Raw genomic sequence first — 1,136,372 nt, forward strand, 5'->3', positions numbered from 1 at the left:
GCTCGCCAAGCTGTCGGTAAGCCGGCGGTCGGGCTCCCGGCGCCGGGATGCTGGTCGCCGGGAGCCCGACCGCCGGCCAGCCGTAGTGAACCCGTCTGTATCACATTATGATGATATAATAGGTAACCAAACATAATGATCTGGAAATACATACTGTATATAACCTGGCCATTATGTTATCTGGTGCCTATGCATAGCTGCTAATTGCAGTAACCCATGATTGCCTTTTACTGCAAATAAATAACTCAATGCCAGATGACTGCAGATGCAGAACAAGCATAACTAGCAGGAACATGGGCTCAGCGCCTTTCTTGTTCCCTTTTAAAAACTAGATAAACTGTGTATACGTGTATATGAAGGGTGTAGTATGGTATGCCGGCGGCCGGGCTCCCGGCGACCAGCACCGGGAGCCCGACCGCCGGCATACCGACAGCGTGGCGAGCGCAAATGAGCCCCTTGCGGGCACGGTGGCGCGCTACGTGCGCCACGCTATTTATTCTCCCTCCAGGGGGGGTCGTGGACCCCCACGAGGGAGAAAAACTGTCGGTATGCCGGATGTCGGGATCCCGGCGCCGGTATACTGTGCGCCGGTATCCTGACAGTCGGCATACTGAAGACCACCCGTATATGAATTGTGGGATACTACCATGCACAGTGGTAGTAAAGGGAGGAAAGCTTTGGTAAAAATGATCATTATCGCCTGATTGTAGTGCGGTGATGGACGTGGGAGAAAATGCGGAGAGAGCTAAAGGGGTCTATTCATGAAGCGGTGAAAAATGTGGAGAAGTGAGCCAGTGGAAAAGTTGCCCATGGCAACCAATCAGCACTGAAGTAACCTTTATCAAGTGCATTCTATAAAAATTTACATAGCAGCTGATTGGTTGCCATCGGCAACTTCTCCACTGATCACTTCTCCACTCTTTTCACTGCTTCATGAAAAGACGCCAAAGTACCAACCAATCGGCTCCTGTCATTTTTCAAACACAACCTGTAACAACATGGCTTTTAGGAGGTGATTGTTTGGTACTTTGGGGTCTATTCAGAAAGCAGAGAAAAAAAAGCTCTGTTTTGCGTTAAATAGGGCTTTTCTCTGCTTGCCGCAATTCATAGAGCGGGTTACCGTGGAGAAGTCCCTGACTTTTCTAGTGGCACACCCGCTCCGTGCCTGAATCGCATCAACATGCTTTTGTACGGTGAGTGCGATTCATAAATGGAGCGGAAAGCCCAGTTTTTTTGTTTCTCCACAAAGTTCAGGTTCGCCATGTCAGGATGGCGTAACCTGAACTGCGGTGCGGTAACTGCAGGTACGCTCATTGCTTCCCTGCTGACTGACTGGCACCCGTGCTGGCTCCTGCGGCCTGCCGGGAAGTCAACAGGCAGCGCATGCGCAGAGGGACCCGCTGGCATACTCCGGACATCGCAGAAGGGACCGCCAAAGGAGACAGCACTGCTGGAGCCCCAGACATGGCATAGCATCACCGGAGCGGTGAGTATACGTGAATTGCTACGTATCACAGCTATACATCGAACTGATGTGATGTATAGTGATAAGTAACAATTCGCTTTTTGTTTTCTTAATGAATAAACACAAATCTCTCTCCACTTTATCACTCTCTAAGGTTTAGTACATCTCCCCATGTATAATCGTCAGGGTCTATTTGTTAAGGTCGGCAATTTCTACTCATTTAACTGCAGTCTGCAGTGATAACAGACTTATTTATGCTAATTTATCATTAAAGTCATTCCAGGACAGAACTTCCGACTAGAATAATCAAGGTGGGATGTATCAACTTTATCAAGCCAAGAAGAGAGATAAAGAGGAGTAGTTCCCCAACCTACTACCAGTCTAAGGATTCAATGGTGCTGACCCCACCTCCTAATTTATGAAGCAGTTGGGATAACAGTGCATGACAGGGTCCGATTCTGAGTGGGGTGGAAAATCCAGAGTTCCTCCTAGGCTTGTCTACGACACTGCCACTGCAAAGGGTTAGCAGCTGTCCAATGGATCGGAGGATTTGTGCCCTGGATGGAAAAACTCATTCAGAAAGAAAATGAAAGATTCAAAGTACACGGAGGAGAGTCAGGGAAAATCAGTCATTGCTGTAAAAGCTGTCATAGCCTGGTACTGGTTTCAGTGACCTGGAAGTTCCTTTTGAGGTGTGGGGTTGAGCTGGGGCACCAGGGATCAAGCAACCACAATGGATACACCTTTACTCAGCCTATGCTTGCATGTCCCATCCTGACTCTGTACGGTTGCGGTATGAATGGTCGACAGTCATTAGGTCGACCACTATTGGTTGACATTTACATGATCGACATGGAGAGAAAAAAAATGGTCGACACATGAAGGTCAACACGTGAAAATGTGGACATGGATTTTTTTTACTGTTTTTGGTGTCATTTTTTCCGTAACATGACCAGGAACCCCAATTAGTGTAACGCGTGCCCTTCCATGGCTCGCTTTGCTCGCCATGATGCGGGCAAAGTGTTTTGCTCCGCTGCCGCTGCGCTTGCCACAGGTTACCATTTCCAATCATAGTCTATGTGGATGGTAAACTATGAAAGTTAAAAATCATTAAAAAAAAAATCATGTCGACCTTTCACGTGTCGATCATTTTCATGTGTCGACCATTTGTCCATGTCAACCTAATGAGTGTCGACCTTAACATTGTTGACCATCTGAACGGATACCACTCTGTACGCCCTCTCTAAGTATAAGGCGTCATCAGTGTAAGATGCAGACAATGATGGAAATGCATATTTTAGAACTTGCATCTAACTATACATGAGCCCTACAGAATGCAAGTTACCCCAGATGAGGAAGCAGACATAAGGGCCCTACACATTTAATGATCCGCCGCCGAGCTGCCCGACGGCGGAGACGGCCGACGGGTGACCCGGCGGCGGAGGGGCAGTGATGGGGGGAGTGAAGTTTCTTCACTCCCCCGTCACCCGGCTCCATAGAAGTGCAGGCAAATATGGACAAGATCGTCCATATTGGCCTGCATGCACAGCCGACGGGGCACCAGCGATGAATGAGCGCAGGGCCGCACATCGTTCATCGCTGGTGCCTCCACAAAGATATGAACGGTATCTCGTTCATTAATGAACGAGATCATTCATATCTTTGAGAATTATCGCCCAGTGTGTAGGGCCTATAACCCTCACACATTACAGCACATCCAACATTTGCCAAACACTGGAAACAGTAATACCCTTAAGTTGTAGCTAATTACATGCATTATTAATGCCAATAAGCTGCATGTAAATGAATATGACACAGTGCAATTGTTTCTACTGATACCATACACCCTACTGATGTTACTAGCCTTTCCTAGCATGGCGGTAACACTGTGTTTGCATTCCATTTATTGTATGTAACGCATGTTGTTCTATTGATTAGCGCTGGTAAACGCATGAGGATAAACCGTGGAGAGGATTGAGGCACTAGAAGCCCCCCCTATGCCTGGCATATTGATGATTGTTGCCTACGAGGCGAATGCACTTGTGTGGAGAGAGCTGGCTGCCACTGCCAGGCATATTCATCTGCAGGGTGCATGCTGCTGTCTGAGAAACGTGGGGGAATTTCAATAGTCCCCTCCAATAAACAGAAAGCCAATCACGCAAGTAAATGTGATTCCGGTGCAGCCAAACAAGGCCAAACCCCCACGAAAACCAGATCAGCCTTAAAAATTAGAGTTCACCTAGTTGTGTGTTCTACTTTCTGCTTCCGAAAGGCTGACTGGAATTCACTACTCCTGTAGCTCCACGATCAGGTGCCACATAAGGCGTACATCACATCACGCCCTCATTTCCATCACTCTGGGGCATGCCCAGCACTCCCCAAGCAGCTGGGCTGAACTCAGACTCTCCCCCGCACTGTTTAGATACCAATACAGGACGGTTGGGACGGGGGGTTATACAGAAGGCACCTTAGGGTGACCAGCCAGTGTTGAGTGGGCAGAAAGAGCTAAACAATAGCTTGCAAAGCGAGCAGGTGTGCGCAACACTCACATGACCTCTTGGGGTATGGCTCATAGTGTCGACAGTGTCTAGGTCGACCACTATTGGTCGACAGGGATGCTAGATCGACAGGGTCTCTAGGTTGACATGGTCTAGGTCGACAGATCAAAAGGTCGACATGAGTTTTTAAATGTTTTCTTTTGGTGTCGTTTTCTCCGTACAGTGACCGGGAACCCCAATTAGTGTACCGCGTCACCTCGCATGGCTCGCTTCGCTCACCATGCTTTGGGCAAGGTGCCTCGCTCCAATACCGCTGCTCTCGGCAGAGGTTACTATTCCCAATCGTAGACCGCGTTAATCGTTAAAAAAAAAAGTTATTTTTTTTTTTAAAAAGCCTCATGTCGACCTTTTGACCTGTTGACCTAGAACATGTCGACCAATAGTGGTCAACCTAAACATTGTCGACCTAGTTACTGTCGACCTAGAGACCGGATCCCGACCTCTTGACGCTGCGGGTAAATCACTGGGGGGAGATTTATCAAAGCTTGGAGTACGATAAATTGGAGAGAGATAAAATACAAACTAATAAACTGTAAAATTGTAAATGTCATGAGCTGATTGGTTGGTGTTTATCTTTCTCAATTTTATCACTCTCTAGGGCTTAGTACATCTGCCCAACAGTCTGTAAAACCATAAATGACAGTTAGAAGCTGATGATTTCTCTCTCCACTTTATTTCTCTCCAAGCTTTGATAAGTCTCTCCCTGTAACAATATAAGAAAAGCCACTAACTTGCCCTTCTCTCTTTTGGACTAAGGGGATCATTCCGAGTTGATCGCTCGCTGCCGATTTTCACAGCGCAGCGGTCAGGTAAAAAAAATGGCAAAACTGCGCATCGTACTGGTACAAAGAGCATCATCGTTTTGCACTGTGTCTAGCAACGATTCCATTCGCACAGCCGATCGCAAGGAGATTGACAGGAAGAGGGCGTTTATGGGTGTCAACTGACCGTTTTCTGGGAGTGTTTGGAAAAATGCAGGCGTGTCCAGGCATTTGCAGGGCAGGTGTCTGACGTCAATTCCGGGACCTTCGTCGCTGCAATTATCGCACAGAATAAGTAACTGCAGGGCTGGTCTTGTTTTGCACAAAATGTTTTTGTACCGCTCGGCTGCACAGGCGTTCGCACTCTTGCAAAGTGAAAATACACTCCCCCGTGGGCGGCGACTATGCGTTTGCACGGCTGCTAAAAGTAGCTAGCGAGCGATCAACTCGGAATGAGGGCCTAAATGTAGAGGATGAGTCCCACTTGTACATTATTAGTGAAAGGTTTAAGAATTTGGTCAAGGAAATTATGTATTTCAGTAAAGTGTACAGTAAAAAAATAAGAATTTACTTACCGATAATTCTATTTCTCATAGTCCGTAGTGGATGCTGGGAACTCCGTAAGGACCATGGGGAATAGCGGCTCCGCAGGAGACTGGGCACAAAAAGTAAAAGCTTTAGACTAGCTGGTGTGCACTGGCTCCTCCCCCTATGACCCTCCTCCAAGCCTCAGTTAAGATACTGTGCCCGGACGAGCGTACATAATAAGGAAGGATCTTGAATCCCGGGTAAGACTCATACCAGCCACACCAATCACACCGTACAACTCGTGATCTGAACCCAGTTAACAGTATGATAACCGTAGGAGCCTCTGAAAAGATGGCTTCCAACAATAAACAACCCGATTTGTTTGTAACAATAACTATATACAAGTATTGCAGACAATCCGCACTTGGGATGGGCGCCCAGCATCCACTACGGACTATGAGAAATAGAATTATCGGTAAGTAAATTCTTATTTTCTCTGACGTCCTAGTGGATGCTGGGAACTCCGTAAGGACCATGGGGATTATACCAAAGCTCCCAAACGGGCGGGAGAGTGCGGATGACTCTGCAGCACCGAATGAGAGAACTCCAGGTCCTCCTCAGCCAGGGTATCAAATTTGTAGAATTTAGCAAACGTGTTTGCCCCTGACCAAGTAGCTGCTCGGCAAAGTTGTAAAGCCGAGACCCCTCGGGCAGTCGCCCAAGAAGAGCCCACCTTCCTTGTGGAATGGGCTTTTACAGATTTTGGCTGTGGCAGGCCTGCCACAGAATGTGCAAGTTGAATTGTACTACAAATCCAACGAGCAATCGTCTGCTTAGAAGCAGGAGCACCCAGCTTGTTGGGTGCATACAGTATAAACAGCGAGTCAGATTTTCTGACTCCAGCCGTCCTGGAAACATATATTTTCAGGGCCCTGACTACGTCCAGCAACTTGGAGTCCTCCAAGTACCTAGTAGCCACAGGTACCACAATAGGTTGATTCATGTGAAACGCTGAAACCACCTTAGGGAGAAATTGAGGACGAGTCCTCAATTCCGCCCTATCCGAATGAAATATCAGGTAAGGGCTTTTATAGGATAAAGCCGCCAATTCTGATACGCGCCTGGCTGAAGCCAGGGCCAACAGCATTACCACTTTCCATGTGAGATATTTCAAATCCACTGTGGCAAGTGGTTCAAACCAATGTGATTTTAGGAACCCTAAAACTACATTGAGATCCCAAGGTGCCACTGGAGGCACAAAAGGAGGCTGTATATGCAGTACCCCTTTGACAAACGTCTGAACTTCAGGCACTGAAGCCAGTTCTTTCTGGAAGAAGATCGACAGGGCCGAAATTTGAACCTTAATGGATCCTAATTTTAGGCCCATAGACAATCCTGCTTGCAGGAAATGTAGGAAACGACCCAGTTGAAATTCCTCCGTAGGGGCCTTCTTGGCCTCACACCACGCAACATATTTTCGCCAAATGCGATGATAATGTTTTGCAGTTACATCCTTCCTGGCCTTGATCAGGGTAGGGATGACTTCATCTGGAATGCCTTTTTCCTTCAGGATCCGGTGTTCAACCGCCATGCCGTCAAACGCAGCCGCGGTAAGTCTTGGAACAGACAAGGTCCCTGCTGGAGCAGGTCCTTCCTTAGAGGTAGAGGCCACGGGTCCTCCGTGAGCATCTCTTGCAGCTCCGGGTACCAAGTTCTTCTTGGCCAATCCGGAGCCACGAGTATCGTTCTTACTCCTCTCCTTCTTATGATTCTCAGTACTTTTGGTATGAGAGGAAGAGGAGGGAACACATATACCAACTGGAACACCCACGGAGTTACCAGAGCGTCCACCGCTATTGCCTGAGGGTCCCTTGACCTGGCGCAATATCTGTCCAGTTTCTTGTTGAGACGGGACGCCATCATGTCCACCTTTGATTTTTCCCAACGGTTTACAATCACTTGGAAGACTTCTGGATGAAGTCCCCACTCCCCCGGGTGGAGGTCGTGTCTGCTGAGGAAGTCTGCTTCCCAGTTGTCCACTCCCGGAATGAACACTGCTGACAGTGCTATCACATGATTTTCCGCCCAGCGGAGAATCCTTGCAGCTTCTGCCATTGCCCTCCTGCTTCTTGTGCCGCCCTGTCTGTTTACGTGGGCGACAGCCGTGATGTTGTCCGACTGGATCAATACCGGTTGACCCTGAAGCAGAGGCCTTGCTTGACTTAGGGCATTGTAAATGGCCCTTAGCTCTAGGATATTTATGTGAAGAGACGTTTCCATGCTTGACCACAAGCCCTGGAAATTTCTTCCCTGTGTGACTGCTCCCCAGCCTCTCAGGCTGGCATCCGTGGTTACCAGCATCCAATCCTGAATGCTGAATCTGCGGCCCTCTAGAAGATGAGCCTTCTGTAACCACCACAGGAGAGATACCCTTGTCCTTGAAGATAGGGTTATCCGCTGATGCATCTGAAGATGCGATCCGGACCATTTGTCCAGCAGATCCCACTGAAAAGTTCTTGCATGGAATCTTCCGAATGGAATCGCTTCGTAAGAAGCCACCATTTTTCCCAGGACTCTCGTGCACTGATGCACTGACACTTGTCCTGGTTTTAGGAGGTTCCTGACTAGCTCGGATAACTCCCTGGCCTTCTCCTCCGGGAGAAACACCTTTTTCTGGACTGTGTCCAGAATCATCCCTAGGAACAGTAGACGTGTTGTTGGAATTAGCTGTGATTTTGGGATATTTAGAATCCACCCGTGCTGACGTAGCACTACCTGAGATAGTGCTACTCCGACCTCTAACTGTTCCCTGGACCTTGCCCTTATCAGGAGATCGTCCAAGTAAGGGATAATTAATACGCCTTTTCTTCGAAGAAGAATCATCATTTCGGCCATTACCTTGGTAAAGACCCGTGGTGCCGTGGACAATCCAAACGGCAGCGTCTGAAACTGATAATGACAGTTTTGTATCACAAACCTGAGGTACCCTTGGTGAGAAGGGTAGATTGGGACATGGAGATAAGCATCCTTGATGTCTAGAGATACCATATAGTCCCCTTCTTCCAGGTTCGCTATCACTGCTCTGAGTGACTCCATCTTGAATTTGAACCTTTTTATGTAAGTGTTCAAAGATTTTAGATTTAAAATTGGTCTCACCGAGCCGTCCGGCTTCGGTACCACAAACAGCGTGGAATAATACCCCTTTCCCTGTTGTAGGAGGGGTACCTTGATTATCACCTGCTGGGAATACAGCTTGTGAATAGCTTCCAATACTGCCTCCCTGTCGGAGGGAGATGTTGGTAGAGCAGACTTCAGGAACCGGCGAGGGGGAGACGTCTCGAATTCCAATTTGTACCCCTGTGATACTACCTGCAGGATCCAGGGGTCCACTTGCGAGTGAGCCCACTGCGCGCTGAAATTCTTGAGACGGCCCCCCACCGTGCCCGAGTCTGCTTGCAGAGCCCCAGCGTCATGCTGAGGACTTGGCAGAAGCGGGGGAGGGCTTCTGCTCCTGGGAAGAGGCTGCATGGTGCAGTCTTTTTCCCCTTCCTCTGCCCCGGGGCAGGAACGAGCGGCCTTTTTCCCTCTTGCCCTTATAGGGACGAAAGGACTGGGTTTGAAAAGACGGTGTCTTTTTCTGCTGAGAGGTGACCTGGGGTAAAAAGGTGGATTTTCCAGCCGTTGCTGTGGCCACCAGGTCCGATAGACCGACCCCAAATAACTTTTGATAAGCGTGTGAGCGCCTTATCTACCCTAGGGGGTGTTTCCCAACGTGCCCTAACCTCTGGCGGGAAAGGGTATAGTGCCAATAATTTATTAGAAATCAGCAGTTTTTTATCGGGGGAAACCCACGCTTTATCACACACCTCATTTAATTCATCTGACTCAGGAAAAACCACTGGTAGTTTTTTCACACCCCACATAATACCCTTTTTTGTGGTACTTGTAGTGTCAGAAATGTTCAAAGCCTCCTTCATTGCCGTGATCATGTAACGTGTGGCCCTACTGGACATTACGTTTGTCTCGTCACCGTCGACACTGGATTCAGTATCCGTGTCAGGGTCTGTGTCGACCACCTGAGGTAACGGGCGTTTTAGCGCCCCTGACGGTGTCTGAGACGCCTGAACAGGCACTAATTGATTTGTCGGCTGTCTCATGTCGTCAACAGTTTTTTGCAAAGTGCTGACATTGTCACGTAATTCTTTAATTACTACCATCCAGTCAGGTGTCGACTCCCTAGGGGGTGACATCACTAACACAGGCAATTGCTCTGCTTCCACATCATTTTCCTCCTCATACATGTCGACACAATCGTACCGACACCCAGCACACACACAGGGAATGCTCTGATAGAGGACAGGACCCCACTAGCCCTTTGGGGAGACAGAGGGAGAGTTTGCCAGCACACACCAGAGCGCTATATATATACAGGGATAACCTTATATAAGTGTTACTCCCTGTTATAGCTGCTGTATTTATATATTAGCTGCCAATAGTGCCCCCCTCTCTGTTTTACCCTGTTTCTGTAGTGCAGGACTGCAGGGGAGAGTCAGGGAGCCGTCCTTCCAGCGGAGCTGTGAAAGAAAATGGCGCTTGTGTGCTGAGGAGAAAGGCTCCGCCCCCTTCACGGCGGCCTTTTCTCCCGCTTTTTTCAGGAAACTGGCAGGGGATAAATGCATCCATATAGCCCAGGAGCTATATGTGATGCATTTTTTTTTTAGCCATATAAGGTTTTTATATCGTTTTTATTGCGTCTCAGGGCGCTCCCCCCCAGCGTCCTGCACCCTCAGTGACCGGAGTGTGAAGTGTGCTGAGAGCAATGGCGCACAGCTGCAGTGCTGCGCGCTACCTTATTTGAAGACAGGAACGTCTTCTGCCGCCGCTTTCTCCGGACCTCTTCGCTCTTCTGGCTCTGTAAGGGGGCCGGCGGCGCGGCTCCGGGACCCATCCAGGCTGAACCTGTGATCGTCCCTCTGGAGCTAATGTCCAGTAGCCAAGAAGCCCAATCCACTCTGCAGTCAGGTGAGTTCGCTTCTTCTCCCCTTAGTCCCACGATGCAGTGAGCCTGTTGCCAGCAGGACTCACTGAAAATAAAAAAACTATTTAAACTTTTACTTCTAAGCGGCTCAGGAGAGCCACCTAGCTTGCACCCTTCTCGTTCGGGCACAAAAATCTAACTGAGGCTTGGAGGAGGGTCATAGGGGGAGGAGCCAGTGCACACCAGCTAGTCTAAAGCTTTTACTTTTTGTGCCCAGTCTCCTGCGGAGCCGCTATTCCCCATGGTCCTTACGGAGTTCCCAGCATCCACTAGGACGTCAGAGAAATATATTTCTCTGCATGTAGGCTTCATAGATTATTTATTAAAGAATAATATTTACAATGCAAAAAAATAATAACAAAATAAAATTCAGTGCACAACGTCATGATGAAAGTTGTAATGTGGACATTGAGACAGCTGCAGATATAAGTGCCAGACACAACATTGTCCTGCTGCCCTTTATATCCCCACACACCGCTTTCCATGCATAAACCTACTGTAAATAGGAGGTGCCCAATGACTGCACATTAAGGGCTGAGTCAGAAGCAGGTGCGGCCGCTTCTGATCATACAGAGCACTATGGGGGTCATTCTGACCCGTTCGCACGCAGCGGTTTGTCGCTGCGGTGCGAAAGGGTCCGGAATGCGCATGCGCGGCGGCTGCACTACGCACGCGCGTCGTTGCCCGGCGACAGGGGTTGCTGGGTTACGTCGCGGAGAACGAAGAAAGCAGTCACAGAGACGACCGCAAGAAGATTGACAGAAAGAAGGTGTTCCTGGGTGTCACCGGACCGTTGCCTGCTGTTTTCGGGGTGTGGTGAAGAAAACGCAGGCGTGTCCAGGAGAACGGAGGGCGGATGTCTGACGTCAAAGCCGACCCCAGCATCGCTGAGATCGTCGCACAGGGTAAGTATGTCCAGGGCTAGTCTTGTTTTACTTAAATTTTTTTTAGCTTAGCAGGGCTGCACAAGCGATCGCAGCCCTGCTGAGCTAAAATACACTCCTCCATAGGCGTGGACTAGTTGATCGCAGCAGCAGCTAAAAGTTGCTGGCTACGATCAACTCGGAATGACCACTGATGGCATGTGATATTTCTCCATTTAAACATGGTGTCCTGCTCAGCGCTACTGCATCTTTATATGCAGCCACTGTCAACGACAAGCCGGGGACACGCCTGTGTGCCTCCCGTCACCTCCCCAGAACACACACTGCACACCACAGTTCTTGGGTCCAAATTCATTCTGCGTATCTATGTGGTAACCATATGGATGCATGCGCAGTACTTCCAACATCAGCCAACGGCATGCATACCGGCATTGCGTGCCTCTGAATGAGGCCCCTTATGTCCCCTAGGCCCTAGCCGGAGCACATTTCCTGACTGTAGTCTCTACGTACCACCTCAGACACTACCCGTAACACTGTTCCACCATAATCAGTGGAAGCCATAACAATGTTACTGTACGGAGAAAAAGGCAACGAAAGTTATATATCATGTAGTGCAGTGGTTCTCAAACTTTTTGGAATGATGGCACCCTAGAGTATCAGAACTGTTCTCTCGGCACCCCTAGGCCAAAAGTTTCTTATTGAGAAATATAGAAAGAAATATTAAAATAAGTAAATTGAGTTTATATGTCATCCTTAGGTTTAATTCTGTGGTGAGGGACAGGATTTGCTTCTGTTTGTCCACATATGTTATGATTGACAGCCACCAGCATTGGTTTTGCCTATTACATTGACATCAGGGCCGGTTCTTGCTCTTGTTGCGCCTCGGGCAAAACTATAGGGGCGTGGCTTCACACGGGGCGTGGTCAGTTACGCCCCCATTTGTGCCCCCTGTAGCGCCGCTGGAAGAGAATAAAAAAAAAAAAAAAGTATACTTACTATCCCCGTTCCTGATTCCAGACAACTGCAGACAGCCGCCGGCGCCGCTCCTCTCCTCGGATCAGCATAGACACTAGAGGTTAATTATGACCCCTAGTGTCTGTGCCACAATGCTGTGCGGTGAGTGATGACGTCATCGCGCACCGCACAGCAAAGGTCCCCTCCACGAAGAGTTCCCTTCAGAGCGGGGGACCAGCAGGGGGCACAGCGGCGGGGGGCACAGCAGCGGATCTTGCCACGGTGTGGCGCCCTCCGGAAGGCGGCGCCACGGGCAAAAGTCCTGCTTGCCCGTGGCAAGATCCGCTACTGATTGAGATAAATAATTTTGATTTGTCCTGGGCGGGACCACCAACCCAGGTCACCCCTGCAAGTGTCCGGAGGCACCCCAAGATGCCACGGCACACAGTTTGAGAACCGCTGATGTAGAGTGATGTCACTAATACACTCCATATCACGTTATATAAACTATAATATAATGAATGCCTAATTGTATAATGAATGATTCGACCTTGTAAGTCTTGAAAATTACCTTTTATGGATTTTGTTGTTCTTATTTGTAATGTCATTATATATAATAGTAGTAGCCTATTATATCCTGTCATTATCCAGCTGCAGCCATAGCCTATGTGTGGCTGCTGCCTGCGGTGGTAACACTGGGACATACAGTATGACTGGAGAAGAAGTCCCGGCGGAGTAGGGAGCACCATGCATGCACGGGGGAGGAGGCAGCTACAGGGAACTACATTTCCCACCGTCCTCCCTCGGCCAGTGCGAGGCCAGAGGCCGGAGCCGCCTCCGCGACCCATGTAGGTGTTGCTGGGAGTCCCGGTCTGCAGCACCCGGCTCCCGGGCATGTCACCCGCGGGCGGCTCTGTGCCGGACAGATGGCCCCGGTTCAGCAAGTTCCTCCTGTCCGCCTGTGCAGCCAGTGTGGCTGAGCTAGGTACTGAGCCAGTGTCCTCCTTATGTCTCTGCTGCTACAGCAGGCAATACTGATTGTATATGTATTACTCCTTATATGGCACATATGACTTCTGAAGCTGCAGTGGAACTATAAATACCAGCATACCCGTGCAGCCACTTCTAACCTCTGCATGGCCTGCAGCTGGGGGAGAGAGCCACAGCTTTCCTGTCTTCCATAAGGGTTGTTTGGGGAACATTAGTGTGTCACTGAATTGTATGTGTGTTACTTGTGTATGCTGTGTGCTTTGCACCTTCAGTATACACAAACCGGTTCGGTAAGTTAGGGTTATGGTAACCGTGTCAACACTAATTTTGGGAGAATTCATTTGCGGGCAGATGTCTCTGCCAGCGAATCAGTGCGGAATCAGCCGCACTTTGCGGCAGCCCAACTCGCACAAAACTGCTCTCACCCCCATAGGTTGTCGCCCAAAGGTTGTGAGCAGTTTTCCACAAATTCTGGCACGTGACGAGGGGTGTGAGATGCGGGTCCGTTGCCGGCATTTAAATGCTTTCACAAATTTGCACCATTTGCCAGCTTTTGAATTCCTCTCAATGTGGACATGTTCATGTTTCGACATGTTCATAATGTTGACACTGATGAAATGTTGACATAGTCACAATGTCAAAAATCCTGATTTTAAGAGATGCCTAACGCTAACCCTAATCCCTAAACCTGTCCCTAATGTCAACATTTTCACTGTCGGCATGTCATATACCAACACTGCCCATGTTCACATTTCCCAGATGTTAACTTTTAGTAAATGTCAACATCATAACATTACATACAGCATAATGTACGCTTTGTTCTGATTTGCAGTGCTGGGAACATTAGTTGCAACGTTTTTATTCCTCTGCGATTTTTATCATTTTTCCTATAAACAGCCGCTTAGTTGAGAAGGGACAGTTCCTATAAGGAATTCCATACAGGGAAGAAGATCCCTTCAAAACGGCATGTGTATAAGAATGAAGACAAATAATCCAGTTTAGCGAGTGCATTGGAATATGTGTGTGGGTTTCTCTAAAGCACAGGTTCTCAAACTCGGTCCTCAGGACCCCACACAGTGCATGTTTTGCAGGTCTCCTCACAGAATCGCAAGTGAAATAATTTGCTCCACCTGAGGACCTTTTAAAATGTGTCAGTGAATAATGAATACACCTGTGCACTTGCTGGGTTACCTGCAAAACATGCACTGTGTGGGGTCCTGAGGACCGAGTTTGAGAACCACTGCTCTAAAGTATAATATACTAATAACCATGTTACATTTCTAATGATACAAATAATTGAAGTGCATGGTAAGAGCATCCCTGGTTAGTGCCCACCTCATGTGAGAATTTAGTTGGGGGGGTTCCATATCTTCATATGCTGTCTCTGCTTACTGGCCGATGATATTGCTCCAGACACCGTAAATTGCTATTTTTGATATCTAAAGGGCCCTACACATTTAAAGATCCACCTCCGAGCTGCCCGACAGCGAATATGGCCGACGGGCGACCCGGCGGCGGGGGGGGGGGCAGTGACGGGGGAGTGAAGCCGTCACACGGCTCCATAGAAGTGCAGGCAAATATGGACGAGATCGTCTATATTTGCCTGCATGCACAGCCGACGGGGCACCAGCGATGAACGATCGCGGGGCCACGCATCGTTCATCGCTGGTGCCTCCACACTGAAAGATATAAACAGTATCTCGTTCATTAATGAACGAGCTCTCTCATATCTTTGAGTGATATCGCCCAGTGTGTAGGGTCTATAAATGAGATTGAGGATAGAAGGGGTGGACAGCGGTTAACCAGTTTTGCTCTTTGATAAATGACCTTTAGGCCTGGTACCCATTAGCATTGTATTTGCACTGTTAAATGCTAGTGAAACCGTGTATGCTGGACGCTAGTGTTTGAAGCTCACTCAGCGCTCCCTATAGGCTTCCACGTTGCGTTTTCTGGATAAGACCATTTGGGTAAAACAATTTGTTCTAAAAATAGGAACGCTACCACCGTGCTATTTAACACCAGTAACCGTGGTTTTCGTTATTTTGACAAAAGAAACAATTATTTTTGGTGTTTACTGGTTTACATGCCTTAAAAACACTAGTTAAAACTCATGTCATATATAAGGAACTTTGAAGTAAGCAGGGCAAGAGCCCACATGTAGGCAATGACTGAAGTCAAATACGTGTCCACGCCAATCTGTACCCTATCAGAGCTTTAGAATGCCCACAGAAGCATTGCAACCTGTAGCCAATCATAACTTTTACATTGGCCCTCATTCCGAGTTGTTCGCTCGGTAAAAATCTTCGCATCGCAGCGATTTTCCGCTTAATGCGCATGCGCAATGTCCGCACTGCGACTGCGCCAAGTAAATTTGCTATGCACTTAGTAATTTTACTCACGGCTTTTTCATCGGTCTGGCGATCGTAATGTGATTGACAGGAAATGGGTGTTACTGGGCGGAAACAGGCCGTTTTATGGGCGTGTGGGAAAAAACGCTACCGTTTCCGGAAAAAACGCAGGAGTGGCCGGAGAAACGGAGGAGTGTCTGGGCGAACGCTGGGAGTGTTTGTGACGTCAAACCAGGAACGACAAGCACTGAACTGATCGCAGATGCCGAGTAAGTCTGAAGCTACTCAGAAACTGCTACGAGGTGTGTAATCGCAATATTGCGAATACTTCGTTCGCAATTTTAAGATGCTAAGATTCACTCCCAGTAGGCGGCGGCTTAGCGTGAGCAACTCTGCTAAAATCGCCTTGCGAGCGAACAACTCGGAATGACCTCCATTGTTCACAGACCCGGCCCAACCGGTATCCAATCAGAACTTTACTTGTTGTGTGCGGTTGCAGGTTGGTCTGGGTCTGAACAATATAAAGTTTTGATTGGATTAGTTACAGGTTGACCTGGGTCTGTGAACATTCAGAGATTTATGGGGCCCATATATCTGAGATTGATTTGCAGGTGCCATCGGGCAAAATCCAACATGACGGAAATCCTTGAGTCGCCCGCCGATTACCACCCAGAAATGATCGGAATCGCTCAGTCAGGTATTTGTAACATGTGAGAACGGGGAATTGGGCTTTAGATGTATGGCCTGCATTAGAATGCTCTAAAAACCAGACCAACCTGTAGCATATCCAATCACAACCTTACTGTATATTCTGGCCCAGGCCAACCCGTGGCCAATCACATCTTTAGTTTGTTCTAAGGTTCAGACCAACCTGTAGCCAATCAGAGCTTTAGAATGCTCAAAATTAGCCGTAGACCCAATGGCAGTGGTGAAATGCACATACTGTGTATTACGAATCAACATTGTGTTTTGTCTGAATCCTGTAAATAAAATGTTACAACACAGCTGCCAGGCTGTTAACCAACCAGCCCCATTCTAGCCACATAACACCCATCCTCTACTCCCTTCACTGGCTGCCTGTAAGATGGCGAATCATCTTCAAGATTGGCTTACTGCGTTTCAAAGCATTACATGACCAAGGCCCAAGGTACCTGAAGCAGCTTGTGACCCCATACTGCCCCACTCCATTACTGCGATCTGTAGATGAAGGACTTTTAGCAGTACCTAGAAACTACCGTAATTCATCTGGGGGTCGAGCTTTTAGTCATGCGGCTCCGACTCTATGGAACTCACTTCCCCGCACAGTGCGAGAGGCCCCAACTATAGAATCCTTCAAAAGTAGACTCAAGACTTTTCTGTTTCCTCAAGCATTTCCATAATGTCCCTTTTAGTATCTTCATGTTTTCTGTATTTTATGAAAAGCTGTTCTGTACTTCATTATTTTCTGTACTATATTATGCTATGTATCTGTTAAGCACCTTGAGTCCTATTGGAGAAAGAGCGCTATATAAATAAAATTATTATTACTATTACTATAATTGTATAATAACCTTATGAGGGAATAGTGTATATCAGGGACTGCATGTTACTATAACATTCTCTATGTTACCTGTTTACAGTGACCTTTCCACTGGATCTCACCAAGACCCGGCTGCAGATACAAGGTGAAGCTGCTTTAAAGCAACATGGAGGATCCGCTGCGCCGTACAGAGGAATGGTGCGCACAGCGAGGGGAATAGCGCAGGAGGAAGGATTACTGAAGCTTTGGCAGGGAGCTACACCGGCAGTCTATCGCCATATTGGTAATGACTTCCCGGATATAACGCATGGGGAGATCACCAGAATAATAATCTCTGCACAGAACAGTTGCATTTGGTAGTACTGTAGTACTGGTATTAGTACTGTGAGGGTGCAGGTGTACTGGTGCTTTACTCACACTGTACAGATCATTCAGGATTTTACACTGGTACTAATGTTAATATTAAGCCATACAAGAGGTTCCTCTGAGAGTTACACAGTAATGCCCCAAGACCAGTATGATGCCCCTAAATGAGGTCAGCACCGGATCTGTGGTACAATGAGCGTGGGCAGTATAATCTTGTTGCTCAGATCTGTGTGTGTGTGTCTTTCTATCAATTTCATATCTACTGTGTGTGCTATCACGGCACCGCGCGTGTGTGTGGGTCTGCGTATCACGGCACCGCGCGCGCGTGTGGGTCTGCGTATCACGGCACCGCGCGCGTGTGGGTCTGCGTATCACGGCACCGCGCGTGTGTGTGGGTCTGCGTATCACGGCACCGCGCGTGTGTGTGGGTCTGCGTATCACGGCACCGCGCGTGTGTGTGGGTCTGCGTATCACGGCACCGCGCGTGTGTGTGGGTCTGCGTATCACGGCACCGCGCGTGTTTTAGTCTTTGTAACTTCGCACCTTGTGTAGCAGAGCCCATCACCTGTATCAGTAACGTGCAGCATGCCATTCCTTCCTCATCACCTTGTGTAGCAGAGCCCATCACCTGTATCAGTAACGTGCAGCATGCCATTCCTTCCTCATCACCTTGTGTAGCAGAGCCCATCACCTGTATCAGTAACGTGCAGCATGCCATTCCTTCCTCATCACCTTGTGTAGCAGAGCCCATCACCTGTATCAGTAACGTGCAGCATGCCATTCCTTCCTTATCACCTTGTGTAGCAGAGCCCATCACCTGTATCAGTAACGTGCAGCATGCCATTCCCTCCTCATCACCTTGTGTAGCAGAGCCCATCACCTGTATCAGTAATGTGCAGCATGCCATTCCCTCCTCATCACTTTGTATAGCGGAGCTCCTATCCTGTATCAGTAATGTGCAGCATGCCATTCCCCTCCTCATCACCTTGTGTAGCAGAGCCCATCACCTGTATCAGTAATGTGCAGCATGCCATTCCTTCCTCATCGCCTTGTGTAGCAGAGCCCATCACCTGTATCAGTAACGTGCAGCATGCCATTCCCCTCCTCATCACCTTGTGTAGCAGAGCCCATCACCTGTATCAGTAGCGTGCAGCATGCCATTCCCCTCCTCATCACCTTGTGTAGCAGAGCTCCCCGCCGGTAACAGTAACATGCACAAGTAATCCGGGTGTAGTCCTGTAATCAGTTTGCCTTCTCATGTCACGCAGTGTATTCCGGAGTCCGTATGATGGTCTACGAACAGCTGCGAGACTCCCCCCTTGGGAAAGGGGAGGATGAGACCTTCCCTCTGTGGTAGGTGTATAGATATTTTTGTCTCTATTTTTATTTGTTTTTTATGTTTCGTCTTTGAATCGACACAATAGAAAGGGAGAGTCGGGTGTGGTTATGTGGTAGTCTTGTAGCAAGTAACGGTATGCTGTTCTTTCCTCATCAGGGTGTCCTCAGACCTGCCATACAGTGTATAATGAATTATATGTGGAATATGGAGTAGTAGTGTACATTTATCTAAGGAGCCTACACAGAAAAAACGTATATATTCCCCCATGTACATACGCGCAAGGGTTCCTAATGGTCATCACCATCGGCGTTGACTTGCAGTGCAAACTATACACCTCCAAACAGGCGTATTATCACGTACGTCCATGTTTACAGTTACTGTAACACACCCACACTGAACTTTCCCTAAGTGAGAACACCCCATCACGCCCCATTTCCGCCCCTTTGGTCGTAGGTTCAGATGCAATAGAAATGGGCATGACAATGCATAGACTGTATATATGTCGAGGAGATTTGGGGCCGGATGTTTTGGAATGCGAGACGGCCGGAGCTCCGAGACGACGGCCGAGCCCGTACTTTTTTAAAGCAGCAAACGTTTACAAGACAAAACCAACCTGGTCTTGCCTTTTAAACGCTTGCTGCTTTAAAAAAAAAAGTACGTGTTCGTCCGGGGTCTTGGAGCTTCGGCCGTCTCGCATTTCAATACATCTGGCCCTTGGGGTGTGATTTACCAAGATGTTTTCACCCCAAAAACGTCAATACCAAAGTTAAAAACCTATAATGAACATGTGCTTAAAGGGAGGGGTAGGAAGTCAGACACACTTCAGTGAACTTGTACCACACAAGTGGGGGGACAGTCAGGATCCGGGTGGGGGATGGGAGACGGGGGGGGAGCAGAGCTGCACTAGTGACCGCTCTGCACTGGAAGAGGGCGCTGCCTGTTTGGGGTTACAGTCTAAAAGGGACGGGTGTAACCAGGAGGGTGATCTGGGAAAGAGAGTAGGAGGGAGTCAGAAGGTTAGAGTAATGAGCTGTGAGGAGGCTGCTGGGCTATTATGAAGAAGAGAGGCCGGCAGAATGTGTGGATACTAGAGGAGAGTCTGCTAGGGATAGGAAGTAGTACCAGAACAGTCCATGCAACATGGGAGAAATCTTGGGTACGGGAGTGAGAGAAGATGACCAGAGTGAACGTGAGACAGCAGACAGTGGAAAAGCGGAGAGATCGGGGGAAGGGTGTGAACAGAATAGAGGTCGGAAATGTAAAAGGGGGTGGAGTGATTGAGGGCTTTATATGTGAGGGTGAACTGAACATTCAGGTGGATGGGAAGCCAGAGGGGTGAGTCTGGCACAGTCGCCCGGAAGAGGTATATGAAAGGAGCAACAGTACAAAGTATAGATTAGATTAGTGAGAGGGAGGCCAGAAAGGAAAAAGTTGCATTAGTCCAGGCGGGAAATGACAAGTGCTTGGATGAGACTTTTGGTGGCATCCATATATGCTATAAATATTGCTGAGGTGGAAGCGGCAGGATTGAGAGAGAGAGACTGGATGTGGGGAGAAACGGAGAGGATGGAGTTAAGGATGATACCCAAGCCAGAGGGCTTGGGGAACTGAGATTGGGAGGACAGGCATTGGAGTTGGGAGGACGGTGAGTATGGATTTGGGGGAAATGAGTGGGTCCTGGATGTGGAAATACAGTGAGTGCGGATTTGGAAATGACGACTTTCAGAAAGCGCTGAGGCACCCAGGAGCAGATAGCAGAGAGACTGTTCGAGGCACCAGAAACTAAACCCCAATACTGAGATTTCCTTTCCTCAAAACTCTATTCAGGTCGTTATAACAAACTCCATGTGACTCTGGTATTCCTATAGATAGACATAATCATTTTTATTTTCCAAGGAAATGTCCTAAAAATCATCATGTCAAATTGGTTACTCTTAAATATTTATTAGCAATTTCATTTGCTGGGCCACGTGACGTCCTTGCCCCTTGCCCCTGTATAACTGTGTTTCTCTGACGTCCTAGTGGATGCTGGGACTCCGTCAGGACCATGGGGATTAGCGGCTCCGCAGGAGACAGGGCACAAAAATAAAGCTTTAGGATCAGGTGGTGTGCACTGGCTCCTCCCCCTATGACCCTCCTCCAAGCCTCAGTTAGGTTTTTGTGCCCGTCCGAGCAGGGTGCAATCTAGGTGGCTCTCCTAAAGAGCTGCTTAGAAAAAGTTTTTAGGTTTTTTATTTTCAGTGAGTCCTGCTGGCAACAGGCTCACTGCATCGAGGGACTTAGGGGAGAGAAGTGAACTCACCTGCGTGCAGGATGGATTGGCTTCTTAGGCTACTGGACACCATTAGCTCCAGAGGGATCGAACACAGGCCCAGCCATGGAGTCCGGTCCCGGAGCCGCGCCGCCGACCCCCCTTGCAGATGCCGAAGATTGAAGAGGTCCAGAAACAGGCGGCAGAAGACTTTTCAGTCTTCATGAGGTAGCGCACAGCACTGCAGCTGTGCGCCATTGTTGTCAGCACACTTCACACAGCGGTCACTGAGGGTGCAGGGCGCTGGGGGGGGCGCCCTGGGCAGCAATGTATAATACCTTTCTTATGGCTAAAAATACATCACATATAGCCCTTGAGGCTATATGGATGTATTTAACCCCTGCCAGATCTCACAAACTCCGGGAGAAGAGCCCGCCGAAATAGGGGGCGGGGCTTATTCTCCTCAGCACACAGCGCCATTTTCCTGCTCAGCTCCGCTGTGAGGAAGGCTCCCAGGACTCTCCCCTGCACTGCACTACAGAAACAGAGTAAAACAGAGAGGGGGGGCACTTTTTTTGGCGATATTACTATATTTAAGCTGCTATAAGGATACAACACTTATATAGGGTTGTTCCCATATATATTATAGCGCTTGGGTGTGTGCTGGCAAACTCTCCCTCTGTCTCCCCAAAGGGCTGGTGGGGTCCTGTCTTCAATAGAGCATTCCCTGTGTGTCTGCTGTGTGTCGGTACGTGTGTGTCGACATGTATGAGGACGATGTTGGTGTGGAGGCAGAGCAATTGCCGGTAATGGTGATGTCGCCCCCCAGGGAGTCGACACCGGAATGGATGGCTTTGTTTATGGAATTACGTGATAATGTCAGCACATTACAAAAATCAGTTGACGACATGAGACGGCCGGCAAACCAGTTAGTACCTGCCCAGGCGTCTCAGACACCGTCAGGGGCTGTAAAACGCCCTTTACCTCAGTCGGTCGACACAGACCCAGACACGGACACTGAATCTAGTGTCGACGGTGAAGAAACAAACGTATTTTCCAGTAGGGCCACACGTTATATGATCACGGCAATGAAGGAGGCTTTACATATCTCTGATACTGCAAGTACCACAAAAAGGGGTATTATGTGGGGTGTGAAAAAACTACCTGTAGTTTTTCCTGAATCAGAGGAATTGAATGATGTATGTGATGAAGCGTGGGTTAACCCAGATAGAAAAGTGCTAATTTCAAAAAAGTTATTGGCATTATACCCTTTCCCGCCAGAGGTTAGGGCGCGCTGGGAAACACCCCCTAGGGTGGATAAGGCGCTCACACGCTTATCAAAACAAGTGGCGTTACCGTCTCCTGATACGGCCGCCCTCAAGGATCCAGCTGATAGGAGGCTGGAAACTACCCTAAAAAGTATATACACACATACTGGTGTTATACTGCGACCAGCCATCGCCTCAGCCTGGATGTGCAGTGCTGGGGTGGTCTGGTCGGATTCCCTGACTGAAAATATTGATACCCTGGATAGGGACAGTATTTTATTGACTTTAGAGCAATTAAAGGATGCTTTTCTTTATATGCGAGATGCTCAGAGGGATATTTGCACTCTGGCATCGAGAGTAAGTGCGATGTCCATATCTGCCAGAAGAAGTTTATGGACGCGACAGTGGTCAGGTGATGCGGATTCCAAACGGCATATGGAAGTATTGCCGTATAAAGGGGAGGAATTATTTGGCGTGGGTCTATCGGATCTGGTGGCCACAGCAACTGCCGGGAAATCCACCTTTTTACCTCAGACCCCCTCCCAACAGAAAAAGACACCGTCTTTTCAGCCGCAGTCCTTTCGGTCCTATAAGAACAAGCGGGCAAAAGGACAGTCATATCTGCCCCGAGGCAGAGGAAAGGGTAAGAGAGGGCAGCAAGCAGCTCCTTCCCGGGAACAGAAGCCCTCCCCGGGTTCTGCAAAGCCCTCAGCATGACGCTGGGGCTTTACAAGCGGACTCAGGAGCGGTGGGGGGTCGACTCAAGAATTTCAGCGCGCAGTGGGCTTGCTCACAGGTGGACCCCTGGATCCTGCAGGTAGTATCTCAGGGTTACAGGTTGGAATTCGAGAAGTCTCCCCCTCGCCGGTTCCTAAAGTCTGCTTTGCCAACGTCTCCCTCAGGCAGGGCGACGGTATTGGAAGCCATTCACAAGCTGTTTTCTCAGCAGGTGATAGTCAAGGTACCCCTCCTACAACAGGGAAAGGGGTATTACTCCACGCTATTTGTGGTACCGAAGCCGGACGGCTCGGTAAGACCTATTCTAAATCTGAAATCTTTGAACCTGTACATACAAAAATTCAAGTTCAAGATGGAGTCACTCAGAGCAGTGATAGCGAATCTGGAAGAAGGGGACTTTATGGTGTCCCTGGACATCAAGGATGCTTACCTGCATGTCCCAATTTGCCCTTCACACCAAGGGTACCTCAGGTTCGTGGTGCAAAACTGTCATTATCAGTTTCAGACGCTGCCGTTTGGATTGTCCACGGTACCTCGGGTCTTTACCAAGGTAATGGCCGAGATGATGTTTCTTTTGCGAAGAAAAGGCGTATTAATTATCCCTTACTTGGACGATCTCCTGATAAGGGCAAGGTCCAGAGTACAGCTGGAAGACGTAGTAGCACTAACCCAAGTAGTGCTGCAACAGCACGGGTGGATTCTGAATTTTCCAAAATCTCAATTGAACCCGACGACACGTCTGCTGTTCCTGGGAATGATTCTGGACACGGTTCAGAAAAAGGTGTTTCTTCCGGAGGAGAAAGCCAGGGAGTTATCCGAACTTGTCAGGAACCTCCTAAAACCAGGAAAAGTGTCTGTGCATCAATGCACAAGAGTCCTGGGAAAGATGGTGGCTTCTTACGAAGCGATTCCATTCGGCAGATTCCACGCACGAACTTTTCAGTGGGATCTGCTGGACAAATGGTCCGGATCGCATCTGCAGATGCATCAGCGGATAACCTTATCGCCACGGACAAGGGTGTCTCTTCTGTGGTGGTTGCAGAGTGCTCATCTGTTAGAGGGCCGCAGATTCGGCATACAGGACTGGGTCCTGGTGACCACGGATGCCAGTCTGAGAGGCTGGGGAGCGGTCACACAGGGAAGAAACTTCCAGGGAGTATGGTCAAGCCTGGAGATGTCTCTTCACATAAATATACTGGAGCTAAGAGCGATTTACAATGCTCTAAGCCTGGCAAAACCCCTGCTTCAGGGTCAGCCGGTGTTGATCCAGTCGGACAACATCACGGCAGTCGCCCACGTAAACAGACAGGGCGGCACAAGAAGCAGGAGAGCAATGGCAGAAGCTGCAAGGATTCTTCGCTGGGCGGAAGATCATGTGATAGCACTGTCAGCAGTGTTCATTCCGGGAGTGGACAACTGGGAAGCAGACTTCCTCAGCAGACACGATCTACACCCGGGAGAGTGGGGACTTCATCCAGAAGTCTTCCACATGATTGTGAACCGTTGGGAAAAACCAAAGGTGGATATGATGGCGTCTCGCCTCAACAAAAAACTGGACAGGTATTGCGCCAGGTCAAGAGACCCTCAGGCAATAGCTGTGGACGCTCTGGTAACACCGTGGGTGTTCCAGTCAGTGTATGTGTTTCCTCCTCTGCCTCTCATACCAAAAGTACTGAGAATTATACGGCAAAGGGGAGTAAGAACGATACTCGTGGCTCCGGATTGGCCAAGAAGAACTTGGTACCCGGAACTTCAGGAGATGCTCACGGAAGATCCGTGGCCTCTACCTCTAAGACGGGACCTGCTTCAGCAGGGACCGTGTCTATTCCAAGACTTACCGCGGCTGCGTTTGACGGCATGGCGGTTGAACGCCGAATTCTAAGGGAAAAAGGCATTCCGGAAGAGGTCATTCCTACACTGGTAAAAGACAGGAAGGAGGTGACTGCACAACATTATCACCGCATTTGGAGAAAATATGTTGCGTGGTGTGAGGCCAGGAAGGCCCCCACGGAGGAATTTCAACTGGGTCGATTCCTACATTTCCTGCAAACAGGATTGTCTATGGGCCTCAAATTGGGGTCCATTAAGGTTCAAATTTCGGCCCTGTCGATTTTCTTCCAGAAAGAATTGGCTTCAGTTCCTGAAGTCCAGACTTTTGTAAAAGGAGTACTACATATACAGCCCCCGGTTGTGCCCCCAGTGGCTCCGTGGGACCTTAATGTAGTTTTGGATTTTCTCAAATCCCATTGGTTTGAGCCACTCAAATCGGTGGATTTGAAATATCTTACGTGGAAAGTAACCATGCTACTGGCCCTGGCTTCAGCCAGGAGAGTATCAGAATTGGCGGCTTTATCGTATAAAAGCCCATATCTGATTTTCCATTCGGACAGGGCAGAACTGCGGACGCGTCCTCAGTTTCTGCCTAAGGTGGTGTCAGCGTTTCACCTGAACCAGCCTATTGTGGTGCCTGCGGCTACTAGCGATTTGGAGGATTCCAAGTTGCTGGACGTTGTCCGGGCATTGAAAATATATATTTCAAGGACGGCTGGAGTCAGAAAATCTGACTCGCTGTTTATACTGTATGCACCCAACAAGCTGGGTGCTCCTGCTTCTAAGCAGACGATTGCTCGTTGGATTTGTAGCACAATTCAACTTGCACATTCTGTGGCAGGCCTGCCACAGCCTAAATCTGTCAAGGCCCATTCCACAAGGAAGGTGGGCTCATCCTGGGCGGCTGCCCGAGGGGTCTCGGCATTACAACTCTGCCGAGCAGCTACGTGGTCGGGGGAGAACACGTTTGTAAAATTCTACAAATTTGATACCCTGGCTAAAGAGGACCTGGAGTTCTCTCATTCGGTGCTGCAGAGTCATCCGCACTCTCCCGCCCGTTTGGGAGCTTTGGTATAATCCCCATGGTCCTGACGGAGTCCCAGCATCCACTAGGACGTCAGAGAAAATAAGATTTTACTTACCGATAAATCTATTTCTCGTAGTCCGTAGTGGATGCTGGGCGCCCATCCCAAGTGCGGATTGTCTGCAATACTTGTACATAGTTATTGTTACAAAAAAATCGGGTTGTTATTGTTGTGAGCCGTCTGTTCAGAGGCTCCTACGTTTGTCATACTGTTAACTGGGTTCAGATCACAAGTTGTACGGTGTGATTGGTGTGGCTGGTATGAGTCTTACCCGGGATTCAAAATCCTTCCTTATTGTGTACGCTCGTCCGGGCACAGTATCCTAACTGAGGCTTGGAGGAGGGTCATAGGGGGAGGAGCCAGTGCACACCACCTGATCCTAAAGCTTTATTTTTGTGCCCTGTCTCCTGCGGAGCCGCTAATCCCCATGGTCCTGACGGAGTCCCAGCATCCACTACGGACTACGAGAAATAGATTTATCGGTAAGTAAAATCTTATTTTTCAGACCGAGGCTGTAGCAAGCCGGCCAGCTGTAACCTGACGTTGCCAGGTGCACTTGGGCCTGCAGCAGACACCGGCGTGCCAGCTGATTTGTTTGTGCTGAGTATGGCGGAAATCCAGCTGACTCTGCTGTATCCTATCTGTACCTTTTAATTTACTTATTGGCTTGGCACTGAAAAAAGGGAGAAAAAGGTTATTATTACAATCATGCTATCATTACTATATGTGTGATTACAATATGACTAACACAAGCACCATACAGCTAAATGAACACGAATAAACAGAATAGAGAAGTGGCATGAAAAGAAATAACATATCAATGCTGCCTAGGGGGGATCCCCAACCCCTCCGTGGGGTTGCCCTGTGGAACCATATATCCCTGAATCCGTAGTTAGGGATATATTCATGAAGCAGTGAAAAGTGTGGAGAAGTGAGCCAGTGGAGAAATTGCCCATGGCAACCAATCAGCATTGAAGTATCAATTATAATTTGCATAATATACAATTGTACAGAGCAGCTGATTGGTTGGCATGCACAACTTCTCCACAGGCTCACTTCTCCACTCTTTTTTCACTGCTTCATGAATAAACCCCTTAGTCACCATCTCGGGGTGTAGTAACTAAAGTGAGGGTGAAATGAAAGTGGTATAGAGGAGTTTACAGAGGGTGGTCAGCAGGGTGGAGCACCAGGATGAAATATGGGACAGTGAGGAAGCGGGGATTGCGGTATTGCAGAAGGAGTAGAGGGTGGTTGACCGAGTCAGAAGAATGAATGGACCCCTTACAAGCGAGGGGTCAGTGTAAAGAGGGCGGCTTAAGGGTGGGAGCGCGGTATTAACCGCGCTCCTGGACGGCTCAGCGGTACTGCGGTGCGGCGCTGTGAGGGGCGCCCTGAGCCAGCACAGAACCCTGCACTGACCATTTCCAGCCTGTCGGGGCCCGCGGATCTCAGCCAGCACAAATTTCCTCAGGCCAGTATAATCTTCAAGAGCGGGAAGACAGCGCCATTGAAGGGGCGGAGCTTCTCCTCAGAGCGGACCCAGTAGCGTTCAACGCCATTTTTCCTGCCTGCAATCACTGCCAGTGGATGTCCAGGTCCCTCCAGAGCAACTCCAGCTATCTGTACAGTACCAGGGGGTTGTAGAAGGGAGGGGAGGCTGTATTGAGGCTGTGTCACCTATTAAGGGACACCGTCAGCGCTGGTTAGGGTCTCCAATCTCTGTCTCTCTCTGCCACTCTTGGAGGGGAAAATCTGTCTAAGTAAATATCCTGTGTGTTTGTGGGGTGTTTGGTGTGTGTGTGACAACATGTCAGGGACACTGTTTCCTATGCTGCAGAGGTTTTGTCTTCCCAGGAAGACTCCATACCATGTAATCAGCATTGCACTGTTGTAGCGCAGATCCCGGCTAGAGAGCCAGAACGGTTAGTCTCTCTGAGGGGGACTATTTCTCAGATTTCTGATAGGGTTGCTAGGACTGAGCATGCCACTCAGGTCCTACAATCCTCTATGGTTGTATGGTCTGATACTGCTTCCTCGGGGTCCCCTGCGGTACATTCTCAGAAACGTGCACTTGCAATGCTTATGCAGGATGACACGGACACCCACTCTGACACTGCAGACGGTGACGGGGATGTGTCGAGGGGGACAGCATCACTTTCTAAGGGGGTGCAGTTGATGATTGAAGCTGTAAGGGATGGTTTACATATTTCTGACACAGCTCCAGAGCAGGTGGAGGAGGCCTTTTTTACAGATCATAAGAAGCCCACCCTCACCTTCCCGGCATCCAAAGAATTAAACGCTTTCTTTAAAAAAGCCTGGGAAACTCCAGAAAAGATATTTCAGATCCCAAAGAGGGTCTTGGTTGCTTTTCCCTTCCCAGAGGAAGATAAAAAGAAATGGGAGTCCCTGCCGATAGTCGACCCCTCTGTCTCCAGGCTGTCTAAACAGGTGGTGTTGCCAGTCCCGGGATCTACCGCGTTGAAGGACCCGGCAGATCGCAAGGTGGATGCTACGCTAAAATCCATTTACACGGCTTCCGGGGCTATATTACGGCCTACTATAGCCTGTGCTTGGATTGCAAAAGCTATTGCCAGGTGGTCAATCACTCTGCAGGACGAGTCGGCTTCGCTGGATAGAGGTGACGTTGATTTATTTTTACGCCATATTCGGGATTCTGCAGGGTTCCTGGTGGATTCCATGAAGGACCTGGGTTCCATGGCTGCGGGGATCTCCTCCATGTCCGTCTCGGATCGCAGGGGTCTCTGGCTGCACCAATGGTCTACGGACGCGGACTCCAGGAAGAGTGTGGAGGGCCTACCCTACACAGGTCATGCTCTCTACGGGGAGGCGCTGGATGCGTGGTTTGCCACGGCTACCGCGGGTAAGTCTCCTTTTCTCCCCTCAGCTGCACCGGCTACGAAGAAGCCTTTTACAGCAGCCACGTCACAGTCCTTTCGGCCCGCGAGGTCTAGAAAGAACAAGCCTTCGAACACCTTCTTCAGAGGTGGTCGTGCCAAAGGAAAAAAAACTGCTCCCGCAGGATCCCAAGCCCAGAAGTCCGCTTCTGATACCCCTAAGTCCTCCGCATGACGGTGGACAGCTAGGCCTGGAGGAAGGTCAGGTGGGGGCAAGACTCCGGCAGTTCAGCCACGTCTGGGTGTCATCTGGCCTGGACCCCTGGGTCCTGGATATAGTGTCCAGGGGGTACAGACTGGAGTTTCAAGATCCCCCACCTCACCGTTTCTTCAAGTCGGGCTTGCCAGCTCTGCTGGCAGACAGAACAATTCTTCTGGAGGCCATCAGAAAATTGCTGGTGTCAGAGGTCATTGTTCCAGTTCCACCTCAGCAGTGGAACAAAGGTTATTATTCAAAGCTTTTTGTGGTACCAAAACCGGATGGTTCGGTACGGCCTATTCTAAACTTAAAGTCTTTGAACCCTTATCTCAGGGAGTTCAAATTCAAGATGGAATCTCTGAGAGCTGTCATCTCAGGACTGACGGAGGGGGAGTTCCTGGTGTCGCTGGACATCAAGGATGCTTACCTCCACATTCCCATTTGGTCGCCGCATCAAGCATATCTCAGGTTTGCACTGTTGGACGATCACTATCCGTTCCAGGCGCTGCCGTTTGGCCTCTCCACAGCACAAAGGATCTTCACCAAGGTCATGGCGGAGATGATGGTTCTCCTCCGCAAACAGGGGGTGAACATAATTCCATATCTGGACAATCTCCTGATCAAGGAGTCATCCAGGGAGAGGTTGTTGCGATCCATCGCACTCACGACCCAGCTGCTCAGGAAGCACGGTTGGATCCTGAACCTTCCAAAGTCTCATCTGGAGCCGACAAGGAGGCTGTCTTTCCTGGGAATGATCCTCGACACGGAAGTGCAGAGGGTTTTTCTCCCGGTGGAGAAAGCATTGGTGATTCAAACAATGGTCCGGGATGTCTTAAAGCCTACCCGGGTATCGATTCATCAATGCATCCGCCTACTGGGGAAGATGGTTGCCGCCTATGAGGCTCTGCAGTACGACCGTTTCAGCTGGACCTATTGGACCAGTGGTCGGGCTCTCACCTACGCACAAGAGGATACGCCTGTCTCTGAAAGCCAGGATTTCGCTCCTCTGGTGGCTACAACTTCCGCACCTTCTGGAAGGCTGAAGGTTCGGAATTCAGGACTGGATCCTTTTAACCACAGATGCAAGTCGCTAAGAGGTTGGGGAGCAGTCGCTCTGGGGGAAACCTTTCAGGGGAGGTGGTTGAATCAAGAATCCCTTCTCCCAATAAACATCCTGGAGCTAAGGGCCGTGTACAACGCCCTTCTGCAAGCAGCACAGCTTCTACAGGATCGGGCTGTTCAGGTGCAGTCGGACAACGTGACCACTGTAGCCTACATAAACCGGCAAGGCGGAACGAAGAGCAGGGGTGCTTTGTCAGAGGTGTCAAGAATCCTCCTCTGGGCGGAAAGGCACGCTGTAGCGGTGTCAGCAATCTTCATTCCGGTAGTAGGCAACTGGGAAGCAGACTACCTCAGCAGACACGATCTCCATCCAGGGTAGTGGGGCCTCCATCCGGAGGTGTTCGAGGAGGTAACCGGTTGGTGGGGGGTTCCTCACATAGACATGATGGCCTCCCGCCTCAACAAGAAGCTGAGGAGGTACTGTTCCCGGTTAAGAGACCCTCAGTCAGTGGCGGTGGACGCACTGGTAACTCCGTGGGTGTTCCCGTCAGTGTGTGTGTTCCCTCCACTTCCTCTGATTCCAAAGGTTCTTCAGCTGGTAAGAAGAACAAAGGTTCTGGCAATCCTCATTGCTCCGGACTGGCCAAGGAGGGCTTGGTATGCAGATCTACTGGATCTTCTGCTGGAAGATCCAAAGCCCTTACCTCTTCGGGAGGATCTGCTACTGCAGGGGCCGTTGGCCTATCAAGACTTTCCACGGCTACGTTTGACGGCATGGCGGTTGAACGCCAGCTCTGATCTCGGAAAGGTATCCCGAGTGAAGTCATTCCTACTCTGATTCAGGCTAGGAAGGGGGTAACGTCTAAACATTACCACCGTATTTGGAAGAAATATGTTTCTTGGTGTGAATACTGTGGTGGAGTTTCAGCTTGGATGTTTTCTCCTTTTCCTGCAGGCGGGAGTGGATGTGGGCCTTAGATTAGGATCCATCAAGGTCCAGATCTCTGCTTTGTCCATCTTTTTTCAAAAACAATTGGCTGTCCTCCCTGAGGTTCAGACCTTTTTGAAAGGGGTTCTGCACATCCAACCACCCTTTGTGGTGCCAACGGCACCCTGGGATCTAGATGTGGTGTTGCAGTTCCTACAATCAGCTTGGTTTGAGCCTCTACAGGAGGATGAAATCAAATTTCTCACGTGGAAGGTGGTCACTTTGTTGGCCTTGGCTTCTGCACGACGCGTGTCGGAATTGGAATCTTGTAAAAACCCTTATCTGATCTTCCATCAAGATAGGGCGGAACTTAGGACTCGTCCACAGTTCCTGCCTAAGGTTGTATCGGCTTTCCATATCAACCAACCTATTGTGGTGCCAGTGGCTACTGACTCCTCAATTGCTTCAAAGGCTTTGGACGTTGTCAGGGCTTTGAAGATCTATGTGAAAAGGACAGCTCGTCATAGAAAGACTGACTCTCTCTTTGTCCTCTACGATCCCAAGAAAATTGTGTGTCCTGCTTCTAAGCAGTCGATTTCACGCTGGATCAGGTTCACTATCCAGCATGCATATTCTACGACAGGATTGCTGTGTCCGAAATCGGTTAAGGCCCATTCTACTCGTAAAGTGGGTTCTTCCTGGGCGGCTGCCCGGGGTGTCTCGGCTTTACAGCTTTGCCGAGCTGCTACTTGGTCTGGTTCGAACACGTTTGCTAAGTTTTACCAGTTCGATACTTTGTCCTCTGATGACCTCAAGTTTGGTCAAGCAGTGTTGCAGGAGCCTCCGCGCTCTCCCTCCCGTACTGGGAGCTTTGGTACATCCCCATGGTACTAATATGGACCCCAGCATCCTCTAGGACGTAAGAGAAAAAAGGATTTTAATTACCTCTCGGTAAACCTTTTCTCGTAGTCCATAGAGGATGCTGGGCGCCCGCCCAGCGCTTCGTTTTCCTGCATTGGTTTTATAGTTCAGTACTGCCTGGTTCCTAGGTAAGTTCTGCGTTATTTACTCTTTCAGTACTGTTTCAGCTGTTGCTGAGTTTCCCGTATGTTAGCCGGATTTGTATGTTGTGTGAGCTGGTATGAATCTCGCCACTATCTGTGTAATTCCTTCTCTCGAAGTATGTCGTCTCCTCGGGCACAGTTTCTAGACTGAGTCTGGTAGGAGGGGCATAGAGGGAGGAGCCAGCACACACTATTAAACTCTTAAAGTGCCAGTGACTCCTGGTGGACCCGTCTATACCCCATGGTACTAATATGGACCCCAGCATCCTTTACGGACTACGAGAAAAGGATTTACCGGCAGGTAATTAAAATCCTATTTTTGAATACTGTCCCTTTTTGAATACCTTCCAATACTTTCCCCACTATAGATGTAAGACTAACTGGTCTATAATTACCTGGTTCAGCTTTGCTCTCCTTTTTGAATATCGGCACTACCTCCGCTATACGCCAGTCTTTGGGAACCATACCCGATTTAACTGAATCCATGAAGATCAAAAATAGAGGTCTTGCTAGTTCAGCGTGCAACTCCATAAGAACTCTCGGGTGTATTCTATCTGGACCAGATGACTTATTAATAACTTTAACTTTAACTTTTTTAATCGGTCACAGACCACCTCCTCACATAAATAAGCATTTAGCAGTGGGACATTATCTTTGTTGAGATTTTGTGTTAGACCCAGCATTTGGTCCTCTCTGGTAAATACCGATGAAAAAAACTTGTTTAGTTTGTTTGCTATATCATTATCATTTTTGATTAAGACTCCCCTCTTGTCCTTTAAAGGGCCTATACTCTCCTTCTTTAGTCTCTTGCTGTTGATGTACTTACATTTTTTTGGGGGATTCGCTTTGCTTTCCTTTGCTACTAGTTTTTCAGTTTCTACTTTAGCCGCTCTTATTCCTTTTTTGCATATTTTGTTACAGTCCTTATAGTGCTGGAATGACTCCGAATCCCCCTCAGATTTGTATTTTTTAAATGCTCATCTTTTTTTGTCCATTAATTCCTTTATATTTTTGTTAAACCACATTGGTTTGGGATTTTTATTCCTTTTTTGTGCTGCTGGTGGGAATACATTTACGAGTATTATTAATTAGCAGTGATTTTAATACATCCTATTTCTCTGTAGTATTTTTTCCTTGAAACAGAATTTCCCATTCAATGTCCCTTAACGCTTCCTTCATCATGTCAAAGTTGGCTTTGCTAAAGTTTAGAGTCCTAATTGAGCCAGTATAGGACTGCTTATGAAAACTGATATTGAATGTGACCATATGGTGGTCGCTGTTACCTATGGGCTCTCCTACTTCAATATTTGATACCAATTCCCCATTATTAGTTAATACCAGGTCTCAGATTGCATTGTACCTAGTTGGTTCCTCGATTAATTGAACTAAGTAATTATCATTTAGCGTGTTTAAAAACATATTGCCCCTAGCAGTATCACATGAATTGATTTTCCAGTTTATCTCGGGATAGTTACGTTTCCCATCACTACTATGTCTTCTACTCCTGCTGCTCTTTCAATTTGATTCATTTGGGGAGATGTACTAAGCCTGAAAAGTGATAAATATCACTGTGACAAAGCACCAGCCAATCGGCTCCTAACTGCCATGTAACAGGCTGTGTTTGAAAAATGACAGTTAGGAGCCGATTGGCTGGTGCTTTATCACAGTGATATTTATCACTTTTCAAGCTTAGTACATCTGGCCCAGTAACAATTTCTCGTCAGACACATTAATACCAGGTGGCCTGTAGCATATCCCCAATAATAACTTCTTTATTCCTTTACCCCCGCATGCAATTTCTACCCATAACGTCTCAATAGTATTTACAGTTCCTTCTTGATTATCTTCCCGTATAACAGGTTTTAGAAATGGCTTTACGTAAAGGCAAACCCCTCCACCCCGTTTATTTAGTCTGTCTCTCCTGTACAGCGTGTAACCCTCTAGATTGACTGTCCAATCGTGAGATTCGTCCCACCACTTTTCAGTAATGCCTATAATATCATATTCCTTGCTTGCTGCGAGGATTTCTAGTTCCCCCTTTTTACCTGTAAGGCTTCTGGCATTTACATACATACAATTGAGATATGTATTTCCCCTTATGGTAGGGACATCCTAATTCTTATGCAGCAAAGATGACCCGTAATCGTCATCGGTCACTGTTATTCTAAAACCCTTCGTTCCGGCACCAATCCCTAAACCACACATTTACCTCCCTAATCTCCCTCTGCCTCCCTGGACTAGCGCGTGGCACGTGTAATAATTCGGAGAATATTACCTTAGATGTCCCGGTAGCAGATTGCTCTATCTGTCTTCCTGATAATGGAATCCCCTACCACCACAATCTGACTAGGTACCTTACTAACTTTTATCCCAACTGCGCCAGAGGGGCCGCTCCTCTGGATGCTAGAGGAAACAGTCCCCTCCGGCACCGTCATTTCCTCACTATCATCCTCCGATTCCTCGTCCAGTCGGGCAAATTTATTCGGGTTTGATAGTTCAGAGATCTCGAGCCTCCCCCTCTTTTTCTACCTTCTAACTGTGACCCAGCTAACTGCCTGGTCATCCTCATCTACCAGTGACCCCTCCCGCAACTCCTCCACCGTTCTATCTAAACTTCGCTCTAGATTGGAATCTCCCTCAGTCACGTAACGGTTTGCTCTAGATCAGTTACCTGGGCTTCCAGGGTAACCGTTCGCAAACACCTCGTGCAGATGTACTCACACTGGGACGGTTGCTCCAGGTGCGCGTACATCTTGCACGACATGCACTGAGTGATATCCCCAATCCCAGCCCCACCCATATTTTTGTAAGGTCTAACTCCCTGTTACCCAAGAAGAAATATAGAAGCAAAACAATCTAGGCAAAACACTTACTATACAATGATGAAGTTAAGCTTATACTTATCTATCCCTTGTGTTCCCTAGTCCTTCGCTTTTATGCAGCAGTAGTCACCGGTTCCTTCGCTTTTATTCAGCAGTCTCCGTCCCCTTCCGTCCTCTCCTCTGATGTCTGCGGCAGCAGTCCTCCTTGCCCTCTTGTGCATCTCAGCAGTGGATTCAGACCCCGCAGGCCGATTGTGGCTCCCTGGTAGTACCTGCTGGCAGCAGCAGTAGGCTCTTTCCCCACCGGCAGCGTCCCTGGGCAGTACCTAGTATGCTCACACACAAAATAGAACAAAAACAAAGACAAGAAACAAAGGCAGCCCTATACCCTCAACATATCTGCCCCTCCCACACACACGAAATCTCAGCCCCTCACACACGCAACAATCACAGCCCCTCTGCTACTCCAAGTTAGAGACCCTCTCACTCACTCACAAGGTCAGCCCCTTGCAGCCTCACCAGAGACTTAATGGTATTGCAAATATTTGTGTTCCTGATTGCGTATTATAAAACTCACCTTTTTCTGTATTCTAACTCACCTGCTGCTGTTTCAAACTCACAATTCACTTAAAAAGCCAAGCCTCACTTCAGAATGCAAGCTCTCACAATGAGCAACTGACAATTTGCATGGAGTGTTTTCATGGGAAGGGAGTAGGAATGAGGAAAGTGGGAGAAAGGGGACATGCTGTAGGTGTGGAAGTAAGAAGACATAGGGGGAAAGGGGACATGCTGTAGGTGTGGAAGTAAGAAGACATAGGGGGAAAGGGGACATGCTGTAGGTGTGGAAGTAAGAAGACATAGGGGGAAAGGACAATATAATAAAACTACCATGAAACAGTGTATTCTGAAAGTGTAATGGGTGCTGTGGCCGCAGATAGGTGCCAGAGTATTGGGCTCACTGCCTAGTTTCAGCTTACGGAGGCTTTGTGCTCTGTGAATGACCGGCTTGTTAGTGACTACTCTCTGGGTTACCCCATCACACATACAGTGTGTGATATCCCAGTATGAGCCCTCTTTGCTTAATCCCTGTGGCTTCCTCGAGACCTCCCAGTGTACCAACTCCACTTCTACCACGCTAGTAACCACTAAAGGGGCCTGCGACCTGCATACCAGGCGCAGCAAAGTCCCAACCTCCTTACGGGAGTCCCTGATGAAAACCACTGGTCCACTAGATTCCGTATCCTCTGTACTAGCAGTACAAATACTGGCTGATAGCAGCCAATTCATTCTCGTAGGTCTATGACAAAAAAGCCATTGGAATACAGCAACCTGTCCTTTGTATTCCACAGAAACCTTCGGGCATTGCCTGATGTACTGTATAGATATTTCCTCTTCTAATGATCTTCTCTTCATAAATGTTGCGGTTGCTCTCCTGTCCCAGGAAAGCTGTGGTGAGCGGGATGTCGGCTGGAGCTATTGGGCAGTTCTTCGCTAGTCCAACAGATCTGGTGAAAGTTCAGATGCAGATGGAAGGGAAGCGGAGGCTGGAGGGGAAACCACCCCGGTGAGTTGTTGACAATCTAGGCATTTTCTGCCCCACAGCCTATTACATAGCCTCACAGCACCACATAATGCCCGTTACAGTACAGGCCACTGAAAGACCAGCTACTCTACAGGTGATCCCACATATTGTATATGTGTATAGCAGCTAGAAGATCTGGGTTACTGTTTCTTCTTACTGTATCGTCTCATCTGTACAGCTTTCATCTTTATTTCCAGAGTTCGAGGGTTCTATCATGCACTGGTAACCATTGTGTCCAAAGGAGGAATTCGTGGCTTGTGGGCAGGATGGATACCGAATGTTCAGAGAGCCGCATTGGTAAATATGGGAGGTAAATGGACCTTGAGTGAAGATGACCTGTCTACTAGCCACCCAAGCACCGTGAACCAGCACCATTTTTTAGGGGATATGCAAATAGCACCCAAGTGACTTATCAGATGTGTACTTACTAGTGTGATCTGGCTGAAGCCTGCTTCTGATTGTAAAACTATTGCAACCCTTAAGGGGGGTACTCACGGAGAGATCCATGCTTAAATCTGAGCAATCTGACTAGATTGCTTAGATTTTAAGAACAGATCACTCGTGTGTACCCCCCACAGCGATAGCGATGCGCGGCCCCTCGCATCGCTATCGCCGCTGCTAGATTGGCCTGCACGCAGGCTCAATCTAACACGTCGCTCATTTCACCCGCTGGGTGAAATGAGCGGCCCCCCGTCCTCCCCCACATCGCTCAGTACACATCGCGCTGTGCTGAGCGGCGGGAGAGATGTGTGCTGAGCGGTTCGCTCACCACACATCTCTCCCGTTTATATGGGCCTTTAGAAACCAAAGAGAGATGTGTCAAAGCTTGGAGAGAGATATAGGCCCAGATTTATCAAGCCTTGGAGAGTGATAAATAGCACGGTGATAAAGTACCAACCAACCAGCTCCTAACTGTCATGTCACATGCTGTGTTTGAAGGAGCTGATTGGCTGGTACTTTATCACCGTGCTATTTATCACTCTCCAAGGCTTGATAAATCCGGGCGAAAGTACCAACCAATCAGCTCCTAACTGTCATTTTTCAAACACAGCATGTGACATGTCACAAGTGAAAATTCCAGGCGCTATGATTTATACAAATGCGTAAGCAGCTCTCTCAGGGGCAATTGGTATTTCGCCCCTGAAATAGAAACAGACAGACCAAAAAAATGAGAAAGCGCTATTCACATTTGATGTGGATTTTATTTATCCTTAAAAATAAATTTTCACTAAAAAGCACATAGTATGTATTCAATTTAAATGCCGGCCGGCAATGCACAAACAGTAAATATAAAAATATTACAATAAACTCAGTAATAATAATCTTGATATTTCCTTTCACCTGTATATTATAAGTACAATGACTCTGATTTACAATCTGTCTATATTATGACAGAGATTCACATGCATACAATGTATCCACCTTAGGATCTTCTCATGTTAGTATGTTGTTACTATTATAGCCAGGCAATTGTTGGACTTGTGCCTCTGTAACAATATTAAACCATGCTGGTATCCATGAATCCCGGGTTAATGGAGTGCATGTATTTCACAGTGGATTTTTGTGATAAATTTGTTTAAAGATGTTAATTGCAGTTCATAAATAAAGTTAATACATGTATGGTGATTTTGCCACTGTATAAATAATATTAAATGAAAGTACCGTACAGATGCCTCTGTTCAAACGCACTGATTAAATTGCTGCTCCTGGCTGGTGTTCCGCAATTGCCTTTAGTTGGAGTTGAACGGCTTTTATCCGCGGTGTGTTCTCTTTTTCCTCCCGGCCGGTAAACACTATCCCCGGCCTTATCCGGAGTCCGAGAACGGGTGATGTTGAAGATTTCTGCTCTCCACAAGGGCTGTGCTCAGTTTTTCCTCCCGGCCGGTAAGCACTCCCCTCGGCCTTATCCGGAGTCCGTGAGCCGATGGTGGTGAAAGTTTCTCCTCTCCACAAGGACTGTGCTCAGCTGGCTGGCTGGTAAACTCGGTCTACAATGCAATGTGACCGGAGATGCTGACATACGCGTTTCTCCGCCTACTTGCAGGTATCGGCGGCTTCCTCAGTGTCATGAGATTTCTCCTCTGACTACTCCTTTTTAAATAGCCATTCAATTAATCAATCCATGTGCATTCAATTAACTAATCATTCCCTCTCTCTGAAGGCACAAGTCTCTATTCTAATATCATTTATTATTCAATTATATATTGCCTAGGAAACAATTTAAATATACATATATAATACATATAAAAAGAATAAATGGGAGAATATGACCATGATAGGCATTGAACACATCAAAACAACAAGTAGAGGGGGGGATCGTTTCAATAGGCTCCGCAGACGCGAAGCTTATTGGATCTTTCTGTTAGACACCATGGTTCCCTCAGGCCTGAATGACACAGTAGAATTAAATGGAGTGTAGAGAGGATTAGGAAACTGTCCATTGAATAACTGTATACATACCCATTGACACATTATGCTGAGTTAAATAGGGATCTAAGAATAGGGATATACATTGAATGCATATACCACATGTGTATATATGCATGTATATATGCATATATATATACCTGGTTACATCTATTGGGGAAACAGACACAGGTAGACATTTTAGGTCATACTAAAATGCTATGTATTTAGCAGATTATACTTATATAAATATATGAGATTATGATTGATATATACTGTCCACCATACTAGGTAGCAAGATAATAAATAGAAATGGTTTATAAATATTAATAATGGCCATAAAAGAATATAGTGGAGTTCCATAACAGAGATTTGCGTGTCCCGCTTTCTTTGACAATTAAATTATAATGATTAGAAATACTCTTATATATAAATAAATAAATAAATATAATTATATAAAATAAAAAAGAAAATAAAAATGCAAACAAATGCAATTATTATAGGTATATATTAATATATGTCGTATTGGCACTATAAAAGAAAGATCCATTTATTTTATTTTATTTTATTTTATTCTTTTTTTGATTAGTAAAATTTTTTTTAAGCATGTAAATTGCACACTATATATATATATTCTTTTTATATGTATTATATATGTATATTTAAATTGTTTCCTAGGCAATATATAATGGAATAATAAATGATATTAGAATAGAGACTTGTGCCTTCAGAGAGAGGGAATGATTAGTTAATTGAATGCACATGGATTGATTAATTGAATGGCTATTTAAAAAGGAGTAGTCAGAGGAGAAATCTCATGACACTGAGGAAGCCGCCGATACCTGCAAGTAGGCGGAGAAACGCGTATGTCAGCATCTCCGGTCACATTGCATTGTAGACCGAGTTTACCAGCCAGCCAGCTGAGCACAGTCCTTGTGGAGAGGAGAAACTTTCACCACCATCGGCTCACGGACTCCGGATAAGGCCGAGGGGAGTGCTTACCGGCCGGGAGGAAAAACTGAGCACAGCCCTTGTGGAGAGCAGAAATCTTCAACATCACCCGTTCTCGGACTCCGGATAAGGCCGGGGATAGTGTTTACCGGCCGGGAGGAAAAAGAGAACACACCGCGGATAAAAGCCGTTCAACTCCAACTAAAGGCAATTGCGGAACACCAGCCAGGAGCAGCAATTTAATCAGTGCGTTTGAACAGAGGCATCTGTACGGTACTTTCATTTAATATTATTTATACAGTGGCAAAATCACCATACATGTATTAACTTTATTTATGAACTGCAATTAACATCTTTAAACAAATTTATCACAAAAATCCACTGTGAAATACATGCACTCCATTAACCCGGGATTCATGGATACCAGCATGGTTTAATATTGTTACAGAGGCACAAGTCCAACAATTGCCTGGCTATAATAGTAACAACATACTAACATGAGAAGATCCTAAGGTGGATACATTGTATGCATGTGAATCTCTGTCATAATATAGACAGATTGTAAATCAGAGTCATTGTACTTATAATATACAGGTGAAAGGAAATATCAAGATTATTATTACTGAGTTTATTGTAATATTTTTATATTTACTGTTTGTGCATTGCCGGCCGGCATTTAAATTGAATACATACTATGTGCTTTTTAGTGAAAATTTATTTTTAAGGATAAATAAAATCCACATCAAATGTGAATAGCGCTTTCTCATTTTTTTGGTCTGTATGTGACATGTCAGTTAGGAGCTGGTTGGTTGGTACTTTAGGGGGACATGTACAAAGTAGAGAAAAGAGTGGATAAGTGAACCAGTGGAGAAGTTGTCTATGGCAACCAATCAGCATTGAAGTAACATTTATAATTTGCATACTATAAAATTATACAGAGCAGCTGATTGGTTGCCATGGGCAACTTCTCCACTGGCTCACTTCCCCACTCTATTCGCTGCTTAGTACATCTCTCCTTTTTTTTTAAATCTCTTTCCACTTTATCTCTCTTGAAGGTTTGGTACCTCTACCCCGTAGTGCAGGGGTGGGGAACCTCCGGCCCGCGGGCCATATAAGGCCCGCGAAGCCGTTGGCTCCGGCCCACCCACTTCTCTGTGAGACACGCCGCCGCTCAGTCCGGCGGCAGCGTGTCTCAGCTGTCAGGACAGGGACTCAGGAGGAGAGCGCGGCGGATGGCGGCGGCGTGTAGGACTAGAAACCAGCCGCCGGTTCGTGAACCAATCAGAGCTCGCGGACTGGCAGCCAATCAGGAGCCGCGGCTAACGGTCCGCGAGCTCTGATTGGCTCTCGAACCGGCGGCTGGTTTCAAGTCCTACACGCCGCCGCCCAACATAGCCGCGCTCTCCTCCGTGTCCCGCCGAAAGCAGCAGCGGTAAGCAGGACGGGGGGCCTCTGTATACCTGGCACTGTGAGGGGCAATTGTATACCTGGCACTGTGGGGGGCATCTGTATACCTGGCACTGTGGGGGGCATCTGTATACCTGGCACTGTGGGGGCATCTGTATACCTGGCACTGTGGGGGGGCATCTGTATACCTGGCACTGTGGGGGCATCTGTATACCTGGCACTGTGAGGGGAATTTGTATACCTGGCACTGTGAGGGGCATTTGTATACCTGGCACTGTGGGGGCATCTGTATACCTGGCACTGTGGGGGGGGGGGGATCTGTATACCTGGCACTGTGGGGGCATCTGTATACCTGGCACTGTGAGGGGCATTTGTATACCTGGCACTGTGGGGGGCATCTGTATACCTGGCACTGTGGGGGCATCTATATACCTGGCACTGTGAGGGGCATTTGTATACCTGGCACTGTGGGGGCATCTGTATACCTGGCACTGTGAGGGGCATTTGTATACCTGGCACTGTGGGGGCATCTGTATACCTGGCACTGTGAGGGGCATTTGTATACCTGGCACTGTGGGGGCATCTGTATACCTGGCACTGTGAGGGGCATTTGTATACCTGGCACTGTGGGGGCATCTGTATACCTGGCACTGTGGCTGGCATCTGTATACCTGGCACTGTGGCTGGCATTTGTATACCTGGCACTGTGGGGGCATCTGTATACCTGGCACTGTGGGGGGCATTTGTATACCTGGCACTGCGAGGGGCATCTGTATACCTGGCACTGTGGGGGCATCTGTATACCTGGCACTGTGAGAGGCATTTGTATACCTGGCACTGCGGGGGCATTTGTATACCTGGCACTGTGGCGGCATCTGTATACCTGGCACTGTGAGGGGCATTTGTATACCTGGCACTGTGGGGGCATTTGTATACCTGGCACTGTGGGGGCAATTGTGGATCTGGCACTGCACTATTGGGGGCATATGTGTATCACGTCCCATTTTAATTGGCCACACCCATTTTTTTGGTGCGCGCGCCTCCGGCGCGCACACACAGTGCCTCTAAGAGGCAGACCTACTGGGGGGCAGGGTAATTTTTTAAGTTGAGAATTTTTGTATGGCCCCCGAAGGATTTTATAAATATCCAAATGGCCCTCGGTAGAAAAAAGGTTGCCCACCCCTGCCGTAGTGTGTCACTGTGTGCTTGTACAGCTAGTCTGGTTGCTCTCTCTGACTGTCAGTTTCCCCGATCTGTAGACCGTTTGGCCGTACATGCATGGGGCAGAATAGCTGGACGGTGGTGTAAGTGATGTGAGACAGAATTGATCAGCAGAGAAGAACCCGCAGGCTCTGCACATTTTGCTGGTGTGTCTGGGTTTGTTACTAATGAGTGTAATATCTTATATTCAAGTCTTAACAATAGCAGTAACTTGCCCCATGCATTTTTTAGCTACTTTACTCTGTAAATGCAAATTACAATTGCTGGTAGATACAGTCCCTGGATGTAGCACCGTGGAAACAGTTCTTTGGGGGATATTCAATTACAGTCCGAAGTTCCGACAGGGCGGAAAGACGTTACTTTCCGACGATAATCGGATCTTTCCGACACTTCAATGTTCAATTGAAGTGCGGTTTTTCCGCCCTGTCGGAAATTCCGACAAGTTGAAAAACACATGGATGAGCGGAATCTCTGCTCATCCATGTGTTTTCGACCCCGCCATAAGAGAGGGCGGAAATAAATGGTCAAAATGGGAGGGGAAATGAGCGGAAATGGCCCGCTAATGGATCTGACTGTAATTGAATATCCCCCTTTATGTCACTTTGCAGTCTCCATCCTTGTTCAAGCTGTGTCTCCTCCTATTTTACAATATTGCCTCCTCTGTTACACCTTTGATATTTGTCACATACTTCCCAGTTATCGACCTTACACATCTGCTGGTGGGGGTCATTGACCAATCGTAAAGTCACATTCCGGGGGTATCAGATTTAACTGTATTGTGATTAGTAAGAGATTGTTGTGGGTGAAAATTGTTTGTCAAGAATGGTTTACAATGATCAACCAAAGTGAAATTCCCTATAGCTCTTTACATAACAAATTCCACACAGACACCCAGGCAAACATGGCTGCAGGGACCTTCGTAATCTGCCTCTTCAGTATAATAATTCCATGTAACTGGACCCAACGCTATGTTGCTCTTCCTTTTCCTGTGTTGTGTTTCCCCCAGACCTGACCACTTATGATACTGTCAAACACTTTCTGCTTCGGAACACAAACCTCAAGGACAACAGTGTATGCCACAGCGTTTCCAGGTAATTTATGCATGGTTTTTAATGTTTTTGTACAGGTAGTTTAGTTTTATATTGAGTTGATTTGTGGCATTTAGCAATGTGCATTAGATCAGTGACACCTAACCTTTTTATTAGCTGGGATCACCAAGAGTAGCAGTTTCCAATAGATCACAGGTTCTCAAACTCGGTCCTCAGGACCCCACACAGTGCATGTTTTGCAGGTCTCCTCACAGAATAGCAAGTGAAATCATTTGCTCCACCTGTGGACCTTTTAAAATGTGTAGGTGAATAATGAATACACCTGTGCACTTGCTGGGTTACCTGCAAAACATGCACTGTGTGGGGTCCTGAGGACCGAGTTTGAGAACCACTGCAATAGATTGTATCGTAGCCTCTAAATATAAATTACTTATTAATTCTGGTATAAGTCTAAGTCAGGGGTCCAGTCATTTTTCACTTCATAACTGGGACACTCAGAGGACGGCCACGCCCCTCGCGATTTCTGTAGGCTATAAATGCCATCCCCTGTTGGTGCGATCAGTTATTGGAACCTATTACCACTTATCCTAGTTATTCTGATGCAGGAGGATCTTAAATTCAAGGACAATAACCCAATTTAGACTTCTACTCTGCAGGAAAAAAAAATTCAAAACATCAGGGAGTTTTTTTGTGACGTCATCCACATAGATTATTATAAGAGCGGGGAACGTGGAGATTAAACTTTATGTATGTATTTATCTTTACCCTAATGCCTGACAAGATCATAAGAAACAGTCTGGCAGAAACAAGTGGCCTATAATTCTACAAGGCACTTTGCTTCAGCTGTTTCCTGCGGTCGGAGCCAGAAAACTGCTTGTTAGGCACCGCCAGGGCAAAACACAGACCATTTGATTAAGTAAACATCTATTTAAAAATAAAAAGCACATTTTGCATATGAATATTTTCATACCTGCGATCTGGTCTGCAAAGTAAGTGCTTCTGATCTGCTGCTGGCTTGGTGGTTAAAAAAGTGATTGCTTTCTCAAGACTTTATTTCATTTGTTTTATTCTGACGTCTATTTCTAAATTCAGTTGCCTTTGGATATGACACACATCTGCTCTACATACAGTGCTGTATCCAATGCAAAGAGTGCAGCTGAGCTATATTCTGTTTCTCAGAGCAGTGAAAAAATATAGCACCGCCTGATTATATAAATACATGGCAAAGTGCACAGAATGATACATAGAGGAAAGCAATGTATGTAATCAGAATGCAGAGGGGGAAAAAGAAAGGGGGTCTACACCGCATTTTTTTTTTTATTTAATTGCATTTATCTAAGAAATATAAACAATCTCCTACTTTAATATCATAGGTAATGATCTCTGCAGCAATCACTATACAGGTGTCCCTTATGTTAAAACATTGCCGGTTTAATAACTCTGGAAACAACCTTGGCGCAACCCGTTTAATGGTTGAAGCTCTTCCAGCCTTTAATCCAGTGAGAGAAGTTTTTAGAATAACCATTATGGGCAGATTGATGTGATTGTCAGAACTAATTATGATGCTTAATGTCTGACCTCAATGTTTATCTTTGTAAATAGCATATGTTCAGGTCTGGTGGCGGCAACTTTAGGCACACCGGCTGACGTCATCAAGACCAGGATAATGAACCAACCAAGAGACAAGCACGGGCGGTGAGTATATCCTTCGGGTGTTGGATGCAGGAAATGATACCAGTCGCAATGAAATTAATCCTATTTTATTCATTTTCTGTTCTTGCTTCCTTCAGGTCAGCACATAGATTAGAAGAGGACCTGTCACAAAGTGGAAGATGCATGAAACTTTGGAGACAGATAAAGTAGCAGCCAATCAGTTCCTGTCATGTCACAGGCTGTGTTTGAAAAAAAATTACAGTTAGGAGCTGATTGGTTGGTACTTTATCTCTCTCCACTTTATATCTTTTTCAAAGGTTTGATACATCTCCCTCTAAAGCTAGGTACACACTATACAATTATCTGGCAGATAATCTGCCAGATCTGGCTGGTTGGAATGAAAATTTGTTAATGGATGAGAGCAAATGACAATCGACCATTTGCTCCCAAACACTGGAAAACGGACAAAAACTGTCGTTCATACAAGTTGGTTAAATATGTGTTTGAACGACAGTTTTTGCTCGTTTTCCAGTGTTTAGGAGCAATTGTCATTTGCTCTCATCCATTAACAAATTTTCATCCCAACCAGCCAGATCTGTCAGATTATCTGACAGATAATTGTATAGTGTGTGCCTAGTCTTAAGCCCAGTACTCACGGGCCGATCAAGGAGAGATGCGTGCTGAGCGAACCGCTCAGCACACATCTCTCCTGCCGCTCAGCACAGCGCGATCTGTGCTGAGCGTGCGGGGGGAGACGGGGGGGCCGCTCACTTCACCCAGCGGGTGAAGTGAGCGACCCGCTAGATTGGCCTGCATGCAGGCCAATCTAGCAGCGGCGATAGCGATGTGCGGGGCCGCGCATCGCTATCGCCGAGGGGGCTACACACGGAGCGATCCTGCCGATATTCTAAGCAATCTAGTCAGATTGCTTAGAATATCGCTCCGTGAGTACCCCCCTTTATGCTTTGCTATATCAGGCCTTGTTAGTAAAATGTGTTGTATTTTAGTCAGTGCGTTAGGGTTTTTTAGTATGCTCTCTCCGAGGCAGCAGGCTTCCTCTAGGATAGAGTAGGAAACATGTAAGAAATGACGTCGGCCCAGGAGCTGGTCCTCTATTCTGACAACCCACTGCCGCTGGGAATGGGATCATTGGGTCGACACTTATTAGGTCGACCACTATTGGTCGACAGGCACTAGGTCAACACCTGGAAAAGATCGACATGGTCATCATGTCGACTTGGAAAAAGGTCAACATGTATTTTTTTTGTTGTGTGTAGTTTTCTTCGTAAAGTGACCGGGAACCCCAAGTAGTGCTCATTGTCCCGTTGCGTGGCTCGCTTCGCTTACCATGCTTCGGGCTAGGTGACTCGCTCTGCTACCGCTGCGCTTGGCGCAGGTTACTATTCCCAATCGTAGTCCACATGGATCGTAAAGTATAAAAAAGTTTAAAAAAAAATGGAAATAAATTACCACATATAGATCCACCTTGTCCATTGCACTATGGCATAATTTGCCAAGGTTACCCATATACTAGCCTGATACTCTCTCCACTTTATCACTTTCCAAGGCTTAGTACATAGACTCCCCTAAGGGGTCTGTGTACTAAGCCTTGGAGAGAGATAAAGTAAACGGAGATAAACTACCAACCAGCTCCTGTCATTTTTCAAACACTGCCTGTATCGTGACAGCTAGGAGCTGATTGGGTGGCACTATATCTCTCTCCACTTTATATCTCCAAGGTTTAGTACATAGATCCCTTTGTCCCTTACTCTTTATCCGATTCAGGGGGTAATTCCAAGTTGATCGCAGCAGGAAATTTTTTAGCAGTTGGGCAAAACCATGTGCACTGCAGAGGAGGCCGATGTAACATGTGCAGAGAGAGTTAGATTTGGGTGTGGTGAGTTCAATCTGCAATCTAAATTGCAGTGTAAAAATAAAGCAGCCAGTATTTACCCTGCACAGAAACAAAATAACCCACCCAAATCTAACTCTCTCTGCACATGTTATATCTGCCTCCCCTGCAGTGCACATGGTTTTGACCAACTGCTAAAAAATTTCCTGCTGAGATCAACTTGGAATTACCCCCTCAGTGTGGGGAGGAGGAAAGAGGTCATTGACATCATTCTTAATGTCTCCGCTATTGTATTGTAGTTTATGTGATTTTGGCCACTTCACGTTCCTGTGTGTCTGTTTTACAGGGGGATCTTGTACAAGTCTTCCACTGATTGCTTTATTCAAGCCGTACGCGGGGAGGGATTCCCGTCCCTCTACAAAGGTTTCATTCCTACGTGGATGAGAATGGTAAAAGCTTTTCACTTGGATGTCAATAAAATACACAAATATACACAGACATCCTTTTTAAGTATTCTCCTGAGATTTGCTTAATATCCATTTAGTGTTTACAGTGATACTGAGAATCGTTTGGCATAGCATATGCAGATATATTTACAAACGTGTTTTATAGTTTTAAAGTAAACCTGTCCAGCGTGGTTTCTACCCCATCCATCAACAGCTGTGACTTTTACAAAGTTTAAAAAGCTGCACGAGGTTCAAGAGACTTGTGAGTGTGAATGTCAAGCTTGCAGTCTCCTAGGTAACTAATTTCCTTGTTGCACCAGTGCAAATCCATGGAGGAAAGTTCTGCGGGTTGAAGTATGAAAGAATAGTTTATCCAGCTGTTGGTTTTGATATTGAGCATGGTAGAAATATTAAGTTATATCAGTCATTGTTCAGTTTTGGGTGGTTATGAAAAAGCTCTTTTGTTTATAACTCTTTGTTGGAGCGCTTATGCCTGCTTATAGGGGGTCATTCCGAGTTGATCGCTAGCTGCATTTGTTCGCAGCCCAGCGATCAGGCTAAAAAACAGCATTTCTACGCATGCGTCGCAATGCGCACGCGCGTCGTACGAGCACAGCGAACAATGTAGTCTTGCACAAAGTCTAGCGAGGCTTTTCAGTCGCACTGGTGGCCGCAGAGTGATTGACATGAAGTGGGCGTTTCTGGGTGGCAACTGACCTTTTTCAGGTAGTGTTCGGAAAAACGCAGGCGTGGCTGGGCGGGTTTGTGACGTCAAAACAGGAACTGAACAGTCTGAAGTGATCGCAAGCGCTGAGTGGGTTTTGAGCTACTCTGAAACTGCACAAAAAAAATTTGTAGCCGCTCTGCGATACATTCGTTCGCACTTCTGCTAAGCTAAAATACACTCCCAGTGGGCGGCGGCATAGCGTTTGCACGGCTGCTACAAACTGCTAGCGAGCGATCAACTCGGAATGACCACCATAGCTCTTTTCCACAGGGAGATATCTCCTTTTTGGATCTTCTTATTTTTAGCTCTTTTGTGGGCAAACAGCCCTTTTCACTTTCAATGTTATATACTTTGTGTCTTGGCATATAGCTCTTTTGTTTCGCTTGTGCTTATAGCTCTGTTGTGGGCACGAAGCTCTTTGTGATTATTTTGTCTTGCTCTTGTGTTGGTTGAAATCTTTTAGATTTCCTGGTATTGTACTATGTGACTACCTCTCTGTGTCTGACTTTTTTAGGTGTGGAAATGTGGCTAACTATGGGGCAGATGTATTAAGCCTAGAGAAGTGATAAGGCAGTGATAAGTGGAAGGTGGTAACACACCAGCCAGTCATTACAGGTTTGAAAAAATGACAGGAGCTGATTGGCTGGTGTGTTATCATCTACCATTAACAGACATTAGTGGGAAGATATCCTGATGTGTTGCAGTATTGCAAGGTTTATCCACCTGAACCAGCTTTATACAGACACAATGTGTGACAGGTGCCTGGGTGAGAATTGTACCTACAGTTGTCCTCAAACATCGTTGCGTAGAGTACGATTTAGGCTCCTGAGATAATAAACCTGTTTATGCTAATAAAATCCAGAACTTAGTACACTATGTAACGACAAAATCAATAGATACTAGGACTCCGTATACAATGTAACGCCAAAATCAATAGAGTGAACGGGTGGCAGTGTGGCTCGGGGAGGTGCATTGGTACAGGCATACAGTGAGTTCATTGGGAATGAATACTAATGAGTGATCATGGGGGGAGGTGCAGAAGCCTGCATTGAGTTGCATACTGCAGTGTAGGGAGCTGCCTAGAACGGGAACAATACAGTGTAAATAGCGCCTCAGCATACCATGGCATTGAATACTGTAGGAGATCTTTTTATTTTTATTTTTTTTATACATAAAGGAAGAAGCGACACACCAAATAACTTTATTGAATAAAAAAAAAACATAATTGTGTGGCCCACTGGGGATCGAACCCCAAGGGAGCATGCACTGCAAGCCCCTTACTCTATCCCCTAGGCCACAGCCGTCTGTGATAGGAATAAGCACGCCTGGTGTGTATGTGATGAGACCCTGTGTGTGGAGTGCGGTTTCTTCCAGGGCCTGTGTACTACAGTATACTGCATAATGTGAATGGCGGCACAACAATGGAGACCATCTGGAAGTCATATGAACGAGATAGGAACCGAGTGGTACAGTGGATTTCAATGTTTCTATCAATTTGATAGGAACGAAAACCTAAAATGCTTTCGGATATTATAAAGCTGTATATGCTAATAAAATCCAGAACTTAGTATACAATGTAATGACAAAATGAATAGTGTGAACAGGGCGGCAGCGTGGCATTGTATTTTGTAGAAGGGGATTTTTTTTATAAAGGGAAGCGACACACCAAATAACTTTATTGAATAAAAAAATAATAAATACATAAAAAAAAAAAAAACATAATTGTGTACCCAGCTGGGGACCGAAACCGAGGGTGCATGCATTGCAAGTCGCTGACCGTGTCCGCTAGGCCACAGCCATCTGTGGTTAGGAGTAAGCACCCCTGGTGTATATGTGATGTGTTTTGTCGGATTTGCGGCCAAATCCGACAGCTTTTAGCCCTGTTTAAAAATAAAAAAGTCGGATTGATTCCGACAAGCATGGCGGCACAGCAATGGAGACCATCTGCAAGTCATTAATGAGATGTGAACTGAGTGGTACAGTGGATTACATGTTTCTGTCAATTTTATAGGAACGAAACCTGGAATGCTTTCTGAGATAATAAAGACGTTCATGCTAATAAAATCCAGAACTTGGTACACAATGTAATGACAAAATCAGGATTTTGGTACTTACCGATAAATCCCTATCTCTGATTCCACAGGGGAAACTGGAATGCAGTTACAATGGGGAAATAGTAGGCAGTAACTGGTAGCTGGCACTTTAAAACTCAAACACTGTGGCTAGCTCCCCCCCTACTATGTCCCCCCTCCAAGCCAGTCTACGTAAAACTGTGCCCGAGGAGAGCTGGAATAAACTAACATTAAAGTAGAGGAGGTTAACGCCGCCATGTAAACCAGGATAACACGAAACAAACCTGGAACCTAACCTGACAAAAGGTTAACTTGAACCAAACAAGCAGTCACATAGTGATCTGCAAACCGTTTAGCGAAAAAGGAGGAAACAGCGCTGGGTGGGCGTCCTGTGTCCCCTGTGGAATCGGAGAAAGGGATTTATCAGTAAGTACCAAAATCCTGATTTCTCCTTCATCCACTAGGGGACACTGGAGCGCAGTTACAATGGGGATGTTCCAGAGCTCCCAAGACTGCCGGGAGAGCGCTGAGAGTCCTGTAAAACCGCTCGGCCAAACTGTGATGCAGAGGCCGCAAAAGTGTCAAACCTGTAGAATTTGACAAACGTATGTCGGCCCGACCAAGTAGCCGCCCGACATAAAGTAGTCATGGAAACCCCACAGGCAGCCGCCCACGAAGGTCCCACAGAGCGCGTAGAGTGCGCTGAAATTGAAGACGGAGGTTCCAGAGAAGCCGCCAAATAAGCTTTGTCTAAGTTGAAAAATATTGCAGTACACACATTACGTACAAACTACACACAGATGGCCTCCGCGCGTGTACTTGTTCTGTCGTGCGTGCACATATCCGCAATTTGCGTATGGTCGCTCCCGCGGTCCTGCGCATTAGCGCGTGGTATGGGTATTTACGGTAGAGTTTGTGAAAGCATGGAAAGCTATCAAAACACTACATATTTAATCCAAATAGTGCACAATGTACACATAGTCTCCCTGCACCACATCAGAAAGTAACAGCAGTTTAAATGGTAACAGAACAAAGGGATTCACCTTTACAGGATAGGAGGGGACAGAACAAGGTTATAAGGTGGTGTTTGGTATCCAGCTGTAGGGTATTTTAAGGGTAACATTCCGGTGTTGGTTTGAGGAAGATCGCATGTTCCTGCGGATAGTTATGTGCAGGAGCAGAATATAGATATAAACTGTATTTACTGTACATTATGTATGCGGCGGGAATCCAGAGGAGACCACCCACAAGAGCAGTTGGAACAGACATCGCCTACCTATTCAAATCGACCTATGACCTCTCCTATACTGTAAATGACCATCCCTGTGTCCAATGGACAAAGAGATTACAGTATCCATTGTGCTAAGTTTTGGATGAATTGTATAAAGAGAGCCTGCTGCAGGCCTGGTCAGACACAAGACTCACTGTCAGGATTCTGTAACTTGTCTGTCCCCGGCGGGGGCGCTAGTGGGTCAGTGTTGGTGTAACGTAATACACGAGGAGACCGAAGAATAGTCCTGCGCATAGGCGCTGATATTTATTATGTCACAGGGATCACAAAGCAATTGAATAACATGTGCAATGGAATGCAATTGCAGTGGAATGCAAAACCAGAAATAACAGGAAATAAATATTCAAAAGTCACTGGTAACTATGATTGAAACAAACAGAACTCCGGTAATTGTAAAAAGCACACAGTCTCAGTATAACTCAGGATGAAATAACTTTGGAAAAACAGAACTCTGATAAATGTACAGTCTCTATGAAGCACAAGTCCAGATAGCCTAACGGGCTTAAGCAGGAGACAGTCTCTAAGCAAATAGATGTTAACTGCTGAGATGCACAGATGGTAACTGATAATGAGTGCACAGGTAGATAATGATAAAACACCTGAGGAGAGTCTCTTACTGCTGGTGGATTGTGGCTGGCTGTGGCTGGAGTTTGTAGTTCCACAGGAACACTGGAACAGGGAGATGACTTGGAGATGCCAGAAATAGAAGACTGCTGGAAACAAAGGATTGAAGACTGGAACTGGAACGGAACTGGAACTGGTGGGACCTGTAGTTCCACAGGTCCAATACACAGGGGTATCTCTGCAGACAGATGACTGCAAACAGGAGACGCCTGTTCACAGAATGTGACGTGTTGTCCAAGGCGATGAGACTGAGCCAGGAACTGGAGTTTATACCCCTTGGTCTGTGATCATTGGATGTTGCATCTCTGTGAGAACACACCCTGCTGGATTAGGTGTTCAGATCAGCTGTGGGTTAGCTGAAGCACTGTGTACTCCAGGCTGCAGTAGACTGAAAACTGGAACAGAACTGAACTGCTGGAACCTGTAGTTCCACAGTAGTGATGCGACGGAGAATGCAGATTCCTGACACTCACAAAGTTATCTATTACATGACCGAGGACCGCAGCGGGTAGCACGGCGAATCCAATCACGTATGTACCATTGAATGTAGCCATTATTCTGTTATATTGTATTGTATATATTGTAACCCACTTTCAGTAATAATACGCTGCGGTGTCGGAACCCAGCAGTTTAATTTCAATCTGGTGTCGTGTCTTCCTTGCCCTGCTAAGGTTTAAAGTGTATTATCATTGCATTACATAGCTTTTAAGGGTTTGCGTGTATCTCTGGGTGTGTACGCGCTGTGTGTACTTTGTACCGTCAGCGCGGCGTTTGTACGCAAAGTCCGTACACAGTACGGGACTCTGTACGCTAATAGCGTACATAGTACGTAGAGTGTGTATTAAGTATAGCGGCCGCAGCGGCCCCATGGTAAAGTGTATTTAAGGTGTGTTTTAAGTATATCTTGCATTCCTGTATATAAATCAGCATTCTCAATTGGGGGCTCCGTCCGGTTTTCCACATACTCACTACCTAACAGGTCACAGCAGACTTAATCTATCAGCAAAAGGGTGGACAGAAAGTATCCTACGTATCCTTTTCCTGGTCGATGGATGCACTGAAAACCCTACTTGATTGCTGATTAGATGGCGTCTGCTCTGTATGGTTTGTAGAGATGCTGGTAGAACCCGTAAAGTAAAAACAGGAAAAAAGCTATTTAAAATCTGTGAATTTTTTTTGGCGCCAAAAGCGTACACGGCACCCAGACTCTTTGTATATCCTCACATTGTTGCCATAACATTCAGATTGCTAGATTCATTTAGACCTGTGTGAAACCGGAGATATTTGTTGCTATATAGTTAAAACGAAAATAAATATTTAAAGGAGTAAGCGTAAAGCACAAACGCAGTCCGGCCTAGTTGTAAAGGTTTATACAGAAAGAAACTGTGTTGTGTTTAGTGGGCAATAGTAGTTTTATTGCTCACATTTATAGAGTTGTATGATTTGTGCTATTGCGGACGTACGGTTTTGTACACGTGTCTCGGACAAAGTACCGAACTGCACGCGCGGCGTAAGAGATACGCACGGTCGCGTGTTTACGCAAATTGCGTAAGAGTACGGTCGCTAAGTTCAAATTACACAATAGTTCGTTTAGTTTAAAGGTGGGACAGTATCCACGCTACAATAGCACAAAACTACCCGGTTTCTAAAAAAAATAAATACATTTTTGTATAAAAACAAAATTTAGTATAAATAATTTTTTTTTAAATTGCCTCTGGGGGTAAAGCTGCCAACCTGAATGAATCCAAATTTTCTGTACAGAAAAACAAAGTGTATTTGAGTGAGCGAACGCAGGAGTGAGTGGATACTGAACCCAGGAACTGAAGTGGTCTGAAGTGGTAACACTGGGTTAGTAGAGGCCCGGTGGCGTAGGGTTCGCTACCCTGCGTTATTAGGAACTGAAGTGGTCTGAAGTGATCCCATACAACTAAAGTGGTCTGGAGTGGTCTAGGCTAAAGTGGTCTACAGCAATTGTAGGGCATATAGATAACTAGTATCTATAGGCTGTGCTATTGCATCGCATGTCCGTTTGTTTTGCACAGCGCAACGTGATATTATTGTGTCATATGCGCTGTGGAAGAGCATACGCAGACGTGATTGTATAGACAAAGGGGTTTTTCTTTGATAACGTCGGGAAATCTCCCTGGTGGGCTTCACTGGAAAGGGTAAAGGATAGTTATCTAATTTCTTTTTCATCCACTAGGGGTCACTGGAGTACTCTTGGGATATGGACGGCCTCTACAGGAAGTAGGCACTGAATAAATTAATTTTGAAACTACACCTCCCCTCCATATCCCTGAGTACCTCAGTGTTTTTTCTGTGCTCGACACAGTTAGTAGGCTTGTGGCTTTGCTGCCACAGAGGTCCACATTTCATTGGAATTTTTTCTAAGTTTTTTTCTTTTTTCAACGATTTACCACATCCCTTCCCCCCTTCCAATAGGCGTGGGTCCGGGATAGTGAAGGCTGCTTTAGCAGCTGTGGGTGTCGGACCTCTCTAAAAAGAGCTCCCTCACTACCACGTGCAGGACTAAAACCTGCAGTAAAGGCTGGACGGAACTTACAGAGAAGCCCCGTCATAGCCCTCACCACAGGGTCCAGGTATGTTGAACGGGGCGGTCAGCTCACGCTGCCGCCCCACTGTGTAGGATACTGTGTGTGTGTGTGTGTGTGTGTGTGTGGTCCCCCGCCGCTCTGAGCTGCGTCAGCCACATGGTTTTATGCATAGCCAAATACTGGCTTTGTTCACTACACAAAAATATGGAGCGGTTCCCAGGCGCTGCAGATGATGGAAAAATTGTTCTTTAGTGTTTCAAAACCATATACAGCTGTGTAGAACACATGAACTCTTCCACTACGTATCACTTCCCAAATTCTTGGAGGTGCGCACCTTACGACTAACCTCCTCAATGCGGGATATATACGTCAAAAGGTTTCTTTGTATTATCTTCATCTTCATCTAGGCAACAAGCCTCACGGTTTCCACCGGTGATCACTTTAAGGTGAAAAACCCATACAACCTGAGATGTAAGTGTAGCACTTACATCTCAGGTTGTATGGGTTTTTCACCTTAAAGTATTGCCTAATAGGATCCCCACTCAGTTTTTGAGATAAAAGTCTCTATGTATATCTTTGGAGTGGTGGGCACCATAGGGCATATGGTGGAAAAAACGTTTTCCCATTAACCAGGAGATTGTAAATTTTCTATATTTTATATATTTTTTGTTTTAAATTTTAATGTTTTTATGGGTATATCTGTATTTGGTGCAATAAATCTGTGCAACTTTTTGGATACCCTGTTGTGATTTATCCACATATCTGCTACAAAAAACGTTGATCACCGGTGGAAACCGTGAGGCTTGTTGCCTATAAAGATACCTTTCAAGGAATATAGGGCATACTAATAAGGTGAGTGCCCCCTCTAAGGGACGTGTTGTGGAATCATTGTGATCTTGGAGAGATAGATGAAGATAATACAAAGAAACCTTTTGACATATATATCCCGCATTGAGGAGGTTAGTCGTAAGGTGCGCACCTCCAAGAATTTGGGAAGTGATACGTAGTGGAAGAGTTTATGTGTTCTACACAGCTGTATATGGTTTTGAAACACTAAAGAACAATTTTTCCATCATCTGCAGCGCCTGGGAACCGCTCCATATTTTTGTGTAGATTGTCTCAAGTAGTTGTGCCCTTGGGGGCTGGTACTGGGCTGCAGCAGGGGCGCGAGTGACCTTTTTCTGTTTGTTGTATATGGCTTTGTTCACTGTTGTAAAGTAAGATATGTTATATCAATTGGTCAGCACATGGTGCTTATAAAACAGTATCTGTGGAGCACTGCAAAGCCTGCAGCAGCTTTGGCTTAATTCACTTGGCCACACCACACTGGATACGCCCAATCTCATCTGATTTTGGAAGCTAAGCAGTGTTGGGCCTGATTAGCCACCTGGGAGTACAAGGTGCTGTAGGTATTTTTAATCTACAGCCACACCACTCTGGATACGCCCAAACTCATCTGAGCTTGGAAGCTAAGCAATGTTGCATAGTGTTTTGCCATCTGGGGGAAACTGGTGATCCAACTAGATTGCATACTAATACATGCTAGTTCAAACTGTTAAAAATAGCTCAGTTTGGGCTTACACTATCAATATAAACCTACCATAGGTTTAACAGTCAGGATAGCTCTCCAGAGGCTGCTCCCAAGAGCGCGCTCCCGGCGCCGGCCACTAGATAGGGCCCATTAACTAAGCTGTGGTTAAGCAGCAGTCATCTCAGGTTTTAAGCCTGTGTGAGGTCACATTTAGTTTCAGACTTCTAAAAATGTATTCTACCTCTGTATCAGGATATATCTGGATATTTGTATATGGGTATATAATATATATGTGTATGTATGCATATATGGAATATATATATATATATATATATATTTATTAAGGTCTGAGTATGTGTGAATATACATTGTTGTATGTATGTGTAGATATATATATATATATATATATATATATATATATATATGTAGAGACAGATAGTATGAGCGCAAATCACAAGATGGAAGTTTTTTCTGTATATGTAAAGAGTCCTGTGGAACTATAAGTCCAAAGATGAACTAGGGACAATATTCCTCAAATTCACTGACTGCCAATAGCATTTGATGGACGACTCTTGTCAGTGTGCACTTCTGGGGTTTCCAGCTGTCGCTTCCCCAATGGTACCCGATCCCGGGCGGGTAGTAGTTCTGCCGAAAAAATTGAAGAAGCAGGGAGCGCCAATAGTGCATTAAAAGAGTAAAGATATTTTATTTAAAAAATCCAAATTGGTGACAAGTAAAAACCCGTACCATAAAAGGCGGTCAAACCACCGCTCGTATAACTGGCATAAGATTTACCCCACTGTGTAAAGCAGCATTCTTTAATTCCAAATCCAAATGTCAGACCACGCCCATACGCGTTTCGTCATTCGACTTCGTCAGTAGGCCTGGTCTTTTCTGTTCAGTGGTTCTATCAATACTCCCAACAGGGTGTCAGTACTCCCGACGCCTGTGGCTTTGAATTTTTTCGGCATATATATATATATGCTGACATTAAAAATCTATTTTGCAGTAAGCAAGACTAATTGGTCAGCACACAGTGCTTATTAAACAGTATCTGTTGAGCACGGCAAACATGGTGAGTTCAGGCCTCATCTGCAGCAGCTTTGCTTATTGTTTTTACAGGTGGCTCTGTAGCTAAGTGGTTAGGCTTCCCGGCCACAGTGAACATTGTGATTGCATGGACACTGGTTCAGATCCTGGTTTAACAGGTGTTAAAAAACAAAAAAACAAAAAAAAAACATGCTAGGACACCATTTTCTTTTAACGTTACTTCCTGGTTCTTTCCCGGAGGTTGCTGCTCTACAACACTTAGCATCTGGAGGAGCGGGGTGTTGTTAGGAGTTTAATTTATTAATTGTTTTTTGTACAGCATGACTACAGGAAGATTCACTATTGCTGGTAACCACATGCACGGTAATGCAGGTTAATACACACGTTACTTCCGTGGTGTACTTACTGGTTGGAGTACATGATCACTAAGTCTAATGCATAGTCAAACAAGCAGCTTCGCTGCAAAGTCGGTCACACAGTGTGTCGGACAAATACGAATCTGGGCCAGTGGCGCAATGTATAACGCATCTGACTATAGATAACAAGATTGTAGGTTCGTCTCCTACCTGGCTCGTTTAAGTTGTCGTGATCGTATAGTGGTTAGCGCTCTGCGTAAAAACTGCACAGACAGACCCTTACCGGTCCTCTTTTGGGGGAATGCGGGGGCATGTACTGCCTGAGGGAAAAAAATAAAATAAAAATAAATAAAAATAATTTTTTTTTTTTACTGTTTCAGATAGAATGTTGCGGTCGATTTGCCGCCAGCCCTCATAGCACCAGGCCAGTACGTCAGGTTCTCAGCGAAGGCTGAACGATTTCCAATGAAAGACAATTACAATTATTGGGTGTTTTACTACCTATCGGAGTGTACCCTACACAGCAGTAGGGCTGTTGCTTCGCCCTGCTTTGGTAAGGGTTTTTGAGGTAACAAGGCTGTAGTGGCAGGGCACTCCAGTTCAGGGTTGCCCTAAATAAAGACCACCTTACACTTCTTGCTGCCTACAGCTTCTTTGGACGTTGGCAGTTGGTTCTTGCGTTTTCAGCTTCGCTAGTGGCGCATAACGTCCACTTTGGCTATGTTCCTAACAGGCGGAGTCGGATTCCAAACGAGATAGATTGCAGACCAAGTGGGGGGGGGAAATCTGATTTCCTACCATTGTCTACGCGAATTCCTGAATGATTCCGTCTCAACGACTTCAATTCCTAGGCATGATTCTCGATACGGTAAATCAAAGAATTTACCTACCCGAACAGAAAGTACAGGTCATTCGTCATCTGGTACAGTTAGTGCTCAAGCCACGCACAGTCTCGGTTCATTTGTGCATTCGCCTATTAGACACAATAGTGGTGGCTGTCGAAGCGCTTCAGTTCGGAGGACTTCACTCACGTCCTTTTCAATTGGATGTGCTCGCACAGTGGTCGGGCTCGCATCTGCAGATTTACCGCAGGGTGAGGTTGTCTCCAAGGGCCAGAGTGTCTCTACTCTGGTGGCTCAAAGTACAGAATCTAACCGCAGGGAAACTGTTCGGTGCCTGGAATTGGATAATTCTCACGGCGGACGCGAGTCTCAAGAGATTGGGGAGCTGTAGTTCAAAATGATCAGCTCCAGGGTCTCTGGGCGGTTCACGAAAAATTGCTGTCTATAAATGTCCTGGAACTCCGGGCAATTTACAATGCGCTACGACAAGCAGTGCACAGGCTGCAGGCTCAGGCTGTTCAGGTGCAGTCAGACAATGCGACGGCGGTCGCATACATCAACAAACAAGAAGGAACGAAAAGCTGTATGGCAATGCGGGAAGTAGCTTCAATCCTCTATTGGGCCGAGTATCACCAAATGATATTGTCGGCAGTAGTCATTCCGGGAGTGGACAACTGGGAGGCGGATTATCTCAGCCGTCTGAATTTTCATCCAGGAGAATGGGCGTTAAATCCAGAAGAATTTCACATGCTGGTCCAGAAATGGAGTTACCCGCAGGTGGACCTGATGGCATCTCGCCATAATCATCAAACGCCCCAGGTCGTGTCCAGAACGAGAGATCCAAAGGCAGTGGCGGTGGATGCTCTCACAATCACGTGGCCATACAGTCTCGTGTATCTGTTTCCACCGTTTCCACTGCTCCCTCTGTGGCTAAAACGGATCAAAGGAGAGTCCGTCACAGTTATACTAGTGGCGCTTCTTTGGCCTCGGAGAGCTTGGTTCCCGGATCTCCGCGGTCTACTCGCAGTCGGTCTTTGGCCGCTCTCACTACGTTCTGACCTGTTACAGCAGGGTCCGTTCCTTTAACCCGATTTAGCGCGGCCACGTTTGACGGGGTGGCTGTTGAGACAGCCCTCGTAAGAAGAGAGGGCATTCCAGAATCGGTTATACCAACCATGTTACGAGCTAGGAAGCCGGTGACGGCAGCTCATTATTACAGAATTTGGCGTGCCTATGTAGGTTGGTGTGAAGCGCGGAAGTTTCCAACATCATCTTTTAAGTTATCCCGTCTTTTGTTATTTCTACAGATGGGGTTAGATAGAGGTCTGAGTTTATCCACACTTAAAGTGCAGATATCGGCGTTGTCCATTTATTTTCATAGTAGATGGGCCCTATTGCCGTCGGTTCACACCTTTATGCAGGGTGTCCTCAGAGTTCAGCCTCCATTCACTCCACCTACTGCGCAATAAAACTTGAATCTGGTTTTTAGATTTCTTACAGTCTTTTTATTATGAACCCTTACAACAAGTGGATATTAAATTTCTCAATTGGGAAAACAATTTTTCTTTTAGCCTTAGCGTCAGCAAGGTGTGTTTCAGATTTGGGTGCTTTGTCGTGCAAGCCCCCGTGTTTAGTGTTTCATGATGACAGAGCGGCACTCCGGACGAATTCCGCTTTTCTACCAAAGGTAGTGTCATCTTTTCACATCAATCAACCAATAGTAGTTCCTGTGTTACAGGAGACTCTGGTAGGTTGGATGTGGTACGCGCATTACGCATTTATGTATCCCGAACGTCGACCGTTCGTAAGACGGATACGTTGTTTGCTCTCTATGATGCTGCCAAGATGAGTTGGCCAGCTTCTAGGCAGACCTTATCCAGTTGGATTAAACTGACCATACGTCAGGCTTACCTTCATGCTAGGTTACAGCCGCCTACATCAGTAACAGCTCATTCCACACGGGCTGTGGGAACATCATGGGCAGCGAGTCGTGGAGCTTCTACGACACAGCTTTGCCGGGCGGCTACATGGTCTTCGGGGCACACGTTTGTGCGCCTCTACAAGTTTGATGCGTTGGCGGCATCAGCATCTAGCTTTGGCCGCCTAGTGTTACAGGTGCCAAACAGCTCTCCCGCCCACGGGGGAAACTTTGGTACGTCCCAAGAGTACTCCAGTGACCCCTAGTGGATGAAAAAGAAAATAGGATTTTGGTACTTACCAGGTAAATCCTTTTCTTTGAATCCATAGGGGGCACTGGACGCCCACCCAGAGCAGTTTACCTGGTTTGGGGTAGGTTCAGTAGATATTATGGTAACACATTTTCACCGACTGGTTCAGATTAACAAGTTCTAATCGGTTATGGTGTCAACTGTTTAGTTGTCAGTAATGTTGTGTCAACTTTATTGTTGTCCGTTATGTTATATGTAATTCTACACTGTCAACCTCTCTATCGCTCCTGTTCGGCTCAGTAAAAAACACTGAGGTACTCAGGGATATGGAGGGGAGGTGTAGTTTCAAAATTAATTTATTCAGTGCCTACTTCCTGTGGAGGCCGTCCATATCCCAAGAGTACTCCAGTGCCCCCTATGGATTCAAAGAAAAGGATTTACCTGGTAAGTACCAAAATCCTATTTTCTCTGTTTTTCACCCTACAAACAATTCCAGTTGAAAGATACCGAAAAGGAATTTTTCACTGCCTCTCTCAGGAAAATATTCCAAACAGAACTTCCACCGAAAGAAATTACGGTGTTGTAAGGTCTGATAGGAGCCCTAAGTTGGGTACATTGCGAACCGCTATCAACAGTGTATCGTTGTACTGGCCAACGTGGGCGGAGAGCGAGTGGAAGGCGCTCGGAGATACTTCCACCGTCTACTTATATTGAGTATTTTGGTGTTTGTGGGAATATTTTTTTAAGTTATTAAAAAAGACCCACAAATATGGGAGCCAGTTGCTCAAGTGAGAGACGTTTAGACAGGGTTCAGGCAGAATTGTGGCCAAAAGGCTCAGCAAGTTTTATCATGTGTGAAAAATATGGTTCACACACAGAAGTTTTATGCAATGAGTGGGTATGTATGACTAACAAAGATAGGGTACCATACCCTAGGGTGGGCAGCTTTGAACCAGAGGCACTACAGAATGTAAGCAGTAAAATATGTCTTCTTAAATCCAGAAAACAAAGGATTAGACATAATGATTGTTTAAAATTATGGCAGCAAGAGGGGGATATGCAAAGGGAACAAATTCGCAAAACAGGTTCAAAACCTAGCGGGAATGAGAACACAAACACACCATTGTCGAAGGGGAAGAGATGGCTACAGTCAATGGTATATCCGTAAATGATAGTAGTATGCAAAAACAATGTATTAACCCTAATTTCTTTATCATCCACTAGGGGTCACTGGAGTACTCTTGGGATATGGACGGGCGTAGCCGAACAAAGGCACTGAATATTTAAATTTAGGACTCTCCCCCCTCCATATCCCCGAGTACCTCAGTGTACTCTCTCAGTGTTTTTTCGGTGCTCACAGCACGAACATCGGCTTGTGGGAATGCCCACATTTCAGAGATTTTATTCAATTTTCATTTTTACTTATTATTTTTAATTTTTACACTTCCCTTCCCAGTTTCTGGAAAAACATGGGTCCGGGATGGTGCCGCTGCAAGGCAGCGCATGGCGTGTCGGTCCTCACAAAGAGCACCCTCACAGCCACAGGCGCTACAAGGCAGCGCATGGCGTGTCGGTCCTCACAAAGAGCACCCTCACAGCCACAGGCAGCCACTGTCTCCTGCAAGCTGAACGGAGCTTACAGAAAGAAGCCCCGTCACAGCCAGGATGAGACAAAGAGCTGGAAAGAATAAGCAAATGGAGCTGGACGGAGCTTACAGGAGAAGCCCCGTCACAGCCAAGATAAGAGAGCGGCCGCACGCAAACAGCTACAGCTGGAAGGAGCTTACAGCAGAAGCTCCGTCACAGCCAAGATGAGAAGCTGGACGCTGAAACGGAGCTTACAGACAGAAGCCCCGTCACAGCCAGGATGAAAGCCGTCACATGGACGGAGCTTACAGGATGCACAAGGTATGGTGGGGGGTCAGGGCGGTCAGCTCACGCTGCCGCCCTGCTGTGTGGAAAGTGTGATGTAGCCCGCCGCTGAAGCCGCCGCTGAAGGGGTCCCGCTGAACCACGCGCAGAGCGGCCGCACGTCACTCAGAGACGCCGGCCGCTCTCACAGCGCTGATTGCCCGGCACCACTACGAGGCGCCGCCGAGATTCTCCGTGTGCTAACAGAGCGGCCGCACGTCACTCACAGACGCCGGCCGCTCTTCCAGTGAGGACACCGCACGCCGCTGATGCCGGACACTGCTGTAGGAAGGCGCCGCCCGCTCTTCCGGACGGCTCCCCGGCGCTATACACAGCGCTCTCCTGCTCTCCCTGCACCCGCTCCCCGTACGCTGCAGGTAACATGAGGACTACCTCACAAGCAGCGCAGCTGCAGGGGGGGGGTGAGGGGGAGTAATGCCCATAGCAGCAGCAAAGGCTGCATGGGTTAACAATAGGCTGGTCAGCGTTTTAAACAGTGTCATGGGGTATAACATCAGTATAAAACTGTGATTATATGTTTCAGCACATTTTATATATATCATATATAATGAGGCTTTTTGCTGCCAGGGAGACTGTGTATAATATCAGTATGAACTGTGATTATATGTTGAAGCACATTTTATATATATAATATATATATAATATATATATGAAGCTTTGGCTGGCAATAGGCTATCAGTGGCATAACCTATTGCATTTTTAACCATGTTTTCTGGTATTTTCTGTTAAGGCTGCAAGATAATAAAATTCACTGCAGGCAGTGTTCATATTAATGGAGGCTAACTAAAGCATGTATTTTACTGTATCCTAGACCTGTGTTATCACTGTATAATAGGCTATTAAGCCTATATTAACTGTATAATAGGCTATTAAGCCTATATTAATACTGCAGCAGGTAACCTGTACTGTGATTTTTTTGTGAAAGCATGGCATGCCGGCCATTTTAATCATTGCTGTTTTTCCAGCTTATAATTCCAGAATATTCCGGCTATACACCTCTACTCCACAAGGAGGCGCAGGGGTGTTAGTGGGAATTTTTGGTTCAGGTTTCACATAAATTAGCCATGTAATCTGTATTTCTACATAATTCTAGAACATTCCTGCCCTACATCTCTAAGCCACCAGAGGCGCAGGGGGGTTAGTAGGAATTTGGTTCGGGTTTCATATGCCCATGTGAACTACTTTTCACATAAAGAATACTCTGGTTTCTCTTCACATCGAATAAATCTTTCGTTTTTTTTACTAAAGTTTCAGTAGAGAGACACAACCATGAGTTTAAATAACATATATAGATATGACACACAATAAGATCGTGTAAGTGTCTGTCTGTTGCCTATTGTGGTGTCGGTCTACATAGCGAGTAAGGCTCTAGTGCAGACTAGAAATAATTTTTAAAAATCTTACGTTGGCAATTCAGATTAAAAGAGCGGTAACGGAGTCTCTGAAGTGACTCTGCCAGCTCTAACAAAAGACAGTCTTTCCAAACGGCCAAATTCCCTTTGGGTACCAGAGTGTTTATTTCACTGGTCTTATAATTTAATGCACGATTTTATGTCAAATCTCACACCGATAACTACGAGTGAGAAGGGAACATTAGTCCAGCAATCAGATAGTGCGGGGTTTTTTGACCGCTATTGGTAAATGCGTGTCTGTCAAACTTTATAAAAACCCAGGATACATTTGGGTTACTATAATCTATGTATGAAACAATGACGAAAATAAGCTACAGAGTATATCTGTAAAGCTTCTGCTAACGCCGGATACTTTCATCGTCGCTAGTTAAGCGCGACAAGGCCAGAGCTTGTTTGCTCCTAAATTTGATACAGTCATTACGCATCCAGTATCAAAATGCAAACGGCGTTTTATCCCTTATAAGCGGTGGTACAAAACAGTCACGCCTTGTAAAGACAAGACGCTACAGTCAACAAGCCAGTGGTTTGATGACCTCTTTTCCAATTGTGGAACCGCGGGTTTACATGTTACATTTGCGAGGTTTCAAAACTTCAACTCATGGTTGTCTCAGCTATTTACAGATTAAAGGTCAAAACTGCCTCTGTCGAACGGTTTGGTAGGTTGCCATTTAGTCTCTGCTGCTTTTCAGCTGTCTTTATAACCAGGCAGTAGTACACCAACAGAGTCAGGGTGACTTATTCCTCTCTATTTGAGCAAAACCAAACAGTTCCGTCGCAATATCAGCAGCAAGTCACTTACTGCAGTGGGAAAATGGATTTTCTGCGGATAGTATTTGCATATTGCAGCCATACCCATTCCGGTTTGTTCATCATAGGTTCTAGCGTTTGCAAATCGCCACAACCATTAACCATTTCAGGTCTACCGTCTCTTATCGCCTCGGGTATTTACCAAAGTGATGTTGGTGATGATAGCTCATCTCACATAAGAACTCTGTCTCAACAGAGTTTCTTTATCTTAGATGATCTGCTCATAAGAACTCTGTCTCAACAAAGTTCCTCTAACTTGCGTTACTAAGGTATACTGCGGTAGCAGATCAAGTTCAAAAATAATCGCATCTAATTCCGTCTAAACGAGGTCAATTCCTAGGTAAGATTATAAATACGGTAAATCAAAGACTTTTACCTACTACACCAGCAAGAACAAATGTACAGCTAGTAATTAGTGCAAAACACGCACACTAGCGGTACATTGGTGTATTCAACTGTTAAGAATAACAACTGTTAAGAATAATGATGTGTTTCAAAGCGATTTCGTTCGCCGCCCTTCACTCGCGTGTCCCACAGAGGGGCGAGGGGGTATATACTCTGGACTAGAGTCGCAGAGGTTCAGGAGTTGTAGTTAAATAATATCAGCGACAACGGTTCCAAAATCACGACAGATTGCTGTCGATAAATGTCCTGAAACTACGTGCATTTTACAATGCAATACATACTTCGCTTTCAGTCTAACCAATGCGGCAGGTAACTCAAATCCTCAATGGCTCAGAACACCATTATGTGAAAATGTCAAGAGATCATTCAGTGAGTGGACATCTCTTAGACAGATGATCTCACCCGTCAGGATTTGGATCCTGAAAACTGGACATTAAATCCAGAGGTGGTTCATATGTGAGTCCACAGAAGGGGGTTACCCTCAGGTATACATGATGGCATCTCGCCACAATTACAAAAGCTCAGTTTGTGTACAAAACAACAGATCACAAGGGCAGTGGCGGTGGAGTCTCTCACATTCATGTGGTCATTCAGCATCGGCTATCTGGCTCCACTATTTTCCGCTGATCTCTCCGTTGCCAAAACGGATCATAAGACAGTTCGTCACAGTCATACTGGTGGTATCTCAGGGGTTTCGGAGAAGTTTGCTTCTCGAATTTCCAAGGAATACTTGCACACGATCTTGGCCCGCTCATAATACGCTCAACCTGTTACATCAGGGAACGTTCTTTTGCCTATAGTTACCTATGTACCTATTATCTATGTACCGCAGCTGCGGTTGACGGGGTGAGGTTTCAGACCGCCCTCTTAAGAAATAGAGCATTACAGTATCGGTTATACCAACCATGTTAACTAGTAAGCTGCTTAAGGCAGCTCATTATTACAAAATTTCGTGTGCTTACATAGGTTGTAAACCTCGGAAGTTTCCAACATCATCCTTCAAGTTACCCGTATTCTATTCTGTTAAACGGGGTGGGATGGAAAACTGCGTTGATCTGCACTAAGAATGCAGGTATCTGTGTGGTAAACTTATTTTCAAAGACGTTTACCTCTATTTGCGTCTGTACACATCTTTCTACAAGGTGTCATCAAAGTTCAGACTCTATTTATCCCACCTACAGCGCCAGGCGATTTGAGGTTGGGTTCAGATTTCTTACAGTTTTCATATTTTGAACCCTTACAACAAATGGGAATTAAGTTTCTCACTTTGGAAAACATTTGTCTTCTAGCCTTGGCTTCGGCAAGGGTTTTGTTTTCATATTTGGGTGCCTTGTATTCCAAGCCACCGTATTTGAGTTTTCTCATGACAAAACAGATCTTCGAACGAATTCCGCTTTCGTATTCTTCACATCAATATACCAATAGTGGTTCCTGTGTGGACAGCACATTCTAGAATTCTGAATGTGGTACACGCTTTACGCGTTTATATATGTCCCGAACGTCTACAGTACGTGATATGAATACGTTGTTTGTTCTCTATGATACTGCCAACTGGGGTTAGCCAGTTTCTCAGCAGACATTATCCAGTTGGATAATAATAATGACTACAAGTCAGGCTTACTTTAAGGCTAAGTTACAATCGCCGTCAGTAATAGCTCATCCCACAGGTTCTGTGGGAATGTCAGACCCAGCAGGTCGTGGAGCGTCTACGACGCGGCTACGTCTACGACGCGGCTACATAGCCTTCAGTGCACCACGTTTGTGCACTTTTACACGTTATGAATGGTGGCGCCATCAGCATCTAGCTTTGGCTGCCTACTGTTACAAGTATCAAACAGCTCTCCCGCCCACGAGGGAAGCTTTGGTACGTCCCAAGAGTACTCCAGTGACCCCTAGTGGATGATAAAGAAAATAGGATTTTGGTACTTACCAGTTAAATCCTTTTCTTTGAATCCATAGGGGGCACTGGACGCCCACCCAGAGCAGTTTTACCTGGGTTGTTTTAAGCTCAAGGGAGCTTAGTGAACACATTTTACTTGGGTGGTATTAAGCTCAAAGGAGCTTATGGTAACACATTTTCACCGATTGGTTCAAATTATAAAGTTCTATCGGTTAAGGTGTCAACTGTTTAGTTGACAGTAAGGTTATGGGTCAACTTTGTTGTTGTCCGTTATGTTATAGGTATTCTCCATTGTCAACCTCTCTATATAGTTCCTGTTCGCTCAGTAAAAAACACTGAGAGAGTACACTGAGGTACTCGGGGATATGGAGGGGGGAGAGTCCTAAATTTAAATATTCAGTGCCTTTGTTCGGCTACGCCCGTCCATATCCCAAGAGTACTCCAGTGCCCCCTATGGATTCAAAGAAAAGGATTTACCTGGTAAGTACCAAAATCCTATTTTTTGCAAGATGTATCCTGTTTTGAGGTCTTTTCAAGGTTATAGGTCACAAGAAGATGAAGGATCCAGCCAAATTGCAGCTTCCTCCAAGCAGTCACCTTGCAGGGAACTCAGGTGGGGCCTGTCCAACCAGGTAGAGCAGTAACAATATTCCCCAATGAAAGAACTGGTGAGGTCACAGCTACCGGTAAGTGTGAGACAGTTCATTGCACAGAGACAACAGCACCTCACAGTAAACAGATTAGGAAAGGAATGGTAGAATTACACCCTGACTTGGAGATAGTAACTCCCAATGGGGGAACCGATAGTCAGGGAGTAGTCCTCACCAGGAATAATGCAATGTATTGCCCGTGGCCCAGAGATGAGCTGCGATCAATCATTTCAGAATTCCCCGACCCTCGGAAGCATTTAGCCAGATGTCAGAAATTTATCAGTGATCTGGGTAATGCGTATGAACCGACAAACAAACACTGGCGGATATTTTTGAAAGCGTGCCTACCCCCTAATATTGACACCCAAAAATGTATCACTGATTGTAGGTTAGAGTCGGATAGTCTTATGACTGACAAACACAATCAGGAGAACTTAGAGCAAATTAACATGCAACTAGAGTTGTATTTCCCCACAACTGTTAAGTGGAGAAAAATTTTCTCCATAAAACAGAGGGAAAATGAAATGACATCTGAATATTTCCATCGGGCCCTGCAAATAATGGATAGATACATTGGGGTATCAGATACAGGGAACGATGCGAATTATAGGGAATTGGCTGTCTCTGTGCTAATGGACGGACTCAATAAGACAGTAAGGGACAGGGTACAACATTTTTGCCTGATTGGAGAGGGGCCACAGTAGCTTGTCTTAGAGAGTGCGCGATTGAACACCATAAGAATATTGCTAGGCGTAGAGAACTGCAGGAGGAGAGGCTGATGATTGAAAGAATACAGGCTCTTACACCAAAATCTCATCAACCTAAACCCCAAAACCCAGATAGTAAGAAAAGACCTAGGATATGTTACACTTGTAGGAAGGAAGGACATTTTGATAGAGATTGTAGGTATAGTAGAACACATAGTCAAGATAGATCCCTAGACAGAGAAAACAAGCCACGTTATTAAACACATAGACGGGATCAAGGGACACATAGTAAGGAATCACGAGCCATATAGAAAACACAGATTCGGTTAATGGGAAGAACAAAATAAATGCAACTTTACCCTTTTGACAGAATTTACTGGGGTTAGGAGGAGATCTCTAAACTTTTGCTTCTTTCTCTAGCAGAAGTGACCTCTAATTAACTTAACAGAAGTTTTGTTAGAGATGGTATACATATAAAGTGCTCCCGCCCAGGAAGCACAAAGTATGTTGGATACCCACGAAGACTAATGTTGCATTTCACTGTTCTAGATGCATGTCCATCACAGGTAGAGGAAATTATCTCAAAGATACCGGGTTCCCTATGAACTTAGAATGGACAGGACACTGGATTGATGGCTGGGATAGTCCCAGTAGAGATATAACACACAGAATTTCTTTTAGGGGAGCAGATCGAGTAGAGAATCATTCCCCCGTAGTGCCCAATCCAGATGTCAAATTTTGTAAAATATTCTTTGCCTCTACAAACTTATCTGTTACTAAACTCTATGTGATTTGTCTTCAAAGTTTCCTCTTCATCTCTTACATTCACCGACAGGATTACAGTTCAAACGTCACATGCCTACTCGGTCTTTCAGAGCTCTGCCCAAATCCAGTATATCTCACCAGCATAGGGACACCAGTATTAACGCAGTGTGCCTTGTCATGCACAAAGGGTGGAGAATGGGAATACTGGTGAAGGGAGACTGTGTATAGACACCGATATGCAGGATGGTGTGACAGCCTGATGGTGAACGCAAACCTGACAAATTCTCTTTTTATTATTTCCCCTCTCTTTTCACTTTCCACAGACGGTTTACTTCACACAACTGATAATACACAACAGTTAAACACATTGAAATGCAAGATTTGTGTTCCCTACAGGAAAGGGCAGTCTGGAGGTCAAAGGGGGTATGGTCAGGAGTCCTCAGGACTGTGGACAAGGTAAGCCGGTGGCCCCCAGAGCATATCTTCCAAGTTTAGCTGAGGCGGCACACGGTCTGACTCATCTAGGTAAAGAGGGTATGTGTAAGCTGGTGAGAGCCTACTGGTGTGCGCCAGGATTCTCTTCTCATGCAGGTAAGAGAGCAATGACATGTTTTACCCTGCTTGAGGAAGAATATTGGAAAGTCAATACCAACAGAGCCATCCCATATCCCTCCGACAGACTGACCTTTTCAGGTAATACAAATAGATTTCATTCCTGTAGGAATTAAAAATATGTGTTAGTTTGTATTGACATATTTTCCAACTGGGTAGAAGCGTTCCCTGCTGCCACAAATACTGCTACGTTCACTGCAAAGAAAAGTGTGCAGGAATTTGTGTGTAGATATGGTATCCCTAGACTAATTGAAAGTGATAGGGGTACCCATTTTACAGGTGAAGTCTTTCAGGTCATGTGCAAACTGATGGGAATTAATAGCAAGCTGCATACTCCGTACCGTCCACAGGCGAGTGCAAAGGTGGAGAGAGTGAATAGCACTATTAAGAACAAGCTGAGCAAATGAATGACTTAAACTGGATTGTCGTGGCCAGAAGCTTTGCCACTAGTATTGTACAGCATCAGAACCACTCCCAGGTCTCCCTTAACCTATCACCCTTTGAAATCCTTTTTGGTCGACAACCTCATGTAATGCTAGACCCCAGGATGATTTGAAATGTAATAATGAAGTGACTGTGAAATATTTGGTTGGGATGAGCCAGCAGCTGAAAAATCAACAAAGAAATTTAAAGCTGGTGATTCCTGACCTACCGAACAGTAATTGTCATGACATTGAACCTGGGGATTATGTGATGATTCGAAATTTCTTACGCTCAGGTTGCCTCATAGACAGGTGGGAAGGACCATACCAAGTCTTGTTAACCAGCACAACAGCATTGAAGGTCGCCGAAAGAGAGACTTGGATCCACTCGTCCCACTGCAAGAAGGTCGCTGACCCGGAGACAACTCGTGACAAAGAGCAGAGTGTAGAGAATCTCGTATCACTGGAGTGTCTGTTCCGGGAAAGTTAAGAGGCAGGACTGTTGAAGGGCATCTGAGCACAGAGAGTAACGAGATCTAGAACGGTTGTCGTACCACTTTCTTTTTTCACCTCCCCCTACATTTTTCCTTCCTTTTCTCCTTCTTATTTTCCTCCTTTCCCCTAACGAAATGGATCGATCACAAGAGACTGCGTTTCGGGTTCTGTTAGTAATTCTGGTTTTGATAAGGACAGTTTGTTTTGGTGAGGGTCCCAGAGAGGTCGAGCAGGGATCTGGAATGGGTTCTGATGGCAAGTATGAATTTGTAGGATCTCAGGATCAGCACATCATTTTAGTAAAGGCTGGCATCAGTAAGCGCTCTGGTAGTCAGGGAGCTCGGAGGCACTGTGATGGGTTATTGTTAGAGATGAGCGGGTTCGGTTCCTCGGAATCCGAACCCGCCCGAACTTCAGTTTTTTTTACACGGGTCCGAGCGACTCGGATCTTCCCGCCTTGCTCGGTTAACCCGAGCGCGCCCGAACGTCATCATCACGCTGTCGGATTCTCGCGAGGCTTGGATTCTATCGCGAGACTCGGATTCTATATAAGGAGCCGCGCGTCGCCGCCATTTTCACACGTGCATTGAGATTCATAGGGAGAGGACGTGGCTGGCGTCCTCTCCGTTTATAGAGATTCGAGAAGAGAGTGAGACAGAGAGAGACACAGTAGTAATTTTGGGGAGCATTAGGAGGAGTACTACTACTACTAGTACTTGCTGAAGTGATAGAGATAGTGTGACTGTATTATCTGACTTGTGGGGGAGACACTGACAGTGGGGAGCAGTTAGAGTCTGAGAGCAGGACTCAGGAGTACATATAACGTACAGTGCACACTTTTGCTGCCAGAGTGCCACACTGCCATTGTTTGTGACCACACTGACCACCAGTATAATATATATTGTGATTGTCTGCTTAGGACTCAGGAGTACTACTTGCAAGTTGCTGATAGTGTGACCAGTGACCTGACCACCAGTTTAATAATCACCACCAGTTTATGAGTTTAATATATATATATATATATATATATATATATATATATATATATAATTGTATATAATATATATATAATATTGTATACCACCTAGCACCTACCCGTGTTTTTTTTTTTTTTCCTTTCTTCTTTATACATACTACTATAGTAGCTTACTGTAGCAGTCTGCGGTGCTGCTGAGCTGACAGTGTCCAGCAGGTCCGTCATCAGTCATTACATAATAATTATATATACCTGTCTGGCTGCAGTACTAGTGATATTATATAATTATATATATATATATTGATTTCATCTCATTATCATCCAGTCTATATTATCAGCAGACACAGTACGTTAGTCCACGGCTGTAGCTACCTCTGTGTCGGCACTCGGCAGTCCATCCATAATTGTATACCACCTACCCGTGGTTTTTTTTTTTTCTTTCTTCTTTATACATACTACTATAGTAGCTTACTGTAGCAGTCTGCGGTGCTGCTGAGCTGACAGTGTCCAGCAGGTCCGTCATCAGTCATTACATAATAAATATATATACCTGTCCGGCTGCAGTACTAGTGATATTATATATACATATATATTGATTTCATCTCATTATCATCCAGTCTATATTATCAGCAGACACAGTACGTTAGTCCACGGCTGTAGCTACCTCTGTGTCGGCACTCGGCAGTCCATCCATAATTGTATACCACCTACCCGTGGTTTTTTTTTTTCTTTCTTCTTTATACATACTACTATAGTAGCTTACTGTAGCAGTCTGCGGTGCTGCTGAGCTGACAGTGTCCAGCAGGTCCGTCATCAGTCATTACATAATAAATATATATACCTGTCCGGCTGCAGTACTAGTGATATTATATATACATATATATTGATTTCATCTCATTATCATCCAGTCTATATTAGCAGCAGACACAGTACGGTAGTCCACGGCTGTAGCTACCTCTGTGTCGGCACTCGGCAGTCCATCCATAAGTATACTAGTATCCATCCATCTCCATTGTTTACCTGAGGTGCCTTTTAGTTGTGCCTATTAAAATATGGAGAACAAAAATGTTGAGGTTCCAAAATTAGGGAAAGATCAAGATCCACTTCCACCTCGTGCTGAAGCTGCTGCCACTAGTCATGGCCGAAACGATGAAATGCCAGCAACGTCGTCTGCCAAGGCCGATGCCCAATGTCATAGTACAGAGCATGTAAAATCCAAAACACCAAATATCAGTAAAAAAAGGACTCCAAAACCTAAAATAAAATTGTCGGAGGAGAAGCGTAAACTTGCCAATATGCCATTTACCACACGGAGTGGCAAGGAACGGCTGAGGCCCTGGCCTATGTTCATGGCTAGTGGTTCAGCTTCACATGAGGATGGAAGCACTCAGCCTCTCGCTAGAAAAATGAAAAGACTCAAGATGGCAAAAGCAGTAGCACCGCAAAGAACTGTGCGTTCTTCGAAATCCCAAATCCACAAGGAGAGTCCGACTCCAATTGTGTCGGTTGCGATGCCTGACCTTCCCAACACTGGACGTGAAGAGCATGCGCCTTCCACCATTTGCACGCCCCCTGCAAGTGCTGGAAGGAGCACCCGCAGTCCAGTTCCTGATAGTCAGATTGAAGATGTCAGTGTTGAAGTACACCAGGATGAGGAGGATATGGGTGTTGCTGGCGCTGGGGAGGAAATTGACCAGGAGGATTCTGATGGTGAGGTGGTTTGTTTAAGTCAGGCACCCGGGGAGACACCTGTTGTCCGTGGGAGGAATATGGCCATTGACATGCCTGGTGAAAATACCAAAAAAATCAGCTCTTCGGTGTGGAAGTATTTCAACAGAAATGCAGACAACAGGTGTCAAGCCGTGTGTTGCCTTTGTCAAGCTGTAATAAGTAGGGGTAAGGACGTTAACCACCTCGGAACATCCTCCCTTATACGTCACCTGCAGCGCATTCATAATAAGTCAGTGACAAGTTCAAAAACTTTGGGTGACAGCGGAAGCAGTCCACTGACCAGTAAATCCCTTCCTCTTGTAACCAAGCTCACGCAAACCACCCCACCAACTCCCTCAGTGTCAATTTCCTCCTTCCCCAGGAATGCCAATAGTCCTGCAGGCCATGTCACTGGCAATTCTGACGAGTCCTCTCCTGCCTGGGATTCCTCCGATGCATCCTTGAGTGTAATGCCTACTGCTGCTGGCGCTGCTGTTGTTGCTGCTGGGAGTCGATCGTCATCCCAGAGGGGAAGTCGTGAGCCCACTTGTACTACTTCCAGTAAGCAATTGGTCCTTTGCGAGGAAGATGAAATATCACAGCAGTCATCCTGCTGCAAAGCGGATAACTGAGGCCTTGACAACTATGTTGGTGTTAGACGTGCGTCCGGTATCCGCCGTTAGTTCACAGGGAACTAGACAATTTCTTGAGGTAGTGTGCCCCCGTTACCAAATACCATCTAGGTTCCACTTCTCTAGGCAGGCGATACCGAGAATGTACACGGACGTCAGAAAAAGACTCACCAGTGTCCTAAAAAATGCAGTTGTACCCAATGTCCACTTAACCACGGACATGTGGACAAGTGGAGCAGGGCAGGGTCAGGACTATATGACTGTGACAGCCCACTGGGTAGATGTATGGACTCCCGCCGCAAGAACAGCAGCGGCGGCACCAGTAGCAGCATCTCGCAAACGCCAACTCTTTCCTAGGCAGGCTACGCTTTGTATCACCGCTTTCCAGAATACGCACACAGCTGAAAACCTCTTACGGCAACTGAGGAAGATCATCGCGGAATGGCTTACCCCAATTGGACTCTCCTGTGGATTTGTGGCATCGGACAACGCCAGCAATATTGTGTGTGCATTAAATCTGGGCAAATTCCAGCACGTCCCATGTTTTGCACATACCTTGAATTTGGTGGTGCAGAATTTTTTAAAAAACGACGGGTGTGCAAGAGATGCTGTCGGTGGCCAGAAGAATTGCGGGACACTTTCGGCGTACAGGCACCACGTACAGAAGACTGGAGCACCACCAAAAACAACTGAACCTGCCCTGCCATCATCTGAAGCAAGAAGTGGTAACGAGGTGGAATTCAACCCTCTATATGCTTTAGAGGTTGGAGGAGCAGCAAAAGGCCATTCAAGCCTATACAATTCAGCACGATATAGGAGGTGGAATGCACCTGTCTCAAGCGCAGTGGAGAATGATTTCAACATTGTGCAAGGTTCTGATGCCCTTTGAACTTGCCACACGTGAAGTCAGTTCAGACACTGCCAGCCTGAGTCAGGTCATTCCCCTCATCAGGCTTTTGCAGAAGAAGCTGGAGACATTGAAGGAGGAGCTAACACGGAGCGATTCCGCTAGGCATGTGGGACTTGTGGATGGAGCCCTTAATTCGCTTAACAAGTATTCACGGGTGGTCAATCTGTTGAAATCAGAGCACTACATTTTGGCCACCATGCTCGATCCTAGATTTAAAGCCTACCTTGGATCTCTCTTTCCGGCAGACACAAGTCTGCTGGGGTTCAAAGACCTGCTGGTGAGAAAATTGTCAAGTCAAGCGGAACGCGACCTGTCAACATCTTCTCCTTCACATTCTCCCGCAACTGGGGGTGCGAGGAAAAGGCTCAGAATTCCGAGCCCACCCGCTGGCGGTGATGCAGGGCAGTCTGGAGCGACTGCTGATGCTGACATCTGGTCCGGACTGAAGGACCTGACAACGATTACGGACATGTCGTCTACTGTCACTGCATATGATTCTCTCACCATTGAAAGAATGGTGGAGGATTATATGAGTGACCGCATCCAAGTAGGCACGTCACACAGTCCGTACTTATACTGGCAGGAAAAAGAGGCAATTTGGAGGCCCTTGCACAAACTGGCTTTATTCTACCTAAGTTGCCCTCCCACAAGTGTGTACTCCGAAAGAGTGTTTAGTGCCGCCGCTCACCTTGTCAGCAATCGGCGTACGAGGTTACATCCAGAAAATGTGGAGAAGATGATGTTCATTAAAATGAATTATAATCAATTCCTCCGTGGAGACATTGACCAGCAGCAATTGCCTCCACAAAGTACACAGGGAGCTGAGATGGTGGATTCCAGTGGGGACGAATTGATAATCTGTGAGGAGGGGGATGTACACGGTGATATATCGGAGGATGATGATGAGGTGGACATCTTGCCTCTGTAGAGCCAGTTTGTGCAAGGAGAGATTAATTGCTTCTTTTTTGGTGGGGGTCCAAACCAACCCGTCATTTGTCACAGTCGTGTGGCAGACCCTGTCACTGAAATGATGGGTTGGTTAAAGTGTGCATGTCCTGTTTATACAACATAAGGGTGGGTGGGAGGGCCAAGGACAATTCCATCTTGCACCTCTTTTTTTCTTTAATTTTTCTTTGCGTCATGTGCTGTTTGGGGAGTATTTTTTGGAAGGGCCATCCTGCGTGACACTGCAGTGCCACTCCTAGATGGGCCCGGTGTTTGTGTCGGCCACTAGGGTCGCTTATCTTACTCACACAGCTACCTCATTGCGCCTCTTTTTTTCTTTGCGTCATGTGCTGTTTGGGGAGGGTTTTTTGGAAGGGCCATCCTGCGTGACACTGCAGTGCCACTCCTAGATGGGCCCGGTGTTTGTGTCGGCCACTAGGGTCGCTTATCTTACTCACACAGCTACCTCATTGCGCCTCTTTTTTTCTTTGCGTCATGTGCTGTTTGGGGAGGGTTTTTTGGAAGGGCCATCCTGCGTGACACTGCAGTGCCACTCCTAGATGGGCCCGGTGTTTGTGTCGGCCACTAGGGTCGCTTATCTTACTCACACAGCTACCTCATTGCGCCTCTTTTTTTCTTTGCGTCATGTGCTGTTTGGGGAGGGTTTTTTGGAAGGGCCATCCTGCGTGACACTGCAGTGCCACTCCTAGATGGGCCCGGTGTTTGTGTCGGCCACTAGGGTCGCTTATCTTACTCACACAGCTACCTCATTGCGCCTCTTTTTTTCTTTGCGTCATGTGCTGTTTGGGGAGGGTTTTTTGGAAGGGACATCCTGCGTGACACTGCAGTGCCACTCCTAGATGGGCCCGGTGTTTGTGTCGGCCACTAGGGTCGCTTATCTTACTCACACAGCTACCTCATTGCGCCTCTTTTTTTCTTTGCGTCATGTGCTGTTTGGGGAGGGTTTTTTGGAAGGGACATCCTGCGTGACACTGCAGTGCCACTCCTAGATGGGCCAGGTGTTTGTGTCGGCCACTAGGGTCGCTTATCTTACTCACACAGCTACCTCATTGCGCCTCTTTTTTTCTTTGCGTCATGTGCTGTTTGGGGAGGGTTTTTTGGAAGGACCATCCTGCGTGACACTGCAGTGCCACTCCTAGATGGGCCAGGTGTTTGTGTCGGCCACTAGGGTCGCTTAGCTTAGTCATCCAGCGACCTCGGTGCAAATTTTAGGACTAAAAATAATATTGTGAGGTGTGAGGTATTCAGAATAGACTGAAAATGAGTGGAAATTATGGTTTTTGAGGTTAATAATACTTTGGGATCAAAATGACCCCCAGATTCTATGATTTAAGCTGTTTTTTTAGTGTTTTTTTAAAAAAACACCCGAATCCAAAACACACCCGAATCCGACAAAAAAAATTCGGTGAGGTTTTGCCAAAACGCGGTCGAACCCAAAACACGGCCGCGGAACCGAACCCAAAACCAAAACACAAAACCCGAAAAATTTCAAGTGCACATCTCTAGTTATTGTCTGATGAATATTGTATTTGTCGGAATTGTGAGAATATAGTTGAGGATGGGTGCATCCAGAGATGTCAGTCCAACCTTAATATCGACATGGACCGTCATCCGTTGAGTGATTACCACTCACTAGTGGGTAAGGTCTTAAACCAGACAGAATGCTGGGTGTGCTCACAGGTACCTCAAGGTCAGAGCATGTCAGGATTAGTACCGTACCCTTTAGCAATAGATGAGGTACTCGAATTACGGAGTGGGAGGCCGGTGGACAAGAAATTCAATATTTCTAGGCCCCCTAGTTTGAAGCTCCACCAGTATCATGTAGACAGGTCCTTATTGTGTTTTAATATTTCCAATTACCGAAAACCGGGAAATTGGGAAGTGACGTGGAATAACCAGACAATGACCTTTTCACACAGAGCTGATAGGATACCCATAGACTCTGAACTTGTACGCCAAATAGCCAACAGTGGGAGGTATTTTCGGCATAGGTATACTCGTGGAAGCAAGACCATGTGGGTTGGAAAAGTATCGCCAGGGTATTGTGCTCATATCATACAGCCCGATACTTGTACTGAGCAGATGGGAGAACTAGGGATTGGTTTCTTCACTTGGAAAGTTTGTAATATGGTGATGTTATATTTTGTCCCCCATGTTCTCCCAGATGATGCCTATTTCATATGTGGGAGGAAGGCGTACAAGTGGCTTGCCCCGAGCTCAGAGGGATTGTGTTATATTGGGAGAGTACTGCCAGAGGTCATGACCATAACCCATGATAAGATGAAAGACGTTCACAGCAGTGCTCAGGCTCCTTATACTCATACTCACTATGAACACATCATCAAGAGACACCTCATAGATAGGACAGAGCACGCAGCCTCTGATTTGATCCACGAATCCACCGGGATTCAATTCCTTCTCGCATTAGACATCACCCGTACTGCCAGAGGAATTATAAATTATAGGTATATCCATGCGCTAGCGAACTTGATAGATAATATCACTGAGATGTATGATGACACCTTCAGGTATACGGGTAGGGAGTTACAAGCTTACAAGAAGGAACTGATTCAGCACAGGATGGTCCTTAATTATATCACAGCCGTGACGGGTGGGTACTGTGTTACTCTGGCAACTCGATATGGTGTGAAGTGCTGTACGTATATTACGAACAGCACTGACGACCCCACGGAGATCATCGATCAAAAGATGGACGATATCTTGCAGTTGAAGTGGGAGTTCAGGAGGAAGCACAACCTTACCTTAGCGACTGTGAGTAATGAACTGACCGGCTGGGTCTCATGGTTGAACCCACGAAATTGGTTCTCAGGTTTAGGAGAGTGGGCTCAAAATGTTATTATGAGTGTAGGGAAGTTTCTCCTTTGTATCCTGGGAGACGTCATAATTATTGGTTCGATATTTAGGTGTGTTCGAATTCTGACGCGGCGCAAGCACGGCACAAAGTTGATGAGTTTTTAAGGAGCGAGGGCGCTGTTATAGCAGCAGATTTAATTTATGACCCATCCATAGAGACATTGTTATGATAAGGATTGCAAATGAATTTCATGGCCTGTTTCTTTCACCCGTTTTTCTTTTGTTTCCCCCTCTGCCCAGATACGTCCATCCGGAAGAGACGTCAGCCTTACCCAAAATGTTTATGTGAATGTATTTTAGATATATGTCTTATCTTCATCTCTGCAACCTCCAGTTAACAGCACACATAGTCGACAGGTGATATCCACATATACTAGCACTCACTTATGTTCCCCCTTCCATGTATCATCAATTAAATGTGCACCCCATTTGTTTTAACAAGAAGCCGAAAAGAGCTCGGTAGTGTTTGTTGGCCCATTTACAGACCCTTAATACGGGATGAGAAGGAGTTAATGTATACTTCGCAATACCTCGAAGCTTATTTAGAACATACGGCACGATGATACATGCCCCTCAGACATGGATTCATACATACATGCTTCCTGCTATCCCACTAGGTTATACAATTCCCACCTACAACTCTCCCCCGACCATCCAAACTTCTGTAGATATTGTATAGATATTTTTCTGTTTAGTGATTAGATAGTGGCAGTTATTGGTGACTGCCAAAGGGTGGACTGTCAAAGTCGAAAAATATTGCAGTACACACATTACGTACAAACTACACACAGATGGCCTCCGCGCGTGTAATGTTCTGCCGTGCGTGCACATATCCGCAATTTGCGTATGGTCGCTCCCGCGGTCCTGCGCATTAGCGCGTGGTATGGGTATTTACGGTAGAGTTTGTGAACGCATGGAAAGCTATCAAAACACATTACATATTTAATCCAAATAGTGCACAATGTACACATAGTCTCCCTGCACCACATCAGAAAGTAACAGCAGTTTAAATGGTAAACAGAACAAAGGGATTCACCGTTACAGGATAGGAGGGGACAGAACAAGGTTATAAGGTGGTGTTTGGTATCCAGCTGTAGGGTATTTTAAGGGTAACATTCCTGTGTTGGTTTGAGGAAGATCGCATGTTCCTGCGGATAGTTATGTGCAGGAGCAGAATATAGATATAAACTGTATTTACTGTACATTATGTATGCGGCGGGAATCCAGAGGAGACTACCCACAAGAGCAGTTGGAACAGACATCGCCTACCTATTCAAACCAAACTATGACCTCTCCTGTACTGTAAATGACCATCCCTGTGTCCAATGGACAAAGAGATTACAGTATCCATTGTGTTAAGTTTTGGATGAATTGTATAAAGAGAGCCTGCTGCAGGCCTGGTCAGACACAAGACTCACAAAGTTATCTATTAGATGACCGAGGACCGGATCGGGTAGCGCGGCGAATCCAATCACGTATGTACCATTGAATGTAGCCATTATTCTGTTATATTGTATTGTATATATTGTAACCCCCTTTCAGCAATAATACGCTGTGGTGTCGGAACCCAGCAGTTTAATTACAATCTGGTGTCGTGTCTTCCTTGCCCTGCTAAGATTTAAAGTGTACTATCATTGCATTACATAGCTGTTAAGGGTTTGTGGTGTATCTCTGGGTGTGTATGCGCTGTGTGTACTTTGTACCGTCAGCGCGGCGTTTGTACGCAAAGTCCGTACACAGTACGGGACTCTGTACGCTAATAGCGTACATAGTACGTAGAGTGTGTATTAAGTATAGCGGCCGCAGCGGCCCCATGGTAAAGTGTGTTTTAAGTATAGCTTGCATTCCTGTATATAAATCAGCATTCTCAGCTTGTCTGATGGTCAGCCGAATCCATCGTGACAAAGTCTGCTTAGAAGCCGGCCAACCACGGCGGGTAGCATTGTATAGAACAAATAAGGAATCGGACTTCCGAATAGCTGAAGTCCTATCCACATAGATCTTGAGCGCCCTGACAACGTCCAATGATCTTGAATCCGGAGAGTCCACCGAGAGGGCCGGAACCACAAGTGGCTGATTGATGTGAAAATCGGACACCACCTTAGGTAGAAAAGACATGCGAGTACGGAGCTCTGCCCTATCAGCATGAAACACCAGGTAAGGAGGATGACAAGAGAGAGCCCCAAGTTCCGACACCCGTCTGGCCGAAGCGAGAGCCAGGAGAAGAACCACCTTCCAGGTGAGATATTTCATCTCTACTGACTCCAGAGGCTCAAACAACGAGTATTGTAGAAAAGAGAGGACCAGATTGAGGTCCCATGGTGCTATCGGAGGGCGAAAGGGAGGCTGTATTCGTAAAACCCCCTGAAAGAAAGTCTGAACTTCCGGCAGCAAGGCTAACTTTTTTTGGATGAAAACCGAAAGAGCAGAGACCTGCACCTTTAGTGAACCCAGTCTTAAGCCTGCCGAAAAACCCGCCTGCAAAAAACTGAGAAGGCCGTCCAAGCGAAAAACTGAAGGAGAAAATTGTCGACGTTCACATTAGGCTACATAAGCCTTCCAAATGCGGTAGTAGTGAGACGATGTGACTGACTTTCTAGCCCGCAGCATAGTAGGAATAACCATATGAGGAATCCCCTTCCTTTTCAAGATGGCCTTCTCAACAACCACGCCGTCAAACGTAGCCTACGTAAGTCTGTATAAAGAAAAGTACCCTGTTGCAGTAGATCGTCCCGTAGTGGCAGGGGCCAAGGCTTGGCTACTGACAACAGGTGTAGGGTGGAGTACCAAGTCCTGCGTGGCCAATCTGGAGCCACCAGGAGGACCAGAGCGTTTTCTCTCGATGTGTAGTAGAACCCGAGGCAACAGCGGGAAGGGAGGAAAGAGGTAAACGTACCGGAAATTCCAAGGAGCCATGAGGGCATCCACGCCCGCCGCCGCCGGGTCCCTCGTTCGAGAGTAATAAAGAGGCAGCTGATGGTTCAGGTGGGACGCCATTAGGTCGATCTGTGGTTTTCCCCACTGGCGGACCAGCTGACAAAACACCTGGGGATGGAGTGACCACTCTCCCGGGTGCATGTCCTGTCGGCTGAGGTAATCGGCTTCCCAATTGTCCACTCCTGGGCCAATATTTACTAAAAATCCGAGTTTGGCCGATTTGTGTTTTTTTTTTCTAAGTCCCAATCCGGGAATTCACTAAGCAGAAAACTCGGCAGTGTCTGGTCTATTCGTAATGGTTTGATTGGCAAAGTTCTGAAATACGAATGAATAGACCATCGGTCAAACGCGGCTGTTATTTCATACAATACGGGCATTCACTATTAATTCGTATTTGGGTGTTAGTCTCTGAGTGCTCAAGTGCGGGTCTATTTTTTTTTCCGATTCGTTAAAAAAAGCAGCAAAAAAATAGACCTGCTTTTTCCAGTCGAGTTTGGATAACCATGCACGGATCAGTGAGATCTGTGCATGGTTATCTATAAGAAAGGGTCTGTTTAGTGTAAAAACAGAAAAAAAAAATTGCGTGGGGTCCCCCCTCCTAAGCACAACCAGCCTCGGGCTCTTTGAGCCGGTCCTGGTTGAAAAAATATGGGGAAAAAATTACACGGGTTCCCCCATATTTAATCAACCAGCACCGGGCTCTGCGCCTGGTACTGGTTCCAAAAATACGGGGGACAAAAAGCGTAGGGGTCCCCCGTATTTTTGAAACCAGCACCGGGCTCCACTAGTCAGAGAGATAATGCCACAGCCGGGGGACACTTTTATATAGGTCCCTGCGGCCCTGGCATTAAATCACTAACTAGTCACCCCTGGCCGGGGTACCCTGGAGGAGTGGAGACCCCTTAAATCAAGGGGTCCCCCCCCTCCAGCCACCCAAGGGCCAGGGGTGAAGTTCGAGGCTGGCCCCCCCCCCCCCCCCCATCCATGGGCTGCGGATGGGGGGCTGATAGCCAAGTGTAAAATAAAAGAATATTGTTTCCTGCACAAGAACTACAAGTCCCTGCAAGCCTCCCCCGCAAGCTGGTACTTGGAGAACCACAAGTACCAGCATGCGGTTGTTAAACGGGCCCGCTGGTACCTATAGTTCTTCTGCAAAAAAAATACCCAAATAAAAACAGGACACACACACCTTGAAAGTACAACTTTATTACATACATTCCGACACACACATACTTACCTATGTTCAGATGCCGACTCGGCCCACGTCTCGATGTCGATTCCAGGGTACCTGAAAATAAAATTATACTCACCTAAATCCAGCGTGTCGTGTCCTTTTTTAATAATCCACGTACTTGGCAAAAAAAAATAACGGAAACCCGACTACGCACTGAAAGGGGTCCCATGTTTACACATGGGACCCCTTTCCCTGACTGCCAGGACCCCCCCTGACTCCTATCAAAGAGGGTCCCTTCAGCCAATCAGGGAGCGCCACGTCGTGGCACTCTCCTGATTGGCTGTGTGCTCCTGTAGTGTCTATGAGGCAGCACACGGCAGAGATACAATGTAGCGCCTATGCGCTCCATTGTAGCCAATGGTGGGAACTTTGCGGTCAGCGGTGAGGTTACTTTCGGTCAACCGGTGACCGCAAAGTTCCCACTATTGGCTACAATGGAGCGCATAGGCGCTACATTGTATCTCTGCCGTGTGCTGCCTCACAGACACTACAGGAGCACACAGCCAATCAGGAGAGTGCCACGACGTGGCGCTCCCTGATTGGCTGAAGGGACCCTCTTTGACAGGAGTCAGGGGGGGTCCTGGCAGTCGGGGAAAGGGGTCCCATGTGTAAACATGGGACCCCTTTCACTGCGTGGTCGGGTTTCCGTTTTTTTGTTTTGCCAAGTACGTGGATTATTAAAAAAGGACACGACACACTGGATTTAGGTGAGTATAATTTTATTTTCAGGTACCCTGGAATCAACGTTGAGACGTGGGCCGAGTCGGCATCTGAACATAGGCAAGTATGTGTGTGTGTCGGAATGTATGTAATAAAGTTGTACTTTCAAGGTGTGTGTGTCCTGTTTTTATTTGGGTATTTTTTTTGCAGAAGAACTATAGGTACCAGCGGGCCCGTTTAACCCCCGCATGCTGGTACTTGTGGTTCTCCAAGTACCAGCTTGCGGGGGATGCTTGCAGGACTTGTAGTTCTTGTGCAAAAAACAATATTCTTATATTTTACACTTGGCTATCAGCCCCCCATCCGCAGCCCATGGATGGGGGGGACAGCCTCGGGCTTCACCCCTGGCCCTTGGGTGGCTGGAGGGGGGGGGGGGGACCCCTTGATTTAAGGGGTCCCCACTCCTCCAGGGTACCCCTGCCAGGGGTGACTAGTTAGTGATTTAATGCCAGGGCCGCAGGGACCTATATAAAAGTGTCCCCCGGCTGTGGCATTATCTCTCTGACTAGTGGAGCCCGGTGCTGGTTTCAAAAATACGGGGGACCCCTACGCTTTTTGCCCCCCGTATTTTTTGCACCAGGACCAGGCGCAGAGCCCGGTGCTGGTTGATCAAATATGGGGGAACCCCTGTCAATTTTTTCTGCATATTTTTTCAACCAGGACCGGCACAAAGAGCCCGAGGCTGGTTATGCTTAGGAGGGGGGACCCCACGCAATTTTTTTCAGATTTTTAAACACTTTAAAAACCTTTTTAAGGTACACAATTAAGCCCTGCACGGATCTCACAGATCTGGCTGGGATTCCTTGTGTTTTGTCAGGCAGTGTTTTACTCATCACTCCCGTGAAACACTGCCTGATATTACGAATCACATCGACATCGGAAAATACGAATTGTGAAAAGTCGGCAGCTTAGTGAATGACCGTATCAGGATTCAAAAAGTTGCAGTAAAATGCACCCGATACCATTCGAGTTCAAACGCCGTCCAAAACAGCCAAAACACGAATCTTTGTAAATATACCCCCTGGAATGAATATCGGCGAGAAGGACAGAGCATACTCCTCCGCCCAGAGAAGTATGTTGGTGACCTCCCTCATCGCCGCACGGCTGCGACTGCCGCCCTGTTGTTTGATGTATGCTACCGTCGTGGCGTTGTCGGACTGAACCCTGACCGCTCGACCGCGCAGCAGGTGATGCGCCTGAAGTAGGGTGTTGTATACCGACCGTAGTTCGAGAATGTTTATCGGGAGAGCGGATTCGTGGATCGACCAGCATCCCTGGAACCGATGTTCGAGGGTCACTGCCCCCCAGCCTCGCAGACTTGCGTCCGTGGTGAGAAGAGTCCAATCCCACACTCCGAACCGCCTTCCTTCCAACAGCTGTGCCGACTGGAGCCACCAGAGAAGTGACGACCTTGCCTTTGGAGATAGCGTCACCCGCTGATGAAGGAACAGATGAGATCCTGACCACTGATGTAGAAGACGCAGCTGAAACGGTCGAGAGTGGAAGCGACCGTACGGAAGAGCTTCGAACGCCGCTACCATCTTTCCCAGAAGGCGAATGCACAGATACACTGGAACCCGACGGTGTCGAAGTACCGACCTTACCAGCGTCTGCAGAGACAGGATCTTGTCCTGAGGAAGGAAAACCCTCTGAAGGACCGTGTCGAGGATCATCCCCAAAAACAGCAACCGTTGTGAGGGGCATTAAGTGAGACTTCGGGAAGTTCAGGATCCACCCGTGCTGAATCAGAAGGTCCTGCGTTATCCGGATATTCTGAAGTAACAGGTCTGCCAAGCGTGCCTTTATTAGCAGATCGTCCAGATAGGGAACAATCGTCACACCCTGCTTCTGAAGTAGGGCCATCATGACCGCCATGACCTTTGTGAACACTCTGGGAGCAGAAGAGAGACCGAACGGAAGGGCCTGGAACTGGAAATGAGCGTCCTGTAAGTATGCATCCTTGATGTCTAAGGACGCCAGAAACTCGTTTTGCTCCAAACCCGCAATAACAGACTGGAGGGACTCCATCTTGAACTTGAATACCCTCAAATACGGATTGAGATCCTTTAAGTTCAGGATTGGACTGACCGAGCCGTCCGGCTTCGGTACGAGAAACAGGCTTGAGTAATAGCCCTGTTTCCGATGATGAGAGGGAACAGGGATCAGTACCCTTGCGGCTAGAAGCTTCTGGACCGCTGCCTGCAAGGCAACTCCTCTGTCGGAAACTGGTAAACCTGTGGTAAAAAAACGCTGGGGCGGACGGGTCTGAAAATCAGGGTGGTCTTAAGTATGCCGGCTGTCGGGATCCCGGCGCACAGTATACCGGCGCCGGAATCCCGACTGCCGGCATACCGACACTTACTCTCCCTCGTGGGGGTCCACGACCCCCCTGGAGGGAGAATAAATAGCGTAGCGCGCCACCGTGCCCGCAGCGTGGCGAGTGCAGCGTGGCGAGCGCAGCGAGCCGGCAAGGGGCTCATTTGCGCTCACCACACTGTCGGTATGCCGGTGGTCGGGCTCCCGGCGCCGGTATGCTGGTCGCCGGGAGCCCGACCGCCGGCATACCATACTACACCCTGAAAATCGAGCTTGTAACCGCAAGTGATGAGATCCCTGACCCAAGCATCTGGACAGGACTGTACCCAGACTTCCTTAAAGTCCCACAGACAAGCTCCCACCCTGTGGTCTCCCAGGTGGGAGGGAAGCCCGTCATGCGGTGGTAGTGGTGGAGGACTTAACCTTTGACTGGGTTGAGGCTGTGGAACCTCTGCCTCTACCCCTATGGCCACGGGAGGCGGAAGCTCCTCCCCTGGCCTCGAAATCTGGAAGGGGCACGAAAGGATCGAAAGGAGGGACCCCTATATGGCCTGCGAGGGGCTGGAGAAGCAGAAGGAAGATAAGTCGACTTACCTCTGGTGGCCTGAGAGATCCTTACCGAACAAGACCTCTCCCGTAAAGGGCAATGCTTCTGCTGCCCTTTTGGACTCCGTATCCGCCTGCCACTGCCGCAGCCAGAGAGCTCTGCGGGCCGAAATTGCTAAAGCGGAAATCCTAGCTCCGAGAATACAGATGTCCTTGGAAGCCTCGCAAAGATAAAGGGCCGATTCACGGATGTGTTCCGCCAACTGTATCCGTTGATCCGCCAGCAAATCGTCCCGAATTCCAGAGGACAATTGCTCCGCCCAAGCCTCCATCGCCTTGTTGACCCAACAACCTACCTGCACCAGGCGATGTAATACCCCCGCCGTCGAGTAAATAGTCTTCAAAGTGGATTCCAATTTCCTATCTGATGCCTCTTTAAGCGAAGTCGCTCACGGAACCGGCAGAACTGTCTTCTTGGACAGATGAGACACCGAAGGATCCACAATTGGGGAAGTCTCATAACGCGTCCTGCTATCTGCGGGAAAAGGATAGGAAGACAACATTTTTCTTGATACCTGAAACTTCGCGTCTGGATGTTTCCAGGCTGCCGTGATGAGCGCATCTAGCTCCTCCGAAACTGGAAAAGTCACCGGTAAGCATTGGTTGATGGCAAACCTTGAAGGGCGTAAGACGTCCTGCTCCGTCTCCTCCACCTGTAATACTGAGCGAATAGCAGTAATAAGAGCCTCTATACCCTGAGCTACTGGTTCAGTCTTCATACACCTGATCGTCATCAGTATCCTGTATATCTACCTCCGCCTCATCTAATTGAGGCATATCATCGTCAGAATCCTGCAACACAGAGGCTAGCAATCTCTTCTTAGAAGCCTGGGGGCGGGGGGGGGGGGACTAAAGGACGGGACTTGGGAAGGGATTACAGCCCTAGAGAGCCCTTCCACTGAGTTTGCCAGGGAAACAGCCCCTGCTGGTTCTGGCTCCGGTACCGTGACAAGGTGTCGGAACCAGTCTGCCCCTCTATCTTCCCGAGAGGCCTTCAGTTCCCCAGTGAACACTTCTGGCATTGTAAAACTTTTTGTGCTGCCTTTGAGCCTTTACCAGCCATGGCAGCACCTGTCACACTCCCCACACACAGCAACAAGCAGAAAGGGAGGGAGGGGGGGGAGCAGGGAGAGCGCAGCCACAGCAGTCCTATAAATCCTGCACAATACTGTGCAGAGTGCCACTCTAATTTGCCCCCCTTCCCCACTGAAACAGCTCACTGTGTCCGATTGTCTCCCTTCTCCGCGCTGCAGCGTTGGAAAATGGCTGCCAGCGCGCGCTGAGCCCGGCGGTAGAGAGGGGGATTAAGCTCCGCCCCCTCCCGTAATGGCGCCAGATTTGAATGTGCAGCGCGGCTTCAGCGGTATCTCCGTGCCGGCTCTCTGAGCCGCGCCGAGCCGGGAGCTGCAAGGGGCGGGCGGGCGGCCCCGGAGAAAAATAAAAATAAAATTAAAGTGAGCAGCGGGAGGCAAGCGGGGAGGGGAGAACAGAACACAGAGAGGCATTTGAACCCAGTCAGACTGCAAGCCAACAGCTCTATGCTGGTCACCATAAAAAGTAAATTAAGCAGTTACATACTCACCGCTGCTGGTCTGACCGATGGAGTGGCCCCGACACGCGCCGCACGCAGCGGTGTCCGGCCACTATACTTAACGCTGCCGTGCTGCCGTAATCTTCTGCCGACGGAGCGGCCCCGACACGCGCCGCACGCAGCAGTGTCCGGCCAGCTCCGGAGAGCTCAGTGTCTCCTTCAGCCTGGGCCCATCCCGAGCCGCACGCAGCTGCGATGGGATCCCGCCGGCAGCTTCCCACGGTGCAGACTGGCAGTGGCAGAGCTACCAGTCTGTGAGTGTAAGAAAGAAAAAAAATAAAAAATTCTTCAGAGAAAACCCAAGAGTGACCAGCTCCCTTGGGCGCAAGACAAAGACTGGCTTGGAGGGGGGACGTAGTAGGGGAGGAGCTAGCCACAGTGTTTGCGTTTTAAAGTACCAGCACCCAGTTACTGCCTACTATTTCCCCATTGTAACTGCGCTCCAGTGTCCCCTAGTGGATGAAGGATAAATGAATAGTGTGAACAGGGAGACAATGTGGCATTTGTATTTTGTAGAAGATATTTTTGTTTTTGTTTATAAAGGGAAGTGAATAATGGTTCTTTATTGTCACAATAAATGTCAGTCAATCAGCAGGCGGTGCTAGGAAGGGTCCGTTGGCTATTTGAGGCATGTTTAGGTACCGTTTAGGAAAAGCGACATCTGGTGGACAGAAAGTAGTATTGCATGCTACAATTATAACATGATGTCACATTTATAACGCAACTTATAACGGGACTTATAGTGCAAATAGCAGGTGCCCGTTACAAGGTACGCAGCCACGATGTTTGAGGACACATCTGTAGCTGTAGGTATCCTCCTGTCGGCACAATACCGACTATAGCATCTTCTAGCTGGCCTGTATAGCATGCCCTTTAGTCTTGCTGGCACTTGTCATCTGTCAGACTAGGGGTGTTCTATTATCAACTATCCTGGGAAGGTTACTGTAACCTGGTTCACAGCAACCCATCAATTGTATCAAAGACATTTGACAGCTCAACGCAGTAATACAATAAGTACATTTGGATCCTGGGTCCCATTTCATATTAAAGTTGTATGTTTATGTGGATAAAGCCTTTACAAAATATTTATATTCATTTATTATTACACCTACACTGTTTCACAGGCTCCCTGGTCGCTGGTATTTTGGCTGACTTATGAGCAGATAAGACGAATCGTAGGAGTTAGTTCATTTTGAATGAGGTAAGTCAATTTACGGAGGTTCTAAATGCTTTTACATGCATCTATATGGAATAAATAAGAATTTACTCACCGGTAAATCTATTTCTCGTAGTCCGTAGTGGATGCTGGGAACTCCGTAAGGACCATGGGAATAGCGGGCTCCGAAGGAGGCTGGGCACTCTAGAAAGATCTTAGACTACCTGGTGTGCACTGGCTCCTCCCCCTATGACCCTCCTCCAAGCCTCAGTTAGGATACTGTGCCCGGACGAGCGTACACAATAAGGAAGGATTTTGAATCCCGGGTAAGACTCATACCAGCCACACCAATCACACCGTATAACTTGTGATATGAAACCCAGTTAACAGTATGAAAACAACAGAGCCTCTCAACAGATGGCTCAACAATAACCCGATTTAGTTAACAATAACTATGTACAAGTATTGCAGACAATCCGCACTTGGGATGGGCGCCCAGCATCCACTACGGACTACGAGAAATAGAATTACCGGTGAGTAAATTCTTATTTTCTCTGACGTCCTAGTGGATGCTGGGAACTCCGTAAGGACCATGGGGATTATACCAAAGCTCCCAAACGGGCGGGAGAGTGCGGATGACTCTGCAGCACCAAATGAGAGAACTCCAGGTCCTCTTCAGCCAGGGTATCAAATTTATAGAATTTTGCAAACGTGTTTGCCCCTGACCAAGTAGCAGCTCGGCAAAGCTGTAAAGCCGAGACCCCTCGGGCAGCCGCCCAAGATGAGCCCACCTTCCTCGTGGAATGGGCATTGACAGATTTTGGCTGTGGCAGGCCTGCCACAGAATGAGCCTGCTGAATTGTACTACAAATCCAACGAGCAATAGTCTGCTTAGAAGCAGGAGCACCCAGCTTGTTGGGTGCATATAGGATAAACAGCGAGTCAGATTTTCTGACTCCAGCCGTCCTGGAAACATATATTTTCAGGGCCCTGACCACGTCTAACAACTTGGAGGCCTCCAAGTCCCTAGTAGCCGCAGGCACCACAATAGGCTGGTTCAGGTGAAACGCTGACACCACCTTAGGGAGAAACTGGGGACGAGTCCTCAATTCTGCCCTATCCATATGGAAAATCAGATAAGGGCTTTTACAGGACAAAGCCGCCAATTTTGATACTCGCCTGGCCGAAGCCAAGGCCAATAACATGACCACCTTCCACGTGAGATATTTCAGATCCACGGTTTTTAGTGGTACAAACCAATGTGATTTTAAGAAACTCAACACCACGTTGAGATCCCAAGGTGCCACAGGGGGCACAAACGGGGGCTGAATATGCAGCACTCCCTTTACAAAAGTCTGAACTTCAGGTACTGAAGCTAGTTCTTTTTGAAAGAAAATCGACAGAGCCGAGATCTGTACCTTAATGGAGCCCAGTTTTAGGCCCATATTCACTCCTGCTTGCAGGAAATGCAGAAATCGACCTAGTTGAAATTCCTCTGTTGGGGCCTTTTCGGCCTCACACCATGCAACATACTTCCGCCATATGCGGTGATAATGATTTGCTGTAACCTCTTTCCTAGCTTTAATAAGCGTAGGAATGACTTCCTCCGGAATTCCCTTTTCCTTCAGGATCCGGCGTTCAACCGCCATGCCGTCAAACGCAGCCGCGGTAAGTTTTGGAACAGACAGGGCCCCTGCTGCCGCAGGTCCTGTCTGAGCGGCAGAGGCCATGGGTCCTCTGATATAATTTTTTGAAGTTCTGGGTACCAAGCTCTTCTTGGCCAATCCGGAACCACGAGTATCGTTCTTACTCCTCGCCTTCTTATTATTATTCTCAATACCTTTGGTATGAGGGGCAGAGGAGGGAACACATAAAACGACTGGTACACCCACGGTGTTACCAGAGCGTCCACAACTATCGCCTGAGGGTCCCTTGACCTGGCGCAATATCTTTTATAGCTTTTTGTTGAGGCGGGACGCCATCATGTCCACCTGTGGCCTTTCCCAAAGGTGTACAATCCTTTGGAAGACTTCTGGATGAAGTCCCCACTCTCCCGGGTGGAGGTCGTGTCTGCTGAGAAGATCAGCTTCCCAGTTGTCCACTCCGGGAATGAACACTGTTGACAGTGCTAACACATGATTTTCCGTCCATCGGAGAATCCTTGTGGCTTTTGCCATCGCCATCCTGCTTCTTGTGTCGCCCTGTCGGTTTACATGGGCGACCGCCGTGATGTTGTCTGATTGGATCAGCACCGGCTGGTTTTGAAGCAGAGGCCTTGCCTGTGTAGAGAAGTCACCTGACTTGACCAAAGTCCTTGGAATTTTCTTCCCTGTGTTACTGCCCCCAGCCTCAAAGGCTGGCCTCCATGGTCACTAGGACCTAGTCCAGTATGTCGAACCTGCGGCCCTCCTTAAGATGGGCACTCTGCAGCCACCATTTTAGAGATACCCTGGTCCTTGGAGACAGGGTTATCAGCCGATGCATTTGAAGATGCGATCCGGACCACTTGTCCAACAGGTCCCACTGAAAAGTTCTTGCATGGAACCTGCCGAATGGGATTGCTTCGTAGGAAGCTACCCTTTTTCCCAGGATTCGCGTGCAATGATGCACCGATACCTGTTTTGGCTTCAGGAGGTCTCTGACTAGAGATGACAGCTCCTTGGCTTTCTCCTCCCGGAGAAACACTTATTTCTGGTCTGTGTCCAGAACCATCCCCAGGAACAGTAGACGTGTCATAGGAACCAGCTGTGACTTTGGACTGTTTAGAATCCAACTCTGCTGTTGTAGCACTTTCCAAAATAGTGCTACCCCGACTAGCAACTGCTCCTTGGACCTCGCCCTTATAAGGAGATTGTCCAAGTACGGGATAATTAAAAACTCCCTTTTTTCGAAGGAGTATCATCATTTCGGCCATTACCCCGGTAAACACCCTCGGTGCCTTGTACAGTCCTGTCTGGACTTGGTAATGGTAATCCTGTACCACAAATCTGAGGTACTTCTGGCGAGGATGGTAAATGGGGACATGCAGGTAAGCATCCTTGATGTCCTGGGATACCATGTAATCCCCCTCGTCCAGGCTTGCAATAACCGCCCCGAGCGATTCCATCTTGAACTTGAATTTTTTTTTTTTTTTTAATGTATGTGTTCAAGGATTTTAATATAAATGGGTCACACCGAACCATGCGGTTTCGGTACCCCCACCCGTGTAGAATAGTAACCCCGTCCTTGTTGAAGTAGGGGCACTTGAGTATTACCTGTTGGGAATACTGCTTATTAATTGCCTTTAGTACAGCCTCCCTGCCTGAGGGAGTTGTCGGCAAGCCATAATCTAGGAAACGGCTGGGGGGAGATATCTCGAATTCCAGCTTGTATCCCTGACATACTTCTTGAAAGAAACAGGGATCCACCTGTGAGCGAGCCCACTTATCGCTGAAAAATTTTTTAGACGGCCCCCCACCGTACCTGGCTACACCTGTGGAGCCCCCGCGTCATGCTGTGGGCTCAGAGGAAGCGAGAGAAGAATTTTGAATCTGGGAGCAGGCTGACTGGTGCAGCTTTTTCCCTCTTCCCTTGTCTCTGTACAGAAGGGAAACACCTTTGACCCGCTTGCTTTTCTGAAGCCGAAAGGACTGTACCTGATACAGTGCTTTCTTAGTCTGTGAGGAAACCTGAGGTAAAAATATTTCTTCCCAGCTGTGTCTGTGGATACGAGGTCCCAGAGACCATCCCCAAATAATTCCTCACCCTTATAAGGCAGAATCTTTTTAAAGTCAGCATCACCTGTCCCGTGACAGGTCTCTAATACCCTCCTGACAGAATGGACATTACATTCATTTTGGATGCCAGCCGGCAAAATATCCCTCTGTGCATCCCTCATATATAAGACGACGTCTTTAATATGTTCTCATGTTTGACAGGGTCACCGACCACGCTGCAGCAGCACGATCTGCAGGTCTCCGTCTAGTACCTGAGTGTGTAAATACAGACTTCAGGATATCCTCCTGTCTTTTATCAACAGGTACCTTCAAAGTGGCCGTTCCTAAAACGGCAGTGCCACCTTTTTTGACAACCGTGTGAGCGCCTTATCCACCCTAGGGTATATTTCCCAGCGTAACTTATCCTCCTGGCGGGAAAGGGTACGCCATCAGTAACTTTTTAGAAATTACCAGTTTCTAAACGGGGGAACCCACGCTTTTCACACACTTCATTTATTCATCTGATGGGGGAACAAAACACTGCCTGTTTTTTCTCCCCAAACCTAAAAACCCATTTTTAGAGGTGCTTGGGTTAATGTCAGAAATGTGTAACACATTTTTTATTGCCGGGATCAAGTCACGGATGTTCCTAGTGGATTGTGTATATGTCTCAACCTTGTCGACACTGGAGTCAGACTCCGTGTCGACATCTGTGTCTGCCATCTGAGAGAGCGGGCGTTTTTGAGCCCCTGATGGCCTTTGAGACGCCTGGGCAGGCGCGGGCTGAGAAGCCGGCTGTCCCACAGCTGTTACGTCATCCACCCTTTTATGTAAGGAGTTGACACTGTCAGTTAATACCTTTCACCTATCCATCCACTCTGGTGTCGGCCCCACAGGGGGCTACATCACATATATCGGCCTCTGCTCCGTCACCATATAAGCCTCCTCATTCAACATGTCGACACAGCCGTACCGACACACCGCAGACACACAGGGAATGCTCTAAACGAGGACAGGACCCACAAAAGCCCTTTGGGGGGACAGAGTGAGAGTATGCCAGCACACACCAGAGCGCTATATAATGCAGGGACTAACTGAGTTATGTCCCCTATAGCTGCTTTTTTTTTTTTATATATGTATACTGCGCCTAAATTAAATGCCCCCCCTCTCTTTTTTAACCCTTTTCTGTGTTGTAAACTGCAGGGGAGAGCTAGGGAGCTTCCCTCCATCGGAGCTGTGAGGGAAAATGGCGCCAGTGTGCTTGAGGGAGATAGCTCCGCCCCTTTTCCGCGGCCTATTCTCCCGCTTTTTTATGGAATCTGGCAGGGGTATTTACCTCATATATAGCCCCTGGGGCTATATATTGAGGTATTTTTGCCAGCCAAGGTGTTTTTATTGCTGCCTCAGGGCGCCCCCCCAGCGCCCTGCACCCTCAGTGACCGGAGTGTGAAGTGTGTGAGAGGAGCAATGGCGCACAGCTGCAGTGCTGTGCGCTACCTTGGTGAAGACTGAGTCTTCATGCCGCCGATTTTCCGGACCATCTTCTTGCTTCTGGCTCTGTAAGGGGGACGGCGGCGCGGCTCCGGGACCGAACACCAAGGACTGGGCCTGCGGTCGATCCCTCTGGAGCTAATGGTGTCCAGTAGCCTAAGAAGCCCAATCCGGCTGCAAGCAGGCGAGTTTGCTTCTTCTCCCCTTAGTCCCTCGCTGCAGTGAGCCTGTTGCCAGCAGGTCTCACTGAAAATAAAAAAAAAAACCTAAGTCTATTTCTTTCTAAGAGCTCAGGAGAGCCCCTAGTGTGCATCCAACCTCGGCCGGGCACGAAATCTAACTGGGGTTTGGAGGAGGGTCATAGTGGGAGGAGCCAGTGCACACCAGGTAGTCTAAGATCTTTCTAGAGTGCCCAGCCTCCTTCGGAGCCCGCTATTCCCATGGTCCTTACGGAGTTCCCAGCATCCACTAGGACGTCAGAGAAATATACTCTGTTTAAAATGATTGGTACAGTATAAGTCACTGTGGGCAATTCAGTTCCTCACGATGGACACAGGGTGCCTCTGAAACACTCGTCGAAAGCACTAAGCATCCAATATCTTTGTTCATTTTTGTTTTAACCCGTAGAGGTTCCTACATTTGCAAATACATGGGAAGCTGCCGAGCCCCGTCACGACCTCTCCGATATTGGCAGTCCTACACTACATGAAGGTAGTGCCCACATAGGGCCTATGTGGGCACTGCTATTATGTAGTGTTAAGACTGCCGATATCAGAGAAGCAATAAAGTGGCTTGGCAGCTTCCCATGTATTTGCAAATATATGTAACAAATACCTCTGAAATTCTATTACCAGATAGTTTCAATTATTATTACAAGTATTAGTCAGTGTGCTGGGGGGATGCCAGGGGGAAAAAAGCGACCCCCTTTCTGTTTGCTGTTCAGTGTAGGATAATCTCAACTTTCTTAGAAGGAATTTTCGTAAGTTTACTGAACCCCCTCTCTTCCCAAGCACAGATGGTGGGGTCCATTACATGTGCATTTAGCTATATGTGATTGCTGAAGTCTTTGTGGCTTCTTTAGCGATGCCTGGCTCTCTCTGTACCAAGGGAAATCAGCCGTTGCATATCTAAGGCTTTCAAAGAATAGCTTCTCTTCCTGATTACCCCAGTAATGGAGAGATCTGAGGAGTGCCAAAGTGATTGGCAGATGTTCCATCTATATGGGATGGACCCCGGCCAATGTACTGCTATTTGGAAGAAGTTCTAAAGAGGGAAACTCATTACACTTCACATCAGAACGGTACTTTCCGCACTCTCCTAAGTTCATTCATTTGCTGGTATAAAAGTTAGGCTTACACTAGCATTCCTGGGGTAATTGGCCTCCTCTTCCTATAGTCTGAAATAAAATATGAGCCGTCGGTGACGTAACAATATGTAATTGTATCATGTTGATCAGTAATTGTAGCTGGCAGTAGAGATTAATGAACAAATAGTTGCTCAGGTCTCAGACCATTAATTGCAATCACCCATAGAGACGTATGTGGGCACAGGCCTCTTTCTGTCCTGTCCTGTCCTCTCCTATTGCAGCCTACAGCCATTGGGTGTATGCAGGAAATTAACCCCTCACTTGCTGTTTGGAATAAAGGCTACAGCGTGACTGACACGAGGTCAAACATAATCGCAGTAATTTTCGTTAGCAATAATAATCTGTTCTTTATTTTCTGTGTGTGAGCAGGCGTGAAGCCACCAGCTGCAAGTAGATGACATTGGAATATGGACTGTGGAAATATGCAATTTTTATGGATTAACGGACAACGCAAAATTCTCATTATAATGATTTGTTACATCTGCGAAGATCATGAGGACTTTATTTTTACATAGCAAAAGTACTGAGCTAGATTTATTTACACTGAAAATAAATAATAATAAACTTTTTGTGAATGTGTGTTAATGTCTATGTGTGTATAACACAAAAATGTGTCTCTGCCACCTACACACAGATGTAACGTTTGTCATACGGTCTTCTAACACCAGGAGATGTCACTGTTCCCCTGGGGGCTGCCGCTGTAAGGAAACACGAGGCATTGCGTCGAGCTCCATACTGAATTCCTTTCCCGGGAATACATTCTTCTGCCTTTAGACCTTGAGTGACTTTTATACCATGCGTGACAGCGGGATGAATAAGGGTGCAGAGTGTGTATTGTGCTTTGTGAACCAAATTGCTATGTGCGAGTTAAGGGGGGTACAGACGGAGAGATCCGTTCTTAATTTCTAAGCAATCTGACTAGATTGCTTAGAAATTAAGCACGAATCTCTCCGTTTGTATGCCTCATAGCGATAGCGATGTGCAGCCCCGTGAGTCACTATCGCCGATACTAGATTGGCCTGCACGCAGGGCAAATCTAGTTTCTTCATTTCACCGCTAGTTGAAATGAGCGCCCCCCCGAGGAGACGGACATCTTCGAGAGAAGGATTTAACACAGATAGTGGCGAGATTCATACCAGCTCACACATACAAGGCACCTCAAGCTAACCAGCTTGAAAACTCAGCAACTGCTGAAACATTACTTACCAAGTAACAATGCAGTACATAACTAAACAAAGTTGTACTGAACCAGATAACGGTTGCAGGAAAACAAAGCGCTGGGCGGGCGCCCAGCATCCTCTACGGACTACGAGAAAAGGATTTACGTCCTCGAGGATGCTGGGGTCCACATTAGTACCATGGGGATGTACCAAAGCTCCCAGAACGGGAGGGAGAGCGCGGAGGCTCCTGCAAAACTGATTGACTGAACTTCAGATCATCAGGGGCCAAAGTATCGAACTTGTAGAACTTAGCAAACGTGTTCGACCCAGACCAAGTTGGCAAAGTTGTAACGCCGAGACACCCCGGGCAGCCGCCCAGGAAGACCCCACCTTACGTGTAGAGTGGGCCTTAACAGATGTAGGACATGGCAATCCTGCTGTAGAATAAGCATGCTGACCCTTCATATCGCTTTTCACATAACAATGCCATGGGCACTGTGGAATTATTACACTCAGCCCCCACCGTCACAACTAACTCCAGGCACTAAGCTTTTGCTAGCTAAGATAGCAGCAGTGGCTAAAAAAACGGTTTTGTCCCAATGGATTCACGCTACCCCCATCCCTCTTTCTCTCATGTTGCCGAGATTAGCTCATGTTTACAGGATGGAGTGGATAGACTGTTCTTTAGATCTAGAATCTAGATCGCAAATGTTTTTGGATATTTGGCTACCCTATGTGCTCACATTGTCTACTGAAGAAAAATAATTGTTTCGGGGTATAGTGCGTCTCAGATCCTGGTACAATTTGACTACGAGAGAGCGGCTTCCCACCTTTCTAGACAATGGTTTGTTTTAAAAGCTATACACTTCTGTAATGAGTCATTCTGTCCACTCCATGCTAATATTTGATATTCTTCTGCAAACTGGCACTGTTTTTCAATTGTTTTTATACGTTCCCTCCTATTTCTCTTTATAATTGTATGCATATATATACTTATACTTATATTTAAATCTACTTTGTCCTCCTATGGAGTTTGCCATATGGTCTATCTGTTGCCTACTTGCCGACCTGTATACAAGAATGTGCTTACAGGGGGCGTGGCTTAACTGTGAAAGAATATGGACGTGTTGGCAGGGGTGTATCTAGGGGTCCTAGCGCCCCTGGCAAAGTAAGGGGCTGGCGCCTACCCCCTACACACATTTGGAATAAGGTGTGAGTATTGGAAATGGGGCATGGTCTTGTGGGGGAAGGGCGTGAACACAATAGTACTTACAATTCAAATTATGCCACACAGTAGTGTCCCTCATTCACATTACACCGCACAGTAGTGTCTCGTATTCACGTTACACCATTCTCCCCCCCCAACCCACCTTCCCACAGCCTGACCTTAACCCGCCCCCCCCCCAAAAAAAAAAGCCTCTTCAGTGGTGCCTACCCTAACCCGCCATTCTTAATCTCCCTCCATGCAGCTTAATCCTAGCCATTCCGTGCCCTCGCAGCCTAACCCTAACCCTCCCACGTGGCTTGCCAGTGGAGACTTTGGCACCAACTCAATCCGGATTTTGGCATTCTGCATCGCTATCTATGTTGGGATGCCAGCATCAGCTTTCCGAGCAGTTTCGGGATGCTGGCGTCAGCTTTCCGACCGCCGGGATGCCAAACGCCGGCATCTTAACTGCATCCTGAATGAAATGCTAATGAGCTGCTGTGAGATGAGCCTCAAATGGACCCAGCCATTAACCAAACACCATTAGTTGGATGGTAGAAGTGCTTCCTGTTAGAAGAAACATCAGGGTGCCATCACTTCCAAGATAAAATGATCAATTATACAATTAACTGTTTCCTTGAACATGGCCTTGAAATAAGTAAAATTTGTATTTTCTTTATTACACTCAACAAGTTAAAGTTTTCGCTTACTTACTACTTACTTACATCTAACATGCATGAAAATCGTGTAGTTATCCAGGTACTACAGTCCCTTCTCCCAAACACTGACACTTTTTTATTATCTTCAACAACAAATAAATCTATAGCACTATGCTATATAACAATTGCTGTGTACCTGGTGTCCGTCAGCACCGCACTACACTAGTGATCAGACTAGTGTCCGCCAGCACCGCACTTGTAATCAGACTCACAAGAAACTACAGTTCCCAGCAGCCCTTGCTGCCGGGAGCTCCCAGCAACAAGGGCTGCTGGGAGCTGTAGTTTATTTTGAGTATGATTACAAGTGCGGTGCTGCCGGACACCGGCGCCGCTCCAGCAGTAACAGACTCTCACCAGGTACAGTCTGACAGTACTGCTTTTCTATCCTTTGGCCGCGAGTGGCACAGCCAGGCGGCGCCCCCTCCTTGCCTGGCGCCCCTGGCGAGTGCCATCCTGGCCAATAGGTAGATACACCCCTGCGTGTTGGTAGAGAGCTCCTGCATCAGTGCTTCTTTATACCACACACAGTCCCCACCAACTGCCCATAGTGACCCCCAGCAGTTTACATCAGCTCCCCTGCACTGGGTGGGTGGGTTTGCAGAGCCGGCAGGTGCCCTCTGTGCCCGTGCGGGTTGCGGCCTACCTGCCTAGCTGGAGCCGGGGACTGACTCGGACCAGAAGTACTGCGGCGGGACCTTGACCACGGCCGTGGTCGGCGGCAACCCTTCTCCTACCCCTCCTGAAGGTATTTTACCTGCCTCTTCTCGGCCCACCCTGTGCGACACCCTGCCCGCTAGCCGCGGCGCCTGCTGGGAGGCTCCGTGCAGCGAGGACGTGCGCGGCTGTGCTCCCTGGCGGGACGCGGCTGGCGCTACTTCCACCGCCCGTCCCCCGATCTCCGTTCCCCGCAGTGAGAGGGGGCCCCGTGCCTACAGGGACACTCCCCACTTCCACCAACGCAGCAGGAGGGAGCACTGGAACCAGAGCTGTGAGGGCCCGGGCTTGGAGTCTGGCGGCGCCATCATGGAAGCTGGCAGGGCGCCCATGATAGGAGCTGCAGGGAGATACAGTCCTGCTTTCAGTGTGTGCTGCCTACATATCTTTGCATGCTGGATGCTTGCTGCATATCAAGCACCCTCTTCCATACCCCCATTTCCAGAAGTTGTTACATTAATACACTTCCAGACCTCACTATCCGAACACCTTAGGTGCTTATACCTACCCTGTACATATATCTGATTTTTCCGTCAGTGCACCTAAGTGGTAGGGGACGCAGGGGGGCCCTCCCCCATACGGGCAGTGATGATGTAAACGCCATCGCAATGTCTTAACCTCTCCCTTGCTCCTGATGCTGTGATACAAATCCTAGCAACTCTCAAGCCGGTATAATTTTGTCTGTCCTCCTATATCCAATTTGCTCCGTTAACGTCTACTTTAGTGGGATATACCCTCCGGTATTATGCCGCCTAAATGCAAGAAAGACCAGACCCAGGTGCGTCCGGTTGCTTTCTTCAAACAATCTCCCGCACTCCAGGGTCCGAAAGGGTCTCCCATATCAGATTCCCATTCCAAACACTCCCCGGAGCGTGATGATGCATCTGTGATTCCCCGTGTGGGTCCGACGAAACTCTCACAACTGGATGACGATGCACCTCTCACACTCGGCTCTATGCGGCAGCTTCTGACTACCTTCAAGGATGATATCGCGATGGAAGTTAAGACGGCGCTGCAGTGCTGCCAACAAACGATCGATGCCATTGGTCAGCGCACGGACCATCTCGAGAATAAGTGTGAGGAGGTAGTGAAGTCCCACAATGAGATGATTATTCAACTTGAAGAGCTACAATCTGAAGTCGCGGACCTACGACAGAAGACCTGTGACCTTGAGGATAGGTCACGCCATAACAACATAAAGCTCCGCGGCATCCCAGAAACGGTCTCCAACTCGGACCTCAAACAATTTGCGACGGATCTCTTCATGAATCTCCTCCCTACTAACTCCATCGATGATTTCCTCATAGACCGCATCCACCGTCTCCCGAAGGCAAAACATGCCCCAAAGGATGCTCCGAGAGACACCTTGATGAGGATGCATTATTTCCACATCAAAGAACAAATCCTACGGGCAGCTATGCGACCGGATAAACAAGCCTCCACCTTGGGAGATCTACAAGTATACGGTGACCTCTCAGCGGCTACTCTAGCCATGCGACGCTCGTTCTAGCCGGTGACCGCGGCATTGAGGAGAGCTGATATTCCCTATTGCTGGGGATTCCCAACCAAATTACTTGTCAGAAGGAACGGCGCTACAAATGTTATATCTACGCCAGAGGCCGGTTTGAGACTTTTAGACTCTTGGAAATTGGAGGATACACCCACAAAGGCTCCTAAGACCCTCAAATTGGATCAAGAATGGTCAATTGCAGGCGGCCCCTCCTGAGGAACCGCTGCTATAACCAGGTCGTATGTCGTTGCTGGACTTGATTTCTTTACCCAATCCTACTTTGTTGTAGGCCATTATTCTATTCTCCCGGTTACTGTCTTTAATGGTTGCTGAGCAACTATTCCCGCATTTATATGTGAGTTGTAAGTTTTGTTAGGGTTATGCTCTCTGTATTAGCTTTTTCATGATCTTCCTGACTCGTGTATGCCTTTAACTTTCTACTCTCAACCTTCTTCAGGTTGTTCTTGCTATTTTCATTTCCACGTTCCTTCTCTCTATGTGATGCACCCTACTACCGGTGGATGGCTTGCACTCTCGGTTCCCCCCCTTCGGGGGGGGTGGGCCGTGGGTGTGGACCCTGCTGTTAAAGACAACGGCGCTTCTCGCATGTGACCCCGGCCTCCTGGGGGAGCGAGCTGGGCTCGCCTACCCCTGCGATGACGCCATGCATTATCCGAGACTTTGCATTTATTTCGTGTTTTTCTGATGTTGCTGTTATATGTTGATTATTATAGGAGTGAGGGATGGTACTTCCCCTTGCCTCGACCCCATGTGTTGCCTATTTGGGCGACCTTGTTTGGCATCCATGTGGTGCCTACTCTGTTTTCTACCTTTACTATTTCTCCCCTTCTCCCTGTCTCTCCAAGTTTTGGTACACATATATTCTTGTTTAGCTCGTTATACAGTTCATGTCTGTAGATTGAATATAGCATTGTTACCTAGGATGCCAAATGGTTAAAGTTCTCTCTCTGAACGTGAAAGGTCTGAATTCACCCAACAAGCGTCGTCTGGCCCTAAACCATTTTGCGAAATGTAGGGCACACATAGTGGCTTTACAGGAGACCCACTTCATGTCTATATCACCACCTTCCCTTATGAACAAAAAAGTCCCCACCTGCTATATGTCCAACGGTCCTAAAAAAAAAGCGGGGGTGGCCTTTCTATTTTCTAATACATGCAATTTTTCTCTAGAACATCAGATTTCGGACCAAGAAGGTAGATACCTCATCCTGACAGGTAAATTGGAGGACAAACCAGTGACTTTAGCTACGCTGTATGCACCTAACACCAAACAAATACCTTTCTTTAGGAAATTCTTTAAGACCCTTCAGATGCACCGAACGGGTGCTTTGTTATTGCTGGGAGATTTTAAATTTGCCCCTGACCCCACGGTGGATAGATCCTCGACCCGTTCTGTCTCCAGCACAAGCCCGCTCCGAGACATTTCCCATTACTTCCGGAATATTTTACACGAATATGATCTCTACGATGTTTGGAGGGCCAAAAATCCGGCCTGTAGAGATTACTCGTTTTTCTCCCCCGTACATGGTTCTTTCTCTAGGATTGACCTAGCAGTATCGGATAAATGGACCCTTCAACAGGTATCGAAGGCTACTATCCTGCCAGTATTATGGTCTGACCATTCTGCCCTCTCTTTCCATTGGAATCCTCGACGCCATAGGACTTCTCCTACTCTGTGGCGTCTTGGAGACTATCTCCTCACGAACGCGGAAGCTAAACGATCTATAGCACAGGCCCTCTCCCTATATATCGAGACTAATATCCCAGCTGACACGTCCATATTTACGCACTGGTGTGCCCTCAAGGCGGTGGTTAGGGGAGCAGCAATACAAGCTGCTGCTTATATTCGTAGAACTTCCCGTGAACAACAGATAAAACTTGAAACCCGCCTTGAGGATTTAGACAGCCAACTTAAGTCGAACCCATCTAATAAGAAAATATATCGTGATCTAATCCGTATCAGGGATGAGATGAATAAATTGGCCCTAACTGAAGTCCACGGAAATCTTTTCCGACTGCGACAAAAGTTTTATATGCAGGGGGATAGGGCTGGTAGAATGCTTGCCCGCAAGCTGAGGGGGAAGACCGCTAAGGAGAGGGTGAAATCGATTATCGATTTAAATAACATTAAGATAACGGATCCGTCTGCAATTGCTGAAGCATTTGCCACATACTATTCCACCCTCTACAACTTGAAAGAAGACTCTTCTATCCCACAACCCACACCAGCTAATATTGCGGCCTTTTTGAAAGACATACACCTCCCCTCACTCGACCCTGATACCCTACACTCTCTAAACCAGCCCTGGTCCCGTAAAGAAATTGACCAAGTGATTGACTCACTCCCGTTGGATAAAGCGCCAGGCCCTGACGGGTTCATTAATAAATTCGATAAATGTTTTAAGGACTCCCTCACCCCTATTCTAGACTCAGTCTATAATCATGCTTCATCTTTCGGGAGCTTTCTGCTAGAAATGTTGGAGGCTCGTGTGGTTTCCTTTCCCAAGCCAGGGAAGAACCTTGCTATGATGCCTAACTACCGCCCCATCGCACTACTAAATACTGACCTGAAAATATATGCAAAATTAGTGGCTAACAGACTCAACCCTCTTCTCCCGCTCTCGTACATCGTGATCAGGTGGAATTTTTCCCCGGTAGACAGTCCCCCGATAACACTAGACGAGTAATTAATGTGATGGACGCCTTCACTGCTTCAGCCGATCCCTTATTGTTGCTTTCGCCTTCACTGGGGATACCTTCAAGCTGTGCTACGTAAGTTAGGACTTGATGGCAGAGTATTCACCTCCATTTTAGCCTTATACTCTAATCCCTCGGCAAGAGTGTGTGTGAATGGACTCCTTTCCCCTTCCTTTTGGATCACAAACGGTACGCGCCAAGGGTGCCCCCTGTCCCCGCTCGTGTTCGCTTTGGCGATAGAGCCTCTAGCAGAAAAAATCAGATCTATGGCCCTAATTAAAGGCGTGGACTTTTTAGGACAATCACAAAAGATATGTCTCTTCGCAGACGATGTCCTCTTGACACTCACTGATCCTGCTCTCTGCGAGCTTTACATGCACTCTTGGCCGACTTTTCTGCGATATCCTATTATAAACTTAGTAACAAAACGGAAGCGCTCCGTATTAACTTTCCCCCTCCCCTTTTATCCACGTTGAAAGCTGCTTATACGTATTCTTGGCAGGATAGAAGCCTCAAATATCTGGGGATTCATATTACTCAGAAAATAGATGATCTGATCTCTGCAAATTACCCCCCATTATTACGTAAATTTACCAGTTTGGTCTCCGATTGGATGATGCAACATGTATCATGGTTAGGACGAATAGCTGCTAATACACAAAAAGAAAATGGGGTTGTACTGCTAGGTGCACAAAACTGAAATAAAATGTAACTTTTATTAATACATTGTATTAAGAGACCGATATTTCGGACAGTGTGCGAAAAATAGGGTTAAAATTGGATATGAAATCCAAAAATGTGCTCTAAGATAGAAAAGTGGTGAGAATTAAAAGATGTGTCTGCTCCTTTGATTGCACTGACTCTCTAATGGGGTATGCTTGAATATAAATTTAATATACTTGATATGTATTATATACCCCTAATAGAGAAAGACAATTTAAATACATTTCAAAGTCCCCATCATTAGATAACCCACTGTGGATTTAAATACACTGTATCATATGAGGCAAAAATAACCTCCGTGAATTCTGCTACTAACACCTGTGACCGTTGTCCACAGATGTTGGATAATTTAGAGGCTCAAATTGTAATGCATGATATAAACTGCTCACTATTTTCAGATATATTTTATGGAGCAATTTGACCGATATGAGGGTATCTACCCTGGATCCCCAATCACAATAATGGCAGGGTACTGAATACCATATGTCACAGAAGCTGCTACAGACAATCAGACCGCTAGGCCTGCGTCAAATCTGAGATATGTGTGCAATAAGCCATATATACTATATATATATATATATATATATATATTAGTATATATGGCTTATTGCACACATATCTCAGATTTGACGCAGGCCTAGCGGTCTGATTGTCTGTAGCAGCTTCTGTGACATATGGTATTCAGTACCCTGCCATTATTGTGATTGGGGATCCAGGGTAGATACCCTCATATCGGTCAAATTGCTCCATAAAATATATCTGAAAATAGTGAGCAGTTTATATCATGCATTACAATTTGAGCCTCTAAATTATCCAACATCTGTGGACAACGGTCACAGGTGTTAGTAGCAGAATTCACGGAGGTTATTTTTGCCTCATATGATACAGTGTATTTAAATCCACAGTGGGTTATCTAATGATGGGTACTTTGAAATGTATTTAAATTGTCTTTCTCTATTAGGGGTATATAATACATATCAAGTATATTAAATTTATATTCAAGCATACCCCATTAGAGAGTCAGTGCAATCAAAGGAGCAGACACATCTTTTAATTCTCACCACTTTTCTATCTTAGAGCACATTTTTGGATTTCTTATCCAATTTTAACCCTATTTTTCGCACACTGTCCGAAATATCGGTCTCTTAATACAATGTATTAATAAAAGTTACATTTTATTCCAGTTTTGTGCACCTAGCAGTACAACCCCATTTTCTTTTTGTGTATTAGGTGTTATTCATGGTTGTCTTAGGTAGCACCCCCGACATGAGATTATAGGATTTTTCCAGATACACTAATCGGGGTCTTCTCCAGATATTTTCCTATGGAATTTCGAGAGTGCAGATTTTTCTTTGTTTCTTGTTGTAGGACGAATAGCTGCACTGAAGATGACGATTCTCCCCAGGCTTATGTATCTATTTCGGGCTATCCAAATTTAATGCTATATTTAGTTCCTATGGATGGAAAGGTAGGAAACCGAGACTAGCCAGGAAAATGATGACCCGGCCCAAACGAGAGGGGGGCCTGGCCTATCCAGAAATACATTCCTATCAATTAGCGTGTCGACTTGCACAAATAGGTGCCTGGTACTCACACTCTGTACATAAATCATGGGTTCACCTCGAACGAGGGCTTGTCTCCCCGCTCCCCCTGACTGATATTTTGCTACTCCCAAAAAATGAGGGCAAAATATTAACCGCTAGATCTCTCACCGTCCAGTCTACTCGGAAGGCCTGGCTGTAAGTGGTACTTAGAGGGACGGGTATAGTCCTCCCCTCCTCGACCCTTTCATTGACTGGCATAGCCTCCCTGATACCCGATCTAAGATTCGATGCCTGGACTTCCAGGGGAATCTTGTCCCTCCACGATGTAATGGTGGACAACGTCCTGCTCTCTTTTGCTCAAACACAAGAAAAATTTTCATTACCACGTGGAGAATTTTATAAATATTTACAACTTAGACACTGGCTTCACGGGTATTCCTGCTCCCCCCATACCGTATCCCCATTGCCTAAGCTTATTCAGAATTTTCTTGATACTGGGGAGGGCAGGGGAGACATCACTAAATGGTATAATTATATTATCAATCCTCGGCCACTACAGAAAGCCCAATTTCAATTGAAATGGGAGGCGGATCTTAGATGCCCCGTCTCGGAGGAGGACTGGGAGACGATCTTCCAAACTTGCTTTAAAATATCTAAATGTAGTTCTCATCTGGAATTATTTTATAAACTCCTCCATCGTTTATATTTCACCCCTTCCCGTTTGCATGCGATGCAACCGTCCACGTCTAATCTATGTTGGGGCAATTGTGGTAATGTTGGCACCTTATTGCATGTTTTCTGGGAGTGCCCAACGATTGCCCAGCTTTGGAACTCTGTTTTTCATCTTATAAGTTTGGTATTGGGCCACAACCTAACCCCACACCCACGCCTAGCTCTTCTTCACCTCTATTATGGCGACTTGTCGCCGGGCGATCGATATGTCTTGGGTCACATACTTATCACCACCAAACTCCTAATTGCACGTCAGTGGCGCTCCCCCGTGGTCCCCCATATAACTGTGATAGAGAAGGCTATAAAGTCTCATTGTGAATTTGAAACCGCAGGGGTTGCTTATGCCTCCACTACATCTTGTCCTCTTCTTCGATGGCTTTCATGGACTACCTATTGGCATAACCGCCCGCCAGATGTAATACGCGAAGCGGAGAAACTTAGGTTGACAAACTGACATGCGGCTGTTGTTGGATGAGTTCAGCTCCACATGGTCTTATTGTTAGTTGACTCTCTTATTATTCTCTACACAATACTGTACATGTTGAATTGTCTGTGTCCCCCCTCCCCCCTCCCCCCCCCCGTTTTTCTATTCTGTACCCCATTCCCATTTACTTTTGTTCAACTACAAAATAATAATAATTATAAAAAAAAAAAAAAATGTACTTACAGACTTTTCTGTTGTTTATGTCTTTCAATCAACATATTTGAGAATAAGCATGCTGGATAGTGAACCTAGGTGGTCATTCCGAGTTGTTCGCTTGTTGCCGATTTTCTCTATGCTGCGATTTGCTGCTAAATGCGCATGCGCATGGTACGCAGCACGCAAGCGCTTAGTTATTTAATTAAAAACTTAGCAGTTTTGCTGTTCGTGCTGCGCTTTTCAGTCGCACTGCTGATCGGTGAGTGATTGACAGGAAAGGGGCGTTTCTGGGTGGTAACTGAACGTTTTCCGGGAGTGTGCTAAAAAACGCAGGAGTGGCTGGAGAAACGGGGGAGTGGCTGGCCGAACGCAGGGCGTGTTTGTGACGTCAAAGCAGGAACTAAACGGACTGAGGTGATTGCAGTCTAGGAGTAGGTCTGGAGCTACTCGGAACCTGCAAGAAATTATTTAGCAGCAATTCTGCTAACCTTTCGTTCACTATTCTGCTATGCTAAGATACACTCCCAGAGGGTGGCGGCCTAGCGTTTGCAATGCTGCTAAAAGCAGCTAGCGAGCAAACAACTCGGAATGACCACACAAATCCAGCGAGATAGTCTGCTCGGAAGCAGGACACCCAATTTTTTTTTGGATCATACAGGACAAAGAGTCCGATTTCCTGTGACGAGCAGTCCTCTTCACATAGATTTTCAAAGCCCTCACAACATCCAAGGACTTTGACGAAATTGAGGAGTCAGTAGCCACTGGCACCACAATAGGTTGATATGAAATGCCGACACAACCTTTGGAAGAAACTGCTGACATGGCCGAGCTCAGCTCTATCTTCCTGGAATATCAAGTAAGGGCTTTTACAGGACAAAGCCCCCAATTCTGACACGCGTCTAGCAGAAGCTAAGGCCATCAACGTGACAGCCTTCCATGTAAGAAATTTGACCTCAACCTCCTGTAGAGGCTCAAACCAGTTCGACTGGAGGAACTGCAACACCACGTTAAGGTCCCAAGGCGCCGTAGGCGGTACAAAGGGAGGTTGAATGTGCAGAACTCCCTTCAAAAAGGTCTGAACCTCAGGGAGGGCAGCCAATTGTTTCTGGAAGAAAATGGACAGGGCTGAAATCTGGACCTTCACAGATCCCAACCTTAGGCCCATATCCACACCTGCTTGCAGGAAGAGGAGGAAACGTCCGAGTTGAAACTCCACTGTAAGAAGCTTCTTGGACTCACACCAAGAGACATATTTCTTCCAAATACGATGGTAATGCTCAGACATTACCCCTTTCGTAGACTGTAACAGGGTAGGAATGACCTTCGGAATGCCCTTCCGAGCAAATATCAGGCGCTCAACTTCCATACCATCAAACGTAGCCGCGTTAAGTCTTGATAGGCGAACGGCCCCTGCTGCAGCTGGTCCTCCCGAAGAGGAAGAGGCCTCGGCTCTTCCTGCAAGAGATTCAGAAGGTCCGCGTACCAAGCCCGCCTTGGCCAGTCTGGAGCAATGAGGATCGCTTGAACTCTTGTTCTCCTTACGAGCTTTAGAACTCTTGGAATGAGTGGAAGTGGTGGAAACATGTACACCGACTGGAACACCCAGGGAGACACCAGGGCGTCCACTGCCATGGGTCCCTCGACCTGGAACAATAGCGTCGAAGCTTCTTGTTGATATAACCCCCAAGGGTCTGTTATTTCCTTGAACACCTCCGGATGGAGACCCCACTCCCCTGGATGGAGATCGTTTCTGCTGAGGAAGTCTGCTTCCCAGTTGTCCACTCCCGGAATGAAGATTGCTGAGAGCGCCAATGCGTGTCTTTCTGCCCAGAGGATGATTCTAGTCACCTCTGACATTGCAGCTCTGCTCTTCGTTCCGCCCTGTCGGTTTATGTAAGCCACCGTCGTTACATTGTACGACTGTACTTGAATGGCCCGATCTCTTAGAAGATGGGCTGCCTGAAGAAGACCGTTGTAGATGGCTCTTAGTTCCAGGAGGTTGATCGGCAGGCCGGCTTCCAGACTTGACCACCTTTCTTGGAAGGTTTCCCCTTGAGTGAATGCGCCCCAGCCCCGAAGGCTCGCATCCGTGGTTAGAAGGACCCAGTCCTGAATCCCGCACCTGCGGCCCTCTAGAAGGTGAGGCAATTGGAGCCACCAGAGGAGTGGAATCCTGGCCTTTGGCGCCAGATGAATTCTCTGGTGCATGTGGAGATGATATCCTGACCACTTGTTCAGATCCAGTTGGAAGGCCAGAGCATGGAACCTCTCGTACTGGAGAGCCTCGTAAGAGGCCACCATCTTTCCCAAAAGGTGAATGCATTGATCTACCGACACCCGGGCTGGCTTCAGGACATCCCGGACCATTGTTTGTATCACCAACGCCTTTTCCTGCAGAAGAAACACCATCTGCACTTCTGTGTCGAGGATCATCCCCAGAAAAGACAACCCCTGGGTTGGATCCAAATGTGATTTTGGAAGGTGCAGAATACAACCTCGGAGTCTGAGTAGGTGGGTTGTGAGAACAATGGACTGCAACAGCTTCTCCTTGGACGATGCCTTTATCAGCAGATCGTCCAGATATGGAATGATGTTTACCCCTTGTTTGCGGAGGAGAATCATCATCTCTGCCATCACCTTGGTGAACACCCTCAGTGCTGTTGAGAGTCCGAATGGCAGGGCCTAGAACTTGAAATTACAGTCCAGTAATGCGAAACGGAGATAAGCCTGATGCGGCAGCCAAATCGGAATGTGGAGGTACGCATCCTTGATATCCAGGGATACCAGGAATTCCCCCTCTTCCCAACCTGATATCACCGCCCAGAGAGCCTCCATTTTGAACTTGAACTCCTTTAGAAAGGGGTTCAGTGATTTTAGGTTCAGAATGGGCCTGACCGAACCATCCGGTTTCGGTACTACGAAAAGGTTCAAATAGTAACCTGTGGTTTGCAAATGAGGAGGAACTGGCACAATGACCTGTGCCTCCACCAACTTCTGGACAGCCTCTTGTAGGACAGTTCTGTCTGGCAGTAGAACTGGCAAGCCTGATTTGAAAAGTCGGGGAGGAGGGAGATTCTGAAATTCCAGACTGAACGGTCTGAATCTCGCTCCCACTGGCCCCACCTCCAGGCCGCGCGGTCCACCGTCATGCGGAGGACTTTGGCGTACCTGAAACAGGCTTTTGTTCCTGGGAACCTGCAGCAGTAGGTTTCTTGAATTTAACTCAACCACCCCTAAAGAAGGTAGTATTGGACGGTTTGGCCTTTCTAGGCTTGTTAGGCTGAAAGGACTGTAATGCTGATGAAGAGAAGGATTTCTTCGGTGCAGGTGCAGCCGAGGGAAGAAACGGAGACTTACCCGCTGTAGCCGTGGATATCCATACATCCAAAGCTTCCCCAAAGATAGCCTGACCTGTGTAGGGTAGGGACTCCACATTTTCCTGGATTCCGCGTCGGCCGACCACTGGCGCAGCCACAGTCCCAGACGAGCTGAAACAGACATGGAAGAGATTCACGCAGCCATGGAACCCAGGTCTTTCATGGATTCTACCATAAAACCTGTTGAATCGTGAATGTTACGCAAAAACAATTCAACATCACCCTTATCCATCGTATCCAAATCCTCAAATAAGGTGCCTGACCACTTTACTATAGCTTTTGCAATCCATGCACTAGCAATAGTGGGACATAATATGGCCCCCGAAGTGGTGTACATTGATTTGAGTGTATTATCAATTTTACGATCAGCCGGCTCCTTTAAGGCGGTAGATCCCGGAACAGGTAAAACCACCTTTTTTGAGAGTCTGGACACAGATGTGTCAACAATTGGTGGGTTTTCCCATTTTTTTCTATCCTCAGGGAAAGGGAACGCCACCTGGACCCTTTTAGGGATCTGGAATTTTGTCTCAGGGTTTCACCATGCTTTCTCAAATATACCATTTAATTCCTTTGACGCAGGGAAGGCTAGCAAGGCTTTCTTATTTTCAGTGAAAAAAGCCTCCTCTACCTGCTCAGGTGTGGTATCATTAATATTCAACACATCCCAGATAGCCTCTGTCATCAATTGCACCCCCTTTGCAAGAGAGGCAGACCCCTGCTACACATCCCCATTACCGTCTGTGGTGTCAGAATCTGTATCCGTGTCATCTTGCATGACATGAACAAGCGCACGTTTGTGGGGGTATGTAGCGGAGCGTCCTGAGGTACCAGAATGGGGCCATACTGCCATAGAGTTCTGTAATACCTGGGTTGCGGATTCATTACTTGCAACCCTGTCTGAAATCTGAGAAATCCAAGATTTGATAGAGGAAAACCACTCAGGTTCCCTTGCTGGAATTTGTGCTAAACCAGTGCTATCCTGATTACATGGAATGGGATCATCCTGGGAGGACATATCCTCTGCAGCATATGACACACTGTTCCTGGACATAGCTAAAGGAGACCACCAAACACTCCACACACACACAGGGGAGGGCAGACAGAGTTTGCCCAAGAATGGGAAGAGAGACACAGAGATTGGTTAGAAGTGCTGTGTGTGGGTTGGCTCCAAAGGGAGACCCCTTGTCAGCGTAGACTGTGCACCTTAATAGGACACACAGTCATATTGCAGCCTCCCCCTCTTCTACAACCCCCTGGTACTGTTTACAGATAGCTGGAGTTGCTGTGGAGGGACCTGTTTCTCCTGATCAGCGCTGTGCAGGCAGGAAAATGGTGCTGAACGCTGCTGGGTACGCTCTGAGAAGCTCCGCCCCCAAAATGGCGCTGTCTTCCCGCTTTTCCACTGATTATATTGGCCGGAGGATTGAGTGCTGGCTGAGATCCGAGGACCCCGACAGGCTTTGGGACCAGTGTAGGGTGTAGCGCTGGCTCAGGGCGCCCCTCACAGCGCCGCACTATGTACCGCTGAGCCTCCCGGAGCGCAGTTAATACTGCACTCCTACCCTGCTGCCTCCATCTTCACACCGACCCCCCGCTTGCTAGGGGGGTCGGTGTCTCACTCGCCACTGATCTTCAGCTCTGTAAGGGGTTGGTGGCATGCTGTTGGGGCAAGCGATCCCCTGTGGCGGGGAACGCTCTGACCTCTCAGGAGCTCAGTGTCCTGTCAGCGGAGTAAGTGGCTCAGACCCCGCAGGGCAGACACTACTACCCCCTTAGTCCCACGAAGCAGGGAGGCTGTTGCCAGCAGCCTCCATGTATAATAAAAAAAATCTAAATAAAACTTTTCTAGGGAAACTGTGGAGAGCTCCCCTAACTGTAACCGGCTCCTCCGGGCACATTTTCTAAACTGAGTCTGGTAGGAGGAGCATAGAGGGAGGAGCCAGCCCACACTCTCAAACTCTTAAAGTGCCAATGGCTGCTGGTGGACCCGTCTATACCCCATGGTACTAATGTGGACCCCAGCATCCTGTAGGACGTAAAAGAAATTAGTGATTCAGCAGCTTCTGGATCTGACAATCAATTGCAAAACCACACATGGCCGAGTAGCGGCGATCTCCAATTCAGATTACTTTGACAAACCTTCCTCCCCTGCTTTTTTTTCCACTTACTATTGCTTACTGTACCCATGCTATCAGCAGATTTATCTGAGAATTCTTATCACTGAGCAATGCGAAATGCTGTGTAATGTCAAATGATAAGAAAGCTCAAAGGTTCTTACTTAGTAATCAAAAGAAGACAATAATTGATGACGTAAGTAGTAACCTGTGCAAAGATATGACCAGGTACTTACTGTACTTTGTATGTGTTGACAGATGTGGAGGAATGATCGGGAATGAGGTGCGTTTTACGTTTGGTCATAAGTTGCAGTAGTGGTAAAAGATTACTGCCGTTCCCTGGCAAAAGAGTTTCTAATACTTCTCCCCCAAGGGTTTGGTATAATTTGTTGTATTTATTATGTTGAGGGGAGAATGTTCATCATGTTTGGCCTGATGAGATTGACCACATCCACAATCATCATGTTAAATAGTGAAGGATGAAATTTCAACATGTTGGTTTAGTGGCGACTTACCTTGTACAGTGGGTCCAATGGTGACATCATGATGACTTCTGGTGGCTCATGTGGCCTTTCCTGCAGTAACTATAACCCTCCCCCTAATTCCTAACCCTCCCCCAGTGTCTATCCCTTCCCTCTCATCCTGCGACCTAACCCTCCCCCAGTGACTATACCTCCCCTCCTCCAACCTAATCCTCCCCCAGTGACTATCCCTCCCCTCCCATCCTGCAACCTAACCCTCCCCCAGTGACTATACCTCTCCTCCTATCCTGCAACCTAACCCTCCCCCAGTGACTATCCCTCCCCTCCCATCCTGCAACCTAACCCTCCCCCAGTGACTATCAATACTTTCCCATCCTGCAACCTAAGCCTCCCCTCCTGCAACCTAACCCTCCCCCAGTGACTATCCCTCCCTTCCCATCTTGCAACCTAACCCTACCCCAGTGACTATACCTCTCCTCCTATCCTGCAACCTAACCCTCCCCCAGTGACTATCCCTCCCCTCCTGCAACCTAACCCTCCCCCAGTGACTATCCCTCCCCTCCCATCCTGCAACCTAGCCCTTCCCCAGTGACTATCCCTCCTATCCTTAGGGTTAGGACCCTCCCCCAGTGACTATCCCTCCCCTCCTGCAACCTAACCCTCCCATCCTGCAACCTAACCCTCCCCTAGTGCCTCTCCCTTCCATCCTGCAACCTAACCCTCCCCCTAGTCCACAGGTTCTCAAACTCGGTCCTCAGGACCCCACACGGTGCATGTTTTGCAGGTCTCCTCACAGAATCACAAGTGAAATAATTAGCTCCACCTGTGGACCTTTTAAAATGTGTCTGTGAGTAATTAATACACCTGTGCACTTGCTGGGTTACCTGCAAAACATGCACTGTGTGGGGTCCTGAGGACCGAGTTTGAGAACCCCTGCCCTAGTCTATCCCTAACCTTCTGGTTCCTGCAGATTCTTGACGCATTACATGTAAACATTTCAACAATGATGACATCGCAGTGTTTACATTGTAAATGATTACTGCATCTCCTGCCCCATGTATGTTATCATGTATAAACAGATAGATGCCTACGCAAATACACAAACCATTCGTAAAGCTGGAGTTTAGATTTCCAGGAACTTTTCCTAAGCAACATGGAGAAGGATGAGAGCGCTGCAACACAGATGGATTCTCCTGCCACGAAAATGTGGGGTTGTACCCTGACTACAGATATAGGCAGGGCCGAATTAAGCCTTGGTGGTGCCTAGGGCACTTAAGACAAGGGGTCCCCGGTGGAAGGTGGGGGAGTGTATTTTAGATTGAGCATACCCCCCAACATGACCCATTCCAGGAGGGATAGAATGCTGTTTACCTGGACTTCCGTCTTAAGATATGATTGGTGTCACCTGTGTTGACCTATTTCATAGATCTGAAAGGTGTTTCAACACAGGTGATTGCAGTCATAACTTAATATAGCATGTTTTCCCTCCAGGACTGAGTCATGTTAGGATGTATGGATTGTGTATATTAAATTAAATCCAATGCGGTATATTAGATTTAAACTAATAGTTGAATAATATCAGGATACATAGGAACCAGACACCCTGGCGGGGAGGAGAAGCTGGGATCCCTGTGTCACTTACAGCTCTCTCCACCCTCCTATCTCTCCTCTGGTCGGGTAGCTCATAAAACCTGATATACTGGCCTCCTTGCATTCTGGCTGTCTGGTTCTGCTACTGCACGAGAGGAAAAGCTAGCGATGTCGGTGTGCTCTGTCTGGGGGCCCCCGGGGTACTGTATGCCCTACGATATCCCCTTAATCTGGCTATGGATATAGGAGGTTATTCAGGTTTATTAGCAAACGTAAAAAGCCCACTAATGGGCAAAACCATGTGCACTGCAGGGGGGGGGCAGATGTAACATGTGCAGAGAGAGTTAGATTTGGGTGGGTTATTTTGTTTCTGTGCAGGGTAAATACTGGCTGCTGTATTTTTACACTGCACTTTAGATTTCAGTTTGAACACTCCCCACCCAACTCTAACTCTCTCTGCACATGTTATATCTGCCTCACCTGCAGTGCACATGGTTTGCCCATACAGTAAGTGTGCTTTTTTGGTTTTCTAACAAACCTGAATAAGGCCCACAATCACCACATCTCCCAAAAGAGGGGTGGTTGGGTACAGTTAGTATATGGCTGGATATTGCACATATTTTGCAGCATTTTTTGTGGGTGTGTGAGTCCAGTCTGGGAGAGGACTATTAGGTGGTGGTTTTTGTCAGGGAAGGTCTATGCGGCACACCATACTGGTGCTGAGCCTGGTCTACGCGGCACACCGTACAGGTACTGAGCCTGGTCTACGCGGCACACCGTACAGGTGCTGAGCTTGGTCTACGCCGCACACCGTACAGGTGCTGAGCCTGGTCTACGCGGCACTCTGTAGTTACTGATCCTGGTCTATGCGGCACACCGTACAGGTGCTGAGCCTGGTCTACGCCGCACACCGTACAGGTGCTGAGCCTGGTCTACGCGCCACTCTGTACAGTTACTGAGCCTGGTCTATGCGGCACACCGTACAGGTGTTGAGCCTGGTCTACGCCGCACACCGTACAGGTGCTGAGCCTGGTCTACGCACCACTCTGTACAGTTACTGAGCCTGGTCTATGCGGCACACCGTACAGGTGCTGAGCCTGGTCTACGCGGCACACCGTACAGTTACTGAGCCTGGCATACGCGGCACCCTCTACAGGTACTGAGCCTGGTCTACGCGGCACCCTCTACAGGTACTGAGCCTGGTATACGCGGCACCCTCTACAGGTACTGAGCCTGGTCTACGCGGCACCCTCTACAGGTGCTGAGCCTGGTCTACGCGGCACCCTCTACTGGTACTGAGCCTGGTATACGCGGCACCCTCTACGGGTGCTGAGCCTGGTCTACGCGTAGTAAATGTAGCAGATTACCCTAACTGCTCCAAACATGCACCCACCAGCGGGATCCAGGTCAACCCCAGAATTCTCAGGATGACACTTTACCCAAAAACCACAGCCAAGAACACCCAAAGCTACTTTAAGTAACCCATCTATCATAATGTGCTCATGAGGGTGAGAAAAATAATTAGACAATGATCATGAGTTGCTTTTAAAGCAAATAACACTAATTTTAATGCAAAATTTCCTCTAATATTAATATCTCCATGTTGATGATTTGCTTAGTATAAAGCAAAAAAAAATAGGATTTTAATACCTACTGGTAAATCCCTTTCTCCTAGTCCGTAGAGGATGCTGGGGACTCCAAAAGGACCATGGGGTATAGACGGGATCCACAGGAGACATGGGCACACTATAAGACTTTGAATGCCCCTCCTCCAGACCTCAGTTATAGGAAGTGTGCACAGGGAGACGGACATTTCGAGGAAAAGGATTTTTGTTACACTAAGGGTGAGATACATACCAGCTCACACCACAACAGACCGTACAACTGGATTACCAGGAATACCAGATGACAGTATGAACGAAAAACAGCAACAAGCTGAACATAACCGATACACAACCTTCGTGTAACCGAAAACAACAATTAACAATACAACTGCAAGTAACAGTCCGCACTGGGATGGGCGCCCAGCATCCTCTACGGACTAGGAGAAAAGGATTTACCGGTAGGTATTAAAATCCTATTTTCTCTTACGTCCTAGAGGATGCTGGGGACTCCAAAAGGACCATGGGGTCTATACCAAAGCTCCAGATCGGGCGGGAGAGTGCGGATGACTCTGCAGCACCGACTGAGCAAACATGAGGTCCTCATAAGCCAGGGTATCAAACTTGTAGAACTTAGCAAAAGTGTTTGAACCTGACCACGTAGCTGCTCGGCAAAGTTGAAGTGCCGAGACCCCTCGGGCAGCTGCCCAAGATGAGCCCACCTTCCTGGTAGAATGGGCCTTCACTGACTTCGGCAACGGCAATCCAGCCGTAGAATGAGCATGCTGAATCGTATTACAAATCCAGCGTGCAATAGTCTGCTTGTAAGCAGGATTTCCAATCTTGTTGAAAAACAGAGCCTCCGTTTTCCTAACAAGAGCTGTTCTGGCGACATAAATTTTCAAAGCTCTTACAACATCGAGAGATTTTGGCACCGCCACGGCATCCGTAGCCATAGGCACCACAATAGGTTGATTTATGTGAAACGAAGAAACCATTTTCAGGAGAAATTGTTGACGAGTCCGCAATTCCGCTCTATCCACATGGAAAATCAAATATGGGCTCTTGTGAGACAAAGCCGCCAATTCCGACACCCGTCTGGCGGACGCCAAGGCTAAAAGCATGACCACTTTCCAAGTGAGAAATTTCAACTCAACCTTTCGCAAAGGTTCAAACCAGTGAGACATAAGGAATGAGTGTGGTTCATCAAATCGACAGTATCTAGGTCGACAATGTTTAGGTCGACCACTATAGGTCGACAGTCACTAGGTCGACATGGATGGAAGGTCGACAGGGTTTCTAGGTCGACATGTGCTAGGTCGACAGGTCTAAAGGTCGACATGAGGATTATTTTTTGGGTGTCGTTTTCTTCGTAGAGTGACCGGGATCCCAAATTAGTGCACCGCGTTCGCTCGCCATGCTTCGGGCATGGTGCCTTCGCTCCGCTACCGCTTTGCTCGGCACAGATTACCGTTCCAATCGTAGTCCACGTGGATCGTTAAGTATGAAAAAATTCAAAAAAAGTTTAAAAAAAAAAAAACTCATGTCGACCTTTAGACCTGTCGACCTAGCACATGTCGACCTAGAAACCCTGTCGACCTTCCATCCATGTCGACCTAGTGACTGTCGACCTATAGTGGTCGACCTAAACATTGTCGACCTAGATACTGTCGATCTTCAGACCGGATCCCATAAGGAATTGTAACACCACGTCAAGATCCCACAGTGCCACGGGTGGCACAAACGGAGGATGGATATGCAGCACTCCCTTCACGAAAGTCTGAACCTCTAGAAGGATGGCCAATTATTTTTGAAAGAAAATAGATAAAGCCGAAATCTGCACTTTGATGGAACCCAATTTCAGGCATGCATCCACGCCTGCCTGCAAAAAATGGAGGAATCGACCCAGCTGAAACTCCTCCGCAGCAGCTTTCTTGGCTTCACACCACAACACATATTTTCTCCAAATACGGTGATAATGCTTCACCGTGACCTCCTTTCTAGCCTTAAGGAGAGTGGGGATGACTTCCCCAAAAATACCCTTTCGAGCTAAGATTTGGCGTTCAACCTCCACACCGTCAAACGCAGCCGCAGTAAGTCTTGAAATACGCATGGTCCCTGCAGTAGCAGGTCCTCTCTGAGAGGAAGCGGCCAAGGATCTTCTATGAGCAATTCCTGAAGATCCGGATACCAGGCCATCCGTGGCCAATCTGGAACGACGAGTACTGCCGGAACCCTTGTTCATCTTATGATCCTCAACACTTTTGGAATGAGAGGAAGTGGAGGGAACACATATACAGACTGAAACACCCACGGAGTTACCAGGGCGTCCACTGCACTGGCTTGGGGGTCCCTTGACCTGGAACAATACCTTGGAAGCTTCTTGTTGAGGCGAGACGCCATCATGTCTATTTGAGGAATTCCCCAACGCCTTGTCACTTCTGCAAATACCTCTTGATGAAGAGCCCACTCTCCTGGATGGAGATCGTGTCTGCTGAGGAAGTCTGCTTCCCAGTTGTCCACGCCCGGAAGGAAGACTGCTGACAGAGCGCTCACGTGCTTTCCCGCCCAGCGGAGAACTCTTGTGGCCTCCGCCATCGCCGCTCTGCTCTTTGTTCCGCCCTGGCGGTTTACGTACGCTACCGCTGTTACGTTGTCTGACTGAATCAGGACAGGTAGACCTCGAAGAAGGTGTTCCGCTTGCAGAAGGCCGATGTAAATGGCTCTTAACTCCAGAACGTTTATGTGGAGACAAGTTTCCTGGCTTGACCATTTTCCCTGGAAACTTCTTCCTTGTGTGACTGCTCCCCAGCCTCGGAGACTTGCATCCGTGTTCAGCAGGACCCAATCCTGGATTCCAGACCTGCGTCCCTCTAGAAGGTGAGAACTTTGCAGCCACCACAGGAGAGAAATTCTGGTCCTGGAAGATAGACTTATTTTCCGGTGCATGTGTAGGTGAGACCCGGACTATTTGTCCAGCAGGTCCCACTGAAACACCCGGGCATGAAACTTGCCAAACGGAGTGGCTTCGTAAGCCACAACCATCTTCCCTAGCACTCGAGTGCATTGATGAATTGACACTCTTGCCGGTTTCAGAATCTCCTTGACCATGCATTGGATTTCCAGAAACACTCTTTGCAGTTCCGTGTCCAGGATCATGCCCAAGAAAGGCAGCAGAGTTGTCGGAATCAACTGAGACTTTGGCAAATTTAGAATCCAACCATGATGTTGCAGAACCGTCAGGGAGAGTTCCACATTTCTTAGCAACTGCTCCTTCGATCTCGCCTTTATCAGGAGATCGTCCAAGTACGGGATAATTGTGACACCTTGCTTGCGTAGGAGTACCATCATTTCTGCCATCACCTTGGTGAAGACCCTCGGAGCCGTGGAAATCCCAAACGGCAACGTTTGAAATTGGTAATGATAATCCTGTACCGCAAATCTCAGGAAAGCTTGATGTGGAGGATATATCAGGACGTGTAAGTAGGCATCTTTTATGTCGACTGACGCCATAAAATCCCCCCCTTCTAGACTGGAGATCACTGCTCAAAGAGATTCCATCTTGAACTTTTTCAAATACAGATTGAGGGATTTTAGGTTCAGGATCGGTCTGACCGAGCCGTCCGGCTTTGGTACGACAAAGAGGCTCGAATAAAACCCTTTCTTCCTGTTGGGACGGGGGTGTCACGATCTAGGTAATTCCTTATCAGTATTTACCTTCCAAATGCCTCCTGAGACTGTCCCAGTGTTCCAAGCCTGGATTCCATCTGCACTGTCTGTGTGCAGCACGCTGCATCTCATGGTCTCAAATCTCTTTACTGTGATTCTGGCAGCTTCATGGTTAAAGCTCACATTCAAGTTACAAACAATCTTTCCCTCCAAAAGCTACCATGGGCGCAGCCATGTTTTCCTAATCACATGTTACCTTTCAGCCTATCAGCTGCACTCTGCTCTCAGCCTGATTACACAGCAGCTGCACTCTGGTCTCTGGTTAATCAGCCAGCCAATCCCTGCTTCCCAGCAGGTCTAAATATCCTGTTCCTGGGGTGGAAAGATGTCAGTGCTTCAATTGTCTTCAGTGATTCCAGTGTGCAGTTCTCCCATGGACTTTCTCTGCAGTACAGCCTGACTCCCTGGTGATTATACTCTGCAGTGTAACCCGACACTCCAGTGATTAACCCTCTACAGTCTACCCTGATTCACCTGTGTCTGAACTCCGGCTTTCCAGCAGCCATTCTCCAGATTCTTCTACAGCTCTCCAGCGATCCCCAGCATCACTTTATGCTTCACCTGTGCTTCTAAGTACAATAGTGCATTTCTATCTGCGAACCCCAGCTTCACTCAAAGCTTACCAATGATCCCAAAGTAACCATCGGTGTTCCGTCATCGATTCCAAGTCACCATCGGTGTTCCGTCATAGATCCCAAGTATTTCCTGTCAGAGAAATTTGGACCCCTTATACTGGGACTGAATGTCTATAGGGTTAAAACGCTTGATGTATCAATATATTCCTTGTTTGCAGGAAAACATATATTCTGAACCATGTATAAGAAGTGTTCTGTTCTCATCTGCACCTGCTTTCTGTTAATTGTGCTTTATGTGCATGACCCACTGATAAGGGCCCCTTTCCGTAATTAAGGGACTTAGAGTGGTGTATAGTGCTTTATTACTAACTCGTGGCCCCTAAGTGACTGCCCGGGGCCGTTCCTGGCTCATAATTATGAATAAGTATTGTATTTGGATGACAGTAATAAAGACGAACTATGTCCCATGTCACGTAAGCCATTTCTGATGTAATGTGTATTTTATGCTATATAAACCGTGATGACTGTAACACAAATTGTCTCACTGAGCCTGCGTGCTCTGCTGACACCCATCTGGGCCTGGATGCAAAATAAAACCATATATGCTTTTTCTTCTGATCCGGACGTATGTCCTCGATTGATTGCGATTTCATTTGATGTTTTCTGCCCGGTCGGACAACTCACTTCGCATACGGGACAACAAGACTGCTGGGTCCTCTGCCGCAGAAACTAAACAGCGCTGTAAGGTGAGAAACTTTTCATACCTTCTATTTTCTGCGGCATAAGCAAAACAGCACGTCTGTCCCGTGTGTGCAGTGCTCGCTCCGAAAAGAACCTCGTTCCTGAGGTAAGGACTAGACGAAAAAGCATATTTTTCTGTGTCTATAGATTTGCATGAAATGTATGGATAATACTTCTTTTTCTAGAACTAACATCTAACACCATTCTTTCCAGAAGTCATTACTATTTCTATTTACTGCAATACTCAAACTTGTGCATATATTGCTTTTCCTGTATTTTCAGGTTCTAACCTTATTTTTTCCATCAATAATATAAAGGGTATACATTGTATAACTTACAGTGGTGTTACTAAGCATTGAAGGTTGGAACTGTATAGGGTTAAACTGATGCAATAGCTGCTACAAGTATTTCGTGTTGCGATGTATGTATGTATGTATGTATGTATGTAAGAGATGACTGACGCTGAGTGCATGTGTGTAAACTGAACTCTGTACCTGTGTCAGGGACGGAGAAAAGGTGAAGCTCCTCATATCAGCCTTTATAACGCAGGGGAAAGAAATAGATCTGTGTGACGCTTTCTTGCCCAAGGTATGATGAAGGTATAAGGAAAATTGTGAGACCATCTCTCATGGCAGGTATTGTAGGTACTTGATAGAAAATAGATCTGTGTGACTACTTTTCTGGTTAAGTAACATATAACAGCCTGGGGAGAGAAAGGTTTAGCACTCTCGTCAGACGTGATGTTTGTGGGTATACTTTACTGTATTGAAAATAATTGATTCATCTCCTTGCAAGTGGCAGGAGACTCCATTTTGCTTTTGAGAGCCGGTTTTTGAGGTAAAATTGTGTACACTAGAGGAAGGCAAATGGGGCAAAATCAGTCCACAAAGAGGAAATCCCTCTGAGTGCACCGGCTAGCGTTGTGAGTATGGTGATGTTGCAGTGAAATTCTTGGGAGAAAAAAAATGTAATAAGAGAACACAGGCCCTCATTCCGAGTAGTTCGCTCGGTAATTTTCTTCGCATCGCAGCGTTTTTCTGCTTAGTACGCATGCGCAATGTTCGCACTGCGACTGCGCCAAGTAATTTTGCTATGAAGATAGTTTTTTTACTCACGGCTTTTTCTTCGCTCCGGCGAACGTAATGTGATTGACAGGAAATGGGTGTTACTGGGCGGAAACACGGCGTTTTATGGGCGTGTGGATGAAAACGCTACCGTTTCCGGGAAAAACGCAGGAGTGGCTGGAGAAACGGAGGAGTGTCTGGGCGAACGCTGGGTGTGTTTGTGACGTCAAACCAGGAACGACAAGCACTGAACTGATCGCAGATGCCGAGTAAGTCTGAAGCTACTCTGAAACTGCTAAGTAGTTTGTAATCGCAATATTGCGAATACATCGTTCGCAATTTTAAGAAGCTAAGATTCACTCCCAGTAGGCGGCGGCTTAGCGTGTGTAACTCTGCTAAAATCGCCTTGCGAGCGAACAACTCGGAATGAGGGCCACAGAATTATCTAACCTTTCCTCTTACAGGTACCTTTGATGCAAATGTTTATATAATTTAGGAGATAAGTTGATAAGTTGTAATGAATGTAAATCTTATTGTTTGTGGATAGCTGATGCACTTTTTATTGTCACCTCCAATACAAAACCCTCCGCCTTATGCGGCAAAAATATAGACTTAATAACAGACAGTAAAAGAAATTAGAGAAAGGGAGGAGGCATTATACCCCCACTGGCATCAGATTATCCAAAACCCACAGAGTTAAGGGACACTGGCAATAGACACTTCCCTGATCATTGCCTCTGCACCTTCCTCTATAAATAGAGCAGAGGGTGAACGGTCTGTAGAAAGTTGCTGCTGCCGTTTCTTCCCTCTCTGATAACACTACACTACAGGAAACTTTAGTTCATGTTCAGTCTCCAGACTCTTCTGGTGCAGGGACACTGGACTACGTTGTAACACATTTAGGCAGAGGTAGAGGTCAACGCATGATACCACAGACCTTAACCCCTGCAGATCCTGGTATGTTGCATCCGACCCTATACCCGGTCAGGCTTATCACAGCCCCTCCAGCTGGGGGTGTGGGGCCGGCTGTTACATACTCCATGCATGTTCCCTGGGCGGCATCAGACCTTAGAGCCCTAGCAGAGAAGATGCCCGACCCTAGAAAAGATCCCAGGACAGTGTGGGATAATTTATTTCTAATTAAAAATATTCACCAGCCCACATATAGAGATGTTTTACTACTTGCTGTATTTAAACCCAATGATTATACGACCCTGATGCAGCAATTAAAATAGGATGCTACTGCTGATGAGCCTAATAATGATCAACTAGTTGCCAAATGGTTAGAACTAGAAACAGCATTTAACAAAACATTCCCTGCCAACTATTGATTGGACCAAAATAATGGGAATTGCCCACGACCAAAAGAAATCAGTTGCAGATTATACTGTCAAATTCTTCAAAATTATAAAATATCACAGTGGCATCCCCAATACACAAGGAAAGCCAGATCTAGCTCCTGTGTTAAATCACTTCATACGTAGAAGGACTGAAAAGACCCATACAGTCCAGACTCAAAAACTCAGTCCCCTGATTGGAAAACTAAAACCCTTTTGCTAGTATTATTGAGTGGAGTAGACACCACGAGGCCAACTTAGTTGGAAAAGATATAAACAGACAACAGAAATTAATAAATGTACAAGATCGAAACCGCGGAGCAGACGGCTCAGCCAGTTCACAAGACACTCTCCAGTGGGAGGGGTGCCGCTCCCTGGAGAGCTATAGTGTGCTACAACTGCCGAGAAAAGGGACACTTGTCACATGATTGTAAAAGAAAACCACCGTGCAGTGGAGACTTAAATCATCTGACAACTACAATCATAGGGATTTTAGACAACGTCCCGGGAATAGGGATTGTCAGGAGGTCATGCCTCCAGTGTATCCAGTACTGGCTACAAATAATCATGAGGAATTTAATAAATAATAAGCCAATTTCTTGTTTAATAGACACCGGAGCCTCTGTTTTTTTCTGGCAGGTAATCAGGATTTTCCTACCTCTGACAAGACTGTCACTGCAGTAGAAATTTAAAACAGTCCCCGTTGAAATGATGCTTTCAGAGCCCTTGACTGTCACGTTATGTCCTCTCACAAACACGCTTTTTGTTGTTGTCCACTAGTGCCCCTGTCAGTTTGCTTAGTTACGATCTCCCCGCAAAGCTTAGATGTTATATCAGCTGCTCATCTGCTGGATTCTTTCTGCATGTTCCAGAGCAATACGCTGATGCTGTACGAGACGCCCTGTGGCAGTATGATGACAACAGGCTTATGCCTGTTTCACAGGCGCTGCCAGGCTGGCTTTCAGAAATCCCTGAACAATTGTGGACAAAAGAGTCATTGACACCATCATCAGCGCTAGGCATTCCACATTAGAACAAGCTTTTTCCCTGAATTATCATAAAGCGATGAGACATTCTGCAGGTTTGTTAACTAAACGGCATAAAAATAAACAACGCACTGTAGCATAAAACAGTGGGGTCTTGGACCCAGTTGCCAGAGCCTTGCCGGTGTGTTTGCGAGCAGTGGCTGCTGCCGCAATCTTAGTTCACAAATCTGCAGATATTGTCCTGAATCCTGTATATGCCTCATGTAGTAGCTACTTTACTTACTTGCAAGCAGACACAACATTTAACCACTTCACGGCTCACTAAGCAGGAACTGACTTTGCTAGCACCCAGTAATCTCAATATCCAGCGCTGCAATACATTGAATCTCGCCACCCTTCTGCTTGTAAGGGATGAGTCTTTTCAGACTCAGAGGGAGGAGGGGAAGCTGGGGGCACACAAGACACACAGCCCTGGCCTCACTGATGAACCCATCCCGCATGCAGATTTGACACTGTTCGTGGATGGAAGCTGCTTACGACGAGAAGACGGCAGCCTCGGGTCTGCATATGCTGTGTCTACACAGACAAACGCTGGAAGCCAGACCTCTCCCAGCCCCTCACTCAGCTCAAAGTGCTGAGCTTGTAGCCTTGACTTGACTAGAGCTTGCAAGATAGCAAAGGGCAAAATCGCAAACATTTTATACTGACTCGCGCTATGCGTTTGGGGTCGTGCAAGATTTTGGAAGTTTGTGGAAAATGAGAAACTTCCTAACATCTAATGGGGCACCTATAGCGCATGCGGACAAGGTGCGAGAGCTTTTAGAAGCAGTAATGGAACCTGAACAAATTGCTGTCATAAAGTGCCAGGCCCACACTTCTGGCAGGGATGAGGTGTCAAAAGGAAATGCCAGAGTGGATCGAATAGCAAAATCCACGGCTATGTTAAAAGAACAAGTGTATGTAATGTCTGAAATATGTATACCTGATACACAAGCATTGATTTCTATGCAATTAACCTCCAGTTCACAGGAAATCTCCACCTGGGAGCGGGAAGGATGCCAACCAGACGCTGATGGTTTGTGGCGCAACAGAGATGGCAAGCCAGTGGCCCCCAGATCGCTTTTACCTGCATTAGCTCAGGTCACTCATGGTCTGACCCATGCATCTAAAACTGCAATGACTAATTTAGTCAGGACCTACTGGTATGCCCCTGGATTCTCTGCATTGGCTTCTAAATTTTGTGAAGGCTGTCTAATTTGTCTCCAAAACAATCCAGGTAGAAAAGTGCCTACAATATCATCACACCTTCCCGCCACAGAGGGACCATTTCAGGTGGTAAAAATTGATTACATTCAGTTCCCAAAGGTAAGACAATTGCAGTATGTTTTGACTTTAACTGTTTAGCAGGTGGGTGGAGCATTGCTTGTAGCCACAGCAACAGCTAGTATAACAGCCAAGAAGATAGTGCAGGACTTAGTCTGCAGGTATGGACTTCCCCAGGTTATCTCTTCTGACCAAGGTACGCATTTTACCGGAAGGGTTTTCAGAGAAATGTGTGAAATGATGGGCATAAAGCAGCAATTACATGTGCCCTATCACCCCCAGTCAAGTGCAAAAATTGAACGATTAAATCAAACTGTAAAAAATAAATTGCAAAAATGTACCAAACAAACTGGACTCTTGTGGCCTGAGGCTTTGCCTCTTGTTTTGCATTCTATCCGAACCACACCCACGGGGCCATTACGTCTTTCCCCGTATGAAATTTTATTTGGAAAAGTTGCCTAATCTTATGATGGTCCCAGCACCAGACCTCTCTACCGCCCAAGATGTGACTGTTAAATATTTGATTAATATGAGTAGACAGATCAAGACAACTCACGATGCTGTCAGTTCTCAACAACCAAGCAGTCCTGCGGCCTGCCATGATCTGATGCCTGGTGACTTTGTGATGATAAACTTTTTACGTTGCAGTTCTTTGTCCGAGCGGTGGGAAGGACCATTCCAGGTGCTGTTAACGACTCCAACAGCGGCGAGAGTTGGCAAAAGATCCACCTGAGTACAAGCATCACACTGCAAAAGAGGTCCGATCAGACCCGCCCCGGAGTGAACCCGAGGACATCCTGCAGACCACCTCACCTGTGTTGCCCACAGGACTGTGACCACCAGAAAGGATACAATAAAGCCCCTGGTGAGTTGCCACCTAAGTCGGAAAGAAGCAGAGCTTCTCTACCCGTGAAGAAAATGAAGATACTTTGGATCCTGTTCTCTGCCTTAACTCCTGTTATGCTGGAGACTCACATCACTGACTAAGGACATGAAATAAAAGGAAAGAATGCTATACTTGCCATTCATAAGGCCATTGCAAAAGTTAACAATGAGACTGACTGTTGGGTGTGTACACATCTGCCAATGACTGCTGAGTCAGGGATACCCTTAATAGCCATTCCGGTAACCTGGGAGGAAGCCATGAGGTTTGATTGGGTGTACTGGGAAGAGAATTTTTCCAGAACCAATTATAGTACTAGACTTAGACCTCAGGGAAGAATAAACTCCCCTCTTAGCAATAGTATCCAGAGTGGGACAGCCTGCCATTTGTGTGATTCATAATGATTTAGCTCAAGGAATATTAGATGAGAGTGGGACAAGGTCCATACGTATAGTAAACAGACAGAAGATGGGGGACACTGAATGTCCCAGAGGAGTCCTGGTACTGAATGGGAAGGATGGGGAAAGATATACATTTAGGGATATTTATGGTAATGTCAATAACTCCATGTTTAGAACTTGGGAAGAACGAGTGGACATTCATGACCGGAAGCCTTATAGTACATCAGGTAACATCACTCACTCATTTCTCTCAGCCTTACTTATAAATGTAAAGGTAGGAGGTGTTGCACTCCCTAGAGGTTTTTACTGGTTCTGTAAAAAAAAAATATACTTACTCAGGGCTGGCAGTAAAATGTTCAGATAAATGTGTCCTTTCTTAAATAGCCCTATGTTACGAGTCACAAGAAAATTACATGGAGTTCCACGTAATATCGATTATAGAGAAGTATTTTACAGGGCAAGGAGAGGCATAGTGTACAAGAATAGATGGGAGCAATTCTTTTACTCACTTCTTCCTCAGGTAGGGGTAGGAATATTGTCAGAAAGACTAGAAGCGTACACTCATTATATGGATAAAATAATAAATGAAACTAGTCATGCCTTACGGGAAATGAACGAAGAATTGGCTCAAGTGCGTAAAGTGGCGCTACGAAATAGGTTTGCATTAGACCAAGTGTTGGCATCAGAGGGAGGAACATGTGCCTTGATAGGACAGGAGTGTTGCACTTACATTGCAGACAATTTAGATATAGTGGAAGGACACAGAGAAGTGGAAAGGATGCAGGAAGGAATAAGGAAGATAGGAGGAGAAGGATGGGATCCGTTTGGATTCCTGGGTAGACGTGTATCCGCTCTGATCGCTGAATTTCTACAGTATGTAGTGATAGGATGTTTGGTCTTGTTGCTTATATATCTGTGCCTGAGATGTCTGCCAATGATTGTTAGTAAGGGATGTCAGACAGTCAGAGTAGCTCGAAATCTGCAATGGGTCCACTTCCCTCTGCTCTTCCGCCCCCTGTGTACGTTCCGATGTCCAGAGGGGTGATGCCCCCTAGTCAAAATTTTCTGCCGTTGGAGCCTGAAATACCTTCTGTTAATACCTTTCAGATCCTTCGAGCAAGTGGCACAGGTGACCAAAGGGCCATCTATGAAAAAGTGGATAGTTGTGTGTGACAAAGGGAATTTGTCAGAGGGAGGAATTGTCAGAGAAATTTGGACCCCTTATACTGGGACTGAATGTCTATAGGGTTAAAACGCTTGATGTATCAATATATTCCTTGTTTGCAGGAAAACATATATTCTGAACCATGTATAAGAAGTGTTCTGTTCTCATCTGCACCTGCTTTCTGTTAATTGTGCTTTATGTGCATGACCCACTGATAAGGGCCCCTTTCCGTAATTAAGGGACTTAGAGTGGTGTATAGTGCTTTATTACTAACTCGTGGCCCCTAAGTGACTGCCCGGGGCCGTTCCTGGCTCATAATTATGAATAAGTATTGTATTTGGATGACAGTAATAAAGACGAACTATGTCCCATGTCACGTAAGCCATTTCTGATGTAATGTGTATTTTATGCTATATAAACCATGATGACTGTAACACAAATTGTGTCACTGAGCCTGCGTGCTCTGCTGACACCCATCTGGGCCTGGATGCAAAATAAAACCATATATGCTTTTTCTTCTGATCCTGGCGTATGTCCTCGATTGATTGCGATTTCATTCCTATTACCAGTACCAAGTCATCAGTATTCCTCTGAACTGTGTTTAATAAAACCTTTGAACTTTCCCTTGTTGTCGTGGTCACGCCTTCGGGCATTTGTTCTAAATGTTCCCTGCATGTCCAAGAACCCTGTACTGCCTCCCATGTACACATATACCTCAGCCCCTACAACTGAGGCTTCCCCCTGGTCAGCACCAGCCCTCAGTTGTGACAGGGGGTACCGGGACAATGACACTCTGTTGACACAGCTTTTGTATCGCAGCACTCACTACTTCCCTTTCTGGGATAGAAACTGGCAAGGCTGATTTGAAAAATCGGTGGGGGGCACCTCCTGAAACGCCAGTTTGTACCCTTGGGACACTATGTTTAACACCCAAGGATCTAGGCCCGAATGAAACTAGATCTGACTGAAGAATCTGAGACGCGCCCCCACCGGCACGGACTTCCGTAGGGGAGCCCCTGCGTCATGCGGTGGACTTGGCAGAGGCCGGGGAGGACTTTTGGTCCTGGGAGCCTGACACAGCAGACGACCTTTTTCCCTTTCCTCTACCTTTTGAAGCAAGGAAGGAAGAGCCTCTTCCTTTTTTGTATTTAGGACTGCATCTGATAATGGGGTGCCTTTTTCTGTTGTGCCGAACATACGGAAGATGACTTACCCGCTGTAGCGGTAGACACCAGGTCAGCGAGGCCATCACCAAACAAGACACTACCTTTATAAGGGAGAGCTTCCATAGCTTTCTTGGAGTCGTCATCAGCATTTCATTGATGAATCCACAGCGCTCTCCTGGCCGAGACTGCCATGGCATTGGCCCTTGATCCCAAAAGGCCAATATCCCTCGCCGCATCCTTTAGGTAAGCTGCAGCGTCCCTGATATAACCGAGAGTCAACAGAATGTTATCCCTATCCAGGGTATCCATGTCAGATGCCAAATTATCAGCCCACTTAGCAAGAGCACTACTCACCCATGCCGACGCCACGGCCGGTCTGAGGAGTGCACCCGTAGTGACATAAATGGCCTTTAAAGTAGTTTCCTGCTTACGATCTGCAGGATCCTTGAGGGCAGCAGTGTCGGGAGACGGAAGCGCCACCTTCTTGGACAGCCATGACAGAGCTTTGTCAACATTGGGAGATGACTCCCACTTTTCCTTGTCGTCAGAGGGGAAAGGATATGCCATAAAAATTCTCTTGGGAATCTGCCACCTTTTATCAGGCGATTCCCAAGCCTTTTCACAAAGAGTGTTCAGTTCATGAGAGGGGTGAAACTTCACCTCGGGCTTCTTTCCCTTATACAAACAAACAAACAAACAAACAAACAAACAAACAAACCCTTGTATCAGGAACAGCAGGCACTTCAGAAATATGTAAAACATCTTTAATAGCCACAATCATGTACTGAATACTCTTAACCAATTTTGGATGTAAACTGGCCTCACTAGAGTCGACACTGGAGTCAGAGTCCGTGTCGGTATCCGTATCAGCTATTTGGGTAAATGAACGCTTTTGTGACCCTGAGGGGGCCTGTACCTGGGATAAGGCGTCCTCCATGGATTTTCTCCACGTTTGTGTCTGAGAATCACATTTATCCAGCCTTTTAGACAATAACGCCACATTTGCATTCAATGTACTCAACATATTCACCCAATCAGCAGTCGGCGTTGCCGACAGAGTCACTCCCAAATCGTTCTCTGCGCCCCCAGTAACTTCCTCTGGGGAGGAGCACCCAGCCTCAGACATGTCGACACACACCCACTCACACTGGCTATAGGGGACAGACCCACAGGGAAGCCTGTTAGAGAAAACACAGAGGAAGTATACCAGCTCACACCCCAGCGCCCATACAATACTGAATTATACTGTATAAATACTGTATTATAATATAATACTGAGTGCGCTGTTATATAGCACCAAATTTCTGTGCCCCCCCCCCTCCCCTTTTGCTCCCTGTACTTAATCAGGAGAGCGGAGGTCCGGGCCAGCATCTCTGCAAGTCTGTGAAGAGAGAAAATGGCGCTGGTAAGCTGTGAGGGCTAAGCCACGCCCCCACCTCGGCACACTGTAGTCCCGCTCAATTTTAAATATTTATCCTGGCGGGGGTTTATATTTAGTGCCTAGGCACTTATAATATGTCTCTTTGCCAGTTATTTTGCCTCAGTAGCATGCTGCCCAGGGCGCCCCCCCAGCGCCCTGCACCCTGTAAGTGCCGTTGGAAGTGTGTGTGGGAGCATAGCGCACAGCGCAAGCGCTGCGCTCTACCTCGTTACTGAAGTCTTCTGCCGTCACTGAAGTCTTCTTTCTTCTATATACTCACCCGGCTTCTTTCTTCTGGCTTCTGTGAGGGGGTTGACGGCGCGGCTCCGGCAACAAGCAGCTAGTCGCACCAAGTGATCGAACCCTCTGGAGCTAATGGTGTCCAGTAGCCTAAGAAGCAGAGCCTTTAACTCAGAAGAAGTAGGTCTGACTTCTCACTCCCACGAAGCAGGGAGCCTGTAGCCAGCAGGTCTCCCTGAAAATAAAAAACCTAACATAAAGTCTTTTCAGAGAAACTCTGGACACAAAATCTAATTGAGGTCTGGAGGAGGGGCATAGAGGGAGGAGCCAGTTCACACCCATTCAAAGTCTTATAGTGTGCCCATGTCTCCTGCAGATCCCGTCTATACCCCATGGTCCTTTTGAAGTCCCCAGCATCCTCTAGGACGTAAGAGAAAAAAAAAAAAATCAGGGTTCGTTCACCCATGTGACTTGTTTGTGCATTTAGTTTAGACTTACCATATTGTCCCTTTAAACTGGGACACATGAATTACATAGGTTCTGTGGCTGGCTGACTTCAAGCCTGCATTTCACCTTCTTATCATCAGCCATAGAACCTGTGTAACCCATGAGCGTCCTGGTTTAAAGGGATGGTATAGTAAGCCTATTTTAGCTGGGGCATACTAAATAGGTGATCAGAGAAAATTATGCCTGCAGTTCACTTTTCTTTCATTAGATGACGCTCACTTTTTTCTTTCATTCACTGCTTTTAATGGGCCAGATAAACCATATTAACGTTTCCTGTATTTACAGAGGAAAAAACTTACATTATAGGCCAAATGTAATAGAGTTTCAGAAAGTGAGAGATTTGGTAAGGTTTTTCAGTTTTTTTTTTAAAGTGGCAATCATTTACACTGCAAAACCAGGTTAATCTTGCAGTGTAAATGATTGCCACTTTAAAAAAAACAAAACTGCAAACCCTTACCAAATCTCTCACTTTTTGAAACTCTCACTCTATTACATTTGGCCCCCTATGTAATATTTTGCTATATTTTTTAAGGAAAGGAAGCAAGGAGAAGCTGCAGAGTATTTAGGGGCCCCTTGAATATTTGTGAATTAATCCCTGGAAACACTAGTTTTCAAGGGTTAACTGCAAATATTTAGCAACCCCTAATTCAGGCATTCCCAACCTCAGTCCTCAAGGCACATTAACAGTCCAGGTTTTAGTAATAATGCTTCAGCGCAGGTGACTTAATTAGTATAAGTTATTCTGATTTAACCATCTGTGCTCAAGCAGGGTTATCACTAAAACCTGCACTGTAAGTGTGCCTTGAGGACAGGGGTGTAGCGTGGAGCCATGGCTCCCGGCGCCGCTTACACGTAACGCTCCTGTAGCAGTGATGCTTACACACGTAGCGTCCTCTTTATCAGTGACGCTTACACACATTATGTCGCAGTCATACATACATCACATACATATACAGTACACAGATACTGTATATATACACACACACTCAATCTCCATCCACTTACCTAAGGAAATCTGGCAGGCGGGAGCTGCAGCATGTCATCCTCCTGTGTTGCAGGCTGCAGTCTGGTCCTGTGTAGCTCCGCCCATTTTCACATGTAGCTCCGCCCCCTTTTAGGTCAGCGGCGCGCGCGCACACACTGCACTGTAACAGGGGAGGGGGAAAGGAGGCTTCATGCTGCCTAGCCGGCGCCACTGCCGGGCGCCCTCTGAAGTTTCCGGAGCCTGGAGCTTGCGCTCCACCGGAACCGCCCTCCCTACGCCCCTGCTTGAGGACCCAGGTTGGAAATGCCTGCCATAATTGTATCACAGAGTAACCGCAGGAGATATCTCCAATGCTTGCTGTGATCCCTCCATTCCAGCCGGCAGTCGCAACCCCCGTAGGTTTGTAATGGGGATGCGATGCTGCCAGTTTTAGCAACTTTTCTCTGGACACTCTCTCTGCACATGTTATATCTGCCCCACCTGCAGTGCACATGGTTTTGCCCATTTGCTAACAAATTTGCTGCTGCGATCAACTCTAAATTACCCCCAATGACTCCACAATCATGTGCTCCCTGCAGTGATGCAAACCAGCTCATGCTTTCTAGCAATGGGGTAGATGTATTAAGCCTGGAGAAATGATAAAGCAGTGATAAGTGCAAGGAGATAACGCACCAGCCAATCAGCTCCTTACTGTCAATGTAAATATTGTAGCTGATTTGCTAGTGCGTTATCTCCTTGCATTTATCACTGCTTTATCACTTCTCCAGGCTTTATACATCTGCCCCAATGTTCCTACAGTAGGTAAGGATTTGAGGATGCTGAGCCATCATTTTATTTATGTTTTCCTTATACAGTATGCCACAGGGCACGAACAGTACGGGTCACACTTACTATGGGTCACTGCATTTAAAAGGTGTGTTCTACCCACCAAGAGGTGTGGCATGGTACAGCAAGGCACTGTATAATGGGCCCTACACACTCGGCGACCCGCTGTTGAGTTGCCCCGACCACCGATACGGCCGTCCCGGCGGCAGGGTGGGGGTGTGTTTGTGTGACGAGATTGTCCATATTGGCCTGCAGGTATGAACGAGCCGGCACCAGCGATGAACGCGTGATGAACGTGTGTTTTACGGGGCTCAAAAAAATAAGAATTTACTTACCGATAATTCTATTTCTCGGAGTCCGTAGTGGATGCTGGGGTTCCTGAAAGGACCATGGGGAATAGCGGCTCCGCAGGAGACAGGGCACAAAAAAGTAAAGCTTTTACCAGATCAGGTGGTGTGCACTGGCTCCTCCCCCTATGACCCTCCTCCAGACTCCAGTTAGGTACTGTGCCCGGACGAGCGTACACAATAAGGGAGGCAATTTGAATCCCGGGTAAGACTCATACCAGCCACACCAATCACACCGTACAACTTGTGATCTAAACCCAGTTAACAGTATGATAACAGAAAGAGCCTCTTAAAGATGGCTCCTTAACAATATAACCCGAATTTGTTAACAATAACTATGTACAGTATTGCAGATAATCCGCACTTGGGATGGGCGCCCAGCATCCACTACGGACTCCGAGAAATAGAATTATCGGTAAGTAAATTCTTATTTTCTCTATCGTCCTAAGTGGATGCTGGGGTTCCTGAAAGGACCATGGGGATTATACCAAAGCTCCCAAACGGGCGGGAGAGTGCGGATGACTCTGCAGCACCGAATGAGAGAATTCCAAGTCCTCTTTTGCCAGGGTATCAAATTTGTAGAATTTTACAAACGTGTTTTCCCCCGACCACGTAGCTGCTCGACAGAATTGTAATGCCGAGACCCCTCGGGCAGCCGCCCAAGATGAGCCCACCTTCCTTGTGGAATGGGCCTTAACAGATTTAGGCTGTGGCAGGCCTGCCACAGAATGAGCAAGTTGAATTGTGTTACAAATCCAACGAGCAATCGTCTGCTTAGAAGCAGGGGCACCCAACTTGTTGGGTGCATATAGTATCAACAGCGAGTCAGATTTTCTGACTTCAGCCGTCCTTGAAATGTATATTTTTAAGGCTCTGACAACGTCCAACAACTTGGAGTCCTCCAAGTCGCCAGTGGCCGCAGGCACCACAATAGGTTGGTTCAGGTGAAACGCCGATACCACCTTAGGGAGAAAATGCGGACGAGTCCTCAGTTCTGCCCTATCCGAATGGAAGATTAGATAAGGGCTTTTATAAGATAAAGCCGCCAATTCAGATACTCTCCTGGCGGAAGCCAGGGCCAGTAACATAGTCACTTTCCATGTGAGATATTTAAAATCCACCTTTTTCAATGGTTCAAACCAATGGGATTTGAGGAAATCTAAAACTACATTTAGATCCCACGGTGCCACCGGAGGCACCACAGGAGGCTGTATATGCAGTACTCCTTTAACAAAAGTCTGTACCTCAGGAACTGAGGCCAATTCTTTTTGGAAGAATATTGACAGGGCCGAAATTTGAACCTTAATAGATCTCAATTTGAGACCCATAGACAATCCTGATTGTAGGAAATGTAGGAAACGACCCAGTTGAAATTCCTCCGTCGGAACACTCCGATCCTCGCACCACGCGACATATTTTCGCCAAATGCGGTGATAATGTTTCGCGGTGACTTCCTTCCTTGCCTTAATCAAGGTAGGAATGACTTCTTCTGGAATGCCTTTCCCTTTTAGGATCTGGCGTTCAACCGCCATGCCGTCAAACGCAGCCGCGGTAAGTCTTGAAAGAGACAGGGACCCTGTTGTAGCAGGTCCCTTCTCAGAAGTAGAGGGCACGGGTCGTCCGTGACCAACTCTTGAAGTTCCGGGTACCAAGTCCTTCTTGGCCAATCCGGAGCCACTAGTATTGTTCTTACTCCTCCTCACCGTATAATCTTCAATACCTTTGGTATGAGAGGCAGAGGAGGAAACACATATACTGATTTGTACACCCAAGGTGTTACCAGTGCGTCCACAGCTATTGCCTGTGGATCTCTTGACCTGGCGCAATACTTGTCCAGTTTCTTGTTGAGGCGAGACGCCATCATGTCTACCATTGGTCTTTCCCAACAGTTTATTAGCATGTGGAAGACTTCTGGATGAAGACCCCCCTCTCCCGGGTGAATATCGTGTCTGCTGAGGAAGTCTGCTTCCCAGTTGTCCACGCCCGGGAAGAACACTGCTGACAGTGCTATTACGTGATTCTCCGCCCAGCGAAGAATCTTGGCAGCTTCTGCCATTGCACTCCTGCTTCTTGTGCCGCCCTGTCTGTTTACATGGGCGACCGCCGTGATGTTGTCCGACTGAATCAACACCGGTTTTCCTTGCAGGAGTGGTTCCGCCTGGCTTAGAGCATTTTAGATTGCTCTTAGTACCAGAATGTTTATGTGAAGAGACTTTTCCAGGTTCGTCCATACCCCCTGGAAGTTTCTTCCTTGTGTGACTGCTCCCCAACCTCTCAGGCTGGCGTCCGTGGTCACCAGGATCAAATCCTGTATGCCGAATCTGCGGCCCTCCAATAGATGAGCCTTTTGCAACCACCACAGAAGATATACCCTTGTCCTTGGCGACAGGGTTATTCGCAGGTGCATCTGAGGATGCGACCCTGACCATTTGTCCAACAGATCCCTTTGGAAAATTCTTGCATGGAATCTGCCGAATGGAATTGCTTCGTAAAAAGCCACCATTTTTCCCAGGACTCTTGTGCATTGATGTACAGACACCTTTCCTGGTTTTAGGAGGTTCCTGACAGGTCGGATAACTCCTTGGCTTTTTCCTCGGGAAGAAAAACCTTTTTCTGAACCGTGTCCAGAATCATCCCTAGGAACAGCAGAGGTATCGTCGGAAAACAGCTGCGATTCTTGGAATATTTAGAATCCAGTCGTGCCGTCGAAGAACTACTTTAGATAGTGCTCTTCCGACCTCCAACTGTTCTCTGGAACTTGCCCTTTTTAGGTCGTGCAAGTAAGGGATAATTTAGATGCCTTTTTTCTTTGAAGAAACATCTTTTCGGCCATTACCTTGGTAAAAAGGCCCGGGGTGCCGTGGATAATTCAAACGGCATCGTCTGAAACTGATATTGACAGTTCTGTACCACGAACCAGAGGTACCCTTGATGAGAAGGACAAAATTTGGACATGGAGGTAATCCTTGATGTCCAGGGACACCATATAGTCCCCTTTTTTCCGGTTCGCTATCACTGCTCTGAGTGACTTTATCTCGATTTGAACCTTTTATGTAAGTGTTCAAAACATTTTAGATTTAGACTATGTGTCACCAAGCCGTCTGGCTTCAGTACCACAATATAGTGTGGAAAAATAATACCCTTTTCCTTGTCGTAGGAGGGGTACTTTGATTATCACCTGCTGGATATACAGCTTGTGAATTGTTTCCAATGCTGCCTCCCTGTCGGAGGGAGCCGTTGGTAAAGCAGACTTCAGGAACCTGCGAGGAGAAGATGTCTCGACTCTCCAATCTTTACCCCTGGGATAATACTCGTACGATCTAGGGGTCAACTTGCGAGTGATCCCACTGCGCCCTGAGACTCTTGAGACTACCCCCCCACCTTGAGTCCGCTTGCACGGCCCCAGCGTCATGCTGAGGACTTGGCAGACGCGGTGGAGGGCTTCTTTTCCTGGGAAAGGGCTGCCTGCTGCAGTCTACTTCCCTTACCTCTATGTCTGGGCAGATATGACTGGCCTTTTGCCTGCATGCCCTCATGGGAAAGGAAAGATTGAGGCTGAAAAGACGGTGTCTTTTTTAGCTGAGATGTAACTTGGGGTAAAAAAGGTTGGATTTCCCAGCTGTTGCTGTGGTCCCCAGGTCCGATGGACCGACCCCCAAATAACTCCTTCCCTTTATACAGCAATACTTCCATCTGCCGTATGGGATCTGTATCACCTGACCACTGTCGTGTCCCTGACATCTTCTGGGAGATATGGACAACGCACTTATCTTGATGCCAGAGAGCAAATATCCCTCTGTGCATCTCACATACATATATATAGAATGCATCCTATTAAATGCTCTACATGAATAAAATATTTTCAGTCAGGGAATCCGACCAAGCCAACCCAGCACTGCATCTCCAGGCTGATGGCGATCGCTGGTCGCAGTATAACCACCGTATGTGTGTATATACTTTTTAGGATATTTTTCCAGCTTCCTATCAGCTGGCTCCTTGAGGGCGGCCGTATCTGGAGACGGTAACGCCACTTGATAAGCGTGTGAGCGCCTTATCACCCTAAGGGGTGTTTCCCAACGTACCCTAATTTCTGGCGGGAAAGGGTATAACGCCAATATTTGCTATCGGGGTAACCCTACGCATCATCACACACTTCATTTTATTTTATCTGATTCAGGAAAAACTACAGGTAGTTTTTTCCACTCCCACATAATACCCTTTCTTGTGGTACTTGTAGTATCAGAAACACGTAACACCTCCTTCATTGCCCTTAACGTGTGGCCCTAATGAGAAATACGTTTGTTTATTCACCGTCGACACTGTATTCAGTGTCCGTGTCTGTGTCGACCGACTGAGGTAAATGGGCGTTTTTAAAACCCCTGACGGTGTTTCTGAGACGCCTGGACCGGTCCTAATAGATTGTCGGCCGTCTCATGTCGTCAACCGACCTTGCAGCGTGTTGACATTCTCACGTAATTCTCTAAATAAGCCATCCATTCCGGTGTCGACTCCCTAGAGAGTGACATCACCATTACAGGCAATTTCTCCGCCTCCTCACCAACATCGTCCTCATACATGTCGACACACACGTACCGACACACAGCACACACACCGGGAATGCTCTGACAGAGGACAGGACCCACTAGCCCTTTGGGGAGACAGAGGGAGAGTCTGCCAGCACACACCAAAAACGCTATAATTATATAGGGACAACCTTATATAAGTGTTTCTCCCTTATAGCATCTTTTATATATATACAATATCGCCAAAATCAGTGCCCCCCCTCTCTGTTTTAACCCTGTTTCTGTAGTGCAGTGCAGGGGAGAGCCTGGGAGCCTTCTCTCCAGCTTTTCTGTGAGAGAAAATGGCGCTGTGTGCTGAGGAGATAGGCCCCGCCCCTTTTACGGCGGGCTCGTCTCCCGCTATTTTTGAAGTTAGGCAGGGGTTAAATATCTCCATATAGCCTCTGTGGGCTATATGTGAGGTATTTTTTGCCTCTAATAAGGTTTTTATTTGCCTCTCAGAGCGCCCCCCCCAGCGCTCTGCACCCTCAGTGACTGTTGTGTGAAGTGTGCTGAGAGGAAAATGGCGCACAGCTGCAGTGCTGTGCGCTACCTTTATGAAGACTCAGGAGTCTTCAGCCGCCGATTTTGGACCTCTTCTCTCTTCAGCGTCTGCAAGGGGGCCGGCGGCGCGGCTCCGGTGACCATCCAGGCTGTACCTGTGATCGTCCCTCTGGAGCTAGTGTCCAGTAGCCAAGCAGCAAATCCACTCTGCACGCAGGTGAGTTCACTACTTCTCCCCTAAGTCCCTCGTTGCAGTGATCCTGTTGCCAGCAGGACTCACTGTAAAGTAAAAAACCTAAGCTAAACTTTCTCTAAGCAGCTCTTTAGGAGAGCCACCTAGATTGCACCCTTCTCGTTCGGGCACAAAATCTAACTGGAGTCTGGAGGAGGGTCATAGGGGGAGGAGCCAGTGCACACCACCTGATCTGGTAAAAGCTTTACTTTTTTGTGCCCTGTCTCCTGCGGAGCCGCTATTCCCCATGGTCCTTTCAGGAACCCCAGCATCCACTTAGGACGATAGAGAAATAAAAAAAATTGGTGTCCCAAAGGACATAGATCCACCAGAGAACACTGTCCTGGTGCAGATCCAGAGGACAGCATTGGCCACCGGTACCATAGCGTGACCAAGATCACCCGCCTTCCGTCCACCCCCAAGCAATACAGCTGCAACCGAACATTTCAGATGGGCCTGTCAGTACATTCCCATTTCATTTTATTTATCATGATGGCTCCTTTACAGGGTAAAGTAATCTGGACTGGGGTGAAGTTGGTAAGATGATCTGGTTGCTGCCAAAGACTGCAGGGTAGGTCTGGTTGCACTTATGGGGCGTATGGTGTGGGTGTGGGGGGTTTGGGCGGTGGCTGATACCATTGTGGGGGACTGATTGGCACCTAAGGGTCATGTTTGCGGGGGGGGGGGGGGGTGTGTCGTCTGATAGCATGGTGGGGGACTGACTGGCACCTAAGGGTCATGTGGGGGGGGGGGTCTGATGGCATGGAGGGGCACTGATTGGCACATAAGGGGCATGTGGGAGGAGTCTGATTATCACTTTAGAGATTTTATGCAAACCGTAAATTATGATGGGACCCCAAAAGAAGTGTATTAGGATCCCAATTTTTTAAACGATGGGTCCCATATAATTCTGAACTTGGTGTGGTCACTGATCATAACATTTTATATGGGTCATTAACATTTCAGAGTACATTAGTGAGAATGAGCCCCACAAGCTGTCACTGTGCTAGTATTACAGATGCAGCGCCTTATAGGTAGGGACTGTGATGACTCCATCTAGCACTGCTTCTTACCTCAGCATGTGGGACGTAGGGTGGTGTCCTCTCCCCCTCAGACCGGGAGCAGCAGCTGGTAGGCTTCTCCTTCATGTCAGCTCTAGCTGGGGACGCAGCTGGGACATGAAACACACAATGTGTGACATTATGCCAATAAGGTTTTAGGCGCCCCCCACACCACTGGTGCCCTAAACAGCCGCCTAGGATTGCATAATGTTAGCATTGGCCCTGCTTATACAAAATAAACAGCATTTTAGCCATAACATACTTAGCAGCATAACAACTTAGATTATACTCTTACTATACATAATACAGTGAATAAGAAGGTACATACGTAGCATAACAACCATATAATATAAAGAAGTTAGCAAAGCCTGGCTGCCCACGTGCTGAGGAACTACAGAGCAGGGATCTCAGTGGTAGCTGTTAGGGTGGATGGCTGTGGCTGTCCTAGGCATGCTTGTACTTGTAGTACCCTGCAGCTGGTAAGCCACAGGTCGCCCAATCGTGATAGCTTAGGGACCAAAGGGTAAGTTAGTTTTGGTCAGTGGTGGGTGTCAGTGGCTGTCCTGGTAATGCTTGTACTTGTGGTTCCACAGCAGCTGTACAGCCACAATGGTTTGAATCGGGGGGTCAGTGCCTGTGGCTCTGCTGGGCATGCTTATACTTGTAGTTTCCCAGCAATGTAAAGCAACAGACTGCCCAATTCTGGGTTATACAGCACAGCGATCTCAGGGTGAGCTGTCTGGAGTAGGTTGTCTCGGCTATCCTAGGGATTCTTGTACTTGTAGTTCCCCCACAGCTGTGCTGCCACAGGTTGTCCAATTCTGTTAGCCTAGAGATAGCAAAGTGGGCTGGTTTGGGTCGGTGGCTGTCCTGGTAATGCTTGCACTTGTAGTTCCCCAGCAACTGTGCTGCCACAGGTTGTCCAATTCTGTTAGCCTAGAGATATCAAAGTGAGCTGGTTTGGGTCAGTGGCTGTCCTGGTAATGCTTGCACTTGTAGTTCACCAGCAGCTGCACAACCACAGGGACGTTTGGACCAGCGGTATGTGCCTGTGGCTGTCCTGGCAATGCTTGCACTTGTAGTTCCCCAGCCACAGGGAACTCAGGGTGAGCTGATTTGAATCGGGGTTCAGTGTTATGTGGCTGTTCTGGCAATGCTTGTACTTGTAGTTCCCCCGCAGATGTGCAGCCACAGGTTGTCCAGTTCTAATAACAGAGGCACAGGGTGGGCAGGTTTACGAATGCTTGCACTTGTAGTCCCCCCAGCTGTACAACCATAGCTTGGGGTCGGTCTTTGCAGGCTGTGTGCGGGGGTCTCAGGCCTGGCTCAGGGCGGGCCGTGCGGGGGTCTCAGGGCGGGTGACGTCACCAGAGCCGCCTGCCTTCCCTCGCGCTGAGCATTGGCGGGAGAGCGAGAGACGCTGCAGGCCGTGGGACGATACCATGCTGCGCTCAGAGGCGGGGCTGCCGGTGCCGGGCTCGGTGCTGGGACTGCGGGTGACGGCGGTGTGGAGCGACTCAGAGGCCCTGCTGGTGAGAGTGTGGGGGAGAGCCGGGGAGCGGGCGGAGGAGGAGCACCGGTGGCTGCGGCAGGAGATCCGGGCGGTGGTAGCGGCGGCGGGTGAGGAGCGGGTGTGCGCCCCGGCTGTCGGGCAGTACTGCCTGGTGCAGGAGGAGGAGGCGGCCGGGGACTGGCTGCGGTGTAAGGTGACCCAGCGCCTGGGCCCAGAGTACAGAGTCTACCTGCTGGACCGGGGGGGCCAAGCCACAGCCCTCCCCAACACCCTGCGCCCGGCCCCGTCCTCCCTGTTCCACCTCCCCCCTCAGGCCCTGGGCTGTGTCCTGGCAAACCTGGTGCCCCTGGAGCAGAAGGGTTGGAGCACCCTGGCCCTCTGCCATCTCCACTCCCTGCTGGGCCAGGAGGTGAAGGGGTTAGTTAAGGATCTCCTCCTTCCCCTAGGCATAGTTATCCTGGACCTGCCGGCCGTCAGCAAGTATCTTCTGGACTTAGGCCTGGCAAAGTCCCTCCCGGACGCCCTGTTTCGCGTCCTGGTTGACCGCAGTCTCGCCGAGGCGGGTTGCAGTGCCCACTGGCCAGAGAACACTGAGACCCACCAGCCATCAGGCAACAATATGAGCATCCTGAGACAGGCAGTCCCCTGGCAAAGCATGGACTACTTCTACCCGCAACTCCAGATTGGCGTTACGGAGCCGGTGGTGGTGACACAGGTCTCTGACCCGCAGCACATCTTCTGCCAGCTCAGGAGCCTGTCGCATGAAGTCCAAAGGCTCGCCGAGGCCATGGATCACTTCTACGAGAGTCCAAACGCCTGCGGAGACGCCAAGATTCAGCAGCCTTTCCCCCTGGGTCGGCCGTGCGCATCCCGTGGCACAGATGGACACTGGTACCGCTCACTTCTGCAGGAAATAATCCCGGGTAAACAGATGGCCACGGTAATCCACGTCGACTGGGGGCGCAGAGATGTCGTCCCCCTGACCAACTTGCGAAACCTTGCACCAGACTTCTTCCGCATGCCAGTGGTCACCTTCCGCTGCTCTCTGTACGGAGTCTCCGATAACTGGGACCCGCCGCTGCTCTTTGAACTCCGCTCTTTTCTGTATGAAAAGCATGTCATTGCTAAAATCGAGTTCTTCAACACCTATGAACACCTGTACGTTATCACCTTGTTTGCCGAGAACGGACTCAACATAAACTGCTTGTATGGCATGCGAGCGCAAAACATGAAGGTTTACCAGGGGAAACCAGCTATTACCACAGAGCCTGCTCTTTGTGCTAAAGATGATGTCAAGAATGATACTCCAAAGGCGCCTCAGCAAAATTTTTATGTCCCAGAATTCCCCACTGTGGAGCTAAAGATAGGTGCTTTTTATGACGCGATGGTGGACTTCGTCATTGATCCCTCCAATTTTTGGATTCGAACGGAAGAGCATTCTGCAAAACATACAGAAATGGTCGACTGCATCACCAACATGTACTCCCAAGCTTCAAAATTAGAAGGCATCATTGTAAAACCTGTCCAAAGACAGCTGTGCTGTGCCAAGTTCAAGGATGATGCATACTACCGGGCTGAAATTGTGTCCGTTGATAAAAAGAAGGTGACATTATACTTTCTGGATCATGGAAATACAGATGTGGTAGACTTGTATGATGTCAAGGAATTGCCTGCTGAATTCAGAGACCTGCCAGCCCTGGCAAATAGGTGCTGTGTTGCTGACATCTATCCATTAAAGGATACCTGGAGTCATGATTCCATCTTGGCCTTTAAAGTAGCTGTATTTGATAAGAAGCTTGTTATCTGTGTGGTAGCCAAAGAAGCTGAGAAATACACTATTGAGGTTCTGGACCAATCCAGGATCGAAGAGAGAAGTGTGGGTAGACTATTGTGGAACGCAGGATATGTAAATTACGAAGAACTTGAACCAGCTGTCCAGTTACCTAATGTCGTAAAAGCGGTTGGTGTTGAATTTGGACAGACTGCATTGAGCCAGGCTACTGTCAATCAAGTATCTTCAAAAGCAAACCAAGAAATTACTGTCGCTCCTCAAAGTGAAGATAATACGGAAGAACTGCATTACTCCCCGTTTGAAGAACAGTTGTTTGAACCAGGTGCGAGAATTGAGGTGGTGGTCTCCTATGTAGAGAACCCTGGCTTGTTTTGGTGTCAAAATTTAGCCTACCTATCAGAACTGTCTGCCCTAATGAAAGTCATACAGACCCATTGCTTGTGTGAAGAGCGTCCATATGAGAGTGGTGATCTTGCTTGTCTTGCACAATGTCCAGATAATGGAATATGGTACAGGGCCTTTATCACTGAGATCCCAAGTAGTATTTCCAAGGCAGCTCGTGTGGAAGTGCTATATGTTGACTACGGAAACAAAGATAATGTCCCTGTAGCAAATCTCCGTGCAATTAAGAGCGACTTCTTCCATTTAAAAGCCCAAGCCTTCAAGTGTAGTGTCTACAACCTTGTTACCCCAATAGGTAGCAATCCTTTTTATTGGGATGTTTACGCTACTAAGGTTTTTCATGAGTTTGTCCGTGAAGCCTCCAAGTCTGAATTCCACTGCACAGTTTTTGCGGTTGCATCACTGGATAAAATGTTATTTAATATTGTAGATTTGTCCAGTCCTTTTTCCAGTTTATGTGATACATTGGTCAAGAGAGGATTTGCAACTCGCCAGCTTAACAAAACTCTGGCACTATCTGTGCAACTTCACTCGTACTATTATTCAATGCATGGCATTAAAACAGGAAATGAGGAGGAAATATTTGTTACCCATGTTAACCCATCTTTGGAATTTTACTGCCAACTTTCCAGGACTGTGGAGACTATTGAGAAGCTTTCATCTGCCATAATGAAAGTTTGCCATAAAACTCGATGTTTGAAATTGCCTCATGACTCTGGGCCTCTCTGTCTTGCAAAATTCAGTGACCAACAGTGGTATCGTGGCTTTATTCGCTCTGACAAACAGGCCACAGCTGAAGTATTCTTTGTTGATTTTGGGAACGTTGAAAGAGTGGCTAAAGAAGACGTCCTACCAATTACTAGTAATGAACATGATCTTATGTTTTTACCAATGCAAGCAATAAAATGCTCCTTGCCGGACATTCCATCTAATGTTCCAGGTGAAGTTGTGTCTTGGTTTGAGAAGGCTGTACTGTGCAAAGCTTTAAGGGCACTGGTCGTGGCCAAAGATGCTGATGGGAAGTTATCAGTTGAGCTGTACGATGGTTCTCAACAGATCAATGCAACTATTAAAAGTAAACTTGGCTTGAGAGTGCCTAAAATTGCATCAAATGCTCAAGAGACCATTTCAAAGCAGATTGAAGCAAGAATGCCACTAATTAATGTGGACACCAAAGAGAGTAAGGTTAATTCTAGTAAGGTTAATGAGTATAATTATACCATGCATTCTGAAATGGGTACAGCAGTGCAAAAGACTGACAGAGGTTACCCAAGGTATCAAGCATCTGCTGAGCGTGAAGTTGTAAACAAAGATTACACTGCTCCAAGGTTTCAAGATTTCAGTTTAGAAAAACCATTCAATAATGTTGACGCCAGGGAGAGAAAAAGTAACAGGCAAGTTCTACTGCCGAGAGAGTCCAATAATGCTGTCAATTTTGAAAAGCCAACAGCAGCTTACCCCCAAAAAGGACCTGGCACGCATGGAGTGGAAAACAAAGATTACACTGCTGCAAGGTTTCAAGAGCTCAATTCACAAAAGAAAGAATCCATGAATATTCGGAGAGATCTACCCAGTAGCTCATACCAAGAAAGAACAGTGGGTCGAGATACCATGCCAATTGTCCACAAGTGCCCTGCAGAGAGACCATCCACATTTGGTCCATCCAGTAGCTCATACCAAGAAAGAACAGTGGGCCGAGATACCATGCCAATTGTCAACAAGTCCTCTGCAGATAGACCATCTACATTTACAGATAAACACAGCTCTTTCTCAAAATCCCCTCTAACGAAGTTCAGTGAAATGCCCAGGAGGCAAATCTTCCCCGGGATAAAGATGCCCGTATACATTTCGCACTTAAACACTGTATTTGACTTCTATGTGCAGTTTGCAGAGGACAGCCAACTTGATGAGATTTCAGCACTGTTAAATGACGATCGGAGCACGTTTGAGGTCCTTGCTGAAAAAGATATCAATGTAGGAGACGTTGTTTGTGCTTATTTTGCAGACGATGAGCTCTATTATCGTGCAGTGGTGACTGGAAAAAGCATACAAGGTTTAAATGTGCAGTACATAGACTATGGCAACACTGCAGTAATCTCCAACTGTACAACCTATAGACTTACCCTTAAACTGTGCTCTTTACCTATAATGAGTGTTCGATGCTCTTTAAGCAGACCGGCTGGTGTGGATCCCACGCCCAGCATGGACGACTTGCTAAATGAATTTTCTAAGCGGACCAGTGACTTCCAGTTAGATTGCAAGTTTGTGAAACAGTATGATCTTAAGTGGGATGTAATGCTTAATGACGAACGTGGATGTATTAATGACTTGCTTGCCTCATCTGGTCGACACTCGTTAGAGGAACATATTAAGAAAGAGGTGGGTGAAATTACCACTGAAGAGAAACCTGAAGAGGAAAATGTTCTATCTATTAAGTCTTTCAAATGGAACCTGCCGCTGCCTGGTAAAACGGTGACTGTTTATGCTAGTGCTGTGGATAGCCCTGAATATTTCTGGTGTCAATTATCAACTGCAGATATTGACTCCCTGGCTGTAAGAGTGCAGGAGGCAGGAGAACAGTCTATTAAAGATGAAGAATTCATCGCAGCAATTCAGATTGGCAACTCTTGCAACGTGATGTATAGCGAGGATGAAAACTGGTACAGGGCCATCGTTACCAAACTCGAGGCTGATCTTGTGACCGTAAGGTTTATAGACTATGGTAACGAAGACAGTGTTAGTGTGGATCAAATACGACAGCTCTCAGACACACTACTTGAAATCCCCGCTCAAGCATTCCCGTGCTGCCTCGCAGGTTTTAATTCTAAAGCCGGAACTTGGACTTCAGAGGGAAGACATTTTTTCTATGACAAAGTTTCAGAAGATCTGTTGCAGATAACTGTTCTTGAAGTTCATGACAAGCCACACCTGATCCCTCTGGCATTTGTAAGCATTAAGTATAATGACATTGACTTTAATGAGGAAATGATATGTTTTTGGAAAACAGAAGATACAATCTTTACTGAAACTGGTCTTGAAGATGTAATTAAAGAGGATTTAGAAGATCAGCCACCCACTGAAGGCTTCGGTGAATCACCTGCTACCAGCTTACAAATCAGTAATGAAGATTTACAGTGTGACAAAATCTGCCCCTCTCCTGGTGATGAGAACACACAAAGTAGCACAGATGGGGTGAAAGGTGAGTTTATCTGACCCTATTTTACTAAAGTGTATATATAATGCTTATAAAGAAAATTCTTTCTCTCTCTCTCTCTCTCTCTCTCTCTCTCTCTCTCTCTCTCTCTCTCTCTCTCTCTCTCTCTCTCTCTCTCTCTCTCTCTCTCCTTTCTTTTTTCTCTCTTACCCCCTCCGCCTCTCTCCAACATCTTACTCCCCCCTTTCTCTTCTATTTCCTCCTTTCTTTTTTTCCTCCCCCCCACCCCCTCCATATCTCTAATATTTTTTTTTTCTTCAAATGAAAAATGTACCTATTACAATTTGTTACATTTTCTTGTTGATATATTTCATAACAGAAGCATCAGACTTGCTTCATTCGATGCAAATAGACATGGCCACACCAGGCTCGGGACCTTCTGTTGAGGGCAGCGCTCTCCATGATACTGAGGACTATGGTACTGTTTTATGGTTTAAAATTACCTTTGCCTGCATATTGCATGCAACTTTTTTTTTTTTTATACTGTAAACTACTGTAATCGTGGGGTGATTTTTTTTTTTCTTTCTACGAAAAATGAATACATACTGTAGTTGTGCAGTGGGCAACAACTTTTTGGATGTAGAAAGGTGATGGCAGAAGAGTATCTTATATATCACCGCAGATGATTTTATGTTATAATTCTATGTAATACGGCCAATTCCTTTATCTCATCAATTTCCGTCTTTCTCTGTCAGTCCGCTATAAGTGGGAGTGCAAACTTTGTTTTAAAAAGAAGGGGGATAGTGTTGCAAACCTTGAGCAAAAATGTTCTTACACAAACTTTTTTTAAGGGCATACCTGTAACTGGCCGTAGCAGAACAGTGTTCCTAGTAGAGATGAGCGGATTCGGTTTTACTCTGTTTTACTCGGTTCTCAAAACCGACCCTTATTGGCTATCCAAAACACGTGACATCCGTGAGCCAATTAGATGCCGTTTTGAGAACCGAGTAAAACCGAACCCGCTCATCTCTAGTTCCTAGGAACTGTAAAATGATCTGTTAATGGTGTGAAAGTGATGTGTAAGTTACTAAAAACATAGCACCTAGTGTCCCAGGGGTATCTGGTCTGTAGGTTAACCGTACTTAGGTTGACCACTATTGGTCGACACAGTCACTAGGTCGACGTGAGTTTTTCACAAATCCCCCCCCCCCCCCCCCCAATTTTTTGAACTTTTTCATATTTTACGATCCATGTGGACTACGATTGGGAATAGGTACAGTGAGCAGACATGGTGCGATTATTGGGGTTCCCGGTCACTTTACGAAGAAGAAAACACCACAGAAACAACAACCTCATGTCGACCTAAAAACTGTGTCGACCAATAGTGGTCGTCCTAATGACTGTCGACCAAGTGTGGTCAACTCTATGATACACACCCGTCGTAGCACCTATCCCCCAAATATTCCAAGTAGTCTATTTTTGGAGATGGCAGGTATGGGGCTTTTTATGAAGTAGTTTAATTAATGCGTTAATGTATTAAACTTTTATTTTGGTTCCTATAATGAATACAATTTTTCTGTTTCGCAGGTTCAAGTTGCCTGGATAACGGAGACGACATGGGAGACTTGTCTTCAAATATTCCTGCGCAAGCCGCAAGAGAGCGAGGTAGCGTGCCTGTTTTTTTTCTGCGTAGGGTGTACATGCCCTTATGGACGTCTTGTCAGTTCAGTAATACATTTTGTAGCATCGTTATTTAAATATTATGGGGTCAATTCATCTGGTCACTAGAGGGGCGAGATGTCATTGCAAATGCACCTCATCTCGACCTGATCTCACCCTGTACTCAAGGATTTTTGTATGCAGCACTATGGGGCCGAGAACAAGAATTTGCAAGTTGAGGGCAACCTAAAGCCGCACTTACGTGAGGGTCGTGTCTAATTGGATTGACCACTAAGAATGCTCACTTGTGCTGGTCATTGTTAATTGGTTTTGGGTTAAAACACTATGTAATAGCCTGCAAGATGCACGCTATGCGGGAATTCCGGTGAGTATGCCCATATGTTTAAAGTGGCAATCATTTACAAGAGAAAACCATGTAATTCCCACAGAGCCTGCATCTTGCAGGCTGTTGCATAAGCCCCTATCACACCAAATGTATTATACACAAAAATGTAGGCAAAATATGGTGAAATTCATCTTTATCTATTTCTCTATCGTCCTAGTGGATGCTGGGGTTCCTGAAAGGACCATGGGGAATAGCGGCTCCGCAGGAGACAGGGCACAAAAAGTAAAGCTTTTCCAGATCAGGTGGTGTGCACTGGCTCCTCCCCCTATGACCCTCCTCCAGACTCCAGTTAGATTTTTGTGCCCGGCCGAGAAGGGTGCAATCTAGGTGGCTCTCCTAAAGAGCTGCTTAGAAAAAGTTTAGCTTAGGTTTTTTATTTTACAGTGAGTCCTGCTGGCAACAGGATCACTGCAACGAGGGACTGAGGGGAGAAGAAGTGAACTCACCTGCGTGCAGGATGGATTGGCTTCTTGGCTACTGGACATCAGCTCCAGAGGGACGATCACAGGTACAGCCTGGATGGTCACCGGAGCCGCGCCGCCGGCCCCCTTGCAGATGCTGAAGTCAGAAGAGGTCCAGAATCGGCGGCTGAAGACTCCTGCAGTCTTCTAAAGGTAGCGCACAGCACTGCAGCTGTGCGCCATTTTCCTCTCAGCACACTTCACACGCAGTCACTGAGGGTGCAGGGCGCTGGGGGGGGGGCGCCCTGGGAGGCAAATGTAACCTATATAAAGGCTAAAAATACCTCACATATAGCCCCCAGAGGCTATATGGAGATATTTAACCCCTGCCTGGATTCACTAAATAGCGGGAGACGAGCCCGCCGGAAAAGGGGCGGGGCCTATCTCCTCAGCACACGGCGCCATTTCCTCTCACAGCTCCGCTGGTCAGGACGGCTCCCAGGTCTCTCCCCTGCACTGCACTACAGAAACAGGGTAAAACAGAGAGGGGGGGCAAATTTATGGCGATATTTTGATATATATAAAGCAGCTATAAGGGAGCACTTATTATAAGGCTATCCCTGTTATATATAGCGCTTTTGGTGTGTGCTGGCAAACTCTCCCTCTGTCTCCCCAAAGGGCTAGTGGGTCCTGTCTTCGTTAGGAGCATTCCCTGTGTGTCTGCTGTGTGTCGGTACGTGTGTGTCGACATGTATGAGGACGATATTGGTGTGGAGGCGGAGCAATTGCCAAATATGAGGATGTCACCCCCTAGGGAGTCGACACCAGAATGGATGCCTTTATTTATGGAACTACGGGATAGTGTCAACACGCTAAAGCAGTCGTTTGACGACATGAGACGGCCGGACAATCAATTAGTGCCTGTCCAGGCGACTCAAACACCGTCAGGGGCTGTGAAACGCCCTTTGCCTCAGTCGGTCGACACAGACCCAGACACAGGCACTGACTCCAGTGGTGACGGTGACGAATCAACCGTATTTTCCAGTAGGGCCACACGTTATATGATTTTGGCAATGAAGGAGGCGTTACATTTAGCTGATACTACAGGTACCACTAAACAGGGTATTATGTGGGGTGTGAAAAAACTACCTATAGTTTTTCCTGAATCAGAAGAATTAAATGACGTGTGTAATGAAGCGTGGGTTGCCCCTGATAAAAAGCTGATAATTTCAAAGAAATTATTGGCATTATACCCTTTCCCGCCAGAGGTTAGGGAGCGCTGGGAAACACCTCCTAGGGTGGACAAGGCGCTAACACGCTTATCTAAACAAGTGGCGTTACCCTCTCCTGAGACGGCCGCACTTAAAGATCCATCAGATAGGAGGATGGAAAATATCCAAAAAAGTATATACACACATGCAGGTGTTATACTACGACCAGCTATAGCGACTGCCTGGATGTGCAGTGCTGGGGTAGTTTGGTCAGAGTCCCTGATTGAAAATATTGATACCCTGGACAGGGACAATATTTTACTGTCGTTAGAACAAATAAAGGATGCATTTCTTTATATGCGTGATGCACAGAGGGATATCTGCACACTGGCATCACGGGTAAGTGCTATGTCCATTTCGGCCAGAAGAGCTTTATGGACGCGACAGTGGACAGGCGATGCGGATTCAAAACGACATATGGAAGTTTTGCCGTATAAAGGGGAGGAGTTATTTGGAGTCGGTCTATCAGATTTGGTGGCCACGGCTACAGCCGGGAAATCCACCTTTCTACCTCAAGTCACTCCCCAACAGAAAAAGGCACCGACTTTTCAACCGCAGCCCTTTCGTTCCTTTAAAAATAAGAGAGCAAAGGGCTATTCATATCTGCCACGAGGCAGAGGTCGAGGGAAGAGACAGCAACAGGCAGCTCCTTCCCAGGAACAGAAGCCTTCCCCGGCTTCTACAAAAGCCTCAGCATGACGCTGGGGCTTCTCAAGCGGACTCGGGGACGGTGGGTGGTCGTCTCAAAAATTACAGCGCGCAGTGGGCTCACTCGCAGGTAGATCCCTGGATCCTGCAGATAATATCTCAGGGGTACAGGTTGGAATTGGAGACAGATCCACCTCGCCGTTTCCTGAAGTCTGCTTTACCAACGTCCCCCTCCGAAAGGGAGACGGTTTTGGAAGCCATTCACAAGCTGTACTCTCAGCAGGTGATAGTCAAGGTACCTCTTCTACAACAAGGGAAGGGGTATTATTCCACTCTTTTTGTGGTACCGAAGCCGGATGGCTCGGTAAGGCCTATTCTAAATCTGAAGTCCTTGAACCTGTACATAAAGAAGTTCAAGTTCAAGATGGAGTCACTCAGAGCAGTGATAGCGAACCTGGAAGAGGGGGACTTTATGGTATCCTTGGACATCAAGGATGCGTATCTCCACGTTCCAATTTACCCCTCACACCAGGGGTACCTCAGGTTCGTTGTACAAAACTGTCACTATCAGTTTCAGACGCTGCCGTTCGGATTGTCCACGGCACCTCGGGTCTTTACAAAGGTAATGGCCGAGATGATGATTCTTCTTCGAAGAAAAGGCATATTAATTATCCCATACTTGGACGATCTCCTAATAAGGGCAAGGTCCAGAGAACAGCTAGAGATGGGATTAGCACTGTCGCAAGAAGTGCTAAAACAGCACGGGTGGATTCTGAATATTCCAAAATCCCAGTTAATGCCGACAACTCGTCTGCTGTTCCTAGGGATGATTCTGGACACGGTTCAGAAAAAGGTTTTTCTCCCGGAGGAAAAAGCCAAGGAGTTATCCGAGCTTGTCAGGAACCTCCTAAAACCAGGAAAGGTGTCTGTACATCAATGCACAAGAGTCCTGGGAAAAATGGTGGCTTCTTACGAAGCAATTCCATTCGGCAGATTCCACGCAAGAATTTTCCAAAGGGATCTGTTGGACAAATGGTCAGGGTCGCATCTTCAGATGCACCTGCGGATAACCCTGTCTCCAAGGACAAGGGTGTCTCTTCTGTGGTGGTTGCAGAGTGCTCATCTATTGGAGGGCCGCAGATTCGGCATACAGGATTGGATCCTGGTGACCACGGACGCCAGCCTGAGAGGCTGGGGAGCAGTCACACAAGGAAGAAACTTCCAGGGAGTATGGACGAGCCTGGAAACGTCTCTTCACATAAACATTCTGGAACTAAGAGCAATATACAATGCTCTAAGCCAGGCAGAACCTCTGCTTCAGGGAAAACCGGTGTTGATCCAGTCGGACAACATCACGGCAGTCGCCCATGTGAACAGACAGGGCGGCACAAGAAGCAGGAGTGCAATGGCAGAAGCTGCAAGGATTCTTCGCTGGGCAGAGAATCATGTGATAGCACTGTCAGCAGTGTTCATCCCGGGAGTGGACAACTGGGAAGCAGACTTCCTCAGCAGACACGATCTTCACCCGGGAGAGTGGGGACTTCATCCAGAAGTCTTCCACTTGCTGGTAACCCGTTGGGAAAGACCAATGGTGGACATGATGGCGTCTCGCCTCAACAAAAAACTGGACAGGTATTGCGCCAGGTCAAGAGATCCGCAGGCAATAGCTGTGGACGCGCTGGTAACGCCTTGGGTGTACCAGTCGGTGTATGTGTTTCCTCCTCTGCCTCTCATACCAAAAGTATTGAGAATTATACGGCAAAGAGGCGTAAGGACGATACTAGTGGTTCCGGATTGGCCAAGAAGGACTTGGTACCCGGAACTTCAAGAGATGATCACGGAAGATCCGTGGCCTCTACCTCTAAGGAGGGACTTGCTTCAGCAGGGTCCCTGTCTGTTTCAAGACTTACCGCGGCTGCGTTTGACGGCATGGCGGTTGAACGCCGGATCCTAAAGGAAAAAGGCATGCCGGAAGAAGTCATTCCTACTTTGATTAAAGCAAGGAAGGAAGTAACCGTGCAACATTATCACCGAATTTGGCGAAAATATGTTGCGTGGTGCGAAGATCGGAGTGCTCCGACGGAGGAATTTCAACTGGGTCGATTCCTACATTTCCTGCAATCAGGATTGTCTATGGGTCTCAAATTGGGATCTATTAAGGTTCAAATTTCGGCCCTGTCGATTTTCTTTCAAAAAGAATTGGCTTCAGTCCCTGAAGTCCAGACCTTTGTTAAGGGAGTGCTACATATACAGCCTCCTGTGGTGCCTCCAGTGGCACCGTGGGATCTCAATGTGGTTTTGGACTTTCTAAAATCTCATTGGTTTGAACCACTAAAGAAGGTGGATTTGAAATATCTCACATGGAAAGTGACCATGCTTCTAGCCCTGGCTTCGGCCAGGAGAGTGTCAGAACTGGCAGCTTTATCTTACAAAAGCCCATATCTGATTTTCCATTCGGACAGGGCAGAACTGCGGACTCGTCCGCATTTTCTCCCTAAGGTGGTGTCAGCATTTCATCTGAACCAGCCTATTGAAGTGCCTGCGGCTACAAGTGACTTGGAGGACTCCAAGTTACTGGACGTTGTCAGAGCATTAAAAATATATATTGCAAGGACAGCTGGAGTCAGAAAATCTGACTCGTTGTTTATATTGTATGCACCCAACAACAGACGATTGCTCGTTGGATCTGTAGCACAATCCAACTTGCACATTCTGTGGCAGGCCTGCCACAGCCTAAATCTGTAAAGGCCCACTCCACAAGGAAGGTGGGCTCATCTTGGGCGGCTGCCCGAGGGGTCTCGGCATTACAACTTTGCCGAGCAGCTACGTGGTCAGGGGAGAACACGTTTGTAAAATTTTACAAATTTGATACTCTGGCTAAGGAGGACCTGGAGTTCTCTCATTCGGTGCTGCAGAGTCATCCGCACTCTCCCGCCCGTTTGGGAGCTTTGGTATAATCCCCATGGTCCTTTCAGGAACCCCAGCATCCACTAGGACGATAGAGAAAATAAGATTTTACTTACCGATAAATCTATTTCTCGGAGTCCGTAGTGGATGCTGGGCGCCCATCCCAAGTGCGGATTATCTGCAATAATTGTACATAGTTATTGTTAACTAATTCGGGTTATTGTTGAAGGAAGCCATCTTTCAGAGGCTCCGCTGTTATCATACTGTTAACTGGGTTTAGATCACAAGTTGTACGGTGTGGCTGGTATGAGTCTTACCCGGGATTCAAAATCCTCCCTTATTGTGTACGCTCGTCCGGGCACAGTACCTAACTGGAGTCTGGAGGAGGGTCATAGGGGGAGTAGCCAGTGCACACCACCTGATCTGGAAAAGCTTTACTTTTTGTGCCCTGTCTCCTGCGGAGCCGCTATTCCCCATGGTCCTTTCAGGAACCCCAGCATCCACTACGGACTCCGAGAAATAGATTTATCGGTAAGTAAAATCTTATTTATTGTATTTTTTTTTTTTTCATTTCACGGTCTTAGTTATTATCCCGACTTCCCATCTATCAGAACTGTTCTAAGCTAGGGACCCCTGCAGTCTGACTTAGTGTTTTAGGGGTCTATTTACTAAGCCTTGGATGGAGATAAAGTCACTGGAGATAAAGTACCAGCCAATCTGCTCCTAAATGTCATTTTTCAAACACAGCCTGTAACATGGCAGTTAGGAGCTGATTGGCTGATACTTTATCTTCATCCACTTTATCTCCCTCCAAGGCTTATACCCCTTTCACATCGCACAAATAACCCGGTATCGACACGGCATATTGCCGTGTCGACACGGGTCAGAGTGCGATGTGAAAGCACTTTCTGAGAATTAGCGGGTTGCCTGACCCGGTAATTCAACCCGGTATAAAAGAAGGATTATACCCGGGTTGAATACCGGGTCAGGTGCAGTGTGAATGGGAGCCGCGTCGATGTGACACGGTTCCCATTCACAGCATAGGGAGAGGCGGCGCAGGAGATGAGCTCATCTCCCAGCGCCGCCTCCACCCCCGCTGCTGCTGCGCCCCCCCGCTGCTATGGCAACCGACCCGGTATATTGCCGGGTCGGAAAGCCAGCAGAGGGGAGCAAATGCTGGATCCCACCCGGTAAGGACACGTTTCTTTTACCGGGTGGGATCCGGCATTAGCGATGTGAAAGCGGTATTAGTAAATAGACCCCTTAGTTGATATATTCCACTGTGCCAGGTGTGTTCAGGACCTTATAGTACGGGGATTTGAGTAGCATACCAACAGTCGGGATGCCGGCGGTCATGTGACTGGCGCCGGAATACTGACCATCGACATCCTGAAAGTAAGGATCGGGGTCACTGTTAGTTAGGGTTAGACACTAGAGGGGGCGTTAGCCGTTGCCTCCACCCCGGAGTCTTAGCCCTAGCCGCCAGCCCAGTTGGATTAGGATAGGGGACAGGGGAGGGGTAAAATAATTAATCCTGTCCCTTTTTCCTCATTCTCATTGTCGGAACGGTCATGTGACCGCCGACAGCTGGGATCACATACCCCACCCGTAGTGCGTTCTCTGACCTCTGCAAGCAACGTGTTAATGCCTGTGGGAGCACGGCTAGCTATATACCTTTTATTATTAGACTGCTTAGCCCTGTAATTTATGTTCTAAAATTAAGTGAGTTGCTTTACTCTTTGTTATTACTCAGAACTAATTTCCTACGGTAACTGGAAATGTAAAGAAACCTCTGAGATTTGCCTTGTTTTTATTTCCTATTTTTCTATTCCTGGTTTGGTAATACCATTTTCTCTGACGTCCTAAGTGGATGCTGGGGACTCCGTCAGGACCATGGGGAATAGCGGCTCCGCAGGAGACAGGGCACAAAAGTAAAAGCTTTAGGATCAGGTGGTGTGCACTGGCTCCTCCCCCTATGACCCTCCTCCAAGCCTCAGTTAGGTTTTTGTGCCCGGCCGAGAAGGGTGCAATCTAGGTGGCTCTCCTAAAGAGCTGCTTAGAGTAAAAGTTTTATTAGGTTTTTTATTTTTAGTGAGTCCTGCTGGCAACAGGCTCACTGCAACGAGGGACTTAGGGGAGAAGAAGTGAACTCACCTGCGTGCAGGATGGATTGGCATCTTAGGCTACTGGACACTAGCTCCAGAGGGACGATCACAGGTACAGCCTGGATGGGTCACCGGAGCCGCGCCGCCGACCCCCTTGCAGATGCTGAAGAGAGAAGAGGTCCAGAAATCGGCGGCTGAAGACTTCTCAGTCTTCATGAGGTAGCGCACAGCACTGCAGCTGTGCGCCATTGCTCTCAGCACACTTCACACCAACGGTCACTGAGGGTGCAGGGCGCTGGGGGGGGCGCCCTGGGCAGCAATGAAAGTACCTATACTGGCTAAAAATACATCACATATAGCCTCTGGGGCTATATGGATGTATTTAACCCCTGCCAGGTTGTCAGAAAAACGGGAGAAGAAGCCCGCCGAAAAGGGGGCGGGGCCTATTCTCCTCAGCACACAGCGCCATTTTCCCTCACAGAACTGCTGGAGGGAAAGCTCCCAGGCTCTCCCCTGCACTGCACTACAGAAACAGGGTTAAAACAGAGAGGGGGGGCACTTATTTGGCGATATGATTATATATTAAGATGCTATAAGGGAAAACACTTATATAAAGGTTGTCCCTGTATAATTATAGCGTTTTGGTGTGTGCTGGCAAACTCTCCCTCTGTCTCCCCAAAGGGCTAGTGGGGTCCTGTCCTCTATCAGAGCATTCCCTGTGTGTGTGCTGTGTGTCGGTACGTGTGTGTCGACATGTATGAGGACGATGTTGGTGAGGAGGCGGAGCAATTGCCTGTAATGGTGATGTCACTCTCTAGGGAGTCGACACCGGAATGGATGGCTTATTTAGGGAATTACGTGATAATGTCAACACGCTGCAAGGTCGGTTGACGACATGAGAAACAAACAAATTAGTACCTGTCCAGGCGTCTCAAACACCGTCAGGGGCTTTAAAACGCCCATTTACCTCAGTCGGTTGACACAGACACAGACACGGACACTGACTCCAGTGTCGACGGTGAAGAAACAAACGTATTTTCCTTTAGGGCCACACGTTACATGTTAAGGGCAATGAAGGAGGTGTTACATATTTCTGATACTACAAGTACCACAAAAAAGGGTATTATGTGGGGTGTGAAAAAACTACCTGTAGTTTTTCCTGAATCAGATAAATTAAATGAAGGCGCTCACACGCTTATCACAAGTGGCGTTACCGTCTCCAGATACGGCCGCCCTCAAGGAGCCAGCTGATAGGAGGCTGGAAAATATCCTAAAAAGTATATACACACATATTGGTGTTATACTGCGACCAGCGATCGCCTCAGCCTGGATGTGCAGCGCTGGGGTGGCTTGGTCGGATTCCCTGACTGAAAATATTGATACCCTTGACAGGGACAGTATTTTATTGACTATAGAGCATTTAAAGGATGCATTTCTATATATGCGAGATGCACAGAGGGATATTTGCACTCTGGCATCAAGAGTAAGTGCGATGTCCATATCTGCCAGAAGTTGTTTATGGACACGACAGTGGTCAGGTGATGCAGATTCCAAACGGCACATGGAAGTATTGCCGTATAAAGGGGAGGAGTTATTTGGGGTCGGTCCATCGGACCTGGTGGCCACGGCAACAGCTGGAAAATCCACTTTTCTCTATCGTCCTAGTGGATGCTGGGGTTCCTGAAAGGACCATGGGGAATAGCGGCTCCGCAGGAGACAGGGCACAAAAAGTAAAGCTTTAGGATCAGGTAGTGTGCACTGGCTCCTCCCCCTATGACCCTCCTCCAAGCCTCAGTTAGGTTTTTGTGCCCGGCCGAGAAGGGTGCAATCTAGGTGGCTCTCCTAAAGAGCTGCTTAGAAAAGTTTAGCTTAGGTTTTTTATTTTACAGTGAGTCCTGCTGGCAACAGGATCACTGCATCGAGGGACTTAGGGGAGAAGAAGTGAACTCACCTGCGTGCAGGATGGATTGGCTTCTTTGGCTACTGGACATTAGCTCCAGAGGGACGATCACAGGTACAGCCTGGATGGTCACCGGAGCCTCGCCGCCGGCCCCCTTGCAGATGCTGAAAAGAGAAGAAGGTCCAGAATCGGCGGCAGAAGACTCCTCAGTCTTCTTAAGGTAGCGCACAGCACTGCAGCTGTGCGCCATTGCTCTCAGCACACTTCACACGGCAGTCACTGAGGGTGCAGGGCGCTGGGGGGGGGGGCGCCCTGGGCAGCAATGAAAATCCTTTTTTTGGCAAAAAATACCTCACATATAGCCTCCGGGGCTATATGGAGATATTTAACCCCTGCCAGAATCCATTTTTAAGCGGGAGACGAGCCCGCCGAAAAGGGGGCGGGGCCTATCTCCTCAGCACACAGCGCCATTTCCTCACACAGTTCCGCTGGTCAGGAAGGCTCCCAGGCTCTCCCCTGCACTGCACTACAGAAACAGGGTTAAATCAAGAGAGGGGGGGCAAAATTTGGCGAAATTGTGATTTTATAAAAGCAGCTATAAGGGAGCACTTATTATAAGGCTATCCCTGTAAAATATAGCGCTTTGGTGTGTGCTGGCAAACTCTCCCTCTGTCTCCCCAAGGGGCTAGTGGGGTCCTGTCCTCTATCAGAGCATTCCCTGTGTGTGTGTGCTATATGTCGGTACGTGTGTGTCGACATGTATGAGGACGATGTTGGTGAGGAGGCGGAGCAAATTGCCTGTAATGGTGATGTCACTCTCTAGGGAGTTGACACCGGAATGGATGGCTTATTTATGGAAATTACGTGACAATGTCAACACGCTGCAAGCCGGTTGACGACATGAGAGGGCCGGCGAACAAATTAGTATCTGTCCAGGCGTCTCAAACACCGTCAGGGGCTGTAAAATGCCCATTTACCTCAGTCGGTCGACACAGACCCAGACACGGACACTGATTTCAGTGTCGACGGTGAAGAAACAAACGTATTTTCTTTTAGGGCCACACGTTAAGGGCAATGAAGGAGGTGTTACATATTTCTGATACTCCAAGTACCACAAAAAAGGGTATTATGTGTGAGGTGAAAAAACTACCTGTAGTTTTTCCTGACTCAGATAAATTAAATGAAGTGTGTGATGATGCGTGGGTTTCCCCCGATAGAAAATTATTGGCGGTATACCCTTTCCCGCCAGAAGTTAAGGCGCGGTGGGAAACACCCCTCAGGGTGGATAAGGCGCTCACACGCTTATCAGAACAAGTGGCGGTACCATCTACGGATAGGGCCGTACTTAAGGAGCCAGCTGATAGGAGGCTGAAAAATATCCTAAAAAGTATACACACACATGCTGGTGTTATACTGCGACCAGCGATCGCCTCAGCCTGGATGTGCAGAGCTGAGGTGGCTTGGTCGGATTCCCTGACTAAAAATATTGATACCTTTGACAGGGACAGTATTTTATTGACTATAGAGCATTTAAAGGATGCATTTCTATATATGCGAGATGCGCAGAGGGATATTTGCACTCTGGCATCAAGAGTAAATGCGATGTCCATATCTGCAAGAAGATGTTTATGGACACGACAGTGGTCAGGTGATGCAGATTCCAAACTGCACAAAGATGTATTGCCGTATAAAGGGGAGGAGTTATTTGGGGTCGGTCCATGGGACCTGGTGGCCAGGGCAACTGCTGGAAAATCCACCGTTTTTTACCCTAAGTCACATCTCTGCAGAAAAAGACACCGTCTTTTCAGCCTCAGTCCTTTCGTCCCTATAAGAGTCATATCTGCCCAGGGATAGAGGAAAGGGAAGAAGACTGCAGCAGGCAGCCCATTCCCAGGAACAGAAGCCCTCCACCGCTTCTACCAAGTTCTCAGCATGACGCTGGGACCGTACAGGACCCCTGGATCCTACAAGTAGTATCCAAGGGGTACAGATTGGAATGTCGAGAGGTTTCCCCCCTCGCAGGTTCCTGTAGTCTGCTGTACCAATGTCTCCCTCCGACAGGGAGGCAGTATTGAAAACAATTCACAAGCTGTATTCCCAGCAGGTGATAATAAATTTACCCCTCCGACAACAAGGAAAGGGGTATTACTCCACACTATATGGTGGTACTGAAGGCTAGGTGAGACCTATTCTAAATCTGAAAAATTTGAACACTTACAAGGGTTCAAATCCAGATGGAGTCACTCAGAGCAGTGATAGCAAAGAACAAGGGGACTATATGGTGTCCCGGGACATCAGGGATGCTTACCTCCATGTCCCAAAATTTGCCTTTTCTCACCAAGGGTACCTCAGGTTCGTGGTACAGAACTGTCACTATCAGTTTCAAGACGATGCCGTTGGATTGTCCAAGGCACCCCGGGTCCTTACCAAGGTAATGACCGAAAGGAGGATTCGTCTTCAAAGAAAATGGACGACCTCCTGATAAGAACAAGGTCCAGAGAACAGTTGGAGGTCGGAGTAGCACTATCTCAAGTAGTTCTACGACAGCACGGGTGGATTCTAAATATTCCAAAACCGCAGTTGTTCCGACGACACGTCTGCTGGTCCTAGGGATGATTCTGGACACAGTCCAGGAAAAGGTGTTTCTCCCAGAGGAGAAAGCCAGGGAGTTATCCGAGCTAATCGGGATCCTCCTAAAACCAGGAAAAGTGTCAGTGCATCATTGCACAAGAGTCCTGGTAAAAATGGTGGCTTATTACGAAGCGCTTCCATTCGGCAGATTTCACGCAAGAACTCTTCAGTGGGATCTGCTGGACAAATGGTCCGGATCGCATCTTCAGATGCATCAGCGGATAACCCTATATCCAAGGACAAGGGTGTCTCTCCTGTGGTGATTACAGAGTGCTCATCTTCTAGAGGGCCGCAGATTCGGCATTCAGGATTGGATGCTCGTGACCACGGAGGCCAGCCTGAGAGGCTGGGGAGCAGTCACACAAGGAGTGTGATCAAGTCTGGAGAATTCTCTCCACATAAATATACTGGAGCTAAGAACAAATTTATAATGCTCTAAGCTTAGCAAGACCTCTGCTTCAAGGTCAGCCGGTATTGATCCAGTGGGATAACATCACGGCAGTCGCCCACGTAAACAGAAAGGGCGGCACAAGAAGCAGGAGGGCAGTGACAAAACTGCAAGGATTTTTCGCTAGGCGGAAAATCATGTGATAGCACTGTCAGCAGTGTTCATTCCGGGAGTGGACGACTGGGAAGCAGACTTCCTCAGCAGGCACGACCTCCACCCGGGAGAGTGGGAACTTCATCGGGAAGTTTTCCGCATGATTGTGAACCGTTGGGAAAGACCAAAGGTGGACATGATGGCGTCCCGCCCAAACAAAAAAATGGGACAGGTATTGCGCCAGGTCACAAGACCTTCAAGCGATAGCTGTGGACGTCCTGGTAACACCGTGGGTGTAACAGTCGGTGTATGTGTTCCCTTCTCTGCTTCTCATAACCAAGGTACTGAGAATTATAAGACGTAGAGGAGTAAGAACTATACTAGTGGCTCCGGATTGGCCAAGAAGGACTTGGTACCCGGATCTTCAAGAAATGCTCACAGAGGACTCATGGCCTCTGCCGCTAAGAAGGGACTTGCTTCAGCAAGTACCATGTCTGTTCCAAGACTTACCGCGGCTGCGTTTGACGGCATGGCGGTGGAACGCCGGATCCTAAGGGAAAAAGGCATTCCGGAAGAGGTCATTCCTACCCTGGTCAAAGCCAGGAAGGAGGTGACCGCACAACATTATCACCACATGTGGCGAAAATATGTTGCGTGGTGTGAGGCCAGGAAGGCCCCACGAAGAAATTTCAACTCGGTCGATTCCTGCATTTCCTGCAAACAGGAGTGTCTATGGGCCTCAAATTGGGGTCCATTAGGGTTCAAATTTCTGCCTTGTCAATTTTCTTCCAGAAAAGATTGGCTTCAGTTCCTGAAGTCCAGAAGTTTGTCAAGGGAGTACTGCATATACAACCCCCTTTTGTGCCTCCAGTGGCACTGTGGGATCTCAACGTAGTTCTGGGATTCCTCAAATCACATTGGTTTAAACCGCTCAAATCTGTGGATTTGAAATATCTCACATGGAAAGTGACCATGCTGTTGGCCCTGGCCTCGGCCAGGCGAGTGTCCGAATTGGCGGCTTTGTCTCACAAAGCCCATATCTGATTGTCCATTCGGACAGGGCAGAGCTGCGGACTCGTCCCCAGTTTCTCCCTAAGGTGGTGTCAGCGTTTCACCTGCACCAGCTTATTGTGGTACCTGCGGCTACTAGGGACTTGGAGGACTCCAAGTTGCTGGATGTTGTCAGGGCCCTGAAAATATAGGTTCCAGGACGGCTGGAGTCAGGAAAACTGACTTGCTGTTATCCTGTAGGCACCCAAAAAACTGGGTGCTCTTGCTTCTAAGCAGACGATTGCTAGTTGGATGTGTAGTACAATTCAGCTTGCACATTCTGTGGCAGGCCTGCCACAGCCAAAATATGTAAATGCCCATTCCACAAGGAAGGTGGGCTCATCTTGGGCGGCTGCCCGAGGGGTCTCGGCTTTACAACTTTGCCGAGCTGCTACTTGGTCAGGGGCACACCCTGGCTGAGGAGGACCTGGAGTTCTCTCATTCGGTGCTGCAGAGTCATCCGCACTCTCCCGCCCGTTTGGGAGCTTTGGTATAATCCCCATGGTCCTGACGGAGTCCCCAGCATCCACTTAGGACGTCAGAGAAAATAAGAATTTACTTACCGATAATTCTATTTCTCGTAGTCCGTAGTGGATGCTGGGCGCCCATCCCAAGTGCGGATTGTCTGCAATACTTGTACATAGTTATTGTTACAAAAATCTGGTTATTATTGTTGTGAGCCATCTTTTCAGAGGCTCCGCTGTTATCATGCTGTTAACTGGGTTCAGATCACAGGTTGTACAGTGTGATTGGTGTGGCTGGTATGAGTCTTACCCGGGATTCAAAATCCTTCCTTATTGTGTACGCTCGTCCGGTATCCTAACTGAGGCTTGGAGGAGGGTCATAGGGGGAGGAGCCAGTGCACACCACCTGATCCTAAAGCTTTTACTTTTGTGCCCTGTCTCCTGCGGAGCCGCTATTCCCCATGGTCCTGACGGAGTCCCCAGCATCCACTACGGACTACGAGAAATAGAATTATCGGTAAGTAAATTCTTATTATATCACCAGGTATCTCATGGAAAATATGCTTGGACATGTTTTCATCAGTAGTCATGACCTAAAACAAATTGGGAACAGCTGCACTTGGCCCTAGCTTTAATGTGTACCTGTCTCCTGCTCACAGTGGATTTACTATAAGTTCACTGGGATGTGAATTGATAAGAATGCTTTCTCCTCTATTGACTTAGCAGTGGGGTCATGGCTGGATATTTAGACAAAGAGCTGATGGGCTTCTTAACCCTTACCTAACACCCTTCCCTGCATTGACCTTGAAGTGCCCGTGATTATTATTATGTCTCTAGCATCCATAAGGGATATTGGGGAATCTAGTACGATGGGGTATAGACGGGTCCAAAGGAGCCAGTTCACTTTAAATTCTTCAACTGGGTGTGCTGGCTCCTCCGCTCTATGCCCCCTCCCACAGGCAGTTTAGAAAAAAGTGCCCTCAGGAGAGGATGCACATCTCTGCAGCTCCAGAGAGTTTTTTTCAGTTTATTTATTTTTCTGTTTCTTATTTTCGGTATGCTATTAGGGGGGGGTCACCGGCCTTACGAGTTGCAGAGCCACTTCCCCTTTGCAGGACCACCGTCCTGAGGGGTTGTTGTTCAGCGCCTTGGCTGTCGCTGTGAGTACAAACTGGGGGCCCTGCTAGGCCCTGGTTCAAAGTGCGGCTGACCACGGGCGCGGCGTACGGGACCCACCCGGGGGATCCCGCTAAGATCCCCCCTGTGGAACTGGCACAAAAGGCTTGACTAGTACTTGTTGTGATGTTTTGAGCAGTATAATATATTAGTGTAACTCTGCTGCCATTAGAGGGGGCGGAGCTACATGAGACTGGCACCTGAGGCATTTTGGCACCTTCCTCTGCTAACTGCAGCCATATACAGCACACACAGCTCTTCCTGGCTTCTCAACTACGCTGGATATCTGGTACAGGGTGTAGCAATGGGCGAGAGCCGCTTGTGTACACTATCTGGATCCTATTTAGAACTAAAATTGTTAGTGTTTACTGTATTACTAGGTGATTCATCGCGCCCTACGGGCGCTCTTCACGCTATCATGAGGGGCTACTCCCCCTTAACCCTTGCACACCCTTGTGGCGTGCAATGTTTTTATTATATGGAGTATTACCTCCAATCATAATTGTGAGTGGTTAAATATTGCACGGACAAAGGGCGTGCAATGGTTAAGGGGTCGAAGCCCCTTGCAATGGCGTGAACAGCGCACGCTGGGCGTGATGAATCACCTAGTAGGTGCTTTGGTTGGGGGAGTGGCGGGTGCGGGGAAAACGCGGATGGGATCCGGGGGTGCTGCGGGAGGGGCAGTTGCGGTGGTGCCGCAGGTGGGGGTTCGGAGCCACCGCGGGTGGGGGAGGAGCAGTCGAGGGGGTGCCCCAGGTGGGGGAGGGACGAATGCGTGCGGCGGCGTGCGGGCAGGTGCGGGGTTGCTGCGGGTGGGGGAGGGAGTTCAGAGCTACCGTGGGTGCTGGAGGGGGTGTGTGTTGGTGCCGCGGATGGGGCCCGGAGGTACTGTGAGCGAGGGAGGGGCGGGTTATGCTTCTCCTGCTTCTCCTCCTGTCAGCCGCTAAGCTGCTGTCCTCCCTTTTGGCAGTGGCTCTCCCGGGGACTCGCACAGCAGCCAGTCACTATTGTTAGCGCCGGTGTCCCAGTGCGCCACATTACATGGAAGAAGATGCACTCCATAAACTACAGCTCCCAGTAGCCCTAAGGGCCGAAATGCTTTGGCGCTAAGGGATGCTGGGAGCTGTAGTTTATTTAGTGCATCTACTTCCCTGTAATGCGGCGCATTGGGACAATGGTGCTAACAATAGTGACTGGCTGGCAGAACTGAGTGACTGGCTGAATCAATGTAAAAGGTGAGAGTGCTGTGCAGTGTCAGTGACACTGCACACAGGCCCGACGCTAGCCGCTCAGCAAAGGGATGCAGTGCAGGAAGGCACCAGGAAGGAGAGTCGTTCTCCCTGCTCTGCATCCCTGTGCTGAGCTGCTGCTGCTATCCCTGCTGCTGCTGCCGGCTGCTGTCACACATGAAGATAGAGACTACTATAAAGTCTGTATACACGGTATATCACAAAGGCCGGTCATTGCGGGTTGCTGGATGACCCATGCCATTCATTCCTGGGCCACTCAAATTCATGGGGGCCTCTCGGGGGATATGCCCTTAGTTACTATGGTAACCCTCTTAAAACACATTCAGGACACTATACGTGTCCTCTGTTATTCTCTGAAGGAGATGGGGAACATTAATGCTCGGACTTCTGCCATGGCAGTGTCGGCACGTAGGTCCTTGTGGTTGCGTCAGTGGATAGCGGACGCAGAATCCCTTTTCGGGCGAATGTCTCTTTGGGGTTGAATTAGATACCTGGATTTCCAAAGTTACGGCTGTGAAATCCACGTTTCTCCCCTCCGGGGCACCGCCAGCGAGGCGCTTCTATCCGGGACCGTCTGTCCAGTCCTTTCGGTCTCACAGATTTCGATCTAAAGCCAGAGGTGCCTCCAATGTGAATAGAGGCACCAGAGGTAAATCCAGGAAACCTGACAGCACCAGCTCTCAGGAACAGTCCACCGATTCTGCATCCAGTAAGGCCTTAGAATGACCGTGCCCACCCACCCCGAGGGGATCTCGAGGTAGGAGCTCGACTGCGTCACTTCAGCCGCGTCTGGGAGACTTCCTGCCAGGATACCTGGGTCAGAGATCTCGTTTCTCAGGGCTACAAGCTGGAGTTCGACAGTGTTCCTCCCAAACGATTTTTCAAATCAAGCTTACCAGCTTTGGAGGATATGCAGGTTACTTTGCAACAGGCCATCCTAAAGTTTGTCCAGTATCAATACCGCAACGCGGCATGGGGTTTTACTCAAACCTGTTTGTGGTGCCGAAACCGGACGGTTCAGTAAGACCCATTTTGAATCTAAAATCCTTGAATCCCTACTTGAAGGTGTTCAAGTTAAAAATTGAAATCCCTGTTAGCAGGATGCCTACCTCCATATTCCGATTTGGCCGCCTCATCAGGCGTACCTTCGGTTTGCCCTGCTGGACAATCGCTTCCAATTCCAGGCACTGCTTTTCGGCCTGTCCACAGCCCTGAGGGTATTCACGAAGGTGATGGCGGAGATGATGTTCCAACTCTGGGTCCACGGGGTCAATGTTGTTCCTTATCTGGACGATCCTCTGATAAAAGCACGATCCAAGGAGCTTTTGTTGCTCCATATCGACCGCATTATCCATCTTCTGTTGGACCATGGGTGGATCATCAATTTACAGAAGTCCTACCTGGAGCCAACTCAAAGGCTCCTGTTCCTGGGGATGTTGCTGGATACTGTGGCACTGAAGGTATTTCTACCAGAGGACAAGGCGAATACACTTAAGGAGATGGTCCGCATGGTGCTCAGACCTATTCGAGTGTCCGTTCATCTTTGCATACGATTGTTGGGAAAGATGGTTGCCTCATACGAGGTGATCCAGTATGAGAGGTTCCATGCCAGAACGTTTCAGTTGGATCTCCTAAGCAAGTGGTCCGGATCGCATTTATTGATGCACCAGATGATTCGGATGTCACCTCAGGCCAGGATATCCCTACTGTGGTGGCTACAGTCCTCCAATTTCCTGGAAGGCCGGAGTTTTGGGATTCAGAATTGGACCCTCCTTATGATGGATGCAAGTCTACGGAGATGAGGAGCTGTCACCCAAGGGGCGCAGTTCCAGGGCAGGTGGTCAGCCCACGAGGCCCTCCTTCCGATCAACATTCTGGAACTTCGGGCGATCTACAATGCTCTGCTTCAGGCCTCTCCTCTGCTCAAGGATCACGCGATCCAGGTAGAGTTGGACAACGCCACGGCAGTGGCGTATATCAATCATCAAGGAGGGACAAAAAGCAGAGCCTGCATGTGAGAGGTGTCAAAGATTCTCCTCTGGGCGGAAATAAATGCAATAGCAATGTCTGCAATTTTCATTCTGGGTGTGGACAACTGGGAGGCATACTTCCTGAGTTATCACGATCTCCACCCCAGGGAGTGGGGACCCCACCATCTGGTGTTCCAGCAGATCAACTGGTGAGGTTGCCCACAAATCGACATGATGGCTTCTCGGCTTAACAAGAAACTTCCCTGGTATTTATCATGGACCAGGGACCCTCAGACGAAGGCAGTGGACGCACTGGTGTCGCCTTGGCCGTACCGACTTTCTACCTGTTTCCTCCGCTTCCATTGCTCCCAAGGGTGCTAAAGCGAATCAAGGTGTCCAGGCAATTCTGATTGCCCTAGATTGGCCCCAGAGGGCGTGGTACGCGGATCTTCTGGACATGTCCGTCGTAGACCCTTGGCCTCTACCACTGAGAAGAGATCTTCAACAATGACTGTTCGTCTACCCGGACTTACGGCAACTTCGTTTGATGGCATGGAGGTTGAGCGGGACATCCTAGCTCACAAAGGCCTTTCCATGAAGGTTGCTGCTACCATGGTTCAGGCCAGGAAATCTGTGACGTCAAAACACTATCATCATATCTGGAGGCGATATGTCTCTTGGTGCGAGGAATGCACGTATCCGACTGTAGAGTTTCACTTAGGCCGTTTCTTACGTTTCCTACAGGCTGGTGTGGATAAGGGTTTACGTCTGGGTTCCATTAAGGTCCAGATTTCAGCTCTCCATTTTCTTCCAGAAGAAATTGGCAGTGTTGCCAGAAGTTCAGACCTTCTTGCAAAGGGTACTACACATACAATCATCTTTTGTGCCGCCCACGGCTCCCTGGGATTTGGATGTAGTGTTGGCATTTCTACAGTCCTCCTGGTCTGAACCTCTGATGACGGTAGAAGGCAAGTATCACTGACCTGATTTGGGAGTGTTGTGGACTCGGGGCTTCTTCCGATGACCGGGAAGAGGAACCGCTACTGGGTTGCAGTAGAGATGGCCGGATGTAGGTCTTCCTCATGCAGGATTAAGACGGCAGGCAGGAAGCACGGAAAAATACTTGAAGGTTTCCTGAAAGACAAGACTTGTAAAGATACTGAATGCTGAGGCACAGATGTACTGGAGGTACTGAGGTGCTGAAGACACCGGTATTGAGACACGGAGGTGCCGGTGGCACAGAGATGCTGAGACACTGAGGTGCTGGAGGCTCGGGTATTGAGGCACGGAGGTGCCGGAGGCACAGTGATGCTGAGTGCTGGGGCACTGCGGTGCTGGAGGCACTGAGGTGCTGGGGGTACAGGTATTGAGGCACAGTGATGCTGAGTGCTGAGGCTTTGTGGTGCTGGAGGCACTGAGGTGCTGGAGGTACAGGTATTGAGGCACGGAGGTGCCGGAGGCACAGTGATGCTTGGAGGCACGGGGAAGCTTGGAGGCACGGAGATGCAGACACGGAGACCGCAGGAACGTAGGAGCTCTGGAAATCACAGCTTCTGAGGTAGAATCGATGATACTCGGGCATCGGATCTCTGCCCGGCGTCTGGCTTTGAATTCCCCGCCCTTGCCTGATTGGCGGAGCAGGCAGGTGACGTCAGTCCTGCTCCGCCTCCCTGACCACACTCACGAAGGCGGCGCCCTAGCTCCGGGAAGCCGCCGGAGGAACGCACCGACCTGCCGCCGGGACCCAGAGACCGCCGAGGGGAGAGAGGCGCCGGACAGCCCAAGTCACCCGCAGGGACAAGCACGGCCGCCGCTGCCTGCGATGCGTGACAGTACCCCCTCCTCCAGGAGTGGCCCCTGGACACTTTCCGGGCTTAGTTGGATGTCTGGAGTGGAAGATCCGAACCAGTCGGGGAGCCGTTATTTCAGTAGCATTAATCCAACTTCTCTCCTCAGGACCATAACCTTTCCAGTCTACCAAGTACTGTAGTTTTTTATGACGATAACGAGAGTCAAGAATAGCTTTGATTTCAAACTCCATTCCAGCTTCAGTCACTACAGACGTTGGCCTAGGGGATGCTGAGTGGAACCGATTCAGAATGAGGGGACGGAGGAGAGAAACATGAAAGGCGTTAGGTATTCGAAGGTGGGAAGGCAAACCCAGCTTACAGACCACAGGATTTAAGACTTGTAGCACAGGGTAAGGACCGATGAACCTTGGAGCAAACTTCATGGTGGGCACCTTCAACCGGAGATTACGTGTGGACAGCCCTACCCTGTCACCAACTTTGTATTGAGGAGCGGCTCGCCGTTTCTTATCTGCGAAGAACTTGTACCAGACTGAAACCTTCTTAAGATTAGCATGAACCTTACTCCAAATTTGTCCGAAGTGTCGTAGAGTGGACGTTACAGCTGGAACCTCTTCTATCGGAAGGCTTGGAAATTCTGGAACACGTGGTTGGAACCCGTAGTTGACGAAGAATGGAGATTCCCCAGTGGAAGAATGAAACGAATGGTTATGGGCAAACTCTGCCCAAGGCAACAACTCCACCCAGTTGTCCTGTGAAGGGGAGAGATACAAACGAAGGAAAGTCTCTAGGTCTTGATTGACTCGTTCCGTTTGACCATTCGTTTGGGGATGATAAGCGGACGAAAACTTAAGTTTAATCTGTAGAGTCGAACAGAGGGCTTTCCAAAACCTGGCGGTGAACTGTACCCCACGGTCAGAGACTATTTCTTGTGGCAACCCATGCAACCGAAAATGTTCTTGGATGAACAGTAGAGCTTGTTTCGGAGCTGTCGGTAGACCAGTCAAAGGCATGAAGTGTGCCATCTTTGAAAAACGGTAAACGATTACCCAGACGGTGTTGCAACCCTTGGAACAGGGCAAGTCAGTGATGAAGTTCATGGAAATGTGAGTCCAGGGTCTCACAAGAATAGGCAAAGGACGAAGTAACCCTGCAGGAGGCAGACGAGGAGATTAATGTTGTGTACACTGTGGACAAGAATTAACGTAATCTTGTACATCCTTCCTCATGGTGTTCCACCAGTAAGACCTTTGCAGAAACTTGTACATCTTCTGGGCACCGAGATGACCGGAAAACTTGGAGTTATAGACCCACTGTAGTATTCTTGGCCGGAATCCAGCTGGTACGGACATTCTTCCAGGAGGAGGAGCTGGAGTAGTTAAAGCAGCAGAGACAGAAACTGGATTTAGAATTAAACTCCGCTCAGGAGATTCATCCTAGTCTGTGGAAACTTGTGAACGGACAGCGCATCTGCTTTAATATTGAGAGTCCCGGCCCGGTACTTGATAACAAAAGAAAATCGAGTAAAGAAAAGTGCCCATCTCGCTTGGCGAGGATTCAAGCATTGTGCGGATTAGATTAGTCGCTAGAAGCATTGCACAGCAACGGAGTTCTTTGCATGTGCGCATTGCAGAGCATGAGCATGCGCAGTTTTGCCGTTTTTTAACTGATTGCTGCGCTGTGAAAATCTGCAGCGAGCGATCAACTCGGAATGACCCCCATTGGGCGCCAGCCTCAGTGTGTTGACTTATCTGCAGGTTCTCTTTTATGTGGTTACCTGTTCAGCTGTTGCTGTTATTGTTACCAGCTGTTGCTGTTTGTTATATGCTAGTGGTATGCTGGTGTGTAAATCTCACCACCCTTTGTTGTCATGTTCCTTCTCTCATATATGTCCTTTCTCCTTCGGGCATGTTTTTACCTATAACTGCCTGTGGGAGGAGGCATAGAGGGGAGGAGCCAGCACACCCAGTTGAAGAAATTTAAAGTGCACTGGCTCCTTTGGACCCTGTCTATACCCCTGTCGTACTAGATTCCCCAATATCCCTTATGGACTACGAGAAAAGGATTTACCGGTAGGTATTAAAATTCTATTTCTCTGACGTCCTAGTGGATGCTGGGAACTCCGTAAGGACCATGGGGAATAGACGGGCTCCACAGGAGACTGGGCACTCTAAAAGAAAGATTAGGTACTATCTGGTGTGCACTGGCTCCTCCCTCTATGCCCTTCCTCCAGACCTCAGTTAGAATCTGTGCCCGGCCAGAGCTGGATGCACCTAGTGGGTTCTCCTGAGCTTGCTAGAAAAGAAAGTATTTGTTAGGTTTTTTATTTTCAGTGAGATCTGCTGACAACAGACTCACTGCTATGTGGGACTGAGGGGAGAGAAGCAAACCTACCTGCTTGCAGCTAGCTTGTGCTTCTTAGGCTACTGGACACCATTAGCTCCAGAGGGTTCGAACACAGGACCTGACCTCGATCGTCCGTTCCTGAAGCCGCGCCGCCGTCCCCCTTGCAGAGCCAGAAGACAGAAGAGAACGAAAAAATCGGCGGCTGAAGACTCCTGTCTTCATTAAGGTAGCGCACAGCACTGCAGCTGTGCGCCATTGCTCCCACAGCACCCCACACACTCCGGTGACTGTAGGGTGCAGGGCGCTGGGGGGGGGGCGCCCTGGGCAGCAATTATAAATACCTTTTGGCAAAAATACACATAATACAGTCTCCGGCGCCATTTTTTCTTCACAGCTCAGCTGGAAGGAAGCTCCCCAGGCTCTCCCCTGCAGTCTCCTGGTACACAAAGGGGGAAAAGAGAGGGGGGGACACATAAATGTAGGCGCAAAATTTGTATATACAGCAGCTACTGGGTAAACACTGAGTTGTAGTGTAATCCCGGGGTTATATAGCGCTGGGGTGTGTGCTGGCATACTCTCTCTCTGTCTCTCCAAAGGGCCTTGTGGGGGAACTGTCTTCAAATAGAGCATCCCCTGTGGTGTGTGTGGTGTGTCGGTACGCGTGTGTCGACATGTCTGAGGTAAAAGGCTCCTCTAAGGAGGTGATAGAGCGGATATGTGTTTGGGAGGGTGTCTCAGTCGACAACGCCGACACCTGTTTGGATATGTGTAAGTGCTAAGGTGAATTTATTGCACAAAAGGTTAGGGAACAGAAAGGAAATCTACCCTTGTCTGTCCCTATGTCACAGAGACCTTCAGAGTCTCTCAATGCTCACTATTCAAAATAACATACACTGGTATCGACACAGAGTTTAACTCCACTGTCGACTACGATAATGCAAAGTTACAGCCAAGTGGGCTAAAAGATATTCAATATATGATTATTGGAATAAAAGATGATTTGCATATCACTGATGACTCATCTGTCCCTGACACGAGAGTACATATGTTAAGGGGAAGAATGCTGAGGTAAATTTCCCTCCTCTCATGAGGAAAAAGAGCGGGAATCGACAGCTTCCCACAAGAGAATTCTCAGGCTGTATCCTTTCCCCACTAGGGCCAGGATGTGTTGAGAATCTACCCCTCGGGTGTCCTGTTTGCACAGACGGTAGCACTAGCTATTCTCAGGGATCCTGCAGATAGTGTGCACATTCTAGTATACTACCCAGACCGGCGATTGTGTCGGCATGGGTTTATAGCGCTGTGGCAGCGTGGACAGGTACCTTATCAGCAGAGATTGAGACCCTAGTATGCATATAGATATAAATATATTAAAGATGCTGTCTTAAATGATAGATATATAATTATAAAGCATGCCCAAAGAGACATGAGTATACTGGGTCCTAGAGAAAGCTATGTCGATTTCTGCTTGACGTGTCCTGTAGAATATGCATTGGACAGATCATGCCGACTTAAGAGGCATATGGAAGACTGAGGATTGTGTGGAGAAGGGTTCTCGGGCCTGGTCTCCACAGCTATAGCTGGTAATTCTGATATTTTGCCTTATATTCCTGCACAGCCTAGGAAAGCACGACATTATTAAATGCAGCTTTTCGAATAAAGAAACAAGAAAGTCTGAGGTGCGTCCTTTCTTGTCAGAGCCGGGGGCAGAGGAAAGAAGCTGCACAACACAGCTAGTTCCCAGGAACAGAAGTCCGCCCCGGCCTCTACAAAAATCCACCGCATGTCGCTGGGGCTCCACAGGCGGAGCTAGGCCCGGTGGGGACACGCCTTCGTAAGTTCAGCCACAAGTGGGTTCACTCCCAATAGATATTGTGTCTCAGGGATACAAGCTGGACTGTGAGAAGATGCCCCCTCACCGACGGCCCGGTGGGCTTCCCCCCCAAGAGAGGGAGCCAGTGTTAGCTGCAATTCAGAAATTGTATCTTCAACAGGTGGTGGTCAAGGGCCCCCTCCTTCAACAAGAGAGTGTTATTATTCGACCATGTTGTAATCCCGAAACCAGACGGTTCAGTCAGACCCATATTGATTTAAAATCACTGAACATATACCTGAGAAGGTTCAAGTTCAAGATGGAATCGCTAAGAGCGGTCATTGCAAGCCTGAAAAAGGGGAGACTTTATCGTGAATCGGGACATAAGGGATGCATACCTTCATGTCCCCATTTATCCACCTCATTAGGTGTACCTCAGAATTGCTGTACGGGATTGTCATTACCAATTTCTGACGTTGCCGTTTGGTCTCTCCACGGCCCCGAGAATATTCACCAAGGTAATGGCGGATATGATGGTGCTCCTGCGGAAGCAAGGTGTCACTATTATCACGTACTTGGACGATCTCCTCATAAAAGCGAGATCAAGAGAGCAGTTGCTGAACAGCGTATCACTTTCTCTGGAAGTGTAACGGCAACACGGCTGGATTCTATATATTCCAAAGTCGCAGTTGGTTCCTACAGCTCATCTGCCTCTCCTAGGCATGATCCTAGACACAGACCAGAAAAGGGTTTATCTCCCGATAGAAAGAGCTCAGGAGCTCATGACACTGGTCAGGAATCTTTTAAAACCAAAACAGGTGTCAGTGCATCACTGCACTCGAGTCCTGGGACGGATGGTGGCATCATACGAGGCCATCCCCTTAGGCAGGTTCCATGCGAGGACCTTCCAATGGGACTTACTGGACAAGTGGTCTGGATCACATCTTCAGATGCATTGGTTAATCACCCTATCCCCCAGGGCCAGGGTGTCTCTCCTGTGGTGGCTGCAGAGTGCTCACCTTCTCGAGGGCTGCAGATTCGGCATTCAGGACTGGGTCCTGGTGACCACGGATGCAAGCCTCCGAGGGTGGGGGGCAGTTACACAGGGAAGAAATTTCCAAGGTCTGTGGTCAAGTCAACAGACTAGCCTTCACATCAATATCCTGGAACTAAGGGCCATATACAACGCCCTAAATCAAGCGGAGATCCTGCTTCGCGACCAACCGGTTCTGATCAAGTCAGACCGCAGAGGCTCATGTAAACCGCCAAGGCGGCACAAGGAGCAGGGTGGCGAGGGTAGAAGCCACCAGAATTCTTCGCTGGGAGGAGAATCAAGTAAGCGCACTGTCAGCAGTGTTCATTCCGGGAGTGGACAACTGGGAAGCAGACTTCCTCAGCAGGCACGACCTCCACCCGGGAGAGTGGGGACTTCATCAGGAAGTCTTCACACAGTTTGCAAATTGATGGGAACTGCCTCAGGTGGACTATATGGCGTCCCACCTCAATAAAAAGCTAAAAAAGGTTTTACGCCGGGTCAAGGGACCCTTAGGCGATAGCTGTGGTCGCACTAGTAACACCGTGGGTGTTCCAGTCGGTCTATGTATTCCCTCCTCTTCCTCTCATACCCAACGGCTGAGAATTGTAATAAAAGGAGGAGTGAGAACAATATTCTTTGCTCCGGATTGGCCAAGAAGGACTCGGTACCCGGAACTGCAAGAAATGCTCTCAGAGGACCCATGGCCTCTGCCTCTCAGACAGGACATGTTGCAACAGGGGCCCTGTCTGTTCCAAGACTTACCGCGGCTGCATTTGACGGCATGGCGGTTGAACGCCGGATCCTATCGGAAAAGGGCATTCCGGATGCAGTTGGTCCTACGCTGATAAAGGCTAGGAAAGATGTGACAGCAAGACTTTTTCACGGTATATGGTGAAAATAGGTTGCTTGGTGTGAGGCCAGGAAAGCCCTACAGAGGAATTCCAGCGGGGTCGATTCCTGCACTTCCTACAGTCAGGAGTGACTATGGGCCTAAAATTAGGATCCATAAAGGTCAAGATTTCGGCCATATCCATTTTCTCTCAAAAAGAACTGGCTTCACTGCCTGAAGTTCGGAGGTGGTTACGGGGGTGCTGCATATTCAGACTCCTTTTGTGCCACCAGTGGCACCTTGGGATCTTAACGTGTGTTGGATTCCTGAAATCCCACTGGTTTGAGCCACTTAAGACCGTGGAGCTAAAATATCTCACGTGGAAAGTGGTCATGCTTTTGGCCTTAGCTTCGGCTAGGCGTGTGTCAGAATTGGCGGCTTTGTCATGTAAAGGCCCCTATCTGATCTTCCATATGGATAGGGCAGAATTGAGGACTCGTCCCCAATTTCTCCCTAAGGTGGTATCATCGTTTCATTTGAACCATCCTATTGTGGTGCCTGCGGCTACTAGGGACTTGGAGGATTCCAAGTTGCTGGACGTAGTCCGGGCTTTGAAAATTTATGTTTCCAACACGGCGGGAGTCAGAAAGTCTGACTCGCTGTTTATTCTGTATGCAGCCAACAAGGTTGGCGCTGCTGCTTCGAAGCAGACTATTGCTCGCTGTATCTGTAGCACGATTCAGCTGGCTCACTCTGCGGCTGGATTGCCGCATCCAAAATCGGTAAAACCCCATTCCACAAGGAAGGTGGGCTCTTCTTGGGCGGCTGCCCGAGGGGTCTCGGCTTCACAGCTTTGCCGAGCTGCTACTTGATCGGGTTCAAAACACGTTGGCTAAGTTCTACAAGTTTGATACCCTGGCTGAGGAGGACCTTGAGTTTGCTCATGCGGTGCTGCAGAGTCATCCGCACTCTCCCGCCCGTTTGGGAGCTTTGGTATAATCCCCATGGTCCTTACGGAGTTCCCAGCATCCACTAGGACGTCAGAGAAAATAAGAATTTACTCACCGGTAATTCTATTTCTCGTAGTCCGTAGAGGATGCTGGGCGCCCGTCCCATGTGCGGACTCTCTGCAATACATGTATATAGTTATTGCTTAACTAACGGGTTATTGTTATGAGCCATCCGTTAAATGAGGCTCAGTTGTTGTTCATACTGTTAACTGGGTATGGTTATCACAAGTTGTACAGTGTGATTGGTGTGGCTACTATGAGTCTTACCCTGGATTCCAAATCCTTTCCTTGTTGTGTCAGCTCTTCCGGGCACAGTTTCCCTAACTGAGGTCTGGAGGAGGGGCATAGAGGGAGGAGCCAGTGCACACCAGATAGTACCTAATCTTTCTTTTAGAGTGCCCAGTCTCCTGCGGAGCCCGTCTATTCTCCATGGTTCTTACGGAGTTCCCAGCATCCACTACGGACTACGAGAAATAGAATTACCGGTGAGTAAATTGTTATTTTCTCTAACGTCCTAGAGGATGCTGGGGACTCCTTAAGGACCATGGGGATTGACTGGCTCCGCAGGAGACATGAGCACTTCAAGAAAGACTTTAGATCTGGGTGTGCACTGGCTTCTCCCTCTATGCCCCTCCTCCAGACCTCAGTTTGATACTGTGCCCAGTGGAGACTGGGTGCTTTTCAGAGAGCTCTACTGAGCTTTCTGACAGAAAGTTTATTTGTTTTGTTTTTTATTTTCAGGGAGCCTGCTGGCAACAGACTCCCTGCATCGAGGGACTGAGGGGAGAGAAGCAGACCTACTTCTGTGAGTTTCAAGGCTCTGCTTCTTAGGCTACTGGACACTATTAGCTCCAGAGGGAGTCAGGACACAGGTCTCACCCTGGAGTTCGTCCCGGAGCCGCGCCACCGTCCTCCTCACAGAGCCCTAAGATAGAAGCCGGGTGAGTATGAGAAGAAAAAGAAGACTTCAGAGGCAGCAGAAGACTTCATGATCTTCACTGAGATAACGCACAGCAGTGCAGCTGTGCGCCATTGCTCCCACACACGGCAGTCACTGTAAGGGTGCAGGGCGCAGGGGGGGTGCCCTGGGCTGCAATATAAACCTCATTTCTCTATCGTCCTAAGTGGATGCTGGGGTTCCTGAAAGGACCATGGGGAATAGCGGCTCCGCAGGAGACAGGGCACAAAAGTAAAGCTTTTACAGGTCAGGTGGTGTGTACTGGCTCCTCCCCCTATGACCCTCCTCCAGACTCCAGTTAGATTTTTGTGCCCGGCCGAGAAGGGTGCAATTCTAGGTGGCTCTCATAAAGAGCTGCTTAGAGAGTTTAGCTTAGGTTTTTTATTTTACAGTGATTCCTGCTGGCAACAGGATCACTGCAACGAGGGACAGAGGGGAGAAGAAGTGAACTCACCTGCGTGCAGGATGGATTGGCTTCTTGGCTACTGGACATGAAGCTCCAGAGGGACGATCACAGGTACAGCCTGGATGGTCACCGGAGCCACGCCGCCGGCCCCCTCACAGATGCTGAAGCAAGAAGAGGTCCAGAATCGGCGGCTGAAGACTCCTGCAGTCTTCTTAAGGTAGCGCACAGCACTGCAGCTGTGCGCCATTTTCCTCTCAGCACACTTCACACGGCAGTCACTGAGGGTGCAGGGCGCTGGGGGGGGGCGCCCTGGGAGGCAAATGTAAACCTTTAAAAAGGCTAAAAATACCTCACATATAGCCCCAGAGGCTATATGGAGATATTTACCCCTGCCTAAATGTACTAAATAGCGGGAGACGAGCCCGCCGGAAAAGGGGCGGGGCCTATCTCCTCAGCACACGGCGCCATTTTCTGTCACAGCTCCGCTGGTCAGGAAGGCTCCCAGGTCTCTCCCCTGCACTGCACTACAGAAACAGGGTATAACAGAGAGGGGGGGCAAAATAAATGGCAATATATTAATATAAAAGCAGCTATAAGGGAGCACTTAATCATAAGGCTATCCCTGTCATATATAGCGCTTTTTGGTGTGTGCTGGCAGACTCTCCCTCTGTCTCCCCAAAGGGCTAGTGGGTCCTGTCTTCGTATAGAGCATTCCCTGTGTGTCTGCTGTGTGTCGGTACGTGTGTGTCGACATGTATGAGGACGTTATTGGTGTGGAGGCGGAGCAATTGCCAAATATGAGGATGTCACCTTCTAGGGGGTCGACACCAGAATGGATGCCTTATTTGTGGAATTACGGGATAGCGTCAACTCGCTTAAGCAGTCGTTTGCCGACATGAGGCGGCCGGACACTCACTTAGTGCCTGTCCAGGCGCCTCAAACACCGTCAGGGGCTGTAAAACGCCCCTTGCCTCAGTCGGTCGACACAGACCCAGACACAGGCACTGATTCCGGTAGTGAAGGTGACGAATCAACCGTATTTTCCAAAAGGGCCACACGTTATATGATTTTGGCAATAAAGGAGATGTTACATTTAGCTGATACTACAGGTACCACTAAACAGGGTATTATGTGGGGTGTGAAAAAACTACCAGTAGTTTTTACCGAATCAGAAGAATTAAATGACGTGTGTGATGAAGCGTGGGGTGCCCCGATAAAAAACTGCTAATTTCAAAGAAGTTATTGGCTTTATACCCTTTCCCGCCAGAGGTTAGGGAGCGCTGGGAAACACCTCCTAGGGTGGACAAAGCGCTAACACGCTTATCAAAACAAGTGGCGTTACCCTCTCCTGAGACGGCCGCACTTAAAGATCCATCAGATAGGAGGATGGAAAATATCCAAAAAGGTATATACACACATGCAGGTGTTATACTACGACCAGCTATTGCGACTGCCTGGATGTGCAGTGCTGGGGTAGTTTGGTCAGAGTCCCTGATCGAAAATATTGATACCCTGGACAGGGACAATATTTTACTGTCGTTAGAACAAATAAAGGATGCATTTCTTTATATGCGTGATGCACAGAGAGATATCTGCACACTGGCATCACGGGTAAGTGCTATGTCCATTTCGGCCAGAAGAGCTTTATGGACACGACAGTGGACAGGCGATGCGTAGAGGAGTTATTTGGGGTCGGTCTATCGGATTTGGTGGCCACGGCTACGGCCGGGAAATCCACCTTTCTACCTCAAGTCACTCCCCAACAGAAAAAGGCACCGACCTTTCAACCGCAGCCTTTTCGTTCCTTTAAAAATAAGAGAGCAAAGGGCTATTCATATCTGCCACGAGGCAGAGGACGAGGGAAGAGACAGCAACAGGCAGCTCCTTCCCAGGAACAGAAGCCCTCCCCGGCTTCTACAAAAGCCTCAGCATGACGCTGGGGCTTCGCAAGCGGACTCGGGGGCGGTAGGCGGTCGTCTCAAGAATTACAGCGCGCAGTGGGCTCACTCGCAGGTAAATCCCTGGATCCTGCAGATAATATCTCAGGGGTACAGGTTGAAATTAGAGACAGAGCCACCTCGCCGTTTCCTGAAGTCTGCTTTACCAACGTCCCCCTCAGAAAGGGAGACGGTTTTGGAAGCCATTCACAAGCTGTATTCTCAGCAGGTGATAGTCAAGGTACCTCTTCTACAACAAGGGAAGGGGTATTATTCCACTCTTTTTGTGGTACCGAAGCCGGATGGCTCGGTAAGGCCTATTCTAAATCTGAAGTCCTTGAACCTGTACATAAAGAAGTTCAAGTTCAAGATGGAGTCACTCAGAGCAGTGATAAGCGAACCTGGAAGAAGGGGACTTTATGGTATCCTTGGACATCAAGGATGCGTATCTCCACGTTCCAATTACCCCTCACACCAGGGGTACCTCAGGTTCGTTGTACAAAACTGTCACTATCAGTTTCAGACGCTGCCGTTTGGTTTGTCCACGGCACCTCGGGTCTTTACAAAGGTAATGGCCGAGATAATATTTCTTCTTCGAAGAAAAGGCGTATTAATTATCCCATACTTGGACGATCTCCTAATAAGGGCAAGGTCCAGAGAACAGCTAGAGATGGGTTTAGCACTATCTCAAGAGGTGCTAAGGCAGCACGGATGGATTCTGAATATTCCAAAATCCCAATTAATGCCGACAACTCGTCTGCTGTTCCTGGGGATGATTCTGGACACAGTTCAGAAAAGGTTTTTCTTCCCGAAGAAAAAGCCAAGGAGTTATCTGACCTGGTCAGGAACCTCCTAAAACCAGGAAAGGTGTCTGTACATCAATGCACAAGAGTCCTGGGAAAAAATGGTAGCTTCTTACGAAGCAATCCCTTTCGGCAGATTCCATGCAAAGGGATCTGTTGGACAAATGGTCAGGGTCGCATCTTCAGATGCACCTGCGGATAACCCTGTCGCCGAGGACAAGGGTATCCTTTCTGTGGTGGTTGCAGGAGGCTCATCTATTGGAGGGCCGCAGATTCGGCATGCAGGATTGGATCCTGGTGACCACGGGTGCCAGCCAGAGAGGCTGGGGAGCAGTCACACAGGGAAGAAATTTCCAGGGAGTGTGGTCGAGCCTGAAAAAGTCTCTTCACATAAGCATTCTGGAACTAAGAGCAATCTACAATGCTCTAAGCCAGGCGGAACCTCTGCTTCAAGGAAGACCGGTGTTGATCCAGTCGGACAACATCACGGCAGTCGCCCATGTAAACAGACAGGGCGGCACAAGAAGCAGGAGGGCAATGGCAGAAGCTGCCAGGATCCTTCGCTGGGCGGAGAATCACGTGATAGCACTGTCAGCAGTATTCATCCCGGGCGTGGACAACTGGGAAGCAGACTTCCTCAGCAGACACGACCTTCACCCGGGAGAGTGGAGACTTCATCCAGAAGTTTTCCACATGCTATTAAACCGTTGGGTAAAACCAATGGTGGACATGATGGCGTCTCGCCTCAACAAAACACTGGACAGGTATTGCGCCAGGTCAAGAGATCCGCAGGCAATAGCTGTGGACGCGCTGGTAACACCTTGGGTGTACCAGTCGGTATATGTGTTTCCTCCTCTGCCTCTCATACCAAAGGTATTGAGGATTATACGGCAAAGTGGAGTAAGACTAGTGGCTCCGGATTGGCCAAGAAGGACTTGGTACCCGGAACTTCAAGAGATGGTCACGGACGATCCGTGGCCTCTACTTCTGAGAAGGGACCTGCTTCAGCAGGGTACTTGTCTTTTTCAAGACTTACCGCGGCTGCGTTTGACGGCATGGCGTTTGAATGCCAGATCCTAAAAGGAAAAGGCATTCCAGAAGAAGTCATTCCTACCTTGATAAAGGCAAGGAAGGAAGTCACCGCGAAGCTTTATCGCCGTATTTGGCGAAAATATGTTGCGTGGTGCGAGCAGCGGAGTGCTCCGATGGAGGAATTTCAACTGGGTCGTTTTCCTACATTTCCTGCAATCAGGATTGTCTATGGGTCTCAAATTGGGATCTATTAAGGTTCAAATTTCGGCCCTATCAATATTCTTCCAAAAAGAATTGGCCTCAGTCCCTGAGGTCCAGATTTTTATCACAGGAGTACTGCATATACAGCCTCCTGTGGTGCCTAAGGTGGCACCGTGGGATCTAAATGTAGTTTTAGATTTCCTCAAATCAAATTGGTTTGAACCACTAAAGAAGGTGGATTTGAAATATCTCACATGGAAAGTGACTATGTTACTGGCCCTGGCTTCGGCCGGGAGAGTATCTGAACTGGCGGCTTTGTTTTATAAAAGCCCTTATTTAATTTTCCATTCGACATAGGGCAGAGCTGCGGACGCGTCCGCATTTTCTCCCTAAGGTGGTATCAGCGTTTCACCTGAACCAGCCTATTGTAGTGCCTGCGGCTACAGACGACTTGAAGGACTCCAAGTTGTTGGACGTTGTCAGAGCCTTAAAAATATACATTTAAAGGACGGCTGGAGTCAGAAAATCTGACTCGCTGTTTATACTGTATGCACCCAACAAGTTGGGTGCACCTGCTTCTAAGCAGTCGATTGCTCGTTGGATTTGTAACAAAATTCAACTTGTACATTCTGTGGCAGGCCTGCCACAGCCTAAATCTGTTAAGGCCCATTCCGCAAGGAAGGTGGGCTCATCTTGGGCGGCTGCCCGAGGGGTCTCGGCATTACTACTCTGCCGAGCAGCTACGTGGTCAGGGGAGAACACGTTTGTAAATTTTTACAAATTTGATACCCTGGCAAAGGAGGACCTGGAGTTCTCTCATTCGGTGCTGCAGAGTCATCCGCACTCTCCCGCCCGTTTGGGAGCTTTGGTATAATCCCCATGGTCCTTTCAGGAACCCCAGCATCCACTTAGGACGATAGAGAAAATAAGAATTTACTTACCGATAATTCTATTTCTCGGAGTCCGTAGTGGATGCTGGGCGCCCATCCCAAGTGCGGATTATCTGCAATACTTGTACATAGTTATTGTTAACTAATTCGGGTTATTGTTCAGGAAGCCATCTTCAGAGGCTCCTCTGTTATCATACTGTTAACTGGGTTTAGATCACAAGTTGTACGGTGTGATTGGTGTGGCTGGTATGAGTCTTACCCGGGATTCAAAATCCTCCCTTATTGTGTACGCTCGTCCGGGCACAGTACCTAACTGGAGTCTGGAGGAGGGTCATAGGGGGAGGAGCCAGTACACACCACCTGACCTGTAAAAGCTTTACTTTTGTGCCCTGTCTCCTGCGGAGCCGCTATTCCCCATGGTCCTTTCAGGAACCCCAGCATCCACTACGGACTCCGAGAAATAGAATTATCGGTAAGTAAATTCTTATTTTCTGGCAAAAGAGATATATATATACAGCTAGGCACTGTGTAAATAAAGAGCCCCCGCCAGTTTTTATTATATTTAAGCGGGACAGAAACCCGCCGCCGAGGGGGCGGGGCTTCTCCCTGAGCACTCACCAGCGCCATTTTCTCCACAGCACAGCTGAGAGGAAGCTCCCCGCACTCTACCCTGCTTAATACCACGGTGAAAGAGGGTTTTAAAGTAGAGGGGGGGCACATAATTGGCGCATTGACATATTAGCGCTACTGGGTAAACATATAATTATATAGTGTTTTTTCCTAGGTCATATAGCGCTGGGGTGTGTGCTGGCATACTCTCTCTCTGTCTCTCCAAAGGGCCTTGTGGGGGAACTGTCCTCAGATAAGAGGATTCCCTGTGTGTGTGTGTGTGTGGTGTGTCGGTACGCGTGTGTCGACATGTCTGAGGTAGAAGGCTTTCAGGAGGAGGAAGAGATAAAAATAAATAAGGTCTTGCCGTCGGCAGCGCCGACACCTGACTGGATGGATATGTGGAATGTTTTAAATGCTAATGTAAGCTTATTGCACAAGAGATTAGACAAAGCTGAAACTAGGGTACAGCCAGGGACTCAACCCATGCCTGTCCCTATGTCGCAGGGACCTTCGAGATCTCAAAAGCGCCCACTATCCCAAATAGTTGACACAGATACCGACACGGATTCTGACTCCAGTGTCGACTACGATGATGCAAAGCTATAGCCAAAAGTGGCTAAATGTATTCGATATATGATTATTGCAGTAAAAGATGTTTTGCATATCACAGAGAAACCCCCTGTCCCTGACACGAGGGTACACGTGTATAAGGGAAAGAACCTGAGATAACCTTTCCCCTCTCACATGAGTTGAACGAATTTTGTGAAAAAGCTTGGGAATCTCTAGACAAAAAACTACAGATTCCCAAAAGGATTCTTATGGCGTAGTATCCTTTCCCGCCAACGGACAGGATACGGTGGGAATCCTCCCCTAGGGTGGACAAAGCAGTGACACGCTTATCCAAAAAGGTAGCGCTGCCATCCCAGGATACGGCTATCCTCAGGGATCCTGCTGACCACAAGCAGGAGGTTACCCTGAAGTCCATTTACACACATTCTGGTACCTTACTCAGACCGGCAATTGCGTCGGCCTGGGTTTGTAGCGCGGTAGCAGCATGAACGGATACCTTATCAGCGGAAATTGAAACCCTAGATAAGGATACTATTATTTCTCTATCGTCCTAGTGGATGCTGGGGTTCCTGAAAGGACCATGGGGAATAGCGGCTCCGCAGGAGACAGGGCACAAAAAGTAAAGCTTTTCCAGATCAGGTGGTGTGCACTGGCTCCTCCCCCTATGACCCTCCTCCAGACTCCAGTTAGATTTTTGTGCCCGGCCGAGAAGGGTGCAATTCTAGGTGGCTCTCATAAAGAGCTGCTTAGAGAAAGTTTAGCTTAGGTTTTTTATTTTACAGTGATTCCTGCTGGCAACAGGATCACTGCAACGAGGGACAGAGGGGAGAAGAAGTGAACTCACCTGCGTGCAGGATGGATTGGCTTCTTGGCTACTGGACATCAGCTCCAGAGGGACGATCACAGGTACAGCCTGGATGGTCACCGGAGCCGCGCCGCCGGCCCCCTTGCAGATGCTGAAGTAAGAAGAGGTCCAGAATCGGCGGCTGCAGTCTTCTAAAGGTAGCGCACAGCACTGCAGCTGTGCGCCATTTTTCTCTCAGCACACTTCACACGCAGTCACTGAGGGTGCAGGGCGCTGGGGGGGGGGCGCCCTGGGAGGCAAATGAAAACCTATTAAAAGGCTAAAAATACCTCACATATAGCCCCCAGAGGCTATATGGAGATATTTAACCCCTGCCTGTATTCACAAAATAGCGGGAGACGAGCCCGCCGAAAAAGGGGCGGAGCCTATCTCCTCAGCACACGGCGCCATTTCCTCTCACAGTTCCGCTGGTCAGGACGGCTCCCAGGTCTCTCCCCTGCACTGCACTACAGAAACAGGGTAAAACAGAGAGGGGGGGCAAATTTAATGGCAATATCTTGATATATATAAAGCAGCTATAAGGGAGCACTTATTATAAGGCTATCCCTGTCATATATAGCGCTTTTTGGTGTGTGCTGGCAGACTCTCCCTCTGTCTCCCCAAAGGGCTAGTGGGTCCTGTCTTCGTTTAGAGCATTCCCTGTGTGTCTGCTGTGTGTCGGTACGTGTGTGTCGACATGTATGAGGACGATATTGGTGTGGAGGCGGAGCAATTGCCAAATATGGGGATGTCACCTCCTAGGGGGTCGACACCAGAATGGATGCCTTTATTTGTGGAATTACGGGATAGCGTCAACTCGCTTAAGCAGTCGTTTGACGACATGAGGCGGCCGGACAATCAATTAGTGCCTGTCCAGGCGCCTCAAACACCGTCAGGGGCTGTAAAACGCCCTTTGCCTCAGTCGGTCGACACAGACCCAGACACAGGCACTGATTCCAGTGGTGACGGTGACCAATCAACCGTATTTTCCAGTAGGGCCACACGTTATATGATTTTGGCAATGAAGGAGGCGTTACATTTAGCTGATACTACAGGTACCACTAAACAGGGTATTATGTGGGGTGTGAAAAAACTACCTATAGTTTTTCCTGAATCAGAAGAATTAAATGATGTGTGTGATGAAGCGTGGGTTGCCCCTGATAAAAAGCTGATAATTTCAAAGAAATTATTGGCATTATACCCTTTCCCGCCAGAGGTTAGGGAGCGCTGGGAAACACCTCCTAGGGTGGACAAGGCGCTAACACGCTTATCAAAACAAGTGGCGTTACCTTCTCCTGAGACGGCCGCACTTAGAGATCCATCAGATAGGAGGATGGAAAATATCCAAAAAAGTATATACACACATGCAGGTGTTATACTACGACCAGCTATAGCGTCTGCCTGGATGTGCAGTGCTGGGGTAGTTTGGTCAGAGTCCCTGATTGAAAATATTGATACCCTGGACAGGGACAATATTTTACTGTCGTTAGAACAAATAAAGGATGCATTTCTTTATATGCGTGATGCACAGAGGGATATCTGCACACTGGCATCACGGGTAAGTGCTATGTCCATTTCGGCCAGAAGAGCTTTATGGACGCGACAGTGGACAGGCGATGCGGATTCAAAACGGCATATGGAAGTTTTGCCGTATAAAGGGGAGGAGTTATTTGGAGTCGGTCTATCAGATTTGGTGGCCACGGCTACAGCCGGGAAATCCACCTTTCTACCTCAAGTCACTCCCCAACAGAAAAAGGCACCGACTTTTCAACCGCAGCCCTTTCGTTCCTTTAAAAATAAGAGAGCAAAGGGCTATTCATATCTGCCACGAGGCAGAGGTCGAGGGAAGAAACAGCAACAGGCAGCTCCTTCCCAGGAACAGAAGCCCTCCCCGGCTTCTACAAAAGCCTCAGCATGACGCTGGGGCTTCTCAAGCGGACTCGGGGACGGTGGGAGGTCGTCTCAAAAATTACAGCGCGCAGTGGGCTCACTCGCAGGTAGATCCCTGGATCCTGCAGATAATATCTCAGGGGTACAGGTTGGAATTAGAGACAGATCCACCTCGCCGTTTCCTGAAGTCTGCTTTACCAACGTCCCCTTCCGAAAGGGAGACGGTTTTGGAAGCCATTCACAAGCTGTACTCTCAGCAGGTGATAGTCAAGGTACCTCTTCTACAACAAGGGAAGGGGTATTATTCCACTCTATTTGTGGTACCGAAGCCGGATGGCTCGGTAAGGCCTATTCTAAATCTGAAGTCCTTGAACCTGTACATAAAGAAGTTCAAGTTCAAGATGGAGTCACTCAGAGCAGTGATAGCGAACCTGGAAGAAGGGGACTTTATGGTATCCTTGGACATCAAGGATGCGTATCTCCACGTTCCAATTTACCCCTCACACCAGGGGTACCTCAGGTTCGTTGTACAAAACTGTCACTATCAGTTTCAGACGCTGCCGTTTGGTTTGTCCACGGCACCTCGGATCTTTACAAAGGTAATGGCCGAGATGATGATTCTTCTTCGAAGAAAAGGCGTATTAATTATCCCATACTTGGACGATCTCCTAATAAGGGCAAGGTCCAGAGAACAGCTAGAGATGGGATTAGCAATATCTCAAGAGGTGCTAAAACAGCACGGATGGATTCTGAATATTCCAAAATCCCAATTAATGCCGACAACTCGTCTGCTGTTCCTAGGGATGATTCTGGACACGGTTCAGAAAAAGGTTTTTCTTCCCGAGGAAAAAGCCAAGGAGTTATCCGACCTGGTCAGGAATCTCCTAAAACCAGGAAAGGTGTCTGTACATCAATGCACAAGAGTCCTGGGAAAAATGGTGGCTTCTTACGAAGCAATTCCATTCGGCAGATTCCATGCAAGAATTTTCCAAAGGGATCTGTTGGACAAATGGTCAGGGTCGCATCTTCAGATGCACCTGCGGATAACCCTGTCTCCAAGGACAAGGGTATCTCTTCTGTGGTGGTTGCAGAGGGCTCATCTATTGGAGGGCCGCAGATTCGGCATACAGGATTGGATCCTGGTGACCACGGACGCCAGCCTGAGAGGCTGGGGAGCAGTCACACAAGGAAGAAACTTCCAGGGAGTGTGGTCGAGCCTGGAAAAGTCTCTTCACATAAACATTCTGGAACTAAGAGCAATCTACAATGCTCTAAGCCAGGCGGACAACTGGGAAGCAGACTTCCTCAGCAGACACGATCTTCACCCGGGAGAGTGGGGATTTCATCCAGAAGTTTTCCACATGCTAATAAACCGTTGGGAAAGACCAATGGTGGACATGATGGCGTCTCGCCTCAACAAAAAACTGGACAGGTATTGCGCCAGGTCAAGAGATCCGCAGGCAATAGCTGTGGACGCGCTGGTAACACCTTGGGTGTACCAGTCGGTGTATGTGTTTCCTCCTCTGCCTCTCATACCAAAGGTATTGAGAATCATAAGGCAAAGCGGAGTAAGAACGATACTAGTGGCTCCGGATTGGCCAAGAAGGTCTTGGTACCCGGAACTTCAAGAGATGGTCACGGACGATCCGTGGCCTCTACCTCTAAGACAGGACCTGCTTCAGCAGGGACCGTGTCTATTCCAAGACTTACCGCGGCTGCGTTTGACGGCATGGCGGTTGAACGCCAGATCCTAAAAGGAAAAGGCATTCCAGAAGAAGTCATTCCTACCTTGATTAAGGCAAGAAAGGAAGTCACCGCGAAGCATTATCACCGCATTTGGCGGAAATATGTTGCGTGGTGCGAGGATCGGAGTGCTCCGACGGAGGAATTTCAACTGGGTCGTTTCCTACATTTCCTGCAATCAGGATTGTCTATGGGTCTCAAATTGGGATCTATTAAGGTTCAAATTTCGGCCCTGTCAATATTCTTCCAAAAAGAATTGGCCTCAGTTCCTGAGGTCCAGACTTTTGTCAAGGGAGTACTGCATATACAGCCTCCTGTGGTGCCTCCGGTGGCACCGTGGGATCTAAATGTAGTTTTAGATTTCCTCAAATCCCATTGGTTTGAACCACTAAAAGATGTGGATTTGAAATATCTCACATGGAAAGTGACTATGTTACTGGCCCTGGCGTCCGCCAGGAGAGTATCTGAACTGGCGGCTTTATCTTATAAAAGCCCTTATTTAATTTTCCATTCGGATAGGGCAGAGCTGCGGACGCGTCCGCATTTTCTCCCTAAGGTGGTATCAGCGTTTCACCTGAACCAGCCTATTGTAGTGCCTGCGGCTACAAGCGACTTGGAGGACTCCAAGTTGTTGGACGTTGTCAGAGCTTTAAAAATATACATTTCAAGGACGGCTGGAGTCAGAAAATCTGACTCGCTGTTTATACTGTATGCACCCAACAAGTTGGGTGCGCCTGCTTCTAAGCAGTCGATTGCTCGTTGGATTTGTAACACAATTCAACTTGCACATTCTGTGGCAGGCCTGCCACAGCCTAAATCTGTTAAGGCCCATTCCACAAGGAAGGTGGGCTCATCTTGGGCGGCTGCCCGAGGGGTCTCGGCATTACAACTCTGCCGAGCAGCTACGTGGTCAGGGGAGAACACGTTTGTAAAATTCTACAAATTTGATACCCTGGCAAAGGAGGACCTGGAGTACTCTCATTCGGTGCTGCAGAGTCATCCGCACTCTCCCGCCCGTTTGGGAGCTTTGGTATAATCCCCATGGTCCTTTCAGGAACCCCAGCATCCACTAGGACGATAGAGAAAATAAGAATTTACTTACCGATAATTCTATTTCTCGGAGTCCGTAGTGGATGCTGGGCGCCCATCCCAAGTGCGGATTATCTGCAATACTTGTACATAGTTATTGTTAACTAATTCGGGTTATTGTTTAGGGAGCCATCTTTCAGAGGCTCCTCTGTTATCATACTGTTAACTGGGTTTAGATCACAAGTTGTACGGTGTGATTGGTGTGGCTGGTATGAGTCTTACCCGGGATTCAAAATCCTCCCTTATTGTGTACGCTCGTCCGGGCACAGTACCTAACTGGAGTCTGGAGGAGGGTCATAGGGGGAGGAGCCAGTGCACACCACCTGATCTGGAAAAGCTTTACTTTTTGTGCCCTGTCTCCTGCGGAGCCGCTATTCCCCATGGTCCTTTCAGGAACCCCAGCATCCACTACGGACTCCGAGAAATAGAATTATCGGTAAGTAAATTCTTATTATTGACCCTGGGGCATATAAAAGTTGCTGTCCTATATATGAGAGATGCTCAAAGAGACATTAGTCTACTGGGTTCCAGGATAAACGCTATGTCGATTTCTGCTAGACAAGTTCTATGGACCCGGCAATGGACAGGTGATGCCGACTCAAAAAGGCATATGGAGGTTTTACCTTACAGGGGTGAGGAATTGTTTGGGGAAGGTCTCTCGGACCTGGTCTCCACAGCGACAGCTGGTAAATCAAATTTTTTGCCTTATATTCCCTCACAGCCTAAGAAAGCACCACATTATCAAATGCAGTCCTTTCGATCACAGAGAAACAAGAAAGTCCGAGGTGCGTCCTTTCTTGCCAGAGGTAAGGGCAGAGGGAAAAAGCTGCACAACACAGCTAGTTCCCAGGAACAGAAGTCCTCCACGGCCTCTACAAAATCCACCGCGTGACGCTGGGGCTCCGCTAAAGGAGTCCGCCCCAGTGGGGGCACGTCTTCGAGTTTTCAGCCCCATCTGGGTTCACTCGCAGGTGGATCCCTGGGCAATAGAAATTGTTTCTCAGGGTTACAATCTGGAATTCGAAGAGGTGCCTCCTCTCCGGTTTTTCAAATCGGCCCTACCATCTTCTCCCCAGGAAAGGGAGATAGTCTTAAATGCAATTCACAAGTTGTATCGTCAACAGGTGGTGGTCAAGGTTCCCCTGCTTCAACAAGGAAGGGGATATCTTTCGACCCTCTTTGTAGTCCCGAAACCGGACGGTTCGGTCAGACCCATATTAAATTTAAAATCCTTGAACCTATACTTGAAAAGGTTCAAGTTCAAGATGGAATCGCTAAGAGCAGTCATCGCCAGCCTGTAAGGGGGGGGATTTTATGGTATCCCTGGACATAAAGGATGCATACCTTCATGTTCCCATTTATCCACCTCATCAGGCGTACCTAAGATTTGTGGTACAGGATTGTCATTACCAATTTCAGACGTTTCCGTTTGGTCTATCCACGGCCCCGAGAATTTTCACCAAGGTAATGGCGGAAATGATGCTGCTCCTGCGGAAGCAAGGTGTCACTATTATCACGTACTTGGACGATCTCCTCATAAAAGCAAGATCAAGAGAGCAGTTGCTGAACAGCGTATCACTTTCTCTGAAGGTGTTACAGCAACATGGCTGGATTCTCAATAACCCGAAGTCGCAGTTGGTTCCCACGACTCGTCTAACCTTCTTGGGCATGATTCTGGATACAGACCAGAAAAAGGTTTATCTTCCGATAGAAAAAGCTCAGGAACTCATGACTCTGTTAGGAACTTATTGAAACCAAAACAGGTGTCAGTGCATCACTGCACTCGAGTCCAGGTAAAGATGGTGGCATCATACGAGGCCATTCCCTTTGGCAGGTTCCATGCGAGGACCTTCCAATGGGACCTATTGGACAAGTGGTCCGGGTCACATCTACAGATTCTCCCAAGGCCAGGGTATCTCTCCTGTGGTGGCTGCAGAGTGCTCACCTTCTAGAGAGCCACTGGTTCGGCATTCAGGACTGGATCCTGGTGACCACGGACGCTAGCCTCCGAGGTTGGGGAGCTGCCACACAGGGAAAAAATTTCCAAGGTCTTTGGTCAAGTCAGGAGACTTGTCTTCACATCAACATCCTGGAACTAAGGGCCTTATACAACGCCCTATGGCAAGCGGAGACCTTACTTCGCGACCAACCAGTTCTGATCCAGTCAGACAACGTCACCGCAGTCGCTCATGTAAACCGCCAAGGCGGCACAAGGAGCAGAGCGGCGATGGCGGAAGCCACCAGAATACTTCGCTGGGCGGAGAATCATGTAAGCGCACTGTCAGCAGTGTTCATTCCGGGAGTGGACAACTGGGAAGCAGACTTCCTCAGCAGGCACGACCTGTATCCGGGAGAGTGGGGACTTCGTCAGAAAGTCTTCGCACAGATTGCAAGTCGGTGGGGACTGCCCCAGATAGACATGATGGCGTCCCGTTTCAACAAAAAGCTACAGAGGTATTGCGCCAGGTCAAGAGACCCTTAGGCAGTAGCTGTAGACGCCCTAGTAACACCGTGGGTGTTCCGGTCGGTCAATGTATTTCCTCCTCTTCCTCTCATACACAAGGTGTTGAGAATAGTAAGAAAAAGAGGAGTGAGAACAATCCTCATTGTTCCAGATTGGCCACGAAGGACCTGGTATCCGGATCTGCAGGAAATGCTCACAGAAGATCCGTGGCCTCTTCCTCTAAGACAGGACCTGTTGCAACAGGGGCCCTGTCTGTTTCAAGACTAACCGCGGCTGCATTTGACGGCATGACTGTTGAATGCCGGATCCTAGCGGAAAAACGGTATTCCGGATGAGGTCTTTCATACGCTGATAAAGGCTAGGAAGGACGTGACATCTAAACATTATCACCGAATATGGCGAAAATATGTTTCTTGGTGTGAGGCCAGGAATGCTCCTATGGAAGAATTCCAACTGGGCCGCTTCTTTCACTTCCTACAAACTGGAGTGAATTAGGCTCTATTAAGGTTCAGATTTCAGCCTTATCCATTTTCTTTCAAAAAGAATTGGCTTCTCTCCCAGAAGTACAGACTTTTCTCTAACGTCCTAGTGGATGCTGGGGACTCCGTCAGGACCATGGGGATTAGCGGCTCCGCAGGAGACAGGGCACAAAAATAAAGCTTTAGGATCAGGTGGTGTGCACTGGCTCCTCCCCCTATGACCCTCCTCCAAGCCTCAGTTAGGTTTTTGTGCCCGTCCGAGCAGGGTACAATCTAGGTGGCTCTCCTAAAGAGCTGCTTAGAAAAAGTTTTTTAGGTTTTTTATTTTCAGTGAGTCCTGCTGGCAACAGGCTCACTGCATCGAGGGACTTAGGGGAGAGAAGTGAACTCACCTGCGTGCAGGATGGATTGGCTTCTTAGGCTACTGGACACCATTAGCTCCAGAGGGAGTCGGAACACAGGTCTCACCCTGGGGTTCGTCCCGGAGCCGCGCCGCCGACCCCCCTTGCAGATGCCGAAGATGGAAGAGGTCCAGAAGCAGGCGGCATTAGACTTTTCAGTCTTCCTGAGGTAGCGCACAGCACTGCAGCTGTGCGCCATTGTTGTCAGCACACTTCACACAGCGGTCACGGAGGGTGCAGGGCGTTGGGGGGGCGCCCTGGGCAGCAATGTATAATACCTTTTCTCTATCGTCCTAGTGGATGCTGGGGTTCCTGAAAGGACCATGGGGAATAGCGGCTCCGCAGGAGACAGGGCACAAAAAGTAAAGCTTTAGTATCAGGTGGTGTGCACTGGCTCCTCCCCCTATGACCCTCCTCCAAGCCAGTTAGATTTTTGTGCCCGGCCGAGAAGGGTGCAATCTAGGTGGCTCTCCTAAAGAGCTGCTTAGAAAAGTTTAGCTTAGGTTTTTTATTTTACAGTGAGTCCTGCTGGCAACAGGATCACTGCAACGAGGGACTTAGGGGAGAAGAAGTGAACTCACCTGCGTGCAGGATGGATTGGCTTCTTGGCTACTGGACATCAGCTCCAGAGGGACGATCACAGGTACAGCCTGGATGGTCACCGGAGCCTTGCCGCCGGCCCCCTTGCAGATGCTGAAGTAAGAAGAGGTCCAGAATCGGCGGCAGAAGACTCCTCAGTCTTCTAAAGGTAGCGCACAGCACTGCAGCTGTGCGCCATTTTCCTCTCAGCACACTTCACACGGCAGTCACTGAGGGTGCAGGGCGCTGGGAGGGGGGCGCCCTGGGAGGCAAATGAAAACCTATTTTGGCTAAAAATACCTCACATATAGCCTCCGGAGGCTATATGGAGATATTTAACCCCTGCCAGAATCCGTTAAAAGCGGGAGACGAGGCCGCCGAAAAAGGGGCGGGGCCTATCTCCTCAGCACACAGCGCCATTTTCCCTCACAGAAAGGCTGGAGGGAAGGCTCCCAGGCTCTCCCCTGCACTGCACTACAGAAACAGGGTTAAAACAGAGAGGGGGGGCACTAATTTGGCGTTAGAAATATATAAAACAGATGCTATAAGGGAAAACACTTATATAAGGTTGTCCCTATATAATTATAGCGTTTTTGGTGTGTGCTGGCAAACTCTCCCTCTGTCTCTCCAAAGGGCTAGTGGGTCCTGTCCTCTATCAGAGCATTCCCTGTGTGTGTGCTGTGTGTCGGTACGTGTGTGTCGACATGTATGAGGACGATGTTGGTGAGGAGGCGGAGCAATTGCCTGTAATGGTGATGTCACTCTCTAGGGAGTCGACACCGGAATGGATGGCTTATTTAGGGAATTACGTGATAATGTCAACACGCTGCAAGGTCGGTTGACGACATGAGACGGCCGACAAACAATTAGTACCGGTCCAGACGTCTCAAAAACACCGTCAGGGGTTTTAAAACGCCCGTTTACTTTAGTCGGTCGACACAGACACAGACAGGGACACTGAATCCAGTGTCGACGGTGAATAAACAAACGTATTCCTTATTAGGGCCACACGTTAAAGGCAATGAAGGAGGTGTTACATATTTCTGATACTACAAGTACCACAAAAGAGGGTATTATGTGGGATGTGAAAAAACTACAGTAGTTTTTCCTGAATCAGATAAATTAAATAAAGTGTGTGATGATGCGTGGGTTCCCCCCGATAGAAAATTATGGGCGGTATACCCTTTCCCGCCAGAAGTTAGGGCGCGTTGGGAAACACCCCTTAGGGTGGATAAGGCGCTCACACGCTTATCAAAACAAGTGGCGGTACCGTCTATAGATAGGGCCGTCCTCAAGGACCAGCTGACAGGAGGCTGGAAAATATCATAAAAAGTATATACACACATACTGGTGTTATACTGCGACCAGCGATCGCCTCAGCCTGGATGTGCAGAGCTGGGGTGGCTTGGTCGGATTCCCTGACTAAAAATATTGATACCCTTGACAGGGACAGTATTTTATTGACTATAGAGCATTTAAAGGATGCATTTCTATATATGCGAGATGCACAGAGGGATATTTGCACTCTGGCATCAAGAGTAAATGCGATGTCCATATCTGCCAGAAGATGTTATGGACACGACAGTGGTCAGGTGATGCAGATTCCAAACGGCAAAAAGGTGTATTGCCGTATAAAGGAAGAGGAGTTTTTTGGGGTCGGTCCATCGGACCTGGTGGCCACGGCAACTGCTGGAAAATCCACCGTTTTTACCCTAAGTCACATCTCTGCAGAAAAAGACACCGTCTTTTCAACCTCAGTCTTTTCGTCCCTATAAGAACATATCTGCCCAGGGATAGAGGAAAGGGAAGAAGACTGCAGCAGGCAGCCCATTCCCAGGAACAGAAGCGCTCCACCGCTTCTGACAAGTTCTCAGCATGGCGCTGAGACCGTACAGGACCCCTGGATCCTACAAGTAGTATCCCAGGGGTACAGATTGGAATGTAGAGACGTTTCCTCTTCGCAGGCTCCTGAAGTCTGCTTTACCAAGGTCTCCCTCCGACAAGGAGGCAGTATGGGAAAAAATTCACAAGCTGTATTCCCAGCAGGTGATAATTAAATTACCCCTCCTACTACAAGGAAAAGGGGTATTATTCCACACTATATTGTGGTACTGAAGCCAGAAGGCTAGGTGAGACTTATTCTAAAAAATTTTTTGAACACTTACAAAGGTTCAAATCAAGATGGAGTCACTCAGAGCAGTGATAACGAACCAGGAAGAAGGGGACTATATAGTGTCCGGGGACATCAGGGATGCTTACCTCTATGTCCCAAATTTGCCCTTCTCACTAAGGGTACCTCAGGTTCGTGGTGCAGAACTGTCACTATCAGTTTTAGACGCTGCCGTTTGGATTGTCCACGGCACCCCGGGTCTTTACCAAGGTAATGGCCGAAATGATGATTCTTCTTCGAAGAAAAGGCGTCTTAATTATCCCTTACTTGGACGATCTCCTGATAAGGGCATAGTCCAGGGAACAGTTGGAGGTCGGAGTAGCACTATCTCGGATACTGCTACAACAGCACGGGTGAATTCTAAATATTCCAAAATCGCAGCTGATCCCGACGACACGTCTGCTGTGCCTAGGGATGATTCTGGACACAGTCCAGAAAAAGGTGTTTCTCCCGGAAGAGAAAGCCAGGGAGTTATCCGAGCTAGTCAGGAACCTCCTAAAAACAGTGCATCATTGCACAAGGGTCCTGGTAAAAATGGTGGCTTCCTACGAAGCAATTCCATTCGGCAGATTTCACGCAAGAACTTTTCAGTGGGATCTGCTGGAAAAATGGTCCGGATCGCATCTTCAGATGCATCAGCGGATAACCCTATATCCAAGGACAAGGGTGTCTCTCCTGTGGTGGTTATAGAGTGCCCATCTTCTAGAGGGCCGCAGATTTGGCATTCAGGATTGGATGCTGGTGACCACGGAGCCCAGCCCGAGAGGCTGGGGAGCAGTCACACAAGGAAAAAATTTCCAGGGAGTGTGATCAAGTCTGGAGACTTTTCTCCACATAAATATACTGGAGCTAAGGGTAAAATTATAATACTCTAAGCTTAGCAAGACCTCTGCTTCAAGGTCAGCCGGTATTGATCCAGTGGGAAAAACATCACGGCAGTCGCCCACGTAAACTGACAGGGCGACACAAGAAGCAGGAGGGCAATGGCAAAAACTGCAAGGACTTTTCGCTGGGCGGAAAATCATGTGATAGCACTGTCAGCAGTGTTTCATCCCGGGAATGGAAACTGGGAAGCAGACTTCCTCAGCAGGCACGACCTCCACCCGGGAGAGTGGAAACTTCATCGGGAAGTTTTTTCCACATGATTGTAAACCGTTGGGAAATACCAAAGGTGGACATGATGGCGTCCCGTCTGAACAAAAAACGGGACAGGTATTGCGCCAGGTCAAGAGATCCTCAGGCAATAGCTGTGGACGTTCTGGTAACACCGTGGGTGTACCAGTCGGTGTATGTGTTCCCTCCTCTGCTTCTCATACCTAAGGTGCTGAGAATTATAAGACGTAGAGGAGTAAGAACTATACTCATGGCTCCGGATTGGCCAAGAAGGACTTGGTACCCGGAACTTCAAGAGATGCTTACAGAGGTTTTATGGCCTCTGCCGCTAAGAAGGGACTTGCTTCAGCAAGTACCATGTCTGTTCCAAGACTTACCGCAGCTGCGTTTGTCGGCATGGCGGTGGAAAGCCGGATCCTAAGGGAAAAAGGCATTCCGGAAGAGGTCATTCCTACCCTGGTCAAAGCCAGAAAGGAGGTGACCGCACAACATTATCACCACATGTGGCGAAAATATGTTGCGTGGTGTGAGGCCAGGAAGGCCCCACAAAGAAATTTCAACTCGGTCGTTTCCTGCATTTCCTGAAAACAGGAGTGTCTATGGGCCTCAAATTGGGGTCCATTAAGGTTCAAATTTCGGCCCTGTCGATTTTCTTCCAGAAAGAATTGGCTTCAGTTCCTGAAGTCCAGAATTTTGTCAAGGGAGTATTGCATATACAACCCCCTTTTGTGCCTCCAGTGGCACTGTGGGATCTCAACGTAGTTCTGGGATTCCTCAAATCACATTGGTTTAAAACCAGTCAAATCTGTGGATTTGAAGCATCTCACATGAAAAGTGACCATGATCTTGGCCCTGGCCTGGACCAGGCGAGTGTCAAATTGGTGGTTTTTTCTCAAAAAAGCCCATATCTGTTTGTCCATTCGGACAGGGCAGAGCTGCAGACTCGTCCCCAGTTCTCTCCCTAAGGTGGTGTCAGTGTTTCACCTGAACCAGCTTATTGTGGTGCCTTGCACCTACTAGGGACTTGGAGGACTCCAAGTTGCTAGATGTTGTCAGGGCCCTGAAAATATGTTCCAGGACGGCTGGAGTCAGGAAAACTGACTTGCTGTTATCCTGTATGCACCCAACAAACTGGGTGCTTTTGCTTCTAAGCAGACTATTGCTAGTTGGATGTGTAATACAATTCAGCTTGCACATTCTGTGGCAGGCCTGCCACAGCCAAAATATGTAAATGCCCATTCCACAAGGAAGGTGGGCTCATCTTGGGCGGCTGCCCGAGGGGTCTCGGCTTTTACAACTTTGCCGAGCGGTTATTTAGTCAGGGGCAAACACGTTTGTAAAATCCTACAAATTTGATACCCTGGCTAAGGAGGACCTGGAGTTCTCTCATTCGGTGCTGCAGAGTCATCCGCACTCTCCCGCCCGTTTGGGAGCTTTGGTATTATCCCCATGGTCCTTTCAGGAACCCCAGCATCCACTAGGACGATAGAGAAAATAAGAATTTACTTACCGATAATTCTATTTCTCGGAGTCCGTAGTGGATGCTGGGCGCCCATCCCAAGTGCGGATTATCTGCAATACTTGTACATAGTTACAAAAATCGGGTTATTATTGTTGTGAGCCATCTTTTCAGAGGCTCCGCTGTTATCATACTGTTAACTGGGTTCAGATCACAGGTTGTACAGTGTGATTGGTGTGGCTGGTATGAGTCTTACCCGGGATTCAAAATCCTTCCTTATTATGTACGCTCGTCCGGGCACAGTATCTAACTGGCTTGGAGGAGGGTCATAGGGGGAGGAGCCAGTGCACACCACCTGATACTAAAGCTTTACTTTTTGTGCCCTGTCTCCTGCGGAGCCGCTATTCCCCATGGTCCTTTCAGGAACCCCAGCATCCACTACGGACTCCGAGAAATAGAATTATCGGTAAGTAAATTCTTATTTTTATGGCTAAAAATACATCACATATAGCCCTTGAGGCTATATGGATGTATTTAACCCCTGCCAGATCTCACAGACTCCGGAGAAGAGCCCGCCGAAATAGGGGGCGGGGCTTATTCTCCTCAGCACACAGCGCCATTTTCCTGCTCAGCTCCGCTGTGAGGAAGGCTCCCAGGACTCTCCCCTGCACTGCACTACAGAAACAGGGTAAAACAGAGAGGGGGGGCACTTTTTTTTTGGCGATATTACTATATTTAAGCTGCTATAAGGATACAACACTTATATAGGGTTGTTCCCATATATATTATAGCGCTTGGGTGTGTGCTGGCAAACTCTCCCTCTGTCTCCCCAAAGGGCTAGTGGGGTCCTGTCTTCAATAGAGCATTCCCTGTGTGTCGGTACGTGTGTGTCGACATGTATGAGGACGATGTTGGTGTGGAGGCAGAGCAATTGCCGGTAATGGTGATGTCACCCCCTAGGGAGTCGACACCGGAATGGATGGCTTTGTTTATGGAATTACGTGATAATGTCAGCACATTACAAAAATCAGTTGACGACATGAGACGGCCGTCAAACCAGTTGGTACCTGCCCAGGCGTCTCAGACACCGTCGATACAGACCCAGACACGGACACTGAATCTAGTGTCGACGGTGAAGAAACAAACGTATTTTCCAGTAGGGCCACACGTTATATGATCACGGCAATGAAGGAGGCTTTGCATATCTCTGATACTACAAGTACCACAAAAAGGGGTATTATGTGGGGGGTGAAAAAACTACCTGTAGTTTTTCCTGAATCAGAGGAATTGAATGATGTATGTGATGAAGCGTGGGTTAACCCAGATAGAAAAGGGCTAATTTCAAAAAAGTTATTGGCATTATACCCTTTCCCGCCAGAGGTTAGGGCGCGCTGGGAAACACCCCCTAAGGTGGATAAGGCGCTCACACGCTTATCAAAACAAGTGGCGTTACCGTCTCCTGATACGGCCGCCCTCAAGGATCCAGCTGATAGGAGGCTGGAAACTACTCTAAAAAGTATATACACACATACTGGTGTTATACTGCGACCAGCCATCGCCTCAGCCTGGATGTGCAGTGCTGGAGTGGTCTGGTCGGATTCCCTGACTGAAAATATTGATACCCTGGATAGGGACAGTATTTTACAGACTTTAGAGCAATTAAAGGATGCTTTTCTTTATATGCGAGATGCTCAGAGGGATATTTGCACTCTGGCATCGAGAGTAAGTGCGATGTCCATATCTGCCAGAAGAAGTTTATGGACACGACAGTGGTCAGGTGATGCGGATTCCAAACGGCATATGGAAGTATTGCCGTATAAAGGGGAGGAATTATTTGGCGTCGGTCTATCGGATTTGGTGGCCACGGCAACTGCCGGGAAATCCACCTTTTTACCTCAGACCCCCTCCCAACAGAAAAAGACACCGTCTTTTCAGCCGCAGTCCTTTCGGTCCTATAAGAACAAGCGGGCAAAAGGACAGTCATATCTGCCCCGAGGCAGAGGAAAGGGTAAGAGAGGGCAGCAAGCAGCTCCTTCCCAGGAACAGAAGCCCTCCGCGGGTTCTGCAAAGCCCTCAGCATGACGCTGGGGCTTTACAAGCGGACTCAGGAGCGGTGGGGGGTCGACTCAAGAATTTCGGCGCGCAGTGGGCTTGCTCACAGGTGGACCCCTGGATCCTGCAGGTAGTATCTCAGGGTTACAGGTTGGAATTCGAGAAGTCTCCCCCTCGCCGGTTCCTAAAGTCTGCTTTGCCAACGTCTCCCTCAGACAGGGCGACGGTATTGGAAGCCATTCACAAGCTGTTTTCTCAGCAGGTGATAGTCAAGGTACCCCTCCTACAACATGGAAAGGGGTATTACTCCACGCTATTTGTGGTACCGAAGCCGGACGGCTCGGTAAGCCCTATTCTAAATCTGAAATCTTTGAACCTGTACATACAAAAATTCAAGTTCAAGATGGAATCACTCAGAGCAGTGATAGCGAATCTGGAAGAAGGGGACTTTATGGTGTCCCTGGACATAAAAGATGCTTACCTGCATGTCCCAATTTGCCCTTCACATCAAGGGTACCTCAGGTTCGTGGTGCAAAACTGTCATTATCAGTTTCAGACGCTGCTGTTTGGATTGTCCACGGCACCTCGGGTCTTTACCAAGGTAATGGCCGAAATGATGATTCTTCTGCGAAGAAGAGGCGTATTAATTATCCCTTACTTGGACGATCTCCTGATAAGGGCAAGGTCCAGAGAACAGCTGGAGGACGGAGTAGCACTAACCCAAGTAGTGCTGCAACAACACGGGTGGATTCTGAATTTTCCAAAATCTCAGTTGACCCCGACAACACGTCTGCTGTTCCTGGGAATGATTCTGGACACGGTTCAGAAAAAGGTGTTTCTTCCGGAGGAGAAAGCCAAGGAGTTATCCGAACTTGTCAGGAACCTCCTAAAACCAGGAAAAGTGTCTGTGCATCAATGCACAAGAGTCCTGGGAAAGATGGTGGCTTCTTACGAAGCAATCCCATTCGGCAGATTCCACGCACAAACTTTTCAGTGGGATCTGCTGGACAAATGGTCCGGATCGCATCTGCAGATGCATCAGCGGATAACCTTATCGCCACGGACAAGGGTGTCTCTTCTGTGGTAGTTGCAGAGTGCTCATCTGTTAGAAGGCCGCAGATTCGGCATACAGGACTGGGTCCTGGTGACCACGGATGCCAGTCTGAGAGGCTGGGGAGCGGTCACACAGGGAAGAAACTTCCAGGGAGTATGGTCAAGCCTGGAGATGTCTCTTCACATAAATATACTGGAGCTAAGAGCGATTTACAATGCTCTAAGCCTGGCAAAACCCCTGCTTCAGGGTCAGCCGGTGTTGATCCAGTCGGACAACATCACGGCAGTCGCCCACGTAAACAGACAGGGCGGCACAAGAAGCAGGAGAGCAATGGCAGAAGCTGCAAGGATTCTTCGCTGGGCGGAAGATCATGTGATAGCACTGTCAGCAGTGTTCATTCCGGGAGTGGACAACTGGGAAGCAGACTTCCTCAGCAGACACGATCTACACCCGGGAGAGTGGGGACTTCATCCAGAAGTCTTCCACATGATTGTGAACCGTTGGGAAAAACCAAAGGTGGATATGATGGCGTCTCGCCTCAACAAAAAACTGGACAGGTATTGCGCCAGGTCAAGAGACCCTCAGGCAATAGCTGTGGACGCTCTGGTAACACGGTGGGTGTTCCAGTCAGTGTATGTGTTTCCTCCTCTGCCTCTCATACCCAAAGTACTGAGAATTATACGGCAAAGGGGAGTAAGAACGATACTCGTGGCTCCGGATTGGCCAAGAAGAACTTGGTACCCGGAACTTCAGGAGATGCTCACGGAAAATCCGTGGCCTCTACCTCTAAGACGGGACCTGATTCAGCAGGGACCGTGTCTATTCCAAGACTTACCGCGGCTGCGTTTGACGGCGTGGCGGTTGAACGCCGAATTCTAAGGGAAAAAGGCATTCCGGAAGAGGTCATTCCTACACTGGTTAAAGCCAGGAAGGAGGTGACTGCACAACATTATCACCGCATTTGGAGAAAATATGTTGCGTGGTGTGAGGCCAGGAAGGCCCCCACGGTGGAATTTCAATTGGGTCGATTCCTACATTTCCTGCAAACAGGATTGTCTATGGGCCTCAAGTTGGGGTCCATTAAGGTTCAAATTTCGGCCCTGTCGATTTTCTTCCAGAAAGAATTGGCTTCAGTTCCTGAAGTCCAGACTTTTGTAAAAGGAGTACTACATATACAGCCCCCGGTTGTGCCCCCAGTGGCTCCGTGGGACCTTAATGTAGTTTTGGATTTTCTCAAATCCCATTGGTTTGAGCCACTCAAATCGGCGGATTTGAAATATCTTACATGGAAAGTAACCATGCTACTGGCCCTGGCTTCAGCCAGGAGAGTGTCAGAATTGGCGGCTTTATCGTATAAAAGCCCATATCTGATTTTCCATTCGGACAGGGCAGAACTGCGGACGCGTCCTCATTTTCTGCCTAAGGTGGTGTCAGCGTTTCACCTGAACCAGCCTATTGTGGTGCCTGCGGCTACTAGCGATTTGGAGGATTCCAAGTTGCTGGACGTTGTCAGGGCATTGAAAATATATATTTCAAGGACGGCTGGAGTCAGAAAATCTGACTCGCTGTTTATACTGTATGCACCCAACAAGCTGGGTGCTCCTGCTTCTAAGCAGACGATTGCTCGTTGGATTTGTAGCACAATTCAACTTGCACATTCTGTGGCAGGCCTGCCACAGCCTAAATCTGTCAAGGCCCATTCCACAAGGAAGGTGGGCTCATCCTGGGCGGCTGCCCGAGGGGTCTCGGCATTACAACTCTGCCGAGCAGCTACGTGGTCGGGGGAGAACACGTTTGTAAAATTCTACAAATTTGATACCCTGGCTAAAGAGGACCTGGAGTTCTCTCATTCGGTGCTGCAGAGTCATCCGCACTCTCCCGCCCGTTTGGGAGCTTTGGTATAATCCCCATGGTCCTGACGGAGTCCCCAGCATCCACTAGGACGTTAGAGAAAATAAGATTTTACTTACCGATAAATCTATTTCTCGTAGTCCGTAGTGGATGCTGGGCGCCCATCCCAAGTGCGGATTGTCTGCAATACTTGTACATAGTTATTGTTACAAAAAAATCGGGTTGTTCTTGTTGTGAGCCGTCTGTTCAGAGGCTCCTACGTTGTCATACTGTTAACTGGGTTCAGATCACAAGTTGTACGGTGTGATTGGTGTGGCTGGTATGAGTCTTACCCGGGATTCAAAATCCTTCCTTATTGTGTACGCTCGTCCGGGCACAGTATCCTAACTGAGGCTTGAAGGAGGGTCATAGGGGGAGGAGCCAGTGCACACCACCTGATCCTAAAGCTTTATTTTTGTGCCCTGTCTCCTGCGGAGCCGCTAATCCCCATGGTCCTGACGGAGTCCCCAGCATCCACTACGGACTACGAGAAATAGATTTATCGGTAAGTAAAATCTTATTTTGTGAAGGGTGTGCTACATATTCAGCCTCCTTTTGTACCTCCGGTGGCGCCTTGGGTGCTTAACGTGGTGTTAAGTTTCCTTAAGTCACACTGGTTTGAACCACTTGAAACGGTGGAGTTGAAATATCTCACTTGGAGGGTGGTCATGTTATTAGCCTTGGCTTCGGCTAGGCGAGTGTTGGAATTAGCGGCTGTATCACATAAAAGTCCCTATCTGGTTTTCCATATGGATGGAGCGGAATTGCGGACCCGTCCTCAATTCCTGCCAAAAGTGGTCTCATCCTTTCATATGAACCAACCTATTGTGGCGTCTGTGGCTATACGTGACTTGGAGGATTCCGAGTCCCTTGATGTGGTCAGGGCTTTGAAAATTTACGTGGCCAGAACGGCTAGAGTCAGAAAAACAGAAGCACTGTTTGTCCTGTATGCAGCCAACAAGATTGACGCCCCTGCTTCAAAGCAGACTATTGCTCGCTGGATCTGTAACAAGATTCAGCAGGCGCATTCTACGGCGGGATTGCCGTTGCCTAAATCGGTCAAGGCCCATTCCAGTATGAAGGTGTTCTCTTCTTGGGCGGCTGCCCGAGGGGTCTCGGCACTACAGTTGTGCCGAGCTGCTACGTGGTCGGGTTCAAACACCTTTGCAAAGTTCTAGAAGTTTGATACCCTGGCTGAGGAGGACCTCCTATTTGCTCAATCGGTGCTGCAGAGTCATCCGCACTCTCCCGTCCGTTTGGGAGCTTTGGTATAATCCCCATGGTCCTTACGGAGTCCCCAGCATCCTCTAGGACGTTAGAAAAAATACGATTTTAAACCTACCGGTAAATCTTTTTCTCGTAGTCCGTAGAGGATGCTGGGCGGCCGTCCCCAGTGCAGACTAATTCTGCAAGAATGTGATAAGAATGTATATAGTTATTGCTTACATAAGGGTTATGTTATAGTTTCATAGGTTTTGGACTGGTGCTATGTTGTTTTTCATACTGTTGACTAGATAGTATATCACAAGTTATACGGTGTGATTGGTGTGGCTGGTATGAATCTTGCCGTTGGATTAACAAAACTCCTTTCCTCGTACTGTCTGTCTCCTCTGGGCACAGTTTCTCTAACTGAGGTCTGGAGGAGGGGCATAGAGGGAGGAGCCAGTGCACACCCAGAGCTAAAGTCTTTCTTGAAGTGCCCATGTCTCCTGCGGAGCCCATCTATCCCCATGGTCCTTACGGAGTCCACAGCATCGTCCATGAACTACGAGAAAAAGATTTACCGGTAGGTTTAAAAGCTTATTTTCTCTGACGTCCTAGTGGATGCTGGGTACTCCGTAAGGACCATGGGGAATAGACGGGCTCCGCAGGAGACTGGGCACTCTTAAAAGAAAGATTAGGTACTATATCTGGTGTGCACTGGCTCCTCCCTCTATGCCCCTCCTCCAGACCTCAGTTAGGGAATCTGTGCCCGGCCAGAGCTGGATGCACCCTAGGGGCTCTTCTGAGCTTCCTAGTAAAGAAAGTATTTGTTAGGTTTTTTATTTTCAGTGAGATCTGCTGGCAACAGACTCACTGCTACGAGGGACTGAGGGGAGAGAAGCAAACCTACCTGCTTGCAGCTAGCTTGTGCTTCTAAGGCTACTGGACACCATTAGCTCCAGAGGGTTCGAACACAGGGCCCGACCTCGATCGTCCGTTCCCGGAGCCGCGCCGCCGTCCCCCTTGCAGAGCCAGAAGACGGAAGAACCAGCAGAAAATTGGCGGCTGAAGACTCCGGTCTTCAATAAGGTAGCGCACAGCACTGCAGCTGTGCGCCATTGCTCCCACAGCACACCACACGCTCCGGGCACTGGTGGTTGCAGGGCGCATTGTGTGTGTGTGTGTGTGGGGGGGGGGGGGCGCCCTGGGCTGCAATATCTATACCTTTTGGCAAAATTGCACATAATACAGTGTATAACACTGTATATGTGCCTAGTCCCCCGCCATTAACATTATTAAAAAAGCGGGAGAAGCCCGCCGCTGAGGGGGCGGGGCTATCTTCCTCAGTGAACCGGCGCCATTTTCTCTTCACAGCTCCGCTGGAAGGACGCTCCCCAGGCTCTCCCCTGCAGTATACACTACGAGAAGGGTAAAAAAGAGCGGGGGGGGGGGCACATAAATTTAGGCGCAAATTGTGTATAATAGCAGCTATTGGGAAAAATCACTCAGTACAGTGTTAATCCCTGCGCTGTGGTGTGTGCTGGCATACTCTCTCTCTGTCTCCCCTAAGGACTTAGTGGGGTCCTGTCCTCAGTCAGAGCATTCCCTGTGTGTGTGCGGTGTGTCGGTACGGCTGTGTCGACATGTTTGATGAGGAGGCTTATGTGGAGGCGGAGCAGGTGCCGATAAGTGTGATGTCACCCCCTGCGGTGCCGACACCAGAATGGGTGGATATGTGGAAGGTATTAACCGACAGTGTCAACTCCTTACATAACAGGTTCGATGACGTAACAGCTGTGGGACAGCCGGCATCTCAGCCCGTGCCTGTCCAGGCGTCTCAAAGGCCATCAGGGGCTCAGAATCGCCCGCTACCTCAGATGGCAGACACAGATGTCGACACGAAGTCTGACTCCAGTGTCGACGAGGATGAGACAAATGTACAATCCACAAGGGCCATCCATTGCATGATTACGGCAATGAAAAATGTGTTGCACATTTCTGACATTAACCCGGGTACTAGGGGAGAAAAAGCAACCAGTGACTTTTCCCCCATCTGATGAGTTAAATGAAGTGTGTGAAGAAGCGTGGGGTTCCCCCGATAAGAAATTAGTGATTTCTAAGAGGTTACTGATGGCGTACCCTTTCCCGCCAGAGGATAGGTTACGTTGGGAGACATCCCCTAGGGTGGACAAGGCGCTCACACGCTTATCAAAAAAGGTGGCACTGCCTTCTCAGGATACGGCCGCCTTAAAGGAGCCTGCTGATAGAAAGCAGGAAGCTATCCTGAAGTCTGTATATACACACTCAGGTACTATACTGAGACCTGCAATTGCTTCAGCATGGATATGTAGTGCTGCAGCAGCTTGGTCTGATACCCTGTCAGATAATATTGATACCCTCGACAGGGATACTATTTTGCTAACCATAGAGCATATTAAAGACGTCGTCTTATATATGAGGGATGCACAGAGGGATATTTGCCGGCTGGCATCTAGAATTAATGCAATGTCCATTTCTGCCAGGAGAGTATTATGGACTCGGCAGTGGACAGGTGATGCTGATTCTAAAAGGCACATGGAGGTTTTGCCTTAAAAGGGTGAGGAATTGTTTGGGGGTGGTCTCTCGGACCACGTATCCACAGCAACAGCTGGGAAGTCGACATTTTTACCTTAGGTTTCCTCACAGCCTAAGAAAGCACCGTATTACCAGGTACAGTCCTTTCGACCTCAGAAAGGCAAGCGGATCAGAGGCGCTTCCTTTCTGCCCAGAGGCAAGGGGAGAGGGAAAAAGCTGCACCAGACAGCCAGTTCCCAGCAACAAAAATCCTCCCCTGCTTCCACTAAGTCCACCGCATGACGCTAGGGCTCCACAGGTGGAGCCGGCTACGGTGGGGGCGCGTCTCCGTAACTTCAGCGACCAGTGGGTTCGCTCACAGGTGTATCTCTGGGTTCTGCAAGTGGTATCTCAGGGATACAAGCTGGAGTTCGAGGCCACTCACCCTCGCCGTTACCTCAAATCAGCCTTGCCAGCTGCTCCCAAAGAAAGGGAGGTAGTACTGGCGGCTATTTACAAGCTGTACCTTCAGCAGGTGATAATCAAGGTACCCCCCCCTTCAACAGGGGCGGGGTTACCATTCCACAATGTTTGGGGTACTGAAACCAGACGGTTCGGTGAGACCCATCCTAAATTTAAAATCCTTGAACACTTATATAAGGAAGTTCAAGATGGAATCGCTCAGGGCGGTTATTGCAAGCCTGGAAGAGGGGGATTTTTATAGTGTCGCTGGACATCAAGGATGCATACCTGCATGTCCCCATTTACCCACCTCACCAGGAGTACCTCAGGTTTGTGGTACAGGACTGTCATTACCAATTCCAGACGTTGCCGTTTGGTCTGTCCACGGCACCAAGGGTATTTACCAAGGTAATGGCCAAAATGATGATACTCCTCCGAAAGAAGTGAGTTATAATTATCCCGTACTTGGACGATCTCCTGATAAAGGCGAGGTCCAAAGAGCAGTTGCTAGTCAGCGTAGCACTATCTCAGGAAGTGCTGCATCAGCACGGCTGGATTCTGAATATCCTAAAGTCACAGCTGATTCCTGCGACGCGTCTGCTCTTCTTGGGCATGATTCTGGACACCGAACAGAAGAAAGTCTTTCTCCCGGAGGAGAAGGCCCAGGAATTATCATCTCTGGTCAGGGACCTCCTGAAACCAAAACAGGTGTCGGTGCATCACTGCACGCGAGTCCTAGGAAAGATGGTAGCTTCTTACGAAGCAATTCCCTTCGGCAGGTTCCACGCAAGGATCTTCCAGTGGGATCTATTAGACAAGTGGTCCGGATCGCATCTTCAGATGCATCGGTTGATCACCCTGTCCCCGAGGGCCAGGGTGTCTCTGCTGTGGTGGCTGCAGAGTGCTCATCTTCTCGAAGGCCGCAGATTCGGCATACAGGACTGGGTCCTGATGACCACGGATGCAAGCCTCCGAGGTTGGGGGGCAGTCACTCGGGGAAGAAACTTCCAAGGACAATGGTCGATTCAGTTAACTTCCCTACACATAAATATTCTGGAACTAAGGGCCATTTACAATGCCCTGAGTCAAGCAGAATCCCTGCTACAAAACCAACCGGTGCTGATTTAGTCAGACAACATCACGGCGGTCGCCCATGTAAACCGACAGGGCGGCACAAGAAGCAGGATGGCGATGGCAGAAGCCACAAGGATTCTTCGATGGGCGGGGAATCACGTGCTAGCACTGTCAGCAGTGTTCATTCCGGGAGTGGACAACTGGTAAGCAGACTTCCTCAGCAGACACGACCTCCACCCGGGAGAGTGGGGACTTCATCCAGAAGTCTTCAAGCTGATTGTAAACCGTTGGGAACGGCCACAGGTGGACATGATGGCGTCCCGCCTCAACAAAAAGCAAAAAAGATATTGCACCAGGTCAAGAGACCCTCAGGCGATAGCTGTGGACGCGCTAGTGACACCGTGGGTGTACCAGTCGGTTTATGTGTTCCCTCCTCTTCCTCTCATACCCAAGGTGCTGAGGATAGTGAGAAAGAGATGAGTAAGAACTATACTCATCTTTCCTGATTGGCCAAGAAGAACTTGGTACCCAGAACTACAAGAGATGATCTCAGAGGACCCATGACCTCTGCCGCTACGGCAGGACCTGCTACAACAGGGGCCCTGTCTGTTCCAAGACTTACCGCGGCTGCGTTTGACGGCATGGCGGTTGAACGCCGGATCCTAACGGAGAAGGGCATTCCAGATGAGGTCATTCCTACGCTGATGAAAGCTAGGAAGGATGTGACCGCAAAACATTTTCACCGCATATGGCGAAAATATGTTGCTTGGTGTGAGACCAGAATGGCCCCAACGGAAGAATTCCAGCTGGGTCGATTTCTGCACTTCCTACAGTCGGGACTGACTATGGGCCTAAAATTGGGTTCCATTAAAGTCCAGATTTCGGCCCTGTCTATTTTCTTTCAAAAAGAACTGGCTTCACTACCTGAAGTTCAGACGTTTGTTAAGGGAGTGCTGCATATTCAGCCCCCTTTTGTGCCTACAGTGGCACCTTGGGATCTCAACGTGGTGTTGGATTTCCTGAAATCACATTGGTTTGAACCACTTGAGACCGTGGAGTTAAAATATCTCACCTGGAAGGTGGTCATGCTGTTGGCCTTAGCTTCAGCTAGGCGTGTGTCAGAATTGGCGGCTTTGTCGTGTAAAAGCCCATATCTGATTTTCCATATGGACAGGGCAGAATTGAGGACTCGTCCCCAATTTCTCCCAAAGGTGGTATCAGCTTTTCATTTGAACCAACCTATTGTGGTGCCTACGGCTACTCGTGACTTGGAGGATTCCAAGTTGTTGGACGTAGTCCGGACCCTGAAAATCTATGTTTCCAGGACAGCTAGTGTCAGAAAGACTGACTCGCTCTTTATCCTGCATGCAATTGCTCGCTGGATCTGTAGCGTGATTCAACTTGCACATTCCGCGGCTGGACTGCCGCATCCTAAATCAGTAAAAGCCCATTCCACGAGGAAGGTGGGCTCTTCTTGGGCGGCTGCCCGAGGGGTCTCGGCTTTACAACTTTGCCGAGCTGCTACTTGGTCGGGTTCAAACACTTTTGCAAAATTCTACAAGTTTGATACCCTGGCTGGACCTTGAGTTTGCTCATTCGGTGCTGCAGAGTCATCCGCACTCTCCCGCCCGTTTGGGAGCTTTGGTATAATCCCCATGGTCATTATGGAGTACCCAGCATCCACTAGGATGTCAGAGAAAATAAGAATTTACTCACCGGTAAATCTATTTCTCGTAGTCCGTAGTGGATGCTGGGAGCCCGTCCCAAGTGCGGACTCTCTGCAATACTTGTATATAGTTATTGCGTAACTAAAGGGTTATTGTTATGAGCCATCTGTTAATGAGGCTCATTATTGCTTTCATACTGTTAACTGGGTATAGTTATCACATGTTGTACGGTGTGATTGGTGTTGCTGGTATGAGTTTTACCCTGGATTCCAAATCCTTTCCTAGTAATGTCAGCTCTTCCGTGCACAGTTTCCCTAACTGAGGTCTGGAGGAGGGGCATAGAGGGAGGAGCCAGTGCACACCAGATATAGTACCTAATCTTTCTTTTAAGAGTGCCCAGTCTCCTGCGGAGCCCGTCTATTCCCCATGGTCCTTACGGAGTACCCAGCATTCACTACGGACTACGAGAAATAGAATTACCGGAGAGTAAATTCTTATTTTTATTATTATCCTTTATTTATATGGCGCCACAAGGGATCTACAGCATCCAATTAGAGTACATAAACAAATAAGAAAAAACAAGAGAACAGTGACTTACAACTCAATCCAATATAGGACAAGTACAGTGTGTGTAAACATAGTTGCGTCAGCAGACAACACTGATGATGCAGTGATGTCAGTAGGTTCCTATGAAATTAATCAGGCATGATTGCAGGCCATCACTGTTCCTTCTGGTGCCACAAGTGGCAAATACAGATCTGCTCTTTTCTATTCTGCTTGTATTTTTTCAGATTTTTTTTTTTTAATATACAGTATATATACTTTTTTTTTATAGATACATCCAATGATCCGGATTACGCTGAGATCACTTCTTCACTTTGTCAAGGTTATTCATAATTACCTCACAGTTTCTTTGTTTCGGAGGCACGTGTGACATGTGGTGGTCACGTATGGCTATATGAGAAAAAAAAAAAAAAAGTATAAATACATTTTATTTTTTGTACTTTAGGGAAATTCCAAAGAATAAAATTTGAGCTGTTATATGAATGCTTTAATGATTAATGCCCTGAGCTGATTATTATAATTTTTTAATATCTCGGTAAGAACTATCTATCTACATAATGTGTTTTTTTTATTCCAATCCCAGTGTAGTTTTAGTGAAACAGTCAGACACCATTTGCATTTTCGCATTATTTACACTTTACATTTTGGTCTCATGAATTCATTAATATGTTCTAGTTTCCAGGGATTTGTACATCAAGTTCCTGCTGGTTACACTAAAAAAGCTTGTTTGTAGGCTTCAGAGAGGTATGAGAATGGCGCTAAAGTGCACCTGTCAATGTGTCTCGGTAGATCAAACCTTCACCACTGTGCTACCGGAGTACATGCCTAATTGCAAAGTACATTTATTAATGTGCAGACCATTGTTACGCGGCATCAGCTATAAACTGTCATACATGTAATGTATGTTGTGCCTTGTGGACTGCGTTTGAGAACCACTGTCTTAAAGTGCTATTAAGTGTTAATAGCCTAATTGTGGCAATGGCTGCTGAGTGTTTGTGTACAGAAGGACCCATCAAACTGCAGCATCACCCAGCTCTGGGAGAAAAAGTCTGCGTGGATAATAGGAGCCAGAGTAACTGTAATTCTGGGTATTCGCTTGGCAGTATATCGTTTGTACACCCATCTCTAATGATATATTGGATGGACCATCGGCCGGTGTGATATATCCATGAACTATGCAGTTCAGATGTATTGTTATATCTGAGGGTTGTGATCGGGTGTCCGAACGTTATACTGTGTCCACTACAGCAGGCATGTCCAAACTGCGGCCCTCCATCTGTTGAGAAACTACACATCCCAACATGCCCTGACACAGCTTTAGTATTCACTGACAGCAAAACTGTGTCAGGGCATGCTGGGATATGTAGTTTCACAACAGCTGGAGGGCCGCAGTTTGGACATGCCTGCACTACAGTATCCATTGACTTATTACATCACATGTAGGCGGGTATATTCCAATGTGATCTTCTGGCCAGGAGGCTCTAGCGGATCCATAGTAAGTGTGCATGCACAAGAGCGTCTGCACATAAAGCTTACCAATCATTAGATTTGTTGGCCAAGTGTGTGCCCAGCCTGAGAGTAATGTGCGGCCCTTTTGAAACTTAAAGTATATCAGGTTGCCTATCGCTTAGCACGTTGTTGTGTTGCATTGTAGGGAATAGCAGTTTTATGTTCTGCCTAGGCAATGAAGAGTGCTTTATATGCGATTGTTGGGGTCTGCACTATCATGAGCTGAGAGCGTCCGTCACCGAGATACAGGGTTGTTACATGATGGTGTTTTTGTGTGTTGGTGTGCTGCTTGTTAGGAAAGTGCAGATATTGGTGAGGCTGCGCAATGCGCACGCATAGTTATGCGTGTAGTTGCGGACCCATCTGGAGCTACGTTTGGATCAGAATCAGGCCCTATACTGTATCACATACCCAATTCATGCCAGTTTCTTATTCTTATGTTAACATCTCTACATCCAATTGTGTAACAATAATAACAAATAACTAATGTAGGAGAAACTATACGTAAAAGCCATTGGGGCAGATGAATTAAGCTTGGAGACGGCATAAGGAAGTGATAAACCAGTGATATGTGCAAGGTGATAAATGCACCAGCCAATCAGCTCCTAACTGTTAATTTACATATTAGAGCTGATTGGCTGGTGTGTTTATCACCTTGCACATATCACTGGTTTATCACTTCCTTATGCCTTCAGGTTAATACATCTGCCCCATTGTTCTGAATCAAGATAGTTGTTATTATCACCAAGAGGCCAGGAATATGCAAAGTAAGAATGAAACGTGCACTATCATAGGTACAGTACATGTATGCTGACAAATCATTGGAACATCACAGAGCAATAAACAAACTAGCTAGACTATCCAGTAGGGGTGGGGGTTGGGTGACTTTGCACATCTTGACGGACAAGTGGAGGTGAGTCAGGAAGGCGAAGGCAATTCAGCGCTATATGAGCCTGTACCATGCAGAGGGCGCGCATCCAGTCAGTCGTTGAAAGGGACTAGATTAAAAGGAGCGCCGGAAGCAAGGATTGTGCCAAGAGTGGAGATTTAGGAGGAGGGATGGGAGGCTTTGATGGAAAAAGTGGGTTTTTATTGAGTTTGAAGCTAGTGAGACTGGTAGAGTTCCAGAGGATTGGGGTAGGGTGAAAGACAACTTGAAGGCAGTGAGAGGAGGTACAGTAACCATGGAGTAGAAACCGCAATGGAAGGAATAGCGAAGGGGGTGTGGGGGGTGTGGTGAGGGAGTGCGGAGAGTAATGTGGTTAGAGCTTTAGTAGGGTGCAATGTTGTTAAATGCTTTGTAAGTGAGATTAAAGAGCTTCAACTGGATCCAGGGAGGGATTGTGAAGCCGGGTGCAGTGGGGGACAGCTGAAGCAGGAGTTGAAGGAAAGGACAATGATACCGACATGAGCGTTCAGGGTGGATTGTGGAAAGCCGAGAGAGGGGAAGGTTACAATAGTCTTGGTGCGTCTCAAGTGCGTTGAGAAGGGTTTTGGCGGCACCAGCGATGAGAATGAGAGTGGTCTTAATGATGGAAGACTGGTATTTTTAATTTGAAGGACAAGAAGTAGCCCAGGATGACCTCCAGGCAGCAGGATGGAGTTATGTTATCCAAAGAGAGAGAGGGCAGAGGATGGAGCTCTGGAAGGAGGGGAGGGGAAGGGAGAGACAAGTACTGTTCTGAACATCAGAAAACTCTCAGACATCCTGGATGGGAAGTGGGAGAGGCAGGAAGGGCAGGTAAATGTGAATGTCATCAGTATAAAGGTGGCATTGGAGGAGCTGCTGAGTTACCAAGGGAGAGCAGATGTAGAGCGAGAATAGTGGGCTAAGGGCGAATACTTGGTGATGCGTAGAGGAATGTCGGGGGATACTTTGCTGCAGTCTGGCAGCACTTTATGACCTGTTATAATATGGATTCATTGTGACAGAAAGCCACCTGTATAGTTATGTTACTAGACCAAATCTGAGGTACAGGGTCCCCCTTTATTACAGAGGGCGTGGTCTCCACAGAGTTGCTGCTTGCTGTTCCTCTGATCTGGCGGCAGCATGTACCTAAGCCGGCTGTGAGATCAATAAGAAGTCTTTATTTTGGGTTCAACCTTTACCCGTATTAAGCAGTGCATATTATAATGCACCAGCCAAATTAATGGTTTCGTACCTATTGTCAACTATATTTCGTATCACTCCCATATACATAATGTCAATATATTAAATGCTATAGCCTTGGATGCCTTTTTTCAGCTAGAAAACTGTCAAATTTGTTTTTAAATGCATTTAAAGAGACCGCCATTATTATCTTCTCCGGCAGGGAGTTCCAAATCCTTATTGCCCTTACGGTGAAGAACCCTTTCCTACATTGCGTACGGAATTCTCTCTCTAGCCTCAGTGAGTTCCCACGTGTCATATACAGAGTTTTACTACTAATCAAATCCCCTGCTAACTCTTTGTATTGACCCTTTACATATTTGAAGATATTAATAATGTCTCCTCTTAGTCTCCTCTTTTCAAGGGAATACAGATTTAACCTAGTAAGCCTCTCCTCGTATTCCAGAGACTGTAACCCTTTAATCCGCTTAGTAGCTCAACTTTGAATTCTTTCTAGCTCCCCTATATCTTTTTCTCTATCGTCCTAGTGGATGCTGGGGTTCCTGAAAGGACCATGGGGAATAGCGGCTCCGCAGGAGACAGGGCACAAAAAGTAAAGCTTTTCCAGATCAGGTGGTGTGCACTGGCTCCTCCCCCTATGACCCTCCTCCAGACTCCAGTTAGATTTTTGTGCCCGGCCGAGAAGGGTGCAATTCTAGGTGGCTCTCATAAAGAGCTGCTTAGAGAAAGTTTAGCTTAGGTTTTTTATTTTACAGTGATTCCTGCTGGCAACAGGATCACTGCAACGAGGGACAGAGGGGAGAAGAAGTGAACTCACCTGCGTGCAGGATGGATTGGCTTCTTGGCTACTGGACATCAGCTCCAGAGGGACGATCACAGGTACAGCCTGGATGGTCACCGGAGCCGCGCCGCCGGCCCCCTTGCAGATGCTGAAGTAAGAAGAGGTCCAGAATCGGCGGCTGAAGACTCCTGCAGTCTTCTAAAGGTAGCGCACAGCACTGCAGCTGTGCGCCATTTTCCTCTCAGCACACTTCACACGCAGTCACTGAGGGTGCAGGGCGCTGGGGGGGGGCGCCCTGGGAGGCAAATGTAAACCTATATAAAGGCTAAAAATACCTCACATGTAGCCCCCAGAGGCTATATGGAGATATTTAACCCCTGCCTGTATTCACAAAATAGCGGGAGACGAGCCCGCCGAAAAAGGGGCGGGGCCTATCTCCTCAGCACACGGCGCCATTTCCTCTCACAGCTCCGCTGGTCAGGACGGCTCCCAGGTCTCTCCCCTGCACTGCACTACAGAAACAGGGTAAAACAGAGAGGGGGGGCAAATTTAATGGCAATATCTTGATATATATAAAGCAGCTATAAGGGAGCACTTATTATAAAGCTATCCCTGTCATATATAGCGCTTTTTGGTGTGTGCTGGCAGACTCTCCCTCTGTCTCCCCAAAGGGCTAGTGGGTCCTGTCTTCGTTTAGAGCATTCCCTGTGTGTCTGCTGTGTGTCGGTACGTGTGTGTCGACATGTATGAGGACGATATTGGTGTGGAGGCGGAGCAATTGCCAAATATGGGGATGTCACCTCCTAGGGGGTCGACACCAGAATGGATGCCTTTATTTATGGAATTACGGGATAGTGTCAACACGCTAAAGCAGTCGTTTGACGACATGAGGCGGCCGGACAATCAATTAGTGCCTGTCCAGGCGCCTCAAACACCGTCAGGGGCTGTAAAACGCCCTTTGCCTCAGTCGGTCGACACAGACCCAGACACAGGCACTGATTCCAGTGGTGACGGTGACGAATCAACCGTATTTTCCAGTAGGGCCACACGTTATATGATTTTGGCAATGAAGGAGGCGTTACATTTAGCTGATACTACAGGTACCACTAAACAGGGTATTATGTGGGGTGTGAAAAAACTACCTATAGTTTTTCCTGAATCAGAAGAATTAAATGACGTGTGTGATGAAGCGTGGGTTGCCCCTGATAAAAAGCTGATAATTTCAAAGAAATTATTGGCATTATACCCTTTCCCGCCAGAGGTTAGGGAGCGCTGGGAAACACCTCCTAGGGTGGACAAGGCGCTAACACGCTTATCAAAACAAGTGGCGTTACCTTCTCCTGAGACGGCCGCACTTAAAGATCCATCAGATAGGAGGATGGAAAATATCCAAAAAAGTATATACACACATGCAGGTGTTATACTACGACCAGCTATAGCGACTGCCTGGATGTGCAGTGCTGGGGTAGTTTGGTCAGAGTCCCTGATTGAAAATATTGATACCCTGGACAGGGACAATATTTTACTGTCGTTAGAACAAATAAAGGATGCATTTCTTTATATGCGTGATGCACAGAGGGATATCTGCACACTGGCATCACGGGTAAGTGCTATGTCCATTTCGGCCAGAAGAGCTTTATGGACGCGATAGTGGACAGGCGATGCGGATTCAAAACGGCATATGGAAGTTTTGCCGTATAAAGGGGAGGAGTTATTTGGAGTCGGTCTATCAGATTTGGTGGCCACGGCTACAGCCGGGAAATCCACCTTTCTACCTCAAGTCACTCCCCAACAAAAAAAGGCACCGACTTTTCAACCGCAGCCCTTTCGTTCCTTTAAAAATAAGAGAGCAAAGGGCTATTCATATCTGCCACGAGGCAGAGGTCGAGGGAAGAAACAGCAACAGGCAGCTCCTTCCCAGGAACAGAAGCCCTCCCCGGCTTCTACAAAAGCCTCAGCATGACGCTGGGGCTTCTCAAGCGGACTCGGGGCCGGTGGGAGGTCGTCTCAAAAATTACAGCGCGCAGTGGGCTCACTCGCAGGTAGATCCCTGGATCCTGCAGATAATATCTCAGGGGTACAGGTTGGAATTAGAGACAGATCCACCTCGCCGTTTCCTGAAGTCTGCTTTACCAACGTCCCCTTCCGAAAGGGAGACGGTTTTGGAAGCCATTCACAAGCTGTACTCTCAGCAGGTGATAGTCAAGGTACCTCTTCTACAACAAGGGAAGGGGTATTAGTCCACTCTATTTGTGGTACCGAAGCCGGATGGCTCGGTAAGGCCTATTCTAAATCTGAAGTCCTTGAACCTGTACATAAAGAAGTTCAAGTTCAAGATGGAGTCACTCAGAGCAGTGATAGCGAACCTGGAAGAAGGGGACTTTATGGTATCCTTGGACATCAAGGATGCGTATCTTCACGTTCCAATTTACCCCTCACACCAGGGGTACCTCAGGTTCGTTGTACAAAACTGTCACTATCAGTTTCAGACGCTGCCGTTTGGTTTGTCCACGGCACCTCGGGTCTTTACAAAGGTAATGGCCGAGATGATGATTCTTCTTCGAAGAAAAGGCGTATTAATTATCCCATACTTGGACGATCTCCTAATAAGGGCAAGGTCCAGAGAACAGCTAGAGATGGGATTAGCAATATCTCAAGAGGTGCTAAAGCAGCACGGATGGATTCTGAATATTCCAAAATCCCAATTAATGCCGACAACTCGTCTGCTGTTCCTAGGGATGATTCTGGACACGGTTCAGAAAAAGGTTTTTCTTCCCGAGGAAAAAGCCAAGGAGTTATCCGACCTGGTCAGGAATCTCCTAAAACCAGGAAAGGTGTCTGTACATCAATGCACGCATCTTCAGATGCACCTGCGGATAACCCTGTCTCCAAGGACAAGGGTATCTCTTCTGTGGTGGTTGCAGAGGGCTCATCTATTGGAGGGCCGCAGATTCGGCATACAGGATTGGATCCTGGTGACCACGGACGCCAGCCTGAGAGGCTGGGGAGCAGTCACACAAGGAAGAAACTTCCAGGGAGTGTGGTCGAGCCTGGAAAAGTCTCTTCACATAAACATTCTGGAACTAAGAGCAATCTACAATGCTCTAAGCCAGGCGGAACCTCTGCTTCAAGGAAGACCGGTGTTGATCCAGTCGGACAACATCACGGCAGTCGCCCATGTGAACAGACAGGGCGGCACAAGAAGCAGGAGTGCAATGGCAGAAGCTGCCAGGATCCTTCGCTGGGCGGAGAATCACGTGATAGCACTGTCAGCAGTGTTCATCCCGGGAGTGGACAACTGGGAAGCAGACTTCCTCAGCAGACACGATCTTCACCCGGGAGAGTGGGGACTTCATCCAGAAGTTTTCCACATGCTAATAAACCGTTGGGAAAGACCAATGGTGGACATGATGGCGTCTCGCCTCAACAAAAAACTGGACAGGTATTGCGCCAGGTCAAGAGATCCGCAGGCAATAGCTGTGGACGCGCTGGTAACACCTTGGGTGTACCAGTCGGTGTATGTGTTTCCTCCTCTGCCTCTCATACCAAAGGTATTGAGAATCATACGGCAAAGCGGAGTAAGAACGATACTAGTGGCTCCGGATTGGCCAAGAAGGTCTTGGTACCCGGAACTTCAAGAGATGGTCACGGACGATCCGTGGCCTCTACCTCTAAGACAGGACCTGCTTCAGCAGGGACCGTGTCTATTCCAAGACTTACCGCGGCTGCGTTTGACGGCATGGCGGTTGAACGCCAGATCCTAAAAGGAAAAGGCATTCCAGAAGAAGTCATTCCTACCTTGATTAAGGCAAGAAAGGAAGTCACCGCGAAGCATTATCACCGCATTTGGCGGAAATATGTTGCGTGGTGCGAGGATCGGAGTGCTCCGACGGAGAAATTTCAACTGGGTCGTTTCCTACATTTCCTGCAATCAGGATTGTCTATGGGTCTCAAATTGGGATCTATTAAGGTTCAAATTTCGGCCCTGTCAATATTCTTCCAAAAAGAATTGGCCTCAGTTCCTGAGGTCCAGACTTTTGTCAAAGGAGTACTGCATATACAGCCTCCTGTGGTGCCTCCGGTGGCACCGTGGGATCTAAATGTAGTTTTAGATTTCCTCAAATCCCATTGGTTTGAACCACTAAAAAATGTGGATTTGAAATATCTCACATGGAAAGTGACTATGTTACTGGCCCTGGCGTCCGCCAGGAGAGTATCTGAACTGGCGGCTTTATCTTATAAAAGCCCTTATTTAATTTTCCATTCGGATAGGGCAGAGCTGCGGACGCGTCCGCATTTTCTCCCTAAGGTGGTATCAGCGTTTCACCTGAACCAGCCTATTGTAGTGCCTGCGGCTACAAGCGACTTGGAGGACTCCAAGTTGTTGGACGTTGTCAGAGCTTTAAAAATATACATTTCAAGGACGGCTGGAGTCAGAAAATCTGACTCGCTGTTTATACTGTATGCACCCAACAAGTTGGGTGCGCCTGCTTCTAAGCAGTCGATTGCTCGTTGGATTTGTAACACAATTCAACTTGCACATTCTGTGGCAGGCCTGCCACAGCCTAAATCTGTTAAGGCCCATTCCACAAGGAAGGTGGGCTCATCTTGGGCGGCTGCCCGAGGGGTCTCGGCATTACAACTCTGCCGAGCAGCTACGTGGTCAGGGGAGAACACGTTTGTAAAATTCTACAAATTTGATACCCTGGCAAAGGAGGACCTGGAGTTCTCTCATTCGGCGCTGCAGAGTCATCCGCACTCTCCCGCCCGTTTGGGAGCTTTGGTATAATCCCCATGGTCCTTTCAGGAACCCCAGCATCCACTAGGACGATAGAGAAAATAAGAATTTACTTACCGATAATTCTATTTCTCGGAGTCCGTAGTGGATGCTGGGCGCCCATCCCAAGTGCGGATTATCTGCAATACTTGTACATAGTTATTGTTAACTAATTCGGGTTATTGTTTAGGGAGCCATCTTTCAGAGGCTCCTCTGTTATCATACTGTTAACTGGGTTTAGATCACAAGTTGTACGGTGTGATTGGTGTGGCTGGTATGAGTCTTACCCGGGATTCAAAATCCTCCCTTATTGTGTACGCTCGTCCGGGCACAGTACCTAACTGGAGTCTGGAGGAGGGTCATAGGGGGAGGAGCCAGTGCACACCACCTGATCTGGAAAAGCTTTACTTTTTGTGCCCTGTCTCCTGCGGAGCCGCTATTCCCCATGGTCCTTTCAGGAACCCCAGCATCCACTACGGACTCAGAGAAATAGAATTATCGGTAAGTAAATTCTTATTTTTTATAATATGCCCAAAATTGAACACCATATTGCAGATGCAGACGTACCAATGATTTATACAGTGTGCGGATTACATCCTCGTCATTTGACTCAATACCCTACTTTGCTTGCCTTCTTTGCTGCATTTTGACATTGTGTACTGTTATTAAGCCTATTTTCTCTTGCGTCCTAGAGGATGCTGGGGTCCACATTAGTACCATGGGGTATAGACGGGTACACCAGGAGCTATTGGCACTTTAAGAGTTTGAGAGTGTGGGCTGGCTCCTCCCTCTATGCCCCTCCTACCAGACTTAGTTTAGAAAATGTGCCCGGAGGAGCCGGTCACAGCTAGGGGAGCTCTCCAGAGTTTCCCTAGAAAAGTTTTATTTAGAGTTTATTATTTTACAGGGAGGCTGCTGGTAACAGCCTGTCTGCAGCGAGGGACTAGGGGGAGGGGGGTAAGTAGTGTCCGCCCTGCGGGATCTGAGCCACTTACTCCGCTGACTGGACACTGAGCTCCTGAGGGGTCAGATCGCTCCCCGTCGCAGGGCATTGCTCGCCCAAGCAGCATGCCGCCACCCCTTTACAGAGCTGAAGAATCTGTGGCGAGTGAGACACAGACCCCCCTAGCAAGCGGGGGGGTCGGTGATAGATATTGGGTAATAGATATTGTGTCCCGGGGATACAGGCTGGAATTTCAGAATCTCCCTCCTCACCGATTTTTCAAATCAGGCTTGCCAGTTCTACTGGCAGACAGAACTGTCCTACAAGAGGCTGGCCAGACATTGGTGGAGGCACAGGTTATTGTGCCAGTTCCTCCTCATTTGCAAACCACAGGTTACTATTCAAACCTTTTAGTGGTACCGAAACCGGATGGTTCGGTCAGGTCCATTCTGAACTTAAAATCACTGAACCCCTTTCTAAAGGCGTTCAAGATCAAAATGGTGTCTCTCCGGGCGGGGATATCCGGTTTCGAAGAGGTGGAATTCCTGGTATCCCTGGATATCAAGGATGCGTACCTCCACATTCCGATTTGGCTGCCGCATCAGGCTTATCTCTGTTTCGCATTACTGGACTGTCATTTCCAGTTCCAGGCCCTGCCATTTGGCCTCTCAACAGCACTGAGGGTGTTCACAAAGGTAATTGCAGAGATGATGATTCTCCTCCGCAAACAATGGGTGAACATCATTCCATATCTGGATGATCTGATAAAGGCATCGTCCAAGGAGAAGCTGTTGCAGTCCATTGTTCTCACAACCCGCCTACTCAGACTACACGGTTGGATTCTGAACCTTCCAAAATCACATTTGGAACCAACCCAGAGGTTGTCTTTTCTGGGGATGATCCTTGACACAGAAGTGCAGAGGGTGTTTCTTCCGCAGGAAAAGGCGTTGGTGATACAAACAATGGTCCGGGATGTCCTGAAGCTAGCCCGGGTTTCGGTACATCAATGCATTCGCCTTTTGGGAAAGATGGTGGCCTCTTACGAAGCTCTCCAGTATGGGAGGTTCCATGCTCGGGTCTTCCAACTGGATCTCCTGGACAAGTGGTCAGGATCTCATCTCCACATGCACCAGAGAATTTGTCTGTTGCCAAAGGCCAGGATTTCACTTCTCTGGTGGCTCCAATTGGTTCACCTTCTGGAGGGCCACAGGTTCGGGATTCAGGACTGGGTCCTTCTAACCACGGATGCGAGCCTTCGGGGCTGGGGCGCAGTCACTCAAGGGGAAACCTTCCAAGGAAGGTGGTCAAGTCTGGAAGCCAGCCTGCTGATCAACCTCCTGTAACTAAGAGCCGTGTACAATGGTCTTCTTCAGGTGGCCCATCTTCTAAGAGATCGGGCCATTCAAGTACAGTCGGACAATGTAATGACGGTGGCTTACATAAACCGACAGGGCGGAACGAAGAGCAGAGCTGCAATGTGAGAGGTGACGAGAATCATCCTCTGGGCAGAAAGATGCGCTGGCGCGCTCAGCAATCTTCATTCCGGGAGTGGACAACTGGGAAGCAGACTTCCTCAGCAGACACGATCTCCATCCAGGGGAGTGGGGTCTCCATCCGCAGGTGTTCAAGGAAATAAGACCTTTGGGGTTAACCCAAATAGATATGATGGCCTCTCGTCTCAACAAGAAGCTTTGACGCTATTGTTCCAGGACAAAGTGAACTCACAATCAGTGGCAGTGGACGCCCTTTTGTCTCCGTGGGTGTTCCAGTCGGTGTACGTGTTTCCACCACTTCAACTCATTCCAAGAGTTCTAAAGCTCGTAAGGAGATCTAGAGTTCAAGCGATCCTCATTGCCTCCAGACTGGCCAAGGCGGGCTTGGTACGCGGACCTTCTGAAACTCTTGCAGGAAGAGCCGAGGCCTCTTCCTCTTCGGGAGGACCTGCTGCAATAGGGGCTGTTCGCCTATCAAGACTTAACGCTACGTTTGACGGCATGGATGTTGAGTGCCTGATACTTGCTCGGAAGGGCATTCTGAAGAAGGTCATTCCTACCCTGGTAAAAGCTAAGAAAGGGGTAACGTCTAAGCATTACCATCGTATTTGGAAGAAATATGTCTCTTGATGCGAGTCCAAGAAGTTTCCTACGGTGGAGTTTCAACTGGGACGTTTCCTCCTCTTCCTGCAAGCAGGTGTGGATATGGGCATGAGGTTGGGATCTGTGAAGGTCCAGATTTCGGCCCTGTCCATTTTCTTCCAGAAACAATTGGCTGCCCTCCCTGAGGTTCATACCTTTTTGAAGAGAGTTCTGCACATTCAACCTCCCTTTGTACCGCCTTGGGACCTTAACGTGGTGTTGCAGTTCCTCCAGTCGGATTCGTTTGAGCCTCTACAGGAGGTTGAGGTCAAATTTCTTACATGGAAGGCTGTCACGTTGTTGGCTTTAGCTTCTGCTAGACGTGTCAGAATTGGGGGCTTTGTCCTGTAAAAGCCCTTACTTGATCTTCCATGAAGATAGAGCTGAGCTCCGGACACGTCAGCAGTTTCTTCCAAAGGTTGTGTCGGCATTTCATATCAACCAACCTATTGTGGTGCCAGTGGCTACTGACTCCTCAATATCGTCGAAGTCCTTGGATGTTGTGAGGGCTTTGAAAATCTATGTGAAGAGGACTGCTCATCACAGGAAATCGGACTCTCTGTTTGTCCTGTATGATCCCAAGAAAATTGGGTGTCCTGCTTCAAAGCAGACTATTTCTCGCTGGATTAGGTTCACTATCCAGCATGCTTATTCTACTGCAGTTTTGCCGGGTCCAAAATCTGTTAAGGCCCACTCTACTCGTAAGCTGGGGTCTTCTTGGGCGGCTGCCCGGGGTGTCTCGGCGTTACAACTTTGCAGAGCGGCAACTTGGTCTAGGTCGAACACGTTTGCTAAGTTCTACAAGTTCGATACTTTGGCCTCTGATGATCTGAAGTTCAGTCAATCAGTTTTGCAGGAGCCTCCGCGCTCTTCCTCCCGTTTTGGGAGCTTTGGTACATCCCCATGGTACTAACGTGGACAGCATCCTCTAGGACGTAAGAGAAAATAGGATTTTGGTTACCTACCGGTAAATCCTTTTCTCGTAGTCCGTAGAGGATGCTGGGCGCCCGCCCAGCGCTTTTTTTCCCTGCAACCGTTATCTGGTTCAGTACTACTTTGTTTAGTTATGTACTGCATTGTTACTTGGTACGTACTGTTTCATCAGTTGCTGAGTTTTTCAAGCTAGTTAGCTTGAGGTGCCTTGTATGTGTGAGCTGGTGTGAATCTCGCCACTATCTGTGTTAAATCCTTCTCTCGAAGATGTCCGTCTCCTGGGGCACAGTTTCTAGACTGAGTCTGGTAGGAGGGGCATAGAGGGAGGAGCCAGGCCACACTCTCAAACTCTTAAAGTGCCAATGGCTCCTGGCGGACCCGTCTATACCCCATGGTACTAATGAGGACCCCAGCATCCTCTACGGACTACGAGAAACGGATTTTCCGGTAGGTAACCAAAATCCTATTATCTATCAGCACCCCTAAGTCTTTTCCACTACTGCTACCCCTGTATTTTCCCCATTAAGAGTGTAAGGTGCAAGTTTATTTCTAATCCCAAAGTGCATAACTTTGCATTTCTGCAGCGGGGTACACTGGTATTCCACAGGGAATAACATCGGGGTGTAGAATAGGGTCTTGATCCGAGGCACCAACAGGCTAAAAGCTTTGACTGTTCCCAAGATGCTCAGCGCTGACTCCTCTATAACCACGCCTCTGTGCACAGGAGCTCAGTTTGTATGTTGGTGTCTGCCATGCAGGCAGCTAACAGGCAGGGCTGATCCAGCAGCCCTAAGAAGAGCTATTTTAAAGAAGATAGAAGACTTCAAGGGCTGCAGCAGAGGCACTCTAGTGCTAGATATCATTCTGATATCTCCTGCTGCAGCTCCATCACCTCCTACAGTAGCGCTGAATACTCCCGCGTCCCTGGTTGCCGGGTACTTACAGCGGAGGCTCCGGTTCTTCACCCAGGGCACACACACTAACCGAAGTTCTCCGGGATTGCGTGGCTGTACTCAGGGAGGAGGTAAGAGGATCCCCCAGGCGGGACCCGCTGGAAGTCGCGATCCGCCGCGGCCTTTAGGAGGGGGGCTGCGCGCTGGCGTGGACACTGTGGCAGTACAGGGACCCCACTAGACCACCAGGGCAAGGGCACAGGTCAGATTAGGCTATAATCCATTTTATTAAGGCCTGCAGCAGCCGGTGGTGAAGTCCAGCAAGGGGATAAGGTTCTGGCCTGTAGCCCCTCCCCCAGCCCCTGGGCGCCATTTAGAGTAAATGTTCCCGCCCTGGAGCTGCATCTCTCTGTCAGCATTTGTGCGCCATTACACACAGCTGCGCTGATTCTGGGACTGTTGGGCGATGCCTCCTCTGTAAAGCCGCCCTCATCATCAGCGCTGTGCATTTACAGGACACTTAAGTATTCTACATGTCGTTTAGACAGTGTTAGTTAAGAACAAGTGCATAGTTCAGGGTTATTTAGTACAAGTACCCTGTAATCATCCAGTTTTTACTGTGCATTGATATATCTGTTTATATACATACCTGTACTCCGTAATAGTATTGCCAGTCCAGTTTTATTGTTTGTCATAATTCCTGCATTGTACATGTGACTGTGTGTGCATATAGCTGCTGTATGATCTCTACTCTGTGTATCTCACTCCTACTGCTATCCCTATATGCTGTAACCTGAGGAGGCTTTGTGCGTCAGGGTTATTAGATAATACAGATATTTCACAGGATATACGGTTTTTGTATTTTTCTCTGTTTTTCCGTCCCATTTTACCTCATAAATTATCTGTTTGTGCTGTCACACTGCACGGGGGAGTTTGTATTAGGTATTTTATTTGCTGATATTGTACTGTCGCCCGTGGATTACGCTTTCATATCATGTCAGCTACAGGGGGCGATGAGTCTGGGGCTGATTCCGCCGTGCGCGGTTATGATGTCCCAGATGCATTTGAGGATAACATGGCAGCGGAGGGTTCAGGTTTTGAGTTTTCTATACCCCCCAGTCAGTTTGTAACAACGGGGGCACATCAGGGCCCGTCTTGGGCTGCCTTTTCTAATTTGCTGACTACGTTGGTAACTAGACTTGGGCCCCCTGTGGGACCTCCTGTGCCTTATCAGCCTTATATGGTCCCTGCGGTTAATCCGCCATGGACAGATGCTCTGTCCACTCAATAACAGCAATTGAATATCTCTTTGGATAAACGTATTCCTGACCCTCGCCCGCCTAAGACTAAACCTAAGAAGTTCTCTAAGCGGGCTGTTACTTCCTCTCAATCCACGCATGTTCCTGATACCGCTTCCGATGAAGATGGCGTGTATACTGACCCCACAGACTCTGATCATGACGTTTCTGATGGGGAATCTATTTCACAGGTGGATGTTCCTGATCTATTAGAGGCTATCAGGCTCATTCTTCAGATTGGTGATGATCCTGAGCCTGCTACTACATCTAAGAAACCGGACAGGTTCAAACGTCAGAAGGTTACTAAATTGGTGTTCTGCTGCAGGGTACACTGGGCTCCACAAGGATTAACATTGGGGGTGTAGAGTAGGATCTTGAATCGAGGCACCAACAGGCTCAAAGCTTTTGACTGTTCCCAAGATGCACAGCGCTGCCGCCTCTATAACCCCGCCTCCATGCCAGGGAGCTCAGTTTGTAAGTTGGTGCCTTGCAGTATGCAGGCACTTTACAGGTGGCTGCCTTAAGCAGGCTGGGTCCACAGGTTATCCACAGGATAACATTGGGATATGCCGGAGCAACAGCAGAAATGGCACCAAACGGTCACAAGCTTTCTGGCCTCCCAGGATGCATCGGGGCTTCACCATATAATCCCGCCCGCTGACTCAGTCAAATCAGTTTTTTGTTTGGTGCGGCAGGAGCCGGACCATGGTCACAGGGTTGCGGTTAATAAAGCAGCCTGAAGCTTTTATTATTTTATTTTTATAGTCTTACTATGGTTTTTTGAGTGACTTTTCTTAATAGCGTCTTCAACGCATACTAGACAGTCGCTCCAACAACTCCCCACCGGGTCGCAACAACGCTTACCTTCGCAGTACAGTGCTGTCTCGACGGGCGTATGTGTTGGATGTTCTAGCAGGTCCAGTAGACGTAACCAGGCTGTGGCCGGAGCATGGGGAGAAGGGGCCTGAGCATGGGGAGAAGGTAAGTCTATGGATTTCCTCTTACTATGGGTTCCGGACACAGCTACACTGTATTGGTGGAGACTACAAACAGTGTGTTGATGCGCCGAACACTCTTAGGTGCGACAGCGCTACGCTCTAGGGATCATAGGCGCCAGGACTGGGTAGAGGCCGCGATCCTTAGAGTTTAAGTCAACAGGGGGAATTAGACGCTCTCCTGGCCGCCCCTCCCCCAAGTTCATGACCAGTTTCCGCGCGTCTCCCGTCCATGAACTGAATGACCTCACTTCCATCTCAGACGCTACCACGAGGGTACTCAGTCGCAGCTTAGACGCTGCGGTTGTGTACACTAGATTACCAGACCGAGTCGCAGGCCTTAGCGTCTGCATACACGTGGCATTCACTGAGCGTCCGTGTCCGTTACTGAGCGACCGTGTCTTTCATCAGTTATCAGAACGGCAGTGTACACCAGTAGCGTCTGAATCCACTCAGCGTCTTGCAAGCGTATTTGATGGATATGGAAGTGTGGTGAGTCTCCCTGTATCCCGCTCTATGGAGGAAGGGCTATACAGTACTAAAAATTCTCTCTACTTGTTAGTATGAATTGTTAATTTTGGTACATATTGCATATGAGACCTGTATATTACTGTTGTTTCTGCATGTTATGTTTGAAAAAACCCCAGTTAAAAACAGAAATACAATTTCTCATACGTCCTAGAGGATGCTGGGGACTCCGTAAGGACCATGGGGTATAGACGGGATCCGCAGGAGACATGGGCACAACATAAGACTTTGAATGGGTGTGAACTGGCTCCTCCCTCTATGCCCCTCCTCCAGACCTCAGTTAGACTTTGTGCCCAGGAGAGACTGGGCACACACTAGGGGAGCTCTACTGAGTTTCTCTAAAAGACTTTTGTTAGGTTTTTTATTTTCAGAGCGACCTACTGGCTACAGGCTCCCTGCAGCGTGGGAGTGAGGGGAGAGAAGCAGTCCTACTTCTTAGTTAAGGGCTCTGCTTCTTAGGCTACTGGACACCATTAGCTCCAGAGGGTTCGATCACTTGGTTCGCCTAGCTGCTTGTTCCCAGAGCCGCGCCATCACCCCCCTCACAGAAGCCAGAAGAAAGAAGCCGGGTGAGTATTGGAAGAAAAGAAGACTTCAGTAACGGAGGTAACCGCAGCGGTTGCGCTGCGCTCCATGCTCCCACACACCATCGGCACTTACAGGGTGCACGGCGCTGGGGGGGAGCGCCCTGGGCAGCAAGTTACTGAGGGTCTAAATCGCTGGCAAGGGGGACATACTAGGTGCCCGAGCACCGGGTACGATACCCCGCCAGTGTAACGCAGCGGTCCCGCCGCGCACCATTGCTCCCACACACCAGCGGCTTACGAGGGTGCAGGGCGCAAGGGGGGGGAGGGTGGCGCCCTGGGCAGCGATATATGTATATATACAGCGTGTTAGTGCTGTATGTGGACCCCCCCCAGCTCAAAATATATATATATATATATATATATATATATATATATATATATATATTTCTCTGACGTCCTAGTGGATGCTGGGGACTCCGTAAGGACCATGGGGAATAGCGGCTCCGCAGGAGACTGGGCACAAAAGTAAAGCTTTAGAACTACCTGGTGTGCACTGGCTCCTCCCCCTATGACCCTCCTCCAAGCCTCAGTTAGATTTTTGTGCCCAAACGAGAAGGGTGCACACTAGGTGGCTCTCCTGAGCTGCTTAGTGAAAAGTTTAGTTTTCGGTTTTTTATGTTCAGTGAGACCTGCTGGCAACAGGCTCACTGCATCGAGGGACTAAGGGGAGAAGAAGCGAACTCACCTGCGTGCAGAGTGGATTGGGCTTCTTAGGCTACTGGACATTAGCTCCAGAGGGATCGATCACCGGCCCAGCCATGGATAGGTCCCAGAGCCGCGCCGCCGGCCCCCTTACAGAGCCAGAAGACAGAAGAGGTCCGGAAAATCGGCGGCAGAAGACGTCCTGTCTTCAACAAGGTAGCGCACAGCACTGCAGCTGTGCGCCATTGCTCTCAGCACACTTCACACTCCGGTCACTGAGGGTGCAGGGCGCTGGGGGGGGGCGCCCTGAGACGCAATAAAAAACACCTTGGATGGCAAAAAAAAATGCATCACATATAGCTTCTGGGCTATATGGATGAATTTAACCCCTGCCAGAATACACAGAAAAACGGGAGATAAGGCCGCCGAGAAGGGGGCGGAGCCTATCTCCTCAGCACACTGGCGCCATTTTCCCTCACAGCTCCGTTGGAGGAAAGCTCCCTGGCTCTCCCCTGCAGTCACTACACTACAGAAAGGGTTAAAAAAGAGAGGGGGGCACTAATTACGCGCAGTATTAAAAATACAGCAGCTATAAGGGGAAAAACACTTATATAAGGTTATCCCTGTATATATATATATATAGCGCTCTGGTGTGTGCTGGCAAACTCTCCCTCTGTCTCCCCAAAGGGCTAGTGGGGTCCTGTCCTCTATCAGAGCATTCCCTGTGTGTGTGCTGTGTGTTGGTACGTTTGTGTCGACATGTATGAGGAGAAAAATGATGTGGAGACGGAGCAGATTGCCTGTAATAGTGATGTCACCCCCTAGGGGGTCGACACCTGAGTGGATGAACTGTTGGAAGGAATTACGTGACAGTGTCAGCTCTGTATAAAAGACACAGTGGTTGACATGAGACAGCCGGCTACTCAGCTTGTGCCTGTCCAGACGTCTCATAGGCCGTCTGGGGCTCTAAAGCGCCCGTTACCTCAGATGGCAGATATAGACGCCGACACGGATACTGACTCTAGTGTCGACGGTGAAGAGACAAATGTGACTTCCAGTAGGGCCACACGTTACATGATTGAGGCAATGAAAAATGTTTTACACATTTCTGATAATACGAGTACCACCAAAAAGGGGTATTATGTTCGGTGAGGAAAATCTACCTGTAGTTTTCCTGAATCTGAGAAATTAAATGAGGTGTGTGATGATGCGTGGGTTTCCCCCGATAACAACTGATAATTTCTAAAATGTTATTGGCATTATATCCTTTCCCGCCAGAGGTTAGGGTGCGTTGGGAAACACCCCCTAGGGTGGATAAAGCGCTCACACGCTTGTAAGAACAAGGGCTCTACCCTCTCCTGAGATGGCCGCCCTTAAGGATCCTGCTGATAGAAAGCAGGAGAGTATCCTAAAATGTATTTACACACATACTGGTGTTATACTGCGACCAGCAATCGCCTCAGCCTGGATGTGCAGTGCTGGGTTGGCGTGGTCGGATTCCCTGACTGAAAATATAGATACCCTAGATAGGGACAGTATATTATTGTCTATAGAGCATTTAAAAGATGCATTTCTAGATATGCGTGATGCACAGCGGAATATTTGCCGACTGGCATCAAGTCTAAGTGCGTTGTCCATTTCTGCCAGTAGAGGGTTATGGACACGACAGTGGTCAGGTGAGGCGGAGGTGGCCACGTCAACAGCTGGGAAATCCACGTTTGTACCCCAGGTCGCCTCTCAACATAAGAAGACGCCGTAGTATCAGGCGCAGTCCTTTCGTGGGCAAGCGGGAAAAAGGTTCCTCATTTCTGCCCCGTGACAGAGGGAGAGGAAAAAGGCTGCAGAAATCAGCCAGTTCCCAGGAACAGAAGCCCTCTCCCGCCTCTGCCAAGCCCTCAGTATGACGCTGGGGCTTTACAAGCAGAATCAGGCACGGTGGGGGCCCGTCTCAATGAATTTCAGCGCGCAGTGGGCTCACTCGCAATTAGACCCCTGGATCCTTCAGGTGATATCTCAGGGGTACAAATTGGAATTCGAGACGTCTCCCCCTCGCCTTTTCCTAAAGTCGGCTTTACCGATGTCTCCCTCTGACAGGGAGGCAGTTTTGGAAGCCATTCACAAGCTGTATTCCCAGCAGGTGATAATCAAGGTACCCCTCATGCAACAGGGAACGGGGTATTATTCCACACGGTTGTGGTACCGAAGCCGGACGGCTCGGTGAGACCGTGTCTAAATCTAAAATCTTTGAACACTTACATACGGAGGTTCAAATTCAAGATGGAGTCACTCAGAGCAGTGATTGCGAACCTGGAAGAAGGGGACTACATGATGTCTCGGGACATCAAGGATGCTTACCTTCATGTCCCAATTTACCCTTCTCACCAAGGGTACCTCAGGTTTGTGGTACAGAACTGTCACTATCAGTTTCATACGCTGCCGTATGGATGGTCCACGGCACCCCGGGTCTTTACCAAGGTAATGGCCGAAATGATGATACTCCTTCGAAGGAAGGGAATTTTAGTTATCCCTTACTTGGACGATTCCCTGATAAGGGTAAGATCCAGGGAACAGTTGGAGGTCGGTGTAGCACTATCTCAGGTAGTGTTGCGGCAGCACGATTGGATTCTCAATATTCCAAAATCGCAGCTGATTCCGACGACTCGTCTTCTGTTCCTAGGGATGATCCTGTACACAGTCCAGAAAAAGGTGTTTCTCCCGGAGGAGAAAGTCAGGGAGTTATCCGAGCTAGTCGGGAACCTCCTATAACCGAGCCAAGTCTCAGTACATCAATGAAAGGGTTCTGGGAAAAATGGTGACTTCCTACGAAGCAATCCCATTCGGCAGATTCCACGCAAGAACTTTCCAGTGGGACCGGCTGGACAAATGGTCCGGGTCGCATCTTCAGATGCATCAGCGGATAACCCTGTCACCAAGCACAAGGGTGTCTCTCCTGTGGTGGTTGCAGAGTGCTCATCTTCTAGAGGGCCGCAGATTCGACATTCAGGACTGGGTCCTGGTGACCACGGATGCCAGCCTGCGAGGCTGGGGAGCAGTCACACAGGGAAGGAATTTCCAGAGCTTATGGTCAAGCCTGGAGACATCACTTCACATAAATATCCTGAAGCTAAGGGCCATTTACAATGCTCTAAGCTCAGCAAGACCTCTGCTTCAAGGTCACCCGGAGTTGATCAATTCGGACAACATCACGGCAGTCACCCACGTAAACAGACAGGGTGACACAAGAAGCAGGAGGGCAAGGCAGAAGCTGCAAGGATTCTTCGCTGGGCGGAAAATCATGTGATAGCACTGTCAGCAGTATTCATTCCGGGAGTGGACAACTGGGAAGCAGACTTCCTCAGTAGACACGACCTCCACCCGGGAGAGTGGGGACTTCACCCAGAAGTCTTCCACATGTTTATAAAACTCGACAAGTATTGCGCCAGGTCAAGGGACCCTCAGGCAATAGCTGTAGACGCTCTGGTAACACAGTGGGTGTACCAGTCAGTGTATGTGTTCCCTCCTCTGCCTCTCATACCCAAGGTACTGAGAATTATAAGATGGAGAGGAGTAAGCACTATATTCGTGGCTCCGGATTGGCCAAGAGGGACTTGGTAACCGGAACTTCAAGAGATGCTCACGGAGGATCCGTGGCCTCTACCTCTAAGAAGGGACCTGCTCCAGCAAGGACCCTGTCTGTTCCAAGACTTACCGCGGCTGCGTTTGACGGCATGGCGGTTGAACGCCGGATCCTGAAGGAGAAAGGCATTCCGGATGAAGTCATTCCTATCCTGATCAAAGCCAGGAAAGATATAACCGCAAAACATTATCACCGCATTTGGTGAAAATATGTTGCGTGGTGCGAGGCCAGTAAGGCCCCGACGGAGGAATTTTTCAACTAGGTCGATTCCTACTTTTCCTGCAAACAGGAGTGTCTATGGGCCTGAAATGGGGGTCCATTAAGGTTCAAATTTCGGCCCTGTCAATTTTCTTCCAAAAAGAACTAGCTTCAGTCCCTGCAGTTCAGACGTTTGTGAAAGGGGTACTGTATATACAGCCTCCTTTTGTGCCTCCAGTTGCACCTTGGGATCTAAATGTAGTTTTTGGGTTCCAAAAGTCACATTGGTTTGAACCACTTAAATATGTGGAGTTCAAATATCTCACATGGAAAGTGGTCATGCTGTTGGCCCTGGCCTGGGCCAGGTGCGTGTCAGAATTGGTGGCTTTATCCTGTAAAAGCCCTCATCTGATTTTCCATTCGGACAGGGCGGAATTGAGGACTTGTCCTCAGTTTCTCCCTAAGGTGGTTTTCAGCGTTTCACCTGAATCAACCTATTGTGGCGCCTGCGGCTATTAGGGACTTGGAGGACTCCAAGTTGCTAGATGTTGTCAGGGCCCTGGAAATATAGGTTTCCAGGACGGCTGGAGTCAGAAAATCTGTCTCGTTGTTTATTCTATATGCACCCAACAAGCTGGGTGCTCCTGCTTCTAAGCAGACTATTGCTCGTTGGATTTGTAGTACAATTCAGCTTGCACATTCTGTGGCAGGCCTGCCACAGCCAAAATCTGTAAAAGCCCATTCCACAAGGAAGGTGGGCTCATCTTGGGCGGCTGCCCGAGGGGTCTTGGCTTTACAACGTTGCCGAGCAGCTACTTGGTCAGGAGCAAATACGTTTGTAAAATTCTACAAATTTGATACCCTGGCTGAGGAGGACCTGGAGTTCTCTCATTTGGTGCTGCAGAGTCATCCGCACTCTCCCACCCGTTTGGGAGCTTTGGTATAATCCCCATGGTCCTTACAGAGTCCCCAGCATCCACTAGGACGTCAGAGAAAATAAGAATTTACTTACCGATAATTCTATTTCTCGTAGTCCGTAGTGGATGCTGGGCGCCCATCCCAAGTGCGGATTGTCTGCAATACTGGTACATAGTTATTGTTACCAAAAAAAAATCGGGTTATTGCTGTAGTGAGCCATCTTTTCTAGAGGCTCCTCTGTTATCATGCTGTTAACTGGGTTTAGATCACAAGTTATATGGTGTGATTGGTGTGGCTGGTATGAGTATTACCCGGGATTCAAAATCCTTCCTTATTGTGTACGCTCGTCCGGGCACAGTATCCTAACTGAGGCTTGGAGGAGGGTCATAGGGGGAGGAGCCAGTGCACACCAGGTAGTTCTAAAGCTTTACTTTTGTGCCCAGTCTCCTGCGGAGCCGCTATTCCCCATGGTCCTTACGGAGTCCCCAGCATCCACTACGGACTACGAGAAATAGAATTATCGGTAAGTAAATTCTTATATATATATATATATATATATATATATATATATATATATATATATATATATATTAGCAGGGCTTAAGCGCGCCGGGAAGGGGCGGAGCTTAGCCCTCACAACAGATTCAGCGCCATTTTCCTCCATGTCCCCGCCAAGGCTATGTATACAGTAAAAACGAGGGGGGACACAGTGTTTAGTGCTGTATGGAGAGTAATATAGCACTATTTTCAATAATGGCCGTATAATCATTGTTGTGGTGCATGTATCTCTGTGTTTTCCTGTCAGATTACCCACTATAGTGTTTAGTCGACATATGTCGATATGTGTGAGGGCTCTGTCACAAGCAGCTGTGGGGATCACTGTCGGCATCGCCGACGCCTGTTGGTACTTGATTCAGAAGATGCAGTAGCAGCAGGTCGGTAGTTGTATACTTGTAAAAGTAAACACGGTATGGGAGACACAGTCGTATGTGGGTGCCCTGTCGGCATCAACTGTAATTATTGGGTGAAAATTAACACGCTGTACCTGCCTTATACCTGTATATGTATTTATAGGTATATGTGGGGAGAGTGTTATTGAAATTTATATAGGTATGCTTCCCTCAGACCCCTCGGGGTTCCATGAATGTAATTTTTTACCTTCTTACTATTCCCTGCTGTCGACGAATACTAGGTTTTCTGTCGACCAAAACGTTCCTGGTAGATCCACAACTGGGGCATGTCAGTACATGGTCATACACATTCAGAACATATTACTGTCACTAGGGACCTGACGGGTCCGGACAATCCACATATGGATATGTTATATATATATATATATATATATATCAGGATATGTGTGTTATATTGTGTATTACACTATGTATATTCATGAATGCTGAAGTAATAGTATTTCTTCTCATGTGCTGGTCGCTCTGTTGATTAAGCTCTAGGTTGGCCGTGACGAGTTGGTCTTCGATCCTCTCAAGGAGTCCGAATGTTTATTCTCTTCCCGACGCGGAGAGAATACTGTGGATGTCAACTCCTGGTCGACACGGAGCCATGTCACAAAGGATCATACACAGGAAGCTAAGTAATATTTTATTTCTATACTTTGGACTTATTTGCATTGCATGCAGATGGGTTAGTGTTATATTCGGATAGGCATCCGATAGAATTACCCTAAAGAGAGTGGGTAAGGTTTCTTATGTTGATTCTGCTATATAACATTGCAGCAGGCTGCCGCGTGACGGCAGGAGGTGTGGCCTGGGGAATGCTGAGGATGTCTCCGAGAGATACTGGAGGGACGGTATACAGCTGTTTGGGAATGCCTCAGTTCAGTCAATCTCGGCGGATACCACTGGTAGATCTAACTTCGTGAGTTAGACTCCTTCACAACGGTTGGTGACACATTCTTTTGTGGGATGCAGTCGTTTTAACCGGTTCGATACCGTTCTTTTCTCTAACGTCCTAAGTGGATGCTGGGACTCCGTAAGGACCATGGGGAATAGCGGCTCCGCAGGAGACTGGGCACAAAAGTAAAAGCTTGAACTAGCTGGTGTGCACTGGCTCCTCCCCCTATGACCCTCCTCCAAGCCTCAGTTAGATTTTTGTGCCCGAACGAGAAGGGTGCATGCTAGGTGGCTCTCTTGAGCTGCTTAGAGTAAAAGTTTATTTTAGGTTTTTTATTTTCAGTGAGTCCTGCTGGCAACAGGCTCACTGCATCGTGGGACTAAGGGGAGAAGAAACGAACTCACCTGCGTGCAGAGTGGATTGGGTTTCTTAGGCTACTGGACATTAGCTCCAGAGGGACGATCACAGGTTCAGCCTGGATGGGTCCCGGAGCCGCGCCGCCGGCCCCCTTACAGAGCCAGAAGAACGAAGAGGTCCGGTGAAATCGGCGGCAGAAGACGTTCCTGTCTTCAACTAAGGTAGCGCACAGCACTGCAGCTGTGCGCCATTGCTCTCAGCACACTTCACACTCCGGTCACTGAGGGTGCAGGGCGCTGGGGGGGAGCGCCCTGAGACGCAATAAAAACAGAAATACCTTAGGATGGCAAAAGAAATACATCACATATAGCTCCTGGGCTATATGGATGTATTTAACCCCTGCCAGTTTTCCAGAAAAAAGCGGGAGATAAGGCCGTCGTGAAGGGGCGGAGCCTATCTCCTCAGCACACAAGCGCCATTTTCCCTCACAGTTCCGCTGTAAGGACGGCTCCCTGACTCTCCCCTGCAGTCCCTACAGAATCAGGGTAAAAACGAGAGAGGGGGGGCACTATTGGCAGCTAAATTATAAACAGCAGCTATAAAAGGGAGTAACACTTATATAAGGTTATCCCTATATATATATATAGCGCTCTGGTGTGTGCTGGCAAACTCTCCCTCTGTCTCCCCAAAGGGCTAGTGGGGTCCTGTCCTCTATCAGAGCATTCCCTGTGTGTGTGCTGGGTGTCGGTACGATTGTGTCGACATGTATGAGGAGGAAAATGATGTGGAAGCAGAGCAATTGCCTGTGTTAGTGATGTCACCCCCTAGGGAGTCGACACCTGACTGGATGGTTGTATTTAAAGAACTACGTGACAATGTCAGCACTTTACAAAAAACTGTTGACGACATGAGACAGCCGACAAATCAATTAGTGCTGGAGTGGCGTGGTCGGATTCCCTGACTGAAAATATTGATACCCTGGATAGGGACAGTATATTACTAACTATAGAGCATTTGAAGGATGCATTACTATATATGCGTGATGCACAGAGGGATATTTGCACCCTGGCATCAAGAGTGAGTGCTATGTCCATTTCTGCCAGAAGAGCGTTATGGACGCGACAGTGGTCAGGGGATGCAGATTCCAAACGACATATGGAAGTATTGCCGTTTAAAGGGGAGGAGTTATTTGGGGCCGGTCTATCGGACCTTGTGGCCACGGCAACGGCCGGAAAGTCCACCTTTTTACCCCAGGTCACCTCTCAGCAGAAAAAGACACCGTCTTTTCAAACTCAGTCCTTTCGTTCCTATAAGTACAGGCGGGCAAAAGGCCACTCATTTCTGCCCCGGGGCAGAGGAAGAGGAAAAAGACTGCACCAGGCAGCCTCTTCCCAGGAGCAGAAGCCCTCCTCTGCTTCTGCCAAGTCTTCAGCATGACGCTGGGGCTTTACAAGCGGACTCGGACACGGTGGGGGCCCGTCTCAAAAATTTCAACGCGCAGTGGGCTCACTCGCAAGTGGACCCCTGGATTCTGCAGGTAGTATCACAGGGGTACAAACTGGAATTCGAGACGTCTCCCCCTCGCCGGTTCCTGAAGTCTGCTCTACCAAAGTCTCCCTCCGACAGGGAGGCAGTTTTGGAAGCCATTCACAAGCTGTATTCCCAGCGGGTGATAATCAAGGTACCTCTCCTACAACAGGGAAAGGGGTATTATTCCACGCTGTTTGTGGTACCGAAGCCGGACGGCTCGGTGAGACCAATTTTAAATCTAAAATCCTTGAACACTTACATAAAGAGGTTCAAATTCAAGATGGAGTCACTCAGAGCAGTGATAGCAAACCTGGAAGAAGGGGACTATATGGTGTCTCTGGACATCAAAGATGCTTATCTCCACGTCCCAATCTACCCTTCTCACCAAGGGTACCTCAGGTTTGTAGTACAAAACTGTCATTATCAGTTTCAGACGCTGCCGTTTGGGTTGTCCACGGCACCTCGGGTCTTTACCAAGGTAATGGCCGAAATGATGATTCTTCTTCGAAGAAAAGGCGTTTTAATTATCCCTTACTTGGAAGATCTCCTGATAAGGGCAAGGTCCAGGGAACAGTTAGAAGTCGGAGTAGCACTATCTCAGTTAGTGTTACGTCAGCACGGGTGGATTCTAAATATTCCAAAATCGCAGCTGATTCCAACGACACGTCTCCTGTTCCTAGGAATGATTCTGGACACAGTCCAGAAAAAGGTGTTTCTCCCAGAGGAGAAGGCCAGGGAGTTATCCGAGCTAGTCAGGAATCTTCTAAAACCAGGCCAGGTGTCAGTGCATCAGTGCACGAGGGTCCTGGGAAAAATGGTGGCTTCTTACGAAGCGATTCCATTCTGAAGATTCCATGCAAGAACGTTTCAGTGGGATCTTCTGGACAAATGGTCCGGATCGCATCTTCAGATGCATCAGCGGATAACCCTGTCGCCAAGGACAAGGGTGTCTCTTCTGTGGTGGCTGCAGAGTACTCATCTACTAGAGGGCCGCAGATTCGGCATTCAGGATTGGATCCTGGTGACCACAGATGCCAGCCTGAGAGGCTGGGGAGCAGTCACACAGGGACAAAATTTCCAGGGCTTGTGGTCAAGCATGGAAACATCTCTTCATATAAACATTCTGGAACTAAGGGCCATTTACAATGCCCTAAGTCAAGCAAAACCCCTGCTTCAGAGTCAGGCGGTATTGATCCAATCGGACAACATCACGTCAGTCGCCCACGTAAACAGACAGGGCGGCACGAGAAGCAGGAGGGCGATGGCAGAAGCTGCAAGGATTCTTCGCTGGGCGGAGAATCATGTGATAGCACTGTCAGCAGTGTTCATTCCGGGAGTGGACAACTGGGAAGCGGACTTCCTCAGCAGACACGACCTTCACCCGGGGGAGTGGGGACTTCATCCAGAAGTCTTCCAAGAGATGGTAAACCGTTGGGAAAAACCAAAGGTGGACATGATGGCGTCCCGTCTCAACAAAAAACTAGACAGATATTGCGCCAGGTCAAGGGACCCTCAGGCAATAGCGGTGGACGCTCTGGTAACACCATGGGTGTACCAGTCAGTGTATGTGTTCCCTCCTCTGCCTCTCATACCAAAAGTACTGAGAATCATAAAAAGGAGAGGAGTAAGAACTAATACTCGTGGTTCCGGATTGGCCAAGAAGGACTTGGTACCCGGAACTTCAAGAGATGCTCACGGAGGACCCGTGGCCTCTACCTCTAAGAAAGGACCTGCTCCAGCAGGGACCTTGTCTGTTCCAAGACTTACCGCGGCTGCGTTTGACGGCATGGCGGTTGAACGCCGGATCCTGAAGGAAAAAGGCATTCCAGAAGAAGTCATCCCTACCCTGATAAAGGCCAGGAAGGATGTAACCGCAAAACATTATCACCGCATTTGGCGAAAATATGTTGCGTGGTGTGAGGCCAAAGAGGCCCCTACAGAGGAATTTCAACTGGGTCGCTTCCTACATTTCCTGCAAACAGGACTGTCTATGGGCCTAAAATTAGGGTCCATTAAGGTTCAAATTTCGGCCCTGTCGATTTTCTTCCAAAAAGAACTGGCTTCAGTGCCTGAAGTCCAGACGTTTGTCAAAGGGGTACTGCATATACAGCCTCCTTTTGTGCCCCCGGTGGCACCTTGGGATCTCAATGTGGTTTTGGGGTTCCTAAAATCACATTGGTTTGAACCACTCACCACTGTGGAATTAAAATATCTCACATGGAAGGTGGTAATGCTGTTAGCCCTGGCTTCAGCCAGGCGTGTCTCAGAATTGGCGGCTTTATCTTATAAAAGCCCTTACCTGATTTTTCACACGGATAGGGCAGAATTGAGGACTCGTCCTCAATTTCTCCCAAAGGTGGTTTCAGCGTTTCACGTGAACCAGCCTATTGTGGTGCCTGCGGCTACTAGGGACTTGGAGGACTCCAAGTTACTGGACGTAGTCAGGGCCCTGAAAATATATATTTCCAGGACGGCTGGAGTCAGGTAATCTGACTCGCTGTTTATCCTGTATGCACCCAACAAGCTGGGTGCTCCTGCTTCTAAGCAGACGATTGCTCGTTGGATTTGTAGTACAATTCAGCTTGCACATTCTGTGGCAGGCCTGCCACAGCCAAAATCTGTATAAGCCCATTCCACAAGGAAGGTGGGCTCATCTTGGGCGGCTGCCCGAGGGGTCTCGGCTTTACAACTTTGCCGAGCAGCTACTTGGTCAGGGGCAAACACGTTTGCTAAATTCTACAAATTTGATACCCTGGCTGAGGAGGACCTGGAGTTCTCTCATTCGGTGCTGCAGAGTCATCCGCACTCTCCCGCCCGTTTGGGAGCTTTGGTATAATCCCCATGGTCCTTACGGAGTCCCAGCATCCACTTAGGACGTTAGAGAAAATAAGAATTTACTTACCGATAATTCTATTTCTCATAGTCCGTAGTGGATGCTGGGCGCCCATCCCAAGTGCGGATTGTCTGCAATACTTGTATATAGTTATTGTTACAAAATTCGGGTTATTATTATTGTGAGCCATCTTTTCAGAGGCTCCTTCGTTTATCATACTGTTAACTGGGTTCAGATCACAGGTTGTACGGTGTGATTGGTGTGGCTGGTATGAGTCTTACCCGGGATTCAATATCCTTCCTTATTATGTTCGCTCGTCCGGGCACAGTATCCTAACTGAGGCTTGGAGGAGGGTCATAGGGGGAGGAGCCAGTGCACACCAGCTAGTTCAAGCTTTTACTTTTGTGCCCAGTCTCCTGCGGAGCCGCTATTCCCCATGGTCCTTACGGAGTCCCAGCATCCACTACGGACTATGAGAAATAGAATTATCGGTAAGTAAATTCTTATTTTTTCCTTTTCTGTGCAGACAGTGGTACGTGAGAAGGTAAGAGTTCTGCAACCGTGTTAGGTTCGCAGAAGCGGATGTCGTTTTCTATTTCTACCACATCCACCACATGTCGCTGAGTCTATCTGGCTGGACCCCGCTCCGGTGGGGACTCGTCTACTACTTTCAGTTAGTCCGAGAATAGACTAGGACTTGTGAGTTGATTATAGAATTCAAAGGGGGACATTCTGAGTTACAGATGTTTCCCCTCACTGATTTTCTATTAGATCTTGCCGTTTCCCCACCGGAAGGGGAGGTAGTACGCGACGCCATACAGAGGTGCGTCAGGTTCAGGACATTATCCTGCTATCCCTGTTAAAAAAAAAAACAAAAAAAAAACTAAGTGGTTTAAATGCGTTGTTCTCGGCATTCAGATTACCTGAGTGGTTATACAGGATTGTCTTTGCCATTTCACCGGAGTGATGGCAGTATGATGGTTTTCTTTCAATAGTAAAAGCCATTGTTATTCTGTACTGAGACGCTCTCCTGATTAAGGCGAGGTCAAGAAACAAGTGGTGCAAATCGTTGTTCTCCCTGACTGTTCTTCAACACAGGGAATGGCTGTTGTTCCCAACGACGCAGATGTCGGAGGTGGGTATCAGAGTAGATACTGACCGGTTGAGGTTCTGGGTTTTTCCTGTAGAAAGAGGCCTGAGGATCCAGAGTTGGATCAGATTTGCTGTGACAATCCATCAATAGGTTCCGTTAATAAAGCAGATGGGTGCGGCCTAAGAGGTCTTTTCGGTGAGCAGGTCATATGCCAGAGTGGTTTTCAGGGGACCAGTTAGAAACTTGGTCCGGGTCTCACCAGCACATGCACCGGAATATAATCCTAATGGCCAGGACATCGCTCCTGTGGTGTCTGCTCGGTTCTCACCTTCTAGAGGGACGAAGGTTCGGGATCCAGGATTAGATCCTGGTGTCCTTGCATGCGGATCTCCGAGGCTGGGGAACAGTCCTTGCAAGGGACGTATTTCCAGAGGAAAAGGTCAAGCTGGGAAGCTTCTCTGCAATAAGCTTTCTTGAATTAAGAGCTGTTTCCGACGAACATATTCTTCGTGATCTGCCCGTGTTAGTTCTGTCGGACGACTTGACAGCAGTGGCGTAAGTAAGCCGCTAGGGTGGAACTAGGCGCACAGCGGCAATGGCAGAAGATGCAAAAGTTTGCCGCTAGGTGGAAAGGCTGGTAAACGCTATTTCTATTACGTCCTTGAGGATGTTGGGGACACCAAAAGAACCATGGGATATAGACGGATCCGCAGGAGACATGGGCACTTTAAGACTTTTAAAGGAGGCGTGACCTGGCTCCTCCCTCTATATCCCTCCCCAGACTCGGTTTAGAAAATGTGCCCTGCGAGATGGAGGCACTCGGGGGAGCTCTTAGAGTTTCTCTGAAAATACTTAATGTTAGGTTTTTTATTTTGGGGAGATCTGCTGGCTACAGACTCCCTGCTTCGTGGGAAAGAGGGGAGAGCAGTCTAGACCCACTTCTAATGAGTTTCAGGGCTCTGCTGCTGCTGACAGGATGCCTTCAGCTCCTGAGGGGAGATGAACGCCGGGCTCTCCTGGATGCTCGCTCCCACAGCTTGCCGTCCCCCCTCTTCAAGCCAGAAGTCAGAAGACAGGGGAGTATGTGAGGAAAAGACATCTTCTCTTCAACAAAGACGGCATATAGAGGTACCGCGCAGTGATTTGGTCAGTGCGCGCCAGGCTCCTGGACTGTACACACCGCTGGGTGCAGGACGCTGGGGGGGGGGGGGTGCCCTGGGGAGCTAAAAATACCTCATAAATAAGGCTGGCATACCTGTGCAGTGCCCTGGCACTGCCCGCAAACCCCCGCCAGGATAAACATCTAAAAATAAGCGGGAAGAAGCGCGCCATGTTGGGGGCGGGGCTTCTTCCTCCAGGCTCACTTGGCGCCATTTCCTCCTCCAAGGAGCAGCACTGGTCCTTCCTCACAGCAGCAAGTACCAGGGACTATAAAACAAGGGGGGGCAGATTATTTACATACATATTATAGCGCTGCAGCTCTGTGACACTTGAGGGTGTTTTTCAGACCTGCACTTTGGCGCTGGGGTGTGAGCTGGCTCCTTTCCTTTTGTTCCCTCACAGGCTTTCTTTTGGGTGCTGTCAGGGAGACAACATGTCTGAGGCAGAATTTTCCTCTCAGTGGGATAATTTATTAGGGACACCAAATGTTTTGGGGGGTCCTGTCGGCACCGCCGACTGCTGATTGGTTAACTGCTTTAAATGCTAATGTTACACTGTTAAATCAAAACTGTTAAATCAAAAGTTTACTGAATCTGACTATCAACTGCAGATTTGGAAGAGATCAGTAGATGACGCTTTATTACAAGGGTCACTAAAACGGGGTGTTGACCAATTAGATGACACAGATACCGACACGGACTCTGATACCGGTGCCGATTGTGCTGATTCTAGATTAGATCCTAAATTGGCTAAGAGTATTCAATATTTGATTGTGGCTGTCAAAGACATATTTCGTATTGATGAGGACCCCTTTACACCAGAAACGAGGGTCCTTATTTACAAAGAAAAGAGACGCTCGGTTTCTTTTCCTCCTTGTTTTGAACTAAATGACCTTTTTGATGGCAATATAAAGAAATTTTAGAGCAAATCACTTACCCTGCGCTGTCAGAATGTGGTCCTTATCGTGACAATTTCCTCAAACTTCCATTTTCATGACACTCAGTTTCACCATAGGGAAAGGAAACAAAGGTAGCAATAGTGAAGTTTGTTTTAATACAATATAAAGAAATAAAAAATAAAGACATTTTCACAGTACAGGTCAATTATTACACCAATCTGCTCCTGGTGATAAGTAAATGCAGAGAAATTACCAGAAATAAATGGAACCGTGGCCAAACAGTGCATGGATAATTGATAGAAACTGGCATCAGTCCAATCAAAAAACTACCCTGGTGGCCGGCGTCAGACTCCGCGTTCCTTGTACACCTGGAGGCTTCCGACGCGTCTCCACCCCTATCTGGGGTCTTTCTCAAGGTATCCTGGTGAATAACTGACTCCCAAACATATACAAGTATTTAAATGTATTCTGTCCAATCACAAGCCAAGGAGCACAGGTGGACCCTATACATGAATCTCCTAAAAGTCCCATGGTCCCCTGCTGTGCGCCTTCCTATTGGCTGTGTCCATATACAAAATCTAATCTCCATGGTAACCCGGACTGGGCTCCCCATGCGTCACGTCACGTCACTTCCGGTGACGTGTTTCCTGTTCATCACAAGGAACCCTATACTCCCAGTGCATGTCTTGTGGATTCATCCCCTTCTCCTCGCGTTTATCAAGGTGTACTTACGGGTCTCCATGGCAACCCGGTGCGCTTCCTTGATTCTCCGTTGCGTCACTTCCTGTGACGCGCACCTCAGTCGCTATGGTAACCCGGCGCTGTCATAGGCATTTTCTCTGCTCTGGGTGATGAATAGTATTAGGGTTGCTTTCCATAATCGTCATATCGGTCTTAAAATGCACAGTGCGTCTGTTTAGAAACCGGGTCCATTAGCCCGTTCTTAGTCACTAAGTGTGTGAAAAGAACAGTATTAAAATAGAGAAAATACATGTCATTTAAAAACTTATTGGAATGGTTTGCTTAAAATTCAAAAGGAAGTGATATCTCTAATAAGGTGCATATTGAATAAAGTGCATATACATTGGTGCTAAACGATATTCCATGTTTCATCCATCTGATTAAAACTGACGAAGAATAAGGTGCATGCTCTGATAAGAGGCTAGATACTTTGTTTTAAAATATGACTCATAAAAACCACTTGATTTCAAAATCAACATTTAAACCCCCTGGTGCAAGCGTGCCCAGTTCAAAAATCATTTTCATCTCTGCCTGGGCCAATTGGTTAGAAAGATCTTTTCTTCTCCAGTGGCCTTTGATATGTCTCATACCACAAAACTGTTTGATGGCAGAGGGGTTACAACCATGGTGGATTCTAAAATGCTCTGAAAGTGCGTGGTTGGTGAGACCCTTTCTGATGTTCCTAATGTGCTCACTAATCCGTATTTTTAGGGGTCTCGAGGTCCTGCCTATGTACCACAATCCACATATGCACTCTATTCCATAAATAACATTGGAGCTATTGCAAGTAATAAAATCTCTGATGTTAACAGTTTGGTTCTTCACTTCCACACTGGTAATTTTGCTCTTCTCTGATGGTATCCCCCTACAGCCCAAACACAGGCCGCACCTGAAGAAACCCTTGGATTTAATTGTTCCCATGGCTTTTTTTCGGTGGTAACGCACTTTTAACTAAGTTTGATTTTAAATTTTGTGCTCGCCTAAAAATACATTTCGGTTTGTCCGGTAGAATGCTCCCTATTACTGTGTCCTTTTTAAGGATCCCCCAATGTTTACTTATGGATTTTTCTATGGTCTTATATTGTGATCTGAACGAAGTCACAAAAGCCCACTCGAAATGTTCTCCCCTTTTCTTCGCTACCGGGTTAAATAACTGCTCCCTGTCTATCGAAACCACCTTATCCCTTGCTTTACCAACTTTTTCCGGATTATAACCTGAGTCCACAAATCTGTTTTTCATCTCTTCAGCTTGCATAGTGAATGTCTCAACACCAGTGCAATTACGTTTTAAACGTTTGAATTGACCCTCTGGTATTGAACTTAACCAGTCTGGATGGTGGCAGCTTGTGGTTCCGATATATGTCCCGGAATCCGTGGGTTTGATAAAATTCTTTGTTTGAATACATCCATCTTTAATAAAAACGGTGATATCTAAAAAATTAATTGTAGTGGCACTGTTTTCAAAACAGCATTTGATGGCATTTGGAATACACCTGATAAGAAATTTCTCATTCCTAATAGGATCAAGGTGGCATACCCCTTTGTTTGAATACATCCATCTTTAATAAAAACGGTGATATCTAAAAAATTAATTGTAGTGGCACTGTTTTCAAAACAGCATTTGATGGCATTTGGAATACACCTGATAAGAAATTTCTCATTCCTAATAGGATCAAGGTGGCATACCCCTTTGTTTGAATACATCCATCTTTAATAAAAACAGTGATATCTAAAAAATTAATTGTAGTGGCACTGTTTTCAAAACAGCATTTGATGGCATTTGGAATACACCTGATAAGAAATTTCTCATTCCTAATAGGATCAAGGCATACCCCTTTCCCGCAGCGGATAGGGATAAGTGGGAAATACCACCCACAGTAGACAAAGCCCTAGCACGCTTGTCTAAACAGGTAGCGCTCCCTGCGGCTCAGTCGACGACTCTTAAGGAGACGGCTGATCGTAAGCAGGAGGCTACTTTAAAAGCTATTTTTACTACCACGGGGACGCAGCTTAGACAGCTTATTGCATCAGCGTGGGTTAGTAGCGCCATTGAAAAGTGCTGAAAGTTTATCTGCGGATTTAGATACTCTGGATAGGGATGGCATCCTAGTGACGCTTGGTTATATCAGGGACGCGGCTGCGTACTTGAAAGAGGCTGCAAGAGATGCTGGCCTCCTGGGGGCTAAGGCTAATGCTGTGTCAGTTGCGGCTAGGCGTGCGCTATGGACTCATCAATGGAATGCTGACGCTGATTCCAAGAAAAATATGGAGTCCCTTCCCTTTAAGGGTGGGGAGCTGTTTGGTGACCTCCTTACTGATTTAGTATCAGCGGCCACAGCGGGTAAATCTACTTATTTACCTAATGCTCCTGCGAACAGAAGAAACCGCACTATCAAATGCAGTCCTTTCGGCCCAGTAAATATAGAAAAGGCAGAGGTAACTTCTTCCTCGCTACCAGAGGTAGAGGAAGGGGCAAGAGAACTCCCGCCTCCTCGAGTTCACAAGAGCAGAAGTCCTCCCCGGCTTCCGCCAAATCCACCGCATGACGCCAGGTCTCCCTTACAGGAGACCGCACCGGTGGGGGCACGTCTAAGGCTTTTCAGTCAGGTTTGGGTTCGCTCGGACCTGGATTCTTGGGTGTTACAAATTTGTGACCCAAGGGTACAAACTAGAATTCCAAGACGTTCCCCCTCGCCGTTTTTTCAAATCACCCTTACCAGTTTCGCTTCCAGAAAGAGTTCTAGTCTGTGGAGCAATACAAAAATTATGTCAAAATCAGGTTGTGATCCCGGTCCCCCGGGCGCAACAAGGGGAAGGTTTTTATTCAAGCCTATTTGTAGTGCCGAAGCCGGATGGCTCGGTACGACCAATCCTCAACCTAAAATCTCAAACATTTTTCCTGAAGAAATTCAAATTCAAGATGGAGTCTCTACGAGCGGTTATCTCCAGCCTGAAGGAGGGGAAATTCATGGTGTCTTTGGACATAAAGGATGCATACCTTCATGCTCCCATTTATCCCCCTCATCAGAGTTATCTCCAGTTTGCAATCCAGGATACTCATTACCAATTTCAGACGTTGCCGTTTGGCCTGGCCACGGCTCCGAAGATTTTCACAAAAGTCATGGTAGAAATGATGGTTCTCCTCAGAAAAAGAGGAGTTACAATTATCCCGTACTTGGACGATCTCCTGATAAAGGCGAGGTCCAAGGAAAAACTGGTACAGGACATTGCACTGTCTCTGTCGCTTCTACAACAGCACGGCTGGCTCTTGAACCTGCCGAAATCACACTTAATTCCAACAACCCGGTTGGCATTTTTGGGTATGATTCTGGACACGGTCCAGCTGAGAGTGTTCCTCCCACCGGAGAAAGCACTGGAAATTCAGAGTTGGGTAAAACTCATTCTGAAACCACCAACTGTCTCCATTCATCAATGCATTCGATTGCTGGGGAAGATGGTGGCGGCATACGAGGCCCTCCAATTCGGGAGGTTCCATGCCAGAGTGTTTCAGTGGGACCTGTTGGACAAATGGTCCGGATCCCACCTTCATATGCACCGGAGGATAGTTCTATCCCCCAACACCAGAATCTCGCTCCTGTGGTGGCTACACAGCTCTCACCTCTTAGGACGCAGATTCGGGATCCAAGACTGGATCCTAGTGACCACGGATGCAAGTCTCAGGGGTTGGGGAGCAGTCACACAAGGGGTGACCTTCCAAGGAAGATGGTCAAGTTAGGAAACTCTTCTTCACATAAACGTACTGGAGTTGAGGGCCATTTACAACGGCCTTCTACAAGCGGAGCATCTTCTCCGAAACCGGCCTGTCCTGATCCAATCGGTCAATGTGACAGCGGTAGCGTCCATAAACCGTCAAGGCGACACAAAGAGCAGAACAGCAATGGCAGAAGCCACAAGGATTCTTCGCTGGGCAGAGACTCGGGTAAGCGCTCTGTCGGCAATTTTCCCTCCAGGAGTGGACAACTGGGAAGCAGACTTCCTCAGCAGACACGATCTACATCCAGGAGAGTGGAGCCTCCATCAGGAGGTCTTCTCCCTACTAACAAATCTATGGGGGGTTCCGCACATAGACATGATGGCGTCCCGCCACAACAAAAAACTACTAAAGTATTGTTCCCGGTCCAGGGACCCTCATGCGGCGGCAGTGGATGCACTGACGTCACCTTGGGTGTATCCGTCGGTGTACGTTTTCCCTCCGCTTCCTCTCATTCCAAAGGTTCTGAGAATCCTAAGAAAATTACAGATTCCAGTGCTCTTTGTAGTTCGACTGGCCAAGGAGAATTTGGTACCCGGATCTTCAGGAGTTGTTAGTCGAAGATCCATGGCCTCTTCCTCTTCGCGAGGATCTGCTGCGGCAGGGGCCGTTCGTCTATCAAGACTTACAGCGGCTACGTTTGACGGCATGGCCGTTGAAACGCCATATTTTAGCCCGTAAGGGTATTCCCGATGAAGTCATCCCCACTCTTATCCTTGCTAGGAAGGGTGTGACGTCGAAACACTATCACCGTATTTGGAGGAAATATATTTCCTGGTGCGAGTCCATGAAAGCTCCAGTGGAGAAGTTTGACTTTGGACGTTTTCTCCATTTACTACAAAATGGAGTAGATGCGGGCCTTAAATTAGGCTCCATAAAAGTGCAGATTTCTGCTTTGTCAATTTTCTTTCAGAAACAATTGGCCTCACTTCCTGAGGTGCAGACCTTTGTAAAAGGGGTCCTGCGCATCCAACCTCCTTTTGTGCCACCTGTGGCACCTTGGAATCTTAATGTGGTTTTGACATTCCTAAAATCACATTGGTTTGAACCTTTAAGTACAGTGGAGTTGAACGTTGCCAGAACGGCTCCAGGTAGGAAAACAGATTCTCTGTTTGTGCTATATGATCCAAATAAACTTGGGTACCCTGTTTCCAAGCAGGCCATTGCCCGCTGGATATGTCACACGATTCAGCAGGCTCATTCCACGGCAAGTTTGCCGTTACCTAACTCGGTTAAAGCCCATTCCACTAGGAAGGTGGGCTCGTCCTGGGTGGCTGCCCGGGGTGTCTCGGCATTACAACTTTGCCGAGCTGCTACTTGGTCGGGGTCAAACACGTTTGCTAAGTTTTACAAGTTTGATACCTTGGCCGATGAAGACCTAAAGTTTGGTCAATCGGTGCTGCAGAGTCGTCCGGTCTCTCCCGCCCGTTATAGAGCTTTGGTATAATCCCATGGTTCTTTTGGTGTCCCAACATCCTCAAGGACGTAATAGAAAACAGGATTTTAATACCTACCGGTAAATCCTTTTCTATAAGTCCGTAGAGGATGTTGGGCGCCCGTCCCAGTGCTTACACACAGGTTGTGATGGTTTCTTCAGCTTGTTGCTGAATTTTGTTCATGTCCGTTGGCATGTGTTCAGTTGAATGCCATGTTATTCGGCATGTTTATGGCGTGAGCTGGTATGATGCTCACCTTGTTGTTAATTCCTTTCCTCAAAATGTCCATCTCTCCGGGCACAGTTCCAAACTGAGTCTGGGGAGGGATATAGAGGGAGGAGCCAGGTCACGCCCCCTTTGAAAGTCTTAAAGTGCCCATATCTCTTGCGGATCCGTCTATATCCCATGGTTCTTTTGGTGTCCCCAACATCCTCTACGGACTTATAGAAAAGGATTTACCGGTAGGTATTAAAATCCTGTTATTAGCAGTCTTCGTTCCGGAGGTAAACGACGGAGAAATAGATTTCCTCTGCAGACGCGTTCTCCACCCGGAAGAAATACAGTCGTCATCGAGAAGTTTTCACAGAAGTGACAAGTTTTTGAGGAGTGCCTCAATTGGACATATTGGCGTCTCGCCTCAATGAGAGGTCTCCGGGATATTGTTCCAGGTCAAGAGACACTTAAGCTATAGCAGTGGATGCCCTTGTGACACCGTGGGTGTTTTCAGTCGGTCTACGTGTTCCCTCCGCTTTCACTCTTTCTGAGAGTGATAAACGTAAGAAGAACAAAGGTACAGGCGGTCCTCATTGCTCCGGTCTAGCCAAGGAGGGCTTGGTTTCCAGTTTTGCACAATTTACTCATAGAAGATCCCTGGTCTCTTCCTCTACGTGAGGAACTGTTACACCAAGATCCGGGCATGTATCAGGACTTACCGCGGCTGCGCTTGTCGGCGTGGCGGTTGAATGCCATATCCTAGTCCGAAAGGGTATTCCCAGTGAAGTCATTTCCACACTTCTTCAGGCTAGAAAAGAAGTAACGGCAAATCCTTATCACCATAGTTGGCGTAAATATGGGGCTTGGTGTGAATCCAAGAAGGCTCCAACGGAAGACTTTCAGCTGGGTCGTTCTTCTCCATTCTTTACAAGCAGGTGTGGAGGCAGGCCTAAAGTTAGGCTCCATTTCAGTGCGGTTTTGGCCTTATAAGTTTTCTTTCAGAAAAAAAAACAGAATTGGCCACCTTTCCGGAAGTTCAGACTTTCGTGAAAGGCGTACTGCACATCCAACCTCCATTTGTGCCCCCATTGGCACCGTGGGACCTAGACGTGGTGTTGCGTTTCTTGTGTCACACTGATTGGAACCTTGATGAAAGGTTGTGTTAAAATTTCTCTCTTGAAGAGTGGTCATGTTATTGGCTTTGGCGTCCGCAAGGCGGGTGTCGGAAGTTGCGGCTTTGTCTCACAAAAGTGCCTGTTGGATCTTTCATGTGGATAGAGCGGAATTGAGAACTCGGATAATAGTTCTGCCGAAAGTGGTTTCTGTGTTTCGCAGAAACCAGCCTATTTTGATGCCTGTGGTTACTGAAGCATTGGCTGATTCAAAGTCTCTCGATGTAGTCGGGGCTTTGAATTTTTATGTCGCCAATTTGGCTCAGTTTGGGGAAACAGAGGCTCTGTTTGTCCGGTATGCTCCCAGCATGATTGGGGCACCTACGTCTATGCAGTCAGTTTCACGCTGGATCTGTGATACGATTCGGTGTGCTAGTTCTACGGCTGGATGGCCGTTACCGAAGTTGGTGGAGACCCATTCTACTAGGAAGATGGGTTCTTCTTGGGCGAATGCCCGAGGAGTCTCGGCGGTTCAACTTTGCGGAGTGGCTATTTGGTCGGGTTCAAACATTTTTGCTAAGCTCTATAAGTTTGATACCCTGGCTGATGGGGACCTCCTGTTTGCTCAATCGGTGCTGCAGAGTCGTCCGCACTCTCCCGCCCGGTCTGGAGCTTTGGTATAATCCCCATGGTCCTTACGGAGTCCCCAGCATCCTCTAGGAAGTATGAGAAAATAGGATTTTAATACCTTTAATCCTTTTCTCTTAGTCCGTAGAGGATGCTGGGCGCCCGGCCCAGTGCGGACTGTGTCTGCAGTTATTGGTTATGGTTACACTCTTGTAGTGTTTCTTTTCTGTCAGGCTGTTGCTGATGTTGTTCAGGCTATGGCATGTGGTATCTGATTATTGGTTGAGTTGACACACAGGTTGTGTTACATATTCTCTCAGCATGTGGCTGTGTATTTTTTCATGCCGTTGGCTGGTGTTCCATTGAATGCCACATTCTGCGGTATGTTCGTGGTGTGAGCTGGTATGACACTCACCGTGTTTGAACTATAAATTCTTTCCTCGAAATGTCCGTCTCCCTGGGCACAGTTTTCTAACTGAGGTCTGGAGGAGGGGCATAGAGGGAGGAGCCAGTTCACACCCATTCAAAGTCTTAGTGTGCCCATGTCTCCTGCGGATCCCGTCTATACCCCATGGTCCTTACGGAGTCCCCAGCATCCTCTACAGACTAAGAGAAAAGGATTTACCGGTAGGTATTAAAATCCAATTTTCCTACTTGTAAGTTATTATGATGGTATTCTCATATGACAATGTTTGATGCGTTAACATGTGACTGACTGCTAGTATGTCTGCTGACTTTTTTAGGTTATCAGTCCTGTTCTGAACCTCAATTCAGGTGCACGGTTGTGGGCAGATTGATTTTATATATATGTATATATATATATATGTGTGTGTGTGATTTTCAGTCACAGATTGTGTAGTCATAAACAGAATATCACCATGTCTGTGAGCGGCAAAAGTGACAAGGAGAATTTACAGGGACTCCTACATCCCTAACATGTTTATCTTGTAAAACAGGGTTAATTGGTATAGGCCAGTTGGTCACTTATGAGGGGTTATGTGCGAACTGTTTTGCTTTTCAGCAAAGTAAAAAACAGGAATTGGTTCAACAACCAGCAGAGCCTCCATGGAGTATGTTCGCACAGACTTTGTCTTCAATAGCGGACAGGTTAACTCCGGCAGCACCACCCCAGGGGATAGGTTACACTATTAACCCATGCATGCAGCTCCCTTCCTACGGTTTGGTTCCAGTAGCCTCTTCGAGTAACCAAGGGACAGGTAAGACTAAGACAGATGTGTCTATGTGGTAGACTACACAAGATGATACACAGATGACGATATAGTATATTCAAATACTCCGTATGATGATCAGTCGCAGAGTTTTAGTTCAGAGGATGTAGCTGAACTTATTGATGCTATGAAGGCTGTTCTCTTTTTGGAGGAATCAGCCAAAACAGTGTCAAAATCTAAAGCACCTGTGTTTAAACGAACAAAGACAGTTAAAACTGAATTCCCAGCTTCAGATGATCTGACGGAAATGATGGAAGAATCTTGGGCGACGCCCAGTAAAAAGTATAAGATTCCGAAAAAATGGGAATCTTATTATCCATTTCCAGCTGCGGATTGTTCGAAAAGAGAAGTTCCTCTGAAAGTAGATGTAGATGCACATGTACTGCGACTTGTGCATAAATCTGCTTTACCACTGTCCTCTACCTCACTAAATGATGTCACAGACAGAAGGGTAGATAGCTTCTTGAAAAATATATTTTCTCTCTCAGGAGCAGTGGTAAGACCTTCTATGGCTTCGGCCTGGATAGCAAAATGTGAATGGATAGAGGAACTAGAGAATGGCCTCTCTCCTCCTAATAGGGAGCAAGAGTATCATTTAAGCCGTTTAAGACAAGCTGCCCAATATTTGAAAGAAGCAGCAATTGATATGGGTATGATTGCTTCTAAAGCATCAGCCTTGACAGCAGCCGTTCGTAGAGCAATTTGTCTACGTACTTGGAAAGCAGATGCTGAATCCAAGAAAGAATTGGAAGCATTGCCTTTTATTGGTTTATATTGTTTGGAAAACAATTGTCTGATATTCTAGAATCGGAATCCGAATCCAAAAAGGTCAGATTTACGGCTAGTTATAACCCTAAGACTAGAGGTTCAAAGTTTCGGCCATTTCGATGGCAAGGCAAAGCGAAAGCTAAGGAGGAGTCTAAGCAACCCCAGTTCAATAGATCGGCCAGGGGTAGGAGGCAATGGGCTAGTAGAAAGCCAGCTTCCAAGCCTGAACAGAAACCCTCAGCCTGAAGAGACGGGCCTCCGCCTGGAGGACTCCAGGGTCGGGGGCCGACTCCTTCATTTTGCACACATATGGCAAAAGTCGACAACAGATGCTTGGGTGCAGAAGGTGGTATCTCACGGGTATGGGTTCCCATTCAGGAGGCAACCTCCTCAAAGATTTTTTTGCACCAGCCCGTCTTGTATAGAGTCGAAGGCCAATGCCCTGCAAGAAGCAGTCCAAAAATTACTGCAGTCAGGTGTGATTGTCCCAGTACCTCCATCACAAAGGGGACAGGGGTTTTTACTCCAGTCTATTTTTGATTGCGAAGCCAAATGGGCCATTCCGACCAATTCTCAATCTCAAAATGTTAAACAAATACATTTGGATTCCAAGGTTCCACATGGAAACATTACGCTCCATAATGTTGGCTATGGAACCGGGAGATTACATGGTATCTCTGGATATACAGGATGCTTACCTACATGTGCCTATAGCACGGTCGCATCATTGTTACCTCAGGTTTGACATCCTCCAGGAACATTTTCAGTTCCAAGCCTTGCCCTTCGGACTAGCAACAGCACCCAGGGTGCTTACCAAGATTATGGTGGTTATGGCAGCTTATCTCCGCAAGCAGGGGATAAGAATATCTCCATACCTCGACGACCTGCTAATCCTAACACTTTCGCAGGAGTTACTTTTGAGCCATCTTCAACAGACAGTAGTTTGTTTACAGAGACACGGGTGGCTCATAAACTGGGAAAAGTCGTCTCTGAATTCGTCACAGCGGTTGGTTCATTTGGGGGCTATATTGGATTCAGGTCTACAGTAAATTTTCTTACCAGAGAAAAAGATAGTGAAGGTGCAGGTCATGACTCAGGAAGCGTTGCACACTCAGACAATGTCAGTCCATGCAGCAATGCGACTGTTGGGTCTGATGGTATCAACCTTCGACATGGTGGAATATGCGCAATTCCACTTCAGACCATTACAGCACCTTATTCTGAACAAATGGAACGCAAATCATCAGACAATAAAAAAGCAGATGATAAAGTTTCCAGTAAACGTAAAAAGGTCTCTAGCGTGGTGGCTACAGACAGACCATTTAAACAAGGGGAGACCCTTTTGGATAAAAGAATGGCAAGTCCTGACAACAGATGCCAGTCTTCAAGGCTGGGGAGCGGTACTCGAAAGTCTTTGGTTCCAGGGAAAATGGTCCATAAGGGAAAGTCGCCTGCCAATAAATCTGTTGGAAATAAGGGCCATTTATATGGCGCTAGTTCAGGCAAAGGACAGTCTGCAAGGAAGACCAGTCCAGATTCGCTCAGACAATACGACAGCAGTAGCGTACCTCAATCATCAGGGAGGAACTCTCAGCAAAAGATTGATGGAGGAAGTAACTCCCATACTAAGGTGGGAAGAACTCCATCTTCCAGCATTGTCAGCAGTGTTTGTTTCAGGTGTACTGAACTGGGAAGCGGATTTTCTCAGTCGGCACACCATTCAGGAAACAGAATGAGCATTACACCCAGAAGTGTTTCAGACCATAGTGAACAGATGGGGTCTACTGGATATAGATCTCATGGCGTCTCGTCTAAACAACAAAGTTTCGAGGTACGGATCAAGAACAAAGGATCCTGGAGCGGTCCTTGTAGACGCACTGTCAGTAAAATGGAAATTTCATCTGGCGTATCTGTTCCCTCCAATATCTGTTACCCAGAGTAGTGAGGAAAATAAAGCAAGCAAAGGGAGCCATAATTCTAATAGCTCCAGTTTGGCCAAGAAGGCATTGGTACACAGATCTACTGAGAATGTCCGTTTAAGCACCGATACTGCTCCCTCAACGTCCAGATCTGCTAATGCAGGGTCCTTGTTGTCACAGCCATCTAGATCGTCTGTCTTTGACGGCATGGCTGTTGAAACCTCTCTCTTAGAAGCTAGAGGATTTTCAAAACAAGTAATTCAAACTATGCTTAGAGCAAGAAAGCCTTCTTCAGCTCCGTATTTATCATCGAATATGGCAAGCCTACATTCATTGGTGTAGTGAAAAAAGTTTGAATCCAAGATCTTTTAAAGTATCCAGGATTTTGGATTTCCTTCAGGCAGGATTGGATAAAGGTTTGAAAGTAGCTTCCTTGAGAGTTCAAGTATCCGCGTTAACTGTATGGTTTCAGCTAGAGATTGCTGATTTACAGGATGTCCTTACTTTCTTTCAGGGAGTTGCACACATTCAACCTCCAATTGTTCCTCCTGCAGCTCCCTGGGATTTGAATCTAGTTCTTAAATTCCTTCAGGGACCTCCGTTTGAACCACTTCAGAGAGTAGATCTTAATTGGTTAACGGCTAAAGTACTCTTTCTACTGGCAATGGACTCAGCTAGAAGAGTGTCAGATTTAGGAGCGCTGTCGTGTAAGTCTCCTTTCCTAAGTTTTTTTCCAGATAAAGCAGTTCTCAGAACTAGATCTGGTTATCTTCCGAAGGTGGTTTCAAAGTTTCACCTTAATGAAGAGATTGTAGTCCCAGCTTTTCAGGTATCGGGACTTTCTGCGGGAGAAGCGTCGCTGGACGTAGTCCGAGCATTAAGAATCTACATAGATCGTACTAATGCCATCAAAAAAACAGACTCTCTCTTCATCCTCTACGGGTTTCATAGAAGAGGATGGCCTGCTAGTAAACAGACGCTGGCAAGATGGCTCCGAATGGTAATATCAGAGGATTATTCTCATGCAGATCTCCCTACTCCGGCTAATGTCTCTGCTCACTCTACACGTAAGGTAGGTCCTTCATGGGCGGCACAACAGGGTGCTTCAGCAGAACAGATTTGTAAGGCAGCCACATGGTCTTCCATAAACACATTCATCAGACATTATGCCTTGGATACTTTTGCCTCTCATGACGCTGAATTCGGGCGAAAGGTCCTCCTGTGTAATCAGGAGCGTCCCCACCACTAAAACTGGCTTTGGGAATCCCAATGTTATCCTGTGGATAACCTGTGGACCCAGCCAGAGAAATAGACGTTATGGTAAGAACTTACCGTTGATAACGTGATTTCTCTTATGTCCACAGGTATCCACAGGGGTCCCACCCTGACGCACCTGATTTGAGGATCTTGACAATCACTAAACCTCTTCCCTCTTGCATGTGTGTTCTTATCGCCTAAATAGGTTTCTAGCTGATGCTCCTGCCTAATCGCTGTGGAAAGAACTGATTTGACTGAGTCAGTGGGCGGGATTATATGGTGAAGCCCCGATGCATCCTGGTAGGCCAGAAAGCTTGTGACTGGTGCCATTTCCGCTGTCGCTCCGACATATCCCAATGTTATCCTGTGGATACCTGTGGACATAAGAGAAATCACGTTATCAACGGTAAGTTCTTACCATAACGTCTATTTTTCAGAGTTATTTTACCAAGACTGAACAGTAATCTATTTGAAGACTTCAAGGGCTGCTGCTGGCAAAGTCTCAGAGACTTTCCAGCATGCAGCTCCATCACCCCCCAGTGGCCCTGTATACTCCTGCGCCAGGGTTTCTGGGTCACTGCAACAGAGACGCATGATTCTTCCTAAATGTGAGTCACACACACGCCGCCATCTCCCGGATCGCGGGGCCGCAGATAAGGGGGAGGTAAGGGGTTCCTGTGCCGCACTTTACCGCGATCCAGCGCGGCCGTGGGAGGTGGTCCGCGCGCTGGCGTTGACACTGAGTACTGGGCAGCTGCTCCACTAGCCACCAGGGTATTATTTTGGGCACAGGTCACGGGGATTTAGTACCAGTTCCCCCGTTTTGTTGTTCTGCCCGCACACCCAATGGGGATGTCAGCAGGGGTAGCAGGCTGTACCTGATGCCCCTCCCCCCCCATCCCCAGGGCGCCATTTATACAATGTTCCCGCCCTGGAGCTGCTTCCTTCTACTTCACTCCTGGTCAGCGGCCATTACAGATAGAGCCATGCTGTTCCTGGGATTGCTGGTGCAAATCCTCCTCTGTGGAACCGCCTGCCAGTGCTGTGCTTCCTACAGGACACTCGAGTATTCTACCTGTCACTGGGACTGTGTTAAGAAAGAGTGCATACATTCAGGGTTGTGTGGTACAAACACCCTGTGATGTACATCCAGTGCTTACTGTGTTTGTTATATCTATAGTTATCACATATAGCCATACTGAGTATTACTTTGTATTGCTAGTACAGTGCAGTTTATGGTGCATAATTTCTGCATGGTACACTTGTGACTATATACGTGTGTGTGCATGTAGCTGCTGCGTGGTTGCCTTATTGCAGGGTATTTCACTGAGTGGGCTATTCCTATATTGCTTTACCAGAGGGGGCCAAGTGTTTCAGGTTTTTCTATATTTAATCTAGGATTGTGTCACAAGATATACTGTCGGGCTATTTTTACTTGTGATTTATAGTCACCATATATTCTATATCTATTGAACTCCCGGTCTGTGCCATCTTAGGTTTCTGTTCTGAGAGTTCTTACTAGGTATAGTGCTGCTACACCTTGTACCGGACTGCCCATTATTGTGCACATAGTTATGTCTGCTACACGTGGCAACGACGTTGGGGCCTCTGCCACACTGCGTGGTAGTGAGGCCGCAGATGTAATGGAGGATAATTTAGCAGCTGAGAGTTCAGGTTCAGGGGGTTCCTTACCCCCCAGTGGGTCGGTAGCGCTTGGGGCATCACAGGACCCACCTTGGGCTACATTCTCCACATTGTTAAACATCTTGTGACTAAATTGACGTCCCCTGTGGGACCACCTGTGCCACTGCAACAGTTTATGGTCCCTGCTGTGAACCCGCCATGGGCGGATCAGCTTTCCACTCAGTTACAGCATTTGAACCGCTCTATGACTAAATCGCTAAGTGTCACTCTCACTAGCCTAAGACTAAGTCGTCTTCTAAACGGGCCATTACCTCCTCCCAATCCACGGCTTTAACCGACACGTCCTCTGCATATACAGACCCCACTGACACTTACGCTGATGTTTCAGATGGGGAAGGGAAGTCATCCGTGGATGTCTCGGATTTGATTGAGGTGATACGGCTCATTCTTCAAGTGTTTGATTCTGAGCCTGAAACTGTCTCCAAGAAACTGGATAGGTTTAAGCGTAAGAATGTGGTTAAACAAGTTTTACCCTACTCTAAATCCCTGGTTGACATACGTCAGGAATCTTGGGAAAATCCGGGGACAAAGTTTACACCAAATAAGAGACTGTTGGCTCGCTATACTCTCTCTGCGGAGGTGTGTAAAAATTGGGAAACCCAACCGCCTGTAGATTCTCATGTGGCGCGCATGGTTGTTTCCTCTTCACTGCCAGTAACTACCATCACCTCTGAAGGAATCGACGGATCGTCGTGTGGAGGGCTGTTTAAAAGTGATTTATACCCTTACGGGGTCAATACAAAGGCCAACTATTGCAGCGACTTGGACTGTTGAGGCGTGGGCTCAGGAACTTGAGGCGGAACTGTCTTCCGACGCGTCTGAGCATGCTCGACAGTGTCTCTCGTATATTGCCACGGCTTCTCTGTACCTTAAGGAGGCGGCCTCCGATGCCGGGGTGCTCGCGGCCAAGGCTGCTACTGCATCCGTCTTGGCCAGACGTATACTTTGGTTGAGATCCTGGTTGGTGAATTTGGATTCCAAAAAAACCCTGGAGGTGCTTCCTTTCAAGGGAGACATTCTCTTTGGAGAAGATCTAAATAAGATTGTGGCTGATCTGGCTACTGCTAAAACAGCTTGCCTACCTAGTACGGCTCCTTCCGCACAGAAGGCTAAAAGTACTTTCCCTCAGCCCTTTCGTACTCCAGGTAAAGCAAAAGGTCAGGCGTACCCAAAGCAAGCCCGTGCTTCCAGGCCTGCCAAGCCCAGACCGATGCGTGCTTGGGCCGCCCGTCAGCCAGCTCCAAAAACTGATAAGCCGTCCTCATGACGGGGCGGGCCTCCCTCTGGGGGATCCCAGGTTGGGGGGCCGACTTTTAGGTTTTTCCCAGGAATAGTTGAAGACCACTTCAGATACCTGGGTGAGGGAAGTCGTCGCTCGAGGTTACGCCATACCCTTCAAGAATGGCCCCCCCTAATCGATTTTGCCTGACAGATGTGCCTCTGGATCCGGCAAAAGCAAACACGTTGCACTCGGTGGTACATTCCCTCCTGGTCACAGGAGTTGTGGTACAGGTGCCTCTGAGGCAAGGGGTACTATTCACTGCTGTTTCTAGTCCCGAAACCGAACGCTTCCTCGTGGCCCATTCTCAATCTGAAATCCTTGAACAAGCATGTGCGGGTCTCCAAGTTTCGTATGGAAACTCTGCGCTCTATTGTTCTGGCCATGGAGACTGGGGACCATGTGGTCTCCCTGGACATACAGGATGCCTACCTGCATATCCCTATTGCGGTATCTCATCAACAGTACCTGCGGTTTGCGGTGGGCAACTTTCATTACCAATTTCGGTCGTTACCCTTTGGTTTGACAATGGCCCCCCGAGTTTTCACCAAAATAATGGTGGTCATGACGGCTACACTCCGCCGTCAAGGGGTCAGGATCCTACCGTATTTGGACGATTTGTTGATCCTGGCAAATTCCCCAGAACTTCTCCTGTGTCATCTCGATCTGACGGTCCAGTGCATGACAGCCCACGGTTGGCTGATCAACTGGAAGAAATCCTCCCTGGTTCCTGCTCGGAGCATGTTACACCTGGGAGCGTTATTGGACACTCACAACCAACGATTTTCCCTGTCTCAGAACGTCTTGAAGCTTTAGGACAGGATTCGCTGCTTCCTATCTCGTCCGCAAGTGTCTATACATTCGGCAATGCAAGTGCTAGGTCTCATGGTGTCTGCTTTCGACATGGTGGAGTATGCTCCGTTCCACTCTCGCAGAAGTTAATTCTGACCAAGTGGGACAGCCTGCCTCACCGGATAAGATCTCACATGATCTCATTGTCTCCGGAGGTCCGCCTGTCACTGAGCTGGTGGCTGCAGGACCATCAATTGAGCAGGGGCCATCCATTCTGGATATCAGACTCGGTCCTCCTGACAATGGATGCCAGTCTGAGAGGTTGAGGCGCGGTGTTAAAGCAACACTCTCTTCAGGGTCGGTGGACCAAGAAGGAGTATCTACTCCCGATAAATATTCTGGAACTGCGGGCACTGTTAAATGCGTTGACAATGGCCCAGCATCTCATACGGAACAGACCTGTTCAGGTGCAATCGGACAACGCCACCACGGTGGCGTACATAAATCATCAAGGCGGCACTCGAAGCCGCAAGGCAATGAGGGAAGTATCAAGGATTCTTCAGTGGGCAGAACGCCATCTGCCGGCCATATCTGCAGTGTTCATTCCGGGCGTTCTGAACTGGGAGGCGGACTATCTCAGTCGTCAGGGCGTGCACTCCGGAGAATGGAGCCTACATCCAGAGGTGTTTCAACTTCTCGTGGACACGTGGGGCCTCCCAGATGTGGACCTGATGGTGTCTCGACACAGTCACAAGGTTCCGGTCTTCGGAGCAAGGAAAAGGGATCCTCAAGCAGCGTTCGTGGATGCCCTGTCAATCCCGTGGAACTTTCGGCTGCCGTAAGTGTGCCCTCGCCCTGGTTATCTACCCAAGGTGGTGTCTTCCTTCCACCTTAAACAGGAGATTGTGGTTCCGGCCTTTAATTCTACTGAGTTGTCTTCCAAAGAGCGGTCTTTGGATGTGGTACGGGCTCTCCGTATCTGTGTGAAGAGAACTTCCTCCATTAGGAAATCCGATTCTCTTTTTGTGTTGTTTGTTTTTCACAAACGTGGCTGGCCTGCTTCCAAGCAGACTCTGGCCAGATGGATTAGAATGGTGATTGCACATGCTTATGTACAGGCTGGTCGTCCGGTTCCTGTTACCATCAAAGCCCATTCTACTCGGTCGGTTGGACCTTCTTGGGCGACCCACCGTGGTGCGACCCTTGAACAATTGTGCAAGGCGGCTACGTGGTCCTCTGGGAACACGTTCATAAGGTTCTTTGCCTTTGATACCGCCGCTTCCCAGGATGCTTCCTTTGGACGCCGAGTTCTTGTGCCCGCAACAGTGCGTCCCCTCCCATGAGGAACTGCTTTAGGACATCCCCGATGTTAATCCTTGTGGAGCCCAGTGTACCCCGCAGCAGAAAACGAGATTTATGGTAAGAACTTACCGTTGTTAAATCTCTTTCTGCGAGGTACACTGGGCTCCACAAGGCGCCCACCCTGACGCACTTAGCTTCTTTGGGTTGGTATTGGCATAGCCGCTGGCACCCTCTCCTGCGGTGAGTATGTGGTGTAATTGGCTACGAGCGGTTGTCGTCTCTGGTATCTGCTACTGCATTGGGCCGGTTAACGAAATTGAGCTCCCTGGCATGGAGGCGGGTTTATAGAGGAGGCGGGCTCAGGAAATTGAGGCTGAGTTTCTGTCCAATTTTTCTGAACATGCCAGACGATGTCTCTCTTATATTGTCACGGCATCTCAGTACATTAAAGAAGCAGCTTCAGATGCAGGTGTTCTGTCGGCCAAGGCTGCTACAACATCCATTTTTGCTCGCCGTATTCTCTGGTTGCGGTCCTGGTCGGTGGACATGGACTCTAAGAAAACCCTGGAGGTGCTCCCGTTTAAAGGAAATATCCTCTTTGGTGAGGATCTCAACAAGATTGTCGCTGACTTCGCGTCTGCTAAGACTGCATGTCTACCTAGTACTACTCCTTTGGCCCCGAAGGCTAAGAGTACTTCCTTTCGTTCCTTTCGCCCTCCGGGAAAAGCAAAGGGTCAGGCGTACCCGAAACAGTCTTGCACTTTCAAAACCCCCAAGCCTAAACGTGCCTGGGCTGCCCATCAGCCGGCTTCCAAATCTGACAAGCCTGCAGCATGACGGGGCTGGCTCTCCCCTGGGGGATCCCAGGGTGGGAGGCAGACTTCTACAGTTCATCTAGGTATGGTTGAAGACCACTTCAGACGCTTGGGTGCGGGAAGTCGTCACTCACGGATACGCTATATCCTTCAAGACACGTCCCCCTCCTCGCTGTTGTCTGATAGACATCCCTTCGGATCAAGTGAAGGCGACAACTCTACGTTTAGTTGTGCAATCCCTCCTGGACACCGGAGTGGTAGTACCGGTGCCTCTGGCTCAGAGGGGCAGGGGGTACTATTCAACGCTGTTCCTAGTCCCCAAACCGAATGGTTCCTCCCTGCCCATTCTTAACCTATAATCTTTGAACAAGTTTGTGAGGGTCTCCAAGTTTCGTATGGAGACTCTTCGCTCTATTGTCCTGTATTTGGAACCAGGGAACTATATGGTTTCCCTGGATATACAGGATTCTTACCTGCATATCCCTATTGCCATGTCACATCAGGAATACCTGCGGTTTGCTATTGGCAATCTCCATTACCAATTCTGGGTCTTACAGTTTGGTCTGACCACGGCTTCGCAAATTTTCACCAAGGTCATGGCAGTTTGACTGCTTCACTTCGCCGTCGGGGTATCCGGATCCTGCCGTATCTGGACGATCTGCTGATCCTGGCCAATTCCCCAGAATTTCTCCTTCGTCATTTGGATCTGACGGTCCAGTTACTGCAAGTCCACGGGTGGCTCATCAACTGGAAGAAATCATCGCTGGTCCCTGCCCAGAGTATGGTGCATCTGTGAGCATTGTTGGACACACACAACCAGAGGTTGTTTTTGTCACAGGAGAAAGTCCTGAAGCTTCAGAACAAGATACGTTGCTTTCTCTCTCGTCCGCGTGTGTCGATACACTCGGCGATGCAAGTACTAGGCCTCATGGTGTCGGCTTTCGACATGGTGGAGTACCCTCAATTTCATTCCCGCCCTCTGCAGAAACTGATTCTTGCCAAGTGGGATGGCCTGCCTCACTGGATCAGGTCTCAAATAATCTCCTGGTCTCCGGAGGTCAGTCTGTCACTGACCTGGTGGCTGCAGGACCATCGATTGAGCAGGGGTCGTCCTTCTGAATCTCCAACTGGGTCCTTCTGACAACGGATGCCAGTCTAAGGGGTTGGGACGCGGTGTTGGAGCAACACTCTCTTCAGGGTCGGTGGACCAGTCAGGAGTCTCTCCTCCCGATAAACATTCTGGAATTGCGGGCAGTGTTCAATGCTCTGAAACTGGCCCGGCATCTGGTACTGAATAGGCCGGTTCAAGTACAGTCAGACAACACCACCACTGTGGCGTACATAAATCATCAAGGTGGCACTCAAAGCCGCATTGCACTGTTGGAAGTGTCAAAGATTCTTAAATGGGGGGAACACCATCTGCCAGCCATATCGGTAGTGTTCATTTCGGGGGTCCTCAACTGGGAAGCAGACTTCCTCAGTCGTCAGGACGTACACGCCGGAGAGTGGAGCCTTCATCCAGAAGTATTTGAACTCCTAGTGGACAAGTGGGGCCTACCAGATGTAGACCTGATGGCGTCTCGACACAATCACAAGGTTCCGGTCTTCGGAGCAAGAACAAGGGATCCTCAAGCGGTGTTCGTGGACGCACTGGCAAATTCCATGGACCTTTCGGCTGCCTTGCGTGTTCCCTCCGGTGTCACTCCTGCCCAGAGTGGTGAGGAAGTTCATGCAAGAAGGAGGAATCCTTCTAATAACTCCAGCGTGGCCCAGACGGCATTGGTTCTCAGACCTGCAGGGTCTCTCGCTAGTGCGTCCTCTTCTGCTTCCGCAACGACCAGACCTCCTCGTTCAGGGCCCTTGTGTTTACCAGAATTTGGCCCGACTGGCATTGACGGCTTGGCTCTTGAAGCTTCTGTACTGAGGGCCAAAGGATTTTCTGAGGCGGTCATTCAAACTATATTGAAGGCCCGTAAGCTGTCTTCTCGGATTTACCATAAGGTCTGGAGTTCTTACTTTGCTTGGTGCGCATCTAACAATCATGACGTTTACAAGTTTAGTACGAACAAACTTTTGGCCTTCCTACAACAAGGTCTGGACTTGGGCCTTCGGCTGGCCTCCTTCAAGGTTCATACAGTATTTCTGCCTTGTCGTTATGGTTTCAGAGAAAAATTGCGAGACTGCCTGATGTTCATACCTTCACTCAGGGTGTTTTACGGATTCAACCTCCCTATGTCCCACCTGTGGCTCCTTGGGATTTGTCGGTGGTTCTGGAGGCTTTGCAAGAGTCTCCGTTTGAACCTCTTGAATCTGCGGACCTTAAGTGGCTTTCCCCTCAAGGTCTTGTTTCTGCTGGCTATTGCCTCTGGTAGAGTTGTATCAGATTTGGGTGCCTTGTCTTGTAGGTCCCCCTATCTGATTTTTTACCATGACCAGGCGGTTCTTCAAACGCGCCCTGGTTATCTACCTAAGGTGGTATCTTCTTTCCACCTTAACCAGGAGATTGTGGTTCCGGCCTTTCTCTCTCCAGATTTCTCCCCCAAAGAGCGGTCTTTGGATGTGGTACGGGCTCTCCTTATCTATGTGAAGAGGACAGCCTTAGTTAGGAACTCTGATTCTCTCTTTGTACTGTTTGGTTTTAACAAACGTGGCTGGCCTGCTAACAAGCAGACCTTGGCTAGATGGATTAGAATGGTGATTAAACATGCTTATGTACATGCTGGTCTTCCAGCTCCTGCTACCATCAAAGCCCATTCTACTCGGTCTGTTGGACCTTCTTGGGCGGCCCGCCGTGGTGCGACCCTTGAACAATTGTGCAAGGCGGCTACGTGGTCCTCGGTGAACACGTTCATAAGGTTCTATGCCTTCGATACTTCAGCCTCCCAGGATGCTTCTTTTGGACGCCGGGTTCTTGTGCCGCTACAGTGCGTCCCCTCCCATGAGGAACTGCTTTAGGACATCCCCGATGTTATTCCCTGTGGAATACCAGTGTACTCCGCTGCAGAAAAGGAGATTTATGGTAAGAACTTACCCTAGTTAAATCTTTCTGCGAGGTACACTGGATTCTACAGGGCGCTCACCCTGACGCACTTAGCTTCTTTGGGTTGGTATGGCATTAGCCGCTGATACCTTCTCCTGTCGTCAGAATGTGGTGTCTGTGGCTACTAACTGTTGTTGTCTCTTTTACCTGCTACTGCATTGGACTGGTTAAAACTGAGCTCCTGTGCACGGAGTCGGGGTTATAGAGGAAGCGGCGCTGAGCATCTTGGGAACAGTCAAAGCTTTTAGCCTGTTGGTGCCTTGGATCAAGATCCTATCTACACCCCAATGTTATTCCCTGTGGAGTCCAGTGTACCTCGCTGAAAGAGATTTAACAAGTGTAAGTTCTTACAATAAATCTCGTTTTTTCAATATTGAATCTCATTCCCCATTTAGATTCCCAAGTTTCAAGTTTCAGTAAGTCATTCAATAAAGACTCCACATCGATTTCTGAATGAATTACCTTACACAGTTTAGTATCATCTGCAAATATTGACACTGTGCTTCCCAGGCCCATTCCTAGATCATTAATAAATACATTGAACTGGAGCGGGCCAGGTAAGGAGCCTTGTGGTATTCCGCTGACTACTGGTGCCCAGCTGGAGAACATCCCATTAACCACTTCTCGTTGTACCCTGTTATCCAGCCAATTTCCTATCCATGTACAAATAGTATTTCCTAGTCCAATTTCCCTTAATTTGATGATCAGTCTCCCGTGAGACACTGTATCGAAGGCTTTTGCAAAATCTAAATAGACCACATCCACTGTTTTCCCTGGTCAAGATTATTGCTCACTTCCTCATAGAAGCTAACTAAGTTAGTTTGACACGATCTGTCCCTCACAAACCCCATACTGACTTTTGCTAATAAACTTAATATGCCGCAGATAATCCTCTATGCTATCCCTCAAAATTCCTTCCAATATTTTACCCACTATAGAGGTTATACTAACTGGTCGATAGTTCCCAGGATGATTTTTAGATCCCTTTTTAAATAATGGCACTACCTCGGCTATACGCCAATCCCTCGGTACCATACCTGCTCTAATTGAACTATAGAAAATCAAGTATAGGGCTTTTGCTAGCTGATCCCTAGGCTCCTTAATAACCCTCAGGTGAAAGCCATCTGGGCCTGGTGATTTATTAATGTTTATGTTGCTTAGTCTCTCCAAGACTAATTCCTCACTTAAACAAGTATCTAGCCACGAATCATTATCGTCACTGTTGTTATGCACAGCTGTCACTGTCTGATCCTCCCTGGTGAATACTGATGAAAAAAAATTGTTCAGTATATCCGCTTTTATTTTGTCATCGTTTATCAAGGCTCCCAGTTCATCTTTTAATGGACCTACGTATTTCTATTTTAATCTTTTACTGTTTATGTATTTATAAAACTTTTTAGGATTGGTTTTACTCTCTATAGCGATTTGCTTTTCGTTTACAATTTTAGCTGCTCTTATTACCTTTTTGCACCTTTTATTGCATTCCTTCTAATACTGGAATACCTCCTCCCCTCCAATTGATTTAAATGCTTTGAAAGCACGCCTCTTATTAGCCAATTCTTTTTTGACCTCCTTATTAAGCCACATTGGTCTGTGTTTAGTACTCCTGCGTTTATTGCCAATGGGAATGAATTTGTGAATATTCCTATCAAGCAACCCTTTTAAAGCCTCCCACATTTACGAAGTGTCCTTACCCTGAAACAAAACTTCCTAGTCAATGTCGTTTAGTGCCTGTCTCAGCATATTGAAGTTGGCTTTTCTAAAGTTTATTGTTTTCGTTGATACCTTATAGCTTTGTTTTTTTTAAACTAATGTCGAATGTGACCATATAGTGGTCACTGTTTCCCAAGGTCTCCCAACTTTAGTGTTTGATATAATGTCCACATTATTGGTAATAACTAGGTCCAGAATATTATTACCTCTGGTTGGGTCCTCAACTTATTGAGACAAGTACTGATCCTTTAATGTGTTTAGAAACCTGTTGCCCCTAGCTTTTACACACAAATCGTTACTCCAGTTTATATCAGGATAGCTGAAATCCCCTAACACTAGGATGTCCCCCATTCCCGCAGCTTTTTCAATTTGCTGCCAGAGTTGTTCCTCGTCATGTACGCTAATATCCGGTTGTTTGTAGCACGTGCCAGTGACCAGTTTTTTTGCTTCAATGCCCCCGCTTGTGATCACAACCCATAGTGATTCCACGTTATCTCCAGTCCCCTTGTAAAAAACATCTATTATGCTTGGTTTTGGAGATGGTTTTACATAAAGACATACCCCTCCTCCCCTTTTGGTAGCCCTGTCCCTCCTGAAACGTGAATATCCCTCCAAATTTGTAACCCAGTCGTGGGAGTCGTCCCACCATGTTTCCGTAATACCTCTAATATCATTTACGCCAACCTTCCTGTACATGTGATGTAAATATATGTATGCGATAGTGAATAGGCCTAATGGGTTGAGTACGGGACCCTGGTGGTCGGAATACCGGCGGTCAGAATACAGACAATGTGATCCCGACCGCCAGAATGCCGGCGGCAGTTCGAGCGCAACAAAACCCCTTGTGATCTCGTTGTCTCGCTGCTCTCGCCATAGGTTCTATTCCCACTCCATGGGTGTCGTGGACACCAAGGAGTGGAAATAGATTTGGTGGCATCGGTATTCTGACCGCCAGGATCCTGACTACATCCCGGACTAATGTATATTTTCTCTAACGTCCTAGAGGATGCTGGGACTCCGTAAGGACCATGGGGATAGACTGGCTCTGCAGGAGACATGGGTACTTTAAGAAAAACTGTGACTCTGGGTGTGCACTGGCTCCTCCCTCTGTGCCCCTCCTCCAGACCACAGTTTGATACTGTGCCCAGTGGTGACTGGGTACATTGCAGGAGCTCTCCTGAGTTTCCTGTAAGAAAGCATTTTAGTAAGGTTTTTTTATGTTCAGGGAGCTTGCTGGCAACAGTCTCCCTGCATCGAGGGACTGAGGAGAGAGAAACAGACCCACTTCTCTGAGTTTCAGGGCTCTGTTTCTTAGGCTACTGGACACCATTAGCTCCAGAGGGATCGGTACGCAGGTCTCACCCTAGCCGTCCGTCCCAGAGCTGCGCTGCCGTCCTCCTCGCAGAGCCGGAAGATAGAAGCCGGGTGAGTATTGAGGAACAGACATCAGAGGCGGCAGAAAACACCTTGATCTTCATAGAGGTAACGCACAGCACTGCAGCTGTGCGCCATTGCTCCCATTCACCTCACACACCTCGGTCACTGTAAGGGTGCAGGGCGCAGAGGGGGCGCCCTGGGCAGCAATATAAACCTCTCCTGTGGCACATATATATATATATATATATATATATATGTATATATATATATGTATGTGAACAGTGGTGCAAATAGCGCTGCTACCAATAAGACAAGACTATTGTAGGTAAGTATAATGATAAATCCCGTTCAAAGTTCAAAAACACATCCCCTAATTCTGGGGGGCTGCTAGGCAGGTTCTCTTGTGTGGACTCTATTTCCAAAGTCCGGTTGAATTAAAAAGTGAAAGAGTGGTAGAACCCGGCGCCTTTTGTGTTGTGTGGTTTCCAAGTGAAGCTAGAATAATACTAAGTGTACCGCATCTCAAGTGTGTTCAAGCCTGTAGAATGGATGTAACTTCTCCTGGTCGCGATCTTCTTACTTCCCCGGTTACTCCGTGGGTGGACCGTGAGGAGATTTAAAAACCACAATAGTGTAATATTGCAAAACAACAATAACAGGTGTGCTGGTGTAGAAAACGTTTTTCAAATGTGATGAATAGGTAAAGAATAATTCACCCAGTGTCAATTTCATAAACACAGTGGTGTATCCGCAACCTAAGGTAGTTTAAAAATCATAAAGGATCTCCCAACCTGCAACCATGGGTGTGGAAATTTCCACACCCATGGTTGCAGGTTGGGAGATCCTTTATGATACAACTGTGGGTCCTTCTGGAAGTTCCAGTGTTTTATAATAATTATCTTTACTCTGGATATACCTTTTGATGCTTCCGTATCTTCTTATAAAATTTTTAATCCAGTGCACTGAATAATTTCATGCGTCTAGGAGCCCTGAACTCCACACCACGGGAGAGGAACACCATAAAGGAACATACTATATGCAAGATCTACAAGTCCTGATGGTACTTATTTTTAAACTACCATAGGTTGCGAATACACCACTGTGTTTATGAAATTGACACTGGGTGAATTATTCTTTCACTATTCATCATATTTGAAAAACGTTTTCTATACCAGCACACCTGTTATTGTTGTTTTGCAATATTACACTATTGTGGTTTTTAAATCTCCTCACGGTCCACCCACGGAGTAACCGGGGAAGTAAGAAGATCGCGACCAGGAGAAGTTACATCCATTCTACAGGCTTGAACACACTTGAGATGCGGTATGCTTAGTATTATTCTAGCTTCACTTGGAAACCACACAACACAGAAGGCGCCGGGTTCTACCACACTTTCACATACATATATATATATATATATATATATATATATATACATATATACATACATATACAGCTGGGCACTGTACATGTATATAAAGAGCCCTCGCCATGTTATTGGAAAATTTGAGCGGGACAGAAGCCTGCCGCCGAGGGGGCGGGGCTTCTCCCTCAGCACTCATCAGCGCCATTTTTCTCCACAGCACCACTGAGAGGAAGCTCCCCGGACTCTCCCCTGCTTGACACACGGTGAAAGAAGGGTTTTAAAGTAGAGGGGGGGGGGGGGGACACACACATAATTGGCGCATATACATAACAAAAGCGCTACTGGGTAAACATACTGTGTTTTTTCCTGGGTCATATAGCGCTGGGGTGTGTGCTTGCATACTCTCTCTCTGTCTCTCCAAAGGGCCTGGTGGGGAACCTGTCTTCAGAAAAGCGCTTCCCTGTGTGTGTGTGGTGTGTCGGTACGCGTGTGTCGACAGGTCTGAGATTGAAGGCTCACCTAAGGAGGAGGGGGAGTGTATGAATGTTAGGTCTCTGTCGGCAGTGCTGACACCTGACTGGATGGATATGTAGAATGTTTTAAGTGCTAATGTTAATTTATTGCACAAAAGATTAGACAAAGCTGAAGCTGGGGTACAGTCAGGGAGTCAACCCATGCCTGTCCCAATGTCGCCTGGACCTTCGGGGTCTCAGAAGCGCCCACTATCCTAAATAGTTGACACAGATACCGACACGGATTCAGGCTCCAGTGTCGACTGCGATGATGCAAAATTACAGCCAAAGGTGGCTAAATGTATTCGATATATGATTATCGCAATAAAAGATGTTTTGCATATCACTGAGGAACCCCCTGTCCCTGACACGAGGGTACACCTGTATAAGGGAAAGAAACCTGAGGTCACCTTTCCGTCCTCACATGAGCTGAACGAATTATGCGAAAAAGCGTGGGAAACTCCAGACAAAAAACTGCAGATTCCCAAAAGGATTCTAATAGCGTATCCTTTCCCGTCACAGGACAGAATACGGTGGGAATCCTCCCCTAGGGTAGACAAAGCTTGGACACGCTTATCAAAAAAGATAGCGCTTCCATCCCAAGATACGGCTACCCTCAAGGATCCTGCTGACTGCAAGCAGGAGGTTACCTTGAAGTCCATTTACACACATTCTGGTACGTTACTCAGACCGGCTATTGCGTCGGCCTGGGTTTGTAGTGCTGTAGCAGCATGGACAGATTCCTTATCAGCGGATATTGAGACCCTTGATAAGGATACCATTTTAATGACCTTAGGGCATATAACAGATGCTGTCTTATATATGAGGGATGCTCAAAGAGACATTAGTTTACTGGGTTCCAGGATAAACGCTATGTCTATTTCTGCTAGGCGTGTCTTATGGACCCGACAGTGGACAGGTGATGCCGACTCCAAGAGGCATATGGAGTTGTTGCCTTACAAGGGTGAGGAATGGTTTGGAGAGGGCCTCTCGGACCTCGTCTCCACGGCTACGGCAGGTAAATCGAATTTTCTCTAACGTCCTAGTGGATGCTGGAGACTCCGTAAGGACCATGGGGAATAGACAGGCTCCGCAGGAGACATGGGCACTTTAAGAAAGAATTTGTATTCTGGTGTGCTCTGGCTCCTCCCTCTATGTCCCTCCTCCAGACCTTAGTTTGAATCTGGGCCCGGACGAGCTGGGTGCTGTTTAGTGAGCTCTCCTGAGCTTGCTATAAGAAAGTATTTTGTTAGGTTTTTTATTTTCAGGGAGCTCTGCTAGCAACAGACTCCCTGCATCGTGGGACTGAGGGGAGAGAAGCAGCCCTACTCTCTGAAGATAGGTCCTGCTTCTTAGGCTACTGGACACCATTAGCTCCAGAGGGATCGTACACAGGATCTCACCCTTTGTCGTCCGATCCCGGAGCCGCGCCGCCGTCCCCATCGCAGAGCCGGAGGACAGAAGCCGGTGAAAGAAGCAAGAAGACTTCGAAATCGGCGGCAGAAGACTCCAGTCTTCACTGAGGTAGCGCACAGCACTGCAGCTGTGCGCCATTGCTCCCACACTACACCCACATACTCCGGTCACTGTAGGGTGCAGGGCTCAGGGGGGGGCGCCCTGGGTAGCAATTAGGACCTCTTGGCAAAAAGTAGACATATATACAGTTGGGCACTGTATATATGTATGAGCCCCCGCCATAATATTGTTTAAAAACGCGGGACAGAAGCCCGCCGCTGAGGGGGCGGGGCTTCTTCCTCAGCACTCACCAGCGCCATTTCTCTATCGTCCTAGTGGATGCTGGGGTTCCTGAAAGGACCATGGGGGATAGCGGCTCCGCAGGAGACAGGGCACAAAAGTAAAGCTTTACGATCAGGTGGTGTGCACTGGCTCCTCCCCCCATGACCCTCCTCCAAGCCTCAGTTAGATTTTTGTGCCCGGCCGAGAAGGGTGCAATCTAGGTGGCTCTCCTAAAGAGCTGCTTAGAAAAGTTTAGCTTAGGTTTTTTATTTTACAGTGAGTCCTGCTGGCAACAGGATCACTGCAACGAGGGACTTAGGGGAGAAGAAGTGAACTCACCTGCGTGCAGGATGGATTGGCTTCTTGGCTACTGGACATTAGCTCCAGAGGGACGATCACAGGTACAGCCTGGATGGTCACCGGAGCCTCGCCGCCGGCCCCCTTGCAGATGCTGAAACGAGAAGAGGTCCAGAATCGGCGGCAGAAGACTCCTCAGTCTTCTAAAGGTAGCGCACAGCACTGCAGCTGTGCGCCATTTTCCTCTCAGCACACTTCACACGGCAGTCACTGAGGGTGCAGGGCGCTGGGAGGGGGGCGCCCTGGGAGGCAAATGAAAACCTAATTTGGCTAAAAATACCTCACATATAGCCTCCGGGGGCTATATGGAGATATTTAACCCCTGCCAGAATCCACTAAAGAGCGGGAGACGAGCCCGCCGAAAAAGGGGCGGGGCCTATCTCCTCAGCACACAGCGCCATTTTCCTTACACAGCTCCGCTGGTCAGGACGGCTCCCAGGCTCTCCCCTGCACTGCACTACAGAAACAGGGTAAAAAAGAGAGGGGGGGGCAAAATTGTGGCAAAAATATATTATTAAAGCAGCTATACAGGGAGCACTTATTATAAGGCTATCCCTGTCATATATAGCGCTTTTGGTGTGTGCTGGCAAACTCTCCCTCTGTCTCCCCAAAGGGCTAGTGGGGTCCTGTCTTCGTTAAGAGCATTCCCTGTGTGTCTGCTGTGTGTCGGTACGTGTGTGTCGACATGTATGAGGACGATATTGGTGTGGAGGCGGAGCAATTGCCAAATATGGGGATGTCACCTCCTAGGGGGTCGACACCAGAATGGATGCCTTTATTTATGGAATTACGGGATAGTGTCAACACGCTAAAGCAGTCGTTTGACGACATGAGACGGCCGGACAATCAATTAGTGCCTGTCCAGGCGCCTCAAACACCGTCAGGGGCTGTAAAACGCCCTTTGCCTCAGTCGGTCGACACAGACCCAGACACAGGCACTGATTCCAGTGGTGACGGTGACGAATCAACCGTATTTTCCAGTAGGGCCACACGTTATATGATTTTGGCAATGAAGGAGGCGTTACATATAGCTGATACTACAGGTACCACTAAACAGGGTATTATGTGGGGTGTGAAAAAAAAACCTATAGTTTTTCCTGAATCAGAAGAATTAAATGAGGTGTGTGATGAAGCGTGGGTTGCCCCCGATAAAAAAATGCTAATTTCAAAGAAGTTATTGGCTTTATACCCTTTCCCGCCAGAGGTTAGGGCGCGCTGGGAAACACCTCCTAGGGTGGACAAGGCGCTCACACGCTTATCAAAACAAGTGGCGTTACCCTCTCCTGAGACGGCCGCACTTAAAGATCCAGCAGATAGGAGGATGGAAAATATCCAAAAAAGTATATACACACATACAGGTGTTATACTACGACCAGCTATAGCGACAGCCTGGATGTGCAGTGCTGGGGTAGCTTGGTCAGAGTCCCTGATTGAAAATATTGATACCCTGGATAGGGACAATGTTTTACTGTCTTTAGAGCAAATAAAGGATGCATTTCTTTATATGCGTGATGCACAGAGGGATATCTGCACACTGGCATCACGGGTAAGTGATATGTCCATTTCGGCCAGAAGAAGTTTATGGACGCGACAGTGGTCAGGCGATGCGGACTCAAAACGGCATATGGAAGTTTTGCCGTATAAAGGGGAGGAGTTATTTGGAGTCGGTCTATCGGATTTGGTGGCCACGGCTACAGCCGGGAAATCCACCTTTTTACCTCAAGTCACTCCCCAACAGAAAAAGACACCGACTTTTCAACCGCAGCCCTTTCGTTCCTTTAAAAACAAGAGAGCAAAGGGATATTCATATCTGCCACGAGGCAGAGGAAGGGGGAAGAGACAGCAACAGGCAGCTCCTTCCCAGGAACAGAAGCCCTCCCCCGCTTCTACAAAAGCCTCAGCATGACGCTGGGGCTTCTCAAGCGGACTCGGGGGCGGTGGGGGGTCGTCTCAAGAATTTCAGCGCGCAGTGGGCTCACTCGCAGGTAGATCCCTGGATCCTACAGATAATATCTCAGGGGTACAGGTTAGAACTAGAGACGAATCCACCTCGCCGTTTCCTGAAGTCTGCTTTACCAACGTCCCCCTCCGACAGGGTGACGGTCTTGGAAGCCATTCACAAGCTGTACTCTCAGCAGGTGATAGTCAAGGTACCTCTTTTACAACAAGGAAAGGGGTATTTCTCTATCGTCCTAAGTGGATGCTGGGGTTCCTGAAAGGACCATGGGGAATAGCGGCTCCGCAGGAGACAGGGCACAAAAAAGTAAAGCTTTACTAGGTCAGGTGGTGTGCACTGGCTCCTCCCCCTATGACCCTCCTCCAGACTCCAGTTAGATTTTGTGCCCGAACGAGAAGGGTGCAATCTAGGTGGCTCTCCTAAAGAGCTGCTTAGAGAAAGTTTAGTTTAGGTTTTTTTCTTTACAGTGAGTCCTGCTGGCAACAGGATCACTGCAACGTGGGACTTAGGGGGAAAGTAGTAAACTCACCTGCATGCAGAGTGGATTTGCTGCTTGGCTACTGGACACCATTAGCTCCAGAGGGATCGAACACAGGCCCAGCCGTGGAGTCCGGTCCCGGAGCCGCGCCGCCGACCCCCTTGCAGATGCTGAAGCGTGAAGAGGTCCGGAAACCGGCGGCTGAAGACTCCTCAGTCTTCATAAGGTAGCGCACAGCACTGCAGCTGTGCGCCATTTTCCTCTCAGCACACTTCACTGGGCAGTCACTGAGGGTGCAGAGCGCTGGGGGGGGGCGCTCTGAGAGGCAAATATAAACCTTATACAAGGCTAAAAATACCTCACATATAGCCCATAGGGGCTATATGGAGATATTTAACCCCTGCCTGACTGGAAAAATAGCGGGAGAAGAACCCGCCGAAAAAGGGGCGGGGCCTATCTCCTCAGCACACGGCGCCATTTTCTGTCACAGCTCCGCTGGTCAGAACGGCTCCCAGGTCTCTCCCCTGCACTGCACTACAGAAACAGGGTAAAACAGAGAGGGGGGGCACATTAATGGCTATATATATATATATTAAAGCAGCTATAAGGGAGCACTTAATATAAGGATATCCCTTGTATATATAGCGCTTTGTGGTGTGTGCTGGCAGACTCTCCCTCTGTCTCCCCAAAAGGGCTAGTGGGTCCTGTCTTCATTAGAGCATTCCCTGTGAGTTTGCGGTGTGTGTCGGTACGTGGTGTCGACATGTATGAGGACGATATTGGTGTGGAGGCGGAGCAATTGCCAAATATGCAGATGTCACCCCCCAGGGGGTCGACACCAGAATGGATGCCTTTATTTGTGGAATTACGTGATGGTTTATCTTCCCTTAAACAGTCAGTTGAGGACATGAGGCGGCCGGACAATCAATTAATGCCTGTCCAGGCGCCTCAAACACCGTCAGGGGCTGTAAAACGCCCTTTGCCTCAGTCGGTCGACACAGACCCAGACACGGGCACTGATTCCAGTGACGACGGTAGAAATTCAAACGTATTTTCCAGTAGGGCCACACGTTATATGATTTTGGCAATGAAGGAGACGTTACATTTAGCTGATACTACAGATACCGTAAAACAGGGTATTATGTATGGTGTGAAAAAACTACAAACAGTTTTTCCTGAATCAGAAGAATTAAATGACGTGTGTGATGAAGCGTGGGTTGCTCCTGATAAAAAGTTGATAATTTCAAAAAAGTTATTGGCATTATACCCTTTCCCGCCAGAGGTTAGGGCGCGCTGGGAAACACCCCCTAAGGTGGACAAGGCGCTCACACGCTTATCCAAACAAGTGGCGTTACCCTCTCCTGAGACGGCCGCACTTAAGGATCCATCAGATAGAAAGATGGAAGTTATTCAAAAGAATATATACACACATGCAGGTGTTATACTACGACCAGCTATAGCAACTGCCTGGATGTGCAGTGCTGGAGTAGTTTGGTCAGAATCCCTGATTGAAAATATTGATACCCTAGATAGGGACAATGTTTTACTGTCGTTAGAACAAATAAAGGATGCATTTATCTATATGCGTGATGCACAGAGGGATATTTGCACACTGGCATCTCGGGTGAGTGCTATGTCCATTTCAGCCAGAAGAGCCTTATGGACACGACAGTGGACAGGCGATGCGGATTCAAAACGTCACATGGAGGTTTTGCCGTATAAAGGGGAGGAGTTATTTGGAGTTGGTCTATCAGACTTGGTGGCCACGGCTACTGCCGGGAAATCCACTTTTTTACCTCAAGTCACTCCCCAACAGAGAAAGGCACCGACCTTTCAACCGCAGCCTTTTCGCTCCTACAAAAATAAGAGAGCAAAGGGCTTGTCGTACCTGCCACGAGGCAGAGGAAGAGGGAAGAGACACCAACAGGCAGCTCCTTCCCAGGAACAGAAGCCCTCCCCGGCTCCTGCAAAAACCTCAGCATGACGCTGGGGCCTCTCAAGCGGACTCGGGGACAGTGGGGGGCCGTCTCAAAAATTACAGCGCGCAGTGGGCTCACTCGCAGGTAGACCCCTGGATCCTGCAGATAATATCTCAGGGGTACAGGTTGGAATTAGAGACGGATCCTCCTCATCGTTTCCTGAAGTCTGCCTTACCAACCGTCTCTTCCGAAAGGGAGAGGGTGTTGGAAGCCATTCACAAGCTGTACGCTCAGCAGGTGATAGTCAAAGTACCCCTATTACAACAAGGAAAGGGGTATTATTCCACTCTATTTGTGGTACCGAAGCCGGATGGCTCGGTAAGGCCTATTCTAAATCTGAAGTCCTTGAACCTCTACATAAAAAAGTTCAAGTTCAAGATGGAGTCACTCAGAGCAGTGATAGCGAACCTGGAAGAAGGGGACTTTATGGTATCCTTGGACATCAAGGATGCGTATCTACACGTTCCGATTTACCCCGCACACCAGGGGTACCTCAGGTTCATTGTTCAAAACTGTCACTATCAGTTTCAGACGCTGCCGTTCGGATTGTCCACGGCGCCTCGGGTCTTTACCAAGGTAATGGCCGAGATGATGATTCTTCTTCGAAGAAAAGGCGTATTAGTTATCCCATACTTGGACGATCTCCTAATAAGGGCAAGGTCCAGAGAACAGCTGGAGACAGCTTTAGCACTATCTCAAGAGGTGCTAAGACAACACGGGTGGATTCTGAATATTCCAAAATCCCATTTAATCCCGACAACTCGTCTGCTGTTCCTAGGAATGATTCTGGACACGGTTCAGAAAAAGGTTTTCCTTCCAGAGGAAAAAGCCAAGGAGTTATCCGATCTGGTCAGGAACCTCCTAAAACCAGGAAAAGTGTCAGTACATCAATGCACAAGAGTCCTGGGAAAAATGGTGGCTTCTTACGAAGCAATTCCATTCGGCAGATTCCATGCAAGAATATTCCAAAGGGATCTGTTGGACAAATGGTCAGGGTCGCATCTGCAGATGCACCTGCGAATAACCCTGTCACCAAAGACAAGGGTGTCACTTCTGTGGTGGTTGCAGAAGGCTCACCTATTAGAAGGCCGCAGATTCGGCATTCAGGATTGGATCCTGGTGACCACGAACGCCAGCCTGAGAGGCTGGGGAGCAGTCACACAAGGAAGAAACTTCCAGGGAGTGTGGTCGAGCCTGGAAAAGTCTCTTCACATAAACATTCTGGAACTAAGAGCAATCTACAATGCTCTAAGCCAGGCGGAACTTCTCCTGCACGGAAAGCCGGTGTTGATTCAGTCGGACAACATCACGGCGGTCGCCCATGTAAACAGGCAGGGCGGCACAAGAAGCAGGAGTGCAATGGCAGAAGCTGCCAAGATTCTTCGCTGGGCGGAGAATCACGTGATAGCACTGTCAGCAGTGTTCATCCCGGGCGTGGACAACTGGGAAGCAGACTTCCTCAGCAGACACGATCTTCATCCGGGAGAGTGGGGTCTACATCCAGAAGTCTTCAACATGTTAATAGACCGTTGGGAAAGACCAATTGTAGACATGATGGCGTCTCGCCTCAACAAGAAACTGGACAAATATTGCGCCAGGTCAAGAGATCCACAGGCAATAGCTGTGGACGCACTGGTAACTCCTTGGGTGTACCAGTCAGTGTATGTGTTTCCTCCTCTGCCGCTCATACCAAAGGTATTGAAGATCATACGGCAAAGAAGAGTAAGAACAATACTAGTGGTTCCGGATTGGCCGAGAAGGACTTGGTATCCGGAACTTCAAGAGATGCTCACGGACGAACCGTGGCCTCTACCTCTGAGAAGGGACCTGCTACAGCAGGGTCCCTGTCTTTTTCAAGACTTACCGCGGCTGCGTTTGACGGCATGGCGGTTGAACGCCAGATCCTAAAAGGGAAAGGCATTCCAGAAGAAGTCATTCCTACCTTGATTAAGGCACGGAAGGAAGTCACCGTGAAACATTATCACCGCATTTGGCGAAAATATGTAGCGTGGTGCGAGGATCGGAGGGTTCCGACGGAGGAATTCCAACTGGGTCGTTTCCTACATTTCCTGCAATCAGGATTATCTATGGGTCTCAAATTGGGATCCATTAAGGTTCAAATTTCGGCCCTGTCAATATTCTTCCAAAAAGAATTGGCCTCTGTCCCTGAGGTCCAGACTTTTGTCAAGGGAGTACTGCATATACAGCCTCCTGTGGTGCCTCCGGTGGCACCGTGGGATCTAAATGTAGTTTTAGATTTCCTCAAATCCCATTGGTTTGAACCATTGAAAAAGGTGGATTTGAAATATCTCACATTGAAAGTGACTATGTTACTAGCCCTGGCCTCTGCCAGGAGAGTATCTGAATTGGCGGCTTTATCTTATAAAAGTCCTTATCTAATCTTCCATTCGGATAGGGCAGAACTGCGGACTCGTCCGCATTTTCTCCCTAAAGTGGTATCAGCATTTCATCTGAACCAACCTATTGTGGTGCCTGCGGCCACTAGCGACTTGGAGGACTCCAAGTTGTTGGACGTTGTCAGAGCCTTAAAAATATACATTGCAAGGACGGCTGGAGTCAGAAAATCTGACTCGCTGTTTATATTGTATGCACCCAACAAGTTGGGCGCACCTGCTTCTAAGCAGTCGATTGCTCGTTGGATTTGTAACACAATTCAACTTGCACATTCTGTGGCAGGCCTGCCACAGCCTAAAACTGTAAAAGCCCACTCCACAAGGAAGGTGGGCTCATCTTGGGCGGCTGCCCGAGGGGTCTCGGCATTACAACTCTGCCGAGCAGCTACGTGGTCGGGGGAGAACACGTTTGTAAAATTTTACAAATTTGTTACCCTGGCAAAGGAGGACCTGGAGTTCTCTCATTCGGTGCTGCAGAGTCATCCGCACTCTCCCGCCCGTTTGGGAGCTTTGGTATAATCCCCATGGTCCTTTCAGGAACCCCAGCATCCACTTAGGACGATAGAGAAAATAAGAATTTACTTACCGATAATTCTATTTCTCGGAGTCCGTAGTGGATGCTGGGCGCCCATCCCAAGTGCGGATTATCTGCAATACTTGTACATAGTTATTGTTAACTAATTCGGGTTATTGTTAAGGAGCCATCTTTAAGAGGCCCTTTCTGTTGTCATACTGTTAACTGGGTTTAGATCACAAGTTGTACGGTGTGATTGGTGTGGCTGGTATGAGTCTTACCCGGGATTCAAAATGCCTCCCTTATTGTGTATGCTCGTCCGGGCACAGTACCTAACTGGAGTCTGGAGGAGGGTCATAGGGGGAGGAGCCAGTGCACACCACCTGACCTAGTAAAGCTTTACTTTTTTGTGCCCTGTCTCCTGCGGAGCCGCTATTCCCCATGGTCCTTTCAGGAACCCCAGCATCCACTACGGACTCCGAGAAATAGAATTATCGGTAAGTAAATTCTTATTTATTCCACTCTATTTGTGGTACCGAAGCCGGATGGCTCGGTAAGACCTATTCTAAATCTGAAGTCCTTGAACCTGTACATAAAGAAGTTCAAGTTCAAGATGGAGTCACTCAGAGCAGTGATAGCGAACCTGGAAGAAGGGGACTTTATGGTATCCTTGGACATCAAGGATGCGTATCTCCACGTTCCAATTTACCCCTCACACCAGGGGTACCTCAGGTTCGTCGTACACAGCTAGAGATGGGATTAGCACTGTCTCAAGAAGTGCTAAAACAGCACGGGTGGATTCTGAATATTCCAAAATCCCAGTTAATTCCGACAACACGTCTGTTGTTCCTAGGGATGATACTGGACACGGTTCAGAAAAAGGTTTTTCTCCCGGAGGAAAAAGCCAAGGAGTTATCCGAGCTTGTCAGGAACCTCCTAAAACCAGGAAAGGTGTCTGTACATCAATGCACAAGAGTCCTGGGAAAAATGGTGGCTTCTTACGAAGCAATTCCATTCGGCAGATTCCATGCAAGAATTTTCCAGAGGGATCTGTTGAACAAATGGTCAGGGTCGCATCTTCAGATGCACCAGCGGATAACCCTGTCTCCAAGGACAAGGGTATCTCTTCTGTGGTGGTTACAGAGTGCTCATCTATTGGAGGGCCGCAGATTCGGCATACAGGATTGGATCCTGGTGACCACGGACGCCAGCCTGAGAGGCTGGGGAGCAGTCACACAAGGAAGAAACTTCCAGGGAGTGTGGACGAGCCTGGAAACGTCTCTTCACATAAACATTCTGGAACTAAGAGCAATCTACAATGCTCTAAGCCAGGCAGAACCTCTGCTTCAGGGAAAGCCGGTGTTGATCCAGTCGGACAACATCACGGCAGTCGCCCATGTGAACAGACAGGGCGGCACAAGAAGCAGGAGTGCAATGGCAGAAGCTGCAAGGATTCTTCGCTGGGCGGAAAATCATGTGATAGCACTGTCAGCAGTGTTCATCCCGGGAGTGGACAACTGGGAAGCAGACTTCCTCAGCAGACACGACCTTCACCCGGGAGAGTGGGGACTTCATCCAGAAGTTTTCCACATGCTGGTAACCCGTTGGGAAAGACCAATGGTGGACATGATGGCGTCTCGCCTCAACAAAAAACTGGACAGGTATTGCGCCAGGTCAAGAGATCCGCAGGCAATAGCTGTGGACGCGCTGGTAACGCCTTGGGTGTACCAGTCGGTATATGTGTTTCCTCCTCTGCCTCTCATACCAAAAGTATTGAGAATTATACGGCAAAGAGGCGTAAGAACGATACTAGTGGTTCCGGATTGGCCAAGAAGAACTTGGTACCCGGAACTTCAAGAGATGATCACGGAAGATCCGTGGCCTCTACCTCTGAGAAGGGACTTGCTTCAGCAGGGTCCCTGTCTGTTTCAAGACTTACCGCGGCTGCGTTTGACGGCATGGCGGTTGAACGCCGGATCCTAAAGGAAAAAGGCATGCCGGAAGAAGTCATTCCTACTTTGATTAAAGCACGGAAGGAAGTAACCGCGCAACATTATCACCGCATTTGGCGAAAATATGTTGCGTGGTGCGAGGATCGGAGTGCTCCGACGGAGGAATTTCAACTGGGTCGATTCCTACATTTCCTGCAATCAGGATTGTCTATGGGTCTCAAATTGGGATCTATTAAGGTTCAAATTTCGGCCCTGTCGATTTTCTTCCAGAAAGAATTGGCTTCAGTTCCTGAAGTCCAGACTTTTGTTAAGGGAGTGCTGCATATACAGCCTCCTGTGGTGCCCCCAGTGGCACCGTGGGATCTCAATGTTGTTTTGGACTTTCTCAAATCTCATTGGTTTGAACCACTAAATAATGTGGATTTGAAATATCTCACATGGAAAGTGACCATGCTACTAGCCCTGGCTTCGGCCAGGAGAGTGTCAGAACTGGCAGCTTTATCTTACAAAAGCCCATATCTGATTTTCCATTCGGACAGGGCAGAACTGCGGACTCGTCCGCATTTTCTCCCTAAGGTGGTGTCAGCATTTCATCTGAACCAGCCTATTGTAGTGCCTGCGGCTACAAGTGACTTGGAGGACTCCAAGTTACTGGATGTTGTCAGAGCATTGAAAATATATATTGCAAGGACAGCTGGAGTCAGAAAATCTGACTCGTTGTTTATATTGTATGCACCCAACAAGATGGGTGCTCCTGCGTCTAAGCAGACGATTGCTCGTTGGATCTGTAGCACAATCCAACTTGCACATTCTGTGGCAGGCTTGCCACAGCCTAAATCTGTAAAGGCCCACTCCACAAGGAAGGTGGGCTCATCTTGGGCGGCTGCCCGAGGGGTCTCGGCATTACAACTTTGCCGAGCAGCTACGTGGTCAGGGGAGAACACGTTTGTAAAATTTTACAAATTTGATACTCTGGCTAAGGAGGACCTGGAGTTCTCTCATTCGGTGCTGCAGAGTCATCCGCACTCTCCCGCCCGTTTGGGAGCTTTGGTATAATCCCCATGGTCCTTTCAGGAACCCCAGCATCCACTAGGACGATAGAGAAAATAAGAATTTACTTACCGATAATTCTATTTCTCGGAGTCCGTAGTGGATGCTGGGCGCCCATCCCAAGTGCGGATTATCTGCAATAATTGTACATAGTTATTGTTAACTAATTCGGGTTATTGTTGTAGGGAGCCATCTTTTAGAGGCTCTTCTGTTATCATACTGTTAACTGGGTTTATATCACAGGTTGTACGGTGTGATTGGTGTGGCTGGTATGAGTCTTGCCCGGGATTCATAAATCCTTCCTTATTGTGTACGCTCGTCCGGGCACAGTACCTAACTGAGGCTTGGAGGAGGGTCATGGGGGGAGGAGCCAGTGCACACCACCTGATCGTAAAGCTTTACTTTTGTGCCCTGTCTCCTGCGGAGCCGCTATCCCCCATGGTCCTTTCAGGAACCCCAGCATCCACTACGGACTCCGAGAAATAGAATTATCGGTAAGTAAATTCTTATTTTTTTCTCCACAGCTCCGCTGAGAGGAAGCTCCCCAGGCTCTCCCCTGCAGATACACGGTAGAAGAGGGTGAAAAAGAGAGGGGGGGCACATAATTAGGCGCAAAAATCATTATTTCAGCGGCTACTGGGTTAACACTAAGTTAGTGTGTGATTCCTGGGTTTTATAGCGCTGGGGTGTGTGCTGGCATACTCTCTCTCTGTCTCTCCAAAGGGCCTTGTGGGGGAACGGTCTTCAAAAAAGAGCATCCCCTGTGTGTGTGGTGTGTCGGTACGCTTGTGTCGACATGTTTGACGAGGAAGGCTATGTGGAAACAGAGCGGGAGCAAATGAATGAGGTGTCTCCGCCGACGGCGCCGACACCTGATTGGATGGATATGTGGAAGGTTTTAAATGATATTAATTCCTTACATAAAAGGTTAGACAAAGCAGAAGCCTCAGGACGGACAGTCAGGGTCTCAACCCGTGCCTGATCCTATGTCGCAGAGGCCGTCAGGCTCTCAGAAGCGCCCACTGTCCCAAATTGTTGGATTCTGACTCCAGTGTCGATTACGATGATGCAAAGTTACAGCCTAAATTGGCTAAAGCCATCCCTTATATGATTATAGCAATTAAGGATGTGTTGCACATTACAGAGGAAACCCCAGTCCCTGACAAGAGGGTTCCTATGTACGGGGAAAAAAGTGGTGACCTTTCCCCCTTCACATGAGCTAAATGAGTTATGTGAAAAGGCTTGGGAATCTCCAGATAGGAAACTGCAGATTTCCAAACGGATGCTTATGGCGTATCCTTTCCCGCCAACAGACAGGTTACGCTGGGAATCCGTCCCTAGGGTGGACAAAGCTTTAACACGCTTATCCAAGAGGGTAGCTCTGCCGTCACAGGATACGGCTACCCTCAAAGATGCTGCGGATAGAAAGCAGGAGGGTACCCTGAAGTCCATTTATACACATTCAGGTACCTTACTCAGGCCAGCGATAGCATCGGCCTGGGTATGTAGTGCTGTAGCAGCATGGACTGACACCTTGTCTGAGGAACTGGATACCTTAGACAAGGATACTATATTAATGACCCTGGGGCATATAAAAGACGCTGTCCTATATATGAGAGATGCTCAAAGAGACATTAGCCTACTGGGTTCTAGAATAAAATGCAATGTCGATTTCTGCCAGAAGAGTTCTGTGGATTCGGCAATGGACAGGTGATGCCGACTCAAAAAGGCACATGGAGGTTTTACCCTACAAGGGTGAGGAATTGTTTGGGGAGGGTCTCTCGGACCTGGTCTCCACAGCTACGGCTGGAAAGTCAAATTTTTTGCCATATGTTTCCTCACAGCCTAAGAAAGCACCGTATTACCAAATGCAGTCCTTTCGATCACAAAGAGGCAAGAAAGTCCGAGGTGCGTCCTTTCTTGCCAGGGGCAGGGGCAGAGGAAGAAAACTGCACAACGCAGCTAGTTTCCAAGAACAGAAGTCCTCCCCGGCTTCCACTAAATCCACCGCATGACGCTGGGGCTCCACAGGCGGAGCTAGGCCCGGTGGGGCCGCGTCTACGAAACTTCAGCCACAAGTGGGTTCACTCCCAGTTGGATCCCTGGGCAATAGAAATTGTGTCTCAGGGATACAAGCTGGAATTCGAAGAGACGCCCCCTCACCGTTACCTAAAATCGGCCTTGCCAGCTTCCCCTTTAGAGAGGGAAATAGTGTTAGCGGCGATTCACAAATTGTATCTTCAACAGGTGGTGGTCAAAGTTCCCCTCCTTCAACAAGGAAAGGGTTATTATTCGACCATGTTTGTAGTACCGAAACAGGACGGTTCGGTCAGACCCATATTGAATATAAAATACCTGAACATATACCTGAAAAGGTTCAAGTTCAAGATGGAATCGCTCAGAGCGGTCATTGCAAGCCTGGAAGAGGGGGATTTTATGGTGTCTCTGGACATAAAGGATGCATACCTTCATGTCCCCATTTATCCGCCTCATCAGGCGTACCTCAGATTTGTGGTACAGGATTGTCATTACCAATTTCAGACGTTGCCGTTTGGTCTCTCCACGGCACCGAGAATATTTACCAAGGTTATGGCAGAAATGATGGTACTCCTGCGGAAGCAAGGGGTCACAATTATCCCATACTTGGACGATCTCCTCATAAAAGCGAGGTCAAGAGAGCAGTTACTGATCAGCGTAGCACGCTCTCTGGAGGTTTTAGGACAGCACGGCTGGATTCTAAATATCCCAATGTCGCAGTTGATTCCTACGACTCGTCTCCCTTTCCTGGGCATGATTCTGGACACAGACCAGAGGAAGGTTTATCTCCCGAGGGAGAAGGCTCAGGAACTCATGACACTGGTCAGAGACCTGTTAAAACCAAAAAAGGTGTCGGTGCATCACTGCACACGAGTCCTGGGAAAGATGGTGGCATCATACGAGGCCATTCCATTCGGCAGGTTCCATGCGAGGACCTTTTAATGGGATCTCCTGGACAAATGGTCCGGATCACATCTTCAGATGCATCGGTTAATCACCCTATCCCCCAGGGCCAGGGTGTCTCTCCTGTGGTGGCTGCAGAGTGCTCACCTTCTAGAGGGCCGCAGATTCGGCATTCAGGACTGGGTCCTGGTGACCACGGATGCAAGCCTCCGGGGGTGGGGGGCAGTCACACAGGGAAGAAATTTCCAAGGCCTGTGGTCAAGTCAGGAGACTTGCCTTCACATCAACATCCTGGAACTAAGGGCCATATACAACGCCCTACGTCAAGCGGAGTCCCTACTTTGCGACCAACCGGTTCTGATTCAGTCAGACAACATAACCGCAGTGGCTCATGTAAACCGCCAAGGCGGCACAAGGAGCAGAGTGGCGATGGCGGAAGCCACCAGGATTCTTCGCTGGGCGTAGACTCACGTAAGCGCACTGTCAGCAGTGTTCATCCCGGGAGTGGACAACTGGGTAACAGACTTCCTCAGCAGACACGACCTACACCCGGGAGAGTGGGGACTTCATCAAGAAGTCTTCACACAGATTACAAGTTGGTGGGAACTGCCACAGATAGACATGATGGCGTCACACCTCAACAAAAAGCTACAGAGGTATTGCGCCAGGTCAAGGGACCCTCAGGCGGTAGCTGTAGACGCCTTGGTGACACCGTGGGTGTTCCAGTCGGTCTATGTATTTCCTCCTCTTCCTCTCATACCCAAGGTGCTGAGGATAATAAGAAAAAGAGGAGTAAGAACAATTCTCATTGTTCTAGATTGGCCACGAAGGACTTGGTATCCAGATCTGCAAGAATTGCTCACAGAAGATCCGTTGCCTCTTCCTCTAAGACAGGACCTGTTGCAACAGGGACCCTGTCTCTTCCAAGACTTACAGCGGCTGCGTTTGACGGCATGGCGGTTGAACGCCGGATCCTAGCAGAAAAGGGTATTCCGGAGGAGGTCATTTCTACGCTGATAAAGGCTAGGAAGGACGTGACAGCTAAACATTATCACCGTATATCGCGAAAATATGTTTCTTGGTGTGAGGCCAGCAATTCTCCTACGGAGGAGTTTCAGCTGGGCCGGTTCCTTCACTTCCTTCAGTCGGGAGTGGATTTGGGCCTGAAGTTAGGCTCAATAAAGGTCCAGATTTCGTCCCTTTCCATTTTCTTTCAAAAGGAGTTTGCTTCTCTGCCAGAAGTTCAGACGTTTGTGAAGGGAGTGCTGCATATTCATCCTCCTTTTGTGCCTCCAGTGGCACCTTGGGATCTTAACGTGGTGTTAAGTTTCCTGAAATCGCACTGGTTTGAACCACTTAAAACAGTGGAGTTGAATTATCTCACGTGGAAGGTGGTCATGCTATTAGCCTTGGCTTCGGCTAAGCGCGTGTCAGAATTAGCAGCTTTGTCTCATAAATGCCCATATCTGGTTTTCCATATGGATAGAGCGAAATTGAGGACACGTCCACAATATCTGCCAAAAGTGGTCTCATCCTTTCATATGAACCAACCTATTGTGGTGCCTGTGGCTACTCGTGATTTGGAGGATTCCGAGTTACTAGATGTAGTCAGGGCTTTAAAAATTTATGTAGCCAGAACGGCTAGAGTCAGGAAAACCTGCCGTACAGGAAACAAGGATTTGCTTGTTTAAAGAGAAAAAACCTGAGGTGCAGTTTCCCCCCTCTCATGAGATGAATACTCTTTGTGAAAAGGCTTGGGAGTCGCCGGACAAGAGGTGGCAGATTCCCAAGAGGATTTACATGGCGTATCCTTTCCCCTCTATTGATAGGGGAAAATGGGAGGCGTCTCCAAATGTTTATAAAGCTTTATCTCGTTTGTCTAAGAAGGTTTCGCTTCCGTCTCCTGACACGGCAGCTCTCAAGGATCCGGCGGATCGCAAGCTGGAGACGTCTCTGAAGTCCATTTTCACTAATACGGGTGCGTTGCTCAGACCTGCTGTGGCGTCGGTATGGGTGAGTAGTGCTATTGCTAAATGGGCTGAGAATTTAGCTGCTGATATGGATACCCTTGATAAAGATACTGTTCTTTTGACTCTTGGTTATATCAAGGACGCTGCAGATTACCTGAAGGATGCGGCAAGGGATGTTGGTCTCTTGGGGTCAATAACCAATGCCATGTCGATTTCGGCCAGGAGGGCGTTCTGGATCCATCAATGGAATGCTGATGCCGATTCCAAGAGAGCTATGGAATCTTTACCCTTCAAAGGTTATGTCCTGTTTGGGGACGGCTTGGCTGACCTGGTTTCTACCGCGACTGCAGGTATGTCGTCTTTTCTTCCCTATGTTCCCACACAACACAAAAAGGCACCACATCAGCAGATGCAGTCCTTTCGTCCGAATAAATACAGGCGAGGAAAAGGTTCGTCCTTTCTCGCTTCAAAAGGTAGAGGAAGGGTAAAGAAGTCGCCTGCAGTGTCAGGCGCCCAGGACCAGAAGTCCACCCCTGCCGCTACCAAGTCCACCGCATGACGCTGGGGCTTCCCTGGGGGAGTCCGTACCGGTGGGGGGCCGTCTGCAGTTCTTCAGTCGGGTCTGGGTTCAATCGGGCCTGGATCCGTGGGTTCTAGAGATTGTATCTCAGGGTTACAGGCTGGAGTCTCGGGAGACGCCCCCTCACCGGTTTTTCATGTCGGCCCTGCCAGTGTCTCTTCCGGACAGGGAGGTGGTGCTGGCAGCAATACAAAAGTTGTGTCATCAGAGGGTCATTGTTCCCGTTCCCCCGTCTCAACGGGGGGAGGGGTTCTACTCGAGCCTTTTTGTGGTGCCGAAACCAGACTGTTCGGTCAGACCGATTCTGAACCTAAAGTCCCTCAATCCATACTTGAATGTTTTCAAGTTCAAGATGGAATCTCTTCGAGCGGTGATTGCCAGCCTAGAAGGTGGGGACTTTATGGCGTCGGTCGACATAAAGGATGCCTACTTACACGTCCCGATATATCCTCCGCATCAAGCTTTCCTAAGGTTTGCGGTACAGGATTCTCATTACCAATTTCAGACGTTGCCGTTTGGGCTTTCCACGGCCCCGAGGATTTTCACCAAGGTCTGGAGCTTTGTTATAAACCCCATGGTCCTTTTGGAGTCCCCAGCATCCTCTAGGACGTAAGAGAAAATAGGATTTTGGTACTTACCAGTAAATCCTTTTCTCCTAGTCCGTAGATGATGCTTGGCGCCCATCCCAGTGCGGACTGTTACTTGCAGTATATTTTTGTTGATTAACGTGGTTTAGACACGGGTTGTGTATTTCTGGTTTTCAGCTTGTTGCTGTTGTTATTTCATACTGTTATCTGGTTTACTGTTACTCCGGTTGTACGGTATGTTTGTGGTGTGGGCTGGTATGTTTGTAGCCCTTAGTTTACACAAAAATCCTTTCCTCGAAATGTCCGTCTCTCCTGGGCACAGTTCCTATAACTGAGGTCTGGAGGAGGGGCATAGAGGGATGAGCCAGTTCACACCCAGTTTAAGTCTTTTCAATGTGCCCAAGCTCCTGCGGATCCCGTCTATACCCCATGGTCCTTTTAGAGTCCCCAGCATCCTCTACGGACTAGGAGTAAAGGATTTACCGGTAAGTACCAAAATCCTTTTTTTTCTGCTGCGGGGTACACTGGGCTCCACAAGGATGGACAATGGGGTGTTGAGTAGGATCTTGATCCGAGGCACCAACAGGCTCAAAGCTTTGACTGTTCCCAGAATGCACAGCGCCACCTCCTCTATAACCACGCCTCACTGCACAGGAGCTCAGTTTTGTAGTTGGTGCTGCAGTAAGCAGGCACTTTAACAGAGGGGCTGCTCCAGGCAGCCCTAAGAAGAGCTTTTTTATGAAGAAAAAGTGAAGACTTCAAGGGCAGCAGCGGTGGTAAATGTCAGAAAACATTCACTGCTGCAGCTCCAGCTCTCCCCAGCGTCGCTGTACACTCCCGAGCCCTGGTTGCAGGAGGCTCCGGTTTTCTTCACGTCAGGCACACACGACGGGGGCTCTCCGGAATTGCGTGTCCACGCTTCGGGAGGTGGTAAGTGGGTCCCGCTTGCGGGACCCTGTCTACATTGCGATCCGGTGCGTTCAGTGGGAGGCGGGCCGCGCGCGCTGGCGGTGGACACTGTGGCAGTACAGGCGATCCCACTAGATCACCAGGGCATGGGCGCAGGTCAGGTTTTCTCTCTAAACCAGTTTAAAAAGAGCCCACAGTACCCGGTGGTTTTGCCAGCAGGGGGATAAGGCTTAAGCCCAGTACCCACGGGCCGATGCAGGAGAGATGTGTGCTGAGCGAACCGCTCAGCACACATCTCTCCTGCCGCTCAGCACAGCGCGATCTGTGCTGAGCGTGCGGGGGGAGACGGGGGCGCTCATTTCACCCGCGATACCGCAGCGATAGCGATGCATGGGGCTGCACATCGCTATCGCTGTAAGGGGGTACTCACGGAGCGATCAGGCTTAAATTCTAAGCAATCTAGCACCTCACGGGTGCTGCACAAAGGCCCACTATTGCAGCTACATGGGCTGCCGTGGCTATTGAAGCTTGGGCCTTGGAGTTAGAAGCTGAAATCTCCTCTGACCATGCTAGACCATGCTTGTCATATATTGTCACAGCTTCTCGTTATATTAAAGAGGCGGCTTCTGATGCCGGTATCCTAGCAGCCAAGGCCTCTACTACGTCAGTCCTGGCTCGCCGGATATTGTGGCTGAGATCCTGGTCTGTGGATCTGGACTCTAGAAAAACCCTGGAGGTACTCCCTTTCAAGGGAGATATTATGTTTCGGGAGGACTTAAATAAGATAGTGGCTGACTTGGCTACTGCCAAAACTGCCTGTCTGCCAAGTACTTCTCCTTCTGTGTCGAAGGCTAAAGGTACGTCCTTTCGCCCCTTTCGTCCTTCAGGTAAAGCAAAAGGTCAGGCGTACAACAGGCAGGCCCGCACTACCAATCCAAGCCAAAGCCCAAAAGAGCCTGGGCGGCCCGTCAGCCAGCTTCCAAGACCGATAAGCCTGCCGCATGACGGGGCGGGCCTCCCCCTGGGGGATCCCAGGGTGGGGGGCCGGCTTCTAGGGTATACCCAGGAATTGTTGAAGACCACTTCAGATGCCTGGGTAAGGGAAGTTGTCACTTGAGGTTACGCCATAGCCTTCAAAAACCGACCCCCTCATCGATTTTGCCGGACAGATGTCCCGTTGGACCAGACAAAGGCAGACACTCTACATTCGGTGGCACAGACCCTCCTGGATACAGGAGTCGTAGTACAGGTGCCTCTTGCGCAGAGAGGCCGGGAGTACTATTCTCCGCTGTTTCTAGTCCCGAATCCGAATGGGTCCTCCCGGCCCATTCTCAACCTCGAGGCATTGAACAGGTTTGTGAAGTTTCCAAGTTCCGTATGGAAACCCTTCGCTCTATAGTTCTGGCCTTGGAACCTGGGGACTACATTGTCTCCCTGGATATACAGGATGCTTACCTGCATATTCCTATAGCAGCGTCACATCAGCAATACCTGAGGTTTGCAATTGGCAACCTCCATTACCAGTTTCGGGCGTTGCCTTTTGGTTTAACTACGGCTCCGCGAGTCTTCACCAAGGTCATGGCGGTGATGACGGTGGTACTCCGCCGTCAAGGGGTCAGGATACTGCCGTATCTGTACGACTTGTTAATCCTGGCTAATTCCCCAGAACTTCTCCTACGTCATCTGGATATGATGGTCCGGTTTCTACAAGCACACGGGTGGCTCATCAACTGGAAGAAATCCTCCCTGGTCCCTGCTCAGAGCATGGTGCACCTGGGAGCGCTATTGGACTCTCACAACCAGAGGTTGTTCTTGTCTCAGGAGAAAGTCCTGAAGCTTCAGGACAGGATTCATTGCTTCCTTTCTCGTCCGCAAGTGTCGATACATTCGGCAATGCAGGTGCTGGGCCTCATGGTGTCAGCATTCGACATGGTGGAGTATGCTCAATTCCATTCTCGCCCCCTCCAGAGGCTAATTCTAGCCAAGTGGGACGGTCTGCCTCACCGGATAAGGTCTCGCATGATCTCATTGACTCCGGAGGTCCGTCTGTCGCTGCACTGGTGGCTCCAGGACCAACGATTGTACAGGGGCCGTTCCTTCTGGATATCCGACTGGGTCCTGTTGACGACCGATGCCAGTCTCAGAGGTTGGGGAGCGGTGCTGGAGCAACACACCCTTCAGGGTCGGTGGACCAAGGAGGAGTCCCTCCTCTCAATCAACATTCTGGAGTTGCGGGCGGTCTTCAATGCATTGAACCTAGCCCAGCATTTAATTCAGAACCGTCCTGTTCAAGTACAGTCGGACAACGCCACCACAGTGGCTTACATAAATCATCAAGGCGGCACTCGAAGCCGTTTGTCAATGAAGGAAGTCTTACGGATTCTACATTGGGCAGAACGCCATCTACCGGCCATTTCGGCAATATTCATTCAGTGAGTCCTGAATTAGGAAGCGGACTTTCTCAGTCATCAGAACGTACATGCCGGCGAGTGGGGCCTCCTTCCAGAAGTATTTCAACTCCTAGTGGAAAAGTGGGGCCTTCCAGACGTAGATCTGATGGCGTCTCGACACAATCACAAGGTTCCGGTCTTCGGAGCAAGGACAAGGGATCCTCAAGCAGCATTCGTGGATGCGCTGGCGGTACCGTGGAGGTTTCGGCTGCCGTACGTGTTCCCTCCGGTGTCACTCCTGCCCAGGGTAATTCGGAAATTCAAGCAAGGAAAAGGAAATCTGCTTCTCATAGATCCAGCGTGGCCCAGACGGCACTGGTTCTCAGACCTGCAGGGCCTATCGTCAGAGCGTCCAATTCTACTTCCGCAACGCCCAGACCTCCTCGTTCAGGGCCCCTACTAGGACCTAGCCCGGCTGTCTTTGACGGCGTGGCTCTTAAAGTTTCCGTCTTGAGGGCTAAGGGTTTTTCTGAAGAGGTCATTAAAACTATGTTGCGGGCCCGGAAACCGGCTTCTGCACGGATTTACCATAGGATCTGGCATTCCTACTTTGTTTGGTGCGATTCTAACAATTATAACGCTTCCAAGTTTAGTACAGCCAAACTTTTGGCTTTTCTGCAACAGGGCCTGGATTTAGGCCTGCGTCTGGCCTCCCTCAAGCTTCATATTTCTGCCTTGTCGGTGTGGTTTCAGAGAAAAATTGCGACTTTACCTGATGTTCATACTTTCAGGGTGTGTTGCGTATCCAACCTCCCTATGTCCCGCCTGTGGCTCCTTGGGACTTGTCGGTGGTTTTGGAGGCGTTGCAGGAGCCTCCGTTTGAACCACTTGGTTCAGCTGATCTTAAGTGGCTTTCCCTTAAGGTGGTGTTCTTGCTGGCTATTGCCTCTGCTAGAAGAGTGTTGGATTTGGGGTCCCTTTCCTGTAGTTCCCCGTATCTGATTTTTCACAGTGACCGGGCGGTACTTCGGACTCGTCCCGGTTATTTACCAAAGGTGGTGTCCTCGTTCCACCTTAATCAGGAGATTGTGGTTCCGGCCTATGTCTTTCCTGATTTGTCTCCCAAAAGAGCGGTCTTTGGATGTGGTACGGGCTCTCCGTATCTCTGTGAAGAGAACTGCTTCTATTCGAAAGTCTGATTCTCTCTTTGTTTTGTTTGGATTTCACAAACGTGGCTGGCCTGCTCGCAAGCAGACCCTGGCTAGGTGGATTAGAATGGTGATTGCACATGCTTATGTGAAGGCTGGTCTGTCAGCTCCTGCTCACATTACGGCCCATTCTACTCGGTCTTTCGGACCTTCTTGGGCGGCCCAACGTGGTGCGACCCTTGACCAATTGTGCAAGGCGGCTACGCGGTCCTCCAGGAGCACGTTCATTAGGTTCTATGCCTTCCCAGGATGCTTGCTTTGGACGCCGGGTTCTTGTGCCCGCTACAGTGCGTCCCCTCCCGTAAGGGACTGCTTTAGGACATCCCCATTGTCTATCCTTGTGGAGCCCAGTGTACCCCGCAGCAGCAAACGAGTTTTATGGTAAGAACTTACCTTTGTTAAAACTCTTTCCGCGAGGTACCCTGAGCTCCCAAGGCACCCGCCCTGACGCACTTAGCTTCTTTGGGTTGGTATGGCATTAGCCGTTGACACGTCTCCTGTCGTGAGAGAGTAGTGTATGTGGCTACTAACCGTTGTTGTCTCTCTTTCTGCTACTGCATTTGGCTGGTTAACTAAAAACTGAGCTCCTGTGCAGGGAGGCGGGGTTATAGAGGAGGCGGCGCTGTGCATTCTGGGAACAATCAAAGCTTTGAGCCTGTTGGTGCCTCGGATCAAGATCCTACTCTACACCCCATTGTCCATCCTTGTGGAGCCCATTGTACCTCGCAGAAAGAGTTTTAACAACGGTAAATTCTTACCATAAAACTCGTTATTTCAAGCACGTTCATTCATTTTGCCATTAATCCTTCACATTAATCCACTTCTTAACTCTTTCTGCACCTTCTTTTTAATTTGTCCCACAGATGAAGACGACGCCCACCACACCCTTTCTCTGCTTCACCTTACTACCTGTTTATGCGACCATATCACCATAGAAATATGTTGATCAGTCTTCTGTGCTTATCCCAATCTATGCTGACCTCTGTTCTCACAGTTGCAGTAGTAAAATTCTGGCACAGAGCAGGACAACGGACACAATAGAAGTGATGGGGAAAAAAAAACATTATTTACTTTGCTTAGATCAAAAATATGGATTGGCCCTAGGACACCCAATACTTTCCCAAAGTTGGGATTTGAAGCAGTTCTTCACAGCAAAGAGACTGGGACATGTTGTCTTTCTCCGTCACCTATGACATACTGATTACCAAAGTTCAGAGATCACAACCCCCTCCCCCTTGTGTTTTTTTAAAAGATATCTTGAACTTTAGAATAATGCCACTGTTCAAAAGGCGAAGACTAATCCATATTTGCCATCCATTGCAGTTCTTAATTAATACTAGGATGATCTAAGGGTATTAGTAGTTCAAGAATCAATGTGATCAGTTGCAGATTACAGCAGAGGTTAAATCCTGGGGAATAGTGCCATTTATATTTATTGCTTGGCTGTATAAAATCGAATCATCGCGAACGGAATATCATTAAGAGCTGTTAAAATACAAAAGAGAGAAGACCGCAAAATTAATCAATACTATAATGAACATAAGTGCATAGTCAATTAGGGGTTAAGATCCGGGTTTAACGCCCAAAGGATTTATCATTGGCTGGCTGTAGTTTCTGAACCCTGTCCTTTTTATTCGTCTAGAGGGGTCATACCCAGAGCAGCCACAAGCAAACATCCAAATTTACCGATGAGCATTCAAAATATGCTTTCTTATGCCCCGTACACACTGGGCGACTTCTGCCCCATACACGACTAGCGCTATATTGCTGAACGCTATATCATTCAGCGGTATAGCGCATACAGTGACGTCACCCCTCGCATTCCACAAACATGCAGCTCAGCGATATAGTTAACATTGAGCTGCATGTTAGGTAGATCATGGATGAACGTCCCGTGTAGGGTGGCCAATCCCGCGTACCGGGATTGAAAAATGGTAAATCCTGCGATACCTGGGATTGGCTTTTCCCTATAGGGAAAACATAGTACATCCCTCTCGCCCAGCCTCTCCCCTCCCGCACACATAACTTACATACGACGGGGGCGGGAGGGTGAGACTCATCTTTCGGGCTCGGTGACTGCGGACGGCTGACTGTGCAGCATGACCTGTAACTGCACATCACGCTGCACAGGGGGAGCCAGGCAGTGTCTGAGCTTCCTGAACGCTTCCTCAACGCTGCCATGGCTTAAAAACACAAAGGGCCGCATGATCCCTCAATCCCCGCGATTGGAGCTTCCAATCCCAGGATTGAATACCGGACAATTTTTGGACTAAATCCCCGGATCCCGCCGATCCCGGGAATGGCCACCCTAGTCCCGCAAGTGCGCACATCGTTCATTCATACACACTGGACGAAATGAACAATAGATCTTTAAAAAAAGATTATCGTTCATTTTGTCCAATGGTATTGCGCAGTGTGTACGGGGCTTTCCTTTTTGAATTACACAGATTACACGGTGCAGTTTTGGCGGCAAGTCATGTGGCGGTCACGGGTCCGGAGCTGCGGTGCCCGCCGTGGACAAATTGGCTCAGGGATGTTGCCCTGCAGTGCTCACTGTCTTAAAAGGCTTTGTGTGTACTGTAACAACGCATGCTTTACTATTTGTATGTGGCCAGTGTAATCTGTATTAGGGACTGTGCGCTATTGCAAGGGGCGGGGCTTCCCGGAGCGAAAAGGCTCCATTTCCTGCTGCTGCGGATCTTAATGGCTGCACGCACACTGCTACGGATTGTAAACTGGCACCAAGGGGTCATAGCAAGGCGGGAGTGTGCCAGCGGTAGCACCGCTGCACTAGTATCTGGTCATACACATAATTCAACACATTGTGCTGCTGTGTTCTGGTGTCCGCTCAACAGTGTCACTCCAGGGGCTCTCTAGGGTCTGTGTGGGGTGTTGGTCAGTGAGCTATTGGTGTATTACTTCTGTGTATGATGTCTGTTGACATGGTTATTTGTGCTCCTTGCAATTCTACCATCTCTTCAGCGGGGTCACTCATGTGTGAGCAATGTTCCTTATCTCCACAGGAACCCAGCTCACAGGCACCTCGGTTAGATAGCTTTAAAAGCATGATTGAAAATGTAAATTCAGAATTAGCTGCAGCTAAAAGAGAGAGACAGGTGTTAAAACACTATTGATTGTGTGGCTAAAGTAGCAGATGCCAAGAAGGCTACTCAGCCCCCTCTAGTGGTGTCACATAAACGCTCACTGCCACAGGTGCTCCAGTCTGATTCTGATCAGCCTGATGTAGATGATGATAGTATGGATGAGGACACCTCTCTGTCCCCTGGGGTGAAGGCTCTCATTTTTGCTGTAAGAGAGGTTCTCCACATACTAGATCAGGAGGCGGAACCAGATGAGGAGTAGTACTTTAATGTTAGACCCAAGAGCTCAGCAACTTCTCCAGTGTCTAAAGAATTAAACTCCCTGGCCTGGGAGGCTTGGTTAAACCCTGATGAAAAATAAAAAAATCCTCAGAGGTTTTTATCTACTTTCCCCATACCTGCTGAGGACAGGAAGGTCTGGGAACCCCCCCCCGTCAATCGATATGTCTGTATCCAGACTGTCAAAAAAATTGGTACTGCCGAAACCAGGGGCTATATCCCTAAAAGAGCCAGTTGACCGTAAGATGGAGTCCACGCTCAAGGTAATATATATGGCAGCAGGCGCAGCACAACGCCTCATAATTGTTTGTGGGTGGATTTCCAGGGCGGTAGTCAAGTGATCAAATAATGTTATTGACGGTTTGGATCTCTACCCCGGGATGAGGTCATTACTCTGCTGCAACGTATACAGGATGCTGCAAATTTTATGAGTGAGGCTATTAAAGATTAGTGTAAGATTAATGGCCGCACTACTGCTATGGCTGTTTCGGCGCACAAAGCTCTGGGATTACATCAGTTGTCGGCTGATGCGGATTCCAAAAAGGGTGTAGAAAATCTTCCCTTTACAGGTGATGCCTTGTTTGGAGACAAATTAAATAAATGGATCTCCCACGCAACGGCTGTTAAGTCTACCTATCTGCCATCGGCTGCGCCACCTTCTAGACGTTCTTACACCGGACCCTCCTTGCAGTCCTTTCGTGTGGCACGGTTCAGAGGCAGAAGCCAAGGGGTCTCCACCACTCCCAGAGGATCTCATGGTAAGTCCAGTAAACTTGCAGCTGCTGCCTTCCTGGACCAGACCGGTGACCACCAGATCCCCTTCAGCAGCAAGGCGAATTTCAGGTAGGTGCTCGCCTTCAACACTTCATCCACGCGTGGGCGGCATCCTGCCGGGATCCTTGGGTGAGGGACCTCATTTCCCAAAGGATACCGGCTGGAATTTCAAACACTCTCTCCTCACAGATTTTTCAAGTCAGGCTTACCAGCTTTACCCGCAGCAAAAGTTTCCTTGCAAGAGGCTATTCAAAAACTTTTGCAGACAGGGGTGTACCACCTCCGTTACGCAACAGAGGTTTTCACTCCAGTTTCTCTAACGTCCTAAGTGGATGCTGGGGACTCCGTAAGGACCATGGGGATTAGCGGCTCCGCAGGAGACTGGGCACAACTATAAAGAAAGCTTTTAGACTACTGGTGTGCACTGGTTCCTCCCACTAAGACCCTCCTCCAGACTTCAGTTAGATTCTTGTGCCCGGCTGAGCTGGATGCACACTAGGGGCTCTCCTGAGCACCTAAAAAGAAAGTATATTTAGGTTTTTATTTTACAGTGAGATCTGCTGGCAACAGACTCACTGCAGCGAGGGACTAAAGGGGAGAAGAAGCGAACCTACCTAACAGGTGGTAGTTTGGGCTTCTTAGGCTACTGGACACCATTAGCTCCAGAGGGATCGACCGCAGGACCCGACCTTGGTGTTTGTTCCCGGAGCTGCGCCGCCGTCCCCCTTACAGAGCCAGAAGCAACGAAGAGGTCCGGAAAATCGGCGGCAGAAGACTTCGGTCTTCACCAAGGTATCGCACAGCACTGCAGCTGTGCGCCATTGCTCCTCATGTACACCTCACACTCCGGTCACTGATGGGTGCAGGGCGCTGGGGGGGGGGGGCGCCCTGAGGGCAATATATGACACCTTGGCTGGCAAATATACATCATATATATTCCTAGAGGCTATATAGATGTAAAATTACCCCTGCCAGTATTCCAGAAAAAGCGGGAGAAAGTCCGCCGAAAAGGGGGCGGGGCTTCTCCCTCAGCACACTGGCGCCATTTTTCCCTCACAGTTCCGCTGGAAGGAAGCTCCCTGGCTCTCCCCTGCAGTCTGAACACTACAGAAGAGTAAAAAAGAGAGGGGGGGCACTAAATTTAGGCGCAGTATAGATAATATATATATATGATATATATAAAAAAGCAGCTATAAGGGAAAACACTCATTGATAGTGGGATCCCTGTGTTATATAGCACTCTGGTGTGTGCTGGCATACTCTCTCTCTGTCTCCCCAAAGGGCTTTGTGGGGTCCTGTCCTCTGTCAGAGCATTCCCTGTGTGTTTGCGGTGTGTCGGTACGGCTGTGTCGACATGTTTGATGAGGAGGCTTATATGGAGGCGGAGCAAATGCCTGTAAACGTGATGTCAACCCCTGCGGGGTCGACACCTGAGTGGATGGTGCTGTGGAAGGACTTACGCGACAGTGTCGACTCCTTGCATAAAAGGTTTGACGACATACCTATTGTGGGGCAGCCGGCTTCTCAGCCTGTGCCTGCCCAGGCGTCTCAAAAGCCATCAGGGGCTCTAAAACGCCCGCTACCTCAGATGGCTGACACAGATGTCGACACGGATACTGACTCCAGTGTCGACGACGATGAGACTAATGTAACTTCCAGTAGGGCCACACGTTACATGATTGAGGCAATGAAAAATGTGTTGCACATTTCTGATGTTACCCCCGGTACCACAAAAAAAGGTATAATGTTTGGAGAGAAAAAACTACCAGTAGCTTTTCCTCCATCTGAAGAGTTAAATGAAGTGTGTGAAGAAGCGTGGGCTTCCCCTGATAAAAAGCTGGTAATTTCTAAGAGGTTACTAATGGCGTACCCTTTCCCGCCAGAGGATAGGTCACGCTGGGTAACATCCCCTAGGGTGGATAAAGCGCTCACACGCTTGTCAAAGAAGGTGGCACTACCATCTCCGGATACGGCCGCCCTGAAGGAATCTGCTGATAGAAAGCAGGAGGCTATCCTGAAATCTATATATACACACACAGGTGTTATAGTGAGACCGGCTATTGCTTCAGCCTGGATGTGCAGTGCTGCTGCTGCGTGGTCAGATTCCCTGTCAGAAAATATAGATACCCTAGACAGGGACACTATATTGCTAAACGTAGAGCATATAAAAGACGCACTTTTATACATGAGGGATGCACAGAGGGATATTTGCCGGCTGGCATCCAAAATTAGTGCAATGTCCATTTCTGCCAGGAGAGGGTTATGGACTCGGCAGTGGACAGGAGATGCAGATTCCAAACGACACATGGAAGTTCTGCCTTATAAGGGTGAGGAGTTGTTCGGGGATGGTCTCTCGGACCTCGTTTCCACAGCAACAGCTGGGAAGTCTACATTTTTACCCCATGTTCCCTCACAACCAAAGAAAGCACCGTATTATCAGGTACAGTCCTATCGGCCCAATAAAGGCAAGCGGGTTAAAGGCGCGTCCTTTCTGCCCAGAGGCAGAGGTAGGGGAAAGAAGCTGCAGCATACAGCCAGTTCCCAGGAGCAAAAGTCCTCCCCCGCTTCCTCTAAGTCCACAGCATGACGCTGGGGCTTCACAGGCGGAGCCAGGTACGGTGGGGGCCCGTCTCAAAAACTTCAGCAATCAGTGGGCTCGCTCACGGGTGGATCCCTGGATCCTTCAAGTAGTATCTCAGTGGTACAAGCTGGAATTCGAGACGTCTCCCCCCCGCCGTTTCCTCAAATCTGCCTTGCCAACCACTCCCTCAGGCAGGGAGGCAGTGTTACAGGCAATTCACAAGCTGTATTCACAACAAGTGATAGTAAAGGTGCCCCTACTTCAACAAGGAAGGGGTTACTATTCCACAATGTTTGTGGTACCGAAACCGGACGGTTCGGTGAGACCCATTTTAAATTTGAAATCCTTGAACACCTATATAAAAAAATTCAAGTTCAAGATGGAATCGCTCAGGGCGGTTATTGCAAGCCTGGACGAGGGGGATTACATGGTATCACTGGACATCAAGGATGCTTACCTACATGTCCCCATTTACCATCCTCACCAGGAGTACCTCAGATTTGTGGCACAAGATTGTCATTACCAATTCCAGACGTTGCCGTTCGGTCTATCCACGGCTCCGAGGGTCTTTACCAAGGTAATGGCCGAAATGATGATACTCCTTCGAAAGAAGGGAGTTTTAATTATCCCGTACTTGGAAGATCTCCTGATAAAGGCGAGGTCCAGAGAGCAGTTGTTGGTAGGGGTAGCACTATCTCGGGAAGTGCTACAACAGCACGGCTGGATTCTAAACATTCCAAAGTCACAGCTGGTCCCTACGACACGTCTGCTGTTCCTAGGGATGGTTCTGGACACAGAACAGAGAAAAGTGTTTCTCCCGGAGGAGAAGGCCAAGGAGCTGTCATCTCTAGTCAGAGGCCTCCTAAAGCCAAAACAGGTGTCTGTGCATCACTGCACGCGGATCCTGGGAAAAATGGTAGCTTCCTACGAAGCGATTGCATTCGGCAGGTTTCATGCAAGAACCTTTCAGTGGGACCTGTTGGACAAGTGGTCCGGATCGCATCTTCAGATGCATCGTCTGATAACCCTGTCTCCGAGGACAAGGGTGTCTCTGCTGTGGTGGCTGCAGAGTGCTCATCTTCAAGAGGGCCGCAGATTCGGCATACAGGACTGGGTCCTGGTGACCACGGATGCCAGCCTTCGAGGCTGGGGAGCAGTCACACAGGGAAGAAACTTCCAAGGACTATGGTCAAGTCAGGAGACTTCCCTGCACATAAATATTCTGGAACTGAGGGCCATTTACAATGCCCTAAGTCAGGCAAAACCCCTGCTTCAAAACCAGCCGGTACTGATCCAGTCAGACAACATCACGGCGGTCGCCCATGTAAACCGACAGGGCGGCACAAGAAGCAGGACGGCAATGGCAGAAGCCACAAGGATTCTCCGATGGGCGGAAAATCACGTGTTAGCACTGTCAGCAGTGTTCATTCCGGGAGTGGACAACTGGGAAGCAGACTTCCTCAGCAGGCACGACCTCCACCCGGGAGAGTGGGGACTTCATCCAGAAGTCTTTCAAATGATTGTAAACCGGTGGAAAAAGCCAAAGGTGGACATGATGGCGTCCCGCCTAAACAAAAAGCTAGAAAAATATTGCGCCAGGTCGAGAGACCCGCAGGCGATAGCTGTGGACGCTCTAGTAACACCGTGGGTGTACCGATCGGTTTATGTGTTCCCTCCTCTTCCTCTCATACCAAAGGTACTGGGGATAATAAGGAGAAGAGGAGTAAGAACTATACTCATTGTTCCGGATTGGCCAAGAAGAGCTTGGTACCCGGAACTTCAAGAAATGATGTCAGAGGACCCATGGCCTCTACCGCTCAGACAAGACCTGCTGCAGCAGGGGCCCTGTCTGTTCCAAGACTTACCGCGGCTGCGTTTGACAGCATGGCGGTTGAACACCAGATCCTGAAGGAAAAGGGCATTCCGGAGGAAGTCATTCCTAAGCTGATTAAAGCTAGGAAAGAAGTAACCGCAAACCATTATCACCGCATATGGCGAAAATATGTTGCGTGGTGTGAGGCCAGGAAGGCCCCAACGGAAGAATTTCAGCTGGGCCGTTTCCTGCACTTCCTACAGTCAGGGGTGACTATGGGCCTTAAATTGGGTTCCATTAAGGTCCAGATTTCGGCTCTATCGATTTTCTTCCAGAGAGAACTGGCTTCACTACCTGAAGTTCAGACTTTTGTTAAGGGAGTGCTGCATATTCAGCCCCCTTTTGTGCCTCCAGTGGCACCTTGGGATCTCAATGTGGTGTTGGATTTCCTAAAGTCACATTGGTTTGAGCCACTGAAAACCGTGGACTTGAAATATCTCACGTGGAAAGTGGTCATGTTGTTGGCCTTGGCTTCGGCCAGGCGTGTATCAGAATTGGCGGCTTTGTCATGTAAAAGCCCTTATCTGATTTTCCATATGGATAGGGCAGAATTGAGGACTCGTCCCCAGTTTCTCCCCAAAGTGGTATCAGCTTTTCATCTGAACCAACCTATCGTGGTGCCTGCGGCTACAAATGACTTGGAGGCTTCCAAGTTATTGGATGTAGTCAGGGCCCTAAAAATCTATGTTTCCAGGACAGCTGGAGTCAGAAAGACTGACTCGCTCTTTATCCTGTATGTGCCCAACAAGTTGGGTGCACCTGCTTCAAAGCAGACTATTGCTCGCTGGATCTGTAGTACGATTCAGCTTGCACATTCTGCGGCTGGACTGCCGCATCCTAAATCAGTAAAAGCCCATTCCACGAGGAAGGTGGGCTCTTCTTGGGCGGCTGCCCGAGGGGTCTCGGCTCTTCAACTTTGCCGAGCAGCTACTTGGTCGGGGTCAAACACGTTTGCTAAATTCTACAAGTTTGACACCCTGGCTGAGGAGGACCTTGAGTTTGCTCATTCGGTGCTGCAGAGTCATCCGCACTCTCCCGCCCGTTTGGGAGCTTTGGTATAATCCCCATGGTCCTTACGGAGTCCCCAGCATCCACTTAGGACGTTAGAGAAAATAAGAATTTACTCACCGGTAATTGTATTTCTCATAGTCCGTAGTGGATGCTGGGCGCCCATCCCAAGTGCGGATTGTCTGCAATACTTGTATATAGTTATTGCTTAACTAAAGGGTTATTGTTGAGCCATCTGTTAAGAGGCTCAGTTGTTATCATACTGTTTAACTGGGTATTGTATCACGAGTTATACGGTGTGGCTGGTATGAGTCTTACCCGGGATTCAAAATCCTTCCTTATTGTGTCAGCTCTTCCGGGCACAGTATCCTAACTGAAGTCTGGAGGAGGGTCTTAGTGGGAGGAGCCAGTGCACACCAGTAGTCTAAAAGCTTTCTTTATAGTTGTGCCCAGTCTCCTGCGGAGCCGCTAATCCCCATGGTCCTTACGGAGTCCCCAGCATCCACTACGGACTATGAGAAATAGAATTACCGGTGAGTAAATTCTTATTTTTTTGTCGTTCGGAAACCGGACGGTTCGGTGCGCTCAGTCTTGAACCTTTAGTCTCTAAACCTGTATCTGCGTGTGTTCAAGTTCAAGATGGAATCTCTGCGATCTGTGGTGTCTGCTCTGGAGGAGAGGGAGTTCCTGGTGTCTCTGGATGTCAAGGATGCTTACCTACACATTCCCATGTGACCTCCTCATCAGGCTTACCTCAGGTTCGCCGTATTGGACGACCATTTCCAGTTTCAGGCCTTACCCTTTGGATTATCCACAGCTCCGAGGGTCTTCACCAAGGTCATGGCGGAGGTGATGCTGCAACTGCTCATGATGGGAGTCAACATAGTCCCCTACTTGGACGATCTCCTCATAAAGGCTGTGTCCAGGGAGCGTCTGCTGCACTGCATCGATCTGACAACTCGCCTACTTACGGATCATGGGTGGATCCTGAATTTTCAGAAATCTCACCTGGAACCGACTCAATATCTTCAGTTCTTGGGTATGATACTGGATACAGTGTCTCAAAGGGTGTTTCTTCCGATGGACAAGGCCTTGGCTATCCAGGCTATGGTCCGCTCGGTCCTCAGTCCTCGCAAGGTGTCCATACATCTTTGCATCCGCTTGCTGGGCAAGACGGTGGCTGCAAACGAGGCAGTCCAATGCGGCAGATTCCATGCCCGGCCATTTCAACTGGACCTACTGGACAAGTGGTCGGGTTCTCACCTTCACATGCATCGGGAAGTGACATTCTCTCCGAAAGCCCGGATTTCTCTATTATGGTGGCTACAAGTGCCTCACCTGGTAGAGGGCAGGAGTTTAAATATCCACTAGTGGATTCTACTGACAAGGATGCCAGCATCCTGGGTTGGGGGGCTGTGAACCAAGGGGCCCAGTTCCAGGGGATATGGTCGAGACAGGAATCGGCTCTGCCGATAAACATCCTGGAACTCAGGACAATTTACAATGCCCTTCTGCAGGCTTCTCATCTCCTGAAGGATCGGGCGATCCAGGTTCAGTCGGACAACGCCACGGCAGTGACGTACATAAACCCACAAGAGGGAACAAGAAGCTGAGCGGCGATGCAAGAGGAACAAGAATCCTCCTCTGGGCGGAGGCCAACGCAAGGGCCATTTCCGCCATATTTATTCCAGGCGTGGACATCTGCAAAGCGGACTTCCTCAGCAGACACGACCTCCATCTGGCGGAGTGGGGCCTACATCCCCAGGTGTTTCAACAGTTAATTCACCGGTGGGGCTGTCCACAGATAGGTCTGATGGCTTCTCGTCTCAACAAGAAGCTATGCCGTTACTGTTCCAGAACGACGTATCCGCAGGCTGTAGCAGTGGACACACTGACGACACCATGGATGTACAAGTTTGTGTACCTGTTCCCTCCTCTGCCGCTGATCCCAAGGATGCTAAAAAGGCTGCAAAGGGAAAGCGTTCATGCAATTCTAATTACCCCGGATTGGCCTCGACGGGTGTGGTACTCGGACCTCCTGACCATATCTCTGGAGGATTCCTGGCCTCTGCCGCACCAAGACGATCTTCTTCAGCAAGGCCCGTTCGTCTATCCAGACTTACAGTGGCTACGTTTGATGGCTTGGAAGTTGAGAGGGAGATTCTAGCAAGAAAGGGTCTTCCCTCCAGGTTTATTTCCACCATGGTCTAGGCCAGGAAGATGGTGGCGTCAAAGCATTATCATCGTATCTGGAAAAATAAGAATTTACTTACCGATAATTCTATTTCTCATAGTCCGTAGTGGATGCTGGGGACTCCGTAAGGACCATGGGGAATAGCGGCTCCGCAGGAGACTGGGCACATCTAAAGAAAGCTTTAGGACTAACTGGTGTGCACTGGCTCCTCCCCCTATGGCCTCCTCCAAGCCTCAGTTAGGATACTGTGCCCGGACGAGCGTACACAATAAGGAAGGATTTTGAATCCCGGGTAAGACTCATACCAGCCACACCAATCACACCGTATAACCTGTGATCTGAACCCAGTTAACAGTATGATAACAGAGGAGCCTCTGAAAGATGGCTCACAACAATAATAACCCGATTTTTGTAACAATAACTATGTACAAGTATTGCAGACAATCCGCACTTGGGATGGGCGCCCAGCATCCACTACGGACTATGAGAAATAGAATTATCGGTAAGTAAATTCTTATTTTCTCTAACGTCCTAAGTGGATGCTGGGGACTCCGTAAGGACCATGGGGATTATACCAAAGCTCCCAAACGGGCGGGAGAGTGCGGATGACTCTGCAGCACCAAATGAGAGAACTCCAGGTCCTCCTCAGCCAGGATATTAATTTTGTAGAATTTTACAAACGTATTTGCTCCTGACCAAGTAGCTGCTCGGCAAAGTTGTAAAGCCGAGACCACTCGGGCAGCCGCCCAAGATGAGCCCACCTTCCTTGTGGAGTGGGCATTTACAGATTTTTGGTTGTGGCAGGCCTGCCACAGAATGTGCAAGCTGAATTGTACTACAAATCCAACGAGCAATAGTCTGCTTAGAAGCAGGAGCACCCAGCTTGTTGGGTGCACACAGGATGAACAGCGAGTCAGATTTCCTGACTCCAGCCGTCCTGGAAACATATATTTTCAGGACACTGACAACGTCTAGCAACTTGGAGGCCTCCAAGTCCCTAGTAGCCGCAGGCACCACCAATAGGTTGTTTCAGGTGAGACGCTGAAACCACCTTGGGGAGAAACTGAGGACGAGTCCTCAATTCCGCCCTGTCCGAATGGAAAAAGCCACCAATTCTGACACGCGCCTGGCCCAGGCCAGGGCCAACAGCATGACCACTTTCCATGTGAGATATTTTAACTCCACAGATTTAAGTGGTTCAAACCAATGTGACTTTTGGAACCCAAAACTACATTGAGATCCGAAAGTGCCACTGGAGGCACAAAAGGAGGCTGTATATGCAGTACCCCTTTTACAAACGTCTGAACTTCAGGGACTGAAGCTAGTTCTTTTTGGAAGAAAATTGACAGGGCCGCAAATTTGAACCTTAATGGACCCCAATTTCAGGCCCATAGACACTCCTGTTTGCAGGAAATGTAGGAATCGACCCAGTTGAATTTCCTCCGTCGGGCCTTACTGGCCTCGCACCACGCAACATATTTTCGCCAATTGCGGTGATAATGTTTTTGCGGTTACAACCTTCCTGGCTTTGATCAGGATAGGGATGACTTCAACCGGAAAGCCTTTTTTCCTTCAGGATCCGGCGTTCAACCGCCATGCCGTCAAACGCAGCCGCGGTAAGTCTTGGAACAGACTGGGTCCTTGCTGGAGCAGGTCCCTTCTTAGAGGTAGAGGCCACGGATCCTCCGTGAGCATCTCTTGAAGTTCCGGTTACCAAGTCCTTCTTGGCCAATCCGGAGCCACGAATATAGTGCTTTCTCCTCTCCATCTTATCAATCTCAGTACCTTGGGTATGAGAGGCAGAGGAGGGAACACATACACTGACTGGTACACCCACGGTGTTACCAGAGCGTCTACAACTATTGCCTGAGGGTCTCTTGACCTGGCGCAATACCTGTCGAGTATTTTAATCATGTGGACGACTTCTGGGTGAAGTCCCCACTCTCCCGGGTGGAGGTCGTGCTGAGGAAGTCTGCTTCCCAGTTGTCCACTCCCGGAATGAATACTGTTGACAGTGCTATCACATGATTTTCCGCCCAGCAAAGAATCCCTGCAGCTTCTGCCATTGCCCTCCTGCTTCTTGTGCCACCCTGTCTGTTTACGTGGGTGACTGCCAAGATGTTGTCCGACTGGATCAACACCGGCTGACCTTGAAGCAGAGGTCTTGCTAAGCTTAGAGCATTGTAAATGGCCCTTAGCTTCAGGATATTTATGTGAAGTGATGTATCCAGGCTTGACCCTAAGCCCTGGATATTCCTTCCCTGTGTGACTGCTCCCCAGCCTCGCAGGCTGGCATCCGTGGTCACCAGGACCCAGTCCTGAATGCCGAATCTGCGGCCCTCTAGAAGATGAGCACTCTGCAACCACCACATGATGGATACCCTTGTCCTTGGTGACAGGGTTATCCGCTGATGCATCTGAAAATGCGACCCGGACCATTTGTCCAGTAGGTTCCACTGGAAAGTTCTTGCGTGGAATCTAACGAATGGGATTGCTTCGTAGGAAGCCACCATTTTTACCCAGAACCCTTGTGCATTGATGCACTGAGACTTGGTTCGGTTTTAGGAGGTTCCTGACTAGCTCGGATAACTCCCTGGTTTTCTCTTCCGGGAGAAACACCTTTTTTCTGGACTGTGTCCAGGAACATCCCTAGGAAACAGAAGACAAGTCGTCGGAACCAGCTGCGATTTTGGAATATTGAGAATCCAATCGTGCTGCCGCAACACTACCTGAGATAGTGCTACACCGACTTCCAACTGTTCCCTGGATCTTACCCTTATCAGGGAATCGTCCAAGTAAGGGATAACTAAAATTCCCTTCCTTCGAAGGGATATCATTTCGGCCATTACCTTGGTAAAGACCCGGTGTGCCGTGGACCATCCCTACGGCAGCGTCTGAACTGATAGTGACAGTTCTGTACCATAACCTGAGGTACCCTTGGTGAGAAGGGTAAACTTTTACATGAAGGTAAGCATCCTTGATGTCCCAAGACATCATGTAGTCCCCTTCTTCCAGGTTCGCAATCACTGCTCTGAGTGACTCAATCTTGAATTTGAACCTCTGTATGTAAGTGTTCAAAGATTTTAGATTTAGAATCGATTTCACCGGGCCGTCTGGCTTCGGTACCACAATAGTGTGGAATAATACCCCGTTCCCTGTTGCAGGAGGGATACCTTGATTATCACCTGCTGGGTGAATGGCTTCCAAAACTGCCTCCCTGTCAGAGGGAGACGTCGGTAAAGCCGACTTTTGGAAACGGCGAGGGGGAGACGTCTCGAATTTCAATATGTACCCTTGAGATATTACCTGAAGGATCCAGGGGTCTACTTGCGAGTGAGCCCACTGCGCACTGAAATTCATTGAGAACGGGCCCCCACCGTGCCTGAGTTTGTAAGGCCCTAGCGTCATACTGAGGGCTTTTGCAGAGGCGGGAAAGGATTTCTGTTCCTGGGAACTGGGTAATCTCTTCAGCCTTTTTCCTCTCCCTCTGTCACGAGCAGAAAAGAGGAACCTTTTGTCCGCTTGCCAACAAAGGACTGCGCCTGATAATACGGCGTCTTATTTTGAGAGGCGACCTGGGGTACAAACGTGGATTTCCCAGTTGTTGCCGTGGCCACCAGGTCTAAAAGACCGACCCCAAATGTCCCTTTTTAAAGGCAATACTTCCAAATGCCGTTTGGAATCCGCATCACCTGACCATTTTACTGGTAGAATTGGACAACGCACTTATATTTGATGCCAGTCGGCAAATATTCCGCTGTGCATCATGCATATATAGAAATGCATCTTTTAAATGCTCTATAGGCAATAATATACTATCCTTATCTAGGATATCAATATTTCCAGTCAGGGAATCCGACCATGCCAACCCAGCACTGCACCTCCAGGCTGAGGCGATTGCTGGTCGCAGTATAACACCAGTATGTGTGTGAATACATTTTTGGATACCCTCCTGCTTTCTATCAGCAGGATCCTTAAGGGCGGCCATCTCATGAGAAGGTAGAGCCCTTGTTCTTACAAGCGTGTGAGCGCCTTATCCCCCCTAGGGGGTGTTTCCCAACGCACCCTAACCTCTGGCGGGAAAGGGTATACATATCATCACACACCTCATTTTATTTTTCAGATTTAGGAAAACTACAGGTAGTTTTTCCCTCACCATAATACCCCTTTTTGGTGGTACTCGTATTATCAGAAATGTATAAAACATTGTTCATTGTCTCAATCATGTAACGTGTGGCCCTACTGGAAATCACGGTTGTCTCTTCACCGTCGACACAGGAGTCAGTATCCGTGTCGGCGTCTGTATCTGCCATCTGAGGTAACAAGCGCTTTAGAGCCCCTGACGGCCTATGAGACGTCTGGACAGGCACAAGCTGAGTAGCCGGCTGTCTCATGTCAACCACTGTTTTTTTTTTATACAGAGCTGACACTGTCACGTAATTTTCAACAGTACATCCACTCAGGTGTCGACCCCCTAGGTGGTGACATCACTGTTACAGACACTCTGCTCCGTCTCCACATCATTTTTCTCCTCATACATGTCGACACAAACGTACCGACACACAGCACACACACAGGGAATGCTCTGATAGAGGACAGGACCCCACTAGCCCTTTGGGGAGACAGAGGGAGAGTATGCCAGCACACACCAGAGCGCTATATATATATACAGGGATAACCTTATATAAGTGTTTTTCCCCTTATAGCTGCTGTATGTTTTAATACTGCGCCTAATTAGTGCCCCCCTCTCTTTTTATTTAACCCTTTCTGTAGTGCAGGGAAGAGCCAGGGAGCTTCCCTCCAACTGAGCTGTGAGGGAAAATGGCGCCAGTGTGCTGAGGAGATAGGCTCCGCCCCCTTTTCCACTGCCTTATCACCCGTTTTTCTGTATATTCTGGCAGGGGTTAAATGCATCCATATAGCCCAGGAGCTATATGTGATGCATTTTTTTGCCATGTAAGGTGTTTTTATCGTGTTTTATTGCGTCTCAGGGCGCCCCCCCCAGCGCCCTGCACCCTCAGTGGCCGGAGTATGAAGTGTGCTGAGAGCAATGGCGCACAGCTGCAGTGCTGTGCGCTACCTTATTGAAGACAGGAACGTCTTCTGCCGCCGATTTTTCCGGACCTTTTCGCTCTTCTGGCTCTGTAAGGGGGCCGGCGGCGCGGCTCCGTGACCCATCCAGGCTGAACCTGTGATCGTCCCTCTGAAGCTAATGTCCAGTAGCCAAGAAGCCCAATCCACTCTGCACGCAGGTGAGTTCGCTTCTTCTCCCCTTAGTCCCTCGATGCAGTGAGCCTGTTGCCAGCAGGTCTCACTGAAAATAACAAACCTAAACTAAAACTTTCACTAAGAAGCTCGGGAGAGCCCCTAGTGTGCACCCTTCTCGTCGGGCACAGAAATCTAACTGAGGCTTGGAGGAGGGTCATAGGGGGAGGAGCCAGTGCACACCAGTTAGTCCTAAAGCTTTCTTTAGATGTGCCCAGTCTCCTGCGGAGCCGCTATTCCCCATGGTCCTTACGGAGTCCCCAGCATCCACTTAGGACGTTAGAGAAAAGTATGTTTCCTGGTGTGAAATTAGAAAGTTTTCTCTTGTGGAATTTAGAATTGGCTTTTTTCTACTTTTCCTGCAAGTCGGGGTGGATATGGGCCTACGTTTAGGCTCCATCAAAGTACAGATTTCGGTGGTCTCTTATTTTCTTCCAAAAACAACTTGCCCTGTTGCCAGAAGTACAGACTTTCCTGAAAGGAGTTCTAAGTATACAACAGTCCTCTGTACCGTCCTTGGCTCCGTGGGACCTCAATGTGGTTCTGTCCTTTCTCCAATCGGACTGGTTTGAACCCTTACATAGGGTTGAGTTGAAATTTCTCACCTGGAAGACGGTGATGTTATTGGCTTTGGCGTCTGCCAGTCGTGTCTCGGAATTGGGGGCCTTATCCTGTAAGAGCTCTTACTTGATTTTACATGATGACAGGCCGGAACTAAGGACCTGTCCTCAATTTTTGCCTAAAGTGGTGTCGGCTTTTCATGTGAATCAGCCTATTGTGGTTCCGGTGTTGTCTGACGCTTCCATTGGCCCTGAGACCTTGAATGTGTTCGTAGCTCTGAAGATTTATGTCAAAAGAACGGCCTGTCATCGGAAATCTGACTCTCTGTTTATCCTGAACCTATCTGGTAATAAAATTCAGAGAATTCGTCACAAATGTTTGCAAACACATGTTTAGCTGCTGGCCACTTCACGGCTTCTCTGATACAGCAGTCCTAACCTACATAATAGCAGTGCCCACATAGGGCCATGTAATTTGTCACAGTACGCCTCATGATAAAGGCTATTACTAAAACACTTCCAGACAGAGAGCTAACTTACCCGGGAGCCACCCCCAGGATCTCTCATTGGCACTACAAGGAACAGCATGCCTTCCAAATGCTGCTCCCATTCAATGCCTCATGCACACAAGCAGACAAACAATTTGGAAGCTGCTCAATCATACCTGGAGGTAATTATATATCAGGTGCTGGAAGGGGGAGGGGTCACAGACAAACAACAGACAAAGAGGAAGGGGGGTGCAAATCCCCACCCCCAAATTCCCTTCCGCACACTGAAAATTACCTGTAACAATCCCTGAACCTATCTGGTAATAAAATTCAGAGAATTCGTCACAAATGTTTGCAAACACATGTTTAGCTGCTGGCCACTTCACGGCTTCTCTGATACAGCAGTCCTAACCTACATAATAGCAGTGCCCACATAGGGCCATGTAATTTGTCACAGTACGCCTCATGATAAAGGCTATTACTAAAACACTTCCAGACAGAGAGCTAACTTACCCGGGAGCCACCCCCAGGATCTCCCATTGGCACTACAAGGAACAGCATGCCTTCCAAATGCTGCTCCCATTCAATGCCTCATGCACACAAGCAGACAAACAATTTGGAAGCTGCTCAATCATACCTGGAGGTAATTATATATCAGGTGCTGGAAGGGGGAGGGGTCACAGACAAACAACAGACAAAGAGGAAGGGGGGTGCAAATCCCCACCCCCAAATTCCCTTCCGCACACTGAAAATTACCTGTGACAAATTACATGGCCCTATGTGGGAACTGCTATTATGTAGGTTAGGACTGCTGTATCAGAAAAGCCGTGAAGTGGCCAGCAGCTAAACATGTGTTTGCAAACATTTGTGACGAATTCTCTGAATTTTATTACCAGATAGGTTCAGGGATTGTTACAGGTAATTTTCAGTGTGCGGAAGGGAATTTGGGGGTGGGGATTTGCACCCCCCTTCCTCTTTGTCTGTTGTTTGTCTGTGACCCCTCCCCCTTCCAGCACCTGATATATAATTACCTCTAGGTATGATTGAGCAGCTTCCAAATTGTTTGTCTTCTCTGTTTATCCTTCATGATGCCTCCAAGATTGGTCGGCCTGCTTCTAAGCAATGTATTGCTCGTTGGCTCAGATTGACCATTCAACAGGCTTATACGTCGGCGGCTCTGCCCTTGCCGACGTCTATTCAGACCCACTCGACAAGGTTGGTGGGGTCCTCCCTACAATTTTGCTGAGCAGCTACTTGGTCTGGTTCGAACACTTTTGTGACATTCTATAGGTTCGATACTTTGGCCAAGGATGACCTTCAGTTTGGTCAGGCGGTTTTACAGGGGTCTTGGCACTCTCCCACCCGTTTGGGAGTTTTGGGACTTCCCCATGGTACTAAAGTACAAGACCCCAGTATCCACTAGGACGTAAGAGAAAAATATGACTTTAATACCTACTGGTAATTCCTTTTCTCCTAGTCCCTTAGTGGATACTGGGCGCCCGCCTCAGTGCTTCGTTCCTGCTTATCCGTCTAAGTGTTTGGTTGGACTGACGTTGCAGTCCCATTCTGTTGTTGGGATAGCTGTGCTATCCGGGTTAGGTTGGTGTTGCTATCCTCTGTTCTGGTTAGTACCCTCTTTTCATTTATGGTTGTGTGTTGGCTTGTTGCCTCACCGCTGTTGTATTGTTCTGCTCTCGTGTTATGTCCGTCTCCTCGGGCACAGTTTTCATAGATTGAGTCTGGTAGGAGGGGCATAGAGGGGATGAGCCAGCACACATATACACACTCTAAAAGTTTTAAAGTGCCAGGCTCCTGTGGACCCGATCTATACCCCATGGTACTAAAGTACAAGACCCCAGTATCCACTAGGACTAGGAGAAAAGGAATTACCGGTAGGTATTAAATTCCTGTTTTCTGAGAGTCATAAGCCATTTTTAGGGAGCAATGCAAGGTCCAAGGTGCAATTGCACCCAACTAAAAAAAAAAAAGCTTGTCCTGTAAAAAGCCTATAGAGCAAAAGTAACATTATCTACCATTTGTCCTCATGTACTCTTGTGCCATATGATTCAAGTCTAACGTAGAAGGGACTTTATTTTCCCCCATTTTTTCAATTTTCTACATTTTAGTGGAAAGTGGAAGCGTATAAGATGGATCAAGATTTACGATTGTATGGACTTTTTGAGAAATTTAATGCTGTGGTGATTTCACCCAATAGGTTTACATGGGAATTTCAAAATTAGAAGTATTTTTTGAAGTGCAATGGAGAAATCCATCAATTTTAAGCTACTTTTTACCTTAACATGTCTGAACCCATGGTGTTGCCTAATTTCTCTGACGTCCTAGTGGATGCTGGGAACTCCGTAAGGACCATGGGGAATAGACGGGCTCCGCAGGAGACTGGGCACTCTAAAAGAAAGATTAAGTACTATCTGGTGTGCACTGGCTCCTCCCTCTATGCCCCTCCTCCAGACCTCAGTTAGATTTCTGTGCCCAGCCGAGCTGAATGCACACTAGGGGCTCTCCTGAGCTCCTAGAAAGAAAGTATATTTTAGGTTTTTTATTTTACAGTGAGACCTGCTGGCAACAGGCTCACTGCAACGAGGGACTAAGGGGAGAAGAAGCGAACCTACCTGCTTGCAGCTAGCTTGGGCTTCTTAGGCTACTGGACACCATTAGCTCCAGAGGGATCGACCGCAGGACCCGTCCTTGGTGTTCGTTCCCGGAGCCGCGCCGCCGTCCCCCTTACAGAGCCAGAAGCATGAAGATGGTCTGGAAAATCGGCGGCAGAAGACTTCAGTCTTCACCAAGGTAGCGCACAGCACTGCAGCTGTGCGCCATTGCTCCTCATGTACACCTCACACTCCGGTCACTGATGGGTGCAGGGCGCTGGGGGGGGGGGCGCCCTGAGGGCAATATAAACACCTTGGCTGGCAAAATAATCACAATATATACCCCCAGAGGCTATATATGTGATAAATACCCCTGCCAGAATCCATAAAAAAGCGGGAGAAAAGTCAGCGAAAAAGGGGCGGAGCTATCTCCCTCAGCACACTGGCGCCATTTTCTCTTCACAGTGCAGCTGGAAGACAGCTCCCCAGGCTCTCCCCTGTAGTTTTCAGGCTCAAAGGGTTAAAAAGAGAGGGGGGGGGGGACTAAATTTAGGCACAATATTGTATATACAAGCAGCTATTGGGGAAAATTCACTCAGTTATAGTGTTAATCCCCACATTTTCTCTAACGTCCTAAGTGGATGCTGGGGACTCCGTAAGGACCATGGGGAATAGCGGCTCCGCAGGAGACTGGGCACATCTAAAGAAAGCTTTAGGACTATCTGGTGTGCACTGGCTCCTCCCCCTATGACCCTCCTCCAAGCCTCAGTTAGATCTCTGTGCCCGAACGAGAAGGGTGCACACTAGGGGCTCTCCTGAGCTTCTTAGTGAAAGTTTTAGTTTAGGTTTTTTATTTTCAGTGAGACCTGCTGGCAACAGGCTCACTGCATCGAGGGACTAAGGGGAGAAGAAGCGAACTCACCTGCGTGCAGAGTGGATTGGGCTTCTTAGGCTACTGGACATTAGCTCCAGAGGGACGATCACAGACCCAGCTTGGATGGGTCCCAGAGCCGCGCCGCCGGCCCCCTTACAGAGCCAGAAGGCAGAAGAGGTCCGGAAAATCGGCGGCAGAAGACGTCCTGTCTTCAACAAGGTAGCGCACAGCACTGCAGCTGTGTGCCATTGCTCTCAGCACACTTCACACTCCGGTCACTGAGGGTGCAGGGCGCTGGGGGGGGGGCGCCCTGAGACGCAATAAAAACACCTTGGATGGCAAAAAAATGCATCACATATAGCTCCTGGGCTATATGGATGCATTTAACCCCTGCCAGAATACACAGAAAAACGGGAAGATAAGGCCGCCGATAAGGGGGCGGAGCCTATCTCCTCAGCACACTGGCGCCATTTTCCCTCACGGCTCCGTTGGAGGGAAGCTCCCTGGCTCTCCCCTGCAGTCACTACACTACAGAAAGGGTTAAAAAAGAGAGGGGGGCACTAATTAGGCGCAGTATTAACTATACAGCAGCTATAAGGGGAAAAACACTTATATAAGGTTATCCCTGTATATATATAGCGCTCTGGTGTGTGCTGGCAAACTCTCCCTCTGTCTCCCCAAAGGGCTAGTGGGGTCCTGTCCTCTATCAGAGCATTCCCTGTGTGTGTGCTGTATGTCGGTACTTTTGTGTCGACATGTATGAGGAGAAAAATGATATGGAGACGGAGCAGATTGCCTGTAATAGTGATGTCACCCCCTAGGGGGTCGACACCTGAGTGGATGAACTGTTGGAAGAAATTACGTGACAGTGTCAGCTCTGTATAAAAGACAGTGGTTGACATGAGACAGCCGGCTACTCAGCTTGTGCCTGTCCAGACGTCTCATAGGCCGTCAGGGGCTCTAAAGCGCCCGTTACCTCAGATGGCAGATATAGACGCCGACACGGATACTGACTCCAGTGTCGACGGTGAAGAGACAAATGTGACTTCCAGTAGGGCCACACGTTACATGATTGAGGCAATGAAAAATGTTTTACACATTTCTGATAATACGAGTACCACCAAAAAGGGGTATTATGTTCGGTGAGGAAAAACTACCTGTAGTTTTCCTGAATCTGAGAAATTAAATGAGGTGTGTGATGATGCGTGGGTTTCCCCCGATAACAACTGATAATTTCTAAAATGTTATTGGCATTATATCCTTTCCCGCCAGAGGTTAGGGTGCGTTGGGAAACACCCCCTAGGGTGGATAAAGCGCTCACACGCTTGTAAGGGCTCTAACCTCTCCTGAGATGGCCGCCCTTAAGGATCCTGCTGATAGAAAGCAGGAGGGTATCCTAAAATGTATTTACACACATACTGGTGTTATACTGCGACCAGCAATCGCCTCAGCCTGGATGTGCAGTGCTGGGTTGGCGTGGTCGGATTCCCTGACTGAAAATATTGATACCCTAGATAGGGACAGTATATTTTTGCCTATAGAGCATTTGAAAGATGCATTTCTATATATGCGTGATGCACAGCGGAATATTTGCCGACTGGCATCAAGTCTAAGTGCGTTGTCCATTTCTACCAGTAGAGGGTTATGGACACGTCAGTGGTCAGGTGATGCGTATTCCAAATGGCATTTGGAAGTATTGCCTTATTAAGGGGAGGAGTTATTTGGGGTCGGTCTTTTAGACCTGGTGGCCACGGCAACAGCTGGGAAATCCACGTTTGTACCCCAGGTCGCCTCTCAACATGAGAAGACGCCGTATTATCAGGCGCAGTCTATTCATGGACAAGCGGGCAAAAGGTTCCTCATTTCTGCCCCGTGACAGAGGGAGAGGAAAAAGGCTGCAGAAATCAGCCAGTTCCCAGGAACAGAAACCCTCTCCCGCCTCTGCCAAGCCCTCAGTATACGCTGGGGCTTTACAAGCAGAATCAGGCACGGTGGGGGGCCCGTCTCAATGAATTTCAGCGCACAGTGGGCTCACTCGCAAGTAGACCCCTGGATCCTTCAGGTGATATCTCAGGGGTACAAATTAGAATTCGAGACGTCTCCCCCTCGCCGTTTCCTAAAGTCGGCTTTACCGATGTCTCCTTCTGACAGGGAGACAGTTTTGGAAGCCATTCACAAGCTGTATTCCCAGCAGGTGATAATCAAGATACCCCTCCTGCAACAGGGAACGGGGTATTATTCCACACTGTGGTGGTACCGAAGCCGGACGGCTCGGTGAGACCGATTCTAAATCTAAAATCTTTGAACACTTACATACAGAGGTTCAAATTCAAGATTGAGTCACTCAGAGCAGTGATTGCGAACCTGGAAGAAGGGGACTACATGATGTCTCGGGACATCAAGGATGCTTACCTTCATGTCAAAATTTTTCCCTTCTCACCAAGGGTACCTCAGGTTTATGGTACAGAACTGTCACTATCAGTTCAGACGCTGCTGTATGGATGGTCCACGGCACCCCGGGTCTTTACCAAGGTAATGGCCGAATTGATGATATTCCTTCGAAGGAAGGGAATTTTAGTTATCCCTTACTTGGACAATTCCCTGATAAGGGTAAGATCCAGGGAACAGTTGGAGGTCGGTGTAGCACTATCTCAGGTAGTGTTGCGGCAGCACGATTGGATTCTCAATATTCCAAAATCGCAGCTGGTTCCGACGACTTGTCTTCTGTTCCTAGGGATGATCCTGGACACAGTCCAGAAAAAGGTGTTTCTCCCGGAGGAGAAAGCCAGGGAGTTATCCGAGCTAGTCAGGAACCTCCTAAAACCGAGCCAAGTCTCAGTGCATCAATGCACAAGGGTTCTGGGTAAAATGGTGGCTTCCTACGAAGCAATCCCATTCGGCAGATTCCACGCAAGAACTTTCCAGTGGGACCTGCTGGACAAATGGTCCGGGTCGCATCTTCAGATGCATCAGCGGATAACCCGGTCACCAAGGACAAGGGTGTCCCTCCTGTGGTGGTTGCAGAGTGCTCATCTTCTAGAGGGCCGCAGATTCGGCATTCAGGACTGGGTCCTGGTGACCACGGATGCCAGCCTGCGAGGCTGGGGAGCAGTCACACAGGGAAGGAATATCCAGGGCTTATGGTCAAGCCTGGAGACATCACTTCACATAAATATCCTGAAGCTAAGGGACATTTACAATGCTCTAAGCTTAGCAAGACCTCTGCTTCAAGGTCAGCCGGTGTTGATCCAGTCGGACAACATCACGGCAGTCACCCACGTAAACAGACAGGGTGGCACAAGAAGCAGAAGGGCAATGGCAGAAGCTGCAAGGATTCTTCGCTGGGCGGAAAATCATGTGATAGCACTGTCGGCAGTATTCATTCCGGGAGTGGACAACTGGGAAGCAGACTTCCTCAGCACGACCTCCACCCGGGAGAGTGGGGACTTCACCCAGAAGTCTTCCACATGATTATAAACCGTTGGGAAAAACTCGACAGGTATTGCGCCAGGTCCAGGGACCCTCAGGCAATAGCTGTAGACGCTCTGGTAACACCGTGGGTGTACCAGTCAGGGTATGTGTTCCCTCCTCTGCCTCTCATACCCAAGATACTGAGATTGATAAGATGGAGAGGAGTAAGCACTATATTCGTGGCTCCGGATTGGCCAAGAAGGACTTGGTAACCGGAACTTCCGTGGCCTCTACCTCCAAGAAGGGACCTGCTCCAGCATGGACCCTGTCTGTTCCAAGACTTACCGCGGCTGCGTTTGACGGCATGGCGGTTGAACGCCGGATCCTGAAGGAAAAAAGGCATTTCCGGATGAAGTCATCCCTATCCTGATCAAAGCCAGGAAGGATGTAACCGCAAAAACATTATCACCGCAATTGGCGAAAATATGTTGCGTGGTGCGAGGCCAGTAAGGCCCGACGGAGGAAATTCAACTGGGTCGATTCCTACATTTCCTGCAAACAGGAGTGTCTATGGGCCTGAAATTAGGGTCCATTAAGGTTCAAATTTCGGCCCTGTCAATTTTCTTCCAAAAAGAACTAGCTTCAGTCCCTGAAGTTCAGACGTTTGTAAAAGGGGTACTGCATATACAGCCTCCTTTTGTGCCTCCAGTGGCACTTTGGGATCTCAATGTAGTTTTGGGTTCCAAAAGTCACATTGGTTTGAACCACTTAAATCTGTGGAGTTAAAATATCTCACATGGAAAGTGGTCATGCTGTTGGCCCTGGCCTGGGCCAGGCGCGTGTCAGAATTGGCGGCTTTATCCTAAAAAAGCCCTTATCTGATTTTCCATTCGGACAGGGCGGAATTGAGGTTCAGCGTTTCACCTGAACCAACCTATTTGTGGTGCCTGCGGCTACTAGGGACTTGGAGGACTCCAAGTTGCTAGACGTTGTCAGGGCCCTGAAAATATATGTTTCCAGGACGGCTGGAGTCAGGAAATCTGACTCGCTGTTTATCCTGTATGCACCCAACAAGCTGGGTGCTCCTGCTTCTAAGAAGACTATTGCTCGTTGGATTTGTAGTACAATTCAGCTTGCACATTCTGTGGCAGGCCTGCCACAGCCAAAAATCTGTAAATGCCCACTCCACAAGGAAGGTGGGCTCATCTTGGGCGGCTGCCCGAGGGGTCTCGGCTTTACAACTTTGCCGAGCAGCTACTTGGTCAGGAGCAAATACGTTTGTAAAATTCTACAAAATTGATATCCTGGCTGAGGAGGACCTGGAGTTCTCTCATTTGGTACTGCAGAGTCATCCGCACTCTCCCGCCCGTTTGGGAGCTTTGGTATAATCCCCATGGTCCTTACGGAGTCCCCAGCATCCACTTAGGACGTTAGAGAAAAAAAGAATTTACTTACCGATAATTCTGTTTCTCATAGTCCGTAGTGGATGCTGGGCGCCCATCCCAAGTGCGGATTGTCTGCAATACTGGTACATAGTTATTGTTACCAAAAAATTGGGTTATTGCTGTAGTGAGCCATCTTTTCTAGAGGCTCCTCTGTTATCATGCTGTTAACTGGGTTCAGATCACAAGTTGTACGGTGTGATTGGTGTGGCTGGTATGAGTCTTACCCGGGATTCAAAATCCTTCCTTATTGTGTACGCTCGTCCGGGCACAGTATCCTAACTGAGGCTTGGAGGAGGGTCATAGGGGGAGGAGCCAGTGCACACCAGATAGTCCTAAAGCTTTCTTTAGATGTGCCCAGTCTCCTGCGGAGCCGCTATTCCCCATGGTCCTTACGGAGTCCCCAGCATCCACTACGGACTATGAGAAATAGAATTATCGGTAAGTAAATTCTTATTATATAGCGCTCTGTTGTGTGCTGGCATACTCTCTCTCTGTCTCCCCAAAGGGCTTTGTGGGGTCCTGTCCTCAGTCAGAGCATACCCTGTGTGTGTGCGGTGTGTCGGTACGGCTGTGTCGACATGTTTTGATGAGGAGGCTTATGTGGTGACGGAGCAGATGCCGATAAATGTGATGTCGCCCCCTGTGGGGCCGACACCAGAGTGGATGGATAGGTGGAAGGTATTAACCGACAGTGTCAACTCCTTACATAAAAGGCTGGATGACGTAACAGCTATGGGACAGCCGGTTTTTCAGCCCGCGCCTGCCCAGGCGTCTCAAAGGCCATCAGGGGCTCAAAAACGCCCGCTCCCTCAGATGGCAGACACAGATGTCGACACGGAGTCTGACTCAAGTGTCGACGAGGTTGAGACATATACACAATCCACTAGGAACATCCGTGACTTGATCCCGGCAATAAAAAATGTGTTACACATTTCTGACATTAACCCAAGTACCACTAAAAAAGGGTTTTATGTTTGGGGAGAAAAAGCAGGCAGTGTTTTGTTCCCCCATCAGATGAGTGAATGAAGTGTGTGAAAAGCGTGGGTTCCCCCGATAAGAAACTGGTAATTTCTAAAAAGTTACTGTTGGCGTACCCTTTCCCGCCAGAGGATAAGTTACGCTGGGAGATATCCCCTAGGGTGGATAAGGCGCTCACACGTTTGTCAAAAAAGGTGGCACTGCCGTCTTAGGATACGGCCACTTTGAAGGTACCTGTTGATAAAAAGCAGGAGGCTATCCTGAAGTCTGTATTTACACACTCAGGTACTAGACTGAGACCTGCAGATATTGCTGCTGCAGCGTGGTCTGTGACCCTGTCAAACAGGGATACTAGTTTGCTAACATAAGAGCATATTAAAGACGTCGTCTTATATATGAAGGATGCACAGAGGGATATTTTACCGGCTGGCATCCAGAATTAATGTAATGTCCATTCTGTCAGGAGGGTATTAGAGACCCGACACTGGACAGGTGATGCTGACTTTAAAAGGCACATAGATCTGCCTTATAAGGGTGAGGAATTGTTTAGGGATGGTCTCTGGGACCTCGTATCCACAGCAACAGCTGGGAAGAAATTTTTTTACCTCAGGTTTCCTCACAGCCTAAGAAAGCACTGTATTATCAGGTACAGTCCTTTCGGCTTCAGAAAAGCAAGCGGGTCAAAGGCGCTTCCTTTCTGCACAGAGACAAGGGAAGAGGGAAAAAGCTACTCCAGTCAGCCAGTTCCCAGAATCAAAATTCTTCCCCCGCTTCCTCTGAGCCCACCGCATGACGCGGGGGCTACACAGGCGTAGCCAAGTACGGTGGGGGGCCGCTTCAAAAATTTCAGCGATCAGTGGGCTCGCTCACAGGATCCCTGGATCTTTCAAGTAGTATCTCAGGGGTACAAGCTGGAATTCGAGATGTCTCCCCCCCCCCCGCCGTTTTCCTCAAATCTGCCTTGCCGACAACTCCCTCGGGCAGGGAGACTGTGCTAGAGGCAATTCACAAGCTGTATTCCCAGCAGGTGATAGTCAAGGTGCCCATACTTCAACAAGGAGGGGGTTACTATTCCACACTGTTTGTGGTACCGAAACCGGACGGTTCGGTGAGACCCATTTTAAATTGGAAATCCTTGAACACATACATAAAAAAAATTCAAGTTCAAGATGGAATCGCTCAGGGCGGTTATTGCAAGCCTGGACGAGGGGGATTACATGGTATCCCTGGACATCAAGGATGCTTACCTGCATGTCCCCATTTACCATCCTCACCAGGAGTACCTCAGATTTGTGGTACAGGATTGCCATTACCAATTCCAGACACTGCCGTTTGGACTGTCCACGGCACCGAGGGTGTTTACCAAGGTAATGGCAGAAATGATGATACTCCTTCGAAAAAAGGGAGTTTTAATTATCCCGTACTTGGACGTTCTCCTTATAAGGGCGAGGTCCAAGGAGCAGTTGTTGGTCGGAATAGCACTATCTCGGGAAGTGCTACAACAGCACGGATGGATTCTAAACATTCCACAGCTGGTTCCTTCCACACGCCTACTGTTCCTGGGGATGGTTCTGGACACAGAACAGAAAAAAGTGTTTTTCCCGCAGGAGAAAGCCAAGGAGCTGTCATCTCTAGTCAGAGACCTCCTGAAACCAAAACAGGTATCGGTGCATCACTACACACGAATCCTCGGAAAAATGGTAGCTTCATACGAAGCAATTCCATTCGGCAGGTTCCATGCAAGAACCTTTCAGTGGGACCTCTTGGACAAGTGGTCGGGATCGCATCTTCAGATGCATCGGCTGATAACCCTGTCTCCAAGGACCAGGGTGTCTCTGCTGTGGTGGCTGCAGAGTGCTCTTCTTCTAGAGGGCCGCAGATTCGGCATACAGGACTGGGTCCTGGTGACCACGGATGCCAGCCTTCGAGGCTGGGGGGCAGTCACACAGGGAAGAAATTTCCAAGGACTTTGGTCAAGTCAGGAGTCGTCCCTACACATAAATATTCTGGAACTGAGGGCCATTTACAATGCCCTAAGTCAGGCAAGGCCCCTGCTTCAAAACCAGCCGGTACTGATCCAATCAGACAACATCACGGCAGTCGCCCATGTAAACCGACAGGGCGGCACAAGAAGCAGGATGGCGATGGCAGAAGCCACAAGGATTCTCCGATGGGCGGAAAATCACGTCTTAGCACTGTCAGCAGTGTTCATTCCGGGAGTGGACAACTGGGAAGCAGACTTCCTCAGCAGACGCGACCTACACCCGGGAGAGTGGGGACTTCATCCAGAAGTCTTCCAACTGTTGGTAAACCGTTGGGAAAGGCCACAGGTGGACATGATGGCGTCCCGCCTCAACAAAAAGCTAAAGAGATATTGCGCCAGGTCAAGGGACCCTCAGGCGATAGCTGTGGACGCTCTAGTGACACCGTGGGTGTACCAGTCGGTTTATGTGTTCCCTCCTCTGCCTCTCATACCAAAGGTACTGAGAATAATAAGAAGGCGAGGAGTAAGAACGATACTCGTGGTTCCGGATTGGCCAAGAAGAGCTTGGTACCCAGAACTTCAAGAAATGATATCAGAGGACCCATGGCCTCTACCGCTCAGACAGGATCTGCTACAGCAGGGGCCCTGTCTGTTCAAATACTTACCGCGGCTGCGTTTGACGGCATGGCGGTTGAATTCCGGATCCTAAAGGAAAAGGGCATTCCGGAGGAAGTCATTCCTACGCTGATAAAAGCTAGGAAAGAAGTAACCGCAAACCATTATCACCGTATTTGGCGAAAATATGTTGCGTGATGTGGGGCCAGGAAGGCCCTTACTGTGGAATTTCAGCTGGGTCATTTTCTGCACTTCCTACAGTCGGGAGTGACTATGGGCCTAAAATTGGGTTCCATTAAGGTCCAGATTTCGGCTCTGTCGATTTTCTTCCAGAAAGAACTGGCTTCACTGCCTGAAGTTCAGACATTTGTAAAGGGAGTGCTACATGTTCAGCCCCCTTTTGTGCCTCCTGTGGCACCTTGGGATCTCAACGTGGTGTTGAGTTTCCTGAAATCACATTGGTTTGAGCCACTTAAAACTGTGGATTTGAAATATCTCACGTGGAAAGTGGTCATGTTATTGGCCTTGGCTACGGCCAGGCGTGTGTCAGAATTGGCGGCTTTGTCATGTAAAAGCCCTTATCTGATTTTCCATATGGATAGGGCAGAATTGAGGACTCGTCCCCAGTTTCTCCCTAAGGTGGTATCAGCTTTTCACTTGAACCAACCTATTGTAGTGCCTGCGGCTACTAGGGACTTGGAAGATTCCAAGTTACTGGACGTAGTCAGGGCCTTGAAAATTTATGTTTCCAGGACGGCTGGAGTCAGGAAAACTGACTCGCTTTTTATCCTGTATGCACCCAACAAACTAGATGCTCCTGCTTCTAAGCAGACTATTGCTCGCTGGATTTGTAGCACAATTCAGCTGGCGCATTCTGCGGCTGGATTGCCGCATCCTAAATCAGTAAAAGCCCATTCCACAAGGAAAGTGGGCTCATCTTGGGCGGCTGCCCGAGGGGTCTCGGCTTTACAACTTTGCCGAGCTGCAACTTGGTCAGGGGCAAACACGTTTGCTAAATTTTACAAATTTGATACCCTGGCTGAGGAGGACCTTGAGTTCTCTCATTCGGTGCTGCAGAGTCATCCGCACTCTCCCGCCCGTTTGGGAGCTTTGGTATAATCCCCATGGTCCTTACGGAGTTCCCAGCATCCACTAGGACGTTAGAGAAAATAAGATTTTACTCACCGGTAAATCTATTTCTCGTAGTCCGTAGTGGATGCTGGGCGCCCATCCCAAGTGCGGATTGTCTGCAATACTTGTATATAGTTATTGCCTAACTAAAGGGTTATTGTTGAGCCATCTGTTGAGAGGCTCAGTTATATTTCATACTGTTAACTGGGTATAGTATCACGAGTTATACGGTGTGATTGGTGTGGCTGGTATGAGTCTTACCCGGGATTCAAAATCCTTCCTTATTGTGTCAGCTCTTCCGGGCACAGTGTCCTAACTGAGGTCTGGAGGAGGGGCATAGAGGGAGGAGCCAGTGTACACCAGATAGTACCTAATCTTTCTTTTAGAGTGCCCAGTCTCCCGCGGAGCCCGTCTATTCCCCATGGTCCTTACGGAGTTCCCAGCATCCACTACGGACTACGAGAAATAGATTTACCGGTGAGTAAAATCTTATTTTTTTCTTATGAAAAGAGTATGGCCTAAGTGATCTTACCAGAATTCTAGAGTGTGTTCATTATACAAGGGAGGTAGCACAGAGTTATGCTGATTGTTGAACAATGATTACCTGCCAGTTACCGGTCACTGCCATCTATGAAAGACTGGACAATGGGGGTAATTCCAAGTTGATCGAAGCAGGAATTTTGTTAGCAGTTGGGCAAAACCATGTGCACTGCAGGGGGGGGCAGATATAACATGTGCAGAGAGAGTTAGATTTGGGTGGGGTGTGTTCAAACTCAAATCTAAATTGCAGTGTAAAAATAAAACAGCCAGTATTTACCCTGCACAGAAACAATATAACCCACCCAAATCTAACTCTCTCTGCACATGTTATATCTGCCCCCCTGCAGTGCACATGGTTTGGCCCAATTGCAAACAAACTTGCTGCTGCGATCAACTCAGAATTACCCCCAATGTTCAGATTCAAGACAAAAGGCCATGTGGATCCTCAATAGAAGCCACATTTTGGGAACAGACTAACAAAACAGCTGTATTCCCTCTCACCACGGTTTGATATTGATGCAAAAACTCCTGGTCTTACGTGGTTTGTGTAAATTTCCAAATACAGCAGCAATGTTACATGAGTGCCTCTATTAAATAATATGGATTCAATGCTTCTCAAGAGGATATGTGATTGATATGCCCGACTATTACTGTTAGCAGGATTCCGAAGAAATTTTTACTTACACCGAAATCTCAAATTCAAGATAAAACGCAGAAAGTGTTCCCTAAAATCTTTTGCAAAGAAAACTAATCAAATTGCCTCCATTATCAGATAGAATTGATCCTTGATAAAGGTGGATCCTGTGCTTGCATCTATAAACTCCCAATGTCCAGTGATTTGTTCTAAAAGTAGTGGCAGCCAATTAAGGGGGACATTTACTAAGCAGTGATAAGAGCAGAGAAGTGAGCCAGTGGAGAAGTTGCCCATGGCAACAAATCAGCACTGAAGTAACAACTATATAATTTGCATACTATAAAATGATACAGAGCTGCTCATTGGTTGACAGGGCCACTTCTCCACTGGCTCACTTCTCCGCTCTTATCACTGCTTAGTAAATGCCCCCCCCCCCCTAAGTCTTTTAGTATATGCATTACATGACGCTCCAGGCAGTGACGTAGACAGGGGGGATGCAGGAGGAGCGACTGCTCCACTGCTGCTGGTGCTTATCTGGGAGTGGTGCCAGTCTGTGCATGGCAGCCTGAAGAATGCCTCATTTTTATATGTATTTTTGCCGGGTTCCGGTCTGATTACAGAAGAGCTGGTGGGTGGGCGGTTCTGCTACCCAGATGATGCGCATTCCTCCCCTTACAGGGCCACGCAGTATGTTGCTGCAGTGCATGGCCCACGCCTCCTTGATTGTGGTCACCCCCTCTTTAGGTCGCGCGGGGACTGCAGGACCGGTTATCCGCATTTGGTAGAAATCCTTTAGAAACTGTCGTCTCCTTTCATGTTCCCTTAGCAACAGCACATACAGTGTAAACAGCACAGAAGAGATAATGAGATCAGCAGGGGTAAGTGGCACTGGGGAGAGGGGGATAATACAGGGTTTCCCAACCTCCGCCATTACAGTCCAGGTGACTTAATTAGTACTTCAGTCAATTTGATTTAATCATCTGGACTCAAGCATGGATATCCTTAAAACCTGGAGTGTAATGTCGGAGTTTGGTAAACTCTGGGTAATGTGTACAGTTCGGGGAAAGTAATAAGTGTAATGGGGTATGTTTTAGCTTGGTTTTATTATTGGGGCGATGGAGTTAATCCTTTTGAAAGAGTTAATGCTTTTATTATTAATGTGAATATTTATTAAGCTGAGGTAATGAGGGGTTTACGAATATTACATTAATTGATGATGCGGGGGAATAATTCATGATTAGGATGGGGAGGTGAATGATTTAAGGGGATAATTGAATGGGGTGAGTATGATGTAAAAGTTAATGCTTTTTTGTGTGGCGGTCCCAAAAAAATGTGCTCCCTTTAGTATGACAGTCTAAAAACTGCTCTCTGTATTGTACAGTGGTTTTAAAGCTGTTCTTTGTATTTATATGGTGATCCCAAACACTCTATATAGTGTATGGCAGTCTCAAAAAATACTTTATGTATTTTTTTTTTTTTTTTTGATGATCAAAATAACGTGATTATTTTTGTGTATTGTTACAAAATTTCTATCTATTGCATGGCGATCACTGGGATGCTGTGTGTACTGTATGGAAAACACTGGGATGCTGTGTGTACTGTATGGCGATCACTGGGATGCTGTGTGTACTGAATGTCGATCACTGGGATGCTGTGTGTACTGTATGGCGATCACTGGGATGCTGTATGTACTGTATGACAATCACTGGGATGCTGTGTACTGTATGGCGGTCACTGGGATGCTGTGCGTACTGTAAGGTAATCACAGACCTCAGTGTATTTAGATGTTGATATTTGAATTTGGAAACACCAGGGGCCCATGGTTCTCCATCTTTGTTCCGCCTCATATCAGAAGTACATCTTTGACTCCAGAGGGTGCATTTTCAAAGAGCGGCGCACTTATTAATAAAAGTGGTTGTGTAAATTGTATTTTATGTAAAACCTGACAAAGGCATCTTACGGGGGAAGGATATATGTATCCGAAGAAAGTACAGGTTGAGTATCCCATATCCAAATATTCCGAAATACGGAATATTCCGAAATACGGAATATTCCGAAATACGGACTTTTTTTTAGTGAGTGAGATAGTGAAACCTTTGTTTTCTGATGGCTCAATGTACACAAACTTTGTTTAATACACAAAGTTATTCAAAATATTATATTAAATGACCTTCAGGCTGTGTGTATAAGGTGTATATAACACATAAATGAATTGTGTAAATGTACACACACTTTGTTTAATACACAAAGTTATAAAAAATATTGGCTAAAATGACCTTCAGGCTGTGCGTGTAAGGTGTATATGAAACATAAATACATTCTGTGCTTAGACTTAGGTCCCATCCCCTCGATATCTCATTATGGTGTGCAATTATTCCAAAATACGAAAAAATCCGATATCCAAAATACTTCTGGTCCCAAGCATTTTGGATAAGGGATACTCAACCTGTATATTTGTTTAAGGCACTCTTAATACTTCCATGCACCATTTGGCAATTAGATAAACTTTATCACAGGGTCTTATGGCTGGGTTCAGAGTTGCACGCAATTCTCTCTGCTCACTGATCTCATGATTTTTAGCAGGGGCCTGCATACGCATCTTACTGCAGTTATGGGCCATTCCACGTGGTTTGGATCTCGGGCCATTCAGAAGTTAGTGTGTGCCAAGATACTTCCTACTTCAGTCGGATCTCCTGTAGCAAGTATTGACCAGAGGCCTAGTTCAGAGATAAACGCAATCCAGATGATTTACGTACAGTATTTCTCTAACGTCCTAGTGGATGCTGGGGACTCCGTAAGGACCATGGGGAATAGACGGGCTCAGCAGGAGACATGGGCACTTTAAGAAAGAATTTAGATTCTGGTGTGCTCTGGCTCCTCCCTCTATGACCCTCCTCCAGTTTGAATCTGTGCCCGGACGAGCTGGGTGCTGTTCAGTGAGCTCTCCTGAGCTTGCTATAAGAAAGTATTTTGTTAGGTTTTTATTTTCAGGGAGATCTGCTGGCAACAGACTCCCTGCATCGTGGGACTGAGGGGAGAGAAGCAGCCCTACTCTCTGCAGATAGGTCCTGCTTCTTAGGCTACTGGACACCATTAGCTCCAGAGGGATCGTACACAGGATCTCACCCTCGTCGTCCGATCCCGGAGCCGCGCCGCCGTCCCCCTCGCAGAGCCGGAAGACAGAAGCCGGGTGAAAGAAGCAAGAAGACTTCGAAATCGGCGGCAAAAGACTCCAGTCTTCACTGAGGTAGCGCACAGCACTGCAGCTGTGCGCCATTGCTCCCACACTACACCCACATACTCCGGTCACTGTAAGGGTGCAGGGAGCAGGGGGGGGCACCCTGGGCAGCAATTAGAGACCTCTTTGGCAAAAGTTTGCATATATACAGTTGGGCACTGTATATATGTATGAGCCCCCGCCAAAAAATTGTACATTAAAGCGGGACAGAAGCCCACCGCTGAGGGGGCGGGGCTTCTTCCTCAGCACTCACCAGCGCCATTTTTTCTCCACAGCTCCGCCGAGAGGAAGCTCCCCAGGCTCTCCCCTGCAGATACACGGTAGAAGAGGGCAAAAAGAGAGGGGGGGCACATAATTTGGCGCAAGAAAGTAATATAACAGCAGCTACTGGGTTAACATTAAGTTACTGTGTTATTCCTGGGTTATATAGTGCTGGGGTGTGTGCTGGTATACTTTCTCTGTCTCTCCAAAGGGCCTTGTGGGGGAACTGTCTTCAAAAAGAGCATTTCCTGTGTGCGTGTGGTGTGTCGGTACGCTTGTGTCGACATGTTTGACGAGGAAGGCTATGTGGAAGCAGAGCGGGAGCAAATGAATGTGGTGTCTCCGCCGACACCTGATTGGATGTATATGTGGAAGGTTTTAAATGATAATGTTAATTCCTTGCATAAAAGGTTGGATAAAGCTGAAACCTTAGGACAGTCAGGATCTCAGCCCATGCCTGATCCTATGTCGCAGAGGCCGTCAGGGTGTCAGAAGCGCCCACTATCCCAAATTGTTGACACAGATACCGACATGGATTCTGACTCCAGTGTCGATTACGATGATGCAAAGTTACAGCCTTTATTGGCTAAATCCATCCGTTATATGATTATAGCAATTAAGGATGTGTTGCACATCACAGAGGAAACCCCAGTCCCTGACAAGAGGGTTCATATGTATGGGGAAAAAAGGCAGGTGGTGACCTTCCCCCCTTCACACGAGCTAAATGAGTTATGTGAAAAGGCTTGGGAATCTCCAGATAAAAAACTGCGGATTTCCAAACGGATGCTTATGGCGTATCCTTTCCCGCCAACGGACAGGTTACGCTGGGAATCCTCCCCTATGGTGGACAAAGCTTTAACACGCTTATCCAAGAGGGTAGCCCTGCCGTCACAGGATACGGCCACCCTAAAAGATGCTGCGGATAGAAAGCAAGAGGGTACCCTGAAGTCCATTTATACACATTCAGGTACCTTACTAAGGCCGGCAATTGCGTCGGCCTGGATGTGTATTGCTGTAGCAGCATGGACGGATACCTTATCTGAGGAACTTGATACCTTCGACAAGGATACTATATTAATGACCCTGGGGCATATAAAAGACGCTGTCCTATATATGAGAGATGCTCAAAGAGACATTAGCCTACTGGGCTTTAGAATAAATGCAATGTCGATTTCTGCCAGAAGGGTCCTGTGGACTCGGCAATGGACAGGTGATGCCGACTCAAAAAGGCACATGGAGGTTTTACCTTACAAGGGTGAGGAATTGTTTGGGGAGGGTCTCTCGGACCTGGTTTCCACAGCTACTGCTGGAAAGTCAAATTTTTTGCCATATGTTTCCTCCCAACCTAAGAAAGCACCGTATTACCAAATGCAGTCCTTTCGATCACAAAAAGGCAAGAAAGTCCGAGGTGTGTACTTTCTTGCCAGAGGCAGGGGCAGAGGAAGGAAGCTGCACAACGCAGCTAGTTCCCAGGAACAGAAGTCCTCCCCGGCTTCCACTAAATCCACTGCATGACGCTGGGGCTCCACAGGCGGAGCTAGGCCCGGTGGGGGCGCGTCTCAGAAATTTCAGCCACAAGTGGGTTCACTCCCAGGTGGATCCCTGGGCAATAGATATTGTGTCTCAGGGGATACAAGCTGGAATTCGAAGAAATGCCCCCTCACCGATACCTCAAATCGGCCCTGCCAGCTTCCCCCTTAGAGAGGGAAATAGTGTTAGCTGCAATTCACAAATTGTATCTTCAACAGGTGGTGGTCAAGGTTCCCCTCCTTCAACAAGGAAAGGGTTATTATTCGACCATGTTTGTGGTACCGAAACCGGACGGTTCGGTCAGACCCATATTGAATTTAAAATCCCTGAACATATACCTGAAAAGGTTCAAGTTCAAGATGGAATCGCTCAGAGCGGTCATCGCAAGCCTGGAAGGGGGGCATTTTATGGTGTCTCTGGACATAAAGGATGCATACCTTCATGTCCCCATTTATCCACCTCATCAGGCGTACCTCAGATTTGTGGTACAGGATTGTCATTACCAATTTCAGACGTTGCCGTTTGGTCTCTCCACGGCACCGAGAATATTTACCAAGGTAATGGCGGAAATAATGGTACTCCTGCGGAAGCAAGGGGTCACAATTATCCCATACTTGGACGATCTCTTCATAAAGGCGAGGTCCAGAGAGCAGTTGTTGATCAGCGTAGCACGCTCTCTGGAAGTGTTACGACAACACGGCTGGATTCTAAATATTCCAAAGTCGCAGTTGATTCCTACGACTCGTCTGCCCTTCCTGGGCATGATTCTGGACACAGACCAGAAGAAGGTTTATCTCCCGATGGAGAAGGCTCAAGAACTCATGACACTGGTCAGAAACCTTTTGAAACCAAAACGGGTGTCGCTGCATCACTGCACGCGAGTCCTGGGAAAGATGGTGGCATCATACGAGGCCATTCCCTTCGGCAGGTTCCATGCGAGGACCTTTCAATGGGATCTACTGGACAAATGGTCCGGATCACATCTTCAGATGCATCGGTTAATCACCCTATCCCCCAGGGCCAGGGTGTCTCTCCTGTGGTGGCTGCAGAGTGCTCACATTCTCAAGGGCCGCAGATTCGGCATTCAGGACTGGATCCTGGTGACCACGGATGCAAGCCTCCGAGGGTGGGGGGCAGTCACACAGGGAAGAAATTTCCAAGGTCTGTGGTCAAGTCAGGAGACTTGCCTCCACATCAACATCCTGGAACTAAGGGCCATATACAACGCCCTACGCCAAGCGGAGTCCCTACTTCGCGACCAACCGGTTCTGATTCAGTCAGACAACATCACCGCAGTGGCTCATGTAAACCGCCAAGGTGGCACAAGGAGCAGGGTGGCGATAGTAGAAGCCACCAGAATTCTTCGCTGGACGGAGAATCACGTAAGCGCACTGTCAGCAGTGTTCATTCCGGGAGTGGACAACTGGGAAGCAGACTTCCTCAGCAGGCACGACCTCCACCCGGGAGAATGGGGACTTCATCAAGAAGTCTTCGCGCAGGTTGCGAGTCGGTGGGAACTGCCACAGGTGGACATGATGGCATCCCGCCTCAACAAAAAGCTACAGAAGTATTGCGCCAGGTCAAGAGACCCTCAGGCGATAACTGTGGACGCACTGGTGACGCCGTTGGTGTTCCAGTCGGTCTATGTATTTCCTCCTCTTCCTCTAATACCAAAGGTGCTGAGAATCATAAGAAAAAGAGGAGCGAGAACAATACTCATTGTTCCGGATTGTCCAAGAAGGACTTGGTATCCAGATCTGCAAGAAATGCTCACAGAGGACCCGTCGCCTCTGCCTCTAAGAAAGGACTTGTTGCAACAGGGGCCCTGTCTGTTCCAAGACTTACCGCGGCTGCGTTTGACGGCATGGCGGTTGAACGCCGGATCCTAGCAGAAAAAGGCATTCCGGATGAGGTCATTCCTACGCTGATAAAGGCTAGGAAGGACGTGACGGTTCAACATTATCACCGTATATGGCGAAAATATGTTGCTTGGTGTGAGGCCAGGAATGCCCCTACGGAGGAATTCCAGCTGGGCCGTTTCCTTCACTTCCTACAGTCGGGAGTGACTTTGGGCCTAAAATTGGGTTCCATTAAGGTCCAGATTTCGGCCCTATCCATTTTCTTTCAAAAAGAACTGGCTTCTCTGCCTGAAGTTCAGACGTTTGTAAAGGGAGTGCTGCTTATTCAGCCCCCTTTTGTGCCTCCAGTGGCACCTTGGGATCTTAACGTGTTGTTGAGTTTCCTGAAATCACACTGGTTTGAACCACTCAAGACGGTGGAATTGAAATATCTCACGTGGAAGGTGGGTCATGCTACTAGCCTTGGCTTCGGCTAGGCGTGTGTCAGAATTAGCGGCTTTGTCACATCAAAGCCCTTATCTGGTTTTCCATGCGGATAGAGCAGAATTGCGTACCCGCCCACTATATCTGCCAAAAGTGGTTTCATCCTTACATATAAACCAACCCATTGTGGTGCCTGTGGCTACTAATGACTTGGAGGATTCCGAGTTACTGGATGTGGTCAGGGCTTTGGGGGTTTATGTAGCCAGAACTGCTAGGGTCAGGAAAACAGAATCTTTGTTTATCCTGTATGCTTCCAACAAGCTTGGGGCGCCTGCTTCAAAGCAGACTATTGCTCGCTGGATCTGTAACACGATTCAGCAGGCTCATTCGGCGGCTGGATTGCCGCTGCCTAAATCAGTTAAGGCCCATTCCACAAGGAAGGTGGGCTCTTCTTGGGCGGCTGCCCGAGGGGTCTCGGCAATACAGCTTTGCCGAGCGGCTACTTTGTCAGGTTCAAACACCTTTGCAAAGTTCTACAAGTTTGATACCCTGGTTGAGGAGGACCTTGTGTTTGCTCATTCGGTGCTGCAGAGTCATCCGCACTCTCCCGCCCGTTTGGGAGCTTTGGTATAATCCCCATGGTCCTTACGGAGTCCCCAGCATCCACTAGGACGTTAGAGAAAATAAGATTTTACTTACCGGTAAATCTATTTCTCGTAGTCCGTAGTGGATGCTGGGCGCCCGTCCCAAGGGCGGACTTATTCTGCAATGCTTGTATATAGTTATTGCCTAAATAAGGGTTATGTTATAGTTGCATCAAGGTTGATCTGATGCTCTATTGTTGTTCATACTGTTAACTGGGTAAGGTTATCACAAGTTATACGGTGTGATTGGTGTGGCTGGTATGTATCTTGCCCTGGATTACCAAAATCCTTTCCTTGTACTTTCAGCTCTTCCGGGCACAGTTTCTCTAACTGAGGTCTGGAGGAGGGTCATAGAGGGAGGAGCCAGAGCACACCAGAATCTAAATTCTTTCTTAAAGTGCCCATATCTCCTGCGGAGCCCGTCTATTCCCCATGGTCCTTATGGAGTCCCCAGCATCCACTACGGACTACGAGAAATAGATTTACCGGTAAGTAAAATCTTATTATCTGCGATTGTGTGAGATCTGCGCATGTGCAAATCTCGTTCTGCAAGATTGCTCACTAAGCTGCTGCATTATTGAAATGCTGCTGCCACTTAGAGGCGGGGAGGAAGACCGTTTAAAAAGTGGAGGCATGTCGTTTCTGTTCTGTGAGAGTGCTGAGGCCAGTGGTTAACTGGCCTCGGCAGCGGTGATGACGTGGCTATTCTGAGTAACGCTAGGATTACTCAGCTGGCTGATGCCACGCCGGATTGTTGCGTTGGTGATCCAGTGCTGAGTCTTCGGACGCAGGACTCACATCTGCAATGACGGCAGTGGGTATTCTTTGCCTTCAGATGCCTCCAGCGGCATTTGCATGTCTACACCTAGCAGCTGTGTAAATACGTTTTTTTTTCTTTGTTTGGTCTTTTTTCTCCTTAACCGTTGTTAAGTCGAGCCTATCTAATTATCCACAAGCTATTGTCCAGACATTGTACTCCATGCAATTATAATACATTTTCTCATACGTCCTAGAGGATGCTGGGGTCCACTTCAGTACCATGGGGTATAGACGGTTCCACAGGAGCCATGGGCACTTTAAGACTTTTCAAGGGTGTGAACTGGCTCCTCCCTCTATGCCCCTCCTCCAGACCTCAGTTTTAGAAATGTGCCCAGGCAAACTGGATGCACTCTAGAGGAGCTTTACTGAGTTTTTCTGAAAAGACTTATGTTAGGTTTTTTATTTTCAGGGAGATCTGCTGGCAACAGTCTCCCTGCTTCATGGGACTGAGGGGGCAGAAGTAGGAACCAACTTCCTAAAGAGTTTCATGGCTCTGCTTCTGGCTGACAGGACACTATTAGCTCCTGAAGGGAACTGAACGCTAGCCGTGCCTAGATGCTCACTCCCACAGCACGCCGTCACCCCCCTCACAGAGCCAGAAGTCAGAAGACAGGTGAGTGTTAGAAGACAGATCTTCAATCAAGAAAGTGACGGCTAAAGGTACCGCGCAGCTGGCGGGAGCACAGCGCGCCATGTTGCCCACACATACACAGGCAGTGCGGGGGGGCGCCCTGGGCAGCATGAAACCTATGGAAACTGGCATAAATAAGGGGCATAAGTTGCTGAGGCACAGTCCTACCCCCGCCAGTATAAAAAATGACTTCATAAAAGCTGATTAGAAACACACCATTGAAGAGTGGAGCTTCCTCTTCAGTCAGCCAGCACACTGCTCAGCGTTATTTTCTCTCTCTCCTCAGGCTGCAGAGACAACGCTGCTCCTCCTCCACTACTGAACTAGTATCAGGGTGCAAAACAGGGGGGGCCACAGTGAATTTGGTGCTATATAATTGTGTGATTAGCATTATAAAGTACTGCATGTCAGTGGGCATTTTGTGTTCACAGACATTGTGTTACTGGCGCTGGGTGAACTGGCAAATCCAACTGGCAAATCCTGTGTCCCTCTGACAGATTTTACTGTGGGTCTGTCCCCTATAATGTCTGTGGTGTGGTTGTGCACGTGTGTGACATGTCTGTGGCAGGAAACTCTTCATCTGTGGGAGACATGTTAGGGACACAGAGGTGTAATATGACACCAAGAGCCTGACTGGGTGAAAGGTTACATGATAGTGTGAATCATATCAGTAAGAGGTTGGACTGAATCTCATACAGAAAACTGAATATAATCTGTTGAAGATGTGATTTTTAATAGTTCTGCCTTTCATCCACAGGGACCCCCATGGGTCACATGCAAATTTGCACAAGTAGTACAAACTGATACCGACACGGACTCTGATTCCTGTGTCGACACTAGTGATTTCAGGGGAATAGGTCCTAAGTTAGCAAATAAGCATTCAAAACATGTTTTAGCTATAAAGGAGGTGTTAGAAGTTACAAAGCTTCCTCTTTTACCACAAGGAGAGGGTTTACTTTAGTAAAGAAGTAATGTAATTTTCCCTCCACCTCAGGAGTTGAACAGTCTCTTGGAGGGAGTCTGATTTAATCTGAAAAGAAATTTCAGATTCCCAAAAGGAATTTAGGCAGCTTACCTTTTTCCAAAAGGTGGGAGTCACCCCGCATTTTAGACAGGGCCCTGTCATAAAAGAGAAAAGGTGTTTCTCCATACGCCTGGAATGGCTTCACTTAAGGAGCCGACACACCGCAAGTGAGTGAGGTGATCTATTGATGTGGCCAATGGGACACTACTCAGGCCTACCATTGTCTGTGCGTGGGTGAGTAGTGCTAGTGAAAAGTGGTCAGAAAACTTGTCATTAGACATTGACACAATAGATGGAGACGAGATACTCCTAAAGTTAGGTCATATCAAAGACGCTGCTGCGTACGTACTAGAAACCATGAAATATATTGGTCTCTTGGGATCAAGAACCGCTACCATGGCAGTATCGGCTCGGAGGGCCAGTGGAATGCTGATGCAGATTCCAAAAGAAATATGGAGGCTCTCCCGTATAAAGGTGAGGCCTTGTTTGGTGATGGGCTGGATGCGTTAGTCTCGGCGGCTACCGCAGGTAAGTCGACATTCTTGCCTTATGCTCCTACACCGGCGAGAAAGACACATCACTCTCACATACAGTCCTTTCGGCCCAACAAATACAAAAAGGCCAAAGGTTCCCCCTTCTTTGCAGGTAGGGGTATAGGAAAAGTAAAGAAATCCGCAGTGTCTCCCGGATCGCAGGAGCAGAAGTCCACCCCTGCTTCTGCTAAATCTGCAGCATAACGCTGGGGCTCCCTTGCGGGAGTCCGCTCGGGTGGGAGCACGTCTGAAACTTTTCAGCCAAATCTGGATTCAATCTGGCCTGGACCAATGGGTCTTACAAATAGTGTCCCATGGGTACAAACTAGAGTTTCAAGACGTCCCCCCATGCCGATTTTTCAAATCGACCTAGCTAGCTTCTCTTCCGCGAAGAGAGGCAGTAACAACGCAATTCAAAAATTATGTCAGGATCAGGTCATTGTCCTGGTACCATTGACACACAGTAAGGAGAAGGTTTTTTTATTCAAGCCTCTTCGTAGTTCCGAAGCCGGACGGCTCGGTCAGACCGATTTTAAACCTGAAAAATCTGAATCTCTACCTGAAAAGGTTCAAGTTCAAGATGGAATCCCTGAGGGTAGTCATTTCCAGTCTTCATGGTGTCAGTAGACATAAACGATGCTTACTTGCATGTTCCCATTTATCCTCCTCACCAAGCTTATCTGAGATTCGCAGTACAGGATTGCCATTACCAGTTCCAGACGTTGCCGTTCGGACTCTCCACGGCACCGAGGGTATTCACCAAGGTGATGGCGGAGATGATGGTCCTCCTTCGTTAAAAAGGAGTCAATATAATTTCTTATCTGTACGATCTCCTGATAAAAGCGAGATCCAGGGAACAGTTGGTGCAGAACATCGCACTCTTCCTGTCAATACTCCAACAACACGGTTGGATCATGAGTTTTCCAAAGTCGCAGTTGGAACCGACGACAAGATTGTCCTTTTTAGGGATGATTCTGGACACAGAAGTACGGAGAGTGTTTCTTCCAGTGGAAAAGGCTCTGGAAATCCAGAATATGGTCAAACAAATATGGAAACCAACAAGAGTGTCGATCCATCAATGCATTCGGTTGTTGGGGAAAATGGTAGCGGCCTCCGAGGCCATACAGTTTGGCCGATTTCATGCCAGAGTATTCCAGTGGGACCTGTTGGACAAGTGGTCCGGATCCCACCTACACATGCACCGGAAAATTATCCTGTCCCCCAAAGCCAGGATTTCACTCCTGTGGTGGCTACACAGTTCTCACCTACTAGAGGGACGCAGGTTTGGGATTCACGACTGGGTCCTAATAACCACAGATGCAAGTCTCCGAGGCTGGGGAGCTGTCACACAGGGGGAAAGCTTCCAAGGAAATTGGTCAAGTCAGGAAGCCTGCCTTCACATAAACGTTCTGGAATTGAGAGCCATTTACAACGGCCTGCTACAAGCGGTACATCTTCTTCAAGATCCCGTGCAGATCCAGTCGCTCAATGTAACAGCAGTCGCGTACATAAACAGGCAAGGCGGAACGAAAAGCAGAGCGGCAATGGCAGAGGTGACAAGGATTCTCCTCTGGGCAGAATGACATGTTAGAGCTCTGTCAGCAATTTTCATTCCGGGAGTGGACAACTGGGAAGCAGACTTCCTCAGCAGACACGATCTCCATCCAGGAGAGTGGGGCCTCCACCAAGAAGTCTTCGCAGAGGTGACAAGTATTTGGGGAGTTCCTTAAGTAGACATGATGGCATTTCGTCTAAACAAGAAGCTTCAGAGATATTGTTCCAGGTCGAGAGACCCTCAAGCAATAGCAGTAGATGCACTGGTGACCCAGTGGGTGTTTCGGTCAGTATATGTTTTCCCTCCATTTCCACTGATTCCAAAAGTTCTCAAAATAATAACAATCTTCATTGCCCCAGACTGGCCAAGGAGGGCTTGGTATCCAGATCTTCAGGAGTTGCTCATAGAAGATCCTCGGCCTCTTCCTCCTTGAGAGGACCTACTACAGCAGGGGCCGTGTGTGTATCAAGACTTACCGTGGCTACGTTTGACGGCATGGCTGCTGAGCGTCGGATCCTAGCCCGAAAGGGTATTCCCAAGGAAGTCACCCCCACTCTTATTCAGGCCAGGAAAGGAGTAACGTCTAAACATTACCACCGTATTTGGAGAAAATATGTGTCTTGGTGTGAATCTAAGAAGGCTCCTACGGAAGAGTTTGAGTTGGGACATTTTCTCCATTTTCTGCAGGCTGGTGTGGGTGCGGGCCTTAGATTGGGGTCAATCAAGGTCCAGATTTCGGCCTTATCAGTTTTCTTTCAAAAACAATTGGCCTCCTTTCCAGAAGTTCAGATGTTCGTGAAAGGGGTTCTGCACATCCAGCCTCCATTTGTGCCTCCAGTGGCACCATGGGACCTTAATGTGGTGTTGCAGTTCCTTCAATCAGATTGGTTTGAACCTCTGCAGGAGATAGAATTTAAGTTTCTCACTTGGAAAGTGGTGATGCTTTTGGCATTGGCATCCGCAAGGCGGGTGTCTGAGTTGGGGGCCTTGTCTCACAAGAGCCCTTACCTGATCTTCCATGAAGATAGGGCAGAGTTAAGAACTCATCAACAATTCTTCCAAAGGTGGTTTCGTCCTTCCACATAAACCAACCTATGGTGGTGCCAGTAGCTACTGACACTTTCACTGAGTCACAGTCTCTAGATGTGGTTAGAACTTTGAAGATTTATGTCGCAAGAACATCTCGATTACGGAAAACAGAGGCTCTGTTTGTCCTGTATGCTCCCAACAAGATTGGGTGTCCTGCTTCTAAGCAGACTATTGCGCGCTGGATCAGAGGGACAATTTAGCACGCTCATTCTACGGCAGGCTTGCCGATACCGAAGTCGGTGAAGGCCCATTCTACTAGGAAGGTGGGCTCATCCTGGGTGGCTGCCCGGGGCATCTCGGCTTTACAACTTTGCCGAGCAGCTACTTGGTCAGGGTCAAACGCATTTGCTAAATTTTATAAGTTTGACACCTTGGCCGATAAGGACCTCAAGTTCGGTCAATCGGTACTGCAGGGTCATCCGCACTCTCCCGCCCGTACTTGAGCTTTGGTATAACCCCATGGTACTGAAGTGGACCCCAGCATCCTCTAGGGCTTTTGAGAAAATAGGATTTTAATCCCTACCGGTAAATCCTTTTCTCCTAGTCCGTAGAGGATGCTGGGCACCTGACCCAGTGCGTACTTGACCTGCAGTTTGTTCTTTATAGTTACACAAGTTGTGTTTCATTTGTTTTCAGTATGTTGCTGTAAATGGTTCATGCCTGTTGGCGTATGTCATGTTGAATGCCATGTTGTGCGGCATGGTTGAGGTATGAGCTAGTATGAATCTCACCATTAGTATAAAAGTATATCCTTTCCTCGAAATGTCCGTCTCCCTGGGCACAGTTCCTTTAACTGAGTTCTGGAGGAGGGGCATAGAGGGAGGAGCCAGTTCACACCCTTGAAAAGTCTTAAAGTGCCCATGGCTCCTGCGGAACAGTCTATACCCCATGGTACTGAAGTGGACCCCAGCATCCTCTACGGACTATTAAAATCCTATTATTCTTTACAGTATGAGGAATCGTAGCTTGTTGGTCTTTTATGTTTATGAATCACTTGTCTGGCTGTTTTGTTATTGAGGTGTAGGATTTGACCTTTCATCTCTGGACTGTTGCAGCAGCGAGCCAGCCCCCATGTGTTGATGCCACCTGCGCAGTTTGTTAGTATTTGATGTATTGTTATGGTAAATTCGGCATCATCTCTGTGAAAGGGCCATCTAACCTGTTCGTTGCCTTGCTGGGATGTTATAATTGGTATTTGCACTGAGGTTTTGGAAATTGTATAAAGAACCATTATTACAGAGTTCATGATGAAACTTGAAAAGGCGTCTGTCCAATGTGGCAGAAAATGGCGGAGAGATCTGTCCGAATACACTGGCTTCTCTCCATGACTATTCAAACATGAGTGCTATGAACTATTCTGACAAAACTATTTTTGACCTAAGTAGTCTGGTGGTGCATTGGTAGGTGGGTAAATCCATATCTAATGGTCCAGAGTTAAATTAATTGATTTGATTGACCATTTTTCTCTAGCATCCATAAGAGATATTGGGGAATTAGTATGATGGGGTATAGACGGGGTCCAAAGGAGCCAGTGCACTTTAAATTTCTTCAGCTGGGTGTGCTGGCTCCTCCCCTCTATGCCCCCTCCCACAGGCAGCTTAGAAAAAAGTGCCATCAGGAGAGGATGCACACTTTGGAGCTCCAGAAAGTTTTCTTCAGTTTTTTTTAAAATGTTATCATCATCGGTATGCTGTTTGGGCAACAGCATACCTGCACCGTGGGGGGGGGGAGACGGACGGTTACCGGTCGATGTAGGCGTCAGAGCCGCTTCCCCGCTGCAGGACCACCGTCCTGAGAGGTTGCTGTACAGTGGGGCAGGGCGCCTTAGTGGTCAGAATCGCAGCACGCCGCACACCCCTAACATTGCCAGAAGATGACAAGAGTGGTGAGAACAAACTGGGGCCCTGCTAGGGATGTCCCCCGGTTCTTCGTGCAGCATAAACGCAGGGACGTGATACGGGACCCTCCCGGCTGGGTCCCGCTATAGCCCCCCCTGTGTACACTGGCAGCGGTAGTGTTAACTAACACTTCTGTGATGTTTTTACACTTACCTGTATATGGAAACTTTGCCAGTATAAATATCACTGAAGCTCCGGCGCCATTACAGGGGGTGGAGCTTCCTCAGAGTGGGACCAGTGGCGTTTTGGCGCCTTCCTCTGCTTACAGCTGCAGCAGCAGGCACACACAGCTCCTCCAGACACTCAGGATACGCAGGAGAACTGGTACAGGGGTGTAGCAAAGGGGGACAGCTGCTATTGTACACAATCTGTGTCCTGGAAAGGACAAAAACTGTTGTTACACCGTTATATAACAGCTGGCAGTTTCACTGGGGCTGTTTAGCTTGGGGGTGCGGTTACCCTTCTCTCTGTCTCCCTCTCACATACAGTAAGGGCAGGCTTGCTATTATATTACTTGTCTCTGTCTATAAGTGTTGTTTACTGTAAACATGGTAAAACACCAATTATGCAGTGTATGTCACACCAGATTATCTCCCTCTATATCTGGTTCAATATCATGTGAACAATGCAGCCAGTCCACACAACTCAGTGGGGGGTCTGGGGAGGAGGGTCATGAGCGTTCTTGGCTAGGTGCCATAAAATCCATGATGTCAGATGTCATCTCAGCTCACTGCTAATGCTCAAAAAAACTCAACAACTGCAGCAGTCTGTTGCAGACCTAGCTGCAAGGGCAGATGTTCAACAGCCCCCCCTTTCTTGATCAGGACCACAAAAACGTGGGTTAACTGCTTTACTTTCAGACTCTGATGAGATACAAGAGGAGGGGGAGAACTTGGATCTTGTTACTGGGGATTCCCCTACTGCACAGGGTATTGAGCCCCTCGTTCTTGCTATACGGGACGTGTTAAAACTCCCTCTAGAGGACGCTGCAGCAGAGCAGTCGTTTTTCTTAACACATAACAAACTCTGTATCACTTTCCCTGATTCTGCAGAGCTAGATGACCTGTTTGAGTTAGCCTGGAAAAATCCAGATAAGAAATACCAAGTGACAAAACGGTTTTTGCACACTTTCCCATTTGCTCGTGAAGGCAGGAAACTCTGGGAAGAACCCCCGGCTGTAGATGTATCAGTCTCTTGCCTATCTAAAAAGGCGATAATGCCAGCTCCGGGCGCCTTTACCATAAAGGACCCTGGGGATAGAAAAATAGAGACTACACTGAAGTCTTTCTATATAGTGGCTGGTATATCACAAAAACCGGTCATAGCGGTTTGCTGGATGACTCATGCCATTCATACGTGGGCTAATCAAATTCAAGAGGGCCTCTCGGGGGATATGTCCCTGGTCACTTCGGTGACTCTCCTAAAACACATTCAGGACACTGCACGCGTCCTGTGTGACTCTCTCATGGAGATGGGCAATATTAATGCCAGGACCACTGCTATGGCAGTGTTGACACGCAGAGCTTTGTAGTTGCGTCAGTGGATAGCGGACGCAAAGTCCAAGCGCAGTGTAGAGTGTCTTCCTTTTTCAGGGGATTGGCTCCCTCAGGGTGGACTTGGATATGTGGATATCTAAAGCTACTGCGGGGAAACCCAAGTTTCTCCCCTCTGGGGCCTCGCCGGCTAGACGTTCCTTCCCGGAGCCTTCTGCCCAGTCCTTTCGGTCTAACAGATTTAGATCTAGGGCCAGAAGTGCCTCCAATGCGACTAGAGGCACCAGAGGTAAGACAAGAAAACCAGCATCCGCAGGTTCTCAGGAACAGAGCACCAGTTCAGCTTCCACTAAGGCCTCAGCATGACGGTGCCCATCCCGAGGGGATCTCGAGGTGGGTGCTCGGCTGCGTCACTTCAGCCGCATCTTGGAAAGCTGTTGCCAGGATACCTGGGTAAAGGACCTCATTTCTCAGGGCTGCAAGCTGGAGTTAGACAGCACTCCTCCCCAATGATTTTTCAAATCAAGCTTTGGAGAATACCCGAGTTACGCTGCAACAGGCCATCCTAAAATTGGTCCAGTCCCAAGTCATTGTTCCAGTGCCACTGCAACAACAGGGAAAGGGTTACTACTCCAACCTGTTTGTGGTACCGAAACCGGACAGTTCGGTAAGGCCCATTTTGAATCTGAAATCCTTGAACCCTTACCTAAAGGTTTTCAAGTTAATGATGGAATACTTGCGAGCAGTGATTGCGGGCCTGGAAGAACGGGAGTTCATGGTCTCCCTGGATGTAAAGGACGCCTATCTCCATATTCCGATTTGGCCACCTCACCAGGTTTACCTGTGGTTTGCCCTGCTGAATGATCACTACCAGTTCCAGGTGCTACCCTTCGGCCTGTCCACAGCTACGAGGGTGTTCACTAAGGTGATGGCGGATGTTCCAACTCCGGTTCCAGGGGTCAATATTGTCACTTATCTGGACGATCTCTTGATAAAGGCGAGATCCAGGGAGCTTTTATTGCACCATATAGACCACACTATCCAACTTCTGTCACACCATGGGTGGATCCTCAATTTACAGAAGTCCCACCTGGAGCCAACTCAGCTGCTCCTGTTCCTGGGAATGTTGCTGGATACTGTGGCTCAGAAAGTGTTCCTCCCAGAGAACAAAGCAAGAATACTTCAGGAGATGGTCCGAATTGTTCTCCGGTCTACTCGACTATCCATCCATCTTTCCATAAGATTGTTGGGGAAAATGGTAGGCTCATATGAGGCGATCTAGTATGGAAAGTTCCATGCCAGAACATTTCAATTGGATCTCCTGAGCAAGTGGTCCGGCTCACATCTTCCGATGCACCGGATAATATGGCTGTCGCCTCAGGCCAGGATTTCCCTCCTGTTGTGGCTGCAGTCCTCAAACCTACTGGAAGGATTGGATCCTCCTCACGACAGATGCGAGTCTGAGAGGATGGGGAGCTGACACCTAGGGGGCTCAGTTCCAGGGCAGGTGGTCAGCCAACGAAGCCCTACTTCCGATCAACATTCTGGAACTTCGGGCGATCTACAATGCTCTGCTTCAGGTCTCTCCTCTGCTCAGGGATCACGCAATCCAAGTTCAGACAGACAACGCCACGGCAGTGGCGTATATCAATCGGCAAGGAGGGACAAAAAGCAGGGCCTGCATGCGAGAAGTGTCAAAGATACTCCTCTGGGCAGAAAGAAATGCAAGAGCAATGTCTGCAATCTTCATTCCGGGAGTAGACAACTGGGAAGCAAACTTACTGAGTCGTCAAGATCTCCACCCGGGAGAGTGCGGTCTCCACCATCGGGTGTTTCAGCAGATCCTCGACCGGTGTGGCTGCCCACAAATAGATATGATGGCTTCTCGACTCATCAAGAAGCTTTGTTGGTATTGCTCACGAACCAGGGACCCTCAGGCGAGGGCAGTAGATGCACTAACGTCGCCTTAGCTTTATCGGCTGGTCTACCTGATTCCATTGCTCCCAAGGGTGCTAAAGCGAATCAGGAATCAAAGAATCCAGGCAATAATGATTGCCCCGGATTGGCCTCGGAGGGCGTGGTACGCGGATCTTCTGGACATGTCCGTCAAGGACCCTTGGCCTCTGCCAATGAGAAGAGATGTCCTTCAACAAGGACCGCTCGTCTACCCGGACTTACGGTGACTTTGTTTGACGGCATGAAGGTTGAGCGAAACATCCTAGCTCACAAATGCCTTTCCAAAAAGGTTATTGCTACCATGGTTTAGGCCAGGAAACCTGTGACGTCAAAACACTATCATATCTGGAGAAGATACATCTCCTGGTGCGAGGAATGCACGGTTCCTGCAGGCTGGTGTGGATAAGGGCTTACGTCTGTGTTCCATTAAGGTCCAGATTTCAGCTCTCTCAATTTTCTTCCAGAAGCAATTGTCAGTGTTCACATACAACCTCCTTTTGTGCCGCCCACGGCACCCTGGAATTTGAATGTAGTGTTGGAATTTCCACAGTCCTCCTGGTTTGAACCTCTGACGGTAGAAGACAAGTACCTCACGTGGAAGATGTTACTGACCCTGGCTTCTGCTCGACGTGTCTCAGAATTGGGGGCCTTATCGTGTAAAAGTCCCTACTTGGTCTTTTACTAGGACAGAGCGGAGCTCAGGACTAGGCAGCAGTTCCTGCTGAAGGTCGTCTCTGCGTTCCACTTGAATCAACCTATTGTGGTTCCGTCAAGTTCTGGCACTTCTGCGCCTCTGGAGGCATTGGATGCTGTGCGATCCTTGGATTTATATCAAGAGGACGTCTCGGATCAGAAAGATGGATTCCTTGTTTGTGCTCTATGATGCGCAGGAAAATTGTTGCCCTGCTTCTAAGCAGTCCATTGGTCGTTTGCTTAGGCTTACTATCCAACAGGCCTATGTGTCGGCAGCCTTACCTGTTCCTAAGTCTCTGAAGGCCCACACTCTACAAGATCGGTGGGGTCCTCCTGGGCGGCTGCCCATGGAGTCTCGGCCTTGCAACTTTGCCGAGCTGCTATCTGGTCGGGGAAGAACACCTTTTTGAAGTTCTACAGGTTTGATATCCTGGCCAAAGAGGATACCCAGTTTGGGCAGGCGGTTCTGCAGACGTCTCCGCACATTCCCGCCCATTCTGGAAGCTTTGGGATGTCCACATCGCACTAATTCCCATACATCCCTTATGGATGCTAGAGAAAATAGGATTTTAATTACCTTCCTGTAAATCCTTTTCTCGTACTCCATAAGGGATTTTTGGTGCCCGCCTCAATGCGTTGACTTCTCTGCAGGTTTTCTCTTATATGGTTACCTGTTAGGCTGTTGCTGTTTTGTTCCCAGCTGTTGCTGGTCGTTTTATGTTATTGGTGTGCTGGTGTGTGAATCTCACCACTCGTTGTTTTGTTCCTTTTCTCAAGTATGTCCTTTCTCCTCTGGGCTCTATTTTACCTATAACTGCCTGTGGGAGGGGGCATAGAGGGGAGGAGCCAGCACACCCAGTTGAAGAAATTTAAAGTGCATCGGCTCCATTGGACCCTGTCTATACCCCATCGTACTAATTCCCCAATATCCCTTATGGACTACGAGAAAAGGATTTACCGGTAGGTAATTAAAATCCTATTTTTTTTAATTTTTTTGTGTGTGTGTGATGATTCCTGTAAGTTAGTAGTCAGAAACCACCATTACTTTATTTTTATTTACCTTCATATGAAGATGGCGGCCATTTTTGTATCGCGGCGTATGACATTTTCACTGTTGCGGATGTTTGGGGTAAATATAGTATCTCAGCTGAGAAAATTCATAGAAAGCTGGAATAAGACCATTATTTTCAGCACATTTAAAGCTAAAATATTTTGTATAACTATTTCCCTACCTCACTTCCTTACGACTTTTAAGCCCATAGTTAATTGTGAGATTTATTTTTAAAAAGTCTATTTTTTTGATTGTATTTTAGTGGGAAGGAATAAAATTTCAAAGCTGTAATTTTGTTTGTGAATACTCATATAGTCATAATATTTGCCAAAATTTTTTTGAGTTACAGTAACCATCTTGTCTACTTTTTTTATTATTAGAACACTTTGAAATTGCTTTTTTTTCATGTTTCCACCTATATTGGCCTGATAAAAAATGTCAGATTCACAGCATACACAGTACTCTGAGGGCTGACTAAAAAAAAATTTGGATTTTGATTGTCCATTTTTTTTTTTCATTTACAAAAAAAAATGGAGAGTGCTTTTTCAACTGCTTAGACTGCTGAAGTGTGTCACATTACTTTTTTGCTACACACTACCTGTTGCCATAAGTGTGTGTGTGTGTGACCATTGCGGTTACGTCTAATAAAGCTAAGGGTCGCAAACAGTCTGAAACCCAACTGCTAGTTTCATGCAGACTCTGAAATTATTCGCAGGAGAGCGCTGTAAATGTCTAAATACTAAAAAGCGGCACCTGTTGAAAAAAATATGGTTAGTATTTTTAAAAATGTTTACACTCTTTTGTATGAAAAGTTTAGGGTAGCCTGCAACACGTAATTTTGATGTTGAAATCAGCCGGTTCCTTTCTTTACCTGTCCCTGCACTGATGTTCCTGGAGCTGCTGATGTGCGAGCACTGCGGCTCTGATCTCCGTTCCTGTGCGGCGGCTGATGGGGCTGACAGCGCTCTGAGTCCCGCTGCGTCCAGCGGGCTGTGAGCGGGTATGACGTCACTCTAGGCTCCGGACGTGGCTGGTGCTGCTGTTCGTGATGCGGCTGATGCTGAGGCCGTACAATTGGCCATTTCCCTTTGAAATGCAGTGGTGGAGAGTATCCAACGCGTTTCATGCGATCCAGGCGCACTTTTTCGAGGAGGAATGCTATCAAAAGATCCTTTATTTTATTTGATTTTTATTGTGAAAAATACCGGAACTTCCGGCCGAAAGTGACTTCATTTTACGTGGGAACCATATGTTTGATTTTACACTTATAAAAAAAGAAAGGGGGAAATTCGATAAATTATTAAAATATGATAAATATAATAAATTATAACAAGTGCCGCTACTTTATATGAAATACTATTTATGGGGTTTTGTTTCTGATAATGTATGCTGCTATCTTCGAAGGAATGTGTTTAACTCAATTTCTATATTTAGACCTCTTGGAGCTATAGTTTTTAATTCAAAAATCCATTTTGTTTCCACCATTTTTAATTCTTCTGATATATTTCCACCTCTCCAGTTTGGTTGAATTTTTTTGATAACCATGAATTTTCTTCCAATGGGATTTCTGTTATGTACTTCTGAATAATGTTTTGACACATTATGTGTGACCAGTCCTTTTTTAATATTGTTAATGTGTTCCGAAAATCTGACTTTTGCGTTTTTTTTGTTTGTTTGTCCGACGTACTGTAAATTGCATGGATATTGTAGAAGGTAAATTACCCCTTCTGTGTCACAGCTGAGCACTTGATTGATGTGATACTCCTTTCCAGTTGCCATTCATGAAAAATTGGTTGTATTTTTCGTTGTTCTATTACTTATGGTGCAGGCTTTACAGTTTAAGCATTGTCCGTATCCTTTGTTTACGAAATTGTGATCGTTATTTCCTTGTTGGTGTAGATTACTTTTTACAATTGTCTGTTTTAAGAGATTGTGCTCGTCGGTAGATGATCTTGGGTTGTTCCGGCAGTATATGTTTAAGTGTCTCGTTAAGTTTCAAGATGTGCCAATGTTTGCGTATCATTTCCTCTACTATCGGTGTATTTCTACTGTATTGTGTAATAAACGGCAGTTCAATTTTATTTTCTTCTTTCTTTTTGTATTTGATCAGTTCTTTTCTATCAGTTGGTTTCAACTTGTTAATGTGTTTTTGGATTTCGGATTCAGAATATCCTTTTTCTACGAAGTTCTTTTTTATTAGTTTACTTTGTGACAGAAAGGTGTTATCATCTGTGCAGTTTCTTCGTAATTTTTGTAGCTGACCACCTGGAATATTTTTAATCCAGTTCCTGTGATGATTGCTATGAATTGGAAGTGTGTTATTGCCATTAACTTCTTTAAAATTAGTTCTGGTTTTTATTGTTTGGTGTTCAATATAAATTTCAAGATCTAAAAATATAACCTGTTTACTGTTTGTGCTAGTGAAAACCAGATTTAGATGATTGTTGTTGTGTGTAATTAATTCTTGTAGTTTGTCTTCAGGTCCATCCCAGATGAAAACCACATCATCTGTGTAGCGGTACCAACAGACTGTTTTCTGAAAATATGTTTTTTGTCCAGATTGTATCATCCTCCCACTTTGACACAAGCTTGAGGTTTGCCCATGGCGGTGCCACATTTTTGAAGGTAGAATTTGTCATTATACCAGAAATAATTACGGGTTAATATGAATTCAATATTAGCCATAATGAAGTTTATCTGTCGGTTTTGTATGGTGGTTTGAGTTGAGAGAGAGTGTCTGGTATGTGTGCAACCTGTTTCATGTGCAATGCATGTATATAATGATTTAACGTCTGCTGTTCCCAATGTGTATGATGTTTTCCATGGTAAATTTTCCAAAATTTGTAAAATACTTATAGTGTCCTTTAAATGGCTTTTTGTTGGGTGACCAGATTTTGAAGAAAATGGTCAGTGTATTTAGATAAATTTGAAGTGATGGAATTAATTCCGGAAATAATAGGTCGTCCTGGTGGGTTTGTGAGATGTTTATGAATTTTTGGCAGAAAGTAGAATGTCGGAATTTTTGTGTTTGGTTGTACGAGATAATCAAATTCTTTTTTTTTTGATGATGCCTAGTTCTAGGCCTTCTTCAAGATGGTCCTGCAGTTCTTTCGCGAACCTTTGTGTTGGATCTTGGTCAAGGATAATGTAGGTTTCTGAGTCTCCTAGTAGGCGTTCGGCTTCCTGTTCATATTGGTCTCTCTGCATTATGATAATTCCTCCGCCTTTATCCGCGGGCTTGATGACTTTTGTTACATCTTTTTTTAGTTCTTTCAAAGCCGCACTTTCTTCTTTGGATAAATTTGTATTTTATTTTCTGTTTTTGAGGATTTTTGTAAATTTCTTCTTCCATTACTTTTTGGAATGTATTGATGAATGGACCTTTGCAGTGGACCGGATTGAATATTGATGTTGGTTTGAAATGTGTGTGTTGATATTCATCAGTTAGCATTTGAGGAACTTCAGTCTGTGAATTATGAAAATATTTCTTGATGCTTAACTTTCTTACAAATTTTTGAAGATCTATGTATAAATTGAAATTGTCCACCTTTGAATGTGGGGCACGTTTTAGGCCCTTTTTCAATAGCTGTTTTTGTGGTATTGTAAGTTCTTTTTTACTCAAGTTGAAAATTGTTATCTTTGATTCTGGGTCTATCCTATAGATTGTAAGCTTGCGAGCAGGGCCTTCCTACCTCTGTCTGTCTGTTTTTACCCAGTTTTGTTCTATTACTGTTGTTCTAATTGTAAAGCGCAACGGAATATGCTGCGCTATATAAGAAACTGTTAATAAATAATAAATAAATAAATGTTCTTCTTTTTATTTCTTTTTCCTCCTCTGGTTCCCCTTTTTCTTGTTATTTGTTTTTCTTCAATTTTATGTTCAAAGGCGATGTCGTGTGATCTGGTGGTTTTTTCCCAATGTGGCTGTTCTCTAAATAAAACTTGTATTTCTTCATCTGAGGAATAATCATATGTGTCATCGCAATGATTTCTTTTAGTTGATTGTTTTCTACCTCTGCTTAATTGTATTATTGATGGATTATTTTCTTTTTCTTGATTTTTCCTCTGGATTGTTTGTAGTAATGAAGTGAACTGTTCGTCATCCTCCTGTCTTGCCATGTGTTGTCCTTGATTGAATGAATTTCGGACAAGTTTATCTTGATATGTAAAATTTCTTTGGTTATACGGTTTGTATTCTCTTTGACCTTTTTGTATTGGTTTTTGTTGTATGAGTGGTCTCTTCTCTCCTGTATGGTTGTAGGGTTTCTGAACTGAATATTTTCTGTGATTTTTTTTTTGTATCCGTATATGTGAATTTTCTGCCCATGTTCTGGGTAGGTCTTATTGTTTGTGTGGTTCTTTTTTCGTTCTGAGATCTTTGGTATGCTTGTTGTTCATCTGTGTCTCGTTTGAATTTTCTTTGCTTCTGGTTCATGATGTTACCTTCTAATTTGTTAATTTTTTCATCTGTCATTTTTATCAGATTCTTGAAGTCTTCCATATTTGCCAGGGGTTCAAATCGTTTTTCATAGATTTGGATGCTCTCATTAATTTTGTTAATTGATATTTCTCTATCCTTTATGATTAATTTTATCAGATCATTTGAGCATGTATCTAGAATTTGGTTCCACTGTACACAGAAGTCCGATTGTGTCTGTTCAAATGTGGCATTTTTTTGAACTCTGAGACCTCGTGGATCATGTTGTTTTCTAAATATTTATTTAGGGTGGTGATTTCCCACCATTGTTTTGATTCTTGGGTATATAATTTCTCTTACGTCCTAGAGGATGCTGGGGACTCCGTAAGAACCATGGGGTATAGACGGGCTCCGCAGGAGACATGGGCACTATAAAGAACTTTAGAATGGGTGTGCACTGGCTCCTCCCTCTATGCCCCTCCTCCAGACCTCAGTTAGTTCCTGTGCCCAGAGGAGACTGGGTGCATTACAGGGAGCTCTCCTGAGTTTCTCTGAAAAAATAATTTTGTTAGGTTTTTTATTTTCAGGGAGCACTGCTGGCAACAGGCTCCCTGCATCGTGGGACTGAGGAGAGAGAAGCAGACCTACTTAAGTGATAGGCTCTGCTTCTTAGGCTACTGGACACCATTAGCTCCAGAGGGAGTCGGAACGCAGGTCTCCCCTCTCCGTTCGTCCCAGAGCTGCGCCGCCGTCCTCCTCACAGAGCCGGAAGACAGAAGCCGGGTGAGTATAAGAAGAAAGAAGACTTCAAAGGCGGCAGAAGACTTCAGAACTTCTCTGAGGTAACGTTGTGCGCCATTGCTCCCACATACAACACACACTGCAGGCACTGATGGGTGCAGGGCGCAGGGGGGGCGCCCTGGGCAGCAATATTACACCTCTAGGACTGGCTAAGACATATATAGGCTGCGGAGGCAGTAGATATTAAAATCCCCCACCAGTATTACAAAATTGAGCGGGACCGAAGCCCGCCGCTCGGGGGGCGGAGCTTGATCCCACAGCATTTACCAGCGCCACTTTCTCCACAGAGCACTGCAGAGAAGCTGGCTCCCCGGACTCTCCCCTGCTGAACACGGTGACACAGGGTAGAAAGGGGGGGGGGGCACTTGTAAGGCGCAGTGAGTGTATTATATACAGATAATTATATATAAAAGCGCTTTTTATCTGGGATTTGTGTTTCCAGTGTCAGTTGGCGCTGGGTGTTTGCTGGCATACTCTCTCTCTGTCTCTCCAAAGGGCCTTACTGGGGAACTGTCTCCAGAGATATATATCCCTGTGTGTGTGGGGGTGTCGGTACGAGTGTGTCGGCATGTCTGAAGCGGAAGGCTCATCTAAGGTGGAGGTGGAGCAGATGATTGTGGTGTCTCCGTCTGCAACGCCGACACTTGGTTGGTTGGACATGTGGAATGTTTTAAATGCAAATGTGACTTTATTACATAAAAGGATGGACAAAGCAGAGTCCAGGGAAAAAGCAGGGAGTCAATCCATGGCTTTGACTGTGTCACAGGGCCCTTCAGGGTCGCAAAAACGTCCTCTATCCCAAATAGCAGACACTGATACCGACACGGATTCTGACTCCAGTGTCTACTACGATGATGCAAGGTTACACCCAAGGGTGACCAAAAGTATTCATTATATGATTATTGCAATAAAAGATGTTTTGCATTTCACAGATGACCCCTCTGTCCCTGACACGAGGGTGCACATGTTTAAGGAAAAGAAACCTGAGGTTACCTTTCCCCCATCTCATGAGCTGAACGAGTTATTTGAAAAAGCTTGGGAAACTCCAGACAAAAACTGCAGATTCCCAAGAGTATTCTTATGGCGTATCCTTTCCCTGCACGGGACAGGGTACGGTGGGAATCCTCGCCCAGGGTGGACAAGGCTTTAACGCGCTTGTCCAAGAAGGTGGCGCTACCGTCTGCAGACACGGCAGCCCTCAAGGATCCTGCTGATCGCAGACAGGAAACTACCTTAAAATCTATTTATACACATACGGGTGCTTTACTCAGACCAGCAATAGCATCGGCATGGGTATTTAGCGCAGTTGCAGCTTGGACAGATAGCTTGTTAGCTGACATTAATACCCTAGATAGGGATACCATTTTATTGACCTGGGGTCACATTAAAGACGCAGTCTTGTATGTGAGAGACGCTCAGAGAGACGCTGGGCTGCTAGGTTCGAGAGCCAACGCCATGGCGATTTCGGCTAGGCGAGCCCTGTGGGCCCGCCAATGGACAGGTGATGCCGACTCAAAGAGGCATATGGAGGTTTTACCTTACAAGGGGAGGTTTTATTTGAGGATGGTCTCGCGGACTTGGTTTCCACAGCTACCGCGGGTAAATCTACTTTTTTGCCTTTTGTTCCCCCACAGCAAAAGAAAACTCCACAATATCAGATGCAGTCCTTTCGGTCGCATAAGTCCAGAAGAGGTCGGTGCTCATCCTTCCTCGCCAGAGGTAAGGGTAGAGGGAAAAGAACGCCTGCTATGGCTAGTTCCCAGGAGCAAAAGTCCTCCCCGGCTTCTACTAAATCCACCGCATGACGCTGGGGCTCCTCTGAGGGAGTCCGCACCGGTGGGGGCACGTCTTCGACTCTTCAGCCAGGTCTGGGTTCTGTCAGACGTGGATCCTTGGGCGATGGAAATTGTGTCCCAAGGCTACAAACTGGAATTCGAAGAGGTGCCTCTTTGCCGATTTTTCAAGTCGGCCTTGCCAGCTGCTCCCCCAGAGAGGGAAATAGTGTTAGCTGCAATTCAAAAGCTGTGTCAACAGCAAGTGATTATCAAGGTTCCCCTAGTCCAACATGGAAAAGGGTACTATTCAACCCTGTTCGTGGTCCCGAAACCGGATGGCTCGGTCAGACCCATTCTAAAATCCCTAAACCTGTACTTGAAGAAATTCAAATTCAAGATGGAATCGCTCCGGGCAGTGATCTCCAGCCTGGAAGGGGGGATTTTATGGTGTCACTAGACATAAAGGATGCATACCTTCATGTCCCCATATATCCTCATCAGGAGTACCTGAGATTCGCTGTACAGGACTGTCATTACCAGTTGCAGACGTTGCCGTTTGGGCTTTCCACGGCCCGAGGATTTTCACCAAGGTAATGTCGGAAATGTTGGAGCTCCTGCGCAGGCAGGGAGTCACAATTATCCCATACTTGGACGTTCTCCTGATAAAAGCGAGATCGAGAGATCAATTGCTGAAAAGCGTGTCGCTCTCCCTGAGAGTGCTACAACAGCACGGTTGGTTTCTAAATCTGCCAAAGTCTCAATTGATTCCAACGACTCGACTATCATTCCTAGGCATGATCCTGGACACGGAACAGAAGAGGGTTTTTCTCCCAATGGAAAAAGCCCAGGACCTCCAGAACATGGTCAGAGACCTGCTAAAACCAAAGAGAGTGTCTGTTCATCAATGCATTCGAGTTCTGGGAAAAATGGTGGCAGCCTACGAGGCCATCCCCTTCGCAGGTTCCATGCGAGGACATTTCAGTGGGACCTTCTGGACAAGTGGTCCGGTTCCCATCTACAAATACATCAGAAGATAAGCCTGTCCCCCAGGGCCAGGGTGTCCCTCCTGTGGTGGCTGCAGAGTGCTCACCTTCTAGAGGGTCGCAGGTTCGGCATTCAAGACTGGGTTCTGATAACCACAGACGCGAGCCTCCGCGGATGGGGAGCAGTCACTCGAGGAAGAAATTTTCAGGGACTATGGTCAAGCCAGGTGGCTTGTCTACACATCAACGTACTGGAATTGAGGGCCATATACAACGGCCTACGACAAGCGGAGAATCTTCTTCGCGACTTACCGGTTCTTATTCAATCAGACAACGTAACAGCCGTGGCTCATGTAAACCGCCAAGGCAGGACAAGGAGCAGAGTGGCAATGGCGGAAGCCACCAGGATTTTTCGCTGGGCGGAAAATCATGTAAGCGTTCTGTCAGCAGTCTTCATTCCGGGAGTGGACAACTGGGAAGCAGACTTCCTCAGCAGACCCGATCTCCATCCAGGAGAGTGGGGACTTCATCAAGAAGTTTTTGCAGAGTTTACAAGTCATTGGGGACTTCCTCAAATAGACATGATGGCGTCACGCCTCAACAAGAAGCTTCGGAGGTATTGTGCCAGGTCAGGGGACCCTCAGGCAGTAGCGGTGGATGCCCTGGTGACACCATGGGCGTTTCAGTCGGTCTATGTGTTCCCTCCTCTTCCTCTCATCTCAAAAATATTGAGAATCATAAGACGAAAAAGAGTACAGACAATACTCATTGTTCCAGATTGGCCTCGAAGGGCCTGGTATTCAGATCTTCAGGAAATGCTCACAGAAGATCCGTGGCCTCTTCCTCTCAGTTAGGACCTGTTGCAGCAGGGGCCCTGCGTGTTCCAAGACTTACCGCGGTTACGTTTGACGGCATGGCGGTTGAACACCGAATCCTAGCTGGGAAAGGTATTCCGGAAGAAGTCATCCCTACGCTGATAAAGGCTAGGAAGGAGGTGACGGCGAAACATTATCACCGTATCTGGAGGAAGTATGTATCTTGGTGTGAAGCCAAGAATGCTCCTACGGAAGATTTCCATCTGGGCCGTTTTCTCCACTTTCTACAGACAGGAGTGGATATGGGCCTGAATTTAGGCTCCATTAAGGTACAGATTTCGGCCCTATCTATATTCTTTCAGAAGGAATTGGCTTCTCTCCCAGAAGTCCAGACTTTTGTAAAGGGAGTGCTGCACATACAGCCTCCTTTTGTGCCCCCAGTGGCACCATGGGACCTTAACGTGGTGTTACGGTTCCTAAACTCTCATTGGTTTGAACCGCTTCAAACGGTTGAATTAAAATTTCTCACTTAGAAGGTGGTCATGTTGTTGGCCTTGGCATCTGCGAGGCGGGTGTCCGAATTGGCGGCCTTGTCTCACAAGAGCCCCTATCTGATTTTCCTTGTGGATAGAGCGGAGTTGAGGATTCGTCCAAGGTGGTTAAATCATTTCATATGAATCAACCTATTGTGGTGCCTGTGGCTACGGGTGACTTGGAGGACTCCAAGTACCTGGATGTAGTCAGGGCCTTAAAAAATTTATGTAGCCAGGACGGCTCGGGTTAGGAAAACAGAAGCACTGTTTGTCCTGTATGCAGCCAACAAAATTGGCGCTCCTGCTTCGAAGCAGTCTATTGCTCGCTGGATCTGTAACACGATTCAGCAGGCTCATTCTACGGCTGGATTGCCGTTACCAAATTCGGTAAAGGCCCATTCCACTAGGAAGGTGGGCTCTTCTTGGGCGGCTGCCCGAGGCGTCTCGGCTTTACAGCTTTGCCGAGCAGCTACTTGGTCGGGTTCAAACACTTTTGCAAAGTTCTATAAGTTTGATACCAATGGCTGATGAGGACCTCGCGTTTGCTCAGTCGGTGCTGCAGAGTCATCCGCACTCTCCCGCCCGGTCTGGACCTTTTGGTATCAACCCCATGGTCCTTACGGAGTCCCCAGCATCCTCTAGGACGTACGAGAAAAGAAGATTTTAAACCTACCGGTAAATCTTTTTCTCCTAGTCCGTAGAGGATGCTGGGCGCCCGTCCCAGTGCGGACTACTTTCTGCAAGGCTTGTGTATATAGTTTTGCTTCAATAAGGGTTATGTTGCAGTTGAAATCAGTCTTTGCCTGATACTGTTTTGTTCATACTGTTAACTGGTTGCGTATATTCCATGTGATACGTACGGTGTGGATGGTGTAGGCTGGTATGAATCTTGCCTTTGGATTAACAAAAATTCTTTCCTCGTACTGTCAGTCTCCTCTGGGCACAGTTCTCTAAATGAGGTCTGGAGGAGGGGCATAGAGGGAAGAGCCAGTGCACACCCATTCTAAAGTTCTTTATAGTACCCATGTCTCCTGCGGAGCCCGTCTATACCCCATGGTCCTTACGGAGTCCCCAGCATCCTCTACGGACTAGGAGAAAAAGATTTACCGATGGGTTTAAAATCTTATTTTCTCTATTTTTTAAAATTTGGTTACAAAACCTTTCATCCTCTATTGGGGGATCAATGGGTATATTAGTAGTAGAAAATACGGTTTCTATATTATTCCTATTCCTATATCATTCCTATTGTTGTTTTGTGATAAATGAATAGATTTAAATGGTATCATTATCTGTATCAACAGCAGCAATTATTGGGATGATATATGAAATTAAATTAATTAGCTGCGCTTTGTTGAAAAGCAGCTCTCTTAAAGATTGATACTAAAATTATTTGGGGGAGAGCGCTATAAATGTCTAAATACGAAAAAGCGGCACCTGTTGACTCTGCTCGCTTATCTCCACAAGACATTGTGGCGGATGGACTATGTGCTAAGTGTTACACTTCACCTAGCCATTCCTCATCCCTAGCCCCCCTTCCCCACACACACACCACCACCACCTGGGCTTCCCTTTCTCAGTTACTAGGTACATTAGTTGACTGTTTGGCAAATCCTGCTGCCTCTATGGGCTCTCCTATTCCAGTCCCAGCTGTGAATCAGCCATGAGTAGGTACACTTTCAAATAAAGCTCAAAGCCTGGCGCAAACCTCTGTGGCTTTGCAGCAAATGTTACAGAGCAATAAGTCTTAGACCGCTAAGAGGACTACACTTTCTCAATCCACATTAATTTCAGATTCAAACTAACCGTCTGGTGAATAAGGAGAGGATACAAAACCCTCTGTTATACCCCTTTCTCACAGACCAAAATTTCCCGGGTTATTGCACGTGAATGCGCATCAACCCGGGAAATTTCTCAGTGTGAAAGGGTTACGGGACAAAATTCCGGGACTCATGCTCCGGCATTTCAACCCTGCAATCGACCAGGGTTGGTCCTGGGATCTTCCCGGGAACCTGGTCAGTGTGAACGGGAGCTGGGTCAATGTGCCCTGGCTCCCGTTCACTCTCTATGTAGCAGGCGGCGCTTGGAGATCATGTGATCTCTTGCGCCGCCCCTGCTGCGTCACCACTGACGTCAGCAACCCGGCAATATGCCGGGCTGCTGACTGCGTTATGCAAGGCGTCTTACCCGGGAATGTCCCTGCATGATCCCGGGACCGTATTCCCGGGTAAGACCCCTGCATTTTTGGTGTGAAAGAGTTATTACTGAGTCATGCTCAGGAGAGGAAATAGTCACACTGCTGTGGATGTAGAATGTAATCTCTCACGAGCAGGGCCCTCTTCCCTCATGTGCTTATCCTTTCTTACTTTAATAATCTTCAACTGCACCAACTCCAGCAGTCTTCTGCCACCTGATACTTATTCCAGTGTCATCTGCTGATGTAACTATGTTTATTTACCCTTTACTTGTCCTATATTGTCATCAACTGCAAGTTGCTGTTTTCCTGTTTGATTATTTATGTACTCTGTAATTGGGCGCTGCGGAACTCTTGTGGCGCCATATAAATAAAGGATAATAATAACAATGTGTCCGCATTAATAAACACTGTCAAAAATATCCTTCAACTAAAAGATAAGGAGCCTGCTCCTGTTTCAAAGAAATCTTATTTTTCTGCAGCGGGGTACACTGTGATTCCTTAGGGAATTACATCGGTGGTGTAGAGTTGGATCTTGATCCGAGGCACCAACAGGCTAAAAGCTTGACTGTTCCCAGGATGCATAGCGCCGCCTCCTCTATGTCCCCGCCTCCAGGCACTGGAGCTCAGTTTGTAAGTTGGTGCCTGCAGTGCAGGCAGCTAACAGGGAGGGCTGCGCTAGGCCGCCCTGAAAAGAGCTTTTTGAAGAAAGAAGACTTCAAGGGCCGCAGCACAGGCACTTACAAGTGCTATATGTCAGTCTGACATATTGTGCTGCAGCTCCCTCACCTTCCCCAGTGTCTCTGTATACTCCCGCGCCCTGGTTGCCGGGCACTTACAAGGGAGGACTCCGGTCTCATCAGGCACACACTCGCCTCTGCTCTCCTGGATCGCGTGGCCGCATCTACAAGGGAGGAGGTATGATGGTCCCCCAGGCGGGACCCGCTATCTTTAGGGGACAGACCGCGCGAGCTGGCGTGGACTCTGTGGCCCTATAGGGACCGCACTAGACCACCAGGGCAAGGGGCACAGGTTGGATTTCTTAAAATCCGTTTCAAATAGGCCCCGCAGTACCCGGTGGGGAAGTCCAGCAAGGAGATAAGGCTCTGACTTGTAGCCCCTCCCCTAGCCCTAGGCGCCGTTTACTGCAAATGTTCCCACCCTGGAGCTGCATATCTCTTTCTCTCCCTCACTCCCTGTCAGCGTTTGGGCGCCATTACACACAAGCTGAGCTGATTCTGGGACTGCTGGGAAATGTCTCCTCTGTAAAGTCGCCTGCATCATCAGCGCTGTGCTTTTACTGGACACTGAAGTATTCTATATGTCGTTTAGACAGTGTTAGTTAAGAAAAAGTGCATAACTTCAGGGTTATTTAGTACAAGTACCCTGTGATATACATCCAGTCTTTACTGTGCAGTGTTATATCTGTGTGTGTGTGTGTGTGTATATATATATATATATATATATATATATACATACATACACACACACACACACACACACACACACACACACACACACACACACACACACACGGCTTTACTTCGTAGTCCAGTTACTTAGTATTGCTACTCAAGTGCAGTTTTATTGTTTGTAATAATTTCTGCATTGTACATGTGACTGTGTGTGCCAATAGCTGCTGTGTGGTCTATATTCCGTGTATCTTACACATATTGCTATCCCTATATTCTGTACCCTGAGAGGGGCTAAGTGCATCAGGGTTCTCATTTATATAGTGGCTCACAGAATATACTACTTTTGGTATTTTTCTCTGTGTTTCAGTCACCATATACCTTTTAGATTCTCTGTTTGTGCTCTGCTTTGCAATCACACTATACAGGGGGTTTTGTCAGGTAATTCTCCATCGTCCTAGAGGATGCTGGGGACTCCAAAAGGACCATGAGGTATAGACGGGATCTGCAGGAGACATGGGCACTTTAAGACTTTAAATGGGTGTGAAGTGGCTCCTCCCTCTATGCCCCTCCTCCAGACCTCAGTTAGATTCTGTGCCCAGAGGAGACTGGTCACAAACTAGGGGAGCTCTACAGAGTTTCTCTAAAAATACTTTTGTTAGGTTTTTTATTTTCAGGGAGACCTGCTGGCAACAGGCTCCCTGCATTGTGGGACTGAGGGGAGAGAAGCAAACCTACTTCTGTGAGTTGAAAGGCTCTGCTTCTTAGGCTACTGGACACCATTAGCTCCAGAGGGTCTGATCACTTGGGTCACCTACTGTAGCTGCTCGTTCCCGGAGCCTCGCCGCCGTCCCCCTCACAGAGCCAGAAGTAAGAAGACAGGTGAGTAACCGAAGCAAAGAAGACTTCAGTGAAGGCGGCAGAAGACTTCAGTCTTCCGGAGGTACCGCGCAGCGGTCGCTCTGTGCGCCATTGCTCCCACACACACAGGCACGGCATGGGTTCAGGGCACAGGGGGGGAGCACTGGGCAGCAATAAAAACCTCATAATTTATGACTGGCATTTATATGGAGTGCGGAGGCACTATCAGTGGACCCCCGCCAGTGTAAAAAAGTGCGGGACGGAAGCACGCCATGTAGGGGGCGGGGCTTCGTCCTCCAGCTCTAACCAGCGCCATTTTCTCTCCACAGCTTTATAGGTGTGGGGCATTTTTTCATTCGTCAGACCGGTGGGACGCTGGGTGTGAGCTGGCAATCTGTCTCTCTGAAAGGCCTTACTGTGGGTATGTCCCTTTTAGCCCAGTGTGTTTGGGGGTGTCGGTACGCGTGTGTCGGCATGTCTGAGGCTGAATGCTCTTCCCAAGAGGAGGCTCGTGTGGGGGCTGAACAGAGTGAGGGAGTGAAAAGTGGGCAGATACCTTGTCAGCTGAAATGGACACCCCGGATAGAGAGAGAGTGCTGTTGACACTGGTTCATATCAGGGACGCTGCAGTCTATCTAAAGGAGACTGCGAGGGATAATGGTCTCTTGGGATCAAGGGCCAATGCCATGGCGATCTTGGCTAGGAGGGCGTTGTGGACTCATCAATGGGATGGTGATGCTGATTCTAAGAAGGCTATGGAGGCTCTGCCCTATAATGGGGGAGTTTTGTATGGTGAAGGCCTCGCGGACCTGGTTTCTACAGCTACCGCGGGTAAGTCTTCTTTTCTGCCTTTTGTCCCTCCACAGCAAAAGAAAACGCCTCAATACCAGATGCAGTCCTTTCGGTCATATAAATTCCGGAAAGGACGTGGGTCATCCTTCCTTGCGGCAAGTGGTAAGGGAAAAGGAAAAAGATCGCCAGCTGGAACAGGCTCCCAGGAGCAGAAGTCCTCCCCGGCTTCTGCCAAATCCACCGCATGACGCTGGGGCTCCCCTGCGGGAGTCCGCACCAGTGGGGGCACGCCTTCAGCTCTTCAGTCAGGTCTGGGTTCTTTCGGGCCTGGATCCTTGGGTGCTGGTAATTGTGACCCAAGGATACAAACTGGAGTTTCAAGACGTGCGTCCACACCGATTTTTCAAATCGGCCTTGCCAGCTTCTCTTCCGGAAAGAGAGGTAGTGTGTGCGGCAATACAAAAGCTGTGTCAGCAGCGAGTCATTGTCGCGGTACCCCCGTCACAACGGGGAGAATGGTTATTCAAGCCTGTTTGTGGTCCCGAAGCCGGATGGCTCGGTCAAACCGATTCTGAACTTAAAATCCCTCAATCTGTATTTGAAAACTTGCAAATTCAAGATGGAGTCTCTCCGAGCAGTGATCTCCAGTCTGGAGGGGGGGGGGGGGGATTTTATGGTGTCAGTCGACATAAAGGATGCTTACCTACATGTTCCCATATATCCTCCTCATCAGGCGTACCTGAGGTTCGCTGTTCAGGATTGTCACTACCAATTTCAGACGTTGCTGTTTGGTCTTTCCACGACCCCAAGGATTTTCACCACAGTAATGGCGGAAATGATGGTGCTCCTGCGCAAGCAAGGGGTCACAATTATCCCATACTTGGACGATCTCCTGATAAAGGCGAGATCGCAGGTGCAGTTACTAAAAAGCGTTGTGCTCTCCCTGACAGTTCTGCAGCAACATGGCTGGCTCCTGAATTTGCCAAAGTCGCAGTTGATTCCGACAACACGGCTGTCGTTCTTGGGCATGATTCTGGACACGGATCTACAGAGAGTTTTTCTCCCGTTGGAAAAGCTCTGGAAATCCAGAACATGGTCAAGGAACTTCTGAAACTGGCAAGAGTGTCGATTCATCAATGTACTCGAGTGCTGGGGAAAATGGTGGCGGCCTACGATGCCATTCCGTTTGGCAGGTTTCATGCCTTAACTTTTCAGTGAGACCTGTTGGACAAGTGGTCCGGGTCCCATCTACACATGCACCGGAGGATAAGCCTGTCCCCCAGGGCCAGGATTTCTCTCCTGTGGTGGCTCCAAAGTTCTCGCCTTCTAGAGGGTCGCAGGTTCGGGATCCAGGATTGGGTCCTGGTAACCACGGATGCGAGTCTCCGAGGTTGGGGAGCAGTCACGCAGGGGGGAAATGGTCCAGACAAGAAGCTTGTCTCCACATAAACATTCTGGAATTAAGGGCGATTTACAACGGCCTTCTACAAGCAGCACATCTCCTTCACGGCCTACCCGTCCTGATTCAGTCGGACAACATAACAGCGGTGGTGCACATAAACCGCCAGGGCGGAACAAGGAGAAGAGCGGCGATGGCGAAGACCACAAGGATTCTTCGCTGGGCGGAAAAGCATGCAAGCGCTCTGTCAGCGGTCTTCATTCCTGGCGTGGACAACAGGGAAGCAGACTTCCTCAGCAGACACGATCTCCATCCAGGAGAGTGGGGTCTTCATCAAGAGGTCTTTGCTGAAGTGAAAAGTCGTTGGGGACTTCCTCAAATAGACATGATGGCTTCTCGCCTCAACAAGAAGCTTCAGACTTATTGTTCCAGGTCGTGGGACCATCAAGCAATAGCAGTGGACGCACTAGTGACACCGTGGGTGTTTCAATTGGTCTATGTGTTCCCTCCACTTCCACTCATCCCAAAGGTGTTAAGGATCATAAGAAGAACAAGGGTTAAGGCGATACTCATTGTTCCAGATTGGCCACGGAGGGCCTGGTATCCGAATCTTCAGGGATTACTCATAGGAGATCCCTGGCCTCTTCCTCTTAGAGATGATCTATTACAGCAAGGGCCGTGCGTGTTCCAAGACTTACTGCGGTTGTGTTTGACGGCATGGCGGTTGAACGCCAAATCCTAGCTCGAAAGGGTATTCCCAGAGAGGTTATCCCGACTGTACTGAAAGCTAGAAAGGAGGTAACGGCGAGGCATTACCACCGTATTTGGAGGAAATATGTGTCTTGGTGCGAATCCAAGAAGGCGCCTACGGAAGAATTTCAGCTGGGTCGTTCTCTCCATTTTTTGCAAGCTGCGGTTGATGCGGGCCAGAAGTTAGGCTCCATTAAAGTGCAGATTTTCGGCCTTATTTTTTTTTTTTCAAAAGGAATTGGCCTCGCTTCCAGAAGTACAGACTTTCGTGAAGAGAGTACTGCACATCCAGTCTCCATTTGTGCCCCCGGTGGCACCATGGGACCTTAACGTGGTGTTACAGTTCCTGACGTCACATTGGTTTGAACCTTTACAAAAGGTTGAGTTGAAATTTCTCACTTGGAAAGTGGTCATGCTATTGGCCTTGGCGTCCGCTAGGCGGGTGTCGGAGTTGGCGGCTTTGTTTCACAAAAGCCCCTACTTGGTTTTCCATGCTGATAGAGCGGAATTGAGGACTCGTCAACAATTTCTCCCAAAGGTGGTTTCTTCGTTTCACATGAACCAACCTATTGTGGTACCTGTGGCTACTGAAGCCCTGGCTGTTTCTAAGTCTCTCGATGTGGTCAGAGCTTTGAAAATTTATGTAGCCAGAACGGCTCGTATTAGGAAAACAGAGGTTGGGGATCCTGCTTCTAAGCAGACTATTGCACGCTGGATCTGTAATACGATTCAGCATGCCCATTCTACGGCTGGATTGCCGTTACTGACTTCGGTGAAGGCCCATTCCACTAGGAAGGTAGGCTCGTCTTGGGCGGCTGCCCGGGGTGTCTCGGCGTTGCAACTTTGCCGAGCAACTACTTGGTCGGTTCAAACACTTTTGCAAAATTCTACAAGTTTGATACCCTAGCTGATGAGGACCTCATGTTTGCTCAATCGGTGCTGCAGAGTCGTCCACACTCTCCCGCCCGGTCTGGAGCTTTGGTATAAACCCCATGGTCCTTTTGAAGTCCCCAGCATCCTCAAGGACGAAGGAGAAAATAGGATTTTAGTACCTACCGGTAAATCCTTTTCTCTTAGTCCGTAGAGGATGCTGGGCGCCCGTCCCAGTGCGGACTCTATCTGTAGTACTTGTTAATGGTTATTGGTTGTTACACAAAGGTTGTGTTTGGTTACGGTCAGCCTGTTGCTGATCGCTTTGGTTCACGCTGTTAACTGGTTGTAGTACAGGCCATGTTGTACGGTGTGTGGTGGTGTGGGCTGGTATGTATCTCACCCTTAGTTTAACAAAATCCTTTTCCTCGAAATATCCGTCTCCTCTGGGCACAGTTCCTATAACTGAGGTCTGGAGGAGGGGCATAGAAGGAGGAGCAGTTCACGCCCATTTAAAGTCTTAAAGTGCCCATGTCTCCTGCGGATCCCGTCTATACCCCATGGTCCTTTTGGAGTCCCCAGCATTCTCTACGAACTAAGAGAAAAGAATTTACTGGTAGGTATTAAAATCCTATTTTTGTCTGCTTTTATTGTACTATTACACCCTAAAGTTATTCTTACAAATAATGTCTGCTAAACAGGGCGGTAGGTCCATGGCTGATCCTGCACCATGCAGTGCTGGCGCCACGGATTGCTCAGAGGAAAACATAGCAGCTGAGGGTTCATCTACTGGGGGTTCTATTCCCCTCAGTCAGTCTGCAGCACCGGGGGCACACCACGACCTACCTTGGGCTGCCTTTTCTACTTTACTGACTACGCTAGTTACTAGACTTGCTCCCCCTGTGGGACTACCTGTGCCATTACAGCCACATATTGTCCCTGCAGTTAATCCGCCATGGGCAGATCTGTCCACTCAGCTACAGCAAAACAAAAACCTAACCCTCGCCCGCCTAAGACCAAGGGGTCCTCTAGGCGGGCCATTACTTCCTCACAATCCACACGTTTCAGATACTTCATCCGATGAAGATGGTGCATGAACTGACCCCCTCAGACACTTATGCAGACGCTTTTGATGGGGAGTCTATTCCACAGGTGGATGTTCCTGACCTCTTGGAGGCTATCAGGCTGATCCTTCAAATTGATGATGAAGTAGAGCCTCCAGATACCGCTAAGAAACCTGGTAAATTCAAGCGTTCGAAGGTTACTAAAATAGGATTTTAATACCAGTAAATCCTTTTCTCCTAGTCCGTAGAGGATGCTGGGGTCCACTTCAGTACCATGGGGTATAGACGGTTCCGCAGGAGCCATGGGCACTTAAAGACTTTTTCAAGGGTGTGAACTGGCTCCTCCCTCTATGCCCCTCCTCCAGACCTCAGTAATAGGAACTGTGCCCACGGAGACGGACATTTCGAGGAAAGGATTTACTTTTATATTAATGGTGAGATTCATACCAGCTCACACCTCAACCATGCCGCACAACATGGCATTCAACATGACACACGCCAACAGGCATGAACCATTTACAGCAACATGCTAAAACCAAATGAAGCACAACTTGTGTAACTATAAAGAACAAACTGCAGGTAAAGTATGCACTGGGTCGGGTGCCCAGCATCCTCTACGGACTAGGAGAAAAGGATTTACCGGTAGGTATTAAAATCCTATTTTCTCATACGTCCTAGAGGATGCTGGGGTCCACTTCAGTACCATGGGGTTATACCAAAGCTCCAGTACGGGCGGGAGAGCGCGGATGACCCTGCAGTACCGATTGACCAAACTTGAGGTCCTCATCGGCCAAAGTGTTAAACTTATATAATTTTGCAAATGAGTTTGACCCTGACCATTTTCCCCAACAACCGAATGCATTGATGGATCAACACGCTTGTTGGTTTCAATACTGTATTTGTTTGACCATTTTCTGGATTTCCAGAGCCTTTTCCACTGGAATAAATACTCTCTGTACTTCTGTGTCCAGAATCATCCCTAAAAAGGACAATCTTGTCGTCTGTTCCAACTGCGACTTTGGAAAATTCATGATCCAACCGTGTAGTTGGAGTATTGACAGGGAGAGTGCGATGTTCTGCACCAACTGTTCCCTGGATCTCGCTTTTATCAGAAGATCGTCCAGATAAGGAATTATATTGACTCCTTTTTGACGAAGGAGGACTATCATCTCCGCCATCACCTTGGTGAATAACCTCGGTGCCATGTAGAGTCCGAACGGCAACATCTGGAACTGGTAATGGCAATCCTGTATTGCGAATCTCAGATTAGCTTGGTGAGGAGGATAAATGGGAACATGCAAGTAAGCATCCTTTATGTCTACTTACACCATGAAGACCCCTCCTCCAGACTGGAAATCACTACCCTCATGGATTCCATCTTGAATCTTTTCAGGTAGAGATTCAGATTTTTCAGGTTCAAAATCGGTCTGACCGAGCCGTCCGGCTTCGGAACTACGAAGAGGCTTGAATAAAAAACCTTCTACTTACTGTGCCAAGGGTACCAGGACAATGACCTGATCCTGACATAATTTTTGAATTGCCGTTGTTACTGCCTCTCTTCGCGGAAGAGAAGCTGGCTAGGTCGATTTGAAAAATCGGCATGGGGGGACGTCTTGAAACTCTAGTTTGTACCCATGGGACACTATTTGTAAGACCCATGGGTCCAGGCCAAATTGAATCCAGATTTAACTGAAAAGTTTCAGACGTGCTCCCAACCGAGCGGACTCCCGCAAGGGAACCCCAGTGTCACGCTGCAGATTTGGCAGAAGCACGGGTGGACTTCTGCTCCTGCGATCCGGGAGACGCTACTGATTTCTTTCCTTTTCCCCTTCCTCTACCTGCAAAAAAGGGGGAACCTTTGGCCTTTTTGTATTTGTTGGGCCGAAAGGACTGCATGTGAGAGTGATGTGTCTTTTTTGCCGGTGTAGGAGCATAAGGCAAGAACGTCGACTTACCTGCGGTAGCCGCCGAGACTAACGCATCCAGCCCATCACCAAACAAGGCCTCGCCTTTATACGAGAGAGCCTCCATATTTCTTTTGGAATCTGCATCAGCATTCCACTGGCGAATCCACAACGCCCTCCGAGCCGATACTGCCATGGTAGCGGTTCTTGATCCCAAGAGACCATTATATTTCATGGTTTCTAGTACGTACGCAGCAGCGTCTTTGATATGACCTAACTTTAGGAGTATCTCATCTCCATCTATTGTGTCAATGTCTAATGACAAGTTTTCTGACCACTTTTCACTAGCACTACTCACCCATGCACAGACAATGGTAGGCCTGAGTAGTGTCCCATTGGCCACATCAATAGATCACCTCACTCACTTGCGCCTGTTGGCTCCTTAAGTGAAGCCATTCCAGGCGCATGGATAAACACCTTTTCTCTTTTGACAGGGCCCTGTCTAAAATGCGGGGTGACTCCCACCTTTTAGAAAAAGGTAAGCTGCCTGAATTCCTTTTGGGAATCTGAAATTTCTTTTCAGGTTAAATCAGACTCCCTCCAAGAGACTGTTCAACTCCTGAGGTGGAGGGAAAATTACATTACTTCTTTACTAAAGTAAACCCTCTCCTTGTGGTAAAAGAGGGGGCTTCGTAACTTCTAACACCTCCTTTATAGCTAAAACATGTTTTGAATGCTTTTTTGTTAACTTAGGACCTATTCCCCTGGAATCATTAGTGTCGACACAGGAATCAAAGTCCATGTCGGTATCAGTTTGTACTACTTGTGCAAATTTGTATGTGACCCAGAGGGGTCCCTGTGGATGAAAGGCAGAACTATGAAAAATCACATCTTCAACAGATTATTTTCAGTTTTCTGTATGAGATTCAGTCCAAACTCTTACTGATATGATTCACACTATCATGTAACCTTTCACCCAGTCAGGCTCTTGGTGTCATATTACACCTCTGTGTCCCTAACATGTCTTCCACAGAGGAAGAGTTCCCTGCCACAGACATGTCACACACGTGCACAACCACACCACAGACATTATAGGGGACAGACCCACAGTAAAATCTGTCAGAGGGACACAGATAGGATTTGCCAGTTCACAACCCAGCGCCAGTAACACAATGTCTGTGAACACAAAATGCCCACTGACATGCAGCGCTTTTATAATGTTAATCACACAATTATATGACTCCAAATTCACTGTGGCCCCCCCTGTTTTGCACCCTGATACTTGTTCAGCAGTGGAGGAGGAGCAGCGTTATTCTCTGCAGTCTGGAAGAGAGAAAATGGCGCTGAGCAGTGTGCTGGCTGACTGAGGAGGAAGCTCCGCTCTTCAATGGCGTATTTCTCCCCCACTTTTATGAGGTAGTTTTTTATACTGGCGGGGGTAGGACTGTTCCTCAGCAACTTATGCCCCTTATTTATGCCAGTTTCCATAGGTTTCATGCTGCCCAGGGCGCCCCCCCCCTGCCCTGCACCCTGCAGTGTTTGTGTATGTGTGGGCAACAGGCGCGCTGCGCTCCCGTTAGCCGCGCGGTACCTTTAGCCGTCACTTTCTTGATTGAAGATCTGTCTTCTAACACTCACCTGTCTTCTGACTTCTGGCTCTGTGAGGGGGGTGATGGCGTGCTGTGGGAGTGAGCATCTAGGCACGTCTATCGTTCAGTTCCCTTCAGGAGCTAATGGTGTCCTGTCAGCCAGAAGCAGAGCCATGAAACTCTTTAGGAAGTTGGTTCCTACTTCTGCCCCCTCAGTCCCACGAAGCAGGGAGACTGTTGCCAGCAGTTCTCCCTGAAAATAAAAAACCTAACATAAGTCTTTTCAGAGAAACTCAGTAGAGCTCCTCTGGAGTGCATCCAGTCTGCCTGGGCACATTTCTAAAACTGAGGTCTGGAGGAGGGGCATAGAGGGAGGAGCCAGTTCACACCCTTGAAAAGTCTTAAAGTGCCCATGGCTCCTGCGGAACCGTCTATACCCCATGGTACTGAAGTTGACCCCAGCATCCTCTAGGACATTTTAGAAATTAATTTTACCCCATTCTAACCATTTGGTTGACATACGTCATGAATCCTGGGAGTATCCAGGAAAGAAATTCTCAAGATGCTAGCTCGTTATCCTCTCGCTGCAGAGTTAAGTAATAATTGTGAAACACCGCTGGCGGTGGACTCACATATCGCTCGTCTGGTGGTGTCATCTGCTCTGCCTGTCACTACCGTCACCTCTCTGAAGGAACCGACGGATAAGCGTCTGGAGGGTTGCTTGAAGTCTATTTACACTCTTGCTGGAGCTGTGCATAGGCCCACTATTGCGGCTTCTTGGTCTGCAAAAGCTATTGAAGCCTGGGTTCAGGAAGTTGAAGTGCAACTACCGTCTGATTTTCCAGATAATGCTAGACAGTGCCTTTCATATATTATTATAACCTCTCATTATTTTCAGGAGGTGGCATCTGATGCTGGTGTCCTCGCGGCCAAAGCGTCTATTACGTCTATTCTTGCTCCCCGGATTCTCTGGTTGCGGTCCTGGTCTGTAGATCTGAACTCTAAAAAGACCTTGGAGGTTATCCCTTTTAAGGGAAACATCTTTTTTGGGGAGGATCTCGACAAGATTGTTGCTGACTTAGCATCCGCTAAGACTGCCTGTCTGCCTAGTACTAATCCTTCGGCTCCGAAGGCTAAAAGTACTTCCCTTCGCCCTCCAAGTAAAGCAAAGGGTCAGGCGTACCCGAAGCAGGCTCTCACTTCCAAATCCACTAAGCCCAAACCTAAACGTCCCTGGATTTCCAGTCAGCCTGTTTCCAAAACAGACAAGCCTGCTGCATGACGAGGCAGGCCTCCTCCTGAGGGACCCCAGGGTATGGTTACAGACCACTTTGGGCGCCTGGGTACAGGAAGTAGTCACTCACAGATACGCCATCTCTTTCAAGAAACGTCCCCCTCGCCAGTTTTGCTCAACAAACATCCCTTCGGAACCGGTAAAAGCAAAAACTCTCCATTTGGTTGTACAATCCCTCCTAGACACAGGGGTGCCGGTGCCTCTGGCTCAGAGAGGCAGGGGGTACTATTCAACGTTGTTCCTAGTTCCGAAACAGAATGGGTCTTCCCGGCCCATTCTCAACCTCAAGTCATTGTACAAATTTGTGAAAGTTTCCAAATTCCGTATGGAAAGTCTTCGCTCTATTGTTCTGGCTTTGGAGCCCATGGATTATATGATATCCCTGGACATACAGGATGCTTACCTGCATATTCTTATTGCCATGTCGCATCAGCAATACCTGCGGTTTGCTATTGGCAACCTACATTTTCAAGTCCAGGCCTTACCTTTTGGTTTGACCACGGCTCCGAGAATCTTCACCAAGGTCATGGCGGTCATGACGGCTATGCTCCGCCATCGGGATCAGGATCCTGCTGTATCTGGACAACTTGTTGATCCTGGTGAACTCTCCAGAGGTTCTCCTCCGTCATCTGGAACTGACGGTCCAATTTCTACAATCCCACGGGTGGCTCATCAACTTGATGAAATCCTCACTGGTCCCTGCTCAGAGCATGGTGCACCTGGGGGCATTATTGGACACCCACAACCAACGGTTGTTCTTGTCTACAGAGAAAGTCCTGAACCTTCAGGATAAGATGCTTCCTATCTTCCTATTTGCCAGTTCACAACCCAGCGCCAGTAACACAATGTCTGTGAACACAAAATGCCCACTGACATGCAGCGCTTTTATAATGTTAATCACACAATTATATGGTGCCAAATTCACTGTGGCCCCCCCTGTTTTGCACCCTGATACTTGTTCAGCAGTGGAGGAGGAGCAGCGTTATTCTCTGCAGTCTGGAAGAGAGAAAATGGCGCTGAGCAGTGTGCTGGCTGACTAAGGAGGAAGCTCCACTCTTCAATGGCATATTTCTCCTCCGCTTTTATGAGGTAATTTTTTATACTGGCGGGTGTAGGACTGTTCCTCAGCAACTTATGCCCCTTATTTATGCCAGTTTCCATAGGTTTCATGCTGCCCAGGGCACCTTCAGGATAAGATGCTTCCTTTCTCGTACACGTGTGTCGATACACTCGACGATGCAAGTACTAGGCCTCATGGTGTCGGCTTTTGACATGGTAGAGTACACTCCATTGCATTCCCGCCCTCTGCAGAGGTTAATCCTTTCCAAATGGGATGGCCTGACACACCGGATCAGGACTTACATGATCTCCTTGACTCCTGAGGTTTGCCTGTCACTGACCTGGTGGCTACAGGACCAGCAGTTGAGCAGGGGTCGTCCCTTCTGGATCTCCAACTGGATCCTTCTAACGACGGATGCCAGTCTGCGGCGTTGGGGCGCGGTGTTGGAGCAACACTCTTTTCAGGGTCGATGGACCAGGGAGGAATCTCTCCTCCCGATAAACATTCTGGAGTTGCGGGCAGTGTTCAATTCTTTGAAACTGGCCCTGCCTCTGGTACAGAACAGGCCTGTTCAAGTACAGTTGGACAACGCCACCACGTTGGCGTACATAAATCATCAAGGCGGCACTCGAAGCCACATGGCAATGATGGAAGTGTCAAAGATTCTTCCATGGGCGGAACGCCATCTGCCAGCCATATCGGCAGTGTTCATTCCGGGGGTCCTCAACTGGGAAGCGGACTTCCTCAGTCGTCAGGACGTACATGCCGTAGAGTGGAGCCTTCATCCAGAAGTCTTTCAACTCCTAGTGGACAATTGGGGCCTACCAGATGTAGACCTGATGGCGTCTCGACACAATCACAAGGTTCCGGTCTTAGGAGCAAGGACAAGGGATCCTCAAGCAGCCTTCGTTGATGCCCTGGCAATTCCATGGACCTTTCGGCTGCCATAGGTTTTCCCGCCAGTGTCACTCCTGCCCAGGGTAATAAGGAAGTTCAAGCAAGAAGGAGGAATGCTACTTCTGATTGCTCCGGCGTGGCCTAGACAGCATTGGTTCTCAGACCTGCACGGTCTCTCAATAGAGCATCCTTTTCTACTTCCGCAATGTCCAGAGCTCCTCGTTCAGGCCCTTGTGTCTACCAGGATCTGGCCAGACTGGCTTTGACGGCGTGGCTCTTGAAGCTTCAGTTCTGAGGGCCAAGGGATTCTCTGAGGCGGTCATTCAAACTATGTAGAAAGCCCGTAAATCGGCTTCGACTCGGATTTATTATAGGGTCTTAAATTCTTACTTCACCTGGAGTGCTGCTAAGAATTATGATGCGTATAAGTTCAGTACTGCCAAACGTTTGGCTTTTCTGCAACAGGGCGTGGACTTAGGCCTTCGACTGGCCTCCCTCAAGGTTCATGTTTCGGTCTTGTCGGTGTGGTTTCAGAGAAAAATTGCGACTCTGCCTGACGTTCAAACTTTCACTCAGGGTGTTTTAAGGCTTCAACTTCCCTATGTTCCTCCTGTGGCTCCTTGGGATTTGTCGGTTGTCATGGATGCCCTACAAGAGTCTCAATTCGAACCTTTTGAATCTGTGGACCTTAAGTGGCTTACTCTTAAGGTCTTGTTTTTGCTGGCTATTGCTTCTGCTAGACGTGTTTCAGACTTGGGTGCCTTATTCTGTTGGTCACTCTTTCTGATTTTTCACCGTGACCGGGCGGTTCTTAGAACTCGCCCTGGTTATCTACCTAAGGTGGTGTCATCTTTCCACCTTAACCAAGAGATTGTGGTTCCGGCCTTTACCTTTCCTGGTTTATCCTCCAAAGTGGGGTCTTTGGATGTGGTACGGGCTCACCGTATTTATGTAAAGAGAACAGCTTCACTTAGGAGATCTGATTCTCTCTCTGTTCTTTTTGGTTTTCATAAACGTGGCTGGCCTGCTAATAAGCAGACCTTGGCCAGATGGATTAGAATGGTGATTGCACAAGCTTATGTACAGGCTGGCCTTCCAGCTTATGCTACCATCAAAGCCCATTCTACTCGGTCTGTTGGCCCTTCTTGGGCGGCCCGCCGTGGTGCAACCCTTGGACAATTGTGCAAGGCGGCTACGTGGTCCTCAGTGAACACGTTCATAAGGTTCTATGCCTTCAATACTTCCGCCTCCCAGGATGCTTCCTTTGGACGCCGGGTTCTTGTGCCTGCTACAGTGCGTCCCCTCCCATGAGGATCTGCTTTAGGACATCCCCAATGTAATTTCCTGTGGAATCATAGGGGTCGATTCTATTCGGCAACTAATGAATAGCGCCGGGAATTAGCTCCCGACGCTATTCAATTCAGCAACTAGTTACGTCGGCGATGGCCCGTTCTTGCCGACAAAACAGGTTGAATTGTCGGGAGAACGGGCATTCTCCGACTTAACTCTACGGCGCGAGGCAGATTCCCGACAGAATCAGCCTCGCGCCGGCCGCGAGGCAGCACTTTTGTCGGGTTTTTTCTCTCATCCCCCGGGGATGAGAGAAGAATTCCCGACAATTGCAGGTAATTAGTTGCTGAATTGAATAGCGTCGGGAGCTAATTCCCGGCGCTATTCATTAGTTGCCGATTAGAATCGACCCCATAGTGTTCCCCGCAGCAGAAAACGAGATTTATGGTAAGAACTTACCGTTGTTAAATCTCTTTCTGCGAGGTACACTGGATTCCACAGGGCGCCCACCCTGACGCACTTAGCTTCTTTGGGTTTGTATTGCATTAGCCGCTGGTACCTTCTCCTGTCGTGAGAATGTGGTTCGCTGTGGCTACTAACTGTTGTCGTCTCTCTTACCTGCTACTGCATTGGGCTGGTTAACAAAACTGAGCTCCAGTGCTTGGAGGCGGGGATATAGAGGAGGCGGCGCTATGCATCCTGGGAACAGTCTCAAAGCTTTTAGCCTGTTGGTGCCTCGGATCAAGATCCAACTCTACACCCCCGATGTAATTCCCTGTGGAATCCAGCGTACCTCGCAGAAAGATATTTAACAACGGTAAGTTCTTACCATAAATCTCCTTGTTTAAACGTCAAAAGATACTCGAAATAGAATTCCCACATTCTGACTATCTGATGGAAATCAGACGTGAATCCTGGAATACACCTGGTAAAAAGTTCCCACTACCTAAGCGGTTAGCATCTCGTTCTCCTATTCCAGCAGAGGACTGGACCAAGTGGGAGACTCTTATGTGACACTTATAGTTAAAGCATTCACTTTGCCTGTCACATCCATTTCTTCACTAAAATAAACCACAGATAGGAGAACTGAATCTTGTCTCGAGTCAATCTGTTCTCTTAGAGGTGCTGTTAATAGTCCCACAGTGGCAGCCACTTGGGTAGCTAAGGCCATTGATCTCTGGATAAAGGCTTTGGAAGAGTAATTTACGTCAGATATTTCACAAGAAGTTATGTCATACCTGTCGCATATCAAAGATGCTTCCTCATACAGATGGGTCCATGTTTATTTTGGCCTTTAATAGGTTTAACTGAGACTGGCCAGTCGGACTTAATCCCCTGCTGTAATGACTGAATCCCCTGCTGTATTGTTCTCTGTATTGTATTGCAGCTGAGAACAATAGATGAAGGGTTTATGCTAATAAATCATGTTGTGCCTAGGCACAGAAAACTAGTCAAGATAACCGTGGACCCATCTGTACATAGAAGAGGCACTTTTGGATGCTTGGCTCCTAGCATCAAAGGGGTCTGTGACAGCAGTGCTTGCTCACCATATTATTTGGCTCCGCTCATGGAAAGCAGACACGGATTCCAAGAAAACTCTGTTATTCCTGTCTTTTACAGGAGAAATTTTGTTTGGAGCAGAGTTAGACAAAATTGTAGCTTCACTAGCTGCCTCCAAGATGGCCTTCCGACCTTCAGCTCCTACTCCACATCCTAGGACTTTCAGTTTTCGCTCCTTTCGCCCACAAGGAACAGCAAAAGGACAGATGTTTCCTACACAAACGACCATCACAAAGGCTACAAGGCCTAAGGCCAACAATTCTTTCGCACAGGCCTTCCTCAGGCTCAGGTTCTACAAATGTCTTTTAAACCCTCTTGCACTCAGGAGTGATAGGTCCTGGTCCTTGGTCACAACGAGGAACGAGCTATTATTCCTCCCTGTTTTTCGTACCAAATCCCAATGGGTCTCATCAACCCATCCTCAAATCTCGGATCAGATTTGTGAGGCCCCCTAAGTTTCGTATAGAAACCCTCCGATCCACTGTTTTACCAATGGAGCCTGGGGACTTTATGGTATCTCTGGACACACAGGATGCATATCCATGTAGCTTTTTCGCATCAACGGTACCTACTTTTTGCTATATTCAACAACATTACCAATTCCATGCGCTGCCTTTTGGGCTAGCTATGGCGTCTAGAATATTTACCAAAATGATGGCGGTCATGGCAGCACAATTACGATGTCAGGGACTCAGAATACTTCCTTATCTAGACAACTTACTCTTGGCAAACTCTGTTACACCTAGGAGCTCTTTTGGACTTTCAGGTTCAGAAGCACTTCCTACCTGCGGACAAAATTAAAAAATTGCAGGACTGAGTCCGCAAGTTGCTTCACCCTCACAGAGTGTCCATCAACAGTCCGACATAGTATAGTATGCTTAGCTCAGTTTCATTCTCGTCCTTTATAGCATTTGATCCTGTCCAAGTGGAATGGACAGCCACATCTGATCAGATCACAAATGATAATTCTCTCTGCAAGTTTGACTATTCCTAACATGGTGGCTTTATACGCCTGTTTTGGATCCCAGACTGGGTACTCCTCACTACGGATGTCGGCCTACGCGGATGGGGGGGCTGTGACCGAGCAGATTCTCGGTTACCAATCAGTGTTCTGGAACTGTGAGCAGTTTACAATGCATTAACTCTTTCACGCAGTGCCCTTCAGGGAAGACCAGTCCAAGTTCAGTCCAACAATGCCACAGCAGTAGCATATCTCAATCACCAGGGTGGCACTCGCAGTGAGATGGCAATGCAGTAAGTGGCCCAAACTCTCAAGTGTGCCGAGCGTCATCTTCCAGCAGTCTCAGCCGTATTCATATCAGGGACTCTCAACTAGGAAGCAGACTTCCTCAATTGCCAAGATGTTCATGCAGGCAAAGGGGCCCTACACCCATAAGTCTTTCAGGTTCTAGTGGACAAGTGGGGTCTGCCGAAAGTGGACCTCATGGCCTCACGACACAACCACGCAGTTCCAGTGTACAGATCCAGGTTAAGGGACCCAAAAGCAGCGTTTGTATACGCTCCATGCGTGAAGTGGATCTTTTCCGTATATCGTACGTCTTCCCATCTTAAGGTACACATCTCTGCTTTATATAGAAACGGGTGTAGTACGGGTGACCGGCGGTCTCCTGACCGCCGGTCACCTTACCGACGCCGGGATCCCGGCAGCATACCGACGCCGGGATCCCGGCGGGGAAGGGCGAGTGCAGCAAGCCCCTTGCGGGCTCGCTGCGCTCGCCACGCTGCGGGCTCGGTGGCGACCTGCGGTCGCCACCGATTCTATTCCCACTCTATGGGTGTCGTGGACACCCACGAGTGGAAATAGTCCCTATTGGTCGGCATGCCGACCATCGGGATAGTGAGCCGTCGGGCTCACGGAGGAGGTCATGTGACTGTCGGTCAGCCGACCGGCGGTCACATGACTACCACCCATAGAAACAGGTGATCTCAGCTTGCGCTTACAATAAGACAGTGACTGCCAGTGATATCAATACAGAGCCTTCACCAAAGAGCCCAAAATACATACATGAATTGGAAAGTGATATCACACGGCGCTACCATTCAGGAAATGCATATAAATATAAATATACAACCATTTACATAGACATAATCATATCTTTAGGCCTCCAAAGTCTGAAATTCAGAAGGAGAACAAATAATGTTGCAGTACAATAGACAGAGTAAGAAAATAATAAGTTTTATTGGTCCCACTCACAGTTGAGCAAAAGATTATTTGCATGTCATCCTCATATGGCATATATCTTCAATCTTTAGATCGTCCTCTTTAGAACTGTTCACACATCTCTGCTTTGTCCGTAAGTTTAAACGCAGGATTGCTCAATTACCGGATGTTCGCACCTTTCTTCAGGTCGTCATCCGTGTTCAACCTCCCTACGTCCCTCCTGTAGCTCCTTGGAATCTGTCACTGGTTTTAGATGCACTTCAGGAACCTTCATTTGAACCTCTGGAGTCAATGGATCGTAAATGGTTAACTGTAAAGACGTTGTTCCTTCTAGCCATTGCATTTGCCAGAAGGTTGTCGGACTTGGGTACGCTCTACTGTTCCCCTTCCTTTCTGATTTTTCAGCAGGACAGGGCTGTCCTACGTACTCGACCTGGAGGTAAATTTACTAAGGTGGGAGTTCTATTTAAGATGGGATGTTGCCCATAGCAACCAATCCGATTCCAGGTATTATCTCCTAGAAGGTGCTAGATAAATGAGAAGTTGAATCTGATTGGTTGCTATAGGCAACATCCCATCTTAAATAGAACTCCCATCTTAGTAAATTTACCCCCTGGTTTCCTTCCTAAAGTGGTTTCTCTATTCCACCTTAATGAAGAAATTGTGATTCTGGCCTTGTCTTCCCAAATTACTTGACAGGGGGAGTTTCTCTGGATTTGGTCAGCGCTCTACATAGTCATGTAGACCATACCAGCTCAATCAGAAAATCAAATTCTCTGTTTGTCCTCCTATGGGTTTGGCAAACGAGGTTGGCCAGCGACCAAGCAGACTCTGGCCAGATGATTTCAAATGGCTATCACACAAGCATACACTCAAGCTGACCTTCCAGTGCCAGCTTCAACCTCTGTTCATTCTACTCGGTCTATAGTACCTTCATGGGCAACGCGCCAAGGTGTGTCCGCTGAACAAATGTGCAAGGCGGCTATGTTGTCTTTATCCACACCTTTTTTAAGTTTTATGCCTTTGATACTTTTGCCTCCCAGGGTGCTTCATTTGGACACTGGATTCTGTTATCCACTCAGCAGCGCCCCCATCCTTATATACTGCTTTAGGAAATCCCTGATGTATCCCTGTGGAGCCCTATGGAACCAGAAGAAGAAAAAAAAGTTATGGTAGACTTACTTTTGTTAACTCTTTCTTTAAGGTCCATAGGGTCCACAGAGCGCCCATCCTGATGCATCTAGCCTATATGGGTTTGTGGTATTGGTCACTGGTTCCCTTCTCCTATCTGTGAGAGTGTGTTCTTATGTGTACCATATCTTTCTTCTCTCCTATCTTCTTCCTGCTTTGGGCTTGTTAACAAAACTGACCTGCTTGAGCATGGAGGCGGGGTTATAGGGGGGGATGGGACAGAGCATCCTTGGATTGCTGAAAGCTTAACTGTTTGGTGCCCGGACCTGATCCCACCACCTACAACCCCCGATGTTATCCCTGTGAACCCTATGCTCCTCGAAGTAAGAGTTAATGAATGTAAGTCTACCATACAGATGGAGCTTCGCTCATCTTTAACGTCTGGCGTTTGTCCCGATCACGGAGTCGCAGTGTGCCTGGTCGCAAGGCGGTGTGTTTTGTGGTAGGGTGGCACATAGAGCTTAGCGTGGCATATAGCGTTACCGGTGATTGTAATACCAGCGATCATCCACCAGATGTTGCTTTTGAAAATCACCATTGCGTATGCATGAGGTGTCCAGTAAACTTGCATTGGAGATGCTGAGCCAATCTACAGATGTGTCCTCTTACATCCTTGCTGGCTGCAGTCAAGCTAATCAGCCCTTGAAGTCACACCATGCCAGCAGCGGGACTCTGTAGCGGTGATCGTTTTTTTTTGCATTTTCCTGTATAAATGCGTCTTAGACGCAATGTGATGCAATAGGGTGCACAAGCAGCTTCTGCTGATTAAAATGATATGCAGTATGCCTATATTCTGTGTGTGGAAAAAAAAAAATAGACGATAGGCGCTATAGAGTACCGTCGCCGGCATAGTGTGACTTCAAGGGCTGTGTAGCGTGTCTGCAGCAAGGATGTAACAGGGCACATCTGTAGATTGGCTCAGCATCTACAATGCACACATAGAAAAGCACAGTTCAGAGTTCTACACAGCGCTCTAAAAGAAAAAATATTACAATCAGTGATAGAGTTGGTACACACAGCTATTTTATACACAGGTATTTATTGTTTTCTCTAACGTCCTAGTGGATGCTGGGAACTCCGTAAGGACCATGGGGAATAGACGGGCTCCGCAGGAGACTGGGCACTCTAAGAAAGATTTAGGACTACCTAAATTTTGTTGGGAGACAATTAACCTACCAGCATACTTTTGGATTGTGGGAGGAAACCGGAGTACCCGGAGGAAACCCACGCAAGTACGGGAAAAATATACAAACCTACACACAGTTAGGGCCATGGTGGGAATTGAACCCATGGCCCCAGTGCTGTGAGAGGCAGTAATGCTAACCATTACACCATCTGTACTTCCCCCCAAAATACCAAATGAATTGAAGTGTATAGCGTATTGTAAATAAAGGGATGCTGTAGAAAATATATTAGTTCTGTCAGGACCAAAAAAAATAAATCAATAAAATAAGAATTTACTCACCGGTAATTCTATTTCTCGTAGTCCGTAGTGGATGCTGGGAACTCCGTAAGGACCATGGGGAATAGACGGGCTCCGCAGGAGACTGGGCACTCTAAGAAAGATTTAGGACTACCTGGTGTGCACTGGCTCCTCCCCCTATGACCCTCCTCCAAGCCTCAGTTAGATTTCTGTGCCCGGCCGAGCTGGATGCACACTAGGGGCTCTCCTGAGCTCCTAGAAAGAAAGTATAGTTTAGGTTTTTTATTTTCAGTGAGACCTGCTGGCAACAGGCTCACTGCATTGAGGGACTAAGGGGAGAAGAAGCGAACCTACCTAAGTGGTGGTAGCTTGGGCTTCTTAGGCTACTGGACACCATTAGCTCCAGAGGGATCGAACACAGGACCCGACCTCGTCGTCCGTTCCCGGAGCCGCGCCGCCGTCCCCCTTACAGAGCCAGAAGCAAGAAGGTGGTCCAGAAAATCGGCGGCTGAAGACTTCTGTCTTCTCCAAGGTAGCGCACAGCACTGCAGCTGTGCGCCATTGCTCCTCATGCACACCACACACTGCGGTCACTGATGGGTGCAGGGCGCTGGGGGGGGGCGCCCTGAGCAGCAATACTAACACCTTGGCTGGCAAACTGGCACCATATATAGCCCCAGGGGCTATATAGGTGCTTTTTAACCCCTGCCAGAACTTTTACATTAGCGGGAGAAAGCCCGCCGAAAAAGGGGCGGAGCCATCTCCCTCAGCACACTGGCGCCATTTTTCCCTCACAGCTTCGCTAGAAGGAAGCTCCCTGGCTCTCCCCTGCAGTCCTGCACTACAGAAAAGGGTAAAAAAGAGAGGGGGGGCACAAATTAGGCGCAGTATAACTATATTTATGCAGCTATAAAGGGAAAACACACTTCTATAGGTGATATCCCTGTGATATATAGCGCTCTGGTGTGTGCTGGCATACTCTCCCTCTGTCTCCCCAAAGGGCTTTGTGGGGTCCTGTCCTCTGTAAGAGCATTCCCTGTGTGTCTGCTGTGTGTCGGTACTGCTGTGTCGACATGTATGAGGAGGAAAATGATGTGGAGGCGGAGCAAATGCCTGTGAATGTGATGTCACCCCCTGCGGGGTCGACACCTGTGTGGCTGGACTTATGGAAGGAATTGCGTGAAAGTGTCAACTCCTTACACAAAAGGTTTGACGACATAGGACAGCCGGCTACACAGCTTGTGCCTGTTCCAGCGTCTCAAATGTCATCAGGGGCTTTAAAACGCCCGCTAACTCAGGTGACAGATACAGACGTCGACACGGATACCGACTCCAGTGTCGACGATGATGAGACAAGTGTACCCTCCAATAGGTCCACCCGTTACATGATTGAGGCAATGAAAAATGTTTTACGCATTTCTGATAATACCCCAGGTACCACAAAAAAGGGTATTATGTTTGGTGAGAAAAAACTACCAGTAGTTTTTCCTGCATCTGAGGAATTAAATGAGGTGTGTGAGGAAGCGTGGACTTCCCCTGATAAGAAATTGATAATTTCAAAACGATTATTGGCAGCGTACCCTTTCCCGTTAGAGGATAGGTCACGTTGGGAAACACCCCCTAGGGTAGATAAGGCGCTGACACGCTTATCAAAGAAGGTGGCACTACCGTCTCCGGATACGGCCACCCTGAAGGAACCTGCTGATAGAAAGCAGGAGGCTACCCTAAAAGCTATATACACACACACGGGCATTATATTACGACCAGCGATTGCATCAGCTTGGATGTGCAGTGCTGCTGCTGCGTGGTCAGATTCCCTGTCAGATAATATCGATACCATGGATAGGCACAATATTTTGCTGACGATTGAGCATATAAAAGATGCAGTCTTATACATGCGTGATGCACAGAGGGATATTTGCCGGCTGGCATCAAGAATAAGCGCTATGTCCATTGCCGCCAGAAGGGGGTTATGGACTCGGCAATGGGCTGGCGATGCCGACTCAAAGCGGCACATGGAGGTTTTGCCCTATAAGGGGGTGGAACTGTTTGGGGATGGTCTTTCGGACCTCGTGTCCACAGCTACTGCTGGGAAATCGACCTTTTTGCCACAGGCTGCCCCACAGCAAAAGAAAGCACCGTATTATCAGGTACAGTCCTTTCGGCCCCAGAAAAGCAAGAGGGCTAGAGGCTCATCCTTTCTGCCGAGAGGCAAAGGTAGAGGAAAAAAGCTGCAACACACAGCTAGTTCCCAAGAGCAGAAGTCCTCCCCTGCGTCCGGTAAGTCCACAGCATGACGCTGGGGCTGCTCAGGCGGACCCGGGTACGGTGGGGGCCCGTCTCAAAAATTTCAGCACACAGTGGGCTCTCTCACAAGTGGATCCCTGGGTCCTTCAAGTAGTACTTCAGGGGTACAGACTGGAATTCGAGACGTCTCCCCCCCGCCGTTTCCTAAAATCTGCCTTACCGGCAACTCCCTCTGCCAGGGAGGCAGGGTTGGTGGCTGTTCAAAAACTGTATTCACAGCAAGTGATTGTCAAGATACCCCTCCTTCAGCAAGGAAAGGGTTACTATTCCACAATGTTTGTGGTACCGAAACCGGACGGTTCGGTGAGACCCATCTTAAATTTAAAATCCTTGAACGCTTATATCAAAAGGTTCAAGTTCAAGATGGAATCGCTCAGGGCGGTTATTGCGAGCCTGGAGGAGGGGGCCTACATGGTCTCCCTGGACATCAAGGATGCGTACCTACATGTCCCCATTTACCCTCCTCACCAGGAGTACCTCAGATTTGTGGTACAGGACTGTCACTATCAGTTCCCGACGATGCCGTTTGGGTTATCCATGGCACCGAGGGTCTTTACCAAGGTAATGGCCGAAATGATGATACTCCTTCGCAAGAAAGGAGTTTCAATTATCCCGTACTTGGACGATCTCCTGATAAAGGCGAGATCCAAGGAACAGTTGATAGTAGGGGTAGCACTTGCTCGGGAAGTGCTACAACAGCACGGCTGGATTCTCAATATTCCAAAGTCACAGCTGGTCCCGACGACACGTCTTCTGTTCCTGGGAATGATTCTGGACACAGACCAGAAAAGAGTGTTTCTTCCAGTGGAAAAAGCCGAGGAGTTGTCATCTCTAGTCAGAGACCTCCTAAAACCGGGACAGGTGTCGGTACATCAATGCACACGAGTCCTGGGAAAGATGGTAGCTTCGTACGAGGCAATTCCATTAGGAAGGTTCCACGCAAGGACTTTCCAGTGGGACCTGTTGGACAAATGGTCCGGGTCCCATCTCCAGATAAAACAGCGGATAACCCTATCGGCAAGAACCAGGGTGTCGCTGCTGTGGTGGCTGCAGACGGCTCATCTACTAGAGGGCCGCAGATTCGGAATACAGGACTGGGTCCTGGTGACCACGGACGCCTGCCTTCGGGGCTGGGGGGCAGTCACACAGGGAAGAAATTTCCAAGGACTATGGTCAAATCAGGAGATTTCACTTCACATAAATGTTCTGGAGCTAAGGGCCATTTACAATGCCCTAAGTCAAGCAAGACCCCTGCTTCAGAACCGGCCGGTGCTGATCCAGTCAGACAACATCACGGCGGTCGCCCATGTAAACAGACAGGGCGGCACAAGAAGCAGGAGGGCAATGGCAGAAGCCACAAGGATTGTCCGATGGGCAGAGAATCATGTGTTAGCACTGACAGCAGTATTCATTCCGGGAGTGGACAACTGGGAAGCAGACTTCCTCAGCAGGCACGACCTCCACCCGGGAGAATGGGGACTTCATCCAGAAGTTTTCCGAATGCTGGTCAACCGTTGGGAAAAACCACAGGTGGACATGATGGCGTCCTGCCTAAACAAAAAGCTAAAAAGGTATTGCGCCAGGTCAAGGGACCCTCAGGCGATCGCTGTGGACGCTCTAGTGACACCGTGGGTGTACCAGTCGGTTTATGTGTTTCCTCCTCTGCCCCTCATACCCAAGGTACGGAGAATAATAAGAAGGCGAGGAGTGAGAACTATTTATCGTGGCTCCGGATTGGCCAAGAAGGACTTGGTACCCGGAACTTCGAGAGATGCTTGCAGAGGACCCTTGGCCTCTGCCGCTCAGACAAGACCTGCTGCAGCAGGGACCCTGTCTGTTCCAAGACTTACCGCGGCTGCGTTTGACGGCATGGCGGTTGAACGCCGGATCCTGAAGGAAAAAGGTATTCCGGAGGAAGTCATCCCTACCCTGATCAAAGCCAGGAAGGATGTCACCGCAAAGCATTATCACCGCATTTGGCGGAAATATGTTGCTTGGTGTGAGACCAAGAAGGCCCCAACGGAGGAATTTCAACTGGGTCGTTTTCTTACACTTCCTGCAAGCAGGTGTGACTTTGGGCCTCAAATTGGGGTCCATTAAGGTCCAGATCTCGGCCCTGTCGATTTTCTTCCAGAAAGAACTGGCTTCACTGACTGAAGTTCAGACTTTTGTCAAGGGAGTCCTGCATATTCAGCCTCCTTTTGTGCCCCCAGTGGCACCTTGGGATCTCAATGTGGTCTTGGAATTTCTAAAATCACATTGGTTTGAGCCACTTAAGACTGTGGATTTAAAATATCTCACGTGGAAAGTGGTTATGTTGTTGGCTCTGGCTTCAGCCAGACGGGTGTCAGAATTGGCGGCTTTGTCCTGTAAAAGCCCCTATCTGATTTTCCATATGGATAGGGCAGAGTTGAGGACTCGTTCTCAGTTTCTCCCGAAGGTGGTGTCAGCTTTTCACTTGAACCAACCTATTGTGGTGCCTGCGGCTAGTAGGGACTTGGAGGATTCCAAGTTTCTGGACGTAGTCAGGGCCCTGAAAATTTGTTTCCAGAACGGCTGGAGTCAGGAAAACTGACTCGCTGTTTGTACTATATGCACCCAACAAGCTGGGTGCACCTGCTTCTAAGCAGTCTTATCGCGCGCTGGATTTGTAGCACTATTAAGCTGGCACATTCTGCGGTGGGACTACCGCAGCCTAAAAATGTGAAAGCCCATTCCACAAGGAAGGTGGGCTCATCTTGGGCGGCTGCCCGAGGGGTCTCGGCTTTACAACTTTGCCGAGCTGCTACTTGGTCAGGGGCAAACACGTTTGCAAAATTCTATAAATTTGATACCCTGGCTGAGGAGGACCTGGAGTTCTCTCATTCGGTGCTGCAGAGTCATCCGCACTCTCCCGCCCGTTTGGGAGCTTTGGTATAATCCCCATGGTCCTTACGGAGTTCCCAGCATCCACTAGGACGTTAGAGAAAATAAGAATTTACTCACCAGTAATTCTATTTCTCGTAGTCCGTAGTGGATGCTGGGCGCCCATCCCAAGTGCGGATTGTCTGCAATACTTGTACATAGTTATTGTTACAAAAATCGGGTTGTTATGGCGAGCCATCTGTTCAGAGGCTCCATTGTTATCATACTGTTAACCGGGGTTCCTATCACGAGTTATATGGTGTGATTGGTGTGGCTGGTATGACTCTTACCCGGGATTCAAAATCCTTCCTTATTGTGTCAGCTCTTCCGGGCACAGTGTCCTAACTGAGGCTTGGAGGAGGGTCATAGGGGGAGGAGCCAGTGCACACCAGGTAGTCCTAAATCTTTCTTAGAGTGCCCAGTCTCCTGCGGAGCCCGTCTATTCCCCATGGTCCTTACGGAGTTCCCAGCATCCACTACGGACTACGAGAAATAGAATTACCGGTGAGTAAATTCTTATTTTATTGATTTATTTTTTTTGGTCCTGACAGAACTAATATATTTTCTACAGCATCCCTTTATTTACAATACGCTATACACTTCAATTCATTTGGTATTTTGGGGGGAAGTACAGATGGTGTAATGGTTAGCATTACTGCCTCTCACAGCACTGGGGCCATGGGTTCAATTCCCACCATGGCCCTAACTGTGTGTAGGTTTGTATATTTTTCCCGTACTTGCGTGGGTTTCCTCCGGGTACTCCGGTTTCCTCCCACAATCCAAAAGTATGCTGGTAGGTTAATTGTCTCCCAACAAAATTATCCCTAGCGTGAATGTGTGTGTGTACATGTGGTAGGGAATATAGAGTGTAAGCTCCACTGGGGCAGGGACTGATGTGAATGGGCAAATATTCTTTGTAAAGCGCTGCGTAATATGTATGCGCTATATAAATAACTGGAAATAAATAAATAAAATAAGTTCCTGATTGACTCTCTCCGTCTAACCGTTGGTTTGTGTGTATAACATTACAGTTGTCACTGGCCATTTTCCAGGTCCTCCTAAGAGTACACTATTGCAGTAATTACTATACTGTACTGTATAAGCATACTCCGCTATTCGCTCTACGGTAGTGGATTAGTGGAGCTTTAGCCACCCAGTGGTGAAGATGTGTATTGCATGCTGTGTATGTTGTCGCACCTTAACGTGCCTCTTTTTGCGCGCACCTCAACAACTTGAGCTATAGCGAAGGCGCGGCAAATACTCGTTTAGGCGGAGAAACTGCAACGATGAGGGAGGCTTCATCTTTAACTCTCGTTTTCTGTAGTAAAAGATAAGGAGTTCTGTACATCTTATACTGGCCACAGGTGATTCTACTATTTATTTTTCTCTAACGTCCTAGTGGATGCTGGGAACTCCGTAAGGACCATGGGGAATAGCGGGCTCCGAAGGAGGCTGGGCACTCTAGAAAGATCTTAGACTACCTGATGTGCACTGGCTCCTCCCACTATGACCCTCCTCCAAGCCTCAGTTAGATTTCGTGCCCGGCCGAGGTTGGATGCACACTAGGGGCTCTCCTGAGCTCTTAGAAAGTTATAGTCTTAGAATTTGTTATTTTCAGTGAGACCTGCTGGCAACAGGCTCACTGCAGCGAGGGACTAAGGGGAGAAGAAGCGAACTCGCCTGCTTGCAGCCGGATTGGGCTTCTTAGGCTACTGGACACCATTAGCTCCAGAGGGATCGACCGCAGGCCCAGCCTTGATGTTCGGTCCCGGAGCCGCGCCGCCGTCCCCCTTACAGAGCCAGAAGCAAGAAGATGGTCCGGAAAATCGGCGGCATGAAGACTCTGTCTTCACCAAGGTAGCGCACGGCACTGCAGCTGTGCGCCATTGCTCCTCTCACACACTTCACACTCCGGTCACTGAGGGTGCAGGGCGCTGGGGGGGGCGCCCTGAGGCAGCAATAAAAACACCTTGGCTGGCTAAAATACCTCAATATATGGCCCCAGGGGCTATATATGAGGTAAATACCCCTGCCAGAATTCCATAAAAAACGGGAGAATAGGCCGCGAAAAAGGGGCGGAGCCTATCTCCTCAGCACACTGGCGCCATTTTCCCTCACAGCTCCGCTGGAAGGAAGCTCCCTAGCTCTCCCCTGCAGTCTACAAAGGGTTAATAAAGAGAGGGGGAGCACTAAATTTAGGCGCAGTATACTTTATATATAAAAACAGCAGCTATAGGGGACATAACTCAGTTAGTCCCTGCATTATATAGCGCTCTGGTGTGTGCTGGCATACTCTCACTCTGTCCCCCCAAAGGGCTTTTGTGGGTCCTGTCCTCGTTTAGAGCATTCCCTGTGTGTCTGCGGTGTGTCGGTACGGCTGTGTCGACATGTTGAATGAGGAGGCTTATATGGTGACAGAACAGAGGCCGATATATGTGATGTCGCCCCCTGTGGGGCCGACACCAGAGTGGATGGATAGGTGAAAGGTATTAACCGACAGTGTCAACTCCTTACATAAAAGGGTGGATGACGTAACAGCTGTGGGACAGCCGGCTTCGCAGCCCGCGCCTGCCCAGGCGTCTCAAAGGCCATCTGGGGCTCAAAAACGCCCGCTCTCTCAGATGGCAGACACAGATGTCGACACGGAGTCTGACTCCAGTGTCGACAAGGTGGAGACATATACACAATCCACTAGGAACATCCGTGACGTGATCCCGGCAATAAAAAATGTGTTATACATTTCTGACTTTAACCCAAGCACCTCTAAAAATGGGTTTTAGGTTTGGGGAGAAAAAACAGGCAGTGTTTTGTTCCCCCATCAGATGAATAAATGAAGTGTGTGAAAGCGTGGGTTCCCCCGTTAAGAAACTGGTAATTTATAAAAAGTTACTGATGGCGTACCCTTTCCCGCCAGGTGGATAAGTTACGCTGGGAGATATCCCCTAGGGTGGATAAGGCGCTCACACGTTTGTCAAAAAAGATGGCACTGACGTCTTAGGATACGGCCACTTTAATAGGTACCTGTTGATAAAAAACAGGAGGCTATCCTGAAGTCTGTATTTACACACTCAGGTACTAGACTGAGACCTGCAGATAGTGCTGCTGCAGCGTGGTCGGTGACCCTGTCAAACAGGGATACTAGTTGGCAAACATAAAAACATATTAAAGACGTCGTCTTATATATGGGGGATGCACAGAGGGATATTTTGCCGGCTGGCATCCAAATTAAATGTAATGTCCATTCTGTCAGGAGGGTATTAGAGACCTGTCACTGGACAGGTGATGCTGACTTAAAAAGCGCATAGAGAGCCTTATAAGGGTGAGGAATTATTTGGGGATGGTCTCTGGGACCTCGTATCCACAGCAACTGCTGGGAAGAAATAATTTTACTTCAGGTTTCCTCACAGACAAAGGTACAGTCCTTTCGGCTTCAGAAAAGCAAGCGGGTCAAATGGCGCTTCCTTTCTGTACAGAGACAAGGGTAGAGGGAAAAAGCTGCACCAGTCAGCCTGTTCCCAGAATCAAGATTCTTCCCCCGCCTCCTGTGAGGCCACACCATGACGCGGGTGCTCCACAGGTGTAGCCAGGTACGGTAGGGGGCCGTCTCAAAAATTTCAGCAATTAGTGGGCTCGCTCACAGGTGGATCCCTGTTTCTTTCAAGTAGTATTTCAGGGGTACAAGCTGGAATTCGAGATGTCTCCCCCCAGCCGTTTCCTAAAATATGCCTTGCTGACAACTCCCTCAGGCAGGGAGGCTGTGCTAGAGGCAATTAAAAAGCGGTATTCCCAGCAGGTAATACTCAAGGTGCCCCTACTTCAACAAGGACGGGGTTACTATTCCACACGGGTTGGGGTACTGAAACCGCATGGTTCGGTGTGACCCATTTTATATTTAAAATCCTTGAACACATACATGAAAAAATTCAAGTTCAAGATGGAATCGCTCAGGGCGGTTATTGCAAGCCTGGACGAGGGGGATTACATGGTATCCTGGGACATCAAGGATGCTTACCTGCATGTCCCCATTTACCATCCTCGCCAGGAGTACCTCAGATTTGTGGTACAGGATTACCATTACCAAGTCCAGACACTGCCGTTTGGACTGTACATGGCACCGAGGGTGTTTTATCAAGGTAATGGCCGAAATGTTGATACTCCTTCGAGAAAAGGGAGTTGTAATTATCCCGTACTTGGACAATCTCGTTATAAGGGCGAGGTCCAAGGAGCAGTTGGTAGTCGGGGTAGCACTATTTTGGAAAGTGCTACAACAGCATGGTTGGATTCTAAACAGTCCAAAGTCACAGCTGGTTCCTATGACACGTCTACTGTTCCTGGGGATGGTTCTGGACATAAACCAGAAATAGTGTTTCTCCCGGAAGAGAAAGCCAAGGAGTTGTCATCTCTAGTCAGAGACCTCCTGAAGCCAAAATAGGTAGCGGTGCATCATTGCACGCGAGTCCTGGGAAAAATGGTAGCTTCCTACGAAGCAATCCCATTAGGCAGGTTCCATACAAGAACTTTTCAGAGGGACCTGTTGGACAAGTGGTCCGGATCGCATCTTCCGATGCATAGGCTGATACCCTGGTCCTTGGAGACAGGGTTATCTCTACTGTGGTGGCTGCAGAGTGCCCATCTTCAAGAGGGCCGCAGGTTCGGCATACAGGACTAGGTCCTAGTGACCATGGATTCCAGCCTTTGAGGCTGGGAGGCAGTCACACAGGGAAGAAATTTCCAGGGACTTTGGTCAAGTCAGGTTATTTCCCTGCACATAAATATTCTGGACCTGAGGGCCATTTACAATGCCCTGAGGCCGGCAAGGCCTCTGCTTCAAAACCAGCCGGTACTGATCCAATCAGACAACATCACGGCAGTCGCCCATGTAAACCAACAGGGCTGCACAAGAAGCAGGATGGCGATGGCAGAAGCCACAAGGATTCTCCGATAGGCGGAAAATCATGTGTTAGCACTGTCAGCAGTGTTCATTCCCGGAGTGGACAACTGGGAAGCAGATCTTCTCAACAGACACGACCTCCACCCGGGAGAATGGGGACTTCCTCCAGAAGTCTTCCAATAGGATTGTACACCATTGGGAAAGGCCACAGGTGGACATGATGGCGTCCCGCCTCAACAAAAAGTTATAAGAGATATTGCACCGGGTCAAGGGACCCTCAGGCGATAGCTATGGACGCTCTGGTAACACCGTGGGTGTACCAGTCGGTTTATGTGTTCTCCCCTCTGCCTCTCATACCAAAGGTACTGAGAATAATAAGAAGGCGAGGAGTAAGAACGATACTCGTGGATGGCCAAGAAGAGCTTGGTACCCAGAACTTCAAGAATTTATATCAGAGGACCCATGGCCTCTGCCACTCAGACAGGACCTGCGGCAGCAGGGGCCCTGTCTGTTCCAAGACTTACCGCGGCTGCGTTTGTCGGCATGGCGGTTGAACGCCGGATCCTGAAGGAAAAGGGCATTCCGGAGGAAGTCATTCCTACGCTTACTAAAGCCAGGAAAGAGGTTACAGCAACTCATTATCACCGCATATGGCGAAAATATGTTGCATGGTGTGAGGCCGAAAGGGCCCCAACAGAGGAAGTTCAACTAGGTCGATTTCTGCATTTCCTGCAAGCAGGAGTGACTATGGGCCTTAAATTGGGTTCCATTAAGGTACAGATCTCGGCTCTGTCGATTTTCTTTCAAAAAGAACTAGCTTCAGTACCTGAAGTTCAGACATTTATAAAAGGAGTGCTGCAGAGTCAGCCCCCGTTTGTGCCTCCTGTGGCACCTTGGGATCTCAACGTGGTGTTGAGTTTCTTAAAATCACATTGGTTTGAACCACTAAAAACCGTGGATCTGAAATATCTCACGTGGAAGGTGGTTATGTTATTGGCCTTGGCTTCTGCCAGGCGAGTATCAGAGTTGGCGGCTTTTGTCTTGTAAAAGCCCTTATTTGATTTTCCATATGGATAGGGCAGAATTGAGGACTCATCCCCATTTTCTCCCAAAGGTGGTGTCAGCGTTTCACCTGAACCAGCCTATTGTGGTGCCTGCGGCTACTAGGGACTTGGAGGACTCCAAGTTGCTAGACGTTGTCAGGGCACTGAAAATATATGTTTCCAGAACGGCTAGAGTCAGAAAATCTGACTCGCTGTTTATCCTATATGCACCTAACAAGCTGGGTGCTCCTGCTTCTAAGCAGACTATTGCTCGTTGGATTTGTAGTACAATTCAGCTTGCACATACTGTGGCAGGCCTGCCACAGCCAAAATCTGTCAATGCCCATTCCACAAGGAAGGTGGGCTCATCTTGGGCGGCTGCCCGAGGGGTCTCGGCTTTACAACTTTGCCGAGCAGCTACTTGGTCAGGGGCAAACACGTTTGCAAAATTCTACAAATTTGATACCCTGGCTGAGGAGGACCTGGAGTTCTCTCATTCGGTGCTGCAGAGTCATCCGCACTCTCCCGCCCGTTTGGGAGCTTTGGTATAATCCCCATGGTCCTTACGGAGTTCCCAGCATCCACTAGGACGTTAGAGAAAATAAGAATTTACTCACCGGTAATTCTATTTCTCGTAGTCCGTAGTGGATGCTGGGCGCCCATCCCAAGTGCGGTTTATCTGCAATACTTGTACATAGTTATTGTTAACTAAATCGGGTTATTGTTGAGCCATCTGTTGAGAGGCTCTATTGTTTCATACTGTTAACTGTGTTTCATATCACGAGTTGTACGGTGTGATTGGTGTGGCTGGTATGAGTCTTACTCGGGATTCAAAATCCTTCCTTATTGTGTACGCTCGTCCGGGCACAGTACCTAACTGAGGCTTGGAGGAGGGTCATAGTGGGAGGAGCCAGTGCACATCAGGTAGTCTAAGATCCTTCTAGAGTGCCCAGCCTCCTTCGGAGCCCGCTATTCCCCATGGTCCTTACGGAGTTCCCAGCATCCACTACGGACTACGAGAAATAGAATTACCGGTGAGTAAATTCTTATTTTTTCCTTCGTCCTAAAGGATGCTGGGGACTCCAAAAGGACCATGGGGTTTAGACGGGATCCGCAGGAGACATGGGCACTTTAAGACCTTAATGGGCATGAACTGGCTCCTCCCTCTATGCCCCTCCTCCAGACCTCAGTTAGATTCTGTGCCCAGAGGAGACTGGGTGCACACTAGGGGAGCTCTACTGAGTTTCTCTAAAAAATAGTTTTGTTAGGTTTATTATTTTCAGGGAGCACTGCTGGCAACGGGCTCCCTGCTTCGTGGGACTGAGGGGAGAGAAGCAGACCTACTTCTGTGAGTTGAAAGGCTCTGCTTCTTAGGCTACTGGACACCATTAGCTCCAGGGGGTCTGATCACTTGGTGCTCCTAGCTGCTCGTTCCCAGAGCCACGTCGCCGTCCCCCTCACAGAGCCTGAAGAGAGAAGCCGGGTGAGTAGTAGAAGCAAGAAGACTTCAAAGGCGGCAGAAGACTTCAGATCTTCCTGAGGTAACGCGCAGCAGTCGCGCTGCGCGCCATTGCTCCCTCACACAAGCGCCGCTATATGGGTGCATGGCGCAGGGGGGGCGCCCTGGGCAGCAATATATCCTCATTTGAGACTGGCATGACGGTATACATTGCATAGGCAATGTATACAGACCCCCCACCAGTATAAATAAAAGCGGGAACGAAGCGCGCCGGGTAGGGGGCTGGGCTTTCTCCTTCAGCTCTAACCAGCGCCATTTTCTCCACAGCTTGCTGCAGAGACGCTGCTCCTTGCCCTTTACTGCTGTACACAAGTAACAGGGTGCACGAAAAGAAGGGGGAGCACAACATTTTGGTGTTGATTATTTGGTATAAAAGCGCTTACAGGTCTGGGGCAGTATTTAATTCCTTCAGACCGGTGAGGCGCTGGGTGTGAGCTGGCAAACTCCTTTTCTGTCTCTCTGAAGGACCTTACTGTGGGTCTGTCCCCTATTACCCAGTGTGTTTGTGGGTGTCGGTACGCGTGTGTCGGCATGTCTTAGGTTGAAGGCTCTTCCCAGGAGGAGGCTGGTGTTGAGGCTGAACAGAATGTGGGAGTGACTCTGTCGGCACCGCCAACTGCTGATTGGGTATATATGTGGAGTGTTTTAAATGCAAGTGTGGCTTTATTGCATAAGAGGTTTTACAAATCTAAGTCTCGGAACCAAGCATGGAGACAATCCATGGGAGATGTTTTGTCACAATCTCAGGCCCCCTCAGGGTCGCAGAAACGTTCATTTTCACAGATAGCAGACACTGATACCGACACGGATTCCGACTCCAGTGTCGATTATGATGATGCCAAGTTACATCCTAAGGTGGCCAAGAGTATTCAGTACATGATTGTGGCAATTAAAGAGGTGTCACATATCACAGTAGACCACACTGTCCCTGACACAAGGGTCTGTATGTTTAAGGGAAAGAAACCTGAGGTAATGTTTCCTCCCTCTCATGAACTGAACGCTCTTTTTGAAAAAGCTTAGGAATCCCCTGACAAGTCTGCAGATTCCCAGGAGGATTGCTATGGCGTATCCTTTTCCCTCGCAGGATAGGTTACGGTGGGAATCCTCTCCCACGGTGGACAAAGCTCTGGCGCATTTGTCCAAAAAGGTGGCGCTACCGTCCCCTGACACTGTGGCCCTAAAGGATCCTGCGGATCGTAAGCAGGAAACTACCTGAAAATATATTTGTTACTACGGGTACGCTGCTCAGGCCGACTGTGGCGTCGGCATGGGTGAGTAGAGCTATTGAAAGGTGGGCAGATAACTTGTCATCTGACATAGACACCCTGGATAAGGATAACGTGCTTTTGACGCTGGGTCATATCAGGGACGCAGCAATATATCTAAGGGAAGCGGCGAGAGATATTGGCCTCTTGGGATCAAGGGCCAATGCCATGGCAGTCTCGGCTAGGAGGGCGTTCCGGTCTCAGAAATTCAGGAAAGGACGTGGATCTTCCTTCCTCGCGGCCAGAGGTAAGGGAAGAGGAAAAGATCGCTGGCTGTGGCAAGCTCCCAGGAACATAAGTCCTCCCCGGCTTCTGCAAAATCCACCGCATGACGCTGGGGCTCCTCTGCGGGAGTCTGCACCGGTGGGGGCACGTCTTCAGCTCTTCGGTCAGGTCTGGGTTCACTTGGGCCTGGATCCTTGGGTGCTGGAAATTGTGACCCAAGGGTACAAACTGGAGTTCCAAGACGTGCCTCCACACCGATTTTTCAAATCGGCCTTACCAGTTTCTCACCCAGAGAGAGAGGTAGTGTGTGCAGCAATACAAAAGCTGTGTCAACAGCAAGTCATTGTCACGTTGCCTCCGTTACAACAAGGGAAAGGGTTTTATTCAGCCCTGTTTGTGGTCCCGAAGCCGGATGGCTCGGTCAGACCGATTCTGAACTTAAAATCCCTCGACCTGTATTTAAAAAGATTCAAATTCAAGATGGAATCTCTCCGAGCTGTGATCTCCAGTCTGGAGGGGGGGGGTTTTATGGTGTCAGTCGACATAAAGGATGCATACCTACATGTCCCCATATATCCTCCTCATCAGGCGTTCCTGAGGTTCGCTGTTCAGGATTGTCACTACCAATTTCAGACGTTGCTGTTTGGTCTTTCCACGGCCCCGAGGATTTTCACCACAGTAATGGCGGAAATGATGGTACTCCCTTCGCAAGCAAGGGGTCACAATTATCCCATACTTGGACGATCTCCTGATAAAGGCGAGGTCAAGGGAGCAGATACTAAAAAGCGTTGCGCTCTCCCTGAAGGTGCTGCAACAACATGGCTGGCTCCTAAATTTACCAAAGTCGCAGTTGATTCCGACAACTCAACTGTCGTTTTTGGGCATGATTCTGGACACGGAACGGCAGAGGATCTTTCTCCTGTTGGAAAAGGCTCAGGAACTCCAGATCATGGTCAAAGAACTTCTGAAACCATTAAGAGTGTCGATTCATCACTGCACTCGTGTGCTGGGGAAAATGGTGGCGGCCTACGAGGCCATTCCGTTCGGCAGATTCCATGCAATAAATTTTCAGTGGGACCTGCTGGACAAGTGGTCCGGGTTCCATCTGCACATACACCAGAAGATAAGCCTGTCCCCCAGGGCCAAGGTTTCTCTCCTGTGGTGGCTCTCGAGTTCTCACCTTCTAGAGGGTTGCAGGTTCGGGATCCAGGATTGGATTCTGGTGACCACGGATGCGAGTTTCCGAGGTTGGGGATCGGTCACACAGGGAAAAAATTTCCAGGGAAAATGGTCGAGCCAGGAAGCTTGTCTTCACATAAACGTGCTGGAGTTAATGGCCATCTACAACGGCCTTCGACAAGATGAACATCTTCTTCGCGACCTGCCCGTCCTGATTCAATCGGACAACATTACAGCCGTGGCGCACGTAAATCGCCGGGGCGTAACAAGGAGCAGAGCGGCAATGGCGGAGGCCGCTAAGATTCTTCGCTGGGCGGAAAAACATGCAAGCAATCTGTCAGTGATCTTCATTCCAGGAGTGGACAACTGGGAAGCAGACTTCCTCAGCAGACACGATCTCCATCCAGGAGAGTGGGGTCTTCATCCAGAGGTCTTTGCAGAAGTGACAAGTCGTTGGGGACTTCCTTAAATAGACATGATGGCGTCGTGCCTCAACAAGAAGCTTCAGACATATTGTTCCAGGTCGAGGGACCCTCAAGCAATAGCAGTGGACGCACTGGTGACACCGTGGGTGTTTCAGTTGGTCTATGTGTTCCCTCCACTTCCACTCATCCCAAAGGTGATAAGGATCCTAAGAAGAACAAGGGTTCAAGCGATACTCGTTGTTCCAGATTGGCCACGGAGGGCCTGGTATCCGGATCTTCAGGAATTGCTCACAGGAGATCCCTGGTCTCTTCCTCTAAGAGAGGACCTGTTACAGCAGGGCCCGTGCGTGTTCCAGGACTTACCGTGGTTGCGTTTGACGGCATGGCGGTTGAATGCCAAATCCTAGCCAGAAAGGGTATTCCCGGGGAAGTCATCCCCACTCGAAGCATTATCACCGTATTTGGAGGAAATATGTGTGTTGGTGTGAATCCAAGAAGGCTCCTACGGAAGAATTTCAGCTGGGTCGTTTTCTCCACTTTTTGCAAGCAGGTGTGGATGCTGGCCTGAGGTTAGTCTCCATTAAAGTGCAGGTTTCGGCCTTGTCAATTTTCTTTCAAAAGGAATTGGCCTTGCTTCCAGAAGTTCAGACTTTTGTGAAGGGTGTGCTGCACATCCAACCTCCCTTTGTGGCACCATAGGACCTTAACGTGGTGTTACATTTCCTTATGTCACATTGGTTTGAACCTTTACAAAAGGTTGAGTTCAAATTTCTCACTTGGAAAGTAGTCATGCTATTGTCCTTGGCGTCCGCAAGGCGGGTGTCCGAATTGGCGGCTTTGTCTCACAAAAGCCCTATTTGATTTTCCACGAGTATAGAGCGGAGTTGAGAACTCGTCAACAATTTTTTGCCAAAGGTGGTTTCTTCGTTTCACATAAACCAACCTATTGTGGTACCTGTGGCTACTGAAGCCTGGGCGTACTCAAAGTCTCTCGACGTGGTCAGAGCTTTGAAAATTTATGTAGCCAGAACGGTTCGTGTTAGGAAAACAGTGGCGCTGTTTGTCCTGTATGTGGCCAACAAGGTTGGCGCTCCTGCTTCTAAGCAGACGATTGCACGCTTGATCTGTAATACGATTCAGCAGGCTCATTCTACGTCTGGATTGCCTGTACCGAAATCGGTGAAAGCCCATTCCTCTAGGAAGGTGGGCTCATCTTGGGCGGCTGCCCGAGGCGTCTCGGCATTACAGCTTTGCCGAGCAGCTACTTGGTCGGGTTCAAACACTTTTGCTAAATTCTACAAGTTTGATACCCTGGCTGATGAGGACCTCATGTTTGCTCAATCGGTGCTGCAGAGTCATCCGCACTCTCCCGCCCGGTCTGGAGCTTTGGTATAAACCCCATGGTCCTTTTGGAGTCCCCAGCATCCTCTAGGACGAAGGAGAAAATAGGATTTTAATACCTACCGGTAAATCCTTTTCTCTTTGTCCGTAGAGGATGCTGGGCGCCCGTCCCAGTGCGGACTCTATCTGCAGTAATTGTAAATAGTTATTGCTTATGTTGCACAAAGGTTGGGTTTTGGTAAAGGTCAGCCTGTTGCTGATCTCTGTTTGGTTCACGCTGTTAACTGGTTTAGTTATATACCATGTTGTACGGTGTGTTGTAGTGTGAGCTGGTATGTATCTCACCCTTAGTTTAACAAAATCCCTTTCCTCGAAATGTCCATCTCCTCTGGGCACAGTTCCTATAACTGAGGTCTGGAGGAGGGGCATAGAGGGAGGAGCCAGTTCATGCCCATTAAGGTCTTAAAGTGCCCATGTCTCCTGCGGATCCCGTCTATACCCCATGGTCCTTTTGGAGTCCCCAGCATTCTCTACGGACTAAGAGAAAAGGATTTACCGGTAGGTATTAAAATCCTATTTTTTTTGCATATACTTATTATTTATTACCGGTTATTTATATAGCGCATATATATTTTCTGTAGTGCTTTACAGAGAATATTTGCCCATTCACGTCAGTCCCTGCCTCAGTGGAGCTTCCAATCTATATTCCCTACCACATGTACATATACACATACACTCTAGGGTTGACTTTTGCCAGGAACTAATTAATCAGCATATTTTTGGATCTTGGGAGGAAACCAGAGCAAGCACAGGGAGAATATACAAACTCCACACAGTGCCATGGTGGAAATCGATCCCAAGACCTCAGTGCTGTGAGGCAGCCATGCGAACCATTACACCAACCGTGCTGCCCAACTTATAGATAATCTTAAACATTTTTATTATACCGTATAAACTGACCACAGCATTAATGAGAAAATATAATTATTTTATCCAAATGAAAGAAATTCTATTTTTCTGTGATTTCCTCCTGTTATACGTAAGTAGTGCAGTTATTCAGTCTCCTGCTTGCCCTGGTTACACACCCCACAAATACATGTTGCACAGGATGGTTTCATTATTACAGTGTACCTCAGTCTGTTTGATTTATACCTTCTGTGCTCAAACATGGATATCCTTAAAACCTGGACTGTTTGGGTGCCATGAGGACCCAAGTTTGGGAAACCCAGAGTATATTGATTTTTCCAAATAATTAATTGTACAGCACTGTTATTCCCAGTTGAGACCTTTATGAGGGATAATATTGTTTGCAAGTTCTTATAGAAAGCTACTGCTTTGGTCTCTGATGCACCAGAACAGACGGCGACATTCAGGGATCAGCGCACATAAAACCTCTTTTCTCTTACGTCCTAGAGGATGCTGGGGACTCCGTAAGGACCATGGGGTATAGACCGGCTCCGCAGCAGACATGGGCACTCTAAGACTTTAGATGGGTGTGAACTGGCTCCTCCCTCTATATCCCTTCTATATCCCTCCTCCAGACCTCAGTTAGATCCTGTGCCCAGAGGAGACTGGATGCACTGCAGGGGAGCTCTACTGAGTTTCTATGAACAGACTTTTGTTAGGTTTTTTATTTTCAGGGAGCACTGCTGGCAACAGGCTCCCTGCTTCGTGGGACTGAGGGGAGAGAAGCAGACCCACTTTCCTGGACTGATGGGCTCTGCTTCTTAGGCTACTGGACACCATTAGCTCCAGAGGGTCGGAACACAGGTGTCGTCCTCGCTGTTCGTCCCGGTGCCGCGCCGCCGTCCTCCTCACAGAGCCGGAAGATTGAAGCCGGGTAAGTATATGAAGTAAGAAGACTTCAGATCTTCAGAGAGGTACCGCGCAGCGGTCGCGCTGCGCGCCATTGCTCCCACACACACACAAGGCACAGCAAGGGCGCAGGGGGGGCGCCCTGGGCAGCAATAATTACCTCACATAAGACTGGCACCATTATAAGATACTGCGGAGGCAGTATGTTATAAAACCCCCCGCCAGTATAAACAAATGAGCGGGACCGAAGCCCGCCGTCGAGGGGGCGGGGCTTGATCCTCCAGCACTAACCAACGCCATTTTCTCCACAGCATGCTGCAGAGAAGCTGCTCCCGGACTCTCCCCTGCTGAACAAGTAACGGGACAAAAAACGAGGGGGGCACATTTATTTGGTGCAAATTATATATAAAAAGCGCTGTACAGGCTGGGACTTTGTATTCAGTCTCTAGTGGCGCTGGGTGTGTGCTGGCATACTCTCTCTCTGTCTCTCCAAAGGGCCTTATTGGGGGGGCTGTCCCCATATTCATAATCCCAGTGTGTGTGGGGGTGTCAGTACGTGTGTGTCGACATGTCTGAAGCGGAAGGCTCGTCTAGGGAGGATGCAGAGCAGATGGTGGTGGTGTCTCCGTCGGCACCGCCGACACCTGATTGGTTGGATATGTGGAATGTTTTGAATGCTAATGTGACCTTATATAACATAAGAGATTGGACAAAGCAGAGTCCAAGGAAAAAGCAGGGAGTCAATCCATGGCTTTGACTGTGTCACAAGGCCCTTCAGGGTCCCATAAATGTCCCTTTTCCCAGATAGCAGACACTGATACCGACACGGATTCCGACTCTAGTGTCGACTATGATGATGCAAGGTTGCACCCAAGGGTGGCCAAGAGTATTCAATATATGATTATTGCAATAAAAGATGTTTTGCATATCATAGAGGACCCCTCTGTCCCTGACACGAGGGTCTGCATGTTTAAGGAAAAGAAACCTGAGGTAACGTTTCCTCCTTCTCATGAGCTGAACGCTTTATTTGAAAAGGCTTGGGAAACTCCAAACAAGAGACTGCAGGTTCCCAAGAGAATTATTATGGCGTATCCTTTCCCCTCACAGGACAGGTTACGGTGGGAATCCTCGCCCACGGTGGACAAGTCCTTGACGCGCTTGTCCAAAAAGGTTTCACTACCGTCCCCGGACACGGCAGACCTCAAGGATCCTGCAGATCGCAGACCGGAAACTACCTTAAAATCAATATATACGACTACGGGTGCCCTGCTCAGACCGGCAGTAGCGTCGGCATGGGTGGGTAGCGCAATTGCAGCGTGGGCAGATAACTTGTCATCTGACATTGACACCCTAGATAAAGATAGTTTCTCTAACGTCCTAGAGGATGCTGGGACTCCGTAAGGACCATGGGGATAGACGGGCTCCGCAGGAGACATGGGCACTTTAAGAAAGACTTTGACTCTGGGTGTGCACTGGCTCCTCCCTCTATGCCCCTCCTCCAGACCTCAGTTTGATACTGTGCCCAGAGGAGCTGGGTGCATTTCAGGAGCTCTCCTGAGTTTCCTGTTAGAAAGCATTTTTGTTAGGTTTTTTAATTTCAGGGAGCCTGCTGGCAACAGACTCCCTGCATCATGGGACAGAGGAGAGAGAAACAGACCTACTTCTGTGAGTTTCAGGGCTCTGTTTCTTAGGCTACTGGACACCATTAGCTCCAGAGGGATCGGTACGCAGGTCTCACCCTCGCCGTCCGTCCCAGAGCCGCGCCGCCGTCCTCCTCGCAGAGCCGGAATAAAGAAGCCGGGTGAGTATGTGAGGAAAAGATCATCACAGGCGGCAGAAGACTTCAGATTCTTCACGGAGGTAACGCACAGCACTGCAGCTGTGCACCATTGCTCCCATTCACGCACACACTCCGGTCACTGTCACGGTGCAGGGCGCAGGTGGGGGGGCCCTGGGCAGCAATTTAAGACTCCTATATGGCATATTAGTGTATATACATGTACAGCTGGGCACTGTACATGTATATAGAGAGCCCCGCCATAATTTGAAATATTTCGAGCGGGACAGAAGCCCACCGCCGAGGGGGCGGAGCTTCTCCCTCAGCACTCACCAGCGCCATCTTTTCTCCACAGCACCGCTGAGAGGAAGCTCCCCGGACTCTCCCCTGCTTGACACACAGTGAAAGAGGGTTTTTAAGTAGAGGGGGGGCACATATTTGGCAGAATAAATATTACAAGCGCTACTAGGTAAACACACTGTGTTTTTCCTGGCTCATATAGCGCTGGGGTGTGTGCTGGCATATTCTCTCTCTGCCTCTCCAAAGGGGAACCTGTCTTCAGAAGGGCTTCCCTATGTGTGTGCGGTGTGTCGGTACGCGTGTGTCGACATGTCTGAGATTGAAGGCTCATCTAAGGAGGAGGGGGAGTGTATGAATGCTAGGTCTCCGTCAGCAGTGCCGACACCTGACTGGATGGATATGTGGAATGTTTTGAGTGCAAATGTTAATTTACTGCACAAAAGATTAGACAAAGCTGAAGCTGGGTTACAGTCAGGGAGTCAACCCATGCCTGTCCCTATGTCGCCTGGACCTTCGGGGTCTCAGAAGCGCCCACTATCCCAAATAGCTGACACAGATACTGACACGGACTCAGACTCCAGTGTCGACTACGAAGATGCAAAATTGCAGCCAAGGGTGGCAAAATGTAATCGATTATATGATTATCGCTATAAAAGATGTTTTGCATATCACTGAGGAACCCCTTGGCTCTGACACGAGGGTGCACATGTTTAAGGGAAAGAAACCAGAGGTCACCTTTCCTTCCTCACATGAGCTGAACGATTTATGCGAAAAAGTGTGGGAAACTCCAGACAAAACACTGCAGATTCACAAAAGGATTCTTGTAGCGTATCCTTTCCCGTCGCAGGACAGAATACGGTGGGAATCCTCCCCTAGGGTGGACAAAGCTTTAACACGCTTATCAAAAAAGATAGCGCTTCCATCCCAAGATACAGCTACCCTCAGGGATCCTGCTGACCGCAAGCAGGAGGTTACCTTGAAGTCCATTTACGCACATTCTGGTACGTTAATCAGACCGGCTATTGCGTCGGCCTGGGTTTGTAGTGCTGTAGCAGCATGGACCGATTCTTTATCAGCAGATATTGAGACTCTTGATAAGGATACCTTTTCTCTAACGTCCTAGTGGATGCTGGGGACTCCGTCAGGACCATGGGGATAGCGGGCTCCGCAGGAGACAGGGCACATCTAAAAAGCTTTTTAGGTCACATGGTGTGTACTGGCTCCTCCCCCCATGACCCTCCTCCAAGCCTCAGTTAGGTTTTTGTGCCCGTCCGAGAAGGGTGCAAACTGGATGGCTCTCTTAAGGAGCTGTTTAGTAAAGTTTTTTTTTAGGTTTCTAATCAGTGATTCCTGCTGGCGACAGGATCACTGCAACGAGGGACTTAGGGGAGAGACTTGCAACTCACCTGCGTGCAGGAGGATTGAAGTTTTAGGCTACTGGACACTGAGCTCCAGAGGGAGTCGGAACACAGGTCAGCCTGGGGTTCGTCCCGGAGCCGCGCCGCCGATCCCCCTTACAGACGCTGAAGAAAGACGGCGGAACGGAGGTCCGGAAACAGGCGGCAGAAGACTTCACAGTCTTCAGAGAGGTAGCGCACAGCACTGCAGCTGTGCGCCATTGTTGCTACACGGCTCACTGACACGGTCACGGAGGGTGCAGGGCGCTGCTGGGGGCGCCCTGGGCAGCAATATAAATACCTATTTGGCAAATAAATACATCACATATAGCCATTAAGGCTATATGTATGTATTTAACCCAGGCCAGTTTTCCTAATAACCGGGAGAAAAGCCCGCCGTGAAAGGGGCGGAGCTTATTCTCCTCAGCACTCAGCGCCATTTTCCTGACCAGCTCCGCTGGTGAGGAAGGCTCCCACTCTCCCCTGCACTACAGAAACAGGGTTAAAGAGAAGGGGGGCATAAATTGGCGATATAATTATATATTAAGAGCCCATATATAGAAACAACACCTTCTAGGGTTGTTATATACATTATGGCGCTTTTGGTGTGTGCTGGCAAACTCTCCCTCTGTCTCCCCAAAGGGCTAGTGGGTCCTGTCCTCTATCAGAGCATTCCCTGTATGTGTGTGCTGTAGGTCGGTACGTGTGTGTCGACATGTATGAGGAAAATGTTGGTGAGGAGACGGAGAAAATTGCCTGTAATGGTGATGTCACTCTCTAGGGAGTCGACACCAGAATGGATGGCTTACTTATGGAATTACGTGATAATGTCAACACGCTGCAAGCCGGTTGACGACATGAGACAGCCGGCGGACAAATTAGTATCGGTCCAGGCGTCTCAGACACCGTCAGGGGCTTGTAAAAACGCCCATTTACCTCAGTCGGTCGACAGACACTGACACGGACACTGACCCCAGTGTCGACGGTGAAGAAACAAACGTATTTTTCCTTTAGGGCCACAAGTTACATGTTAAGGGCAATGAAGGAGGTGTTACGTATTTCTGATACCACAAGTACCACAAATAAGGGTATTTTGTAGGGTGGGAATAAACTACTTGTAGTTTTGCCTGAATCAGATAAATTAAATGAAGTGTGTGATGATACGTGGGGTTCCTCCGACAGAAAGTTATGGGCGGTATACCCTTTTTCCCGCCAGTAGTAAGGGCGAGTTGGAAAACACACCTTAGGGTGGACAAGGCGCTCACACGCTTATAAAAAACATGGCGTTACCGTTTCCAGATACGGCCGCCCTCAAGGAGCCAGCTGATAGGAAGCTGGAAAATATCATAACAGTATATACACACATACTGGTGTTATACTACGACCAGCAATCGCCTCAGCCTGGATGTGCAGCGCTGAGGGGGCTTGGTCGGATTTCCTGACTGAAAATTTTGATACCCTTGACAGGGACAGGATTTTATTGTCTATAGAGCATTTTAAGGATGCATTTCTATATATGTGTGATGCGCAGAGGCATATTTGCATTCTGGCATCAAGAGTAAATGTGATGTACATATCTGCCAGACGAAGACACGACAGTGGTCAGGTGAGGCAGATTCCAGACGGCATATGGAAGTATTGCCGTATAAAGGGGCGGTCCATTGGACCTGGTGGCCATGGCAACAGCTGAAAAATCCACCTTTTGTTACCCCGAGTCACATATTGGCAGAAAAGGACACAGTCTTTTCAGTCTCAGTCCTTTCGTCCCCATACGGGCAGGCGGGCGAAGGCCAGTCATATCTGCCCAGGGGGAGAGGAAAGGGAAGAAGACTGCAGCAAGCAGCTCATTCCCAGGAACAGAAGCTCCTCACGGCTTCTGCCAAGTCCGCAGCATAACGCTGGGGCCGTACAAGCGGACTCAGGTGCGGTAGGGGGTCATCTCAAGAGTTTCAGCAACACTCGCAAGGGAACTCCGGGATCCTACATGTAATATCCCAGGTGTACATTGGAAATTCGAGACTTCTCCCCCACACACAATTCACAGGCTGTATTCCCAGCAGGTGATAATCAAAGTACCCTTCTTACAACAAGGAAGGGGGTAGTATTCCACACTATATTGTGGTACTAAAGCCAACCGGCTCGGTGAGATCTGAAATATTTGAACACTTACATACAAGCGTTCAAATCAAGATGGAGTCACTCGGAGCAGTGATAGCGAACCAGGAAGAAGGGGACGATATGATGTCACTGGATATCAGGGACGTTTACCTACAGGTCCAAATTTGCCCTTCTCACCAAGGGTAATTCAGGTTCCTGGTACAGAACTGTCACTATCAGTTCAGACGCTGCCGTTTGGATTGTCCACGGCGCCCCGGGTCTTTACCAAGGTAATGGCCGGAATGAGGATTTTTCATAAAAGAAACATGGACGCTTTCCTGATAAGGGCAAGGTCCAGAGAACAGTTGGAGGTCGGAGTAGCACTATCTTAAGTAGTTCTACGACAGCACGAGTGGATTCTAAATATTCCAAAATCGCAGCTTTTTCCGACGACACGTCTACTGTTCCTAGGGAAGATTCTGGACACAGTCCAGAAAAACGTGTTTCTCCCAGTGGAGAAAACCAGGGAGTTATCCGAGCTAATCGGGATCCTCCTAAAACCAGGAAAAGTGTCAGTGCATCATTGCACAAGAGTCCTGGTAAAAATGGTGGCTTATTACGAAGCAATTCCATTCGGCAGATTTCCCGCAAGAACTCTTCAGTGGGATCTGCTGGACAAATGGTCCGGATCGCATCCTCAGATGCATCAGCGGATAACCCTATATCCAAGGAAAAGGGTGTCTCTCCTGTGGTGATTACAGAGTGCTCATCTTCTAGAGGGCCGCAGATTCGGCATTCAGGATTGGATGCCGGTGACCACGGAGGCCAGCCTGAGAGGCTGGGGAACAGTCACACAGGGAAAAAATTTCCAGGGAAGTGTGATTAAGTCTGGAGAATTCTCTCCGCATAAATAAGCTTAGAGCAAATTTATAATGTTCTAAACTTAGCTAGACCTCTGCTTCAAGGTCAGCCGGTATTGATCCAGTGGGATAACATCACGGCAGTCGCCCACGTAAACAGAAGGGCGGCACAAGAAGCAGGAGGGCAGTGAAAACTGCAAGGATTTTTCGCTAGGCGGAAAATCATGTGATAGCACTGTCAGCAGTGTTCTTTCCGGGAGTGGACGACTGGGAAGCAGACTTCCTCAGCAGGCATGACCTCCACCCGGGAGAGTGGAAACTTCATAGGGAAGTTTTTCAACATGATTGTGGACCGTTGGCAAAGACCAAAGGTGGACATGATGGCGTCCCGCCCGAACAAAAAACGGGACAGGTATTCCGCCAGGTCATGAGACCTTCAGGCGATAGCTGTGGATGTTCTGGTAACACCGTGGGTGTACCAGTCTGTGTATGTGTTCCCTCCTCTGTTTCTCATAACCAGGGTATTGAGAATTATAAGACATAGAGGAGTATGAACTATACTAGTGGCTCCGGATTGGCCAAGAGGGACTTGGTACCCGGAACTTCAAGAAATGCTCACAGAGGACTAAGGGCCTGGGGAGCTGAGAGGGACTTGATTCAGCAAGTACCATGTCTATTCCAAGACTTACCGCGGCTGCGTTTGACGGCATGGCGGTTGAATGCCGGTTCCTGAAGGGAAAAGGCATTCCATAAGAAGTCATACCTACCCTGGTCAAAGCCAGGAAGGAGGTGACCGCACAACGTCATCACCACATGTGGTGAAAATATGTTGCGTGGGTGAGGCCAGGAAGGCTCCACGACGGAAATTCAACTAGGTCGATTTCTACACTTCCTGAAAACAGGAGTGTTTTGGACCTCAAACTGGGGTTCATTAACATTTAAATTTCGGCCCTGTAGATTTTCTTCCAGAAAGAATTGACTTCAGTTCCTGAAGTCCAGATTGTAAAGGATGTATTGCATATACAGCTTTTTTGTGCCCCTAGGGGCACCGTGAGATCTCAACATAGTGTTGGGATTTCTTAAAATCATATTGGTTTGAACCGCTCAAATCTGTGGATTTGAAATATCTCACATGGAAAGTGACCATGCTGTTGACAAATATCTCACATGGGAAGTGACCATGTTGTTAGCCCTGGCCTCGGCCAGGCGATTGTCAGAATGGGCGGCTTTGTCTTACAAAAGCCCATATTAAAATTTTCCATTTGAACAGGACAGAACTGGGACTCGTCTCCAGTTTCTTCATAAAGGGGTGTCAGCGTTTTCACCTGAAACAACCTCTTGTGGTGCCTGCGGCTACTAGGGACTTGGAGGACTCCAAGTTACTAGACGTGGTCAGGGCCCTAAAAATATATATATATATATATATATATATATATATATATATATATATATATATATATATATATATATATATATAGTTAGGACGGCTGGAGTCAGAAAGTCTGACTTGCTGTTTATACTGTATACACCCAACAAGCTGGGTGCTCATGCTTCTAAGCAGTCTATTGCACGCTGGATTTGTAGTACAATTCAGCTTGCACATTCTGTGGCAGGCCTGCCACAGACGAAATATGTAGATGCCCATTCCACAAGGAAGGTGGGCTCATCCTGGGCGGCTGCCCGAGGAGTCTCGGCATTACAACTTTGCCGAGCAGCTACGTGGTCAGGGGAGAACACGTTTGTAAAATTTTACAAATTTTGATACTCTGGCTAAGGAGGACCTGGAGTTCTCTCATTCGGTGCTGCAGAGTCATCCGCACTCTCCCGCCCGTTTGGGAGCTTTGGTATAATCCCCATGGTCCTGACGGAGTCCCCAGCATCCACTAGGACGTTAGAGAAAATAAGAATTTACTTACCGATAATTCTATTTCTCGTAGTCCGTAGTGGATGCTGGGCGCCCATCCCAAGTGCGGATTGTCTGCAATGCTTGTACATAGTTATTGTTACAAAAATCGGGTTATTACTATTGTTGTGAGCCATCTTTTCGGAGGCTACTTCGTTTTGTTATCATACTGTTAACTGGGTTCAGATCACAAGTTGTACGGTGTGATTGGTGTGGCTGGTATGAGTCTTACCCGGGATTCAAGATCCTTCCTTATTGTGTACGCTCGTCCGGGCACAGTACCTAACTGAGGCTTGGAGGAGGGTCATGGGGGGAGGAGCCAGTACACACCATGTGACCTAAAAAGCTTTTTAGATGTGCCCTGTCTCCTGCGGAGCCCGCTATCCCCATGGTCCTGACGGAGTCCCCAGCATCCACTACGGACTACGAGAAATAGAATTATCGGTAAGTAAATTCTTATTTTTAATGACCCTAGGGCATATAAAAGATGCTGTCCTATATATGAGAGATGCTCAAAGAGACATTAGTTTACTGGGTTCCAGAATAAACGCTATGTCTATTTCTGCTAGGCGTGTCTTATGGACCCGGCAGTGGACAGGTGATGCCGACTCCAAGAGGCATATGGAGTTGTTGCCTTACAAAGGTGAGGAATTGTTCGGAGAGGGCCTCTCGGATCTCGTCTCCACGGCTACGGCAGGTAAATCGAATTTTTTGCCATATATTCCCTCACAACCTAAGAGAGCGCCTCATTATCAAATGCAGTCCTTTCGTCCCAATAAAAGCAAGAGAGCGTGTGGATCGTCCTTTCTTGCCAGAGGTAAGGGCAGAGGGAAAAAGCTGCACACCACAGCTAGTTCCCAGGAACAGAAGTCCTCCCCGGCCTCTGCTAAATCCACCGCATGACGCTGGGGCTCTTCGACTATTCAGCCACGTCTGGGTCCACTCACAGGTGGATCCATGGGCAATAGAAATTGTTTCCCAGGGTTACAAGCTAGAATTCGAAGATGTGCCCCCTCGACGGTTTTTCAAATCGGCCCTACCGAAACAACCCCTGGAAAGGGAGATAGTTTTACAGGCAATTCACAAATTGTGTCTGTAACAAGTGGTGGTAGAGGTTCCCCTGCTTCAGAGGGCAGGGGTACTACTCAACTCTGTTTGTGGTTCCGAAACCGGACGGTTCGGTCAGACCCATTTTGCATTTAAAATCCCTGAACCTTTACTTAAAACGGTTCAAGTTCAAGATAGAATCGCTCATGGCGGTCATCGCCAGCCTAGAAGGGGGAGATTTTTTGGTATCTCTGGACATAAAGGATTTATACCTGTATGTCCCCATATATCCTCATCAGGCGTACCTGAGATTTGCGGTACAGGATTGTCATTACCAATTTCAGACGTTGCCGTTTGGGCTTTCCACGGCCCCGAGAATTTTCACCAAGGTAATGGCGGAAATGATGGTGCTCCTGCGCAAGCAGGGTGTCACAATTATCCCTTACTTGGACGATCTCCTCATAAAAGCGAGATCAAGGGAGAAGTTGCTGAGCAGCGTATCACTTTCACTGAATGTGTTACAGCGACACGGCTGGATTCTCAATATTCCAAAGTCGCAGCTGAATCCTACAACTCGTCTGCCCTTCTTGGGCATGATTCTAGACACAGACCAGAAAAGGGTTTTTCTTCCGACGGAAAAAGCGCAGGTACTCATGACTCTAGTCATGAACTTGCTGAAACCAAAACAAGTGTCAGTGCATCATTGCACTCAAGTTCTGGGAAAGATGGTGGCAACATACAAAGCCATTCCATACGGCAGATTCCATGCAAGGACCTTCCAATGGGACCTATTCAACAAATGGTCCGGGTCGTATCTGCAATTGCATCAGAGGATCACCCTGTCCCCCAGGGCCAGAGTATCTCTCCTGTGGTGGCTAAACAGTGCTCACCTTCTAGAGGGCTGCAGGTTCGGCATTCAGGACTGGATCCTGGTGACCACGGACGCGAGCCTCCGATGTTGGGGAGCAGTCACACAGGGAAGAAATTTCCAAGGACTTTGGTCAAGTCAAGAGACTTGTCTTCACATCAACATCCTGGAACTAAGGGCCATATACAACGCCCTACGTCAAGCGGAGATCTTACTTCGCAATCGACCAGTTCTGATCCAGTCAGACAACATCACAGCAGTAGCTCATGTAAACCGCCAAGGCGGCACAAGGAGCAGAGGTGGCAATGGCGGAAGCCACCAGGATTCTTCGCTGGCGGAGAATCATGTAAGCACTCTGTCAGCAGTGTTCATTCCGGGAGTGGACAACCGGGAAGCAGACTTCCTCAGCAGACACGATCTGCATCCGGGAGAGTGGGGACTTCATCAGGAAGTCTTCGAGCAGATTGTGGGGACTGCCCCAAATAGACATGATGGCATCCCGTCTCAACAAAAAGCTACAAAGGTATTGCGCCAGGTCAAGAGACCCTCAGGCGGTAGCTGTGGACGTCCTAGTGACACCGTGGGTGTTCCAGTCGGTATATGTATTTCCTCCTCTTCCTCTCATACCCAAGGTGTTGAGGATAATAAGAAAAAGAGGAGTGAGAACAATTCTCATTGTTCCAGATTGGCCACGAAGGACCTGGTATCCGGATCTGCAAGAAATGCTCACAGAAGATCCGTGGCCTCTTCCTCTAAGGCAGGACCTGTTACAACAAGGTCCCTGTCTGTTCCAAGACTTGCTGCGTTTGACGGCATGGCGGTTGAACGCCGGATCCTAGCGGAAAAAGGTATTCCGGATGAGGTCATTCCTACGCTGATAAAGGCTAGGAAGGACGTGACATCTAAACATTATCACCGAATATGGAGAAAATATGTTTCTTGGTGTGAGGCCAGGAATGCTCCTACGGAGGAGTTCCACCTGGGCCGTTTTCTTCACTTCCTACAAACTGGAGTGAATTTGGGCCTAAAATTAGGCTCCATTAAAGTTCAGATCTAGGCCTTATCCATTTTCTTTCAAAAGGAAGTACAGACTTTTGTGAAGGGAGTACTGCATATTCAGCCTCCTTTTGTACCTCCGGTGGCGCCTTGGGACCTTAACGTGGTGTTAAGTTTCCTTAAGTCACATTGGTTTGAACCACTTAAGACAGTGGAGTTGAAATATCTCACCTGGAAGGTGGTCATGTTGTTAGCCTTGGCTTCGGCTAGGCGAGTGTCGGAATTGGCGGCTTTATCACATAAAAGCCCCTATCTGGTTTTCCATATGGATAGAGCGGAATTGCGGACCCGTCCTCAATTCCTACCTAAGGTGGTCTCATCCTTTCATATGAACCAACCTATTGTCGTGCCTGTGGCTACACGTGACTTGGAGGATTCCGAGTCCCTTGATATGGTCAGGGCTTTGAAAATTTACGTGGCCAGAACGGCTAGGATCAGAAAAACAGAAGCACTGTTTGTCCTGTATGCTTCAAAGCAGACTATTGCTCGCTGGATCTGTAACACGATTCAGCAGGCGCATTCTACGACAGGATTGCCGTTACCAAAATCGGTTAAGGCCCATTCCACTAGGAAGGTGGGCTCTTCTTGGGCGGCTGCCCGAGGGGTCTCGGCACTACAGCTGTGCCGAGCTGCTACTTGGTTGGGGTCAAACACCTTTGCAAAGTTCTGTAAGTTTGATACCCTGGCTGAGGAGGACCTCCTGTTTGCTCAATCGGTGCTGCAGAGTCATCCGCACTCTCCCGCCCGTTTGGGAGCTTTGGTATAATCCCCATGGTCCTTACGGAGTCCCAGCATCCTCTAGGACGTTAGAGAAAATAAGATTTTAAACCTACCGGTAAATCTTTTTCTCGTAATCCGTAGAGGATGATGGGCGCCCGTCCCAAGTGCGGACTATTTCTGCAAGACTTGTATATAGTTATTGCTTACATAAGGGTTATGTTATAGTTTCATAGGTCTTGGACTGATGCTATGTTTTTCATACTTAACTGGGTAGTATATCACAAGTTATACGGTGTGATTGGTGTGGCTGGTATGAATCTTGCCCTTGGATTACAAAAATCCTTTCCTTGTACTGTCCGTCTCCTCTGGGCACAGTTTCTCTAACTGAGGTCTGGAGGAGGGGCATAGAGGGAGGAGCCAGTGCACACCCAGAGTCAAAGTCTTTCTTAAAGTGCCCATGTCTCCTGCGGAGCTCGTCTATCCCCATGGTCCTTACGGAGTCCCAGCATCCTCTACGGACTACGAGAAAAAGATTTACCGGTAGGTTTAAAATCTTATTTTTTTGTTGACCTTGGGTCACATTAAGGACGCAGCGTTATATATGAGAGAGGCTGCGAGAGATATTGGGCTGTTGGGTTCAAGAGCCAATGCCATGGCAGTTTCTGCTAGACGGTCCCTGTGGACCCGTCAATGGACAGGTGATGCTGATTCAAAGAGACATATGGAGGCTTTGCCTTACAAAGGTGAAGTTTTATTTGGGGAGGGCCTCGCGGACCTGGTTTCCACCGCTACCGCGGGTAAGTCTTCTTTTTTGCCTTACGTTCCCCCACAGCAAAAGAAAACACCTCAATACCAGATGCAGTCCTTTCAGTTGCATAAGTTCAGAAAGGGTCGGGGCTCTTCCTTCCTCGCCAGAGGTAGAAGTAGAGGGAAAAGAACACCAGCTACGGCTTATTCCCAGGAACAAAAGTCCTCCCCGGCCTCTACAAAATCCACCGCATGACGCTGGGGCTTCGCTGAGGGAGTCCGCACCGGTGGGGGCACGTCTTCGGCTCTTCAGCCAGGTCTGGGTTCAGTCAGATTTGGATCCTTGGGTGGTCGAAATTGTATCCCAAGGCTACAAACTGGAGTTCGAAGAGGTGCCTCCACACCGATTTTTCAAATCGGCCTTGCCAGCTTCTCCCCCAGAGAGGGAAATAGTTTCAGCAGCCATACAAAAGCTGTGTCAACAGCAGGTGATTATCAAGGTTCCTCTAATGCAACAGGGGAAGGGGTTTTATTCAACCCTATTTGTGGTCCCGAAGCCGGATGGCTTGGTCAGACCAATTCTGAATCTGAAATCCCTGAACCTATATTTGAAAAGGTTCAAATTCAAGATGGAATCTCTCCGGGCAGTGATCTCCAGCCTGGAAGGGGTGGATTTTATGGTATCACTAGACATAAAGGATGCATACCTGCATGTCCCCATATATCCGCCTCATCAGGCGTACCTGAGATTCGCTGTACAGGATTGTCATTACCAGTTTCAGACGTTGCCGTTTGGGCTTTCCACGGCTCCGAGAATTTTCACCACGGTAATGGCGGAAATGATGGTGCTCCTGCGCAAGCAAGGAGTCACAATTATCCCATACTTGGACGATCTACTGATTAAAGGCAAGATCAAGAGATCAGTTACTGAAAAGCGTGTCTCTCTCCCTGAGAGTACTACAACAACACGGCTGGATTCTAAATCTACCAAAGTCGCAGTTGGTTCCGACATCTCGGCTGTCATTTTTGGGCATGATTCTGGACACGGAAAAAAAGAGGGTTTTTCTCCCGACGGAAAAAGCCCAGGAACTCCAGAACATGGTCAAGGACCTGCTAAAACCAAAAAGAGTGTCAGTTCATCAATGCACTCGAGTATTAGGAAAGATGGTGGCGGCCTACGAGGCCATTCCGTTCGGCAGGTTCCATGCGAGAACTTTTCAGTGGGACCTTCTGGACAAGTGGTCAGGGTCCCATCTACAAATGCATCAGAGAATAAGCCTGTCCCCCAGGGCCAGGGTGTATCTCCTGTGGTGGCTTCAGAGTGCTCACCTTCTAGAGGGTCGCAGGTTCGGCATTCAAGACTGGGTTCTGATAACCACGGACGCGAGCCTCCAAGGATGGGGAGCAGTCACTCAAGGAAGACATTTTCAGGGACTATGGTCAAGCCAGGTGGCTTGTCTACACATCAACGTACTGGAATTAAGGGCCATATACAACGGCCTACAACAAGCGGAGAATCTTCTTCGCAACCTACCCGTTCTGACTCAGTCAGACAACGTCACAGCGTGGCGCATGTAAACCGCCAAGGCGGGACAAGGAGCAGAGCAGCAATGGCAGAAGCCACCAGGATTCTTCGCTGGGCGGAAAATCATGTAAGTGCTCTTTCAGCAGTCTTCATTCCGGGAGTAGACAACTGGGAAGCAGACCTCCTCAGCAGACACGATCTCCATCCAGGAGAGTGGAGACTTCATCAAGAAGTCTTTGCAGAGGTAACAAGTCGTTGGGGACTTCCTCAAATAGACATGATGGCGTCACGCCTCAACAAAAAGCTTTGAACGTATTGTTCCAGGTCGAGGGACCCTCAGGCAGTGGCGGTGGACCCCCTAGTGACACCGCGGGTGTTTCAGTCGGTCTATGTGTTCCCTTCACTTCCACTCATCTCAATAATATTGAGAATCATAAGACGAACAAGAGTGCAGACAATACTCATCGTTCCAGATTGGCCTCGAAGGGCCTGGTATTCAGATCTTCAGGAAATGCTCACAGAAGATCCGTTGCCTCTTCCTCCCAGGGAGGACCTGTTGCAACAGGGGCCCTGTGTGTTCCAAGACTTACCGCGGTTACGTTTGACGGCATGGCGGTTGAACACCAAATCCTAGCTAGGAAAGGTATTCCGGGGGAAGTCATCCCTACTCTAATCAAAGCTAGGAAGGAGCTAACGGCGAAGCATTATCACCATATCTGGAGGAAATATGTATCTTGGTGTGAAGCCAAGAATGCTCCTACGGAAGATTTTCAGCTGGTTCGTTTTCTCCACTTTCTACAGACAGGAGTGGATATGGGCCTAAAGTTAGGCTCCATTAAGGTGCAGATTTCGGCCTTATCTATATTCTTTCAGAAGGAATTGGCTTCTCTCCCAGAAGTCCATACTTTTGTAAAGGGAGTGCTGCACATCCAACCTCCTTTTGTGCCCCAAGTGGCACCGTGGGACCTTAACGTGGTGTTACAGTTCCTTAAATCACACTGGTTTGAACCTCTTGAAACGGTTGAATTAAAATTTCTCACTTGGAAAGTGGTCATGTTGTTGGCCTTGGCATCTGCGAGGCGGGTGTCCGAATTGGCGGCTTTGTCTCACAAGAGCCCCTCTCTGATTTTCCATGTGGATCGTGCAGAGTTGAGAACTCGTCCTCAATTTCTACCTAAGGTGGTTTCGTTGTTTCATATGAACCAACCTATTGTGGTGCCGGTGGCTACGGGTGACTTGGAGGATTCCAAGTCCCTTGATGTAGTCAGGGCCTTAAAAATTTATGTAGCCAGAATGGCTCGGGTTAGGAAAACAGAGGCACTGTTTGTCCTGTATGCAGCCAACAAGGTTGGCGCTCCTGCTTCTAAGCAGACTATTGCTCGCTGGATCTGTAACACGATTCAGCAGGCTCATTCTACGGCGGGATTGCCGTAACCAAATTCGCTAAAGGCCCATTCCACTAGGAAGGCGGGCTCTTCTTGGGCGGCTGCCCGAGGCGTCTCAGCATTACAGCTTTGCCGAGCAGCTACTTGGTCGGGTTCAAACACTTTTGCTAAATTCTACTAGTTTGATACCCTGGCTGATGAGGACCTCATGTTTGCTCAATCGGTGCTGCAGAGTCATCCGCACTCTCCTGCCCGGTCTGGAGCTTTGGTATAATCCCCATGGTCCTAATGGAGTCCCCAGCATCCTCTAGGACGTAAGCGAAAATAAGATTTTAAACCTACCGGTTTAATCTTTTTATCCTAGTCCGTAGAGGATGCTGGGCGCCCGTCCCAGTGCGGACTATTTCTGCAAGGCTTGTATATAGTTGTTGCTTACATAAGGGTTATGTTTCAGTTGAGATCAGTCTCTGGCTGATGCTGTTTTGTTCATGCTGTTAACTGGTTTAGTATATACCATGTTGTATGGTGTGGGCTGGTATTTGTCTCGCCCTTAGATTAACAAAAATCCTTTCCTCGTACTGTCCATCTCCTTGGGCACAGTTCTTTAACTGAGGTCTGGAGGAGGGGCATAGAGGGAGGAGCCAGTTCACACCCATCTAAAGTCTTAGAGTGCCCATGTCTCCTACGGAGCCCGTCTATACCCCATGGTCCTTACGGAGTCCCCAGCATTCTCTACGGACTAGGAGAAAAAGATTTACCAATAGGTTTAAAATTTTATTTTTTCATTTTTTTTTCTTTCCCCTTTTTTGCTGCAAATTTACCAGTGTCTTTGCTGATATTTACACTTTAGTGCAAACACAAACCCCAAAGTATTACGATATTCTGAAAATGTAATTTGGTATTTTTGACAGAAACCTTTACTGTGTATTATGATTATACGTAAAATGAATGCAGATGAGAAAAAAAACTATTGATGGTCTGGGTCTTGCATTGTTGGTTGAGCTGTAACCTCTGTTAATAAAGTGTGCAGCATGTAATTTTTTTTACCTGATAATATTCTGAATAAAATCTTCTGAGGAATAATGAATACTAATCAGTAATGTCCAATTACCCTACTCTGTCTGCATTGTCCTGTAGCCGCAGCAAATCCAGGAATTTGTGTTGTGTTTAATAATTTGTGGCTTCCCGGACATTAATTTGCGGGTTGTTCAGGTAATTTTGCATCCGAATTAGCTGATTTTACTGGTCCATTTTGTACCCGAGCACATCATTTCGTAATCTTGATTTGCTGAATGGCTTTATATAAAAATAAATAAAAATTTCCCTCAAGTATCTTTAAGAAGGGAGGGAAAAGGTTGACAAAATAGGATTTTAATACCTACTGGTAAATCCTTTTCTCTTAGTCCGTAGAGGATGCTGGGGTCACTTCAAGAACCATGAGGTATAGACGGGATCCGCAGTAGACATGGGCACTTTAAGACTTTCAAAGGGTGGGACCTGGCTCCTCCCTTTATGCCCCTCCTTCAGACTCCAGTTAAAGGAACTGTGCCCAGGGTGACGGACATTTCGAGGAAAGGATTTATTATTACACCACGGTGAGCATCTTACCAGCTCACACCGCAAGCATGCCGCAGAACGTGGCATTCAACAGAACACAAGCAAACGGCATGAAGAAATTTGCAGCAATATGCCGACAAATAACCGTAACACAACCTGTGTGTAACCACAATCAATAACTGCAGATACAGTACGCACTGGGACGGGCGCCAAGTATCCTCTACGGACTAAGAGAAAAGTATTTACCGGTAGCTATTTAAATACTATTTTCTCATATATCCTAGAGGATGCTGGGGTCACTTCAAGAACCATGGGGTTTATACCAAAGCTCTAGAACGGGCGGGAGAGTACGGATGACTCTGCAGCACCGATTGACCAAACTTAAGGTCTTCATCGGCCAAGGTGTCAAACTTTTAGAGCTTTGCAAATGTGTTTGACCCCGACCAAGTAGCTGCTCTGCAAAGTTGCAATGCCGACACCCCCCGGGCAGCCGCCCAGGATGAGCCCACCTTTCTAGTAGAACGGGCTTTCACCGATACCGGTAACTGCAATCCAGCCGTGGAATGAGCGTGCTGAATCGTGTTCCAGATCCAGCCTGCAATGATCTGCTTGGAAGCAGGACACTCAACCTTGTTGGGAGCATACAGGACTTACAGAGCCTCTGTTTTCCTAATCTGAGCCGTTCTGGCGACATAAATCTTCAAAGCTCTGACCACATCCAGAGATTTTGGCTGAGCAAAGGCGTCAGTAGCCACAGGCACCACAATAGGTTGGTTCATGTGGAAAGAGGAAACCACCTTCGGTAGAAATTGTTGACGTGTCCTCAATTCAGCTCTATCTTCATGGAAGATCAAATAAGGGCTCTTGTGAGACAAGGCCGCTAACTCAGACACCCGCCTTGTAGATGCCAAGGACAACAGGATGACCACTTTCCAAGTGAGGAATTTCAACTCCACCTTCCGGAAAGGTTCAAACCAATGTGATTGAAGGGACTGCAACACCACATTACGATCCCAAGGTGCCACTGGAGGCACAAATGAAGGTTGGACACGTCTTTCACGCAAAACTGAACTTCCGGAAGGGAAGCTAATAGTTACAGAAAGAAAATTGCCAATGCTGAAAACTGGACCTTAATGGAGTCCAGCTGCATTTCTCCTAGCCTGTAGGAATAGGAGAAAACACCCTAACTGAAATACTTACATTGAAACTTTCTTGGATTCACACCAAGACACATATGTTCTCCAAAAACAGTGGTAATGTTTAGACGTTACTCCTTTCCTGGCCTGAATAAGAGTGGGGATGACTTCCTTGGGAATACTCTTTCGGGGTAGGATTCGGCGCTCAACAGTCATGCCGTCAAATGTATCCGCGGCAAGTCTAGGTACACGCATGGTACCTACCGTAGTAGGTCCTCTCGAAGAGGAAAAGGCCCAGGATCTTTTAAAGAGCAACTCCCGAAGATCTGGGCACCAAGCCCTTCTTGGCCAGTCTGGGGCAGTGAAAATTGCCCGAACCCTTGTTCTTCTTATTATCCCGAGAACTTTTGGGATCAGTGGAAGTGGAAGGAATACACTGACCGGAATAGCCACTGGGTCACCAGAGTATCTACTGCTATTGCCTGAGGGTCTCTCGACCTCGAACAATTTTTCTGAAGCTTCTCGTTGAGACGAGAAGTCATCCTGTCTACTTGAGGAACTTCCCAAAGACTTGTCACCTCTGCGAAGACTTCTTGGTGGGGTACCCACTCTCCCGGACGGAGATCGTGTCTGCTGAGGAAGCATGCTTCCCAGTTGTCCACTCCGGGAATGAAAATTGCCGACAGAGCCCTTACATATTTTTCTGCCCAGAGGAGGATCTTCGTCACCTCTGCCATTTCCGCTCTACTTTTTGTTCCGCCTTGCTGTTACATTGTCCAACTGGATCTGCACGGGGTGATCTTGAAGAAGATGTACCGCGTGTTGAAGGCCATTGTAAATGGCTCTCAATTCCAGCATGTTCATGTGAAGGCAGGCTTCCCGACTTTAGCATTTTTTTTGGAAGCTTTTCCCTTGAGTGACAGCTGCCCAGCCTCGGAGACTTGCCTCCGTGGTTACCAGGACCCAGTCCTGAATCCCGAACCTGCGTCCCTCTAAAAAGTGCGAGGTGTGGAGCCACCACAGGAGCGAAATCCTGGCTTTTGACAAAAGGATTATCTTCCAGTGCATGTGTAGGTGGGATCCTGACCCCTTGTCCAACAGGTCCCACTGGAATACCCTGGCATGAAACCTGCCAAACTGTATGGCCTCGTAGGCCGCCACCATCTTCCCCAACAACCGAATGCACTGATGGATTGACACACTCGATGGTTTCAATATCTGTTTTACCATCTACTGGATTTCCAGAGCCTTTTCCCCCGGAAGAAATACTTTCTGAACTTCCGTGTCCAGAATCATCCCGAGAAAAGACAATCTTGTCGTCGGTTCCAACTATGACCTTGGATAATTCATGATCCAACCGTGTTGTTGGAGTATTGACAGGGAGAGTGTGATGTTTAGTAACAACTGCTCCCTGGATCTCGCCCTCATCAGGAGATCATCTAGATAAGGAATTATATTGACTCCTTTTTTACGCGGGCGAAACACCTTGGTGAATACCCTCGGCGCCGTGGAGAGACCGAAAGGTAACATCTGGAATTGGTAATAGCAATCCTGAACCGCGAATCTTCAGATAAGCCTGGCGCGGAGGATAAATCGGAACATGCAGGTAAGCATCCTTTATGTCAATAGACACCATGTAGTCCCCCTCCTCCAGACTGGAAATCACTACACTCAGTGATTCCATTTTGAACTTGAATCGTTTCAAGTGGAGATTCAGATTTTTAGATTTTTTTTTTTTTTTTTTTTCTTTTTAGGTCTAGGATCGGTCTGACTTATGCTTCGGAACTATGAAGAGGCTTGAATAAAACCCCTCCCCTTGTTGTTACAAAGGTACCAGGACTATGACCTGATCCTGACATAATTTTTGGATTGCCGCTGTTACCGCTTCCCTTTCTGGAAGAGAAGCTGGCAAGGTCGAAACATCGGCATCGGGAAACGTCTTGAAACTCCAGCTTGTATCCCTGGGACACTATTTGCAACACCTAGGGATCCAGGTCCGACAGAATCCAACCTTGGCTGAACGGTTTGAGACGTGCCCCCACCCGAGCGGCCTCCCTCAAAGGAGCCCCAGTGTCATGCTGAAGATTTGGCAGAATTAGGGGTAGACTTCTGCTCCTGGGAACCTGAAGCCGTTGTGGACTTCTTTCCCTTTCCCCTACCTGCAAAGAAGGGGGAACCTCTCGTCTTTTTGAATTTATTGGGCCGAAATGACTGGATGTGCGAGTGATATATCTTTTTTGCCGCTGCAAAAATGTCGACTTACCTGCGGTAGCCGTCGAGACGGACGCCATTGCCAAATAAGGCCTCACCTTTATATGGAAGAGCCTCCATGTTTCTTTTGGAATCTGCATCCGCGTTCCACTGGCGATTCCCCAACACCCGCCGAGCCGATACTGCCCTGGTAGCGGCTTGTGAACTCAAGAGTCCAATATTTAATCGCCTCTAGCTTGTATGCGGCAGCGTCTTTGATATTCCCTAACGTGAGAAGTATCTCATCTTAATCAATCGTGTCAATTTCTGATGACACGCTTTATGACCATTTTTCAATAGCACGACTCACCCACGCGCAAACAATAGTGGGTCTGAGCAGCGTACCATTTGCAACATAAATGGATTTTCATGTAGTTTTCACCTTTCGGTCTGCCGGCTCTTTTAGTGACGCCGTGCCCGGTGCAGGGAGAATTACTTTCTTTGTCACCCTGGACATCGCACTAACACAGGGGGTGACTGCCAGGAAAGAATATATTTAGCTCATGGGAGGGACTCTTATTAGATCTATTTCCTTGGAGTTCCTATAGTCGACACAGGACTTAGAGTCCGTGTCGGTAGCAATAGCCATAATATTTGTAAATGGACTTTATGTGACCCAGGGAGGGTCGCCTGCGGATGGAAGAACAGAATTCCACATCCAGCATGCAGTACAGGTTGAGTATCCCATATCCAAAATGCTTGGGACCAGAAGTATTTTGGATATCGGATTTTTCCGTATTTTGGAATAATTGCATACCATAATGAGAGATCATGGCGATGGGACGTAAGTCTAAGCACAGAATGTATTTATGTTTCATATACACCTTATACACACAGCATGAAGGTAATTTTAGCCAATATTTTTAATAACTTTGTGCATTAAACAAAGTGTGTGTACATTAAAACAAATCATTTATGTTTCATATACACCATATACACACAGTCTGAAGGTCACTTAATATAATATTTTTAATACCTTAGTGTATTAAACAAAGTTTGTGTACATTGAGCCATCGGAAAACAAAGATTTCACTATCTCACTCACTCAAAAAATTCCGTATTTCGGAATATTTATATATGGGATACTCAACCTGTATTAGATACAGCCTTATCTAATCTCCTATTGATATGATGCATACTACCACGTATTTCTTTCACCCACGCAGACTCTTGGTGTGCCGGTATTGTCACCACCGTACAACTGTGTCCCTACAATGGCTTCCTCCGGGGAGGAACTCCCTGCCTCAGACATGTCACACACGTGTACCACAGACACACTGGGAGTTATAGGGAACAGACCTCTGTCAGATGGACACAGGGAGGAAAAAAACAGCTCACACCCCAGCGCCAAGCACACACAATCCGTGAAACATATCATTGAACACAGACCTGCAGCGCTCTTATTATTATCATACAAGCACCATATACATCTCCCCTCCCCGTTTTTGCACCCTGAAACATGTCAGTAGTGAAGGGAGGGCCAGCGTGAGGAGAAAATGGCGCTGAGTAGTGTGCTGGCTTAGTGAGGAAGAAGCCCCGCCCCCATACTAGCGCGTTTCACGCGCTCTTAACTAATCAGTTAATTATACTGGCGGGGGTTCCTTTTTGCCATAAACTAAGTTTTATGCTGCCCAGGGCGACCCCCTGCGCCCTGCACCCTGCAGTTTTCAGCAGTGTGTGTGCTGTGAGGAAGAAGCTCCGCCCCCGTAATGGTGCGCTTCCTTCCCGCAATTTTCAAGAAATATTTATACTGGCGGGGGTTAGGACAGTGCCTTGGCACAAATGTCCCCTCATGCCAGTGTCAGAATGAGGAGTTATATGTTACCTAATTCCTTACTGCTCAGACCACAATGCCCTGATTAAACCCCCCTCAACATTCTTGTGTGGTCACAGAGTAATGCAAACCTTTTATATAGCTCACAGGGATGCAGTTAACATCCCGGCGATCAAGATACCGACGCCGGAATCCCGACACCGGGAGAAATGCCGGCAGTCAGATACCGACAAAAGCTCAATATTCACCTTTGGGTGGTGGTCCCCACACCACTACCCGAGGGAGAATATTTTGGTCACCACCGGGCCCGATGCGTGGCGAGGGGGCACTCTGCGCTTGCTGACAGGTTTCCGAATCTCTGGATCCTGGCGTCGGTCTCCTGACCGAGGGGATCCCATTCCGATCCCGGCTCACATGTCTGCATTATAAAATAAAATAAAAAAAAATAAATTAAAAATAGTCTTATCAAAACTTGAAAAATTACTTAAAAATTTCTATAAATGACACGTTTTTTAAGGAATAACATACCATCTGATGATAAATAGGAAATGAGACGTTATCATGGTTTGTCATGTTCTGTGTAGCAGTAGTGAGCCCCTAGCCGTTGTTCTCTCGTCTGGATGTTGATACTGTGTTGCTCACTGTGAACCAGATTTATCAAGCTTTGGAAAGTGATAAAATGCACTGTGGGTAAAGTACCATCCAATCAGCTCCTAACTGTCATTTTGCAAGCTCAGCCTGTAGCAAGCAGGAGCTAATTGGCTGGTTCTTAACCACCGTGCAATTTATTACTTACCAAGGCTCGATAAATCTGGGCCTGAAGCACTGGCGAGTGTATTGTTATAACCAGTGTTAGCGCATTGCAGTCAGCTGCCAATAACATACTGTACCCATTCCTTGCTGAATAAGGCCGTACCGGGCTCTACATTTTAATGGGTATCAGGCTATGTTTTGGTGCGACATGGGGCTCTGTTCTAGTCTCTTCATCCTTTGTCCCCAATGCCTGTGTCCGTCAATCTAATCATACTTGTATAATCTATTTCTGTAGTCCCTTCTCTATATTGCTACGGTACCAACGTACTTCTGTAAACTCTTTCCGTAGAATCGCGGAATAATTCTGAGTCTCTGGAGAATCTGATTCTTCAGTTCAGTGAGAAATTGATTCTGCGTAACCAAGAGGCAGTGTCTGAGGATTCTACACAGCAAGGTACTTTATAAAGCAAGTAAACACCAAAGCATGCTTCTATGCACTGGTGGGATGCATTTTACAATGTTAATAGGCTGTTTTTGCTTTTGACGCATTGTGAATGGTCCAACGTGTTCATGCGGCACAATTATTGTAACATGCTCTTTAAACGGGTTCACTACGGCTGGCCGGCGGTCGGGCTCCCGGCGACCAGCATACCGGCGCCGGGAAGCCGACCGCCGGCTTACCGACAGTGTGGCGAGCGCAAATGAGCCCCTTGCGCTCCCTGCGTCGGTATACTGAGCGCCGGGAGCCCGACCGCCGGCATACAGAAGACCACCCCTTTAAACACTGTCACCAAGAGCCAGCTGATGTGTGGTCCGTAAGTTGTCTGCCGAGTTATCAAAGTGACCGCTACATCAGCACAGAGTGGTTAGCATTGACCCAGGGAGTGAGGAAAGACTTGAGCCTCTGAGTGCTGGTATCTATTTGAAGCATTGGCAATGCAAGTGCCCACATAAATGTGGGGTATTATTGGTGACATCAGTGTTTTACTATACATAGTCAAAGCCTGTTATGTGAGAACTCTTGGTATAACCTATGTTTCTCTAGCATCCATAAGGGATATTGGGGAATTAGTACGATGGGGTCCAAAGGAGCAGGTGCACTTTAAATTTCTTCACTGGGTGTGCTGGCTGCTCCCCTCTATGCCCCCTCCCACAGGCAGTTTAGAAAAAAGTGCCCTCAGGAGAGGATTCACACTCTGGAGCTCCAGAGAGTTTTCTTCAGTTCCTTTTAAAACTTAATTTTCTCTTACGTCCTAAAGGATGCTGGGGACTCCAAAAGGACCATGGGGTATAGACGGGATCCACAGGAGACATGGGCACACTATAAGACTTTTACTGGGTGTTAACTGGCTCCTCCCTCTATGCCCCTTCTCCAGACCTCAGTTAGATTCTGTGCCCAGGAGAGACTGGACACACACTAGGGGAGCTCTACTGAGTTTCTCTGGAAAGACTTTATGTTAGGCTTTTTTATTTTCAGGGAGACCTGCTGGCTACAGGCTCTCTGCATCGTGGGAGTGAGGGGAGAGAAGCAGACCTACTTCTTCTGAGTTAAGGGCTCTGCTTCTTAGGCTACAGGACACCATTAGCTCCAGAGGGTTCGATCACTTGGTGCGCGTAGCTGCTTGTTTCCGGAGCTGCGCCGTCACCCCCCTCACAGAAGCCAGAAGTAAGAAGCCGGGTGAGTATTGGAAGAACAGAAGACTTCAGTGACGGCAGAAGACTTCAGTAACGGAGGTACAGCGCAGCGGTCGCGCTGCGCTCCATGCTTCCACACACACACACCAACGGTGCTCACAGGGTGCAGGGCGCTGGGGGGGGAGCGCCCTGGGCAGCAGGTTACTGGAGATTCTTTAACTGGCAAAAAACGCATATTAGAGGTGCCTGGGCACTATATATGAGACCCCCACCAGTATAATAATTTAAATTTGAGCGGGACTACAGCGCATTGGGAGAGGGCGTGGCTTAGCCGCACAGCTTACCAGCGCCATTTTCTCTTTTCACAGTGCATGCAGAGACGCTGGCCTGGACCTCCCACTTTCCTTACAAGTTCAGGGAGCAAAACGGGGGGCACAGGCAATTGGTGCTATATAAAACAGCTCAGACATCATATATTATTTTTTAGTAGTATATGGGCGCTGGGGTGTGAGCTTGCATACTCCATCTGTGTTCTCTCTACAGGCTTCCCGGTGGGTCTGTCCCCTTTGGCCAGTGTGAGTGTGTGTGTGTCGGTACCGTGTGTCGACATGTCTGAGGCTGAGTGCTCCTACCCGGAGGAAGTTACTGAGGGTGCAGAGAAGGATTTGGGAGTGACTGCTGATTGGGTGAATATGTTGAGTACATTGAATGCAAATGTGGCGTTATTGTCTAAGAGGCTGGATAAATCTGATTCTCAGACACAAACGTGGAGAAAATCCATGGAGGACGCCTTGTCTCAGGTACAGACCGCCTCAGGGTTACAGAAACGTTCCTTTACCCAGATGGCAGATACAGATACCGACACGGACTCTGATTCCAGTGTCGACTTTAGTGAGGCCAGTTTACATCCAAAATTGGTAAAGAGTATTCAGTACATGATTGTGGCTATTAAAGATGTTTTACATATTTCTGAAGAACCTCCTGTTCCAGATACAAGGGTTTGTTTATTTAAAGGGAAAAAGCCTGAGGTGAAGTTTCCCCCCTCTCATGAACTGAACGCTCTTTGTGAAAAGGCTTGGGAGTCGCCTGAGAAAAGGTGGCAGATTCCCAAGAGAATTTTTATGGCATATCCTTTCCTCTTTGACGACAGGGAGAAGTGGTAGTCATCTCCCAATGTGGACAAAGCTCTGTCCCGACTGTCCAAAAAAGTGGCGCTTCCGTCTCCTGACACGGCTGCCCTCAAGGATCCTGCAGATCGCAAGCAGGAAACGACATTAAAGGCCATTTATGTCACTACGGGGGCACTACTCAGGCCTGCCGTGGCGTCGGCATGTGTGAGTAGTGCTATTGCTAAGTGGGCTGATAATTTGGCATCTGACATGGATACCCTTGATAAGGATAACATTCTTTTGACTCTTGGTTATATCAGGGACGCTGCAGCTTAACTAAAGGATGTTGTGAGGGATATTGGCCTCTTGGGATCAAGGGCCAATGCCATGGCAGTCTCGGCCAGCAGGGCGCTGTGGATTCATCAATGGAATGCTGATGCCGACTACAAGAAAGCTATGGAAGCTCTCCCTTTTAAAGGTAGTGTCTTGTTTGGTGACGGCCTCGCTGACCTGGTGTCTACCGCTACTGCGGGTAAGTCATCTTTTCTTCCTTATGTTCCCGCACAACAGAAAAAGGTACCCCATTATCAGATGCAGTCCGTTCGGCCTAATAAATACAAAAAAGGAAGGGGCTTGTCCTTCCTCGCTTCAAAAGGTAGAGGAAGGGGAAAAAGGTCGCCTGCTGTGTCTGGCGCCCAGGACCAAAAGTCCTCCCCCGCCTCTGCCAAGTCCACCGCATGACGCTGGGGCTCCCCTACGGGAGTCTGTGCCGGTGGGGGCCCGTCTCCGAATCTTCAGTCAGGTCTGGTTTTAGTCGGGCCTAGATCCTTGGGTCTTAGACATAGTGTCCCAGGGGTACAAACTGGAGTTTCAGGAGATGCCCCCCCCCCCCCCGCCGAATTTTCAAATCAGCCTTGCCAGTTTCTATTCCACTAAGGGAAGTAGTAAATGCTGCGATACAAAAGCTGTGTCAACAGAGGGTCATTGTCCCGGTTCCCCTGTCCCAATGGGGGGAAGAGTTCTATTCGAGCCTCTTTGTCGTGCCAAAGCCGGACGACTTGGTCAGACCGATCCTGAACCTAAAATCCCTCAATCCGTACTTGAAAACTTTCAAGTTCAAGATGGAATCTCTTCGAGCTGTTATCTCCAGCCTAGAAGGGGGGGATTTTATGGCGTCAGTCGACATAAAAGATGCCTACTTACACGTCCCGATATATCCTCCTCATCAGGCCTTCCTGAGATTTGCGGTGCAGGATTGTTATTACCAATTTCAGACGTTGCCGTTTGGGCTTTCCACGGCCCCGAGGGTCATGGCGGAAATGATGGTACTCCTATGCAAGCAGGGTGTCACAATTATCCCGTACTTGGACGATCTCCTGATAAAGGTGAGATCAAAAGAGCAGTTGCTAAGAAATGTGAAACTCTCCCTGATGGTTCTGCAACATCATGGTTGGATTCTAAATTTGCCAAAGTCTCAGTTGATCCCGACAACTCGGCTGCCCTTCTTGGGCATGATCGTAGACACGGAACTACAGAGAGCGTTTCTTCCTGCGGAAAAAGCTCTGGAAATCCAGACCATGGTCAAGGAGATTCTGAAACCGGCAAGAGTGTCGATTCATCAATGCACTCGAGTGCTAGGGAAGATGGTTGCGGCTTACGAAGCCATTCCATTTGGCAGGTTTCATGCCCAGGTGTTTCAGTGGGACCTGCTGAACAAATCGTCCGGGTCTCAACTGCACATGCACAGGAAAATAAGTCTATCTTCCAGGACCAGAATTTCTCTCCTGTGGTGTCTGCAAAGTTCTAACCTTCTAGAGGGACGCAGGTTCGGAATCCAGGATTGGGTCCTGCTGAACACAGATGCAAGTCTCCCAGGCTGGGGTGCAGTCACACCTGGAAGAAGTTTGGTCAAGCCAGAAATCTTGTCTCCACATAAATGTTCTGGAGTTAAGAGCCATTTACAACCTCCTTCTGCAAGCGAAAAACCTTCTTCAAGGTCTACCTGTCCTGATTCAGTCGGACAACATAACAGCGGTGGCGTACGTAAACCACCAGGGCGGAACAAAGAGCAGAGCGGCGATGGCGGAGGCCACAAGAGTTCTCTGCTGGGCAGAAAAGCACGTGAGCGCTCTGTCAGCAGTCTTCCTTCCGGGCGTGGACAACTGGGTAGCAGACTTCCTCAGCAGACACGATCTCCATCCAGGAGAGTGGGCCCTTCATCAAGAGGTATTGCAGAAGTGACGAGGCGTTGGTGAATTCCTCAAATAGACATGATGGCGTCTCGCCTCAACAAGAAGCTTCCGAGGTATTGTTCCAGGTCGAGGGACCCCCAAGCCAGTGCAGTGGACGCCCTGGTAACTCCATGGGTGTTTCAGTCGGTGTATGTGTTCCCTCCACTTCCTCTCATTCCAAGAGTGTTGAGGATCATAAGACGAACAAGGGTTCCGGCAATACTCGTCGTTCCAGATTGGCCACGGAGGACCTGGTATCCGGATCTTCAGGAATTGCTCATAGAAGATCCTTGGCCGCTTCCTCTCATAGAGGACCTGTTACTGCAGGGGCCGTGCGTCTTCCAGGACTTACCGCGGCTGCGTTTGACGGCGTGGAGGTTGAACGCCAAATCCAAGCTCGTAAAGGTATTCCCGGGGAAGTCATCCCCACTCTCCTTAAGGCTAGAAAGGAGATCACGATGAAGCATTATCACCGTATTTGGAGAAAATATGTGTCGTGGTGTGACGCCAAAACAGCTCCTGCGGAGGAGTTTCACTTGGGTCGTTTGCTCCATATTTTGCAGGCAGGCGTGGATGCAGGCCTGAAATTGGGTTCCATCAAAGTGCAGATTTCGGCTTTATCTATTTTTCTTTCAAAAAGAATTGTCCGCCCTTCCTGAATTTCAGACTTTTGTGAAGGGAGTGCTGCATATCCATCCTCCGTTTGTGCCACCCGTGGCACCGTGGGATCTTGAAGTGGTCTTACAATTTCTTATGTCTCACTGGTTTGAACCTTTGCGAAAGGTTGAGTTAAAGTTTCTCACTTGGAAAGTGGTCATGCTTTTGGCACTGGCGTCCGCCAGACGGGTGTCGGAATTGGCGGCTTTGTCTCACAAGAGCCCATATTTGATTTTCCATGTGGATAGAGCGGAATTGAGGACTCGTCAACAATTTCTGCCGAAGGTGGTTTCTTCGTTTCACATAAATCAACCTATTGTGGTGCCTGTGGCTACGGATGCTGTGGCAGTGCCAAAATCTCTTGATGTCGCAAGAGCTTTAAAAATTTATGTTGCCAGAACGGCTCTTGTTAGGAAAACGGAGGCTCTGTTTGTCCTGTATGCTTCCTGCTTCCAAGCAGACTATTGCACGCTGGATTTGTAATATGATTCAGCACGCTCATTCTTCGGCTGGGTTGCCGTTGCCGAAGTCCGTAAAGGCCCATTCTACCAGGAAGGTGGGCTCATCTTGGGCGGCTGCCCAAGGGGTCTCGGCGCTTCAGCTGTGCCGAGCAGCTACGTGGTTGGGTTCAAACACTTTTGCTAAGTTCTACAAGTTTGATACCCTGGCTGTTGAGGACCTCATGTTTGCTCAATCGGTGCTGCAGAGTCGTCCGCACTCTCCCACCCGGTCTGGAACTTTGGTATAGACCCCATGGTCCTTTTGGAGTCCCCAGCATCCTCTAGGACGAAAGAGAAAATAGGATTTTAATACCTACCGGTAAATCCTTTTCTCCTAGTCCGTAGAGGATGCTGGGCGCCCATCCCAGTGCATACTGTTACTTCCAGTTGTATTGTTGGTTGTTGTTTTCGGTTACACGACGGTTGTGTATCGGTTATGTTCAGCTTGCTGTTTTTTCGTTCATACTGTTATCTGGTATTCCTGCTAATCCAGTTGTACGGTGTGTTTGTGGTGTGAACTGGTATGTATCTCACCCTTAGTTTAACAAAAATCCTTTTCCTCGAAATGTCCGTCTCCCTGGGCACAGTTCCTATTACTGAGGTCTGGAGGAGGGGCATAGAGGGATGAGCCAATTCACACCCAGTCAAAGTCTTATAGTGTGCCCATGTCTCCTGCGGATCCCGTCTATACCCCATGGTCCTTTTGGAGTCCCCAGCATCCTCTATGGACTAGGAGAAAAGGATATACCGGTAGGTCTTAAAATCCTATTATTTTCGTTATGCTGTTTGGGCAACTGCATACCTGCACCGTGGGAGTTAGGGGACGGACGGTCACCGGCCTCTGTAAGGTGTCAGAGCTGCTTCCCCGCTGCAGGACCACCGTCCTGAGAAGTTGTTGTACAGCACTGCAGCTTAACGGTCACAATCGCAGCACGCCGCACACCCCTAACAGTAGCCTGAAGGTGACGACAGTGGTGAGTACAAACGGGCATCCCCCTGGTTCTTGGTGCAGCAAAGACGCAGGGGCAGCTTACGGGACCCTCCTAGGGGGGACCTGCTATAGCCCCCCTGTGTACACTGGCAGCAGTAGTGAAAACTAGCACTTGCTGTGAAGTTTTACATTTATAGAGAGATTTTGCCAGTATAAATATCACTGAAACTCCGGCGCCATTACAGGGGGCGGAGCTTCCTTAGAGTGGGACCAGCAGCGTTTTGGCGCCTTCCTCTGCTTACAGTTGCAGCAGCAGGCACACACAGCTCCTCCAGACACTCAGGATAACGCAGAAAAACTGGTACAGGGGTGTTGCAAAGGGGGAGAGCTGCTATTGTACACAATGTGTATCCTGAAAAGTATTAATACTCCAGTGGTACACCGTGATATAACAGCTTGCAGCCTCACTGGGGCCGTTTAGCTTGGGTGTGCTGTTCCCTTCTCTGTCTCCCTCTCACATACAGTAAGGGCAGGTTTTCTATATTTTCTCTGACGTCCTAAGTGGATGCTGGGGATCCGTCAGGACCATGGGGGATTAGCGGCTCCGCAGGAGACAGGGCACAAAAGTAAAAGCTTTAGGACTAGGTGGTGTGCACTGGCTCCTCCCCCTATGACCCTCCTCCAAGCCTCAGTTAGGTTTTTGTGCCCGGCCGAGAAGGGTGCAATCTAGGTAGCTCTCCTGAGCTGCTTAGAATAAAAGTATAGACTTAGGTTTTTTTATTTTCAGTGAGTCCTGCTGGCAACAGGCTCACTGCATCGAGGGACTAAGGGGAGAAGAAGCGAACTCACCTGCGTGCAGAGTGGATTGGGCTTCTTGGCTACTGGACATTAGCTCCAGAGGGACGATCACAGGCCCAGCCATGGATGGGTCCCGGAGCCGCGCCACCGGCCCCCTTACAGAGCCAGAAGAGTGAAGAGGTCCAGAAATCGGCGGCAGAAGGCATCTTGTCTTCAAGAAAGGTAGCGCACAGCACTGCAGCTGTGCGCCATTGCTCTCAGCACACTTCACACTCCGGTCACTGAGGGTGCAGGGCGCTGGGGGGGGGGCACCCTGAGACGCAATGAAAACACTATTTATGGTAAAAAATACATCACATATAGCTCCTGGGCTATATGGATGTATTTAACCCCTGCCATTTCTCTAACGTCCTAGTGGATGCTGGGGACTCCGTCAGGACCATGGGGAATAGCGGCTCCGCAGGAGACAGGGCACAAAAGCAAGCTTTTAGGATCACATGGTGTGTACTGGCTCCTCCCCCTATGACCCTCCTCCAAGCCTCAGTTAGGTTTTTGTGCCCGGCCGAGAAGGGTGCAATCTAGGTGGCTCTCTTAAAGAGTTGCTTAGAAAAAGTTTTTAGGTTCTTTATTTTCAGTGAGTCCTGCTGGCAACAGGCTCACTGCATCGAGGGACTTAGGGGAGAGATTTTCAACTCACCTGCGTGCAGGATGGATTGGATTCTTAGGCTACTGGACATAGCTCCAGAGGGAGTCGGAACACAGGGCTCGCCCTGGGGTTCGTCCCGGAGCCGCGCCGCCGACCCCCCTTGCAGATGCTGAAGATGAAGAGGTCCGGAACCAGGCGGCAGAAGACTCTGTCTTCATCAGGTAGCGCACAGCACTGCAGCTGTGCGCCATTGTTGTCAGCACACTTCACACAGCGGTCACGGAGGGTGCAGGGCGCTGGGGGGGGGGCGCCCTGGGCAGCAATGTATAATACCTGTATGGCGAAAAATACATCACATATAGCCCTTGAGGCTATATGGATGTATTTAACCCCTGCCAGATATCTAAAACTCCGGAGAAGAAGCCCGCCGAAAAGGGGGCGGGGCCTATTCTCCTCAGCACACAGCGCCATTTTCCCTCACAGGCTGGTGGGAAGGCTCCCATGATCTCCCCTGCACTGCACTACAGAAACAGGGTTAAAACAGAGAGGGGGGGGCACTGATTTGGCGATATGTATATATATTAAAATGCTATAAAAGGAACACTTATATAAAGGTTGTCCCTGGATAATTATAGCGTTTTGGTGTGTGCTGGCAAACTCTCCCTCTGTCTCCCCAAAGGGCTAGTGGGTCCTGTCCTCTATCAGAGCATTCCCTATGTGTGTGCTGTATGTCGGTACGTGTGTGTCGACATGTATGAGGAAAATATTGGTGAGGAGGCGGAGCAAATTGCCTGTAATGGTGATGTCACTCTCTAGGGAGTCGACACCGGAATGGATGGCTTATTTATGGAAATTACGTGACAATGTCAACACGCTGCAAGCCGGTTGACGACATGAGAGGGCCGGCGAACAAATTAGTATCTGTCCAGGCGTCTCAAACACCGTCAGGGGCTGTAAAATGCCCATTTACCTCAGTCGGTCGACACAGACCCAGACACGGACACTGATTTAAGTGTCGACGGTGAAGAAACAAACGTATTTTCTTTTAGGGCCACACGTTAAGGGCAATGAAGGAGGTGTTACATATTTCTGATACTCCAAGTACCACAAAAAAGGGTATTATGTGTGAGGTGAAAAAACTACCTGTAGTTTTTCCTGAATCAGATAAATTAAATGAAGTGTGTGATGATGCGTGGGTTTCCCCCGATAGAAAATTATTGGCGGTATACCCTTTCCCGCCAGAAGTTAAGGCGCGGTGGGAAACACCCCTCAGGGTGGATAAGGCGCTCACACGCTTATCAGAACAAGTGGCGGTACCATCTACGGATAGGGCCGTACTTAAGGAGCCAGCTGATAGGAGGCTGAAAAATTTCCTAAAAAGTATACACACACATGCTGGTGTTATACTGCGACCAGCGATCGCCTCAGCCTGGATGTGCAGAGCTGAGGTGGCTTGGTCGGATTCCCTGACTAAAAATATTGATACCTTTGACAGGGACAGTATTTTATTGACTATAGAGCATTTAAAGGATGCATTTCTATATATGCGAGATGCGCAGAGGGATATTTGCACTCTGGCATCAAGAGTAAATGCGATGTCCATATCTGCAAGAAGATGTTTATGGACACGACAGTGGTCAGGTGATGCAGATTCCAAACGGCACAAAGATGTATTGCCGTATAAAGGGGAGGAGTTATTTGGGGTCGGTCCATGGGACCTGGTGGCCAGGGCAACTGCTGGAAAATCCACCGTTTTTTACCCTAAGTCACATCTCTGCAGAAAAAGACACCGTCTTTTCAGCCTCAGTCCTTTCGTCCCTATAAGAGTCATATCTGCCCAGGGATAGAGGAAAGGGAAGAAGACTGCAGCAGGCAGCCCATTCCCAGGAACAGAAGCCCTCCACCGCTTCTACCAAGTTCTCAGTATGACGCTGGGACCGTACAGGACCCCTGGATCCTACAAGTAGTATCCAAGGGGTACAGATTGGAATGTCGAGAGGTTTCCCCCCTCGCAGGTTCCTGTAGTCTGCTGTACCAATGTCTCCCTCCGACAGGGAGGCAGTATTGAAAACAATTCACAAGCTGTATTCCCAGCAGGTGATAATAAAATTACCCCTCCGACAACAAGGAAAGGGGTATTACTCCACACTATATGGTGGTACTGAAGGCTAGGTGAGACCTATTCTAAATCTGAAAAATTTGAACACTTGCAAGGGTTCAAATCCAGATGGAGTCACTCAGAGCAGTGATAGCAAAGAACAAGGGGACTATATGGTGTCCCGGGACATCAGGGATGCTTACCTCCATGTCCCAAACTTTGCCTTTTCTCACCAAGGGTACCTCAGGTTCGTGGTACAGAACTGTCACTATCAGTTTCAAGACAATGCCGTTGGATTGTCCAAGGCACCCCGGGTCCTTACCAAGGTAATGACCGAAAGGAGGATTCGTCTTCAAAGAAAATGGACGACCTCCTGATAAGAACAAGGTCCAGAGAACAGTTGGAGGTCGGAGTAGCACTATCTCAAGTAGTTCTACGACAGCACGGGTGGATTCTAAATATTCCAAAACCGCAGTTGTTCCGACGACACGTCTGCTGGTCCTAGGGATGATTCTGGACACAGTCCAGGAAAAGGTGTTTCTCCCAGAGGAGAAAGCCAGGGAGTTATCCGAGCTAATCGGGATCCTCCTAAAACCAGGAAAAGTGTCAGTGCATCATTGCACAAGAGTCCTGGTAAAAATGGTGGCTTCTTACGAAGCGCTTCCATTCGGCAGATTTCACGCAAGAACTCTTCAGTGGGATCTGCTGGACAAATGGTCCGGATCGCATCTTCAGATGCATCAGCGGATAACCCTATATCCAAGGACAAGGGTGTCTCTCCTGTGGTGATTACAGAGTGCTCATCTTCTAGAGGGCCGCAGATTCGGCATTCAGGATTGGATGCTGGTGACCACGGAGGCCAGCCTGAGAGGCTGGGGAGCAGTCACACAAGGAGTGTGATCAAGTCTGGAGAATTCTCTCCACATAAATATACTGGAGCTAAGAGCAAATTTATAATGCTCTAAGCTTAGCAAGACCTCTGCTTCAAGGTCAGCCGGTATTGATCCAGTGGGATAACATCACGGCAGTCGCCCACGTAAACAGAAAGGGCGGCACAAGAAGCAGGAGGGCAGTGGCAAAACTGCAAGGATTTTTCGCTAGGCGGAAAATCATGTGATAGCACTGTCAGCAGTGTTCATTCCGGGAGTGGACGACTGGGAAGCAGACTTCCTCAGCAGGCACGACCTCCACCCGGGAGAGTGGGAACTTCATCGGGAAGTTTTCCGCATGATTGTGAACCGTTGGGAAAGACCAAAGGTGGACATGATGGCGTCCCGCCCGAACAAAAAATGGGACAGGTATTGCGCCAGGTCACGAGACCTTCAGGCGATAGCTGTGGACGTCCTGGTAACACCGTGGGTGTAACAGTCGGTGTATGTGTTCCCTCCTCTGCTTCTCATAACCAAGGTATTGAGAATTATAAGACATAGAGGAGTAAGAACTATACTCGTGGCTCCGGATTGGCCAAGAGGGACTTGGTAACCGGAACTTCAAGAGATGCTCACAGAGGACTAATGGCCTCGGGAGCTAAGAAGGGATTTGCTTTCAGCAAGGACCATGTCTGTTCCAAGAGGAACCATGGCATCGGCCTTTAAGAAAGGACCTGCTCCAGCAGGGACCTTGTCTGTTCCAAGACTTACCGCGACTGCGTTTGACGGCATGGCGGTTTGAACGCCGGATCCTAAGGGAAAAGGCATTCCGGAAGAGGTCATACCTACCCTGGTCAAAGCCAGGAAGGAGGTGACCGCACAACGTTATCACCACGTGTGGTAAAAATATGTTGCGTGGGTGAGGCCAGGAAGGCCCCACGAAAAAATTTCAACTAGGTCGATTTCTGCACTTCCTGCAAACAGGAGTGTCTATGAGCCTCAAATTGGGGTCCATTAAGGTTCAAGTTTTGGCCCTATAGATTTTCTTCCAGAAAGAATTGGCTTCAGTTCCTGAAGTCCAGACGTTTGTCAAGGGAGTATTGCATATACAGCCCTTGTGTGCCTCCAGTGGCACCGTGGGATCTCAACGTAGTGTTGGGATTCCTCAAATCATATTGGTTTGAACCACTCAAATCTGTGGATTTGAAATATCTCACATGGAAAGTGACCATGCTGTTGGCCCTGGCCTCGGCCAGGCGATTGTCAAAATTGGCGGCTTTGTCTTACAAAAGCCCATATTTGATTTTCCATTCGGACAGGGCAGAACTGCGGACTCGTCCCCAGTTTCTTCCTAAGGTGGTGTCAGCGTTTCACCTGAAACAACCTATTGTGGTGCCTGCGGCTACTAGGGACTTGGAGGACTCCAAGTTGCTAGACGTTGTCAGGGCCCTGAAAATATATATATATATATATATATATATATATATATATATATATATATATAATTCCAGGACGGCTGGAGTCAGAAAGTCTGACTTGCTGTTTATATTGTAGGCACCCAAAAAGCTGGGTGCTCCTGCTTCTAAGCAGACTATTGCTCGTTGGATTTGTAGTACAATTCAGCTTGCACATTCTGTGGCAGGCCTGCCACAGCCAAAATCTGTAAATGCCCATTCCACAAGGAAGGTGGGCTCATCTTGGGCGGCTGCCCGAGGGGTCTCGGCTTTACAACTTTGCCGAGCAGCTACTTGGTCAGGGGCAAACACGTTTGCAAAATTCTACAAATTTGATACCCTGGCTGAGGAGGACCTGGAGTTCTCTCATTCGGTGCTGCAGAGTCATCCGCACTCTCCCGCCCGTTTGGGAGCTTTGGTATAATCCCCATGGTCCTGACGGAGTCCCCAGCATCCACTAGGACGTTAGAGAAAATAAGATTTTACTTACCGATAAATCTATTTCTCATAGTCCGTAGTGGATGCTGGGCGCCCATCCCAAGTGCGGATTGTCTGCATTACTTGTACATAGTTATTGTTACAAAAAATCGGGTTATTATTGTTGTGAGCCATCTTTTTTAGAGGCTACTTCATTGTTATCATACTGTTAACTGGGTTCAAATCACAAGTTGTACGGTGTGATTGGTGTGGCTGGTATGAGTCTTACCCGGGATTCAAGATCCTTCCTTATTGTGTACGCTCGTCCGGGCACAGTACCTAACTGAGGCTTGGAGGAGGGTCATAGGGGGAGGAGCCAGTACACACCATGTGATACTAAAAGCTTGCTTTTGTGCCCTGTCCAAGAAAAAAAGCAATTGTTTCCCCAGCACACTGAATGGATAACAGTAACCAGATATAAATCCCACATGATAATAGAATTCAGAGATCTTCGTTACACATATTTGCGCAAATGTGTGGTTAAGCCCCAAAGCCGCATCAAGGCCTCTCTGTATATTTGGGGTCCCTAGCGCTATATCTAGGTGCAGGGTGTGGCACCCCAAAACACCGGAATGAGCCAGAAAGCACAGCGTGACATACCAGTGTAAAAAACTATAGTGTTAATAAATTAGTATTTAGGAAGCCGAAGCTATAGAGGGGGTGATACAAACATGAAATGTAATTAAAATAGAGAAATAGTGTTAGAAAATTAATAAGTGAAAAGTGTTAATAGAATGTAAAGGTATGCCACACTAAAGCCATCCAGCTCAGCCAGTCCAGAGGCACCACACCTCACACCTCCATTACCCCAATCTGGGTCTAATATTAACCAGCAAGGAGTCACATGATAATGGCTCCTTACTAAAATATGTCTAAGCTAAGAGCTACTTACCTTGGAGCAACCCCATAATGCTCCATGTGGCATGTCAGGGCCTGCACCTCCTCCTAATGCAGAAACCTCTCTGCCTCTCACAACATACATATAGATTGGTAAATGCTCAATTAGCTTAGTGATATCATTCAGGTGCTCGAAAGGAAGGGGTATTTCTGAGCAAGAAAAAAAGCAATTGTTTCCCCAGCACACTGAATGGATAACAGTAACCAGATATAAATCCCACATGATAATAGAATTCAGAGATCTTCGTTACACATATTTGCGCAAATGTGTGGTTAAGCCCCAAAGCCGCATCAAGGCCTCTCTGTATATTTGGGGTCCCTAGCGCTGTATCTAGGTGCAGGGTGTGGCACCCCAAAACACCGGAATGAGCCAGAAAGCACAGCGTGACATACCAGTGTAAAAAACTATAGTGTTAATAAATTAGTATTTAGGAAGCCGAAGCTATAGAGGGGGTGATACAAACATGAAATGTAATTAAAATAGAGAAATAGTGTTAGAAAATTAATAAGTGAAAAGTGTTAATAGAATGTAAAGGTATGCCACACTAAAGCCATCCAGCTCAGCCAGTCCAGAGGCACCACACCTCACACCTCCATTACCCCAATCTGGGTCTAATATTAACCAGCAAGGAGTCACATGATAATGGCTCCTTACTAAAATATGTCTAAGCTAAGAGCTACTTACCTTGGAGCAACCCCATAATGCTCCATGTGGCATGTCAGGGCCTGCACCTCCTCCTAATGCAGAAACCTCTCTGCCTCTCACAACATACATATAGATTGGTAAATGCTCAATTAGCTTAGTGATATCATTCAGGTGCTCGAAAGGAAGGGGTATTTCTGAGCAAGAAAAGAAGTTTTTTACACTGGTATGTCACGCTGTGCTTTCTGGCTCATTCCGGTGTTTTGGGGTGCCACACCCTGCACCTAGATATAGCGCTAGGGACCCCAAATATACAGAGAGGCCTTGATGCGGCTTTGGGGCTTAACCACACATTTGCGCAAATATGTGTAACGAAGATCTCTGAATTCTATTATCATGTGGGATTTATATCTGGTTACTGTTATCCATTCAGTGTGCTGGGGAAACAATTGCTTTTTTTCTTGCTCAGAAATACCCCTTCCTTTCGAGCACCTGAATGATATCACTAAGCTAATTGAGCATTTACCAATCTATATGTATGTTGTGAGAGGCAGAGAGGTTTCTGCATTAGGAGGAGGTGCAGGCCCTGACATGCCACATGGAGCATTATGGGGTTGCTCCAAGGTAAGTAGCTCTTAGCTTAGACATATTTTAGTAAGGAGCCATTATCATGTGACTCCTTGCTGGTTAATATTAGACCCAGATTGGGGTAATGGAGGTGTGAGGTGTGGTGCCTCTGGACTGGCTGAGCTGGATGGCTTTAGTGTGGCATACCTTTACATTCTATTAACACTTTTCACTTATTAATTTTCTAACACTATTTCTCTATTTTAATTACATTTCATGTTTGTATCACCCCCTCTATAGCTTCGGCTTCCTAAATACTAATTTATTAACACTATAGTTTTTTACACTGGTATGTCACGCTGTGCTTTCTGGCTCATTCCGGTGTTTTGGGGTGCCACACCCTGCACCTAGATATAGCGCTAGGGACCCCAAATATACAGAGAGGCCTTGATGCGGCTTTGGGGCTTAACCACACATTTGCGCAAATATGTGTAACGAAGATCTCTGAATTCTATTATCATGTGGGATTTATATCTGGTTACTGTTATCCATTCAGTGTGCTGGGGAAACAATTGCTTTTTTTCTTGCTCAGAAATACCCCTTCCTTTCGAGCACCTGAATGATATCACTAAGCTAATTGAGCATTTACCAATCTATATGTATTTTGTGCCCTGTCTCCTGCGGAGCCGCTATTCCCCATGGTCCTGACGGAGTCCCCAGCATCCACTACGGACTATGAGAAATAGATTTATCGGTAAGTAAAATCTTATTTTTACCTCTTAAAAAAGCGGGAGAAAGGCCGCCGTGAAGGGGGCGGAGCCTATCTCCTCAGCACACAAGCGCCATTTTCCCTCACAGCTCCGCTGGAAGGACGTCTCCCTGACTCTCCCCTGCAGTCCTGCACTACAGAAACAGGGTAAAAAAGAGAGGGGGGGCACTAATTTGGCATATAAAAACATATATAGCAGCTATAAGGGAGAAACACTTATTTATAAGGTTGTCCCTATACATATATAGCGCTCTGGTGTGTGCTGGCAAACTCTCCCTCTGTCTCCCCAAAGGGCTAGTGGGGTCCTGTCCTCTATCAGAGCATTCCCTATGTGTGTGCTGTGTGTCGGTACGCGTGTGTCGACATGTATGAGGAGGAAAATGGTGCGGAGGCGGAGCAATTGCCTGTATTAGTGATGTCACCCCCTAGGGAGTCGACACCTGACTGGATGGTCTTATTTAAGGAATTACGTGATAGTGTCAGCACTTTACAAAAAACTGTTGACGACATGAGACAGCCGGCAAGTCAGTTAGTGCCTGTCCAGGCGTCTCAAACACCGTCAGGGGCTCTAAAGCGCCCATTACCTCAGTCGGTCGACACAGACACGGACACTGACTCCAGTGTCGACGGTGAAGAAACAAACGTATTTTCCAGTAGGGCCACACGTTACATGATCACGGCAATGAAGGAGGCTTTGCATATTTCTGATACTACAAGTACCACAAAAAAGGGTATTATGTGGGGTGTGAAAAAACTACCCGTAGTTTTTCCTGAATCAGAAGAATTAAATGAAGTGTGTGATGATGCGTGGGTCTCCCCCGATAAAAAATTGCTGATATCTAAGAAATTATTGGCATTATACCCTTTCCCGCCAGAAGTTAGGGCGCGTTGGGAAACACCCCCTAGGGTGGATAAGGCACTCACACGCTTATCAAAACAAGTGGCGTTACCGTCTCCTGATACGGCCGCCCTCAAGGAGCCAGTTGATAGGAAGCTGGAAAATGTCCTAAAAAGTATATACACACATACTGGTGTTATACTGCGACCAGCGATTGCCTCAGCCTGGATGTGCAGCGCTGGGGTGGCGTGGTCGGAGTCCCTGACTGAAAATATTGATACCCTGGACAGGGACAGTATTTTATTGACTATAGAGCGTTTAAAAGATGCGTTTCTATATATGCGTGATGCACAGAGGGATATTTGCACCCTGGCATCAAGAGTAAGTGCGATGTCCATTTCTGCCAGAAGATGTTTATGGACACGACAGTGGTCAGGTGATGCGGATTCCAAACGGCATATGGAAGTATTGCCGTATAAAGGGGAGGAGTTATTTGGGGTCGGTCTTTCGGACCTGGTGGCCACGGCAACAGCTGGAAAATCCACCTTTTTACCCCAACTCACCTCTCAGCAGAAAAAGACACCGTCTTTTCAGCCTCAGTCCTTTCGTCCCCATAAGGGCAAGCGGGCAAAAGGCCAGTCATATCTGCCCCGGGGTAGAGGAAAGGGAAAAAGACTGCAGCAGACAGCCTCTTCCCAGGAACAGAAGCCCTCCACCGCTTCTGCCAAGTCCTCAGCATGACGCTGGGGCCTTACAAGCGGACTCAGGTGCGGTGGGGGGTCGTCTCAAGAGTTTCAGCGCGCAGTGGGCTCACTCGCAAGTGGACCCCTGGATCCTACAGGTAGTATCCCAGGGGTACAGATTGGAATTCGAGACGTCTCCCCCTCGCAGGTTCCTGAAGTCTGCTTTACCAACGTCTCCCTCCGACAGGGAAGCAGTATTGGAAGCAATTCACAAGCTGTATTCCCAGCAGGTGATAATCAAAGTACCCCTCCTACAACAGGGAAAGGGGTATTATTCCACACTATTTGTGGTACCGAAGCCAGACGGCTCGGTGAGACCTATTCTAAATCTGAAATCTTTGAACACTTACATACAAAGGTTCAAATTCAAGATGGAGTCACTCAGAGCAGTGATAGCGAACCTGGAAGAAGGGGACTATATGGTGTCCCTGGACATCAAGGATGCTTACCTTCATGTCCCAATTTGCCCTTCTCACCAAGGGTACCTCAGGTTCGTAGTACAGAACTGTCATTATCAGTTTCAGACGCTGCCGTTTGGATTGTCCACGGCACCCCGGGTCTTTACCAAGGTAATGACCGAAATGATGATTCTTCTTCGAAGAAAAGGCGTCTTAATTATCCCTTACTTGGACGATCTCCTGATAAGGGCAAAGTCCAGGGAAGAGTTGGAGGTCGGAGTAGCACTATCTCGGGTACTGCTACAACAGCACGGGTGGATTCTAAATATTCCAAAATCGCAGCTGATCCCGACGACACGTCTGCTGTTCCTAGGGATGATTCTGGACACAGTCCAGAAAAAGGTGTTTCTCCCGGAGGAGAAAGCCAGGGAGTTATCCGAGCTAGTCAGGTACCTCCTAAAACCAGGAAAAGTGTCAGTGCATCATTGCACAAGGGTCCTGGGAAAAATGGTGGCTTCTTACGAAGCGATTCCATTCGGCAGATTTCACGCATGAACTTTTCAGTGGGATCTGCTGGACAAATGGTCCGGATCGCATCTTCAGATGCATCAGCGGATAACCCTGTCTCCGAGGACAAGGGTGTCTCTTCTGTGGTGGCTGCAGAGTGCTCATCTACTAGAGGGCCGCAGATTCGGCATTCAGGATTGGATCCTGGTGACCACGGATGCCAGCCTGAGAGGCTGGGGAGCAGTCACACAGGGAAGAAATTTCCAGGGAACGTGGTCAAGTGTAGAGACTCCTCTCCACATAAATATACTGGAGCTAAGGGCAATTTACAATGCTCTATGCCTAGCAAGACCTCTGCTTCAAGGTCAGCCGGTGCTGATCCAGTCGGACAACATCACGGCAGTCGCCCACGTAAACAGACAGGGCGGCACAAGAAGCAGGAGGGCAATGGCAGAAGCTGCAAGGATTCTTCGCTGGGCGGAAAATCATGTGATAGCACTGTCAGCAGTATTCATTCCGGGAGTGGACAACTGGGAAGCAGACTTCCTCAGCAGGCACGACCTCCACCCGGGAGAGTGGGGACTTCACACGGAAGTCTTCCACATGATTGTGAACCATTGGGAAAAACCAAAGGTGGACATGATGGCGTCCCGCCTCAACAAAAAACTGGACAGGTATTGCGCCAGGTCAAGGGACCCTCAGGCAATAGCTGTGGACGCTCTGGTAACACCGTGGGTGTACCAGTCAGTGTATGTGTTCCCTCCTCTTCCTCTCATACCCAAGGTACTGAGAATTATAAGACGGAGAGGAGTAAGAACTATACTCGTGGCTCCGGATTGGCCAAGGAGGACTTGGTACCCGGAACTTCAAGAGATGCTCACAGAGGACCCATGGCCTCTGCCGTTAAGAAGGGACTTGCTTCAGCAAGGACCCTGTCTGTTCCAAGATTTACCGCGGCTGCGTTTGACGGCATGGCGGTTGAACGCCGGATCCTAAGGGAAAAAGGCATTCCGGAAGAGGTCATACCTACCCTGGTCAAAGCCAGGAAGGAGGTGACCGCACAACATTATCACCGCATTTGGCGAAAATGTTGCGTGGTGTGAGGCCAGGAAGGCCCCCACGGAGGAATTTCAACTCGGTCGATTCCTGCATTTCCTGCAAACAGGAGTGTCTATGGGCCTCAAATTGGGGTCCATTTAAGGTTCAAATTTCGGCCCTGTCGATTTTCTTCCAGAAAGAATTGGCTTCAGTTCCTGAAGTCCAGACATTCGTCAAGGGAGTACTGCATATACAACCCCCTTTTGTGCCTCCAGTGGCACCGTGGGATCTCAACGTAGTTCTGGGATTCCTCAAATCACATTGGTTTGAACCGCTCAAATCTGTGGATTTGAAATATCTCACATGGAAAGTGACCATGCTGTTGGCCCTGGCCTCGGCCAGGCGAGTGTCAGAATTGGCGGCTTTGTCTCACAAAAGCCCATATCTGATTTTCCATTCGGACAGGGCAGAACTGCGGACTCGTCCCCAGTTTCTCCCTAAGGTGGTGTCAGCGTTTCACCTGAACCAACCTATTGTGGTGCCTGCGGCTACTAGGGACTTGGAGGACTCCAAGTTGCTAGATGTTGTCAGGGCCCTGAAAATATATATTTCCAGGACGGCTGGAGTCAGGAAAACTGACTCGCTGTTTATCCTGTATGCACCCAACAAGCTGGGTGCTCCTGCTTCTAAGCAGACGATTGCTCGTTGGATTTGTAGTACAATTCAGCTTGCACATTCTGTGGCAGGCCTGCCACAGCCAAAATCTGTAAATGCCCATTCCACAAGGAAGGTGGGCTCATCTTGGGCGGCTGCCCGAGGGGTCTCGGCTTTACAACTTTGCCGAGCTGCTACTTGGTCAGGGGCAAACACGTTTGCTAAATTCTACAAATTTGATACCCTGGCTGAGGAGGACCTGGAGTTCTCTCATTCGGTGCTGCAGAGTCATCCGCACTCTCCCGCCCGTTTGGGAGCTTTGGTATAATCCCCATGGTCCTGACGGATCCCCAGCATCCACTTAGGACGTCAGAGAAAATAAGAATTTACTTACCGATAATTCTATTTCTCGTAGTCCGTAGTGGATGCTGGGCGCCCATCCCAAGTGCGGATTGTCTGCAATACTTGTACATAGTTATTGTTACAAAAATCGGGTTATTATTGTTGTGAGCCATCTTTTCAGAGGCTCCTCTGTTATCATGCTGTTAACTGGGTTCAGATCACAAGTTGTACAGTGTGATTGGTGTGGCTGGTATGAGTCTTACCCGGGATTCAAAATCTTTCCTTATTGTGTACGCTCGTCCGGGCACAGTATCCTAACTGAGGCTTGGAGGAGGGTCATAGGGGGAGGAGCCAGTGCACACCACCTAGTCCTAAAGCTTTTACTTTTGTGCCCTGTCTCCTGCGGAGCCGCTAATCCCCCATGGTCCTGACGGATCCCCAGCATCCACTACGGACTACGAGAAATAGAATTATCGGTAAGTAAATTCTTATATTTTTTTTTAATTATTATTTTTATTAGGCAGATGAGATACAGTACAGGAAAAGACGGTAACATTGTGCGATAGTATTCATATAGAGTCATTGAGGTACAATGAACATCCCAGTAGGGAAGATCGAGAACCCATATGCGCAAGTTCCTGTGAGCCTATATGTTAGCAAATCAAAACTCAGACTCATCAATTTTTAATATAATATAATATAGTATAGAAAAAGAGAAAACCGGGGGAAGACGGAGAAGAAAGGAAGGATATGATAGATGAAGGGAAGGGGAGAAGAGCAGTAAAATACAGTATCTAAGGGGGAAGGGGTGACTCGACCGACCCTGTCTTCAGGGAAATGATCCGAAAAACCATTGTGTGGTAACGCAGATTGTTTATAGATTATGATAGATCCGGACCCAATTAGCGAAAGGGTGGAGAGGTCTTGAAAAAGGACAACCAGGGTTCCCAGGTCCTAAGAAAGGCCTCAGAAGAGCCCTTTAAAATGCTAGTGATATGTTCCATAGTATAGATGTGCCATATCTTCCCTATAATTTTCCCCAGAGTGGGAACCTCTGTGGATTTCCAGGACGATGCAATGACACACCTAGCTGCTAGAACCATATGGGTGAATAGCTTAGTCTGACATCGAGAGGCCCCCGGCAACGACACAGAAAGAAGGAAATGTTTGGGGCACAGGGGTATGTGATCCCCTAGGATCGAGTTAATTAGGAACCCTAATTCCTTCCAGAGGGGGAGTAGTCTAGGGCATTCCCACCAATATGCAAGAACGTTCCATCCATTGTTTTACATCTCCAACATAGTGGAGATAACTCTGGAAACATCTTAGCAAGTCGGGTGGGAACATAGGCCCTCATTCCGAGTTGTTCGCTCGCTAGCTGCTTTTAGCAGCATTGCACACGCTAAGCCGCCGCCTACTGGGAGTGAATCTAAGCTTAGCAAAATTGCGAACGAAGGATTCTCAAAATTGCGAATAGAAATTTCTAAGCAGTTTCTGAGTAGCTCGACACTTAACTCTGCCACTGCGATCACTTCAGTCAGTTTCGTTCCTGGTTTGACGTCACAAACACACCCAGCGTTCGCCCAGACACTCCCCCGTTTCTTCAGCCACTCCCGCGTTTTTCCCAGAAACGGCAGCGTTTTTTCACACACTCCCATAAAACGGCCAGTTTCCGCCCAGAAACACCCACTTCCTGTCAATCACACTACGATCACCAGAACGAAGAAAAAACCTTGTAATGCCGTGAGTAATATACCTAACTGCATAGCAGATTTACTTGGCGCAGTCGCACTGCGGACATTGCGCATGCGCATTAGCGACTAATCGCTCCGTTGCGAGAAAAAAATAACGAGCGAACAACTCGGAATGACCCCCATAATACCATCTATAAAAGAGCTTATATGCATTTTCCTTCGCTCGAACGCAAATGGAGCTAGACGCCAGGCTAGCGTAGATGTCCGACCACTCGTCAGAATCTAACGTTTCCCCCAAGTCTGATTCCCATGCCCTTTCATGAGGTTCCTTATCTAGTTGTGAGGGGAGCACCAGTGATCTATAGATGGTGGAAATAAGCCCTCTAGTCGAGTCTGTGCGCATTGCAAGATATTCCAAAGTAGTCAGCGGTCTGTGATTAAGTTGTGTAAGGATCGTGGAGTGGAAATGTCGAATCTGCAAGTATTGGAAGAAGAGTGTATGAGGTAAAGCGCAGGCTTGCTATTATATTACTTGTATGTGTGTATGTAAGTGTTGTTTACTGTAAATATGATAAAACACCAATTATGCAGTGTATGTCACCCTAGATCAGTGTTTCCCAACCTCGGTCCTCAAGGCACACTAACAGTTCTGGTTTTAGTGATATCCAGGCTTGAACACAGGTGACTTAATCAGTAGCTCAGTTATTTTGATTTAACCATCCGTGCTGAAGCCTGGATATCACTAAAACCTGCTCTGTTGGTGTGCCTTGAGGACCGCGGTTGGGAATGCCTGCCCTAGATTCTCTCCCTCTACATCTGGTTCCATATCAAGTGAACAATGCAGCCAGCCCTCACAACTCAGTGAGGGGTCTGGGTGGGGGGGTTAGGAGCCTTTCTGGCTAGATGCCATAAAATCCATGATGTCACGCATTCTGTTTGACTCTCTCAAGGAAATTGGCAATATTAATGCTACGACCACTGCTCTGGCAGTGTCGGCGCGCTGATCTTTGTGGTTGCGTCAGTGGATAACGGATGCGGAGTCCAAGCGCAGTGTAGAGTCTCCCTTTTTCAGGGGATTGGCTTTCGGGTGGAATTGGATACGTGGATTTCTAAAGTTACTGCGGGGAAATCCACGTTTCTCCCCTCTGGGGCCCCGCCGGCTAGACGTTCCTACCCGAGGCCATCTATCCAGTCCTTTCGGTCTAACAGATTTACAGTAGATCTAGGGCCAGAGGTGCCTCCAATTCGATTAGAGGCACCAGAGGTAAGACAAGAAAACCAGCAATCGCAGGTTCTCAGGAGAGCACCAGTTTAGCTTCTACTAAGGCCTCAGCATGACGGTGCCCACCCCGAGGGGATCTCGAGGTGGGAGCTCTCGGCTGCTTCACTTCACCCGCATCTGGGAAAGCTGTTGCCAGGATACCTGTGTAAAGAATCTCATTTCTCAGGGCTACAAGCTGGAGTTCGATAGTGCTCCTCTCCAACAATTTTTCATATCAAGCTTACCAGGTTTGGAGGATACGCGTGTTACGCTGCAATAGGCCATCCTAAAATTGGTCCAGTCCCAAGTCATTGTTCCAGTGTCACTGCAACAACAGGGAAAGGGTTACTACTCCAGTCTGTTCGTGGGATACCGAAACCGGACAGTTCGGTAAGGCCCATTTTAAATCTAAAATCCTTGAACCCTTACCTAAAGGTTTTTAAGTTCAAGATAGAATCCTAACGATTCATGGTCTCCCTGGATATAAAGGACGCCTATCTCCATATCCCGATTTGGCCAACTCATCAGGCTTACCTGAGGTTTGCCCTACTTGAACAATCACTACCAGTTCCAGGCACTACCCTTCGGCCTGTCCACAGCTCCTAGGGTGTTCACGAAGATGATGGCGGAGATGATGTTCCAACTCCGGGTCCAGTGGGTCAATATTGTCCCTTATCTGGACGATGTCTTCATAAAAGCATGATCCAGGGTGCTTTTATTGCTCCATATAGACGGATCTATCCGACTCCTGTCACACCATGGGTGGATCCTCAATTTACAGAAGTCCCACCTGGAGCCAACTCAGCAGCTCCTGTTCCTGGGAATGTTGCTGGATACTGTGGCACAGAAAGTGTTCCTCCCAGAGGACAAAGCGAGAACACTTCAGGAGATGGTCCGAATGGTTCTCCAGCCTACTCGAATATCCATCCATCTTTGCATAAGATTGTTGGGGAAGATGGTGGCCTCATACGAGGCGATCCAGTATGGGAGGTTCCATGCCAGATCGTTTCAATTGGATCTCCTGAGCAAGTGGTCCGGATCACATCTTCAGATGCACCGGATTATACGTCTGTCGCCGGGATTTCCCTCCTGTGGTGACTGCAGTCCTCCAACCTACTGGAAGGTCGAAGTTTCGGGATTCAAGATTGAATCCTCCTCACAATGGATGCGAGTCTTGAGAGGATGAGGAGCCGTCACCCAGTGGGCTCAGTTCCAGGGCAGGTGGACAGCTTATGAAGCCATACTTCCAATTAACATTTTGGAACTTCTGGCGATCAATCGACAAGGAGGAACACAAAGCAGGGCCTGCATGCGAGAGGTGTCAAAGATACTCCTCTGGTCAGAAAGACATGCAAGAGCAATGTCTGCAATCTTCATTCCGGGAGTAGACAACATGGAAGCGGACTTCCTGAGTCGTCACAATCTCCACCCGGGAGAGTGGGTGCTCCACCTTCAGGTGTTTCAGCAGATCATCGACCGGTGGGGCTGCCCACAGATAGACATGATGGCTTCTCGTCTCAACACTAAGCTTCGTTGGTATTGCTCACGAACCAGGGACCCTCAGGCGAGGGCAGTAGATGCACTGACGTTGCCTTGGCCTTACCGGCTGGTCTACCTGTTTCCTCTGATTCCATTGCTCCCAAGGGTGCTAAAGCGAATGGGGAATCAAGGAGTCCATGCAATTCTGATTGCCACGGATTGGTCTCGGAGGGCGTGGTACGCGGATCTTCTGGACATGTCCGTCGAAGTCCCTTGGCCTCTACCACTAAGAAGAGATCTTCAACAAGGGCCGTTCGTCTACCTGGACTTACGGCGACTTTCTTTGACGGCATGGAGGTTGAGCGGAACATCCTAGTTCACAAGGGCCTTTCCAAGAGGGTTATTGCTACCATGGTTCAGGCCCGGAAAACTGTGATGTCAAAACACTATCATCATATCTGGAGAAGATATGTCTCTTGGTGCGGGGAACGCACGTATCCGCATGCGGAGTTCCACTTGGGACGTTTTTTTATGTTTCCTGCATGCTGGTGTGGATAAGGGCTTACGTCTGGGTTCCATTAAGGTCCAGATTTCAGCTCTCTCCATTTTCTTTCAGAAGAAATTGGCAGTGTTGCCAGTTCAGACCTTCCTGCAAGGGGTGCTCCACATACAACCTCCTTTTGTGCCGCCTACGGCACCCTGGGCTTTGAGTGTGGTGTTGGAATGTCTACAGTCCTCCTGGTTTGAACCTCTGATGACGGTGGAAGTCAAGTACCTCACGTGTAAGATGTTACTGGCCCTGGCATCTGCTAGACGTGTCTCAGAATTGGGGACCTTATCGTGTCAAAGTCCCTACTTGGTCTTTTACGAGGACAGAGCGGAGCGCAGGACTAAGCAGCAGTTCCTGCCGAAGGTTGTCTCTGCGTTCCACTTGAATCAGCCTATTGTGGGTGTGGCACTTCTGCTCCTCCGGAGGCATTGGATACTGTGCGAGCCTTGAAGATCTATGTCAGGCAATCGGCTTGGATCAGAAAGACAGATTCCTTGTTTGTGCTCTATGATTCGCAGAAATAGAGTTGCCCTACTTCAAAGCAGTCCATTGGTCGTTGGATTAGACTTACTATCCAACAGGCCTATGTGTCGGCAGCCTTACCGGTTCCTAAGTCTCTGAAGGCGCACTCTACCAGATCGGTGGGCTCTTCCTGGGCTGCTGCCCGTGGAGTCTCGGCCTTGCAACTATGCCAAGCTACTACCTGGTCGGGGAAGAACACTTTTGTTAAGTTCTACAGTTTGATAACCTGGCCATAGGGGATTCCCAGTTTGGGCAGGCGGTGCTGTAGCAGTCTCCGCACATTCTGGAATCTTTGGGACTTCCCCATTGCACTAAGTCTCCCCAATATCCCTTATGTATGCTAGAGCTAATAAGATTTTTCTCGTAGTCCATAAGGGGTATTGGACGCCCATCTCAGTGCGTTGAATTTTCTGCAGGTTTTCTTTCATATTATTACCTGTTCAGCTACTGTTGCTGTTGTTGTTACCGGCCGTTGCTGGTTGTTATGTTAGTGGTGTGCTGGTGTATCAATCTCACCACTAATTGTTATGTTCCTTCTCTCATATCTGTCCTTTCTCCTTCGGGCACTGTTTTACCTATAACTGCCTGTGGGAGGGGGCATAGATGGGAGGAGACAGCACACCCAGTTGAAGAAATTTAAAGTGCACCGCCTCCTTTGGGACCCTGTCTATACCCCATCGTACTAAGTCTCCCAAATATCCCTTATGGACTACGAGAAAAGGATTTACCGGTAGGTAATTAAAATCCTATTTTTAGAATATTTGCATACCATAATTAGATATCTTCGGAATGCCACCCAAGAATAAATACAGAATGCATTTATGTTTCATATACACTTCATGCATATAGCCTGAAGGCTATTTTATACAATCGTTTTAATGATTTTGTGCATTAAACAAAGTTTGTGTATATTGGCCCTCATTCCGAGTTGATCGCTCGCTAGCTGCTTTTAGCAGCAGTGCAAACGCTAGGCCGCCGCCCTCTGGGAGTGTATCTTAGCTTAGCAGAATTGCTAACGAAAGGTTAGCAGTTCTGCTATTAAATATTTCCCTGCAATTTCTGAGTAGCTCCAGACCTACTCCTAGATTGCGATCACCTCAGTCCGTTTAGTTCCTGGTTTGACGTCACAAACACGCCCTGCGTTCGGCCAGCCACTCCCCCGTTTCCCCAGGCACGCCTGCGTTTTTACCTGACACGCCTGCGTTTTTTAACACACTCCCGGAAAACGCTCAGTTACCTCCCAGAAACTCCCCTTTCCTGTCAATCACTCACTGATCAGCAGTGCGACTGAAAAACGATGCTCTGCCTTGTGCAAAACTGCATAGTTTTGAGTAAAAGTACTTTGCGCGTACGCACTACGGCCCATGAGCATGCGCAGAAATGCCGATTTTTGCCTGATCGCTGTATATAGCGAAAATCTGCAACGAGCGAACAACTAGGAATGACCACCATTGAGCGAACAGAAAGCAAAGGTGTCACTATCTCACTTTTGCTGAAAAAATTCTGTATTTCAAAGTATTCCGTTTTTCTGAATTTAGTATTTTGGAGACTCAACCTCTTTGTGTGTGTATATATAAATATATATACAGTACTGTGCAAAAGTTTTAGTCAGGTGTGGAAAAAAGCTGCAAAGTAAGAATGCTTTAAAAAATAGAAGTGTTAGTAATAGTTTATTTTTCTCTAACGTCCTAGTGGATGCTGGGGACTCCGTAAGGACCATGGGGAATAGACGGGCTCCGCAGGAGACTGGGCACTCTAAAGAAAGATTTAGTACTACCTGGTGTGCACTGGCTCCTCCCTCTATGCCCCTCCTCCAGACCTCAGTTAGAATCTGTGCCCGGCCAGAGCTGGGTGCTTTTAGTGGGCTCTCCTGAGCTTGCTAAGAAGAAAGTATTTTAGTTTAGGTTTTTTTATTTTCAGAGAGCTTCTGCTGGCAACAGACTCTCTGCTACGTGGGACTGAGGGGAGAGAAGCAAACCTACTAACTGCGGCTAGGTTGCGCTTCTTAGGCTACTGGACACCATTAGCTCCAGAGGGATCGAACACAGGTACCTAACCTTGATCGTCCGTTCCCGGAGCCGCGCCGCCGTCCCCCTCGCAGAGCCAGAAGTACAGAAGCAGCAGAAGCATGAAGACATCGAAATCGGCGTCAGAAGACTCCTGTCTTCACTTAAGGTAGCGCACAGCACTGCAGCTGTGCGCCATTGCTCCCACACTAACCCACACACTCCGGTCACTGTAGGGTGCAGGGGGGGGGGGGGGCGCCCTGGGCAGCAATTAAGGTACCTTTTGGCAAAATAACACATATATCCAGTCAGGCACTGGATATATGTTCGAGCCCCCGCCATTTTTTACACATAGAAGCGGGACAGAAGCCCGCCTCAGAGGGGGCGGGGCCTTCTTCCTCAGCACACCAGCGCCATTTTCTCTTCACAGCTCCGCTGGAAAGACGCTCCCCAGGCTCTCCCATGCAGTATCCAGGTGCAAAAAGGGTAAAAAGAGAGGGGGGGGCCACATAAATTTAGGCGCAAAACGATCACAAACAGCAGCTACAGGGTAATCACTAAGGTACAGTGTAATCCCTGGGTTATATAGCGCTGGGGTGTGTGCTGGCATACTCTCTCTCTGTCTCCTCAAAAGCCTTTGTGGGGTCCTGTCCTCAGCCAGAGCATTCCCTGTATGTGTCGGTACGTCAGTGTCGACATGTTTGATGAGGAAGGATATGTGGAGGCAGAACAAGTGCAGGTGAATGAGGTGTCGCCGCCGACGGTGCCGACACCTGATTGGATGGATATGTGGAAGGTGTTAAATGATAATGTAAGCTCCTTACATAACAAGTTGGATAAAGCTGTAGCCTTGGGACAGTCAGGGTCTCAACCCATGCCTGATCCTACAATGCAGAGGCCGTCAGGGTCTCACAAGCGCCCACTATCCCAGATGGTTGACACAGATGCCGACACGGAGTCTGACTCCAGTGTCGATGACGATGATGCAAAGTTGCAGCCTAAAATGACTAAAGCCATCCGCTACATGATTATAACAATGAAGGATATATTGCACATATCAGAGGAAAACCCTGTCCCTGACAAGAGGGTTTATATGTATGGGGAGAAAAAGCAAGAAGTGTCTTTTCCCCCTTCACATGAATTAAATGAATTATGTGTAAAAGCGTGGGATTCCCCTGATAGGAAAGTAGTAATTTCCAAGAGATTACAGATGGCGTATCCTTTCCCGCCAACGGACAGGTTACACTGGGAATCCTCCCCGAGGGTAGACAAGGCGTTGACACGCTTATCTTAGAGGGTGGCCCTGCCGTCTCAGGATACGACCGCCCTAAAGGATCCTGCGGATAGAAAGCAGGAAGCTATCCTGAAGTCTGTTTATACACATTCTGGTACTCTACTGAGGCCAGCAATTGCTTCGGCCTGGATGTGTAGTGCTGTAGCAGCTTGGACTGATAATCTCTCGGAGGAGATAGATACCCTGGACAGGGACACTGTTCTACTGACCCTGGGACATATCAAGGACGCTGTCCTATATATGCGCGATGCCCAGAGGGACATTTGCCTGCTGGGCTCTAGAATAAACGCAATGTCCATTTCTGCCAGAAGGGTCTTATGGACTCGGCAATGGACAGGGGAAGCCAACTCTAAAAAACACATGGAGGTTTTGCCTTATAAGGGTGAGGAATTATTTGGGGACGGTCTCTCGGACCTAGTTTCCACTGCTACGGCAGGGAAGTCAAATTTCTTGCCTTATGTTCCCTCACAGCCGAAGAAAGCACCGTATTACCAAATGCAGTCCTTTCGTTCGCAAAAGAGCAAGAAAGTCAGAGGGGCATCTTTTCTTGCCAAAGGCAGGGGTAGAGGAAAAAAGCTGCACCATGCAGCTAGTTCCCAGGAACAAAAGTCCTCCCCGGCTTCCACTAAATCCACCGCATGACGCTGGGGCTCCACAGGCGGAGCCAGGAGCGGTGGGGGCGCGTCTCCGAAATTTCAGCCACCAGTGGGTTCGCTCACAGGTGGATCCTTGGGCTATACAAATTGTGTCTCAGGAATACAAGCTGGAGTTCGAAGTGAAGCCCCCTCACCGTTACCTAAAATCGGCCTTGCCAGCTTCCCCCATGGAAAGGGAGGTAGTGCTGGCGGCAATTCACAAGCTATACCTCCAGCAGGTGGTAGAAAGGTTCCCCTCCTTCAACAGGGAAGGGGTTACTCTTCCGCTATGTTTGTGGTACCGAAACCGGACGGTTCGGTCAGGCCCATCTTGAATTTAAAATCCCAGAATATTTATCTGAGGAAATTCAAGTTCAAAATGGAATCGCTCAGAGCGGTCATTGCAAGTCTGGAAGAGGGGGATTTCATGGTGTCTCTGGACATCAAGGATGCTTACTTGCATGTCCCCATTTATCCGCCTCATCAAAAGTACCTCAGGTTTGTGGTACAGGACTGTCATTACCAATTCCAGACGCTGCCGTTTGGCCTGTCCACGGCACCGAGAATATTTACCAAGGTGATGGCGGAGATGATGGTGCTTCTTCGGAAGCAAGGAGTTACAATTATCCCATACTTGGACGATCTCCTCATAAAGGCGAGGTCCAGGGAGCAATTACTGATCAGCGTAGCACTCTCTCAGGAAGTGTTGCGGCAGCACGGCTGGATTCTGAATATTCCAAAGTCGCAGCTGATCCCTACGAAGCGTCTGCCCTTCCTGGGCATGATTCTGGATACAGGCCAGAAGAAGGTATTTCTCCCGGGGGAGAAGGCTCAGGAGCTTGTGACTCTGGTCAGGGACCTCCTAAAACCAAAACAGGTGTCGGTGCATCACTGCACGCGAGTCCTGGGAAAGATGGTGGCGTCATACGAAGCCATTCCCTTCGGCAGGTTCCATGCCAGCATTTTTCAGTGGGATCTGTTGGACAAGTGGTCCGGATCGCATCTTCAGATGCATCGGCTGATCACCCTGGCCCCCAGGGCCAGGGTGTCTCTTCTGTGGTGGCTGCCAAGGGCTCACCTCCTCGAGGGCCGCAGGTTCGGCATACAGGACTGGGTCCTGGTGACCACGGATGCAAGCCTCCGAGGTTGGGGGGCAGTCACTCAGGGAAGAAATTTCCAAGGGCTGTGGTCAAGTCAGGAGACTTGTCTGCACATAAATATCCTAGAACTAAGGGCCATATACAACGCCCTAAGCCAAGCGGAGCCTCTGCTTCGAGACCAACCAGTGCTGATTCAGTCAGACAACATCACTGCAGTGGCCCATGTCAACCGACAGGGCGGCACAAGAAGCAGGGTGGCGATGGCAGAAGCCACCAGGATTCTTCGTTGGGCGGAGAATCACGTGCAGGCACTGTCAGCAGTGTTCATTCCGGGGGTCGACAACTGGGAAGCAGACTTCCTCAGCAGACACGACCTCCACCCGGGAGAGTGGGGACTTCATCAAGAAGTCTTCACGCTGATTGCAAATCGATGGGAACTCCCACAGGTGGACATGATGGCGTCACGCCTCAACAAAAATCTAAACAGGTATTGCGCCAGGTCAAGGGACCCTCAGGCGATAGCTGTGGACGCACTAGTAACACCATGGGTGTTCCAGTCGGTCTATGTGTTTCCTCCTCTTCCTCTCATACCCAAGGTGTTGAGAATTGTAAGAAAAAGAGGAGTGAGAACAATATTCATTGCTCCGGATTGGCCAAGAAGGACTTGGTACCCGGAACTGCAAGAAATGCTCACAGAGGACACATGGCCTCTGCCTCTCAGACAGGACCTGTTACAACAAGGGCCCTGTCTGTTCCAAGACTTACCGCGGCTGCGTTTGACGGCATGGCGGTTGAACGCCGGATCCTAGCGGTAAAGGGCATTCCGGATGAAGTTATTCCTACGCTGATAAAGGCTAGGAAAGACGTGACAGCAAAACATCACCGTATATGGCGAAAATATGTTGCTTGGTGTGAGGCCAGGAAGGCCCCTACAGAGGAATTCCAGCTGGGTCGATTCCTGCACTTCCTACAGTCAGGAGTGTCTATGGGCCTAAAATTAGGGTCCATAAAGGTCCAGATTTCGGCCCTATCCATTTTCTTTCAAAAGGAACTGGCTTCACTGCCTGAGGTTCAGACGTTTGTTAAGGGAGTGCTGCATATTCAGCCCCCTTTTGTGCCACCAGTGGCACCTTGGGATCTTAACGTGGTCTTGGGGTTCCTGAAATCCCACTGGTTTGAGCCACTTAAGATCGTGGAGCTAAAGTATCTCACATGGAAAGTGGTCATGCTGTTGGCCTTAGCGTCGGCTAGGCGTGTGTCAGAATTGGCGGCTTTGTCATGTAAAAGCCCCTATCTGGTTTTTCATATGGACAGGGCAGAATTGCGGACTCGTCCGCAATTTCTACCAGAGGTTGTGTCTTCGTTTCATTTGAACCAACCTATTGTGGTGCCTGCAGCTACTCGTGACTTGGAGGATTCCAAGTTGCTGGACGTGGTCCGGGCTTTGAAGATTTATGTTAACAGAAAGGCTGGAGTCAGGAAGACTGACTCGCTGTTTATCCTGTATGCATCCAACAAGCTGGGTGCTCCTGCTTCAAAGCAAACTATTGCGCGCTGGATCTGTAACACGATTCAGCAGGCTCATTCTGCGGCAGGATTGCCGCATCCAAAATCAGTGAAAGCCCACTCCACAAGGAAGGTGGGCTCTTCTTGGGTGGCTGCCCGAGGGGTCTCGGCATTACAGCTTTGCCGAGCTGCTACTTGGTCGGGTTCAAACACTTTTTCAAAATTCTACAAGTTTGATACCCTGGCTGAGGAGGACCTTGTGTTTGCCCATTCGGTGCTGCAGAGTCATCCGTACTCTCCCGCCCGTTTGGAGGCTTTGGTATAATCCCCATGGTCCTTACGGAGTCCCCAGCATCCACTAGGACGTTAGAGAAAATATGATTTTACTCACCGGTAAATCTTTTTCTCGTAGTCCGTAGTGGATGCTGGGCGCCCGTCCCCAGTGCGGACTTTCTGCAATACGTGTATATAGTTATTGCTTAATAAAGGGTTATGTTATATTGGCATCCTTTGGTTGATGCTATGTTGTTTGTTCATACTGTTAACTGGGTAAGGTTATCACAAGTTATTTGGTGTGATTGGTGTGGCTGGTATGAGTCTTACCCTGGATTCCAAAATCCTTTCCTTGTAATGTCAGCTCTTCCGGGCACAGTTTCCTTAACTGAGGTCTGGAGGAGGGGCATAGAGGGAGGAGCCAGTGCACACCAGGTAGTACTAAATCTTTCTTTAGAGTGCCCAGTCTCCTGCGGAGCCCGTCTATTCCTCATGGTCCTTACGGAGTCCCCAGCATCCACTACGGACTACGAGAAAAAGATTTACCGGTGAGTAAAATCTTAATTATCAATTAACAAAATGCAAAGTGAATGAACAGATGAGAATTCTAAATTAAATCATTATTTGGTGTGATCACCGCTTTGCCTTCAAAACATCATCAATTTGTTTAGGTACACTTGCACACAGTTTTGAAGGAACTCGTCAGAGAGGTTGTTCCAAACATCTTGGAGAACTAACCACAGATCTTTGGATGTAGGATTCTGTATCCTTCTGTCTCTTTATGTAATCGCAGACAGACTCGATGATGTTGAGATCAGGGCTCTGTGGTGGCCATATCATCACTTCCAGGACTCCTTGTTCTTCTTTATCCTGGAGATAGTTCTTAATGATATTGGTTGAATGTTTGGGGTAGTTATCCTGCTGCAGAATTCATTTGGAGTTGATCAGATGCCTCCCTGATGGTATTGCATGATGGAAAAGTACCTGCCTGTATATCTCAGCATTGAGGACACCATTAATCCTGACAAAATCCCCCAACTCCATATGCTGAAAAGCAGCCCCAAACATGCAAGGATCTACCACAATGCTTCACTGTTACCTTCAGACAGTCATTGTTATGCTCTCAAGCCCTTCGGCAACCAAACTGCCTTCTGTTATAGCCAAATATTTTGAATTTTGACTCATAGTCTAGATCACCTTCTGCCATTTTCTCATACGTCCTAGAGGATGCTGGGGTCCACTTCAAGACCATGGGGTATAGACGGTTCCGCAGGAGCCATGGGCACTTTAAGACTTTTCAAGGGTGTGAACTGGCTCCTCCCTCTATGCCCCTCCTCCAGACCTCAGTTTTAGAAATGTGCCCAGGCAGACTGGATACACTCCAGAGGAGCTGTACTGAGTTTCTCTGAAAAAGACTTATGTTAGGTTTTTTATTTTCAGGGAGATCTGCTGGGGGACTGAGGGGGCAGAAGTAGGAACCAACTTCCTGAAGAGTTTTATGGCTCTGCTTCTGGCTGACAGGACACCATTAGCTACTGAAGGGTACTGAACGCTAGCCGTGTCTAGATGCTCACTCCCACAGCGCGCCGTCACCCCCCTCACAGAGCCAGAAGTCAGGTGAGTGTAAGTAGATAGATTTTCAATCAAGTAAAGTGACGGCTGAGGTACTGCGCGGCTGGCGGAAGCGCAGCGAGCCATTGCTGCCCACACACACAGGCACTGCAGGGTGCGGGGTAGGGGGGGAAGCCCTGGGCAGCAATATACCTAAATAAACTGGCTAAAAGGGGGCATAAGATGCCCAGGCACAGCCCTACCCCGCTAGTATAAATATTGTGTAAATGATCTGAGGTAAAAATGCGCCATTGCGGGGGCGGAGCTTCTTCCTCAGTCAGCCAGCACACTGCTCAGCGCCATTGTCTCTCCTCAGGCTGCAGAGACATCGCTGGTCCTCCTCCACTTCTGACTACAAGTATCAGGGTGCAAAATGGGTGGGGGAAGCTGGGGGGCAAAAGCGGATTTGGTGCTTTACAAGTGTGTTTACTGTGTAAATCAGCGCTACGTGTCAGTGGGCATTTTGTGTTCACAGGCTTTAGATACTGGCACTGAGGTTGTGAACTGGCTGCTCCTAAACTGTGTCCCTCTGACTGATTTTACTGTGGGTCTGTCCCCTATAATTCCCAGTGTGTCTGTTTGTGTGTTGTGCACGTGTGTAAGACATGTCTGAGGCAGGGAGTTCTTCCCCAGAGGAAACCATGTTAGGGTGGCACTGCCGACACACCAAGAGCCTGCATGGGTGAAAGAAATACGTGATAGTGTGCATCATATCAATAGGAGATTAGATAAATCTGAATCTCATGCAGAATGCTGTAGAAAATCTTTGGAAGATGTGATTTTTCAGGGTTCTGTTCTTCCATCCACAGGCGACCCCTCTGGGTCACATAAGAGACCGTTTGCAAATATTGTGAATACTGATACCGACACGGACACTGATTCCTGTGTCGACGATAGTGACTCCAGGGAAATAGATCATAAATTGGCTAAAAATATACAATATATGATTGTGGCTATAAGGGAGGTTCTGGAAGTTACTGAAGCCGCTCCTGTACCTCAGGAGAAGGTCTATTTCTATAAGGAAAAGAAATCTAAGGTCACTTTCCCTCCTTCCCACGAGCTGAATACTCTCTTTGAAGGGGTGTTAGTGAATCCCGAAAAGAAATTTCGTATTCCCAAGAGGATTCAGATAGCTTATCCTTTCCCGGCTGAGGACCGGAAAAAATGGGAGTCACCCCCTGTGTTAGACAGTGCACTGTCCAGGTTGACAAAGAAGGTGATTCTCCCTGCACCTGACACGGCTTCGGTAAAGGAGCCGGCAGACCGCAAAATGGAGACTACATTGAAATCCATTTATTTTGCCAATGGTACGCTGCTCAGGCCCACGATTGCTTGCGCATGGGTGAGTCGTGCGATTGAAAAAATGGTCAGGCAACTTGTCATCAGAAATTGACACGATTGATAAAGATGAGATACTCCTAAAGTTAGGTAATATCAAAGATGCAGCCGCATACATGCTAGAAGAGATGAAAGAGATTGGACTCTTGGGTTCAACGGCCGCTACCATGGCAGTATCGGCGGGCGTTATGGATTTGCCAGTGGAACGCGGATGCAGATTCAAAAAGAGTATGGAGGCTCTCCCATATAAAGGTGAGGCCTTGTTTGGCGATAGACTGGATGCATTAGTCTCGGCGGCTACCGCAGGTAAGTCGACGTTTTTGCCTTATGCCCCTGCATCGGCAAAAAAGACACTTCCCTTTCATATGCAGTACTTTCGGCCCAACAAATACAGAAAGGCCAGAGGTTCCCCCTTCTTTGCAGGTAGGGGAAGGGGAAGAGGTAAGAAGCCCGCAGCATCTCCGGGATCCCAGGAGCAGAAGTCAACCCCTACTTCTGCCAAATCTACAGCATGACGCTGGGGCTCCCTTGCGGGAGGCCGCTCGGGTGGGGGCACGTCTGAAACTGTTCAGTCAAGGTTGGATTCAATCTGGCCTGGACCCCTGGGTTTTACAGATAGTATCACAGGGGTACAAGCTGGAGTTTCAAGACGTTCCCCCATGCCGATTTTTCAAATCGACCTTGCCAGCTTCTCTTCCAGAACGAGAGGCAATTCAAAATTTTTTTAGTAACAGCGGCAATTCAAAAATTATGTCAGGATCAGGTCATAGTCCTTGTACCTTTGTCACAACAAGGGGAGGGGGTTTATTCCAGCCTCTTTGTAGTTCTGAAGCCGAACGGCTCGGTCAGACCGATCCTAAACCTAAAAAATCTGAATCTCTACTTGAAACGGTTCATCTTCAAGATGGAATTACTCAGGGCAGTGATTTCCAGTCTGGAGAAGGGGGATTACATGGTGTCAGTAGACATAAAGGATGCTTACCTACATGTTCCCATTTATCCTCTTCACCAGGTTTATCTGAGATTCGCGGTTCAGGACTGCCATTACTAGTTCCAGACGTTGCCTTTTGGTCTGTCCACAGCGCCGAGGGTATTCACCAAGGTGATGGCGGAGATGATGGTCCTCCTTCGTCAAAAAGGAGTCAATATAATTCCTTATCTGGACGATCTCCTGATAAAGGCGAGATCCAGGGAGCAGTTGCGACAGAACATCACGTTCTCCCTGTACATACTCCAACGACACGGTTGGATCATAAATTTTTCAAAGTCACAGTTGGAACCGATGACAAGATTGTCTTTTCTCGGGAGGATTCAGAGAATATTTCTTCCGGTGGAAAAGGCTCTGGAAATCCAGACAATGGTAAAACGGATATTGAAACCGTCAAGTGAGTCGATCCATCAGTGCATTCGGTTGTTGGGGAAAATGGTGGCGGCCTACGAGGCCATACAGTTTGGCAGGTTCCATGCCAGAGTATTCCAGTGGGACCTGTTGGACAAGTGGTCGGGATCCCACCTACACATGCACCGGAAGATAGTCCTGTCGTCAAAAGCCAGGATTTCGCTCTAGTGGTGGCTACACAGTTCGCACCTACTAGAGGGACGCAGGTTCGAGATTCAGGACTGGGTCCTGGTAACCACGGATGCAAGTCTGAGGCTGGGGAGCTCTCACTCAAGGAAAAAGCTTCCAAAAAAAATGCTAAAGTCGGGAAGCCTGCCTTCACATAAACGTGCTGGAATTGAGAGCCGTTTACAACGGCCTTCGACAAGCGGGGCACCTTCAAGATCATCTCGTGCAGATCCAGTTGGACAATGTAACAACAGTTGCGTACATACACAGGCAGGGCGGAACGAAAAGCAGAGCGGCAATGGCAGAGGTGACGAAGATCCTCCTCTGGGCAGAAAGACATGTAAAACCACCGTCGGCAATTTTCATTCCGGGAGTAGACAACTGGGAAGCAGACTTCCTCAGCAGACACGATCTCCAGCCAGGAGAGTGGGGCCTCCACCAAGAAGTCTTCGCAGAGGTGACAAGTCTTTGGGGAGTTCCTCAAGTAGACATGATGGCATCTCGTCTCAACAAGAAGCTTCAGAAATATTGTTCCAGGTCGAGAGACCCTCAAGCGATAGCAGTGGATGCGCTGGTGGCCCAGTGGGTATTCCGGTCAGTGTATGTCTTCCCTCCACTTCCGCTGATCTCAAAAGTTCTCAGGATCATAAGAAGAACAAGAGTTCAAGCAATCTTCATTGCCCCGGACTGGCCAAGGAGGGCTTGGTACCCAGATCTTCAGGAGTTGCTCATAAAGGAGCCCCGGCCTCTTCCTCTTCGAGAGGACCTTCTGCAGCAGGGGCTGTGCGTGTATCAAGACTTACCGCGGCTACGTTTGACGGCATGGCTGTTGAGCGCCGGATCCTGGCCCGAAAGGGTATTCATAAAGAAGTCATTCCCACACTTATTCAGGCCAGGAAAGGAGTAACGTCAAAACATTACCACCGTATTTGGAGAAAATATGTGTCTTGGTGTGATTCCAAGAAGGCTCCTACGGAAGAGTTTCACTTGGGACGTTTTCTCCATTTTCTGAAGGCTGGTGTGGAGGCGGGCCTTCGATTGGGGTCAGTCAAAGTCCAGATTTCGGCCTTGTCAATTTTCTTCTAGAAACAATTGGCCGTTCTTCTAGAGCAGGCATTCCCAACCACGGTCCTCAAGGCACACCAACAGTGCAGGTTTTAGTGATATCCAGGCTTGGACACAGGTGACTTAATTAGTAGCTTAGTTATTTTGATTTAACCATCTGTGGTGCAGCCTGGATATCACTAAAACCTGCACTGTTGGTGTGCCTTGAGGACCGTGGTTGGGAATGCCTGTTCTAGAGGTTCAGACCTTTGTGAAAGGGGTTCTGCACATCCAGCCTCCATTTGTGCCTCCAGTGGCACCATGGGACCTTAATGTGGTGTTAAAGTTCCTTCAATCGGATTGGTTTGAGCCTCTACAAGAGATAGAGTTGAAGTTTCTCACTTGGAAAGTGGTGATGCTTTTGGCATTGGCATCCGCAAGGCGGGTGTCTGAATTGGGGGCCTTGTCTCACAAGAGCCTTTACCTGATCTTCCATGAAGATAGGGCAGAGTTGAGAACTCGCCAACATTTTCTTCCAAAGTTGGTTTCTTCTTTCCACATAAACCAACCTATTGTGGTGCCAGTAGTTACTGACACGTTCACTGAGTCAAAGTCTCTAGATGTGGTTAGGTCTTTGAAGATTTATTAGTGTGCAAGAAAATGTGACACTGCGGTCTAGTGCGCTAAAATATCAATATGCAGCCAAATTTGTGAATACTCAACAGGAGGATTCCTCCAACCTCCACCACAACATGCAAAAGAGAAAAAAAAATTAGTATCACTTATCCGGCGCTGTTGTATAGAGGATGGTCTGCGGGGATGGTACTAGGCTGACTTTCTCTTAAGGCAATTAGCAATTGCATCCAGGTAATTATATGCATAAAGAGAAAGGGTTCATATAGTGAAGTACAATACAGACATCTTTAATTACACAATGAACATGAAATATACATAAAAAATGATTAGCTCCACATGGACTATATAAACAGCATGGTGTCCAGCACAGATGTAATGGATGTAATTACCAGAATTTCATGAACTGAATGAACAGTTCAGAATCAGCACAACACAAGAGAGTCCCGGGCACCCTTGATATCTGCTTAGCTGTACTCAGTCTCCCGGTATTACAGTCATGCGTCTGTCCTGGGCTACTGCTGCTGTTCTCTCCTAAAGTTCATGAAATTCTGGTAATGGCCGATGAAGTCCTCAAGTTCAGTCAATCGGTGCTGCAGGGTCATCCGCACTCTCCCGCCCGTACTGGAGCTTTGGTATAGACCCCATGGTCTTGAAGTGGACCACAGCATCCTCTAGGACGTATGAGAAAATAGGATTTTGATACCTACCGGTAAATCCTTTTCTCCTAGTCCATAGAGGATGCTAGGCGCCCGTCCCAGTGCGTACTTTACCTGCAGTTTTGTTCATTTTGGTTACACAAGTTGTATTACATTTGTTTTCAGCATGTTGCTGTAAATGGTTCATGCCTGTTGGCGTGTGTTATGTTGAATGCCATGTTGTGCGGCATGGTTGAGGTGTGAGCTGGTATATATCTCACCACTAGTTTAAAAGTAAATCCTTTCCTCGAAATGTCCGTCTCCCTGTGCACAGTTCCTATAACTGAGGTCTGGAGGAGGGGCATAGAGGGAGGAGCCAGTTCACACCCTTGAAAAGTCTTAAAGTGCCCATGGCTCCTGCGGAACCGTCTATACCACATGGTCTTGAAGTGGACCCCGGCATCCTCTACTGACTAGGAGAAAATGATTTACCAGTAGGTATCAAAATCCTAGTTTTCTGCACCCCAGTTCCTATGTCGTGCATAGTTGAGTTGCTTGGCCTTGGTTTCCACGTTGAAGGTATGGCGCTTTGGCTGCAATTCTTCAATGAAGACCACTACTGGCCAGACTTCTCCGAACAGTAAATGGGTGTACCTGGGTCCCACTGGTTTCTGCCAATTCTGAGCTTATGGCACTACTGGACATCTTCCGATTTCAAAGGGAAGTAAGCATGATGTGTCTTTCATCTGCTGCACTAAGTTTACTTGGCCGTCCACTGCTTCTATGGTCCTTAATGTTGCCTTTTTCTTTGTGCTTCAATTCTGATAAATACAGGCAGAGAGGCGTTTGACTCCAAATTTATTCTATAGCAGGACAACGACCCCAAACATACACCCATTGTCATTAAGAATTATCTTCAGCGTAAAGAAGAACAAAGAGTGTCGAAAGTGATGTGGCCCCCAAAGAGCCCTGATCTCAACATCATCTGTCTTGAATTACAGATGGAGACACGCTAGTCGTGGTTCCGTCTGTGACTAGGCGCGCCCCTATCGCCGAGAGCGTCCCCGTCCGGGTATCTGCGACGGAGACGCGCCCCATTCAATTGATGCTCTGAATGGGAGCGTCTCTGTGCACTGCCAGCGTGACTAAGTGGACGGATCGCCTAGTCACGCTGGGAGTGCACGTTTACGTTGGAGCCGCCTTTGATGAGCGCTGCTCCATCTGTACATGAAGAGACAGGATACAGAAGCCTACATCCACAGAAGATCCGTGGTTCTCCATGATGTTTGAAACAACCTTCCTGCCGAGTTACTTCAAAATCTGTGTGCAAGTGTACCTAGAAGAATTGATGTGGTTTTGAAGGCATAGGGGTGATCACACCAAATATTGATTTGAATTAGATTTCTCTTCTGTACATTCACGCTGTATTTTGTTAAGTGATAAAAATAAACTATTAACACATCATTTTCTGCTGCGGGGTACACTGGGCTCCACAAGGATTAACATCGGGGTGTAGAGTTGGATCTTGATCCGAGGCACCAACATGCTCAAAGCTTTGACCTTCTTCCCAAGATGCATAGCGCCGCCTCCTATATCACCCCGCCTCCGTGCACAGGAGCCTCAGTTTGTAAGTTGGTGCCTTGCAGTATGCAGGCACTTAACAGGAGGCTGCCTTAAGCAGCCTTTTCAGAGCTTCGTTTTACAGACTGAATAGAAGAAAATGTAAAGAAGACTTCCAGGGCTACTGCAGGCAAAGTCTAATAGACTTCCCTGCGTGCAGCTCCATCACCCCCAGTGGCGCTGTATACTCCCGCGCTGCGGTTGCCGGGTCACTGCAGCGGAGGCGCTGGCTTCTTCCACCCTAAAAGTGAGTCTCACACACGCCGCCATCTCCCGGATCGCAGGGCCGCAGACAAGGGGGAGGTAAGGGGCTTCTGTGCCGTACTTGACCGCGATCCAGCGTGGCCGTAGGAGGTGGGCTGCGCGCGTACGCTGCTTACTGGGCAGCTTGCTCCATTAGCCACCAGGGTTATATTATGGGCACAGGTCAAGGGGGATGTTGTACCAATTCCCCCCGCTTTATGTTAACTGCCCGCATACCCGGTGGGGATGCCAACAGGGGGAGCAGGTCGGACCTGAGGCCCTTCTCCCCCAGCTCCAGGGCGCCATTTCAGCAATGTTCCCGCCCTGGAGCTGCTTCCCTTTCCCTCATTCCCGATCAGCAGCCATTACAGACAGAGCCTTGCTGTTTTCTGGGATTGCTGGGGCAAATCCTCCTCTCTGGAATCGCCTGACTGCCAGTGCTGTGCTTCCTATAGGACACTTGAGTATTCTACCTGTCACTGGGACTGTGTTAGTTTAAAAAAGAGTGCATACTTTCAGGGTTTTGTGGTACAAACACCCTGTGATATACATCCAGTGCTTACTGTGTTTGTTATATCTATAGTTATCACATATAGCCATACTGAGTATTACTTTGTATTGCTAGTCCAGTACAGTTTATGGTACATATTTTCTGCATGGTACCCTTGTGACACTTGTGTGTGTGCATGTAGCTGCTGCGTGGTTGCCTTATTGCAGGGTATTTCACTCAGCGTGCTATTCCTATATTGCTATACCTGAGGGGGGGCCAAGTGTTTCAGGTTTTTCTCTGCAAATAATATAGGATTGTTTCACAAGATATACTAAAGGGGTATTTTTACTTGTGATTTATAGTCACCATATATTCTATATCTATTGAACTCCCGGTCTGTGCTATCTTGGGCATCTTTGCTGAGAGTTTTTCCTGGGTATAGTGCTGCTACACTTTGTTCCAGGTTGGCCGTTACTGTCCACATAGTTATGTCTGCTACACGTGGCAACGACGTTGGAGCTTCTCCCACACTGCGTGGTTGTGAGGCCGCGGACGTAATGGAGGATAATTTAGCAGCTGAGAGTTAAGGTTTAATGGGTTCCTTACCCCCCAGTGGGTCGGTAGCGCCTAGTGCATCACAAGACCCACCTTAGGCTACATTCTCCACATTGTTAAACACGTTTGTGACTAAACGAACGCCCCCTGTGGTACCACCTGTGCCACTACCACAGTTTATGGTCCCTGCTGTGAACCCGCCATGGGCGGATCAACTTTCCACTCAGTTACAGCATTTGAACCGATCCATGACTAAATCTAAGGGTCACTCTCGCCCGCATAAGACTAAGTCGTCTTCTAAACGGGCCATTGCCTCCTCCCAATCCACTGCTATTACAGATACGTCCTCTGAGGAGGACGGTGCATATACTGACCCCACAGACACTGACGCTGTTGTTTCAGATGGGGACGGGAAGTCATTGGTGGATGTCCCGGATTTGATTAAGGCAATTAGGCTCATTCTTCAGGTGGCTGATGATTCTGAACCTGAGACTGTCTCCGAGAAACCGGATAGGTTCAAACGTAAGAAGGTGGTTAAACAAGTTTTACCCCATTCTAAACACCTGGTTGTCATATCTCAGGAATCCTGGGAAAATCCGGGGACAAAATTTACACCGAATAAGAGACTGTTGGCTCGCTATCCTCTCTCTGCGGAGGTATGTAAACATTGGGAAACCCCTCCGCCTGTAGATTCTCCTGTGGCGCGTATGGTTGTTTCCTCTGCTCTTCCAGTAACTACCGTCACCTCTCTGAAGGAACAGACAGATCGTTGTGTGGAGGGCTGTTTAAAAGCGATTCATACCCTAACGGGGGCTGTGAATAGGCCGACAATTGCAGCGACTTGGGCTGCTGAAGCTGTTGAGGCGTGGGCTCAGGACCTTGAGGCGGAACTGCCTTCCAATGCATCTGAGCATGCTCGACAATGTCTCTCGTGAATTGCCACGGCTTCTCTGTACCTTAAGGAGGCGGCCTATGATGCCGGGGTGCTCGCGGCCAAGGCTGCTACTACGTCCGTCTTGGCCAGACGTATCCTTTGGTTGAGATCCTGGTCGGTGGATGTGGATTCCAAGAAAACCCTGGAGGTGTTTCCTTTCAAGGGAGATATTCTCTTTGGAGAAGACCTCAATAAGATTGTGGCTGATCTGGCTACTGCTAAAACAGCTTGCCTACCTAGTACGGCTCCTTCAACGCAGAAGGCTAAAAGTACTTTCCCTCGGCCCTTTCGTCCTCCAGGAAAAGCAAAAGGTCAGGCGTACCCAAAACAAGCTCGTGCTCCCAGACCTGCCAAACCCAGACCGAAGTGTACCTGGGCCGCCCATCAGCCAGCTTCCAAAACGGACAAGCCTACCACATGACGGGGCGGGCCTCCCTCCAGGGGATCCCAAGGTGGGGGTCCGACTTCTAGATTTTGCCCAGGAATGGTTGAAGACCACTTCAGATGCCTGGGCGAGGGAAGTTGTCGCTACAAGGATCGTCCCCCACAGCGGTTTTGCATGACAAATGTGCCTCTGGATCCGGCGAAAGCAAACCCGTTGCACTCGGTGGTACATTCCCTCCTGATCACAGGAGTGGTGGTACAGGTGCCTCTGACTCAGAGAGGCAAGGAGTACTATTGCACTCGGTGGTACATTCCCTCCTGATCACAGGAGTGGTGGTACAGGTGCCTCTGACTCAGAGAGGCAAGGAGTACTATTCACCGCTGTTTCTTGTCCCGAAACCGAAGGGTCCTCACGGCCCATTCTCAATCTGAAGTCCTTGAACAAGCATGTGCAGGTCTCCAAGTTTCGTATGGAAACTCTGCGCTCTATTGTTCTGGCCATGGAGACTGGGGACTATATGGTCTCCCTGGACATACAGGATGCCTACCTGCATATCCCTATTGCGGTATCTCATCAACAGTACCTGCGGTTTGCGGTGAGCAACCTTCATTAACAATTTCGGTCGTTACCCTTTGGTTTGACAACGGCTCCCCGAGTTTTCACCAAAGTAATGGCGGTCATGACTGCTACACTCCGCCGTCAAGGGGTCAGGATCCTACCGTACTTGGACGATTTGTTGATCCTGGCAAAATCCCCAGAACTTCTCCTGTGTCATCTCGATCTGACAGTCCAGTGCATGACAGCCCACGGGTGGCTGATCAACTGGAAGAAATCCTCCCTGGTTCCTAACACGGAGCATGTTACACCTAGATGCGTTGTTGGACACCCACAACCAATGGTTGTCCCTGTCTCAGGAGAAAGTCCTGAAGCTTCAGGACAGGATTCGATGCTTCCTATCTCGTCCGCAAGTGTCGATGCATTCGGCAATGCAAGTGTTAGGTCTCATGGTGTCGGCTTTCGACATGGTGGCGTATGCTCAGTTCCACTCTTGCCCTCTGCAGAAGTTAATTCTGACCGAGTGGGACTGCCTGCCTCTCCGGATAAGATCTCACATGAACTCTTTGTCTCCGAAGGTCCGCCTGTCACTGATCTGGTGGCTGCAGGACCATCAATTGAGCAGGGGCCGTCCATTCTGTATATCCGACTGGGTCCTCCTGACAACGGATGCCAGTCTGAGAGGTTGGGGAGCGGTGTTGGAACAACACTCTCTTCAGGGTCGGTGGACCACGGAGGAGTCTCTACTCCCGATAAATATTCTGTAACTGCGGGCAGTGTTCAATGCGTTGTCACTGGCCCAGCATCTCATACAGAACAGACCTGTTCAAGTACAATCGGACAGCGCCACCACGGTGGCGTGCATCAATCATCAAGGCGGCACTCGAATCCGCATGGCCAGAGCCGTAACTAGGTGTGTGCCGATGGTGCCTTGCCCACAGCGCAAATGCACTGAGGGCGCACCATCGAGCATCAAACCCGCACGGGCGCAAGATTAACTGTTTAGGGCGGAGGGCGGCGGCGCCGCCTGCGTCCGACTGAAGCCGCTGCCGCCCACAAGACTCCTGCTGCTGAAGCTGCCACTCACCCGCCCGTGTCCCGGTGAAGCCACCGCCCGCCCGCCTGCCTGTGTACAGCTAAAGCCACCGCAGCGCTGCGGCTGAGTTCCGTGAAGTGGATAGGAAGAGTCAGGAGCCGGCAACAGCACGTAAGTGACTATACTATACTATACTACACTATATTACACTACACTTCACTAAAGTACACTACACTACGGTACACTTCACTCTAAGGGTAGGGGTTCTGGGGGTATAAGGGGGAATCTGCCTGCCGTACTGTGTTAAAGGGGGACTCTGCCTGCCGTAACGTGTAAAAGGTGGACTCTGTCTGCTGTAATGTGTAAAAGGGGACACTGTCTGCCGTAACGTGTAAAAGGTGGACGCTGTCTGCCATACCATGTAAAAAGGGGACGCTGTCTGCCGTAATGTGTAAAAAAAGTGGACGCTGTCTGCCGTAATGTGTAAGACGGGACGCTGTCTGCCGTAATGTGTAAGACGGGACGCTGTCTGCCGTAATGTGTAAGAAAGGGGACGCTGTCTGCCGTAATGTGTAAGAACGGGGACGCTGTCTGCCGTAATGTATAAAAAGGGGGACGCTGTCTGCCGTAATGTGTAAAATTGGGGACTCTGTCTGCCATAATGTGTGAAAAGAGGACGCTGTCTGCCGTAATGTGTAAAAAGGGGATCTACCTGTTGTAGTGGCGCTACTGTGCGGCGTAATTTGAGTAATGGAGACTACTGTGCACCGTTATATGAATTGGTATTATTCTGTGGCCACCCCCCTTTCCCGTAAAGCCACGCCCCTATTTTTTTGGCATGCGCCTGTGGCGCGCACTGCCACCGGTTTACGTTAAGGGGGGGTGGGGCGCCGATGCCGTTTCTTGCACACAGCGTTAAAATGTCTAGTTACGGCACAACGCATGGCAATGAGGTAAGTATCAAGGATACTTCAGTGGGCAGAACGCCATCTGCCGTCCATATCAGCAGTGTTCATTCTGGGTGTCCTGAACTGGGAAGTGGACTATCTCAGTCGTCAGGACGTACACGCAGGAGAGTGGAGCCTCCATCCGTAGGTGTTTCAACTTCTCGTGGACACGTGGGGTCTTCCAGATATGGATCTGATGGCGTTTCGACACAATCACACAAGGGATCCTCAAGCTGCGTTTGTGGACGCTCTGGCAATACCATGGAACTTTCAGCTACCGTGCGTGATCCCTCCAGTGTCACTCCTGCCCAGAGTATTACGGAAGTTCAAGCAAGAAGGAAGAAACCTGCTTCTGGTCGCTCCAGCGTGGCCTAGACGGCACTTGTTCTCTGATCTACTGGGTCTCTCATGGGATCGTCCCATTCTACTTCCACAACGACCAGACCTCCTCGTTCAGGGCCCTTGTGTTTACCAGGATTTAGCCCGTCTGGCTTTGACGGCATGGCCCTTGAGGCTTCCGTCCTGAGGGCCAAGGGTTTTTCTGAGGCGGTCGTTCAAACTATGTTGAAGGCATGTAAGCCGGCTTCTGCTCGGATCTACCATAGGGTCTGGAATGCTTACTTTACTTGGTGTGCGTCTCACAATCATGACGTTTTCAAGTTTAGTATAGCCAAACTGTTGGCTTTTCTACAACAGGGTCTGGACTTAGGCCTGCGTCTGGCCTCCCTCAAGGTTCACATCTCTGCCTTGTCGGTTTGGTTTGAGAGACAAATTGCTACCCTACCTGATGTCCATACACTCACTCAGGGTGTGTTGCGGATTCAGCCTCCTTATGTGCCACCTGTGGCCCCTTGGGACTTGTCAGTGGTTTTGGAGGCCTTACAAGAGTCTCCATTCGAACCTCTTGCATCTGCTGACCTTAAGTGGCTTTCCCTTAAGGTCCTATTCTTGCTGGAGATTGCTTCAGCTAGAGGGGTCTCGTACTTGGGTGCTTTATTCTGTAAGTCCCCCTATTTGATTTTTCACCGTGTACGGGCGGTTCTTAGAATGCGCCAGGTTATTTACCTAAGGTGGTGTCTTCCTTCCACCTTAACCAGGAGATTGTGGTTCCGGCCTTTAATTCTCCTGAGTTGTCTACCAAAGAGCGGTCTTTGGATGTGTTAAGGGCTCTCCGTACCTATATGAAGAGAACTTCCTCCGTTCTGAAGTCTTCTTCTCTTTTTGTATTGTTTGGATTTCACAAACGTGGCTGGCCTGCTTCCAAGCAGACTCTGGCCAGATGGATTAGAATGGTGATTGCGCATGCTTATGTACAGGCTGGTCTCCAGCTCCTGCTACCAAAAAGGCCCATTCTACTCTGTGTGTTGGACCTTATTGGGCGACCCACTATTGTGCGACCCTTGAACAATTGTGCAAGGCGGCTACGTGGTCTTCCGGGAACACGTTTATAAGGTTCTATGCCTTCGATACTGCCGCTTCCCAGGATGCTTCCTTTGGACACCGGGTTCTTGTGCCCGCTACAGTGCGTCCCTTCCCATAAGGAAATGCTTTAGGACAGAGGTTCTCAAACTCGGTCCTCGGGGGCACACACAGTGCATGTTTTGCAGGTAACCCAGCAGGTGCACAGGTGTATTAATTACTCACTGACACATTTTAAAAGGTCCACAGGTGGAGCTAATTATTTCACTTGCGATTCTGTGAGGAGACCTGCAAAACATGCACTGTGTGTGCCCCCGAGGACCGAGTTTGAGAACCTCTGCTTTAGGACATCCCCGATGTTAATCCTTGTGGAGCCCAGTGTACCCCGCAGCAGAAAACGAGATTTATGGTAAGAACTTACCGTTGTTAAATCTCTTTCTGCGAGGTACACTGGGCTCCACAAGGCGCCCACCCTAACGCACTTTGCTTCTTTGGGCTAGTATGGCATTAGCCGCTGACACCCTCCCCTGTGGTGAGTGTGTGGTCTATGTGGCTACTCATGTTTGTCGTCTCTGGTACCTGCTACTGCATTGGGCTGGTTAATGAAACTGAGCTCCTGTGCCCGGAGGCGGGGTGATATAGGAGGCGGCGCTATGCATCTTGGGAAGAAGGTCAAAGCTTTAAGCCTGTTGGTGCCTCGGATCAAGATCCTACTCTACACCCCGATGTTAATCCTTGTGGAGCCCAGTGTATCTCGCAGAAAGAGATTTAACAACGGTAAGTTCTTACCATAAATCTCGTTTTTGAAAGCATTCTTAGTTTGCAGCATTTTTTCCACTCCTAATTAAAATATTTGCACAGAACTGTGTGTGTGTGTGTGTATATGTATGTATGTATATATATATATATATATATATATGTATATACAATTTATATTTATTATTAGTGTATGTGTAATATACACTCTGGCACTCCAGATGTCCAATTCCCGGACTTATTTGCCCCCGTGCATTCCACTGGTGACAGTCCACCTCGTACACCAAAACTGAAGAGGCGGCACTCGGAGACGGTTATAGCAGTATCAAACGTGTATTAAAGGTGTTGACGTTTCGAGGATAACCTCTTTTTCAGAACAAACAAGTGCAAACAGTGAACAATAAATTCCCACTTACCCACCAGGATTCCCCCACCGGTGTTCTCCTCAGCCACGCCGCCTGCGGCTTTGGCCGTCCACTTCCGCGAACAGTCCATCCGTCAGAAGTGACGTTGCGGGTCCCGGCTGTGTGACCTAGGCAACGCTGCAAACATATCTCCCATTACTCCCCATTACTCTCCATAACTGCAATACAAAGCGCCTTCAGTGCATTCATTATAATTTACGAGGGCATCAATACAAACTATCTCCAGCCCAATATACAACATTTATACAATATCCAGTGTTAAAATTAAAAATAAACATTTAGAAGTGAAAATGTAAAAGTGACAAATGGCTAACATAATTATACTATGAGGTTAATCTCTACCTATCTGTGACCAAACACTTAAAATAAAAACTTTAATAATCATAAAAATATTCCTGCGCTGCATGATCCAAATTGCTAGATTACCGATTTTATAACGCTGGGTTACACAACTAGTACACATCCCAAACAGTCAAATCATGTCCTAAAAAATTAATCAGACCCAGAGAGTCATTAAGACCTCTGGGACGAAGGGTATCCAGTTTGTGGATCCATTGAGACTCCAATTATATAAATTTTTTGCCCCTATTTCCCCCTATGGCCATTTAATGTGGAATATTTTATTGGAAAAAGGGTGTGATACTGTATCACCTACAGACATATACGTGCACATGGTGCACCCAAACATTTATAACATCCTTTCCTTTTTGTGATAAACTGTTTAAGTATTTTTTTAAAACTCGTGATGTCTGGTTTCACCACTAAGAGGGTAACTCAGACCTGATCGTAGAGGTGCTAAATTTAGCACCTCTACGATCAGTTACTCTGACATGCGGGGGGGGGACACCCAGCACAGGGCTAGTCCGCCCCGCATGTCATGCCCTACCCCCTGCACAGGTACAAAAGCATCGCATAGCGGTAATGCTTTTGTACTTGACAAGTAGCTCCCTACCAGCGCAGCTCCTGCGCACTGGCAGTGAGCTACTTTTTGCATCCCGGGTCGCAGCAGGTGTGACGTCACGCAGCCGCCGCGTACCGCCCCCCCCACGGTCCGGGCACCTCTGCGTTGCCCAGACTGCGCCATGAAAACGGCGGCTCTCCTCCTCCTGCCCAGCGAACTGATTGACAGGCAGAGGCGATTGCTGGGCTGAGATGCCGATAGCATCTCTGGCTTACGCACTGTGGCGCATGCGCAGTTAAGACCTGATCGCCAAAACGCACAGCAGCGATCAGGTCTGAATTAGCCCCTATATCCCGAATAATTCCGCCTCGGGTCTAACTGGGCAAAAGGTTTTTATCTTAAAAAAAAGTAAAATCCGGGTCAGTTTTTACTATTAGTTATAACTCTCTGGCTTTTCTTCTTGTGTGGGACCTATTTGGAATTTCTCCTTCATCCACTAGGGGCCACTGGAGCGTAGTTACAATGGGGAAATAGTAGGCAGTAATTGGGAGCTGGCACTTTAAAATTTCAACACTGAGGCTAGCTCCTCCCCTACTATCTCCCCTCCAAGCCAGTCTTAGTTAGTGCCCGAGGGAGCTGGTTCACTTGGGTTTAGCTGAAGAATTTTTTCTTTTTTCTTTATTATTTTATTTTTCTTTCACACACACACAGACTGGCCGCTCTGCCACTGCCAGTCTGCACCGCGGGAGCTGCCGGCGGGGTCCCATCGCAGCTGCGTGCGGCTCGGGATGGGCCCTGGCTGAGAGAGACACTGAGCTCTCCTGAGTTGGCCGGACACCGCTGCGTGCGGCGCGTGTCGGGGACGCTCTACCAGCAGAAGATTCCGGCAGCATGGCAGCGGTAAGTCTCAAAAGTGGCCGGACACCGCTGCGTGCGGCGCGTGTCGGGGCCGCTCTGTCGAGACAGAGTAAACACCGCTGAGTGCGGCGCAGATCGACTACATCTGGACAGCGGTGAGTACAATCTCCCCCCCTCCAGACTGATGTATGTTTTTACATTTTCAGTTTCAGTGTTTTAATATGTGCACATATGTGGTGATGGACAGGCTCCCCTATACTCTCCAGTCATAGACAGGCTGGAGTGCATAAAAGGCGCACTTACTAATTTGAAATTGGCGCCATTATGTGGGGGGCGGAGCTTCAGCCCGCTCTGTAAGCGGGCTCAGCGCTCTTCACTCCCCAGCTGCAGCATACAGGCAGCCGGGTGATACAGATTCAGAACAGTGAGGTTTAAGTTTTAGGAGCAGGGGGGGCGGAGCTAACTCCCGCTCCGTATGGCGGGCTCAGCGCTCTCCGCTCCCCGGCCGCAGCATGCTGGCGGCCGGGGAGATACAGGGCGCTTCCAGCTTACAGTACGGCGGATTTGAATTGGGCGCCGAAGCGGGGGGGCGGAGCTAACTCCTGCTCTGTTCGGCGAGCTCTCCTCTCCCCGGCCGCTGCAGCATGACCGCCGCTTCACTGTCCTACCGCTCCCCGGCCGCTGCAAGCTCCCTTCCCTCTCCTGGCTGTTCAGTGAGGATAAAGGTATGAGGGGGGGGGGTGAAGGCTATTCCCGCTTTGCTCAGCGGGCTCCCGGCGGCGGCTCGCAGCATTCACTGTCTCTAAGCACAAATCCTGTCTCAGTGGGGTTTTTAGTTTTCTGTGCAGGGAGTTGCTAACAAATATATCACTTTGGCAGCCATTCCTCCCTGCAGGGGAGTCCTCTGCCCGGCATTTCATGGAGGCTGTAGATCAGGGAGCCTGCTCTATTACAGGAGCTGGGGCTCAGCTCATTAATGATTAAAAATCTACTGTGCAGTATTTCTTTACCCTACAAATACACAGTATTTATCTACCCTATTAGGTTCACATACACAGTATTTATCTACCCGGTTGGATTCACTGTGTGTGTGTGTATATAGATATATATATAGATATAGGTATGTATGTATGTATATATATATGTGTGTGGGTATATATATATATATATATATATATATATATATATATATATATACAATACCATATATAGGGGATAAAACAAACCACTTCCGCAATGTTTTCTAATAACAGAATACCCCACCTTGCCACATAACATTTTCCACCATCTTTTCTCGCAGTCTGGTCACCATTTTGAAAAGTCAGCGGAACCTCCGAGAAACATCTGGTGCACCTAAATTAGCGGTACACTACATACAGGGCGGGGTGTTGCCTTCCCTTTATTATTCCTTGGTGTCACTAGTTACTAATGCTATTTGTAATTTCGGGAATGTGTGGGGCATCAGACAAATAGCGCTGCGGCTCATTACGCTAGTAGCGGGTATCTGAACAGGGGGACCAGGGTTTGAATTCCAAAAAAAAACTTTAAAGGGAGCTCCTATAGCCTAGTGGCTAAGACTCCGGTCCCACAGCGCAGCGCTACTGGTTCAGGTCTCCGCTGCTCCATAAAGTCCATTTGAATCGTGTCGGTCACTACACGTTATAGTACTGACCTTGCATAGGGCTGTGTTTATTTAACCCACCTTTTCTCCTTTTGTTTGTCTCACCTGGGATAGTCAAAGAATTCCCGCTTAGGTGTACAGTATGCGGTGGAGCCATCTGCTTAGCCCTCCACGCACCTGCAGGACACTCCTGTTTGAACAGCTCAGATTATGCAGGTAATGTCGCTGTTAACCAGAGACCTTGTACGTCATTTCACCTCTCCGGGTTTCTAAAGGAACCTTGCTAACCTTCCATGTTACACGACTCGGGGAGGCGAGAGATGTCCAGGATACTGATGATGTCTGTTTTCTGTGGAGTCTGAACCAGTCTCTCAGAATATCTAGGTGCATTATACAGCAGTTCGTCTGATACTGCAGGTAAAGGAGGCGGACACGTCAAGTCCATCAGGGTTCGAACGAAATGACAGCGACTGGTCCAGTTTCGGAGGAGCTGGGCAGGCTCCAGTAGGCGGCCGGCAGACACCCGAATACACAATTTCAGGTATCAAACAATGTTTGTTTTCCTATCCTTTCCCCACAGACGGCAGGAAATGGTATCAGAACCTCTCCAGGGTATACCCCTCGATGTATCGCCGGTCCAACAAGCTGCCGTTTTCCTGAGGCAACCTTGCTCAGGGATCCATCGAAGACTCATAGACGGCAGCGGGGTTCTACCTTGTCCGCAGCAGGTAGGTTGTGGAACAATTGTCCTCTAGGTTACAGGATAATTCGCATCAGGTTCAACTGATACTTTGGGACAGACCAGAATCACGATTCTGCTTTATGTTCTTTTGAGGTCTCTACGTCTGCAGACTCGGAACCTGCATTTTCGCTTGGGCTGTCTTAACCCGACGACCTCTGCGGCTGCGACAATGACAGGTGAACATGAAATCCTACGGGACAGATGGTTCAGGGGAAGGAACTTTCTGCATGATTTCTTGAACCATTGGAGGAAAGTCCACTTTTCTTTCTCCTACGGCTGCCCCAGCTCCAAGACGGACCTTTACCGGCCTTTCCATTCGATCTTTCCGTGCCCTTCCAGGTTTTCGACTCCACAGGAGCCGTCACCAAGAGATCTCAGGGTAACAGGCTGAAGCAGAGGTTCAGCATCCTCGGTCCAGTCTGATTTTAGGTCATCCTGCTCACCCACTACAGATCAGACCTTCCTACCACCTGGAGGGTCCCAGGGTAGGCGCATGTCGGTGGTCCTACTGGGAGGACTGAGAAGGCTTGGGCGGTTACAGACTAGATTTTGGAGTACAACTGTCTCAGGGGTCCCTCGGCATGGGTCGGCCGGTTTACGATGACAAGAGAGTCATACTGCAGGCGGCGCTCCATATGCTTCTAACCGCATAGGGTGTTGATCCCTGTTGTCACATATCATTGGAATCAGAACGGTTCTCAGGCCTTTGTTTTCTTTTCACGTGCCGAAGCCAGATGGCTCGGCCAGGCCTATTCTGGCCTTAGAATCCTTTCAGTCTGTGATTGCTAGTTTTGAACAAGAAAGTGGGTTTTACGCGTCCCTTGTCTTCAGGGATGCCTGTTTACTGAACTCCGTTGGGTTTCCTCATCGGGCTTTTCTCATATTCGCATTACAGGATACTCATTTTCACGGTCAGTCCTTTCCATTCGATCTCTCTTCCGCTCCCACGGGTTCAGGAAGATCACACAATAACTCTTTTTCAAGGGCAGGAAGTGACGTTTGTTCCCTAATTGGACAATCTACTGCTAGTATCCCACTATGCAGATTAGGTGGCTTCTGAATATACGAAGGATCCAGGAGTTTCGGGTTCGACACGGATCCAATTTATGCTCCTAGTAGACGTTTCTCAACCCGGTCCGTCAGAGGATTTTTTTTTCCTTCCTTGGCACCAGGTATTCTCTATCTTCAGTCAAGTTGCGATGCAATGAGTGGTCGCCTACAATCCCCTCTGAGCGGAGGACAACAATTTTTTTTTTCCAGGTCAAGCCGCCAGGTCAGACTCCCGGGTGAGAAGACCTTCCCCGGAGCTTTGTCAGCTGGTCCGCTGTTGGCGGAGATTTCGGATCGACCTCAGGGCGTTCTAACTGACTCTTTAACCCTTTACTACTCTCGGATGTGAGCTCTGGCGGCAGTAGCCGAGGATGCCCTTAGGGCTCCTTGGAGTTTCTGGTTAGTCTATCCTGCCTCCTTATCTATTTCTACCTCACTTTCGGTAACACAGGAGGGGAGAATGCGCGCTAGTCCTCTCGGTGGCTCCGGTTGGGCCACGCATGACTTAAAGATCCAGCCGGCACCTGTTGTCAGTAGAGGAGCCTTGGCTCCTACCTCGACTGGTCTGTCTACTTCAACAGGGTCCTTTTCTTTGTTCAATCTTACACTGAGTTCGTTTAACCGCGTGACTGTTCACGAGACCTCAGAAGGGAGGAGTTCCCTAGTTCGGTTATGCCTACTGGGCCCCGATTTCAGAAGTCTGTTAACTCTTCTCGCTTTTGCCACTTTTGGAAAACTTTATGGGGCATAGTGAGGATAACAGGGGTTTTTCCCCTTCTTTCAGTTACGATTCAGCCGTCATCTTGGGTTTCTCTGGGAGGTTTTGCTCGGCTGCGCTTCAAACTATATTGACCTGAATTTTAAATCTCTGTCCTTTCGGTTTTCTTCCAAAAGAGATGAGCCTGGCGGCTGTAAGTTCGGGCTCTCTTTCAGGGAGTACTCTATTGGCAACTCCCCCGGCTGAGTTTCAGACTCAGCGGTCGTTTCTTCCAGAGGATGTCCGTTTTTCATATAAATCTGACACTAGTGTTTTCGGCCCTTTTTGAATGTTGTCAGGGCTCGCCGACTCTCTCAACAGAGAACTAAATATTAAATAGCCGGGGTTCCAGCATACGCTGGGCTGTTGGATACATCTGACCATCAGACAGTCTTCTTGGCGGTTGCTCGGGAGCCTCTGTTTTCCATTTCATCGCACTCTACGCGTGTTGTGGGACCTTCGTGGGCGGCTGCCTGTGGGGTCTCCATGAATACTTTGTCGAGCGGCTACTTGGTCGGACCGACATTCGTTTTGTCAAATTCTACAAGTTTGACACTTTTTTGCGGCCTCTGCATCACAGTTTGGCCGAGCGGTTTTACAGGACTCTCAGCGCTCTCCCACCCGTTTTGGGAGCTCTGGGACGTCCCCATTGTAACTACGCTCCAGTGGCCCCTAGTGGATGAAGGAGAAATCAGGATTTTGGTACTTACCGATAAATCCCTTTCTCCGATTCCACAGGGGCCACTGGACGCCCGCCCAGCGCTGTTCCTCCTTGTTTTTTGCTTAACAGTTTGCAGATCACCATATGACTGCTTGTTGAGTTCGGGCTAGCCGGTTGTTTGTTAGGTTCTGTTCCAGGTTTGGTTTGTGTTATCCTGGTTTACAGGGCGTCAATAACCTCCTCTACCTTAAGGTTTGTTTATTACAGCTCTCCTCGGGCACAGTTTTACGTAGACTGGCTTGGAGGGGAGATAGTAGGGGAGGAGCTAGCCTCAGTGTTGAAATTTTAAAGTGCCAGCTCCCAATTACTGCCTACTATTTCCCCATTGTAACTACGCTCCAGTGGCCCCTGTGGAATCGGAGAAAGGGATTTATCGGTAAGTACCAAAATCCTGATTATACTCGTTTACCCAGGTAATAAAATGATTGGTGTTCTTTGGCGTGGTGTTTAAAAGCTCCATTCTATTTTTTGACATTGCTTTTCCTCTGGCATTTTTAAATAACTTTGGTGGATGAACTCAATGATAACTCAATGAATCTAAGTTCCATTTGGTCCAATTGTTTTTTTTTTTCTCCTTCATCACTATTAACACTACACACTCTCAAAAACTGAGAGTAGGGTAAACCCTTTATTGCTGGAGCTGGGTTGAAACTGTCATGTCGGAGCAAACTGTTTCGGTCAGTCGGTTTAGAATGTGGGTTGGTGCCTATCTGACCTTTATGTAGTTTAATGCAAATATCCAAAAAACAGATCTGGTGTTTACTGTGTTTCAGTGTCAACGTAATAGGGCTGGGGGTAACATTGTGTACCGTCACCAAATCTGTCAGTTTTTGTTCTGTTCCCAACCAAAACAATAATAGGCCGTCTATTATAAAGTGTACCGTCAAAAATAAAATTATTGTGGCTAAGTGTAAAATCTAAGAGTTGAAGAAAAAAAATCCACATCTGCCCTATCATATTGCACATTCCCTGCCGATAAGCTTCTAACTGCCTTCTTTATGTGGAATACAGGTATATATAGACTTCGGATTAGAATACTAGAATAGTACCTTCTGGGACAACATCAATTGACAACAACTTTTTAAGAGCAGATTAAAATCTTTTAGATGTTTTGTATACACGGCTGCAAGTACGTATCCAGATAAATGGCTATAGGTTCACACGGAGACCCCTGTGCGGACACCATAGGCCTGCTTGGGGGTCTCTGTATGTCCTCTTGCACTTTAGGGAGGGTGTAAAAGATAGGTGTAATCGGGAACTCAGTGAACAATTTATTATAAATGTCCCCAGTGAGGATGCCACTGTTATTAGCCTCTTGTAATAGGACAGACAACTCCTCCTTATCTACTGCCGTGGGGACCCCCTCTAACTGACAGTATGTATCAGTGTCACTCAGCCTAAGGCACTCCTTGTGGTGCAGAATATTCAAGACTACAGGGATTAGTGCCTTAGCACTTTGGGTCATGCAATGCAGGAATATTTTTATGGTTATTACATTTTCTTTTAAGAGTTTGGTACCAGATAGGTAGAGATTAACCTTGCGGTATAATTGTGTTAGCCATTTGTCACTTTTACATTTTCACTTCCAAATGTTTGTTTTTAATTTTAACACTCGACATTGAGTAATTTTTAGCACTGTATAAATGTTGAGTATTGGCTGGAGATAGTTTGTATTGATGCCCTCGTAATTTTATATATTATAATGAATGCACTGAAGGCACTTTGTATTGCAGTTATGGGAGATATGTTTGCAGCGTTGCCTAGGTCACACAGCCGGGACCCACAACGTCACTTCTGCCGGATGGACTGTTCGCGGAAGTGGACGGACGAAGCCGCAGGCGGCGTGGCTGAGGAGAACACTGGTGGGGGTAAGTGGGTATTTAAATATTGTTCACTGTTTGCACTTGATGTTTGTTCTGAAGAAGGGGAGGTTATCACCAAAAGGTCAACACCTTTAATACACATTTCTCTGACGTCCTAGTGGATGCTGGGAACTCCGTAAGGACCATGGGGAATAGCGGGCTCCGAAGGAGGCTGGGCACTCTAGAAAGATCTTAGACTACCTGGTGTGCACTGGCTCCTCCCACTATGACCCTCCTCCAAGCCTCAGTTAGATTTCGTGCCCGGCCGAGGTTGGATGCACACTAGGGGCTCTCCTGAGCTCTTAGAAAGTAATAGTCTTAGATTTTTTTTATTTTCAGTGAGACCTGCTGGCAACAGGCTCACTGCAGCGAGGGACTAAGGGGAGAAGAAGCGAACTCGCCTGCTTGCAGCCGGATTGGGCTTCTTAGGCTACTGGACACCATTAGCTCCAGAGGGATCGACCGCAGGCCCAGCCTTGATGTTCGGTCCCGGAGCCGCGCCGCCGTCCCCCTTACAGAGCCAGAAGCAAGAAGATGGTCCGGAAAATCGGTGGCATGAAGACTCTGTCTTCACCAAGGTAGCGCACAGCACTGCAGCTGTGCGCCATTGCTCCTCTCACACTCCGGTCACTGAGGGTGCAGGGCGCTGGGGGGGGGGCGCCCTGTGGCAGCAATAAAAACACCTTGGCTGGCTAAAATACCTCAATATATAGCCCCAGGGGCTATATATGAGGTAAATACCCCTGCCAGAATTCCATAAAAAGCGGGAGAATAGGCTGCGAAAAAGGGGCGGAGCCTATCTCCTCAGCACACTGGCGCCATTTTTCCCTCACAGCTCGGCTGGAAGGAAGCTCCCTGGCTCTTCCCTGCAATCTACAGTACCAGTAAGAGGGAAAAGAGAGGGGGGGCATTAAATTTGGCAGTATATATATATATATATATATATATATATATTCTATTGAAAAGCAGCTATTAGGGACATAACTCAGTTAGTCCCTGTATATATATATATATAGCGCTCTGGTGTGTGCTGGCATACTCTTACTCTGTCCCCCCAAAGGGCTTTTTGTGGGTCCTGTCCTCTGAGCATTCCCTGTGTGTGTGGAGTGTCGGTACAGCTGTGTCGACATGTTTGAGGAGGATAATGATGTGGAGGGGGAGCAGATGCCTTTAGCAGGGATGTCACCCCATGGGGGGCAGACACCTGAGTGGATGAGTTTATGGCAGGAAATGAGTGCACGTATAGACTCCTTACATAAAAAATTTGACGACATGCCGACTGTGGGACAGCCGAGTCTTCAGCTCGTGCCTGTCCAGGTGTCTCAAAAGTCATCAGGGGCTCTGAAACGCCCGCTATCTCAGATGGCACAAGTAGATGTCGACACGGATACTGACACCAGTGTCGACGACGATGAGTCAAATTTAATGCCCGTTAAGGCCATTCACTGCATGATTGAGGCAATGAAAGAGGTGTTAAATATTTCTGCTTTACATCCAGGTACCACAAAAAAGGGTATTATGTTTGGGGAGAAAAAACTACCTGTAGTTTTTCCCCCGTCAGATGACTTAAATGAAGTGTGTGAAGAAGCGTGTGCTTCCCCTGATAAGAAATTGGTAATTCCTAAGAAGATACTAATGGCGTTCCCTTTCCCGCCAGAGGATAGGTTACGTTGGGAAACACCCCCTAGGGTGGATAAAGCGCTCACACGTTTGTCTGAAAAGGTGGCACTACCGTCCCAGGATACGGCCGCCCTTAAGGAACCTGCTGATAGAAAGCAGGAGGCGATCCTGAAGTCTGTATATACACACTCAGGCATTATACTTAGACCAGCTATTGCGTCAGCATGGATGTGCAGTGCTGCCGCTGCGTGGTCAGATAAACTGTCAGAAAATATTGACACATTAGACAGAGACACGATTCTGCTAACAATTGACCATATCAAAGACTCAGTCTTATACATGAGAGATGCACAGAGGGAAATCTGCCGGCTGGCATCTAAAGTAAGTGCATTATCCATCTCTGCTAGGAGATGCTTATGGACTCGCCAGTGGACTGGAGATGCAGATTCCAAAAGGCACATGGAAGTTTTGCCTTATAAAGGGGAGGAATTATTTGGGGATGGTCTCTCCGACCTAGTTTCCACAGCAACGTCTGGGAAGTCAGCATTTTTACCCCATGTCCCCTCACAGCCTAAGAAGGCGCCATTTTATCAGGTTCAGTCCTTTCGGACCCAGAAAAACAAGCGGGGAAAAGGAGGGTCTTTTCTGTCTAGAGGCAGAGGTAGGGGAAAAAGGCTGCAGCAAACAGCAGGTTCCCAGGAACAAAAGTCCTCCCCCGCTTCCTCTTCCAAGTCTGCCGCATGACGGTGGGGCTCCACAGGCGGAGCCAGGTACGGTGGGGGCCCGCCTCATGAATTTCAGCGATCAGTGGGCTCGCTCACAGGTGGATCCCTGGATACTTCAAATAGTATCTCAGGGATACAAGCTGGAATTCGAGGCGGCTCCACCCCACCGGTTCCTAAAATCTGCCTTGCCGATTGCTCCCTCAGACAAGGAGGCGGTGCTAGCAGTGATTCACAAGCTGTATTCCCAGCAGGTGATAATCAGGGTACCCCTACTTCAACAAGGCCGGTGTTACTATTCCACACTATTTGTGGTGCCGAAACCGGACGGTTCGGTGAGACCCATTTTAAATTTGAAATCCTTGAACACATACATAAAAAAATTAAAGTTCAAGATGGAATCGCTCAGGGCGGTTATTGCAAGCCTGAACGAGGGGGATTACATGGTATCCCCGGACATCAAGGATGCTTACCTGCATGTCCCCATTTAGCATCCTCACCAGGAGTACCTCAGATTTGTGGTACAGAATTGCCATTACCAATTCCAGACGCTGCCGTTTGGACTCCACGACACCGAGGGTATTTACCAAGGTTATGGCGGAAATGATGATACTCCTTCGAAAAAAGGGAGTTTTAATTATCCCATACTTGGACGATCTCTTAATAAAGGCACGATCCAAGGAACAGTTGTTAGTGGGAGTAGCACTATCTCAGGAAGTGCTGCGCCAGCACGGCTGGATTCTGAATATCCCAAAGTCACAGCTGGTCCCCACGACACGTCTAATGTTCCTGGGAATGATTCTGGACACAGTCCAGAAAAAAGTGTTTCTCCCGGAGGAGAAAGCCAGGGAGTTGTCTTCTCTAGTCAGAGACCTCCTAAAACCAAAACAGGTATCGGTGCATCACTGCTTGCGGGTCCTGGGAAAGATGGTAGCTTCTTACGAAGCAATTCCATTCGGCAGGTTCCATGCCAGAATTTTTCAGTGGGACCTGTTGGACAAGTGGTCCGGATCGCATCTTCAGATGCATCGCTTGATAACCCTGTCCCCAAGAACCAGGGTGTCTCTTCTGTGGTGGCTGCAGAGTGCTCATCTTCTGGAGGGCCGCAGATTCGGCATACAGGACTGGGTCCTGGTGACCACGGATGCCAGCCTACGAGGCTGGGGGGCAGTCACAAAGGGAAGAAACTTCCAAGGACTATGGTCAAGTCAGGAGACTGCACTTCACATAAATATTCTGGAACTAAGGGCCATTTACAATGCCCTAAGTCAAGCAAAATCCCTGCTCCTACACCAGCCGGTGCTGATCCAGTCAGACAACATCACGACAGTCGCCCATGTGAATCGACAGGGCGGCACAAGAAGCAGGATGGCAATGGCAGAAGCCACAAGAATTCTCAGATGGGCGGAGAATCATGTACTAGCACTGTCAGCAGTGTTCATCCCGGGAGTGGACAACTGGGAAGCAGACTTTCTCAGCAGGCACGACCTCCACCCGGGAGAGTGGGGACTTCATCCAGAAGTCTTCCAAATGATTGTAAATCAATGGGGTCGTCCACAGGTGGACATGATGGCGTCCCGCCTAAACAAAAAACTAGAGAGGTATTGCGCCAGGTCAAGAGACCCTCAGGCGATAGCTGTGGACGCTCTAGTGACACCGTGGGTGTACCGGTCAGTTTATGTGTTCCCTCCTCTACCTCTCATACCAAAGGTATTGAGAATAATAAGAAAGCGAGGAGTAAACACAATTCTCGTGGTTCCGGATTGGCCAAGAAGAGCGTGGTACCCGGAACTTCAAGAGATGATCTCAGAGGACCCGTGGTCTCTGCCGCTCAGACAAGACCTGCTACAGCAGGGGCCCTGTCTGTTCCAAGACTTACCGCGGCTGCGTTTGACGGCATGGCGGTTGAACGCCGGATCCTGAAGGAAAAGGGCATTCCGGAGGAAGTCATTCCTACGCTTATTAAAGCCAGGAAAGAGGTCACAGCAACTCATTATCACCGCATATGGCGGAAGTATGTTGCATGGTGTGAGGCCGAAAAGGCCCCAACGGAGGAATTTCAACTAGGTCGATTTCTGCATTTCCTGCAAGCAGGAGTAAATATGGGCCTAAAACTGGGCTCCATTAAGGTACAGATCTCGGCTCTGTCGATTTTCTTTCAAAAAGAACTAGCTTCAGTACCTGAAGTTCAGACATTTGTTAAAGGAGTGCTGCATATTCAGCCCCCGTTTGTGCCCCCTGTGGCACCTTGGGATCTCAACGTGGTGTTGAGTTTCTTAAAATCACATTGGTTTGAACCACTAAAAACCGTGGATCTGAAAAATCTCACGTGGAAGGTGGTTATGTTATTGGCCTTGGCTTCTGCCAGGCGAGTATCAGAATTGCCGGCTTTGTCCTGTAAAAGCCCTTATCTGATTTTCCATATGGATAGGGCAGAATTGAGGACTCGTCCCCAGTTTCTCCCAAAGGTGGTGTCAGCGTTTCACCTGAACCAGCCTATTGTGGTGCCTGCGGCTACTAGGGACTTGGAGGACTCCAAGTTGCTAGACGTTGTCAGGGCACTGAAAATATGTTTCCAGAACGGCTAGAGTCAGAAAATCTGACTCGCTGTTTATCCTATATGCACCCAACAAGCTGGGTGCTCCTGCTTCTAAGCAGACTGTTGCTCGTTGGATTTGTAATACAATTCAGCTTGCACATTCTGTGGCAGGCCTGCCACAGCCAAAATCTGTCAATGCCCATTCCACAAGGAAGGTGGGCTCATCTTGGGCGGCTGCCCGAGGGGTCTCGGCTTTACAACTTTGCCGAGCTGCTACTTGGTCAGGGGCAAACACATTTGCAAAATTCTATAAATTTGATACCCTGGCTGAGGAGGACCTGGAGTTCTCTCATTCGGTGTTGCAGAGTCATCCGCACTCTCCCGCCCGTTTGGGAGCTTTGGTATAATCCCCATGGTCCTTACGGAGTTCCCAGCATCCACTAGGACGTCAGAGAAAATAAGAATTTACTCACCGGTAATTCTATTTCTCGTAGTCCGTAGTGGATGCTGGGCGCCCATCCCAAGTGCGGTTTATCTGCAATACTTGTACATAGTTACTGTTAACTAAATCGGGTTATTGTTGAGCCATCTGTTGAGAGGCTCTGTTGTTTCATACTGTTAACTGGGTTTCATATCACGAGTTGTACGGTGTGATTGGTGTGGCTGGTATGAGTCTTACCCGGGATTCAAAATCCTTCCTTATTGTGTACGCTCGTCCGGGCACAGTATCCTAACTGAGGCTTGGAGAAGGGTCATAGTGGGAGGAGCCAGTGCACACCAGGTAGTCTAAGATCTTTCTAGAGTGCCCAGCCTCCTTCGGAGCCCGCTATTCCCCATGGTCCTTACGGAGTTCCCAGCATCCACTACGGACTACGAGAAATAGAATTACCGGTGAGTAAATTCTTATTTTTTCCCGAATGGAGCAACACTTGGGACCGGTGGTTGCCATCTAGTGGCTGCTGGCGCGCAAAACACTTGAATTCCCCCCATAGAGGTGAGGAACAGAGTTAGCCATTTATTATATAGGCTATATGTAGCACTTACTAATAGGGATGTTCATCGACCATCAATGTTTTGCAATGTTTTGTATGTACGATGATTCTCCACCATTAATGGCAGTGTGTGCGGTTATGTTTTTTCCCCTGTGCAGGGGGCTTATGCACCAGTATAGCCTAGCCCCATCATCTGATTGACATGCCAAGTCCCGCCCCCCCACAGAGTTGGACCCGCTACAGTGATGGTGAATTATGGCGTAAAACATTGATGGTTTTCTGCCATCGATGTAAACTTTCAGTGGTAGATCTGTCAATGGCATTCCCTATTTCAAGATGATCCAGTAATACAGTTGATTAAATGAACCTGTCTCCACTGACATTCTTTATTGATGGGAAAGTAATAGTGTATTTCTCATACGTCCTAGACGATTCTGGGGATGCTTCAAGAACCATGGGGTATAGACTGGATCCGCAGGAGACATGGGCACTTTAAGACTTTAAATGGGTGTGAACTGGCTCCTCCCTCTATGCCCCTCCTCCAGACTCCAGTTAGATTCTGTGCCCAGTGAGACTGGATGCACACTGAGGAGCTTTCCAGAGTTTCTCAGAAAAAAGACTTTGTTAGGTTTATTATTTTCAGGGAGCCCTGCTGGCAACAGGCTCCCTGCATCATAGGACTGAGGGGACAGAAGCAGACCTACTTCTGTGAGTTTCAGGGCTCTGATTCTTAGGCTACTGGACACCATTAGCTCCAGAGGGTCTGATCGCTAGGTACGCCTAGATGCTTGTTCCCGGAGCCGCGCCGTCACCCCCCTTGCAGAGACAGAAATCAGAAGCCGGGTGAGTAGAAGAAGATCAGAAGACTTCAGTGACGGCAGAAGATTTCAGTGACGGCTTTTGAGGTACCGCGCTGCGCTCCATGCTCCCACATACTAAACGGCACTCCAGGGCGCAGGGGGGGCGCCCTGGGCAGCATAAAACCTCAATAGCAACTGGCATAAAAGTATACAGTGCCTGGGCACTAAATACAGACCCCCGCCAGTATAAATATATAAAAATAAGCGGGACTGAAGCGCGCCATTAAGGGGGCATGGCTTAGGCCTCATAGCTCTAACCAGCGCCATCTTCTCTTCACAGCTGCAGAGACGCTGAGCCTAGCCTCCCACACTGCTGTACAAGTAACAGGGTTGATTTGGTGCTATTTTATTGATATTAAAAGCGCTACCAGGTCTGGGCAGTATATTACACGCTTCAGAACCGGGATAGGCGCTGGGTTGTGATCTGGCAGAACTCCCTCTGTGTTTCTCTAACAGGCTTTGCTGTGGGTCTGTCCCCTATAGCCCCAGTGTGTTGCGGCTGTCGGTACACGTGTGTCGACATGTCTGAGCCTGAGTGCTCTTCCCAGGAGGAGGCTGGAGTGGGGACAGAAAAGGCTGTGGGGGTGACCGTGTCGGCACCGCCGACGGCTGATTGGGTAAATGTTTTGAGTGTTTTTAATGCTAATGTGGCTCTATTGAACAAAAGATTGGATAAATCTGAGTCTCAGAACCAGACATGGAGAAAATCCATGGAGAATGCATTATCACAAGTTCAGACCCCCTCGGGGTCACAAAAGCGTTCATTTACCCAGAGAGCATTCAGTACATGATTGTGGCGATAAAAGACGTATTACATATCACGTTAGACCCTACTGTTCCTGATACAAGGGTCTGCATGTTTAAGGGAAAGAAACCTGAAGTGACGTTTCCTCCCTCTCATGAACTGAACGCTCTTTTTGGAAAAGCTTGGGAAAATCCTGACAAGAAGTCACAGGTTCCCAAGAGAATTCAGGTGGCATATCCGTTCCCCTCTGGGGACAGGGAAAAGTGGGAGTCAACCCCCACGGTGGAGAAAGCTCTATCGCGTCTGTCCAAAAAGGTGGCGCTTCCGTCTCCTGACACTGCAGCCCTAAAGGGTCCTGCGGATCGTAAGCAGGAAAATACACTAAAATCCATTTATGTCACTACAGGTACGGTGCTCAGGCCTGCCGTGGCATCGGCATGGGTGAGTAGCGCCATTAAAAAGTGGGCAGATAACTTGTCATCTGATATGGATTCGCTGGACAGGGATAGCGTGCTTTTGACACTGGGTCATATCAGGGACGCTGCAGCCTATCTAAAGGAAGCTGCGAGGGATATTGGCCTTTTGGGATCAAGGGCCAATGCCATGGCAGTCTCGACTAGGAGAGCATTGTGGATTCATCAATGGAATGCTGATGCTGACTCTAAGAAGGCTATGGAGTCTCTGCCGTTCAACGGTAGTGTCTTATTTGGTGACGGCCTCACTGACCTGGTATCTACAGCTACCGCGGGTAAGTCTTCGTTTCTACCTTATGTTCCTGCACAACAAAAGAAAACGGCCCACTATCAGATGCAGTCCTTTCGGCCCAATAAATACAAAAAAAGACGAGGGTCTTCCTTCCTTGCTACGAAAGGAAGAGGAAGGGGAAAAAGGTCACAGACTGTGGCAAGTTCCCAAGAGCAGAAGTCCTCCCCGGCTTCTACCAAATCCACCGCATGACGCAGGGACTCCTCTGCGGGAGTCCGCACTGGTGGGGGCACGTCTCCAACTCTTGAGTCAGGTCTGGGTTCGCTCGGCCCTGGATCCTTGGGTATTGGAAATAGTAACCCAAGGTTACAGCTTGGAGTTTCAAGATGTGCCCCCTCACCGATTTTTCAAATCGGCCTTGCCAGCTTCTCTTCCAGAAAGAGAGGTAGTTTGCGCTGCAATACTAAAGCTGTGTCAAAATCAAGTCATTGTCACGGTACCCCCGTCACAACAGGGGGAAGGCTTTAATTCGAGCCTGTTCGTGGTCCTGAAGCCGGATGGCTCCGTCAGACCGATTCTGAACCTAAAATCCCTCAATTTCTCTCTGAAAAAATTATGTCGGTCGACATTAAAGGATGCCTACTTGCACGTCCCCATATATCCTCCACATCAGGCTTATCTGAGGTTTGCTGTTCAGGATTGTCATTACAAATTTCAGACGCTGCCGTTTGGTCTGTCCACGGCTCCGAGGATTTTCACCAAGGTTATGGCGGAAATGATGGTTCTCCTGTGCAAGCAGGGAATCACAATTATCCCGTACTTGGACGATCTCCTGATAAATGCGATATCCAAGGAGAAATTACTGAACAACGTTACGCTCTCCCTACCAATTCTGCAACAACATGGTTGGCTTCTAAACTTGCCAAAATCACAGTTTGTTCCGACAACACGGCTGTCGTTCTTGGGTATGATTCTGGATACAGAATTACAGAGAGTTTTCTTCCAGTGGAAAAGGCTTTGGAAATACAGAACATGGTAAAACAGATTCTGAAACCGGCAAGAGTATCGATTCTTCAATGTACGCGGTTTCTGGGGAAAATGGTGGCGGCCTACGAGGCCATTCAAATTGGCAGGTTCCATGCCAGGGTGTTTCAGTGGGACCTGTTGGATAAGTGGTCCGGGTCTCACCTCCACATGCACCGGAAAATAATTCTATCTTCCAGGACCAGAATCTCTCTCCTGTGGTGGCTGCACAGTTCTCACCTCCTAGAGGGACGCAGGTTCGGGATCCAGGATTGGATCCTAGTGACCACGGGTGCAAGTCTCCGAGGCTGGGGAGCTGTCACACAGGGGGAAAATTTCCAGGGAAAATGGTCAAGCCAGGAAGCTTGTCTGCACATCAACATACTGGAATTAAGGGCCATTTACAACGGCCTTCGGCAAGCGGAACATCTTCTTTGCGGTCTGCCCGTCTTGATTCAGTCACACAACGTAACAGCAGTGGCGTACATAAACCGCCAAGGCGGAACAAAGAGCAGAGCGGCGATGGCGGAGGTCACAAAAGTTCTTCACTGGGCGGAGAAACATGCAAGCGCTCTGTCAGCAGTCTTCATTCCAGGAGAGGACAACTGAAAAGCAGGCTTCCTCAGCAGACACGATCTCCATCCAGGAGAGTGGGGTCTTCATCAAGAGGTCTTTGCAGAAGTGACAAGTCGTTGGGTAATTCCTCAAATAGACATGATGGCGTCTCGCCTCAACAAGAAACTTCAGAGATATTGTTCCAGGTCGAAGGACCCTCAAGCAATAGCGGTGGACGCCCTGGTGACACCGTGGGTGTTTCAGTCGGTCTATGTGTTCCCTCCACTTCCACTCATTCCGAAGGTGATAAAGATCATAAGAAGAACAAAGGTTCAGGCAATCCTCATTGTTCCGAACTGGCCAAGGAGGGCTTGGTATCCAGATCTTCAAGAATTACTCATAAAAGATCCCTGGACTCTTCCTCTACGAGAGGACCTGTTACAGCAAGGACCGTGCGTGTATCAAGACTTTCCGCGGCTGCGTTTGACGGCATGGCGGTTGAACGCCAAATCCTAGCCCGAAAGAGTATTCCCAGTGAAGTCATTCCCACACTACTTCAGGCTAGAAAAGAAGTAACTGCGAAGCATTACCACCGTATTTGGAGAAAATGTGTCTTAGTGTGAATCCAAGAAGGCTCCTACGGAATAATTTCAGCTGGGGCGTTTGCTCCATTTTTTTCAAGCAGGTGTGGATGCGGGCCTAAAGTTAGGCTCCATTAAAGTACAAATTTCGTCCTTATCTATTTTCTTTCAGAAAGAATTCGCCTCCCTTCCAGAAGTTCAGACCTTCGCGAAGGGCGTGCTGCCCATCCAACCTCCCTTTGTGCCCCAAGTGGCACCATGGGATCTTAATGTGGTGTTGCAGTTCCTACAATCTCCTTGGCTTGAACCTTTGCGTAAGGTTGAGTTGAAATTCCTTACTTGGAAAGTGGTCATGCTGTTGGCCTTGGCATCCGCAAGGCGGTTGTCTGAATTGGCGGCTTTGTCTTACAAAAGCCCCTATTTCTCATACGTTCTAGAGGATGCTGGGGATGCTTCAAGAACCATGGGGTATAGACGGGATCCACAGGAGACATGGGCACACTATAAGACTTTGAATGGGTGTCAACTGGCTCCTCCCTCTATGCCCCTCCTCCAGACTCCAGATAGATTCTGTGCCCAGCGAGACTGGATGCACACTGAGGAGCTCTCCTGAGTTTCTCAGAAATAGACTTTATTTAGGTTTTTTATTTTCAGGGAGACCTGCTGGCTACAGGCTCCCTGCATCATGGGAGTGAGGGGAGAGAAGCAGACCTACTTCTTAAGAGTTCAAGGGCTCTGCTTCTTAGGCTACTGGACACCATTAGCTCCAGAGGGTTCGATCACTACGGTACGCCTAGCTGCTTGTTCCCGGAGCCGCGCCGTCACCCCCCTCACAAAGCCAGAAGATAGAAGCCGGGTGAGTATGAGAAGATCAGAAGACTTCAGTGACGGCAGAAGACGGCTTGAGTTACCAGTTGCCATGCTCCCACATTGATCACAGCACTGCAGGGTGCAGGGCGCAGGGGGGGCGCCCTGGGCAGCATGGTGGGCCGCAAATACCACTGGCATGCAATATAACAGTGCCCAGGCACTTGTTAAGGGACCCCCGCCAGTATAAAGAATTTTGAGCGGGACTGAAGCGCGCCATGTCGGGGGCGGGGCTTAGCCGCATAGCTCTCACCAGCGCCATTTCTGTCTTTACAGAAGGCTGCAGAGACGCTGGCCCTGATCCTCCACACTGCTGTGCAAGTAACAGGGTGCAAAACGGGGGGGGGGGGGGGGGGGGGCACTAGTAATTGGTGAATAATATTGTTTGATAAAAGCGCTAGCAGGTCTGGGCAGTATTGTTACTGACTTCAGAACCCGGGATAGGCGCTGGGTGTAAGCTGGCTGAACTCTCTCTGTGTCTTTCTAACAGGCTCTGCTGTGGGTCTGTCCCCTATAGCCCAGTGTGTTTGTGGCTGTCGGTACGTGTGTGTGTCGACGGATGATTGGGTCAATATGCTGAGTGTTTTAAATGCAAATGTGACTAAGTTGGCTAAGAGGTTTGATAAATCTGAGTCTAAAGGCCCATACACATTAGACGATGTCGCTCTGTGAGCGACATCGTCTAACGTTTCCCCCTCCCGGGCCGGCCGGTCGGCGGCCGCCTGTATGCACTGAGCGATATGACAGCTCATATCGCTCAGTGACGTCACGCCCCCGCCAGCCCTGCATGAAGGTCGTGGACGACAGTCCACATCCTTCATGCATGCCCTACCGACAGCGACGATCGTTGCCGACCCGCGGGGCCGCGCATCGGTCGTCACTGGCAGCATACACACTTAATGATAAAATGAGCGACGTCGCTCAAGGAGGGGGAAAATGAGCGACGTCGCTCATTATATCGTTGTGTATGGACCTTAAGAACCAGACATGGAGGAAATCCATGGAAGATGCGTCATCACAGGTCCAGACCCCTTTAGGGTCGCAGAAACGTGCATTTGCCCAAATAGCAGATACAGATACCGACACGGACTCTGATTCCAGTGTCGACTATAGTGATGCCAGATTACATCCTAAACGGGCTAAGAGTATTCAGTACATGATTGTGGAGCTAAAAGACGTTTTTCATATCACTGAGGACCCTGCTGTTCCTGAGACGAGGGTCTGTATGTTTAAAGGCAAGAAACCTGAGGTAACGTTTCCTCCCTCTCATGAACTGAATGCACTTTTTGAAAAAGCTTGGGAAAATCCCGACAAAAAGAAGATACATGTTCCCAAAAGAATTCCAATGGCATATCCGTTTCCCTCTGGGGACAGGGACAGCTGGGAGTCAATCCCCATGGTAGACAAAGCTTTGTCGCGTTTGTCCAAAAAGGTAGCGCTTCCGTCCCCTGACACGGCAGCCCTGAAGGATCCTGCGGATCGTAAGCAGAAAAATACCCTGAAATCCATTTATGCCACTACAGGGTCGCTACTCAGGCCCGCTGTTGCTGTGGCATGGGTGAGTAGCGCTATTGAAAAGTGGGCGGATAACTTGTCATCTGAGGTAGATTCCCTAGACAGGGATAGTGTGCTTTTGACCATATCAAGGACGCTGCAGCGTATTTAAAAGAAGCGGTAAAGGATATTGGCCTTTCTGCTGCTGGGTACACTGGGCTCCACAAGGAATGGACAATGGGGTGTAGAGTAGGATCTTGATCCGAGGCACCAACAGGCTCAAAGCTTTGACTGTTCCCAGAATGCATAGCGCCGCCTCCTATATCACCCCGCCTCCCTGTACAGGATCTCAGTTTTGTAGTTGGTGCTGCAGTAGCAGGCACTTAACAGAGGGGCTGATCCAGGCAGCCCTAAGAAGAGCTTTTTTTCTGAGGAAAAAAGTGAAGACTTCAAGGGCAGCAGCAGTGTTACATGTCAGTGGACATTCACGGCTGCAGCTCCGGCTCTCCCCAGCTGCGCTGTACACTCCCGAGCCCTGGTTGCCGGGTAACTACAGCAGGAGGCTCCGGTTTTCTTCTTGTCAGGCACACACGACGGGGGCTCTCCGGGATCGCGTGGCCGCGCTTCAGGAGGTGGTAAGTGGGTCCCGCTTGCGGGACCTGGTCTTTATCGCGGTCCGGCGCGGTCAGTGGGAGGCGGGCCGCGGGCGCTGGCGGTGTACACTGTGGCAGTACAGGCGATCCCACTAGATCACCAGGGCATGGGACAGGTCAGGTTTTCTCTATAAACCGTTTTATTAGAGCCCGCAGTACCCGGTAGTTTTGCCAGCAGGGGGATAGAGCTTGGACCTGAAGCCCCTCCCCCAGCCCCAGGGCACCATTTTCTGCAAATGTTCCCGCCCTGGAGCTGCATATCTGTCTCTCCCTCACTCCTTGGCAGTGTCTGCGGCGCCATTATCCCTCAGCTCACTGTTCCTGGGAATGCTTGGGCAAATCCTCCTATGTAAAGCCGCCTGGTTGCCAGTGCTGTGACTTTACAAGACACTTAAGTATTCTACCTGCCTTTTTAGTCAGTGTTAGTTAAGAAAGAGTGCATTTAGTGAGGGTTTCCTAGTACAAATACCCTGTGATATACATCCAGTTCTTACTGTGTACTGTTATATCTATTGTTATATAGCTGTGTAAGCTAGTCCAGTGCAGTATTATTGTTAGTAATAACCTCTGCATTGTACAAACTGTGACTATTTGTGTGTGCATTTGATAGCTGAGTGGTGTCCATTTCGTGTCTTTCACTCAACCTGCTATCCCTATATTCTATAACCTGAGGGGGCTTGGTGTGTCAGATTTTATCTGATATAGGATTTTCACAAAGATATACTGTATTACGTATTTTCCTCTGTGATTTAGTCACCATATCTCTCCTTTATCTCTGCTGGTGCTGACTACACTGCGCAGGGGTTTGGGCTAGAGGTATTGTGCTGCTGACAAATTGTACTGTGTTACCTGATACTGCAAGTTATATCATGTCTGCTTCTGAGGGTAACGGTTCTGGGGCTGAACACACTGTTGGTGTTGCTGAAACCGCAGATACCTATGAGGAGAATATAGCAGCTTTGGGCTCTGGTTCTGGGTGCTCCTTGCCCCCCAGTGGGACGGTGGCAACAGGGGCAAATAATGACCCGCCGTGGGCCGCTTTTTCCACGCTTCTGCATACGTTAGTTCATAAACTAACACCCCCTATGGGACCCCCAATGCCGGTACAACAGTTTGTGGTCCCTGCAGCTAACCCGCCGTGGGCGGACGATTTATCTGCTCAATTAAAGAAGTTGAACCAGTCCCTGACTACTAAAAAGTCTGACCGTCGCTCGCCTACGTCCAAGGGGTCCTCTAAGCGAGCGCTTGTCTCCTCACACTCCACTGCTGTCACTGACACCTCGTCGGATGAAGACGGCACTTACACTGACCCCACAGGTTCTGACTCAGATACAGCTGATGGGGAGGGTGGTTCACATGTGGATGTTCCTGATCTTTTGGAGGCTATTAAGTTAATTTTACAGATTACGGATGATCCCGAGCCATCCGTTCCTCCTAAGAAACCAGATAGGTTCAAGCGTCAGTAGGTGATTAAACAAGTTTTACCTCACTCTGACCATCTAATTGATATACGTCGGGAACCCTGGGAAAACCCGGGTACGTAGTTTGTGCCTCAAAAGAAGATGCTGGCTCGCCATCCCCTCGCGCCGGAGCTGTCTAAGAATTGGGAAACGCCTCCTCCAGGTGGACTCGCATGTGGCTAGGATGGTGGTTTCCTCAGCTCTACCGGTCACCACCGTCACGTCGCTAAAAGAGCCTACGGATAAACGTGTGGAGGGTCGTCTTAAAGCTATTTACACCCTCACGGGTGCTGCACAAAGGCCCACTATTGCAGCTACTTGGGCTGCAGAGGCCATTGAAGCATGGGCCTTGGAGATAGATGCTGAAATCTCCTCTGACCATGCTAGACAATGCTTGTCATATATTGTCACAGCTTCTCATTATATTAAAGAGGCGGCTTCTGATGCCGGTATCCTGGCAGCCAAGGCCTCTATTGCGTCAGTCCTGGCTCGCCGGGTATTGTGGCTGAGATCCTGTTCTGTGGATCTGGACTCTAGAAAAACCCTGGAGGTACTCCCTTTCAAGGGAGATATTCTGTTTGGGTTGGACTTGAATAAGATAGTGGCTGACTTGGCTACTGCCAAAACTGCCTGTCTGCCAAGTACTGCTCCTTCGGCGTCGAAGGCTAAAGGTACTTCTTTTCGCCCCTTTCGTCCTTCAGGTAAAGCAAAAGGTCAGGCGTACAGCAAGCAGGCCCGCACTTCCAAACCTGGTAAGCCTAAGCCCAAAAGAGCCTGGGCGGCCCGTCAGCCAGCTTCCAAGACAGATAAGCCTGCCGCATGACGGGGCGGGCCTCCCTCTGGGGGATCCCAGGGTGGGGGCCAGGCTTCTAGGGTATACCCAGGAATGGTTGAAGACCACTTCAGGTGCCTGGGTACGTGAAGTCGTCACTCGAGGTTACGCCATAGCCTTCAAAAACCGACTCCCTCATCGATTTTGCCAGACAGATGTCCCGTTGGACAAGACAAAGGCAAACACTCTACATTCGGTGGTACAGACCCTCCTGGATGCAGGTGTCGTAGTACAGGTGCCCCTTGCTCAGAGGGGCCGGGGGTACTATTCTCCGCTGTTTCTAGTCCCGAAACGGAATGGGTCCTCCCGGGCCATTCTCAACCTCAATGCATTGAACAGGTTTGTGAAGGTTTCCAAGTTCCAGATGGAAACCCTTCGCTCTATAGTTCTGGCCTTGGAACCTGAGGACTTCATGGTCTCCCTGGATATACAGGATGCTTACCTGCTTATTCCTACAGCAGTGTCTCATCAGCAATACCTGAGATTTGCGATTGGCAACTGCCATTACCAGTTTCGGGCGTTACCTTTTGGTTCAACAACGGCTCCGCGAGTCTTTACAAAAGTCATGGTGGTGATGACGGTGGTACTCCGCCGTCAAGGGGTCAGGATACTGCCGTATTTGGACGACTTGTTAATCCTGGCGATTTCCTCAGAACTTCTCCTGCGTCATCTAGATGTGACGGTCCGGTTTCTGCAAGCCCACGGGTGGCTCATCAACTGGAAGAAGTCATTCCTGATCCCTGCTCAGAGCATGGTGCATCTGGGAGCACTATTGGACACTCACAACCAGCGGTTGTTTCTGTCTCAGGAGAAAGTCCTGAAACTTCAGGACAGGATTCGTTGCTTCCTATCTCGTCCGCAAGTGTCGATACATTCGGCAATGCAGGTGCTGGGCCTCATGATGTCAGCATTCGACATGGTGGAGTACGCTCAATTTCACTCTCGCCCTCTTCAGAGGCTAATTCTAGCCAAATGGGACGGCCTGCCTCACCGGGTCCGGTCTCAAATGATCTCATTGACTCCGGAGGTCCGTCTGTCGCTGCTCTGGTGGCTCCGGGTCCAACAACTGTGCAGGGGCCGTCCGTTCTGGATATCCAACTGGGTCCTGTTGACGACAGATGCCAGTCTAAGAGGTTGGGGCGCGGTGCTGGAGCAACACTCCCTTCAGGGGCGGTGGACCAGGGAGGAGTCCCTCCTCTCGATCAATATTCTGGAGTTGCGGGCGGTCTTCAATGCCTTGAACCTAGCCCAGCATTTAATTCAGTACTGTCCTGTCCAAGTACAGTCGGACAATGCCACCACAGTGGCTTACATAAATCATCAAGGCGGCACTCGAAGCCGCCTAGCAATGAAGGAAGTCTCACGGATTCTACATTGGGCAGAACGCCATCTACCGGCCATATCGGCAATATTCATTCCGGGAGTCCTGAATTGGGAAGCGGACTTTCTCAGTCGTCAGGACGTACATGCCGGCGAGTGGGGCCTCCATCCAGACGTGTTTCAACTCCTAGTGGAAAGGTGGTGCCTTCCAGACGTAGATCTGATGGCGTCTCGACACAATTACAAGGTTCCGGTCTTCGGAGCAAGGACAAGGGATCTTCAAGCAGCATTCGTGGATGCGCTGGCGGTACCGTGGAGGTTTCGGCTGCCGTACGTGTTCCCTCCGGTGTCACTCCTGCCCAGGGTAATTCAGAAGTTCAAGCAAGAAAGAGGAATTCTGCTTCTCATAGCTCCAGCGTGGCCCAGACGGCACTGGTTCTCAGACCTGCAAGGCTTATCGTCAGAGCGTCTAATTCTACTTCCACAACGCCCAGACCTCCTCGTTCAGGGCCCCTGTGTCTACCAGGACCTAGCCCGGCTGTCTTTGACGGCGTGGCTCTTGAAGCTTCCGTCTTAAGGGCTAAAGGGTTTTCTGAGGCGGTCATTCAAACTATGTTGCGGGCCCGTAAACCAGCTTCGGCTCGGATTTACTATAGGGTTTGGCATTCTTACTTTGGTGCGCATCTAACGATTATGGCGCTTCCAAGTTTAGTATAGCCAAGTTGCTGGCTTTTCTTCAGCAGGGCCTGGATTTGGACCTGCTTCTGGCCTCTCTCAAGGTTCAAATATCTGCCTTGTCGGTGTGGTTTCAGAGAAAAATTGCGACCTTACCTGATGTGCATACCTTTACTCAGGGCGTGTTGCGTATCCAGCCTCCCTATTTTCCCTTCTGTGGCTCCCTGGGACTTGTCGGTGGTTTTGGAGGCGTTACAAGAGTCTCCGTTTGAACCTCTTGGTACAGCAGACCTTAAGTGGCTTTCCCTTAAGGTGGTGTTTCTGCTGGCTATTGCTTCAGCTAGACGTGTGTCGGATTTGGGTGCTTTGTCCTGTAGCTCCCCATATCTGATTTTTCACCGTGACCGGGTGGTTCTTAGGACTCGTCCCGTCTATCTACCTAAGGTGGTTTCTTCTTTCCACCTTAACCAGGAGTTTGTAGTTCCGGCACTTGTTTCTCCTGATCTGTCCCCCAAAGAGCGGTCTTTGGATGTGGTACGGGCTTTCCGTATCTATGTGAAGAGAACTGCTCCTATTAGGAAATCTGATTCTCTTTTTGTTGTGTTTGGGTTTCACAAACGTGGCTGGCCTGCTCACAAGCAAACTCTGGCCAGATGGATTAGAAAGGTGATTGCACATGCTTATGTGAAGGCTGGTCTCTCTGCTCCTGATCACATTACGGCCCATTCTACTCGGTCTGTTAGACCTTCTTGGGCGGCCCAACGTGGTGCAACCCTTGAACAATTGTGCAAGGCGGCTACGTGGTCCTCTGTGAACACGTTCATAAGGTTCTATGACTTCGATACTGCCGCTTCCCAGGATGCTTCCTTTGGACGCCGGGTTCTTGTGCCCGCTACAGTGCGTCCCCTCCCATAAGGAACTGCTTTAGGACATCCCCATTGTCCATTCCTTGTGGAGCCCAGTGTACCCCGCAGCAGAAAACGAGTTTTATGGTAAGAACTTACCTTTGTTAAAACTCTTTCTGCGAGGTACACTGGGCTCCACAAGGTGCCAACCCTGACGCACTTACCTTCTTTGGGTTGGTATGGCATTAGCTGCTGACACGTCTCCTGTCGTGAGAATGCGGTGTTGTGGCTACTAACCGTTGTCGTCTCTTTTCCTGCTACTGCATTGGACTGGTTAACTAAAAACTGAGATCCTGTGCGGGGAGGCGGGGTGATATAGGAGGCGGCGCTATGCATTCTGGGAACAGTCAAAGCTTTGAGCATGTTGGTGCCTCGGATCAAGATCCTACTCTACACCCCATTGTCCATTCCTTGTGGAGCCCAGTGTACCTCGCAGAAAGAGTTTTAACAAAGGTAAGTTCTTACCATAAAACTCGTTTTTTGGGATCAAGGGCCAATGCCATGGCAGTCTCTGCTAGGAGAGCATTGTGGATTCATCAATGGAATGCTGATGCTGATTCTAAGAAGGCGATGGAGTCTCTACCGTTTAACGGTAATGTCCTGTTTGGTGACAGCCTCACTGACCTGGTCTCTACGGCTACCGCGGGTAAGTCATCTTTTTTACATTATGTTCCTGCACAGCAGAAGAAATGGCTTCACTATCAGATGCAGTCCTTTCGGCCCAACAAATTCAAAAAGGACGTGGGTCCTCCTTCCTTGCTGCGAGGGGGAGAGGAAGGGGAAAAAGGTCACAGGCTGTGGCAAGTTCCCAGTAGCAGAAGTCCTCTCCGGCTTCTACCAAATCCACCGCATGGCGCTGGGGCTCCTCTGCGGGAGTCCGCTCCGGTGGGGGCACGTCTCAAACTCTTCAGTCAGGTCTGGATGGACTCGAACCTGGATCCTTGGATAGTAGAAATAGTAACCCAAGGGTACAAGCTAGAGTTTCAAGACGTGCCCCCTCACCGATTTTTCAAATCAGCCTTGCCAGCTTCTCTGCCAGAAAGGGAGATAGTAAGCGCTGCGATACCAAAGTTGTGTCAAAATTAAGTGATTGTCATGGTACTCCCGTCTCAACGGGGGGAAGGTTTTTATTGAAGCCTCTTCGTGGTCCCGAAGCCGGATAGCTGTGTCAGACCGATTCTAAACCTGAAATCCCTCAATTTCTTTCTCAAAAGATTCAAGTTGAAGATGGAGTCTCTACGAGCAGTGATCTCCAGTCTGGAGAAGGGGGATTTTATGGTGTCGGTCGACATAAAAGATGCCTACTTACAAGTCCCCATATATCCTCCACATCAGGCTTACCTGAGATTTGCTGTGCAGGATTGTCATTATCAATTTCAGACGTTGCTGTTTGGTCTGTCCACGGCTCCAAGGATTTTCACCAAAGTAATGGCGGAAATGATGGTTCTCCTGCGCAAGCAGTGAATCACAATCATCCCGTACTTGGACGATCTCCTCATAAAGGCAAGGTCCAAGGAGAAATTGTTGAATAATGTTGCTCTTTCGCTGACGATTCTGCAACAACACGGTTGGCTCCTAAATTTGCCAAAATCACAGTTAGATTCAATGACACGGCTGTCGTTCCTGGGTATGATTCTGGATACAGAATTACAGAGAGTTTTTCTTACAGTCGAAAAAAGCTTTGGAAATACAGAACATGGTCAAACGGATTCTGAAACCGGCAAAGGTGTCAGTTCTTCACTGCACTCGGTTGCTGGGGAAGATGGTGGCGGCCTACGAAGCCATTCCGTATGGCAGGTTCCATGCCAGGGTGTTTCAGTGGAACCTGCTGGACCAGTGGTCCGGGTCTCACCTGGATATGCACCAGAAAATTATTCTATCTCCCAGTACAAGAATTTCCCTTCTGTGGTGGCTGCACAGTTCTCATCTTCTGGAGGGGGACGCAGGTTCGGGATTCAGGATTGGATCCTGGTGACCACGGATGCAAGCCTCCGAGGCTGGGGAGCAGTCACACAGGGAAGAAACTTTCAGCGAAAGTGGTCAAGTCAGGAAGCTTCTCTACACATAAACATTCTGGAATTAAGAGCCATCCACAACGGCACACTGCAAGCAGACCATCTTCTTCGAGGTCTGCCGGTCTTGATTCAGTCAGACAACGTGACAGCAGTGGCGTACATAAACCGCCAAGGCAGAACAAAGAGCAGAGCGGCGATGGCCGAGTCCACGAAGATTCTTCGCTTGCCGAAAAGACATGCCAGCGCTTTGGCAGCGGTCTTCATTCCAGGAGTGGACAACTGGGAAGCAGATTTCCTCAGCAGACACGATCTCCATCCAGGAGAGTGGGGTCTTCATCAAGAGGTCTTTGCAGAAGTGACAAAACGTTGGGGAGTTCCTCATGTGGACATGATGGCGTCCCGCGTCAACAAGAAACTTAAGAAATATTGTTCCAGGTCAAGGGACCCTCAGGCGATAGCGGTGGACGCCCTAGTGACACCGTGGGTGTTTCAGTCGGTCTATGTGTTCCCTCCACTTCCACTCATTCCAAAGGTGATAAAAATTATAAGAAGAACAAGGGTTCCTGCGATCTTCATTGTTCCGGATTGGGCAAAAAGGGCCTGGTATGCAGATCTTCAGGAGTTGCTCATAGAAGATCCCTGGCCTCTTCCTCTTCGGGAAGACCTGTTACAACAGGGGCCGTGCGTGTATCAGGACTAACCGCGGCTGCGTTTGACGGCGTGGCGGTTGAACGCCAAATCCTACCCCGAAAAGGTATTCCCAGTGAAGTAATTTCTACACTTCTTCAGGCTAGAAAAGAAGTAACGGCGAAGCATTGCCGCCGTATTTGGAGAAAATATGTGTCTTGGTGTAATCCAAGAAGGCTCCTACGGAAGAATTTCACCTGGGGCGGTTGCTCTATTTCCTACAAGCAGGTGTGGATGCGGGCTTAAAGTTAGGCTCTTTTAAGGTACAGATTTCGGACTTATCGATCTTTTTTCAAAGAGAATTGGCCTCCCTTCCAGAAGTTCAGACCTTCGTAAAAGGCGTGCTGCACATCCAACCTCCCTTTGTGCCCCCAGTTGCACCATGGGACCTTAATGTGGTGTTGCAATTCTTGCAATCACATTGGTTTGAACCTTTGCGCAAGGTTGAGTTAAAATTCCTTTTTTGGAAAGTGGTCATGTTGTTGGCCTTGGCGTCTGCAAGGCGAGTATCTGAGTTGGCGGCTTTAGCTCACAAAAGCCCCTATTTGATTTTCCATGCTGATAGAGCGGAGTTGAGAACTCGTCAGCAATTTCTGCCTAAAGTGGTTTCATCATTTCATGTTAAACAGCCACCTGTGGTGCCAGTGGCTACTGACGCCTTGGCGGAGTCAAAGTCTCTCAATGTGGTCAGAGCTTTGAAGATCTATGTCGCCAGAACGGCGCAGATTAGGACAACAGAGGCTCCCTCTGTCCTGTGGGCTCCCAACAAGATTGGGGCTCCTGCTTCTAAGCAGACTATTGCACGCTGGATCCGTAATACGATTCAGCAGGCTCATTCTACGGCAGGATTGCCGTTACCGAAATCTGTGAAAGCCCATTCTACCAGAAAGGTGGGCTCATCCTGGGCGGCTGCCCAAGGGGTCTCGGCATTACAGCTTTGCCGAGCTGCTACTTGGTCGGGATCAAACACCTTTGCGAAGTTTTACAAGTTAGATACCCTGGCTGAGGAGGACCTCTTGTTTGGTCAATCGGTGCTGCAGAGTCATCCGCACTCGCCCGCCCGTTCTAGAGCTTTGGTATAAACCCCATGGTACTTGAAGCATCCCCAGTATCCTCTAGGACGTATGAGAAAATAGGATTTTAATACCTACCGGTAAATCCTTTTCTCTTAGTCCGTAGAGGATGCTGGGCGCCCGTCCCTGTGCGGACACTATCTGCAGTACTTGTTTAATAGTTATTGCTTGTGTTTCACAAAGGTTGTGTTTCAGTTATGGTCAGCCTGTTGATGATTTTGTTCATGCCGTTGACTGGAATTCTGTTTAATGCCATGTTGTACAGCGTGTTTGTGGTGTGAGCTGGTATGTATCTCACCCTTATTTTAACAATATATCCTTTTCCTCGAAATGTCCGTCTCCCTGGGCACAGTTCCTATAACTGGAGGCTGGAGGAGGGGCATAGAGGGAGGAGTCAGTTCACACCCATTTAAAGTCATAAAGTGTCCATGTATCCTGCGGATCCCGTCTATACCCCATGGTTCTTGTAGCATCCCCAGCATCCTCTACGGACTAAGAGAAAAGGATTTACCGGTAGGTATTAAAATCCTATTTTTCCTTTTTCACGCGCCATATTTTTGGTTGAATGATAAAGTATAATCAGTTATTTGTTGCATGACTTTAGATGAAGCAAATTGTAGGACTTGGTGAGGATTAGGTACTAATTATCTGAAGCTTGTGTACATTCCAATTCACATGACTGTTTCTTCATCTGATGAGTACTCCTCCCACAGTACAAGATCATATTGGCTTCTGCGTAATCTACAGTATGCACAAAGGGACCATAGGCTAACTCTTTAACTACAGTAATTTAGGATTATGTAAGAGATTCCCAGTGAAGGGATTCATTACAGCTGTTAAATTTGTACAGAACATTTCTCTTAGTATGACTATAATACCCATGGAGAACCTTTCAAGTTTTAGCCTTATCAGAAGTCGGTGGGTAATATAGAGTCTGAGTCTGTTGCAAAATTGAAAGCAAATCTGCATAGACAATCCTGCATTGCACATTTAGAAAGAAAGTAACATTTTTACCCATCTTTGTGAACGTACTGCTGCAATCCATATGGTTGGTGTGAAACGTGTCATCATCCTCCATGCAGCTTTTGCACATCCCTATACTTGGTACAAATGATACATCTGTAAAGACATGTATTTTTGCTTTCTACCAACTCTGCATAGCCCACAGTTGCGTTGGCGCTCACTCAATTTGCCTAACCCAGACACGCCTATTCATTTGCAAGTGGAGATGCCATTGAAATGTGTAGGTTTCTGCATTGCTCGTACTTGCATACACTTGGTATGCTCTGCAAATGGGCATGTGTTCAATTCTGCATCAGACCTATAGTCTATACATTTTTCTGAATGTATTTTTATGGTCCTTCAGTGTATAATTCGACATAGTATTAAAATAAGCTAACCATAAATGTTATGTTTTATTCCTATAATGCTGTTCTTTATAAATTAGACAAACAGTTCAATCATTATATCAATAAATAGCTTTCTGAAGTAGTTGAAGCAAGTGGTTTAGGTGTTCAGAAAGTTGATATTCTTAAAACTATATAAAGTGATGTAGAATACAATTGTTCTTTCATTATTTCAGTTGGAAAGGAAAGAGACAAGGATTTGGCTTGTGAAGACTCTATGGAAAATGAAGAAAAGGTTGTGGAAAGGGGAATAACCATTAAAGGCATCCTGGAAAGCATAGAATCTGCAGGTGGCGAAGACACCATAGAGAGCAAAGAGGCTGTAGCTAGCAAATGCACCCTAAAAAAAGAAGCTGACACCCTGGAGAGCAAGAAGGTTGTAGCTGTTGAATTCACACTTGAAAAGAAAGGGGGAGTAGCTGTCAAAGGCACCCTAGAGAGTAAAGAGACTGTAGCTGGTGTAGACATTTTTGAGAGCATAGAAGCTGTAGATGAGATAAGGAGCCTGGAGAGTCAGGAGTCTTTAGCTGTTGAATGCTCCCTAGAGAGTATAGAGGGTTTAGCAGAGGAAAGAAGCCTGAAAAGCCAAGAAGTTGTGGCTAGTGAAGACATCTTGGAGTACGAAGAGGCTGTCTCAGACAAAGACACCCAGGAGAAGGAAGCTGCTGTAGTTGGTGAAGGCAGCCTGGAGAGTAAAGCCACTGTAGTTTGTGAAGGCACCCTGGAGAGTCAAAAAGCTGTGATTGTTGAAGACACCATGGAGAGTCAAGAGACACTAACTGATGAAGACAGCCTGGAGTATGAAGATGCTGTAGCTGACGAAGACAGACTGGAGTACAAAGAGGCTGTAACTGGTGAAGACATACTGGAGTATGAAGATGCTGTAACTGGCGAAGACAGCCTGGAGTACAAAGAGGCTGTAGCTTGCAAAGACATCCTGGAGTATAAAGAGGATGTATCTGCCATTCGTACCCTGGAAAGCAAAGAAGTAGCTGGCGGAGGCACTCTGGAGAGTGTAGAAGCTGTAGCTGGAGAATGCACCGTTGAGAGCAAAAAGGTAATAGCTGGTGAATGCTCCTTTAAGAGCAAAGAGGTTGTAGCTAGGGAAATTGATGTTGAAATTAAAGATACTAATGAAGCAGTTATGGACAGCAAAGAGACTGTACCTAATGAGGATGTAATGGATGGCAAAGAGGATATAACTAACGAAGATGTCATGGAAAGCAAAGAGGATGTAGCTAGCGAAGATGTCATGGAAAGCAAAGAGGATGTAGCTAGTGACGATATTATGGAAAGCAAAGAGGATGTAGCTAGCGACGATGTAATGGAGAGCAAAGGGGCTGTAACTAGTGACGATGTAATAGAGAGCAAAGAGGAGGTAGCTAGTGACAATGTAATGGAAAGCAAAGAGGATGTAGCTAGCGACAATATTGTGGAAAGCAAAGAGGATATAACGAACGAAGATGTCATGAAAAGGAAAGAGGATATAGCTGGCAAAGATGTCACTGAAAGCAAAGAGGATATAATGAACGAAGATGTCATGGAAAGCAAAGCGGATGTAGCTATTGACAATATCATGGAAACCAAAGAGGCTGTAGCTAGCGACGATATCGTGAAAAACAAAGAGACTGTAGCTAGCGATGTCTTGGAAAGCAAAGAGACTGTAGCTAGCGAAGATGTCATGGAAACCAAAGAGACTGTCGCTAGCGACGATATTATGGAAAGCAAAGAAGATGTAGCTATTGAAGATGTAATGGAAATCAAAGAGGATGTAGCTAGCGACGATATTGTGGAAAGCAAAGAGACTATAGCTAACGACTATATCCTAGAAAGCAAAGAGGATATAACGAATGAAGATGTCATGAAAAGCGAAGAGGATGTAGCTATCGACAATATTATGGAAACCAAAGAGCCTGTAGCTAGCGACGATGTAATGGAAAGCAAAGAGTATGTAGCTAGTGACGATATCGTAGAAACCAAAGAGGATGTAGCTAGCGATGATGTATTGGAAAGCAAAGAGCATGTAGCTTACAACAATGATATGGAAAGCAAAGAGGATATAACTATGGACGATGTCATGGAAAGCAAAGAGACTGTAGTTAGCAATGACACCATGGGAAGCAAAGAGGCTGTAGCTTGCGACGATATCATGAAAAGCAAAGAGTATATAACTAACGAAGGTGTCATAGAAAGCAAAGAGACTGTAGCTAGCGAAGATGTCATGGAAAGCAAAGAGACTGTAGCTTGCAAAGAGGATGTAGATAGCGACGATATCGTGGAAAGCACAGAGACTGTAGCTAGTGATTTCTTGGAAAGCAAAGAGACTGTCGCTAGCGACGATATTATGGAAAGCAAAGATGATGTAGCTAGTGAAGATGTAATGGAAACCAAAGAGGATATAGCTAGCAGCAATATCGTGGAAAGCAAAGAGACTGTAGCTAGCAATGATATCTTGGAAAGCAAAGAGACTGTAGGTAGTGAAGATGTCATGGAAAGCAAAGAGACTGTAGCTAGCGAAGATGCCATGGAAAACAAAGAGACTGTCGCTGGCGACGATATTATGGAAAGCAAAGAAGATGTAGCTAGTGAAGATGTAATGGAAACCAAAGAGGATGTAGCAAGCGACGATATCGTGAAAATCAAAGAGGCTATAGCTAACGACGATATCATGGAAAGAGCTAACGACGATATCGTGGAAAGCAAAGAGGATCTAACTAACATGGAAAGCAAAGAGAATGTAGCTAGCGAAGATGTCACTGAAAGCAAAGAAGATACAACGAACGAAGATGTCATGGAAAGCAAAGAGTATGTAGCTATCGACGATATGGAAACCAAAGAGGCTGTAGCTAGCGACGATATCGTGGAAAGCAAAGAGACTGTAGGTAGCGAAGATGTCATGGAAAGCAAAGAGACTGTCGCTGGCGACGATATCATGGAAAGCAAAGAAGATGTAGCTAGTGAAGATGTAATGGAAACCAAAGAGGATGTAGCTAGCGGTGATATCTTGGAAAGCAAAGAGACTGTAGGTAGTGAAGATGTCATGGAAAGCAAAGAGACTGTAGCTAGCGGTGATATCTTGGAAAGCAAAGAGACTGTAGGTAGTGAAGATGTCATGGAAAGCAAAGAGACTGTCGCTGGCGACGATATTATGGAAAGCAAAGAAGATGTAGCTAGTGAAGATGTAATGGAAACCAAAGAGGATGTAGCAAGCGACGATATCGTGAAAATCAAAGAGGCTATAGCTAACGACGATATCCTGGAAAGCGCTAACGACGATATCATGGAAAGCAAAGAGGATCTAACTAACATGGAAAGCAAAGAGAATGTAGCTAGCGAAGATGTCACTGAAAGCAAAGAAGATACAACGAACGAAGATGTCATGGAAAGCAAAGAGTATGTAGCTATCGACGATATGGAAACCAAAGAGGCTGTAGCTAGCGACAATATCGTGGAAAGCAAAGAGACTGTAGGTAGCGAAGATGTCATGGAAAGCAAAGAGACTGTAGGTAGCGAAGATGTCATGGAAAGCAAAGAGACTGTCGCTGGCGACGATATCATGGAAAGCAAAGAGACTATAGATATCAACGATATCCTGGAACGCAAAGAGGATATTACTAACGAAGATGTCATGGAAAGCAAAGATGATGTAGCTCGCAAAGAGGATATAGCTAGCAGCTATATTGTGGAAAGCAAAGAGACTGTAGCTAGCGGTGATATCTTGGAATGCAAAGAGACTGTATGTAGTGAAGATGTCATGGAAAGCAAAGAGACTGTAGCTAGCGAAGATGTCATGGAAAGCAAAGAGACTGTCGCTGGCGACGATATCATGGAAAGCAAAGAAGATGTAGCTAGTGAAGATGTAATGGAAACCAAAGAGGATGTAGCAAGGGACGATATCGTTGAAATCAAAGAGACTATAGCTAACTACGATATCCTGGAAAGCAAAGAGAATGTAGCTAGCGACGATGTCATGGAAAGCAAAGAGGATATAACTAACATGGAAAGCAAAGAGAATGTAGCTAGCGTAGATGTCAGTGAAAGCAAAGAGGATACAACGAACGAATATGTCATGGAAAGCAAAAAGGATGTAGCTATCGATGATATCATGGAAACCAAAGAGGCTGTAGCTAGCGACGATATCGTGGAAAGCAAAGAGACTATAGCTAGCGATATCTTGGAAAGCAAAGAGACTGTAGGTAGCGAAGATGTCATGGAAAGCAAGGAGACTGTCGCTGGCGACGATATCATGGAAAGCAAAGAAGATGTAGCTAGTGAAGATGTAATGGAAACCAAAGAGGATGTAGCAAGCGACGATATCGTGGAAATCAAAGAGACTATAGCTAACGACGATATCCTGGAAAGCAAAGAGAATGTAGCTAGCGACGATATCGTGGAAAGCAAAGAGGATCTAACTAACATGGAAAGCAAAGAGAATGTAGCTAGTGAAGATGTCACTGAAAGCAAAGAGGATACAACGAACGAAGATGTTGTGGAAAGCAAAGAGGCTGTAGCTAGCGACGATATCCTGGAAAGCAAAGAGAATGTAGCTAGCGAAGGTGTCACTGTAAGCAAAGAGGCTATAACTAACAAAGATGTCATGGAAAGCAAAGAGGATGTAGCTATCGACGATATCATTGAAATCAAAGAGGCTATAGCTAGTGACGTTATCGTGGGAAGCAAAGAGGATATAACGAACATGGAAAGCAAAGAGAATGTTGCTAGCGAAGATGTGACTAAAAGCAAAGAGGATACAACTAACGAAGATGTCATGGAAAGCAAAGAGGATGTAGCTATTGACGATATCATGGGAACCAAAGAGGATGTAGCTAGCGACGATATCGTGGAAAGCAAAGAGACTGTAGCTAGCGAAGATGTCATGGAAAGCAAAGAGACTGTTGATAGCGATGATGTAACGGAAACCAAAGAGACTGTAGATCGTGACGATATTGTGGAAAGCAAACAGTATATAATTAACGAAGATGTCATGGAAAGCAAAGAGGATGTAACTAGCAGCGATAAGGAAAGCAAAGAGGATGTAGCTAGCAACGATGATATGCAAAGCAAAGAGGATATAACTAACGAAGATGTCATGGAAAGCAAAGAGACTGTAACTAGCGAAGATGTCATGGAAAGCAAAGAGGATGTAGCTAGCAGTGATGTAGCTAGCAGTGATTTCATGGAAAGCAAAGAGACGGTAGCTAGCGAAGATGTCATGGAAAGCAAAGAGGATGTAGCTAGCAGTGATTTCATGGAAAGCAAAGAGACCGTAGCTAGCGAAGATGTCATGGAAAGCAAAGAGGATGTAGCAAGTGACGATGTCATGGAAACTAGAGAGGATATTGCTGGCAACAATCCCATGAAAAGCAGAGAGTTTATAACTAACGAAGATGTCATGGAAAGCAAAAAGGATGTAGCTAGTGACGATATCGTGGAAAGCAAAGAGACTATAGCTAGCGATGATGTAATGAAAACCAAAGATACTGTAGCTAGTGACGATATCATGAAAAGCAAAGAGACTGTAGCTAGCGACGATATCATGAAAAGCAAAGAGGATGTAGCTAGCGACAATGTAATGGAAACCAAAGAGGATGTAACTAGTGACGATATCATGGAAAGCAAAGAGACTGTAGCTAGCGACGATATCATGAAAAGCAAAGAGGATGTAGCTAGCGACGATGTAATGGAAACCAAAGAGCATGTAGCTAGCGACAATATCGTGGAAAGCAAAGATACTGTAGCTAGTGAAGATGTCATGGAAAGCAAAGATGCTGTCGCTTGCAATGTTGTGGAAGTGATTAAAGCTGTAGCTGGTGAACACTTAGAGAAACATGAAGAGACTGTAACTAACCAAGGTGAAACCGTGAAGAAAGACTGGGTCCTTACCAGCATTGGTGTCTACGAGCTGCTCGATGTACAACAGGCGTCAGAACAAGGTACTTTTACATGAGATGGTTACTACAATTTTCTTGTGCTTGTCAATAATTAAAAGCTGAGATTGCACTTTCATAGCTAGCCTTCTGCCAAACTTATTCTGAAGAATTATTTGTATTTTAGTGCTCCATATTTTATCGATAATTTTTCCTCCTCCAAAAGCTCTTAGTGTCAGAGATGGATTTTGTAGCCTAATAGAACATGAAGTTGAACATTTTTATATATTGGAATAGCTCTGCAGCATTTCATACCTTCTGATTATCCACGCTCCTTTCCAGGATTTTTCTGCACCCACATGGAGAAGGTCCTACCTCTCCTGTTAGCCTGACCCAAACCCTCCAGGTTATCAACTCGCATATTAAATAGTGTTTGGGATAAATGTTTCTCATGATTTTGCAGAGTTCTGTGAGTAAACCTGCCACCTACAGTATCTGCCATCTCTCAAAGTTATTGTTTTCATATTCTATAAATATGTTTACTTTACCCCCCTTCCCCAAGTCGTACGTAATTACACCCACACCTATACGAATGTCTTCAAAGCGGCCATTGTTATCGGTGAGCATCGGCGCAAAAAACCCAGGTACGCCCGTTCAGCCACAGATGTAGATGCCACGGCGCTGCGTAAGACTGAGACGCTGGTAGTTGCGTACATTTGCCTTTGGAGCATGTAGAGCATGGAAACACACAAGATCCATCCTCAAAGCTGGCTTACGTTCAACTCTGCCTCAGCCCCGTATTGTGCAGAGCGCTTTGTGATATAGATAATACTATAGCTTGTTCGCAAAGTTTTATAGGTCTACAGTCAGGTGTGTGAACTCACAGGACCAAAAACACTGGATTTTGCCTTGGCTGCTTAAATTTTGGCATGTCTTGTAGATTTATGCCTGGCCATTCCGTACTCCCCATACAAGGTAGGGTTTCTCTCACTGTAAAATAACTGTATCAAATAGACGTTTACATACTACTAGATTATGAGGAATCAGTATGAGATCCCGGCGCTCTAAATACAGATGCCGGGATCCCAATGTGGAAGAAACTGACAGGGGTGTTCTCCTTAACCCCCTAACCCTCCTTACCCGCAGCCTAAACCTAACCCCCTCCTCCCTGCAGCCTAATCCCCCCCCCCCTCCCCGCAGCCTAACCCTAACCTTCCCCCCTGCTGCCTAATACCCTGGGACGCAGCCTAAACCTCACCTCTCTCCTCCCCCACCTGTGTTGCGCCGCGGTCTGTCCGTGTTCGGGATCCCAGCTGCATGATTTGTGCTGCACGTTCCCCAGTGCGCACCTCGGTAGATTGCCTTGGGCTCTTGTAACCCCTAAACTGTTATATCTCCGCAAGGTAAGGGGAGCACTAAATATTTTCTGTAAGGTGTAATATCACCATTATATACTTGTATTTAACATGATCTGAAAGTATTTTTTGATTACCCTTTCTCTCTTTCTATATTCATCTATCTAGCTATATAGATAGATATATATAGGTACCTTTCATTGTTATACATTTTTTTTACCTAGAGCATGAAGTACCAGAGGACCAGGTGCAAGAGGTCTGTAGAATCAGTGTCCGGAAGACTTCCAAAAGTCATGGTACACGCTGCCTGGCTCAATTCTAATAACCAAACGTTCTGCTTTTTTTCTTTTTCTGTCTTTCTCTCCTTGTCAGACGCTTTCTCTTTCCTTACTCTTCTCTCGGACTCTTTCTTTTCCTTCTCTTACATGCATTTTCTTTCTTTCTTTTTTTCTCTCTCTCTTTCTTTCTTTCTTTCTTTCTTTTTTCTCTCATACGTCCTAGAGGATGCTGGGGTCACATCAAGAACCATGGGGTATAGACGGGATCCACAGGAGACATGGGCACTTTAAGACTTTCAAAGGGGTGTGAACTGGCTCTTCCCTTTATGCCCCTCCTCCAGACTTCAGTTTAGAATCTGTGCCCAGGCAGACTGGATGCACACTGAGGAGCTCTACTGAGTTTATCTGAAAAGATTTTGTTAGGTTTTTTATGTTCAGGGAGAACTGCTGTCAACAGTCTCCCTGCTTCGTAGGACTTAGGGGAGAGAAGTCAGACCTACCTCTGTGAGTTTAAAGGCTCTACTACTTTGGCTACAAGACACCATTAGCTCCTGAGGGTCTGATCGCTAGGTACGCCTAGATGCTCGTTCCCAGAGCCCGCCGTAACCCCCCTTGCAGAGCCAGAAGTCAGAAGACAGGTGAGTAGAAGAAGATCAGAAGACTTCAGTGACGGCTTTGAGGTACCACACAGTGGCCGCACTGCGCGCCATGCTCCCACACTCGCAGGCACAGGGGGGGGGGGGGGGGGCGTTGCCCTGGGCAGCATTTTAGCCTCAAATAACTACCTGGCTAGAGCGGACCAATTGCCAGGGCACTGTCGGGACCCCCGCCAGTATAATGTTTTTTTTTTTAAAAGAGCGGGTCTGAAGCGCGCCATTACTGGGGCGGGGCTTAGCCTTCACAGCCCTGCGCCATTTTCTCTACACAAGGCTGCAGAGACGCTTGTCCTTCCTCACACTGCTGTACAAGTAACAGGGTGCAAAACGGGGGTGGGGCACAGTGATTTTGGTGCATTATATGTAACTTATAAAAGCGCTGCAGGTCTGGGACATTTTCTGTAGTGTTTTCAGACCGGGTTTGGGCGTTGGGGTGTGAGCTGGCAATATCTCCCTCTGTCTCTCTCTGACAGGCTTTACTGTGGGTCTGTCCCCTATATCTGCGTGTGGTGGGTGCACGTGTGTCGGCATGTCTGAGGCGGACTGCTCTTCCCAGGAGGATACTATGTTAGGGACACAAACGGCTGTGGGAGTGACCCTGTCGGCACCGCCGACACCTGATTGGGTGAATGTTTTGAGTGCTTTGAATGCAATGTGGCTCTGATAAATAAAAGATTGGATAAATCTGAGTCTCAGAACCAGGCTTGGAAGAAATCTGTAGAGGATGTGGTGTTTCAAGTCCAGACCCCCTCGGGGTCACAAAAACGTTCATTTGCCCAGCTGGCAGACACGGATACCGACACGGACACTGACTCAAGTGTCGACTATAGTGATGCCAGATTAGATCCAAAACTGGCAAAGAGATTGAAGTACATGATTGTGGCTATAAAAGTTGTATTACATATCACTGAGGACCCTACTGTTCCTGATACTAGGTCTGTATGTATAAAGGGGAGAAACCTGAGGTAACATTTCCTCCCTCTCATGAACTGAACATGCTTTGTGAAAAGGTTTGGGAAAGTCCTGACAAAAAATAAGATTTTACTCACCGGTAAATCTATTTCTCGTAGTCCGTAGTGGATGCTGGGAACTCCGTAAGGACCATGGGGAATAGCGGCTCCGCAGGAGACTGGGCACAACTAAAGAAAGCTATAGGACTACCTGGTGTGCACTGGCTCCTCCCTCTATGACCCTCCTCCAGACCTCAGTTAGGATACTGTGCCCGGAAGAGCTGACACAATAAGGAAAGGATTTGGAATCCCGGGTAAGACTCATACCAGCCACACCAATCACACCGTATAACTCGTGATATTATACCCAGTTAACAGTATGAAATATATCTGAGCCTCACTAACAGATGGCTCATAACAATAACCCTTTAGTTAGGCAATAACTATATACAAGTATTGCAGACAAATCCGCACTTGGGACGGGCGCCCAGCATCCACTACGGACTACGAGAAATAGATTTACCGGTGAGTAAAATCTTATTTTCTTTGACGTCCTAGTGGATGCTGGGACCATGGGGATTATACCAAAGCTCCCAAACGGGCGGGAGAGTGCAGATGACTCTGCAGCACCGAATGAGCAAACTCAAGGTCCTCCTCAGCCAGGGTATCAAACTTGTAGACTTTTGCAAAAATGTTTGAACCCGACCAAGTAACAGCTCGGCAGAGTTGTAAAGCCGAGACCCCTCGGGCAGCCGCCCAAGAAGAGCCCACTTTCCTCGTGGAATGGGCTTTTACAGATTTAGGGTGCGGCAGTCCAGCCGCAGAATGTGCAAGTTGAATCGTGCTATAGATCCAGCGAGCAATAGTCTGCTTAGAAGCAGGAGCACCCAGCTTGTTGGGTGCCTACAGGATAAATAGCGAGTCAGTTTTCCTGACTCCAGCCGTCCTGGAAACATATATTTTCAGGACCCTGACTACGTCCAGTAACTTGGAGTCCTCCAAGTCCCACGTAGACGCAGGCACCACAATAGGTTGGTTCACATGAAAAGCTGATATCACCTTAGGAAGGAATTGGGAACGAGTCCTCAATTCCGCCCTATCCATATGAAAATCAGATAAGGGCTTTTGCATGACAAAACCGCCAATTCTGATACATGCCTGGCCGACGCCAAGGCCAACCGCATGACCACTTTCCACGTGAGGTATTTTAACTCTACGGATTTAAATGGCTCAACCCAATGCGACTTCAGGAAATCCAACACCACGTTGAGATCCCACGGTGCCACTAGAGGCACAAACAGGGGCTGAATATGCAGCACTCCCTTAACAAAAATCTGAACTTCAGGCAGTGAAGCCAGTTCTTTTTGGAAGAAAATGTACAGAGCCGAAATCTGGACCTTAACGTAACCCAATTTTAGGCCCGTAGTCACTCCTGACTGTAGGAAGTGCAGAAATCGACCCAGTTGAAATTCCTCCGTTGGGGCCTTCCTGGCCTCACACCAAGCAACATATTTTTGCCATATGCGGTGATAATATTTTGCGATCACATCTTTCCTAGCCTTAAGCAGCATAGGAATGACTTCCTCCGGAATGCCTTTTTCCTTTAGGATCCGGTGTTCAACCGCCATGCCGTCAAACACAGCCGTGGTAAGTCTTGGAACAGGCAGGGCCCCTGCTGCAGCAGGTCCTGTCTGAGCGGCAGAGGCCATGGGTCCTCTGAGATCATTTCTTGAAGTTCTGGGTACCAAGCTCTTCTTGGCCAATCCGGAACCACGAGTATAGTTCTTACTCCTCTCCTTTTTAGTATTCTCAATACCTTGGGTATGAGAGGCAAAGGAAGGAACACATACACCGACTGGTACACCCACGGTGTTACCAGAGCGTCCCAGCTATCGCCTGAGGGTCCCTTGACCTGGCGCAATATCTTTTTAGCTTTTTGTTGAGGCGGGACGCCATCATGTCCACCTGTGGCCTTTCCCAATGGTGTACAATCATTTTGAAGACTTATGGATGAAGTTCCCACTCTCCCGGGTGGAGGTCGTGCCTGCTGGGAAAATCTGCTTCCCAGTTGTCCACTCCGGGAATGAACACTGCTGACAGTGCTAAACCATGATTTTCCGCCCATCGGAAAATCCTTGTGGCTTCTGCCATCACCATCCTGCTTCTTGTGCTGCCCTGCTGGTTTACATGGGCGACCGCCGTGATGTTGTCTGACTGGATCAGCACCGGCTGGTGTTGAAGCAGGGTTCTAGCCTGACTTAGGGCATTGTGAATGGCCCTTAGTCCCAGAATATTTATGTGCAGGGACTTGACCATAGTCCTTGGAAGTTTCTTCCCTGTGTGACTGCCCCCCAGCCTCGAAGGCTAGCATCTGTGGTCACCAGGACCCAGTCCTGTATGCCGAATCTGCGGCCCTCTAGAAGATGAGCACTCTGCAGCCACCACAACAGCGACACCCTGGCCCTTGGAGACAGGGTTATCAGCCGATGCATCTGAAGATGCGACCCGGACCACTTGTCCAACAGATCCCACTGGAAGATCCTTGCATGGAACCTACCGAATGGAATTTCTTCGTAAGAAGCTACCATCTTTCCCAGGACTCGCGTGCAGTGATGCACCGACACCTGTATTTGCATTAGGAGGTCTCTGACCAGAGATGACAACTCCTTGGCCTTCTCCTCCGGGAGAAACCCATTTTCCTGTTCTGTGTCCAGAACCATACCCAGGAACAGTAGACGCGTCGTAGGAACCAGCTGCGACTTTGGACTATTCAGAATCCAGCCGTGCTGTTGTAGCACTTCCCGAGATAGTGCTACTCCGACGAACAACTGCTCCCTGGATCTCGCCTTTATAAGGAGATCGTCCAAGTACGGGATAATTATAACTCCCTTTTTTCGAAGGAGTATCATCATTTCGGCCATTACCTTGGTAAATACCCTCGGTGCCGGGGACAGACCAACGGCAACGTCTGGAATTGGTAATGACAGTCCTGTACCACAATTTTGAGGTACTCCTGGTGAGGAGGGTAAATGGGGACATGCAGGTAAGCATCCTTGATGTCCAGTGATACCATGTAATCCCCTTCGTCCAGGCTTGCAATAACCGCCCTGAGCGATTCCATTTTGAACTTGAACCTTCGTATATAAGTGTTCAAGGATTTCAATTTTAGAATGGGTCTCACCGAACCGTCTGGTTTCGGTACCACAAACATTGTGGAATAGTAACCCCGGCCTTGTTGAAGGAGGGGTACCGTGATTATCACCTGCTGGAAGTACAGCTTGTGAATTGCCGCCAGTACTACCTCTTCTCGAGGGCAGCAGGCAAGGCTGATTTGAAGTAAAGGCGAGGGGGAGTCGCCCCGAAACTCCAGCTTGTATCCCTGTGATACTACTTGCAGAACCCAGGGATCCACCTGTGAGCGAGCCCACTGGTCGCTGAAGTTCGCGAGACGCGCCCCCACCGCACCTGGCTTCACCTGTGGAGCCCCAGCGTCATGCGGTGGACTCAAAGGAAGCAGGGAAAGATTTTTGATCCTGGGAACTGGCTGTCTGGTGCAGCTTTTTCCCTCTTCCCTTGTCTCTGTGCAGAAAGGAAGCGCCTTTAACCCGCTTGCTTTTCTGAAGCCGAAAGGACTGTACCTTATAATACGGTGCTTTCTTAGGCTGTGAGGAAACTTGAGGTAAATTTTTTTTTCTTCTTCCCATCTGTTGCTGGTGATACGAGGTCCCAGAGACCATCCCCAAACAATTCCTCACCTTTATAAGGCAGAATCTTCAAGTGCCTTCTAAAGTCAGCATCGCCTGTCCACTGCTGGGTCCTAATACCCTCCTGGCAGAATGGAGATTGCATTAATTCTGGATGCCAGCCGGCAAATATCCCTCTGTGCATCCCTCAAATATAAGACGACATCTTTAATATGCTCTATGGTTAGCAAATAGTATCCCTGTCCTGACAGGGTAATAGACCACGCTGCAGCAGCACTTTCCATGCTGAGGCAATTTGAGGTCTCAGTATAGTACCTGAGTGTGTATATACAGACTTCAGGATAGCCTCCTGCTTTTTATCAGCAGGCTCCTTCAAAGTGGGCGTATTCTAAGACGGCAGTGCCACCTTTTTTTACAAACGTGTGAGCGCCTTATCCACCCTAGCGGATATCTCCCAACGTGACCTATCCTCTGGCGGGAAAGGGTACGCCATCAGTAACTTTTTAGAAATTACTAGTTTCTTATCGGGGGAACCCACGCTTCTTCACACACTTCATTCACTCATCTGATGGGGGAACAAAACACTGTCTGCTTTTTCTCCCCAAACATAAAACCCCTTTTTTGTGGTACCTGGGTTAATGTCAGAAATGTTTAACACATTTTTCATTGCCGAAATCATGCAACGGGTGTTCCTAGTGGATTGTGTATATGTCTCAACCTCGTCGACACTGGAGTCAGACTCCGTGTCGACATCTTTGTCTGCCATCTGAGGTAGCAAGCGTTTTTGAGCCCCTGATGGCCTTTTGAGACGCCTGGGCAGGCGCGGGCTGAGAAGCCGGCTGTCCCACAGCTGTTACGTCATCCAGCCTTTTATGTAAGGAGTTGACACTGTCGGTTAATACCTTCCACCTATCCATCCACTCTGGTGTCGGCCCCACAGGGGGCGACATCACATTTATCGGCATCTGCTCCGCCTCCACATAATCCTCCTCATCAACCATGTCGACACAGCCGTACCGACACACCGCACACACACAGGGAATGCTCTGACTGAGGACAGGACCCCACAAAGTCCTTTGGGGAGACAGAGAGAGAGTATGCCAGCACACACCAGAGCGCTATATAATGCAGGGATTCACACTACCCACAGTGATTTTTCCCTTATAGCTGCTATAATACACAGATTTGCGCCTAAATTTAGTGCCCCCCCTCTCTTTTTAAGCCTTTGAGCTTGAAAACTACAGGGGAGAGCCTGGGGAGCTGTCTTCCAGCTGCACTGTGAAGAAAAAATGGCGCCAGTGTGCTGAGGGAGATAGCCCCGCCCCTTTTTCGGCTGACTTTCTCCCGCTTTTTTATGGATCCTGGCAGGGGTATTTTTCACATATATAGCCACTGGGACTATATATTGTGATTATTTTGCCAGCCAAGGTGTTAATATTGCTGCTCAGGGCGCCCCCCCAGCGCCCTGCACCCATCAGTGACCGGAGTGTGAGGTGTGCATGAGGAGCAATGACGCACAGCTGCAGTGCTGTGCGCTACCTTGTTGAAGACCGAAGTCTTCTGCCGCCGATTTTCAGGACCATCTTCATGCTTCTGGCTCTGTAAGGGGGACGGCGGCGCGGCTCCGGGACCGGACGATCGAGGTCGGGCCCTGTGTTCAATCCCTCTGGAGCTAATGGTATCCAGTAGCCTAAGAAGCCCAAGCTAGCTGCAAGCAGGTAGGTTCGCTTCTTCTCCCCTTAGTCCCTCGTAGCAGTGAGTCTGTTGCCAGCAGTTCTCACTGAAAATAAAAAACCTAAAATATACTTTCTTTTCTAGGAGCTCAGGAGAGCCCCTAGTGTGCATCCAGCTCAGCCGGGCACAAGATTCTAACTGAGGTCTGGAGGAGGGTCATAGAGGGAGGAGCCAGTGCACACCAGGTAGTCCTAAAGCTTTCTTTAGTTGTGCCCAGTCTCCTGCGGAGCCGCTATTCCCCATGGTCCTAACGGAGTTCCCAGCATCCACTAGGACGTCAGAGAAAGTTTCAGATTCCCAAAAGGATTGTAGTGGCTTATCCGTTTCCCTCTGGGGATAGGGAAAAATGGAAGTCACCCCCCGTTGTGGACAAAGCTCTGTCACGGCTATCCAAAAAGGTTGCTCTCCCGTCCCCTGACACGGCAGCCCTAAAGGACCCTGCGGATCGTAGACAGGAAAATACATTATAATCCATTTATGTCACCACGGGTACGCTACTCAGACCAGCCATTGCATCTGCATGGGTGAGTAGTGCTATTGAAAAATGGGCAGATAACTTGTCCTCTTAAATGGATACCCTGGATAGGGATAGCATTGTTTTGACACTAGGTCATATCAGGGACGCTGCAGTCTACCTAAAGGAAGCTGAGAGAGATATTGGCCTCTTTGATCACGGGCCAATGCCATGGCAGTCTCTGCTAGGAGAGCATTGTGGATTCATCAATGGAATGCTGATGCTGACTCTAAGAAAGCTATGGAGTCTCTACCGTATAAAGGTGGTGTGTTGTTTGGTGACGGCCTCGCTGATTTGGTATCTACGGCTACCGCGGGTAACTCATCGTTTTTACCTTATGTGCCTGCACCACAAAAGAAAGCACACCACTATCAGATGCAGACCTTTCGGCCCAATAAATACAGAAAAGGCCGAGGGTCTTCCTTCCTTGCTACTAGAGGAAAGGGAAGAGGTAAACGATCACCGGCCGTGGCCGGTTCCCAGGAGCAGAAGTCCTCCCCGGCTTCTGCCAAATCCATCGCATGACGCTGGGGCTCCTCTGCGGGAGTCTGCACCGGTGGGGGCACGTCTCAGGCTCTTCAGTCAGTTCTGGGCTCGTTCGGCCCTGGACCCATGGGATTTAGAAATAGTGTCCCAAGGGTACAAACTGGAGTTTCAAGACGTCCCCCTCACCGATTTTTCAAATCAGCCTTACCAGCCTCTCTTCCAGACAGGGAGGTTGTATGCGCCGCAATACAAATATTGTGTCACAATCAAGTCATTGTCAGGGTTCCCCCGTCACTACAGGGAGAAGGCTTTTATTCGAGCCTGTTCGTGGTCCCGAAGCCAGACGGCTCAGTCAGACCAATCCTGAACATCAAATCCCTCAATTTCTACCTAAAAAAATTCAAATTCAAGATGGAATCTCTCCGGGCAGTGATCTCCAGTCTGGAGGAGGGGGATTTTATGGTGTCGGTAGACATAAAGGATGCCTACTTGCATGTTCCCATTTATCCCCCGCATCAGGCTTACCTGAGGTTTGCAGTTCGGGATGGTCATTACCAATTTAAGACGTTGCCGTTTGGTCTGTGCACGGCTCCGAGGGTTTTCACCAAAGTAATGGCCGAAATGATGGTTCTCCTACGCAAGCAAGGAGTCACGATTATCCCGTACTTGGACGATCTCCTGATAAAGGCAAGATCCAGGGACCAATTGATGCAGAACATTACGCTCTCCCTGACAATTCTGCAGCAACATGGTTGGCTCATAAACTTGCCAAAATCACAGTTGGTTCCGACGAGACGGCTGGCGTTTTTGGGAATGATTCTGGACACAGAATTACAGAGAGTATTTTTTCCAGTGGAAAATACTCTGTAAATTCAGAACCTGGTCAAACAAATGCTGAAACCAGCAAGAGTATCGATCCATCAATGCACTCTGTTGCTGGGAAAGATGGTGGCGGCCTACGAGGCTATTCAGTTTGGCAGATTCCATGCCAGAGTGTTTTAGTGGGACCTGTTGGACAAGTGGTCCGGGTCCCATATGCACATGCACCGAAGGATAACACTGTCTTCCAAGACCAGAATCTCACTCCTGTGGTGGCTGCACAGCTCTCACCTCCTAGAGGGCCGCAGGTTCGGGATCCAGGACTGGATCTTAGTGACCAGGGATGCGAGTCTCCGAGGCTGGGGAGCAGTGACGCAGGGGGAAAGCTTCCAGGGAAGATGGTCAAGCCAGGAAATGTCTACACATAAACGTTCTGGAGTTAAGAACCATTCACAACGCCCTTCTGCAAGCGGAACATCTTCTTCGCAATCGGCCCGTCTTGATTCAGTCGGACATCACAACAGCAGTAGCGTACATAAACGGCCAGGGCGGAACATAGAGCAGAGCGACAATGGCAGAGGCCACAAAGGTGCTCCGTTGGGCGGAAAGACATACAAGCGCTCTGTCAGCGATCTTCATTCCAGGAGTGGACAACTGGGAAGCAGACTTCCTCAGCAGACACGATCTCCATCCAGGAGAGTGGTGTCTTCATCAAGAGGTCTTTGCAGAAGTGACAAGTCTTTGGGGAATTCCTCAAATAGACATGATGGCGTCTCGCCTCAACAAGAAACTTCAGAGATATTGTTCCAGGTCGAGAGACCCTTAAGCAATAGCAGTGGACGCCCTAGTGACACCGTGGGTGTTTCAGTCGGTGTACGTGTTTCCTCCGCTTCCACTCATTCCAAAAGTGATAAAGATCATAAGAAGAACAAAGGTTCAAGCGATACTCATTGTTCCAGACTGGCCAGAAGGGATTGGTATTCAGATCTTCAGGAATTACTCATAAGAGATCCCTGGCCTCTTCCTCTGAGGGAGGATCTGTTACAGCAGTGTTACAAGACTTACCGCAACTTCGCTTGACGGCTTGGAGGTTGAACGCCGGATCCTAGCCCGAAAGGGTATTCCCAAGGAAGTCATCCCCACTCTTATTCAGGCCAGGAAAGGAGTAACGTCTAAACATTACCACTGTATTTGGAGAAAATACGTGTCTTGGTGTGAATCCAAGAAGGCTCCTACGGAAGAATTTCAGTTAGGACGTTTTCTCCATTTTCTACAAGCCGGTGTGGATGCGGGCCTAAAGTTGGGCTCAATTAAAGTTCAAATTTCAGCTTTATCGGTTTTCTTCCAAAAATAATTGGCCTCCCTTCCAGAAGTTCAGACCTTCGTGAAAGGCGTGTTGCACATCCAACCTCCCTTTGTACCCCCTGTGGCACCATGGGATCTTAACGTGGTGTTGCAATTCCTTCAGTCTCATTGGTTTGAGCCTTTATAGAAGGTAGAGTTGAAATTCCTTACTTGGAAAGTGGTCATGCTGCTGGCTTTGTCATCCGCAAGGCGGGTGTATGAATTGCCGGCCTTGTCTCACAAGAGCCCTTATTTGATCTTCCATGAAGATAGAGCAGAGTTGAGGACTCGTCAGCAGTTTCTGCCGAAAGTGGTTTCGTCGTTGCACTTGAACCAACCTATTGTGCCAGTGGCTACTGACGCCATGCTGGAATCGAAGTTTCTCGATGTAGTAAGAGCTTTGAAAATTTGTCGCCAGAACGTCTCAGTTTAGGAAAACAGAGGCTCTGTTTGTCCTGTATGCTCACAATAAAATTGGGGCTCCTGCTTCCAAGCAGACTATTGCGCGCTGGATCTGTCATACGATTCAGCAGGCTCATTCTACGGCTGGATTTCTCGTTACCGAAATCGGTGAAGGCCCGTTCTACCAGAAAGGTGGGCTCGTCCTATGCGGCTGCCCGGGGGGTCTCGGCATTACAACTTTGCCGAGCAGCTACTTGGTCGGGTTCAAACACCTTTGCGAAGTTCTACAAGTAAAACCCTGGCTGACGAGGACCTCAAGTTTGGTCAATCGGTGCTGCAGAGTCATCCGCACTCTCCCGCCCGTTCTAGAGCTCTGATATAACCCCATGGTTCTTGATGTGACCCCAGCATCCTCTAGGACATATGAGAAAATAGGATTTTACTACCTACCGGTAAATCCTTTTCTCTTAGTCCGTAGAGCTGTGATTTTCAAACTTTTTTTTGCTCGCGGCACACTGAACAATATTTTAAAATTGCCAAGGAACACCATCAGTTCCCCACAAAAAAAAAAAAAAAAAACACACACACATTGACCTACACAAAAAAAAAACAATCACATTTCTCCCCACAAATCCTATTGCTCCCCACATGAATTATTCACATTGTTCCCCCAATAAATCCATAAATTCTTATTCTCTCCACATAAATCCTATTGAAATCCTATTGTTCCCCACAGGAGAAATAAAATAATAAATATTATCAGCTGTCCTCCTCCCTATCCCTCAGCGGCGGGGGCTGTTCATAATGGAGTTCTGTGAATACTGAGCAGCGGGCGGTCAGGCAGGTGTGTATATGGGTGGGAAGGAAAGCTGTGTATGCAGGAGGGAACTGGAAAACGTGTATGCAGGCGAGTGGGCTGGCTGGGTGGTGAGACGCAGCCTCTGTGACCTATGATATCACATCGTTTCTCTGACGTCCTAAGTGGATGCTGGAGACTCCGTCAGGACCATGGGGTTTAGCGGCTCCGCAGGAGACAGGGCACAAAAGTAAAAGCTTTAGGATCAGGTGGTGTGCACTGGCTCCTCCCCCTATGACCCTCCTCCAAGCCTCAGTTAGATTTTTGTGCCCGGCCGAGAAGGGTGCAATCTAGGTGGCTCTCCTAAAGAGCTGCTTAGAGTAAAAGTTTGTTAGGTTTTTTATTTTCAGTGAGTCCTGCTGGCAACAGGCTCATTGCTACGAGGGACTTAGGGGAGAGAAGTGAACTCACCTGCGTGCAGGATGGATTGGCTTCTTAGGCTACTGGACACCATTAGCTCCAGAGGGAGTCGGAACACAGGTCTCACCCTGTGGTTCGTCCCGGAGCCGCGCCGCCGACCCCCCTTACAGATGCCGAAAAGTGAAGGTCCAGAAACGGCGGCAGAAGACTCTTCAGTCTTCATAAGGTAGCGCACAGCACTGCAGCTGTGCGCCATTGTTGTCAGCACACTTCATAGCAGCGGTCACTGAGGGTGCAGGGCGCTGGGGGGGGGGGGGGCGCCCTGGGCAGCAATGATAGTACCTTATTCTGGCTAAAAATACATCACATATAGCCCCTGGGGGCTATATGGATGTATTTAACCCCTGCCAGGTCTCAGAAAAACGGGAGAAGAAGCCCGCCAAAAAGGGGGCGGGGCCTATTCTCCTCAGCACACAGCGCCATTTTCCCTCACAGAAATGCTGGTGGGAAGGCTCCCAGGCTCTCCCCTGCACTGCACTACAGAAACAGGGTTAAAACAGAGAGGGGGGGGCACTTATTTGGCGATATGTATATATATATTAAAATGCTATAAGGGAAAAACACTTATATAAAGGTTGTCCCTGTATAATTATAGCGTTTTTGGTGTGTGCTTGCAAACTCTCCCTCTGTCTCCCCAAAGGGCTAGTGGGGTCCTGTCCTCTATCAGAGCATTCCCTGTGTGTGTGCTGTGTGTCGGTACGTGTGTGTCGACATGTATGAGGACGATGTTGGTGAGGAGGCGGAGCAATTGCCTGAAATGGTGATGTCACTCTCTAGGGAGTCGACACCGGAATGGATGGCTTATTTAAGGAATTACGTGATAATGTCAACACGCTGCAAGGTCGGTTGACGACATGAGACGGCCGGCAAACAAATTAGTACCTGTCCAGGCGTCTCAAACACCGTCAGGGGCTGTAAAACGCTCATTTACCTCAGTCGGTCGACACAGACACGGACACTGACTCTAGTGTCGACGGTGAAGAAACAAACGTATTTTCCTTTAGGGCCACACGTTACAGGTTAAGGGCAATGAAGGAGGTGTTACATATTTCTGATACTACAAGTACCACAAGAAGGGTATTATGTGGGGTGTGAAAAAAACTACCTGTAGTTTTTCCTGAATCAGATAAATTAAATGAAGTGTGTGATTATGCGTGGGTTTCCCCCGATAGAAAATTATTGGCGGTATACCCTTTCCCGCCAGAAGTTAGGGCGCGTTGGGAAACACCCTTTAGGGTGGATAAGGCGCTCACACGCTTATCAAAACAAGTGGCGGTACCGTCTCCAGATAGGGACGCCCTCAAGGAGCCAGCTGAGAGGCTGGAAAATATCCTAAAAAGGTATATACACACATACTGGTGTTATACTGCGACCAGCGATCGCCTCAGCCTGGATGTGCAGCGCTGGGGTGGCTTGGTCGGATTCCCTGACTGAAAATATTGATACCCTTGACAGGGACAGTATTTTATTGACTATAGAGCATTTAAAGGATGCATTTCTATATATGCGAGATGCACAGAGGGATATTTGCACTCTGGCATCAAGAGTAAGTGCGATGTCCATATCTGCCAGAAGATGTTTATGGACACGACAGTGGTCAGGTGATGCAGATTCCAAACGGCACATGGAAGTATTGCCGTATAAAGGGGAGGAGTTATTTGGGGTCGGTCCATCGGACCTGGTGGCCTCGGCAACAGCTGGAAAATCCACCTTTTTTACCCCAAATCACATCTCAGCAGAAAAAGACACCGTCTTTTCAGCCTCAGTCCTTTCGTCCCCATAAGGGCAAGCGGGCAAAAGGCCAGTCATATCTGCCCAGGGATAGAGGAAAGGGAAGAAGACTGCAGCAGGCAGCCCATTCCCAGGAACAGAAGCCCTCCACAGCTTCTGCCAAGTCCTCAGCATGACGCTGGGGCCGTAGAAGCGGACTCAAGTGCGGTGGGGGGTCGTCTCAAGAGTTTCAGCGCGTAGTGGGCTCACTCGCAAGTGGACCCCTGGATCCTACAAGTAGTATCCCAGGGGTACAGACTGGAGATTCGAGACGTCTCCCCCTCGCAGGGTCCTGATGTCTGCTTTACCAACGTCTTCCTCCGACAGGGAGGCAGTATTGGAAACAATTCACAAGCTGTATTCCCAGCAGGTGATAATCAAAGTACCCCTCCTACAACAAGGAAAGGGGTATTATTCCACACTATATTGTGGTACTGAAGCCAGACGGCTCGGTGAGACCTATTCTAAATGGGAAATCTTTGAACACTTACATACAAAGGTTCAAATCAAGATGGAGTCACTCAGAGCAGTGATAGCGAACCAGGAAGAAGGGGACTATATGGTGTCCCTGGACATCAAGGATGCTTACCTCCATGTCCCAAATTGCCCTTCTCACCAAGGGTACCTCAGGTTCGTGGTACGGAACTGTCACTATCAGTTTCAGACGCTGCCGTTTGGATTGTCCACGGCACCCCGGGTCTTTACCAAAGTAATGGCCGAAATGATGATGATTCTTCAAAGAAAAGGCGTCTTAATTATCCCTTACTTGGACGATCTCCTGATAAGGGCAAGGTCCAGAGAACAGTTGGAAGTCGGAGTAGCACTATCTCAAGTAGTTCTACGACAGCACGGGTGGATTCTAAATATCCAAAATCGCAGCCGTTTCCGACGACACGTCTGCTGTTCCTAGGGATGGTTCTGGACACAGTCCAGAAAAAGGTGTTTCTCCCGGAGGAGAAAGCCAGGGAGTTATCCGAGCTAGTCAGGAACCTCCTAAAACCAGGAAAAGTGTCCGTGCATCATTGCACAAGAGTCCTGGGAAAAATGGTGGCTTATTACGAAGCGATTCCATTCGGCAGATTCCACGCAAGAACTTTTCAGTGGGATCTGCTGGACAAATGGTCCGGATCGCATTTTCAGATGCATCAGCGGATAACCCTATCTCCAAGGACAAGGGTGTCTCTCCTGTGGTGGTTACAGAGTGCTCATCTTCTAGAGGGCCGCAGATTCGGCATTCAGGATTGGATGCTGGTGACCACGGAGGCCAGCCTGAGAGGCTGGGGAGCAGTCACACAGGGAAAAAATTTCCAGGGAGTGTGATCAAGTCTGGAGATTTTTCTCCACATAAATATACTGGAGCTAAGGGCAATTTACAATGCTCTAAGCTTAGCAAGACCTCTGCTTCAAGGTCAGCCGGTATTGATCCAGTGGGACAACATCACGGCAGTCGCCCACGTAAACAGACAGGGCGGCACAAGAAGCAGGAGGGCAATGGCAGAAACTGCAAGGATTTTTCGCTGGGCGGAAAATCATGTGATAGCACTGTCAGCAGTGTTCATTCCGGGAGTGGACAACTGGGAAGCAGACTTCCTCAGCAGGCACAACCTCCACCCGGGAGAGTGGGGACTTCATCGGGAAGTCTTCCACATGATTGTGAACCGTTGGAAAAGACCAAAGGTGGACATGATGGCGTCCCGCCTGAACAAAAAACTGGACAAGTATTGCGCCAGGTCAAAAGACCCTCAGGCAATAGCTGTGGACGTTCTGGTAACACCGTGGGTGTACCAGTCGGTGTATGTCTTCCCTCCTCTGCTTCTCATACCCAAGGTATTGAGAATTATAAGACGTAGAGGAGTAAGAACTATACTCGTGGCTCCGGATTGGCCAAGAAGGACTTGGTACCCGGAACTTCAAGAGATGCTCACAGAGGACTCATGGCCTCTGCCGCTAAGAAGGGACTTGCTTCAGCAAGTACCATGTCTGTTCCAAGACTTACCGCGGCTGCGTTTGACGGCATGGCGGTTGAACGCCGGATCCTAAGGGAAAAAGGCATTCCGGAAGAGGTCATTCCTACCCTGGTCAAAGCCAGGAAGGAGGTGACCGCACAACATTATCACCACATGTGGCGAAAATATGTTGCGTGGTGTGAGGCCAGGAAGGCCCCATGAAGAAATTTCAACTCGGTCGTTTCCTGCATTTCCTGCAAACAGGAGTGTCTATGGGCCTCAAATTGGGGTCCATTAAGGTTCAAATTTCGGCCCTGTCGATTTTCTTCCAGAAAGAATTGGCTTCAGTTCCTGAAGTCCAGAAGTTTGTCAAGGGAGTACTGCATATACAACCCCCTTTTGTGCCTCCAGTGGCACTGTGGGATCTCAACGTAGTTCTGGGATTCCTAAAATCACATTGGTTTAAACCGCTCAAATCTGTGGATTTGAAATATCTCACAGGGAAAGTGACCATGCTGTTGGCCCTGGCCTCGGCCAGGCGAGTGTCAGAATTGGCGGCGTTTGTCTCAAAAAAGCCCATATCTGATTGTCCATTCGGACAGGGCAGAGCTGCGGACTCATCCCCAGTTTCTCCCTAAGGTGGTGTCAGTGTTTCACCCGAACCAGCTTATTGTGGTACCTGCGGCTACTAGGGACTTGGAGGACTCCAAGTTGCTAGATGTTGTCAGGGCCCTGAAAATATAGTTTCCAGGACGGCTGGAGTCAGGAAAACTGACTTGCTGTTATCCTGTATGCACCCAACAAACTGGGTGCTCTTGCTTCTAAGCAGACGATTGCTAGTTGGATGTGTAGTACAATTCAGCTTGCACATTCTGTGGCAGGCCTGCCACAGCCAAAATATGTAAATGCCCATTCCACAAGGAAGGTGGGCTCATCTTGGGCGGCTGCCCGAGGGGTCTCGGCTTTACAACTTTGCCGAGCTGATACTTGGTCAGGGGCACACCCTGACTGAGGAGGACCTGGAGTTCTCTCATTCGGTGCTGCAGAGTCATCCGCACTCTCCCGCCCGTTTGGGAGCTTTGGTATAATCCCCATGGTCCTGACGGAGTCCCCAGCATCCACTTAGGACGTCAGAGAAAATAAGAATTTACTTACCGATAATTCTATTTCTCGTAGTCCGTAGTGGATGCTGGGCGCCCATCCCAAGTGCGGATTGTCTGCAATACTTGTACATAGTTATTGTTACAAAAATCGGGTTATTATTGTTGTGAGCCATCTTTTCAGATGCTCCGCTGTTATCATGCTGTTAACTGGGTTCAGATCACAGGTTGTACAGTGTGATTGGTGTGGCTGGTATGAGTCTTACCCGGGATTCAAAATCCTTCCTTATTGTGTACGCTCGTCCGGGCACAGTATCCTAACTGAGGCTTGGAGGAGGGTCATAGGGGGAGGAGCCAGTGCACACCACCTGATCCTAAAGCTTTTACTTTTGTGCCCTGTCTCCTGCGGAGCCGCTAAACCCCATGGTCCTGACGGAGTCCCCAGCATCCACTACGGACTACGAGAAATAGAATTATCGGTAAGTAAATTCTTATTTTTTAAGGCATAGGTCATGGCCGGAGCATGACTGATCCTCTAAGAAGAGCCCGGGCCAACAGTTCACTCTGAAGGTGCAGGAAGCTGCTCTGGCTCCGCGGCACACCTTGCAACTGGTCGCGGCACACTAGTGTGCCACGGCACACTGGTTGAAAAAGTCTGCCGTAGAGGATGCTGGGTGCCCGTCCCTGTGCGTACTGTATCTGCAGTTATTAGTTGTGGTTACACACATGTTGTGTTACGTTTATAGTCAGCCTGTTGCTGATGTTGTTCATGCCGTTGACTTGCGTTGTGTTAAATGCCATGTTGTACGGCGTGCTTGAGGTGTGAGCTGGTATGTATCTCACCTTAGTTTAACAATAAATCCTTTTCCTCGAAATGTCCGTCTCCCTGGGCACAGTTCCTATAACTGGAGTCTGGAGGAGGGGCATAGAGGGAGGAGCCAGTTCACACCCTTTGAAAGTCTTAAAGTGCCCATGTCTCCTGTGGATCCCGTCTATACCCCATGGTTCTTGATGTGTCCCCAGCATCCTCTACGGACTAAGAGAAAAGGATTTACCGGTAGGTATTAAAATCCATTTTTTTCTCTTTCTTTTCTCTAGAATCCATAAGGGATATTGGGGAAATCTAGTACTATGGGGTATAGACGGGGTCCAAGGGAGCCGGTGCACTTCAAATTTCTTCACTGGGTGTGCTGGCTCCTCCCCTCTATGCCCCCTCCCACCGGCCCTCAGGAGAGGATGCTCCAGAGTTTTCTTCAATTTCTTTTTAATGTTTGTTATTTTTGATAGCTACCTCAGAGTGGGACCAGCTGCATTTTGGCGCGTTCCTCTGCTTAATGCAGCCATATACAGCACACACAGCGCTTCCTGCTTTACAAGCCATGCTGGTACACTGGTTCAGCGTGTAGCAAAGGGGAAGAGCCGCTATTGTACACCATCAGGGTCCTCTACAGGGCAGGCATTATTAGTGTTTACTGTGATTTATGGGGTCATTCCAAGTTGATAGCTCGCTAGCTAGTTTTAGCAGCCGTGCAAACGCTATGCCGCCGCCCACTGGGGAGTGTGTTTTAGCTTAGCAGAAGTGTGAACGCATGTGCAGGCGAGCTATGCAAAAACAGTTTGTGCAGTTTCAGAGTAGCTCTGAACCTACTCAGCGCTTGGGATCACTTCAGCCTATTCGTGTCCGGATTTGACGTCATACACCCGCCCAGCCACGCCTGCGTTTTTGCAAACACTCCCTGAAAACGGTCAGTTGACACCTAGAAACGCCCCCTTCCTTTCAATCTTCTTGCGGCCGTCAGTGCAACTGAAAACTTCGCTAGAACCTGTGCAAAACAACAAATGGCTTTGTACCCGTACGTCGTGCGTGCGCATTGCGGTGCATACACATGCGCAGAAATGCCGATTTTTAGCCTGATCGCTGCGCTTCGAACAACGGCAGCTTGCGATCAACTCGTAATGATCCCCTTAGTTAGCTATCAGCCTCACTGAGACTATACAGCTAGGGGTGTGCTTGTCTCCTTCTCTCTGTGTGTCTCCTCTCACATACAGTAAGGGTAGGCTTGAGATATATTACTGTCTGTGTGTATGTTATTGTGCTTACTGTGAAACATGGGTAAACACAAGCTGTGTAGTGTATATCACACTAGGGCCCTCATTCCGAGTTGTTCGCTCGGTAAAAATCTTCGCATCGCAGCGATTTTCCGCTTAATGCGCATGCGCAATGTCCGCACTGCGCCAAGTAAATTTGCTATGCACTTAGTAATTTTACTCACGGCTTTTTCATCGGTCTGGCGATCGTAATGTGATTGACAGGAAATGGGTGTTACTGGGCGGAAACAGGCCGTTTTATGGGCGTGTGGGAAAAAACGCTACCGTTTCCGGAAAAAACGCAGGAGTGGCCGGAGGAACGGAGGAGTGTCTGGGCGAACGCTGGGTGTGTTTGTGACGTCAAACCAGGAACGACAAGCACTGAACTGATCGCAGATGCCGAGTAAGTCTGGAGCTACTCAGAAACTGCTACGAGGTGTGTAATCGCAATATTGCGAATACATCGTTCGCATTTTTAAGATGCTAAGATTCACTCCCAGTAGGCGGCGGCTTAGCATGAGCAAATCTGCTAAAATCCGCTTGCGAGCGAACAACTCGGAATGAGGGCCTAGATTCTCTCCAGTATCATCTGAATCTGTTTCTTGTGAACAGTGCAGCCAATCTTCACAAATCAGTGAAGGGGCTGGAGGAGAGGGTCCAGAACCCGCATGGCTAGGGTCTCTGAAAAATATGATGTCTGATATGTCATCCCAGCTCACTGCTAATGTACAAAAAACTCAGCTACTACAACAGGCTGTTGCAGATTTAGCTGCTAGGGCAGATGTTACCCAGCCCCCCTCCTCAAATGCAGGACCACAAAAGCGTGGTTTGCTTGCTCTACTATCTGATACAGATGGTGATATACAGGAGGATGGGGAGGACTTGGACCCTGTTAGTGGGGATTCTACTCAGGGTATTGAACCCCTAATTCTGGCTATACAGGACGTGTTAAAGCTCCCTCTAGAGGACACTCGGTAGTTTCTCTTACGTCCTAGTGGATGCTGGGGACTCCGTAAGGACCATGGGGAATAGACGGGCTCCGCAGGATACATGGGCACTTTAAGAAAGAATTTAGATTCTGGTGTGCTCTGGCTCCTCCCTCTATGTCCCTCCTCCAGACCTCAGTTTGAATCTGTGCCCGGACGAGCTGGGTGCTTTTCAGTGAGCTCTCCTGAGCTTGCTGTAAGAAAGTATTTTGTTAGGTTTTTTATTTTCAGGGAGCTCTGCTGGCAACAGACTCCCTGCATCGTGGGACTGAGGGGAGAGAATCAGCCCTACTCTCTGAAGATAGGTCCTGCTTCTTAGGCTACTGGACACCATTAGCTCCAGAGGGATCGTACACAGAATCTCACCCTCGTCGTCCGATCCCAGAGCCGCGCCGCCGTCCCCCTCGCAGAGCCGGAAGACAGAAGCCGGGTGAGCATAAGAAGCAAGAAGACTTCGAAATCGGCGGCAGAAGACTCCGGTCTTCACTGAGGTAGCGCACAGCACTACAGCTGTGCGCCATTGCTCCCACACACACCTCACATACTCCGGTCACTGTAAGGGCGCAGGGGGGGGGGCGCCCTGGGCAGCAATTGGGACCTCTTTGGCAAAAGTTTAGCATATATACAGTTGGGCACTATATATGTATGAGCCCCCGCCAAGTAAATGTATATTTAAGCGGGACAGAAGCCCGCCGTCGAGGCGGCGGGGCTTCTTCCTCAGCACTCACCAGCGCTATGTTTTTTCTCCACAGCACCGCTGAGAGGAAGCTCCCCAGCCTCTCCCCTGCAGATACACGGTAGAAGAGGGTAAAAAGAGAGGGGGGGGCACATAATTAGGCGCAAAAATCAATATAAACAGCAGCTACTGGGTTAACATTAAGTTACTGTGTTATTCCTGGGTTAATAGCGCTGGGGTGTGTGCTGGCATACTCTCTCTCTGTCTCTCCAAGGGGCCTTATGGGGGAACTGTCTTCAGATGAGCATTCCCTGAGTGTGTGGTGTGTCGGTACGTGTGTCGACATGTCTGAGGTAAAAGGCTCCCCTAAGGAGGAGATGGAGCAAATGTGTGTGTGAGGGTGTCTCCGTCGACAACGCCGATATGTGAAATTAAGTGCTAATGTGAATTTATTGCACAAAAGTTTAGAGAACAGACAGGGAATCTACCCATGTCTGTCCCTATGTCACAGAGACCTTCAGAGTCTCTCAATGCTCACTATCCAAAATAATAGACACTGATATCGACACGGAGTCTGACTCCAGTGTCGACTACGATAATGCAAAGTTACAGCCAAAATGGCAGGAAAGTATTCAATATATGATTATTGTAATAAAAGATGATTTGCATATCACTGATGACTCATCTGTCCCTGACACAAGGGTACACATGTTTAAGGGGAAGAAAGCTGAGGTAAATTTCTCTCCTCTCATGATGAAATAGAGCGGGAATCTCCAGACAAGAGACTGCAGTTTCCCACAAAGAATTCTCAGGGAGTATCCTTTCCCTATTAGGGCCAGAATACGATGGGAATCTTCCCCTAGGGTGTCACGTTTGCCCAAAAGGTAGCCCGGACTTAACAGCTATCCTCAGGGATCCTGCAGATAGCGTGCACATTCTGGTACACTACTCAGACCGGCGATTGTGTCGGCATGGGTTTATAGCGCTGTAGCAGCGTGGACAGGTACCTTATCAGCAGAGATTGAGACCCTAGTATGTATATGTATGTATATATATATATATATATGTATATATAGATATATATATATATATATATATATATATATATATTAAAGATGCTGTCTTTAATATATATAAAACATGCCCAAAGAGATATTAGTCTACTGGGTTCTAGAGTCAACGCTATGTCGATTTCTGCTTGACGTGTCCTGTAGAATATGCCATGGACAGGTGATGCCGACTTAAGAGGCATATGGAAGGCTGAGGATTGTGTGGAGAAGGGATCTCGGACCTGGTCTCCACAGCTATAGCTGGTAATTCTGATCTTTTGCCTTATATTCCTGCACAGCCTAGGAAAGCACGACATTATCAAATGCAGCCTTTCGAACACAAAGAAACAAGAAAGTCCGAGGTGCGCCCTTTCTTGCCAGAGGCAGGGGCAGAGGAAAGAAGCTGCACAACACAGCTAGTTCCCAGGAACAGAAGTCCTCCCCGGCCTCTACAAAATCCACCGCATGTCGCTGGGGCTCCACAGGCGGAGCTAGGCACGGTGGGGGCACGTCTTCGTAAGTTCAGCCACAAGTGGGTTCACTCCCTGTTGGATCCCTGGGCAATAGATATTGTGTCTCAGGGATACAAGCTGGACTTTGAGGACGGCACTGCCGGCTTCCCCCCACGAGAGGGAAATAGTGTTAACTGCAATTCACAAATTGTATCTTCAACAGGTGGTGGTCAAGGTTCCCCTCCTTCAACAAGGAGGGGGTTATTATTCGACCATGTTGTAGTCCCGAAACCAGACGGTTCGGTCAGACCCATATTGAAATTAAAATCCCTGAACATATACCTGAAAAGGTTCAAGTTCAAGATGGAATCGCTAAGAGCGGTCATCGCAAGCCTGAAAGGAGGAGATTTTATGGTGTCTCTGGACATAAAGGATGCATACCTTCATGTCCCCATTTATCCACCTCATCAGGCGTACCTCAGATTTGCGGTACAGGATTGTCATTACCAATTTCAGACGTTGCCGTTTGGTCTCTCCACGGCCCCGTGAATCTTCACCAAGGTAATGGCTGAAATGATGGTGCTCCTGCGGAAGCAAGGTGTCACAATTATCCCGTACTTGGACGATCTCCTCATAAAAGCGAGATCAAGAGAGCAGTTGCTGAACAGCGTATCACTTTCTCTGGAAGTGTAACGGCAACACGGCTGGATTCTATATATTCCAAAGTCGCAGTTTGTTCCTACGGCTCATCTGCCTTTCCTAGGCATGATTCTGGACACAGACCAGAAAAGGGTTTATCTCCCGATAAAGAGAGCTCATGAGCTCATGACACTGGTCAGGAATCTATTAAAACCAAAACAGGTGTCAGTGCTTCACTGCACTCGAGTCCTGGGAAGGATGGTGGCATCATACGAGGCCATTCCCTTCGGCAGGTTCCATGCGAGGACCTTCCAATGGGACTTACTGGACAAGTGGTCCGGATCACATCTTCAGATGCATCGGTTAATCACCCTGTCCCCCAGGGCCAGGGTGTCACTCCTGTAGTGGTTGCAGAGTTCTCACCTTCTAGAGGGACGCAGATTCGGATTTCAGGACTGGGTCCTGCTGACCACGGACGCTAGCCTCCGAGGGTGGGGAGCAGTCACACAGGGAAGAAATTTCCAAGCTCTGTGGTCAAGTCGGGAGACTTGCCTTCACATCAACATCCTGGAACTAAGGGCCGTATACAACGTCCTACGTCAAGCGGAGCACTTGCTTCGCGACCAACTGGTTCTGATTCAGTCAGACAACTTCACCGCAGTGGCTCAGGTGAACCGCCAAGGCGGCACAAGGAGCAGAGTGGCGATGGCAGAAGCCACTAGAATTCTTCGCTGGGCGGAGAATCACGTAAGCGCTCTGTCAGCAGTGTTCATCCCGGGAGTGGACAACTGGGAAGCAGACTTCCTCAGCAGACACGACCTCCACCCGGGCGAGTGGGGACTTCATCAGGAAGTCTTCACACAGATCACATATCGGTGGGAACTGCCACAGGTGGACATGATGGCATCCCGCCTCAACAAAAAACTACATATTGCGCCAGGTCAAGAGACCCTCAGGCAATAGCGGTAGACGCCCTGGTGACACCGTGGCCGTGGGTATTCCAGTCGGTCTATGTATTTCCTCCTCTTCCTCTCATTCCCAAGGTGCTGAGGATAATAAGGGAAGGAGGAGTGAGAACAATCCTCATTGTTCCAGATTGGCCACGAAGGACCTGGTATCCAGATCTGCAAGAAATGCTCACAGAGGACCCGTGGCCTCTTCCTCTAAGACAGGACCTGTTGCAACAGGGGCCCTGTCTGTTCCAAGTCTTACCGCGGCTGCGCTTGACGGCATGGCGGTTGAACGCCGGATCCTAGCAGGAAAGGGCATTCCGGACGAGGTCATTCCTACGCTGATAAAAGCTAGGAAGGACGTGACAGCTCAACATTATCACCGTATATGGCGAAAATATGTTTCTTGGTGTGAGGCCAGGAATGCTCCTACAGAGGAATTCCAGCTGGGCCGTTTCCTTCACTTTCTGCAGTCAGGAGTGAATTTGGGCCTAAAATTGGGCTCCATTAAGGTCCAGATTTCGGCCCTATCCATTTTCTTTCAAAAAGAGTTGGCTTCTCTACCAGAAGTTCAGACGTTGTAAAGGGAGTGCTGCATATTCAGCCTCCTTTTGTGCCTCCAGTGGCACCTTGGGATCTTAACGTGGTGTTAAGTTTACTGAAATCACACTGGTTTGAACCACTTAAAACGGTGGAGTTAAAATATCTCACATGGAAGGTGGTCATGCTATTAGCCTTGGCTTCGGCTAGGCGTGTGTCAGATTTAGCGGCTTTGTCACATAAAAACCCCTATCTGGTTTTCCATATAGATAGAGCAGAATTGCGGACCAGTCCACAATTTCTGCCAAAAGTGGTTTCATCTTTTCATATGAACCAACCTATTGTGGTGCCTGTGGCTACTCGTAACTTGGAGGATTCCGAGTTACTGGATGTGGTCAGGGCTTTGAAGGTTTATGTAGCCAGAACGGCTAGAGTCAGGAAAACGGAGTCGCTGTTTATCCTGTATGCATCCAACAAGCTGGGTGCTCCTGCTTCAAAGCAAACTATTGCTCGCTGGATCTGTAACACGATTCAGCAGGCTCATTCTGCGGCTGGATTGCCGCTGCCTAAATCAGTTAAAGCCCATTCCACTAGGAAGGTGGGCTCTTCTTGGGTGGCTGCCCGAGGGGTCTCGGCATTACAACTATGCCGAGCTGCTACTTGGTCAGGTTCAAACACTTTTGCAAAGTTCTACAAGTTTGATACCCTGGCTGATGAGGACCTATTGTTTGCTCAATCGGTGCTGCAGAATCATCTGCACTCTCCCGCCCGTTTGGGAGCTTTGGTATAATCCCCATGGTCCTTACGGAGTCCCCAGCATCCACTAGGACGTTAGAGAAAATAAGATTTTACTTTTACCGGTAAATCTATTTCTCGTAGTCCGTAGTGGATGCTGGGCGCCCGTCCCAAGTGTGGACTTCCTCTGCAATACTTGTATATAGTTATTGCTGCATTAAGGGCTATGTTATTCTTGCATCAGGGTTGAACTGATGCTCTGTTGTTGTTCATACTGTTGACTGGGTAAGTTTATCACAAGTTATACGGTGTTATTGGTGTCGCTGGTATGAGTCTTGCCCTGGATTTCCAAAATCCTTTCCTTGTACTGTAAGCTCTTCCGGGCACAGTTTCTCTAACTGAGGTCTGGACTAGGGACATAGAGGGAGGATCCAGAGCACACCGGAATCTAAATTCTTTCTTAAAGTGCCCATGTCTCCTGCGGAGCCCGTCTATTCCCCATGGTCCTTACGGAGTCCCCAGCATCCACTACGGACTACGAGAAATAGATTTACCGGTAAGTAAAATCTTATTTTTTCTTTACACAAAACAAGCCTAATGTCACTTTCCCTGATTCTGCAGAGTTCGATGACCTATTCAAGTTGGCCTGGAAAAATCCAGACAAAAAATTCCAAGTGTCCAAAAAGTTTTTGCGCACTTTCCCATTTACTCCTGAAGGTAGGAAATTTTGGGAGGAACCTCCAGGGGTTGATGTGTCAGTCTCTCAACTGTCCAAAAAGGCGGTGTTGCCTACCCCGGGCTCCTTTACCATAAAGGATCCTGGGGATAGGAAAATAGAAGCTACACTCAAATCTATTTACATGGCAGCAGGTGTGTCACAACGGCCGGTCATTGCGGGTTGCCGGATGTCCCATGCCATTCATTCATGGGCCACTTAAATTCAGGAGGGCCTCTCCAGGGCCACTCAAATTCAGGAGGGCCTCCGGGGCTATGCCCCTGGTCACTACGGTGACCCTCTTAAAGCACATTCAGGGCACTACACGCCTCCTCTATGATTCCCTCAAGCAGATGGGGAACATTAATGCTAGGACCTCTGCCATGGCAGTGTCGGCGTGCAGGGCCTTGTTGCGTCAGTGGATTGCGGACGCAAAATCCAAGCGCAGTGTGGAATCTCTCCCCTTTTCAGGGGAATGGCTCTTTGGGGTTGAGTTGGATACATAGATTTCCAAAGTTACGGCTGGGAAATCCACGTTTCTGACCGCTCTGGCCCGCTCCTACCCAGGGCCGTCTGTACAGTCCTTTCAGTCTCACAGATTTCGATCTAAGGCCAGCGGTGCCTCCAATGCGACCAGAGGTAAGTCATGAAAACCTGCCAGCACCAGCTCTCAGGAACAGACCACCAGTTCTGCTTCCACTAAGGCCTCAGCATGACGGTGCCCTCCCACCTCGAGGTGGGAGCTCGACTGCGTCACTTCAGCAGCTTCTGGGAGGCTTCCTGCCAGGATACCTGGGTCAGGGATCTCGTTTCTCAGTGCTACAAGCTGGAGTTCGACAATGCTCCTCCCCAATGATATTTCAAATCAAGGTTACCAGCTTTGGAAGATATTCAGGTTATATTGCAACAGGTCATCCTAAAGTTGGTCCAGTCCCACGTCATTGTTACAGTACCAATACCACAACGAGGCAAGGGTTATTACTCCGACCTGTTTGGCCCATTTTGAATCTAAAGTCCTTGAATCCTTACTTGAAGGTGTTAAGTTCAAAATGGAATTCTTTCGAGCAGTGATTGCGGGCCTGGAAGAACAGGAGTTCCTGGTTTCCTTGAATATCAACGACGCCTACCTCCATATTCCGATTTGGCCACCTCATCAGGCATAACTGAAGTTTGCTTTGCTGGACGATCACTACCAATTCCAGGTACTGCCCTTCACCTGTCCACAGCTCCGAGGGTGTTCACAAAGGTGATGGTGGAGATGATGTTCCGGCTTCAGGGAGTCAATATTGTCCCTTACCTGGACGATCTTCTGATCAATGCGAAATCCAGGAAACTGTTGTTGCTCCATATCGACTGCACTGTCCAACTTCTGTCAAGCCATGGGTGGATCCTCAACTTGCAGAAGTCCCACCTGGAGCCGACTCTGCGGCTCCTTTTCCTGGAGATGTTGCTGGATGCTGTTTCCCAGAAGGTGTTCCTACCAGAGGACAAGGTGAGAACACTTCAGGAGATGGTCCGCATGGTGCTCAGACCTATTCGAGTGTCCATCCATCTTTGCATAAGATTGTTGGGAAAGATGGTCACCTCATATGAGTCGATCCAATATGGGAGGTTCCATGCCAGGACTTTTCAGCTGGATCTCCTGAGCAAATGGTCCGGATCACATCTGCAGAATCACCGGATGATACGGCTGTCGCCTCAGGCCAGTATTTCCCTCCTGTGGTGGCTGCAATCCTCCAATCTCCTGGAATCCTGGATTCAGGATTGGAACCTCCTCACAACGGATGCTAGTCTGAGAGGATGGGGAGCTGTCACCCAATGGGTGCAATTCCAGGGCTGGTGGTCAGCCCACGAAGCCCTCCTTCCGATCAACATTCTGGAACTTCGGGTGATCTACAATGATCTGCTTCAGGCCTCTCCTCTGCTCACGGATCACGCGATTCAAGTACAGTCGGACAACACCACAGCAGTGGCGTACATCAATCAGCAAGGAGGAACAAAAAGCAGAGCCTACATGTGCGAGGTGTTAAAAATACTTCTCTGGGCGGAAAGAAATGCAGGAACAATGTCAGCAATCTTCATTCTGGGGGTGGACAACTGGGAAGCGGACTTCCTGTGTCGTCACGATCTCCACCCGGGGGAGTGGGGTCTCCACCTTCAGGTGTTCCAACAGATCATCCACCGGTGGGGCTACCAGCAGATAGACATGATGGCTTCTCATCTCAACAAGAAGCTTCCCTGGCATTGCTCACGAACCAGGGACCCTCAGGCGAGGGCAGTAGATGCACTGACGTCACCTTGGCCTTACCGGCTGGTCTTCCTGTTTCCTCCGATTCTGTTGCTCCCAAGGGTGCTCAAGCGCATCAGAAGTCATGGAGTCCAGGCAATTCTGATTGCCCCGAATTGGCCTCTGAGTGCGTGGTACGCAGTAATTCTGGACATGTCTGTCGAAGACCCTTGGCTTCTACCTCTCAGAAGAGCTCTTCTTAAACAAGGACCGTTCGTCTACCCGGACTTACGGCGACTTCGTTTGACGGCATGGATGTTGAGCGGAACATCCTAGCTCACAAGGGCCTTTCCAGAAAGGTTATTGCTACCATGGTTCAGGCCAGGAAACCTGTGACGTCAAAACACTAGCCTCATATCTGGAGAAGATATTTCTCTTGGTGCGAGTAACGCACGTATCTGCCTGCGGAGTTCCACTTGGGACGTTTCTTACGTTTCCTACAGGCTGGTGTGGATAAAGGCTTACGTCTGGGTTCCATTAAGGTCCAGATTTCAGCTCTCTCCATTTTCTTCCAGAAGAAATTGGCAGTGTTGCCAGAAGTTCATACCTTCTTGCAAGGGGTACTACACATACAACCACCTTTTGTGCCGCCTATGGCACCCTGGGATTTGAATGTTGGAATTTCTACAGTCCTGGTTTGAACCTCTGATGACGGTAGAAGAGAAGTACCTCACGTGGAAGACAGTGATGTTACTGGCCCTGGCTTCTGCTCGATGTGTCTCAGAATTGGGGGCCTTATCGTGTAAAAGTCCCTACTTGGTCTTTTATGATGACAGAACGGAGCTCCGGACTAGACAGCAGTTCCTGCCGAAGGTTGTCTCCGCGTTTCACCTGAATCAACCTATTGTGGTTCCGTCCAGTTCTGATACTTCTGCTCCTCCGGAGGCATTAGATGCTGTGCGTGCCTTGAAAATCTGTCAAGCGAACAGCTTGGATCAGAAAGACGGATTCCTTGTTCGTGCTCTATGATGCGCAGAAAAAAGGTTGTCCTGCTTCGAAGCAGTCCATTGCTTGTTGGATTAGGCTTACTATCCAACAGGCCTATGTGTCGGCAGCCTTACCTGTTCCTAAGTCTCTGAAGGCGCACACTAGAAATTCTGTGGGCTCTTCCTGGGCCGCTGACCGTGGAGTCTCGGCCTTGCAACTATGCCAAGCTGCTACTTGGTCGAGGAAGACCACCTTTGCGAAGTTCTACAAGTTTGGTACCCTGGCCAAAGAGGATACCCAGTTTGGACAGGCAGTGCTGCAGATCTCTCCGCAAATACCTGCCTGTTTTGTAACCTTTGGAACGTCCCCATCGTACTAGATTTCCCCAATATCCCTTACCGGTTAATCCTTTTCTTGTAGGCCATAAGGGATATTGGGCGCCTGCCTCAGTGCGTTGACTTTTCTGCAGGTTCTCTTTTATGTGGTTACCTATTCAGCTGTTGCTGTTGTTGCTATCAGCCGTTGCTGGTCGTTGTATGTTAGTGGTGTGCTGGTTTTTAAATCTCACCACTCTTTGTTGTTCATATTTCCTTCTCTCATATATGTCTTTTCTCCTTTGGTCACGTTTTTACCTATAACTGCCTGTGGGAGGGGGCATAGAGGGGAGGAGCCAGCACACCCATTGAAGAAATTTAAAGTGCACTGGCTCCTTTGGCTCCCATCTATACCCCATCGTACTAGATTTCCCCAATATCCCTTATGGACGACGAGAAAAGGATTTACCGGTTGGTAATTAAAATCCTTTTTTTATTATTATTTTTCCTTTCTTTCGTTCTTTCTTTCGTTCTTTCATTCTTTCTTTCTTCTCTCACTCACATTAGTCTGACTTCCTCACACACATACAGCCTTTCTATACTCAGAGCTTACTCTGTAGCAGAATTGGTTACCTCTCTACTATTCATGCATTAATAGTTGAAAGGTGAATGGTCATACTTGCATCCTGTCTCTAGTCTGCCATTGGGGGTAATTCCAAGTTAATCGCTGCAGGAAATTTTTTATCAGTTGGGCAAAACCATGTGCACTGCAGGAGGGGCAGATATAACATTTGCAGAGAGAGTTAGATTTGGGTTGGTTATTTTGTTTCTGTGCAGGGTAAATACTGGCTGCTTTATTTTTACACTGCAAATTAGATTGCAGATTGAACTCACCACACCCAAATCTATCTCTCTCTGCACATGTTATATCTGCCTCCCCTGCAGTGCACATGGTTTTGCCCAACTGCTAACAAAAATCCTGCTGCGATCAACTAAGAATTACCCCCATTGTCCATTGGTCCACATTCAGTAAGTGATAGTGTAGTGATACAATGTACTTTCCTGTTACTCCAATGAATAGATGTGAAAGTCACAGCCCCTAATATGTCGGGAATAGCAGACTATGCAGATCATTCAGAACACAGCACTGATGATGAGCAGCAGACTGTGCGCCTACCAGAAATTGTTGATGTGAGCCGTCTCAAAAATACAGGTGAGATTTGGAGGAAACTAGCAACTCCAGTTATTAGTGTGGAAATAACCAGGGTTTTATAAAACTCAAAATAACGAACACAGTTAGCCCCCTATAACATTTTGATCAGCAATACTCTCTGTACTGGAGAGCCGCAACTTGCTACTATCTAGTACAGGGGTGGGGAACCTTTTTTTCTACCAAGGGCAATTTGGATATTTATAAAATCCTTCGGGGGCCATACAAAAATTATCAACTTAAAAATTAGCCTGCCCCCAGTCACTTGTTATGCCCGATTAGATTTGCCTCCAGTCAGTTGTTATGACCCATTAGATATGCCCACTGTCAGTTATTTTGGCCCATTAGATATGCCCCGTCAGTTGTTATGCCCCATTAAATATGCCCCCTGTAGTTATGCCCCATTAGATATGCCCCCTGTAGTTATGCCCCATTAAATATGCCCCCTAGTAGCGCCGCTTACACATACACACATTAAAAGGAAAAAAAAACACAATGCTCACCAGCCCTGCTCCTGCTTCCGAACCGCTGCCCTCCCTCCTCTCGGAACTATGGGAGAGATGTCATGTCGTCTCTCCCATAGCGCCGCACAGCCACACATGTACACTGCCTGAGCCAGAAGCTGGAGCTCAGGAGTGAGCTCCTGCGTCTTGCTGCAGCTGAGGAGCTGGAGCGCCCGCTGGTGGTAAAATCTCAGCGGGCGCTCGGCATCTCCTCTCGTTTAGGTGAGCCTGGCCGGGCCGGATCAAGTGGCTTCGAGGGCCTTATACGGCCCTCGGGCCTGAGGTTCCCCACCCCTGATCTAGTACAAACAGTAACATTTTTTTATAGAATAGTTTTTTATATGACTTGTTGGATTGGTTTTATTGTTAACTTTTTTTTTTTTTTTACTTCAAGTTTTAATATTAACAGGACTGAATATGTTACAGGCAACATTTGCAATTGGTACCCCCTTCATGGTCAGGTATACTCGGGAGGCCTTTTATGTTTTTGTGATGCAGCAACCACAATGCATAGAGTGGGGTGCAGGTGTTTTAGCCACTTTCAAATTTTCCTCCAAAACTATTATCTCCTCTCTTCGTATACTCCAGAAGGACCGACAATAGCTTCACATTTACGTGTTAATGGGCTTGTTCTACTGAGTGTCCCACTCCAGATCCTGCAGAACAGCTGTGGGTATAATGGTGGATAATGCACCCGGGATATCCTGTGAAGAGACCCTATCTGCTTTACCTCTGGGTCCAGTGATTTGATTCCATCACAGATGCAAGGAATTCTCTCATAGACATTATGTAGCTGGAAGGGGAGTCTTTGGTCCGTTTTTCCAGGTCTTTACTCCAATCCCACCTGGATCCAGCATCCAAGTTTCTTTTTACCCATTTAAACCTCAAATCTTTGAAACATTCAGACTGCAGATAGGCATGTTCACCGTGTGATCCTTGAAGTTCATCTCCTTCAGCACAAACCAGTATGAACTCGGGGTTTCCTACTCATCATTGTTGTTAGTTTAAAGCCAAGCATCGTCTCCTTAGATTTGCCGTTTAGTTCAGTGATTCAGTTTCAGGCTCTGAGTCTGGCTTGGTTACAACTCCTTAAGTTTTCACTATAGTTAATACTGCAACATCCTTTTTGGGTGCTCTAGATCAGGTAAGGGAACCTTACTTGAAGGTTTGAAGATAGCGCAAACCTTCAAGTCTCAGGATTTGCACTTCCGTAGAATAGAAAACCAAGCTGCCTCCTTTTCTGCAGGTGATTTGTTCAACACCTGCAATTAGGGAATGTTCTTACTAGCAGACTCTAAACCTCTCTACAGGGACCTGGTTTGTCCCTTTTTACCTCACAGATATGAGTATGTTGACGTTTGATGAAAGGCCGTAGTCTAGATGGTTTCCACGTTCAGGGCTATTCTGTTTGCTGAGTTTGTGGGTGTTCCAGTCAAGTTTTTTTTTTATTTCCAATAAGGAACATGTTTTGCCAGCTTTTGACCAGAAAACCTTTTGGACAGGCTGTCGGTGAGAAGACATCAACAGTTGATATTCGGGACATGGTCACCAGCCTTTGAACCAGTGTTGCTCTTTTGTTGTGGGTTTCGGTCTTTGTTTCTCTTACGTCCTAGAGGATACTGGGGACTCCGTAAGGACCATGGGGTATAGACGGGCTCCGCACGAGATAGGGCACCTAAAAAGAACTTTGACTATGGGTGTGCACTTGCTCCTCCCTCTATGCCCCTCCTCCAGACCTCAGTTAGATCTTGTGCCCAGAGGAGAATGGGTGCACTGTAGAGAGCTCTCCAGAGTTGAAGAAGAATTTTGTTAGGTTTTTTATTTTCAGGGAGTCCTGTTGGCAACAGGCTCCCTGCATCGTGGGACCGAGGAGAGAGAAGCAGAGCTGGCTTGTCAAGTTGGGCACTGCTTCTAAGGCTACTGGACACCATTAGCTCCAGAGGGAGTCGGAACACAGGTCTCACCTGGGGTTCGTCCCGGAGCCGCGCCGCCATCCTCCTCACAGATGCCGAAGATAGAGAAGGCAGAAGACATCTTAGGCGGCAGAAGACATCAGATCTTCATGAGGTAAGGCCATTGCTCCCAGTCTCACACACACAGAGCAGCACTGAAGGGTGCAGGGGGGGGGGGTGCCCTGGGCAGCAATAAACCTCACATTTGGGCAAATACAGTTTGATTAGGCTGCGGAGGCAGTAAATCTATGATCCCCCGCCATTTTTATTAAAAAATCACTGGGACCGAAGCCCGCCATCGGGTGGGCGGGGCTTGATCCTCAGCACTAACCAGCGCCATTTTCTCCACAGAAGCTGCATGAGGAAAATGCTGGCTCCCTGGTCTCTCCCCTGCTGAACTTCACAGGCTGGAAAAAAGAGGAGGGGGGCACATTAGCGACGCAGAGAGTGTGAATTGGCATATTATATATACAAAAGCGCTATCTGGACATATTTTTCCAGTGTTTTTAAGCGCTGGTGTGTGCTGGCATACTCTCTCTCTCTGTCTCTCCTTAGGGCCTGGTTGGGGTTTTGTCCCCTTATAGGTTAATCCCTGTGTGTGTGGGGTGTCGGTACGTGTGTGTCGACATGTCTGAGGTGGAAGGCTTCTCCAAGGAGGAGGTGGAGCAAATGAGTGGTGTGTCCCCGTCGGTTGTGCCGACTCCAGATTGGATGGACATGTGGCATATGTTGAATGCAAGTGTGGCATCTTTACATAAAAGGCTTGATAAGGCTGAATTAGGGGGGACATCAGGGGGTCAATCCTCGGATTGGACCAACTCACAGCGCCCGTCTGGGTCTCAAAAGCGTCCCTTAACACAAGACACTACTACCGACACGGATTCTGATTCCAGTGTCGACTATGACGAAGTAAAATAGCACCCTAGGGTGACTAAAACCATTCAGTGTATGATTGTGGCAATAAGGGATGTGTTGCATATTGTGGATGAACCCTCGGTCCCCGACACAAGGGTACACATGTTTAAAGAAAAGAAACAGATTATTAACTTTCCCACATCTCATGAATTCTTTGGAAAAGCTTGGGAGACTCCGGATAAGAGACCGCAGATCCCCAAAAGAATTTATATGGCATACCCATTCCCTAAGCAGGACAAGGAGAGTTGGGAATCACCCCCCACTGTGGACAAGGCCCTGACGCGCTTGTCCAAGAAAGTGGCGCTACCGTCTCCTGAGACAGCAGCCCTGAAGGACCCTGCAGATCGCAGGCAAGAAACTACCTTAAAGTGTATTTATTCTCATACGGGTGCTGTGCTAAGACCGACAATTGCGTCGGCATGGGTGTGTAGCGCAATTGCAGCTTGGACAGATGAGCTGACAGATCAATTTGATAATATGGATAAGGATACTATATTCCTAACTCTAGCCCATATTAAAGACGCAGTCTTATTTATGAGGGATGCTCAAAGGGACATTGGATTGCTAGCTTCTAGGGCCAATGCCATGTCTGTCTCAGCGAGAAGATCCTTATGGACTCGCCAATGGACGGGTGATGCGGATTCCAAAAAACATATGGAAGTACTACCCTATAAGGGTGATGTATTGTTTGGGGATGGGCTGACGGACCTGGTTTCCACAGCTACAGCAGGTAAATCAAATTTTTTACCATATATTCCCCAACAGCAAAAGAAAGTAACACCCTATCAGATGCAGTCCTTTCGGTCGCACAAGTCCAAAAGAGGTCGGGGATCCTCTTTCCTCACCAGAGGTAAGGGCAGAGGCAAGAGAGCACCTGCTTCGGCAGGTGCCCAGGAACAAAAGTCCTCCCCGGCTGCCCCAAAACCCACAGCATGACGCTGGGGCTCCCCTGTGGGAGTCCACACCGGTGGGGGCACGTCTTCGACTTTTCAGTCAGGCCTGGGTCAGTTCGGACCTGAATCCCTGGGTGTTGGAAATAGTTTCCCAGGGTTACAAATTGGAATTCGAGGAGGTGCCCCCGCGCCGATTTTTCAAATCGGCCCTACCAGCTTCCACATCGGAAAGGGATATAGTGCTAGCTGCAATTCAAATGCTGTGTACACAGCAAGTGATAATCAAGGTTCCCCTGCACCAGCAGGGAAGAGGTTACTACTCAACCCTATTTGTGGTCCCGAAACCGGACGGTTCGGTCAGACCTATTTTAAATCTGAAATCCCTAAACCTGTACATAAAAAGATTCAAATTCAAAATGGAATCTCTCAGGGCGATAATAGCCAACAAGGTCCTGCGCAAGCATGGAGTCACAATTATCCCATACTTGGACGATCTCCTGATAAAAGCGAGATCAAGGGAGAAATTGCTGAGCAGTGTGGCGCTCTCTCTGAGAGTGCTTCAGCAACACGGTTGGATTCTAAATCTACCGAAGTCACAGTTGATTCCGACAACTCGACTACCGTTCCTAGGTATGATATACTGGATACGGAACAAATGAAGATCTTCCTCCCAATAGAGAAAGCCCAAGACATCCAGAACATGGTCAGAGACCTGCTAAAACCGAAAAGGGTGTCAGTTCACCAATGCACTCGAGTTCTGGGGAAACTGGTGGCGGCCTACGAGGCCATTCCCTTCGGAAGGTTCCATGCAAGGACTTTTCAATGGGACCTTCTGGACAAGTGGTCCGGGTCCCATCTGCACTTACATCGGAAAATAACTGTCCCCAGGGACCAGAGTGTCCCTCCTGTGGTGGTTGCAAAGTGCTCACCTCCTGGAGGGTCGCAGGTTCGGAATTCAGGATTGGATCCTGGTTACCACGGACGCGAGCCTCCGAGGTTGGGGAGCGGTCACACAGGGAAAAAAAATTTCAGGGTCTTTGGTCAGACCATGAGTCTTGTCTACACATCAATGTGTTGGAACTCAGGGCCATTTACAAAGGCCTTCGACAAGCGGAGAGTTTTCTTCGAAACCTACCGGTTCTGATTCAATCAGACAATGTCACAGCAGTGGCTCATGTGAACCGCCAAGGCGGGACAAGAAGCAGAGTCGCGATGGCGGAGGCCACAAGGATCCTTCGCTGGGCGGAAAATCATGTAAGCGCTCTGTCGGCTGTCTTCATTCCGGGAGTGGACAACTGGGAAGTAGACTTCCTCAGCAGACACGATCTCCATCCAGGAGAGTGGGGACTTCATCAAGAAGTCTTTGCAGACGTAACACGTCTTTGGGGAACTCTTCAAATAGACATGATGGCGTCACGCCTCAACAAAAAACTTCGGAGGTATTGCGCCAGGTCTCTGGACCCTCAGGCAGTAGCAGTAGACGCTCTGGTAACACCGTGGGTGTTCAAATCGGTCTACGTGTTTCCTCCTCTTCCTCTCATCACAAAAGTGTTGAGGATCATAAGACGAAGAAGAGTACAGACGATACTCGTTGTCCCAGACTGGCCTCGAAGGGCCTGGTACTCTGATCTACAAGAGATGCTCACAGGAGATCCCTGGCCACTTCCTCTGAGGGAAGACCTGTTGCAGCAGGGGCCCTGTGTATTTCAAGACTTACCGCGGTTACGTTTGACGGCATGGCGGTTGAACGCCGTCCTAGCAAAAAAGGGGATTCCGGAAGAGGTCATCCCTACTTTAATAAAGGCTAGGAAGGAGGTGACGATAACACATTATCACCGTATCAGGCGAAAGTATGTGTTTTGGTGTGAGACCAAGAATGCACCTACGGAAGATTTTCATCTGGGTCGTCTTCTCCACTTTCTACAGACAGGAGTGGATATGGGCCTAAAATTAGGCTCTGTTAAGGTACAGATTTCGCCCCTCTCGATTTTCTTTCAGAAGGAGTTATCTTCTCTTCCAGAAGTCCAGACGTTTGTAAAGGGAGTGCTGCACATCCAGCCCCCTTTTGTGCCTCCAGTGGCACCATGGGACCTGAACGTGGTGTTGCAGTTCCTAAAATCACACTGGTTTGAACCGCTTAACAAGGTTGAGTTGAAATTTCTTACCTGGAAGGTGGTCATGTTGTTGGCCTTAGCATCAGCAAGGCGAGTGTCAGAATTGGCGGCTTTGTCACTCAAGAGCCCCTACTTGATTTTTCATGTGGATCGAGCGGAATTGAGGACATGTCCGCAATTTTTGCCTAAAGTGGTTTCTTCGTTCCATATGAATCAACCTATTGTGGTGCCTGTGGCTACAAGTGACCTGGAGGATTCCAGATCCCTGGATGTAGACAGGGCCTTAAAAATGTATGTAGCCAGGACGGCTAGAATTAGGAAAACAGAGGCTCTGTTTGTCCTGTATGCGGCCAATAAGATTGGCGCTCCTGCTTCGAAGCAGACTATTGCTCGCTGGATCTGTAATACGATTCAGCAGACTCACTCTACGGCTGGATTGCCGGTACCATATTCGGTTAAGGCCCATTCCACTAGGAAGGTGGGCTCTTCTTGGGCGGCTTTACAACTTTGCCGAGCGGCGACTTGGTCGGGGTCAAACACTTTTGCTATATACTACAAGTTTGATACCCTGGCTGATGAGGACCTACAATTTGCTCAGTCGGTGCTGCAGAGTCATACGCACTCTCCCGCCCGATTGGATGCTTTGGTATAAACCCCATGGTCCTTACGGAGTCCCCAGCTTCCTCTAGGACGTAAGAGAAAATAAGATTTTAAACCTACCGGTAAATCTATTTCTCCTAGTCCGTAGAGGATGCTGGGCGCCCGTCCCAGTGCGGAAACTCTGCAAGACTTGTATATAGTTGTTGCTTACATAAGGGTTATGTTACAGTTGACATCGGTCTTGGACCGTTACTGTTGTCTGTTCATACTGTTAACTGGTTATGTATGTTCCAGGTTACATGGTATGATTGGTGTGGGCTGGTATGAATCTTGCCCTTGGATTGCTAAATCCTGCCTTGTATTGTCCATCTCCTCTGGGCACAGTTCTCTAACTGAGGTCTGGAGGAGGGGCATAGAGGGAGGAGCCAGTGCACACCCATAGTCAAAGTTCTTTTTAGGTGCCCTATCTCCTGCGGAGCCCGTCTATACCCCATGGTCCTTACGGAGTCCCCAGCATCCTCTACGGACTAGGAGAAATAGATTTACCGGTAGGTTTAAAATCTTATTTTTTTGGTTAAGTTAAAGATCACCAGCTATTGCAACACTGGATCATCAGGACCCAGTCAGCCCTTTCCCTAGTGGTGACTATCAGTGGAAAGTCTGTAAAGTTTATGCATTGGATGGAGCTTAATGCTTCAGCCAGCACAGTAGAAACCGGAATGGAGATTACTCTGTGTTCCCTTCGGGGCAGAGTCTCTCTACCCGGATGTCTTCTGGAAATTTGTGGACCAGTGGTGTCAGTCGTAGTTCAACATTATGGTTACTCGGTTAGTTCACTCTTTTGTGCTCTTTGATTCCCAGACAAGTAATGCAGTAGTATTCTGGTTGCCCGCCACGTCAGTCCTTTGAAATTTCCTGCTGCTCTACCTGTTCCCTCCAATATATACAGGCTGCCACTGGTGTGCAGGATGGTTCAAGTATGGAGTTAAACAGGTTGTCCAGGTAGCACCAGATTGCCCTTGAAAGTCATGCTCTGCAGACACTCTAATGTGGAAGAGGATCTGTTGGGGCATCTTTATTGAGCATGAGGTCTATTTGTCTGTAACGCTCATGCATTGGAGTTGACCTTTTATGGCTGTTATGTTGTGACTGTGAGGCTTTGCTTCTTACACCTATAGATTATTAAGCTGGGTGGTTCAGCCTGGGACCCCTATTTCAGTCATGTATTTCCACGTGGATGGCATTCCTGGTGTGCTGCCTTGGAGTTTTCCTACCTTTTTCTTTCCCCTTCTGGAAGGAGTTTTTAATTTATTCAGCTTTCTGCTGTGGGGTACACTGGGCTCCACAAGGTATTACATCGGGGTGTAGAGTAGGATCTTGATCCGAGGCACCAACAGGCTCAAAGCTTTTGACTGTTCCCAAGATGCACAGCGCCGCCTCCTCTATAACCCCGCCTTCATGCCAGTGAGCTCAGTTTGTAAGTTGGTGCCTTGCAGTATGCAGGCACTTAACAGGAGGCTGCCCTAAGCAGCCTTTTCAGAGCTTCGTTTTACAGACTGAACAGAGAAATTGTAAAGAAGACTTCCAGGGCTGCTGCAGGCAAAGTCTAATAGACTTTCCTGTGTGCAGCTCCATCACCCCCAGCGGCGCTGTATACTCCCGCGCCGCGGTTGCCGGGTCACTGCAGCGGAGGTGCCGGCTTCTTCCATCCTAAAGTGAGTCACACATACGGCGCCGTCTCCCGGATCGCGGGGCCGCAGACAAGGGGGAGGTAAGGGGCTTCTGTGCCGTACTTTACCGCGATCCAGCGTGGCCGTAGGAGGCGGGCCGCGCGCGCACTGATTACTGGGCAGCTTGCTCCACTAGCCACCAGGGTTATATTATGGGCACAAGTCAAGGGGGATGTTGTACCAAGCTCCCCCCGCTTTATGTTTACTGCCCGCACACCCGGTGGGGATGCCAGCAGGGGGAGCAGGTCGGACCTGAGGCCCCAGCCCCATGGCGCCATTTCAGCAATGTTCCCGCCCTGGAGCTGCTTCCCTCTCCCTCATTCCCGATCAGCAGCCATTACAGACAGAGCATTGCTGTTTCCTGGTATTGCTGGGGCAAATCCTCCTCTCTGGAACCGCCTGACTGCCAGTGCTGTGCTTCCTATAGGACACTTGCGTATTCTACCTTTCACTGGGACTGTGTTAGTTAAGAAAGAGTGCATACCTTCAGGGTTGTGTGGTACAAACACCCTGTGATATACATCCAGTGCTTACTGTGTTTGTTATATCTATAATTAGCACATATAGCCAGCCATACTGAGTATTACTTTGTATTGCTAGTCCAGTGCAGTTTATGGTACATAATTTCTGCATGGTACACTTGTGACACTTGTGTGTGTGCATGTAGCTGCTGCGTGGCTGCCTTATTGCAGGGTATTTCACTCAGCGTGCTATTCCTATATTGCTATACCTGAGGGGGCCAAGTGTTTCAGGTTTTTCTCTGCAAATAATATAGGATTGTTTCACAAGATATACTAACGGGGTATTTTTACTTGTGATTTATAGTCACCATTATTCTATATCTATTGAACTCCCGGTCTGTGCTGCCTTAGGCTCTTTCTCTGAGAGTTTTTGTTAGGTATAGTGCTGCTAGATTTTGTACCGGGTTGCCCATTACTGTGCACATAGTTATGTCTACTACACGTGGCAACGACGTTGGGGTATCTCCCACACTGCGTGGTTGTGAGGCCGCGGATGTAATGGAGGATAATTTAGCAGCTGAGAGTTCATGTTCAGGGGGTTCCTTACCCCCCAGTGGGTCGGTAGCGCTCGGGGCATCACAAGACCCACCTTGGGACACATTCTCCACATTGTTAAACACACTTGTGACTAAATTGACGCCCCCTGTGGGACCACCTGTGCCACTAAAACAGTTTATGGTCCCCGCTGAGCACCCGCCATAGGCGGATCAGCTTTCCACTCAGTTACAGCATTTGAACCGATCCATGTCTAAATCTAAGGGTCACTCTCGCCCGCATAAGACTAAGTCGTCTTCTAAAAGGGCGATTACCTCTTCCCAACCCATGGCTTTGACCGACACCTCCTCTGAGGAGGACGGTGCATATACTGACCCCTCTGACACTGACGCTGTTGTTTCAGATGTGGAGGGGAAGTCATCCGTGGATGTCTCGGATTTGATTGAGGCGATACGGCTCATTCTTCAAGTGTCTGAGGATTCTGAGCCTGAAACTGTCTCCAAGAAACCGGATAGGTTTAAGCGTAAGAAGGTGGTTAAACAAGTTTTACCCTACTCTAAACACCTGGTTGACATACGTCAGGAATCCTGGGAAAATCCGGGTACAAAATTTACACATAATAAGAGACTGTTGGCTCGCTATCCTCTCTCTGCGGAGGTGTGTAAAAATTGGGAAACTTCTCCGCCTGTAGATTCTCCTGTGGCATGCATGGTTGTTTCCTCTGCTCTGCCGGTAACTACCGTCACCTCTCTGAAGGAACAGACGGATAGTCGTGTGGAGGGCTGTCTAAAAGCAATTTATACCCTTTCGGGGGCTGTGCAAAGGCCAACTATTGCAGCGACTTGGGCTGCTGAAGCTGTTGAGGCGTGGGCTCACGAGCTAGAGGCGGAATTGCCTCCGATGCATCTGAGCATGCTCGACAATGTCTCTCATATATTGCCACGGCTTCTCTGTACCTTAATGAGGCGGCCTCCGATGCCGGGGTGCTCGCGGCGAAGGCTGCTACTACGTCCGTCTTGGCCAGACGTATCCTTTGGTTGAGATCCTGGTCGGTGGATTTGGATTCCAAGAAAACCCTGGAGGTGCTTCCTTTCAAAGGAGACATTCTCTTTGGAGAAGACCTAAATAAGATTGTGGCTGATCTGGCTACGGCTGAAACAGCTTGCCTACCTAGTACGGCTCCTTCCGCACAGAAGGCTAAAAGTACTTTCCCTCGGCCCTTTCGTACTCCAGGTAAAGCAAAAGGTCAGGCGTACCCAAAGCAAGCTCATGCTTCCAGACCAAACAAGCCCAGGCCAAAGCGTGCCTGGGCTGCCCATCAGCCTGCTTCCAAAACTGACATGCCTGCCGCATGACGGGGCGGGCCTCCCTCTGGGGATCCCAAGGTGGGGCGCCGGCTTCTAGGTTTTGCCCAGGAATGGTTGAAGACCACTTCAGATGCCTGGGCGAGGGAAGTCGTCGCTCAAGGTTACGCCATACCCATCAAGAATCGGCCCCCGCAGTGGTTTTCCATAACAGATGTGCCTCTGGATCCGGCAAAAGCAAACACGTTGCACTCAGTGGTACATTCCCTCCTGGTCACTGGAGTGGTGGTACAGGTGCCTCTGGCTCAGAGAGGCAAAGAGTACTATTCAACGCTGTTTCTAGTCCCGAAACCGAATGGGTCCTCGCGGCACATTCTCAATCTGAAGTCCTTAAACAAGCATGTGCAGGTCTCCAAGTTTCGTATGGAAACTCTGCGCTCTATTGTTCTGGCCATGGAGACTGGGGACTATATGGTCTCCCTGGACATACAGGATGCCTACCTGCATATTCCTATTGCTGTTTCTCATCAACAGTACCTACGGTTTGCGGTGGGCAACCTTCATTACCTATTTCGGGCGTTACCCATTAGTTTGACAACGGCTCCCCGTGTATTCACCAAAGTAATGGCGGTCATGATGGCTATACTCCGCCGTCAAGGGGTCAGGATCCTACTGTACTTGGACCATTTGTTGATCCTGGCAAATTCCCCAGAACTTCTCCTGTGTCATCTCGATCTGACGGTCCAGTGCATGACATCCCACGGGTGGCTGATCAACTGGAAGAAATCCTCCCTGGTTCCGGCTCGGAGCATGCTGCACCTGGGAGCGTTATTGGACACTCACAGCCAATGGTTGTTCCTGTCTCAGGAGAAAGTCCTGAAGCTTCAGGACAGGATTCAATGCTTCCTATCTCGTCCGCGAGTGTCGATACATTCGACAATGCAAGTGCTAGGTCTCGTGGTGTCTGCTTTCGACATGGTGGAGTATGCTCAGTTCCACTCTCGCCCTCTGCAGAAGTTAATTCTGACCAAGTGGGATGGCCTGCCTCACCAGATAAGATCTCACATGATCTCATTATCTCCGGAGGTCCGCCTGTCACTGAGCTGGTGGCTGCAGGACCATCAATTGAGCAGTGGCCGTCCGTTCTGGATATCCGACTGGGTCCTCCTGACAACGGACGCCAGTCTGAGGGGTTGGGGCGCAGTGTTGGAACAACACTCTCTTCAGGGTTGGTGGACCAGGGAGGAGTCTCTACTCCCAATAAATATTCTGGAACTGCGGGCAGTGTTCAATGCGTTGTCACTGGCCCAACATCTCATACAGAACAGACCTGTTCAGGTGCAATCCGACAACGCCACCATGGTGGCGTACATAAATCATCAAGGCGGCACTCGAAGCCGCATGGGTAGTATCGAGGATTCTTCAGTGGGCAGAACGCCATCTGCCGGCCTTATCAGCAGTGTTCATTCCGGGCGTTCTGAACTGGGAGGCGGGGCTATCTCAGTCATCAGGACGTACACACCAGAGAGTGCAGCCTACATCCAGAGGTGTTTCAACTTCTCGTGGACATGTGGGGCCTCCCATATGTGGACCTGATGGCGTCTCGACACAATCACAAGGTTCCGGTCTACGGAGCAAGGACAAGGGATCCTCAAGCAGCGTTCGTGGATGCTCTGTCAATCCTGTGGAACTTTCGGCTGCCGTATGTGTTCCCTCCGGTGTCACTCCTGCCCAGGGTAATATGGAAGTTCAAGCAAGAAGGAGGAAACCTTCTTCTAGTCACTCCAGCGTGGCCCAGACGCTACTGGTTCTCCGATCTACGGGGCCTCTCGTTGGATCGTGCCCTTCTACTTCCACAACGACCAGACCTCCTCGTTCAGGGCCCGTGTGTTTACCAAGATTTGGCCTGGCTGGCTTTGACGTTATGGCTCTTGATGCTTCTGTTCTGAGGGTCAAGGGTTTTTCTGAGGCAGTCGTTCAAACTATGTTGAAGGCCTGTAAGTCGGTTTCTGCTCGGATATACCATAGGGTCTGGAATGCTTACTTTACTTGGTGTGCGTCTCACAATCATGACGTTTTCAAGTTTAGTACGGCCAAACTTTTGGCCTTTCTACAACAAGGCCTGGACTTAGGCCTGCGTCTGGCCTCCCTCAAGGTTCACATCTTTGCTTTGTCGGTTTGGTTTCAGAAAAAGATTGCCACCCTACCTGATGTACATACATTCACTCAGGGTGTGTTGAGGATTCAGCCTCCTTATGTGCCACCTGTGGCCCCTTGGGATCTGTCGGTGGTTTTGGATTCCTTTCAAGAGTCTCCGTTTGAGCCTCTTACCTCTGCTGACCTTAAGTGGCTTTCCCTGAAGGTGCTGTTCTTGCTGGCTATTGCTTCGGCTAGAAGGGTCTCGGACTTGGGTGCCTTGTCCTATAAGTCTCCCTACTGTATTTGATTTTCTGCTGCGGGGTACACTGGGCTCCACAGGGAAAGACATAGGGGTGTAGAGTAGGATCTTGATCCGAGGCACCAACAGGCTCAAAAGCTTTGACTGTTCCCAGAATGCATAGCGCCGCCTCCTCTATAACCCCGCCTCCCTGCACAGAAGCTCAGTTTTGTAGTTGGTGCCGCAGATAGCAAGCACATAACAGAGGGGCTGCTCTGGGCAGCCCTGAGAAGAGCTTTTTAGAAGAAAAGTGAAGACTTCAAGGGCAGCAGCAGTGTGTATATGTCTTTTGACATTCACTGCTGCAGCTCCATCTCTCCCCAGCGGCGCTGTACACTCCTGAGCCCTGGTTGCCGGGTAACTACAGCAGGAGGCTCCGGTTTTCTTCCATGGTCAGGCACACGCGACGGGGGCTTTCCGGGATCGCGTGGCCACGCTTCGGGAGGTGGTGAGTGGGTCCCACTAGATCACCAGGGCATGGGTGCAGGTCAGGTTTTCTCTTAAAACCATTTTAACAGTAGCCCATAGTACCCAGTGGTTTTGCCAGCAGGGGGATAAGGCTTAGACCTGGAGCCCCTCCCCCAGCCCAGGGCGCCATTTCCCGCAAATGTTCCCGCCCTGGAGCTACATTTCTGTCTCTTCCTCACTCCCTGTCAGTGTCTGGGCGCCATTTCTCTCAGCTACACTGTTCCTGGGACTGCTTGGGCAAATCCTCCTGTGTAAAGCCGCCTGGTTGTCAGCGCTGTGACTTTACATGACACTTAAGTATTCTACCTGCCTATTAGACAGTGTTAGTTAAGAGAGAGTGCATTTAGTCGGGGTTTCTGGTACAATTACCCTGTGATATACATCCAGTTCTTACTGTGCAGTGTTATGTCTATTGACTACATAGCTATACAAGCTGGTCCAGTGCAGTATTATTGTTAATAATAACCTCTGCATTGTACAACTGTGACTATATTTGTGTGCATTAGCTTGCTGAGTGGTTTCCATTTCGTGTCTCTCACTCAACTTGCTATCCCTATATTCTATAACCTGAGGGGGCTTGGTGCGTCAGGTTTTATATTTATATAGGATTTCACAAGATATACTTTAATACGTATTTTTCTCTGTGATTTTAGTCACCATATCTCCTGTATCTCTGCTTGTGCTGACTACACTGTGCAGGGGTTTGGGCAAGAGGCATTGTGCTGCTGACAATTGTACTGTGTTACCTGATACTGCAAGTTATATCATGTCTGCTTCTGCAGGTGTTGCTGAAGCCACAGATCCCTATGAGGAGACTATAGCTGCTGTGGGCTCCGGTTCTGGGGGCTCCTTGCCCCCCAGTGGGACTGTGGCAACGGAGATCCATAATGACCCACCGTGGGCTGCTTTTTCCACGCTTCTGCATACGCTAGTTAATAAATTAACACTCCCTATGGGACCCCCTATGCCGGTACAACCGTATGTGGTCCCTGCAGCTAACCCGCTGTGGGCGGACAATTTATCTGCTCAATTGAAGAAGTTGAACCAGTCCCTGACTACTAAAAAGTCTGACCCTCGCTCGCCTAAGACCAAGGGGTCCTCTAAGCGAGCTCTTATCTCCTCACAATCCACTGCTGTCACTGACACCTCGTCTGATGAAGATGGCACATACACTGACCCCACAGATTCTGACACAGATACTGCTGATGGGGAGGGTAGTTCACATGTGGATGTTCCTGATCTTTTGGAGGCTATTAAATTGATTTTACAGATTACGGATGATCCCAAGCCATCCGTCCCTCCTAAGAAACCAGATAGGTTCAAGCGTCAGAAGGTGGTTAAACAAGTTTTACCTCACTCTGACCACATAGTGGATATACGTCAGGAACCCTGGGAAAACCGGGGTAAGAAGTTTGTGCCTCAAAAGAAGATGCTGGCTCGCTATCCCCTCGCGCCAGAGCTGTCTAAGAATTGGGAAACGCCTCCTCCAGTAGACTCGCATGTGGCTAGGATGGTGGTTTCCTCAGCTCTACCTGTCGCTACCGTCACGTCTCTAAAAGAGCCTACGGATAAACGTGTGGAGGGTTGTCTGAAAGCAATTTACACCCTCACGGGTGCTGCACAAAGGCCCACTATTGCAGCAACATTGGCTGCAGAGGCTATTGAAGCATGGGCCTTGGAGTTGGAAGCTGAAATCTCTTCTGACCATGCTAGACAATGCTTGTCATATTTTGTCACAGCTTCTCACTATATTAAAGAGGCGGCTTCTGATGCCGGTATCCTAGCAGCCAAGGCCTCTACTACATCAGTTCTGGCTCGCCGGAAATTGTGTCTGAGATCCTGGTCTGTGGATCTGGACTCTAGAAAAACCCTGGAGGTACTCCCCTTCAAGGGAGATATTCTGTTTGGGGAGGACTTAAATAAGATATTGGCTGACTTGGCTACTGCCAAAACTGCCTGTCTGCCAAGTACCGCTCCTTCTGTATCGAAGGCTAAAGGTACTTCTTTACGCCCCTTTCGTCCTTCAGGTAAAGCAAAAGGTCAGGCGTACAACAAGCAGGCCCGCACTTCCAAACCTGGTAAGCCGAAGCCCAAAACAGCCGGGGCTGCCTGTCAGCCAGCTTCCAAGACCGATAAGCCTGCCGCATGACGGGGCGGGCCTCCCCCTGGGGGATCCCAGGGAGGGGGGCCGGCTTCTAGGGTATACCCAGGAATGGTTGAAGACCACTTCAGATGCCTGGGTACGGGAAGTCGTCACTCGAGGTTACGCCATAGCTTTCAAAAACCGACCCCCTCATCGATTTTGCCGAACAGACGTCCCGTTGGACCAGACAAAGGCAAACACTCTACATTCAGTGGTATAGACCCTCCTGGATACATGAGTCGTAGTACAGGTGCCTCTTGCTCAGAGGGGCCGGGGGTACTATTCTCCGCTGTTTCTGGTCCCGAAACCGAATGGGTCCTCCCGGCCCATTCTCAACCTCAAGGCTTTTAACAGGTTTGTGAAAGTTTCCAAGTTCCGTATAGAAACCCTTCGCTCTATAGTTCTGGCCTTGGAACCTGGGGACTACATGGTCTCCCTGGACATACAGGATGCTCACCTGCATATTCCTATACCAGTGTCACATCAGCAATACCTGAGGTTTGCGATTGGCAACCTCCATTACCAGTTTCGGGCGTTACCTTTTGGTTTAACTACAGCTCCGCGAGTGTTCACCAAAGTTATGACGGTGGTACTCCGCCGTCAAGGGGTCAGGATACTGCCGTATCTGGACGACTTGTTAATCCTGGCAAATTCCCCAGAAATTCTCCTACGTCATCTGGATATGACTGTCCGGTTTCTACAAGCCCACGGGTGGCTCATCAACTGGAAGAAATCCTCCCTGGTCCCTGCTCAGAGCATGGTGCACCTGGGAGCGCTTTTGGACACTCACAACCAGCGGTTGTTCTTGTCTCAGGAGAAAGTCCTGAAGCTTCAGGACAGGATTCGTTGCTTCCTTTCTCGTCCGCAAGTGTCGATACATTCGGCGATGCAGGTGCTGGGCTTCATGGTATCAGCATTCGACATGGTGGAGTATGCTCAATTTCATTCTCGCCCCCTCCAGAGGCTGATTCTAGCCAAGTGGGATGGCCTGCCCCACTGGATCAGGTCTCGCATGATCTCTTTGACTCCGGAGGTCCGTCTGTCGCTGCACTGGCGGCTCCAGGACCAACGATTGTGCAGGGGCCATCCCTTCTGGATATCCGAATGGGTCCTGTTGACGACAGATTCCAGTCTCAGAGGTTGGGGAGCGGTGATGGAGCAACACTCCCTTCAGGGTTGGTGGACCAAGGAGGAATCTCTACTCTTGATCAACATTCTGGAATTGCGGGCGGTCTTCAATGCGTTGAACCTGGCCCAGCATTTAATTCAGAACCGTCCTGTTCAAGTACAGTCGGACAACGCCACCTCAGTGGCTTACATAAATCATCAAGGCGGCACTCGAAGCCGTTTGGCAATGAAGGAAGTCTCACGGATTCTACATTGGGCGTAACGCCATCTACCGGCCGTATCGGCAATATTCATTCCGGGAGTCCTGAATTGGGAAGCGGACTTTCTCAGTCGTCAGGACGTACATGCCGTAGAGTGGGCCTCCATCCAGAAGTGTTTCAACTCCTAGTGGAAAAGTGGGGCCTTCCAGACGTGGATCTGATGGCGTCTCGACACAATCACAAGGTTCCGGTCTTCGGAGCAAGGACAAAAGGGATCCTCAAGCAGCATTCGTGGATGCGCTGGCGGTGCCGTGGAGGTTTCGGCTGCCGTACGTGTTCCCTCCGGTGTCACTCCTGCCCAGGGTAATTCGGAAGTTCAAGCAAGAAAGAGGAATTCTGCTTCTAATAGCTCCGGCGTGGCCCAGACGGCACTGGTTCTCAGACCTGCAGGGCCATTCATCAGAGTGTCCAATTCTACTTCCACAATGCCCAGACCTCCTCGTTCAGGGCCCCTGTGTCTACCAGGACCTAGCCCGGCAGTCTTTGACGGCGTTGCTCTTGAAGCTTCCGTCTTGAGGGCTAAAGGGTTTTCTGAGGCGGTCATTCAAACTATGTTGCGGGCCTGGAAACCGGCTTTTGCTCGGATATACTATAGGGTCTGGCATTCTTACTTTGTTTGGTGCGCATCTAACGATTATGACGCTTCCAAGTTTAGTACAGCCAAGTTGTTGGCCTTTCTTCAGCAGGGCCTGGACCTAGGCCTGCGTCTGGCCTCCCTCAAGGTACAAATATCTGCCTTGTCGGTGTGGTTTCAGAGAAAGATTGCGACCTTACCTGATGTGCATACCTTTACTCAGGGTGTGTTGCGTATCCAACTTCCTTATGTCCCGCCTGTGGCTCCTTGGGACTTGTCGGTGGTTTTGGAGGCGTTACAAGAGTCTCCATTTGAACCTCTTGGTTCAGCTGATCTTAAGTGGCTTTCCCTTAAGGTGGTGTTTCTACTGGCTATTGCTTCAGCTAAAAGAGTGTCTGATTTGGGTGCCTTGTCTTGTAGTTCCCCATATCTGATATTTCACCGTGACCGGGCGGTTCTTTGGACTTGTCCCGGATATTTACCTAAGGTGGTTTCTTCGTTCCACCTTAACCAGGAGATCGTGGTTCCGGCACTGATTTCTCCTGATCTGTCTCCCAAAGAGCGGTCTTTGGATTTGGTACGGGCTCTCCGTATCTATGTGAAGAGAACTGCTTCTATTAGGTAATCTTTTTTAATGTAAGAACTTACCTTTGTTAAAACTCTTTCTGCGAGGTACACTGGGCTCCACAAGGCGCCCACCCTGACGCATTTAGCTTCTTTGGGTTGGTATGGCATTAGCCGCTGACACTTCTCTTGTCGTGAGAGTGTGGTGTATGTGGCTACTAACCGTTGTCGTCTCTTTTCCTGCTACTGCATTGGGCTGGTTAACTAAAAACTGAGCTCCTGTGCAGGGAGGCGGGGTTGTAGAGGAGGTGGCGCTATGCATTCTGGGAACAGTTAAAGCTTTTGAAGCCTGTTGGTGCCTCGGATCAAGATCCTACTCTACACCCCTATGTCTTTCCTTGTGGAGCCCAGTGTACCTCGCAGAAAGAGTTTTAACAAAGGTAAGTTCTTACCATAAAACTTGTTTTTCACCATGACCGGGCGGTGCTTCGTACACGCCCAGGTTATTTACCCAAGGTGGTGTCTTCCTTCCACCTTAACCAGGAGATTGTGGTCCCGGCCTTTAATTCTCCTGAGTTGTCTTCCAAAGTGCTGTCTTTGGATGTGGTACGGGCTCTCTGTATCTATGTGAAGAGAACTTCCTCCATTAGGAAGTCCGATTCTCTTTTTGTGTTGTTTGGTTTTCACAAGTGTGGCTGGCCTGCTTCCAAGCAGACCCTGGCCAGATGAATTAGAATGGTGATTGCACATGCTTATGTACAGGCTGGTCGTCCGGTTCCTGCTACCATCAAAGCCCATTCTACTCGGTCGGTTGGACCTTCTTGGGCGGACCACCGTGGTGCGACCCTTGAACAATTGTGCAAGGCGGCGACGTATTCATCAGGGAACACGTTTATAAGGTTCTATGCCTTCGATACAGCCGCTTCCCAGGATGCTTCCTTTGGACGCCGGGTTCTTGTGACCGATACAGTGCCTCCCCTTCCGTGAGGAACTGCTTCAGGATATCCCTGATGTAATTTCCTTGTGGAGCCCAGTGTACCACGCAGCAGAAAACGAGATTTATGATAAGAAGTTACAGTTGTTAAATCTTTTTCTGCGAGTTACACTGGGCTCCACAAGGCGCCCACCCTGACGCACTTAGCTTTTTTGGGTTGGTATTGGCATAGCCGCTAATACCCTCTCCTGCGGTGAGCGTGTGGTGTAATTGGCTACAAGCGGTTATCGTCTCTGGTACCTGCTACTGCATTGGGCTGGTTAACGAAACTGAGCTCACTGGCATGGAGGCGGGGTTATAGAGGAGGCGACTGTGTATCTTGGGAACAGTCAAAAGCTTTGAGCCTGTTGGTGCCTCGGATCAAGATCCTACTTTACACCCTGATGTAATTCCTTGTGGAGCCCAGTGTACCTCACAGAAAGAGATTTAACAACGGTAAGTTCTTACCACAAATCTCGTTTTCATGCCTGCCCATTTCAGCTGGATCTGCTGTACAAATGGTCGGGGTCTCACCTTCACATGCATCAGGAAGTGACATTATCTCCGAAAGCCTGGATTTCTCTATTATTGTGGCTACAAGTTCCTCTCCTGGTAGAAGGCAGAAATTTCAATATCCACTCATGGATTCTACTGACAACGGATGCCAGCCTCCGAGTTTGGGGAGCTGTGACCCAAAGGGCTCTATTCCAGGGGATATGGTCAATTCGGGAATCTGCTCTGCCAATAAACATCCTGGAACTCAGGGCAATTCACCATGCTCTTCTGCAAGCTTCCGGGCGATCCAGGTTCAATTGGACAACGCCACGGCGGTGGCGTACATAAACCGACATGGAACTAGTGGCAGAGCGGCGAGGCGAGCAGTGTCAAAAATACCCTTCTGGGCGGAGGCCAACACAAAGGCCATCTCAGCCATATTCATTCCAGGAGTGGACAACTGGGAAGCAGACTTCCTCAGCAGACACAACGTCCATCGGGGGAATGGAGCCTACATCCCCAGGTGTTTCAACAGTTAATTCACCGGCGGGGCTGTCCGCAGATAGATCTGATGGCTTCTCGTCTCAACAAGAAGCTATGCTGTTACTGTTCCAGAACGAGGTATCCGCAGGCTGTAGCAGTGGACGCGCTGACGACACCATGGACGTACCAGTTTGTGTACCTGTTCCCTCCTCTACCGCTAATCCCAAGGGTTCTAAAAAGACTAAGAAGGGAAAGCGTTCAAGCAATTCTAAATGCCCCGGATTGACCTCGACGGGCATTGTACTTGGACCTCCTATCCATGGCTCTGGAGGACCCCTGGCCTCTGCCGCTTGAAAAGGATGATCTTCAACATGGTCCGTTCATCTATCCAGACTTAACGCGGCTACGTTTGACGGCTTGGAAGTTGAGAGGGATATTCTAGCAAGAAAAGGTCTTCCCTCCAGGGTTATTTCCACTATGGTCCAGGTCAAGAAGATGGTTACATCTAAACATTATCATCGTATCTGGAAAAAGTATGTTTCCTGGTGTGAAAGTAGAAAGGTTTCTCCCGTGGAATTTAGAATTGATCGTTTTCTACTTTTCCTTCAAGCGGGAGTGGATATGGGCCTACGTTTAGGTTCCATCAAAGTGCAGATTTTGACGCTCTCTGTTTTCTTCCAGAAACAACTTGCCAAGTTGCCGGAAGTACAAACTTTCCTAAAAGGAATTCTTCATATGCAACCGCCCTTTGTACCTCACACCGCTCCGTAGGATCTCAATGTGGTTCTGTCCTTTATTCAATAGGACTGGTTTGAACCCTTACATAGGGTAGAGTTGAAATTTCTTACCTGGAAGACGGTGATGTTATTAGCATTGGTGTCTGCCAGACGTGTCTCTGAATTGGGGGCCTTATTTGATTTTTCATGAAGTTAGGGCAGAACTCAGGACCCAACCTCAGTTTTTGCCAAAAGTGGTATCAGCTTTTCATGTGACTCAACCCATTGTGGTTCCGGTGTTGTCTGACGCTTCCGTTGGTCCAGAGTCCTTGGATCTGGTGAGGGCTCTGAAGATTTATGTCAAACGAACTGCTCGTCATCGGAAACCTGACTCGCTGTTTGTCCTTTATGATGCCACCAAGATTGGTCGTCCGGCTTCTAAGCAATCAATTGCTCGTTGGCTCAGGTTGACTATTCAACAGGCCTATACTTTGGCGGCTCTGCCTTTGCCGACGTCTATTCAGGCCCACTCGAGGAGGTCTGTGGGCTCTTCCTGGGCTGCTGTCCGGGGGGTCTCTTCCTTGCAGTTGTGTCGAGCTGCTACTTGGTCTGGTTCGAACACTTTTGTTAAGTTCTATCGGTTTTACCGGGGTCTCAGCACTCTCAGTTGTTCCCCAGTATCCACTAGGACGTAAGAGAAAATAGGAATTTGATACCTACCGGTAATTCCTTTTCTCGTAGTCCGTAGTGGATACTGGGCGCCCGCCTCAGTGCTTCAATTCCTGCTTACCTGAGTAAGTCTTTGGTTGGTATTTTGGTTGTCCGCAGTTGTGGTCACGTTATGTTGTTGGGATAGCTGTGCTATCCTGGTTCGGTTGCTGTTGCTATCCTCTTTTCTGGTTAGCGCCCTCCTTTTCGGTTATGGTTATGTGTTGGCTTAGTGCCTCAACACTATTGTACCTGTTTCTTCTCTCGTAGTATGTCCGTCTCCTCGGGCACAGTTTCCTAGGTTTTAAAGTGCTAGGCTCCAGTGGACCTGATCTATACCCCATGGTACTAAACTACAGTTCCCCAGTATCCACTACGAGAAAGGGAATTAACGGTAGGTATCAAATTCCTATATTTTCTTCTAGCATTTGTATCGTCCAGAAGGATGTCAGACTTAAGGGCACGTTCGTGTACGTCCCCATTCCTGATTTTTCACCAGGATAGAGCTGGCTACCTTCCAGAGGTAGTCTCAAGTTTTATATAAATGAAGAAATTGTGGTTTCAGCTTTCAGCTCTCTGGGCCTTTCCTCCAGCGAGGCCTCACTGGATGTTGTTCGAGTCCTAAAGATTTATGTACAGAGAACGTTCTATGTCAAGAAAACATACTCGCTCTTCGTCATTTACAGATTTAAGAAAAGAGGCTGGCAAGCTAACAAACGAACTTTGGCCAGATGGATAAGTACAACCATATTGGCTGCTTACCAACAGGCAGACCTCCCTGTGATGGACACGGTCTCTGCTCATTCCACGAGGTCTGTTGGTCCTACGTGGGCAGCCTGCCATAGGGCATCTGCAGGACAGGTCTGCAAGGAGGTCACATGGTCCTCTGTCCACACCTTCCCAAGGTTCTACGCCTTAGACACATTCGCTTCTCAGGATGCCTCATTCAGATGTTGGGTACTCCTCTCTGCTCAGGAACGTCTCACCCTGTAGTTTAACTGCTTTAGGACATCCCTAATGTTCCTGTGAATAGCCATGGACCCTGAAGAAGAAGAAAAGAGTTATGTTAAAACTTACCTTTGTTAACTCTTTCTTCGAGGTCCATGGGATTCACAGGGCGCCCACCCTGATGCACTTGGCTTCGGTGGGTTCTTTATTCTGGTCACTAGTTCCCTTCTCTTACAACGGAGAGTGTGTGTACTGTTCGTTCATCTCTCTCTAATCCTGCTCCTGCCTTGGACTTGCTAACAAAACTGAAGTCCCTTGGCCAGCGGGCGGGGTATGGGGAGGGAGGACCGGAGCACCCTGGGAACTTAAAATCTGGCACGAGCGGCAGCTTATCGGGGCTTCTGATGCTGCATCGGGTGCCGGCTCCTGTCAGCTCCCGTTGCAGCGATATGTCCAAAATCCCGGAAACAGCCCTGTTTTCAAGCGAAACTAGGCTTTTTCTCACGAAAACGCACAGGTTTTACTGAACCTGTGTGTTTTCTGGAGAAAGGGCATTTTATTTTACAGGCGATCTATTAGGATAGACTGTAAAAATAAATCGGTGAAACATCGGGAAAAATCGCAAAAAGTGTCTGTTTTTCGTGCCCGATGTTTTGCCATTTATAATAGGATACTAATAGTAAGAGCCTGATTCAAAGCTTCAAGATCTGTAAGGAAATATCTGCGTTAAAAGGAACAGTACCTCTCTGCATTTAATGCATTGGGAAACCTATTGGCTTCCGCATTTTTTGCCTAATTCAGCCGTGGCCAACCTGTGGCTCTTGAGCCGCATGCGGCTCTTTCTTTATTCAAATGTGGCTCCCAACAGTCACCTGACCACAACAGATCCAGGAAACTGAGGGAGCCAGATACTGGGCTGTAGTGACATATGAGGGTGGGCTGGAGTGACACAAGGGGGAGCTGGCTGGAGTGACACAGAAGGATCCTGGCAGGAGAGACATAATGGGGGAGCTGACTGGAGTGATACAGGAGGGTGCTGGCTGGAGTGACACAGGAGGGTGCTGGCAGGAGTGACACAGGAGGGTGCTGGCAGGAGTGACAATATGGGAATCTGGCTGGAGTGACACAGGAGGGTGTTGGCTGGAGTGACACATTGACACATGGGAGAGCTGGCTGGAGTGACAAAGGAAAATCCTGGCAGGAGAGACACAATGGGGAGCTGACTGGAGTGACACAGGAGGTTGCTGGCTGGAGTGACACATTGACACATGGGAGAGCTGGCTGGAGTGACAAAGGAAAATCCTGGCAGGAGAGACACAATGGGGAGCTGACTGGAGTGACACAGGAGGTTGCTGGCTGGAGTGACACATTGACACATGGGAGAGCTGGCTGGAGTGACACATTGACACATGGGAGAGCTGGCTGGAGTGACACAGGAGGGTGCTGGCTGGAGTGACACATTGACACATGGGAGAGCTGACTGGAGTGACACATTGACACATGGGAGAGCTGGCTGGAGTGACACAGGAGGATGCTGGCTGGAGTGACACATTGACACTAGAGATGAGCGGATTCGGTTTTACTCGGTTCTCAAAACCGAATCTTATTGGCTCACGGATGTCACGTGTTTTGGATAGCCAATAAGATTCGGTTTTGAAAACCGAGTAAAACCGAATCCGCTCATCTCTAATTGACACATGGGAGAGCTGGCTGGAGTGATACAGGAGGGTGCTGGCTGGAGTGACACATTGACACATGGGAGAGCTGGCTGGAGTGACACAGGAGGGTGCTGGCTGGAGTGACACATTGACACATGGGAGAGCTGGCTGGAGTGACACAGGAGGATGCTGGCTGGAGTGACGCATTGACACATGGGGGAGCTGGCTGGAGTGACACAGGAGGCTGCTGGCTGGAGTGATACATGGAAGAGCTGAAGTGTATTATGTGAATATGGCTTTTTCAATATATTTTATGTGGATCTGGATTTTTTCATTATTTTATGTGGAAGTGTCTTTTTCAATGTATTTTATGTGGATCTGGCATTTTCATTTTGTTTTTATACCAGGGGTGTGGCCTAGCAGGCACAATGTCACGTACCTAACAACATTTTTTGGATCTTTGAATCTGACTGGTTAGCCACCGATGGCATACTTCATTTGTGTATGATATGTCGATGTTCACGCAACGGAGCGATTATCGTCTGACTGTGCGTGTGCTGTGTTTGCACTTCACACAAGCCAAGGTGCCTTTCTCTTACGTCCTAGAGGATGCTGGGGACTCCAAAAGGACCATGGGGTATAGACGGGATCCGCAGGAGACATGGGCACACTATAAGACTTTGAATGGGTGTGAACTGGCTCCTTCCTCTATGCCCCTCCTCCTCCAGTTAGACTTTGTTCCCAGGAGTGACTGGACACACACTAGGGGAGCTCTACTGAGTTTCTCTAGAAAAGATTTTTGTTAGTTTTTTTATTTTCAGGGAGACCTGCTGGCTACAGGCTCCCTGCAGCGTGGGAGTGAGGGGAGAGAAGTCAGACCTACTTCTACTTAGTTAAGGGCTCTGCTTCTTAGGCTACTGGACACCATTAGCTCCAGAGGGTTCGATCACTTGGTTCGCCTAGCTGCTTGTTCCCGGAGCCGCGCTGTCACCCCCCTCACAGAAGCCAGAAGAAAGAAACCGGGTGAGTATGTGAAGATCCGAAGACATCAGACAGCAGAAGACTTCAGTAACGAGGTAGCAGCGCAGCGGTAGCGCTGCGCTCCATGCTCCCACACACTTCACCAACGGCACTTTCGGGTGCAGGGCGCTGGGGGGGGAGCGCCCTGGGCAGTATGTTACTGGGTCTTTTCAGGCTGGCAGAAGGCATTTTCGGTGCCCGGGCACCGTTTTCTGTACCCCCGCCAGCATTTCAAGTTTAAATTTTAGCGCGACTGAAGCGTGTCGGGAAGGGGCGGGGCTTAGCCGCACAGCTCACCAGCGCCATTTTCTCTCATCCACAGCCGCTGCATGAGACGCTGGCCCGGGACCTCCAAGCTCCATTTCAAGTAAAAGGGAGCAAATCCTGGGGGGGCGCAGATATTTGGTGCATATATACATATATAACAGCAGCGCTTTACACATATATCATTTGGTGGGATATATGGGCGCTGGGGTGTGAGCTGGCATACTCCCTCTGTGTTTTCTCTATCCGGCCTTCCTTGTGGGTCTGTCCCCTGGCTGAGGCAGTGTCGGTGTGTCGGTACTACGTGTCGGCATGTCTGAAGCTGAGTGTTACTCCCCGGAGGAGGTTGCTGGGGGCGCAGATGCGGGTCTGGAGATGGCTCTGTCGGCACAGCCGACACCTGATTTGCTTATGATGTTAAGTGCACTTAATACAAATGTGGCCTCATTGTCTAAAAGATTGGATAAATCGGAGTCTCAGACACAGGTGTGGAGGAAATCCATGGAGGATGCTTTGTCTCAGGTGCAGGCCCCGTCAGGGTCGCAAAAGCGTTTGTTTACCAAGTTGGTAGATACGGATACCGACACGGATTCTGATTCCGATGTCGACTTCACTGAGGCTACTTTACACCCAAGGCTAGTTAAGAGTATTCAGTACATGATTGTGGCTATTAAAGATGTTTTACGTATCTCTGACGAACCTGCGGTGCAGGAAACAAGGATTTGTTTGTTTAAAGGGAAAAAACCTGAGGTGAAGTTTCCCCCCTCTAATGAAATGAATACTCTTTGTGAAAAGGCTTGGGAGTCGCCCGACGAGGTGGCAGATTCCCAAGAGAACTTTCATGGCGTATCCTTTCCCCTCTGATGACAGGAAAAAATGGGAGTTGTCTCCGAATGTCGACAAGGCTCTATCCCGTTTGTCTAAGAAGGTGGCGCTTCCGTCCCCTGACACGGCAGCTCTCAAGGATCCGGCGGATCACAAGCTGGAGACGTCTCTGAAGGCCATTTTCACTTATACGGGTGCATTGCTCAGACCTGCTGTGGCGTCGGTATGGGTGAGTAGTGCTATTGCTAAATGGGCTGATAATTTAGCTTCTGATATGGATACCCTTGATAAAGATAATGTTCTTTTGACTCTTGGTTATATCAAGGATGCTGCAGATTACCTGAAGGATGCGGCGAGGGATGTTGGTCTCTTGGGATCAAGAGCCAATGCCATGGCGATCTCGGCCAGGAGGGCGCTGTGGATCCATCAATGGAATGCTGATGCCGACTCCAAGAAAGCTATGGAAGCTCTCCCCTTCAAAGGTAGTATCTTGTTTGGTGACGGCTTGGCTAACCTGGTGTCTACCGCAACTGCGGGTAAGTCTGTTCCCACACAGCAGAAAAAGGCACCCCATCAGCAGATGCAGTCCTTTCGTCCAAATAAATACAAGCGAGGAAAAGGTTCGTCCTTTCTCGCTTCAAAGGGTAGAGGAAGGGGAAGAAAGTCGCCTGCGGTATCAGGCGCCCAGGACCAAAAGTCCTCCCCCGCTTCTACCAAGTCCACCGCATGACGCTGGGGCTTCCCTGGGGGAGTCCGGACCGGTAGGGGGCCGTCTGCGGATCTTCAGTCAGGTCTGGGTTCAATCAGGCCTGGATCCTTGGGTCCTAGAAATAGTGTCTCAGGGATACAGGCTGGAGTTTCAGGCGATGCCCCCTCACCGTTTTTTCATTTCGGCCTTACCAGTGTCCCTTCCGGACAGGGAGGTGGTGAAGGCAGCAATACAAAAGTTGTGTCAACAGAGGGTCATTGTTCCCGTTCCCCCGTCCCAACGGGGGGAGGGGTTCTACTCGAGCCTCTTTGTTCTGCCGAAGCCGGACGGTTCGGTCAGACCGATTCTGAACCTAAAATCCCTCAATCCATACTTGAAAGTTTTCAAGTTCAAGATGGAATCTCTTCGAGCTGTGATTTCCAGCCTAGAAGGGGGGGATTGTATGGAGTCAGTCGACATAAAGGATGCCTACTTACACGTCCCGATATATCCTCCGCATCAAGCTTTCCTCAGGTTTGCGATGCAGGATTGTCCTTACCAATTTCAGACGTTGCCGTTTGGGCTTTCCACGGCCCCGAGGATTTTCACCAAAGTCATGGCAGAAATGATGGTTCTCCTTCGCAAGCAAGGAGTTACAATTATCCCATACTTGGACGATCTCCTGATAAAGGCGAGGTCCAAGGAACGATTGTTAAGAAGTGTGGATTTGTCTCTGTCGGTTCTGCGACAACACGGTTGGGTTCTAAATATGCCAAAGTCTCAGTTGATTCCGACCACTCGGCTGCCCTTTCTGGACATGATTCTAGACACGGAGTTACGGAGAGTGTTTCTCCCGGAAGACAAAGCTCTGGAACTACAGACAATAGTCAGGGAGCTTCTGAGGCCGACAAGTGTGTCGATTCATCAATGTACTCGGGTTCTGGGGAAAATGGTTGCGGTGTACGAAACCATTCCGTTTGGCAGGTTTCATGCCCGGGTGTTTCAGTGGGATCTGCTGAACAAATGGTCCGGGTCTCACCTGCACATGCACCGGAAAATAAGTCTATCTTCCAGGGCCAGGATTTCTCTCCTGTGGTGGCTACAAATCTCTCACCTCCTAGGAGGGCGCCGGTTCGGAATCCAGGACTGGGTCCTACTGACAACAGATGCAAGTCTCCGAGGCTGGGGCGCAGTCACCCAAGGAAGAAATTTCCAGGGGAGATGGTCGGACCAGGAATCTTGTCTCCACATAAATGTTCTCGAGTTAAGAGCCATTTACAACGGCCTGCTACAAGCAAAGAGCCTTCTTCAGGGTCGTCCGGTCCTGATCCAGTCAGACAACATAACAGCGGTTGCGCATATAAACAGTCGAGGCGGAACAAGTAGCAGGGCGGCTATCGTGGAGGCTTCAAGAATCGCTCTGTCAGCAGTCTTCCTCCCGGGAGTGGACAACTGGGAAGCAGACTTCCTCAGCAGACACGATCTCCATTCGGGAGAGTGGGCTCTTCACCAAGAGGTATTTGCAGAAGTGACAAGTCGTTGGGGAACTCCGCTGATCGACATGATGGCGTCTCGCCTCAACAAGAAGCTTCCGAGGTATTGTTCCAGGTCAAGGGACCCCCAAGCCAGTGCAGTGGACGCCCTGGTGACTCCGTGGGTGTTTCAGTCGGTGTATGTATTCCTTCCGCTTGCTTTCATTCCAAAGGTGCTGGGAATCATTCGACGAACAAGGGTTCAGGTGATTCTCGTCGTTCCAGATTGGCCAAGAAGGGCCTGGTATCCGGATCTTCAGAAATTACTTGTGGAAGATCCTTGGCCGCTTCCTCTAAGAGAGGATCTGTTATTGCAGGGACCATGCGTGTTTCCGGACTTACCGCGGCTACGTTTGACGGCATGGAAGTTGAGCGCCAAATCTTAGCTCGAAAAGGTATTCCTGTGGAGGTCATCCCCACTCTCCTTAATGCTAGGAAGGAGGTTACGGCAAACATTATCACCGTATTTGGAGAAAGTATGTTTCGTGGTGTGAGACCAAAACTGCTCCTGCTGGGGAATTTCACTTGGGTCGGTTTCTCCATTTTTTTGCAGGAAGGCGTGGATGCGGGCCTGAAATTGGGTTCCATCAAAGTGCAGATTTCGGCTTTATCTATTTTCTTTCAAAAGGAATTGGCCGTCCTTCGAGAGGTTCAGACTTTTGTGAAGGGAGTGATGCATATCCATCCTCCGTTTGTGGCGCCATGGGATCTTGAAGTGGTCTTGCAGTTTCTTATGTCTCCCTGGTTTGAACCTTTGCGTAAGGTTGAGTTAAAGTTTCTCACTTGGAAGGTAGTCATGCTGTTGGCTCTGGCGTCTGCCAGGCGAGTGTCAGAGTTGGCGGCCTTATCTCACAAGAGTCCATACTTGCTCTATCCGAATGGAAGATCAAAATTGAGGACTCGTCAACAATTTCTGCCGAAGGTGGTTTCTGCGTTACACATTAACCAGCCTATTGTGGTACCTGTGGCTTCGGATGCTGTGGCAGTTCCAAAGTCTCTTGATGTTGTAAGAGCTTTGAAAATTTACGTCGCCAGAATGGCTGTTGCCAGGAAAACAGAGGCGCTGTTTGTCCTGTATGCTTCCAACAAAATTGGTCATCCTGCTTCTAAGCAGACTATTGCACGCTGGATTTGTAGTACGATTCAGCAAGCTCATTCTTCGGCTGGGCTACCGGTGCCAAAGTCAGTTAAGGCCCATTCTACCAGGAAAGTGGGCTCATCTTGGGCGGCTGCCCGAGGGGTCTCGGCACTTCAGCTTTGCCGAGCAGCTACTTGGTCGGGTTCAAATACCTTTGCTAAGTTTTACAAGTTTGATACCCTGGCTGAGGAGGACCTCATGTTTGCTCAGTCGGTGCTGCAGAGTCGTCCGCACTCTCCCGCCCGTTCTGGAGCTTTGGTATAGACCCCATGGTCCTTTTTGAGTCCCCAGCATCCTCTAGGACGTAAGAGAAAATAGGATTTTAGTACGTACCGGTAAATCCTTTTCTCCTAGTCCGTAGAGGATGCTGGGCGCCCATCCCAGTGCGCACTGTTACTTGCAGTGTATTCTTGCAGGTTAAATTTGTTTACACGCGGGTTGTGTATTTGGTGTATTCAGCTTGTTGCTGTTGTTAATTCGTACTGTTCTCTGGTTTACTGTTACTCCGGTTGTACGGTGTGTTTGTGGTGTAGGCTGGTATGTTTCTCGCCCTTAGTTTAAACAAAAATCCTTTCCTCGAAATGTCCGTCTCTCCTGGGCACAGTTCCTATAACTGAGGTCTGGAGGAGGGGCATAGAGGGAGGAGCCAGTTCACACCCAGTCAAAGTCTTTCCAGTGTGCCCATCCTGCGGATCCTGTCTATACCCCATGGTCCTTTTGGAGTCCCCAGCATCCTCTACGGACTAGGAGAAAAGGATTTACCGGTAGGTACTAAAATCCTATTTTTGTGATCGTGCTTGCACTGAGAACTATAACGCGGAGTGATTGGCAGGAAGCGGCAATTTGGGGGAGGTGACGGCAGAAACGCATGCCTGCCATGGCCGTTTGTGGGGCTGGTTTCTGCCTTCAGCTGCAATCATGTATGTAGATAAACATGTCTGCGTAACCTATAAGGCAGAGATTTTCAACCTTTCTCTGACGTCCTAGTGGATGCTGGGACTCCGTCAGGACCATGGGGATTAGCGGCTCCGCAGGAGACAGGGCACAAAAATAAAAGCTTTAGAACTAGGTGGTGTGCACTGGCTCCTCCCCCTATGACCCTCCTCCAAGCCTCAGTTAGGTTTTTGTGCCCGTCCGAGCAGGGTGCAATCTAGGTGGCTCTCCTAAAGAGCTGCTTAGAAAAAGTTATTAGGTTTTTTATTTTCAGTGAGTCCTGCTGGCAACAGGCTCACTGCAACGAGGGACTTAGGGGAGAAGAAGTGAACTCACCTGCGTGCAGGATGGATTGGCTTCTTAGGCTACTGGACACCATTAGCTCCAGAGGGATAGAACACAGGCCCAGCCATGGAGTCCGGTCCCGGAGCCGCGCCGCCGACCCCCTTGCAGATGCCGAAAAGTGAAGAGGTCCAGAAACCGGCGGCAGAAGACTTTTCAGTCTTCATGAGGTAGCGCACAGCACTGCAGCTGTGCGCCATTGTTGTCAGCACACTTCACACCAGCGGTCACTGAGGGTGCAGGGCGCTGGGGGGGGGGCGCCCTGGGCAGCAATGATAATACCTTGTTCTGGCTAAAAATACATCACATATAGCCCCTGGGGCTATATGGATGTATTTAACCCCTGCCAGGTCTCACAAACACCGGGAGAAGAGCCCGCCGAAATAGGGGGCGGGGCCTATCTCCTCAGCACACAGCGCCATTTTCCTGCACAGCTCCGCTGCGAGGAAGGCTCCCAGGACTCTCCCCTGCACTGCACTACAGAAACAGGGTAAAAAAACAGAGAGGGGGGGCACTTTTTTGGCGATATTGATATATTAAGCTGCTATAAAGGAAACAACACTTCTGTAGGGTTGTTCCTATATATTTATAGCGCTTGGGTGTGTGCTGGCAAACTCTCCCTCTGTCTCCCCAAAGGGCTAGTGGGGTCCTGTCTTCGATAAGAGCATTCCCTGTGTGTCTGCTGTGTGTCGGTACGTTTGTGTCGACATGTATGAGGACGATGTTGGTGTGGAGGCGGAACAATTGCCGGTAATGGTGATGTCACCCCCTAGGGAGTCGACACCGGAATGGATGGCTTTGTTTATGGAATTACGTGATAATGTCAGCACGTTACAAAAATCAGTTGACGACATGAGACGGCCGGCAAACCAGTTAGTACCTGTCCAGGCGTCTCAGACACCGTCAGGGGCTGTAAAACGCCCTTTACCTCAGTCGGTCGACACAGACCCAGACACGGACACCGAATCTAGTGTCGACGGTGAAGAAACAAACGTATTTTCCAGTAGGGCCACACGTTATATGATCACGGCAATGAAGGAGGCTTTGCATATCTCTGATACTGCAAGTACCACAAAAAGGGGTATTATGTGGGGTCTGAAAAAACTACCTGTAGTTTTTCCTGAATCAGAGAAATTGAATGAAGTGTGTGATGAAGCGTGGGTTAACCCCGATAGAAAACTGCTAATTTCAAAGAAGTTATTGGCATTATATCCTTTCCCGCCAGAGGTTAGGGCGCGCTGGGAAACACCCCCTAGGGTGGATAAGGCACTCACACGCTTATCAAAACAAGTGGCGTTACCGTCTCCTGAAACGGCCGCCCTCAAGGATCCAGCTGATAGGAGGCTGGAAACTACCCTGAAAAGTATATACACTCATACTGGTGTTATACTGCGACCAGCCATCGCCTCAGCATGGATGTGCAGTGCTGGGGTGGTTTGGTCGGATTCCCTGACTGAAAATATTGATACCCTGGATAGGGACAGTATTTTATTGACTATAGAGCAATTAAAGGATGCTTTTCTTTATATGCGAGATGCTCAGAGGGATATTTGCACTCTGACATCGAGAGTAAGTGCAATGTCCATATCTGCCAGAAGAAGTTTATGGACGCGACAGTGGTCAGGTGATGCGGATTCCAAACGGCATATGGAAGTATTGCCGTATAAAGGGGAGGAATTATTTGGGGTCGGTCTATCGGATTTGGTGGCCACGGCAACAGCCGGGAAATCCACCTTTTTACCTCAGGTCCCCTCCCAACAGAAAAAGACACCGTCTTTTCAGCCGCAGTCCTTTCGTTCCTATAAGAACAAGCGGGCAAAAGGACAGTCATATCTGCCCCGAGGCAAAGGAAAGGGTAAGAGAGTGCACCAAGCAGCTCCCTCCCAGGAGCAGAAGCCCTCCCCGGCTTCTGCAAAGCCCTCAGCATGACGTTGGGGCTTTACAAGCGGACTCAGGGGCGGTGGGGGGTCGACTCAAGAATTTCAGCGACAGTGGGCTCACTCACAGGTGGACCCCTGGATCCTGCAGGTAGTATCTCAGGGTTACAGGTTGGAATTCGAGAAGTCTCCCCCTCGCCGGTTCCTAAAGTCTGCTCTGCCAACATCTCCCTCAGACAGGGCGACGGTATTGGAAGCCATTCACAAGCTGTATTCTCAGCAGGTGATAGTCAAGGTACCCCTCCTACAACAGGGAAAGGGGTATTATTCCACACTATTTGTGGTACCGAAGCCGGACGGCTCGGTAAGACCTATTCTAAATCTGAAATCTTTGAACCTGTACATACAAAAATTCAAGTTCAAGATGGAGTCACTCAGAGCAGTGATAGCGAATCTGGAAGAAGGGGACTTTATGGTGTCTCTGGACATCAAGGATGCTTACCTGCATGTCCCAATTTGCCCTTCACATCAAGGGTACCTCAGGTTCGTGGTGCAAAACCTTCATTATCAGTTTCAGACGCTGCCGTTTGGATTGTCCACGGCACCTCGGGTCTTTACCAAGGTAATGGCCGAAATGATGTTTCTTCTGCGAAGAAAAGGCGTATTAATTATCCCTTACTTGGACGATCTCCTGATAAGGGCAAGGTCCAGAGAACAGCTGGAGGACGTAGTAGCACTAACCCAAGTAGTGCTGCAACAGCACGGGTGGATTCTGAATTTTCCAAAATCTCAATTGACCCCGACGACACGTCTGCTGTTCCTGGGAATGATTCTGGACACGGTTCAGAAAAAGGTGTTTCTTCCGGAGGAGAAAGCCAGGGAGTTATCCGAACTTGTCAGGAACCTCCTAAAACCAGGAAAAGTGTTTGTGCATCAATGCACAAGAGTCCTGGGAAAAATGGTGGCTTCTTACGAAGCGATTCCATTCGGCAGATTCCACGCACGAACTTTTCAGTGGGATCTGCTGGACAAATGGTCCGGATCGCATCTGCAGATGCATCAGCGGATAACTTTGTCTCCACGGACAAGGGTGTCTCTTCTGTGGTGGTTGCAGAGTGCTCATCTGTTAGAGGGCCGCAGATTCGGCATACAGGACTGGGTCCTGGTGACCACGGATGCCAGTCTGAGAGGCTGGGGAGCGGTCACACAGGGAAGAAACTTCCAGGGAGTGTGGTCAAGCCTGGAGATGTCTCTTCACATAAATATACTGGAGCTAAGAGCGATTTACAATGCTCTAAGCCTGGCAAAACCCCTGCTTCAGGGTCAGCCGGTGTTGATCCAGTCGGACAACATCACGGCAGTCGCCCACGTAAACAGACAGGGCGGCACAAGAAGCAGGAGGGCAATGGCAGAAGCTGCAAGGATTCTTCGCTGGGCGGAAGATCATGTGATAGCACTGTCAGCAGTGTTCATTCCGGGAGTGGACAACTGGGAAGCGGACTTCCTCAGCAGACACGATCTACACCCGGGAGAGTGGGGACTTCATCCAGAAGTCTTCCACATGATTGTGAACCGTTGGGAAAAACCAAAGGTGGATATGATGGCGTCCCGCCTCAACAAAAAACTGGACAGGTATTGCGCCAGGTCAAGAGACCCTCAGGCAATAGCTGTGGACGCTCTGGTAACACCGTGGGTGTTCCAGTCAGTGTATGTGTTTCCTCCTCTGCCTCTCATACCCAAAGTACTGAGAATTATACGGCAAAGGGGAGTAAGAACGATACTCGTGGCTCCGGATTGGCCAAGAAGAACTTGGTACCCGGAACTTCAGGAGATGCTCACGGAAGATCCGTGGCCTCTACCTCTAAGACGGGACCTGCTTCAGCAGGGACCGTGTCTATTCCAAGACTTACCGCGGCTGCGTTTGACGGCATGGCGGTTGAACGCCGAATTCTAAGGGAAAAAGGCATTCCGGAAGAGGTCATCCCTACCCTGGTAAAAGCCAGGAAGGAGGTGACTGCACAACATTATCACCGCATTTGGAGAAAATATGTTGCGTGGTGTGAGGCCAGGAAGGCCCCGACGGAGGAATTTCAACTGGGTCGATTCCTACATTTCCTGCAAACAGGATTGTCTATGGGCCTCAAATTAGGGTCCATTAAGGTTCAAATTTCGGCCCTGTCGATTTTCTTCCAGAAAGAATTGGCTTCAGTTCCTGAAGTCCAGACTTTTGTAAAAGGAGTACTACATATACAGCCCCCGGTTGTGCCCCCAGTGGCTCCGTGGGATCTTAATGTAGTTTTGGATTTTCTCAAATCCCATTGGTTTGAGCCACTCAAATCGGTGGATTTGAAATATCTTACATGGAAAGTAACCATGCTACTGGCCCTGGCTTCAGCCAGGAGAGTGTCAGAATTGGCGGCTTTATCGTATAAAAGCCCATATCTGATTTTCCATTCGGACAGGGCAGAACTGCGGACGCGTCCTCAGTTTCTGTCTAAGGTGGTTTCAGCGTTTCACCTGAACCAGCCTATTGTGGTGCCTGCGGCTACTAGCGATTTGGAGGATTCCAAGTTGCTGGACGTTGTCAGGGCATTGAAAATATATATTTCAAGGACGGCTGGAGTCAGAAAATCTGACTCGCTGTTTATACTGTATGCACCCAACAAGCTGGGTGCTCCTGCTTCTAAGCAGACGATTGCTCGTTGGATTTGTAGCACAATTCAACTTGCACATTCTGTGGCAGGCCTGCCACAGCCTAAATCTATCAAGGCCCATTCCACAAGGAAGGTGGGCTCATCTTGGGCGGCTGCCCGAGGGGTCTCGGCATTACAACTCTGCCGAGCAGCTACGTGGTCGGGGGAGAACACGTTTGTAAAATTCTACAAATTTGATACCCTGGCTAAAGAGGACCTGGAGTTCTCTCATTCGGTGCTGCAGAGTCATCCGCACTCTCCCGCCCGTTTGGGAGCTTTGGTATAATCCCCATGGTCCTGACGGAGTCCCAGCATCCACTAGGACGTCAGAGAAAATAAGAATTTACTTACCGATAATTCTATTTCTCGTAGTCCGTAGTGGATGCTGGGCGCCCATCCCAAGTGCGGATTGTCTGCAATACTTGTACATAGTTATTGTTACAAAAAAATCGGGTTGTTATTGTTGTGAGCCGTCTGTTCAGAGGCTCCTACGTTTGTCATACTGTTAACTGGGTTCAGATCACAGGTTGTACGGTGTGATTGGTGTGGCTGGTATGAGTCTTACCCGGGATTCAAAATCCTTCCTTATTGTGTACGCTCGTCCGGGCACAGTATCCTAACTGAGGCTTGGAGGAGGGTCATAGGGGGAGGAGCCAGTGCACACCACCTAGTCCTAAAGCTTTTATTTTTGTGCCCTGTCTCCTGCGGAGCCGCTAATCCCCATGGTCCTGACGGAGTCCCAGCATCCACTACGGACTACGAGAAATAGATTTATCGGTAAGTAAAATCTTATTTTTACAACTCGCGGCACACTGAACAAGATTTAAATATTGCCAAGGCACACTGAAATATAATGATGATGCATGGTGCAGTTGCGTGTCCTAGGATGTCATGTCGCAGCTTCTCCATAGGTAACGCCTGAGCCACATCTGAGAAAGCCAGAAGAGCCCAACACTGCCCGGGCCCAAAATTAGAACTAGCTCTGTAACCACTAAACCCACCAGTATTGATCATTTCAGGGCCTCCGAAGCGGCAAAACACTGACCTGGAGACTGCTCAGGGCACACTAGTGTGCCACGTCACAGTGGTTGAAAAACACTGCTATAAGGCATCCCTTAGACCCGATGTTCCCCGTTTTTGTGTATAGGCTGCAAATGTGTACTCAATTGCAGTAGCTCAGATGGGTGTCTATTTTCATTTGAGGTCAGCAGCTTCACTTATTAACGTTAGCTGTTCTATAGCCTAAAAGTCGCAACTACGTAAACAAGTGCGTACCAGCATGAATTAGGGCCTTTATGCGGAAATAGTGGCTTTCTATGCGTTCACAGATGAGGAAAAAGCTAATTCATTGAATATGTATTTCCCAATTTCCCACACGCTGCAATCAGTTACTTGCAGGGAAAACCCTGCGGCTAGTTGAATTCCCTCCAGTGTGTTTTGTGTCGCCCCCCCCCTCCCTTCCTTCTCCCACTCTGCCATCAAATTACATTCTGAGAACTGTGAGCCTTCAGCAGCCTTATTTGGTGGCCTTCCAGAGAGGTATTGACAATGAGATAATGAGTTGCTGGAGGTTAGCTAATAAAAATGAAATATGTGTAAAATTATGTTGTTATCTAAAGAAAATACATGAAGTAATATGGGTTTGCTGCATTAATAATGGACGGCAGATCAGGGACATTGCTTGTGTTGTGTGCGCTTGAGACATCACGCTGCAATCTGGGGTCGCTGTGAACAAGAACATTTTTCTTTTCTCTCGGTTTTTAGAGAGCTTCTTGGTGTACAGAGAGTGCCCGGTGTTAATATCGAGCACTGACAGTGTGTACGAGAGTGACGTCGGCGAGCCGCCTGCTGAGGTGGACAGCGTGGAGAGTGAAGGTAACCCGTCCAATGTGAGATGAGCACTGTACTCCAATAAATAGCCCAAACGTTTATACAGGTGTATGCTTGTTATGGGGATAACCCCTCTGCCAGTCTTGCAGTAAGTATATTGCAGATTGTCTGGGAGATGAATGAATGGTTGGAACCCTGATGGGGCAGCTCTGCTACTCTTGTGTTCTCAGCATAGTGGTTACATAAGATCTAAAAATAAAAGCATTAAGTACCCAACTGTTGTGGAACTACAAGTCTACAGCTTCCTTGTTGCCACTTAGAAGTTGGTATCTCTACTGTGACCTCTGCTCACTAGAATTCAGTAGATGTCTGTGGCCAGTGTGTTTTTCTGTAAGCAGTGCAGGCTTGTGTATGTGCTGTCTTCTGGGGGGAAGGTGATCAGGTTGCTAGCACAGGAGAGCTGGGGAAGGAAGCACTAAGTGCCTGGGACAGTGCAATGCCGGCAGTGACCTGCTATGGGTGGAGGATGCTGCCCTCTGCTGGAATATAAAGGTAGAACTCATCAATACTAGTTATTCAGGTTGTAGTAAGATAGTGTGTTACTGTGCATCTATATATAAGCCCAGGCGGACAAACACAAGTGCTACTAAGGAAAATAGAAGTAAATAGATGTTTCATTTACAAATATAGTGCGTTTTTATATAAAAACATGAGTGTCCCTCTAGCATTGAACCGCTCCGTAGGTTGGCCACTGCAGATACCCCTCTTCCTAGCCATGTCCTGCCTGGGCTCTGTCCTGTTCTGTTTCCTCTGTGTGTCTGTGTCAGACCCATCCATTCCCATTTCTCTTTCATCCACTAGGAGACACTGGAGTCCTATACATTAGGGGTGTGAAGCTTGCAACCAGAGGTGTGGCACAATCTAAAAATTAGCATTGTCTGCACAGCCGGCTCCTCCCCCTTCACATCCCTCAGTTTGAAAAATTGTGCTGAGGTACAGCACGTGGGAGCACTGAGCTCCTAAACTCTACAGAAAACATATGGGCTGCTTCTCCCTATGAAAAGGAGGACAAAGCCTGATAATACTGAGAGACAAAGATCCCTTTTGAAGGGACCTGCATCTCTCACAGGAGATCCTCTTCAATTCGGTCTATCATCAAGTCTGTGAGTACTGGTTGTTATAAGGGCCAGTTAGCATAGGTTTTTTTGTTTGTTTATTATTTTCCTAAAAGGGCTTTATTTATAGCACAGGAGAGGCTCCCTTACAGAGAAGTGTAATAACTACTCAGATCCCCGCAGCGACGCGCCGGTCAGTCAGCACGAAATGTAACAACTGTGTGAGGCGGGCCGGGATCCCTTCAGCAGCGCAAGTCTCCCCTGTCAGCATGAGAGAGGCGCCGCTACGGGACCTGATGAGAGCGGTCCCAGTGCGCGCCGGCCAGCGGGAGATCACAATACCGCGCAGCTGAGCAAATACCCTCAGCCGCCGGAGGCGGGGAGCGGGAGATGCGGCTGAGGAGATTTCCTCAGCCGCGGGACGCATACAGTGGCGGCCACTACAGGAGAGGCTCCCTTCAGGAAGCAGCCTGATAAAACAAGCAATACAATAGTGTAGGCAGTGGGGCTCACCGGTGGAATATCCCCCTCTTAAATGATGTGTCCAGAATTTTACAGTGGCGGCCATATTAAAATTCATGCAGGCGCCAAATCACACGGAGTGAACCCTATTGTAGAATTATAGTAGGTCAGGAAATTCTACTTGTACTAACAGCGCCCTCTGCTGGTGAAATGTTATATATGTATAGAATACTATGAGGATCTCCTGTAATATAATATGAATATGATTTATTTTCAAAGGAATTCCATTACAAAGATCCTACTGAAAATACGAGTAAGCAAGTGAAGCCAACTCTACCATCGTAGCTGTGTTACAGTTGAGATGTGAGGGTTGCATGTCGGCTGGTGTTTTAAATTATAATTTATTTATTTTTAAATTTAATTATCTATTGTGTCCTGTTCCTTTTTCTATGTAAGGAAGGGAACAGTTATTCCAGCCGGATCCGATACCTTAGCTTCCGTCATCTCTCACAGCCTTTCTCTTCCTAGTTTAAAGGGTGAAAGCGCCGCATAGTACCCTGGTAGGGGGTTTAAACAACATGTCTAAAGCAACCAAGACCTCTAAGACCTGTTATGTTTGTATGAAATGTAACAAGAAGAGCACGCGGGTTGGCAGCTCCGGGGTGTGCGACTCCTGCTTAGACAAGGACGCTCCACCTGGGAGCAGTGCTCTGGCTAGGTCATGGGAGGACAACCTGGCAAATAGAATCTCCAAGGAGATGGCAGAATCACGCAAGCAGCAATCGGAATGGGCTGCGGGATTCTCAGACGATGGAGGAATTTCTCAACAGGTTAACATCGCCCGCACAAGCAGAAACGAATGTGCGCAAGGCAGTTAAAAGACCTCTTCCTATTATACCGGAATCAGAGGAGGAAGAGGGCCTTCTCATTGATACAGAGGAATTTGAGTTAATTGAATCTAACCTAGACGCCGATTTTCCGGAAGAGGACACGGCAATCTCGGGTCTTGATTCTTTAATTGACACGGTAAAGGAGATCATAAACTTTAAGGTAGAAGTGGTAAAGGAGCCAGAAGATTTTGAATCCCAAAAACCACGTTCAGCAGTGTTTCCCATTCCTAAATCTCTCCAATCTCAAATGGAGGAGGCTTGGAAACAACCTGACAAACGCTTTCAATTTCCGAAGAGGTTTCAAGTAATTTATCCCCTACCTAAGGGTGTAATGGATAAGTGGGAGACTCCACCAGTAGTAGATGCTTCCCTAGGAAGGTTGTCGAAGAAGACAATTTTTGTAGCAGCAGGTGCTGCACAGAGACCTACGATCGTCTGCGCTTGGGTCAGCAAGGCCATGGGAGCATGGTCTGGACGTATTGTACAGGCTATTGAGGAGGAAAATAGCTTAGAAGAGATTACCCAACTGGCGGAACACATTCAAGATTCTGCTTCATACTTGTGTCAAGCCTCAAAGGATATTAGCAGGATAGCATCACGCATATCCGCATCAGCCATATCGTCTAGACGGATTTTATGGCTCAGAGAATGGCAAGGACTCTGACACCAAGAGGCAGTAGAATCCATCCCCTTTGGGGGTGAGATGCTTTTCGGTCCAGAGTTGGACAAGTAGATTTCGCAAGCTACAACAGGGATGTCCACCTTTCTGCCTACTCCTTATACGAGAGCCACTCCACAGGTTAGGAGGGGTTATTCGGGACCAGTGTTTAATTCATTTAGATCTCAGTCCTTTCGAGCCCGAGGAAGAGGTTTCGGTACACAAGCACGTGGAGGCAGAGGTAGAGGCCGCTCACAGGCAGCAACCAGAAAGCAGGATAAACCTGCTGACAAGACCGTGGCATGACGGCCTACCAGATCACCTGGGGTCCCCCTTGGTAAGCACACGTCTGGAAGGTTTTCGGGACATCTGGGCCAAAACCTCACCTGAACTTTGGATAAACAACATAATCTCCCAGGGGTACAAACTGGATTTTCAACAGAGGCCTCACAGTCAGTTTTTTTACAACGGGATTTCCTCGGTGTCCTTAGAAAGCAAAAGCACTACTGACAGCGATTCAAAAATTGTTACGGCCAGAGGTCATTATTCCAGTTCCCGCCTCTCAGAGAGGAACGGGTTTCTATTCCAATCTTTTTGTCGTGCCAAAGCCGGACGGGACGGTCAGACCGATACTCAATTTAAAAGTTTTAAACCAGTTTCTAAGGGTCTACAAATTCAAGATGGAATCAATCCAGTCGGTCATTGCAGGCTTAGAACAAGGCGAGTTCATGGAATCCATGGACATAAAGGATGCATATCCCAATCTGGACTCCTCACCAGGCTTACTTAAGGTTCGCACTGGTGACAGATCACTACCAATTCAGGGCCTTGCCGTTCGGTCTATCATCAGCCCCAGGAATCTTTATGAAGATCATGGCAATTATGGTTGCAGAATTGAGACTGTTGAGGGTCACGATTTTACCTTATCTAGACGATCTACTGATTAAGGCATCCTCTCAGGAACAGCTGATCAAGGATGTTCAGACATCTCATCAATTTCTCATTCAACATGGGTGGATTGTGAATTTCCAGACATCCAACCTCATGCCAACTCAGTGGATTCAATTCCTCGGTCTCATCTTGGACGATACAATTGAGAGTATTCCTACCAGAGAACAAGGTCCAGGACCTACAAAGATTAGTGGCTCAGGTACTGAGGACACAAACGGTCTCTCTACACCTCTGTGTGCAACTTCTCGGGAAGTTGTTGCGGTCGTCGAAGCTCTCCAATACGGCAGACTTCATTCCCGACCATTCCAGATGAACCTCATTGCTCAGGGAGCAGGTTCACACTGGCTGCTGCATCGGAGAATCCGACTTACACCGTGCATACAAACCTCCTTAATTTGGTGGTCGTTGCACAAGAATCTCGCAGCAGGCAAGAGATTCAGCGTTTGGGATTGGAGGATCCTGACAACGGACGCCAGTCTCAGAGGTTGGGGTGCCGTCTTAGAAGAACATCAGTTTCAAGGCAGATGGACGTTACTGGAGAGCAGCCTACGAATAAACATTCTCGAACTAAGAGCAGTTTACAGTGCGCTTCTCTTAGCCGAAGACCTAGTCATGGGTCAACACATAAAGATACAGTCGGACAATGTCACGACGACGGCTTACATAAACCGTCAAGGAGGAACAAAGAGCAGGCTGGCGTTAAAGGAAGTCACAAATATCTTGTTGTGGGCAGAAAGGCGAAACATCATCCTCTCGGCAGTGTTCATTCCAGGTGTGGAGAACTGGGAAGCAGATTATCTCAGTCGCCAGTACATGCATCCGGGAGAGTGGTGCCTACATCCGTGGATTTTCGATATGGTGGTGAGGAGATGGGATCTACAGCAAGTCGACCTAATGGCGTCTCGCCAAAACCATCAGCTGCCCAGATAGGTGTCCAGGACAAGAGATCCAGCAGCAGAAGGAGTGGACGCATGAACACTTCCTTGGTGTTACAGGAGGGTTTAAATTTTTCCACCTTTCCCACTCATACCCAGGGTTCTGAAAAGGTTGAAACGGGAACGAGTGTGGGCGATTCTAATCGCGCCAGATTGGCCCCCGCAGGAGTTGGTACTGAGACCTGCAAGGGTTACTAGCGGAAGATCCTTGGCTGTTACCTCAGAGAGAGGACCTGCTGTCTCAGGGACCATTCCACCGCCCAGACCTGAACAGGCTGCGTTTAACGGCGTGGCTATTGAAACCCGGATCTTAAGAAACAGAGGGATACCAAGAACGGCCATTCCTACGATGATTGCCGCTAGGAAGCCGGTCACAGCCATGCACTACTACAGGATTTGGAAGAGGTACATGGCCTGGTGTCAAGAACGTGGGTGGAATTCGACGAACTTCCACTTATTCAGACTTTTCGTTTTCCTTCAGGCCGGTCTAGATGTAGGACTGAGGCTGGGCTCTCTGAAGGTTCAAATTTTGACTCTCTCCATCCTATTTCAACAGCGGTTAGCATCCTTACCAGAGGTTCAAACTTTTTTACAGGGGGTTCTGAGGATACAACCCCCTTTTCGTCCTCCCACTGCACCATGGGACTTAAATTTGCTGTTGGAATTTTTGAGATCACCAACTTTTGAGCCGTTAGCAAGAGCAGACCTGAAATATCTCTCTTGGAAGGTCACATTATTGCTTGCCTTGGCTTCGGCCATGCGGGTTTCTGAGTTGGGAGCCTTATCGTGTAAGAGTTCCTTTTTAATTTTTCATGAGGATAGGGCAGAACTCCGCACGAGAGCAGATTTCCTTCCTAAGGTTGTTTCGGGGTTTCACGTAAACCAGCCAATTGTGGTCCCATCTTTCCAGGGTCTCGCAGATGGGGACGTGTCCTTGGATGTTGTCCGAGCGTTACGGGTATACGTACAAGTTACGTCGTCCTTCACAAAGTCGGACCATTTGTTTGTTCTTTATGATGGGCCAAAGAAGGGTTGGCCAGCATCTAAGCAGTCTTTGTCTAGATGGATTAGACTTGCCATTCGGCAAGCTTATATTTCCGTTCAGTGGGTGCCTCATGGGCGGCTGCCAGAGGTGCTTCCACTACTCAACTTTGCAGAGCGGCAACGTGGTCCTCAGCCTACACGTTCGTGAAATTTTACAAGTTTAATACCTTTGCGTCCGAAGACTCTAAGTTCGGACGTTTAGTTTTGCAGGCCACCGACAGCACTCCCGCCCTGGCGGATAACTTTGGGACGTCCCCTACTGTATAGCACTCCAGTGTCCCCTAGTGGATGAAAGAGAAAAGAGGATTTTGGTACTTACCGATAAATCCATTTCTCTGAATCCTCTAGGGGACACTGGACGCCCGCCTCGGTGCTGTCAACCTGCTGTGTTCAAGGTTCTTGTTCAAACAGTTCGTGCAAACAGCGTTAGTTTTTCTGTTAAGAGTTTCTTGGATGTTTGATATGTTGTACGGTTCGATTCCTCGCCATGTGCTATAGTATCATGTCCTATTCTCTCAGTCAAATTTTCCAAACTGAGGGATAAGGGATGTGAAGGGGGAGGAGCCGGCTGTGCAGACAATGCTAATTTTTAGATTGTGCCACACCTCCGGTTGCAAGCTTCACACCCCTACTGTATAGGACTCCAGTGTCCCCTAGAGGATTCAGAGAAATGGATTTATCGGTAAGTACCAAAATCCTCTTTTCTGTTCCTCCCCATGTGCACACTGCATTGTAATCTTGCTTACTGTTGTGTAGTTCCATTGGACATCTTTGAAGAGCGATTCGGGAGTGAGTGCTTTGCGGCAAGCACTATGGACCGGGGAGATGTCACTATACAAGGTGAGCGTAACACCAGGCAGCTGTTACAGCCACATAACCCGTATTTTTCCGGCAGGGTCCACAGGTTATCCACAGTATAACAACGGGATATTATGGAGCGACAGCGGATTGGCACCAAACGATCAAAAGCTTTCAGGCCTCCCAGGATGCAATGGGACCGTCCATATATCCCCGCCCACTGGCTCAGGCAAATCAGTTTTTTGTTTGGTGCGGCAGGAGCCGGACCATGGTCAGAGGGCTGCTGTTCCTTTTAGCAGCCCTAAGCTTTCTTATGTTGTTTTTTAGTCTTACTAATTCTCTGAGTGATCTTTTCTAAACAGCGTCTTATACGCTTAGAAAGAGTCGCTCCAACAACTCTGCCGGGCCGCGACAACGCTTACCCACGAGTACAGTGCTGTTTCGGCGGGCGTCTGTGTCGGATATACTAGCAGGTCCAGCAGACGTTACCAGGCTGTGGCCAGAGCACGGAGAGAAGGTAAGGCATCGATTCGGCTTAGTAGATGGAATACGGACACAGCCGCACTGTATTGGGAGGAGACTACCAAACAGTAGCTGACGCGGCTGCTACCGCGGGTGTACCAGCGCTAGGCTTTAGGGATATTAGGCACCAGGAATAGTATGAGGCCGAGATCCCTAGGGTTGAGGTCAGCAGGGGGAGTTGGACGCTCTACTGGTCGCCCCTCCTTCCCCGGTTCCTGACCAGTTTCCGCCGAGTCTCCCGCCATGAACTGTTTCCTCGCTTCCATCCCAGACGCTACCACTAGTGGACCCGGTCGCAGCATAGGCCGCTGCGTCTGTGTTCACTAAGTGCTACTGCGAGGAGACCTGGTCGCAGCATTGGGCTGTGGGACCGGTGCGTCTGTGTTCACCATAGGTTCCCGGAGCAACAGTGTACACTAGTAGCGTCTGGATCCACTCAGCGTTCGCTAACGTATTGATCGATCCTGGTAGCGAGGCGAGTCTCCCTGTATCCCACTCTACGGAGTACGGGCTATACAGCACTAAATTTCTATCTACTTTGTTCAGTATGAATAGTTAAGTGCCTATTGCATATGAGTCTGTGTACATTTACTGTGGTTTCTCTAACGTCCTAGTGGATGCTGGGGACTCCGTCAGGACCATGGGGAATAGCGGGCTCCGCAGGAGACAGGGCACATCTAAAAAAAGCTTTTAGGTCACATGGTGTGTACTGGCTCCTCCCCCTATGACCCTCCTCCAAGCCTCAGTTAGGTTTTTGTGCCCGTCCGAGAAGGGTGCAATCTAGGTGGCTCTCTTAAAGAGCTGTTTAGAAAAGTTTTTTTTTAGGTTTCATTCAGTGATTCCTGCTGGCAACAGGATCACTGCAACGAGGGACTTAGGGGAGAGATCTCCAACTCACCTGCGTGCAGGATGGATTGGGATCTTAGGCTACTGGACACTGAGCTCCAGAGGGAGTCGGAACACAGGTCAGCCTGGGGTTCGTCCCGGAGCCGCGCCGCCGATCCCCCTTACAGACGCTGAAGAAGACGGCAGAACGGAGGTCCGGAAACAGGCGGCAGAAGACTTCACAGTCTTCATGAAGGTAGCGCACAGCACTGCAGCTGTGCGCCATTGTTGTCACACGGCTCACTGACCTAGTCACGGAGGGTGCAGGGCGCTGCTGGGGGCGCCCTGGGCAGCAATATAAGTACCTTATTGGCAAAATAAATACATCACATATAGCCATTAAGGCTATATGTATGTATTTTAACCCAGGCCAGTTCTTAAAAACCGGGAGAAAAAGCCCGCCGAAAAGGGGGCGGAGCTTATTCTCCTCAGCACACAGCGCCATTTTCCCTCACAGAAAGGCTGAGGGGAAGGCTCCCATGCTCTCCCCTGCACTGCACTACAGAAACAGGGTTAAAACAGAGAGGGGGGGGCACTGATTTGGCGATATAAATATATATTAAATGCTATAAGGGAGGAACACTTTTATAAAGGTTGTCCCTGTATAATTATAGCATTTTGGTGTGTGCTGGCAAACTCTCCCTCTGTCTCCCCAAAGGGCTAGTGGGTCCTGTCCTCTATCAGAGCATTCCCTGTGTGGGTGCTGTATGTCGGTACGTGTGTGTCGACATGTATGAGGAAAATGTTGGTGAGGAGGCGGAGCAAATTGCCTGTAATGGTGATGTCACTCTCTAGGGAGTCGACACCGGAATGGATGGCTTACTTGTGGAAGTACGTGATCATGTCAACACGCTGCGAGCCGGTTGACGACATGAGACGACCGGCAAACAAATTAGTACCTGTCCAGGCGTCTCAGACACCGTCAGGGGCTTGTAAAAACGCCCATTTACCTCACGGACACTGACTCCAGTGTCGACGGTGAAGAAACAAACGTATTTTCCTTTAGGGCCACACGTTACATGTTAAGGGCATGAAGGAGGTGTTACATATTTCTGATACTACAAGTACCACAAATAAGGGTGTCACGATCCGGGTATCTGGACGCCATTACTTACCCTTCAGATGCCTCCTAAGGCGGGCTCAGCGTTCCAGGACCGGATTCCGCTGTTCCTGAGTTTCCACATACAGAGTGGTCTTTTCATCAGCCGCGGCCTCCGCTGTGCCCGCGTGGTTAAATGTGCATCTATCAGCCTGGCGTCTCCTGTCTCCGGTGGCCGGCGCCGCCATTACTGTTTCCCAGACCACATGGATTACAAACCAAACTTCCCTCCAAGTGTCTGCATGGGCGCAGCCATCTTGGATTCTGTCATCTGATCATTTCCACCAATCTGCTGTCTGTGTTGTTGATTTGCATAATTGCCTAGCCAACCCCTTCCTTGCTGCAGGTATAAGTAAGCTGTACCTGAGCAAGGAAGACGTCAGTGCTTTGGTTGTCAAACCTAGTTCCTGTTTGTCTCTCTTCTATGATTGTCTTCCAGGTTCCAGCTCCTGTCTCAAGACTTCCACCATAGAGACCCGCACCAGCATTCCACCTGCGGTGTAGCCTGACTCTCCAATCCATTGTGGATTCATCTGTTTCCAGCTACAACACTACCTGCTTCCAGCCTCAGCTTCCAGCAGAGTACAGCTTCCCTTAAAGGGCCGGTGTCCTTTCTACACTTTACCACTCTCCACCGGAATTATTATTTCTCCGCTCTCAAGTTCTACATTTCAGTTCACATTTCATCGCTCCCAAAGTTCATTTATTATTTAACTGGTTCCAGCCAGTATCCACTCCGTGCTAACAACAGTCTGGTTCCAGCCAGTATCCACAGCAGCTGTTTGACCTTCAGCAACCCAGCTCTTCCTGGAACACCAGCTGGTATAATCCTGGGTTATCTCCATTGCTACAGCCGGGCCTGGTAAGGACTTTCCATCTAGAAGATCATAAGAACTATCTCACACTACCAGTGCCCTGTGGCTCCTGCCATGCTGTAGTACTCAGGAACTGTATTTATTCTTTGCTGACTTTTACGTTTTCTTTTATTGCTGCTGTGATGCGGAGTTGTCATAATAAACATCATTGACTTTTATCTAAGTTGTCGTGGTCACGCCTTCGGGCAGTTATTATTCATGTTACTTACATGTCCAGGGGTCTGATACAACCTCCCAGGTTCCGGTACATCTCAGCCCCTACAACTGAGGCTGCCTCCCGTCAGCTCAGGCCCTCAGTTGTGACAGTAAGCACTGACCTAATGAATCCAGCCGGAGACCAGGATCAAGCGGCCAGGCCGATGCAAGAACTGGCAGCCCGACTAGAACATCAGGAGGCTGCACAGGGCCACATCATCCGCTGTCTCCAGGATCTCTCTACTCGGCTGGATGGGATTCAGACAACTCTCCGTGGATCAGGCGTGTCTGGTGCGTCAACCACAGTGACTCCAGCTATAACCCCACCCACCTTACCCATTTCTGCTCCACGTCTTCATCTTCCAACGCCAGCAAAATTTGACGGATCTCCAAGATTCTGCAGGGGATTTCTCAACCAGTGTGAGATTCAGTTTGAGCTACAAACTGGCAATTTTCCCAGTGACCGTACAAAAATTGCCTACATTATTTCTCTTCTCAGTGGCTCAGCCCTTGATTGGGCATCACCGTTATGGGAGAGGTCCGACACCCTGCTATCTTCTTACACTGCATTTGTGTCAACATTCAGGCGCATCTTCGACGAGCCAGGCCGGGTAACTTCAGCTTCGTCTGAGATTCTCCGTTTACGCCAGGAATCACGTACTGTAGGACAATATCTTATACAGTTCCAGATCCTGGCATCCGAACTGGCATGGAACGACGAGGCCCTGTATGCTGCATTCTGGCATGGTTTATCCGAGCGTATTAAAGATGAGTTAGCTACCAGAGACTTACCCTCCAAGTTAGATGAGCTAATCTCACTTTGTACGAAAGTTGACTTGCGTTTCAGAGAGAGAGCAACTGAGCGTGGAAGATCATCTGCTCCAAAATCTTCTACTCCTCCTCCTCGCCAACTGTCACCAACTACAGATGAACCCATGCAAATTGGCCGTTCCCGTTTAACTCCTGCTGAGCGCCGAAGACGTCTCTCCGAGTTTCTCTGTCTGTATTGTGCAGCTCCGTCTCACACCATTAATGCCTGTCCCAAACGTCCGGGAAACTCCAAATCCTAGCTCGCCAAGGAGAGGGCCGGCTAGGAGTAATGATGATCTCTCCATCTCCTCAAGATTGTAACCTCCCAGTCTCGCTTCAAGTTGCTCAACGTTATCAGAACGTCATTGCCCTCCTGGATTCCGGAGCAGCTGGGAACTTTATTACTGAAGCCTATGTTAAACGGTGGTCCCTACCCACCGAGAGACTTCCTTCGTCCTTTTCCTTAACTGCTGTGGATGGCAGTAAAATTTTTGATACAGTTATTTCTCTAAGGACTCTACCAGTTCGTCTGAGAGTGGGAGTTCTTCATTCCGAACTTATTTCATTTTTAGTGATTCCAAGAGCCACACATCCTGTGGTCCTGGGCCTTCCATGGCTCCGTCTTCACAATCCTACAATTGATTGGACGACTACGCAAATCCTGGCATGGGGTTCCTCCTGTACTAAGACATGTTTGTTTAAAGTGTTGCCTGTCTGTTCTTCCTCCCCCAGGTCGTCTGATGTTCCACCTCCTCCATATCAAGATTTCACGGATGTGTTCAGTAAAGCTTCTGCTGATATCCTTCCTCCTCATAGAGAATGGGACTGCCCGATTGATCTCGTTCCAGGGAAGGTTCCACCTCGAGGCCGAACTTATCCGTTGTCTCTCCCCGAGACACATTCTATGGAGGAATACATTAAAGAGAACCTAGCAAAGGGGTTCATTCGACCTTCTTCTTCTCCAGCCGGCGCAGGCTTCTTTTTTGTAAAGAAGAAAGATGGTGGTCTGCGGCCGTGCATCGACTACAGAGGTTTGAACGACATTACCATCAAGAACCGCTATCCTTTACCCCTGATTACTGAGCTCTTTGACAGAGTTAGCGGAGCTACCATCTTTACAAAGCTGGACCTGAGAGGTGCATACAATCTCATCCGGATCCGTGAGGGTGACGAGTGGAAGACCGCATTTAACACCCGTGACGGACATTATGAGTACCTCGTCATGCCCTTCGGATTGAGCAATGCTCCAGCTGTCTTCCAGCATTTCGTCAATGAGATCTTCAGAGACATTCTATACCGTCATGTCGTGGTCTATCTAGATGATATCCTCATTTTTGCCAACGATTTAGAGGAACATCGTTTCTGGGTAAAGGAGGTTCTGTCCCGTCTCCGTGTCAATCATCTCTACTGCAAATTAGAGAAATGCGTCTTTGAAGTCAAGTCCATTCCGTTTCTAGGGTACATTGTGTCCGGTTCCGGACTAGAGATGGATCCTGAGAAACTACAAGCAATCCAGAATTGGCCGGTACCCTTAACCCTCAAAGGGGTCCAGAGGTTCTTAGGGTTCGCCAATTATTACCGAAAGTTTATACGAGACTTTTCCACCATTGTGGCGCCTATTACTGCTTTCACCAAGAAGGGTGCTAACCCGTCCAAGTGGTCTGAAGAAGCCATGCAAGCTTTTCATCTTTTAAAACAGAGGTTCATCTCTGCACCTGTCCTGAAACAGCCTGACATCGACTCTCCTTTCATCTTAGAGGTGGATGCCTCCTCCGTTGGAGTAGGAGCGGTGTTATCTCAGAGGGCTAAAGATGGTCATTTACATCCTTGCAGTTTCTTCTCACGGAAGTTCTCCCCAGCGGAGCGCAACTATGCCATTGGCGACCAGGAGTTGCTAGCCATCAAGCTCGCTCTAGAGGAGTGGAGATATCTGTTGGAGGGAGCTTCTCATTCAATCACCATCCTTACAGACCACAAGAACCTTCTATATCTAAAAGGCGCACAATGTCTCAACCCTCGTCAGGCCAGATGGGCACTTTTCTTTTCCAGGTTCGACTTTAAACTCCAGTTCTGTCCGGGCTCTCAGAATCGCAAGGCCGATGCCCTTTCCCGCTCATGGGAGCAAGAAAATGAGTCAGAGTCTTCAGACAAGCATCCTATTATAAATCCGTTGGCATTCTCCACGGTAGGGATGGACTCTACGCCCCCATCAGGGAAAAGTTTTGTGAAGCCGACACTAAGGAAGAAGCTCATGCATTGGGCCCATGCTTCCCGTTTTGCCGGACATACAGGTATCCAAAAAACCCTGGAGTTTATCTCTAGGTCCTATTGGTGGCCAACTCTGAAAAAGGACGTTTTGGAGTTTATTGCATCTTGCCCAAAGTGTGCTCAACATAAAGTATCCCGCCAGTCGCCTGCGGGGCAACTGGTTCCACTATCTGTTCCCCGTCGACCATGGACCCATTTGTCGATGGATTTTATTACAGATTTGCCCATGTGCAACAAGTTCAATACCATCTGGGTGGTAGTTGACCGGTTCACCAAGATGGCACACTTCATTCCTCTCACCGGTCTTCCGTCAGCTTCCAAGTTGGCTCAAGTATTCATACAAGAGATCTTCCGACTCCACGGTCTTCCAGAAGAAATTATCTCAGATCGAGGAGTTCAATTCACAGCCAAATTCTGGCGAAGTTTATGTCAAGTCCTCCAAGTCAAGTTAAAGTTTTCCACGGCTTACCATCCTCAGACCAATGGTCAAACTGAGAGGGTGAATCAGGACTTGGAGGCCTTCCTCCGCATCTATGTGTCCTCCTCTCAAGATGACTGGGTTCAATTACTTCCCTGGGCCGAGTTCTGTCATAACAACCAGTATCATTCTTCATCTTCTTCAACACCATTCTTCACCAACTTTGGATTCCACCCTAAAGTCCCTGAGTTCCAACCGCTTCCAGCAACTTCTGTTCCCGCAGTGGATATCACCTTGCATCAGTTTGCCAATATCTGGAAGAGCGTACGATCAGCTCTGCTCAAGGCATCGTTCAGGTACAAGAAGTTTGCGGATAAGAAGCGTCGAGCAGTTCCTGCTCTCAAGGTGGGTGATCGGGTATGGTTATCCACGAAGAATTTGAGGTTAAGAGTTCCCAGTATGAAGTTTGCACCTCGCTACATCGGTCCTTTCAAAATTGATCAAGTCATCAATCCTGTTGCTTACAGACTCCAGTTACCTCCCTTCTTAAAAATACCCAGGACATTCCATGTTTCCCTGTTGAAACCGCTAATCTTGAATCGGTTTCATTCCTCACTTCCACCAACTCCGAAAGTCCAAACTCAACGAGGCGTTGAGTATGAAGTGGCCAAGATCCTGGACTCACGTCACCGTTACGGTCAACTTCAGTATCTCATTGACTGGAAGGGCTATGGTCCTGAAGAACGCTCTTGGACCAATGCCTCTGACGTCCATGCTCCTGCCTTGGTCCGAAATTTCCACGCAAAGTTTCCTTTAAAGCCTAAGAAGTGTCCTGGGGCCACTCCTAAAGGGGGGGGTGCTGTCACGATCCGGGTATCTGGACGCCATTACTTACCCTTCAGATGCCTCCTAAGGCGGGCTCAGCGTTCCAGGACCGGATTCCGCTGTTCCTGAGTTTCCACATACAGAGTGGTCTTTTCATCAGCCGCGGCCTCCGCTGTGCCCGCGTGGTTAAATGTGCATCTATCAGCCTGGCGTCTCCTGTCTCCGGTGGCCGGCGCCGCCATTACTGTTTCCCAGACCACATGGATTACAAACCAAACTTCCCTCCAAGTGTCTGCATGGGCGCAGCCATCTTGGATTCTGTCATCTGATCATTTCCACCAATCTGCTGTCTGTGTTGTTGATTTGCATAATTGCCTAGCCAACCCCTTCCTTGCTGCAGGTATAAGTAAGCTGTACCTGAGCAAGGAAGACGTCAGTGCTTTGGTTGTCAAACCTAGTTCCTGTTTGTCTCTCTTCTATGATTGTCTTCCAGGTTCCAGCTCCTGTCTCAAGACTTCCACCATAGAGACCCGCACCAGCATTCCACCTGCGGTGTAGCCTGACTCTCCAATCCATTGTGGATTCATCTGTTTCCAGCTACAACACTACCTGCTTCCAGCCTCAGCTTCCAGCAGAGTACAGCTTCCCTTAAAGGGCCGGTGTCCTTTCTACACTTTACCACTCTCCACCGGAATTATTATTTCTCCGCTCTCAAGTTCTACATTTCAGTTCACATTTCATCGCTCCCAAAGTTCATTTATTATTTAACTGGTTCCAGCCAGTATCCACTCCGTGCTAACAACAGTCTGGTTCCAGCCAGTATCCACAGCAGCTGTTTGACCTTCAGCAACCCAGCTCTTCCTGGAACACCAGCTGGTATAATCCTGGGTTATCTCCATTGCTACAGCCGGGCCTGGTAAGGACTTTCCATCTAGAAGATCATAAGAACTATCTCACACTACCAGTGCCCTGTGGCTCCTGCCATGCTGTAGTACTCAGGAACTGTATTTATTCTTTGCTGACTTTTACGTTTTCTTTTATTGCTGCTGTGATGCGGAGTTGTCATAATAAACATCATTGACTTTTATCTAAGTTGTCGTGGTCACGCCTTCGGGCAGTTATTATTCATGTTACTTACATGTCCAGGGGTCTGATACAACCTCCCAGGTTCCGGTACATCTCAGCCCCTACAACTGAGGCTGCCTCCCGTCAGCTCAGGCCCTCAGTTGTGACAAAGGGTATTTTGTAGGGTGTGAATAAACTACTTGTAGTTTTGCCTGAATCAGATAAATTAAATGAAGTGTGTGATGATACGTGGGGTTCCTCCGATAGAAAGTTATGGGCGGTATACCCTTTCCCGCCAGAAGTAAGGGCGAGTTGGGAAACACACCTTAGGGTGGATAAGGCGCTCACACGCTTATAAAACAAGTGGCGTTACCGTCTCCAGATACGGCCGCCCTCAAGGAGCCAGCTGATAGGAAGCTGAAAAATAGCCTAAGAAGTATATACACACATACTGGTGTTATACTATGACCAGCAATCGCCTCAGACTGGATGTGCAGCGCTGAGGGGGCTTGGTCGGATTTCCTGACTGAAAATTTTGATACCCTTGACAGGGACAAGATTTTATTGTCTATAGAGCATTTTAAGGATGCATTTCTATATATGCGTGATGCGCAGAGGGATATTTGCATTCTGGCATCAAGAGTAAATGTGATGTCCATATCTGCCAGACGAAGACACGACAGTGGTCAGGTGAGGCAGATTCCAGACGGCACATGGAAGTATTGCCGTATAAAGGGGCGGTCCATCGGACCTGGTGGCCATGGCAACAGCTGAAAAATCCACCTTTTGTTCCCCGAGTCACATCTCAGCAGAAAAGGACACAGTCTTTTCAGTCTCAGTCCTTTCGTCCCCATACGGGCAGGCGGGCAAAGGCCAGTCATATCTGCCCAGGGGTAGAGGAACGGGAAGAAGACTGCAGCAAGCAGCCCATTCCCAGGAACAGAAGCCCTTCACAGCTTCTGCCAAGTCCGCAGCATGACGCTGGGGCAGTACAAGCGGACTCAGGTGCGGTAGGGGGTCATCTCAAGAGTTTCAGCACGCAGTGGGCTCACTCGCAAGGGGACTCCTGGATCCTACATGTAGTATCCCAGGTGTACATTGGAAATTCGAGACGTCTCCTCCTCACAAGTTCCGGAAGTCTGTTTTACCAACGTCTACCTCCGACAGGGAGGCAGTATTGGAAACAATTCACAGGCTGTATTCCCAGCAGGTGATAATCAAAGTACCCCTCCTACAACAAGGGAGGGGGTATTATTCCACACTATATTGTGGTACTGAAGCCAAACGGCTCGGTGAGATCTGAAATATTTGAACACTTACATACAAGCGTTCAAATCAAGATGGAGTCACTCAGAGCAGTGATAGCGAACCAGGAAGAAGGGGACGAGATGGTGTCACTGGATATCAGGGACATTTACCTACATGTCCAAATTTGCCCTTCTCACCAAGGGTACTTCAGGTTCGTGGTACAGAACTGTCACTATCAGTTCAGACGCTGCCGTTTGGATTGTCCACGGCGCCCCGGGTCTTTACCAAGGTAATGGCCGAAATGATGATTCTTCTTAAAAGAAACTTGGACGCTTTCCTGATAAGGGCAAGGTCCAGAGAACAGTTGGAGGTCGGAGTAGCACTATCTTTAATAGTTCTACGACAGCACGAGTGGATTCTAAATATTCCAAAATCGTAGCTTTTCCGAGGACACGTCTACTGTTCCTAGGGATGATTCTGGACACAGTCCAGAAAAAGGTGTTTCTCCCAGAGGAGAAAGCCAGGGAGTTATCCGAGCTAATCGGGATCCTCCTAAAACCAGGAAAAGTGTCAGTGCATCATTGCACAAGAGTCCTGGTAAAAATGGTGGCTTATTACGAAGCAATTCCATTCGGCAGATTTCACGCAAGAACTCTTCAGTGGGATCTGCTGGACAAATGGTCCGGATCGCATCTTCAGATGCATCAGCGGATAACCCTATATCCAAGGACAAGGGTGTCTCTCCTGTGGTGATTACAGAGTGCTCATCTTCTAGAGGGCCACAGATTCAGCATTCAGGATTGGATGCTGGTGACCACGGAGGCCAGCCTGAGAGGCTGGGGAGCAGTCACACAGGGAAAAAATTTCCAGGAAAGTGTGATCAAGTCTGGAGAATTCTCTCCACATAGATGGAGCTAAGAGCAAAATTATAAGGCTCTAAACTTAGCAAGACCTCTGCTTCAAGGTCAGCCGGTATTGATCCAGTGGGATAACATCACGGCAGTCGCCCACGTAAACAGAAAGGGCGACACAAGAAGCTGGAGGGCAGTGAAAAAACTGCAAGGATTTTTCGCTAGGCGGAAAATCATGTGATAGCACTGTCAGCAGTGTTCTCTCCGGGAGTGGACGACTGGGAAGCAGACTTCCTCAGCAGGCATGACCTCCACCTGGGAGAGTGGGAACTTCATAGGGAAGTTTTTCCGCATGATTGTGAGCCATTGGCAAAGACCAAAGGTGGAAATGATGGCGTCCCGCCCGAACAAAAAACGGGACAGGTATTGCGCCAGGTCATGAGACCTTCAGGCGATAGCTGTGGATGTCCTAGTAACACCGTGGGTGTAACAGTCGGTGTATGTGTTCCCTCCTCTGCTTCTCATAACCAAGGTATTGAGAATTATAAGACATAGAGGAGTATGAACTATACTCGTGACTCCGGATTGGCCAAGAGGGACTTGGTACCCGGAACTTCAAGAGATGCTCACAGAGGACTAAGGGCCTGGGGAGCTAAGAAGGGACTTGCTTCAGCAGGTACCATGTCTATTCCAAGACTTACCGCGGCTGCGTTTGACGGCATGGCGGTTGAATGCCGGATCCTGAAGGAAAAAGGCATTCCATAAGAGGTCATACCTACCCTGGTCAAAGCCAGGAAGGAGGTGACCGCACAACGTCATCACCACATGTGGTGAAAATATGTTGCGTGGGTGAGGCCAGGAAGGCCCCACGAAGAAAATTCAACTAGGTCGAATTCTACACTTCCTGAAAACAGGAGTGTTTTGAGCCTAAAATTGGGGTTCTTTAAGGTTTTAAGTTTCGGCCCTGTAGAATTTCTTCCGAAAAGAATTGACTTCAGTTCCTGAAGTCCAGATTGTCAAGGGAGTATTGCATATACACCCCTTTTTGTGCCTCTAGTGGCACCGTGGGATCTCAACATAGTGTTGGGATTCCTTAAAATCATATTGGTTTGAACCGCTCAAATCTGTGGATTTGAAATATATCACATGGAAAGTGAACAGGCTGTTGACCAATATCTCACATGGACAGTGACCATGCTGTTGGTCCTGGCCTCGGCCAGGCGATTGTCAGAATGGGCGGCTTTGTCTTACAAAAGCCCATATTTAAATTTCCATTCGGACAGGGCAGAACTGGGACTCGTCTCCAGTTTTCTTCCTAAGGGGGTGTCAGGTTTTTCACCTGAAACAACCTATTATGGTGCCTGCGGCTTCTAGGGACTTGGAGGACTCCAGGTTAATAGACGTTGTCAGGACCCTAAAAATATATATATATATATATATATATATATATAGTTTAGGACGGCTGGAGTCAGAAAGTCTGACTTGCTGTTTATATTGTATGCACCCAACAAGATGGGTGCTCCTGCGTCTAAACAGACGATTGCACGTTGGATCTGTAGCACAATCCAACTTGCACATTCTGTGGCAGGCGTGCCACAGCCTAAATCTGTAAAGGCCCACTCCACTAGGAAAGTGGGCGCATCTTGGGCGGCTGCCCGAGGGGTCTCGGCATTACAACTTTGCCGAGCAGCTACGTGGTCAGGGGAGAACACGTTTGTAAAATTTTACAAATTTGATACTCTGGCTAAGGAGGACCTGGAGTTCTCTCATTCGGTGCTGCAGAGTCATCCGCACTCTCCCGCCCGTTTGGGAGCTTTGGTATAATCCCCATGGTCCTGACGGAGTCCCCAGCATCCACTAGGACGTTAGAGAAAATAAGAATTTACTTACCGATAATTCTATTTCTCGTAGTCCGTAGTGGATGCTGGGCGCCCATCCCAAGTGCGGATTGTCTGCAATGCTTGTACATAGTTATTGTTACAAAAATCGGGTTATTCTTGTTGTGAGCCATCTTTTCAGAGGCTACTTCGTTTTGTTATCATACTGTTAACTGGGTTCAGATCACAAGTGGTACGGTGTGATTGGTGTGGCTGGTATGAGTCTTACCCGGGATTCAAGATCCTTCCTTATTGTGTACGCTCGTCCGGGCACAGTACCTAACTGAGGCTTGGAGGAGGGTCATAGGGGGAGGAGCCAGTACACACCATGTGACCTAAAAGCTTTTTTAGATGTGCCCTGTCTCCTGCGGAGCCCGCTATTCCCCATGGTCCTGACGGAGTCCCCAGCATCCACTACGGACTACGAGAAATAGAATTATCGGTAAGTAAATTCTTATTTTTTCTTCGCATTGCGTCTGAATACGTTAGATCTGTGTAAAACAGGATTCAGTAATATATACTCCTACATACTTTAAAATGTGTTTGTAGTTGATAATGTACTCATATGACTAATATATAACATGTGACTGACTGCTAGTGTGATTGCTGACTTTAATATGTTTGTTGTTTCTTCTGATCCTCAATGCTGGTGCATGGGTAGGGTCAGATTGATATCACTTTAGAAGGTTATAGTGATTTCATGTCTAAGAGCGGCAAAAGTGACGAAGGTACACTTACAGTAACACCAACACTCATATCATGTTTGTCTTGCAAAACTGTATTATCCTCTCAGGATCTGGTTCAGGATGGTTTATGTGCATATTGTTTTGCTTTTCAGCAAAATACAAGGCAGATCCCTGTACAACGTCAGGTACAGATGGATCCACCTTGGGCTATGTTTGCACAGACCTTGTCCAGTATAGCTGAACGGGTAATTCCTACAGCTTCTTTACCAGGAATGGGGTACACTATTAACCCATACATGCAGCTCCCTGCCTACGGTATATCATTTCCCCCAGCAGCTTCTCATATGAAACAAGCTGATAAACCGATGGTAAGTAAACCTTCACCTTCACAGGCTACACAAGATGATTCATCGGAAGATGAAAATTAAATTTACTCTGCTTCGGCATACGAAGAGGAGGACGAAAGGTCTCAGCTCAGTGGATATAGCTGAATTAATTAGAGCTATGAAGGCCATTCTATCCTTACAGGATTCAGCAGAGCCTGTGTTAAAAACCAAGGCACCTGTATTTAAACGTCCCAAAACAGTTAAGACTAAGTTTCCAGGGTCAGACCAGCTTACGGAAATCATGGAAGAGGCTTGGGCTACACCCAATAAAAAATATAGAATTCCCAAAAAATGGGATTCCAATTATCCTTTTCCAGCAGGGGACTGTTTAAAAAAGGGAGGTGGCTCCTAATGTAGATACACATGTAATTCGATTAGTGCGAAAATCTATATTACCTTTACCGTCAACATCATTAAATGATGTCACGGATAGGAGAGTGGATGGTTTTCTGAAGACCATATTTTCTCTGTCTGGGGCAGTCATAAGGCCAGCCATGGCTTCAGCTTGGATGGCAAAGGCAGTGGCTGCCTGGGCTGATGCACTGGAAGAGGATGTTTTCTCAGCTTCTAGAGAACAAAAATCCTATATAGCTCATATGAAACAGGCTGCAATATTCTTGGAAGAAGCGGCATTAGATATGGGTACTATTGCTTCTAGGGCATCAGCCTCAACAATAGCTGCCCGCAGAGCACTTTGGTTACGTACGTGGAAAGCTGATTCAGAATCTATGAAAGTTTTGGAATCTTTGCCTTTTACTGGAAATATTCTTTTTGGTAAAGAATTTACAGATATTCTGGAGTCAGAAGCAGACTCCAAGAAGGTCAAGTTTCTTTCCACATATAATCCCAAATCTAAGGGTCCAGTTTTTCGGTTGCAAGGAAAAGCGAAGGGAAAAAGTGATCGTAAGCAGCCCCAATACAATAAGTTGGGTAAGTCAAAGAAGCATTGGGCTACCAGAGGGCCAGCTTCCAAACCAGAAGATAAGCCATCAGCCTGATGGTGCGGGGCTCCTCCTGGGGGACCCCATGGTAGGGGGCCGGCTGCTTCAGTTTGCACAGATCTGGCAGCAGTCTACAACAGATGCCTGGGTGCAAGAAGCGGTATCTCTAGGTTATGTTTTCCCCTTCAAGAAGCATCCTCCTCGAAGGTTCTTCTGCACCAGCCCGTCTCGGGTGGAGGCGATGGCAAGGGCCTTGCAAGAAGCAGTTTAGAAATTTCTTCAGTCAGGTGTAATCATTCCAGTACCCCCTGCACAACGGGGACAGGGTTTTTACTCCAACCTGTTTTTGGTTCACAAGCAAAATGGGTCTTTTCGACCCATTCTCAATCTCAAAATGCTAAACAAGTACATTTGGGTAACACGGTTTCACATGGAGACGTTGCGCTCCATAGTTTTGGCCTTGGGACCAGGGGATTATATGGTATCCTTGGATGTTCAGGATGCATACCTATATGTTCCTATAGCACTGTCCCATCAGTGTTATCTCAGGTTCGCTATCCCCCAGCAGCATTTTCAGTTCCAGGCCTTACCCTTTGGGTTAGCCACAGCCCCCAGAGTATTTACCAGGATCATGGTGGTTATGGCAGCTTATCTCCGCAAGCAGGGGATAACAATTTTTCCATACCTCGACGACCTGTTAATTCTAGCACAATCACAGGAATTGCTCTTGGGCCATCTCCAACAGACAATAACATGTCTGCAGAGGCACGGGTGGCTCATAAATTGGGCAAAGTCGTCGTCTCTGGTTTCGTCACAACGTATGACTCACTTGGGGGCTGTACTGGATTCAAGTCTGCAGAAAATATTCTTACCTAGGAACAAGATATCCAAGGTACAGTCAAGGACTCGGGAGTTGTTACACAGTCAAACAGTATCAATTCACGCAGCTATGCGAGTGATGGGGTTGATGGTGTCAACATTCGACATGGTGGAGTATGCACAATTCCATTCAAGACCTCTGCAGCATCTCATTCAGGCCAGATGGAATGGAGTACATCAGACAATAAAGAAACAGACTATGGTACTTTCAGAAAAGGTAAGAAAGTCATTAGCCTGGTGGCTACAAACATCCCATCTAGACAAAGGGAGACCCTTTTGGATATCAAATTGGGAAATCCTGACAAAAGATGCCAGTCTTCAGGGCTGGGGAGCAGTGGCCGGAAAATTATGGTTCCAGGGACAATGGACCACACAAGAAAATTGCCTGCCAATAAACCTGTTAGAACTTCGGGCCATATACATGGCACTGATTCAGGCAAAGGACACTCTTCAAGGAAAACCAGTCCAGATCCGTTTGGACAATGCAATGGCAGTAGCGTACCTCAACCATCAGGGAGGAACCCGCAGCCAAACAGCAATGAAGGAGGTAAGTCACATTCTAAAGTGGGCAGAACTCCATCTCCCAGCCTTGTCCGCAGTATTCATTCCGGGAGTCCTAAACTGGGAAGCGGACTTTCTCAGTCGACACGCCATTCAGGCAAGCGAATGAGCTCTACACCCGGAGGTCTTTCAGACACTAGTAGACAATTGGGGATTGCCAGAGATAGATCTCATGGCGTCCCATCTGAACATCAAAGTGCCCGCATACGGGTCAAGAACAAAGGATTCCAAAGCGATCTTTGTGGACGTCTTGTCAGCAAAATGGGACTTTCATCTCGCGTATCTGTTTCCTCCGATCATCCTGTTACCCAGGGTGGTGAGGAAAATAAAGCAAGTAAAGGGTGCCGTGATTCTAATAGCTCCGGCTTGGCTCAGAAGGCATTGGTACACAGATCTGCAGAGAATGTCGATGGATGCTCCACTTCTGCTCCCTCAACGTCCAGATCTACTAATGCAGGGTCCTTGTTATCACAGACATCTGGATCGACTGTCTTTGACGGCGTGGCTTCTGAAACCTCTATCCTGAAGTCAAGAGGATTCTCACAACAGGTAATTCAAACAATGCTCAGAGCAAGGAAACCCTCCTCATCTCGTATTTATCACTGAATATGGCAGGCCTATATTCATTGGTGCAGTGAAAGAAGTATGGACCTGACATTTTTCAGAGTTTCCAGGGTCTTAGCTTTCTTTCAGGCAGAAATGGATAAAGGTTTGAAGGTGGCTTCCTTGAGAGTTCAAGTATCAGCATTGACTGTATGGTTCCAAAAGAAAATTGCCAAGTTACAGGATTTACGTACTTTTTTCCAGGGAATGCTGCGCATTCAACCTCCTTTTGTTCCTCCTACAGCATCTTGGGACTTAAGTCTAGTCCTGAAAGCTCTTCAAGTTGCTCCGTTTGAACCACTTAATAAAGTTGATCTTAAATGGTTGACCGCTAAAGTTCTCTTTCTACTGACTATGGCATCAGCTAGAAGAGTGTCAGATTTAGGAGCGCTGTCATGTCGTTCTCCTTTTCTGATTTTTTTATCGAGATAAAGCAGTTCTTAGGACTTGGTCTGGGTATCTTCCTAAGGTGGTGTCTAAATTCCACCTTAATGAAGAAATTGTAGTCCTGGCTTTTCAGCTATCTGGACTTTCTGCGGGAGATGCGTCGCTGGACGTGGTCAGAGCATTAAGGATCTTCGTGGATCGTACCAGTGCCATCAGAAAGACAGATTCTCTCTTTATTCTCTACGGATTTCACAAGAGAGGATGGCCTGCTACTAAACAGACGCTGGCAAGATGGCTTCGAATGACGATTTCAGAAGCATACTCTCAAGCTGATCTCCCTGTTTCGGCTAATGTCTCTGCTCACTCTACTCGTGAGGTAGGTCCTTCTTGGGCAGCACAACATGGTGCTTCCATTAACACATTCATTAGACATTATGCCTTGGATACTTTTGCCTCTCATGACGATGAATTCGGGCGTAAGGTTCTCATGTCCAATCAGGAGCGTCCCCACCACTAAATTGCTTTGGGAAATCCCATTGTTATCCTGTGGTTAACCTGTGGACCCTGCCGTAGAAATATACGTTATGGTAAGAACTTACCGTTGGTAACAGTATTTCTCCTAAGTTCACAGGGATCCCACCCTGACGCACCTGATTTGAGGATCCTTCTACTCACTAACCTCTTCCTTCTTGTACGGAAGGGTGTGCATGTGTGTTCTTCTCACCTGATTAGGGCTCTACATGATGCTCCTGCCTAGTGCTTTGGAATACAACTGATTTGCCTGAGCCAGTGGGCGGGGATATATGGACGAGCCCGTTGCATCCTGGGAGACCTGAAAGCTTTTGATCGTTTGGTGCCAATCCGCTGTCGCTCCATCATATCCCATTGTTATCCTGTGGAATATGTGGATTTAGGAGAAATACCGTTATCAACGGTAAGTTCTTACCATAACGTATATTTATCCAACATGCAGTTTTCATAAAGTGTATAGACCATATTTATAATCTTTGTGCTGGCGTGTTCTCTCGTCCTTGCCTTCTGTCACAGTCATTTATGATTGGGGTTATATAGAAAATAATGCTGTCATTCTGCAAACCATACAGATTTGTATTTTAGTAAGAGGGAAGGGGGTGCAGACTGGATTGAATAGTGCACAGGTTTAATAGATGTATTCAGTTAGAAAGTAAACACATATACTGGTATAGACAACATAGAGTACATTAAAAATAAATGAAAACTAGAATAAAAAATATATAAGTATACAATAAATAAAATGCCTCTGGGAGTGCTGTAAGACTCAAAGATCCGCCGCTGGGGATTTTTGTAGATTTAGGGAATTATGCCATTGTGCGTATTCAGGATTCAGGCGGACACGGCAGTTCGCAGCCTTCACCCGGAATTTAATTCCTCTCTAAATGTCAACAGAACTATTTATCCTCCTTTCTTCTTCAGGGTCCAGACTGAGTATCATCAACGTATGTGCATTGGTGGCAGAGCAAGATATGCCTGTGACTGTATAGGTGGCATATAGTGGTTCTCTGCAGAGTCCTTAGCACAAGTGCAATGTGGGCCGTAGCAACCAATCAGATTCTAGCTCTCATTTTATAGAATGTACTAGATAAATGATATCTTGAAACAGGCTTGTAGCTATGGACAACTTTTCTACTTGACGTCTTTAGAAGCCTTGATACATCTCCCCCAAAATCTCTCAATCTAAGCTCTTTGATCACCATCAGGTTCACTTCTTTTTACAACCTTTCTCTTACGTCCTAGAGAATACTGGGATCCATTTAGTACCATGGGGTATAGACGAGTCCACTAGGAGCAATGGGCACTTTAAGAATTTGATAGTGTGTGCTGGCTCCTCCCTCTATGCCCCTCCTACCAGGCTCAGTTTAGAAAATGTGCCCGAGGAGCCAGTTACGTCGCAGGAAACTCCTAAAGCGTTTTCTGCATTTATTTTCTATGTTTGTTGTTTTCAGGCAGGGCTGGTTGGCATCAGCCTGCCTGCTTCATGGGACTTGGGGGGGGGGGGGGCAACCTCTTGAAGGGTTAATGGTCCCGTCCCCCGCTGACAGGACACTAAGCTCCTGAGGGAACTATTCGCAAGCCCCACCACTGCAAGCGTACATTCCCGCAGCACGCCGCCACCCCTAACAGAGCCAGAAGAATGAAGAGTGGTGAGTACTGAGCCGGCGTCCCGGTTAGCGGGGCGCTGGCCATTATGGCGGCATGAGGGCACGGCTTCTAAACGGGGCGGAATACATCTCCAAACACAGTACACAACTGCGCCCCGGACACAGTACCCAGACTGACAACACAGCCTTAAAACGGTTTCTCTCCATTTCTCTTGCGTCCCAGAGGATGCTGGGGTCCACATTAGTACCATGGGGTATAGACAGGTCCACCAGGAGCCGTTGGCACTAGTTTGAGAGTGTGGGCTGGCTCTTCCCTCTCCTACCAGACTCAGTTTAAAAAATGTGCCTGGAGGAGCCGGTCACAGCTAGGGGAGCTCTACAGTGCTTCTTTAGAAAAAGTTTTTTTTAGAGTTTATTATTATACAGGGCGGCTGCTGGCAACAGCCTCCCTATTTCGTGGGACTAAGGGGGGGAGTAGTGTCCGCCCTGCGGGGTCTGAACCACTATTTCCACTGCCTGGACACTGAGCTTCTGAGGGGATCGATCGTTCCCCCGCCACATGGGATCGTTCACCCCAGCAGCATGCTGCCACCCCCTTACAGAGCCAAAAGATTGGTGGCGAGTGAGTCACCGACACCCCTAGCAAGCAGGGGGGCGGTGTGAAGATGGCGGCAACAGGGTATGTAGCGCAGTACTAACTGCGCTCCGGGGCTCAGCGATACATAGTGCGGCGCTGTGAGGGGCGCCCTGAGCCAGCACCTACACCCTACACTGGTCACACTGCCTGTCGGGGTCCCGGGATCTCTGCCAGCATAATCCTCAGGCCAGTATAATCCTATGAAGAGCGGAAAGACAGCGCCATTTTGGGGGCAGAGCTTCTCAGAGCAGACGCACCAGCGTTTAGCGCCATTTTCCTGCCTGCACAACGCTGTCGGTGAAGAGCAAGTCCCTCCAGAACAACTCCAGCTATCTCTCAGAGTACCAGGGGGTTGTAGAAGGGTGGGGAGGCTGTATACAGGCTGTGTGACCTATTAAGGTGCACAGTCAGCGCTGGTGGGAGGGTCTCCCTTTACTTAAAAAGCGCTGTGTGTGGGTTGGCTCCAATCTCTTTGCGTCTATTGCCATTCTTGGGGGTGAAACTCTGTCTGCTCTCCCCTGTGTGTGTGTGGAGTGTCTGTGGTCTCCATTAAGCTATGTCCAGTGACTCTGTGTCATATGCTGCAGAGGATATGTCCCCTCAGGATGATCCCATTCCATGTATTCAGGATTGCACTGTTTTAGCACAGATTCCAGCAAGGGAGCTTGAGTGGTTATCCTCTATCAAATCTATGATTTCTCAGATTTCTACTAGGGTTGCACAAAATGAGTCGTCAACTCAGGCATTACAGAACTCTATGGCAGTATGGCCCAGTTCTGTTACCTCAGGGCCCCCCGCTGTATATTCCCAAAAACATGCTCTTGCACAGATTATGCAAGATGACACGGATACAGATTCTGACACTGAGGACGGTGATGGGGATGTATTGAGGGGGGAAGCATCTCTTGCAAAAGGGGTGCAGTTGATGAAGGAGGCCATTAGGGATGTGTTGAATATTACTGATACAACACCTGTGCAGGTTGAGGAGGCTTACTTCACTGAAAATAAGAAAGCCTCGCTAACCTTCCCTGCATCAAAAGAATTAAATTCTATTTTTTAAAAAGCTTGAGAAAACCCTGAGAAAAAACTCCAAATCCCTAAAGTGGTCCTGGTGGCGTTTCCTTTCCCTGTGGAGGATAGAAAAAAATGGGAAAACCCGCCCATTGTTGACGCGTCTGTATCCAGACTTTCAAAAAAGGTGGTTTTACCGGTTCCAGGATCCACCGCCTTGAAAGAGCCGGCTGATCATAAAATTGATAATACGCTCAAATCCATGTACTATACATGGCTTCTGGGGCTATACTGCGTCCCACTATTGCCAGTGCTTGGATTGCCAAAGCTATAGTAAAGTGGTCTGGCACATTACTTGAGGCGTTGGATACTATGGATAAATATGATGTTGAATTGTTTTTGCGTAACATTCAGGATTCGGCAGGATTTCTGGTAGAATCCATGAAAGACCTGGGTTCCGTGGCTGCAGGAATTTCTTCCATGTCTGTCTCAGCTCATCGAGAACTATGGCTGCGACAGTGATCTGCCGACGCAGAATCCAGGAGAAGTGTGGAGACTCTACCCTATACGGGTCAGGCTCTCTTTGGGGAAGCGTTGGATGAGTGGATCTCCACGGCTACCGCGGGTAAGTCACCCTTTCTTCCCTCAGCTGCACCTGCTACGAAGAAACCCTTTTCTTCAACTGTTTCACAGCCCTTTCAGGCTGCCATGCTGCGGAAGGCCAGACCGTACAACACCTTCTATAGGGGAGGTCGGCCCAAATCCAAGAAACCTGCTGCTGCTGCGGGTTCCCAGGAACAGAAACCTGCTTCAGGTACGCCGAAGTCCTCTGCATGACGGTGGACCGTGCGGCCTGGAGGAGGGGCCGGTGGGGGCGAGACTCGGGCATTTCAGTCACGTCTGGGTGTCGTCCGGCCTGGACCCCTGAGTGCAAGATATTGTGTCCCAGGGGTACAGGCTGGAATTTCAAGATATCACTCCTCACCGATTCTTCAAATCAGGCTTGCCAGCTTTGCTGGCAGACAGGGCTGTCCTGCAGGCTGCCGTCCAGAAGTTGCTGGAGGCATAGGTTATTGTACCAGTCCCTCCTCATATGCAAAACAAAGGTTACTATTCGAACCTTTTCGTGGTTCCGAAACCGGATGGTTCGGTCAGTCCCATTCTGGTGGTTCCGAAACCGGATGGTTCGGTCAGTCCCATTCTGAACCTAAAATCGCTAAATCCCTTTCTGAAGGAGTTCAAGTTCAAAATGGAGTCTCTAAGGGCGGTGATATCAGATCTGGAAGAGGGGGAATTCCTGGTATCCCTGGATATCAAGGATGCGTACCTCCACATTTCGATTTGGCTGCCACATCAGGCTTATCTCCGATTCGCACTGTTGGACTGTCACTATCAGTTCCAGGCTCTGCCATTTGGCCTCTCCACTGCACGGCGGGTATTCACCAAGGTAATGGCGGAAATGATGGTTCTCCTCCACAGACAGGGGGTGAACATAATTTCTTATCTGGACAATCTGCTGATAAAGGCATTGTCCAAAGAGAAGCTGTTACAGTCCATTCTTCTCATGACCCACCTGCTCAGGGAATACGGTTGGATCCTGAATCTTCCAAAATCAAATTTGGAGCCAACCAGGAGGTTGTCCTTTTTGGGAATGATCCTCAACACGGAAGTGCAGAGGGTGTTTCTTCCAGAGGAAAAAGCGTTGATACAAAAAATGGTCCGGGACGTCCTGAAGCCAGCCCGAGTATCTGTTCATCAGTGCATTCGCCTTCTGGGAAAGATGGTGGCCTCTTACGAGGCTCTACAGTACGGGAGGTTTCATGCTCGGCCCTTCCAACTGGATCTCCTGGACAAGTGGTCGGGATCCCATCTACAGATGCACCAGAGGATACGTCTGTCACCCAAGGCCAGGATTTCACTTCTGGTTGCAACTACCTCACCTCCTGGAGGGCCGCAGGTTCGGGATTCAGGACTGGATCCTTCTAACCATGGATGCAAGTCTCCGGGTCTGGGGCTCAGTCACTCAAGGGGAAAGCTTCCAAGGAAGGTGGTCAAATCTGGAAGCCGGCCTACCGATAAACATTCTGGAACTAAGAGCCGTCTACAACGGTCTTCTCCAAGCGGCCCATCTTCTGAGAAATCGGGCCATTCAAGTGCAATCGGACAATGTAACGACAGTGGCTTACATAAACCGACAGGGCGGAACGAAGAGCAGAGCTGCAATGTCAGAGGTGACAAGAATCATCCTCTGGGCAGAAAAACACGCGTTGGCGCTGTCATCAATCTTCATTCCAGGATTAGATAACTGGGAAGCGGACTTCCTCAGCAGACACAATCTCCATCCAGGGGAGAGGGGTCTCCATCCGGAGGTGTTCACGGAGGTAAAAGATCTTTGGGGCGTACCCCAAATCGACATGATGTCCTCTCGTCTCAACAAGAAGCTTCGGAGGTATTGTTCCAGGTCGAGGGACCAGCAAGCAGTGGACGCCCTAGTGACTCCGTGGGTGTTCCAGTCGGTGTACGTGTTTCCTCCACTTCCACTCATTTTGAGAGTTCTCAAACTCATAAGGAGAACAAGAGTTCAGGCAATCCTCTTTGCTCCGGACTGGCCAAGAAGGGCTTGGTACGCGGATCTACTGCTAGCAGAGCCGAGGCCTCTTCCTCTTCGGGAGGACCTGCTGCAGCAGGGGTCGTTCGCCTATCAAGACTTACCACGGCTACGTTTGACAGCATGGAGGTTTAATGCCAGATACTAGCTCGGAAGGGCATTCCACACAAGGTTATTACTACCCTGATACAGGCTAAACATTACTATCGTATTTGGAAAAAATATGAAACTTGGTGTGAATTCAAGAAGTTTCCTGCAGTGGAGTTTCAATTGGGACGTTTTCTCCTCTTCCTGCAAACAGGTGTGGATATGGGCCTGAGGTTAGGATCCATAAAGGTCCAAATTTCAGCCCTATCCATTTTCTTCCAGAAACAGTTGGCTGCCCTCCCTGAGGTTCAGACTTTTTTGAAGGGAGTTCTGCACATCCAACCTCCCTTTGTACCGCCTACGTTGCCTTGGGATCTTAACATGGTGTTGCAGTTCTTCCAGTCGGACTGAATTAAGCCTCTACAGGAGGTTGAGGTCAGGTTTCTCACGTGGAAGGCTGTTACTTTGTTGGCCTTAGCTTCTGCTAGACGTGTATCGGAGTTGGGGGCTTTGTCATGTAAAATCCCATACTTGATCTTCCATGAAGACAGAGCAGAGCTTCGGACACGTCAGCAGTTTCTTCCGAAGGTTGTGTCGGCATTTCAGATCAACCAACCTATTGTGGTGCCAGTTGCGACTGACTCCTCAATTTCATCAAAGTCCTTAGATGTTGTAAGGGCTCTAAAAATCTATGTGAGGAGGACTGCCCGTCACAGAAAATCGGACTCGCTGTTTGTCCTGTATGATCCCAAGAAAATGGGGTGTCCTGCTTCTAAGCAGACGATCTCTCGCTAGATCAGGTTTACTATCCAGCATGCGTATTCTACGGCAGGATTGCCGTGTCCTACGTCTGTTAAGGCCCACTCTACTCGTGAGGTGGGGGTCTAACTGGGCGGGTGCCCGGGGGGTCTCGGCGTTACAACGTTGCCGAGCAGCATCTTGGTCTGGGTTGAACACGTTTGCAAAGTTCTACAAGTTCGATACTTTGGCCGCTGAGGACCTGAAGTTTAGTCAATCGGTTCTGCAGGAGCCTCCGCGCTCTCCCTCCCATTCTGGGAGCTTTGGTACATCCCCATGGTACTAATGTGGACCCCAGCATCCTCCAGGACGTAAGAGAAAATAGGATTTTATTTACCTACCGGTAAATCCTTTTCTCGTAGTCCGTAGAGGATGCTGGGCGCCCGCCCAGCACTTCGTTTTCCTGCTATCGTTATTTGGTTCAGTACAACTTCGTTTTAGTTGAGTACTGCTTTGCTACTTGGTAAGTAATGTTTCAGTGGTTGCTGAGTTTCAAGCTAGTTAGCTTGACATGCCTTGTATGTGTGAGCTGGTATGAATCTCGCCACTATCTGTGTTAAATCCTTCTCTCGAAGTATGTCGTCTCCTCGGGCACAGATTCTAGACTGAGTCTGGTAGGAGGGGCATAGAGGGAGGAGCCTGCCCACACTCTCAAACTCTTAAAGTGCCAATGGCTCCTGGTGGACCCGTCTATACCCCATGGTACTAATGTGGACCCCAGCATCCTCTACGGACTACGAGAAAATGATTTAACGGTAGGTAACCAAAATCCTATTTTTAAGCACCAGATTCCTCAGCCTGTATAAAAAAAGCGGGAAGACCGGGCGCCATTGAAGGGGCAGGGCTTCACTATGAGAGGATCCAGCAGCTCACCAGTGCCATTTGCCCTCTGCAGTGGTCACAGACACTGACAGGACAGGGATGCGCAGCTCCTCCGGTGTGACTCCAGATTACCTCAGAGGTACCAGGGGGTCATAGCAGGAGAGGAGCGACTATTAGTGTACTAAGTCCCCTATCAGGGTACGTAGTCTGCGACCCGGCTAAGCTTGGCATTAGCGATAAGGGCGCAGTGGAGGCTGGCACCAAACAACTCTGTGTCTCACTGTAGGGCTCTTTGTGGGTTGATTGTGCTTAACCTTTTTTTGTGTGTGTGTGTGTGTGTGTGTGTGTGTGTGCTGTCATATTTACATTATGTCAGGGGGCTCACTACTGGGTACTCGGTTCACAAGCTAGCGGGGCTGAATCGGAGTGGGTTAATGCTCTCAAAGGAATGATTTCCACTCTTTCTACAAAATTTGTCCCGCAATGAGAAAGAGATGCAATACTTAAAACAAACTGTGGATGAGTTTATGAACAGAAACTCAAAGGCAGATATATTAAGCCTGAAGAAGTGATAAAGCAGTGATAAGTGCAAGGTGATAACGCACCAGCCAATCAGCTCCAATATGTAAATTGGCAGTTAGGGGCTGAATAGCTGGTGCGTTATCACCTTGCACTTATCACTGCTTTATCACCTCTTTATCACTTCTCCAGTCTTACATACATCTGCCCCTTAGTCCCTAAAACAGCGTCTCAGTCCCCTCCCATTTATCTGCAAAAGAAATCTCTGGCCCATATTCTGCAATCTGATGGGGTAGACTTGGAGGGGGGGGATGTGGCTCTGTCACAGGGAATAGAGACTCATATAGAGGCTATCAGAGATGTTCTGCATGTTCCTGATAAGGTGTCGGAGGAGAGTGAGTAATGTTATTTTAATGTAAAGAACAAGTCCCCAGTAGTGGACGCATCAGTCTCTAGGCTGTCACTTAAAATTGTGTTGCCTGCTCCTGGTGCAGCCTCCCTAAAAGACACGGCTGATCGTAAAATTGAGACTACACTCAAATCATTGTACACAGCTGCTGGGGTGGCCCGAAGACCCACTATTGCATGTGCGTGGATCACTAAAGCCATTGCGAAACGGTCAGGTAACCTAATTGAGGGGTTAGATTCCTTATCTAGGGGGGATGTTGTCTTACTCCTGCAGCATATACAGGGCTCTGTGAACTTTATGGTAGAGTCCATAAAGAAAATAGGGGTGCTTGACGCACGCATCGCCGCTATGGCAGTGTCGGTGAGCAGGGGCTTGTGGCTACGCCAGTGGACTGCTGATGCGGACTCCAGGAGAGGCGTGGAAGGCCTACCATTCACAGGAGAGGCCTTGTTTGGAGATGAACTAGACTAATGGATCTCCACAGCTACTGCGGGTAAGTCTACGTATCTTCCTTCCGCAGACCCCCCGCCCAAGAAGACTTATTCAGCGTCTAAGTTACAGTCCTTTCAGACGGCTAAGTTCAAGGGCAAGGTTCAAGGTTGTTCACCAAGGTGATGGCAGAGATGATGTTTCTACTCCGCAAACGGAGTGAACATAATTCCGTACCTGGACGATCTGATAAAAGCGCCGTCCAGGGAGAGGTTGTTGGACAGCATTGGTCTCTCAACCAAACTCCTCCAGGGTCACTGGTGGATTCTGAACCTTCCGAAATCTCACCTAGAGCCAACACTGAGGCTCCCATTCCTGGGAATGATACTGGACACGGAGTCACAAAAGGTGTTCCTTCCGTTGGAAAAGGCATTGGTAATCCTGTCGATGGTTCGGGATGTCCTGAAGCGAACCCGGGTGTCGGTGCATTCGCCTTCTGGGGAAAATGATGGCCTCTTACGAGGCACTTCAGTACGGAAGGTTTCACGCAAGACCTTTCCAGCTCGATCTGTTGGACAAATGGTCCGAATTGCATCTTCACATGCACCAGAGGATCCGTCTGTCGCCAAAGGCCAGGATCTCCCTTCTGTGGTGGCTACAGTCTTCTCACCTCGTCGCAGGACGGAGGTTCGGAATTCAGAACTGGATTCTGTTAACCAAAGACGCAAACCTCAGAGGTTGGGGAGCAGTAACTCAGGGAGTGCAGTTTCAGGTAAGATGGTCAAGTCAGGAAGTCATCCTTCCAATCAACATTCTGGAACTCAGGGCCATATACAACGCCCTTCTGAAGGCCTCACATCTTCTTCAAGATCGGGCTATTCAGGTCCAGTCGGACAATGTGATGGCAGTAACGTACATGGGTGGTCATTCCGAGTTGTTCGCTAGCTGTTTTCGTTCGCAGCGCAGCGTGTAGGCAAAAAAGCGGCACTTCTGCGTATACGTATGCAGCGCAATGCGCATGCGCGACGTACTTTCACAAAAGCCGAAGTAGTTTTACACAAGGTCTAGCAAAGCTTTTCAATCGCACTGCTGGCCGCAGAGTGATTGACATGAAGTGGGCGTTTCTGGGAGGTAACTGACCGTTTTCTGGGAGTGTGTGGAAAAACGCAGGCGTGTCAGATATAAACGCAGGTGTGCCTGGGGAAACGCAGGCGTGGCTTGCCGAACGCAGGGCGTGTTCGTGACGTCAAAACAGGAACTGAATAGTCTGAAGTGATTGCAAGCGCAGAGTAGGTCTGGAGCTGCTCAGAAACTGCACAATCTTTTTTTTTTTTTGTTGAGCTGCGATCCTTTCGTTTGCACTGCTAAAAGCAGCTAGCGAGCAAACAACTCGGAATGAGGGCCATAAACCGACAGGGCGGAACGAAAAGCAGAGCAGCAATATCAGAGGTGTCAAGAATTCTCCTCTGGGCAGAAAGAAACCCTGTGGCATTGTCAGCGGTCTTCATTCCGGGAGTAGACAACTGGGAAGCAGACATCCACAGCAGACAGGACCGGCACCCGGCGCAGTGAGGCCTTCACCCAGAAGTGTTCAGGTGCTTGACACATCGGTGGGGATATCCACAAATCGACATGATGGCCTCTCGTCTCAACAAGAAGCTTAAGCTGTATTGTTCCAGGTCGAGAGATGCACAGGCAGTGGCGGTAGACGCCCTGACAACTCCACGGGTCTATCAGATGGTGTACGTGTTTCCTCCACTTCCTCTGATCCCAAGAATTCTAAAGCAAATAAAAAAGGAAAAGGTTCAAGCAATACTCATTGCTCCGGACTGGTCAAGAAGGGCCTTGTACCCGGACCTCATGGAGATGCTCCTCGAAGATCCGTGGCCTCTACCTCTTCGCAAGGATCTTCTGCAACAGGGCCCGTTCGTCTATCAGGACTTACCCCGGCTACGTTTGATGGCATGGAAGTTGAAAGGCTGATTCTAGCCGTGAGTGGGATCCCTAAAAAGGTTATCCCGACTATGATCCAAGCCAGGAAGGGGGTAACGTCTAAGCATTACTATCGTATTTGGAAGAAGTACGTCTCTTGGTGTGAGAGCAGAAATTATTCTGCTGTGTAATTTCATCTGGGATCTTTCCTGTTTCTCTTACGTCCTAGAGGATGCTGGGGACTCCGTAAGGACCATGGGGTATAGACGGGCTCCGTAGGAGACATGGGCACTCTAAAGACTTTAGATGGGTGTGCACTGGCTCCTCCCTCTATGCCCCTCCTCCAGATCTCAGTTAGATCCTGTGCCCAGAGGAGACTGAATGCACTGCAGGGGAGCTCTACTGAGTTTCTCTGAAAAAGACTTTTGTTAGGTTTTTTATTTTTAGGGAGCACTGCTGGCAACAGGCTCCCTGCATCGTGGGACTGAGGAGAGAGAAGCAGACCTACTTAAATGATAGGCTCTGCTTCTTAGGCTACTGGACACCATTAGCTCCAGAGGGTTGGAACACAGGTCTCATCCTCGCTGTTTGTCCCGGAGCCGCGCCGCCGTCCTCCTCACAGAGCCGTAAGATAGAAACCGGGTGAGTATAAGAAGAAAGAAGACTTCAAAGGCGGCAGAAGACTTCAGATCTTCACTGAGGTACGGTAATGCTGCGCGCCATTGCTTCCACATTCACACACATTGACGGCACTGTATGGGGGCAGGGCGCAGGGGGGGCGCCCTGGGCAGCAATAATAAACCTCAAGGGACACTGGCTGACATATATATACTGCGGAGGCAGTATATTACATAAACCCCCGCCAGTATAAAGAGTTGAGCGGGACCGAAGCACGCCGTTGAGGGGGCGGAGCTTGATCCTCCAGCACTAACCCGCGCCATTTTTGCCACAGCACGCTGCAGAGAAGCTGCTACCCGGACTCTCCCCTGCTGAACACAAGTACAGAGGGCAAAGAAGAGGAGGGGGGCACATTTATTTGGCACAGTGAGTGTATTATTGATATATAAAAGCGCTGTACAGACTGGGATTTTGTTCCAGTGTCCAGTGGCGCTGGGTGTGTGCTGGCATACTCTCTCTCTGTCTCTCCAAAGGGCCTTATTGGGGGACTGTCTCGATATATATATATATATATATATATATCTATCCCAGAGTGTGTGGGGGTGTCTGTACGTGTGTGTCGGCATGTCTGAAGCGGAAGGCTCGTCTAAGGAGGACGTAGAGCAGATGATTGTGGTGTCTCCATCTGCGACGCCGACACCTGATTGGTTGGATATGTGGAATGTTTTAAATGCAAATGTGTCTGTATTACATAAAAGATTGGACAAAGCAGAGTCCAGAGAAAAAGCAGGGAGTCAATCCATGGCTTTGACTGTGTCACAGGGCCCTTCTGGGTCTCATAAACGTCCCCTGTCCCAGGTAGTAGACACTGATACCGACACGGATTCTGACTCCAGTGTCGATTACGATGATGCGAGGTTACACCCAAGGGTGGCCAAAAGTATTCATTATATGATTATTGCAATAAAAGATGTTTTGCATATCACGGAGGACCCCTCTGTCCCTGACACGAGGGTATGCATGTTTAAAGAGAAGAAACCTGAGGTAACTTTTCCCCCATCTCATGAGCTGAACGCTTTATTTGAAAAGGCTTGGAAAACTCCAGACAAGAAACTGCAGATTACCAAGAGAATTCTTATGGCGTATCCTTTCCCCGCACAGGACAGGTTACGGTGGGAATCCTCACCCAGGGTGGACAAGGCTTTGACGCACTTGTCCAAAATGGTGGCGCTACCGTCTCCAGACACGGCAGCCCTCAAGGATCCTGCTGATCGCAGACAGGAGACTACCTTAAAATCAATTTATACACATACGGGTGCCTTGCTCAGACCGCAGTGGCGTCGGCATGGGTATGTAGCGCAATAGCAGCATGGGCAGATAACTTGTCATCTGACATTGACACCCTAGATCAGGATAGCATTTTATTGACCTTGGGTCACATTAAAGACGCAGCCTTATATATGAGAGACGCTGCGAGAGACGTTGGGTTCAAGAGCCAATGCCATGGCAATTTCTGCTAGGCGAGCCCTGTGGACCCGCCAATGGACGGGTGATGCCGATTCAAAGAGACATATGGAAACTTTGCCTTACAAGGGTGAGGTTTTATTTGGGGAGGGTCTCGCGGACCTGGTTTCCACAGCTACCGCTGGTAAATCTTCTTTTTTGCCTTATGTTCCCCCGCAGCAAAAGAAAACACCACAATATCAGATGCAGTCCTTTCGGTCGCATAAGTCCAGAAGGGGTCAGGGCTCTTACTTCCTCGCCAGAGGTAAGGGTAGAGGGAAAAGAATGCTTGCTACGGCTGGTTCCCAGGAGCAGAAGTCCTCCCCGGCTTCTACAAAATCCACCGCATGACGCTGGGGCTCCACTGAGGGAGTCCGCGCCGGTGGTGGCACGTCTTCGACTCTTCAGCCAGGTCTGGGTTCTGTCAGATGTGGATCCTTGAGCGATAGAAATTGTATCCCAAGGCTACAAACTGGAATTCGAAGAAGTGCCTCCTCGCCGATTTTTCAAGTCGGCTTTGCCAGCTTCTCCCCCAGAGAGGGAAATAGTTTTAGCTGCAATACAAAACTAAATTTTTTTGCAGGCAGGCGTGGATGTGGCCCTGCGTTTTGGCTCCATTAATATGCAGATTTCGGCTTTGTCCATTTTCTTTCAGAAACAATTGGCTTCTCTCCCTGAGGTCCAGACATTCTTAAAAGGTGTTCTGCACATACAACCTCCTCTTGTGCCTCCCACAGCACCTTGGGATCTCAATGTGGTGCTGCAGTTCCTCCAATCGGACTGCTTTGAACCGTTACAGGAGGTGGACGTAAAATATCTTACATGGAAGACCGTCACACTGTTGGCCTTGGCTTCAGCAAGACGTGTGTCAGAGCTGGGGGCTTTGTCTCACAAAAGTCCATATTTAATTTTCTTTGAGGACACAGCTGAACTCAGAACTCATCAGCAATTTCTTCCTAAAGTGGTGTCCGCATTTCACATCAACCAACCTATTGTGGTTCCGGTTGTCACCGACACCTCTGCTACTTCAAAGTCTTTGGATGTGGTCAGGGCTTTGAAGTTCTATGTGAAAAGAACAGCTTGTCATAGAAAAACGGACTCGCTGTTTGTTCTTTATGATCCCAATAAGATTGGGTGTCCTGCTTCAAAGCAGACAATTGCACGCTGGATCAGACTTACTATCCAGCATGCTTATTCCACGGCAGATTTGCCATGTCCAAAATTTGTACAGGCCCACTCTACTAGGTCGGTGGGTTCTTCCTGGGTGGCTGCCCAGGGTGTCTCGGATTTATAGCTCTGCCGAGCAGCTACTTGGTCAGGTTCGAACACATTTGCTAAGTTCTACAAGTTCGATACTTTGGCCTCTGAGGACCTTCAATTTGGTCAATCAGTTCTGCAGGAACCTCCGCACTCTCCCACCCAGTTTGGGAGTTTTGGTAGATCCCCAAGGTACTAAATGGAACCCCAGTATCCCCTAGGACGTAAGAGAAAATAGGATTTCTCTAACGTCCTTGAGGATGCTGGGACTCCGTAAGGACCATGGGGAATAGACGGGCTCCGCATGAGATAGGGCACTTTAAGAAAGCTTTGGACTCTGGGTGTGCACTGGCTCCTCCCTCTATGCCCCTCCTCCAGACCTCAGTTTTACACTGTGCCCAGAGCAGGATGGGTGCACTGCAGAGAGCTCTCCTGAGTTCTCTGCCTAGAAGCATTTTTGTTTGGATTTTTTTCTACTTTTTTACAGGGAGCACTGCTGGCAACAGGCTCCCTGCATCGAGGGACTGAGGAGAGAGGGGCAGACCTTCTTGTCTAAGATAGGCTCTGCTTCCTCGGCTACTGGACACCATTAGCTCCAGAGGGGGTGAACACAGGTTCTTACTGGGCGTCCACCCCCAGAGCCGCGCCGCCGTTCTCCTCACAGAGCCAGAAGAACCGAAGTCAGAAGACGTCAGGCGGCAGAAGCCTTCAGCTTCACTGAGGTAACGCACAGCACTGCAGCTGTGCGTCATTGCTCCCATACACCTCACATACTCCGGTTACTGTAAGGGTGCAGGGCGCAGGGGGGGGCGACCTGGGCAGCAATATAACACCTCAAAAGACAATATACATGTACAGGTGGGCACTGTACATGTATATAAAAGAGCCCCCGCCATATTTTAGTAAGTTTGAGCGGGACAGAAGCCTGCCGCCGAGGGGGCGGGGCTTCTCCCTCAGCACTCACCAGCGCCATTTTCTCTCCACGGCACCGCTGAGAGGAAGCTCCCCGGACTCTCCCCTGCTTACACACGGTGAAGGGGTGTTTAAAAGAGAGGGGGGGGCACATAATTGGCGGATAACATATTATACAGCACGGCTGGGGAAAAACATTTTGTGTTGGTTTCCAGGGTCATTGCGCTGGGGTGTGTGCTGGCATACTCTCTCTCTGACTCTCCAAAGGGCATTGAAGGGGATACGGTCTTCAGAAAAGAGGTTCCCTGTGTGTGTGAAGTGTGTCGGTACGCGTGTGTCGACATGTTTGACGAGGAAGGCTCGCTTAATGTGGAGGGGGAGTGCTTGAATGTCAGGTCGCCGTCGGCAACACCGACACCGGAATGTGTGGATATGCTGAATGTCTTGAATGCAAATGTCAATCTATTGCATAAAAGGTTAGACAAGGCTGAAGCTAGGGATCAGTCAGGTAGCCAGTCCATGCCTGTCCCTGTGGCGCCAGGCCCTTCGGGGTTTCAGAAGCGCACCATATCCCAGATCGATGACACAGATACCGACACGGATACTGACTCTAGTGTCGACTATGAAGATGCAAAATTACAGCCGAGGGTGGCAAAAGGTATTCGGTACATGATTATTGCCATTAAAGAGGTTTTGCATATTACTGAGGAACCCCCTGTCCCTGACACGAGGGTACACATGTATAAAGGTAAAAAGCCTGAAGTCACCTTTCCATCCTCATTTGAACTGAGTGAATTGTGCGAAAAGGCTTGGGAATCTCCGGATAGGAGACCACAAGTTCCCAAAAGGATTCTTATGGCGTATCCTTTTCCACAAACGGATAGGATACGATGGGAATCTTCGCCTAAAGTAGACAAGGCGCTGACACGCTTATCCAAAAAGGTGGCACTGCCTTCTCAGGATACGGCTTCCCTCAAGGATCCTTCTGATCGCAGGCAGGAAATTACCATGAAGCACATTTACACTCATTCAGGTACTATTGTTAGACCGGCTATGGCGTCGGCCTGGGTTTGTAGTGCGGTTGTGGCATGGGCAGATTCCTTATCTACGGAGATTGACACCTTAGATAGGGATGCCATTCAAATGACCATAGAGCATATCAGAGATGCTGCCTTGTATATGAGAGATGCTCAGAGAGACATTTGTTTATTAAGCTCCAGAATAAATGCTATGTCTATTTCTGCTAGGCGGCTCTTGTGGACCCGACAGTGGACGGGAGACGCCGATTCAAAGCGGCATATGGAGTCCTTACCTTACAAAGGGGAGGAGTTGTTTGTAGACGGTTTCTCGGACCTTGTCTCTACTGCTACAGCTGGTAAGTCGAATTTCTTACCTTATGTCCCTCCGCAGCATACAAAAAAGGCACCTCATCAAATGCAGTCCTTTCGTTCCAATAAAAACAAAAAGGTACGGGGATCGTCCTTGTTGCCAGAGGGAAAGGCAGGGGAAAGAAGCTGCACACAGCTAGTTCCTAAGAGCAGAAGTCCTCCCCTGCGTCTGCAAAGTCCACCGCATGACGCTGGGGCTTCCCGGGGGGGAGGCAGATCTAGTGGGGGCTCGTCTTCGGTTTTTCAGCCACGTCTGGGTTCACTCGCAGGTGGATCCCTGGCCATTAGAGATTGTTTCTCAAGGATACAGGCTGGAATTCGAAGACTTGCCTCCTCGCCGGTTTTTCAAGTCGGCTGTGCCGGCTTCCCCGTCAGAGAGGGAGCTAGTGTTGGCAACAATCCAAAAATTGTATATTCAACAGTTCCTCATCTCCAGCAAGGAGAGGGATATTACTCAACCCTGTTTGTGGTCCCGAAACCGGACGGTTCGGTCAGACCCATTTTAAACCTAAAATCCCTGAACCTGTACTTGAAGAGGTTCAAGTTCAAAATGGAATCACTCAGGGCGGTCATCGACAGCCTGGAGGGGGGGGATTGGATGGTGTCCCTGGACATAAAGGATGCTTACCTTCATGTTCCGGTATTCCCCCCTCATCAGGCGTTCCTGAGATTTGCAGTGCAGGACTGTCACTACCAATTTCAGACGTTGCCGTTTGGGCTTTCCACGGCCCCGAGAATTTTCACCAAGGTAATGGCGGAAATGATGGTGCTCCTGCGCAGGCAGGGGGTCACAATTACCCCATACTTGGACGATCTCCTCATAAAGGCGAGATCTCGGGAGAAGTTGCTGGACAGCGTCTCTGTCCGTGAAGACGTTGCAGTTACACGACTGGATTCTCAATATACCGAAGTCCCAGCTAGTCCCTACAACGCGTCTAACTTTTTTGGGCCTGATTCTAGACACAGACCAGAAAAAGGTTTTTCTTCCGGTCGAAAAGGTTCAGGAGCTCATAGCCCTGGTCAGGAACCTATTAAAACCAAAACAGGTTTCAGTGCATCATTGCACACGGGTCCTGGGGAAGATGGTGGCTTCATACGAGGCCATCCCTTTCGGCAGGTTCCATGCGAGGACTTTTCAATGGGACCTCTTGGACAAGTGGTTCGGGTCCCATTTACAAATGCATCAAAGGATCACCCTGTCTCCCAGGACCAGGGTATCTCTCCTGTGGTGGCTGCACAGTGCTCACCTACTAGAGGGTCGCAGGTTCGGCATTCAGGACTGGGTCCTGGTGACCACGGACGCAAGCCTCCGAGGCTGGGGAGCAGTCACACTGGGAAGAAATTTCCAAGGTCTCTGGTCAAATCTAGAGACTTGTCTCCACATCAACGTCCTGGAGTTGAGGGCCATATACAACGCCCTGCGTCAAGCGGAGGAATTGCTTCGGGAAAAACCGGTTCTGATTCAGTCAGACAATGTCACGGCAGTGGCTCATATAAACCGCCAAGGCGGAACGAGGAGCAGAGTGGTCATGGCAGAAGCGACCAGGATTCTACGCTGGGCGGAAGGCCATGTAAGCGCGCTATCAGCAGTGTTCATCCCGGGGGTGGACAACTGGGAGGCGGACTTCCTCAGCAGGCACGACCTGCATCCGGGAGAGTGGGGACTTCATCAAGAAGTCTTCGCGCAGATCACGGGTCGGTGGGGACTGCCTCAAATAGACATGATGGCATCCCGTCTCAACAAAAAGCTAAAGCGGTATTGCGCCAGGTCAAGGGACCCTCAGGCGGTAGCGGTGGACGCTCTGGTGACACCTTGGGTGTTCAGATCGGTCTGTGTGTTTTCTCCTCTTCCTCTCATACCCAAAGTGTTGAGAATAATAAGAATAAGCAGGGTCAGAACAATCCTCATTGTTCCAGATTGGCCACGGAGGACTTGGTATCCGGAGCTGCAAGAGTTGCTCACAGAAGATCCGTGGCCTCTTCCTCTAAGGCAGGACCTGCTGCGGCAGGGGCCCTTTCTGTTCCAAGACTTACCGCGGCTGCGTTTGACGGCATGGCGGTTGAACGCCGGATCCTAGCGGAAAAAGGGATTCCGGAGGAGGTCATTCCTACCCTGATCAAGGCTAGGAAAGACGTGACGTTAAAACATTATCACCGTATATGGCGAAAATACACTGCTCAAAAAAATAAAGGGAACACTAAAATAACACATCCTAGATCTGAATGAATGAAATATTCTTATTAAATACTTTGTTCTTTACATAGTTGAATGTGCTGACAACAAAATCACACAAAAATTATCAATGGAAATCAAATTTATTAACCCATGGAGGTCTGGATTTGGAGTCACCCTCAAAATTAAAGTGGAAAAACACACTACAGGCTGATCCAACTTTGATGTAATGTCCTTAAAACAAGTCAAAATGAGGCTCAGAAGTGTGTGTGGCCTCCACGTGCCTGTATGACCTCCCTACAATGCCTGGGTATGCTCCAGATGAGGTGGCGGATGGTCTCCTGAGGGATCCCCTCCCAAACCTGGACTAAAGCATCCGCCAACTCCTGGACAGTCTGTGGTGCAACGTGGCGTTTGTGGATGGAGCGAGACATGATGTCCCAGATGTGCTCAATTGGATTCAGGTCTGGGGAATGGGTGGGCCAGTCCATAGCATCAATGCCTTCGTCTTGCAGGAACTGCTGACACACTCCAGCCACATGAGGTCTAGCATTGTCTTGCATTAGGAGGAACGCAGGGCCAACCGCACCAGCATATGGTCTCACAAGTGGTCTGAGGATCTCATCTCGGTACCTAATGGCAGTCAAGCTACCTCTGGCGAGCACATGGAGGGCTGTGCGGCCCCCCAAAGAAATGCCACCCCACACCATTACTGACCCACTGCCAAACCGGTCATGCTGGAGGATGTTGCAGGCAGCAGAACCTTCTCCTTGGCATCTCCAGACTCTGTCACGTCTGTCACATGTGCTCAGTGAGAACCTGCTTTCATCTGTGAAGAGCACAGGGCGCCAGTGGCGAATTTGCCAATCTTGGTGTTCTCTGGCAAATGCCAAACGTCCTGCACGGTGTTGGGCTGTAAGCACAACCCCCACCTGTGGACGTTGGGCCCTCATACCACCCTCATGGAGTCTCTTTCTGATCGTTTGAGTAGACACATACACATTTATGGCTTGCTGGAGGTCATTTTGCACAGCTCTGGCAGTGCTCCTCCTGTTCCTCCTTGCCCAAAGGCGGAGGTAGCGGTCCTGCTGCTGGGTTGTTGCCCTCCTACGGCCTCCTCCATGTCTCCTGATGTACTGGCCTGTCTCCTGGTAGCGCCTCCATGCTCTGGACACTACGCTGACAGACACAGCAAACCTTCTTGCCACAGCTCGCATTGATGTGCCATCCTGGATGAGCTGCACTACTTGAGCCACTTGTGTGGGTTGTAGGGAGGTCATACAGGCACGTGGAGGCCACACACACTACTTAGCCTCATTTTGACTTGTTTTAAGGACATTACATCAAAGTTGGATCAGCCTGTAGTGTGTTTTTCCACTTTAATTTTGAGGGTGACTCCAAATCCAGACCTCCATGGGTTAATAAATTTGATTTCCATTGATAATTTTTGTGTGATTTTGTTGTCAGCACATTCAACTATGTAAAGAACAAAGTATTTAATAAGAATATTTCATTCATTCAGATCTAGGATGTGTTATTTTAGTGTTCCCTTTATTTTTTTGAGCAGTGTATGTTTCTTGGTGTGAGGCCAGAGCTGCTCCTACGGAGGAGCTCCATTTGGGCCGTCTACTTCACTTCCTTCAAACAGGAGTGACTTTGGGCCTAAAATTAGGGTCCATAAAGGTCCAAATTTCGGCCTTATCCATTTTCTTTCAAAGAGAATTAGCGCCTCTTCCTGAAGTACAGACTTTTGTGAAGGGTGTGCTGCATATTCAGCCTTCCTTTGTGCCTACGGTGGCGCCTTGGGATCTTAACGTGGTGTTACGTTTCCTCAAGTCACCTTGGTTTGAACCACTCAAAACTGTGGAGTTGAAATACCTCACGTGGAAAGTGGTCATGTTGTTGGCATTGGCTTCGGCAAGACGTGTTTCAGAATTGGCGGCTTTATCACATAAAAGCCCATACTTGGTTTTTCACGTGGATAGGGCAGAGTTGAGGACTCGTCCTCACTTTCTGCCAAAAGTGGTCTCATCTTTTCATGTGAACCAACCTATTGTCGTGCCTGTGGCTGCACGGGACTTGGAGGATTCGGAGTCCCTGGATGTGGTCAGGGCTTTGAAGATTTATGTGACCAGAACGGCTAGAATCAGGAAGACTGAAGCTCTGTTTGTTCTGTATGCGGCCAACAAGGTTGGCGCTCCTGCTTCAAAGCAGACTATTGCTCGCTGGATCTGTGATACGATTCAGCAGGCGCATTCTACGGCAGGTTTGCCATTGCCTAAATCGGTTAAGGCCCATTCCACTAGGAAAGTGGGCTCTTCTTGGGCGGCTGCCCGAGGGGTCTCGGCATTGCAGTTGTGCCAAGCTGCTACTTGGTCGGGTTCAAACACCTTTGCAAAGTTCTACAAGTTTGATACCCTGGCTGAGGAGGACCTCATGTTTGCTCAATCGGTGCTGCAGAGTCATCCGCACTCTCCTGCCCGTTTGGGAGCTTTGGTATAATCCCCATGGTCCTTACGGAGTCCCAGCATCCTCAAGGACGTTAGAGAAAATAAGATTTTACTTACCGGTAAATCTATTTCTCGTAGTCCGTAGAGGATGCTGGGCGCCCGTCCCAAGTGCGGACTTCTTCTGCAAGACTTGTATATAGTTGTTGCTTACATAAGGGTTATGTTATAGTTTATCGGTTGAACCAAGGCTATGTTGTTGTTCATACTGTTGACTGGGTAGTGTATCACAAGTTATACGGTGTGATTGGTGTGGCTGGTATGGATCTCGCCCTTAGATTTACAAAAATCCTTCCTCGTACTGTCCATCTTCTCTGGGCACAGTTTCCCTAACTGAGGTCTGGAGGAGGGGCATAGAGGGAGGAGCCAGTGCACACCCAGAGTCCAAAGCTTTCTTAAAGTGCCCTATCTCCTGCGGAGCCCGTCTATTCCCCATGGTCCTTACAGAGTCCCAGCATCCTCTACGGACTACGAGAAATAGATTTACCGGTAAGTAAAATCTTATTTTTAATTACCTACCGGTAAATCCTTTTCTCGTAGTCCGTAGAAGATACTGGGCGCCTGCCCGGTGATTCGATCTTCCGGCATTGTTACTTGGTTGCTGTTCCTGTTTCAAGTTTGGTTAGCTTGGCTTTCCTCTTATTGTGTGTGCTGGTTCGGAATCTCACTACTATCCTTATGTATCTTTTTTCTCTCAAAGTATGTCCGTCTCCTCGGGCACAGTTTCCTAGACTGAGCCTGGTAGGAGTGGCATAGAGGGAGGAGCCAGCCCACATGATCAAATTCTTAAAGTGCCCATTGCTCCTAGTGGACTTGTCTATACCCCATGGTACTAAATGGACTCCAGTATCCTCTACAGACTACAAGAAAAGGATTTACCGGTAGGTAATTAAAATCCTATTTTTCCTCAAGGCTTCCTGCTGCTACAATATTATTAATATTATTAGAAATACTCTCTATACTCCACAGCAGAATTAATTTTGATACATGGGTTAGACTGGGAACAAGATCTGGGCCCACCACCAGGCATAGCTACCTGGCGGATCTTTAGACGAGGCCAGGTCATCCTTTTCTACTCCAATTAATGAGTTCCCTCAGCCAGTACCCTGCATCTGAAAGTATAATGCATGATGTCTTGTCTGCAGACGTGCCTGAGTGTGAAGGGGACACCTCTTGTGTGACCGTTACTGAGGATACATGCGAGACTGATACGGATGAATGTCATCCTGAGACTGCCGCTCTAGGAGACCCGGGAAATAAAGGTGAGTGACATGACAATGCGGCTTGTTGTCTATGATTAGACTCCCTACGTTCAGATCATTTGTGTTAGCCTAATATAAAATAAGGACAAATAATGGTAGAAATAAAACAATATAAGGTTTAATATGATAGTAGTTGGATAGAACAGTATTAGAAATAATTTTTCTCTATCGTCCTAGTGGATGCTGGGGTTCCTGAAAGGACCATGGGGAATAGCGGCTCCGCAGGAGACAGGGCACAAAAAGTAAAGCTTTAGGATCAGGTGGTGTGCACTGGCTCCTCCCCCTATGACCCTCCTCCAAGCCTCAGTTAGATTTTTGTGCCCGGCCGAGAAGGGTGCAATCTAGGTGGCTCTCCTAAAGAGCTGCTTAGAAAAGTTTAGCTTAGGTTTTTTATTTTACAGTGAGTCCTGCTGGCAACAGGATCACTGCAACGAGGGACTTAGGGGAGAAGAAGTGAACTCACCTGCGTGCAGGATGGATTGGCTTCTTTGGCTACTGGACATTAGCTCCAGAGGGACGATCACAGGTACAGCCTGGATGGTCACCGGAGCCTCGCCGCCGGCCCCCTTGCAGATGCTGAAACAAGAAGAAGGTCCAGAATCGGCGGCATGAAGACTCCTCAGTCTTCTTAAGGTAGCGCACAGCACTGCAGCTGTGCGCCATTTCCTCTCAGCACACTTCACACGGCAGTCACTGAGGGTGCAGGGCGCTGGGAGGGGGGCGCCCTGGGAGGCAATGAAAACCTATTTTTGGCTAAAAATACCTCACATATAGCCTCCGGGGGCTATATGGAGATATTTAACCCCTGCCAGAATCCGTTAAGAGCGGGAGACGAGGCCGCCGAAAAAGGGGCGGGGCCTATCTCCTCAGCACACAGCGCCATTTTCCCTCACAGAAAGGCTGGAGGGAAGGCTCCCAGGCTCTCCCCTGCACTGCACTACAGAAACAGGGTTAAAACAGAGAGGGGGGGCACTAATTTGGCGTTAGAAATATATAAAAAAGATGCTATAAGGGAAAACACTTATATAAGGTTGTCCCTATATAATTATAGCGTTTTTGGTGTGTGCTGGCAAACTCTCCCTCTGTCTCTCCAAAGGGCTAGTAGGTCCTGTCCTCTATCAGAGCATTCCCTGTGTGTGTGCTGTGTGTCGGTACGTGTGTGTCGACATGTATGAGGACGATGTTGGTGAGGAGGCGGAGCAATTGCCTGTAATGGTGATGTCACTCTCTAGGGAGTCGACACTGGAATGGATGGCTTATTTAGGGAATTACGTGATAATGTCAACACGCGCCAAGGTCGGTTGACGACATGAGACGGCCGACAAACAATTAGTACCGGTCCAGACGTCTCAAAAACACCGTCAGGGGTTTTAAAACGCCCGTTTACTTTAGTCGGTCGACACAGACACAGACAGGGACACTGAATCCAGTGTCGACGGTGAATAAACAAACGTATTCCTTATTAGGGCCACACGTTAAGGGCAATGAAGGAGGTGTTACATATTTCTGATACTACAAGTACCACAAAAGAGGGTATTATGTGGGATGTGAAAAAACTACCGTAGTTTTTCCTGAATCAGATAAATTAAATGAAGTGTGTGATGATGCGTGGGTTCCCCCCGATAGAAAATATGGGCGGTATACCCTTTCCCGCCAGAAGTTAGGGCGCGTTGGGAAACACCCCTTAGGGTGGATAAGGCGCTCACACGCTTATCAGAACAAGTGGCGGTACCGTCTATAGATAGGGCCGTCCTCAAGGAGCCAGCTGACAGGAGGCTGGAAATATCATAAAAAGTATATACACACATACTGGTGTTATACTGCGACCAGCGATCGCCTCAGCCTGGATGTGCAGAGCTGGGGTGGCTTGGTCGGATTCCCTGACTAAAAATATTGATACCCTTGACAGGGACAGTATTTTATTGACTATAGAGCATTTAAGGATGCATTTCTATATATGCGAGATGCACAGAGGGATATTTGCACTCTGGCATCAAGAGTAAGTGCGATGTCCATATCTGCCAGAAGATGTTTATGGACACGACAGTGGTCAGGTGATGCAGATTCCAAACGGCACAAAGGTGTATTGCCGTATAAAGGAAGAGGAGTTATTTGGGGTCGGTCCATCGGACCTGGTGGCCACGGCAACTGCTGAAAAATCCACCGTTTTTACCCTAAGTCACATCTCTGCAGAAAAAGACACCGTCTTTTCAGCTTCAGTCCTTTCGTCCCTATAAGAGTCATATCTGCCCAGGGATAGAGGAAAGGGAAGAAGACTGCAGCAGGCAGCCCATTCCCAGGAACAGAAGCGTTCCACCGCTTCTGACAAGCTCTCAGCATGACGCTGAGACCGTACAGGACCCCTGGATCCTACAAGTAGTATCCCAGGGGTACAGATTGGAATGTCGAGACGTTTCCCCTGCGCAGGCTCCTGAAGTCTGCTTTACCAAGGTCTCCCTCCGACAAGGAGGCAGTATGGGAAACAATTCACGAGCTGTATTCCCAGCAGGTGATAATTAAATTACCCCTCCTACAACAAGAAAAGGGGTATTATTCCACACTATATTGTGGTACTGAAGCCAGAAGGCTAGGTGAGACCTATTCTAAATCTAAAAAAATGTTGAACACTTACAAAGGTTCAAATCAAGATGGAGTCACTCAGAGCAGTGATAACGAACCGGGAAGAAGGGGACTATATGGTGTCCCGAGACATCAGGGATGCTTACCTCCATGTCCCAAATTTGCCCTTATCACTAAGGGTACCTCAGGTTCGTGGTACAGAACTGTCACTATCAGTTTCAGACGCTGCCGTTTGGATTGTCCACGGCACCCCGGGTCTTTACCAAGGTAATGGCCGAAATGATGGTTCTTCTTCGAAGAAAAGGCGTCTTAATTATCCCTTACTTGGACGATCTCCTGATAAGGGCAAAGTCCAGGGAACAGTTGGAGGTCGGAGTAGCACTATCTCGGATACTGTTACAACAGCAGGGGTGGATTCTAAATATTCCAAAATCGCAGCTGATCCCGACAACAAGTCTCCTGTGCTTAGGGATGATTCTGGACACAGTCCAGAAAAAGGTGTTTCTCCCGGAAGAGAAAGCCAGGGAGTTATCCGAGCTAGTCAGGAACCTCCTAAAATCAGTGCATCATTGCACAAGGGCCATGGTAAAAAAATGGTGACTTCCTTCGAAGCAATTCCAGTCGGCAGATTTCATGCAAGAACTTTTCAGTGGGATCTGCTGGACAAATGGTCCGGATCGCATCTTCAGATGCATCAGCGGATAACCCTATATCCAAGGACAAGGGTGTCTCTCCTGTGGTGGTTACAGAGTGCTCATCTTCTAGAGGGCCGCAGATTCGGCATTCAGTTTTGGATGTTGGTGACCACGGAGGCCAGCCCGAGAGGCTGGGGAGCAGTCACACAAGGAAAAAATTTCCAGGGAGTGTGATCAAGTCTGGAGATTTTTCTCCACATAAATATACTGGAGCTAAGGGCAATTTACAATGCTCTAAGCTTAGCAAGACCTCTACTTCAAGGTCAGCCGGTATTGATCCAGTGGGATAAAACATCACGGCAGTCGCCCACGTAAATAGACAGGGCGGCACAAGAAGCAGGAGGGCAGTGGCAAAAACTGCAAGGACTTTTCGCTGGGCGGAAAATCATGTGATAGCACTGTCAGCAGTGTTTCATTCCGGGAATGGAAACTGGGAAGCAGACTTCCTCAGTAGGCACGACCTCCACCCGGCAGAGTGGGAACTTCATGGGGAAGTTTTCCACATGATTGTAAACCGTTGGGAATTACCAAAGGTGGACATGATGGCGTCCCGTCTGAACAAAAAACGGGACAGGTATTGCGCCAGGTTAAGAGACCCTCAGGCAATAGCTGTGGACGTTCTGGTAACACCGTGGGTGTACCAGTCGGTGTATGTGTTCCATCCTCTGCTTTTCATACCTAAGGTACTGAGAATTATAAGACGTAGAGGAGTAAGAACTATACTCATGGCTCCGGATTGGCCAAGAAGGACTTGGTACCCGGAACTTCAAGAGATGCTCACAGAGGACTTATGGCCTCTGCCGCTAAGAAGGGACTTGTTTCAGCAAGTACCTTGTCTGTTCCAAGACTTACCGCGGCTGCGTTTGACGGCATGGCGGTGGAACGCCGGATCCTAAGGGAAAAGGCATTCAGGAAGAGGTCATTCCTACCCTGGTCAAAGCCAGAAAGGAGGTGACCGCACAACATTATCACCACATGTGGCGAAAATATGTTGCGTGGTGTGAGGCCAGGAAGGCCCCACGAAGAAATTTCAACTCGGTCGATTCCTGCATTTCCTGCAAACAGGAGTGTCTATGGGCCTCAAATTGGGGTCCATTAAGGTTCAAATTTCGGCCCTGTCGATTTTTCTTTCAGAAAGAATTGGCTTCAGTTCCTGAAGTCCAGAAGTTTGTCAAGGGAGTATTGCATATACAACCCCCTTTTGTGCCTCCAGTGGCACTGTGGGATCTCAACGTAGTTCTGGGATTCCTCAAAACACATTGGTTTAAAACCAGTCAAATCTGTGGATTTGAAGCATCTCACATGAAAAGTGAACATGCTCTTGGACCTGGCCTGGACCAGGCGAGTGTCAAATTGGTGGTTTTTTTCTCAAAAAAGCCCATATCTGTTTGTCCATTCGGACAGGGCAGAGCTGCGGACTCGTCCCCAGTTCTCTCCCTAAGGTGGTGTCAGTGTTTCACCTGAACCAGCTTATTGTGGTGTCTTGCGCCTACTAGGGACTTGGAGGACTCCAAGTTGCTAGATGTGGTCAGGGCCCTGAAAATATAGGTTCCAGGACGGCTGGAGTCAGGAAAACTGACTTGCTGTTATCCTGTATGCACCCAACAAACTGGGTGCTCTTGCTTCTAAGCAGACTTTTGCTAGTTGGATGTGTAATACAATTCAGCTTGCACATTCTGTGGCAGGCCTGCCACAGCCAAAATATGTAAATGCCCATTCCACAAGGAAGGTGGGCTCATCTTGGGCGGCTGCCCGAGGGGTCTCGGCTTTACAACTTTGCCGAGCGGCTATTTAGTCAGGGGCAAACACGTTTGTAAAATCCTACAAATTTGATACCCTGGCTAAGGAGGACCTGGAGTTCTCTCATTCGGTGCTGCAGAGTCATCCGCACTCTCCCGCCCGTTTGGGAGCTTTGGTATAATCCCCATGGTCCTTTCAGGAACCCCAGCATCCACTAGGACGATAGAGAAAATAAGAATTTACTTACCGATAATTCTATTTCTCGGAGTCCGTAGTGGATGCTGGGCGCCCATCCCAAGTGCGGATTATCTGCATTACTTGTACATAGTTACAAAAATCGGGTTATTATTTGTTGTGAGCCATCTTTTCAGAGGCTCCGCTGTTATCATACTGTTAACTGGGTTCAGATCACAGGTTGTACAGTGTGATTGTCACAGGTTGTACAGTGTGATTGGTGTGGCTGGTATGAGTCTTACCCGGGATTCATAAATCCTTCCTTATTGTGTACGCTCGTCCGGGCACAGTATCCTAACTGAGGCTTGGAGGAGGGTCATGGGGGGAGGAGCCAGTGCACACCACCTGATCCTAAAGCTTTACTTTTTGTGCCCTGTCTCCTGCGGAGCCGCTATTCCCCATGGTCCTTTCAGGAACCCCAGCATCCACTACGGACTCCGAGAAATAGAATTATCGGTAAGTAAATTCTTATTATTAACAACATTGGTCGTATATATAGCAATATAAGGTTTGTTGGTGCTGTGCAGGCGGGTATATATAAATATGTATAAAAACCCGTTAATCAGCTGCCACCAGGTGAGGAGGTAGCCAGCCTCCTCTAAATAGCAAAAAAAACTAAATTGTAGAATATATATATACCTGGTAGGCGCTTGACAACAGGAACAATCAATTAAAAATGAAACCTTTATTCTGCCTCCTGACGAAGCCGCCCCAGGTGCGGAGAAAACGCGTTGAGGAAACAGAGGGGAGATCCCTATAGTGACACAGCACAGCCTGTACAACAGCGGCTGTGTGTGCCAGCTATCTATACCAGCAAGCCTTTTGCTTTATCTATACTGGCTTTGGAGATCACTGGACCTGCTACACACATCCATACGGCTGCGTTCAGCGGCTTACTGCATTACAATAGCTGCCTTCGTAACGTTATGGGAGCTTGGTAATACCGCTGGATTCTTCATCAGTTACCAGTTTATGCTTCCAGCGGCTTCCTGCAAAACTGTTCATATATTAACGGACACTCACAGCGGCTGGATCCGCTACCTGGTACCAGCGATCGCCTGTGGCAGCTCTCTACACAATCGTGTCCGCTGCATGCCGTATCAGGACTACTACCCACCACCTATACATACATCATTGGCATTGAGACTGACTGAAACAATTGGTAGTATATAACTAGGGATTCATGCAACACAAGTTGTTTTTTTTTGCACGCCGCTAAGTAATGGGCAGCAGACGGTGTAATTTAATTATCGCTCCAATCGGACGTGGGTGCCGTTGACGCTCATAGGGGTAATTCAGACTGCATTGCGGCAGTGATCGCAGTCTGAATTACTTTGTGGAGTGCGCACACGCACCCCGGGAGCCCAGTGAGATGCTAAAAGCTGATTGACAGGCAGAGGCGGGCGGGAGATGGCGTGCCAACAGCGTTAAAACGCCGTTGGCGGGGCACGGTCCGGACAACGGAGGCGTGTCTGCACCGTTAGGGGTGCCAGCCGCGGCAGCTGTGTGTTGTCACACGCAGCCGCTGCGACCCGGGACGTGGCTAGTAGCGACCTGCCAGCGCGCAGGAGCTGCGCTGGCAGGGAGCTACTCGTCAGGTACAGAAGCATCGCCGCCGTGCGATGCTGTTGTACCTGTGCGGGGGGTAGGGCCTGACATGCGCGCGGACTAGTCCTGTGCTGGATGTCCCCCCCTACCACCACCCCCGCATGTCTCTGCATAGATGTGCTAAATTTATCACATGTACGATCAGATCTGAATTAGGCCCATTATTTCTGCTTGCACCCTCCTGTGGTGGTGAGCAGAAATGTGTGAAAAATCGGGCTTTTGGGCGCCCAAATGGCTCTTTTCTTGTCGCACCTAGTACTTTAGACAGGTTAAGCCGCTTTATACAGCTAAAACCGGTGCATTTGGGTGCGACAAGTAATGGTAATGCCCAAAAACAGTTGAATGGCTCCGTCAGGTGCCCATTACTTACCAGTGCACAATTGATTTGCCCCCTAGTAGTAGTAGTAGTAGTAGTAGTATATAACACTAAGTACACACACAATATTAACATTAGTTTAGTGGATCAATTAGGGCAGTAATTATTGGAAACTATAGATGACAATTACAGTGCTGCATTTTGGGTACAGGATTCTTTCTACTTCATTATAACCCACAGGGTAACATGGAAGCTCACCCAATCAGGAGGATATAGTTATTCTGAACTGTATAGTTCCTAGAGTATCCATTGAAGGTAATGGCTACACTCATTCTCATGGACAGATGTAGTAAGATAATGAAGTACTTCTTGCTTACATGTTCCATGATTGTGCAAGTTATTTACTGGCTCTTCTGCAATTTTCGAGTTGACTTTTGGAAAGTAGATCTATGTGACTGTATTGAAGTGCGTATTTAGCTACACACATCAGTATGCCTCTTCACAGTTTTAGAATGCACTGATAGCAAAACTATGGCAGTGCTTGCTGGGACGTGTAGTCCCTCAGCAGCTGGCGGGCCGCTTAGTGCACACCCCTGATCTAGACCACCCAACAATAAAGACAAGTAACAAAACAAATAGAAGTGTGAATCTTTCTCTATAAACAACAACAGATGTACATCTTTCACACCCTGTGGTTGTTCTTGGAAGATACCCGTTTTCTGGCCTTGATCATTGTCCAAATGATCTACTCAGAGAATACATTAGCAGAACGAATCATGGCCTCAACAGCCATACCTTAGGTCTTTTCTGAGAGGCAATCTTATTCAGTTGTTAGATTGTCATTATACTGTACCACAATTTTTGCAGATAATCTGCTGCCCCTAAAATGAGTGGAATGCATTCTATTTTAAGAAGAATGATAATTGCGGGAAATATATACAGATATGTGCTCTCACATCTAGCCTTCCTGCACGCTAAACAGCCCTTCTGGTCATGTCATGCCATGCCGTGGCGTGACTCTGTAGTGTCGAGCATCTTTACATGCGACTTTCAACATTTAAATGCATCTTATTTACGATGTAAATAAGGAAGCACAAGCAGTTTATTACAATGATATGCGGCATGCCTATATTCTGTGTGCGACTGCGGCTGTATCTACATAGGAAATGCTACGTTACAGTGTTTTCCTAGAAAACAGGTGTCGACACTGTAACATAGCATTTCGTATGCAGTTGCACACAGAATATATGCATGCCGCATATCATTTTAATCAGCAGAGTCTGCTTGTGAGACCCATTCGCGTAGCGATGTGAATAAGAAGATGCATTTTCGTCTGGCGCTAGATATTGCATGCTTTGTCTGTCCTGTGTTTCCTCTCATACCATTGCATACAGACCGTAAGATACACTTAGGGGTAGGTTTACTAAAGCTTCTAAACATGAAAACTCCAGATGTTGCCTATAGCAACCAATCAGATTCTGTCATTTTTTTTTGCATCCTAGAAAATGATATTCAGAATCTGATTGGTTACTATGGGAAACACCTAGATTTGTCTGTCTTTTAGAATCTTTAATACATTTACCCCTTAGGGTTTCATGAACCTACGTTTTAAATACTTTTATATGCAGCATATAGAGTTTTGTCCAGCATTCACACGCCTGTGGCTCTTCTCCTGCTGTGGAACTACAGGGCATGGTGAGACTTGTAGTTCCACAAGAACTATTAGCCAAATGCTGGCAGGGCTTACTTGGACTTGTAGTTCTGCAGGAGCTGGAGATCCAAGGCTGGTAGGGCTGCTTAGAAGCCACAAGTTACAGTACATCCGCCTTAATTATTGTGTGTGAAAGAGTTTTATTAGCGCGATCATTTTGCTTCTGACAATGCTAAATTCCTATGTCGTATAAACAACCCTTATGAAGCTAAGAACACTGTACGCTGTTTACTTAAGAAATACCGTAATGGTACGCTATTTGCGTAACGATCGCTCAGCCGTAGGCGAGACGCTCAAGCGTCACGTTCGCTCACGGCCCAGCGATCACAGGACACGTTATTGGTTATGTCTAGGGGAAAGATTCGCTGTAACGTAGCGTACGCTCGAGACCACGAGGAGGTCACCAGCGGTGCAGACGCTCACAGCACAATACCTTTATATTTAAACCTTTTAACAATGTAATGCGCTATATACCTTAATGTGAATACAGGGTGTAAATGCAACTTTGTGTAGCCTGACTACCTACAAAGCTGTTTGAGCGTCACCGACGCTCAAGTGAACACTTAACACTATAGTAAATACACAGATACTGTTTTAGGGTTCCAAAGCCTATTATCTGTATTATATCTAGTATACTTGTAAAAGAGTAACACAGTACAAATGATACACTACAATATAACAAAGCCTTCCTAACCAAACACCTAACTAAGGGATAAACTACAATACTATCCTGGCCTAACACAATACAATACAATACTATAAAGTTTAGTCTAGGGGAGTTACGAGAGAAAAGAGAAAATAGAGAGAGAGAAATAGACACAGAGGGAGAGAGAGGAATTGGCTCACAGAAAGACAATGATTACGGAGAGAACTTACGCACAAAGGGTATGATCGCCTGCGCCTCGATATCCAGCTCCCGATTATCAGCAGATAACCGTTGATGAGAGAGTGAGAGCTGGATGTGGTCGGCCTGCCTATTTATGCCCCACACACAATGCAATCTCCTGGTCCTACAATCCTTCAGTTTATTGGACACAGGAATTCGGCCCTGTACTGTAACCAAAGGTCATAGGTTGATTCATACAGGTGGGCTGTGCTGAGTTTAAACGGCTCAGGTGGGTGGGAAACTGGGTTTCCCGCCGCATACCTGAGTATGGGTAAATAATAGAAATGGACATAAACTTCTTATGTTCATAACTATTCGCACGAGCGATTAATACGCTCCAAACCAACACCGGAATATTGCTAATTAAATACTCTTCCGATGGGTATCAAACACTGCTGTATGACTCCTGTTAGACCCTTCGTGCAATACAAAGAGGGATTCCTCCGCTCAGGGACATTCTATCTAAACCAAACTTACAGAAACTATTGAGGGGAACATGATCTATAAACGACATTAATTGTGAACTTTTGTAACGAATGAGTCGCACGCTACGATCACATAAACTCTACCGTAAATGCGCATACTGCGCGTGCGAGTGCACGCTATTGCGGGTATGCGCTTCCACGGGAGAGCATACGCATGCGCAGCACGGACCAGTGTGCGGTGCAAATATGGCAGTGTGCATTGAGACATTTTTCTGACTTCGACAGTCCACCCTTTGGCAGTCAATAATAACTGCCACAAAATATTTAAGGAGAAAAATGTAAGTCAGGGGTTAATTGATTTCCATGGTGGGGAAAGGAGGAAGAATGGAGTAGGTGTGAAGAGAGTATGACCTAGTGAGAAAGCAGGAGCATGTGTGTATGAGTCCATGTTTGGGGGGGTCATGTATCATCGTGCCGTACGTGTGGTAAATCAAGCTTCGAGGTATTGCGAAGTATACATTTGAATTCCTTCTTATCCTGTGGTACAGGTCTGTGGATGGGCTGTCAAACTCTACCGAGCTCATTTCGGCTGTGGTTGTAACACAATGGGGATGCACATTTTAGTTGATGATACATGAATTGGGGGGGTATGTGGTTGCTGCTATCTGTGCCTGTATTCCCTATCGACTATGTGTGTTATTACCTGAGGGTTGCAGAGATGAAGATAAAGAACACTTACGAAAAATGCAATGATATTCTATGTCAGGTTAATGTACGTTCGTCGATTGAGGTCTTGATTGGTGTCGTTTGATTGCAGTCTTCTTCTTTGTGCTTTTGCTCATAAATCGTGAGTAAAGCAAACAACGTCCATGGATTTACAAAAAATGTTGGGCTAGCGTGATTTTAAAGTTCCTAGGGAAACTGGGGTACCCATGGCATTGTCCATCAAAATCTTGTTTATCAGGTCGTCTGCTCTTCTTCTTTCCATCTTTCCGTTGTCGGCCCCTTGGCTCATCAGGTCCTTCGTCTACGTGGGTCTTTGTACCTCGGAGGAAAACATAGAAATGGGTGAAAGACGGACCGTATACTCATTACATCATTACGTCATGGTTTCTAGCATTGGGTCATAAATCAAATCCAGGTTAATTACAGTTTCCTCACTCCTCAAGCTCATCACTTTCGTACTTTGTTTACACCTCATCAAAGCCTGCCCGCATCTAAATATCAATCCAATAGATATAACGACACCTAAGATACACAGGAGAAACTTTCCAACATCCATTATGATTCCTTGAGCCCATTCTCCCAAACCGGAGAACCAATTTCGCGGGTTCAACCATGACACCCAACCAGTCAGCTCATTACCTACAGCAGCAAGGGTGAGATTGTGTTTCCGACGAAATTCCCACTTTAATTGCAGAATATCGTCCATCTTTTGGTCTATGACCTCTACCGGATCCTCGGTGTTATTTGTGATATACGTGCAACACTTTATACCGTACTGTGTTGCCAATGTAACACAATATCCGCCTGTTACTGCTGTAAGGTAATTAAGAACCATCCTATGTTGAACTAGTTCTGTTTTGTAAGCTTGAAGTTCTCTTCCAGTGTATCTAAACGTGTCATCATACATTTCAGTGATATTATCTAACAAATTGGCGAGTGCGGAAATGTATTTATAATTCATCACTCCTCGAGCGGTACGAGTGAAATCTAACGCTACCAGAACCTGAATCCCGGTGGATTCATGGATAAGATCAGAGGCCGGATGCTCTAACCTTTCTGACAGTTGTCTTTTAACTCGGTGTTCGTAGTGAGTGTGAGTATAAGGAGCTTGGGCACCATGGTGTATGTCTTTCATTTTGTCATGTGTTACAGTCATCACTTCAGGCAATACTTTTCCAATATAACACAATCCTTCAGAGTTTGGGGCAAGCCACTTGTACGCCTTTCTCCCGCATATGAAATATGCATCATCGGGGAGAACATAAGGGACGGAGAAGGACATGACCATGTTACAAACCTTCCAGGTGAAATCTCCTGACCCTAATTCTTCCATCTGTCTAATACATGTATCGGTTTGTACGATATGTGCACAGTATCCTGGTGATACCTCTCCAACTTTAGTAATTCTATTTCCTAAGGTATACCTATACCGGAAAGATTTTCCTCTACTGGCTATGTGGCGTACAAGCTCTGTATCTGTAGGCATTCTATCTGCTCTGTGTGAAAAGGTCATGGTAAGGTTGCTCCATGACACTTCCCAATTTCCCGGTTTTCTAGGATTGGAGATGTTAAAACATAAGAGGGACCTATCCACATGGTATTGGTGGAGCTTCAAACTAGGAGGGCTGGAGATGTTAAACCTCCGGTCCACCGGTCTCCCACCACTTAGCTCAAGTACTTCCCCTAACGTTAAAGGAAATGGTACTAGCCCTGATTTGCTGTGACCCTGAGGTACTTGAGAGCATACCCAACAATCTGTTTGGTTCAACACGTTACCCACTAGAGAGTGATAGTCACTCAATGGATGCCGGTCCATATGGATATTAAAACTAGATTGGCATTGCTTTATGCATCCATCTTCAACCAGATTACCACAGAGCCTACAGATACAATTTTCCTCAGCTAACAATCCATCACAATTTCTTCTATCGGATCGTTTTCTGATACTCGCCTTTGCTTGTTGGATTGGTTGATCTTGGAAAACTACGCCTCCATCATCATAATCGGAACCCATTCCAGAACCTCTCTCGACCTCTATGGTACTCTCGCCGGAACAGACTGCTCTGGTCAACATCATGGTTAACATCAAAATCCGGATCACAGTCTCTTTGGGCAAGTCCATCTTTGAGGAGGAAATGGAGAAGAATGAGAAAGGGGAAAAAGAAATATCAAGGGAGAAGGGATGGGAAGTGGAGAAAAACAATAAAAGGGAGAAGGGAGTCGACAACTGCTTTCGATCTTCAAGGCTCAGGTGCCGCCTCAGTCCTCCTGGAACAGACACTCCAGTGATACAACCTCTACCGTCTGTTCCTTATCACGGGACTTCTCTGGGTCAGCAACCTTCTTGCAGTGGGATGAATGGACCCAAGTCTCTCTCTCAGCAACCTTCAATGCTGTGGTGCTAGTCAATAAGACCTGGTATGGTCCTTCCCATCTATCAATAAGACAACCTGAGCGTAGAAAATTTCGTATCATTACATAATCCCCAGGTTCAATGTCATGACAATTACTATCTGGTAAATCAGGAATCACCAACTTCAGATTATCATTTTGACTCCTCAACTGCTTACTCATGTTAATCAAGTACTTTACAGTTACTTCATTGTTACATTTCAAATCATCCTGAGGGTTAATCATGACATGCGGTTGTCGACCAAACAGAATTTCAAAAGGAGACAGATTAAGAGGGGACCTGGGAGTGGTTCTGATGCTATATAAAACAATGGGTAAAGCTTCTGGCCATGTCAATCCTGTCTCTGCCATTACTTTACTCAATTTATTTTTAATAGTGCTGTTCACTCTCTCGACCTTCGCACTCGCCTGTGGACGGTACGGAGTGTGCAGCTTGCTATCAATTCCCATCAACTTACACATTCCTTGAAAGACATCACCTGTAAAATGGGTACCCCTATCACTTTCAATGATTCTAGGGATACCATATCTACATACAAATTCCTGCACGATTTTCTTAGCTGTAAACATAGCAGTGTTTGTAGCTGCTGGAAAAGCTTCTACCCAATTCGAGAAAACATCTATGCAAACAAGTACATACTTCAAATTTCTACATGGGGGTAATTGGATGAAGTCAATTTGTATTACTTGGAAAGGGCCGCCGGCAGGTGGGATATGGGAGGGTTCTGTAGGTATTGCCTTTCCAATATTCTTTCTCAGACAGGTAAGGCATGACATTGCTCTTTTACCAGCATGAGAGGAGAATCCTGGGGCGCACCAGTATGCTCTTACCAATTTGCACATCCCCTCCTTGCCTAGATGAGTCAGCCCGTGAGCTGCTTCAGCCAGACATGGAAGGTATGCCCTGGGGGCCACTGGTTTACCATGTCCATCCGTCCAGAGCCCTGAGGGCTCCTGGCCATATCCCTTTGCCTTCCAGACTGCTCTCTCTTGAGTGGAACACAAACTCTGCATCTCACACAACTTCTGTGTGTTGATGGTATTAAATACCATCAACTGTGTGGTGTCTGTCCGTATGGGGGTAGCAGCTGCAAGCTTTGCAGCTTCGTCTGCTCGGCTGTTACCAAGGGATACTGGGTCTTGGCTATACGTATGTGCTTTACATTTGATAACAGCCACTCTGTCGGGTTCCTGTATCGCTGTTAGAAGCCTTTTTATATACGCTGCATGCGCTATCGGTGTGCCAGCTGCCGTCATGAAATTTCTGAGCCGCCATAGGGCTCCGAAATCATGGACTACCCCGAACGCGTATCTAGAATCGGTGTAGATATTGGCAGACTTACCCTTAGCCAATTCACATGCTCTGGTTAGGGCGACCAGTTCAGCAACCTGGGCTGAGTGAGGTGGGCCTAGCGGTTCCGCTTCTATGGTGTCTTGGTCATCTACGACTGCGTATCCAGTACACAAGTCTCCCGAGTCTGACTGTCTGTGACAACTACCGTCCGTGTAGAACGTGAGTTCTGCATCTTCTAGTGGATTGTCACTGATGTCAGGCCTTGCGGTAAAATTTTGGGTCAAATATTCCATACAATCATGTGCATCCTCCTTTGTATAAAATCCTCCTTCCCCATCACTCTCACCTCCCACCCTTTGTGCCTGTCCAGGCACACCTGGGAGAAATGTTGCAGGGTTTAATGCGCTGCATCTCCTTATGGTGATGTTTACTGGGGCCATTAATGCCAATTCCCATCTCGTAAACCTTGCTGATGAGACATGTCTGGTTTGGGCAGAATTTAATAAGGCAGATACTGCATGTGGTGTATGGATTGTGAGGTTGTGGCCTAGCACGACATCTTCGCTTTTCGTCACTAGCAATGCTATCGCCGCAACGCTACGCAAGCATGTGGGGAGGGACCGCGCTACCGTATCTAGCTGAGCGCTGTAGTATGCAACTGGCCTGCTGGCGTCACCGTGTTTTTGTGTTAGTACACCTGCTGCGCACCCAGCACTTTCTGTTCCGTATAGTTCAAAGGGTTTCCCATAGTCTGGCATACCTAGTGCAGGTGCCTGCGTTAGACACTGTTTGAGTCTCTCAAATGCCGTTTCAGATTCGTCTGTATGCGAAATCCGATCAGGTTTGTTTGAGGAGACCATTTCCTGCAGAGGTAGTGCCAATATGGAAAACCCTGGGATCCAATTACGGCAATACCCACACATTCCTAAAAACGTTCTGATCTGTTGCTGGGTTTGTGGTAGTGTCATGTCTCTAATGGCTTGGATTCTATCAGCGGTCAGGTGTCTCAGTCCTTGTGTTAGACAGTGTCCCAAATATTTTACCTTAGCTTGGCATAATTGCAACTTGTCTTTGGAGACCTTGTGACCTGTGTCTGAAAGATGAAACAGGAGCTGTTTCGTATCTTTCAGGGATGCCTCCAATGAATCAGAACACAGTAGTAGATCATCCACATACTGTATCAACACTGATCCACTTTCTGGTTGAAAAGACTGTAAACAATCATGCAAAGCCTGAGAAAATATACTTGGACTATCTATGAAACCTTGGGGTAATCGAGTCCACGTGTATTGGACTCCTCTGTATGTGAATGCAAACAAATATTGACTGTCAGGGTGCAGAGGTACCGAAAAGAAAGCGGAGCAGAGGTCAATAACAGTGAAAAATTTGGCAGTGGGAGGAATTTGCATTAGGATGACAGCTGGATTAGGCACTACGGGGAACTGACTCTCGACTATTTTGTTAATCCCCCTTAGATCCTGCACTAGCCTGTAACCCCTCCCCCCACTCTTTTTAACAGGGAAGATGGGACTATTTGCTGTGCTGGACGTTCTTACTAGAATGCCCTGTTGTAGCAAGCGCTCTATTACGGGAAAAACTCCTAACTCCACCTCTGGCTTCAGAGGATACTGTGGGATTTTTGGAGCTATCCTACCATCTTTTACTTGCACTACTACTGGAGCTACGTTTGCCATTAATCCAGTGTCTTGTCCATCTTTTGTCCAAAGTGAATCTGGTATCTGAGATGTCATCTCTTCTACCTGGGATGGATTCCTATTTGTCATAATGGAATGTGACATTAATTTTGATGGGGAGTCTAACATATCTCGTACTTCTTGAGCGTGATTCTCAGGTATGTCCAAGAATACACCTTCAGGAGTACAATAAATGACGCAACCCATTTTACATAGTAAGTCTCTTCCCAGGAGATTGGTAGGTGCCGATGCAGCCAGCAAAAAGGAATGCTTGGTATGCAAAGGTCCTATTGTAATCTCTGCTGGTTTGCTAACAGGGTAATGCTGGACTACTCCTGTTACTCCCATGGCTGGAACTGTCCTACCAGTGGTTCTCATGCCCACTGTCGAATTTATCACTGACTTGGCCGCCCCTGTGTCTACAAGAAAGTTTAAAGTTTTACCAGCCACATTGATTGCAATCTCTGGTTCGCTTCCAAGACTGGCAATCAATTTAACTGGTTGCAGATTACAGGTATGGCCACACCCCTATTGGGTATGCTGACCGCCCTGAATCCCATTGGCAGCAACTACTTGTGCGGGGGTTAGCTGGGAACTACCAGAGGCATGCCAATCTCTGTTTGGGGGATATCTTTTTGTTTCCCCTGTATGTGGCTCAAAACTCCGCCTCTGTGGACCCTGCTCCCAATGTCGTGTGTGGTGTTGTTGTCTAGGGGGTTGAAAAGATCTTTGTACATTTCTTACTCTACAGTCTCGTGCAAAATGTCCTGGTTTGTTACAAGAAAAACATGTTATCATACTTGCCTTATCCACAGGATTCGGTGGTACATACGCAGGCTGCCTTGTGGTCAGCGCCTGTATACTTACGGACATCAACTTATCACTTTGCGACTCCCTGTGCCTAGTGATGTTTTTGTCGTGATCAACAGCAGCCTCTCTCAAAGTGGACACTGACAGACCTCGCCAGCATGGCTGCGTGGTCTGTACCCTAGCCTTTAATGTTTCTTTCAAACCATCCATCAGTACAGATACTGCTACTTCTCGATGGTTTGGGTTGGTCTTTATGTCTTCTATACCAGTGTATTTTGCCATTTCTGATAATGCCCGGTGGAAATATTCTGCTGCCGTTTCAGACTCTTTTTGTTTGATGGAAAATAGTTTATTCCATTTAGCAACGGCTGGGAAATATTCTTTTAGCTGTAAATTTATCCTTTTTACATTATCCTGGTCGTACACATCTGTAAGTGGTACATCTTTATCTAATAGACAATCAGCTAAGAATTTAACTGAGTCGACACTGGGAGGTAAGCAAGCTCTTAACACTATCTGCCAATCCTTATTATTGGGCTCTAAAGTGTTTCCTAAATCCCTGATGTATTTTTGGCTTGCCACTAAATCCTTTCTGGGGTCTGGGAATTCAGACACTATGGTCCTCAATTCCATTCTAGTTAACGGGCAATACATGGCAATGTTCCTGACGGGTGTGACTCCTGATGCATCTGTTTTCCCATTGGGAACTACTATCACCTTTACAGGAGCAATTCTAACAACTTCATTCTGTGTAGATTCTACAACTTGTGGTACAATTGTTTCAGTGTAATGCATGGTGCCGTACTTACCCGCTGACACGACCTCACCTATCCCTCCGCTAGGGGCCTTCACTAATCTCGTGGGTGGTGCTGTGCCTACTGTGGTCTCTGCTATGGTGGCCGCTAGAGAGAGCGCTGAAATCGTTGCCGAATCGTCTTCTTGTTCACACTCCTGAGGAAGGTTCAAAACAGGGTACAACTTGCACGGGTTAATACTTGCATGAGTTATTTGGTTAACATCATTAACATTTACATTGTTACTAAGAGTTTGTGTTTTACAACCCAGTGCGTTTCTCTCCGCAATCAACTTCTCTCCTGCAATATATGGTGGAGGAGGAGCTGTGGCAATCAACTTCCTGACTGCCCCAGATCCTGCCGCCAGAGCCAAACCTCTCTGTATCTCACCTTCCTGGTGCCACAACTGTAAATAATCATAATGCTGAATTCGTCTCTTTGTTGGTTTTACGAGACATATCCTCCTCCTTAAATTTTGTAACACTTCCGGACTGAAGCTACCTATTCTTGGGAACTTGTCCCTGTCTTGTACAGTCATTCTCTCCCATTCATCACATAAAGATTCGGTGTGAATTCCATATTTTTCACACATTACATATCGTGCCGACCCAACTGGTCGGTTCACAGAATCAACCTGAACCAGGGTTGATCGCCCCCTACCTGAGCAACTGGCCCCCATCGTCTGTAGGTGTTGCTTAGTCCTCCTTGGATTTTCTGTATCAAGGTTTTCAGCAAGCCTTTACAGACAACCAAATTACTCCGCAGTAGGCCGGCGGTGGCGGTTTACCGAGTACCCCACTCACTCGCCCACCTCGACCAATACGACCTGATCACACCGACGTGGTGCTGGCGTACTCGATACAGGGCCCCTATGGAACCTTCAGTTTACTGGAACATATGAGGGATACCCGCAGGACACTTACTCTTTCCAGTAAACGTTGGGGTTGTTAGATAGTTCCTGAGTGACCAGCGAACTTCCCTTCCAAAAATAAAAAATTACACAAATCACGTCAGAATGTACAAATAGCGTTTATGACCTTCGTACACAAATAGTACCGGTCAGGTTTACCAATGCACACAATTACGTGCGGTACAATCGTTCAGCACATAAGCAACTAATCTTATGTGCGGAGCGACCAGTGGAATCGAAAATTTCGGCTGCGAATTCCTTCAGCCAGAGCTTAATGGCCTATATGGGTTCTGCACCAACACCCCAGGCGTTGTGCCACTGGACTTTTATAGCGGACCTTTTTACCTTATGACCTCCTGGTCTTGTTACCTTATGACCTCCTGGTCTTGTTACCTTATGACCTCCTGGTCTTGTTACACCTTATGGTCCGCTATACTCTAATGCTCAAATATTTATTTAACCAGAGATGCCTCCCTGGCCACCGTATATGTCACTTACACGTATGTTCCTTAACGAGTACCCGACTTTCCTTTTGGTTCCACCTTAAAGTTATATAAACTTTTGTATACAAAACACACTCACTCAACACATGTACACTTTTGTTTCTATATCTATTTCTGCGCAGAAATTGTCTTCAGGCCAAGAGTGTTACCAATTAGGAGCAGGATCTGTTAAACTAAATTTCAGATTTTCCAAAAATAGATTTGCGTTATTTACCGCGTCGCGTTATCTACCGCTGTGCGTTACTTATCGCCTTTGCGCCACTTATCGCTTTTGCGCTACTTATCGCTTTTGCGCTAATTCAACTTTATCACAACTTGAGCTACGTGGGCGTAACCAGACGCTACGTTGCGTAATGTACGCTGCGTGCGTCTGCCTTTCGGATTGCGTACGCTAGTCTTTGTTAGCGACACGTGTACGCAATGCAAAGGATCCACCGTAACACAATATATATTTTATCAATGTAGATGATCCCTGATCATCTACCGCAATCCACACTGCACACTGGCTGCCTCGTCTCTCGGACAAGCCGTGTGTTGTTCTATTCTTTAACTATTACCTCTATTTATTAAATAACAGCAAATCTCCTTTTAGCACTTTCTATCAACTATAAAATTTGGCAAACAGGAATAGTGATATACGAAAAATGGAACAGAAATGCAGATATATGCGTGCGTACGCAAGACAAAAGACAAATAAACAGTTTTTAAAAGACAAGCGTTTTGTTCTTACTTCCGGTTACCGGATTCCTTCAGCACTCTTTACCTAAGTGAAGCAGACGCTTATCCCGTCAGCAACTGCGAGACAACCTCCCACCCTTTTGCTGGGGGATAATGTCTGCTGATCTACCTAGTGCAGATGTGAAAAGGACCGGGCGAGCCCGCAATTGACAATGCTAAATTCCTATGTCGTATAAACAACCCTTATGAAGCTAAGAACACTGTACGCTGTTTACTTAAGAAATACCGTAATGGTACGCTATTTGCGTAACGATCGCTCAGCCGTAGGCGAGACGCTCAAGCGTCACGTTCGCTCACGGCCCAGCGATCACAGGACACGTTATTGGTTATGTCTAGGGGAAAGATTCGCTGTAACGTAGCGTACGCTCGAGACCACGAGGAGGTCACCAGCGGTGCAGACGCTCACAGCACAATACCTTTATATTTAAACCTTTTAACAATGTAATGCGCTATATACCTTAATGTGAATACAGGGTGTAAATGCAACTTTGTGTAGCCTGACTACCTACAAAGCTGTTTGAGCGTCACCGACGCTCAAGTGAACACTTAACACTATAGTAAATACACAGATACTGTTTTAGGGTTCCAAAGCCTATTATCTGTATTATATCTAGTATACTTGTAAAAGAGTAACACAGTACAAATGATACACTACAATATAACAAAGCCTTCCTAACCAAACACCTAACTAAGGGATAAACTACAATACTATCCTGGCCTAACACAATACAATACAATACTATAAAGTTTAGTCTAGGGGAGTTACGAGAGAAAAGAGAAAATAGAGAGAGAGAAATAGACACAGAGGGAGAGAGAGGAATTGGCTCACAGAAAGACAATGATTACGGAGAGAACTTACGCACAAAGGGTATGATCGCCTGCGCCTCGATATCCAGCTCCCGATTATCAGCAGATAACCGTTGATGAGAGAGTGAGAGCTGGATGTGGTCGGCCTGCCTATTTATGCCCCACACACAATGCAATCTCCTGGTCCTACAATCCTTCAGTTTATTGGACACAGGAATTCGGCCCTGTACTGTAACCAAAGGTCATAGGTTGATTCATACAGGTGGGCTGTGCTGAGTTTAAACGGCTCAGGTGGGTGGGAAACTGGGTTTCCCGCCGCATACCTGAGTATGGGTAAATAATAGAAATGGACATAAACTTCTTATGTTCATAACTATTCGCACGAGCGATTAATACGCTCCAAACCAACACCGGAATATTGCTAATTAAATACTCTTCCGATGGGTATCAAACACTGCTGTATGACTCCTGTTAGACCCTTCGTGCAATACAAAGAGGGATTCCTCCGCTCAGGGACATTCTATCTAAACCAAACTTACAGAAACTATTGAGGGGAACATGATCTATAAACGACATTAATTGTGAACTTTTGTAACGAATGAGTCGCACGCTACGATCACATAAACTCTACCGTAAATGCGCATACTGCGCGTGCGAGTGCACGCTATTGCGGGTATGCGCTTCCACGGGAGAGCATACGCATGCGCAGCACGGACCAGTGTGCGGTGCAAATATGGCAGTGTGCATTGAGACATTTTTCTGACTTCGACACTTCAGTGAAATGTTTCCTTCTCATTCCCTTTGCCCAGCTCCTGACTGCCAGTCAGACGTTCCCAAGAGTTCCCTGGTTGCAGCATTTCTGCCTGTGACTGATGACGAGGATTGTCCTGGAGAGATGGGAACCGGCCCAGATCCATGAAGTTGGTGGCCATCTGTTCTGCTGGGAAAAAATATTCCGCCTTTGCCTCTCTCTCAAATTATTTTTAATTAGCAAAAAGTTGCAGCGTCTTCTATTTACTGAACCTTCTGTTTTCCTCTTATTAACCAGAATGACTATGTTTCCCAATCAGTGCACCTTGTGGCTTTTATTTTGCTTTACAGAAAGACCTGGTCATGTGAGAGATACTTGACTATTGTATGTGATGTGTTGTTCAAAAACTTTATATATATATATATATATATATATATATATATATATATATATATATATAATGTGTGTTACTGAAGGTGTATTTTTTTCTTTTACACATATATATATATCCAGTGACCACTGTATAAATGTGTTTATTGCTAGTAACAAAAGAATTGGATTTACTGCTGTCAGCGTCTACAACAATGTGAGACATACCTACAGATTTGTGTAATTAGGACAGGCTAACCTTTGCCTGGATGTTGCCTTAAAGTGATATTTGAAGCACTGTACTGCTTTTTTTTTGTTTCGTGTGTAATGAGACCAATTGTTATTTCACTAAAGTTGAGCTAAATTGTTTCTGTGTTTTGGTTTTTCTTTCACCGACGTGTCCCATACAAAATTCTTGTAGGAGTCTGTGTGCCTACATAAATGGTGTGTGTATATTTGTCCTATAGGCAAACACTGGCAATGTAGTGCTGTTCAAGTGCGCAGACAGTAATTAATTTTCTCTTACTTCCTAGAGGATGCTGGGGTCCATGTTAGTACCATGGGGTATAGACGGGTCCCTTGGGAGCCATGGGCACTTTAAAAGTTTAATGGTGTGGGCTGGCTCCTCCCTCTATGCCCCTCCAGACTCTGTTTAAAAAATGTGCCCGGTGGAGCCGGTCACAGCTAGGGGAGCTCCATAGGAGTTTTTCTAGTTCTATTATTTTTTATAGAACAATAAGAAAGCCTCCCTGACTTTCCCGACGTCTAAGGAGTTAAACGCATTATTCGAAAAAATACTGGAAAAACCCGGACAAGAAATTCCAGATCCCAAAGAGGGTTATTGTGGCTTTTCCCTTTCCTGAGGAGGATAGGAAAAAGTGGGAAAACCCACCTATAGTAGACGCTTCTGTATCTAGACTGTCTAAAAAGGTGGTTTTACCTGTCCCTGGGTCTACCGCGTTGAAAGAACCGGCAGACCACAAGATTGAGACTACGCTCAAATCCATATACACTGCTTCAGGCATGGCGTTAAGGCCCACTATTACATGTGCATCGATTTCTAAAGCCATAGTAAAGTAATCAGGCACATTACTAGAGGACTTAGATTCTATAGATAGAAGTGACATTGAAATGTTTTTACGTCACATACAGGATTCGGCTGGTTTCATGGTGGAGGCCATGAAGGACCTGGGTCATCTTACTGCAAGGACGTCTTCCATGGCGGTCCGCGCACGCAGAGGACTCTGGCTACGCCAATGGTCTGCAGACGCGGAATCCAAGAGAAGTATGGAGAACCTACCCTTCACAGGTCAGGCTCTATTTTGGGAAGCTTTGGATGCGTGGATCTCCACGGCTACCGCGGGTAAGTCAACCTTTCTTCCTTCAGCCACTCAGACACCGAAGAAATTTTTTTCTTCATCTACAATGCAGTCCTTTCGGACCGCTAAGGTTAAGAAATCCAAAACCCCTACCACTTTCTTCAGAGGTGGTTGGGGAAAATCCAGAAGGCCTGCACATGCAGGTTCCCAGGAACAGAAGTCTGACTCTGTTTCCTCAAAATCCTCAGAATGGCGGTGGACCTCTCAGCCTGGAGAGTGGGCAGGTAGGAGCGAGACTCAGACTTTTCAGTCACGTCTGAGTATCATCCGGCCTGGATCCCTGGGTACAGTATATAGTGTCCCGGGGTACAGGCTGGAATTTCATGAGCTCCCACCTCACAGATTCTTCAAATCAGGCTTACCAGCTTTGCTTACAGAAAGGGCTATCCTACAGGAAGCCATTAAAAAATTGGAAAGGGCAAATGTCATTGTTCCGGTTCCACCTCATCTGGAAAGCAAGGGTTACTAGTCAAACATATTTGTGGAACCGAAACCGGATGGTTCTGTCAGACCAATTTTGAACCTGAAGTCGCTAAACCCTTATTTGAGGGAATTCAAGTTCAAAATGGAGTCTCTGAGAGCGGTGATCTCAGGTCTGGAGGAGGGGGAATTCCTGATATCCCTGGATATCAAGGATGCGTACCTTCACATTCCAATCTGGCCGCCTCATCAGGCTTATCTAAGATTTGCACTGCTGGACTGTCATTATCAGTTCCAGGCACTGCCATTCGGCCTCTCCACGGCACCGAGGGTGTTCACCAAGGTGATGGCAGAGATGATGGTGCTACTCTGCAGACAGGGAGTGAACATTATTCCATATCTGGATGATCTGCTGATAAAGGCGTTGTCCAGGGAGAGATTGTATCAGTCCATTGCTATCACGACTCGACTGCTCAGGGATCATGGATGGATCTTGAATCTTCCAAAGTCACATTTGGAGCCGACAAGGAGATTGTCTTTCCTGGGGATGATCCTCGACACAGAAGTGCAGAGGGTGTTTCTCCTGGTGGAGAAGGCGTTGGTGATACAGATAATGGTCCGGGATGTCTTGAAGCCTGCCCGGGTATCGATTCATCAGTGCATTCGCCTTCTGGGGAAGATTGTTGCCTCCTATGAGGCTCTGCAGTATGGAAGATTTCATGCTCGGTCCTTCCAACGGGACCTCCTGAACAAGTGGTCGGGATCTCGCCTACACATGCACCAGAGAATACGGCTGTCGCCGAAAGCCAGGATTTCGCTCCTGTAGTGGCTACAAATGCTGAACCTTCTCAAGGGCCGCAGGTTCGGGATTCAGAACTGGATTCTTCTAACCACGGATGCAAGTCTCAGAGGTTGGGGCGCTGTCACCCAAGGGGAAACCTTCCAGGGAAGGTGATCAAGTCTGGAATCCGTTCTTCCAATAAACATTCTGGAACTAAGGGCCGTGTACAACGGTCTTCTACAAGCGGCGCATCTTCTACAAGATCAGGCCATTCAGGTGCAGTCGGACAATGTAACGACAGTGGCTTATATAAACCGACAGGGAGGAACGAAGAGCAGGGCGGCGATGTCGGAGGTAACAAAGATCCTACTTTGGGCAGAAAAGCATGCGGTGGCGCTGTCAGCAATCTTCATTCCGGGAGTGGACGACTGGGAAGCAGACTTCCTCAGCAGACACGATCTCCATCCAGAGGTGTTCACGGAGGTAACAAATCTTTGGGGTGTACCTCAAATAGACATGATGGCCTCCCGCCTCAACGAGAAGCTTCGGAGGTACTGTTCCAGGTCGCGGGATCCACAGGCAGCGGCAGTGAACGCCCTGGTAACTCCGTGGGTGTTCAAGTCAGTGTATGTGTTTCCTCCACTGCCACTCATCCCAAGAATTCTAAAACTCATAAAGAAAGCAAGAGTTCAGGCGATCCTCTGGAGTTACTGCTGGAAGATCCGAGGCCTCTTCCTCTTCAAGAGGACCTTCTGCAACAGGGGCCATTCGCTTATCAAGACTTACCGCGGCTACGTTTGACGGCATGGAGGTTGAACGCCAGATCTTAGCTCGGAAGGGCATTCCGAACAAAGGCCCTCATTCCGAGTTGTTTGCTCGTTATTTTCCTTCGCATCGGGGCGATTTTCCGCTAACTGCGCATGCGCAATGTTCGCACTGCGGCTGCGCCAAGTAAATTTGCTAAGAAGTTTGGTATTTTACTCACGGCATTACGAGGTTTTTTCTTCGTTCTGCTGATCGTAGTGTGATTGACAGGAAGTGGGTGTTTCTGGGCGGAAACTGGACGTTTTATGGGAGTGTGTGAAAAAACGCTGCCGTTTCTGGGAAAAACGCGAGAGTGGCTGGAGAAACGGGGGAGTGTCTGGGCGAACGCTGGGTGTGTTTGTGACGTCAAACCAGGAACGACAAGCACTGAACTGATCGCACTGGAAGAGTAAGTCTCGAGCTACTCAGAAACTGCAAAGAAAAATCTTTTCGCAATATTGCGAATACTTCGTTCGCAATTCTGCTAAGCTAAGATTCACTCCCAGAGGGCGGCGGCTTAGCGTGTGCACTGCTGCGAAAAGCGGCTAGCGAGTGTACAACTCGGAATGAGGGCCACTGTTATTCCTACTCTGATACAGGCTAGAAAAGGAGTAACGTCTGAACATTACCATCGGATTTGGAAAAAGTATGTGTCTTGGTGTAAATCCAAGAAGTTTCCTATGGTGGAGTTTCAACTTGGACGGTTTCTACTCTTTCTGCAAGCAGGTGTGGATGTGGGCCTGTGTTTGGGATCCATAAAGGTCCAAATTTCGTCCTTTTCCATTTTCTTCCAGAAACAATTGGCTGCCCTACCTAAGGTTCAGACTTTCTTGAAAGGGGTTCTGCACATCCAGCCTCCCTTTGTGCCTCCTTGGGATCTTAACATGGTGTTGCAGTTCCTGCAATCAGATTGGTTCGAACCTTTACAGGAGGTGGAGGTCAAGTTTCTCACTTGGAAGGCTGTCACACTGTTGGCGTTAGCATCTGCTAGACGTGTGTCAGAATTGGGGGTTTTGTCCTGTAAAAGCCCCTACTTGATCTTTCAAAAGGATAGAGCTGAGCTCAGGACGCTTTAGCATTTTCTTCCAAAGGTTGTGTCGGCTTTTCATATCAACCAACCTATTGTGGTGCCGGTAGCTACTGACTCCTCAATTCCCTCTAAGTCCTTAGATGTTGTGAGGGCTTTGAAGATATATGTGAAGAGGACTGTGTGTCACAGGAAGTCGGACGCTTTGTTTGTCGTTTATAATCCCAACAAGGTTGGCTATCCTGCTTCTAAGCAGACGATTTCTTGCTAGATCAGGTTTACTATTCAGCATGCTTATTCTACGGCAGGCTTGCCGTGTCCAAAATCTGTTAAGGCCCCACTCTACTCGTAAGATGGGTTCTTCCTGGGTGGCTGTCCGGGGTGTCTTGGCTTTACTGCTTTGCCGAACGGCTACTTGGTCAGGGACGAACAGGTTTGCTAAGTTCTACAAGTTTGGTCAATCGGTTCTGCAGGAGACTCCGCGTGCTCCCTCCCGTACTGGGAGCTTTAGTACATCCCCATGGTACTAATAAGGACCCCAGCATCCTCTAGGATGTAAGAGAAAATAGGATTTGAATTACCTACCGGTAAATCCTTTACTCATAGTCCGTAGAGGATGCTGGGCGCTCGCCCAGCGCTTCGTTATCCTGCAGTTGTTGTTTGGTTCAGTATTGCCTTATTACTTGGTTAGGTACTGCATTGTTACTTAGTTAAGGACTGTTGTTCAGCTGTTGCTGAATTGTTCAAGCTGGTTAGCTTGATTTGCCTTGTAATGTGTGAGCTGGTGTGAATCTCACTACTGTGTATTTCTCTGACGTCCTAGTGGATGCTGGGAACTCCGAAAGGACCATGGGGAATAGCGGCTCCGCAGGAAACTGGGCACAACTAAAGAAAGCTTTTAGGTCACCTGGTGTGCACTGGCTCCTCCCACTATGACCCTCCTCCAAGCCTCAGTTAGATTTTGTGCCCGGCCGAGGTTGGATGCACACTAGGGGCTCTCCTGAGCTTCTAAAAAGAAAGTATATAATTAGGTTTTTTATTTTACAGTGAGACCTGCTGGCAACAGGCTCACTGCAGCGAGGGACTAAGGGGAGAAGTAGCGAACCTACCTGCTTGCAGCTAGCTTGGGCTTCTTAGGCTACTGGACACCATTAGCTCCAGAGGGATCGACCGCATGGAACTGGCCTTGGTGTTCGGTCCCGGAGCCGCGCCGCCGTCCCCCTTACAGAGCCAGAAGCAAGAAGAGGTCCGGAAAATCGGCGGCAGAAGACATCAGTCTTCACCAAGGTAGCGCACAGCACTGCAGCTGTGTGCCATTGCTCCTCATACACACTTCACACTCCGGTCACTGAGGGTGCAGGGCGCTAGGGGGGGGCGCCCTGAGCAGCAATAAAAACACCTTGGCTGGCAAAAATACCACAATATATAGCCCCAGAGGCTATATATGTGATAATTACCCCTGCCAGAATCCATAAAAAAGCGGGAGAATAGTCCGCGAAAAAGGGGCGGAGCTATCTCCTTCAGCACACTGGCGCCATTTCTCCCTCACAGCTCCGCTGGAAGGAAGCTCCCTGGCTCCCCCCTGCAGTCTACACTACAGAAAAGGGTAAAAAAGAGAGGGGGGGCACTAAATTTAGGCGCAGTATATATAACAGCAGCTATAGGGGACATAATTCAGTTAGTCCCTGCATTATATAGCGCTCTGGTGTGTGCTGGCATACTCTCACTCTGTCTCCCCAAAGGGCTTTTGTGGGTCCTGTCCTCTGTTAGAGCATTCCCTGTGTGTGTGCGGTGTGTCGGTACGGCTGTGTCGACATGTTTGATGAGGATAATGATGTGGAGGCGGAGCAGATGCCTATAGAAGGGATGTCACCCCCTGCGGGGCAGACACCTGAGTGGATGGACTTATGGAAGGAATTGCGTGCACGTGTCGACTCCTTACACAAAAAAATTTGACGACATGCCAAATGCGGGACAGCCGGCTTCTCAGCTCGTGCCTGTCCAGGCGTCTCAAAGGCCATCGGGGGCTCTAAAACGCCCGCTACCTCAGATGGCAGACGCGGATGTCGACACGGATACTGACACCAGTGTCGACGACGATGAGTCTAGTCTAATGTCCACTAAGGCCATTCGTTGCATGATTGAAGCAATGAAAGAGGTGTTACAAATTTCTGATATAAACCCAGGTACCACTAAAAAGGGTATTATGTTTGGGGAGAAAAAACTACCCGTAGTTTTTCCCCCATCAGAAGAATTAAATGAAGTGTGTGAAGAAGCGTGGGCTTTCCCTGATAAAAGATTGGTAATCTCTAAGAAGTTACTAATGGCGTTCCCTTTCCCGCCAGAGGATAGGTCACGTTGGGAGACACCCCCTAGGGTGGATAAAGCGCTCACACGTTTGTCTAAAAAGGTGGCACTACCGTCTCCGGATACGGCCGCCCTCAAGGAACCTGCTGATAGAAAGCAGGAGGCGATCCTGAAGTCTGTATATACACACTCAGGCATTATACTTAGACCAGCTATTGCGTCAGCATGGATGTGCAGTGCTGCCGCTGCGTGGTCAGATTCCCTGTCAGAAAATATTGACACCCTAGACAGGGACACTATTCTGCTAACCATAGAGCATATAAAAGACTCAGTCTTATACATGAGAGATGCACAGAGGGAGATCTGCCGGCTGGCATCTAAAATAAGTGCATTGTCCATTTCTGCTAGGAGAGGCTTATGGACTCGCCAGTGGACAGGGGATGCAGATTCAAAAAGGCACATGGAAGTTTTGCCTTATAAGGGTGAGGAGTTATTTGGGGATGGTCTCTCGGACCTAGTTTCCACAGCAACTGCTGGGAAGTCAGCATTTTTACCCCATGTTCCCGCACAGCCTAAAAAGGCGACGTTTTATCAGGTACAGTCCTTTCGGACTCAGAAAAACAGGCGTGGAAAAGGCGGGTCCTTTCTGTCCAGAGGTAGGGGAAAAAGGCTGCAACAAACAGCAGGTTCCCAGGAGCAAAAGTCCTCCCCCGCTTCTTCCAAGTCCGCCGCATGACGGTGGGGCTCCACAGGCGGAGCCAGGTACGGTGGGGGGCCGCCTCAAAAATTTCAGCGATCAGTGGGCTCGCTCACAGGTGGATCCCTGGATCCTGCAAATAGTATCTCAAGGGTACAAACTGGAATTAGAGGCGTCTCCACCCCACCGGTTCCTAAAATCTGCCTTGCCGATTACTCCTTCAGACAGGGAGGCTGTGCTAGCGGCAATTCACAAGCTGTATTCCCAGCAGGTGATAATCAAGGTGCCCCTACTTCAACAAGGACGGGGTTACTATTCCACACTGTTTGTGGTACCGAAACCGGACGGTTCGGTGAGACCCATTTTAAATTTGAAATCCTTGAACACATACATAAAAAAATTCAAGTTCAAGATGGAATCGCTCAGGGCGGTTATTGCAAGCCTGGACGAGGGGGATTACAAGGTATCCCTGGACATCAAGGATGCTTACCTGCATGTCCCCATTTACTATCCTCACCAGGAGTACCTCAGATTTGTGGTACAGGATTGCCATTACCAATTCCAGACGCTGCCGTTTGGACTCTCCACGGCACCGAGAGTGTTTACCAAGGTAATGGCGGAAATGATGATACTCCTTCGAAGAAAGGGAGTTTTAATTATCCCGTACTTGGACGATCTCCTAATAAAGGCGAGGTCCAAGGAGCAGTTATTGGTGGGTGTAGCACTATCTCAGGAGGTGCTACACCAGCACGGTTGGATTCTGAATATTCCAAAATCACAGCTGGTTCCGACGACACGTCTACTGTTCCTGGGTATGATTCTGGATACAGTCCAGAAAAAAGTGTTTCTCCCGGAGGAGAAAGCCAAGGAGCTGTCATCTCTAGTCAGAGACCTCCTGAAACCAAAACAGGTATCGGTGCATCACTGCACGTGGGTCCTGGGAAAGATGGTGGCTTCTTACGAAGCAATTCCTTTCGGCAGGTTCCATGCCAGAATCTTTCAGTGGGACCTGTTGGACCAATGGTCCGGATCGCATCTTCAGATGCATCGCCTAATAACCCTGTCTCCAAGAACCAGGGTGTCTCTGCTGTGGTGGCTGCAGAGTGCTCATCTTCTAGAGGGCCGCAGATTCGGCATACAGGACTGGGTCCTGGTGACCACGGATGCCAGCCTTCGAGGCTGGGGGGCAGTCACACAGGGAAGAAACTTCCAAGGACTATGGTCGAGTCAGGAGACTTCCCTACACATAAATATTCTGGAACTAAGGGCCATTTACAATGCCCTAAGTCAGGCAAAATCCCTGCTTCTACGCCAGCCGGTACTGATCCAGTCAGACAACATTACGGCAGTCGCCCATGTAAATCGACAGGGCGGCACAAGAAGCAGGATGGCAATGGCAGAAGCCACAAGGATTCTCCGATGGGCGGAAAATCACGTACTAGCACTGTCAGCAGTGTTCATTCCGGGAGTGGACAACTGGGAAGCAGACTTTCTCAGCAGGCACGACCTCCACCCGGGAGAGTGGGGACTTCATCCAGAAGTCTTCACGCTGATTGTAAATCGATGGGAACGGCCACAGGTGGACATGATGGCGTCCCGCCTAAACAAAAAACTAGAGAGATATTGCGCCAGGTCAAGGGACCCTCAGGCGATAGCTGTGGACGCTCTAGTGACACCGTGGGTGTACCAGTCAGTTTATGTGTTCCCTCCTCTGCCTCTCATACCAAGGGTACTGAGAATAATAAGAAAATGAGGAGTAAGAACAATACTCGTGGTTCCGGATTGGCCAAGACGAGCGTGGTACCCGGAACTTCAAGAGATGATCTCAGAGGACCCATGGCCTCTGCCGCTCAGACAGGACCTGCTGCAGCAGGGGCCCTGTCTGTTCCAAGACTTACCGCGGCTGCGTTTGACGGCATGGCGGTTGAACGCCGGATCCTGAAGGAAAAGGGCATTCCGGAGGAAGTCATTCCTACGCTGATTAAAGCCAGGAAAGATGTAACTGCAAAGCATTATCACCGCATATGGCGGAAATATGTTGCTTGGTGTGAGGCCAAAAAGGCCCCAACAGAGGAATTTCAACTAGGTCGATTTCTGCATTTCCTACAAGCAGGAGTGACTATGGGCCTGAAATTAGGCTCCATTAAGGTACAGATCTCGGCTCTGTCGATTTTCTTCCAGAAAGAACTAGCTTCACTACCTGAAGTTCAGACGTTTGTGAAAGGAGTGCTGCATATTCAGCCCCCGTTTGTGCCTCCAGTGGCACCTTGGGATCTCAACGTGGTGTTGAGTTTCTTAAAATCACATTGGCTTGAGCCACTTAAAACCGTGGATCTAAAATTTCTCACGTGGAAAGTGGTCATGTTATTGGCCTTGGCTTCAGCCAGGCGTGTGTCAGAATTGGCAGCTTTGTCATGTAAAAGCCCTTATCTGATTTTCCATATGGATAGGGCGGAATTGAGGACTCGTCCTCAGTTTCTCCCTAAGGTGGTATCAGCTTTTCACTTGAACCAACCTGTTGTGGTGCCTGCGGCTACTAGGGACTTGGAGGATTCCAAGTTACTGGACGTAGTCAGGGCCTTGAAAATTTATGTTTCCAGGACGGCTAGAGTCAGGAAAACTGACTCGCTATTTATCCTGTATGCACCCAACAAACTGGGTGCTCCTGCTTCTAAGCAGACTATTGCTCGCTGGATTTGTAGCACAATTCAGCTGGCGCATTCTGCGGCTGGACTGCCGCATCCTAAATCAGTAAAAGCCCATTCCACAAGGAAGGTGGGCTCATCTTGGGCGGCTGCCCGAGGGGTCTCGGCTTTACAACTTTGCTCCCGTTTGGGAGCTTTGGTATAATCCCCATGGTCCTTTCGGAGTTCCCAGCATCCACTAGGACGTCAGAGAAAATAAGATTTTACTCACCGGTAAATCTATTTCTCGTAGTCCGTAGTGGATGCTGGGCGCCCATCCCAAGTGCAGATTGTCTGCAATACTTGTACATAGTTATTGTTAACTAAAGGGTTATTGTTGAGCCTGCTGTTGAGAGGCTCAGTTGTTTTCATACTGTTAAACTGGGTATAGTATCACGAGTTATACGGTGTGGCTGGTAGGAGTCTTACCCGGGATTCAAAATCCTTCCTTATTATGTCAGCTCGTCCGGGCACAGTGTCCTAACTGAGGCTTGGAGGAGGGTCATAGTGGGAGGAGCCAGTGCACACCAGGTGACCTAAAAGCTTTCTTTAGTTGTGCCCAGTCTCCTGCGGAGCCGCTATTCCCCATGGTCCTTTCGGAGTTCCCAGCATCCACTACGGACTACGAGAAATAGATTTACCGTTGAGTAAAATCTTATTTTCCTTCTCTCGGAGTATGTTCATCTCCCTGGGCACAGTTTCTAGACTGAGTCTGGTAGGAGGGGCATAGAGGGAGGAGCCAGCCCACACTATTAAACTCTTAAAGTGCCCATGGCTCCCAAGGAACCCGTCTATACCCCATGGTACTAATATGGACCCCAGCATCCTCTACGGACTACGCGAAAAGGATTTACTGGTAGGTAATTAAAATCCAGTTATATTTTTTTATAAAGCACAATGCATAAACTATTTCAATGTATGGTATTATCTTTAGATTTCTTAGCTACAATAACACTCTTCGCTTTGCGCAAGCAGTGATTTCCTTCTGTAATCTGATCACTGAAATTGAATGTACCTTCCGCTTGAAGCTAAAGCCAAATGTTGGAGTCTGTGGGTAACAGGGACAGTACAAAAGCTAGACGAAAACTTATTACATTGCAGGAGACACTGTTGGACCGTTTTGCACTGAAAAGTGAGTTATGAAATACTCCACCTTAGACGCTGCTTGTGTCAGACTCTGTAATATAGTGTAGCTCTACAGTGAAATTAGATGGGTAAATCCTGTCGCATGACGCAACAATTAATCCTTTTTTTTTTTTTTTTTTTCTATAACATCCTAGTGGATACTGGGGAACTGTACCATGGGGTATAGATCGGGTCCACCGGAGCCTGGCACTTTAAAAACCTTTAGTGTGTGTATGTGTGTGCTGGCTCCTCCCCTCTAGGCCCCTCCTACCAGACTCAGTTTAGAAAAATGTGCCCAAGGAGCCCGGTGCATTTCTCTGGAGCACCAGAGAGTTTCCTGTATTTTTTATTTTATTTAGTTTTTTGCAGGTAATACCGGTTGGCAACCAGTCTACCTGCTTCGTGGGACTTAGAGGGGGGACCGAACCAACCTCCTGAGGGTTAATAGTTCGTAATCCCAGCTGACAGGACACATGAGCTCCTGAGGTGCTGTTTCACACACCACACTGTGTGTGCCCACGCCAGCAGCAAGCCGCCACCCTCTTAACAGATGCCGAAGAGTCACAGGCGTGGTGAGTGTTAACACCGAGGTCCTGGTTAGCGGGTCCCCGGTGCGGTTGGCGGCATGTCACGTTGTGGTCACAGGCCACGAGCTGCGGTGCCCGCCGCGGACCACACTGGTTAAGAGGAGAGCTATGCTCTACAGGTTGCCTAGCATCTGTCAGTATACATTCTGTTACTTTTTTTTACATGTTTCAGTCAGTATAATATAATAGGGTCCGTGCGCCATTACGGGGGTGGGGCTTCCCGAACAGCGGGACGAGAGGTGGGATGGCGCCATTTCCTGTTGCTGCGGATCACAAGGCTGCATGCACGCTGCTCCACCACGGACCCAGGCTGTTATAGACTCTGTACTGGTACCAGGGGGTCATAGTAAGTGGAGAGCACATCAGCCGTAGCGCCGCTGCACATAGGATAATGTGATCCACATACTCAGTTATACACTGTGCTGCTGTGTTTGTGTGCTGGTCTCCTTGTTCTCTATATCACTACAGGGGCTCTCTGGGGTCTGTGTGTGGGTGTTTCAGTGAGTTTTCGCAGCATTGTCATTGTGTCCATCATGTCTGCTGACAAACTGATGTGTACTGCTTGTAATTCTACCCCTTCTTCTGAGGGTTCCCTCATGTGTGAATAGTGGCCCTCATTCCGAGTTGATCGCTCGCTAGCTGCTTTTAGCAACCGTACAAATGCTAAGCCACCGCCCTCTGGGAGTGTATCTTAGCTTAGAAGAAGTGCGAACGAAAGGATCGCACAGCGGCTACAAAAAAAGATTGTGCAGTTTCAGAGAGTAGCTCGAGACCTACTCCTACCTTGCGATCACTGCAGACTATTTAGTTCCTGTTTTGACGTCACAAACACGCCCTGCGTTTCCCCAGCCACTCCTGCGTTTTTATCTGACACACCTGCGTTTTTACACACTCCCCGAATACGGTCAGTTACCTCCCAGAAACACCCACTTCCTGTCGATCACTCTGCGGCCAGCAGTGCGATTGAAAAGCGTCGCTAGACCTTGTGGAAAACTGCATTGGCTTTTGTGAAAGTACGTCGCGCGTGCGCATTGAGCTGCATGCGCAGAAGTGCCGATTTTTAGCCTGATCGCTGCGCTGCGAACAATGGCAGCTAGCGATCAACTCGGAATGAGGGCCAGTGTTCATTATCCCCAAGGGGAAACAGCTCCCAAGCACCTGACTGGTTGGATACTTTTAAGAGCATGATTCAGAATGTAAATTCAGAACTGGCTGCAGCTAGGAGAGAGAGACAGGTGTTGAGACAATCTGTGGATTGTATTGCTAAGGCTGCTGATAACAGAAAAGCTTCTCAGCCTCCTCTGTTGGGCTCTCATAAACGCTTACTTCCACAGGTGCTCCAGTCTGATTCTGATATGCATGATTTAGATGAAACTGATGATAAGGATGAGGACATCTCTCTGTCCCCGGGGGTAGAGGCCCTCATTTATGTTGTAAGGGAAGTTCTTATTGGGAGTCTGAACCTGATGAAGAATTGTACTTTAATGTAAAGCCAAAATCCCCAGCCACATTTCCTGTGTCAAAGGAATTAAACTCCCTGGCCAGGGAGGCTTGGGTGAACCCTGACAAGAAATTCAAAACTCCTCAGAGATTATCTTTCTTTCCCCTCCCCGCTGAGGACAGGAAGGTATGGGAAAATCCCTGTCAGTAGATACTTCTGTGTCCAGACTGTCACGAAAATTGGTGCCGGTGCCATGGGCAGTATCCCTGAAAGACCCAGCTGACCGTAAAATTTAGACCACTCTCAAAGCAATATATACGGCAGCGGGCGTAGCACAACGTCCCACGATAGTTTGTGGTTGGATCTCTAGGGCAATGGTCAAATGGTCTGATAACATTATTAATGGTTTTGACTTGCTGCCTCAGGATGAGATCATTACACTGCTGCAACATATACAGGATGCTGCAAATTTTTTGAGCAAAGAATTGTGTAAGATAAATGGCCGTACTACTGCTATAGTGGTTTCGGCCCACAGGGCTCTGTGGTTGCGTCAATGGTCAGCAGATGCTGATTCCAAAAAAGGGGTGATGCTTTGGAGACAAGTTGAATAAATGGATTTCTCAGGCAACTGCAGGCAAGTCCACCTATCTGCCGTCAGCTCCACCTCCTGCTAGATGCTCTTACTCGGGACCCTCCTTGCAGTCCTTTTGTGTGGCAAGATTCAGAGGCAGAGGCCAAGGAGCCTCCAATGCTACTAGAGGATCTCGTGATAAGTCCCGAAAACCTGCAGCTGCAGCTTCCTTGGACCAGACCACCGGAACCTCTACCACAAAGCCTTCTGCGTGACGGTTGGCCCCAACAACAGGGCGACTTTCCGGTAGGTGCTCGCCTTCAACACTTCGCCCACGTGTGGGCAAAATCCTGCCGGGATACTTGGGTGAGGGACTTAAATTCTCACAGATACAGGCTAGAATTTCAAAGACTTCCTCCTCACAGATTTTTCAGGTCAGGCTTGCCAGCTTTACCAGCAGCTAAAAGTTACCTTGCAAGAAGCCATTCAGAAATTTTTACAGACGGGAGTCGTGGTTCCAGTACCTCCTCTGTTATGCTCCAGTCTTTTTGTCGGGCCAAAACAAGACGGTTCGGTGCGGTCCATCCTGAATCTGAAGGTTTTGAACCCTTATCTGCGGGTTTTCAAATTCAAGATGGAATCCCTGCGGGCAGTGATGTCCGGTCTAGAGGAGGGGGAATTCCTTGTGTCCCTAGACGTCAAGGATGCTTACCTACACATCCCTATGTGGCCTCCTCATCAGTCTTACCTCAGGTTCGCCATCTTGGACAGCCACTTCCAGTTTCAGGCCCTACCCGTTGGTCTCTCCACAGCACCACGGGTCTTCACAAAGGTCATGGTGGAGATGATGCTGCAACTGCGCAAAATGGGTGTCATCATTGTCCCTTACTTGGACGATCTCCTGATAAAATCAATGTCCAGGGAATGTCTGCTGCAAAGCATCGACCTGACAAACCCGCCTGCTGGCAAATCATGGATGGATTCAGAATATTTGGATATCTCACTTGGAACCGTCCCAACGTCTGCAGTTCCTGGGAATGATACTTGATACGGTATTCCTTCCTTTGGACAAGGTGTTAGCTCTCCAAGCTATGGTGCGCTCAATACTCCAACCCCGCAGGGTCTCAATACATCTTTGCATACGTTTGCTGGGCAAGATGGTGGCCACTTACGAAGCAGTCCAATACGGCAGGTTTCATGCCCAGCATTTTCAACTGGATTTGCTGGACAAATGGTCAGGGTCTCAACTGCACATGCATCGGATGGTGACCTTATCCCCGACAGCGCGGATTTCTCTATTATGGTGGCTACATGTTCCTCACCTAGTGGAAGGCCGGAGTTTCAGTACCCACTCGTGGACGCTACTGACGACGGATGCAAGCCTCTGGGGGCTGTGACGCAAGGGAACCTGTTCCAGGGAAGGTGGTCGAGTCGGGAATCTGCACTACCGATAAATGTCCTGGAACTCAGGGCGATTTACAATGCTCTTCTCCAAGCGTCCTATCTCCTCCGGGATCAAGCTATCCAAGTTCAGTCAGACAACGCCACGGCGGTGGCATACATAAACCGACAAGAGGGAACAAGAAGCAAGGCAGCAATGCAAGAGGTGTCAAAAATACTCCCCTGAGCGGAAGCCAACGCAGGGGCCATCTTCATTCCCGGCGTGGACAACTGGGAACTGGGAGGCGGACTTTCTCAGCAGGCACAACCTCCATCCTGGGGAATGTGGCCTTCATCCTCAGGTGTTTCATCAGTTGATTCGCCGGTGGGGGTGTCTGCAGATAGATCTGATGGCTTCTCACCTGAATAAAAAGCTACGCCTTACTGTTCCAGAACGAGAGATCCGCAGGCGGTAGCAGTGGACGCGCTGACGTTGGTTTACCTGTCTCCTCCAATCCTGCTCATTTCAAGGGTTCTAAAAAGACTCAAAAGGGAAAGCATTCAGGCAATTCTAATTGCCAAGGATTGGCCTCGACGGGCCTGGTACACAGACCTCCAGACAATGTCTCTGAAGGAACCCTGTCCTCTACCGCCTCAATGAGATCTTCATCAGCAAGGGCAGTTCGTCTATCCAGACTTACAGCGGCTGCGTTTGACAGCTTGGAAGTTGATAGGGAAATTTTAGACAGAAAGGGCCTTCCCTCAAAGGTTATTTCTCATATGTCCTAGAGGATGCTGGGGTCCACTTCAGTACCATGGGGTATAGACGGTTCCGCAGGAGCCATGGGCACTTTAAGACTTTTCCAGAGTGTGAACTGGCTCCTCCCTCTATGCCCCTCCTCCAGACTCCAGTTATAGGAACTGTGCCCGGGGAGACGGACATTTCGAGGAAAAGGATTTATTGTTAAACTAAGGTGAGATACATAACAGCTCACACCTCAAGCACGCCGTACAACATGGTATTCAACATAACGCAAGTCAACGGCATGAACAACGTCAGCAACAGGCTGACTAAAAACGTAACAACATCTGTTGAAACGTAACAAAAAACTGCAGATACAGATACAGTACACACTGGGACGGGCTCCCAGCATCCTCTACGGACTAAGAGAAAAGGATTTACCGGTAGGTATTAAAATCCTATTTTCTCATACGTCCTAGAGGATGCTGGGGTCACATCAAGAACCATGGGGTTATACCAAAGCTCTAGAACGGGCGGGAGAGTGCGGATGACTCTGCAGCACCGATTGACCAAACATGAGGTCCTCATCAGCCAGGGTATCAAACTTGTAGAACTTCTCAAAGGTGTTTGAACCCGACCAAGTAGCCGCTCGGCAAAGCTGTAATGCCAAGACCCCCCAGGCAGCTGGCCAGGAGGAGCCCACCTTTCTCGTAGAATGGGCCTTCACCGATTTCGGTAACGGCAATCCAGCCGTAGAATGAGCATGCTGAATCGTATGACAGATCCAGCGCGCAATAGTCTGCTTGGAAGCAGGAGCCCCAATCTTGTTGTGAGCACACAGAACAAACAGAGCCTCCGTTTACCTAAACTGAGCCGTTCTGGCGACATAAATTTTCAAAGCTCTGACTACATCGAGAAACTTCAGTTCCAGCAAGGCGTCAGTTGCCACTGGCATCACAATAGGTTGGTTCAAGTGGAACGACGAAACCACTTTCGGCAGAAATTGCTGATGAGTCCTCAACTCTGCTATTCTTCATGGAAGATCAAATAAGGGCTCTTTTGAGACAAGGCCGCTAATTCAGACACCCGCCTTGCGGATGCCAAGGCCAACACCTCAATTTAGAAAATGTGCCCAGGCAGACTGGTCGCACTCTAGTGGAGCTCTATTGTGTTCTACTAAAAGACTTTGTTAAGTTTTTTATTTTCAGGGAGACTGCTGGCAACAGTCTCCCTGCTTCGTGGGACTTAGGGGGAAGAAGTAGGAACCAACTTCCTGAATAGTTTCATGGCTCTGCTTCTTGCTGACAGGACACCATTAGCTCCTGAAGCGTACTGAACACTAGCTGCGGCTTTGCGCTCACTCCCACAGCACGCCGTCACCCCACTAACAGAGCCAGAAGTTAAAAGACTGATAATATTACTGGAGATCTGCAAGAGGGACCTCCGATCATCGTGACGGCTCAAGGTACCGCGGGCGGGAACGCTGTGCGAGCATGCTGTCCATAACAGCGCACAGCAGGGCGCGCGGGGGGGGGGCGCCCTGGGCAGCATGAAACCTACTCTTAAACTGGCAAACGGTAGCATATGATGCCGTGGCACAGTCTTACACCCCCACCAGTATAAAAAATTTGTGATGAATTCTGAGGGGAAACGCGCCATTACAGGGGGCAGGGCAACCTCCTCAGTCAGCCAGCACACTGCTCAGCGCCCTTTTCTCCATGCAAGCTGCAGGGGAAGAAACGCTGGTCCTCCTCCACTTCTGAATCAAGTATCAGGGTGCAAATAAGGGGGGGCAGTGTGTAAATTGGTGCTCAATTATACTATTTGGCTTTATAAAAGCGCTAAAGGTCTCTGTGGACATTTTACATGACACAGGGATTTTAGTCATTGGCGCTGAGTTGTGAACTGGCAAGTCCCTTTCTGTGTCCTTCTGACAGATTTTACTGTGGGTCTGTCCCCTATAAGCCCCGGAGTGTCTGTGGTGTGTTTGTGCACGTGTGTGACATGTCTGAGGCAGGGAGCTCTTCCCCTGAGGGAGCCATTTTAGGGACACAGAGTTGTAATGTGGTGGCGCTGCTGGCACACCACGAGCCGAATGGGTGAAAGAATTACGTGATAGTGTGAATCATATCAGTAAGAGATTGGATAAGGCTGAGTCTCATGCAGAAAACTGGAGAAAATCCGTGGAAGATGTGATTTTTAATAGTTCTGCTTTTTCATCCACGGGGGACCCCTCTGGGTCACATAAAAGGTCATTTGCACAAGTAGTACAAACTGATACCGACACGGACTCTGATTCCTATGTCGACACTAGTGATTCCAGGGGAATAGATCCAAAATTAGCAGAAAACATTCAATACATGATTGTTGCTATAAAGGAGGTCTTAGAAGTTATGGAGCCCCCTCCTTTACCACAGGAGAAGGCTTACTTTTATAAAGAAAAGAAAATTAATGTAACTTTTCCTCCATCTCATGACCTGAACAGTCTCTTTGAGGGAGTCTGGGCAAACCCTCAAAAGAAATTTCAGATTCCCAAAAGAATTCAGGTAGCTTACCCTTTCCCTGCAGAGGACAGGAAAAGGTGGGATTCACCCCCCGTTTTAGACAGTACCCTGTCATGGTTAACAAAAAGGTGATTCTCCCTGCGCCTGGGACGGCTTCACTAAAAGAGCCAGCAGACCCCAGGTTAGAGACTACGTTGAAATCTATTTATATGGCAAATGGGACACTACTCAGGCCTACCATTGCCTGTGCGTGGGTGAGTGGTGCTATTGAAAAGTGGTCAGAAAACTTGTCATCAGAAATTGACACAATAGATAGAGACGAGATACTCCTAACATTAGGTCATATCAAAGACGCTGCTGCGTACATGCTAGAAGCCATGAAAGATATTGGTCTCTTGGGATCAAGAGCTGCTACCATGGCAATCTCAGCACGGAGGGCATTGTGGATTCGCCAATGGAATGCTGATGCAGATTCCAAAAGTAATATGGAGGCTCTCCCGTATAAAGGTGAAGCCTTGTTTGGAGATGGCCTGGATGCCTTAGTTTCTGCGGCTACCGCAGGTAAGTCGACATTCTTGCCTAATGCTCCTGCGCCGGCAAAAAATACACATCACTCTCAGATGCAGTCCTTTCGGCCCAATAAGTACAAAAAGGGTAAAGGTTCTCCTTTCTTTGCCGGCAAAGGAAGGGGAAAAGGGAAAAAGTCCACAGCGTCTCCAGGATCACAGGAGCAGAAATCAACTTCTGCTTCTGCCAAATCTTCAGCATGACGCTGGGGCTCCTTTGCGGGAGTCCGCTCAGGTGGGGGCACGTCTGAAACTCTTCAGTCAGTTCTGGGTTCAATCTGGCCTGGACCCGTGGTTCCTACAAAGTGTGTCCCACGGGTACAAACTGGAGTTTCAAGACATTCTCCCATGCTGATTTTTCAAATCAGCCTTACCAGCTTCGATCACAGAAAGGGAAGGGAGGTGGTAGCAGCAGCAATACAAAAATTGTGTCAGGATCAAGTCATTGTCCTGGTTCCCCTGTCACAACAAGGAGAAGGGTTTTATTCAAGCCTCTACGTAGTTCCGAAGCCGGACGGCTCGGTCAGACCGATTCTAAACCTGAAAACACAATCTCTACCTGCAAAGGTTCAAGTTCAAGATGGAATCTCTGAGGGCAATGATTTCCAGTCTGGAGGAAGGGGACTTCATGGTGTCAGTGGACATAAAAGATGCCTACTTGCATGTCCCCATTTATCCTCCACACCAAGCTTATCTGAGATTCGCAGTACAGGATTGCCATTACCAATTTCAGACGTTGCCGTTCGGACTCTCCACAGCACCGAGGGTGTTCACCAAAGTGATGGCGGAGATGATGGTCCTCCTTCGACAGCAAGGAGTCAATATAATTCCTTACCTGGATGATCTGATAAAAGCGAGGTCCAGGGAAAGGTTGGTGCAGAACATTGCACTCTCCCTGACAGTACTTCAACGACACGGTTGGATCAGAAATTTTCCGAAGTCACAGTTGGAACCGACGACAAGATTGTCTTTTCTGGGGATGATACTGGACACAGAAGTACAGAGGGTATTTCTTCCAGTAGAAAAGGCTCTGGAAATCCAGAGAATGGTCAAACAAATTCTGAAACCAACAAGAGTGTCTATTCATCAATGCATTCGGTTGTTGGGAAAGATGGTAGCGGCCTACGAGGCCATACAGTTTGGTCGATTCCATGCCAGAGTATTCCAGTGGGACCTGTTGGACAAGTGGTCCGGATCCCATCTACACATGCATCAGAGGATAATCCTGTCATCCAAAGCCAGAATTTCGCTCCTGTGGTGGCTACACAGTTCTCACCTCCTAGAGGGATGCAGGTTCAGGATTCAGGACTGGGTCCTAGTAACCACGGATGCAAGTCTCCGAGGCTGGGGAGCAGTCACTCAAGGGGAAAGCTTCCAAGGAAGATGGTCAAGTCAAGAAACTTGTCTTCACATAAACGTTCTGGAGTTGAGAGCCATTTACAATGGCCTTCTACAAGCGTTGCATCTTCTTCAAGATCAACCCGTACAGATCCAGTCGGACAATGTAACAGCAGTCGCATACATAAACCGTCAGAGCAGAACGAAAAGCAGAGCGGCGATGGCAGAGGTGACAAAGATCCTCCTCTGGGCAGAAAGACATGCAAGAGCTCTGTCGCAATTTTCATTCCGGGTGTGGACAACTGGGAAGCAGACTTCCTCAGCAGACACTATCTCCATCCAGGGGAATGGGGCCTCCACCACGAAGTCTTCGCAGAGGTGACAAGTCTTTGGGGAGTTCCTCAAGTAAATATGATGGCATCTCGTCTCAACAAGAAGCTTCAGAGATATTGTTCCAGGTCGAGAGACCCTCAAGCAATAACAGTGGATGCACTGGTGACCCAGTGGATGTTTCGGTCGGTGTATGTCTTCCCTCCACTTCCTCTCATACTGAAAGTTCTCAAGATCATAAGAAGAACAGGGGTTCGGGCGATCCTCATCCCAGACTGGCCAAGGAGGGCTTGGTATCCAGATCTTCAGGAGTTGCTCATAGAAGATCCTCGGCCTCTTCCTCTTCGCGAGGACCTGCTGCAGCAGAGGCCGTGCGTGTATCAAGACTTACCGCTGCTACGTTTGACGGCATGGCTGTTGAGCGCCGGATCCTAGCCCGAAAGGGTATTCCCAAAGAAGTCATCCCCACTCTTATTCAGGCCAGGAAGGGAGTAACGTCTAGACATTACCACCGTATTTGGAGAAAATATGTGTCTTGGTGTGAATACAAGAAGGCTCCAACGGAGGAGTTGCCGTTAGGACATTTTCTCCAGGCGGGTGTGGATGCTGGTTTAAGATTGGGTTCAATCAAGGTCCAGATTTTGGCCTTGTCTGTTTTCTTTCAGAAACAATTGGCCTCCCTTCCAGAAGTTCAGACGTTCGTGAAAGGGGTTTTGCACATCCAACCTCCATTTGTGCCTCCTGTGGCACCATGGGATCTTAACGTGGTGTTGCAGTTCCTTCAATCGGATTGGTTTGAACCTCTCCAGGAGATAGAGTTGAAATTTCTCACTTGGAAAGTGGTCATGCTGTTGGCCTTGGCATCCGCAAGGAGGGTGTCTGAGTTAGGGGCCTTGTCTCACAAGAGCCCTTACTTGGTCTTCCATGAAGATAGGGCTGAGTTAAGAACTCGTCAGCAATTTCTTCCAAAGGTGGTTTCTTCTTTCCATATAAACCAACCTATTGTGGTGCCAGTGGCTACTGACACCTTCGCTGCTTCAAAGTCTCTGGATGTGGTCAGAGCATTGGGATTTTATATCGCAAGAACAGCTCGGATACGGAAAACAGAGGCTCTGTTTGTCCTGTATGTTCCCAACAAGATTGGGTGTCCTGCTTCTAAGCAGACTATTGCGTGCTGGATCAGAGGAACGATTCAGCACGCTCATTCCACGGCAGGATTGCCGATATCGAATTTGGTGACTGCCCATTCTACTAGAAAGGTGGGCTCATCCTGGGCGGCTGCCCGGGGGGTCTCGGCATTACAACTTTGCTGAGCAGCTACTTGGTCAGGGACAAACACGTTTGCTAAGTTTTACAAGTTTGACACTTTGGCCGCTGAGGACCTAAAGTCTGGTCAATCGGTGTTGCAGGGACATCCGCACTCTCCCGCCCCCGTACTGGAGCTTTGGTATAACCCCATGGTACTGAAGTGGACCCCAGCATCCTCTAGGACGTATGAGAAAACAGGATTTTAATACCTACCGGTAAATCCTTTTCTGCTAGTCCGTAGAGGATGCTGGGCACCCAACCCAGTGCGTACTTTACCTGCAGTAGTTATTTTGTTGTAGTTCACAGGTGGTGTGTTACAATTATTTTCAACATGTTGCTGCTATAGTTCATGCCCGTTGGCATGTGTTATGTTGAATGCCATGTTGTGCGGCATGGTTGAAGTGTGAGCTGGTATGAATCTCACCATTAACTTAAAAGTAAATCCTTTTCTCGAAATGTCCGTCTCCCTGGGCACAGTTCCTATACTGAGGTCTGGAGGAGGGGCATAGAGGGAGGAGCCAGTTCACACTCTGGAAAAGTCTAAAGTGCCCATGGCTCCGGCGGAACCATCTATACCCCATGGTACTGAAGTGGACCCCAGCATCCTCTACGGACTAGGAGAAAAGGATTTACCGGTAGGTATTAAAATCCTGTTTTCCACTATGGTACAGGCTCGGAAGATGGTTACGTGAAAACACTACCACCATATCTGGAAGAAATAGGTTTCTTGGTGTGAGGGTAGAAAGGTTTCTCCCGTGGAATTTCGAATTGGTCGTTTTCTACTTTTCCTGCAAGCAGGTGTGGATATGGGCCTACGATTGGGCTCCATCAAAGTGCAGATTTCGGCGATCTCGATTTTCTTTCAGAAACAGCTTGCCTTGTTGCCAGAGGTGCAGACTTTCCTGAAAGGGGTTCTTCATATGCAACCGCCTTTCGTCCCTCCCACGGCTCCGTGGGATCTTAATGTGATTGTCTTTTCTTCAGTCGGATTGGTTTGAACCTTTACAAAAGGTGGAATTTAAGTTTCTTACTTGGAAGACTGTCATGTTGCTGGCATGGGCGTCTGCAAGGCGTGTCTTTGAATTGGGGGCCTTATCCTGTAAGAGCCCATACTTGATTTTTCAGGGCTGAACTCAGAATCCGACCTCAATTTTTGCCTAAGGTGGTGTCAGCTTTTCACGTGTATCAGCCTATTGTGGTCCCGGTGTTGGCTAACGCTTCTGTGGGCCCAAAGTCCTTGGATGTGGTGAGGGCTCTGAGGATTTATGTCAAGAGGACAGCTCGTCATCGGAAATCTGACTCGCTGTTTGTCCTTTATGATGCCACCAAGATTGGTCAGCCGGCTTCTAAGCAATCTATTGCTCGCTGGCTAAGGTTGACTATTCAACAGGCCTATACTTCGGCGGCTCTGCCTTTGCCGACGTCTATTCAGGCCAACTCAAGGAGGTCGATGGGATCTTCCTGGATGGCTGCCTGGGGTGTATCGGCCTTGCAGTTGTGCTGAGCTGCTACTTGGTCTGGTTCAAACACTTTTGTAACGTTCTATAGGTTCGACACTTTGGCAAAAGATGACCTTCAGTTTGATCAGGCGGTTTTATAGGGATCTCAGCACTCTCCCACCCATTTTGGGACTTCCCCACGGGACAAACTGTCTCAGTGCTGTTGCCCAGCAGTGCTCACTGTCTCAAGGCTTTGTGTGTACTGTAAAATACATGTTACTGTTTTTTTAATAACGTGGCCAGTATAAACTATATTAGGGACCGCGCACCAATACAAGAGGCGGGGCTTCCCGTAATGGGACCAGCGGCGGGAAGGCGCCATTTCCTGCTGCTGCGGATCTTCAAGGCTACATGCACGCTACTCCTACAGCACCCACGCTGTTACAGACTGTAAAACTGGTACCAGGGGGTCATAGAAAAGGGGAGGGGCAGGCCAGCGGCAGCGCCGCTGCACTACTATCAGGTCATACACATACTTCAACACATTGTGCTGCTGTGTTCTGTGTGCTGGTGTCCGCTCCTCAGTGTCACTCCATGGGCTCTCTATGGTGTGTGTGTGTGTGTGTGTGTGTGTGTGTGTGTGTGTGTGTGTGTGTGTGTGTGTGTGTGTGTGGAGGTGTTGGTCAGTGGGCTGCGCTGTATTACTGTTGTGTAAGATGTCTGTTGGCATGGTTCTGTGTGCTGTCTTCAGCGGGGTCACTCATGTGTGAACAATGGGGGTCATTCCGAGTTGATCGCTCGCTAGCAGTTTTTAGCAGTCGTGCAAACGCTAAGCCGCCGCCCTCTGGGAGTGTATTTTAGCTTAGCAGAAGTGCGAACGAAAGGATCGCAGAGCGACTACAAAAAAAAATTGTGCAGTTTCAGAGTAGCTCTAGACCTACTCCTAGCTTGCGATCACTTTAGACTGTTCAGTTCCGGATTTGATGTCACTAACACGCCCTGCGTTTGGCCAGCCACGCCTGCGTTTTTCCTGACACGCCTGCGTTTTTCTGAACACTCCCAGAAAACGGTCAGTTGCACCCAGAAACTCCCTCTTCCTGTCAATCACTCTGCGGCTGCCATTGCGACTGAAAAGCTTCGCTAGACCTTGTGTAAAAATACTTCGCCCGTTGTGAAAGTACGTTGCGCGTGCGCACTGCGCCACATACGCATGCAAAGAAATGCCTTTTTTTGCATCATTGCTGCGCAGCGAACATTTTTAGCTAGTGATCAACTCGGAATGTTCCTTATCTCCACAGGAACCCAATTCACCGGCAACTGACTGGCTAGAAAGCTTTAAAAGCATGATTCAGAATGTAAATTCCGAATTAGCTGCTGCTAAAAAAGAGAGACAGGCTAAAGCAGCAGATATCATGAAGGCTTCTCAGCCCCATCTAGTGGTTGCACATAAACGCTCACTGCCACAGGTGCTCCAGTCTGATTCTGATCAGCCAGATGTGGATGATGATGATATGGATGAGGACAGCTCTCTGTCCCCTGGGGTGGAGGCTCTCATTTTTGCTGTAAGAGAGGTCCCTCACATACCGTATCAGGAGGCAGAACCAGATCAGGAGTTGTACTTTAATGTTAGACCAAAGACATCAGCAACTTTTCCTGTCTAAAGAATTAAACTCTCTGGCCAGGGAGGCTTGGTTAAAACCTGATAAAAAAAAAATGTAAAATTTGTCAGCAGTTTAATTACTTTTCCCCTTCCAGCTGAGGACAGGAAGGTATTGGAAAAACCCCCGTCGGTCGATACTTCTGTATCCAGGCTGTCTAAGAAATTAGTACTGCCAGTGCCAGGAGCTTTATCCCTAAAAGAGCCAGCTGACCGTAAAATTAAGACCACGCTCAAGGCAGTTTATACGGCAGCAGGCACAGCACAACGCTCCAGAATAGTTTGTACTTTAATGTTAGACCAAAGACATCAGCAACTTTTCCTGTGTCTAAAGAATTAAACTCTCTGGCCAGGGAGGCTTGGTTAAAACCTGATAAAAAAAATTTAAAATTAGTCAGCGGTTTAACTACTTTTCCCTTCCCAGCTGAGGACAGGAAGGTATGAGAAAAAACCCCGTCAGTCGATACGTCTGTATCCAGGATGTATAAGAAATTAGTATTACCAGTGCCAGGAGCCAGCTGACCGTAAAATTGAGTCCACGCTCAAGGCAATTTATAGGGCAGTAGGCGCAGCACAACACCCCACAATAGTTTGTGGGTGGATTTCCAGGGCGGTAGTCAAGTGGTCTGATAATGTTATTGACGGTTTAGATTCTCTGCCCCGGGATGAGGTCATTACTTTGCTCAAACATATACAGGATCCTGCAAATTTTATGAGCGAGGCTATTAAGAAGTGTAAGATAAATGGCTGCACTATTGCTATGACTGTTTCGGCGTGCAGAGCTCTGTGGTTACGTCAGTGGTCAGCAGATGCTGATTCCAAAAAGGGTGTGGAAAATCTTCCCTTTACAGGTGATGCCTTGTTTGGAGAAGAATTAAATAAATGGATCTCCCAAGCAACGGACCGTAAGTCTACTTATCTGCCGTCGGCTGCACCATCTGCTAGACTTTCTTACACCGGACCCTCCTTGCAGTCCTTTCGTGTGGCAAGGTTCAGAGGCAGGGGTCGAGGGGTCTCCACTCCCAGAGGATATCGTGGTAAGTCCCGTAAACCTGCAACTGCTGCCTCCCTGGACCAGACCACCAGATTCCCTGCCACTAAGACTTCCGCGTGACGGTTGGCCCCAGCAACAAGGCGACTTTCAGGTAGGGGCTCGCCTTCAACACTTTGCCTACGTGCGGGTGGAGTCCTGCCAGGATCTTTGGGGGAGGGACCTTATTTCCCAAGGATACCGGCTGGAGTTTCAAGCACTCCCTCCTCACAGATGTTTCAAATCAGGCTTACCAGCTTTAGTTACCTTGTAAGAGGATATTCAAAAGGTTTTGCAGACGGGCGTGGTGGTTCCGGTACCTCCTCCGTTACGCAACGGGGTTTTACTCTAGTTTTTTTGTCATTCCAAAACCAGACGGTTCGGTGCGACCCATCTTGAACCTGAAGTCTCTAAACCCATATCTGCAGGTGTTCAAATTCAAGATGGAATTCCTGCGGGCAGCTTTGTCCGCTCTGGAGGAAGGGGAGTTCCTGGTGTCTCTGGACGTCAAGGATGCTTACCTACACATTCACATGTGGCCCCCCCCTCATCAGGCTTACTTCAGGTTTGCCATCTTGGACGACCATTTCCAGTTTCAGGCCTTATCCTTTGGACTATCCACAGCTCCGAGGGTCTTCACCAAAGTCATGGCGGAGATGATGCTGCAACTGCGCATGATGGGAGTCTACATAGTCCCCTACTTGGACGATCTGATAAAGGCTATGTCCAGGTAGTGTCTGCTGCACAGCGTCGATCTGACGACTCGCCTGCTGACGGATCATGGGTGGATCCTAAATTTTCGGAAATCTCACCTGGAACCGACCCTACGTCTTCAGTTCGTGGGACTGATACTGGATACAGTGTATCAAAAGGTGTTTCTTCCGATGGACAAGGCCTTGACTATCCAGGCTACGGTTCGCTCAGTGCTAATTCCTCGCATCTTTGCATCCGATTACTGGGCAAGATGGTGGTTGCTTACGAGGCACTCCAATACGGCAGATTTCATGACCGACCATTTCAGCTGGATCTGCTGGACAAATGGTCAGGGTCTCACCTTCACATGCATCAGGAAGTGACCTGATCTCCGAGAGCCTGGATTTCTCTATTATGGTGGCTACAAGTTCCTCACCTAGTGGAAGGCAGGAGGAGTTTCAATATCCACGTGTGGATTCTATTGACAAAGGTTGCCAGCCTCCGGGGTTGGGGGGCTGTGACCCAAGGGGCCCAGTTCCAGGGGTTGTGGTTGAAACAGGAATCTGCTCTGCCGATTAAACATCCTGGAACTCAGGGCAATTTATATTGCACTTCTGCAGGCTTCTCATCTGAAGAATCAGGCAATCCAGGTTAAATTGGACAACGCTATGGCAGTGGCGTGGCCTACATAAACTGACAAGGGGGAACAAGAATCAGAGTGGTGATGCGAGAGGTGCCAAGAATCCTCCTCTGGGTGGAGGCCAATGCAAGGGCTATTTCAGCCATATTTATTCTAGGAGTGGACAACTGGGAAGCAGACTTCCTCAGCAGGTACGACCTCCATCCGGGGGAATTGGGCCTACATCAGGTGTTTCAACAGTTAATTCACCGGTGGGGCTGTCCGCAGATAGATCTGATGGTTTCTCGACTCAACAAAAAGCTATGCCGTTACTGTTCCAGAACGAGGGATCCGCAGGCTGTTGCAGTGGACGCACTGACGACACCGTGGATGGACCCCAGTTTTGTATACCTGTTCCCTCGCTCTACTGCTGATCCCAAGGGCTTTCAAAAGACTAAGAAGGGAAAGCGTTCAGGCAATTCTAATTGCCCCGGATTGGCCTCGACGGGTGTGGTACTCGGACCTCCTATCCATGGCTCTGGAGGATCCCTGGCCTTTACCGCTCCAAGAAGATGTTCAACAAGGTCCGTTCGTCTATCAGCTGCTACGTTTGACGACTTGGAAGTTGAGAGGTAAATTCTAGCTAGGAAGGGTCTTCCCTCCCGGGTCATTTCCACCGTGATCCAGGCCAGGAAGGTGATTACGTCGAAGCATTATCATCGTATCTGGAAAAAGTATGTTTCCTGGTGTGAGGGCAGAAAGGTTTCTCCCATGGAATTTAGAATTGATTGTTTTCTACTTTTCCTGCAAGCTGGAGTGGATATGGGCCTATGGTTAGGCTCAATCAAAGTTCAGATTTCTGCGCTCTCTAATTTCTTCCAGAAGCAACTTGCCGTGTTACCTGAAGTACAAACTTTCCTGAAGGGAGTTCTTCATATGCAACAGCCCTTTGTACCGCCCACGGCTCCGTGGGACCTCAATGTGGTTCTGTCCTTTCTTCAATCGGACTGGTTTGAACCCTCACATAGGGTGGAGTTAACATTTCTCACCTGGAAGACGACGGTGATGTTATTAGCATTGGCGTCTGCCAGACGTGTCTCTGAATTGGGGGCCTTGTCCTGTAAGAGCCCTTATTTACTATTTCTCTGACGTCCTAGTGGATGCTGGGAACTCCGTAAGGACTATGGGGAATAGACGGGCTCCGCAGGAGACTGGGCACTCTAAAAGAAAGATTAGGTACTATCTGGTGTGCACTGGCTCCTCCCTCTATGCCCCTCCTCCAGACCTCAGTTAGAATCTGTGCCCGGCCAGAGCTGGGTGCTCCTAGTGAGCTCTCCTGAGCTTGCTAGAAAGAAAGTATTTGTTAGGTTTTTTGTTTTCAGTGAGATCTGCTGGCAACAGACTCACTGCTACGAGGGACTGAGGGGAGAGAAGCAAACCTACCTGCGTGCAGCTAGCTTGTGCTTCTTAGGCTACTGGACACCATTAGCTCCAGAGGGTTCGAACACAGGGCCTGACCTCGATCGTCCGTTCCCGGAGCCGCGCCGCCGTCCCCCTTGCAGAGCCAGAAGACAGAAGAGAAGGAGATGAAATCGGCGGCAGAAGACTCCGGTCTTCATTAAGGTAGCGCACAGCACTGCAGCTGTGCGCCATTGCTCCCACTGCACACCACACACTCCGGTCACTGTAGGGTGCAGGGCGCTGGGGGGGGGGCGCCCTGGGCAGCAATAAAATACCTTTTGGCATAAAAATACACATAATACAGTCTGTGACTGTATATGTGTAAAACCCCCGCCATTTATCAGTCAGAAACTGCAGGGAGAAGCCCGCCGCTGAGGGGGCGGGGCCTTCTTCCTCAGCACACCAGCGCCATTTTTCCTTCACAGTTCCGCTGGAAGCAGCTCCCCAGGCTCTCCCCTGCAGTATTCCTGATACAAGAAGGGTAAAAAAGAGAGGGGGGGCACATAAATTTAGGCGCAAATAATATATATTAAGCAGCTATTGGGAAAAATCACTCATTATAGTGTAAATCCCTGTGTTATATAGCGCTGTGGTGTGTGCTGGCATACTCTCTCTCTGTCTCCCCAAAGGACTTTGTGGGGTCCTGTCCTCAGTCAGAGCATTCCCTGTGTGTGTGCGGTGTGTCGGTACGGCTGTGTCGACATGTTTGATTAGGGTTACGTGGAGGCGGAGCAAGGGCAGATAAGTGTGGTGTCGCCCCTGACGGGGCCGACACCGGGTTGGATGGATATGTGGAAGGTCTTAACAGACAGTGTCAACTCCTTACATAAAAGGTTCGATGACTCAGCAGCATTGGGACAGCCGGGATCTCAACCCGCGCCTGCCCAGGCGTCTCAGAGGCCATCAGGGGCTCATAAACGCCCGCTAGCTCAGATGGTAGACACAGATGTCGACACGGAGTCTGACTCCAGTGTAGATGAGGATGAGACAAATGCACAGTCTACTAAAGCCATCCGATGCATGATTACTGCAATGAAAAATGTATTGCACATTTCTGATATTAACCCGGTTACTGCCAAGAAGGGTATTATGTTTGGGGAGAAAAAGCAGCCAGTGACTTTTCCCCCATCTGATGAATTGTGTGAGGAAGCGTGGAGTTCCCCCGATAAGAAACTAGTGATTTCTAAGAGGTTACTGATGGCGTACCCTTTCCCGCCAACGGATAGGTTACGTTGGGAAACATCCCCTAGGGTGGACAAGGCACTCACACGCTTATCAAAATAGGTGGCACTGCTGTCTCAGGATACGGCCGCCTTAAAGGAGCCTGCGGATAGAAAGCAGGAAGCTATCCTGAAGTCTGTGTATACACACTCAGGTACTATACTGAGACCTGCTATTGCTTAAGCATGGATGGGTAGTGCTGCAGCCGCATGGTCTGATACCCTGTCAGACAACATTGATTCCCTCGACAGGGATACTATTTTGCTAACCATAGAACATATAAAAGACGTCGTCTTATATATGCGGGATGCACAGAGGGACATTTGCCTGCTGGCATCTAGAATTAATGCAATGTCCATTTCTGCCAGGAGAGTATTATGGACTCGGCAGTGGACAGGTGATGCTGATTCTAAAAGACACATGGAGGTTTTGCCTTATAAGGGTGAGGAATTGTTTGGGGACGGTCTCTCGGACCTCGTATCCACGGCAACAGCCGGGAAGTCAACTTTTTTACCTCAGGTTCCCTCACAGCCTAAGAAAGCACCGTATTATCATGTACAGTCCTTTCGGCCTCAGAAAGGCAAGCGGATCAGAGGCGCATCCTTTCTGCCCAGAGGCAGGGGTAGAGGAAAGAAGCTGCACCAGGCAGCCAGTTCCCAGGAACAAAAATCCTCCCCCGCTTCCTCTAAGTCCACCGCATGACGCTGGGGCTCCACAGGCGGAGCCGGGTGCGGTGGGGGCGTGTCTCCGAAACTTCAGCAACCAGTGGGTTCGCTCACAAGTGGATCTCTGGGCTGTACAAATTGTATCTCAGGGATACAAGCTGGAGTTCGAGGCGACTCCCCCTCGCCATTACCTCAAATCGGCCTTGCCAGCTGCTCCCAGGGAAAGGGAGGTAGTACTGGCGGCAATTCACAAGCTGTACCTCCAGCAGGTGATAATCAAGGTTCCCCTCCTTCAACAGGGACGGGGTTACTATTCCACAATGTTTGTGGTACTGAAACCAGACTGTTCGGTGAGACCCATTCTGAATTTAAAATCCTTGAACACTTATATAAGGAAGTTCAAGTTCAAAATGGAATCGCTCAGGGCGGTTATTGCAAGCCTGGAAGAGGGGGATTTTATGGTGTCGCTGGACATCAAGGATGCTTACTTGCATGTCCCCGTTTACCCACCTCACCTGGAGTACCTCAGGTTTGTGGTACAGGATTGTCATTACCAATTCCAGACGTTGCCGTTTGGTCTGTCCACGGCACCGAGAGTATTTACCAAGGTAATGGCCGAAATGATGATACTCCTTCGGAAGAAGGGAGTTATAATTATCCCGTACTTGGACGATCTCCTTATAAAGGCGAGGTCCAGAGAGCAGTTGTTAGTCAGCGTAGCACTTTCTCGGGAAATGTTGCTACAGCACGGCTGGATTCTGAATATCCCAAAGTCGCAGCTGATTCCTGCGACGCGTCTGCTCTTCCTGGGCATGATTCTGGACACAGAACAGAAGAAGGTGTTTCTCCCGGTGGAGAAGGCCCAGGAATTGTCATCTCTGGTCAGGGACCTCCTGAAACCAAAACAGGTGTCGGTGCATCACTGCACGCGAGTCCTGGGAAAGATGGTGGCTTCTTACGAAGCAATTCCCTTCGGCAGGTTCCATGCAAGGATCTTTCAGTGGGATCTGTTAGACAAATGGTCCGAATCGCATCTTCAGATGCATCGGTTGATCACCCTGTCCCCAAGGGCCAGGGTGTCTCTGCTGTGGTGGCTGCAGAGTGCTCATCTTCTCGAGGGCCGCAGATTCGGCATACAGGACTGGGTCCTGGTGACCACGGACGCAAGCCTCCGAGGATGGGGGGCAGTCACTCAGGGAAGGAACTTCCAGGGACTGTGGTCAAGTCAGGAGACTTCACTACACATAAATATACTGGAACTAAGGGCCATTTACAACGCCCTGAGTCAAGCAGAGCCCCTGCTTCAGAACCAACCAGTGCTGATTCAACCAGACAACATCACGGCGGTCGCCCATGTAAACCGACAGGGCGGCACAAGAAGCAGGATGGCGATGGCAGAAGCCACAAGGATTCTCCGATGGGCGGAAAATCACGTGCTAGCACTGTCAGCAGTGTTCATTCCGGGAGTGGACAACTGGGAAGCAGACTTCCTCAGCAGGCACGACCTACACCCGGGAGAGTGGGGACTTCATCCAGAAGTCTTCACGCAGATTGTAAACCGTTGGGAACGGCCACAGGTGGACATGATGGCGTCCCGCCTCAACAAAAAGCTAAAAAAATATTGCGCCAGGTCAAGGGATCCTCAGGCGATAGCTGTGGACGCACTAGTGACACTGTGGGTGTACCAGTCGGTTTATGTGTTCCCTCCTCTTCCTCTCATACCCAAGGTACTGAGGATAGTAAGAAAGAGAGGAGTAAGAACTATACTCATCGTTCCGGATTGGCCAAGAAGAACTTGGTACCCAGAACTACAAGAAATGATCTCAGAGGAACCATGGCCTCTGCCTCTCAGACAGGACCTGTTACAGCAGGGGCCCTGTCTGTTCCAAGACTTACCGCGGCTGCGTTTGACGGCATGGCGGTTGAACGCCGGATCCTAACGGAAAAGGGCATTCCGGATGAAGTGATTCCTACGCTGATAAAGGCTAGGAAAGACGTGACAGCACGACATTATCACCGTATATGGCGAAAATATGTTGCTTGGTGTGAGGCCAGGAAGGCCCCTACAGAGGAATTCCAGCTGGGTCGATTCCTGCACTTCCTACAGTCAGGAGTGACTATGGGCCTAAAATTAGGATCCATAAAGGTCCAGATTTCGGCCCTATCTATTTTCTTTCAAAAAGAACTGGCTTCACTGCCTGAAGTTCAGACGTTTGTTAAGGGAGTGCTGCATATTCAGCCCCCTTTTGTGTCTCCAGTGGCACCTTGGGATCTTAACGTTGTGTTGGGTTTCCTGAAATCCCACTGGTTTGAGCCACTTAAGACCGTGGAGCTAAAATATCTCACGTGGAAAATGGTCATGCTATTGGCCTTAGCTTCGGCTAGGCGTGTGTCAGAATTGGCGGCTTTGTCTTGTAAAAGCCCTTATCTGATCTTCCATATGGACAGGGCAGAATTGAGGACTCGTCCCCAATTTCTCCCTAAGGTGGTATCAGCGTTTCATTTGAACCAACCTATTGTGGTGCCTGCGGCTACTCGGGACTTGGAGGACTCCAAGTTACTAGATGTAGTCAGGGCTTTGAAAATCTATGTAGCCAGGACGGCTGGAGTCAGGAAAACTGACTCGCTGTTTATCCTGCATGCCCCTAACAAGCTGGGTGCTCCTGCTTCAAAGCAAACTATTGCGCGCTGGATCTGTAACACGATTCAGCAAGCTCATTCTGCGGCAGGATTGCCGCATCCTAAATCAGTGAAAGCCCATTCCACAAGGAAGGTGGGCTCTTCTTGGGCGGCTGCCCGAGGGGTCTCGGCTTTACAGCTTTGCCAAGCTGGTACTTGGTCGGGTTCAAACACATTTGCTAAGTTCTACAAGTTTGATACCCTGGCTGAGGAGGACCTTGCCTTTGCTCATTCGGTGCTGCAGAGTCATCCACACTCTCCCGCCCGTTTGGGAGCTTTGGTATAATCCCCATGGTCCTTACGGAGTTCCCAGCATCCACTAGGACGTCAGAGAAAATAAGAATTTATTCACCGGTAATTCTATTTCTCGTAGTCCGTAGTGGATGCTGGGTGCCCGTCCCAAGTGCGGACTCTCTGCAATACATGTATATAGTTATTGCTTAACTAAAGGGTTATTGTTATGAGCCATCTGTTACTGAGGCTCAGTTGTTGTTCATACTGTTAACTGGGTATGGTTATCACGAGTTGTACGGTGTGATTGGTGTGGCTGGTATGAGTCTTACCCTGGATTCCAAATCCTTTCCTTGTTGTGTCAGCTCTTCCGGGCACAGTTTCCTTAACTGAGGTCTGGAGGAGGGGCATAGAGGGAGGAGCCAGTGCACACCAGATAGTACCTAATCTTTCTTTTAGAGTGCCCAGTCTCCTGCGGAGCCCGTCTATTCCCCATGGTCCTTACGAAGTTCCCAGCATCCACTACGGACTACGAGAAATAGAATTACCGGTGAGTAAATTCTTATTTTCATGAAGACGCCCTGGAACTTAGGACCTGTCCTCAGGTTTTTTCCTAAAGTGGTGTCGGCCTTTCATGTGAATCAACCTATTGTGGTTTCCGGTATTGTCCTTGGATGTAGTCAGGGCCTTACAGATTTATGTCAAAAGGACGGCCCGTCATCGGAAGTCTGACACGCTGTTTGTCCTTTATGATGCCTCCATGATTGGTCGGCCGGCTTCTAAGCAATCTATTGCTCACTGGCTCAGGTTGACCATTCAACAGGCATATACCTCGGCGGCTCTGCCCTTGCCGACGTCTATTCAGGCCCACTCGACGAGATCGGTGTGGTCTTCCTGGGCGGCTGCTCGGGGAGAATCGGCCCTACAGTTGTGCCGAGCTGCTACTTGGTATGGTTCGAACACGCTTGTTAAATTCTATCGGTTCGATACCTTGGCCAAGGATGACCTTCAGTTTGGTCAGGCGGTTTTACAGGGGTCTCCGCACTCTCCCACCCGTTTGGCAGCTTTGGGACTTCCCCATTGTACTAAAGTACAAGACCCCAGTATACACTAGGATGTAAGAGAAAATAGGAATTTAATACCTACCGATAATTCCTTTTCTCCTAGTCCGTAGTCGATACTGGGTGCTCGCCTCAGTGCTTCGTTCCTGCTTACCTGTGTAAGTATTGGGTTGGATCGGCGTTGCGGTCTCGTTATGTTGTTGGGATAGCTTGTCTATCCGGGTTAGGTTGGTGTTGCTATCCTCTGTTTTGGTTAGCGCCCTCTTTTCGTTTCTGGTTGTGTGTTGGCTTTTTGCCTCACCGCTGTATTGTTTCTTCTCTCATATTATGTCCGTCTTCTCTGGCACAGTTTTCCTAGATTGAGGCTGGTGGGAGGGGCATAGAGGGGAGGAGCCAGCACACACACACACACACACACTAAAGGTTTTAAAGTGCCAGGCTCCAGTGGACCCGATCTGTACCCCGTGGTACTAAAGTACAAGACCCCAGTATCCACTACGGACTAGGAGAAAAGGAATTATTGGTAGGTATTAAATTCCTATTTTTACATTTGAATAGACTACCCTGAAACCCATCTTTTACCACTTTATTAGAAAAAAATCCTCTGCCGTATAGTGCAGGAGGAATCCACTTACCTGAGATTCCTCAGGCAATAAAATAGTTAATAAGCAACATGAACTGCTCGCTAAGAACAGCCACGGCTGAACGATCGGCCCCTCAATTGACAGCGAATGTCAATAGGATAAGCGGCTGGTGTGAGATGCCACTTACGTCAGGTCTGTCAACTGGGTATGGTAACTGTATGTAAGTGTTAGTGTAGTGTTTGAGCTACAGGTGTGCCACATACACCTATTCTCATATCTCGCCAAACAGCCCCGTGTAGCGTGCCATGGACTTTGCTACTTAGACGAGCCAAAGCACTAATCCAAAGTACCTAGTACACTATAAACGAACTTAGAAGCGAAACCGAGGAAGATAAGTCTGACCTGCGCAACGCATCATCATGCTACTAAAGAAATCTAAAGTACCAAGTATGCTATATGCAAACATGAGGAAAAGGTACACAGCATGGGAATCACCCAGGCGTCTTGTGCCATATGGCGCAGAGAGAACACATCTGTAAACGCCAGGCCAGAGATACAGGCCTCCTCCATCTCTGAGCGCACCAAGCTGTTACTGTGCCTACATGATGTCACTTCTGGGTCCTGCCTTGGAGATGACAGTGAGGAAGCTGCTGAGAGCTGCTCTGCTGAAAATGAAAGCACTAGGAAGGATGTCTGCACTATGGGGCTAGAGTGCACCTCTCCGGGGTATGCTCCTTCCTAGGGGGCTTTGATTGGAGGACTTGGTTACATCAGTTTGGTTGGTTAGCAGCCTTTTCTTGTCTCTACTCTGGCAGAGCCTACTGGAGTGGAAAAAGCTAGCAAGCCCCAACAACCTGTGACACAGCAGCTGATGTGGAACTACACAGCCAAACACACCTTACAATAGTTATGCTTGTAACGGCATGCTAAAACTGTGTCCGGGAGTGCTGGCGTGAGTAGTTCCACACAGGTATGATGATTGTAGGGAGCCTTTATGTATAGATTGTATCCTTCATCCCAAAGAAATTCACATTAAACAGTTCATTTTCCTGGGTGATGACATCACATGTCCCTCAGGAGTATGCTATTAATATACAGGGGCAGGAGAGACCCAGCTCAATAAGTGTTGACCGAGGTGCTCTATAGTCTTGTGGCTCTGGTGCTAGCGAGGCTCTAGGTTCTCTGATTGAACGTGGTCATCCAGCAATGTGTCAGGAAAGATCAGTGAGAAGCCCCTGATGTTATCTTTGTTATACTTGACGTATTACATAGGGATAGCTGATACCCCAGCTCAGCTCCTCTCCAAGATTGCTTCTTTGGGAGGACCCAGCCTGTCTGCAGGGACAACTATAAGAGGCAGACCACTGAAGGATGCTAGGGATAGGAGCTGTAAGAAACATCCTGTTTAAGGATCACTGAAGTCTAGTGTGGCTATGGCTGCAGCGCCCCGGGCACTCCTGGGCAGGGTCCCTTCATTCCAAATAAAATAAATAGACCGTGTTTCATGAAAAGCATCAGAGTGATGCAAACATATTGGCTTTCCTTTTGTGAAGCTACAGTGGTAGCAGCTTCCATCTCCTGCAGAAGTGTGTAGCGAAAGTCGCTAGGAGAGTCTACGTGTGCCTGTGGGTGGCAGTACCACAGTCGGAGAATTGTTTTACCATGCTTCCCTGGTTCAAGAACACCAGGGGGCATATTTACTAAGTGAGGACTTCCCAGCGCATTGGAGCTCAAAATTTAAAGTGCCAACACTTTTAATATCCACTGGAGCAGTCACATGAATTGCCAGAGGCCTAATCTGACTCGTGTTACGGAGGCCACTATGACCAGGGTGAAATAAACACACCACAATCCAAATCTATCCCAACACTGCACAGATCCTCTCTCTCCACACTGCAGGCTGAGCCAAAACAGTAGACGGACAACACCGAAAAAGCCCTTAAATAGTGTGATAAGCGGCAGGAAGGTGAAAAGTTAACACCCACCTGCGTGAAACGCAGCGCAGGATTGGCCGCTTTTCAAATGAAATCTCTTGCTTTGTCAATGGCCCATGTTATGAGCGTGCCTCTGCTTCAGGAACTCGGAACTAGATACAGCAAAATATGGACACAGTGAAGAAAACCTGGTGTAGGCTGCAAGAGACCTGGGACTTGGTAGGTTTCTAATCCAGCAGGACAATGGCCCATTCTTTTTGGCAAATGCCACATTGCAACCAATAACCACTTGAATATTTTGCAGCTGTGTCTCTGACGTCACCGTTTCCCAGTGTCCGTTAAAATCCTTAAAGTCTTGCTACTAAAGGAATGTAAAATATCAGCCACCAGACATAGCAGACCTTGCAGACATGGTTTAAAACTTAAAGTAAAATTAGGTATGAACATAACATGATTTTCTCTTACGTCCAAGAGGATGCTGGGGACTCCGTAAGGACCATGGGGTATAGACGGGCTCCGCAGTAGACATGGGCACTATAAAGAACTTTTAGTATGGGTGTGCACTGGCTCCTCCCTCTATGCCCCTCCTCCAGACCTCAGTTAGATCCTGTGCCCAGAGGAGACCGGGTGCATTACAGAGGAGCTCTACTGAGTTAGAATTTTGTTAGGTTTTTCATTTTCAGGGAGCTCTGCTGGCAACAGGCTCCCTGCATCGTGGGACTGAGGAGAGAGAAGCAGACCTACTTAAATGATAGGCTCTGCTTCTTAGGCTACTGGACACCATTATCTCCAGAGGGATCGGAACGCAGGTCTCCCTCCGCCGTTCATCCCAGAGCCGCGCCGCCGTCCTCGCAGAGCCGGAAGATAGAAGCCGGGTGAGTATAAGAAGAAAGAAGACTTCAAAGGCGGCAGAAGACTTCAGGTCTTCCCTGAGGTAAGCGCGCAGTGGTAACGCTGCGCGCCATTGCTCCCACACATTACACACACTGACAGGCACTGATGGGTGCAAGGCGCGGGGGGGGGGGCGCCCTGGGCAGCGATATAAACCTCTGGACTGGCATTTTTAATATATGGGCTGCGGAGGCAGTAGATATATACATTCCCCGCCATTATTTGTACATTTAAGCGGGACTGAAGCCCGTCGCTGAGGGGGCGGAGCTTGGTCTCACAGCACTAACCAGCGCCATTTTCTCCACAGTGATCTGCAGGGAAGCTGGCTCCCCGGACTCTCCCCTGCTGAACGGTGATACAGGGCTGAAAAAGGGGGGGGGGGGGGGGGCACATGTAGGCGCATTGAGTGTATATCACAGTTAATATATATAAAAGCGCTTTATCTGGGAATTGGTTCCAGTGTCAGTTGGCGCTGGGTGTGTGCTGGCATACTCTGTCTCTCCAAAGGGCCTTGTTGGGGAACTGTCCCCTTATAGATATATCCCTGTGTGGGGGTGTCGGTACACGTGTGTCGGCATGTCTGAAGCGGAAGGCTCATCCAAGGAGGAGGTGGAGCAGATGATTGTGGTGTCTCCGTCGGCAACGCAGACTCATGATTGGTATGATATGTGGAATATTTAAAATGCAAATGTGACCTTATTACATAAGAGAATGGACAAAGCTGAGTCCAGGGAAACAGCAGGGAGTCAATCCACGGATTTGACTGGGTCACAGGGCCCGTCAGGGTCTCAAAAGCGTCCCCTATCCCAAATAGCAGACACTGATACCGACACGGATTCTGACTCCAGTGTCGACTATGATGAGGCAAGGTTACACCCAAAGGTGGCCAAAAGTATTCATTATATGATTATGGCAATAAAAGATGTTTTGCATATCACAGATGACACGAGGGTGCGCATGTATAAGGAAAAGAAACCGGAGGTAACTTTTCCTCCATCTCATGAACTGAATGAATTATTTGAAAAAGCTTGGGAAACTCCAGACAAAAAACTGCACATTCCCAAGAGGATCCTTATGGCGTATCCTTTCCCTGCAAAGGACAGGGTACGGTGGGAATCCTCGCCCAGGGTGGACAAGGCTTTAACGCGTCTGTCCAAGAAGGTGGCGCTACCGTCTCCAGACACCGCAGACCTCAAGGATCCTGCGGATCGTAGTCAGGAAACTACCTTAAAATCTATTTATACACATACGGGTGCTTTGCTCAGGCCGGCGATAGCATCGGCATGGGTTTGTAGCGCAGTTGCAGCGTGGACAGATACCTTATTAGCTGACATTGATACCCTGGACAGGGATACCATTTTATTGACTTTAGGTCACATTAAAGACGCAGTCTTGTATATGAGAGACGCTCAAAGAGAAGTGGGACTGCTTGGTTCCAGAGCCAACGCCATGGCAGTTTCGGCGAGACGAGCTCTGTGGACCCGCCAATGGACGGGTGATGCCGACTCAAAGAAGCATATGGAGGTTTTACCTTACAAGGGTGTTGTTTTATTTGGGTATGGTCTCGCGGACCTGGTTTCCACAGCTACCACGGGTAAATCTACATTTTTGCCCTTTGTTCCCCCACAGCAAAAGAAAACTCCACAATATCAGATGCAGTCCTTTCGGTCGCATAAGTCCAGAAGAGGTCGGGGCTCCTCTTTCCTCGCCAGAGGTAAGGGTAGAGGTAAGAGAACACCTGCTTCGGCTAGTTCCCAGGAGCAGGAGTTCTCCCCGGCTTCTGCTAAATCCACCGCATGACGCTGGGGCTCCAGTGAGGGAGTCCGCACCGGTGGGGGCACGTCTTCGACTCTTCAGCCAGGTCTGGGTTCTGTCAGACGTGGATCCTTGGGCGTTGGAAACTGTATCCCAAGGTTACAAACTGGAGTTCAAAGAGGTGCCCCCTCGCCGATTTTTCAAGTCGGCCTTGCCAGCCTCTTCCCCGGAGAGGGAAGTAGTATTAGATGCAATTCAAAAGCTGTGTCAACAGCAAGTGATTGTCAAGGTTCCCCTGGTCCAACAGGGAAAAGGGTACTATTCAACCCTGTTCGTGGTCCCGAAGCCGGATGGTTCGGACAGACCCATTTTAAATCTAAAATCCCTAAACCTGTACTTGAAAAAGTTCAAATTCAAGATGGAATCACTCCGGGCTGTGATATCCAGTCTGGAAGGAGGGGATTTTATGGTGTCGCTGGACGTGTAGGATGCCTACCTTCATGTCCCCATTTCTCTGACGTCCTAAGTGGATGCTGGGACTCCGTAAGGACCATGGGGATTAGCGGCTCCGCAGGAGACTGGGCACAACTAAAGAAAGCTTTAGGACTACCTGGTGTGCACTGGCTCCTCCCACTAAGACCCTCCTCCAGACCTCAGTTAGTTAGTTAGATTCTTGTGCCCGGCTGAGCTGGATGCACACTAGGGGCTCTCCTGAGCTCCTAGAAAGAAAGTATATTTAGGTTTTTTTTTTACAGTGAGATCTGCTGGCAACAGACTCACTGCAGCGAGGGACTAAGGGGAGAAGAAGCGAACCTACCTAACAGGTGGTAGTTTGGGCTTCTTAGGCTACTGGACACCATTAGCTCCAGAGGGATCGACCGCAGGACCCGACCTTGGTGTTCGTTCCCGGAGCCGCGCCGCCGTCCCCCTTACAGAGCCAGAAGCATGAAGAGTCCGGAAAATTGGCGGCAGAAGACTTCGGTCTTCACCAAGGTAGCGCACAGCACTGCAGCTGTGCGCCATTGCTCCTCATGTACACCTCACACTCCGGTCACTGATGGGTGCAGGGCGCTGGGGGGGGGGGCGCCCTGAGGGCAATATAAGACACCTTGGCTGGCAAATCATCACAATATATAGTCCCATGGCTATATATGTGATAAATTACCCCTGCCAGAATCCATAAAAAAGCGGGAGAAAAGTCAGCCGAAAAAGGGGCGGGGGTTCTCCCTCAGCACACTGGCGCCATTTTTTCTTCACAGTGCAGCTGGAAGACAGCTCCCCAGGCTCTCCCCTGTAGTTTTCAGGCTCAAAGGGTTAAAAAGAGAGGGGGGGTACTAAATTTAGGCGCAATATATGTATACAAGCAGCTATTGGGGGAAAAATCACTCAGTTATAGTGTTAATCCCTGCATTATATAGCGCTCTGGTGTGTGCTGGCATACTCTCTCTCTGTCTCTCCAAAGGACTTTGTGGGGTCCTGTCCTCAGTCAGAGCATTCCCTGTGTGTGTGCGGTATGTCGGTACGGCTGTGTCGACATGTTGGATGAGGAAGGTTATGTGGAGGCGGAGCAGAGGCCGATAAATGGGATGTCGCCCCCTGTGGGGCCGACACCAGAGTGGATGGATAGGTGGAAGGTATTAACCGACAATGTCAACTCCTTACATAAAAGGCTGGATGACGTAACAGCTGTGGGACAGCCGGCTTCTCAGCCCGCGCCTGCCCAGGCGTCTCAAAGGCCATCAGGGGCTCAAAAAACGCCCGTTACCTCAGATGGCAGACACAGATGTCGACACGGAGTCTGACTCCAGTGTCGACGAGGTTGAGACATATACACAATCCACTAGGAACATCCATTACATGATCTCGGCAACGAAAAATGTGTTACGCATTTCTGACATGAACCCAAGTACCACATAAAAGGGGTTTTATTTATTGGGGAGAAAAAGCAGCCAGTGTTTTGTTCCCCCATCAGATGAATGAATGAAGTGTGTAAAGAAGCGTGGGTTCCCCCGATAAGAAACTGGTAATTTCTAAAAAGTTACTGATGGCGTACCCTTTCCCGCCAGAGGATAGGTCACGTTGGGAGATATCCCTTAGGGTGGATAAGGCGCTCACACGTTTGTCAAAAAAGGTGGCACTGCCGTCTTAGGATACGGCCACCTTGAAGGAGCCTGCTGATAAAAAGCAGGAGGCTATCCTGAAGTCTGTATATACACACTCAGGTTATATACTGAGACCTGCAATTGCCTCAGCATAAATAGTGCTGCTGCAGCGTGGTCTGATACCCTGTCAGATAATAATACTCTAAAACAGGGATAATATTTTGCTAACATAGAGCATATTAAAGACGTCGTCTTATATATAAAGGATGCACAGAGGGATATTTGCCGGCTGGCATCCAGAATTAATGCAATGTCCATTCTGCCAGGAGGGTATTAGAAACCCGGCAGTGGACAGGTGATGCTGCCTGTAAAAGGCACATGGAGATTCTGCCTTATAAGGGTGAGGAATTGTTTGGGGATGGTCTCTGGGACCTCGTATCCACAGCAACAGCTGGGAAGAAAACATTTTACCTCAGGTTTCCTCACAGCCTAAGAAAGCACCGTATCTTCAGGTACAGTCCTTTCGGCTTCAGAAAAGCAAGCGGGTCAAAGGCGCTTCCTTTCTGCACAGAAACAAGGGAAGAAGGAAAAAGCTGCACCAGCAGCCAGTTCCCAGGATCAAAAATCTTCTCCCGCTTCCTCTGAGTCCACCGCAAGACGCTGGGGCTCCACAGGTGGAGACAGGTGCGGTAGGGGCGTGTCTCGGGAACTTCAGGGACCAGTGGGCTTGCCCACAGGTGGATCCCTAGGTTCTGCAAATAGTATCACAGGGATACAGGCTGGAGTTCGAGGCGACTCCCCCTCGCCGTTACCTCACATCAGCCTTGCCTGCTGCCCTCGGAGAAAGGTAGTACTGGCGGCAATTCACAAGCTGTACTTCCAGTAGGTGAAATCAAGGTACCCCTCCTTCAACAAGGCCGGGGTTACTATTCCAAAATGTTGTGGTACCGAAACCAGACGGTTCGGTGAGACCCATTCTAAAATTGAAAGCTTTGAACACTTATATACGAAGGTTCAAGTTCAAAATGGAATCGCTCAGGGCGATTATTGCAAGCCTAGAGAATTTCATGGTATCACTGGACATCAAGGATGCTTACCTGCATGTCCCTATTTACCCTCTTCACCAGGAGTACCTCAAAATTGTGGTACAGGATTGTCATTACCAATTCCAAGACGTTGCCGTTGGTCTGTCCCCGGCACCGAGGTATTTACCAAGGTAATGGCCGAAATAATTGTCCCGTACTTGGACGATCTCCTTATAAAGGCGAGGTCCAGGGAGCAGTTGTTCGTCAGATTAGCACTATCTCGGGAAGTGCTACAACAGCACGGCTGGATTCGGAATATTCCAAAGTTGCAGCTGGTTCCTACGACGCATCTACTGTTCCTGGGTATGGTTCTGGACACAGAACAGGATAAAAAGGGTTTCTCCCGGAGGAGAAGTCCAAGGAGTTGGCGTCTCTAGACAGAGACCTCCTAATACGTATACAGGTGTCGGTGCATCAATGCACGCGAGCCCTGGGAAAGATGGTAGCTTCTTACGAAGAAATTCCATTCGCCAGGTCCCATGCAAGGATTTTCCAGTGGGATCTGTTGGACAAGTGGTCCGGGTCGTATCTTCAGATGCATCGGCGGATAACCCTGTCTCCAAGGGCCAGGGTGTCGCTGTTGTGGTGGCTGCAGAGTGCTCATCTTCCAGGGGGCCGCAGATTCGGCATACAGGACTGGGTCCTGGTGACCACGGATGCCAGCCTTCGAGGCTGGGGGGCAGTCACACAGGGAAGAAACTTCCAAGGCTATGGAAAAGTCAGGAGACTTCCCTACACACAAATATTCTGGAACTAAGGGCCATTTACAATGCCCTAAGTCAGGCTAGACCCCTGCTTCAACACGGGCCGGTGCTGATCCAGTCAGACAACATCACGGCGGTCGCTCATGTAAACCGACAGGGCGGCACAAGAAGCAGGATGGCGATGGCAGAAGCCACAAGGATTCTCCGATGGGCGGAAAATCATGTGTTAGCACTGTCAGCAGTGTTCATTCCCGGAGTGGACAACTGAGAAGCAGACTTTCTCAGAAGACACGACCTCCACCCGGGAGAGTGGGGACTTCATCCAGAAGTCTTCCAAATGATTGTACACCGTTGGGAAAGGCCACAGGTGGACATGATGGCGTCCCGCCTCAACTAAAAGTTACAAAGATATTGCGCCAGGTCAAGGACCCTCAGGCGATAGCTGTGGACGCTCTGGTAACACCGTGGGTGTACCAGTCGGTGTATGTGTTCCCTTCTCTGCCTCTCTTACCCAGGGTAATGAGAATAATAAGAAGGAGAGGAGTAAAAACTATACTCATTGTTCCGGGTTGGCCAAGAAGAGCTTGGTAACCAGAACTCCAAGAATTATCTCAGAGGACCCATGGCCTCTGCCGCTCAGACAGGACCTGCTGCAGCAGGGGGCCTGTCTGTTCCAAGACGTACCGCGGCTGCGTTTGACGGCATGGCGGTTGAACGCCGGATCCTGAAGGAAAAGGGAATTCCGGAGGAAGTTATCCCTACGCTATTTAAAGCTAGGAAAGAAGTGAACGCAAACCATTATCACCGCATATGGCGGAAATATGTTGCGTACTGTGAGGCCAGGAAGGCCCCAAAGGAGAAATTTCAGCTAGGTCGATTTCTGCACTTCCTACAGTCAGAGGTGACTATGGGCCTAAAATTGGGTTCCATAAAGGTCCAGATTTCGGCTCTATCGATTTTCTTCCAAAATTGAACTGGCTTCACTGCCTGAAGTTCAGATTTTTGTTAAGGGAGTGCTGCATAGTCAGCCCCCGTTTGTGCCTCCAGTGGCACCGTGGGATCTCAACGTGGTGTTGGATTTCCTGAAGTCGCATTGGGTTGAGCCACTTAAATCCGTGGAGCTATAATACCTCACGTGGAAAGTGGTCATTCTGTGGGCCTTGGCGTCGGCCAGGCGGGTATCAGAATTGGCGGCTTTGTCATACAAAAGCCCTTATCTGTATTTTATATGGATAAAGCGGAATTGAGGACTCGTTCCCAATTCCTTCCTAAGGTGGTATCAGTTTTTCATGTGAACCAACCTATTGTGGTGCCTGCGGCTACTTGGGACTTGGAGGATTCCAAGTTACTGGACGTAGTCAGGGCCCTGAAAAGTATATGTTTCCAGGACAGCTGGAGTCAGGAAAACTGACTCGCTATTTCTCCTGTATGCACCCAACAAGCTGGGTGCTCCTGCTTCTAAGCAGACGATTGCTCGCTGGATCTGTAGCACGATTCAACTTGCACATTCTGCGGCTGGACTGCCGCACCCTAAATCTGTAAAAGCCCATTCCACGAGGAAAGTGGGCTCTTCTTGGGCGGCTGCCCGAGGGGTCTCGGCTTTACAACTTTGCCGAGCTGTTACTTGGTCGGGTTAAAACATTTTTGTAAGAGTCTACAAGTTTGATACCCTGGCTGAGGAGGACCTAGAGTTTGCTCATTCGGTGCTGCAGAGTCATCCGCACTCTCCCGCCCGTTTGGGAGCTTTGGTATAATCCCCATGGTCCTTACGGAGTCCCAGCATCCACTTAGGACGTCAGAGAAAATAAGATTTTACTCACCGGTAAATCTATTTCTCGTAGTCAGTAGTGGATGCTGGGCGCCCATCCCAAGTGCGGATTGTCTGCAATACTTGTTTATAGTTATTGCCTAACTAAAGGGTTATTGTTGAGCCATCTGTTGAGAGGCTCAGTTATATTTCATACTGTTAACTGGGTATAGTATCACGAGTTATACGGTGTGATTGGTGTGGCTGGTATGAGTCTTACCCGGGATTCAAAATCCTTCCTTATTGTGTCAGCTCTTCCGGGCACAGTATCCTAACTGAGGTCTGGAGGAGGGTCTTAGTGGGAGGAGCCAGTGCACACCAGGTAGTCCTAAAGCTTTCTTTAGTTGTGCCCAGTCTCCTGCGGAGCCGCTAATCCCCATGGTCCTTACGGAGTCCCAGCATCCACTACGGACTACGAGAAATAGATTTACCGGTGAGTAAAATCTTATTATTTCCTCCTCATCAGGAGTACCTGAGGTTCGCTGTACAGGACTGTCATTACCAGTTTCAGACGTTGCCGTTTGGTGAAAATCCTCGGGGCCGTGGAAAGCCCAAAGTGATGGCGGAAATGATGGTGCTCCTGCGCAGACAGGGAGTCACAATTATCCCGTACTTGGACGATCTCCTGATAAAGGCGAGATCGAGAGATCAGTTGCTGAAAAGCGTGTCGCTCTCCCTGAGAGTGTTACAACAACACGGTTGGATTCTCAATCTGCCAAAGTCACAGTTGATTCCAACGACTCGACTATCATTCCTAGGCATGATTCTGGACACGGAACAGAAGAGGGGTTTTCTACCAATGGAAAAAGCCCAGGATCTCCAGAACATGGTCAGGGACCTGCTAAAACCAAAAAGAGTGTCTGTTCATCAATGCACTCGAGTTCTGGGAAAAATGGTGGCAGCCTACGAGGCCATCCCCTTCGGCAGGTTCCATGCGAGGACGTTTCAGTGGGACCTTCTGGACAAGTGGTCAGGGTCCCATCTGCAACTACATCAAAAGATAAGCCTGTTCCCCAGGGCCAGGGTGTCTCTCCTGTGGTGGCTGCAGAGTGCTCACCTTCTAGAGGGTCGCAGGTTCGGCATTCAAGACTGGGTTCTGGTGACCACGGACGCGAGCCTCCGAGGATGGGGAGCAGTCACAAAAGGAAGACATTTTCAGGGTCTATGGTCAAGCCAGGAGGCTTGTCTACACATCAACGTGCTGGAATTGAGGGCCATATACAACGGCCTACGACAAGCGGAGTATCTTCTTCGCGACCTACCGGTTCTGATTCAATCAGACAACGTCACAGCCGTGGCTCATGTAAACCGCCAAGACGGGACAAGGAGCAGAGTGGCAATGACGGAAGCCACCAGAATTCTGCGCTGGGTGGAAAATCACGTAAGCGTTCTGTCAGCAGTCTTCATACCGGGAGTGGACAACTGGGAAGCAGACTTCCTAAGCAGACATGATCTCCATCCAGGAGAGTGGGGACTTCATCAAGAGGTCTTTGCAGAGATAACAAGTCTTTGGGGACTTCCTCAAATAGACATGATGGCGTCACGCCTCAACAAAAAGCTTCGGAGGTATTGTGCCAGGTCAAGGGACCCTCACGCAGTAGCGGTAGACGCCCTAGTGACACCATGGGTGTTTCAGTCGGTCTATGTGTTCCTTCCTCTACCTCTCATCTCAAAAGTGCTGAGAATCATAAGACGAAAAAGAGTACAGACAATACTCATTGTTCCAGATTGGCCTCAAAGGGCCTGGTATTCGGATCTTCAGGAGATGCTCACAGAAGATCCGTGGCCTCCTCCTCTCAGGGAAGACCTGTTGCAGCAGGGGCCTTGCATGTTCCAAGACTTACCGGGGTTGCGTTTGACGGCATGGCGGTTGAACACCGAGTCCTAGCTGAGAAAGGTATTCCGGAGTAAGTTATCCCTACTCTGATAAAGGCTAGGAAGGAGGTAACGGCGAAGCATTATCACCGTATCTGGAGGAAGTATGTATCTTGGTGTGAAACCAAGAATGCTCCTACGGAAGATTTCCATCTGGGCCGTTTTCTCCACTTCCTACAGACAGGAGTGGATATGGGCCTAAAGTTAGGGCCGAAATCTGTACCTTAATGGAGCCTATCTATATTCTTTCAGAAGGAATTGGCTTCTCTCCCAGAAGTCCAGACTTTGTAAAGGGAGTGCTGCACATCCAGCCTCCTTTTGTGCCCCCAGTGGCACCATGGGACCTTAACGTGGTGTTACAGTTCCTTAAATCACACTGGTTTGTACCCCTTCAAACGGTTGAATTAAAATTTCTCACCTGGAAGGTGGTCATGTTATTAGCCTTGGCATCTGCAAGGCGGGTGTCAGAGTTGGCGGCCTTGTCTCACAAGAGCTCCTACTTGATTTTTCATGTGGATAGAGCGGAATTGAGGACTCGTCCTCAATTTTTGCCTAAGGTGGTTTCTTCATTTCATATGAACCAACCTATTGTGGTACCTGTGGCTACGAGTGACTTGGAGGACTCCAAGTCCCTGGATGTAGTCAGGGCCTTAAAAATCTATGTAGCCAGGACGGCTAGGGTTAGGAAGACAGAGGCTCTGTTTGTCCTGTATGCAGCCAACAAGGTTGGCGCGCCTGCTTCTAAGCAGACTATTGCTCGCTGGATCTGTCATTGGTCGGGTTCAAACACTTTTGCAAAATTCTACAAGTTTGATACCCTGGCTGATGAGGACCTCGCGTTTGCTCAATCGGTGCTGCAGAGTCATCCGCACTCTCCCGCCCGGTTTGGAGCTTTGGTATAAACCCCATGGTCCTTACGGAGTCCCCAGCATCCTCTAGGACGCAAGAGAAAATAAGATTTTAAACCTACCGGTAAATCTTTTTCTCCTAGTCCGTAGAGGATGCTGGGCGCCCGTCCCAGTGCGGACTAAATCTGCAAGACTTGTATATAGTTGTTGCTTACATAAGGGTTGTTACAGTTGAGATTGGTCGTTGACTGATGCTGTTTTTGTTCATACTGTTAACTGGTTGCGTATATTCCAGGTTATACGGTGTGGTTGGTGTGGGCTGGTATGAATCTTGCCCTTAGATTAACAAAATCCTTTCCTCATATTGTCCATCTCCTCTGGGCACAGTTTCTCTAACTGAGGTCTGGAGGAGGGGCATAGAGGGAGGAGCCAGTGCACACCCATACTAAAAGTTCTTTATAGTGCCCATGTCTCCTGCGGAGCCCGTCTATACCCCATAGTCCTTACGGAGTCCCCAGCATCCTCTACGGACTAGGAGAAATAGATTTACCGGTAGGTTTAAAATCTTATTTATTCATATTTTATCACATTCCAAGAGTCATCCTGCGCTGTATTCAGATTACATACGTAATCCCGCCGGGCGGGATGCCAACTGTCAGTATCCCGACAGTGCCCCCCATCCGACAGAATGCCAGCAGCGGGGCGAGTGCCCTTGTGGGCTCGGTAGTGAGCTACCACAGGTTCTATTCCCACACTGGGTGTCGTGGACACCCTTGAGTGGAAATAGGTCTTGTGCGCCGGGATTCCGGCTGGTGGGATTCCGGCGTCTGTATCCTGACCGCCGGCAAATTGAACGGATTCCCTGTATTCTGATTCAACTTTATGCTCACACTCAAAGCCAGGAACATTAACCCTTGTGTCCCAGGGATGGCTACTGATCTGCCGGGCAACAAAAACGTTAAAACGTGTTGTAAAGTGCAATAGAAGTTTTATTGACTGATTGATTGTAGAAAAGTCCTGAGGTGGAGAAGGTGATTGAAATACTGACAGTTATTTTACTACAGACCATTACACTAGTCATGCATGATACAAATCTTAATTGAAATGAGCAATCCCACTTATACTAATTCATTTTTTCAGCTTGTTCTACTACTCAGTGATCACTTTGCAAAATTGATCTTTGGGGAACGTTTTAAGGCTGCCGCGTATGTGGCTCTATTCTGGAAACATCTGGTGTTTGTTGTTCCCAGGAGCATAATCCGATCTATTTAGTCTGAGCCAGTATGTCATTAAGCCCCTTGGTGGTCACATGATGAGAGGAAGTAGGTGGGGCCAGATTTTTATGCAATGAAGGTTCCAAAGTTTCTCTGCGCGCTACATCACTGGCTGCCATAGTATTCACATGACCCACTGTAAAATATTCTAGATATTTAGATTGGCTCTAAACCTTTAGTATTTCCTTCCAGCCCACTTTAGCAAGTAGTTGGCCTGAAGCTGAAACTTAACGGGAGAGCGATAAGGTGTGTAGGACGCCCTGAACTCACTTGTGCCTCACTAACTCCCATCCACTCAATAGAAATGCTATAACGTGTGCGACGCAAGTATCGTTGCACAGCACAATTGACATGCCATGTTCCAAACACTCAATTGCTCTTTATTTTACAAATGAAAATGCTAAAGGTGGGATGTAATGGCGTCCGAGTTTACTGGAGGTGCGGGATGCCTGCGAACTCGGAGGTTTTTAAGTAGCAGTCATTTAAGCAGGCATGATTTGGCTGTTGCTTTAAAAAAAAAAAAAATCTGAATTCGACCGCCACCCCGCACCTCCGGCAAACTCAGACGCTATTACATACCGCCTTTAATCTGTGAAGATTGGCATTTACACAGTGTGCTTATTTTTTTGTTTCAAATGTTATAACCAATGAAAATACTGTCAGCAGGCCTGGTAAGTGTAGGGGGGCTTACAGATGCCCAGCATCCCTTCTAGATCAGAATTACTGCCTAAAATCTGAAGAAACACCCTTCTATTGACTAGATTGTTATGGAGTACTCATGGAATGTATTTTGCAGTGCGGTTTGTCTAAGAAAATAGGCAATACTAGCTTATAGGCTTATATTAGCTTCCACACTCTGGATAAGTCTTCAGGCGCCTATTTAATTAATTTCTGAAAGTATTTCACTGATCTGTTTCTGGAACTAGATATAAAAATGTATAATTCTAAAAATAAAAAAATATTGTGTGGTTACCCCCAGAACAGCAATGCTGGTATTTAGTACATATGGAGTATTTATGTATTCCCATTTGGTGGACAAGCAAAGTTTAAAAGTCCATTTAAAACCCTATGCTTGTCCTTATAATTAATATATGGCGGCTTCATGGCCGTCCTTACTGGACTGTTTCTATCATCTCTACAGCAGATCTGTGCTTAGTTGCTGTAGTACTACAAGATCAAGCATGCCTTGCTAGCCTCTGGAAACCCAAAGGTTGCCAACAGCTTCTTCTAAAGGCAGTTCCACTGTTATATGAGTGATTGGAGGTGGGCTATGACTTAGTCCTTGATACCTCTGCCTAGTTCGGCGGTGTCGTCGGAGTTTGTATTGCATTATGATCCTGTTCCTACTGTAAATGTTCCCACTACAAATCCACTTATAAGAATGTGCACAGACCCTGAAGAAACAGGCAGCCATTGGTTTCCAGCATAAGTACTGTAGTGTGTACATTAGCAATCTATCATACAGTAGGTAAAGTTGGCATCTGTAGTATCTGGAACACGTGTGTCCCTCCAAGTAAAGCACCATATTGAAGAATTACAAACATCTTGGGGTTCACAACAACAATAGAAGTCATTATTCCACAACACCGACTGCGTTCTGTTTCCTCACCAATGGGTGTCCTTAAGGCAGCACTGGGTTTCCGTCACCACTGACGGTGCAAATTATAGCCACTGCGGAGAGACCATATGTCCTTCTGCAAACACCCAGCTGTAAAATAACCTGACACCACAGCCAATGGCAATCCGTGATGGACAAAAGTTAAAACTTTGTAAAAACAGCAGTCCCAAAACTAAATTCCACTGGTTTGTCACTAATAACGTGGCCATTAATATGTCCCGTGTGCGAGGTAAAGGTTCCCCTGCCAGTCGGGGCTGTGTCTGTAGGTGCTCACGACGGAAGAGTTACAATTTGGAAGTTTCAGTTTGTGTTGGAGGTAGATCGAGGTTAGTTCCAGGAATGATAAATTCTCCCTCACCGTCTATGAGAGAATCCCACTTTTGGAAATCCTTCTGCAGACCTAGGCAAGGAAATAAACCAGGATTTATGAAAAGCTTAGAGATAATCTGATTACACACTTAAAGCCAAAACACCAATACCTACAACCATCCTATACCCATCACACCAGTCCTCCCTTCCAGAGCTTTTTGACAAGGCTGTGAGCTCAGTTAAAGACTCTTTCCCTTAGGAACGGGGGCAAAAAAAAATATTTGCAGCACTGTAAAAATAGGATTTTAATTACCTACCGGTAAATCCTTTTCTCGTAGTCCGTAGAGGATACTATGGTTCCATTTAGTACCATGGGGTATAGATGGAGCCATGGGCACTTTAAGAATTTGATAGTGTGGGCTGGCTCCTCCCTCTATGCCCCTCCTACCAGACTCAGTCTAGGAAACTGTGCCCGAGGAGACGGACATACTTTGAGAGAAGGATATTTAAGGATAGTGGTGAGATTCCGAACCAGCACACACAACAACAGGAAAGCCCTGCTAACCAAACTTGAAACAGGAACAGCAACGGCTGAACCAAACAACAATACTTAACCAAGTAACACTGCAGGAATAGCGAATCACGAGGCGGGCGCCCAGTATCCTCTACGGACTATGAGAAAAGGATTTACCGGTAGGTAATTAAAATCCTTAGACAATTAAAATACTATTTTCTCTTACGTCCTAGAGGATACTGGGGTTCTATTTAGTACCATGGGAAGTACCAAAGCTCCCAATCCGGGTGGGAGAGTGCTGAGGTACCTGCAGAACTGATTGACCAAACTGAAGGTCCTCAGAGGCCAAGGTATCGAACTTGTAAAACTTAGCAAACGTGTTCGAACCTGACCAAGTAGCTGCTCGGCGGAGCTTTAAAGCTGAGACACCCCGGGCAGCCGTCCAAGAAGAACCCACAGACGTAGTCGAGTGGGCCTGAACAGATCTCGGAACCGGCAAGCCTGCCGTAGAATAAGCATGCTGGATCGTGAGCCTGATCCAGCGTGCAATGAGCTGCTTAGAAGTAGGACACCCAATCTTATTGGAATCAGAGCATAAACAGCGAGTCGTATTTCCTGTGACGAGCTGTCCTCTTTACATACACCTTCAAAGCCCTCACAAGATCCAAAGACTTTGAAGTAGCAGAGGTGTCTGCAACAGCCGGATCCACAATAGGTTGGTTGATGTGAAAAGCGGACACCACCTTTGGACTTTTATGGAACCCAGACGTAGGTCCCACATCCACACCCGACTGCAGAAAAAGCAGGAAACGTCCCAGATGAAATTCCACCGCAGAATATTTTCTGTTCTCACACGTATTTCTTCCAAATCCGGTGGTAATGTTTAGACGTTACCCCCTTCCTGGCTTGGCTCATAGTCGGGATGACTTTGTCAGGGATGCCTCTCCTGGCAAGAATCAGCAGTTCAACTTCCATGCCGTCAAACGTAGCCGTGTTAAGTCTTGATAGATGAACGGGCCCTGTTGCAGAAGATCCTCGCAAAGAGGTAGAGGCCACAGATCTTCGAGGAACATCTCCAGGAGGTCCGCGTACCAGGCCCTTCTTGGCCAGTCTGGAGCAATGAGAATTGCCTAAACCTTTTCCCTTTTTATTCTTTTCAGAATTCTTGGGATCAGAGGAAGTGGAGGAAACACGCGCACCATCTGATAGACCAATGGAGTCGTCAGAGCATCCACTGCCACTGCTTGTGGGTCTCTCAACCTGGAACAATACCGCTTGAGCTTCTTGTTGAGATGAGAGGCCATCATGTCAACATGTGGACATCCCCATCGACTTGTCAACCACCTGAACACCTACGGGTGAAGGCCCCACCCCCCCTGGGTGCAGGTCGTGTCTGCTGAGGAAGTCTGCTTCCCAGTTGTATACTCCCGGAATGAAGACTACTACAACGTCACAGCGTGTTTTTCTGCCCAGAGGAGAATTCTTGACACCTCTGACATTGCTGCTCTGCTTTTCGTTCTGCCCTGTCGGTTTATGTACGTCACTGCCGTCACACTGTCCGACTGAACCTGAATGGCCCGATCGTGAAGACGATATGAGGCCTGCAGGAGGGCGTTGTATATAGCCCTGAGTTCCAGAATGTTGATTGGAGCCTCTGAGGCTTGCGACCGTGGTTAGCAGAATCCAATTTTGAATCCCGAACAGTCTGCCTTCGAGCAGGTGAGAAGTCTGTAGCCACCACAGAAGGGAGATCCTGGCCTTTGGCGACAGACGGATCCTCTGGTGCATGTAAAGATGTGATCAGGACCATTTGTCCAACAGATCGAGCTGGAAGGGTCGTGTATGAAACCTTCCATACTGAAGAGCCTTGTAAGAGGCCACCATTTTCCCCAGAAGGCGAATGCACAGGTGCACCGAAATCCGGGTTGGCTTCAGGACATCCTGAACCATCGACTGGATTACCAATGCCTTTTCCAAGGGAAGAAAAACCTTCTGTGTGTCCAGTATCATTCCCCGAAATGGGAGCCTCCGAGTTGGCACTAAGTGAGATTTCGGAAGATTTAGAATCCAGCCGTGATCCAGGAGTAATTTGGTTGCGAGGCCAATGCTGTTCAGCAATCTCTCCCTGGACGGAGCCTTTATCAGAAAATCGTCCAGGTTCGGAAATATGTTCACTCCCTGCCTGCGAAGGAGAAACATCATCCCTGCCATCACCTTGGTGAACACCCTAGGTGCCGTGGAGAGACCAAAAGGTAGGGCCTGAAACTGGTAGTGATAAGCCTGTAGTGCAAACCATAGATAAGCCTGATGAGGCGGCCAGATCGGAATGTGAAGGTACACATCGTTGATGTCCGGAGACACTAGGAATTCCCCTTCCTCCAGACCTGAGATCACCGCTCGCAGAGACTCCATCTTGAATTTGAACACCTGTAAGTACGGGCTCAATGACTTTAGATTCAGAATCGACCTTGACGAACCGTCCAGTTTCGGTACCACAAACAAGTTGGAATAATAGCCCTTGTTTTGGAGATGAGGTAGAACTGGAACAATGACCTACGTTTGTATCAATTTTTGAATGGCATCCTGTAAAGGTTATACTTGCCTCCTGTGAAACTGGTAAGCCTGATTTGAAGAACCTGTGAGATGGGAGTTCCTGAAACTCCAATCTGTAGCCCTGGGAAATATGACCCAGGGATCCTGGCATAATGTTGTCCAGATGTGACTGAAATGTTTTAGTCGGGCTCCCACCTGCCAGCCTTCCAGGCATTGCGGTGCACCATCATGCTGAAGGCTTTGAGGAAGCAGAGCTGGAGCTCTGTTCCTGAGAACCAGCAGTTGCTGGTTTGCGTGGTTTACCTCTAGTGCCTCTGTTGGCTGTAAAAGATCCTCTGGCTTTGCCCTTAAACTTGGCAGTCCGAAAGAACTGTAGAGTAGGTCCTGTGTAGGTCTTCCTGGTTGGGGGAGCTGCAGAAGGAAGATATGTGGACTTACCCGCAGTAGCTTTGGAGATCCATTTGTCTAGTTTGTCTCCAAATAAGGCCTCTTCTGTGAAGGGTAGGACTTCCACGCCTTTCCTGTAGTCTGTAGTCCACTGGCGTAACCATAAGCCCCTGCGTGCTGACACTGCCATAGCCGTGGTGCGTGCATTAAGCAAACCCACTTCTTTTATGGCTTCCACCATAAAGTTTGCAGAGTCCTGTATATGTTGCAGGAGTAAAACAATCTCACCCCTAGATAAGGAATCTAACCCCTCAATTAGGTTACCTGACCATCTAGCAATGGCTTTAGTAATCCACGCACAGGCTATAGTGGGTCTCTGGGCCACCCCAGCAGCTGTGTACAAGGATTTGAGTGTAGTCTCAATTTTACGATTAGCCGTGTCTTTCAGGGAGGCTGCACCAGAGACAGGTAATACAATTTTCCATGACAACCTGGACACTGATGCATCCACTATCGGTGGATTTTCCCATTTTTTCCTATCCTCAGGAGGAAAAGGAAAAGATGAGAGTAACCTTTTAGGGATTTCAAATTTCTTATCAGGATTAACCCACGGTTCTTCAAACAGGGTATTCAATTCCTTTGACACAGGAAAACTGACTGAGGATTTCTTCTTTAAATTAAAATAAGATCCCTCACACTCCTCTGCCATTTTATCAGGAATTTGCAGAACATCTCTGATAGCTTCTATAAAAGCCTCTATTCCCTGTGACAGAGCAGCATCCCCCCCTTCTGAATCCACCCCCCTCCTCCATGTCTGACCCCTTAGCGTCAGAGTCAGACTGCAGGAAATGGGCCAGAGTTCGTTTTTGTGGACAAATGGTAGGGGACTGAGACACTTGTTTGGGGACTGAGTCTCTATTCATAATCTCATCCACAGACTGTCTTAAGTATTGCGTCTCTTTCTCATGGCGGGAGAATTTATTAGATATATTGGAAATCATTCCTTTAATGGAATCCAGCCATGCTGGTTCAGCCCCGCTAGCCTGAGAAGGTGCACTACAACTGAGTACATAGTAGTGAGCTCCCTGGGGAAGAGGAACACTCTGCCGTACATGAAACACACTCTTTGCCTGACATATTGTAAATGTGACCTCACACACACACACACACACACACACACGAAAGTTTAAAAGCACAATTAACCCATAAAGAGCCCTTCCAGGAGACACAGAGATATTTTGGAGCCAGCCCACAGTGCCCTTATTGCTAATGCCAAGCTTAACCGGGTCGCAGACTAAGTACCCAGATTGGGGACTTAGGGGGTCATTCCGAGTTGATCGCTCGCTAGCAGTTTTTAGCAGCCGTGCAAATGCATTGTCACCGCCCACTGGGGAGTGTATTTTCGCTTTGCAGAAGTGCGAACGCTTGTGCAGCAGAGCGCCTTGTGCAAAACAAGACCAGCCCTGTAGTTACTCTTCGTGTGCGTTGATTGTAACGACGAAAGGACGGCTTTTGACGTCACACACCTGCCCAGCGAATGCCCAGCCACGCCTGCGTTTTTCTAAGCACTCCCTGAAAACGGTCAGTTGACACCCAGAAACGCCCATTTCATGTCAATCTTCCTGCGTACGGCCGGAATGTTTGTTAGACTCTGTGCAAACCCACGATGCTCATTGTACCCGTACGGTGCGCCTGCGCATTGCGGTGCTTGCGCTGAAATGTTGATTTTTAGCCTGATCGCTGCGAACAACGGCAGCTAGCGATCAACTTGGAATGACCCCCTTAGTACACTAATATTCGCTCCGCTCCTGCTATGACCCTCTGGTACCGCTGAGGTAATCTGGAGTCACACCGGAGGAGCTACACGTCCCTGTCAGGCAGCGTCTGTGTCCACTGCAGAGGGAAAATGGCGCTGGTGAGCTGCTGGATCCTCACACAGTGAAGCCCCGCCCCTTCAATGGCGCGCAGTCTTCCCGCTTTTTTTTATACTGGCTGAGGTAAATTTGTGCTTAAAATGGAGCCAGATCTGTTTTACGGCTGTGTTTGCCAGTGTGAGTACAGTGTACAGAGACGCAGTTGTGTACTGAGTCTGGAGACCCAATCCGCCCCGGTAAGAAGCCGTGCATCTCCGTGCCCTCATGCCGCCATAATGGCCAGTGACCCGCTAACCAGAACACCGGCTTAGTACTCACCACTCTTCTTTCTTCTGGCTCTGTTAGGGGTGGCGGCGTGCTGCGAGAATGTCCATTCGCCGTGGTGGGGCTTGCGAATAGTTCCCTCAGGAGCTCAGTGTCCTGTCAGCAGGGGATGGGACCATTAAACCTTCAAGAGGTTGGGCCGTTATCCCCCACGAAGCAGGCAGTCTGGTGCCATCCAGTCCTGCCTGAAAATAACAAACCTAAAATAAATGCAGAACACTCTTCAGGAGCTTCCATAAGCATGACCGGCTCCTCCGGGTACACTTTCTAAACCGAGTCTGGTAGGAGGGGCATAGAGGGAGGAGCCAGCCCACACTATCAAATTCTTAAAGTGCCCATGGCTCCTAGTGGACCCGTCTATACCCCATGGTACTAAATGGAACCCCAGTATCCTCTAGGACGTAAGAGAAAGCAATTTGTGTTACGGAAAAGCCAGGTTTCAGTAAAACACAGATCCACAGTTACCATATTACAGTCACTATTTCCTACACGCCCCTTACTAGGGGACATATTAAATGAGTCCAATATAATTATCCCCACCACAGCTGGAGTGCATGGATATCTACCCTCCGACAGAATATATAACCCACATACAGCCGGTCATGTATACCACCTGTGCAGCCAGGACATCAGCAAACCTGCTTAGTAATCTGCCTCCCATATCTGTGGCTACTCACCTAGATGGCGTTGTATGAAGGCTAAGGTCACATTAATAATTACATCCATCCCGACATTAGGGTCGATTTCTCCTTTTAACTTAAATATCTTCCCTATCAAGTAGCCAGTGAGGAAGGTGAAGTCTGGGAAGCTCTGGTGTACGCTGCCCCTATGAAGAGAAGAGGAGCGTGGCATGGTTAGAGGTCTCCCGCTCTATAACCCTGGTATATACATGTGCATTGTAACATGTATAATGATGGCTTCTGGTAAACCTTGTGCGGGACTGTAGAATGATCAGCAAAGGGAACTTTCTCATTACTTAATGAGACTTCCATGTTCTTTGTATTACGGGTCACAAGAGGCAATGGCATATATGTACAAGGTTCTCTGCCTTTGTGTTCTGCAGGTCAGGGGAACTCACACAGCTGGGTCATCACAGCGGGAATAAAAGTTGTGAATGTTCGGAACTCTGAATCAGCCTCAATGGAAGGAGAGGAATGGCGGCAGCAGGAAGCCACAGACAGTTATACAGTGGAAAGAACAGGATTTTACAGCAGCACAGAGTATATCAGGAGATGAGTGAGGTATCAGTGAGGACAGGGCTGCAAGTGACAGGGACAGTGACATGATGGGAGGAGGGGAATGGAGGCAGCAGGAAACCACAGACTGAGAGTTATATAATGGAAGGAGCAGGAACCCCCAGCAGCATAGAGTATATCAGATGAATGATGTGTTAGTGGGGACAAGGCTGCAACTGACAGGGGAAGTGACATGATGTGAGGAGGAGGCAGGAGAAACCCATAGACTGAGAGTTTTATAGTGGAAGGAGCCAGGTCCCCAGCAGAACAGAGTATATCAGGAGATGAGTGATGTGTTAGTGAGGACAGGGGCAGTGGCATTAGGGGAATGGAGGCAGCAGTAAGCCACACAGTGAGAGTTATATAGTGTAAGGAGCAGGGTCCCCAGCAGCACAGAGTATATCAGGAGATGAGTGACAGTGAGGACAGGGCTGCATGTGACAGGAGCAGTGACATGATGTGAGGAAGAGAATGGAGGCAGCGGGAAGCCACATACTAAGAATTATATAGAAGGAGCAGGTCTTCAGCAGCACAGAGTACATCAGGAGATGAGTGAGGTGTCAGTGAGGACAGGGCTGCGTGTGACAGGGGCAGTGACATGATGTGAAGAGGAGAATGGAGGCAGCAGGAAGCCACAGACAGAGTTATATAGTGAAAGGTGCAGGGTCTCCCAACAGCACAGAGTATATCAGGAGATGAGTGATGTGTCAGTGAGGACAGGGCTGCATGTGACAGGGGCAGTGACATGATGTGAGGAGGAGAATGGGGTAAATACAAATATAAAATAATCACTAGTCTTGGGCCCATTTCCTCATCCACGGCACCTTTATACAGACATAGGGACTAATTCAGTAAGGATACCATATTCTGGTAATTCGCAGAATTTGCTATACTTTTGGTCGCATGCTGGGGGCCGCCCAGCATACTGACCGGCGCCTCTATCCCCCCCCCCCCCCCCCCCGCAACTTCAACAAGCAGAAATTGCGATCGCTCTGCAATTTCTGCTTGTCAGCAGAAAGTAAAGAGGACAACTACCGTTCGTATCGCCCCACCCCAGCAACGCTCCGTCTCCTCCCTGGAAGCAGAGCATTGCCCCCCTTCCCCACCTCCCCGCGACCACATATGCCTGATTGACAGGCAGAGGCGATCGCTTTTTCAGCAGCCCCCCCCCCCTTCCCTGCAGAAAGTGCAGGCGCATGTGCAGGACGGGTGCTGCGCATGCGGGGCCATCGTAAACATTCCAGCTGGATCGCGATTTGCGATCCAGCCTGAATTAGCCCCATAACCTGATTAAGGACCAGGTGATATCTTCTGTTATCCCATCTCTGATATTACTGAAGGTGTAATGATCGTAAGATTGCTCTAGATCAGTAGACTTCTGTGACAAAGGCCGTTCCGTCCATACATCTCTCGCACCAACACAAAGTGTCAGTCTTCCTGACCCGCACTCACACATTATACACTTACTTGATCGTTATCATCTTTCTCTCCACGCTGGTGGACTCCATTCTCTTCATAATCAGTATGTTCTCCACCCACTGGAACTTTTCCGAGTTGACAAACAATACTGGCTGGTGGATGGCGGAGAATATCTCGTCTCTCAAAGAGTACATCCAGGCATCTAGAGCCACAGCACACCTAGAACCAGGGGCAACAGTCCCATTTTAGGCCACGATCAGAGTCCAGCATTATATAATGGGTTACTGCGTTATTCACACTGCTAGCCGGGTGCTCCTTTGTGAATTATAACGTTCTGCATTTTTCTGGACTGTTAGTGGTAAGAAGACTAGGTGACATATTTACTAAGGAGCGGTTTGACAGTAAAACGGCAATAGAAATAAATGTTAAACGAGCCTGATTTATCATTTATCGCTGGTTTCAAACTATTAGTCAAAGCCGCCGATGATTGGACAAACCGCTCCTTAGTGCATCTATCCCCAGGCCTGCTCGGATGGGACCAGTAGGAAGGTGCCTGGTGTGCCCAGCTACAGTATCTCTATAGTAAAGCTATTGTTCTTCCTTCCCCCTGTGACATGCGCGGTGGAAGCTATGAATCTAGTGGATGCCACTGGGACTGATGAATGAATAATTTGTTTTCCCATATTGTGCTAAAGGCTCCAGCACACCACAAGTCTTACTGGGATACACACCCTCTTATACTAACTGTATACATGATGAGCCGTGATGTTACTTGTGCAATGTACGGAATATCATACATTTTTCCGTGCAGTATATAGGCCATGTTTACATTTTGAATGTTATGATGTTGACGAGAAACAGCTAGCATACCGACGAACGGGATCCCAGCAGCCGATTTACCGATACTGGGATCCCGAGGGAGAACATAAACATGGCGTCAAAATACCGACAACCAGCATCCCAATCGTTCAGACCACGGGACGCACTGCCGGCCTGCCTCACGGCGGGGTGGGGTTAGGGTGCAGCCACGGGAAGATTAGGGACCAGGAACGGAAGGTTAGGGTTAGGCACATAGAAGAAAGGGTTAGGGTTAGGCACTCAGCGGGGAGGGTTAGGTTTAGGCAGCGGGGAAGGGAGGGTTAGGTTTAGGCAGCGGGGAAGGGAGGGTTAAGGTTAGGCACCAAGCGGGGATGGTTAGGGTTAGGCACCCACAAGGGATGGTTAGGGTAGGGGACAGGGTACTTTCTGGGTAAGGGGGCTTAATGGGGGGCTGTCGGGAGTCTGATGGACGGGATGCCGCTGTCGGTATCCTGTCCATCGCTAACTCATACTGAACCCATGTTGACAATGTTGAAATGTCGACATCTGCAAAATGCCAACACTAAGCTTAAGCTGCTGGGAGGGGGAGGATGCGGGATAGGGTTATTGTTAGGATGTGGGAAGAGGGTTAGGTGGCAGGGAAAGAGTTAGGCTGTGGGGAAAAGATTAGTGCTGGGATGCGGGGGTTGGGGGGCTGAGCTGCGGGAAAGGGTTAGTGTTAGGATGCGGGGAGAGAGTTAGGGTTAGGATGCAGGGAGAGGATAATGGTTAGTTGCAAGGAAAGGGTTAGTGTTAGGCTGCAGGAAGAGGGTTAGGGTTAGGCTGCGGGGAGAGGGTTAGGTTGCATGGAAAAGGTTAGTATTAGGCTGCGGGGAGAGGGTTAGTGATAGGCTGCGGGGAGAGGGTAAGGCTGCGGAGAAAGAGTTATTGTTAGGATGCGGGGTTAAGCTGCGAGGAAATGGTTAGGATGTGGGGAGAGAGTTAGGGTTAGGATGCGGGGAAAGGGTCAGTGTTAGGATGCAGGGTTAGGCTGCAGGGAGAGTGCTAGGTTGTGGGGAAATGGTTAGGGGAGAGAGCTAGGATGTTGGAGGAGGATTAGGATTTTAGGCTGCGGGGAGAGGGCTAGGGTAAGGTGCCGTGGAAAGGGTTAATGTTAGACTGCGAGAAAAGGGTTTAGTGTTATTCTGCGGGGAGAGGGTTATGGTTATCGGTAGGCTATGGGGAGATGGTTAAGGTAAGGCTGCAGGGAAAGGGATAGGGTGCGGGGAGAGGATTTGTGTTAGGCTGCGGGGAGAGGGTTCGGTTGCGTAGAAAGGGTTAGGTTGCAGGGAAAGGGTTAGTGTTAGGCTGTGGGGAAGGGTTAGTGATAGGCTGCAGGGAAAGGGTTAGTGATAGGCTGCGAGGAGAGGGTTAGTGATAGGCTGCGGGGAGAGGGTAAGGCTGCTGGGAAAGAGTTAGTGTTAAGATGCAGGGTTAGGCTGCAGGGAGAGCATTAAGTTGCAGGGAAATGGTTAGCATTAAGCTGCAAGGAGAGAGTTAGGATGTGGGGAGATGGTTAAGGTTAGGCTGCGGGGAGAGGGCTAGGGTTAGGCTGTGGGGAGAGGGTTACTGATAGGTGGCGTGGAGATGGTTAATGTTGGGCTGCGGGAAGAGAGTTTAGTGTTAGGCTGCAGTGAAAGGGTTTAGTGTTAGGCTGCAGGGAAAGGATTAGGCTACGGGGAGAGGGTTTGTGTTAGTCTGTGGGGAAATGGTTACTGACAGGCTGCAGGGAGAGTTAAGATGTGGGGAGAGTGTTAGGCTGCAGGAAGAGGGTTAGGTTGCTGGGAAAGGGTTAGTGTCAGGCTGTGGGGAGTGGGTTTGTGTCAGGCTACAGGGGAGGGTTAGGCTGCGGGGAGAGGGTTAGTGGTAGGCTGCGGGGAAAGAGTTAGGGTTGGGCTGCGGGGGAGGGTTAGGGTCAGGCTGTAGGGGACAGTTAGTGTTAGGCTGCGGAGAGAGGATTAGGTTTAGACTGTGGGGGAGGGTTAGGTTGCAGGGGAGGGTTAGGGTCAGGCTGTGGGGAGAGGGTTAGGTTTAGGCTGTGGGGCAGGTTTAGAGTTAGGCTGCGGGAGAGGGTTACAGTTACGCTGCAGGGGAGGGTTAGTGTTAGGCTGCAGGGAGAGAGCTAGGATTAGGCTGCTAGAGAGAGCTAGGATTAGGCTATGGGAGAGAGCTAGGGTTAGGCTGTGGGGGGGTAGGGTTAGTGTCAGGATGAAGGGGAGAGGGTTAGTGTTAGTTTGTGGGGAGAGGGTTAGGGTTAGACTGAAGGAAGAGGTTTAGGGTTAGGCCACTGGGGAGGGTTAGAGTTAGGCTACTGGGGCGGGAGGCCCAGTGAGATGCTGATTGACAAGCAGAGGCAGTCACGGGGTGGAAGGGGGCGTGCCAAAAGCGTTAGAATGGGGTGGGTGGGGGGCGTGGTCCGGACCGTTGCGGGGGTGGGCCGCGATGGCTGCGTGACGTCACACGCTGCCGCTGCGACCTGGGACGTGGCGGGTAGCTGCCTGCCAGCGCAGCTAGGCTGCACAGACAAGGAGCTACTCAGAGGGTGCAAAAGCATCGCCGCCGTGCGATGCTTTCGCACCCGTGCGGGGGGTAGGGCCTCACATGTGGGGTGGACTAGACCTGTGCTGGGCGTCCCCCCACATGTCTGAGTAATTGATCATACAGTAGAAGTGTTAAATTTAGCACATCTACGATCAGATCTGAATCACCCCCTTTGTCCATTACTAAAAACTGTCCGGTGGTGTCTTAGATGCCTAACACCACCCATTACTGTCTGTAATAGAATCTTTATCATAGTATTGATCTGGCTGATTATAGCGTTTACCATTTACAAACACTATTTCCCAAGTATACAAGCACTGCCAGTATTACATTCATGGACCTTGTAAATAATTTGCTACAATAGTAACAAACAGGTTTAGCTCATTAATATTATGTGTTTTTGTGTCGGCAGCATTCTATAAAAATAAGTGCGATGTTAGGGACCCAATGCATATAGGAGAGTTTATCATATCTGGAGAACTACTTACCGAAACCGCATATCTCTGCCAAGAGCTTTGATTACTGTCGCAGCGCCGAACGAATGTCCAACTGCCGCCACTCTTTGGATGTCAATGGAGTCCTTAATACAGAATAAAGGTTAGAGGGCTATAACTAGGGTTGTCTAAATATGATACAAAGGGGTGCGGTAAGCCACAGGTGCGGGAGTTTTGCAGTATTTTAAAAGCGGCAATCATTTACAAGGCAAGACCAATCTAGTTTTGCCTTATAAACGATTGCCCATTTAAAAATACGGCAATTCCCAGGACAAATTCCCACACCTCCAGTTTCTTGCACCTCAGTAAATTTAGATAAATCTCTATATTTTGCACTAGAGCTGGGTAATACCGCCGCGTACAGATGTGTCCACTTACATCTAGCCTCCCCACAAGTTAAACAGGCCTTCTACTGTAGTCACACCATGCCGTGGCGTGACTCGATAGCGATGAGCGTCTTTATGTGTGACTTTTTCCATTAAAATGTGTCTCATTCACATCACCATGCGAACAGGGTGCACAAGCAGACTCTGCTGATTAAAATGATATGCGGCATGCCTATATTCTGTGTGCATCTACGGCTGTAAGTGCATAAGAAATGCTACGTTATAGTGTTTTCCTAGAAAACAGCCATTGATACTGTAACGTGCCATTTCGTATGCAGATACAGCCGCACACGCAGAGAATATAGGCATGCCGCATATCATTTTACTCAGCAGAGTCTGCTTGTGCGCCCTATTCACATAGCAATGCGAATAAGACGAATTTTTGGCAAAAAAAGACGCCAACACTAACGGAGTTGCACTGGACCTGTCAGCTAACTCACGCCAGGTACAGATGTGTCCTCTTACATCCTTGCGGCAGTCACACTAAACAGCCCTTTAAGTCGCGCCACGACGTGGTGGGACTCTGTAGCACTGAGCATCTTTTTGCATTTTTTTCGCAAAGATTCGTCACAGACATCTTCTGCTGATTAAAATGGTATGCGGTATGCATCTTATTCTGTATGTAATTGCGGCTCTATCTGTATCCGAAACACTGTAGCAGAACATTTTGTATGCAGATACAGTCGCAGTCACTCACAGAATATAGGCATGCTGCATATCATTTTAATCCACAGAAGCTGCTTGTGCATCCTATTGCATTACTTTGTATCTAAAACGCAAAAAGACAATTGGTGCTACCGAGTCATACGGCACTCATGAGTAATGTTTAACGCGACTTGTAGCGCACAGAGCAAAGATGTAAGAGGACATATCTGTATCTCCCGCTGTGTGGCGTGATGAGGTAAAATGTAAAGGACACATCTGTAGTTTCTTTCCTCACTGCATACTGGTTACTGGTGCATTTTAACGCGTTTCACTAACCCTGGTCCTGCTCTGTACCCACCTTCAATAGCTGCCAATCAAAGTTGGATGGTAAGACATTGGTGACTGGTTTCCCAGCATTGATGTCCAGCATGAGGTCTAGGACTCGCAAACATTCGTCCGCTCTCTTCTGGACCTGCACACATATAAGAAACCTTGGTCAGTGAACAACGCGTTTCACCTAAATATTAAATAGACGGGATTCAGATTTATGGATGCATGGACAGTAGCAAAAGGGAGTTCTATATCTGCTGTGAATTCTTAATAACACTGAATACTACATCTGTTTCATCTACCAGATAATCTGTGTGAGGGATAGCACACGTATTAGGTATATACATACCTGTATGTAAGGGGGTACCCAGTTACTCACCCTAAACTTCCTTAGGGGGTCTCCATAGGGTAGACCTATGCTAGTTAGGCTTCATACACAGCTTTCATATTAAGCATTTTACCAACATTCTTAAAGCCTAACAACACACTAACACTGAACCTGTATTCGGTCACTTTCCAAAATGCACTTTGCTTTGTGTCAATGTTCTGTATTTGGGAGCCTGCCTGCTACGGGTTTGGGCTGGGAGACCGGCGCTGGGGATCCCGGAGGTCAGCATACCGATCCCAGGATCCTGGCAGCATAATGGTGGCGGGGGGGCGTGTGCAACAAAGCCCCTTGCAGTGCTGTACCCTGTCGTGGACACCCACGAATGGGAATAGTCCCTGTCAGTTGGCATGACGACTGTGGGGCTGGTAAGCGGGCGGGATTTTTTTTTATTTTTGTGGTTTTATCCTTGTAACTTTTTATATACACTGGACTTTACCCCTTCTGTTTGGGGACTATTGTACAATAAAAAAAAATTATGATTTCATATAAAAACCTGGTTCTGGACGCTATATCATTCCGGGTTATTATATTCTTCATACAAAAGAGGAAGAATTGGGAGATTTCTTTCCATGAAGATGTAAAGTAAGATACCTTGATGTGCTCTGAAAACTTCAGCAATACTGTGAGTGGGGTACGCATACCATGTCTGCAATTCTTCAACACATAAAAGATACCTTGATGCACTTATAGTTCATTTATTCTGAGTGAGTCGGGTACGCTTACACCTCACCCCATAGAGACGACACTTATTAATAAGCACGCACCCCGATTCGGGAACATAATTGCAAAGTTTTGAAATGTAATTGTACTACACATGGGATATCTTTCTTTTTTTTCCGGCACACACATGAGTTGGATGCTTTGATTGGATCGGCTTTGGGAGCCTTACAGGAGACCTCTAAAAGATACCTTGATGTGCTTCAAACCGTCTGTATCATTGTGAATTGGGGTACGCCTTTCCTTTCTGGCTAAAAGATACCTTTATACGTCTGTTTTACAGCACAACTCCAGTGAGTGGGGTACGCTCTTCGTTACCAATACATCATTGTTTTCTGAACAAAACTTTGTTTAGATTGTGAACACTAAAGAAACCTTTTCTTGCACGTTTTAGCACTTTTAGTGTGAGTTTTGGTACGCCTGCTCAACATATGAAATAATTCATACACAAACTATTACACTCACTTGTATAGCTACTTTTACAAAAAAATTGTATTACACTATTTTTTCTTTGTATTTCTTTTTTCATGCACTATGTCACTTTGAATGAGCGCAGTCAGCCAATACTTGCTCAGTTACGTGAACATCGCCATAGCGTAAAAACATGAATTGGACTCATAATACGAAGGAGAGAGATATATGCAGGTGGTGAAGTGAAAATTAGAATGATTTTCTCTTTATTTTTTTTTGTTATTCTTTTGATGTAAAACTTCCGATAAATCTGGTAACCACGACAACCTGGTCTTATTCGTACCTGCTCAAATCGCAGAGGGAATTCATCCACCCCTGGCTTAGGAGTCTTATTGTACATCCACACTTCCTCCAGAAGGTCACACTCCTCCTGGGTACAGGGGTCAGCGGAGGACCTCTCCCGGTAATAAAATGTTGCAGATGCAGATTCATCTCTGCCACAGAATGATATGATTAGTTGTTATAGCGCTGGACAATTCCTATGATAACAAGTGCAAGAGTTGGGCTTTATTCTATCAAAGCCCGGAGTCACCCAGTTACTGGACTTACTGTAAGATTCCTTCCAGGACAGGACACCAAACTAAGCCTACATATACTCAGCACCGTATATAACTAGAATATATCCCTGGGAATCATGTCACAATGTAGCACTGATGACACCAACCCCAACATTATAATCTATTCCTAGGCAACCTAGGTTATAACAACTCCTATAATAATATATAGTAGAGAGTCCATTGTTCCTTATACAGGTTGAGTATCCCTTATCCAAAATGCTTGGGACCGGAGGTATTTTGGATATCGGATTTTTCCGTATTTTGGAATAATTGCATACCATAATGAGATATCATGGTGATGGGACCTAAATCTAAGCACAGAATGCATTTATGTTACATATACACCTTATACACACAGCCTGAAGGTCATTTTAGCCAATATTTTTTATAACATTGTGCATTAAACAAAGTGTGTCTACATTCACACAATTCATTTATGTTTCATATACACCTTATATACACAACCTGAAGGTCATTTAATACAATATTATTAATAACTTTGTGTATTAAACAAAGTTTGTGTACATTAAGCCATCAAAAAACAAAGGTTTCACGATCTCACTCTCACTCAAAAAAGTCCGTATTTCGGAATATTCCGTATTTCGGAATATTTGGATATGGGATACTCAACCTGTAATACTCAATTACGTAATGACCATTGAAATTATAACATTATAAGCCATGGCATCTGAACACACTGCTTATACAGACATTATACAATATAATGATTTGAGAGTGCCATCTTGGTTTTACAGTGAGTGCTGCAAGTATGGCGGTACTGCGTACCGGTAAGAAATTGACAGCTGGTACGCAGTACCGCCTGCCCGACCGCCTTGCTTGCAGCCGGTGCTGTGTGTGAGGGGAGGAGTGTGCAGCACACGCCTCTCCTGCCCCTCAGTGCTAACTCCGGTCCCTGGCAGCAGCGGTGTGTACCTCATACACAGGCCCTGGTTTGTTAGCCAATCAGAGCTCGCGAACTGGCAGCGGCGGCTCCTGATTGACTTCCGGACTGCGGGCTTTGATTGGCTCACAAACCGGTGCCTGATTTGAGTTACACGACGCCGCCGGAGAGGAGACCGGACTGAGGGATATTAGCGGCGCGCGCTGCGCTCTCCTACCCTCATACACACAGAAGCAACAGCCGGAGCATCGGCAGTGCCGGTGAGCAGCACTGTGGGGAAGTATGTGTATCTGGCACTGTGGGGCATATCTAGCACTGTGGGGACATGTGTGAACCCGACACTGTGGGGACATGTGTATACCTGGCACTGTGGGGGGCATATCTGGCACTGTGGGGGGGATGTGTGTAACTGGCACTGGGGGGGGCATGAGTGTACATGGCACTGCAGGGCATATCTGGCACTGTGGGGGGCATATGTGTATCTGGCACTGTGGGGCATATCTGACACTGTGGGGACATGTGTGAACCCGACACTTTGGGGGCATATCTGGCACTGTGGGGGCATGTGTATACCTGGCACTGTGGGGGGCACATCTGGCACTGTGGGGGGGGATGTGTGTAACTGGCACCGGTGGGACATGTGTGTACATGGCACTGTGGAGGCATATCTGGCACTGTGGGGACATGTGTGTACATGGCACTGTGGAGGCATATCTGGCACTGTGGGGACATGTGTGTACATGGCACTGTGGAGGCATATCTGGCACTGTGGGGGCATGTGTGTACATGGCACTGTGGGGACATGTGTGTACATGGCACTGTGGAGGCATATCTGGCACTGTGGGGGAATATGTGTATCTGGTACTATTGGGGGCATATGTGTATCTGGCACTATTGGGGGCATATGTTTATCTGGCTTCCCATATGTGTATCACTCCCCCACTTTCATTGGCCACAGCTAGTGGCCACACCCATTTTTTGGCACGCACACAGTACCACTAAGAAGTTTTTTTCTACTTGCACCACTGTTTAAAGTTCACCCATCACATATATACAGTGGTGGCAGCTGCTGCTCTCATACAATATATAAGACATAAGAAGGCAGTCTGTAAATTCACTAGGGAATTTAACATCACTGAGGTTACGAGGCATGAAAGGTCTCCAATGATGTCACTAGTTGCTAGACCATTAGAGTGCGTGCTAATGGGTACCTACCTGTGTTCCACTGCAGCGACTACAAATCCCTGAGACGCCAGCCCAATGCAGATAGCCGAGTACAGGGTCCTGCAGGAAATCAAGGGCAGGAAGTCAGTGACTATAAACGCTCCCTCTGATACAGCACTAGGCACACGCAGCTGAAATGTAACACTAGCTCTGGCAGAGCATGCTGGGAACATACAGTCACCAAGAGCTGAAACAGCCAGCGGTCGCTACATCATAGACACTTCTAAACTAGAATTACCCTATTGCCCTGTACTGTATATGGATAGCTGCACATTTTCGTTGAGTTATCCTTTAGATTCTTTCATTACCAAGATTAGATCCTATAAAGGCCTTGGCAAATGACACAGAACAATCAAGCAATGTGGTTAGTGAAAGTAGCCGAAGGGAGAACCCTTTACATCAGTTATTCAGCATGCGGCCCTCCAGCTGCTGTGGAACTACACATACCAGCATGCCCTGGCACAGTTATTCTATTAAGGATGCTTAATAGCAGGGCACGCTGGATTGTGTAGTGTCACAGCAGCTGTAGAGCCGCATGTTGAATACTGCTTTACGTATTTTATTAGTAAATAGCATTCTGTGCAAATTCTTAGAGTACTTGCAGTGAGCTTCTTTAACATTGTTTAACACCTTCAGATGACTTTGGCATCTCATCCTGCATTTCAGCAGTGTATTTATATATAATGAACAGTCTTCCATACTCATTCTCTGCTTTTTAGCAGTGTACTGTATTTATATCAGCATGCACAGTTGTTTATTTGTGCTGCTCTGGGGGAGGAGATGGCATTCTTTAAATCCCTGAACTGACTACAATTACAAGCACAATTACTGTCATTGATGTTATAAACACATTGCTGAAAAGCACAGATTAATACATAAATAAAAATACATTTGGTAGAAGTCTTCTTTTTTCATGTATGACTACCTTTTGGCTCTTGGGAGCAACACCATCCCGGCTGCCATTTTTTCAATTGGAGTGGCTGCGTGTGACGTCACGCAGCTGCTCCAAAATGCCGCCGCCCTGCCCCCGTTTTCCCCACGCCGCCCCCGCAACGGTTCGCGAATGCCCCCTTTCCGTCTCACGAGCGACTCTGCCTGTCAATCAGGCAGAGGCGTTCGCAGTTAATGCGATCAGACCGCATTATGCGCACACGCAGGTCCTGTCACCTGCGTGTGCGCGCTGCAACCTTATCTCAGAAATTGCGGTCGTTTGTGATGCGACCTGAATAAGGGCCTAGGTCTGCGCAGAATCTCACCTGCTGAGCTAGGAATTTAGTGGAAGTTGCAAGACAGGATTTACAAGCCAATAAGTTAAAGTTGCCAAAAAAAATTAAAGTTCTCTTGAAGTCTCATTAATAGTAAAGCAACATATTCAGCACTTTTTATTTTTAAAGTAATTATTACCTGAAAGCTCCAAGGCCATGGGAGAATATAACCAGGGGGTATTTCTCTCCAGGCTTGAAAGGTGCGTTCAGCTTCGCAGGACATTTTACAGAGCCTGTAAATAACAGAGAACGAACTGTAGTCACTGTAGTTACAGTACATCTTTACCATTCCCAGCCACATGAACAGTACATAACCACTCTAACTATCCTGAACCGCCATGCATCATATTTATATCCATACATCAGTGTAGATATATACCTGTAGACATGTATCAGTGCAGATATATATTTTTCTCTGACGTCCTAGTGGATGCTGGGAACTCCGTAAGGACCATGGGGATTAGCGGCTCCGCAGGAGACTGGGCACAAAAGTAAAAGCTTTAGGACTACCTGGTGTGCACTGGCTCCTCCCCCTATGACCCTCCTCCAAGCCTCAGTTAGATTTTTGTGCCCGGCCGAGAAGGGTGCACACTAGGGGCTCTCCTGAGCTTCTTAGTGAAAGTTTTAGTTTTAGGTTTTTATTTTCAGTGAGACCTGCTGGCAACAGGCTCACTGCATCGAGGGACTAAGGGGAGAAGAAGCGAACTCACCTGAAGTGCAGAGTGGATTGGGCTTCTTAGGCTACTGGACACCATTAGCTCCAGAGGGACCGAACACAGGCCCAGCCTCGGAGCTCGGTCCCAGAGCCGCGCCGCCGGCCCCCTTACAGAGCCAGAAGCAAGAAGAGGTCCGGAAAAATCGGCGGCAGAAGACATCGGTCTTCAACAAGGTAGCGCACAGCACTGCAGCTGTGCGCCATTGTTACTCAGGCACACTTCACACTCCGGTCACTGAGGGTGCAGGGCGCTAGGGGGGAGCGCCCTGAGCAGCAATGTAAAACACCTTGGCTGGCATAAATACACCACATATAACCCCCAGGGCTATATGGATGTATTTTAACCCCTGCCAGAACTTACAAAAAAGCGGGAGAAAAGGCCGCCGAGAAGGGGGCGGAGCCTATCTCCTCAGCACACAGGCGCCATTTTCCATCACAGCTCCGCTGGAAGGACGTCTCCCTGACTCTCCCCTGCAGTCCTGCACTACAGAAAAGGGTAAAAAAAGAGAGGGGGGGCACTAATTTGGCGCAGTTTTGATACTAACAGCAGCTATAAAGGAAAAGCACATTTTATAGTGGTATTCCTGTTTATATATAGCGCTCTGGTGTGTGCTGGCATACTCTCCCTCTGTCTCCCCAAAGGGCTAGTGGGGTCCTGTCCTCTATCAGAGCATTCCCTGTGTGTGTGCGGTGTGTCGGTACGATTGTGTCGACATGTTTGAGGAGGAAATGAGATGGAGGCGACATGAGACAGCCGGCTACTCAGCTTGTGCCTGTCCAAGGGTCTCAAACGCCATCAGGGGCTTTAAAACGCCCGTTACCTCAAATGGCAGACACAGACACGGATACTGACTCCAGTGTCGACAATGATGAGACAAACGTGACTTCCACTAGGGCCACACGTTACATGATTGAAGCAATTAAAAATGTATTGCATATTTCTGATAATACAAGTACCACTAAAAAGGGTATTATGTTTGGTGAGAAAAAACTGCCTGTAGTTTTTCCTGCATCTGAGGAATTAAATGAAGTGTGTGATGAGGCGTGGGTTTCACCCGATAAAAAACTGATAATTCCTAAAAGGTTATTGGCATCGTACCCTTTCCCGCCAGAGGATAGGGCACGTTGGGAAACACCCCCTAGGGTGGATAAAGCGCTCACACGTTTGTCAAAACAGGTAGCACTACCCTCTCCTGATACGGCCGCCCTAAAGGAACCTGCCGATAGAAAGCTGGAGAATATCCTAAAATGTATATACTCTCACACGGGTGTTATACTGCGACCAGCAATCGCCTCAGCCTGGATGTGCAGTGCTGGGGTGGCTTGGTCGGATTCCCTGACTGACAATATTGATACCCTAGATAGGGACAGTATATTACTGACTATAGAGCATTTGAAGGATGCATTTCTATATATGCGTGATGCACAGAGGGATATTTGCCGACTGGCATCAAGAGTTAGCGCGCTGTCCATTTCTGCTAGAAGAGGTTTATGGACGCGGCAGTGGTCAGGTGATGCGGATTCTAAAAGGCACATGGAAGTATTGCCTTATAAGGGGGAGGAGTTATTTGGGGTAGGTCTATCAGACCTGGTAGCCACGGCAACTGCTGGAAAATCCACATTTTTACCCCAGGTAGCTTCTCAACCTAAGAAAACGCCGTATTATCAGGCGCAGTCCTTTCGGCCCCATAAGGGCAAGCGGGCAAAAGGCGCCTCATTTATGCCCTGTGGCAGAGGGAGAGGAAAAAGGCTGCAACAAACAGCCGGTTCCCAGGAACAAAAGCCCTCTCTCGCCTCCGCAAAGTCCTCAGCATGACGCTGGGGCTTTACAAGCAGACACGGTGGGGGCCCGTCTCAAGAAGTTCAGTGCGCAGTGGGCCCACTCGCAAGTGGACCCCTGGATCCTTCAAGTGGTATCTCAGGGGTACAAATTGGAATTCGAGACGTCTCCCCCTCGCCGTTTTCTAAAGTCTGCTTTACCGACGTCTCCCTCAGACAGGGAGGCAGTATTGGATGCCATTCACAAGCTGTATTCCCAGCAGGTGATAATCAAGGTACCCCTCCTACAACAGGGAAAGGGGTACTATTCCACACTATTTGTGGTACCGAAGCCGGACGGCTCGGTGAGACCAATTTTAAACCTAAAATCCTTGAACACTTACATACAAAGGTTCAAATTCAAGATGGAGTCACTAAGAGAAGTGATTGCAAACCTGGAAGACGGGGACTATATGGTGTCTCTGGACATAAAAGATGCTTACCTACATGTCCCAATTTGCCCTTCTCACCAAGGGTACCTCAGGTTTGTGGTACAGAACTGTCACTATCAGTTTCAGACGCTGCCGTTTGGATTGTCCACGGCACCCCGGGTCTTTACCAAGGTAATGGCCGAAATGATGATACTCCTTCGAAGGAAGGGAGTTTTAGTTATCCCTTACTTGGACGATCTCCTGATAAGGGCAAGATCCAGGGAACAGTTGGAAGTCGGGGTAGCACTATCTCAGATAGTGCTGCGCCAGCACGGTTGGATTCTCAATATTCCAAAATCTCAGCTGCTCCCGACTACCCGACTCCTATTCCTAGGGATGATCCTGGACACAGTCCAGAAAAAGGTGTTTCTCCCGGAGGAGAAAGCCAGGGAGTTATCCGAACTAGTCAGAAATCTCCTAAAACCAGGCCAAGTCTCAGTGCATCAATGCACAAGGGTCCTGGGAAAGATGGTGGCTTCTTACGAAGCAATCCCATTCGGCAGATTCCACGCAAGAACCTTCCAGTGGGATCTGCTAGACAAATGGTCCGGGTCGCATCTTCAGATGCATCAGCGGATAATCTTGTCACCAAGGACAAGGGTCTCTCTCCTGTGGTGGTTGCAGAGTGCTCATCTTCTAGAGGGCCGCAGATTCGGCATTCAGGACTGGGTCCTGGTGACCACGGATGCCAGCCTGAGAGGCTGGGGAGCAGTCACACAGGGACGAAATTTCCAGGGCTTGTGGTCAAGCCTGGAGACATCACTCCACATAAATATCCTGGAGCTAAGGGCCATCTACAATGCTCTAAGCCTAGCAAGACCTCTGCTTCAAGGTCAGCCGGTGCTGATCCAGTCAGACAACATCACGGCAGTCGCCCACGTAAACAGACAGGTTGGCACAAGAAGCAGGAGGGCAATGACAGAAGTTGCAAGGATTCTTCGCTGGGCGGAAAATCATGTGATAGCACTGTCAGCAGTGTTCATTCCGGGAGTGGACAACTGGGAAGCAGACTTCCTCAGCAGACACGACCTCCATCCGGGGGAGTGGGGACTTCACCCAGAAGTCTTCCACATGATTGTGAACCGTTGGGAAAAACCAAAAGGTGGACATGATGGCGTCCCGCCTCAACAAAAAACTGGACAGGTATTGCGCCAGGTCAAGGGGCCCCTTAGGCAATAGCTGTGGACGCTCTGGTAACACCGTGGGTGTACCAGTCAGTGTATGTGTTCCCTCCTCTGCCTCTCATACCCAAGGTACTGAGGATCATAAGAAGGAGAGGAGTAAGGACTATACTCGTGGCTCCGGATTGGCCAAGAAGGACTTGGTACCCGGAACTTCAAGAGATGCTCACAGAGAAGTGGCCTCTACCTCTAAGAAAGGACCTGCTTCAGCAGGGACCCTGTCTGTTCCAAGACTTACCGCGGCTGCGTTTGACGGCATGGCGGTTGAACGCCGGATCCTGAAGGAAAAAGGCATTCCGGATGAAGTCATCCCTACCCTGATCAAAGCCAGGAAGGATGTAACCGTGCAACATTATCACCGGATTTGGCGTAAATATGTTGCGGGGTGCGAGGCCAGGAAGGCCCCTACAGAGGAATTTCAACTGGGTCGTTTCCTACATTTCCTGCAAACAGGACTATCTATGGGCCTAAAATAAGATTTTACTTACCGATAAATCTATTTCTCGTAGTCCGTAGTGGATGCTGGGACTCCGTAAGGACCATGGGAAATAGCGGCTCCGCAGGAGACAGGGCACAAAATAAAAGCTTAAGGATCAGGTGGTGTGCACTGGCTCCTCCCCCAATGACCCTCCTCCAAGCCTCAGTTAGGATACTGTGCCCGGACGAGCGTACATAATAAGGAAGGATCTTGAATCCCGGGTAAGACTCATACCAGCCACACCAATCACACCGTACAACTCGTGATCTGAACCCAGTTAACAGTATGATAAATGCAAAGGAGCCTCTGAAAAGATGGCTCAAACAATAATAACCCGAATTTTTGTAACAATAACTATATACAAGTATTGCAGACAATCCGCACTAGGGATGGGCGCCCAGCATCCACTACGGACTACGAGAAATAGATTTATCGGTAAGTAAAATCTTATTTTCTCTGACGTCCTAGTGGATGCTGGGACTCCGTAAGGACCATGGGGATTATACCAAAGCTCCCAAACGGGCGGGAGAGTGCGGATGACTCTGCAGCACCGAATGAGAGAACTCCAGGTCCTCCTCAGCCAGGGTATCAAATTTGTAGAATTTAGCAAACGTGTTTGCCCCTGACCAAGTAGCTGCTCGGCAAAGTTGTAAAGCCGAGACCCCTCGGGCAGCCGCCCAAGATGAGCCCACTTTCCTTGTGGAATGGGCTTTTACAGATTTAGGCTGTGGCAATCCTGCCACGGAATGTGCAAGTTGAATTGTACTACAAATCCAACGAGCAATCGTCTGCTTTGAAGCAGGAGCACCCAGCTTGTTGGGTGCATACAGGATAAACAGCAAGTCAGTTTTCCTGACTCCAGCCGTCCTGGAAACATATATTTTCAGGGCCCTGACAACGTCTAGCAACTTGGAGTCCTCCAAGTCCCTAGTAGCCGCAGGCACCACAATAGGTTGGTTCATGTGAAATGCAGAAACCACCTTAGGTAGAAATTGAGGACGAGTCCTCAATTCCGCCCTGTCAGAATGAAAAATTAAGTAAGGGCTTTTATATGATAAAGCCGCCAATTCTGACACACGCCTGGCTGAAGCCAAGGCTAACAGCATCGACACCTTCCACGTGAGATATTTTAAGTCCACAGTGGAAAATGGTTCAAACCAATGTGATTTTAGAAAACTCAATACAACATTGAGATCCCAAGGTGCCACTGGAGGCACAAAAGGAGGCTGTATGTGCAGCACCCCTTTCACAAATGTCTGAACTTCAGGTACTGAAGCCAGTTCTTTCTGGAAGAAAATCGACAAGGCCGAAATTTGAACCTTAATGGACCCTAATTTTAGGCCCATAGACAGTCCTGTTTGCAGGAAATGCAGGAAACGACCCAGTTGAAATTCCTCTGTAGGGGCCTTCTTGGCCTCACACCACGCAACATATTTACGCCAAATGCGGTGATAATGTTTTGCGGTTACTTCCTTCCTGGCTTTGACCAGAGTAGGGATGACTTCTTCTGGAATGCCCTTTTCCTTTAGGATCCGGCGTTCAACCGCCATGCCGTCAAACGCAGCCGCGGTAAGTCTTGGAACAGACAAGGCCCCTGCAGTAGCAGGTCCTTTCTTAGAGGTAGAGGCCACGGTTCGTCCGTGAGCATCTCTTGAAGTTCCGGGTACCAAGTCCTTCTTGGCCAATCCGGAACCACGATTATAGTTCTTACTCCTCTCCTTCTTATGATTCTCAATACTTTTGGTATGAGAGGCAGAGGAGGGAACACATACACTGACTGGTACACCCACGGCGTTACCAGAGCGTCCACTGCTATTGCCTGAGGGTCCCTTGACCTGGCGCAATATCTGTCCAGTTTTTTGTTTAGACGTGACGCCATCATGTCCACCTTTGGTTTTTCCCAACGGTTTACAATCAGGTGGAAGACTTCCGGGTGAAGTCCCCACTCTCCCGGGTGAAGGTCGTGTCTGCTGAGGAAGTCTGCTTCCCAGTTGTCCACTCCCGGAATGAACACTGCTGACAGTGCTATCACATGATTTTCCGCCCAGCGAAGAATCCTTGCAGCTTCTGTCATTGCCCTCCTGCTTCTCGTGCCGCCCTGTCTGTTTACGTGGGCGACTGACGTGATGTTGTCCGATTGGATCAACACCGCCTGACCCTGAAGCAGAGGTTTTGCTTGACTTAAGGCATTGTAAATGGCCCTTAGTTCCAGAATGTTTATATGAAGAGATGTTTCCATGCTTGACCACAAGCCCTGGAAATTCCTTCCCTGTGTGACTGCTCCCCAGCCTCTCAGGCTGGCATCCGTGGTTACCAGGATCCAATCCTGAATGCCAAATCTGCGGCCCTCTAGAAGATGAGCACTCTGCAGCCACCACAGGAGAGACACCCTTGTCCTTGTCGACAGGGTTATCCGCTGATGCATCTGAAGATGCGATCCGGACCATTTGTCCAGTAGATCCCACTGAAACGTTCTTGCATGGAATCTTCCGAATGGAATCGCTTCGTAAGAAGCCACCATTTTTCCCAGGACCCTCGTGCACTGATGTACTGAGACCTGTCCTGGTTTTAGGAGGTTCCTGACTAGCTCGGATAACTCCCTGGCCTTCTCCTCCGGGAGAAACACCTTCTTCTGGACTGTGTCCAGAATCATTCCTAGGAACAGGAGACGTGTCGTTGGAATCAGCTGCGATTTTGGAATATTTAGAATCCACCCGTGCTGACGTAACACTACCTGAGATAGTGCCACTCCGACTTCTAACTGTTCCCTGGTTCTTGCCCTTATCAGGAGATCGTCCAAGTAAGGGATAATTAAGATGCCTTTTCTTCGTAGAAGAATCATCATTTCGGCCATTACCTTGGTAAAGACCCGAGGTGCCGTGGACAATCCAAACGGCAGCGTCTGAAACTGATAATGACAGTTTTGTACTACAAACCTGAGGTACCCTTGGTGAGAAGGGTATATTGGGACGTGGAGATAAGCATCTTTGATGTCCAGAGACACCATATAGTCCCCTTCTTCCAGGTTCGCTATCACTGCTCTGAGTGACTCCATCTTGAATTTGAACCTTTTTATGTAAGTGTTCAAAGATTTCAGATTTAAGATTGGTCTCACCGAGCCGTCCGGCTTCGGTACCACAAACAGCGTGGAATAATACCCCTTTCCCTGTTGTAAGAGGGGTACCTTGATTATCACCTGCTGGGAATACAGCTTGTGAATGGCTTCCAAAACTGCCTCCCTGTCGGAGGGAGACTTTGGTAAAGCAGACTTCAGGAACCGATGAGGGGGAAACGCCTCGAATTCCAGTTTGTACCCCTGTGATACTACCTGTAGAATCCAGGGATCCACTTGCGAGTGAGCCCACTGCGCGTTGAAATTCTTGAGACGGGCCCCCACCATATCTGAGTCTGCTTGTAAAGCCCCAGCGTCATGCTGAAGACTTGGCAGAAGCAGAGGAGGGCTTCTGCTCCTGGGAAGCGGCTGCATGGTGCAGTCTTTTTCCCCTTCCTCTGCCCCGGGGCAGAAAAGAGTGGCCTTTTGCTCGCTTGTATTTATGGGAACGAAAGGACTGAGTTTGAAAAGACGGTGTCTTTTTCTGTTGATGTGAAGTGACCTGGGGTAAAAAGGTGGATTTTCCAGCCGTTGCCGTGGCCACCAGGTCCGATAGACCAGCCCCAAATAACTCCTCCCCTTTATACGGCAATACTTCCATTTGCCGTTTGGAATCTGCATCCCCTGACTACTGTCGCGTCCATAACGCTCTTCTGGCAGAGATGGACATAGCACTGACTCTTGATGCCAGGGTGCAAATATCCCTCTGTGCATCACGCATATATAGCAATGCATCCTTTAAATGCTCTATAGTTAACAAAATACTGTCCCTATCCAGGGTATCAATATTCTCAGTCAGGGAATCCGACCATGCGACTCCAGCACTACACATCCAGGCTGAGGCGATTGCTGGTCGCAGTATAACACCAGTATGTGTGTATATACTCTTTAGGATATTTTCCAGTCTTCTATCAGCCGGTTCTTTGAGGGTGGCCGTATCAGGGGACGGTAACGCTACTTGTTTAGATAAACGTGTGAGCGCCTTATCTACCCTAGGGGGTGTTTCCCAGCGCATCCTAACCTCTGGCGGGAAAGGATATAGTGCTAATAATTTATTAGAAATTAGCTGTTTTTTATCGGGGAAACCCCACGCTTTATCACACACCTCATTTATTTCATCTGACTCAGGAAAAACTATTGGTAGTTTTTTCACCCCCCACATAATACCCTTCTTTGTGGTACTTGTAGTGTCAGAAAGGTTCAATGCCTCTTTCATTGCTGTGATCATGTAACGTGTGGCCCTGCTGGACATCACGTTTGTCTCGTCACCGTCGACACTAGACTCAGTATCTGTGTCTGGGTCTGTGTCGACCCACTGAGGTAACGGGCGTTTTAGGGCCCCTGACGGTGTCTGAGACGCCTGGACAGGCACTAATTGATTTGCCGGCTGTCTCATGTCGTCAACAGTTTTTTGCAAATTGCTGACATTATCACTTAATTGTTTAAATACAATCATCCAGTCAGGTGTCGACTCCCTAGGGGGTGACATCACTAACACAGGCAACTGCTCCGCTTCCACCTCATTTTCCTCCTCATACATGTCGACACACGCGTACCGACACACAGCACACACACCGGGAATGCTCTGATAGAGGACAGGACCCCACTTAGCCCTTTGGAGAGACAGAGGGAGAGTCTGCCAGCACACACCCAGCGCTATATATATATATACAGGGATAACCTGTACTCCCTTATAGCTGCTGTTAATATATTTATTTGCTGCCAAACGTGCCCCCCCTTCTCTTTTTTACCCTGATTCTGAAGCAGGACTGCAGGGGAGAGTCAGGGAGCCGTCCTTCCAGCGGAGCTGTGAGGGAAAATGGCGCTTGTGTGCTGAGGAGATAGGCTCCGCCCCTTCACGACGTCCTTATCTCCCGCTTTTTCTGTGTAAAATGGCAGGGGTAAAATACATCCATATAGCCCAGGAGCTATATGTGATGTATTCTTTTTAGCCACCTAAGGTATATACTGTAATATTGCGTCTCAGGGCGCTCCCCCCCCAGCGCCCTGCACCCTCAGTGACCGGAGTGTGAAGTGTGCTGAGAGCAATGGCGCACAGCTGCGGTGCTGTGCGCTACCTTAGTCTGAAGACAGGATCGTCTTCTGCCGCCGATTTCACCGGACCTCTTCGTCTCTTCTGGCTCTGTAAGGGGGACGGCGGCGCGGCTCCGGTGACCCATCCAGGCTGAACCTGTGATCGTCCCTCTGGAGCTAATGTCCAGTAGCCTAAGAAACCCGATCCACTCTGCACTCAGGTGAGTCCGTTTCTTCTCCCCTTAGTCCCACGATGCAGTGAGCCTGTTGCCAGCAGGACTCACTGAAAATAAAAAATCCTAAACTAAACTTTTATTCTAAGCAGCTCAGGAGAGCCACCTAGATTGCACCCTTCTCGGCCGGGCACAAAAATCTAACTGAGGCTTGGAGGAGGGTCATAGGGGGAGGAGCCAGTGCACACCACCTGATCCTTAAGCTTTTATTTTGTGCCCTGTCTCCTGCGGAGCCGCTATTCCCCATGGTCCTTACGGAGTCCCAGCATCCACTAGGACGTCAGAGAAAATTAGGGTCCATTAAGGTTCAAATTTCGGCCCTGTCGATTTTCTTCCAGAAAGAACTGGCTTCAGTTCCTGAAGTTCAGACGTTTGTCAAGGGGGTACTGCATATACAGCCTCCTTTTGTGCCTCCAGTGGCACCTTGGGATCTCAATGTAGTTTTGGGTTTCCTAAAATCACATTGGTTTGAACCACTCTCCACTGTGGACTTAAAATATCTCACTTGGAAAGTGGTAATGTTGTTAGCCCTGGCTTCAGCCAGGCGTGTCTCAGAATTGGCGGCTTTATCCTATAAAAGCCCTTACCTAATTTTTCATACGGACAGGGCAGAATTGAGGACTCGTCCTCAATTTCTCCCTAAGGTGGTTTCAGCATTTCACTTGAACCAGCCTATTGTGGTGCCTGCGGCTACTAGGGACTTGGAGGACTCCAAGTTGCTGGACGTAGTCAGGGCCCTGAAAATATATGTTTCCAGGACGGCTGGAGTCAGGAAATCTGACTCGCTGTTTATCCTGTATGCACCCAACAAGCTGGGTGCTCCTGCTTCTAAGCAGACTATTGCTCGTTGGATTTGTAGTACAATTCAGCTTGCACATTCTGTGGCAGGCCTGCCACAGCCTAAATCTGTAAAAGCCCATTCCACAAGGAAGGTGGGCTCATCTTGGGCGGCTGCCCGAGGGGTCTCGGCGTTACAACTTTGCCGAGCAGCTACTTGGTCAGGGGCAAACACGTTTGCTAAATTCTACAAATTTGATACCCTCGCTGAGGAGGACCTGGAGTTCTCTCATTCGGTGCTGCAGAGTCATCCGCACTCTCCCGCCCGTTTGGGAGCTTTGGTATAATCCCCATGGTCCTTACGGAGTTCCCAGCATCCACTAGGACGTCAGAGAAAATAAGAATTTACTTACCGATAATTCTATTTCTCATAGTCCGTAGTGGATGCTGGGCGCCCATCCCAAGTGCGGATTGTCTGCAATACTTGTACATAGTTATTGTTACAAAAATCGGGTTATTATTGTTGTGAGCCATCTTTTCAGAGGCTCCTCTGTTATCATGCTGTTAACTGGGTTCAGATCACAGGTTGTACGGTGTGATTGGTGTGGCTGGTATGAGTCTTACCCGGGATTCAAAATCCTTCCTTATTGTGTACGCTCGTCCGGGCACAGTATCCTAACTGAGGCTTGGAGGAGGGTCATAGGGGGAGGAGCCAGTGCACACCAGGTAGTCCTAAAGCTTTTACTTTTGTGCCCAGTCTCCTGCGGAGCCGCTAATCCCCATGGTCCTTACGGAGTTCCCAGCATCCACTACGGACTATGAGAAATAGAATTATCGGTAAGTAAATTCTTATTATATCCATACATCAGTCTAGATATATACCTGTAGACATATATCAGTGCAGATATATATTTATATCCATACAGCAGTGTAGATATATACCTGTAGACATGTACAGTATCAATGCAGATATATTTATATCCATACATCAGTGTAGTGTAGATACATAGCTGTAGACATGCATCAGTGCAGATAAGGGTGGTCATTCAGAGTTGTTCGCTCGTTGCCGATTTTCGTATGCTGCGATTTGTTGCTAATTGCGCATGCGCAAGGCACGCAGGGCGCATGCGCTTAGTTATTTAACACAAAACTTAGCAGTTTTGCTGTGGCTTCAGCTGCGCTTTTCAGTCGCACTGCTGTTCGGTAAATGATTGACAGGAAAGGGGCGTTTCTGGGTGGCAACTCAGCGTTTTCCCAGCGTTTGCAAAAAAACGCAGGCGTGTCAGGGAAAAACGCGGGAGTGTCTGGAGAAATGGGGGAGTGGCTGGCCGAACGCAGGGCGTGTTTGTGACGTCAAATCAGGAACTAAACGGACTGAGCTGATCGCAATCTGTGAGTAAGTCCGGAGCTACTCAGAAACTGCAAAGAATTATTTAGTAGCAGTTCTGCTAATCTTTCGTTCGCAATTCTGCTAAGCTAAGATACACTCCCAGAGGGCGGCGGCCTAGCGCGTGCAATGCTGCTAAAAGCAGCTAGCGAGCGAACAACTCGGAATGACCCCCCAATAGGATTTTAATTACCTACCGGTAAATCCTTTTCTCGTAGTCCGTAGAGGATGCTGGGGTCCACATTAGTACCATGGGTTATAGACAGGTCCACTAGGAGCCACGGGCACTTTAAGAGTTTGAGAGTGTGGGCTGGCTCCTCCCTCTATGCTCCTCCTACAACTTCGAGAGAAGGATATTACACAGATAGTGGCGAGATTCATACCAGCTCACACACAAGGCAAACTAAGCTAACCAGCTTGAAACATCAGCAACGGCTGAACAATATTACTTAACCAAGTAACAAATCAGTACTTAACCAAAAACTAAGCAGTACTGAACTAAGTAACCACTGCAGGATCACGAAGCGCTGGGCGGGAGCCCAGCATCCTCTACGGACTACGACAAAAAGGATTTACTGGTAGGTAATTCAAATCCTATTTTCTCTTACGTCCTAGAGGATGCTGGGGTCCACATTAGTACCATGGGGATGTACCAAAGCTCCCAGAACGGGAGGGAGAGCGCGGAGGCTCCTGCAGAACTGACTGACCAAACTTCAGGTTCTCAGAGGCCAAAGTATCGAACCTGCAAAACTTAGCAAACGTGTTCGACCAAGACCAAGTAGCCGCTCGGCAAAGCTGTAAAGCCGAGACACCCCGGGCAGCTGCCCAGGAAGAACCCACCTTACGAGTAAAGTGGGCCTTAACAGACGTAGGACACGGCAATCCTGCCGTAGAATACACATGCTGGATAGTGAACCTGATCCAGCAAGAGATCGTCTGCTTAGAAGCAGGACACCCAAGTTTCTTGGGATCATACAGGACAGAGAGTACGATTTTCTGTGACGAGCAGTCCTCTTCACATAGATTTTCAGAGCCCTTACAACATCCAAGGACTTCGATGAAACGGAGGAGTCAATAGCAACTGGCACCACAATAGGTTGGTTGATATGAAATGCCGACACAACCTTCGGAAAGGAACTGCCGACGTGTCCGGAGCTCAGCTCTATCTTCATGGAAGATCAAGTAGGGGCTCTTACAAGACAAAGCCCCCAACTCCGACACACGTCTAGCAGAAGCTAAGGCCAACAAAGTGACAGCCTTCCACGTGAGAAACTTGACCTCAACCTCCTGTAGAGGTTCAAACCAATCCGATTGGAGGAACTGTAACATCACGTTAAGATCCCAGGGCGCTGTAGGCGGCACAAAGGGAGGCTGGATGTGCAGAACCCCTTTTAGAAAAGTCTGAACCTCAGGGAGGAAAGCCAATTGTTTCTGAAAGTAAACAGATAGGGCCGAAATCTGGACCTTCACAAATCCTAACCTCAGGCCCATATCCACACCTGTTTGCAGGAAGAGGAGAAAACGTCCCAGTTGAAACTCCACCGTAGGAAGCTTCTTGGATTCACACCAAGATACATATTTTTTCCAAATACGATGGTAATGTTTAGACGTTACTCCTTTCCTAGCCTGTAGGAATAACCTTGTTCGGAATGCCATTCCGAGCTAATATCTGGCGTTCAACCTCCATGCCGTCAAACGTAGCCGCGGTAATTCTTGATAAGCGAACGGCCTCTGCTGCAGCAGGTCCTCCTGAAGAGGAAGAGATCCGCATACCAAGCCTTTCTTGGCCAGTCCAGAGCAATGAGGATCGCCTGAACTCTTGTTCTCCTTATGAGTTTTAGAACTCTTGGAATGAGTGGAAGTGGAGGAAACACGTACACCGACTGGAACACCCATGGAGTCACTAGGGCGTCCACCGCCACGGCTTGCGGGTCCCTCGACCTTGAACAATAACGCTGAAGCTTCTTGTTGAAACAAGAGGTCATCATGTCTATTTGAGGTACACCCCAAAGATCTGTTACCGCCATGAACACCTCCGGATGGAGTCCCCACTCTCCTGGATGGAGATCGTGTCTGCGGATTGAAGTCCATTCCCAGTTGTCTACTCCTGGAATGAAGATTGCTGACAGCGCCAATGCGTGTTTTTCTGCCCAGAGGATGATTTTTGTTAACTCTGACATTGCAGCTCTGCTCTTCGTTCCGCCCTGTCGGTTTATGTAAGCCACCGTCGTTACATTGTCCGACTACACCTGAATGGCTCGATCTCGCAGAAGATGGGCCGCTTGGAGAAGACCGTTGTAGACGGCTCTTAGTTCCAGAATGTTTATTGGAAGGCTGGATTCCAGACTTGACCCCCGTCCTTGGAAGGTTTCCCCCTGGGTGACTGAGCCCCAGCCCCGGAGACTCGCATCCGTGGTCAGAAGGATCCAGTCCTGAATTCCGAACCTGCGGCCCTCCAGAAGGTGATGTAGTTGCAGCCACCATAGGAGTGAAATCCTGGCTTTCGGCGACAGATGTATTCTCTGGTGCATATGTAGATGAGATCCTGATCACTTGTCCAGGAGATCCAGTTGGAAGGGCAGAGCATGAAACCTTCCGTACTGTAGAGCCTCGCTAAGAGGCCACCATCTTCTCCAGAAGGCGAATGCACTGATGAACCGAAACCCGGGCTGGCTTCAGGACATCCCGGACAATTGTTTGTATCACCAATGCTTTCTCCTCCGGGACAAACACCCTCTGCACTTCCGTGTCGAGGATCATTCCCAGAAAAGACAACCTCCTGGTCGGCTCCAAATGTGATTTTGGAAGGTTCAGGAACCAACCGTGTTCCCTGAGCAGATGAGTCGTGAGAACAATAGACTGAAACAACTTCTCCCTGGACGATGCCTTTATCAGCAGATCGTCCAGATATGGGATTATGTTCACCCCCTGTCTGCGGAGGAAAGCCATCATCTCTGCCATCACCTTGGTGTACACCCTCGGTGCTGTGGAGAGGCCGAATGGCAGTGCCTGAGATTGATAGTGACTGTCCAACAGTGCAAATCTGAGATAAGCCTGGTGTGGCAGCCAAATCGGAATGTGGAGGTACGCATCCTTGATATCCAGGGATACCAGAAATTCTCCCTCCTCCAGACCTGAAATCACTGCTCTGAGAGACTCCATTTTGAATATGAACACCCTCAGGTAAAGGTTCAACGATTTCAAGTTCAAAATTGGTCTGACCGAACCATCCGGTTTCAGTACCACAAAAAGGTTTGAATAATAACCATTGTTTTGCATATGAGGTGGAACTGGGACAATGACCTGTGACTTTTCCAATTTTAGGATGGCTTTCTGTAGGATAGCCCGGTCTGTCAGCAAAGCTGGCAAGCCTGTTTTAAAGAATTGGTGAGGTGGGAGTTCTTGAAACTCCAGTCTGTATCCCTGGGACACAATATCCTGTAGCCAGGGATCCAGGCCGGATGACACCCAGACGTGTCTGAAACGTCTAGTCTCACACCCACCAGCCCATCCTCCAGGCTTTGAGGTCCACCGTCATGCTGAGGATTTTGAGCAACCAGAAGCAGTTCCCTGGTCCTGGGAGCCTGCGGGTGCAGGCTTTTTGGATTTTGCCCGACCACCTCTAAAGAAAGTGGTAGGAGGCTTGAACTTTTTTGCCTTAGCGGTCCGAAAGGACTGCGGCACAGCTGAAGAAAATGGTTTCTCCGTAGAAGGTGTAGCAGAGAGAAGGAAAGGTGACTTATCCGCGGTTGCCGTGGAAATCCATGCATCCAACGCTTCCCCAAATAGAGCCTGACCTGTGTAGGGTAGGCTCTCCATACTTCTCCTGGATTTGAGCGTAGTGTCAATTTTATGATCAGCCGGTTCTTTTATCGCGGTAGATCCAGGGACAGATAAAACCACCTTTTTAGACATCTGGAGACAGATGCGTCCACAATGGGTGGGTTTTCCCATTTTTTCCTATCTTCCTCAGGGAAGGTAAAAACAACCAGAACCCTTTTTGGGATCTGGAATTTTTTCTCTGGGTTTTCCCAGGATTTTTCAAATATAGCGTTTAATGCTTTAGACGCAGGGAAGGTTAGCGAGGCTTTCTTATTGTCAGTGAAGTAAGCCTCCTCAACCTGCTCAGGTGTGGTGTCGTTAAGGGAAAAACAAATCTCTAATGGCCTCAATCATGAGCTGCACCCCTTTAGCAAGGGATGCCGCCCCCCTCGGCACCTCCCCTTCACCGTCTGCAGTATCAGAATCGGTATCCCTGTCATCTTGCATAATTTGGGCAAGTGCACATTTCTGTGGGAACATGCTAGGGGATTTTGCAGGAATAGGGACAGCCTGACCAAACTGCCATAGACTTCTTCAACACCTGAGTTTCAGTCTCAGTATTAGCTACCCTAGTAGAGATCTGAGAGATCATTCCTTTGATAGAGGTCAACTCAGGTTCAACAATAGGGATCTGAGACAAAGCATTACAATCCTGTGTACATGCAGTGGATCCCTCCTGAAAGGAAACATCTTCTGCAGCATATGACACAGAGTCCCTACACATAGCTATGTGAGATATTAAACACACACACACACACACACACACACACACACACACACACACACACACACACACAGAAATATCAGACACAGTTTCCCCCCCAGGTATGCCACAGAGAGAGACACAGAGATTGGAGCCAACCCACACACAGCGCTTTTTGAGGTAGAATTAATGAAACTACCAGCGCTGTCTGTGTACCTTAATAGACTACACAGACTTTACACAGCCCCCCCCCTCCCCTTCTACAACCCCCTGGTACCGCACAGGATAGCTGGAGTTGCTTGGAGGGGCAGCTCTCCCTGTCAGCATCTGTTGTACAGGAACTGCAGGCAGGAAAATAATGCTGAACGCTGCTGGGTCCGCTCTGAGGAGAAGCTCCGCCCCGCCCCCCCGAATATGGCGCTGCTTCACACTCTTCATTATATTATACTGGCCTGAGGATTTCTGCTGGAAGCGATCCGGGGTCCCTGACAGGCTTGCTGACCAGTGTAGGGTATAGGTGCTGGCTCAGGGCGCCCCTCACAGCGCCGCACTATGTACCGTTAACCCCCGGACCCTACCCTGTTGCCGCCATCTTCACACCGGCTCCCCGCTTGCCAGGGGGGGCGGTGACTCACTCGACACCGAAGTCTGCTGACTCCGTAAGGGGGTGGGCGGCATGCTGCGGAGTGAGCGGCTAACGATCAGCACCCTCAGGAGCTCAGTGTCCTGTCAGCGGAGATAGTGGCTCAGACCCCGCAGGGTGGACACTACTCCCCTCCCCCCCCCCCCCCCCCCCCCTTAGTCCAACGAAGCAGGGAGGCTGTTGTCTGCAGCCTCCCTGTAAAATAATAAACTCTAAGGAAACTTTTACTAGACAAACTCTGTAGCGCTCCCCTAGCTGTGACCGGCTCCTCCGGGCACATTTTATAAACTGAGTCTGGTAGGAGGGGCATAGAGGGAGGAGCCAGCCCACACTCTCAAACTCTTAAAGTGCCAATGGCTCCTGGTGGACCCGTCTATACCCATGGTACTAATGTGGACCCCAGCATCCTCTAGGACATAAGAGAAATATATTTATATCCATACATCAGTGTAGATACAGTTGTGCTCATAAGTTTACATACCCTAGCAGAATTTGTGATTTTCTGGCCATTTGTCAGAGAATATGACTGATAACTCACAAACTTTTCTTTCATTCATGGTTAGTGGTTGGGTGATGCCATTTATTGTCAAACAACTGTGTTTACTCTTTTTAAATCATAATGACAACAGAAACTACCCAAATGACCCTGATCACAAATTTACATACCCTGGAGATTTTGGCCTGATAACATGCACACAAGTTGACACAAACGGGTTTGAATGGCTACTAAAGGTAACCACCCTCACCTGTGATCTGTTACTTATAATCAGTGTGTGTGTATAAAAGGTAAGTGAGTTTCTGGACTCCTGATAGACCCTTGCATCTTTCATCCAGTGCTGCACTGACGTGTCTGGATTCTGAGTCATGGGGAAAGCAAAAGAATTGTCAAAGGATCTGCGGGAAAAGGTAATTGAACTGTATAAAACAGGAAAGGGATATAAAAAGAAATCCAAGTAATTGAGAATGCCAATCAGCAGTGTTCAGAAATGGAAAATGAGGGATTCTGTGGAAACCAAATCACGGTCAGGTAGACCAACAAAAATTTCAGCCACAACTGCCAGGAAAATTGTTTGGGATGCAAAGAAAAATCCACAAATAACTTCAGCCGAAATACAGGACTCTCTGAAAAAAAGTGGTGTGGTTGTTTCAAGATGCACAATAAGGAGGCATTTGAAGAAAAATGGGCTGCATGTTCGAGTAGCCAGAAGAAAGCCATTACTACGCAAATGCCACAAAGCATCCCGCTTACAATACTTCAAACAGCACAGAGACAAGCCTCAAAACTTCTGGAACAAAGTCATTTGGAGTGATGAGACCAAAATTGAACTTTTGGCCACAACCATAAACGTTACATTTGGAGAGGAGTCAACAAGGCCTATGATGAAAGGCACACCATTCCTACTGTGAAACACGGAGGTGGATCGCTGATGTTTTGGGGATGTGTGAGCTACAAAGGCACTGGAAACTTGGTCAAAATTGATGGCAAGATGAATGCAGCATGTTATCAGAAAATACTGGAGGAAAATTTGCCCTCATCAGATCGGAAGCTGCGCATGGGACGTACTTGGACGTTCCAACATGACAATGATCCAAAACACAAGGCCAAGTCGACCTGTCATTGGCTACAGCAGAATAAAGTGAAGGTTCTGGAGTGGCCATCTCAGTCTGGAGATCTCAAACGTGCAGTTCATGCAAGACAGGCCAAGAATTTACAGGAACTGGAGGCTTTTTGCCAAGAAGAATGGGCAGCTTTACCATCTGAGAAAATAAAGAGCCTCATCCACAACTATCACAAAAGACTTCAAGCTGTCATTGCTGTTAAAGGGGGCAATACACGGTATTAAGAACTGGGGTATGTAAACTTTTGATCAGGGTCATTTGGGTAGTTTCTGTTGTCATTATGATTTAAAAAGAGTAAACACAGTTGTTTGACAATAAATGGCTTCACCCAACCACTAACCATGAGTGAAAGAAAAGTTTGTGAGTTATCAGTCATATTCTCTGACAAATGGCCAGAAAATCACAAATTCTGCTAGGGTATGTAAACTTATGAGCACAACTGTATATACGTGCAGACAGTCAGCAGTGCAGTCATAGGCCTGCTAGACACTCTAATCTCAATATTTTCCCATGAACCACAAAGAGAATGTGTGACTACCTGCTTTGTTCCCTCTGGCCAGAGTTGCAGACTTTCTGAACATCATGTGGCCATGCTAACAATTATAACACACTAAACCCACTATGATGTACTGTAATACCAGCCCCGCTGCATTATGATAAGTGCATCACACATGAGTGAGATTAACAAAAGACTGAGTGAGAGCAGATAAACAAATTATATTAGACAAAGACAACAGCACTCTACTGAAAGGTGACTTGAAAGATAATTGCCTGTCCGGGCTTGCTGTGTTTATAGGCAATTTGGTCTTCTTAATGAGTGGCGCTGAGTATTGTGTATGTATGTGTTGGTGTCCAGGTGCGACTTTAAGCTGCCTCTATATGAGTTCAGGCCTGGTATGCTTGCTATGCTTTCTGATCTGGTTGTTATTGTGCTACAGTTGCTGCTATTCCCTATATGGCAGACTCTGTGCCTGCCCTGACCTTCCCATTCCTTGGTTTCTGTCCTGACCTTTCCATTTTTTGGTGTCTGCCTTGATCTTTCCATTCCTTGATGCCTGTCCTGACCTTTCTATTCCTTGGTGTCTGCCCTAACTTTTCTGTTCCTTGATACCTGCCCTGACCTTTCCGTTCTTGGTGTCTGCCCTGCCCTTTCGTTCTTTGGTGAATGCCCTGACATCTCCGTTCCTTCGTGTCTGCCCTGACCTCTTTATTACTTGCGATCTGCCCTAATCTTTCCATTCCTTGGTTCCTGCTCTGACCTTTCCATTCCATGGTGCCTGCCCTGACTTTTCCGTTCCTTGGTGACTTTCCTGACCTTTCTGTTCCATGTAACTTGTTTGCACCCAATATATTTCCTGCTGACTTTGTATCGCTTCTGTACATCGGTGTATGACCTATCTTACCTGGCCTCTCTGTTCTCCGATTGGCTGCTAGTTACAGCCACATTAGTCAGTGACTAAGGATCTGTATACAGGACAAGGGGACAACTGGGCAACAGCAAACACAGTAAGGTCTATTAAAAGGGTCTAAGGGAAGTGGACTGCTAAAGACTAGACTGGTCATATTACTAACCGAGTGGAGTAATCAGTGACCATTATAATGAACAATTTGTAGACATAAAATATTGCAACAAGAATGTGTTGAACAGTATATTTTACTTATATTATTTTACATTACACAAAAACAAATGGAAAATGAAAGTTATAGCTAGTGGGGATGTAGTTAAAATGCAGCCGGACGGGATCCCGGTGGTCGAAATACCAATGCCGGCATCACAATCTCGACGGAGACATCGATGCCTGGAATCCCAAACGTTCTGTCAGCGGGACGCGCTCGCGTCCTGCTGCGGCGTGTGGGAGGTTGGGGTTAGGGTTAGGTATTAGAAGGGGGGTTAGGGAAGGGGATGGTTAGATACCAGGGAGGGGGGGTTACGGTTAGGCACTTACAAGGGGAGGTTTGGTTTAGGCACCAAGAGGGAAGTGTTAGATTTAGGCAGCGGGGAAGGGAGGGTTAGGGTTAGGCACCTAGCAGGGAAGGGTAGGCACCTAGCAGGGAGGGGTAAGCACCTAGCAGGGAGGGGTAGGCACCTAGCAGGGAGGGGTAGGCACCACCAGGGAGTGTTAGGGTACTTTCTCGGAGGCTGTCGGGATTTTGATGGTCGGGGTGCCACTGTCGGTATTCTCGCTGGCATCTCGTCCACCGGAATATCATGCCGAATCCATCTAGTGAACCTATATAACACAACTATTTATATTCTTTAAACATTTTGTATAAATATAATTGAAGATAAGTTGTTGCAAAATACACTTGCCATTAACAACAGGGACACCATCAGCTTATTACATGGTATAATCATTTATACAGGAACATTATACACTATTTACAGTATGCTTTCACTTCACTATATTTCACCATACACACATGTGCACAAGGTGTTCTGTACTGGGAGACACACACTCTGCATATTTACTTTGTAATAAGTGATACAAGCTATACAAACAATAAGTCACACATCATAACTTACCGAAATAAGTCCTAAAGATGAAATCAATTACAGATCGGTTGAGCTTAAGTGTGTCTGCGAGACCCAGATAATACTCCCTCCTGGGGATCCACACCGCTTCCTCGTACTCCACGCTGTCTACGCACGGGTAAAACAGCCGCAAGAAACTTCCCTGGAGGAGACAAAACAGACACTTAGTATTGTGCGAGACTCCGGAGCTACAGTGATGGCGAGGATACAAGATACTACAGGGCCCATGGTTTACCTACAGATGGAGCCTCGCTCATCTTGACTTCTCTGCTGCACCTAGGTGCACCAAGGTTTATTAGCATAAGCCATTCATCTATTGTTCTCAGCTGCAATACAATACAGCAGAGATTTTCAACCTTTTACAACTCGCGGCACACTGAACAAGATATAAATATTGCCAAGGCACACTCAAATATAATGGTGATGCATGGTGCAGTTGCGTGTCCTAGGATGTCATGTTGCAGCTTCTCCATAGGTAACGCCTGAGCCACATCTGAGAAAGCCAGAAGAGCCCAACACTGGGGGTAATTCCAAGTTGATCGCGGCAGGATTTTTGATAGCAATTGGGCAAAACCATGTGCACTGCAGGGGGGGCAGATATAACATGTGCAGTGAGTTAGATTTGGGTCGGTTATTTTATTTCTGTGCAGGGTAAATACTGGCTGCTTTATTTTTACACTGCAAATTAGATTGCAGATTGAACACACCACACCCAAATCTAACTCTCTCTGCACATGTTATATCTGCCCCCCCTGCAGTGCACATGGTTTTGTCCAACTGCTAAAAAGTTTCCTGCTGCGATCAACTTGGAATTACCCCCACTGCCCGGGTCCAAAATAGAACTGGCTCAGCAACCACTAAACCCACCGGTATTGATCGTTAAAGGGCCTCAGAAGCAGCAAAACACCGACAGGCCTGGCTGTGCTACTATGGCGGCACACCTAGAGACTGCTCAGGGCACAGTGGTTGAAAAACACTGACATACAGGGAGAACAATACAGCAGGGGATTAAGTCATTACAGCAGGGGATTAAGTCCGACTGCCCTGGCTCAATTAATCCTATTAAAGGGATAGTGAGCAGGGCTCCATCTGTACATCTCAGATGATAGGCGATCTGCACAGGATCTAATTTACAGCCCCTTGGTTCCCTACTCGTGGGTGATGAATTAGTAGGTAATGCACTAAACAGACTTCATACAGTATATCAGAAGAAGGCTCCATCCAATGAGATCCTTTACAACATTACGTGCCTAAAAAGTGACATATAGTTTCCTGAAACACACTTCTCACAACCAGTCATCCTCATGTGGTTTCACTTGCTGAGATAACAAGCTGTACATTCGCCGCTTCTCCTAATAACCACACGCTGGTTTTGGGACGTACGCTGATGGTCATGTGTTCGGGTGATTTTTGCTGCTACTCTTGCACGAAAATCCCTAAAAACAGTAGCACATACATTACACAGTGTGCACGCACAAGGCACAATTGAGACAGAGGGTTTTAGAGACATCTGGGACGATGGACCAATCGGCATCTCAGCACCTATGGACACTGACAGTGGACATCACATTGGAGCCATCAGGTAACACACCTGATCGGGGGGGGGCAGACTGACATTTATCATAGCTTTGTGATCTCAATCCAAAACTATTTGGATGAAGGTGGAGTTTTCCATTAGCTCATGAGCAGGACCTGTCTGGAACTGGAATTTCTGGAATCTTGTCCTATGGGGGTGCTTACAGTTTGGATGACCTACTAATGGAACCGTCTTCCCCTACTTCTATTTGAGCATTCATAGAGCTACGTATGAGCTTTCCTGTGTCACACCCAGGTTGCAGGTTAACAATAGCGGGACAGTGCAGATGGTTGTATACCGTCAGTGTCACAATGACAGGGCCCGCCCGGACCAGCCACCGTCTCACTGCATACCATGTGCCATCATCTCCCACGTAACATCTGAGTCACGTCATCATCTCCCACACATCTATGTCACATATAATCCTTTGGCAGCAATTGTCCAAAATGTTATAAAATAATATTATGCACCATGGCGATTCAGTTTTACAAGTAGGAATCATAAAATAAATCTTCAAATCCAACGTGAATTGCAGCTGCAGACGTCATTCTGTTTGCTGTGCCAATACACCTGACACTGTAGCCCAGTGGTTCCCAAACTCAGTCCTCAAGGACCCCCAACAGTTCATGTTTTCCACAGTCATTACTCACTGACACATAATAAAAGATCCACAGGTGGCGCTAATTATGTCACTTGCGATTCTGTGAGGAGACCTGGAAAACGTGAACACTTAGGGGTCCATTTACTAAGCATTGGATGGAGATAAAGTCGCTGGAGATAAAGTACCAGCCAATCAGCTCCTAGCTGCTATGCCACAGGCTGTGTTTGAAAAATGACAGGAAAGGATACGGTCGTTAGGTCAACACAGCTTAGGTCGACATGTACTAGGTCGACAGGTCAAAAGGTCGACATGAGTTTTTGGTGGTTTTTTTTAAACTAAAAACATTTTTGTACTTTTTCATCCTTGACGATCCACATGAACAATTGGGACCGGTAACCTGTGCCGAGCGCAGCGAGGCAATTTGCCCGAAGCTCGCAAGCCATGCGAGGGGACACAGTGCACTAATTGGGGTTCCCGGTCACTTTACGAAGAAAACAACATAAAAAAGTCCAAAAACTCATGTCGACCTTTTCACCTGTGGACCTGGTACATGTCGACCTAGTGCATGTCGACATAATGTTCATCTCGGCCTTCAGTGGTCGACCTAATGACTGTCGGCCTAAGTTGAGTAGACCCAACGACCCGTACCCGTTAGGAGCCGATTGGCTGGTACTTTGGGAGTAATTTAGAGTTGATTGTAGCAGCAAATTTGTTAGCAGTTGGGCAAAACCATGTGCACTGCAGGTGGGGCAGATGTAACATGTGCAGAGAGAGTTAGATTTGGGTGTGGTGAGTTCAAACTGAAATCTAATTTGCAGTGTAAAAATAAAGCAGCCAGTATTTACCCTGCACAGAAACAATATAACCCACACAAATCTAACTCTCTCTGCAAATGTTATATCTGCCCCACCTGCAGTGCACATGGTTTTGCCCAACTGCTAACAAATTTGCTGCTGTGATCAGGTCTGAATTACCCCCTTTATCTCCAGCGAGTTTATCTCCATCCCAGGCTTAGTAAATAGACCCTTAAGTTTGGGAACCATTGCTGTAGCCTGCCCATTTACTATGGGCCAGTGACATCACAGAGATGAGATATTCCCTTATATAATAAAGTCCTGGTTAGTACATATACCTGAATGGTGTGACCGCTCATCAAGTCGCAGCAGCCCACAGTATGGGGTCCTTTCCCCTGGGGTATCCCACAGAAATGGACACTGCTGTAACTCCCCATGTTCTGCGAATCTTTATACCTCACCCGCCGGCTGACAGGAGACTTCTTCAGGGCCTGGAAGATAAATAGGTTGCGGTTGTTGTCATGTGAATAATCTATGGAAGCCTTTCACATACTGTAGGAGCTAACTCTGATGTGGGAAACTTTGCACCTGGATCCAACCATGCTGCAATGTAGTGGGGGTACATCCATTTATTATTTTTGCATGCAGGGTAAATACTGGCTGCTTTTGCATGTAGCCCACACATGCTGGACAGCTTTATTTTTACACTGCCATTCAGATTTAGGCTACAACACACCCCTCGCAAATCTAAGTCTCTGCACATGTTACATCTCCCCCACCTGCAGTGCAGCATGGTCTTCCCGAGGAGCACAGTCATTCCCAATTCGGAGTCAGCCCCATAGTGTATTTTCACAGTCCAGAATGCAGACATTTAAAAAGTAGAGACGCAATGTGGCATGACTATATAGCACAGACTGTATATATGACCAAGCTGAAAGATATACATGAAATAACAGCAGTGTGTATACAGAAGTAAATATGTCCATCGTGTTCTCTGTCTCATCTTTCCTACAGCAGGCTGCCATGTTAGGATGGAGGAGCGAGAGTCTGGCTTGCTGTGAAGAAATGTCCTGTGAGAGTCAAGGGCGGGACCAGTGATGCCACAGCAGCTTAAGTAACTACTGTGTCAGCCACCATTAATACACTGACCTTGCTTCAGCTATATGTATGGAAATGGGGGAGGTAATAATGATCAGGCTTCATCTAGGGGAAATTTCCAATTCAGCGGTGCGGTTGGTGCGGTGGCTAGAGGGCATGCAATGGCAGAGAAGAGAAAGGGGTCCAGTGTGATTATTGTAATGCTCACAGCAGCATAGAGTATTTAAGGAGAATTTTGTGCTGCACTTGTCATATACCCTATAGCTGCACATTTGTGTCATGGAATCAGGATCCCACTGAGCATCATGTGCTGGTAAAAGAGATAACTAGCAGTTTGTTTTATCTATTGAAACCAGCTACTTATTTGTTTTAAATAGATCTGGCAGCCTGCGTAAGAATGTGATGAGTCTGATTGCAATCTGTGCTTTCACGTATATCCCTTCCTCCTCTCTTTACTACAGCCAGTTGAGCGCTGCACACTACCATATAACATACCTCACATAAAACAGAAAACATTACCACAATGTTTTGCAAATCGATTCTTATTAGAAACGAGTGTCTATGAATTAAGCCCGTGGCCGGGGGTCCCGGTAGGAGTGGCAGGGTATGTTCTGCTCTCTTCCTTCCACAGCTTCACACATTGGCGTTTGACTCCAGAACATCTACTGCCAGGATTACAAGGAAACCACCAATTACATGTGACCACACAATAATGAGGTTGGCACCACTACAGGTTGAGGAACTGTTTCATGAAGAGACCAATGGAATTTGCAATACGCAGAAACAGACATGTGTTAGAATAGGCGTGTTACTGCCGCCTTCCTCTATACAGACATCTCACAAATCCCGCAGGTTGTCTCCAAGGAAACATCCAGACATATTATCCGCGTTTGTCTTACGCATGCCGCACCTAGGAAGATGTACGTGCCATTTACTAAGGGCAAAACAGCATTCAGGTAATTGGACAGGAATGTTAGGCGTGTCCTGTATTAGGAGCTTCATCAACATGCTTCAACTAATCTTTAAAAAAAATAAGATTTTACTCACCGGTAAATCTATTTCTCGTAGTCCGTAGTGGATGCTGGGGACTCCGTAAGGACCATGGGGAATAGCGGCTCCGCAGGAGACTGGGCACAGCTAAGAAAGATTTAGGACTACCTGGTGTGCACTGGCTCCTCCCACTATGACCCTCCTCCAGACTTCAGTAAGGATACTGTGCCCGGAAGAGCTGACACAATAAGGAAGGATTTTGAATCCCGGGTAAGACTCATACCAGCCACACCAATCACACCGTATAACTCGTGATAATATACCCAGTTAACAGTATGAACACAACAGAGCCTCTCAAAAGATGGCTCAACAATAACCCTTGTAGTTAACAATAACTATATACAAGTATTGCAGACAGTCCGCACTTGGGACGGGCGCCAGCATCCACTACGGACTACGAGAAATAGATTTACCGGTGAGTAAAATCTTATTTTCTCTGACGTCCTAGTGGATGCTGGGGACTCCGTAAGGACCATGGGGATTATATCAAAGCTCCCAAACGGGCGGGAGAGTGCGGATGACTCTGCAGCACCGAATGAGAGAACTCAAGGTCCTCCTCAGCCAGGGTATCAAATTTGTAGAATTTTGCAAACGTGTTTGCCCCTGACCAAGTAGCAGCTCGGCAAAGTTGTAAAGACGAGACCCCTCGGGCAGCCGCCCAAGAAGAGCCCACTTTCCTCGTGGAATGGGCTTTTACAGATTTAGGCTGCGGCAGGCCAGCCACAGAATGCGCAAGCTGAATTGTGCTACAAATCCAGCGAGCAATAGTCTGCTTTGAAGCAGGAGCACCCATCTTGTTTGGTGCATACAGGATAAATAGCGAGTCAGTCTTCCTGACTCCAGCCGTCTTGGAAACATAAATTTTCAAGGCCCTGACTACGTCCAGTAACTTGGAGTCCTCCAAGTCCCTAGTAGCCGCAGGCACCACGATAGGTTGGTTCAAGTGAAAAGCTGATACCACCTTAGGAAGAAACTGGGGACGAGTCCTCAATTCTGCCCTATCCATATGGAAAATCAAATAGGGGCTTTTACATGACAAAGCCGCCAATTCTGACACACGCCTTGCCGAAGCCAAGGCCAAAAGCATGACCACTTTCCACGTGAGATATTTTGAATCCACGGTTTTGAGTGGCTCAAACCAATGTGACTTTAGGAAACCCAACACCACGTTGAGGTCCCACGGTGCCACTGGAGGCACAAAAGGAGGCTGAATATGCAGCACTCCCTTGACAAATGTCTGAACTTCAGGCAGTGAAGCCAGTTCTTTTTGGAAGAAAATCGACAGAGCCGAAATCTGGACCTTAATGGAACCCAGTTTTAGGCCCATAGTCACCCCTGACTGTAGGAAGTGCAGAAATCGACCTAGCTGGAATTCCTCCGTTGGGGCCTTCCTGGCCTCACACCACGCAACATATTTTCGCCATATGCGGTGATAATGTTGTACGGTTACATCTTTTCTAGCTTTAATAAGCGTAGGAATGACTTCCTCTGGAATACCCTTTTCTTTTAGGATCCGGTGTTCAACCGCCATGCCGTCCAACGCAGCCGCGGTAAGTCTTGGAACAGAGAGGGCCCCTGCAGCAGCAGGTCCTGTCTGAGCGGCAGAGGCCATGGGTCCTCTGAGATCATTTCTTGAAGTTCCGGGTACCAAGCTCTTCTTGGCCAATCCGGAACCATGAGTATAGTTCTTACTCCTCTTCTCCTTATTATCCTCAGTACCTTGGGTATGAGAGGAAGAGGAGGGAACACATAAACCGACCGGTACACCCACGGTGTCACTAGAGCGTCCACAGCTATCGCCTGAGGGTCTCTTGACCTGGCGCAATATTTTTCTAGCTTTTTGTTTAAGCGGGACGCCATCATGTCCACCTGTGGCTTTTCCCAACGGTTTACAATCAGTTGGAAGACTTCTGGATGAAGTCCCCACTCTCCCGGGTGGAGGTCGTGCCTGCTGAGGAAGTCTGCTTCCCAGTTGTCCACTCCCGGAATGAACACTGCTGACAGTGCTAACACGTGATTTTCCACCCATCGGAGAATCCTTGTGGCTTCTGCCATCGCCGTCCTGCTTCTTGTGCCGCCCTGTCGATTTACATGGGCGACAGCCGTGATGTTGTCTGACTGGATCAGAACCGGCTGGTTTTGAAGCAGGGGCTTTGCTTGACTTAGGGCATTGTAAATGGCCCTCAGTTCCAGAACATTTATGTGTAGGGAAGTCTCCTGACTTGACCAAAGTCCTTGGAAGTTTCTTCCCCGTGTGACTGCCCCCCAGCCCCGAAGGCTGGCATCCGTGGTCACCAGGACCCAGTCCTGTATGCCGAATCTGCGGCCCTCTCTGAGATGAGCACTCTGCAGCCACCACAGCAGAGACACCCTGGTCCTTGGAGACAGGGTTATCAACCGATGCATTTGAAGATGCGATCCGGACCATTGGTCCAACAGGTCCCACTGAAAGGTTCTGGCATGGAACCTGCCGAATGGAATCGCTTCGTAGGAAGCTACCATCTTTCCCAGGACTCACGTGCAATGATACACCGACACCTGTTTTGGTTTCAGGAGGCCTCTCACTAGAGACGACAGCTTCTTGGCTTTCTCCTCTGGGAGAAACACTTTTTTCTGGACTGTGTCCAGAATCATCCCCAGGAACAGTAGACGTGTCGCCGGAACCAGCTGAGACTTTGGAATATTCAGGATCCAACCGTGCTGGTGTAGCATCTCCTGAGATAATGCTACGCCGACCAACAACTGCTCTCTGGACCTTGCCCTTATCAGGAGATCGTCCAAGTATGGGACAATTAAAACTCCCTTTTTCCGAAGGAGTATCATCATTTCGGCCATTACCTTGGTAAATACCCTCGGTGCCGTGGACAGGCCGAACGGCAACGTCTGGAATTGGTAATGACAATCCTGTACCACAAATCTGAGGTACTCCTGGTGAGGATGGTAAATGGGGACATGCAGGTAAGCATCCTTGATGTCCAGAGATACCATGTAATCTCCCTCTTCCAGGCTTGCAATAACCGCCCTGAGCGATTCCATCTTGAACTTGAATTTTCTTAAATATGTGTTCAAGGATTTCAAATTTAAAATGGGTCTCACCGAACCGTCCGGTTTCGGTACCACAAACATTGTGGAATAGTAACCCCGTCCTTGTTGAAGTAGGGGCACCTTGACTATCACCTGCTGGGAATACAGCTTGTGAATTGCCTCTAACACAGCCTCCCTTTCTGAAGGAGTCGTTGGTAAGGCAGATTTGAGGAAACGGCGGGGGGGGGGGATGTCTCGAATTCCAGCCTGTACCCCTGAGATACCACTTGAAGGATCCAGGGATCTACCTGTGAGCGAGCCCACTGATTGCTGAAGTTTTTGAGACGGCCCCCCACCGTACCTGGCTCCGCCTGCTGAGCCCCAGCGTCATGCGGCGGACTTAGCAGAAGAAGCGGGGGAGGACTTTTGTTCCTGGGAAGTGGCTGTATGCTGCAGCTTTTTTCCCCTACCTCTGCCTCTGGGCAGAAAGGACGCGCCTCTACCCCGTCTGCTCTTTTGGGGGCGAAAGGACTGCACCTGATAATACGGTGCTCTCTTTGGTTGTGAGGGGACATGTGGCAAAAACGCTGACTTCCCAGCTGTTGCTGTGGACACTAAGTCTGAAAGACCATCCCCGAACAACTCCTCACCCTTATAAGGCAAAACTTCCATGTGCCTTTTGGAATCTGCATCACCTGTCCACTGCCGGGTCCATAACCCTCTCCTGGCACAAATGGACAGTGCACTTATTTTTGATGCCAGCCGGCAAATATCCCTCTGTGCATCTCTTATGTAAAAGACAGCGTCTTTAATATGCTCTACGTTTAGCAATATAGTGTCCCTGTCTAGGGTGTCAATGTTTTCTGACAGGGAGTCTGACCATGCAGCTGCAGCACTGCACATCCATGCTGAGGCAATAGCTGGTCTCCGTATAATACCAGTGTGTGTATATATAGCTTTTTGGAGAGCCTCCTGCTTTCTGTCAGCAGGTTCCTTTAGGGCGGCCGTATCCTGGGACGGCAGTGCCACCTTTTTTGATAAGCGCGTAAGTGCTTTATCCACCCTAGGGGGTGTTTCCCAACATGACCTATCCTCTGGCGGGAAAGGGTACGCCATTAGTAATTTTTTTGAAATTACCAATTTTTTATCGGGGGAAGCCCACGCTAGTTCACACACTTCATTCAATTCTTCAGAAGGGGAAAAACTACTGGTAGTTTTTTCTCCCCAAACATAATACCCTTTTTTGTGGTACCTGGGGTCACCTCAGAAATGTGTAAAACATTTTTAATTGCCTCAATCATATAACGAGTGGCCCTATTGGACATTACATTAGTCTCTTCGTCGTCGACACTGGTATCAGTATCCGTGTCGACATCTGTGTCTGCCATCTGAGGTAGCGGGCGTTTTAGAGCCCCTGATGACTTTTGAGACGTCTGGGCAGGCACGGGCTGAGAAGCCGGCTGCCCCGCATTTGGCATGTCGTCAAATTTTTTATGTAAGGAGTCGACACTTTCGCGTAATTCCTTCCACAAGTCCATCCACTCCGGTGTCTGCCCCGCAGGGGGTGACAACACATTTATAGGCACCTGCTCCTCCTCCACATAAGTCTCCTCATCAAACATGTCGACACAGCCGTACCGACACACCGCACACACACAGGGAATGCTCTGACAGAAGACAGGACCCCACAAAGCCCTTTGGGGAGACAGAGAGAGAGTATGCCAGCACACACCAGAGCGCTATATAAATCAGGGATTAACTAAATTATATCCCCTTATAGCTGCTATATGTATATTGCGCCTAAATTTAGTGCCCCCCCTCTCTTTTTTACCCTTTTCTGTAGTGTAGACTGCAGGGGAGAGCCAGGGAGCTTCCTTCCAGCGGAGCTGTGAGGGAGAAATGGCGCCAGTGTGCTGAGGGAGATAGCTCCGCCCCTTTTTTGGCAGACTTTTCTCCCGCTTTTTATGGATTCTGGCAGGGGTATTTATCACATATATAGCCCCTGGGGCTATATATTGTGATATATTTGCCAGCCAAGGTGTATTTATTGCTTCTCAGGGCGCCCCCCCCAGCGCCCTGCACCCTCAGTGACCGGAGTGTGAAGTGTGTATGAGGAGCAATGGCGCACAGCTGCAGTGCTGTGCGCTACCTTGGTGAAGACTGAAGTCTTCTGCCGCCGATTTTCCGGATTCTTCTTGCTTCTGGCTCTGTAAGGGTGCCGGCAGCGCGGCTCCGGGACCGAACACCAATGGCCGGTTCCATGCGGTCGATCCCTCTGGAGCTAATGGTGTCCAGTAGCCTAAGAAGCCCAAGCTAGCACCAGTTAGGTAGGTTCGCTTCTTCTCCCCTTAGTCCCTCGCTGCAGTGAGTCTGTTGCCAGCAGATCTCACTGTAAAATAAAAAACCTAAAATTATACTTTCTTTTCTAGGAGCTCAGGAGAGCCCCTAGTGTGCATCCAGCTCGGCAGGGCACAGAAATCTAACTGGGGTCTGGAGGAGGGTCATAGTGGGAGGAGCCAGTGCACACCAGGTAGTCCTAAATCTTTGTTAGCTGTGCCCAGTCTCCTGCGGAGCCGCTATTCCCCATGGTCCATACGGAGTCCCCAGCATCCACTAGGACGTCAGAGAAAAACAAAGCACCAAGTACGTCTGCATTGGGGTGGCCAATCCCAGGCCACTTTTTCAATCCCAGGAATCGCAATTGAAGAATGATCAATCCTGGGATTGGCTGCTTTCCAATGTGTACCCCTCCCCACCCCGCTCAGTCAAGATAACTCATCACAATCTGGACGTGAGATCCTGCGGACGTGAAGTGCTGGGCAGCGGTGAAGTCCGTCGGGTGGGCGGGTGGCTGGCTGCGCAGCATGACCTCTGACTTCACGTCACGCTGTGCGATGCGCCCAGCCGGAGCCAGGGTGAGGTCAGGGGAAACGCTGCCCGGCATATAAAAAACTACATTGCTGGCCAATCCCGAAATTCCCGGTATTGGAAGCGCCAATCCCGAAATCCCTGTGATTGAATCCCAGACAATTTTAGGCCGGGATCCCGCCGATCCCGGGATTGGCCACCTTAGTCTACATGTAGCCTTAAGGTAACGGTGCTATGTTGGTGGGAGCACTAATTAGGGTGAGGGGTTTTAAAAATAGGAAGACCAGAATATATAGCTAACAGACAGAGAGTGACCAGGCGCCTATTATTTACCCAAAATACTTGCTGCTTTTCAGTAGGGATGAGCGGGTTCGGTTCCTCGGAATCCGAACCCGCCCGAACTTCATGTTTTTTTACACGGGGCCGAGCGACTCGGATCTTCCCGCCTTGCTCGGTTAACCCGAGCGCACCCGAACGTCATCATCCCGCTGTCGGATTCTCGCGAGGCTCGGATTCTATCGCGAGACTCGGATTCTATATAAGGAGCCGCGCGTCGCCGCCATTTTCACACGTGCATTGAGATTCATAGGGAGAGGACGTGGCTGGCGTCCTCTCCGTTTATAGAGAAGAGAGTGAGACAGTAGAGAGAGACACAGTAGTAATTTTGGGGAGCATTAGGAGGAGTACTAGTTACTTGCTGAAGTGATAGATAGTGTGACTGTATATTATCTGACTTGTGGGGGAGACACTGACAGTGGGGAGCAGTTAGAGTCTGAGAGCAGGACTCAGGAGTACATATAACGTACAGTACACACTTTTGCTGCCAGAGTGCCACACTGCCATTGTGACCACACTGACCACCAGTATAATATATATTGTGATTGTCTGCTTAGGAGTACTACTTGCAAGTTGCTGATAGTGTGACCAGTGACCTGACCACCAGTCACCACCAGTTTAATATATATATATATATATATATATATATATATATATATATATATATATATATATATATATATATATATAATTGTATATAATATATATATATATATATAATATTGTATACCACCTACCCGTGGTTTTTTTTTTTTTCTTTCTTCTTTATACATACTACTATAGTAGCTTACTGTAGCAGTCTGCGGTGCTGCTGAGCTGACTGTGTCCAGCAGGTCCGTCATCAGTCATTACATAATAAATATATATACACCTGTCCGGCTGCAGTACTAGTGATATTATATATATATATATATATATATATATTGATTTCATCTCATTATCATCCAGTCTATATTAGCAGCAGACACAGTACGGTAGTCCACGGCTGTAGCTACCTCTGTGTCGGCAGTCGCTGGTCCATCCATAATTGTATACCACCTACCCGTGGTTTTTTTTTTTCTTTCTTCTTTATACATACTACTATAGTAGCTTACTGTAGCAGTCTGCGGTGCTGCTGAGCTGACAGTGTCCAGCAGGTCCGTCATCAGTCATTACATAATAAATATATATACCTGTCCGGCTGCAGTACTAGTGATATTATATATATATATATATATATATATTGATTTCATCTCATTATCATCCAGTCTATATTAGCAGCAGACACAGTACGGTAGTCCACGGCTGTAGCTACCTCTGTGTCGGCAGTCGCTGGTCCATCCATAATTGTATACCACCTACCCGTGTTTTTTTTTTTTTTCTTCTTTATACATACTACTATAGTAGCTTACTGTAGCAGTCTGCGGTGCTGCTGAGCTGACAGTGTCCAGCAGGTCCGTCATCAGTCATTACATAATAAATATATCTACCTATCCGGCTGCAGTACTAGTGATATTATATATATATATATTGATTTCATCTCATTATCATCCAGTCTATATTAGCAGCAGACACAGTACGGTAGTCCACGGCTGTAGCTACCTCTGTGTCGGCAGTCGCTGGTCCATCCATAATTGTATACCACCTACCCGTGGTTTTTTTTTTTTCTTTCTTCTTTATACATACTACTATAGTAGCTTACTGTAGCAGTCTGCGGTGCTGCTGAGCTGACAGTGTCCAGCAGGTCCGTCATCAGTCATTACATAATAAATATATCTACCTGTCCGGCTGCAGTACTAGCGATATTATATATATATATATATATTGATTTCATCTCATTATCATCCAGTCTATATTAGCAGCAGACACAGTACGGTAGTCCACGGCTGTAGCTACCTCTGTGTCGGCAGTCGCTGGTCCATCCATAATTGTATACCACCTACCCGTGGTTTTTTTTTTTTCTTTCTTCTTTATACATACTACTATAGTAGCTTACTGTAGCAGTCTGCGGTGCTGCTGAGCTGACAGTGTCCAGCAGGTCCGTCATCAGTCATTACATAATAAATATATCTACCTGTCCGGCTGCAGTACTAGTGATATTATATATATATATATATTGATTTCATCTCATTATCATCCAGTCTATATTAGCAGCAGACACAGTACGGTAGTCCACGGCTGTAGCTACCTCTGTGTCGGCAGTCGCTGGTCCATCCATAATTGTATACCACCTACCCGTGGTTTTTTTTTTTTCTTTCTTCTTTATACATACTACTATAGTAGCTTACTGTAGCAGTCTGCGGTGCTGCTGAGCTGACAGTGTCCAGCAGGTCCGTCATCAGTCATTACATAATAAATATATATACCTGTCCGGCTGCAGTACTAGTGATATTATATATATATATATATATATATTGATTTCATCTCATTATCATCCAGTCTATATTAGCAGCAGACACAGTATGGTAGTCCACGGCTGTAGCTACCTCTGTGTCGGCAGTCGCTCGTCCATCCATAATTGTATACCACCTACCCGTGGTTTTTTTTTTTCTTTCTTCTTTATACATACTACTATAGTAGCTTACTGTAGCAGTCTGCGGTGCTGCTGAGCTGACAGTGTCCAGCAGGTCCGTCATCAGTCATTACATAATAAATATATATACCTGTCCGGCTGCAGTACTAGTGATATTATATATATATATATATTGATTTCATCTCATTATCATCCAGTCTATATTAGCAGCAGACACAGTACGGTAGTCCACGGCTGTAGCTACCTCTGTGTCGGCAGTCGCTCGTCCATCCATAAGTATACTAGTATCCATCCATCTCCATTGTTTACCTGAGGTGCCTTTTAGTTGTGCCTATTAAAATATGGAGAACAAAAATGTTGAGGTTCCAAAATTAGGGAAAGATCAAGATCCACTTCCACCTCGTGCTGAAGCTGCTGCCACTAGTCATGGCCGAGACGATGAAATGCCAGCAACGTCGTCTGCCAAGGCCGATGCCCAATGTCATAGTACAGAGCATGTAAAATCCAAAACACCAAATATCAGTAAAAAAAGGACTCCAAAATCTAAAATAAAATTGTCGGAGGAGAAGCGTAAACTTGCCAATATGCCATTTACCACACGGAGTGGCAAGGAACGGCTGAGGCCCTGGCCTATGTTCATGGCTAGTGGTTCAGCTTCACATGAGGATGGAAGCACTCAGCCTCTCGCTAGAAAACTGAAAAGACTCAAGCTGGCAAAAGCACCGCAAAGAACTGTGCGTTCTTCGAAATCCCAAATCCACAAGGAGAGTCCAATTGTGTCGGTTGCGATGCCTGACCTTCCCAACACTGGACGTGAAGAGCATGCGCCTTTCACCATTTGCACGCCCCCTGCAAGTGCTGGAAGGAGCACCCGCAGTCCAGTTCCTGATAGTCAGATTGAAGATGTCAGTGTTGAAGTACACCAGGATGAGGAGGATATGGGTGTTGCTGGCGCTGGGGAGGAAATTGACAAGGAGGATTCTGATGGTGAGGTGGTTTGTTTAAGTCAGGCACCCGGGGAGACACCTGTTGTCCGTGGGAGGAATAGGGCCGTTGACATGCCTGGTGAAAATACCAAAAAAATCAGCTCTTCGGTGTGGAAGTATTTCACCAGAAATGCGGACAACATTTGTCAAGCCGTGTGTTGCCTTTGTCAAGCTGTAATAAGTAGGGTTAAGGACGTTAACCACTTCGGAACATCCTCCCTTATACGTCACCTGCAGCGCATTCATAATAAGTCAGTGACAAGTTCAAAAACTTTGGGCGACAGCGGAAGCAGTCCACTGACCAGTAGATCCCTTCCTCTTGTAACCAAGCTCACGCAAACCACCCCACCAACTCCCTCAGTGTCAATTTCCTCCTTCCCCAGGAATGCCAATAGTCCTGCATGCCATGTCACTGGCAATTCTGACGAGTCCTCTCCTGCCTGGGATTCCTCCGATGCATCCTTGCGTGTAACGCCTACTGCTGCTGGCGCTGCTGTTGTTGCTGCTGGGAGTCGATGGTCATCCCAGAGGGGAAGTCGTAAGCCCACTTTTACTACTTCCACCAAGCAATTGACTGTCCAACAGTCCTTTGCGAGGAAGATGAAATATCACAGCAGTCATCCTGTTGCAAAGCGGATAACTGAGGCCTTGACAACTATGTTGGTGTTAGACGTGCGTCCGGTATCCGCCGTTAGTTCACAGGGAACTAGACAATTTCTTGAGGCAGTGTGCCCCCGTTACCAAATACCATCTAGGTTCCACTTCTCTAGGCAGGCGATACCGAGAATGTACACGGACGTCAGAAAAAGACTCACCAGTGTCCTAAAAAATGCAGTTGTACCCAATGTCCACTTAACCACGGACATGTGGACAAGTGGAGCAGGGCAGGGTCAGGACTATATGACTGTGACAGCCCACTGGGTAGATGTATGGACTCCCGCCGCAAGAACAGCAGCGGCGGCACCAGTAGCAGCATCTCGCAAACGCCAACTCTTTCCTAGGCAGGCTACGCTTTGTATCACCGCTTTCCAGAATACGCACACAGCTGAAAACCTCTTACGGCAACTGAGGAAGATCATCGCGGAATGGCTTACCCCAATTGGACTCTCCTGTGGATTTGTGGCATCGGACAACGCCAGCAATATTGTGTGTGCATTAAATATGGGCAAATTCCAGCACGTCCCATGTTTTGCACATACCTTGAATTTGGTGGTGCAGAATTTTTTTAAAAACGACAGGGGCGTGCAAGAGATGCTGTCGGTGGCCAGAAGAATTGCGGGACACTTTCGGCGTACAGGCACCACGTACAGAAGACTGGAGCACCACCAAAAACGCCTGAACCTGCCCTGCCATCATCTGAAGCAAGAAGTGGTAACGAGGTGGAATTCAACCCTCTATATGCTTCAGAGGTTGGAGGAGCAGCAAAAGGCCATTCAAGCCTATACAATTGAGCACGATATAGGAGGTGGAATGTACCTGTCTCAAGCGCAGTGGAGAATGATTTCAACGTTGTGCAAGGTTCTGCAACCTTTTGAACTTGCCACACGTGAAGTCAGTTCAGACACTGCCAGCCTGAGTCAGGTCATTCCCCTCATCAGGCTTTTGCAGAAGAAGCTGGAGGCATTGAAGGAGGAGCTAAAAGGGAGCGATTCCGCTAGGCATGTGGGACTTGTGGATGGAGCCCTTAATTCGCTTAACAAGGATTCACGGGTGGTCAATCTGTTGAAATCAGAGCACTACATTTTGGCCACCGTGCTCGATCCTAGATTTAAAACCTACCTTGGATCTCTCTTTCCGGCAGACACAAGTCTGCTGGGGTTCAAAGACCTGCTGGTGAGAAAATTGTCAAGTCAAGCGGAACGCGACCTGTCAACATCTCCTCCTTCACATTCTCCCGCAACTGGGGGTGCGAGGAAAAGGCTCAGAATTCCGAGCCCACCCGCTGGCGGTGATGCAGGGCAGTCTGGAGCGACTGCTGATGCTGACATCTGGTCCGGACTGAAGGACCTGACAACGATTACGGACATGTCGTCTACTGTCACTGCATATGATTCTCTCACCATTGAAAGAATGGTGGAGGATTATATGAGTGACCGCATCCAAGTAGGCACGTCAGACAGTCCGTACTTATACTGGCAGGAAAAAGAGGCAATTTGGAGGCCCTTGCACAAACTGGCTTTATTCTACCTAAGTTGCCCTCCCACAAGTGTGTACTCCGAAAGAGTGTTTAGTGCCGCCGCTCACCTTGTCAGCAATCTGCGTACGAGGTTACTTCCAGAAAATGTGGAGAAGATGATGTTCATTAAAATGAATTATAATCAATTCCTCCGTGGAGACATTGACCAGCAGCAATTGCCTCCACAAAGTACACAGGGAGCTGAGATGGTGGATTCCAGTGGGGACGAATTGATAATCTGTGAGGAGCGGGATGTACACGGTGATATATCGGAGGATGATGATGAGGTGGACATCTTGCCTCTGTAGAGCCAGTTTGTGCAAGGAGAGATTAATTGCTTCTTTTTCGGTGGGGGTCCAAACCAACCCGTCATTTCAGTCACAGTCGTGTGGCAGACCCTGTCACTGAAATGATGGGTTGGTTAAAGTGTGCATGTCCTGTTTATACAACATAAGGGTGGGTGGGAGGGCCCAAGGACAATTCCATCTTGCACCTCTTTTTTCTTTCATTTTTCTTTGCGTCATGTGCTGTTTGGGGAGTGTTTTTTGGAAGGGCCATCCTGCGTGACACTGCAGTGCCACTCCTAGATGGGCCAGGTGTTTGTGTCGGCCACTAGGGTCGCTTAGCTTACTCACACAGCTACCTCATTGCGCCTCTTTTTCTTCTTTGCGTCATGTGCTGTTTGGGGAGTGTTTTTTGGAAGGGCCATCCTGCGTGACACTGCAGTGCCACTCCTAGATGGGCCAGGTGTTTGTGTCGGCCACTAGGGTCGCTTATCTTACTCACACAGCTACCTCATTGCGCCTCTTTTTTTCTTCTTTGCGTCATGTGCTGTTTGGGGAGTGTTTTTTGGAAGGGCCATCCTGCGTGACACTGCAGTGCCACTCCTAGATGGGCCAGGTGTTTGTGTCGGCCACTAGGGTCGCTTATCTTACTCACTTAGCTACCTCATTGCGCCTCTTTTTTTCTTCTTTGCGTCATGTGCTGTTTGGGGAGTGTTTTTTGGAAGGGCCATCCTGCGTGACACTGCAGTGCCACTCCTAGATGGGCCAGGTGTTTGTGTCGGCCACTAGGGTCGCTTATCTTACTCACACAGCTACCTCATTGCGCCTCTTTTTTTCTTCTTTGCGTCATGTGCTGTTTGGGGAGTGTTTTTTGGAAGGGCCATCCTGCGTGACACTGCAGTGCCACTCCTAGATGGGCCAGGTGTTTGTGTCGGCCACTAGGGTCGCTTATCTTACTCACACAGCTACCTCATTGCGCCTCTTTTTTTCTTCTTTGCGTCATATGCTGTTTGGGGAGTGTTTTTTGGAAGGGCCATCCTGCGTGACACTGCAGTGCCACTCCTAGATGGGCCAGGTGTTTGTGTCGGCCACTAGGGTCGCTTATCTTACTCACACAGCTACCTCATTGCGCCTCTTTTTTTCTTCTTTGCGTCATGTGCTGTTTGGGGAGTGTTTTTTGGAAGGGCCATCCTGCGTGACACTGCAGTGCCACTCCTAGATGGGCCAGGTGTTTGTGTCGGCCACTAGGGTCGCTTAGCTTACTCACACAGCTACCTCATTGCGCCTCTTTTTTTCTTCTTTGCGTCATGTGCTGTTTGGGGAGTGTTTTTTGGAAGGGCCATCCTGCGTGACACTGCAGTGCCACTCCTAGATGGGCCAGGTGTTTGTGTCGGCCACTAGGGTCGCTTAGCTTACTCACACAGCTACCTCATTGCGCCTCTTTTTTTCTTCTTTGCGTCATGTGCTGTTTGGGGAGTGTTTTTTGGAAGGGCCATCCTGCGTGACACTGCAGTGCCACTCCTAGATGGGCCAGGTGTTTGTGTCGGCCACTAGGGTCGCTTAGCTTACTCACACAGCTACCTCATTGCGCCTCTTTTTTTCTTCTTTGCGTCATGTGCTGTTTGGGGAGGGTTTTTTTGAAGTGCCATCCTGTCTGATACTGCAGTGCCACTCCTAGATGGGCCAGGTGTTTGTGTCGGCCACTAGGGTCGCTTAGCTTAGTCATCCAGCGACCTCGTGCAAATTTTAGGACTAAAAATAATATTGTGAGGTGTGAGGTATTCAGAATAGACTGAAAATGAGTGGAAATTATGGTTTTTGAGGTTAATAATACGTTGGGATCAAAATGACCCCCAAATTCTATGATTTAAGCTGTTTTTTAGGGTTTTTTGATAAAAACACCCGAATCCAAAACACACCCGAATCCGACAAAAAAAATTCGGTGAGGTTTTGCCAAAACGCGGTCGAACCCAAAACACGGCCGCGGAACCGAACCCAAAACCAAAACACAAAACCCGAAAAATTTCAAGTGCACATCCCTACTTTTCAGTACACTGTATATAGCTGCAATACACAGATATGATAGTACTGGAGACAAGAGATATAAATGTTTACCCAATGCAGGAGTCGGGTAAGACTGAACAGGTCTCTTGACAACCGTGTGACATATCCCATTATCCCAATCAGACTCTTCACCCAGTCTAGTATAAGTGTCCATCCACAGGTCCCGGACAGGGGAGCACCCTGGAATGCAGGAATCAGTATGATGTGTAGCCGTTACAGGAACATGGCATTTTGCTTTTATTAAAGTACTGAAAACTATCATACAGTAAAGGGCCTGTGATCCTAGAGATCTGTTGCTGCGATTCATTCTCATGGGAAGGTTTTCTGCCATAGGAATTACAGCTATCTCAGCCTGGAACACCCACCTCCTTTACAATATGGTAGCGTCAGCAGATAACTAGTGTTGAGGTATCTATAACTATGGGGGTAATTCAGACCTGATCGTAGCAGCAAATTTGTTAGCAGTTGGGCAAAACCATGTGCACTGCAGGGGAGGCAGATATAACATGTGCAGAGAGAGTTAGATTTGGGTGGGGTGTGTTCAAACTGAAATCTAAATTGCAGTGTAAAAATAAAGCAGCCAGTATTTACCTTGCACAGAAACAAAATAACCCACCCAAATCTAACTCTCTCTGCACATGTTATATCTGCCTCCCCTGCAGTGCATATGGTTTTGCCCAACTGCTAACAAATTTGCTGCTGCGATCAACTCTGAATTACCCCCTATGGGCCTCTGTTTGTTGTATCTAGTACAGAAGGAGAAATAACAACCCTTATACAGTATGCTTGTCAAATCTCTCAGACTGTCCGCCTGTCCACATGTACAAGGAATTACATACTACAGGTTGAGTCTCCCTTATCCAAAATGCTTGGGACCAGAGGTATTTTGGATATCGGATTTTTCCGTATTTTGGAATAATTGCATACAATACTGAGATATCATGGTGATGGTACCTAAATCTAAGCACAGAATGCATTTATGTTACATATACACCTTATACACACAGCCTGAAGGTCATTTTAGCCAATATTTTTTATAACTTTGTGCATTAAACAAAGTGCATCAACATTCACACAATTAATTTATGTTTCATATACACCTTATACACACAGCCTGAAGGTCATTTAATACAATATTTTAATAACTTTGTGTATTAAACAAAGTTTGTGTACATTGAGACATCAAAAAACAAAGGTTTCACTATCTCACTCAAAAACGTCCGTATTTCGGAATATTTCGTATTTCGGAATATATGGATATGGGATACTCAACCTGTATTTGCAATCACTCACTTTCAGAATGTGGCCCCCAGGCAGCTGCTATACAGGAAAGGTTGATTCTATTTCGGAGTGGGAGAAGGGACCTTGTGACGTATCTAGGGGAGGAGACACGTCAGCAGGGGGAGGAGCTACGGGCAAACAGGGTACCCGAAAAGTACCCTCACGGGCTCGCTTCGCTCGCCACGCTTCGGGCTCGGTGGCTCGCTCCTCTTCGCTCGCCACCTGATTACTAAAGGTAATAGTTGGTGGCGTGGATAGTAGAGGAACTATCCCGCTGGCCTAGCTCCTCCCCCTTGTGTTGTGACTCCTCCCCCAGACGGAAAAGGTCCCTTAGCCCACTTGATTCTAGCATCTACCATACAGGAAACCACAGTTAGGAGGCTGATCTCAGATAAGCCACTTCTAATACATTGTGTTATGTATAACTGCAGGAGATCCATTGTACCGCATAATTCTCTCATAATAATACTACTAAACCAAAACACGTCCATGCATGCAGTGTAATTAGAAAGCATTGCAGGAGAGAATCATTTTTGGCTGCAAGCTGAACCGCAGATAAACGTACATGCCAAAAGTGGATTTCTTACAGCATTCCTGGTCCATAACATGGTATCAAGGCTCCATACAGAAGGTGCATACACACGGTGTGATCTGAACTGCTGATATGGACAAAATAGTACATATCGCACTATGGGGCCAATTCAGACCTGATCGTTGCTGTGCGCTTTCACTCAGCGGGCGATTATCGAACTACTGCGCATGCATCGCAATACGCACGCGTGTCACCAAACAGCGACAGGATGGTGCGAAAATTTCGATCGCATGGACGTTTATTTGTGGGTGGTAACTGCCCGTTTTCTGGGAGTGTCAGGAAAAATACAGGAGTTCCCAAGCGTTTTCAGGGCGCACACACTGCACAGAATGGGAAAAATAAGAATTTACTCACCGGTAATTCTATTTCTCGTAGTCCGTAGTGGATGCTGGGAACTCCGTAAGGACCATGGGGAATAGCGGGCTCCGAAGGAGGCTGGGCACTCTAGAAAGATTTCAGACTACCTGGTGTGCACTGGCTCCTCCCACTATGACCCTCCTCCAAGCCTCAGTTAGGATACTGTGCCCGGACGAGCGTACACAATAAGGAAGGATTTTGAATCCCGGGTAAGACTCATACCAGCCACACCAATCACACCGTACAACTCGTGATATGAAACCCAGTTAACAGTATGAAACAACTGAGCCTCTCAACAGATGGCTCAACAATAACCCGATTTAGTTAACAATAACTATGTACAAGTATTGCAGATAAACCGCACTTGGGATGGGCGCCCAGCATCCACTACGGACTACGAGAAATAGAATTACCGGTGAGTAAATTCTTATTTTCTCTGACGTCCTAGTGGATGCTGGGAACTCCGTAAGGACCATGGGGATTATACCAAAGCTCCCAAACAGGCGGGAGAGTGCGGATGACTCTGCAACACCGAATGAGAGAACTCCAGGTCCTCCTCAGCCAGGGTATCAAATTTATAGAATTTTGCAAACGTGTTTGCCCCTGACCAAGTAGCAGCTCGGCAAAGTTGTAAAGCCGAGACCCCTCGGGCAGCCGCCCAAGATGAGCCCACCTTCCTTGTGGAATGGGCATTGACAGATTTTGGCTGTGGCAGGCCTGCCACAGAATGTGCAAGTTGAATTGTACTACAAATCCAACGAGCAATAGTCTGCTTAGAAGCAGGAGCACCCAGCTTGTTGGGTGCATATAGGATAAACAGCGAGTCAGATTTTCTAACTCCAGCCGTCCTGGAAACATATATTTTCAGGGCCCTGACCACGTCTAACAACTTGGAGTCCTCCAAGTCCCTAGTGGCCGCAGGCACCACAATAGGCTGGTTCAAATGAAACGCTGACACCACCTTAGGGAGGAACTGGGGACGAGTCCTCAATTCTGCCCTATCCATATGGAAAATCAGATAAGGGCTTTTATAAGACAAAGCCGCCAATTCTGATACTCGCCTGGCAGAAGCCAAGGCCAATAACATGACCACCTTCCACGTGAGATATTTCAGATCCACGGTTTTTAGTGGTTCAAACCAATGTGATTTTAAGAAACTCAACACCACGTTGAGATCCCAAGGTGCCACAGGAGGCACATATGGGGGCTGAATATGCAGCACTCCCTTTACAAATGTCTGAACTTCAGGTACTGAAGCTAGTTCTTTCTGAAAGAAAATCGATAGAGCCGAGATCTGCACCTTAATGGAACCCAGTTTTAGGCCAATATTCACTCCTGCTTGCAGGAAATGCAGAAATCGACCTAGTTGAAATTCCTCAGTTGGGGCCTTTTCGGCCTCACACCATGCAACATATTTTCGCCATATGCGGTGATAATGATTTGCTGTAACCTCTTTCCTGGCTTTAATAAGCGTAGGAATGACTTCCTCCGGAATGACCTTTTCTTTCAGGATCCGGCGTTCAACCGCCATGCCATCAAACGCAGCCGCGGTAAGTCTTGGAACAGGCAGGGCCCCTGCTGTAGCAGGTCTTGTCTTAGCGGCAGAGGCCACGGGTCCTCTGAGATCATCTCTTGAAGTTCCGGGTACCATGTTCTTCTTGGCCAATCCGGAACCACGAGAATTGTGTTTACTCCTCGCTTTCTTATTATTCTCAATACCTTTGGTATGAGAGGCAGCGGAGGGAACACATAAACTGACTGGTACACCCACGGTGTCACCAGAGCGTCCACAGCTATCGCTTGAGGGTCTCTTGACCTGGCGCAATACCTCTCTAGTTTTTTGTTTAGGCGGGACGCCATCATGTCCACCTGTGGACGACCCCACTGATGTACAATCATTTGGAAGACTTCTGGATGAAGTCCCCACTCTCCCGGGTGGAGGTCGTGCCTGCTGAGAAAGTCTGCTTCCCAGTTGTCCACTCCCGGAATGAACACTGCTGACAGTGCTAGTACATGATTTTCCGCCCATCGGAGAATTCTTGTGGCTTCTGTCATTGCCATCCTGCTTCTTGTGCCGCCCTGTCGATTCACATGGGCGACTGCCGTGATGTTGTCTGACTGGATCAGCACCGGCTGGTGTAGGAGCAGGGATTTTGCTTGACTTAGGGCATTGTAGATGGCCCTTAGTTCCAGAATATTTATGTGAAGGGAAGTCTCCTGACTTGTCCATAGTCCTTGGAAGTTTCTTCCCTTTGTGACTGCCCCCCAGCCTCGCAGGCTGGCATCCGTGGTCACCAGGACCCAGTCCTGAATGCCGAATCTGCGACCCTCCAGAAGATGAGCACTCTGCAGCCACCACAGAAGAGACACCCTGGTTCTTGCAGACAGGGTTATCAAGCAATGCATCTGAAGATGCGATCCGGACCACTTGTCCAACAGGTCCCACTGAAAGATTCTGGCATGGAACCTGCCGAATGGAATTGCTTCGTAAGAAGCTACCATCTTTCCCAGGACCCGCGTGCAGTGATGCACCGATACCTGTTTTGGTTTCAGGAGGTCTCTGACTAGAGAAGACAACTCCCTGGCTTTCTCCTCCGGGAGAAACACTTTTTTCTGGACTGTGTCCAGAATCATCCCCAGGAACAGTAGACGTGTCGTCGGGACCAGCTGTGACTTTGGGATATTCAGAATCCAGCCGTGCTGGTTCAGCACTTCCTGAGATAGTGCTACTCCCACCAACAACTGTTCTTTGGACCGTGCCTTTATTAGGAGATCGTCCAAGTACGGGATAATTAAAACTCCCTTTCTTCGAAGGAGTATCATCATTTCCGCCATAACCTTGGTAAATACCCTTGGTGCCGTGGAGAGTTCAAACGGCAGCGTCTGGAATTGGTAATGGCAATCCTGTACCACAAATCTGAGGTACTCCTGGTGAGGATGGTAAATGGGGACATGCAGGTAAGCATCCTTGATGTCCAGGGAAACCATGTAATCCCCCTCGTCCAGGCTTGCAATAACCGCCCTGAGCGATTCCATCTTGAACTTGAATTTTTTTATGTACATGTTCAAGGACTTCAAATTTAAAATGGGTCTCACCGAACCGTCCGGCTTCGGTACCACAAATAGTGTGGAATAGTAACCCCGGCCTTGTTGAAGTAGGGGTACCTTGATTATCACCTGCTGGGAATACAGCTTGTGAATTGCCGCTAGCACCGCCTCCCTGTCTGAGGGAGCAATCGGCAAGGCAGATTTTAGGAACCGGTGGGGTGGAGCCGCCTCGAATTCCAGCATGTATCCCTGAGATACTACTTGAAGGATCCAGGGATCCACCTGTGAGCGAGCCCACTGATCGCTGAAATTTCTGAGACGGGCCCCCGCCGTACCTGGCTCCACCTGTGGAGCCCCACCGTCATGCGGCGGACTTGGAAGAGGAAGCGGGGGAGGACTTTTGTTCCTGGGAACCTGCTGTCTGTTGCAGCCTTTTTCCCCTACCTCTGCCTCTAGACAGAAAAGACCCTCCTTTTCCACGCTTGCTTTTCTGGGTCCGAAAGGACTGAACCTGATAAAAATGGCGCCTTCTTAGGCTGTGAGGGAACATGGGGTAAAAATGCTGACTTCCCAGACGTTGCTGTGGAAACTAGGTCGGAGAGACCATCCCCAAATAATTCCTCCCCTTTATAAGGCAAAACTTCCATGTGCCTCTTGGAATCTGCATCTCCCGTCCACTGACGAGTCCATAAGCATCTCCTAGCAGAGATAGACAATGCACTTACTTTAGATGCCAGCCGGCAAATTTCCCTCTGTGCATCTCTCATATATAAGACTGAATCTTTTATATGGTCAATCGTTAGCAGAATAGTGTCTCTGTCTAGTGTGTCAATATTTTCTGACAGTTTTTCTGACCATGCAGCGGCAGCACTGCACATCCAAGCTGACGCAATAGCTGGTCTAAGTATAATGCCTGAGTGTGTGTATACAGACTTCAGGATTGCCTCCTGCTTTCTATCAGCAGGCTCCTTAAGGGCGGCCGTATCCTGAGAGGGTAGTGCCACCTTTTTTGACAAACGTGTGAGCGCTTTATCCACCCTAGGTGGTGTTTCCCAACGTGACCTATCCTCTGGCGGGAAAGGGAACGCTATTAGTACCTTCTTAGGAATTACAATTTTTTTATCAGAGAAAAGCCACGCTTCTTCACACACTTCATTTAGTTCATCTGATGGGGGAAAAACTACGGGTAGTTTTTTCTCCCCAAACATAATACCCTTTTTTGTGGTACCTGGATGTAAATCAGAAATGTTTAACACCTCTTTCATTGCCTCAATCATGCAGTGAATGGCCCTGACAGGCATTAGGTTTGACTCATCGTCGTCGACACTGTTATCAGTATCCGTGTCGACATCCGGGTCTGCAAACTGAGGTAGCGGGCGTTTTAGAGCCCCTGACGATTCCTGAGGCACCTGGACAGGCACGAGCTGAGATCCCGGCTGTCCCACATTTGGCATGTCGTCAAATTTCTTATGTAAAGAATCTATACGTGCACTCATTTCTTTCCATAAGTTCATCCACTCGGGTGTCTGCCCCGCAGGGGGTGACGTCCCTTCAAAATGCATCTGCTCCGCCTCCACCTCATTATCCTCATCAAACATGTCGACACAGCCGTACCGACACACCCCACACACACAGGGAATGCTCAACAGAGGACAGGACCCACAAAAAGCCCTTTGGGGGGACAGAGTGAGAGTATGCCAGCACACACCAGAGCGCTATATATATACAGGGACTAACTGAGTTATGTCCCTAATAGCTGCTTTTCATATAATATATGTATATATACTGCCAAATTTAATGCCCCCCCTCTCTTTTCCCTCTTACTGTTACTGTATATTGCAGGGAAGAGCCAGGGAGCTTCCTTCCAGCCGAGCTGCGAGGGAAAAATGGCGCCAGTGTGCTGAGGAGATAGGCTCCGCCCCTTTTTTGCGGCCTATTCTCCCGCTTTTTATGGAATTCTGGCAGGGGTATTTACCTCATATATAGCCTCTGGGGCTATATATTGAGGTATTTTAGCCAGCCAATGTGTTATTATTGCTGCCTCAGGGCGCCCCCCCCAGCGCCCTGCACCCTCAGTGACCGGAGTGTGAAGTGTGAGAGGAGCAATGGCGCACAGCTGCAGTGCTGTGCGCTACCTTGGTGAAGACAGAGTCTTCATGCCGCCGATTTTCCGGACCATCTTCTTGCTTCTGGCTCTGTAAGGGGGACGGCGGCGCGGCTCCGGGACCGAACACCAAGGACTGGGCCTGCGGTCGATCCCTCTGGAGCTAATGGTGTCCAGTAGCCTAAGAAGCCCAATCCGGCTGCAAGCAGGCGAGTTTGCTTCTTCTCCCCTTAGTCCCTCGCTGCAGTGAGCCTGTTGCCAGCAGGTCTCACTGAAAATAAAAAAACCTAAGTCTATTTCTTTCTAAGAGCTCAGGAGAGCCCCTAGTGTGCATCCAACCTCGGCCGGGCACGAATTCTAACTGAGGCTTGGAGGAGGGTCATAGTGGGAGGAGCCAGTGCACACCAGGTAGTCTGAAATCTTTCTAGAGTGCCCAGCCTCCTTCGGAGCCCGCTATTCCCCATGGTCCTTACGGAGTTCCCAGCATCCACTAGGACGTCAGAGAAACATTCGATGGGGAGTGTGATGCGAATGATTTTGCAGCTGTCCGCTGAGGGGAAGTTTCGCACAGCGTACACATGGGATCGCACACTTGCACGGGGCAAATTTTCACTCCCCCTGTGCGGTGACAATCTGAACGCAGGCCAGTGTAATTTGCAGCACAGCGATCAGGTCCCTATGTGTATACAGCTATGTGTATACAGCTTGCGATGCCAATGCACGCGGGATCGGTTTCGCAAGAAAAAAAGACTTGGTATCTGATCATTATCTCCTATCAGTTTCATTGAACTCTCATCACAAGGAATCCCATGGTCTCCCCGCGCTGGCTTCTGCCAACAGTGGTTACCATAGAGTTTTCTGAGTGACAGCAGATTCAATCTGTCTTCCTTCTCCTAAGAGACCTATTTCCTTAAGTTGGTGCTCTCATCCAGCCGTTCACTACCACGGGTACACGGCAGGTAAGTAAAAATCAAAGACGAACATTCAGGCCCTCTAGGAACCTCCTCTTTTCTTTTCTCTTCTAATCCTACTTAAACCTGCAGAATACATCTTCAGCAGGAAGACACAACAGTGGGCCTAATTCAGACCTGATTGCTAGGGTGCGTTTTTTGCATCCCTGCGATCAGATAGTCACCGCCTACAGGGGGAGGGGAAAAGCGCTGTGCAGGGGTGCAATCACATGTGCAGGAGAGCTGTACAAACAGAAGTTTGTGCAGTCTCTGCACAGCCCAGGAATTACTCTTCCAGTGCGATGATCGGGGCCGGAGCGGACGTCAGAAACCCTCCCTCCAAACGCCTGGTCCCTCCTGCGTTTCTCTGGAAACTCCTTAAAAACGGTCAGCTGCAACCCACAAACGGTCTCTTCCTGTCAGTCACCTTGCGATCGCCCATGCAATCGCTTTTCTCGCACATCCCGTCGCTGCAGACCGATGCACCTGCGCATTGCGATGCATACGCATGCGCAGGACAGACCTGATCGTACGCTGTATGAAAATGCAGCCCAGCGATCAGGTCTGAATGAGGCCCATTGTGTTCATGTTCTTTACCAGGAATTTGCTGTAATGTGAGATTTTCTTTCTACAGACCAATGTAGTTCAGCGTAACTGAATAAAGGGTCTATGAACCCTATGCAAGAAATTAATAGCAGGGTTACTAACTGTGCATGAGAGAAAACCTTGAAACGGCGCATGTGTTACACAGAGTGTACGCAAAGACATACTGTTGCGACTGATTCCGATGGTGGCGGAAAAGTCCTGGAGGGTGGCTAGTAGTGCACACACAACTGAGTCCTTCAGAGGCCCTGCTATGGGAGAGTCGCAGGCATGTCAATGCAGGCATAGAAGGCCATGGTCAGACGGAGAAACTGCACCTGCCATAGGGCTGGAGCAAGTTTTGATAAGAATGCACCAATTGGTATTACAGCGCGCACAGGTGATAAAAGTGGGCGTCTCAATCTAGCACATTCGGCTGCACAAATTCTCAATTGGTTAGGATTGCTGCCTTTGGCCATACCGGGCGTTCATAAAGTGATGAAACCGACACATCTCCGAGGCCTAGATGACCACTAGAGAGCTGAATCTAGTCACCGGTAGCTATCAGAACATGGAAACATACATCTCCGTGTCCTAGATGACCGCTAGAGAGCAGAATCTAGTCACCGGTAGCTATCAGAACAGGTAGACGTACATCTACGGGACCTAGATGACTGCTAGAGCTGAAACTAGTCACCTGTAGCTATCAGAACAGGGAAATATACATCTCCGAGGCCTAGATTACCACTAGAGAGCTGAATCTAGTCACCTGTAGCTATCAGAACAGGGAAACGTACATACCTGTGGGCGAGATGACCGCTAGAGAGCTGAATCTAGTCACCTGTAGCTATCAAAACAGGGAAACGTACCTCTCCGTGGCCTAGATGACTGCTAGAGACCTGAATCTAGTCACCGGTAGCTATCAGAACAGGTAGACTTACATCTACGGGGCCTAGATGACCGCTAGAGAGCTGAAACTAGTCACCTGTAGCTATCAGAACAGGGAAATATACATCTCTGTGGCCTAGATTACCACTAGAGAGCTGAATCTAGTCACCTGTAGCTATCAGAACAGGGAAACGTACATCCCTGTGGGCGAGATGACCGCTGGAGAGCGGAATCTAGTCACCTGTAGCTATCAAAACAGGGAAACGTACATCTCCGTGGCCTAGATGACCGCTAGAGACCTGAATCTAGTCACCGGTAGCTATCAGAACAGGTAGACTTACATCTACGGGGCCTAGATGACCGCTAGAGAGCTGAATCTAATCACCTGTAGCTATCAGAACAGGAAAACATCTCTGTGGCCTAGATGACCACTAGAGAGCTGAATCTAGTCACCGGTAGCTATCAGAACAGGGAAACATACATCTCCGTGGCCTAGATGACCGCTAGAGAGCTGAATCTAGTCACCTGTATCTATCAGAACAGGGAAACGTACATCCCTGTGGGCAAGTTAAACCGCTAGAGACCTGAATCTAGTCACTGGTAGCTATCAAAACAGGAAGACTTACATCTCCGTGGCCTAGATGACCGCTAGAGAGCTGAATCTAGTCACCGGTAGCTATCAGAACAAGTAGACTTACATCTACGGGGCCTAGATGACCGCTAGAGAGCTGAATCTAGTCCACCAGTAGCTATCAGAACAGGGAAACGTACATCCCTGTGGGCGAGATGGACCGCTAGAGAGAGGAATCTAGTCACCTGTAGCTATCAGAACAGGGAAACGTACATCCCTGTGGGCGAGATGACCGCTAGAGAGCGGAATCTAGTCACCTGTAGCTATCACAAACAGGGAAACGTACATCTCCGTGGCCTAGATGACCGCTAGAGACCTGAATCTAGTCACCGGTAGCTATCAGAACAGGTAGACTTACATCTACGGGGCCTAGATGACCGCTAGAGAGCTGAATCTAATCACCTGTAGCTATCAGAACAGGAAAACATCTCTGTGGCCTAGATGACCGCTAGAGAGCTGAATCTAGTCACCGGTAGCTATCAGAACAGGGAAACATACATCTCCGTGGCCTAGATGACCGCTAGAGAGCTGAATCTAGTCACCTGTATCTATCAGAACAGGGAAACGTACATCCCTGTGGGCAAGTTAAACCGCTAGAGACCTGAATCTAGTCACCGGTAGCTATCAAAACAGGTAGGCTTACATCTCTGTGGCCCTAGATGACCGCTAGAGAGCTGAATCTAGTCACCAGTAGCTATCAGAACAGGTAGACGTTCATCTCCGTGGCCTAGATGACCGTTAGAGAGCTGACTCTAGTCACCAGTAGCTATAAGAACAAGGAAACCGTACATCTCCGTGGGTTAGATGACCGCTAGAGAGCTGACTCTAGTCACCAGTAGCTATCAAAACAGGGAAACGTACATCTCCGTGGCCTAGATGACTGGCTAGAGAGCTGAATCTAATCACCTGTAGCTATCAGAACAGGAAAACATCTCTGTGGCATAGATGACCACTAGAGAGCTGAATCTAGTCACCGGTAGCTATCAGAACAGGGAAACATACATCTCCGTGGCCTAGATGACTGCTAGAGACCTGAATCTAGTCACCGGTAGCTATCAGAACAGGTAGACTTACATCTCCGTGGCCTAGATGACCACTAGAGACCTGAATCTAGTCACTGGTAGCTATCAGAAACAGGTAGACTTACATCTACGGGGCCTTAGATGACCGCTGGAGACCTGAATCTAGTCACCTGTAGCTATCAGAACAGGGAAACGTACATCCCTGTGGGCGAGATGACCGCTAGAGACCTGAATCTAGTCACCGGTAGCTATCAAAACAGGGAAACGTACATCTCCGTGGCCTAGATGGACCGCTAGAGAGCTGAATCTAGTCACCTGTATCTATCAGAACAGGGAAACGTACATCCCTGTGGGCAAGTTAAACCGCTAGAGACCTGAATCTAGTCACCGGTAGCTATCAGAACAGGTAGACTTACATCTCTCGTGGCCCTAGATGACCCGCTTAAAAGAGCTGAATCTAGTCACCAGTAGCTATCAGAACAGGTAGACGTTCATCTCCGTGGCCTAGATGACCGTTAGAGAGCTGACTCTAGTCACCAGTAGCTATAAGAACAGGGAAACGTACATCTCCGTGGCATAGATTGACCGCTAGAGAGCTGAATCTAGTCACATGTAGCTATAAGAACAGGGAAATGTACAGCCCTGTGGGTGAGATTACCGCTAGAGAGCTGACTCTAGTCACCTGTAGCTATCAGAACAGGGGAACGTACCTCTCCGTTAGATGACCGCTAGAGAGCTGAATATAGCCTCAATAAATGTAAATGTGCTTTGCCAGAAAGAACACTATAGATTCCCAACACAATCAGGCAATCTATAGAGCGTAATCTTTTGTTCAGTCACACAAAACACATTTTACAGCTGAACAGCAGAAAAAGCTGTATCTGCAAACAGCATGGGAAGCCGTGGCCCTGTGCTCGCCCCATCAGCTCCCTGCATGCTGATCAGAACCTGCACAACACTGAATACCATCACGTAGACCTAGAAACTACATTTACTGTTCTTTATATGGAAATACTTATAAAAATAAATAAAATTAAACATTTAGCCCCAAAAAGAGTAATCAGAATATTCTGCTGCTGTCATTCATTGTGACTAAATGAAATGTATCCTCTATTCGGTGACTTATTGTCACATTTGTCACTTCTATTACAAAAAAACTAGATGGGCCAAGTGGCTCTTATCTGCCGTCAAATTCTGTGCTTCTATGTTAAGGTTTTTCCTTGAGGCTAACAATGTTTCCCTAGGGGCTCAGTCTCATGAGTGATTCCTCAAGAGCGTCTTGTTTACAACCGAACACACAGTAGATAGAATGCAGCAGTAACACCGTGAAAACATACTAACAGTCAATTTATTTCATCCTGGCAAAACTATTTATAAATCTGGGGATATTATGCTACATCCGCCACACACTAATACCCCTGTCACACATAAACCCTGGCTTTAGCCCGGCTCGGTCCCTGGACATGGGTTAAAGACAGAGTCTCAGTACTTACCCCCTTTCACTGGAAGCAGTTAGTTTCCCGACAAACGGTATCCCGGCGGTCAACATATCGACGCCGGGATCCCGAGTTAGGACAGAAAACCTCTGTGTCACAATACCGACACCGAACGGGGTGTCGGCGTCAAAATACTGAGCCGGCATCACGATCGTACTGATAGCGGGATGGGGGGGGGGGGGGGGGGGGGGGGGGGGAGGTTAGGGTTAGGCTGCAGTTGCGGAAAGGTTAGGCACCTAGCGGGGAAAGTTAGGCACCACGCGGGGAGGGTTAGGTTTAGGCAGCGGTGAAGGGAGGGTTAGGCACCACGCAGGAAGGGTTAGGGGTAGGCACAAAGCGGGGAGGGTTAAGCGGCGATGTAGGGAGAGTTAGGCACCACATGGGGAGGGTTAGGCAGCGATGAAGAGAGAATTAGGCACCATGTGGGGAGGGTTAGGCAGCGGTGAAGGGATGGTTAGGCAGCGGTGAAGGGAGGGTTAGGCACCACGCGGGGAGAGTTAGGGTTAGGCACCACACAGGGAGGGTTAGGGTAGAAAAAAAGCTGAGGGTCAGGGGGCTTAATGGGGGGCTGTTGGGATTTTTTTCATGGACGGGATGGCGCTGTGTCGGTATTCCGACCGTCGGCATCCCATCCATCGGCATATCATACTGATCCCCCTTTCACACCTGGGTGACAGACCCAGGTTATCCCCGGGTCGTCCCTGTTCTCACCAGACCCTGGTCTTCCGGTGAACGCTTGGAGATGATAGCATATCCAAGTGCTACTGTCCCCTGCCAATCAACTCCTTTTACTCATGACCTGGGTCATGTCTTTCAGACCACAGGTGACCTGGTTCGGTCCAGGAAATAATCCTGGTACCGAGCATGGTGGGGGTCTGTTCACAAATAGCCGAGACTCAGGTCGAGCTGAAAAATCCAGCAACCTGGGTGGACAGGGTATGTGTGAATCATATGCTGCATTCAGATCGCAAATGCCGGATCCTACCCGGTAAGAGAAACGTTGTACTTACCGGGTGGGAACCGGCATTTGCGCTCCGTTGCTGGCTTTCCGACCCGGCAATATACCGGGTCGGTTGCCATAGCAGCGGAGGGTGCAGCAGCAGCAGGGGTGGGGGGTGGAGGCGGCGCCGGGAGATGAGCTCATCTCCTGCGCCGCCTCTGCCTATGCTGTGAATGGTAGCCGTATCGCATCGGAACGGCTCCCATTCACACTGCGCCTGACCCGGTAATCAACCCGGTAATAACCCTTCTTTTTTACCGGGTTGAATTACCGGGTCAGGCGACCCGCTAATTCACCAAAGGACCTTTCACATCGCACACGGACCCGTTTCGACGCGGCAATATGCCGTGACGATACCGGGTTTTTAGTGCGATGTGAAAGGGGTAATAGTTGCCTACCCTCCCTCATTCTGCAGGAGACTCCCTGAAATAGCAGCAATCTCCCTCACTCCCTGAATAGACCAGCAATCTCCCTGATTGCACCTTAAACCCATTATGCAGCTGTTACATTCTTGGGGGGGGAAAAAGAAATCAGAGATATATACATCCAAATGGGAACATCAGTGCCATTTCCCTGCATTGGTTATATGGCACAATGATCCCTATGGCTACATGCATTTAAATAAGGTTTCTCATGGCCACTTACAGTATATGGAAGCTCTTGTAAAACACAATACACAAACCAATCCTGAAAAATATCAGTGTCTTTTCTTTAACAAGTAGATCTTAGTAACTTTGGGGCTCATTTACATTTGGATGTAAGTCATTTTTATTACGCGCCTCTCAGATGTAGCAGTACGCGCCCACAATCTCCCCGAAATGCTTTTTCAAAAGTAGGAAAGTATGGTGTGAATGGGGTAGAACCAAACCATAATGTGCCAGGTCAGAGGTAAATTTAAATAAATTCAGGTCTTAATTAATTTACCATTATTACAACGATTATCTATTCACCAGAACTTCAGTCATACCTCCCAACATGACCCTCTCCAGGAGGGACAGAATGCTCTGCTCCTGGACTTCCATCTTAATTTATGATTGCAGGCACCTGTGCTGAAACACCTTTCTTTTCCATTAACCTGTTTAGCACAGGTGACAGCAATCATAACTTAAGAAAAAAGTCCAGAAGCAGAGCATTGTGTCCCTCCTGGAGAGGGACATGTTGGGAAGTATGCTTCACTGATTAGCAGTTTTGGAAACTAGTGCCATAAGAAAGTAATTATTGTTGTCATTTACATTATTATGCATTGCATGTTTTCATCTGAGCAAGGGACAGGGACCCCCAGCCATGTGCTGTATACAGAACACCCAAACATCTATCTGCAGAGCATCGGCTGCTGTTACACAGTATAACCAGCCGGCGTTACCACGGTTACCGCGGCCGGGCCCTGTCACTCATCAGAGCCCCTGCGGCCTGTATTACCTTTCCTGCAGACCGGCCTCCTGTGCTGTGTGCCAGTGTGTGGTGGTGGGTCAGATCAGACCAGGAGCCGGGGAGGGAGGATTCGGAGGAGGCCCTGCCCTGCCTGGGAAGTATGTGGGGGAGATACAGCAGGCTGGCTTCCTGTGTGTATTATATAGATGTGTCTCATTGCAGCAGCTATAGTACAAACCACAACTACCTGATGAGATGTTGCTAAAGGGAAACAGTGTGAGACACACACACACACACACCTCATAGTGCCTGTCATATACTGTGTTACAATGTATGAGGTAATAAACATGCACAGCAATGATTTCATTGCACACCTCAGCCAGTTATAGTAATAATGGAGTAGAAAGCTCAGTTATGTGATAATGCATGCCAATGCAATGTTATTCCTGCATGCAGGGTGCCACCAGGGCTCTCACATCCTACATTATACTCTGATTTTCCACTGGAAACTTTTAACAGTGCTAGGTTTTATATTAGTGCAAAGTACTGTACATGGGCCCTCATTCCGAGTTGTTCGCTCGGAAAAAATCTTTGCATCGCAGCGATTTTCCGCATAATGCGCATGCGCAATGTTCGCAGTGCGACTGCGCCAAGTAAATTTGCTATGCACTTAGTAATTTTACTCACGGCTTTTTCATCGTTCTGGCGATCGTAATGTGATTGACAGGAAATGGGTGTTACTGGGCGGAAACTGGCCGTTTTATGGGCGTGTGGGAAAAAACGCTACCGTTTCCGGAAAAAACGCAGGAGTGGCTGGAGAAACGGAGGAGTGTCTGGGCGAACGCTGGGTGTGTTTGTGACGTCAAACCAGGAACGACAAGCAGTGAAATGATCGCAGATGCCGAGTAAGTCTGGAGCTACTCAGAAACTGCTACGAGGTGTGTAATCGCAATATTGCGAATACATCGTTCGCATTTTTAAGATGCTAAGATTCACTCCCAGTAGGCGGCGGCTTAGCATGAGCAAATCTGCTAAAATCCGCTTGCGAGCGAACAACTCGGAATGACCTCCATGATGCACCCAATTTACAGGACAGGTGGCAATTTACTTAATCTACCAGCCAAAATAAAGCATCGGATCGATTTATGGCACATAATAATAATAAATTATATTTATATAGTGCCTTTCTTCCAATAGGACTCCCCACACTTTACTGTAGAGGGTGAGGTAGCTTCTCAGTTGCTGTTCTGTGTGTTACTCCCAAACGCAGGATTTGGTGAGGGGGGGGGGGGGGGGTCTGTGGGTGGGTGTGTATGTATATGCGCATGTATGTGTAATAAATATATTAGTGATGTGCACCGGAAATTTTTCGGGTTTTGTGTTTTGGTTTTGGATTCGGTTCCGCGGCCGTGTTTTAGATTCGGACGCGTTTTGCCAAAACCTCCATGAAAAATGTTTGTCGGATTCGGGTGTTTTTTTTACAAAAAAAAACTCAAAAACAGCTTAAATCATAGAATTTGGGGGTCATTTTGATCCCATAGTATTATTAACCTCAATAACCATAATTTACACTAATTTCCAGTCTATTCTGAACACCTCACACCTCACAATATTATTTTTAGTCCTAAAATTTGCACCGAGGTCGCTGGATGACTAAGCTAAGCGACCCAAGTGGCCGACACAAACACCTGGTCCATCTAGGAGTGGCACTGCAGTGTCAGACAGGATGGCACTTCAAAAAAATAGTCCCCACACAGCACATGATGCAAAGAAAAAAGAGGCACAATGAGGTAGCTGTGTGACTAAGCTAAGCGACCCAAGTGGCCGACACAAACACCTGGCCCATCTAGGAGTGGCACTGCAGTGTCAGACAGGATGGCACTTCAAAAAATTGTCCCCAAACAGCACATGATGCAAAGAAAAATGAAAGAAAAAAGAGGTGCAAGATGGAATTGTCCTTGGGCCCTCCCACCCCACCCTTATGTTGTATAAACAGGACATGCACACTTTAACAAACCCATCATTTCAGCGACAGGGTCTGCCACACAACTGTGACTGAAATGACTGGTTGGTTTGGGCCCCCACCAAAAAAGAAGCAAACAATCTCTCCTTGCACAAACTGGCTCTACAGAGGCAAGATGTCCACCTCCTCCTCATCGTCCGATTCCTCGCCCCTTTCACTGTGTACATCCCCCTCCTCACAGATTATTAATTCGTCCCCACTGGAATCCACCATCTCAGGTCCCTGTGTACTTTCTGGAGGCAATTGCTGGTGAATGTCTCCACGGAGGAATTGATTATAATTCATTTTGATGAACATCAGCTTCTCCACATTTTCTGGAAGTAACCTCGTACGCCGATTGCTGACAAGGTGAGCGGCTGCACTAAACACTCTTTCGGAGTACACACTGGAGGGGGGGCAACTTAGGTAAAATAAAGCCAGTTTGTGCAAGGGCCTCCAAATTGCCTCTTTTTCCTGCCAGTATACGTACGGACTGTCTGACGTGCCTACTTGGATGCGGTCACTCATATAATCCTCCACCATTCTTTCAATGGTGACAGAATCATATGCAGTGACAGTAGACGACATGTCAGTAATCGTTGACAGGTACTTCAGTCCGGACCAAATGTCAGCACTCGCTCCAGACTCCCCTGCATCACCGCCAGCGGGTGGGCTCGGAATTCTTAGCCTTTTCCTCGCACCCCCAGTTGCGGGAGAATGTGAAGGAGGAGCTGGTGACGGGTCACGTTCCGCTTGACTTGACAATTTTCTCACCAGCAGGTCTTTGAACCTCTGCAGACTTGTGTCTGCCGGAAAGAGAGATACAACGTAGGTTTTAAATCTAGGATCGAGCACGGTGGCCAAAATGTAGTGCTCTGATTTCAACAGATTGACCACCCGTGAATCATGGTTAAGCAAATTAAGGGCTCCATCCACAAGTCCCACATGCCTAGCGGAATCGCTCTGTTTTAGCTCCTCCTTCAATCTCTCCAGCTTCTTCTGCAAAAGCCTGATGAGGGGAATGACCTGACTCAGGCTGGCAGTGTCTGAACTGACTTCACGTGTGGCAAGTTCAAAGGGTTGCAGAACCTTACTCAACGTTAAAATCATTCTCCACTGCACTTGAGTCAGGTGCATTCCCCCTCCTTTGCCTATATCGTAGGTAGCTGTATAGGCTTGAATGGCCTTTTGCTGCTCCTCCATCCCCTGAAGCATATAGAGGGTTGAATTCCACCTCGTTACCACCTTTTGCTTCAGATGATGGCAGGGCAGGTCCAGGAGTATTTGCTGGTGCTCCAGTCTTCGGCACGCGGTGGCTGAATGCCGAAAGTGGCCCGCAATTCTTCGGGCCACCGACAGCATCTCTTGCATGCCCCTGTCGTTTTTTAAATAATTCTGCACCACCAAATTCAATGTATGTGCAAAACATGGGACGTGCTGGAATTTGCCCAGATGTAATGCACGCACAATATTGCTGGCGTTGTCCGATGTCACAAATCCCCAGGAGAGTCCAATTGGGGTAAGCCATTCTGCGATGATGTTCCTCAGTTTCCGTAACAGGTTGTCAGCTGTGTGCCTTTTATGGAAAGCGGTGATACAAAGCGTAGCCTGCCTAGGAACGAGTTGGCGTTTGCGAGATATACTACTGGTGCCGCCGCTGCTGTTCTTGCTGCAGGAGGCAATACATCTACCCAGTGGGCTGTCACAGTCATATAGTCCTGAGTCTGCCTTGGTCCACTTGTCCACATGTCCGTGGTTAAGTGGACATTGGGTACAACTGCATTTTTTAGGACACTGGTGACTCTTTTTCTGACGTCTGTGTACATTTTCGGTATCGCCTGCCTAGAGAAATGGAACCTAGATGGTATTTGGTACCGGGGACACAGTACCTCAATCAATTCTCTAGTTCCCTGTGAATTAATGGTGGATACCGGAAACACGTTTCTCACCACCCAGGCTGCCAAGGCCTGAGTTATCCGCTTTGCAGCAGGATGACTGCTGTGATATTTCATCTTCCTCACAAAGGACTGTTGGAGTGTCAGTTGCTTACTGGAAGTAGTACAAGTGCTCTTCCGACTTCCCCTCTGGGATGACGATCGACTCCCAGCAGCAACAACAGCAGCGCCAGCAGCAGTAGGCGTTACACTCAAGGATGCATCGGAGGAATCCCAGGCAGGAGAGGACTCGTCAGACTTGACAGTGATATGGCCTGCAGGACTATTGGCTTTCCTGTCTAAGGAGGAAATTGACACTGAGGGAGTTGGTGGTGTGGTTTGCAGGAGCTTGGTTACAAGAGGAAGGGATTTAGGGGGTCATTCCGAGTTGTTCGCTCGCAAGCTGCTTTTAGCAGCTTTGCACACGCTAAGCCGCCGCCTACTGGGTGTGAATCTTCGCTTCTCAAAATTGCGAACGAAAGATTTGCAATATTGCGAAAAGACTTCTCTGTGCAGTTTCTGAGTAGCTCGAGACTTACTCTGCCAGTGCGATCAGTTCAGTGCTTGTCGTTCCAGGTTTGACGTCACAAACACACCCAGCGTTCGGCCAGACACTCCTCCGTTTCTCCAGCCACTCCCGCGTTTTTCCCAGAAACTGTAGCGTTTTTTCACACACTCCCATAAAACGGCCAGTTTCCGCCCAGAAACACCCACTTCCTGTCAATCACATTACGATCACCAGAACGAAGAAAAAACCTCGTAATGCCGTGAGTAAAATACCTAACTGCATAGCAAATTTAGTTGGCGCAGTCGCAGTGCGAACATTGCGCATGCGCAGTTAGCGGAAAAACGCTGCGATGCGAAGAAAATTACCGAGCGAACAACTCGGAATGACCCCCTTAGTTGGCAGTGGACTGCTTCCGCTGTCACCCAAAGTTTTTGAACTTGTCAATGACTTGTGATGAATGCGCTCCAGGTGACGTATAAGGGAGGATGTTCCGAGGTGGTTAACGTCCTTACCTAGGGGTGGACAAAATACGGCCCGCGGGCCGGATGCGGCCCGCAAACCGATCCTGCCCGGCCCACTGCCTCCCACCAGCGAGCAATGACAAGTGGCCCGACCAGCTGAGCTGCTTGTCATTGCTCTGCACTGCAGTACCTCCAAGCTGCCAGCGGCGCCTCTCTCCCCTGCTGCTGCTGCTGCGTTGTAGCAGCCTCCTCCTCCAGACTCCCCAGTGACAACGGCTGTGTTCAGCCGAAAAGGGGGTGGGGCTACGTGCCGATGAAGGGGCGGGGCTACACGGGACCTCAGGGGGCGGAGCTACACGGACAAGAGCCAGACTGCTGCAGATCCATCCTTCCTGCCACTGCCAGCCAGATCAGTAAGTTAATGGGAAAAGTGAGTGAGAGAAAGTGTGTGTGTGTGTGTGTGTGTGTGTGTGTGTATGTATATATATATATATATATATATATATATGTGAGAGTGTGTGTGTGTGTATTTGTGTGTGCGGACAGTGGCGTCAGACTGTTTTTAGGTTGGGGGAGAGATCTTTAGCTCTCGCTGTACCAAACCCTCCTGTGTTCTGTCACCGTGTCACACCCCCCCCCCGTGTTCTGTCACTGTGTCACACCCCCCATGTTCTGTCACCGTGTCACCCCCCCGTGTTCTGTCACCGTGTCACCCCCCCCCCGTGTTCTGTCACCGTGTCACCCCCCCGTGTTCTGTCACTGTGTCACATCCCCCGTGTTCTGTCACTGTGTCACCCCCCATGTTCTGTCACCGTGTCACCCCCCGTGTTCTGTCACCGTGTCACCCCCCCGTGTTCTGTCACCGTGTCACCCCCCCCGTGTTCTGTCACCGTGTCACCCCCCCCGTGTTCTGTCACCGTGTCACCCCCCCCGTGTTCTGTCACTGTCACCCCCCCGTGTTCTGTCACTGTCACCCCCCGTGTTCTGTCACCGTGTCACCCCCCGTGTTCTGTCACCGTGTCCCCCCCCGTGTTCTGTCACCGTGTTCTGTCACCCCCACCCTGTCACCCCCACCGTGTGCTGTCACCCTGTCACCCCCACCGTGTTCTGTCACTGTGTCACCCCCCCATGTTCTGTCACTGTGTCACCCCCCCCCGGGTACTGTCACCGTGTCACCCCCATGGTGTTCTGTCACTGTCAACTCCACCGTGTTCTGTCAGCGTGTCGCCCAGAGGCGTCACCGGGTGTGGTGACAGCTGGAGCGCACTCGGTACTATTACACCCCCCCCCACCCTGCTCAAGCAGTGTGGTGCCCAAAAGGGGTGGTGGCTTAATTTGAAAGGGGCGTGGCCTGGTGGGTCTTTTCTCTTTCGCTTCGGGGGCATGTCTAGCTTCCCCGAAGATGCTGGCTGCCCCCGGAGACTGGACTGTGTGTGTGCCGACTCTTATCTGTGACCCCTCGTGTTCTGTCACTGTGTCACACTCCCCGTGTCCTATCACTGTGTCACACCTTTCCCCAGGGGCCATAAGACACTGGATAATTTGCTTAATTATCCTAAATAAAATGTTAATGTGTAAAAGGGTACCTTCCGTATTGTGTAAAAGGGAGTTCTACCTGCTGTAATGTGTTTAAGTGGCGCAATTTGAATAATGGAGACTATTGTGCAGCCTAATACGAATCTGTATTATTTTTTGTCCACACTCCTTCCACATGAAGCCACGTCCCTATATTTTTGGCAAGTGGGGGGAGCTGCTATTTTGTGTGTGGCCCTCGGATACTGACAGGAAATGTCAAGTGGCCCCTCAGCTGAAATAATTGCCCACCCCTGTCCTTACCCCTACTTATTACAGCTTGACAAAGGCAACACACGGCTTGACACCAGTTGTCCGCATTTCTGTTGAAATAATTCCACACCGAAGAGGTGTTTTTTTTTTGTATTTTGACCAGGCATGTCAATGGCCATATTCGTCCCACGGACAACAGGTGTCTCCCCGGGTGCCTGACTTAAACAAACCACCTCACCATCAGAATCCTCCTTGTCAATTTCCTCCCCAGCGCCAGCAACACCCATATCCTCATCCTGGTGTACTTCAACAGTGACATCTTCAATTTCACTATCAGGAACTGGACTGCGGGTGCTCCTTCCAGCACTTGCAGGGGGCGTGCAAATGGTGGAAGGCGCCACCTCTTCCCGTCCAGTGTTGGGAAGGTCAGGCATCGCAACCGACACAACTGGACTCTCCATGGGGATTTGTGATTTAGAAGAACGCACAGTTCTTTGCTGTGCTTTTGCCATCTTAACTCTTTTAAGTTTTCTAGCAGGAGGATGAGTGCTTCCATCCTCATGTGAAGCTGAACCACTAGCCATGAACATAGGCCAGGCCCTCAGCCGTTCCTTGCTACTCCGTGTCGTAAATGGCACATTGGCAAGTTTACGCTTCTCCTCAGACGATTTTGATTTAGATTTTTGGGTCATTTTGCTGAGCTTTATTTTTTTTAATTTTACATGCTCTCTACTATGACATTGGGCATCGGCCTTTGTAGACGACATTGATGGCATTTCATCGTCTCAGCCATGACTAGTGGCAGCAGCTTCAGCACGAGGTGGAAGTGGATCTTGATCTTTCCCTATTTTACTCTCCACATTCTTGTTCTCCATTTTTTAATGTGTGGAATTATATGCCAGTAATAATAAGATTTTACTTACCGATAAATCTATTTCTCGTAGTCCGTAGTGGATGCTGGGACTCCGTCAGGACCATGGGGATTAGCGGCTCCGCAGGAGACAGGGCACAAAAATAAAAGCTTTAGGACTAGGTGGTGTGCACTGGCTCCTCCCCCTATGACCCTCCTCCAAGCCTCAGTTAGGATACTGTGCCCGGACGAGCGTACACAATAAGGAAGGATTTTGAATCCCGGGTAAGACTCATACCAGCCACACCAATCACACCGTACAACTTGTGATCTGAACCCAGTTAACAGTATGACAAACGTAGGAGCCTCTGAACAGACAGCTCACAACAATAACGATTTTTTTGTAACAATAACTATGTACAAGTATTGCAGACAATCCGCACTTGGGATGGGCGCCCAGCATCCACTACGGACTACGAGAAATAGATTTATCGGTAAGTAAAATCTTATTTTCTCTGACGTCCTAGTGGATGCTGGGACTCCGTCAGGACCATGGGGATTATACCAAAGCTCCCAAACGGGCGGGAGAGTGCGGATGACTCTGCAGCACCGAATGAGAGAACTCCAGGTCCTCTTTAGCCAGGGTATCAAATTTGTAGAATTTTACAAACGTGTTCTCCCCCGACCACGTAGCTGCTCGGCAGAGTTGTAATGCCGAGACCCCTCGGGCAGCCGCCCAAGATGAGCCCACCTTCCTTGTGGAATGGGCCTTGATAGATTTAGGCTGTGGCAGGCCTGCCACAGAATGTGCAAGTTGAATTGTGCTATTTCAAATCCAACGAGCAATCGTCTGCTTAGAAGCAGGAGCACCCAGCTTGTTGGGTGCATACAGTATAAACAGCGAGTCAGATTTTCTGACTCCAGCCGTCCTTGAAATATATATTTTCAATGCCCTGACAACGTCCAGCAACTTGGAATCCTCCAAATCGCTAGTAGCCGCAGGCACCACAATAGGCTGGTTCAGGTGAAACGCTGAAACCACCTTAGGCAGAAACTGAGGACGCGTCCGCAGTTCTGCCCTGTCCGAATGGAAAATCAGATATGGGCTTTTATACGATAAAGCCGCCAATTCTGACACTCTCCTGGCTGAAGCCAGGGCCAGTAGCATGGTTACTTTCCATGTAAGATATTTCAAATCCACCGATTTGAGTGGCTCAAACCAATGGGATTTGAGAAAATCCAAAACTACATTAAGATCCCACGGAGCCACTGGGGGCACAACCGGGGGCTGTATATGTAGTACTCCTTTTACAAAAGTCTGGACTTCAGGAACTGAAGCCAATTCTTTCTGGAAGAAAATCGACAGGGCCGAAATTTGAACCTTAATGGACCCTAATTTGAGGCCCATAGACAATCCTGTTTGCAGGAAATGTAGGAATCGACCCAGTTGAAATTCCTCCGTCGGGGCCTTCCTGGCCTCACACCACGCAACATATTTTCTCCAAATGCGGTGATAATGTTGTGCAGTCACCTCCTTCCTGGCTTTTACCAGGGTAGGGATGACCTCTTCCGGAATGCCTTTTTCCCTTAGAATTCGGCGTTCAACCGCCATGCCGTCAAACGCAGCCGCGGTAAGTCTTGGAATAGACACGGTCCCTGCTGAAGCAGGTCCCGTCTTAGAGGTAGAGGCCACGGATCTTCCGTGAGCATCTCCTGAAGTTCCGGGTACCAAGTTCTTCTTGGCCAATCCGGAGCCACGAGTATCGTTCTTACTCCCCTTTGCCGTATAATTCTCAGTACTTTTGGTATGAGAGGCAGAGGAGGAAACACATACACTGACTGGAACACCCACGGTGTTACCAGAGCGTCCACAGCTATTGCCTGAGGGTCTCTTGACCTGGCGCAATACCTGTCCAGTTTTTTGTTGAGGCGGGACGCCATCATATCCACCTTTGGTTTTTCCCAACGGTTCACAATCATGTGGAAGACTTCTGGATGAAGTCCCCACTCTCCCGGGTGTAGATCGTGTCTGCTGAGGAAGTCCGCTTCCCAGTTGTCCACTCCCGGAATGAACACTGCTGACAGTGCTATCACATGATCTTCCGCCCAGCGAAGAATCCTTGCAGCTTCTGCCATTGCCCTCCTGCTTCTTGTGCCGCCCTGTCTGTTTACGTGGGCGACTGCCGTGATGTTGTCCGACTGGATCAACACCGGCTGACCCTGAAGCAGGGGTTTTGCCAGGCTTAGAGCATTGTAAATCGCTCTTAGCTCCAGTATATTTATGTGAAGAGACATCTCCAGGCTTGACCACACTCCCTGGAAGTTTCTTCCCTGTGTGACCGCTCCCCAGCCTCTCAGACTGGCATCCGTGGTCACCAGGACCCAGTCCTGTATGCCGAATCTGCGGCCCTCTAACAGATGAGCACTCTGCAACCACCACAGAAGAGACACCCTTGTCCGTGGAGACAAAGTTATCCGCTGATGCATCTGCAGATGCGATCCGGACCATTTGTCCAGCAGATCCCACTGAAAAGTTTGTGCGTGGAATCTGCCGAATGGAATCGCTTCGTAAGAAGCCACCATTTTTCCCAGGACTCTTGTGCATTGATGCACAGACACTTTTCCTGGTTTTAGGAGGTTCCTGACAAGTTCGGATAACTCCCTGGCTTTCTCCTCCGGAAGAAACACCTTTTTCTGAACCGTGTCCAGAATCATTCCCAGGAACAGCAGACGTGTCGTCGGGGTCAATTGAGATTTTGGAAAATTCAGAATCCACCCGTGCTGTTGCAGCACTACTTGGGTTAGTGCTACTACGTCCCCCAGCTGTTCTCTGGACCTTGCCCTTATCAGGAGATCGTCCAAGTAAGGGATAATTAATACGCCTTTTCTTCGCAGAAGAAACATCATTTCGGCCATTACCTTGGTAAAGACCCGAGGTGCCGTGGACAATCCAAACGGCAGCGTCTGAAACTGATAATGACAGTTTTGCACCACGAACCTGAGGTACCCTTGATGTGAAGGGCAAATTGGGACATGCAGGTAAGCATCCTTGATGTCCAGGGACACCATAAAGTCCCCTTCTTCCAGATTCGCTATCACTGCTCTGAGTGACTCCATCTTGAACTTGAATTTTTGTATGTACAGGTTCAAAGATTTCAGATTTAAAATAGGTCTTACCGAGCCGTCCGGCTTCGGTACCACAAATAGTGTGGAATAATACCCCTTTCCCTGTTGTAGGAGGGGTACCTTGACTATCACCTGCTGAGAATACAGCTTGTGAATGGCTTCCAATACCGTCGCCCTGTCTGAGGGAGACGTTGGCAGAGCAGACTTTAGGAACCGGCGAGGGGGAGACTTCTCGAATTCCAACCTGTAACCCTGAGATACCACCTGCAGGATCCAGGGGTCCACCTGTGAGTGAGCCCACTGTGCGCTGAAATTCTTGAGTCGACCCCCCACCGCCCCTGAGTCCGCTTGTAAAGCCCCAACGTCATGCTGTGGGCTTTGCAGAAGCCGGGGAGGGCTTCTGCTCCTGGGAGGGAGCTGCTTGGTGCACTCTCTTACCCTTTCCTTTGCCTCGGGGCAGATATGACTGTCCTTTTGCCCGCTTGTTCTTATAGGAACGAAAGGACTGCGGCTGAAAAGACGGTGTCTTTTTCTGTTGGGAGGGGACCTGAGGTAAAAAGGTGGATTTCCCGGCTGTTGCCGTGGCCACCAAATCCGATAGACCGACCCCAAATAATTCCTCCCCTTTATACGGCAATACTTCCATATGCCGTTTGGAATCCGCATCACCTGACCACTGTCGCGTCCATAAACTTCTTCTGGCAGATATGGACATCGCACTTACTCTCGATGCCAGAGTGCAAATATCCCTCTGAGCATCTTGCATATAAAGAAAAGCATCCTTTAATTGCTCTATAGTCAATAAAATACTGTCCCTATCCAGGGTATCAATATTTTCAGTCAGGGAATCCGACCAAACCACCCCAGCACTGCACATCCATGCAGAGGCGATGGCTGGTCGCAGTATAACACCAGTATGAGTGTATATACTTTTCAGGGTAGTTTCCAGCCTCCTATCAGCTGGATCCTTGAGGGTGGCCGTTTCAGGAGACGGTAACGCCACTTGTTTTGATAAGCGTGTGAGTGCCTTATCCACCCTAGGGGGTGTTTCCCAGCGCGCCCTAACCTCTGGCGGGAAAGGATATAATGCCAATAACTTCTTTGAAATTAGCAGTTTTCTATCGGGGTTAACCCACGCTTCATCACACACTTCATTCAATTCCTCTGATTCAGGAAAAACTACAGGTAGTTTTTTCAGACCCCACATAATACCCCTTTTTGTGGTACTTGCAGTATCAGAGATATGCAAAGCCTCCTTCATTGCCGTGATCATATAACGTGTGGCCCTACTGGAAAATACGTTTGTTTCTTCACCGTCGACACTAGATTCGGTGTCCGTGTCTGGGTCTGTGTCGACCGACTGAGGTAAAGGGCGTTTTACAGCCCCTGACGGTGTCTGAGACGCCTGGACAGGTACTAACTGGTTTGCCGGCCGTCTCATGTCGTCAACTGATTTTTGTAACGTGCTGACATTATCACGTAATTCCATAAACAAAGCCATCCATTCCGGTGTCGACTCCCTAGGGGGTGACATCACCATTACCGGCAATTGCTCTGCCTCCACACCAACATCGTCCTCATACATGTCGACACACACGTACCGACACACAGCAGACACACAGGGAATGCTCTTATCGAAGACAGGACCCCACTAGCCCTTTGGGGAGACAGAGGGAGAGTTTGCCAGCACACACCCAAGCGCTATAAATATATAGGAACAACCCTACAGAAGTGTTGTTTCCTTTATAGCAGCTTAATATATCAATATCGCCAAAAAAGTGCCCCCCCTCTCTGTTTTTTTACCCTGTTTCTGTAGTGCAGTGCAGGGGAGAGTCCTGGGAGCCTTCCTCGCAGCGGAGCTGTGCAGGAAAATGGCGCTGTGTGCTGAGGAGATAGGCCCCGCCCCCTATTTCGGCGGGCTCTTCTCCCGGTGTTTGTGAGACCTGGCAGGGGTTAAATACATCCATATAGCCCCAGGGGCTATATGTGATGTATTTTTAGCCAGAACAAGGTATTATCATTGCTGCCCAGGGCGCCCCCCCCCAGCGCCCTGCACCCTCAGTGACCGCTGGTGTGAAGTGTGCTGACAACAATGGCGCACAGCTGCAGTGCTGTGCGCTACCTCATGAAGACTGAAAAGTCTTCTGCCGCCGGTTTCTGGACCTCTTCACTTTTCGGCATCTGCAAGGGGGTCGGCGGCGCGGCTCCGGGACCGGACTCCATGGCTGGGCCTGTGTTCGATCCCTCTGGAGCTAATGGTGTCCAGTAGCCTAAGAAGCCAATCCATCCTGCACGCAGGTGAGTTCACTTCTTCTCCCCTAAGTCCCTCGTTGCAGTGAGCCTGTTGCCAGCAGGACTCACTGAAAATAAAAAACCTAATAACTTTTTCTAAGCAGCTCTTTAGGAGAGCCACCTAGATTGCACCCTGCTCGGACGGGCACAAAAACCTAACTGAGGCTTGGAGGAGGGTCATAGGGGGAGGAGCCAGTGCACACAACCTAGTCCTAAAGCTTTTATTTTTGTGCCCTGTCTCCTGCGGAGCCGCTAATCCCCATGGTCCTGACGGAGTCCCAGCATCCACTAGGACGTCAGAGAAATATCAATAGCAATGGCCTACTACTATATATACTGCGCACAACTGAAATGCACCACAGGTATGGATGGATAGTATACTTGACGACACAGAGGTAGGTAGAGCAGTGGCCTACTGTAGTGTACTGCTATATATTATATACTGGTGGTCAGCAAACTATGCAAAACTGAAATGCACCACAGGTATGGATGGATAGTATACTTGACGACACAGAGGTAGGTAGAGCAGTGGCCTACTGTACCGTACTGCTATATATTATATACTGGTGGTCAGCAAACTGTGCAAAACTGAAATGCACCACAGGTATGGATGGATAGTATACTTGACGACACAGAGGTAGGTAGAGCAGTGGCCTACTGTACCGTACTGCTATATATTATATACTGGTGGTCAGAAAACTGTGCAAAACTGAAATGCACCACAGGTATGGATGGATAGTATACTTGACGACACAGAGGTAGGTAGAGCAGTGGCCTTCTGTACCGTACTGCTATATATTATATACTGGTGGTCAGCAAACTGTGCAAAACTGAAATGCACCACAGGTATGGATGGATAGTATACTTGACGACACAGAGGTAGGTAGAGCAGTGGCTTACTGTACCGTACTGCTATATATTATATACTGGCGGTCAGCAAAATTATGCACTGTCCTCCTACTATATATACACCGCACCACTTAAATGCCCCACAGGTATGGATGGATAGTATACTTGACGACACAGAGGTAGGTAGAGCAGTGGCCTACTGTACTGTACTGCTATATATTATATACTGGTGGTCAGAAAACTGTGCAAAACTGAAATGCACCACAGGTATGGATGGATAGTACACTTGACGACACAGAGGTAGGTAGAGCAGTGGCCTTCTGTACCGTACTGCTATATATTATATACTGGTGGTCAGCAAACTGTGCAAAACTGAAATGCACCACAGGTATGGATGGATAGTATACTTGACGACACAGAGGTAGGTAGAGCAGTGGCTTACTGTACCGTACTGCTATATATTATATACTGGCGGTCAGCAAAATTATGCACTGTCCTCCTACTATATATACACCGCACCACTTAAATGCACCACAGGTATGGATGGATAGTATACTTGACGACACAGAGGTAGGTAGAGCAGTGGCCTACTGTACCGTACTGCTATATATTATATACTGGTAGTCAGCAAAATTATGCACTGTCCTCCCACTATATATACACCGCACCACTTAAATGCACCACAGGGATGGATGGATAGTATACTTGACGACACAGAGGTAGGCAGAACAGTGGCCTACTGTACCGTACTGCTATATATTATATACTGGTGGTCAGAAAACTGTGCAAAACTGAAATGCACCACAGGAATGGATGGGATAGTATACTTGACGACACAGAGGTAGAGCAGTGGACTACTGTACCGTACTGCTATATATATAGTTATACTGGTGGTCAGCAAAATTCTGCACTGTCCTCCTACTATATACTACAATGCAGCACAGATATGGAGCGTTTTTCCGGCAGAGAACGTATAATACTGGTGATCACTGGTCAGCAAAACTCTGCACTGTCCTCCTATTATATAATACTGCTGGTCCCCAGTCCCCACAATAAAGCAATTCTCTCACTGAGCACAGATATTTGCAGCACACTTGTCACAACTGAGGGCCTGAGCTGACAGAAGGCAGCCTCAGTTGTAGGGGCTGAGATGTACCGGAACCTGGGAGGTTGTATCAGACCCCTGGACATGTAAGTAACATGAAGAGAAACCGCCCGAAGGCGTGACCACGACAACTTGAGTAAAAGTCAATGATATTTATTTATGACAAACTCCATGCATCACAGTAGCAGTAAAAAGTAACATAAAAATCAGCAGAGAAATAATAATACAGTTCCTGGGTACTACAGGGTGGCAGGGGCCACAGAGCTCTGGTGGTATGAGACAGTTCTTATTATCTGCAAGTTGGAAAGTCCTTACCAGGCTCAACTGTAGCAATGAGGAAAGCCCAGGGTCGTACCAGCTGATGTTCCAGGGAAAGCTGGACTGCTGTAGATAAAATGCTGCTGTGGGTACTGGTTAGAACCAGACAGGTGTTGGCACGGAGTGGATACTGGCTGGGACCAGTTAAATAATAAATAAAGCTTGAGAGCGATGCAATGTAGATGAAATGTAGAATTTGAGAGCGGAGAAATAATAATACCGGTGGAGAGTGGTAAACTGCAGAAAGGACACCGGCCCTTTAAGAGAAGCTGTACACTGCTGGAAGCTGAGCTGGAAGCAGGTGATGTTGTAGCTGGAAACAGGTGAGTCCAGAATGGATCGGAGAGTCAGGCTACACCGCAGATGGAATGCTGGTGCGGGTCTCTATAGCAGAAGTCTGGAGACAGGAGCTGGAACCTGGAAGACATTCACAGAAGAGAGACAAACTGGAACTAGGTTTGACAACCAAAGCACTGACGCCTTCCTTGCTCAGGCACAACCTATTTATACCTGCAGCAAGGAAGGCATTGGCTAGGCAATTATGCAAATGAATAATACTAACAACGGATTGGTAGGAAAGATCAGCTGACAGAATCCAAGACACTTGGAGGGAAGTTTGGATTGTAATCCATGTGGTCTGGAAAACAGTAATGGCGGCGCCGGCCACCGGAGACAGGAGACGCCAGGCTGACAGATGCACATCCGACCACGCGGACACAGCGGAGGCCGCGGCTGACGTAATCGCCACTCTGAATGCAGAAGCTCAGGGACGGCGGCGGAGGCCGCGGGAGACGTCATGCCAGATGTATAAGGCGTTACTGTGACTGCGTCCAGAGAGACAGGAGAGGATGCGGGAATGTGCACATCAGGATAACAGATGGGATCCGGTCCTGGAGCGCTGAGCCAGCCTTAGGAGGCATCTGATAGGTAAGAAATGGCGTCCAGATACCCGGATCGTGACAGCACCCCCCCCTTTAGGAGTGGCCCCAGGACACTTCTTTGGCTTTTGAGGAAACTTGGAATGGAATCTCCGGACCAAGGCAGGAGCATGGACATCAGAAGCATTGGTCCATGAACGTTCCTCAGGGCCATAACCCTTCCAGTCAATAAGATACTGAAGTTGACCGCAACGGTGACGTGAGTCCAGGATCTTGGCTACTTCATACTCAACGCCTCGTTGAGTTTGGACTTTCGGAGTTGGAGGAAGTGAGGAATGAAACCGATTCAAGATTAGCGGTTTCAACAGGGAAACATGGAATGTCCTGGGTATTTTTAAGAAGGGAGGCAACTGGAGTCTGTAAGCAACAGGATTGATGACTTGATCAATTTTAAAAGGACCGATGTAGCGAGGTGCAAACTTCATACTGGGAACTCTTAACCTCAAATTCTTTGTGGATAACCATACCCGATCACCCACCTTGAGAGCAGGAACCGCTTCTTATCCGCAAACTTCTTGTACCTGAACGATGCCTTGAGCAGAGCTGATCGTACGCTCTTCCAGATATTGGCAAACTGATGCAAGGTGATATCCACTGCGGGAACAGAAGTTGCTGGAAGCGGTTGGAACTCAGGGACTTTAGGGTGGAATCCAAAGTTGGTATAGAATGGTGTTGAAGAAGATGAAGAATGATACTGGTTGTTATGACAGAACTCGGCCCAGGGAAGTAATTGAACCCAGTCATCTTGAGAGGAGGACACATAGATGCGGAGGAAGGACTCCAAGTCCTGATTCACCCTCTCAGTTTGACCATTGGTCTGAGGATGGTAAGCCGTGGAAAACTTTAGCTTGACTTGGAGGACTTGACATAAACTTCGCCAGAATTTGGCTGTGAATTTAACTCCTCGATCTGAGATAATTTCTTCTGGAAGACCGTGGAGTCGAAAGATCTCTTGTATGAATACTTGAGCCAACTTGGAAGCTGACGGAAGACCGGTAAGAGGAATGAAGTGTGCCATCTTGGTGAACCGGTCAACTACCACCCAGATGGTATTAAACTTGTTGCACATGGGCAAATCTGTAATAAAATCCATCGACAAATGGGTCCATGGTCGACGGGGAACAGATAGTGGAACCAGTTGCCCCGCAGGCGACTGGCGGGATACTTTATGTTGAGCACACTTTGGGCAAGATGCAATAAACTCCAAAACGTCCTTTTTCAGAGTTGGCCACCAATAGGACCTAGAGATAAACTCCAGGGTTTTTTGGATACCTGTATGTCCGGCAATGCGGGAAGCATGGGCCCAATGCATGAGCTTCTTCCTTAGTGTCGGCTTCACAAAACTTTTCCCTGATGGGGGCGTAGAGTCCATCCCTACCGTGGAGAATGCCAACGGATTTATAATAGGATGCTTGTCTGAAGACTCTGACTCATTTTCTTGCTCCCATGAGCGGGAAAGGGCATCGGCCTTGCGATTCTGAGAGCCCGGACAGAACTGGAGTTTAAAGTCGAACCTGGAAAAGAAAAGTGCCCATCTGGCCTGACGAGGGTTGAGACATTGTGCGCCTTTCAGATATAGAAGGTTCTTGTGGTCTGTAAGGATGGTGATTGAATGAGAAGCTCCCTCCAACAGATATCTCCACTCCTCTAGAGCGAGCTTGATGGCTAGCAACTCCTGGTCGCCAATGGCATAGTTGCGCTCCGCTGGGGAGAACTTCCGTGAGAAGAAACTGCAAGGATGTAAATGGCCATCTTTAGCCCTCTGAGATAACACCGCTCCTACTCCAACGGAGGAGGCATCCACCTCTAAGATGAAAGGAGAGTCGATGTCAGGCTGTTTCAGGACAGGCGCAGAGATGAACCTCTGTTTTAAAAGATGAAAAGCTTGCATGGCTTCTTCAGACCACTTGGACGGGTTAGCACCCTTCTTGGTGAAAGCAGTAATAGGCGCCACAATGGTGGAAAAGTCTCGTATTAACTTTCGGTAATAATTGGCGAACCCTAAGAACCTCTGGACCCCTTTGAGGGTTAAGGGTACCGGCCAATTCTGGATTGCTTGTAGTTTCTCAGGATCCATCTCTAGTCCGGAACCGGACACAATGTACCCTAGAAACGGAATGGACTTGACTTCAAAGACGCATTTCTCTAATTTGCAATAGAGATGATTGACACGGAGACGGGACAGAACCTCCTTTACCCAAAAACGATGTTCCTCTAAATTGTTGGCAAAAATGAGGATATCATCTAGATAGACCACGACATGACGGTATAGAATGTCTCTGAAAATCTCATTGACGAAATGCTGGAAGACAGCTGGAGCATTGCTCAATCCGAAGGGCATGACGAGGTACTCATAATGTCCGTCACGGGTGTTAAATGCGGTCTTCCACTCGTCACCCTCACGGATCCGGATGAGATTGTATGCACCTCTCAAGTCCAGCTTTGTAAAGATGGTGGCTCCGCTAACTCTGTCAAAGAGCTCAGTAATCAGGGGTAAAGGATAGCGGTTCTTGATGGTAATGTCGTTCAAACCTCTGTAGTCGATGCACGGCCGCAGACCACCATCTTTCTTTTTTACAAAAAAGAAGCCTGCGCCGGCTGGAGAAGAAGAAGGTCGAATGAACCCCTTTGCTAGGTTCTCTTTAATGTATTCCTCCATAGAATGCGTCTCAGGCAGAGACAACGGATAAGTTCGGCCTCGAGGTGGAACCTTCCCTGGAACGAGATCAATCGGGCAGTCCCATTCTCTATGAGGAGGAAGGATATCAGCAGAAGCTTTACTGAACACATCCGTGAAATCTTGATATGGAGGAGGTGGAACATCAGACGACCTGGGGGAGGAAGAACAGACAGGCAACACTTTAAACAAACATGTCTCAGCACAGGAGGGACCCCATGCCAGAATTTGCGTAGTCGACCAATCAATTGTAGGATTGTGAAGACGGAGCCATGGAAGGCCCAGGACCACAGGATGTGTGGCTCTTGGAATCACTAAAAGTGAAATAAGTTCGGAATGAAGAACTCCCACTCTCAGACGAACTGGTAGAGTCCTTAGAGCAATAACTGTATCAAAAATTTTACTGCCATCCACGGCAGTTAAGGAAAAGGAGGAAGGAAGTCTCTCGGTGGGTAGGGACCACCGTTTAACATAGGCTTCGGTAATAAAGTTCCCAGCTGCTCCGGAATCCAGGAGGGCAATGACGTTCTGATAACGTTGAGCAACTTGAAGCGAGACTGGGAGATTACAATCTTGAGGAGATGGAGAGGAGATCATTACTCCTAGCCGGCCCTCTCCTTGGCGAGCTAGGATTTGGAGTTTCCCGGACGTTTGGGACAGGCATTAATAGTGTGAGACGGAGCTGCACAATACAGACAGAGAGACTCAGAGAGACGTCTTCGGCGCTCAGCAGGAGTTAAACGGGAACGGCCAATTTGCATGGGTTCATCTTTAGTTGGTGACAGTTGGCGAGGAGGAGGAGCAGAAGATTTTGGAGCAGATGATCTTCCACGCTCAGTTGCTCTCTCTCTGAAACGTTAGTCACCTTTCGTACAAAGTGAGATTAGCTCATCTAACTTGGAGGGTAAATCTCTGGTAGCTAACTCATCTTTAATACGCTCGGATAAACCATGCCAGAATGCAGCATACAGGGCCTCGTCGTTCCATGCCAGTTCAGATGCCAGAATCTGGAACTGTATAAGATATTGTCCTACAGTACGTGATCCCTGGCGTAAACGGAGAATCTCAGACGAAGCTGAAGTTACCCGGCCTGGCTCGTCGAAGATGCGCCTGAATGTTGACACGAATGCAGTGTAAGAAGATAGCAGGGTGTCGGACCTCTCCCATAACGGTGATGCCCAGTCGAGGGCTGAGCCACTGAGAAGAGAGATGATGTAGGCAATTTTTGTACGGTCACTGGGAAAATTGCCAGGTTGTAGCTCAAACTGAATCTCCATGCATCACAGTAGCAGTAAAAAGTAACATAAAAATCAGCAGAGAAATAATAATACAGTTCCTGGGTACTACAGGGTGGCAGGGGCCACAGAGCTCTGGTATGAGACAGTTCTTATTATCTGCAAGTTGGAAAGTCCTTACCAGGCTCAACTGTAGCAATGAGGAAAGCCCAGGGTCGTACCAGCTGATGTTCCAGGGAAAGCTGGACTGCTGTAGATAAAATGCTGCTGTGGGTACTGGTTAGAACCAGACAGGTGTTGGCACGGAGTGGATACTGGCTGGGACCAGTTAAATAATAAATAAAGCTTGAGAGCGATGCAATGTAGATGAAATGTAGAATTTGAGAGCGGAGAAATAATAATACCGGTGGAGAGTGGTAAACTGCAGAAAGGACACCGGCCCTTTAAGAGAAGCTGTACACTGCTGGAAGCTGAGCTGGAAGCAGGTGATGTTGTAGCTGGAAACAGGTGAGTCCAGAATGGATCGGAGAGTCAGGCTACACCGCAGATGGAATGCTGGTGCGGGTCTCTATAGCAGAAGTCTGGAGACAGGAGCTGGAACCTGGAAGACATTCACAGAAGAGAGACAAACTGGAACTAGGTTTGACAACCAAAGCACTGACGCCTTCCTTGCTCAGGCACAACCTATTTATACCTGCAGCAAGGAAGGCATTGGCTAGGCAATTATGCAAATTAATAATACTAACAACGGATTGGTAGGAAAGATCAGCTGACAGAATCCAAGATGGCTGCGCCCATGCAGACACTTGGAGGGAAGTTTGGATTGTAATCCATGTGGTCTGGAAAACAGTAATGGCGGCGCCGGCCACCGGAGACAGGAGACGCCAGGCTGACAGATGCACATCCGACCACGCGGACACAGCGGAGGCCGCGGCTGACGTAATCGCCACTCTGAATGCAGAAGCTCAGGGACGGCGGCGGAGGCCGCGGGAGACGTCATGCCAGATGTATAAGGCGTTACTGTGACTGCGTCCAGAGAGACAGGAGAGGATGCGGGAATGTGCACATCAGGATAACAGATGGGATCCGGTCCTGGAGCGCTGAGCCAGCCTTAGGAGGCATCTGATAGGTAAGAAATGGCGTCCAGATACCCGGATCGTGACAACACTGAGCACAGATATGGAGCGTTTTTCAGGCAGAGAACGTAGATATTTGCACTTGCAGCACACTGAGCACAGATATTTGCAGCACACTGAGCACAGATATTTGCAGCCCACTGAACATAGAAACTGAGAGGACGCCAGCCACGTCCTCTCACGATCATCTCCAATGCACGAGTGAAAAATGGCAGCGACGCGCGGCTCCTTATATAGAATACGAATCTCGCGAGAATCCGACCGCGGGATGATGACGTTCGGGTGCGCTCGGGTTAACCGAGCAAGGCGGGAGGATCCGAGTTGCTCGGACCCGTGCAAAAAAAAGGTGAAGTTCGGGCAGGTTCGGATCCCGAGGATCCGAACCCGCTCATCACTAAAATATATGTGTGTATGTATATACACACATAATATATATATATATATATATATATATACACACACACACACACACACATACATACATACATACATACATACATACATACATACATGCATACATACATACAGGAGTGCCATTCATCATTTGCAGATATATATATAAATACTTGTTCAACAGCGTGTAGAAGCAACGTTTCAATGACCTTTACTCCGTCATTTTCATCAGGTTTAACAAGTTTTTTCTCCAAGTTGCCAGGAGTGCCGCACCCTTGATGTTGCATGGACTTACCTGTGAGGGCACCCGGTGCATTTAATTCAATATTGGGAGAGCCAGGCATCTTGGCATATATATATATATATATATATATATATATATACATACACTGCTCAAAAAAATAAAGGGAACACTTAAACAACACAATGTAACTCCAAGTCAATCACACTTCTGTGAAATCAAACTGTCCACTTAGGAAGCAACACTGATTGACAATCAATTTCACATGCTGTTGTGCAAATGGAATAGACTACAGGTGGAAATTATAGGCAATTAGCAAGACACCCCCAATAAAGGAGTTGTTCTGCAGGTGGTGACCACAGACCACTTCTCCGTTCCTCTGCTTTCTGGCTGATGTTTTGATCACTTTTGAAAGCTGGCGGTGCTTTCACTCTAGTGGTAGCATGAGACGGAGTCTACAACCCACACAAGTGGCTCAGGTACTGCAGCTCATCCAGGATGGCACATCAATGCGAGCTGTGGCAAGAAGGTTTGCTGTGTCTGTCAGCGTAGTTTCCAGAGCATGGAGGCGCTACCAGGAGACAGGCCAGTACATCAGGAGATGTGGAGGAGGCCAACAATCCAGCAGCAGGACCGCTACCTCCGCCTTTGTGCAAGGAGGAACAGGAGGAGCACTGCCAGAGCCCTGCAAAATGACCTCCAGCAAGCCACAAAGGTGCATGTGTCTACTCAAACGATCAGAAACAGACTCCATGAGGGTGGTATGAGGGCCCGACGTCCACAGGTGGGGGTTGTGCTTACAGCCCAACACTGTGCAGGACGTTTGGCATTTGCCAGAGAACACCAAGATTGGCAAATTCGCCACTGGTGCCCTGTGCTTTTCACAGATGAAAGCAGGTTCTCACTGAGCACATGTGACAGAGTCTGGAGACGCCAAGGAAAACGTTCTGCTGCCTGCAACATCCTCCAGCATGACCGGTTTGGCAGTGGGTCAGTAATAGTGTGGGGTGGCATTTTTGGGGGGGGCCGCACAGCCCTCCATGTGCTCGCCAGAGGTAGCCTGACTGCCATTAGGTATCGAGATGAGATCCTCAGACCCCTTGTGAGACCATATGCTGGTGCGGTTGGCCCTGGGTTCCTCCTAATGCAAGACAATGTTAGACCTCATGTGGCTGGAGTGTGTCAGCAGTTCCTGCAAGACGAAGGCATTGATGCTATGGACTGGCCCGCCCGTTCCCCAGACCTGAATCCAATTGAGCATATCTGGGACATCTTGTCTCGCTCCATCCACCAACGCCACGTTGCACCACAGACTGTCCAGGAGTTGGCGGATGCTTTAGTCCAGGTCTGGGAGGAGATCCCTCAGGAGACCATCCGCCACCTCATCAGGAGCATGCCCAGGCATTGTAGGGAGGTCATACAGGCACGTGGAGGCCACACACACTACTGAGCCTAATTTTTACTTGTTTTAAGGACATTACATCAAAGTTGGATCAGCCTATAGTGTGTTTTTCCACTTTCATTTTGAGTGTGACTCCAAATTCAGACCTCCATGGGTTAATAAATTTGATTTCCATTGATAATTTTTGTGTGATTTTGTTGTCAGCACATTCAACTATGTAAAGAACAAAGTATTTAATAAGAATATTTCATTCATTCAGATCTAGGATGTGTTATTTTAGTGTTCCCTTTATTTTTTTTGAGCAGTGTATATATATATATATATATCAGTACAGCAGCAGCCGGCACTCACAAAAACACACAGCCTGCTCAGGTGCTGAATCCAACAGTCTGTGTACAGCCAGGAAATGAAATGGCACTCAGAGACAACGATAATATATCAAAAGGTGTAATATTCAACGTTTCGACGCTTAAAGCCCCGTCGTCAGGACCAAAAAATACAACAGGTACACAATGTGACAAAGAACTTACCCACATAAATACCCCCAGTGGATTGGCGCCATCACCCGCGAATCTCCACGAGCATCTCCCTGCCACGGTCGGCTTCCGTCACCGCACATCCGGTTCCGGCGCTGTCCGTCACCATAATACATACATATATAACACACATTTATATATACATACACAAACACACACATGTAAACACACACACATACATACTGTACATACACAAGCACACACACAAACCCACATACATACATACATTCCATACAAATACACACATAAACAAAGATTAAAAACTTACATATAGTATACAGCTGAGCGTTCTACACCAGGGCTGGGAGCAGAGGGGCGGCCGTGGCAGTGTGAGGATGGAGGGAGCTGATGTGGCTGAGCATGCGCAGCCAGCAGCTCCCCCGGCACCCGGGACATTCTGTAAACAGAGAGCTGCATAGCTCTCTGCTGTTGCTACAGCTCCCTGTCCGCGATCGCTGTCGCGCTTTTGCTGTGACAGAGACAGCTGTGTCTCCATCTCAAACAATGTTTTGCGGTCATTAGTGGGGATTTCCAGGTACTCGGAAACCCCCCCTGCGTGCGTCACTGGATATGCCACAGACACAGATTCCAGGAGAGTAGGTCAGCCTCACATTTGGAGTTCCCTACCATACAAACTTGGGTCTATTCTTCCAAAAACCAAATATCCTTCCAATATGGTTTGTTTTATGGTCTGTAGGTGGAAACCTCTGCAAACATGTTGACAAACATATAAACACAAATAATCAGAAACAACAAGCCATGCGCTCTGAGGCAGCAATGCTAACCACACTACACACTGCACAGATTCCCTGACAGTGGTTATTTTTTAACCATGTCTCAGCACAAACTTACAAAATAGCAGACACTTAAAAGAATCACTGAAAGTCCTTGGATCACATCCAGACTGCTGAAGTCAAGGGTTATGTCCTCCATTCTGTATTTAGCAAACAGCTATAAGCAGCACAGAAGATGCCTCACAGCACTGAGGTCATAAGTTCAATTCCCACCATGACTCTAATACCCCTTTTCCACTAGAGTAGCCCTGCAGACAGCGCTCACCAACCCGGCAATTGGCGGGTTGGTGACGCGCTAGTGACGCGGCAGGGGCGGCGCTGGGAGATCACATGATCTCCCAGCGCCGCCCTCCCTATGCACTGTGAACGGGAGCCGTGTCGCCTCGACACTGCTTCCGTTCACACTAGACAGCTAGCCGGGTTGAACACGTGTTCAACCCGGCTAGCTTCCAGGGTAGGATTCCCGGATCACTTGATCCGGGAATTTGCCGGGGGACCCGTTTCCACTAGGGAAAAACACGGGTAAATACTAAATGCGCGCCCCGCGCATTTACCAGTGTTTAAAAAAGCTAGTGGAAAAGGGGTATAACTGTGTGGAGTGTATATACTCCCCGTCATATTAAAAATGAAATGAATACATAGTGCCGCAGCTATGCCAGTCACAATGAGAGGTGAGCGTACTGCTACACACAATGTAAGTAGTGCAAGCGGGTGAGGAGAGCAGCGGGTGCCCCTAAGCTACGTAGTGGCATGGTTTAACTGAGGGTGAGGCCAGTAAGATAATGACCAATGGGCAGAACTGATAGGAATTGTCAATATAGCGCTGTCATGATTTCCCGCCACATGAAAACTTACTGACAGTGACAGTTATACAGTGCCGCTATAGCCCTATAAGTAGGCCAGGGGCCTGAATATGTGCCAGACCCAATGACGACGTACACGCAGTTCTACTGCTCATGCATCTAATTTGCTATAAATTTGCACTCTGCATGCGTCCCACGGTGTGAATGCATAGAGCCGCAGCCGCGATGCAGAGGCTTGTAAAAGTGCTGGCCATTCCTGGGCTGTGACTGGGCGATGGCTATTCAGATAAAGACGGAAGTGTCGCTGAACTGGTGGTGAACTCAGGCACACAATGGCTCACATAGGAGGCCGTACTCTGACGGAGAATCTGTGCCTACAGTAGCATGGCTCTGGTGCAACATTCAATGGTGCAACCAATGGTGGCGTCTAAAGACGCACCAAGCGGTATTTCAGCGCCTATTCAGCGTTATTAACATAAAGCCCCACACGCGAAACTGCCAAAAGATGCACACAAATGACGCACCCAGAATGAGCCTCGAGTAGTCTCTCGTACTGTATAGCGGGATATAAGTGACAGATACATAAAGATACATGCTGGCGTATTAACAAGATATAAGTCACACCCTTCACCCCATGTATAATGATCTGCCCCTCCATGGCTCCCGGCCATACAGCAGCAGTCACCCATTCAGCAGACGCACATGGAGTTCCTATATAGACATAGGCTCTGGGTTCCAACCCGGAAATGTGACTCAGAGTTTTCTAATTACCAGGAAAACTGGAAAAACCCTACGTAACAAGCCAAGCCCTTACATCTATCTTGGAATACATTTCATTTCATCCGTTCCAGTTATATTAAACATCCTAGTGATATTTGGTGGACCCCTTCATTTAAAGTAAAGCATTCGTTACCTCTAATACCAAGAAATAAAGACACGGAGACTTGAATTTGGCAGAAAAATTGCTAGCTATTTATTTGACCCTAACCATAGCAAACCTGTAAATGAAAACTTTGTTAAGATGCCGATTCAGCCGGCATATGGTGGCAGAAAAAAGAACGGCTCTATTAAACTAACGCTAACCTTAAAATGCTAAAATTCGAAACCATCCTAATTTTACTACAAACTATCAAACTCGGTAATAGGTGACAACTCAACCCCCACAGTGACTACCCACCCTGATGGGTGCCCTGCCGCTGCCTCCCGGACGGGTGGTCGAGCGGCCAATAAGTCGATGGAGGTGAGTGCACCTAAACCACACCAAACTGTAAATCACTACAGCTTACCATACAACTACAAACTGCCGTTCTTTTCCGCCAATAAATAGCCAACGATAAACCCAGCCAACAATTCAACGCCAAGGGACTCCGTGCCAGAACCTCTACCAACAGGGCGGGAGGGCGGGAAGGCAATTCACCAAACAAGAGAGAGCAAAATGGCCTAGCCTTCCCTATATATATTAAACCCTCCCCTTTTTCCAAAGGCTGTACTTTCCTCACAGCTAGGTCCACCCCTCACAAGATGTTTAACTCATTCCTTTCCTATGCAGTCAATTCTCTCTCCATCCCGGAGTATGGCATTTTTCAGAGAGGAATAACTGATAATACATCACTGCACCTATTATTGGCCCTCATTCCGAGTTGTTCGCTCGTTATTTTTCCTCGCATCGGTGCGATTAGTCGCAAACTGCGCATGCGCAACATTCGCAGTGCGCCTGCGCCAAGTAAATTTGCTAAAAAGTTTGGTATTTTACTCACGGCTTAACGGATAAATTTCTTCGTTCTGGTGATCAAAGTGTGATTGACAGGAAGTGGGTGTTTCTGGGCGGAAACTGGCCGTTTTATGGGTGTGTGCGAAAAAACGCTACCGTTTCTGAGAAAAACATGGGAGTGTCTGAAAAAACGGGGGAGTGTCTGGGTGAACGCAGGGCGTGTTTGTGACGTCAAACCAGGAACAAAACTGACTGAACTGATCGCAGTGTAGGAGTAAGTCTCGAGCTACTCAGAAACTGCTAAGAAATTTCTATTCGCAATTGTGCTAATCTTTTGTTCGCAATTTTGCTAAGCTAAGATTCACTCCCAGTAGGCGGCGGCTTAGCGTGTGCAATGCTGCTAAAAGCAGCTAGCGAGCAAACAACTCGGAATGAGGGCCTTTGTACAAGACAACCCCGTCCTTATTCCCCACTGTTGCTGCTGACTAAAAGTGATAATAATTATATGAGCACCGTATTACACATGGACTCCGCCCACCTGTCATTTCAGTGTCCTTACTTTATTAGTACGGATGGTGTAATGGTGTAATTACTGCCTCACAGCACTGAGGGTTCGATTCCCACCATGGCCCTAAAGGCCCCCATCCACTAATCAGATTTGGGCAGTTTTCTTCAGATTTTGATGCATCTGACCGTCATATCTGAAGAAAAGTGTCACATTGGATGGCTCTTCAGATCCAATGCTCACTCCCGTGTCAGATATGTCTGAACTACAGATCTCTGAGGCTGCCCCAACTATTTATCTGAATCTGAAGAAAACAGGTGCACATCAGATTGTTTTTTTACTTCAGATGTATCTGATCAGATTCATCTGAAGCGTCACTTGACTGGCATCTCCCTGACCACTCCCACCCACCAAGAGGGGGAACAGCGGCAGCAGCAGCATCAGATCAATCACATGTAGCATGTGTGCATCAGATATATCTGAAGTGAATGTAATGAAAATTAAAGCCAGGGTCTGATCCGATTCCCGGGACTCTCCCGGGAGAGTTCAAGAGAAATCTGATGCTACCTGCAGTTCAGACAAGTCTGAGTAGTGGATGGCCACCTTTACTGTGTGGAGTTTGTATATTCTCCCCGTACTTGCGTGGGTTTCCTCCGGGTGCTCCGGTTTCCTCCCACAATCCAAAAATATACTGGCAGGTTAACTGGCTCCCAACTAAATGAACCCTAGCGTGAATGTGTCTGTGTGTACATGTGGTTGGGAATATAGGGGGTCATTCCGAGTTGTTCGCTCGCAAGCTGCTTTTAGCAGCTTTGCACACGCTAAGCCGCCGCCTACTGGGAGTGAATCTTAGCATATTAAACTTGCGAACGAAAGATTAGCAGAATTGCGAACAGACACTTCTTAGCAGTTTCTGAGTAGCTCCAGACTTACTCGGCATCTGCGATCAGTTCAGTGCTTGTCGTTCCAGGTTTGACGTCACAAACACACCCAGCGTTCGCCCAGACACTCCTCCGTTTCTCCAGCCACTCCCGCGTTTTTCCCAGAAACTGTAGCGTTTTTTCACACACTCCCATAAAACGGCCAGTTTCCGCCCAGAAACACCCACTTCCTGTCAATCACATTACGATCACCAGAACGAAGAAAAAACCTCGTAATGCCGTGAGTAAAATTCCTAACTGCATAGCAAATTTACTTGGCGCAGTCGCACTGCGGACATTGCGCATGCGCAGTAGCGACTATTCGCTCTGTTGCGACAAAAAAATAACGAGCGAACAACTCGGAATGACCCCCATAGATTGTAAGCTCCACTGGGGCAGGGACTGATGTGAATGGCCAAATATTCTCTGGAAAGCGCTGCGGAATATGTGTGCGCTATATAAATAACTGGTAATAATTAAATCATTACGTATTACCATTTATTTCTAGGAGGTCACAAGCTACACCCAGCAGTACATTGATAACCAGAGTACACAAATACATAGGAGAGCTGTAACACCATGATACAGCACAGGAGAGAATAAGGTGACTCACTAAGGAGGGCAGGAGCAGAAATGGTATCGGACAGGGTTGGGGGGGGGGGGGGGAAATAGTGCACAAAACAGCACTAGATGAGCCTGTGCCCACATAGACGAGGCAGATGTACTAAGCCTTGGAGAGTGGTAGAGATATATAAAGATTTTCAGGGTAAACAGAGCTGTGGCAATCTCAAATGAATGGTCACGCAAAATTAGTATAACCTACTCAGGAGGGTGTGAGCAGAAATATGGGCTCTTGCTACAGTCACATCCTTCGGCAACAAACATTGAATTGCTCCAACGTGCACTCATTACTTACAGCTGCGAGGAAAAAAAACAACTAAGGGGTCTATTTACTAAGCATTGGATGGAGATAAAGTCGCTGGAGATAAAGTACCAGCCAATCAGCTCCTAACTGTCATTTTTTTAAACACAACCTGTGGCATAGCAGTTAGGAGCTGATTGGCTGGTACTTTATCTCGTTACTTTATCTCCAGCCAAGGCTTAGTAAATAGACCCCTGAATCTCAACCGAAATGGCAATACAGTTCTCGGCGATGTCCAACTGCGCAAATCACCTGTTATTAATGTAATGAGTCTTTATCAGTATCCTGTACACCGCGGAGTGTCTTCATTACCAATCTGGAGGCACTCCGTGTTGCCCAAAAAAAAAAAAAAAAATTATTTGTCAAATAGTATTCTGTAAGCTAAAAATCTATCAGATTTCTACACTAGAAGTAGTCTACTTATGCTGTATGATTAAGCCATTTACACTAATGCTCCTTATACAGATATATAACCACGTATAATGCAGATACAATTCCATTGTATAGTCTCTAGTAATTACAAACAACAGCCTTGTAACAAAAATAAAACAAAATATACTGTCATTTTAGCAAAACCTTACTGACAACTGTTATTTGTTCCAACACATTTTGTTATGCCAAGCCTAAATGTACCAGCATAATATACAGAAGATTAACCAGGAATGTGGTACTCAAAACCTCAACTTACGGGCCAATTTAATTAGACGCAAGGTGACTTTCCAACGAAACAGCGGCAAATCATCTTAGCTCTCCCTCCTCGCAGCCCGATCTTGACGCAGAACTTTTTGAGGATTTTTGTACGCAGCTCTATGAGGTTCCGAACCAAACTCTGCGAGTCCGATGTCCGCCACACGCATATAATTATTGAATCAACCCCAAAAAGTGGAACATAACTGAGAGTTGGTTCTATGGGGTATATGCAATTGCCGGCGAATTGCGGCAATTTTTCGCCCGTATTTTAATTCGACACAATTCGACCGTCGAATTCCTAGTAATGTCAGACGATGATAATCCGATTGGTCGTAAGAGTAACGTCTCCACTTTATCTCTCTCCAAGACTTGATCAATCTCCCCCATGCTGTATTAAACACCTGTGCTGTACCTGTCTTTTAGTCTTAGGAAACAGGGACGTTGGCAAAACCTCAGTTCCTGGAAATGTGTTTCCATGTGATAACTGAAACTCTTACAAATTCCTGCTCACAGAGTAACAGTAAATATGCACTGGTGGCTGGCAGCCCAGCTGTAGCAGACGTGTACGTACAGATATGCCTTATGTGCTGTGCCAGGCATGCCAGCCAGATTGGCAGTACACAGACTCACCTCTCAGCTGGATCTCCCACCCAGCACTGGCTCCTACTCTGCTGCCTCCTTCCTTACAACTGTGCCCAGAGCAGAGCCTGACTCAGTGTGACCTGTTTGCTTTGTCAGTACTAGGGGAGGTGATCACAGTCCTTTCCTGCTTTAAGTGCAGGGCAAATGGGGAGGAGCTGGAACTGATGTCTTCCTTTCTCATTCCATGCTGATGATCACAGAGCTGTGTGTAGTAATGCAGTGCACTCAGTGACAGGGAAATGCTCACACACAATACACACCCCAGTGAGGGGCTGCGCAATACACAGTGACGTTTCCAAAGTACAGCTCATCCAGATATTTAGTTTGCTTCTACAGCAAGTTGCGTCATGTGCTGCGATTTGTATGCTAGGGAGAATCGTGTCTTTCTTTCAATAGTCAAATTCCACGGAGGGTAAGGAGTGGGTCTGAAATATGTGGCCTGGTACACAGCTATCCCAAGTTTACATTGGTACAAATGGCCAGTCTGATACAGAGAGCTGGTCTGTCATTCCGCCTGTCGTTCGCCCATGCTGTGCATTTACAGACCTGGAGAATGCAGGGAATTTTCACTTCCTGCACTACAGAATTAAAGAGACGGGATCTAGGCACTAATGCGGGCATGGCCTATAATAAGGGAGGGGGGGGGGGGGAATAAACTGCTGCCGAAGGCTGTTTGGAGGACGAAGCTTTCTGCGCAATATCAAACAATGAAAATAAGTTTTCCTGCATTTTGAAACTGTGCGATGCTAGCTGCTAGGTCTAGTCAACAAATCATAACTGTGCCTTAGATTCAAATGTTGAGACTTGCAGTAGTAGAAAAATGCAATATTACACCCCATGCATTTAATAGTACAAACAATGCAATATTACACCCAAAGCATTTAATAGTACAAACAATTCAATGTTACACCCCATGCATGCAACAGTACAAACAATGCAATATTACACCCTATGCATGTAACAGTACAAACAATGCAATGTTACACCCTATGCATGTAATAGTACAAACAATGCAAAAATACAAACAATGCAAACTACAGACACTGCAATAGTATAGATACTGCAATAGTATAGATGCTGCAATAGTACAGACACTGAAATAGTACAGACACTGAAATAGTACTGCAATAGTACAGACACTGCAATATTACAGACCCTTCAATAGTACAGACAATGCAATAGTGCAGACCCTCCTATAGTACCATTACTCCATTAAGCAATGAACACAGTGGGGTAATTCAGATCTGATCAGGACTTACTTATCCAGTGCGATCACATCAGGCTGATCGGGGCCGGAGCTGACGTCACACACCCTCCCTAAAAATCAGTTACCACCCACAAATGGCTTCCTCCTGACAATCGCCTTGCGAATGCCCATGCAAACGATTTTTCGCACCATCCCGCCGCTGACCAGCGATACCCTATGTTGTTGTCCGACGCGCGTACGCATTGCGGTGCATACGCATCTGAATTACCCACACAAACATCATATACAATACACTCCTATTAATGGGGTCTCCTACACAGCTAATCTAGGGCCTAATGCCGCAGCACGTCAGGTCTAGTGCCTACAAAAAATGGCGTATTCAGAAAATGTGTCATAAGTTGGGTTTTTTTTTTATGTAGTTATGAAAATACCTTTGTTAGAGCAGTTACATGAACTCCGGCTGTCATTAATGTCTTCTAAGTCAGGTCTGAATAACCCGTGGTTCTCCAGGTGTTGTGGCACTAAAAATCCCAGCACACCCTGCCAGCTGTCTGTTAAAGCATTTTCAGGTCTGTACTTTCACTGACACTGCAGCTCATCCATACGGAGGGAGGGAGACTATAGGGCAGAATTATCCCCCATGTGTTCTGCGTCTTCACTGAAAATCGTCTCTTTTTAACATTTCTCCAGCCGGCACCTGCCTATGGTGTGATTTTGCCATCAACATAGGTGACCGTGGCTATGGCTGCATACTGCTTTATCAACTTATCAAGGAGTCTATTTACTAAGCCTTGGAGGGAGATAAAGTAGATGAAGATAAAGTACCAGCCAATCAGCTCCTACCTGCCATGTTACAGTCTGTGTTTGAAAAATGACAGTTATGAGCTGATTGGCTGGTACTTTATCTCCAGTGACTTTCTCTCTCTCCAAGGCTTAGTAAATAGACCCTCAAGTCACTCGTCAAGAAAACATAGCCATATGAGGATGGTGATAAGCCTACCTACTTTATAGTCCAGCTGCAGCTAAGGATACACTGTCTGTCATGCGCATGCTTTGCCTCATAGGCTTTGCACATGCATAGTCCTGAATAATGATCATTGTGTAATATCTTTAGTCTCACGCATGACCAGTAGGGTCACATAGAAGGCATAGAACGAAGTATCAGCTCTATGCTGCTATGATATTGGGGGTCAGCAGATCACCGGAGAGATATGTTTGCCCCACCTCTTCCCCGCTACTGTTAACGTGATACATTGCAATAGTCTATTCATGAAGCAGTGAAAAGAGTGGAGAAGTGAGCCAGTGGAGAAGTTGCCCATGGCAACCAATCAGTGCTGAAGTAACATCTATCAAGTGCATTCTATAAAATTATACGGAGCAGCTGATTGGTTGCCAAGGACAAATTCTCCACTGGCTCACTTCTCCACACTTTTCACTGCTTCATGAATAGACCCAGACATCCCACGTTGCTCTGTAAGCAATGTAAGTCTTAAGGGCCCCATACACTAGGACGATAATGCGATTTCATCCGATTTCGGGCATTTGGCCCGATATATCGGATGAAATCGGGCATTTCGGAGGTGTTTCCGATCCGATGCGCGTTCCCGTGAGCATCGGATCAGATCCTCCAGATTGAATGTGCTGCACATTCAGTCACGTCCGACCCCGCAGGCATGGCTGGGATCGCCCAGGATACATCGTATGAAAAGGACAGCATACGATGTATCTTGGGCGATCCTGCCACCGAGGAGGCTGCCGTGGTGATTGCCGGCGACATGTCAGAAGGACATGTCGCGTTAGTGTATGAGGCCCTTTAGCACTGCGCAAAACGACATCATGATACACTGACCTCTATGTTCAGCTGGTGACTCTCTCTGACCCCAACCCTGTCTCTCCGCACAGACTGTTTTGTTTTGGAACTGTGTGAGTCACTGACTGTGAGGAGCAGCCCTGTCGCCCCCTAACCAACTGGATTCCAAAACAGTACGACAGCTACCCTCAGAGGGTAGAGACAATCAAGACCATCATGAGTCTCATCCCATAGCATTATACACAGAAGATAGAATAAGAATCGGAAGCCCGTCATGTTACCTAGCTATTGCATAATAAAAGTTTGATGGAAGTACGATTGGGGGTCTTACAGATCTGATCGCTAAGCGATTTTTGCGGTCCTGCGATCAGATAGTCGCCGCCTACAGGGAGAGTGTATTTTCGCTGTGCAAGTGTGCGATCCCATGTGTAGCAGAGCTGCACAAACTGATTTTGTGCAGTGTGTGCGCAGCCCAGAACTTACTCTTCCAGTGCCATGAGAACAGCATGATCAGGGGCCGGAGCTGACGTCACACACCCTCCCAGAAAACGCCTGGGCCCGCAAGCGTTTTTCCGGACGCTTCCTGAAAAAGGTCAGTTGCCACCCACAAGCGCCCTCTTCATGTCAATCTCCTTGCGAACGCCCGTACGAATGGATTCTTCGCACCATCCCGTCGCTGACTGGCTATCCCCGTTGCAGCCGTCCATCGCGCCGGCACAGTGCGGTGCATACGCATGCGGAGTTTGGATCTGATCGCCCACTGTGCGAAAACGCACAGCAGCGATCAAATCTGAATGACACCCATGGTTCGTGCGTGTGCAAAAGTCCCAGTTTCTGAATGTACAATAGTGACCCGCAATTATGCCATATCCGGGACTGATTTTTAATAGTTGCATTCAACTTTATCTTAGCATTGCGAGAGCATATCTGCTGCACCATTCAATGGTAATGAACATCGGAAAGTTGTCATTGAATGAAACAAACACTAACAACAGAAAAAAAAAAACCATTGATGTCTGTAAATAATCGACTATTGAGGGTTATTATAACCCTAAGACAGAGTACCAGCACTTTGTTTTGACTCAAGCCTTGCATGTTACACTGTTTTAATGCATCTTGGAGTACTACAGTAGGACCCCAGTACAACCATGCTTATCACCTTCAGTCTGAGTGTAATGCTATGGCTGTCTCTGACTTTGCAGTCACTACCCCAGTGACTCCTATGCTCCCTGGCTAGTTGTGTGGGTTTGCTTCCACTTGGTAAAATTGTGGTCCTGTCTCAAATCTCCTATTGGCGAGGCTTTCACCCTCTTCTCAGTCATTGTGGGATCTGGGATGTGTAGACTTTAGTGCCCAAGGGATCAACGCTACCCTAGCCAGTGACTCCTCTTTCCCCATGTCCAACTTCCAGATACTGACATCCCTGAATCCCTGAATAGGAGAAGCCTACGGTACGGGGATAACATTACACAGTGTAACCGTGTATTGCAATGAACTATGCCCTGCTTTTTGGTAATCTCTGATTGCACAATATTAATATTTTATAATCCATGACTCAGATGTATTGCAGCAAATGATCCTCCTGAGTCACAACCAAATATTTATTTGCAGAACAGGGACGGTAATCATTGCAGCTGGTGACTGCTCCAGTGTCACAGGGAGAAATGTATCTTTCAGTCATGTGATCACAGTTTCCCTACCAATCATGTGACCTTAAATTCCTCCCTGTATCACCCAATTATTCTTCTTACTCAGCAAATGGGATAATTAGTGCTAGAACATTAGCCTGCTTTAGTTACATAGCTCCTTTTAGCGGTGGATACAGAGAAAACAGGAGATCAAGAGACAGACATCTACAAAGCAAATCTATATTGGCCCAAATTTCACTATGTATGTGTCGAAGTCAAAATATTACATAGAGAGAACATACAGACTCCCCACATTATAAGTCGCTATGCTTGCAAATACGCGCAGCGAGCACAGCAATATATGGTAACATACGCATTTACACAGACATGCCACAGAGATAGATTGGACACATATTTCATACAGCACATAATTATAACATATCAAGCGCCAGACATCATAATGATTTAAAATTATATAATGGAGTAACGTCATGTATGTGTATTATTGGAGCAGAGCAAGATAGACATGTCGTGCTTGGTATTACAGTAACCAGATTAATGTGTAGATTCATTTGATACTTGTTATTAAGTTGTAGGACATTGCAACAAGTAGTTATGATTAAATGTATGAAAGCTAAAGTCACTCTTATTAGAACAATGGACATTCCAAGCAGTTGGTGGACAGGAAACTCAGGCCAGCCCTTTTGATGTCTTCAAGGCTGAACTTTGTTAGCATACGAACAGACCAGTGACTCATCATGAATGAGAAAGTTCCCTCCCTTAGACTAGATGTGTGCACTCCCCCAAACTAGATAGCACATTGCTGATCAGACACACAGGAGTTGCTGTTTTGTCCCAGACGATGGTGGAGATGTTGCCAGATCAGTTCCTGTATTTATTTGCTGAGAGAGAGAGATATATGGAGCGGAGGATGCATTGAGGGAATGGTATTGTATGCTGGCCTGTAACTGTATGTATTTGATTTAGTTTGTATTAACTGCTTACTGTATAAATTGTAACCATGTAAATATATGTACAGTGTGATATATTGAATACATAACCTTTTAATAACAAATATATACATCAATGAGCTTTGGAACTCAGACAATGTGTGGGTGTATTCTTTTCTCTTAAGGGATGTAGTGTTTTGTAGTGTTTTGAGACGTCCAGCGCACTTTTATCGTATATGGTAATAAGATGCACCTGGCGTCTGCAGTATATATTAGAGCAGGCATTTTAAATATTTGTTGGGAAAGCAATTTGGTATTTACATATGTGACTCCCAAATTATCCCAATACTCAAGAAACATCCAATGAAAATGCGTTGGGTTATAAATATTCATTTGGCCTGCTGTGCTGACCCACTGTGCGGCCATACATAGGTACCGGAACGGTGGTGGTGGGTGGGGGAGGCAAGGGGTCCCCCCTCCCTAATAATTGGAACATTTCAATATCTTTACAACCTGGGACTATCCCAGGACTTAAGTTCAACTTTAAAGAAAAAAATTAAAATGTGATATGAGGAGGATATTTACAGTTTCAGTTTATTCTGCATCCTTGCCAATGTTTTGTATGTCCAGAGGTAGGCAATCTGTAATTGGCAGTGCATGCTGGGATTTGTAGTTCCACACCATCTAGTGAGCCACATGTTGTTCGAGCATTAAACTGAGTGACGCCATACATTTGTCATGCAGCGTCACTGATGGATGCTCCGGCATGTTTTCTGGTACCTATAATCATACAAAAATACTTTTACTATGGACAGCAACAGAGTCTTTATCATTCAGTATTTCCAGATACATGGAATAGTAAGTATCACGCCCAGCACCCGCCCCCCTCCCCCCCCCCCCCCATTAGGTTGCAAAGCTGTCAGATTTACCAAGTTTCGACGCTAATCAAGATGGCGTTAGCCTCTGTAACTTACAGTATGGGCTACGTTTCACAACATTTCTTGCCATCATGGTACAGTAACTGCAATATAGGGATTTTATGGACAGTTTCGTAATTGTTCCATGGAATATTCCACTATATTTACTGTAACCAGGCCCGGCGACAGGGGGGGTCAAAGGGGACACCCGTCCCGGGCCCCGTCGTTGTGAGGGGCCCCAAGGTCCAGGCAGCGGCGGCTGCATTTCATCATAAGTGTAAATAATTATATATTGCTCCCGGCATCGCGGCAGCCGCTGGCCGCCCGCTGTGTGGTTGCGTTTTTTTAAAATTCAGCACACGCGCCCCCCCACCCCGCCGGAGTCCTGTGTTCACTCCTCAGTGCTCCCAGCCCCCCCCCCCAGGTCACCTGTCATCCGTTCAGCCAGTCCCCGGCCGTGCCGTGTAGTGTACTGACGTTGCACCGCGCACCAGTCACACAGCAGGATGCTCGTCCGGACCGCCCCTCCAGTGTCTCACCGCACACGGCCTCCCTGTCTCTGCTGTGTGAGTGAGGAGCCGGACGGAGAGCCAAGCAGGAGCGGCCCGGGACACAGTACTGCAGCGGGACTTAGGGAGGCGAGCCTGGTCAATGAGCGCCGCGGAGCCGGCGGCTGTGTCACTGTCAGTGTCAGTGTGTTGCTGCTGCAGCCTGCTGGTAAGGCTTTTATCCCTTCATGCATCATGTATAGGGCTTTAGGATTGGTTTGGGGCGGAAAGCAGGCGGGCACATTATGCACATTATGCATGCATCTGCATTCTGCACATATGGATGCATCTGCATGCATGCATGTGCATGTCAGATGAGAGCAGAATGTCTGTGCTGTTGGAGTGGACGTAGATAGGATCCCGGCGGCCGGAATCCTGGCGGTCAACATACCGACGCCGGGATCCTGGCTGCCAGAATGCCGGCAGGAGGCCCAGGCATATTGGTGTCGGCATGCTGGGGGCAAGGGGGGTCTTGGGGGGGGGGCCCGCAGAGATGTCAGTGTACCGGGCCCCAAGATTTCTGTTGCCGGCCCTGACTGTAACTGCGGAACTATATTTTGATGGCAGAATTTTGGCCTTTGTGTTTCTTCATGGAAATATAAAGGAAGCCAATGCACTTTATAAATATTGAGTGATTATTTACTATTTAATGATGTCTCATCCCCAACCAGTTGCTCCCATTGCTGCGTAATTCTTTTTTTTTTTTTATCTGAGACATTCCTGCAAGGAAGGAACAGAGATGAGTGACAGGGCATGAATAGGCGGGAGGAGCTGGTTACCATGGCAGCCGCTAACAACAACACACACCCACTCTCAGCTCCAGGCAATCTCCTGACTTCAGTTACTGCAAGGATTTGCTGGAGACCTTTTAGTGCCTTTCTGCACCTCCAAGATGTAGATAAAGTAAGATAAAAACATTTTTTTGTTAAATTTGTCGGATAATTTAGAAGCTTAGGGGAAGATGTACTAAGCAGTGATAAAAGTAGAGAAGTGAGCCAGTGGAGAAGTTGCCTATTGAAGTAACATTAATAATTTGCGTACTATAAAAATATACAGAGCAGGTGATTGGTTGCCATGGGCAACTTCTCCACTGGCTCACTTCTCCACTTTATCACTGCTTAGTACATGTCCCCCCTAAGTCATATCAGTAAATGTTTGATGCTTGTAATAGGCTGTCCTGTGCTACAATGTATCTGCATAAACAGCAATTAATCTTAAATAGGGCATCAAATGCGCATGTTATGCTCTCCATTTGCTCTATGCATGCTACCAGTTGCTACATACAGTATATGTGTATATATATATATATATATATATATATACTGTATATATAATTTTTGCCAGTGTATCATCTTGTACTGCTGGAGAAGGAGCGATATATAAATACAATTATTATTATTATTATTATTATTATTATTATTGCTGACAGTGTACTTAGGTCCAAAAAATTGCACTAAAACCGCAATAACCCATCTATTTTCCGTTCTTTGCAACAGGAAGTCACCAGATGGCTGATGGGACTGAGATCCATCAAGCAGCCGCTCTCGGAGATTACGATTTGGTATTTGAGATCCTGAAGAAAGGTCTGCATGACCCTAACTGCAAAGACATTGACTGGAATGACAGGACTGCCCTGCACTGGGCAGCTTCCAGAGGTACAGGAGGGTCCTAGCCTGAGTGCACTGGGAATTATGTAGTCATCTCTAAATAATAAAATTAACTGCAGATAAAAATGATGTCATCATGTTGGCAGGTAATGACTGGTAACCCCTCCCACCACTGCCAGTGATGTCACTTGCAGGGAGCTCTGGCATAACATACAGTCTCCTATAGATCCTATGTAGGCCATTATGTGGAGACAATGAAGGAGATCCTGAAGTAAAAGAGAGAGATAGAGAGAGGTGTGTGTGTGTGTGTGGGGGGGGGGGGGGGGGGGGTAAAATGAGAGGTTTAGAGAGAGGTAGTGAGAAAGAGATAGAGTAGCGGAAGAGAAAGAAGAGGGGAATAGAAAAGAGGAGAGAAATGTGAGAAAAAGTGTCAGAGGGAGACAGAGAAATAGAGGAGGGAGGACGGAGAGTGAGAGATGGCAATAGTACCCATCCCAATATTGGAAGAGGGGGGATCCTTTGCATGTATACAGGATGTAATGGCATGCACGGTGAAGGAGTAGCTAACCCACCATTCATTCATGTTCATCCATTTTGCCAAACCATTCTTGTCTCTGGCAGGACAGTCCGACACCGTGAAGCTGCTAATTGATTACGGTGCGCGGCCCTGTCTAAGGACGGACATTGGCTGGACTCCTGCACATTTCGCGGCAGAATCGGGAAAGCTCGGCGTTCTCCGCACCCTCCATTCCCTTCATGCACCCATTGATTCAACAGACCTACAGGGGGACACCCCCCGCCGGATAGCAGAGATGTACGGCCACAAAGACTGTGTCAAGTTTCTGGAGACGTAAGTTTCATGTTTGCAGAACACTCACGTTCCGCACTGAGCTGGGATGCGGTACCAATGTATAGGTCCACAGTGTCTAGGTCAACCCCATCTTGTCGGCATGCATTAGGTTGACAGGTACAAAAAAGCCGACATTGTAAAAAAATTGACAGGTAAAAGGTAGACAGTGCTTAAGGCCGACATGGTCAAAATGTCAACATGACAATAGTCAACATACTTTTTTTTTCCATGTGTTTCAAACTTCTGCTTGATTTACTATCCACGTGGACTAAGATTAGGAATAGTAGCCTTGCCCGAAGCGCGGCGAGCCTGCGAGAGTACATGTTACCACTAGTTGTGCTGAGATATGGTTAAACATACAAAATGACACCCAAAAAACTACTAAAAAACAACACGCCAACCGTTTTTATGTCAACCATTGTCATATCGGCATTTTTACCATGTCGACATTTTGTACCTGTCAACCTTACCCATCGTCTACCTTTTACCTGTCGACATTTTGTACCTGTCGACCTTACCCTCCGTCTACCTTTTACATGTTGACCTTTTGACCCTGTTAACCTTTTGACCTTGCTGACCTAATGCATGTTGACCATATGGAGCCGACCTAATGACTGTCTATCTAGACAGTGTAGCTCTTCTATACCACACCTACTGGTATTACCTCAGAATCTTTCTGTGGAACCCGTCACAGCTATTTTCATACAGTTACATAAACATGCAGATTTTATGTCAAATTATGAATATTCTGTGTAGCAATTCAACATGCAACCCTCCAGCTGCTGTGGGACTAAACAACCCAGCATGCCCTACCTAGTTTTGCTATTAGGGCATGCTAAAACTGTGGTAGGGCATGCTGGAATATGTAGTTACACAGCAGCCGGAGGACCGCATGTTGAATCCCCGTGCTACTGTATATAGTGTTAGGATATGGTATGCTCTGTACCTGTCTCCTTCTGTGTATCAGTCTATGGGTGCATCCCCTAGCGTTAGACCTCTAGTGCCAGGAGTCACTCGGAGGCGGAGTCTTATGATGTAGTTCCTGTTCCTCCATCTCAGAGAGAGTGAGGAGAGTGTGACAGAGACTGAGGGGCAGATTTATTAAACTTGGTGAAGTGATAGAGTGCACGGTGATAAAGTACCAGAGAATCAGCTCCTAACTACCATGTCACAGGTTGGATTTGAAAAATGACAGTTAGGAGCTGACTGGCTGGTGCTTTATCACCTTCCACTTTATCACTTCACCGAGCTTAATAAATCTGCCCCTAAGGGGCAGATGTATTAAGCCCAGAGTAGTGATAAAGCAGTGATACGTGCAAGGTGATAATGCACCAGCCAATCAGCTCCTGTCAATTTGCATATTGGAGCTGATTGGCTGGTGCATTTATCACCTTGCACATATCACTGGTTTATCACTTCCTTATGCCTTCTCCAGGTTAATACATCTGCCCCATAGTCCTGGTGCACAAGTGTGCAGAGCTGAGACTGGGAGCAGATCTCAGCTACAGAGACTCACAGTGTTCCAGCATGCATCATGTTCTCTACAGTGGGAGTCAGACTGCACAGCTGTGCAGTCCTCCATGCTTCACCACCATAGACATATCCTGATAAGTACCACTACCTAATGCTGTTACCTTGTGTGATATATGGGCTCCTGATTACCACTATCAGTGTTACATCTGAGTCACCTGTGTTCATTAAATAAACCTACGCTGTTTAAGTCACAAAGTAACATAGTAACATAGTACCTAAGGTCGAAAAAAGACATTTTGTCCATCGAGTTCAACCTATTTGTGGTCTCCTATGCAGTATTAATTTTGGACTAATTTTGTCTGATGCTGATGTCAGCTGTTGTGTTTTATTCCTCTTTTTTTTTTTCTTTTTCTTTTTTTTTAACTATAGTGCGTGACTACGCAGCATAACCCTAGATATCCTTATCCATTAGGAATTTATCTAACCCATTCTTAAAGGTGTTGACTGAGTCCGCCGTTACTACTCTCTCAGGCAGGGAATTCCAAACACGTGTTGTCCTTACTGTGAAAAAACCTTTTCTTCGCTTTGTTCAGAATCTCCTCTCCTCTAACCTAAGAGAGTGACCACGTGTCCTCTGTGCTGATTTTACCAAAAACAGGTCCCACGCAAGTTCTGTATATTGTCCCTTTATATATTTGTAAATGTTGATCATGTCGCCTCTTAGTCTCCTCTTTTCCAGTGTAAACATGCCTAGTCTTGCAAGCCTTTCCTCGTATTCCAGCGTCTCCATGCCATTAATTAGTTTAGTCGCCCGAGTCTGAACCTTTTCTAGCTCCAGGATATCCTTTTTGTAGTATGGTGCCCAAAATTGTACACAGTATTCAAGATGTGGCCTCACTAGTGATTTATATAATGGGAGTATAACACTCTCATCCCTTGCGTAAATTCCCCGTTTTATGCATGCAAATATCTTATTAGCCTTCTTTGCTGCAGTCCTACTTTGGATACTGCTGCTTAATTTGCTATCTATGTGAACACCCAAGTCTTTTTCCAGTACAGAATCCCCTAATATTTCCCCATTTAGTAGGTAGGTGTTATTATTGTTCTTGCTGCCACAGTGCATTACCTTACACTTTTCTATACTGAAGCTCATTCTCCATTTGGCTGCCCAAGCTTCTAGTTTAACTAAGTCATTCTGAAGAGACTCAGCATCCCCCTCCGTATTTATAACCTTACACAATTTGGTATCGTCTGCAAAAATTGACACCATGCTCTCTAGACCTACTGTTAGGTCATTAATGAAAATGTGTGTGGACTGACGTCAGTGCACCAGATAGCCCAGTACACTCTGCCAACATACAGTATAATCTCTCTTCCAAGAAGCTGATAATATCCTGGACAGTCTGCCATGTTCACCATAATTATTTAGTAACAGGGCACCTGAAAACTCTGTAGTGCCAGACAGTATTGCCATTTAATAATAATGCCATCTTAATGTATAGGCATACTGGGCCACTGCTTAGGGCCCCACTAGTCTAGCGGCCTCCGAGCAGGGGTGGGTGGTGGTCACACAATCAGAGTGCCTCTCAGTCTGCAGCCAGGCAGCGAATTGTTGTCAGCATGCTGACTGGTGTACGGCTGGAGCTGTCCACCAATCAGAGTGCTGACAGCCATTCATTGTATGGAAGCATGTGAAGAGACAGTGTGGGAGCGCAGGAGGGGCATGTTATGATTTCTCTTGTTTATTGGTTCCAGTGAATGGATGGGGAGGGGCCTCAGTGCATTGCTTTGTCCAGGGCTTACAATGCTGCTGTGACGGCCCTGTTTAGCATACTTCATTTACCCTCTCCTCACTTCTTTCACTTATCTTGCTAGGGATGGCCAACAATCAACTATGGTTAGCAACCATCATCAGTAAACGCTTCAATGGCAATCCCTATAGCTCACTTGGCAGAGGCAGTGAATAGAAGACCTGAAGGCTCAGGGGCGTAAGTTCATGCCATGAGCCCAGAGCCCAAGTAGTTGTTGGTGCCCCCTCACACCTCTCTGCTCGCATTCACTACCAACACCCAAATCCCAGCAGCAGTCAGACACGCACTCAGAGTCTTCCATTCTTGCTATTTGCTGCTCCACCAGCAGCGTCGGCAGCAGTTCCCACATGTGTGAGGGGGGATAGACAACAAAGGAGCGAGGGGCCATGCACTCCAGCCCTTCCCCTTTTATGTACATTGTTGTGCTTTTCTTGCTGGAGATATGTCCCTAGGCTGGAGCAGGACCTTGTGAGAGAGAGGACCGCGGCACTGCTTATTTGTGCTCTGGGGCGTGTAAATCAGAACCTAGAGGAAGTCGGGGGGCCCACTTCAGGGCTAGCGATCACCTTCCATTGTCTCCTGTATGTCTCCTGTGGCCCTGCCTGAAGCCTCTGCACCGTCCTGATCACCTCAGGCAATATCTCCCAGTCACTGATAGGCTAGGCCGCTAGGTGCACGTTACGTGAATCCCAGCCTATGAGTGACTAGGAGCCGCTGGTCATGTGACCAGTTGCAGGGATGCCCTTTGCTAGGTTTTAGAACTGGCAGGAGACACGCAAACCAGTCCTCTCCCTCCTGATGGTGAAACGCCATGCCCGTGGGTGCAGTTCGAGCACATAAGTCTCTAGGGGCAGCGCAGGGCAACCTATACCATGTTAAATTCACCACTGAAGCAGCCTGGGGTATAACAGGGTCCATCTTAAAATCCCATACAGTACATTGTTTTACTGAAGTAAGCCGTAATCACACAGCTGTTTTTCCTGTAGAGAGGTTATTATACCATAGGTCAGTATATACAGTGCTATTCTACCATTTATGTGCAACTGCTATGTAAAATCTTGTACAAGTACAAACATTTAACTGATGCTTAGAAAGCACGGTAGCACACTGGTTAGCACTGCCTTACAGCACTGGGGCTTTGGTTTCTTTAATGACCGATGCACTGTGTAGTGTTTTCTTCTCATGTATGCGTGGGGTTTTCCCGGTGCTCCAGTTATCTCCCTCATTCATTAAACATCTGGTAGTTTCATTGACTTCTGGCATAAAATTGATGCTGGTGTTTGTATGGCGGCGAAATTAGACTATGATCTCCAACAGGACAGGGACTTATGTGAACGGCTGAAAATGTCCTGGACAGGGCTATGTAATATGGTGGCGCTATACAAGTAATAGTAATAGGTACATTCCTATATAAATGTGTAACTGTTATTATATTTTCTCATTAAACGTTTATTTGCAATTGCAAGTCGCATCGGGACCCCTGCTGGTTATACTACTGAACTACAGTTTTTTTTTTAAACCAACGAAGAGTACTGTAAGTTTTCAGTAATATACAGGGCCTATTGATTGTTAGAGCCCTGGCCATAATTATTGGGCTGATTTATTTATTCCGTAATCATTTATCGCCACTATTAAACCCAATATATTGTAGAGCAGCAGACAACAAGACAGTAGAGCAATTTAATCATGCGTGGGATAGGCATATAAATATCCTACAAAGAACTAAGCACCAAAAAGGGTTAAGATTACCTAAAGGATAAAAAAGGGGCAGACTAGATGGGCCAAATTCTGCCGTCAAATTCTATGTTAATAGTTTCTAGGTCCCAGCACAGTTGAGTCTGCTTTGGCTTTCAGTAAAAAAAAAAAAAAAAAAAAAAAAAAAGGTTTTAAAATAGGTGCATTTGTTTTTTTAAAATGTACAAAATTATTTGAAAACTATTATTTTAAAACTTTTTTTTAACTCTCAATCTAACGACAAGAGAAAAAGCGTACAATACAGAAAAGACAGATCGCAGGCACATACAAAAAAATAATCAGCAAAACACATTTGAGCAGAAGGAATTTTTTTAATATTTTATTAGCGAATGAACAAAACATTTTCTTAAAATGATTTATATCTGAACGGGTGTCCAGACATTGCAGCGGTGACATCTGTCAGGTTTGCCACTGTATAGGGGTGTTATCGTCAGCCTTACCCCTGTGGTCAGTGGCGTATCTATAATAGGTATACGGGCCCCTGGTTCCAGAGCGGCCCACACCACACACCACGTACCCAATTCTTGAATACTTACCCCTCTGGAGGCCTGCGTCGGAGGAAGCAGTGCTGCACAGCCACTGCACCATTTCCCCGGAGACCTGCACATGCACATTAGTCTCTGGCAGAGCGCTAGGGTATACTAGTGGGATCAGTACGAGATCCCGCCGGGTGAGATCCCGGCGGTCAGAATACCAACACCGGGATCCCGACTGGCACAATCTTGACAGGGGGACGAGCACGACGCAGCCCCTTGCGGGCTCGCAGCGCTCGCCACGCTGCGGGCGCGGTGCCTCGCTATGCTCGGCACACTAATTTATTCTCCCTCTATGGGTGTCGTGGACACCCACAGAGGAAGAATATGTCGGGATTGTGTCGGTCGGGATCCCGGTGTCGGGATTCCGACCACCGGGATCCTGTCTGGCGGGATCTTGACCGCATCCCATACTAGTGACCCTAGTGCTTAGAGTCTACTTCACTGCCGGCTATAGAGGCGGGGGGCCCGACAGAGACTGCACATGTGCCCCCTCCTCTCTTAATACAGCCCCGCCTGTGGTGTATAGGGCAAATATATGATGTTGCGTGCATTGCGTCATTACGTTATGCAGGGGGTCAGGGCTGGCAGCACCGGAAAGTGCAGTGCAGACTGGAGCATCCTGAGGATGCTCTAATCGGCTGTATACACTGCAGCTCCGGCAGCACTGCAGCAAAGATCCTGGCGCCAGGGTGCTGTTCCAATCACCCTGCTGACCTGAAGCAAGAGCCTTGGGGCGGTGACTCTGCTGCACACAGAGTCCTGCACTCTGGGGGTCAGTCCGAGTTGATCGCTCGCTAGTTACTTTTAGCAGCAGTGCAAACGCATAGTCGCCGCCCACGGGGGAGTGTATTTTCGCTTTGCAAGCGTGCAAACGTCTTTACAGCCGAGCTCTGCAAAAACATTTTGTGCAGTTTCAGAGTAGCTCTGGACTTACTCCGCCTTTGCGATCACTTCAGTCTTTTTGGAGCCGGAATTGACGTCAGACACCCGCCCTGCAAACGCCTGGACACGCCTGCGTTTTCCCAAACACTCCCAGAAAACGGTCAGTTGACACCCATAAACGCCCTCTTTCTGTCAATCACCTTGCGTTCGGCTGTGCAAATGAAATCTTCGCTAAATCCATCGCCCAGCACCGATCCTCTTTGTACCTGTGCGACGTGCTTGCGCATTGCGGTGCATATGCATGCACAGTTTTGCCATTTTTTTACCTGATCGCTGCACTGCGAAAATCGCGAGCGATCAACTCGGAATGACCCCCCATGTACGATGGCAGTGCTCACTCACCCCTAGTTACGGCCCAGGAGGAGATTGACATTGGGTCAGGGTGACCGTTAGGGTTAGGGATAGAGACAGAATTAGAACGGCATATTAAAAAATGTCAACTTTACATAAATATCAACATTACAACCATGTTGACATATTGAATGTAACATTGTGACCGTCGACAAGATATATCACACCCAGATTTTCCAGACTGTCACTGGGATTGTAGTAAATCTCATTTTCCTTTGCAGGGCGGAGGTGGAATGCAGAGATTACCGACTTGATGCAGATCTTAAAGGAGAACCCTTGGACGAGTTGGATGAGGACTGGGAAGCCAAGAAGTCAGAGTTCCTCAGCAATAAAATAAGAGCACATGAAACTAAGCAGGAAAACGTTCCCTTCAGGCACAAAGCAGAAATCCGGCCGATAGATACATCTGGGCACAGAAAGACAAACAAGTAACAAAAGCAGATTACTGCTAAACAGAGACACCCACCGGGTACGGAAATCTGCTTTGGTGGTGAACCTGGATGGTGCGCCCGGTACATCTCACACAGTGCGCGCCTACTACCCCGGTACTGGAATATGCCGCAGCCAATGAATTGCGCGCATTGTGCAGCAGCAGTGTAACATCACGCCAAGCCTCCTGCCACATTACCGCCTCCCATTTTTTATTAAAATAAATAGTTTTGTCTTCTCCTAAAACATGGCTCGGGTTACAGTATTAGTACGGTATAATGAAATGTAGGATTTAGGGGCAGATTGTAAGTCAGATGCAAAATTGCTCTCCCAAAATGGGCAATTTAATGGAACAGCAAATCCGACCGAGTTCTGCGTTATTCAGAATAGGACAGAGATAGGCAAAGATGTCTGCACATTCTCCGTCTGTATAAACTCGCCATCTGCCTCCATGCACTGACATCAGTCTCTTATTGTATATGATTGCTCTTTTTATTACATGCGGCTGTTTTATGTGCTTGTAACATACTTGGCTATTTTATAACCCTCACCTCCTTGAGAACCCAAAGGGGAGGGACCAGTGGCAGATGCGGAGGTGTGGCAATGCAATTTGCATCATCGCAGCCCTGCCCACTTCACTCAGGAAGTGGTTGGGATGCAGGAGCACCTCCGGGAGAACTCCCCAAAAGTCAGGAGTCTCCCCGGCATTTTGGGTGGTTTAAAGATTGAAATTGAAATAAGGCGTGCACTTCTCTGTTTCATTGCCACACAGAGGGGAAAAATGGGTCTCAGCATTTGTAGCACAGTGTCATAGTGGCTAGCTGGCATTACTGCCTAACACACTGAGGCCAGGAATGAATGAGGTCATGGCAAATCTGTGCAGAGTTTGTCTGTCCTCCCTATATGTTTGAGGGTTTTTTTTCCGGGTGCTATGATTTTCTCCCACTCTCCAAAAACATACTGGTAGGTCAACTGGCTGTTGATATAAAGCTAGTGTGTGTACACGTGTGTGCTGTGTGTTAGGGAATTTAGGGGCAGGGACATGAAAGACATATCTCTACAGCACTGAGTAAATTGGTGGCATTAACTAAATAAATGATAATGAATAATCCAAATTAGAATATATGATGAGAGCAGTTTTGATGTCTATAATCGAAAACACAGAATCAAAAGGACTGCGCTTTTCGCTATCTGATAGAACAAGCTGCTATAGGAGTATGAAGGGAATCCACTTTCCCCAATAATACGTTAAGAAACCGAAAAAAGCCCTCCAAGCGCTAAAATATCAGATATTGCTAATTCTATTATATTATTAAGCATACATTTGAATGGAAAATATTTTTATTTAAAAATATCTAAACACAATTTACACATAATTCAATTAATATCTAAAAAATGTGATTCCTAATACCGGTATACTACATACATACAAAACAACATATAACATACATTTGGGGGTCTTTCCACCTTAAAGGATAGTTAAATCCTTTACAGTGCAGTTTAATATGTCCCAAATGTTTCCTGTAGTGTCCTTCTTGAGAATTTTTCCTACCAACTGAAACTCATGAAAATCATGTTTACTTCAAGAGCATTCCTAGATCATGCAGTGGAAGTCACTTCTAGAAGTTGGGAAGATGTCCGCCGGCAGACGTGGTGTGGTGCTCTAGTATCAACTAGTTTCGCCTAGCCTGCGAGACAGGCGAAACTAGTTGATACTAGAGCACCACACCACGTCTGCCGGCAGACATCTTATGCTTTTTTCTTCTCTGATACCCACGGATTACAAGTAAGTTGTGGTGATTCCCAACTTCTAGAAGTGACTTCCACTGCATGATCTAGGAATGCTCTTGAAGTAAACATGATTTTCATGAGTTTCAGTTGGTAGGAAAAATTCTCAAGAAGGACACTACAGGAAACATTTGGGACATATTAAACTGCACGTGCAAAGGATTTAACTATCCTTTAAGGTGGAAAGACCCCCAAATGTGTGTTATATGTTGTTTTGTATGTATGTAGTATACCGGTATTAGGAATCACATTTTTTTAGATATTAATTGAATTATGTGTAAATTGTGTTTAGATATTTTTAAATAAAAATATTTTCCATTAAAATGTATGCTTAATAATATAATAGAATTAGCAATATCTGATATTTTAGCACTTGGAGGGCTTTTTTCGGTTTCTTGATGTCTATAATGTCATGGCTAGCAAATTCTATCCTGAGGGCAACACATACCACTGTCCCCTGGCAATGACCCTCTTGCCCAGCTCGCATCTGTGCATAACTTAAGCACAGTATGGAGTGGAAATGGGAATCACCCCCTGTGTGTGTTTTTCTTTTGACCCTTTTTAGCCATTTTTTTTTCCACTAAATTGATGTGGTAAAACTACTCCAAGCCCTTTTCCATACTTGTAACAGGAAACGCAATCTGCTTGAAATATACTAAGGGGAATTAAATACCAGGGGGAGCCCTGCCATAACATTGCTATCTGGAGATGATGGTAAGCAGGGTTCACCGACTTCTTCTCTGCTCTGAAAGGCAGAGCAGGGCTGGAAGCCGGCCCCTGTGATTAGCTTTGTGGTGTAAATAGTAAAAAAAAAAATACCTGCACCCAGGGGACCAGTGATCGCTGAGTGTCACAGACCCCGGCCGCCCCACTCTCCGGATACACCAATCCGAGAGTTGCTCCAGTGCTGTGCGAATCAACGCTGCCGCCAGCAAAGACTTTTCAACATATTACAGACGTTGCAGGTGTTGAGACCTATTCCCACCTTGTGGTAAGATGCCTGTGCAAAGACAGGGTTACATCCTATCACATTAATCAGGGTGGCACGGGACATATTGTTGCATACAGCCTTCAACCCAACTACTGATACAGGTGGAACATAATCTGCTAACTGCACCCCACACCACTCTATTATCGGGGCATGCACTTTCTGACAGAATAGATTCGGCCCTGTGTAACGACAAAGGGTTATTTTCCAGAACACACAGGTTTACATCACCCTTAAAATCACATACATTTGTACCCAGATGCCAATCAGCAGGTGTCACCTGAGGAAAAGAAGGGTTAGTTCCTGCAGCAACACATTTTATATCACTGGTACTATCACAAGTCTCTGTCACAGTAGAAGATGCAAAATGTTCACGGGGCACTACATTTTTACCCAGAGTCACTTCTGTGCAAGATCCAGCAGTATCACATAGGTCCAGAGTAGTGATGAGCGGGTTCGGTTCCTCGAAATCCGAACCCCCCCCGAACTTCACCCATTTTACATGGGTCCGAGGCAGACTCGGATCTTCCCGCCTTGCTCGGTTAACCCGAACGTCATCATCACGCTGTCGGATTCTCGCGATTCGTATTCGTTCGGGGGGGGGTTCAGAGACAGAAGCTGGCTAAACCTGTGTGCTAACAGCTAAGTATGTCTCCTGTGCTGGGGCAGCCATGTTGGAGACCAGAATATTACCAATGAAGTTCCCAATCTGTGTCCAGCCAATCCTGCGTGTTCTCCCCTTACAAAAGGGGGCTGGCTCAGAGGGAGAGTGCCAGTGCTTCAAGTTACCTCCTTGTGAAAAGTTCTCCAGCTCTGTGCTCCCAGGTTACTTCTGGTTCCCTGGTCCTGGTTGCTCTCATCCATCGGTTACCTAAACGCTGCTGCAGTCCTGCTGTCTAAGTCCATTGCCACTCATGGAAGCGCTCACGGGGTCCCAGGTCGTAGAGGAGCTCCAGGTGCTAACGGCGGTTCCCGCAAACGTCTTCATTTCTCTAACGTCCTAGTGGATGCTGGGGACTCCGTCAGGACCATGGGGGATAGCGGGCTCCGCAGGAGACAGGGCACATCTAAAAAGCCTTTTAGGTCACATGGTGTGTACTGGCTCCTCCCCCTATGACCCTCCTCCAAGCTTCAGTTAGGTTTCTGTGCCCGTCCGAGTAGGGTGCAACCTGGATGGCTCTCTTATAGAGCTGTTTAGAAAAGTCTTTTTTAGGTTTAAACTAATCAGTGATTCCTGCTGGCGACAGGATCACTGCAACGTGGGACTTAGGGGAGAGACTTGCAACTCACCTGCGTGCAGGAGGATTGAAGTCTTAGGCTACTGGACACTGAGCTCCAGAGGGAGTCGGAACACAGGTCAGCCTGGGGTTCGTCCCGGAGCCGCGCCGCCGATCCCCCTTACAGACGCTGAAGACGGCGGAGACGGAGGTCCGGTGACAGGCGGCAGAAGGCTTCTCAGTCTTCATAGAGGTAGCGCACAGCACTGCAGCTGTGCGCCATTGTTGTCTCACAGGCTCACTGACACGGTCACGGAGGGTGCAGGGCGCTGCTGGGGGCGCCCTGGGCAGCAATATAAATACCGAATTTGGCAAAAGAAATACACCACATATAGCCATTAAGGCTATATGTATGTATTTTAACCCAGGCCAGTATTAAACAAACCGGGAGGAAAAGCCCGCCGAGAAAGGGGCGGAGCTTATTCTCCTCAGCACACAGGCGCCATTTTCCTGCCCAGCTCCGCTGGTGAGGAAGGCTCCCACTCTCCCCTGCACTGCACTACAGAAACAGGGTTAAAGAGAAGGGGGGCATAAATTGGCGATATATATATATATATATATTAAGAGCGCATATATAGAAACAACACCTTCTAGGGTTGTTATATACATTATAGCGCTTTTGGTGTGTGCTGGCAAACTCTCCCTCTGTCTCCCCAAAGGGCTAGTGGGTCCTGTCCTCTATCAGAGCATTCCCTGTGTGTGTGCTGTAGGTCGGTACGTGTGTGTCGACATGTATGAGGAAAATGTTGGTGAGGAGACGGAGCAAATTGCCTGTAATGGTGATGTCACTCTCTAGGGAGTCGACACCGGAATGGATGGCTTACTTATGGAATTACGTCATAATGTCAACACGCTGCAAGCCGGTTGACGACATGAGACAGCCGGCGGACAAATTAGTATCGGTCCAGGCGTCTCAGACACCGTCAGGGGCTTGTAAAAAACGCCCAATTACCTCAGTCGGTCGACAGACACTGACACGGACACTGACCCCAGTGTCGACGGTGAAGAAACAAACGTATTTTTCCTTTAGGGCCACAAGTTACATGTTAAGGGCAATGAAGGAGGTGTTACATATTTCTGATACCACAAGTACCACAAATAAGGGTATTTTGTAGGGTGGGAATAAACTACTTGTAGTTTTGCCTGAATCAGATAAATTAAATGAAGTGTGTGATGATACGTGGGGTTCCTCCGATAGAAAGTTATGGGCGGTATACCCTTTCCCGCCAAAAGTAAGGGCGAGTGGGAAAACACACCTTAGGGTGGATAAGGCGCTCACACGCTTATAAAAACATGGCGTTACCGTCTCCAGATACGGCCGCCCTCAAGGAGCCAGCTGATAGGAAGCTGGAAAAATATCATAACAGTATATACACACATACTGGTGTTATACTACGACCAGCAATCGCCTCAGCCTGGATGTGCAGCGCTGAGGGGGCTTGGTCGGATTTCCTGACTGAAAATTTTGATACCCTTGACAGGGACAAGATTTTATTGACTATAGAGCATTTTAAGGATGCATTTCTATATATGCGTGATGCGCAGAGGCATATTTGCATTCTGGCATCAAGAGTAATTGTGATGTACATATCTGCCAGACAAAGACACGATAGTGGTCAGGTGAGGCAGATTCCAGACGGCATATGGAAGTATTGCCGTATAAAGGGGCGGTCCATTGGACCTGGTGGCCATGGCAACAGCTGAAAAATCCACCTTTTGTTACCCCGAGTCACATATCGGCAGAAAAGGACACAGTCTTTTCAGTCTCAGTCCTTTCGTCCCCATACGGGCAGGCGGGCAAAGGCCAGTCATATCTGCCCAGGGGTAGAGGAAAGGGAAGAAGACTGCAGCAAGCAGCCCATTCCCGGGAACAGAAGCCCTTCACAGCTTCTGCCAAGTCCGCAGCATAACGCTGGGGCCGTACAAGCGGACTCAGGTGCGGTAGGGGGTCATCTCAAGAGTTTCAGAATCACTCGCAAGGGAACTCCGGGATCCTACATGTAGTATCCCAGGTGTACATTGGAAATTCGAGACGTCTCCCCCTCACACAATTCACAGGCTGTATTCCCAGCAGGTGATAATCAAAGTACCCCTCTTACAACAAGGAAGGGGGTAGTATTCCACACTATATTGTGGTACTGAAGCCAACCGGCTCGGTGAGATCTGAAATATTTGAACACTTACATACAAGCGTTCAAATCAAGATGGAGTCACTCGGAGCAGTGATAGCGAACCAGGAAGAAGGGGACGATATGGTGTCATTGGATATCAGGGACGCTTACATACAGGTCCAAATTTGCCCTTCTCACCAAGGGTACTTCAGGTTCCTGGTACAGAACTGTCACTATCAGTTCAGACGCTGCCGTTTGGATTGTCCACGGCGCCCCGGGCCTTTACCAAGGTAATGGCCGGAATGATGATTTTTCTTAAAAGAAACATGGACGCTTTCCTGATAAGGGCAAGGTCCAGAGAACAGTTGGAGGTCGGAGTAGCACTATCTTAAGTAGTTCTACGACAGCACGAATGGATTCTAAATATTCCAAAATCGCAGCTTTTTCCGACGACACGTCTACTGTTCCTAGGGATGATTCTGGACACAGTCCAGAAAAACGTGTTTCTCCCAGTGGAGAAAGCCAGGGAGTTATCCGAGCTAATCGGGATCCTCCTAAAACCAGGAAAACTGTCAGTGCATCATTGCACAAGAGTCCTGGTAAAAATGGTGGCTTATTACGAAGCAATTCCATTCGGCAGATTTCCCGCAAGAACACTTCAGTGGGATCTGCTGGACAAATGGTCCGGATCGCATCCTCAGATGCATCAGCGGATAACCCTATATCCAAGGACAAGGGTGTCTCTCCTGTGGTGATTACAGAGTGCTCATCGTCTAGAGGGCCGCAGATTCGGCATTCAGGATTGGATGCCGGTGACCACGGAGGCCAGCCTGAGAGGCTGGGGAACAGTCACACAGGGAAAAAATTTCCAAGGAAGTGTGATTAAGTCTGGAGAATTCTCTCCACATAGATGGAGCTAAGAGCAAAATTATAATGCTCTAAACTTAGCAAGACCTCTGCTTCAAGGTCAGCCGGTATTGATCCAGTGGGATAACATCACGGCAGTCGCCCACGTAAACAGAAAGGGCGGCACAAGAAGCAGGAGGGCAGTGACAAAACTGCAAGGATTTTTCGCTAGGCGGAAAATCATGTGATAGCACTGTCAGCAGTGTTCTTTCCGGGAGTGGACGACTGGGAAGCAGACTTCCTCAGCAGGCATTACCTCCACCCGGCAGAGTGGAAACTTCATAGGGAAGTTTTTCAGCATGATTGTGGACCGTTGGCAAAGACCAAAGGTGGACATGATGGCGTCCCGCCCGAACAAAAAACGGGACAGGTATTCCGCCAGGTCTTGAGACCTTCAGGCGATAGCTGTGGATGTTCTGGTAACACCGTGGGTGTAACAGTCAGTGTATGTGTTCCCTCCTCTGTTTCTCATAACCAAGGTATTGAGAATTATAAGACATAGAGGAGTATGAACTATACTAGTGGCTCCGGATTGGCCAAGAGGGACTTGGTACCCGGAACTTCAAGAGATGCTCACAGAGGACTAAGGGCCTGGGGAGCTAAGAAGGAACTTGCTTCAGCAAGTACCATGTATATTCCAAGACTTACCGCGGCTGCGTGTGACGGCATGGCGGTTGAATGCCGGATCCTGAAGGGAAAAGGCATTCCATAAGAGGTCATACCTACCCTGGTCAAAGCCAGGAAGGAGGTGACCGCACAACGTCATCACCACATGTGGTGAAAATATGTTGCGTGGGTGAGGCCAGGAAGGCTCCACGAAGGAAATTCAACTAGGTCGATTTCTACACTTCCTGAAAACAGGAGTGTTTTGAGCCTCAAATTGGGGTTCATTAAGATTTAAATTTCGGCCCTGTAGATTTTCTTCTAGAAATAAATTAACTTCAGTTCCTGAAGTCCAGATTGTAAAGGGTGTATTGCATATACAGCTCTTTTGTGCCTCTAGGGGCACCGTGAGATCTCAACATAGTGTTGGGATTCCTTATATTCATATTGGTTTGAACCGCTCAAATCTGTGGATTTGAAATATCTCACATGGAAAGTGACCATGCTGTTGACCAATATCTCACATGGAAAGTGACCATGTTGTTAGCCCTGGCCTCGGCCAGGCGATTGTCAGAATGGGCGGCTTTGTCTTACAAAAGCCCATATTAAAAATTTTTCCATTTGAACAGGGCAGAACTGGGTCTCGTCTCCAGTTTCTTCCTAAAGGGGTGTCAGCGTTTTCACCTGAAACAACCTATTGTGGTGCCTGCGGCTACTAGGGACTTGGAGGACTCCAAATTTACTAGACGTTGTCAGGGCCCTAAAAATATATATATATATATATATATAGTTAGGACGGCTGGTGTCAGAAAGTCTGACTTGCTGTTTATATTGTATGCACCCAACAAGCTGGGTGCTCCTGCTTCTAAGCAGTCTATTGCACGCTAGATTTGTAGTACAATTCAGCTTGCACATTCTGTGGCAGGCCTGCCACAGCCGAAATATGTAGATGCCCATTCCACAAGGAAGGTGGCCTCATCCTGGGCGGCTGCCCGAGGAGTCTCGGCATTATAACTTTGCCGAGCAGCTACGTGGTCAGGGGAGAACACGTTTGTAAAATTTTACAAATTTGATACTCTGGCTAAAGAGGACCTGGAGTTCTCTCATTCGGTGCTGCAGAGTCATCCGCACTCTCCCGCCCGTTTGGGAGCTTTGGTATAATCCCCATGGTCCTGACGGAGTCCCCAGCATCCACTAGGACGTTAGAGAAAATAAGATTTTACTTACCGATAAATCTATTTCTCGTAGTCCGTAGTGGATGCTGGGCGCCCATCCCAAGTGCGGATTGTCTGCAATGTTTGTACATAGTTATTGTTACAAAAATCGGGTTATTACTATTGTTGTGAGCCATCTTTTTAGAGGCTACTTCGTGTTTTGTTATCATACTGTTAACTGGGTTCAGATCACAAGTTGTACGGTGTGATTGGTGTGGCTGGTATGAGTCTTACCCGGGATTCAAGATCCTTCCTTATTGTGTACGCTCGTCCGGGCACAGTACCTAACTGAAGCTTGGAGGAGGGTCATAGGGGGAGGAGCCAGTACACACCATGTGACCTAAAAGGCTTTTTAGATGTGCCCTGTCTCCTGCGGAGCCCGCTATCCCCCATGGTCCTGACGGAGTCCCCAGCATCCACTACGGACTACGAGAAATAGATTTATCGGTAAGTAAAATCTTATTTTCTTCAAAGTCCAAGTTCTTCAGCCTCGTCTTTCAATCACAAACCACAGTCTTCATTTCTTCAAAGCTCAAGTTCTTGAGCCTCGTCTTTCAATCACAAACCACGTCTTCATTTCTTCAAAGTCCAAGTACTACAGCCTCGTCTTTCAATCATAAAACACAGTCTTCAGTTCTTCTTTACCGGAGTTCTTCAGCTTCACTCTTCAAGTCATTTAACCATAGACTCTAATTCTCCCAGTTTCTTTAATTTTTCCAATATTCATGTACACCCTGATTATTCATTAAAACTACAGTTATCTTCCTAGGAAGTCCTCCTTTTCTTTACCCCCTACGGCCAACGTTAACACTTAGTTTGGCTTCCACCCCATGATGAGGAAATACATTCAGCCACCTCTTTTACTCTCCTCACAGGTAGCTGTCCCTTCAGCCAAAACTCGGTTGTCGGAACCACAACTTACGCGGAGCGTGACATCTCGTGCACTAGAACACTTTCTCCCTGTCCAGCACGCAGCTCCGACAGTTTCCAGGAATGGGGAGGGGGGGGGGGTAAGATCCAAATTTGAGGCAGCCACAGTAAGGCCTCACATCGATAACAGAGTCCACATCAGAATCCAGCGTCGCACTGTCACATCCCACAGTACATAACAGTCCAGTACATAATACATCTCCTACTGCCTCAGCAGCCTAGACCGATGCTTTATTCCCACACACAGGTTTGCAGCCATCATGATGATCTGTATCTTTTCCATACTTGATAACAGTCGGCGAATATTTATGCAAGGCCATATGCATAGGCCTCACATCGATAACTGAGTCCACATCAGAAATCAGCATGACACTATCACTTCCCGCAGTACATAACAGTCCAGTACGCAGTACATCTCCTACTGTCTCAGCAGCTCAGGCCGATGCACTATTCCCACGCACAGCTTTGCCATCATCCTTCATCAGATGCTTAGACTTAGTCATCTTGGATCTAATTTTCGCAAAAATAAAATACTAGAAAAAAACAAAACAGGGATATGGGAACAGAGACTGCGTTCACAGTATATCATTTCTAACTATTGTCTTTTGTAAGCCCGAGTTCTGACTTTGGTGAAGTGGAATTACTCCCATTCACTCAAGTTCTTGTAAAAAGTTATTTGTCTATCCCACCGCTTGCCACCACTTGTCACGTACTTCGGCCACCCCACTCTCCGGACACACCAATCTGAGAGTTGTGCCAGTACCATGCGAATCAACACTGCCATCAGCAAAGACTTTTCAATGTATTACGGACATTGCAGGCATCTTTAGCTTTACCTGTAACCACAAATCTCAATATCTCATGAAAAAATAGTTAACATGGAGTTCACTTGACTTGGGTTCAAGAACACAGCAGTCAGAAATAATTATATTTTTATTATAATTAATATATCTTCAGGTTTACAAGGGTAAAAAGATTACAAAGAGTATAAGGAGTTTTAGAAAAGATATACAGGTTACTAGCAGTCTCAATAAACAAAAAGGGAATAAAGAAAATCAGAACCTAATTACTCTTACGTAGTGCATTAAGGGACTGATTCAGACCTGATTGGTGCTGTGCATTTTCGCACAGAAGTGATCAGGTCTGAACTGCGCATGCGCCGGTGACGCCCCGCGATCACCTCTGCCTGATTGACAGACAGAGGCGGTCGCTGGGCGGGCAACGCAGGCGTACCCGGATCATTGGGGGGTTGGCCGTGGCAGCTGCGTGACGTCACATGCAGCCGCTGCGACCCGGGTAGCCACGAGTAGCTCCCTGCCAGCGCGCAGGAGCTGCACTGGCTGGGAGCTACTCCTGAAGTACAACAGAATTGCCGCTGTGTGATGTTTTTGTACTTGTACGATGGGGCAGAGACTGACATGTGGGGCAGGCTAGCCCTGTGCTGGGCATCCCCCCCACATGTCTGTGTGACTGATCGTAGATGTGCTAAATTAAGCACATCTACGATCAGGTCTGAATTAGCCCCTAAGTTCTGTGTTAGAAAGCTTCAGAAGAAAATAGACATCCATCCAGGCATGGGCAGCCACTTCCATCAGAATGAACAAGGATCTATTAGGGATTAATGTAGTTATAGTCCCCCAGGCCCCTCAGCACATCAGCCCCCACCTCTTGGAAAGGTTAACCCTTACTCTGCTGGGCCCATTCATATCCAGCAGTAGAAGATCAATCTCCTTTTAATATCTATAGAAGGCCTGTGATCTGTGTGTCACATCTTCGTAAGGATGGAGTTGAAGCTCCAGGTGTATGACGCTAGTGAGGAAATAGAATTTCTGAACATTACTTTCAGGCAGGGAGCATTTGTCACACTTCCTTGGTCTGTTTACAGAGCCCCCTGTTGACATAACAAACTAATTGGGCTTATCAGAACTCAATGTCCAGAGCTTGGCAATATCTGCTTTTAATGTAGAAATGCAATCCCCTTTTACAACGTCATGTCAGGGTCCGTAGCCATATATAATTTATAGTTTTGACAATACTCAACTCTGAGGTCAGCTCACAGGTGAAATTATGATATTTCCCTGACACTGAGTCTCCTGCTCTGTCACAGACCAGGAGCCCAGCACCCAGCTGTCCGAAGGAGATAACTCACTGTTCGCTGATCACCAGGCTGGTAAGTGTAAGAGAAGGGGCAGTGGGGATGTGGGGAGAAGCAGTAGCTGGTGGTGGCGCTTGCACGGACACCTCACTGTATTTTTCGTGAAAAATACAGCGATGAGTTTGTGAAGAGGATTTGCAGGGACAGAGCTTTCTCGTAAGCTTCATACATTCATGTGTATTTCCTAAATTTGCAATGCGAATTTATGCAAAAATATCACACTGCCACAGCACCTGAAATGTGCATTTTGGTAAATAACTGTTCCTACCTCTTTATCTCATTTCAGTAATCTTGGTCTGGAAAAGGAAATCTAATTTTTTTGCACAATCCTGCAAAATGAGGAGCACCAGTGCCCCTACTGCTCTGCACGCACGCCGTCACCTTGTTCCACAAACCCATGTGTCTCAATAGAAATTTACTCGCATTGTGCAAATTGATGGGCACCGATCCTGTGGATTAAGGGCCTTATTCAGCTTCAGTTGCAAAATCGCAAATCGGGCGATTATAGGCACACACCGCATGCGCTGCAAACGCATTGTGAATGCACAAAGGCTAAATTGTGATCGCAATTTAATGAAATGTGATCGATTGACAGGTAGCGACCACTTGTGGGTTTTAACATGGCGTTTGTGGGGAGTTTTTGGAAAATCGCAGGCGGACTATGGCCGTTTTCGAAGCGTGTATCTGACGTCAGTTGCAATGGATTGCAACTAAAAACTGCATTCTCATTATTCTGAGTAGCCCTTTGTCAACCCATGTTACTCGATTTAAGCGTATGCATCGCAATTCTGTGATTGCATATGCAGTGTTGCGATTGCATAGGTGGTCGCCTTTTACCTTTCTGGGCGGCTCTTCACACGCAGAAGCATGACTGAAAAAATAGCAAGTTCTTTCTCAATAGCGATCCAAGATGATTGAGGTCTTAAGAACTGGTTTTGCCCTTCTGAAAAGTCGTAATAAATATTTGTTATACCACACTTCTCCACCAGGTGGCGGAATATATCTGTTACTGATATGGATTGTATAACATTCTGCAGCTTGCATTTTCAGGACACAGAATATATGTTTTGTTTTGCAAGTATTAGTCATACAGTGACAGTAATGTGTGTTACAAGCGAAGGATTGCCCTTTTCCAGAATGGTTTTATTGATTTTAGACGCTAGCACTTGATACATAAAGTTGTGGAATGACAACTGAAGCTGTTATTGGTGCTAGTAGTATTACTCTGCCAATACCTAATCATTTTACTGACTGACCGTCAATAAATTCAGCAGCATTAGCAAGTCTGCTAACATAACAGAGCAGAGTTATTATATTATAGGATTTAAAGCATTTGCTATTGATTTCAGCTTTTCATCTTTAATAAATTCCATCAAGCAGTTATAGTGGGGATTCCCCCATTAAAACATTTTTTTTTTTTCATTTCTGTGGTAATAAACCAGGGGCCTCATGCAGTAAATCGGGAGGTTCTTTGCTGAAAAGTAGCGGGCAATGCAGAATTGCGTATATACTAGAGATGAGCGCCGGACCATTTTTGCTGGTTTTGAATTTGTTTCTAATTCGTTTTCTGATTTTGGATTTCAGCCGTGATTGGTTTTGGTTTTGGATTTTTCCCCCCAAAAATCACATGATTTAGCCTTTCTTTGATCCTAGAGTACTATTAACCTCAATAACATTAATTTCCACTCATTTCCAGTCAATTTTGACCACCTCACAATACTGTTCATCCGCTTTAGACCAAAGGCTGCAGCGAGATGGCTGGTTACTAAGCGAAAGAGCAGCGGCACAAACACACGGCAGTTTATAGCACATCTGAAAAACATTGCCACACAGCAGTGGCAGAAATGAAAAGTGCTGCAAGATGGAATTGTCCTTGAACAAAGTTGCACTGGGTTACAGCGTACTGGGGTGCAGTGCAGAGAACAGTACAAACTATACAACAATATATTGGTGCATTCTTTTTTTAAATGGTAGCTCTGCTCACAGCTGTGTGGAGTGAGACCGCTTTTACACATGCGTACTGGAATACAGTGTACTGGGGTGCAGTGCACAGTACACACAAATACAACAATTTTTAGAGAGACAGTGGCAACACAGTCCCTTAGATGGACACAGTGACAGCAGCACAGCCCCTTGTATGGACACAGTGACAGCAGCACAGCCCCTTAGTTGGACACAGTGACAGCAGCACAGCCCCTTAGATGGACACAGTGACAGCAGCACAGCCCCTTAGATGGACACAGTGACAGCAGCACAGCCCCTTAGATGGACACAGTGACAGCAGCACAGCCCCTTAGATGTACACAGTGACAGCAGCACAGCCCCTTTAGATGAACACAGTGACAGCAGCACGGCCCCTTGTATAGACACAGTGACAGCAGGACAGCCCCATTGTATGGACACAGTGACAGCAGCACAGCCCCTTAGATGAACACAGTGACAGCAGGACAGCCCCATTGTATGGACACAGTGACAGCAGCACAGCCCCTTAGATGAACACAGTGACAGCAGCACAGCCCCTTTAGATGGACACAGTGACAGCAGCACAGCCCCTTAGATGGACACAGTGACAGCAGCACAGCCCCTTAGATGGACACAGTGACAGCAGCACAGCCCCTTAAATGGACACAGTGACAGCAGCACAGCCCCTTAGATGAACACAGTGACAGCAGCACAGCCCTTTTAGATGGACACAGTGACAGCAGCACGGCCCCTTGTATGGACACAGTGACAGCAGGACAGCCCCATTGTATGAACACAGTGACAGCAGCACAGCCCCTTAGATGGACACAGTGACAGCAGCACAGCCTCTTGGATGGACACAGTGACAGCAGCACAGCCCCTTGGATGGACACAGTGACAGCAGCACAGCCCCTTGGATGGACACAGTGACAGCAGCACAGCCCCTTAGATGAACACAGTGACAGCAGCACAGCCCCTTTAGATGGACACAGTGACAGCAGCACAGACCCTTAGATGGACACAGTGACAGCAGCACAGCCCCTTAGATGGACACAGTGACAGCAGCACAGCCCCTTAGATGGACACAGTGACAGCAGCACAGCCCCTTAGATGAACACAGTTACAGCAGCACAGCCCTTTTAGATGGACACAGTGACAGCAGCACGGCCCCTTGTATGGACACAGTGACAGCAGGACAGCCCCATTGTATGAACACAGTGACAGCAGCACAGCCCCTTAGATGGACACAGTGACAGCAGCACAGCCTCTTGGATGGACACAGTGACAGCAGCACAGCCCCTTGGATGGACACAGTGACAGCAGCACAGTCCCTTAGATGGATACAGTGACAGCACTTGTATTTCGCAAAGCCACTTGGAAGGACACTGCAGAGCACAGCACAGCATACAGCAGCGTGACTGGAGTGAAGTGGCACCGAGTCCCAGCTTATATGGAATCCAAAACCTGCGAGAATCCAACACCGGGATCATGACGTTCGGCCTCGATCTGGCAGGAACACCCGAGCCACGGCTTGGGTAGACTCGGATTCCAGGGGATCCAAACCGCTCATCTCTATTATATACGCCCGTATCAGTGGTGTATCTATAATGGGTGCAGGGTATGCGATGCACTCAGACCCCTGGGTCCATGAGGGCCCACACTGCACATCATGCACCCACGTTTACTACCCACCCATGCTCCCAGCGATTTGCGCATACACAGGAGAAAAATCACCGGGAACATGACTCAAGCGCAATGTTCCCGGAGACCTGCGCATGTGCAGTAGACCCTGTTATGTTTTTATGTTGGGGGGCAAGTTATAATTTTATTTTGGTGTCCCACCTTCCAACTGGTCTGTTGTCACAGTGATGCTCCTGGTCCTGGGTCTTCCATGTCGCAGAGACGATACCAGTGGGGGGGAGGGGAGGTTGGTGCACCATGGATGAGGAGGAGGATGGGATCACCGCCGAGGCAGAGGTGATACCTCATGGAAGGAGGAGGCTGCCACCATGGAAGAAGAGGGGAGCTGGACCACCAGGGAGGCAGAGGTGGTACCATGGATGAGGCTACCACCATGAAAGAATATGCTCTCCCGTTGCGGCATTTCTGCCAGGTTCTCTCTCTCAGTATTCCCTTCCTCTGAGCCAGTGCTGCATTCAAGATAAATCCCAACTTATGACTACAGATCAAAGTACAACCCCATACTATAAACAGCAATTATTGATCTATATAATTTAGCATATACAGAGCAGCAGCACAATCTCTGGCACAGTGACCTCTCCACGTTAGACTATTGACAGAAAAGGAGAGTGAATATCGCTGCTTTAGTAGTTCAGAACAATTCTCTATTTGTTTAAAATGCAACTGTGTAACTTTTTGTGATGAATGAATCAACTGTCTTGGAGCAGCAAGGGTTATCTCACCTCTTCAGCTGGGCAGCCTCTGGTTAACTCACCTCTTCAGCCAGGCCGGCCTCTGGTTAACTCATTTCTTCAGCCGGGCCGACCTCTGGTTAACTCACCTCTTCAGCCACCCCGGCCTCTGGTTCACTCACCTCTTCAGCTGGGCCGCCTCTGGTTAACTCACCTCTTCAGCTGGGCCAGCCTCTGGTTAACTCACATCTTTAGCCAGACTGGCCGCTGGTTAACTCACCTCTCCAGCCGGGCCAGGCTCTGGATAACTCACCTCTTCAGCCACCCCGGCCTCTGGCTAACTCACCTTTTTAGCCAGGCCAGCCTCTGGTTAACTCGCGACTTCGGCGTTGCCAGCCTCTAGTTTACTTGCCCCTTTGGCAGCCCGGCCTCTGCTGATATGTGCGCGCGTAGCTGAACTGAAAGCACAGAATCTACTCATTAGAAAAAAGTTAAATTCTATAAAAATATTTAAAAATGTTCCAATACAGCATCCCCTTCCCCCTCTAAGATGGATGAAGTATGCAATGACCACAAAAAAAATAATTAGAGATGTGCAGTTCGGTTCTCCAGAAATCTGATTCCACCTGAATTTGTGGATCCGAACCAAAGCAAAACCTTGTCTGGGTCTCTTGAAGATATCCGATCCCAACAGAGTCCCAGTTTGGATATTTCTGCAGTTTGGAATTCAGATTTTAAATTCAAATTTCATGTTTTGAATTACAAAAATTACATGATTTTAGCTTTATTTTTTTTATTTTTTTCGTTTTTAGCAATGATTATCAATTTAATTATTATTTTTTTAATCCAAACCAAAAACTGAATCCGAACCAAAACGCCTGAGGGTGGTTTTGCCAAAACTTAATGATGAATATGAACCAAAACCAAAACATACATACACCTCTAATCTTTATATAGTGGAATCTTGTATTTATTTGTTTTATATGCTTATTATGATTTTGCCAGCACTTTGTGATACTTGTTATAGGTATTTTAAAAGTTTGTATAGATCGAGTCATTCGTTGGGCACATGATCAGACCAGTAGCATTGATTGGCTACTTTGGGTTTAAAAGAAAGGGTTCTGTGCTTCAGTACTTATTGGATCCCACTCTGAGGATACAGGTTCCAGCCATGAGTGCAGTCCACCATAACGGGAGCTGCAGGGATCTTTCCTGCTGGTCTGTATGGGTGGGCTCTGCCCAAGCCTTGTTATGGTCTGTTATGGATTGTCTGGGCTCCTGTCAGGGTTATGGCTGCTAACACTCAACACTCAACAGGAAAAGTTTGAACAACCTCCTGAGTAGAAAGTGTGTTGTTACTTTAAATGTAGTGCGCTAAAGGGAACCCTGATGGCAGATGGGCAGGTAATTTAATGGTGGCAGTAAGGCCTTATGGAGCAGGTGCGAGACCACATGTTGTGAAGCTTGGAGTCTCAGGATTCTAGGCCAAAACCGTGCTGGTGGCTTAATGACCCGAATTACTGTGGTATCCTACATGCTATAATGTCCAGTATCCCTCCGCTGCAGCTTTAAATAACTGAATGGCTTAATCACCACATGCAAACAGAGGACAGGTGAATTATACATGGGGTTCATCAGTGTAGAAAATAAATAATCCAGAGTTAATGATTTCCTTTTTACACTGAAACATTCTTATTTTTATTTCAATCTGTGCTGGTATTTACTGCTTTTTTTTATTATATAACCATCTTTGAATATTTTATGGTGCTACAGTATGTAGCATTATTTTACCCCTTTTCACCTCCTCTCTTGATCTGTGCTCATGAAAGCCTGTTTGGTAAAAATTTGGTGGCACGCCATAAAACGAGACCAATCCTTAGGACACACCCATCGCCCGTCTTCCTGCTTGTAGTGTGATGCAAAACAATATATATTTCCCTTTTTACAGGTACTATATATGCAGGCGGGTAATTATTCCAATCAATTATAATTTATACTATTTAGATATATCCGCCTGTATATATAATTTCAGGTGCAATATAAGCAAAAAACAAAACAAAAACAAAACAAAAAACACTCTTACTAAAAACTGGTCACTTAAAAAGGTTTATAGACCTATAAGCCGCTCCCACATGATACTCTGAAATTGTATCAATATAAAAACTATAATCCTGTTGAGCATATATACATATATATCACTCTGAGAGCGCTTTTGTCTTTTAACCATTTATTATACAATAAAATACAATTGACTTTGCATTAATTAATCAATTACCATACATAAAATATCATAGGGCTATTTTGAAACACTATAATACCCTATATTCTAGGACTATATATAGTATCCTCTCATTTACCATTCATTGCTTTCAATTCTATGGCCAGCTGTTACTTAAATGAGAAAAGATACTTTTAAATCCTTTTTGTTTCCACTGCTGTGACTTGAGATGTTTTAAGTCCAGATTGAACAAATGGAAAGTCTCTCCAGTAGATTATTTATATGAATGAGTATATTTATACCATATATTCCGAAATCTGTAGATGTTCCTGGATTCTGTTTTTATAAATATATGCAGACTATTGTGGAAACTAGGGTTATTGTCCTTGTTAAGCACAGTTGTTAGGACAGCTGTCCAATTATAGGTGTTTTATAAATAGTAGATTCTCACCTCACCACAGTCACACACTTGGATGTATGTATCCGGAAAAAAGCAGGGAAAGTATACAGTGTTTCCACTGTTTCCGTTGTGTCCTTATAACGGTTTCCTCAGAAGGTATGATACCTTCTGAGGAAACCGTTATAAGGACACAACGGAGAAACGCGTTAAGGACAATCCACTATTTGGGCCTTTGAAACACCTGCACACCTGGGACAGTGTCTTCACCTCTGAGCCGCAGTGGAAACACTGAATACTTTCCCAGTAAGAGAAAGAGCTGAGCGGCACATAACGAGGAGAGGCTTGGCGGCGTGTAGCTGCAGCCGGACACCGCCGCGCATACCTAATACACCGCTGACCCCGGCTGGGGAATGAAAAGGTGACTGGTTCCGGAAAATAAGCGACTCCAGCAAAAGGTATATCCAGCGGCGTGCGACCGCAGCTGGGCACTGCTTTTTTCCAGATACATACATCCAAGTGTGTGACTGTGGTGAGGTGAGAATCTACTATTTATAAAACACCTATAATTGGACAGCTGTCCTAACAACTGTGCTTAACAAGGACAATAACCCTAGTTTCCACAATTTGATGAAGTGAAATACACCATTGTTCCATAGTCTGCATATATTTAAAAAAACAGAATCCAGGAACATCTACAGATTTCGGAATATATGGTATAAATATACTCATTCATATAAATAATCTACTGGAGAGACTTTCCATTTGTTCAATCTGGACTTATAACATCTCAAGTCACAGCAGTGGAAACAAAAAGGATTTAAAAGTATCTTTTCTCATTTAAGTAACAGCTGGCCATAGAATTGAAAGCAATGAATGGTAAATGAGAGGATACTATATATAGTCCTAGAATATAGGGTATTATAGTGTTTCAAAATAGCCCTATGATATTTTATGTATGGTAATTGATTAATTAATGCAAAGTCAATTGTATTTTATTGTATAATAAATGGTTAAAAGACAAAAGCGCTCTCAGAGTGATATATATGTATATATGCTCAACAGGATTATTGTAGTGTGATGTCATGACATCACATGGTCTGGGGGGGGGGGGGGGGAAGTATGACAGAATGTTATGCCTGCCTATATCACAACATGACTCCTGAAGACTAATACTGGATTTCATCTATAACAGCCGCTGTTCCCGGGAAAAGCAAGTTCTCCCAGTGCTGGGATGCTGCCAGGACTTAAGACAGCTACAGAGAGTCATTGGAAACTACAGATGTTTCCTCCATATATCTTTGCCTGTGATGTGCTCGCATAGCAGACAAAGAATCTCGGCACAGCGTGGCGTTCACGTATGCATGCGTATGCACACACTCACTTTAGTATGGGCAAAAGTGCTGTGCGAACGCAGGCAGCAGGAATAGGACGCTCTCACTGCTGTACACAGAGAACGCAGGCAGCAGGAATAGGACGCTCTCACTGCTGTACACAGAGAACGCAGGCAGCAGGAATAGGACGCTCTCACTGCTGTACACAGAGAACGCAGGCAGCAGGAATAGGACGCTCTCACTGCTGTACACAGAGAACGCAGGCAGCAGGAATAGGACGCTCTCACTGTTGTACACAGGGAACGCAGGCAGCAGGAATAGGACGCTCTCACTGCTGTACACAGGGAACGCAGGCAGCAGGAATAGGACGCTCTCACTGCTGTACACAGAGAACGCAGGCAGCAGGAATAGGACGCTCTCACTGCTGTACACAGGGAACGCAGGCAGCAGGAATAGGACGCTCTCACTGCTGTACACAGAGAACGCAGGCAGCAGGAATAGGACGCTCTCACTGCTGTACACAGAGAACGCAGGCAGCAGGAATAGGACACTCTCACTGCTGTACACAGAGAACGCAGGCAGCAGGAATAGGACGCTCTCACTGCTGTACACAGAGAACGCAGGCAGCAGGAATAGGACGCTCTCACTGCTGTACACAGAGAATGCAGGCAGCAGGAATAGGACACTCTCACTGCTGTACACAGAGAACGCAGGCAGCAGGAATAGGACGCTCTCACTGCTGTACACAGAGAACGCAGGCAGCAGGAATAGGACGCTCTCACTGTTGTACACAGGGAACGCAGGCAGCAGGAATAGGACGCTCTCACTGCTGTACACAGGGAACGCAGGCAGCAGGAATAGGACGCTCTCACTGCTGTACACAGAGAACGCAGGCAGCAGGAATAGGACGCTCTCACTGCTGTACACAGGGAACGCAGGCAGCAGGAATAGGACGCTCTCACTGCTGTACACAGAGAACGCAGGCAGCAGGAATAGGACGCTCTCACTGCTGTACACAGAGAACGCAGGCAGCAGGAATAGGACACTCTCACTGCTGTACACAGAGAACGCAGGCAGCAGGAATAGGACGCTCTCACTGCTGTACACAGAGAACGCAGGCAGCAGGAATAGGACGCTCTCACTGCTGTACACAGAGAATGCAGGCAGCAGGAATAGGACACTCTCACTGCTGTACACAGAGAACGCAGGCAGCAGGAATAGGACGCTCTCACTGCTGTACACAGAGAACGCAGGCAGCAGGAATAGGACGCTCTCACTGCTGTACACAGAGAACGCAGGCAGCAGGAATAGGACACTCTCACTGCTGTACACAGAGAACGCAGGCAGCAGGAATAGGACGCTCTCACTGCTGTACACAGAGAACGCAGGCAGCAGGAATAGGACACTCTCACTGCTGTACACAGAGAACGCAGGCAGCAGGAATAGGACGCTCTCACTGCTGTACACAGAGAATGCAGGCAGCAGGAATAGGACACTCTCACTGCTGTACACAGAGAACGCAGGCAGCAGGAATAGGACACTCTCACTGCTGTACACAGAGAACGCAGGCAGCAGGAATAGGACGCTCTCACTGCTGTACACAGAGAACGCAGGCAGCAGGAATAGGACGCTCTCACTGCTGTACACAGAGAATGCAGGCAGCAGGAATAGGACACTCTCACTGCTGTACACAGGGAACGCAGGCAGCAGGAATAGGACGCTCTCACTGCTGTACACAGAGAACGCAGGCAGCAGGAATAGGACGCTCTCACTGCTGTACACAGAGAACGCAGGCAGCAGGAATAGGACGCTCTCACTGCTGTACACAGAGAACGCAGGCAGCAGGAATAGGACGCTCTCACTGCTGTGCACGGGGAACGCAGGCAGCAGGAATAGGACGCTCTCACTGTTGTACACAGGGAACGCAGGCAGCAGGAATAGGACGCTCTCACTGCTGTACACAGGGAACGCAGGCAGCAGGAATAGGACGCTCTCACTGCTGTACACAGGGAACGCATGCAGCAGGAATAGGACGCTCTCACTGCTGTACACAGGGAACGCAGGCAGCAGGAATAGGACGCTCTCACTGCTTTACACAGAGAACGCAGGCAGCAGGAATAGGACGCTCTCACTGCTGTACACAGGGAACGCATGCAGCAGGAATAGGACGCTCTCACTGCTCTACACAGGGAACGCAGGCAGCAGGAATAGGACGCTCTCACTGCTGTGCACGGGGAACGCAGGCAGCAGGAATAGGACGCTCTCACTGCTGTACACAGGGAAGGGGAGTTAGCGGCACTGTATGGCCACGGGTAGCAAAATGTTATACTCCCATTACCCATAGGTACAAGTTAGTTTGTACGGCTGCAATCACGGATCAAAGGGTTGTTGGTAGTGCGTGTTCCTGCGATGTGTATGCTTCACGGCAATAACACGCCGTGCTGCATTTTTTAACAAAGTTGTGTGAGGACACATCTGTAGGCAAGCACAATTAATGGGCTGGGGTGAAAACAGGGAATCCAGTCAGGATCTCGGCATCCTGACAAGAATTACAATCCCGACCGCTGGGATCCCAAATGAGGTTATGCTGGGCTGCAGACAGGTAAGACGCGCAGGGGGTAGGGGTTTTTTAGGTTGAGGCTGCAGGGGAAGGGTTAGGCTCCAGGAATGGGAGGGTTAGGCTTAAGCTGCGGGGAGTGGGGGGGGGGGGGGTTAGGTTTAAGTACCCCCAAGGAGTGTTAGGGTTAGGCTGCGGAGGAGGAAGGTTTAGGTTTAGGCTGCAGGAGGAAGGGTTTGGTTTAGGCTGCAGGAGGAAGGGTTAGGTTTAGGCTGCAGGAGGAAGGGTTAGGTTGGTTTAGGCTGCAGGAGGAAGGGTTAGGTTTAGGCTGCAGGAGGAAGGGTTAGGTTTAGGCTGCAGGAGGAAGGGTTAGGTTGGTTTAGGCTGCAGGAGGAAGGGTTAGGTTTAGGCTGCAGGAGGAAGGGTTAGGTTTAGGCTGCAGGAGGAAGGGTTAGGTTGGTTTAGGCTGCAGGAGGAAGGGTTAGGTTGGTTTAGGCTGCAGGAGGAAGGGTTAGGTTTAGGCTGCAGGAGGAAGGGTTAGGTTTAGGCTGCAGGAGGAAGGGTTAGGTTGGTTTAGGCTGCAGGAGGAAGGGTTAGGTTTAGGCTGCAGGAGGAAGTGTTAGGTTTAGGCTGCAGGAGGAAGGGTTAGGTTGGTTTAGGCTGCAGGAGGAAGGGTTAGGTTGGTTTAGGCTGCAGGAGGAAGGGTTGGGTTTAGGCTGCAGGAGGAAGGGTTAGGTTTAGGCACCACCACTGAGGGTTAGGCTGTGTGCGTGTGGGTGGGGGAAGGGTTATGTTTATGCTGCGGAAAGGAAGGATTAGGGGGGGGGGCATTGGGGGAAGGTAAGTTCCTAGCCCCTGTTGGGATTCTCACCATCGGGACGCCGCAGACGGGAATATAACTAATAGTACAGAGGCTGTAGGCAAATACAGCAGGTTTAGAATCCTAAGTCCATAAAAATGTAGAATAGCAGATAGACACAGGACTGGCAAAGGCAAGTGCAGGTAGGGATTCTAGTGACAAGTAGCTAGGCAAGAATGGCTGGCAAATACTAGCAGGAAACTACTAGAGTACTGCAGCAGGGCAGGTGACAGAAGCCCCCATGCCTTTTACCATAACCTTGGACCAATCAGAATTAGTATAAAAATAATCAGGTGCTAACAAATCTGCTAGATTAAGTATTACAATGTGATGCACCAAAGCAGCCAGGCCACACCAACCCAGGGGGGCCCGCACTTCCAACTCATCCCTAAAACTGGCAAATTGTACAGATTTATTCAGGACTTACCATTCATAGTGCCTATATCATTATTATTACCAGTTATTTATATAGCGCACACATATTCCGCAGCGCTGTACAGAGAATATTTGCCCATTCACATCAGTCCCTGCCCCAGTGGAGTTTACAATCTATAGTCCCTACCATATGTACACGCACACACATTCACACTAGGGATAATTTTGTTGGGAGCCAATTAACCTATCAGTATATTTTTGGATTGTGGGAGGAAACCGGAGAACCCGGAGGAAACCCACGCAAGTACGGGGAGAATATACAAACTCCACACAGTTAGGGCTATGGTAGTAATCTAACCCATGACCTCAGTGCTGTGAGGCAGTAATGTGTTATGCACACCAATGCCTGCAGGAATGTACTGGTGTCTGAACTGTTATGCACACCAGTGCCTGCAGGAATGTACTGGTGTTTGAACGGTTATGCACACCAGTGCCTGCAGGAATGTACTGGTGTCTGAACGGATAGGTATGCAAAACAAATGAACTCACAGACAGACTGGGGAATATGACATTACGTACACAGAAGGTGATAGGGTAACAAAATAAACACAAAGTGAACAGAGAAGCCCAGAGGCTAAGAAACTGGGTGTCTCCCTAGTATTAGTAATGCTCAGATGGAAAAAGCAAGATGTTGTGTTTTAATACGTAGAGAACCCGAAATGCTGTTGCTAAGGGCCACAGCAAAACCCTAAAGGGTTACCAACGGGTGTGGCAGTAAACTCCTTGGTCAGAGATGGAATGATAGACACAAGGAGAGTCTCCACAATCCTAATCCTCACTTGCAGTGCACAGGTTCAGCTTACTGCCACTAAACTGACACCTGAACACCTTGCACAGTGAGACAGGATTTAGGCAGGCAAGTCTTAGAATACAGCCGCAAACTTGCTAAGTTCACAGAGTAGTAAAAGAACCCCAGCAAGCTAAACGACTGACTCCAGTCTTACTGCTAGGTCTGGATTGGCAGAGTGTAGTACCAAATCCCCAGGCCTATTTGCAGTAAGCAACAACAAATACAAAGCTACACAGTACTGGCTAACTTTCAGGAACTGACTAACCAACAAAGATTCAGCAGCATCTGCTTAACCTGAGAAGAGGCCTTATAAAGCAGGTGCTGTCCACGCCCCACTCAGACCTCACAGACTGTGAGCACAAAAACCAGCACCGGATCCCCTGCCGTGCACAGAGCCTGTAACCACTGCACAGCAAAAGACCCGAACCGGAGTATCAGCTGCGCTCAGGTTACTCCGCTAGCACTTGTCTCCCGGTTGCCATGACGACGTGGCAGCACAGGGCAGGAGACCCTAACATAATGCTAACCATTACACCATCCGTACTGCCCATATGCAGTATGCAAATTTAAGAGAGCCATGCTAATTAAAAACACTTATGGTCAGGTGGTACACAGTGCCAGATTAAGGTGCATACTGGCCTGGAGCTGAAATTTCCAAAGGGCCTATTATGCGCAGCTGCTGGGGGTGTAACTAATGATGTGGGGGGGCTTGACCAGTGGTGTGGGGGTGTGGTCTGCATCATGGGCTGTGGCAAGTGCCTTCTTTGGCCCTCCATTAACCCATCCCTTTCCAATTCATTATCAATCCCTCATCCCGGTAGTCATAATCACATTAATTCACTCTTTCAGCTCCTATAAAGTTCCCCTCACACTGCAGCACCACTTACTACACTCACACAGCAGCACTCCTTACTACACTCACAGCAGCTCCCCTTACTACACTCACACCGCGCCACCCAAGGGTGTAGCTACAATAGGTGCAGGGGATGCGGCTGCTACGGGGCCCCGGGCTGCCTACAGGGCCCAGCCCTCCCCTGCACATAGTTGCTGCCACCTCCTGAGCCCCGTTTAGCTGCTTTTCATTTCTCAAGAGTGTGCTTTGCTCCTGCACTGCAGGTACATCTGCTCTACTGTCCCAGTCGGCCCTTTCTCCACCCACTGATGCTGGGAGGAGGCATGACTGAGCCTGCACGGACATCCCCGGACCACGGCCATGCCTCCTCCCTGTATCAGCCCGTGAGGATGGAGAGATGGTGCAGGCCAGGAGATTTTATGTGCCTGTAGTGCAGCGGCACGGCATACTGCTAAGGTGGGCACACGTTAACCCACCCACCCGCCCTCTCTGATGAGCTGGAAAACTGTGAGTAGTCTGCTGGGGTGGGGGTGGGGGAGGGGAGATGGGTGATTCTCCAGAAAGTGAACATAAAGGCCCGTGCCTCACATGCTTTTAATTTTTTTTTTCCTTTTAAACTGATCTGTTAAGAAATTGTTGTTATATGAAAACTTAGTTGCTTAGTAGCAATGTCTTACCCTATAACTTAAGACCACTACAGTCTTGGTATTTTGGAGAAGTCATTTGAATTTGTGTAACTGTCCCGTGCATTCCAGAGAATCGCCCAGAAGAGAGAGAGCTCTGGGGTGGTGGATTAGAGAGCTCTGAGTACTCTGCCGGGGATGACGACCCAGAAAGAGCTCTGTGTAGTCCAGCGAGGGTGGGGAGTTGTGCTATGGGGCCCCAATATATATAGCTATGCCCCTGGCACCATCCCATAATACACTACATTCACACCAGCAGCACCCATTACTACACACACCGCAGAACCCCTTACTACACTCACACCACAGCACCCCTTACTACACTCACACCACCCGCTACTACACTCACACCACAGCACCCCTTACTACACACACCGCAGAACCCCTTACTACACTCACACTGCACCACCGCTTACTACACTCACACCATAGCCCCACACACCGCAGCCCCCGTTACTACACACACCGCAGCACCCCTTACTACACTCACACCGCAGCCCGTTACTACACACACCGCAACCCCCGTTACTACACACACTGCAGCACCCCTTACTACACTTACACTACACCACCCCTTACTACACTTACACTGTAGCCCATGTTACTACACACATTGCAGCCCCCATTACTACACATACTGCAGCACCCCTTGCTACACTCACACTGCAGCCCCCCTTACTGCACTCACACCGCAGCCCGTTACTACACACACCGCAGCACCCCTTACTACACTCACACTGCACCACGCCTTACTATACTCACATTGCAGCCCCTTTACTACACGCACACCGCAGCCCATTACTACACACACCACAGCACCCCTTACTACACTCACACTGCATCACCCCTTACTACACTCACACCACAGCTGGTTACTACACTCACACTACATCACCCCTTACTACACTCACACCACAGCTGGTTACTACACACACCACAGCACCCCTTACTACACTCACACTGCACCACCCATTACTACACTAACACCATAGCCCCCGTTACTACACACACCACAGCACCCCTTACTACACTCACACTGCAGCCCCCTTTACTACACTCACACCGCAGCCCGTTACTACACACACCGCAGCACCCCTTACTACACTCACACTGCAGCCCCCCTTACTACACTCACACTGCAGCCCATTACTACACACACCGCAGTCCCCATTATTACATACACCACAGCACCCCTTACTACACTCACACTGCATCACCCCTTACTACACTAACATCGTAGCCCCCATTACAACACACCACAGCCCCCGTTTCTACACACACTGCAGTACTCCTTACTGCACTCACACTGCACCACACCTAAATATACTACACTCACACAGCAGCACCCATTACTACACACACCGCAGAACCCCTTACTACGCTCACATTACAGCGCTCATTAATACAGTCACACCACAGCACCCCTTACTACACTCACAGTAACACCCATTAACTACTCCCACCTAGCACTCATTACCCATTCATTGATCAATTTCAACATCCCAGTGCCCACTAACACATTCACCTCCCCACACCACCACATATACACACACAGTACACACTACACACATGTAAAGTATCCCCCCCACCCCCCCACTTATAGTACACACACCACACATACAGTACACACGCATACAGCATACCGCCCAACTGTCCCGATTTTGCAGGACAGTCCCGTTTTTTTTTTTGCGAATGACCCGCTGTCCCACCTGCGGGCCGCAGTGTCCCCTGGTGGTGGTGGTGGTGGTGGGGGGGGCAGTCGGGAGACTCCCATCACTCGCTGCCCTGTTTAGCAGAGCAGCGGTGAATAGACACTATGTGCATGCGAACAGCGTCTATTCAGTGGAGACAGGAGGAGAGGGGGCTTGCTAGCAGCTCAGAGAGTGCTGGCCATGCCCCCATAGTGATGGTAAATGGGGGCGTGGCTCGCGATTGCGGTACTCCCGAGTTTGCTTTCATAGATGTTGAGAGGTATGCATACAGTATACACATCCAGTACACATACACCACACATACAGTAGACACAGATACAGCACACACACTATATATATATATATATATATATATATATACACACACACACACACACACACACACACACACACACACACTATACACACATACAGTATACACACATAGTGCACACACATACACTACATAAACAGTATACACACAGTCACACTAATCAATGCTACTAATCGTGAAGCCATTAAACTCACCAGGCTTCATGCAGCAGCTCCCCCTGTAGTTTGGGACCGGAGTTTGGGACTGTGAGTGACAGGCTCAGGACCCCAAGTGAGAGAGAGACTGGTGGGGAGAGGCGGCCACCACACTGCCTGCACAGATCTCAGATGAAAGTGTTTACTGCTGGAGCCGGAGGAGGACGTACATGGGAGAGAGGACAGTTACTGGCACTGGCAGTGTGTGACAGGAGAATGTTATTTCCGGTCAACACTGTCACTCCTGTGGGCTTATTTTCAATGGGGGGCCTGGAGCTGCAGCTCTATCCGCCCCATTGTTAATCCGGCCCTGGTGCATGCTTAGACGCACTGCTGGTCACACCATCAAAACATGTGCCAGCCCTATGGTAGGTGCAGTTTCTCCATCTGCTTTTGGCCTCCTATGAGAGTGATGGAGCATCCCTGTACATAACCAATTCATGCTTGTGACACTCCCATAACTCACCCAAAACATGGTCCATCTCAGCGCGTGCTCTAAGATACCTTTCTGTCATCGCCCTGGAACGCCCACTATATTTTCAATATACTTATTTGTCAGTTTGTCACGATCCTAGGCATGGCGATTCCCCAGATACGCCAATCTGCGAATCCCTGCCACGTGACACCTTTTCTGGATACCTGAGCACGTGTTAATTTCACACAAAATCACTGCCACCAGCCAAAGTACAAACATTTAGGGTATGACCCAAGGCAAACTTATGGCTTTTGCCTGCACCTACAATTATTAATATTTTGGTAATGCCTCTTTCAGAGAGTTGGGTTGGATACACAACAGAAACCAGATCTAAAATTAGATTATTTAATTCAAGTAAAACACTTCAAATCTTATGTTACAGAAAAAAGAAAGTTACAAGAATATAATGATAAAAAGTAAAAGTCACAACAGAAAGATAACTTCAAGAAAATAAAAATAGGAAGATAAACCCACCGATACTAGCACGCATGCAGAGTAGAACGATGAGATGAAGTGAAGCCGCTTCGGATATATCGGAACATTACAGAGCCAGAATGTTCTCCTGACTCGCTTCTTTGATAATGGATTGTAAGCTTGCGAGTAGGGCCTTCCTACCTCTATGACTGTTTGTTATCACCCATTTTGTTATTGTTATTTCAAATTGTAAAGTGCAACGGAATTTGCTGCGCTATATAGGAAACTGTTAATAAATAATAAATAATAATAAATAATACTTATCCTTGTGTGTGACTTTAATTTCTAGTGCGACTCTGTACAAGCATAATCAGGGTTCATGTGCGGTACAACACTAAAATGAACATGAACACCTGCACCAGCACCAGAGTGATGAATAATCAAGCCATTTGCCACTACCACCTCATGTGGTAAGACGTTTCACTGCTTAACTGCCATTACAGTAAAGAACCCTTCTCTATGCTGACGGCAAAATCATCTGTACTCCATCCGCAACCAGGGCTGTTTCTAGCCAATTTGGCTCCCAGTGCGAGATTTCAAAATGCGCCCCCCCCCCCCCCCTTTTATATAAAAAAAAAAAAGCGCTCCCTTCCCCCATAGCTATTAAAAGAAAAATCATGCGGGGGCCAAGGCGCTCGCGCTCCCGGCAAGGGGGCGTGACCTCATTAAAATGGGCATGGCCTCATCTGATATCATCACGGCCACCGCAGGGGAAAAAATAAAATAAAATCAGAAGTCCCCATTTTACACAGTACGGCAGGCAAGTGTCCCCATTTTACACAGTGCGGCAGGCAAGAATCCCCATTTTACACAGTGCGGCAGGCAAGAATCCCCATTTTACACATTGTGGCAGGCAAGAATCCCCATTTTACACAGTGCGGCAGGCACGTGACCCCATTTTACACAGAGCGGCAGGCAGGTATCCCCATTTTACACAGTGCGGCAGGCACGTGCCCCCATTTTACACAGTGCGGAAGGCAAGAATCCCCATTTTACACATTGCGGCAGGCAAGAATCCCCATTTTACACATTGCGGCAGGCAAGTGTCCCCATTTTACACAGTGTGGCATGCAATAGCCCCATTTTACACAGTGCGGCAGGCAAGTGTCCCCATTTTACACAGTGCGGCAGGCAATAGTCCCCATTTTACACAGTGCGGAAGGCAATAGTCCCCATTTTACACAGTGCGGCAGGCAATAGTCCCCATTTTACTCAGTACGGCAGGCAAGTGTCCCCATTTTACTCAGTTCGGCAGGCAAATGTCCCCCATTATGGCAGGCAAGTGTCCCCATTTTACACAGTGCGGCAGGCAATAGTCCCCATTTTACACATTGCGGCAGGCAAGTGTCCCCATTTTACACATTGCGGCAGGCAAGTGTCCCCATTTTACTCAGTATGGCAGGCAAGTGTCCCCATTATGGCAGGCAAGTGTCCCCATTTTACACAGTGTGGCAGGCAAGTGTCCCCATTTTACTCAGTATGGCAGGCAAGTGTCCCCATTTTACACAGTGTGGCAGGCAAGTGTCCCCATTTTACACAGTGTGGCAGGCAAGTGTCCCATTTTACTCAGTATGGCAGGCAAGTGTCCCCATTATGGCAGGCAAGTGACCCCAGGCAAGTGTCTCCACTTTACTCAGTACGGCAGGCAAGTGTCAAGTGGGGGGGGAGAGGAAGGGGGGGCGAGATTACTTACCCATGAACAGCAATCAGGATCTTCCCGCTCTTCGCGCCGGCCGTCTCCTCGGTTCCTTCCAGCTTGTCTGCTCCTCCTCCGTCTTCCGAGTACTCCTGCTCGGGGGGCGGGGTTTTGCGGAATGACGCGATTGCGTCATGACGCAGCAGCGTCATTCCGCGAAACTCCGCCCCTCGAGCAGGAGTGCTCGAGAAGACGGAGGAGGGGGATAAAGGGAGCTGCAAAGTGCCGCGGCGGGCGCCCCGTGCGATTGCACGGCTCGCCCGCCGCAAGAAACGGCACTGTCCGCAACTGACAGCCGGCCCTAAGCATAGGCAAACTAGGCAAATGCCTTGGGGCACAAGCAGCTTCTGCTGATTAAAATGATATTCAGCATGCCTATATTCTGTGTGTGACTGCGTCTGTATCTGCATACGATATGCTACGTTACAGTGTATTCCTGGAAATCACTGTAACGTAGCATTTCGTATGCATATACAGTAGCGCACAGAATATAGGCATGCCGCATATCATTTTAATCAGCAGAAGCTGCTTGTGCATCCTAGCCACATAGTAATGCAAAAAAGACACATTTTCATTTAAAAAAAACACCCAACGTTAGCAGAGCGGCCAGCTGACTCATGCCAGGCATCTCCTGCTGCATGGCGTATTGAGACAAGATGTACGAGGACACATCTGTATCCAAGCAGAGGCAGCGGCCATGTGAGTGCTGTGTGCGGGTGGGTTGGTTGTGCAGTAGTGTTTGGCATATGTGTAATGGTCATTATGTGTGTCATGTGTATACGCATTAATAATGTGCGACATATGTGTAAAGGGCCCTATGTGTGTCATTATGTGTATAAGGGCATTAATAATGTGCGGCATATGTGTAAGGGACATTATGTGTATAAGGGCATTAATAAAGGTTGGCATAATGTGTAAGGGGCATTACTGTGTGGTATTATGTGTATCAATGCATTACTAATGTGTGGCACTGTGTGTATAGGGTGCTTTACTGTGTGGCGTAACATATAGAAAGGGCACTACTGTGTGGTCTAATGTGAATAAAGAGCAATATGGTGTCTGTAATGTGAAAAAGGAGCAATGCAGTGTGATGTAATGTGAATAAGGGCCACTACTGTGATTAGTAATGTTTATAAGGTAAAGTGGTACTACTGTGTGATGTAACGTGAGTAACATTTTATCACATAATACTGTGTGGTGTAATTTGAATTGGGGATACTATTGTGTGGCCATGCCCCTTCCCAGCAAGAACACACCCCTTTTTTGGGCTGTGTGCCGAAAGTGCGCACTGTTCCTATTTAAAGTATAGGGGGTAGGAGCACCAAAATGAGGACTGCTATGACTGACGGGTGATGGTGCTGGGAAAGGGGTGCAGGGTTAGAGGCAAAACTAGTGGCGTGCTAGGGGGCACCAGCCAAAATCTTGCCTAAGGCATCATATTGGTTAGGGCCAGCTCTGGCAAGTGATGATGACTTGTACCCTTTATTGACCTTGATATGAAAAGTTTGTATGAGAGACCTTTCTGCTAAATTAGGTCATCTTAAAATCCCCTTTTCCACAGAAAAAAAAAAAAAAAAAAAACTACTTTTTTTTAGTAATTGAACCCTTCCATTGCTTTTAATAATCTCTAAAATGTTTCTGGCATGAGAATAGTTTCATCTTTTTAATTAATTTCAGCAGGCTCTTGGGTCTGAGATTTAGCCAACTGATCGAAGCAAAATTCTTCTGCCCCCTTTACACATCAAACTCAAACTAATGAAAAACTTTGTATAGGGGATGAACAAAGATGGTCAAGCTATTAAGTACCTGAGAGGAAAAAATCCAGTTCTGAGTGATGCTAAAGTTGGGGAAGGAATCTTTGTTGGTCTGTAAATTCATTAATTTCTTAACCACTTGCCTGGCATGGTGGCATCAGATGTGACCACACCAGGCAGTGTTTTATCTGACCTGGTCGCACAGGATGTGACCAGTCAGATAAGCAGTGTTAGCAGCGTCAGGGAAGGGAAACTTCCCTCCGCTGCTGCTGTCAGAGGGAATGTAAAGTCCCTCTGTCTTCCAGCACCTTATCCCAGTGTTGCCGTGCTGCCGATCATTGGATTCCCCCCACCCACCGCCCCGGCGGCTGCAGACAATAGCAGCCGCTGGGGAAGTGTAAATCAACCTACCCAAGTCCCCCTAACCCCCGTGTAGCTGGCGGCTGTCCTGGCTCCAAAAGGTAAAGTCACAATGGTCACGATGTCACCGATGTTCGATGGCCCTCATTCCGAGTTGTTCGCTCGCAAGGCGATTATAGCAGAGTTACACACGCTAAGCCGCCGCCTACTGGGAGTGAATCTAAACATCTTAAATGTGCGACCGATGTATTCGCAATATTGCGATCAAAACCGAGTTAGCAGTTTCTGAGTAACTCCAGACTTACTCTGCCTGTGCGATCAATTCAGTGCTTTTCGGTCCCGGCTGACGTCATAAACACACCCAGCGTTCGCCCAAGCACTCCCACCGTTTCTCCAGACACGCCTGCGTTTTTTCCGGAAACGGTAGCGTTTCCAGCCACACGCCCCTAAAACGCCGTACATCCGCCCAGTAACACCCATTTCCTGTCAATCACAATGCGTTCTCCGGAGCGACGAAAAAGCCGTGAGTAAAATTACTTTCTTCTTAGTAAAGTTACTTGACGCATGCGCAGTGCGAACATTACGCATGCGCACTAAGAGAATTCTCACTGCGATGCGATGAAAAATACCGAGCGAACAACTCGGAATGAGGGCCGATGTTCCCATGGTCGAGATGCTCTAGCCGATGTTTCAATGTTTAAAAAATATATAATAATTTTTTAGTTTATTTTTGCTAAAATAATTTTGCATAGGTTTAAATTCGTGTTCTCCCCCTAATTCACTCATTAAAAATCCCGACATTTTCTGAGTGTTTTTTTGGGGAAAAAATCTTCAGTTAAGTGGTTAAGGATGAAAATTTCAACTGAGTCCCCCAAGTAAATGGGATAGCCTGTAATACCCCTTCCAGCAGTTCCACCCGGTAATTTCATGAAACACACGGGTCCTTTTTCTGTGTGAAAGGGTCAACCCGTGTTGTAGTTCCTGGAACTTCAACCCTGGAATTTACCAGAGTCGGAGACCCGGGAATTATGACACGGGTTGACCCTTTCACACAGACGAAACACCCGTGGTAATTTGCATGTCTGTGTGAAAGGGGAGGGGGGGTCAGGCAGGTCCTGGCAAAACGACCCGGCACTGAAATGCCAAGTAATTGCCGGGACTTTCAGACATTTCTGTCTGAAAGGGGTATTAAGGTGTTGTGCATGGCTGCATGGGTACCAGAAGAGGTGGAAACTGAGTAGTATCATTAATTAGGCTGCAACATGTCACTCAAAATCCAAGTTATGGACTCTCATCTGGAGTGTGAAGCAATGAGTGACGAACACAGTGAGCGATTCCACCGGGACATTTCCACAATGGAAGGAGGATATCAGGGTAGGTGGAACGCTTCTGTGCTTGCTGACTGCTGGTGGACAGTGACAAGAGATGCCCCAGAAGAGGCGCACAAGCGACAATCACAGAGAAAACGCTCAGTATATCAGATACTGTAGTTCTATTGCTTGTTGGATGTTGTTTCGTTTTATGTTCTTATTTGCAATTGACTGAACTGAAGCCACTTTTATTTCTGTTGTAGCAAGAAAATATCAGAATATTTTTTAAATTGCTTTTCACTATGATTTTATTACTGAATAACATACTGTATAGCCAGGGACAGATTAACAATGAGGCGGATGGAGCTCCAGCTCCAGGCCCCCACATCAAAATAGGCCCACCATCATAAAAGCATGCCGATGACCCGCCGCCCAGCTGGCCATGCAGTCAGCCATAAGTCATAAGTATTAAAATTGTGTTTCTAGTTTTCTCACAAAATTTCTAAAATGTTTAACTTTTTTTGTGAGATAGACAGTGGAGCTGATAGTGTTGGGGATGTACACGCCCACATGACACTGGCCACACCCACACAGCGCTGGTCACAGCTCCTCCCTTTCTCAGTATGGGCCCTTGAACATTTTCCCTCACCCTGAGACCTATTAAGGTCTTTCTTACGGTACAGTGCCCAAAACTGTACCTGGTACCCAGCTTATACAATGATAGCACTATAATGGTACAAGGATGGTGGCAGAACAGTAGGCAAGATATTGACACCTCTGTCCTTTAAGTCGTTATCACAACATGAACTGGATACTTGCAGTGTATACGAAGATTCTTAGATACTCAGGGCCGAACTGGACCACAGGGGTACAGGGGGAAATCCCTGGTGGGTCCCACCCCTACTCTAATGTCAGGTTCCAGACTGTGCACTTTCATTATACATTGTCACCAGTAGCGTATCTATAATGAACTGCCCCTGAGTCCAGGGTGACCCACACTGCATACCCTGAACCCATTTTTTCAATACTCACCTCTCCCCCGTCAGAAGCAGCACCTCTCCACATATCACTGGAAAAATGGTGTGGCGGCCATTTTCCCGGTGTTTTGCGCATACACAGTAAAGACACGTGCAATAGAGTCTGTGCTCTTTAGTGCTCAGACTCTACTGTGGTGGTGGCAGTGAGGAGGGGGACTGGACGGAGGAGGCTGCACACGGTCAGTTACCTGCCTCTGTGGTGGCTGGCCACAGCCCTTAAGCATGGGCCCTACCACTGCATTTGTCCGGTGGGCCCTCCATGCCCCAGTCCGACAATCTAGCTACTGTACTATCATTGCTCCTGGGACGGTAACCTGCCACATGTGTTCCATTCCCCATACTTAAAACACATCCCTGGTGCTTCGAGAGTTCATGATACTGTAACATGAAGAGCTCTGAGCTGTGTGGACAATTATGTCAAGAATAAAAGTTAATATTCCATCAACTGAGGATGATAACCAAGTGTTAGTTATTGGTTTAGGGCCAATTTGCTAGATCAAGATAAAAGTAATTGTGTCCTTACCAGCTGTAAAAGACAAAAACTAGTTAACCTGAAATTGCTGATTGTGCAAAGTCCAAACAGCTCCTATAAGTTACTGCGGAGGGAGCGCATCAGCGAGTCTTCTCCACCGAGACGAGATGATGTCCCCAGCGATTCTCAGGCTCAGCTGCCTTGTCATTGTATTTGTGAACTTGTCGGCTTTTACGGTAAGCGCCGGATGGTTCAGTCAGTGTGACCGGATATCTTACATCCTTTCATCAATGCAGATGATGTAATCTGGTATTTCATTTGGTCAGCGCTACTAGTGGCTCTGCAGCCACGGTGTAACCACAAGTACCAACATGTCGCAGTTTGCCTACCTGCATGAAATCAGGGTTTATGGGTAGGCTGGCACTTGTAGTTCTGTTACTGCATAGTTTTTAGAACGCTGCAATAAATCATTGAGTTAAACGCTGAATTTCTCCATTTTCTTTTCCACAGATCAAAGAGCGACCAAATGATTTTGGTAAGATGAAAACAACAAATCCAAAATATATTGCTTTTATCTATGACATTGGTGCAAACACTGACATATGTGTGTCTATGGATATATAAATGTATTATATGATGTCAGGGAAAATAATGTATTTTATTAACTGTTCTTTTCCTCCGACAGAAGATGCCGGCGACTTTATAGACATCCCTGACTTAAATAAGGGTAAGTAATCACTACTAGCACAGCTGTAGACATGACTGTATTTAAGTGGTTAATAAACATAAAAGTACCATATAAATGCCAATGTGCATGTCTAGTTATACTGCAACTCCCATCCTCCTCCTCCTACCGTCTCTGGGCTGTTTTATTTGATAGGCACTTGATAGTGTTTGCGCCACTTTCAGGGACTTGGTAATTAAATATTTACACTGGCTCATTAATGTTCTCAGTCATTTCCTGCGTCCTTGGCACCGGCAGCGTGATTTCACCTGATATCCCGAGTAACCTTAATGTTGCTCAGATGTCTGATGGACACGCAGATGATCCGACGCTGCATCTTCTGACGCAGCAGCGGGCCACAGAAGCCGTCAGTTGGCGTCTTTTATCTCAAGGTGGCTCCTGCAGCTTTTCTATATTTTAGCACAGCTGCTGCGTACAAAATCACAACAGCAGTAATAACTGCATCCATCACTGAATCAGGCCCTTAGTCCGTATTTCCCCATAGGCAGAGCAACACTAGGGATGGGCAGTGGTGTGTTTACCAACGATGGAGAAATGACAAGCGACCATCGATTGTTGCAAATTATGCAATGGACCACCAAAGATGGTTTCACCAACCAATGGTCATCCCTGTTCTTCCACTGACTGGCCCATGGGTCAATGAGAACCTGGGTGTGGTGTTTTGCAGGTTTAGTGAGCCGGTACCTTGTAGAAAAAAAAAAGAGTCATTGGGTGGTTCTGTACAATTGATAGCAGGAAACCATCTGGTTCTTCCCCATCGATGGCAAGAGTCTTCACCATCGGTCATTAATCATTGATGGTTGATGGCCATCCCTAGACAGCACTCATCTTTGAGAGTGGACCACCTGTCTATCTGTAGACATGGCTTGATGCTCGTTATTATTATCGGCACCAGTGCACACTTCCACTAGCCATATACTATATGCCGGCGTCTGTACGCCTCTGACCAAAGGTGTGTAACCCACAATTCCATCTTCATGGCTTCAGTGAGAGGACACCATGCTGCAGCCTAATAGAGATTTATCAAGCCTTGGAGAGACATAAAGTGGAGAGAGATAAAGTACAATCAGCTCCTAACTGTCACGTTATAGACTGTGCTAGAAAAGTGACAATTAGAAGCTGGTTTGTTGTTAAGAGCAACTTCTCCACTATGTCTCTCTCCAATATTTGATAAATCTCCCCCTTAGTTTCTTGCACCTGTTGTTTTGCATGACATTTCCCCTATTTGGCACGGTATGCAGAGTCTTATGGTTCAGCCAAAGCTGGAGAAGCACTGATGGTCACGCTACCATCATCAGACAGAACAGATGTGTGGTCTGGCCAAGAATGGTAATTTAGAGCTGGCTGGAAGCGTTTGAGGGGTGGTCCGAAGGAGAAGGGGCGGGGGCAAACAATGAACTCAATCTTGGCTTAAAGTCTGTTTATACCAATATAAGTACTGTATATAGTATGTGTGTAATAACATAATTATATAGTATGTGTGTAATAACATAAGTATACAGTTACAGTATGTGTATAACATAAGTACTGTACATAGTAAATAGTTGTGTGTAATAACATGGGTATATAGCATGTGTAAATTAATAACATAAGTACTGTACATAGTTAATAGTTGTGTGTAATAACATGGGTATATAGCATGTGTAAATTAATAACATAAGTACTGTACATAGTAAATAGTTGTGTGTAATAACATGGGTATATAGCATGTGTAAATTAATAACATAAGTACTGTACATAGTAAATAGTTGTGTGTAATAATAACATGGGTATATAGCATGTGTAAATTAATAACATAAGTACTGTACATAGTAAATAGTTGTGTGTAATAACATGGGTATATAGCATGTGTAAATTAATAACATAAGTACTGTACATAGTAAATAGTTGTGTGTAATAACATGGGTATATAGTATGTGTATAATAACACAAGTACTGTACATAGTAAATAGTTGTGTGTAATAACATGGGTATATAGCATGTGTAAATTAATAACATAAGTACTGTATATAGTAAATAGTTGTGTGTAATAACATGGGTATATAGCATGTGTAAATTAATAACATAAGTACTGTACATAGTAAATAGTTGTGTGTAATAACATGGGTATATAGTATGTGTATAATAACACAAGTACTGTACATAGTAAATAGTTGTGTGTAATAACATGGGTATATAGTATGTGTAAATTAATAACATAAGTACTGTACATAGTAAATAGTTGTGTGTAATAACATGGGTATATAGTATGTGTATAATAACACAAGTACTGTACATAGTAAATAGTTGTGTGTAATAACATGGGTATATAGCATGTGTAAATTAATAACATAAGTACTGTATATAGTAAATAGTTGTGTGTAATAACATGGGTATATAGCATGTGTAAATTAATAACATAAGTACTGTACATAGTAAATAGTTGTGTGTATAACATGGGTATATAGTATGTGTATAATAACACAAGTACTGTACATAGTAAATAGTTGTGTGTAATAACATGGGTATATAGTATGTGTAAATTAATAACATAAGTACTGTACATAGTAAATAGTTGTGTGTAATAACATGGGTATATAGTATGTGTATAATAACACAAGTACTGTACATAGTAAATAGTTGTGTGTAATAACATGGGTATATAGCATGTGTAAATTAATAACATAAGTACTGTATATAGTAAATAGTTGTGTGTAATAACATGGGTATATAGCATGTGTAAATTAATAACATAAGTACTGTACATAGTAAATAGTTGTGTGTAATAACATGGGTATATAGCATGTGTAAATTAATAACATAAGTACTGTACATAGTAAATAGTTGTGTGTAATAACATGGGTATATAGCATGTGTAAATTAATAACATAAGTACTGTACATAGTAAATAGTTGTGTGTAATAACATGGGTATATAGTATGTGTAAATTAATAACATAAGTACTGTACATAGTAAATAGTTGTGTGTAATATAACATGGGTATATAGTATGTGTGTAATAACATGGGTATATAATATGTGTATAATAACATAAGTACTGTACATAGTAAATAGTTGTGTGTAATATAACATGGATATATAGTATGTGTGTAATAACATGGGTATATAGTATGTGTATAATAACATAAGTACTGTACATAGTAAATAATTGTGTGTAATACCATCGGTATATAGTATGTGTATAATAACATAGTAAATAGTGTGTAATAACATGAGTATATAGTATGTGTATAATAACATAAGTACTGTACATAGTAAATAGTTGTGTGTAATAACATGGGTATATAGTATGTGTGTAATAACATGGGTATGTAGTATGTGTACAATAGCATAGTAAATAGTATGTAATAACATGGGTATAATATAGTATGTGTATAATAACATAAGTACTGTACATAGTAAATAGTTGTGTTTAATAACATGGGTATATAGTATGTGTGTAATAACATGGGTATATAGTATGTGTATAATAAGTTAACATAGTAAATAGTGTGTACTATCATGGGTATAGTATAGTATGTGTATAATCACATAAGTACTGTACATAGGGGGTAATTCCAAGTTGATCGCAGCAGGAAATTTTTTAGCAGTTGGGCAAAACCATGTGCACTGCAGGGGAGGCAGATATAACATTTGCAGAGAGAGTTAGGTTTGGGTGGGTTATTTTATTTCTGTGCAGGGTAAATACTGGCTGCTTTATTTTTTCACTGCAAATTAGATTGCAGATTGAACACACCACACCCAAATCTAACTCTCTCTGCACATGTTATATCTGCCTCCCCTACAGTGCACATGGTTTTGCCCAATTGCTAACAGAATTCCTGCTGCGATCAACTTGGAATTACCCCCATAGTAAATAGTTGTGTGTAATAACATGGGTATATAGTATGTGTGTAATAACATGGGTATATAGTATGTGTATAATAACATAGTAAATAGTGTGTAATAAGTAACATGGGTATATAGTATGTGTATAATAAGTTAACATAGTAAATAGTGTGTACTAACATGGGTATAATATAGTATGTGTATAATAACATAAGTACTGTACATAGTAAATAGTTGTGTGTAATAACATGGGTATATAGTATGTGTGTAATAACATGGGTATATAGTATGTGTATAATAACATAGTAAATAGTGTGTAATAACATGGGTATATACTAGTATGTGTATAATAACATAAGTACTATACATAGTAAATAGTGTGTACTAATAACATGGGTATAATATAGTATGTGTATAATAACATAAGTACTGTACATAGTAAATAGTGTGTACTAACATGGGTATAATATAGTATGTGTATAATAACATAAGTACTATACATAGTAAATAGTGTGTAATAACATGGGTATAATATAGTATGTGTATAATAACATAAGTAATGTACATAGTAAATAGTTGTGTGTATAACATGGGTATATAGTATGCGTAATACATCGCACGCAGCCGATGAAGAAAATGGCAGCCTAGCTGCGCATGCAGGGGGTCATCATTAATTCTGCACTCAGCGATGAGATCGCAGTTATTTTGCGATCACTGGCCACCAATTAGCATGTAGGACGGCCTTGCCCTTCGCAGAGATGTCAGTGTACCAGGCCCCAAGATTTCTGTTGCCGGCCCTGGTTGCCAGTAGCCCTGATCTCCAGGTTTCCTTTCTGTTCAGTTTTAGAATCAGTTTTTCATTGTGAGATGGGTTTAAACTTAAAGTTTTCCTTCAGTTATCAATGTTACTATTCTAAGGCTTTTGGGTACATAACATTTTTTGGTCTTCCCAACATTTCTGCCTCTTATTTTAGTTCAATGATTTATGGTTATTTCTGTCAGTAATTACAGTTCATTAAAGTTTTCTTCCAAAAGCATCCAATGGAAGGCCCAGAGCAGGCGATAGATAGATAGATAGATAGATAGATAGATAGATAGATAGATAGATAGATAGATAGATAGATAGATAGATAGATAGATAGATAGATAGTGCATATTAACACAAGTATGTGTATAATAGCATAAGTATAACGTACGTGTATAATAACATAGGTACTGTATATAGTATGTGGATAATAAATAGTATGTGTCCAGTGTTACGTTATTTTGTATAATGACCAACAATTTATAACTCACCAACACTATGCTGAAATATCTTATGTTCTATTTTGTCATTAGACCAGACACTGTTCCAGGGAGACATCAAGCTGCCTGTGAGTATACAGCTTTGTAAATTGATGATACAATCATGAATGGGGGTCATTGTGTTACATGATCATTGCCAGCCTCAGTAATGCCGTATGACCGTTTGCAAGTCTATGCGTGTAATTCTACCGTGTGTGCTATGTCATGTGATAACACCAGCTACTGCCTGTACTCTCTCTGTGGCCCCGCCCCTTCATCAATAGTCTGGCTTTAGGCAGAGGTGGATTAGAGGTCTGGCTGCACCCAGGTCCAACATTATTGCCCCCCACCACCCAAAATAAAAAAAAAGGGTTACAGGGAGATAGTGGGTGACTGTGGGGGAATGGGTGAAGACAGAATCGTCAGGTCTCCATGCGTTCACTCAGAGCCTCAGCTCAGGAATTACTCACATTTCAGTGTGCGCTGATCTTAGGGATGGCCATCAGTGGCTTATCTTTATAATTGATGGTGGGAAACCATCTGGTTCTCCCCCATCGATGGTAAAAGTAGTTACTATCAGCCATAGACCATCGATGATTTGTAATCATCAATGGTTGATGGCCATCCTAGCTGACCTTGATAATTGGAGTCTCCAAGGGCCCACAACACATACTAGAGATGGCCATCGGTGGATAACCTTGATGGTAGGCAACCATCTGTAAGGGAACCATCAATGGTTTTTCCCATCGATGGTCCCTGTTACTTTAGTATTGAGGAAGACGCGGGCCAATCAGAGCCTGGGGTGTGGCTTCATGGGTGTCTGGGGGCTAAGCTATGCTCCGTGTCCCTGACTCCCTAGGGAAAAAAATAAATAAATATTTGATAGCACTTTACCATCGATGGTGGGAAAACATCTGGTTCTCCCCATCGATAGTAAAAGTAGTTACCATCGGTCATTGATTTTGAATCATCGATGGTCGATGGCCATCCCTAACACGTACCATCCTGATGCTCATGCAGCTCGCTGTTGCTCACGGCTCCTGCAGCAACGGCCTTGCCATCGGAGGATGAGGAGCGGGTCACGCAGCGCAGCCCGCTTCTGCTACTATAGCGCATAGGTTCTCAAACTCGGTCCTCAGGACCCCACACAGTGCATGTTTTGCAGGTAACCCAGCAGGTACACATGTGTACTCATTTCTCACTGACACGTTTTAATAAGTCCACAGGTGTAGCTAATTATTTCACTTGTGATTCTGTGAGGAGACCTGCAAAACATGCACCGTGTGGGGTCCTGAGAACCGAGTTTGAGAACCTGTGCAATAGCGTATTGAGGAGCCACCAGCGAGGCAGGTGGAGGCTGTGCAGCTGTGGCCTGCACAGTACTGCTGCCGCTGCACAGCCCACTTAGCAGGCATCTCCGGCCCTGCCGCTCACTTATGCAGCCACATCGATCAGCTAAGATTAGTTCCCTTAGCGTGCGGGCCGCAGCTGCTAATAAGGAGTGGCGGAAGAGGGGGGGGGGGGTTGACGGTGCACAAGATGCTGCAAAAAGGATGGCCAGCTGATCGTGTCCGGGCAGCGCATAGGGCACGGTTAGGGCACAGAGATGTGTGCCTTGTGAGTGTGACCGGAGGGGGAGATCATTAATCACCTACAGCGTGTGCGGCTCAGCAGCAGCATCCACAGTATCCGGCTTTTATGTGGGCCAGAGGGACAGGTACAGCCAGGTTTGCCCAGCGGTAAATCCGGCCCTGGCTCCTGGAGGTGCTGCCCATAGGCACGTGCCTAGTGGGAAATCCGGCACTGGCTTTAGGATTGCTTAATTGCCAGTAGCTTAAAAATCAGCATTAATTACACATCCGGGCTGTACATTTATATAAAGCACTTTGGGTGTTTGTGACTTTGTGTCACAAATCTCGTCCACCGTCATTTAGTCCATGCAATGTCAGTGTCTCATATTGGCCACTGTGCTGACACTCATCTCTGATGGACGATGCCTATGGTCCCCCGATCCGCCCATTTTTGTACATTATTTCTCACGCCTCGCCAAGGCGGTGTCTTGGTTTTTTTTACCCGGGTGTACGCAGTTTCTGCTGCTGCTGAGGTCTATGGAAATGGCTCAAATATCTCTGAACTGTTTGCTGTCAACAGAATGAACGGAATGCTCTGCGAAATGAGTCCTATCGGTGGAAGTTCCCCATCCCATACATATTGGCTGATAACCTGGGTAATACATTTGTTTTACTGCTTCTTTGCTTGACTCTATTTTTCCATAAGCTGGAAATGATTTTTCTGTCTTTCATGTCTCTCTCTTCACCTCTCTCTCTGCTTTTGGTACATTATCATCATCATCATCATCATCATCATCATCATCATCATCATCATCATCACATTAAGAGGAAGCTGTACGAAGCCTGGATGGAGATAAAGTGGATAGAGATAAAGTACCAGCCAATCAGCTCCTAACTGCCATGTTACAGGCTGTGTTGGAAAAAAAATGACAGGAGCTGATTGGGGCTCAGTATAAAATACCTACAATCGAAATCCCGACAACAATTAACCGACGGTCAAAATCCCGACAAGGTCAAAATCCCGACAAGGTCAAAATCCCAGCAAGGTCAAAATACTGACAAGGTCAAAATACCGACAAGGTCAAAATACCGATATTTAAAATGTCGATAGGTCAAAAAGTCGACACAAGGTTTTAATTGATTTTTGGTGTGTATGTCGACATAGGTTGACATAGACACCGTACAAGTGTACCACGTCGCCTCGCATGGTTCGCTGCGCTCAGCACACTATTATAGTCCCCCTCCAGGTCCACTGGGATGGTAAAGCATGAACAAGTCGGTTTCAATAAAAAAAAAAATCATGAAAAACGCATGTCAACTTTTTGACCTGTCAATATTTTAAATGTCGGTATTTTGACCTTGCCGGTATTTAAAATGTCGGGATTTTGACCATGTCGGGATTTTGACTGTCGGTCAATGGTTGTCAGGGTGTTGACCGTTGTGATTTTGATTATAGGTAAATTGACTGCATCCCGCTGATTGGCTGCTACTTTATCCCTCTCCACTTTATCACTCTCCAAGGCTTAGTACATCTGCCCCTTATAATGACAATACATTTATTTAAATGGCTCAAAGTATATTCAGAACTAAGCTGTGCCCCTTTCATGTTCCAGACCTGAATGCTAAAGCTGTCATTCTCAACGCCTTTGACATGTTTCGTCTAAAGTCCTGTGTGGATTTTAAACCTTATGAAAAAGAATCTACATTTCTACATTTCCAGAAGTTTGGAGGGTAAGTCACTGAAAGGGCAATCCACACATGTCCTCTGCTGCTCCCAGTCCCAGTTTTAGCTCTCCAGTCCTGATTTTTAACCTCAAAAGGGGTGGAACTATTGGTTTACAGCTAATGGGGTAAATTTACTAAGATGGGAGTTCTATTTAAGATGGGATGTTGCCCATAGCAACCAATCAGATTCCAGGTATTATGTTCTAGAAGGTGCTAGATAAAGGAGAAGTAGAATCAGACTGGTTGCTATGGGTAACATCCCCATCTTAAATAGAACTCCCGTCTTAGTAAATTTACCCCAATGTGTAACAATGTGTTTATGTGTTACAGAGCCAGGCTGGACGGGTCTCACAAATGTAAGATAAGAGTGGAAGGCTTTGAATTTCTGTTGGGATTTTGGCGTTCTAGCGGTGGGGTTGCATACCACCCATTCACTAAGATCGAAACCACTTTAAGACCCAAATTGTTGTCCTAATTTCCCCCCATTAAGGGGTATATTCAATACAAGTCGGATCCTTTCCGATAAGCATTGTCGGAAAGAATCTGACAAAGAACTATTCAATTAGGCCAAATCCGACTGTCGGATTTGAGCCGCGCCGGACCATCAGCCGCCGCACAGGGGACACAGGAGTCTGGAGGAGGTGCTGGTGCTGCCGCTGAGCCGGACCATCAGCCGCCGTACAGGGGGAAACAGGAGTCCGGAGGAGGTGCTGCCGCTGAGCCGCGCCAGACCATCAGCCGCCGTACAGGGGAAAACGGGAGGAGGTCCTGCTGCTAGGAGCAGGGAGGCTGCTTCAGGTGCCGCCATCCCGTAGTGGAAGGGAAGGCGGTAGGAGGTATCCGCATAGCCCGCCGTCTCTACCTCCTAATCCTCCCCCATCCCCACACCCATCAAAACATGTCCCCGCTCCCCCGTCTCATCTCCTCAATCCGACTTTTTTTAAACTTGGATTGAGATTGTCGGAAACGGGGCCAAAACCTGTCGGATTTGGCCGCGTTTCCAACAAAAGCACGTGGATCCATGGCTATTCCGCCGATTCACGTGTTTTCCGACAAGTCAGGAATTTCCGACTTGTCAGGAAAAAACAGCCCCTAATGAATAGGTCGGAACCCCTTCCGACCTAAATCTGTCGGAAGCTGCCGTCTTTCCGACAAGACAGCAGCTTCCGACACTTATTGAATATACCTCTAAAAGGATATAAACCTCTGATTTACTATGCGATAATGATAACCCACTACAGAAGATCATCCAACACTGAGTTGTCATTCAGACTTTATTTTTGGATAAATCACTGTTCAGATCCTTTGGGTGTGTGCTGTCTTAGGGGTTCTGTATAGCCCGCCCTCCCCAAATTGCTTAAAGCCTAGGCTGGTAATGGAAAAATTGGGGAACAAAGACTGTGGGATCCCTCGTGAATGTTCACTAACCAGCTGTAATCACTAGGTAAGTGGGGTCCACAAAAAACAAAACTGGACCCAAATCCTCTATGAAGGCCCGTTCTGATAGTACTCTGATGCAGTGGGTGTGGGGTTAACAAATACTGTTAAGAAATAAATAATAGTGTTCTTTACTAGCACACTACAGGTCCCAGCTAGCCTTGTCATACCCAATTAAAATTGCTGCCATGCCATGGCATGGTGGCACTTGAAGAACAACAAGTTCCAGCATGGTCTGGTAAGCAGGGCCTGCTGGGATCTGCAATATTGAGTTAAGGGATTGCTGTATGCCTGATACATTGCAATAGGAATTTGTTATCTGATTTTTTCTATAGCATATGTGACCCTTTTCTTTTATCCTGCAACCAGGTTTTACATTTGTACACTATAGTGATTTTTTATTTATTATACAGTATATTCTTTTCTTTTACAGATGCTGGTCCTACGTGGGGGACTTCCATACAGGCCAAGACCTCTCCATCGGCAGTGGATGTGATCACAAGGCCATTGTGGAACATGAGATTCTACATGCACTGGGATTTTATCATGAACAGTCGAGAACTGACCGAGATGACTATGTAGAGGTCTGGTGGGATCAAATTACTGACGGTCAGTCTGTTTTCTAAGTCTCTTGGTCACTTACACAAGGCAGATGCAGACGTATTGTGAGCTGAAGCAATAGTTATGGGAATCAACATACTAGGAGGAAACCGAGGCATCACTGAGGCACAAAAGTTTTTCCTAGAGGCTGTTCTAATTAAATAAATGTGTCTACAGTGATATTAATACATCATACTACTGCATGCTTGTGTGCATTAATTTAGTGATTAGGAGGAAATGTACTAAGCCTTGGAGAGAGATAAAGTGGACGGAAGATATAGTACCAGCCAATCAGCTCCTAACTGCCATGTTACAGTGTTTGAAAAGCGACAGTTAGGAGCTGACTGGTTGGTGTTTTGGGGTCTATGTACTAAACCTTGGAGAGATAAAGTTGATGGAGATAAAGTACCAGCCAATCAGCTCCTAACTGTCCTTTTTCAAACACAGCCTGTAGCATGGCAGTTAGGAACTGATTGGCTGGTACTTAATCTCTCACTACTTTATCTCTCTCCACGGCTTAGTACATCTCTCCCTATAAGGATAACCACATAAAACCATTGCAAATTACAATTGGTGAACACTTGGATATAAATAACATAAAAACACTTTGTACATACTGACAAGTGACTTAAATAAGGTAACTAAGAAAATACATTTATTTGATATTTAAAAATGTTTGTGGTCATTTAAATGTCCTTTCATTGGTACAGGTATGGGTCACAACTTCAACACGTATGATGACAACTATATCACCGACCTAAACACTCCATATGATTATGAGTCTGTTATGCACTACGGCCCCTACTCCTTCAACAAGGACCCGGATATTCCAACCATCACCGCCAAGATCCCTGCCTTCAATAACATAATAGGACAGCGGCTGGACTTCTCCGAGATAGACCTGGAGCGCCTTAACCGGATGTATGACTGCAGTATGTATCACCATCTATCTATCTATCTATCTATCTATCTATCTATCTATCTATCTATCTATCTATCTATCTATCTATCTATCCTTTCTCTCTTGGGATCTCTTTCCTGATTGGCGATCATTTAGGGGAATATAGCTGACGTGCGTTGTGTCTTTGCAGCTACTCCTCTGTTACTGTTGGATCAGTGCTCATTTGAGTACATCAACATTTGTGGCATGGTGCAAGGAACCACCGATGACGACGACTGGGTCCATGAACTGAGCACTTCAGAATCATTTAACGACCATACCTTGGGTGGACGCTGCAGAGGTAACAGTTCCATCTAGTAAACTGCTGAGTCATTACACATGTACCCCACAAGACCAGAGACCTTGTGCCAAGTCCACGCATTATGACTTTACAGCGGGCCTATAAATACAGATTGTGCGCTCACTACTCATGCCAAGGGTCGATTGACTAATTCTTAGATAATTAGGCAGAGGAATGTAGAATATTGATCTTTGCCTGCTTCAGATTATGTCCAATTGTACTTGACAGTGGACTATGGAACTAACCTGTAAAATATTTATTTTAAACATACTTAAAGGGCCGTTAATAGAAGACATGGGTATAGCTTATGTAATTGGACCCTAGAGTTGACATAGATATATATACTGTATGTACAAGCAAAGGTCCATTCTCCAATGTTTCAGTGTCTTCATAAAACTTTCATCAGGGATAAAAAAAGATGAGCGTTAGGATGGGACGTAGAATGTATGCAGTCCTTCTTGCAGCAATAATATATGTGGCATGGAATCACTTACGTGTACCATACATACTGTAGCTGATGCTATAGACACCATACTGTACGTGAGATAGATGAAATCTCTAGCCAGCTGTATTTTACTTCCGTAGAGGCATTTGTCTGGAAGAGCACATAAGACTGTCCCTTAGGCAATGTCATTTTATTTTATGTATACATCAAGGATATTACAGACAATAACACACGGACAAAACTTGTAATGCAGACTCTGGATATTTTATGTACTTGAAAACCAATAATGGACCTATTGGTAAAACCGCTGTCCTGGAGTCCCGTATTCTATACCCCAAGAAGACAGAGCAGTGTCTACAGTTCTTCTACAAGATGGATGGGAGCCCCAAGGACAAACTCACCGTTTGGACCCGCACAGACGATGGGACTGGGACCGTTAGAAAGCTGAGAAAAATCGAAACAATTCAAGGTATGGTCATTTGGTCATTCTGTTTTGTAGTTCGTGGATAGGTTCTTCATGGAGAGGTCTCCAGAGGGGTCTGCTGTCCCTCTCTATTGTTGCAGATTTGTATTTTTGAAAACTAAGACATTCAGGGCCGTAATTTGGGGTATGCGGTCGGTGCTGTTGCACTGGGCGCAGGTTCCTGTGGGTAGCACCGTCGCTGCTATAAGGTACCTACATTTGGCTTGCACTGGAACGGCACCCTACAACCAGTAGCGCTGGGTAGTGTCTGAGGGGTGATCCGGGCACGCACCCAGTAGTCGTAGAGCTCTTAGTATGCTCCAGGCAGTGCTGTACTACCTAGTGCCGGTGGTGTGATGTCATGATGTAATGGGTTGGATCCAGCTGTGAATAACTTACTTGTGAACCGTTTTTTTAACCCTTCCAGAGAGACAAGTTTCTAGTGTGGAAGGCAAGGTGTATTGCAGCATTGCAGGCCCATACCTCCAAGCGGAATGCTGCTGATTGCTTTGCTCTCCCATATATTTGCTGAGACTCACATACAGTAGACAGCCCTTCTTTGTTCTTTAACTGCAGTACCATATTGACACTTGTTTCCCAGTTGCTATTACTGTGTGCGTTGTCTGCATTTGGTGCACTGGTTTCCTACCAGCTTGCCCCCTTTTCACTTTGCAGATGGTGGAGGTCACTCTTTCAACAGCTGCTGCCACCAGTGCGGTGCCATGTTTTTTTAAATACTTTGACACAGTGATCTGACCACCTAATGTCTGTTATAGGCTTTGCTATAGCCCCTCTACCACATACTCAGTCAGTGGCTCGGAGACACAAGGAACTTTTATTCACCCCGCTTAGCTGAATGCTTCCATCCAGTGCTTTTGTGTCAGCTACAAGGGTGATCTCCAAGGTCTGAACTTCTATCGCACTGTCACCGCGCCAATGCTAATTTCCAACTCTTGCAGGATCCCAACCTTATTTTAAGTCAGGCTGCTTTGATGCCCCTTTGCTAATGTCTTTGGCCCTATATTTTGAGCTGGGTACATTACAGGTGAATGGCGCTTGCCCTGAGGTGTTATGGGAGAGGCTATTGCAGATCAAGGGTTCTGTGTACTAAGCCTTGGCAAGAGATAAAGTACTAGCCAATAAGCTCCTAACTGTCATCTTAAAGGCTGTTTGAAAAATGACAGAAGCTGGTTGGTTGGTACGTTATCTCCTGCCACTTTATCTCTCTCCACAGCTTAGTAAATCACACCCATTGGATCAACCAACCAGTAACTGTCATTTTTTCCCCAAACATATCCTGTAACATGGCAGTTAGGAGCTGATTGGCTGATACCTTGGGGGGAATTCAAATGTTTGAAAAGTCGGATGGGTGTCTCTTTTTTCCCCTGTCTATTAGATATTAAAAAACAGACACCCAACTGACTTTTCATTTTCAAACAACTGAATATCCCCCCCTTATGTCAGTCCACTTTCTCAAAGTACATTGGGGGTCATTCCGAGATGATCGCAGCTGTGCTAAATTTAGCACAGCTACGATCATTCACACTGACATGCGGGGGGACCCCCAGCACAGGGCTAGTCCACCCCGCATATCAGTGCCGCCCCCCCCCATGCAGAAGTGCAAAGGCATCGCACAGCGGTGATGCCTTTGCGCTTCAAGAGTAGCTCCTGACCAGCGCAGCTTTAGCGTGCTTGCCGGGAGCTACTCATTGCTCCCCGGCCTGCAGGGGCTGCGTGTGACATCACGCAGCCGCTGCGGCCCGCCCCCGTTCGGTCCGCCCACACCTGCGCTGGGCGGACCGCGCCCACGAAATGGCAGCCAAACGCCGCCGTTCCACCCCCCCCACCCAGCGACCACCTCTGCCTGTCAATCAGGCAGAGGCGATTGTAGCGCGATGGCCTTCTGGCATGTACCGGCACACTGCGGCGCCGGTGCATGCGCAGTGCTGACCCGATTGCACCGCTGCGATAAACTGCAGCGTGTGATCGGGTCAGAATGACCCCCATCGATCCCAAAGTGTTGTTAATGATAGATTATTAGACTGTACCAAGGTTCCATCATCGAACAAACATATGGTGCTGTTGCACCTTGTCCACCATTAACTCCTTGCTTTCCATGGCCTTCCAGTTGCATTCTTGTGTACTCGGTTTCCATATGACTCTACCACTGGCTAAGATACGTCCTTCTACTCCTGCCATACCTCTCCGCCGTTATGGTTTATGTTCCATACTACAAACAGTGACATCTGCACATTACCTACTTCTCTTTAGAGGTTTCATTGCTTTTCGTGGTTGAGATTATACACCCTGTTTGTTGCGCCAATAGCTTGCCCATTCTTCTGTTCTCATGCTGCCATAGTGCGCCAATATATTGATGCACCATATTAGTTTGGTAGGAAAATGAAGTCAGTTTTCTGAAGCATTCTGTTTTTGGTTTACAAATCTTTGCAACTTTTGTTATTGTGTTATTGATCTGTTTGATGCTCGTGTGGTGTTTTGTGTTATTTATTTTATGTCCTGATCTTTGCTCACCGTGTAGTTGACTTGTTCTTGCTCAATGTTCAGATGATATATTATCGTCATTTGTTCCTTCTTCAGGAAGTAGTGCTATGTTTGCATGCATGCATACCTTTGTATGTTGTACTAAGTTGTTGTCACCAGTGATTGCTGCGTCATTTGTGTTGTAGAAACAATAGAACAGTTATACTGAGAAAAAACATATGTGCAGAATGAGAGGTAAAATAGAAGAGTTTCTGTACCTGGTTCTGAGTTGTAAACTGGACACAAGGGTGATATTCACATAAAAGCGATTATTTGCTTCTGCGCATGTGCAAAATATTCTGAAAACCTCTAGGACACATGATTCTACAAATTCCATGTTCATATGGAGAGATTGTGCCTGCTATTGAGCTAGTGAAAGTGGTGCACTGGTGGCGGAGTGTCAAGAAACACTCCCGGTGTTACAGTGTGCAAATGTAGGATTTAGTATTGATATTAAGCATCATTACATATCTCTGGCCGGTTCTGAGACACATCCTGGTCAGATCTCTCTTTGCATGAAATGAATATTCCTGGGTGGCAACCAGTAGCAATATATATAACACACATACCATGCAACCGGGGCCAGATTAAGCCTTTGGGGGTACCCGGGGTACTTAAGACAGGTGGGCCCCTGTGGAAGGTGGGGGGTGTATATTAGATTGTGCATACCTCCCAACATGTCCCATTCCAGGAAGGACAAAATGCTCTCTACCTGGTCTTCCCACTTACTATATGATTGGTGTCACCTGTGTTTAACTATTTAATTAATAAGAAAGGTATTTCAACACAGGTGATTGCAATCACAAATTAAGAAGGAAGTCCAGGTAGAGAGCATTTTGTCCCTCCTGGAATGGGTCATGGTGGGAGGTGTGGATTGGGTATATAAAATGTAAACAAATGGTGTATATTAGTTTATTAGTATATAACTAATAGTTTAATAATGCCTGGATACTGTTTATAGCTCCACCTAACTGAAAGACAACTATTATATACAATTTTCTTGTAGTGGAACAAAGACAACTTATCCTTAAAATACACATAGAAAAATAAAATAATTTATCTTGTCACATGCAAGTACAGTATAGCAGCAGCCTCTGTACTACTTACACACTGGGACAGGACTCAGGAGGACTCTCTGTGTGTGTCTCTGTCTCTAGACCCAAATGGTTTAGTTGCATAAAAGTTTACACAGGACTCAGATACCCAGGCAGGGAGGAGGAGAAGCTGGGATGCTTGTGTCACTTAAAGCTCTCTCCACCCTCCTGTCTCTCCTCTGGTCGGAAAGCTTAGATCGGTAGCTCATGAAACCTGGTACTCCTGTGTCTCTGCCTGCACTGCATACTGTCCTGCTCACATTCTGGCTGCTGGTTCTGCTGCTGCTTAAGAGGGAAAGCTAGTGATGTCAGTGTGCTCTGGTCGGGGGGCCACCTGACAAAGATGGGCCTGGGGTACAGTATGCCCTACATCCCCCCTTAATCTGGCTATGCATGCAGCAGCTTCAGGTTATATATGGGAGCGGGACTGGCACCATGTTATTAGGCCCTGCCCCCTCATGGCAGAATGCCACAATTCACAGGTCTGTCTGTAGGGAGTGGGGACAAAATGACATGCTTATAATGAAATGTCATATTGGCCCGACCCCTCCCCATTGACCACCGAATCACATGGCTATAATTGCATGCTGCCAGCCGCAACCATTGTAAAAAAAAAAAAAAAACATCTGTCAGGAAGGTTTATGGGTACTCAGACCCCCCCCCTTCCCCCTCCCCCTGTGTGTGCTATACGCAATGATGCAGTCGCCCGCAAGAGATCTGTCCACGTTTTTCCTAGTTGCACTCAGATTAAGTCAGGTGCACTTGGCAATATTAATGATGATGCTTGTGGGTTTGGACGGAGAAACAGTAGGCGGAGCGGCTTCCCGCTTCAAGCCATACAGATCCTAGCACTAGCCCTACGGGTGGGTGCATTAGCATAATGTAGTGTGACTGGTTTCCGTGGTATCACGTATACACAGCCACTCTACGTCCGACTCACAGCCAGGCCCTCTTTGTATACAGTTGAAAATCTTTTCAGCACATTTATTTGAATTCCATTAAATCCTTAGAAGGTTCCAGACCAATTGGCTTTCAAATTACCATTAAAAACTGTTTAAAAAATAAATAAAGGGTAAAAAAATAAGCAATACATAACACTTTAATACTTTATAAGTAGCCTCCTAAGCGTTAATTTGACTCAGTTTGATGTTATGACACAAGATGCCTAAATCATACCTTATGTGCCCTCACTCAGGAGACAACAACCACGACTGGAAAATTGCGCATGTGCCGCTTAATGTGAATCGGAAGTTCCGCTATATGTTCCAAGGCATCCAAGGCGATGATCAAACTACCAATGGCGGCATTTTCATTGATGACATCTCGCTGACGGAACTCCCCTGCCCCAGTAGTGTGTGGACCATCCGGAATTTCAGCAAGGCCCTGGAAGAAACCGTCAAAGGAGATCGCCTCGTCAGTCCTTGCTTCTACAGCCCTGATGGCTACGGATATGGTATTGGCCTGTACCCCCATGGGCAAAACAATTCGGCTTACGTTGGTTACACCGGTATATCGTTCCACCTGTGCAGTGGGGAAGACGATGCTGCCTTGGATTGGCCAGTGTTGAACTATCAGGCTATGATCACGCTGGTTGATCAGGACCCAGATGTACGTCTGCGTATGTCCTCCAGCAGAAGCTTCACAACGTCAGCAGATCAGATTATAACTGGTGAGGGATTGGTGTGCTGTAAAACCAGCCTAGATAACAATAATAGTGTGTTGTACTTGAGTACTGTCCATTATTACCGCCTATTTAAAATAAAAAATAAATTTATATATATATATATATATATATACAGTACATATATAAAATTAAAAAAACACAAGATGCCTCCTAGTGCAAATAAATTGAGAAAATAAAAAAGTGACCTACAATATATAGAATCTAAAATGTGCCCACGTACCAAATATTCACCAACTGAACATGGGGGGTAATTCCAAGTTGATCGCAGCAGGACATTTTTTAGCAGTTGGGCAAAACCATGTGCACTGCAGGTGGGGAAGATGTAACGTGCAGAGAGAGATAGATTTGGGTGGGGTGTGTTCAATCTGCAGTCTAAATTGCAGTGTAAAAATAAAGCAGTCAGTATTTACCCTGCACAGAAACAAAATAACCCACCCAAATCTAACTCTCTCTGCAAATTTTATATCTGCCCCCCCCCCTGCAGTGCACATGGTTTTGCCCAATTGCTAAAAAATTTCTTGCTGCGATCAACTTGGAATTACCCCCATAGATTCCTCACAGGACCATCACTCAAAAAAACCACAATGCATCAGGAAACTTCCAATTGGTGCTGTGCAGTAACAGAGAATTTATTCTTTATACTACCCCATAAAATACTGTTTTAAAAGAATGATTTATAAAAAAAAAAAAAAAACACGGAAATTACGCTCATAGAAGAGTATAGATAAATCATCTTATTGTCTCAGAATACAGTATTTCCCGACTCTGCATAAGATCAGCAACCCTCATCCACACCCAGTATTCTCTGCCATTCCCGGTTACGGGCTTGTTTCAGGCTGTGGAATGCCCTGCCTTGCTCAGCAAGACTTTCTTCTAGCAACCAAATCTTCAAGTGTTCCCTGAGAACACACCTCTTCAGGCAAGCTTATCAAATTTCAGAACCACCCAAGTAACCACCAATAAGCTATTCTACACAATTACCTGCACTTTGCACAGTTCACGCAAAAGTAAAGTGTTCTATTTCTATGTTGAAACAAAAAGGACACTATAGATGCAGACCCTCCAACATGACCCGCCCCACTAGGTACAAAATGCTCTGTTTCTGAACTTCCCTCTTAATTTATGATTTCCATCACCTGTGTTGGACTAGTTGAATGATAAGAAAGCTGTTTCTTCACAGGTGATGGCCATAATAAATTAAGAGGGAAGTCCAGAAACAGAGCATATTGTACCTAGTGGGGCGGGTCATGTTGGAGGGTATGTAGATGGCGTAATGGTTTAGCACTACTGCCTCACAGCACTGAGGTCATGGGTTCGATTCCCACCAAGGCACGAACTGTGTGGATATTGATATGTTTTCCCCATACTTGCGTGGATTTCCTCTGGAAATCCAAAAATATACTGGTAGGCTAATTGGCTCCTGACAAAAATCAACCCAAGTGTGTTACATGAATACATGTACTTGTGTTTGAGGCAGACTAGGTGGTTCTTATTTGCCATCACATTTTACGTTTCTACTGTATGTATCCCTCTGGCCACAGACCAACATTGCTGTGTAACTGGGTCATATAGCCCATCAAGCACTTTTTATCCTTTTAATCTGCCTGGACCAATATAAACATGTGACTCTTAACCTCATGGTATTGAACGCCTGTTATCCTATAGAGCAGGCATTCCCAACCACGGTCCTCAAGGCACACTAATGGGCCCTACACATTTAAAGATCCGCCGCCGAGCTGCCCGACGGCGGATACGGGCGACCCGGCGGCGGGGGGGGGGTGAGTGAAGTAACTTCACTCCCCCCCCGTCACACGGCTCCATAGAACTGCAGGCAAATATGGACGTGATCGTCCATATTGGCCTGCATGCACAGCCGCCGGGCACCAGCGATGAACAAGCGCGGGGCCGCGCATCGTTCATCGCTGGTGCCTCCACACTGCACGATATGATCGTTCATATCTTGCAGTCAAATCACCCAGTGTGTAGGGCCTATAACAGTGTAGGTTTTAGTGATATCCAGGCTGCAGCACAGGTGACTTAATTAGTAGCTCAGTTATTTTGATTTAACCATCTGTGCTGCAGCCTGGATATCACTAAAACCTGCACTGTTGGTGTGCCTTGAGGACCGTGGTTGGGAATGCCTGCTATAGAGTGTAAGCTTGCGAGCAGGGCCCTCTTACCTCTCCCTGTTATTACCCAGTCTTGTTTTATTACTTTTTATTTCCAGTTGTAAATAAACTTTAACCTTTAACCTATAACAAGTCTACTGTTTTCGGTTTGACAGCTTTGAATATATCCCGATGGGAGAGACCTTCCAAAACTGGGACGTGGGACCCGTCCTGCAACTGCTACAGGACCACAGATTTTGGCTGGGCCACGTTTATAACACACTTCAATTTGCACCGCAGGAGTTTTCTGAAAAACGACGATCTGATTGTGTTTGTGGAGTTTACAGGTACGTTTTCTGCATTCCATCATTCATTCTTCATTGGATGCCCACTGATAATAGAGTGCAATAGGAAACCAGTCTACTAGCGCTGTGGAAATAATTGTCTACCATTTTCCTATTATAGGTTCATTGTTTGGGATGCGGTCAAGATCCCGCCGGACGGAATCCCGGCAGTCGAAATTTCGACTCCGGAATCCCGACCGGCACAATCCCGACATATTCTCCCCCTGTGGGTGTCCACGACACCCATAGAGGGAGATTAAAATAGTGTGCTGAGCGTAGCGAGGCACCGTGCCCGCAAGGGTCTGCGTTCCGCTCCCCACGATTGTGCTGGTCGGGATTCCGGTGTTGGTATTTTGACCGCCGGGATCCCGTACAGCGGAATTTCGTACTGATCCCCATTGTTTATCTACTGGCTGCCAACTAATGTATGTTCCTTATGAGATTAATGCAGTATCAGCTTCACAGTGAAATGTTAACGATGAATAATCCATGCATAGAGCAGAGCATTGAATTCTGCACATAAACGTCCCTGTTTTCTATTCTAGCCGAGCCCAGCGCCGTAGGATCCTGATTCGACCCACCAGTGTTGGTCCGATGGTCAGTCTGAGTAAGCTTCAGCTTACGTAGACTGGCCAAGGGCAGCAACCAATGGTCGCAATGTCTTCGGGCGCAGCACTCAGATTGCAAAAGCCGCCAACTATTTCATATAGACGCCTCCTATAGCATTTGAATGCTGGTCAGATGGCATTGCACTGCTACTTCCAGGCGGTTGGGCAATACCACCCACATCAGAATCAGGAACACAGTACATACAGCTATGATTCTTTGTAGGGTATAGCTCCAGCCTCTAAGATTGTTACCTGATGATGTCACCACCGATACGGGGGGGGGGGGGGTGGGGGGAGGTGTAGGGTGACAAGCCTGTGCCAAGTAAGCATGACCACACCCCAACACGATCTGGCCACGCCCCCGACACAATTTGCCCATGCCCTTTCCAGTTAAAAATAAATTAATGAAAAATGTTTTAATAGCGTAAAATAAAAAAAAATCCCACAACATTTATATACATTTATAATCTTGATAGCACAATCTGTAATAAAGCAGACGACTAGGTATCCCTATGGATGTTACCATTTGAATATATGTATCGATATATTATTTTGTCTTCCCTGCATTACAATAACTACAGGTAAAACCACCGCTACAGTAACGCCCTATTTACTTCTTTATTTTTATTTTTTGCTATATCCAAATAAAAATAATATTTATTAACATTTACTTATATAGCACCAACATACTTTTGAATATGTCCCAAAACAACTATCTAGAATTAATTTGGATAGACTGTGGGATACAATATTTATGTCTATCTTACAGAGAAATTGTACAAGTTTAGGTTTGTCAGGTGGGGAGAAACACTTATGGTCCGGAAGGGGTGGTCTTCACTCCGGAAGGGCTTAAATCAGTGTATCTAAGTCTTTGTCCTCTGTATTCTGGATTTCAGACCTCACACACCTCATAAAGACTGAAGTACCCATCCAAGTGTCTGAACCATTGGTGGTGGAGGAGGAGAAAGTGAACGACAGAAGTAAACGCTCTTTGGAGGATCCAAGAGACTCTGAAGGTTATGAGATCCAACCACTGGAAGCCCAGTGTGACGATAATCCCTGTCTGAATGGCGGAGTGTGTGTCGTTGAGAAAGGCAGAGCCAACTGCAGGTATGACCCACGTCTCACAAGCATTCCCATATAGACATGTATAGCTTTCACTACAACACGCTTAACTGATGTCAAGGCAGAGTCGTCTGTCTCACAGCCCTAGGAAACACTGAGGGACACTTATTAAAGCTCTTGTACGGATGACTGTATAGAAAAGGTTTCCGTTATCGGTGGTGGATGATAGGATGGGTTGCGCAGGCCCTCCTTCTCCAAACCCAGATGGGACAACCATTGCCCAGATGGTGCCTGTTACCTAAAGACACACCCGGATCCCTACCAGAGTCCCCACTTTTCAGAGCTTTCCGTTCTCAGCTTCCCAATCCCCACTCCGTGTCTAGTACTTGGACCAGCAGATGACCTTGGAAATGTTCCAGGATTAACTGCATATAACTTGCAGAAAGGTTACATGCAAACTTTCCTACTCTCCCAGGCTAAGCCCCCCTTCCCAGAAACCGGGAAACCCATCCTTATGTTTTTTTGGCGAAGTGGATGGGTCTATATAACACATTCCACACTTTCTCCTGGGATGTTATAATGGAAGATAGGAAAAATAGGCTTCTGTTGCTTCCTAGAAGTTTACATTATTACAAGTCACCAAGGAACTTTGTGGCTGCAAAAGAAGCACTTTATTACCTACAATGGGGACTATGTTGGTCATTCCGAGTTGATCGCTCGCTAGCAGTTTTTAGCAGCCGTGCAAACGCTATGCCGCCTCCCACTGGGAGTGTATTTTAGCTTAGCAGAAGTGCGAACGAAAGGATCGCAGAGCGGCTACAAAATAATATTGTGCAGTTTCAGAGTAATTTCAGACCTACTCAGCGCTTGCGATCACTTCAGACTGTTCAGTTCCGGATTTGACGTCACGAACACGCCCTGTGTTCACCCAGCCACGCCTGCGTTTTCCTGGCACGCCTGCATTTTTCCAAACACTCCCTGAAAACGGTCAGTTGACACCCAGAAACGCCCACTTCCTGTCAATCTCTCGGCGGTCAGCAGTGCGACTGAAAAGCTTCGCTAGACCTTGTTTGAAGCTACAACTGTCGTTGTAATAGTACGACGCGCGTGCGCATTGCGCCGCATACGCATGGGCAGAAGTGCAGTTTTTTTGCCTGATCGCTGCAGAGCTAGCAACTTGGAATGACCCCCTATATTACTACAGTATATTGTCATATTAATACAGGACTTGTAACATAAACTGAAGGTTGTATTTATCAAGCAGTGATAACCCCTTTCAGCATTTCCCCCGGAAAAAGGGCTTATCACCACCTCTCCACATTTACCAAGAGGCATACGGTGGAGAAATGACTGACTCACTGAATAATGGCGTCATGCCCAGTTACGTGCTGGCCGCCATCTTTGCTGTCCTGTAGATTCTTCTCCAAATGCGCAGCCATTTTGACCCTCAGAAGCACAGTATGGAGGGCGGTACAGGTAGAACGATTGCGGATTTCCCACTACAGTGTTTTAATGACCTTTGGTCTGGTGACTCCACAGTTACTGTATATAAGAAATTAAGTGTAAGATGTCCAGGGGATTTCACAGTCAGTGTTGTGCCGTCTGCAGAAGGTGAAACTAAATCAGCCGGGAGAGGTGGTTTTTGTGCCACCACTCCCGGTGGCTTAAATCTTATTATTGCAGCACAATCACATTCTGTATCACTGCAGTAATCACAGAAACAGGGCCAAATGTAATATCTTGCGATTTGCATGAGATGGCGCACATTCCATCATGATTTAAAGGGGCAATTAGTTAAACCAAACCGGTTTTACCCTTAAACTTATTGCCTCTTTAAATCTCATGAATGTCTCTCCTGAGTCACGCCGCTTCCTGCAAATCTATTTAGCCCACAGAATGTGTGTCAGCGCAGAGAATACATGACCAACCATAGTGAGTAGGTCTCCAGAAAAATGGCACAAATCGTATGGCGCAAATTGCCGGGAAAATGGGCTCCATACTATTTTCCCAGTGATTTGTGCAGTGCTGCTGCTACCTCTGCTGGACTATAGAGAGGTAAGTCCCATGTAGGGGGGGGGGGGGGGGGGCATGTGTACATCACACCCTGCACTACACTATCTGTACCCACAGACACTGAAACTGTGTAGATGATGGCCAGTCATTCACTTATCGATGTCCCATTGCAGGTGTGCATCCAGTCAGGCATTCTACTACACCGGCATGCAATGTGAGACTGCCCAGCTACACGGAAATGTCCTGGGGATGATGATTGGAGGAGTAGCTGGAACCATCGCTCTCACTATCTCTGTACTGGCCGTGATGAGCAGAAGATGATGAAAACACTGTACAGTATTTACAGAAGCAGCATCAGTCTATACAGACTGGGGAAACAGTAAATCACCACACGGATGGCCGATCTTTGCATCGAATGTAAAAAGAAATTCTGGTTGAAAATGCTTCCTGTTGATCATCGTGTGGGATGAGGCCATATTCTTAAGAAAGCACCTTATCTGTTCGCCATGTCTACTTTCTCCAGCTTCAGCCCACAAAATGGCTGACACTAATGTTGGTTCACCCAACAAAATGGCTGTCTCCACTGTGTGTAAATGACCAATAAAGAATAAAGAAAATAAACATCTGTTTAACATTATCCATGATATAAAAAATGCTTTATTTACATTTTGATGCAATTGACAAGTGCAGGGGGCGTCCACACATGCCTGGAGACGCGGTGATGCAATTCTCTGTGAAATGCATCATCACACCCCCTGCCCCGCCATTTCACTAGGCCCATGGAGGAATGAGGGAGAGTGTCCCAGTAGGTCACAACCTGGGGGCAGACACAAAGTCGGCAAGTATGCACAACCCTGTGGCATACTTGCCGACTTTGTGTCTGCCCCCAGGTTGGCACAACAGGGTGGGTGACCAGCATATGTGGGTGGAACGGGGAGTATGGAGGCGCAATCGCATCATCATTGTGGCCCTGCACCCCCCCCCCCCACTATGCAATGCACAGATTACAGGCTTTGCAAAGCGGAAACGATGACGCAATTCTGCGCAAATTTCATCATTGCCTCGCCCAGTGGCTGGGTAAGTGGACAGCAGTGTGCAGCTGTGGACGAGTGTGGACAATTGAATTCTGGCTCCAGGCGACTTGCCCGCTTTCCCTGGAGACTGGGAGGGCCACCCGATTTTCGGGAGCGCCTGGCCATTCTGGAAGGGTAGGCAAGTATGGTTTGTAGGCCTAATTCATGTTTGTACGCAATGGCTGATTATCATGCAACAGAGCGATTTATAGGCAAACTGCACATGTGGCGCTTACAATGAGGTTTGGAAAATGCAGACGTTTCAGGCCGCTTCCAAAGTGTGTATTTGCCGTCAGCTGCCAACTCGTATGTACAAATACATGGCTCCTACATCGCTACTGCTGTGTCCAATCAGCGTAGTCATAAACCAATACTTAGCCCCAATGTTCTTCATTTTTGGCATATAGGTCAAGTGACCAATATGTAAGCAATTGTGATGAGTCCGGTGGGCGTCTCTTTTCATTTCTGGGCGACAGCAACACTTGCTAACATTAGCAGCTCTGTAGCCTAGATGGGACGGTATGCCGTCGGTCACAATACCGACTCCGGCATCCCAATAGGCGGTCATGATCCCGACAGGTATGAGGTACAAAGTATTCCAACCCATCTAACCCTCCATTACTGCAGCCAGGGCCCTAACCTCCCCCCTTAGTGCCTAACTTTAACCTCTCCCTTAGTGCCTAAATTTACCCCTTCTTCCCCAGTGGTGCCTAACCTTTAACCCCCCTCCATACAGCTAAACCCTAACCCACCTGGTTGTCATCTAACTCCCCCTTCTACGCGGGCAGCCAAACGCTAAGCTTCTTGGCTATATAAATGTATCCACATTTATCTTGACGGTTAATAGAATTAACTGTGACTGGCCAGTCAGACTTAATCCCCTGCTGTAATGACTTAATCCCCTGCTGTATTCTCTGTATTGTTTTGCAGTTGAGAACAATAGCTGAAAGGGTTTATGCTAATAAATCATGTTGTGACTAGGCACAGAAAACTACTCAAGATAACCGTGGACCCATCTGTACTTACCTTTGTGATCCTGGCTGTTGAGATTCCAGCGTCGGGATCTTGACCTGTTCTAGATTCAGGTGTCGGTGTTCTGACGGGTGTCTGGACACCGGCGTCGGTATTTTGATTGCTGGGATTCTGATAGCCAGTATCTTGAATATATACCACCTAGAGAATGGCAATTGCATACAAACATGAATAAGGTCCTATGGGGGTCATTCCGACCCAATTGCTCGCTGCAGTTTGTTGCTGCGCAGCGATTGGGTCGGAACTGCGCATGCGCCGCAGTGCGCAGGCGCATGGTAGCTTTCGTTGCCCAGCAATTGCCTCTGAGACAGAGGCGGTCGCTCGGCAGGAGGGCGCTGGACGGCGGCGTTAAGCCACCATTTAGGGGGAGCGGTCCGGCCAACGCAGGTGTGGCCGGACCATTGGGGGGGCGGGCCGCGGCGGCTGCGTGACGCCTCACGCAGCCGCTGTGGCCAGCGGCAGCAACAATTAACTCCCGGCCAGCCGCAGGAGCTGCGCTGGCCGGGAGTTAATCCTCAAATACAAAGGCATTGCCGCAGTGCAATGCGTTTGTATTTGTGTGTGTGTGTGTGTGGGGGGACTAGCCCTGTGCTGCGCGTCCCCCCGCATGTCAGGGAAGATGATCGTAGCTGTGCTAAATTTAGCACAGCTACAATCAACTCGGAATGACCCCCTATGTTGTATCCCATGCCAGCAGCCCAGTGTTACGTGCCAGAAATCTATCAGCACTGTCTCATATGTAAATATATCTAACAGCCGCTGTTCTGATAAATATTTGCGGGGTTGGCTGAGAACAAATTATTTCCTTAGGTCAACATTCATGTGACTGACTTTTTAGGAAGAATAAAGTCTGATTTGGATTTAGACACTGACAGGCAACACGCATGTAGCTAGTAGAACATACAGTATGCAGGGCCGTCTTTACGTATGGGCTCAATGGGCTCTTGCCCAAGGGCCCCAGGGGTAAAAGGGCCCTAGACTGATAGCTGAGGGTCCCCTCTTTCCAGAGGTACCAGATTTTTGAAAATCGGCCCTGGGGAACCAGAGATATCCGACTTCAAAGTAGTGGTCCCCATCCATACCTGTTAATTTTCCTTCCCAGACAGATATCTCGGGTTCTGTCTGATGTAGAGTTTTTCTGAGGACATATTTCAAAAGCTGGGACTCTCCCCTCTTGGTGGACATTAGCAGCTTGTCTCTACTATGCCCAGAACCAGAGATATCAGCCTTCCAGCAGCTGGTCCCTGCTCCAGCTGCACACGCCTAATATGCTGTTTTATATTTTCGTTGGTGGATTGCTCTGGCTCCTGAAGTCTGATCCCCAAGTCCCCAGTATCTCCTGAAAGGTGGGACTTTCTAGTTGATTTTTTCCCATTAAAACTAAGAAATCTGTTTGAAGGAACTGGAGATATCTGCAGTCAAGCAAGCTGCCCTCCCACCAGAAAATGATGAATATTAAGCCCACTCCACTATCGACCCCTTCCTTGCGTATTAGACACCCCCTACCACCCTGGAAGTCATGTACCGGGGCCCCTTCATTCAGCCCAATGTCCCACATTCTACAGTTTAGTGTTCTCCCTAACGCTCTATCTGTGCAGTAAAGGAATAATTAGCAGAAATTATTGCTCCAGGTCCTACATGTTGAGCAGAAGACAGAACACCCCTTCCACCCACGGGACATCAAAGCTACCACTGATACCACCCCCGATCCCTGCTGCTGATGGGTGGTTAGGGGCCCCAGTTCATTGCTGTGCCCAGGGGCCTACACTGCTGTTAAGACGGCTCTGACAGTATGTTGCATGTTCTGTACGTCACCAGAATATTGTGCGCCGTACATTTCTAACATCAGTAATATGTAATATTTCATTCTGTGTCTTTGTGTGGGGATCCTCGGGAAACGCGCACAGACTTAAAATATTGACCAATTGCGTCCGACAGCCCCACTGTCTCCACCTCTGAGTCGGGACCATTGCATGTTTTTGCACTGTGCACGCTTCGGGATTGCGCACATGCTGATATGAATATATGATGGGTAATATGGGGCTTTAATATGGCGTTCTCATGTAGAGTTGTGCATGCGTGTAATCACGTCTGTTTTCAAGTGCGCAGTAATAAGAAACTACTGTAAGGGTATGGGTTAGGGCAGTCCGGCCACAAGATGCATATACTGTAACTCCATATAGGTGAATATACTCATACAATATCATGCCCGCAATCCCACTTGCGACGACCCCACTGTATGCAGAATTTTTTTTAAGTGCAAAAATAAAATCCTTTGTACTGATTTGCCACAATTTCTGCAAATACCCACTAATCTGAGACATTTGGTTTCGATAGATATGAGACAGAGTCTTGCTTGGAAAAGGAAATTAGAAAATTAAAAAAAAAAAGGGTATTTGGTTACTTTTGATCCTCGCGGGGCCCGTGCCTATGGTGATTGCAGACCATCAATGTAAAAATTGTCTTTAATGATCCTCAGATGGCTGCACACAGTGCCAGTTCACCGGATGCAGAAATATTCAGCGTGGTAAATAAGATGATAGGCAATTACATTTGAATAGAAATAAATATAATTGCGGCAGCAGGGGACGTTTTAACAGTAAAGCTGGGAGATGATGTAATCTCCATGTCATCTTCATGATGTCATCTCCAAGACCTGTTCCCGACCAATGAATTTCTTTTAGTCTTCACCCGGCTCAACAAGACATAAGCAAGGTTGTTGACTGAGGCTGCAAGTCCTGTGAAAAGCTCTGATAGCGACCAGGGACTGTCAACCTGGGTTGGACCTTTCAGACATACGCCAGACTTGGGTCAATGAACGTGGGATTAGATTACAGAATTAGATATTAGGGTCCGGATGTAATAAACTCCGAGTTGGTCAGAGATGCTGGTTCCCGGCCGAAGTTAGATGTTTTTTTTTTTAAAGCGACAATCATGTACAAGGCAAAACCATACCCTGTAAATGATTGCCATTTTAAAAAAGTTTGTCCGGGAACCCGCACCTCTGGCCAGCTCGTGCCTCATTAGATCCGGCCCTAGATGTTCAAGGGGCTAATGTAATAGCCTGTGACTTGCAGTCATCGGTGAGATCTCAGAAAGGGGAGGTATTTGATATGCCGGCTGTCGGGATCCTGGCACTCAGCATACCGTCGCCGGGATCCCGACAGTAAGTGTCAGTAATTTAAAAGGCAAAAACAGGTTTTATCTTTTAAATGACATGTTACAGATCCCATAATATCCATAATATCCGGTGCGGACAGTATGGGGGTGCGCGTCTTATAATGCACGTGTTTTTAATGAATTTGCTGTTTATACAGATATAATGTGCAGGACTTTATACATACAGTGGAATAAAGTCATTTGTGTAAACTTATATATGGTTACCAAGGCAGTAACACACTGGCATCCACAAGCGTATGCCCACGTGGCATAGAAACCACGGATCCAGATCTTGGAAGGACAGAACTCGCTTGTGCGTAAGAGATATGTTTGAGTCTCTGGCTCTGGGTCCTCTGGTAAAGCATATAATGTAGTTGGTCATGTTGCAGCATCATTTCCAGTCAATGACCATCACTTCTCTTTCTTTATGGAGGAAGACGTCTTGCTGGAGAGCTCAGAAGCGAGCGTGGTTGTGGAAGTTGGCTGTAAAATAAAATATAGAGGGAGTCCATATTAGGATGAAGCTGATGGCGTAATGCATTATAATTATAAGTGTATAGTATATATTGTATAAAGGTTTCCATATCGTGATGGGCGTTCAGTCATCCTAGGAACCAGCAGACGCCTTATGTTACTGCTGTGCCGCAAAACTCTTCTTTACAATAACAGGCTAAACTGGAGAAGTTGCCTAATCAGCTTCTCGCTATCATTTGTCAGGTGCATTCTATACAATGATAACTAGAATCTGATTGGTTGCTATTGGCAACTTATATAGATTTGATTTATCCCCCCCTAAATCTCCGTTGACCCACCTTAGATCCACCAAACAACGTCCTGTTTTGTCACAGGCAAGCCCCATCAAGGTAGATTCTGAATCCAAGGATCATAGAAACATAGAATTTGTCGGCAGATAAGAACCACTTGGCCCATCTAGTCTGCCCCTTTTTTCTTTTTTTTTTATATTATTTTTATCTCTAACCTTATTTGATCCTTTTTTCTGTGTAAGGATATCCTTGTGTCTATCCCATGCATGTTTAAATTGCTCTACTGTCTTAGCTTCTACCACCTCTGATGGAAGGCTATTCCACTTGTCCACTACCCTTTCTGTGAAATAATTTTTCCGCAAATTTCCCCTGAACCTCCCCCCCTCCAGTCTCAGTGCATGTCCTCGTGTCCTATTGCTTCTCTTCATTTGGAGAATGTTTCCCTCCTGGACTTTGTTAAAACCCTTGATATATTTGAAAGTTTCTATCATGTCCCCCCTTTCCCTTCTCTGCTCCAAACTATACATATTGAGATTTCTTAGTCTTTCTGGGTATGTTTTGTGATGTAGGCCATGCACCATTTTAGTTGCCCTCCTTTGTACAGTTTCTAATGTATTAATATCCTTTTGAAGATATGGCCTCCAGAACTGAATACAGTATTCTTAGTGATGAGCGGGTTCGGTTCCTCGGAATCCGAACCCGCCCGAACTTCACCTTTTTTTTACACGGATCCGAGCGACTCGGATCCTCCCGCCTTGCTCGGTTAACTCGAGTGCGCCCGAACGTCATGATCCCGCTGTCGGATTCTCGCGAAACTCGGATTCTATATAAGGAGCCGCGCGTCGCCGCCATTTTCACACGTGCATTGAGATTGATAGGGAGAGGACGTGGATGGCGTCCTCTCCGTTATAGTAGAACACAGAGTGACTTAGTTAGTTATAAGTGTGGGGAGGATTGGGGATGGGGAGCAGCTGTTAGGGAGTACAGTGCAGGGTTTTGATTATACCACCAGTGAGTTTAATCCTTTGTTTCTCTGCCTGAAAAAAACGCTCCACCATATCTGTGCTCATTCAGTGTGCTGCACTGCTGCATGATATATATCTGTGCTGAGTGCACTGCTCTGCTCACACTGCCTAATTGTGGGGAATGGGGAGCAGTTATAGCAGGAGTACAGTGCACAGTTTTGCTGACAGTGACCACCAGTCCAGTATACGTTTGTCTGCCTGAAAAATACTCCTATGTTTTTTTTCTTCTTCATACTAGTTTAGTCTGCTGACAGTGTCCACCAGGTCCGTTATACAGTATATTATATATATAAGCAGCAGTATGGTAGGCCACGGCTGTACCTACCTCTGTGTCGTCAGTGCACTCGTCGTCCATAAGTAATATAATACTATACTGTCCATCCATCTACATTGTATACCTGTGGTGTTTTTTTTTTCTTCATACTAGTTTAGCAGTCTGCTGACAGTGTTCACCAGGTCCGTTATACAGTATATTATATATATAAGCAGCAGTACGGTAGGCCACGGCTGTACCTACCTCTGTGTCGTCAGTGCACTCGTCGTCCATAAGTAATACAATACTATACTATCCATCCATCTACATTGTATACCTGTGGTGTTTTTTTTTCTTTCTTCATCCTAGTTTAGCCGTCTGCTGACAGTGTCCACCAGGTCCGTTATACAGTATATTATATATATAAGCAGCAGTACGGTAGGCCACGGCTGTACCTACCTCTGTGTAGTCAGTGCACTCGTCGTCCATAAGTAATATAATACTATACTATCCATCCATCTACATTGTATACCTGTGGTGTTTTTTTTTTTTTTCTTCATCCTAGTTTAGCAGTCTGCTGACAGTGTCCACCAGGTCCGTTATACAGTATATTATATATATAAGCAGCAGTACGGTAGGCCACGGCTGTACCTACCTCTGTGTCGTCACTCGTCATCCATAAGTATAAGTAATAATAGTATACTATCCACCCATCTACATTGTATACCTGTGGTGGCTTTTAGTTGTGCGCAAAATATGGAGAACAAAAATGTGGAGGTTAAAAAAATAGGGAAATATCAAGATCCACTTCCACCTCGTGCTGAAGCTGCTGCCACTAGTCATGGCCGAGACGATGAAATGCCATCAACGTCGTCTGCCAAGGCCGATGCCCAATGTCATAGCACAGAGCATGTAAAATCCAAAACACAAAAGATCAGTAAAAAAATTACCCAAAAATCAAAATTAAAAGCATCTGAGGAGAAGCGTAAACTTGCCAATATGCCATTTACGACACGGAGTGGCAAGGAACGGCTGAGGCCCTGGCCTATGTTCATGGCTAGTGGTTCAGCTTCACATGAGGATGGAAGCACTCATCCTCTCGCTAGAAAAAAGAAAAGACTTGCGGCAAAAGCACAGCAAAGAACTGTGCGTTCTTCGAAATCCCAAATCCCAAAGGAGAGTCCAATTGTGTCGGTTGCGATGCCTGACCTTCCCAACACTGGACGGGAAGAGCTTGTGCCTTCCACCATTTGCACGCCCCCTGCAAGTGTTGAAAGGAGCACCCGCAGTCCAGTTCCTGATAGTGAAATTGAAGATGTCAGTGTTGAAGTACACCAGGATGAGGATATGGGTGTTGCTGGCGCTAGGGAGGAAATTGACAAGGAGGATTCTGATGGTGAGGTGGTTTGTTTAAGTCAGGCACCCGGGGAGACACCTGTTGTCCGTGGGAGGAATATGGCCATTGACATGCCTGGTGAAAATACCAAAAAAATCAGCTCTTCAGTGTGGAAGTATTTCAACAGAAATGCGGACAACAGGTGTCAAGCCGTGTGTTGCCTTTGTCAAGCTGTAATAAGTAGGGGTAAGGACGTTAACCACCTCGGAACATCCTCCCTTAAACGTCACCTGCAGCGCATTCATAATAAGTCAGTGACAAGTTCAAAAACTTTGGGCGACAGCGGAAGCAGTCCACTGACCAGTAAATACCTTCCTCTTGTAACCAAGCTCGCGCAAACCACACCACCAACTCCCTCAGTGTCAATTTCCTCCTTACCCAGGAAAGCCAATAGTCCTGCAGGCCATGTCACTGGCAAGTCTGACGAGTCCTCTCCTGCCTGGGATTCCTCCGATGCATCCTTGAGTGTAATGCCTACTGCTGCTGGCGCTGCTGGGAGTCGATCGTCATCCCAGAGGGGAAGTCGGAAGACCACTTGTACTACTTCCAGTAAGCAATTGACTGTCCAACAGTCCTTTGCGAGGAAGATGAAATATCACAGCAGTCATCCTGTTGCAAAGCGGATAACTGAGGCCTTGACAACTATGTTGGTGTTAGACGTGTGTCCGGTATCCGCCGTTAGTTCACAGGGAACTAGACAATTTCTTGAGGTAGTGTGCCCCCGTTACCAAATACCATCTCTAGGCAGGCGATACCGAGAATGTACACGGACGTCAGAAAAAGACTCACCAGTGTCCTAAAAAATGCAGTTGTACCCAATGTCCACTTAACCACGGACATGTGGACAAGTGGAGCAGGGCAGACTCAGGACTACATGACTGTGACAGCCCACTGGGTAGATGTATTGCCTCCCGCTGCAAGAACAGCAGCGGCGGCACCAGTAGCAGCATCTCGCAAACGCCAACTCGTTCCTAGGCAGGCTACGCTTTGTATCACCGCTTTCCAGAATGCGCACACAGCTGAAAACCTCTTACGGCAACTGAGGAAGATCATCGCAGAATGGCTTACCCCAATTGGACTCTCCTGGGGATTTGTGACATCGGACAACGCCAGCAATATTGTGCGTGCATTACATCTGGGCAAATTCCAGCACGTCCCATGTTTTGCACATATCTTGAATTTGGTGGTGCAGAATTATTTAAAAAACGACAGGGGCGTGCAAAAGATGCTGTCGGTGGCCAGAAGAATTGCGGGCCACTTTCGGCGTACAGGCACCGCGTACAGAAGACTGGAGCACCACCAAAAAAACCTGAACCTGCCCTGCCATCATCTGAAGCAAGAGGTGGTAACGAGGTGGAATTCAACCCTCTATATGCTTCAGAGGATGGAGGAGCAGCAAAAGGCCATTCAAGCCTATACATCTGCCCACGATATAGGCAAAGGAGGTGGAATGCACCTGTCTCAAGCGCAGTGGAGAATGATTTCAACGTTGTGCAAGGTTCTGCAACCCTTTGAACTTGCCACACGTGAAGTCAGTTCAGACACTGCCAGCCTGAGTCAGGTCATTCCCATCATCAGGCTTTTGCAGAAGAAGCTGGAGACATTGAAGGAGGAGCTAAAACACAGCGATTCCGCTAGGCATGTGGGACTTGTGGATGGAGCCCTTCATTCGCTTAACCAGGATTCACGTGTGGTCAATCTGTTGAAATCAGAGCACTACATTTTGGCCACCGTGCTCGATCCTAGATTTAAAACCTACGTTGGATCTCTCTTTCCGGCAGACACAAGTCTGCAGAGGTTCAAAGAACTGCTGGTGAGAAAATTGTCAAGTCAAGCGGAACGCGACCCGTCAACATCTCCTCCTTCACATTCTCCCGCAACTGGGGGTGCGAGGAAAAGGCTACGAATTCCGAGCCCACCCGCTGGAGGTGATGCAGGGCAGTCTGGAGCGACTGCTGATGCTGACATCTAGTCCGGACTGAAGGACCTGCCAACTATTACTGACATGTCGTCTACTCTCACTGCATATGATTCTCTCACCATTGAAAGAATGGTGGAGGATTATATGAGTGACCGCATCCAAGTAGGCACGTCAGACAGTCCGTACGTATACTGGCAGGAAAAAGAGGCAATTTGGAGACCCTTGCAGAAACTGGCTTTATTCTACCTAAGTTGCCCTCCCTCCAGTGTGTTCTCCGAAAGAGTGTTTAGTGCCGCCGCTCACCTTGTCAGCAATTGGCGTACGATGTTACTTCCAGAAAATGTGGAGAAGATGATGTTCATTAAAATGAATTATAATCAATTCCTCCATGGAGACATTCACCAGCAGCAATTGCCTCCAGAAAGTACACGGGGATCTGAGATGGTGGATTCCAGTGGGGACGAATTAATAATCTGTGAGGAGGGGGATGTACACAGTGAAAGGGGTGATGAATCGGACGATGATGATGAGGTGGACATCTTGCCTCCGTAGAGCCAGTTTGTGCAAGGAGAGATTGATTGCTTCTTTTTTGGTGGGGGCCCAAACCAACCAGTCATTTCAGTCACAGTCGTGTGGCAGACCCTGTCGCTGAAATGATGGGTTGGTTAAAGTGTGCATGTCCTGTTTATACAACATAAGGGTGGGTGGGAGGGCCCAAGGACAATTCCATCTTGCACCTCTTTTTTCTTTCATTTTTCTTTGCGTCATGTGCTGTTTGGGGAGTATTTTTTGGAAGGGCCATCCTGCGTGACACTCCTAGATGGGCCAGGTGTTTGTGTTGGCCACTAGGGTCGCTTAGCTTAGTCGTCACACAGCTACCTCATTGTGCCTCTTTTTTTCTTTGCGTCATGTGCTGTTTGGGGAGTATTTTTTGGAAGGGCCATCCTGCCTGACACTGCAGTGCCACTCCTAGATGGGCCAGGTGTTTGTGTCGGCCACTAGGGTCGCTTAGCTTACTCACACAGCTACCTCATTGCGCCTCTTTTTTTCTTTGCGTCATGTGCTGTTTGGGGAGTATTTTTTGGAAGGGCCATCCTGCGTGACACTGCAGTGCCACTCCTAGATGGGCCAGGTGTTTGTGTCGGCCACTAGGGTCGCTTAGCTTAGTCGTCACACAGCTACCTCATTGCGCCTCTTTTTTTCTTTGCGTCATGTGCTGTTTGGGGAGTATTTTTGGAAGGGCCATCCTGCCTGACACTGCAGTGCCACTCTTAGATGGGCCAGGTGTTTGTGTCGGCCACTAGGGTCGCTTAGCTTACTCACACAGCTACCTCATTGCGCCTCTTTTTTTCTTTGCGTCATGTGCTGTTTGGGGACTATTTTTTGGAAGGGCCATCCTGCCTGACACTGCAGTGCCACTCCTAGATGGGCCAGGTGTTTGTGTCGGCCAATGGGGTCGCTTAGCTTAGTCGTCACACAGCTACCTCATTGCGCCTCTTTTTTTCTTTGCGTTATGTGCTGTTTGGGGAGTATTTTTTGGAAGGGCCATCCTGCGTGACACTGCAGTGCCACTCCTAGATGGGCCAGGTGTTTGTGTCGGCCACTAGGGTCGCTTAGCTTAGTCGTCACACAGCTACCTCATTGCGCCTCTTTTTTTCTTTGCATCATGTGCTGTTTGGGGAGTATTTTTTGGAAGGGCCATCCTGCCTGACACTGCAGTGCCACTCCGAGATGGGCCAGCGGTTGGTGTCGGCCACTAGGGTCGCTTAGCTTACTCACACAGCTACCTCATTGCGCCTCTTTTTTTCTTTGCGTTATGTGCTTTTTGGGGAGTATTTTTTGGAAGGGCCATCCTGCCTGACACTGCAGTGCCACTCCTAGATGGGCCAGGTGTTTGTGTCGGCCACTAGGGTCGCTTAGCTTAGTCGTCACACAGCTACCTCATTGCGCCTCTTTTTTTCTTTGCGTCATGTGCTGTTTGGGGAGTATTTTTTGGAAGGGCCATCCTGCGTGACACTGCAGTGCCACTCCTAGATGGGCCAGGTGTTCGTGTCGGCCACTAGGGTTGCTTAGCTTACTCACACAGCTACCTCATTGTGCCTCTTTTTTTCTTTGTGTCATGTGCTGTTTGGGGAGTATTTTTTGGAAGGGCCATCCTGCGTGACACTGCAGGGCCACTCCTAGATGGGCCAGGTGTTTGTGTCGCCCACTAGGGTCGCTTAGCTTACTCACACAGCTACCTCATTGCGCCTCTTTTTTTCTTTGCGTCATGTGCTGTTTGGGGAGTATTTTTTGGAAGGGCCATCCTGCGTGACACTGCAGTGCCACTCCTAGATGGGCCAGGTGTTTGTGTCGGCCACTTGTGTCGCTTAGCTTAGCCATCCAGCGACCTCGGTGCAAATTTTAGGACTAAAAATAATATTGTCAGGTGTGAGGTATTCAGAATAGACTGGAAATGAGTGGAAATTATGGTAATTGAGGTTAATAATACTATGGGATCAAAATGACCCCCAAATTCAATGATTTAAGCTGTTTTTTAGGGTTTTTTGAAAAAAACACCCAAATCCAAAACACACCCGAATCCGAGAAAAAAAATTCGGTGAGGTTTTGCCAAAACGCGTTCGAACCCAAAACACGGCCGTGGAACCGAACCCAAAACCAAAACACAAAACCCGAAAAATTTCCGGTGCACATCACTAAGTATTCTAGATGAGGCCGTACCAATGACCTATACAGTGGCATTATTACTTCTTTCTTTCTGCTGCTGATTCCTCTCCCAATGCAGCCAAGCATCTGACTAGCCTTCCTCATTGCCTTGTTACATTGCTTACCTGCCTTTAAGTCATCTGAAATAGTGACTCCTAGATCCTTTTCCTCCTCAGTAGTTTCCAGTATAGTGCCATTAATACATTATTTAGCTTTAGGATTTTTGAGACCCAAGTGCATGATTTTGCATTTTTTGGCATTAAACTGTAATTGCCAGACTCTTGACCATTCCTCTAGTCTACCTAGATCATGGGTGGGGAAACTCCGGCCCGCGGGCCGTATACGGCCCGCAAAGCCGTTTGGTCCGGCCCACTAGCTTGTGTCAGTGAGACACGCTGCCGCTCAGTCCGGCGGCAGCGTGACTCAGCTGTCAGAAGTTGAACAGGGAGGAGAGCGCGGGTGTCGGGTGGGAGCGGCGGCGTGTAGTACTTCAAACCAGCCGCCGGTCCGTGAGCCAATCAGAGCTCGCGGACCGGCAGCCAATCAGGAGCCGCGGCTGCCGGTCCGCGAGCACTGATTGGCTCTCGAACCGGCGGCTGGTTTGAAGTACTACACGCCGCCGCTTTCACCCGACAGCCGCGCTCTCCTCCGTGTCCCACGGTAAGCAGCACGGAGGGGAGGGGGGAGGCCATCTGTCTACCTGGCACTGTGGGGGCATTTGTATACCTAGCACTGTGGGGGCATCTGTCTACCTGGCACTGTGGGGGCATTTGTATACCTGGCACTGTGGGGGCATTTGTATACCTGGCACTGTGGGGGCATCTGTATACCTGGCACTGTGGGGGCATTTGTATACCTGGCACTGTGGGGGCATCTGTATACCTGGCACTGTGGGGGGCATTTGTATACCTGGCACTGTGGGGGCATCTGTATACCTGGCACTGTGGGGGCATCTGTATACCTGGCACTGTGGGGGCATCTGTATACCTGGCACTGTGGGGACATCTGTATACCTGGCACTGTGAGGGGCATTTGTATACCTGGCACTGTGAGGGGCATTTGTATACCTGGCACTGTGGGGGCATTTGTATACCTGGCACTGTGGGGGCAATTGTGGATCTGGCACCGCACTATTGGGGGCATATGTGTATCACGTCCCATTTTAACTGGCCACACCCATTTTTTTGGCACACACACAGTACCTCTAAGGGGCAGACCTACTGGGGGGCAGGGTAATTTTTTAAGTTGAGAATTTTTGTATGGCCCCCGAAGGATTTTATAAATATCCAAATGGCCCTCGGTAGAAAAAAGGTTCCCCACCCCTGACCTAGATCCTCAATCATTTGTTTTACCCCACCTGGTGTGTCTACCCTGTTGCATACCTTTGTGTCATCTGCAAAAAAGCATACTTTCCCTTTAATGCCATTTGCAATGTCACCAATAAAGATATTAAAAAGCACTGGTCCAAGTACAGATCCCTGGGGTACTCCACTGGTAACATTTCCCTCCTGTGAATGCACTCCATTTACCACAACTCTCTGTTTTCTATCCTTCAACCTAGATCTTATCCATTCAATAATCCTAATATCCAATCCCAAACTTTCAAGTTTATTTAGCAGTCTGCGATGTGGAACTGTGTCAAAAGCCTTACTAAAGTCTAGATAAGCTATATCCATGGCTCCACCTTTATCCATCACTTTAGTCACACAGTCAAAAAAGTCAATAAGATTTGTTTGACCTGATCTCCCCCCAGTGAATCCATGCTGTTTGGGATCCAGTAAATTGTTGGATTTGAGATAATCTACAACTCTTTCTTTTAAGAGTGTTTCCATCAATTTCCCTACTACTGATGTATGACTAACTGGTCTGTAGTTGTTTGCCTCTTCCTTGCTTCCACTTTTGTGCAGTGGGACTACGTTTGCTCTTTTCCAGTCCCCTGGAATTACTCCTGTAGCTAATGACTGGTTGAATAATTCTGTCAATGGTGCTACCAGCACCTCTTTAAGTTCTTTTAGTATCCTTGGATGTATCCCATCTGGCCCCATAGATTTGTCCACTTTCAGCTTTGAGAGTTCTGTTAGGAAAAATGTCTTACGGGTAGCGAGGGGGCGAGCTCTGATTGGCTCACGGATCGGCGCTGAATTAAACTGAGACACCCGCCGGAGACTGAGGGGAAGGAGAGGTGCAGGCTGCGCTCTCCTTCCCTCACACAGACAGGACGGCAGCGGCCAGCGGCAGCGGTGAGCAGGGGGGGTGGGGGTGGGGGCATGTTATACCTGGCACTGGGGGATATCTTGCACTGGGGGGGGGGGGGGGGCATTTATATCTGGCACTGGGGGATATCTGGCACTGGGGGATATCTGGCACTGGGGGTGGGGGCATTTCTATCTGGCACGGGGGGGGCATTTATATCTGGCACTGGGGGATATCTGGCACTGGGGGGGCATTTATATCTGGCACTGGGGGATATCTGGCACTGGGAGATATCTGGCACGGGGGGGGGGGCATTTATATCTGGCACTGGGAGATATCGCACTGGGGGGCATTTATATCTGGCACTGGGGGATATCTGGCACTGGGGGGCATTTATATCTGGCACTGGGGGATATCTGGCACTGGGAGATATCTGGCACTGGAGGGGCATTTATATCTGGCACTGGGAGATATCGCACTAGGGGGGAATTTATATCTGGCACTGGGAGATATCTGGCACCGGGGGGGCATTTATATCTGGCACTGGGGGATATCTGGCACTGGGGGGGCATTTATATCTGGCACTGGGGGATATCTGGCACTGGGAGATATCTGGCACTGGGAGGGGGGCATTTATTTCTGGCACTGGGGGATATCTGGCACTGGGAGATATCTGGCACTGGGGGGGGGCATTTATATCTGTCACTGTGGGGGCATTTCTGTATCTGGCACTGGGGGGCAATGTATATCTGGCACTGTGGGGCAATGTGTATCTGGCACAGTGAGGCAATGTGTATCTGGCACTGTGGGGCAATGTGTATCTGGCACTGTGGGGCAATGTGTATCTGGCACTGTGGGGCAATGTGTATCTGGCACAGTGAGGCAATGTGTATCTGGCACTGTGGGGCAATGTGTATCTGGCACTGTGGGGCAATGTATATCTGGCACTGTGGGGCAATGTGTATCTGGAACTATTGGGGTCATACGTGTATCTGCCCCTCCCCCCACATGTGTATCACGCCCCCATTTTCATTGGCCACGCCCCATGTGGCATGTGGTCACACCCATTTTTTTGCACGCGCACACAGTACCCGTAAGACATTTTTTCTACTTGCACCACTGGCGCTCGCCGCTGGTATTGTGGGGATCCTGGAGTCGGTCTCCTGACTGCCGGGATCCCGACAACTGGGATATCATACTGAATCCGTACTTGGAAAGTATGAGAGTATTATGGAGAGCAGTGTCGGACTGGGGCAAGAAGGGCCCACTGGGGAAATGCAGTGGTAGGGGCCCATGCTTAAGGGTGTGGCCAGGCAATAGTGGAGGTGTGTCCAGCCACCACAGAGGCCCAGCTAACCATAAGAGAGTGCATGGGCTGGGCCAAAAGTCCTGTGCAGTATATGGTAACATGTATTATGTATAATTAAAGTGCACTAGGACACAGTCTGGAACCTAATCCCTAGAGGAGGAGGTGGGCCCACAGGCAGTGGGGCCCACCGGTGGTTTCCCCTGTTCCCCTGTGGGCCAGTCCAAGCCTGACGGAGAGAACTGCAGAGGTAGTGTCTTCGTATGCTCTAGAATGATTTTCTTTTCACTGGTGGCTAATTACGCTACAACTGCTGGCATGTGCATAATAAACCCAAGTCAATCATTGGACAGGCTACTGGATCATATTAGCGTTCTCACTGTCAAGCAGCAGCATAGGGGAGGGGCATAATTATTTTTAGAAATCAACACTCAGAGGCTCATTCAAGTGCGGTCGTTAAGCTGCTATTGTACACACATCGGTCAATATTTTCTTATTGTGCATGCATTGCGCACACACAGCGAGTGAACTGCGATGGCGGTTGCAACAAGGGATATGTCGGTCCTCTCATCCTGCTGGGTGGGCATTGGACTTTGCCCGCCCAGCTGTGACATCAGTCTCTGCATCAAGTGTACAGGCGGTTGGTCGGTTGCCCGAACACATGCCCAGATATGGTGATATATCTGCAGATGTATCAGGCATGGGCTGTGCTGCACTGACGACATGCTACAGTATGTCTGTCAAAGACGACGTGCTATGTCACAGACATATCAAGTGTACACACCCGCCAACCAGCTAGCGATATATTGGCCGATATATTGCCAAGTGTGCACCCAGCTTAAGAAGCTGACTTGTTGGTACTTTATCTCTCTCCAATTTATCTCTCTCCAGGCTTTGATACATCTCCCCCTCAGTTTGACTGATTATTGCATTAGCATACGCCGGTAGGTACAATGCGGCGGCCATAGGGAAAAGTGACCACAGAATCATACGAATCAGAATGTGGCCCTCAGTCTGCAATCATACAGGAGACTCACCGAAGATGATGACTTGCTGAAGATCGCTTCCCGCACCTAAATGCAGATTGAACAACAATGACATTGCATCAGTGGTATTAGCGCTATAGGGGCGATCATTGCAGAATGATATGGCAACGTGTGATCAGCTCAGCGCTTAAATCCCAGCACTGGGGAGAGACATCTACATTTGTTCTCCATGTCACTGGACCTATTTATTTTGCCACGGTTGAACATGTATTAACGAGCACCAGTCATTTAGATGGGATACATAGAGAATGGCTGGAACAGCTCCAACTATAGACAGCATTATAGTTGGGGCTGAGATTTGTGGAGATCTCTCCAGTGAGAGGAAGAGGAAGAAATAAAATATACATGGGTCTGTCAGCTAAAAAGTACTGAGTAGCCTAACAAAAAAAAAAAAAAGTGCAAATACTGTAAGTATAATAAAGTAGAAATAAATAGAATAATCATTAGCATTAGTGCATAAGCAAATATGTGGCACACTGAACAATGGGCGCCCATTTTTCCAAACAATTGTGATGACATTTATAAAACCCTTTATCTATAGATGACAATGGCAGTGCCCCTAAAATGCACCCTGACCACCCCAATAGCTTCCTGCACTACATTACAGAACGATGAGCACAGAAGCACCTACTCCGTACTCTCATTCCTCGTACGCCTTCCAGCTGCTGGCGCAAAACATTTCCTCCTCCGCTAATCACTGCACATGTCTTGTCCTAGGAGAGATTTGTGCTGCGTCTTGCTCGGTCTGCACTGCATAAACGGGGCCCCAGTATATTCCTTAGAATCTTGGGAATAAATGAATCTTACCTTTCTCTCTGTGATGCAAGTCAACAAAATAAAGAAGCCCTGCAAAACAGATCATTTGGCGACATATGTTCAGTATGGCGTATATGTACACATACAATAAATATTAGATTGTTACGACACGCAATTCCACAATCACCCGTCTGACTATGTAATCAAAAGATTTTTGCTTCCCATACTTTGATGCATCTTCTATCAGCCTGCATGGATTCAAAGGTTGCTTGAACCAACCAGCCCTCCTCACATTCCTAATGCCCTCTGCCCTCCTCATCTATGTCCCGTATTGCCACACAGGTTTACCCCCCCCCCTCCCAACCGCTCACCACATTGGCATCCATAGCTTCTTCCAAGGCACCAACTTCTCAGTGTGTCACAGGAAAGATGGCGCCGCTGGGACTTTACATGGGGAGAGGGAATTGCTGCGCTGAAACTGTTTTGCATTGCACTGCACTCCCTGCACCCATTATATATACATCCCTTGCTCATGAGCCGGGCCCTCTGCCATCTTGGTTCTTTTCATCCTGCACTGTCCCTGTCACACAGACAGTGGCTTTGATCTTTTCTGTCTGCCCTCCCTCCCAGCGCACGGGGTTATTTCCTGCTTCTGTTACTCTCACTCAACAGTATTATTGTTTCTTTGTTTTATTTTTCGCACCTCAAACTGATAGTTTGCGTACAAGACCGATGGTGGGAGGTCTGCACATGCGTCATTGCACGCAGTGCCCCCTAAGCCACAGCCTGGCAGACAGGCTACTGCTGTTTGTGGGCGGTGATGGGCTGTCACCCGGCAGCGTTCTTGAAGTTGCCCCTGTTTTCCGGGAGTGACAAGGCCAGTATCTGTGTCTTCCGACGCAGATTTACTGGCCTCACCCATGGATCTTTGATGGCCATCTGAGAAACCTGAGGGTTACACCAGCATTTTTCAACTGCTGTGCTGCAGCACACTAATGGCTCATACACAAGAGGTTCTCAAGTGTGCCACCGGAGAAGCCTGTCAGATCATCTTATGATTTCGGGCTTGAGCAGTGTTGGACTCTTCATATCTATGGAAACATAGCTGTTACGACCGCCCAGTGCTGATCACTGCTCATTGTGACAGGCTCTTGACACTCCCACGTCTGAGGCTGCAGAAACTCCTGGCCCTGAGGGAGAGGGACAACTGAGCTCCTGTTTGTTTTATTTATTTCCTGTGGGGACCAATGTGTGTAGTTAACGTGTGGATCAGTGTATTTGATTTATTACTGTGGGGGACAATGCATTTAATTACTGTGGAAGCCAATGTCTTTAATTACTGTGGGGGCCAGAGTTTCTATTTAATTACTGTCGTAGCCAACATGTGTATTTTTTTGCCATTGGGGGCCAATATGTGTGTGTGTATGTGTGTTTTTTTTCCAGTGGGAGACAATATGCATGTGTTTCTTTTTCCCTGTGGGGACCAATATGTGTGTATGTGTGTTTTTTTTCCAGTGGGGGACAATGTGTGTGGTTTTTCTTTTTCCATGGTGGACTGATGGTGTGCCTTGGCTATTTTAAAATCTTGTTAGGTGTGACAAGAAGCATAAAAAGTTGCTAATCACTGGATTACTCAGGCGGTCGATGTTCTTGCAAGTGAAGCGATGGCTGCACCTTTGGACACAGCTGCGGCGCACAGAGCCGGCAGGAGGCTCCTGTGGTATTAGCAGTAGTGGCTGTGGCAACCATGGCAGCTGCTGCTGCTTTGTGTCCATCCTTGCATAAAGCCCTGGGGATTTATACTATACTAGCTGAAGGGCACTACGGCTGCTTGGTGGCGCCATACATATAACAGATTATAATAATCCTTTTCACTTAATAATGCAGTATCTGACAAAAGATAACAGACGTTTCGCCAGTGTCACTATAGTGGTAAAACATAATTATTATTATTATTATTAGTTTTTGAATACAAATTTCATTGTAGAGTAGAACAGTTCTACCTTAAAGTTATACTTAACTCAAAGAACTGTTACTCTTTTATTTGTTTTCATATCCTATTAAAAAACATTCATCTATTCGGAGCGGTCTTGGCGACAGACAGGCTGATCGTGTCACTCATCATCATGCCTGAGAAACACTGGGGTAAATTTACTAAGGTGGGAGATTTTTTAGAACTGGTGATGTTGCCCATAGCAACCAATCAGATTGTATCTATTATCTTCTAGAAGCAGCTAGACAAATGTTAAGTAGAATCTGATTGGTTGCTATGGGCAACATCACCAGTTCTAAAAATCTCCCACCTTAGTAAATTTACCCCACTGTGTTCCATTTAGACACATATGAAAGCATAGGTGTATTTACGATGGGTGCAGGGGGGGGGGGGGGGGTGAGGTGACACCCTACGATTGTTACCGCCATTATGGGGGAGGGAAGAGGCCAGTGATCTCCGTCGGAGGATGGAGATTTCCTGGCTTCTGTAATGGGCGTCTTGCGTTGCACCATGGGTGCCACAAGCCACCCCGTGATGGGTGAGAGATCCGATGCTGCATCCGAGGACACAGGTCAGATCACTACTGCTGCATTACCATACAGCGCTATCACTGCTGCTTCCAAGAAAGTGATAGCAACTCCAACCCCATCTGAATCGGTATCCGTTCACATGGTCGACCATTTTATGGTCGACAGTCATTAGGTCGACATGGACACATGGTCGACACATGAAAGGTCGACACATGAAAAGGTCGACATGAGTTTTTTAACTTTTTTTCTTTTGGGGAACTTTTCCATACTTTACGATCCACGTGGACTACGATTGGACCGGTAATCTGTGCCGAGCGAAGCGGTAGCGGAGCGAAGGCACCATGCCCAAAGCATGGCGAGCGAAGTGAGCCATGCGAGGGGAAGTGGTGCACTAATTGGGGTTCCCAGTCACTTTACGCAAAAAACGATACCAAAAAAAGTTAAAAAACTCATGTCGACCTTTTCATGTGGCGACCATTTTCATGTGTCGACCATGTGTCCATGTCAATGTCGACCAATAGTGGTCGACCTAATGACTGTCGACCATAACATGGTCGACCATTCATACCGGAACCATCTGAATCTGGCCCGGTGTGTGGTGTACACAGGTAGAATAATGACCTCCTGCCTCATCCTCAGCTATGCAATCTTCCCAGTGACATCTACAGGAAGATGGCGCCGCACAGTGAAGACAAAGATTCTGGCACTGTGCTCTTTTGTGTGCATGCACCATCTACCGACTATCACTGGGAAGATGGTGCCACAGAGGACGAGGGACCCACTTGCCGGCACAAGGTATGATGTAGAGGGGCCGGGGCTGCCCACTGCCCCTGTATGTAGGTTACCAGATTGGCTGAGATATAGTCGTTGGATTCGTGATTACGACTAATGTATAATCTTCTGCACTGTTATAATATGGGCACTTGTTATCAGTATAATCTCCGGCGCTGTTATAATTGAGCACTCGCTCCTGTTCTCAGTATAATCACCTGTACTGTTATGATTTATCGCTATCCACTCACACAGCTCTGTTTCAGAATCATACCTCTCTATATAGGCATTAAACTTATCACAACAGCTTCAATCAGCAAATGCTGAAAGGTAAAACATTTCTAAACCACCGTATTATCAGCTGGAGAATTTACATTTCCTTAAATAGTACAGAAAATAAAATTGTCTCCTGCCCTAACTTCTCTCCAAGAAATTTGACCCACTTCACTCTGTCTTCTCTCCTTTGGACTTACCTGAAAAGCGTTCATCCCAGCAAATCCATAGGTGAAAACCTGCTTCGTCAGATAATCAAGATCAGTCAGTAGAGCAAAACCAAAAGACCATGTCAATCCAAAGACTGGTGTCAATACTAGGATAGCTTTCAAGATGCTTTTAGCTGTGTCCCTGTCTTCTGGAAGGCTTGCATCAGAAACAGATGGCCTGGACAACTTGGCGATGACTACCAGCAGTGTAAAGAGGTTAAACACAATGATGGACCCAGCTGGTATAGCGAAGGCATAAATAGCGCCACTTTGTGGATTTAGCCAGCACACGTTGGCATGGCTGTATCTGCCTTTCGGGTAGAAATACAAAAAAGTCCCAGCAGCTATGATCAGGGGGACAAAATAGCCAACAAAGAATGAAAGTGAAATAAAAACTCTCTTTCTCAGGTGGTGGAACAAAAACAAAAGCTGGTGGAGAAGCATCACGCTCTGGGCAAAGGTCCAGAAGAAGAGGGCCAGGTAGAAGAAATGGTTCAAGAAGGTTATGGAGTTGCTGATGAGTTTTTCGACTATAACGGAAGGAAATGCAGATGACAGGAAGCAGACATCGGCACAGAGTAAGGACACTGCAATGTTGACCAGAGAGATGTGCCGAAAGTACGAAATGTTTGTTCTTACTACAGTTCTCCATACAAACCATTCTACCAAGACACAAAGGCAGAGGGAAAGAATGGAAACCGCAAGCCCGACATAGGTAATCTCATCAATTATAGCATAATATTCCACATTAATAGACATGAGCACGGCAAAAGAGGTCAAGTGGTTGCAGCTGCAGTTGGTGGTATTGGTCACCATGCTTGATGTGCAACCAACGTCCGACCATGAGTCTTCAGGGAAGTCCCAGAAAACACAATGCTGAGAGTACCTGTCATCTGTGTTGTTTATCCTGAATGACATTAATATACTGGAGGATGCAGGCCTTCCATCTGATAGCCTTATAGAGGTCGATTGTACAAGACTATTTATTTGCAAGTCATTGAGTTTCTCAGTTTTTCCTGGTAGGAGATCTCCGATTTTAACATCACTTTCTTGAAGCAGTGAAGATATGGTTTGTTGATTTATCGACACTCCCACCCCAAGGTATTTGTCAAATGTCTGTTCGTAGGTTTGGCCGGAACGCCCCTTTTCATAGGAGCTGCCCCTTAAGTAGATGTTTTCTACATCAATTTCAAAGGTTCCGTAGTTGACCTGCAGAAGTTGGCTGAACTGCTCCACAAATTGCAGCACTTTTGAAGCGGGTGGGCTGCTGGGGCTTTTCCAGAGCGGGAAGTAGCAGGGATCTGTGAGGTTACTGGCCACTGTGAGGAAACTCTGCAAGCAAAGCAAGAGAAGCAGTCACTGGGGGCTAACACAGAACAAAAGTGCAAATGTGCAGTAACCAATAGCGACCAACAAGACTAATACTTTAGAATGCTGAGTTGGCGGCATGTATATACAGATTTGTGTGAATCTGACACTTAGTCCACTTGTGAATGTAGTGGTATGATGGGGCAGGGAAGAGGTAATCTAGCCTAGGCTGAGTAGTACAGTAAGGGGTTGTTTGCGTAATTCATTGCAACAGCTGATACATGCAATCTTAATTGTGAGAGCATATATTAGGGCTGATCTTTAGGTGGGAGTAAAGCAAAAAAAGTGAGTAACTTTGTACCTGGACAATCCATGTTACAATGCAAGAGCTGTAAATAATAGAAATTTTAATACCTACCAGTAATTCCTTTTCTCCTAGTCCATAGTGGAAACTGGGATCTTGTACTTTAGTACCATAGGGCATCGATCGGGTTCACTGGAGCCTGGCACTTAAAACAGAATTTAACAAACGTGTTTGAACCAGACCAAGTTGCAGCTTGATACAACTGTAGGCCCGATACACCCCGGGCAGCCGCCCAGGAAGAGCACACCGACCACGTCGAGTGGGCATGAATAGACGCCGGCAAAGGCAGAGCTACCGAAGTATAGGCCTGTTGAATTATCAACCGGAGCCAACGAGCAATAGATTGCTTAGAAGCTGGCTCACCAATCTTGGAGGCATCATAAAGGACAAACAGCGAGTCAAATTTCCGATGACTGGCCATCCTTTTGACATAAACTTTCAGAGCCCTGACCACATCCAAGGACTTTGACCAATGGAAGCATCAGATAACACCGGAACCACAATAGGATGATTCACATGAAAAGCTGACACTACTTTAGGCAAAAACTGAGGATGAGTCCTAAGTTCCGCCCTGTCTTCATGAAAAATCAAATAAGGGCTCTTACAGGATAAGGCCCCTAATTCAGAGACACATCTGGCAGATGCCAATGCCAATAACATTACCGTCTTCCAGGTGAGAAATTTCAACTCCACCCTATGTAAGGGTTCAAACCAATCCGATTGGAGAAAGGACAGAACCACATTGAGGTCCCAAGGTTGCATATGAAGAATACACTTCAGGAAAGTCTGTACTTCTGGTAACATGGCAAGTTGTTTCTGGAAGAAAATAGAGAGCGCCAAAATATGCACTTTGATGGAGCCTAAACGTAGGCCCATATCCATTCCCACTTGCAGGAAAAGTAGAAAACGACCAATTCTAAATTCCATGGTAGAAACCTTTCTAGTTTCACACCAGGAAACTTTTTCCAGATACGATGATAATGTTTCGACGTCACCATCTTCCTGGCCTGGACCATGGTGGAAATAACCTGGGAGGGAAGACCCTTTCTCGCTAGAATCTCCCTCTCAACGTCCAAGCCATCAAATGTAGCTGCTGTAAGTCTGGATAGACGAACGGACCTTGCTGAAGAAGATCGTCTTGGAGTGGCAGAGGCCAGGAATCCTCCAGAGACATGGCCAGGAGGTCCGAGTACCACACCTGTCGAGGCAAATCCAGGGCAATTAGAATTGCCTGAATGCTTTGCCTTCTTATCCTTTTTAGTACCCTTGGGATCAGCGGTAGAGGAGGGAACAGGTACACAAACCGGTACGTCAACAGTGTCGTCAGCGCGTCCCCTGCTACAGCCTGCGGATCCCTCATTCTGGAACAGTAACGGCATAGCTTCTTGCTGAGACTAGAAGCCATCAGATCTATCTGCGGACAGCCCCACCGGCGAACAAACTGTTGAAACACCTGGGGATGTAGGCCCCATTCCCCTGAATGGAGGTCGTGCTTGCTGAGGAAGTCTGCTTCCCAGTTGTCCACTCCTGGAATTAATATGGCTGAGATGGCCCTTGCGTTGGCCTCCGCCCAAAGGAGGATTTTTGATACCTCTCGCATCACCACTCTGCTTCTTGTACCCCCTTGTCGGTTTATGTACGCCACCGCCGTGGCATTGTCCAATTGAACCTGGATCGCCTGACCCTTCAGGAGATATGAGGCTTGTAGAAGAGCATTGTAAATTGCCCTGAGTTCCAGGATGTTTATCGGTAAGGCCGATTCCTGCACTGACAATAACCCTTGGAACTGGGTCCCTTGGGTCAGCACTCCCCAACCCCGGAGGCTGGCATCCATTGTCAGTAGAATCCACAAGTGGATATTGAAACTTCTACCCTCTACCAGGTGAGGAATTTGAAGCCACCATAACAGAGAAATCTGGGCTTTCGGATTTAGGGTCACTTCCTGATGCATATCAATGTGAGAACCCAACCTTTTGTCCAGCAGATCTAGTTGAAATGGCCGGGCATGAAACCTTCCGTATTGGATTGCCTCGTAAGCAGCCACCATTTTGCCCAGTAATCAGATACAAAGATGTATGGACACCCTGCAAGGACTGAGCACCGAGTAGACCATAGCCTCGATAGTCAATGCTTTGTCCATCGGGAGAAACACCTTTTGAGATAACGTATCCAGTATCATACCCAGGAACTGAAGATGCTGGGTCGGTTCCATGTGAGATTTCTGAAAATTTAGGATCCACCCATGATCCGTGAGTAGTCAGATCGATGCTGTGCAGTAGATGCTCCCTGGACACAGCCTTTATTAGGAGATCGTCCAAATAGGGGACTACTTTCACACCCATCCTACGCAGCTGCAGCATCATCTCCGCCATGACCTTGGTAAAGACCCTCGGAGAAGTGGATAATCCAAAGTTAAGGCCTGAAACTGAAAATGGTCGTCCAAAATGGCGAACCTGAGGTAAGCCTGATGAAGGGGCCACATGGGAATGTGTAGGTAAGTCTCCTTGACATCCAGAGACACCAGGAACTACCCTACCTCCAGAGCGGACACCACTGCCCGCAGATGGGGCGCACCGTACCGTCTGGTTTGGGAATGACAAAAAGACTAGAGTAAAAACCCCTGTTGCGTAATGGAGGAGGTACAGGAACTACCACCCCTGTTTTCAAAAGTTTTTGAATAGCCTCTTGCAAGGTAACTGTCACGGTCCGGTGGATCGGGTCCCGGGAGTCCCGGTACTTACCTGTCCGGATGTTCTGGCATTGTCCCTCCGGAAGGGGTGCAGGCTGCTGGCTCTGGTCTCAGCTTGGGAGGTCTGGGAGGCCAGGGGGCAGAGGCAGCAGCATGTGTGAGTGCAGCTTCCAGCTGCAGAGTTGCAGTATGGGTGCGGGCATCTTGGAAGGGTCACCTGACCCAAATCATCCAGTGACCAGTGTGACTTGCAAAGCCAATGAGAAACAGCCTGCAGGTATAAACCTGAGGCTTTCTGGGTGAGAAATCGCCAGTGCAACGTCTCTTACACAGCGTTGTGTGTGCTAGTTAATCTGTGCTTCACAGCCTTGCTCCTGTAGCATCCTGTTCCTGGAATTCTTCTGATTCACTGGATTTCCTAGTCATTTCAGCACATTAGCTGATCCTCCTGTTACCTTTGCTCCCTGAACCCTCAGCTCATTCCGGTCATCAGCTGACCTGCCTCCCGGATCCTGCCAGGTGTTCGCGCTCGGGCAGCTGGGCTCTGCCGATCCATTCGCTTTTACAGAATTTCCTAGTTACAGCTCCAGCAGTAGCTTCACAGGAGACCTACTGTATGAAAAAGACTTTTACTCAGCCTGCCCGGCTTATCCTGTTGAAAGTTACCGACACCGAGTCTCAAGCCACAACTTCGGATTTCCGAAATCCAAGCAGCTTGACAGTAACTTTTGCTGCGGGTAAAGCTGGTAAGCCCGACTTGAAAAACCTGTGAGGAGGGAGTGCTTGAAATTCCAACTGGTGTCCGTGGGAAATGAGGTCCCTCACACTAAGATCCCGGCAGGACTCTGCCCACACGTGGGCAAAGTGTTGAAGGGAACCCATGCCTGAAAGTCGCCTTGTCGCTGGGGCCAACTGTCACGTGGAAGGCTTAGCGGCAGGGGATCCGGTGGTCTGGTCCAGGGAGACAACAGGTGCAGGTTTACGGGACTTACCACGAGATGGAAGTGGTGGAGCCCCCTCGGCCACTGCCTCTAAACCTTGCCACACAAAAGGACTGCAAGGAGGGTCCGGAGTAAGAACGTCTAGCAGGTGGCACAGCCGACGGCAGATAGGTAGACTTACCAGCCGTTACTTGGGAGATCCACTTATTTAATTCATCTCCAAACAAGGCATCACCTGTAAAAGGAAGATTTTCTGCAACCTTTTTGGAATCAGCGTTCACCACCCATTGATGAAACCACAGAGCTCTTCATGCTGAGACAGCCATCGCAGTAGTGCGGCCATTTATCTTACACAACTGTTTAATAGCCTTGCTCATAAAATTTGCAGCATCCTGAATATGTTGCAGCAGAGTAATGACCTCATCCCGGGGTAGAGAGTCTAAACCATCAATAACATTATCAGACCATTTTACTAAAGCCCTGGAGATCCACCCACAAACTATTGTGAGGCGTTGCGCTGCCTTGAGTATTGTCTCAATTTTACGGTCAGCTGGCTCATTCAGAGATATAGCCCCAGGAACAGGCAGTACCAATTTCTTAGACAGTCTGGATACAGATGTATCGACTGACAGGAGGATTTCCCAGACCTTCCTGTCCTCAGCTGGAAGGGGAAAGGTAGATAAAAACCTCTGAGGAATTTAATTTTTTTTTATCAGGGTTTAACCAAGCCTCCCTGGCCAGGGAATTTAACTCTTTAGACACCGGAAAGGTAGCTGAACTCTTGGGTCTAACATTAAAATATAACTCCTCATCTGGTTCTGCCTCCTGATCCGGTATGTGAAGGACCTCTCTTACAGCAAAAATGAGAGCCTCCACCCCAGGGGACAGAGAACTGTCCTCATCCATATCATCATCATCCACATCTGGCTGATCAGAATCAGACTGGAAAACCTGTGGCAGTGAGCATTTAAAGTATGTGAGGCCATTAGATGGGGCTGAGAAGTCTTGGAATCTGCTGCTTTAGCCACACAATCAAGTTTTAACACCTGTCTCTCTCTTTTAGCTGCAGCTAATTCAGAATTTACATTCTGAATTATGCTCTTAAAGCTATCTAACCAGTCAGATGCCTGTGAGCTGGGCCCCTGAGGAGATAAGGAACATTGCTCGCACATGAGTGACCCCACTGAAGACGGGGTAGAATTACAAGCAGCACACAGAGCCATGTCCACAGACATTATACAGGAAACTACAGTGCAGCCCCCTGACCAACACCCCACACAGACCCTAGAGAGCAATGGATAATAAGGAAAGTGCTTGTGCGCAATATAGCAGCCGGAAGAAATACACTTTCCTGAAGGATCCCTCACCCTTCACCAAAGGTGCAACAATACAAGAAATACTGGAAAGCGTAACTTATCCTGCGCTTGTCTTTGTTTCAGAATGGCAACAATCAAACTCCCATATACTCAGTGTATGTTTTTTTGAGCATGTAAAAAAATTAAGGGAGATAAATATAGTGAAGCACAATTTAATACATAAAAATTCATAGACAATATATAAAATTCATAGGTTAGTAAATAAATTATAGCAGCATAGTATACTACACAGTCCCCAATGGGAAAGACAGGTGGATAATTATCAAATTGTTCAGAACTGTAAAATACAGTTCTTATCCAGCTTGCGGGTTTTTGTTAAAGGGGATCCCGGTAATCCTCTATCTCCACGCTTAGCTGGAACAGGATGGCAAAAACCTCCAATGCAATGTCCCGTGGTGCTGTGCGTTCACCGACGCGTTTCTACCCCAAACAGGGGTCTTTATCAAGGTGTGTTGTGTTGATAAGTACACGTTCTTTCTCATGGCACATCCAATAACCTATTGGATGTGCCGTGAGATAGAACGGACGCTGCCGCGACCTGGAAGTATCAGGGAACCCGATCGTCATCATGGTAACGGGCAGATGCTGGACGTAGACACGTGACTGAGGATGAGAGACTGCATTAGGACGTCACCAACCGCAAGGGACCATTGGACTTGATAGAATCTAGTTGTATAGGGTCCAGCTGAGGGGGTGACGTTCCTATTGGCTGGTTGAAAGTTTAAATTTCAGTACGGGAGCAGCAGTGTACTTATCAACGCACCTTGAAAAAGACCCCTGTTTGGGGTAGAAACGCGTCGGTGAACGCACAGCACCACGGGACATTGCATTGGAGGTTTTTGCCATCCTGTTCCAGCTCAGTGTGGCGATAGAGGATTATCGGGATCCCCTTTAACAAAAACCCGCAAGCTGGATAATAACTGTATTTTACAGTTCTGAACAATTTGATAATTATCCACCTGTCTTTCCCATTGGGGACTGTGTAGTATACTATGCTGCTATAATTTATTTACTAACCTATGAATTTTATATATTGTCTATGAATTTTTATGTATTAAATTGTGCTTCACTATATTTATCTCCCTTAATTTTTTTACATGCTCCAAAAAAACATACACTGAGTATATGGGAGTTTGATTGTTGCCATTCTGAAACAAAGACAAGCGCAGGATAAGTTACGCTCCCCATTATTTCTTGTATTGTTAGACCCTAGACAGCCCCTTGAGTGAAACTGAGGAGCGGACACCAGCACAGAGAACACAGCAGCACAATGTGTGGAAATAAGTGTATGTGATATAAGTGCAGTGGCGCTGCTGCTGGCATGCTCACCCCTGTCTATGACCCCCTGGTACCAGTTTCAACAGTCTGTAACTACGTGGGTCCTGGAGGAGCAGTGTGCATGCAGCCTTGATGATCCGCAGCAGCAGGAAATGGCGCCTTCCCGCTGCTGGTCCTGCTCTGGGAAGCCCCACCCCTTGCAATGGCGCGCGGTCCCTCTCAGAGATTATACTGGCCACAGTAGTAAAACACATGAGAAATGCATTAAACAGTCCACACAAAGCCTTAAAGACAGTGAGCATTGCGGGGCAACAGCCCTGAGCTAGTTTGTCCGCAGCGGGCACAGCACCTCCGGGCCCGTGACCGCCGCGTGACATGCCGCCAAACTGTACCAGGAACCCACTAACCGTGGGGCCCTGGTGTAATACTCACCACACCTAGGTCTTCAGCATCTGTTAGAGGGTGGCGGCTAGCTGCTAGTGTGGGCACACACACTGACGATGACTGATCAGCACCTCAGGAGCTCAGTGTCCTGTCAGCTGGGATTACGAACCAGTAACCCTCAGGAGGTTGGTTCGGTCCCCCCTCTAAATTCCACGGAGCAGGCAGTCTGTTTGCCAAGCAGAGCTACCTGAAAATAATAAACTAAATTAAAATTAAAGAAAAATCTCTGGAGCTCCAGAAAAGTGCACCCTGCTCCTTGGGCACATTTTTCTAAACTGAGTCTGGTAGGAGGGGCATAGAGGGGAGGAGCCAGCACACACATACACACACTAAAGGTTTTAAAGTGCCAGACTCCAGTGGACCCGATCTATACCCCATGGTACTAAAGTACAAGACCCCAGTATCCACTAGGACGTAAGAGAAAAAAATGTTTTTGTTGTTTTTTGCATGCAGGGTAAATACTGGCTACTTTTGCATGTTGCCCACAAGCAGAAGGTACAGCCTGTGCTCATGTATCAGTCCCGGAGTGTGCTGATGATCATGCCTGTGAATTGCTTCTAATTCAAGTGCTGTGTCTGATGTTCTACTGTTGTATCAGAGGCAGGGCAGATAGGCAGGCTCTTACTTAAAAGACACATTACCCAGTAATGTAATTCCTGGTACTCAAACCCACAACCTCACACATTGCAGTCAGACACCTTATACATGGAGATATTTGCCTGTCATTGTAGCCTGTGGACTAACACGGAGAGGGATCCATAGGATGGTCATCCCTAGATCTGATTGATTGATCCTGTCAGAGAAAGGGACCAGAGTAGAAACACAGCGAACATCACAGGGGGAGAAGGGGGAGGTTGAGAGACACAGGGGTCATGAGCTGATGGCTGGAGGTGGAGGGACAGAGGGGATGAGGCTGGGGACTCAGGGATGGACGTGGAGAGGCACGGCAGAGACAGGATTACTTTTTCATAAACACACACAGGATGCTGCTGCTGGTTATATTATTTTCTATAATGTATTCTTAAATGTGGACCCTTAACAACCTGTTAATTAATTAGCTTTCAATTATAGCTGTTAAACTCAATAGTCTATAACTACCAGACAGAGACCTCCGTGTAAATATAATAATCAGTGCAAAACATGCCTGATTTTGCATTTAATATTATCATTGTTTTAAATTCCGCAGGCAAAGCTGCCTTTAGTAAATACAGCCCCTCGTCGTTTCTTAAGAACGCTGCATCCCAGTTTTTGCGCTGACGAACTCGGTATGGGCCGATTTTAACAACATAAAAATGTACAATTGTGACAATAGAAAATTCCGTAACAGAATACACACTTTGACTTTTCTCTGTTACTGGCATGTCCGTTCTCATTCTCCCCCCTGTAGGCATAATATCCATTTTTTAAAAGTAGTAAATGACCCTTCCGCAGGGGGTACATCATTATGGATAGATGCAAATTCATTATAGTTCACATTTTTGGCATAATACGAACATAAATGCTAACTATATAAAAACGGAAATAAACCAGAGATAAAGAGGGTAATGCGGACTGGAGTACAAACCGGCTGTGCTTCGCATTGCTTGCAGGAAAATTAATGTCTATTTTACGATGTGCCGCTTGGATCTCCAGAAATCCGAATCCACACGAATTTTGTGGATCAGAACCAAATCAAGTTCGAGTCCTGGTTCAAATCTTCCTGTGGTTCAGAATTTGCATTTTAAATCCAAATTTTGGGCCCGATTCAGACCTGATCGCTGTTGTGCAAAATCACACAGCGGTCGATTATCGTATGACTGCGCATGTGTCTGCACCGCAATGCGCCGGCGTGTCACTAAACAGCGACAGGATGGTGCGAAAATTTCTATTGCACGGGCGTTCGCAAGGTAATTGACAGGAAGCGGACATTTGTGGGTGGTAACTGGCTGTTTTCTGGGAGTGTCAGGGAAAACGCAGGCGTTCCCAAGCGTTTTCTGGGAGGGTGTGTGACGCCAGCTCCAGACCCGAACAGCACACACTGCACAGACTGGAAAAATCATTCGATGGTGACTGAGTTGCGAACAGATTTGCATCTGTCCGCTGTCTGGCGGAATTTTCGCACACCGTACACATGCATTCGCACACTTACACGGGGCGGGTTTTCACTCTCTATGGGTGGCAGCTATCTGATCACAGCCCTCTGCAAAAACACAGAGGAGCGATCAAGTCTGAATTAGGCCCTTTGTTTTTTGGATTGCAAAAATTTCATGATTTTATCTGTTGTTATTGATTTTTTATGAATGATTATCAATTTTTTTTATCGATTGTATACAGTAATCCAAATCCGAACCAAAACACTTGAGGGTGGTTTTGCCCAAAAACCGTCCCACAATGATGAATTAAAACCAAAACCAAAACATGGGGTTCCGTGCACATCTCTAGCAGTTTGCGCTCTGGAATTTGTTAGTATTGCGCATCTACAAGCAGATCGCCTTGATCTGTATGCTACGAGTGACACCTGTCATCACCATCAATGCCCAGTACTGCCAGACCAATCTTTGGAGCAAAATATACATCTAAAAACAGCATATTTGGGCTTTTGGCCAACTCTGCCCCGCCCGCAATTCCGTTGCCACGCCCTCACTCCAGGGTATGCTGAAACATGCGTGATGCGCGCCACATACTGAGATGGGTTCAATTCTATAGCAGCACCAAAATCTTTCTGTTACTCCCTAAAGGCAAATGAGAAAACTCAGGGAACTTACGGTAACAACGTCTACACCAAATGTACTGTTAACAGCCGTGGTTACTGTGGAGATGGTTTCCAATATGGTGACCAGCGCTGATACTTCTGCCGTGTTGTTTATAAATGTCCCATTTGTGATTGAAATCTGCTGGATTAATTGGGGAACTTCTAACTGAGGGATCCCCAGCCCGTTTTCCAATACCTGTGTGGTGTAATAAATAATAATAATTATAATAATTTTATTTGTATAGTGCTATTTCTCAATAGGACTCAAGGTGCTTAACAGACAGATAGAATGAACATAGGGGGGTCATTCCGAGTTGTTCGCTCGTTGCTGATTTTCGCAACGGAGCGATTAAGGCGAAAATGCGCATGGTACGCAGTGCACATGCGCTAAGTATTTTAGCACAAAACTTAGTAGATTTACTCACGTCCGAACTAAGAATTTTCATCATTGATGTGATCGGAGTGGGATTGACAGGAAGTGGGTGTTTCTTGGCTGAAACTGACCGTTTTCTGGGAGTGTGTGGAAAAAAAAGCAGGCGTGCCAGGATAAAACGCAGGAGTGTCTGGAGAAACGGTGGAGTGGCTGTCCGAACGCAGGGCGTGTTTGTGATGTCAAACCAGGAACGAAACGGGCTGAGCTGATTGCAGTGTAGGAGTAAGTCTCGAGCTACTCAGAAACTGCTAAGAATTTTCTATTCGCAATTCTGCTAATCTTTCGTTCGCAATTCTGCTAAGCTAAGATACACTCCCAGAGGGTGGAGGCCTAGCGTGTGCAATGCTGCTAAAAGCAGCTAGCGAGCTAACAACTCGGAATCACCCCCTAATACAGCACAGGAACAATGAAGTGCAGAAAGCTTTTCATAAATTACAGAGAGCATGGAGATACTAAAGGGACATCAGTGACATGCGTGAGTGAACAGGAAAGTCTTGAGTCTGCATTTGAAGGATTCTAGAGTGGTGGAATCAGAAGCTGCTTCAGGTACCTTGGGCCCTGGTCATGTAATGCCTTGAAACTCAGTAAGCCAATCTTGAAGATGATTCGCCATCTTACAGGCAGCCAGTGAAGGGAGTAGAGGATGGGTGTTATATGGCTGGAACGGGACTGGTTGGTAAATAGCCTGGCAGCTGTGTTTTGTACCAGCTGTAAGCGGTGCAATTCTTTTGCAGGGAGACCCAGGTAGAGGGCATTACAGTAGTCTAATTGAAATTATTCAAATGCATGTTGACTTTAGGCAAATCTTCAGAGGGAATTAAGTGGTTGATCTTGCTATGTTCCCCAGGTGAAAGAATGAGGATTTGATTGTGGCTGATATCTGATGTTTAAGTGTCTGGCCACTATCCAGAACGCCAAGATTCCGCACATGTTCAGTGGATTGTAATTCTAACTCCCCAATGAATAAGTTGTCACTGTCCCTTGCCCTAGTGTGTTTGTGTCTAGAGACAGGGCAATCGAGAGCCAGGCTGGGCCCAGGTACTTTTCAAGGGGCGTGGCCTAATCACAGGAGGTGTGTACCCTTAGGGGAAAAAAACTGAAAAAAATAATTAAATAGTATTTTAAGCACCTCCATGTCCACACTGCAGCCCAGTACACAGCAGCATGTTCTGGGCTGAGGAGAGGAGCTGCAGCTGCTGCTACCAGGTAAGGGGGAGGGGGCCTGGGCCCCTACTGGGCCCCTCCATCAGACCTGGGCCTGGGTAATTTGTACCCTCTCCCCTCCTCTCCCGGCACCACTGTCTAGAGAATGTACAATTGTAAAATGCACTAGGACAGGAAGGGCATATTAACATTGGGGAGAACAGAGCTACTGTCCAGCTCCAGGCCACCGCATAAAAATAGGCCCATCATCATGACACAGTTGGCCAATAAAGCACAAGTATTAAAATTGTATTTCTAGTTTTAGTTTTCTCACAAAATGATCTACATTTTCTGTTGTATTTAGGGAGACATTGGGGATGATAGTCTAGGGGTGTACTTGCCCACATTACAATGTGGCCCTTAATCTTGCTTTGGGGGCAGGGACTGATGTGAATAACTAATAGTCTCTGTAATGTGATTTGTCTGCGTTATATAAACAACGGATAGTACAGAACTGGAGAATAATAGCTTGTACTCTGTGTTTTGACAAGGGACCCGATTCAGTAAGGATTGCAAGCTCAAGGACGCCCAGCATGCTAACAAAAGCCCCCCTGACCACGATGAAATTGCGGACGCACCGTAATTTCAGCACGATTGCTAAAAATAGGGTAGCTTGGCTGCGTCCGTAGGAGGCACGCCGCCATTTAAGTGATCGCAGCCGGTGTCAGAGGCTATGGCATTTTCTGCGGGGCGCCGCAGAAAAAATGGGTGAATTCACAGGACGGGCCCTGCATACGCATCCACATCCTTTTCCTAGTTTTTGCGGTTGGAACGTGTATTGTGATCCAGGCCCAAGGTACGGATATTTTTATATATAAGTTTGTGAATGTTAAAAGATTTCTTCATATTGGGCCGATTTATATTTTGGGACTAGTGATCCTTTAAATGTTGCAAACTTGTAAATAAAAGTGATATACAATGAAGTCAGTTTGTGATATTAAAAAATGTAAAACCAAGTCGTTTATTTTACCATACTATTAATCTTCTATAGCGGCTGACAGACCAATAATAAAATGTTCTGTATATAAAAATCTTTGGCTTCTGTTGAGATTATTTAACAAACGAGGACAGATTTAAGCCCTTCATGAGAAGTAACAGTAATGCATACTGACCAGTGATGACTACAGTATGTTACCTGTACAGACATCAGTGCCGCTTGCAGGACCGGACTGATGCAATTATCTTGTACAGGCAGCCACACTCCATCTGCTGGGCAATGGCGGGTCAGAAATCCAGATTTCCCCAGAGGACAGGACACAGTGGCTGACACACCAGCTTTTGTCACATCCCAGGAAACACCACAGCTCACATTAATGCTGCAATATTTGTCTCCCACTAGGAAAAACACCTCATTACTATGCAGCTGTATTACTGTGAATGTTAAATAAATGAAATACGCTCAATAAAAAAACCCAAAAAACAACCTACAGTACTACAGCACTTAGTGCAGAACCCTACCTCTCAACCCTTGTATGCTTTTTGCTGACTATAATTTGTATACTATACTATGGCCTGAATCAGGAGTATTTTAAGAGAGGAGGAAGCCCATGTAGGGATGATCGATGATTCAAAATCATCGATGGTTTATGGCCGATGTAGAATACTTTTTGCATCGATGGGGGAGAACCAGATGGTTTCCCGCCATCGATGGAAAGGTATAACCAAATACGTTTATTTTTTTAATGTGGTTCCCTGACATGGAGCACAGCTCCGCCCCTGCCACATGTGAAGCCCCGCCCCTGTGTTCTGATTGGCCAATGGGTAGTCGTGAAAAAACAGAGATGACCGTCGACAGTGGGAACCATTGATGGTTATCCACTGCATAGTTGGCAGCCATCGATGGTTGCTTTACATATCGCCATCAATGGTAACCATCGATGGCAACTACACCTAGGCCCATGTGCAGTCTCCTTCTGGGCCACCTGCTGTCTAGCCGGCAGTGCTGTTGAGTCTCGTGCTAGTGCTGTCCCAGAGTCTAGTGCGCATATGCAGGTCTCTGGGAAAATGGCGTGGTGGCCATTTTTCCAGTGATTTTCCTACTGGGCATGCGCAAAATAATTTCTACAGCGCTACGGCTGCTGTCGACGTAGGACTCCAGAGGGCAAGTATTGAAGAAAAATGAGTGCAAGGCAGAGCCAGATTAACAATGGGGCGGATGGAGCTACAGCACCAGGGCTCCACATAAAAATAGGCCCATCCTCATGACAGCATGATGATAACCAACCATCAGCTGGCAACACGGTCGGCCATAAATCAGGATTATTAAAATTGCATTTCTATTTTTCATACAAAATGATGCAATTTTTGCAGTTTTATATATTTAGGGAGACATTGGGACTGATAGTGTACAGGGTCTAGATGCCTACACGGCATTGGCCTCACCTCCTCCACTTCTCACAATAGGCCCTTAAACATTTTCAGCTCCAGGCCCATGAGACCCTTAATCCGGCCCTGGTGCAAGGTGTGCGGTGTTGGACCCCAAGACCCTGGGGGCCCGAGTGCACCACACACACTGCCACCATTATATATACGCCAGTGGCCTCATTCATACATACTGCAGTGGCGTGCAGTGGAGCAGAGCCTTTCCTGTCATACTAACATATATTTGTATATATTGTGACCATATAAAGTATATGAAAAATACAAAGATTATACTAGAAATATCTTTGTATTATTCTAATCATTTTTATAGTCAAGACTCTGGAGCAAAAAGTCTATGGTAGGAGAGGCAGTGCCCCCCCCCCCCCCCCCACCTTCTCCGCACATCTCTGATCAAAACCCACCACATTCCCAGCAGTATATACCCCTGCACCTGTGTATAAAGCCCACATGAACCCTTGGGCTTATATATTGCTGTCTCTGTTACTAGCCAGTGCCTCCTGAGCCATTTACCTCACCGCACGTCCCTGGTATACTGTACTATACTGAAGAGTCTTTTACTTCCATGTTTACGTATAGGTAAAAATACAGGAGGAGGCCTACTGAAAAAGTGCAAAAGCTGCCCATAGCAACCAATGAGATTCTAGCTAGCATTTATCAAGCACATTCTATAAAATAATAGGTAGAAGCATACTTGCCTACTTTTGAAAAAAACATTTCAGGGAGATTGTAAAAGTAACACCTATCAGCGTGGACATGTACTGCTACATCTGTGAGGCGTGTCATGAAAATTGCTTACATCCAAACTTAACTGAGCCCCAAAGTTAGTATACTGTATACACATATACTGCAAGTGGCCATGAAAAACCTTATTTAAAATGTATGTAGCCATAGGCAGGGGTGTATCTAGGGGTCCGAGCGCCCCTGGCAAAGCAGGGAGCTGGCGCCCTCCCTACACACATTTGGAATAAGGTGTGAGTATTGGAAAATGGGCATGGTCTTGTGAGGAAGGACGTGGACACAATAGTACTTACAATTCAAATTATGCCACACAGTAGTGTCCCTCATTCACATTACACCGCACAGTAGTGTCTCGTATTCACGTTACACCATCCCTCCCCCCTAACCCACCTTTCCCACAGCCTGACCTTAACCCACCCCTCCCAAAAGCTTCTTCAGTGGTGCCTAACCCTAACCCACCCTTCCTAATCTCCCTCCCTGCACCCTAACCCTCCCACCCTCGCAGCCTAACCCTAACCCTCCCATTTAGCTTGCCAGTGGAGACTTTGGCACCAACTCGATCCCGATTTTGGCATTCTGCATCGCTATCTATGTTGGGATGCCAGCATCAGCATTCCGAGCAGTTTCGGAATGCTGGCGTCAGCTTTCCGACCACCGGGATGCCAAACACCGGCATCTTGACTGCATCCTGAATGAAATGCTAATGAGATGCTGTGAGATGAGCCTCAAATTGACCCAGCCATTAACCAAACACCATTAGTTGGATGGTAGAAGTGCTTCCTGTTAGAAAAAACATCAGGGTGCCATCACTTTCACGATAAAATGATCAATTATACAATTAACTGATATACATTTCCTTGAACATGGCCTTGAAATAGATAAGATATGTATTTTCTTTATTACACTCAACAAGTTAAAGTTTTCATTTACTTTCTACTTACTTACATCTAACATACATGAAAATGGTGTAGTTTTCCAGGTACTACAGTCCCTTCTCCCAAACACTGACACTTTTTTATTATCTTAACAATATCTAACAATTGCTGTGTACCTGGTGAGAGTCTGTTACTGTAGTAGTAACAGACTCTCACCAGGTACAGTCTGACAGTACTGCTTTTCTATCCTTTGGCCGCGGGTGGCACAGCCAGGCGGCGCCCCCTCCTTGCCTGGCCCCCCTGGCGAGTGCCATCCTGGCCAATAGGAAGATACACCCCTGGCCATAGGGATCATTGTGCCTTATACCCAATGCAGGGAATGGCACTGATGATCCCATTTGAATGGATATACTCTGATTTATTGTTCCCCCCAAGAATGTAACAGCTACATAATGGGGGTAAGGTACAATGAGGGAGATTGCTGGTCTATTCAGGGAGACAGGGAGATTGCTGCTGTTTCAGGGAGTCTCCTGCAGAATGAGGGAGGGTAGGCAACTATGGGTAGAAGCTGACGGGCAGGACCGTAACTAGGGTGTGTGATCAGTGCCAGGCTCTCTGGGCATCCTTTGGTTGCTCTAGAAATGCACACTGTCGCTCTTACAGCCCCGCGGAACATTCTGGGGGAAAGCATTGTTCTTCCCTGGGGCTGGTGGCCCCGCCCCCTCATCATGACATCACATACTCAGGAGGCATGGCCAGCACAGGGCACCATAAAGCCGAGTTTACTGCGCTGCTGATTGGTTCCCAAGTGCAACTTCTCCACCTGCCCCCTTAGATGGTTTGGTACATTTCCCCCATAGTGTTAAAGTTGACTAAATAATGTTTAATGACGCCCATGAAAATCCTGTTTTCTCCTGTGTTAATTCTCAATAAATGATAATGTTCACAATCGAATATAATAAAAAAATAAGTTGCACTAGTAGGGATGAGATTAATTTGATGTTTCATCAGAACCATCGCATATATGGTTCCAATTTTCGGTGTTTAAGCGTGCAATGTTGAGGATCCAATGTTTCCTCACCATCGCTAGATTTCTCCCCTGATGTTTTTCTCAATTTTTCAATGGTTTTTTTTTTTTTTTGCTCTGTTTTATACTAAATAACAACTTAAAAGACTGATACACATCAGTAAAACACACACTGCGGCAGATGTATTAACCTGGAGAAGGCATAAGGAAGTGATAAACCAGTGATAAGTGCAAGGTGATAAAGGCACCAGCCAATCACCTCCAATATGCAAATTAACAGTATGGAGCTGACTGGCTGGTGCGTTTATGACCTTGCAGTTATATCACTGGTTTATCACTTCCTTATGCCTTCTCCAGGTTAATACATCTGCCCCATTGTCACTGACTGGGCTTCGTTCTGTGTGTGCTTTGCTGCAGCTGCTGCTGGGGGTGGTGGCTGACAAAGTGAAAGACACTCTGGTCAGCCAATCAGCAGGAGCACATAGGACAGGGAGCAGGCAGGTTGGCAGCTATTGTGAATTCAGCCATGAATAACAATGTTAGTCACTCACTGCATGAGATAGATAGATAGATAGATAGATAGATAGATAGATAGATAGATAGATAGATAGATAGATAGATAGATAGATAGATAGAATGGAGTAAATTCACTAAGGTGGGAGTTTTTTTTAGAACTGGTGATGTTGCTCATAGCAACCAATCAGATTCTACTTAACATTTATCTAGCTGCTTCTAGAAGATACTATATAGAATGTGATTGGTTGCTATGGGCAACATCACCAGTTCTAAAAAAAACTTCCCACGTTGGTAAATTTACCTCATAGAGTGAGTTTGGGGGGGGGTGGGGGGGGTATCCCAGTCTCCCTGGAGCTGGAGGAGCAGGAGTGGAGAAGTCCCGGTTACCAGGGAGAGCGGCAGGTGAGGAGCGCACGGGGGAGGGAGCGGACACGACCTTGCACATTGGAGTGATGTTAGGTGGGCACAGGGCAGAGTTGCCGACATTCTGGCTGCTCTCTGCGGGAGAGAGCAGCCAGGTCGGCTCAGAGGGCGGGCAGGGGAGGCTAGATGAAGAGGAGGGGGTGGTCCGGAGGCGGGACGGGGGCGGAGAAAGGGTGGACGCGGGCGGAGCAAGGGCGGAGTTACGACAACGCCTCCTCTAAGCCACGCCCCCGCTCTGTAATGCCGCGATCACCGGCATTACACTGAAGGGGGCGTGGCTATGATGACGCGATTCTCCAAGAATCGCGTCATCGACTGCCCGGTCCGCCCACTTTACACACTAAGTGGGCGGACGGGCAGGGGGGGACCCCGCAAATCGGGAGACTTGCCTGCTCTTCCGTGGGGCCGGGAGGGTCACTCGATTTTCGGGAGCCTCCCGCCCATTCCGGGAGAGTAGGTAAGTATGGCACAGGGGCTGCATTGTACTCACCAGCACGTTTGTGCCCTGTGCCACTGGCAGTGCTGCAGTGTGCAGGCAGTTTACTGTCATACAGAAAAATGTGACAGTCTCAGTTTTTCAAACAGTGTGTTCATACCCACAACAGGGAGATTTGACTAACAGAGACACTACTGTCTTACATCTCAAACTGGTGTTTTCAAGCCCATAAATACACAGGCTTTTAATTCAAACTTGCACTGATCAGATGATTTAAACCCTTGTATGCCCCTAAGATTGGGCTACAAACTGGTGAAATGACGGTCATATTAGCAACCTTATTAGGGTATTGCTTTGATCAGTGGAGTTAGGACCACGGATTACCACCATTTTTTATATCCTTTACAACAGCGACACCTGAACTTATGGTTATATGCAACCTACTACCACACCACACCACACTGTATATGCCCAATCTCGTCTGATCTTGGAAGCAATACAGTGTTGGGCCTGGTTAGTACTCGATTGGGAGACCACCAGGGAATCCAGATGTTGTAGGTTATTTCTTGTACCACACAAGCAAAAGGTTGATCCTGCATGAACCTGGATATATGCGTAGCATACATGCAATTAATGGATAATGATTTCATCAATAAATTCACAGATAACGATTTCATCAATAAATTCACAGACAGATTTTTCTGTGGTTCACGACTAACTTAGCTATTTTTTTAGCTATTTTTTTTTTTATCCTGTCTGTGTGTTTATATTAAAAAATCCTTTATTAAAAGTTACATTTTAATTTATACACCATTGCATTACTGTTATTTCTTTTCTCTTTACATTACCCCCGTATTGAAATATGTCCATTGACCTATGGGAGCACCACTGACAATCACTATTGAATCTACCCAAAAGGTTGTGCATCTCCGGTAGATAGTGATAAATGCTAGACTAAAGTCTATTCTGTGGGTTTTCTCAGAAACTTAATTCAACAACGTATTATCTTCTTAATACTACTTAGTCCTGTGCGGTACCCCCAATCCAACTTTCCTTATGCTTAAAGGAACAACTCACAGAAGAGTTCTCTACAGCTGTCATGTAATTGCTGCATTAGTGCATTCACTATCAGTCTAGGGATACAGTATGGGGGTCATTCACCTGCGACCATAGGTGCAAAGTACTTTTGCAAATGCACAGGACCTGTTCCGCACGTGTGCCAATGGGTCCTGCGGCATAGGACACAGCTTGCATCAAACTGTCTTTGATTGACAGTCTGATGCTGTTTCGGGGCAGAGAGGGGGTGTAAGTCTGCATTTGTGAAAACAGAGGAGTGTCACCACCGTTTAAGGAGAGGGAAGAGGCCATGAATCACCATACAGCGCTATCACTTCTGCTTCCAAGGAAGTGATAGCTAATCCAACCGCACCTGAAAGGGGGTAATTCAGAGTAGATTGCAGCAGCAAATTTGTTATCAGTTGGGCAAAACCATGTGCACTGCAGGGGAGGCAGATATAACATGTGCAGAGAGAGTTAGATTTGGGTAGGGTGTGTTCAAACTGAAATCTAAATTACAGTGTAAAAATAAAGCAGCCAGTATTTACCCTGCACAGAAACAATATAACCCACCCAAATCTAACTCTCTCTGCACATGTTATATCTGTCACACCTGCAGTGCACATGGAGGGTCATTCCAACCCGATCATACGCTGCGCTTCCTCGCAGCCGTGCGATTGGGTCAGAACTGTGCATGCGCAGCGGCCTCATTGCACAGGTGCGTCATTGCCCGGCGACGTCCGTCGCCAGGCAGCGATGCCGCTAGCGAGGAAAGCGGTCGCAGTGGCGACTGCAAGAAGATTGACAGCAGGAAGGCGGAACCGGGCGGCAACTCACCGTTTCCTGGGAGTGGTGAGTCCAACGCAGGCGTGTCCAGGCGTTTGGAGGGCGGATGTCTGATGTCAATTTCGGGACTTGCATCGCTGGATCGATTGCACAGGGTAAATAACTCTTACCCTGGTCTTCTTTACAGGAAACTTTTTTAGCATAGCAGGGCTGCACAAGTGATCGCATCCCGGCTATGCAGATTTACACTCCCCCCATAGGCAATGTCTAGTGGATCGCACCAGCAGCAAAAAGTTGCTACGTGCGATGAATTCGGAATGACCCCCTATGGTTCTGTCCAACTGCTAACAAATTCGCTGCTGCGATCAGCTCTGAATTACCCCTATATTCATTCTCTACCACACACATAAGTGAGACAGGGGCAGATTGCTCTGTTACTACGTACGCTGTCCCCGCGTCCCCACTATCCAATGTGCTGTTCGCTGTTATTATTTAGCATTTTGAAAGTAAATTCACATTCACGCATGAGTAGCTGTTCTATAGACAGGACTGTAACCTGTGCATAAATCATATATTAGACTTTCATATGTTTTACATGCAGCAGTATATTTTCTTCAGGGGACAGTATATTTATTTCAGGGGGCAGTATATTGAGCGGCAATAGATAAACCCAGAGGTGGAACATGACACGCCCCCTCAACAGCGCGCCTCACCTACAAGCTCCCTGAAACTAGTTTTCAAAAGTAGGCGAGTTTGATGTGATCATGGTGCCAGCTCCCAAGCCATGTTACTTGTGATAAAGCTGAATATTTATCGTATATAATACCCTTTATGAGGTCTAAGAACACTGTACGCTATCTACGTATGAAGTACCGTAAGGGTATGCTAGTTGCGTAACAATCGCTTAGCCGTGATCGAGACGCTCAAGCGTCACGTTCACTCACGGCCAAGAGATCACAGGCAGGCACGTTATTGGCTGTTGACTAACGTAATGATTCGCTATAGCGTAGCGGACGCTCGGGACCACGAGGAGATCACCAGCGGCGCTGACGCTCACAATATTAAACCTTTATATCTAAACCATAAACAGTGTGTTGTACAGTAAAACCTTAGTGTAATGATAGAGTGTAAATGCAACATAGAATAACCTTATAACCTTTAAAGCTGTTTGAGCGTCACCGACGCTCTGAGAATACTTAACAATATAAGAAATACACAGATACCGTGCTCAGGGTCCAACGCCTAATATATATATTATGAATGATATACTTGCAAAAGAATTAAACACAATACAAGTCATACACTACAATATAACATAGACTACCTAACCAGATAACTACACAGGAAATACAATACAATACAATTACTATTTAAGGGAAAATAAGAGAGAAAGAGAAGGAGAGAGAGAGAGAGAAATTGAGAGAGATTGGCTCAGAATAACAAGTAGATCAATATGATTGCGGAGAAACACTTACGCACAAGGGGAAACGATCGCATGCGCCTCGATATCCAGCTCCCGATTATCAGCAATGAGAACCGTTGAAGAGAGTGAACTGGATATGGTCGGCCTGCCTATTTATGCCCCACACACAATACAATTCAATGGTCCCTACAATCTCATTGTTCATTGGACACAGGAATTCGGCTTCGCATTATAACAAAAGGTCATAGGTTGATTCATACAGGTGGGCTGTGACTGCTTCCAACTGTTCAGGTGGGTGGGATACTGGGTTTCCCGCCGCATGATTAAATAAGAACAAATAATAGTAAATGGACATAAACTTCTTATGTCCATAACTATTCGCACGAGCGATTAATCCGCTCCAAACCAACACCGGAATATTGCTATTTAAATACTCTTCCGATGGGTACCAAACACCACTGTATGACCCCTGTTAGACCCTTCGTACAATACAAAGAGGAATCTCTCTGTTCAGGAACATGCTATATTAACTAAACTTTCAGAATCTATCAAAGGGACCATGATCTACAAAATACATTATATAGTGAAAATATGTAACGAATGAGTCGCACGCTACGATCACATAAACTCTACCGTAAATACGCATACCGTGCGCCTGCGGGTGCCCGCGACTGTGAGTATGCGCACTCACGGGAGAGCGTACGCATGCGCAGCGCGGACCTGAATGAGGTGCAAATATGGCAGTGTGAATAGAGATATTTTTCTGACTTTGACAGTCCACCCTTTGGCAGTCAATAATAACTGCCACCTTCTAAAACATTTCAAAAGGAGAAAAATATATGTCAGGGGTTAATACATTTCCATGGTTGGGTAAGGGAGGAGAGAGGAGAAGGTGTGAAGAGGGTATGACCTAGTGAGATAGCAGAAGCATGTGTGTATGAGTCCATGTTTGGGGGGTCATGTATCATCGTGCCGTGCGTGTGGTACATCAAGCTTCGAGGTATTGCGAAGTATACATTTGAATTCCTTCTTATCCCGTATTAAGGGTCTGTGGATGGGCTGTCAAACTCTACCGAGCTCTTTTCGGCTGTGGTTGTAACAAAATGGGGGAGCACATTTTAGTTGATGATACATGAATGGGGGAGGTATGTGATTGCTGATATCTGTGCCTGTATTCCCTATCGACTATGTGTGTCATTACCTGAGGGTTGTAGAAATGAAGATAAAGAACACTTATGGTAAATGCAGTGGTATTCTATGTCAGGTTAATGTACATTTGTCGGTTGAAGTCTTGTTCGGTGTCTGTTGCATGCAGTCTTCTTTGTGCTTTTGCCCATAAGGTGCGGGCAAAAGCTGTCAATGTCCACGGATTTACAAAAGTGTTGGGCTAGCGTAATTTTAAAATTTCTAGGGAAACTGGGGATCCATGGCATAGTTCATCAAAATCTGTGTATAAGGTTGTCAGTACTTCTTCTTTAATCCATCTGTTGTCTGTATATCGGCTCATCAAATTCCTCGTCCAAGTGGGTCTTTTTACCTTGGAAGAAAACGGAAAAACAGGTGAAAGAAACGGACCGTATAATCGCATTTTCATTACATCATTGTTTCTACCGTTGGGTCATAAATCAAGTCCATTGGAATTACAGTTTCCTCACTCCTCAAACTCATTACCCTTGTACGATGTTTGCACTTCATTAAAGCCTGACCGCATCTAAATATCAAACCAATCGATATGACAACACCTAAGATACATAGGAGAAACTTCCCAACATCCATTATGACTCCTTGAGCCCACTCTCCTAAACCGGAGAACCAATTTCGCGGGTTCAACCATGACACCCAACCAGTCAGCTCATTACCTACAGCAGCAAGAGCGAGATTGTGTCTCTTGCGAAATTCCCACTTCAGTTGGAGAATATCGTCCATCTTTTGGTCTATGACCTCGACCGGATCCTCGGTGCTATTCGTAATATATGTGCAACATTTCACGCCGTATTGTGTTGCCAGTGTGACACAATATCCGCCTGTCACTGCTGTGAGGTAATTGAGAACCATTCTATGCTGTACCAGTTCTGTTTTGTAAGCTTGAAGTTCTCTTCCAGTGTACCTAAACGTGTCATCATACATTTCAGTGATATTATCTAACAAATTTGCAAGCGCAGAGATGTATCTATAGTTCATCACTCCTCGAGCGGTGCGAGTGAAGTCTAACGCGAGTAGAACCTGAATCCCGGTGGATTCATGGATCAGATCAGAGGCCGGATGCTCTAACCTTTCTGTCAGTTGCCTTTTAACAACGTGCTCGTAATGGGTGTGAGTATAAGGAGCTTGGGCACCACGGTGTATGTCTTTCATTTTGTCATGTGATACAGTCATTACTTCAGGCAGTACTTTTCCAATATAACACAATCCTTCAGAGTTTGGGGCAAGCCACTTGTACGCCTTTCTCCCGCATATGAAATATGCATCATCGGGGAGAACATATGGGACGGAGTAGGACATAACCATATTACACACCTTCCATGTGAAATCTCCTAACCCTAATTCTTCCATCTGCTTAGTACACGTATCAGGTTGTACGATATGTGCACAGTATCCTGGTGATACCTCTCCAACTCTCGTAATCCTATTTCCTAAGGTATACCTATACCGGAAAGATTTTCCTCTACTGGCTATGTGGCGTACAAGCTCTGTATCTGTAGGCATTCTATCTGCTCTATGCGAAAAGGTCATGGTTTGGTTACTCCACGACACTTCCCAATTTCCCGGCTTTCGGGGATTGGAGATGTTGAAACATAATAGGGACCTATCCACGTGGTATTGGTGGAGCTTCAAACTAGGAGGACTGGAGATATTAAACCTTCTGTCCACCGGTCTCCCACCACTTAACTCAAGTACCTCCCCTATCGTTAAAGGAAATGGTACTAGCCCTGATTTGCTATGACCCTGAGGTACTTGAGAGCATACCCAACAATCTGTTTTGTTTAACACACTACCCACTAAGGAGTGATAGTCACTCAATGGATGCCGGTCCATATGGATATTAAAACTGGATTGGCATTTCTTAATGCACCCATCCTCAATGACATTGTTACAGAGCCTACAGATACAGTTTTCTTCAGCTAACAATCCTTCACAATTCCTTCTATGGTCAATGCTATCGGATCGTTTTCTGATACTCGCCTTTACTTGTTGGTTAAGTTGTTCTTGGAAAACTACGCCTCCATCTTTATCATCAGAACCCATTCCAGAACCTCTCTCGACCTCCATGGTACTCTCGCCGGAACAGACTGCTCTGGTCAACATCATGGTCAACAGGAAAATCCGGATCACAGTCTCTTGGGGCAAGTCCATCTTACAGGAGGAAACGAAGAAGAATGAGAAGGGGGAAAAAATAATTGAGGGAGATGGGATGGGAAGTTGGAGAAAAACAATAAAAGGGAACAGGGGATCGACAACTGCTTTTGGTCTTGTGATTTTCAACGTTCAGGTGCCGCCTCAATCCTCCTGGAACAGACACTCTAGTGATACAACCTCTACCGTCTGTTCCTTATCACGGGACTTCTCTGGATCAGCAACCTTCTTACAGTGGGACGAATGAACCCAAGTCTCTCTCTCAGCAACTTTAAATGCTGTAGTGCTAGTCAATAAGACCTGGTATGGTCCTTCCCATCTGTCAATAAGGCAACCTGAGCGTAGAAAATTCCGTATCATTACATAATCCCCAGGTTCAATGTCATGACAATTACTATCTGGTAAATCAGGAATCACCAACTTCAGATTATCATTTTGATTCCTTAACTGTTTACTCATGTTAATCAAGTATTTTACAGTCACTTCATTGTTACACTTCAAATCATCCTGAGGGTTAATCATGACATGCGGTTGTCGTCCAAACAGGATTTCAAAGGGAGACAGATTAAGAGGGGACCTGGGAGTGGTTCTGATACTGTACAATACAATGGGTAAAGCTTCTGGCCATGTCAATCCTGTCTCTGCCATAACTTTACTCAGTTTATTTTTAATAGTGCTGTTCACTCTTTCCACCTTCGCACTCGCCTGTGGACGGTACGGAGTGTGCAGCTTGCTATCAATTCCCATCAACTTACACATTCCTTGAAAGACATCACCTGTAAAATGAGTACCCCTATCACTTTCGATTATTCTAGGGATACCATATCTACATACAAATTCCTGCACAATTTTCTTAGCAGTAAACATAGCGGTATTTGTAGCCGCAGGAAATGCTTCGACCCAATTTGAGAAAACATCTATACAAACAAGTACATATTTCAAATTCCGACAAGGGGGTAATTGAATGAAGTCAATCTGTATTACCTGGAAAGGGCCGCCTGCAGGTGGGATATGGGATGGTTCTGTAGGTATTGCCTTTCCAATATTCTTTCTCAAACAGGTAAGGCATGACATTGCTCTTTTACTCGCATGAGAGGAGAATCCTGGGGCGCACCAATATGCTCTTACCAACTTGCACATCCCTTCCTTGCCTAGATGAGTCAGCCCGTGAGCTGCTTCAGCCAGACATGGAAGGTATGCTCTGGGGGCCACTGGTTTACCATGTCCATCCGTCCAGAGTCCTGAGGACTCCTGGCCATATCCCTTTGCCTTCCAGACTGCCTTTTCCTGTGTGGAACACAAATTTTGCATTTCACACAACTTCTGTGTGTTGATGGTATTAAATACCATCAATTGTGCGGTGTCTGTCTGTCTGGGGGTAGCAGCTGCTAACTTAACAGCTTCGTCTGCTCGGCTGTTACCAAGTGATACGGGGTCCTGGCTATATGTGTGTGCTTTACACTTGATAACAGCCACTCTGTCGGGTTCCTGTATCGCTGTTAGAAGCCTTTTTATATGAGCTGCATGCGCTATCGGTGTACCAGCTGCCGTCATGAAATTTCTGAGGCGCCATAGGGCTCCGAAATCATGGACTACCCCGAATGCGTATCTAGAGTCGGTGTAGATATTGGCTGATTTTCCCTTAGCCAATTCACATGCTCTGGTTAGGGCGACCAGTTCAGCAACCTGGGCTGAGTGAGGTGGGCCTAGCGGTTCCGCTTCTATGGTGCCTTGGCCATCTACGACTGCGTATCCAGTACACAAGTCTCCCGAGTCTGACTGTCTATGACAACTACCGTCCGTGTAGAACGTAAGTTCTACATCTTCCAGTGGGTTGTCACTGATGTCAGGCCTTGCGGTAAAATTTTGGGTCAAATATTCCATACAATCATGAGTGTCTTCCTTTGTATTAAATCCTCCTTCCCCACCACTCTCATCTTCCACCCTTTGTGTCTGTCCAGACACACCCGGGAGATATGTTGCAGGATTTAATGCACTGCATCTCCTTATGGTGATGTTTACGGGGGCCATTAGTGCCAATTCCCATCTTGTAAACCGCGCTGATGAGACGTGCCTGGTTTGGGCAGAATTTAACAAGGCTGACACTGCATGTGGTGTATGAATTGTGAGGTTGTGACCTAGCACGACGTCTTCGCTTTTCGTTACTAGCAATGCTATCGCAGCAACGCTTCGCAAGCATGTGGGGAGGGATCGCGCTACCGTATCTAGCTGAGCGCTGTAGTATGCTACTGGCCTGCTGGCATCACCGTGCTTTTGGGTTCGTACGCCTGCCGCGCAACCAGCACTTTCTGTTCCGTATAGTTCAAAGGGTTTTCCATAGTCTGGCATACCTAATGCTGGTGCCTGCGTTAGGCACTGTTTAAGTCTCTCAAATGCTGTCTCAGACTCGTCTGTATGCGAAATCCGATCAGGTTTGTTTGAGGAGACCATCTCCTGCAAAGGTAACGCTAAAATGGAAAACCCTGGGATCCAATTACAGCAATACCCACACATTCCTAAAAATGTTCTGATCTGTTGCTGGGTTTGTGGCAGAGTCATATCTCTAATTGCTTGAATTCTATCAGCGGTCAGGTGTCTCAGTCCTTGTGTTAGACAGTGTCCCAAATATTTTACCTTAGTCTGGCATAATTGCAACTTGTCTTTGGAAACCTTGTGTCCTGTGTCTGAAAGATGAGACAGGAGCTGTTTCGTATCCTTCAGGGACGCTTCCAGTGAATCTGAACACAGCAGTAAATCATCCACATACTGTATCAATACTGATCCACTCTCTGGTTGGAAAGACTGTAAACAATCATGCAAAGCCTGAGAAAATATACTTGGACTATCTATGAATCCTTGGGGTAATCGAGTCCATGTGTATTGGACTCCTCTGTATGTAAATGCGAACAAATATTGGCTGTCAGGGTGCAGAGGTACCGAAAAGAAAGCGGAGCAGAGGTCAATAACAGTGAAAAATCTCGCAGTGGGAGGGATTTGCATTAGGATGACAGCTGGATTTGGCACTACGGGGAACTGACTTTCAACTATTTTGTTAATCCCCCTTAGATCCTGCACTAGCCTGTAACCCCTCCCCCCACTCTTTTTGACAGGGAAGATGGGACTATTAGCAGTGCTGGACGTTCTTACCAGAATGCCCTGTTGTAGCAAGCGCTCTATTACTGGGTAAACTCCTAACTCCACCTCTGGCTTCAGAGGGTACTGTGGGATTTTTGGAGCTATCCTACCTTCTTTTACTTGTACAACTACTGGAGCTACGTTTGCCATTAATCCAGTGTCCTGTCCATCTTTAGTCCAAAGTGACTCTGGTATCTGAGATGTCATTTCTTCTACTTGGGATGGAGTCCTATTTGTCATAATGGTATGTGACATTAATTTTGATGGGGAGTCTAACATGTCTCGCACTTCCTGAGCGTGATTCTCAGGTATGTCCAAGAATACACCTTCAGGAGTACAATAAATGACGCACCCCATTTTACACAGTAAGTCTCTACCCAGGAGATTGGTCGGTGCCGATGTAGCCAGCAAAAAGGAATGCTTGGTATGTAAAGGCCCTATTGTAATCTCTGCTGGTTTGCTAACAGGGTAATGCTGGACTACTCCTGTTACTCCCATGGCTGGAATTGTCCTACCAGTGGTCCTCATGCCCACTGTCGAATTGATCACTGATTTGGCCGCCCCCGTATCTACAAGAAAGTTTAATGATTTACCAGCTACATTGATTGCAATTTCGGGTTCACTTCCAAGGCTTGCAATCAATTTTACTGGCTGCAGATTACAGGTATGGCCACACCCCTATTGGGTATGGTGACCTCCCTGAATCCCGCTGGCAGCAACTACTTGTGACGGAGTTAATTGGGAACTACCAGAGGCGTGCCAGTCTCTGTTCGGGGGGTATCTTTTTGTTTCCCCTGCATGTGGCTCGTAACTCCGTTTCTGCGGACCCTGATCCCAATGTCGTGTGTCGTGTCGTTGTCTAGGGGGTTGGTGTGAGTTTCGTGAATTCTTTACTCTACAATCTCGTGCCATGTGTCCCTGTTTATGACAAGAATAACAAGTAACCACACTTGACTTACCCACAGGGTTTGGTGATATAAACAAAGGCTGCCTTGTGGTCAGGGCCTGTATACTTACGGCCATTAATTTATCACCTTGTTGTTCCCTGTGTCTGGTGATGTTTCTATCGTGATCAATAGCAGCCTCTCTCAAAGTAGCCACAGACAGACCTCGCCAACATGGTTGTGTGGTCTGTACCCTAGTCTTCAATGACTCTTTTAAACCATCCATCAGTACCGATACTGCTACTTCTCGATGGTTTGTGTCTGTTTTAATGTCCTCTATGCCTGTGTATTTTGCCATTTCTGATAATGCTCTGTGAAAATACTCTGCAGCTGTCTCTGACTCTTTCTGTTTAATGGAGAATATTTTGTTCCATTTAGCTACTGCTGGGAAATACTCTTTTAACTGTAAGCTTATTCTTTTTACATTATCTTTGTTGTACACATCTGTAAGAGGTACATCCTGATCTAATCCGCTATCAGCTAAAAATTGAGTTGCGTCGACATTGGAGGGTAAACATGCTCTCAGCAATATCTGCCAGTCTTTATTGTTGGGCTCTACAGTGTTACCTAAGCCTCTGATGTATTTTTGGCTGGCAACTAAGTCTTTTCTAGGGTCAGGGAATTCAGACACTATGGTCCTTAATTCCATTCGGGAAAATGGGGTGTACATAGCAATGTTCCTAATGGGAGTGGCTCCTGATGTGTCTGTTTTCCCATTTGGCACTGCTATTACTCTAACGGGATTAACTCTAACAACCTCATTCTGTGTAGATTCTACAGGCTGTGGTGAAATAGTTTCAGCATAATGTATGGTGCCGTACTTACCTGTTGATACGACCTCACCTATCCCTCCGCTAGGGGCCTTTGTTACTAATCTCGGGGGTTGAGCTGTGCCTACTGTGGTCTCTGCTATGGTGGCTGCTAGAGAGAGCGCTGAAATTGTTGCCGATTCGTCCTCTTGATCACACTCCTGAGGAAAGTTCAAAACAGGGTACAACTTGCACGGGTTAATACTTGCATTGGTTAATTGGTTAACATTATCTTTAACATTTACACAGTTGCTAAGTGTTTGTTGTTTGTTACACCTTAATGCGTCATTCTCCGCAACCAATTTTTCTCCTGATATATATGGTGGCGGTGGGGCCGTGGCGATCAGTATTCTGATAGGGCCAGATCCCGCCGCCTGAGCCAATCCTCTCTGTATGTCACCTTCCTGTTGCCACAACTGCAAATAATCGTAATGTTTGATTCGTCTCTTTGCTGATTTAATGAGACATATCCTCCTCCTTAAATTTTGTAACACTTCTGAGCTGAAGCTACCTACTCTTGGGAATTTCTCCCCGTCATGTACTGTCATTCTCTCCCATTCATCACATAAAGCTTCTGTGTGACTTCCGTATTTCTCACACATTACGTACCTTGCCGACCCAATTGGTCGGTTCACTGAATCAACCCGAACCGAGGTTGATCGCCCCCTACCTGAACAAGTGGCCCCATAGTTCGAAAGTGTTGCTTTATTCAGCCAACCCTTACGCAAACCAAATGTCCAAGATAGGCTGACGGTGGCGGTTTACCGAGTACCCCACTCACTCGCCCACGCCGACCAATACGACCTGATCACACCGATATGGTGCTGGCGTACTCGACCCAGGGCCCCTGCGACCTGAACCTCTATTTACTGGAACCTGTGAGGGTGATCCGAAGAACACTTACTCTTTCCAGTAACTATTGGTTGTTGGATAGTTCCTGAGTGAGCAGCGAACCTCCCTTAAAATAAAAAAAATTACACAAATCACGTTTAGAATGTACAAATAGCGTTTGTGACCCCTTTACTCTAATGGTACTAGGTCAGAGTACTAACTAATGTACACAATTACGTGCGGTACAATCGTTTAGTACATAAGCAACTAATCTTATGTGCTGAGCGACCAACGGAATCGAAAATTACGGCTGCGAATTCCTTCAGCCAGAGCTTATATGGCCTATATGGGTGTTGCACCAACCCTTTCTTGGTGTTGTGCCTGTGGACTGTATAGCGGACTTCCTTGTCTGCTGTACCTGGACCTGCTGGTCTGCTATGACCTCCTGGTCTGTTACAGTATGACCTCCTGGTCTGCTACACTCTAATGCTCAAATTTTATGTTTTAACCAGGGATGCCTCCCTAGCCACCATGTACGTCACTTACACGCATGTACCTCACGAGTACTCGACTTTTCTTGTGGTTCAACCTTAAAAATTGTAAAAACAAACACTCACTCACCGCATATACACTTTTGTTTCTATTTCTATTTCTGCGCAGAAATTTTTCTTTAGACCAGATGTGTTACCAATTAGGAGAAGGATCTGTTAATTTAAATTTCGAATGTTAAAATAGATTTGCGCAATTTATCGCCTTGCGTTATTTACCGCGTGGCGCTACTTATCGCGTTGAGAGGAGAGAAAAAAACTTGTGTTTTGAGTTACGTGGGCGTACCCGGACGCTCCGCTGCGTAATTTACGCTGCGTGCGTCGGCCTTTGGTTTGCATGCACAAATCTCAGTCTTTGTTAGAGACACGTGTACGCAAAATAAAGATCCACCGTAACACAATTTATATGTTTATCAATGTAGATGATCCTTGATCATCTACCGCACACCACACTGACTTCGCCTTATCTCCCAGGCAAAGCTGTGTGTTTGTCTATACTTTAACTATGTTACCTTTACTCTTAAACTATGAAATAGCGACAAATCTCTTTCAGCACGTTTTTCAACTATAGAACTGGCAAACAGGAGAGTGACATACGAAAATACACAAATGAAAAGGAAATGCAGATATATATGTGTGCGTGCGTGTGTACGCAAGACAGAAAAATAAACAGTTTTAAAAAGACACTATTGTTTTGTTCTTACCTCCGGTTCCCGGATTCCTTCAGCACCCTTTACTAAGAGAAGCAGACGCTTATCCCGACAGCACTACGAGGAATACAACCTCCCGCCCTTTGCTGGTGGATAATGTCTGCTGTATCTACCTAGTGCAGATATGTGAAGGACGGGCGAGCCGCCAATTGATAAAGCTGAATATTTATCGTATATAATACCCTTTATGAGGTCTAAGAACACTGTACGCTATCTACGTATGAAGTACCGTAAGGGTACGCTAGTTGCGTAACAATCGCTTAGCCGTGATCGAGACGCTCAAGCGTCACGTTCACTCACGGCCAAGAGATCACAGGCAGGCACGTTATTGGCTGTTGACTAACGTAATGATTCGCTATAGCGTAGCGGACGCTCGGGACCACGAGGAGATCACCAGCGGCGCTGACGCTCACAATATTAAACCTTTATATCTAAACCATAAACAGTGTGTTGTACAGTAAAATCTTAGTGTAATGATAGAGTGTAAATGCAACACAGAATAACCTTATAACATTTAAAGCTGTTTGAGCGTCACCGACGCTCTGAGAATACTTAACAATATAAGAAATACACAGATACCGTGCTCAGGGTCCAACGCCTAATATATATATTATGAATGATATACTTGCAAAAGAATTAAACACAATACAAGTCATACACTACAATATAACATAGACTACCTAACCAGATAACTACACAGGAAATACAATACAATACAATTACTATTTAAGGGAAAATAAGAGAGAAAGAGAAGGAGAGAGAGAGAGAGAAATTGAGAGAGATTGGCTCAGAATAACAAGTAGATCAATATGATTGCGGAGAAACACTTACGCACAAGGGGAAACGATCGCATGCGCCTCGATATCCAGCTCCCGATTATCAGCAATGAGAACCGTTGAAGAGAGTGAACTGGATATGGTCGGCCTGCCTATTTATGCCCCACACACAATACAATTCAATGGTCCCTACAATCTCATTGTTCATTGGACACAGGAATTCGGCTTCGCATTATAACAAAAGGTCATAGGTTGATTCATACAGGTGGGCTGTGACTGCTTTCAACTGTTCAGGTGGGTGGGATACTGGGTTTCCCGCCGCATGATTAAATAAGAACAAATAATAGTAAATGGACATAAACTTCTTATGTCCATAACTATTCGCACGAGCGATTAATCCGCTCCAAACCAACACCGGAATATTGCTATTTAAATACTCTTCCGATGGGTACCAAACACCACTGTATGACCCCTGTTAGACCCTTCGTACAATACAAAGAGGAATCTCTCTGTTCAGGAACATGCTATATTAACTAAACTTTCAGAATCTATCAAAGGGACCATGATCTACAAAATACATTATATAGTGAAAATATGTAACGAATGAGTCGCACGCTACGATCACATAAACTCTACCGTAAATACGCATACCGTGCGCCTGCGGGTGCCCGCGACTGTGAGTATGCGCACTCACGGGAGAGCGTACGCATGCGCAGCGCGGACCTGAATGAGGTGCAAATATGGCAGTGTGAATAGAGATATTTTTCTGACTTTGACACTTGGGACTGAGGAAGGAGAAGCAGTGGATCACACTGACAGCCAGGGCCGGTTCTAAGACTTGTGGCGCCCCGGGCAAAATATGGGGGCGTGGCTTCAATTGGGGGCGTGGTCACGACGCTGAAAGAAAATAAATAAATAAATAAAAAGTATACTTACCATCCCCGTTCCTGATCCAGACCACCTCCGCCAGCGGCTCCGCTCTTCTTCTCTCCTCTCTTCTCTTCGATCTATGGGAGAGACGTTATTACGTCTCTCCCATAGAACAGCATAGACACTAGAGGTCAATTATGACCCCTAGTGTCTGTGCCACTATGCTGTGCGATGCGCGATGACGTCATCGCGCATCGCACAGCAAAGGTCCTCTACACGAAGGGAAACTAGACCGTAGCGTCTAGTTTCCTTTCATGGAGAGGACCTTTGCTGTGCGGTGCGCGATGACATCATCGCGCACCGCACAACTAAGGTCCTCTCAATGAAGGGAAACTAGACGCTACGCGTCTGGTTCCCTTCAAAGCGGGCGGCACAGCAGGGCACTGCGGAGGGGGCACAGTGGCGGATCTTGCCCTGGTGCGGCGCCCCCTGGATGGCGCCGGCGCCCTCCGGAAGGCGGCGCCCCGGGCAAAAGTACCGCTTGCCCGTGGCAAGAACCGCCACTGCTGACAGCACACTGATTAGTGACACTCATCTGTCAGGTACCAGAGTGACCACACTGGTAGGTAATGTGGATTGGAATACTTGCCCATTCCACCATACATACTGTAAACCAGACATTCTGTGGGCCTATATTAAATGGAGAGTCTGGAGCTGTAGCTTCACCTGCCCCAAAGTTAATCCAGCCGTGTGTATTATATATATATATATATATATATATATATACGTCAATGACGTGCGGTGGGGTGAGGCAGGTGAGGCAGAGCCTTTCCTGTCATACTTATGTTTAAACCAGAATTCTGTCTGAATAAAGTATATGAAAAATAAATTTGTTTGAAATATCTTCTTTCCATTATTCTAATCATTTTTATAGCCCAAACTCTGGAGTAAAAAGTCTATGGCAGGTGAGGCAGTGCCTCACCTGTGTATCCTTTCCACACATCTCTCATCAAAACTCACCAGATTTCCAGGAGTTTATACTGCTGCACCGGTGTATAATGCCCAGATGTACCCTTTGGCTCATATATTGCATGGAATTCTGGCTCTGGGGTTAGCCAGTGCCTCCTGAGCCATTTAGCTCACTGCATGTCCCTGATATACGTATGCTTAGGTAGCCAGTTTATTTAATAAAAAATAGAAACCACAGTTAACATTGGTAATCATCGGCCTCAGAGCACCAATGTTTACGTCTAAACATTGTTTTGTAACCACTGTTGAAAAACATAATGTAACCGATGTTTTCTTTCCATGTCCCATCCCTAAGTTGCTGCATTAAAAGCATTTTCCCAGTTGGATCATTTTACTTGCCCCCTTTCTTCTGACCAGCTGTACGTACCTCCGATCACAGTCACAGGTATAGAGGTCTCTTTCCGCTGTCCGGCTTTATTTGTAAAAGTACAAGTGTAATTAATATCGTTAGCTGGGCGAGGAGGGGTCAGTGTGTAACATTTCACATCCGTCTGATTTCCTGACAAAGATAAAAGATAGATTTTAATAACATCTGAAATATGCAAATCTATCATAATGAATGCAAATCTGTTGAGATCTTTGGGGGGGATACGGTCATTAGGACGACAACACATAGGTCAACAGTCATTAGGTCGACCACTATTAGTTGACATGCATTATGTCGACATGATCACTAGGTCGACATGGAAAAGGTCTACATGCTTTTTTCAATTTTTTTTACATTTTTGGAACTTTTTCATACTTTACGATCAATGTGGACTATGATTGGGAATAGTGACCTTGCCCGAAGCATGGCAAGTGAAGCGAGCGCAGCGAGGGGACGCGGTGCACTTATTGGGGTTCCCCGTCACTTTATGAAGAAAACGACACCAAAAAAAGTAAAAAAACTCATGTCGACCTAATGTACTGTATGTCGGCCAATAGTGGTCGCCTAATGACCCACACGCCTTTGGTGTATATAACCAGGGCCGTCTTAACAGCAGTGTAGGCCCCTGGGCACAGCAATGTACTGGGCCCCCCTACCCATCCTTCAGCGGTAGGGGTGGGAGGAGCTATCAGTGCAGCTTTGATGTCCCGCGGGCGGTAGGGGGTGTTCTATCTTCCGCTCAGCATGTAGGACCCGGAACAGTAATTTTTGCTAATTACTTCTTTACTGCTCAGATGGGGCTAAACTGTAGAAGGGGGCATTGGGCTGAATGAAGGGGCCCTGGTACATGACATCCTGGGTGGTAGGGGGTGTTATGTTTAATACGTAGGGGAGGGGTGGATAGTGGAGTGGGCTTAATATTTATCATTTTCCTGTGGGAGGCAGCTTGCTTGACTGCATATATCTCATGTTCCTGAAAATATATTTCTTAGCTTTGAATGGAATAAAATACTAGAGAGTCCCACCTTTCAGAAGGTTCTGGGGACACCTTTCAGAAGGTTCTGGAGACTTGGGGATCAGTGTTCAGCCGCCAAAGCAATTCACCAACGAAAATCTAAAACTGCATATGAGACGTGTGGAGCTGGAGCGGGGACCGGCTGCTGGAAGGCTGATATCTCTGAGACAAGCTGTCAGTGTCCACCAAAAGGGGAGAGTCCCAGCTTTTGGCTTATACCCTCAGAAATACTTTAAGTCAGACAGAACCCGAGATATCAAGCTGGGAAAAGCAATTAACAGGCTTGGATGGGGACCACTGCTTTCAAGTCAGATATCTCCAGTTCCCCAGGGCCGATTTTCAAAAATCTGGTACCCCTAGAAAGAGGGGACCCTCAGCTATCAGCCTAGGGCCCTTATACTCCTGGGGCCCTTGGGCAAGAGCCCATTGAGCCCATACGAAAAGACGGCCCTGTATATAACCTAGCATAGTAGGAACACCATATTCCTTTGTTACACAGAGCGTTCAAGCAATCATGTTATAACAGTCCTCACAACCTATTGCAATCTGGGAACGTGGCTTGCAGGTAGGTGGCCGCAAGGTCCCATTTGCACGTTTACACTGAATTCCTAGGATGAGCTTTCTTCATTCTGTGGTTCTGTGGGTTCCTGCCTGCTATAAAGTAGCTATATGACTATGCACAGTAATACAGAAGATTGCTCTTGTTTTATTGAACCCTAATGGGTGTGTGGTTTAAGTAGTTATATCCTAATAATAATAATGACCACCAGCCAATCCACCCAGTGCAGCCACATCATGGTGTCCTCAAAGCTGCACTTGCAGGTCTGCATGTGCTTCCTCATTGGGAAGCGTCACACAAGCTAGCGGTCTATGGGGCATATTCATAATGTTAATTATCGGGGACCGAGCGGCCCCCGATAATTAACATTCTAACTTGCGGCGAGCGCTGGAGCAATCAAATTCTTTCACTGCTACTTTCTTTCGTAGCTGTGAAAACATTCGTCAGGGCTAGCAATAGTGCGCCTGCGTGACCTAGGTGCACTAGAAAGTGCCAGATAGAAAGTGAATGGTAAGCTGGAGATATCAGTGATATCTCCTGCGTTACCTTCGTGATGAATGGCACCAAAACTTATTTATTACAAAAGTAGGTGGAAATGTTCAATTTCACCTACTTTTGTAGATATTAATGGGGTCATTCAGATCTGATCGCTGCTGCGCATTTTCGTACAACGGGCGATCAGATCTGAACTGCACTTGCGTATGCAGTGCAACGCGTAGGCGCGACGGATGGCTGCACAGTGGATCGCCAGTCAGTGACGGGATTGTGCGAAGGATCCATTCGCACCGGTGTTCGCAAGGAGATTGGGGGTTTGAGGGCGTTGTGGGTGACAGTTTTCAGGGAGTGTTCGGAAAAATGCAGACGAGACCAAGCGTTTTCAGGGAAGGTGTCTGACGTCAAATCCGGCCCGAACAGCCTAATGTGATCGCAGCGGCTGAGTAAGTCCTGGGCTGCACAGACTGCACAAAATCAGTTTGTGCAGCTCTGCTACACATGCGTTCACTCACTTACACAGCGAAAAAACACTTCCCCTGTAGGTGGCGACTATCTGATCGCAGGATAGCAAAAATTGCTGCCTAGAGATCAGATCTGAATGACCCCCTAAGTGATGGTGAATATGCCCCTATGACTGCATGGTCCAATAGGAAGCTATTGATCTGCGCAGTGACTTCCCTTCACCCGTTAGTTATATATAGGTTATATGAAAGCCCTGTTTTGTCATATACCCTGCGATAGTATTTCATTTCCATACATTTTTTAATAACTGGATAAACACTTGGACCCTAAATAGTGCTGTAATAAGTTGAATCAAGTTTGCTTAGGGCTATTTAGCTTCCCAGACTGATGTTGGGTGAAGGATTCTGGGAAGAAGTACAGGGAATGTTGGTTAGACAATTAGATGTCCCTGACAACAAGGGGAAATGCTAATGAGACTGGAATGAGATCGATATAACCAATTAAAGCTGCACTCCAAGTTGGATATGTCCTTCCACTACGTAAGCTGAATAATATGGAATTGTCAAGGGATTTAGCTGCACTGCAGTGATATACAGTAAACCAGAGCTGCTGTCCCTTCATCAGAACAATACTGAATTGCTCCATTAGTTTGGTATAAATCTGCCACTGCAAATCGCGGTGAGCTGAATACCTACAGTAATTAACAGGGGCAAGCTGGGAAAATCTGGTAATTGGTGGGGAAGACTATGGGCCTAATGCTAGCCATACATCAGACCAACGTTTCTCCAACTTTCCAAACCTCCAACCGTCCAACTTGTCTGTCCAACAAAAACAGTGCTCCACACATCTAACCAACTTTTCATCAGTGCTCCACACATCTAACCAACTTTTCATCAGTGCTCCACACATCTAACCAACTTTTCATCAGTGCTTCCACACATCTAACCAACATTTCATCGGTGCTCCACACATCTAACCAACTTTTCATCAGTGTTTCCACACATCTAACCAACTTTTCATCAGTGCTCCATACATCTAACCAACTTTTCATCAGTGCTTCCACACATCTAACCAACTTTTCATCGGTGCTCCACACATCTAACCAACTTTTCATTGGTGCTCCACACATCTAACCAACTTTTCATTGGTGCTCCACACATCTAACCAACTTTTCATCGGTGCTCCACACATCTAACCAACTTTTCATCAGACCAACCAATCTGCCAACTTCTGTCCAACTTGTGATTGTCACCAAAGTAGGTGGACAGTGCCTGCCTACAGTAGAGGTTGAGCCCCTTACACACATTTACGCCAAGTAGTGCCCCTTACGCACTTTACGCAAAGTAGAGCCCCTTACTCGCACTACACCAAGTAGAGCCCCTTACACGCATTACGCCAAGTAGAGCCCTTTACACGCATTACGCCAAGTAGAGCACCTTACACGCATTACGCCAAGTAGAGCACCTTACACGCATTACGCCAAGTAGAGCACCTTACACGCATTACGCCAAGTAGAGCACCTTACACGCATTACGCCAAGTAGAGCACCTTACACGCATTACGCCAAGTAGAGCACCTTACACGCATTACGCCAAGTAGAGCCCCTTACATGCATTACGCCAAGTAGAGCCCCTTACACGCATTATTCCAAGTAGAGCCGCTTTCACGCATTACACCAATTAGAACACCTTACACACATTACGCAAAGTAGAGCCCCTTACACCCATTATGCCAAGTACTGTAGAACCCCTTACATGCATTACACCAAGTAGAACCCCTTACATGCATTACACCAAGTAGAACCCCTTACATGCATTACACCAAGTAGAACCCCTTACACGCAGTACACCAAGTAGAGCCCCTTACATGCACTACACCAAGTAGAGCCCCTTGCATGCACTACACCAAGTAGAGCCCTTACATGCACTACACCAAGTAGAGCCCCTTACATGGCCACGTATATTTAGCAAACCAATCTCAAATAAATTAAATAAATTACAATTATCCAAATATAGAGATATTTTCTGTAAATCTGCTGACTTGTATTGGGCACTTCAGCTAATGGGGGTCATTCCAAGTTGATCGCACCAAGCAACTTTTTGCTGCTGGTGCGATCAACTAATCTCCGCCTATGGGGGAGTGTATTTTAGCATAGCAGGGATGCGAACGCTTGTGCAGCCCTGCTATGCTAAAAAAGTTTAACTCAAAACAAGAGTAGCCCTACACCTACTTACCCTGTGCGACGATCTCTGCGATGCTGGGGCCGGCTTTGACGTCAGACATCTGCCCTCCGTGCTCCTGGACACGCCTGCGGTTTCCTTACCACTCCCCGAAAATGGCCACCAACGGACAGGTGACGCCCTGGAACGCCTTCCTTCTTTCAATCTTCTTGCGGTCGCCGCTGCGACCGCTTTCTTCGTAACCAACGTCGTTGCCCGGAGGCAACAACGCACGTGCGCAGTGCGCACGCCGCGCATGCGCATTCCAGACCCGTTCGCACCGCAGCGAAGAACCGCTGCGTGCGAACGGGTCGGAATGACCCCCAATATGCGGACAAGAGCATTTCTGTATATTCCATAAGCATGTCCTTCTTGCTACAATACCTATTCGATAATACTAACGGTAGGCAGGATTTGTACTCTTGAGTTAGTATCCAAAAATGTAACCAATGTTCAGAATGATAAGCTGGTTACAATTGTTACATACTTCTAGTATCAGCTAGCAGTTGGTAACAACACTGCCATATTTTCTCAGAACACAGTCCTCATAAGCTTGGCTATTTTACCTCATAAAGTGGTTCAGCATTATGTCAAATAATATCACCACCTATAACTCCTTACATGAATATCTCAATATGATGGTGATGTTGTTTTAATATTGATAACTGTGACTATAGTGATAGTAAATCAGTGCTATCCGTGGACTGATTTTGCACTATTCTTGCACGTCTTGTCACTGGCAAAAATGATTCCCGCATACCAAATACTCTGTTAACTTGTTGCCATATACAGTCTATTAATAGTCTATTAAACTGTACTGATATTGTCATATTGGATGAATCATCTGTCTCCACGCACTTTCAGTAACTTCTAACCTGCATGTATTTAGCCTTCAGAGCTAATAAACATCCTAGTGATATTTGGTGGACCCCCTTCTTTTAAAGTAAAGCATTCATAACCTTGGAACCAGAAATAAAGACACGGAGACTTGAATTTTGGCAGAAAAATTGCTAGCTATTTATTTTTCCCTATCCATTAGCATACCTGTAATAGAGAATTAATTAATATGCCGATCCAGCCGGCAATATGGTGGCAGCAAAAAGAACGGCTCAATTAACATAAATTAACCTTAAATAACTAACCATTCGAACCGATCCTAAATTTACTAAAACTATCACAAACCGGTAATAGGTGACAACTCAACCCCCACAGTGACTACCCACCGCTCCTGGGTGCCCTGCCGCTGCCTTCCCAGACGGGTGGTCAAGCGGCCATAAGTCGATGGAGGTGAGTGCCCCTAAACCACACCAAACTGTAAAACACTACAGTTTTCCATACAAATACAAAACTGCCGTTCTTTTCCGCCAATAAATAGCCAACGATAAACCAGCCAACAACTTAACGCCAAGGCACCACGTGCCAGAATTTCTGACCACCGGGGCGGGAGGGTGGGAAAGCAAATCACCACCAAAGAGATCTAAGATGGCCTCACCTTCCCTATATATATCAAACCCTCCCCTTAAAAAGGCTGTACTTTCCTAACAGCTAGGTCCACCCCTCACCAGATGTTTAACTCTTTCCTTTCCTATGCAGTCAATTCTCTCTCCTAAACATCCTAGTGATATTTGGTGGACCCCCTTCTTTTAAAGTAAAGCATTCATAACCTTGGAACCAGAAATAAAGACACGGAGACTTGAAATTTGGCAGAAAAATTGCTAGCTATTTATTTTTCCCTATCCATTAGCATACCTGTAATAGAGAATTAATTAAAATGCCGATCCAGCCGGCAATATGGTGGCAGCAAAAAGAACGGCTCAATTAACCTAAATTAACCTTAAATAACTAACCATTCGAACCGATCCTAAATTTACTAAAACTATCACAAACCGGTAATAGGTGACAACTCAACCCCCACAGTGACTACCCACCGCTCCTGGGTGCCCTGCCGCTGCCTTCCCGGACGGGTGGTCAAGCGGCCATAAGTCGATGGAGGTGAGTGCACCTAAACCACACCAAACTGTAAAACACTACAGTTTTCCATACAAATACAAAACTGCCGTTCTTTTCCGCCAACAGCGAAAGACTCATCCCCAACGTCTTTCGCACCGCCACCATAAACCTACCCTAACTCCTGCAAAACGAAACCTAGATCCTCCAGAAAAAACATCATCCCCTCATTGGATAGATGCACTCCATCAGGCCGGAAAAGGTGGCTGTCTCTGAACCGAATCCTAGGGTGGCGAACCACCCTCCCTCCGTGGGACAGCACCCACTTTGCCACCGCCCCGTTCACCTTTTTCCGGGCCTCGTCAATCCGGCGCCCATCCGCCACACCCCTCCAACACAACCTTGGCACCATCATTGAAAAAACCAACACACAATTGGTCCATACTGCGGCCACACTTGCCAGATCCTGTATCATGGCCCACCGCAGGTCCAAGGATGTCCTCTTCCCCAGGTCGTTGCCACCTAGATGGACAACCAAGACCCTAGGGACTCCATGCTTGCTGGCCTGACTAACTAGCCTACTCTTCAGCTCGCTCCACATCATCCCTCGCCAGCCAAGCCATCTGACACCCTGTGCTCCAGGCAACGCCTGAGCCCCCTCCGAGGCCACAAACCTGGCTGCCCAGTATACGTAAGAGTGGCCAACCACCCAAATAGCCAAATTGTCTTCAAACCAACCTGAAGGGGAAAAGAGGGGTAAAATTGATTACTAAAAGGCTTTATTAATTGCTTTCCTGAAGGATCTGCCAAAAGAAAAAACTTTAGCTCTCGCTATTGCAGCAGTCACGGCCTAGCCGATCTGCACCATGCTTCGTTGCCAGTTTGAAGCGCACATAGACACACAAAAGGGGAAGTTCAAATAAAAGCAAACGAAATTAAACAGGGGAGGGGGGGGGGTATAAAATGGGAAACACATGTAATAACTCAGCTGGAGGTGAAAGCGTAAAGACCTGCTGAGGGACTCTGATTAGACCAGATTAGCCGAATTGTAGATTAGAATTCAGTCCGTCAAGTCAGGCAAAAAATCGCAAAATAACTCCAGACCCCCGCTGCCGACTCATGCCAGCAACGACGAGTAGCTAATCCCTGAGTAGGATAAAAAAGGGGGAAACACCAACAGACGCACAACACCATAACTCACAGAACTGGAACAACATAATACAATGTAAATAAAACAAAGCACCAAGCGCAATCCGACCTCTCATGCAACGGGGCGAATATATCGTCTGTAACTTGATGACTTCCATCGCCCCACCGCCTGGATTTCAGTTCTGGAGAAACCCGCCGCAGCAGCCGACGTCGCCGCACCTATTCGAAAGGAATGGGTACCGAACGCAGTGGGTGGGAGGCCCAAGCTTGCCAAACAACGACTCAGCATCCAACGAAACTGATATTTCGTCACTGGCAGCCTGTCATAATGCAATAGCCATGACCCCTTCCTAACGGGTCGCACCGCCACATATTGCATCGCCAGACCTACTGGGCAAACGCTCTCCTCTTGCGCTGGAACCATAGTGACCCAGCGACCTCTCCCCACTTGGTCCGTCTTAGAGCGCCGCAATCTGCACAGCAAGGACCTCTCACCCACTACTACGTCTCCGCCCAGCATGCGCGAATCTGCTCTCTTGGAAGGCGCTACCAACTCCGAAACCCTAAAGGCCCCGTGGTAAGCCATTGAGAACGCCAAACTGAACAAAAGCGTCTCAAACCTGGACGACGCGACTCGCCCCACCGCCGCGATGACGGCCGGCAACAAAGCCGCATCGATGGGCCGCCTCCTATCTGGTGGCGTCGGCGCTACTCGCGCCCACCCTTTCATTGCCTTCCGCAGAACCTCGCTTTTTGTCACATCAGGGACGCCCCGCAGCTTGCAGAAAAATGAGACCCCAGCCAAGTACCGTGATACCACCGCTCGGGACCTACCGGAAACATAAAGCTGCCAAATAAAAGAAAGCATCAGCCGATGCCTGCTCTTACCTTGTTGCTGACGACCTTGGACAAACTCCTCCCACTCGCTCCAAGCTTGTCCGTAAGCCTTGAGTGTGGCTGGCGCGACTGACCGCAACGCTAGACCCTCCAGTCCGGCCCGATCACCTGCCAAACATAACCGGGACAGTGAAAACCTTGCTCCTCGGCCTCGGGTGCCAAAACCCAAAACCTCTCCCACTGTCCACGCGACAAAGCGTCGGCAATTCCGTTCTCCAAACCGGGCACGTGTTGTGCCCGGAACCATAGGTTCCTACGCAAGCACGTCAAAAGCAATTGCCCAAGCACCCACAGAACCACCAGCGATTTTGCCCTCTGGTTATTAATCGCATGCACCACGCCCAGATTATCGCATCTAAACAATATGCTGCGATTAGCCAGCCGATCGCCCCAGACCTCCAACGCTACCATAATGGGAAAAAGCTCCAGAAGCACCAGATCTTTTGTTAGACCCTCGCTATGCCAGTTTGCCGGCCAGGATGCCGCGCACCAAGATCCCTCCAGAAAGCAACCGAATCCAGAGGCACCTGCAGCGTCGGTGAACAGCTGCAACCGCTCGCTGTCCACCGCTGGCGCTTGCCATATGTTCACTCCGTTGAAATCCTCCAGGAACGAGGCCCAAACGGCCAAATCCCTTTTTAATTCGGAGGACAAACGCACGAAATGATGAGGCCTGGCACACCCCGCCGTCGCCCTTTCAAGCTTCCGGCAGAAAACCCTGCCCATCGGTATTACCCGACAAGCAAAGTTCAGCATGCCCAGCAAGGACTGCGCCTGCCGCAGCGTAACTTTACGCGAGCCGTCGAACCGGCAAATGGTTTCGCGGAGCTTCGAAACCTTGTCCCGGGGCAGGCGACACTCTCCCGCCACCGTGTCAATTTCAATCCCCAAAAATGACAAGCAGGAGGCCGGCCCCTCCGTTTTGTCCACGGCCACGGGAACACCGAAGTGGTAAAAAAGAGCCCGGATGCTAAACAGCAAGTCGCCGCACCTTGCATCATTAGCCGGACCCGCACACAGGAAATCATCGAGGTAATGGGCAACCCCGTGACCGCCTGACGAAGACTCCACGCACCAATGAAGAAACGTGCTAAAGCGCTCGAAAAATGAGCATGAAACGGAACATCCCATCGGCAAACATTTGTCGATGAAATACTCCGCCCCAATCCGGAAACCCATAAAACGGAATGAGTCCGGATGCAATGGCAATAACCGAAAAGCTGACTCAACATCAATCTTAGCCATGAGGGCCCCGTTCCCGTAGCTGCGGACCATCTCTAGCGCCTCGTCAAATGACTGATACACCACCGAGCAATGAGCCGGTGGTATTGCGTCGTTGACCGACGCCCCCGGCGGGTAAGAAAGATGCTGGATGAGCCGAAAAGCGCCTGGAGTCTTCTTCGGAACCACCCCGACCGGAGAGATGACCAAGTCATCCACCGGGGGTGACCTAAACGGTCCCTCCATCCTGCCCAACCTGACCTCCTTATCCACTTTCTCCCGCAGCACTACCGGCAAGGCTCGGGCAGATTGGAGGTTCCTCTGCGCGCGCACGGACACTTCACTCGCAACAGGCAAGCGAAAACCAAACTTAAAACCGTCAAACAAAAATTTTGCATCCCCTCTATTCGGATACAAATCCAACCACCGGACCATCGCTTCCAACTTAATTGGCGTTGGGGCTCTGCAGAGCGGTCCCGCTCGCGGCCTGCCTAGGGTACGCTTGTTTACCCCGAGTCCCCTGTCGACCGCCTTTGAAACAAGAGGAGCCTGGGTGGGCTCCTCCGCACTGCTGGCAGGAGTGACGAAAACGACACTGCTTGCCAAAGGAACATGTTCCGCTGTTAAACGCGAAACACTTTCCCCGTGTGGCAGGACGCCCTCCCCCGCGAACGGACAATCCACCTGTCCTGGCAAATCCTCCGTCCGCGCTGGACCCCTGGGCTGGTGCGCCTGCGCGTCGCCCGCCCGCCACCTGTTTTTGAGGCTCCTCCTCCTGATGCGCGGCCCGGGTTACCTTGAGCCAGACCTCCACATCCTTAAATCCGAAGTCCATGACCCGTAAGCCGTCCTGTTTCTCCCGAAACTCCTGATCATACCGGCGCCATTCCGAGCCCGCGGATGTGCGCTGCATGTCGTGTACGAGATGCAGATACCGGATAACGTTCATGTGCTCTTCCGGCCTATCCTCCAAGTAGCATGCCGCAAACACCCAGAAACCGGCCAGCCAATTATCGTAGGACCGGAAAGCCTCCGCCCCCATGCCCTTCTTAGCGGCCGCCGCCTTATATTCCTTCTTCATGGCCTTTGTCAATACGAATATGTCCACGAAGTCACCCCTACGGATCTTTTTGCGGCAGCTGTCTCGGAGTCCCCGCATCACTGCGGTGTACTCGCAGCGCACAACCCCAGGCAGATCGCGCCGCTTCTTAGCCCTACGCTCCTCCTCACTAACTTGCTTGCGCTGCTTACGCCTCTTCTGTTGCTTCGCTGCGCGCCTGGCAAATTTCGCCGCCCTCTTCCTTGCCCTAGAAGTGCTATCCACATCGGACGCCTGCGACGACAGAGAAGATGAAGAGGAGGAAGAAGAAAAGCTACGCGAACTCGAGCTCGTGGTTGAAACCGATACAGACTGTACCCACTCACCGGATGCAGTCGACCGCTCCGACCTGGAATCCTCATCCGCTTCAGCCCATACGTCGTCCTCCACGAAGTCCGCCAAATCCACCTCTTCGCGGTTCCCTGAAATAGACAAAGCAGAGGGGGACCCGGCCCGCGCACGACGGGGGAAGCGGGGGCCCCCCGACTGAGCCACCCACTCTCCCCCTCGGAGAACGCCTCCTCCCCGCCTAGCGGATCAGAAACATCACCCGATCCCGGGGAGGACCCGCTGTAACGCGAAGCGGCGCGTCTCACGGCCATGCGGCCGCTGACCCATTCCCTGTCCCCCCTCCTCCCCCGAGGGCCGCTGCACCCCGTCTCAGGAGGAGTGGCATGTGGATACAGAGAAAGTTGCGGTGCAGCAGCGCGCCTTCCCCCGCGAACTGTACTGCCCGCAGAGTGCTCACGCGCATACTGTGCGCGCTCCCCCCTTTTGCTCCTTTCCGTGGCCCCGTCCGCCAGCGCAACTCGCCTTCGCCCAGCGTCGCCGTCAAGCGGCAAACGCTGCACCCCCCTGCTGCGCCCCCTCCCCCTGGTGAACTCCGGCATCCGGGGAGTCAGGAGCGGGGACAGAGGTACTGGCGGCGCCACTGCGCGTGCTCGTGCGCGGCCGGCGCCGCCTGGTGCGAGCGTGGGCACGCGCGCACCTCGTGCGCGCGTCCCACCTCCTCCCACCATAGGAGTCCCGGCCTGTGCTCCGTCCAAAGTCGCCGCGCGAGGCTCCCGGACAGGCCCCGCGCGGCGACCGCCCGATCCCCCTTCCTCCCTCTCTCCCCGCCCGGCACTTGCACTCGGCCGTGGCAAGGGAGGAGAGATAGGGGCCGAGGTTGCACCTCCGGAGCGCCTTCCGCGGCGCGCGGGCGCCCGACATCGCCATGGACTCCACTGATCCCTGAGGCGAGGGCCGCAGCCCGTCAACCTCAGGGCGGCCTGCAAGGACCTCCGGTCCCCCACGCCGCCCCCGCCTGGCCGCCCCAGCCGGCCCGGCCCCCAGTGGCGAGGCCGACCTGGCCCGCCGTGGAACGCCCGTGCCCGCGTTTGTGGAGGCCCCGTCCCCCAGGCCACCCACCTCATCCCCTGGCCCAGCTCGACCGCCTGACCCGCGGTACCGAGCCGGGGGCCGTAACACACGCTGAGGGCGGGCAGACATTGTAGCAGGGATAATTAAAGGTAGAGAGGAGGAAGTACTACCAAGGGGGGGGGGGGGGGGGGTAATCTGTGTAAAAATGTGCACAGTTATGTGTAAACAAATGCCTGCACTGCAGCACAGGAAGTACTACCAAGGGAGGGGGGGTAATCTGTGTAAAAATTTGCACAGTTATGTGTAAACAAATGCCTGCACTGCAGCACAGGAAATACTACCAAGGGAGGAGGGGTAATCTGTGTAAAAATTTGCACAGTTATGTGTAAACAAATGCTTGCACTGCAGCACAGGAAGTACTACCAAGGGAGGGGGGGTAATCTGTGTAAAAATTTGCACAGTTATGCCTGCACTGCAGCACTCACCTACCAAAGCAAATCACCACCAAAGAGATCTAAGATGGCCTCACCTTCCCTATATATATCAAACCCTCCCCTTAAAAAGGCTGTACTTTCCTAACAGCTAGGTCCACCCCTCACCAGATGTTTAACTCTTTCCTCTCCTATGCAGTCAATTCTCTCTCCTAAGGTTAACTGGCAATGTATGTTTATGTATGGCATTGGTACAACATCACGGAGGTAATACTCTTTATCAGTGCCATTACTATAACTGCTGTGTCAGGTCTCTAGGTTTGTCTGTCCCCGGCGGGGGCGCTAGTGGGTCAGTGTTGGTGCGATGTACAAAGCGGGGAGGCAATATGAAAGTCCGGCGCATAAGCGCTGATGTTTATTACACAGGGATCACAGAGTAGATGGCATAGCAGTGAATGACAAAACTGAACCCAGGCAATAAAGTAACAGTGATTGGTAATTGAATCCAAAACAACAGAAAAGTCTCTTGCAACAGAAATATATAGTGACTTGATGCTGAATGTGAATGAAATAAACAGAACTCCGGTAAGACTTGAAAAACACACAGTTACTGTATAACAAAGTCCGTATGGCCACACTAGGCCCAAGCAGGAGACAGTCTCTATGCAATGAGGTGATATACTTGCAGAGATGCACAGATGGTATGCAATTAGCAGTGCACAGGTAGTAATGAATGTAACACCTGAGGAGAGTCTCTTACTGCTTGATGAGCTGGTAACTGGCTGTGGATGAAGTCTGAAGAAAACAGGAGAGCTGAAGTGAGATGAGATGACAGGAGGTAACCACGGGGAATCGCTGGAAACAGGAACACAGGAGTCCGGAGAACAAGGCACACCGAATGTGACTCGTTGTCTGAGGCAATGTGAGTGAGCCACGGACTGGGAGTTATACCCATGGCTCTGCAGTGATTGGTCACTGAACTCTGGGTGGAGACACAGTGCTGGATTGCACACCCGGATCAGCTGAGTGCAGGAGTCATGGCAACGACCTCACAGGCAGGACGCCGGCACACAGCAGAATGCACATAGAACCAGACTCAGGGGTACTCAGCAAGGCGGAAGATGACGCTTGCGGTCCATACACACCTGCAGCCGCAACTGGGGCCATGACCTCCGGAGGCCCGCACACCAGCGCGCTGGTAGGTGAGACGTAGCAGAGCGCCGATTCCTGACAGTACCCCCTCCTTTATGGGTGGGCACCGAACACCCACGAGGCTTGGCAGGGAAGAGTCTGTGGAAGGCTTGGACCAACCGTGGAGCATGGACATCCGTGGCGTTAACCCAACTTCTCTCTTCAGGACCATATCCAGACCAGTCAATCAGGTATTGCAAATGACCATAACGATGTCGAGAGGCCAAGATCTTTTCCACCTCGTATTCCACGCCCCGATGAGTTTGTACTTTTGGAGCTGCTGGAAGCGTTCTCTGGAAACGATTGAGAATTAGTGGTCTGAGGAGAGAAATATGGAATGAGTTGGGAACTTTCAAAAAAGCAGGCAGTCTTAACTTATAAGCCACCGGATTAATAACACTTTCCACCGGGAATGGCCCAATAAACCGTGGAGCAAATTTCATTGATGGAACTCTGAGACGGAGATTTCGGGTAGATAACCAGACTTTGTCGCCCGGTTTTAAACTAGGAACTGCTCGTCTCTTTTGATCAGCAAACATTTTATACCGTTGAGAAACTTTTTTAAGAGATACATGAATCTTCTTCCAAATTTGAGCGAACCGCTGAAGAGCAGAAGCAGCCGCAGGCACATCTATGACGGGTAACTCTTGGAAATCAGGTACTCTAGGATGCTGTCCATAAACTGCGAAAAAAGGAGTTGTATCTGTAGAAGTATGATAACGAAAATTATGAGCAAACTCTGCCCAGGGCAATAATTCTACCCAGTCATCCTGTGAAGAAGAGATATACAGTCTCAAATAGGTCTCAAGCTCTTGATTTACCCTCTCTGTCTGCCCATTTGTTTGAGGGTGATAGGCCGTAGAGAATTTCAGTTTTACTTGTAGCGCAGAACACAGAGCCCTCCAGAACTTGGCCACAAACTGTACACCTCGGTCAGATATAATTTCTGTTGGAAGACCATGTAACCTAAATATTTCGTGACAAAACAACTGTGCCAATTTTGGAGCAGAGGGTAACCCCATGAGTGGAATGAAGTGCGCCATTTTTGAAAACCTATCGACTACTACCCAGATGGTGTCATACCCTTTGGATGGAGGGAGATCTGAAATAAAATCCATCGATAAGTGAGACCAAGGGCGCCTGGGAATGGAATTGGGTAACAATTGGCCTGCGGGAGCCTGACGAGAAACTTTATGCTGAGCACATTTGGGACATGAAGCTATAAATTCTTGAATATCTATTTTCATTCGAGGCCACCAATACGTTTGGGACAGGAACTTGAAAGTCTTGAGAACCCCAGGGTGACCATTAAATTTGGACGTATGAGCCCAGGACAGGAGATTTGAACTAAGCTCTGGAGAGACAAACATCTTGCCTGGAGGTGGAAGTTGCGACACCCCTGTAGCTGCGAAAACCACGGGATTTAATACTGGTCGAGCAGCCTGTTCTGAAAATTCCTCATTTGAGCTCATAGAGCGAGACAAAGCATCTGCTTTAACGTTTTGTAAGCCAGGCCTAAACATTAACTTAAAGTCAAAACGGGAAAAGAATAGGGCCCACCTTGCTTGTCGAGGATTCAGGCACTGCGCAGCTTTCAGGTAAAGAAGGTTCTTGTGATCCGTGTAGATGGTAATAGGGAATTTCGTACCCTCCAGCAGATACCTCCATTCTTCAAGGGCCAAGTTGATTGCCAACAGCTCCTGGTCACCGATGGTATAGTTAATTTCAGCGGGTGAGAACCTACGAGAGAAAAACCCACAGGGGTGAGTCTTACCATCAACGCCCACCTGGGACAGGACTGCGCCCACGCCAACCGTTGAGGCATCCCCTTCCAGGATGAAGGCCTTATTGACATCCGGCTGTTGTAACACAGGAGCTGAAATAAAAGCTTGTTTAATTTTATGAAAAGCAGACAGTGCAGCGTCAGACCATTGGGAAGGATTCCCCCCTTTCCGGGTAAGGCAGGTGATTGGAGCTATTAACGTGGAGAAGCCTTTAATAAACTTTCTGTAGTAATTAGCAAAGCCTATGAAACGTTGAACTGACTTGAGTTTTGTTGGAAGAGCCCAGCTCTCTATAGCTTCCAGTTTAGCTGGGTCCATTTGAAGGTCTGTTCCGGAAATAATGTATCCCAAAAAAGATATTGAAGAAGCTTCAAATGTGCATTTGGACAGCTTGCCATACAGATGATTCTGTCGAAGACGTCGAAGAACCTCTTTTACTTGTTGGCGATGAGAAACTAAATCACGAGAGAATATCAAGATGTCATCGAGGTAAACTACCACACATTTATACAGGAGATCTCTGAATACTTCGTTGACAAAGTTTTGAAACACGGCCGGGGCGTTACTCAAGCCGAAGGGCATCACTAGATATTCATAGTGGCCGTCACGAGTATTGAAGGCGGTTTTCCACTCATCACCACTTCGAATCCTGATAAGATTATAAGCCCCGCGAAGATCCAGTTTCGTGAAGATGGACGCACCTCTAACTCTGTCGAACAACTCTGTGATGAGAGGTAACGGGTAGCTATTTTTAATCGTGATGTCATTTAAACCCCGATAATCGATACAGGGACGAAGTCCTCCATCTTTCTTCTTGACGAAGAAGAACCCAGCACCAGCTGGGGAAGAGGATGGACGGATGAACCCTTTCTGTAAATTTTCTTTAATGTATACACTCATTGCTTGGGTCTCTGGAACTGAAAGAGGGTATGTACGCCCTCTAGGCGGCTTGCTCCCTGGAACCAAATCAATGGGACAATCCCACTCTCGATGGGGAGGCAAGACATCCGCTGCTTTCTCACTGAAGACGTCAGTGAATTCCTGATAGGCCTCCGGAAGGCCAGACTGAGACTTTACACTTGAAGACTTGATTGGAAGTACTTGAGCCAGACATGACTGATGACAAGGGGAACTCCATGCAGTTAACTGTAATGTAGACCAGTCAAATTGCGGATTGTGCAATTGAAGCCAAGGCATACCCAGTACGATCTCATAGCCAGCTTTATATAAGCTCGGAATGCAGGAAGCCTACTCCCAGAACCACTGGCTTGGTTTGCTGAATGATGGAACCTTCAGGAATACGGCTTCCGTCCACGGCAGTGAGATATACTGGACGACATAGTTTAGACACTGGGAGATGAAGTCTATCCACTGCAGCTTGTGTGATAAAATTCCCAGCAGCACCACAATCCACTAAGGCGGATAGAGACTGGAGTCCATCTGGCATTTCCAAAGTGACAGGTAATGTAAGGTCTTGAAAAGAAGGAGCTTTATTCAAGGTCCCTAACTTGACTCCTCCTCTACAAGTTAGGACCTGGCGTTCTCCCGACCGAGCAGGACAGGAACCAATCAGATGACCAGCAGCAGCACAATAGAGACACAGTCTTTCCTTTAATCTTCTGGACCGCTCCTCAGGTGTTAAACGAAACTTGTTTACCTGCATGGGTTCATCAGCAATAATAGGTAGAGACTGTACAGGAGGCATAGCTCGGTGCTTGCGAAGATCACCTCGAGAGCGTTCACAGGCTCGCTCGCGTAAACGTAGATCCAGCTTGACGCATAGGGAAATTAGAGCTTCCAGTTGCTCTGGTAAGTCTCGGGTAGTCAACTCATCCTTTATGCGGTCAGAGAGACCATGCCAGAAGGCGGCAACCAATGCCTGGTTGTTCCACTTTACCTCTGATGCCAATGTCTGGAACTGGATAACGTACTGACCCACAGTACGTGTTCCCTGGCGGATCTGAAGGAGGTCTGAAGAAGCAGAGGTCGTACGCCCAGGTTCGTCAAAGATGCGTCGGAATGCGGCAACAAACTCTGTATAGTTGTTCAACAAAGCATCTGCTCGCTCCCACAGCGGAGAGACCCAGTTCAGGGCAGAGCCAGCTAAAAGAGAAACAATATAAGCAACCTTTGTTCTAGGTGTTGGAAAGTTCTGTGGTTGCAATTCAAAATGAACCTCGCATTGATTCAAAAATCCACGACACATCTTAGCATTACCATCAAATTTACTTGGAGTAGGTAGATGGATGCGAGACATTGGAACAGGAGCAACTGGAGAGCTAGAATCCGTGGAACTAGGAACAGGAGCAGAAACTGATGAGGACACTGAAGAAACTGAAGTTGGAAATGACTGTTGCAGAGTATCTAAGCGAGAAGACATTTCTTGCAGAAATTGTATAATCTGCTGCTGCGCAGCCTCTTGACCATCCAGTCGTGACACTAAACCTTGGAGTGTCCCTGACCCCACACTCTGACCACCGTCCGGGTCCATGGGCCTCAGACAAACTGTCAGGTCTCTAGGTTTGTCTGTCCCCGGCGGGGGCGCTAGTGGGTCAGTGTTGGTGCGATGTACAAAGCGGGGAGGCAATATGAAAGTCCGGCGCATAAGCGCTGATGTTTATTACACAGGGATCACAGAGTAGATGGCATAGCAGTGAATGACAAAACTGAACCCAGGCAATAAAGTAACAGTGATTGGTAATTGAATCCAAAACAACAGAAAAGTCTCTTGCAACAGAAATATATAGTGACTTGATGCTGAATGTGAATGAAATAAACAGAACTCCGGTAAGACTTGAAAAACACACAGTTACTGTATAACAAAGTCCGTATGGCCACACTAGGCCCAAGCAGGAGACAGTCTCTATGCAATGAGGTGATATACTTGCAGAGATGCACAGATGGTATGCAATTAGCAGTGCACAGGTAGTAATGAATGTAACACCTGAGGAGAGTCTCTTACTGCTTGATGAGCTGGTAACTGGCTGTGGATGAAGTCTGAAGAAAACAGGAGAGCTGAAGTGAGATGAGATGACAGGAGGTAACCACGGGGAATCGCTGGGAACAGGAACACAGGAGTCCGGAGAACAAGGCACACCGAATGTGACTCGTTGTCTGAGGCAATGTGAGTGAGCCACGGACTGGGAGTTATACCCATGGCTCTGCAGTGATTGGTCACTGAACTCTGGGTGGAGACACAGTGCTGGATTGCACACCCGGATCAGCTGAGTGCAGGAGTCATGGCAACGACCTCACAGGCAGGACGCCGGCACACAGCAGAATGCACATAGAACCAGACTCAGGGGTACTCAGCAAGGCGGAAGATGACGCTTGCGGTCCATACACACCTGCAGCCGCAACTGGGGCCATGACCTCCGGAGGCCCGCACACCAGCGCGCTGGTAGGTGAGACGTAGCAGAGCGCCGATTCCTGACATGCCGGTAACTACAGTATATCTCTCAATAACAGCCCATAATAACTCCCCTGTATATCAGTAATTGAGTGAGTAATATTATGATGATACACTTACACGGGGTGAGAGGGGCAGCCCGACAGCAGTAATACACTGCCGCAGCTGCCCCTGAACCTCCTCCCACCTGCCGTTCCTCTGCGGCTGCTGCTGGGGTGAGAGGGGCAGCCCGACAGCAGTAATGCACTGCCGCAGCTGCCCCTGAACCGGCTCCCACTCCTCAGTACCGCCGCTGCTGGGGATCCTGGGCTGACAGGGTCAGCCCAGCCGGCACTGATGGTGAAGAAGTAGGCGGACACTGCTGGCCAGTGTTCGCCTACTTGTCATTCAGTTGGGGGGAAACTTTCCCCTACACTTGAACGATTAGTTAGGAAAATCAAACAGGTTTGATTTTCCCAACTAGTTGGACAGACCGCTTCTGGCCAATTTTTAGCGTGTGGGAGCAAACGGCTCATAATGGTTTGCTCCCACACACTGCCAGATTATCTTTTCAACCAGCCAACTAGTTGGCTGGTTGGAAAGAAATCGTTCTGATGTATGGCTACCATAATTCAGCATGGATCGCAAAAGCAAATTCTTTCTCTAATGGGCCAAACCATAGGCCTAATTCTGATCGCTGCTTTGCCTTTTCGGTGGCGCAAGTAGAAATTTTCTCTTAGTGGTACTGATAGAAAAAATGGGCGTAGTCACACAAAACTAGGGGAGTGGCTACTTGACAATAGGGACATGGCCACATTATGCCACACGCGGTATTGCCCCTTACATATTATGCCAAACACCGTAATGCCCATTACACATTATGCCACACAACGTAACGTCCATTAAACATTATGCCACACACCGTAATGCCCAGAAAACATGCCACACACTGTAATGCCCATTACACATTATGCCACACAACGTAATGTCCATTAAACATTATGCCACACATCGTAATGCCTTACATATTATACCACACACCTATTACATATTATGCCACATACAGTTATGCCACTGACACCATTTTATGTCCCACACACAAAAATACCCCTTATAAATTATGCCCCAGCTGTGGGCTGGTGGTACTGAGTACCACCACCATATTTGTTAATGGTACTACGTACCGCCCTACTTTCAGCACTGGTTTTCGCACAGCGAGCTATTAGATCTGAACTGCGCATGCGTATGCACCACAATGCACAGGTGCTTTGGACGGCTACAACGGGCATCGCTGGTCAAGGATGGGATGGTGCGAAAAATCCGATTGCACGGGCATTCACAAGGTGATTGACAGGAAGAGGCCGTTTGTGGGTGGTAACTGACCGTTTTCAGGAAGTGTCCAGAAAAACGCAGGCAGGCTCAAGCCTTTTGAGGGATAGTGTCTGACATCAGCTCCGGCCCCGATCAGCAGGAATCAATCACTCTGGATAAGTAAGTACTGGGCTGTGCAGAGACTGCACAAACTGATTTTTGTGCGGCTCTGCAACACATAAGAACGCACACTTGTACAGCGATTTTACCCTCCCCCTGTAGGGGGCGACTATCTGATCGCAGGGCAGCAAAAAACGCAGCCTAGCGATCAGATCTGATTTACCCCCTATGTGTACTGCAGGCGGGGCAGACGTAACATGTGCAGAGAGAGTTAGATTTGGGTGGGGTGTGTTCAAACTGAAATCTAAAGTGCAGTGTAAAAAAAAAAGCAGACAGTATTTACCCTGTACAGAAACAATATAACCCACCCAAATCTAACTCTCTCTGCACATGTTACATCTGCCACACCTGCAGTGCACATGGTTTTGCCCATTAGAGAAAGAATGTGCTTTTGCGATCAGGTCTGAATTAGGCCATATCCCCACTATGTAAAATAAACGCTACAAGAAAGTTGACGTTTTTACTAACCTGTAACTAGTAATATACTCTCACATGAAAGATTCACCTGCTGACTGTGCAGTGTGTGGCCATTGATAGGATATAGAAGCATGGGATGTCTCATATACTGACCCCGCCGTGCTGCCTGGGTAATGTTGCCGTAGGTCCAGGTCACATTATACGCCTCGCCATCAGATGCCACACAACACTGTAAGAGCAGCTGCGACGTGTCCATCATGGTCAGACTCTTCTGCAGCGGGTCAGCAATGATCTGAGATGGGAGGAGGGTCACATTGACGTGTGCTTTTGCTGAGTGTACCAGACTGCCATTGTACAATTCACAGACATACGTACCTAGGAGAAGCCAAAGTATTATTTCCTACCAATAACGCATCTTACTTAATGGCTGCTACATACACAGAAAACCTACAATAAACTGGCAATACCACCCATCCCACCCATCTTGGAACGGGTGTGGATCATTAGATCGACAGTGTCTAGGTCGACAATGTTTAGGTCGACCACTATAGGTCAACAGTCACTAGGTCCACAGGGTCAGAAGGTCGACATGTTCTAGGTCAACAGGTCAAAAGGTCGACATGAGTTTTTTAATGTTTTTTTTAATGTCGTTTTCTTCGTAGAGTGATCGGGAACCCCAATTAGTGCACCGTGTCCCCTCGCATGGCTTGCTTCGTTCACCATGCTTCGGGCAGTTTACCGTTCCAATCGTAGTCCACATGGATTGTTAAGTATGAAAAAGTTGAAAAAAAAAAAAATTGAAAAACTCATGTCGACCTTTTGACCTGTTGACCTAGAACATGGCGACCTTCTGACCCTGTCGACCTAGTGACTGTCGACCTATAGTGGTCGATCTAAACATTGTCGACCTAGACACTGTCGATCTTCAGACCGGATCCACTTGGAACAGATATCAGGGTTGCTGTCTAGAAATCGAATTACACTAACATTACAGAATGCCTTTTGTGAATCACACTTGTTATCTACTGTGCATCATTGAGACAGCACAGTTGGTGTAGTGGTTAGCATTCCTTCTTCACAGCACTGAGCTCTTGAGCTCAATGACCAGTCATGTTTGGTCTGTGTGGAGTTTGTATGTCCTCCTCGTGTTTGCATGGGTTTCCTCCCACACTCCAAAAAACACACCGGTAGATTAAATGTCTGGTGACAAATAAATGAACCCTAATCTGTATGTGAGTGTCCATGTGATAGGATGGGAATGACATAAATATTCTCTGGAAAGTGCTGTGGAATATGTGTGCGCTATATCAGTGGTTCCCAAACTTTTTTTCAATCATGGAGCCCTGGAGCATAAAACATTTCTTATACCCCTTTCACACAGAGATTTGGACCTGGCATATTGGCGGGTAAAGCCAGGTCCACCCGGGTCAAAATTGCCGGGGCTTTGACCCTGGTCACTGCTAGGGTTATTCCCGGGTCGGACCCGGGTAGACTTCTGTGTGAAAGGCATGACCCGGGTCTCGATCACCCTGGTAATGCCTAAAAGGACCGTGGTTTGAGCTGGGTTGGAGATTGATTTTAGGTGTGAAAGAGATATTATTGTGAAATTCAAACAAATTGGGTTTATATGTCATCCTTAAGGTGGGAACACACCAACCAATCTTTGAACAATATATTGCGCACACACTGAACGTTATCCTTCAACGATAACGTTCAGTGATGTCACTGCCGGTATTCCCGGACATGCAGCCAGGGCCGGTTCTACACCTTGTTGCGCCCAGTGCTAAAGTTTCCACTGGTGCCCCCCGCGGCAAAAAATAGGGGTGTGACTTCATAGAGGAGGGGCATGGTCAGTTATGCCCCCAGATTTGCCTCAAGTAGTTGTGCCCCCTAGTAGATTTGCCCCCTGTAGCTGTGCCCCAGTAGCTGTGACCCCTGTAGCTATGCCTCCAGTAGATTTGCCCCAGTTGTTGTGCCCTGTCGCTGTGCCCTCTGTTGCTTTGCCCCCAGTAGTTGTGCCTTCTGTTGCTGTGCCCCCTGTTGCTTTGCCCCAGTAGTTGTGCCCCCTGTTGCTTTGTCCCCAGTAGTTGTGCCCCCTGTCGCTGTGCCCCTTAGTAGCCGCTTACAAACACACACAAAAATAAAAAAAAGCAATACTTACCACTGCCCCGCTCCTGCTTCCCGACCGCTGCTGCTCCGTTTGGCCGCCAGCAGCTCCTCTCTATGAGAGAGACATCATGACGTCTCTCCCATAGCAGCGCCACACAGACACTAGAGGTCAATAATGACCTCTAGTGTCTGTCACTGGAGACGGCTGCAGCAGATGCCCACACAGCCCACGGCGTGTCCTGCAGCCGGGGAGCGGGCCGCGGGTAGGCGGTGGTGCCTGCAGGGTGACTGCGGCCCGCACCAAGAACCGCTCCTGCATGCAGCTCAGCTCGACACTGATGGGTTGAGCTGCATGTCAGCTCAATATTGGTGATCGCTAATGAGTGTGCATCGTTCATCGGTCAACAATATTACCCCATACACACTGGACAATATAAGCCTTAAAAATAAATGATAATGACTTTTATGTCGTTATCGTTTATTTTTAAGGCTGAAATCGCCTAGTGTGTATGGTACTTTAGGGTCAGTTGTGTGGTGAGGGACAGGATTTGCTTCTGTTTGTCCACATTTTATGATTGGCAGCCACCAGCGCTGGTTTTGCCTATTACATTGACCATAAATAAGTTTACTTGGTCCTGGACCACCAACCCAAGGCACCCTGCACATACCTCGAGGCACCCCAGGGTGCCATGACAACCAGTTTGGGAACCGCTGCACTATATAATGACTGTTAATAACTGTTAAGAAATAAATCATTAAGAATAAACCTTCACTTCATTGGTTTTTACCACAATGCAATGAGAGTCCTTAAAAGAACTGGGATGTGGGCCATGTGACCTCAATGTATATATTATTATACCCTGTAAAGTCTCCCTCAGATAGGAACAGACCATAAAACTACCAGAGTTTTTGTGCATATTTTGGATACTGATAGGGTAGGTTAACCTATTCAGGTCTGATTATAAACTCTCTGCAGTCATCAGTCAGACTTCTGTTTCCCTTAGCAACCGGTTGGAGATCAGTGAATGAAAAGGTGACACAGGATCATTGTGTAACCTAAGCAGTTCATAGTTGATCTGTCTTAGGGGCCATATAAGCTTTATTTTATAGTAAAGGAACAAAGGATTCATGTGTGCCAATACATTTAGCCAATCAGAATACACCATGTATGTCTTGAAAACTGAAACACGTCATTTGTCAAACAAGATTATAATTTGCAATTAAAATATATTTATTGCTTTGCGATTATCACTTTTCCCGTAACATCCTCTCTGGAGGTCAGGACAGGTCAAAATCCTCCTCGATGTTCAGAACTTTTGGCGATATGCTTGACTGGCCTTGGATACATCTGGCGTTATAACAATGAACAATTCATGCTTTGAATACAATGTTGCTTATAACATATCTGTGAAGCTTTTAAGGAAACACGAACCTATTTTTGTGAGCAGGAGTAAATATCTTAGTTAATGTGAAAAAGCTTGAATCAATATATATATATTTGCTATACTAAGAAAGCCTTTACACCATCAATACTGTAACTCAATATAAGATTAATGCTATTTGTGGAACTGAGAATCATAGTATCCTTGAGTTTCTATTACTTCGGCAATTTTAATCTTTTTGTCTGTATTGCACAATGAGGCTGATTCAGACCTGATCGGAGCTGCACTGGCTGGGAGCTACTCCTGCAGTACAATAGCATCGCCGCTGTGCAATGCTTTGTACTTGTGCGGCGGGGCAGGGACTGACATGCGGGGCGGACTGGCCCTGTGCTGGGTGTCCCCCTGCATGTCAGTGTGACTGATAAATTTAGCACATCTACGATCAGGTCTGAATTAGCCCCAATATTGCTTATTGAATTTTTCTATTTTAACTTTACTACCTCTTTGTTATTGCACTGCAATAATTAAAATCAGCCACTAGATTCAGTGATTGACAGGATAGTTCTCTATACAGAGAGGGGGGAGGGGTGGTGAGAGAAATGGTGGGAGTGAGCAGGAGAGGGGGAGGGGGTAGTTAGCAGGAGATACACTAGTTTGCAGGAATCTATGACCTGCAAACTCTCTTTGTTCTATGGAATAGGATTGCCACCTAGCAACAGCTGGTGGGTTAGGTGCAAGCCTCCCTGACGATCGCTGGAAGGGTAAAGTGAAAGAAACTCTCACTTACCCTTCCACAGCCTGGGGAGAGCGGGGGCAGAGCCGCGGATAGCGGGCGCTCCCGGGACCCGTTCGCGCGCACGCACGCACCGACGGGCATGCGCGCACCGCCGGGCACGCGTGCGCACGCTGGGCACGTGCGCGCGCACCATATAAGGCGCTAGGCCACGCCCCCCCAGTTAGATTTTACGGAAGCTTACAGATGGCAATCCCAACTAGAACAAGAGAGTACATATTTTAAAAACGGGGAAAGATCACCCTAGCTCCTGTAACCTAGTAACAAAGGACACGGGAGACCATATATATGCAGAAAAGAAATGTGTTTACTAGAAAACCTTCAACGTTAACACATGTGATAAGAAACAACAACTGGCGATGGCCAAGAAGGAACTGTTATGCTGTTGTGAAATTAGCATATAAGCAAAAACTCCTGCAACATGCAGAACTTATTAAGGATATTTGTAAGGCTATTTCTGTTCTTTAGGTTGCTGCGTCTGCGTCTGCTTCTTCGGATCTTTCGGAGCGCCTGAAATTCAAAGAGATGAACAGGCATAATTAATGACTGTTGTTAGAGATTACAACCAACAGACCTAGCAAGGTATAGGGTGGGTAGGGTGGGAGCTGTTGCTAGGTGGCAATCCTATTCCCTAGAACAAAGAGAGTTTGCAGGTCATAGATTCCTGCAAACTAGTGTTTGTTCGTCGGGAGGCTTGCCACCTAGCAACAGCTGGTGGGTAGACTACCACATACCTGGTGGTTGCTCTAATGAATTCTATCCTTTGAGTATCAGAAGGCCTCCAATAATGTTTCACGAAGGTACGAGTGGACGACCAACGTGCGGCCTGCATTATGGATTGTAAGGTTAAGCCTCTTGCCGCTGCCGATGTGACGGCGGCTCCGCGGATGGAGTGTCCCTTGAAGATGGAGGTATCTATTCCTGAGCTTTTCATGGCAGAAACAATCCATCCCCTGATTGTAGAGGGTCTGGCCGGACGAAAAGGCTTTCGGCATGTGATAAAAAGGTTAGACATGCTATCTCTCAATTGAGCTTTGTTGTGAGATAAGCGGATAAGCACTCAACTATGCAAAGATCCATGTCTGACTGGTCACTGATTAGGTCAAACTCTACCAAAGGGTTTTGAATGGAACTGGTTTTTGTGTGGCCTTTAAGGACGATATGGAACCCCATTGGAGTGGTTGTCATCCAGGGTTCGGATGTGTCTATTAAGGAAAGTTTGGCTCCTCTGGCTGCGAAAGCTAGAGCTAGTAGAGAAGCCAGTTTCCTTGAAAGATTGGAGATGTCGGAATCTGAAGGTATTGTGGCTAAATAATTTAGGAAAGGATTAATGTCCCACGTGGAAGAGTATCGCGGACATGGAGGCCTAGACAAGAAGATACCTTTGAGTAATCTAAGGTACATCTTGTTTTCCGTAAGCCCTGGAATGAGAAGAGCTAGGGCTTAGCCATAAGACCGTATGGTGGCGGATGCCAGGCCTGACTCGAACTTAACAGCTAGGAAGTCTATCGCTAAGTTAGGTTCGGAAAGAGAAGCTGGAGGAAGGTTTTGAGAAGCTTGCCAAGACATAAACTCATTTATGATGGACTGGTACCTGGATTTTGTTCTGGGTCTAAGGGAAGCATTGATCAAGGTTACTGAGGCGGTCGAAAGGTTAGTGGTGGTCAGCAACCGAGCAATGTCGCTATCCACATGCAATGTGGAAGTTCCTGAAGGAGGTCGGGGGTTCCTTGGAAACAATCCTTGGACATGCCTAGGGGAAGCTTGGGTCCCTTGCGAAGCGGGTTGATCAAGGGGAACCAAACTCGGGAAGGCCAAACGGGGTAAACCAAGACGAGTTGAGGCACTCTGTCTGTCTTGATCTTGTAAAGTACCTTCAATAGCATGGCTGGGGGAGGGAAAGCATATGGGAGAACTAGTTCTGTCCACGGAAAGGACATTGCGTCCGAGTGGAGAGCCCCTTGAGACCAGATTTTGGACACAAAGGTTGGGACCTGTGTGTTCGATGGAGTTGCAAACAGGTCTACCTGCGTTTGACCAAAGGTTTTCACGATACTGGTGAAAACTTCTGGTCTCAGAGTCGCCCGATCCAGTGTTAACTTCTTCCTGGATAGGGAGTCGGCTAACTCGTTTAGCTCTCCTGAGACATACGTTGCAGAGAGGAGTATGGATATTTCCACCACCCAGTTCCATATGTCTATAGCTTCTTGACAGAGTGTTAGGGATCGAGTACCACCCATTCTGTTGAGGTAGGCCACTGCAGTCCTGTTGTCTAGACATAGGAGAACTGTTCTGGAAGGTTGGGGGAACTAGAGAGGAAAGTGCTAACTTCGCCGCCCTCAATTCTAATAGATTGATGTGCGCTGTCGATTCTTGAGCGGACCATCTTCCCCTTACCGCTCGTTCTCTTGTAAATGCTCCCCAACCCGAGAGGGACGCATCCGATGTGATGACGATATCTGGAGGAGGGGGTAGGAGAGGTCTGGAGGATGGTAGCCGAAGGTCCCTCCAAATGTGAATCTCTCTGAGAACCAAGGGTGTCAAGGTGATCTTGTCTGACCAAGTCCATCCCCGATGAAGGAGAGCTGAAAGAAGAATCTGAGAGTGTCTGCAGACAAGGGGAGCGTGGAGAAAGCCGGGATCTAAAGATCTCATCTTCCCTATGACTCTGGCCAAGTCTCTCAGCGAGAAACAGTGTTTTAGGGTTCGAGTTACAAAGTCTTGAATGTCTTCCCATTTGTCTGGGGGAACTGCTATTGAGAAAGAAGGGGTATCTAGTAAGAATCCCAGAAAAGCAATTGACTGGGTGGGTGTTAATATGGATTTGTCGTAATTTATTGTAAACCCTAAGTTCTGGAGTAGAGTAAGAATTAGTTCTTTGTGGAGCAGAAGGGTTTTGTGGTCTGCATGGACTACTAACAAGTCGTCTAGGTAGATTATACAACGAATCGTTTTCTGGCGTAGGTGAGAGATCACTGCTTTCATAAGACGAGTGAACGTGTAGGGAGCGTTGGGAAGGCCGAAAACCATGACGGTCCACTGATAGAGAACGTCTTTCCACAGGAACCTTAGAAGTCTTCTGTGGTTTGGATGCATTTGAATTGTGTGAAAGGCCTCCTTGAGGTCTATTTTGATACAGAAATCGTTCCTTGTAAGTAGGAAAGGTATGTCGGCTAAACCCTCCATACGGAAAGAGCGAGGTTTTATGTGTCGGTTGAGAGACTTGACATTTAAGACTGGTCTGTATGAACCGTCCTGTTTCCTGACGGGAAAAAGGTGACTGACTGACCCAGCCCCTTGTGGAAGTGTCTGCCAACTCTATTCTGCCTAACTGTAGGGCAAGGGACAGGACTCCATCTAATAACGGGCTGGCGTTTTTTGAGCAGGGAAAAATTTGTCGTGGAAAATGTAAAAGGGGGAGGGATAACCCTTTTTCCACGATTTTTAGCAACCACCTGTCTGTGGTAATCTGCCTCCAGGAGGCTATTGTATGGGAAAGACAAGGAGGAGGTTGCAAAGTAAAGTGACTTACCGTATCCTCTGTCTTTTCTGGGGGCGTATGTGCCGCCGGACCCTGCGCCTCTTGCGGTCCGTGTTCGGGGCGGACCACCTCTGTGAGCTCTGGGTGCGCCTCTGTAGTCTCGGGTCGAGCTGCTGGCTCCTGCAGGACGACCCTCCTGATGAAAGGGCCGCCTGGAAGGCTGAGGTCCTTTCAGGTCCGCAAAGGATTTGCGAGCTTTATAGCGGACCTTCACTTCGTCTATGAAATTGGGTCCGAAAAGGTCAGAATCTATCAGATTGGGGACATCTACCGGTCTGGGTGCCTGGTTAGTTAGCCCTGCATTAGCTAGCCAGCGAGTTCTACGTGAGTTTGATATGAAATCAAATGTCTGACCAATTATTAAGGTAGCCCTGCTAATAGCTTTTATGAGTGCCATTTTGGAAGCTACCAGGGAATCTAGGGAGCCCCCTGAGACGCCTTCTTTTTCTGCTTTGTCAAGGACAAATAATAAAGGACCGGCGGCGTCTGAAACCTTAAATTGATTTTTTCTTAGCAATTTATCCATAGCGTCACTCTGGACTTTTTCTCCCACGAGTGAAATCAAGGCCGGATCGATGTCTGGGGCAAATAGGGCCGGAATATCTGGGATGCCTGTGTGGTTTCGGAGAACCATATCATCCTCCTTAACTAGTGCTGTTCTAAAGGCTAACTGGGCAAAATTGTATACTTGGGAGCGTTCGCTCAAAGCCCAGTGGGCTGAATATATCTTGGAAGGTGGCATTCTACCTGCTAAGGCTACCCGGGCCATCTGCAGGTCACTATATTCGCCTCTGCGAGAGGATGCGCTAGTCCTGGTTACTTTCTCTGATTCCCAATCTACTGGAGGGTAACCAGTTTCCCTAAATGCATGGGTAAGGGGGGCTGTATGACTATGACTAGTCCCCTTATGAGCGCGGGTCTGCTATGGCCCTTAGAGGTATTCCAAGCACTGGCAATACCTGGGAAAGAGATATTTTTACCTGAACAGGCATCTCTAGAATAAACATGGTCAGTGTGTTTCTTTTTACTTGTGCACTTTCTCACCACTCTGTGAGAATATGCAGGAGGAGAAGGAGTCTCAGCATTCTGACTGACTTCTCCCTCCTCAGAGCTGTCCCTGTTGTCATCCGACCTGACAGGGTTAATTATTTTTCTCCTTTTAAATATAATGTCCTCATCTGAAGAAGTTGTGTCAGCAGGCTCTCCCAGGATTTTCCTAGAAGGCTGCCTGCCTCTTTTGCTGCGCTGTGGGGACACTAGGAGGGTGTTTGTAGCTGACACAGACACTGTGTCCTCCATCCTGCAGCGCTGAGGTAAAATCTAACTGGGGGGGCGTGGCCTAGCGCCTTATATGGTGCGCGCGCACGTGCCCAGCGTGCGCGCGCGTGACCGGCGGTGCGCGCGGACGGGTCCCGGGAGCGGCCGCTAGCCGCGGCTTTGCCCCCGCTCTCCCCAGGCTGTGGAAGGGTAAGTGAGAGTTTCTTTCACTTTACCCTTCCAGCGATCGTCAGGGAGGCTTGCACCTAACCCACCAGCTGTTGCTAGGTGGCAAGCCTCCCAACGAACAAAAAGAGAGGGGAGAGAGGGGGTGAGCAGGAGAGGGAGGGAGGGAGAGTGAGCAGAAGAGAGATAGAGAAGGGAAGCTGAGCAGGAGAGAGAGGGAGGGAGAGTGAGTAAGCAGAAGAGAGAAAGAGAAGGGGAGGTGAGCAGGAGAGAGAGGGAGGGAGGGAGAGTGAGTGAGCAGAAGAGAGATAAGAGAAGGGGGAGTGAGCAGGAGAGAGGTGAGCAGGAGGGGGGAGTAAGCAGGAGAGAGAGAAGGGGAGAGAGAGGGAGAAGTGAGTCGGAGAGAGTGGGAGATGGAGGGAGGAGTGAGCAGGAGAGAGAGGGGGAGAGAGAGAGTGGGAGTGAGCAGGAGAGCTTTAGGGTGTGAGCAGGAGAGAAAGCGAGAGAGGGTAGAGATAGGGAAAGAGTGGGAGTGAGCAGGAGAGCGTTAGGGTGTGAGCAGGAGAGAGAGAGCGAGAGAGGGTAGAGATAGGGAAAGAGTGAGAGTGAGCAGGAGAGCGTTAGGGTGTGAGCAGGAGAGAGAGAGAGGGTAGAGATAGGGAAAGAGTGGGAGTGAGCAGGAGAGCGTTAGGGTGTGAGCAGGAGAGAGCGAGCGAGAGAGGGTAGAGATAGGGAAAGAGTGGGAGTGAGCAGGAGAGCGTTAGGGTGTGAGCAGGAGAGAGAGAGCAAGAGAGGGTAGAGATAGGGAAAGAGTGGGAGTGAGCAGGAGAGCGTTAGGGTGTGAGCAGGAGAGAGAGAGCGAGAGAGGGTAGAGATAGGGAAAGAGTGGGAGTGAGCAGGAGAGCGTTAGGGTGTGAGCAGGAGAGAGAGAGCGAGAGAGGGTAGAGATAGGGAAAGAGTGAGAGTGAGCAGGAGAGCGTTAGGGTGTGAGCAGGAGAGAGAGAGAGGGTAGAGATAGGGAAAGAGTGGGAGTGAGCAGGAGAGCGTTAGGGTGTGAGCAGGAGAGAGAGAGCGAGAGAGGGTAGAGATAGGGAAAGAGTGGGAGTGAGCAGGAGAGCGTTAGGGTGTGAGCAGGAGAGAGAGAGCAAGAGAGGGTAGAGATAGGGAACGAGTGGGAGTGAGCAGGAGAGCGTTAGGGTGTGAGCAGGAGAGAGAGAGCGAGAGAGGGTAGAGATAGGGAAAGAGTGGGAGTGAGCAGGAGAGCGTTAGGGTGTGAGCAGGAGAGAGAGAGCGAGAGAGGGTAGAGATAGGGAAAGAGTGAGAGTGAGCAGGAGAGCGTTAGGGTGTGAGCAGGAGAGAGAGAGAGGGTAGAGATAGGGAAAGAGTGGGAGTGAGCAGGAGAGCGTTAGGGTGTGAGCAGGAGAGAGAGAGCGAGAGAGGGTAGAGATAGGGAAAGAGTGGGAGTGAGCAGGAGAGCGTTAGGGTGTGAGCAGGAGAGAGAGAGCAAGAGAGGGTAGAGATAGGGAAAGAGTGGGAGTGAGCAGGAGAGCGTTAGGGTGTGAGCAGGAGAGAGAGGGCGAGAGAGGGTAGAGAAAGGGAAAGAGTGGGAGTGAGCAGGAGAGCGTTAGGGTGTGAGCAGGAGAGAGAGAGCGAGAGAGGGTAGAGATAGGGAAAGAGTGGGAGTGAGCAGGAGAGCGTTAGGGTGTGAGCAGGAGAGAGAGAGCAAGAGAGGGTAGAGATAGGGAAAGAGTGGGAGTGAGCAGGAGAGCGTTAGGGTGTGAGCAGGAGAGAGAGGGCGAGAGAGGGTAGAGATAGGGAAAGAGTGGGAGTGAGCAGGAGAGCGTTAGGGTGTGAGCAGGAGAGAGAGAGCGAGAGAGGGTAGAGATAGGGAAAGAGTGGGAGTGAGCAGGAGAGCGTTAGGGTGTGAGCAGGAGAGAGAGAGCAAGAGAGGGTAGAGATAGGGAAAGAGTGGGAGTGAGCAGGAGAGCGTTAGGGTGTGAGCAGGAGAGAGAGGGCGAGAGAGGGTAGAGATAGGGAAAGAGTGGGAGTGAGCAGGAGAGCGTTAGGGTGTGAGCAGGAGAGAGAGAGCAAGAGAGGGTAGAGATAGGGAAAGAGTGAGAGTGAGCAGGAGAGCGTTAGGGTGTGAGCAGGAGAGAGAGAGAGGGTAGAGATAGGGAAAGAGTGGGAGTGAGCAGGAGAGTGTTAGGGTGTGAGCAGAAGAGAGAGAGCGAGAGAGGGTAGAGATAGGGAAAGAGTGAGAGTGAGCAGGAGAGCGTTAGGGTGTGAGCAGGAGAGAGAGAGCGAGAGAGGGTAGAGATAGGGAAAGAGTGGGAGTGAGCATATACTCAACACCACTCATCAGGGACACTGTGACTCACCCAACCCGGTTAACTGCAGAAAGCACTGTGGCAGGACAGGACACTTCACCAGAGAACAGGCGACCTCCATGGAGGGGCGGAGCTTAGTGTGGCCTTGAGGGGAGTGTCATGTGACCTGGGGACTCTTCCTCTGGTGACATATCTTCAGGTGGCCGGGGAGGGGTTCGGAGCTTAGTGCAGCTGGGGGGATTAGGCATAGTGCAGCCATGGGGCTCCTCCTCTGGTAACACATCTTCAGGTGGATGGGGGCTGAGTTTAGCGCAGCTGAGGGGCAGAGTTTCGTGTGACCAGGGGGCTCCTTCTCTGATGATACATCTTCGGGTGGCCGGGTAGCGGAGCATCAGTGGACGGTGACAGTACTTTGGGAGGCCCAGCTGGTGGTAAGAGCCAGTGTCACCAGTCCCCAAAATCTCCGCCATGGGCCTTAGAGTTGACTTGATGCAGGGGGAGCTGTGCGCCCAGGAAACATCTCGGGCCCCATAGCAGTTGCACCCTCCTCGGTATTTATGTAACAGGTACGTATGGTGTATTGTTGTTGCGAGTGCAGATGTTGGTTGATGTACCTGGATTCTTCACCCGGAGTCACCGATTCGTTCGGATATCGGCCCTCATTCCGAGTTGATCGCTCGCAAGGCGAATTTAGCAGAGTTGCTCACGCTAAGCCGCCGCCTACTGGGAGTGAATCTTAGCTTCTTAAAATTGCGAACGATGTATTCGCAATATTGCGATTACAAACTACTTAGCAGTTTCAGAGTAGCTCCACACTTACTCGGCATCTGCGATCAGTTCAGTGCTTGTCGTTCCTGGTTTGACGTCACAAACACACCCTGCGTTCGGCCAGACACTCCCCCGTTTCTCCGGCCACTCCTGCGTTTTTTCCGGAAACGGTAGCGTTTTTATCCACACGCCCCTAAAACGCCGTGTTTCCGCCCAGTAACACCCATTTCCTGTCAATCACACTACGATCGCCGGAGCGAAGAAAAAGCCGTGAGTAAAAATACTATCTTCTAAGCAAATTTACTTGGCGCAGTCGCAGTGCGAACATTGCGCATGCGTACTAAGCAGAAAAATGCTGCGATGCGAAGAAATTTACCGAGCGATCAACTCGGAATGAGGGCCATCACTTGTGGAACCCTAGGCAGAGAGACAAGGAACCCCAAACCCTGAGGACCCAACACAATAGGCACCACACATTCGGACAGTGACAGAAAGATTTATTATTCAGGAACAATTGGTCACTGCTGGAGGAGCAATTTGATTAAAAATTAAGGTACAACTCACAGTAGGATAAAACAATGCACACAATTAACATGTAATGATATGACAAATAACAGCGTAGAATTTTAGTACACTAGTAGAGTGCCTCAACACAGAGTTCTCATTAACACTAGTGGGATAATCTCCTTGAAGTGACCTGAAATGTCCACCAGGTGACAGTCTTGGCTCAGTTTTACTAATAGAGTTTAGGGGCGTCTCCCGCAAGTCTACAAGGGGTAGGGATGGCCATCGGTGGGGTGTACATTGATGGTTGCCATCGATGATACCATCACGATAACCATCGATGGTACACAAACCATCTATGGTGAACCATCGATGTTTGCACCACTCGATGGCCACCACTGAATGGTGTTGGCTGGTCCGCGGACCAATGAACAGCGGTGAGGTAGTAAGCAATTGGCCCAGACAGTCTCTTAACAGAGAAGATACAGACTCCTAGCTCAGTTCACAATGTCTAAATGCAGGAACAATACTCTTTCACTGGGGATGGCAGCTGTTAGGAGTCTCACTGTGGTGTGTGGAAGACGCCAATACTTGCGCTGGGCGAGGGCTCCCCTGTGATGAGGAACAGTAATAGCATCACAACGGTCCCGGTACTTTCCAGTATCTCGGCTGCCTCACAATTTCCGTGTGGCTGGATATGGCTAGTTACGCGTGTCTCTCTCAATCTATCCCTCTCTCTTTGGATGCCACTCCTTCTATGCGGGTATGGCACTTCAGCAGTGGCGAGGGGTTAAACTTATGGTAATCGTGTCAGTGGCGGGGACGCTGCAGACTATGGGGCCAATTCAGCAGAATTTGTATCCTTTTGCACGCATGCTGGCCGGCGCCTCCCCCCCTGCTACAAGCAGAAATTGCGATCGCCTTGCAATTTTTGTTTATCAGCAGAAACTAAGGTTGACTCCTGCCGGCGCAGGAGCCCCAGCACCATCTTACCTGTCGCGGCGGCTGCGTGTGACATCATGCAGCCGCCGCCCCCGCTCGCGCCTCACAGCCCAACGTTCGGGTTGCCCCGCCTCCGCAAAGCTCCGTTTCCACCCTGAAAACGAAGCGTTGCCGCCCGGCCCCCCGCAGATAATGCGGACGCATGCGCAGTAGGGCCCGCTGTGCATGCGCCCGTGGCACCCTGCAAAAATTCAGTCCGGATCGCGATTTGCAATCCGACCTGAATTAGCCCCTATGTCTACCTCTGTTTCACAGGGGCTCTCTGGTGCTGTATGGATTAACTGCCCTGAGATCTCTTCCATACAGAGATGGCCAGGATGGCACTTGCCAGGGCCGTCGGCCAAGGAGGGGGCGCTGCCCGGCAGTGCCACCCCGCCGCAGGGGGTAGAATGACATAGTAGTTCTCACTGAGTACATCCCTTAGCAGTGCTCATCCACTGCCGGACTCTCAGAAGCGTATTGCACTCTGACACTCTCTGTGACTACAGTCACAATGATGGTGAATATAGCCGGGGAGCGGGGCACTTACAGGTATGGGGAGGGGCGAGGCACTTACAGGTATGGGGAGGGGCGAGGCACTTACAGGTATGGGGAGGGGCGAGGCACTTCCTCATCCGCTCCCTTTCTCATTGGTCCCATGTGGTCTGTCACCAAACAGCAGCCACTACAATCAGCACCAGTCCACATTTTCTGTGGTACCGTAGCTGCACTGCATGGTCTATCCTGGCAGTCTGGATCACAGCTTACAAAGAGCTCTGTATGGTGAGGTAATCTAGACCAGTGACTGCCTGTCCAGCTGTGTTGAGACTACAAGTCCCAGCACACCTTGTCAGCTGGATTTGCTTAGACATGTAGTGCCATTTTTAACTGTATGTATGTGTGCATATATCCCCTCGGTGTTCCTGACCGCACCCTCCTTGTAATTACCCCTCAGTTTTCCTGCCCGCACCATCCCTGTAACTGCCCCCTCAGTGACCCTGCCCATACACTACTGTAATGCACCCTTCCCATAATTCCCCCTCATTGTCCCTGCCCGCACCCTCCCTGTAATTCCCCCTCAGTGTCCCTGACCTCAGCCTATCTGTAACTCCCTACTCTGTGCCCCTGGGTGGGGGAAGTGGGAAGCGCCAGTTCCTTACTTTACTTTGCGCTCAGACCCCTAGATACACCCCTGAGTCCGATATACTGGGCTCCCTCCTCTCAGCCGCTCTCTGTGTCACCGCGCCGTGTTCTCCTCGCAGTTCAGACTCCTCAGTGCGTCACCTCACACACCACTCCTCAGCCACACACTGCACTCGCCGCTGGGTCCTCTCTTGACCTGGTGCGGCGCCTGCTGCCTCAGTTCCCACAGCAGCGCATTCCTTTCAGTCACATCCGCGACTCTCTTGCCGCCTGGAGCTCTCCCTCTCCGCTCCTATCCATGCAAAGGCGGGCGGCTTTCCCCAGTACGGCTCCTCACTCTCCTCCGAGCACTCTCCTCAGCAGCACTGGGTGCTAACCCCACCTTTTCAGATTCCCGCTCCCCAGCCTTCCCCCTCAGAGGAACTCTTGCTGGAATTCTCTGGGTCCCTGTGTCCACTGCGTTAGGGCTACCGCCGACGTCATCATAGGGAGTGATGAGAAGGGGTATTAACCCATACAATGTTGCTGGGCTGGCTAGTGCAATGGGGCTCCTTCAGGGGATCCCACTCGGGTGGTCTCAGACCATAGCGATGGTGCCCTATATATATGTGTATATATATATATATATATATATATATACACACACACACACACATACACACACACACACACACACACACACACACACACACACACACACACACTCTGGGACTTTTTCAGAGTGTCACAGCTACGTCACTGCTTCCTCTCTTTTAATGCATATTAGTAAAAAATAATGTTTTATTAAACTATATACATTTGTTAATTTAAAGACTGCTACCACCCACCACAGCCTAACCCTTACCCTACCCCTAATGCCTAACCCTAACCACAGTACTTACTGCCAGGATTCAGACCATCAGGATTCCGCTGTTTGTATTCTGGCTGTTGGGATCCTGGCTCCACATCCCGTTTACCATATACAGGTTGAGTCTCCCTTATCCAAAATGCTTGGGACCAGAGGTATTTTGGATATGGGATTTTTCCGTATTTTGGAATAATTGCATAGCATAATGAGATATCATGGTGATGGGACCTAAATCTAAGCACAGAATGCATTTATGTTACATATACACCTTATACACACAGCATGAAGGTCATTTTAGCCAATATTTTTTATAACTTTGTGCATTAAACAAAGTGTGTCTACATTCACACAATTCATTTATGTTTCATATACACCTTATATACACAGCCTGAAGGTCATTTAATACAATATATTTAATAACTTTGTGTATTAAACAAAGTTTGTGTACATTGAGCCATCAAAAACAAAGGTTTCATTATCTCACTCTCACTCAAAAAAGTCCGTATTTCGGAATATTCCGTATTTCGGAATATTTGGATATGGGATACTCAACCTGTAGTAGTGAATTCAACTGATCTATTCACCACAGACTTTCAGACACGTGAGTCACTGACCTTCCCACCACTGATCTGTACTACTGACGTAGAGAATGGAGACTGTTTTGTCTGGGAGATAATCCGTTGACACTTCCACGTTTCCTCCATCACTGAATATCGTGTTGGTGATGTTATTGGCGATCAGGGACCACGCCACGGCAGTCACCGTTTCATTGATTTTGCAGGTAAGCTTTATTGGGTCCCACATTTTGACTTCCAGGTCTGTGGGCTCAATAGAAGCCAAACCTGCAGTATAAAGAGCATAACATTAATCTAACGCACGCCCGGGTTAGGTTTAGTATTAGACCTAACTAGGAGTAATAGCCTATGTGTGGAGGGGTAGAGACCGACCGCTGCCTTTTTCATACCTGGGCCATATAATAGTGACAGTGCATCGTACTTTCAGGGCTGTTTCTAGCCAATTTGGCTCCCAGTGCAAGATTTCAAAATGCGCCCCCCCCCCCACCCCACCCATTGACATTAAAAAAATATATATATGCGCCTCCCCCCATATATAGAAAAAGAAAAAGCAAGCGCGCGCCAAAGGGTGTGTGGCCTCATTAAAATGGGCGTGGCCTCATCTGATATCATCACGCCCACCACAGGAAAAACAAAAGTCTCCACTTTACACACTGCGGCAGGTACGTGTCCCCATTTTACACAGTATGGCAGGCAAGTGTCCCCATTATACACAGTATGGCAGGCAAGAGTCCCCATTTTACACAGTACGGCAGGCACGAGTCCCCATTTTACACAGTACGGCAGGCACGAGTCCCCATTTTACACAGTACGGCAGGCAGGTGTCCCCATTTTACACAGTACGGCAGGCACAAGTCCCTATTTTACACAGTATGGCAGGCAAGTGTCCCCATTTTACACAGTACGGCAGGGTAGAGTCCCCATTTTACACAGTATACAGGCACGAGTCCCCATTTTACACATTGCGGCAGGCACGTGTCCCCATTTTACACAGTACAGCAGGCAATAGTCCCCATTTTACACAGTACAGCAGGCAATAGTCCCCATTAGACACAGTACAGCAGGCAATAGTCCCCATTTTACACAGTACAGCAGGCAATAGTCCCCATTTTACACAGTACAGCAGGCAATAGTCCCCATTTTACACAGTATTGCAGGCAAGAGTCCCCATTTTACACAGTATTGCAGGCAATAGTCCCCATTTTACACAGTATTGCAGGCAAGAGTACCCATTTTACACAGCATTGCAGGCAAGTGTCAAGTGGGGGGAGAGGAAGGGAGAGGGAGGGGGGGGAAGAGAGAGAGAGAATACTTACATACAGTATGAAGAGGCTCTTCCCGTTCTTCGGCCTGCGCCGGCTGCCTCCTCCTTCCAGCTGGCTCCCCCTCCTCTTGTCATCGGTACTCCTGTTCAGGGGGCGGAGTTTCGTGGAATGACGCAATTGCGTCGTGACGTCACAACGCAACCGCATCATTCTGCGAAACTCCGCCCCCCGAACAGGATTACTCGGGAAGGGGGAGGAGGGGGAAAAGGACCTGCAAAGTGCCGCGGCGGGCGCCCCATGCGGTTGCACCGCTCGCCCGCCGCTAGAAACGGCACTGCTTACTTTTATCCACAATGTGCAATCAACTGAGAGAATGAGAATATCAACTAATAGGCTGGGCCGGCTCTACCATTAGGAAGCTTTAGGCAGTTGCCTAGGGCATCAGGATCTGTGGGGGCAGCCCTGAGTCTGCTTATAACAAAAATAAGTGTAACCCTTTTCCTTATAGGTATGATAGTAATAGCTTTTTCCACCTTATACTGTGCCTCCACCCAAGTATTTGATCCTATTCATTAGATGAATTAAGTTCGGGGTATACTTGGGAACACCCCTTTTCTTTTCTTTTTTTATAAATATAGGTATGTATGCATCTATCTATACTAGTAATGTTCTGAATTCGTTAACCTTTGGTATCTATTTATTACAGGAGTACCTGAAATGCTTATGGATCTTAAATTCCTCTTCACTGGACAGACTCCGGTAAGTAATCCATTATACACCATTAACAATGCCTTTTAATTAAAGATATATATTTAAAGTATCATCAAATATCATAAACCACACTTCTATTAATAGTTATGCATCTGTATACATTTAACTGGAAATTATACCACATCTTATGCACTAAATATATATATATGCCGAAACCTATACACACCCAGATATATATCTATACATACTCATAAATACATTAATAATAATAATTTCACATAGTCCACTACATCAATGTTCAGCTTTCCATTAGGATAGGTCTAAATCCTGGAAGCAGATGCCAGGGAAACGTGTATCAAGTTTTAGTATTATATATGCATATATAAAGAAGGTGGATTCCTGTAGGTTTTCTTTTTTTAGCAATATATCTATATATAGTTAATTGAATCTTATCCCTAACGGTTTCCTTTAGCTAGGGGTTAACTCTCCTCAGTGTTGTAACAGTAGATAACACACTTTCGGTAGCAGAAAGGCTACACTGTATATCAGTGTTTTCTGTTCCTTTACAAAGTATCAGTTAACATTTGCAAGAGTAGTAGCTGCTTATCACTTATATATATTGTATCCACTAGGTCTAGACTGCCAGGGTTTAAACGGTGAGATGTAATTTCTCCGAGTGGTGCTACTAGGAACTCCTCCTTGGTAAATCTCGTTATAATCAATAATAAAACTGAGGAATGGCTTTATCCTTATGTCCAGTTCTGTAGTTATATAGTAGACTGTAACTGCAGTAGTGCAGATATTAAGCCACAGTATTTTGTATATATATATATTTGTTTCTCATTATATATATATTTTGTTAATAGTTCTATCGGAGCTCCTTAATTGGTTTCGTCCAACCACAATCCATATATCTATAGTGCTCCTATAGAGGGCTAACTGTAGAAATTAAATACTAGCCACTAATAACAGTATTTAACGATGGTAAAAATGCCTGCGGTAAAGCAACCCTGGTGTAGTGTTCCTGGTGATTAAGTGCGAATATAAGAGATTTACAGACCTCAGCTGTCTTCAATAAGTGACTCCTGTCACTCACCATGTAGTATAAGGGTAGCTCCGCCCCCTTTTCACTTCATTGGTGGGCAGTGAATCTGCTAAGTGGATGCTTGTCATTAGCGGCTCCGGACATTGGCCGCTCTCTGCTGCTGGTGTCTCCCCGCTGCTGGTGACCGATAACTGCTCCCCCGGCTCGCTGGCTCTGTGCGGCTCCTGACGTCGGCTCCTCTCCGCTGCGGGTGCCGGTAACTGCTCCCCCGGCTCTCTGGCTCTGAGCGGCTCCTGATGTCGGCTCCTCTCCGCTGCGGGTGCCGGTAACTGCTCCACCGGCTCTCTGGCTCGGTGCGGCTCCTGATGTAGGCTTCTCTTCGCTGCGGGTGCCGGTAACTGCTCCCCCGGCTCTCTGGCTCGGTGCGGCTCCTGATGTCGGCTTCTCTCCGCTGCGGGTGCCGGTAACTGCTCCCCCGGCTCTCTGGTTCTGTGCGGCTCCTGATGTCGGCGTCTCTCAGCTGCTGGTGCCGGTAACTGCTCCCCCGGCTCTCGCTTCTTCACAGCTTCTGCTGCTCACCGACGGCTGCGCTGGTCTCCGCTCTCCCCAGCTCTTGAGCCCGCTGACGGCTGAAGGAGATGCCGGTTTCTGCTTCCCCAGCTCTCAGCACTTCACAGCTCCCGCTGCTCACCGACGGATGCGCTAGATCTTCAGTGTGCTATCGCTCGCTGGAGTCCTCTCTCCATCTCCACTGCACCGCCAATGTTTACAGCATAGCTCTTTGAGGCGGGCAGGGAGAGAAAGGAGTTACTCCCTCAGAGGCGCACACACAAGTCCCTCTCAACGCTGTTTCTCTTCCTTTTATACGGGAGCCCCAGGGGCCACGCGAGCAGTCCCTGTCTCGTGAAGACCCCGTTTTCCCGCCGACAGCACGAGCCGGCTGCCACTGTTCCTCGTGCCCTGCTGCTTAATGAGGCATTACTATGATGTGAGGGTCTATGGGATGCCCTCATAGACATGAAATAATACCATATAACATTTATATATATATATATATATATATATATATATATATAGATAATAAATGACAAAAGCTGGTCATTCCATTTAACGATATTAATTATACAACGGGGCTATTTATAACTGATAATGTCTGGAAAACACCTCATGACGTCCTCAGAGTTACCACATCACGGGTACTAATATTAATTTAACATAACAGACCATATATAATATATAAATACATATATACAGTATATAGATATACACAGGCTCCTACATAAGCAGCTCTAGTCATACTTCCATACTAACTATGTCCCGATACCACCTATGTGGAGTGATATTCATAAATAAAGGCTACATTAGGATCAATGGCGTCATAAGGGGGGTGCTGGGGGTCCGGGCTATACAGGGCCGGCCCGAGCTTAATTCTTTGGTGAGCGAATAAAGATTTTGGCGCCCCTTGATGGGATAAACTTTTTAATGAGGCAGTAAGCGCTAAAGGCAATAAGGGTTGTGGCCACACACTAGTAACCCCAAGGGTACAGGGAGGTAGTGGGTGACTGGGGGAGATAGCGGGTGACAGGGGAGGCAATGTAGCTAGCAGCCAGCTGTAGGATTGGAAGTGGAAGAAGTCCCAGTGGGATAGGGCCCTGGGAATTCCCTCCCAGGCCTGGCACTGTTAAAGTGGTAACCGGTAGCAGAAGCAGGCAGTAGGTGTCAAACTAGGCTGCACTGGTAGCCTCTGCTCCCTATATAAGATCTCATTTAATGTTATCTAATTAACTCCATGTAACACATCACACACAGTAATCTCATACACCACAGGGGTAGAGCAGGTGAGAAGCACACAGGGGGAGAGCTAGGGAGACAGCAGGTCAGAGGCACACCAAGGAGAGAGAGCAGGGGAGAGGCACACAGACGGAGAGATTGGGAGAGAACAGAAGAGGCACTCAGGGGGAAAGATAGGAAGAGAGCAGGAGGGACAGAGGGAGAAAGATAAGGAGAGAGCAGGTGGCACACAGGGGGAGATTTAGGGAGAGAGCCCGAGGCACACAGGGGGAGAGAGCAGGAAAGGCACACAGGGGGAGAGAAAGGGAGAGAGCAGGAAAGGCACACGGACAGTGGTAGAAAGAGAGCAGGAGAAGCACACAGGGAGAGAGGTAGCGAGAGAGCAGGAGGCACACAGGGGGAGAGAGGAGGAAAGGCACACAGGGGGAGAGAAAGGGAGAGAGCAGGAAAGGCACACAGGGGGAGAGAGCAGGAAAGGCACACAGGGGGAGAGAGCAGGAAAGGCACACAGGGGGAGAGAAAGGGAGAGAGCAGGAAAGGCACACAGGGGGAGAGAGCAGGAAAGGCACACAGGGGGAGAGAGCAGGAAAGGCACACAGGGGGAGAGAGCAGGAAAGGCACACATGGGGAGAGAAAGGGAGAGAGCAGGAAAGGCACACGGACAGTGGTAGAAAGACAGCAGGAGAAGCACACAGGGAGAGAGGTAGCAAAAGAGCAGGAGAAGCACACAGGGAGAGAGGTAGCGAGAGAGCAGGAGGCACACAGGGGGAGAGAGCAGGAAAGGCACACAGTGGGAAAGAAAGGGAGAGAGCAGGAGAGGCACACAGGGGGAGAGAGCAGGAAAGGGCACACGGGGTAGAGCTAGGGAGAGAGCAGGGGAGAGGCACACAGAGGGAGAGATAGGGAGAGAACAGAAGAGGCACTTGGGGAAAGATAGGAAGTGAGCAGGAGGGACAGAGGGAGAAAGATAAGGAGAGAGCACGAGAGGCACACATGGTGAGTGATAGGGAGAGAGCAGGAGAGGCACACAGGGTGAGTGATAGGGAGAGAGCAGGAGAGGCACACAGGGTGAGTGATAGGGAGAGAGCAGGAGAGGCACACAGGGTGAGTGATAGGGAGAGAGCAGGAGAGGCACACCGGGGAGAGATAGGGAGAGAGGCACATAGGGGGAGTTGGAGACAAGGGGTGTCGGACTCATGCTGCAGCAGCCTGCCCTGGTTAAAATTAGACCGGCTGATGTATGGAGCCCATAGATTCATTAATAAGATTCTCATCACCAACACGAAACAGATGAATAATTTCAAATAGCTTAATGATCCTAAACAAAACCCCTGGCTCAGCGCCACCAGCATACCTAAATAGCTGTCCCTCGTGTTAGGAATGGATGGCACGGTGGGTGGGCACGCGGGCACGGAGTCCCGACTACTCAAACATGGCTCCTCCAACTCAGTAGCGGCCTGCCCCAGCACAGTTCTGCATATTGTAATGAGCGGCGTGACATCATGACGCCCTGTCATTCATTACATATGCACTGCACAAGAATGAGCCACGGCCGCAGCAGCACTGATCAGTGAGTGCTTGGCTGCTGACCCGGCTCTGTCGCGGATAGAGCGCCATCTATGTGCGGCGCCTTACTCGGCTGCGTAGTTTGCATCTTTATAGGGCCGGCCCTGGGGTTATACTAAGGTGTCACCCTTGGACGGGGGTGACACCAAAATGGCAGTTCCTCTACAGTGACAGGAGCCAGGTGTTGCAGTGGGATATTCTACTGCCGCACCCGGCTCCTGTCATAGATGAGGAGCCGGCAGCACAAGAAGACTGTCTCCGGGGCAGCCCAGCATCTTCGGAGATGATCTCGGTATCCCCACGGGGCCACGCCCCGTCTGTATACGACCATGACACTTTTATGTGTGGCAACACAGACTTTTTCGGGCGAGGGGAGATCCAGGGTGTGCGCTGGGTGTTGCTACACACGCCCCTGATAAGGGTAACTGTGACAGATGCATCCATATTAGACTCAATGCAGACAGCGACTGTTGAACTTCTAAGATGTTACCTCCACACTTTCACCTGGAAAGTGGGTACTGATGTGCGGTTTAGAGGCGTGGGGGGGGGGGGGGCACGGACAGCACCGTTGAGGATTTTTGCCAAGGGTGTCGAGAAACCTTGCAACGGCCCTGCTAATAGGTATTATAATATTTAAAATATAATTAGGGGGGAATGTACAGTAATAGTGCGTGAGAATCCGAAAGTGGGAGATTTTGTGAGAGTTCTGATTTTTTTTAAAAGTGCCAATCATTTACATGGCAAAACCAAGGTGATATTGCCATGTAAATGATCGCCACTTTAAAAAAAAAAAACTCTCCCAAAATCTTTCATGTTCCGATTCTCACACCCAATTACCTTCCCCCCTATATGTTAAAATAAATCTATTCAGAGACTGTTAATGATAAGTTTAGGTTTTTGTACTTGCTATTCTATGAACAAGCAAGAAAAGTTTACACCTAGGGTCCAGCTTATTGTTATTCCTGACTGAGCAACGGTACTGCAAGAGGCCCTACGTAGTGGGCTTTCCCAACAATCCAGCCGATACTCAGGTCAAATTTTGATTGGATTAAGCCAAGAGGGAGCTAACAACGGAGCTGGCGAATCAGATTTACTGATGCTGTATCTGTGTGCTGCATTAAAAGGTGTAATGTCTGCGCCCGCTATTATATTAGTGATCAACCAGGACCTGGCTAGCGTAATTGTCATTTATAACTGCCCCCTTTTGCCATAAATCCAGCAATGTTACTAGTGCTAATTTATCTAAGGTTGTACAGTAGGAAGACTTCTCCCTTCCCGTGAGACCATGACCACAGGTCCAGAGTAATCGTGTTGGCATTCATAGGGGTGTGTGTGTGTGTGTGGGGGGGGGGGGTAGTCAATTGTTTGAAAAGTCAGTTGGGTCTGTTTTTTCCTATCTACTAGACAGGAAAAAACAGACTCCCAACCGACTTTTCAAACATTTGAATTCCCCCATAATGTCTACGCCACAATGTTGATATCTAAATGTCTACATTGTTCAAACTGTCGATACCAGGTTGACATCCTCAAACTTCACAATGTCAACATCTGAAATGGTAATGCTGACATTCTGAGAATGCCAACGGTTAGGGATAGGCACCGCTATCAGGTATTAGGGATAGGCCGCGGGATGAGGTTAGGAGTAGGCTGTGGGGGTGGTGTGTGTGTGTGTGTGTGGGGGGGGGGAATGTTAGGCCGCGGGATGAGGTTAGGAGTAGGCTGTGGGGGTGGTGTGTGGGGGTGTATGGGGGGAAAATGTTAAGTAGCAGGGGGAGGGTTAGGATAGGAATAGGGGGAGAAATACTCATTAGAACACTGCAGCGTCACATGTACACACTGGAAGTCACTGTCACAGCACCACCTGGACCTGGAATAAGACAATGGAGCTGCCACTGCCGCTGGGAGAAGGTAAGAGATTACTAGACCACCAGGGACGGTTTGTTGACAGTTCATCATGTTGACTTATCCAGGTAAACATGCCGAATATCGACATGGTCGCTGTCGACATGCTGCATGTTACAGTTCGAACCTTTTCGACATTCTCATATCAACCTGATGACTGAATGGGGTAATATTAGGGGATTCTATACTGGAAAAAGACTTAGGGGTTCACAGCAGTACCCGAAGTAGGATTGCAGTAATGAAGGCTAATAAGATATTAACATGCATAAAACAGGGAATTGATGAAAGGGACGAGAGTATTATACTCCCGTTATATAAATCACTAGTGAGGCCACATCTTGAATACTGTGTGCAATTTTGGGCACCATATTACAAAAAGGATATCCTGGAGATAGAAAAGGTTCAGAGGCGGGCGACCAAACTAATCAAGGGCATGGAGACGCTGGAATACAGACGCTGGAATACGAGGAAAGGCTTGCAAGGCTAGGCATGTTTACATTGGAAAAGAGGAGACTAAGAGGGGACATGATCAACCTCTACAAATATATAAGGTGTCAATACACAGAGCTTGGGAGGGACCTGTTTTCTATAAGATCAGCACAGAGGACACGTGGTCACTCACTTTGGTTAGAGGAGAGGAGTTTCCGCACATTGAGGTTTTTTCACAGTAAGGACAATATGTGTTTGGAATTCCTTGCCTGAGAGAGTAGTAATGGCGGACTCAGTTAACACCTTTAAGAATGGGTTAAATTCCTATTGGATAAAGATATTCAGGGTTATGGTGCGTAGGCACGCATTATAGTTAATATAACTAGTCCTAACATAAACATAACTAGTCCTATAATAAGACTGTATAGGAGACCACAATCAGGTTGAACTCGATGGACAATTGTCTTTTCTCATACATCCTAGAGGACCATGGGGTATAGACAGTTCCGCAGGAGCCATGGGCACTCTTAAGACTTTTCAATGGGTGTGAACTGGCTCCTCCCTCTATGCCCTTCCTCCAGACCTCAGTTTTAGAAATGTGCCCAGGCAGACTGGATGCACTCTAGGGGAGCTCTACTGAGCTTCTCTGAAAAGACTTATGTTAGGTTTTTTATTTTCAGGGAGAACTGCTGGCAACAGTCTCCCTGCTTCGTGGGACTGAGGGGGCAGAAGTAGGAACCAACTTCCTGAAGAGTTTCATGGCTCTGCTTCTGGCTGACAGGACACCATTAGCTCCTGAAGGGTACTGAACGCTAGCCGTGTCTAGATGCTCACTCCCACAGCACGCCGTCACCCCCCTCACAGAGCCAGAAATCAGAAGACAGGTGAGTAGAAGAAGACAGATCTTCAATCAAGAAAAGTGATGGCTGAGGTACAGTGCGGCTGGCGGGAGCGCAGCGCGCCATTGCTGCCACACACACAGGCACTGTAGGGTGCAGGGCGCGGGGTGGGGGGGGGGTGCACTGGGCATCAAAACACCTCTATAAACTGGCAAAAAGGGGGCATAAGATGCCCAGGCACAGCCCTACCCCCGCCAGTATAAATATTATGAAATGTTTCTGAGGTAAAAACGCGCCATTGCGGGGGCGGAGCTTCTTCCTCAGGCAACCAGCACACTGCTCAGCGCCATTTTCTCTCTCCTCAGGCTGCAGAGACACCGCTGGTCCTCCTTCACTTCTGACTACAAGTATCAGGGTGCAAAACGGGGGGGGGGGGGGGGGCGCAAGCGAATTTGGTGCTTTACAAGTGTGTTTTACTGTATAAAAAGCACTGCATGTCAGTGGGCATTCTGTGTTCACAGGCATTAGATACTGGCGCTGGGGTTGTGAACTAGCTGCTCCTAAACTGTGTCCCTCTGACAGATTTTACTGTGGGTCTGTCCCCTATAAGACCCAGTGTGTCTGTGTGTGTCCCATTTTATGGACACAGAAGTATATGGGGGGGGGGGGGCGCTGCCGGCACACCAGGAGCCTGCATGGGAGAAAGAAATACGTGATAGTATGCATCATATCAATAGGAGGTTGGATAAGTCTGAATCTCATGCTGAGTGCTGGAGAAAATCTGTGGAGGATGTGATTTTTCAGGGCTCTGTTCTTCCATCCACAGGCGACCCCTCTGGGTCACATAAGAGTCCATTTGAGAATATTCTGAATACTGATACCGACACGGACACTGATTCTTGTGTCGACGATAGTGACTCCAGAGAAATAGATCATAAATTGGCAGAAAACATACAATATGTGATTGTAGCTATAAGGTAAGTTCTTGAAGTCACGGAAACCACTCCTGTACCTCAAGAGAAGGCTTATTTCTATAAAGAAAAGAAATCTAAGGTCACTTTCCCTCATTCCCACGAGCTTAATACTCTCTTTGAAGGGATGTGGGTGAATCCCGAAAATAAATTTCGGATTCCTAAGAGAATTCAGATAGCTTATCCTTTCCCGGTGGAGGACAGGAAAAAATGGGAGTCACCTCCTGTGTTAGACAGTGTACTGTCCAGGTTGACAAAGAAGGTAATTCTCCCTGCACCTGGCACGGCTTCACTAAAAGAGCCGGCAGACCGAAAGATGGAAACTACATTGAAATCCATTTATGTTGCCAATGGTACACTGCTGAGGCCCACAATTGCTTGCGCGTGGGTGAGTAGCGCTATTGAAAATGGTCAGAAAGCGTGTCATCAGAAATTGACACGATTGATAAAGATGAGATACTCCTTAAGTTAGGGAATATCAAAGACACTGCTGCATACATGCTAGAAGCAATGAAAGATATTGGACTTTTGAGTTCACAAGCCGCTACCATGGCAGTATCGGCTCGGCAGGCGTTGTGGATTCGCCAATGGAACGCGGATGCAGATTCCAAAAGAAATATGGAGGTTCTTTCATATAAAGGTGAGGCCTTATTTGGCGATGGACTAGATGCGTTAGTCTCGACGGCTACCGCAGGTAAGTCGACATTTTTGCACTCTGCGCCTGCACCGGCAAAAAAGACATATCACCCGCACATGCAGTCCTTTCGGCCCAATAAATACAAAAAAGCGAGAGGTTCCCCCTTTTTTGCAGGTAGGGCTAGGGGAAAGGGAGAGAAGTCAGCAGCGGCTTCAGGTTCCCAAGAGCAGAAGTCTACCCTTACTTCTGCCAAATCTACAGCATGACGCTTGGGCTCCTTTGCTGGAGGCCGCACGGGTGGGGGCACGTCTCAAACTGTTCAGCCAAGGTTGGATTCTATCTGGCAAATAGTGTCCCAGGGATACAAGCTGGAGTTTCAAGACGTTCCCCCATGCCGATTTTTCAAACATTTTTGTAGTTCCAAAGCCGGACGGTTTGGTCAGACCGATCCTAAACCTAAAGAATCTGATTCTCTCCTTGAAGCGATTCAAGTTCTAAATGGAATCACTGAGGGCAGTGATTTCCAGTCTGGAGGAGGGGGACTACATGGTGTCTGTAGACATAAAGGATGCTTACCTGCATGTTCCCATTTATCCTCCTCATCAGGCTTATCTGAGATTCGCGGTTCAGGATTGCCATTACCAATTCCAGACGTTACCTTTCGGTCTCTCCGCGGCGCCGAGGGTATTCACCAATGTGATGGCGGAGCTGATGGTTCTCCTGCGTCAAAAAGGAGTCAATATAATTCCTTAACTAGACGATCTCCTGATAAAGGTGAGATCCAGGGAGCAGTTGTTACAAAACATCACACTCTCCCTGTCAATACTCCAACAACACGGTTGGATCATAAATTATCCAAAGTCACAGTTGGAACCGAAGACAAGATTGTCTTTTCTCGGGATGATTCTGGACACAGAAGTTCAGAGAGTATTTCTTCCGGTGGAAAAGGCTCTGGAAATCCAGAAAATGGTAAAACAGATATTGAAACAATCAAGTGTGTCGACCCATCAGTGCATTCGGTTGTTGGGGAAGATGGTGCCGGCCTACGAGGCCATACAGTTTGGCAGCTTCCATGCCAGAGTATTCCAGTGGGACCTGTTGGACAAGTGGTCGGGATCCCACCTACACATGCACCGGAAGATAATCCTGTCGTCAAAGGCCAGGATTTTGCTCCTGTGGTGGCTACACAGTTCTCACCTACTAGAGGGATGCAGGTTCGGGATTCAGGACTGGGTCCTGGTAACCACGGATGCAAGTCTCCGAGGCTGGGGAGCTGTCACTCAGGGGGAAAGCTTTCAAGGAAAATTGTCAAGTCAGGAAGCCTGCCTTCACATAAACGTGCTGGAATTGAGAGCCATTTACAACGGCCTTCTACAAGCGGTACATCTTCTTCAAGATCATCCCGTGCAGATCCAGTCGGACAGTGTAACAGCAGTCGCGTACATAAACAGGCAGGGCGGAACTAAAAGCAGAGCGGCAATGGCAGAGGTGACGAGGATCCTCCTCTGGGCAGAAAGACATGTAAAGGCTCTGTCGCAGTGGCGTCATGAGGGGGGTGCGGGGGGTGCGGCCCGCACCCAGGTGTCACCCTTCAATAGGGTGACACCAAAAAGAGCTGTACACCCGCCTGGCCTGACTACTTTTACCGCCGCGGCGTCGCCGGGTCTGTACTGCCGCAATCAATAGATGCCGGGTGCAGTATGTCACTCACCGTGACGTCATGCCGCTCTTAGCAACCAGCCGCTGGCTTCCTTAACTACCCACCCGGCATGCTCCCGGCAGCGACACGCCTTTCCCAGCAACCGCCCGCTGGTGTCCTTAGTTACGGTCCCAGCATGCATCTCGTCCAGCTGCCCAGAGTCACGTTCAGTGCGCCGGTTACGTCACAGTACCGGCGCCACCCGCGGAGAGGCGGGAGAGACACACTGTTGGACTCACAGTCCTCTTATATATAAGGTATGTTCATCTTTTATCGCTTTTATTGCACCTGATGAAAAGGCCATTGGGCCTTAAACGTTGTTCTATTAAAAGCAACAGCTTATTTGAAAAAGTCCGGAGGAGTGCCGCCTGTTCCTTTCTCTAAGGGGACACACCTGCATTTGTCTATTATTCATTTGGGAAGGCACCCCGGCTATTACAATGGATATCCCAGAGTGCCCTTTCCAGTGACTGTATATATATATATATATATATATATATATATATATATTATATATATATTGTGTGAGTGTAATGTGTATATATATATATATATATATATATATATAATATATATATATATATATATATATATATATATATGTCATCACGCCGGCACCGCAGGGCAGGCCATTCGGGGGGGTAGACCGTAGATGTATTATTCTGGGAGGAAGAATGGGAGTCCAGTGTATGGTGCCCACGTGGGGTGCGCCCGGCTCCTGTCTTTGCAGCTAGCGGGTACCCGGGCCGGCTCTCATCCCTGCCTGCCACCGCCGGAGCACCGCCGGGCGCGCACGGGAGATGCGCCTGGATCTCGTCACTGCCGGTGAAGGAGCACCGCCGGGCGCTTGGTTCCTGTACCTGCCGCCGCTGGAGCTGGTAGGCTTTAAAATGAAATGACAGTCTGTCCAGTATGTTTCTCTCCAACCCTGTGTCCCCAGTCTGTCCCCATCCCACTCTGCATCCTCTCCCACCCGGCGTCCCAATCTCTCCCACTCTGCATCCTCTCCCACCCAGCGTCCAAACCTCTCCCACTCTGCATCCTCTCCCACCCAGCGTCCCAGTCCCCCAGCATGTCCCCCTCCCACTCTACGTCCTCTCCCACCCAGATCCCAGTCCCCAGCATGTCCCCTCCCACTCTGCGTCCTCTCCCACCCAGCGTCCCAGTCCCCAGCATGTCCCCCTCCCACTCTGCGTCCTCTCCCACCCAGCGTCTCAGTCCCCAGCATGTCCCCCTCCCACTCTGCGTCCTCTCCCACCCAGCCTCCCAGTCCCCAGCATGTCTCCCTCCCACTCTGCGTCCTCTCCCACCCAGCATGTCCCCCTCCCACTCTGCGTCCTCTGCCACCCAGCGTCCCAGTCCCCAGTATGTCCCTCTCCCACTCTGCGTCCTCTCCCACCCAGCATCTCCCCCTTCCTCTGTCCCTCTATCCATTATGTCCTGCTCCCACCCTGCATCCCCCTCTCACCCAATGCCCCCGTCCTCCTCAGTCCCTTCCTCCACCATGTGTCCTCCCTCTCACCCAGTGCCTCTTAAGGATACCCCCCTTCTGATTGGACACTACCCCTTTCAATTTTCCATATCCCCACTTCCTTCTTCGATCACCGTATGTGTGTGTGTTTACACATATATATATACATATACATATATATATATATATATATATATATATATATATATACATACACACACACGCACGCACGCGGAGGTCCATGGGGGGTGACACCATGAGTTACCACACCGGGTGACACCAACCCTAGTGACGCCTCTGCTCTGTCGGCAATTTTCATTCCAGGAGTAGACAACTGGGAAGCAGACTTCCTCAGCAGACACGATCTCCATCCAGGAGAGTGGGGCCTCCACAAAAGAAGTCTTCGCAGAGGTGACAAGTCTTTGGGGAGTTCCTCAAGTAGACATGATGGCATCATGTCTCAACAAGAAGCTTCAGAAATATTGTTCCAGGTCGAGAGACCCTCAAGCAATAGCAGTGGATGCTCTAGTGGCCCAGTGGGTGGTCCGGTCGGTGTATGTCTTCCCTCCACTTCCGCTGATCCCAAAAGTGCTCAGGATCATAAGAAGAACAAGAGTTCGAGCAATCTTCATTGCCCCAGACTGGCCAAGGAGGGCTTGGTACCCAGATCTTCAGGAGTTGCTCATAGAAGATCCTCGGCCTTTTCCTCTTCGTGAGGATCTGCTGCAGCAGGGGCCATGCGTGTATCAAGACTTACCGCGGCTATGTTTGACGGCCTGGCTGTTGAGCGCTGGATCCTAGCCCGAAAGGGTATTCCCAAGGAAGTCATCCCCACCCTTATTCAGGCCTCGGAAAGGAGTAACGTTGAAACATTACCACCGTATTTGGAGAAAATATGTGTCTTGGTGTGAATCCAAGAAGGGTCCTACGGAAGAGTTTCACTTGGGACGTTTTCTCCATTTTCTGCAGGCTGGTGTGGAGGCGGGCCTCCGATTGGGGTCAATCAAGGTCCACATTTTGGCCTTGTCAGTGTTCTTCCAAAAACAATTGGGCTCTCTTCCAGAGGTTCAGACCTTTGTGAAAGGTGTTCTGCACATCCAGCCTCCATTTGTGCCTCCAGTGGCACCATGGGACCTTAATGTGGTGTTGCAGTTCCTTCAATCGGATTGGTTTGAGCCTCTACAAGAGATAGAGTTGAAGTTTCTCACTTGGAAAGTGGTGATGCTTTTGGCATTGGCATCCGCACGGCGGGTGTCTGAATTGGGGGCCTTGTCTCACAAGAGCCCTTACCTGATCTTCCATGAAGATAGGGCAGAGTTGAAAACTCGTCAACATTTTCTTCCAAAGGTGGTTTCATCTTTCCACATAAACCAACCTATTGTGGTGCCAGTAGTTACTGGACACGTTCACTGAGTCAAAGTCTCTAGATGTGGCTAGGGCTTTGAAGATGTATGTCGCTAGAACAGCTCGAAAACGGAAAACAGAGTCTTTGTCCTGTATGCTCCCAAGATTGGGTGTCCTGCTTCCAAGCAGACTATTGTGCGTTGGATCAGAGGTACGATTCAGCACGCTCATACTACGGCTGGATTGCCGTTACCGACGTAGGTGAAGGCCCAGTCCACTAGGAAGGTGGGCTCATCCTGGGCGGCTGCCCGGGGGGTCTCGGCATTGCAACTTTGCCGAGCAGCTACTTGGTCGGGGTCAAACACATTTGAAAAATGTTACAAGTTTGACACCTTGGCCGATGAAGACCTCAAGTTCGGTCAATCGGTGCTGCAGGGTCATCCGCACTCTCCCGCCCGTACTGGAGCTTTGCTATAAACCCCATGGTCATGAAGTGGACCCCAGCATCCTCTAAGACGTATGAGAAAACAGGATTTTGATACCTACTTGTAAATCCTTTTCTCCTAGTCCGTAGAGGATGCTGGGCGCCCGTCCCAGTACGTACTTTACCTGCAGTTTTGTGATTGGAGTTACACAAGTTGTGTTATATTAGTATCAGCATGTTGCTTTAATTGGTTCATGCCTGTTGGCGTGTGCTCTGTTGAATGCCATGTTGTGCGGCATGGTTGAGGTGTGAGCTGGTATGTATCTCACCACTAGTTTAAAGTAAATCCTTTCCTCGAAATGTCCGTCTCCCTGGGCACAGTTCCTATAACTGAGATCTGGAAGAGGGGCATAGAGGGAGGAGCCAGATCACACCCATTGAAAAGTCTTAAGAGTGCCCATGGCTCCTGCGGAACAGTCTATACCCCATGGTCATGAAGCGGACCCCAGCATCCTCTACGGACTAGGAGAAAAGGATTTACCGGAAGGTATCAAAATCCTGTTTTTTCAACTTTAGTTACTAGGTTACTATGTATGTTACTGTTGACAAGGGTATCCGGACTCTGGGTCGACACCAATTAGGTCGACACTAGAAATAGGTCGACACAGCCATTAGGTCAACATGAACATGGTCGACATGAAAAAAGGTTGACATGAGTTTTTCACATTTTTTTAAAAACTTTTTCATACTTTACAATCCACGCGGACCACGATTGGGAACGGTAACCTGTGCCGAGCGCAGCAGTAGCAGAGCGAGGCACCTTGCCCGAAGCATGGCAGGAGAAGCAAGACATGCAAAGGGTCACGGTGCACTAATTGGGGTTCCCGGTCACTTGACGGAGAAAACGACCACAAAAAAACATAAAAACTCACGTGGACCTTTTTTCATGTCAGCCTTATTCATGTCGACATAATGGCCATGTCAACCCATTTCTAGTATCGACCTAGCCACTGTCGACCAGTGGGTGTCGGCCTTTTTGGTGTCAACCTAATTGGTGTCGACACTGAGTCTCATACCCGCTGACAAGTCATACCTCACCCCACTGGCTAGTGTGCCATTAGTCGTGCCTCAAACTCGGGGGGCCTATGCAGAGTTGACGGTATGCGTTTCTTGCGTCATTTCATACTGTGCATGCTCCAGAACTCAGAACACGCCAAGACAACACATTTCGCACTAACGCAGCTACGCTAGTGAATAAATGACTATACTGGTTTGCAGGTTTCAGTGACTGCGGGCTATGAAGCCAAAGATGAAATTGTAACTATGCCTACCCTATAACAGTCGTATGGTTTTGTACCTAGTGTAGGGTAGGTGCAAGTGTGCTCCGACGATGATGAATAGCAGGAAACCAAGCATATACATAAAGTTCGGGCAAAGCAGGGCAAGATGCATACAGACATATATATTCATTTTGTGTACACACTGGGGTAAATTTACTAAAGTGTGAGATTTTTAGAACTGGTGATGTTGCCCATAGCAACCAATTAGATTATATCTACTGTCTGCTAGAAGCAGCTAGATAAATGGTAAGTAGAATCTGATTGGTTGCCATGGGCAACATCACCAGTTCTAAAAATCTCACACCTTAGTAAATTTACCCCACTGTTTAGAAGCAACATACAGTATGACTGATTTGCTTCCAACTTTTAATCAGAAACAGCCACCAGTTGGGTCCAGGAGCAGACATCTTATTGTTCTCAGCTGCTGTACTGTAATTGCTGAAACTCTCATCTTACCCTCTATAACAGTGGTTCTCAAACTCGGTCCTCAGGACCCCACACAGTGCATGTTTTGCAGGTAACCCAGCAGGTGCACAGGTGTATTAATTACTCACTGACACATTTTAAAAGGTTCACAGGTGGAGCTAATTATGTCACTTGTGATTCTGTGAGGAGACCTGCAAAACATACACTGTGTGGGGTCCTGAGGACCGAGTTTGAGAACCTGTGCTCTATAGTAATTGCTGTCTCTTTGCACACTGATTACCTTTTGTAGAGAGCTTGGATGAAATGATGGTACGAAGAGATTGTGCAGCCAACGCGGCGCTGGTTATCACCTGCATGACGGAGAGTGGACCGAATAGCGACATCCTGTAGCTTGCCACCACACTTCCCGGACTTGGGGAAATATAAACAGAGATCCAAAATGATAGGCACATGGGACCTCAGCGTGTGCAGACCTTCATTTTAATTTTGCAATTTGCTAAATCATTTTTTACCTGAAGCCAAGCACTGACACATCGATAGGGTTACAGCTCTGTGTGTAAGCATTGAGAAGCTGCAACGAAACGCAACAGGTGTTATAACAAATGCTGTTGTCTTAATGGTCAATCAATTATAAAATAGCAGATAAAGATAATATAGTTGGCGGATATCCTACATTGCTACACAGTTGGCAAGACTGAAAAGAGGCACACGCGGAAACTTTCATAAATGCGTGGTGTGGCTAGTTTAGAGGGTTTCCCTTGCTGTCTACTAAAGGGGCATTGCATTAATTTTGCTTTTTCAATCTTTCCCATAATGTCCCCTACTAATTATAGATACAGATACCATTACTGGCAGGAAGGCATCCAGTCCTTTTAAAATTCTGTTTGCGAATTGGCCATGGCCAGCACATATATGGGATTCTACAGCTTATCTGCCTGGCTGCCTTTACAGTAAAGATTCCTTTCCTATGTTCATGGCATGCTCATCTATTCCTAGCTGATGATCTCTTATTCTTTTTTTTAATCGTAAGGCCCATACACACTAGCCGAGCCCCTGCCGACGCCGATATTGGCAGCGGTGGGGACCTGGCAGGGTGCCGGCATCGGCAAGTACATACACATTTGCTGATGCCGGTGGGGGGAACAACGCACATGCTGAATCTGCAGCATGGCTGTTGTTAACGGGTATGGGTCGTTGGGTTGACAGTCATTAGGTCGACCACTATTGGTCGACATGCATTAGGTCGACAGGGTCACTTTCCTGCCATCCATCCTTTCTCCCGTGAATGTTTCCGATTGGCTCTCAGAGAACACATGATCTAATTTGCCACTTAGCAGTTCACAATGGTCACATTCACAATATGGGCCCTCATTCCGAGTTGTTCGCTCGCAAGGCGAATGTAGCAGAGTTACACACGCTAAGCCGCCGCCTACTGGGAGTGAATCTTAGCTTCTTAAAATTGCGACCGACGTACGCGCAATATTGCGATTACAAACGAGTTAGCAGTTTCAGAGTAGCTCCAGACTTACTCTGCCTGTGCGATCATTTCAGTGCTTGTCGTTCCTGGTTGACGTCACAAACACACCCAGCGTTCGCCCAGGCACTCCCACCGTTTCCCCGGCCACTCCTGCGTTTTTTCCGGAAACGGTAGCGTTTTCAGCCACACGCCCCTGAAACGCCGTGTATCCGCCCAGTAACACCCATTTCCTGTCAATCACATTACGATCGCCGGAGCGAAGAAAAAGCCGTGAGTAAAAATACTTTCTTCATAGTAAAGTTACTTGGCGCAGTCGCAGTGCGAACATTGCGCATGCGTACTAAGCGGATTTTCACTGCGATGCGATGAAAAATACCGAGCGAACAACTCGGAATGAGGGCCATAGTTACTTGGTGTGGGTGCCATAATGGTGGTAGTTGAGCCTGAGGTGACAGTGAGAAGTGTGAGGAGAGTTGGGCGGTTGTGATATGTGTGTATCAGGAACAGAAGCCCATGTGTTAATCCTAAAACTTCAATGTTTTAAATGTAAAATACCATTGATGTTTTGTAGTTAATGTTTTTCATGGCATCAACAGTCATCTGTCGATCTATTTTAAGCAATCATTGTCCCATCCCTACACTGAAGTCTTTTTTATTTTTTTTATTTTAAGTGGCAAAGTCAGGATCCCAGGGCACAGTGCTGACTGGCCATAGGCTTATCTAGACCGAACCTGGGTGACCTGCCATGACCTTGCTGTGCTATCTAGTATCTAGGGCTTTGTAGCACTATTTGCACAAAGTAGCAGACAGGCGACTCCCAAAAGACTCCGGAGCATCTGTGTCCACTTCAGTGATGAAAGTAGGGTGCTGTTAAGAAATGTGTACCACCAACCCACCACTGGGGCATAATATACAAGGGGAATTTTTCTGTGTGGGACATAATTGGTGTCAGTGGCATAACGGTGTGTGGTACAATATGTAATAGGCATTACGGTGTGTGGTATAATATGTAATAGGCATTACAGCATGTGGTGTAATATGTAAGGCATTACGGTGTGTGGCATAATGTGTAATGGGCATTACGATGTGTGGCATAATGTGTAATAAGCATTGCAGTGTGTGGCATAATGTGTAATGGGCATTCTGGTGTGTGGCATAATGTGTAATGGGCATTACGGTGTGTGGCATAATGTGTAATGGGCATTCTGGTGTGTGGCATAATGTGTAATGGGCATTACGGTGTGTGGAATAATGTGTAATGGGTGTTACTGTGTCTGGCATAATGTGTAATGGGCATTACGGTGTCTGGCATAATGTGTAATAAGCATTATGGTGTGTGGCATTCTGTGTAATAAGCATTATGGTGTGTGGCATAATGTGTAATGGGCATTATGGTGTTTGGCATAATGTGTAATGGGCATTACAGTGTGTAGCATAATGTGGCCATGCCCCTATTGTTATGTAGCTACTTCCCTAGTTTTGTGTGACCACGCACCCTCATGACATGTCACCACACACATTTGTATTATCAGTACCACTAAGAACAAATTTATACTTGCACCACTGGTCCACCTCTGAATGAAACCCCTAATAATCCAATCCCTTAGCATCACCCATACATTCCTGGGTCATGTGTTGGGAGCGGGTACTTACAGTGAGCGTTATATTGGATTCCAAAGCTTTGTACTTTACTGTGGTTGGGTCAAGAAGATCTGTTGTAAAGGTTTCATTCAGGGTAAATGATCCTGTGATGGTAACTGGGGAGAGGAATATACAAGTTAGCCGTTATATAAAAAAAAGTTATTGCAATACAGTATGTAACTCAAAGGCAGTACATATAATTATAGCTGTCTTGAGGCACTAGTGGCCACTTAGTGGACTGACCCTATTGGGACTAGATGTGTTAAATGAAATTGGGAGTAAATGTCATTAGTCCTACTGAATTGAAAATCCAGACAGCACTCAAAATGGCTGCCAGATCCTCCACTGTGTTTAGTCAGGAAGTGGGCAGCATGTAGGAGACTTGCCTAGTATCTTAGGAGTCCGGGAGAGCCACCAAACCAGTTACAAGGCATATCTGGGAGAGTGGGACCTGTGCAGTCACCTAGAGCACAGGGTCCTGGTGGTGGCTCCATTGCTGCATCTGACTGGCTTTGTACCTGGAAGAGCACACTGCAGCCAATATCACTGCTGCAGTGCATTTCGTGCTCTGGGCATGCAGCCTGGACAGTACCCAGAGTGTTTTGAGGACGTAGTTCCTGCAGCTGGAGGCCCTGCCCCCTTGGCACGACAACATGACATCATGCACTCAGGAGGCAGCACTGGCACAGGGAGCAGTGCTGCCCTACTGCAGCACCTACTAGTTGTATGTTTTGGTAGAAAGGGTTGGGGTTGAACCAGCACCAGACTAAGGTGCAAAAATAATAAAAGTGATTGATTAACCAACAATCGTATTGTTAAATGAACTATCCCTTGTTTATATAATTGTAGTTGGTGGTGCTCCACTAGGTTTAATGTACTGACTTTACTGGAATAACTTTTTGCAAAGTAGAAAAAAAATAAAGAAGTAAAACCTCTTTTTGGGGCGCTCTTATTTGATTAATTGTAAATTTTAATATATAAGTTTTATTAGATAGTAGCTGAATACCCGTGCTTCGCTGCGGAATTTCAAGTATTTCCACGTGTATAACTTTAATTTTGAAGGACTTCCTGTTAAACTAATTAGACTTACAATTAGAGATGAGCGGGTTCGGATCTCAGAGAACCGAACCCTACCGGACTTTGCCTTCCGAGCCCGAATCCGAGTCGGGCTCGGGTTTTCCCGCCTGACTCGGAAACCCGAACGCGGCAAAACGTCATCATCCCGCTGTCGGATTCTCGCAGGATTTGGATTCCATATAAGGAGCCGCGCGTCGCGGCCATTTTCACTCCAGTCTAGTGTAGTGAGGGGACGTGTCTCCATCCTCCAGTGTCTGTGTGGGGGTGGGAAAGTGGGGTGGCGAGTCTTGTGCTGTGTTGTGCTGCTCAGTCCAGTCCAGTGTAGTCAGTGTATTGTGCTGCATCAGTCCAGCCAGTCACAGTGCAGACATTCCAGTGATGATATATACGCTGCTGCTATATGTCCACTGCTGCCGTATAATAATAATAACAACCACAAGTCTCTTATAGTATTGTTGTGTTGTGCTGCATCAGACCAGTGGTAGTGTCCTTTCTCATCAGTCATTCCTGTGCCGCATATTGTCTCATATTACTCCCAAAAAATAATGGAGAACAAAAATTTGGAGGATAAAATAGGGAAAGATCAAGAACCACTTCCTCCTAGTGCTGAAGCTGCTGCCACTAGTCATGACATAGACATGCCATCAACGTCGTCTGCCAAGGCCGATGCCCAATGTGATAGTAGAGGGCATGTAAAATCCAAAAAGCCAAAGTTCAGTGAAAAGAACCAAAAAAAGAAATGTAAATGGTCTGAGGAGAAACGTAAACTTGCCAATATGCCATTTACGACACGGAGTGGCAAGGAACGGCTGAGGCCCTGGCCTGTGTTCATGACTAGTGGTTCAGCTTCACATGACGATGGAAGCCCTCATCCTCCCGCTAGAAAAATGAAAAGAGTTAAGCTGGAAAAGAAAAGAACTGTGCATTCTGAGATGGTATCACAAATCCCCAAGGAGAGTCCAAGTGTGACGGCGGTTGTGATACCTGACCTTCTCAACACTGGACGGGAAGTGGTGGCTCCTTCCACCATTTGCACGCCCCCTGCAAGTGCTGGAAGGAGCACCCACAGTCCAGTTTCTGATATTCAAATTGAAGATGTCAGTGTTGAAGTACACCAGGATGAGGATATGGGTGTTGCTGGTGCTGAGGAGGAAGTTGACAATGAGGATTCTGATGGTGATGTGGTTTGTTTAAATGAGGCACCGGGGGAGACACCTGTTGTCCGTGGGATGAAGAAGCCCATTGTGATGCCTGGGCAAACTACCAAAAAATCCACCTCTCCGGTGTGGAATTATTTATCCACAAATCCGGACAACAGGTGTCAAGCCGTGTGTTGCCTCTCTCAATCTGTAATAAGTAGGTGTAAGGATGTTAACCACCTAGGAACATCCTCCTTTATACGTCACCTGCAGCGCATTCATCAGAAGTCAGTGTCAAGTTGTGAAACTTTGGGTAAGAGCGTAAGCAGTCCAATGACACCTAAATCCCTTCTTCCTCTTGTACCCAACCCCTACAAGCCACACCACCAACTCCCTCAATGTCAACTTCCTCCTCAGCCATGAACGTCAGTAGACATGCAGGACTACCTGACTGTAGACCTGGCAAGACTGACGAATCCTATCCTAACCGGGATTCCTCGGGAGGATCCTTGAGTGGTACGCCTACTGCTGCTGTTGTTGCTGCTGGGAGTCGATCATCATCCCAGAGGGGAAGTCGGAAGACCATTTGTACTACTTCATCTAAGCAATTGACTGTCCAACAGTCCTTAGGCCCTCATTCTGAGTTGATCGCTCGCTGCCGTTTTTCACAGTGCAGTGATCAGGTTACTACTGCGCATGCGTATGCACCGCAATGCGCACGTGCGTTGTACAGGTACAAACAGCATCGTTGCTGTGCAATGCTTCTAGTGACTAATCCATTCGCACAACCGATCGCAAGGAGATTGACAGGAAGAGGGCGCCTATGGGTGTCAACTGACCGTTTTCTGGGATGGTAAGGAAAACGCAGGCATGTCCAAGCGTTTGCAGGGCGGGTGTCTGACGTCAATTCCGGTACCGGACGGGCTGAAGTGATCGCAAGGGCTGAGTAAGTCCAAAGCTACTCAGAAACTGCAAAAAACATTTTCGTACCGCTCGGCTGCACAAGAATTCGCACACTTGCAAAGCGAAAATACACTCCCCAAGAGGCGGCGACTATCTGATCGCTGCTCTGCAAAAAATAGCTAGCGAACGATCAACTTGGAATGAGGGCCATTGTGAGGAAGATGAAATATGTCAGCAGTCATCCTGTTGCAAAGCGGATAACTGAGGCCTTGACACTTATGTTGGTGTTAGACATGCGTCCGGTATCCGCCATCAGTGCAGTGGGATTTAGACAATTGATGGAGGTATTGTGCCTCCGGTACCAAATCCCATCTAGGTTCCACTTCACTAGGCAGGCGATACCGAGAATGTACAGAGACGTCAGAAAAAGTGTCGCCAGTGTCCTAAAAAATGCGGTTGTATCCAGTGTCCCCTTAACCACGGACATGTGGACAAGTGGAACAGGGCAGACTAAGGACTATATGACTGTGACAGTCCACTGGGTAGATGTATTGCCACCAGCAGCAACAACAGTAGCAGCGGCACCAGTAGCAGCATTTCACAAATCCTAACTCGTTTCTAGGCAGGCTACGCTATGTATCACCGCTTTCCGTAAGAGGCACACCGCTGGCAACCTCTTACGGAAACTGAGGGATATCATCGCGCATTGGCTTACCCCTCTTAGACTCTCCTGGGGATTCGTGATATCGGACAATGCCACCAATATTGTGCGTGCATTACATCTGGGCAAATTCCAGCATGTCCCATGTTTTGCACATACAATTAATTTGGTGATGCAGAATTTTTTGAAAAATTACAGGGGTGTACAGGAGATGCTGTCGGTGGCCCGAAAAATTGCGAGCCACTTTCGACATTCTGCCACTGCTGAAGACTGGAGCGCCAGCAAACACTCCTGAACCTGCCCTGCCATTAACTGAAGCAAGAGGTGGTAATGAGGTGGAATTCAACACTCTATGGTGGCCATTACGAGTTGATCGCTCGCTAGCAGTTTTTAGCAGCTGTGCAAATGCTATGCCGCCGCCCACACGAGTGTATTTTAGCTTAGCAGAAGTGCAAACGAAAGGATCGCAGAGCGGCTACAATTTTTTTTTGTGCAGTTTCTGAGTAGCTCTAAACCTTGCGATCACTTCATACTGTTCAGTTCCTGTTTTGACGTCACAAACACGCCCTGCGTTCGCCCAGCCATGCCTGCGTTTTTCTTGGCACGCCTGCGTTTTTCCGAACACTCCCTGAAACGGTCAGTTGCCACCCAGAAACCCCAACTTCCTGTCAATCACTCTGCGGTCAGCAGTGCGACTGAAAAGCTTCGCTAGACCCTGTGTGAAACTACATCGTTCGTTGTAATAGTACGTCATGCGTGCGCATTGTGCCGCATACGCATGCGCAGAAGTGACTTTTTTTGCCTCATCGCTGCACAGCGAACGAATGCAGCTAGCGATCAACTCGGAATGACCCCTTATATGCTTCAGAGGATGGATGAGCAGCAAAAGGCCATTAAAGCCTATACATCCACCTACGATATAGGCAAAGGAGGGGTAATACACCTGACTCAAGCGCAGTGGAGAACGATTTCCGTCTTGAGCAAGGTTCTCCAACCCTTTGAACTTGCCACATGTGAAGTCAGTTCAGACACTGCCAGCCTGAGTCAGGTCATTACCCTCATCAGGCTTTTGGAGAAGCAGCTGGATAAATTAAAGGAGGAGCTAAGACGGAGCGATTCCGCAAAGTATGTGGGACATGTGGATGGAGCCCTTCATTCGCTTTGCCAGGATTCAATAGTGGTCAATCTGTTGAAATCAGAGCACTACATTTTGGCCACCGTGCTCGATCCTAGGTTTAAAGCCTACGTTGTATCTCTCTTTCCTGCAGACACAAGTGTGCAGAGGTGCAAAGACCTGCTGGTAAGTAAATTGTCAACTCAAGCGGAATGTGACCCATCAACAGCTCCTCCTTCAATTTCTCCCACCACTGGAGCTGCAAGGTAAAGGATAAGATTTCCTAGCCCACCCGCTGGCGGTGATGCAGGGCAGTCAGGAGCGAAAGCTGACATCTGGGGGTTTATTTTAGAGATGAGCGCCGGAAATTTTTCGGGTTTTGTGTTTTGGTTTTGGGTTCAGTTCCGCGGCCGTGTTTTGGGTTCGACCGCGTTTTGGCAAAACCTAACCGAATTTTTTTTGTCGGATTCGGGTGTTTTTTTTAAAAAACACTAAAAAACAGCTTAAATCATAGAATTTGGGGGTCATTTTGATCCCAAAGTATTATTAACCTCAAAAACCATAATTTACACTCATTTTCAGTCTATTCTGAATACCTCACACCTCACAATATTATTTTTAGTCCTAAAATTTGCACCTAGGTCGCTGGATGACTAAGCTGGGCGACCCTAGTGGCCGACACAAACACCTGGCCCATCTAGGAGTGGCAATGCAGTGTCACGCAGGATGGCCCTTCCAAAAAACTCTCCCCAAACAGCACATGACGCAAAGAAAAAAAGAGGCGCAATGAGGTAGCTGTGTGAGTAAGATAAGCGACCCTAGTGGCCGACACAAACACCGGGCCCATCTAGGAGTGGCACTGCAGTGTCACGCAGGATGGCCCTTCCAAAAAACCCTCCCCAAACAGCACATGTTGAAAAGAAAAAAAGAGGCGCAATGAGGTAGCTGTGTGAGTAAGATAAGCGACCCTAGTGGCCGACACAAACACCGGGCCCATCTAGGAGTGGCACTGCGGTGTCACGCAGGATGGCCCTTCCAAAAAACCCTCCCCAAACAGCACATGACGCAAAGAAAAAAAGAGGCGCAATGAGGTAGCTGTGTGAGTAAGATAAGCGACCCTAGTGGCCGACACAAACACCGGGCCCATCTAGGAGTGGCACTGCAGTGTCACGCAGGATGGCCCTTCCAAAAAACCCTCCCCAAACAGCACATGACGCAAAGAAAAAAAGAGGCGCAATGAGGTAGCTGTGTGAGTAAGATAAGCGACCCTAGTGGCCGACACAAACACCTGGCCCATCTAGGAGTGGCACTGCAGTGTCACGCAGGATGGCCCTTCCAAAAAACCCTCCCCAAACAGCACATGACGCAAAGAAAAAAAGAGGCGCAATGAGGTAGCTGTGTGAGTAAGATAAGCGACCCTAGTGGCCGACACAAACACCTGGCCCATCTAGGAGTGGCACTGCAGTGTCACGCAGGATGGACCTTCCAAAAAACCCTCCCCAAACAGCACATGATGCAAAGAAAAAAAGAGGCGCAATGAGGTAGCTGTGTGAGTAAGATAAGCGACCCTAGTGGCCGACACAAACACCGGGCCCATCTAGGAGTGGCACTGCAGTGTCACGCAGGATGGCCCTTCCAAAAAACCCTCCCCAAACAGCACATGACGCAAAGAAAAAAAGAGGAGCAATGAGGTAGCTGTGTGAGTAAGATAAGCGACCCTAGTGGCCGACACAAACACCGGGCCCATCTAGGAGTGGCACTGCAGTGTCACGCAGGATGGCCCTTCCAAAAAACACTCCCCAAACAGCACATGACGCAAAGAAAAATGTAAGAAAAAAGAGGTGCAAGATGGAATTGTCCTTGGGCCCTCCCACCCACCCTTATGTTGTATAAACAGGACATGCACACTTTAACCAACCCATCATTTCAGTGACAGGGTCTGCCACACGACTGTGACTGATATGACGGGTTGGTTTGGACCCCCACCAAAAAAGAAGCAATTAATCTCTCCTTGCACAAACTGGCTCTACAGAGGCAAGATGTCCACCTCATCATCATCCTCCGATATATCACCGTGTACATCCCCCTCCTCACAGATTATCAATTCGTCCCCACTGGAATCCACCATCTCAGCTCCCTGTGTACTTTGTGGAGGCAATTGCTGCTGGTCAATGTCTCCGCGGAGGAATTGATTATAATTCATTTTAATAAACATCATCTTCTCCACATTTTCTGGATGTAACCTCGTACGCCGATTGCTGACAAGGTGAGCGGCGGCACTAAACACTCTTTCGGAGTACACACTTGTGGGAGGGCAACTTAGGTAGAATAAAGCCAGTTTGTGCAAGGGCCTCCAAATTGCCTCTTTTTCCTGCCAGTATAAGTACGGACTGTGTGACGTGCCTACTTGGATGCGGTCACTCATATAATCCTCCACCATTCTTTCAATGGTGAGAGAATCATATGCAGTGACAGTAGACGACATGTCCGTAATCGTTGTCAGGTCCTTCAGTCCGGACCAGATGTCAGCATCAGCAGTCGCTCCAGACTGCCCTGCATCACCTCCAGCGGGTGGGCTCGGAATTCTGAGCCTTTTCCTCGCACCCCCAGTCGCGGGAGAATGTGAAGGAGAAGATGTTGTTGACAGGTCGCGTTCCGCTTGACTTGACAATTTTCTCACCAGCAGGTCTTTCAACCCCAGCAGACTTGTGTCTGCCGGAAAGAGAGATCCAAGGTAGGCTTTAAATCTAGGATCGAGCACGGTGGCCAAAATGTAGTGCTCTGATTTCAACAGATTGACCACCCGTGAATCCTTGTTAAGCGAATTAAGGGCTCCATCCACAAGTCCCACATGCCTAGCGGAATCGCTCCGTGTTAGCTCCTCCTTCAATGTCTCCAGCTTCTTCTGCAAAAGCCTGATGAGGGGAATGACCTGACTCAGGCTGGCAGTGTCTGAACTGACTTCACGTGTGGCAAGTTCAAAGGGCATCAGAACCTTGCACAACGTTGAAATCATTCTCCACTGCGCTTGAGACAGGTGCATTCCACCTCCTATATCGTGCTCAATTGTATAGGCTTGAATGGCCTTTTGCTGCTCCTCCAACCTCTGAAGCATATAGAGGGTTGAATTCCACCTCGTTACCACTTCTTGCTTCAGATGATGGCAGGGCAGGTTCAGTAGTTTTTGGTGGTGCTCCAGTCTTCTGTACGTGGTGCCTGTACGCCGAAAGTGTCCCGCAATTCTTCTGGCCACCGACAGCATCTCTTGCACGCCCCTGTCGTTTTTAAAAAAAATCTGCACCACCAAATTCAAGGTATGTGCAAAACATGGGACGTGCTGGAATTTGCCCATATTTAATGCACACACAATATTGCTGGCGTTGTCCGATGCCACAAATCCACAGGAGAGTCCAATTGGGGTAAGCCATTCCGCGATGATCTTCCTCAGTTGCCGTAAGAGGTTTTCAGCTGTGTGCGTATTCTGGAAAGCGGTGATACAAAGCGTAGCCTGCCTAGGAAAGAGTTGGCGTTTGCGAGATGCTGCTACTGGTGCCGCCGCTGCTGTTCTTGCGGCGGGAGTCCATACATCTACCCAGTGGGCTGTCACAGTCATATAGTCCTGACCCTGCCCTGCTCCACTTGTCCACATGTCCGTGGTTAAGTGGACATTGGGTACAGCTGCATTTTTTAGGACACTGGTGAGTCTTTTTCTGAGGTCTGTGTACATTTTCGGTATCGCCTGCCTAGAGAAATGGAACCTAGATGGTATTTGGTACCGGGGACACAGTACCTCCAACAAGTCTCTAGTTGGCTCTGCAGTAATGATGGATACCGGAACCACGTTTCTCACCACCCAGGATGCCAAGGCCTCAGTTATCCGCTTTGCAGTAGGATGACTGCTGTGATATTTCATCTTCCTCGCAAAGGACTGTTGGACAGTCAATTGCTTGGTGGAAGTAGTAAAAGTGGTCTTACGACTTCCCCTCTGGGATGACCATCGACTCCCAGCAGCAACAACAGCAGCGCCAGCAGCAGTAGGCGTTACACGCAAGGATGCATCGGAGGAATCCCAGGCAGGAGAGGAATCGTCAGAATTGCCAGTGACATGGCCTGCAGGACTATTGGCATTCCTGGGGAAGGAGGAAATTGACACTGAGGGAGTTGGTGGGGTGGTTTGCGTGAGCTTGGTTACAAGAGGAAGGTATTTACTGGTTAGTGGACTGCTTCCGCTGTCACCCAAAGTTTTTGAACTTGTCACTGACTTATTATGAATGCGCTGCAGGTGACGTATAAGGGAGGATGTTCCGAGGTGGTTAACGTCCTTACCCCTACTTATTACAGCTTGACAAAGGCAACACACGGCTTGACACCTGTTGTCCGCATTTCTGTTGAAATACTTCCACACCGAAGAGCTGATTTTTTTGGTATTTTCACCAGGCATGTCAGTGGCCATATTCCTCCCACGGACAACAGGTGTCTCCCCGGGTGCCTGACTTAAACAAACCACCTCACCATCAGAATCCTCCTGGTCAATTTCCTCCCCAGCGCCAGCAACACCCATATCCTCCTCATCCTGGTGTACTTCAACACTGACATCTTCAATCTGACTATCAGGAACTCGACTGCGGGTGCTCCTTCCAGCACTTGCAGGGGGCGTGCAAATGGTGGAAGGCGCATGCTTTTCACGTCCAGTGTTGGGAAGGTCAGGCATCGCAACCGACACAATTGGAGTCGGACTCTCCTTGTGGATTTTGGATTTCGAAGAACGCACAGTTCTTTGCGGTGCTACTGCTTTTGCCAGCTTGAGTCTTTTCATTTTTCTAGCGAGAGGCTGAGTGCTTCCATCCTCATGTGAAGCTGAACCACTAGCCATGAACATAGGCCAGGGCCTCAGCCGTTCCTTGCCACTCCGTGTGGTAAATGGCATATTGGCAAGTTTACGCTTCTCCTCCGACAATTTTATTTTAGGTTTTGGAGTCCTTTTTTTACTGATATTTGGTGTTTTGGATTTGACATGGTCTGTACTATGACATTGGGCATCGGCCTTGGCAGACGACGTTGCTGGCATTTCATCATCTCGGCCATGACTAGTGGCAGCAGCTTCAGCACGAGGTGGAAGTGGATCTTGATCTTTCCCTAATTTTGGAACCTCAACATTTTTGTTCTCCATATTTTAATAGGCACAACTAAAAGGCACCTCAGGTAAACAATGGAGATGGATGGATACTAGTATACAATTATGGATGGACTGCCGAGTGCCGACACAGAGGTAGCTACAGCCGTGGACTACCGTACTGTGTCTGCTGCTAATATAGACTGGATGATAATGAGATGTAGTATGTATAAAGAAGAAAGAAAAAAAAACCACGGGTAGGTGGTATACAATTATGGATGGACTGCCGAGTGCCGACACAGAGGTAGCTACAGCCGTGGACTACCGTACTGTGTCTGCTGCTATATAGACTGGATGATAATGAGATGTAGTATGTATAAAGAAGAAAGAAAAAAAAAACCACGGGTAGGTTGTATACAATTATGGATGGACTGCCGAGTGCCGACACAGAGGTAGCTACAGCCGTGGACTACCGTACTGTGTCTGCTGCTAATATAGTCTGGATGATAATGAGATGTAGTATGTATAAAGAAGAAAGAAAAAAAAAACCACGGGTAGGTGGTATACAATTATGGATGGACTGCCGAGTGCCGACACAGAGGTAGCTACAGCCGTGGACTACCGTACTGTGTCTGCTGCTAATATAGACTGGATGATAATGAGATGTAGTATGTATAAAGAAGAAAGAAAAAAAAAACCACGGGTAGGTGGTATACAATTATGGATGGACTGCCGAGTGCCGACACAGAGGTAGCTACAGCTGTGGACTACCGTACTGTGTCTGCTGCTAATATAGACTGGATGATAATGAGATGTAGTATGTATAAAGAAGAAAGAAAAAAAAACCACGGGTAGGTGGTATACAATTATGGATGGACTGCCGAGTGCCGACACAGAGGTAGCTACAGCCGTGAACTACCGTACTGTGTCTGCTGCTAATATAGACTGGATGATAATGAGATGTAGTATGTATAAAGAAGAAAGAAAAAAAAAACCACGGGTAGGTGGTATACAATTATGGATGGACTGCCGAGTGCCGACACAGAGGTAGCTACAGCCGTGGACTACCGTACTGTGTCTGCTGCTAATATAGACTGGATGATAATGAGATGTAGTATGTATAAAGAAGAAAGAAAAAAAAAACACGGGTAGGTGGTATACAATTATGGATGGACTGCCGAGTGCCGACATAGAGGTAGCTACAGCCGTGGACTACCGTACTGTGTCTGCTGCTAATATAGACTGGATGATAATGAGATGTAGTATGTATAAAGAAGAAAGAAAAAAAAAACCACGGGTAGGTGGTATACAATTATGGATGGACTGCCGAGTGCCGACACAGAGGTAGCTACAGCCATGGACTACCGTACTGTGTCTGCTGCTAATATAGACTGGATGATAATGAGATGTAGTATGTATAAAGAAGAAAGAAAAAAAAAACCACGGGTAGGTGGTATACAATTATGGATGGACTGCCGAGTGCCGACACAGAGGAAGCTACAGCCGTGGACTAACGTACTGTGTCTGCTGCTAATATAGACTGGATGATAATGAGATGTAGTATGTATAAAGAAGAAAGAAAAAAAAAACCACGGGTAGGTGGTATACAATTATGGATGGACTGCCGAGTGCCGACACAGAGGTAGCTACAGCCGTGGACTACCGTACTGTGTCTGCTGCTAATATAGACTGGATGATAATGAGATGTAGTATGTATAAAGAAGAAAGAAAAAAAAACCACGGGTAGGTGGTATACAATTATGGATGGACTGCCGAGTGCCGACACAGAGGTAGCTACAGCCGTGGACTAACGTACTGTGTCTGCTGCTAATATAGAGTCTAGACTGGATGATAAATTATTGATAATGAGATGAAATCAATATAATATCACTAGTACTGCAGCCGGACAGGTACTATATATATTTATTATGTAATGACTGATGACGGACCTGCTGGACACTGTCAGGTCAGCACAGCACCGCAGACTGCTAGTCTGCTACAGTAAGCTACTATAGTAGTATGTAATAGTATAAAGAAGAATGAAAAAAAAAAAAACACGGGTAGGTTGTATACAATATTATATATATATATATTATATACAATTATATATATATATATATATATATATAAAACTGGTGGTGATTGATTATTAAACTGGTGGTCAGGTCACGTTGCAACTTGCAACTAGTACTCCGAGGCCTAAGCAGACAATCACAAAATATATTATTATACTGGTGGTCAGTGTGGTCACAACAATGGCAGTGTGGCACTGACTCTGGCAGCAAAAGTGTGCACTGTACGTTATATTATGTAGTATGTACTCCTGAGTCCTGCTCTCAGACTCTAACTGCTCCCCACTGTCAGTGTCTCCCCCACAAGTCAGATAATACACTTACAGTCACACTATCTAATCTATAAAATAATATCACTTCAGCAAGTAGTATAGTAGTATACAGGAGTATAGTAGTACTCCTCCTAATAATGCTCCCCAAAAATACTGTGTCTCTCTCTTCTCTAAACGGAGAGGATGCCAGCCACGTCCTCTCCCTATGACTCTCAATGCACGTGTGAAAATGGCGTCGACGCGCGGCTCCTTATATAGAATCCGAGTCTCGCGATAGAATCCGAGCCTCGCGAGAATCCAACAGCGTGATGATGACGTTCGGGCGCGCTCGGGTTAACCGAGCAAGGCGGGAAGATCCGAGTCGCTCGGACCCGTGTAAAAAAACATGAAGTTCGGGCGGGTTCGGATTCAGAGGAACCGAACCCGCTCATCTCTAGTTTATTTACTAATATTCGTGTTTGAGTCGGTTTGTGTAGTGTTTAAACTAATTTTTTATCGGGTGCATTTTCATGCAACTTTTTGAAACTATGGGGGTCATTCCGAGTTGTTCGCTCGTTGCCGATTTTCGCTACACTGCGATTAGTCGCTTACTGCGCATGCGCAAGGTTCGCAGAGCGCATGCACTTAGTTATTTTACACAAAAGTTAGGTATTTTACTCACGGCATAACGAAGCTTTTTTATCGCTGTGCTGATCGTAGTGTGATTGACAGGAAGTGGGTGTTTCTGGGCGGAAACTGTCCGTTTTATGGGAGTGTGCGGAAAAACGCAGGCGTTTGAGTTGCAAAATGCAGGAGTGGCTGGAGAAACGGGGGAGTGGTTGGGCAAACGCTGGGTGTGTTTGTGACGTCAAACCAGGAACGAAAAGGACTGAGCTGGTCGCAATGGCTGAGTAAGTCTGGAGCTACTCAGAAACTACTAAGAAATTTCTATTCGCAATTCTGCTAATCTTTCGTACGCAATTCTGCTAAGCTAAGATACACTCCCAGAGGGCGGCGGCTTAGCATGTGCAATGCTGCTAAAAGCAGCCAGCGAGCGAACAACTCAGAGCGCCCCCCATATACACTAATTTACGAAGCAGTCGTTTTTTTTTTGGCACATTTACGGCCGTCATTGTCGTTTGCGTAAGTGTTTTTGATGTTTTTACTGGTTTATTTTCTATGTTAAACGCGGCAGAGTTATTTATGAACCACGGACGCAGTTTCACTTTTAGTTTCGATTTTCATCCCCGTTCGTGATTGGTTGTGTTTCAGATGTAGGAGTGTCTGTGCGCAACCATATAAATACGCCCCAAACCGTCCGCACCTCGTGGGTTTAGTTAGTGGTGAGGAGGGAGGTTGTGCTGTGGAGGTTGGTGAGTAGTTGGTTTGGTGAGGAGTTTTTTGGGCGATTTCTGAGTGTAGTATTGTGTTTGAAAGTCGTCTTGTCATTCTTGTAGTCTTGTTTTTTTTGGTATTGTCTCATTTTTTGTCCAAGTTTTTTTGCTTTAGAGTCCCTTGTCAGTGTTTGTTTGTGTGTGTGTTTGTGTGTGTGTGTGTGTGAGTTGTGTAGTGGTAGTGGAGGAGTGTGTTGTTTGTCTTATTTTTTTTCTATGTTAATTGTTGAACCACACAATTATGTCTGACTCAGAGGTGGGTGAGGTGGCTGAGGTGAGTGAGGTGGAGGGTGTGAGTGATGGGGAGGAGGTTGGTCAGGTGGAGGAGGTGAGTGAGAGTGAGGTTAGTGAGGTGGAGGAGGTGGGTGAGGTTGCTGCAGCAGCCTCAAGTGACAGTGATAGTGACAGTCAGACAGCTCCGCAGCCACGCACCACTACTAAGACTGGGCGGAATGTAAAGTTTAGTTATAGTAACATAGTTAATGAAGTTGAAAAAAGGCAATTTGCCCATCAAGTTCAACCTGTATTATTATTCTTACCCTACTCTATTTAGCTAATGCATACTATAATGCCCCAGCTGAAATTATGTTTTAAGAATAAAAACATAATTTCAGCTGGGGCATTATAGTATGCTGAAAATGTGGCATTGGTGCGGGAGCCGATGAAGTATCAGCGGCAGCTATTTGGCCCTGAGTCCACCAAGGTGCCAACACGGAAGAAGATGGTGTTGTGGGCGAAAGTTGTTGCTGCTGTAAATAGTGAGGGAGTGGTCAAGCGGACGGAGGACACGTGCTGCAAACGGTACTATGACATAAAGCGACGTGTCAAGTCCAAAGTGGCCAAGGAGGCGAAGTCGGCTCGCAAAACCGGTGGTGGACAGCCCTATATTGCCAGATATCTGGACTATGAGGAGCCCATGCGGAGTTTAATACCTCCTGAAGTAGTGTCTGCAACCTATGTCCGTTATTCCGATCTGCCCAGGAAGGATGGTGAGCATGTGTATTTGTCTTAACATTCTATTACATTAATTCTGTCGTAATTTTTGGGGTAAATGTGTGTCATGTGACGTTGCATATTACTCCCATCTTCATGTGTGCGTCAGCAAAGACATTGTTGTGGGTAATGTTTTCTACAAAGCCAATGTAACAGTACTTTACTGCATGTCATGTGGTTTTTTAACAGTACATTTTCCATGTGTAGTTTGGGCTTGGTGTGTCATTGAATTGTCCAGCAATAATGTTTTCCTTTTGCACATTTTACAGTTTGCAAGTTGGACTATGTTTTTTTTTCAGTTATCCATGTGCAATGTTTCAAAAACAGTGGTTGACATGTTAGAGGCTAGAGTAGTGCAAAGTGGCTTTGAAGCCAGTTACATGTGTAATTTCATTGGTACTGTATGTAATTTTGTTTTACACAAACCCACTATTTTTTGGTTCATTTTGAGTCTGTATTTGTACCCTGACACAACACTGCAGACTTATGCTGCTTTCAGATCGCAAATGCCGGATCCCACCCGGTAAGAGAAACGTGTACTTACTGGGTGGGAAATGCCGGATCCCACCGTGGGATCCGGCATTTGCGCTCCGTTGCTGGCTTTCCGACCCGGCAATATACCGGGTCGGTTGCCATAGCAGCGGAGGGCGCAGCAGCAGCAGGGGCGGGGGTGGAGGCGGCGCTGGGAGAGGAGCTAATCTCCTGCGCCGCCTCTCCCTATGCTGTGAATGGGAGCCGTGTCGCATCGGAACGGCTCCCATTCACACTGCGCCTGACCCGGTAATCAACCCGGTAATAACCCTTCTTTTATACCGGGTTGAATTACCGGGTCAGGCGACCCGCTAATTCTGAAAAGGAGCTTTCACATCGCACACTGACCCATTTCGACATTGTCGATACCGGGTTATTTGTGCGATGTGAAAGGGGTATTAGTTACCTTACTATTCTGATGGTTTTTTTGGGGGGGTTTGGTTTTTGGCTCATATTGTGCTAATGTGTGTTTGGAGTGACACATCACAGAGCATTTTCTATATTGCATCTTTCATTAATTACATTAAATTTTTAAATGAAGATGTATGTGTTTTGGCTTGTTAGTGTATGTATTTGTAATTGTGTCCTATGTCTGTGTCCTGTACATTATTTCCTGTGTTGCACTTTCCATATGGCTATTGGCCAATGTGTGTGTTTTTAAACATTATTTATGTTTTTGGTCAGAAATTATTCCCACAGAAATAAACATCAATTTTTTAAAGAAATGCTTATAAACATAATGGGTGGATGTATCAACAATAGCATGAATAAATGAGTTATTTTATTTGTTTAGTTATTTACAGTGTTGAAAAAAAGCAGTACTGGTCGTCCTACAGTCACTCCCATGAAATCTGATGATGATGACGCAGCGGAAGCAGGTAAAGTGTCCATTGTAGTATAGGTTATGTTTGTAAAGGAATGGCCATAACAAAAGTACACTTTAAATCCTAGGTCCATCAATAGAAATCTTGAGCAGCAGAAGGCGGACTCCTCTAGCACACCAAACAATAATACATGTGGCAACAAAGAAAGCAGGGTCTGATGTCCAATCGCAACCACAGCAGTCTACCCCGCCACGAAGATTGTCTACAGTTTCTTCGATCCCACCACTCCAAATTTTGGAGACACCTCCAAGACGCCAACCACACTCCCCTCATCTTGATTGTGAGTAAGAAACTGTAATGAATAAAAAAATTCCTCATCTCATAATAATCCATTTAATTAGACTAATTCACTCAAAATTCAACAAAATCTGCTATACTTACCGAAAACAATAAAACATCAAATGGATTCTGAGAAAAATGGCCTTGTCCACATCCAGTAAAGATATGTATGTCCACTTCAGCCATACAGCAGCAGATTGTGTGGAAGATGCTGCAACGTAAACACATGTGTAAGCTTGGCAAATAGTAAGGTTATTTTCCTCAAATTCACTTATGTGTTTGTCCTAACATTGGCACCAACATGCAAAAACATTACTATGTTTTTGTTTTAAACACTATAAGGCAACACATTATGCTTTAAAGTGTGTTTTTAATGGTGGAGTATGTCTGATCTACCATACAACTCATGTGCTTGCTTTAAGAATGAAGTAACCAGACACATTTGCCACAAACAGGAATATGTCTGTATTTCAGTTCTGAGTGATGATGTTGCTATGCTGGATATCTTAAAGCACCATTTAAATACATGTGTTTATTGCTTTGTTTTCATTTCTCAAACATATGTCTAACTAACGCTAAAATGATTCTAATTCCAGATTCTAGTACTGGTACCAGCATCCCGTCGCAACAGCAGAAACACAGTGACATGGATGAGACAAACATTATACAAATGCAGCCAGTAATCGAAGGAATCAGCCACCCAGCACCTGAGTACACCACCACAGCAAAGCACTCCACCACCACAACACAGCCCAACAACGCCAGTAGCACAAGGCCCTGATCAAGTGTTTTGGGACAGTTGGGCTACACAGCAGGCCACTAATCAAGATTGCCTGCGTAGGCAGACCCAAATTTTTGCTGACCTACCATCTCACCTCAGAAGAATCAGCAGAAATATCAGTCGCCAAAATGAACCAACCACCAGAATTAGCAATACCATGAAAATCATGCGTGCAGACATTACACATGTCATGGGCAACTTACAATGCATAATGGAAGAACAGCACAGACAACAGCAAAGCTACATCAACATCTTAGAAAACAATCAAATGATCAATGAATCTATCACCAGAATTTTAGAAAGTCAAAATGCTGCAACACGTGAACTCAATGCCACCCTCACTAACCTCAATGAAACACTCAGATCCCAGCACGAACAGCAACCAAGCAGCAGTTCTGGTATGACTACTCCTATTCTATCGCCAGTGTTCCACCGCTAAGGCGCTCCACCAGAGCACGCCAACACGACAGTGGTAAAGGCAAAGGCCAGTCCAAGCAGCCAACCCAAAAAAAAAATAAAAAAATAGAGACACCGATTTCTGTATAGAGAAGAAAATAAACATAGTTAGTAAGTGTAGGTTTGTCACAATATATATAACACTTAGAACCTTGTCAATTTGTTCAACATCATTAATTATAAGTGTTACAAACAACAACAGGATTTTTTGCAACACATTTATTCTTTAACATCTTTGTATTTTTTTGGAGGAGGAAAAAGTTATTTGATCTGCACATTGATCTTAGCATGCAGTAACAAGACCACTTGATTTTTTTTCAAATCATTACTCTTTCTAGATTCCAATCATTCTCATACCCTGCAGACAGACTAATTGGCAGCCAGGCAGATTCATCTATGACCAATACAACTTACAATGTGAATTTTAACTCTTTTACATTTCTTCTGTAGACGACATTACAAGAATAACACAATTGAGTTGGCTAAAAAGGTCCTAATATGTTGTGTCCCTTAAATACGATGGAGCATCACACATAGGGACACATGTATTCCTCAAGGCTAACATATTATATGTGGAGAAGTGTTACATTAGGACGTTACACACATTCATAAAGTAAAATAATAAAAAATTTACTATGTGGATTATGTGTGTTTTTAAAAAATTATCAGTCCAAGTTTATTAACCCTTATCCAGACTTTAGGCATGTCACTCATAATCTGTTGTTTAGAGATTTAAAATAAACACAATACACATGCTACATTTGTTTTGCATAAAGCGAGGGTATGTTTGTATGTCTCAAGGAGACAGACACATTCTGAATAATGGTTTTTAAATGAAAAATGGGGCAACATATATTTAGGCTTACACAACAAATGAAAGAAGCAAACAAAACTTACCTTAAAAATAACTATTTATGAGGTCTTGCCTAACCTGCCTCCCTACATCTGTACTCCAAGTATCACCAGATGTTTATAATTCCTCTGCTTGCTGGCTGCTTTCTTCATCCTCCTCCTCCTCATCATCATCATCAACATGTGGCAGATCTTGTTGCAAACACATGTTATGAAGAAAGCAGCAGCAGAACACAATTTAAGTCACCTTGAAGGGACTAAACAACAAAAGGCCACCAGACTTATCCAGACACCGAAACCTAGATTTCAGCACACCAAAACATCTTTCTATCACATTCCGCGTGGACTTATGTGCATGATTGTAATTGTGTTCAGCAGGGGTATCAGGTCGGGACAATGGAGGTGGAAGCCAAGAGAAACAGCCATATCCTCCATCACCTGAAAGACAGATATAGTAACGTGATTCATGTTAAGATACAGCAACACATAAGTAACACACTGTATTTGACCAAAGTAGACACAGGCCTACACATATCAAATTACATACCCAGCAGCCATCCATCTGGCATTTGTCCATCCTCAAACTTTTCAAAGAGGGATGACTGACTAAGGATGAAGGAGTCATGGCAGCCCCCAGGGTAACCAGCAACAACACTCATTATTTTGAGTTTTGCATCACAAACCACCTGCACATTTGTGGAGTGGTCTAGATGACGATTAGTATAGATGTGCTGCCTGCCCCTAGGTGGTCTCAGCTGAATGTGTGTGCAATCTATGGCTCCCAGCACATTGGGCATGCCAGCAAGCTCATAGAAATCTACCCTGATGGCATGCCACTGAGACTCCTGGGTAAGGAAGCAGATTGAGGCATCGATGTGGGGCTGCAAAACAGCCAACACCTGTGTGTATATTTGATAGAAAATAAAACCTGAGATTCTAGGACAGAACTGGCCACTGAGAGTAATTAAAACCAACCAAAAACAGGGGAGGTAGTTAGGTATACATCACCTGTGTTAATATTCTTGAAAATGAGGGCTGTGAGATTCCAATGACATCCCCAGACACAGCCTGAAAGCTCCCAGTAGCCATAAAGTGCAACACAGCCAGGAGTTTGTGCAGGCCTGAGACAGGGCAAGAGCGTGCTGTCTCAGGGTCTTGGCCCAGTTTGACAAGGTCATACAGATGGAAAATGTTGTTACAATTTAGACGGAACATCTGTATGACCCTGTCATCGGACAATGCGTTCAAGTTTAAACGCCCCCTAAACAAACGAGGCCTGCGCAGCCTCTGTGGAACCTGTACAACCTGCTGACAATGTTCAGTTTCTTGGCCCTGGTTACTTACAGGCTGATGTCTGAGTCTGAGGAATCCCACAGCACACAAAAGATCACTGGTCCACAGTCCTGCTGCCATTTCTGAGTGTAGGTTGTTTGAAATGGGCCTAAGATCCTTTTATAGGCATCCTAATTCAGGTGTGAATGATTTGTAAGTGGCAACACATGTAAACACTCCTGAAAAAAGCAGGTCTATTTTTTGCCGCTTTTTTTAAAGAATCGCAAAAAAATACGACCGCAATTGAGCACTCAGAGACTAACACCCAAATACGAATGAATAGTGAATACCTGTGTTGTATGAAATAACAGCCGCGTTTGACCGATGGTCTATTCATTCGTATTTCTGAACTTTGCCGTTAAAACCATTACGAATAGCCCAAACACTGCCGAGATTTGTGCTTAGTGAATTCCCGTGTTGGGACTTAAAAAAAAACCCTCAAATCGGACAAACTCGGATTATTAGTAAATATAGGCCCTGGTCCGGACTGAAGGACCTGCCAACGATTACTGATATGTCTACTGTCACTGCATATGATTCTGTCACCATTGAAAGAATGGTGGAGGATTATATGAGTGACAGCTTCCAAGTAGGCATGTCAGACAATCCGTATGTATACTGGTGTAACAACTGAGGGCTGGTGTTGGTAGCGGGAAGCCTCAGTTGTAGGGGCTGACGGGTACTTAAACTTAGGAGGTAAGATGAGACTCCTAGACATGCGCAGAGGCTGTAGCACAAAAGCCCGAAGGCGGGACCACAACAACTAGAGGTATCTTTGAAGTGTTTATTAAATAATAAAAGTCATGAAAAAGTGCAACAAAACAAGAACTACTAGGAGAGTCTCTGGATTCCTACTGGTTTGAGACCAGTATCTTGGAAATGATTTAGGGTGTTTAATGATGCTTGAGATCGTTGGTGAAATAGTGGAATGATGCTAGGGATCGTTGGTGAAATAGTAGAATGATGCTAGAGATCGTAGGAACAGCGCTTAGCTGTACTATAGAATATTGGGGTTAATGTGAACAAAGTTCCGCTGGAGAAGCTACTGATAGCCAAAGCATATACTCTGCTGAAATAGGGTGCAAGTAGCAGGAAAGTCAGGCTGCACCACTGAGGGTTATCACAGGAGAAGCAGGCTGCACCGCAGAGAGTTATCACAGGAGAGGCAGACTGCACCGCAGAGAGTAGACACAGGGGAGTCAGGCTGTACTGCAGAGTATAACACAGGAGAGTCTCTAGTGAAGTTGAAGACTGGAATCACTGGAAAGACAATTGAAGCACTGACAACTTCCTGGGTGTTGAGACAGGATATTTATACCCACTGGTGAACAGACATTGGCTGACAACTTGACACAGGCTCCAGCAGCGGATTGGAAGACGAATGACATGTGACTTTGTCCAACATGGCTGCGCCCATGACAGCGTTTTGAAGGGGAAAAAACCATGTGCCAAACAAAAATGGCGGCGGAGGGCGCGGCAGCAAAGGACTCCACGCTCTCCTACATACGCACAGTGGCCGCAGAGATGGCAGCAGTGGGTGCGACTCACAGAGGACGGCACACTTAGACTCCATGCGGTAAGATCGCGGGTGCGGCGGTGACGGTCGCGACGGGGCTAAGAGCGCCATACCCAGCTAAGTGGAACCACTAAGAAGGCCGCTGAGCCGGCACTACAGGTAACATAAAAATGAAATGTAAAACAAAACACAGTTATGACCCGGGCCTGGCACGCTGAGCCAATCTCAGGAGACACCTAACTGGTAGAAAATGGCGACCAGACACCCGGATCGTGACAACTGGCAGGAAAAAGAGGCAATTTGGATGCAGTGTGTACTCCAGTGTGTACTCCGAAAGAAAGTTTAGTGCAGCCAGTAACCTTGTCAGCGATCGGCGTAGGAGGTTACTTCCACTAAATGTGGAGAAGATGATGTTCATCAAAATGAATAATAAATTCCTCCGGGAAGACCTTGACCAGCAATTGTCTCCGGAAAGTACACAAGGACCTGTGATGGTGGATTCCAGTGGGGACTAATTAATACTCTGTGAGGAGGGGGGTATACACAAAGAAAGGGGTGAGGAATCAGAGGATGAGGTGAGGTGGACATCTTGCCTCTGTTGAGCCAGTTTGTGCAAGGAGAGATTGATTGCTTCTTTTTTGGTCGGGGCCCAAACAAACCAGTCATTTCAGCCACAGTCGTGTGGCAGACCCTGTCGCTGAAATGATTGGTTTGTTAAAGTGTGCATGTCCTGTTTATACAACATAAGGGTGGGTGGGAGGGCCTAAGGACAATTCCATTTTGCACCTCTTTTTCTTCTGTGCATCATGTGCTGTTTGGGGACTATTTTTTTAACGTGGCATCCAATCTGACACTTCCATATATGTCCAGTGGTACTGCCATATAATTCCAGTGATACTGCCGTATATGTCCAGTGGTACTGCCATATAATTCCAGTGATATTTCCATATAATTCCGGTGATATTGCTGTGTAATTCCAGTGGGAATTGTTTGTGTCGCTTGGCTTAGTCAGACAGCTACCTCATTGCACCTCTTCTACATCTTTGCATGATTTGCTGTTTGGGGCCTAGTTTTTTGAAAAGCGTCCTCCTGTCTGACACTGCAATACCACTCCTAGATGGGCCAATTGTGTCGCTTTGCTCAGTCATACAGCTACCTCATTGCACCTCTTCTACATCTTTGCATGAGGTGTTGTTTGGAGCCTTTTTTTTTTAATATCTGCCCTCGTGTCTGCCACTGCAGTGCCACTCCTAGATGGGCCAATTGTTTGTGTCGCTTGGCATACAGCTACCTCATTGCACCTCTTCTACATCTTTGCATGAAGTGCTGTTTGGGGCCTTTTTTATATCTGCCCTCCTGTCTGACACTGCAGTGCCACTCCCAGGTGTTTGTGTTGTCCACTTGTGTCGCTTGGCTTAGTCATCCAGCAACATCGGTGCAACCTTTTGGCCTAAAAACAATAGTGTGAGGTGTTCAGAGTAGACTGGAAATGAGTGGAAATTAATGTTATTGAGGTTAATAATACTATGGGATCAAAATTACCCCCAAATTCTGTGATTTTAGCTGTTTTTATGTTTTTTTTAAAAATCATGAAGATCCAAAACCATAAGCAAAACACGAAAGGGTGGTTTTGGCAAAACCAAGCCGAAACCAAAACATGAAAGCGGAATTAGAACCAAAACCAAAACACAAAACACGAAAAAGTGCCAGCTGCACATCTCCTATATATAATAGCCATGTGATTCTGTGCCTGGGTCTCTAACGCTGGGCGTGGCTAGGAGCTCTCATTGGGTTAGTGGCAGGTCTATCACACCCAGTCCACAGCTGATTGGGCTTGAAACGTCCTCCCACACAGATTACATCCAATGGGAGGCTCTGCCCTTTGGCTGCTGTGTGTTCTCAGAGCAGGATTAGCAATGGGATTGATGGAGCTGCAGCTCCAGCCCCACACCCCAAAATAGTCCCACTGCATGTGCAGCAACATACCCTCCAACAATTTACACATAAACATTGATGCAAATTTGAAAAGGGGCGTGGTCATGGGTACAGCAGAGTGGCCACGCCCCTTTTCCTATACTTTCAATGGAAGTTTGGAGAGTCAAAAAACGGTACAGACCATAAAAAAAAGGTCCTGTACCTGCCAAAAAGGTGCAGCTGGAGGGTATGCCGCTGCATCTGCAGCAAGTCTCTGTACTGAAGATAGGGGAAAAAACATCCTTTTACTGCAGCGTCCTATGGGGGTCATTCCAAGTTGATCGCTAGCTGCATTCGTTCTCTGTGCAGCGATCAGGCAAAAACTCTGCGCATGCGTATGCAGCGCAATGCGCACGTGTTGTGTACTATTACAACGAACGATGTAGTTTTACACAGGGTCTAGCGATGCTTTTCAGTCACACAGGCAGCCGCAGAGTGATTGACAGGAGGAGGGCGTTTCTGGGTGTCAACTGACCGTTTTCAGGGAGTGTTCGGAAAAACGCAGGCGTGGCTGGCCGAACGCAGGGCGTGTTCATGACGTCAAATCAGGAACTGAATGGTCTGAAGTGATCGCAAGCGCCGAGTAGGTCTGAAGCTACTCTGACACTGCAAAAAATATTTTTGTACCCGCTCTCCGATCCCTTCGTTCGCACTTCTGCTAAGCTAAAATACACTCCCAGTGGGCGGCGGCATAGCGTTTGCACGGCTGCTAAAAACTGCTAGCGAGCGATCAACTCGGAATGCCCACCAATGTCTTGCTGCCAGTCCACCTGCCCCCTCCGGCATCAACAGTCCCCACTCCTTTGCCGCGCCGCAGGTGGAACAAAAGCTGTTGCGGCCACCGGCATAGATGTGTATGAAAGCAGCGCAGCGGAAGGCTTTCATAGGCCTCCCTGCGCTGCATACTCTCTGAGCCCCGGACCCTGCTCTGCGTGTGATGTCACAGAAGTGCCTCCCCGCCACAGCCGCGGCCAGTTCCCCAGAGGCCCTGACTCCGCAACACAGCACCTAGGCTGCCGGCCTGGAAGACCCGTGATGACTAATGTAACGGATAGAGTGGGTTATATCGCGGAGGGTAATGTCTGGACGCTGAATCAATATAAAAGGTGACAGTGCTGCGCAGTGCAGTGGGTGTGCAGTCAGGGCCGGTACTAGGGTGTTCGGCGCCCCCCTGCAAACTATAAATTTGCACCCTCGCATACTTTACAAACGCACAGCGCACCCCTGTAGTAGAGACGCTTACACATGTAATTCCCCCTGTACCAGAGACGCTTACACATGTAATGCCCCCTGAACCAGTGACGCTTACACACGTAATGCCCCCTGTACCAGTGACGCTTACACACATAACGCCCCCTGTACCAGTGACGCTTACACACGTAACGCCCCCTGTACCAGTGACGCTTACAAACGTATTGCCCCCTCTACCAGTACCGCTTACACACATAACGCCCTCTGTACCAGTGACGCTTACACACGTAATGCCCCCTGTACCAGTGACGCTTACACACGCAACGCCCCCTGTACCAGTGACGCTTACACACGTAACGCCCCTTGTACCAGTGCCGCTTACACATCGTAACACCCCCTGTACCAGTGCCGCTTACACATCGTAACGCCCCCTGTACCAGTGACGCTTACACACGTAACGCCCCTTGTACCAGTGCCGCTTACACATCATAACACCCCCTGTACCAGTGCCGCTTACACACGTAACACCCCCTGTAGCAGTGCTGCTTACACACGTAACGCCCCCTTTACCAGTGACGCTTACACACGTAATGCCCCCTGTACCAGTGACGCTTACACACGTAATGCCCCCTGTACCAGTGACGCTTACACACATAACGCCCCCTGTACCAGTGACGCTTACACACGTAATGCCCCCCTGTACCAGTGACGCTTACACACATAATGCCCCCTCTACAAGTACCGCTCACACACATAACGCCCTCTGTACCAGTGACGCTTACACACGTAACGCCCCCTGTACCAGTGACGCTTACACACGTAATGCCCCCTGTACCAGTGACGCTTACACACATAACGCCCTCTGTACCAGTGACGCTTACACACGTAACGCCCCCTGTACCAGTGACGCTTACACACGTAATGCCCCCTCTATCAGTACCGCTCACACACATAACGCCCTCTGTACCAGTGACGCTTACATACGTAATGCCCCCTGTACCAGTGACGCTTACACATGCAACGCCCCCTGTAGCAGTGATGCTTCCACAGGTAACGCCCTCTGTACCAGTGCCGCTTAGACACGTAACGCCCCCTGTACCAATGCCACTTACACACGTTACGCCCCCTGTACCAGTGACGCTTACACACGTAATGCCCCCTGTACCAGTGACGCTTACACACATAACGCCCCCTGTACCAGTGACGCTTACACACGTAACGCCCCCTGTACCAGTTACGCTTACACACGTAATGCCCCCTCTACCAGTACCGCTTACACACATAACGCCCTCTGTACCAGTGACGCTTACACATGTCATGCCCCCCTGTATCAGTGACACTTACACAAGTAACACCCCCTGTAGCAGTGACGCTTACACAGGTAACACCCTCTGTACCAGTGCCGCTTAGACACGTAATGCCCCCTGTACCAATGCCACTTACACACGTAACGCCCCCTGTATCAGTGACGCTTACACACGTAATGCCCCCTGTACCAGTGACGCTTACACACATTACGCCCCCTGTACCAGTGACGCTTACACACATAATGACCCCTGTACCAGTGATGCTTACACACGTAATGCCCCCTGTACCAGTGACGCTTACACACGCAACGCCCCCTGTACCAGTGACGCTTACACACTTAACGCCCCTTGTACCAGTGCCGCTTACACATCGTAACACCCCCTGTACCAGTGCTGCTTACACACGTAACACCCCCTGTAGCAGTGCTGCTTACACACGTAACGCCCCCTGTACCAGTGTCGCTTACAGACGTAACGCCCCCTGTACCAGTGACGCTTACACACATTATGCAGCAGTCACACACACACACACACACACACACACACACACACACACACACACACACACACACACACACCAGACACATATATACAAACACACACATACATACTGTACATACATTACACACATACACAGTCACACATATATGCAGTAAACACAGACACTGTATATGCACACACACTCACTCTCCAGTAGCGGATCTTGCCACGGGCAAGCAGGACTTTTGCCCGGGGCGCCGCCTTCCGGAGGGCGCAGGGCGCCATCCGGAGGGCGCCGCACCAGGGCAAGATCCGCTGCTGCTGTGCCCCCCGCTGCTCGTTGCCCCCCGCTGCCGCTGTGAAGAGAAACTAGACGAGTACGCGTCTAGTTTCCCTTCGTGGAGAGGACCTTTGCTGTGCGGTGTGCGATGACGTCATCGCGCACCGCACATAGGAGGTCATTCCAAGTCGTTCGCTCGGAAAATTTCTTCGCATCGCAGCGTTTTTCCGCTTAGTGCGCATGCGCAATGTCCGCACTGCAACTGCGCCAAGTAAATTTGCTATGAAGTTTGGATTTTTACTCACGGCTTTTTCTTCGCTCAGGCGATCGTAGTGTGATTGACAGGAAATGGGTGTTACTGGGCGGAAACAGGCCGTTTTATGGGCGTGTGGGAAAAAACGCTACCGTTTCCGGAAAAAACGCGGGAGTGGCTGGAGAAACGGAGGAGTGTCTGAGCGAACGCTGGGTGTGTTTGTGACGTCAAACCAGGAACGATAAGCACTGAACTGATCGCAGATGCCGAGTAAGTCTGAAGCTACTCTGAAACTGCTACGAGATGTGTAATCGCAATATTGCGAATCTTTCGTTCGCAATTTTAAGAAGCTAAGATTCACTCCCAGTAGGCGGCGGCTTAGCGTGTGCAATGCTGCTAAAATCGCCTTGCGAGCGAACAACTCGGAATGAGGGCCATAATTTCAGTCTGTACAGGGGGCTTAAATGACCACGCCCCCTGTATGTAGCCACGCCCCCTATTGTCGCCTGGGGCGCACAGCGCCCAAGAACCGGCCCTGTTACTCTCTTTCCAGACACTTATCTAATGAAGTCTGGCTGGCCGAAGCTGTAGCAGCTCATCCTCCTGCTGCAGCATGGTCCCGTGTAGCTCCGCCCCTTACTCCCATCTACCTCTGCCCACTTTGGCTCCCTCCCTGCCACTGAATGTCACACAGGGGAGGGGAGGGGAGGGGAGAGAGGAGGTTTTGTGCTGACGGCGCTGAGGGGGCGAGGAGGCTTTGTGCTGCCGGCACCGAGGGGGAGAAAAGGTTTTGTGCTTCTGGCGCCGCTGCATGTGTGACAGCAGCCGGCAGCAGCAGGGGTAGCAGCAGAAGCTCAGCACAGGGATGCAGAGCAGGGAGAACGTCTCTCCTTCCTGGTGCCTCCCTGCACTGCATCCCTTTGCTGAGTGGCTAGCGCCGGACCTGTGTGCAGTGTCACTGACACTGCACAGCACTCTCACCTTTTACATTGATTCAGCCAGTCACTCAGTTTTGCGAGCCAGTCACTATTGTTAGCACCAGTGTCCCAACACGCCATATTACAGGGAAGTAGACGCACTAAATAAACTACAGCTCCCAGTAGCCCTTAGCGCCGAAGCATTCCGCCCCTTAGGGCTGCTGGGAGCTGTAGTTTATTGAGTGCATCTTCTTCCCTGTAATACGGCGCGTTGGGACACCGGCGCTAACAATAGTGACTGACTGCTGTGCGAGTCCCGGAGAGCCACTGCCAGAGGGAGGACAGCAGCTTAGCTGCTTCCAGGAGGAGAAGCTGGAGAAGCTTTACTCACCCCTCCCCCACTCACAGTACCTGCACCCGCGGTAGCTCCAGGCCCCCTCCCCCACCTGCAGCAACCCCGCACCCACCCCTCCGCCGCACCACCGTATCCGCCTCTCCCCCACCCGGGACACCCCCGCAACTGCTCCTTGCCGAACCGCAGTGGCTCCGGACCACCACCCGTGGCACCCACGCACCCTCCCCCACCTGTGGCACCACCGCACCAGCCCCTCCCCCACCTGCAGCACTACCGCAACTGCCCCTCCCGCGGCACCCCAGGGTCCCATCCGCATCTTCCCCGCACCCGCCACTCCCCCAACCAAAGCACCTACTAGGTGATTCATCAGGCCCTGCGTGCGCTGTTCACGCCGTTGAAAGGGGCTTCGACCCATTAACCATTGCACGCCCTTTGTCCGTGCAATATTTAACCACTTACACAATTATGATTGGATGTAATACTCCATATAATAAAAATATTGCACACCACAAGGGTGTGCAAGGGTTAAGGGGGCGTAGCCCCTCATGATGTTGTGAAGAGAGCCCGTAGGGTGCGATGAATTACCTAATATATATATAACCAAACATGAAGGCAAATTATGTCCGGCGCTATATACGAAGCCCACTGATAGGAACAATTTGTTATTAGCCACTAGTGCCCACCCAGAGCCTCTGAAACATGCCCTCCCCTATTCACAATTCCTGAGAGCATTATGTATATCCACCAGTAGGGAGATGGGAGAAAGACAATTGGATTCTATGGGGTAAATTTACTAAGGTCCCGATTTTGACCGAGATGCCGTTTTTTCATCAAAGTGTCATCTCGGTAATTTACTAAGCAATAATCACGGCAGTGATGAGGGCATTCGTAATATTTTGAAGTCCTAGGAAAAAAATCACGAATGAATACACCATCGGTCAAAACGCGGCTGTTTAAGTATGAATCTCGGTCATTTACTAAGAAGTGCAAAGCAAAAAAAAAAAAAACACTGCCGTGAAAAATTACAACTCGTAAAAAAGTGCTAAAAAAAACAGACCTTTTTTTTTTATTCGTGATTGGATAGGCATGCACGGATCCATGAGATCCGTGCATGTATATCAGTGGGAAGGGGTGGGAAAGTGCTTATTTTTTCAAAAAAAATTGCGTGGGGTCCCCCCTCCTAAGCATAACCAGCCTCGGGCTCTTTGAGCCGATCCTGGTTGCAGAAATATGGGGAAAAAATTGACAGGGGTTCCCCCATATTTAAGCAACCAGCATCGGGCTCTGCGCCTGGTCCTGGTTCCAAAAATACGGGGGACAAAAAGAGTAGGGGTCCCCCGTATTTTTAAAACCAGCACCGGGCTCCACTAGCTGGACAGATAATGCCACAGCCGGGGGTCACTTTTATATAGTGCCCTGCGGCCGTGGCATCAAAAATCCAACTAGTCACCCCTGGCCGGGGTACCCTGGGGGAGTGGGGACCCCTTCAATCAAGGGGTCCCCCCCCAGCCACCCAAGGGCCAGGGGTGAAGCCCGAGGCTGTCCCCCCCCCATCCAATGGGCTGCGGATGAGGGGGCTGATAGCCTTTGTTGTAAAAGAAAAGATATTGTTTTTAGTAGCAGTACTACAAGTCCCAGCAAGCCTCCCCCGCATGCTGGTACTTGGAGAACCACAAGTACCAGCATGCGGCGGAAAAACGGGCCCGCTGGTACCTGTAGTACTACCACTAAAAAAATACCCAAAAAAAACACAAGACACACACACCGTGAAAGTATAATTTTATTACATACATACACACACATACATACTTACCTTATGTTCCCACGCAGGTCGGTCCTCTTCTCCAGTAGAATCCAAGGGGTACCTGTTGAAGAAATTATACTCACGAGATCCAGGGGTCCAGGGTCCTCGGGGAATCCAGGTGTAATCCACGTACTTGAAAAAAATAACAAAACGGACACCCGAGCCACGCACTAAAAGGGGACCCATGTTTGCACATGGATCCCCTTTTCCCGACTGCCAGAAACCCACTCTGACTGATGTCTAAGTGGGTTTCTTCAGCCAATCAGGGAGTGCCACGTTGTAGCACTCTCCTGATCGGCTGTGTGCTCCTGTACTGAGTGACAGGCGGCACATGGCAGTGTTACAATGTAGCGCCTATGCGCTCCATTGTAACCAATGCTGGGAACTTTCTGCTCAGCGGTGACGTCACTTTAGGTCAACCGCAGGGCAGAAAGTTCCCAGCATTGGTTACAATGTAGCGCATAGGCGCTACATTGTAACACTGCCGTGTGCTGCCTGTCAGTTAGGACAGGAGCACACAGCCGATCAGGAGAGTGCTACAACGTGGCGCTCCCTGATTGGCTGAAGAAACCCACTTAGACAGAAGTCAGAGTGGGTTTCTGGCATTCGGGGAAAGGTGACCCATGTGAAAACATGGGTCCCCTTTCAGTTCGTGGCTCGGCTCTGCGTTTTGTTTTTTTATTCAAGTACCTGGATTATAAATGGATGCGACGAGGACCCTGGGCCCCTGGATCTCGTGAGTATAATTTATTCAACAGGTACCCTTGGATTCTACTGGACAAGTGGACCGACCTGCGTGGGAACATAGGTAAGTATGTATGTATGTTTGTGTGTATGTATGTAATAAAATTATACTTTCAAGGTGTGTGTGTCTTGTGTTTTTTTGGGTATTTTTTTAGTGGTAGTACTACAGGTACCAGCGGGCCCGTTTTTCCGCCGCATGCTGGTACTTGTGGTTCTCCAAGTACCAGCATGCGGGGGAGGCTTGCTGGGACTTGTAGTACTGCTACTAAAAACAATATCTTTTCATTTACATCAAAGGCTATCAGCCCCCCCATCCGCAGCCCATTGGATGGGGGGGGGACAGCCTCGGGCTTCACCCCTGGCCCTTGGGTGGCTGGGGGGGGGGACCCCTTGCTTGAAGGGGTCCCCACTCCCCCAGGGTACCCCGGCCAGGGGTGACTAGTTGGATTTTTGATGCCACGGCCGCAGGGCACTATATAAAAGTGACCCCCGGCTGTGGCATTATCTGTCCAGCTAGTGGAGCCCGGTGCTGGTTTTAAAAATACGGGGGACCCCTACTCTTTTTGTCCCCCGTATTTTTGGAACCAGGACCAGGCGCAGAGCCCGATGCTGGTTGCTTAAATATGGGGGAACCCCTGTCATTTTCCCCCCCATATTTTTGCAACCAGGATCGGCTCAAAGAGCCCGAGGCTGGTTATGCTTAGGAGGGGGGACCCCACGCAATTTTTTTTTTAGATTTTACAGTGTTTAATTACAAAAAAAAAAAAAAAATGAACCCCAGCACGGATCACACAGATCCGGCCGAGATTAATTGTAAAAAAGTCGGCAGTGTTTTGCTAATCACTGCCGTAAAAAACAAAAAAAAAAACACGAATGACATCGACATCGGAAGAAAAGAAAAACCCGAATAGGACAGCTTAGTAAATTAGTCGTAATAAATTCAAAAAGTTGCAGTTTTACACTTTCGATGTCATTCGTGATTGAACTTTGACCTTTTTCCGAAAATTACGAATGTTAGTAAATTTACCCCTATGTTTTTGAAATTCCAAAAAAGAGGTTATGGAGTTGATGTTTTGTTAAAGGCGAAAGCCAAGGCCTTAGCTGTATCATCTGATGCATTGTTGGGGCCCAAGAAAAAGTTTGTTCTAAACGACATATGTGGAGTAATCGATACACCCATATGAGTCCTTTCATTAATAAGAGAGCGAAAGCATTGTGGCCAGTAGTACAATCAGACAAAAATCTCCCGGCACTTCACCACAAATCATTAATGATTTGCTATAAAAGAGGGAAGAACCTCAGGGATTACCTGGTACGTAATGACGTATCATGTATGAACAAACCCACGGGTGGGAGCTTTCTAGGTAAACCTAAGAATGGTTGTTTTAGGTGCCCAAATTGCACCACCTGTGGGTTCTTACAGACGGGCCCTAGTTTCCATCATCCTTTTACGGGTCAGAAATTATCAGACATCGGTTAACATGCACAAGCCGTTTTGTTGTCTATGCCATCACATGCCCATGTGCAAAGGTATATATAGGCAAGACTGAAATCACTTTCCGTGAGCGCATGGCACAACACCGTGCTGCCATAAGGGCAGCGTTGATTTCTGGGTCGAGTGTTCAGCCGGTTGCACGCCATTTCGCTGAGGCGAAGCATAATTTGTCTACACTGAGATATCGCATTATAGACCATGTGCCGCCGCTCATTAGGGGTGGCGATAGATCTGTGAAGTTGTTACAGAGGGAATGTGAGTGGATAATACGTTTAGACACTTTGGTTCCTCGAGGCCTAAATGAGACACTCGGCTTACAGGTCTTTAATTGAATTCTAATTCTATTAACATCTGTGCAGTACAACTCGGAACATTTAGGTTACTTTATTATACATAACACTCAGATCCTATGGTTGTTCCTTCAGTTTAGTTACATTCAATACGACTGTGTATTACATTTGAAAGATTTTGAGATGCCTAATAAGCTTTATTGTTTAAATACTTGTTTTGATGTAACTTCTGACGGTTTTCATATGTTGCTTGTTTTTATTTCCTTGTTTTACTTGTCTGATGTGTTTTAATGTATGGTGTGTATATCTGTTTATATCTGTAGCACACAGCTGTGGTGATTTGTCAGTTACTATGGCAACAGCCCTGCAATCCGAGCCGGTCTGTATGGTGACCAGGATACGGAAGTGGGCGGAGCTTACTGGCGTGGTGAAGGGAGCACTTAAATACCGGTATGTGTATTGCATTTTGTAAATGGCTTGATAAAAGCGCTGAACGGCGCTGAAACGTTGCCCAAAACAGCCGACTGTTGTCATCTTTCTATAGCCTTGGAGTGCCGCCAGTGGAGGACTATATATAATATATATATATATATATATATATATATATATTCTCGGCGGCGCGGCACTCGACTTCTTAGTAAAGAAAGACGGATAAGATCTGCTCATCATGAGCCGATCTTATCCGTCTTTCTTTACTAAGAAGCCGAGTGCCGCGCCGCCGAGAATATATTTACCTGTTTGTTTTGCGAGGGCACCGGCGCAAGTCATTTGCATAACTATGGAGTGCCAGACCCCGGAGCATGTTTTATATATATATATATATATATATATATATACACAAAACACTCACACACATACACACACACATATATATCAGGCCCTAGTGCAATCGCGGGAGGTTATTTTTGGAACATTGTTACTCACCATCAGATAACATAAGAACATGCACCCCCTTCCTGTCCAGAGTGGCAGCCACATCCCATGCCGCAGGGCAGGAGACCCCTGACACGCAGGAGAAGCAGCAGTAGAATAGACCGATCCGTGATGTATATAGTTCTCATTGCTGTATATGTGTTCTGGTGGAAGGTTACAACGGATCTTATTTTGTGTTTGTATTAGTTGGCGTATGAATCTCTTTTCTGTGTTCTTTGACTCCCTGTAGTTTGCCAGTAAGGAAACATGCAACACGCACTCTTCTTCCTACCCCACAGTGTGCATGCGCTGCCTGTAACATTGGGGAGGGAGTGTGCTGCATGGCCCAGGACGGTATGGCTGCCGGCATTCCTCCTTCCCGGCACCCCCGCAGGCTCATCCCCCCCTTTCCCGGGTGTCAGAGTACTGGATCAAGTCGAAGGCGGAGTTATGGGAGGAGGGGACTCAAGCCCGGCAGAAGGAAAAGGCATGCGAGAGGAGGGGAAGGAAAAGGATGACTGGTTGTGTGACAGACCAGTGTATGCGAGGTCCATCCCATGGGGAGTTAGCAGCATAACTGCGGAGTAAACACACTTTATGGCAAGCGGAGGATGAAATCATCTTGGTGACTCACTGTCCGGTGGTGGGGCCTTCGAGTAACTGTTCCGGGGCGGGGGAGGGGGCTCGTAACCTGTGATCAGGGAGAGGGGCATCAGATGGCCGGCTGATGTAGCAGCGCCCAGCAGATGCTGTGGGACTATTTTCATGGAGGGCCTGGAGCTGCCGCTCTTTCTGCCCCATTGTTAATCTGGCCCTGCAACCCCCCCCCCCAGACAGGTCATCTCCCTTTAGCACTAAATAACTCCCCTCCCCCTCAGACAGATCATATCTCCCCAGTACAGATCTTTCCTCCACCTGAGATATATCATCATCTCCCCTTAGTATAGAATTACACCCTGCCCTCAGACAGATCATCTCCCTAAGCATAGAATAACCCCTGAGGGCCGCCCCCTCCTCTAGTGTCATATTCCAGACCGGGCACTCATATTAACCAGTACATTGTGAGCCTATCAGAGTGTCAGTTACATGGTCTCTAGTGGCTGGCAAAGTCTCTATGGGGGCTGCCCACATCCTTCAAAATGGGCCCCAACTGCTGCATTCACCTGGGGGGCCCTTCATGCCCCTGTCCGATACTGTCTGGGCATACTTAGTGAAATCTGCAGCACATCCGCTAACTCTGCATTTACTAATAACCCATCAGTATCTGTAACACCATTGCTCACCTTTTTTGTCCGAAGTGTTCTGAGGGATTTCACAAGATGGAATGTTGCTATCCGGCACGAGCAGGCAGGAGCAGAAGGAGGAGGTGTTGCTACACGGAGCATAGGAATAACATGCAGTGATATTCCACTTGTATCCGTCCGCGCAGGTGCATGCCATTCCTGCATCAGTCACATAGCACTCTAGGAGAAGATGTGATCATATTACTGGGGATAGCCATCTCTACCGCATTAATACCAGCTCCCACCAGCACATTACTAATACTTTCATTTGTTAACTTGTACTGTATGTAATTTTTTAAAACTTTTTAAAAAGTTATTTATTTTTAATACCCTTGAATATAACGCAGAGCAGCAACAGAGCACGAGTCTGCCCGCACCCCAGGCAAGAGCATCAGAGTCTTACTTGTCCACACATACAAAAGGCCATATTGGATGGCATTCTGCTGTTTGGTGCATGGTCTGTGTAGCAGAATCCTACTGTCTGTGGCTAGTGAAACGCGCAGAGCATGGCTGACCTTTGTTGTGTTCAAGGATATTCAATAAGGCAAATCTGTAGGTTGTGGGAGGGCATGTGCTAAAGTTGTCTGAGGGTGGAGAACCCATTTAAAATAGACTCTGGATGGTGGTTTATAGCACAGCCCATCTCACTGCTAATAACTCTGTGCACCCATCCGGTTTTCTCACGCATTTCGCAGGTCTTACCTGTTGTGATTGATACCTGTTCTATGCTCATACTGACAGAGGAATTGATGGTTAATGTGTAAGGTAATATTACATAGCTCGTTAAAAAAGTTCCGTCCAAAGTATAATCATATCCTTCCATCATAAAGTCTGTGAAAGACACAAACTGATAACTGCTCTGCGTAGCTGTAAAAACAGGGGGGGGGGGGGGGGGGGGGGGGGAACTGTTTCATATAAATAACCAATTGGTAGAACACAAAGAGCCATTTTCTGAGTTAGAAACTAAGCATGGAACTGTGCATCTGGACAAACCATATTGCAATGCAAGGGGAATACATACATGTATTGTTTTTGCATGCAGGGTAAATACTGGCTGCTTTTGCATGTAGCCCACACATGCTGGGCAGCTTTATTGTTATACTGCAGTTTAGATTTGAGTCAGGACACACCCCACCCAAATCTAAAGGCCCGTATACACTAGTCAATATAGTGAACGACGTCGCTCATTTTGACTCTTCCTGAGCGATGTCGTTTACTAGACTGTCCAGTGTGTACGCTGTAAACAATGTGCAGCCCCGCGGGCCGTTAACAATACTCTGTGTCGGCCGGCCATGCCAATCACTTTGGACTCATCGTCCAGAGCTGCATGCACGGCCCGGCCGCAGCATGACATCACTGTGCGATGTTGCGCAGTATGTAAGCCCACGTCGGGTGGCCCGGGCTGCGAAGGGGACACACTAGGCAATGTTGCTCATGGAGCACATCGTCTAGTGTGTACTCACCTTAACTCTCTCAGCACATGTTACATATGCTCAAACTGCAGTGCAGCGTGGTTTTTCCAAGGTGCAAAATTACTCCTTTTTTTGCTTTGCTCCAATTTCAGAATTAGCCCCATAGTCACTAACATCGTATAGCACAGCAAAGCATGCCTACATTTAGGTGTAGGAGTTATCGTATATTAATTACATTTTAAAGAGCATGGGTGTCAGACTTGGCCTTCAAGGCTACCCTATCGATCCAGGATATAAGGAGGATATCTATTATTTTGCACAAGTGACTTAATTAGTCATTTTGATTAAATTATATATGTGTGTAGCCATGTATATCCTTAAATCCTGGTCTGTTAGCGTGCCTTGAGGACAGAATTTGCAATCCTTGTGTTCACATGCTGAGGGCCGCCCATTGCAGGGTAAGGCCGCCCAGCATGCTAACCCCCCCCCTCACTGACCAAGCAGTGATTGTGACTGTACCGTAATTTCTGCTTGATTGCAGAGAGTAGGGTTGCCTCCTGCCGGCGCAGCTTGGCTGCGCCTGCAGCAGGCCCGCCGCCATCTTTCTGATTGTGGTGGCTGCATGTGACGTCACGCAGCTGCCGCAGTCACGCCCCCCAATTGGATGACACTGCCCCCGTTTCCCCGACTCCGCCCCCACAACTCTCCGTCTCTGCCTTGGAAACGGAGCATTACCACCACCACCACCCCTCCCCCCTCCGGCGTCCTGCGAATGCCTCTGCCTGATTGACAGGCAGAGGTGTTTGCATTTTTTGTGGGCCCTGGGCATGCGCCTGCACCCTCTTAGTAATTTTTGGGGTTGGATCGCCTATTGCGATCGGCCCTGAGTTTGGGAACCACTGCTGTACTGTGTATTAGGATTGCTGGACTACATTTTGTTTCCCATACACAGCATGTTTCCTGAATGACAATGCAGCCTTTGAAGTCTGTATTACAAGTGACGACGTACCCTTTCTCTTGTAATGTAAGATTATTAGCTGGGGTCGATTTAACAAGCAATGATAAGACCTCTCTCCTCTATTTTTGCCGTTGAAAGAAATGATTGCAGCTTCTCCTGATTTGCCAGCAGGTAAGTGGTGGAGAGATCACACATTGCTCAGTGGTTGCGATTTAATGCATCCTTGTAACCTGCTATCAGGACAGCAAAGTTAATCAGTTTATTTTATTTTGACAATTTAAGTTTTTCAGCGCTTTTGTTAATAAAATAGGGGTATATTTTTCAATACTTTTTTTTCCAGATGTTGACATTGTGGTTTCAATATTATAATGGGGGTCATTCCGAGTTGTTCGCTCGTTATTTTTTTCTCGCAACGGAGCGATTAGTCGCTAATGCGCATGCGCAATGTCCGCAGTGCGACTGTGCCAAGTAAATTTGCTATGCAGTTAGGTATTTTACTCACGGCATTACGAGGTTTTTTCTTCGTTCTGGTGATCGTAATATGATTGACAGGAAGTGGGTGTTTCTGGGCGGAAACTGGCCGTTTTATGGGTGTGTGTGAAAAAACGCTACCGTTTCTGGGAAAAACGCGGGAGTGGCTGGAGAAACGGAGGAGTGTCTGGGCGAACGCTGGGTGTGTTTGTGACGTCAAACCAGGAACGAAACTGACTGAACTGATCGCAGTTGCCGAGTAAGTCTGGAGCTACTCAGAAACTGCTAAGAAGTGTCTATTCGCAATTCTGCTAATCTTTCGTTCGCAATTTTACTATGCTAAGATTCACTCCCAGTAGGCGGCGGCTTAGCGTGTGCAAAGCTGCTAAAAGCAGCTAGCGAGCGAACAACTCGGAATGACCACCTATGTCAGCACAGTCGATCATGTGACTGGATCCCATTGCTTCCCCCCATCTCTGGAATTGTGTTACCTCCCAGATCACACATTTTCTGAGCAGCCTCATGAAGACCATACTGTCGGATAGTCAGACTACTTACTTGCTAGCTGTCTTCTGACTCTCGGTTTAACAAAACCTATTTCCTGTTTGGAAAAGAAATACAGGATGAATTACAGTATTATTATTATTATTAATATTATTATTATTATTATTATCCTTTATGTAATACTTTTACCTTTTGTAAAAATGTACTACTTCACCTATAACGTCAGCTGCAGCACCCTATGGGACTTCTAAATAGTCGTTGAGCTAAATATCTAACCAGTCATTATTGACGCTATCTATGGTGATGACAGAATGGGTTTTGGGGCTATTCATCTTTGCGTGCCCCCCTCCTTCCCCCCTGATGGAACAGTTTACGATGAGTGATCCATTTAGATCTCTCTGTCTCCTACTGTTCTAAAGCCATGCATGAGCTTGAGAGCCAGGGGAAGTGGAGAGACCTAAAGGGAACCCTATTTGCATCTGGGACAGGACCTTTATCAATAGATGGTGTTAACTAGCCGAGCCTGAACAATAGCATATCTGCAACATTATTGTAACACAGAATATATCGTATTGGGCTTAATAAATAGGCTCCTTTAGCTCCTGTAGCTCATACAGTATTTTACAGTGGTGGATTTTACCTATGGGCCACAGGACTGCAGCCCTCCCAGGTAAAGTCCGCCATCCCGATCAGTGTCAGATGCAGTCCGAGACTTCACTGGCTTCACTGTGACAGGCAGTCCCACTGAGAGGTTTTTCCTACCTCCGGGACTGCCAGACCTGGCTGCGATTAGCAGAGAGCTGGCTTCCTGCTTCAATGGGCTGCAACCGATGCAGTCCATAGAAGCTGGGCATTTGCGCATGGGCACTGTCTAAATCCACCGCTTTTGCACATGCGCCAGTCCCAATGCCTGTCAACTCCATTGCACAGGAGCCGGGACACGGGACTCTCCTCTCCCTCCTCTAAAAAAGGTAGGATCCATCGCTCTATAATAATTGTAATCTTGGTTCTTTCACTTATAGCTTTATCAATATCACCTGACCCTGCTGCCTCCAAGAATATGCATATACTGACCCAGGTTCTCATCCTTTGGTATATATACTAATATACATGTCTCCTAACTTACAATTATGGTGCGACAGTGCTAAATCACAAACTTTAAAGGGGCATAGCTTATGAGAAAACGTGCAGTTTTTGCAAAAAAGTGTGTGCGCTTTGGGGAGAGCTGAGTTTGGGCAGGACGGGAGTAGGGCTTAGTGTGCCCCAATTTGCATGGCTAAGGGATCTATTTTGGGGTATAGCCGCAAATATTAAATATCACCCCAATGTATGAAGGAAGCTGATAACTCAAGGGTTCCCCAAGGGTTCTTCTTTGAAGGGTGTAACAGCAAAACAAAATAATTTGTTACAGCGCACAGGAATTAGGTTTTGCAATATTATCTTATTTACTTAAAATTCTCTTTCATTGTATGCGATCCTCCCCGGGTGTTGGATAAGCACCAACAGCCGGGGAAGATTGCATACAACGAAAGAGCAAGGAGAGCGGTGAGATCATTGCCCTGCTTTTTATTGTCTGGCCAGACTTTTTAATTAATCAGCTTCTTTGCGGACTGCAATACTGGATTCTGAAGTCCATGCTGATCACTAAGCTGAATATGAAATACGTGTTTGCGGATCAGTAACACTATGGCCCTCATTCCGAGTTGTTCGCTCGCTAGCTGCTTTTAGCAGCAATGCACACGCTAGGCCGCCGCCCTCTGGGAGTGTATCTTAGCTTAGCAGAAGTGCGAACGAAAGAGTAGCAGAATTGCTACTAAAAAATTTGCTGCAGTTTCTGAGTAGCTCCAGACCTACTCCTAGATTGCGATCAGCTCGGTCCGTTTAGTTCCTGGTTTGACGTCACAAACACGCCCTGCGTTCCGCCAGCCACTCCCCCGTTTCTCCAGCCACTCCTGCGTTTTTGCCTGGCACGCCTGCGTTTTTTAGCATACTCCCTGAAAACGCAAAGTTGCCGCCCAGAAACACCCACTCCCTGTCAATCATACTACGATCACTCGAGCGACTGAAAAACGTCGCTCGAGCTTGGGTAAATCTACAAACTTTTGTGTGAAAGTACTTAGCGCATGCGCGCTGCGTACCATGCGCATGCGCAGAATTGCCGCTTTTTCACTTGATCGCTGTGCTGCGAAAAATGGCAGCGAGCGAACAACTCGGAATGAGGGCCTATATGTGGAGATTGAGGTGTTTCTATTTCATCCGCAGTAGAGCACTGACGGTGTCTGTTCTATTATTTACTCTGTATGGACAAGGATTTCAGTCAGGCTGAGTTACAATCATGCTGGATTGATACTGTGGGGTACATTTACTAACAATGGCCCTCATTCCGAGTCGTTCGCTCGGTAATTTTCTTCGCATCGCAGCGTTTTTCTGCTTGGTACGCATGCGCAATGTTCGCACTGCGACTGCGCCAAGTAATTTTGCTATGAAGATAGTATTTTTACTCACGGCTTTTTCTTCGCTCCGGCGATCGTAGTGTGATTGACAGGAAATGGGTGTTACTGGGCGGAAACACGGCGTTTTATGGGAGTGTGGATAAAAACGCTACCGTTTCCGGAAAAAACGCGGGAGTGGCTGGAGAAACGGAGGAGTGTCTGGGCGAACGCTGGGTGTGTTTGTGACGTCAAACCAGGAACGACAAGCACTGAACTGATCGCAGATGCCGAGTAAGTCTGAAGCTACTCTGAAACTGCTAAGTAGTTTGTAATCGCAATATTGCGAATACATCGTTCGCAATTTTAAGAAGCTAAGATACACTCCCAGTAGGCGGAGGCTTAGCGTGTGTAACTCTGCTAAAATCGCCTTGCGAGCGAACAACTCGGAATGAGGGCCCATGAGAGTTCTATTTAAGATAGGATGTTGCCCATAGCAACCAAACAGATTCTACTTCTCATTTATCTAGCACTTTCTAGAAGATAATACCTGGAATCTGACTGGTTGCTATGGGCAACATCCCATCTTAAATACAACTCCCATCTTAATAAATTTACTCCTATGTTTCATAAAGCTATCATCATTGTGTGATTGGTGACTAAGGAGTCTATTTACTAAGCCTTGGATGGAGATAAAGTTCCAGCCAATCACTGTCTAACTGCCATGTCACAGGCTGGGTTTGAAAAATGACAGGTAGGAGCTGATTGGCTGGTACTTTGGAGGTTATTCCGAGTTGTTCGCTCGCAAGGCGATTTTAGCAGAGTTGCTCACGCTAAGCCGCCGCCTACTGGGAGTGAATCTTAGCATCTTAAAATTGCGAACGACGTATTCGCAATTTTGCGAATACAAACTTCTTAGCAGTTTCTGAGTAGCTTCAGACTTACTCGGCATCTGCGATCAGTTCAGTGCTTGTCGTTCCTGGTTTGACGTCACAAACACACCCAGCGTTCGCCCAGACACTCCTCCGTTTCTCCAGCCACTCCTGCGTTTTTTCCGGAAACGGTAGCGTTTTTTCCCACACGCCCATAAAACGGCCTGTTTCCGCCCAGAAACACCCATTTCCTGTCAATCACACTACGATCGCCTGAGCGAAGAAAAAGCCGTGAGTAAAAATCCTAACTTCATAGCAAATTTACTTGGCGCAGTCGCAGTGCGGACATTGCGCATGCGCACTAAGCGGAAAATCGCTGCGATGCGATGAAATTTACAGAGCGAACAACTCGGAATGAGGGCCTTTATCTCTGTGCACTTTGGGGGTAATTCAGACCTGATCGTAGATGTGCTAAATTTAGCACATCTATGATCAGCTTTCCTGACATGCGGGGGGACGCCCAGCATAGGGCTAGTCAGGCCTTACCCCGCCGTGCAAGTACAAAAGCATCGCTTTTGTACTGGTAGAGTAGCTCCCCACCAGTGCAGCTCCTGCGCGCTGGCAGGAGCTACTCGTCGCTGCCCGGGTCGCAGTGGCTGCGTGTGACATCACGCAGCGGCCCGCCCCCCAACGGTCCGGGCACACCTGCTTTGCCCCGACCGTGCCCCTTAAAAAACGGTGGCCAAACGCCGCCGGCCCACCCCCTCCCGCCTAGCGACTGCCTCTGCCTGTCAATCAGACAGAGGCGATCGCGGGGCTAAGACAACCGCTGGCTGTCTGCCATGCGCAGGCGCACTGCGGCGCCGCCACATGCACACTTCAGACCTGATCGCTGCTGTGCAAACACGCACAGCAGCGATCAGGTCTGAAAAAGCCCCTTTATCTCCATCTAAGGCTTAGTAAATAGACCCCTAAATAACAAGCTGAATGAAACTGTGGGGTATATTTACTAAGGTCCCGATTTTGACCGAGATGGTGTTTTTTCTTCAAAGTGTCATCTCGGGAATTTACTAAACTCAAATCACGGCAGTGATGAGGGCATTCATATTTTTTTGGAAGTCCAAGAAAAAAAATACGAATGAATACACCATCGGTCAAATCCGCCTGTAATTTGGTAGAAATCGGTCATTTACTAAAAAGTGTAATTCACAAACACTGCCGACAATAGCCAAACACTGCCGTGAAAAAATACCAATCGTGAAAAAGTGCTAAAATAAAACAGACCTGCTTTTTTTTACCGTGTTCTGATAGGCATGCACGGATCCATGAGATCCGTGCATGTTTATCAGTGGGAAGGGGTGGGAAAGTGTTAAATTTGACAAAAAAAAATGCGTAGGGTCCCCCCTCCTAAGCAAAACCAGCCCCGGGCTCGGTGAGGTTACTTTCGGTCATCCGCTGACCACAAAGTTCCCACCATTGGTTACAATGGAGCGCATAGGCGCTACATTGTATCACTGCCGTGTGCTGCCTGACATACACTACAGGAGCACACAGCCAATCAGGAGGGTGCCACGACGTGGCGCTTCCTGATTGGCTGAAGGAACTGTCAAAGTCAGAAAAATATCTCTATACACACTGCCATATTTGCACCTCATACACGTCCGCGCTGCGCATGCGTACGCTCTCCCGTGCGTGCGCATACTCACAGTCGCGGGCACCCGCAGGCGCACGGTATGCGTATTTACGGTAGAGTTTATGTGATCGTAGCGTGCGACTCAATCGTTACATATTTTCACTATATAATGTATTTTGTAGATCATGGTCCCTTTGATAGATTCTGAAAGTTTAGTTAATATAGCATGTTCCTGGACAGAGAGATCCCTCTTTGTATTGTACGAAGGGTCTAACAGGGGTCATACAGTGGTGTTTAGTACCCATCGGAAGAGTATTTAATTAGCAATATTCCGGTGTTGGTTTGGAGCGGATTAATCGCTCGTGCGAATAGTTATGGACATAAGAAGTTTATGTCCATTTACTATTATTTACTCTTACTTAGCCATGCGGCGGGAAACCCAGTATCCCACCCACCTAAACAGTTGGAAGTAGCCACAGCCCACCTGTATGAATCAACCTATGACCTTTTGTTATAGTGCGAAGCCGAATTCTTGTGTCCAATGAACAATGAGATTGTAGGGACCATTGAATTGTATTGTGTGTGGGGCATAAATAGACAAGCCGACCATATCCAGTTCACTGTCTTCAACGGTTCTCATTGCTGATAATTGGGAGCTGGATATCGAGGCGCATGCGATCGTTTCCCCTTGTGCGTAAGTGTTTCTCCGCAATCATATTGTTCTTACTGTTATTGTGAGCCATTTCTCTCTCTCTCTCTTCTCCTCTTTCTCTCTTATTTTCCCTTAAAACGTAATTGTATTGTATTGTATTTCCTGTGTAGTTATCTGGTTAGGTAGTCTATGTTATATTGTAGTGTATGACTTGTATTGTGTTAATTCTTTTGCAAGTATTTCATTCATAATATATAAGGCGTTAGACCCTAAGCACGGTATCTGTGTATTTCTTATAGTGTTAAGTATTCTCAGAGCATCGGTGACGCTCGAACAGCATTTGAGTTAATAAGGTTATACTGTGTTGCATTTACACTCTATCACTACACTAAGGTTTTACTGCATAATATACTGTTTATGGTTTAGATATAAAGGTTTAACATTGTGAGCGTCAGCGCCGCTGGTGATCTCCTCGTGGTCCCGAGCGTCCGCTACGCTATAGCGAATCATTACGATAGACGGCAGCCAATAGCGTGCCTGCCTGTGATCTCTTGGCCGTGAGCGAACGTGACGCTTGAGCGTCTCGACTACGGCTAAGCGATTGCTACGCAACGAGCGTACCCTTACGGTACTCCATACGTGAATAGCGTACAGTGTTCTTAGACCTCATAAAGGGTTTTATATAAGATAAATATTTAGCTTTATCAATTGGCGGCTCGCCCGTCCTTCACATATCTGCACTAGGTAATTTCAGCAGACATTATCCAGCAGCAAAGGGCGGGAGGTCATATTCCTCGTAGTGCTGTTTGGATAAGCGTCTGCTTCGCTTAGTAAAGGGTGCTGAAGGAATCCGGGACCGGAGGTAAGAACAAAACGACAGTGTCTTTTTAAAACTGTTTATTTCTGTCTTGCGTACACACGCACGCATATCTGCATTTCTTTTCATTCGTGTATTTTCATATATCACTCTCCTGTTTGCCATTGTATAATTGATAAACGTACTAAGAGAGATTTGCCGCTATTTCATAGTTAAAGAGTAAAGGTAATACAGTTAAGGTATAGAAATACACACAGCTCTACCTAAAGGTAAAAGGAGAGATTGGTGTGGTGTGCGGTAGATGATCAAGGATCATCTACATTGATAAAACGTGTTAGTTGTGTTACGGTGGACAAAGACTGGTGTACACGTGTCTCTAACAAAGGGAGAGACTCGCGTATGCAAAGGCCGATGCATGCAGCGTAAATTACGCAACGGAGCGTCTGGGTACGCCCACGTAACTCAAGTCACACGATAGTGTTGATTGTTAAGTAACGCAACAAGCGATAAATAGCGCAACAGGCGATAAGTAGCGCAAATCTATTTTAAATTCGAAATTTAAATTAACAGATCCTTCTCCTAATTTGTAACACATCTGGTCTAAAGAGAAATTTCTGCGCAGAAATAGAAATAGAAACAAAAGTGTATATGTGGTGAGTGAGTGTTTGTTTTTACAATTTTGAGGATTGAACCAAAAGAAATCATCGAGTTCTCGTGAGGTACATACGTGTAAGTGACATGCACGGTGGCTAGGGAGGCATCCTTGGTTAAACATAAAATTTGAGCATTAGAGTATAGCAGACCAGGAGGTCATACTGTAGCAGACCAGGAGGTCATAACAGACCAGGAGGTCTAGGTACAGCAGACAAGGAAGTCCGCTATAGAGTCCACAGGCACAACACCCAAAAAAAAAAGGGTTGGTGCAACACCCATATAGGCCATACAAGCTCTTGCTGAAGGAATTCGCAGCCGCAATTTTCGATTCCGCTGGTCGCTCCGTACATAAGATTAGTTGCTTATGTGCTGAACGATTGTACCGCACGTAATTGTGTGCATTAGTAAACCTGACCGGTACTATTTGTGTACGAAGGTCATAAACGCTATTTGTACATTCTAACGTGATTTGTGTAATTTTTTATTTTTTCAAAAAGGGAAGTTTGCTGGTCACTCAGGAACTATCTGACAACCACACCTTTACTGGAAAGGGTTAATGCTCTGCGGATCACACTCACATGTTCCAGTAAACAAAGGTTAATAGGGGCCCTGGGTCGAGTACGCCAGCACTATATCAGTGTGATCAGGTCGTATTGGTCGGCGTGGGCGAGTGAGTGAGGTGCTCGGTAAACTTCACCGTCAACCTATCGTGAATATCTTGGTTTTTTTGTAAGGTTCCGTAACACCTGCAAATTATGGGGGCCAGTTGTTCAGGAAGGGGGCGATCAACCTCGGTTCGGGTTGATTCTATAAACCGACCAGTCGGGTCGGCAAGGTACGTAATGTGTGAAAAGTACGGAAGTCACACAGAAGCTTTATGTGATGAATGGGAGAGAATGACAGTACATGACGGGGAGAAATTCCCAAGAGTAGGTAGCTTCAGCACAGAAGTGTTAATGAATTTAAGGAGAAGGATAGGTCTTATTAAACCAGCAAAGAGACGAATCAAACATTATGATTATTTGCAGTTATGGCAACAGGAAAGTGAATTGCAAAGAGATTTAATTGACTTATCTGACTCTTATCTTGAGAGGAGAGACATGGCAATGGAGAGGATTATGGTTGCGGAGAAAAGCACAAGGTTGAACAATAAAAACGCTCTTAGCAACAGTAGTATAGATGATAAGAATAAGTGTAATAAATGTAACAATGATAATTGTAATACTGTTAAATGTACAACTATTAACCTATGCAAGTTGCACCCCATGTCAAACTTCCCTCAGGAATACAAACAAGAAAGTGAGCCCAGAACAATGTCGGCACCTCTTCCAGAAGCCATCCTACAAGACATCCAGGTGGACGCGACCAAATCGGTAAAGGCAATAATCAAACCCCCTAACGGAGGGTCAGGTGAGGTCGTGTCCACAGGTACGTACAATGTTTTATATCACGCACAAACAGATGTACCCCATATTGTAAGATCAACACAATATGATGTAGTTGAGTTTGATCCGGTCAGGGTGATCGCAGTCCCCAATGGGAAGACTGACGATCAGGGAATCATTCCCGTCAAGGACAGTGCAATGCGCTGTCTCTGGTCCCGGACCGAATTGAGATCAATTATGTCTGAATTTCCTGATCCTAGGAAAAATCTAGTAGCATGTCAAAGGTTTGTTAAAGAACTAGGAAACTCAACAGAACTCACCAACAAAGAGTGGCGAGCAGTGCTGAGGACATGTTTGCCCTCCAGTGTTGACCCTGAAAAATTCATTGCTGATTGTAAATTAGACACGGAGGCACCTTGTACGGAGGAACACAATCAGGAATGTATTAAGCAGATCAACCGACAGTTAGAAATATATTTCCCCGCCATTGTCGAGTGGAACAAAATCTTCTCCATAAGACAAAACGAAGGGGAAAGTATTTCCAATTATTTCAATCGAGCACTGCAAGTAATGGCTAGGAACACTGGGATCACAGACATCAAAACAAGTGCACCGCACAGAGAAGTAGCAGTATCTGTGCTAATGGATGGTTTAAAGGAAGTGTTGAGAGCAAAGATACAGATCACCAATCCATACTGGAGAGATAAATCAGTAACTGCATTAAGGGACTCTGCTGTTGGGCATGAGCAAACCAGCATCAAGCGAAGGGAAACAAAGAAGCCTCAGATCCCTGTGGTTAAGCCAAAGGTGACAAGGTGTTATAACTGCCAAAAGGAAGGTCATTTTGCAAGAGATTGCAGATCAGGAAGTAGACAAAATTCACATAAACCCCCTAGACAAAGATATGAGCAGGGTTATGACACACAAAATTATAAACAGGGATCATATAGAAATTTTTTTGAGCCACACCCATAATGTGCAATCAGGAAAGGTGATCATTAGGACTGATGGTAAGCCTGAGGTTATAGTTAATAAATTGGGAGGTCATTCCCTGAAGACACAGGAATGACCGGGTGAAACGTTGTAAATGTATCTGTGAAATGTTTCTTTTTTCTCTCTCCCCATCTCTGACGATTATTGGTAGGATTCAAACATTGCATATATACTTGGTCTTTGCAGAAGTCTACCAAACCCCAGCATGACCTATCCGCACCAATGTATTCTGGCCAGATACAGACAATGGAATATGGAAGTGCTGGGGGGAGGGACTGCGCAAGGAAACCATTGGACATGTAGATATGACAGCCTGATGATCTGACAATGTTTTAGAAAATGTTTATGTTTGAAAAATGTTTCTTTTTTTTTTTTTCTTTTCTGTTGTTTATTGATGTGTTATGTTATATATACATATATGAATTGTTCTCTCTCTCTTTTGTTTTTTTTCCTCTCCCTCTTCTCACTCATGTTTTATGTTTTAAAGACGGTATGTCACACCTCAGTTAGACAAATGGTAATGCAAGATTTTTTTTGCTCCTTACAGAAAGATCGCTGGTTTGGAGGGAATATTGCATCACCGGAATGTTCGTTTGGAAGACTGAGAGACAGCACCTTTTTGAGATGACAGCAGAACAAGAAGAACAACAAGACTAGAGAACTTAATTATCGTAACAAGTTTCTCTCCCCCTCAAACTGTTTTTCTGTACCCCCATTACAAATTTCTTCTTTTCTCCTCCTGTAAGATGGACTTGCCCCAAGAGACTGTGATATGGATTTTCCTGTTGACCATGATGTTGACCAGAGCAGTCTGTTCCGGCGAGAGTACCAGTGAGGTCGAGAAAGGATCCAGAAAGGTCCCGATGACTGAGAGACGGAGGTGTAAATTTCCAATAGCAATACAACCACCAAGCAAAAGGCGAGTACCAGAAACGATCTAGCCATGTTATTTGTAAACATTTTTCTTTTAAGGATTGTTAGCTGAAGAAAACTGTATCTGTAGGCTCTGTAACAACGTAGTGGAGGATGGGTGCATTAAGAAATGCCAATCCAGTTTTAATATCCATATGGACCGGCATCCATTGAGTGACTATCACTCTTTAGTGGGTAGCGTGTTAAATCAAACAGATTGTTGGGTATGCTCTCAAGTACCTCAAGGTCATAGCAAATCAGGACTAGTACCATTTCCTTTAACGATAGGGGAGGTACTTGAGCTAAAGGGTGGGAGACCGGTGGACAGGAGGTTTAATATCTCCAGCCCTCCTAGTTTGAAGCTCCACCAATACCATGTGGATAGGTCCCTATTATGTTTTAACATTTCCAATCCCCGAAAGCCGGGAAATTGGGAAGCGTCATGGAGTAACCAAACCATGACCTTTTCATATAGAGCAGATAGAATGCCAACAGATACAGAGCTTATACGCCACATAGCCGGTAAGGAAAAATCTTTCCGATATAGGTATACCCTAGGAAATAGGATCACGAGAGTTGGAGAGGTATCTCTAGGATACAGTGCACAGATCGTACAAACTGATAGGTGTACTAAACAGATGGGAGAATTAGGGTTAGGAGAGTTCACATGGAAGATGTGTAATATGGTAATGTCCTACTCCGTCCCATATGTTCTCCCCGATGATGCATATTTCATATGCGGGAGGAAGGCGTATAAAGTGGCTTGCCCCAAACTCTGAAGGATTGTGTTATATTGGAAAAGTACTACCTGAGGTAATGAGTCTAAGGAGTGAGGAAATTGTAATTCCAATAGATTTGATTTATGACCCAACTGTAGAAACAATGATGTGATGAAAATGCGATTATACGGTCCGTTTCTTTCACCTGTTTTTCCGTTTCCTCCAAGGTAAAAAGACCCACTTGGACGAGGAATTTGATGAGCCGATATACAGACAACAGATGGATTAAAGAAGAAGTTTTGACAACCTGATACACAGATTTTTGATGAACTTTGCCATAGATCCCCAGTTTCCCTAGAAATTTTAAAATTACGCTAGCCCAACACTTTTGTAAATCTATGGACATTGACAAAGCTTTTGCTCGCACCTTATGGGCAAAAGCACAAAGAAGACTGCATTCAACAGACACCGAACAAGACTGCAACCGACAAATGTTCATTTACCTGACATAGAATACCACTGCATTTACCATAAGTGTTCTTTATCTTCATTTCTACAACCCTCAGGTAATGACACACATAGTCGATAGGGAATACAGGCACAGATATCAGCAATCACATATCTCCCCCATTCATGTATCATCAACTAAAATGTGCTCCCCCATTTTGTTACAACCACAGCCGAAAAGAGCTCGGTAAAGTTTGACAGCCCATCCACAGACCCGTACCACGGGATAAGAAGGAATTCAAATGTATACTTCGCAATACCTCGAAGCTTGATTTAAAACATGTACGGCACGATGATACATGACCCCCAAACATGGATTCATACACACATGCTTCTGCTATCTCACTAGGTCATACCCTCTTCACACCTTCTCCTCTCTCCTCCCTTACCCAACCATGTAAATGTATTAACCCCTGACATATATTTTTCTCTTTTTGAAATGTTTTAGAAGGTGGCAGTTATTGTTGACTGCCAAAGGGTGGACTGTCAAAGTCAGAAAAATATCTCTATACACACTGCCATATTTGCACCTCATACACGTCCGCGCTGCGCATGCGTACGCTCTCCCGTGCGTGCGCATACTCACAGTCGCGGGCACCCGCAGGCGCACGGTATGCGTATTTACGGTAGAGTTTATGTCCCTTTGATAGATTCTGAAAGTTTAGTTAATATAGCATGTTCCTGGACAGAGAGATCCCTCTTTGTATTGTACGAAGGGTCTAACAGGGGTCATACAGTGGTGTTTAGTACCCATCGGAAGAGTATTTAATTAGCAATATTCCGGTGTTGGTTTGGAGCGGATTAATCGCTCGTGCGAATAGTTATGGACATAAGAAGTTTATGTCCATTTACTATTATTTACTCTTACTTAGCCATGCGGCGGGAAACCCAGTATCCCACCCACCTGAACAGTTGGAAGTAGCCACAGCCCACCTGTATGAATCAACCTATGACCTTTTGTTATAGTGCGAAGCCGAATTCCTGTGTCCAATGAACAATGAGATTGTAGGGACCATTGAATTGTATTGTGTGTGGGGCATAAATAGACAAGCCGACCATATCCAGTTCACTCTCTTCAACGGTTCTCATTGCTGATAATCGGGAGCTGGATATCGAGGCGCATGCGATCGTTTCCCCTTGTGCGTAAGTGTTTCTCCGCAATCATATTGTTCTTACTGTTATTGTGAGCCATTTCTCTCTCTCTCTCTTCTCCTCTTTCTCTCTTATTTTCCCTTAAAACGTAATTGTATTGTATTGTATTTCCTGTGTAGTTATCTGGTTAGGTAGTCTATGTTATATTGTAGTGTATGACTTGTATTGTGTTAATTCTTTTGCAAGTATTTCATTCATAATATATAAGGCGTTAGACCCTAAGCACGGTATCTGTGTATTTCTTATAGTGTTAAGTATTCTCAGAGCATCGGTGACGCTCGAACAGCATTTGAGTTAATAAGGTTATACTGTGTTGCATTTACACTCTATCACTACACTAAGGTTTTACTGCATAATATACTGTTTATGGTTTAGATATAAAGGTTTAACATTGTGAGCGTCAGCGCCGCTGGTGATCTCCTCGTGGTCCCGAGCGTCCGCTACGCTATAGCGAATCATTACGATAGACGGCAGCCAATAGCGTGCCTGCCTGTGATCTCTTGGCCGTGAGCGAACGTGACGCTTGAGCGTCTCGACTACGGCTAAGCGATTGCTACGCAACGAGCGTACCCTTACGGTACTCCATACGTGAATAGCGTACAGTGTTCTTAGACCTCATAAAGGGTTTTATATAAGATAAATATTTAGCTTTATCAGAACCCTCTTAGACAGAAGTCAGGGGGGGTTCCTGGCAGTCGGGGAAAGGGGTCCCATGTGAAAACATGGGGACCCTTTCAGTGCGTGGTCGGGTGTCCGTTTTTTATTTTGCAAAGTACGTGGATTACAAATAGAACAGAAGAGGACCGATCTACACTGGATTATGTGAGTATAATTTTTCCAACAGGTACCCCATGGATTCTACATGGAGAAGAGGACCGACCCTCGTGTGAACATAGGTAAGTATGTATGTTTGGAGGTGTGGATGTATGAATTAAACTTTTACTTTCAAGGTGTGTGTCTTCTGTTTTTATTGGGGTATTTTTTTAGTAGTAGTACTACAGGTACCAGCGGGCCCGGTTTTCAACCGCATGCTGGTACTTGTGGTTCTCCAAGTACCAGCTTGCGGGGGAGGCTTGCTGGGACTTGTAGTACTGCTACTAAAAACAATATTCAAATTTTGTCAAAAAGGCTATCAGCCCCCCATCCACCGCCCTTGGATGGGGGGGGACAGCCTCGGGCTTCACCCCTGGCCCTTGGGTGGCTGGAGGGGGGGGACCCCTTGATTGAAGGGGCCCCCACTCCTCCAGGGTACCCCAGCCAGGGGTGACTAGTTGGGTATGTAATGCCAGGGCCGCAGGGACCAATATAAAAGTGTCCCCCGGCTGTGGCATTATGTATCTGGCTAGTGGAGCCCGGTGCTGGTTTCAGAAATACGGGGGACCCCTACGCTTTTTGTCCCCCGTATTTTTGGAACCAGGACCAGGCGCAGAGCCCGGTGCTGGTTGATTAAATATGGGGGAACCCCGGTCAATTTTTCCCCCATATTTTTTCAACCAGGACCGGCTCAATGAGCCCGGGGCTGGTTTTGCTTAGGAGGGGGGACCCCACGCATTTTTTTTTTAAATTTTAACAATGTTTTATTTTTTACGAAAGGTGCACAATGAAGGCCAGCACGGATCTCACAGATCCAGCCGAGATTCATTGTGTTAATGTCGGCAGTGTTTTACAATTCACTACCGTAAAACACTGCCAAAAAATACGAATGACATCGACATCGGTAAATACGAAAATGCAGAATACGACAGCTTAGTAAATTAGTCGTAATAAATTCAAAAAGTTGCAATTTTACACTTTCGATGTCATTCGTGATTGAACTTTAACCTCATTCGGAAAATACGAATTTTAGTAAATATACCCCTGTGTGTGAGAATTACCACACCTGCTATTAGATTATTCATCTTACTTTTTTCTAAATAACTTATTTTTTACTGTGTGTATGTAAACAAACCGGCCGGTGGTTGTTTTTGAATTTGGGGGTGATTCAGACCTGATCGTAGATGTGCTAAAACCAGCACATCTACGATCAGTTTCTCTGACATGCGGGGGGACGCCCAGCACAGGGCTAGCCTGCCCCGCATGTCAGGCCCTAAACACCCCCCCCCCCCCCAAAACACAGGAGCGAATTCATCGCATGGCGGCGATGCTTTCGCTCCCGCCAAGTGGCTTCTTGCCCAGACCGTGTCCCACCAACGGCGTTCTAACGACGTTGGCACGCCCCCTCCCGCCCCGCAACCGCCTCTGCCTGTCAATCAGGCAGAGGCGACCCCAGCAGTGAAATGCTTTTGCATCTCACTGGGTGCGCACGTGCAGTGCGGCCACTGCGCGTGCACACTAGACATAGGGCATCTGGCTACGATCGATGCCGCTGCAGCAATCGAGTCTGAATTTATGTGCATTTTAAATAAATAAGATAATATTGCAAAACTTAATTCCTGTGCGCTGTAACAAATTCTTTTGTTTTGCCGTATATTACATGTCCTTCTTTTAAAATTTTACATTAAAGGGGGGCATTTACTAAGCAGTGATAAGAGCGGAGAAGTGAGCCAGTGTAGAAGTTGCCCATGGCAACCAATCAGCACTGAAGTAACATCTATAATTTGCATTCTATAAAATGATACAGAGCTGCTGATTGGTTGATGGGGCAACTTCTTCACTGGCTCACTTCTCTGCTCTTATCACTGCTTAGTAAATGTCCCCCTAAGTTCTTAACTCTTACCTGCATATCGCTTGGTTGAGCCTGTTGTTTCTCATAGTGCCAATAGCAATAAATTGATCCGGACATCGCCAGGCACAGGACTAATGCTGGAAAAGTGTCTCTCATCCTAAATCATCGTAAAGCCTGTATTAGCTAATACATGATGATACAATAATTCATATATGTACAGTAACTGTTCGCAATGATCTCTTAAGAACCACAAGTATCCTCACTCAACACATGTACAATAGTAACTGGTGCAGATTATCCTCATCTGGGAGTTGGATGTGCCCGCAGCAGCCTTATACTAATGGAAGAATCAGGCCAGGGCATCCACATGCAGAAGGCCAGCCATCATTAGTATTGGAACGCACACCCAGAGGTGTAGCAAGGCACCATGGTGCCCAGAGCAAGGGTATGTATTGGCGCCCCCCTCCCCTGTACTGAATTGGGGGCATAGTCAACATGCGGTGGCATGTTACATATGAAAATAAACAATATTTAAAAATCTTAAATTGGTGACAGGGCCGGTTCTAGACCTTATGGAGCTCAGGGCGAAAGATTCCTTTGGGTGTCCACCATGTTTAAAATAGGGTCAGTGCATGCCGAAGGCTTGCAACAACAATATAGGGGCTGGGCAGTACGGATGGTGTAATGGTTAGCATTAGTTCCTCACAGCACTGAGGTCATGGGTTCGATTCCCACATGGCTCTAACTGTGTGGAGTTTGTATATTCTGTCTGTGCTTTTGTGGGTTTCCTCCGAGTATTCCAGTTTCCTCCCATAATACAAAAATATACACTGGTGTGTGTGTGACGGCAGGCAGATCTCAAGCATGTGCCAGCTGTCAGTGTCGCCTCTGGCCTGCCCTTTTCCCTACCTAGTCTCCGAGTCAGTGTGCACCCTCTCTGCTTCTCCTGCTCTGCGTCTGCCAGGACATTGGCCCACGGAAAGGAGGGGTGGCAGACGGCAGCGCGCCCTCTAACTTTTTTGTCTCCCGTAGCTTGAGCTCCACCGGAGCCACCCTCGCTACACCCCTGCTTACACCCACTAAATGCTGGGCATTGCTGGCAAAAGATCTGCCTGACACCACGTTCCATCACTGTCTCAGAAATGTATGTGGCGTTCCTGGGCGGTGTTTGGGAGGTGATTTAGTGCACGCACAGAGATGGCCTGTCTTATGGGCCTGTTATGGTAGTGTTGCTGGCATCGTCGGTGTGCCAGTGAAAGTGGTGGCATACAGAGACGCTCAACAGCTCACATAGGAGGACACACTCAGATGGAGGAGCAGCACCTTCCATAGGTCTGGTGCGACCAATGCACCAGTCAGTATTTCAATGCCTATGGTTGCTGGCAGTGGGCGCCTCATTGCTTGCACATTCATACGCATGGATGTAGACCAAGGAAGGAGTTTGTAGCAGCATATAAGCCATAAAGCCACAGACAGACGGCCACCAATAGAGGCCACTGCGTGAGGCTCTACATTAGGCCCCAAACATATTATGGGAAATGCTGCTTCCCTGGCTGAGCTGTCTCAATAGCATTGTAGACCCTGGGCAAAGAAGTGTATGGGGCCCCTATCCACCCATTTACGGGAATAAATGGAAAAATAAATCATAACTTACCCCTCCTGTGGTCCCGCGCCTTCTCTCCACATGCTTCCATACAATGAATGGCTGTCTGCACTTTGACTTGTAGATAGCCCCAGCCCTCTACCATTCAGCATGCTGATAGTCATTCACTGTCTGGCTGCTGGCTGAGAGGCAGGTAGAGAACGTTGCCTGGCCGCTCTGATTGTGTGTAGATCACAATGACACCAGCTGGGCACCATTTTCTACCTGCCTCCTAAGTGTTATGAGTCACTGTTGCAGCTCAATTCTGTCTGTATTCTGGCTGTCTCCCAGCAACTAGGATGCTGGCTGCTATGTGCAGTAGCTCATCTGTTTAAAATACCTTGTTATCTGACTCCAGCCGGATATCTCCTGTTATTGGTTTCTCTCCCTGTTATTAGGGATTCTGGCCAGTTCCTGTTCCCAGTTATATTCCCTAGTTCCTGGACCTAGTGAGCTTGTCACATGGTCACTGTACCCTGTACAGCCCCCGGCCTCCCAGTCTGTTCCTTTTTCTTGGTGCCCTGCCATTGTGTTCCTGTGTCCTGCTTCAGTCCCCAGTGTGCTGTCCCTGCCAGTCCTGCACCCATGCCTTGTTGGATCCTGCCCAGTACCTGCTATCCTATGTCCATTCCTGTTCTGTGTCCTTGTCTTGCCATGGCCCTCCAGTTATTCTTGTGTATGGTCCTGATCCATGTCCAAGCTCCTGTCAAGTCTCTGTGAATATACCCTGCCAACCCTAGTTCTGTGTGCTTCCAGCTTGTGTGTCTGGTTACCACCAGCAAAGATTGTTCACTCAAGCTTTGCCTGTAGTCACAAGCCTGCAGCAATTCCAGCACACCTGACTCTGGGGGTAATTCAGAGTTGATCCCAGCAGCAAATTTGCTAGCAGTTGGGCAAAACCATGTGCACTGCAGGTGTGGCAGATATAACATTTGCAGAGAGAGTAAGATTTGGGTGGGTTATTTTGTTTATGTGCAGGGTAAATACTGGCTGCTTTATTTTTACACCGCAATTTAGATTTCAGTTGAACACACCCCACCCAAATCTAACTCTCTCTGCACATGTTATATCTGCCCCCCCCTGCAGTGCCCAACTGCTAACAAATTTGCTGCTGCGATCAACTCTGAATTACCCCCTCTGTACTCAAGCTACATCTTAGCCACTGTGTGTTATTACAGACTGCAGCCAAGTCACAATTCATCTAGCAAGTCTCTCTGCTACTAGGTTCATGCTGTCAGTACTCTGCTTTCAATCAGTACACACCCAGCACCTGATTGTTCCAGCAGTCAACCACCGCCTGGCTAAGTTTCCTACAATTTACACCTCATTGCTTCAGTTACCATTTGTCCTTCTGTGAATCCTGCACACTCCTTGTTCAGTAGTCTTCAGTCTGTTAGATTGGGCTGCAATTAGCCCATGCTTTGCCGTGTATCCGGTTTTCATCAAGTCCTGCTGGCTTCAGTTACACCAGTCTAGTCTGCTTAACCTAGCCAAAGTGTGTTTGCTGTTAACTCCAGCCTTGCCAAGTCATCCTGTATCCAGTCTGTCTGGAACTAACCCTTGCCTTGCCAGCTGCTACACTCCAGGTTAATTACCTTATGGTCCCCAGCCTATTGTGTGATCCCCGACTGCTAGATATTTAAGCCCAGGCGGCCCCCTAAGCACCGGTGTGCATGTTGTGCACTAAGGGAACAGCAGGGTGCTGTTATTGGCAGCAGACCCTCTCATCGGCTCTAGGGGTTTCACACACATAGTGCTGGAGTTCCCTAACACTAAGAAGCTTCAGAGGCACAGATGTCCCCGGCCCAGCCTGCAGCTGCCAAGTGTGCCTATACGCTATGATTGCCTTTTTTCCCCCGGTATTGTACATTAAGACTCCCATAAATTTGCCAGCAGAAACCAGGACACATGTGACCTGATAGTTTTCATTCATGAGTGATGCAAATGGTTCTTCATTTTGAAATGTCCAAGCAGAGACTTTATATTCTAAAGTACCAGAAATGTACCAAATGTTTAAAAAAAAAAAAGACAATTCAATAAACCCGTATTTGTGCAAATAGAACTCATCCTTATATTAGTAAATTAGCTGTGCAGAAACAGGGGGTTGTGATACATTGGCCCTCATTCCGAGTTGTTCGCTCGGTATTTTTCATCCCATCGCAGTGAAAATCCGCTTAGTACGCATGCGCAATGTTCGCACTGCGACTGCGCCAAGTAACTTTACTATGATGAAAGTATTTTTACTCACGGCTTTTTCTTCGCTCCGGCGATCGTAATGTGATTGACAGGAAATGGGTGTTACTGGGCGGAAACACGGCGTTTCAGGGGCGTGTGGCTGAAAACGCTACCGTTTCCGGAAAAAACGCAGGAGTGGCCGGGGAAACGGTGGGAGTGCCTGGGCGAACGCTGGGTGTGTTTGTGACGTCAACCAGGAACGACAAGCACTGAAATGATCGCACAGGCAGAGTAAGTCTGGAGCTACTCTGAAACTGCTAAGTAGTTAGTAATCGCAATATTGCGAATACATCGGTCGCAATTTTAAGAAGCTAAGATTCACTCCCAGTAGGCGGCGGCTTAGCGTGTGTAACTCTGCTAAAATCGCCTTGCGACCGATCAACTCGGAATGAGGGCCATTGTTTGCACATGCAGGACATTTGATAACTCCAAAAATTCAGATCAAAGGAAAACTGACATTGTGAACAGCCTGTCCAGGGATTCTCTGTAATACACTGTAATATGGATCTGGCATGCATTGCAGATTCTGTAGAGACTGATCCAATAATCTGCAAATTATAGGAAAAGTAAAAGAGCGAGCTCTGCCATAATACCAAACCTGCGTGCACTTCTGTGTATACCGAATGTCCATAAGGTCAGTTCCTTGCTTGTACACTACAGGTATGCAATAAACAATACATAGACAGTTTCTTGTTGGCCCCTTACCTTGTTATATATGTACAGTCAATCACCAATTAGCTTTAAGACATTTCTTAGCAAGTTTAATCATAAATACTATCAGACATTGATAAATCCCCACTTTGGTACTGACCTTCTGGTGTTACCAGCTCTCTGTCCGTGCATAAAGATTAGGGTCTTGGTACCAGTTATTACATGCCTGCTCAGGGATCTTATACCACATCACAATGACACCAGGCTGATTATAATAATTATCAGAGTCAAATGAGCCTTAATTCCATGTTAAACATTGCGAGGCTCTCTCTGTTTGTCAGGGATTAGTAGCGTTGTATTCTTCTCTTTGCAAAAGGTGTAAACAGGATTAAACAGAGAATTTCCATAAATATTTGGATGTGAAACGTGTTCGCCATCGGCAGGGAAATGTCAGTCGCTTCTTATGTAAGTCACATTATATAAACTCATCTGTATATACTTTATAGCGCTTTCTTTTTGTACAAAGTTTTATCAAAAGATCGACAGATTACAGGTCGGCAGTGCTCAGGGTGACAGGTTCAATCAAAAGGTCAACATTACAGGCTTACATGATGGCTATGCAACGTTTTGGTCCGTCTAGACCAGTGGTTCTCAAACTCTGTCCTCAGGACCCCACACGGTTCACGTTTTCCATGTCACCCAGCAGCTGCACTGTGTATCACCAACTGTCACATTTTAAAAATCTACAGGTGACCTGCAAAACATGAACCGTGTGGGGTCCTGAGGACCGAGTTTGAGAACCTGTGGTCTAGACCTTAGTCAAGCTTACAACCAAGTTCAAAGTCACAGGGATCCAACAGTGGTCCAATGGAGGCATAACTTACCTCTTACCTCAATAGCATGTCCTTCCTCCTGCACTATGGGGGAGATTTATCAAAGGTTGGAAAGAGATAAAGTCCAAAGAGAAAACGTACCAACCGATCAGCTTCTAATAACATTGCAGGTTGTTTTTTAAAAATGACAGTTGGGAGCGGATTGGTTGGCATTTATCTCTCTCCACTTTTATCCCTCTCCAAGCTTTGATAATTACTTCCCCCCTCTATGTACTGCTGTACTCTTATGTTATGTACCCCGTTACTGTTTGAGAGTGTGGTACTTTGATTTAATATATGTAGTATGTATACTACATATATACATATGTTAAGGGATGTAGTTATGTGACCTGTGGTCAGGAGACCGCCGGTCACATTACCTTCCCCTACATCCTACACCCTCACAATCCCGACGGTTGGCATGCCGACCAACAGGGACTATTCCCACTTGTGGTTGTCCGGGACACCCATAGAGTGGGACTACAATCCGTGGCAACAGCAGGTTGCCACGAGCCCACAGCGGGACGAGCGCAGTGAGCCCGCAAGGGGCTTGTTGCACTCGCTCCCGCCGGCATTCCGCTGCTGACTGCCGATCACGCAATACACACCCATATGCTACAGCCTGTCTTTTTTGCAGCAAGTGCCACTGTGATCACCTATACTATATACAGTATATGTGTATATATATGGTCTTTCATACTGTGTGTTTTCTATTTCCCTTTCCAGAATCTCGCCACATCCCCATATCAGTAGTTACATCCCCTCCATGCTGGTCACACCTACTGCAGCAGCACACAATAGGCCCTTCATAAATATAATCTCCAGGCCTATGTTGACCTTAATCTGGTTCTGACTCCTGGAGGTGGCATGGGCTTGGGAAGGAGATCCAGCTGGTAGGGTGAAACGTCAGGGCAACTTGTGTGTCCCTTGTGTCAGTTTGGGTGTAAATGGGACCCCCTTGTTACAATGCCTCAGAGGTCTGTCACAGAACAAGGCTAGTACGTGCCTTCTGCTAAAGCTCCTTTATCTACCGCCAGCCAGATCTGTCTTCTTCTTATTGGCCCTCATTCCGAGTTGATCGCTAGCTGCCGTTGTTCGCAGCACAGCGATCAGGCAAAAAAACGGCTTTTCTGCGCATGCATACGGGCCGCAGTACACACGCGTGAAGTACTTTCACACAAAAGTATGCAGTTTTACACAAGGTCTAGCAGCGCTAATCTGTCGCACGAGTATCGGGGAGTGATTGACAGGAAAGGGGTATTTCTGGGAGGTAACTGAGCGTTTTCCGGGAGTGTGCTAAAAAATGCAGGCGTGCCTGGGGAAATGGGAGAGTGGCTGGCCGAACGCAGGGCGTGTTTGTGACGTCAAAGCAGGAACCAAACTGTCTGCAGTGATCGCAAGGTAGGAGTAGGTCTGGAGCTACTCAGAAACTGCTCGACAATATTTACGAGCAGTTCTGCTAATCTTTCGTTCGCACTTCTGCTAAGCTAAGATACACTCCCAGAGGGGGGTGTGGTATAGCGGTTCGAATCTATTTTTCCCGACAAAGATTAGTCCGACAGTGATTGTCAGACAATGTAGTTTTACCGTCAAACTATGGTTCGACATTAATCATACCTCGACATAGATAACTTAGACAATGAAAGTAAACAGACCTCTCGAAGATCGACAGCGTGTATGCAGACATTAAAAAAGCCCGACAATGGGGGTAATTCCAAGTTGATTGCAGCAGGATATTTTTTAGCAGTTGGGCAAAACCATGTGCACTACAGGGGGGGCAGATATAACATTTGAGGAGAGAGAGTTAGATTTGGGTGGGTTATTTTGTTTCTGTGCAGGGTAAATACTGGCTGCTTTATTTTTACACTGCAATTTAGATTGCAGATTGAACACCCCCCACCCAAATCTAACTCTCTCTGCAAATGTTATATTTGCCCCCCCTGCAGTGCACATGGTTTTGCCCAACTGCTAAAAAATTTCCTGCTGCGATCAACTTGGAATTACCCCCAGTGATCAATTAGATACGTATTACACAGACACTGTTGAAAACCGACAAAGCATATATAGACATTTTAAAGTCCGACAGGACATAAGTCAGATAAGCTCAAGACCGACAAACAAAAGACCGACAAAACATATATAGACCAGGCTTACCTACCCTCCCGCATTTAGCGGGAGGCTCCCGATTTTTAATCGAGTCTCCCGCTACCCCGCAAACCTTGCTTTGCCTCCCGGTTTTTAGGATTCGTCTGTAAAAATCTGTACTGCGCATGTGCGAGTCCAGAAATGCTGGGGGCAGGGCTTGCACGGGACGGGAGACATCATTGCTGTTGTGTGTACTAGCGCCGTGTAGAGGCAGGCAGTCTGAGTGTAGGCTCTTCAGTGTCTTCACTGCAGCCGGCCTCAGTGCTGCAGGACAGGCGCTGCAGGCAGAAACTGGATCCTGCCACAGGTAAATTACGGTACAGGATGTGCACTGTGGGAAGCTGACCAATGCAGGGACAGTATCAGCTGTTGAAGGACAGCAGTGTCAAGGCCACAGGTTCTCAAACTCGGTCCCCACACAGTGCATGTTTTGCAAGTAACCCAGCAGTTGCACAGGTGTATTAATTACTCACTGACATATTTGAAAAAGCCCACAGGTGGAGCTAATTATTTCACTTGCAATTCTGTGAGGAGACCTGCAAAACATGCACTGAGTTTGAGAACCTGTGGTCAAGGCCCTTCAGTGCCGATCCCCCTGTCCGGGTGTTCCTTCCCCTGATCCCACAGAGACGTGAAAAGTTTTTTCCCTGGTACAGGCTCAGGCAGCAGTGGCAGCCATCCCACAGCTGAGGCCCCGCCCCTTACATAGGCCCCGCCCCCTCCACATCCTGCGATTTCCCCCTCTCAAAGTCCACACACCTTACTATGAGGTTCCACTGAACCATTCCAGCACGTCTCCTACTGGTAAGAGCTCATTGTTTGGACTCCCCATTTCCATTGTATTTATTTATTTATTTTAGATGTGATCATTCAGTGTGGATGCTGTAGGTGGGAGGGATGACATTATGGGAAATTACATTTACAATAGATGGCTACTTTAATTGGTTTTTAGGACCTTTAAGTTCCTCTTTTCCCCCCTACTCCTTCCCAGTCTCTGAGCTAGCAGGTAGCCATGATTTGAATATTTATGCCCCTATCTCACCACCCTTACAGGTTTAAAAAAAATATAGAAACAAATTAGCTGTGTCTTGTGCTGATTTCCTGTGATGTGTACACCCTTGCAGGCATCATGTTGATTATTTGGGGTGGGGGGGGGAGGGGGTATACAGTGCACATTTCTCTGGTTTGTAGTACATGGTGTAAAATTACTAAAGATGCCCCCTTATAGCATTTTGCTATGGGTAGTCTGTTCCTGCATACAGAAGCTGAGCTGTGGGAGCCTGCGTTACTGTAGCCGCTGATTAGCAGAGCCACTCACTGAACTCTGGGTGTGAAGATGACTACATTGTGGTCAGCCAGCATCATTCTATTCAGCTATTGTGGGGGCTATTGATACGACACTGCCCAGTGCTTATATTGCAGATACAGTAAGTAATGGCATCACCATTATCCACACAGTATTAACTGAGCACAATGTGGGTGCATCACTTGTCATAGCATATCACAGTTGCCTACCATCCTGGGGGAGACTCCCAATTCAATGTGGAATATCTTGTTGCCATGCATAGTTAAACAAAGCACCCGGATTCCCCACTGTCCGGTTGTGAACCCAAACAACACGTCCGCAAATTCAAATGTGATGGAGGGCAGGGCATGAACAAGGGGACCCCATTGTGCTCCAGGATCCAGACACCTGCAGTAATCCCCCGAGCTCGCTGTTTTCCCCACACACCACCTGACAGGGAAGCAGCTCAGAGGAGTTGGCAACCACTATCCGCTGTCACAGATCCAGTGCCCCATGAGAACAGAAGGTCGTGGCTGGCACTGACCGGCAGCAGTTGAGCAATAATAATTGCACAGCAGGACTTTGACCTGTGCAGTTATTCGCAGTATGATTGACAGCGGTGGGCATGGGGGGCATTCCATCAAAAACGCAGGCGTGCCCGGAGCGTTATCAGGACGACATCATACACAGCCACTCCGATTAGAAAAATGGCGGCGGTTCGCCTGCCTTCACAGCTGGGCTGCAGAGGGCATCCACAATTCAGCGATGTCATCGCAATTGAACTGCGATCGCATCGCTGCCGGGCATTAGCATTAGCCGGCGGCATAGCTAGCGAGCGATCAACTCGGAATTACCCCCATAATCTCTGGCCGCATGCTTTGCTTAATAATTTACTTTTCATCTGCCACTTTAGGATGCACCCCTCAGTGGCAATAGATACGCCCATAGGTGGAGATAGACACACCCTTTGGGTGGAGCATGACACACCCCCTTAATTGCGCAAATCTCCCTGAAACTAGTTTTCAAAAGTAGGCAAGTATGATATAGACATTTAAAAATCAGATAGGCCACATGTCAGATAAGCACAAGACCGACACACATAAGACCGACACACATTCATTATCAAAAAATAATATTACACATAACAGACAGTTCTTAGACAAGTATTCTTACTCCGAAACAGGCCCTTATCATCTGCCCTGAGACTTGTAGTTCTCCTAACCACCCCTGTACACTCAGTCACGGCGTCTCCACCATACCTGGACGCAACGCTCTCGATAGCTATTGCGGGTGGACGGGACTCATAGCGTCTCGTCTTGGATGGCCCCCCGTCGCCATCAATAGCTACTGAGGGGTGTGTGTGTGGGTGGGGTGGGGTGGGGGGTTTGGCCTTGCACTCATGACTTTGGCCTGTATGGTTTGGGCTTGGTAGCTGTAAGGCTGACAGGTGTGGCTGGGACCTGTACTTCCACGGATGAGGGTAGCGCCGGGGGTAACGCTGTTAGCGTAGGCGCGTCTGAGGTTAGACGGCATGGTGCCGTTGCTGGGGTGACGATGGAGGCATCCAGGACAGGGTGCCCAGACATCGCGGGGGGACGGACGGAAGAGGTGTGTGTGTGTGGGGGGGGGGGGGGGGGGGTTTGGCCTTGCACTCATGACTTTGGCCTGTATGGTTTGGGCTTGGTAGCTGTAAAGCTGACAGGTGTGGCTGGGACCTGTAGTTCCACGGATGAGGGTAGCGCCGTGGGCTGTTGGGGTGACAACCGTCCACCCACCTAACCTATTTGGAGCTGAGTGTACAGGTGTGTACGCGGCGACATGTATGTAGGAGGGTAGTCTTGGGGAAATGAAAGTCTCAGAAGTCTATGATATCGATATATTGGCCCATGTCCTAATAATCTGTCGGTCTTTTGGGTGCCGGTATTATTTTATTCTTTTATATGTATGTATTGTCTAGGTATATGATGTCGGTCTTTTATGTGTCGGTATTATTGCTGTCTGTTTTATGATTTGTCCATCATTTGCCTGTCTATGCATACACTGTCGGTCTTTTACTTGTCGATATTATCGAGGTCTGTTTGATTAATTGTTGGTCTTTTTTACTGTCTATGTATGCACTGTCGGGTTTTTGTCATGTCGGTCAAATGCACGTCTGACTTGTGTTTTGTCGGTCTTTTGTGTGTCTGCATATATACTGTCGGTCTGTTGTGTTTCGGTATAAATCTTGTCTGATGAAGGACTTGTCGGTCTGTTTTGTTGTCGATTTATGCGATGTCGGTGTAGGGGTGGTCGATGTGACTGTTGTGTGACTTATGAACTGTCGGTCTTTGTTCTGTCGGACTGTTGGTCTTGTCGGGTTTTCCTTTGTCTTTATTTTAACTTTGTCTGACTTTTAACTGTCGGTCTCTCACTACTGTCTAACTGGTGTCTTTCTGTCTTCTGTTGTCGGTCTTTTCGCTGTCTGTATTCTTCATGTCGGCGAGTCAGCCGGAACCCCACAGAGCGCGGCGGCTTAGCGTTTGCACGGCTGCTAAAAGCAGCTAGCGAGCGATCAACTCAGAATAAGGGCCATTGTCTCTTGGGGGTCTATTCATGAAGCAGTGAAAAGTGAGGAGAAGTGAGCCAGTGGAGAAGTTGCCCTTGCCAACCAATCAGCACTGAAGTAACATTTACTGTATAATTTGCATACTATACAATTGTATAGAGCAGCTGATTGGTTGCCATGGGCAACTTCTCCACAGGTTCACTTCTCCATTCTTTCACTTCTCCACAGGTTCACTTCTCCACTCTTTCACTTCTTCACTCTTTTCACAGTCACTGCTTCATGAATAGACCCCTAGGTTTTCAAAGTTCCAACAAATTGTTTGGCACAGGGAACTTTGGTACCAGCTAGTGAGGAGGTTGCTTATAACAGCCCGAGAAGAGGCAGCTGCTCTGGGGAAGTGCAATATTTGCAGTTTATAATCAGATTAAGATATTAGGGGTTGTCAGTGCCAAAGTATAAAGGTTTCATCAGATATGTTTTTATTTATTTATTTTTTATTCTGGCCAGGAAAATGAGCTTTTATTTCATATACTGTACAACATCAGCACTAGAGATGTGCACTTGAAATTTTTCGGGTTTTGTGTTTTGGTTTTGGGTTCGGTTCCGCGGCCGTGTTTTGGGTTCGACCGCGTTTTGGCAAAACCTCACCGAATTTTTTTTGTCGGATTCGGGTGTGTTTTGGATTCGGGTGTTTTTTTTCAAAAAACACTAAAAAACAGCTTAAATCATAGAATTTGGGGGTCATTTTGATCCCAAAGTATTATTAACCTCAAAAACCATAATTTCCACTCATTTTCTATTCTGAATACCTCACACCTCACAATATTATTTTTAGTCCTAAAATTTGCACCGAGGTCGCTGGATGACTAAGCTAAGCGACCCTAGTGGCCGACACAAACACCGGGCCCATCTAGGAGTGTCACTGCAGTGTCACGCAGGATGGCCCTTCCAAAAAACCCTCCCCAAACAGCACATGACGCAAAGAAAAAAAGAGGTGCAATGAGGTAGCTGTGTGAGTAAGATAAGCGACCCTAGTGGCCGACACAAACACCTGGCCCATCTAGGAGTGGCACTGCAGTGTCACGCAGGATGGCCCTTCCAAAAAACACTCCCCAAACAGCACATGACGCAAAGAAAAAAAGAGGCGCAATGAGGTAGCTGTGTGAGTAAGCTAAGCGACACTAGTGGCCGACACAAACACCTGGCCCATCTAGGAGTGGCACTGCAGTGTCACGCAGGATGGCCCTTCCAAAAAACACTCCCCAAACAGCACATGACGCAAAGAAAAAAAGAGGCGCAATGAGGTAGCTGTGTGAGTAAGATAAGCGACCCTAGTGGCCGACACAAACACCGGGCCCATCTAGGAGTGGCACTGCAGTGTCACGCAGGATGGCCCTTCCAAAAAACACTCCCCAAACAGCACATGACGCAAAGAAAAAAAGAGGCGCAATGAGGTAGCTGTGTGAGTAAGATAAGCGACCCTAGTGGCCGACACAAACACCGGGCCCATCTAGGAGTGTCACTGCAGTGTCACGCAGGATGGCCCTTCCAAAAAACACTCCCCAAACAGCACATGACGCAAAGAAAAAAAGAGGCGCAATGAGGTAGCTGTGTGAGTAAGATAAGCGACCCTAGTGGCCGACACAAACACCTGGCCCATCTAGGAGTGGCACTGCAGTGTCACGCAGGATGGCCCTTCCAAAAAACACTCCCCAAACAGCACATGACGCAAAGAAAAATTAAAGAAAAAAGAGGTGCAAGATGGAATTGTCCTTGGGCCCTCCCACCCACCCTTATGTTGTATAAACAGGACATGCACACTTTAACCAACCCATCATTTCAGTGACAGGGTCTGCCACACAACTGTGACTGAAATGACGGGTTGGTTTGGACCCCCACCAAAAAAGAAGCAATTAATCTCTCCTTGCACAAACTGGCTCTACAGAGGCAAGATGTCCACCTCATCATCATCCTCCGATATATCACCGTGTACCTCCCCCTCCTCACAGATTATCAATTCGTCCCCACTGGAATCCACCATCTCAGCTCCCTGTGTACTTTGTGGAGGCAATTGCTGCTGGTCAATGTCTCCACGGAGGAATTGATTATAATTCATTTTAATGAACATCATCTTCTCCACATTTTCTGGAAGTAACCTCGTACGCCGATTGCTGACAAGGTGAGCGGCGGCACTAAACACTCTTTCGGAGTACACACTTGTGGGAGGGCAACTTAGGTAGAATAAAGCCAGTTTGTGCAAGGGCCTCCAAATTGCCTCTTTTTCCTGCCAGTATAAGTACGGACTGTGTGACGTGCCTACTTGGATGCGGTCACTCATATAATCCTCCACCATTCTTTCAATGGGGAGAGAATCATATGCAGTGACAGTAGACGACATCTCCGTAATCGTTGACAGGTCCTTCAGTCCGGACCAGATGTCAGCATCAGCAGTCGCTCCAGACTGCCCTGCATCACCGCCAGCGGGTGGGCTCGGAATTCTGAGCCTTTTCCTCGCACCCCCAGTTGCGGGAGAATGTGAAGGAGGAGATGTTGACAGGTCGCGTTCCGCTTGACTTGACAATTTTCTCACCAGCAGGTCTTTGAACCCCAGCAGACTTGTGTCTGCCGGAAAGAGAGATCCAAGGTAGGTTTTAAATCTAGGATCGAGCACGGTGGCCAAAATGTAGTGCTCTGATTTCAACAGATTGACCACCCGTGAATCCTTGTTAAGCGAATTAAGGGCTCCATCCACAAGTCCCACATGCCTAGCGGAATCGCTCCGTGTTAGCTCCTCCTTCAATGTCTCCAGCTTCTTCTGCAAAAGCCTGATGAGGGGAATGACCTGACTCAGGCTGGCAGTGTCTGAACTGACTTCACGTGTGGCAAGTTCAAAGGGCAGCAGAACCTTGCACAACGTTGAAATCATTGTCCACTGCGCTTGAGACAGGTGCATTCCACCTCCTATATCGTGCTGAATTGTATAGGCTTGAATGGCCTTTTGCTGCTCCTCCAACCTCTGAAGCATATACAGATGTAGCCACCTTTATCTTGAGTGGCCGTGGCGTTTGTCCCGTTCGACCATACGCAGCGTACTGTGGCGTAGCGAGGCGCGCCTAGCCACAGAGAGGCTATCTAATCGCACGGAGACAGACATTTGACGTTTGGCGTTACCTTTACGTGTAATACCTGCGATCAGCCACCAGATGTCGCTTTTTACAATCACCACTGCGCATGCGTGTGGTCTCCCGTAAAATACAATACTGACATACATAATAAGGACTACTTTACTAAGGCGTCTCATTACGCTGCATACAGTAAATACTGTACTCATTACGCTGCATTATTTAATACAGTACTGTATATACAGTACGACACCGACGCAAATAGTACAGCATACAGTATATGATCCATCTACAATACTTTATGAATACTGTATGTGAGCGTCCAAGTCCCGCAGACAAAACACAGTACTGTAAAACCAGTAGTGTACACTGTCGCAAATGGATGTGTGTTACAAGTTCCTTCCCCCATGGGAGCCTGCACAGATCATGCAGTAGACAGGGAGGGAATGCAAATGCTGGTCATGTGCAATACACAAACGCCCACTGTAGTACTGTTTTGCTCACTTACAGTACTGTACTGTAGGTTGCATTTAGCGTAAAGAATCGCTCCTGCAGATGTACTTTGATTTACTGTATGTGAAACCTGTGTGCATCCTTCCATTGGATGTACTGTATTGGAGAGAAATTTTTTTTTTTTAAAGTGAATGTCACGGGAACACATTAAAAATAAGGTTGGCACTTCCTTCCCATTGGTGTTGGTTTACAGTATGCCGTAGTGTACTCGGACGCTCATGTAATTGCATTTCAAAGGCACAGTATTTTCCATCGTCTCCCCCCTACCCCCATCGCCCTTCCCCCCTGGGGGCCTGCACAGGGAGGAAATTCAGGTCCTGTGCAATACACAAACGCTGAAGATCTACAGTACTGTTTTGCTCAGTTGGTAGCGTCAGAATACACTCATTTCATTCCCGCTGTTTAGGTGCATTTAGCGTAAAGAATCGCTCCTGCAGATGTACTTTGATTTATGTGAAATCTGTGTGCATCCTTCCATTGACTGTCTTACAGTGTAAATAAAATAATACAGTGCATTATTACAGAAAAAAAAAAAAAAGAAAGAAAGAAAGCACATCAGGTCTCGAACCCTGGACCCCCAGCGAGGGAGGTGGGAGCCTTCACCCCTAGCCCACGACGCCTCATGAGAGATTTCCAATTTCATGTGTGAAAGTACTGCAAACAGCGGCCGGCCCCCGCCCCATTGCTGTTGGTTTATGCCTTAGAGGACTCGGACGCTCGCATTTGTAAAGCACGGTGTTTTCCTCCGCCTCCGGCTAGCCTGTTGCCCTTCCCCCATGGGAGCCTGCACAGATCATGCAGTAGACAGGGAGGGAATGCAAATGCTGGTCATGTGCAATACACAAACGCCCACTGTAGTACTGTTTTGCTCACTTACAGTACTGTACTGTAGGTTGCATTTAGCGTAAAGAATCGCTCCTGCAGATGTACTTTGATTTACTGTATGTGAAACCTGTGTGCATCCTTCCATTGGATGTACTGTATTGGAGAGAAATTTTTTTTTTTTAAAGTGAATGTCACGGGAACACATTAAAAATAAGGTTGGCACTTCCTTCCCATTGGTGTTGGTTTACAGTATGCCGTAGTGTACTCGGACGCTCATGTAATTGTATTTCAAAGGCACAGTATTTTCCATCGTCTCCCCCCTACCCCCATCGCCCTTCCCCCCTGGGGGCCTGCACAGGGAGGAAATTCAGGTCCTGTGCAATACACAAACGCTGAAGATCTACAGTACTGTTTTGCTCAGTTTGTAGCGTCAGAATACACTCATTTCATTCCCGCTGTTTAGGTGCATTTAGCGTAAAGAATCGCTCCTGCAGATGTACTTTGATTTATGTGAAATCTGTGTGCATCCTTCCATTGACTGTCTTACAGTGTAAATAAAATAATACAGTGCATTATTACAGAAAAAAAAAAAAAAAGAAAGAAAGAAAGCACATCAGGTCTCGAACCCTGGACCCCCAGCGAGGGAGGTGGGAGCCTTCACCCCTAGCCCACGACGCCTCATGAGAGATTTCCAATTTCATGTGTGAAAGTACTGCAAACAGCGGCCGGCCCCCGCCCCATTGCTGTTGGTTTATGCCTTAGAGGACTCGGACGCTCGCATTTGTAAAGCACGGTGTTTTCCTCCGCCTCCGGCTAGCCTGTTGCCCTTCCCCCATGGGAGCCTGCACAGATCATGCAGTAGACAGGGAGGGAATGCAAATGCTGGTCATGTGCAATACACAAACGCCCACTGTAGTACTGTTTTGCTCACTTACAGTACTGTACTGTAGGTTGCATTTAGCGTAAAGAATCGCTCCTGCAGATGTACTTTGATTTACTGTATGTGAAACCTGTGTGCATCCTTCCATTGGATGTACTGTATTGGAGAGAATTTTTTTTTTTTTAAAGTGAATGTCACGGGAACACATTAAAAATAAGGTTGGTACTTCCTTCCCATTGGTGTTGGTTTACAGTATGCCGTAGTGTACTCGGACGCTCATGTAATTGCATTTCAAAGGCACAGTATTTTCCATCGTCTCCCCCCTACCCCCATCGCCCTTCCCCCCTGGGGGCCTGCACAGGGAGGAAATTCAGGTCCTGTGCAATACACAAACGCTGAAGATCTACAGTACTGTTTTGCTCAGTTGGTAGCGTCAGAATACACTCATTTCATTCCCGCTGTTTAGGTGCATTTAGCGTAAAGAATTGCTCCTGCAGATGTACTTTGATTTATGTGAAATCTGTGTGCATCCTTCCATTGACTGTCTTACAGTGTAAATAAAATAATACAGTGCATTATTACAGAAAAAAAAAAAAAAAGAAAGAAAGAAAGCACATCAGGTCTCGAACCCTGGACCCCCAGCGAGGGAGGTGGGAGCCTTCACCCCTAGCCCACGACGCCTCATGAGAGATTTCCAATTTCATGTGTGAAAGTACTGCAAACAGCGGCCGGCCCCCGCCCCATTGCTGTTGGTTTATGCCTTAGAGGACTCGGACGCTCGCATTTGTAAAGCACGGTGTTTTCCTCCGCCTCCGGCTAGCCTGTTGCCCTTCCCCCATGGGAGCCTGCACAGATCATGCAGTAGACAGGGAGGGAATGCAAATGCTGGTCATGTGCAATACACAAACGCCCACTGTAGTACTGTTTTGCTCACTTACAGTACTGTACTGTAGGTTGCATTTAGCGTAAAGAATCGCTCCTGCAGATGTACTTTGATTTACTGTATGTGAAACCTGTGTGCATCCTTCCATTGGATGTACTGTATTGGAGAGAATTTTTTTTTTTTTAAAGTGAATGTCACGGGAACACATTAAAAATAAGGTTGGCACTTCCTTCCCATTGGTGTTGGTTTACAGTATGCCGTAGTGTACTCGGACGCTCATGTAATTGCATTTCAAAGGCACAGTATTTTCCATCGTCTCCCCCCTACCCCCATCGCCCTTCCCCCCTGGGGGCCTGCACAGGGAGGAAATTCAGGTCCTGTGCAATACACAAACGCTGAAGATCTACAGTACTGTTTTGCTCAGTTTGTAGCGTCAGAATACACTCATTTCATTCCCGCTGTTTAGGTGCATTTAGCGTAAAGAATCGCTCCTGCAGATGTACTTTGATTTATGTGAAATCTGTGTGCATCCTTCCATTGACTGTCTTACAGTGTAAATAAAATAATACAGTGCATTATTACAGAAAAAAAAAAAAAAAGAAAGAAAGAAAGCACATCAGGTCTCGAACCCTGGACCCCCAGCGAGGGAGGTGGGAGCCTTCACCCCTAGCCCACGACGCCTCATGAGAGATTTTCAATTTCATGTGTGAAAGTACTGCAAACAGCGGCCGGCCCCCGCCCCATTGCTGTTGGTTTATGCCTTAGAGGACTCGGACGCTCGCATTTGTAAAGCACGGTGTTTTCCTCCGCCTCCGGCTAGCCTGTTGCCCTTCCCCCATGGGAGCCTGCACAGATCATGCAGTAGACAGGGAGGGAATGCAAATGCTGGTCATGTGCAATACACAAACGCCCACTGTAGTACTGTTTTGCTCACTTACAGTACTGTACTGTAGGTTGCATTTAGCGTAAAGAATCGCTCCTGCAGATGTACTTTGATTTACTGTATGTGAAACCTGTGTGCATCCTTCCATTGGATGTACTGTATTGGAGAGAATTTTTTTTTTTTTAAAGTGAATGTCACGGGAACACATTAAAAATAAGGTTGGCACTTCCTTCCCATTGGTGTTGGTTTACAGTATGCCGTAGTGTACTCGGACGCTCATGTAATTGCATTTCAAAGGCACAGTATTTTCCATCGTCTCCCCCCTACCCCCATCGCCCTTCCCCCCTGGGGGCCTGCACAGGGAGGAAATTCAGGTCCTGTGCAATACACAAACGCTGAAGATCTACAGTACTGTTTTGCTCAGTTGGTAGCGTCAGAATACACTCATTTCATTCCCGCTGTTTAGGTGCATTTAGCGTAAAGAATCGCTCCTGCAGATGTACTTTGATTTATGTGAAATCTGTGTGCATCCTTCCATTGACTGTCTTACAGTGTAAATAAAATAATACAGTGCATTATTACAGAAAAAAAAAAAAAAAGAAAGAAAGAAAGCACATCAGGTCTCGAACCCTGGACCCCCAGCGAGGGAGGTGGGAGCCTTCACCCCTAGCCCACGACGCCTCATGAGAGATTTCCAATTTCATGTGTGAAAGTACTGCAAACAGCGGCCGGCCCCCGCCCCATTGCTGTTGGTTTATGCCTTAGAGGACTCGGACGCTCGCATTTGTAAAGCACGGTGTTTTCCTCCGCCTCCTGCTAGTCCTCCATTCCCATTATGCATTAGCGAACTCAGACGCTCATATATTTTAAAAGCACGGTGTTTATACATTGTACTGTACATTCTTCCTTTTACACAATTACTGTAGTTGCGTCTCCATACACATACTGTACAGTACTCCATACTTTTTCCACCGCCTCCCGTTACGCCTACAGTATTGCCAGAGCTGTAGATCAATCCGCCGCTATACTGTACGATCGAAAGTACTGGATTAGTGGAGCATTAGCGACACAGTGGTGGAGATGTGTAATGCATGATGAGTATCTAGATCGCCTCAACGCGCCTGCCTGTGATGAAACTCAGCTATCGCATTAGCGTGACTAAACGCCCGTCTCGGCGGAGAAACAGTCAAGATAAAGGTGGCTACATCTGTATAGGGTTGAATTCCACCTCGTTACCACTTCTTGCTTCAGATGATGGCAGGGCAGGTTCAGGCGTTTTTGGTGTTGCTCCAGTCTTCTGTACGTGGTGCCTGTACGCCGAAAGTGTCCCGCAATTCTTCTGGCCACCGACAGCATCTCTTGCACGCCCCTCTCGTTTTTTTAAAAAATTCTGCACCACCAAATTCAAGGTATGTGCAAAACATGGGACGTGCTGGAATTTGTCCATATTTAATGTACACACAATATTGCTGGCGTTGTCCGATGCCACAAATCCACAGGAGAGTCCAATTGGGGTAAGCCATTCCGCGATGATCTTCCTCAGTTGCCGTAAGAGGTTTTCAGCTGTGTGCGTATTCTGGAAACCGGTGATACAAAGCGTAGCCTGCCTAGGAAAGAGTTGGCGTTTGCGAGATGCTGCTACTGGTGCCGCCGCTGCTGTTCTTGCGGCGGGAGTCCATACATCTACCCAGTGGGCTGTCACAGTCATATAGTCCTGACCCGCCCTGCTCCACTTGTCCACATGTCCGTGGTTAAGTGGACATTGGGTACAGCTGCATTTTTTATTACACTGGTGACTCTTTTTCTGAGGTCTGTGTACATTTTCGGTATCGCCTGCCTAGAGAAATGGAACCTAGATGGTATTTGGTACCGGGGACACAGTACCTCCAACAAGTCTCTAGTTGGCTCTGCAGTAATGATGGATACCGGAACCACGTTTCTCACCACCCAGGATGCCAAGGCCTCAGTTATCCGCTTTGCAGCAGGATGACTGCTGTGATATTTCATCTTCCTCGCAAAGGACTGTTGGACAGTCAATTGCTTGGTGGAAGTAGTAAAAGTGGTCTTACGATTTCCCCTCTGGGATGACCATCGACTCCCAGCAGCAACAACAGCAGCGCCAGCAGCAGTAGGCGTTACACACAAGGATGCATCGGAGGAATCCCAGGCAGGAGAGGACTCGTCAGAATTGCCAGTGACATGGCCTGCAGGACTATTGGCATTCCTGGGGAAGGAGGAAATTGACACTGAGGGAGTTGGTGGGGTGGTTTGCGTGAGCTTGGTTACAAGAGGAAGGGATTTACTGGTCAGTGGACTGCTTCCGCTGTCGCCCAAAGTTTTTGAACTTGTCACTGACTTATTATGAATGCGCTGCAGGTGACGTATAAGGGAGGATGTTCCGAGGTGGTTAACGTCCTTACCCCTACTTATTACAGCTTGACAAAGGCAACACACGGCTTGACAAATGTTGTCCGCATTTCTGTTGAAATACTTCCACACCGAAGAGCTGATTTTTTTGGTATTTTCACCAGGCATGTCAACGGCCATATTCCTCCCACGGACAACAGGTGTCTCCCCGGGTGCCTGACTTAAACAAACCACCTCACCATCAGAATCCTCCTTGTCAATTTCCTCCCCAGCGCCAGCAACACCCATATCCTCCTCATCCTGGTGTACTTCAACACTGACATCTTCAATCTGACTATCAGGAACTGGACTGCGGGTGCTCCTTCCAGCACTTGCAGGGGGCGTGCAAATGGTGGAAGGCGCATGCTCTTCACGTCCAGTGTTGGGAAGGTCAGGCATCGCAACCGACACAATTGGACTCTCCTTGTGGATTTGGGATTTCGAAGAACGCACAGTTCTTTGCGGTGCTTTTGCCAGCTTGAGTCTTTTCATTTTTCTAACGTCCTAAGTGGATGCTGGGACTCCGTAAGGACCATGGGGAACAGCGGCTCCGCAGGAGACTGGGCACAAAAGTAAAAGCTTGAACTAGCTGGTGTGCACTGGCTCCTCCCCCTATGACCCTCCTCCAAGCCCCAGTTAGATTTTTGTGCCCGAACGAGAAGGGTGCATGCTAGGTGGCTCTCCTGAGCTGCTTAGAGTAAAAGTTTATTTTAGGTTTTTTATTTTCAGTGAGTCCTGCTGGCAACAGGCTCACTGCATCGTGGGACTAAGGGGAGAAGAAACGAACTCACCTGCGTGCAGAGTGGATTGGGTTTCTTAGGCTACTGGACATTAGCTCCAGAGGGACGATCACAGGTTCAGCCTGGATGGGTCCCGGAGCCGCGCCGCCGGCCCCCTTACAGAGCCAGAAGAACGAAGAGGTCCGGTGAAATCGGCGGCAGAAGACGTTCCTGTCTTCAACTAAGGTAGCGCACAGCACTGCAGCTGTGCGCCATTGCTCTCAGCACACTTCACACTCCGGTCACTGAGGGTGCAGGGCGCTGGGGGGGAGCGCCCTGAGACGCAATAAAAACAGAAATACCTTAGGATGGCAAAAGAAATACATCACATATAGCTCCTGGGCTATATGGATGTATTTGACCCCTGCCAGTTTTCCAGAAAAAAGCGGGAGATAAGGCCGTCGTGAAGGGGCGGAGCCTATCTCCTCAGCACACAAGCGCCATTTTCCCTCACAGTTCCGCTGGAAGGACGGCTCCCTGACTCTCCCCTGCAGTCCCTACAGAATCAGGGTAAAAACGAGAGAGGGGGGGCACTATTGGCAGCTAAATTATAAACAGCAGCTATAAAAGGGAGTAACACTTATATAAGGTTATCCCTATAGATATATATAGCGCTCTGGTGTGTGCTGGCAAACTCTCCCTCTGTCTCCCCAAAGGGCTAGTGGGGTCCTGTCCTCTATCAGAGCATTCCCTGTGTGTGTGCTGGGTGTCGGTACGATTGTGTCGACATGTATGAGGAGGAAAATGATGTGGAAGCAGAGCAATTGCCTGTATTAGTGATGTCACCCCCTAGGGAGTCGACACCTGACTGGATGGTTATATTTAAAGAACTACGTGACAATGTCAGCACTTTACAAAAAACTGTTGACGACATGAGACAGCCGACAAATCAATTAGTGCCTGTCCAGGCGTCTCAGACACCGTCAGGGGCGATAAAACGCCCGTTACCTCAGTGGGTCGACACAGACCCAGACACGGATACTGAGTCCAGTGTCGACGGTGAGGAGACAAACGTAATGTCCAGTAGGGCCACACGTTACATGATCACGGCAATGAAGGAGGCATTGAACATTTCTGACACTACAAGTACCACAAAGAAGGGTATTATGTGGGGAGTGAAAAAACTACCAGTAGCTTTTCCTGAGTCAGATGAATTAAATGAGGTGTGTGATAAAGCGTGGGTTTCCCCCGATAAAAAAGTGCTAATTTCTAATAAATTATTGGCACTATACCCTTTCCCGCCAGAGGTTAGGGCGCGTTGGGAAACACCCCCTAGAGTAGATAAAGCGCTTACACGTTTATTTAAACAAGTAGCGTTACCGTCTCCTGATACGGCCGCCCTCAAAGAACCAGCGGATAGAAGGCTGGAAAATATCCTGAAGGGTATATACACACATACTGGTGTTATACTGCGACCAGCAATCGCATCAGCTTGGATGTGCAGTGCTGGAGTTGCGTGGTCGGATTCCCTGACTGAAAATATTGATACCCTGGATAGGGACAGTATATTACTAACTATAGAGCATTTGAAGGATGCATTACTATATATGCGTGATGCACAGAGGGATATTTGCACCCTGGCATCAAGAGTGAGTGCTATGTCCATTTCTGCCAGAAGAGCGTTATGGACGCGACAGTGGTCAGGGGATGCGGATTCCAAACGACATATGGAAGTATTGCCGTTTAAAGGAGAGGAGTTATTTGGGGCCGGTCTATCGGACCTGGTGGCCACGGCAACGGCCGGAAAGTCCACCTTTTTACCCCAGGTCACCTCTCAGTAGAAAAAGACACCGTCTTTTCAAACTCAGTCCTTTCGTTCCCATAAGTACAGGCGGGCAAAAGGCCACTCATTTCTGCCCCGGGGCAGAGGAAGAGGAAAAAGACTGCACCAGGCAGCCTCTTCCCAGGAGCAGAAGCCCTCCTCTGCTTCTGCCAAGTCTTCAGCATGACGCTGGGGCTTTACAAGCGGACTCGGACACGGTGGGGGCCCGTCTCATAAATTTCTACGCGCAGTGGGCTCACTCGCAAGTGGACCCCTGGATTCTGCAGGTAGTATCACAGGGGTACAAACTGGAATTCGAGACGTCTCCCCCTCGCCGGTTCCTGAAGTCTGCTCTACCAAAGTCTCCCTCCGACAGGGAGGCAGTTTTGGAAGCCATTCACAAGCTGTATTCCCAGCAGGTGATAATCAAGGTACCTCTCCTACAACAGGGAAAGGGGTATTATTCCATGCTGTTTGTGGTACCGAAGCCGGACGGCTCGGTGAGACCAATTTTAAATCTAAAATCCTTGAACACTTACATAAAGAGGTTCAAATTCAAGATGGAGTCACTCAGAGCAGTGATAGCAAACCTGGAAGAAGGGGACTATATGGTGTCTCTGGACATCAAAGATGCTTATCTCCACGTCCCAATCTACCCTTCTCACCAAGGGTACCTCAGGTTTGTGGTACAGAACTGTCACTATCAGTTTCAGACGCTGCCGTTTGGATTGTCCACGGCACCTCGGGTCTTTACCAAGGTAATGGCCGAAATGATGATTCTTCTTCGAAGAAAAGGCGTTTTAATTATCCCTTACTTGGACGATCTCCTGATAAGGGCAAGGTCCAGGGAACAGTTAGAAGTCGGAGTAGCACTATCTCAGTTAGTGTTACGTCAGCACGGGTGGATTCTAAATATTCCAAAATCGCAGCTGATTCCAACGACACGTCTCCTGTTCCTAGGAATGATTCTGGACACAGTCCAGAAAAAGGTGTTTCTCCCAGAGGAGAAGGCCAGGGAGTTATCCGAGCTAGTCAGGAATCTCCTAAAACCAGGCCAGGTGTCAGTGCATCAGTGCACGAGGGTCCTGGGAAAAATGGTGGCTTCTTACGAAGCGATTCCATTCGGAAGATTCCATGCAAGAACGTTTCAGTGGGATCTTCTGGACAAATGGTCCGGATCGCATCTTCAGATGCATCAGCGGATAACCCTGTCGCCAAGGACAAGGGTGTCTCTTCTGTGGTGGCTGCAGAGTGCTCATCTACTAGAGGGCCGCAGATTCGGCATTCGGGATTGGATCCTGGTGACCACAGATGCCAGCCTGCGAGGCTGGGGAGCAGTCACACAGGGACAAAATTTCCAGGGCTTGTGGTCAAGCATGGAAACATCTCTTCATATAAACATTCTGGAACTAAGGGCCATTTACAATGCCCTAAGTCAAGCAAAACCCCTGCTTCAGGGTCAGGCGGTATTGATCCAATCGGACAACATCACGTCAGTCGCCCACGTAAACAGACAGGGCGGCACGAGAAGCAGGAGGGCGATGGCAGAAGCTGCAAGGATTCTTCGCTGGGCGGAGAATCATGTGATAGCACTGTCAGCAGTGTTCATTCCGGGAGTGGACAACTGGGAAGCGGACTTCCTCAGCAGACACGACCTTCACCCGGGGGAGTGGGGACTTCATCCAGAAGTCTTCCAAGAGATGGTAAACCGTTGGGAAAAACCAAAGGTGGACATGATGGCGTCCCGTCTCAACAAAAAACTAGACAGATATTGCGCCAGGTCAAGGGACCCTCAGGCAATAGCGGTGGACGCTCTGGTAACACCATGGGTGTACCAGTCAGTGTATGTGTTCCCTCCTCTGCCTCTCATACCAAAAGTACTGAGAATCATAAAAAGGAGAGGAGTAAGAACTATACTCGTGGTTCCGGATTGGCCAAGAAGGACTTGGTACCCGGAACTTCAAGAGATGCTCACGGAGGACCCGTGGCCTCTACCTCTAAGAAAGGACCTGCTCCAGCAGGGACCTTGTCTGTTCCAAGACTTACCGCGGCTGCGTTTGACGGCATGGCGGTTGAACGCCGGATACTGAAGGAAAAAGGCATTCCAGAAGAAGTCATCCCTACCCTGATAAAGGCCAGGAAGGATGTAACCGCGAAACATTATCACCGCATTTGGCGAAAATATGTTGCGTGGTGTGAGGCCAAAGAGGCCCCTACAGAGGAATTTCAACTGGGTCGCTTCCTACATTTCCTGCAAACAGGACTGTCTATGGGCCTAAAATTAGGGTCCATTAAGGTTCAAATTTCGGCCCTGTCGATTTTCTTCCAAAAAGAACTGGCTTCAGTGCCTGAAGTCCAGACGTTTGTCAAAGGGGTACTGCATATACAGCCTCCTTTTGTGCCCCCGGTGGCACCTTGGGATCTCAATGTGGTTTTGGGGTTCCTAAAATCACATTGGTTTGAACCACTCACCACTGTGGAATTAAAATATCTCACATGGAAGGTGGTAATGCTGTTAGCCCTGGCTTCAGCCAGGCGTGTCTCAGAATTGGCGGCTTTATCTTATAAAAACCCTTACCTGATTTTTCACACGGATAGGGCAGAATTGAGGACTCGTCCTCAATTTCTCCCAAAGGTGGTTTCAGCGTTTCACGTGAACCAGCCTATTGTGGTGCCTGCGGCTACTAGGGACTTGGAGGACTCCAAGTTACTGGACGTAGTCAGGGCCCTGAAAATATATATTTCCAGGACGGCTGGAGTCAGGAAATCTGACTCGCTGTTTATCCTGTATGCACCCAACAAGCTGGGTGCTCCTGCTTCTAAGCAGACGATTGCTCGTTGGATTTGTAGTACAATTCAGCTTGCACATTCTGTGGCAGGCCTGCCACAGCCAAAATCTGTAAAAGCCCATTCCACAAGGATGGTGGGCTCATCTTGGGCGGCTGCCCGAGGGGTCTCGGCTTTACAACTTTGCCGAGCAGCTACTTGGTCAGGGGCAAATACGTTTGCAAAATTCTACAAATTTGATACCCTGGCTGAGGAGGACCTGGAGTCTCTCATTCGGTGCTGCAGAATCATCCGCACTCTCCCGCCCGTTTGGGAGCTTTGGTATAATCCCCATGGTCCTTACGGAGTCCCAGCATCCACTTAGGACGTTAGAGAAAATAAGAATTTACTTACCGATAATTCTATTTCTCATAGTCCGTAGTGGATGCTGGGCGCCCATCCCAAGTGCGGATTGTCTGCAATACTTGTATATAGTTATTGTTACAAAATTCGGGTTATTATTGTTGTGAGCCATCTTTTCAGAGGCTCCTTCGTTTGTCATACTGTTAACTGGGTTCAGATCACAGGTTGTACGGTGTGATTGGTGTGGCTGGTATGAGTCTTACCCGGGATTCAATATCCTTCCTTATTATGTACGCTCGTCCGGGCACAGTATCCTAACTGAGGCTTGGAGGAGGGTCATAGGGGGAGGAGCCAGTGCACACCAGCTAGTTCAAGCTTTTACTTTTGTGCCCAGTCTCCTGCGGAGCCGCTGTTCCCCATGGTCCTTACGGAGTCCCAGCATCCACTACGGACTATGAGAAATAGAATTATCGGTAAGTAAATTCTTATTTTTTCTAGCGAGAGGCTGAGTGCTTCCATCCTCATGTGAAGCTGAACCACTAGCCATGAACATAGGCCAGGGCCTCAGCCGTTCCTTGCCACTCCGTGTGGTAAATGGCATATTGGCAAGTTTACGCTTCTCCTCCGACAATTTTATTTTAGATTTTGGAGTCCTTTTTTTACTGATATTTGGTGTTTTGGATTTTACATGCTCTGTACTATGACATTGGGCATCGGCCTTGGCAGACGACGTTGCTGGCATTTCATCGTCTCGGCCATGACTAGTGGCAGCAGCTTCAGCACGAGGTGGAAGTGGATCTTGATCTTTCCCTAATTTTGGAACCTCAACATTTTTGTTCTCCATATTTTAATAGGCACAACTAAAAGGCACCTCAGGTAAACAATGGAGATGGATGGATACTAGTATACTTATGGATGGACGAGCGACTGCCGACACAGAGGTAGCTACAGCCGTGGACTACCGTACTGTGTCTGCTGCTAATATAGACTGGATGATAATGAGATGAAATCAATATATATATATATATATATATATATATAATATCACTAGTACTGCAGCCGGACAGGTATATATATTTATTATGTAATGACTGATGACGGACCTGCTGGACACTGTCAGCTCAGCAGCACCGCAGACTGCTACAGTAAGCTACTATAGTAGTATGTATAAAGAAGAAAGAAAAAAAAAAAAACCACGGGTAGGTGGTATACAATTATGGATGGACGAGCGACTGCCGACACAGAGGTAGCTACAGCCGTGGACTACCGTACTGTGTCTGCTGCTAATATAGACTGGATGATAATGAGATGAAATCAATATATATATATATATAATATCACACTAGTACTGCAGCCGGACAGGTAGATATATTTATTATGTAATGACTGATGACGGACCTGCTGGACACTGTCAGCTCAGCAGCACCGCAGACTGCTACAGTAAGCTACTATAGTAGTATGTATAAAGAAGAAAGAAAAAAAAAAAACCATGGGTAGGTGGTATACAATTATGGATGGACGAGCGACTGCCGACACAGAGGTAGCTACAGCCGTGGACTTCCGTACTGTGTCTGCTGCTAATATAGACTGGATGATATTGAGATGAAATCAATATATATATATATAATATCACACTAGTACTGCAGCCGGACAGGTAGATATATTTATTATGTAATGACTGATGACGGACCTGCTGGACACTGTCAGCTCAGCAGCACCGCAGACTGCTACAGTAAGCTACTATAGTAGTATGTATAAAGAAGAAAGAAAAAAAAAAAAACCACGGGTAGGTGGTATACAATTATGGATGGACGAGCGACTGCCGACACAGAGGTAGCTACAGCCGTGGACTACCGTACTGTGTCTGCTGCTAATATAGACTGGATGATAATGAGATGAAATCAATATATATATATATATATATATATATATATATATAATATCACTAGTACTGCAGCCGGACAGGTATATATATTTATTATGTAATGACTGATGACGGACCTGCTGGACACTGTCAGCTCAGCAGCACCGCAGACTGCTACAGTAAGCTACTATAGTAGTATGTATAAAGAAGAAGAAAGAAAAAAAAAAACGGGTAGGTGGTATACAATATTATATATATATTATATACAATTATATATATATATATATTAAACTGGTGGTGATTATTAAACTGGTGGTCAGGTCACTGGTCACACTATCAGCAACTTGCAAGTAGTACTCCTAAGCAGACAATCACAATATATATTATACTGGTGGTCAGTGTGGTCACAATGGCAGTGTGGCACTCTGGCAGCAAAAGTGTGCACTGTACGTTATATGTACTCCTGAGTCCTGCTCTCAGACTCTAACTGCTCCCCACTGTCAGTGTCTCCCCCACAAGTCAGATATACATTATACAGTCACACTATCTATCTATCTATCACTTCAGCAAGTAGTAGTACTCCTCCTAATGCTCCCCAAAATTACTACTGTGTCTCTCTCTACTCTAGTCTCACTCTCTTCTCTATAAACGGAGAGGACGCCAGCCACGTCCTCTCCCTATGAATCTCAATGCACGTGTGAAAATGGCGGCGACGCGCGGCTCCTTATATAGAATCCGAGTCTCGCGATAGAATCCGAGCCTCACGAGAATCCGACAGCGGGATGATGACGTTCGGGCGCGCTCGGGTTAACCGAGCAAGGTGGGAAGATCCGAGTCGCTCGGCCCCGTGTAAAAAAAAATGAAGTTCGGGCGGGTTCGGATTCCGAGGAACCGAACCCGCTCATCTCTAATCAGCACGAGTAAGATTATCTGTGTGTTTCTATAATGTATGTGTAGACAATGGTAGAGTAGCACTTCTCAGGATATTACATATGCTGGACGCCAGGGGGCTTGTGTGCCTGTGTGAACCCTGGTTCACGCAGGCGCACAAGCCCCCAGCGTCCAGCAGAAAAAGGACAATGGTGGAGGGATCCAGTAGGATCCCTGATGGCTGCCAGACCTGCTTCTCATAGGTAAACAGGGTGAGGGAGCATTCGCCATTTATAGATGGCGAATGTTCCCGCAGTCAAACTTTGAAAATATTGTATTTTTGGAGCGTCATGAGTGCGGTCCCCATACTAATGTACGGGGACGCCGGGACAGCTCGGGAGAGACAGGTAAGGAGGGGATATCTGTTACCTTCATGAAGCCACAAAACTTCATTTTTACAAAAGTAGGGGAAAATTTTCAATTTCACCTACTTTTGTAGAATTTAAGTGATGATGAATTTGCCCCGTAGTATTAATTACAAGGAGTAAAAAGAAAAAAAAAATGAGTGAGGGGGCATGTACTGCATAGGACGACTAAATTGTAATCTGTAATAAATTAGGGGGGCCCCAGATTGGTCTCTTGCCTAGGGCCCCATGGGGTCTTAATCTTGCTCTGCTCACATGCCTCAAGTTCCATGGTCAGCTGTGAGGAGCTCTATGGGTGGGATGTTGTAAAGGTGAAAAATGTGACCAAAACTCAGAAAATCCAGTTTTCGGAGTTTTGGCCACATTCATTCGCAGATGTACCAAGCGCAGTAATGCGATACATTCCGGAGCTTTGACCCGGTGGATAATGACATCTTTAGATGAAAGAACCGTGTGAGAATATATACTCAACACAAATTATTTATTAACAAAAGAATCTAAGAACAAATATAATTAAAATTATTCAAGTTCTAAGTACATAACTCCAAAGTTATGGTAATAAACACACATAAAACTCCTGTAACAGAGTCCAAAGAGCTGGAAGTCTGTGTATTATTTATATTATCACTGGATAAAATAAAGTTCCTTTCTAACGAGTGAGAGTTAATTACCAGTTCCACATAGATAGTCCATAAAATGGGGATGATGGGATGTCAGATCCGATGGAAAACTCCATGCAGAGCTGCGCAGTCCCGTGCGGGTGTTTAGAAATCCTCTGGCCGATAGTGTAGTCAGTGCCTCTGTTTGAGAGTACCTTTGGGATGGATTAAATACTCCAGCAGCAGAAAATGTTCACAGCCAAATGAAGTCCAGACTCGATGGACATCAGCTACCGTGTTTCCTTGTACCAGACGGCTACTTCCAGTGGATGGGCAACTCCATTTTGCTGGAGTGTTAGGCAGTGGCGTAACTACCGAGGGTGCAAGGGGTGCAGCTGCTAAGGTGCTTTTAGGGCCCGCAGCTTCCCCTGCAACGAGTCACAAGCTGCCTCCAAGGTCCGCCACTCCCCCTTCACCCCTGCCCACGGGAAGAATGGCTGCTGACGATAGCCACCCCCCACCTCTCCCCCCCAGGCTGCAGCCGCACTGGCACAGAGTTCCAACAGTAGAGCAGAGCAGTGCCACGATTCGCGGGTATTTAGGGGGTGGGCTTAACGCCGTGAAGTGCCTGCCCCCATCAGAGACCTCTGCTGTAGTCAGGTAAAGTATCTCCTGCTCCCTCTCTTACCCTCCCTTTCTCCCTGACACACTCTCTCTCTCTCTCTCTCCATCTCTCTCTTCCTAAAACTCAGACTCTCTTTCCCCCTGACACTCTCATTCTCTCTGACACTGTCTCTCCCTCTCTCGGATGCTGGTTCTCTCTACCTGCCTCTCTCTCCCTGACACTGTTTCTCTCTTTCTGATACTATCTCTCTCTCTCTCTCTCTCTCTCTCTCTCTCTCCCTGACACTGTGTCTCTCTCTCTCTCTCTCTCTCTCTGATACTATCTCTCTCTCCATCTCTCTTCCTGATACTCATACTATCTCTGTCTCTCTGACATTGTCTCAGCCTCTCTCTCAGACACTATCTCTCTCTTCCTGACACAGACTCTTTACCTTACACTCTCTCTTTCTCTCTCTCTAACACTGTCTCTCCCCTCCTCGGACATTGGGGGTCATTCCGAGTTGTTCGCTCGTTATTTTTCCCCGCTACGGAGCGATTAGTCGCAAACTGCGCATGCGCAAAGTACGCAGTGCGCCTGCGCCAAGTAAATTAGCACAAAAGTTTGGTATTTTACTCACGGCCTAACAAAGTTTTTTCATCGTTCTGCTGATCGGAGTGTGATTGACAGGAAGTGGGTGTTTCTGGGCGGAAACTGGACGTTTTATGGGAGTGTGCGGAAAAACGCAGGCGTGTCAGGGAAAAACGCGGGAGTGTCTGGAGAAACGGGGGAGTGGCTGGGCGAATGCTGGGCATGTGTGTGACGTCAAACCAGGAACGAAACGGACTGAACTGATCGCTATGTGTGAGTAAGTCTGGAGCTACTCAGAAACTGCTAAGAAATTTCTATTCGCAATTCTGCTAATCTTTCGTTCGCAATTCTGCTAAGCTAAGATTCACTCCCAGAGGGCGGCGGCTTAGCGTGTGCAATGCTGCTAAAAGCAGCTAGCTAGCGAACAACTCGGAATCACCCCCAATGTCTCTCCTTCCATCCCTGATACTGTCTCTCTCTCCCTCCCTCCCTCCCTCCCCTCCCCTCCCTCCCTCCCTCCCTCCCTCCCTCTCTCTCTCTCTCTCTCTCCCTGACACTGTCTTTCTCTCTGACACTGTCTCTCTCTCTCTCTCTCTCTCTCTCTCTCTCTGACACTGTCTCTGTCTCCATCTCTCTCATACTGACACTTAGACACTTGCTGTCTCTGACACTGTCTCTTCCTATCTTTCGAATACTGTTTCTCTCTTCCTGACACAGAATCTCTCTTTCCCTGACACATAATTTTATCTCTCTCTCTCTCTCTCTCTCGCTCTCTGTGACACTGTCTCTCCCTCTCTGACAATGTCTCCCTCCCTCCCTGACAGTGCCTCTCTTTCTCTGACACTGTCTCTCTCCTTTCCTGACTGCATCTCTCTCTCCCTCTCTCCCCCTGACACTCTCTCTCTCTCCCTCCCTGACAGTGTCTCTTTCTCTCACTGACACCGTCACTCTCCCCTCTTTCTCTCCCTGACACTCTCACTTTCTCTTGATCCCCTCTCTTTCTCTCCCTTACTCTCTCTCTCTCTCTCTCTCTCTCTCTCTCTCACTCCTGCTCGCTCCACTTCCACTTTTTCTCTTGCTCCTCCCTCTCTCCCTGACACCCTCTCTCTCTCTCTCTCTCTAACACCCCCTATCTTCCTGATGCTCTCTCTCTCCCCTCTCATTCCTTTCTTTCTTTCTCCCTGACACCCTCTGGCGGGGGGCCCTATCAGGATTTTGCTATGGGGCCCACAAAGTTTTAGTTACACCCATGGTGTAAGGCTATTTCCCAGGCTTAGTAAGAAGAGATATCCATCATTATTAAAATTAAACCTGAACTGGCTAATGTCAAGGCCTTGGTGAATTGCCCTCGGCCTGCCAACCAGTTTTTTTACAGGCATTCCAGGGCCTTTCCAAATTGAAAAATAAATAAAATACAGTAGCACAGCTCTATTAAAATGACAACATAGAACTCCCACAAACATGTTATGAAACCCTGAATGTGTGGGGGCAATAACCCTGCTAACAGCACTAGGCCTCGATGCTGGCAGCACCACCTAATAATGGTTCTTTGTACACACACAGTGGCAAACGCAAGATTTCTAGAGGGGAGTTTCCAAATGTAGTTTACAATCCCATTCTGCAGACCATTGGAGCAAGTGCAGGAGTCTGTGGAAGCGGCAGAAGAACCAAGTAACAACCCTGGACATAATTGTACACATTGGTCTTTTTATATGGAATACAGAATTAATATTTAACAATATAGATGGTCTAGGTAGTATAGGCTGTATCAAACATATTTAAATATTATAAATAAGTTTGTCAGGAAAAGGTTAAACATGCCATAATAAATAAATAAATACACAAACATACAGTAATAGAACCAGTACTGCACTTTCTAAGCAAACATTCTCCCACTTTATGGTACGGCTCCTGTCTCCTCTTCCTGGTAGCTACTCTCTGGTCCAGAGCACTGATTGAGGACTCAGATCCGCACACACACACACACACACACACACACAGCAAACTTGGCAGAAGATGTTGCTACCATCTGACATGTGCAGCAGCTCTGCTATGTCCCTTAAACTGCATGTTGTTGCGGCAGCCCTAGTAATCGCATTACATACCATTGCTACAGTTGTCATAATTGGAGCCACTTGCCAAGAGGAGGGGGGGTTTCTGGGCAACCGGAACCCCCCTGCGTTTGCATATGACACCTATGCCTTCAGATGCAGTCTGGCAGCAGTCCTGAGTCAAATAGAAATTGATGGGCAGATGAATCTGTGGCAGGGTCACCTTTCTCCATGAGTGACAAACACGGGTGACGCAGTCATAGAACTGGACCAAGTGTGGCAGTTTTAACAGTGAAAGGGTTAACGCCGGAAGCATTGGTGTCGAAATGTAAAAAAAATGTTAGAAATACAGTGTCTTCTTTTTGTTTGTGTGTATCACGCTGCAGCTCTGGACTGAGTTTGGCAATTGCAGTATTGTAGAGGTTACCGGTATGCAGTGTTGTACAGTAGAAGCCCTGTGCAAAGTGATGGGCAAAGAAACACCTTGAAGCACCTTGGCTGAGTACGGCGGCTGCAGTGCTAGAGGGGATACGTCCCAGAACTAGCGTCTTCTACTTATGTATGTATGTAGGGGAATGTTTTAATAGTTAAGAAATATTTCAACATGCCCTGAATGTATTTTTGGAGCACTGCGGCCTGGAGCACTAGATCCTGGGCAGCAGTGTCAGGCACAGAGTGTGAAGTGGAGGGCTGCCATCAGAAATTGTGGGTCCCGGGACTGAAAAAATAGATAGGGCCCTCCCCTCCAGACAAAAAGATTCTGCTGCACCGCTCCACCCATACGTGATGTCATACATCGCGAAGCGTTACGGACCTGCAGGAATGATTCACAGAGAGCTAATGCACAGGGAAGGCTTGCTTTAAGAAGTCCTCCCTGCACATCAGCCTGCTGTTGTTGTACACACCTGGTGCAGCTCTCTAGGCATCAGCAATAGGAGCAAGGGGTGGACCCCTCTCTCTGTAAGGGCCCGGGACACAAGTCCCTGCAGTCCCGCCCTGAGGGATGCCCTGGAGAAGTGTATCGTCTGAACGGCTATGAACATCTGCATGCTGTGTATTCTTTCAGGACAGTTTATTAGAGCTAATAAATAGTAAATACTACTGTTTTATCAACACATTTGCTCCTATATTTTATGCAAAATGCTGATCTATTCTCTGCCTGTCCTGAGTTTGAGCCAGTGTCTTTGAATTCACCCCCTGCTTGTTAAGAAAGCAGAAATGATTTATATTATGCATCCAATGGGGATTAGCTGTCACCGTGCATGAGGTGCTGCTGCAGCAGCAGCGTGACCAGAAATAAGCACTTCCAGGTACCACTGCAGGAGTTGGTGGTGGTGTGATAGCCGGGCAGAGGCCGGTCCATCAGTCATTTTAAAAAGCATTGTCACGCCAGGCTTTCTCATGACATAAAAATCTTGCGTGTCCCCACGCAATATAACTAATTAACTATGAGCTTGCAAAAAGTCTAGCAAGGAACAGTCTCTTATACTCTACAGCAAGGTCAAAACATAACACACAATAAACAAGCATAATTGAAGTCTACATCATACACAATATAACAATCACATGAGCAAAAAAACATGGCATGCAAACACACAATATAACAATCACATGAGCAGAAAAACATGGCATGCAAAACATCACATGAAATACAAATCACATATACTGCTGCCTATTTCCTGTGAATTACAGTCCTGGGTCACAGATGATCATGAATGTTCCAACATCTTCTGGCAATTGTGCCAAACACTTAGAACCTGCCCGTGCCGGCCCTTGTCTCCCCCAGTTCGCTGGGTCAAAAGAGATAGGTGGCTTTCATGGGCCCCTCCCAATAAAGTTTTCCCCAAATTGTCAAATAAATCTTCGGTACCGATCCTGTTCGCGGACGCCAAATTGTGATAGCCGGGGAGCGGCCGGTCCTTTAGTCATATTAAAAAGCATTGTCACGCCAGGCTTTCTCATGACATAAAAAAGCAGTTTATTCACAGTTCAGACAGGGTTATCACGACAGTAACATTTAACTCCTTGTTCTCCTCTCCAGCGCAATATTCATATGGGTTACATCAAGTTACATCTCCTTTCATTTGCTTCACGGGCAATAACAGCATTTACAGTGATGTGACATCATTACAGTACAGTACAGTACATACCAGCGCAGTCTCTGGGAATCAGTAGTGCGGTTTTCGCAAACTGAAATTCATTTTAGTGTGCTCTCCCCCATTCGCTAGGGGCTCTATCTAAACGGGATCTCATGTACACGTTACTGGGGGCCTTCCGCCAAACGTGGTTCCTACCACTCACCCAGGTCGTCCTCTCCCGCAGACTCACACCTCCCGTCCTGCTTCTTGGGTACCCCTGAAGGTCCTTTGTTCCTGGTTCGTTCCACTGTACTCTGCATACTGTGGCTCTCACACTGCACTCTCCATCTCTCACTGAAGCTGCTGGCTCTCCTGTCACACTGCAGATATGGGCTCTCCCTCTCTTCATAGCAACACCCACACGCTGCTCTTCTTTCCATCATGCCAGGGACTGTGGAGTGCCATTCTTGTTCCACAGTCCCCAGCCTGCGTTTCTCCTGGACACTTAGCCTGTGCCTTCCATCCTCAGTCCTCAGCTCACACTGCACTGTCCTGTGCTTTGTTCCTTTTGCTAAAATCCCCCTACACTTCCTGTCCTAACCTCTTACATGTGGCAGGGTCTGCAAGTAACTGGTTGGGGCCATAAAACTTCCCCATTCACTGATAAGAATTAAATGGCTTTTGGAACTTTCCAATATCTCTTGTCTCCTAACATTCCAGTATGCCACAGTGGCAGCAAATGAACTTCCTATAATGCTGTAGTAGGAGGCAGTAACAGGCGATTACTGTCAGGTGATCCCTATGCCTCATAGACAGGGAAGTAAGCTCATCTGGCCGTAAGGAACAGTGACCCTTGTTCCTGCGCCGGGGAGTAGAGAAATTCCATTCTGTCACACATATTCCCATGCACGTGTCTTGTGAGAACTCCTGGGCCTGGTGATGGTCTATTCCATTATTGAGGACAAGTGCTTAGCCGTCACTATGCTAGGGAGTTCTCAGTAATAACAGTAATAACATGGTTGGGTTGGAAGTGTGCACTCAGCACCATCCAAAGGGTATGATATAGGGCTGGTCATCAACCATCGATGGCTAGAAACCATCTGTGGCCATTGCCATGGGTTACGGCGATTCCTCAAAGTCACGTGTCATGACTGTATGCATTCTGTGAGCCCTGAGTAAACTGTGCTCACGGTCCTATGAGTAATGACCCAGCCGTGACCATGATGTGAATTATTATACAGATTTAGCTTCGCTCATCTAGCCTTCTCTGCTGAGCCATGGTGCGCCAAGGTTTATTAGCATAAGCCATACATCTATTGTTCTCAGCTGCAATACAATACAGAGAGAACAATACAGCAGGGGATTAAGTCCGACTGCACTGGCTCAATTAATCTTATTAAAGGGATAGATGAGCAGGGCTCCATCTGTAGTGCTCCCAATATGTATATGTCATGAATGTCACTTTGGTATGAATTGCTAGTTTCAAAACTGTGTATCATTGTGTCAGCTACTTGCTGAACCAAGTGGCGAGGTGTTAACTAATGATCTTTTAAAGGCTAAGCTTCCTTAGAAATAATTTTTGCTTTTCACAGTAGGCGGCCCTTGTTCAAGCCCTTGGACACTTGCAGGCTGGAAGAGTGTCAGCTTTTCAGTCCCCTTTGTTCAGCTTTCCTGCCATAAAAATACATTTCTTAAGCAAGAGAGATATATGACATTTAGTGTCCCTGGGGACACCCTAATTTGCATGTACACAGGTCTTGTTAGAACAAAGGAAGCAGTCCTTTTCTGCATGGAAAGGGTGGGGTCACTGGAGGGCGAGTGGTTGTAGGACTATAAGGATAAGAAGCCCACACTACAAGGGAGTTTCATGCTAGGAGAGGTCCAATCTTCTGCCTCATGTGGTCTCCCCCACACAGATCACCTAAACCTAACAGTAAGATAGTTTAGAGTTCTGATTTGTATTCCATTTTATTTACTGGAAGTCAATCTGTGCATCTCATAACTGTATGTCTTATTTATTTACCTGCTTTTCCTTGTATCATAACCCTGGAGATATTTTCTCAATAAATACTAAAAAGCGTTATCTCTGTGCACTATGAATCATATGTGTAATAACTGTGTTTAAGTGTGCTGTGTCTGGCAATCGCAAGAATGCTATTCCAATGCTCTTCGTGGTGGCAGCTTGAGTAAAACCCACGTCACAACTGCACAACTAAATCAGTTTTGTGAATCTGAGAGCAGGCTGGGGCACGGTGCTGTGACATTATCAATGCTATATGACCAATGATAACTAGTTTTACCATCGATGGCTGATTTTTTCCTGCCATTATGGTTTCCTGTGGGACCATTTGTTTTTTTTTTTAACCATGTACACAATTCTGCTGCCACTGCACTGAGCTTGCTCTTTGAACATACAGTGTGCTCCCGCCTGCCCCCTGTTTTGACAGGCTCATCTATCAGCAGTCCTGCCCACAACACACACACAGTCAATGACATGCTGTTGCCACCCAGTCCCTTGCTCCTCCCAGTGCCTCTCTGCTTCATTAAATTACATACTTACTGATTGAGCAGCAGTGTAACTGCGGGTGAGATTGTCATCTGAGCCCTGGGGCTGGCGGAGCAACTGCAGCAGGGCCAAAACAGAGGCAGCCACCGCAGCATGTACTAAACATCTGTGCATCTCTTCTGTGTATGTACTTATTTATTTATTTATTAAGTTTCTTATATAGCGCAGCATATTCCGTTGCACTTTACAATTAGAACAACAGTTATAGAACAAAACTGGGTAAAAACAGACAGACATAGAGGTAGGAAGGCCCTGCTTACAATCTATAGGGAAATAGGCATTGATAAACCAGGATTGATGCTACCTATTGTATAATGGTCCACCAGATTGCTAGGTTCTTAATGGGTTGTATGATGATACCCCGCAAAGTTGGCCAAGTGTCCGGAGGGTGTGAGAGTAAAGAAAGACAAGATATGTGATGTTATGTGTACTGTACAGAGAGGATGTAATTAGATAGGGAAGCACTGAAGGTTATGTGGGTGGGTCTGGAATTTGATAGGCTTGTCTGAAGAGGTGCGTTTTCAGGGAACGTTTAAAGGTTTGGAGACTAGAGGCGAGTCTTATTGTGCGTGGGAGGGAATTCCACAGAGTGGGTGACGACCGAATAAAGTCCTGTAATTTTGAGTGTGAACAAGTAATGCGTGTGGATGAGAGACGCAGATCCTGTGCAGAGCGGAGAGGTCGGGTAGGGAGATATTTTTGTTACGTTCCTGATGCTCAGAACTGGAGAGATGTTTGTGTAGAGAGTCCAGAGCACCAGGACGTGACGCTGAAATAAGGGATGGTACGGGAATAGCCCCTAGCACCCTACCTCCGTTGTTTTACCCGTGTGGTCAGTTCACGCCTGAGTGACTACGGTTTATTGGGCCCACGGCAGCCGCGTTTGAAGGGCGGATTAGGTCTGCCCAACTCCGATGCCCCCAGGTCTTAGAGTGAGACAAGGCGTGAACCGAGACAGGATAATAACAAGGGGACCTCTAACTAAAGCAAACAGAAGCTAGGGGCTACTAACTACCCTAAAACTAAATATATGTGCGGCACGCCGCCAAAGGAAAAGAACAACAAAAGATACCACTGTCCACTCCCCCACACGGCACCGCCGAGTTCCGGGGAGGACAGTGAAAAAAGGAAACCTCTGCAAAAACCACTAATACAAAAGTAAATCAAGGACTAAGCGGCCTAGGCCGCAACATGCGGCAGAAGCCGCTACTCAAGAAACCGGGAGAGAACCCCAACAAGCGAGAACCCCCAGATGACCGCAACAGGTTCACTTGGACAGGAAGGATTCCCAAGACCGGCTTCAGAACTCCAGAACTCAGGAGCACAGGGAGCAGGATCGACCAGATACAGCTGACCAGGAACAGACGTTGCAAGGCAGGAACAGCATACAGGAAGCTATCACCGGCGAGGCTGCAGTGTGCTGGCTCCCATAAAAAGACCCTGCTGGCCAATGACAGGAGGGCCAGCTAGACCAGCCCCCAGACCCTAATTACTAGTTGCCGTGCAGCTGCCCTGCTGCACGAGCAACTAATCAATCCTATCTGGCAACGGGGAACGTGGTCCGCCAATGGCGTCCCCGTTGCTATGGACCCAGCGGCTGAGGACGCATGGCGTCCTAGCGTTGCCAGGGACCCGGCGGCTACAGTACGCACTGCGTCCTGGCGTTGCTAGGCGCCAGGCGGGCAGGGAGGGAGGTGCGGCGGCCGTGAGCGTCACTCGGAAGCAGACCGAGCGGCGCCGCGGACCGCGGCACCTAACAGTACCCCCCCTTGAGCAGGGGTTAAAGAACCCCTAAAGCCGGGTTTCTGAGGAAATTCCTGAAAGAATAATCTCTTAAATTTAGGGGCATGTAAATCATTATCCAGGACCCAAGACCTTTCTTCCGGGCCATAGCCTTTCCAGTGAACCAAAAAATAAAGCCGGCCCCGAGAAACTTTGGAATCTAAAACCTTCTCCACAAAGAACTCTTGTTGCCCCTGAACATCCAGCGGAGGTCCACCCTGGGAAGTCTTCCGAGGGAATCTCCTGGAAGAAAAATACTGCTTCAGAAGGGAACAGTGAAAAGTATTGCCAATTTTGAGTGATTTAGGCAAGCGTAGCCGAAAAGCAACTGGGTTGACCTTCTTAACGATAAGGAACGGTCCAATAAATTTGGGTCCCAATCTAGCCGAGGGTTGTCGGAGCTTGATGTTGCGGGTTGACAACCACACCTTATCTCCCACCTTAAATGTGCATGGGCGTCGGAACCTATCGGAAATTTTTTTTTCTCGGAAGGCAGCCTTCTTAAGGGCAAAGTGCACCTTTTTCAAAATCATTCTGAGATGGGAAGTTAAGGTCAACGAGGAGACTGGAAAATTAGGGTAAAAAGAATTGGCTCTAGGATGAAAGCCCAAGACCGAAAAGAATGGAGACTCCTTGGTGGAAGAATGACAAGAGTTATTATAGGCAAACTCGGCCAAAGGAAGAAATTCAGACCAATCATTCTGAAGTTTGGCCGAATATAGCCGTAAATACTGTTTTAACGACTGATTAACACGTTCAGTTTGTCCGTTAGACTGTGGATGGTACCCAGATGTTAAAGAGAGTTTCATATTTAATGAGGCACAAAAACGTTTCCAGAAACGGGCGATGAATTGCGGTCCCCGATCAGAGACAATATCCCTGGGTAAACCATGGAGCCTGAACACATGGCGGAGAAATAAAACTGCCAACCCTTGAGCAGAGGGTAATCGGGGGAGAGCAATGAAGTGGGCCATCTTACTAAAACGGTCTACTACCACCCAAATGACTCGAAATCCAGCTGAAAGAGGAAGGTCCACCACGAAATCCATGGATATATGTGACCATGGCCTGAGAGGAACGGCTAAAGGCATGAGTTGCCCGACCGGCAACTATCGAGATACCTTGTACTGAGCACAAACCTGACAGGAACGGACAAATTCCCTTACATCTTTAGAAAGATTAGGCCACCACACTGAGCGAGAGATTAACTCCAAGGTCTTAGTGATACCCGGATGACCAGAAACCTTATTATCATGAAACTCAGCTAGAACAGTGCCTCTCAGAAATTCAGGGACGAAGAGACGATCTGCAGGAGTGACTTTGGGAGCCTGCTGCTGAAGCTGGACTAGCTGTGTAAATAAATCCTGTGTGAGGCCAGCCCGGATGACAGACGATGGGACTATGGGGGTAGTAGCCGGGTGGTTATTGTGAACCGGAAGAAAACAACGTGACAGGGCATCGGCTTTTGTATTCTTGGAACCGGGCCTGAAGGTGATAATTAACCTGAAACGAGTAAAAAACAGCGCCCAACGTGCCTGTCGAGCATTAAGCTGTTTAGCTGACTCAATATACTGCAGGTTCTTGTGGTCAGTAAACACCGTAATGGTATGCCTTGCTCCTTCCAGCCAATGCCTCCACTCCTCGAAAGCCCATTTAACTGCCAACAATTCTCGATTACCAACATCATAGTTGGATTCTGCGGAGGAGAATTTTCTGGACATGAAGGCACATGGGTCTAATTCCTGAGACTCCGGGTCTTCCTGAGAAAGGATAGCCCCCACTCCAACCTCTGAGGCATCTACCTCGACAATAAAGGGGAGATCCGGGTTAGGGTGTCTGAGTACTGGAGCTGAGACAAAGGCCTGCTTTAAGGCCAGAAAGGCAGACTTGGCTTCAGACGACCAATTGGAAGGATCCGTTCCTTTTTTAGTCAATGCCACAATAGGAGTAACCAAATCTGAGAAGGTATGAATAAAACGCCTATAGTAATTTGCAAACCCTAAAAAGCGCTGAATTGCTTTTAAGTTCGTGGGTTGTGCCCAATTTAGGATGGCCTGGTGTTTTTTTGGTTCCATGAAAAACCCCTTAGGAGAAATAATATACCCCAGGAAGGACACTTCTGTGATGTGGAAATCACATTTCTTCAGTTTGGCGTATAAATGATTTTCCCGTAACTTCTGAAGGACCAGTCGCACCTGGGTAATATGTTGTTCAAAATCAAAATGTCGTCTAAATAAACGACTACGAACTTTCCTAGAAAGTTGCGAAGGACGTCGTTAATGAGATCTTGAAATACAGCAGGAGCATTAGACAGCCCAAACGGCATCACCAGGTATTCATAATGTCCCGACTGTGTGCTGAAAGCCGTCTTCCACTAATCCCCAGATTTTATTCGGATGAGATTGTAAACCCCTCTAAGATCGATCTTGGAAAAGATAACGGCAGTCCGGAGCTGATCAAACAGTACTGAAATCAGTGGCAAGGGGTAGGTGTTTTTAACAGAAATTTTATTCAGAGCCCGGTGTGCGGTGAGTGATTACCCCATTAGAAAGCGGACCACCATCCAAGCCGTGCATGGTGATACGTTTATCCAAAGGTATCTGTGGAACGCCCAAAGCCTGAGCCCAACCAAGATCCATGAAATTTCCCGCAGCTCCACTGTCGACGAAGGCCGACACCAACGAACTGAGGCTACCAATGGAAATTTTTACAGGAACTAATAAGGAATCATTAGAGGAGATCAACTGCAGACCCAAGTGAACCCCCTCACAATTCACTGGGTCAGAGCGTTTCCCTGCTTATTCGGGCAATTACGTGTGATATGTCCCTTGCCACCACAATACAAGCAAAGACCAGAATTTAGCCTTCTGGTTCTTTCCTCTGGGGACAGCCGGGAGAGACCCATTTGCATGGGCTCCTCGATGTCCTCAGGGAAAGTATACACACATGGACTAGGCCTGAAACTAGCTCCTCTTTCAGCCCTCCGCTCCCGGAGACGACGATCAATTTTAATAGCAAGCTCCATGAGTTTGTCTAAAGTCTCTGGAGCGGGGTACTGCAGGAGACTGTCTTTAATAACTTCAGACAAACCGAGGCGAAACTGACTGCGCAGGGCCATGTCATTCCAGCCACAGTCGTTCGACCAACGGCGAAACTCGGTACAATACGCCTCTGCTGGATTTTTCCCTTGCTTAAGTGCACGCAAGTGGCTCTCAGCCGACGCTTCTCTATCAGGGTCATCGTACAAAAGGCCTAGAGACTTAAAAAAGGCATCTACAGATAGCAAGGCAACATCATCGGCTTTGAGCCCAAAAGCCCAGGTTTGCGGATCGCCTTGTAGTAAAGGTATCACAATCCCGACCCGTTGAGACTCAGTACCAGAGGATCGGGGCCTTAAACGAAAATAAAGCTTACAAGCTACCTTGAAATTAAAAAAATCCTTTCGGTTACCTGAAAAACGGTCAGGAAGGTGCATCTTTGGTTCTGGAATCATACTCGGGGAGGCTCGCAAAAGATCTTCCTGCGATCTCACCCGAAGAATAAGATCCTGAACCATCTGAGTTAGTTCCTGAATCTGGTTGGCCAAAAGCTGGCTGGGATTCGGTTCTAATACTGCCGGATTCATGAGGCCGAATTTCAAGGCCCACCAAAAACAAATAACTCTTAATATTTTATTTTTTTTTGGTTTGTTTTTGGGCCGGTGATAATGTTACGTTCCTGATGCTCAGAACTGGAGAGATGTTTGTGTAGAGAGTCCAGAGCACCAGGACGTGACGCTGAAATAAGGGATGGTACGGGAATAGCCCCTAGCACCCTACCTCCGTTGTTTTACCCGTGTGGTCAGTTCACGCCTGAGTGACTATGGTTTCTTGGGCCCACGGCAGCCGCGTTTGAAGGGCGGATTAGGTCTGCCCAACTCCGATGCCCCCAGGTCTTAGAGTGAGACAAGGCGTGAACCGAGACAGGATAATAACAAGGGGACCTCTAACTAAAGCAAACAGAAGCTAGGGGCTACTAACTACCCTAAAACTAAATATATGTGCGGCACGCTTCCAAAGGAAAAGAACAACAAAAGATACCACTGTCCACTCCCCCACACAGCACCGCCGAGTTCCGGGGAGGACAGTGAAAATTGGAAACCTCCGCAAAAACCACCAATACAAAAGTAAAACAAGGACTAAGCGGCCTAGGCCGCAACATGCGGCAGAAGCCGCTACTCACGAAACCGGGAGAGAACCCCAACAAGCGAGAACCCCCAGATGACCGCAACAGGTTCACTTGGACAGGAAGGATTCCCAGGACCGGCTTCAGAACTCCAGAACTCAGGAGCACAGGGAGCAGGATCGACCAGATACAGCTGACCAGGAACAGACGTTGCAAGGCAGGAACAGCATACAGGAAGCTATCACCGGCGAGGCTGCAGTGTGCTGGCTCCCATAAAAAGACCCTGCTGGCCAATGACAGGAGGGCCAGCAAGACCAGCCCCCAGACCCTAATTACTAGTTGCCGTGCAGCTGCCCTGCTGCACGAGCAACTAATCAATCCTATCTGGCAACGGGGAACGCGGTCCGCCAATGGCGTCCCCGTTGCTATGGACCCAGCGGCTGAGGACGCCCGGCGTCCTAGCGTTGCCAGGGACCCAGCGGCTACAGTACGCACGGCGTCCTGGCGCTGCTAGGCGCCGGGCGGGCAGGGTGGGAGGTGCGTCGGCCGTGAGCGTCGTTCGGAAGCAGACCGAGCGGCGCCGCGGACCGCAGCACCTAACAATTTTGAGATGAGTGAAGAGATATATGTTGGTGCAGTTTGGTTAATAGCCTTGTATGTGAGTAAAAGTATTTTATATTAAGTACGGTAGAATACAGGTAACCAATTGGGGGACTGACAGAGCGGATCTGCAGATAATGAACGTCTGGCGAGGAAGATTAGCCTCGCAGCTGCATTCAAAATGGATTGTAGTGGTGAGAGCCTATGTTTGAGAAGACCAGTCAGGAGACAATTACAATAATCAATGCGGGAGATAACGAGAGCATGGATTAGAGTTTTTGCTGTGTCTTGTGTAAGATATGGTCGTATTTTGGATATGTTTCTTAGACGTATGTAACATGATCTTGAGACAGATTGAATGTGGGGAACAAAGGACAGGTCAGAGTCAAGTATGACACCTAGGCAGTGAGTTTGTGGGGTAGGGATGATTGCCAAGTTCTCAACAGTGATAGAGATATCAGGTTGGTAACCAGGGGCGGAACTGTGGGAGGCAGTGGAGTCGGCTGCCGCCGGGCTCCTGGCCACAAGGGGGCGCATCTCCTCCACTGTCTCCCGCAGCCTGAGAACTGCGCTGCTATTGCAGATGGAGGAGCTGTGTCAGTGACACGGAAGCTGCCTCCTGTAGAGAGAGATGGCACTGGCTGCAGCTAGGGGGAGCTCCAGAGCACAGCTCCTCCCGGGCCCTTAGTAAGCCAGCCGAGGGAAGCTCAGAACTCTCTGCTCCTCCATGCTCTGGATGATAGCCAAAGGTAGGCACTGTGTGGGGGGTGGGGGAGAGGTGTATTTGGGGGGGAAGTACTGTGTTTTGTGTGTGCTTGTTTTTAAGTGAGGTGTGTGTGTTTTTAAGGAAAGTTGTACATTCAAGTAAAAGAGGCATGTGTGATGTGTGTGTGAGAGTGGCATGTGTGTGAGAGGCATGTATGTGTATGTAAGTGAGAGGCATATGTGTGTGTGTGTGTGTGTGTGTGTGTGTGTGTGTGTGTGAGGCATGTGTATGTAAGTGGGAGGCATGTGTATGTAAGTGAGAGGCATGTGTGTGTGTGTGTGTGAGAGGCATGTGTATGTAAGGGGCCCTACACACTAGGCGATGCGCCACCAAGGTGCCCGACGGCCGATACGGCCGACGAGCGACCCGGCGGCGGGGGGGCAGTGACGGGGGGAGTGAAGTTTCTTCACTCCCCCCGTCACTCGGCTCCGTAGACTTGCAGGCAAATATGGACGATCTCGTCCATATTGGCCTGCATGCACAGCCGACATGGCCCCAGCGATGAACGAGCGCGGGGCCGCACATCGTTCATCGCTGGGGACTCCACACTGCACGATATGAACGATATCTCGTTCATTAATGAACAAGATCGTTCATATCGTGCAGTGAAATCGCTATGTGTGTAGGGCCTATAAGTGAGAGGCATGTGTATGTAAGTGAGAGGCATGTGTATATGAGAGGCACGTGTATGTGAGAGGCACTTGTGTGAGAGGTGTGTGTAAGTGAGAGGCACGTGTGTGAGAGGTGTGTGTAAGTGAGAGGCATGTGTATGTAAGTGAGAGGCGTGTGTGTTTAAGTGTGACGTGTGTGAGTGTTTAAGTGAATGAGGCGTTTGTGTTTTTTTTAATATATATCTAGTGTTCACGCTAGGTGTCTGCCCCTTTTTTAGACAGCTGAATCCCGCCCTGCCAGTTTTTGTGCGCCCTGCCGCCCCGCCGTTTGCTGCCTGCCGGACCCCTCCACGTCGGCCAGCCGTGCGCCGCCAGACCCGGTACGTACATGAGAGTCCCCCTGGGCTAAATTAACCTTGTAAGTATTTTGCAGCTGTAAACATTAATCTCAGTGCTCTCTACCTGGTGCAATGTATCTCAGTGCTCTCTACCTGGTGCAGTGTGCCTCAGTGCTCTCTACCTGGTGCAGTGTGCCTCAGTGCTCCCTACCTGGTGCAGTGTGCCTCAGTGCTCCCTACCTGGTGCAGTGTTCCTGAGTGCTCTCTACCTGGTGTAGTGTGCCTCAGTGCTCTCTACCTGGTGCAGTGTGCCTCAGTGCTCTCTACCTGGTGCAGTGTGCCTCAGTGCTCCCTACCTGGTGCAGTGTGCCTCAGTGCTCCCTACCTGGTGCAGTGTGCCTGAGTGCTCTCTACCTGGTGCAGTGTGCCTCAGTGCTCTCTACCTGGTGTAGTGTGCCTCAGTGCTCTCTACCTGGTGCAGTGTGCCTCAGTGCTCTCTACCTGGTGCAGTGTGCCTCAGTGCTCCCTACCTGGTGCAGTGTGCCTCAGTGCTCCCTACCTGGTGCAGTGTGCCTCAGTGCTCTCTACCTGGTGCAGTGTGCCTCAGTGCTCTCTACCTGGTGCAGTGTGCCTCAGTGCTCTCTACCTGGTGCAGTGTGCCTCAGTGCTCTTTACCTGGTGCAGTGTGCCTCAGTGCTCTTTACCTGGTGCAGTGTGCCTCAGTGCTCTCTGCCTGGTGCAGTGTGCCTCAGTGCTCTCTACCTGGTGCAGTGTGCCTCAGTGCTCTCTACCTGGTGCAGTGTGCCTCAGTGCTCTCTACCTGGTGCAGTGTGCCTCAGTGCTCTCTACCTGGTGCAGTGTGCCTCAGTGCTCTTTACCTGGTGCAGTGTGCCTCAGTGCTCTCTACCTGGTGCAGTGTGCCTCAGTGCTCTCTACCTGGTGCAGTGTGCCTCAGTGCTCTCTACCTGGTGCAATGTGTCTCAGTGCTCTCTACCTGGTGCAATGTATCTCAGTGCTCTCTACCTGGTGCATTGTGCCTCAGTGCTCTTTACCTGGTGCAATGTGTCTCAGTGCTCTCTACCTGGTGCAATGTGCCTCAGTGCTCCCTACCTGACGCAATGTGTATAATGTGCTCTATCTGACGCAATGTGTATAATGTGCTCTATCTGGCGCAATATGTATAACGTGCTCTACCTGGCGCAGTGTGTATAGGAGGTTCTAACTGGTGCAATGTGTATTAGGGGCACTACCTTCCCCACGAAACAACGCCCCTAGATTTTTGCTGCGCACCTTCGGTGCGCACTGTCCATGTTTTGGCCATAGGAATGGGAGCACCAAGCATTATAGTATGTACCTAAGTTTGCCCATCTAACTTAAAAATGTGCCCTCCCGAATGAAAAATGTGCCCTCCCCGTGATCAGCACCCTGCCCTAAAAAAAAATACCACAGTGAACACTAATTATATTGGCACACCGCTACGCCAAAGCATCTCCATGGAGACCTGGCGGGTGAGGGAGCACTGTAGGTGTACTATAATGGTATGCTGGTGTCTGTTTTATTGTAATGACTGACTTGGAGTGCGTCCACTTTCTATGTGTATCTATATTACTATTGGGAAAGGTACCTGAGCACGCTGCTACTGTTCACCCTGGGTGCCGGATAGCTACATATGGTATGTGTGTGTATGTGTAGGGGGGCACCAAAATGTATCATGCCTCCGGGCGACTAGGACGAACTTACGCCACTGTTGGTAACTACTATTGGGCGGTGGAAATATAATTAATTCTGTTTTGGAAATATTAAGTTTGAGGTGGCGAGATGTCATCCAAAATGAAATGGCAGAAAGGTATTCAGTGACACGGCCCAATACAGATGGTGACAAATCAGGGGAGGATAGGTAGATTTGAGTATCATCCGCATACAGATGGTAGTGAAATCCGAAAGAGTTGATTAGTTTACCAAGAGATGTGGTATAGATAGAGAAAAGCAGAGGACCTAAGACTGAGCCTTGCGGTACTCCAACTGATAGAGGTAGCGAAGAAGAGGTGGAATCAGAGAAATGAACACTGAAGGAGCGATTAGATAGGTAGGATGAGAACCAAGAAAGGGCTGTGTCCTGAATACCTAGGGATTGTAGTGTTTGTATGAGAAGAGAGTGGTCAATAGTGTCAAAAGCAGCAAAGAGATCAAGGAGAATAAGTAGAGAGTAATGGCCTTTAGATTTAGCAGTGACCAAATCATTCACTACCTTAGTCAGCGCTGTCTCTGTGGAGTGTTGGGCACGAAATCCTGACTGAAGTGGGTCCAGTAGGCTGTGTGAGTTAAGATTCATGTGTGTTCTTAACATTCAATGGTATGTCATAGCATAGTTTCACACAATCAATGCTTTTTGTAGCGTTCACAATCGATGGCAAACAAACTGATGGTCTTCCCTAGTTTGATAATTATGTATGTCAATATGCTCCCCATAAAAGAACAGGTGCATCAGAGTGTGGCACTTATATGTGGTTCATCAGTGAATATTGTAGCCACAATCGGTGGGTGGTTCCAGGGCTGTCTTTTTTGGTAAGCAAATACATAGTTTGGCATCCCTTAGTGGAATATATGGAGGCATGGCCTCATGGGAAAAGGGCGTGGCCACAGAATAGTACCAATTCACATTACACCACAGAGTAGTGTGCGTTATTCACATTACACCACACAGTAGAGGCTCTTATACACATTACACCACATAGTAGAGCCGCTTATACATGTTACGCCACAGTAGAGCCCCTTATACACATTATGCCATAGTAGAGCCCTTATACACGTTTTGCCTTAGTAGAGCCCCATATACTCATTACATGTTGCTGCCCCTAGAACCACCAGTGACTGGAATGTAATAAGAATGCTTAATAGCTGGTTTATACATATTATTCAGAGAGGGTTCTAGATAAACTACTCATTTGTAAATGGTATAACTATTTACAAGAACACTGGAACACATACATACTGTAGATTGTATAGGGGGTACAATGAACAAACACACACAATCACACACACACTGAGCACACAAACAGATTGTATAAGGGCACACTGACACACACACATTGTACAGGGGGTTGCAGTCAAAATGCCAGCAGTCGGGATCCCGGCGTTCAGGAGACAGACGCCAGAATTCCGACAGCCAACATTTTCTGACGGCCAGCATACTGACACCAGCCCCTAATTCCCATTCGGTCGGTGGGACCACGCCACCAACCGAGTGAGAATCGAACCCGCAGTGTGGCGAGTGCAGCAAGCCCGCAATGGGACTCGTTACCTTGCTGCCAGTGTTCCGGCAGACGGGATGCCGCTGTCGGTATGCTGACGGCTGGCATCCTGTCTGCCGGTATGTCATACCGGACCTGTACAGGGACCAGGGGCGTGCCCCCCCTCTGCCCTTAGACCAAGAGTACCTCTGCCCTGGAGCGCACCTTCATGCAGGTGGAGAGGAACACGCTGCAATCGGTCAGTGGGGCCGGGAGTCAGAGCCACATGTGATCCGCCTGGCGGCATGAGATGGCGCCCTTGCAGGCTAGGCGCCATACACAAATGCATACTTTGACCAATGGGACAGCCAGACTTGGGTGACTCTTCAGCATAATACTATATGACAAAAGGGGAGTTTCAAATACTGTAGTGTATTATCCTTAAAACTATTCATGAAAGCACAGGAAAATGAGCTCAAACTGACCTAATAAAGTAAATGAGTACAATATAAATAAAATAATTAGCTGAAATTGAGCATTTTAAAGCAAGCAGTAAGATTGTGGGGTGAGGTCTTCTGAGTTGGTGACATCACTTCCACTGAGGAGCATGTGAAAGCCTTTATTCATAATCACACACATCCGGAATCGTAACATGCAATAGCAAATACAGTCACATTTTTGCTACCGATTAAAAAATGTGTGCTGATGTCCCTGTTTAAACAATACTGCAGCGGTTTCAGGGGTTTTGCATACGTGAGCGTGTTTTTCTCATTTGCAACCAATCTCAGTCAGTCACTAGGGTCAGTGCACCTGCAGCTCAATCCCATTCGGGAGGCTGCGTTAGAGACTTTTCATTGACTCCTATGAATAAAGCCATACTGTATCTGACCTGATCTGCGAAAGTCTACATGAAAATTATTCTTACTCTAACAACTCCACAGTAACACAGTGACCTCCTCTGGTTAAACATGGCATGACATTCCCAGGACATGCATGAACATTTTGATTAATGTTATGTATTTTTGTAGAAGGTAGGTTGAGGGTGTGAAGGCGTAAGGGTCTAGTACACAACTACACATAATTGTGTAATCTTCAGGAGAGTAGGTGAGTATGAGATGATTGTATGTCATTTACTTTGAAGTTTTATTATGTATTTAAGCTGGTAGGTTAATTGACTCCCAACAGAATTAACCCTAGCATGTATGTGTGTGCGTGTACATGTGGTAGGGAAAATGATTGTAAGCTCCACTAAGGCAGGGACTGACGTGAATGGCCAAATATTCACTGTAATGCGCTGCGGAATATGAGTGCACTATATAAATAACTGGCTATAAATAATTTGTGTCTTTTATTGTATTTCACCTGGTAAATGTGACTTTGATATCTATATAATAATACTTATATGTATTATGTGCAGTGATAGTGGGGTTTGCATTCACCCTTTCCTAGCGTCTCTCACCGCAACTACAGAGATAGAATAGATTACCAGGAGGGCTGGTAAGAATAGTGGGGAGAACGGGACAGGGCAGGAAGGGGGGCGGGGTGAGGTGGACCGGCATATGTCTTGTCCATTTGGCTAGCATGTTAATAACACTGTCCTCACGTGACTTCTAACCAGGGCTGCGGAGAGCAATGGTGGATCCAGGTTATGGAAGATATGTGGTCTATCCTTTGGGGTGGAATGACAGATACTATGCTGCTGTGCTGAGGACTGATCCGTGTAATTAGTGCCCCCCTCCCTCTTTCTCAGCCGCCCTGCTTCTGGGCCTCTTATACCCCTTTCACACCAGCACCCCTGAATGGGTGTGGTTCATCAAATCGACAGTGTCTAGGTCGACAATGTTTAGTTCGACCACTATAGGTCGACAGTCACTAGGTCGACATGGATGGAAGGTCGACAGGGTTTCTAGGTCGACATGTGCTAGGTCGACAGGTCTAAAGGTCGACATGAGGATTTATTTATTTTGTGTCGTTTTCTTCGTAGAGTGACCGGGATCCCAAATTAGTGCACCGCGTCCCCTCGCATGGCTCGCTTCGCTCGGCACACTTTACCGTTCCAATCGTAGTCCACGTGGATCGTTAAGTATGAAAAAATTTAAAAAAGAAAAAAAATGTGAAAAACTCATGTCGACCTTTAGACCTGTCGACCTAGCACATGTCGACCTAGAAACCCTGTCGACCTTCCATCCATGTCGACCTAGTGACTGTCGACCTATAGTGGTCGACCTAAACATTGTTGACCTAGACACTGTCGATCTTCAGACCGGATCCCCCCTGAACACGGGTTTTTGGGACATGAACGCGCATAACCTGTGTTCATGTGCGGTGTGAAAGGGTGCCGGGGTTGAAATACCGGGTCAAGTGACCCGGTATTTCAACACGGCTCACTTTGCGGTGTGAAGGGGAGCTGGGACAATGCGGCCCGTTTCCCGTTCACTCTCTATGCACGGGCAGCGCTTGGAGACCATGTGATCTCCAAGCACCGCCCCCGCCCCGTCACCGCTGATGTCAGCAATCTTCCTAAGGTGATCCTTCATATATATTTAATATTTAGTGTGTCTATATTGTTACATTGTGTATTTTCTTTACATTGAAATAGCAAATAAAACATGCAACTAAAACACAACAATATTTTATGTTCTTTTAAGATTTCAGCTAGACCACAGGAGGCTGATGCAGACTTACTCGTGGCACCCTGGAAAATAGTGTGCGTGCCCCTTTAAAAGTTTGCTTACAGTGTCTGCAGCAGTGAAGGTGAAGCACTGGCACAGCAGGGGTTAAGCACAGACCCTGTTCCGATCACGTGGTCCTGATGCCGCTCGTAGATTGGACAAGGCAGTCTGGGGGCAGAGGAGCCTTGTGGCAAGAGGAAGGAGGAGTCGAAGAGATGTGCAGGACACACTGAGTGAGGAGCGGGAGGTGAGTACCAGAGGCCAATCGCAGGGTCACGCCGGGTGGTGAGAGCCGTGCTGCAGAGCAGAAGAAGCAGGGTGCTACCGGGAAGCAGAGAGCTGGGTGAGAGAGTATGGGACATTGCAGCCAGAGACCGGACCCCACCAGGTCTAGTGAAAGGTGCAGACAATGCACCCATCTTGTACAGGGAGGAACTGCTGAAACAGGTGAAGAAAGTGAATACCTCTACCGCAAAGTTCTGAGTGAGTACATTGAAACTGCTATATATTGACACAAACCATAGGCAAACCACACACCCAGCGTCACTATCCAATGTGTCAGATAGCATAGCACTAGAGATGTGCACTTGAAATTTTTCGGGTTTTGTGTTTTGGTTTTGGGTTCGGTTCCGCGGCCGTGTTTTGGGTTCGACCGCGTTTTGGCAAAACCTCACCGAATTTTTTTTGTCGGATTCGGGTGTGTTTTGGATTCGGGTGTTTTTTTAAAAAAACACTAAAAAACAGCTTAAATCATAGAATTTGGGGGTCATTTTGATCCCAAAGTATTATTAACCTCAAAAACCATAATTTCCACTCATTTTCAGTCTATTCTGAACACCTCACACCTCACAATATTATTTTTAGTCCTAAAATTTGCACCGAGGTTGCTGGATGACTAAGCTAAGCGACCCTAGTGGCCGACACAAACACCTGGCCCATCTAGGAGTGGCACTGTAGTGTCACGCTGGATGGTCCTTCCAAAAAACACTCCCCAAACAGCACATGACGCAAAGAAAAAAAGAGGCGCAATGAGGTAGCTGTGTGAGTAAGATAAGCGACCCTAGTGGCCGACACAAACACCTGGCCCATCTAGGAGTGGCACTGCAGTGTCACGCAGGATGGCCCTTCCAAAAAACACTGCCCAAACAGCACATGACGCAAAGAAAAAAAGAGGCGCAATGAGGTAGCTGTGTGAGTAAGATAAGCGACCCTAGTGGCCGACACAAACACCTGGCCCATCTAGGAGTGGCACTGCAGTGTCACGCAGGATGGCCCTTCCAAAAAACACTCCCCAAACAGCACATGACGCAAAGAAAAAAAGAGGCGCAATGAGGTAGCTGTGTGAGTAAGATAAGCGACCCTAGTGGCCGACACAAACACCTGGCCCATCTAGGAGTGGCACTGCAGTGTCACGCAGGATGGCCCTTCCAAAAAACACTCCCCAAACAGCACATGACGCAAAGAAAAAAAGAGGCGCAATGAGGTAGCTGTGTGAGTAAGATAAGCGACCCTATTGGCCGACACAAACACCTGGCCCATCTAGGAGTGTCACTGCAGTGTCACGCAGGATGGCCCTTCCAAAAAACACTCCCCAAACAGCACATGATGCAAAGAAAAAAAGAGGCGCAATGAGGTAGCTGTGTGAGTAAGATAAGCGACCCTAGTGGCCGACACAAACACCTGGCCCATCTAGGAGTGGCACTGCAGTGTCACGCAGGATGGCTCTTCCAAAAAATACTCCCCAAACAGCACATGACGCAAAGAAAAAAAGAGGCGCAATGAGGTAGCTGTGTGAGTAAGCTAAGCGACCCTAGTGGCCGACACAAACACCTGGCCCATCTAGGAGTGGCACTGCAGTGTCACGCAGGATGGCCCTTCCAAAAACTACTCCCCAAACAGCACATGACGCAAAGAAGAAAAAAAAGAGGCGCAATGAGGTAGCTGTGTGAGTAAGCTAAGCGACCCTAGTGGCCGACACAAACACCTGGCCCATCTAGGAGTGGCACTGCAGTGTCACGCAGGATGGCCCTTCCAAAAAACACCCCCCAAACAGCACATGACGCAAAGAAAAAAAGAGGCGCTATGAGGTAGCTGTGTGACTAAGCTAAGCGACCCTAGTGGCCGACACAAACACCTGGCCCATCTAGGAGTGGCACTGCAGTGTCACGCAGGATGGCCCTTCAAAAAACTACTCCCCAAACAGCACATGACGCAAAGAAGAAAAAAAAGATGCGCAATGAGGTAGCTGTGTGACTAAGATAAGCGACCCAAGTGGCCGACACAAACACCTGGCCCATCTAGGAGTGGCACTGCAGTGTCACGCAGGATGGCCCTTCCAAAAACTACTCCCCAAACAGCACATGACGCAAAGAAAAATGAAAGAAAAAAGAGGTGCAAGATGGAATTGTCCTTGGGCCCTCCCACCCACCCTTATGTTGTATAAACAGGACATGCACACTTTAACCAACCCATCATTTCAGTGACAGGGTCTGCTGACTGTGACTGAAATGACGGGTTGGTTTGGACCCCCACCAAAAAAGAAGCAATTAATCTCTCCTTGCACAAACTGGCTCTACAGAGGCAAGATGTCCACCTCATCATCATCCTCCGATATATCACCGTGTACATCCCCCTCCTCACAGATTATCAATTCGTCTCCACTGGAATCCACCATCTCAGCTCCCTGTGTACTTTGTGGAGACAATTGCTGCTGGTGAATGTCTCCACGGAGGAATTGATTATAATTAATTTTAATGAACATCATCTTCTCCACATTTTCTGGACGTAACCTCGTACGCCGATTGCTGACAAGGTGAGCGGCGGCACTAAACACTCTTTCGGAGTACACACTTGTGGGAGGGCAACTTAGGTAGAATAAAGCCAGTTTGTGCAAGGGCCTCCAAATTGCCTTTTTTTTCCTGCCAGTATAAGTACGGACTGTCTGACGTGCCTACTTGGATGCGGTCACTCATATAATCCTCCACCATTCTTTCAATGGGGAGAGAATCATATGCAGTGACAGTAGACGACATGTCCGTAATCGTTGTCAGGTACTTCAGTCCGGACCAGATGTCAGCATCAGCAGTCGCTCCAGACTGCCCTGCATCACCGCCAGCGGGTGGGCTCGGAATTCTGAGCCTTTTCCTCGCACCCCCAGTTGCGGGAGAATGTGAAGGAGGAGATGCTGACAGGTCGCGTTCCGCTTGACTTGACAATTTTGTGACCAGCAGTTCTTTGAACCCCAGCAGACTTGTGTCTGCCGGAAAGAGAGATCCAAGGTAGGTTTTAAATCTAGGATCAAGCACGGTGGCCAAAATGTAGTGCTCTGATTTCAACAGATTGACCACCCGTGAATCCTTGTTAAGCGAATTAAGGGCTCCATCCACAAGTCCCACATGCCTAGCGGAATCGCTCTGGGTTAGCTCCTCCTTCAATGTCTCCAGCTTCTTCTGCAAAAGCCTGATGAGGGGAATGACCTGACTCAGGCTGGCAGTGTCTGAACTGACTTCACGTGTGGCAAGTTCAAAGGGCAGCAGAACCTTGCACAACGTTGAAATCATTCTCCACTGCGCTTGAGACAGGTGCATTCCACCTCCTATATCGTGCTCAATTGTATAGGCTTGAATGGCCTTTTGCTGCTCCTGCAACCTCTGAAGCATATATAGGGTTGAATTCCACCTCGTTACCACTTCTTGCTTCAGATGATGGCAGGGCAGGTTCAGGCGTTTTTGGTGTTGCTCCAGTCTTCTGTACGTGGTGCCTGTACGCCGAAAGTGTCCCGCAATTCTTCTGGCCACCGACAGCATCTCTTGCACGCCCCTCTCGTTTTTTAAATAATTCTGCACCACCAAATTCAAGGTATGTGCAAAACATGGGACATGCTGGAATTTGCCCATATTTAATGCACACACAATATTGCTGGCGTTGTCCGATGCCACAAATCCACAGGAGAATCCAATTGGGGTAAGCCATTCCGCGATGATCTTCCTCAGTTGCCGTAAGAGGTTTTCAGCTGTGTGCGTATTCTGGAAACCGGTGATACAATGCGTAGCCTGCCTAGGAAAGAGTTGGCGTTTGCGAGATGCTGCTACTGGTGCCGCCGCTGCTGTTCTTGCGGCGGGAGTCCATACATCTACCCAGTGGGCTGTCACAGTCATATAGTCCTGACCCTGCCCTGCTCCACTTGTCCACATGTCCGTGGTTAAGTGGACATTGGGTACAACTGCATTTTTTAGGACACTGGTGAGTCTTTTTCTGACGTCCGTGTACATTCTCGGTATCGCCTGCCTAGAGAAGTGGAACCTAGATGGTATTTGGTAACGGGGGCACACTACCTCAAGAAATTGTCTAGTTCCCTGTGAACTAACGGCGGATACCGGACGCACGTCTAACACCAACATAGTTGTCAAGGCCTCAGTTATCCGCTTTGCAACAGGATGACTGCTGTGATATTTCATCTTCCTCGCAAAGGACTGTTGGACAGTCAATTGCTTGGTGGAAGTAGTAAAAGTGGTCTTACGACTTCCCCTCTGGGATGACCATCGACTCCCAGCAGCAACAACAGCAGCGCCAGCAGCAGTAGGCGTTACACGCAAGGATGCATCGGAGGAATCCCAGGCAGGAGAGGACTCGTCAGAATTGCCAGTGACATGGCCTGCAGGACTATTGGCATTCCTGGGGAAGGAGGAAATTGACACTGAGGGAGTTGGTGGGGTGGTTTGCGTGAGCTTGGTTACAAGAGGAAGGGATTTACTGGTCAGTGGACTGCTTCCGCTGTCGCCCAAAGTTTTTGAACTTGTCACTGACTTATTATGAATGCGCTGCAGGTGACGTATAAGGGAGGATGTTCCGAGGTGGTTAACGTCCTTACCCCTACTTATTACAGCTTGACAAAGGCAACACACGGCTTGACAAATGTTGTCCGCATTTCTGTTGAAATACTTCCACACCGAAGAGCTGATTTTTTTGGTATTTTCACCAGGCATGTCAATGGCCATATTCCTCCCACGGACAACAGGTGTCTCCCCGGGTGCCTGACTTAAACAAACCACCTCACCATCAGAATCCTCCTTGTCAATTTCCTCCCCAGCGCCAGCAACACCCATATCCTCCTTATCCTGGTGTACTACAACACTGACATCTTCAATCTGACTATCAGGAACTGGACTGCGGGTGCTCCTTCCAGCACTTGCAGGGGGCGTGCAAATGGTGGAAGGCGCATGCTCTTCACGTCCAGTGTTGGGAAGGTCAGGCATCGCAACCGACACAATTGGACTCTCCTTGTGGATTTGGGATTTCGAAGAACGCACAGTTCTTTGCTGTGCTTTTGCCAGCTTGAGTCTTTTCATTTTTCTAGCGAGAGGCTGAGTGCTTCCATCCTCATGTGAAGCTGAACCACTAGCCATGAACATAGGCCAGGGCCTCAGCCGCTCCTTGCCACTCCGTGTGGTAAATGGCATATTGGCAAGTTTACGCTTCTCCGACGACAATTTTATTTTAGATTTTTGAGTCCTTTTTTTACTGATATTTGGTGTTTTGGATTTTACATGCTCTGTACTATGACATTGGGCATCGGCCTTGGCAGACAACGTTGCTGGCATTTCATCGTCTCGGCCATGACTAGTGGCAGCAGCTTCAGCACGAGGTGGAAGTCGATCTTGATCTTTCCCTATTTTTGGAACCTCAACATTTTTGTTCTCCATATTTTAATAGGCACAACTAAAAGGCACCTCAGGTAAACAATGGAGATGGATGGATACTAGTATACTTATGGATGACGAGCGACTGCCGACACAGAGGTAGCTACAGCCGTGGACTACCGTACTGTGTCTGCTGCTATTATAGACTGGATGATAATGAGATAAAATTAAAATATATATATATATCACACTAGTACTGCAGCCGGACAGGTATATATTATGTAATGACGGACCTGCTGGACACTGTCTGTCAGACTCAGCACTGCAGACTCCTAAAGTAAGCTACTAGTATCAAGAAGATAGAAAAAAAAAAAAACACGGGTAGGTGGTATACAATTATGGATGGACGAGCGACTGCCGACACAGAGGTAGCTACAGCCGTGGACTACCGTACTGTGTCAGCTGTTAATATAGACTGGATGATAATGAGATAAAATTAAAATATATATATATCACACTAGTACTGCAGCCGGACAGGTATATATTATGTAATGACGGACCTGCTGGACACTGTCTGTCAGCACTGCAGACTCCTAAAGTAAGCTACTAGTATCAAGAAGATAGAAAAAAAAAAAACCACGGGTAGGTGGTATACAATTATGGATGGACGAGCGACTGCCGACACAGAGGTAGCTACAGCCGTGGACTACCGTACTGTGTCTGCTGCTAATATAGACTGGATGATAATGAGATAAAATTAAAATATATATATATATATCACACTAGTACTGCAGCCGGACAGGTATATATTATGTAATGACGGACCTGCTGACACTGTCTGTCAGCACTGTGCAGACTCCTAAAGTAAGCTACTAGTATCAAGAAGATAGAAAAAAAAAACCACGGGTAGGTGGTATACAATTATGGATGGACGAGCGACTGCCGACACAGAGGTAGCTACAGCCGTGGACTACCGTACTGTGTCTGCTGCTAATATAGACTGGATGATAATGAGATAAAATTAAAATATATATATATCACACTAGTACTGCAGCCGGACAGGTATATATTATGCAATGACGGACCTGCTGGACACTGTCTGTCAGACTCAGCACTGCAGACTCCTAAAGTAAGCTACTAGTATCAAGAAGATAGAAAAAAAAAAACCACGGGTAGGTGGTATACAATTATGGATGGACGAGCGACTGCCGACACAGAGGTAGCTACAGCCGTGGACTACCGTACTGTGTCTGCTGCTAATATAGACTGGATGATAATGAGATAAAATTAAAATATATATATATATCACACTAGTACTGCAGCCGGACAGGTATATATTATGTAATGACGGACCTGCTGACACTGTCTGTCAGCACTGTGCAGACTCCTAAAGTAAGCTACTAGTATCAAGAAGATAGAAAAAAAAAAACCACGGGTAGGTGGTATACAATTATGGATGGACGAGCGACTGCCGACACAGAGGTAGCTACAGCCGTGGACTACCGTACTGTGTCTGCTGCTAATATAGACTGGATGATAATGAGATAAAATTAAAATATATATATATCACACTAGTACTGCAGCCGGACAGGTATATATTATGCAATGACGGACCTGCTGGACACTGTCTGTCAGACTCAGCACTGCAGACTCCTAAAGTAAGCTACTAGTATCAAGAAGATAGAAAAAAAAAAACCACGGGTAGGTGGTATACAATTATGGATGGACGAGCGACTGCCGACACAGAGGTAGCTACAGCCGTGGACTACCGTACTGTGTCTGCTGCTAATATAGACTGGATGATAATGAGATAAAATTAAAATATATATATATCACACTAGTACTGCAGCCGGACAGGTATATATTATGTAATGACGGACCTGCTGGACACTGTCTGCAGAATGCGTTTATAAAAACACCACACGACGAGTGTTTAACTTTTTCAGGCAGACAATCACAATATACTGGTGGTCAGCAGACAATCACAATACTGGTGGTCAGTGGTCACTGGTCAGTCACACTGGCAGTGGCACTCTGGCAGCAAAAGTGTGCACTGTACTTAAAATATGTACTCCTGGTATAACTGCTCCCCAGTCTCCCCCACAATTAAGCTGTGTGAGCAGTGAGCACTCAGCACAGTCAGATAATGATATACAGTATTACATATGATGCAGCACACTGGGCTGAGCACAGATATGGTATGTGACTGTGTCACACTGTGTATCGTTTTTTTTCAGGCAGAGAACGGATTAATTAAACTGGTGGTCACTGGTCACACTCTCAGCAGCAAGTAGTACTCCTCCTAATAATATGCTCCCCAAAATTTGTGTCTCTCTCTAGTACTCTAGTCTAAACGGAGAGGACGCCAGCCACGTCCTCTCCCTATCAATCTCAATGCACGTGTGAAAATGGCGGCGACGCGCGGCTCCTTATATAGAATCCGAGTCTCGCGATAGAATCCGAGCCTGGCGAGAATCCGACAGCGGGATGATGACGTTCGGGCGCGCTCGGGTTAACCGAGCAAGGCGGGAAGATCCGAGTCGCTCGGCCCCGTGTAAAAAAACCTGAAGTTCGGGCGGGTTCGGATTCCGAGGAACCGAACCCGCTCATCTCTACATAGCACAACATCTTAAACGTCAATCCTTGTTGGAAAATAGCAAAGACAACCACCTCATGCTTAAACACTGTTGGGAAATAACAGACTGAGCTATTTATTATACTGGCCTGAAGTAATTTGCAGCTAACAGCTGGATAAGTCCCTGGTAGCCTTCTGTGACCAGTGTAGGGTGCTTGCGCTGGCTCAGGACGCCCCTCACAGCACCATACACAGTGTGCCTCTGAGCCCTCCGGAGAGCAGCCTGTCAGAGCTGCGCTCCCACCCCTGTGCCGCCATTCCCGCCAGTGACCCGCTTACCGGGGCGCTGGCGTCATACTCACCACTCCATCTTCTGGATCTGTTAGGGGGTGGCAGCCGTGCTGCGGGAGTGAGCGGTCTCCTCGTGGGCTTGCGATCATCACCCTCAGGAGCTCAGTGTCCTATCAGCGGAGATAGGGGCCATTAACCTCTAGGGTTGGATCCTACTCCCCTCCTAAGACCCACGAAGCAGGGAGGCTGTTGCCAGCAGCCTCCCTGTACCTAACTCTTTTAAAAAACAACAAAACTAGAAAAACTCCTAGGAGCTCCCCTAGCTGTGATCGGCTCCACCGGGCACATTTTCTAAACTGAGTCTGGTAGGAGGGGCCAGCCCACACTATTAAACTCTTAAAGTACCCATGGCTCCCAAGGGACCAGTCTATACCCCATGGTACTAAATGGAACCCCATCATCCACTAGGATGTAAGAGAAAGTGAGTTACTTTATCTGTAGACAGAGACTGAGTTTATGTGCCCAAGAAACCCTTATTAACAAGTAAGCTACATTTGTTTAGAGACACTACAATCCCTTCACTAGCTACATCTTCTTTGGAATAAGACTGAGATACACTGACATTCTTACAGCCCGGGATTACTTGTGTATCTGTGTGCCATTTCCCCCATTGTAACGCTGTGGCACCACTGGATTCAAAAGAGCTTCAACGTAATTTGCCGGTGAAGAGTATTATGACTTGATTAGGGAAAGCTAGAAATTTAGCAATTGTTGTTGAAAAGTGTGTTTTTCATTACTCTCCTCATTACCACATTATAGTTTGTGATTATAATATGCCAATATCTGTGATTCAATTGATTGTCTTTTGCATTTTTGAATGATCCAATGTGACGTGAACTGTAGTCAATTGTCATCTCTTTATCTTCTTTTATTGCCCTATTCTTCTTGTGATTTTTTAATATTTTGTGCCAATTAACCAATCAACATCCTCAATCCAGAGTTCATTGCGGCTCAATAAAAAGACATCCTGTTTGAATTGCTGACTCACTTCTGTTTCATATCAATCTATCGTATCTCTCTGAGTAAGGTTCTCCAGACAAAAGGTACGAGGAGAAACATTTCAGGGGAAAGGTCTGTCACATAGCAACCACTTAAGACATACCCGCCAACCCCATGGTGTTACACTCGCACATCATATACTAATACTATGCAAAATAGTGTCTTATCCACCCATATGCAGAGCCATATACATCTCCACATTACCCGCATGTATTGCACACATCCGCGTGCGTCTGCATCTGCCCGGTAGCAGGAACTAAAGATGCGCTTCCTAACAGGCATGTACTGTATGCGCATATTCTCTGGTGTGCATGTTACACCCTTACTGAACTTTGCCTATGCTGGAATGCCCCTCTCTCCATGCAGCCTCTCCAGGCACAGGCAGTTGTAGGTGCCAGAGGCGTGCAGGCCTAGAATATCATATAGGCATATCTCATACAGTGTTCACTGTCTGGGCCTGATTCTGATTTGGAAGCAAAAAAACACACACATTTGTATCTGGAACAAACCATGTTGCCATGCAAGGCGAGCAAATACATTTATACTGTTTCTGTGCAGGGTAAATACTGTCTGCTTTTGCATGTAGCCCACAAATGTCACACAGCTTTATTGTTACACTGTAATTTGGATTTCAGTTGGGACACCCCCCACCCAAATGTAATCTCTCTGCACAGGGCTGGGATTGATATGCCGGCGGTCTGAATACCGACCACGGCACCTCGATGGCAACTGTAACCCTCGCCTGCAGCAGCCTAAACTTAATCCTCCCCCCCCCGGTAACCTACACAAAAGCTGCGGGCGGGGGTGGGGGAGGTGTGAGTTAAGTGTCAGTCGGGCCATTCGGGATCATGGCCGTCGGTATTCCTGCGTTGGGATTGTGATCCCAGTTGGGATGACGGTGCTGGCATTCCGAGTGGTGTCGGGATTCTGGCATCGTTATTTCGACTGCCGGAATCCCGAACGAATCTCCTCGGCACATGTTACATTTGCCCCACCTGCAGTGCAACACATCTGAATAACACCTTGAGCATGCGTAGTGCGAAATCATGCAAGACAAGCAAATCGGAGTAGCGCTCACCCTGCACCAGCCCCTTAACGAATTATTTACAGTTTGATTTTTTCCAAATAAAAGAAAAAAAATACTTTCCTACAATAGTTGTAACAAGTTTTACTGTTTACTCTCATCATGATAATTACATAGAAAAGGGAAGAAAAATCACTAGGACTCAGGTGCTGTACATGTACAAATTGGATTCGCATAGACTTTTATATTACAACTAATAATTTAGACCCGTCATTCGCCAGGTCAGAAGCATTGCAGGGGTCTCTTTCCCCACCATCCCTGTTCTCTTTCTCTTCCACTGTGCTCTTTCTCTTCCCCACCAACCCCGTTGTCTCTCCCCCCCCCCCCCCCCATTGTGTCTCTTCTCCCGCAACCCTGTCTCTAGCTAGCTATCTCTTTCACTGTACTTTCTCTCTCTTCTCCCACCCCTAGTTGTCTCTCTCTCTCCCACTATTCTTTCTCTCTTTCCCCACTCCCTACTTCTGTCTCTTCCTGCATTTCCCCGTTCTCTCTTTTTCCCTCCGTTCTCTCACTTTTCTCCCCCTGCTCACTCTCTCACTGTTCGCCCACCCCCCCACTACTCACTTTCAACCCCCAACCAGTTCTCTCTCCCCCCATTCTCGTTTTCTCTCTTCCCACATTACCTTGTTCTATCTTTTTTCCCCAGCACTCAGTCTCTCCCTCCATTCTCTTTCATCCTGATTTGACTCTCCCCCCACTCTATTCATGCTCACTGTTCCCCCAGCCCCCACTCTTTCCCTCCTTTTCATTCTCCCCCACCTGTTCTCTCAAACTTACCCCACACCCCCTTCATATTCACTCGTTCTCTTTCGTACTCTGAAAAATAGCCTGTCTCTCACCACTGGGTTAAGTGTGGCTGTCTCACATCATCTAGGACTCCCATATACCCATTCAGTTTCAGTACTACAGAGACAGCATTGGGACTACATTGGCCTACAATCACTATGTGCACCTACAGTACGTCATGGCCAGTACGGATGGTGTAATGGTTAGCATTACTGCCTCACAGCACTAAGGTCATGGGTTCGATTCCCACCATGTCCCTAACTGTTAGGAGTTTGAATATTCTCCCCGTACTTGCGTGGGTTTCCTCCGGGTACTCCGGTTTCCTCCCACAATCCAAAAATATACTGGTAGGTTAATTGGCTCCCAACAAAATTAACACTAGCGTGAATGTGTCTGTGTGTGCATGTGATAGGGAATATAGAGTGTAAGCTCCACTGGGGCAGGGACTGATGTGAATGGGCAAATATTCTCTGTACAGCGCTGCGGAATATGTGTGCGCTATATAAATAACTGGTAATAATAATAATGTCCTATGTGCGCTTAGGAACTTGTATTAAAGGGTACTTTATGCTGAGAACTATGTGTAACATAACCCCAAACTGCTGAGCTGACTGCTACCACTTATGTTAAAATTGAACACATTGTTTGCCCAAGATTCTCTATATCCTTTTACAATCTCCAGTTTATATATTTCCTGTATTTTTTAGAAAATTAAATAGTGTCCTGTCCTCTCTAGTTTGGGCCAACAAGCGACCTAGAGTTCACTTCAATACTCTCACCAGAACTAAGACAGGTGGTGGATTGGCGCTCCCCAATTTGCAACTGTATTAATACGCCGCTCAGATTATACACATGAAAACCTGGCTACAGGACACCGATGTGTGTTCTTTACATAATGCATTTATTCACTGCTACTACCCTGGCCTCTCACCTACACAGGTTTTGCTAAGTGGTAATATATCTAAGTTTTCTCCTCTTATTGTCTTTCAGGCGACCAAGATTTGGCAGGCGCTTCGGGTGTTAACTAAATTTGATGCTCTTGTCCCAGATACTCCGCTCTGGTACTCTCGCTGGCCCCCTGAGCTTCAGTCCTTGGATGTATGTCGGGTGTGGCCCCCCCAAATCTGTAACATCAGTATTCCAATTACATTGCGAAGGTACACTGAAATCCTTTGAGCAACTGAAATTCGAGTTTAACTTACCCAACTCCTATTTCTATCGTTTCCTCCAACTTAGACATGCATTGCATGTGCAATTTGGGGACGCCCCTCCTATTCTCCTTCCGTACCCTGTTAAATCCTTTGTCTCTAATTTGGGTCATGTCAAAGCAATCTCGGTAGCTTACTTACTATACCTCCTAGCTATATTTCATGCTGATCCGCTTCCGCTCTCTAGTCTTCGGGTGGAGTGGGAGGGTGATCTGGGTCCCATTGAGGAAGAAGAATTGGATTATGCTCTGCAATACCCGCGTTCTGCTACACAGTCTATGGAGGATACTGGTATACCAATGCATGTGCCAACACCTCAGTTATGTGTTCTGGGACTGGGGAGTTCTGTCTCCTTATCTAGATGGGAGGAGTTGAACACTCACAATATCTGCGCCTTGGCCAAGGTGTGTATTGCTAGGCTGTGGATGACACGTACCAGCCCAACCTTTCCTGCTTTCAAAGCGCTAGTGAATGATTCTGTCTCTAAAGAACGGTACGTTTACATGCAAAATAGTGCAAGTCACAAATTTGAAAAAATGTGTTCCCCTTGGATAGGGTCTGTCTATTCCTCCCCTGATCTCCATATAATATTCCTGTGCTTTCTCTCTGCTCCTTTATACTCCCTTCCCTGACATATCTGGTCTGTGGATTACGAGTTTAATGCATTTTGGACTATACTCCCGAGGCTGTATCTGTTGACCGCCTTATTCTATTAGCTGTGACCCCCCCCCCCCCCCCCCCCCCCCAGCCTCTCCCATCCCCTTTTGTCAGGTTTTTTTTTCTTTTGTCACTGTACTATCTGCGTTACTGGAACTGGTACGGCGGTTAGTCTTGTTTAGTTTGGTTTCATTGTTATAATCAGCAAATCTATGCTATAATTGATGACTCATTTGACTACAGATGTACGGTACACTTGTTTATTTTTCTACATAATTGTGAACATTCTGTACAGATATGTATTCTTTCTTTACACTGGCTCACTAATACTTTGATATATGTTTGTATTTTCATATACAAATTGAAATTTATTATCCGTATTTCCTGTACTCTGTAACTGCCACTTTTCCTTTTTGAATAAAAATCTACTTTATAAAAATTTTTTTTTTAACACATTGTTAATATAAAAAAGGAAACACTAGAATACTTGTTAATGACATATAAAGAATAAAAAGATTAGTGTTAAGAATTAAATTAGTGAAAGTAAAATAAAGCTTATAATTATTCCCTAAAGGTTTTCAGCGAATCCAGTAATAGTATCATTAGATTTATTCTTATTCATTTCAAAGTATTATGAATTTGTGTCCAATTATTATAGCTGAGAAAATACCATCTTACCTTGCTTGATCTGGAAAGCAGGTCCCCCCTCCATGGCTGGCACCATCTTCCCAGTGATATTCAGTGCACTAGATAGCCAAGGCTCTGACACAGTGGGATCGTGGAGGAGGAGGGACCTGCTTACCGGAGTAAAGTAAGTATACTCGGAGGGGAGCTCCAACAAACACGCTACCCCCCTCCCCCTCTCGGCACCAGTGTGTGTTTGTTAGGGAATTTAAACTGCAATATGGTAGGCACCAGTGGTGCAAGTAGAAATATTTTCTTAGTGGTACTGAGTGACGAAAAATGGATGTGGTCATGTGTTGTGAGGGGGCGTGGCCACATGCTGCTAGTGGGAGTGGCTACAATTACACTAGGGGCGTGGCCATACGACTGCCCCTTTTTTTTGGGGGGGGGGAATCTGGAGGCAAGGCTAAAGTATAGTAATGCCTTCAGTATAATAGAAATGTATAATGCTACCTCCAGTATAATAGAAATATATAGTGATACCTCCAGTATAATAGAAATATATAGTAAATGCCCCCAATTTAATAACAATATATAGTAATGCCTCCATTATAACAGGAAAATACACTGTCGAACTCCCAGTAACCCTGACAAAGTGGGAGGAGCCGTCATGCTGCCAAGCGCCATGGTCTTGTTGCTTTGTGGCACATTATAATTGTGGTAATGGCAAAGTGTATGGCAAAGTGTGTGGCAGGTGGTACTGCGTACCAGCTGCCAAATTCTTAAGAGTACTCCGTACCCGAGCGTACCCGCATACTTGCACCCCTGGCAGGCACTGATACGAATCACAAATACTTATATAAATAAATGATAACAACAACAACAATAATTCTCCTTATGTCCAGATTATACAGTATATGGTCTAAATCACAAATTTGACATTGTTTGTGTAACACCCCTGGGTTGGCGGGTATGTTTAAGTGGTTGGGAGAGGTAAGAGGTATCACAGGTGTTGGCTGGCTATGTCACAGACCATTCCCTTGAAATGTTCTTCCCTGTACCTTGTTTGTAGTAACTTGCTCAGAAAGGTAGGATAGATAGATAGATATATAGATAGATAGATATGAAACAGTCGTAAGACAGCAATTCCAACAGGAGGTCTTTTCTATTGAGCGGCACTAAAACCTGGATAAAAGAGGATGATTACGGGGGGCGTGGCTTGGCGGGCTAGGGAGAAGGACGTGCCTTGGAGAGGCTCCTACATGGCGTCCTCAAAAGCTATATTTTATAATAACACAAAGCCCACCAGGTTCTCCCACAGTCTCTCTCACCCCTCTGCTGCCGACGGAGGACCGGAGGTAGCAGGTTGCGGAGCCGGGGGATGCTCTGTGCGTCCTTGCGGGTTGTGGCCAGCTTCTCTCCCCACAGCCGGGACCTCAAGTACGCTGGGCGCCAGCCGCGGGTCTCCAAGGCAACGAAACGGAGCCTCCCGCTCCGCTCGTCACCGCGGCTACAGCGCTGCCTCTCCTGCTACCCGGAGTGTGTGACCCGGCGGTTTGGGTCCTGGCCTCTTACTGCATCCATCCGGCATTTACCCCCCACACTCGGAGCTCACTCACCGGACCTCTCTGGCTACTTCTCGGGCTGTACACCTCCCGGCGGCCATCTTAAGTGAGGAAAAAAGCCTGCAATTCCACTTGCCACCAACGGCTGTGGTTCCCTTACTGGCCTGATCTAGGAAGCACCAATATTTGTGCACTTCTGGAACGATTTGTGGCTGGAGTAAGCAGGAGAGGGCAGAAAAGTCCCTGTATCCTTCACACTTACTGCCCTTTTGCTATATATTTCTTTTATATATTCTTTTTATTTTAATTTTATTTTTCTTGTTATTCGTCCCCCTCTCTGGAATATTGCTCTCTACATGTTGGAGACCATCACTACTGGGCACCTGTCATTATTGGCCATCTGACCTATTACCAGCTGTTGTCCTGAGGCCACATTCAATTTTATTAAAGGTCAGACTCTCTGGGGTATATTTACTAAGGTCCCGATTTTGACCGAGATGCCGTTTTTTCTTCAAAGTGTCATCTCGGTAATTTACTAAACTCAAATCACGGCAGTGATGAGGGCATTCGTATTTTTTTGGTAGTCCAGGAAAAAAAATACGAATGAATACACCATCGGTCAAATACGCCAGCCAAATAGTAGAACTCGGTCATTTACTAAAAAGTGTAAATCTCAAAAGAGCCAAACACTGCCGTGAAAAATTACAACTCGTAAAAAAGTGCTAAAAAAAAACAGACCTGCTTTTTCGAGCCGTGATTGGATAGGCATGCACGGATCCATGAGATCCGTGCATGTATCTCAGTGGGAAGGGGTGGGAAAGTGTTAGTTTTCTCAAAAAAAAATGGTGTGGGGTCCCCCCTCCTAAGCATAACCAGCCTCGGGCTCTTTGAGCCGATCCTGGTTGCAGAAATATGGGGAAAAAATGGACTAGTGATGAGCGAGGTTCGGTTTTACTCGGTTTTACTCGGTTCTCAAAACGGCATCTTATTGGCTATCCAAAACACGTGACATCCCTGAGCCAATAAGATGCCGTTTTGAGAACCGAGTAAAACCGAGTAAAACCGAGTAAAACCGAATCCGCTCATCACTAAAATGGACAGGGGTTCCCCCATATTTAAACAACCAGCATCGGGCTCTGCGCCTGGTCCTGGTTCCAAAAATACGGGGGACAAAAAGCGTAGGGGTCCCCCGTATTTTTGAAACCAGCACCGGGCTCCACTAGTTGGACAGATAATGCCACAGCCGGGGGTCACATTTATACAGTGCCCTGCGGCTGTGGCATCAAATATCCAACTAGTCACCCCTGGCCGGGGTACCCTGGGGGAGTGGGGACCCCTTCAATCAAGGGGTCCCCCCCCCCCCAGCCGCCCTAGGGCCAGGGGTGAAGCCCGAGGCTGTCCCCTCCATCCAATGGGCTGCGGATGGGGGGCTGATAGCCTTTGTTGAAATGTGAAAGATATTGTTTTTAGTAGCAGTACTACAAGGCCCAGCAAGCCTCCCCCGCAAGCTGGTACTTGGAGAACCACAAGTACCAGCATGCGGCGGGAAAAACGGGCCCGCTGGTACCTGTAGTACTACTACTAAAAAAATACCCAAAAAAAGACATTACACACACACCTTGAAAGTAAAGTTTTAATCCATCCATCCACACAAACATATACACATACCTTATGTTCACACGCAGGTCGGTCCTCTTCTCCTGTAGAATCCATGGTGTACCTGTTGAATAAATTATACTCACCAAATCCTGTGTTGATGGCTCCTCGGTAAATCCATTTGAAATCCAGGTACTTGAAAAAATAAAAAAACGGATACCCGACCTCGCACTGAAAGGGGACCCATGTTTTCACATGGGTCCCCTTTCCCCGACTGCCAGAAACCCCCTCTGACTTACGTCTAAGTGGGTTTCTTCAGCCAATCAGGGAGCGCCACGTTGTGGCACCCTCCTGATCGGCTGTGTGCTCCTGTACTGACTGACAGGCGGCACACGGCAGTGTTACAATGTAGCGCCTATGCGCTCCATTGTAACCAATGGTGGGAACTTTCTGCTCAGCGGTGAGGTTACTCTTGGTCAACCGCTGAGCAGAAAGTTCCCACCATTGGTTACAATGGAGCGCATAGGATTTGGTGAGTATAATTTATTCAACATTTAATGCAACAGATAATGCCACAGCCGGGGGTCACTTTTATACAGTGCCCTGCGGCCGTGGCATCAAATATCCAACTAGTCACCCCTGGCCGGGTGGCCGGGGTACCCTGGGGGAGTGGGGATCCCTTCAATCAAGGGGTCCCCCCAGCCACCCAAGGGCCAGGGGTGAAGCCCGAGGCTGTCCCCTCCATCCAATGGGCTGCGGATGGGGGGCTGATAGCCTTTGTTGAAATGTGAAAGATATTGTTTTTAGTAGCAGTACTACAAGGCCCAGCAAGCCTCCCCCGCAAGCTGGTACTTGGAGAACCACAAGTACCAGCATGCGGCGGAAAAACGGGCCCGCTGGTACCTGTAGTACTACTACTAAAAAAATACCCCAAAAAAGACATTACACACACTGACCCCGCTGGCGGCATTTCAAACGTATCGCCGGCCGCCAGCCAATCAGAGCTGGCAGACTGGCAACCAATCAGGGAAGCGGCAGCAGCCGCGGCCCCTAATTGGCTGCCGGACTGCCAGTTCTGGCCGGCTGGCGGCCAGCGCTACGTTTGAGATGCTGCCAGCACGGTCAGTGTGTGTGTGTCCATGGCTGGTGCCCGTGGCCCGCCTACGTAGTAAGTGTTTATCTTATCGCTACCTACACCCACACTCTGCTCCTGACATTCTCCCTCTGCTCGCTACACCCACCGGCACCTTCCCTTCCTTTACCTTACATGCTCACTACACACCCACCTTCCCACTGCTCCCTACACCCACCCTCCCTTGCTCCCTACACCCACCCTGCCTTGCTGCCCTCCACATATACTTTCTCTGCTCCCTACACTGCTCCCTACACTGATCCCTACTGCAATCCCGGGAATCCCGGGATTGAGCATTTTTCAATCCCGAATCCCGGGATTGAAAAAAAAGACCCAGGATTGGCCTCCCTAGTGCTCAGTATATTTCAGGTTGTTTAGTGCCTAAATATGATGTCATGTTTTATGTTTCATAGCATTTGTTGGAATTCTTTTAGGACCAAACTTTGTATAGAAAATCTTCTATTCAGTTTTATTTTTTTCTTCTTTGGTTCACTTGCCCTCTTTTTCTTATTCTCATTCTTTTCTATATATCACCGATCTCATTCCTTCTTTTTCTTCTTATTCTTACTCAGCTTTTAAAATGCTCTAGTATTAGATGGCCTTCTGGTTCGATATCCCTGCTGCTACTCTGTTATGATTATGTCCTGCAATATTATGCTGGGATGCGACTCAGTCGGAAATCCTTGTGGGTTCATATAAGATTAAAATGGTTTTTGATAATTGTTGAAATTCTAATTGAGGTTAACACACTTGGTATATTCCTACTAAATGTGATATGTTTATGTTTCCCCCTGTTGGACTAGTATTCGTCCTCCCCTTGCCAGCTCACTGGGACGGGTAAGGGCTCACCAAAGAGAGTTGTTAATTTTATGACTTGGCCTAGGGTTGGCATCGGTTAAATGACAACAATTGTTAATCCCCTTACAAAGATAAAAACAGATCTCAAATTAGTAACTTGGAATGTGGAGGGCTTAAATTTCCCTATAAAGAGAAAGAAAATTCTGACCCACCTAAAACGTTTACGGCCAGATATAGTTTTACTACAAAAAACACACTGGAAAATTTCTGACCCTGATGTGGTAAGGGATTCTTGGATAGGATACTTTAAAATGGCATTTTACACATCTAAACAAAGAGGGGTCATGATTATTTTTAGCAAATTTCTTGTTTACAATATTAGTGACTGCTTAATAGACCACGAAGGAAGGTCTCTGTTTTTGAAATTGACTATGCATGGTTTGCCTTACACAATAGCTAACATTTATGCTTCCACGGGCACTAATGCCCTCTTCTTCACGGATATTTATTAGGGATGTGCACTTGAAATTTTTCGGGTTTTGTGTTTTGGTTCCGCGGCCGTGTTTTGGGTTCGAACGCGTTTGGGCAAAACCTCACCAAATCTTTTTTGTCGGATTCGGGTGTGTTTTGGATTCGGGTGTTTTTTTCAAAAAAAAACTAAAAAACAGCTTAAAACATTGAATTTGGGGGTCATTTTGATCCCATAGTATTATTAACCTCAATAACCATAATTAACACTCATTTTCAGTCTATTCTGAACACCTTACACCTCACAATATTATTTTTAGTCCTAAAATTTGCACCGAGGTCGCTGGATGACTAAGCTCAGCGACCCAAGTGGCCGACACAAACACCTGGCCCATCTAGGAGTGGCACTGCAGTGTCACGCAGGCTGGCCCTTCAAAAAACACTCCCCAAACAGCACATGACGCAAAGAAAAAAAGAGGCGCAATGAGGTAGCTGTGTGAGTAAGCTAAGCGACCCTAGTGGCCGACACAAACACCTGGCCCATCTAGGAGTGTCACTGCAGTGTCACGCAGGATGGCCCTTCAAAAAACACTCCCCAAACAGCACATGACGCAAAGAAAAAAAGAGGCGCAATGAGGTAGCTGTGTGAGTAAGCTAAGCGACCCTAGTGGCCGACACAAACACCTGGCCCATCTAGGAGTGGCACTGCAGTGTCACGCAGGCTGGCCCTTCAAAAAACACTCCCCAAACAGCACATGACGCAAAGAAAAAAAGAGGCGCAATGAGGTAGCTGTGTGAGTAAGCTAAGCGACCCTAGTGGCCGACACAAACACCTGGCCCATCTAGGAGTGGCACAGCAGTGTCACGCAGCACATGACGCAAAGAAAAATTAAAGAAAAAAGAGGTGCAAGATGGAATTGTCCTTGGGCCCTCCCACCCACCCTTATGTTGTATAAACAGGACATGCACACTTTAACCAACCCATCATTTCAGCGACAGGGTCTGCCACACGACTGTGACTGAAATGACTGGTTGGTTTGGGCCCCCACCAAAAAAGAAGCAATCAATCTCCCCTTGCACAAACTGGCTCTACAGAGGCAAGATGTCCACCTCATCATCATCGTCCGATTCATCACCCCTTTCACTGTGTACATCCCCCTCCTCACAGATTATTAATTCGTCCCCACTGGAATCCATCATCTCAGATCCCCGTGTACTTTCTGGAGGCAATTGCTGCTGGTGAATGTCTCCATGGAGTAATTGATTATAATTCATTTTAATGAACATCATCTTCTCCACATTTTCTGGAAGTAGCCTCGTACGCCGATTGCTGACAAGGTGAGCGGCGGCACTAAACACTCTTTCGGAGTACACACTGGAGGGAGGGCAACTTAGGTAGAATAAAGCCAGTTTGTGCAATGGCCTCCAATTGCCTCTTTTCCCTGCCAGTATATGTACGGACTGTCTGACGTGCCTACTTGGATGCGGTCACTCATATAATCCTCCACCATTCTTTCAATGGTGACAGAATCATATGCAGTGACAGTAGACGACATGTCAGTAATCGTTGGCAGGTCCTTCATTCCGGACCAGATGTCAGCATCAGACTGCCCTGCATCACCACCAGCGGGTGGGCTCGGAATTCGTAGCCTTTTCCTCGCACCCCCAATTGCGGGAGAATGTGAAGGAGGAGATGTTGACAGGTCGCGTTCCGCTTGACTTGACAATTTTCTCACCAGCAGTTCTTTGAACCCCTGCAGACTTGTGTCTGCCGGAAAGAGAGATCCAACGTAGGTTTTAAATCTAGGATCGAGCACGGTGGCCAAAATGTAGTGCTCTGATTTCAACAGATTGACCACACGTGAATCCTGGTTAAGCGAATGAAGGGCTCCATCCACAAGTCCCACATGCCTAGCGGAATCGCTGTGTTTTAGCTCCTCCTTCAATGCCTCCAGCTTCTTCTGCAAAAGCCTGATGAGGGGAATGACCTGACTCAGGCTGGCAGTGTCTGAACTGACTTCACGTGTGGCAAGTTCAAAGGGCAGCAGAACCTTGCACAACGTTGAAATCATTCTCCACTGCGCTTGAGACAGGTGCATTCCACCTCCTTTGCCTATATCGTGGGCAGATGTATAGGCTTGAATGGCCTTTTGCTGCTCCTCCATCCTCTGAAGCATATAGAGGGTTGAATTCCACCTCGTTACCACCTCTTGCTTCAGATGATGGCAGGGCAGGTTCAGGTTTTTTTGGTGGTGCTCCAGTCTTCTGTACGCGGTGCCTGCACGCCGAAAGTGTCCCGCAATTCTTCTGGCCACCGACAGCATCTCTTGCACGCCCCTGTCGTTTTTTAAATAATTCTGCACCACCAAATTCAAGGTATGTGCAAAACATGGGACGTGCTGGAATTTGCCCAGATGTAATGTACGCACAATATTGCTGGCGTTGTCCGATGCCACAAATCCACAGGAGAGTCCATTTGGGGTAAGCCATTCTGCGATGATCTTCCTCAATTGCCGTAAGAGGTTTTCAGCTGTGTGCGTATTCTGGAAAGCGGTGATACAAAGCGTAGCCTGCCTAGGAACGAGCTGGCGTTTGAGAGATCCTGCTACTGGTGCCGCCGCTGCTGTTCTTGCGGCGGGAGGCAATACATCTACCCAGTGGGCTGTCACAGTCATGTAGTCCTGAGTCTGCCCTGCTCCACTTGTCCACATGTCCGTGGTTAAGTGGACATTGGGTACAACTGCATTTTTTAGGACACTGGTGAGTCTTTTTCTGACGTCCGTGTACATTCTCGGTATCGCCTGCCTAGAGAAGTGGAACCTAGATGGTATTTGGTAACGGGGGCACACTACCTCAAGAAATTGTCTAGTTCCCTGTGAACTAACGGCGGATACCGGATGCACGTCTAACACCAACATAGTTGTCAAGGCCTCAGTTATCCGCTTTGCAGCAGGATGACTGCTGTGATATTTCATCTTCCTCGCAAAGGACTGTTGGACAGTCAATTGCTTACTGGAAGTAGTACAAGTGGTCTTACGACTTCCCCTCTGGGATGACGATCGACTCCCAGCAGCAACAACAGCAGTGCCAGCAGCAGTAGGCATTACACTCAAGGATGCATCGGAGGAATCCCAGGCAGGAGAGGACTCGTCAGAATTGCCAGTGACATGGCCTGCAGGACTATTGGCATTCCTGGGGAAGGAGGAAATTGACACTGAGGGAGTTGGTGGGGTGGTTTGTGTGAGCTTGGTTACAAGAGGAAGGGATTTACTGGTCAGTGGACTGCTTCCGCTGTCGCCCAAAGTTTTTGAACTTGTCACTGACTTATGATGAATGCGCTGCAGGTGACGTATAAGGGAGGATGTTCCGAGGTGGTTAACGTCCTTACCCCTACTTATTACAGCTTGACAAAGGCAACACATGGCTTGACACCTGTTCTCCGCATTTCTGTTGAAATACTTCCACACCGAAGAGCTGATTTTTTTGGTATTTTCACCAGGCATGTCAATGGCCATATTCCTCCCATGGACAACAGGTGTCTCCCCGGGTGCCTGACTTAAACAAACCACCTCACCATCAGAATCCTCCTGGTCAATTTCCCCCCCAGCGCCAGCAACACCCATATCCTCCTCATCCTGGTGTACTTCAACACTGACATCTTCAATCTGACTATCAGGAACTGGACTGCGGGTGCTCCTTCCAGCACTTGCAGTGGGTGTGCAAATGGTGGAAGGCGCATGCTCTTCACGTCCAGTGTTGGGAAGGTCAGGCATCGCAACCGACACAATTGGACTCTCCTTGTGGATTTGGGATTTCGAAGAACGCACAGTTCTTTGCTGTGCTTTTGCCAGCTTGAGTCGTTTCATTTTTCTAGCGAGAGGCTGAGTGCTTCCATCCTCATGTGAAGCTGAACCACTAGCCATGAACATAGGCCAGGGCCTCAGCCATTCCTTGCCACTCCGTGTGGTAAATGGCATATTGGCAAGTTTACGCTTCTCCTCCGACAATTTTCTTTTAGATTTTTGAGTCCTTTTTTTACTGATATTTGGTGTTTTGGATTTTACATGCTCTGTACTAAGACATTGGGCATCGGCCTTGGCAGACGACGTTGATGGCATTTCATCGTCTCGGCCATGACTAGTGGCAGCAGGTTCAGCACGAGGTGGAAGTGGATCTTGATCTTTCCCTATTTTTGGAACCTCAACATTTTTGTTCTCCATATTTTAATAGGCACAACTAAAAGGTACCTCAGGTAAACAATGGAGATGGATGGATACTAGTATACTTATGGATGGACGAGCGACTGCCGACACAGAGGTAGCTACAGCCGTGGACTACCGTACTGTGTCTGCTGCTAATATAGACTGGATGATAATGAGATAAAATTAAAATATATATATAATATCACTAGTACTGCAGCCGGACAGGTATATATTTATTATGTAATGACGGACCTGCTGGACACTGTCTGCTCAGCACTGCAGACTCCTAAAGTAAGCTACTAGTATGTATCAAGAAGAAAGAAAAAAAAACCCCACGGGTAGGTGGTATACAATTATGGATGGACGAGCGACTGCCGACACAGAGGTAGCTACAGCCGTGGACTACTGTACTGTGTCTGCTGCTAATATAGACTGGATGATAATGAGATAAAATTAAAATATATATATAATATCACTAGTACTGCAGCCGGACAGGTATATATTTATTATGTAAGGACGGACCTGCTGGACACTGTCACCTCAGCACTGCAGACTCCTAAAGTAAGCTACTAGTATGTATCAAGAAGAAAGAAAAAAAAAAAAAAAACACGGGTAGGTGGTATACAATTATGGATGGACGAGCGACTGCCGACACAGAGGTAGCTACAGCCGTGGACTACCGTACTGTGTCTGCTGCTAATATAGACTGGATGATAATGAGATAAAATTAAAATATATATATATAATATCACTAGTACTGCAGCCGGACAGGTATATATTTATTATGTAATGACGGACCTGCTGGACACTGTCAGCTCAGCACTGCAGACTCCTAAAGTAAGCTACTAGTATGTATCAAGAAGAAAGAAAAAAAAAAACCACGGGTAGGTGGTATACAATTATGGATGGATGAGCGACTGCCGACACAGAGGTAGCTACAGCCGTGGACTACCATACTGTGTCTGCTGCTAATATAGACTGGATGATAATGAGATAAAATTAAAATATATATATATAATATCACTAGTACTGCAGCCGGACAGGTATATATTTATTATGTAATGACGGACCTGCTGGAAACTGTCAGCTCAGCACTGCAGACTCCTAAAGTAAGCTACTAGTATGTATCAAGAAGAAAGAAAAGAAAAAAAACCACGGGTAGGTGGTATACAATTATGGATGGACGAGCGACTGCCGACACAGAGGTAGCTACAGCCGTGGACTACCGTACTGTGTCTGCTGCTAATATAGACTGGATGATAATGAGATAAAATTAAAATATATATATAATATCACTAGTACTGCAGCCGGACAGGTATATATTTATTATGTAATGACGGACCTGCTGGACAGTGTCAGCTCAGCACTGCAGACTCCTAAAGTAAGCTACTAGTATGTATCAAGAAGAAAGAAAAAAAAAAAAAACACGGGTAGGTGGTATACAATTATGGATGGACGAGCGACTGCCGACACAGAGGTAGCTACAGCCGTGGACTACCGTACTGTGTCTGCTGCTAATATAGACTGGATGATAATGAGATAAAATTAAAATATATATATAATATCACTAGTACTGCAGCCGGACAGGTATATATTTATTATGTAATGACGGACCTGCTGGACACTGTCAGCAGAATGCGTTTATAAAAACACCACACGACGAGTGTTTAACTTTTTCAGGCAGACAATCACAATATACTGGTGGTCAGCAGACAATCACAATATACTGGTGGTCAGTGGTCACTGGTCAGTCACACTGGCATTGGCACTCTGGCAGCAAAAGTGTGCACTGTACTTAAAATATGTACTCCTGCTATAACTGCTCCCCAGTCTCCACCACAATTAAGCTGTATGAGCAGTGAGCACTCAGCACAGTCAGATAATAATGATATATACAGTATTACATATGATGCAGCACACTGGGCTGAGCACAGATATGGTATGTGACTCTGTCACACTGTGTATCGTTTTTTTTCAGGCAGAGAACGGATTAATTAAACTGGTGGTCACTGGTCACACTATCAGCAAGTAGTACTCCTAAGCAGACAATCACAATATACTGGTGGTCAGTGTGGTCACTGGTCAGTCACACTGGCAGTGTGGCACTCTGGCAGCAAAAGTGTGCACTGTACTTAAAATATGTACTCCTGCTCTAACTGCTCCCCAGTCTCCCCCACAAGTCAGATATACAGTCACACTATCAGCAAGCCAAGTAGTAGTACTCCTAATGCTCCCCAAAATTACTAAATAGTGTCTCTAACTCTCTACTATAGTCTCTTCTCTATTAAAACGGAGAGGACGCCAGCCACGTCCTCTTCCTAGCAATCTCAATGCACATGTGAAAATGGCGGCGACGCGCGGCTCCTTATATAGAATCCGAGTCTCGCGATAGAATCCGAGCCTCGCGAGAATCCGACAGCGGGATGATGACGTTCGGGCGCGCTCGGGTTAACCGAGCAAGGCGGGAGGATCCGAGTCTGCTCGGACCCGTGTAAAAAAACCTGAAGTTCGGGCGGGTTCGGATTCCGAGGAACCGAACCCGCTCATCACTAATATTTATGCAAAGCTACAAGACTGGGCAAAGGGCGCAATTATTTTGGGTGGGGACGTTAACTGTGTTAGTTGACAGGATAGGACAGAACTACCTCTGCCAACACCCATGGTTCGGTCGCCCCCCCATCGCATTCCTTATTGACCAACTCGATGAGATTGTGCGATCCCTGGAGGTGCCAACATCCTGATTCCCGTGAGTATACGTTTTACTCACATCCCCATCATTCCTCGTCCAGATTAGACTATTGGCTAATCACTGATACTCTTCTGCAACAGGTAGTACACTCCCAGACAGATCCAATTCTCCTTTCTGACCATGCTCCGGTGTGGTTCACTCTAAGGTTAGAAACTCCAATACCACACTCTTACAACTGGAGGTTTCCTGCCTACATGGAAAATTCTTCAGACTTTCGCCTGCATCTTGAACAGTCATTTCTAAATTATGAGACTTTATGAACATGTTGAAGACATTAATCTATTTTGGTCCGCCTCGAAGCCGGTAATACGGGGTCAGATTATGGAGTATGTCTCCAGGAGACGCAAGGCACTTAACAATCAATTAAATGATCTTAGTCACAACTTAACTAAAACGTATAATTTACTTATTTCACAATACTCACTTGAGAATCGCCAGGCCTACCTTGCAGCTAAACAACAATATGATGCCCTATGTACCGAGCGAGCGAGCTTCTTTCATGATATTCGTAGGAATAGGTTTTTTAGAACTGGCAATAAATCGGGCCGGTTATTGGCAAATTTAATTCGGTCATACTCTGCTCCTTCACGTATCGCTCAATTGTATATTGATCCTACCTCTACTGTTATGGATACTTCGGCTATCTCTGAGGAATTCTTATGATATTATCAAACTTTATATCAGTCTCCTCCTGATCATCCGATGGATGGTTTGAGATTTCTGGAAAAAGCAGAACTCCCGGTACTAACGGAGGAAGAGAGAGAATCGCTAACGGCACCAGTCCAGGAATCGGAATTATTATCTCTAATCAAATTATTAAAAAAAGGGAAATCCCCTGGACCGGATGGGTTTGGGGCAGAGTACTACCGAATGCTTGCTCCCTGTTTGATACCACCAATGCTAGCTCTTTTTAATTCATTATTGCAAGGAAATTCAGCTCCGACCGGTTTTGATGAAGCTAGAATAGTGGTCTTTCCAAAACCGGGAAAAGGTCCTAAATATATTCAATCCTATAGGCCGATATCCTTGCTAAACCAGGACTTAAAGTTATTTACCAAATTATTAGCATTTCGACTTCAGCCCTTTCTGCAGCGAATATCACATCCTGCTCAAAATGGGTTTGTTCGAAAACAGGACTTCAGTACATAATATACGTACTTTGTTGGCAGCGATACATAGCTCAAAACAATCAGAGCGTCGAAAAGCCCTTATAGTCAGTTGTGATGCCGATAAGGCATTTGACCGCGTCTCCTGGTCTCATATACTGCGAGTCCTACAGGCCCAACACTTTGGTACGGAGTTTATCAATGTCTTTAAAACTTTATATGCCATACCTCAAGCATTTATCACGATTAAAGGATTAAATACAAAATCATTTCAGCTACATAGGGGGACGAGACAGGGTTGCCCCCTCTCCCCCTTGTTATTTAATTTGGCTTTAGATCCGCTCATACGCACATTCATAAATTATGTGTCCTGGAAGGGTATTGAAGTGGGCTCTCATGACATAAAAGTATCCGCCTTTGCGGATGATCTTTTACTATATTTCAGCGATCCTATAACGGCCTTTCCCTCACTATTGACCACTTTGCGGAATTTCAACTTAATATCAGGATTTTTGATTAATTTTGATAAGACGGAGGCACTGGCGCTGGGTGGAGATGCGAGGGGGGATGGGATGGGGCGTTCCCATTTAAATGGGCGCATAATTGTATAGCGTATCTTGGTATACGTGTATCATCTAGTCCCTCGGAGGTGTACTCTTTCCATTTTTCTTACATTAATAGGATGATGGAGGACTTTACGAGGTGGCAACACCTGCCGATCTCATACTTGGGTAGGTACCATTTATATAAAATGGTATCTTTCCGGTGTTTGCTTTAACCGATACAGATGCTCCCATTCTTGCTAACCAAAAAGGATATACATACAATAAATAAAGCCATTACTAAATTTATATGGGCGAATAAACGTCCTCGAATTGCATTGTTCAAATTAAAACAACCACCCTCACTGGAAGATTACTTTTTAGCGGCTAATTATAGATGTGCCATAGATTGGATAGGCAATGGGGACAATTTTGTTAACAAGGCACTGGAACAGGCTTTGTTTCCTAGTCATGATTTGCTAAAGATATTACATTTCCCAAATTCGTCCATATCACAGGATATAAAGTCAATTTCATTACTGTATGCTCCTTACAAGGCATGGCATCAAATTAGAAAACGTTCTAAACTCACTCTGACACATTCCCTGTTCCAGCCTTTATTAGGGAATCTGGCTTTTCAGGGAGGGGAGGCAGATGAGGTTATACACAGTTGGCACCTCCGGCGACTCTGCTCACTATTTCAATTCTTAAATGATAACTGCTCAGCGGTATTATCATTGTCCCAATTATGAGATAGATACCCGACTTTAATCTTTCCTTTTTTTGCATATTTTCAAATGCGTAGTTTTGCAACGTCCGTTATAACCCACCTACAGCCCATTGATCTCGCTTTTCCACTTGATGGAATAGTACGACGACGTCTAGACTCCCCTTTAATATACACTTATACCAGACGAAAGATTGACTATACTAAACTCACCACGGGCATAGCTAAATGGAAAGACTTCTTCGCGGTAGTAGATATACACACAGTGGCGTAACTACTGCCCCCGCAGCCCTCGCGGTGGCTTGGTGGCGAGGGGCTGCGGGGGCGCCACTGATTTAGCGCAGATTGACATGTGGACGAGCCGTCCGCATGTCAATCTGCGGTCTCCTCCTTCCCTCCGCTGCTGTAAGGAGGGACACAGAGGGCACAGCGCGCGCCTCTCCTGTGTCCCTCCTGCGTCTCCGGCGGGTCTAATAAAGGAAGTGTCGTTCGTGAGCTCTGATTGGCTCACTTATCGGCACTTCATTTAACAGACCCGCCGGAGACCCAGGAGGGACACAGGAGATGCGCGCGCTGTGCCCTCCGTGTCCCTCTAACACAAAACAGCGGGGGAGCGGGGGGGGGGGGCACACTGGGGAAGCATGGTGGGCATTGGTGGGAGCATATGCGGCACAGGGGGAGGGGGCTTATGTGGCACTGGGGGCATATGTGGCACAGGGGGAGGGGGCTTATGTGGCACTGGGGGCATATGTGGCACAGGGGGAGGGGGGCTTATGTGGCACTGGGGGCATATGTGGCACTGGGGGGTTTATGTGTACCTGGCACATGGGGGGAAGGGGGCTGTATTTGGCACTGGGGCATGTGAGTACCTGGCACTGTGGAGGAATATCTGGCACTGGGGGCATATGTGGCATTGGAGGGGTATATGTGTTCCTGACACATGGGGTGGGGGCGCTATATTTGGCACTGGGGGCATGTGAGTACCTGGCACTGTGGTGGAATATCTGTAACTGGGGGCATATGTGGCACTGGGAGAGCACAGCCCTAGCAACAAGCACTACCCCCTGGCAACGAGCATGACACCCAGTGTATGAAACCCCTGGCAATGAACATGACACCCAGTGCATGAAACACCTGGCAACGAGCATGACACCCTGAGCAGTGGCGTAAATTCGTCCCAAATGCCCGGAGGCAAGATAAATATTTGTGCCTCCTCCTCGCCATATATAAACATATGTGTAAGTATGTATAGATATATATACATTAAAAAAAAAAAATATATATATATATATATATATAGAGAGAGAGAGAGAGAGAGAGAGAGAGAGAGAGAGAGACAGAGATAATGTTCTGAATAAAAAAAGGGTGTATATATATTTATGTGTATATATATATATATATATATATACACACACACACACACATTTCATTAACACTTCTTTTAAATCACACCTTTCTTAGCAGTCATGCCCATGACCTGTTACACTGAAGGTAGACACCTTACTGATAAAGCTATTTGCTCCTGCTTAG

At 47.9% G+C, this 1,136,372-nt stretch overlaps 6 protein-coding genes and 1 pseudogene across 16 annotated transcripts; 5 read left to right on the forward strand and 2 right to left on the reverse strand.

Annotated features, from left to right (window-relative positions):
* Positions 1-12,972: 12,972 nt before the first annotated feature.
* On the forward strand, positions 12,973-96,551 carry SLC25A27 (solute carrier family 25 member 27). The gene is made up of 10 exons (XM_063915223.1): positions 12,973-13,173; positions 17,146-17,328; positions 18,680-18,764; positions 36,354-36,476; positions 36,692-36,804; positions 43,486-43,570; positions 45,131-45,223; positions 47,380-47,482; positions 89,399-89,475; positions 96,352-96,551. Exons 1-9 carry the CDS (start codon positions 13,083-13,085, stop codon positions 89,468-89,470), a joined length of 948 nt encoding a protein of 315 aa, XP_063771293.1. The 5' UTR covers positions 12,973-13,082; the 3' UTR covers positions 89,471-89,475; positions 96,352-96,551.
* On the forward strand, positions 63,824-63,945 carry LOC134913584 (U5 spliceosomal RNA; annotated as a pseudogene).
* A 45,634-nt stretch (positions 96,552-142,185) lies between the features above and the next one.
* TDRD6 (tudor domain containing 6) lies at positions 142,186-744,569 on the forward strand. 7 transcript variants are annotated; one of them, XM_063915227.1, is made up of 13 exons: positions 142,186-147,772; positions 148,107-148,205; positions 149,315-149,392; positions 211,379-211,429; positions 422,220-422,324; positions 479,571-479,705; positions 503,605-509,361; positions 510,875-510,946; positions 541,069-541,200; positions 578,856-578,966; positions 585,733-585,816; positions 626,049-626,165; positions 744,257-744,569. In XM_063915227.1, the coding sequence occupies exons 1-13, from the start codon at positions 142,309-142,311 to the stop codon at positions 744,301-744,303; spliced, it is 12,252 nt and encodes a 4,083-aa protein (XP_063771297.1). In that variant the 5' UTR covers positions 142,186-142,308; the 3' UTR covers positions 744,304-744,569. The 7 variants fall into 7 exon arrangements, with proteins under 7 accessions (XP_063771297.1, XP_063771300.1, XP_063771295.1 ...); XM_063915225.1 differs by lacking the exon at positions 744,257-744,569 and adding an exon at positions 647,858-648,537 and having other exon boundaries at positions 142,187-147,772; XM_063915229.1 differs by lacking the exons at positions 479,571-479,705; positions 744,257-744,569 and adding an exon at positions 647,858-648,537 and having other exon boundaries at positions 142,187-147,772.
* PLA2G7 (phospholipase A2 group VII) lies at positions 697,486-819,192 on the reverse strand. 5 transcript variants are annotated; one of them, XM_063915236.1, is made up of 12 exons: positions 819,105-819,192; positions 811,918-812,112; positions 743,581-743,733; positions 740,263-740,413; positions 718,924-719,017; positions 717,511-717,579; positions 715,121-715,271; positions 713,290-713,403; positions 711,895-711,986; positions 708,056-708,226; positions 706,031-706,179; positions 697,486-699,792 (listed from the first exon to the last, which is right to left on the reverse strand). In XM_063915236.1, exons 3-12 carry the CDS (start codon positions 743,677-743,679, stop codon positions 699,677-699,679), a joined length of 1,206 nt encoding a protein of 401 aa, XP_063771306.1. In that variant the 5' UTR covers positions 743,680-743,733; positions 811,918-812,112; positions 819,105-819,192; the 3' UTR covers positions 697,486-699,676. The 5 variants fall into 5 exon arrangements, with proteins under 5 accessions (XP_063771306.1, XP_063771305.1, XP_063771307.1 ...); XM_063915235.1 differs by lacking the exons at positions 811,918-812,112; positions 819,105-819,192 and adding an exon at positions 805,726-805,904; XM_063915237.1 differs by lacking the exons at positions 811,918-812,112; positions 819,105-819,192 and adding an exon at positions 805,094-805,677.
* Positions 813,559-822,797, forward strand: ANKRD66 (ankyrin repeat domain 66). The gene is made up of 4 exons (XM_063915238.1): positions 813,559-813,700; positions 814,294-814,452; positions 815,026-815,254; positions 822,344-822,797. Exons 2-4 carry the CDS (start codon positions 814,305-814,307, stop codon positions 822,552-822,554), a joined length of 588 nt encoding a protein of 195 aa, XP_063771308.1. The 5' UTR covers positions 813,559-813,700; positions 814,294-814,304; the 3' UTR covers positions 822,555-822,797.
* Positions 822,798-857,223: 34,426 nt separating this feature from the next.
* MEP1A (meprin A subunit alpha) lies at positions 857,224-884,169 on the forward strand. Its single transcript, XM_063919226.1, has 15 exons — positions 857,224-857,335; positions 858,804-859,016; positions 859,265-859,315; positions 859,466-859,507; positions 864,691-864,725; positions 866,788-866,863; positions 867,821-867,938; positions 869,803-869,978; positions 870,680-870,901; positions 871,061-871,210; positions 871,909-872,124; positions 876,949-877,422; positions 879,722-879,892; positions 881,394-881,607; positions 883,749-884,169. The coding sequence occupies exons 1-15, from the start codon at positions 857,224-857,226 to the stop codon at positions 883,894-883,896; spliced, it is 2,418 nt and encodes an 805-aa protein (XP_063775296.1). The 3' UTR covers positions 883,897-884,169.
* Positions 884,170-888,975: 4,806 nt separating this feature from the next.
* On the reverse strand, positions 888,976-1,058,437 carry LOC134910843 (adhesion G-protein coupled receptor F1-like). Its single transcript, XM_063919227.1, has 18 exons — positions 1,058,358-1,058,437; positions 1,053,721-1,053,826; positions 1,038,334-1,038,376; positions 1,034,935-1,035,114; positions 1,000,314-1,000,417; positions 997,696-997,754; positions 997,464-997,594; positions 979,363-979,590; positions 969,069-969,334; positions 968,534-968,615; positions 963,064-963,285; positions 941,784-941,915; positions 919,884-920,119; positions 917,126-917,308; positions 905,973-907,313; positions 902,257-902,295; positions 901,441-901,476; positions 888,976-889,322 (listed from the first exon to the last, which is right to left on the reverse strand). The coding sequence occupies exons 1-18, from the start codon at positions 1,058,387-1,058,389 to the stop codon at positions 889,251-889,253; spliced, it is 3,492 nt and encodes a 1,163-aa protein (XP_063775297.1). The 5' UTR covers positions 1,058,390-1,058,437; the 3' UTR covers positions 888,976-889,250.
* Between the last annotated feature and the right edge of the window lie 77,935 nt (positions 1,058,438-1,136,372).

This window comes from Pseudophryne corroboree, chromosome 4, assembly GCF_028390025.1.
Source record: "Pseudophryne corroboree isolate aPseCor3 chromosome 4, aPseCor3.hap2, whole genome shotgun sequence".
NCBI classification, from domain to species: Eukaryota; Metazoa; Chordata; class Amphibia; order Anura; family Myobatrachidae; genus Pseudophryne; species Pseudophryne corroboree.

Bases quoted from the DNA above. Each gene is read 5' to 3' on its own strand.
- SLC25A27 (XM_063915223.1), top strand. From the start codon at position 13,083: ATGTCACCCGCGGGCGGCTCTGTGCCGGACAGATGGCCCCGGTTCAGC. The intron at 18,765-36,353 runs GTAGGTGTATAG...CTCCTGTCCCAG, and splicing joins GATGAGACCTTCCCTCTGTG to GAAAGCTGTGGTGAGCGGGA. The intron at 45,224-47,379 runs GTGAGTATATCC...TCTGTTTTACAG, and splicing joins CCAAGAGACAAGCACGGGCG to GGGGATCTTGTACAAGTCTT.
- TDRD6 (XM_063915225.1), top strand. From the start codon at position 142,309: ATGCTGCGCTCAGAGGCGGGGCTGCCGGTGCCGGGCTCGGTGCTGGGA. The intron at 479,706-503,604 runs GTAAGTGGGTAT...TCATTATTTCAG, and splicing joins TGAGGAGAACACTGGTGGGG to TTGGAAAGGAAAGAGACAAG. The intron at 626,166-647,857 runs GTGAGTGACATG...CCCTTTGCCCAG, and splicing joins AGGAGACCCGGGAAATAAAG to CTCCTGACTGCCAGTCAGAC.
- PLA2G7 (XM_063915232.1), bottom strand. From the start codon at position 759,751: ATGGGATATGTCACACGGTTGTCAAGAGACCTGTTCAGTCTTACCCGA. The intron at 717,580-718,923 runs GTAATAATTACT...GATTTCCTGCAG, and splicing joins CATGGCCTTGGAGCTTTCAG to GACCCTGTACTCGGCTATCT. The intron at 706,180-708,055 runs GTAAGTGTATAA...TTCTCTTCATAG, and splicing joins AGAAAGATGATAACGATCAA to GGGCAGCGTACACCAGAGCT.
- ANKRD66 (XM_063915238.1), top strand. From the start codon at position 814,305: ATGGCTGATGGGACTGAGATCCATCAAGCAGCCGCTCTCGGAGATTAC. The intron at 814,453-815,025 runs GTACAGGAGGGT...TGTCTCTGGCAG, and splicing joins GCACTGGGCAGCTTCCAGAG to GACAGTCCGACACCGTGAAG. The intron at 815,255-822,343 runs GTAAGTTTCATG...TTTCCTTTGCAG, and splicing joins TGTGTCAAGTTTCTGGAGAC to GGCGGAGGTGGAATGCAGAG.
- MEP1A (XM_063919226.1), top strand. From the start codon at position 857,224: ATGTCACTCAAAATCCAAGTTATGGACTCTCATCTGGAGTGTGAAGCA. The intron at 859,017-859,264 runs GTAAGCGCCGGA...GAGTTAAACGCT, and splicing joins TGAACTTGTCGGCTTTTACG to GAATTTCTCCATTTTCTTTT. The intron at 871,211-871,908 runs GTAACAGTTCCA...CTTGTAATGCAG, and splicing joins CTTGGGTGGACGCTGCAGAG to ACTCTGGATATTTTATGTAC.
- LOC134910843 (XM_063919227.1), bottom strand. From the start codon at position 1,058,389: ATGCACGGACAGAGAGCTGGTAACACCAGAAG. The intron at 1,000,418-1,034,934 runs GTGAGCAATGGT...TCCTCTCCCCAG, and splicing joins GAACACTTCGGACAAAAAAG to TTACCATCACAGGATCATTT. The intron at 902,296-905,972 runs GTAAGTCCAAAG...TCTGTTTTGCAG, and splicing joins CTGGGATGAACGCTTTTCAG to GGCTTCTTTATTTTGTTGAC.